This window comes from Schistocerca serialis, chromosome 4 (genome assembly GCF_023864345.2).
Source record: "Schistocerca serialis cubense isolate TAMUIC-IGC-003099 chromosome 4, iqSchSeri2.2, whole genome shotgun sequence".
NCBI lineage: Eukaryota > Metazoa > Arthropoda > Insecta > Orthoptera > Acrididae > Schistocerca > Schistocerca serialis.
In genome coordinates this window covers 534,356,852-535,510,284 of record NC_064641.1, presented here as the reverse complement: position 1 = coordinate 535,510,284, position 1,153,433 = coordinate 534,356,852, and the positions used below count along the sequence as shown (strand labels likewise).

The window sequence follows — 1,153,433 nt, the reverse complement described above, 5'->3', positions numbered from 1 at the left end:
TGGTACCGCGTCATAATTTTGCATTATGACGCGGTACCAAACCGAGAAAACTTTTATGTCGATCGATACATCCACTTTTTAACGAATGTTTCTTCTTTATTTTATTAAGCTAGGCGTTATAAATATAATTCTAAACGCTTGAGTTCAATGGGCTCTAACAGCAGACCGAGAAGTAGACCATTGCAACTGTGCCCAAAACGTTGGTTTCTCTGGCAGAGTTTTTTACATTATGACACGATATCATACTCAGACAACTTATCTGTGTAATAAGAAGATTCGCATTTGCTCTTCATCCCTTTCCTGCAGCTTGCGATCTCGTCCACCTCGATTCTTCTTAGGTACTACACCCTCCATCTTATGCCTGAGCCTGTCTCCTGACGCTGCTGAAAAACAACAACAAAAAAAAAAAAAAACATAAATATAACCTCTACACACAATTATTTTCATTCTAAAAACTTAGTGTTAAGGCTATAAATAAAATCAGACTTCCTGTCACTTTTCTGAATTTTGAGGCGCACACAGGAATCTCCCAGCCGTCTTCTCTTATACAGTGTGACATCGACACAGATCTTTGTGTACTTTTATCGCTTTCCTACCCTCTGCGTCTTTTAGGCAAGTTCACTCTTATGTATCGTAGTAATAAATTAACCTGTTCACCTTTTGTCTTATTTGTATACAGGCAATCTTTGAAATGAATAGAAACACAAACATTCCGCTTTACATGTTGTTTCCTTTGTGGTTGTAATATGGTTACGGCCTATATTCAGATTTCATTTGGGAGTGGAATTGAGCACTGGTTATTCTTTTGAAGTTGCCGAGTCCTGGACTGTTTCAGTATATTCTAAATCCTTTAAAAGCTTAATGATAATGTTCCAACAAGACAGTTCTACAGCAGTTACTATTCTTATAGTGAAACAACGACTGAACACGAATGAAAATTACGCATTGTTATCTAATAATCACTTATCAAACAGCTGGTTTATCAGGTTGGATTTTGTGTGACTGTCGGACAATAACCACAAGCGAGTGTAAAGACTATTAAATATAACTTTTAAATTGTATGTTATGGTTTCAGCCATATGTCATTGAAGTTTTGTGGGATCTTGAAAAATGGAACTGTCGAGTTTTATGAAAATTTGCTATATTCATGTGCCTTTTACAACGGCAAACATTCACTTTTGTCGTATTTTCTGTTAGCGATTGTATAAGGCTCTTATTAAAGTAGCAGAATCCGTTAAAAACACATTTCGAAAAATGTGACGTTTGTTGAGATTTTTTAAAACGGTCCTCAATTACTTTGGAAAGATTTTTCTTATACTATAGAGCGTAATACACATAATACACCCAGTCTGTCCAATGACCTGTCGCTATGCCAAAATAACAAACGACCAGAAGGTAAAAGTATATCCACGAGAGTTGCCGATTTTGGCTTGTACACTGTTAATGGGAGCTCACATCATTGCCATTTCAAATAAACTGTTGGTAGGCCTCAACCAGCGTGGATATACAGCATCCAAATGATTTACTCAGCGTAGGTTATCCTTTACCACTACATATATCGGGGTGTGAGATTTGACACCTAATCAGGACTCAATCTTTTTTCCTTATCGAAAATGAAATCTCGTGAGGGGTTTCCAATGTAATTTGCTGCACTGATCTGTATAATTAGCCACCAATGTAACTTAAAATTTCACGTATTTTCATTTGATTAAGAAGACACAATGGCGGCTGTCATGTAAGAGCACAAGAGCATGTGAACATTCTAGCTTTTGACACCTTGCGAATTTATTGGTTATTTTTCTTTGAATGTTGTTAAACGTAATGTAGAGGGGTTAATCTGAAATGGCACTAAATCTACCGTGCTGTGATGCATATTGCTCCTTTAGACTTTGTGAAACTTGGCAACAGGATCGCTAGCACACCTTCACTTGTGCACGTTTTAAGGAGCTTCTGTGCACCAGCAACTGGCGTGACAGAGTTGCCTTATGGGTCAAATACGTACATACGGATTTGACAAACAATGTGCACGGCTCTTGGAGTGCACTGTTAGCCCTTACCACTGGACTTCAAGTTGATGCAGATGGCACCAAGTGGTAGCACACTGAAGCAGCCTTTTATCTACATTCGCTTGGCGGTAGCACTCTGCACAGATATGCGAATTCACTCACTATATAGTAAAATTAGATCAGACATCAGTACAAGTTATAGTTATACCGACAGAAAAACGTATTTTGTGGGATTCTGAATGAGATATAGTACTTAAGTTTTGGATTTTATCGTAGAGTAATCCATTTGATGCGCCGAGGGCCATAGAGCACATCACTGTCGATTGTGAGATTGCAGCATTTATTAATGCTTCTGGCATTTGTTGATCTTATGGTGGGTCAGGTTTATCTGTACTGTTGGTGGACATTGTACGTTTGTCGTAACATTCACGAAAAGTTGCCTCACTGATTCTTCTGATATTCACTTAAATATGGGGTTCGAAGACGGCGCCTCATTTGTATTCTAGTCAAGTGACCTTGTTGGTAGATAGTACTACTTGAATTTAACCATTTCCGCAAACAGCAGTTTGTGCTTGGAGTTGATTGTCTACTGTGCAGGAATCGGCCTTTCTGTGGAGTGTCAACATGAACTCTGTTTAACTTGTATTAAGGGCTAATAGAAACGAAAATTGCCAGGAAAATTTAGCTGCAATGAAACTAGTGAAACTAGGGCATTCTAGACCATATCCGTTGTCTGAGAAAAATATGAAATCAAACAAGTGCGACTACAAGCGAACATTTAACAAAGAAGTGTATAATAATCGCAAGTTGTTGTGTGGGTGCACGTAATAATGCCTGATTTTCAGCCCAAAAGTTAATTCGTTAACTAATACATGAATTAGGAATCTTGTACATTACTCTGTAAAAACCAAAATGCACGAAAACTCCCATTTATACAAAAATGCAAAACGGAGAGTAGTGATAGCTTACACATTATTTCGTTCTTGCAATAAACTGTACTTAATTATGTACAAAACAACAAAATTCCACAAAAACAATTCTTAGTTTTTTCAGACATGTTATGCATATTATTATTATTAGTGATTATTATTATTATTGACAGCGGCTGAAGTTGTTTTAGTATGTTGAAAACCATAACCGTCATACAACAGATGGTATTAATTTTGCACTCTCATATTCATCTGAATTTAAAAATTTGTGAGCACCCCGAATGCATACCCACAAGCCGCCGCTGATAAGACACGTTGTAATTCTGGTGTAGGCTTTCGTTTGGAACGACTGGAATGACATCAAAGACTATAGTTTACAGTTACGGTAATTAATGGGAGAATTCGATTCACACTACCTCATACATCTTCGATGAATCCAAATGATCTATATGAAGTCGAATGGGACTAAATTTGATTATAAATAGGACGCCGTACTGACGAATCCCTTTCACAACGAGTAACAGCTAGTCGTCAAAGTGGACATGGCCCAGTGATACACTGACCAAGTTCATTCATGTGTTTCCAGTATCGGCACAACTGTCTGTGGCGGTTCCCGTGCTACCGTCTGGACGGCAGCTAAGCAGATGTCATCCCAACGGACCGCCAGCTGCGTGTTGATGAAGGCAGACAGTTTTGCTAGCGCGCGCCGGCCGTTTGGTCAGTAATGGGATGGGTGGTGGGGGATGGGGGGAGGGGGCGGTGGTAGCGTGCCAAGCTGGACCATGGCGCCGGTGTCGCCAGCCCGCGGCGGTTATGCAGATTAATGAGATGAGCTCATTACGATGCAAATGTTGATCCGCCGCACGGCGCCGTTTGATGTACAAGCAGTTTACCAAACCGTCCGCCACTTCCTAGTCCTGCAGTGAATCGAAACACGCGGTGGCCAACGGTCGTTGCGTTATCACTCGGTCTTCGGCAACCGATTGAAAGCTGATGGGAAAAATATAGCCTCGTTACGTGTAAAATATCGAATCTGTAAAACAAAATTTCTTCTAGTAATCATCCCTAAACACGCCTTTGTTAGATTTATCCTTCCCGCATTCGATTCCCGGCGGGGTCAGGGATTTTCTCTGCCTCGTGATGACTGGGTGTTGTGTGATGTCCTTAGGTTAGTTAGGTTTAAGTAGTTCTAAGTTCTAGGGGACTGATGACCATAGATGTTAAGTCCTACAGTGCTCAGAGCCATTTGAACCATTTGAAAATTTATCCTAACACTGTTGCTTTTCTTCCGTATTTAACGATATAATAGGAAACGTACACACCGTTTTTAAAATTATTATTGCTTAGTTGGTTTATCTCATCTGTTTGATACCTGGGCATCAGTTAGGGAGTGGGTAAAATAATATTTACTCTGTTTTAATGTAAGGTTCTTCCAGTGGTTGCTTTCCAGTTCATGATAATAAAATTACTACAGCTACTAGAGGCTTGATTCAACGTAAGACTGAGTTAACAGGATAAAATTGAATATCTGGGAAAGATGGATTATTTTTTATTTAATTAGCCCTGCATAATTTCTTATCTTGTATTAACTCGGTATTCTAGACATTCAGCATTAGATTCATTACAGTCAACATAATCAACACACATTTAATGGTGGAAGCCCTCTTTGAACGCATGAAAAATAGTAGTTGACTTTCTCGACTTTTTCTCAAGTAAAATAGAAACTTATCTTAAATCTGATGGTATAGTATCATTTCGTACACTTTTATCTTGAAGAAACCATTTCTGTGTCCACATCGGACGCTCCATATAATCGCTGCACCAGGTGAAAGGACCCTCTGCAGCCGGAACGTTGGGCATCTGCTGGAATTCCCGAAGCCTTCCTATTGGACTTGTAAGAAAATAATTTTGTATAAGTCATTTTCAATACTTTTCTATCAGTGTACATAGAGTAATTTAAAAACATTAAGTTCTAACAAAATCATGACGCCTACAAAAGCGTGCATCGAAAATACTGTTGAAGATACGGCAATACGCCTACGTACGCCGACAGAGAATTCAATTTACTGATTTGATCCATTACAAATGGTTTTTGAAAGCCTGCGACTGTGAAAACAATAGGTTTGTTTATAAATAAATCTTCTGCTACCAGTCACGATTTTTCTTTATTTTACTTTTCGCACGACGCGTTTCGGGAAATGATTCCCATTTTCAAGTGCGTTTTTTGTGTGTATTAATCCATTTCTACTGATGTTGTCAGTGTGTGAGAGTCTGCTTCGTTTCGTTGACTTTTACTGCAATATATAAGAAACACGCGATTTTTTAGTTGGGTATCGATTCTTTTGGTGAAGTTCGTCACTAACTTCACCAAAAGAATCAATGCAGCTGGATTGACGATTTGTTTGCAGCTGAGATCCTCACTTAACCTATCCATGTCATCTTCCTCCAAAACATCCAAATTAGCAATTAGTTAACCGTTTGGAAGGCTCACTTCATGCCTACCAAAATTATCAAAAATGACTATAATCGTACAACCTCCGTCCACAAAACTAGCGTGTATTATGCTTCTGCATGCAAGCAAGTGTGACTTACGCAGTTCTTTGTTAGTTTCCAATGGCTCTACAACATATAACACATCCTAACGCAGGTCTGTCCCCCCCCCCCATGAACCATGGACCTTGCCGTTGGTGGGGAGGCTTGCGTGCCTCAGCGATACAGATAGCCGTACCGTAGGTGCAACCACAACGGAGGGGTATCTATTGAGAGGCCAGACAAACGTGTGGTTCCTGAAGAGGGGCAGCAGCCTTTTCAGTAGTTGCAAGGGCAACAGTCTGGATGATTGACTGATCTGGCCTTGTAACAATAACCAAAACGGTCTTGCTGTGCTGGTACTGCGAACGGCTGAAAGCAAGGGGAAACTACAGCCGTAATTTTTCCCGAGGGCATGCAGCTTTACTGTATGATTACATGATGAGGGCGTCCTCTTGGGTAAAATATTCCGGAGGTAAAATAGTCCCCCATTCGGATCTCCGGGCGGGGACTACTCAAGAGGATGTCGTTATCAGGAGAAAGAAAACTGGCGTTCTACGGATCGGAGCGTGGAATGTCAGATCCCTTAATCGGGCAGGTAGGTTAGAAAATTTAAAAAGGGAAATGGATAGGTTGAAGTTAGATATAGTGGGAATTAGTGAAGTTCGGTGGCAGGAGGAACAAGACTTCTGGTCAGGTGACTACAGGGTTATAAACACAAAATCAAATAGGGGTAATGCAGGAGTAGGTTTAATAATGAATAGGAAAATAGGAATGCGGGTAAGCTACTACAAACAGCATAATGAACGCATTATTGTGGCCAAGATAGATACGAAGCCCACACCTACTACAGTAGTACAAGTTTATATGCCAACTAGCTCTGCAGATGACGAAGAAATTGAAGAAATGTATGATGAAATAAAAGAAATTATTCAGATTGTGAAGGGAGACGAAAATTTAATAGTCATGGGTGACTGGAATTCGAGTGTAGGAAAAGGGAGAGAAGGAAACATAGTAGGTGAATATGGATTGGGGGACAGAAATGAAAGAGGAAGCCGCCTGGTAGAATTTTGCACAGAGCACAACATAATCATAACTAACACTTGGTTTAAGAATCATGATAGAAGGTTGTATACATGGAAGAACCCTGGAGATACTAAAAGGTATCAGATAGATTATATAATGGTAAGACAGAGATTTAGGAACCAGGTTTTAAATTGTAAGACATTTCCAGGGGCAGATGTGGACTCTGACCACAATCTATTGGTTATGACCTGTAGATTAAAACTGAAGAAACTGCAAAAAGGCGGGAATTTAAGGAGATGGGACCTGGATAAACTAAAAGAACCAGAGGTTGTACAGAGATTCAGGGAGAGCATAAGGGAGCAATTGACAGGAATGGGGGAAATAAATACAGTAGAAGAAGAATGGGTAGCTTTGAGGGATGAAGTAGTGAAGGCAGCAGAGGATCAAGTAGGTAAAAAGACGAGGGCTAGTAGAAATCCTTGGGCAACAGAAGAAATATTGAATTTAATTGATGAAAGGAGAAAATATAAAAATGCAGTAAGTGAAACAGGCAAAAAGGAATACAAACGTCTCAAAAATGAGATCGACAGGAAGTGCAAAATGGCTAAGCAGGGATGGCTAGAGGACAAATGTAAGGATGTAGAGGCCTATCTCACTAGGGGTAAGATAGATACCGCCTACAGGAAAATTAAAGAGACCTTTGGAGATAAGAGAACGACTTGTATGAATATCAAGAGCTCAGATGGAAACCCAGTTCTAAGCAAAGAAGGGAAAGCAGAAAGGTGGAAGGAGTATATAGAGGGTCTATACAAGGGCGATGTACTTGAGGACAATATTATGGAAATGGAAGAGGATGTAGATGAAGATGAAATGGGAGATGCGATACTGCGTGAAGAGTTTGACAGAGCACTGAAAGACCTGAGTCGAAACAAGGCCCCCGGAGTAGACAATATTCCATTGGAACTACTGACGGCCGTGGGAGAGCCAGTCCTGACAAAACTCTACCATCTGGTGAGCAAGATGTATGAAACAGGCGAAATACCCTCAGACTTCAAGAAGAATATAATAATTCCAATCCCAAAGAAAGCAGGTGTTGACAGATGTGAAAATTACCGAACTATCAGCTTAATAAGTCACAGCTGCAAAATACTAACGCGAATTCTTTACAGACGAATGGAAAAACTAGTAGACGCCAACCTCGGGGAAGATCAGTTTGGATTCCGTAGAAACACTGGAACACGTGAGGCAATACTGACGTTACGACTTATCTTAGAAGAAAGATTAAGGAAAGGCAAACCTACGTTTCTAGCATTTGTAGACTTAGAGAAAGCTTTTGACAATGTTGACTGGAATACTCTCTTTCAAATTCTAAAGGTGGCAGGGGTAAAATATAGGGAGCGAAAGGCTATTTACAATTTGTACAGAAACCAGATGGCAGTTATAAGAGTCGAGGGACATGAAAGGGAAGCAGTGGTTGGGAAGGGAGTAAGACAGGGTTGTAGCCTGTCCCCGACGTTGTTCAATCTGTATATTGAGCAAGCAGTAAAGGAAACAAAAGAAAAATTCGGAGTAGGTATTAAAATTCATGGAGAAGATATAAAAACTTTGAGGTTCGCCGATGACATTGTAATTCTGTCAGAGACAGCAAAGGACTTGGAAGAGCAGTTGAATGGAATGGACAGTGTCTTGAAAGGAGGATATAAGATGAACATCAACAAAAGCAAAACAAGGATAATGGAATGTAGTCTAATTAAGTCGGGTGATGCTGAGGGAATTAGATTTGGAAATGAGGCACTTAAAGTAGTAAAGGAGTTTTGCTATTTGGGGAGCAAAATAACTGATGATGGTCGAAGTAGAGAGGATATAAAATGTAGGCTGGCAATGGCAAGGAAAGTGTTTCTGAAGAAGAGAAATTTGTTAACATCCAGTATTGATTTAGGTGTCAGGAAGTCATTTCTGAAAGTATTCGTATGGAGTGTTGCCATGTATGGAAGTGAAACATGGACGATAAATAGTTTGGACAAGAAGAGAATAGAAGCTTTCGAAATGTGGTGCTACAGAAGAATGCTGAAGATTAGATGGGTAGATCACATAACTAATGAGGAAGTATTGAATAGGATTGGGGAGAAGAGAAGTTTGTGGCACAACTTGACCAGAAGAAGGGATCGGTTGGTAGGACATGTTCTGAGGCATCAAGGGATCACCAATTTAGTATTGGAGGGCAGCGTGGAGGGTAAAAATCGTAGGGGGAGACCAAGAGATGAATACGCTAAGCAGATTCAGATGGATGTAGGTTGCAGTAGGTACTGGGAGATGAAAAAGCTTGCACAGGATAGAGTAGCATGGAGAGCTGCATCAAACCAGTCTCAGGACTGAAGACCACAACAACAACAACAACGCAGGTCTGTATCTACGCCCACCCAGATCAACTTCCCTGAACCTTGCAGTATTATATCATACGAATTGATCTTTAGTGCCTGTCTCCATAATTTGTTTGGTACCACCTCCATAATCGGTGAATCTTGTGAGGGTGTAACACTTGCAGTTGTTGCCCCTAGTGGAAACATTTTTTCATCATTTCAATTTTACGGTGAATAGATCAATTTTTGCGTGATGTTTAGCATGAAAGTCGAGTCCCAGGATCGTACAGCACACTTCACCAACACGCAGCAATACTTCTACACGCTCTACAAAACACCTATTTGCCAATTTCAAACTGAACAGCGTTACCTCAATTCACCTACTCCTTGTAACCTATACCATGGCGACTATAGTACTTTTACTTTGTCCTGCAAGCAGCACTCCGTCTCTGCACACATTACGTCTGCAGTCTCGTGTTGTACTGGAAATACCTTCCGACGGATGAGGTATGTGTAGCGGCAGCCGCCGAGTCGAGAGGACGAGCAGTAGAGCAGCAGCCGCACTTGTCTGATAAACTTTAAATTAATTTAGTCTTTGCTTTTCGTTGGCGTGCTTCTGCAAAGAAGTGAACTTCACTGTGTAGACTAGTGGTTAGAAAATTAATTGTAGTTTTTGTTTTGCGTTGGTCTTGTGAATATCCTTGTGTAGGGCGGCTCCCTACTGTAAATTTTTTCGTCGTCAGAAACTCCGTCACTCCACTAAGTTCTAATTTTGTACTAGTAGACAGCACGGAGTTTAGATCAGTGCATTCTAGTTTGAATATTTACCTCGTGCAGTAAGTTTTCGGCGAACATGATTTCTAATAACAGGCATCTGTAAATACATCAACTTTAGTACAGAAATTTATTTCTACCATAAATAATAGCTTGCAGTCTCAGGGTATAGTGAGAAATCTGCACAGCAACTTTTAGTGTTACCTTTGGTATATTTTCAAACTCAAGAGTGCCATTTGAGACCTTATATCTGTTTTATACACAGTACGATATGGCTAGGGACTGTTCTTGTTGTGAGTGGATACAAGGAGAGTTGACTGCTGTCCGTAAACAGCTGGAACCTGTGTTGACTACCGTCGACAAGCTTCTAATGCTCAAAGTTGCGGTGACGTCGGGGCGCCAGTCACGAGACCTGCGACGCCTTTGGTGCCACTGGAATCCCCTGGTGACCCGGACGTCGCTGTGGCTTCTTATAAGCAACATCTGACCGGTCCGTCCTCAATCCAGAGTGGGTGGCAGACGATGGTGGGTTCGCATGTCACTGGGCAGAAGGTGAAAGAGGGAGCAGGTCGTGTGGCTGACTCCCTAAGTCTTAGCAACAGGTACGAGGTGCTACCCAGTGTTGAAGATTGAGCCAGCACGGGATGACTCTCCTGATGGGTCAGCGGTCGATTTTCCTGCTCAGTCCGGACAAGTACGGAGGGTGGGTATGCTTGTCAATGCTACAATGTTAGGAGGGTGATGGAGCCCCTCAGGGAGATAGCAGGCAAGGCGGGAAAGAATTCCAGTGTGTATTCGGTATGTTTGGTGGGAGGTCTCATCCGTGATGTGCAGGAAATCCTTCCGGCGGCTATCGAGCGCACTGGGTGCAACCGGCTGCATGTAGTGGCACATGTCGGCATGAGTGACGTCTGCCGCTTTGGTTCTGAGGCCATCCTCGGCTCCATTCCGCGGCTGGCTGATTTGACGAAGGCAACTAGCAACGCACGCGGGGTGCAGGCTAAGCTGTCTATTTGTAGCATCGTACCCAGCGTTGATCGCGATCCTCTGGTTTGGAGCAGGGTGGAAGGCTTAAACCAGATGCTCAGACGACTCTACGACGGTATCGGATGCGAATTTCTCGACCTCTGCTATTGGGGGCAGAATTGTTGGTTTCCCTTTAATGAGTCAGGTATGCACTACATGCAGGAAGCGGCTACTAGGGTAGTAGCGGAGTACATATGGCGCGCACATGGGGCTTTTTAGGTTAGAGAACCCCTCACTTGGGATCAAAGACGATTTGCCTGTTAAATCAACTACAACGACCTCAGAGAATCTTGATCAGAGATAGAACAGATTAATAAGATTTTAGTAAACTGCAGGAGCATCCAAGGAAAGGTCCCAGAATTAGTATCGCTTACTGAAGCTTATAATGCACAGATAATATTGGGAACAGAAAGATGGTTGAAACCAGACGTCAATGGCAACGAAATCCTAAGTTCAGATTGGAATGTTTATCTTAAGGATAGGTTAGTCGCCAACGATGGAGGCATGATTATTGCAGTAAAAAATTCAATTAAATCTAGCGAGGTTGTCACGGACTCCGAATGTGAATTAATCTGAGTGAAATTGAGTATCAAAGAACGGTCAAAAATGGTGATCGGATGCTTTTATAGACCACCTGGATTAGGATATGTAGTTGTAGAGCGCTTCAGACACAGCTTGCAGAATATCATTAGTAATTTTCCTGATCATACCGTTGTAATAGGGGGTGACTTCAACTTGCAAGGTATAGACTGGGAGTGGTATGCCATCAAATCTGGTGCCAGAGACAGGGAATGGTGTGGTCGTGTGGCATTGTCCTGAATGTCTTGTCCGAAAATTACCTTGGCCAGATAGAGAGCCAACTCGTGAGGGTAACGTCTTAGATCTTCTGGCAACAAACAGACCGGAACTTATCGAATGAGTTAGCGAAGAGGAAGGTATCAGTGATCATAAGGCTGTGACAGCATCTATGACGACGGCTCCTAAAAGGAATGTTAAGAAAGGTAGAAGATATATTTGTTCAGCAAGAGTGACAGGATACAAATTTGAGAATATCTCAGCAGTCAGCATCAAATATTCTGTGATGAAGACGAAGATATGGAAAACAAATGAAAAAAGTTCAAGGGCATCATTCAATATGTCCTAGACAAGTTTGTTCCGAGTAAGGTTTTAAGGGATGGGAAAGATCCACCATGGTATAATAGCCGTGTTAGAAAATAACTACGCAAACAAAGAGCACTTCAAATCACATTCAAGAGAAGTAAAAGCCTAACTGACAAACAAAAGCTGAACGAAGCGAAAATGAGCGTAAGGAGAGCAATGAGAGAAGCGTTCAATGATTTTGAAAGTAAGACATTGTCAATAGACTTGAATAAAAATCCTAAGAGATTCTGATCGTATGTAAAATCAGTAAGTGGATCAAAATCATCTATTCATTCTCTCAGCAACCGAAACGGAAGATAACAGAGAAGGCCTTAATACTGAATTCGCTCTTAGGAAGTTGTTTCACCGCGGAAGATCGTAACATTGTCCCTCCTTTCAATCGTCGTACGAACATCCAAATGGCAAATACTGAGATAACCGATCGCGGAACTGAAAAGCAGCTTCAATCGCTTAGTAGTGGAAAGGCTTCAGGACCAGTTGAGATACCTACAAGATTCTATAAAGATTATGCGAAAGAACTTGCTCCCCTTCTAACTGTAATTTATCGTAGATCGCTTGAGCAGCGAAAGATACCTAACGACTGGAAAAATGCGCACGTCATTCCCGTTTTTAAGAAAGGCCGTAAGACAGATCCACACAATTATAGACCTATATCGTTGACATCAATCTGTTGTAGAATTATGAAACATATTTTATGCTCAAGAATTATGACGCTCTTGGGCAATGAACAGCTCCACTATAAAAAGCAACATTCCACAAACAGAGATCCTGCGAAACCTCAGCTCGCTCTGTTCCTCCATGAGATTCACAGCACAGTGAACAACGGCGCTGAGGTTGATGCATTTGTCACCGTCCCGCATTGCCGTTTAATGAAAAAATACGAGCTTAACGAGTATCGGAGCAGACCTGAGATTGGATTCAGGAGTTTCTTGCAGATAGAACTCAACAAGTCGCTCTTAACGGAAATAAATCGACAGATGTAATGGTAATATCCGGAGTTCCACAGGGAAGTATGATAGGACCGTTGCTGTTTACAATATATCCGATCTAGTAGAAAGCGTCGGATGCTCTTTAAGGCTATTCGCAGGTGATGCAGTTGTCAGTACCAAAGAAGCAACGCCAGAAGACAGTAAGAATTTACAGAACGACCTGCAGAGAACTGATGAATGGTGCAGGCTTTGGCAGTTGACACTGAACGTAAATAAATGTAACATATTGCGCATACACAACAAAAGAAATCCACCACTGTACAGCTGTACTATTGAAGACAAACAGCTGTAGACAGCGTCTGCCGTAAAATATCTAGGCGCAGCTATCCAGAGCGACCTTAAGTGAAATGATAATATAAGACAGATAGTGGGAAAAGCAGACACCAGACTCAGATTCATCGGAGGAATCTTAATGAAATGTATCTCATCCACGAAAGAAGTGGCTTATAAGGCCCTTGTTCGCCCGGTTCTTGAGTACTGTTCATCTATCTGGGATCCGTATCAGGTAGGAATGGTAGCGGAGATAGAGAAGAGCCAACGAGGAGCGGCGCATTTCGTCACGGGATCGTTTAGCTGGCGAGAGAGCGTTACGGAGATGCTAAACAAACTCCACTGGCAGACAAGAGAGGCGTTGTGCATCACGGGGAGATTTACTATTGAAATTTCGGGACAGAAATTTTCAGGAAGAGTCGGACAACATCTTATTTCCCCCCCACAAACATCTCGCGTATTGACCACGAGGAGAAAATTCGAGAAATTAGAGCCAGTGCAGAGGTTTACCGACAATCATTCTTCCCACGCACTATTCGCGAGTGGAACAGAGTTGGAGGCATCAGATAGTGGTATCGAAAGTACCCTCCGCCACACACCATTAGGTAGCTTGCAGAGTAGGATGTAGATGTAGATGTAGATATAGATATGCCCATTCGCATTTAATGACCGTTTATTAGGACGCAGCTTATCCCGTGCTTTCACGTTCCTTATGGCCCATCTTACAACATTCAGGCTGACGACATTATTTCCTGATGTGGCCCATGCGCCCACATTTAAAACACTTCACTTCAGAAGAAAAGACACCGCGGTCACTCCGTCTTGGTATGGCAATGTCTACCTCCTTCAATTGTGTAGCAATCCCGATGGCAGCAGTGTACTCCATTCCGATCCTCCTCAACATATCACAAGAATAATCTCTTAGAAATGCATAGAGAGCCCTATTCTCTGCCTCATGCAGAATCACTCTAATGGCCTCCGCACTCTGCGTTAGTCCACAAATTTGCGAGTTCAGTTTTGATATTCTGATTCGCAGTGCTTCTGCGATAGTTTATTGAATTTCTCTCTAAGGAACCATGCCCTGTTCTGAGTCCTATAGCGCTGTATTAGACTGTTAGGGAAGTTCACCAAATTTTTGGACCTTAGTGAGCGTCTATTGGTAGATAATGTATGTTTTCACTCACCTCCAGGTATGTTTCTTCTGATCATTTTTTTCAATTTTGCTGCAGCCCTTATGTCACTAATAAAAATACGTGAATACTCGGTTGATTTCCCTGAAAATTGTGGTATGAGGTTAGCTGTTGCAGGATCGATGGAATGGGTGGGTAAACTCAACATGGTTTAATGTTCTCCTGAATCAACGTGTCCTTCCCCCCCAGAGGCTTCCCATTGTTCTATTCTCCTATGCAATGCTTCACTGTCTTCCACTGTTCCATATTACTTGTAACAACGTGGCTACCTACCTTTTCAAAGTCTCCACCGTTTCATTCACAGTCACTGCTCATGTTTCTGGCGTTTGTGCAAATTTCATCTGCCATTATACCCGAAAAGAAGGAAACTACACACAATAGAAAAAAATTGAAACACACTTTATCTTTAAGCAGTTTCATAGTCCACAAAATTCTCTGTACTTTTGAGCTTCGTGACCAATCCTCCTATACGTATTACAGGTAGGTGAGACAGCTTGTACACATGGCAAGTCATCCCAGGTCAATTACAGTATGGACACTTCACTGGCTGCAAGCAAACTGTTCTAGTGTTTCTACAGAACTGAGTCAAGTCTGCAGGTTCCTATGGTATAACAAACGACACATTTAACGTACTGTGAAGGTCGATAAGGCTCAACATGGACATAAGGGAAAGCAAACAAGTATCAGTCGTGCACCACACTGCATTGTCATAAACTTCAACTTGTAGGTGTTGACCTCATGTCGGAGCTGCGTAGATGCTCGACTGCTGTTGTCCTAGGTTGCAGGTCTGGCACCAAGAATTCATGTCTCTACCATTGGCAACCAATTGCTGATACCAGATATAAGAGTCCTATCCCAGATTTTTACATTCATCAGGGGAGATGTGGGAAGGTAGCGGAGACCTAGCTATACTGAAGAGCGCCAAGAAAACATCATTGGCAATGACACATCTATTAAGCAGCAATGCGATATTGTTTTTCAAAGCGCCACGCCACAGCTGAGGCAGAAGTGTGGCGACCTCGTCAGCAGAAGTGTGCCGATCTCGTCAGCAGAAGAGGGTGGGTATGGCACTCGACTTGTGGTTCCACAAACACAGCAAAGCGCTGTCGACCAATGGACGAGGGTAGCCCCAGAACTACATATAGATCTCCAAAGCGCTCTCATTGGCATCGAAGATTTGCATTCAGGAGTCATGCATCCAAGTCCAACTGAAGTACTCACTAACTCACAGTTGTCGGCTCAAAGCCCCTATTTGGGAGATAGGAGCTAGCAGCATCAGTGTCAGCCTCGAGAATAAGATGAGCTGCAGCAGTGGCTCTTCCTCTTGAAGACGGATGACGGACAGTGTCCTGATCACACAGGTGAAACTTCCAGAATGCCTGCAGGGCGATGGTAGCCTCTGCACCCGATCAGCGTTGTCTCAGAAGTTGGCAGTACAGCTAGAAGCAGCAGCATCCTTACAGCAGACTCATGTTTCCATAGACGATCAAAGACAGGTAGATATGCCGAGGGTCGACCTCCATATCCTTCCCTCTCTGGATTTCTGCAACTGACCAAGGACTGAGACTACGCACTGGGTAGTTAGCAATCAGCACTCAGCATTCAGCCATTTGTTAAGAAGGGTCAGGTATTTATGTTAGCGATTTCTGTGCGCTCTGAGGAGGTGAGGATAGCAATGACATCATGTGTCCTGGTTTTCCCTCACTGACATCACTACTAGCGACTTCAGGTTTTCGCATCTTAAACTTTCAGAGCCTCTTTTAGGATGGTTTGGCACCTGAATACTTATTGTTGCGTTGTACCTAGGCATCCTTACGAAACTCCGCTTTGTTAGCAGTATGACGGTATCTCTCATCTTCCATGATATTATGCTTCACTTGCAGACTTGGACAGTCAGTCATTCCCCATGCTGCAATAGCTTTCATGTCTGTCGCAACTCGTTCAGCATTTCCCCCTTGCTGGCAGTCTACTAGTCATCGAACAGGTGGGCTTCCGAGAGCTATCAAGGTAGAACTTAGACGAATATTTAGCCTTTGCCATATATACTATCCTGGGGCAAAACAAAAGTGACTAGGCTTATTGAAAAATGAGAAGGGCAAGAAGTGTAAATTCGAGAAGATGGGAGTACTTGCTGTAGGGAAAACTAACTATGTATTGTGTGCATCTTCATATTTTCGCGGCGCAAAGACTGATCCATAAAATTTGGGGATGCAGCCGCATAAATTCAACTTCTTCTTCTAATATTTCGGTTGAATACCGTCGAGCCATCTTCAGAGCGAGCAGAGGTGACTGACGCTCCAGCACTTGCTCCGTCCTTTTAAACCCTTGGACCGTACCACTGAGCATGCGGCCACAGACACACAAGGCGTCAAAGATTTTAATCGGCGGCAAAGAGGTATGGCATATGTATGGAAAGAGATCTATGACTGCGTACTCGATCCACACGGTGATATCGATGTATTACTGCGAGCTGCACCGTCGAGACGTCTTCGTGATTTTATTACAGAATTTGCCGGATTCCATGATTTGTCCAAGACGAAGCCGCTATCTCTATTAATTAAATTCGTCGCCAAACGAATTTCAATTGCTTCCTTCACTACTGAGTCCCAGAAAGACGAAGTCGCGGCTAAAATTTGACGTTATTGTAGACCATAGAGTGCCCAGTGTCAATACAGTGCTCTGCCACCGCAGATTTATTAGGTTGTAAGAGCCGGGTGTACCTGTGGTGCTCTGTGCATCTCTCCTAGACAGTACGTGTCGTCTGTCCGATGTATGAACGGCCGCATTCACAGGGATCTTGTAAACACCATGCTTCCGAAGCACCAAATCATCTTTAACGGAACCCAGGAATGCTGCTGTCTTTGGTGGAGGGTGAAAAATCACTTTCACTTTATGCTTATTGACGATCCGTTCTATTTTTGACGATAAGCTTCCTACGTATGGTAGAAGCTTCCCTTATCTCTTGTGCTTTTCTTATACCCACAGTTGGTTTCATTTGTAGCGCCTTACGTATCTGCTGTGGAGAGTACCCGTTGGCTTCAAAAACTCTTCTCAGGTGTAGGAGCTCGTCCTCCAGCCTGCTCTCGTCAGCAATGACATGTGCTCTGTGTAGAGTTCTGAGTATACTCATCGTCTGTGAAGGATGGTGGTCGCTATTTGCGAGTAAATATAATTCCATTTGGGTTGGTTTTCGATATACTGCGTGTCTCAAAGTTCCATCATCTTTACGCCGTACCATCATATCCAAAAATGGAAGGCATCTATCTTTTTCGATTTCCATCGTGAAATGAATTTGTCTGTGTATTTCAGTTTTGGGGGGAAATGTTATGAGGGTGACAGAATGAAGTGGTTTGGCGTCTTCTTAACAGCGACAGGGCGTTGAAATACGCGCAGAATGCGGTGTAGCTTGTTCCAGAGGTCGGTGGCAGCAACAGAAAAAGATTTATGACTTGCTTCCAGCTACATGGCCAAACTGTTGTTTCCATGATTTCCACAACATATCTACTACCGACCCAGTTGTCTTCTTCAGGTGCTGGAAGTTGTGCCGCTACGTGCACTCGTTGCCTGGAGTCGAGCCAGCCTGAACTATTGTTGACTTTGTGTCGGTATTTACAATTAATTATGAGTTCGACCTCTGACGCCCGTTATGCCCTTTGATGCTTCGCTGTCAATCACGGCATATACTAGTATTCCCTGAAACATATATTCTCTTAGCATTTCCAAGCTTTGGCGGATGTGATGGCCAGTGATATCTTAATAAATTGAGTGCCAGACCCCGAGATTTGTTCACATTAAAACCTCCGTTCATATTTGTTAGCTTTCCCTACAGCTTTAATTCGATATAGTCCTTAAGTAGGCTGTCACGGCCTTTGCCCCACGATACTGGGCTGCTTGTACTTCGTTTCATGATGATTTTCGAAACAGTGCTCGGCAACAGGTGATTTACTTGGTTGTTTTAGTCAGATGTGTATCTGATGTTCCTTGTATCTTTCTTCGACTGTTGCAGTAGTTTGTCCTACATGAGACATTCACATGGAAACAGCAACTCGGCTCTATACCCGGAAGCGCACCATTGAAATAAATCATACCGAGATAACCTGAGTCATCACAACAGAGAAGAAGTTAGCGAATGTTTTTGTTTTGTGGATGGGCATAGTTATGGTACAATATAGCGACACCTTGTGTTTAGTTCTTAATCTCTGATGCAAAGTACTTGGCTGGATGTACACTGAGGAGTAGAACGCCAATATTTTTAAATTTAAAGTACTTGGCTGGATGCGCACTGAGGAGTAGAACGGCAGCATTTTTAAAATTCCAGTTGACAAAAATTAGTGACGTAGCTACTGGACAGTTACGTAAATTTGAACGTAAAATTTCCAAGACAAATAACAGACATAATTTTGGTTCAAAGTGCACTGGAGTGACAACAGAGTTTAGTGAAATATAATTATCTGCCTTTCCTCAACCATAAGGTTTAATTATTGTCAGAAAGACATTCACTCTGCTTCAACAAAATCTTTACTAGTATCACTTGGGAATCAAAGCACTGATTCAATCTATATTAGACGAGAAGAATAAGAATTCATCAGCTTGGTGATAAATTCAGAAATGAAACTATTCTCTTCAGCCCTAGAGGGAGCTCCCTAAAAAAAAAAAACGGCAGTATCAAGTTTTCTATCCTTCTTCTTCTCAAATGAGCAACGTAGGAGCATGTACAAATTTCAATGTCTATTCGCTGTTCTTATTTCTTCTTCCAGTACTTTTTTATATATTCACTACGTTTTTTCTTTCGCTCTTCTGAACATTTGAGATCAATTTCTTCTTCATTCTCCTACTTTGGATCCTTCCATATGCAGTACCTTTTCCCTAATGTTCAGATTTTATAGCATTTTTTCTAAATCCTTCGTGGTAAAAAGTTTGTAACTGTTTATCCCACAAATATTAAAAGATATTTTTGGTTTGTCTTATGTCTTGTTTCCGTTATAAATCTCGAAAAAATACCAGTCTTTTTTTTCATTAATCTGTTATGCTTTCTACGTTTCGGTAAATTTCATCGTTACTTGGTAATATCTAACCGTCCATAGTTTTCATTGGCTTTATAGTTTCCTAATGATTCGCCTTGTTAATATTTCCAATTTATTTAAGTTGTAGTTTAAAGTTAGAAATTCGCTTGCAGGTACACGTTCTTCCTTCACTGCTCTACTGTAACGTCTTATTTTTGCATTGCAGATAGGTATTTTTTTATTGTAAAGGTCTTTAGTTACACGTAATGCCCTAAGCATTTTATATATCCTTTACTCCGTAGCAGCTTTTTCCAAACAATTTTCTTCTTCCCAAGATATTTAAATTTTTTAACCATCTCTATTTGGTCAAAATTTGTTTTTCAGGAATTTTGGTTCATTTTTCCCATTTCTTAAGTCAGTCCTAATGGCTATTTCTGGTAGAAGACTAATTTGTATTGCAGCAGATGTCACATTTTGAGAAACTTAGAGAAGTCATTTGCAAATTTCGAGAGGCTTTATTCAAAAATTTTTGTTCCCTCTTCCAAACATTATTCAGTTTTTCATTCCAAATTATCACAATTTTTTTCTAAATTACAGTTAAAATGAACTGGGGATGGGCCATCACCTCCCCATACACTTGCGCCTTTTTAAAGGGCTGAGATATTACTCCCATAAATTTCCCTTTAGATACTCTGTCTGCGCTTCACGAATTAGATTTGCCAGTTACACTCAGCACCAAATTATCTTAAATTCAATAATCTTTGGCTAATGATTGTCTTAAGATTAAATATTGGTTCACATTATGACCTGCCCTTCCTAAGACTACATTGATAACCTCCTAAAAGACTGTGTTTAGTAGAATCTTTCAAAATATTTTATGTTCAACTGGTATCAAAGTTTTTAACGTCTTCCTTTTTGGCCTTCTTATGTGGTGGAATTTTAAATGCTAACTTCCACAATCTTGGGATTTTTTCTGTTCCCAAATTTCTTCAAAGATTAATTTTAGTTCATTTTTAATTTTTTGGTAGTAAATATTTCAAAAGTTCCGCCGTAGTAGAGTATTCTCCACTAGCGTTACTGTTTTTGAAGGGGTTAACTATTTCTGCAATTTCTTTGATAGTCAGAGGTAACTCTTCTTCTAGCTTTTCATGATTGAGAAATTCAGCTAGTGAAATGCTCTAAACACTTAAGCAACTAATCAAAATGTATTGCAAGTATTTCACAAATTTTCACTGACGCTTAAGCCAATTTCCGCATGTTTCCTATTTTCAAAATCTCTTTTAGTTCTTGTAATTATCCTTGCTCTTTTCTTTCACTGATGAATTTGATAACTGTGTTAAACTTCCCTTGAGTATTTGCATTTTTCAAATTTTTTGGCCCTCTGTTAAAAATTGTTCACATATTTCATTCAACCATACTTTATTTTGATTGACCAAAATTGTTTATGTGCAGAATTGTTAATTTAGTTAGGGCCAACTGCCAGTCTTTTCTGGTAGAAAGTCTATATTATATTTTAAAGTTCGTGTTTTTTTCCAATTTATCACGTAAAGGTTTAACCTTAATTTTGGAGAGGTATTTATCAGAATCAAATTAACCATTCGTTATTACTTTTATTAAATTTGCTTAAGTCCGACAAAAGACAGCAGTTCCAAGATGCACGAACAATCATGCAACAATTTTACCATATCTGCTGAGGATGCACCAATTACGAACTAATGCGTGCCGTACTTGTTGAGCTCAACAGAGTAGGCTAATTTGCCAACAGCCACTGAGTAGGTTATACTAAGCATCACATAACAGTATTACAAAACCAAGTGGGTCTGAAACACAGAATCCTGAAGTAACTTGCATAATAGACGACAAATAATTAAAAAAAAAAGCATTCGCACATAAGTAACGCGAGACTGGCTATGCTTGCAGGAAACAATAATAATAGTAATCATAATAATACTAATAATAGTGCAGCAGTGCCTTTTAACGGCCAACGTCTACAAAACTTCAAGCCCACAGAAGAAGAACGGCGAAGTTGAACCAGTCCGTTATTCTGCTTGAAGTCGTTCCAACATTGGCTTTCTTATGAACGTTTGCTAAGCACCATATTACAGAACAGAGACCGCAGGGCAGGCAGGGTGCTGACAACACACACTGCTCCTTTCGTCATGGCCACAGGCCCACTGACAGTATCAATAAGCCGCCGACAGCCAAGATCCCCACACCGCACTCGCGCTTCCTTGGCCAGGTGATTTTCCACTATAATGCCTATTCGTTGAATACTGTTTCCTCAGTGAGCATTGCCGTCAAGGAACCCGGAAGGTCGTTCCAACACCGCGGCCAAAGAGCACAAGCTAGAGATGCGTTTACACTCGTGCACCTTGCTCCTTGTCGCAGCGCGACTGTGCCTGCGACACTCGGCAGTAGAGGCACGCGTGTAAGAGCATGCCTCTTCCTCAACATGTGTATGTGAGAGACTCCATTCAACCTGTGTTCCAATTGAGTTCTTCTAATTCCTTGGGGGCAAGATACAATGTCATGGCTACTGGCCGCTAGGCGCACCGGTGTAAACGAACCTTAAGAAAGGTCGATACTAGACGGCAAGTCACAAGGATTGTTGGCGCATTGTGATTTACTTGAAATTAAGATCGAAGATGAACTCTTCTTTATTTGGATTGATTACTAGTTTCGGCTAACAATCTAGCCATACATGACGATCTGAGATGAAACGTATGTATCAGTTACGAAATGATGTAAATACTGATTGCGTTAGTTACTAGGATATAACGGCATGACGCCTTCGTTTTATGACCAGCGTTCATTTACACTGGCTACGAACGGAGAAAAGCTGTTAATTGTGCCATGATGGATATTGTCGTTTTAAAGATATTTACGACGTGTGAAGCCGTAATTGTACCAACACTAATCAAGAATCAATGTCGGTTGATTCTTACAAAGAAGAAGACGGCAACTAGTCACTATTAATACTGCTACACTACTGGCCATTAAAATTGCTACTCCAAGAAGAAGTGAAGATCATAAACGGGTATTCATTGGACAAATATACTATACTAGAACTGAGATGTGATTACATTTTCATGCAATTTGGGTGCGTAGATCCCGAAAAATCAGTACCAAGAACAACCACTTCTGACCCTAAGTCGGCTGGGGTGGCCGAGCGGTTCTAGGCGCTACAGTCTGGAACCGCGCGACGGCTACGGTCGCAGGTTCGAATCCTGCCTCGGGCATGGATGTGTGTGATGTCCTTAGGTTAGTTAGGTTTAAGTAGTTCCACGTTCTAGGGGACTGATGACCTCAGCAGTTAAGTCCCATAGTGATCAGAGCCATTGAAACATTTTTTTCTGGCCCTAATAACGGCCTTGATACGCCTGGGCATTGAGTCAAACAGAGCTTGGATGCCGTGCACAGGTACAGTGCCCATGCAGCTTCAACAAGATACCACAGTTCATCAAGAGTAGTGACTGGCGTATTGTGACGAGTCAGTTGCTCGCCTACCATTGACCAGACGTTTTCAGTTGGTGAGAGATCTGGTAAATGTGCTGGACAGGGCAGCAGTCGAACATATTCTGTATCCAGAAAGGCCCGTACAGGACCTGCAACATGCGGTCGTGCATTATCCTGCTGAAATGTAGGGTTTCGCAGGGATCGAATGAAGGGTAGAGCCACGGGTCGTAACACATCTGAAATGTAACGTCCACTGTTCAAAGTGCCGTTAATGCGAACAAGACGTGACCGAGACGTGTAACCAATAGCACCCCATACCAGCGTTCACCGCGATGTTGTCAAACACAGATGCAACCATCATGATGCTGTAAACAGAACCTGCATTCATCCGAAAAAATGACGTTTTGCCATCCGTGCACCCAGGTTCGTCGTTGAGTACACCATCGCAGGCGCTCCTGTCTGTGATGCAGCGTCAAGGGTAACCGCAGCCATGGTCTCCGAGCTGACAGTCCATGCTGCTGCAAACGTCGTCGAACTGTTGATGCAGATGGTTGTTGTCTTGCAAACGTTGACTCAGGGATCGAGATGTGGCTGCACGATCTGTTTCAGCCACGTGGATAAGATGCCTGTCATCTCGCCTGCTAGTGATACGAGGCCGTTGGGATCCAGCACGGCGTTCCGTATTACCGTCCTGAATCCACCGATTCCATATTCTGCTAACAGTCATTGGATCTCGACCAACGCGAGCAGCAATGTCGCGATACGATAAACCGCAATCGCGATAGGCTACAATCCGACCTTTATCAAAGTCGGAAACATGATGGTACGCATTTCTCCTCCTTACACGAGGCATCACAACAACGTTTCACCAGACAACGCCGGTCAACTGCTGTTTGCGTATGAGAAATCGGTTGGAAACTTTCCTCATGTCAGCACGTTGTCGGTGTCGCCACCGGCGCCAACCTTGTGTGAATGGTCTGAAAAGCTAATCATTTGCATATCACAGCATCTTCTTCCTGTCGGTTAAATTTCACTTCTGTAGGACTTCATCTTCGCGGTGTAGCAATTTTAATGCCCAGTAGTGTATTTATTTAAATATAACGCCCTAACCGGTTTAGAACTGGCCAATAACAGCATCAATTTTTTAGATTGAAAAATCTCCAGCAAAAACCACAAACATCACTTTGAAATTTACAGATAGCAAACAGCCACAGATGTGTGCATCAGCAGCTCATCTTGTCATCCAAACCAACATAAGATGGTATACTTCAGGTCCATGCTTAATCACCTGGATAAAATTCCACTGGAACGAATTGAACAACATAAAGAAACCAATATCATCAAAGCCATAGCCCTAAACAATGGATATAACCCTCACATGATTGATAAATTATCTCAAAAAAAAAAATAATCACAAAGCCCCACACCAGACACCTACGTAGTCAACACAAAAGTCTGTAGAAAGCAACAGAAAATATGTTTACTTTATTTTCTAGGGAGCATATCCCATAAAATAAGTAATCTTTTCAAAAACACATACTTAAATTTAAGCTTCCACACAAACCATAAACTTCAGCAGCTAACCATTCGTAACATAAAGAATAACAACTCTCCATACAAAAGTTCGGGTATCTATAAACTCAGATTGCCAAAATTTCCCCTCCTTCTTTTTTGGACAGAAGGGGAGAAACTTTGAGATTCGGTTCAAAGAACATTTAGTTGCCATATGTTTGAACAATCCTTCAAAATTTGCATTTGCAATGAACACAACTCTCAGTAAACATGGAGTAAAAAACATTGAAGACCACATCCAAATATTGCAATATGCTGAGAAAGGTAGCCTCATGAATCTGCTTGAAGAGATAGAAATATATACACATAAAAGCAAATCGCCACATCATATTCTCAATGAACAAAGAGAGTTAGCCAATGCAACCTTTCTACAAAATTTCACTCACCTATTATCCAGTTTAAAAGATAAATAAACACTACTCGTTTTAACAACAACATGCAATCAATAATCCAAACAAAGTATTACATCATAATATGGTTGCCTGCACAGCCACACATTACTGTAACTGTAAAATTGATTTAAAAATAAAAGTTGTGTGCCATTCTGCATTAATATAATTGCTACTGTCACATTATTCATGTATCTCATGTATATGTTGTTGCCCATTTATGACACTGTATTTACACAATACCATATAAGTAACATTCATACAACTGGCCACCACATTTTCCCAATTTATTTGTAATTAATGCTCACTGAATATGGTATGCTCACAATGCAACATTTATTCTTTGTAATATAAATACTTGTAATGCTACCTTGATTCTTTTGAGGAAAAACTTTCACTGTCGAATTAAAGCAATGTATATATTATAATACAAGAACTTCTTTGGCACTGCTTTACACCGGAATATAGCTACCTGCTTAGTCACACTTCATTGCAACTATACTCGATTCAAAATTTCAGTGCGCCATATGATGTTAATATAATAGTGTAATTGTTACCGTCGTATTATTCATTTTACCTCACCTCTTTGTTGCTCCCTGTATATAGCACAGTATTTACATAATATCATATAAGCAGCATTCACACAAGCTGGTTACTACACCTGTCAACTTCATCTGTAATATTATATGCTCATAATGTAAGACTTATCTATTTTTTAATTTTCATTATGTTATGTCTACTCTTTAAAAACAGTCATACTGTGAAACCAAAGCAATCTGTATATTGTAATATTTCTGAGAGAGAACGTCTCTGACATTGTTGTATTAGTAAATCTGCAATCTTTGTAATAACTTCACACGTGGGAAATACTTTTGGTGTGTGTGTGTGTGTGTGTGTGTGTGTGTGTGTGTGTGTGTGTGTGTGTGTGTGTGTGTAGTGCTTTGCACAATATGGTGATGTACAAATTATATTAGTGCTGCATATATTTTGGAATATTTGAAAACTACAATCCTGCAACCCCGCAACAAAATCGCGCGGAATTTTCGATGTAAGTACCATAACCACATAACCTCACATATTTATTTGTATTTCATCGTTTGGAGGTTAGTTATGTTCACATAGGGCGCTTCTAACACTGTTTTCTGCCGTAGGGCACCAACACACCATAATATTTCGCCACAGTGGAAGAATAAAAACCGAAAAATGGCTATTATGTAACGTGTATCTAGCAAATCATGTGAACAGCCGTCTGATGATGAACTTGCCAGTTCGAAACCAGTAACGACGCTATTTACTTAAAAAAATAGCAGTATTAACAGTGGGTGGTTGCTGTATTCTTCTATGTAAGACTCAACGTACATTAATTGTACACAGCCACGGTCTCGCTGTCAGTTTTAGACAAAATAGCACTAATCAAGAATGTTTCATGATGAAGATGGCTAGATTGTTAGCCGAAACTAGCAATCAATTCAAATAAAGAAGATTTTTCCGTGCTCTCGATTTGATGAGTTTTCAATCCCTAACACAAATAAAAATTTACAGGTCGCTCATCTACTGGTTGACAAATCAACAAACTTGACGTTAGGATTTGCTTTATCTCTCTACTTGCGGCTCAGGCTTTATTCCAACGTCAAATTTCTTTATTGACACAGAGTAAGGCTCCCGAATACAATTAGGGATTTCTTATAGAAAGTTGTATGCAGAAATTATCGGCGGTTCGGTCGGAGCGTTTACCGCTTCACCCACACACACTCACGCTGGCAGACGCGAGGCGCGTTGTCGTCGCAGGAGTGCCTGATGGAGTCGCGGAGAAGCAATTAACCTAATGCGGCGGCGAGGTGGCCACACATATCCCTTATCAGTGACCCGGCGCGAGATTGCGCTGCTCGTATATCCCGCTGTTCCCTCGTCTCGGAGTGGTGCATTACAGTTACTGTAGGCGGGAATATGGTTACCATTAAACATATTGCCATTAAATCGTAGGTCTAGAACATGTGTGCGAGAAGATGGATTTAACGCAGTTTCGCTCGTTCTTGATGTGTTAAGAATTCGAAAAAGCAGAACTTTGAGAAAAGTAGGACGCGTAATTTGCACAAGAAGGCGGTTCCTTACGAGACACGGTATTGTAGTTGTAAATTGTCGTAGCTGTGTTGGGAAACAACCAGAGTTCCAATCCCTAACAGAAAGCACTGAAGCTCAAATAGTTTGTTGTTGTTGTTGTTGTTGTTGTGGTCTTCAGTCCTGAGACTGGTTTGATGCAGCTCTCCATGCTACTCTATCCTGTGCAAGCTTTTTCATCTCCCAGTACTTACTGCAACCTACATCCTTCTGAATCTGCTTAGTGTATTCATCTCTTGGTCTCCCCCTACGATTTTTACCCTCCACGCTGCCCTCCAATGCTAAATTTGTGATCCCTTGATGCCTCAAAACATGTCCTACCAACCGATCCCTTCTTCTAGTCAAGTTGTGCCACAAACTTCTCTTCTCCCCAATCCTATTCAATACCTCCTCATTAGTTACGTGATCTACCCACCTTATCTTCAGCATTCTTCTGTAGCACCACATTTCGAAAGCTTCTATTCTCTTCTTGTCCAAACTGGTTATCGTCCATGTTTCACTTCCATACATGGCTACACTCCATACAAATACTTTCAGAAACGACTTCCAGACACTTAAATCTATACTCGATGTTAACAAATTTCTCTTCTTCAGAAACGATTTCCTTGCCATTGCCAGTCTACATTTTATATCCTCTCTACTTCGACCATCATCAGTTATTTTACTCCCTAAATAGCAAAACTCCTTTACTACTTTAAGTGTCTCATTTCCTAATCTAATCCCCTCAGCATCACCTGATTTAATTTGACTACATTCCATTATCCTCGTTTTGCTTTTGTTGATGTTCATCTTATATCCTCCTTTCAAGACACTGTCCATTCCATTCAACTGCTCTTCCAAGTCCTTTGCTGTCTCTGACAGAATTACAATGTCATCGGCGAACCTCAAAGTTTTTATTTCTTCTCCATGAATTTTAATACCTACTCCGAATTTTTCTTTTGTTTCCTTTACTGCTTGCTCAAAATGCAGATTGAACAACATCGGGGAGAGGCTACAACCCTGTCTTACTCCCTTCCCAACCACTGCTTCCCTTTCATGTCCCTCGACTCTTATAACTGCCATCTGGTTTCTGTACAAATTGTAAATAGCCTTTCGCTCCCTGTATTTTACCCCTGCCAACTTTAGAATTTGAAAGAGAGTATTCCAGTCAACATTGTCAAAAGCTTTCTCTAAGTCTACAAATGCTAGAAACGTAGGTTTGCCTTTCCTTAATCTTTCTTCTAAGATAAGTCGTAAGGTCAGTATTGCCTCACGTGTTCCAGTGTTTCTACGGAATCCAAACTGATCTTCCACGAGGTTGGCTTCTACTAGTTTTTCCATTCGTCTGTAAAGAATTCGTGTTAGTATTTTGCAGCTGTGACTTATTAAACTGATAGTTCGGTAATTTTCACATCTGTCAACACCTGCTTTCTTTGGGATTGGAATTATTATATTCTTCTTGAAGTCTGAGGGTACTTCGCCTGTTTCATACATCTTGCTCACCAGATGGTAGAGTTTTGTCAGGACTGGCTCTCCCAAGGCCGTCAGTAGTTCCAGTGGAATGTTGTCTACTCCGGGGGCCTTGTTTCAACTAAGGTCTTTCAGTGCTCTGTCAAACTCTTCACGCAGTATCGTATCTCCCATTTCATCTTCATCTACATCCTCTTCCATTTCCACAATATTGTCCTCAAGTACATCGCCCTTGTATCGACCCTCTATATACTCCTTCCACCTTTCTGCTTTCCCTTCTTTGCTTAGAACTGGGTTTCCATCTGAGCTCTTGATATTCATACAAGTCGTTCTCTTATCTCCAAAGGTCTCTTTAATTTTCCTGTAGGCAGTATCTATCTTACCCCTAGTGAGATAGGCCTCTACATCCTAACATTTGTCCTCTAGCCATCCTTGCTTAGCCATTTTGCACTTAGGTACTGAAACCTGGATAAAGCCGGAAATAAGTTCAGCCAAAATTTTTTCAAACGACCTAACAGCGTTCAGAAAGGATAGATTAAATGCAGTTGGTGGTGGAGTATTTATTGCTGTCAGAAGTAGTTTACATTGTAGTAAAACTGAAGGAGATAGTTCCTGCGAAATAGTATGAGTAGGGGTTACACTTGACAATCGGACTAAACTATTAACTGGATCGTTTTACCGACTCACAGACTCAGAAGATATAGTTGCTGAACAGTTCAAAGAAAACTTGAGAGGCTCATATCAAACAGGTACCCCACTCATATAATTATTAGTCGGTGGTAACTTCAATCTATCCTCGAAATGCTGGAAAAATTATACGTTTAACGCCGGCAGCAGGCATAAAAATGTCATCCGAAATTGTAATGAATGCTTTCTCAGAAAATTATTTTGAACATTTAATTCATGAGTTCACTCGAAGCTTTAATGTTTGCGAATGCATACTTGACCTCTTAGCAACAAATAATCCTGAACAAATTGGGAGTATTGTGTCGGGTACAGGGATTAGCGACCACAAGGCAGTGGCTCACAAAGTAGACCTATTTAAAAAAGTTGATAAAAATGCTCTTATCTCCTTTTTAAGAGATAGTCTCCACTTCTTCCAATCTGATCATGTAAAAGTAGAAAAGATGTGGAATGATTTCAAATAGATAGTATCTACGGCAATTGAGTGATATATACCACATAAATTAATAAGTGATTTCACTGATCTCCCATCGTACACAAAACGGGTCAGATCGCTGTTGCAGAAGCAACGGACAAACCACGCCAAATTTAAAAGAACGCAAAAACCCAAAGCTTGGCAAAGTTTGGCAGATGTTCGAAATAAAGCGCGTACTTCAATACGAGATGCTTTTAATAGTTTCTACAACGAAATTATGTCTCGAAATCTGGCAGAAAACCCAAAGAGATTCTGGTCGTACATAAAGCACACCAATGGCTAGACGCAATCAGTACCTTCCCTGCGCGATAACAACGGTGAAGTCACTGATGACAGTGCCACTAAAGCAAAGTTATTAAACACGGTTTTCCGAACTCCTTCACCAAAGGAGAAGAAGTAAATATTACTGAATTCCAATCAAGAATAACTGCAAGAAGCAGAACTTTAATCACTTACTAAAAGCAAGGCCTCCAGTCCAGATTGTATACCAGTCAGGTTCCTTTCAGCGTATGATGATACAATAGCTCCATATTTAGCAATTATACACAACCGCTCGCTCATAGAAAGATCCGTACCTGAAGACTGGAAATTTGCTCAAGTCACATCAATACTCAAAAAGAGAAATAGGAGTATTCCGCTGAATCACAGGACAAAATCACTAACGTCGATTTACAGTAGGGTTTTGGAACATATACTGTGTTTGAACATTATGAATTACCTCGAAGAAAACGATTTATTGACCACACTCAGCACGGATTCAGAAAATATCGTTCTTGTGAAACACAACTAGCCTTTTATACTCATGAAGTAATGACTGCCATCGACAGGGGATGTCAAATTGATCCCATATTTTTAGACTTCTAGAAGGCTTTCGACACCGTTCCTCACAAGCGTCTACTAGCCAAACTGCTTGCCTATGGAATATCGCCTCAGTTGTGCGTCTGGATTTGTGATTTCCTGTCAGAAAGGTCAAAGTTCGTAGTAATAGACGGAAAGTCATCGAGTAACACAGAATTAATATCCGACGTCCCTCAAGGAAGTGTTATATGCCCTCTATTGTTCCTGATCTATAGCAACGACATAGAAGACAATCTGAGTAGCGCTCTTAGATTGTTTGCAGATGAGGCTGTCATTTACCGTTTTGTAAAGTCGTAAGATTACCAAAATGAATTGCAAAATGATTTAGGTAAAATATGTGTATGGTGCGAAAAGTGGCAATTGACTCTGAATAAAGATAAGTATGAAAATATTCACATGTGTACTAAAAGATTTCAGCTAAATTTCGGCTACTCAAGTCTGAAGGCTGCAAATTTAACTGAATACCTAGGGATTACAATTACAAATAACCTAAATTGCAACGATCACAAAGACAATTCTGTGCGTAGAGAAAACCGTTTCCAAGTAAAGTGTTGAGTTCTCAGGCAATGTCCTCCCACCAAAGATAAGAAGGGCATCGCCAGGGTTATTGGCATGGAGAACTTCTTTCGTAAGTTCATTGGTAATTTTGCACAACTGGCCGCGCCACGTAATTGTCTGCGTAAGAAGCATCATCTGTTTGTTTGGGAGGAAGAGCAGTAGCATGCCTTTGAAGCGATTAAAACCGCTATCGCCAAACCTCACGTTTCAGCAGTACCTAACTTTAATGAGACTTTCATTGTGCAAACTGATGTCTCTCATGCCGGAATTGCTGCCGTTCTTCTTCAAGAACAACAAGGCGAAATGCGTCCTGTAGCTTACACCTCTCGTCGGCTTACTTCGGCCGAAGCTAATTATTCCATCTACGAATGCGAGGCTTTGGCGGTGTTGTTCGCTCTCGAGAAGTTTAGTTTTTGTTTGGAACAGCAAGAATTTCTTCTTGAAACTGACAATCAAGCCCTGAGTTTGGAGTTAGCCAGGCCTCGCAAGACCAGTCGAGTAGCCCGTTGGGCGGTCCGGATATGTGGCTTCCGCTTAAATGTTAAGCATGTATGGGAATCTGAGAATGTCATCGCCGTTTCTCTTAGCCGGATGTTCTAGGGAGAGTCGGGGGAAGGGGGCGGGGGAGAATTCTCAAATGGCTCTGAGCACTATAGGACTTAACAACTGAAGTTATCAGTCTCCTAGACTTAGAACTACTTAAACCTAATTAACCTAAGGACATCACACACATCCATGCCCGAGGCAGGGTTCGAACCTGCGACCGTAGCAGCAGCGCAGAGAATTCTCAACCGGTTTCCGGTGCGAATAACATTCTGAGACACCCGGACTCTTTTGCGATCTGAAGGCTAAGCAGGGGGAAGATCCCATATGGCGAAGCATTCGTCAGCGCCTCGAGGCGGGAGAGCAGAGTGCGGACTACTGCCTGAATAAGGGCGTTTTATGTCAACGGGTGGGAGCCGGCCAGGAGTTGATGATCTGCCTACTTGGTGTTTCGATAGCCATGGTGCTGCACTATTTTCATGCTGTCGGCGGCCATCTTGGACATTATAAACTCTGAACCGGGTCCGTGAGGGATTTGTGTGGTCATATATGTATCGCGATACTCGGCGACTTGTGGCGAGGTGCGATCACGCAAACGCGCCAGGCCCGATTCGGGTGCCCGTAAAGGTCTTCTTCACTCTCAGATGGAGCTCTATCCACTAGATAGGCTCTTCATTGATTATACAGGGTGTCCCAGTTATCTTGGCCACCCTAAATAACTATTTGTCCAGGTGAAAATTAAAAAACGTTTGAAGCAAATGTTCTTCAGCCGTCAGGGGGACATCAATCAGCATGACTGCCTTCGTTGTAGCTTTGTTTTTTAAAAGATATGAACAGCGGTATGATTTTTTTTAAATGGCACGCTGTATTTTTTTATTCGGTAATTAATTTCCTCTCCTAAAGACCTATTCAAAAGTGTATCAAGGTGTACCATTCACTGATTACATAACACAACACTGACATTGACGCTCCCAGCGCTTAGTGCAGGTACTCGGGGCAATGGAACACATCCACGTGCTGACTTTAACAGAGAACGCACACCCGTCATTCCGTCAACCATCGTCAGTTGAAGAGTTGTGTGAGTAGAATGTACACCAACGAAGAGCAGGTAGAAATGCTACTCATCTATGGGGAATGTACACTACTAGCCATTAGAATTGCTATACCAAGAAGAAATGCAGATGATAAACAGGCATTCATTGGACAAATGTATTATACTAGAACTGACACGTGATTACATTTTCACGCAATTTGGGTGCATAGATCCTGAGAAATCAGTACCCAGAATAACCACCTCTGGCCGTAATAACGGCCTTGATACGCCTGGGCATTGAGTCAAACAGAGCTTGGATGGCGTGTACATGTACAGCTGCCCATGCAGCTTCAACAAGATACCACAGTTCATCATGAGTAGTGACTGGCGTGTTGTGACGACCCAGTTGCTCGGCCACCATTGAGCAGACGTTTTCAATTGCTGAGAGATCTGGAGAATGTGCTGGCCAGGGTCGCACTCGAACATTTTCTGTCTCCAGAAAGGCCCGTACAGGACCTGCAATATGCGGTCGTGCATTATCCTGCTGAAATATAGGGTCTGACAGGGATCGAATGAAGGGTAGAGCCACGGGTCGTAACACATCTGAAATGTAACGTCCACTGTTCAAAGTGCCGTCAATACGAACAAGAGGTGACCGAGACGTGTAACCAATGGCACCCCATACCATCGCGCCGGGTGATACGCCAGTATGGCGATGACGAATACACGCTTCCAATGTGTGTTCACCACGATGTCACCAAACGCGGATGCGACCATCGTGACGCTGTAAACAGAACCTGGATTCATCCGAAAAAATAACGTTTTGCCACTCGTGCACCCAGGTTCGTCGTTGAGTACACCATCGCAGGCGCTCCTGTCTGTGATGCAGCGTCAAGGGTAACCGCAGCCATGGTCTCCGAGCTGATAGTCCATGCTGCTGCAAACGTCGTCGAACTGTTCGTGAGATGGTTGTTGTCTTGCAAACTTCCCCATCTGTTGACTCAGGGATCGAGACGTGGCTGCACAATCGGTCACAGCCACATGGATAAGATGCCTGTCATCTCGACTGCTAGTGACACGAGGCCGTTGGGATCCAGCACGGCGTTCCGTATTACCCTCCTGAACCCACCGATTCCATATTCTGCTAACAGTCATTGGATCTCTACCAACTCGAGCAGCAATTTCGCGATACCATAAACAGCAATCGCGATATGGTTCCAATCCGACCTTTATCAAAGTCGGAAACATGATGGTACGCATTTCTCCTCCTTACACGAGACATCACAACAACGTTTCAACAGGCAACGCCGGTCAACTGCTGTTTGTGAATAAGAAATCGGTTGGAAACTTTCCTCATGTCAGCACGTTGTAGGTGTCGCCACTGGCGGCAACCTTGTGTAAATGCTCTGAAAAGCTAATCATTTGCATATCACAGCATCTTCTTCCTGTCGGTTAAATTTCACGTCTGTAGCACGTCATCTTAGTGGTGTAGCAATTTTAATGGCCAGTAGCGTAAGTTAGCAGAACAGTAGTTGCTAAACTGTTTTCTTGTGTACGGGTACATTTAGTACAGTAGTTTAGTTCTTTGAATACTGTTGTGTAGAGTAGGCATACAGTAAAGGCTGCCCTTCCTACAAACTGCACTGACATAACGGTTTCTTTTATTGTTGTTGAAGGTAGGCGAAATGCTACGCAGGCAGCGGAACTGTACAGAGAACGTTATCCTGACAGGAAGCCACCTTCCCGACAGATGTTTTCTCGTCTTGTTGCGACGCTTCAGGAAACGGGAAGTTTCAAGCCACGACAACACAATCGTCGTAGCACTCGCACGGACGAAGCTGCCGAAGTTCTCGCTTCCGTTGCTATGAATCCACATGTGAGCTCACGACAGCTTGAACACGAGGTTGGCAATCCTAAACCAGTGCACTGTACATCGAATTCTTACACATCACCGGTTCCATCCTCACCATGTGCGCCTACATCAAGAACTGCATGGCAATGATTTCCAGAATGGTATACAGTTCTGCCAGTGGGCACAGCAGCAAATCCTCACCAACCCGAACTTCTTCCCCAATGTTCTATTTACTGATGAATGTTCCTTCTCAAACAAAGGACAGGTAAATGCAAATAACATGCATTATTGGTCCAGCGACAACCCACGATGGCCTAGACAGGTGGAACATCAGCATCAATGGGGAGTTAACGTCTGGTGTGGGATGCTTGGTACTACCGTTATTGACTCTTATTTCATCAGTGGTAGTCTAAACAGGAGAGGGTATGACAAACTTCATCAGACGAATGCTTCCTCCTCTTCTGGATGAAATTCCGCTAAAAACCAGATGGATGTCCAGCACGTAATGCCTTACGTACACGTCGTGTTCTGAACCGAAGGTATCCTGCGAGATTGATTAGTCGAGGAGGAACAGTTACTTGGCCTGCTACGTCTCCTGATTTAAATCCTCCGGACTTTTTTCTTTTGGGATGCATTAAAGACGTTGTCTATCGTGATATTCCAACAACCCCAGAGGACATGCAGGAACGTATTGTGCTTACTTGTAATTCTCTTCAGCAGGCAACACTGGAAGCAGTAAATAATTCTTTCGTTCAGCAAGTGCATCAGTGTCCAGAGTCACCACTTTGAGTAGCTCTGGATGTTCTACTCCTGGGCAATGGTACAGCAGAGTCAAAGTCAATTGTATGTTATGTTTTTACTTGGTTTCCATTTGTTTTTTGACAACTCCAGCAAGCGGACGAGTTTGTGATCTTGGGTTCAAAGTCAATGTTGTGTTATGTAATTAATAACATGAATGGTAGACTGTGATACATTTTGAATATTTCTTTAGGAAAGCAAATGAATTACCGAAAAAATGCCGGGTGCCATTTAAAAAAGTCATACTGCAGTTCATAAATTTGTAAAATACAAAGCTACAACGGAGGCAATCAAGCTGATTGATGTCACCCTGACATTTTGTAATTTGCATCTGGACAAACAGTTATTTAGGGTGGTCAAGATAAATGGGACACCCTGTATAGTCCTTTGCCTCGTACGAGGAGAGGTAACTGTTACGTCTTAGTAGTTGTTGACGCATTTTCGCGCTTCACGTGGTTGCTCCGTACTCGCGGTGTTACGGGCGAGATCACTATCAACCAGTCGTCTAAAGTCTTCTCTTGGTTCGGTCGTCCGAAATCTCATCTGACTGATAATGCCCCTGCTTTTGATTCTACGCTCTTTAAGAACTTTTGCTTTAACCAAGGTATTAAACACGTCACCACCACACCATATTATCCCAACCCTTCTTTTGCAGAACGGGTTCATAGAAACCTTAAGGCTGCTCTTAGTATTTACCACGTCAGAACTCCAACTCCCTGGGGCGACTTTACCATTGCTTAACCAGGCTTTTAATTCGGTCCGCCATGTGGCTGCGGGGGCAACGCCAGTGTCACTTGAGGTTGCCTACACTCTCAATTCTCCATTATCTAATCTCTGGAGTATTAGTGACCTTTTGCCGGCGAACATTCCCCCGTTGGCCCCAAGAGAAAATTGAGAGCGGGCCAGGCGAACTATTAATTTGGCTCACCATGGCCAGGCCGTTAGATATAATCAAGGATGTCGCCCCTTTAAGGGTAAGATCGGCGATCTCATTTTATCAGGAATTATACCGCTAGAACTGGGCAAGATGTTAAGGGGAAAATGAGACCGCCGTATAGAAGTCCCTACAGGATTATTAGAATAATTAGTCCGGTTAACCTCGAAGCTAGGGAGATGTCATCTGACAAGGTACATGGAGTAGGGCAAGAGTGAGCATGGCTGAAAGTGGTTGCCGGCTCGGGGCCAGGTCGGATCTTGAGTGGGGGAAGTTGATACGTCGCAGGGCTGGCGCAAGTACCTCTTTGTTGTAGTGCCATCTTTGCCATCGATTTCGCTTTGACCGGCCGCGAGTCAGTTGTTCATGGCAGGTCTGCAGCATCGAGGGAGGAGGCTGACTGTGTGGTACTTCGATTGTGGTTACAATGGCGTCGGGACGTTGGCCCTTACTTGGTGAGTATGCTCATTGTATGTGGTATTAATGGAGTGCTGCGCCGGCTGGAGTGGCCGTGCGGTTCTAGGCGCTACAGTCTGGAACCGAGCGACCGCTACGGTTGCAGGTTCGAATCCTGCCTCGGGCATGGATGTGCGTGATATCCTTAGGTTAGTTAGGTTTAATTAGTTCTAAGTTCTAGGCGACTGATGACCTCAGAAGTTAAGTCGCATAGTGCTCAGAGCCATTTGAACCATTTGGAGTGCTGCGGCCAGAGATGGCGGTAAGGTTTGGGTTCTGGCACGAGGCGTGGCGTCTGCCTTTTCTCGCCACACAGTGCATGTTGAGAAGAAGAGCTTGCGGGAACGTCGCCTGGCATTAACTGTTCGCCTGGGCATATGGTGTGAGTTGGATTTAAACCAGTGCAGTTGTGAGCTTTTCTATTTTCGTTAATGGTTAACTAGTGTTATCTACAGTGTGAATTTGCTGGTTGGTCTGATATGTCAAAGTTGTGTCACACGTGGCATGATAATGGGGCTTGGGCTTTCCATCTTAGTTTTGTACCACCCGACGAATGATCTGCAGCTATATGTAAGGAAGCCCAGTGAGTTGGTCATTATTGAGTGATAATATATCTAAAGTTGAAGTAAGCTTGGTGATTAAGCACCAAAATTTGCACCTTAGTATACGAGTAACGAAATACTAAGTAACAAAATACTGTGCTCACTCGTAAGACTACATCAGATTCCATGAAAGTGTAGTTCTGGTGGGCTCTTGCCCGTTTAAAATAATATTCAGCTCTTACTATCACGTTTCAAGTAACAATCTTAACTACGCTTGTATTGTAGTGTTTAAATGAATTCTTAAGTAATGAGTAAAATTTTTTTAGCGAGCTTTCCTGTTTTAATGTTGTGTTTCATTCTTTTACGTAATATGAATGTACAATTGCAAGTATGCTGTAGTAGTTGATTTATATTTCAGATGTGCGGAGCGCAGTGTATTTCGCCCGGTACGGTAGTTCGTGGCACCGGGGCTTGACGACTTGGCCGTTGCCAGTGGAACTGTGATTCGTTAGACCGGGCTCCATGTTGCTGGCCTTCTGTCTCGATCTCTCCTTACGCTGAGTATTGCTGTTCTCTTTGTTCCTGGCTCCTCTAGGTCGTTAAGTTTTGAAGCGCATTCCTCCGCCGTTTTGGCGAATGCACATTTCGCTCGAAATATGAATGTAAACCTGTAAAACTGGATTTCATTCTGTAATTAGTGACTGATCAGATTGCTGGAGGCTCCACCATATTAATTCAACATTCCCTTATCAGCCATTTGTTTATTATGTTTGTGCGTTGTGTGCTAGTTGTGATGTTTAATTTTTATAAAGGAGGTTTTCATGTGCGTACGTTCTCAGGGACTGTTTAGATGCTGAGGTGCTGTTTTTTATTAATTGTGTGTTATTTCAATTAGTGCCTCCCTGTACTGGCGTCAACTGTATTATTCGTTAGTCAGAAATGAGTGTGCCTGGTGTCTTCATTGCCGAGCGTTGACGTTTTGGAAGTTACTTTAATTATTGATTGTGTGCCTTACGTTATGCCTTAATGTTATACCTTGGTATGAATTTATATTGCAAAAGAGAAATTGTACAAGATAGTCTTGCGGGTTCAGAGTTTAGCAAGTTTTGATTTTATTAAGTATTTACACTAAAAGAAATTTTGTTAATATTTTACGCATGTATTATTCAGATTTTAACAGGGGTTTAAGAAAAATCTTTATTGTCCTTCTGTGAGGTTGTTAAATTTATCTGGTTTATTGTATTAAATTGTGCAAGGTAATAAACATTGTTTAACACAAGCTGTGTATGTTTGATAATTATGGCTTACCTGCTTATTGGACGCAAATAGCACGTTCCAGCATGGAAGTTAATATCAGAGAAATCAAAGAGATAGTTTTTCACATATCTCCTGATATACAGTGTAGGGCTCTGGCAAAGTTAAAGCTGATCACCATAAGATTAACAGATATCAGCAGACGCACGCGTGCTATGATCTAAAAATCTACGACAGTTTGCTTTAGCTCTTATGTGTGTCTCAGCTCTTATCGTTCTCAGCACCTCAGCTATATTTCTCGCATTCAGAAGAATGAGTACTGACTCATAAAAAAGTTTTACTAAAAATTGTTTCACCACATTAGGTACTTATTTAGGCACAGTGTAAGCTTTATTTTTTGTTCTGGTATTACAAGGTGTAAATAATTTTTCGGTTTCATATATCTGGCCTCTTTTCTGGAAGAAGACACAGGGGGAAAATGGCCCCGTAAAGTCACTGCTATGAGTGACAGCGCTGTCTTCCCAGTGTTTGTGGGACTGCGACTGTTCTCCAGCCTGGAGATAGAGGGCTATGTTCCCCTAATCAGGATGGTGATGATGGCCTGGTCCAGCTGGATGGTCTTCAAAGGCGAATGTGTATCCCACAGAATGGCTGGCGTTTCTTAGTTCCCTTTGCGAAACAAACTCCTTGTAGTGTCGGAGGCAACAGCACTTTATAGTAGTTCTATGTGCGTTAGTAAGAAGTGTTCAATGGTAGTGCCTGCTTTCTGCTGTGGATGCTGATGGGCCGATACTTCTGGATGTGAAAGGAGTGTCGTAGACCAGGTAGCGGCTCTCGAAATAGGGGAACCTGTATGTGGCGTGGGTAGGGTGCAAGAGGCGAGCTGGACTCTCTGAGGCAGAGCTGGTGCAAAGGCATATTTTGCAAGTTTGTAGTGGCGGAAACAGTAATGTTCAACGGCATGAGGATGCAGAAGGCAATGTAAACCACTGCATTAAAGACACATAACGTATATCCAAAGGACATGTGGCCTGTAATTGAAAAAGTGTCATGATGATCTTTCCATTGGCAAAAAATTCTGGAGTAGCCATCATTCGGATCTCTGGGAGAGGATTCCAAGGTGGAGGTGACCATAAGAAAAAGATTGAATAACTAACGAAAGGATAACGTTCTAAGAGTCAGAAGCTTGAACGTGTTAGGGAAGCTAGAAAATCTGAAAACGGAAATGGAAAGACTAAGTCTAGATGGAGTAAGAGTCAGTGAAGTGAAATGGAAAGAAGACAATTATGAGATGGTCGGGTGAATATACGGTAATATTAACAGCAACAGAAAATTGTATAATCGGTGTAGGATTCGTTATGAACAAGAAGGTAGGGCGGAGAGTGAATTACTGTGAACAGTTCAGTGATAGGGTTGTTTTTGTCAGAATGGACAGCAATCCAACACAGACAACTATAGTACAGATATACATGCCGACATCTCAAGCTGAAGAGAAAGTAGATGAGGATTGAAAAGGTAATACAGTATTTAAAAGGCGACAAAATGTAATAGTCACGGGAAAATGGAATGCAGTTGTAGGGGAAGAAGTAAAGTTTACAGTAGAGAATGGGCTTGGGATAGGGAATGAGAGAGGAGAAAGATTAACTGTGTTCTGTAATAAATTCCACCTACGAGTAACAGCGACTACTGTGTTCACAGGAGAAGGAGGTATACGTGGAAAAAGCCGGGTGATAAGGTAAGATTTCAATTAGATTACATCGTGGTCAGGCAAAGATACTGAAATCAGATACTGGATGGTAATGCTTACCAAGGAACAGATATAGGCTCAGATCACAATTTAGTAATGATGAAGAGTAGGTTGAAGTTTAAGAGATTAGTCAAGAAAAATAATTTTGCAAAGAAGTGGGACATGAAAGTACTAAGAAATGGCGAGACGTGATTGAAGTTCTCTAAGGCTGTAGATACAGCAGTTAGGAATAGCTCAGTAGCCAGTACAGTTGAAGAGGACTGGACGTCTCTAAAAAGGACAGTCGCAGCAGTTGAAAAGAAAAACATAGGTACAAAGAAGATAACTGCAAAGAAACCATGGGTAACAAAAGAAATACCTCAGTTGACCGATGAAAGAAGGAAGTATAAAAATGTTCAGGGAAATTGAGGAATACAGAAATACAAGCCGCTGAAGAATGAAATAAGTAGGAAGTGCAGAGAAGCTAAGACGAAATCGCTGCAAGAAGAATGTGAAGAACTCGAAAAATAAATGTTTGCCAGAAGGATTGTATCAGGATATGTGAAAGTCAAAACAATGTTCGGTGAAATTAAAAGTAAGGGTGGTAACATTAAGAGTACAACGGGAATTCCACTGTTAAATGCAGAGGAGAGAGTGGATACGTGGGAGGAGTACACAGAAGGCCTCTACGAGGGGCAGATTTGACTGATGTGATAGAAGAAGAAACACAAGTCGATATAGAAGAGATAGGGGATCCAGTATTAGAGGACTTAGATCAAATAAGGCAGAAGGGATAGATAACATTGCATCAGAGTTTTTAAAATCAACGGGGGAAGTGGCAACAAAACGACTATTCATATCGATGAGTAGAATACATGAGTCTGACGAAATACTATCTAACTATCGGAAAAATATCATTCAAACAATTTCAAGATCTGCAAGAGCTGACTGGTGCAAGAATTATCGCACAATCAGCTTAACAGCTCATGCATCCAAGTTGCTGACAATATACAGAAGAATGGATAAGAAAATTGAGGAGGTTTTAGATGACGATCAGAATAGGAAAGGTAAAGGCACGAGAGAGGCAATTCTGAATTTGTGGTTGATAGTGGAAGCAAGACTAAAGAATCAATACACGTTCATAGGATTTGTCGACCTGGAAAAAGCGTTCGACAGTGTAAAATGATGCAAGATGTTCGTAATTTTGAGAAAAATAGGGGTAGGGTATAGGGAGAGGCGGGTAACATACAGTATGTACAAGAGCTAACAGGGAATAATAAGAGTTTACGACCAAGAACGAAGTGCTCGGATTAAAAAGGGTGTAAGACAGGGATGTAGCCTTTCACCCCTACTGTTCGATTTGTACATCGAAGAAGCAATTGTGGAAATAAAGTAAAGGATCACGAGTGGAATTAAAATTACAGGTAAAAGGATATCAATGATACGATTCACTGATGACTTTGCCATCCTGAGTGAAAGTGAAGAACAAATACATGATCTACGGAACAGAATGAAAAATCTAATGAGTACAGAACATGGATTGAGAGTAAATCGAAGAAAGACGAAAGTAATAAGAAGTAGCAGATATGAGAACAGCGAGAAACTTGATAGTCACGAAGTAGGAGAAGTTAAGGCATTTTGCTACCTAGGCCCCAAAATAACCAGTGACGGACGGAGCAAGGAAGACATCTAAAGCAGACTATCACTGGCAAAAAGAGTATTTCGGGCCAAGAGAAGCCTACTGGTATCTAACATTCCGAAAAAATGAAGGGATGAGCTTTAAGTTCGCCAAGGCTGTAGATACTGCGATAATGAATAGCTCAGTAGGCAGTTTAGCTGGAGATGAATGGATATCCCGAAAAAGGATACTCAGAAAAGTTGGAAGGAAAAACACAGGTACAAGCAAGGCAATTGCTTAGAAACCATGGGGAGCAAACTAAATACTTTAGTTGACAAACGAAAGAAGGAAGCACGTAAATGCTCAGGGAAATTCAGGACTGCAGATATACAAGTCACTTAGGAGTGAAATAAATAGGAAGTACAGAGAAGTTAAAATGAAATGGGTGCATGAAAAATATGAAGAAATCGAAATCGAAATGATTGTCGAATGGAATGATTCAGGATAGGGAAAAGTCAAAACAACTTTCAGTGAAATTAAAAGCAACGGCGGTAACCCTAAGAGTGCAACGGGAATTTCACTGTTAAATCCAGAGGAGGGTGTGAATAGGCGTAAGGAATACCTTGAAGGCCTCTATGAGGGGGACTTATCTGATGAGGTGATAGAAGAAGGCACAGGGATCGGTAGGACAGAGATAAGCGATTCAGTATTAGAATCAGAATTTAAAAAGGTTTTGGACGAGTTCAAATGAAATAACGCAGAAGGACTAGACATCATCCCATCGGAATTTCTAAAATCGTTGGGGTTAGTGACAACGAAACGATTATTCACGTGGTGCGTTGTGCTAGTTGGCACTGGAAGGACGGCGGCGGCAGCCAGGACGGTTGTTACATGGTGTACCACGGAGCGATATCAAGCAAGTGCTGGCTGTATGTGGGGCAGGACGTAACGCAACATGGACTGTGAGAAAACTGTAACAGAAGAGAATCGGAGCATATGAGATGCGGTGCTGTAGACGAATGTAGAAAATTAGGTGGACTGATAAGGTAAGGAATGAGGAGGTTCTGCACAGAATCGGAGAGGAAAGGAATACGACACTGACAAGGAGTACGGACTGGATGGTAGGACATCTGTTAAAACATAAGGGAATGACTTCTATGCTACTAGATGGAGCTGTAGAGGGTAAAAACTGTAGATGAAGACAGAGATTGGAATACAACGAGCAAACATGAAATAGGTTGCAAGTGCTACTTTGAGACGAAGAGACTGGCACAGGAGAGGAATTCGTGTGGCGAGTAGCATCAAACCAATCAGAAGACTGGAGACTTAAAAGAAAAGTCTTTGTACACTATCTAAACAGCAACACACACCGCGAGATTGAAGAGACTGAGAAGTTTCCCACAATCGTGCAAGGGAACGCTCCACCGCACACTTTCTAAACTTTCCACACAGAGAGAACAACTTTACTGATCCCTGACTACTAACTTGCAGAATACGCCTTTTCACCACCTCTGTCCCAGAGGGCCCAACTCGCCTCTCGCATCTTACTCAGGCCATTTCTAGAGCTGCTCCCAGCAGGAACAGGCAGCAATAGCTCGGGGCCCCATGTGCGCCATACAAGAACTCACGAAAGAGCCGTGAGCCCCATGGGCGGGGAAGGCGGGTGGGGTGGAATTCAGATCCTGGATTGTTAAACGTATCCAGGAGCAGGCAAAGAAAGACTCAGACGAAGAACAGTAGGCTGAAGTTTAAGAGACTAATCTGGAAGAATCGAAGCACAAAGAAGTGAGATCCGGAAGCAGATGTGCTCCAAGTTCACCTGCTCTCTCTCAGTTCCGGATCAGGAAGCTAAGATGACATGCCTGCATGAAAAATGTGAAGCAATCGAAAAAAGACATGATTTTCGGAATGACTGACACGGCACATAGACAACCTGCAGTGGAATTAAAAGCAAGGGTGGTAATGTCAAGACGGCAGTGGGAATTCCACTGTTAAATGCGGAGGGGAGAGCAGATAGTTGGAAGAGTACTTTGAAGACCTCTATGCGGTAGAAGACTTGTCTCGTGACGTGATAGAAGAAGAAGCAGGAGGCATTTAGAAGAGATAGGGAATCTAGTATTAGAATTGAAAAGAGCTTTTGGAGATTTAAGATCAAATATGGCAAAAGGGATAGGCAATATTCCATCAGAATTTCTAAAATCATTGGCAGAAGTGGCAACAAAGTGACTATTCAGTTTGGTGTGTAGAATGTATGAGTCTGGCGATGTACCATCTGCCTGCAAGACTTGACAAGTGCGAGATTTATCGCACAATCACCTTAACACCTCATGCATTCAAGTTACTGAAGAGCATAATACACAGAAGAAGAGAAAAGAAAATTGAGGACGTGTTAAATAACGGTGAGTTTTGCTTTAGGGAAGGTAAAGGCACCAGAGAGATAGTTCTGACATTGTGGTTGAATATAGAATCAAGACTAAAGAAAAATCAATACATGTTCAATGATTTGTCGATAAGGGAAAAGTTTTCCACAATGTCAAATGGTGCAAGATGTTCGAAATTCTGAGAAGAATAGAGGTAAGCAGGAGTGAAAGACGGGTAATATTCAATATGTACAAGACCCAAGAGGGAGAAATTAGTGTGTAAGACTAAGAACGAAGTGCTCGGATTAAAAAAAATGGCTCTAAGCACTAACATCTGAGGTCATCAGTCCCCTAGACTTAGAACTACTTAAACCTAACTAACCTTAGGGCATCATACACATCAGTGCCCAAGGCAGGATTCGAACCTGCGACCGTAGCAGAGGCGCGGTTCCGGACTGAGGAGCCTAGAACCGCTCGGCCACAGGGGTCAGCTCGGATTAAAAAGGCTGTGAGATATGTATGTAGTCTTTCGCCCTTACTGTTCAATCTGCACATCGAAGAAGCAATGACGGAAATAAAAGATAAGTCAAGAGTGGAATTCAAATTGATGGGGAAAGGATATCAATGATAAGAAAGAAAGAAGAATTATAGGACCTGCTGAATGGAATGAACAGTCTAATGACTATAGAATGTGGACTGAGAGTAACTGGAAGAAAGACGAAAGTATTGATAAGCAGCGGAAATGAGAACAGCGAGAAACTGAACATCGGGATTAGTGATCAGGAAGTAGAGGAAGTTAAGGAATTCTGCTACCTAGACAGCAAAATAACTCACGAAGGAGCAAGGAGGATATTAAAGGAAGGCTAGCGCTGGAAAAAAGTGTATTCCTGGTCAAGAGAAGTCTACTAATACGAAATATAGGCCTTAATTTGAAGGAGAAATGTCTGAGAATGTGAGTTTGGAGCAGATCGTTTTATTGTAGTGATACATGGACTGTGAGAAAACCGGAACAAGAGAATCGAAGCATCTGAGGTGTGGTGCTTCAGAAGAATGTTGAAAATTAGGTAGACTGAAAAGGTATGCAATGAGGAGGTTCTCTGCAGAATTGTCGAGGAAAGGGACATATGGAAAACACTGACATGAAGAAGGGACTGGATGGTAGGACGTCTATTAAGACATCATGGAATAACTTCCATGGTGCTAGAAAGATATGGAGGGTAAAAACTGTAGAGGAAGACAGAGTTCTGAATAAATCCAAGAAACAGCATGTAGGTCGCAAGTGCTACTCTGAGATGAAGAGGTTGGTACAGGAGAGGTATTCGATGGCAGGGTACATCAAAACACTCAGAAATCAGAATAAAACCTAAGTTCTCTGACATTGATCTTTTGCTCAGTTCCATTCTCCTTCTTCCTTCCTTACACATGTCGTCACATTATGACCTCTGCGATAGTGACCATTTCCCATTGATTCTCTCGATCCCCACCCACTTCCCGATGGCTGGGTTACCTCTCTGGGCATCCATACTGCTGACTGTCCTCTATATACCTCTCTTGTCGCGATTACACCTTCTTTGTCAGGTTGTATTGATGAAGTTTTTTGTGATCTGTCCAACAAGATAATTTTCTCTGAAGGCACTGCTGTCCCCCATCCGACTGGTCCTGTTCATTGCTGGCCATTTCAGAAGCGGATCACGGCCATCCGTGATCGCCATCGCGTCTTGGAACATGCTAAGTGGCAACCGTCCTCTGCTGGTCTTATTACCTTTAAACATCTTCACGCCAAAGCCCGTTACTTAATCAGACAGAGGAAGCAGACGTGTCGGGAACGCTTTTCCTCCTCCCAAGGTTCCCTCCTATTGTCACCGGTGTGGGCTACACTCCACATCCTCCAAAGTTGTCAGTGCCGGTCTACATTCTGGGCCTTCGTACGAATCCATCAATTCTTCCAGAACACCTCACAACCTATTTTATGACAGCACCGGCGTCAGCCGCTTTCCTCCTCCGGAAACAGCGGTCTGAAGCTTCCCACTTATGTCTTACCCTTGTCTGTCGGTATCCTACAATGAACCTCCTCCAGGTGCGCCATCACATCCTTCTTAGGCTCCATGAGTAGGGTCTCTAGGGTCCCCTCCAGATTTTTATACGCCAGTTCCAATCCTAGAGGTCGTTTAGAGTTTGGTTTGCCACCGTTCTCAGCTCTCCACAGACCCATGAGAATGGCGTTCCACATGGCATTGTATTGTATGTCCTTTTTTCATCTCTGATAGTGGACTTGTGACCTATGCCAGACTGTTGGTCACCTCTGTTCTGTATGTGGATGATCGCTGTATTTGGGCTAGCTCCCAGTCAGTGGCCTCTTCAGAGTGACTGCTCCAGGGTGCCAACCAGCTCACCACTGCGTGGACACTAGCACAGTTATCAGTTGCCTCCCCTTAAGTTGACAGTGGTGCGTTTCTGTCACCATACTAGAGACCATCCTAATCTGCAGATCTACCTCGACGCCCTACACTTGACTGTGGTCCCCTAGCTCCATTTCTTGGCTCTTCTTCTTGACAAGAAGCTTACATTGTTGTCCCATATTGGTCTTCCGAAGATTGTCTGTTTTCATAAACTCAATGTCCTTTGTTTCCTTGCACACACCTTTAGAGGTGTATACCTTTCAACTTTTGTCCGCCTTTATTGGATAATAGTCTGTCCTGTCTGGAGTATGGTTGTAAAGTTTATGGATCACCTGCCGTCCGTTTCGTACTAGCCCTGTCGATAGTTTTCTAGTTGATGCATGGATCCCTCCCGCTTCAGTCTGGCGGTCCCAGCTCCTGGTTTCCTATGCCGTCACTATCCACTCTCCCCCTGGTCACCCCTCCTATTCTATTTTTTTTCCTCAGCTTCAGAGCGTCGTCTGCCTGCTGCTCATTATCCTGGGTGGGGTTGAGACATGCCTCGTTTCTCTTTGACACGATTTCCTTCTCCATTCCTTTTCCTCTTCTCTACTTTCTCTCCTTTAAATAGTCGATGTGAATTCGGATGGATCTCTTCCAGGGTTGGAAAGCCTTCAGCGCGCCAATGGTGATAAGTTGTTTGTTATGCCCACTCTTACGGTAGTTTCTGGATGCTGTTGTTCAGTACGCTGATGGTTCTCAATCCTCTAATCAGTGGGATATGCCTTCACATCTTCTGTTGGCATGGAACTCTATCTCTTGCCCATCACGTGTGGAGTGTTTACTGCAGAAATAAAGGCCAACTATCAGGCCCTCTGCTTTGTTAAATGGTCCTCCCTCACCCGATTTTTGTGAGATAGGGACTCAATGACTGGCCTTCAGACTATCACTTGGCGTTTTTCTCACCACCCTTAGGTTTCTGCTACCCACGATCTTCTCGCCGATCTCGGCGCTGCTTCTTGTTCAGTTGATTTCCTTAGGGTTTCCAGCCACTTGGGTATCCTTGCCGATTGTCTGCCTGGGGGTGGGGTGTGCTGGCTGCCTACACCCCATTCTCTATGACCCCTCTGGCATCGGATTTGTGGCTTCTTGTCAAATCCCTTTTTGCTTAGTAGGGGGCCGTTTCTTGGGGTAATCAAGGAGACTCAGACCATGAGGCGTTTTTCCTTCTGCCTCTTCCAATGGGTGTCTATCATCCTCTGCCATCTTTATATCAGCCATACGACGTAGATTCATGGTCCCCCCCCCCCCCCCCCCTACGTTTTGCTGTTGTGGGGGCCTCCCTCACAGTGATCCATATTTTGCTGGACTGCCCCTGCCTTTTGGCACTTCAGACTAAATACGCTCTCCAGCCCTTTTTGTTCCTGGTGTCAGTGGATGACCCTCACATGGCCATGTCTGTCCTCAGTTTTCTTCATGAAAGTCGTTCGTCCTCCCAGGTTTAAGTACCCAAATTTCCCTATGGAAACAGGAAGCCTCACCCCTTTTACTTGTGTCTTCTTCCCCTGGTGTTGCTCCTGTTGTGTCATGATCAGGCCAGTCAGCACTATGGATGCCCAGAGAGGTAACCCAGCCATCGGGAAGTGGGTGGGGAACGAGAGAATCAATGGGAAATGGTCACTATCGCAGAGGTCATAATGTGACGACATGTGTAAGGAAGGAAGAAGGAGAATGGAACTGAGCAAAAGATCAATTTCAGAGAACTTAGGTTTTATTCTGATTTCTGAGTGTTTTGATGTACCCTGCCATCGAATACCTCTCCTGTACCAACCTCTTCATCTCAGAGTAGCACTTGCGACCTACATGCTGTTTCTTGGATTTATTCAGAACTCTGTCTTCCTCTACAGTTTTTACCCTCCATATCTTTCTAGCACCATGGAAGTTATTTCATGATGTCTTAATAGACGTCCTACCATCCAGTCCCTTCTTCATGTCCGTGTGGGATTAGAAAGGGCAGTGATAGTGCCCTGGCGTGTGTAGGTCTTTGGGGCACTCCATCCTCCTGTTCCTCTCTCTTTCTGCTGTCCTGACGTTTCTTGCCCATATGTTCCCTCTTGACTGGACTGTGCTGTTTGTATAGTTCCTCCATTGGCTGCTGCCACCTTCGATTATGGGACCAATGAGCTCACTGTTTGGTCAATCAACCACCCAGTATTTCATTTCGGAACCTTTGACTGACCATGAAGTCATTCAGTACCTCCAGATATTTTCCAATTATACCTCCTGCTCCTGTGACTCTTGAACAGAATATTAACTATTACTAACTGAAATTTGTTGCAGAACACAATTAATCCTTATCCTTTCTCATTCCTGCTGTCAAACCCAAATTCTTTCGTAACCCTTTCTTCTATTTTTTCCCCTAAAACCATGTTCCAGTCCTTCATGATTATTAAATTTTAGTCTCCCTTTCCATACTGAATTTTCCGTTCGGTATTCTCATACATTTTCTCTGTCTCTTCATCTTTAGCCCGCGACGTCGGCTTGTATACCTGAAATAGTCGGCCTTGACCTGCCCTGGACCTCTATCTACTCCTCCAGCCTCTTTGACAAGGCCGTTGTTAGAGCGCGGGTGACTTCTCATGCCGAAAGTATCATGCCACTATTGCTGATGATATCTGTTCAAGATATAACCAGTGCTGAAGTTCGAACCCTGGTCCTAGAACGTTTTAATTACTAGACAAAGACGCTACCATTATACCAGCCTTTATATGACAATTAATCTAAGAAATAATGGCATTAGCAGCTAATGAGCATTGAATTAAATTAGAGGGGTGAGTTGAAAATTTGTGCTGGTTCAAGACTCGAACCCAGATGTTTTAGTTTCTCGCAAAATGTGTATTTGATGTCCCATCAGTTTACTTTTTCACGCTCCTTTTTTAAATTTATTATAGGGAGGAGGATGCGAGGGGGATTGCGGATGGGAGAAAATGATTAGGGGTCGTAACTCGAGGCCTGGCCACTATGTCCCCCCCCCCACCCCTCTCCCGCCATCAAGAGATAAGGGATTACGACTGGTGAGGTGATCTCAATAGTGTGACCTTTCTATTTATTTATTTATTTTTATTTCTTTTCTACCACTCGTGTAACATATATTACTAGCACTGCAACGTGCACTAAATAAAGTGAACAAATAATTCCGGGATTGTTCTACCCCGAGGCAATACATACGGGGAAATTGAAAATGTGCTATGTATCACGAAGCAAAACTGCTTTCCTTAAGCTTAATCATCCATCTAGGTCTTCACGCATGTTGTAGGTTATTCCACCTCGTCATGTTTTGATCAGCTAAGTAACTGGTTGTCTTCTCTTACCTGTTGAAGATGCAGCTGCACGGAGGGTTATGTAGGGCACTCCCTAAGTGATCAGAAAAATATTGCCTGTTTTTAAGGTTCCACCTAGTCTTAGTATGTCGTTCTTGTAGGTAGTTGCAAAAGTCCAGTACGTCTTAGGGTCCATTATGAAATAAATTGTTCACTGCGCCCACGGATCCGCATAACTACGTTGGTTTTGGTGTGCTGGAAGTGTAGTTCATCCAGAAAAAGTAGAAGCCGAGGTACGATATGTTCTGCGGTCACACATAGAAAGTGCTCCAAAATTTGACACACCAAGCGCCATACATCTTCTAGTGTGCCACATCTGAGATGGTGCTCGTCCGTATCTGGTACTCTGCTCTCCGCGCTTAGAGGCGAGTCCGCCATGCGTATTTTGAGCAAAAATTAATCTGGTGACCTGTTTACCGTTGACTGTGACGTACCACGTTGATCGGACGTCTGCATCCAGTGTAACCACATGTACCATCCGCCACACCACTTTCCAACTAACATGAGGGTTTTTTGCCCCGACGATGTTTGGTGGACGCCTCTGTTGTAGGACGCTATGTATTTCCCATGCCGGCGCCTGTTCGTCGTTGGCAGTACGAGGTGGACATAACTGTGTTCAAGGTAAGAGTGACTGAAGTAGTAGAAAGGCGGGGGTGTATCTTGAATCGTCAATGGGGTGCAAGGGAGGTTGGAGCCACGGTCTCTGGCAGCAAACCAATCAAACTCTTGAGCTGTGGTTCCACAGCCTGATGTGAGAGCTGACAAACAGGGCCACCAGTGTCGTGGACGTGACTCTGTCTGGGCGATGGGTCAGCAATTCGTAAATGATTTTAGAGAGCATGCCGGTAGGCTCAAAATGCCGCTAGTATGTCATACCATCACTAATGGTTTTGGAAATGCATGCGCAATGTGTGGAATGTAAGAGCCACAGAGCACTGTATGTCGTCACAAAACTCTACTCCGAGGCATTTAATAGTGCCACTCACCTGTAGGTTAGTTGACACATGCCAGGGCTAACCTGACTCCTACATTCATGGCGACCGATTTGGTGTCATTGAGACAGCTGCTGGAAGCCACCGTATTTGACAGTCCATTCTAGTGCACTGATTACATCATCACCACTGCAGAGCACAAACACTATGTCGTTTGTGTTTTCCATACAGCCAAATGTGATGCCAATTAACATTAGTTTGGTGAGGCATTGATGGAGGCCACAGAGGAGTGGTTCCATGTCTCAGAGTAAGTTCGATAGGGGGCAGCCTTGACGCACAGATCTGGAAATCAGGAAGGACTGCATGAGACGCCCGTTGACGAGCACCTTGGATGTCACCCCATCACGACGTGTATAAGTTGCTGTGGGCACTGCATGTGTTGGAGAATGGACATCAGGTACACATGATCCATGCGATCGAAAGCTTCGCTTTTATATAGTGACGCCAGTGTTCCCAAGAAGCGGTCGATTCCATAACATAATAGCTCGACACACGGCTGTTTGGACATTATGTATGCACCCTAGGAAAGCCTGTTCTGCTGATATGATGTGAGAAAGAGTTGGCGAGGCGAGGTGCGGGTCACAAGACTTGTATAACCTTAAATCCCCGGCAAATAGTTGACCTAGACCTTTTGGAGAAAGACAATGTTGATGTGTGCTGCATTGATCATGCCTTGGAGCGGCGACAACTTCATACGTGTGTGAATGGTGCTGACGTTGATGGTCGCTAAGCGATAGGTCTGTATAACATTTCCTGCAATGGCGACCGCTGTCAGCTTCGCCAAAAGCGTTGTGGCCTGTCATCTGCAAGCTGTGACCACGCCACCATTTGCTGTTGCTTAGTAGGGGCCAAGGTGTATGACGAGACACACCTCTCCTCATCCAGCGTGGCAGGCACGGAATCTTCTTCAATATCGTCCGCCCAAAAGTCTACAAGTTAACTGTGGCCGCGGCAGGGAACTTGCGAGCTGGGTGACCAAAGCTGAATCCGCAATCGTTTCCTGCCTTATGTTGATGATGGATGCTGTCCCCATCATCTGCCCGCCCAAAGAATTGGAAAACCCTGTGTTGAAGTCAGGGAAGCAACTCTGTGTCATCCACGTTTCTTGTATCGCTGGTCGTCCGCTTATCTGCAGGGGTAGACACCTACCTACAGGAGGCAATCTTTGGAAGATGTACAGTGTCACTTTTTATGTTTCTTTGGTGACCTCTATTTGCGGATGTGTGTTTCTGTGTCCCTGTGTCCCTCCACCAAAACCCCCTCAGGGGCAAAAGCAGGGGTCTATACAAACCTATTGTTGAGTTCCATTCTCTCGTTAAAATCACCGTGCGAAGTCGATAGGCGACCTCCCTCAATCTACGACGACTCTGGCGTTATGTCTGTCAGTCCTAGATTTGCTATGGTTATGCAGTCTGATGTTCCCTATCTTCCAAGTGGTCCTCGGTCTGCCATGATGGTCCAGTGTGTCACCACTGCATAACTGTGGGATAGGGTCGTAATCGTGGTGACTGGCGCCAATTCACATAACAGGATTTGCGTAAGTCGATGTTGAATAAACGCCTAACGTACGTGATCTTCCTGGCCGAAACTACGTATAAGGCTGTCCATCGTACATTACTATAGCCCAACATCCACCTACGACTAGGCAGGACGGCTCGACCTTCCTCGCCGCAACTAGAACAAGTATCAGGCTGTCCATCGTAAATCACGACCACCCGACATCCACATATTACTAGCTAGGATGGCTCAGGGTTTGTTTATTCAAATTTTACTTGTCGTACGTTGTTGAGGATCGGGTATGCTCTCCGAGGTGGTCCATTTTTCTGCCATATCGTTAAGGATTGTCCCATATTGTCGGAAAGCTGCGGTGGCTACGTCCAGCGGCACTTCGAACGAGTTCGAAGACTCATAGAGTGTGTAATCCTAGCAACGCATGGTCGACGGTAACCACCATGATGTGGCCATCATAGTGTTTCAACTTTAGGCTGTTCACACATCTGCTCACAACAGCTTAACGTATCGCTTCATCAACCATCCTGACGTAGATGATGCTACCTGTGATGGATAGGTGGATACCGACTATGTGCTGTGGTTCTATTTGAACTTCGTCATGGATAAAGCATCGATTCCAGGGCTTGTGGTCTTGCATGGTCGGATCTGAAGCTGATCTACTGGTGTTTCTATAAGAATGAGCCACAGCGACTCAATGTTAATGGACTTGAGGACTATCTTCTGGCTAGGAAGCAAACAAACTACACTGAAGCGCCTAAGAAACTGGTACAGGCAAGCGTATTCAAATACAGAGGTATGTAAACAGGCAAAATACAGAGTCGGAAACGTCCATATAAGACAACAAGTGTCTGGCGCAGTTGTTAGATTGGTTACTGCTGCTATATTGGCGGGTTATCAAGATTTAAGCGAGTTTGAGCGTGGTATTATAGTCGGTGCACGAGCAACGGCATATAGCAACTCCGAGGTAGCGATGAAGTGGGGATTTTCACGTACAACTATTTCACGAGTGTACGATGAATATCAGGAATCCGATAAAACATGAAATCTCCGACATCGCTGCGAGCTAGTGTGTTGAATGACGCTTCTACTACAGCTACAGTAATTTGAAGAGTGTAAAGGACACGCACAGCTATACATAAATTCGGAGACCAGCTTAAAATTTTAGGCTCGTGCATCTTGTTCAAGAGTTCTAATGGTTCCAGTGTACTATATTCCAAGTTTGAAGAATGAATTTTTTCAGGTATTTATTTTGTTCTTCTAAATCGGTAGTGACATCGTTATGGCATTCATTGATAAATAATTTGCATACCTCAGCGACCTGATCGTCAGTAATCTTTGAGTGTTTCCGTAAAACCCAAATGTTTCATTTAAAATCTTCGTTATTTCACATCGAATTTTCACATTAGACACTAGAGTATCAATAATGATATAAAACACGTTTATCTTAAATAAATGTCTTGTATTCACATTTGTCGCCTCATTCCTGGTTTCATTATGAAATTATTTCGTCCTTTTAATGCATACCTCCTGAAAATCGGGATCATTATTAATTACACTGGGAACAGGGAGGATGACGTCACCAATCTACGAGAAGATATTTGAAATCATTTAACAAATCCTCGATGTTTCTTACCTCAACGTCAATGGTAGTATTTCGAGCTTGTAGTAATTTGCTCCTGTAGTCAGTTGTTACCAACAACTTTAGCTAAATTGCTGTCATGATTAAACAGTTGAATGATCTTACACAATCCAATACACCCTGTATCACACAAAGTGTATGCGCTAGCAAATTTAACTTACTGAGAGTTTCAGCAGCAGTTGCAATGTTATCCTGGTGGGATCGCAGCGCCAATCCAAGCACTCCAACGATTATTATACATGGAATATAAGTAGCATACTCTTTCAGAATTTCCCATCGTTATGGACTGCTACTGAACAGGTTCTAAAGAAGTTGAGTCACTCCGAAAAATGTATCTGCATCATGAAAACTCTCAACTAGCTGCAGGTCTCCAAATAAGGCTGTTACAAGCACAGAGAAAATTTTGCTCACTGAAGAAAATATGTCGACCGCCTTTGTAAGACCTTCTAATATTACTTCCGTTACCATAACTTTGTTCGCGTCATTCACTAATAGAGACTGAGCGTTTCACAAGTGTTAATCGAATTAAATGTGCAGCAGCAACTATCGTTTCTTGATTACAGTCTAAAAATTCCAGAAACTGTTCATTTATTTCATATTTATCAATTTCCTTCTTGAACCAAATACAACGCAGGATGAATGTTATTTGTTCATTATGATTTCAATATGGAGTTGCCTCAACAATAGTTCAACGCATTTTCTCTCGACTCAAAGATGGCATCTCTGACATGATGGGCAAAACTAAAAATAAATGCATTCTGAGTATTACGTGACAGATAATACATTTGTAAACGCTTTCCAGCTTCTTGTCTGTCTCTGACATTCCTAATATACTCGTATTTTGCAAAGAGGTAGATGATAGACCCCCAAGAGTTCTAATAGTCCGAGGAAATTTCTATCATTTGGATTAATTTTCTGAAGGCCAAGCTTCTTTGACCAGTAAATAACGTCACACCAAGTACGAGTAACATGAGAGTACCCATGTAAGTTCGCTATCCTACAGACGAACAAAAGAAGATGATTACCGGTACCTCCTTTCTTCCGGGCATCAGCGTGGCCGATGTGCATCTTTCATGTCATTTCATTTCTTGACTTTCACGATTCTTCCAGGAGAACTATATACAAATAGAAATGCTTTATATTGTGTTGACTGAATGAAAAATATTCTCTGGTACTCGTTTTTCGTGTAAAATCACCTTGTGATGAAATCAGAAGTGTTACATCTTCGAATGCTGTAGGCTAAAATACGAAATTGTGACTACCTTTCGCAGCTGTTAACGTGTGTGTACATTTGATGAGGAAACGTTTTGGTAAGATTTCCAACAACATTTACAAAAAGCGCATTTTCAATTGTATCACACGGTGGTTTTAGTGCACGGTGTCTAAGAAAAATGTAGTGAATTCAAGACAAAACATCAGTTAGAATTGTGTGCAGTTCTCCTGTATGACTCAAGAAACTGAAGTAATGAACTGGAAAAGAAGAGCTAGACTGGTTATGCTGGTGCTGGGGTAATGTTCTTTGCTATATTGTATGGTGCAACAGCACACCTACATTTGCCAGCTTACTACCCAGGGGGATCCGCACCATTGAGAGACCTGCCCCCCCCCCCCTCACCCGCCCTATGAGGCTTGGACGCCAAGGATTTTGAATCGTGTACCACTGCCCCGCCCCCTCTCCTCCCCCCCCCCCCCCTTTCTCCTCACGTCGGGCCTGATCGTCTGCACAAACGGTATTAGGATTTATTTATTTTAATGGCAAGAAATACGTGCAAGAGGGTACTCCTTTTCCTCTGATAGGTACATACATATAATTTATTGTTCAAATATTGTATATTGTAAACAATAACTGCAATCAATTATTAAAAAAATTATATTAACTATTCTAGCACGTTAAAATTGTTGTAGTAATCTGAGTTACAGTGCGTAATGTTAATCATATTTAGTACTGCAATTTTCCTATCACACGCACCATTCAGACTGGCACGAAAACAAAATTTGTTTTGCACTTGGAAGTCGCATACTTAAGTCCAGATTCTCTTAAAGTCTGCCAATTGGATTCGCAATAAAATTTTGAAGGCTTTCAAAGTCATTGAATAAGTCACCTCTGCTTGACGTTTTACTTAAAGTACCGTATATTTAAATTATTCTCTTGCAGTTTTCAAAATACCGAATGGCGTTGAATATGGAAAATGGAAGAGAATAAGCAGCGAACACTTGATGTTGTGTGAAATGGTTTAAATGGTTTAAATGGCTGTGAGCACTATGGGACTTAACATGTTAGGTCATCAGTCCCCTAGAACTTAGAACTAGTTAAACCTAACTAACCTAAGGACATCACACACATCCATGCCCGAGGCAGGATTCGAACCTGCGACCGTAGCGGTCGCGCGGTTCCAGACTGAAGCGCCTAGAACCGCTTGGCCACAACGGCCGGCTGTGTGAAATGGGGATCTCGGTTTGAATGCTGCTGTAAAGCAGAATTGTGTTGTCAAAGCAACTTTCAAACATCTTCTGGTTGGAAAATTTGGTTTACTGTGGAGGGTAAAAATGTATCGGCAACTTCTCTTCTGAAATGGAGCAAGAGATATGTCAACATGTGATTCAACTAGACGAGTGCAAGTTTGACACCACGCCTAAGGAATTACGAATGGCAGTATTCGAATTTGCCGAAAGAAACGATGTACTGCACAGATTGAACCGCGAGAAAAAGATTGCCGGCAGGAAGTATTACTACATTTTTTACGAAGAGGCTCGTGCCACTAGTTTCAGCAAAGAGACAGTTGCAAAGTTTTTCGACGTTCTCACGAAGACAGTCGATCAGCATCAGATATTTTTTATGTTACTGAAACTGGGCTTTCCACAGTACAGAAAAAGGCAAGGAAAGTGACTGTTAAGTATGGGAAACGACAGGTGGGTCCACCTCGAGCCGTGAGCGTGGTGCTACAACAACTGCTGTTTGCTGCGTCAGTGCTGCTGAATAACACGTACCACCGATGCTGATCTTCAAGCGTGCTCGTGGTAAAGATGAGATGGATGGAGCACCTCCTGGAACGTTTTCAATCCAGATAGCGAATACTTAAGCAAAGAATTATTTGAGAAATATTTGGAAGATTTTATTGATAATGTAAAACCTTTGAAGGAGCATAAAGTTATTCTTCTCCTTGGTAGTAATACGACACATACAAAAGACCCGGAAGCACTGTATCTAGCTCCTGACAATGGAGTGATATTGCTTTCTCTTCCTGTGCACACCCCGCATAGGCTGCAGCCTTTACATGGCGCTTTGCGTACGTGGTCGGCAGATTGCTGAAGACAGATAAAAGCTGGACTGCTAGAACAGCTGCAGTCTCATCCGAAATGTTCTGCTGTACTTTTTGAAGAGGGTTGTCGACTTGAGGCCCCCCACACGAAGTAATCGCACACTGACAGATAAGGTGACCTGAGTGGCCACCTAGGTTCAAAAATGGTTCAAATGGCCCTGAGCACTATGGGACTTAACTGCTGTGGTCATCAGAACTTAGAATTACTTAAACCTAACTAACCTAAGGACATCACACACATCCATGCCCGACGCAGGATTCGAACCTGCGACCGTAGCGGTCGCGCGGTTCCAGACTGTAGCGCCTAGAACCGCTCGGCCACTCCGGCCGGCTGGCCACCTAGGGCTGCGACCATATTGATCTCTGCTAACAACTCTGTCAAGCGTGAAGACTGTGTGAAAGTGCTCCAAGGTTCGGTCGGCTGTATGGGCAATTGCTCCATCCTGTTGGAAACAACTGTGGGTCTGCTAGGTTAATGCATACATTCACGTCCAGTCGTATCCATTCGTCCGGGCCACTTTTATTTGCCCTACCCTGAACGTATTCGAAGTAGAAAAATGGCTACGAGCACATCCAGGACTTAATTTCATAATAACGTCAGTTTAGAATTGTACTGCACTTCAACATTGATTTAATTTAGTTCTTCTTATATTCCGAATCAACATTCTTCATTCATATTAAAATTAATTTCCACTTAATAATCCTTTTACCTATTTTCTTAATTACATTGTGTGGCCATACTAAAATCCACTCAGCCGTCGTATACTCGAATAAGAGGGGTTTAAAAGAGAAATTTCGGATATACATCTAATGGTCATATATGGAATTCAGTTGGTCCGTTGATGGTAACGGGTAGCCATGAATCGACATTACTGAAAAAAATTCAGCATTTATTCCTGATGGTGTTAAAGATTATTTCAGAATTAATCGTTATACATTGCAATGCATGTCACCTAAATAAATCTAACAGAAAGTTTCACAAAGTTAGAGTTCCTTTAATTCGAAACAAAAGTTAACTGATCAATTGATAGCAACATCACCCTAAAAGCTTCTGCACGTAATCTTCACTCCTTTGCTAGCGGAACTGTAGCGTCAGCAAAACAAACGATTTTTATTTCTTCATTCCCCATTCTATAACCACTAACAGTCAGTACCTTCTTTGTAACCTCATCCACGACTGTATTACAAAGTAGCGGGCTCAAAGAGCCTAATACAATTATTTACTGCAATGCAGCTATTTAACCTGGAAGTAATTTTCGCCTGGATGTAACTGTTGGAATAAATATCTTAAGTTGTTTTTATTAAGTTGGCAAGAATCCCCCAGATTGTAGTGCAGGTTTACCATATCTGTTGATTGAGTCCTATGGGTCCTATGGAATGACTTCTGTAAATCAATAAAACAAAGATAAGCTGGTCTGTTATATTCAACGAACTTTTCTACATCCCCTCTAAGAATGAATAGTGCATATGTGCATGATCTACTGGACGTAAAACCTACGGCTCCTCTGCAAAGGTTGCAGTGTTTATTTTATTTTGTATTATTTTTGTTATGAGTTTAAGAACTGAACGTAGTAGATTTATCACTTTTGCTAGTGGATGATTCTTTTTGTACATGAGAACGGTATCTCTGATCTCTCTTCGTTTTCTGGTAAGCTTTTACCTTTTCACAAGTCTGTTCAACATGTTTTTGTCTCATTACGAGTTCTTCTGTAATCTTCATATATAACCTGATGAAGATTACAGAAGAACTTGTAATCAGACAAAATAACTATATATATATATATATATATATATATATATATATATATATATATAGCCCAAGTCCGTCGGAATGCACAATGGTCATGAATGGATGCAGGTGATCAGTCAGGATGCTTACGGACGTGTCACCCCTCAGACTCGTATCTAGACGTATCAGGGGTCCCATATCACTCCAACTGCACACGCCCCACACCATTACAGAGCCTTCACCAGCTTGCACAGTCCCCTGCTGACATGCATGAGATTATCTCCATATCCGTACACGTCCATCCGCTCGATACAATTTAAAGCGAGACTCGTCCGACCAGCCAACATGTTTCCAGTCATCAACAGTCCGATGTCATTGTTGACGGGCCCAAGCGAGGCGAAAGGTTTTGTGTCGTGCAGTTATTAAGGTTATACGAGTGGGCCTTCGGCTCCGAAAGCCCATATCGATGATGTTTCATTAAATGGTTCACACGCTGACGCTTGTTTGATGGCACAGCATTGACACCTGCAGCAGTTTGCGGAAGGGTTGCACTTCTGTCACGTTGAACGATTCTCTTCAGTCGCCCTTGGTCTCGTTCGTGCAGTATTTACCAATGAATGCCATAACGATGTCATCAAGGATTTAGAAGAACAAACTAAATACCTGAAAACAATTCATTCTTCAAACTTTGAATATATTGCACTGAAACTATTAGAACACTTGAACAAGATACAACTGAATATAATTAGGTAAGGCAAGTAAACTATGATGCTGTGATTTAAATATTTCCTGAATGGGAGGCTCGCAAAGCGCCGTTGACAGTGTTATTTGAAATCAGGTTATATGCTACCCACTGCTCCACTCATGGCAGTTTACGTGCGAATGCGCTAATTTCTATTTACTGAAGTATGTGGACGCGCCAAGGAACGAGTGCGGACAGAACACAACATCGCGGCGTTAGTGGAACCAAACATTTCGCCAATGTATAAATCAGCCTTTTGTTTTAAAGTGAAGTGAAAATAAGTTAAACCAATTTAAAAAAGTGAAATTAAATGGAGCGTACATGCATTTTAAAATAATTCTTTATTGAATAGCATCCGAAGCCGACGTTTGAAAGTTTTCAGTCTTATCAGTTTCCTCCGTTGCAGTGTAGTTCATGATTGATCTATCATCTAATTCCTTACCTGTGGTGGTCTTGGGCTCCTGATAACTGTCATAGTCATTGCTTTTTAAACCACTTTATTATTATTTTTTCAGTCTCTTACTCCATGAAATCATCATAACGTTAGTATTTTTTCCCTTTATATTTAACCTTTGGTCTCTAATTCACGATTCGTCGGATTGATGTGTTAGTTCTTTCAAAGCCGCAGTGGGAAACAAGAAACATAGTATAAAACATTTTTTCTATGTTAGAAACAGTTTTGATTGTAATAGAGCATTTTACAAGGTGTGTCATAATAACTCCCACTAGTTTCCTGAAATAATAGAGGGCATGAAATTGAACATTTTTCTTAATAAAGCAGTGTTCAGTAACGTGTCGTTTTAAACATACACTGGTATGAAGGAAGCTGTATATCGTAATGAAGGTGCTGGGAGGACTTCATTTCAAAACGAGTATGAAATTTAGAGCACGATCTTAGCAAGGGCACATCGTACTGTTGTACTAGCAATGCTGTTGAAATGGAAAGGTTATCTGTAGTGCTGTTGCTGATACCAACGCAGGCCTGTTACAACTTAACGTGAAGTTATCAACAAATTAAAGCGGTATCCAGTATATAGTCTTTTTTGTACATTCTAATTTATTCTAAGGTTTTACTAACGTCAGGTCTGCAACTGCGTCTTTGTGATCCAAAAATTTAATCAAATATTACTACACTCCACGCAAATCAATTAATTTGGCATTATGTTTTCATCTATGAAATTAATGACGATGGAACATCAACTATAACAACATGATGACAGAGGACAGTAAGTAGTAGGCAGTTTAAAGCTATTTTCTGAATTCATGTCAGTTACAGTATTGACACAATTTAAACGCAGCAAAATTCGGAGTAATAATTCCTTATTATTATGAAAACATCCATCACAACGTTGGCAGGAATTACTGCTTGTTCTGTACAAAAGATCTGAGTTGAGGTTTACAGTATATTTAAATACCTTTTGTGGACACATGAAGGAGAACTGTAGTTCTGAATTACGTACTCCTCTCCCGCACTCCCCTCGACGATTTTAAATACACCTCTGTCTCCCTCACAACCCACGCTCCCTCTCTTAACCCAATGGGCTCGCCCTTCAGCCTGAGAACTCCCGCTGCAGATGAAATACGATTCGCCACAATATCCCCAACGAAGTGAAAAGAACCGTTCCTTTCTCTTTCCTACAGAACGCGCTAACACAACGGTGAAATACCGGACTCAAAACTAGGACAGCACTGCTCAACGACGCAATTAACAACATCGTTCATCCAGTCAAAATAGAGCAGCTGAAAAAAGGTTGGTGTTTGTTACGTGCAAAACGTCTTTAACAGGTACTGGGGATATTGAGCGGGCTCGTACTTCCAGAGGAGCATAGTTCGAGTACCTGTCTGGTGATCCTTAGCTTAACCCTCTGCTCACCAGAAAATGTGTATCACGAAACCTACCAGTCGGGTCTCTCAAGTCGGTGTTGTTTAAATTGACGTAAATCGACACTGTTTTGACTACTTGTGATCTAATCCACCTCTGAGGTATAAAAGCACTCCATCTTCAGGCCACGAGTGGCCTACCGGGAACATCCGACCGCCTTGTCATCCTCAGTGGAGGATACGGATAGGAGGGGCATGGGGTCAGCGCACCGCTCTCCCACTCGTTATGATGGTATTCTTGACCGAAGCCGCGCACGCATCTCGTGATCGTGCGGTAGCGTTCTCGCTTCCCACGCCCAGGTTCCCGGGTTCGATTCCCGGCGGGGTCAGGGATTTTCTCTGCCTCGTGATGGCTGGGTGTTGTGTGCTGTCCTTAGGTTAGTTAGGTTTAAGTAGTTCTAAGTTCTAGGGGACTGATGACCATAGATGTTAAGTCCCATAGTGCTCAGAGCCATTTGAACCATTTTTGAACCGAAGCCGCTACTATTCGGTCGAGTAGCTCCTCAATTGGCATCATGAAGCTGAGTGTACCCCGAAAAATGGCAACAGCGCATGGTGGCCTGGATGGTCACCCATCCAAGTGCCGACCACGCCTGACAGCGCTTAACTTCGGTGATCTCAAGGGAACCGGTGTATCCGCCGCGGCAAGGCCGCTGCCTCTGAAGTATAAATACTTTGAAAATAATTTTATTTATTTTATGTTTACATTTTGAAAAACACAATTTCTATACCTTTAATAATGGGTTTTTAAGGATATGTAGTTGATTCTCAATTTACCCGAAGCGGTTTTATAATATAATTCTTATTCCAGATTCTCGCAGTGATCCGTGCATACAGATTTGGTGCACTTACAACATATAACTGGACATTTTTACGTGTCTTCCCTACACAATATGCGAATCTTCTCCTTTTTTTAGTCGGAGGTTTCACTGCCCTACCTGGATCAGGTGCTACTAATGAATTCATTGATTTCCTTCCCCTCCTAGTTGCTTGCTCAAATTCATAAAGTCTTACGTCTCATTTTCTGGAAATTCTTAGGAATCAGTTAAAAAGTCTACTTCGCTCCAGGTCTCAGAGTCCAACATATCAGTATCTTATCTGGCTTCGGCTTCTGTGGCAGGATGGGTTGACGTTTCTCCACAGACATTCAGACACGTCATCGGAAGTGTCCTCAACAAAGCTGAAACCGTCATAAAATCGAAGAGCACACACACCCCTTATTAATATCCACTCACAGCTGTCCGAGTACTTCGGATTCTGTAGTGTAAGAGTTGTAGATGGATACATGTCAGCAACATTTGAAATTAAAAATCCTAAATTATTCCGTGCAATAATAATGATGCGACTATGATTATCACTGCGCTTACGTTTGTTTCTGCGAAAATACCTTTAGAACACTGAATATGGAATCAGCAAAAATACAACAACAATAAAGCAGAATAATGCAATAGTCCTCGGACACTGCTGCGGAAGTAGTTCAGCATAGACTGTTGCAACGCTCTTTTACTTAAATTCAGTGAGACCATACACCAGATAAATATCGCCCAACACTTTATCAGTAAACCAATGCCTACTGTCGTTGTATCACAATTATCACAAATCTAACACTGCCAAAAAAGAAACCCGAGACAGAACGGAGGTTACTGAATGCAAGCTTCAGGGTGAATCCTTCCCGTTGTCAACAGCAGGTACCGTAAGTGAATAGAACAAGTTTGTTTCCAGATAAGACATACAGCGTATACCGTCGACGTTCCCACTGTCATGAGGATATTTTCAGTGCAGTATAGATACAAAGATAAATGGGGTTAAGAAGTCAAACGAAAGGCAATTAATCTGTAACTAGCTACCGGAAACCACTGGAACGGATATGAAAATACCTATACAATATTTCCGAACAACCTGCCAAGTTTTGTTGATGGAATTCAGATTTTCCCTGTATAAGCTAATTTCATAGAAACCAGTGTGGGTTATTCGGTGTAGGTCACGCCAGATGCATAATAGCGTAATCATCGACGGCGTTCACAATAAAATTCGTAGTTTAGTTTGCGTATTACGCAAGGTACGCAAAAGGATAGGCCTGTCTACGACCGGTTCACTATAGTCTGAGGAGAAAATCGGGAATGAGAAAGAGTGGGGTTGGAAATCTGCCGTGTCTACATCAAAGGAATGATCCCGGCATTTATCTTAATGGACAAAGATAATGAGAAATTGTCTATGATAATGAAGACAAGGAAGAGAGAGATATTGTGAAGAGAAACAGTAGCGGGAATGAATGAATGAGATAGCAGCAGTAAGAGATAGCAGGAGCGAGACAGAGACAGTAAGGGGAGACAGTAGTAGTAGGACAGTGGCTGTGTTACAGTGACAGTTAGAGAGACACAAAGACATACTAATACCGTGTTGGGCTGAAAGAGGGTGAGAGAGTCGACAACTGGGAGTGAATGGGTGTGAGAGAGTTACAGCGATGGTCTAGTGGGTATGAGCGGGTTACATTTAGGTGAGCTTGTGTGAGTGAGAGCAGAGTTGTATGGTATAAAAAAAAAGGATTTGTGTGGATGTCACAGGAAGGTAGACTGAGCCATCTGATACCCCACTCTTCAGTCAGAGTCTTTCAAATACGAGCGTGTTAGTAGGGGGACAACCTACGTGTCAGGACACATTGCATGTTGCCAAATTTATTCAAGATGGCGGCGATGACGTCATCCAAGATGGCAGCATGTAGACTTGGCAACAGCACATGACGTCATCCAAGATGGCGGCTTTTGGCGGGAGAATAATCCAATTGTGCTACCTCCACTAACCTAATCTCCAGACAAAATGGCGGGAAGTTTGAATTTTGGCGCGAAAATAGTCCAATTGTGCAACGTCCACTAACCTAACCTCAAGAAAAAATTTTGGGAAGTTTGAATTCCAACAGGATAATGCGTGCAAAGACCATACTTGTCTTTATTATTATTATTGATTATCATTCATTAACATTCATTATCATTCATTATCATTAATTATCATTTATTAACATTCATTATCTTTCATTGTCATTCATTATCATTCATTGTCATTCATTATCATTCATTATCATTTATTATTATTTATTATTATTGACCTACCTCCACTAGATAATTCTCTCCAAATTCAAATTCCAACATGATAATGGCTGCAAAACCTTACTTTTGTTTATTATTCATTATCATTCATTATCATTTATTAACATTCATTATCATTCATTGTCATTAATTATCATCCATTATCATTTATTATCATTCATTATCATCCATTATCATTACCTATCATTCATTGTCATTCATTATCATTCATTATAATTCATTATCATACATTATCATTTATTATTATTTATTATTATTGACCTACCTCCACTAGAAAATTCCCTCCAAATTCAAATTCCAACATGATAATGGCTGCAAAACCTTACTTTTGTTTATTATTCATTATCATTCATTATCATTTATTAACATTCATTATCATTCATTGTCATTCATTATCATTAATTATCATTTATTATCATTCATTATCATTTATTAACATTCATTATAATTCATTATCATTTATTATCATTCTTTATCATTTATTATTATAGGCCTACCTCCACTAGAAAATTGCGCCAAATTCAAATTCCAACACGATATTCTCTCGAAAACTGTACTTCTGTGTATTATTATCATTTATTGTTTATTCAAGATGTCCGATTTTCTCTGTGAAAAAGCCATTCTCCTTACATCCATAACAAAAATCTATCACAAGTTCAAATCCCCAACACCATAATTGATCACATGTACGGGCTTTCTCCGTCACTTATCTTTTTTTTTTTTCACTGGTAGCCTATCATAATCGCGTCAAATAAAAAACTGCACTTATAATAACGTAATTCATGTCCTTTGATTTTGCAGGTGGGAAGGGACTGAAGACTATATTTCAAGCAGTACGGTCATCACTTGTTCTCCAACACAGTCAGCACACACATCTTTGATATCGCAGTGCAGTCACCACGACGTCCGCGCACCAACTGAATTAGTTCAAATCCTCGCCACCCCCTGGCCAGCACACGGAGACTCTGCCTACGCCTCTCACGTGAGGCGGCCGGCCACTAGCGCGGGGGGCGAGTCCAGCGATCGCTCCCACGTCGTAAACATGTTTTCGCTGGACACGTTGGAACTTGTCGAGTTTGACGTCACAGCGGCCCCTTGTCCGCTCACCACATGCATTCGTCGCCTCCACACGTTTCCCGCCAAAATTGACTCCCTCGGAGCTGAATCACACAACGGTCGGCCGTTTCCCTGCAACATTTCTGGCGCCACGTTCAAACCTGTCGATGCCAACCTCACACAGCCGTTCGCCACGTGTCCCTGTGCGAGTGTGAATGCAGTGCTACACTTTTGGCGGCAAAGTTTGCTCAACAGTGGAATCCGCCAAGACTATATAAGAGCATGTTTGGACCGCACTAGAACGCCCGCTAATTTGGTCGCTGTCGCGCGCCCGTGATAACTGTACAATCGCTGCGCCACCGCTCCGCTTACGTCACACACCCTAAATACACGCGACGGACAAAGCCTTCTGTAAATACCTGGAAAATGACTCTTTATTTCAGACATTACGTCATGCAGGTGTATTCCAACTGACTTCTCCATGCTCACACAGCGAAACTCTAGGACGCAGCTGACATACGCACGGCCGGCAGAGCCCGCTCCCTGGCCGGCTGACGTCGGGCGGTTTACGGTGCCCGCCCAGCCCCCACGGCCAGGTAGACAGCGGCGCCGCACCCGCTAGCACTTAACACCGGATACGATGTTTCCTGTCGATCGCGTGCCTTGCAAAGGATACGTTTGGCGCCAGAGTTTGACCGACAGTGGAATCCACCATGACCATATAACAGCGCGTTTGCTCGTCGCGAGAACGCTCGCTAATTCGCTCTCACCACCCCGCTATATTAAATAATTCCATTTACAATTTCATATACATATTCAAACGTGTTCAACTCCCTCATATCAACTACTTTTCGAGGACCAGAACGCCACCTCCGTCTCCTCCTAGGAACCAGCGCCAAGTTTGAAATCTGCCAGTAAACAAAGCTCACTTGCGCTTCGCCGGCCTCGGTGGCCGAGCGGTTCTAGGCGCTTCAGTCCGGAACCGCGCGACTGCAACGGTCGCAGGTTCGAATCCTGCCTCGGGTATGGATGTGTGTGATGTCCTTAGGTTAGTTAAGTTTAAATAGTTCTAAGTTCTAGGGGACTGATGACCTGCGATGTTAAGTCCCATAGTGCTCAGAGCCATTTTTGAACTTGCGCTTCCGCCACCAACCTAAGGAAATTGCTTCAAACTAAGCCACCAGCACTCAACCTCTTCCTACATTTTTCTGGTAAACGGAATGTTTTTTCTACCGAGTTCGAAACTTCCTTGACGTCACAACGCGCGATCGACTACGTGGCTCTGTCAGACAAAGAACGCTCTCACTAAGTTAACTGATCACCTGATTCTCATTATTCAGCCCACATGCTTCGATTATCTAATCCAGGATCTTGGCGAAACACACATCCGTTCACATGAGCCATCGCGCGCACCTAGCTTACTACCTCCGCAACTGAATGTAACAAAGTCCACACGAATATTTAATTAATCTGATCAATTAATTAGCCTCTCTGATGCAGAAAACTGCCACGTCCACCTAGACTTGGAATCAATTTTCGCCACTGCCACACCCACCTGGACTTGAAATGAAATAGTTAAACTCCCTACCGACCACCACGTCCTTTTACCGACCCATGTTCGTTGACTAACATGTACTAATGCTTGCTTCCGTTTACTAACGTGTACTAACCCACATTAACTTATATCACATTCTGTCTATACAAATAAGCCAAGCTTCAGTTCTGACTGACAGTTTGTGTTTCGCTATCAAACACAAGAAAATTGTGGTAAACGAAGCCACTGACCTAAGTCACCTGTGATGAGTCAAAATCGTTTGCTTTGCCTCTCTCACACACCACGAGCGCGAGACCGTCCACATCACAGTCTGGACCTTTATACTAGCGTCGGATATACTCATGTACAAATATTCTAGCTAAACTATGACCCTAATATTGTTGTTCAATCCACACGGTCTAGCACATGGCCAGAGCACACCCCCAGTACCTAAGCTGAGAACATTGCTCGCCGCACCTTTAGTTAACCGCTGAGAGACGGAGATATGCTGCAATCACATCCCTCGCGCTCTCGTAGCTACTCACCTCAGCAATTCGATCTAACAAACCCTCCAAGTAGAAAAAATAACAACCAACTCGAACTCTCTCATATTCTGTATCGTGCGACAAATACTTAACGTACATTTTATTTACGCATCGAGTATACCTATCACTCTCATACAAAAAACACTCGTCCTGATATATCTGGTGTCATGTTGAACAGTCGGAGACACGCAAACAGCTCCTAATTTCAGTGCACAATATCAAATTGCTCCTAAATAATGCAGTACACATAACTGTAAACACCATCAGTACTCGTAATCTGTCCAAATAACACACAGCAAAGTAACTCAACAGACGCGCGCAATCAACCTATCCCACATTAAGGCACACGTCCGACAGCTCTCAATTCGCTCAAAAGCCTCTGTTCGACCCATTAAACATGACTTGATGACAGGCGCATTCACACCGAACACCTGAGAAATTCATGTCATCTACACGCCGAACATGACTATCGAAGCCAGGCCACGCGAGTCGTCTGTCACCGTCCTAACTCAGTGCAGTCCAACACACATGTTAACACCGCATTCCATTGCTCGCCGGCCTATATGCGACACATCTCCACCTTCACGTCTGTTGTCAGAATAGCAGAGAGCGAGTTCACACACACACCGTCCGCACACATCCCAGCGCTTCTCTCCCCTCTCAATCTAAAACGATCATTTGAAAATAGAAAAAAAAAAATAATAATAAGAGCCCAGTCAACCTCTCCGAAATTGTATAGTACCCCCCAAAAATAGTTAACGCTCGCTTTCGTGTTTTCTAAGCTTATTTGTAAATTCAAATTCTTACCCTAACAGAACTTGTTCACCAAAATAATACTGAATGCGCTCCCCACCTCCTACCTTTCCAGCTCTCAACATACGCAAATGTTCTCAAAGTCCTATATCCCAGCACAACCGATTAATCATTCTTATTCCTTCTTATCGAATTTACTGGTCTAATTTCCTAAGGACCCGTTATCGAAGTACCATCCTGCTTTTCTTTCTGATGCTTCCTGTGCTTACTTTTACAGACATCGCTAAATTACCTCCACAGCCCCCCTCAATCTACACACACACACACACACACACACACACACACACACACACACACACTCACATACGGTCATCCTCTCTACTCATCCCTTAACATAAGCATTAGTAACTTTACAATCGATTATATACAAACCCTACACAATGTAAACCACATTAACTTTACAATACCCACTACATGCCCCAATCCTCTCAATTCCTAAGAAGCACTGTGAACCTGCTCTTTCTTTCTACACACGCCACACTCAGCGGTAATCAGGCCTTCTGCATCAACGGACGGAAGTCCCTCTCAGAACTGTTCCACAAATTCGGCGATCGCTTCCCCTCAACACAAATGCGTTACTCTCTCTTCTTCTTCCTTGCCTGCTCGCTTTTTTTCTACAAACTTATCCAGACTTATAGACTACAAGAACACACCAATTTTTTTTCTAAGTACAGCATCCGTTAAACCACTCAATAACTAGAAACAAACAGAACAAAAAGATATATTCGCACTCTCGAATACCGAAGTCGTTGATCTCATTATACTTATACAGTTAAATCTTACGATAGCGGTCTCATTTGATTGGCATTCCACAATGAGCTAAGTATCGGAAATACACTCTCTTGACCGCCGTTACTCTGGAAAAATCTCTACCGTCCTTACGACTTCCTCTCTACTCGTCACATAATATAATCATAATTATCTTTATAGTGCAGTATATACAAACGCTACACAATGTAAACCACATTAACTTCGTAATACAGTATATACACATTTGACACAAAACAGTGCACTTATCCAGTATATCTCTACAGCATGCGAAAAAAATATCATATCCCTACAGCATCTATATACAGCAATGCTCCCCAATCCCAGGAAAGCACCGTCAGTCTGTTCTCTCTACAGACCCGACACTCAGAGCTGATCTTCCCTCTTACATCAGCGGACCTAAGTCACCCTCAGAACTCTTTTTTGGAAATTCGGTATCGCCCCTTCTCAGCACAAACGCCTTACTGTCTCTCCTTCCTTATCTGTTCGCTTTTCTTCAAACATCCTCACACTCATAGACTGTAAGAACACATGTACTTTCTCCATAATATTACACCATTTTAGCTGTACTTCTCAATATCATGCACTAGGCGACACTCTACCGATCACTAGTTCATCATAATTCCCAAGATATAGACTTCAAATTAATTCTCTACTAACGCCGAACTTTATCTATGTGCAGCATGCTGTAAACCACTGACTAAGTAGAAACAAACATACGCAAAATGATGTTTCCACTCTCGAATACCGGTCTCAGTCACGTAACATTTTCGAGATCTTGGCTATAATTTACACGTCAACTAAGGTCTGTCCAGGTCTAGAGAACAGACAAGCATGTATCCAACACACCACAATCGATGTTCTCTCAGCTAAATAAAGAAAGCAAATGTGCAGAAGTAGTCAACAGAACAATCTACATCTCATCTAATAACACTCCAACCCAAATCAATCATCTTCTCATATTCTGACTTGATCACCAAAGCTGCCCAACACATAATATTACTTCGCTATTCGGTCGTCTAGAGGACATCAAAGTTCGCTCTTACAGATCCATACACCCCAACAGGTCTCTGCATTTGGACAGCTGCTCCAGTTATTTATTATCATTTATGTTCACTTATTATTATTTATTATAATTTATGATTTATTACTATTTATATCATGTTACCTAACAAAAATGGCTCCAAGTTCAACTGTGTTTAGCTCCTATGACAACCACCAGAGCGCTCTGTCATCACGTCAGTTGATTACGCAATTACCATTATTCAAGACGGCTGCGCCCAGTGCGAAATGTGTCACCTTTTCCGAAACTGCATGCTACATTAAAATTCCAACGTGGCTTTAGTCACACCCTACACATCGTTCAACTGATCCCATTTCCAGATCTTTCCGCATCTGATATATGCAATTTAAGTCGGAGAAAGACTTATCAGTTACCTTCTAAAGCCTGTCTACAAGCAGAATGACCTCAGTTACTGCAACAGGACCTTGTCTTGACCATTCGCCTGAAATTCAAGCGCCGCCGGCGGCATGTCAAAGCCACATATCTGTCCATCTAAACAGCTGTCCACTAAGCCCGAGGACCAGCATGCCGTAGTGGGCTCTCTATCTATACCTGCTCTCCAGCTATTGTCTAACGACATACACTGCGCAGACGGATTCCGGAATAGCACAGATCTCTATCCTCCCCTGCATCTCCAACTCGACATGTAAAGATGTCTCCCCCAGCCAGCGAACCCGTCGTCATTCACGTTGTGCCGACAATTCTGTCAAAACTCACTTTCTAAGCAAAGATGGGTATTCATTTAGAACAAATAGACAAACATAACTCCAAATAGAAGTCATACATATGATTAAAAAGAAAAAAAATGACCTCAATTTAGATTATCCTACATTTATTTACATGTCCTAATGATACAGTCGTAGATGAGTTGTGTCATCCACTCGCTCACTCTTTCTACACACGCTTTCACAGATTTTGTTCTACTTATATGCCACCCACCCTGTTATAATAATTTCGAACAAGCATTTACGCCCCCACATACAACCCAGCTGAACAGAACGTAATAATTCGTTTTTCCACAGACAGCCATATCCGGTGAACACTTAAATGTACTAAATTACGCATACATGTAATCAAATAAGCAAATACTTTTACCGACATACACACACCTCTCACTGAGGATAGGGCATTTAATATTATATACATAAACACAAACCAATGGTAACCATATTTCGATGCGCACCTTGTCCTCGTAATGAAGCATGCTGGCCAATCATGTGACAGCATGTTTTTATGATAGGCTACCAGTGAAAAAAAAGATAAGTCACGGAGAAAGCTCGTACATGTGATCAATTATAGTGTTGGGGATTTGAACTTGTGATAGATTTTTGTTATGAATGTAAGGGGAATGGCTTTCTCACCGAGAAAATCGGACATCTTGAATAAATAATAAATGATAATAATACATAGAAGTACAGTTTTCGAGAGAATATCGTGTTGGAATTTGAATTTGGCGCAATTTTCTAGTGGAGGTAGGCCTATAATAATAAATGATAATGAATGTTAATAAATGATAATAAATGATAATGAATAATAAACAAAAGTAAGTTTTTGCAGCCATTATCATGTTGGAATTTGAATTTGGAGGGAATTTTCTAGTGGAGGTAGGTCAATAATAATAAATAATAATAAATGATAATGAATAATAATGAATTATAATGAATGATAATGAATGACAATGAATGATAGTAAATGATAATGGATGATAATGAATGATAATAAATGATAATGAATGATAATGAATGACAATGAATGATAATGAATGTTAATAAATGATAATGAATAATAATGAATGTTAATGAATGATAATCAATAATAATAATAAAGTCAAGTACGGTCTTTGCATGCATTATCCTGTTGGAATTCAAACTTCCCAAATTTTTTTTCTTGAGGTTAGGTTAGTGGACATTGCACAATTGGACTATTTTCCCGCCAAAATTCAAACTTCCCGCCATTTTGTCTGGAGATTAGGTTAGTGGAGGTAGCACAATTGGACTATTCTCCCACCAAACGCCGCCATCTTGGATGACGTCATGTGCTGTTGCCAAGTATACATGTCGCCATCTTGGATGACGTTATCGCCGCCATCTTGAATAAATTTGGCAACAATGCAGTGTGGCCTGACACGTAGGTTGTCCCCCTACTTATGTTCGTCTTTTTTGTGGCCCCATAGGAGCATTTTTCCTTAAGTTAAGGGTATGGAAATAAAACACGAAATGTTAATACCCATCAATGACCCTTCATAGACGCTGAGTGGAGCTGTAGTGTAAACCGAGAGAAGTCGTCAGCTTCTGAGTAGCGAGTGAGTGCTACGTGCTGTAAAGGGGAAGCTTTGACCATCGTCTCGTACGTGATCGTAGAAGAAGCCAATGAGAACGAAAATATGATAGTAGACAATGAGCGAAGCTTCCCCTTTAAAACTCGTAATCCTTACTACTCAGCAGCTGACGATTGTGCCCCTTGGCATATCTACAACTCCTATCCGTGTCTACGCAGGTCACTGATGGCTATTAACGTCTCGTGTTTTACTTTCATAATGTTACAACATTTCTGTGTGTAACTAACATTTGTCGTGCACGCAAGTTGGTTAGATACCGGCAATCGGTCGATCGAATGCTGTCTCCAGATTTTGGCCTGCGTGTAGCCGAGTTGAGAAGGCCTTGGGCTGCCGAAAACGCGGACGTAGTGGCCCAAGCAGCGAAAGCATTGTGTTTACGTCTAGAGACAGCGTGGAGGACCGTTGTAGTATGGTGGACAAGGCGCGGCGCTGCTGATGTCGAGCAAAGTTGTAAGGAGTCGGAAGGTACTGGAATAGGCGGTTGTCGAGCTGTTGTACTCACGTTGGACAGTCGTTTGAAGCTGCACATACGGTAGCTTAGTGTTAATTTGCCAACCATGTTACAGGGTGGACCGTATGGTGACCAACCCAGCATCTGGTTATTAGCCAAATTTTGATATTTTTGTCGCTGAGGCACTCATGTTGTGTTCGTTTCACTGTGAGTTAGGCTGAGTGCATTTAGGTCGTTGGCCATACCTGTTAAATAACCACAAGCCTACTGAACTTTTATACAATGTGATCCGAATTGATGTGTCGCAGGTTGCACATGCTATAGTATTATCTGATGAGAGTTCGGATTTGTATTTGGTATTATTATGATACATAAATTTTCTGTTAACTCGAAGGAGTAGTTAAATTAAAATTGTTTTGACTTGTGGCGATGTTACTTCGAAACCAGGTGTCAGTGGCAGTTCAAACATAATTATTTTCATTGTGTGCATTCGGATTTGTATAATTTACTTTTGAAATTTAATGTTCTATTTAGTTTCGTTGTAAGCAGACTGCATATCCGTTATGGTGTTATGGTTTCTATATTATACTGTGGGAGGTTCGTAGGTCGTACCATTGAATCTGACTACCTGTATATGTCTGTTAGTCAAAGGTTTTCGTACGAATCATGATAAAACAAGGTAGCAGGTTAAGTTCTTGTACTTGAAACACAGCCTTAAGTGGTTTACAATTTAGTGTTAAATTGTTTCTTTTGTTTTTACAAAAGTATACCATTGTATTTTGAACAGTTCGGTAATTGCTGTATTGTGTTTCAATTATGGCCAAGTTATTTTAAACGCACTAAGGTAGACCATTGGTTTGGGGTTGATGTTTGGTTACCTATGTGGCGTGAATTCTTGAGAGCGTAAAAATTAGTTCCACAGCGTGCTAGCCTGTGTGACAAAAAGTATATTTTTTGGTCTACTGTCTTCATCTCTGTATTAGCAAACTGGTTCGTTGTGTTCTGGGCGAAAGATTAATTACTGTTGAGACTTGGCCCCTTCTGGCGTGCCCATTTGATATGTTTTGATGGAGCTTTCCATTGGTTAAGTAAGTGCCTGTGTTAAATAATAAACTGAGCCGTTAACTCGCCAGTTAGAATTAAGTGTCTTGTCATGGTTTTGGGTACTGAATTGTAATTTTAAATTGTCTCATGCACCAAGTTTAATAAGCACCTATTGCTGCCAAAACGTACTTGTATGAGCGTCTCCATACAGTTGATTAAGTTATTTTAATTTAGTTGTTTATTCAACTAGCAAATCTTTTGCTATTGGTTATTGAGTCACGAATTTTTTTGACTACATGATTGCTATATATTCTGGAGCAACCGTCAATTTCTGAATCCTTTTAAATTTTCTAAGCTTGGTTTAACTTCGCTTAATAGTTCTCTTATTTATTTGACAAATTATTTCATCTTAATTGAATGTAATGGAATGCCTGGCTTGATGTAAAGTTTGTCTTTGAAGTGTGAGTAATCTTTGCTTGATTTAAAGTAATAAGTACAATTAAAGTTTGTTAAGCTTTGACTGGCTTTGAGTCGTGTGCCGTGCAAAATTTTCTAAGCACGGGCCTCTGTAATTTGTAATGATATTGCGTTTGTGTAATAAATTCGTATTTTGTGCCAGATTGTTTCTTTTGGGCACCAGCACCTTACCGTTTCAACCTAGCTCCCTACCGCCTGTCTTATATTTCTTGATTTCCCTCATAGAAATTTATGTTAAATATAGGTTATTCTCAATGGTTTGAGGATGGTCTTTCAGCACTGAATACAGTCACAGTAAATAAAACATCTTTCTTGCGACTAAGACATTATTTTATTAAAATTAGTGGTATAGCTGTGTTTTCCAAATATGTTATCAAAAATCACTGACTGTGCTAAACGTTTAAGCTGTGTGGTTCTTGTGACAAATTTCACTGAACAGTTGGTTCTGCTGTGTTTCATTTAGAATTTGCATTTTTATTTAATCTACTTAGACACTTTATTTTTTATTTTTATTCATACTACTAACAAAAATATAAAATTTTCTAAGTCTGTGAGATATGGGTGGTGGCGGGGGGATGGGGGGGGGGGGTGCAGATTTGGAAGTTCTGGTGGGGGCGCTGGATCGTCCGATACGACTCTTACGCTAGCCTACCCCGCATTATAATGAGAATCAAATATGGATCCTATCACTGTAGCAGTTGCTGTACAGAATAATATGAGAAATGCGTAAGTATTGTCATTGTCCCACTTCAATAAAAGTTCAACTTAAACGACTTGGCAGGCAAGATGGAAGAGCGATCTTCTTTGAAAGATCACAGAAGGACTGATATTTTACACTTCTCTTTGAAGTTGGACGAGAGATAACCCAGAAAGAGAAGCGCATTAAGAAATATAAACACTGGGAAATAACGGAGAAGTCGCGGAGCCCGGCTACGGGATTTAGGCAGAGCGCCCGCGCTGAAGGGAGAGACGGCTCCTTTATGCCGCCTAATTACAGATGCGAATTAGAGCGCAGCCCAGATTGTCAAGGACTAATGAAATAAAATGAGGGAGAGATCATCAAAGTGCCCCACGACAGCTCAAAGTAATTACGAGTCGCAATCCCGGGGGAGGCGGAGCTGAGCCGCGTCGTGCGACAAAGACGCATTGTGCCGGCCAAAAGGAAATCGAAGATCGCATCGCAGGCGCGACAATAGGCAAAGCCCGGCAGCATAGGCGGCCACAATAGGCCTGTATCGCACTCGCCTTTGTTTTGTTGTTGTAGTAATCGGCTACTGCACAAAGGAAGTGCTCCCGCCTGCTGGATTTGTTGTTGCTTAAGACACGAGAGCGATAATGAGCGTTTTGTATACGAGAAGGGAATTAAGTACAAATATGAAATAGGCAGAGCACGAGTAGGTCTAATAATGAATAAGACAACAGGGATACGTATCAGCTATTATGAACGGCATAGTGTAGGCTCTGTCATAGCCAAACTGAAACAAAACAACACCCATCATTAACGTAAGTTTTTATACCTATTATCCCTGCAGATGTTCGATGGATAGAAAGAATGTACGCCGAAATAAAAAAAAATTATTCGGGTAGTTAGGGAAACAACAATTTAATTGTGGTGGCATACTGGAAATCGATAGTGGGAAAAGGAAGAGAAGGAAAAGTGGCACGAGGACGACCACTGGGGAAAAGGAAAGGACAGAATCTTACTTCTTACAGAAATTGTTCATTGCTAATTTTGGGTTTAAAAATAATCATGTAAGATGTTTGGTGCTAGAAGAAACTTGGAGAAACCAGAAGGTTTCTGACGGGTTATGCAAACAGATTATATAATGGTAACACAGAGGTTTCGAAAAAAGATTTGAAACTGAAAAAGTTTTCATAGGAGAAAACAATAAATTGTAGATAGGTAACAAATTAAGAAGATGGAACTTGAATAACTTTATGGAACCAGAACTTATTGAGAGCTTTAAAGGAAGAATTAGGTAACGATTGACTGAAGCAGGTGAAAGAAACGGTAGAAGACGAATGCGTAACTTTGGGGGATGAAATAATGAAGGCAGCTGACGGACAACTAGGCAAAGTTACAACGCCTGGTAGAAATACTTGGGCAATACAAAGGCTATGGGCTGTAATTGGAGAAAGGAGGAAATATATAAAAATGCAGCAAGTTAAGCATGCAAAAGGGAATACAGTCATTTAAAAAATGAGATTCACAGGAAGTGCAAAATTGCAAAGCAGGAATGAATGGACAAATGCAACTCTACTGTATTATGTATGGCTGTGGAGAAGATAGCGACCTTGCAGCAGTGATAACACCGATTTCCGCCAGGTCACAGAAGCGCTGTCGGGCTGGCCTAGCATTTGGATGGGTGACCATCTGGTCTGCTGAGCGCTGTTGGCAAGTGGGATGCTTTCAGCTCTTGTGAGGCAAACTGAGGAGCTACTTGTTTGCGAAGTAGCAGCTCCGGTCGCGTAAACTGACTGAGGACCAGGAGAGTGGTGTGCTGACCACATGCTCCTCCATATCCGCATCCAGTGATGCCTGTGAGCTGAGAGTGACACGGCGGTTGGTCGTGCCGTTGGGTCCTCATGGCCTATTCTGGTGGAGTAAAGTTAAGTTATGGAGAAGGCAAATAAGAGAAAACGGAAGCAGCTATATGAATATCTAGAGTGCCTATGGCACGCATAACTAAGTGAAGAAGGAAAACAGAGAAGTGGAAGGAAAATGTAGAAGGGTTTTACAAAGGAGACGAACTTGCAGAAGAGAAGCGGAATTAGATGGAGGTAAGGTTGGAGGTATGGTACTGTAAGAAGAAGCTGATCGAGTACTGAATTATCTAATTCGAAACAAGGCTCCTGGAATAGACAACATCCCCCCAGAATTGTCTAAGTAACACAGTCTTGATCATTATTTTCAGTGACTGATTTCAGGCAGTGCAAGCCAAATCAGAGCTGAAACTTAAAATTAGCCGTATGCTATGTGCAATAAATACATTCACAGCCTTGGGAGAAGTACCCTGGCACTACTATTGAGCTTCTGTAATACAGTATGTGATTCTAGGGTAAAAAATGAGTTTCTTTACTGTTGAAAGAGGTATCGAAGGTCATAAAATAAATACGAAGTAGCCATTTTTGAAAGGAGTTAATGACATGTCGTTACAAAAGACGACATTGTCTTTGAAGCATTAAATGAAAAACGTGATCTGCCGTTAAGAAAATGCGTACAACAAATAACTATGAGGTAGACAAAGATTTCACTGTTAAAAAGTGAATTCCTTGTGCACTATGGGACTATAAACAAGAATGTGCTTATAAATCTCTCGTCATGGCCATAATATATAATAAATGCAGGGGAAGTGCGGATACAGATGGAGCCTGCATTATAGCCTGATTTTGGATGATATCATCTGAACACATGATGCAATATTGCCAGATTTCTCCCCCCCCCCCTCTATGACTTAATAGAGAACTTAGACCAATTGACTTAAATATAAACTGGCATGAAATTAAAAAAAAATGACAAATTCCATATAGGCAGACTGTCATATGAATAAAACCAGGTTCCCTTTTCCCCTCTGATGTCACAGTCGAAGTAGGCCACGCATGCTAAGTACAAAATGGCTTAAAATTCACAAAAACCCATGACAAATAATTAATTGTCCCATTGGCGGGAAATTCAATTATTGTAAGATGGCAGAACTGGATCATTTTGCTATGTATTGAATTGAAGGTGGCAGACATGGGGATATGTCTACATGATTGCGAAATTTCATGTGTTCTAAGTTTAGAATCCAAAAACGCGACCTGTCTTAAGATAAGAATCCAACGTGATGGATGTGGGCATATACTCTGTAGCTGCAGCCTACATGGTTGCCATATCACTTGTGCTAAGTATAACTTCAAAACTGTGACAACACATCTCGCTAGTACAACCTACATGGTAGCCGTCTCACTAATGCTCAGACTCAACGTGTGCTAAGTTTAAAATTCCAGTTTAAAATGATGTGACATTTAACATATTCAATTGCTTCATATTTGTATTTGTTTAAACAAATATTGCTCTCTCTGGAAGACTCCTCCTTGTGCTAGACCAAAAGACTTAGTCATCTGCACCTACGTGCAGTCTGGCACAGCACTAGGCCACTCGCTGTGACTCCCACCAGCCTCAGACAGGTTGTAGTGTGTTCCCTGACACCCTACAGTGACATATTCACAACTGAGTGCAGACAGCGGAATGAAATACCGTCCACTAGCCCCTCCAAGATGCCGCGGCTGGACGTCACTGGAGCAGCAATGGTCACTGCATGTTACACATCCAGTGTATGCCATCGTGACCACGCTGACCTTCACTTGACACACGTATCAGCTGGCAGGTTGAAACATGGACATAAATGTCTAAACCTGCAGCACACTTCAACACAGCAGGCTCGTTATTGATAGCTGAACACCTTTCTAGTAGGGGCAGTCCGACACGAAAATACAATTAGCAGAATCACTATTTCCATGGTTCCTATAATAGCACATAGGAACGCACAAACATGCTTTTACTTCTGTTTCTGTTAACGAAAATTCAATCGCAGAGAATGTGATGTTACAACATGAGAAAGCACTTATGATGTGCTTTTTATATCTACTTTCAAGCATTGGGATTTATAATGGCTGTGAACAGAGGTAAGGGGCAGCCCATCAGAAACATAGATATCTATGTTAATTGATAGTTCCATTGTAAATTGGTATATGGGAGTTCTAATTTCAGAGTATCACTAACGGAAATTTTGTAGGGATGTGTGCACGTAAGCATTGGAAAGTTTCAAAAACCCAAAAACATGGTTACCAGCAGTAGTAACGCATCCAATGTTCATGCCAGTGAAATAATTTTCAGGGATGATTTCCTGAATATGTTTCTGATTACAAATCCACGTGAAACGTTGTATCTAATCAAGTAAATGTGAATTTATATTTCAGCAAGTTGACAATGTCAAGTTGTGTCCGTTACCATAGTTTACATGACTTTGTGTGACGAGTTGAGGGTAGAAATGTTAAGGACCATCATTATCATAGTTTTTATACTGTAACAAGGTACTTCTTAAAATTAATTTTATATTATGATGAGTCATATTTTAATCTTTGTTGTTACTATACTTTATTATTGCATAAACTGTGAACCCAAATATTGGTATTACACAGTGAAAAAAATCGGACCTTTAAAAGTGCTATTTATGTGAAGTTTCATGGTAAAATTTCGTTAGTTCTTCCAGCACGTAAACGGTTGTAAGTCAATGCTAAGCTATATTAAGTGCACTCAGTTGCAAGGTAACACTCTTAAGTACCCATTTATGAATTTTTAAGAATATAAATTTGGATAGAATTTACTATCTTAAAACATACGTTATTACTGTAGATATATGTGAAAACAATTACTTATCTGAATAAAAAAAATGATGTAGCATGTACTTGAAATATCTTATTTATGAGAGTTTGTTAAATGCGCAGTTTCTCATTTATATGAGATTCAGCTGCCGCTATGTCCCTATAGCTGTTGTGTCATGCTATCTACGATGTTATATATGGTCCTTGAAGAACCACGCGCCAGATTTTCATATTCTATCGCTCGCTACGCACAAACTATTAGTATCACAGAAAAAATGGACAGACCCTTTTTTTGTAGGAAACGTAATGTAGTCACATTTTGTACCGGGATACGTATTAACTAGAGGCTGTAGTTCTCAAGTTATTCAAGAAAAAATGAACGAAAGTTACATTCCAACGCACCTCCACTTACATTCTCAGCCACCATCGGTCAGGATTGCTAGTATGTTGTTCCTGGAACTCCCTCAAAACACAGTACAAAAATTTGCGAATACACGAATTCTGTTCCACATTGGACCTCTTTTGGTCTTCATTGACTGACCTTATTAGCCACTGACTTAGTCGAGAACATACATACTGTAAAATTTTAGATGTTTAAATTTCACCAAACAATGTTGTGTATTTTAACAGCATAACATAAATAATTACAACGTTCTTTTCGTCAGTTCACTACGAGAAAACTGTGCTTGTTGGTGTTAAGTTTGGATCGAGCTATATACGTAATTAATTTTTACAAAAATCGTTTTACGTTCATTACTCTTAAGTAAATACGGTTAACGAACTAGCCGACAGTGCTGGTGGCATAATACCTCAGTCGATACAGTCCAAGAAACATCGTATATCGGGAATAGTTCCTGTAATCGGAAATTTTTGCACGCTCATAGGAGAGAGCGTCACGAACAAAATACTAAAAATTTTGACAGATGAGGGATAAGTGTGAGGGGCGGAGGTGCCTCGTACATTTTTCTTGAATATCTCTAAAACCATTGAAAGGTGTATACTGTGTCACATTTGTACAAGACCACAGACCCAGAGATACTGCTTCTGGTCTAACATTATTATAGTGTTGGAGTAAGAGAACAGTGGGCGCACAGTTGCCGGTAGCTGTCGATGAGCAAAAGACGATAGAATAGGCAGTTTTTGTGGTGTGCTGTATAAAGCCACCAAGCGTTAGATTAATTTAGGTATGCCAACGTTGTTGAACTTGGAAGCAGAAATCTTCATGCAAGCAAGGTAAATATGTTAAATAATTATGATTTCTGTTTGTGCCAGCTCTTTAGTATAGATGAATTGGCTGATAATTTGTAATTGTTGAGTAACCCCACAATGTACATAGACTGTTTTGATAAAAAGTCTGGTTAGATATTTCATTTTTGCAATGCTTCTAAGATATGTTAACAGAGCTATATCTAATTTGATCATTTACACTCGTACTTGTTTAATGAGGTTAGATAATACTTGCTGTTTAAATCTCACTGTGCATCAATTGTGAGTAATGTATCTTCAATTTTCAGATGTTTTTGAAAAGACGAACTGAACTTGCAACATAATTTTGCTAAAAAAAGCTCAGTATTAATAATTCACCACAATCAGTACCGCCTCCTTGTCCAGGTCATTTGTTTTTCAAAGAAGTTGGATGTTTCATAAATGTTCTCGTTTATCAGCCAAATGAATTTCATGTGCATCTCAAGTATTATGGCCAGCATTGCACACTGCTGAGCCTGTAGGTAGCACATTTACATTTTTTGTGAGAGACCAGAATATATCGCGTTACTCCGTTCCTGCTTTAGAGATAAGACAATTTAATTTATTTGTTATGTGCACAGGGACCAAAGTTATCAGTATTGAACCGGGCCAGAGGATTCAGTGCCTAAGGGGCTGACTGTATTTTGCAACTACTGTATTTCTTTATTGGTATTGGGAGTTGCACTGCATAATCGATTAATATAAAGTTTTGCCAACAATGACACATAGTAAGTACACCCATCACTTGCAGTTACAACACGATAATTCGAGTTCAGTACCCAATCCACAGTTCAGACATTCATTCAACAAATCTTAAAGCATTAATTTTTTAAAAGAACGTTATACCATGACTTTAAGCGAAAGTGTATCCCAATACAAAATGTAATTGAATTAAATTTCGTACAAAGAATTTGCTGCTCAGCTTTTCTGTAGGGTTAATAGTTTGCACTTAACGAGCGAGAGAGTACGAAAACCTCGTGCTTGGTTTTTGAAGGGCAGATGTAACATTATGTGTTGCATAAAATGTCAGTGTCAGGGACACCTAAATACCACACACACACACACACACACACACACACACACACACACACACACACATATATATATATATATATATATATAACACCAGAGAAAATGCGCCTGACCTCGCACACACACACACACACACACAGTGTGTGTGTGTGTGTGTGTGTGTGTGACTTCTGCTGAGTCGTCAGGCGCATTTTCTCTGGTGTTTCGCCATATATCTGCAATTTTGTTTTAGTAATGTGTAGCTGGAATCAGTCGAAATAGCGCTCATCATGTCTTTCATGCGGTGTTCAGTGTCGACGGAGAGCATCAGTTTGCTTCCTGTTACAAACAAAATGATTTCTGAAGCGGAATTTTACCTGCACAATCGACAGAACTGTCCCTAGTCAGTCTAGTGCGATATCTCTTTTATCGATGAGCATTAAAAGGGCCAGTAAAACACGAACAATAAACAATACTCCAGCAGCGACTCTGAAGCGCTGTTGCATGTCGGTAGCAGTCAGTGCGAGCCAGGGCGGTGCTATCGCGAATGGAGTTTTGGTTATTCTTCACGTTTTACTGTTCCTGTTAATATATAGTGATAAAGTGCATATCACACTAGACAAACTTGGGAGGGACCACTCTGTCGAATGGGCACGTAAAATTCTGCTTTAAAAATCATTTTGTTTATTACCGCAAACAAGCCAACGCTTTCCGTCTGACATTTACCTACCGCCGCTGTGTGGTGCATGTATTACCAATTTTAGATGGTTGTCGTCAAGATCAGGCACTTTCCGTGCAGCCTTCGTGAGTAAGGCTTCAGAATGAACCAGACGGTTCGAAACTAGTTATCAAAACACACTGACGTAAAAAAAATCGTTACACTAACATGGAAGTTTGTGAAGTAAACGAAAGTTTGTAGGTGTGTTTCTGCAACTGAAAAATGATGTCTGTTCAAATTTCGTACCAGTCGCATAAGAGTGGCACTAGTAGCGCCACTATGAGGATGCAAATCAGGTTTGTTTTAAGCAGACGGAGGACATACAGAGGAACCTGCGCAAAGCCCTACCACCTCGGGTTCCACTAAGACCGATTGTTAGCGCTCCTGGCTCACCGAGGTATAAACTGGCAAAACACTTAGCCTCTCTGCTCCAGCCGCACGTGGGGAAGACGGACACACACATAAAGGACTCAGGACATTTCATTTAGAAGCTAAAGAAACTAAAACTTGCACGAAACGATATCCTGGTCAGTTTTGATGTTGTTTTTTATTTACAAAAGTTCCACTCACTGATTCTATGGAACATATCGGTTCCATCTTCCAGCAAGACATCACAAAGCTATTTTATGCGTGTCTCACCATGAGCTATTTCGCGTGGAATGTCAGCTTCTACGGACGGCTGGAAGGCGTCGCCATGAGTAGTCCTCTTAGTTCAGCTGTGCCCAATTTCTTCATGGAACACTCCAAAGCACAGGCACTGTACTTGGCATCTTGTAAATCTGAGGTGTGGTACAGATACGTCGATGATACCTTCGTTGTGTGGAGCTATGTTGAAGAACTGCTCGGTGACTTCTAACACACTTGAATAGTCTCCATGCCAACGTAAAATTTACCATGGAGGTAGAAAAGGACAAAAAACTCCCATTCCTAGATACGCTGGACACAAGGGATGGTGAAAACGTGGGACACACCGTATACCGAAAACCGACACACAGACATGTACAATCTATCAAATCACCACCCGAGCCAGAAAACAGGTATGATTAATACGCTCGTAACGCGGACAAAACGAATCTGTGATCCACAGAACCTCAGACGTGAAATACAACACCTGGAAAGTGTTCTGAGGAACAATGGTTACTCCAAAGTGATATCAGAAGTATAACAGAGCCAAACACTCGGCGAAGTGACAAGTCAGAAAAAGAAATGTCGGATGCGGTATTTCTGTCATACGTTCCTAGAGTGACGGACAAAATCGACCGTATATTACGAAAACACGGCGTGAAGACTACACTCTTGGAAATGGAAAAAAGAACACATTGACACCGGAAACTGCGAGAGGGCTGTACAAGCAATGATCACACGCACGGCACAGCAGACACACCAGGAACCGCGGTGTTGGCCGTCGAATGGCGCTAGCTGCGCCGCATTTGTGCACGCCGCCGTCAGTGTCAGCCAGTTTGCCGTGGCATACGGAGCTCCATCGCAGTCTTTAACACTGGTAGCATGCCGCGACAGCGTGGACGTGAACCGTATGTGCAGTTGACGGACTTTGAGCGAGGGCGTATAGTGGGCATGCGGGAGGCCGGGTGGACGTACCGCCGAATTGCTCAACACGTGGGGCGTGAGGTCTCCACAGTACATCGATGTTGTCGCCAGTGGTCGGCGGAAGGTGCACGTGCCCGTCGACCTGGGACCGGACCGCAGCGACGCACGGATGCACGCCAAGACCGTAGGATCCCACGCAGTGCCGTAGGGGACCGCACCGCCACTTCCCAGCAAATTAGGGACACTGTTGCTCCTGGGGTATCGGCGAGGACCATTCGCAACCGTCTCCATGAAGCTGGGCTACGGTCCCGCACACCGTTAGGCCGTCTTCCGCTCACGCCCCAACATCGTGCAGCCCGCCTCCAGTGGTGTCGCGACAGGCGTGAATGGAGGGACGAATGGAGACGTGTCGTCTTCAGCGATGAGAGTCGCTTCTGCCTTGGTGCCAGTGATGGTCGTATGCGTGTTTGGCGCCGTGCAGGTGAGCGCCACAATCAGGACTGCATACGATCGAGGCACACAGGGCCAACACCCGGCATCATGGTGTGGGGAGCGATCTCCTACACTGGCCGTACACCACTGGTGATCGTCGAGGGGGCACTGAATAGTGCACGGTACATCCAAACCGTCATCGAACCCATCGTTCTACCATTCCTAGACCGGCAAGGGAACTTGCTGTTCCAACAGGACAATGCACGTCCGCATGTATCCCGTGCCACCCAACGTGTTCTAGAAGGTGTAAGTCAACTACCCTGGCCAGCAATATCTCCGAATCTGTCCCCCATTGAGCATGTTTGGGACTGGATGAAGCGTCGTCTCACGCGGTCTGCACGTCCAGCACGAACGATGGTCCAACTGAGGCGCCAGGTGGAAATGGCATGGCAAGCCGTTCCACAGGACTACATCCAGCATCTCTACGATCGTCTCCATGGGAGAATAGCAGCCTGCATTGCTGCGAAAGGTAGATATATACTGTACTAGTGCCGACATTGTGCATGCTCTGTTGCCTGTGTCTATGTGCCTGTGGTTCTGTCAGTGTGATCATGTGATGTATCTGACCCCAGGAATGTGTCAATAAAGTTTCCCCTTCCTGGGACAATGAATTCACGGTGTTCTTATTTCAATTTCTAGGAGTGTATTTACAAACCGACAAATAAGATCAAAGAGTGTCTCAGATCGGGAAAGGAGATAAGAGACCCACTTGCAATGCCGAGAATATACCGCATACCATGCACTTGCGGAAAAGTTTATGTTGGAATAACTGGACGATCGATCATCACCAGGGTCATAGAACATAAGCGACATTGCAGGTTGAGGCAGGCGGAGAAACCGGCTGTGGCAGAGCCGGCGCCGTGTGAGACCAACCACGTAGTAAAATTCGCCGACACGAAAGTTATGGCGGTAGAGAAGAACTGTCACACGCGCTTGCTCAGAGAAACTATAGAAATACACAAACACGAGAATAACTTCAACAAGAAAGAAGAAAGCCTCAAGGTTCAAGGTAAACGGATCCTGGCATCCCGTGCTGCAGCGAACGAATGTCGCAAGTAGCAAGAGAACCGCACCGGAAATGACTGTTGCGAAGCCCTCGGATTATTTTGTGTACTCCTTGAAGTTCTTCAGCTTTCTCATTGTCCATCCTTCTCTAAGTATGCTATCAATTTAGGCGACGAAACACTTGTAGTAAGTGAAGAAGTTCAATGTCTTCAAATTCCAGGGACAGAGGATTAGCAGGTGGGTGCAACTTCCCCTGTCTGCAAGGGGTACAGTGATAGGGACTACATTCCCCAGGTTTTAATCCACTTTCGCCGCGGATGTGACAGACAAGGTACAATATCTATCTGTATCTTCCTCTCTCATCTCCCGCTAGTCACTACATATTCGTACATCGGATTACTCCATACATTCAAAACAAAACCTACTTTTCGTCTTGTTAGAAGTACTACAAAGAGCTCATAAAACTCGTGAAACAAACTTTTGTTCTGTTCTTAGCATGACAGTATTATTTACTTTGTGCAGAGAGGTGATTTTACAGTTTTGGACAGTGTGATAAATGATGCTCAATGTAAGTAAAGTGAGCTTATGTACGTCAGTTGTTATAGTGGAAGACCAAGTTCTGCAAGTTCTGAACGTTTCCGGCACTCAGTAGTTTCACAATTTTTTCCAAAGTGATTAATGTTTAATAGAGATATTTTGTGCACCACACTTAACAGTTCACAGGATCAAGAGTTAAACTGTGCCTCATGTGCACGAGCTGTAAATCTCATTTCGAATGAATATATTTCGTTCTGGTTAATTAAAGTTACCAAACTGAAACACGTTTGCGTTTCTCGAGTGTCAAACGAATGCATTCGTTTAAACAACTCGATATTTCATCAGAACACTTTTCAGTCATCATAAGATGAGATCTATAGAATGAGCGCCTTTGTTACACTGCACGTCCTTTATTGCCCTCATTTTCCCTGATACACAACCTCACGCTGCGTCAAAATGGAGTGGTGCAGTAACATTGGCTATAATGCTTTGCTGAGAGTGAAGCCACTGACTCTGTTGATGACGCCGTCGGTCACTCTTATCCTTTAAAACATAGTCTCAAATGACGAGGTCTGTCTTAGCACTTCCGTCTATCCGTATTTCATTGAGTCCCTTCTACAATAGCGAATTTTGTGGGCCGGTTGAGTTCGATGTGTCTTCTGAGGTTCTGGCAGCTTTCTTCTATTGTCCGTACAGCCTTCCCGATGTATGCCATAATGCATTTGCATGGAATATGGTAGGCACCCTCTTTACGGAGCCTCAAGTAATCTTTTACCGTATTTAAAAGTGTACGCCTTTTCGGAGGTTGACGGGAAACCTATTTAATGTTTCGCCGAGCCAGCATTCTGCCGATTGTGTTCGATACTTTGTCGATGGACATGCCATTATCTCATCCTCCCCTGAATTTCTATTTTCTAGACCTAACCCTCTGCCACAAAGAACGTCGGATTTGCTCCCTACCGTGAATGTTCTTCTTGAAAACGCCCTTATGGCGGTTAAGCCGTGTTGATTGGCTTTCTTCGACCGATATCGCACTGACCCTCGAGCTGTAAAGGATGAAGGCAAGTGGAGGAGTGCAGTTAAAATATAGCGCCGTGCTTGAGGAATGGCGGAGATATAATTTCAATTTGATCGCATTTTCTTTAGAAAACGAAACTGTAAGTGTGTATTTTTTCAGTTACTTTCTTGCAAGGCACATTGTTCTTTTTAAATATCTGTCTTTGTTAGAAGGATGGCATCACTTATAAACATTTACCTTTTCGATTTCGTTTTATATTTCACGTTACATGTCTCATATCAGTCTATTAAATACTTATTTACACGTCATGATGAATAATTTGTCAAAGTAGGAGAATTAGAATGTTCTTCAGCAAACACAATATGGAGCTGCAGCTGTAAAGGTCAAGAGTGGAACCGAAGATGAAGCTTGCAATCTTTGATACGCTGTAGCATCGAAAAACCGGAAAGCTGGAGACAGGTTTGCCGTGGGTGTAATTTTATCGGAATATCTGTCCTTTATTGTGAAATTTCTATGGGGGTTGTGTGAAGACCACTTTTCTTCATTATAGGAGTCATATCACCAAGTGCTGCCCACCATCTCCCAGATATTCGTAGATTTATTGGCATCGAGGAATTATTAATACACACCGTTCACCTAAGGTAATAATTCAGTGATATTTTGCATCAGCGTTTTAACATCACATTACAAAGACGTAACTGGGTTGTATACCAAATAATCGGGCAGATTTCCATGCTGACAAAGCGTGTTCTCGTAAACCAACAATGTGCACGAGGTCGAAGCTTGAAATAACCCTAAGAGAAACATCTACAGAGTGAACAATGTACACAGGCCTCATGGACCGTTTCACGATTACAGGCAGAGTGTTCTACTGAACCACACACAGAATCCAGGTTTAATTTGCAATATATCGGCCACAAGAGTTTCTGAATCGACCCCAGGAAACGTAAGAGAGAGACAGGACATGTGGCCAGACACATGGAAGAGACGGACCAGTAGTGACTTACACACTTCCTCTTGCTTAGGAAAATGGAGCAAATCGCTTAGTTCCCTTTGCATTTGACATGGTCTACGATGGGCTTGATGGAACTTATGCAGGAATCATTATTTCATTTTCGATTCTTCGGAAAACGCAAAAAAGGATCCTTTCAACAGTATCTTAGCCGTCACCGGCAAACCAGAACCCAGTCAGTATTCCACGACGCCTATGCACAGCAAATAGCTGATCTTTTTGCAATGTATTGCTAAAATCCCGATCTCGAATAACCTGAAACTTTTCTTAGTATATTTATCCGTTTCCGAGATAGAGAGATTCAAATTTACCCTGAGTTTACCTGTAAAATACGGACGTAAAATCTGGTAGGAGGCGAAAATGTAGTTTAAAAAGTGACGTAACTCGGAGATTATGCTGTAAAAGTATCTCCGTTATCATCTGGAAGCACCATGTTGTAGTACTGACGCACATGCAGATTGTATTTTGCACGTAAAATCCGGTCTGAAATGTAAAATTAGTATTGCTTTGCTTCAATTTTACATAAATAAACAATCAAAATTTTACTGACCCATAAAGTTCTTTCCATATTAAAGGTGTGGCAGGAAAAAGAAAGGAATCAAAGGAAAAATACTCCTATCAGAGCACAAAAATGCAAGCACCTTGCAGTTTATTTAAAAGACTCTGACTGAAAAGTAGGTTACCAGCTTACTCATTCTACCTTACTCAGTACCTTTAAAACCGTAAAAAAATTTTGGCTTGCGAATTTATGCTAAGAAAGAAGAAGGCAGTGGCAGTGACAAAGAGACGAAAAAGCAATAAATAATGGAAGATAGTAGACTGTGCTGTGTTATAGAAACAGCGAAGGAGACAATGGCATAGTGAAAGATAGCGATACATTGAGAGTGCAATACAGTTGACAGTGACAGAACAGTGCTAGGAGAATAGTGAAGGACACAGTGCCTGGAGGGGGGAGGGGGAGGAATAAAGAGAAAGAGACTGTGGAAGTAGGGTGGGAGCCAGTCATAGAGAGACAGAGCAGGTGACAATGACAAATTATAACTGTTTCTTCCTCTCCTCCCCTCTAGTATTTCGTCAGTTTATATCTGCTCTTCTACTAAGAACGATGGAGTGAAAAGAGAGCAATATGTTTTACCAGACGTTCCCTTGAAAGGTTTAATAGTTGGACACTGGATTTCAGAATTAGTGATTGCAATACAATTTAGCTGAGTTATATAGATGTATCTTAATTACGCAATGGCGTAAGTGCATCGCACTATTTGGAAGACCTGTAATTATATTAAGAAAATACTAGCAGGTGTGCCATTATCTGTTTAGCAAGCGGATGTCGTGACCATGTTATTTGAAACTGAAGTAGTAACAAAATAATTTGAAGGCATCGGACTTTGAAATCCCCGAACTAAGAACTTAGAAGACGAGGTTCTTAGATATTTTGGCCGTGCAATTTGCACTAACAGCATTGAGAATTTCTGCTGGCCAAATGCGTCCCTTTGGTGTTGACATATGGCAACAGTCCCACCGACACTCTAAAGCTGTAAAAAGAAACATGGATAATTATTTATATAGTAGCGATTAATGTTAATTAAATTATTAGAAAAACTGACTGAATTCACTTAAATATATTTTACGATATTTACGTAAATTTTACTCATAAAAAATGGTACCGCACCTCTAATGGAAAACGTGTCTAGTCCTAACTGGAGGTAAAACGCAAGTGTCCCCTTATAGGGAGCTAGGGGGACGTAAAATAGTCTTCAGTTATTTAAACAAAAGATGTCACAGAGAGTAATTAAAGGTACTTAAACGAAGCTCATAGCTGCTCTATCGATATAATGGTGTTACACATAGTATACTCAACGAGAAAGAGAGAGACAGTGAAAGAGGGGAGAGACAGTAGCAGTAGGAGGGCTGGAATGATATACTGGCAATAAGAAAGAGCAAGAAGAAGACAATGACAATGAGGGGAGACTGTATCAGCAGGACAGAACGAAGGGGACTGTGGCTGTGATATAGGAGACAACGACAGAGAGACACAAAGACAGAATGACAATGAGTTGGGCTAAATGAGTGAGTGAGAAAGAGCACCTCGGAGTGGATAGGCACGAGCGACTAAAAGCGATGGACTAGTGAGTGTGAATGAGTTACAATTAGGGGAACTTATGAGACAATGAGGCTAAGTTGAATGGTTAAAAAAACTGCGAATACTTTCGCATGACACAATTTTTCGGGACATTTTTAAAGGTGTTGCAGAAGGAAGGTCGAGGCAGCTGGTACCCCAATTTACAGTAAGGGTCTTTTAAGTGAACAGGAATTTGTTGTTGTTGTGGTCTTCAGAGACTGATTTTATGCAGCTCTCCATGCTACTCTATCCTGTGCAAGCTTCTCCACCTCCCAGTACCTACTGCAACCTACATCCTTCTGAATCTGCTTAGTGTCTTCATCTCTTGGTCTTCCTCTACGATTTTTACCCTCCACGCTGCCCTCCAGTACTAAATTGGTGATCCCTTGATGCCTGAGAATATGTCCTACCAACCAACCTTCTAGTCAATTTGTGCCACAAATTTCTCTTCTCCCCAATTCTATTCAGTACCTTCTCATTAGTTACGTGATCTACCCATCTAATCTTCAGCATTCTTCTGTAGCACCACATTTCGAAAGCTTCTATTCTTTTTTTGTCTGAACTATCCATACAAATACTTCCATAAACGACTTCCTGACACTTAAATCTATACTCGATGTTAGCCCGCATCTCGTGGTCGTGCGGTAGCGTTCTCGCTTCCCACACCAGGGTTCCCGGGTTCGATTCCCGTCGGGGTCAGGGATTTTTTCTGCCTCGTGATGGCTGGGTGTTGTGTGATGTCCTTAGGTTAGTTAGGTTTAAGTTGTTCTAAGTTCTAGGGGACTGATGACCACAGCAGTTGAGTCCCATAGTGCTCAGAGCCATTTGAACCATTTTATACTCGATGTTAACAAATTTCTCTTCTATAGAAACGCTTTCCTTGCCATTGCTAGTCTACATTTTATATCCTCTCTACTTCGACCATCATCAGTTATTTTGCTCCCCAAATAGCAAAACTCATCTACAACAGGAACTTATACACTTTTTTTGTGCTGCTATAGGAGCAATTTTCCGCTGGTAGCAGAGTTTATTTGAATTTTTAGCTATCTTTGACTGTAGTAGAATCCGTTTCCAACAGTATAGAGAACGCGATCACATCAGCGCTTGCGATGAACGCAGATCCAAGCAGTTGCGGCGAGAGGGGGCCGATGAAGGCTCAGGGGCAGTGTAGGCCCTCCCGCGCGACACGCCCGGCCGACATATCCGTCAGCGGCGGGCAGGGCTGCTACGGCCCTCCTGAGGCGGCCTAATCCAATTAGCGGACAGTTGCGCGCTCTGCCGCGGCCGCGAGGTCCCGATTGTCTGCCGATACGAGTAACCGCCCGGCCATGTTTGCGGCCTCGCATTAGCCGACGGCCCGCGTTCGGTGTGCTAGGGCTCCTTCCACGGGATTAGCTGGCGCGCTTCCCGACCACCTCATCAGCGCACGCTGAGTCTTATCCACCCTCGCCGTGGCACTACGACAATCACAGTTCTCCCGTACGCAGTCGAGCTGGAACAGGATCCTACTGGTGGACTCAGTCGCAGTTTCTCCCAGGCATGATATGAGTTTTGAAACCTTGTCTCGCATTTTCAGTTTACATAGACAGGAGAAGTCTCTTTTAAATAACTTACTATATGTTGACCATGCAGTGATTCCAGCACATAGAGAAGAGAACATTCGGTAGGGAATTTATTTACTGAAAGAAATAAATGCGGAATTTGACACGGAGATCTCAACAGAAAAAATAAGACAATGGCCTTCGTGGGGAAAGAACGCATTAGAACCAAAATAGTGGTAGATTAGAAGATTTCAGAGCAAGTAAACCGCTTCAGTTACCTAGGATGTGAGGTGACATATGGTTACAGTAAAGATATAGAAATTAAGCTTAGGAAATTCAGCTGGGTATGTGGCACAAATAAACAGAAACCTTAAAAACAAAAGTAGGAAAGATACTCAAATGTTACAAAACAGGTGCAGTCCTCACACTGCTATATGGAAACGAGACCTGGGTCATTAGTAAAAAACAAAAAAGCCGCATCCAGACACAAAAATAAAATTTCTGAGACGAGTTAAAGATTGCACAATAGAAGACAGACTAAGGAATCAAGGTGTTAGAGAAAAACAAAACATTTTAGTCTAGACGATAAAATTCCAGGTTATACGAGAAAATGAAATGAACACCTAGAAAGAATGAAGAGTGACAGACTCTCCTTAAAGGCTAGAAATTATAAGTTCCATGGAAGAAGAGTCAGTGGAAGACCCTGGCAACGATGTATACCGTAACAGGTATTTTCATCTAATACCTGGAGAGAAAAAGAAGATCTCCATGGTATACGGTAATAAATGTTTTTCCCTAGCCATAATTCATCTGTAATGACAAATGATATCTACGGTTTTCTTTATAGTTACAAGTATCGGACATTTTTTAATTTATTTTATCTTTTTCACAGTACGAAATTCTCAAACAAACTCGAAAAAATCGCCCTGGAAGTTTTGGAGTGCTGTTAAGGTACACAGATCAACAAAAGGTTTCCATCAACCCAACATGTTGTGCAGGTGCGCTGCACCGATCGGAAAGTAACCACTGACGTTATTTGTAAACATACTCACAGTTACCATTAGTATAAGTACCACTCGAGTGGACTGCAGCATTTGAGTTGAAAGTAAAGCAGCAGTAGGTACGTATTAGAGACGTCTGTGGAAAGGGGAGAGTGAACATCCATCAAGGCACAAAGGACTGTCGCGACCAGTGGTCAGGTCCTCATCATCATTATGCGTAGAACGCTTGTCAACCAGGGAAAAGCTCGACGTGTGCATCAGAGTCAAAGTGATGTAGTGGGGACATGGAATTGGTTCAAACTGACCGGTAGCGCTGAACGCTTGCACCGTACAGACCATCCATGTTAGACAGGTTCACAGATATCCACAATTTTTGAGTCAAAGGGGCTGAAGGCTAAGAGCTCCAGAACGGAATTCGGCATTCTAAGAGCCTACAGGGCGTCACGCATCGCGTAAAACAGTTAAGAGACGGTTGCGTAACATGAGTCACCATTCCAGACGACTACGGCGAGCACCAAGTCGTACACCCACCACCACCGACTCCTTCACCGATACGCAAGAAATCATGTAGAATGGACGCCACAGGATTTTCGTCGGGTGTTGTTTATGGACGAAACTTGAATCTGTTTGTACACCTCCGAGACTGTCCCCCTCACGGTGGTGACTCATGTTCTGGGGTGGTATTACATGGGACCTCAGTTTACACCTCGGTCGTAGTAGTCGCTGGTCTACTGTGGGTCGAAATCCTCCAGTCAATAGAGTGACTACTTCATCATAATTTTGCTGACAATTTCGTCTTGATGGATGGTAACTCGTGCCTTCATTATGCTGTTCTCGTGTACACGTTCCTTCGGTATGCTAAGATTACCGGACTGGAGTGGCCTCCTGTTGACTGGGCATCAACTCAGTGGAACATATATGAGACCGATTGAAACAAACTGTTTTTGTACATCGATAGCGACCACGTTCTAAGGGTGAAAAATCGCCATTGAAAAATGGGGCAGTTTTGACATCAAAACATTGAAGAGAAAATAAAAATATTTTCTACTTTTAGAGATAGAACAGCATTTTGATATTTAGGTTTATTTTTCATGCAACAGTAAAAGTTTTCTATATCTATGTCAAATTCTATTCACACAATTAGTAATTAAAATATAGTGATTTTATGTTCTTCAAAATTGTGATGCAATATTTATTAATTAACCATGGCAAAATAACTCCCTAATCTGGATGCTGCTAGTCTCCGATTAATGGTGTGGTATGAGACAGAACACTGCAGGCATTGCAGGCATATATGTGAAGTGGGTATGATGTGATTGGTGCACTGCTATTTGACTGGACCAACAAGTTTCATGTTTCATTTTCATATTTTATTTCAATTAATTTGGTTTGGAATCGATCAATTTCAGTTTACGAATACTCACATTATAGCAAGGGACCCCAGTGATTTCAGAGATTAGGAGGAGGAGGAGGAAGAGGAGGAGGAGATTAGTGTTTAACGTCCCGTCGACAACGAGGTCATTAGAGATGGAGCACAAGCTTGGATGAGGGAAGGATGCGGAAGGAAATCGGCCGTGCCCTTTCGAAGGAACCATCCCGGCATTTGCCTGAAGTGATCTAGGGAAATCACGGAATACCTAAATCAGGATGGCCGGACGCGGGATTGAACCCTCGTCCTCCCGAATGCGAGTCCAGTGTGCTAACCACTGCGCCACCTCGCTCGGTAGAGATTAGGACATCAACTAATACCTTACCTCTTCCTCTCTGTACAACGATGGAAGTTGTACGCAATCAATTCCGAAATTTTCTAGGAGTTGGTCAGTCTCAGATAGGAACGCTGTCTGTGTGCAGTGAGCCGAGATTCCGTAAGGTCTGCAAGGATGAACATCCTTTTTAGCTTAGGAATCTGGAGGTGGGGTGACCCTGTGTGTCCGACCGCTATGTCGGGCCTTGCATCTATCCTGCTTGTGGCCACATAGTCGTTCACTTAAGTACACTTCACGCTCTGAGTGGTCTGGCAACCTTATTGAGAAAATCTGGTGACACAGCGGGCAAATACTTGAGTTTGGGCCGATTTGCAGATTCAGCAAGCCGGGGGAGCTGACCATAACTGTTAACACAAGACTGTTTCCACGATGGTATGTCCTTCCCAGAACAGAGTGTAGAGGCATGGCAGTCACATGCAGTACCGTGAGAAACAAGAAAAACCTACTACTCCTCCAGGCCACTTGTTGAAAATTTGTGACGGTACTTCTTCAGGGTTAACAGTAATCAATTAGTAGAGGGAGTGGGGGGGGGGGGGGGTGGACCCGAACACTGATTTCCAGAAAATCCAAACGCTGTCTGGTGAGAATTCTCGACTGCAGAGAGGGGACGTAAGACAGAATTGTTAAGAGCTGACTCCTTCTATAGATTAATACTGCAAAGGTAGGTAACTCGGGAATGTTTTAGTGTGCGTACTACTGTGAAATTGGTCAGAATATTACAAAGCCGTCTCATTGGCATACAAAATGTTGTGCAAACTCAGAAGCGAACAGCAATCTTGCTCAGCAGTCGGTGAGTGTGGACCACTTCTGCTTCAACGGGCAATGCGGAATGATTTCTTATCTGCCCACAGCCATCATCAGAAGATCACAGCACACACAGTGTCAGTAGTAGGCAGCTTGGGCTCTGGGTGCCATTCTGATATCAAATTGATATGCAAATTAATTAAATTGATCAATTCATTAACCCATCCCCACACCTGCGTGACGTCATGTGTTTTCCCCAGCCGGCATGTGAGTCCCCCCCCCTTCCCCTCCTCACCCCTTCCCATTCCCCCCCCCCACCTATCCTATCGGTGGCACTTTCGAATTTTCGTGGTAAAATCGAAATTTTCGTTGTAGAATTCAATGGTCAATTTAGAGGACGTAACACTAACGGAAATTGTTGATGGAAATTGTTTATAAAACGGGGATAAATAGCAGATATCGAAAAAAAATCGAAGGACAGGATATCAGGGAATTGTGCACCGTAGAGAACATAATTTGCATTTAGGAAGGGAGGAATACTCTTATTTATCTTCCGATCACATCGTTTTCTGTGGTCGCTGCACCAGGTGCTACTTGTGTATTTAAGACGCTGTGCAGTCATGACTGTCCGGCGAGGGGCCCCGCTCGCACGGCGATCTGTCGTTGAACGAGCAGTCCTGCGCGCCGTGCTACGCTCACCGCTTGGCTCGTCGTCTGACGACCTGCAGCGGAATCACGGGACCTGCCCTTTGTCCAGATCAGCTGTCTTGCATCGCGTGATCTTACTGGACCACACACACTCGGCCCACCCCATCCTTGCCACCCACACTAGAAGACAGCCTCCTCGCGGTCAGCTACCACTCAACCTACAGGGGGCCTGCAGCAGCCGGCTAGTGGTCGAAGAGAAATTGGCAGCTGATTGTCATGTGAGCCACCGTTCCCTAGATGCGTGGCTTTGGGCATCTACCGTGAACAACAGATTTGTTTCCAAGGTTAGCATCTTCCTCCCATAGCTGTGGCCTAACGAACAACATCATGTATTTCAAGGGATCCAGCTGGTGTCGGAAGTGTCAAACTGTCTGTTTGTCTCGGGATGAACAAAGAGTGTTTTTCTAAAGATAGCAGCTGTGTCCAATTTTCCAATTTTCCAGCCACATGCAGCCACTTGCCAGCACACAAAGGATGGTTTCCAAAGTTCTCTCTCTCTCTGTTTGTCCACAGAATTTTTTTCTTCCCCACAGCAGCGTTCAGTTTCTCAGCCACCTGCATCAAGCCTCCTGTTGAACAAAACGAAGGCAAGTTATAACTTGCTGATGTGGCATTCTGAGTTCTTATTGGTCCTCAGCAAAACAGAGGGCGGAGTCTGAAGGTATATAAAGCCCAACTCCCCCATCCTTCAGAACCGTCATCAGTCTTTGACAGTGCGTAGTTGTGTCTGTGTCATTCTTGAAATAAGAAACGGCCAATCAATAGCGATGCCAGCGGCAGTGGGGATAGGGAATGGTCAAACTTTGGGTAATTGCCATGTAAGTGTTTATAAAAAAATTACGAGTTCATATTGCGGAAGTAGCAAATTCTTAAAATTTTCCCGAGATTTTGATACATTTTGGTAAAAAGTGGTTATGAAGGATCTTTTTTCTTGCTTTTGCAGCATTCATCCCCAAAATATTGGCTGAATTAGAGCGTCAATTGGAAGATGAAAGAAGCCAGCAGCAGCAAGCGCAAGAGGTTCTACCAGCATGTAAGTAATCTGAAAATTCTGTGTGAGATAGTTTGCATGTTCAGATAACATATCCTAAACTATTCGAATCGTAATAAGGGCTTACAACATTCCTACTGTTGTTCTAGCATTAGAGCAGCAGCAGTTGGTTGGTGAAAGTCAACAGCAGCAGCAAGGCGAAGAGGTTATGCTACCATCATTAAAGCACATTTCCAAATTCTGTGTGTTAGTTTACATGTTCAGAAAACAGCTCTTGATGTATTCAGAACATAAAAAGTGTTTATAAAATTTTTGAGCTTAATATTGCAAGCATTAGAGCGACTGCTCACCGACCTTTAGCGAGGGCTGGAGGCTGCAATGCAGTAAGAATGTAACGATAGATCACCGTGCCAGCGGGATCCCTCGCCGGACAGTCATGACTGCACTGCGTGTTAAATACACAAGTTGACCAGGTGCGCGACGGGATACCAGGGTGCTGCCACTGCTGCAGGTACCTGCTGGTTGGGTCACGTCACTGCTGCACACGCCAACAGGCTGGAGGACGTCGCATCCACTGATGAGCAAAGAAGAAAAACTGTTACAAAAGATAACAGCAGGACATAGACTTCATCTTTCTCACATGGCGGTAAACACAGACTCAAGCAAGGGATACTTACTCTTCTGCGGCTTCTTCTTATTCTGGCGCTGCTGCGGCTGGGCAGCGCTGGAAGATCTCGGCTGGCGCTTCCTGCTGACTGACTGAGTTCAATTGAGGCTGCAGATCTGCTGGACCTGCCTCATATCCCCCAATAGATCGGATGCTGCATTCTTATTGGCTAGTGTCAATTTCAAGCGCCTCTGGTGGTATAAATGTTTTGGGAGGTGCACACGTTTTGAATTTCTTTCCAATTCTCGGGGGGAGGGGGTGGGAGGGGGAGGAGGGTGGGACGTCACCACAGCTCTGGAAGAAGGAAATTCTCACCAGCATTCGAAATTCCCTCCAAAATTCAAAATTCTTGCTAATGGGGTATCTGGGTAGGGGGAGGGGATGGGTGGGAAGGGGGAGGGGGTAGGGACTTACGGGCCAGCTGGGGAAAACACATCACGTCACGCAGAGGTGTAACCGAGCGAGGTGGCGCAGTGGCTAGCACACTGGACTCGCATTCGGGAGGACGACGGTTCAATCCCGCGTCCGGCCATCCTGATTTAGGTTTTCCGTGATTTCCCTAAATCGCTCCAGGCAAATGCCGGGATGGTTCCTGTGAAAGGGCACGGCCGACGTCCTTCCCCATCCTTCCTTAACCCGATGAGACCGATGACCTCGCTGTCTGGTCTCCTTTTCCAAACAAGTAACCAACGCAGGGGTGGGGGTAATTAATTGATCAATTTAATTAATTGCATATCAAACTGATATCAGAATTTCAGTGGAGTCCCATCTCCTTACTGTGTTCTGGTCAACGACTTACTTGGTGAGATTATATTAGCTTAGCGAATCTATGACGAGAGTTTAGGCTAACGGGTGACGAGACTCTGAGATGATTTGAAGGCGTGATGATGGGACCAAGGAACTGTTGCGAGCCTAGCCTCAATGCGAATTTCAGAGAAAGTTTGGGGGCTCATCCACGCTCCATTCTTTGACGTAGTATGGATGTCTTAGTTAACCATTGTATTTGGGTAATGACGCAATCACTGAGCGGACAGCAGGAATTTGTACTTTCACAGTTGATGTGTTAGAGAACAACCTCACGTGTTCCCATTACCTTCATGCCTTTGCCACGACATTCGCATCTTTCTCGCTGAGCGATTATTCGTTCTGTGTTCTCGTTGATCCTGAACAACACTTAGATATTGTGATAAAATTTGTACTAACATATTTAAACAGCTTAACTACTGTAATACGTTCGTTTGAGTTAGAATATTATTTCATTCTGCAGTCACATAATGTTCCTTTTATTAATTATATTGTGCTATGTGGTTGATTTGCAACTCATGTATCATCAAATGGCTCTGAGCACTATGGGACTTAACATCTATGGTCACCAGTCCCCTAGAACTTAGAACTACTTAAACCTAACTAACCTAAGGACATCACACAACACCCAGTCATCACGAGGCGGAGAAAATCCCTGACCCCGCCGGGAATCGAACCCGGGAACCCGGGCGCGGGAGGCGAGAACGCTACCGCACGACCACGAGCTGCGGACTCATGTTTCATCAGGACCATCCTCTGCTTATCAATGTAATTCATTGTACACAGTTTTAATTAAGGTACATGAGCGGTAAGGGGGTGTACAAATTACAAACGACCACTAACATCCCAACATGACGATCCTCCCTTGCTGTGGTCATACACGATCGACTGGAACCTTGACGATGAAGGTGCCTGCCCTCAGGTTGCCATCCGCTCCCTTATGAAACCACTGGAACACCCGAATGCTCCACAAATCTGCATAGTGTACATTTCGACCAACCGGCCAAATGGAGACCCGCAATGAGGCTACTTTCAAACTTTGTCAATTGTTGATAACGCTGCCTCACAGGAGTATGCAGCATCGTCGTGTCATTCACAGAGCTCATTCATCATCTGGCGCTGTTCACATCCCTTATATACCCTAACAGGCCTGCCAACAACACCAAACAAATCTAACACGCTCCGGTGGCCGTTGTACCTATCACAGGTCGTAACTCTAATTATTTACGAACCTGCTGTTGACATGTTCATGTTCGAAATGAAATTGATGTCTGATCAGGTCTTACGGGTTCTTAACTTTTTCGTCAGGCAGTGTATGTAACTGAAATATTCCAATTAGTAGTAAATTGCTACTTGGAAGAATGAATAGACGGTGTATGGGGAACTTGTCATGTAATCAGCAAGTTAGTTCACTATGTTGACCTATACTTCTACGTTCTTCCCATTAAGTGGGCGTTGGCTGCACATTTGCTTATGCTAACTGTAATTGGTACGGCATAGTTGCTTTGAAAGTCTTGATGGCAGAGGGAGCACGCTATTTTGGGCCATTAGATGAAGTAATATCGCGTTTTCTGGCAGTATGGGAAATAGCACCCCGGGCGCGTCCTCTGCTTTTTGCGCTTGGTGGCCACGTCTTGCGAACTGTGAGAGATGCTTGCCCTTGGCATGTGTAAGATAATAGCCGGCCTTTATTCCTTCAGATATCAACTGCTTGAGTTGGTAACGAAGCCGGGTGATGGGAGTGCCGCTCAGCACCCCTTTCCTAGAAAGTCAGTGTGTCGGTCACTCTCAGCTCATTTCTGTCGTTGTCGCGAGAATTTGGTCGATATACAAACCAACATGTGAGCAGTTCTTCTGCATGAGATGAATTAATCTCGTTGTTGCTTTATTTGCAGCTTTCTTATTTATTTTTGGGCTCTTGTTGGCTATATTATGGATGACTAGCCGTTGAAGAGCAATGCTTTCTTTCTGTATATTCTTGAAAATGGTTATTACTGTGTGTGGTGTGTGTGTGTGTGTGTGTGTGTGTGTGTGTGTGTGTGTGTGTGTGTGTGTGTGTGCGTGTGCTCCCATGTACACTGATCAGCCAGAACATTATGACCACCGACTTACTAGCGCTATAAATCCATCTAGGCGGTAAGCAGCGTCACCTGACTAGGAATGACTGCTAGTCAGACACACGTACGGTGCACGTCCGTGTGTAGAATGGGAAAGACGCGCGACCTATCTGAGTTTGACCGAGGGCAGATTGTGATGGCCCGGAGGTCCGGAACGAGCGTTTCTGAAACTGCACGATTTGTCAGGTGTTCAAGGAGTGCTGTAATGAGTGTCTTCAACATGTGGCACAACCAAGGTGGAACCACGTCCAAACGTCGTGGGTTTGGGCGGCCACCCCTCATTAGAGATGTCGGACGTTGTAGGCTGGACAGGCTGGTAAAATAGGACAGGCGGCGAACTATAGAGGAACTAACATCAGGCTTTAATGCTGGGCAGCGTACAAGTGTGACTGAACACGCAGTATACCGAACACACCTAACACTGGACCTCTGCAGCCGACGACCCATGTATGTGCCGATGCTAACACCACGACATCAGCAACTACATCTGAGATGGGCACGTGATTATCGGCACTGGAAGAGCATCGCAAGGTCTAATTAATACCGATATCCTCTTCATCACGCAGGAGTTCCAGGGGAACAGCTCCTTCACAGCTGTAATGCGGGACGGAGACAAACTGGCGGCGGCTCCATTATGCTCTGGGAAACATTCATGTGGGCGTCTATTGGTTCAGTAAAGTTCGTGCAAGGCACCATTACGGCCACGAAGTATCGCAAACTGATTGCAGACCACGTACACTCTTTCATGACGATCATATTTCCCGACGGAAGTGGCATTTATCAACAAGATAAAGCGCCATGTTGCAAGGTCAGGTGTGTGATGGAATGGCTTGAGGAACACAGCAGCGTGTTCCAATGGATGTGCTGATCCCCCAACTCGCCAGATATGAACCCGATCGAACACATCTGGGATGTGATGGAACATTACGTCAGAGCTCATCGTCTCTCGCCCCCGAATTTACGGGAATTAGGTGACTTGTGTGTGCAGATGTGGTACCAACTCCCTCCAGCGACCTACCAAGGTCTCATTGCTCCCACGCCACGACGCGTCGCCTTTGTTAGCCGTGCCAACGGCGAACATACGACTATTAGGTAGGTGGTCATAATCTTCAGGCTGAGCAGTGTATATTTCACTTAATTTTAAGGAACTCGCTTCCCAAAGATAGTTGCTACCATTAATACAGTGAAGTTCTGCATGGCGTTTTAAAAATTTAAGGAGAGGTTTCTCACACCACAACAAGAGGAAACTGCCATTAAACATGGGCTCTAAAATACTTACCTTAAGAGCTATGAGCAGTTGTTCATCGTTGATACTGTGAGTCACATCTCTTCTACAGCAAGCTCCTTGCTTTCCATGTTTCAGGGTTGGGTTGGGTTGATTTGGGGGAGGAAACCAAACTCCAAGGTCATCGGTCTCATCGGATAAGAAAGGGTGGGGAAGGAAATCCGCCGTGTCCTTTCAAAGGAACCATCCAGGCATTTGCCTGAGGCGATTTAGGGAAATAACGGAAAACCTAAATCAGGATGGCCGGACGCGGAATTGAACCGTCGTCCTCCCGAATGCGTGGCCAGTGTGCTAACCAGTGCGCCACGTAGCTCAGTCATGTTTTATGGTGAAGTAGTATGGACCAAAACAAGAAAATAATCTCCATTAAATTTGAGCTCTAGTTAAGAGTACTTGTTTATCTTCGCTACACGGGAGAAAATGGTTCAAATGGCTCTGAGCTCTATGGGACTTAACATCTGTGGTCGTCAGTCCCCCAGAACTTAGAACTACTTAAACCTAACCAACCTAAGAACATGACACACATCCATGCCCGAGGCAGCATTAGAACCTGCGACCGTAGCGGTCACGCGGTTCCAGACTGAAGCGCCTAGAACCGCAGGGCCACCCCGGCCGGCTACACGGGAGGCAGCTCTTCTACTGAACAGGTGCTTACAGCTCTTAAGATATGCATTTTAGGGCACATATTTACTGAGCGCTTTTTTCTTGTTTTTGACGACAGTATCTCCTCCCAAATGTGGAAAGCAAAGAGTAGTGGAATAGGCGTGGTTCACATTATCGAGGATGAATAAGTGTTCATAGGTTTTAAGGCGTGCATTTTATAGCCCATGTGTACTGGACTTTTCTTGTTGGTGTAAGAAACTGGATCAAAAGTTTAATGCATCATTCTGAAACACCTTGTATAAACTACACGTTTCTGGTAGGCCACATTCCATTGCACTCTCGCTACCAAAAGACGTGAATAGATTCCTTTTTGTCTTGTAAATACAACGCTTTTCATTTGCTAGTGTACATCATGGTCAATAGGGAAGTCATAGTCATCAAAAGGATAAGACAAGAACCTCTGCCGGCCGAAGTGGCCGTGCGGTTCTAGGCGCTGCGGTCTGGAACCGCGGGACCGCTACGGTCGCAGGTTCGAATCCTGCCTCGGGCATGGATGTGTGTGATGTCCTTAGGTTAGTTAGGTTTAGCTAGTTCTAAGTTATAGGGGACTAATGACCTCAAAAGTTGAATCCCATAGTGCTCAGAGCCATTTGAGCCAAGAACCTCTCTTGCAAGTAGGTGATGATGTCTGCACTTCCTGTGCAAGGGGCAAACAACAATTGTTCTCGTTGTGTATGGGTTAATTTCAGGACAGCAGAACCTGCCGGGAGGCACCACCTATTCAGTCCAACTTCTAAGCGTTAACAGAGGCTAGAAGCTGCGCATCGTTCGAGATCCGGATAATGGAGAGTGGTGTGCAAACATGGGAAAAACGCGATTCCGTCAGCTGCAGCCGGCGTTAAATGGGCTGTTGCGCAGTGCCTGGCGAAGGGTTATGCGCGCACACTGCACTAGCCGGAACTGCGTTTGACTGATTCTTTGCTGTGGCTCACTGGCAATTGCGGCTGTTCCTGTATGGCGTTGCATGGATGAACTACACTGTGCGACGTAATTATCTGTAATATATTACGACCGGGAGAGCGGTGTGCTGACCCCACGCCCTTCCTATCCGCATCCTCCTCTGAGGCTGACACGGCGATCGGATGGTTCCGATGGACCACTTGTGGCCTGTAGACGGAGTGGTTAAGAGAAAGTTCCCTAACCCAAAATTATTCAGAGTCCAAACACTGAACAATGTTTCAAACTCTTTCCTATCGACATTCGCATCTTATTTACAAGTCCCAACTAAAACGTTCACACGACGTGAATTTTTTCTTAGTTCACACAACCTAAAATTATTTCAGAGTTTCTAGCGATCGTCACACACACACTTTTACAATTTTTATAATTTTGGAGTTCCGCTCCAAGAGAGCGGCGAAATCTAAGCGTAGTAGTGGTAAAATGTCCTCCGGTACTTATAGCCTCGCACTGAACGTAAGCCAGCTCAAGTATTTCCAACTCCCGCAAACATATATAAACTATACATTTAATATTATATAGACATATTAAACATGAATTTGGACGTAAATTTCATCAGCATTTCGATGCTGCTTTTGGTTTTTGTATAGTTTAATGGTTTTCACAAATCATATGGTTTTTGCCTATATGGACTCGAGTTTGCATCCTTATATCACTAATAAACATCAAACAATTAAATTAATCACAGTCATGCATCTCTAATTACTTACATTTACTTTTACTGTTACGTGTTTTATTTTTTCAGAAAATTTACTTTTTCATGTGCAGAATTCTGGATCGTAATTTGAAATAAGAAATATTTACAGAAACTATATTAGAACAGTTCGATGTACCGAGCGAGGTGGCTCATTGGTAGCACACTGGACTCGCATTCGGGAGGACGACGGTTCAATCCCGCGTTTGGCCATCCTGATTTAGGTTTTCCGTGATTTCTCAAAATCGCTCCAGGCAAATGCTGGGATGGTTCCTTTGAAAGGGCACGGCCGACTTCCTTCCCTAATCCGATGAGACCGATGCCCTCGCTGTTTGGTGTCTTCCCACAAACAACCAACCAACCAACCAACAGTTCGATGGTGTTCACTGAGCCCTATCTATTGACCCTACGTTTTTCTGACTCGCTTAAGGCGTTAGTAAGTTATTAATGTTTAAATACCATTTTACATCCAAAACATTTAATATTTAATAACTTTTAAACCAAATCTCGTTGCGAGGACGTGTCTTCACTCAAGTACTCGTTTAATTTTTGTTTCTAAAACCATGTGAATGGTTTTTCTGCCACTGTCTTGGTTTAGTTTTTATTTGGAGTTTACCTTATTTCACACTTTCTTTATTTAGCTAGTTCGTCCATGGCGGCTACTCTCTGATGTTGGTTCAAACTGTCAGGATTACCTCACCGCGTGGTCAGAGAGTCTGGCTAGCTGACCTACAGTTAGGATTTCTCATATTTCGAGCTCCGCCAATGACCGCGTTTCAAAGTTGCTGCCACATATTGACCGTGCCGCTAATCTGGTCCGAGTAGAATAGCCCCACAACTGTGAAGCCACGATCTCCTGTCTGTCACAACACCTGCCAATGTTACGTCAGGAAGCTAGCGCACGATCGCATCTGTTATTTCAGGGTGACAATTTTTGAAATATATGAAATAAAATCGTCATAACTTCTGAACGGTTTGCGTTAGTACTCTGAAACTCCATGGTTTGCCGCGGGGCATGATGGGAATTAGTATGTGATGTACAGTGTGTTTTAGTGACGAAGCCCACTTTCATTTGGATCGATTCGGCAATAAGCAAAATTGGTACATTTGAGGGATTGAGAGTCCGCATTTCGCAATAGAGAAGTCTCTTCTCCCTCAACTAGTCACTGTGTGGTGTGTAATGTCCAGTCACAGAATAATCGGTGTGACATTCCTCAATGGCACAGTTAGTAGTGAATGGCACGTGAAGGTTTCATCCCATTTATCCAAAGTGACCCCGATTTTTACAAGATGTGCTTCATGCAAGATGGAGCTCGACCGCACCGAAGCAGGAGGGTGTTTGACGATCTGGAGTATTTGGGGACTACATTCTGACTCTGGGATACTCAGAGGCCACTGGTATGGGCCTCGATTGGCCGCCATATTCTGCGGATCAGAACACATGAGACTCCTTTTTCAGGGGCTGTACTAAAGACAAGGTGTACAGCAACAACCCCAAGCCCATTGCTGAGCTAAAAATAGCCATTCAGGAGTTCATCTACAGCATTTGCTGACATTTCAGCGGATCATACAGAATTTCGCTATTCGTCTGCACCACATCTTTATCAATGATGGCAGGGATATCGAACATGTTACAACCTAAATCAGAATAACTGTTGTGACGTATACATGCTGAATAAAGTGTGTGACTAATTTACGTTTTTTTCATACAGTTCAATAATTGTCATCCTGTAAGTTTCTCATTGGCAGTTTTGGGATGCACCTTCTCAAATGATAAGCCACAACGTTCTGACTACCTCCTTAATAGTGTGATGATAAACCTCTGGAAGGCAATAAAACAGTGAATTTACGTGCCTTCGATTCGACAAGTCCTCAGTAGCGATCCAAAGGTCTTTGGCACCGGCTGGCTATGTGCAGCTGACGCAGTTTCCGTTAACTGCATTCCGGTGGTTCGTTGGTGCCGAGTGGTACGACACGTTCCACTGATGCACGGTCCACTCTCGATGGTACCCTGCCACTGAAGACGTAACTGACGACGTCGTCGGGTCAACGTGAAAACACTTAGGGGTTTATTGCGGAGCCTCACGTTGAACAATGTGCACTGAGTAGTAGGCTTGGAAACAGTTACTGCATTCTGTCGTCAGATGTGCCACTTACCGCTGCCTTTCCTAATGGAACCAGCAAGCCTGCGATGTGCACGTTCTGTCATGAGATGTGGACGTCCAATACCACGTCGCCTACTCGTGGTTTCACCGTCCTTCAGCCACCCTCAGTTGCACGTGACAGTAACACGCGAACAGCCGACCAGCTTCGCTGCATCCGAGATACTCGTTCTCGGGCGCCGGGTCTCAACACTCTGCTCTTTGCCAAAGTCGCTTAAATCAGGGAATTTCGCTATTTGTGTCCTGTATCATCGCTAGAACGAATCCCCACTCGTCTCTCCTCTGTTTACATTCTCCTTAATGGGAGACGTACCCGCTACGGTACCAGGCGGCTAGCAGTCTCACATGGGCTGTGATCATAATGTTTTGACCCATCAGTGTAAGTTGCAAGATGTCGACTGTCAATTAACAATTATTTTAAATCAGACTATTGTTTGTAATGGGGAAAGTATTATCGGGTTGTTACTACGAACAGAACCTAAGAAAATGTTGGCCACGCATGGCGCGAATCTGCTGATTGGGCAGAGACCGCAGAACCTCAATCGTTGCTTTGGGAAAGTCAGTAAGTGTAAGGCAATAAGCCCATGCTCCTACATTTCAAGATATCATACGCCAAGCTCTAACAAAAAAATATTTCCAAACGGGATTCACAGGGTAGGCCCAGGCATTTTACTGTTATTGTTGCAGTCTGCGACCCGAAGACTGGTATGGCGCGGCTCTCAACGCTAGTCTGTGCTGTGCGTCCCTCTGCACAGCCACTTCAACTTGTACCCATTTTAGTCTGCTTACTGAAGTTAGGCTCTGCTGTACTGCAATCAAGCTCTACAGGTTTTACCCCACGTGATTCCCTAAATTACTGCTCTGACGCTTCCTTGATAGCTCTGAATATTTTGTTTCAACGGATCCCTTCTTTGAGTCAAATTGCGACATAAATTTCTTTTCCACGTTTAGATCTCCTGTAGCACCACATTTCAAAAAATTCTACTGTCTCCTTGTCAGAAACAGTTTATCATTGACTTTTCGCTTCCAAACAAGGTGACAAGGTCACACTCCAAACAAATAACTTCAGAAAAATAGTTCCAAGCTTTCGAATTTGTATTTGATATTAACAAATTTGTTTTGTTCACTGATGTTTTTCTTCATATTGGCGGTTCATACGAAGCGTATTTTTTAAGTAAGGTCCTTTTTGAACATAAGTACAAAACGAACGGTTATTTCAAAAATTTAAATTTATTTTCAGAAAGAACATTCTTCACTCTAGTTTTCGACATAGTTGCCAAATTTGTTCAAACACTTATCATACCTCTCAACCATTTTAAAATACCCTCTTCATAAAAACTTGACGCCTGCTCCGATAACCAAGAGTTCACTGCCGTTTCCACGTCGTCGTCGTTGTTGTAACGGTTGCCACTGAGATGTTGTTTGATGTGGAGGAACAGATGGTAATCGCTAGGCCCAAGATCAGGACTGTAGGGTGGGTGGTCTAAAACTTCTCAGCCAAAACTGCCCAATAATTCACGAGTCTGACCTGCAGTGTGAGGTCTTGCATTTTCATGGAGAAGCATGCAGCTTCTTTTGTTTTGAATCGCTCTGTATAGCTTTCTCGGGGTTTGGCAGTATGCTTCTGCATTGATAGTGGTTCCTTGTTGCATGAAGTCGACCAACAAAACACGATGCCTATCCCAAAACACCGATGCCATGATTCTGCACTGGGAAAGAGTCTGATTGACCTTCACCTTTGCAGGCGAGTATGTGTGTACCCACTCCATGCTCTGTTGCTTCGATTCTGGCGTGATATGCGAGACCTTTGTGCCGGCCCGTGTGGCCGAGCGGTTCTAGGCGCTACAGTCTGGAACTGCGCGACCGCTAGGGTCGCAGGTTCGAATCCTGCATCGGGCATTGATGTGTGTGATGTCCTTAGGTTAGTTCGGTTTAAGTAGTTCTAAGTTCTAGGGGACTGATGACCTCAGAAGTTAAGTCCCATAGTTCTCAAAGCCATTAGAACCATTTTTGAGACCTGTGTTTCGTCTCCAGTTACGATCTGACTTAAGAAGCCGTCACCTTCTTCGTGATAACGAGTCAAGAACTTCATCTCACACTCAAATACACTCCTGGAAATGGAAAAAAGAACACATTGACACCGGTGTGTCAGACCCACCATACTTGCTCCGGACACTGCGAGAGGGCTGTACAAGCAATGATCACACGCACGGCACAGCGGACACACCAGGAACCGCGGTGTTGGCCGTCGAATGGCGCTAGCTGCGCAGCATTTGTGCACCGCCGCCGTCAGTGTCAGCCAGTTTGCCGTGGCATACGGAGCTCCATCGCAGTCTTTAACACTGGTAGCATGCCGCGACAGCGTGGACGTGAACCGTATGTGCAGTTGACGGACTTTGAGCGAGGGCGTATTGTGGGCATGCGGGAGGCCGGGTGGACGTACCGCCGAATTGCTCAACACGTGGGGCGTGAGGTCTCCACAGTACATCGATGTTGTCGCCAGTGGTCGGCGGAAGGTGCACGTGCCCGTCGACCTGGGACCGGACCGCAGCGAAGCACGGATGCACGCCAAGACCGTAGGATCCTACGCAGTGCCGTAGGGGACCGCACCGCCACTTCCCAGCAAATTAGGGACACTGTTGCTCCTGGGGTATCGGCGAGGACCATTCGCAACCGTCTCCATGAAGCTGGGCTACGGTCCCGCACACCGTTAGGCCGTCTTCCGCTCACGCCCCAACATCGTGCAGCCCGCCTCCAGTGGTGTCGCGACAGGCGTGAATGGAGGGACGAATGGAGATGTGTCGTCTTCAGCGATGAGAGTCGCTTCTGCCTTTGTGCCAATGATGGTCGTATGCGTGTTTGGCGCCGTGCAGGTGAGCGCCACAATCAGGACTGCATACGACCGAGGCACACAGGGCCAACACCCGGCATCATGGTGTGGGGAGCGATCTCCTACACTGGCCGTACACCACTGGTGATCGTCGAGGGGACACTGAATAGTGCACGGTACATCCAAACCGTCATCGAACCCATCGTTCTACCATTCCTAGACCGGTAAGGGAACTTGCTGTTCCAACAGGACAATGCACGTCCGCATGTATCCCGTGCCACCCATCGTGCTCTAGAAGGTGTAAGTCAACTACCCTGGCCAGCAAGATCTCCGGATCTGTCCCCCAGTGAGCATGTTTGGGACTGGATGAAGCGTCGTCTCACGCGGTCTGCACGTCCAGCACGAACGCTGGTCCAACTGAGGCGCCAGGTGGAAATGGCATGGCAAGCCGTTCCACAGGACTACATCCAGCATCTCTACGATCGTCTCCATGGGAGAATAGCAGCCTGCATTGCTGCGAAAGGTGGATATACACTGTACTAGTGCCGACATTGTGCATGCTCTGTTGCCTGTGTCTATGTGCCTGTGGTTCTGTCAGTGTGATCATGTGATGTATCTGACCCCAGGAATGTGTCAATAAAGTTTCCCCTTCCTGGGACAATGAATTCACGGTGTTCTTATTTCAATTTCCAGCAGTGTATTTGGTTTTTGTGGTCCTCTTTTAGGAGCTTCGGGACCGAAAGGGAGCAGAGTTTCCTAAACTTTAGTTGTTCAGAAACAATGTTGTAAAGCACTGATGTCGACACGTCAGGAAATTCGTTTGAGGTACCTGTTATTGTGAAGCGCCTGTTCTCACGAATCGTCGCTTCAACTGAAGCCACCAAATCGTCTGTAATCAAAGTAGGGTTACCGGACCAGTCCTCATCATGGACATTGTCACGGCCATCTTTGAATTCTCGTACCCACTTACGTACTTTGCTTTCACTCATAACAGTATCACTGTACACTTCGCAAATCAGTCGATGAATTTCTGCAGCAGACAGGTTCCTTCCTGACAAAAACCGTATCACTGAGCGAACATCACATGCAGTGGGAGAGTTGATAGTCTTAAACAGTTTTGAAAGCACAGAACAGAACCGTACAGGTTAGCTACAGAGCTGAAACTGAGCACAGTTGTTCCTGAGGCATGCCGGCACACGAGGCACGCGCTCGTTGCGGTATGATCGCGAACTACTAGTGTCTACAACAAAACCGACGTTAATTAAAAAACACGCCTCGTATTTTATGACCTCTCTAGCTCAGCCGTAGCTACTTATTTTGCTGCCCACATGACATAGCTCTTCTAGCGCTTTAATATCTCGTTTCGTAATCCATTTATGTTTCAATACCTTTCTTTTACTTTTGTTGATGTTCGTCTTTTAACGTTCTATTAAAACACTGCATTTCCCCTTCAACTGCTCTTGTATATCCTTTGAAGTCTCTGACAGAAGTACAGTATAATCCAAAAGCCTGAATGATTTTACTTCCCCTTTCTGGACCTTAATACGTGTAACAAATTTCTCCTTTCGTATCCTTCACAGCTTGTGCAGTGTCCCACTCCATTCTCAACTAATGTCCTATAGCATTTCGCAGGAGATATGTATTTTCAGCAAGACAATGCACCATTCCCGAGTTGTCAAACTTGTTTTAAGAACACTCCAGAAATATAAAGGTGCTTGCGTGCCGCCCTAAACCACGTGATCCCATTTCTAATTAGCAAAATGGTTCAAATGACTCTGAGCACTATGGGACTTAACTTCTGAGGTCATCAGTCCTCTAGAACTTAGAACTACTTAAACCTAACTAACCTAAGGACATCACACTCACCACGCCCGAGGCAGGATTCGAACCTTCGACCGTAGCGGTCACGCGGTTCCAGACTGAAGCTCGGCCACAGTGGCCGGCAAACAGGTCTCGCATATCACGCCCGAATCGAAGCAACAGAGCATGGAGTGGGGACACACACGCTCGCCCGTAAAGGTGAACGTCAAACAGTCTCTTTCCCAGTGCAGAATCATGGCATCGGTGTTTTGGGATAGGCATCCCGGCCGGCTCTAATTAGCAAATCATGCTGATTAACATGACTGGAAGAAAAGATTGGTTGTTCGTACGACACATTCTGAGACATCAACAGATCACTAATTTAGTACTGAAATGAAGTGTGGGGAGTAAAAATCATAGAGGGAGACCACGAGATGAATACGGTAAGCAGAGTCAGAAGGATATAGAATTCAATAGTTATTCAGAGATGAAGATGTTTACATAGGATGGAGCATCTTGGAGAGCTGTATCAAACTGGTCTTGGACTGAAGACGACAACAACGACAATAGCAACGTCCATATATACCCACCAAAACACACAGAAACACAATATTGTAATAAAATTCTATCTACATGGTACGGGCTCCTCAACAGTCCCAAAAACTGGAAGTGCTTGACAGACAAGTGGGTTGGCTGTAGACGGAGATGTAGATATTGCAGCGGTGGGATCGCTGAATGATGCAGTAGAAGACGGTGGCTTGCCTCTTGAATAATTTTGAGATCTCATTTCTTATACCTCTTGAACAGGAGATTCAGGTGGAGTGGCAGGGGGTCGAAGTGTGTAGGCAGTGTATCAGCGTATTGGGGAGGGTATACAAGGTGCGGAGGGGAGAACATGGTTGCAGTGTGCGTGATTATAGGAGGCTGGACAAGGTAGAACCTTGAGGCTACCAGAACAAAACTGAGAGATACGGGAGTAAACGTGGTTGATTGGATGTGAGAGGGTCTATAATCTGAACAGTAGACCAGAATGCTATATCCGGCTAAAGACTGTTCTGTAACTGTATTTTCCAGGAGTATTTTCTGTTTCAATGAATAAGGAATGGTGGATTTTATTTAATTACACAACTGGACATTAAAATTGCTACACCAAGAAGAAATGCAAATGATAAACGGGTATTCATTGGACAAATATATTATACTAGAACTGACATGTGATTACATTTTCACGAAATTTGGGTGCATAGATTCTGAGAAATCAGTACCCAGAACAAACACCTCTGGCCGTAATAACGGCCTTGGTACGCCTGGGCATTGAGTCAAACAGAGCTTGGATGGCGTGTACAGGTACAGCTGCCCATGCAGCTTCAACACGATACCACGGTTCATCAAGAGTAGTGACTGGCGTATTGTGATGAGCCAGTTGCTCGGCCACCATTGACCAGACGTTTTCAATTGGTGAGAGCTCTGGAGAATGTGCTGGCCAGGGCAACAGTCGATCATTTTCTGTATCCAGAAAGGCCCGTACAGGACCTGCAATATGCGGTCGTTCATTATCCTGTTGAAATGTAGGGTTTCGCACGGATCGAATGAAGGGTAGAGCCACGGGTCGTAACACATCTGAAATGTAACGTCCACTGTTCAAAGTGTCGTCAATGAGAACAAAAGGTGACCGAGACGTGTAACCAATGGCACCCCATACCATCACGCCGGGTGATACGCCAGTGTGGCGGTGACGAATACACGCTTCCAATGTGCGTTCACTGTGATGTTGAAAAACGTGGATGCGACCATCATGATTCTGTAAACAGAACCTGGATTCACCCGAAAAAATGACATATTGCCATTCGTGCACCCAGGTTTGTTGTTGAGTACATCATCGCAGGCCGTCCTGTCTGTGATGCAGCGTCAAGGGTTACCGCAGCCATGGTCTCCGAGCTGATAGTCCATGCTGCTGCAAACGTCGTCGAACTGTTCGTGCAGATGGTTGTTGTCTTGCAAACGTCCCCATCTGTTGACTCGGGGATCGAGGCGTGGCTGCACGATCCGTTACAGCCATGCGGATAAGATGCCTGTCATCTCGACTGTTAGTGATACGAGGCCGTTGGGATCCAGCACGGCGTTCCGTATTACCCTCCTGAACCCACCGATTCCATATTCTGCTAATAGTCAGTGGATCTCGACCAACGCGAGCAGCAATGTCGCGATACGATAAACCGCAATCGCGGTAGGCTACAATCCGACCTTTATCAAAGTCGGAAACGTGATGGTACGCATTTCTCCTCCTTACACGAGGCATCACAAGAACGTTTCACCCGGAAACGCCGGCCAACTGCTATTTGTGTATGAGAAATCGGTTGGAAACTTTCCTCGTGTCAGCACGTTTTAGGTGTTGCCACCGGCGCCGACCTTGTGTGAATGCTCTGAAAAGCTAATAATTTGCTTATCACAGCATCTTCTTTCTGTCGGTTAAATTTCGCGTCTGTAGCACGTCATCTTCGTGGTGTATCAATTTTAATGGCCAGTAGTGTAGTTGAAGTTGGGTAAAGTAATGAAGTTCGTCTTATGTAGAACCTTTAGGACTGAAAGAATTTTGGAGATTGGAGGAGATTAAATGTGTTGTGGATGCTGATAAGTGATAACTGACCATCCACTACATCCATTCTGATATAAGTGTCAACGAAAATAAGTTTAGAGACCGTCTTTCTTTGTCATATTCTCACAAATCACCCAAGTGTGAAACATTCGAATTGTAAGAGTAAACTGTTGCAAACAGAACTTGAAATTAGCCTGTAAGATAGGTCAACTTTCAGCTGCTCAAATTTTTCTTGTCTAATTATTCACGAGTGTTTTTGCTAACATAATCTATCACCAGTAACTGACGTTGGAGGTGAAAGTCTTTGCTCAGTCGAGATGTTGTTGTTGTCTTCAGTCCTGAGACTGGTTTGATGCAGCTCTCCATGCTACTCTATCCTGTGCAAGCTTCTTCATCTCCCAGTACTTACTGCAACCTACATCCTTCTGAATCTGCTTAGTGTATTCATCTCTTGCTCTCCCTCTACGATTTTTACCATCCACGCTGCCCTCCAATGCTAAATTTGTGATCCCTTGATGCCTCAGAACATGTCCTACCAACCGGTCCCTTCTTCTTGTTAAGTTGTGCCACAAAATCCTTTTCTCCCCAATTCTGTTCAGTACCTCCTCATTAGTTATGTGATCTACCCATTTAATCTTCAGCATTCTTCTGTAGCACCACATTTCGAAAGCTTCTATTCTCTTCTTGTCCAAACTATTTATCGTCCATGTTTCACTTCCATACATGGCTACACTCCATAGAAATACTTTCAGAAATGACTTCCTGACACGTAAATCTATACTCAATGTTAACAAATTTCTCTTCTTCAGAAATGCTTTCCTTGCCATTGCCAGTCTACATTTTATATCCTCTCTACTTCGACCATCATGAGTTATTTTGCTCCCCAAATAGCAAAACTCCTTTACTACTTTAAGTGTCTCATTTCCTAATCTAATTCCCTTAGCATCACCCGACTTAATTCGATTACATTTCATTATCCTTGTTTTGCTTTTGTTGATGTTCATCTTATATCCTCCTTTCAAAACACTGTCCATTCCGTTCAACTGCTCTTCCAAGTCCTTTGCTGTCTCTGACAGAATTACAATATCATCGGCGAACCTCAACGTTTTTATTTCTTCTCCATGGATTTTAAAACCTACTCCAAATTTTTTTTTGTTTCCTTTCCTGCTTGCTCAATATACAGATTGAATAACATCGGGGACAGGATACAACCCTGTCTCACTCCCTTCCCAACCGCTGCTTCCCTTTCATGCCCCTCGACTCTTATAACTGCCATCTGGTTTCAGTACAAATTGTAAATAGCCTTTCGCTCCCTGTATTTTACCCCTGCGATCTGTAGAATTTGAAAGAGAGTATTTCAATCAACGTTGTCGAAAGCTTTCTCTAAGTCTACAAATGATAAAAACGTAGGTTTGCCTTTCCTTAATCTATTTTCTAAGATAAGTCGTAGGGTCAGTATTGCCTCACGTGTTCCAACATTTCTGCGGAATCCAAACTGATCTTCCCCGAGGTCGGCTTCTACCAGTTTTTCCAATCGTCTGTAAAGAATTCGCGTTAGTATTTTGCAGCTGTGACTTATTAAACTGATAGTTAGGTAATTTTCACATCTGTCAACACCTGCTTTCTTTGGGATTGGAATTATTATATTCTTGTTGAGGTCTGAGGGTATTTCACCTGTCTCATGCATCTTGCTCACCAGGTGGTAGAGTTTTGTGAGGACTGGCTCTCCCAAGGCCGTCAGTAGTTCTAATGGGATGTTGTCTACTCTCGGGCACTTGTTTCGACTCAGGTCTTTCAGTGCTCTGTCATACTCTTCACGCAGTATCCTGTCTCCCATTTCATCTTCATCTACATCCTCTTCCACTTCCATAATGTTGTCCTCAAGTACATTACCCTGGTATAGACCTTCTATATAGTCTTTCCACCTTTCTGCTTTCCCTTCTTTGCTTAGAACTAGGTTTCCATCTGAGCTCTTGATATTCATACAAGTGGTTCTCTTTAATTTTCCTGTAGGCAGTATTTATCTTGCCCCTAGTGAGATAAGCCTCTACATCCTTTTATTTGTCCTCTAGCCATCCCCGCTTAGCCATTTTGCACTTCCTATCGATCTCATTTTTGAGAGATTTGTAATCCTTTTTGCCTGCTTCATTTAGTTCGTTTTTATATTTTCTCCTTTCAGCAATGAAGTTCAATATTTCTTCTGTTACCCAAGGATTTCTACCAGCCCTTGTCTTTTTACCTACTTGATCCTCTGCTGCCTTCACTACTTCATCCCTGAGAGCTACCCATTCTTCTTCTACTGTATTTCTTTCCCCCATTCCTGTCAATTGTTCCCTTATGCTCTCCCTGAAACTCTGTACAACCTCTGGTTTAATCAGTTTATCCAGGTCCCATCTCCTTAAATTCCCACCTTTTTGCAGTTCATAACCAATAGATTGTGGTCAGAGTCCACATCTGCCCCTGGAAATGTCTTGCAATTTAAAACCTGGTTCCTAAATCTCTGTCTTACCATTATATAATCTATCTGATACCTTCTACTATCTCCAGGATTATTCCATGTATACAGCCTTCTTTTATGATTCTTGAGCCAAGTGTTGGCTATGATTAAGTTATGCTCTGTGCAAAATTCTACCAGACGGTTTCCTCTCTCATTTCTTCCCCCCAATCCATATTCACCTACTACGTTTGCTTCTCTCCCTTTTCCTACTACCGAATGCCAGTCACCCATGACTATTAAATTTTCGTCTCCCTTCACTATCTGAATAGTTTCTTTTATCTCATCATACATTTCATCAATTTCTTCATCATGTGCAGAGCTAGTTGGCATATAAACTTGAACTACCGTAGTAGGCATGGGCTTCGTGTCTATCTTGGCCACAATAATGCGTTCACTATGCTGTTTGTAGTAGCTTACACGCACTCCTATTTTTTTATTCATTATTAAACCTACTCCTGCATTACCCCTGTTTGATTTTGTATTTATAACCCTGTATTCACCTGAGCAAAAGTCTTGTTCCTTCTGCCACCGAGCTTCACTAATTCCGTTTTAAATTTTCTAACCTACCTGCCCGATTAAGGGATCTGACATTCCACGCTCCGATCCGTAGAAGGCCAGTTTTCTTTCTCCTGATGATGACGTCCTCTTGAGTAGTCCCCGACCGGAGATCCGAATGGGGGACTATTTTACTTCCGGAATATTTTACCCAAGAGGACGACATCATCATTTAACCATACAGTAAAGCTGCATTTAACCATACAGTAAAGCTGCATGCCCTCGGGAAAAATTACGGCTGTAGTTTCCCCTTGGTTTCAGCCGTTCGCAGTACCAGCACAGCAAGGCCGTTTTGGTTAGTGGTACAAGGCCAGATCAGTCAATCATCCAGACTGTTGCCCCTGCAACTACTGAAAAGGCTGCTGCCCCTCTTCAGGAAACACACGTTTTTCTGGCCTCTCAACAGACACCCCTCCGTTGTGGTTGCACCTACGGTACGGCCATCCGTATCGCTGAGGCACGCAAGCCTCCCCACCAACGGCAAGGTCCATGGTTCATGGGGGAGTCGAGATAGAACGTCTAAACAACGTACTTTGGTGCGATTTATGTCTCGGCCAATAGGAGATGAGCACGGCTATACTAGGGCAGCGTGTTCGGTTTTCGTGTGGGACACAAAGCATTTTATCTTCTTTTTGGTCTGTGGCTGGTCTGATGTATGTAGACGAAGCTGTCGACTGGCGACCACAACTTGGCCTTGTGTGTGAAAACTTGGAATGAAATTTGCTTCCAGAATTCTCTGGTTACGAGCTTCAAGTTACAAGGTAACACACTGGCATACCGCAGACTGGCTCGTTATATTAGTGCAAAGAATTCACCTCTGTACTGATGCATCACAGGTGATACTATTCAACATGTTTTTTACTGTGTGGCATCCAGTCGATTTACGTGGGCCAGAATTTGTTTTGGGCAGAATTTGTTTTCTCTATACTACGCAACTGAATCATAGGCGAATTACATAAACCCCTCCTTCGTTCATCTAACGATTCTTCATATTTCTATTACTTTCTTGAATAATTTGTCTATAAATTACATAGTAGAATAGAATGTCATGTGGTTCATTAAAATTAACTATGTTCTTCGTTGCGCTATGTGCTGTGTTTTTAGTCGAAATAATCAGTAATTTACAGACAGCCCACTAAACGTATTTACGCTCTTTGCCTTTATTAAACTGATAGCATTTATTTAACTGTTCTATTTAGTAACCCATGTGCTAATGGACTATTACGAATTATACTTCGGTGGGGAGTTTACGATGGTCATTTGGCTTCAGCAAATGTATTTATTCACTAAGTGTTGCAAGTACGGTCGGTTCTCATTTATTCAGCACAATATTGATAGTAGAGCTTTCGTAAGATTCTTTCAGGTTGTGAAAAATAAGTTTACGTCTACAACTTCCGAGAGTTAATGATATTTCGGCATTCTTTCAGTGTTATTCTGTTACTGAGTACTTCCAATCTTTGTGTAGAAAAGTATGTAACACACAATTCTGAGACAAACATGCACATACATCTTTCGTCTATAACATGGAACATTTAGACATTTCTTAACTCAAGTAGTGGATTAATTAATGTGGAACTGGATCATTAAATTGTCTTTAAAAATTCATTTAAGCCCTTTGATTAACCGTTACGCAAACTAAGCGATCACTGTAAAGTGCTCTTATAGCAAAGTCAGATAGCATCAAAATAACACTGTCATGGCTCAGTACTCAAAGTTTAGAAGTGGGCGTTCTAATCAGGGCAGTTTTCTGTAAACATTCTGAGACGTACTAGGAATTTGATAACCAGAGTACTAACAAAATATTCCAGACATGAGAAGGAATTACTGCTGATCTTCCTGCTCACCGTCAGAAAAATGAATCATTTGAAAATATCTCGGCTTTCTACAGAATAAAATCGGAAAATATTTCAATCTGCTCCCTCTGTAGTTCTTTAGCGGCAGTTAAGACATATATATTTCTTGCTTCGTTTCCAAACATTTTCCACAAATTTTCATTGACCACCTCTTTCTGATTTTTTTGTACTATCAGTTCAGACAAGGAGAGAAAGAAGCTTTTGAAATGAGATGCCGAAGAAGAATGCAGAAGATTAAATGGTTATGTCACTTAAATAATGAGGAAATACTGAACAGAACTGGGGAAAAGGGTATGGGGGGAACCACCTGACTACAAGAAGGGCACACATCCTGAGCCATCAAGGTGTCGTCAGTTTGCCAATGGAGGAATATGTGTTTGTAAGGGGGGGGGGGGGGAATTGTTGAGGTTATAATGGATGTGGACTGCAGTAATTAATCAGTGATAAAGAAGGTTTCATTGGATAGACTAGCGTGGAGAGCTGCGTGTCAAACAAGTTTCTAGACGGAAGAACGCAATACATATCCGCCATGATATCAGCCCTAGTCTTTCTGTAGCGGTTCTCTACTCTCACATGTGGCTAGGCAATATGCCTCAGAGGAAGACAGTGCCCGTTTTCCAACGGAATGCTGCGTCACAGTACCACGGCTGGTACGGCTAGAGAGCAGATAGTTCACGGCAGTTACACTGGGTGTTGTGTTGTCCTAATCATCACCATTTCATCCCCATCGATGCGCAAGTTGCCGAAGTGGCGTCAAATCGATAGACTTGCACCTAGCGAACCATCTACCTGACGGGAGGCCTAGTCACACGACATTTATTAGTTACACTTTTGGTCCATTTAGTTGTTGGTGAGTATTCATTTGTGTGTTATAAAAATTGAATGAATTTTCAGCTGCCAAGATCCCTAAAGTTATGTGAAGGGCCGAAGATGGCAACAGATAATTATCTAAACCGATAAGCTATATGAATAAACGATTTTAGCGATCTCGACAGTTGAAATTTTATTCACTTTTCAGAATACTACAGATTGACCGCACGCTGACGATGTTAGATGTGTATAATCATTTGTGTAAAGAAGTTAGTTTGATTTGTTATTTATTTTCCTACAGTTTCACTTATCTCCATTTTCATTCTTTTTAAACGGATCATCTGATTACGGAACTCTCAGAAGTCGCAGTTAGTCACGACGCGTTTTGCGTGAGAGGAAGAGGATTTCCTTTCTTAATCTCATTTCATTTTGTTCTGAATAGTAGGTAACTCACTGCGTCGATAATATTTGTCGTTCTGGGATTCCAACAGGACATTTTATTCGCGTTGTTCTCCACAGCGAAGGTATAATACATCTTCCGAGTTGCTGGCAGACTACTCCAGATATTAAACACTTGTTGAATGTGTCAGATAGAATCGGAGAGAGTACGTAAAGCTGGTAAGGTTCATCGCTGTTTCGTTTATATTGTGTGTGGCCCACAACAATTTATCATACGCAGCAGATGGTTATCCAAAACTCATAAGTGTCAACTTTTAATCTGGATCTGACGGTAAATTACATTACCTTATGTTTCCACTCGAGAAATTACTCCTTTGGCTTTTTCCCGTGAGATTACGTGCTTACGTTTTAGCACTCTGTACACCTTCTTATTAACGAATTAAATGGCTCAAACTTTGTTTTTAAGCGACTAAATGCTAACACAGTTTACAGCGGTGTTAGTATTGGCGTCACAAAGAAACAGTGAGAACATTTCTCTAGCAGGACGGGAAGAAATGGAAAACAAATTGTACTAAGGACTCTTGTACGGTAGATACTATGATAATAAATACCACGACAGGCAGTTCAGAAGATGAGAATGGTAACCTCTTAAATGTGCAGTCACACAGCTTGGAAAGAGAAGCATAGATACGAGGAAGGTAACTGTGAAGAAATTTTTAGCAACAGAGATATACTTCAATTAATCGACGTAAGAGTGAAAGATGAATGTTACCAAATAGAAGAGAAGTACAACTACATACGTTACTTGGTAATGAAACAAATAGGAAGTACAGGGAAGCCAAGTCGAAATGGAAAAATGCAAAGAAATGGTCTTTGGAAGAACTGATACAGGATCTAGGAAAGATAAAACAATCTTCGGTGAAATTAAAAGCAAATGCGTCAACATTAAGAGTGCAAGAGGAATTCTACTGTTAAACATAGAGGAAAGAGGCAAAAGGTGGACAGAGGACACTTAAGGTCTCTGAAAAGGAGAGGAACTGTCTGATGATGTGAAGAAGAAATGAAGTCGATATGGTGGACATAGGGGATCCAATAATAAACTTAGAGGTTTGAGGGACTCACAGTCAAATATCTCGGAAGGCATAGATAACACTCCTTCGAATTATCTAAACTCATTGGGAGAGTTGGCAACGAAACAGTTATTTAAGTTGGTGTGTAAAATCTGTGAGACTGGAAGAATATAATTCACGTACGCCCGGAGCAAGGGCAAGTAAGTGCGAAAACGAAGAATCCACTTATCAGCTCATGAATGAAAACTGTCGAAAAGAATAAAGAATAAAGGAAGAGGAAGTTTAGGGTCGGTTAGATGACGATCAATTCGGCTTTCGGTACGCACATTGCGCTCGTGGTTATTTACGAGTTGCATGGCTCAAAATTTGCTTCTAAGCATCTAAATGAGAACACAATTTACGGTGGGGATAATGCTGGTGTCACAAAAAACTGGTGACACTATTTCTCGAGCAGGAACGGGAAGACTGATTCTGCTGTGTACTCTTGCACGAGAGGTAGTTTTGACGTTGCACTTGATAATGGAAGCCAGACATAACAAAAATCAAGACACATTCACAGTCTCTGTCGACCTAGAAAGAAACGTTGCCAATATAAAATGATGCAAGATTCTCCGAATTCCTCGGGAATAAAGGAATAAGCTATAAGGGAAGGCTTTAAAGAAATCCGAGAGGGAAAACTAAGAAATGGAAACTAAGAACGAAGTGGTTCAAATGGTTCAAATGGCTCTGAGCACTATGCGACTGAACTTCTGAGGCCATCAGTCGCCTAGAAGTTAGAACTAATTAAACCTAACTAACCTAAGGACATCACACACATCCATGCCCGAGGGAGGATTCGAACCTGCGACCGCAGCGGTCGCTCGGCTCCAGACTGTAGCGCCTAGAACCGCACGGCCACTCCGGCCGGCAAGAACGAAATGCTCGAACTAGAAGTGGATAAGACTATTTTGGCCCTACTGCTCAATCTATACATCAAAGAAGCAAAGACGGAAATAAAAGAAAGGCTGAATAGTGGGATTCAAATTTAAGGTAAAAGGATATGATTGATAATATTAGCTGGTGATACTGGTGTCCTCAATAAAAAAAGATGAAAATTGGCAAACGTGTTTAATGGAAGGAATGATAGCACATCATATATTCAGGGTAAATCGAAGGAATACGAAAGTAATGAGGACTAGTAGCAGTGACATTAGTGATAACCTTATCATGACTGAGGACTACGAAGTAGACGAAGCGAAGGTATTTTGCTCCTTTGGAGGCTAAATTACACATGTTGGACGAAGCAAGTAGGACATAAAAAGTAGAACAGCACAGGCAAAGTGGGCGTTCCTGACCGAAAGTACTAGTATCAGACATCGCACTTCGTCTGTGGAAGACACTTCTGAGAATGTGCTTTTTGAACATAGCATTGTACGGACGTGAATCATGGATTGTGGGAAAACCGGAACGGAGAATCGAAGCGTTTGATATGTGTTGTTGTGTTGTTATAGAGGACTGTTTAAGATTAGGTAAATTGTATTACTGTCTAACAATTGGCCTTGTTGGTGTTTGTCTAGCAGGTGGAGCTGTAAACTCCGGCACTGGAGTCCCAGGTTCAATCACAGAGAGGGGTGAAGATTTTTCCTCATTCCAGCCCTCCTCCCGTTCCAGCCCCCCTCCCCCCCTCCCCTGGCCCCTCACCCCAGGAAGGCCCCAGGTCCAGTCAGCTTGCTATAAAATGAGTATCAGGTACCACTGTCGGTATTAATAGCCCGCAGATAGTGGAACGTGATGTAACCTACGAATGGACAAGGATTGGAAGTAAAACGGGCGTAGTTTCTTCACATCAACTATTGTCGAAATGTGACAATTAACTATTCCTAGGCCGGCCTGTGGGGCTGAGCGGTTCTAGGCGCTTCTGTCTGGAAGCGCGCGACCGTTACTAGTCGACCATAATATTATTGCACCTGGAAGTGAGGGCGCTGCGGTCGTAATATCGTCGGTTTTTATCGTGATATTAAATAAGGACACGTTGAATCGCTTGAAGGTATACACACAATTGTCTCGAAATCATTCACATTGCGATGCATTTTCCTTAGTCACGTCACCGCGTATTTCTGATAACGGCCACGGGAGACCAGGTGCAATAGTAATGTGGTCGGGTAGTATGTGTGATATTCTGTTTGCGTTATTATGACTGAATGGAACAGAGAGGGTGCAAGCCAGTGATGATACGTAGTCATCTCCTCTCGAATAGCAGCTAGAGGGCCACTGACGGACGAATCACCATCAACAGGTTCCACTGCCCTCGCTACAAGAGCCACGGTGGAGAGGGCTAGGATTTAATCTAAGAAATAGCAGAAAGTATGGCTACCATATAGGTTACGCCATCACCTCTTCTCCCCTTATAGGCCAAATACTGGCATTCATAATGCGTTCCACGAACAGTATTCAGCCACTAAAGCTTCCTTGACCATAAGGGTATGTATTAGAAACCTTGGTTACGGAGGCAGGTGAAGACTAGTGGTACGGGGAGAAAATGAGCTGAAGGTGTTCCTGTAAACTTAAAAACTGGTATCCAGTGCTTGGTTACGAACTTTTATCCGTGTGTTGTTGTTTGCGGCTCTACATGCTCTACCTCAGGTACTACTTCGTGCAGCCTACAATCTATAAGAGAGTGAAGCAACCATTTAAACCAGAAGGAAGTTCCTGAAAACCTGATGGCAGCTTACCGTTCAGTGGACTGTAAATGGAGCTTCATTAGCCTAAAAAAATTTCCAGGTATTAGTAGGACTCGAGCACTGGGGGATTCGTATAAACTTAATTTTGTATATAGACAACTCATCCATTCCGGAAATCGAGAATCTCGACAATTTTTGCCTATTATCCACATTGATACTGGCAAGATATCTGTCCTAGAGATTCCGAGATTTTCCAGGATGTCTTAATTTCAATACTATAAATGAGACATAAAATTATACAGAAGGCAGGAGAGCATTATTATTATAGTAGTTCCCCATTCAGGCTGATTATGTCGCAGTGGTAAAACTCAAACATCAGGCAAGGAAAGACTTTATCGGTCATGTGACGAGCTTCAGAATTTATCCACCATCAGATATACAGGAACGAATACTGTACGTAGATAGGGCGTTTCAAGATGTATGTGAAATTAACATTCGCAGAATAATCTGCAAATTTCAAGTTTGAAGTCGCATAACAAACGAAGAAACATATTTTTTTCTTGTGATATAACTACAGATTTAAAGTTTTCAGATTTTTTAATTTTTTTGTACTGTGAAACCTTCCTATTTGCTAGATTTCATGATTCTACGTCAATGGCAAGTATACACTGTAGGTTGTATTGATGAGCGAGTTTGCTACTACACTGAAGAGCGCCAAAAAGCAAGCAGAAGTGCCACGACACGACGTGGGATGGACTCGACTAATGTCTGAAGTAGAGAAAGGGGGAACTGACACCGTGAACCTTCAGGGCTGTCCAAACACCCGTAAGAGTATTAGGGGGTGGAGATCTCTTCTGAATAGCACTTGAAAGGCATCCCAGATACGCTCAATAATGTTCATGTCTGGGGAGTTTGGTGACCAGTGTAAGTGTTTAAACTCGGAGACTGTAGTGTTCTTGGAGCCACTCTGTAGCAATTCTCAACGTGTGGTGTGTCGCATTGTCCTGGTGGAATTGCCCAAGTCCGTCGGAATGCACAATGAACATGAATGGATGCAGTAGATCAGACAGGATGCTTACATACGTGTCACATGTCAGAGCCGTATCTAGGCGTATCAGGGGTCCCATAACACTCCACGTGCACACGCCCCGCGCCATTACAGCGTCTCCACCAGCTTCAACAGTCCTCTGCTGTCACGCAGGGTCCATGGCTTCATTAGGTTGTCTCCATATCTGTATACAATCCATCCGCTCCATAAAATTTGAAACGAGACTCGTCTGACCGGGGAACATTTTTCCAATCATCAACAATCCACTTTCGGTGTAGTCGGGCGTAAAGCTTTTTGTGGTGCAGTCATCAAGGGTACACGAGTGGGCCCTCGGCTCCGATAGCTCATATCGATGATGTTTCATTGAATGGTTCGCACGTGATACTTGTTGATGGGCCAGCATTGAAATCTGCAGCAATTTGCAGAAGGGTTGCTCTTCTGTCACGGTAAACGATTCTCTTCAGTCGTCGTTGGTCCCGTTGTTTTTCAGGTCTCAGCGATGTCGGAGATTTGATTTTTTACCGGATTCCTGATATTCACGGTACACTCGTAAAATGGTCGTACGGGCGGTAAAATCTCCACTTCATCGCTACCTGGGATATGCCGTGTCCCATCGCTCTTGCGCTGACTATAACAGCACTTTCAACCTCACTTAAATCTTGATGACCTGCCATTGTAGCAGCAGTAACAGATCCAACAACAGCGCCAGAAACTTATTCTCTTATACAGGCGTTGCCGAGCGCAGCGCCGTATTCTGCCTGTTTATATATCTCTGTACTTGAATACGCATGGGCCGGCCGGGTGGCCGAGCGGTTCTGGGCGCTACAGTCTGGAACCGCGCGACCGCTACGGTCGCAGGTTCGAATCCTGCCTCGGGCATGGATGTGTGTGATGTCCTTAGGTTAGTTAGGTTTAAGTAGTTCTAAGTTCTAGGGGACTGATGACCTCAGAAGTTAAGTCCCATAGTTCTGAGAGCCATTTGAACCATTTTTTGGGACAAGCACATAATGGCAGTTGTGGGGAAGGCGGATAGTCGTCTTCGGTTCATTGGTAGAATTCTGATGTGGTTTATCTGCAAAGGAGACCGCTTATAAAACGCTAATACGACCCATTCTTGAGTACTGATCGAGCGTTTGGGATCCCTATCAGGTCGGATTGAGGGAGGACATAGAAGCAATCCAGAGGCGAGCTGCTAGATTTGTTACTGGTGGGTTTGATTATTACGCGAATGTTACGGAAATGCTTCAGGAACTCGGGTGGGAGTCTCTGGAGGAAAGGAGGCGTTCTTTTCATGAATCGCTACTGAGGAAATTTAGAGAACCAGCATTTGAGGCTGACTGCAGGACAATTTTACTGCCGCCAGCTTATATTTCGCGGAAAGACCACAAAGATAAGATAAGAGAGATCAGGGCTCGTACAGAGGCACATGGGCAGTCATTTTTCCCTCGTTGTGTTTGGGAGTGGAACAGGGAGAGAAGATGCTAGTTGTGGTACGAGGTACCCTCCACCACGCACCGTATGGTGGATTGTGGAGTATGTATGTAGATGTAGATGTAGATGTAGAGGTCGCGTTACGATGTGAGATTCCTTGTCCCTGCGGCCTATGGAGGGGGTTACGTTGTGCGCCAAAGGAGACTTTTCAGTTTCCAGTCAGCCTGTGGCGTTTTAAAGCTTTTGCAACTTTTCCCACCACAGGAAAGCTTGGCTTACTCCAGAAGGGCAACTAATAAATGATTTGGACATTTATAACCCTATTGCCCCTAGCAGACCGTTAGCGGGTTTGCCGAATCGTCGTCTCCATACCGTCTCGTCATCTGCACACTTCATACATTAATTGCTGCAATTAACTGACGTAATGAGACTTTCCCTCAGGAGAGTACAGTTTGTCAAATTCTGATTACTAGAAAAACAGTAATAAGCCTAGATTTCACATCCCCGATCCCTGCTTCTGACGTTAAAAGGGAACTAATACTGCACTGGGATGTGGTGCTCGTGGAAATACCTTGCGTCTTATTGATGACCACAGTGGTGCAGCGTTCTAGGAGGACAGCACGAGAGCTTGCCTGCGCTACGGGGTGGGATAGCTGTATGGGGCTGGGACTTGCCAGAGGATTCGCAAGGTGTACACAGGAGCCAGAGCTGGCGGGGCATTAATCACCAGCCGCAGTCAAAGCCGCGCCGGATTCCTCTGCGGATCCGCCGGCAGGCAGCGAAATTAATGAGCCGCAGCTGCGGGCGGCGACGCTGAAATGTGACCGTGGGAGCCGCGGCCGCTTCTGGACGGCCGGCGCCGGCCGGCGTCGCGTCGAATAAAGCTGGCGCCACAGGCGGCTTGGCGCTGCTCTTTTCCTACGATTGGTACGTGGACGTGTGGCTGAGTGTCCATCAGTCCAGGCAACAGCCACAGTACTGTCAAGCTGGAGCAGTTCGAAAACGGAAAAATTCTGCCAATTCCTGCTAGAGTTACAGAGGAATTACAGACACCGGCTGCGAATGGGTATTGATTAAATAAATGGGAAAAATTGAATATTTGTGCTGGACAGTGATTCGAACCCGTGTGTCCTGCTTACTAGGCAAGTGCTCTGACCACTAAGCAATCCTGCCACAGTGATCTCGCAACTATACGGATTACCCTACCACGCCTCCCGTCAGACCCAAATTCTCAGCTTCTCCACACACAACTAATGTAGTGACCCTTGCCCGTTACCATGACTATTCGCGGAATTTAACCGATTCCTGTGAGAGTTAGAGCCAGGTGTGCATCCGCACTGAAGAGGTCATTGGCCCCCTTCGTCTTAATAATATACAGGGTGTTCGGAAATTCCCGTTCAAACTTCTAGGTTTTGTACAGGGGAGACAGTAGATAACATTTTGAATTCCGGGGCTACAACCATTTGAAAACATGTTGGTAACGCGACCACTTTTACGAGTAACTGGTTAGGCACGACCCAGTACATTACTTGTTTTACACTTACACTCATTATCAGCCAAAGAAATTGGTCGTGTGCTCCCCGGAGTGGCCGAGCGGTTCTAGGAGCTACAGTCTGGAACCAGGCGACCGCTACGGTCGCAGGTTCGAATTCTGCCTCGGGCATGAATGTGTGTGATGTTCTTAGGTTAGTTAGGTTTAAGTAGTTCTAAGTTCTAGGGGACTGATGACCTGAGAAGTTAAGTCCCATAGTGTTCAGAGCCATTTGAACCATTTGAAATTGCACGTGTACTTGTTGACTGGTTCTCTTCAACGTGATTTCGAACGACCTGCTTGAATTTTTTGTGTGTGGCTTCTCCTTGGAGCACCGCAGTCTCGCCTGTTGACGTTGAAGATACCGTTTCTCGAAACCGTTCTGTAATTGTGGCGAAAACTGTACACGATGGAGTCAGTTGCTGCGGAGAACGGTTCTGATAAAAATGACAAGCAGCTCTTCTATTACCGTGAGCTTCGCTGTACAGAGGGGTCATGTAGGTGTATTCTGCAAACGCGTACTCAACGATGATGCTCTGACATTCACAGACACGTGAATAAGGCTCGAACCAGGTCAGAGGGGTAGGATGGACGCCAGTGGCATCAGGCGGTCCGATGTAACCAGCTACAACCAATACTACAGTGTCACATACCTACCTAGCAAATATGTTTTCAAACGATTAAGGACGGAAACCGTTCTCGGACTTAGGTTGCAATTCGAAATGTTTTCACTCCCTTCTACAAGCCATAGAAGTTCGTAACGGGAATTTCCGAACACTCTCTATATGTGCTGTCGGATATGTCCAGAGGAAGAGACAACATTTTAATCTAGTAACCGAACCGAGATGCGAACCCGGGTGGCCTTGTTACTAAGCAGATGCTCTGACCACAAAGCCATCCGGTCACAGTGGTCATCGCAGCTGCTCGGACTACTCAAGCACGCCTCCAGTCAGACCCAAATTCTCAACTTATCCACACACTACTACTGTAGTGTTCCTCGCCCATTAGCCTCACGCCGCGCGGCATTTCTCCCATTGTCGTAAGACATCGAGCCTAGTGTGCACTGACGAGATCGTTGGCCGTCCTCGACTTCTTCTAGAGTGTTTTACTTTCAGTTATTTCGAAAGGTTTTGCATATAGCAGTGTATTTGGTATGTGAGGCATTCAAATTATTGTGCTCAATATTTTGCAATATACACTACTGTCCATTAAAATTGCTACACCACGAAGAAGACGTGCTACAGACGCGAAATTTAACCGACAGGAAGAAGATGCTGTGATATGCAAATGATTATCTTTTCAGAACATTCACACAAGGTTGGCGTCGGTGGCGACACCTACAAAGTGCTGACAAGAGGAAAGTTTCCAACCGATTTCTCATACATAACCAGCAGTAGTTGACCGGCGTTGCCTGGTGAAACGTTGTTGTGATGCCTCGTGTAAGGAGGAGAAATGCGTACCATCACGTTTCCGACTTCGATAAAGGTCGGATTGTAGCCTATCGCGATTGCGGTTTATCGTATCGCGACATTGCTGCTCGCGTTGGTCGAGATCCAATGACTGTTAGCAGAATATGGAATCGGTGGGTACAGGAGGGTAATACGGAACGCCGTGATGGATCCCAACGGCCTCGTATCACTAGCAGTCGAGATGACAGGCATATTATCCGCATGGCTGTAACGGATCGTGCAGCCACGCCTCGATCCCCGAGTCAACAGATGGGGACGTTTGCAAGACAACAACCATCTGCACGAACAGTTCGACGACGTTTGCAGCAGCATGGACTATCAGCTCGGAAACCATGACTGCGGTTACCCTTGACGCTGCATCACAGACAGGAGGCCTGCGATGGTGTACTCAACGACGAACCTGGGTGCACGAATGGCAAAACGTCCTTTTTCGGATGAATCCAGGTTCTGTTTACAGCGTCATGATCGTCGCATCTGTGTTTGGTGACATCGCGGTGAACGCATATTGGAAGCGTGTATTCGTCATCGCCATACTGGCGTATCACCCGGCGTGATGGTATGGGATGCCATTGGTTACACGTCTCGGTCACCTCTTGCGCACTGACGGCACTTTGAACAGTGGACGTTACATTTCAGATGTGTTACGACCCGTGCCTCTACCCTTCGTTCGATCCCTGCAAAACCCTACATTTGAGCAGCATAATACACGAACGCATGTTGCAGGTCTTGTACGGACCTTTCTGGATACAGAAAATGTTCGACTGCTGCCCTGGCCAGCACATTCTCCATATCTCTCACCAATTGAAAACGTCTGGTCAATGGTGGCCGAGCAACTGGCTCGTGACAATACGCCAGTCACTACTTTTGATGAACTGTGGTATCGTGTTGAAGCTGCATGGGCAGCTGTACTTGTCCACGCCATCCAAGCTCTGTTTGACTCAATGCCGAGGCCAAACGTGGTTGTTCTGGGTACTGATTTCTCAGGATCTATGCACTCAAATTGCGTGAAAATGTTATCACATATCAGTTCTAGTATAATATATTTGTGCAATGAATACCCGTTTATCATCTGAATTTCTTCTTGGTGTAGCAATTTTAATGGCCAGTAGTGTAATTCATACTCTGCCGGAAAAAATTCTACATCTGGAACGACGACGTTGATTTTATTTGGTGATGGCATATGCCACCTGGAGGATAGCATATGTATTGACATTGGTTTCAGCGTCGTCCGACAACAGATAGCGTTGGAGCATAGCTACTAGAGCGGCATATGGGTCTATCCTTTAAAAGGAGATGCTCACAGTCATAAGGTTCAGTGTGGTGCAGATGTTTGAAGCAAGTAGGCAACCATGCCGCAGGGACGCCCTCATGCTTCCAACAGACCACTGTGCTAGCTTGGAAGGGGTCAAATTGTGACCTTGCGAGTGGCGGGATGGTCTTTTCGGAGAACTGCCACAAAAGTTGGACCTGCTACGTCTGTTTTGTAACGATACTGGCATCAGTGGTGACTTGAACATTCTCACACCTATAGACAATATTCTGGACGTCTACACAGCACAGACACACGCCAGGATCGTCGTATTTTAAGGGCAGTAGTGGCGGATCGTACAGCTACCACAGCACAGATAAGAGAGCTTATGAGCCCAGACGTGTCGACAAGAGGTGTTGCGAACCGGTTATCAGCAGTGGGACTAAGAGCACGCACAGCTCTACCCTGTCTTCCCCTCCGGCCGCAGCATCGACGTGCACGGCTCGACTGGTGTCGTCAGAGGATCGCTTGGAAAATGGAATGACGCGCTTTGGTCTTCAGCGATGAAAGTAGATTCTGCTTGCACGCAGGTGTCGGTCGTTTGCGCGTGCGATGCAGAACTGGGGAGCGTTGTCTTGTAGAGTTCATTCGTCCAAAACACACTGTCTCCACCCCAGACCTTATGGCCTGGGGCGCGACAAGCAGCCACTCTTGTCCCACTTCGGGGTTCCTGGAGGGAATGCTAACTAGCACTCGTTACCTGCTGAATGTTGGTAGATCAGTTCTTTTGCCATTCTTGCAAAAGGCTCGTCCACACACTGCCCGCGAAACTGAACGTGCATTGCAAGACGTGCAGAAATTTCCCCGGTTAGCACCGGCTCTGGACTTGTCTCCAACCGAGCGCGCGTGCGATTTGGTGGGACGAGAACTGACTCGTGCGACTCGTGAACCAAGAACTCTTAGAGAACTGTTTCAGCACTTGATACTCAGAACCGCTTGTGCTATTGATCTGTAAATGCAATCATTTCATGTACTCTGTACGCACTGTTGCAACTATAAATATTGAGTGAATTGGAGACCTCTAAATGGGTGTACTAATTTTTTCCCTGCAGTGTATGGTGATGTAACGCATGTTGCTATTGTGATTCAGACTTTGCTTAAAAGAGGACGGATGAGGATGTACTTACGTAGCGTAGGCCGTGCATGCTGCATAGAGCACAGCAACTCGGCCTGCGGTTCGCGTGAGACGTGTTTACAGTCTGCAGCCGCTTCCGACCGCCTCGACCTTCAATCGTACAATATTTCCCAGCGTCTTTTAAGCGAAGTTTGAATCACAATAGCAACATGCGTTACATCACTATACGCGGCTTTTCCAGAGCGTTCGAATGATGGTAAAAAAAGTATAGCGTTCCGTTTAAAAAACATGTACTTGCCTCATTATCTCGGTCAATATAGGCCGGCCGCGGTGGCCGTGCGGTTCTAGGCGCTCCAGTCCGGAGCCGCGCTGCTGCTACGGTCGCAGGTTCGAATCCTGCCTCGGGCATGGGTGTGTGTGATGTCCTTAGGTTAGTTAGGTTGAAGTAGTTCTAAGTTCTAGGGGACTGATGACCACAGCAGTTGAGTCCCATAGTGCTCAGAACCATTTGAACCATTTTTTTTTTCGGTCAGTATAAACGTTGTGATTATTGTGCATGTACCAACGTATGTGCCCCATAGTTCGCTATGATTCACCGAACAGCGTCGATACGTGCAGTCGCTCCTGGAATAATGGGGGGTGTTACGTCTTACGCGACTCATCCTGTATATATGGTGGTCCATTGATAGTGACCGGGCCAAATATCACACGAAATAAGCATCAAACGAAAAAACTACAAAGAACGAAACTCGTCTAGCTTGAAGGGGGAAACCAGATGGCGCTATGGTTGACCTGCTAGATGGCGCTGTCATAGGTAAAACGGATATCAACTGCGTTTTTTAAAATAAGTACGTGGTATAACGTAACATTCCGCCAGTGAGGACGGTATTTGCTTCGTGATACAATACCCGTGTTAAAATGGACCGTTTACCAATTGCGAAAAAGGTCAATATCGTGTTAATGTATGGCTATTGTGATCAAAATGCCCAACGGGCGTGTGCTATGTATGCTGCTCGGTATCCAGGACGACATCATCCAAGTGTCCGGACCGTTCGCCGGATAGTTACGTTATTTGAGGAAACAGGAAGTGTTCATCCACATGCGAAGCGTCAACCACGACCTGCAACAAATGATGATGCCCAAGTAGGTGTTTTAGCTTCTGTCGCGGCTAATCAGCACATCAGTAGCAGACAAATTGCGCGGGAATCGGAAATCTCAAAAACGTCGGTGTTGAGAATGCTACATCAACATCCATTGCACCCGTACCATATTTCTATGTACAGGAATTGCATGGTGATGACTTTGAACGTCGTGTACAGTTCTGCCATTGGGCACAAGAGGAATTACGGGACGAAGACAGATTTTTTGCACGCGTTCTATTTAGCGACGAAGCGTCATTCATCAACAGCGGTGACGTAAACCAGCATAATATGCACTATTGGGCAACGGAAAATCCACAAGTACAACATCAGCGACCTTGGCGGGTTAATGTATGGTGCGGCAGTATGGGAGGAAGCATAATTGAACCCCATTTTATCGATGGAAATCTCAATGGTGCAATGTATGCTGATTTCCTACGTAATGTTCTGTCGATGATACTACAAGATGTTTCGCTGCATGACAGAATGGATGTCCGGCACATAGCTCGCGTGCGGTTGAAGCGGTATTGAATAGCATATTACATGACAGGTGGATTGGTGACCGGAGCACCATACCATGGCCCGCACGTTCACCGGATGTGACGTCCCCGGATTTCTTTCTGTGGGGAATGTTGAAGGATATTTGCTATCGTGATGCACCAACAACGCCTGACAACATGCGTCAGCGCATTGTCAATGCATGTGCGAACATTACGGAAGACGAACTACTCGCTGATGAGAGGAATGTCGTTACACATATTGCCAAATGCATTGAGGTTGACGGACATAATTTTGAGCATTTATTGCATTAATCTGGTATTTGTAGGTAATCACGCTGTAACAGCTTGCGTTCTCAGAAATGATAAGTCCACAAAGGTACATATATCACATCGAAACAACTGAAATAAAATGTTCAAACTTACCTACGTTCTGTATTTTAATTTAAAAAACCTACCTGTTACCAACTGTTCATGTAAAATTGTGAGCCATATGTTTGTGACTATTACAGCTCCATCTATCACAAAGCGAAGAAAGTGCTCCAACTAAAACATTCATATTTCTTTACGTACTGCACGAACATGTGATAAAAAATGGGGGTTCCTATTAAAAAAAAAACCAGTTGATATTCGTTTCACCTTTGGCAGCGCCATTTAGAGGGCCAACCATAGCGCCATCTTGTTTCCACCTTCAAGCTAGACAAGTTTCGTTCTTTGTAGTTTTTTTGTTTGACTCTTATTTCGTGAGATATTTGGCCCGGTCACGATCAATGGACCACCCTGTATATATGTACGTATTATTTTTTTTTGCACCTTCGCTATATACATTAACATTAGAAAATATTTCTCAATGTTAGTTGCTTAATATTCACCATTTACTAATAAATCGCGCTGTAGATCAATAGCACCAATGGCTGCACTCTTTTGTAGCTGAGCAGAAAACTTAACATTTATATAGGACGAAAATTACAAAGAAATAAAACTCCAGACAAATAAGACTCATTTCAATAATAACTAAACTCTATTTTTAAATACCCGTTAGCAACCTAATACAGTTTTTTACAGACCTCTGTGTACAAAGGGATTTTTCTACACAAATCAAGATATCAAAAGACTAAGATTTTCGTTATCTGTTTACGTGGGTATTGTCTGAGATATATTTTCTTACAAAATATTAAAATATGTCGTTGACAATAATTATTTATTATTTTAATAACGATGAAGTCCCTCTTATTAATATTACGAGAATAGGATGAAAGTTGGTTCAAATGGTTCACATGGCCCTGAGCACTAGGGGACTTAACTTCTGAGGTCATCAGTCCCCTAGAACTTAGAACTACTTAAACCTAACTAACCTAAGGACAGGACACACATCCATGCACGAGGCAGGATTCGAACCTGCGACCGTAGCGGTCGCGCGGTTCCAGACTGTAGTGCCTAGAACCGCTCGGCCACTCCGGCCGGCGGATGAGAGTTCTATCACATTCCACACATACAATGCCGTCGTAAATATTATTTTGAATAAAATATAAGCGTGGATATTATAATATCTAGGTAGTGACTTCCTACACGACAAGACAGAATAATAAACAGAATTGACTTGGTACTAAGAAACGAAAGGAAGTAACAATAAAATACGCACAAAGGCTTATTTACAAGAAATGTGCCCGATATACGGAAACAACAATAATAAAATAAAAACAAGGTACGCAGACAATCTGAAATTCAGACAATTGAATGACTTTTAATGGAAGCAACGTGTTCAGTAACTTCAACAGGAAACCAGCACTACACGTCAAATGAACTGTAGTAAGCGAATTAGGATACACAGACATTGCATATGCACTACCGGATGGCTCATCAACATTTAAATTGAATTTCGTTCTCCTCTTGCAGCAGCTAAGGTGAACTGCTCTTTTCGCTGCTTCCAGAAAATCTCCCCTAGGTCTCTCCGGTCGCTAGCTCGTGGACACAGATTGCTAGCTACGGTCTCCGTTGATTCCAGCACCCTCCCGCCCGCACCCAGAAAACTACCCGCAGCGTTGGCGCCAACTGATGAGCGGTGTGCGGAACGAGACATCAGCTGTTCCGTGGCAATAACGGTGCGACAGCAACTGAGGCAGTACGACAGTATATATGTTCCAGAACTTGCACCAACTGTAAGAGTTTGTATCTCATCACTTTTGCTACTTCAATGATGAACATAAGAATTTTTAGTATACTATCATTCGCGTTTAGGTATACAGTGGGTAATAGGAGAGGGTCATTCCAGAAAGTATTTTCAGCATCAAAACGGAAATACTTGTTGAGCCGTGATAAAAACTGCTGTTCTGAAGAGCGCGCCGCAGCGCGTAGTGTGAAGCAGTCGCCCTCCGTTTCTGGCGGTGATGCCGCTGTGGCAATCGCAGCTTTGGTGTCTCCCTCTGGTGGGAAAGGGGACAGGTTGTCTGTTCACGTGCATTTAAGGGGCGCTATGAGTTCGCCAGGGAGTCAGTCGGAGTGAGTCTGAGAGTCGGTGCAGTGAGTCGACAGAGTCAGTCAGAAGGCAGACACTTGCATGTTAGTCGGTCGGCTCTAAGTCTCAGTCGCTGTTGGGTGTGGACTGAGTCGGGTTCGTCGTTATTCCGCTGTTGGACTACTTGTCAGTCAACATCAGGGAGGTCCGCACGGTGCAAGTACGCGCCGGGACCGTGGTCGACGCAGACGGAACGCCGTTGGTCGATCGGTCAGCTGGTCGTCGGATGGCGACATATGGTCTGCTGAGCACTGACACCAGTATCAGTCGGGAAGAGTTGGCAGTCAGCAACAGTCGGGTCCGTATGGTGTTAGTATTCGCCGGGACCGCTGTCGGCGAAAGCGGGCTGCCGTTGGTCGTTTGGTCGGCCGGTCGTCTTAGTCGACGAAGTCTTGGATCCTCAGGATGAACACCATTTTCCGAGTCGGGATGTGATTGGACCTTGTTGGTTCGTTGGAACTGAGCAGCGACGTATTCTCCACAGCGCGAAGCCAGGCCGGGGCTTTTGGCGGCGGGCAAATGCTGTTGCATTTGGAGGCGCTAGATGCGAGAACGGCTTTTCGCTTTCCTCCGAAGCAGGATCCTCAAGTTCAGTAATTAGTTACTTCTTTTTAAATCTCGACTGTTACGATTTGTCCGTTTTTGTGTGGATTGTTGTTTCCTCAGCCGCTCACGCGTGTGGTAACAAGTGGTATGTGATGTTGTCTAGAACCCGCAGCCTTCTTCCGTAGTGATTAGACAGTTGTGACTTGTGTTTTCTGTATTCTTTTAAACTTGTCTTGAGTGGTGTTTGATGCCTTGATCTTGGTGGAGCCGAGTTAGAAGGTGTAGATATGTTGGTTTACTCGATATCGGCCGATATTCTCTGTTGTTTGAGCAGTTAGATCTGAAGGTTGGAAATCGGTCAGATTGTCGGTCGGAGTGCTAGTATGTCGGTCGTTCGGAGCTGCCTCTGTCATGTTTGTCGGATTTGGTGTGTTAACGGATTTACTGCTTTGAGTATAACGGCCTGATTCCTGAAATATGTTTTGATCTTGCCTATTATCTTGAGAGGCGGTATATGTGTACTGTAGAGCATGTTAACTCGTTTGCCCAACCTTGAATAATTTTATATAAGATTGCATTTCATGGGCTTTTCTTAGAAGTTAAAATCAAGTTGTACCTTCGGTGGCAAGTTAATCTTTTAATTTTGGTGTTTTGTGCCATTTCCAACCCTCCTACGGGGTGCATAGTTTGTGTGCTTGTGTGAATTGTTAAACTTTTACTTTAAACTAATCTGGTGTGTTGCAGATTTGCACCAGTGTAGACTTTCAGAGGTTGTTGTGAGCGGTTGCGACTACGGCCGTGTCAAAAGGGAGCGGCAAGGTTCTCAGCCCGAAAGCTCATACATTCAAAAATTTGTTTCTTTCTGCCTGTGAATAAATTGTAACTTGATGTCTAGAGGGTGCTTTCTGCTTATAATTTTAAATTTGTTTATTCAAAAAAAACTTTTAGGAATAAAATTCCCATTTGTTAAAAGCAATTTGATTTTGATTTCATCAGTTACTCCCTGGCAACTACTTCCACGCTCACATAGTGTGATTAAATGTGTTAATGTTCTTGATGAATCACTAGTAAATAAAATAAATTTTTAAGAGTATTAGATGGATTGCAAGTTATTGTTGGCTGAAGGTCATAAGCAATGTTACACACAATCAACGGTTGAAGGCCTGATTAAGAAGGTTCAAAATTATTCATCGGCTGAAGGCCAGAAGCAATTTCAAAAATATACAGCGGCTGAAGGCCTGAAATACCAATAAGGTGGACAACTACACGTTATAAATACCAAAAAACCTTTTAACAATCTTAATAACTGTAACAAGTTATAGTGACGGCTGAAGGCCTTATCAAGACAGAACTGAAACTATTTGTCGGCTGAAGGCCACAAGCAATAAGCAATGTTACAAACAATTAACGGCTGAAGGCCAGCAGCAATTTAAAAAAAATGGCTCTGAGCACTATGGGACTTAACATCTGTGGTCATTAGTCCCCTAGAACTTAGAACTACTTAAACCTAACTAACCTAAGGACATCACACACATCCATGCCCGAGGCAGGATTCGAACCTGCGACTGTAGCGGTCACGCGGTTCCAGACTGAAGCGCCTATAACCGCACGGCCACACCAGCCGACGCAGCAATTTCAGAATACACAACAGCTGAAGGCTTGAATTACAAGTGATGAACGCAGTCACACGTTAGCAAATAATTAGATATTTTCTTCCTAAAAATCAAACGGAAACAAGCTATATTAATGGCCGAAGGCCTTATTAAGAATAAAATTGCAAATTATTGGTCGGCTGAAGGCCACAAACAATGTTATACACAATGAACGGCTGAAGGCCTGATTAAGAAGACTGAAAATTATTCGTGGGCTGAAGGTCACAAGCAATTTCAAAATACACAGAGGCTGAAGGCCTGAATTACGAATAAGGTGGACAATTACACTTTAAAAATACTAAAACCCTTTCTGATATTCTTAATAACTTGTAACAAGCTATAGTGATGGCTGAAGACCTTATCAAGACAGAACTGAAACTATTTGTCGGCTGAAGGCCACAAGCAATGTTACAAACAATCAATAGCTGATGGCCTGATTAAGAAAGGATTCAAAATAATTGGGGGCTGAAGGCCACAAGCAATTTTCAGAATACTGAACGGCTGAAGGCCTGAATTACAAGTAAGTAAGGCAGTTGCATGTTAAAATACTAAAACCTTTCTAAAACAATCTTAACGAACTGTAACAGGCTATAGTGACGGCTGCAGACCTTATTAGGAGAAAATCGAAAATAATTTGTCGGCTGAATGCCACAAGCAGTATTACAAACTATTAACGGCTGAAGGCTGGAATTACATGTGGAGAAGGCAAAAACATATTAAAACATTAACTTAAATTTTAAACAATTTTGACAACTTGTCCAAATAAGATGGAGTGATCCACAGACAGTGCTCCCTGGATCGACCTGAGGAAGGTGACTACAGCTGTGTAAACGGTGAGATACGCAGCCAAGAGTTGTACTCACGTAACAGGATGGCAACTCAGACTAGGGGTAGCTTAGCGCCGACCGACCGACTAACCAATCCGCCTAACGTCCGATCACCGTTACAACGATGGAATATTCTCAGGCAAGGGCGAAGAGATAGACAGCATCTCGTCTTCAGAAACACGACCAAGGCCGAAGGAAACGCTAGAACCAAGATAGACCTCCCTAAAAACATGTGCATAGTACAATTCAAGAGGCTGTCGAACTAGACGCTGTGTCGGACAGCATCAACACGACAAGGAAAGGTACATTGCCGGAAAAGTACGCTAACCTCCAGGGCAGGTAACTGGAGCGTTAGCGGCCACAAGGCAGAAAACAGCGCTGGTTGCACTTCTCTAATAAGAATAATACTAAATCGAAACTAACATCAAGGAGTAGAAGGCGGCTAATAGCTTCCGCTAACCTGACAGACTCCACTTGTTGCGGTTGGCCTCAATGACCCTGGGAGCAGCAACACGCAAACAACTGCGAGATCGCAAACAGCGGAAGTTTCACTACTAGATACGGTTCACTCAACTTCAAACCTCCTGGGTTCGGTCGTCGGCTACAGCCCCTCAGTCCGACAGCGCCTGTGCGCAGCCAGCGGTCCCGGCCTGCCATCACGCTGTGGACCTCCTCGCTGCTCCGTCCGAAGCCCGAACTGAAGTCCGTTCGCAACTCTCCCAGATCCATCGGGCAGACAGCATTAAAATAACTGCTCATTCAAAACCACAAGATACACATGGATCCGGGAAAACAATTCCACCAACAACTTACAATACTAAGACCAGGCACTGTTAAACAACACGGAAGAATTATAATGTGGCACAAACACAGAGAAGCCAGAAGCGGTCGGATGACCAAATGCACGTCGTCCACTACGACAGCCGACCGAACGACCAACCAGCGGTTGTCCCCACTCAAGTCAGGCATGGGAAAGAGCCCAGTATAAATCGCCGACTGACAACTTATTGCTACGAAATCACTTCGATGGGCACTACTCGAATATCATTGTCCATTCAACTAAAACTCGCTGAATCCGATCCTTGACGTGGTCGTGCACTCTCGCGACCATATCCTTCCGTCGGACAGTACACGTGTGTCGCCGGCGGTCGGACGAGTACTGCTGTCCGGACCTCACTGCTGCTCCGTCCCAACTCCCCTTACTCAATACACGACGACCCGGAAATACTAGAGGCCGCTCCAATGATGGTATCACAGTACCCGCTATCGATAAGCGCTGCTGCTGCCACTCACGGACACACTAAGAAAACGAGACGCCACTATCGCTATTACAAGATGCCAAGCCTCGAACGGCATCAACGCGAGCCGCACACGGTTCAGGCACAACGGCCATTCCCCCAGGCAAGAGATGTCGATATCATCTGTGTCGATCGGATCTCCTTCCAGCCCAGGAAAACGATGGCGAAAATGCCGGGGAATGTAGAGCGAGGAGCCAACGGGGCGTTCGCCGTGAGAAAGTGGCGTCGTAGGTGTCTAGCGGCCATATCCTGAGGCTGGGCTGAAGGTCTCATAGTGACGCTTATGTAGGTAAATTGGAGCGGCTGGAGAGACTGGCAGCAGCCCCTGAGCGAGCTGTCTGAAGTGAATCTACAAGTACACCAAACGTAGTAAGAGACACACTGCATGCTGATGGCTGATAGGGGTACGACAGCACAATGGAAACGATACGGGGAAAATGCACCTGCAGGGCGGATGTGGGTGCGAGAGCACCTGAGAAATACATATACTGTGCCTTGGAAGATATGGTGGAGTGTGAGAGCACATGAGATGTACAATTTTTGTATCCAAATGGCACGGATGAGTGCGGGGGCATGTGAGATGTAGAAGTACAGATGGGTGAGGGAGCACTTTGGGTGTAGGAAAACGAGTGCATGTATTAGGCATGGAAAGGGTAGTCTCGCACCGCGTGCGTGGATCAGCAGAGAAACAGGGATCCAAAAGTGAAAATGAGGTCTTGGCGTGAGGGAATATTGGTTAGAGGATTCTCAAGCTTTACCAGAGTCAGGAATCTGCGACGGTACTGTCTGGAGGTGGTCGACCCTGGAGGCGTGTCGGGGACGGCAGCTGTGAACTCCGGTGTCGAACTGATGTTGGCCAGCTTCTTAAAAATGCGTGCCTGCGTCTGCTGTATGTCGTGTAAGACGAACAGGATTCGAAAGATCGATTCCATATCCAGGATGAACATACCTGTCGCCAGCTGATAGGGCGAAACATTGGAAAGGAGGCGCTGGAGCCAAAGGCAAAGGTGTAGTTAGTAAAAAATTCTGTGACCTCGTTTCGAGTCGTTTGGACGAAGCGTTAGAAGACGGCTCAGGTCTCAATGGCGATGCTGGAGCCGGTGAAAATTTTATTCCACGTCGCCACTTGATGTGACGAAACTTAGAACGGTGGTGCTGGAGTTAACGGTGGCGCTGGAGTCGATAAAAAGGTGCAGCCTCTTCGACAAATGGTGAGACGAAACGCAGAGAGGTGTGGAGGGGATTACAAAAATTTCTCGTCGCTAATAAATGATTAGCAGGAGATATGAACACTGTGCTCTGTGAGCCGAAAGATTCCTTATCGTCGACTGATATATCATGGGCCACTGGGGGTACAATTAGAACACTGCCCAGGTAAACAATGTAGGTAAAGTTTATTAATAAGTATAAACAATCTTGTGAAAAGTCGCACATTTTCTTGAAGGTCGTCCAATTTCACTGCGTGTCAACAGCATTTCTCCGAGAAGATGTGAAGACCGTGCAATTTCATTCCTTCTTATACCGAGACACCGAATGTGACGTTTAATTTTGCCCCTACTACCTAGGAAGGTTATCTTTCTGTCTGTACACAGTCCTGACCAGAGACAAGGTTTTCGGACTTGTGGACCACTGACCAGATCCTCTGAGCCTCTGACACACAAGTTTCTCGTTATGCTGAAAGTTATGAGGCAGCAGTAAAACCCGCAGCCAATTTTCTTGTAGATTTCGATGGAACCTATGAAATTTATTAGTCTGTCTATACCAGAAACTAGATTTTTGGGCATATGGACTACTGAGCAAATCCTCTGAGCCTCTGATACACAGATTTCTCGGGATACTGCAAGTTATTTGGCAGCAGTAAACCTGCAACAATGTTCTTGTACATTTCGGTGGAATTTACCCTAGATTTGAGGCCAGAACTCAGTTCTTAAATGTAGCTGTTACTCTTGGTCGACCATGTGACGTCTCCCAGTACGATTTACCATGTCCAGAACCGTTGTTACAGACTTGAAGTGGCTCACTGTGAAACGTTCAACACTGTTGCTGTTGCTAGGATTAGACGCTCACGTTGGCGCAACTATTGCCGGCCTGTCTATAGTACTGTATTGTTACAGTACCCAAAACTCGTGGAAACGATCAACAAAAAGAAAAAGACTGGGGAAAATGCTATGAAAGAGAAGTTTACAAAAAAATGTAACTGAATTTACAGATGTCGAAATGGAAAGCTTGTTGATACCTGTGTCAAGTGATAATCCTCCACACTGTGAGAAAACAATGAGGGTGAAAAAGAAATTGATGATCACAGGATACTTTTTGTACCTTTCCTTAAGTATGAAACAACTATACATCTAAATGATGGACTACCCTTTCATGTAAAAACGGATTTTTATAATTTTTAATGTAACATAGATGTAGGAAACCTGCAAAATTGGTTCCTGCAGTGCTACAGAGAAATCACTGTTTTGATAATCATACATTGGTACACCGAACAAAACGCCATAGAAACATGGTCAGCGTGTTTCAGTGTTGACAATTAGGCTGTATTTACATTATGGACCATAGGACAGTGTAGGACCATCAGTTTTACCCTGGCCTTCGCAGTGGTACCAGTACATAATCTAGATAGGTTCAACTTTGTTCGGAATTTGTCATATAGAACATGGGATTCGATGGACAGTAAGTTGCAGAAGCTTACATTCCCCCTGTCTGATGAATTTTAATCTTCATTGTTACTACAATGTCTGAAACATAACAATGATCAATCAGAATATCATTACGTATAGTTGAAGTGGAAATACTCGTTTCGCATTGTAGAAAATAATCATGTCTGGGTAAAAACCACCTAATAGGAGGAGTTAAGTTGAGTGCTGGGACTTTAATGAACACTGCACAGAGAGAGACCCTTTTTTCTACAATGTTATAATAACCCACTTTATTCAGTATATTGATGAAGTGCGTCTATTTTAAAGCATTACATTGGTAGGAGGGCAGTGGGCATTCTACCCCTGAACCGGTTGTAATCATTTCCCATAATACAGCTGACAGAATTATGCATATCAAGTTCAAGGTCACCTCCAGAATGGAGAGTGGAGTAGGACGTGAAGGAAGGGGAGGAAAGGTCCGTCAATTCAGGAATGACATGATGCTCTTAGCCAAGAGGGATCATTCAAAGCCTGTGGTTTGTAGTGACAGGATCACTATGAAACACTATCAGCAGGGTCCAGCCACTACCTCCAACAGGAATAAAAATCGTAATAAGACAGATAGTAAGTACTCCATGAATTATTAATAATAGCAGTATTAACATATTCGCTTTATATGTTTTTTCCAGCAGCGTATTGCGTTCCTTACCCGGTACTAGAAGAACTGCAGGCACTGTCTATGCCATCACAGCTGTAGCCAGCGTATGCAGACCAGGAGCAGCAGCACTGTACTGGGCTATCTGGTGTACACAAATTGTTCCCAGACATTGCATTCTTGCTATCGCCATCACAAGCGCCACTTATCAGACTGATACCTCACCTATTAAAGTGATGTTATTCTTTTCAGATACAATCTAAATGCATATGATAGTAAAGCAATGCTTGTAGTTTTATCCTCAGATTGTGGGTTCAATGCACTGGTGAAGATTGAAAATCCTCACTGTAATGGTATGAATGTAATGTTTTCACACAGCAAATGGCGCGTATTGTGCCAGAATTTGTTAGATATAGCTGCAAATTTCAACAGTAAAGCGCTTCCTTGGTTACTAGATGACCACACAACATGTGTTGGTGACAAACCAAGAACAGTTAAGCGACATAGGAATTTGAATGTGAGGAGTGCACTCACATCTGGTGTTTTTTGGTACACCTCACATGACCAATATCTTCCATTCTGACAAGGAGAAATCCAGTTTCTCATAGGCACTTACCTGTTGATTCAACAGTACTGTGATCTGATCACTATCGCTGCTGAAGCAGCCCAAAATAGCTTTGTTGTGCAGCTGTTCGATTGAATGCAGTGAACCCATATACAACCTATATCTGGGAGTTAAGTGCTGCTGGAGAATAAGTATGGAAGGAAGTATGTGGAAACAGGCGAGAAACAGGATAAAAATGATGTGAAAGAAGAGTAAATGAAAATGGTGATTATATAATAAAAGGTGCTTCACTGACAGCCAGAAGCAGCAGGGGTATGTAGCATGAAGTTAAATGGACAAAGCTTGCCAAGTTTTTTATAACTTGCAGAAGGAAATATTAAACATCACCAACATAATCAAAGCTGACCTGTAATTTAGCATTTTCTGTCAGCTGCTCAGTTAAGGAATGTAACTACGAAACTTTCTCAATTATTATCATTTCCTCTGCTAAGATTCTGCCAGTGCTAGAGACTTTGTTAGTGACAGAGAAAAAAAGTTCAAATATGTGTGATTTCTAAGGGACCAAATTGTTAGGTTATCGATCCCTCGACTTACACACTACTTAAACTAACTTATGCTAATAACAACACACACGCCTATGCCCGAGAGAGGACTCGAACCTTCCCTGGGAGAGGCCACGCAGTCCGTGACATGTTGCTTCTAAATGCATGGCCACTCCCCATGGCAGTCAGAGAGAAAAATAGATGCATACTGTATCTCATACTTCTGTATTCACATTATTTCGTGCCGGTTTCTGTATATTTAGAAAACAAAACACGCCGATTTCTTTTTTTAAATACGGCGTCCAGTTGATTCAAATGTCCCTGAGCACTATGGGACTTAATTTCTGACCTCATCTGTCCCCTAGAACTTAGAACTACTTAAACCTAACTAACCTAAGGACATCACACACATCCATGCCCTAGGCAGGATTCGAACCTGCGACGGTAGCGGCCGCGCGGTTCCAGACTGTAGTGCCTAGAACCGCTCGGCCTTCCCAGCCGGCCGCCCAATTGACAGATATATTAATGTGGAGGTCATATATAGTTTATGTAGTTTGCATGGAGCAGGCTGTTGAAGAACGCTGCAATTGAGGTTGACTCACGCTTGTGACTGCATGATACCTGTGTGCGCATCATATATATATATATATATATATATATATATATATATATATATATATGCAAACTCCGTGAGGTATCGACATATTTGTTAAATAATATGAGATAAGTAAGTAATAATAGCATGTTTTTCTCTTTTTACTTAATTATTTTGTTCAAGCCTCAGCCCATTCCATTAACAAATATACTTCCTAAAGCACACAGTTTCAAAAGTATGGAAGAAACGTCTAAGGATGAGTGATAGCACTGAAATACGTCTAGCACTGGTTTTATTTGTCATACTGAACGCATTATTGTGGCCGAGATAGACACGAAGCCCACGCCTACCGCAGTAGTACAAGTTTATATGCCAACTAGCTCTGCAGATGACGAAGAAATTGAAGAAATGTATGATGAGATAAAAGAAATTATTCAGATAGTGAAGGGAGACGAAAATTTAATAGTCATGGGTGACTGGCATTCGGTAGTAGGAAAAGGGAGAGAAGGAAACGTAGTAGGTGAATATGGATTGGGGGGAAGAAATGAAAGAGGAAGCCGCCTGGTAGAATTTTGCACAGAGCACAACTTAATCATAGCCAACACTTGGTTCAAGAATCATAAAAGAAGGTTGTATACATGGAAGAAGCCTGGAGATACTGACAGGTTTCAGATAGATTATATAATGGTAAGACAGAGATTTAGGAACCAGGTTTTAAATTGTAAGACATTTCCAGGGCAGATGTGGATTCTGACCACAATCTACTGGTTATGAACTGCAGATTGAAACTGAAGAAACTGCAAAAAGGTGGGAATTTAAGGAGATGGGACCTGGATAAACTGAAAGAACCAGAGGTTGTAGAGAGTTTCAAGGAGAACATAAGGGAACAATTGACAGGAATGGGGGAAAGAAATACAGTAGAAGAAGAATGGGTAGCTTTGATGGATGAAGTAGTGAAGGCAGAAGAGGATAAAGTAGGTAAAAAGAAGAGGGCTGCTAGAAATCCTTGGGTAACAGAAGAAATATTGAACTTAATTGATGAAAGGAGAAAATATAAAAACGCAGTAAATGAAGCAGGCAAAAAGGAATACAAACGTCTCAAAAATGTGATCGGCAGGAAGTGCAAAATGGCTAAGCAGGGATGGCTAGAGGACAAATGTAAGGATATAGAAGCTTATCTCACTAGGGGTAAGATAGATACTGCCTACAGGAAAATTAAAGAGACCTTTGGAGAAAAGAGAACAAATTGTATGAATATCAAGAGCTCAGATGGAAACCTAGTTCGAAGCAAAGAAGGGAAAGCAGAAAGGTGGAAGGAGTATATAGAGCGTCTATACAAGGGCGATGCACTTGAGGATAATAATATGGAAATGGAAGAGGATGTAAATGAAGATGAAATGGGAGATATAATACTGCGTGAAGTGTTTGACAGAGCACTGAAAGACCTAAGTCGAAAGAAGGCGCCGGGAGTAGACAACATTCCATTAGAACTACTGACAGCCTTGGGAGAGCCAGTCCGGACAAAACTCTACCACCTGGTGAGCAAGATGCATGAGACAGGTGAAATATCCTCAGACTTCAAGAAGAATATAATAATTCCAAGCCGGCCGGAGTGGCCGTGCGGTTCTAGGCGCTGCAGTCTGGAGCCGAGCGACCGCTACGGTCGCAGGTTCGAATCCTGCCTCAGACATGGATTTGTGTGATGTCCTTAAGTTAGTTAGGTTTAATTAGTTCTAAGTTCTAGGCGACTGATGACCACAGAAGTTAAGTGGCACAGTGCTCAGAGACATTTGAACCATTTTTTTTTGTAATTCTGTCAGAGACAGCAAAGGACTTGGAAGAGCAGTTGAACAGAATGGACAGTGTCTTGAAAGGAGGATATAAGATGAACATCAACAAAAGTAAAACGAGGATAATGGAATGTAGTCGAATTAAGTCGGGTGATGCTGAGGGGATTAGATTAGGAAATGAGACACTTAAAGTTGTAAAGGAGTTTTGCTATTTGGGGAGCAAAATAACTGATAATGGTCGAAGTAGAGAGTATATAAAATGTAGACTGGCAATGGCAAGGAAAGCGTTTCTGAAGAAGAGAAATTTGTTAACATCGAGTATAGATTTAAGTGTCAGGAAGTCGTTTCTGAAAGTATTTGTATGGAGTGAAACATGGACGATAAATAGTTTGGACAGTAAGAGAATAGAAGCTTTTGAAATGTGGTGCTACAGAAGAATGCTGAAGATTAGATGGGTAGACCACGTAACTAATGAGGAGGTATTGAATAGGATTGGGGAGAAGAGAAATTTGTGGCACAACTTTACTAGAAGAAGGGATCGGTTGGCTGGACATGTTCTGAGGCATCAAGGGATCACCAATTTAGTATTGGAGGGCAGCGTGGAGGGTAAAAATCGTAGAGGGAGACCAAGAGATGAATACACTAAGCAGATTCAGAAGGATGTAGGTTGTGGTAGTTACTGGGAGATGAAGAAGCTTGCACAGGATAGAGTAGCATGGAGAGCTGCATCAAACCAGTCTCAGGACTGAAGACCACAACAAAAACAACACTTAGAGGGGCTATTCATGTAAAAAATCAGCTACAATTATAGCTGATGCTGTGTACTTCACTGCTAATCGTGTTAACGGCAGCTATTCACACAGTTCGTCTGAAGGAGTGGATGGAATAACATTTTTAGCATGAGATCATTAAATAATGCACACATTGTAATGCAAAAGTGTCTTATGGTAATATTTACTCCATATTGAAGAATATGCTATGATTCCATTAACTCACACACATTGTAATGGAAAAGGATCTCACCTTGTATGATATGGCAATATTTGCAGTTAATTTTGAAGCTTTGCTTCTCTCCATAGAGCATCGTGACATCGACATGATGTGTCATTGACATAACGCAGTTAGATCGTTTAGATGCTTTGGAGTACAAGTCCTCTCACAAGTACTCTTTGTAGATCCTCTGCTTGCAGGAGAGCACAAAAATGGGTAGTACTATGCTGCTTATTCTGGTACGAAACTTGAAGGCAGCCATCAATCATGGTAATATTGGCTAGAATCCTGCCACATTCAATTCACCTAGAGAAGTGGAAGGGCTACCATTTTTTACCATGATGTCATTGAATTATGCACACATTGTAATGTCGAAGTGTCTTATCTCCTAAATTATGGTAATATTTGCTGACTGCATTTCCTCATTCAGTAATCCAAATACGTGCTGTGGCACATGGCGATAGTTTTAAATAATACACTGCTAATTGTAGACATTAATCTAATCTCTTTATTTATAATTTCAGAGAGTACTGTAGGATACACATATAATATGGATATGATTCTTTACCTACCTTAGGGAGTGTCGGTGAACCTTACATACTGTGTACATCAGCACTATATTCATCAAAGTTCTTTGCAAAAAACGTTATAAGCTGTTCTGACTAATGGGTTTTCATAAAAATCCGTACACATACTCACATCGACTGAGATGCTCATTCAGAGCATTCTAAATGGTCAAGGAAGCACATACCAGGTTTCTAAATGTTGATTTCTGAATGTGAATGCACTCCTCAGTGTTTCAGTTGCCATATGTCTTCACTGTGTTGCGTGATTGAAAATTGTACTGTGTGGTTATCTGGTCACACAGAAGGTGTTTGACTGTTGAACATTGTACATATATCTAAGAAATTCTGACATAATATATACCATTCATTGTGTGAAAGCGTTACATCCGTACCACTATAATGATGATTTTCAATCTCCGCCACTACGTTGAACCCACGATCTGAGGATCTACAAGCAAACATATACTATCACATGCAATTAGACTGAATGGTGTGAAGAATAACATCGTCTTAATGGGTGAGATGTGAAGTGGAGGCTGTTTGACAACTGGTGATTGATGATAGTGACAAGAATATAATGTCTGGGGACAGTTTGTGTGCATCAGATAGCCCATCGCTGTGCTGCTGCTCCTGGGCTGCATATGCTGGCTGCGTTCCCTGATGTGTCCCTGCACCTGTGGTCGCGGTAGCAGTTCTGCTAGTACCTACTCATGAGCGCATTGCACTGCAATAAATATAGAAAGCATAAGTGCACATGAATATGTGATAATAATAATAATAATAATAATAATGATAATAATGGATTAGTGGGCTACTTTTCAAAAATGCCACTAGGAGCCACTGTTGGGATTATACAACCCATTCAATACAAAAAGTGAAAGCAGGTCTACCAAATGCAACAAACTCTCCTGGAGAGGCCAGTAAAGAACTGCATCTTGATGACATCCTGCTGCAATGCCGTTATTTGTTGTAGAATATTCCTTCTAATACATCTCTTGGTTGGTGGGTAATCCGAATAAACAGTCATATGGTCGTTGAACTCACTGCCATTTCTTGTGCGTTAGAAGGGGCAGGCTGGCTGAAGATATCAAAATGGGGAGACAATTCCAGGAAATACAACTGATTGTCTCGGAAATCCCAATCAGGCAACACATGTTCAAATAATTCCACTGGACTGCCACTATTTTTAAATAATATTTCTGCACATATGTCTCTTGATTGTTGATTAATCAGAATAAACTGTCAAACGTTCTAACGTTTTCAAGTCATTCCTTCTCGATGTGGATGGCCGTGAAAACATTTCTCCGATGGATGTTCACAAGAAATACACTTGTTAAAGTCTCCTTTACTCGACGCAAGTGACTCATCAATTGAGCAAATGAGACCTGGAGGCCACAATACTAAGATGAAGAATCGTTTCTCAGTCCATTGGATATTTACTAATATATTTATAGACCGCCACAAATGAATGTGTTCTATTGGCTGGGAGCGGGGGAGCCTCGATACTATTGGTATAATTCTGATCATTGTGACGCTTTTGAGTATAGGCTGCCCTATGTTTGGCTCTTAATCCAAAACAGTGGGGCCGCCTTCCCATTGACTGGACGTCCCACAGTTAGCCTCCTCTTCCCTCCCCTCTCCTCCTTCCCTTCCCCTCCTTCCCCATCTTGGGGAGTGACCTTGAATATTACATGCGAAAATGTATCAGCTGTTTGGAGTCCTCGTTAAACTGTAGATCCTCCTTTAGCTTTCTGGGTATGTCAGTCAAAGGTTAGAGGAGGGCAGCTATCAAAAAGCACCATCCTAGCATACAAAAAAAAAAAAAAACCTAACCAACCTCAGGTAGATAATAGCTTTACTTACAACTTCCCTGGAGGTCTGAGATCTTTGGTGCGATGAAGAGACAGTGGTGATATATGGGAGTGAGGTCCTTGAAAGGTAAACAAATACACCTCTATGAGCTGAAACTGATGTGCACAGGTCAATATGTGATGTCCACAAAAGTCAGTGAGGATGAATTCGAGCGGCTGCAAGTTATTAAGCCTCAAATGGAGTGCTGTAAACGTTTCAGCGTTCATCATAAATATCTTCAGGGAAAAGGTTACGTGGGAGGCTACAAAAGTCTTGGTTGGTTGCGACGCATTCAGAAGAGAAGCAGCTTGCGTTAATTCATTCCAAGTCTGGCGCCACAGATAAGTGACGACGATGTAGTTCGCAGCCCTGTAACAAGAGGCAAGTACTTAACATTTACTGATTTCATTTTCCTTTCAGTTCTTGCAATATGCGATAACGACAAGATTATTACCAATAAGACGGCACCCCGTCGCAATGTCATTGGGATGTGCGAACTTACCTGGAACGAAATGTTCGAAGACAATAGGTAGGATGGAAGGGACCAATCGAGTTTCCTCAACGACCTCCAGACCTTGCGCTGCTCGTTTCTTTCTTATGGGGCACAATAAAAGTCGAAGTGGAGCGTCGTAAACCACATAACCTTGACACACTTTGCGATGAGATTCTAGCTGCGTACGAAGAAATCTTTCAACTGACGGAATCCTTCTTGATCAATACCCAGAAATGTATCTCTCTTGGAAGTCGACAATCTGAACATTTTCTGTGACCAACACTAGGAATATTTAATTTTAGATGATCCATAATCGAAATGGGTGTGGGACTACGGCTGGTCATAAACTTATAGAAATAAGAAATACCAAGCACCATACTTTTTATAAAATATAACCACTTTTGGACACGGCTTTATTGTCATCATCAGGCCCCTATGCAAACTGAATGGTGATACCAACCAGTAGTGCGTAATGAAAGGTACCACGTATATTCACTGGTCTCATGGATTTATATTTGTACGATGTGTACATTCGTGCCATCTAACAACAGTTATCAAGTTTCGTCATACTTAAGTTGCTTCTACATTCTTGGAGATGTGCTACGTCTATTCTGCTGAATGAAAAGCTGTTTGTTTTGTGCTACACGTGTTTCGCTTCTTTTTATTTGTGAGGCATCTTTAGTAAACCATAATACATGTCTGTTTTATGACTATAATAATTGCATTACTTAATGATAGTAGGTATATTACTGTATTATGGTTATTTTGTTATTCTCTTATTATTAGGTAAGAAACAACTAGTTCGAGTGGAAGTTTAGAACGGTTAAATTGCTATTGGCTTCTACTTACGATTTTGTGATTTTATTATTGCATATGCGTCGCTCAGGAATTGCACCACGTTGCTCACCGTAACCAGGGTGTCGGATTTTCGGCATTTTCAAACGCATTTCTGTTGAACACTTTAATTTCACTGTTGCTTGTGTAAGTGTGTGTGTGTGTGTGTGTGTGTGTGTGTGTGTGTGTGTGTGTGTGTGTGTGTTTAACGCTGTATAGTATAAACAAATGTCGTTATGTGTTTTTAATTCGTCTGTTGCTTGTGTTGTGATGTCTGTACATAGTTAGATATTCTGACTTTATTTATTAGAAAAAGGTTGGTGAAACCCCGCGACAGTAAGAAGAATGGGTTCGTTTAAAAAGTAGCTTTCTCTGCTGTCAGTCACGGACATAGCACACAAGAAACGCACTTGAAAACGCGCGTTATTTCCCAAAACACGTCGTGCAAAATATATACAGGTATAAAAATAAAATAGTGACTGGTAGCAGAAAAAGTTGTTTTAAAAACAAACGCTTTAGTCTGATATTCGTTTCTCGTTACGTGTGTGCATGTGTTATGATATGGTTGGGACTGCTCTGGGAAAAGGAAGACATTTGGAGAGGAGGGTTTCGCAACTGAAGTGTCTTAAGGGTCTGCGGTGGGGAGCTTAAGGATACAGTGTACTTTTCAGTCTCAATATTATGTAAAACTCTACACCTATTTCTTTCAGGCACTGTTTATAATATATATGTTTTACAGATTTTTGTTGATATCATGTAATGCAGCACACTTTCTAAACAAATTAGAAGTATTTTGAATATTTTTGAGCCTGCTTTGGGTTATTAAAAAAAATCACAAAGAATTTATGCAATTTTTTTCCAAAATATTTCCTCAAATTGAGGTCCCATTTAATCCAATATTATATATTTGTAGGAGACCAAATTTTTACCAGATATGCATGACATGATGGCTGAGGTACTAGTACTATTTAATTCCATCTATTACGTATATTACAAGGATGAAAATATCACATCTTACATTTTAATGTTCATAATTTTTTCCTAACAAAAATGTTATTTTTTCTGTAATTTACTTGATTCTGCAATAAAACTTAGGTCTACTACGTAAGTATGGACTATTGAAAGTTACAGAGGCAAAAATTAGAGTAATACGTTATAAACTTTATGAAATATCTGTACCTGAATTCTGAAAAGTACAACTTGCGGGAAATTGAAAATGAAGATATGAGTCCAATTAAACTGTGCCTCAGAACATTCCTGAAGCAAAGTCTTCATCGTGCAGCAATTATTCATCTTCAAACTACCTCTTGGCATTCCTTTTAGCACTTCTTGCTTCTTTGGTAACTTGAAGGGCGAATCTTTCAGCTTCATGCACACATTGTCTGTCACACGCAAGAAATTGTCTTCCATATTAGAGCCACATCTTATGCCTAAATTTCTCAGGACTTCCAACCTTCCTATCATTCCATCATTGAAACATATCACTGCATCTATACACCAACTTTTAATGTATATAATCCTACAAAAACATTCTTGGGTAATCTTTCCCATATGCAATGGCTGAAACTTTCATTTGTATTCTGAGTGTCCCCATGAAGACATCTACTAAGCAAAACAGGGTCACTCAGGTCTCTAAAAATTGATTTTATTTCATAATGACAGGCTCAGGAAGAGAATTCTTATGATGGTATATTTGGTATTTTGCTCTTTGGTAACCACACTAAGAATCTGCTCCTTTAGTTCAAAGTCCATGAACAGGGTGATCATTTGTGGACAACTTATGAAAGTAGGTGGCCCATACAGCTTTTCTCATTGCTGTAACATCATTCAGAGGTGCAGTTCATCTAATGGCCAGTCCATAATAAGTCTGAAGAAGGTCTATTTCAGTTTCTGTCAATCTGCCTCGGCCAGACAGAGATTTTCCGTCAGATAGCAACTTTCATTCCTCTTTGTAGCTTCGTCAATCTAGCACCCATCCTATTTTGCACTTGTCCACGACACTCCACTTTTTTTACCAAGGTATCACCATAAAAACTGAACTCATTAACTTTATTGAAATCTTTGGAGTTCTCATCACCTAGGTACTTCATATATCTAATGTTATAAACGGGCACCGACCTCTGAAATATTTATAGAGTTCCATCACACTCCATACCTCCACTGTAACCATCATAATTCATAGAACACTGATGTTCAATATGTCCTTCAGTATTAACATGGCAGGTGTGGCAGTACTTAGATAAGCACTCAACGTCAACAACTTTCCCATTCTCCAGGGAAATAGCACTTACACCATTCAAGGAACGATGTCCTCGACGTTGCCAGGTCCCATCAAGTGTAACAGTAATGTCCCCGGTCCCACTAATATTTACAGTTTCTTGTACTGCACGTTTCATAGATGCCTTAGACACAACCGTCAAGGCAGCTAAAAGTATTTTTATGTACTTGCTGAACCTACTGGGAGGAGGAGGAAGGTCCATCAAACCGCAAAACGTTTGAACAGTCTATTTTCCTTTTCCTATTGCACACATTGCATATACTAAATTCAAACTCACATTATATGAATTATGCACAATGTTCGAAGTCATTTTCGAGGTAAATTTATTGCAGGATCTACACAGAACAACTAATTTTGATGCTAAGCCCTTCCTACTTCTTTGTTGTTCACTTATTTCCAGACAGCCTACACCATGACATTATTTACATTTCGCCACTTCCTTTGTCAAAGAAGATAAGATGCCCACATCAACAACAAATCCACTACAAACAGCGTCATTGTTAACACAAAAATTTGAATCACCAGGGGCGTGCCATGTTGGAGTTTCTTCCTTGAGAACTGAAATTTAGGTTACTTTCAACAAAGTGGCTTGCTTTGTTTGTGAACTGGTTACCACGGAATTTCCTTATATTGAATTTCTAGTTCGTATTTATTGCGCACTAAAGAATATGTACTTCCACAAATATATGCAGCACTTGGGCAACAAACATTCAGTAACAAGTGAACAAACTGCTTCATCGAAACAAAAGTAAATACTAGCAAAGATAATCATTTACAGACACTAGAAATCTGCACTGTTACCATCATATACAATGTATCATAGGTACAATCGCTGGAAACAGAAAGTTCAGTTCTTTTCGAAATAATACTGTTTCTGTAACAGAAATAAGGGGGCGTGGCGGCATACATGACTATAACTTTAAAATTTGGTATATACAGGCCATTTTTCATTTGGAACCCTGTAATGTATATGTCAATGTAATCAGGAAAGACTACAGAATTTAAGCCATAAAAAAATTTCGATTTTTCCACCATTTATAAGTACCCTGTATCCTTAAATTACTATTTAGTTTGGTTCCGTTCTTTATCTCCGTTAGTTCTTACTTTAGTGGATAACATGATTAATGAGCTGTTGCTAATACTGATTGGATCAATTGCTACTTTCTTTTTCATTAAAAGGGCTGTTTGTATATGAATGTTTTCCTGTAATGTCAGAAGTTTTTTGTTGTAATTGTACATTTCATAATTTTCAGGTCGTGCATCATGCTATGTTAGGTCTTCAGTGAAGGTAGAAAGGGTGTTTCCATAATTCCAAATACCTATGTATTCCTTCTACCTACAGAACTGTGTGTGGTGTAATCTGTATGGTATATGGAGAAAATAAATAAGCTTCATTTAGGCATAAATAGTACAGATAAAAATATGCAATTCACCATGGAAAAAGCAAAAAACAAATACAATTCTTGGATATAACAATAAATACTGAGAGTAATAATCACAAATTTTACATTTGCAAGAAGCTGGCAACAACACGTGCAATTACATGTGCCATATCTAACCACTCACAGAACGAGAAACTAGCAGCTCTCCAACATATTATACACAAACTGAATAAAATTGCACCTAGCGGAGAAACTTATGAAAGAGAGTTAGGAAACTACGATTCACAGATATGTACAATGGATATGACACCAATATAGTACATAGACGCCACTCAAAATCGAAACATAACAAAAAAAAGTGAGAATAAACCGGAGACAGATGTTACAGTAAACATAGCACACATTACAGGAGCAATCATGACATGTCTAACAAAAAGAAATGTAGAAACACAAATAAACCAACAGAATAGCAAATGCACTGAAGAAACAACGATCATACATAGCAACAGAACAGAAACACAAGCGAGTCACATTTACAAACATAGATAGAAAAATCAGACAAATAGCAAGGATCTGGTTTATACCACTTAGAGTGTCAAGAATGCAAATCATTGTGTCTGGGGATGACAAGCACAAATTGCAAAACTAGATAGAAAGAATACGTAAGAAGCTGGACGTATGGGAATAGCCATTCTGCCTTCACTTAACAGCTACCTAAGCGTGTCTATGAACCATCGAACATAGAACAGGACACGAAAACTGTAAAATAGACAATTTCAACAGAAAACTCCTAATGTTACGGGAAAAGGTTCACATACAAAGAGCCTTTGCAATGATTAAGAAAGTTATAAATGGCCAAATCAATATTAGTAACAACTCACTGATCATGAAACTTCCTGGCAGATTAAAACTGTGAACCGGACCGAGACTCGAACTCGGGACCTTTGCCCTTCGTGAGCAAGTGCTCTACCAGAAAACTGGCGGAAGTAAATCTGTGAGGACGGAGCGTGACTCGTGCTTGGGTAGCGCAGATGGAGCCGGCACGGTAGCTCAGCGTGTTCCATCAGACAGTCGGTTGGCGTCTGTAATAAAAAATTGAGTGGAAGGATCAAAAAAAGAACTTGAACGGAATATCATGTGACGTCCGCAACGACGAAACACAACGATCAACAACGAACAAAACTGTTAAAAAAATGGTAGAGCACTTGCCAGCGAAAGGCAAAGGTCCCGAGTTCAAGTCTCGGCCCGGCACACAGTTTTAATCTGCCACGAAGTTTCATATCAGCGCACACTCCGCTGCAGAGTGAAAATCTCATTCTGGCAATTCACTGATCATGTTACCCACTAAACAATAACAGACAGAGATGAAGAACGTAGTCAGATTAAATAGTGATTTAATCTTCGAACCACAGACACTTCTAAACCCTCTACTCAAAATTCCTTGGTTTTCCCAGAGCAGACGCCATCATACACGAAAACACGTAACAAGCAAATGAATATCAGACTACATACAGACACCGCAGAACGAACAAAAGACAAAAGACGGACAAAGTCACAGTTGACAACACCATACAACATATTTTACCTCTCCTATTACATGTCACTAGGGGCTGTGGAAGAGACTTACACACTCGAACTGAGAAGATATGTTCATCGTCTGTCCCTTTTGCAATTATGACACCACACACCATTTCCGTCCAACTACAGCAACGGTAGAATTGGCTGTGGTGCTCCCCAGACGCACCGCACTCTCGACTGCGATGAGTACATCCTTTGTTCACAGAAGAGAACCTGATGACGAGTATTCGAAAAATTGCCCAAGTCATGAGATCCCGTAGAGCACGCAAGTCATTGTCTCCGGGAGATTTGAACGTCATCTCGTCTTCAAATTTATTTTGCTTTCAAATGGTACATTTCCGTCCATAGGTTCCTTATCAAAACTTCATCTACTACGTCCCCTGTACAATACCTAGAAACCTGTTATAGGAATTCTGAAACACCCCGCACACAATAAACACAAACAACCAACACACACCGAAGGCGAAGTGTTCAATTGCTGTGTGTTCTAAAACGTCGAAAATGGGATATCATTGTATATGCAGTACAATTGCAGGAAGACACATATGGAATAATATAACAAAATCGTTAGCAGAACCCAACAGTAAATTAACTTCAGGAAACCTGCTCTCCAAAATGTTGTTTCTACCCTAATACTAAGATAATAACAAAACAAACTGTAATATAGACACATATCTGGAATTATTATGTAACTTTATTATTTTATAATAAAATAAACATGTTTTACAGGCCAATGAAGATGTTTCATAAATAAAAATAAGTGAATCGTGTATGGCACAAAAACGAACAGCCTTTCATTCATTTCCACAAACGGACCACGTCTCCAGGAATAACTAAAATATTTTTACTGACATAACCACAGATTCAGTTCAGTGTTTCTAGTCGATCATTCCAGACATTCTTCACTATAATAGATAGTACTCTGTCGTCGTTTTACTCATCACCACTACTATTGGCCTGATGAAGTTCTCTGTTTCTGTCGCTTACCAGATATTCTTTTCATTCTAGAACAACTGATGTAACCGACGCCATGTACCATCTGCTTCAACACAAGATAAAATTTCGGCGGTTGTTCAGGGATATTTTCTTACTATTTTGGTATCATAGACCCGTGCACTCTGTTGGATCATTATAGAGATAATGCATTTCGTCTACTTTGTTACCACCAATGATCATTGTACTACATGGTTATAATGAAAATGCTGCTACTCATAGAGGTCCAATGTCGGCTGTAATTATCGTATGACAGCGAAACGTGGTAGATATTCTAAAGCGGCACTGATATAGGGTGCAAAACATTAGTTCCAATTTTGGTCACCCCATGCAAATCTGACGCTGTGAATGTAAGGGAGACGTATAGCAATGTTTCCATATGTAACGGATTATCAACGGGACGCGGGCAGAAATGGACAAACTGATGAGAAAGGCATAATGTTGATGTTATTATTAACCGTTGCTTGTACAGGTTGTTGGATGTGAGCGCTGGGGGCGTTGATGATATGCTTTACAGCGTCAGAGATGCACCTGGTGGCTAAAATGGGAACTAATTTTTTTTCAGCGTAAATCTGTTCCACATTAACGAATTAGAATATGATGTAAATACATAAAACTGCAACCAGTAACTTTTTTGAATAGTTATTTATTATTCCATGAATTGGTCCTCGAACCTTTTCAAGTTCATCTTCAAATGGTTTTCTGGATGTTACACCAGAATTTCCAGCATAATGCTGGGTGCTGGCTTGCAACAGTACGGGCAGCTTTTCTACCGTTAGTGTCCATCTGTATGTTTCCATTTTGATGGCTAGTTCGTACATCGCTTCACACACTTTTACGCAATCTGTTTTCATTTACACTGTGACAGCGAAACTTACAACATTCAGAATGTGCTATACAGCTGTTGTCTGTAACAAAGTTATACAGCACATGCTGCCAAAGTTTCGTTGTCACAGTGCAAATGAATACAGATTACGTAAAAGTGTGTGAAGTGACGTACCAACTGGGTATCAAAATGGAAGCAGACAGATGGGCACTAACGGAAAAAAGCCGCCCATAGTGTCGCAAGCCAGCACCCAGCATTATGCTAGAAATGGTGCTGTAACATCCAGAAAACCATCTGGAGATGAACCTGAAAAGGCTCGAAATCGGTTCATGGAATAATAAATAACTATTCAAAAAAGTGATTGATTGCAGTTTTATGAATTTACATTCAACTGACAGTCATGGGTGCTAAAATATCCGTAATGGGTAAGCTTAATCTGAAGTAGAATATCTTCCAAGTTCCGCTTCCATACGATGATTACAGCCTACACTGGACCTGTAACTGTACTTTAATTATAACCACCCGGTATCGCGTTCTGAAGCAATTTTGTTTCCGTTCACCAATGGTACTTCCTGCTGGTTAACGTTTTAAGGAGACTGAACGTCCAAGGCTAATACTGTCCTATTCACCCCCAGGGGAATCAGTGTACGCCATCTGTCTGCCTCTACAGTAAATTGTATGTGCAATTGTAAGATACTTCTCTGAATGTTTGCGTAGCGTGTATCCAAGGCAAGGCGTTGGTGTCAGCTCGGTATCCAAGTAGTGAGAAGTGAGACACAAACGTAATGCTCTCTTCACTCTTCCCCTGAGGTTTCTGTCTCAGGTTTATTTCACCAACAGTGTTAATTGTATGTTACTGAAGATCCACAGCAGTACAGATGATTTCACCGATGAAGAACCGGCCGATATACACCTCGTGCATGTGTTCACTGATTGAAATGGAAGAACGTCGCAACGACATAATGTTGAGTTTTTTCGATAGCACCGACGACCACATCACAATGCTTGTACACCTTAAGGTAGTTTGCAACTTTATTTTGTGTTGTAGCCGGCCGGGGTGGCCGACGGTTCTAGGCGCTTCAGACTGGAACGGCGTGACCGCTACGGTCGCAGGTTCGAATCCTGTCTCGGGCATGGATGTGTGTGATGTCCTTAGGTTAGTTAGGTTTAAGTAGTTCTAACTTCTAGGGGACTGATGACCTCAGAAGTTGTCTCATAGTGCTCAGAGCCATTTGAACCATTTTTGTGTTGTACATATTGACGATTGCATATCACATTGTTTTTTTTCTGTTGTTAAGTTATTTTCACAGAACTTAAGGTAACTGGGGTAACACAGCACCAACCCGGGTGCCCGATCATCTAAGCTCGACCGCTACGGGGACAGGTAGGTAACTATGTAGGTGTGTTGGACCGGAGAGAATCAGGCCGAGTGGTTAACGACAAGGGGTATGTGTGCCATCCAGCCTGGATATGGTTTTTAGGTGTTTCCACACATCCCACTTCGTGTATTTTGGACTGGTTTCCATATTCTGCCTCAGATAGACGCTAAGCAAACATTTAGAACAGGGCGTCTAGCGATATATTGTCACCAATATGAATGGGAATGACAGAAGAGATGGATGAGAATTCTCAGTTCGCATAAGGTACTGCTTATTTGCTACGAAACTGCGTTATCAGTCATGGACTGTGCGGCTAGTCCCGGCGGAGGTTCGAGTCCTCCCTCGGGCATGGGTGTGTGTGTGTGTGTGTGTGTGTGTGTGTGTGTGTGTGTGTTTGTTCTTAGGATAATTTAGGTTAAGTAGGGTGTAAGCTTCGGGACTGATGACCTTAGCAGTTAAGTCCCATAGGATTTCACACACATTTTTAAACTACGTTATACTACCAAGCAGAAAGCACATAATCAGAGGAAATGAAACAGCAAAAAATTACGACGATTGACAGATGGGATTGATTGTGCTGCACACCAAGAAGCATTTTGCGCTAAATTTAGTCATGGAGCACTTGAAGAAACTGGTGGTACGAATAGTAAAATTTCTGAAGCCTCAACCATTATTCCATTTTCAATTGCAACAGTTTTCAGTGGAAATGAACGAATAGTATGGAGACTTTATATAATACTGCAGAGTACGTTGGTTAAATTTATGAAGGAAAAAGGAGTGCAAGAACGAAAATTAGAATATCCGGAATGGACTGAGGACTTCGTATTTTAAATGGACTTGACTGCAGGCTGTCCAATAAAACACTGCAAAGTAACTTCTTTCTGATTTGATGGGAATGCATTAAAATGAAAATCGTTGTAGAAGCGACACATTCTGACAAAACAATCCAGTTCCCTAATATCACGGGTGTTAAAGAAAGTGCGAGGTTTGAAGAATTAATTGTGACCTTGCAAGAAATACAAGGATAGTTTCACAAAAGTTTTGAGGACACTGTCAGTCTTACATCTGTTTTCGAGACCGTTTGTCGTTTCAGTTGACAGCGACCCTGTGGATGTGCGAACGTAAGTAATTGACCTGCAAGGTAATTGTAGTTTTAAATACAAATCTTTTTGCGTTAAAATTGGCCACGCCGTCTGTCTTGCTCTTTTCAGGCAGAGTTTCCAAGTCTCTATAATGAGGTTGCAAAAGTGCTACAATATTTCGAACGACGTATTTGACTGAAAGATGTTTTTTCGGTTATGAGACAAAATAGGTCACGATTATGTGGCAGGTTGACGCCTAAACTCTGTGACATTTTCTGTGTCTGTCCGTATGCCGATAGTTTGTAACAGATAAAAATTATATTATGTCTTCAGCACACCAAAATAATTAATTAATACTGAAAACTTGATTTGTTTCTGTTCTGTGTTGGCTCAAATGGCTCTGAGCACTATGGGACTTAACTTCGGAGGTCATTAGTCCCATAGAACTTAGAACTACTTAAACCTAACTAACCTAAGGACATCACACACATCCATGCCCGAGGCAGGTTCAAATGGCTCTGAGCACTATGGGACTTAACATCTGTGGTCATCAGTCCCCTATAACTTAGAACTACTTAAACCTAACTAACCTAAGGACATCACACACATCCATGCCCGAGGCAGGATTCGAACCTGCGACCGTAGCAGTCGCGCGGTTCCGGACTGAGCGCCTAGCCCGAGGCGGGATTCGAACCTGCGACTGTAGATGTCGCGCGGTTCCAGACTGAAGCGCCTAGAACCACTCGGCCACTACGGCCGGCTCTAGTCTGCTGTGTTGTTGAGAAATGTGAAATATAAGACAATGTCGTATGCATTAGGACTGTACTCCCATTTAAATGCTGCCCGTTTGTCATTTTCCCCAGTTTCCCCTCCTCATACTGAGACAGCGTGATGTGAGGGTGGGGGGTGGGGGGGGGGGGAGAAGGGAATGTGAAATGAGGCTGAGCACTTACCTGCTTGGGCAAGGACATGGTCACGAACCGAAATCTTGGCCACCCTTGATTTAGAACTTTGCACTCAGAATACACAGACAGACTGGGTGCACTGCATTTATCCTGGACGGTGAGAGCTGGGGGAGGGTGGATAGGGGACTGAAGACCTTCGCTGTTTTGTCTCCTTAAACGCTGACTCAGAACGTGTGTAACAAACCGAACACTTCATCCCTTGCAGCAAAATATTCAGAAAATATCATTTATTTTGGTTGGTAGAGTTTGGATCGGCAATAAAATAAGATTACAGCACCAAATAAAATACATAAATGTAAACATTTAGACAAAAATGTGAACAAAATGTACAAAACTGGAACAATGAAGCGATATCTCGCGCATTAGGTGTCAAAAAATGAGTTTGTTGGCTCCAAACAGTCGATGCATTCATCGCTAGATCGCGACACCAGACAGATGAGGGGCTTTCAGATCCTTGTAAATCAGGTAACTAAATTTGTGTATGTGGGATGCAAATGTCCTGCTGGTCATGAAAGGGTTAAACTTTCTTTAATAATTAAAGTAGATATTTACATTGATCATAGTGCCATATGATATGTCTGATGCTTTTATTACAAGTAATGTGAAATGCAATATTGATTGGCGACTCCATGGAGTGCTGTGTGCAGAACGACCATATATGTTAAATTAAAAGGAAGGTCAGTGTTGACCGTAATATTGATGTTTTATTGATAGCAAAATCGATTTTCAATCACATAGTGATCATCTTCAGTGCTGAGGTGTACAAATTAAACTCAGACACTGGTATCAATTCATCAGTAACCAAAATTAAAAAGTGATCACAATAACGCTGACCTTCCTTTTAATTAAAATACAATAGCTAATACAAGGGGTTAGTCATAGAGTTTTATTTATCATCTCCAAAAAATAATGTTTCGTAACTATTTTTGTTTGTATGAAAGTACATATTTTCAGTGCTGTTAAACATCGAAATATCTGTGCCTCATTACTGCAGCAACCCACTAAGTAGCCAAAACACAATGGGCAGCTCATTAATAAACTACGCCATTTTGTTTTGGCTCCCCTATAGGTGTGCTACGGTACAATGGCGCGATGATCCAGGACTCAATCAGTACCAGAAAAAAATTAACTTAACTCTTTCAAGGAAATAGTTGAAACTCTATGATTCCCCGTAAGTACAGACTGGGCTAATTTGGCTTGGTTCGCGTAATGAGCTGCTACAGTACTACGCCGTAGTGATTTCAGTGTATACCAGGGCTGCAGACGAAGAAATAGAACAATAATAATATAACTATTTTTTGAAGTGATAATTAAAAGCCGGCCGCAGTGGTCTAGCGGTTCTAGGCGCGCAGTCCCGAACCGCGCGACTGCTACGGTCGCAGGTTCGAATCCTGGATGTGTGTGATGTCCTTAGGTTGGTTAGGTTTAAGTAGTTCTAAGTTCTAGGGGACTGATGACCACAGATGTTAAGTCCCATAGTGCTCAGAGCCATTTGAACCATTTTTGATAATTAAAACTTTATAACTGCTTGTATCTTTTACCAGCTGTACTGGCGAGCTTTAAAAATAGAAAGAAAGCCACAGATAATGGAATAAAAGGAAAAAGTATACTATCACTCAGTGCTCGATGCGCGCCAGCTGAAAAAACAAAACAAAAAAAAAAAACAAAAAAAAGCCAGAGAAAGGTACGCAAAATGGAGATGACCACACAAGTACTCGAGAGCACCGCGGTCATGAACAAGACATCTGCGTTGAGAGCAAACAGAGCACTTGCGATTTTCTCACAACAAGACTTTACTTTCATGCTCGTGACCGCAAGGGGAACAGCATACTTACTGATGTGCCACCGGTAGTAACGAACAAAGCTGTATTATGTCACTAAACATAGAACATGAATAACAGGAAAATAACGAGTCGCGGATTGACGATAAGACGAGGCACGGGTGGTGTTCAGAGAGGGAGCTCGGCGACTGGTTATGCGCACGCCCGGCAGCAGAATGCACGATCGGTTTCTAGGCAGCACGTGACCTTCGCACGAAAATACACTGACGGAAAAAAAATTCGCAAGACCAAAAAATAATTAATGTAGTGTAATGAAATTTCAGGGATGCATTTTTATAGGTAACATATTTAAATGATGAACATTGCAAGATCACAGGCTAATGTAAGTAGGGGGACAACCTATGTACCAGGACACGCTGCACTGTTGTCAAATTTATTCAAGATGGCGGCGAGGACGACATCCAATATGGCGGCATGTAGACTTGGCAACATCGCATGACGTCATCCAAGATGGCGGCTTTTAGTGGGTAAATAGGTCAATTGTGCTACATCCACTAACCTAACCTTAAGAAAAAATGGCGGGAAGTTTGAATTTAGGCGGGAAGATAGTCCAATTGTGCTATGTCCACTAACCTAACCTCAAGAAAAAATTGTGGGAAGTTTGGATTCCAACAGGATAATGCATGCAAAGACCGTACTTGTCTTTATTATTATTATTGATTATCATTCATTAACATTCATTATCATTCATTATCATTCATTATCATTCATTATCATTTATTATTATTTATTCTTATTGACCTACCTCCACTAGAAAATCCCCTCCAAATTCAAATTCCAACAAGATAATGGCTGCAAAACCTTACTTTTCTTTATTATTCATTTCATTCATTATCATTTATTAACATTATTTATCATTCATTGTCATTCATTATCATACATTGTCATTCATTATCATTTATTATCATTCATTATCATTCATTATCATTTATTAACATTCATTATCATTCATTATCATTTATTATCATTCACTATCATTTATTATTATAGGCCTACCTCCACTAGAGAATTGCGCCAAATTCAAATTCCAACACGATATTCTCTCGAAAACTGTACTTCTATGTATTATTATCATTTATTATTTATTCAAGATGTCCCATTTTCTCGGTGAGAAAGCCATTCTCCTTACACCCATAACAAAAATCTATCACAAGTTCAAATCCCCAACACCATAATTGATCACATGTACGGGCTTTCTCCGCCCATGAACCATGGACCTTGCCATTGGTGAGGAGGCTTGCGTGCCTCAGCGATACAGATGGCCGTACCGTAGGTGCAACCACAACGGAGGGGTATCTGTTGAGAGGCCAGACAAACATGTGGTTCCTGAAGAGGGGCAGCAGCCTTTTCAGTAGTTGCAGGGGCAACAGTCTGGATGATTGACTGATCTGGCCTTGTAACATTAACCAAAACGGCCTTGCTGTGCTGGTACTGCGAACGGCTGAAAGCAAGGGGAAACTACAGCCATAATTATACCTGAGGACATGCAGCTTTACTGTATGATTAAATGATGATGGCGTCCTCTTGGGTAAAATATTCCGGAGGTAAAATAGTCCCCCATTCGGATCTCTGGGGGGGGACTACTCAAGAGGACGCCGTTATCAGGAGAAAGAAAACTGGCATTCTACGGATCGGAGCGTGGAATGTCAGATCCCTTAATCGGGCAAGTAGGTTAGAAAATTTAAAAAGGGAAATGGATAGGTTAAAGTTAGATATGGTGGGAATTAGTGAAGTTCGGTGGCAGGAGGAACAAGACTTTTGGTCAGGTGATTACAGGGTTACAAATAAAAAATCAAATAGGGGTAATGCAGGAGTAGGTTTAATAATGAATAAAAAATAGGAGTGCGGGTTAGCTACTACAAACAGCATAGTGAACGCATTATTGTGGCCAAGATAGACACAAAGCCCATGCCTACTACAGTAGTACAAGTTTATATGCCAACTAGCTCTGCAGATGATGAAGAAATTGATGAAATGTATGACGAGATAAAAGAAATTATTCAGGTAGTGAAGGGAGACGAAAATTTAATAGTCATGGGTGACTGGAATTCGTCAGTAGGAAAAGGGAGAGAAGGAAACATAGTAGGTGAATATGGATTGGGGGGAGGAAATGAAAGAGGAAGCCGCCTTGTAGAATTTTGCACAGAGCATAACTTAATCATAGCTAACACTTGGTTCAAGAATCATAAAAGAAGGTTGTACACCTGGAAGAATCCTGGAGATACTAAAAGGTATCAGATAGATTTTATAATGGTAAGACAGAGATTTAGGAACCAGGTTTTAAATTGTAAGACATTTCCAGGGGCAGATGTGGATTCTGACCACAATCTACTGGTTATGAACTGCAGATTGAAACTGAAGAAACTGCAAAAAGGTGGGAATTTAAGGAGATGGGACCTGGATAAACTGAAAGAACCAGAGGTTGTAGAGAGTTTCAGGGAGAGCATAAGGGAACAATTGACAGGAATGGGGGAAAGAAGTACAGTAGAAGAAGAATGTGTAGCTCTGAGGGATGAAGTAGTGAAGGCAGCAGAGGATCAAGTAGGAAAAAAGGCGAGGGCTAGTAGAAATCCTTGGGTAACAGAAGAAATATTGAATTTAATTGACAATAGGAGAAAATATAAAAATGCAGTAAATGAAGCGGGCAAAAAGGAATACAAACGTCTCAAAAATGAGATCGACAGGAAGTGCAAAATGGCTAAGCAGGGATGGCTAGAGGACAAATGTAAGGATGTAGAGGCTTGTATCACTAGATATTGCCTACAGGAAAATTAAAGAGACCTTTGGAGAGAAGAGAACCACTTGTATGAATATCAAGAGCTCAAATGGCAATCCAGTTCTAAGCAAAGAAGGAAAGGCAGAAAGGTGGAAGAAGTATATAGAGGGTTTATACAAGGGCGAAGTACTTGAGGACAATATTATGGAAATGGAAGGATGTAGATGAAGATGAAATGGGAGATAAGATACTGCGTGAAGAGTTTGACAGAGAACTGAAAGACCTGAGTCGAAACAAGGCCCCGGGAGTAGACAACATTCCATTAGAACTACTGATGGCCTTGGGAGAGCCAGTCCTGACAAAACTCTACCATCTGGTGAGCAAGATGTATGAGACAGGCGAAATACCCACAGACTTCAAGAAGAATATAATAATTCCAATCCCAAAGAAAGCAGGTGTTGACAGATGTGAAAATTACCGAACTATCAGTTTAATAAGTCACAGCTGCAAAATACTAACGCGAATTCTTTACAGACGAATGGAAAAACTGGTAGAAGCAGACCTCGGGGAAGATCAGTTTGGATTCCGTAGAAATGTTGGAACACGTGAGGCAATACTAACCTTACGACTTATCTTAGAAGAAAGATTAAGAAAAGGCAAACCTACGTTTCTAGCATTTGTAGACTTAGAGAAAGCTTTTGACAACGTTAACTGGAATACTCTCTTTCAAAAAAAATGTGGCAGGGGTAAAATACAGGGAGCGAAAGGATATTTACAATTTGTACAGAAACCAGATGGCAGTTATAAGAGTCGAGGGGCATGAAAGGGAAGCAGTGGTTGGGAAAGGAGTGAGACAGGGTTGTAGCCTCTCCCCGATGTTATTCAATCTGTATATTGAGCAAGCAGTAAAGGAAACAAAAGAAAAATTTGGAGTAGGTATTAAAATTCAGGGAGAAGAAGTAAAAACTTTGAGGTTCACCGATGACATTGTAATTCTGTCAGAGACAGCAAAGGATTTGGAAGAGCAGTTGAACGGAATGGACATGGTCTTGAAAGGAGAATATAAGATGAACATCAACAAAATCAAAACGAGGATAATGGAATGTAGTCAAATTAAATCGAGTGATGCTGAGGGGATTAGATTAGGAAATAGACACTTAAAGTAGTAAAGGAGTTTTGCTATTTAGGGAGTAAAATAACTGATGATGGGCGAAGTAGAGAGGATATAAAATGTAGACTGGCAATGGCAAGGAAATCGTTTCTGAAGAAGAGAAATTTGTTAACATCGAGTATAGATTTAAGAGTCAGGAAGTCGTTTCTGAAGGTATTTGTATGGACTGTAGCCATGTATGGAAGTGAAACATGGACGATAACCAGTTTGGACAAGAAGAGAATAGAAGCTTTCGAAATGTGGTGCTACAGAAGAATGCTGAAGATAATTTGGGTAGATCACGTAACTAATGAGGAGGTATTGAATAGGATTGGGGAGAAGAGAAATTAGTGGCACAACTTGACTAGAAGAAGGGATCGGTTGGTAGGACATGTTTTGAGGCATCACAAATTTAGCATTGGAGGGCAGCGTGGAGGGTAAAAATCGTAGAGGGAGACGAAGAGATGAATACACTAAGCAGATTCAGAAGGATGTAGGTTGCAGTAGGTACTGGGAGATGAAGAAGCTTGCACAGGATAGAGTAGCATGGAGAGCTGCATCAAACCAGTCTCAGGACTGAAGACCACAACAAACAACGGGCTTTCTCCGTCACTTATCTTTTATTCTGGTAGCCTATCATAATTGTGTCAAATAATAAATTGCACTTATAGTAATGTAATTCACGTCCTTTGATTTTGCAGGGAGAAAGGGACTGAATGCTTTATATCAAGCAGTACGGTCATCACTTGTTCTCCAAGACAGTCAGCACACACATCATTGATATCGCAATGCAGTCACCACGACGTCTGCCCTCCAACTGTATTAGTTCAAATCATCACCACCCCCCTGGCCAGCACGCGGAGACACTACCTACGCCTGTCACGTGAGGTGGCCGGCCACTAGTGTGGGGGGCGAACCCAGCGATCGCTCCCACCTCATAAACATGTTTTTGCTGGACACGTTGGAACTTGTCGAGTTTGACGTCACAGCGGCCCGTTGTCCGCTCACCACGTGCCTTCGTCGCCTCCAAACGTTTCCCCACCAAAATTGACTCCTCAGAGCTGAATCACACAACGGTCGGCCGTTTCCCTGCAACACTTCCGGCACCATGTTCAAACCTGTCGATGCCGATCTCAAACAGCTGTTCGCCCTGTGCGAGTGAGAACGCAGTGCTACACTTTTGGCGGAAAAGTATGAGTATATAAGAGCACGTTTGGACCGCACTAGAACGGCCGCTAATTGACTCGCTCTCGCGCGCCCCTAATAACTGTACAATCGCTGCGCTACCACCAGGCTTACGTCACACACCCTCCATACATGCGACTGACATGGCCTTCTGTAAATACCTGGAATATGATTCTTTATTTTAGACATTACGGTCATGCAGGTGTATTCCAACTGACTTCTCCATGCTCACACAGCAAAACTCCAGAGCGCGGCCGGCTGAGCCCGCTCCCTGGCCGGCTGACGTCAAGCAGTTCACGGTGCCTGCCCAGCCCCCACGGCCAACGCACCAGGTAGACAGCGGCGCCAGAAATGGTCGGGCGCACTTGCGAGCACTTAACATCGGATACAATGTTTCCTGTCGACCGCGTGCTGTACAAAGGATACGTTTGGTGCCAGAGATTGACAGACAGTGGAATCCACCATGACCATATAACAGCGCATTTGCTCGTCGCGAGAATGCTCGCTAATTCACTCTCACCACCCTGCTATATTAAATAATTCCATTTACAATTTCATATACATATTCAAACGTGTTCAACTCCCCAATATCAACTACTTTTCGAGGACCAGAACGCCACCTCCGCCTCCTCCTAGGAACCAGCGCCAAGTTTGAAATCTGCCAGTAAACAAAGCTCACTAGCGCTTTAGCCACCAACCTAAGGAAATTGCTTCAAACTAAGCCACCAGCACTCAACCTCATCGTACACGTTTCTGGTAAACAGAATGTTTTTTCTACTGAGTTGGAAACTTCTTTGACGTCACAATGCGCGATCGACCACGTGGCTCTGTCAGACAAAGAACGCTCTCACTAAGTTACCTGATCACCTGATTCTCATTATTCAGCCCACACGCTTCGATTATCTAATCCAGGATCTTGGCGAAAACACACGTCCGTACACATGAGCCATCACGAGCACCTCGCTTAGTACCTGTTAACGAAGTACCATCCTGCTTTTCTTTCTGATGCTTCCTGTGCTTACTTTTACAGACATCGCTAAATTACCTCCACAGCCCCCCTCAATCTACACACACACACACACACACACACACACACACACACACACACACATACGGTCATCCTCTCTACTCACCCTATAACATAAGCATTAGTAACTTTACAATCGATTATATACAAACCCTACACAATGTAAACCACATTAACTTTACAATACCCACTACATGCCCCAATTCTCTCAATTCCTAAAGTAGCACTATAAACCTGCTCTTTCTTTCTACACACGCCACACTCAGCGGTAATCAACTATTCTGCATCAACGGACGGAAGTCCCTCTCACAACTGTTCCACAAATTCGGCGACCGCTTCCCCTCAACAGAAATGCGTTACACTCTCCTCTTCTTCTTCCTTGCCTGCTCGCTTTTTTTTTTCTACAAAGTTATCCAGACACATAGACTACAATAACACACCAATTTTTTTTCTAAGTACAGCATCCTTTAAACCAATCAATAACTAGAAACAAACAGACCATAAAATTATATTCGCACTCTCGAATACCGAAGTCGTTGATCTCATTATACTTGTACAGTTAAATCTTACGATCGCAGTCTCATTTGATTGGCATTCCTCAATGAGCTAAGTATCGGAAATACACTCTCTTGACCGCTGTTACTCTGCAAATATCTCTACCGTCCTTACGATTCCGCCTCTAATCGTCACATAGCATAATCAATATTAACTTTACTGTGCAGTATATACAAACGCTACACAATGGAAACCACATTAACTTCACAATACAGTATATACACATTTCACACAAAACAGTGCACTTATCCAGTATATCTCTACAGCATGCGAAAAAAATATCCTATCCCCACAGCATCTATATACAGCAATGCTCACCAATCCTAGGAAAGCACCGTCAACCTGTTCTCTCTACAGACCCGTCACTCGGAGCTAATCTTCCCTCTTACATCAGCGGACCTAAGTCACCCACAGAACTCTTTTTTACAAATTCGGTATCGTCCCCTCCTCAGCACAAACGCCTTACTGTCTCTCCATCCTTATCTGTTCGCTTTTCTTCAAACATCCTCAGACTCATAGACTGCAAGAACACATGTACTTTCTCCATAATATTACACCATTTTAGCTGCACTTCTCAATAAAATGCACTAGGCTACACCATACCGATCACAAGTTCATCATAACTCTCAAGGGATAGACTTCAAATTCTAACTAGAAGCAAACATACGCAAAATGATATTTCCACTCTCGAATACCGGTCTCAGTCATGTAACATTTTCGAGATCTTGGCTATAATTTACACGTCAACTAAGGACTGTCCCAGGTATAGAGAACAGACAAGCATGTATCCAACACACCACAATCGATCTTCACTCAGCTAAATAAAGGAAGCAAATGTGCAGAAGTAGTCAACGGAACAATCTACATCCCATCTAATAACACTCCAGCCCAAATCAATCATCTTCTCAAATTCTGACTTGATCACCAAAGCCGACCAACACATAATATTACTTCGCTATTCGGTCATCTAGAGGACATCAAAGTTCGCTCTTACAGATCCATTCACCCCAACAGGTCTCTGCATTCGGACAGCTGCTCCAGTTATTTATTATCATTTATGATAATTTATTATTATTTATTATGATTTATTACTTATTATTATTTATATCAACTGTATTTAGCTCCTATGCAACCACCAGAGCGTTCTGTTATCATGCCAGTTGATTACGCAATTACCATTATTCAAGACGGCTGCACCCAGTACGAAACATGCCACCTTTCCCGAACCTGCATGCTACATTAAAATTCCAACATGGTTTTAGTCACACCCTACACATCGTTCAACTGATCCCATTTCCAGATCTTTGCGCATCTGATATATGCAATTTAAGTCGGAGAAAGACATATCAGTTACCTTCTGCAGCCTGTCTACAAGCAGAATGACCTCAGTTACTGCAACAGGACCTTGTCTTGATCATTCGCCTGAAGTTCAAGCGCTGGCGGTGGCATGTCAAAGCCACATATCTGTCCATCTAAACAGCCGTCCACTAAGCCCCAGGACCAGCATGCCGTAGTGGGCTCTCCCTCTTTACCTGCTCTCCAGCTATTGTCTAACGACATACACTACACAGACGGATTCCTGAATAGCACAGATCTCTATCCTCCCCTGCATCTCCAACTCGACGTGTAGACAGTTTCCCCCCCCAGCTAGCGAACCCGTCATCATTCACGTTGCGCCGACAAGTCTGTCATAACTCACTTTCTAAGCATAGATGAGTATTCATTTAGAACAAATAGACAAACATAACTCCAAGCAGAAGTCATACATATGATTAAAAAGGAAAAAAATCACCTCAATTTAGATTATCCGACATTTATTTACATGTCCTAATGATACAGTCGTAGATGAGTCGTGTCATCCATTCGCTCACTCCTTCTACACACGCTTTCACAGAATTTGTTCTCCTTATATGCCACCCACAATGTTATAATAATTTTGAACAAGCATTTACGCCCCCACATACAACTCAGCTCAATATAACATAATAATTCCTTTTTCCACTGACAGCCATATTCGGTGAACACTTAAATGTACTAAATTACGCATACATGTAATCAAATAAACAAATACCTTTACCGACATACACACACCTCTCACTGAGGATAGGGCATTTAACATTATATACATAAACACAAACCAATGATAACCATATTCCGACACGCACCTTGTCCTCGTAATAAAGCACACTGGCCAATCATTTGACGGCATGTTTTCCTAATTTCAGTGTCATAGCTAAACCATACCTCCTCTAGTTTGCAAGTATCATTGCGAGTATTGATAGATGACTGCTCAGTACGTCCATTCACACTTAATTCTCTAACACATATAAACGACCAAAGTATACCAGACCTCACGCATAATACTCAATCAATCTCTCTGCTTATGGCGGTCACAGAACAATCTCGCCCTCTTACGTTAAAAGACCATTCTCACTTTGGCATTGACCACTCTACCCCACAATGTCGCTACCCAATTAATCCTCAACCGAGCAGAGGAATATAGCTACACTTCACCTCTCTTTTCTGAATACAGCTTTCCTAGACCTAACCCCTCCAAATGCACCACATTTCTCGAGATGTACCCAAGTATTGAAGCTTAGCACACCATATCGATCTATCGTAACATATCTTAAAGTGCCTTAATTTAATAGCATACAGTTAAGAAGAACAAGGACGGAGTGATATTTATACACTACGTAGTTCGACACATATTTACGAAAATCATCCAATCTATCATGTGTAAAGCACTGTAGCTGCATATGGCTAGGATGCAGGCTATATCACGTGACTAAAGCATCCAGATAGAACACTGGAAAAAAAATCGACCTTCAGCAGCTTGTCTTTCTCCAGGACAAGTGAGTCAACCTTTAAATCCTACCTAGTTACAGCTCTGTCTCAATCGATTATCCCGTACGCTGTCTGTTATCCTTTAACACAGAGGTGAGTAAGTTTAGACGTGAATGATTCTCTGTCCTCCTCAAAAGCATGAAATACAGTATTCAACTCGCGTGTGTCATTGCTACCTCAGTAGTCAAACACTATAATACGAACTCAACGAGAAAAAATTGCCTACCTTCCTTAGTACGCTCCCTTCGATGTCATCGTTTCCCTGCATTCCTCTTGTTGCAGCATACTTGACTCCATGTACAAATCCCCCCCCCCCCCCCCCCTGCAAACCAGAAGATAAGCAAGTACGTTCTCATTTTCACCGCATTTCGGTGTATATTAGGTTATTTTAAATCAATGCGCTAATCAGTTTTCACATTTCTTTCGATTTTATGTCAGATCCATCCATGTAACTGCGACATAAGTTATCATTCTGTGTTCTGAAATTGCCTCTAAATGTAACCAAAGCGTATCCAGTCACCTCCACATTTGGAGAGCATTTGCTCTGCTTTCTGTATCTCTTTGTACATGCATGCCTCGCGGACGGCTCCCAGGACCCGGTCCCATCAGCTGGTTGACCAAACTTCGAGCATAGAATACTTCTCCGGACATAACGCGTCCTTGGTCCACCCGCGAACCCTATGACAGATGCTGCGTATGGTGGATCCGCCTCTCTGACACAGCTCCGGATATATAGTACACAGCAGATCCACACTCGAACGCTAACTCGGGTATTGAATACTGTGGGTCTGCATTCAAAAACAGTTTCCTACCTCGCGTGAGGCGGATCCACCTTCAAACACTACCCCGTGCATGGCGTATTGTGGATCCGCATCTGAACACCGCTCTCCATATAACTTGCGGCGGATCCACATTTGAACGTTAACCCTACTCTACCGCCGGTCCTGGGAGCCTTCCGCGAGGCATGGATGTACAAAGAGATACAGAAAACAGAGCAAGCGCTCTCCGAATGTGGAAGTGACTGGATACGCCTTGGTTACATTTAGAGGCAATTTTAGAACACAGAACGATAACTTATGTCGCGGTTACATGGATGGATCTGACATAAAATCGAAAGAAATGTGAAAACTGATTAACGCATAGATATAAAATAATCTAATATACACCGAAATGCGGTGAAAAAGAGAATGTACTTGCTTACCTTCTGGTTCGCAAGGGGGGTGGGGGGGAATTTGTACATGGAGTCAAGTATGCTGCAACAAAAGGAATGCAGGAAAACGACGACAATGAAGGGAGCGTACTAAGGAAGGTAGTCAATTTTTTCTCGTTGAGTTCGTATTATAGTGTTTGTCTACTGAGGTAGCAGTGATACACGCCAGTTGAATACTGTATTTGATGCTTTTGAGGAGGACAGAGCATCATTCACGTCTAAACTTACTCACCTCTGTGTTAAAGGATGACAGAGAGTGTACGGGATGATCGATTGAGACAGAGCTGTAACTAGGTAGGATTTAAAGGTTGACTCACTTGTTCTGGAGAAAGACAAACTGCTGAAGGTCGTTTTTTTCCAGTGTTCTATTTGGATGCTTTAGTCACGTGATATAGCCTGCGTTCTAACCATATGCAGCTACAGTGCTTTACACATGATAGATTGGATGATTTACGTAAATATGTGTCGAACTACGTTGTGTATAAATATCACTCCGTTCTTGTTCTTCTTAACTGTATGCTATTAAATTAAGGCACTTTGAGATCTGTTACGATAGATCGATATAGTGTGCTAAGCTCCAATACTTGGGAACATCTCGAAAAATGCGTTGCACTTGGAGGGGTTAGGTCTAGGAAAGCTGTATTCAGAAAAGAGAGGTGAAGTGTAGCTATATTCCTCTGCTCGGTTGAGGATTAATTGGGTAGCGACGTTGCGGGGTAGAGTGGTCAATGCTGAAGTGAGAATGGTCTTTTAACGTAAGAGGGCGAGATTGCTCTGTGACCGCCATAGGCACAGAGATTGATTGAGTACTATGCGCGAGGTCTTAGAAATATGTGTATCGTTGTCTGGTATACTTTGGTCGTTTTTATGTGTTAGAGGATTAAGTGTGAATGGACGTACTGAGCAGTCATCTATCAATGCTCGCAATGATACTTGCAAACTAGTGGATGTATGGTTTAGCTATGACATTGAAATTAGGAAAACATGCTGTCACATGATTGGCCAGTGTGCTTTATTACGAGGACAAGGTGCGTGTCGGAATATGGTTATCATTGGTTTGTGTTTAAGTATATAATGTTAAATGCCCTATCCTCAGTGAGAGGTGTGTGTATGTCGGTAAAAGTATTTGCTTATTTGATTGCATGTATGCGTAATTTAGTACATTTAAGTGTTCACTGAATAAGGCTGTCTGTGGAAAAAGGAATTGTTATGTTCTGTTGAGCTGGGTTGTATGTGGGGGCGTAAATGCTTGTTCAAAATTATTATAACATTGTGGGTGGCATATAAGGAGAACAAATTCTGTGAAAGCGTGTGTAGAAGGAGTGAGCGAGTGGATGACACGACTCATCTACGACTGTATCATTAGAACATGTAAATAAATGTCGGATAATCTAAATTGAGGTGATTTTTTTTCTTTTTAATCGTATGTATGACTTCTGCTTGGAGTTATGTTTGTCTATTTGTTCTAAATGAATACTCACCTATGCTTAGAAAGTGAGTTATGACAGAATTGTCGGCGCAACGTGAATGATGACGGGTTCGCTGGCGGGGGGGGGGGGGGGGGGGCACTGTCTACATGTCGAGTTGGAGATGCAGGGGAGGATAGAGATCTGCGCTATTCAGGAATCTGTCTGTGCAGTGTATGTCGTTAGACAATAGCTGGAGAGTAGGTATAGAGAGAGAGCCCACTACGGCATGCTGGTCCTGGGGCTTAGTGGACGGCTGTTTAGATGGACAGATATGTGGCTTTGACATGCCGCCGCCGGCGCTTGATTTTCAGGCGAATGGTCACGACAAAGTCCTGTTGGAGTAACTGAGGTCATTCTGCTTGTAGACAGGCTGCAGACGGTAACTGATAAGTCTTTCTCCGACTTAAATTGCATATATCAGATGCGCAAAGATCTGGAAATGGGATCTGTTGAACGATGTGTAGGGTGTGACTAAAGCCATGTTAGAATTTTAATGTAGCATGCAGGTTCGGGAAAGGTGACACGTTTCTCACTGGGTGCAGCCGTCTTGAATAATGGTAATTGCGTTATCAACTGACGTGATGACAGAGCGCTCTGGTGGTTGTCATAGGAGCTAAACACAGTTGAACTTGGAGCCATTTTTGTTAGGTAACATGATATAAATAATAATAAATAATAAATCATAATAAATAATAATAAATTATCATAAATGATAATAAATAACTGGAGCAGCTGTCCGAATGCAGAGACCTGTTGGGGTGAATGGATCTGTCAGAGCGAACTTTGATGTCCTCTAGATGACCGAATAGCGAAGTTATATTATGTGTTGGTCGGCTTTGGTGATCAAGTCAGAATTTGAGAAGATGATTGATTTGGGCTGGAGTGTTATTAGATGGGATGTAGATGGTTCCGTTGACTACTTCTGCACATTTGCTTCCTTTATTTAGCTGAGTGAAAATCGATTGCGGTGTGTTAGATACATGCTTGTCTGTTCTCTATACCTGGGACAGTCCTTAGTTGACGTGTAAATTATAGCCAAGATCTCGCAAATGTTACATGACTGAGACCGGTATTCGAGAGTGGAAATATCATTTTTCGTATGTTTGCTTCTAGTTAGAATTTGAAGTCTATACCTTGGGAGTTATGATGAACTTGTGATCGGTATGGTGTAGCCTAGTGCATTTTATTGAGAAGTGCAGCTAAAATGGTGTAATATTATGGAGAAAGTACATGTGTTCTTGCAGTCTATGAGTCTGAGGATGTTTGAAGAAAAGCGAACAGATAAGGATGGAGAGACAGTAAGGCGTTTGTGCTGAGTAGGGGACGATACCGAATTTGTCAAATAGAGTTCTGAGGGTGACTTAGGTCCGCTGTTGTAAGAGGTAAGATTAGCTCTGAGTGACGGGTCTGTAGAGAGAACAGGTTGACGGTGCTTTCCTAGGATTGGTGAGCATGGCTGTATATAGACGGGGTAGGGATAGGATATTTTTTTCGCATGCTGTAGAGATATACTGGATAAGTGCACTGTTTTGTGTCAAATGTGTGTATACTGTATTGTGAAGCTAATGTGGTTTACATTGTGTAGCGTTTGTATATACTGCACTGTAAAGTTAATATTGACTATGTTATGTGACGAGTAGAGGGGGAGTCGTGAGGACGGTAGAGATATTTGCAGATTAACAGCGGTCAAGAGAGTGTATTTCCGATACTTAGCTCATTGTGGAATGCCAATCAAATGAGACCGCTATCGTAAGATTTAACTGTACAAGTATAATGAGATCAACGACTTTGGTATTCGAGAGTGCGAATATAATTTTTGGTCTGTTTGTTTCTAGTTATTGATTGGTTTAAAGGATGCTGTACTTAGAAAAAAAAATTGGTGTGTTCTTGTAGTCTATGTGCCCAGAAAAGTTTGAGAAAAAAAAAGCGAGCAGGCAAGGAAGAAGAAGAAGAGAGAGTAACGCATTTGTGTTGAGGGGAAGCGATCGCCGAATTTGTGGAACAGTTGTGAGAGGGACTTCCGTCCGTTGATGCAGAATAGCTGATTACCGCTGAGTGTGGCGTGTGTAGAAAGACAGAGCAGGTTCACAGTGCTACTTTAGGAATTGAGAGAATTGGGGCATGTAGTGGGTATTGTAAAGTTAATGTGGTTTACAATGTGTAGGGTTTGTATATAATCGATTGTAAAGTTACTAATGCTTATGTTATAGGGTGAGTAGAGAGGATGACCGTATGTGTGTGTGTGTGTGTGTGTGTGTGTGTGTGTGTGTGTGTGTGTGTGTGTGTAGATTGAGGGGGGCTGTGGAGGTAATTTAGCGATCTCTGTAAAAGTAAGCACAGGAAGCATCAGAAAGAAAAGCAGGATGGTACTTCGATAACGGGTCCTTAGGAAATTAGACCAGTAAATTCGATAAGAAGGAATAAGAATAATTAATCGGTTATGCTGGGATATAGGAGGGTTGAGAACATTTGCGTATGTTGAGAGCTGGAAGCGCATTCATTATTATTTTGGTGAACAAGTTCTGTTAGGGTAAGAATTTGAATTTACAAATAAGCTTAGAAAACACGAAAGCGAGCGTTAACTATTTTTGTGGGGTACTATACAATTTCGGAGAGGTTGACTGGGCTCTTATTATTATTATTTTTTATTTTCAAATGATCGTTTTAGATTGAGAGCGGAGAGAAGCGCTGGGATGTGTGCGGACTGTGTGTGTGTGAACTCGCTCTCTGCTATTCTGACAACAGACGTGAAGGTGGAGATGTGTCGCATACAGGCCGGCGAGCAATGGAATGCGGCCTTAACATGTGTGGTGGACTGCACTGAGTTAGGACGGTGACAGAAGCTTCGCGTGGCATGGCTTGGATAGTCACGTTCGGCGCGTAGGTGATATGAATTTCTCAGGTGTTCAGTGTGAATGCGGCTGTCATCAAGTCATGTTTGAAGGGTCGAATAGAGGCCTTTGAGCGAATTGAGAGCTGTCGGACGTGTGACTTAATGTGGGATAGGTTGATTGCGCGCGTTCAGATTACGAGTACTGATGGTGTTTACAGTTACGTGTACTGCATTATTTAGGAGCAGTTTGATATTGTGCACTGAAATTAGGAGCTGTTTGCGTGTCTGCCGACTGTTCAACATGACGCCAGATATATCAGGACGGGTGTTTTTTGTATGAGAGTGATAGGTATACTCGATGCGCAAATAAAATGTACGTTAAGTATTTGTGGGACGGTACAGAATATGAGAGACTTCGAGTTGGTTGTTATTTTTTCTACTTGGGGGGTTTGTTAGATCGAATTGCTGAGGTGAATAGCTACGAGAGCGCGAGGGATGTGATTGCAGCATATCTCCGTCTCTCAGCGGTTAACTAAAGATGGGGCGAGCAATGTTCTCAGCTTAGGTACTGGGGATGTGCTCTGGCCATGTGCTAGACCGTGTGGATTGAACAACAGTATTAGGGTCATAGTTTAGCTAGAATATTTGTACATGAGTGTGTCCGACGCTAGTATAAAGGTACAGACTGTGATGTGGGCGGTCTCGCGCTCGTGGTGTGTGAGAGATGCAAAGCAAACGATTTTGAGTCATCACAGGTGACAGGTTAGTCGCTTCGTTTGCGACAATTTTATTGTGTTTGGTAGCGAAACACGAACTGACCATTAGGAATGAAGCTTGCTTTATAGACAGAATGTGATATAAGTTAATGTGGGTTAGTACACGTTAGTGCGCGTTAATAAACGGAAGCAAGCATTAGTACATGTTAGTCAACGAACATGGGTCGGTAAAAGGACGTGGTGGTCGGTAGGGAGTTTAACAATTTCATTTCAAGTCCAGGTGGGTGTGGCAGTGGCGAAAATTGATTCCAAGTCCAGGTGGACGTGGCAGTTTTCCACATAAGAGAGGTTAATTAATTGATCAGATTAATTAAATAGTCATGTGGACTTTATTACATTCAGTTGCGGAGGTAGTAAGCTAGGTGCTTGCGATGGCTCATGTGTACGGACGTGTGTTTTCGCCAAGATCCTGGATTAGATAATCGAAGCATGTGGGCTGAATAATGAGAATCAGGTGATCAGTTAACTTAGTGAGAGCGTTCTTTGTCTGACAGAGCCACGTGGTCGATCGCGCATTGTGACGTCAAGGAAGTTTCCAACTCGGTAGAAAAAACATTCTGTTTACCAGAAACGTGTACGATGAGGTTGAGTGCTGGTGGCTTAGTTTGAAGCAATTTCCTTAGGTTGGTGGCTAAAGCGCTAGTGAGCTTTGTTTACTGGCAGATTTCAAACTTGGCGCTGGTTCCTAGGAGGAGGCGGAGGTGGCGTTCTGGTCCTCGAAAAGTAGTTGATATTGGGGAGTTGAACACGTTTGAATATGTATATGAAATTATAAATGGAATTATTTAATATATCGGGGTGGTGAGAGTGAATTAGCGAGCGTTCTCGCGACGAGCAAACGCGCTGTTATATGGTCATGGTGGTTTCCACTGTCGGTCAAACTCTGGCACCAAACGTATCCTTTGTACGGCACGCGGTCGACAGGAAACATCATATGCGGTGTTAAGTGCTCGTGGGTGCGACCGACCGTTTGTGGCGCCGCTGTCTACCTGGCGTGCTGGCCGTGGGGGCTGGGCAGGCACCGTGAACTGCTTGACGTCAGCCGGCCAGGGAGCGGGCTCAGCCGGCCGCGCTCTGGAGTTTTGCTGTGTGAGCATGGAGAAGTCAGTTGGAATACACCTGCATGACCGGAATGTTTGAAATAAAGTCATTTTCCAGGTATTTACAGAAGGCCATGTCAGTCGCGTGTATGGAGGAGGTGTGACGTAAGCCTGGTGGTGGCGCAGCGATTGTACAGTTATTAGGGGCGCGCGAGAGCGAGTCAATTAGCGGGCATTCTAGTGCGGTCCAAACGTGCTCTTATATACTCATGGCGGATTCCACTGTCGAGCAAACTTTGCCGCCAAAAGTGTAGCACTGCGTTCTCACTCGCACAGGGACACGTGGCGAACGGCTGTGTGAGGGGTCGGCATCGACAGGTTTGAACATGATGCCGTAAGTGTTGCAGGGAAACGGCCGACCGTTGTGTGATTCAGCTCCGAGGGAGTCAATTTTGTTGGGAAACGTGTGGAGGCGACGAAGGCACGTGGTGAGCGGACATGGGGCCGCTGTGACGTCAAACTCGACAAGTTCCAAAGTGTCCAGCAAAAACATGTTTATGATGTGGGAGCGATCGCTGGGCTCGCCCCCCACACTAGTGGCCGGCCACCTCACGTGACAGGCGTAGGTAGTGTCTCCACGTGCTGGCCATGGGGGTGGCGATGATTTGAACTAATTCAGTTGGAGCGCGGACGTCGTGGTGACTGCACTGCGATATCAAATATGTGTGTGCTAACTGTGTTGGAGAACAAGTGATGACAGTACAGCTTGATATAAAGTCTTCAGTCCCTTCCCCCCTGCAAAATCAAAGGACGTGAATTACGTTACTATAAGTGCAGTTTATTATTTTACGCGATTATGATAGGCTACCAGTGAAAAAAGATGAGTGGCGGAGAAAGCTCGTACATGTGATCAATTATGGTGTTGGGGATTTGAACTTGTGATAGATTTTTGTTATGGATGTAAGGAGAATGGCTTTCTCACCGAGAAAATGGGACATCTTGAATAAATAATAAATGATAATAATACATAGAAGTACAGTTTTCGAGAGAATATCGTGCTGGAATTTGAATTTGGCGCAATTTTCTAGTGGAGGTAGGCTTACAATAATGAATGATAATGAATGATAATAAATGATAATGAATGTTAATGAATGATAATAAATGATAATGAATGACAATGAATGGTAATGAATGATAATGAATGTTAATATATTATAATGAATGATAATGAATAATAAACAAAAGTAAGAGTTTGCAGCCATTATCATGTTTGAATTTGGAGGGGATTTTCTAGTGGAGGTAGGTCAATAATAATAAATAATAATGAATGATAATGAATGATAATGAATGATAATGAATGATAATGGACGATAATGAATGATAATGAATGTTAATGAATGATAATCAATAATAATAATAAAGACAAGTACGGTCTTTGCATGCATTATCCTGTTGGAATTCAAACTTCCCGCAATTTTTTTTCTTGAGGTTAGGTTAGTGGATGTAGCACAATTGGACTATTTTCAAATTCAAACTTCCTGCCATTTTTTCTGAAGGTTAGGTTAGTGGACGTAGCACAATAGACCTATTTTCCCGACAAAGCCATCATCTTGGATGACGACATGCGATGTTGCCAAGTCTACATGCCACCATCTTGGATGACGTCATCGCCGCCATCTTGAATAAATTTGGCAACAATGCAGTGTGTCCTGGTACATAGGTTGTCCGCCTACTAATGTAAGCATGAGATAAGGCATTGTAAATGAGAAATGCTGGCACATTAACAACCGGTATAACGTCCAAAATGTTGAATGGAAACATGAAAATGTGCATGCATTGTGCAGTGCAGGTGCCGGATGTCAGTTTGTGTAATGCAATTGGTCACTACAGTGTACTTATCCGGTCAATATAGTGGTGGTTAATGATGATTGAAGGTGTCACTAGAGTTTTCGTCTTATGATGTCCCATACGCTTTCGATTGGAGACAGATCTGGTGACGGAGTAAGCCAAGGAAACATGTCAACACTCTATTGATCATGTTGGGCTACTACAGTGGTATGTGGGCGAGCGTTATCCTGTTGGAAAACATGCCCTGGAAAGCTGTTTATGAATGGCAGCACGACTGGTCGAATCACGAGACTGACGCACAGTTTACCAGTCAGGTTACGTTGCATAACCAGAAGAGTGCTCCTGCTGCCATACAAAATCGTACCCCAGACAATGACTCTAGGTTCAGATCCAGTGCGTCTAGCACACAGAAAGGTTGGTTACAGGGGCGTCAACTGACCTCCTGTTAACCAACACATGGCCATCATTGGCAACGAGGCAAAACCAGCTTTCATCAGAAAACTCAACAGAGCTTCACCCTGCTTTTCAATGAGCTCGACACCAGTGAAATGGCAAATAGTGTTTGTTTAGCATCAGTGCAATGCACGCTACAGGGCATTTGTCTCAGAGCTGTCCTTGAAGTAACTGATTTGTAACGGTTCGTTGGGTCACGTAGTTCCAACTGGTGCTGAAATCGGTGCTGCAGGTGCAGTACGATGTGCCAGGGCCATACGCCAAAACCACGATCTTCCCTCTCGATAGCGCCACGTGACCGTCCAGAGCCCCGTTTTTTTGCTGCCGTACATTCTCGTGACCGCCGCTGCCAGCAATCATACCCAGTGGCTATATTCCTGCCTAGTCTCTCTACAGTATCGTAGAGTGCTGTTACGTGAACTCGTTCAAACTCAGTGAAGTAGTTGTCATTGTGACCGAGGTCGCTAACGCACGCGGTAACGCTCAAACTGAGAATAAGCTAGTTCGAATTCTGGTCTGTTAGTATTTGTTTGGGAAGGGGGTGGTGGCGTAAGGATTCCTGATCACCAGGTCTCATGAAATGAGAGCATGTGATACTGTTGATGGTGATCCCTCCAGCGGATGGAGACGTTAAGTTTGGGGCCTGGGCCCCCTTGATGCTATTCAAGAGGAATAGCCGACGTGCCAGTACCAGGTTTCACCCTATTTCTTCTGTCATCATCATCATCATTCAACAATATCATTACGCCACACACACATGCGCGCACACACACACACACACACACACACACACACACACACACACACACACACAACACACACACTTAATACAAACGTGTAGCCTTACAAATGTTATAATAAAGTATGTTGTAAAGAAATAAAAAATAAAAAACACAACTCAGTGAGGTCTCGATAACGGAGTGTTTGTCGCGTTAAACGAATTCCGGACCAACATCAGCTCACTGCATCCAGTGTCAAAGGTAACTAATGCTCACGACCGTTACAGTGTGTATTTAAAGCAAACCTCATTTGGATCTTCGTATTGGCGCTACTAGCGCCACTCTTATGCGACTGGCACGAAATTTGAATAGATGTAGACACACGCCGACCAACATTGGTTTACATGGCACAACTACTTCTTGGTTTCAGATTTTTTTTCTTTTCGTTGCTTCATCCCCCACGCCCCATATGGACTAGGGATGGCCTGTCAGCGGTGGTATATTCTTCTCTTCAGTCAAGAGCATTCATAAAGATAAAATAAAGATGAGAAAAAAAATGACGACTGTTTACGTTTTAAATTAAAAAGATTAGAGACAGACAACTTAAAGAATGGAAAATATGTACAATTTAAAAACAATTGCGATGAGGTGAAATTCTTCAACGAAAAAAGCACTGGAACACTGCACATTCACTTAACATCTGAAGGACTTGCACAGGGTGAGAGGTACTGTAGGAGGAGAGACTATTTTCCACAGAGACTGAAAGGTACGCGTAAAGAGATAGGAGTCTGTTAGGTGGGAAAACTATGGTGATGACATGTAGAAGGTGAAGAGGACAATGGGAATACAGATGATGGGAAGGACAGAGGGTGAGAAGGAGGAATTGTGTATAGGGAGGCTAGTGGTACGATATGAAAGGAATATAGGTGGGAGGAGAGATAAAAGGAGAGAGGAGTTCCGATGTGGAGTGGGAGAGATGGCGAAAGGTTAAATTTGAAAGGAGTGTTTAATATCAGGTTGGACCTCATTGCCTGGGAGAGGGAGTTGGCTGAAGTTGCACAGTGGTAGGATATGGGGTGTTTGTAGGTGTAGAGATAGTTTGGTGGTCAGAGACTAGACAATGGGGTTACCTAAATCTAGTTTGCGGATAGTACAGGAGATGTGGAGGTGTTCGATGTGGGTGAGGAGGGGGTGAGAATTTGATAAGATGGTTGAGGATCCACGTGGGGGGAACATCTGCATAACAGACAATGGGTCAAATAAGGATTTTGTAGGTGTGGAGAAAAGTGGAGGGGTATAATCCCAAAGTTCGGCCTGTTAGTAATTTTAGTCTGTTATGGGCTTTCTGCTGGTTGGTTGGTTGGAGGGTGAGGTTTCCACGTTAGTTGGCAGTGAAGGGTCAGTCCAAGATATTTTAGTGTGTTAGTTAACTGCATAGGGCGGTTGTAAATGTTAAGGTAGAAGTCATGGAGGCAGAAGGTGTGGGTGGTTCATCCTATAATTATTGCTTATGTTTTGGAGGGGTTGATCTTGACTAGCCATTGGTTACATCAGGAGGAAATCTGACTGCAGTGTATTTCGAAGGAACGTTGGGATTTCTAAAGTTTAAGGTAGAGAGTGAGGAAAGCGGTCCCATCAGCGTACTGCTTGAGGTAGACTGCTGGGAGTAGTTTGGACATATCAGCAATGTAGTAGAGACTGTTGAAAGGAGAGAGGACAAAGCCTTGGGGTTTTCCTGCAGTGGGATAGAAGGTATGGGAACCGGTATTGTTAACAGTGTAAAAGGATGGGCGATTACATAGGAAGGATGCAATAAGGCAGACATAGCTAACTGGAAGTGTGTATGACTGGAGTTTGAAAAGGAGACCAGAATGACATATGTCACAAACTTTCTCTAGGTCGAGTGACACAAAAATAGCAGATCTGCAGGAGTTGAACTGGTGGAGTAAAAGATGGGTGTGGTGCAAGAGCAGGTTGTCAGAGGAGAAACTGGGACAGAATCCACACTGGTTAATTCGAATAAGATGGTGTTGGTTGAGATGTTGATGGATTTGTTGGGAGAGTATGGATTGAAAGATCTTGCTGAATGCTGAGGTGAGGCAGATGAGGCAACAGGAGAAGGCATCAGTAATGGGTTCATGTAGTTTGAGAAAAAGTAGATTTATAGAGGTTTTCCAGAGCTCAGGGTAATAACTTGTGGCGAGAATAGTGGTATAAAGGGTCGCAAGGGCGATGAGAAAGGAGAAGATGCATTCTTGAAAGCGTCAATAGGCGATGCGGTTATGACCAGGTCATGTGTTGTGTTTCTACAAACCATATGTTTTATGTCATGTGCTGTGATTTGTGTATTTAACTCAGTATGTGATATGTGTCCTCCCCCTCCCACCCCTCCCGAACCCCATGAACTATGGACCTTGCCGTTGGTGAGGAGGCTTGTTTGCCTCAGTGACGCAGATAGCTGTACCATAGGTGCAACCACAACGGAGGAGTATCTGTTGAGAGGCCAGACAAATGTGTGGTTCCTGAAGAGGGGCAGCAGCCTTTTCAGTAGTTGCATGTGCTATTGTATGGATGAACGATTTATCTGGCCTTATAACACTAACCAAAACGGCCTTGCTGTGCCGGTACTGCTAACCTCTGAAAGCAAGGGGAAACTACAGCCGTAATTTTTCCCAGGTTCATGCAGCTTTACTATATGGTTAAATGATAATGGCGTCCTCTTGGTTAAAATATTCCGGAGGTAAAATAGTCCCCCATTTGGACCTCCGGGCAGAGATTACTCAGGAGTACGTCGTTATCAGGAGAAAGGAAAATGGCATTCTATGGACAGGAGTGTGGAATGTCAGACCCCTTAATCGGCCAGGTAGGTTAGAAAATTTAAAAAGGGAAATGAATAGGTTAAAGTTAGATATAGTGGGAATTAGTGAAGTTCGGTAGCAGGAGGAACAAGACTTCTGGTCAGGTGACAACAGGGTTACAAATACAAAATCAAATAGGGGTGTGCAGGAGTAGGTTTAAAAATGAATAAAAAAATAGGAGTGCGGGTAAGCCACTACAAACACCGTAGTGAACGCACTATTGTGGCCAAGATAGACACGAAACCCACGCCTACCATAGTAGTACAAGTTTATATGCCAACTAGCTCTGCAGATGATGAAGAAATTGATGAAATGTATGATGAGATAAAAGAAATTATTCGAGTAGTGAAGGGAGACGAAAATTTAATAATCATGGGTGACTGGAATTCGAGAGTAGGAAAAGGGAGAGAAGAAAACATAGTAGATGAATATGGATTGGGGCTAAGAAACGAAAGAGGAGGCCGCCTGGTAGAGTTTTGCAAAGAGCATAACTTAATCATAGCTAACACGTGGTTCAAAAATCGTGAAAGATGGTTGTATACATGGAAGAGGCCTGGAGATACTGGAGGGTTTCAAATAGATTATATAAGGGTAAGATAGAGATTTAGGTGTCAAGTTATAAATTGTAAGACATTTCCAAGGGCAGATGTGGACTCTGACCACAATCTAATGGTTATGAACTGTAGATAAAAACTGAAGAGATCTCAAAAAGTAGGAATTTATGGAGATGTGACATGGATAAACTGACAGAACCAGAGGTTGTGGAGAGTTTCAGGGTGAGAATTAGGGAACGACTGACAAGAATGGGGGAGAGAAATACAATAGATGAAGACTGGGTAGCTTTGAAAGATGAAATAGTAAAGGCAGCAGAGGATCAAGTAGGTAAAAAGACAAGGGCTAGTAGAAATCCTTGGGTAACAGAAGAAATATTGAATTTAATTGACAATAGGAGAAAATATAAAAATGTAGTAAATGAAGCAGGCAAAAAGGAATACAAACGTTTCAAAAATGAGATCGACAGGAAGCGCAAAATGGCTAAGCAGGGATGGCTAGAAGACAAATGTAAGGATGTAGAGGCATACATCACTAGTGGTAGGATAGATACTGCCTACAGGAAAATTAAAGAGACGTTTGGAGAAAAGAGAACCGCTTGCATGAATATCAAGAGCTCAGATGGAAACCCAGTTCCAAGCAAAGAAGGGAAAGCAGGAAGGTGGCAGGAGTATATAGAGAGTCTATACAAGGGCGATGTACTCGAAGACAAATGGCTCTGAGCACTATGGGACTTAACTTCTGAGGTCATCAGTCCCCTAGAACTTAGAACCACTTAAACCTAACTAACCTAAGGACATCACACACATCCATGCCTGTGCAGGATTCGAACATGCGACCGTAGTGGTCGCGCGGTTCCAGACCGTAGCGCCTAGAACTGCTTGGCCACGCCAGCCGCCGTACTCGAAGACAATATTATGGGAATGGAAGAGCATGTAAATGAAGGCGAAATGGGAGATATGATACAGCGTGAAGAGTTTGACAGAGCGCTGAAAGGTCTAAGTCGAAACAAGGCCTCGGAAGTAGACAACATCCCATTATAACTACTGACGGCCTTGGGAGAGCCAGCCCTGACAAAACTCTACCATCTGGTGAGCAAGATGTATGACACAGGCAAAATACCCTCAGACTTCAAGAAGAATACAATAATTCCAATCCCAAAGAAAGCAGGTGTTGACAAATGTGAAAATTACCGAAGTATCAGTTTAATAAGCCACGGTGACAAAATACTAACACGAATTCTTTGCAGGCGAGTGGAAAAACTGGGTGAAGCCGACTTCGGGGAAGATCAGTTTGGATTCCGTAGAAATGTTGAAAAACGTGAGGCAGTACTGAACCTACGACTTATCTTAGCAGATAGATTAATGAAAGGCAAACCTATGTTTCTAGCATTTGTAGACTTTGAGAAAGCTTTTGACAATGTTGACTAGAATAGTCTCTTTCAGATTCTGAAGGTGGCAATGGTCAAATGCAGGAAGTGAAAGGCTATTTACAATTTGTACAGAAACCAGATGGCAGTTATAAGAGTCGAGGGGCATGAAAGGGAAGCAGCGGTTGGGAAGAGAGTGAGACCGGGTTGCAGACTACCCCCAATGTTAGTCAATGTGTATATTGAGCAAGCAGTAAAGGAAATAAAAGAAAAATTCGGAGTAGGAATTAAAATCCATGGAGAAGAAATAAAAACGTTGAGGTTCGCCGATGACATTGTAATTCTGTCAGAGACGGCAAAGACCTGGAAGGGCAGTTGAACGGAATGGACAGTGTCTTGAAAAGAGGATATAAGATGAACATCAACAAAAGCAAAACGAGGATAATGGAATGTAATCAAATTAAGTCGGGTGATGCTGAGGGAGTTAGATTAGGAAATGAGACACTTAAAGTAGTAAAGGTGTTTTGCTACTTGGGGAGCAAAATAACTGATGATGGTCGAAGTAGTAGAGGACATAAAATGTAGTCTGGCAACGGCAAGGAAAGCGTTTCTGGAGAAGAGAAATTTGTTACCATAGAGTATAGATTTAAATGTCAGGAAATCGTTTCTGAAAGTATTTGTGTGGAGTGTAGCCATATATGGAAGTGAAACATGGACGATAAATAGTTTAGACAAGAAGAGAACGGAAGCTTTCGAAATGTGGTTCTACGGAAGAATGGTGAAGATTAGATGGGTAGACCACATAACAAAGGAGGAGGTATTGAATAGAATTGGGGAGAAGAGAAGTTTGTGGCACAACGTGACCAGAAGAAGTGATCGGTTGGCAGGACATGTTCTGAGGCATCAAGGGAACTCCAATTTAGTATCGTAGGCAGCGTGGAGGGTAAAAATCGTAGAGGGAGACCAAGAGATGAATACACTAAGCAGATTCAGAAGTATGTAGGTTGAAGTAGGTAATGAGAGGTTGAGAAGCTTGCACAGGATAGAGTAGCGTGGAGAGCTGCAGCAAACCAGTCTCTGGACTGAAGACCACTACAACAACAATGTGACAACAACAACAATGTGGTACGTTGCCCAAGTACTGAAAGCTTGATGCCAAGGGTGGGACAGCAGATTTAGTATGCTTGTGGCTGGTAGGGAACAGGGAGTAATCAAAATGAGGGTCTTTATGGATGGAGAAGGTGTTGGAGAAGTTGGAAGCAAAGTGGTCAGCTTTATTCCAGTTATCAGGTGAGCGATAGTTGTTGTGCAGGAGTGGATAGTGATGTGTGAGCTTATTGCCTGTGAGTAAGTGGAATACTTTCCATTACTTAAGAGAGTTTATGGGCAGTGTAATGTTGCGCCTGGCACATGTCTGATACCAGTTGTGGCATTTATTTTATTGCATTTAATAAATTCTTGGTGTGATTCTGTATTTAAAGGTGGCATGCGAATGTGTCCCTGTCACCAGTTTGCAGCGTCCACCCCGATAGCTGAGTAGTTAGTGTGACAGATTGCCATCCTACGGGCCTGGGTTCGATTCCCGGCTGTGTCGGGGATTTTCTCCGCTCAGGGACTGGGTGTTGTGTTGTCTTCATCATCATTTCATCCCCTTCTGGCGCGCAGGCTACCAACTGTGGCGTCGAATGCAATTATACATGCACCAAGGCAGCTGGACCTGCCCCGCAAGGGGCATCCCGGGCAATGACGCCAAACGCTCATTTCCATTTACCAGTTTTCAGGAAGATTACTTGCAATGGGATTCTCTGAGTTGGAGCAGGGTTAGTAGGTTGAAGGTGGGACAGTGAGGATATATGATCTTCGCATCAATGCGGGTATTATAGCGTCTGGCTAGGTCTGCTGCAGTAAGGACGTGGCGTGAGAGATATTATCAGATTCTTGGAAGGTCAGGGGGCAGCTTCCCATGTGGGCTTCTATGGAGTCCTGGTAGGCATTGCAGTTGGTATGGGAGTAGTCTTGGATTGCTGTTGGATGGAGATGGCAATGCACTGTGGTGGGATGAGTTTGCGTGCAGGAGATGGCGAGGAGTACCAGTAAGTGGTCACGTCCAATCAGATGGAGTACTTCTGTAGTGAGGCGTGCAAATAGGTTGGGAGACGCTGGAATGGCATTGGGGGTGGTGTTGCTTTAAGGACAGGTGTGGGAACAATGTCACTTTGTAGGGAGCCAGTAAACTGACGCCACAGCTGGAATTCTGCAGGGGATCGAGTATGGATGTTGACGTCAACGGTAACAATATAAGTGAAAAGGATACGATCTGTTTGTGTGAGTAAGTTATAAGGGAGGGGATGACTAAGTCACATGTAGAGTGTTGCACAGGCAATGCTTAAGGTATGGAAAAAGACGATAAGGATAAGGTGTTTGCTGGCAGTGCTGAGAAAGGTTTGTCGCCAAACAGGAATATTTTTGGGGTGGTCAGCTGAATCTCCATCTCTGGCCAGGGGAAAGGGGTTATCTGAGTAGTGAAGGATGTAGGGAGAGGTTTCGATGGTGTGATAGGCTTGGTGGTTCGTTTCCTTAAGGATAAAGATAGGAATGTAGTGTTGGGACAAGCTATGCATTAAAAGATGTTTACTGGTAGGTAGGGAGCGGATGTTATGGTACAAGATTTTGTAGTGCTATGGAGCCACTGCAAGGAAATTAACAGTGGTGTGTGTTGACCTTAGCCTAGGGTGTTGAGGTGGGTGAAGAGGAAGTAGTCCTGGTTGTGGAAGTAGGTGGCTTGGGTATTAAGATGAACGATGGAGTGGGCAGCAAGCGAGATTGAAGTATATGTGGACACAGGAATGGATTAGTGTTTTGGAGGACAGTTGTCATGAATTTGACGATGACTTCAGCAGAGACAACTTCTGAGATGAAAGGTGGTATCAATGGGACGGGTTGGGTAGTGAGTTCTGGTTTAGTCGGTTGAGGTTTGCTTTTGCATTTTGAGGAAAAGGTTGGGTGGGAGACATTGAACGTATTCCAGATAGGAGGGATAGCTAGGTTAGGGAACTATTTATGACAGTGGAAGGCTTTGCAGTATGGACAGGTAGGTGGGCTTTTACAATCTGCAGTAAGGTGGTTATGGTAATGAAGACGCTTTTGACAGTGGTAGGTTTGAGGATGGGGTTTAGAAGGTTCAACCTTGTGATGGTGATGATATATCAGGGCTCCCTCTATGGCGGAGGTGGATTCAGTAAATATATGGATGAGGTGAATGTGCCTGTGATCACTGTTGATCCAAAGAGCTTTTCAAACTTCTAAATTCGGGTTGGTGTTCAGTTAATTTCACTTTCTAATCCGTGATTTCCAGGTTGACTTTGGTGATGACTGACATTAGGGTGAGAGGACAGCTGGAAGGTTGGGGTTGTGTGGCATGTGATATTGTGGTAAGGGGTGTTAAGGAGGCTTTGGAACTAAAGGTAATTCAAGGAATTTTAGAGAGGTCACTGCAGAAGTTAGGGTTGAAGGACTTAAGTAATACAGAGCCTTTTATAGGGATTACAAGTATTTGTTGGATGTGAAGGCTTGGTAGTTATTTTCTGATTTTGAGGTTGAGGGTTTCAGATTCAGGAATTTCAGGTCTGGGTTGGAGAGGACAAAAGTGTGGATGGTAGGGGAAGATGATAGATGGGCAGGAGTTGTGTCCATATGATGTTTTTGATGTCATTTCGTTGGGTTTTTTATTGCTGTTGGGGGGAAGAGTGGTTATGGGGTGAGGGATGAAGGGGTGTGACGTTGTTGGGGCTTACCTTTGAGTGATGCAGCTCCTTCAGCATGGTATATGTTGGTTGGAAGAGTGAGATTTAATGAGTTGTTGCTGGTGATGTCATCTGAGGCAAATGTTGATTCAGAATGGTTCAAATGGCTCTGAGCACTATGCGACTTAACTTCTGAGGTCATCAGTCACCTGGAACTTAGAACTAATTAAACCTAACTAACCTAAGGACATCACACACATCCATGCCCGAGGCAGGATTCGAACCTGCGACCGTAGCGGTCACGCGGTTCCAGACTGAAGCGCCTTTAACCGCACGGCCACACCGGCCGGCGGCAAATGTTGCTCAGCCAGTTATTACACATGTGGCAGTGCGAGATGTGGTGGCTGATAAGTCTTGGCTGAGAGGGGAAATATTAGGGAAGCTGGGGATTGAGAGAGCTGCGTTGGTTACTACTGTGGTGGGAGAGAATACTGTTGTTTAGGGCAGATAGGTGTGTGTGGTGCTGGGGGTGAGAGGACGTGCTCCATATGGTGAAAGTGGGAGCAGGAGAAGGAGAGGTATTGATGATAGTTGTTGTGGGATGATACACGACGGTGGACAGCTATGAGTGGCATTGATTGGGGTAACTGGTCCCCAAAGCAGCACTAGGACGACGGTGATGAGCTGTATAGGGGCTGTGAGCGATGAGTTTGTCTCTGATGTGATCCAGTGGTTGCGATAGGCAAAAAGAGGCAGCGACGGTGAGATACAGGCAATTAAACGACGATGACTGGCTGATAGAAGTCAAGAGTGGCAGTGAAGATGAGGGTTAGTGATTGTCAGAAGCGTAGGCGAGGTCGGGTTGGGACAATGATGACTGGCAGCGAATGGGATGACAGGTAGCAAGCGTTGGCGGCAAAAGCAATGACGAGTAGCGAGAACTAGCAGCGAAGGCGACGACGATGACATAGAGAGCAAGTAACTTATCCCTATCGGAATTTAGCCCTTGAGAGCAGCCCAGGCAGCTCCTATTCCCGAGAGGAAGAGGGTTTCCAACCCTCAAATCAGCAATTTTTTTCCCGTCACTGTAGTTCGGTAATTGTGGTGCAGCAGGGTGTGATTCTGCTGCCGCTGTGCTGTGCGCAAGGTCCCGTAAGTCTGCTGGTAAATATGCTTATGTTTACTGGCAGTGGACCTGGACTCACTAGTGTTAATGTATCACCGGCAGTCGAGTTGTCGCGTGCCTGTCGCAGACAGGCTACATGTGTTGCCGTACAGCCGAATTTTCAGGGGAACCGCAATAGGAACCACATTTACTAAATCGTTCTTGTTTTTATATGTACTGAAATGAAAGGCAGTTAATTGATAAATACAGTTACAAGCTCGTGCAAAACTAGGAGTGAAGGGAACCCGGCGAGTTGGAACTCCAATTAGCTCAAGTGAACAAAGTAAAAGTGGCGTAGTATTTATTGTCGCGATCATTCTCCAGTGTCAATACGTTGACTAACGCAGCAGTTTTCATGAAGGGTAGTAATTTTGCTAGTACGTTACACAATTAGGCTAATTTCTATTCAACAATGAGTGAAATAAGAATCAGGGACGTTAGATCGCAAACGTATCTACAAATTTTCCTCAGCGTTCAGTCTACGCCGCATTTTGTATTACTCGCAATTCCCTTTATCAATATTTTCTAATTTCAGAAACGGAGAAAAATATTGCAGGTAACCAGCAAATAAAATTCAACTTTTTTGTTGTTGCTGCAACATAAGATAAATCTACATTACAGTAGGCTCGCGATAATTAGACATTTGGCAGTCCGGCACGCTCGGTAGTCCGGCGCCGCGTCGGAGGTCGTCACTGCGCATGCTCCAGACACGGGCGGGCACACACTTGTCGCGGCAGGCGCCTCCTCCCGCCTGTCACGTGCCTCAGGCCAGTGTAAAATAATGTGATGTTAAGAGGGCTCCTTTCATGTTATTAGTGAATTTGAAAGTATTTACATGATTTAATCGTTGTGTTTAAATTTTTGTGTTGAAAAGTGTTTTGTGATGGCGAGCACAAGTGGAAACACTAAACGTAAGCATAAAATTTAAACTGTTACTGACAAATGGGAAATTATTAAAACGTATCACCGTGGCGAATCTGCTAATAACATTTCCAAAGCTGTTGATATCGAGCGACCCAACGTTTACGACATAGTAAAAAACAGGGTAAAACAGTACACTTTATAAAAAAAAATTGTAGAACACGATTCTAAGAGAGAAACCCTTTGCATGAGTAAATAACCTCAACTTGAGGAAGTTCTGTACTTTTGGTTTAAACAACAAAGAAACAGACATGTCTCTATTTTGAGGGATATTTTAAAACAAAAAGCCCAGCTTTTTATCGTGAAATGAACAACTGGGATGATTTTTCCTGCCAGAGATAGTTCGAAAACTTTAAGAAGCGGTATGGCATTCGTTTCTTGCAGATGAGGGAAGAAAAACTATCTGCTGATAAGATTGAAGCTGGAAGCAGTATGTTAAAACTCTTAGCTGTGGGAAAATCCTAGTCTCCACGGGAATTTAAAAACAAAAGTCGAATCTTTGTCATTGATGAACAAAGGCCAAAGCCAAGCAGGGGTTACTAAAGAAGTTTTTTAGACTGTTTTTCCAACCATTTTGTATAAGAAGTGAAAGAACACATAAAGAGAAAAAATCTACCATTGAAGGCTGAGCCGTGCACGGCTCGTGTTCATGCCACTTATTGTTTGTCATTTTCTACTACGGTACTGCCGCCTCGTTTTCTCATTCCATTTTCTGGCGTCACTAACTTCCTGCCTTACTTGCCCGTGAGCGGCAGCAGCAGCGCGTATCGATAAGTGCACTGTCGTACCATCTCTGGAACGACCGATAATATTTCCGAGTCGTCGTGTGTCTCGCAGTGAGTTAGAGACGGATCAGCAGTGCAGTCAGGACGCAGCAGCAGTGAAGTCGGGGACGGAGCGCCAGTGATGTGCGGACAGCCAGTGCTCGCCAACCGCTGGCGACACACATGAACTGTCCGATGGAGGGAGATTGGAGTAGGACGACCGTTGGTTGGTCGTTCAGTTGGTCGTCTCAACGGTCGACGTATATTTGGTCCTTTCACCGTTTCTGGGCCTGTGCAGTTGGTCGGTTGGCGTGGAGCAGCAATGAAGTCTCCGTCGCCTGTACTCTGGCTGGGGCCGCTGGTGGTGTGCACGCGCGGTTGAAGTGTGAGGTGCTGCTTGCGAGTGCTACGAAGTTCGTCTCCCGCCGATCTTGGACATGAAAGTTGAGTCCTCACTTAACATACTATCGAGCCTCAACTGTTTACATTTCTTCGTTTCAACCTGGTTGTCGCTTTTGGGACATTCTCGCGAGCAACAACGTGTGTGTATTCAAGTCGGCCAATGGAGTTTAACTTAATTTATTCCCTGGCCTTGTGGCCGTAGACGTTCCGGTTACCTGCCCTGGTAATTGATGTAATTTGCAGCAGTGTATTTTCCTCTGCGTGTTGTTGCTGTCCAACGTGGCGTGTAGTTCGACATCTGAGGTGTTGTTGGTCATTGTGTGCGCCAATATTCTGTGTGTCGTTGTATTGAAATCTTGTGGTCGTTTTGCTGGTTGGTCAGTCATCTGTCTGTCGGTTGGGTTGCCTTCAGATTAAGAAGTCTTTGGACAGGCTGCCTGTCTTACCTAAATGGACGTTAGTGTTACAATCTCAGGCTGACCCTTGGAAACTTCCGAGCGCCGGCCCTTGCGTGTTACATAGAAATTTCCCTGTTTGGGTTTTAGTTATTTGGTTGATGTGTGGCCTTCAGCCGAGTATCAAAATCTCTTAAATTAATGTTCTTGCCTTACCCTTAAGGCATGAGATTGTTATTCTTTTATATGGGGCCGTCAGCTGAATTTTACACGAGATGTTTTAAGATAAGGCCTTTTGTCTTTTAAATTGGAACTCTTTTCTAGGCCTTAAGCTGTTAAACATATTTTGTTGATATGTGGCCTTCAGCCGAGCATTAATATCTCATAATTAATGTTCTTGTCTTGCCCTTAAGGCATGAGATTGCTATGATTTGGTAAGGGGCCTTCAGCCGAATTTTGCATCAAATGTTTAAGATAAGGACTTCTGCCTTTTGATTGAAACTCTTCTTATTGCTTAATATGCGGCCTCCAGCCAAGTTCCATTAAAATTAAATTGTTAAAGCGTTCATCCTGTTTAGATTTAAGATTCAGAAAATATTTTTGGGTGAAACCTCCAGAAGAACCTTGTATTTGAATTTCTTGCTTAGGCCTTGCGTCTAGGATTTTGAGTGTGGCTTTCAGCCGATCTAAAGTTAATCAAAGAAGGTCGCTGGAAGTTTTGAATGTTTTACATCCTTGTTGTAATATTGTGTGTTGATAAATAAAGTTTGTATGTTGAGTGCAAATGACAGCAACTTATTTTAGCCCTTTTCCACAACCTAATCCGCTCTGTCCTGCTAGCCTAAGCATTTCAAAGGCATTTTTTCGTCTTAAATAATGCTCTAGGATAGCCGGACAAGGAAGTATTGAGAAATAAAATGGTTGATGGCTACACAGAGGCTTTGTTTTCGCCAAAAAATACGACTGCACTGATTCAGTCGATGGATCAGAAGGTTATCAAAACATTGAGAACACATTACAAAAAGCGTCTATAAATATCGTCAGCCAACCTGACGAAGACATCACATCAGTCTTGAAAACATTTAACATCCAGCATGCCACTGTCAATGCATCATTTGAGTCGCGTCAAGTCAAGCCTTCAGCTCTGATGTCCGCCCCAGTAGCTGAGTGGTCAGCGTGACGGATTGCCGTCCTCTGGGCCCGGGTTCGATTCCCGGCTGGGTCGGCGATTTTCTCCGCTCAGGGACTGGGTGTTGTGTTGTGTTCATCATCATTTCATCCCCATCCGGCGTGCAGGTCGCCCAATGTGGCGCCGACTGTAATAAGACCTGCGATGTGGCGGCCGGACCTGCCCCGCGAGGGGCCTCCCGGCCAATGACGCCAAACGCTCATTTCCATTTTCAGCTCTGATAAAATCTTGGGAAAATATTTAACTAGAAAACCTGAAGATAATAATGAAGTTGTCAAGGCTGCACTTACACTTTGTGATGAAATTAACATTTCGAAAGAAGATGCAGAAGAACTCCGAAGATGGGTGTTATGCGATAACCTTTGTTCTGAACTGACAGAAGAGGAGATAAACCAGGAAGTTTCACCTGATGCTGTAGCCGACGAACCACTGATGCGGCCACGAAAGTGAAATGCGCTATCACTTGCGATGAGGTTATGCGGCTGCCAGCACTTTGGTACATTGGTGTGAAGAGTGGGAACTTTACTACGAGAACATTCTAATGTTAAAAAGCATTCAATAAAAAACTATTACAGATTTTTTACAGTGATAAATACGCTGTTTGTGTAGATTTCTGTGTATGTATGTACATTATCTGTATGTATTTGTGTACATTAGTAATACATACATAATAAATATGTGTTATACGTACATACGTATTTTTTATAACCTCAGTGGCCTTAAAATACGTATGTATTGTAACAATACGTGCACTATAGTAGATACAGTATATGTTGTTGTTGTTGTGGTCTTCAGTCCTGAGACTGGTTTGATGCAGCTCTCCATGCTACTCTATCCTGTGCAAGCTTTTTCATCTCCCAGTACCTACTGCAACCTACATCCTTCTGAATCTGCTTCGTGTATTCATCTCTTGGTCTCCCTCTACGATTTTTACCCTCCACGCTGCCCTCCAATACTAAATTGGTGATCCCTTGATGCCTCAGAACATGTCCTACCAACCGATCCCTTCTTCTGGTCAAGTTGTCACAAACTTCTCTTCTCCCCAATCCTATTCAATACTTCCTCATTAGTTACGTGATCTACCCATCTAATCTTCAGCATTCTTCTGTAGCACCACATTTCGAAAGCTTCTATTCTCTTCTTGTCCAAACTATTTATCGTCCATGTTTCACTTCCATACATGGCTACACTCCATACGAATACTTTCAGAAATGACTTCCTGACACTTAAATCAATACTGGATGTTAACAAATTTCTCTTCTTCAGAAACGCTTTCCTTGCCATTGCCAGCCTACATTTTATATCCTCTCTACTTCGACCATCATCAGTTATTTTGCTCCCCAGTATAGTATATACTGTATATAGTATATACAGTATATACTCAATATTTATACAAAACAAATTTTCTATCCATAGAAGTCTAAATTCAATTTTGAAAACTCTGCCTTTGGCAGTCCGTCGTTTTTGATAATCCAACACCACCTCGGTAACTGTAGGATTATTGCGAGTCTACTGTATTCTGATATAAATATATGTATCATATTTTCAACGACGTTACAGTTTTCTCAACAGAGCTAATGAAAATCTTCATCTTCCTTTGTCATGTAACTTTTACATCTGAAGGAAAAATGTTATTGTTAAGAATCAAAGGGCTTCAAGACACGCTGAAGTTCGTCTTCTTAGGATCTTTGGCGGTGTAGGAGGCTTGAACCCTTCAATGCCAACGTATTTTTTATAACGTATATTACCAAGAGGGAGAAGTAATTTATGCCCTCCTCCAAAAAATTAAAAAGAAATCAAATTTCGTTAATTGTCTAACTTTTATTAACAACACACTTTTGAAATGACCACTGACGTGTAAGTAGAGTTCTGAAGCTGAAAATATCAGTATGGCATTTGTTGTGAAAAGTGATGTCCGCTAATAAGATTTAAACTTCTGGGTTAAATTTTATCGAAAAATTAAAAAAAATTACGGAATGTGCTAGAAGAAATCAATAAAAGCAATAACAAGTTTTTCCAAATTTTAAAGTATAAAGTGCATGACTAAAACTACAGTAAACTCCACCTGAATAGTCCATGAAGGCCCAGCAGTACCGACCATCCGTCATGTCATCCTCAATCCTCAGGCATCACCGGATGCGGTTGTGGAGGGGCATGTGGTCAGCACACCGCTGTCCCGGCTGTATGTCCGTTTACGAGACCGGAGCCGCTACGTCTCAGTCAAGTAGCTCCTCAGTTTGCCTCCCAAGGGCTGACTGCATCTCCTAGCCAACAGCGCCCGGCAGCTAGCCCAGCCCGACGGTGATCTTACGGGAACCGGTGTTACCTCTGCAGCAAGGCCGCTGGCAGTGGAGTGCATGACTAGAAAACAATATTTTCAAAAGGTGGGCATAAAGTACATAATCCCCCCGACTTCTTGATACTGCGAGACGGTCTGTTTGCGACCCCTAGCGCACGAACTTCAGTCGGCCGCGACACACTTACGCTCCACATGAAAATAAAAAAAAAACGACACAACCGAACTAACACTCACGAAAATAAAAATTAATTATATATGAGCTCTAGCCTTTTAAAACAAAACATAACTGTATTAAATTCATAACGTTCTGAATTACAAAACGTGCTGCACAAGTGACGGAAAGACAGTTTTAGTTTCAACAATTTTGTGACACAGTAATATGTTTCTTCCTACGCCATCCTCAGATTCAGCTTGATATGATTTTTGACATACAGTACAGGGTCTGTGCTACAGCTTCCTTCCGAAACTGATGACGTCCTAAGCCAAAACTTATATTGTGTGTGACGTATAGAGTACAAAATGCGACCTAAATGAAACAGTGAAGTTAATATCAGAATGTTTTAAAAATGTGTTTTTTACCAAATGTTTTCTTGAAAGTTAGTGGTTTCGGCGCAATTCTGAAATACAGCCTCACTTTCCGCGACTCGCGAATATCCATTGGAATTCTTCAGACTATGGATCGATACCATTTCATTAGCAACGCCGCAGTGACTTTGGTAGAGAACTTTGGCTCTTAATATCCCCGTTCAAACAGAACGAGATAATAGCAATTTACATAATTAAATATATTAGATAGTTACATCATCGTGCTAACGAACCTCTGAGAGGCCCTTGGGGTAGTCTCCGATGCGAGCATACTGCACACAGGCTAGCATAAAAAATTAGCAGACTGATTAATCAGCAGCAGTTCCGTAATATTTCACCTCATATTGTACTTTACACGATAACAGAATGCATATTGTGCTAATGACGCGAAATAATTCCTCTGATCCAAATGTCTTTATATGTGTGTCACTACACGAAGGCAACGTGGCACTTCTATCCGTTCCAACCGTGTGAAATCCTGCTGTCTAAAAACACCTACATTCTACAGTAACTGAGTTCGTAATTACGCGTACATCCACATCTATATCAATACTCCGGAGTTCAGCTTACAGAGCATGGCTGAGTGTTCCCCGTACCACTTCCAGTGACTTCATTTCCTATTATACTCACAGACAGAATTAGGGAAAAATGATTGTCTATATGCCTCCGTGTGAGCGCTAACTTCCGTATCTTATCTTTGGAGTCCTTACACACAATGTATGTTGGAGGTAACATAATCGTTATGCAGTCAGCTTCAAATGGCGGTTCTCTATATTTCCTCAGTAGAGTTCTCCCGAAAAGAATGTTGCCTTGATTCCAGGGATTCCCATGGGAGTTCCTGAAGTATGTTCGTAACAATGGCTTATTGTTCTAACCTATCAGTAACAAATATAACAGCCCGCCTCTGAATTGCTTCGATGTCGTCCTTTAATCCGACCTGGTACGAATCCTAAAAACTCAAGAATAGGTCGCACTATGTGGTCTCGTTTACAGATGGACCACACTTCCATGAAATTCTTACAATTAACCGAAGTCCAACATTCGCCTTTCCTATCACAATCCTCACATGCCCGTTCCATTTCATATCGCTTTGGGGCGTTACGTCCAGATATTTAAATTACGTGACGTGTCAAGCAGAATACAACTAATGTGGTATCCTAACATTACTGGTATGTTTTTCCTACTCATCCCCATTAATTTACATGTTTCTACATTTACAGCAGCTGACATTCATCACACCAACTAGAAATTTTGTCTAGGTCATGTTTCATCCTCCTACAGTCACTCAACTTCGACACCTTAGCGCACACCACAGCATCATCACAAACAACTGCAGACTGCTGCCCACTCTGTTCTCCAAATCATTTAATTATGTAAAGAACAACAGAAGTCCTATCACACTTCCCTGAGGAACTCCTGACGATAATCTTGCCTCTAGTGAACATTCGCTGTCGATGCCAACATACTGGGTTCTATAACTTAAGAACTCTTCAAACCAGTCACATATCTGTGAACCTATGCGTATGCTCGTACCTTCTTTATCAGCATCCAATGGGGCACCATGTTAAACGCTTCCCGGAAATCTAGAAATACGCGATCTGCTTGATGCCCTTCATCCATACTTCGCAGTATATCGTGTGACAAAAAGGCTCTCTGAGTTTCGAACTAGTGATGTTTTCTAAAACGTGGACGTAAGCTTCTCGATCTCAAGAAAATTATTATATTGAATTTGAGAATGTGTTCAAGGATTCTGCAAGAAACTGGTGTTAGGGATATTGGTCTGCAATTCTGCGGGTCCGTTCTTTTGCCCTTCTAATAGAGTAACATGCGCTTTTTCCAGTCGATTGGGACTTTAAGCTGGGCGTGAGATTCGCGATAAATGCTAGCTAAGTAAGGGGGCAATGCCGTACTCTTCGAAAAACCGAATTTGGTTCCCATCTGGACCTGGCGACTTACTTGTTTTCAACTCCTTCAGTTGTTTTTGTTCGACAGGGATGCCGGTTACTAAGTCGTCCGTACCGGAGTCTGCTCAGTGGTCCAATGACCGTATGTTAGTTCGATACTCCCGCGTGAAAGATTTATTTAACGTGAAATTTAAAACTTCGGCTTTCCTTTTGCTGCCTTCAACTGCCGTACCATACTATTCAACAAATGACTGGATGGAATCCTTAGACCCACATATCGATTTTGCACATGACCATAATTTTCTCGGATTGCCTGCCAGGTCTTTTGCTAAGGTATGACGGTGGTAGTAGTTGTATGCTTCGCGTGTAGATCTTTTCACAGACGCACGAATCTCTACTAATCTTTGCTTGTCGTCTTTTGCGCTTTCACTTTAGGAATGAGAGTAGAATAACCTCTGCTTTCTCCGCGTTTTCTGAATCTCGTTAGTAAACCATGATGGGTCTTTTCCAGCCTTAATCCACGACTTACAATTTGCTTGAACTTTGCCCATAATTTGTCTACGTCCATCTTACTGCAACTGAGTGATTTCAGTTCACTGTCTAAGTGAGATATTAACAACTGCTTGTCTACCTTTTTTAGCATAAACATCTCCTAGTCCTCTTCACTCTTTAATTAGCTTCCGTAACCATAACTGCGTCCACAGCTCGTGGTCGTGCGGTAGCGTTCTCACTTCCCGCGCCGGGTTTCCCGGGTTCGATTCCCGGCGGGGTCAGGGATTTTCTCTGCCTCGTGATGACTGGGTGTTGTGTGCTGTCCTTAGGTTAGTTAGGTTTAAGTAGTTCTAAGTTCTAGGGGACTGATGACCATAGATGTTAAGTCCCATAGTGCTCAGAGCCATTGGAACCATTTTTAACCATAACTGCAATAATGACATCATGATAGCTAATTCCCTTTTCTATACTGACGATGTCTATAATGTCTGGCCTGTTTGTAGCTACAAGGTCTAATATGTTTCAATTGCTTGTGGGCTCAAGACAGTTTTCAGAAAACGTATTCAAAAGTACTTCGCATGACTGTTGTCTGTACCCTCTGCAACGAATCCATAGACATTCCAGTCCATACTTGGTAGGTTAAAGTCGCGTAATCCAGCTAGGGGCAACACAGTTTAAACGATTCACAAACAAACCAATGAATCGACTTTTGAACACTGACACATATACAACAGAATATATCTCAAGACTTTGACGAGTTTGTGGTTCTTACGGTGTGTAATATTCGAGAAATATATCTAATGTACACTATTATTTGTGAAAATTGCTACATAAAGAAGAAATAGTCCGAATCACTCCATAATTTGGTAATATAAAGAAGTAATAGTCCGAATCACTCCATAATTTGGTAATATTGGAGAGACATAATGTTAATGTAGGCCCAGCAACGCGTCTTTTGTGTGACCGGATTTGTCAGCGTTACGCCATGTTCTGTCGATGCAGAGCCATCTAACGAGGTAGAAACTTGCAAACAAGTGCCGATATACTTCGAAGACGTCAAAGGGCACTATATGGACACGTGAGTGAGTTCTATCTGGGAAGAATGATTGGCGTTGCATGACTGCCAATCTGGTACGCAAGGAGGTAACGGTAGGAACATCTTTGTTCACGGTGTTAGCTCTAAGCCGGAGCACTAAAGAGAACATTAAAGGGTGTGAAGACGTCTGTGTTAGCGGTTCGACGTCGTCTGCTGACGGACTAGTGGCACGCATGCAATTACGTCGGCTTCCATTGACCAGAAGCCAGAACACTTCAGATTGCAAAAGGCACGTGAACGCCGTCACATGCGTGGAAGTGGCGAAATGTAAACTTTTCAGATAAGTTTCGTTCCAACGGTGATGACCACGTACATGCTAAGTGCTGCCGTGTTGAATGCTATTGGGCAGAATGCATTGTTGAGCGGTACAGCGGTCAAACAGCGAGTGTGACGGGTTAGAGCACCATTGGGTGTATGATATGCGATTTTACCTTCTACGTATTGCGGGAAAAGTGAATAGCGGCCGCTAAATCCGAGAGATTTTAGAGCCTCTGGAGCTGCCCCTCATGCAGGAAGTTCCACATGCCGTATTTCAGCAAGACAATGGCCGGCCACAGGTGGTGAGGAAGGTGCAGTTCTTCTTTGAAGAACGAAGGGTATTAGCCACCGCTTCTCTTAGCATTTTCACATGACGTGTCCGACATGGAAGTTATCTGGGATATGATCAGTCGTCAAGTTGTTCGTTCCACTTCTCCTGCAACTACTGGCGATGCTCTGTGGACGCCCCTATATCCCACGTGGCAGTGTGCTCCTCAGCAGCATATCCGGTCCGTCTTTGATCCCTTGCCTCGGAGTCAAGAGCCTCCGACTGCAATAAATGGCGGTTTCACACTGTACTGAATTCTCACGGTCAAAGTGCATGTACAGATGCGTAATTCTAATTATTTATGTGTTGACATGTCCCTAATCCTTGGAATAAATATAATTGTAATCATATGAAAAGTGGAAATGGAAAATGTTCTAAGTGCCCCTTTGAAAGGAGAATCAAAAAATAATCTATCTCTTTTTGCACGTAACTTATTTGCATCCAAAAAGCTGAGGAGGTATTCGAGTGGCAAGTAATAATGTTGCCCATCTCGTCGCTGCAAAAATAGTGAGACAAATTAGAAAATTAACAAATTATTAAGAACTTTCTTAGTTCTATACCAGGAAACTGACTGGGTGGAACTGTCAATAGGAATTTTTTGTTTTAATTCCAATTATTACGGAACCACTACATTTTATTTGAGAAAATAGTACCGAAATATATCAGTAATATAATAACAACAAATATATTTACAAGCGAATAACAAAATTAAATTACAAAAATCTCTCAGTACGAATTTCTATTTCTTACATAACTCCATTCTTGGGATCAGTTCGTTTCATATTTAGTGTTACACTCCCTTTGATGCAGAGCAAGAAACGGCAACATCGTCAGCAGGTCCTTCTGTTTTGCAACTGATAAACATATATGGTATTTCAGATGCAGTACGGCTTGGCTTACATTTACCATGGTCTTTGTTCTTCTGAATGCACTAACATTTTTCCTTTCTTATCTTTCAGAATAAGAATTTTTAACATAGATATCTGACCTGGATGAGAATGAGACATTTTGATCATACTGTATTTGGAGATCTTACACGTTTGCATTGACAATAATGTTTCAGCAGCATCGTTAACATCAAAGAAGTCAGTTGCATGCACCGGAATTACATGTAATGGGTTCATAGCTTTAGTTGACTCAAAAATCTCGTGTAAATTTTTCGGAACAAGAGCCTCCTTACCTTTCTTTTTTCTCTGTAATTGAACCATCTATGTCACCGCTCAAAAAGCCTACTCACAAAAAAACAGGTCTGTTGTTTCTTCAAACCATTCCAGTCTAAAAGAAGAGGAATTTGACGCAAGGCACTTGTAACTCCTCTGGGGAGCACTGCTTAGTACAAACACTATGTGCTGTCCAGTAACCTTCTTTTTCCTTATAATTTGTCTGGCATAATGGCAGCGTCCACTGTTCTGCTTTTGTGTTGTCATTTTATCTGATCCTATGGTGATCAATTTGCAGGCCTGATATCTTAAAATGTCGTGTAGGGTATAAAGCCATTGCTGCAAGGTCGGTCTACTGGCCGTTTACCATTTTCCTCCATTCCTTGACAGGGATGTTCTGTCTGCTCTAAGGACCGGCCAGTACCATTGTAGACAGCGTAACGTTCTTTAAAAAATTATAAATAAATAAACTTTACAACTACGTTGAACCAATGTCTGATCTATGGAATGGATACAAAACTCGAATTGTCGTGTTGCGTGTTGTAAGTACAAAGGGTGTGCTTATTCTGTCTTATTGTTAGCAGAACTTTACGAATCGATTGGGCAAAGCAACTCCCAATACCAATAAAGAAATACAGTCACTGCAAAATACATTCATCCCCTTAAGCATTGAATCCTAAGGCCCTGTTCACAACTAATAAGTTTGATCCCTGTGTACATAACGAAGAAATTAAATTGTCTTACCTCTAGAGCAGCAACGGTGGAACGCGATATATTTTGGTTTCTCACAAATAATTGTAAATTCTAGCTATAGGCACAGCAGTGTGCAATGCTGTCCATAATACTTGAAATGCACATTAAATTCTTTTGGTTGATAAACGAGAAAATTTAAGGAAGTTCAACTTTTTTGAAAAATATGTGACCTCGACTGGGAAGCGGTACCGATTGTGGTGAATTACTAACTCTCAGTTTCTTCTAGCAAAATTATATTGATAAGTTAAGTTTGGCTTTTCAAAAAACATCTGAAAATTGAATTTACCTTACTCACAAATAATTCACAAACAATGAGATTTAAACAGCAAGTATTATCTAACTTCATTAATTCATTATAAATGTGAATTATCAAATTTCACATAACTCTGTTAAAAAATCTTAAAAGCATTACAAAAGTGAAATATTTAACTAGTCATTTTGTCAAAACAAGTTTACATACATTTTGGGTTTACTCAGCAATTACAAATTATCAGCCAACTCATCTATACAAACGCACTGGCAAAAATAGAAGTCTTATTACGTAAATATTTATCTTATTTGCGTGAAGACTTCTGCTTCCATGTCCAACAATATAGGCATACCTACATTAATCTAACTCTTGATGGTTTCACACAGCACAGAACGAAAACTGCCTACTCCAACGTCTTTCCCTGAGCGACAGCCACCTACAACTGTGCGCCCAGCGCTCTCTTGCTCCAACAAAGCAATGCGTTACCTTTGGCTCTGCGGTCGCTCACAGTCGGCGATCCGCATTATCGAGTCTACCAGAGACATTCGTCTTTTATAGTAGACTAGTTTCACTTTAATTTGTTAATATTCTTATCTTATTCTGGTGCCACATACAAGTGTGCACCAGTAGACGCTTTTCACAGCCCTCCAGCAGGTTTTAACAAATATGGCACGTATTTGGAAGTATCTTGTACATGAATGTGTGGTAAATTTATCTAAATCTGTATCATAGTTAAACTTGAAAGAATTGATAATGCTCGGGTGCACCAGAATAGATCATATTGTGCTTATAATATGAGTAAATTGTCCCATAAACAAGACTGATGAAAATAAATCATGTTTATCAGAATCAGCATACAATCCTAATCGTCAAGATAATGGTATAGGATTCAGAAAGGTAAAGGAAGAATCATGACTGAAGCCTATGAGCATTTTGAAATGACTACATCATAAAGTCCATTTCCTTTTGTTTTGTGCAGGTTCAACAACTTATTAGTGACGAATGTGGATTGAATTCCCTGTACCAATACATCTAAACTCTGTTTTATTTACTTCAGCCATGTGCAGAGATACAAGAGGTACTCGGCAACAGACTGCCAATAACCGTCGTTGGCGGTTACCATAATATCAGCAACGTGTGAACACCATCATCACTGCTCTTCATAGTAGAGATTCTTCTGGCATCCAAACAACATTTATATTCACTTACGTTGAAGTATTAATACCAGTAGAACATTGCTCCAAAACCATTAACAGAGGTAGGAGATTGGAAGGTACAAAAAAGTAGCAAAGATAAGGTAGTGGAACATGATCATTTCTACCTATGTCAGCATCAAGTAATCTATCTGATCGGAATAGTCGTCTAGTGGGGCACATGTATGTGGCACCAGAATAAGATAAAAATATTAGTAAATTAAAATGAAACTAGGATACTATAAACGATGAATGTCTCTGATAGGTTCGATAGTGCAGATCGCTGACTATGAGCGACCGCAGAGCCAAAGGTATTGTTCTGCTTTGTTGGGGTAGGAGAGTGCTTGCCTCTCAGTCTTAGATAGCTGTCTGTGTGCTGTATGAAGCGACCAAGAGTTAGATTAATGTAGGTATGTCAATATTGTTTAAGATGGAAGCAGAAGTCTTCATGGAAATAAGGTAAAAATATTAAATCATTATGATTTCTGAATATGGAGATTGATAACTTCACGATTAACTGTATCAGACTGTGTGGGTGGCTCAACAAAGCGATCATATCGTCACTCCATACGGTGCTGTCGTTAGTATCAGTGGAGTGGAATGAAATTTCTGACGATGGAAACATTATTATCCGATTTGGGAGGCACAATGGGTTCATTAATGTGTTCCAAGATTGTGAAACTGCTGTCGCTAACGGTACCTTCGTCGGAAAAACTGATAATTTCATGCCGCTTAATAGAGGTCGTGGTTAATTTCTCAGTAAAATTTTGATAAGTTTCACTACATTGATGTCTTACAGCATTAATGTTGTCTCTTAAGGGCTTGGTGCTGTCTGCGCATTCCATGGCTATGGCTTCAATTTTATTGCAAAGACATTTATCTGGCTTCAATGTCTGTATCCACCTGTTTGAAACGGTTATCAGTCGTTTCTGTCTACGATTTAAGCTCGTCACGTATGATGGAAAATTGTTCATCATTTTTATTAAACTGTTCATTGAACTGAGCGGTGGTGTCAACTTATGTTTCTCGTATTCTGGAAAACTGTTCATTGAACTGAGTACTCAGGTGAACCATCATTTGCTTGAGATTTTGAAGCGTCGATTCCGTATGCTTTTCAGTTGTTGCGTCGGGTGTCAGTTGTATTGTGTTTTGTTGTGTAGAGACATCATCTATAGCCATAGACGTATCGTTTGTTGCGTTATCCGCACCATTACCATTAATAAAATATGTCGGATTTTAAAAAGAGACTGAGTACTGTGCACTATTGCTTCCTCTGACGTACTATTGGCAATCTTATTAACTGTGTGAAAAGTAGGTAAATCACTGACCTCATTCGTTAAACAATCAAGTTTTGAATTGTGTTCATCAGTCATGTGCAGATCAGAGGCGTCCGCAATACCGGAAACTACCATCTGATTACTAGTCAAATTAGCGAGTGAAATTATACTGTCAGGAATTTGTTCATTATTTGAAGAAGTGGAACTCAAGTTTTCTGTGGTGCTTTGCCACTTTTGTGCCGCGGAGTGGTCACTGTCATTCTCAAAAATGTTGTCGATAATAGGAAAATCGTCTATTTGGGTATCTCTAATTGTAAGACTACGCCCCGGAACCCTAACAGTTTTCGCGGTATCTTAAATCACATACAGCGTGCAAATCCAAAGACAAAAATTCAACACTTACCTCAAAGAAAAAAACAAAGCGGAGCGTAAGAATGCCGATGAACTGTGGAAAAATTTTATATAACTTGGTAAACTGAATGCGCCAAAAAAATTTAACTACTATTATTGCTGGAAGTGGTTGAGAGAACAGAATATATGTATCTGACTATCGTAATATCAAAGAATTCACAAAGCGAACGATTGACAGAGCTGTCGCCAAGTGTAACGTTCTTCAAAAAATATAGAAAATAAAAACTTTTCGATCACTATGAATCAATGTCTGATCTGTGGAATGGATACAAAACTCGAATTGTCGCATGCGTGTTGCAAGTGCAAGTGGTGTGCTTACTCTGTCTTATTGTTAGCAAAACTTTACGAATCGATTGGGTAATGCAACTCCCAATGTCAATAAAGAAATACAATCACTGCAAAATACATTCAGCTCCTTAGGCACTGAATCCTAAGGTCCTGTTCAAAACCAATAAGTGTGGTCCCTGTGTACATAACAAAAAAATTAAATTGTCTTACCTCTAGAGCAGCAACGGTGGAACGCGATATATTCTGGTCTCTCACAAAACTCTGTAAATTATAACTATAGGCTCAGCAGTGTGCATTGCTGGCCATAATACTTGAAATGCACATGAAATTCTTTTGACTGATAAACGAGAACATTTAAGAAAATTCCACTGGACTGGGAAGCGGTACTGATTATGGTGAATTACTAACTCTCAGTCTCTATCAGCAAAATTAAATTGCCAGTTAAGTTTGGCTTTTCAAAAACATCTGAAAATTGAAGTTGCCTTACTCACAAATGATTCACAAACAATAAAATTTAAACAGCAAGCATTATCTAATTTCATTAATCCAACATATCTGCAAATTATCAAATTTCATATAGCTCTGCTAACATATCTTAAAAGCATTACAAAAGTGAAATATCTAACTAGTCGTTTTCTCAAAACAAGTTTACGTACATTCTGGGATTACTCAATAATTACGAATAATCAGCCAACTCATCTATACTAACGCACTGGCAAAAATAGAAATTATAATAATGTAAATCTTTATCTTATTTGCGTGAAGACTTCTGTTTCCTTGTTCAACAATACTGATATACTTACATTAATCTAAATCTTGGTGGCTTCACACACAGAACGAAAACTGCCTACTCCAACGTCTTTCCCTCAGCGACAACCACCTACAACTGTGCGCCCAGCGCTCTCTTGCTCCAACAAAGCAATACGTTACCTTTGGCTCTGCGGTTGCGCACGGTCAGCGACCAGCATTATCGAGACTATCAGAGACATTAACCTTTTACAGTATTCTAGTTTCATTTTAATTTATTAATATTCTTTATTCTGGTGCCACTTACAAGTGTGGTCTAGTAGAAGCCTTTCATGATTTGTGGCATGATCGTGCAGAATTAATCCAGGTGTCCAACTGAGCATCGTTGTTTCTATAACACCAATTTTTGTTCCAGTTCTAATGTTGTAGGCCAGCATTCAGCAGCATACAGGCCAATTGAAAGGATTGTAAATAGGTACTCTTTCAGCCAGAGCCTGTCTGGAATCTTCTGGTTACAGAGTACACCAGTCTCAGAACTCCATTTGAGCCACATTGTGCTCAGGAGCTTAGAGTGTTTTACGATGAAATTTCTATCAGTTGCAGTTGTGGAGCCTAGGTACTTAAAAGTCCTTGACTTTAGGAAGTCAACACCACTGACTCCAATGTTATGCAAGTCATCAACATCTTTTGTGAAAAGCTGCACTTTCTTTGTGTTGAATTGTAGACCTATTTCTGCAAGGCGGCAGTTCTTATCCTCAGCGGCCAACAGCACATCGTCAGCACACAGTAACGATCAGGGTGCGGTTTTCTGCAGTTCTCTTGTGACTGTATCCGTGACTGCGATGAACTAAGAGGCGAGAGAGCACAACTCTGATTTACTTCTACAGAAACAGGAAAATTGTCCAATGATCCAGCAGCTGATTTTTACTGTCTCTTTGGATTATGGTAGAACAGTCTGGAACATCTTACTAGTTTTTAGATTGTCCATGCTCCTACAGGGCAGGACAAATCAACTTGTGTGGCACTTGGTCAAAGACCATTTCGAAGTCGACGAAGACAGTGTGTGGGTGCCTTGATCTCACCGTGTTTTCCAATAAATAGACGAGCTGCACGGACAGCATCCGTCGTCCAACAGCCCTTCACGATTGCACATACATTAGTGGTGAGACTTATAATTTGTCAGACCTTTTATCGATGACACCTTGAAAGACCTTCATTGTGTGTGACAGAAGATGTATTGGGCGATAGTTGCTACATTCAGGTGGGCGATCCTTCTGCTTCCAAATTGTAGCTGTTGTATTTCATTCCAATCAGCTGGTAGCCTTCCCTCTTCAATAATTGAAGAAATCTATCAGCCATTCAATTGAACCCCAGTGCTTTGATTTCCATAGATCTGCAGGTAAATCGTCTGGTCCCACTGCCTTTCAATTTTTCATTTTGTGGACTGCTTCGACAACATTATACTTGGCGATTGGTGCAGTGTGTCTCTGTACAGCTGTTGACACTTCTCATTTCAAATTTCCTCAAAGTATTGCCACCATTGCTCTGCTAGTTTCTTCCTATTCGAGACAAGTTTACCTTGTTCATCATAGATTCCACATAATTTTTTTATGCCCGCTTTTTGTCTGTGTCGTTTAGTAACGAATTTTTGAAACATTTTCTCCATGATTCGACAGTTTGAATAGGTCTGGGGATATACAACTAAGAACTGAGAACAAAGCAGTACTGAAAGAGCGTTTTGTGGAAAATACACTTACAAGTTTTCCATTTCCACTCTTCATGTGTTGGCGTTGCAGGTTTCACAGACAGTAGTGTATTTAAATGCCAGTGGAAAAATTCTACTGTCGGAGCACAAAAAATACAAATATATTCTCATTTATCTAAAAGACTCTGACTGGAAAGTGCGATACCAGGTGTCTCGCCCTACTTTCTCAGCACCTTCAGAAATTTTTCAAAAAATTTTGGCATGCAAACATATTTGCGTTTTTTATTTAACATGGAACTCACTTTAAACTCCCCTAACTTTGTCTCATCACACCCATTAGTCCATTTGTAACATCAATATCGATTAGAAATAGATTTATTCTATGTAATTATGTATCTAACATTATGAAGTGTCTGTTCTTTGTTAGTTAAGGTCATTGATTTGCGACAGGAAAGTCAAAGTTTGTATGATATATAATGTAAAACTAAATGATGTTTAAAATAACGAAATTTTTTAATATATGTATGTTCATAAAGAAAAATTTGTGTATTGGAAGCTGGTTCATGTTTATGGAACTTGTACTGTGAAAGGTAAAAGCTGTAGGGAAGTCCCTCCGCAACGGAAGTGGCTTGGCGCGATGTATAAGGTGATTTTGGCGATCGAACTGGGCGCTACTTGGTGGGAACGGTACGCAGTCAGTGACTAGCCGTTGCACAGTATACGTCGAGGGTGTCAAGGGAGGCATTTGAAAGCCGTTTTGTATGGAATTTTGCCTGGGATGTGGATTTGGCTATTGCATGGTCCTCTTGGCAATAAGGAATGGTTCTAATACGATACAAATCCAAAGCCAAGAAGAAATTATAAAGAGCATTTAACATCAACAGTCGTGAGTATAGTCAGCCGCCACGTCGCTTACCACCACTACTTCGCCACTGATCCACCAACATTAGGTACACAGATATGCGTTATAGCATGGACCACATAATTTATGTGATTCAATAATAACCCAAGTGCTATAAACCTGTGTTTGAACTCTATCATTGTGCCAATCATGAACCGGTGCAGGATCCCTTCCTACGTGTGCAGAAAACCGAGTATCCTGTTTCTAACAAAATAGTGATTTGTTTCTGTGTATGAAATGTGCAAAAACATAGTACCAGAGTGTGTAAATGTTACTGTCTAGAATACCTGCTTCACAGGTCATGAACAAGGCACTTACATTAAACTTATTTGAAACGTGATTAAGTCTTGATAGCTAACATGCACGATTTGTTTTTCTGGTTGATCGAGCTCAGTGTTGAGTAATTTGCTTTAAAGGATGAAAACATAAATTATTCCAAGTGAGGCTAAGAGTTAATGTTGATTGAATTGAACTTTCCTTCTGAAATAATCATAGAGTTTGCCTAGGGAGACAATATCAGTTTATGGGGATAATTATTGCTACTAAAGAAATGTTATACTTTTATGTAAATGGGAGTATAAAAAGTGTGTATGTAGTATTATTTAATTTTATTTGCGGTATTTATTTGTCAGTTAAGTCACAACTCTTTTCATGCCCAACTTTAGTTCATTGTTTCCTGTAGTAACATCTCAGTACTGAGTTACATAGTGATTGTGATCGTAACTGCTATTATTATGAGTGAAGTACAATCTTGCTTTCTATGATAACTGGTTTGTGCATTAGTGGTACCTAGTGCTAACCACATCTTAGATCGCCCTGTAGTCGTGTGTATCCAGTGTACTACTCAAAGGAATCTTAATGAAAGTCACTACAACTACTAATGTTCAATTTCCTTGAACTAATGTTTCAAATTAAAATGCGTAATTAGGCTGGCTACGGTTTATTATTTCATTCGTATGAACTTTTATACTTTCATTGTCCCCAAAGTAAAGCCTGTTTAGTTTTCTATAAACTGCATTATAATCGAAACTACTGTTCGATATCCCTTATCCATTAGACAAACATATGGTAAAAACCAAAAAGAGGGTAACACTAGTTTGTGTCATAGCAAACGATTTTAGTGTTATACATCGCTGTGAGTGACTTATACCTAGCCACTCCTAGTTGCCCTTTCTCACTCACTCATTCAGCCTAACTCATAGTCACTATTTCCTTGTGTCAGATCCACAGTCCCCTTCGTTCTGCCCAACTATTACTGAAAATGTCTCCCTCACAATACAATACCTCGCTGCTCAACTGGGCGTCGGTTGGGATATTCAAAAGAGTGTTCTTCCTGATCCATTCTACAGCCTGTATCTCACATCTTCGACCTCCCTCAGTTTGGACTAATGAAGGATGCACTCCGTGGGAATCAGTACATGGATGATGTGGAGGTTACTAATGTAGCAGACGTTGGCCCCGTGGCCCCGACGTCGACCTGTAGGGCGTACACAGGCTCTGCCATTAAGGTGGCATAAGGCCATGGAGTTCACGGAGATTGTGTTGAAAAGTAGCGTTTTGTGCGGAGAAGAGCGGGGATAATGTGATGTTCTGAAAACCTGAATAAATTCAACTTGTTTTCAGAAATAAATATATGTTGCACTACTTATTGAACGCCTCTCATATTTTGATAGGTTTGCTCGGTTTCCAGTCTTTCTTTCTCACAGCGTTCACCCAGAGAGTGTTTAGAGTTGGGGGACAGGAAATCTAAAATCGAATGAGGGAAATAGAATTACTACAGTAGAAGTAAACAGAGCAACCAAAATTCATCTAAATAAAAGAAAATATCACTTGAACGAAACCAATTACGAATGGGAAGTGATTTCTTTGAACTTTAGACTACAATCAGAATGATTAGTACACTGGTAAACGGCACAAACTGACATTTTTTAATCAAAAGTCTTTTACCAGAAGCTACTGTTTGAAGCAACTGACATGGCGGAAGTAATTGTGTGTTCTAGGGCACTATTAAAATAAGGAAAAAATATCTTTAACAAGGTTAAAGGTGAGTTGAAACGGAACTGTGATGTGTATCCGTGCATCCACCTGTAACACCCGCGTGAACTGTTATTGGGTACCTCTCTGAGGTGATATGATATGCGATATGATACGTGATACAACTCATGATACGACGCAGAAACAGTCTTCAATGGTTGGGCGCGCAGAAACAGCTCAGCGTAGCAGTGTTCTGGTTGCTCCACACAAGGGCATCTTACAACACACTAGGAGGGAAGTCTTAGATCATCTGATGTGCTTGGAAAGTGATGGTTTTCTGTAGGTGAACCAATACTACATCCGTCACTGCAGTTAGATTCTCAGTGCAACATTTACATTTCATGTAAAATATGTAAAAAAAAAAATACCCTGCTGGGCGTTGTTCTTAGCTAAGCATTCTGTCTCACTGATTCTGGGGAACTATTCAACAAAGAAAACATTATTTGCTTGCAACTTATATCTGATATCATCACTTGAAAATGAAGTGGTTTACTTTTCATTGCTACCCATAGTAATTACGATACTTCGAAATTAAGTAAAACACAGACCATATTATAAAAAGTTTGCATTAAAAGTTAAGTCGCTGGACAATTTACATTTGGTGCATTCAAGGTCGTACAATGCAGCGTACCAATGTAGCTAACACATCGAAACCGTTTTCAGCGCTGGAAGGACAGCCATGTGACTTACCATTTCAAATAAATATGTGACAGAGAAGTTGTCCCCGACGAGGCTGGCATCTCTCTCCAAACCTAGGCTTTTGCCACCTGCTGTATCCTGCTGCTTATTGTGTCACCCCTGAGGGAAACGAGAGTCTCGCATGGATAGCCAACGAATCACGCGATCTGTATTGGATCGTGTCGTATCGCGTATCATATCGCCTCAGCTAGAACTGTGCATTAGGGAACAAGCTAACAGCACTTTAACGTCCTCGCTAGTAATGTTGTTTTCACTTCATGGGTTGAGTTTGAATATACCTTCCTACTCAAACTCCTGTCCCTGCCTCTTCAGCCATGTTGACGTGAAGTGTTTCACCTCCTCGACTGAAGCGAATCGTCGCCTTCTTGGTGCTCGTTCAGGTGATTAAAGGGTGAAAGTAGTTCGTAGTGAGGTCCAGCCTGTAGGGAGGGTGGTCGATGATTTCCCAGTAAAACTGTTTCTACAACATGGTGGTCTTCTTGGATGCACGAGGTCGTGCGCTGTCGTGAAAGATGACGACGCCTTCGGTGAGAAGTCCTCGCCGTTTCGTCCTAACTGCTTCGCACAAGCGCGTCAAAGTTCGCAGGATTAGTCAGTGGGTGCTGTCTTCCCTCTTTCCAAAACCTACACGAGTATGAAGTCCGTACTGTCACAAAACATTATGGCCATCACCTTCATGGCAGGTGGTGTCACGGTAAACTTCATCATCTTTGGAGATGATGGGTGTTTCCATTCTACTGACGACCGCTTTCGCTGTGGTGGTAGTGGTTCATCCATGTTTCATAACCTGTGATAATGTGGTGAAGAAAACTGTCCCTTTCTGTGGAGAAAAGCTGTAAAAGCTGCAGACTGGCCCCCCTGCTCTTCTCTCTGTGTTAATTGGTCAGATTTCGTGGAACACATTGAAAACAAAGTTTCTGGTATTGCAGAATATCGTGAACCATGTGACGTACGGTTCTGATCAACATTCCCAATTCTACAGCCGTATGTCTTAACGTGATCCTCCTCTTGTCGTGATCAGCCCTCCACGCGAGCTGTGTTCAGATCTGTCGAAGCCGTGCTGGGTTGGCTACTGCGATCCTCGTCGGCAAGTTTTATCTACCGGGAGCAAACTTTCTACGTCACTCTGCAACGTGCTGACGAGATTTCACAGTTTACTTGTAAACGTCTACCAGTTGCCGGAGAATGTCAGCCGCAGTTACATGATTCGCGCATAGAAATCGAATAACTGGGGAATAAAATGAGACCCACATAGGTGTCGAAACATGCTTACGTAAACCATATAAAAAAAGAAGACATTGTTTAACAGAAGGCGGAGTCTTAAAAACGCACAGCCGACATTGTTTACAGAGAAACTGGCAACAGTGCACGGCAACTCGCTAATTTGGAAGAAGTGTTGCCTACAAAGGAGCGGGCTCTGAACTATACGGGGTGTTACAAAAAGGTACGGCCAAACTTTCAGGGAACATTCCTCACACACAAAGAAAGAAAAGATGTTATGTGGACATGTGTCCGGAAACGCTTAATTTCCATATTACATTTTCCACACGTACTGCAGAAACGATCTAAATAGTGAACCGTCGAATAGCTGGAATCGGTAATTAGAAGAAACCTACGAAGAGGTCATTTCTAGTTACGATTCCAATATTACTGTCTGTTGCGCTAAAATCTTATAACATATCTGAAACGTGCTTAAAAAATGATCTTCTTAGTGAACTACTATCAAAAAATGAAAATCTTTACACACATCACTGCACACACAAAGAAATAAAACGCAAAACTGACCAAGCCCTGGAACCGATAACTATACTACACGAAAGTCACAACAGGTACAGTAACTCCAAAACAACACTCAGTAAAACTGATACATCAGGAACGAAAGTAAAATGAAGAGCAGTACAGCAAAAACATCGAAAAGGAAAACATAAAAGTGACTACATAAAAAGAAACTTACCGCATATGAACTTCCAAAGGAGTCAGAGAGCGATGCTGGCAAGAACGATATAAGGACATAACAAGAAATAATAATGTTAGAATGTCAAACTGTAACGAAAGAAGCAAAATCCAGAATACCTAATGAAAAAAATAATACGAAATAGAAAGTGCGAGGCACGAATGAGGTACCACCCAAATCAGTTCTTCCCTACCAGCCACCCTTAATCAGACGCCAAATTTAAAATAATAAAAAAAAAATGAAACCACGAGTCATTTACATAAACCCTGCGGCAGACACACAGCATACCCCTCGGCCCACCATTGGAACCAGAAAATATTAAAACGACAGAAAAATCTCCCTCCAGAGAAACCAAAAAAGTAGCACTCGCACAATACAGTAACATAAAAAGAACGCATGGGTCCAGTGAAGCAGGGAATACAACCCGTCGGCTTTGACCAATGACGTCATATATTAGTCATAGATAGGAAGGTCTTCACTTCGAGGCATAGATAATAAAACAGTTCTGTGTTCCGGATAAGCGCTATCACTGTACATTAAAATAATTATTCGTAATGATATTGAGGTAATTTGGAGTATTAGTTTGTTATTGTAGAACAATTTTTAGTGTCTTATTTTCGTTTATAGAAATGGATTTGCCTGTTTGTGGAGATGTAATTTTCGTTATTGTCTGTCTAGACGAGCTTCGGTTATTCCTCGATATTTCCGTGTGGTAAGCTCACTTTTCCATTTGCTTCTTTCACTGTATTTCACAATTTTGACATATTTCACAGTTTTATTCCACCAATATGTGTATTTTCGTGTTGTGAAGTAAGTAAATGAAATTTCTCAGCTGTCGATCTTCTTTCGTTTCCCAGCACTAGTATCAGTCCGACATTTTCGAATGTGCACTTGCTATATTACAGGCGAAACCCCCGACACAACTAAAATTTGTATCCCGTCCTTCACTTCGCCTTTACACTGACGACGCAACTATAATTTGTATCCCGTCCTTCACTTCGCCTTTACACTGACACTATATATGTCAATTGGCGAGCAAGATACAAATGTTGCGTATAGCTATATAGCACAAGTAACGAATGGGATACTATTAGCGTCCAAGGCAACAAGAAAACTGTACCCCATAGTGAAGTACGGGATGCAAATTGTACATGTTTCGTCTTCTTGTCTCCGTGTAGTTCAATTGAGGTACAGCCCGCATCTCGTGGTCGTGCGGTAGCGTTCTCGCTTCCCACGCCCGGGTTCCCGGGTTCGGTTCCCGGCGGGGTCAGGGATTTTCTCTGCCTCGTGATGGCTGGGTGTTGTGTGATGTCCTTAGGTTAGTTAGGTTTACGTAGTTCTAAGTTCTAGGGGACTGATGACTACAGATGTTAAGTCCCATAGTGCTCAGAGCCATTTGAACCAATTGAGGTACAGGTTGCAAATGTAATGTAAGTGTATTTCCACCTTTTCGTTACCAGTGTACATATATCGAGGTCAACGGAAGTCTGGTATACATATATTACATACGTAGGTCCTTCTGTCATCAGTAATACTGATATGTACGTAAGAAAAGACTGTTAGTAATAGCGGAGACGAAATAAACAGCACATCTACAATTTGTATCCCGTGTTCCACTTAGGGTTTACTGAAGCGGAGGATACATCGTTAAGGTGACGAACAGGACAGTAATGCTAGTGAAAACGAAGAAATCGACTTACGACAAACTCGTATTCCGGACTGTACTTAAGCAACACACTTCGAATGAGATTTTAATTTGTATCGGGTGTTTCATTTGCGGTTTAGTGAAGCAGGGGATACCTAGTTCACTTGAACAACAGGAGAGCAATTCTAGTTGAAACTAAGAAAATCGACTATGCTGAACTTGCATCCCATACTGTACTTAAGCAATACAGTTCGAAAGACTTTCGAGATACAACTGACATACATGTAACGTGATGTATTCTTTGCTAGTAACATATTTCATTCATTTCTTTCCATTGTATTTTGCGGAGAAATACTAAGATACAAACACGCGATATCGTTAACGTGAAAATACTACTGGCCCTTATATATGTGAAGTACAGCTTTTCTCTCTGCCATTCCTTTGTTTCTGAACATTCTTCTCAGCTCTTTCATCTTTGTAATACATGCTCTCTGGCGAATTCTGACGTCATTGGTCAAAGCCGACGGGTTGTATCCCCTACTAAACTAGACCCCAACGTAAAACAAGAATCAGCGAATTTTTAATATACGAGCGTAACGAGGAAATCCAGAGAAATCATTTAACGTTCATCGACAGCGATTTGCGGCACAAACAAAATAGCATCACGCATTACGTCATTGGCCAAAGCCGACGGGTGGTATCAGACAGTAGAATTGACCCGTCAACTCTTCTCGGAAATTATCAGCGGGCCGATGACAATGGGAGCCGGCTGGGCTCGTCGCCCGGCAACTGTGAGGGAGCAGCATCCGCCGACATGGGCATCAAGGGACTGTGGGAGCCGCTGTACCCGCCGCTGTCGCTGTCGCCGGTGCAGCTGCAGCAGGCCGAGGCGTGGCCGTGCCCCAGCAGCGTGGCGCGCCAGCACCTGCAGGCGGCGCGCACCTTCCTGCCCGCCTCGCAGGGCTGGCGCTCGGGCGCGCACGACGCCGACGCCAGCTCGTGGGCACGGCACTCCGTGCTGGGCAGCGCGCGCTACGTCACCGGCAGCAGATACTTCGGAGACATCGAAGTCTCCCTGCACTCCCCCAGCGGGCTCGGAGCTTACCGGTTCACAGACGGTCAGTCGCCGTCTGCAGCACTAGTACAGAGTTACAATTAGGGTCGCGGGAGCACCTGGCTCTACTAGCCGCCACTTTGATCAGTGACGTGTGGTACGGCTACTGTGACGTCACTTCTTCGTGCGCATTTTCAGCTCCATTTCTGTATACCGCTATTTTCATATTTTCGTTCTTTTTCAGAGAAATTATTTTTTAATCCCTGCTATAAAGGGGGGTCAATTCTAGTGTCCGATACCACCCGTCGGCTTTGACCAATGACGCAATGTGTGGTGTTATTTTGTTTGTGCCGCAGATTGCTGTCGATGAACGTTAAATTATTTCTCTGGATTTCCTCGTTACACGCGTATATTAAAAATTCGCTGTAGATTGTTTTGTTTTCATCACGTAATCTGCTCTCGGCATCTTTTGTTAATGAAAGTAATGATTTATACGTAGTCGAGATTTATAAGGTATTGATTTCTGACGCTGTTCGTTATGGATGAGTCAATTGTTTTTACTGCGAAAATTCTGCTTCACAAAATGAGTGACCGTATATCAACTATAAATTTTTTGTAATCATTGGGCGTCATTGTTGAATTTTGCAAGTGCAATGTCTGTGGAAATTATATGGTTTTGACGAAGGTTGCGTGATCACGAATTCATTTGGAGGTGCAGAAAAAATAACATATGGAGATCCATACGCAGGGGGGCGTGGTTCGAAAGATCGAGGATGATTTTAGAAGTAATTGTCATGCTAACCTACTATTTTTGCTATGAATATTCTTGCAAATCTGTCATGCACGTAGCAGGAGTTTCGTGTGGCACTGCAGTTGACTGGTTCTCGTTTTGTAGAAGAGTCTGCGGGGAATTTATAAAGTATAGGGGGTCAGGGTTTACAGTTGAAGTAGATGATCACATTTTGGAATGAGAATGTACGAAAGGGGGCACGAGGTTGTTGGGTTTTGGGTTTTTGGAGTAGTAGTTTCTGGAGGAGATTGTACTGATGTTGTATTTAGGGCCGTACCAAATCGGACAAAGGAAGTCTTGACAACTTTAATAGAAGATTATGTGCAACAAGGTTCTGTAGTCATGTCGGATGGATTTGTTTCGTGCAAGGGGTTGGCTGAAAGGGGTTATCATCATTTGGTCGTGAATCACAATATTCAGTTTAAAGGTTATAAGACGGGGGCATGTACCAATACTATCGAGGGGTATTTGGGGCCTGTAAAATCTGTTGTCGGGCGGGGAAACAGATGGACTTCTGTGTTGCAAGGGCATTTAAATGAATACTGTTGGACGAAGAGTATTCCTAAGGGTTATTGTTTATTTCTTGCTTTTATGAAAGTAGTCAGCAAAATGTACAAGCCTCGTTATGTTAGTTAGGTGTTGGTGGTAATATTGGAATCGGTAACTAGAAATGACCTCCTACATAGGTTGCTTCTAGTTACCGATTCCAGCTATTAGACGGTTCATTATTTAGATATCTTTTGCAGTACGTGTGTAAAATATAATGTATGCACTCGTAATTGCTCTCGTGTTCTTATTTATTTCAGTCATTTTCAACTCGTTTAAATGAAATTCGTGCGTGAATAATAGTCGCGTGATGTATTATTTTACGGCATGCTACATTCGTTTGCTTAAGAGTATGATCCGTTCAATTCATAGATTATCCATGTAAGGGATCCGTCATCCTACGAACATAGATGCTAGTATCTGACGCCCATGTCGATAGTAGACAGGAGTCGATTGTCAAGCTCTGCAGGAGGCAGTGAGACAAGTGTTGTTGAGTGCGAGTAGTACTAGAGAGTGTCGAGTGAGAAGTAGTGCGGGAAAGACGGGCAAGAATGGTGGTCGAGTAAAATTTACCGGAATATGACGAGTGAGCACGTCCCCCTGATCGTCGTGGGGTTGACCCTCACTAATACCGATTCACGAGTGATATGAAACAGAAAGTGACAAGTGCCGAATTACGTGTTTCGCGTCAACGGCGTCGGCCAGCAACAACCATAGATTGCAGTGAGGATTGTTGTGGGTGTAAACCATCATCATTGCGTGTGACGAAATACCTAAAATCAGCAACCAATAAGAGATATAACCGTAGTTAGACGTGTAAGGCGAAGGTAGCAACTGCCTCAAAATTTGTGTGTTCGTAGAAAATACAATACAGTTTGTACATTGCAACCTTTGTGGTCCTTATTAATAGACAAACTTTCAATCATTCCACTATTCAGTTCCAAAACAGCCGTACTCGGTTGAAATACCCTTGAAACCACAGCAGAAAAACCAATAGCCTTTCATCCATTAAGCACACGGTCATACAATCATAATAATTAACTGTTTGGCGGCTTCGGTAAATTACACAAAATCCAGTAAAGGAATTAAAAGGGGTGTTTCATCCATTGCAGAATCTTTGCCTTACGTATGGCGTCATTTGTCAAAGCTGACGGGTGGCATCGGACACCAGAATTAATCCATAATGGGTGGTTCATTGATAGTGACTGGGCAAAATATCTTTCGAAATGAGCATAAACGAAGAAAAACTACAAAGAACGAAACTCGTCTAGCTTGAAGGGGGAAACCATATGTCGCTATGGTTGGCCCGCTAAATGGCACTGCCATAGGTCAGATAGATATCAACTGCGTTTCTTTAAATAGGAACCCCCATTTTTATTACATTTTCGTGTAGTACGTAAAGAAATAAGAACGTTTTAGTTGGACCATTTTTTTTTTGCTTTGGGATAGATGGCGCTGTAATAGTCACAAACGTTTAAGTACGTGGTATCACATAACATTCGACCATTTTGGGAAGGTATTTGCTTCGTGATACATTACTCGTGTTAAAATGGACCGTATACTAATGGCAGAAAAGGTCGATATCGTTTTCATGTATGGCTCAAAAATGGTTCAAATGGCTCTGAGTACTATGGGACTTAACTTCTGAGGTCATCAGTCTCCTAGAACTTAGAACTACTTAAACCTAACTAACCTAAGGACATCACACACATCCATGCCCGAAGCAGGATTTGAACCTGCGACCGTAGCAGTCGCGCGGTTCCGGACTGAAGCGCCTAGAACCGCTCAGCCACCACGGCCGGCTCATGTATGGCTATTGAGATCAAAATGCCCAACGGGCGAGTGCTATGTATGCTGCTCGGTATCCTGGACGACATCATCCAAGTGTCCTGACCGCTCGCCGGACAGTTATGTTATTTATGGAAACAGGAAGTGTTCAGCCACATGTGAAACGTCAACCACGACCTGCAACAAATGATGATGCCCAAGTAGGTGTTTAGCTGCTGTCGCGGCTAGTCCGCACATCAGTAGCAGGCAAAATGCGCGAGAATCGGAAATCTCAAAAACGTCGGTGCTAAGAAAGCTACATCAACATCGATTGCATCCGTACCATTTTTCTATGCACCAGGAATTGCATGGCGACGACTTTGAAAGTTGTGTACAGTTCTGCCACTGGGCACAAGAGAAATTATGCGATGATGACAGATTTTTTGCACGCGTTCTATTTAGCGATGAAGCATCATTCACCAACAGCGGTAACGTAAACTGGCATAATATGCACCATTGGGCAACGGAAAATCCACGATGGCTGCGACAAGTGGAACATCAGCGAACTTGGCGGGTTAATGTATGGTGTGGCATTATGTGAGGAAGGATAATTGGCCCCCTTTTATCGAAGGCAGTCTAAATGGTGCAATGTATGCTGATTTCCTACGTATTGTTGTACCGATGTTACTACGAGATGACAGAATGGCGATGTACTTCCAACATGAAGGATGTCTGGCACATAGCTCGCATGCGGTGGAAGCTTTATTGAATAACATATTTCATGACAGGTGGATTGATCTTTCTGTTGGGAAAGTTGAAGGATATTTGCTATCGTTATCCACCGACAAAGTCTGACAACATGCATCAGCGCATTATCAATGCATGTGCGAACATTACGGAAGATGAACTACTCACTGTTGAGAGGAATGTCGTTACACATATTGCCAAATGCATTGAGGTTGATGGACATCATGTTGAGCATTTATTGCATTAATGTGGTATTTACAGGTAATCACGCTGTAACAGCACGCGTTATCAGAAATGAGAAGTTCATAAAGGTACATGTATCACATTGGAATAACAGAAATAAAATGTTCAGACTTACCTACGTTCTGTATTTTAATTTAAAAAATCTTCCTGTTACCAACTGTTCGTCTAAAATTGTGAGCCATATGTTTGTGACTATTACAGTATCTCCTATCACCAAGTGAAAGAAGTAGTCCAACTAAAACATTCATATTTCTTTACGTACTAAACGAATATGTAATAAAAAATGGGGGTTCCTATTTAAAAGAAACACAGTTGATATCCGTTTGACCTACGGCAGCGCCATCTAGCGGGCCACCATAGCACCATCTGGTTTCCCCCTTCAAGGTGGACAAGTTTCGTTCTTTGTAGTTTTTTCGTTTAACGCTAATTTCGTGAGATATTTGGCCCGGTCACGATCAATGGACCACCCTGTATGTGACAATTCATATACCCTCTCTTCTGTTTGAGAGGAAATTACAATATTTAGTTAATTTAACCTTCTTTTTTTTCAAGATAAATATATATCTCTTAATTCCTACTTTTCGTTACGGTCCCCATACAGCTGTAGGACTTCTTTACTTTGCTCGATTCTTCTTCTTCTTTGAGATAAATAGTAGAAGTTCTTGTGTGGCAACTACTGATTCCTGATACATACATACATTCACAACTGGGTATCAGAGTTTGCACTTGAGGTATTTAGCTAACATGTATTTTCCGATACTAGTTTCCATTTCTTCACCATACATGTTTTATTTTTAGTTGGTACTGTGCATCGAGGTATCCGCTATCAATGTACAGTAATCTTCTTGCAATGTTCGGATCATTTTCTTTCCGGTAAACAGCAGAAGTTCTTTTTGTGAAAAACATTCTGATTTGTTACTGTTACTTCACGTCGTATCACAGTCTCCATTTGAGCTATGTAACTAAAGTGCATCTTCCAATACTAGCTTCGATTTATGTACATAACTTATTATTTGACTTACTTCAAACTGGGGCTTCGGTGCACCTGTAGAACCGTTTCTACGACATTCGATTTAGTTTTCTCCTTCTAGAAAGTATTCTTCTTACTAAACTCTTTGACGACTTACTACTGAAAAGTAAATAAAGCGTGTCCAGCGACTGTGATGCTTATTTCAGAATTAAATATTTCGAAAACTGAGATTGACAGACGAGTGCAACAAGCGCTGTTTTTATTGTGAAAACTGTAAGAATTTTGTATAGAACTTTCGAAACATTTCGAAAAAGCTTCTAACAGATGACACTGTAATCGCAAATACGTTGTGCCTATAGGTAGTGCGCCACACCTCAAGAGTGATCAGTTCCAACGATTAAACGTGACAGAAGGTTAGCCTACCGACAGGAAATGTTAAAATGACGTGTTCCATTGAAAAACGTGGTTTTCTGGTATTGGAGTAGAACACAGTTCTACGGCAGCGGGGCCCAGTTTTCAAACACGATTTAACGTTCCTAAAGCAAGCTCTCCTCTAAATTTCAACGGACAGTCGGCGTGTCACCACAGTTCCTTGAACTACTCAGCAAAACCCAAGAAAATCCGTCCGAAGAATTGCAGGAAGCACAGGTTCGAAGCGTTACAATACACAGGAATTACTGGGACTGCTGGGACAGTACCTAGACATATTTCCTTTAAAAATTGAAAGCCATCAAGCCATATCAGTACGAGCTGTGCAACAGAGACCTGTCTGTGCTCCAGATTCTCACAGTGACTGATAATAAAGGATTTGATGTTGGCTGCATCTGTTTCACAGATGAAGCGCACTTCCACCTGAATGGAAACGTGAATAAACAAAACTGGCGATTTTGGGGTTCCGAAAATCCCCATTTGTGTGACGCGAAACTACAGTAGTCTCCAAAACTTGCTGTTTGGGCTGTGATTTGCAACACAGGAATTATTGGTCCTTTTGTCATGCAAGAAACGATCACTAATGAACGTTAGCTTGCAATTTTGGGACAAGTTGTCGCCACAGAGCTGACGTTGGAGGATCGACGAGGAACTGAGTGGTTCATGCAAGATTGGACCAGACTACATTCCACCGAGTACTTGTTTCGCTTTCTTGATGAATACTTCAGGAATGAGTTACTGCGTTGGGTTATTGCAAACTTACTGGTGCAGGGATGGTTTGGTCTCGATTTTCCCCCGACCTGGTTCCTAGTGACTAGTTGTGGCACACATTGTAAGACACTTTACCCCAGAACCATCCCACCACGCTGGACGAGCTTGAGTCGGCGACCTGTGTGCCATCTGAGATCATTACCGGTGAGACATTACAGGATGTGATTCCAAATTTCGATGTTCGTTTGCACCACTTCCATACTGAGAATGGTAGACATTTCAAAAAGATTGTGATGTGATTGCAAAGATCACTTGCAGAGTACCAGTTTAATTATGCACTCAGATACCTACGAGCTGCACAGCGAACAGCGCCATCCATTAGCACTTTTTTAAAGTATTTCGAAATCTGTGTACAGAAGTCGTACAGCTTTCGCAGCAAACGTATCTTTTGCTGCACTCATTTATAGATCTTAGTTACCGAGATAATTAATTTTGAAATCAGGGACTTATTCGCTGGGCCCCCTGCACATTCGAAACTGTGTATCGCATTCTCCACTTTAGCTATTTAGTTACAGTATGTTTTCCGATAAAATATTTATTCACGATAAATTATATCTTAGTTCGCACTGTGTATAGTGATGCCCATTGCAGCCGTTTTCACAATACTAGATTCATAAAAACAAAAAGTTACAACCCTATGATTTGACAATGCCAAGTAACATAGCTCGGTAAACCTTGGACCATACATAGGAAGAACCGATATAGTGAAGTGCAAAGAATAACTGAAAGAAATACGCGCTGATGCGAACAGAAATGACAGTTTTACACAAGACGACAATTACTCTGAAGCCGCAGCGATACATGGTGGTCCTCGGAACAGTAAAAAAGGCGAGACATTTTTATTTATAGGGTGTGTGATCACCATGGACGGCAGTACAGGAGTGGCATCACTTCCGCAAGATTCTCCATTACCAGCCTGCAAATAACATTTCGTTCAAATCAGTATCGTCATCATCAGAATCAGAGCCATGACCTAGGGAACCACTGCAACGTACACTTCTAAATAATGTTGTGTTTGCATAAAACATGCATCAGTGTCCATTCATTTTAATGTGAGGCCGACATATTACATGGTCAACAAAATAAGGTGCTTTAGAAATCATATAAATTTTGCAGTGTGGTAGTATACATTGTATTGATTCACTATGCCAAGTACCAACAAATTTGTAGAAATACAGCTCACAAATGTGCCAAATACATTCATTAAATGCAATTTCATAAAACTGAACACGAATTTTGAATCTACTTTGCCTAAATGAGCAACTACCGAAATTCGACATTGTCAGCAAACACATTTAGTTTAATTTTTCCGCCAGCGTGAATTGCATCACAAACTATTTCTTTAATCACTGGAACATTGGCACTGTTGGTATATAAATAACATTGTGGTAACCGATATGTATTCAACAGTGACTTCATTTTGTCAATTCTAAAGTTGCATACAATATCCTCTTCTACGAGATGTGGCAGACCAAGTTCATCTTTTTTTTTTTCTTTTTTTCTTTATTGTCATTTTGAAACCTGTATACAGGCAGGCCTGCAGCAGCATACTACGCCGCTCTTGGGCCACAGAGAAACACAAAGATACAATGAAGACAATTAGAGAAAAAAGATGGTGGACATATAAACGGAGACAAACACTTTTTAAAATACAAGGAGCTGTTCATGGGCGTAGAGTCCAAGATAAAATTGTTCAGACACTTGGACACAGACAGAAACAAAAATTGTCACATGTGAACGTAGGCGCACAAAACGAATAACACTGAACCACTTAAGCACAAAACGATGGCACACACAGAACACGAGGCATTGATCTCTGGCGCGCGAATGTTCACTAACCGTGTACGAGTCTGGGGACCTGCCAAGAGAGGAGGAGGGGGGGTGGGAGAGGGAGAGGGGACAGTAGATGCCATGCGCAGGGGAGACAGGGGGAAGCGAGGAATGGGAAGGGGAAGCCCGGGGGAAGAGGGGTGGAGGGAGGGGATGGGGAAAAGGAAAAGGAAGGGAGGGAGGACGCCTAAAGGATAGGACACAGGAAGTGGTGGGGGAGGATCAAAGTTGATAGGAGGGGTAGATGGAGGGGAGGAGGACATCATCAGGGAGGGGGAGCTGGCGGAAGCCACCTTGGGAGAGGGTAAGGAGGGTGGAGAGAGGGAGACCAGGTGGGATGTGGGAATACAGGTGCGGCAGTGGGCGGGGGTGGGAGAGGATGGGTGAGACAAGCGGATGAGGAGGATCGAGTTTGCGGGAGGTGTACAGGATCAGTATCCTCCCAAGTTCATCTGCATCAATAGCATTATCTAGTCTACCACAGACGAGACCACGTCCAAGTATGTACAAAGAATCCATTATTGAAAAGTGTATCTACTGTAGCAGATTCTTTATTGAACAGTGTAGAGCTTCCCATGCACGCGACCAACTTTATGTGAAAACGAGCATTCGGCGTCCATTATACAGGGTAGTCCATTGATCGTGAACGCGCCAAATATATTACGAAATAAGCGTCAAACGACAAAACTACAAAGAACGAAACTTATCCAGCTTGAAGGGGGAAACCAGATAGCGCTATGGTTGGCCCACTAGATGGCGCTGCCATAGGTCAAACGGATATCAACTGCGTTTATTTAAATAGGAACCCCCAATTTTTATTACATATTCGTGTAGTACGTAAAGAAATATGAATGTTTTAGTTGGACCACTTTTTTCGCTTTGTGATAGATGGCACTGGAATAGTCACAAACATGTGGCTCACAATTTTAGACGAACAGTTGGTAACAGGTAGATTTTTTAAATTAAAATACAGAACGTAGGTACGTTTGAACATTTTATTTCGGTTATTCCAATGTGATACATGTACCTTTATGAACTTATCATTTCTGAGAATGTATGCTGTGACAGCGTGATTACCTGTAAATACCACATTAATGCAATAAATGCGCAACATGATGTCCGTCAACCTCAATGCATTTGGCAATACGTGTGACAAAATTCCTCTCAACCGCGAGTAGTTTGCCTTCCGTAATTTTCGCACATGGAATGCCAATACGCTGACGCATATTATCAGGCGTTGTCGGTGGATCACGATAGCAAATATCCTTCAACTTTCCCCACAGAAAGAAATCCGGGGATGTCAGATTCCGTGAACGTGCGGGCCATGGTATGGTACTTCGACGATCAATCCACCTGTCATGAAATATGCTATTCAATAAAGTTTCAACCGCACGCGAGCTGTGTGCCGGACATCCTTCATGTTGGAAGTACATCGCCATTCTGTCATGCAGTGAAACATCTTGTAGTAACATCGGTAGAACATTACGTAGGAAATCAGCACACAGTGCACTATTTAGATTGACACCGATAAAATGGGGGCCAATTATTCTTCCTCACATAATGTCGCACCATACATTAACCTGCCAAGGTCGCTGACGTTCCACTTGTCGCAGCCATCGGAGATTTTCCGTTGCCCAATAGTGCATATTATGCCGGTTTACGTTACCGCTCTGGTGAATGACGCTTCGTCGCTAAATAGAACGCGTGCAAAAAATCTGTCATTGTCCCGTAATTTCTCTTGTGCGCAGTGGCAGAACTGTACACGACGTTCAAAGTCGTCGCCATGCAATTACTGGTGCATAGAAATATGGCACGGGCGCAATAGATATTGATGTAGCATTCTCAAAACCGACGTTTTTGAGATTCCCGATTCTCGCACAATTTGTCTGTTACTGATGTGCGGATTAGCCGCGACGGCAGCTAAAAGGCATCATCATTTGTTTCAGGTCGTGGTTGACGTTTCACATGTGTCTGAACACTTCCTGTTTCCTATAATAACGTAACTATACGGCGAACGGTCCGGACTCTTGGATGATGTCGTCCAGGAAACCGAGCAATATGCATAGCACACGCCCGTTGGGAATTTTGATCACAATAGCCATACATCAACACGATATCGACCTTTTCCGCAATTGGTTAACGGTCCATTTTAACACAGGTAATGTATAACGAAGCACATACCGTCCGCACTGGCGGAATGTTGAGTGATACCACGTACTTATACATTTGTGGCTATTACAGCGCCATCTATCACAAAGCGAAAAAAGTGTTCCAACTAAAACATTCATATTTCTTTACATACTACACGAATATCTTATACAAAATTGTGGTTCCTATTTAAAAAACGCAGTTGATATCCGTTTGACCTATGGCAGCGCCATCTAGCGGGCCAATCATAGCGCCATCTGGTTGCCCCCTTCAAGCTAGACAAGTTTCGTTCTTTGTGGTTTTTTCGTTTGACGCTTATTTCGTGAGATATTTGGCCCGGCCACGATCAATGGACCACCCTGTATACTCCAGATTTTACGTTGTTGCTATGGCACATCCTTATCTGTCACTGCTCAATGCTCTAATTTGAAAAGTGCTACTCGTGCCAATCTTTTGTTGGCGTGGGTGGTTGCCAGATAATGTCCTAACCGGACTATTATCTCAGCGGGACAGTGACGCCGCCATGCTGACCTCAGTTGAGCCCGGTCGGGACACAGCGACCAAACGACCCTGGGTGTCGAAACGAAACGAAACGGTACTGCAGTGCCATGTTTCATGTTTCGTGACACCCAAGGTCGTTCTCCCGTGCTGCCCACAGTGCTGGTACGGAATTTTAGTGATAGGGCGTTCTATTCCTCATCGCGTTCTGGTCTCTAGCTATAAAAAGAGAGCTTATCAGATCTAAAAAGGCTTCGCAGTACTTGGCGTTTCTCCTCCGTGCGGAAAAAGGACGATTGCATTCTTGCATATTAGTCTGCAGCTACATAGATACTCTACAGGCGTGGCGGAGGATATCCTGCACCACTACCAGGTTTTTCCCTTTCTGTTCCACTCGCAAGCAGAGCGAGACGAAAATTGCTGTGTGGATACCTCCGTATGAGCCCTAATTTCACGAATCTTATCTTCGGGTCCTTACGCGCAGTGTACATTACTGGCCATTAAAATTGCTACACCAAGAAGAAATGCAGATGATAAACGGGTATTCATTGGAGAAATATATTATACTAGAACTGACACGTGATTACATTTTCACGCAATTTGGATGTATAGATCCTGAGAAATCAGTAACCAGAACAACCACCTCTAGCCATAATAATGGCCTTGATACGCCTGGGCATTGAGTCAAACAGAGCTTGGATGGAGTGTACAGGTACAGCTGCCCATGCAGCTTCAACGCGATACTACAGTTCATCAAGAGTAGTGACTTGCATATTGTGACGAGCCAATTGCTCAGCCACCATTGACCAGCCGTTTTCAATTGGTGAGAGATCTGGAGAATGTGCTGGCCAGGGCAGCAGTCGAACATTTTCTGTATCCAGAAAGGCCCGTACAGGACCTGCAACATGCGGTCGTGCATTATCCTGCAGAAAGTTAGGGTTTCGCAGGGATCGAATGAAGGGTAGAGCCACGGGTCGTAACACATCTGAAATGTAACGTCCACTGTCCAAAGTGCCGTCAATGCGAACAAGAGGTGACCGAGACATGTAACCAATGGCACCCCATACCATCACGCCGGGTGATACGCCAGTATGGCGATGACGAATACACGCTTCCAATGTGCGTTCACCTCGATGTCGCCAAACACGGATGCGACCATCATGATGCTGTAAACAGAACCTGGATTCATCCGAAAAATGACGTTTTGCCATTCTCGCACCCAGGTTCGTCGTTGAGTACACCATCGCAGGCGCTCCTGTCTGTGATGCAGCGTCAAGGGTAACCGCAGCCATGGTCTCCGAGCTGATAGTCCATGCTGCTCCAAACGTCGTCGACTGTTCGTGCGTAAGGTTGTTGTCTTGCGAACGTCCTCATCTGTTGACTCAGGGATCGAGACGTGGCTGCACGATCCGTTACAGCCATGCGGATAAGATGCCTGTCATCTCGACTGCCACTGATACGAGGCCATTGGGATCCAGCACAGCGTTCCTTATTACCCTCCTGAACCCACTGATTCCATATTCTGCTAACAGTCATTGGATCTCACCAACGCGAACAGCATTGTCGCGATAAGATAAACGACAATCGCGATACGTTACAATCCGACCTTTATCAAAGTCGAAAACGTGATGGTACGCATTTCTCCTCCTTACACGAGGCATCACAATAACGTTTCACTAGGCAACGCCAGTCAACTGCTGTTTGCGTGTGAGAAATAGGTTGGAAACTTTCCTCATGTCAGCACGTTGTAGGTGTCGCGAGCGGCGCCAATCTTGTGTGAATGCTCTGAAAAGCTTATCATTTGCATATCACAGCATCTTTTTGCTGTCGGTTAAATTGCGCGTCTGTAGCACGTCATCTTCGTGGTGTGGCAATTTTAATGGCCCATAGTGTATGTTGGCAGCACTACAATCGTTCGGCAGTCGTATTCAAATGCCCGTTCTCTAAATTTTCCCAGTAGCGCTTCTCTAGAAGAACGTCGCCTTCCCTACAGGGATTCCCATTCGAGTTCTCGAAGCGTCTCCATAGTACGTAGACGTTGTTCGAACCTACTGGTAACAAATCTAGCACCCTGCCTGTGAATTGCTTCGACGTCTTACTTCAGTCTGATCTGATACGGATCACAAACACTCGAGCAGTACTCAAGAATAGGTCGCACCAGCAACCTGTATTCGGTCTCCTTTACACGTGAATCATTCTTTCCTAAAATTCTCCCAATAAACCAAAGTCGATCATTCGCCTTCCCTGCCACAGTTCTCACATGCTCTTTCCATTTTATATCGCTTCGCAACGTTACGCTCAGATACTACAAGGAAGGAGTGTGCCCTTACAGGAACTCTACGTCTTAATCTGAGAAACTGGCGGCAGTATTACACCACAAACGCGTCTAGACACTTCCCGACCGCCGTATACCCCATTCCGGCGAGAATACGGCGTAAAGTATGTCATGTTGGCTCTCAATACTTCCGCGCCCACTCTCTCCTATGGTCCATAATTAGAGCCCATATTAGCTCATAACATTAACAACATAATTTACAAAACAAATGCTTCCTGCAATATCGTCTGTTTTGAAAGTCAGTAAATTGATCTTATGCTAGCTCATGAAAGCAGTTTTTCAATAATAAAGTTACAGTAAGACAGAACGAAGCGTAGGCTCATCTCGGTGCCGCGCCAAACGAGTCTGAATATGTAGACAAATCATCCACTCCATACTATTGCATCGAATTAATTAGTACCAACAGACGGGCAACGCAGTGAACAGATTTCTAGGGCAGGTAACTGTCGCGCATCCCCAGGCAATTTGTTTCATCAACAGCAGTTAACTGAATGCACGTATTGACATTTGCTACGTCCCAAACGGTGCCCGTATTCAGTACCTGTATTGTGAGTTAAAAACTTGGAGAGAGAGTCTATCCACTGATACGAGTCTATTAACACTTGACAGACGAAGCAAGGAGGACAAAACAAAAGGCAGACCAACATAGGCAGTGAGGGCATTCCTGACCAAGAGAAGTCTTCTGGTATCAGACTTAGATCATAATTTGAGGTAGAAATTTCTGGGAATGTACGTTTGGGGCACAGAATTGTATGGTTGAGGATCATGGACAGTGGGAAAACAGCAACCAAAGAGAATCGAAGCGTTTGAGATGTGGTGCTGCAGAAGAATGTCGAAAGTTACGTGGACTAATAAGGTAAGGGATGAAGAAGTTCTCCATAGAATCGGTGAGAATATGAACATATGGAAAGCGTTTTAAAATAAGAAGGGTCAGGGTGATATGAGACGTGTTAAAGTATCATGGAATAACTTCCGTGGTGTTAGAGGAAGCTGTAGACGACAAAAATTGTAGAGTAAAACAGAGGTTGAAACATATCCAGCCACCTGTTTCAGTATACACAAGCAGCCCTTAGCGGCAGTCTTTAATTTTTAACTAGAAATGACAGTAAAACTTTTACGTAGGATGTTTTATTATTTGGTGGTGTTAAAATTGTATGACGAGAGCTGCAATGCTGAATGTTTTACGTATGTAATATGAATTCTGATGAAGACTCCCTTAGTTTAGGAGTCGAAACCATGGTCAATTAGACTATAAAATCCATTGCAACCAGTGGACTGCCTTTAAAAAAAAATAATAATAATATTTACGGTTGCTGCACACAGCTATGTTTAAAATTGTAATATATCCAGCAAATAACTGAGGATGTAGGTCGCAAGTGCTACACTGAAATGAACAGGTTGGAGCAAGAGAAAAATTCATGGAGGACTGCATCAAACGAGGCAGAAGACTGATGACTTAAAAGAAATGGAAAAAAAGAAGAAAAGAAATCCTTTTTATTTGGCCGCTTTCGTGTCCTCCCATCTCACCCCTCCCTCCCCCACCCCCCCCGAAAGCGGGCGGGGGGGTGAGATGGGTGAGATGGGAGGAGGTGATGGACAGAAAGATCGGAGAGGAGGCGATGGGCAATGGGATGGAGGAGGAGGTAAGAGTGTGGGAGGAGGAGATGGACAAAGACAAAGAGTGGGGTAAGAGGAGAGGGATAGAGGGAGGGGGGTGGAGGAGGTGGAGAAATGTGCAATATATACAAAGACGGGCCGGGGACCTGTGGTTTTAAAGCTAATATTGAAATAAAAATGTTATAAAATTAATTTTCCTTGCAACTTTTTTTACGTTTTTTTAAAAGTAACAGATAAATCTTATATTATTAGTAGGTTGATATAGCATTATTGTATATCTGATATGATAAGGTAAAGAGAGACTGAAATAAACATGAAATTTAACACATCTTTCTTATAATTTCATAAAAATGTTTAAAATCAATTGAGAAATTTCTCACACACAAGAATAATAAACAGGAAATGATTATTTATACAAAAGTAACTTTCTAATATAAAACGCTTTTATACTGGATTAGAAAGTACAAAATAATTTTCTCTAGTCGCAATCAGATTACTAACCTCATACAGATAGCTCTGAAAATCTGTGACTGTGAATGTTTAATAGCTGTGAAAATATTTGTAAGATTTATTACGAAAAATTTGGGACACATAAGTACATAGCTGATGATATAACAGTTCACTTCCTACATATTGCCTATTGTATGCACGCGCACATTTTCCGTTTTAAATCTTACAATTATTTTCACAGCTATTAAAAATTCATACTCAATATTTTTCCGTAGAATGTGTATGGTGTTAGGAATCTGTGTGGAGCTAGTTTAAATTACTTTTATGCTTTTTAGTCTCATTTAAAAATGTATTATATTAAAATATGGTTTTACTTAAATAGCTGTTTTCTGTATCTACATACATACTCCGCAATCCACCATACGGTGCGTGGCGGAGGTACCTCGTACCACAACTAGCATCTTCTCTCCCTGTTCCACTCCCAAATAGAACGAGGGAAAAATGACTGCCTATATGCCTCTGTACGAGCCCTAATCTCTCTTATCTTTGTGGTCTTTCCACGAAATATATATAAGTTGGGGGCAGTAAAATTGTACTGCAGTCAGCCTCAAATGCTGGTTCTCTAAATTTCCTCAGTAGCGATTCACGAAAAGAACGCCTCATTTTCTCCAGAGACTCCCACCCGAGTTCCTGAAGCATTTCCGTAACACTCGCGTGATGGTCAAATCTACCAGTAACAAATCTAGCAGCCCACCTCTGAATTGCTTCTATGTCCTCCCTCAATCCGACCTGATAGGGATCCCAAACGCTCGATCGGTACTCAAGAATAGGTCGTATTAGTGTTTTATAAGCGGTCTCCTTTACAGATGAACCACATCTTCCCAAAATTCTACCAATGAACCGAAGACGACTGTTCGCCTTCTCCACAACTGCCATTACATGCTTGTCCCACTTCATATCGCTCTGCAATGTTACGCCTAAATATTTAATCGACGTGACTGTGTCAAGCGCTACACTACTAATGGAGTATTCAAACATTACGGGATCCTTTTTCCTATCCATCTGCAATTTAAAATGTCAGCTTTCGTTTTGCTGCCTTTCGTTGCCAGGCCAGACTGATCATTGAGTGACAGCATGGAAGCCTTCGACCCGCTTACCGATTTTACGTAAGACCAGGATTAGTTATAGCTTTCGCGCAGTTGTCTTCTGATACCTCCGAGATACTTGTCAGTAACGCTGTGTGTACGAGGGCGTCCTGCTGAAGCGTCAGCTCAGAGACGTGGCTTAACGGAGCCGGTGCACCTGCTCGCAGGGACGTCGTTCCTCGGCAGACTGCGCGACGGCATGTTCGAGGGCCAGGGCGTGCTGTGCTTCCCCACGGGCGCCAAGCTGAGGGGCCGCTGGGAGCGCGGCGAGCTCATCTCGGAGACGGCGCGCTACATCTTCAACGACGGCCTCGAGTTCTCCGTCTACAACTGGGACTACTGCCAGACCGGCGACAGGAGGTCCGTCCCGAGCCGGCCGCTACAGTTTCGCAAACGAAACTCGCGTTCTAAAGGGTTCGAAATTTCCTATTAGCGCCGCGCAGTCTAGGGCGTCTTGTCACGGTCCGCGCGGCTCCCCCCGCCGGATGTTCGAGTCCTCCCCCGGGCACGGGTGTGTGCGTGGACCTTAGCGTAAGTTAGTTTAAGTTAGATTAAGTAGTGAGTAAGCTTAGGGGCCGATGACCTCAGCAGTTTGGACCCATTAGATTCTACCACAAATTTTCCTGATAGCCCGTTTAGTGCGGTACCATACCGTGTCTCCTCGAACATTCATTCATCCGGGCGAGAAGCTACGAACTAACCGCAAGAATGAACTATAGGTCTGCTCAAAGTATATTCGTGAAACTCTGGCGGAAATACAGCTAAATCATACTGCACTACAAACTCCTTCTGTATTTGGATAAATTTGCTATAGCAGACACGTTGTCTTCTTTGTTTTTCGGCCTCTTTTTCCCGCAGTTGCGGGTATACAAATCGTGAAGGTTATATACCGTCTTTTTCAACTGTAATGAAAGTATTATTTCGACCAAAAGGGTTTCGATTTATTCAAAAGCACTTTCAGTAGTCAATAGAACAATGCGATTTTTTTCTCTTACGGTTTCTTCTTTTGCTGGGATAATGAAGAGTTCACGTGACTTAGCTTACCTTTTATCGCTACTCACGTTTTTGTCGTTGTTTACGTCATTCTTCGTGTTCTTCTAGGTCTTTTTGTTAGATTTTAGCACACAGCACTTTGATTAGCACTAAACATATTCACATTTTTGCATTTTGAAGAAGCACTGTCAACTCGCCATTACGTGTGTTTTGTTTTGCTTTGGGGCATGCGTTCAGTTTTTGTTTTGGTACTGGTGGTAGCGTCTGCTATAGTACTGTCTGTGTTATTCTTTATATTTTCCGACTATTGTGTGTAATATACACTCCTGGAAATTGAAATAAGAACACCGTGAATTCATTGTCCCAGGAAGGGGAAACTTTATTGACACATTCCTGGGGTCAGATACATCACATGATCACACTGACAGAACCACAGGCACATAGACACAGGCAACAGAGCATGCACAATGTCGGCACTAGTACAGTGTATATCCACCTTTCGCAGCAATGCAGGCTGCTATTCTCCCATGGAGACGATCGTAGAGATGCTGGGTGTAGTCCTGTGGAACGGCTTGCCATGCCATTTCCACCTGGCGCCTCAGTTGGACCAGCGTTCGTGCTGGACGTGCAGACCGCGTGAGACGACGCTTCATCCAGTCCCAAACATGCTCAATGGGGGACAGATCCGGAGATCTTGCTGGCCAGGGTAGTTGACTTACACCTTCTAGAGCACGTTGGGTGGCACGGGATACATGCGGACGTGCATTGTCCTGTTGGAACAGCAAGTTCCCTTGCCGGTCTAGGAATGGTAGAACGATGGGTTCGATGACGGTTTGGATGTACCGTGCACTATTCAGTGTCCTCTCGACGATCACCAGTGGTGTACGGCCAGTGTAGGAGATCGCTCCCCACACCATGATGCCGGGTGTTGGCCCTGTGTTCCTCGGTCGTAAGCAGTCCTGATTGTGGCGCTCACCTGCACGGGCAAAACACGCATACGACCATCATTGGCACCAAGGCAGAAGCGACTCTCATCGCTAAAGACGACACGTCTCCATTCGTCCCTCCATTCACGCCTGTCGCGACACCACTGGAGGCGGGCTGCACGATGTTGGGGCGTGAGCGGAAGACGGCCTAACGGTGTGCGGGACCGTAGCCCAGCTTCATGGAGACGGTTGCGAATGGTCCTCGCCGATACCCCAGGAACAACAGTGTCCCTAAATTGCTGGGAAGTGGCGTAGCGGTCCCCTACGGCACTGCGTAGGATCCTACGGTCTTGGCGTGCATCTGTGCGTCGCTGCGGTCCGGTCCCAGGTCGACGGGCACGTGCACCTTCCGCCGACCACTGGCGACAACATCGATGTACTGTGGAGACCTCACGCCCCACGTGTTGAGCAATTCGGCGGTACGTCCACCCGGCCTCCCGCATGCCCACTATACGCCCTCGCTCAAAGTCCGTCAACTGCACATACGGTTCACGTCCACGCTGTCGCGGCATGCTACCAGTGTTAAAGACTGCGATGGAGCTCCGTATGCCACGGCAAACTGGCTGACACTGACGGCGGCGGTGCACAAATGCTGCGCAGCTAGCGCCATTCGACGGCCAACACCGCGGTTCCTGGTGTGTCCGCTGTGCCGTGCGTGTGATCATTGCTTGTACAGCCCTCTCGCAGTGTCCGGAGCAAGTATGGTGGGTCTGACACACCGGTGTCAATGTGTTCTTTTTTCCATTTCCAGGAGTGTATATATAATGAAGAGCCAAAGCAACTGGTACACCCGCCTAATATCTTGTAGTGCTCCCGCGACCACGCAGAAGTGCCTCACCACGACGTGACTGGGGCTCGACTGATGTCTGAATTAGTGCTGGAGGGAACTGACACCTTCAGTCCCGCAAGGCTGTCGATAAATCCGTAAGAGTGCGAGGGGAGGGAGATCTCTCTTGAAAGGGATGTTGCAAGACATCCCAGATGTGCTCAATAATGTTCATTTCTGGTGTGTTTGGTGGCCAGTGGAAGTATTTAAACACAGACGAGTGTTCCTGGAACCACTCTGTAGCAATACTGGACGTGTGGGGTGTCACACTGTGTTGCTGGAATTATTCAAGTCCTCCGGAAAGCCCTATCAACATGAATGGATGCAGGTGATCAGACAGTATGCTTACGTACCTCTCACCTGTCAGAGTCGTATCTAGACGTATCAGGGGTGCCATATCACTCCAACCGCACACGCCCCACACCTTTTCAGAGCCTCCACCAGCTTGAACATTCCTCTGCTCCCTGACGTGCAGGGTCCATGGATTCATGATTTTATCTCCATACCCGTGCTTGTCGTTCCGCTAGATACGATTTGAAACGAGACTCGTCCGACCAGTCGACATGTTTCCAGACATTAACAGTCCAATGCCTGTGTTAACGGGCCCAGGCGAGGCATAAGCTTTGTGTCGTACAATCAAGGGTCCGCCGGCCGCGGTGGTCTCGCGGTTCTAGGCGCGCAGTCCGGAAGCGCGCGACTGCTACGGTCGCAGGTTCAAATCCTGCCTCGGGCATGGATGTGTGTGATGTCCTTAGGTTAGTTAGGTTTAAGTAGTTCTAAGTTCTAGGGGACTGATGACCACAGCTGTTAAGTCCCATAGTGCTCAGAGCCAGCCATCAAGGGTCCACGAGTGGGCCTTCGGCTCCGAAAGCTCATATCGATTGTGTTTCATTGAATGTTTCGCACGCTGATACTTGTTGATGGCCCAGCAATGAAATCTGCAGCAGTTTGCGGAAATGTTGCACTTCTGTCACGTTGAACGGTTCTCTTAGTCGTAATTGTCCCGTTCTTGCAGGATCTTTTTCCGGCTGCAGCGATGTCGGAGATATGATGTTTTACCGGATTTATGATATTCACGGTATATTCGTGAAACGGTTATACGTGAAAATCCCTACTTCATCGCTACCTCGGAGATGCTGTGTCCCATCGCCGACTATAACTCCACGTTCAAACTCACTCAAATCTTGATAACCTGTCGTTATAGCAGCGGTAACCTATCTAATAACTGTGCCAGTCTTATATAGGCGTTGCCGACCGCAACGTGGTTTTCTGCCTGTTTACGTATCTCTGTATTTGAGTACGAATGCCTATATCAGTTTCTCTGGCACTTCAGTATATATACTTTTTGCATTTTTAAAAAATTAGTGGTGGTTGTGCTTGAGTGTGTGTGTGTGTGTGTGTGCGCGCGCGCGTGTGTGTGTGTGTGTGTGTGTGTTTGCGTTTGTGAAGGCACCTGCTTGTCTTAACTACTGTGGTACAATTATTGCTTGTCTTTGGTACATTGATGTTTGATATAGGATGGGGATATTGACTAATTTGTGATATTATTTTGTGGTATCTTCTCTATTATTGCTTTTTGAATCTAGATGTTCTTTTGTAGTTTTAGGAGATGATTGTTGTTACTGCGAATCTGATTATTTTTCATGTCCTTTTCTATTGTGGTAAGGTGTCGGTTTCCTTTCCGGAGGTATTCTGCAGCGGTTGGTGCATATTTCCACGCTCCTTTGTGTTCTTTACACTGAGGGGACAAAACTCATGGGATACTTCCTAATATCTTGTCGGACCTCCTTTTTCCGGGGTAGTCCAGCAACTCGACGTGGCATGGACACAACACATCGTTGGAAGTCCCCTGCAGAAATATTGAGCCATACCGGATCAACAGCCATCCATAATTGCGAAGGTGTTGCCGGTGCAGGATTTTCTGCACGAACTGACGTCTCGATTATGTCCCACAAATGTGCGATGGGATTCATGTCGAGCGATGCGGGTGGCTAACCCATTTACTCGAATTGTCCAGAACGTTCTTCAAACCGATCGCGAATAGTTTTGCCCCCGTGACATGGTGCATTATCATCCATAAAAATTCTATCGTTGTTTGGGAACGTAACATCCATGAATGGCTGCAAATATTCTCCAAGCAGCTGAACATCCAGAGGACCCAGTCCATTCCAAGTAAACACTGCCCGCACCATTATGGTGCCACGACCTGCTGCGCAGGGCCTTTTTGACAACTGATGTTCGTGGCTTCGTAGGATCTGCACCACATTCAAAACCCTACCATCAGCTCTTACGAACTGAAATCGGAACTCATCTGATCACGCCAAAATTTTCCAGTCGTCTGGAGTCCGACCGAAATGGTCGCGAGCCGAGGACCGGTGCAGCAGGCGATGTCGTGCTGTTAGCGAAGTTACTCGCGTCAGTCGTCTGCTGGCATAGCCCAGTAACACCAAATTTGTCCACACTGCACTTAGGGAAACCCACACTGATTTCTGTGGTGATTTCACGCGGTGTTGGTTGTCTGTTACGCAAACGCCACTGCTCTTGGTCGTTAAGTGAAGGCCGCCGGCTTCTGCGTCGTCCGTGATGAGAGGTAATACCTGAGATCTGGTAATCTCGGTACACACTTGACACTTTGGATCGTGGAATACTGAATTCACAAACGATTTCCGAAATGGAATGTCCCATGCGTGTAGCTCCAACTACCATTCCTCCTTCAAAGTCTATAAATTCGTGTCATACGACCATACTCAAGTCGGAAACCTTTTCACGTGAATCACTTAATCTCAAATGACAGTTTCACCCGCCGACTGCCCATTTATATCTTGTGTACGTGATACTGCCGCCATCTGTATACGTGCACATTGCTATCCCATGACCTTTGTCACCTCAAAAAAATGGTTCAAATGGCTCTGAGCACTATGGGGCTTAACATCTGTGGTCATCAGTCCCCTAGAACTTAGAACTACTTAAACCTAACTAACCTAAGGACATCACACACATCCATGCCCGAGGCAGGATTCGAACCTGCGACCGTAGCGGTCACGCGGTTCCAGACTGAAGCGCCTAGAACCGCAGGGCCACACCGGCCGGCTTTGTCACCTTAGTGTACACCTTATTTCAAAAGTACTGCCTGTCTCGCCTAATTACAGTGCATCACAGCTGTTACACTGGAGTTTACAAATGCCAAATTTTTGGTACATGTCCGTGTGATCTTCCTGGTTTAGTTATTTCTAATGCTCCCAGAACTACTAAAACAAACAAAAGACGAACGCATCCCACAATAGGAAAACAAAACACAGGAAATGTTCTTTCACGTCATATAAACGTGAATGTGTTCAGTGTTAGTGAAAGTGTCGTATGCTAAAATCTAACACATGTATGTGTAATAACAGGAAAAATGACGTAATCAACGAAAAACAGTGAGTAAAGATAGTAGTAAGTTAAAGCATGCAAACAGTTCATGATTCCAGCAAACAAAATAGTAAGAGAAAACAGCCATACAATCAGAGGTGGGGCTTTAGAATAAAGCGAAACGCTTTTGGTCTTTATAAGACTTAATACAGTTGCAAAAGATGGTATTTAACCTATGTATCTTGCAATAGGAGTTTGCATATAGCATGTACTGATACATATAAACGTTTACGTTGTTTTGTAAGTAGAGTTAACAGCCGAAGACAAAACTCTTATCCATGAAAAACTATTACTTGACGCTAAATCCAGTGCAATATTTCATTTTATTATTAGAAACTATAGTGATCTACATTGTGGGTTGCAAGTGAGAATTTCGTTCTCTGCTCGCGTATTACAGTAACGGATAAAACTGTTCCAAATTTATTCAGCGTGAAAAAAATATGGCGACATTCCGATGAAACAAGAACGAAAACTGATTAGGAATTAGATAACTAATAATCGCAAAAAGTGACTGCAGTCGTCATAGCGAGTAAATTACAGCGGCAGACGGATTACCAACAGACGTCACCGGGATCGTGGAATGAACGAGAGTACGAGCACTGGACTGAATCGAGAGTATGACTGAATACTCACACCCGTTGTCCGCAGCTCGTGATCTTGCGGTAGCGTTCTCGTTTCCCGTGCACGGGGTTCCGGGTTCGATTCCCGGCGGGGTCAGGGATTTTCTCTGTCTCGAGATGACTGGGTGTTGTGTTGTCTGCACCATCATCATTCACCCCCATTACGGTAGGAGGAAGGCAGTGAAAAACCACTTCCACTAGCACCTTGCCTAGTGCGGCGGTGCGGGTCTCCGGCATCGTCCCCTATGCTCCTCGGAGTATTGAACCCCATCATCATCACTCGCACTCGTAAAACAAGTTCGCCGTGGACAAACTGCCCTTCTGTAGTTGCAGACGTTTAAGGAAGCCTATAGTCTTCCATTATTAGTCCTGTCTGCCACAAAATAGTTTACCTGAGTGTGTAACTCAAACATGTTTTTGTCTTATGATTGCCACATACATTTCAGAAAAGTTCGGTTGTGGTAAGTTCCTATTGGACCAAACCGCTGAGGTCATCGGTCCCTACGCTTACACACTAATCAATCTAACTAAAGACAGCGCACACACCCATGCCCGAGGGAAGACTCGAAACTCCGAGTGGGGAATTCGCGCGAACCATGTCAATGTGCCTCAGACAGTGCCGCTACATCGCGTATAATAATCTCGGCATATGTGGTTTGCTGAAAAGCTAAGGAATATCGAACGTCATCCTAAAAGACAGAATTTGTTTCTCGGCTATCTACTCATCCACATCTACAGCTAGATCAACAGTCCTTAGGGTATGTGTCAAGGATTGATACTACTATCAATTTTTCTCCTCCACTATCAATTGTTCTATTCGTCTATCTCCGTAATTTAGTGTCAGTGTGTCTGGGTGCTATGCGGGCGACCCGGCTGCAATTCCTTGCACTACCAAGTATTTTTCCTTAGTGTGTACCTGGAAAGGTGTGCACTTACGTCAGACTCGTTATGAGAAATTAGGAACTCCTCGAGTGAGAAGCAGCGGCATCAACGTCAGCGAAGCCGGCATGGCCGGTAGAGCGGTGCACTACCCCCCATGGTCGTCCATATGGCATTCAGTGTCGCTATAAGCGGAGGATGGAATGGCAGTCGGTCGACAGCGATTGGCCCCTCAGGTCCAGAACGCAGGGCGATGCTCTGCTTTAAGCTGTTCCATTCGCGAATGGTGCGTTGGTAAACTACAGTGGATAAACAAACGTACAAGCTATGATTTCCCTAATTTCCTCGTCTTGACCATTTCTTAAGATATCCTGGAAGAACGTAATATGATGCCCCATTGTTACAGGAATCCACTCTCCTGGAATTTCCGTGATACGCCTGTGTCCTAGTGTTCGCCACTAGATCTTGTTAAGCATCTCCGCAACCCTCTCGCCTTTATTAATCCATCCCATTCTCTCTTCGTTGGGTGCTGTCTACTTCTATAAACACAAACTGATGAAAGTCCCAGTTAAAGAGCTGTGTTCAGCTATCGGAAGAACAGGTATTTCGTAAGCAACTACTTCCATGGGTGAATTTCATATCCTAATGGTTCTTCCAATCAATCGTCTAGCGCTTGCTCCTGCAACAGTTATTTTTATATACTGAATTGGATTTAGGACACTGGAAGCTGTCAACAAGGCTAAGGGTGGGCCAACACCATATTGAATTCCAGCATTACCGATGGAGGGCGCCACGAACAGCCAGGTGTCCGGATACTTTTGATCACATAGTGTATATTACGATTATGCAGTAATGGATGGCTTCACCCATTTATACGTATATGCAACATTTATTTGCTGTCAGAATTACTACCAGTAGGTTCAGTCGTCTATAATTCAGGTACTTGTACTTTATATCACAATTTATATGCCTCTAAAATTTTATTATTCTTATTATTGTCGTTAAATTAATCAAATCACACAAAAGAAGCATTGTATCTTCTGTAGAGATCTGTGTAGAAACCTTTATGGTTGCAGGCTGGCAAAATGTTGAGTACGTTGGTGAAAACTGGCAGGTGTGTTTGTGCGATAATGCATTAGCAAGACATACACGTATTCGGTTATGTATTAAAACTGAATCATCATTTCGGCGGCAGCACCGCGGAAGGCTGCAAACACAGCTCAAAGAGTAGAATGCTCAGACAAGCGTGCTCAGCAATTTCTTTCGACCATTGTCTCTATTGCGGATGTTCACGTACTACCGCGAGTTCATGAACCAGGCACAGCACGTACAGTGGTGTCCAGCACAAGATCGTAGACTGCGTGCTACTAGGGCGCTCTTGTCAACATCAAGGGGTGAGCCCAACTAACCGCAGCAGCATGGAATTGGTAGTAGATGGTAGTGCAGAATTAAGGTGCACCTGTGCCCCAGAGGTAGACCGTGAGCGCCGATGTCTTCTCACAGATGGAAGTTGGGAGCAGCAGACTTCAGCGCGCCCTCCAGATACAGCGACAGGTTGGCGGTACACAAGACTACATTAGTTTGGCTCTCAGCAAGCTGGAGTTAGAAGTCCCGAAGACTTACACATCTTGGATGAGATGTTGGCAGCCTACAACGACCAGGTTTGGTAGTCCAGAAAGGCAGCAGTTTCGATGATAGAAGTCATCTGGTGAATGTTAGGCAGCATGTCACAGGGTCGGTATCGTAGCTGTCTCTCAGTAGCGACTAGCATATGGGCTTGGAAGCATGAATTTTTATTGCTGTCTATTTGAGTAATGACGTTGTATCTGTCGAAAGATGACTGCATTTGTCCTCATTCTCCTGGTTAATCAGAGATTTTCGCTTTACGTCTGTGTCACAACTGTGTCTTTCGGGATTTGAGCTTGGTGCTTATCTGCCTTGTCAGTGGGCTGACGGTATTCTTATGGAACATCTACTTGTTTTTACGCTAATGTGCTGCGCTGTCAGAATGACGTTATGTTCATTCCTCAGTGAGGTCATGCTCTGAGCTAACGATCAGCCTCTCGATGGAGCGAGGTGAAGCAGTTAGCTTCTGGAAACTGCCATATTGTTCGTAGTGTCGGCTCTCTGCCTGCTACACGGCGCTTTCACCTGTTTTAACTTTGTTTGGTGCTGGCTGGAGCAAACTTTAAGAAAATTTTGCATTTGTCTATTATATCTTTTTGAGCACAATGTACCTCTCGCCTTTAAAAAGAAATCGACACGAAATTTTCCTTAGTTTGCCTGTGGAACAATTGAAACGTCCCCTTTGAACAATTATACATGACTGTGCTTAAACTGACACACAATATTTTGTTAGCGCAACGCAATCTGACTTTCAAAATTCCCTACAAAAGAATGGCCCTGACTAACATTAAACTATACCTTTCACAAATCACTTACCTCACAAAAATCTTCGCTGCTCAAGCTACTGCAATACAGCGAGCGCCACTACTGCCAGCTAAATAAAAGATTCAAACTATGGAAGGCACTAACTACTGATAGGGATAGTTAGCAAATGAAAGATATTAATAGAGAACAAACAATGTATTTACCTTGATATCATCATATATAAATATAGCAGTTCATGACAAATTTCAAAACTCCGCCATCTCTCTCCCCACATCCACCACTGCTGGCGGCTCACCTCCAACTGCGCAACGCTACGCGCTGTTCACATCCAGCTGCCGCTGCCCAACACTACAATGGCGAGTATTACAACAATGCAAAGCAGCCACAGACTGCACACAGCACAGCCAGTGATTTTCATACAGAGGTGGCGTTACCAATAAAAAAAACCTAAACAGGCTACTTACACAATCTCATGGCATATATATTACGTGGATAATTATACACTGTCTAATTTCTTGGTATTAAAATGTTTGTAAGAGGTTACCAGTATTTACAAAGTCTTTGTTTTGTTTAATCTTGTTTTGCCTCTGTTGAATTATTATGTCCTAATACAATCTTGTTTTATGCTACAGTTTTCTTGTTCCGTATTAATAATATTAATTTCTCACGTTTGACAAGCTAAGATGTTAGTCAGGTGGTCTTTTTTGAACCGTTTCTTTGGTACTTTCTCAGGAACTTTGTCTTTGAAATGAAAGTTCCCCTCTCGTTTCCTGAAAACACACATTTAAGTCTACGTTTACGTACCAACTTCTTATTTGTATCGTATATAATTTACTGGCCGGTAGATCCAACTACCTCTGTTACTCTACAGTTGTTTACAGATTGAGTATGCCTTACAGTGCCAAGTTTTGCTGTACCTTCTCTTTTTACAACCAACGTCCTTGGGCTCTTCGGCACTTTGTGCACATTGACTGTGATGCAGTATACAACTTTGGTGGCTCTACTGTCATGATAATAAACCCCTACGATGATGTAACACTTGCAATTGTTTTCTTCGCAGAAACTATATCTTCCCAGCCAGCCTGGGTGGCCGAGCGGTTCTAGGCGGTACAGTCTGGAACCGCGCGACCGCTACGGACGCAGGTTCGAATCCTGCCTCGGGCATGGATGTGTGTGATGTCCTTAGGTTAGTTAGGTTTAAGTAGTTTCTAAGTTCTAGGGGACTGATGACCTCAGCAGTTAAGTCCCATAGCGCTCAGAGCCATTTGAACCATATATCTCCTCAAATTTGATTTGCTTTTAAGAACACTATTATACGTTATTTTTTCTTACCATCATTTTCTATAACATTGCAAGTGTCATGAAATGTACTCTGATCCTCCGGCCAGATTACTGGAACGATTCGCTCTTGTTGCATCGGTCTTAGCACCTACAAGTTTTTCTCTTTCTTCTCCACCCCCTCCATCCCTTTGGAGAAGAGGCAGCGCCATCACAAGTGGCGACGAATCTGTATTCCTCGGAAATAAATGTGTCTGTGCAACTTGATTACCCACAACATTCGCAACAAAACTAATATCAAACGGTGAGCAAAATCTTCCGCACTGGTTGTTAAAGCCGCGCGGGGTAGCCCCGCGGTCTATGCGCCGTGTCACGGTTCGGGCGGCTCCCCCCGCCGGAGGTTCGAGTCCTTCCTCGGGCATGGGTATGTGAATTATCCTTGGCGTAGGTTAGTTTAAGTTAGGTTAAGTGGTGTGTAAGCTTAGGGACCGATGACCTCAGCAGTTTGGTCCCATAAGACCTTACCACAAATTTCCAAAAAAATTTCGTCGTTAAAATAATTTTATTAAAAAGTTACGACCGTTTCCGCATCAGTGGAGATGCATCTTGAGGTGATCTATACAAGAAATTGAAACATAAAAGAATTACAGTGGTTTGAAAAAAAAAAGTGTCCTACTATAAAGCTGAATACTCCCAGGATTCATTATTTTTTTTTAAATGGCCATGACGCGGCAAAGTAAATGCTAAGAGCGATGTCGATTCGTTCATTGTCAAGCTGAGAGCAATAGCGCCATAAAAGCGATTGTCTACGATTAAATTGATTGGGGTCACGCCCCACCTGTAAGTGATAGGAAGACAGATAAAACAATTTAAATACCTGACTCTCAACGAGCGAGGTGGCGCAGTGGTTAGATACTGGACTCGCATTCGGGAGGACGACGGTTCAATCCCGCGTCCGGCCATCCTGATTTAGGTTTTCCATGATTTCCCTAAATCACTCCAGGCAAATGCCGGGATGGTTCCTCTGAAAAGGCACGGCCGACATCCTTCCCTAATCCGATGAGACCAATGACCACGCTGTCTGGTCTCCTTCCCCAAACAACCAACCAACCAACCAAATACCTGACTCTCTTGTAGTTATTGGAAGTAACTAAAAACACCACATCAACATGTCTTCTTAACTTCGACACAGAAGTACAATCTAGCTTTGAATCATCATAGAAGTGCGCACGGCACCAGCGTAAACAGTGCTAGTGGGTAGGTATTACTAGCTACGTGTAAGAACTGTCTCTAGCACGAGATCCGACGGATGTGATGCTATCTGTGGTGTCACCGCCAGACACCACACTTGCTAGGTGGTAGCCTTTAAATCGGCCGCGGTCCGTTAGTATACGTCGGACCCGCGTGTCGCCACTATCAGTGATTGCAGACCGAGCGCGGCCACACGGCAGGTCTAGAGAGACTTCCTAGCACTCGCCCCAGTTGGACAACCGAGTTTGCTAGCGATGGTTCACTGACAAAATACGCTCTCATTTGCCGAGACTACAGTTTAGCATAGCCTTCAGCTACGTCATTTGCTACGACCTAGCAAGGCGCCAGTACCAGTTACTATTGATACTGTAATCATGTACCGTCAAGAGCGACGCTCTTCATTAATGAATTAAAGTTAAGTATTCCACCAGCTACGTCCGTTTTTCTAAAGTCTAATTTCCTTGTCCTGTTCCAGACCTCACGCCAGCCTGCGTGAGCTAAAACGCGTGCCTTTCGGCTTCCTCTAATAATACGGTGTTGGCTCTCCTGCCACCCACAACACTATCTATGGCTAGAAAGATGGGGATCGCTTTACATGTTATATGGCCATTAGGAATTTCTTTTTTAAAACATTCACAATTAAAAATGTTAAAATTTTTAAAATACAGGTTAACATACCAACGAACAAACCTGGATAATAATTTTTTAGAAGTAGCAGGGGCATATCGTATCTACACTCCTGGAAATTGAAATAAGAACACCGTGAATTCATTGTCCCAGGAAGGGGAAACTTTATTGAGACATTCCTGGGGTCAGATACATCACATGATCACACTGACAGAACCACAGGCACATAGACACAGGCAACAGAGCATGCACAATGTCGGCACTAGTACAGTATATATCCACCTTTCGCAGCAATGCAGGCTGCTATTCTCCCATGGAGACGATCGTAGAGATGCTGGATGTAGTCCTGTGGAACGGCTTGCCATGCCATTTCCACCTGGCGCCTCAGTTGGACCAGCGTTCGTGCTGGACGTGTAGACCGCGTGAGACGACGCTTCATCCAGTCCCAAACATGCTCAATGGGGGACAGATCCGGAGATCTTGCTGGCCAGGGTAGTTGACTTACACCTTCTAGAGCACGTTGGGTGGCACGGGATACATGCGGACGTGCATTGTCCTGTTGGAACAGCAAGTTCCCTTGCTGGTCTAGGAATGGTAGAACGATGGGTTCGATGACGGTTTGGATGTACCGTGCACTATTCAGTGTCCCCTCGACGATCACCAGTGGTGTACGGCCAGTGTAGGAGATCGCTCCCCACACCATGATGCCGGGTGTTGGCCCTGTGTGCCTCGGTCGTATGCAGTCCTGATTGTGGCGCTCACCTGCACGGCGCCAAACACGCATACGACCATCATTGGCACCAAGGCAGAAGCGACTCTCATCGCTGAAGACGACACGTCTCCATTCGTCCCTCCATTCACGCCTGTCGCGACACCACTGGAGGCAGGCTGCACGATGTTGGGGCGTGAGCGGAAGACGGCCTAACGGTGTGCGGGACTGTAGCCCAGCTTCATGGAGACGGTTGCGAATGGTCCTCGCCGATACCCCAGGAGCAACAGTGTCCCTAATTTGCTGGGAAGTGGCGTAGCGGTCCCCTACGGCACTGCGTAGGATCCTACGGTCTTGGCGTGCATCAGTGCGTCGCTGCGGTCCGGTCCCAGGTCGACGGGCACGTGCACCTTCCGCCGACCACTGGCGACAACATCGATGTACTGTGGAGACCTCACGCCCCACATGTTGAGCAATTCGGCGGTACGTCCACCCGACCTCCCGCATGCCCACTTTACGCCCTCGCTCAAAGTCCGTCAACTGCACATACGGTTCACGTCCACGCTGTCGCGGCATGCTACCAGTGTTAAAGACTGCGATGGAGCTCCGTATGCCACGGCAAACTGTCTGACACTGACGGCGGCGGTGCACAAATGCTGCGCAGCTAGCGCCATTCGACGGCCAACACCGCGGTTCCTGGTGTGTCCGCTGTGCCGTGCGTGTGATCATTGCTTGTACAGCCCTCTCGCAGTGTCCGGAACAAGTATGGTGGGTCTGACACACCGGTGTCAATGTGTTCTTTTTTCCATTTCCAGGAGTGTATATTATTACGGGGCGCGTAAAGAAGTTTGTTTTTTAAAAAGGCGAATTAAGTAAATTGAGAATAAAACCGAATAAAGTAAAGATTTTGGACCTGATACTTTTACATTACTTTCCGTTACTTCCACAACGCCAGTGCTTGGCGTCGCAAGTAAACTTACAGGAACTTCCACAACTTTTGATTCCTGATACCTGTTCACACTGTCTGGTCTCAGACGAGCAGTTTTCAACCGTAATATTCCTGCCTCTTCATAATGACAACTTGTTTTACTGATGGGCTAACGCCATCAGCGGTTTCCTCCCATCAAGCATCCAAGCATTTTTTCTTCTCCTTCTCTACTTCCTCTTTCGCCAACCTTCTAGCTTCCTTTGAATCTGCGCAACATGCATTCACTGTTTTAAGGACATACTTAGTGCTCGCGAATTACTCTGATGTGCTTTCCTGGAAACGAGTTACTGTAGCTGAGAAAATTCTCAATGTTTCCTCCTAGGTAGCCTGCTGTGGCATCTACAGCGTCATGGCTGACTCGTCAACAATTAACATTAAGCCCAACAAAGAGACCAACCCAAAGCAATCGTGCAAACACTTAGATACACAACTATCATACACTTGTTACGACTTATCGTTCCGCCAGCATGGCTATTCATGTATATCACTATCCCATAAACGTTCTACAAGTGTTGCTCATAGCTGGTATTGGCTTAATGCATAGCACCTCATGCTCTGATAACTTATAACTTATAAAATTTGCACTTCGCTGGCGTTAAAGACACTTCCCTGCTATTTCCTTTGAATAATGATAAGTCTGCTGGCACCTGCAGTTTAACTCATGACGCCTTGAGAATTGAATTAATGTCCCTACGATTCCACATGGGCAACCAAAATAAAAACAAGCAGAGAGTCCAAAAGAAAGACGCTCGCTCACCGCGCTAGATTACGCTGGGATGAAAATCCGGATGGCGACACGATGATGCTATAGACGTGGCTCCACTACTGTGGCGGCAGCCGTCGTAAGCACTTCTGTCGCTGAGTTGTAAGGGACTGGTTCAAACACTCACAGTTACAGAATGGCAAACCGCTCAGTACGTTCGTGAAGGTTGGTTGGTGCTCCGTGCGCTAGTAAAATAGCATTAACAAGACATACATCTATATACACATATCAAAAATTTTTTGCATCACCTCCGAGAGTTCCGGAAACTGTGCAGAAAATTGGAATAGAGTTCAACATAAACATCATTTCCTCCATTTTTATTGCTCATGAAAAACACACATTGCATGTTGTGCCACCATACAGCGAGTCTTTCAGAGGTGGTGCTCGAGATTGCTGTACACACGCTACCTCTAATACCCAATAGCACGTCTTCTTGCTTTGGTGCATGCCTGTATTCGTCGTGGCATACTATCTACAAGTTCATCAAGCCAATGTTTGTCTAGATTGTCCCACTCCTCAACGGCGATTCCTCGCAAATCCCTCAGTGGTTAGTCGGCCACGTCGCCCATAAACAGCCCTTTTCAATCTATCCCAGGCTTGTTCATTAGGGTTCATGTCTGGGGAACATTCTCGCCCCTCTAGTAGAGCGATGTCGTTTTCCTGAAGGAAGTCATTCTCAAGATGTGCACGATGGGGGCGCGAATTGTCCATGAAGGCGAATGCCTCGCCAGTATGCTGCCGATATGGTTGCACTATCAGTCGGATAGTCGTTACGGCGCCATCCATGACCACCGGTTTTCTATTTCGGCCCCACATAATGCCACCCCAAAACAGCAGTGAACCTCTACCTTGCTGCACTCACTAGACAGTGTGTCTAAGGAGTTCAGCCTGTCCGGGTTGCCTCCAAATACGTCTCCGACGATTGTCTGGTTCAAGGCATTTGCGACACTCACCGGTGAAGAGAACGTGATGCCAATCCTAAGTGTTGTTGTTGGGCCCACCTGTATCGCGCTGCATGGTGTCGTAGTTGCAAAGATGGACCTCGCCATGGACGTCGGGAGTCAAGTTGCGCATCATGCAGCCTATTGCGCACAGTTTTAGTCGTAACACGATGTCCTGTGGCTGCACGAAAAGCATTATTCAACATGGAGGCGTTGCTGTCAGTGTTCCTCCGAGCCATAATCCATTGGTAGAAGTCATCCACTGCAGCAGTAGCCTGAGTCAGTCATGTCATCATCAGTTCCTGCCTCTGTATCTCCTCCACGTCCGAACATCGCTTTCGTTCACTCCGACACGCCTGGACACTTCCCTCGTTGAGAGGCTTTCCTGGCACAAAGTAACAATGTGGACGTAAGGGAACTGTGGTATTGACAGTCTAGGCATTGTTGAACTACAGTCAACAGTAGCCGTGTACCTTCTTCCTGGTGGAATGACTGGAACTAATCGGCTGTCAGACACCCTCCATCTAATAGGCACTGCCCATGCTTATTTGAGCTGGTTTAGTAACATGTCTGAACAGTCTAAAAGACTGTGTCTGTGATAAAATATCCTCAGTCAACGCCTTCCTTCAGGAGTTCTGGGAACCAGGGTGACGCAAAACTTTTTTTGAGGTCTGTAGGTTCAATCTTTCAAAGAGGAAGACAGCAAGCAGCCACTATTGATAATGCTGCTTATTTGTTTCAGTCTGCTCTTCTCGTCAATATGCACTTTTGTTGACGTTCACATTATTTTTTGGCTCTTTACTCCCGTTTGTGGTGGAAGATTTTTGGGAGGATGGTGCCCTATAGTAGAAGACGACGTTAGAGACGACCGATTTAAAAATAACTACCTTTCATAACGATCGAACACAAGGTAAACAGTTCTTAAAGACCGAGTTGTTGTAAGTATGGGAATTGAGCTCAGTCCGCAATTTGTTTTAGTGTGCGCCGCATATTATTTGAGCTAGCCATCCACAGAATACATGTATGCTGTATCACGCTTTTTCTGGAAAAAATTATTATTATTATTATTATTATTATTATTATTAAACACTTATTTTTATTTGACGACGTTATGACAAAGTATGCCATAGTCGGCATTTGGCGAACAAATCTAAGTCTTACAAAGTCTGACATTATAAAGTCGGGACCACCTCAATCCTCCCCTTGGTCCATAATCTTCAATGGGTTGTTAATTTCTGCTAAGGCTGCATGAAAACTCGCAAGCTTGTTGCGGTAAGTGCTTGATTTGTAAATGTTTAACAAATACAGGAACACCCACGCTCTCCTTGCCTTCATGGCTACATAGAAAAACACAATTTCTGTACTGTACAGCGTACGTTAGGCGTTCAATGATAATGTAACACAATTTTTTTAAAAGCAGTTCGGTTTTAGTCAGGATTCAAGTAAACCACATAATTCCCCACTCTCGACGGCCTTAAGCCACCTTACTGGGAGGGCATTCATTCCCGCGTGGTACTACTCTACTGGTCGACGTTGCTGCATCGATAACCTCCCTATCATCCACGTACTGCTTCGAGCGGAATGCATCCTTCAGTGGGCCACACAGATGGAAGTCGAAAGGTGCGAGATACGGCCTGTAGGGTGTATGAGGAAGAACAGTCCACTGAAGTGCAGAGCTCGGCAATTATCCATCTCATTATTGTGGAAATAAATGTTACTTTGCATCGAAACTAATGCTTTCGGCAATGAGAAGATGTCTACGTCTTCAGCTCTAAAAGTACGCTACTGAAGCCAGCTTCATTTGATATAACAGTGGTCAGGCCGGCCGCAGTGGTCTAGCGGTTCTAGGCGCTCAGTCCGGAACCGCGCGACTGCTACGGTCGCAGGTTCGAATCCTGCCTCGGGCATGGATGTGTGTGATGTCCTTAGGTTAGTTAGGTTTAGGTAGTTCTAAGTTCTAGGGGACTGATGAACACAGATGTTAAGTCCCGTAGTGCTCAGAGCCATTTGAACCATTTTTTGAACAGTGGTCACTATCATCACATCGGTATCTTCTGTTGCCTGCTTACAACGTCAGCACTGAAATGAACTCGGTGCATAAAAAAGGCTCATGTAATATTGTAACGGTTGTTATGGAGAAGACGTATTTTGTGTACGAGTGCAGTGAAGACCGGACAGATCGTTCTGCTGCATTGGTGCTTTGGTAACGGACGTCATTTGGATACTCATCAAAAACTACTTAGGTATTAAATAATAAGTGTTTTTACACAAACTCTACACAGACATTGCATACTGACTCGAACGTGACATCGTTGACTTTGTGCCCTGGCTCAGATCGTTCTCAGTGAGTAGCCACACTGAGGGTGAACCTTCAAATTTCAACAATTCTCTCAGGTCATATTTCTTGATAAAGCAAACTCGTAAGAGAGTAAAATAACCGCTTGTACCTTTCTTGTCCGCAGTTTTCAGGGTACATGAAAATAAGGGTATGGCTGCTAGTTTAGTCTTTAGTTTGAACTTCACATCTTCAGAATTTGCTCCCGTCATTTTCTTCATGCAATTGTTGCCATTTCATCGTGATGAATAACAGTTCACCTCTTCGTGACCAATCGTTTCTGTCCTAACTGAGTCCACACAATCCTCGTTACACAGGACGGCCTCATATATACATACATATTACTCAGATTAGAGATGTGCAAATTCGCTCGTACTCGCCCGAGCGCGCCGCCTCGGTCATGGCTTTCTCAGGTACGAATGCTCGAAGATGGCTGTGGTCAAACGAGGCGGAGGGGGGAGGGGAGGGAGGGGAGGTCAGAGGTGGTCGGTCTGGCTCGCTCGCCGCGCTGCTTTTGCCACCGCTTTAATGACAGCCTTCTGCATCTGCATGCTGATATAGCTCCTGAGATACTCTCACTGTAACGTCCCCTTAGAAAAATATATTATATATGACTATGCTTAAACTGACACACAATATTTTTTTTAGCGCAACGCAATCTGACTTTCAAAAATCCCTACAAAAGAATGGCCCTGACTAACATTAACCTATACCTTTCACAAGTCACTTACCTCACAAAAATCTTCGTTACTCGAACTACTGCAATACAGCGAGCGCCACTACTGCCAGCTAAATAAAAGATTCAAACTACGGAAGGCAATAACAACTGATAGGCATAGTTAGCAAATGAAAGATTTTAATAGAGAACAAACAATGTATTTACCTTAATAGTCATAATATATATAGCAGTTCATGACATCCATTCTTACAAATGTACTGTTTCTGATGGACACACCTCCAGATTATCCATTCTCAAAAATCCACCACTGCTGACGGCTCACCTCCAACTGCGCAACGCTACGCGCTGTTAACAGCCAACTGCCCAACACTACAATGGCGAATATTACAACAATGCTAACCAGCAACAAACTGCACACAGCACAGCCAGTGATTTTCATTCCGAGCGCTACGTGGCGTTACCAATAAGAAAACCTAAACAGCCTACTTACACCATCAGCTGGTGGAACTACACTCAGATCAGTTGTTTACGCTGTAGATCTATACTCATGAGCGGCAGTTTCTAATCATGACATCATTCTGATCCATTAGAGAAAACAGCTTGCATTATGCAATTACGAAATTTAGGAAACAATTTGGAATTTCATAGGAAAACTATGTATCTACCAACTTTTGTCGGTCTCATAATGAAAAATCAGTTGCTGCTTTTTTTAACGCCTCTTAACACCTTACAGTTCAAAATGGAATTGTGAATGACTTCATTTTTGTGTCTTTGTAAGGAAGTGTTATTTATGAACACTACCTGGGACACTTATTTGCTTCAGTGAACTCACTCTGGTCACCACACACTGTTAACACTCGTTTATAAATAAACCATCTCCAATTGCAGATCTACTTCACTCCTTCCAGTCTGTTCAAAAGTTTTTTGCTTTATTGATTCAAATGTGCTTATCGAACTCGACCATCTAACAAATTAGAAATTAAACAAGTAAAACATTATCTTCAAGTTATTCCCTGTTGGTGTAATTACAATGAATCGACTGGTTTCGGTTCAAGTCGCTTCGTCAGTCAGAGATAACGTTCCAAACCGCACAGAATTTGTTTTTTTTTTGTCATAGCTCATCAGAACCTGTTACTTCATCATACGTTTGACCCACACTATTTAACGTCTCATCTCTGTAAAAAACAAATATCATTTCCAATAACCAGAAGGGTGACCATAGAATTTTTACTATTCTTTGCAACGCCGAAGTTTGGACATTCTCGTTTGCGATACGCATACAGCGATGATTCGCTACCCTTAGTACTTACAGATAGTAGACTGAAGAGCCAAAGAAACTGGTACACCTGCCTAATATCGCGTAGCCCTCCCGCGAGCATGCAGAAGTACCGCAACACGACGTGGCATGGACTTAACAAATGGAGACCTATTCTGAACAGCACGTTGCAAAACATCGCAGATATGATCAATAATGGTCATGTCTGAGGGGTTTGGTGGCCAGCCGAAGTGTTTAAACTCAGAGGGGTGTTCCTGGAGCCACTCTGTAGCAATTCTGGACGTGTGGGGTGTTGCATTGTTCTGCTGGAAATGCCCAAGTCCGTCGGAATGCACAACGGACACGAATGGACGTTGGTGATCACACAGGAAACTTACGTACGTATCACCTGTCAGAGTCGTATCTAGACGCATCAGGGGTCCCATATAACTCCAAAAGCACACGCCGCACACCATTACAGAGCCTCCACTAGCATGAACAGTCCCCTGCTGACATCCAGGGTCTATGGATTCATGACGTTCTCTCCATAGCCGCACACGTCCATCCGCTCGATACAATTTGAAGCGAGACTCGTCCGACCAGGCAACATGCTTCCAGTCATCAACAGTGTGATGTCGGTGTTGACGGGCCTGGGCAAGGCGTAAAGCTTTGTGTCGTGTAGTCATCAATGGTACACGAGTGGGCCTTCAGCTCCGATAGCCCATATCGATGATGTTCCGTCGAATGGTTCGCACGCTGACACTTGTTGATGGCCCAGCATTGAAATCTGCAGCAATGTGCGGAAGGGTTGCGTTTCTGTCATTTTGAACGATTCTTTTCAGTAGTCATAGGTCCCGTTATTGCAGGATCTATTTCCGGCCTCAGCGATCTCTTAGAATTGATGTTTTATCGGATTCTTGATATTCACGGTACACTCGAGAAATGATCGTACGGGAAAATGCTCACTTCATCGCTACCTCGGAGGTCCTGTGTCCCATCGCTCGTGCGCCGACTATAATATCATGTTCAAACTCACTTAGATCTTGATAAGCTGCCATTGTAGCAGCAGTAACCGATCTAACAACTGCGCCAGACAAGTGTTGTCGTATGTAGGCATTGCCCACCGTAGAGTTTTATTCTGCTTGTTTACATATCTCTGTATTTGAAAACACGTGCCTACATCAGTTTCTTTGGTGCTTCAATGTAGTCGATAATACTACCGTTGTGGTGTACTTCCAAAATACCGCTGACACTGAAAGCGGAGTTTAGCAATTAAGCGCAATTTTAATTTGCTGGACACACAGCATGCCTACAGTAATTTAAACGCATGTTCCTTAGCACCTTCGGGTCCTATATTACAATGACTTTTCAGTCTGTGCACCACAATAAAACAAACTGAACTGTTAGAAACTTCTCGCTTTCCAGCATTCTTGTTGCATTTCTGAATGACTGTAAAAACGTCGTAATTTCTTTTGCAGCGTTACTCTCCAGTACGTTTTTCAGAGCCACCTCTCTCCGGAAGCAGTTCCATGAATTTGTCGTAATGCCTTAGTGCCGCAGTACATAGTGTAGTATTCTAAACAAGCTGTTACCCTTACTCTACGTTTCTTGCTTCAAGCTTGTGTATATCGAATTCTGGTCACTAGTTTTCTTCATGAAAATCGTCATCTTTAGCAGCAGAAGTCGTGGAAAACTACTCCAAGCCCATTTATTAAGTATTCGCCATCTAAAATATGTTTCAGGACGTTCAAAACATAATGCTGAAAGGATTTCTGTGCCTTACATACATTAGCGCCTTCGTTAGTGGCACATAAAATCTTATTAAAATCTTGGGGATTTACTCCTAACAATTTGAAAAATATTTCCTCGATGTATTTCCCCATACTTTTTCGTCTTCTCAGAAAAGTGTTTTCTCACTAATCCCATATTTCGCAGTCCCTAATTTCGATGAGCAAAGTCCATAGTACTAGATACGTAACATGTTTTCCGATATCTGTCGCTCCATGTATATGGACGAACATAACTGGTACACATTTCTACACTCCCTTTTAATCATAGCAGCTTTCACTGTAACTGATAATACTTCTAAATTACACCTTGTCGCAATCTGCAGGCAAGTGCCTTCAGATGTGTGCTGGCGGATATGTAAGACAGGAGAGAAAACACTTGCCATAGTACGCGTAGCCGACACCCTTGTCAGTCACTGGTAAAAATCTCTCCCTAACATTGTTACAGCCACCGTTTTTCGCACTCAGCATATATTATTTTGAATCGGGTTTCGTTTTTGCTCCCTCTTCCATCTCGCGTTCATTCGCCTTGATCCTACAGCGGGCGACTGAGCGGCGGTCGGGTAACAATAGCAGATGGCCGAGCAATTCGAGCGTGCGACGCTCGAACGAGCGTCATGAAAGTCGAGTGTGTTTGTCCCCTCAGTCCAAAGCATCTGTACTGACATCTGATTTACTCACGCGGAACTACCTGCTCCGAGCAACTGAAGAGAGCGTGAACGTCAGATGCAGATCTCTACTCCAGATGTATCTGAACGTACAAAGTGACAATTACACAGGCAAACGAACAAATTTTTTGAAAACCTTTTTTGCATTGATAGCTGATCTTTATAGATTTTTATGAGTTGAATCCAAATCTAGCCAAAGTTTTGTTTGTATCACCCATATTTTTCGAGCAATATGCTTTTTATTATATAATTTAAAAATCCTACGCTATATGGTAATCTGGGAAATTAATGTAACGCTTTGTTACAGCATAAGCATGGTTTGTATATACAGTAAACTACTTAAAACAATGATATGTGTTAATAAAAGTTTCACTTGTCAGCTGGAATTGGTTTGTATTTTCTTTCTGTTTTTGCTTTGAAGCTTCTTGTGTAGCTTTTTCTACGATGAGTCGCTTGCTGAACATCTCGGTGAAGTGACCAACACTAGTCCCCCATCATGTTGGTCTTCCAGCGGCCTTGGTAACGTTTTTCCATCACTTCAATGTCCTGGAGAAAACACTCCGCTTGCTCCTCACTAACATATCGCAAATTGTCCGGGAAGTAATCAAAGTCACTGTTCAAAAAATGAACTTTCAGGCTCATTAAACATCCTAAAGTTTTAAACTTCTTTATCATTTTAGCTATAATAAAAACATATTCTGGGTCTTTTTCATGTCCTAAGAACTTTGTAACGACTTTCTAGAATGATACCCATGCTTCTTTCTCATTTAAAGTCATTGTGGATTCAAAGTTAACATCAAACATCAATTTTCTAATATCAGGTCCGACAGAGACGCCTTCTTTTAGTTCAGCTGCTGAAAGGTGTGGAAACGTTTGACAGAGATACTTAAAACATGGTCCATCTTTATGCAAAGCCATTACAAACTGTTTCATTAGGCCTAACTTTATATGTAGAGGTGGTAGGAGTACGTTTTTTGGATCTACAAGGTTTTTTCGTAGGATGTTCTTCTTATCAGATTTTAAAGAGTCCCTCACAGGCCAGTTATTTCTGCACCAGCGTTGATCCCTAGCCCTGCTGTCCCATTCACACAAGAAACATGGAAATTTGGTAAGGCCACCTTGCTGACCAAGGAGCATGCATGTTACTGTTAGATCGCCACATATCATCCAACCACGATCAGAATAGCATATTTTATTTAGCACTATTTGTAGGTTCTCATAGCTTTCTTTCATATGTACAGAATGTCCAACAGGTATAGATGCATACATGTTACTATTGTGTAATAAAACAGCCTTTAAACTAGTTTTGGATGAATCAATAAAAAGCCTCCAGTTTTCCTTTTTGTTTTCATTACCAAACTCATTCATCAGAGTGCGAGTGTCTGAGCAGTATACTAAATCACCTTCTTGTTGAGAAAACTTGGAAAATTGCTGCTCTCTCTTTCTATAAATGTATATGCTGATTCCAACTGCCATTAAGTTCTTTTCTTTTAATCTAGAGCCAAGCAATTCAACTTCTTCTTTCGTTAAGCCCAGATCCCTAACCAAATCGTTAATCTTGGTCTGAGTAAACAATTTGGGCTCTAGACTTTCTGTATTACAATGGAATTCATCTTCATGTGGTTCATCTAAATCACATTGTACATCAGAAAATACTGCTGTTGGAATAGAATTTAAATCATCTGGTGATTCAGGAACTGGCAAATCTACAGCATGCCCTACTGGTCGGATGGCGCACAGAAGGTTAGGGTAGCTTATTATCTTCTTGCTTTTCGAATTATGACCAGTAATATCAACACTGCAAACATAGTAGTCATCGGAATGATTTCTTGGCTGCCTCCATATCATAGGAACAGCAAATCTAAAGGATTTTTTCTCCTTTTTGGACCATTTTCTCAGATCTTCAACACACACATAACATACCTTATGTGGCGCACAAGATTTATCTTGATCACCAAGTTTAGACTCAAAGTATGATAGATAAACCTTTTTCTCAAAGTCTGTAATGTTTCTTTGGTGTTTTTTTAATCACAAATTCACCACAAATATAACAAAAACTTTCAGCAGAGTTTTTACAAGCACAATTAGACATTGTACTGAGCACATGTACAGGAAAGGGGAAAGTGAGGTTAGGTTGACAGTAAACAAAGCACTGTCTGTTAACACATATATAGAATCGACCTTTTTTGCCAGCAAATGTTTATCAGCAGGCTACCATCGTCATCTAGAGTCATTACACTTCCTTTTTAAATTATTTTAACTATATAAAAGCTGTTAAATTCTTTAAAAATCGCTTAATTTAATATATTTAACTTTAAAATGTGAATAAATGGTGGGTGATACAGTTTTTTAAGTATCATATTTGGTTTTACCACCCTAAGAAACCTAAGAGTAAGGTATTTCCAGCAAAAAAGTTTCTCCGTCGTTGGCCTGTGTTGTTGAGCTGTATAAAAAAAGTAAATTAGTTACAGACTATGGCGTGCACGTACTTTATTCAACGTGTAAACATCACTACAGATATTCGGATATAGGTTACGACATGTTCGATATGCCTGCCGTCATTGGCGATGATGTGGCGCAGACGACTAGCAAAATTCTGCATGACCCGCTGAGGTGTCGGGACATCGAGGCAGTCGATGATCTCCTGAATGGCTGTTTTCAGTTCAGCAATGTTTTTGGGGTCATCGCTTTACATCTTGTATTTAATACAGCCTCACAGAAAGGAGTCAGGTGCGTTTAGATCCGGATAATATGGTGGGCAATCGAGACTCATGCCAATGGCCACTGCGTACCCTAGAGCCAGAATTCTGACTCCAAAGCGCTCCTCCAGGATATAAAACACTGTCCCGCGTAGATGGGGTCGAGCTCCGTCTTGAATGAACCGCATCTTGTCGAAATCGGGGTCACTTTGGATAATGGAGATGAAATCATCTTCACAAATCTTCACGTACCGTTCGGTAGTCACCGTACCATCAAGGAATATCGCATCGATTATTCCATGACTGAACATTGCACACCACACAGTCACCCGTTGAGGGTGAAAAGATGTCCCGATCGCGAAATGCGGATTCTCAGTCCCCCAAATACGCCAATTTTGCTTATCGACGAATCCGTCCAAATGAGAGTGGGATTCGTCGCTAAACCAAACCATACAGCGCATACTAACTCCCACAATTCCCCGCGGCCAACTGTGTAGTTTGAACGTCCTATCGCAAACCGTCCAGAAGTTATGACGATTTTATTTCACATATAGTTTAATATTTGTCACCCTTTACTTCAGTGAAGATATAAGTTTTTTCGGAGATATTTTAGAGGCATAGCATACACAATCACTGAAAACAGTACGCTGTCCATTTTGTCTCGAGCATGAGTCAGTCCTGCATAACGCTTAATCGCCGCCGTTACACCGTCGTCTATGATCATGATTGATCAGATTCCCGGCCTGAAGCTTCCAGTTTGCCGAATAGTGCAGTAGCTTTCAGCCGTGAGTGTTTGTTATTCGTAAGGCTGCATTTCGCCATTTAGACTGATACACGGTCCAGTCACATTAATGTGACCACTGCCTGTGTTATACGGTAACTTTCAATAACCACTCACAGACGGCAGGTGGCCGCACCAGCATTGGCAGTGGGAGGTATATAAAGTGTGTCGGGCGGATGCGGAAAACCGTGCAGTCGTTATCGTAATGCGGGAACGGAGTGATTTATCTGACGTTGAAAACATCGTGATCATTGGCTTTCGGACAAAGGGGGGAAGCATTTACAGAATGGCTAAGATTGGCCGTGGTTAAAGAATACCATGTATGGCAAAATGGCGATCTCTAAAACCGGCGCCGAGGAAACTGTGCTACACATAGAACCGTAGATGACAGGTATGAACGAAGGTTGCGGAGATGTGTGCGGGAGAATAGAAGTGCATCTGTTGAGCAGCTGACCGCTCAGACGAAACAAAGGACGACCAAGAGTGTCTCCTCAACGACCGATCAGCCAACTTTGCTGTGTATGGGCCTGTGCAGTAGGTGTCTGGTCTCTGCACCCATGATGACTGCTGTTTATCAGCGACGAAGTCTGGAAATTGCACGCCAGAACCGCAACTGGGCGTCAACTCAATGGCGACAAGTAGCCTTTTCAGATGACTCACGTTTCATGTCCCATCAGACAAACGGCCGTTGGTGTGTAAAGTGTCAAACTTGTGAAAGCAAAGGGTACAGGCCAGAGGACGGAGCATTATGGTCGCGGGAATGTTTTCGTGGCATTAACTGGCTGATCTCGTCATTCTGGAAGGCACAGTGGATCATGTCCACTCCTACAAACATCTCGCTATTGAAACTTCCTGGCAGATTAAAACTGTCTGCCGGACCGAGACTGGAACTCGGGACCTTTGCCTTACTCGGGCAAGTGCTCTACGAGCTGAACTACCCAAGCACGACTCACGCCCCGTCCTCTCGGCTTCACTTCTGCCGGTACCCTCGTCTCCTACCTTACAAACTTTACAGAAGCTCTCTTGCGAACCTTGCAGAACTAGAACTCCTGAAAGATAGGGTATTTCGGAGACATGGCTTAGCCACAGCCTGGGGGATGTTTCCAGAATAAGATTTTCACTCTGCAGCGGAGTGTGCCGAGTTCGAGTCTCGGTCCGGCACACAGTTTTAATCTGCCAGGAAGTTTCATATCAGCGCACACTCCGCTGCAGAGTGAAAATCTTATTCTGGCTCGCTATTCCTCGCTACAAGAGGGTGCACCAGCAGCACAATTCAATGTGTCACTTACTTCGCAGTGTGCTTGTGTGATTCGAAGACCACCAGGATAAGTTTACCGTACTCCTTTGGTCACCCGGACCACCATGCGGCAGCACTAGCACTGGCAGTGAGGGTATATACAAAGCGTGGCGAAGGTGGGGATGCGGAAAACAGTGCAGTCGCTGTCGTAATGCGAAACACATCTGTCCTGGCCACCACAGTCCCCAAATATCAATGTTACTGAACTTTGTGGTCTACTTTTCAGCCGGCCGGAGTGGCCGAGCGGTTCTAGGCGCTACAGTCTGGAACCGCGCGACCGCTACGGTCGCAGGTTCGAATCCTGCCTCGGGCATGGATGTGTGTGATGTCCTTAGGTTAGTTAGGTTTAAGTTGTTCTAGGGGACTGATGACCTCAGAAGCTAAGTCCCATAGTGCTGAGAGCCATTTGAACCATCTACTTTTGAGAGAAGAGTGCGTGATCGTTATCCACCTCGATCAGCGTTACTTGAACTTATTTTGTAGAAGGAATCTTAGAAGATTCCCTTGAAAGCTGTACAGGGCCTGTATTTATCAGTTTCGAGATGCCTGGAAGCTGTTTTGAATGGAAACGATTCTTCTGCACCGTATCAGTTTTGGTAATGTGCTATGGTTTTGGTCTTTCCACATTTTTGTACATCCACTGTATTATACGCTATGCTGAGGACGAGCGAGTAGTTAAAACTTAGTGCCTGACCCAGGGGAGCCTGAAAGGGTGCAAGGAACGGAGAGAATCACGTGACAAGCTTGAATCAATCCATTTGGCGTACTCTGCCAGTGAATTGGCAGCGGAAAACGTGTTTTCAGGTTCGAGTCCAGCGCGAATATTCAGCGTGTCAGGCACACTCTGATATGTTTGGTGAGACGCAAAGATTTATTCCGATTTCAGTCTAGTAAACCAGTACATATCGTAGGTAAGACAAAGTAGTCACATGTAAGCTTATAATGTACGTCTGGAGCGTAAGAGTGTGTGGAAGTGAATAGTGGACGTGAGAACATCTGGAAAAGAGAAGAGAACCAAAGAGTTAGATATATGGTTCTCCAGGAGGTTGCTAGATTAGTCGGATAAGAAATGAGCAGGCTCTTCACAACGTGTAGAGAACAGTAACGGGAGAGTTTTGGATGCTGTGCATAGTTGTATGTAACAAAGGGTAGTGCAAAGAAATTACAAACTTCAAATTTTGGCACAAATTTAGAAAAAAGGCAAACAAGGTGTATGTGACTGTGCAAACATGGAAGAGAAACCGCGAGCATAAAATGTGTTTTCCATTGGTTCAAACGCTCTGTGGACGGAAATGTGGATGACCTTGTGGATGACATCGGAAGTTCACTGAGGCTTTTTTCGGATGATGCTGTGGTATATCGAGAGGTTGTAACAATGGAAAATTGTACTGAAATGCAGGAGGATCTGCAGCGAATTGACGCATGGTGCAGGGAATGGCAATTGAACCTCAATGTAGACAAGCGTAATGTGCTGCAAATCATAGAAAAAAGATCCCTTATCATTTAGCTACAATATAGCAGGTCAGCAGCTGGAAGCAGTTAATTCCATAAATTATCTGCTAGTACGCATTAGGAGTGATTTAAAATGGAATGATCATATAAAGTTGATCGTTGGTAAAGCAGATGCCAGACTGAGATTCATTGGAAGAATCCTAAAGAAATGCAATCCGAAAACAAAGGAAGTAGGTTATGGTACGCTTGTTCACCCACTGCTTGAAAACTGCTCAGCAGTGTGGGATCCGTACCAGATAGGGTTGATAGAAGAGATATAGAAGATCCAACGGAGAGCAGCGCGCTTCGTTACAGGATCATTTAGTAATCGCGAAAGCGTTACGGAGATGATAGATAAACTCCAGTGGAAGACTCTGCAGGAGAGACGCTCAGTAGCTCGGTACGGGCTTTTGTTGAAGTTTCGAGAACATACCTTCACCGAGGAGTCAAGCAGTATACTGCTCCCTCCTACGTATATCTCGCGAAGAGAGCACGAGGATAAAACCAGAGAGATTAGAGCCCACACAGAGGCATACCGACAATCCTTCTTTCCACGAACAATACGAGACTGGAATAGAAGGGAGAATCGATAGAGGTACTCAAGGTACCCTCCGCCACACACCGTCAGGTGGCTTGCGGAGTATGGATGTAGATGTAGATGTAGATGTAAGCGTTGATATAAATCACTGCTGGGTCGACAATCAGTCACGCAAACAACATCGAGTATGTGCGACAGATGGTGGCTCAAAATAGGCAGAATTTAAGACAGAGGTATGAGGAAACCATGTTGACGGAAGAAAGTACCCCAGTTTCAAAATTCAGTGACACATGTGACCAAATTTTGTTTGTGGAACGGCTCGTCGAAGAGTGTAAAGCATGGGGTTACTTCTTCAATGCAGTGCAGGACCAACCCAACAATTCGCACGGCACAGCTGTCTTGATTATATGTATGGGTAGGGATGAAGTGGGCGGCTGGGTTGTTGTCTTAAATCAGATTCTATGTATATTATGGAGCGTGTGTGCTGAAGACGCTTCTACTGCAGCTAATGACACAACAATGTCCTCTCGTTTAATACGGAAGCAGAAGTAGACAGTATACCAAGTTATCTTTATACTAGATAACCATTTGAATTATAGGACAAGTTAAGGATCTTGTAACGAAGTCAAGCCTGCTTTTAACAAATATTTATTTACTCTAAAACTGAACAAAATGGTTCAAACATTATATGTCTAACATAATTTCATTTATTTAATCTTAAACGAAGAAAACTTTAATCAAAGATTAATAGTGAAATACAATTAACTGAAACCTCGATTTAAGTTAGCAAAACGATTAGACTAACAATGTGGGGGTGACACTATGGAAGGAAGACTTAATGGATCGTACAGCGGCAAGATATCATCTGCAAAACTCGCTAATGCAACCATTATTAACCCAATTTCAAATTAGAACTAAATCATCACTTTAAATTGCACATCCTATACGTAAGAGAAGTGCTCAGATTACGGACTGAGCTGCAGCGAGTTATGAAATCTTACTTCTGCTCCAAGTCAGTAGAGTGCAGCAAAACAGCCACAAACAGCGGTTAGCTCCCGTCTCTCTCGAACGCGTCCATCGATACTCCGTCCCCAACTCCCCGAAAAATCCTTCCTCCTGTCCCTGTCCCATTCTACCAAAAATTCCAGCTGAATGAGCTGACCCTATACTATCGGCAACGCGATAGGTGAGAAATGTAGCAAAATTTTCGAAAAATCGGGAAAGACAGCATAATTCCTCCTCTCTGCATTCACGAGGCAAATGTGCCCTTCACGAGGTTTGAACTGGACTGAAACAGCATTGGATACATACGGACTGAAGCGACGAACGAAATTTTATACCAAGCCAAGGATTCGAACCTGGTCTCCTGCTGTTCCAGTTTGGTGAGAATACCAACTGGGCTGAGGCATGAATAGCAATTTGGATTGAGGAAGGAGGCAAGCAAAGGTAATCCATGCAGTTGTGCAAAGCCACCGTGCCAGGGGGCCGTAGTGATTAATCGAATGAGCTGGAGACTCTGGTTATAAACCTGGCCTTGGTACAAATTTTCATTCGTCACTTCAGTCTGCATGTGTACATCATAGATGTTTAAGACTTGAAAAGGTCTCTGGAACCGAATAGTTTCATTTGATTGAAACAATGTTATATGGTGTAGTCTGTCCATCCACATTTACTCTAGCTGTGCCAATACAACTTCACTGGGTGATTTAAAATTTCTGGAGCGAAAACAGAGACGCTGTACCCACGTTAATCTACTGGCACCATAGCGTCAGCCTTAAGAAGCCAGCACATAGAGGCCTGATTGTCGCAGTCAGTTTATCTCCAAGGGATGGCGAGGCAGATGTGAAGTCCGCCACCCAGACCGGCACCAGTCCCCAACGGACAACGGAGGTGGTGCGGGACGTTCTGATTCATACCAAGGTTAATCCACCTGCAAGGAAGCATGGTGGACGCACTGAGATTTACCGACGGGCTCTCTTCCGCCACAGAAAGACACCCCAGCCCGACCTGAGAACGTCAGCAGCGTGCGAAGCTTTCTCTTCCAGCACACGGTCCAAGAGACCACCTACGTATCGCCCAAATTACTGGCCGCAAAATGAACTGATACTGCATAGCGATATTTGATAGTAATGTCACAATATCTCGATGGATATTTAAAGACGTATTCCAAAGGATGCGAATGTTGTGAATTACCAGCAGATCTATTAATTTATCCAAAATTTATTGTGGCCAGCTCATTACACTGAAAGTGAATAAATCTATTTGCGGTTTTTATCTTTTTATTTGTTCTGTGATATCATGCACTGTGTGTTTTAGGTACGACCTGTGTAAAGTAAAAGAGAATCAAAGTCTGCTTATTATGAGAATAACTACTCTTTTTAGTGTCCTAACATGCTATAGTACATTTTTGCGGTTGTCAGTGGGTTCTTTTATCCATGACTATGAAATACAAGCTTGTTTTAAATAATGATTACTAGAATAGACCTAACATCACTTTACCTATCACCTTACATCCACTGACAACATAACATTAATTTTTATAACGTCGTGTCCTGTAGATTTAAGGACTAATTTACATTCCACCAACTATTACTTAAAACTTGTTTGCAGTTTACAGACTAGATTAAAAGTACTCATTGATGATGGCGGAAATGTACTGAAGTATGTTTAAGCACTGAAATCCATAGTAGTTTACACGTTAGACTAACCTTAACCTCCATAATTTGGCTTGCAACCAAGCTTGCTGATAGAGCTACAAAACATCATGCGATAACTAGTGTATTCATTCATTTTGTTTGTTTAATGTTTGGTACTATTCTACTCTAGGCAAGTCACTTACGTGTAGTTCTTTGCAGGTGCATTTCCTTTATTCGTGCCGGAAATGCGTGTTTCTATGTTTCATAAATTTTTTCACGTTTTTGTCATAGGTACCATCGAGAGCGCATGCATGGACTAGATCCAGCCGGTCGCACGAAACTAGTGTCCAGGCCAGAACTTCTGCTAGTGGAGGAACACAAGCCGACTGCACACAGGTGGGTCCTAAACCAGGTCAGCAAGTGGCTAGCTGCACAGCTGCAAAGGGAGTTTGAATCCACGTTCACTCATTCACATTTCTCAACCAAAGATACTATAAGGATATGAAATTTCCGAAATGAGTAGTACTCTATACCACTTTTGTGAATGATGCGGGTGTATTCACTTGGGGTATGGTAGCTCTCTTTTAATGTAGGTAAATACGAAATAACACATGTAACCAAGAGAGAGATTCTAGCTATTCATAAGCGGTATGATCTGGGAACTCTGTAGTTATACTTCATTTATATTTATATGTATAGTGATCAGCCGGAATCACTTACATCATAGCCGGTATGTCCACCTTTGGCACGGATGGCAGCGGCGATACGTCGTGGCATGGAAGCAATGAGGACTTCGTACGTCGCTGGAGGGAGTTGAAATCACGTCTGCACACACAAGACACCTCTGTGTGTAAATTCTGTGGAGGGGGGCGATAAGCTCTGACGCCATGTTCAATCACATCCCACATCAGTTCGATCGGGTTCAGATCTGGCGAGTTGGGGGAGCTAGCATATCAATTGGAGCTCGTCACTGTGTTCCCCAAAAGACTCCATTACACGAAATATGATCCTCATGAAGTGGTGTAAGTGGTTTGCAACCAGTGAACGATACTTCTTGGCCGAGATAGTGCCTTGCACGAACTCCACTGGACCCAAACTTCACAGAAGCTCTCCTGCAAAAGTAGGAGACGAGGTACCGGCGGAAGTAAAGCTGTGATGACGGGGCGTGAGTCGTGCTTGGGTAGCTCAGATGGTAGAGTACTTGCCCGTGAAAGGCAAAGGTCCCGAGTTCGAGTCTCGGTCCGGCACACAGTTTTAATCTGCCAGGAAGTTTCACCTTCAGACTGATTCTGTACCATACCACTCTCTGACAGCGAGTGGGAAAAACGTACACTTAAATTTTTCTGTACTATCTCTTATTCCTCTTATTTTATTGCGAGGATTATTTCTCCCTATATAGGTCCTGTTGTCCTTCTTTGGACATTTTAAATGCCTATTAAGGATCGCATACTGCACAGCAATATTCCAGCAGAAAATGAACAAGCTTAGCGTAGGCTGTCTCTTTAGTAGACTTGTTGCATCTTCTAAGCATTCTGCCAATAAAAAGCAGTCTTTCGTTTCCCTTATTCACAGCATTATCTATGTGATCGTTCTAATTCAAGCTGTGCGTAACTATAGTTCCTAGGTATTAAGATGACTCAAAAGGCCTTAAATTTCTTCGGTTTATCATGTAACCGACACTTAACGGATTTCTTTTCCCTAGTCCTATGGATCACCTTACACATTTCATTATTCAGAGACAATTGCCACATTTCACACCCTACAGATACCGTGTCTAAATCATTTTGCAATTATTTTTGATTTTCTGATGAGTTTGGAAATGAAGCCCAATGCTTCTTGACACAGCGTAGGGGAACGATGCGGGAGACCCGCACCGCCGTACTAGCCAAGGTCGTAATGGAGGTGGTTTGCCGTTGCCTTTCTCCGACCGTAATGGGGATGAATGTTAATGGTGAAGACGACACAACAACACCCAGTCATCTCGGGGCAGGTGAAAATCCCTGACCCAGCCCAAGAACCGAAACCTGGACCCCGTGCTCGGCAAGCGAGAACGCTACCGCGAGACCACGAGCTGCGGACTCTGATGACTTTATTATACAGTAAATTACAGCATCATCTGCAAAGAATTTCAGAGGGCTGCTCGGATTGTATGCGATGTGGTTTATGCAGATCAGGAACAACACAGGGCTTATAAACTTCCTTGGGGAACACCGGATATGACTTCTGTTCTACTCGATGACTTTCCGTCAGTTACTACGAACTGTGACCTACCTGACAGGAAATCACTAATCCAGTCCAACAATTGACGCAATACCCTATAGGCATGTAGTTTGATCAGAAGACGCTTGTGAGGAAATACGTCAAAAGCCTTCTGTAAATCTAAAAATATGCAATAAATGTGAAATCCCCTATCGACAAAACTCATTACTTCGTGTGAAAAAAGAGCTCGTTGTGTTTCACTAGAACGATATTTTCTGAATCCGAGCTGACTGTGTGTCAACAGACCGTTAACTTCGGCGTAATTCATAATGTTTGAACCCACTATATGTTCCAAAATCTTACTACAAATTGACGTCAGTGATATGAACCTGCAATTCAGCGGATTACTCCTATTTCTTTTCTTGAGTATTCCTTTGACCTGTGCAACATCCCAGTCTTTAGGTACGGATATCACCGCCACAATTGTAATATGCCAGTCTTCGAGCACGAGGTCGTCCACTTCTCTCGCGATTCCCAGATTTTTTGTGGACGGATGGTCTATAAATTCGGTCTTCACTGTTCAGACTTGCTGGACCACTTCACCACCGTCTCGTATGATCGTGCGTTGTCACCGTGCACGTCCACAAATTCAGTTTGGACTGTTTTAGCGCTGTTAACCTTCCAATGCAGAAAATAAGTTACTGCTCATCGCTCCGCTTTGACAATAGACTTCGCCAATTTGTTTCGGCGTCCTTAACGGCGTGTCACTGCACTGTGGCTTGGAGACTGCAGTCTGTACTGCGACTGCAAACGTGTTCCTGAAAAGAAACAAAATATTAAATTCGTAATTGTATTGTTTCGAGGTGATAATTACAACTTTGGCTACCCCGGTACCATTTTATTTAGTTTCCTCTGCGTGGACGTAATTCTAATTAAAATGAAAGGTTTTTTAACCTCTGAGTTCATTTTCTCTCCCTCATAAGCTGCGATATATGATGCTTAATTTACGACAAGGGCGTAGGAAGGAACGACAGAACACTATGCGCCGCCAGAACATCAATGCATGTACTAAAATTAATTAAACAGGTTACTGATAATGAAGTGGGTTTGTAATAGCAAACACATTTTATAATCAAATAGTTCATATATTCTGCTAAAGTATGAAGAGACTCATAATCAGAACAACACAATATAAAATTGTTGAAAAACGAAAAGTAGTGAAAGCTCACAAAATGTTAGCTGGCCCTAAAACAGCAGCGTTGATAAAGGTCAGAACTACGTTGGTGCTGCTACGTGGTTTTTATTGCAAAGAACGATATGCATACCAACATCTTCAGATTGCACACATGAACGCACTGTCAATATTATTGGAATTCCCAACCAGTTGTAACTGTTAAGGAATCAAAGTTCAGAACATACATGAAATTCCGCCACAAAATTACTTCAAGTGTCAATTCAGTGCAATTCTTCAGAAACTAAGTCCGAAACACACGGTAAAATTTTTAAAGTGCTTTTCAAAAGAAGTTGTCCGCCCGAAAGTAGTATATACACTACTGGCCATTAAAATTGCTTCACCAAGAAGAAATGCAGATGATAAACGGGTATTCATTGGACAATATATTAAACTAGAACTGACATGTGATTACATTTTCACGCAGTTTGGGTGCATAGATCGTGAGAAATCAGTACCCAGAACAACCACCTCTGGCCGTAATAACGGCCTTGATACGCCTGGGCATTGAGTCAAACAGAGCTTGGATGGCGTATACAGGTACAGCTGCCCATGCAGCTTCAACACAATACCACAGTTCATCATGAGTAGTGACTGGCGTATTGTGACGAGCCAGTTGCTCAGCCAGCATTGACCAGACGTTTTCAATTGGTGAGAGATCTGGAGAATGTGCTTGCCAGGGCAGCAGTCGAACATTTTCTGTATCCAGAAAGGCACGTACAGGACCTGCAACATGCGGTCGTGCATTACCCTGCTGAAATGTAGGGTTTCGCAGGGATCGAATGAAGGGTAGAGCCACGGGTCGTAACATATCTGAAATGTAACGTCCACTGTTCAAAGTGCTGTCAGTGCGAACAAGAGCTGACTGAGACGCGTAACCAATAGGACCCCATACCAGCACGCCGGGTGATACGTCAGTATGGCGATGACGAATACACGCTTCCAATGTGCGTTCACCGCGATGTCGGCAAACACGGATGCGACCATCATGATGCTATAAACAGAACCTGGATACATCCGAAAAAATGACGTTTTGCCATTCGTGCACCCAGGTTCGTCGTTGAGTACACCATTGCAGGCGCTCATGTCTGTTATGCAGCGTCAAGGGTAACCGCAGCCATGGTCTCCCAGCTGATAGTCGAACTGTTCGTGCAGATGGTTGTTGTCTTGCAAACGTCCCCATCTGTTGACTCAGGGATCGAGACGTGGCTGCACAATCCGTTACAGCCATGCGGATAAGATGCCTGTCATCTCGACTGCTGGTGATACGAGGCCGTTGGGATCCAGCACGGCGTTCTGTATTACCCTCCTGAATCCACCGATTCCATATTCTGCTAACAGTCATTGGATCTCGACCAACGCGAGCAGCAATGTCGCGATACGATAAACCGCAATCGCTATAGGCTACAATCCGACCTTTATCAAAGTTGGAAACGTGATGGTACCCATTTCTCCTCCTTACATGAGGCATCACAATAACGTTTCACCAGGCAACGCCGGTCAACTGCTGTTTGTGTATGAGAAATCGGTTGGAAACTTTCCTCATGTCAGCACGTTGCAGGATCGCCACTGGCACCAACCTTGTGTGAATGCTCTGAAAAGCTAATCATTTGCATATCACAGCATCTTCTTCCTGTCGGTAAAATTTTGCGTTTGTAGCGCGCCATCTTCGTGGTGTAGCAATCTTAATGGCCAGTAGCGTATAAATACAGGTATTGTGATCATTAGTATCTTGATATGCACTCACTTCAGTGTGTTAATGTTTTTTTTTCTTTACCTCTAACAGTATCCCCGCAAACAGTTGACATAATTTAATACCCGATGTTATTTGCTCAATCGTAAGTACCCCAATAAGTAGACTACACCTGTCAGCATAGTCAACCGTTTTTCGTCCATACACTCGCACTTCAAAACCTGACCCGCTGCCCAGGGGAATTGCTCTTGCCACATATATTTGGAGGTCCATGACCAGCTTGTCCTAAAGGACACCAAGAATCACCGGGAGGGATCAGTGATCATTTTGTCCCTAACAAAAGCTGTTTCCCATGACGTGATTTATCTCCCAAAGACGTTTGATGCCAATGCTTTGAAACCCCTTATATATACTGTGTGTGTCTGATGAAGCGTTCAATCGTTTTGACTGAATTCGGGCATCTGCCAACTCCCCAAACCTTTTCTTAAAAAGAGATCGCTTGTTTTCTCGTTAACGCAAAGCGTGTCTCTGTATCTTTAGAACTGTGCCCGTAGGAATCATCTTTCTAACTGACAAAATTTTGTTGTTACGACTCATCGGAAAACTTTGAAAAATTCCTGCGCTCGGTGTTGTGAATCTGAAGGACCTCAACCTTAGCACAGTTTCCTCATCTGAACTGCCTAGGACAATGCCATTAACAATCCCGAATCTAGATTAAAATTGACGCTAGAGAATCCACAACGATTCTATCAAAAACGAAATCAACCAGGAATAACTCAAAAACTACAAAGCTGGTTACAAAACGGCAGTAGCCCCACGTATATAATATCTAACTAGACTCGCATAACAAATTTTGTGTTCGTAACTTTTATGACCTATCCATTTTCAGTTCAAATCAAACTCGCAGGAGCAATAAACTCCGGCTGCTTCGTAATTTATACATCTTGAACATAGCCGCGCAATCAGAAAGTGTGGTCGTCAAAGAGCGCAATTCCGAGAATCGGAAAATGTTCTTCTTCAACAAATCCGCAGCGGCTGTTGAACAATCCTTTATCTGTACAATCTAAAGTTGCATCATGAATTACATATGAATAGAAAAACAGAGGATGCAGGAAAAATTAAAAAAAAAGATGACAAGAGGTCCAGTGAACTCTATATGTAACTTCCATGATGTTTAGAGCCTTAATATACGAGACAGACAATAACACTCAAGAGAATCGGGTACACAGTAATCACAGAATACTCAAATTCAAATCATTTACAGCGAAAGATAATTGGATGCCCCCATCACTCTGAGTCAAGTTCTATGACAACATCCTTAACGGAACGGTAGTCAGCACAAGAGCGGTGGTATGAAGGAGACAGCCTTAGCAAATGCCTGAAGCTCTAAAAAAGAAAGCTGGATAATATCGTAATAAAAATATATCAACTAGACTAAAGAACGGATAAATTTCATACAAGACTTTTTCAACATGGTCATCTGGAGGAAAATAACTGTATTATAGTATAGGAAGTGAAATGGAGAGTATAATAAAAGTACTGAAGTCGTAGAAACTGTTGTCAAATACAGGAACCCACAATGAAAATAAGAGGGGCGGAAGACATAAAGAGTGGCGAAGAAAACGAAATAAGTAGAAGGATAAAATATTGACACTGATATATCAAGACTAGAACTGGAGGCATGTGCTACGTGTGTCTCCCTCATTCCGCCACTCTTATTTTGACTGCCGTCCCTTTTAAGGATGTTTTAATACAACTTTACTGAGTGTAGTGAGGGCGTTCAATAATTTGTAAGTTTCACTGTAAATGATTTCAATATGAGATTTCTGCTTATTGTGTAGTCGATTCTCTTGTCGGTTGTTGTCCACTTCATATATTTTGTATCTTAACACCAGGGAAGTTATATACTCATTCCACTAGATCTCTTGTCACAAAAAAAGCCTCCAATTTCTGTTTTTCAATTCAGATGTACCTGATGATGTTGTAGAATCATGGAACATATTTTGTGTTCAGACATTATGACCTTTCTAGACTCTGAGAAGCTCATCTGCAGAAACCAGCACGGTTTTAGGAAACAGCGGTCATGCGAGACACAGCTGGTCCTCTTTGTGCATGATATACAACAGGCCCTAGATACCGGCTCCCAGACTGAGGCCATCTATCTCGACTTTCGAAAAGCGTCTGACTCAGTTCCACACTGTCGCTTGCTACAAAAAGTGCGCGCTTACGGTCTATCCGATGACATATGCGGTTGGATAGAAAGTTTTCTAACAGACAGAGAACAGTGTGTCGTCCTGAATGGGGTGACTTTAACAGAAACAAGCGTAACTTCAGGTGTGTCCCAGGGGAGCGTAATAGGTCCTCCGCTTTTACGATTTACATAAACGATCTGGTTGATGGTATTGACAGCGGCCTTAGACTGTTTGCCGATGATGCTGTAGTCTACAGGAATGTAGTATCACACGAAAGTTGTGAACAAATCAGTGAGGATTTGCAGAAAATAAATGCGTGGTGTAATGACAGGCAGTTATCTCTCAATATTAGTAAGTCTCATCTAAGGCGTATAACAAGGCGAAAATCACCAAGAGTACAAAATAAATGATCAGTCTTTGGAAGCGGTAACATCAGTCAAGTATCTGGGTGTGACTATTCGAAATGATCTCAAATGGAATGATCAGATTACACAAGTAACGGGTAAGGCGAACTCTTAGATTGCGGTTTATTGGTAGAATCCTGAAGCGATGCAGTCCCTCAACAAAGGAAATAGCTTACAACACGTTAGTTCGTCCTGTCTTAGAGTATTGTTCGTCTGTATGGGACCCTTACCAGTTGGGTCTGATTCAAGAAATTGAGAAGGTCCAAAGAAGAGCGGCAAGATTCGTGACTGGTACATTTAGGCATCGCGAGAGCGTTACTAATCTCATAGAAAGTTTGAAGTGGGACACACTTGCAGACAGACGACGCGCTAAACAGAAGGGGCTGCTATCTAAATTCCGAAATCTAATCTTCACCGAGGATGTAAAGCATATGTTATTACCACCAACTTTCAAATCACGTAATGATCATCATTCAAAGATAAGGGAAATAAGAGCTCGTAGTGAGGCGTTCAGACAGTCCTTTTTCCCTCGCGCGATCCGCGAGTGGAACAGAAGGGGGGAAATGTGACTTTGGAGCGAATTGTGCCCTCCGCCACAGACCGCTTGGTGGCTAGCGGAGTATATATGTAGATGTAGATGATGGAACTGTAACTGGTGTAACCGGTTGTACTAGTAAAGGACTGTGCGACAGCTGTTGCGGTTATTTTTTAGAACAAGAGTACATTCTTAGAGCTGTGATTGTCCACAGTATAAAGTGTATTCAAGTAGAAAGACATTTTGCAGTGATCTCGCGATCATTAGCTCGCTGCTCTATTGTGGCTGCTGGTCAGTTCGAAATGGCCAAAATTGCCTGGCATCCCCTCCCCCACACCGCAACCATCCACCCACCCACCCAGAGTGTGAAGTCTGATATGACGGAGAGCACACTATGAGGTGTATCTATAGGTGAGAACTCAGAGACTACCCTCGAGCCGTCGTTGCAGGAGACTGCGCAAGGGCGTGTCGAGGCACATGCAGCTGCTGGAGGAGCTGGAGAGCGTGGGCTTCCGGCCGCAGCTGTACGAGGGCTGGCACTGGCGCCAGCTGTACGCCTCGCTGACGCCGCAGCTCCTGCGCCACCACAGGGTGCCGTACGGCGCGCCGCCCAACCCGGAGCTGCTGCACCGCCGTCGCCGCCTGCGCCGCCACGAGCGCGCCGCCAAGATCGCCATAGCGGACGCGCACCGCAGCGCCGAGGAGATCTCCCAGGTAGCTCAGCGCTGCCCACTGCTCGTGTCCAGCACGCGTCTTAATCTAAACTAAGCTCGCGCGACAAAATGTGATTCACTCCCTTCACAGGACTGCAAGACTGGCAGTCTTTACCACTTCAGGTAGCCACCTTAAAACAGAGACAGAATCTCTTTCGATCCAAAATGACACCCACAGAGCGCACACTGCATTTCTTCCCTTCCTTGGCGACCATATCCCTAAGGGGTCCCATTACTCACCCACTGCTAGGACTCCCAAATACAAGTAATCCTACCCTCAGTGACGCCCTGCTCTTGAAGGCCAAGACACTTCCTCTGGAAAAGGCAAGCGCCACCACATGGCTCAGGATATTTATCAGACACGGACAGTGCTTGAAATCTTTTCGTCAGACGAACCAGGGAGGCCCTTCAGCCGGCCCCCACAGAAAGTCTTTCACTACTTGCTGCACCTTGGAATGGTCTCCTACTGGAAAGCCGGCTGGAGTGACCAAGCAGTTCCAGGAGCTACAGTCTGGAACCGCGCGGCTGCTATGGTCGCAGGTTCGAATCCTGCCTCAGGCATAGATGTGTGTGATGTCCTTATGTTAGTTAGGTTTAAGTAGTTCTAAGTTCTAGGGGACTGATGACCTCAGAAGTTAAGTCCCATAGTGCTCAGAGCCATTTGAACCATTTGAACCTACTGGAAAACAGGTGAGGGTCCAGCCTTAGTGCGGGCAGTACCCATGGTAGCACAACAGTGGACCAATCGAGGAGACACCTGGGACATGCTCGATGTCCCTTTGATCCTCACATCTGGCCACCCAGAGTGATTCCCATTGGCAACAGCCTGAAGCCATGTGACTGAAGCCAACACCACCTGGAGATGTGAATGAAGGGTCACCAACTCAGCTTCCATCTGAACACAGCAATCACAGTTCCTATCCATACTAAATACAACAGAAAAATTGGTCAAGAAATTTTTGACATTTTTGGTAATAACATGTCCCCTTTATATATTACATATGTATTTTCATTTCATGTATATAACTGTCAAACTATTTTTTACTATGAAAAAATGCGACAGCAGAACTGTCAAACTGAATGTAAAAAAATTATTATTTTCTTTTTCATACCATGTCATTACCATCTACAGTTATGAACACAAAAAACAAATCAAATATATTGAGCCATTCTTAATTTATGATGTTTCGTAGATGTGGCAATTGATGTTAATTTCCGACTTTTCAGTTGGATTTTCCAAATATTGCCTTTCATAGAAACCTTTTTCTGACAACAACAAACACAACAAAGATAATCAAACAAATCGCTCAAGCTGTTCTCTGGTGATGACCTTTCATGTATAAGGCGACTGATTTTTATTTATGTAATCATATGTTTATGTGTATTTCTTAACAGTTCCGCATTTTAATAACTATCCGTAGCATATTTCTGTTGTATTTAGGAACTGTGATTGCTGTGTTCAGATGCAAGCTGAGTTAGTTACCCTTCATTCACAGCTCCAGGTGGTGCTGGCTTCAGTCACATGGCTTCAGCCTTTTGCCAATGGGAATCACTCTGGGTGGCCAGATGTGAGGATCAAAGGGACATCCAGTATGTCCCAGGTGTCTCCTCGATTGGTCCACTGTTGTGCTACCATGGGTAACACAACAGTGGTTCGTCCGATGAAAAGATTTCAAGTACTGTCCGTGTCTGATAAATATCCTGAGCCATGTGGTGGCGCTTGCCTGTAGGATTACTTGTATTTGGCAGTCCTAACACTAGGTGAGTAACGGGACCCCTTAGGGATATGGTCGCCAAGGAAGGGAAGAAATGCAGTGTGCACTCTGTGCGTGTCACTTTGGATCGAAAGAGATTCTCTCTCCGTTTTAGGGTGGCTACCTGAGGTGGTAAAGACTGCCAGTCTTGCATGTTATAGAAGGCGGAATTGTCTATATGTAGCACTGTTGACAGAACCGACTGTGGACCTGCGGTAAGGACCCAGGTCGATGGTCTGAATCAGAGGCTCAGATGGTTCTGCGACCGTGTGCACTGCACATTCGTTGACTTGCGCCATAAGATGGTGGGTTTTCAGGTTCAGCGTAATAGACCAAGGAAGCCGTTACATGGAGAGTGGGGTCTCTGTGTAAGGGCTGGACTGATTTGTACTTTAGAGGGCCTCAGAATATCACAGAAAAGGCGTCATTATAGTGGGGCGCAGGACGAACACAGGGCAAGGGAAGGCCTAACACCATCAGTATTGCAGTTGTAAATTGTCATAACCGTATTGGGAAAGAACCAGAGCTCCAAGCGCTAATGTAAAGCACTGAAGCTCAAATAGTTGTAGAGACTGAAAGCTGGCTATCGCCAGAGGTAAATACAGCTTAATTTTTTACGAGGGCCCTAACGGTGTTCAAAGAGGATGGATTAAATGCAGTTGGTGGTGGAGTGTTTATAGCTGTCAGAAGTTGTTTACCTTGCAGTGAAATTGAAGTAGACAGTTCCAGTGGGATAGTAGAAGTAGACGTAATACTTCACAACCGTTATAAATTAAAAATTGGTTCCTTTTACTGACCTTCCAACTCACATGATGTAGTTGCTGAACACATCAAATTAACTTGAGCCTCATTTCAAATACACTCCTGGAAATTGAAATAAGAACACCGTGAATTCATTGTCCCAGGAAGGGGAAACTTTATTGACACATTCCTGGGGTCAGATACATCACATGATCACACTGACAGAACCACAGGCACATAGACACAGGCAACAGAGCATGCACAATGTCGGCACTAGTACAGTGTATATCCACCTTTCGCAGCAATGCAGGCTGCTATTCTCCCATGGAGACGATCGTAGAGATGCTGGATGTAGTCCTGTGGAACGGCTTGCCATGCCATTTCCACCTGGCGCCTCAGTTGGACCAGCGTTCGTGCTGGACGTGCAGACCGCGTGAGACGACGCTTCATCCAGTCCCAAACATGCTCAATGGGGGACAGATCCGGAGATCTTGCTGGCCAGGGTAGTTGACTTACACCTTCTAGAGCACGTTGGGTGGCATGGGATACATGCGGACGTGCATTGTCCTGTTGGAACAGCAAGTTCCCTTGCCGGTCTAGGAATGGTAGAACGATGGGTTCGATGACGGTTTGGATGTACCGTGCACTATTCAGTGTCCCCTCGACGATCACCAGTGGTGTAAGGCCAGTGTAGGAGATCGCTCCCCACACCATGATGCCGGGTGTTGGCCCTGTGTGCCTCGGTCGTATGCAGTCCTGATTGTGGCGCTCACCTGCACGGCGCCAAACACGCATACGACCATCATTGGCACCAAGGCAGAAGCGACTCTCAACGCTGAAGACGACACGTCTCCATTCGTCCCTCCATTCACGCCTGTCGCGACACCACTGGAGGCGGGCTGCACGATGTTGGGGCGTGAGCGGAAGACGGCCTAACGGTGTGCGGGACCGTAGCCCAGCTTCATGGAGACGGTTGCGAATGGTCCTCGCCGATAACCCAGGAGCAACAGTGTCCCTAATTTGCTGGGAAGTGGCGGTGCGGTCCCCTACGGCACTGCGTAGGATCCTACGGTCTTGGCGTGCATCCGTGCGTCGCTGCGGTCCGGTCCCAGGTCGACGGGCACGTGCACCTTCCGCCGACCACTGGCGACAACATCGATGTACTGTGGAGACCTCACGCCCCACGTGTTGAGCAATTCGGCGGTACGTCTACCCGGCCTCCCGCATGCCCACTATACGCCCTCGCTCAAAGTCCGTCAACTGCACATACGGTTCACGTCCACGCTGTCGTGGCATGCTACCAGTGTTAAAGACTGCGATGGAGCTCCGTATGCCACGGCAAACTGGCTGACACTGACGGCGGCGGTGCACAAATGCTGCGCAGCTAGCGCCATTCGACGGCCAACACCGCGGTTCCTGGTGTGTCCGCTGTGCCGTGCGTGTGATCATTGCTTGTACATCCCTCTCGCAGTGTCCGGAGCAAGTATGGTGGGTCTGACACACCGGTGTCAATGTGTTCTTTTTTCCATTTCCAGGAGTGTACACTCTAAGACAAAAAAAGCGGCTCAACAAAGGAATTATCTGAATAGGATGGAAATCATTAGATGTGATGCACCTGCAGAGACAAACAAATGATCACAATTTCAGAAATATCGGATGATTTATCTAAGAGAAATACCTTCCCAAACAGAGCATGACAATAAGGCATTGGTCCATCTCTGTCCCTCATGCAGGCAGTTATTTGGCTTGGCACTGACTGATAAAGTTGTCGGTTGTCCTCCTGAGGGATATCGTGCCAAATTGTGACTAAATGTTGCAATAGACCGTCAACATCCCGAAATGGTTGCAGGGCCCCACCCACAATGCCACAAACGTTTTCACTTGGGGAGAGGTCCGGCGACCTTGTTGGCAAAGACAGGGTTTCGCTAGTACGAAGACAAGCAGTAGAAACTCTCACCGTGTGTCTGTGGGCGTTATGTCGAGTGATTTCGCCTATTACTCCAAGTGGCTTCTTTGAACCCACCTACTTGTCCCCTTCCTTTTGCTGATATCTGCATACCTTGTTCATGTTCCTGCCTGTAAGGCAGGGCTTCCCAACCTGTGGTCCGCGGACCCCTTAGGGGTCCGCCGGCTCTTTCTAGGGGGTCCGCGGCCACCTTTCACCAAATCGTGTAAAATAATGAGTAAAATTATCGAATAAAAATGAAAATCAAATTCATCACTATTTTTTTTCGTGTGAAAAACATGTGTACTTTTACTTCAGGTCGTATTCCCAAGCAGCCATTGCGGTTCGTAAGTGAGAACGCATACACAGTTTAGTGCCGGAGAATGCGGCTTCTCGGAACGACTGTTTCGCAACAATACGGGGGTCGTTTGTGCGCCGGCTCACGGCGCTAGATGCGCTGAAACCTTTGACGCATGCGCGGAGCGAGCTTTGTCGACGAATCCCAGCGCTCGCCGGCACGTATACGGCCCCAGGCATAATTAAATGTTAAACTTGCTTTGTCAATGCACTACCCATTTCATAAGTCGATTTTTGACCAGTTTATTACTTCTAACATGGATCGGTGGCTGAAGTCAGGATCATTGAAGAAGAGTGCAGTTTCTCCATCGCCTTCACAACAAGGAAAGTTTCCAGTTTAAATGAATGAGGAGGGAGGTCGACCAAAGGAAGACTTTACATACATTTGAACAGTTTTCTTCGGATTTCACGAAAAATCAAACACACAATCACACACACACACACACACACACACACACACACACACACACACGAATGTTACGAAACACGCTTGCTCCTTACACAACAGTAGCCAAATAGTGGAAGTGAAAAGACCACAAGCGGCAGATTGTCAACAGCGAACAGTTTGGACGTGACGTTGATTGCTCTTGGAGGAAGACAGCTCCATCGTGTGAAATTTCAATTACCAAGTAATTTTAATCAGGCTATAGTGTGTTGAACAAAGGGAGTAAATCCACTAGTAACTGTCTGGATACAGTGGGAATTCAAATTGGATCGTTAATTTCAAGTTGTTTTCATTCATGTGCATTGGGAACATGGCACATGGCACTTACATTAAGAAGCTTTCAGTTTCCATCGGTTTCGCTCTGAAATTTAAAGTTACTGTGCTCTTGACTGACTAGCTTTCAGTTCCCATCGGTTTCGCTCTGAAATTTAAAGTTACTGTGCTCTTGACTGACTAGGGGTCCGCCATGGACTTCGACCGCAGAAGGGGTCCCCCAGTTGAAAAGATTGGGAAGCCCTGCTGTAAGGCATAGTTACCGTCCAACTGAGTACACGAAATGAAATTCGCAAGGACTTGAAGCTGTCGTATCGACATTTCCCCTATTTACTCTCCTCGCCAGCTGCACGGTGAAACTGTGATGCAGCGTCACACATTCATCCATCGGCAGATAAAGTTTAAAATTTTTTATTTGGCGTCGATACCTGTATGAATATCAACTTTTGAGTAGTCTGCATAACTCCTTCCTGATGCATCGTTTCTTTCTTGTCTTAGCGCGCAGGTATTACCCTCGTACACTTGGTAATTCTTCAACTTGCGCCAATAGCGTTGCAGCAGTGATGACACCGATTCCTGTCAGATCACTGAAGTTCAGCACCGTTGCTTAGCTGGATGGATGGGTCGCCGTCAGGGTCTGCTAAGAGCTGTTGGCATGCGGGGCGCGCTCGGGACACGTTAGGCTAATTGAGGAACTATTTGACTAAGAAGTAGCTGCTTCAGTCACGAAAATTGACAATGGCCTGGAGAACGGCATGCTGACCACATGTCCCTCAATATCAGCAATCAGTGATGTCTATCAGCTGAGGATGACACGTCGGCCGATCGGTATCTTGTGCCTTTTGAGAGTTTTTCTGGTGGAGAGAGATAGGAGGCTTCAATCCGTCCTCGATATGTTGAAGAAAATACATGTTTGAAGCCGGTGATAGGCACTAAATGCTTTCTCAGGAAAATGTTTTGAGCAATTAGTTCATGAGCCCGCTCGAAGTGCAAATGGTTGAGAACACATACTAGACCTGTTAACAAGAAATAACCCCGAGCGAATAGGGAGCGTTACTTTTGATACAGAATTAGTGACCACAAGGTCATTGAGCGAGACTAAATTCTGTAACATCCAAACTCACCAAACATTATAGCATTATACGAGGGTCGTTCAATAAATAATGTCCCACATTTTTTTTATAAAGCCATTGATACACGTAGAGAAAAGTCGTTGAAGGTGCTTCACATTTGATGTTTGTTTGTGTGCCAGCGAAGTTTCGAACCGTTCTGGCAGACGGCAGAGCCGTAGTACAGTGTCAAAATGGCGTCTACATACGACTCTCGTTACAAACAGCGTGCTGTTATTGAATTGTTGTGTGCAGACAAAGAAACCCTGGTGAACATCCGTAAACGTTTGTGTGCAGTGTCTGGCGATGCTGCAGTTGACGGGAGTACAGTTGGGCGATGGGTAAGGAAAGTTAAGCCTCAGGAAATGCAGAAACAGAGCTCCATTATCAGTCACGCTCGGGACGTCCTGTCACAGCCACTGCTCGAGACATGCCGAATCGTGCGGATGCCATTATTCGCGCCGCATGGCGCATCACATTTCGACAATTGGTTCTACAGTTGGCGGCCAGCACTGGAAGTGCATCTGCAATGATCGAGACTCTCTGATATTCAAAGAGGTGCTCACGATGGGTTCCACGAATGCTCACAGCGAACCACAAGATTCAAAGAAAGGCCATTTCGTCTGAATTGTTGAAGCGTTTTGAGACCGATGGAGAGGCTTTTCTGTCACGGATCGTTACGGGGGACGAAAACTGGGTGCACCACTTTGCGCAGGAAACAAAAAAGGCAGTCCATGGAGCGGTATCATCCTTATTCACCACAAAAGAAAAAATTCAAGACAACCCCTGTGCCGGAATAGTCATGGTGACAGTCTTCTGGGATTGTGACGGCGTCATTCTCGTGGATGTGATTCTAAGAGGGTCAACCATTAATTCAGAGGCATAAGTGAAGACTGGAATAAACCCAAGAACAATTTCCGACGTGTTCGATCTGACAAGAATACAGCATAAATCTAGCTCCAGCACGATAATGCACGGCCACACACAAGTCTGAGATCTCGGGAACACATCACCAAACTGGGTTGGACATCATTGCCTCATCCACCCTACAGTCCAGATCTGGCACCCTCGAACTTCCATCCTTTTGGGCTGCTTAAGGATTTTCTACGGGGAAAACACCTTGAAGATGACGAGAATGTCAGTCATGCAGTGACAGCATGGCTACGCCTACAAGACAATAGCTTTTACCAATAGGGACCTCTTCAACAACGTTGGCGTACGGCCATAGAACGTGATGGGGACTATGTAGAAAAATAGGACATGGACAAGACATGTTGGTGTATATTGTCACCGAATTCTGGCTCTTAACAATAAATATGTTCTGAGAAAAAAGATGTGGGCATGACTTATTGAACGACCCTCATATATCTATTTATAAAAGCAGACTCTATTCCTTCCGAACTACTGAGCAAGCGTGGAGCAGATGTGGTTTAAATTCAAAGAATTAATAAATATTCCAGAAATCGAATCAACATCAATTGTGAACATAAATAACTTAGTTGTAGATATACTCGGCATAGCATAGCAGTTTAAATCACTTAAAAAAGACATCGCCTCCAGTCCAGATTATACAAAAGTTAGTTTCCTTTCAGAGTACACTGGTGCAATAGCTCCATACATAGGAATCTTATACAACTGCTCGCTCAACGAAAGTCCCGAAAGCTGCACAGCTCATACCAATACTGAGGAAAGGAAATTTAAGTAACCCGGTGAAGTACAGACCTATATCTCTAAACTCGATTTTTTTGTACGATTTTGGAACGTACCCTGTGGTCGAACATTATGAAGCACTTCGAAAAAAAAAAAAAAGAAAAGAAAAGATCGATTTATTAACAATAGCAAACACCATTCGGAAAACGTCGTTCTTGTGAAATTCAACTAGCTCTTTACTTACACGAAATAGTGAGTGCTATTGACAGGGGATCACAAAATGATTCAACATTTTTAGATTTCTAGAAAGCTTATCAGATCATTCCCCACAAGCGACTTCCATTCATGTTGCGTGCCCATTGAATACGCTATCGTTTGTGGGAATGGATTCATGATTTCCTGTCAGAAAGGTGACAGTTCGTAGTAAATAACGGGAAGTTATTGAGTGAAACAGAAGTGATATCTGTTCTCGAAGGAAGTGTTATAGGCCCTCTGCCCTTCAGATCGATATACAAAATTTAGGAGACTATTTGAGCAGCCCTGTTACAGTGTTTGTAGATAATGCTGTAACTGACCGTCTCAAAGCCATTAGGTAATTAAAACCAATCGCAAAATGATTTTGACAAGGTATCGGTTTGGTGCGAAAATTGGCAATTGACTCTAAATAAAGAAAAGTGTTGAGACATCTACATTAGTAATAAAAGGAATCTGTGCGATAAATCACACAAATCTGAAATCTGAGTTCAGCTAAATACTTAGGGATTACAGTAATGAATAACTTAAATTGTAACGATCACATACATGATGTTGTGCGAAACGCAAATCAGCGACTGAGAAGATGCAAAAGCACCACTAAAGAGACTACCTACACTACCAAATACTACGATTTTTCTTTATCATTGTTGTAATTTATTCTCGAAAGGCGAAATCATCTCTGTTTGTTTTAACGTCTAGTTGTTCCATCGTAGCGACTAATGTATTCAAATTTTCGAAATTAAGTGTACCAGTTTAAGCAAAAAATACATTTCCCCGAAGTGTTTAGCGTACTCGTGTTTTTCTTCGTAAGAGATAAAGAAAAGTTGTTATATTACTACGATTACTTTTCAATGCAAACATTTAAATGCGTTTTATGAACAACTGCTTGTGGGTTACGCATAAAATTTTGCTGAGACGGTACGTGGGGCCCTCATGCTTTTCTACTTTTTTGTACATTCAAAAGGAAACTTATTTTAGAGCGCCATGCAAAGTGTCAGCAACATAGACACTGCGCAAAAAATTGTCAGTTTTAAGAAACCCCGTAAATGTCTCCTATTGAGAAGCATGAGTTTGAAATTTGTTTAAAAGGTTCCTACAACCTTCCTCCGTTACGGTGCAAGAGCGGGCGCCCAGTTATGTAAACCTCAGGCTCGGCGACGCTCCAATCAGCAAGCTGTCTACTCATGCAAAAAACAAAGTATGTTACTGACGCCACATTGGCACCAAATTTCACCACAGTTCTCACCATCGTCATCGTGTCTCACGATGGTAAGGTCGCCACAGCCTCTCTTATCTACATTTCAGCACTTCATTTGACACCTCTGCGATGGAAGTCAGAATCGCAATACCCAGAACTGAAATCTCGCGGATTTCTTAAGGAGGGCCAAGTAAATCATTTATGACACATCGCCTCTCGCAGTCTATATGAAAAACACCAGGAGGTGGTGCAAACGGCGTCAGTGAAAGCAGTCTTCCCTTGGAGTGTTGACTCCCATACATTTCGTGTTTGAAAAAGGCGGTTCTCTGAGTGATGAGCAATAGAACAACGGTCTTGAAATCGTTTGAAATTTCTGGCACCCCTCCAAAATATTAAACCTTGCTTTAAGTTCAAATGGTTGAAATGGATCTGAGCACAATGGGACTTCGGAGGTCATCAGTCCCCTATAATTTAGGACTACTTAAACCTAACTTACCTGAGGACACCACACACATCCATGCCCGAGGCAGGATTCCTACCTGCGTTCGTAGCGGTCGCGCGGTTCCAGACTGAAGCGCCTAGAACCGCTCGGCCACACCGGCCTGCTTACTTTAAGTGATCTGCCCCCTTCGGAGTGTAGCTCCGGTCTACAGGGTGGAACCGCAAGAGGCCGTTCAAAACCATTCGACGAAATTTGAAAGTTATCCGAAGCAGCAAAGGATGTTTATGTTTCTTTCAAGCCGTGCTGTTTCGGGCCCCCCTGTGACGTGGTCTCAGGGAGAGTGGGAGGGGGCGACTCCACTTAAAGCGTGTCGAAGAGATGCTTGGGTGGCACCGAGGGAGTTGCCGAACTTCGGTAACTGAGGAGGACACTTTGCCGTTTTATCCACGTACATGTCAATGTTGCACTCATCCGTGATCACGCCACAGGATGGCGCCAAACCGAGTTGATGAAAAGACATAAACACTCTTTACTGCTTACTATCAGGTTCAAATTTCTTCGAATGGTTTTGAAGGGGTCCCTGGTGGCTCCACCCTGTGGCACAAAGCAAAAGTTACGGTCGAAATACACACCAAAAGAGGTCAGATCACATTCAGTGGGGTTGCAGCCCCACGATCTCCATAGAAAAGGGTTTAATCGTCCAGTAGGTGGGTGGGGGGTGGGGAGGAGTGTGTCAGCAGTGTCGAGCGTTGTCAAGTCGGTTTCGACCACGAAATGTGTGGGAATCAATGCCCAAAGGGAAGAGTTGGTTTGGTTTACCTGCTGAGGGCTTTTCTTGTCGATTCTGAGTGGCGGTGTGTATGAAATGCTTCCCCTGGCTACCCCCCCCCCCCCCCCAAAAAAAAAAAAAAAAAAAAAAAACCGGGTGATTTCAATGCTGGGTGTCGCGATTTTGACCTCCTGCAATGAGGCGTCAAAAGAAGGGGTCAAACGCGGGTGAGAGGGCGTGTGACGTGACATCATTAACCCACCATACATCTCGCTTGAATTTCCCTTTTTCCGCAAGTGTCGACACTTCGCTGTCTGAAGCGTCGCCGAGCACGAAACTAATGTCGCAGGGCTCCACGTATTTCCACAATTACGGAGGAAAGTTTTAGACAACTTTTACCCACATTTGGAACTTATGCGCAGCTGTAGGAGACAATTACGTGGTTTCGAGAAAGTAATACTTTTTTGCGCAGTGTATGACAAAAAAATTAAACAACCGTCTTCCATGTATATGTTGGAATGTCGCTGCAGATGAAGCTTGCGTGTCGATGATACTAAAGAGAAGTGCATCAGACCCAGACGATGTCTGCTTAGGACTGTCAGATTTTTCACGCTAATGTTTAACGTAGCTGCACAGTAATGGCTCTCGCGTTTTCTCGCATTTCTTTGTGTGCTACGTGCGAGGTGGGAAAGATTCAGCATATACAGGTGATTCAGCTGCTCCTACCGCTGTTTTACGCAACCTCCAATGTTATTCGAACATTATGAATCACCTCGTAGAAAACAGTCTATTGACACACAGTCAACATGGGTTTAGAAATCATCGTTCCTGTGGAACACAACTAACCCTTTATTCACATGAAGTGTTGAGTGCTGTTGACAAGGGATTTCAGATCGATTCCGTATTTCTGCATTTCCGGAAGGCTTTTGACACTGTACCACACAAGCGGCTCGTACTGAAATTGCGTCCTTATGGAATATCGTCTCAGTGATGTGACTGGATTTGTGATTTCCTGTCACAGAGGTCACAGTTCGTGGCAATTGACGGAAAGTCATCGAGTAAAACAGAAGTGATTCTGGCGTTCCCAAGGTATTGTTATAGGCCCTTTGCTGTTCCTTATTTGGGAGACAATCTGAGCAGCCGTCTTCGGTTGTTTGCAGATGACGCTGTCGTTTATCGACTAATAAAGTCATCAGAAGATCAAAACAAACTGCAAAACGATTTAGAAGAAATATCGGAATGGTGCGAAAAGTGGCTGTTGACCCTAAATAGCGAAAAGTGTCAGGTCATCCTCATGAGTGCTAAAAGGAAGTCGTTAAGCTTCGGTTACATGATAAATTAGTCTAATCTAAAATCCGTAAATTCAACTAAATACCTAGGTATTACAATTACAATCAACTTAAATTGGAAGGAACACACAGAAAATTTTGTGTGGAAGGCTAACCAAAGACTGCGTTTTATTGGCAGAACACTTAGAAAATGTAACAGACTTACTAAGGAGACTGCCTACACTACGCTTCTCCGTCCTCTTTTAGAATATTCCTGCGCAGTGTGGGATCCTTACCAGATAGGACTGACGGAGTACATCGAAAAATATCGAAGAAAGGCAGCACGTTTTGTATTATCACGAAATATGAGAGAGAGTGTTACAGAAATGATACAGGATTTGGGCTGGAAATCATTAAAAGGAAGGCGTTTTTCGTTGCGACGGAATCTTCTCACGTAGTTCCAGTCACCAACTTTCTCCTCCGAATGCGAAAATATTTCGTTGACACCGACCTACATAGGGAGGAACGATCACCACGATAAAATAAGGGGAATCAGAGCTCGTACGGAATGATATAGGTGTTCATTCTTTCTGCGCGCTATACGAGATTGGAATAATAGAGAATTGTGAAAGTGGTTCGATGAACCCTCTGCCAGGCACTTAAATGTGATTTGCAGAGTATCAATGTAGATGTACATTTAGATGTTTTATCTGGCCTTAATAACCACATGTGAGATTTTGATATTCTCTCGCTCACTACATGCAGACTATTACTTCTACCGAAAATAATGAGTAGGACCTTGTTGTAGGAAATTTAAAGTAGTTAAATATTTTAGTGGGATGCATTTTTACTGGAGACAACAATTTTCGAGTTATTCAAGAAAAACGCGTTTAAATGTAACTTTTCTTGAATAAGTTGAAAACTATGGCATCTAGCGGAAACAGGTTCCAGAACAAAATTTAACTACATTAGAGTACATAAAAAAAGGTCCTGTTCATTTTCTCTGTAGGACTCACAGTTTGCACGTAACAAGAGAGAGAATATGAAAGTCGTGCGCATGGTATTTAAAGGTGTTGCGGGTTGCATTAAACCCAAGGTAGGGGCAGCTGAATGACTCTCTGTATGTGTGTCAATAATAATTCATATTGGAATTTTCTTATGTGAGGTGACTTCAGTTGGTTCACGTAAAATACTTTATAGCGTATAATGGAAAGTTATCGTTCTGGCACTTTTTGTTTAATAAAAATACACATATTTAGTGAAAATATATTTATTTCACGATGCAGTTACTTCTGATATGAAATCTTTCGTAGTGTTTGAGCTGAAGCAGCTATTTGCGATGGAATTAGTAAGATCAGCTCCAGGAGAAGCACGTCCGTATTTGAAATAGCTTCTGATTTCTTAAATGTTGTCAACGAAAGAGCTGATTTCTTCTAAAAGCATACTAGCCTCATGTTGGCAAGAGTGGGTTTACATTCAGATGGTGAGAGACTACAATCCTTTTCAGGTCATAGAGATTTAGACTGTCACTGAATTCTCCAAATCGCTTCGCGAAAATGCCAGACTGTTTTGTTAGGAAATGTAACAGCCTATTTTATTCTCCGTTCTTGACCAGTCCGGGCCTTTATTTATTCCATAAACACCAGGTAGTCATTTTACACCTCCACCTCTCATGTACTTTATTTGTAAGCCCCATCGGTTCCGGAAAGTTTGGAGATTAACGGTCCGAATCTTAATAAGTATTACGAGAGGCAAGGAGGAACGATTTTCTGTACAATATCATAGAGAAAGTTTCTTCTGATAAAGGAACTTATTTAGCTTATGAACTAGCCATTGTGGAATATTTCACAAGTTAGCGAAAGAGGAGAATTCAATGGAGATTAAATAAAGAGATTAAATAAAGAAATATTATTTTCATGAGGAGTAACCAAATTGTTATTCTAGTAGCATCAGTAATTAAGAAACAGAAGCAGGCTACTACGTCTTATCTGCGAGCAGTAAGCTTCCATTATTTAAACCTTTTTTTTTCTTAATGAAAGCAGGAACTGTGTGTATGAAAATATTGTGTGTAATTCTTTGAGTAATTATGACAACGAAGCTGGATGTAAAGATAGGATCTATTGAGCTCTAAGACGAGAACCTTAGCGCTCATCCCTTGCAGTTATATTACTTCTTATAGAGATAGAAATTTAGACAGTTTTGATCACGTTCAAGGAAGAAATTAAGAATTGTTTGTTTAAGAACGTCGTCTTCGAATATTCTTAGAATCAGTCAAAATGCTTAAGCCTAAACACAATATTCAGACATAAACAGAATACATATATCAAAAATATGACTTCATTGCATTAGCCTTGAATCACTTTTTTGTATAACCCTATATATCTAACAGGAAATCTCGTTACCAGAACGAGCTACCTTCAACAAAGGGAATTTCTTCAAGGAAAACACTCGACAAACACGATTCGTGCGAAACCCAGTTGGCACCATTCAGAAACGATTAAGACATATAGGTACAGGTAACCCTTTGAGTTGCACGTTGCTTGACTTCGTAAATCCATTGAATTCGTATTTAACCAACACCTATTAAGGTAAATGCATTCGAACTGCGTATCGAACCAGAATTGTTAGGTCGCAGAAAAGTATTAATAGGCAGAATGGGGTATGTTATAATGGATGGACAGTCAACAACAGTCTCAGAAATAATTTTAGGTGTCCAGTATCGAAATATTCGCATTTTTGTTGAAACCATGTTTTACTGACGGTTAGTATTAGAAGAATTTCGCAAACGAATTGAATGTCTATGAGTAAGTACAGGTAGTTTAGAACAGACAAGTCCGGCTTCGCAAGATTATGTCTTCTTTCTGAATGAAGATAAAAACTGTAGGTATCTTTCACAATTACGTTTACAATCAAAGTTTTCATTTGCTTTCAGAATGTCTCATATGCCTTTCACCGGACGCATGGCATACGAGGGCACGTTGAAAAGTAGTTTCTCCGAATTTTTTATGTGAAAACTCCTAAGGCTGTTTAAATAAAATGAGCGTTAATAACATTCTAAATCTTCAGTCTTCACGTCTACATATTTATTTTTCAACGTAGTGACCCGGTCAACGATCATGTTTCTCCGAACGATCGACCACTGTGCTGATACCGTCGCTGTTTCAGACTTTGTTAACTGGGTCACAACCTCAACTCTGCCTGCACTGCTTCATGACTATCAGAGTGAAGTTCTCGAAAGTGTTCTTTAAGTTCTGAAAACAGATGAAAATAGTTTGGTGACAAGTTGGGACTGTACGGAGAGTGATCGATAACAGTGATCCGAAGGCGTCGGCTTGTTTGCAGATGACGCAGCTCTCATTTGTAGTCTGGCATTGTCATGCTGAATGGCAGGCTGCTTCATCTGTGGACGAATTCTTCGGTTGGTCGGTTTGTTTGGGGGAGGGGACCAAACAGCGAGGTCATCGGTCCAATCAGTTTAGGGAACGATGGGGAAGCAAATTGGCCTTGCCCTTTCAAAGGAACCATCCCGGCATTTGCCTGAAGCGACTTTAAGGAAATCACGGAAAACCTAAATCAGGATGGCCGGACACCGTCGTACTCCCGAATGCGAGATCAGTGTGAATTCTTCGGATCCGTCCTTTCATTTTTCTGAGGGTCTCGCAGTACCTTGTAGATTTTACGGTGGTATCTTTGTGCATGAATTCCAAAAGCACCACATCTTGAACATTCCAGAACACTGTAAGCATGTCATAGCCTGCTGATGGCATGGCCTCGAACTTTTTTACTGTCTCTGACCTCTTGTGCGGGAACTCCACTGATACGCTCGTGTTTTCGGGGGTCAAAACGGTGAAAGCAACTTTCATCATTTGTCACGATGTTGTTAAGAAATACATCACCATCAAGCTGCAACGCAAAAGACGTTCAGTCTCTTGCGTTTCAAGTGAGGGATGAGCATTTGAGGCACCAACTGTGCACACAGTTTTCTGAGCCTGTGCACGCTCCCGTAATATACCACATTTCCCTGAGTAATGTGTGTGTCATCCGATATTTTCTCTTATAAGACCATCAACCCGACCTCGGTGAGTCTCGTCGATTTATGTATGAGATCGTCGACCCTGAGCTCTGTCACACACTTTGAAGTTAGTACCACCATTTCCTTTATTAGGAGCATGAACAACCCAACGTCGCACATGATTGGTTTCGATACAGTTATCACCGGACACAGATTTCATTCTTATATGAATTTCAGTTGGAGGCACGTTTTCTGCGGTTAGAAACTCGATTACAGCACACTCTTTTTCACTCACGGACATAGTTACGGTACACACCGCCATGTAATACGCTACAATTCGGAGCCCTCTTTCGAAAGCGGGGAAGTCGACCGAGTAATACGAATAACATGTAGTACTTCAGTCGATATTTAGAACAGAATAAAAAAACTCTGAAGTATTACTTTTGAACACGTACTCGTACATCCGGACGCTAGTCAAACTGGTTCCATTGCTTTGCTCGTATATTTGGAGCTACTACATTCATACTTGCAAAGCAGCGTCACAGTTCATCGAAAGTAGTTAAAAAGGAAAAGCACACACAGTGGACAGAGCCCTTCATAAACCGCTATGCCTTGGGAGCCAATAGTGCATGCGAAATTCGACGCCCTTTATGCTGTGATATGTGCAGTCTTATACTCTCGATGATAATCTCACAGTATGGCTGTAAATGAACGGCGTCTGTCAAAACAAAGAACACAGAACGACTTTTACTACGGTGTTACCACCACCCAGCTGGCCGCTCATTAGATAGTGGACGAGGAAGCGAGCTACACCGCGAGACCGCTTCTGGTCCGTTAACCGGTAATTTACACTTGACACCAAGGTAAACAAGTAACTGCGATGCGTAAATTGAAGTTGCCACAATTCTCTATCTTCATCCACGTCGAAGTTATAGATTTATGAGATCGGCTGAATCAGTTTGAAGCGTCCTCTATTGTCTGATAACAATTGTAGCAGTATCCCGTAGAATCCGAACAAAATTCAATGCCTGGTGCTATCTCTTTAACTGTAAACATCGCTGAAGCATAAAAACGTAATAGCCTTTGACTTCACGATTAATCAGCCACCCTCTTAGTCAACCATGTCACGCAAATACTTGGAGCAACGGTATGAAGTTGAACAACTACATTGGCTCAGTTATAACAGAAGAAGTGACAAATCTTCTTTCGTTGACACGAGATGGATAAGCTGCAAGCAACTGGAGGCAGAATTTAAAAGAATGGCCAGTGCAATATTTAAAGGACCAATTTCCCAACAGATTTATATTATCATTGACAGAAAACAACTGTTGACCAAATTTAAAAGAATAATCAGTGCAACAAGTAAAAGCGCAACTATCCACCAAACTGAATTTTACCATTTACAAAAAATAACTGGCATCAGAATTTAAAATAAGAATAACTGCAATAAGTAAAGGACCAACTGCCCACTAGGTATAGTAATATCATTTACAGAAAACAACAGGGGATGTAATTTAAAACAACAGTCAATGCGATAAGCCAAAGAGCAAATGACCACTAGATTTAGTATTATTATTTACAGAAAGCAGCTGAAAGCAGTATTAAAAGAATAATCCAATGAATAAACAAAACTGCCAACCAGACAGTCATTTAAAAGGAGAAAAAAACTCTGGCGAAAATATAATCAATGTAAATTATAAAAGTAAGTGTACAATGTGCGTGCCGCTAAAATTCAGAAACGTGTCCCGGTGTGATCAAGGGAGTTATATGGTGTGGTAGCCCTCTATCCCCCATCCATGAAGGAGGTTCCCGTTTCTACCTAAATAGCGTGTTTTTGAAAATGTAAGGCGTGGGAAGTTTTGCCCTCTAGAAATTTCTAGAACATTCCAGAATATTCGAGAACATTTTAGATTATTCGAGAGCATTCTACAACATTCTAGAAGGTTCCGGAATGTTCCACAATGATCCGGGATGTTCTGGAATGTTCGGAAATATTCTGGAACGTTTGGGAAGATTCCAGAATGTTCGGGAACATCCCAGATCATTGTAGAACATTCCACAACACTCTCAAATGTTGTGGAATGCTCTGGAACATTGTAGACTTTTCGAAGCCTTTTTGGTATGTTTGGAATTCGCCACTGGGGAGGAGAGGGCCTACCCATTGGTAGAGGGGTGCATAAAGCCAGATACTTTGTGGGTTCTAACGTCAATTTCTTATCAATGACGTAGGGAGGAACCGAAAAAGTAGTGCACTGAGTGAATAAAAACAAAGAGGGGAAGTGTGAGGAGTTAAAATGATGGAGTGACTAAATATAAATCGAAAATAAACTGTGAAAGTGTGTGACGTGTGCTTAATGTATTTGTTGGTAAAAAGGTGATTTGAATTATGTTTTAAACAATGACCAAAGGTAAAAGAGAACGACATCTTTTCTGTTCTGAAGCAAAACGGTGAGAACAAAAAGAACAGCAAAAAAAGGAAACAGAAGAAGAGCTCGAAGCACGTTTAAGCTCCAAAAGAACGAGAATGAACTCCGTGAGATGCAGAGAAACCAAAGAACAAAGAAATTTACGGATCGAAGAATAGAGATTTACGACACAATCTTATAATAAAAGACTGCGACCTCAAGCCAGTCTTGAAAATATCACTCTACGAGAAGCATTCTAACAAATGAAGTATTCCACTACGATCCGACGAAAGAATATAAGAAATACAAATATGACGTAACCGGAAAAATGGATAACAGTTGCCAGTTTTGCAACGCCAAAAAATTCAGTAGAGAAACGCCACGATTCTGTTGCATGAATGGAAAAATTCGATTCCACCACTGGAACCACCTCCGCAGGGATTTTTACTTTACATGACCGGGGAAACTCCAGGACCAAAACACTTTCTTCAAAATATAAAAGCGTACTACGCCTGCTTCCAAATGACTTCTTTCGATGTCACATCGATCAAAACTAACAGATATGACATAGATTACGTATTTTCCATCCAAGGACAAATCTATCACAACATAGGGTTATTGCTACCATTATCCAACAAAGACCATAAATGTCTGCAAATGTATTTAATCGGAAACGAAGAAACAAAAATTGGTCAACGATACACAAATATCAGTGGATTAAGACGAGAAGTATTCCAAGACGCACAGAGGATCTTATAGGAATACAATCATCTTATTCAGATATTCAAAACAGCACTAGACCGAATGATTCCTGGTGACTGTAAAGTTATAATTCGAGCCGAAAAAAGACCACGTAGAGAATAGGAACGTCGATTTGATGCACCTCAGATAGACGAAGTCGCCATCGTAATTGTGGAAAATGAAAACACTAGCATTGATATAGTTGTGCAACGAAGAATACGAGGGGCGTTCAGAAAGTAAGCTCCGATCGGTCGCGAAATGGAAACGACTATGAAAATCCGATAAAGCTTTGCACAGATATGTTGGGTAGTGTCTCTAGTATAACCCCAGTTAGCATCACGTCGCTCTTCTTATTTCTGAGCTCGCAGTGAGTGCGTAAAGATGTCTAGAAAATAGTGTCTGCCGCCAAGTACGAGGGCCTGGTGAGAAATTTCGCCTGAAGCTATGCAGCTAACATTACATAACTGTCGTGCTGTTTCTTCTTCAAGACAATTCTCAGCCGCATTCTGCAGGGGCAATGAAGATGCTCCTGCATCGTTTTCAAATGGAAATGTGAGATTACCCACAATACAGTCCGCAATTGTCTCCCCCTGAGTTTCATCTCTGGTCACATGAACCGCTGTCTTTGAAGACAACATTTTGATACAGACAACGAGGTGTAGGCCAGCGTGGAGAATTGGCGGAAAGCACTGGCGGCTGCCTTCTATGATGAGGCTATTGAAACGTTGGTACAACGCTATGACAAAAGTCTAAGTCAGAACGGCGACTACGTAGAGAAGTAGCTGAAAGGTGGAGCTAATTGTTACAAGTAAAACATTTCTGATGTTCACTGTGGTTTCAATTTGGCAATCAATCGGAGCTTACTTTCTGAACAGGCCTCGTAGAAGGACTACAACGCACTGCAGAGACACACCGACCGTATGATGCCCTTCAATATCCGTTAATATTTCTGCACGGAGAGGACGGATATAATTTTAATGTGAAACTAAGCCAACTTAAAACAGGCGTAGAAATAAACAAAAAAATTACTCCCAAGGAGTTCTAGGCATACCACTTAATGACTAATTGAAACATATAGACACATTCTCAACACTCGCTATTTATTCCAACAATTCCTTGTAGATATGTACGCAAAAACAGAAGCGGATCGGATGCTTTTCATACGATTGAATCAGAAGAAACTGTGTACGAAAGAATACACCAGCGAGACGCAATCATGCACGAATACACTCAAGATGCCGTGACCTACATACAAAAATATGGCTGACCTGACTTCTTCATAACATACATATGCAAGTCGCCGTAGCCAGAAATCAAAGAACAACTAAGATGCGGACAAGCCTCCATGCATCGACACAACAAAATATCCCATGTTTTCTGAAAAAAGCAAATGATATTTATTGAAGTCATCACAAAAGACCATATTTTTTGAACCGTTAGATTCAGGATGCACACAATAGAATGGCAAAAACGAGGACGCCTCACTCACACAATCTCATACGGCTACACGACAAAATTCGTCCCACGGATATCGACAAAATCATCCAAGCTGAATTTCCGAATCCAGAAGAAGATCCGCAACCGTACGACACAGTAGTGAAAAACATGATTCACGGACCAGGCGGGCCATTAAACCCAATTTGCCACGTATGAATGATGGAAAACGTACAAAAAAAAAAAAAAAAAAAGAAAAAGAAAGTATCCAAGTCCATACTTAGACGACAAAAAACTGTCGTTTAATGTTATCCCAAATACAGAAGACGATGGCTCAAAAACTGTGGATTCACAGCAAAAATACGAATAGGAGGCAGCGACGAACTGCAACAGATAATCAATGGGTAGTACCATATAACATACTATCGTCGATAATCTTCCAAGCACACATAAACGTTGGATACATGAATTCAGTGAAATCCATCAAATATGTCTGTAAGTATGTGGACAAAATCATAGAAATATTTCAAATAGCCAAAGACAGCGAACAATAAAACAGAAACGACGGGATCCTCCTGTAGATGGGAGATATATCATCAGTAGCAAAGCAGCGTGGCGGATTTTCGTTTTTTCCTGAACGCACCAGGCGGCACCGGGAAAACGTTTCTAATAAATCTATTGCTCGCGGAAATACGTACTAAACAACACATCGCACTTGCACTGGCATCATCCTACAATACAGCCGCATTTATGGAAGGAGGACGAACTGCCCATTCCGCCCTACAACTACCGTTGAGTATAGCCGAAGAACAATTCCCGGTATGTATGAACTCACGAGCATCCGGAAGGGGTGAACATCTGAAGGAAGCCAAAATTATCTTCTGTGACGAATGCACAGTGGCACTCGAAGCCTTTACAAGACTTGCGAGGAAACTCTGAAGTGATGGGCGGAGCTCTACTCATATTCTCAGGAGATTTTCGACACACTTCCAGCTATCGACAAGTTAGCACTAGCAGACGAGGTCAATGCATGCTGAAAAAATTGCATCTCTGGCCACACAGACAAATATTGCGACTAACAAAAAATGTGAGAGTTGAACTCTCGAAAGACGAAACAACAGCATATTTTGCACTACAACTTTCACAAGTAATCGAAGGCACATATCCTACTGACCAGACGACCGATCTCATTAAATTTGACAGTGATTTCTGCAACATAGCCACTGATAAAAACGAACCCATCGATCAAGTTTATCCAAATATTGTTCACAACTATTTCAATCCGGACTGGCTATTGTCAAGGGCAGCTTTGGCAACTAAAAATAATGTTGTCGAAGTTATCAGCTTTAATGTTCAAAGGACAATGCCCGGTGAAGAGAGAATATGCAAGCTGATAGACACGATGATAAAAATTGAAGAAAGTGTGAACTTCTACATCTACAGCTACATCTACATCCATACTCCGCAAGCCACCTGACAGTGTGTGGCGGAGGGTACCTTGAGTACCTCTATCGGTTCTCCCTTCTATTCCAGTCTTGTATTTTTCGTGGAAAGAAGGATTGTCGGTATACTTCTGTGTGGGCTCTAATCTCTCTGATTTTATCCTCATGGTCTCTTCGCGAGATATACGTAGGAGGGAGCAATATACTGCTTGACTCTTCGGTGAAGGTATGCTCTCGAAACTTTAACAAAAGCCCGTACCGAGCTTCCCTACAGAATTTCTAAACTCTTTTGCAAGTACCAATCTTTGCAAGTACACTGCCTTCGACTTAAAATTGGATCTCCGATTATACTACTCAGAATCCTCAACCCACGAAAAATATATAATGCAACAAGGATGATCGTCCAACAGCTATCGAATATCGTCATCGAAGCAAAACTTATGACAAGAAAGTGCAAACGACACACAGTATTTGTCCCCAGATAACCAGTGATCTCTGCTGAACTGCTATTCCAATTTAAAAGAGTACAGTTTCCAATGAAATTAGCGTACATTTTTACAATTAACAAACTGCAAGGACCGACTTTTAAAATATTTCGACATCAGCCTCAAAGAATCCTCCTCCTCTCACGATCAACTATAAGCAGCTTGCTTTCGAGTAGAAAAATCGAATTTTTTTTTTACATGTATACCCTGGATAGCAAATGAAAAATGTTGTTTATAAACATGTATTTTAAATGGTCAGAACATATTTTCAATAATTTTTTTTACCCCTTATACTTTAAAGTTAATCTGTTTATTCCAACTACCTGAGCGAAGACGAGTACTCCAGGTGTGAGCTAGTTTAGTACAACACAGACAATTAACTGAAAGTTAAATGTTATTCAGAGTGTACAGTTCCTCAAAATATCGGAGCTAATATGTCTACCAGTAACTCCCACGAAAAGAATGGGACAGTCAGGTGGTAACGGAACCAAAACCAGAACACAAGTCTCACTTAGCATCTCTACACTAGACGGATGGCCAGCCTAACTAGATTCTTAATTTAATTCCCTCAGTGCTGCTTACGGTTAACAAAAGGTTCAGTAGCACGTAATCCACCTATTTAATATAGGCTTAACTAATTGTATGCCGACCCCGGTTCTGTGGTCCGTGAATAAAGAAAATGAACAGACGGAATTACGAGATTCCCTTCCTGCGGCATATACAGATCAAAATAAATTTACATATTACACAGAGACAAAATAGACCACATTGAGATTAACAGACCACTCATCCATACAAGGTACAATAATACGTAAGATTTTAACTGCAACGCTCAGGCATGAATTACATTGCATGCGGCTTAGCCATTTTGAACAGGGCCCACTCGTAACACGACCCACCTTCGCCGAGCGACTCGATTGAAGCAGCAAGTTTAATAACAATCGGTAGGAAAACACATGATAGCCGCCCTGACAGCCCTTCTGACAACTGTATGAGCAATCAGGGCGGCGAACACATAAGCGGACAGACCACCACACGATATAACAGTCGCAAACAAAACAATCACAGTCATTATCTAAGAATCGTTGTGGGAATCAACAGCAGCTCCAGACTGCTACAAAAGGGTACCTTCGCAGTCCAGCTGTCGCTCAGGAACCAACAGGTCGTAATGCACACGCTGCTCTTAGATCAACGATCGGAAGTAGACTGATAGGTATCAAACCCGCTACCGAACTGACACAGAGTTCCTTCCGAGATCCAAACTCGGAGCACAAATAACTGTTCAACCGCCACGTCAGAACAAGTTATCCATCGGGCGATATTCACTGCCCAACCGGCAGAAACCGGCACGTCAGGACAGCAGAGACCCTCGTTTTGACGCTTAACCACTGTCCAAGCCTCGCGCCACACCAGCCCCAAACACACTGTCCTTACTCGCTGCTCTTTGTCTGTCTGTAACTTACTGAGACCGCTGACCGCCACGGCTGTGCTTAAATCCTGTGTCGCAGTGTGCGACCTTCTCTCTGGTGGCGGATCCACGGCTTCTTCCACTGCCACAACCAGGAGTGCTACCAACTTGAGGCACCTATCTATATGTGCGGAAAGAAAAGATACCGCGCACGACACAACTACCACCTTTGAAAGTTTGTTGGAAATTGGAAATTAGTGGTAAGTTCCTATGGGACCAAACTGCTGAGGTCATCGGTCCGTAGTCTTACTCACTACTGAACCTAATTTAAACTAATTTCCGCTAAGGACAACACACACACCCAAGCCCGAGGGAGGACTTGAACCTCCGACGGGGGGTAGCCACACGAACCGTGGCTAGATGCCCACAGACCTCGCGGCTACCCCGCGCAGCGAAAGTTTGTTGGTATTGTTGGTATAATTATGGTTCACTCAGTGTAAGTGCGTACTGAAATCTGCAGTGCAGTATGGAGTAGAGACTTTGGCATCAACGAAGTCACATTGTAAGGTAATGGAAATGACCATGTTAAGAAGAATTTGTGGTGTCATCAGAGCAGATAGTCAGAAACAAGTGAATAAGAGGCAGTGTTAAACTGAGAATAGTGGGAACACGTCATGAGAGTGGACCACACATATATTGGCAAGAGAGTGGTAGAAATGGTAGTGGAAGGTGACAGAGGAAAACCAAGAGGAAGACCAAGAAGAAGATGGGTGGACTGTGTACACGAGGACCTGAGGAAAAGTATGAGACTGAGGAAAATGGAAAGTCTCGCCAAGAACATCGACCCCACATGAGCGGGAAAAGGTGAAAGGCAATAACAACAAATATTTGTGAAATGTGAAAGAAATGTTAAAAGCGTAGGATCGACTGATGCTGGACTCTCTGAATTTTGAATTTGTATATGCCCTAAAATGTAAATGTCGTGTGACTAGGGCCTCCCGTTGGGTAGACCGTTCGCCAGGTGCAAAGTCTTTCGACTTGACGCCACTTCGGGTACTTGCGCGTCGATGGGGATAAAATAATGATGATTAGGACAACACAACACCCAGTCCCTGAGCGGAGAAAATCTTGGAACCAGCCGGGAATCGAACTCGGGCCCTTAGCATTGACAGTGTGTCGCGCTGACCACTTTTTTTTCTTCCCTTTTGTTTGGTATTGTTCGTTGGGTTTGGTCTGAGCGGACGTCACAAGACATCCGTTCAAGTTGATCGTTGATTCCTTTACTCAGTTTTTTTTTCATTACAGAGGCCGAGCAGACCTTTGACCGAACACACTGAGCTACTGTGCCGGCAGAAATCTCAATTTGTTCGTTATTGTTCGTTGCAATTGTTCGGTACGGACGTCCCACGACACTCGTCCTAGTTCCTCGTTGATCCAGTCACTCAATTTTTTGCTACAGAGGGCAGTTAACCCGCTGACCGAACACGCTGAGCTACCGCGCCGGCAAACATTCAGCTACCGGGGGCGGACTGTATATGCCCTTAAAATGATACATCCATGTCTTTTTTGTCAGCACAATATGAACTCTTGTATCAGCTTCATTTCTAAGGAACGGCAACTCTTGACGCATGGTAGGAGAATCGGTGTGGTCTCCTATGCATTAGGGTGCAAAGTAAGTGCAGAAAAAACCGGTATTTGACTAGCGAATGTCGTCCTAAAGTAAGTAATTACTTTTAGTGATGAAATCTTGTAACATTGGCATGTGTGCCCTAAAGTGACTAACGAACCTTAGCGATTTGCGAGCACTGTGTACAAGACCTGAAATGTGTCAAAAGGCACTTCGCAATCAGTCAATGAAAGCTTCAAACAAAGTAGTTACATTTAGTAATAAAAACTTGAGATGTTTTGCAGAGTAACGATATTTCACTTATGTGTCTTAGTGACTTAATGATGCTGTGTAAAGCATCTGAATGTAACTGATTCCTCTGCAACTACCGCTGATGCCAAGACGTTCTGTATGTGAACGAAATCGGTTCTCGTAGGAAAAGTATGAGAGTGGTATCTAATAAAAGGAACAGATTGTAACATCCGACGATATTCTGATAGATGACTGTCGTTTGTTACAGTTCAGATTTTAACTTGATTTTTCTGTGCAAAGTTACTTCCGACAGTGGATAGAAGGGTTGAACGAGGAATGAAACTTCCGAGAATGCGCCACGGACCAGCAAACTCCGTAACATTATACGTGTCTCTAGTAGAATTTATGGTTATTTCTGGGAGAGGTTTTTATATAGTTTTATATATGAGCTTTTTACTTATTTGCCATGGATTCAGCATCACATTACATACTAAGTGGTGAAACTGATGATTATAATGTTGGACTGATAATGCTCATAATGTAACATGGTAACTGGCAACAAGTACAGGGAAGAGAACTACATTGGTGTACGTCGAACGACCTGGAACTCGTATTAAGACACTGACTTGTTTCTCACCGTTGTTTCCCCCTCAACCGGAAATGCGATCTGACCGGCCAGCGCGTCTCCTTGAACCCACAAAGCCCTCGCCAACACTCAGCTGTGCAGCTCCCTCGTAAAAAAAAAAATCTATTCTGCAGAAGTCTGGAGCTTTCTTGGCACGCGGCCCCTGGCAGTCGCCTTTTCTCCTTCGGTGGCAGCGAGCTGTTAAGAGGCATAATCTTCACGGGCCGTTACCCCCCTTTAGAATCGGGGAGACAACTTCCTTGCGAAGTATCTCGGCAAGGTTCTCCCCAGCAGAAGGGAAATCGCTCCGCGAATAAGAGCGCCGGCGAACAGTTTACGCCTGTTTGGCTACCCGTGTTGATAATAAAATACTTGTGGCTTTCATAGTGACATTCCTTGCATTGACCCGAAGGGAAATTCTTTTCTAAATTGCATTAAATACGTGTAGTCGTTAACCGCTTCGTTACCTACGGGGAATTTCTAGAGACCATCTGATCTGCAACAGAAGTTGCTGTTCGTAGAATTAAGTACGTATGTTACTAGTATCAGTGCAAATTTATTCTGTTTTAATTTTTAACACGGCAAGCTGTCTTTGTATAGGCAGTACTGTAAGTCACAAAATTATCAGACTGAGATAAAGGGAATGACTCAATTTCCCCATTTTTATTTAATATACGCTGAGGTGGCAAAAGTAATGGAAAGCGGTATGTACGGCGGTAGTATCGCGTACACAAGGTATAAAAGGGCGGTGCTTATGGAGAACTGTCATTTGTACTCACGTGAGTCATGTGAATAGGTTTCCGACGTGATTGCAGCCGCACGGCAGGAATCAATAGACTTTGAACGCGGAATGGTGTCGGAGATAGACACACGGTACATCCCGTGTCTGAAATCAGTAGGTAAATCAATATTCCGAAATCCACAGAGTGAAGAGAGTGCCGAGAATACCAAATTTCCGGCATTGTCTCTCAGCACAGACAACGCAACAGCCGACGTCCTTCACGTAACGACTGAGAGCAGTAGTGTTTGGACTGAGTCGTCAGCGCTAACAGACGAGCAACACTACATGAAATAACCACAGAAATCAATGTGGGGTGTACGACGAACGCTTTTCTTAGGACAATGTATCGAAATTTAGAACTTCCAATTTGCAGTAAACCAAAGGACTCTGGGTACGACGGTACAGATAGTGAGCTTTGCCTGCGCCCCGTAAGCGATGCCAGCTGCCTCCACCAAATCAACCATCCGCCGAAAGGAATCGAGGACGGCCTCAGAATCTAAGTAGAAGTCGTCATACTGAGCCCACAGTGGCTTTCTTTCCCGACTTGCCTGCTATTTCCTCGAGTGGCTCCATCAAGCGCCCAACAATGGGACTTCCGATGACTAACGTACTCATCCTCTGAATTTGTCCGGACTGGGCAGAAAAATCGGCCACTGGCCCACAAGAGGCTTCCTGTGCTGGCTTGGATGGATTATCAAGGCTGGGTAGCACCACTTACCTGTTGTTAAGGCTTAAGGAGCTAGGCTGTGACAATTCACACTTTCTCCCTGTGCTCCAAGACACGCGAACCCACCACTGTCCGCCACTCATTGTGAAGTGAAGACCGACTAGTCGGTTGGTGCATACTAGAAGACGCAGCGACAACGGGATTATTAGGAGGTTCCAATGGCACCGAAGGTGTCGCAGGTCTTGAAACTGGCGCCCTGATGTCGCTGCAGTAGCCTGAAGTCCGTCGACCGTGGTCAACACAGCATCCAGCTATTTATGGATATCGGCCAATTTCTCCTTGTATTCGCATATAATAAGTACAGTTCCTATTCATGTCGTACTGTGTGAAAATCTGTATAGGAAGTAAAAAATAAAATTGTAACAAGGCAGTCAGAGTCAACTAGGAAAGAGCAGACAGACATCCACAAGAGAGGAAGGTATCCGAGTGTGGTGCTGCTGAAGTTGTGATGGATACTAAATATAATAGAGAGCAATAATCAAACATTAAAATCTCCTCTGCAAAGTTCTCACTGTATTGAGTATTATGGGTAGTAGTGTGATTATAAAGTGGTAGCAATAGTATATTTGGTAGCAAATTGAATTTTTCAATAGTACTCAGTTGTATTTTGTAACCAGTCTTCATGGGTTTACAACATATCTTCCGGCAAAGCTTGAAGAGTCACATCGAGTTTTCTTTTGTTTTGACATGTCGTTCTTTCCATCGAACCCTCCTCCTTTCACTAGACTAATATGAAACAGTACCTTTCTTCCTTTTATAAACAGCTTACTGTACAGCGCAGTAACTAGTTAAAATCACGAGAATACATTACTACAGCAAAAATAATTGTGGAGAAGGCACCACACGATTTCCTCTCCTTTGCCAACCTCTTCATCTCAGGGTAACACTTGCAATCTATTTCCTGAAATATTTGCTGGATATATCCAATCTCTGTCTTTCACTACAATTTTTATCCTCTGCAGCTCCCTCTAGTACCATGAAAGTTAGTCCCTGATGTCTTAACAGATGTCCTATCATCCTGTCCCTTCTTCTTTCCACATATTCCTTCCCTCTAATATTCTGTTCAGAACCTCCTCATTCCTTACCTTATCAGTCCACCTAATTTTCAACATTCGTTTGTAGCACCGCATCTCAAAGGCTTCTATTCGCATCTGTTCTGGTCTCCAATAGTCCATGTTTCACGACCGTACAATGTTGTGCTCTAAACGTACATTCTAGAAATTTCCTCCTCAAATTGGGGCCTATGTTTGATATTAGTAGACATCTCTTGGCCTGGAATGCACTTTTTGCCAGTGCTAGACTACTTTTAATGTCCTCCTTGCTCCGTCCGTCATTGGTTGTTTTTCTGCCTAGGTAGCAGAATTCCTCAACTTCATCTACATCGTGACCGGCAATCTTGGTGTCAAGTTTTCGCTGTTCTCATTTCTGCTGCTTCTAATTAGTTTCGTCTTTCTTAGATTTACTCTCAGTCCATATTCTGTACTGATTAGACTCTTCATTCCATTCAGTAGATCACATAATTCTTTTTCACTTTCACTGAGGATGGCAATGTCTTCAGTGAATCGTATCATTGATATCTTTACACTCTGAATTTTATTTCCACTCCTGAACCTTCTTCTATTTCCATCATTGCTTCTTAGATGGATGGATTGAACAGTACGGGCGAAAGACAGTACCTTATGTTACACCCTTTTTAATCCGAGCGCTTCGTTCTTGGTTTTTCACCAGTGTTATTCCCTCTTGGCTGTTGTACGTATTGTATATTACTCGTCTCTTCCTATAGCTTACCCTTGCTTTCTTCAGCATCTCGAACATCTTGCACTATTTGATATATTCGAGAGCTTTTCCAGGTTGACAGATCCTATGAACGTATCTTGATTTTTCTTTAATCTTGCTTCCATCATCAACCGTAACGTCAGTATTGCCTCCGTGGTGTCTTTACCTTTCCTACAGCCAAACTGATCGTCATCTAACACGTCCTCGAGCCGTGAGTCACGCTCAAATGCAGCAGAATCATTTATCCTTTTCAAGCATATACATTGATAACTAGGAAGGCAGATAGAGGGGTGATTGACATCTTTGAAAGAAGTATCGTTGATGATTATAATTTCTGTGTCTATACAATGCCTGTGACTTCACATTATAGTGTCCTTCATACATGTATGCATGTTTGAAGGAACAGACACTGTAACCATCAGAGATGTATGTATGCATGCCTCGACATGCTAAAATAACGATAAAATATTTGTCCCTCCCTAGGCGGGAATCAAGAAATGTGTGAGCTTAAAGGTTGTGGACTGTCTTACATATGGAAAATTCGAATCGTGCCCGGAGGCGCGCTAAGGTAGCCGAAATGGCGACCGCTCGAGATAGGCAGGAAATCCGGGTTGGAGTCCCAATATAGCACAAATTTTTGTCTGTCACAAACAACAGACGTCACTGGGGATAGCAAAATGCGAATCAATTTTGTAATAAAGAAAGGTAGAGCTTTTTTATATTTTTAATTGCAGGATGCGTATCGGTTTTTTAAAACGCATCTAACTAAGAAAAACTACAGTTTGCTGTTTGTTTTCGCTATGACATAGAATGTGTGTGTGTGGTCTTCAGTCCAGAGGCTGGTTTGATGCAGCTCTCCATGCTACTCTTTCCTGTGCAAGCTTCTTCATCTCCCAGTACCTATTGCAACCTACGCCCTTCTGAATCTGTTTAGTGTATTCATCTCTTGGTCTCCCTCTGCGATTTTTACCCTCCACGATGCCCTACAATACTAAATTGGTGATCCCTTGATGCCTCAGAATATGCCCTACCAACCGATCCCTTGGTTAAAATGGCTCTGAGCACTATGGGACTTAACTGTTGAGGTCAGTAGTCCCCTGGAACTTAGAACTACTTAAACCTAACTAACCTAAGGACATCACACACACCCATGTTCGAGGCTGGATTCGAACCTGCGACCGTAGCGGTCTCGCGGTTCCCCAACCGATTCCTTCTTCTAGTCAAGTCGTGCCACAAATTTCTCTTCTCTCCAATTCTGTTCAATACCTCCTCATTAGTTATGTGATCTACCCATCTAATCTTCAGCATTCTTCTGTAGCACCACATTTCGAAAGCTTCTATTCTCCTCTTGTCTAACATAGAATGTAGCTAAAATTAAATATCTTGCTGATAAATTAATATATTTTAGGTAATGTCACATTATGGTCAGTGGAGGTAAAATAATAAAAGAATAACAAAAGTTGTTGTTATGAATCAAAAAGCAGAGCGTGTGTGACGTCTCGAAGTACATCTTCTTAGGATCTCTGGCCGGCGTGGCGGGCGTAATAGCGAACGAACTTCAGTCCTCCATTGTATTCGCCTTGTTGCATGTGCAAACACAAAGAAATAATACACCGGAATCATTACTAATGAAATATGAGACATTAAACATTAGCGAATCACGATATAAAACGCATTAACTTCTTGGCGTACTTAACATACAAAATGTAACAAAATTTGACATCACCTGTGATCTTGCATGGATATGGGTACGAGTATGATAATACGAGTACTAGACCCGGTAAAAATTGGCCAGAGTGAAGGCAGCTGACAAAGGAAGTTATATAGCGTTATGGGAGATCAGTTTACAACAATGAGCAGTAAGGTGACGCAGCGTACTGGCAATGTGACAAGAATAATCGAGAGCACTGAGCCCTGAGTTGTGATAGATCAGCAGTCGTCAGCGGTTCTTAGAAGTAGACTACTATTGCAACAAAATAGGGACAGAGGTCCTTTGGGTGGTGCTTTTTATTTTAGTTTTAATTCACTCTTTCTGCATTAATTCATTTTTACATTTTTTTAAATGTAGCTGCCGAAGTTTAATACTATATATTGAGTATAATATTGAAAACGAATACAGAATTTCTAGAATATAACGATCCATCTTAGAATCACAAGACGGAGGAGTCAGTTGTAAAGGCGATAAATAAATACGTGGAGGGACTACCACAAGTAATGCGCTTACTTGTCAAACCAGGATTGAAGCTAGTAGGAAAATGAGGCCCTAAACCTACAGATATGGAGGCATGTTGCTAAGACCACGGTCATCTTCAGTGATGGTGATCAACATGTGATTATGAAGATGATATTAACGACGACCATAAAGGAGGGGGGGGGGGGGGTGATTATAATAGAGACAGAATGATAGTAATACAATATATTCCAGAGTAACCGGACACTTGCGGTATCTGCTATCGTCAAGTTCATCACATTGTCGCAAAGAAACAGTGGAGAGTGCTTCCGGTATTTTTAGGGACTACCATGTATGATGCGGAAGGCCGAAGTTCAGTCTGCGAAAAAAGTGTTCAGTATGGGCCTTTTTCTGTCGATGTCTGTAATACGAAATACATGAAGTGTTCTGGAATTTTATTGAAGGCGCGTACCGACACAAACGTCTTTATTGAAAGTGTCATTACAGCATCTCATTTTTTCAAGGAATGATAGTGAATGCCCTGTGTAAAAGACCGTTCAGAAAAACATTTACTTCTTCTTAGCTATGTCGCTCACAAGATTTGGTAATCTGGGTTTTTCCGTTTGCATTGTCCACGATACAGCTGTAAATACTTGACAGCATCGGAGGCCAAAGTGCTTCCTTACATTGTGAAATCTGTGCCTATGTTATGTGACTCGGTACGGAGATTGTTATGTCTTATTTTAATGCTATAACACTCAGCTCTGAATAGCTCCGCTACGTCCCGCATCGGTAGCTACGTTGTAGTTCGACCAATAAATGTACGAAATACTCGTAAGCAGTCTGGTCATTAACTCTAATGTGTTTCGTTGTATCCATCTGAAGACTTATTTCATAAAGGTTCGATCATGAATCGGTGTACCGGAGTGTAACGTTTGGGTGTAAATTAAGTCTGAACTTTGGATCACTTTCAAACTTCCCGCTTCATGGTACACACACAGCAGAAACCATGGGGTGTAACCCGTGTTGTCCACACATGCCGCTCCATGAGGCGAACCTGCTGATTGTTGTACAAGGTGTGTCTGCGACGCACGCTTTCATACACACGGTCCAGAAACCTTGGTGCAAGTCTGCGGAGCACAAACGTGAGCAATTATGGTTGTGAATATACCAGTGCCTCGCAGTTGCTGTTGTCGTCGGAAGAAAATTGTATGTGATGTCATAATCACGACAGGGAACGACGACGTCTCACTTTTCTCAGCTTGTGTGCGTATCGTGAAACGGGAAATTTTAATGTGAACCGGTGTTTCAACTCATATCCAAACAGTGTATTTCCGGATACGAGTTCCTCATAAAAAAGTTACGTACTAAGCTGACTTTACAACACGTAAGAAGAACTTCAAAGGACTTGTGGAGCTTTATATATATATATATATACTAGGGGAAGTGAAAGCGTAAAGAGACTTCCGTAATCTCTCACCATAGGGCTTGGTAACACTACTAGTATCCAGGCCTGAAGTATTGTCAGCAACAACTCCATGCAATGTGTGACTCTTATTCCCACGTTAGTCGTCGCATTGTTGCAGACCGTAAAACATGGCGGCACCATTGCTGATCTGCACCAAGGAGGAAATGTGGACAGTGATTCGGTTTTTGCTTGCGGAAGGTGTTAAACCTGCGGAAATTATTCGTCGAATGCAAATGCAGTGTGGTGACAGCTGCTTATCGCGAAGCAAGATCTACGAACGGATAAAATGCTTAAAACAGGGAACAACTTCTCTACGTGACAAGGAAAGACCTGGCAGGCCACTGACAACTGAGGCCAATGTGAAAGTCGTTGAGGGTATGGTGAAGGAAAACAGACGGATCACTGTGGGCGAAATCGCCAATACTTTACGTAGCAGGCATGGTTCAGTATATTCCATCTTACACGAAAGGATAAATTTTCTGAAATTATGTCCTAAGTGGGTACCAAAAAAATTGTCAGCGTAGCGTAAAGCGCAAAGGATGGACATCCTTCGTAAACATTTACCTCGTTATCGTCGCGAGTGAGATGGATTTTTACAGCAAATTGTTACTGCAGACGAAACGTGGGTTCATCATCACGAACCGAAAAGTAATGGAGCGAGCATAATTTGGAAACACTGATCATCACCAGAAGTTAAGAAATTCAAACGTCCACCATCAGCTAGTAAGATTATGCTAACACTATTCTGGAACTTGGCAGCTGTGGTAGCCGTTCATTTCACCCCAAGAGGCGAAACTGAACAGTGAGAACTATTGTTATACATCCTTCAGCAAGACAACGCTACACCTCGTTCTGCCAAACGGATGGCCGAAACAATAAAGGAGTTGGGATCGAAATGCCGGAAGAGCATAATATTTTCAACCGATACGAACTCACTGATGTGGTGCCAAACTAGTTACAGGTGCAATCAAAGAAATTTTTTCCAACGAAATCAAAAAACTTGTGAAACTTTGGTCAAAATGCATTGAAGTGAAGGAAGGTTATGTTGAAAAATAATGTATCTTACAGTTTTCTATCATTAGAATAAATATTCCTTTTCTCAAAAATCCCTTTACTTTTTGAGTTCCCCTCCTATATGCAGTGGTATGTAAAACTTAGGGACAAAAGTAACTTTCACATGCGAAATAACACAGCATCATGAAACTTGGGCCATATGTAGAGAGCAGTGCTACAGTGTATTACAGGTGGTAACAGAAAGAAATACTCAATAAAACGGACAGAAATGAGACTTTTATTCAAAGACAATAATTACACTGAAGTCAACGCGATTTATGAAGGTCCCTCTACATTAAGAAAGACGGGACATTTTTCTCAATAGTGTATTTGATCACCACTGACAGAAATATACGCTCTGCAACGTGCTTCCATGCTGGTCACGAGGTTGGCAAGGGAGTGCTTGTGGTGAGGCTTTCCATTCCTCCTCTACCATGGTTGACAACTGTTAGATGGTTCTTGGATATGCTGTAATACATCTCTCCATGCCACGCGTCCTCAATGGGATTTAAGTCGGGGCGAACGGCCAGAGCAGTCCATTCGCTGAAAATCCTATCTGCGCTGTTCCATGTGATCCTGCGCTATCATCCATAAAAATGAAGTCAGGGCAGAATGCACCTCCGAAAAGACACATGGGGAAGGAGTACAGCGTCGCAAGAATGTTAAACTGTGAGTGTACCGTGTTCAAAGATCTGTAGGTTAGTACACTCGCAGCGTTATGGTTCCCCACACCGACCCACCAAAATGATCATGTTCGACTATGTCCCTGGGTTCATTACGTATTCCCTCCTGTCGTCATATGAGTGTACATACAGAATAGCTACTAACATTGTATCTACTGTCGTCCGAGGAAAGCGTGCGACCCCACTCCTCGTTGATCCCACCCCAATGCCCTTGGAACGGTTGCAAACGGTAGCGCCTATGCATAGACGTCAACAGAACGCAACGTAGTGGTCGCCGTGGAAAGAGATCGACCCCAGGCAGTCACTGTGCCACTGAGGAGCGTGAGATTACGTGTCTTGCTGTACTGTTAAATATGGTTACAACTGCACCCGTTGTTTGTCATAAGTAGGTTCTTTCTTTCCTGTTGCACAGCGTGCTTTAGTTGACCGTGTTTGACCACCACCTCTCCTCTCTCGTATGTATTGTTTAGAGGAGATAGAAAGAGACACGTTTTTATGTGAGATAAATATCACAGTTGGACTGTTTCCTCGCTAGGGCTCGAAGGAAATGTTGATGACAGTGGTGTTCGGAGACGATGTTGAAACTGCCGCATAATGAATATTATTTTAGAAACGTTATTAAAATGTCATCCGTTTACATTAATGCATTGCTGGCATTTGCGTGCTAATGATCGTCTAACACGCTTGCAACAGTCAGATGTTTCACGAATAAAAGCTGCTTAATCAACCATATGGAAAACCATCTCCCCCCCCCCCCCCCAAAAAAAAAAAAACAAATCCATAGGCTGTCAGCAACATCTCTGAAACTACACCATATATTCATCACATGCCAGCTTGAACACCACCTCTGAACATCATTAGTGTGAAAACCTTCAATGACCATCGACGGTGCAATAAAAAGGTGTTTCTTTTTATCTCCTCTAAACACTATAAGTTTTTGTATACGTAATTTTCTTCACTCTATATATTATCAAAAATGCTTCGCTTCTGAAAAGAAATTAGTTTGCTGAATTCGTAGCACTGATGATTTGTGGCTGAAATCTGCCACGATTAGGAAGGAGTAGGCGCTTTCTGCTCGGCCCTCTGGTGTGTGACATGACAAAATACGCTTCTGAGAAAGATGTGTTTCGTATGGCTTCCGCGCGACTGCTACGGTCGCAGGTTCGAATCCTGCCTCGGGCATGGATGTGTGTGATGTCCTTAGGTTAGTTAGGTTTAAGTAGTTCTAAGTTCTAGGGGACTGTTGCCCACAGCTGTTAAGTCCCATAGTGCTCAGAGCCATTTGAACCATTTTTTTCGTATGGCTTTATATAAACATTCACGTTAGTTAAGATATCCATTTTCAATTAAATGTATAGGACAAGGCATTTCTTCTGTTTCCACTTTCCGTAGATTCAAAGTTAGCCACTATTCCTCAGAGGTCAGTGGATTAGTACTCTGGATTTCTATTGTGGCAGAGGCTTGGGGCAGGGAGGGAGGGGGGGGGGGGGAGATAGAGACGGAAAGAGGCAGTGTACAGTTTCTTAATTTAATGGTCCATCCTTCGCCAATATAAACTTCTGTTGCGTTTCTAATCACGTCATCGTCGACAGGATATTAAAACACAACCTTCATTTGCTATTGCTCCTTTGCCTTTAGTTTTCTCAGTGCAGTGAGATACGTGAAAAAATTTCCGTATTACAGTGCTGTTTCGACTACTACGTCATGTTCAGTAAACATCCTTCGCTTATACACTCGAGTCAGGATCGAGAAAAAGAAATCTTAACAAGGAGAATGTGAGCTGTACTCTACAACGCTTATGTCTTAATACTGTGGTTCCCAACTCTTCTCAGGCTGCTACCCATGACTGTAAGCAGATATATAGTACCCTACCCTCTCTCCCATCAGCAACAGTAGCGATTACCTAAGCTTTAAAAGGAAAACGAATTTTCTTGGAACACTTTTATTTTTAAAATGACGATAGTTAAATGATACATAGTGTTTGTAGGTGTTTTATTGAACCACTGTGCTGATGCCTCCGATGTAAAACACAACGGTCTGATAATCGCATTTGAATAACGAGACAATCATAGCGAAATACAATCTGCATAACAGATGAGCGTTGTTAAGTGAGGTAGACTGTCCTGAGAAAAGGTTATCTTCAATGTTAATCAGAAGTCTGAGTCTGCTCCAATATATAATTCTAGAGCTAAGAGTGATGATAATTTGGTCTGTCGATCCTAACTGTGGTAGGCTTCAAGGGCTTAAGGAAATTTATATTGTACATTACTTACACAGGGTGATTTTTTCCACCGTGTACAAATTCTAGGGATTGATCGATGAGAGGACATGGAACAAGGAAGGTCTTAGGAAGTTATGTCCGGAAATGCATGGTTTCCATGCTATAAACCATTTATTCAATCATAGTATGTTATAGAGACTGCGGTCTATCACGCGCTGTACCATGCAGCCGCAGTTACAGTGTGCATGGATTCTTCCTAGAGGGTGGTACTGTTGCTCATTCGTCATGCCCCAGCGCCCTATCCTGCTATAGTAATTAGTAACGTTGTATTCGATTCACTTATCTTGCTGACTCACCTTGTAGTGGATATGACGCAGCGTTGTGCACAATGGTTCCGTATTCAGATCGAGAGCTTGCCGAAATGGTGTTTACTAACTGAAAGGCAAATAGCAACGAGCAGAGGGCAGCAATATTGTATCAGGAGACCTATCCCCGCCGACAACAACCACAGCATTCAATGTTTGCGACAGTGTTCCGCCGTTTGTCTGAGACAGGGTCGTTTCAGGAAGCAGGAAATTATGAAGGACGTACCCGAAATATTCGGACACCAGACTTGGAGGAAAATTTGACTAACATCGTGGAAGGCTCCACCGTCTCAGTACCAGGCGGTTGCCTCACCAGTACAGGGTAAGTCAGACGACCATGTGGAACTTGGTCCATGACAGTTGTTACTACCCGCATCACTTACAGCGTGTGCACGGCTTACTAGAGACAGAGTTTCCACATCGGGAGGAATTTAGTTACTGATATCTTGCGAGATTTGTATCATCCATCCTATTCACAGATGAGGCCACCTTTACGCGGAGCGGTATATCCAGTTTTCATAACAGTCATCTGTGGGATAGTATGCAAAAGCCCCATGGTACGGTGACAGAGAATCGTCAGCATCGGTGCAGTCGGAATGTGTGGGCCGGGATAACTGGCGACCTTATTTTGGGACCCGTCTTCCTTCCACGTCTCCTAAAAGGCCGGAACTATCTGTTTTTCTTGCAGTGACTTTGCCTCCCCTGCTGGAAGAAGTGCCGTTGATGATTCAAAGGGTTATGTGGCTGCTACTTGATGGTGCTCCCGCCCAGTTCGCCGTTAATGTCCGGACGCGTCTCAGTCATGTCTTCCCTGGTCGAGGGATCGAACGAGAGGGTCCAGTTGCATGGCCTGCTCTTTCAACGGATCTCGACCCATACGATTTCTGGTTACGGGGCCATCTCAAAAGTATCGTGTACGCAGAGCCCATTCCAGATGTGGAGACACTAGGGCAGCGTATTAATGCTGCCATTGAATCTGTTCGAATGCAGCCGGGCTGATGTGAACGTGTGAGACAGAACATGCTACAGCCCGTACACGCATGGGTTGAGGCACATGGAAACCATTTTCAAGACATACTGCAACTGAGGCTGCATGGCAAAGCGCGTATTAGATCGCAGTCTCTGTAACAACGTGTGACTGAATAAATGGTGTCTAGCATGGAAGCCATGTATTTCCGGACATAGGTTCACTAGACTTTTATTTTCGTATGCTCCCATCGATCAATCTCTAGAGTTTGTACTCGGTGGAAAAAATCATCCTGTGTGATTAGCACAGCTGAGATCTCGAGGAAACCGCGATAGAAACAACGGGTAAATACTAGATGACACTGTAAGGAGCATAGGCCTAGGCTATGGCCGTTAAGAAATATTTTGGGACACTGATTCAATAGTATTTCAGATGACGGAAAGAAAGAGAAAGCCACTTGGTAATGAATACACCATAAATCGAATGTTCCTTCTAGAATTTCCTTGGACAAAAAATAATATGGCCTAAACAAACTTGTGGTGAAATCCGAGGTTTCAAGAGAAAGCCACTTGGTAATGAATACACCATAAATCGAATGTTCCTTCTAGAATTTCCTTGGACAAAAAATAATATGGCCTAAACAAACTTGTGGTGAAATCCGAGGTTTCTCTTATTGAGGCTGTTGCCATGGGAAGAGGAAGAAGATAAACAAAATATCATCCCTTTGAGGAAATTTCCGGACTACTATGCTTCTATTTAAAGCGGGATTATTTCACTTCAAAAGAAACTGCTTCCGCTTATTCTGCTGAACTACTGTGTTGTCTTCGAAATACTCCAGTCGAGGACGTAAGGGCCCCCTGCGGACTGCCTTTAACAAATCCAGTGATGCCCAAACGCATTAATCTAAAGTTTATTTTATTCGGAGGCGTTCACAGACAGCGAAGGGAGAGTGGAAACGGGATAAAAATGAAAACCGTTCATATTTACAAAGCACAACATCAGCGAAAAGCGATTTAAAGAAAGCAAGTATTTATTACCAGGGTCAGTCATTTGCATATAGTCCCATCAAGATTCGTGTACGCTGCAGCTTTTAGGCTGGGATGACGTCTAAAAGATTGATTTTAATTACTTATTGCCTCGATGCTACACAAAAATGACAGTCGTGTTAAGGATACATTATGCGTTTCAGGCCCTACTTACCAGTAATTGGCAAGTATTAATGTTGTCGCGTATTGTGCATTGTCAACTGCGGTGTAGCTCTGAGCACTATGGGACTTAACATCTGAGGTCATCAGTCCCCCAGAACTTAGAACTACTTGAACCTAACTAACCTAAGGACATCACACACATCCATGCCCGAGGCAGGATTCGAACCTGCGACCTTAGCGGTCGCGCGGTTCCAGACTGAAGCGCCTAGAACCGCTCGACCACACCGGCCGGCCAACTGCGGTGTAGTTTCTACAGTCGCTGGGTGGCAACGTACGGCTCATCGGCTCGATCCCGGCTTCGTGAAATTATTGATGATTTGACATTTTGATTTCTGGATGATTCTGGGAGTTACTTATTTATGAATTAATATAAGAGCACCTCTAGTTACAGGTAGGTAGTTTATCTTCACATGCTCCTTGTGCGTGCTCAAAAATATGTTTCCAGTGTGAAGTGTCAGTTCTTGTTGTCGATGATGCTCGTCGTCCTCCCGAATGCGAGACCAGTGTGCTAACGACTGCACCAACTCGCTCGGTTCGGATACAGGATATCCCAGGAGGAATGGTCAATGTTCAGAGATACCACAGGAACGATCATTCGAAGAAAAAAGCCTTGTAAATATGGGCCCCACATGCATACCTTAAGAGCTATGAGCACTACTGTGAAACACATCTCTTCTATCGATGAAGTGCACATAGATATGAAGGAATGCATCTTAGAGCCCATGTGTACTAGACAGTTTCCGTACATACTACAACCTCCCAAAACATGGCAACCAAAAGTTTGCAATAGAAGAGAATTGTTTCACAGAATGTACACTGCGGGAAAAAAATTAGTACATCTGGCAAGAAGATATCGATTTTGTAGGATGACGGCATATGCCACCTGTGGGACAGTGGTTATACTGATAATGGCTACAACGTCGTCCATCAATAGATAGCTTAATTGCATAGCTATCAGAGCGTTATCTGTGCCTACCCTTCAATAGGGGATGCTCACAGTCAGAGGGCAGGGTGTGAAGCAGTCGTGTGAAGCAAGTGGGGAACCATGCCACGGAGGTACACCCGTGCTCCCTACAGTCAACTGAGTGAATAGCGGGTAGTGCGGTGTCATATTTGTGTTATATGAGGAGAGAACGCAGACGGTGAAACGCCGTGTCGACGTTTAGCATGTAGCCTCTCGAATAGCTGTAAAAAGATCTCCGGCCTTAATGTCCCATACGCCTGACACATCATAGTTAACTGTGTGACGTGCCGTTATTTCCTGAGAATTGGCAGGGAACTTTGGAATTTAATCCAGTACAATGGCACAAGTACTGGTAATCAGGAATCTTGTGGCACCGTCTGTTCTCCCATCGCCGGCCATATACTGCCAGTGACTATTTCCCTACCACCAGGGTTAGAAGGGTTCAACTGCTGGTCAAGCGCCATTGCATAGGCTGTGGGTGGGCTAAGTGGTATGAACCAACGAATCCGCAATTGATCCAAAATACTTGAGTTTTTCATTGTACTTATATCGGCTAAGGTCCTTCGGCATTTCGTTTTGCAGCAAAGCGTGTGCGCCATATTAAAACTTACTGGCAGATTGAATGAGTGTAGTGGAGTGGGACTCGAAACTGCCTTTCGCGTCCAACTATCCAGGCAAACAAACATGTTTCGCGGCTAGAATAGCAGTCGAAGTCTACATATTATTGCTCACTGCGTTACCAGGGCATTATATCTAAATTGTATGTAGAGAGTCTCAGTGGAGTTCAGAAAAGTTGGAAAGAAGTCCTGGCCGTCTGTTGATTTGAAACAATCGCGAGGGTTTCATGTGGTAGATCACAGCCCTGAATGTGTGTAGAGTCTCGGTAAATTACAGAGTTTTAGTGTCACGAAGTTTCAGACAACGTAGCAACGGTAATAGTCGCTATATTCTCTGTGATATTAGAGACAGTCCCAGCCTTAAGAACAGATGATGTAGAGGAAAATTGTTTGATAACAATGTAATTGAAAACTTGATATAAATTAGCTGTCGAGACATTTACACGTATTTCTGTTCCACAGTGGGAGGCTGAATCACCGGACAAGAAACCTGAAAGATGTATGCTGTGTGCCGTAGAAGCGCTGATTATTGATCTCTGTGACGAAAAGGATGTGGAGTGCAAACTTGCTGCCATGAAATCTAAAATGGGGTAGTATTAACTCCATATTCTGTGATATGGAAATCAAAATTCCAAGTAAAACATTTTAAAACAAAGGATTTTTGTCATTGTATAAGAATAGGACTTAAAATTGATGTAGAGCAAAAGGAGGTATAGAAATCTCAATTTCGAGACTAAACGATAAATGCAGGCTATAAATGGAGCAATGTTCTCCTTTAAATGATATGCTAAAGTACGTATTTTCAGATTCACTTCTGTTGTACCGCTGATATTATGAACTGCTGCACCTGTAATAAAAATTTCTCCTGACTGTGCCCTCGCAGTCTGATGATATTTCGTTACCACTGTGTTGTACTTGTGCTGAAATCTGTGCAACTTTACATATTTTCAACTCTCTACATATGAAAATGAAGTAATTCTTCAACTAGTAACTACATATATTACATCGCAGTGTACAACAACTTCTCGCTTTACACCATTACATAACAGAGAACACCGCTTGCATGAATGTCTTGAGATGTGACATTTTAGTGATCGACATTTTTGACATTTTAACGACTTTTTCCGCTCTGTCGTGCTGTCACGCTACATTTTCACCACGCGGCGTTTACTCGGTGGCGCACCATGCTTCTTCAAACCGAGAGACAGACTAACGGAATTGATACAAAACCGCGACTCGTGGCAATGCTACGATCGCCGTTGCGCACTGAAGATATGCGGCGTCCATCCACATATGTGTCACTCTCAAAATAGGTGACAAAACTTCCAAACACGTTCCTATTCTTAATCATTAAACTATTGTATGGTTTAACGATCGCGATCATCATCCGTCGGCTAGGTAGTCGCAGGATTACACGTCATTCTGCCAGAGTCATGTAGCTCCATAACGCTTAGTCCGCTCACACTGTAATACGTAAGATCATATTTGATCGATTATTGCAGGTATCCGCCTGTACAACTGCATGAAGGTGCATATTGTGACAACAGACATGTTTTGTTTACTGATCAGTAGTCATTAAGGAAACATGTTTAGAGAATGCCTCATTTATAGATCTAAAACAGTTATAAAAGATGTTGATTTTAGTTTGGGTATTTTGTGTTCCATATTCACTTAAGAGCGGGAAGTTTCGTCTGGTTGCAAATTTTCGTGGTATTCTCCCATTTAACACTACTGTTTTTCACCTAGTATCACAATACTTTGCAGATCTACAAATTTCTTGATTTGCGTTTTCTAGCTAATCGTGTCTCTCTGTGTGTTGCAAACTAAACTGAAAGCTTTCATTTGTACTTGAAACAATAATCCCTCATTTCATGTGTAACTTGTCATATGTGTATTATATTGTTTAATTATGTTACTTTTTATTTATTTGACATTTAAATGAAATGAAAGAGCTCTAATCGATCTGAAGATAGAAAGAAGGATCCTTTATTGTATGATTATATGATAGCGGAACAAACACTGGTAGCAGTTACTTCTGTAAAATATCTGGAAGTATGCGTGCGGAACGATTTGAAGTGGAATGATCATATAAAATTAATTGTTGGTAAGGCGGGTACCAGGTTGAGTTTCATTGGGAGAGTCCTTAGAAAATGTAGTCCATCAACAAAGGAGGTGGCTTACAAAACACTCGTTCGACCTATACTTGAGTATTGCTCATGAGTGTGGGATCCGTACCAGGTCGGGTTGATGGAGGAGATAGAGAAGATCCAAAGAAGAGCGGCGCGTTTCGTCACAGGGTTATTTGGTAAGCGTGATAGCGTTAAGGAGGTGTTTAGCAAACCCAAGTGGCAGATGCTGCAAGAGAGGCGCTCTGCAAGCGGTGTAGCTTGCTATCCAGGTTTCGAGAGGGTGCTTTTCTGGATGAGGTTTCGAATATATTGCTTCCGCCTACTTAAACCACCCGAGGAGATCACGAATGTAAAATTAGAGAGATTCGAGCGCGCACGGAGGCTTTCCGGCAGTCGTTCTTCCCGCGAACCATACGCGACTGGAACAGGAAAGGGAGGTAATGACAGTGGCACGTAAAGTGCCCTCCGCCACACACCGTTGGGTGGCTTGCGGAGTATAAATGTAGATGTAGATGTAGAAGATCTAAATGGTTATTGGGTGGAGGGGGGGATGAGCGGGGAAGGTGAGTACGGTAGTCAACTATAAATGAAAGGTAAGTAGCTGTATGTTGTGTCTAAGTGCTTTATGAATATAGTATTTCCCAATGCTAATTAAACATATAAATTGACTGCAAAAACATGTCTACAGTACAAAAAATGATATTATATATAAAGTGTCACAATGTCATTGTTCACATGTTCACACATATCCGTCAAATTGGTCCCTAAAATATGATCGTGATCTCTCAAAATTAAGTGCCTCAATAATATTATCATTCCTAAACGCACGTGGCTAAAAAAATCCATTACAAAGTGTTCCATGACGTTACAGTGGCATTACACTGGCTATGAAAACGAAACAGCCAATCAAAGTATAGTATTTGACTGGTCATTAAAACAACACCACCGTGATCTCATGGATTTTAGCATCCTGAATTATGATGTCATGCAGTTAAGGTTAATGATCCACACATGACATCACGATGATGTGATAGTAAAGGGAGTGTGGCTTGTGACATCAAGGATAGGTCACTGACCTGGGCAGCTGACATCCTGAATCTGACCAAGCGTTTTGTTTGTAGGAAGAAGTATTGGCTTGCTGGCGTCACCCTTTAAATTATTAACCGATGCATTTCATTCCATAGCACTTTTGAATGAAATTTCGATCAGTTCCATTGTGATTCGTTCCATTCGGTTCCCTTCTGACCCATTCTGTTCCGCTCCGATCTGGCCTGTTCCACTCTGTTCCGACCAATTCCATTCTGACCCATTCCATTCTGGGCTGTTCCGATTTTATCCAATCTGATCCTTTCCATTCCACTCCATTACGATCAGTTCTGTTCAGCTCTGATCCGCTCCGTTCCATTCTGAATCATTCTTTTCTGTTCCAACCTGTTCTGAACTACTCGGTTCCATCCATTTGAACATATTCCATTCCATTCTGACCTCTTCTGCTATGTTCCTTTCCATTCCAAATACATTCCGTTCAGAGCCGTTCCTTTCCACTCTGTACGAGACCGCCGTGGTGTTTGTGTGGACCCCAGGACACATCGGAATACCCGCCAACTAACTTGCCGACAGGCTGACAAAACAGGCGACGCGGAAACCACTTCTGGAGCTGACCTGCGCTCTGTCTTACACCGCAGAGTTTTCCGGCTTTGAGCAGGCCGGGGTGGCCGAGCGGTTCTAGGCGCTACAGTCTGGAACCGCGCGACCGCTACGGTCGCATGTTGGAATCCTGCCTCGGGCATGGATGTGCGTGATGTCCCTAGGTTAGTTAGGTTTAAGTAGTTCTAAGTTCTAGGGGACTGATGACCTCAGAAGTTAAGTCCCATAGTGCTCAGAGCCATTTGAACCATTTTTCCGGCTTTGGGAGACGGAATGGCATAACAGCACGCACAAGAAACTGCGTGTCATTAAGGAGACCATGAATGTGTGGAAGTCTTCCATTGAGGCCTCTCGTATGGAATCAGTTGTCCTCTGTCGGCTCGGCATTGGCCATACGTGGCTAACACATGGTTACCTACTCCATCGCGAGGACCCACCTCAGTGTCGCTGTGGCTCCCAAATGACAGTCGTCCATCTCTTGTTAGACTGCCCACTTTTAATCGCTCTGCGGCAGAATTTTAACTTTCCCAGCACCCTGCCTTCGGTGTTGGGCGACAATGCCTCCACAGCAGATTTAGTTTTACGTTTTTTCCGTGAGAGTGGGTTGTAAGTTCTATGTAGGTTTTAGTGCATAACCCTTCGTCCCTCTGTGTCCTCCCTAGTGCTCTTAGGGTGGAGGTTTTAATATGTTGCAGAGTCGCTGGCTTTCCCTTTTTATTCTCTTGGTTGGCCAGCCACTGTAATCTGCTTTCATGTTTTACTCTCGTTTATTTATAGCGTCTCTCTGTTGTTTTCTTGTCCTCTTTTGTTGCTTTTAGTATTCGTAGCCCTCTCTTCGTTCTTGTGGCTTTTCCTTTCTTTCCGTTTTGTGTTATATGTTTCGTCCGTTTTATTCTCACACTTGTGGCATTTATTAGGAACAAGGGGCCGATGACCTCGTAGTTTGGTCCCTTCTCCCACCTTTAAACCAACCAACCAACCGATTCATTCCAACCCATTGCGTTCCATTCCATATTAATGGTGTGTGGGAAAGAAATTTCAGTCTATTACATTTCCAGTTTGAAAGTTCAGTATCTACATTTTCCTGTAACACGACGATGTATGAAATAAATCCTGCACCTGACAACCCAGAAGATGACACCTCCAGCAGATGATACCCCTAGTAGCTCATGATACCCCTAGTAGCTCTCACACCACTAGCTGACACCGACGTAGCTGACGTCCAATGTGAAGCTACGGCACGTGCACTGTCAGCTTCTGGTGTTAGAATACTATTCAATTCTGAATACCTGTTTGTTTGTGTCAAATGTCACTGCCTTGCCTGCTTAGCGTTGTAGTATCCACTGTCCAATATCATAAGTTAGCATTATGAGTAGAAGGTGAGAAACGTTTTATACTGCAAGATAAAGTAAAACATAGCATGGAGTCGCTATAATAACTGGCTGACTTTAGAAGTGGGTTGCTGAAAGCATAGCGTCTTTCGTTTCTTAACTATAGGAATGTGTATTACGACTGTTCAGTGGTCTACTTTATTGAAGTGTCATGCACTTTTCACTGTGTGACAGCTGAAGGTGACGAATCTTTTGAACTGCAAGATAAAGTTAATAACCCAGCGTAGAGGTCATTTTAATGTTTGACTGACTATGATATCGGCTTTTAGGCGAGTTTTTTGGTGAATTTATATATGTCAGTCTCATTGTTTACTTTATTAAATCTTGTCGACAAGTGTACTTTAAGCTGTAAGTAGCGCGCATGTCTGTTGTGCAATGTTGGATAACCATTTGTTGTGTATTGTGATGTACAACTCTTGTCTACTAACCTACTCTGAAGTGACAAAAGCCAAGGGATACCTCCTAATATCGTACAGAACTACCTATTACCCGGTGTAGTGCAGCAACTCGACGTGGCATGGACACAACAAATCGTTGGAATTCCCTTGCAGAAATATTGAGCCATGTTGCCTCTATGGTTATCCATAACTTCGAAAACGTTGCCAGTGTAGGATCTCGTTCACGAACTGGTCTCTCGATTATGTCCCATAAATGTTCGACGAGATTAATGTCGGACAATCGAATTATCCAGAATGTTCTTCAAACCAATCGGGAGCAACTGTGACCCAGCGACATGGTGCACTGACATCCGTAAAAATACCATCGTTGTTTGGGAACATGGAATTCACGAATGGCTGCAGTGGTCTCCAACTAGTCAAACATTACCATTTCCAGTCAATGATAGGTTCAGTTGGACCAGAGGAAACAGTCTGTTCCAAGAAAACACACGCCACACCATTATGGAGACGCTTCGTCGGGTTTGTGCCACACTCGAACCCTAACGTCAGCTCTTACCAGCTGAAATCACTACTTATCTGACTAGGCCATTGTTTTCCAGTCACCTGTGGTCCAACCGATATGGTCACGAGCCCAGGAGAAGCGTCGCAGGTGAGATGTCGTGTTGTTAGCAAAGGCAGTAGCGTCGGTCGTCTGCTGCCATAGCCCACTAACCCCAAATTACGCCACACTGCCCCAACTGATGCGTTCGTCGAACGATCCACATTGATTTCAGCGGCTATTTCACGCAATATTCCTTGTCTGTTAGCACTGACAAGTCTACGCAGACGCCGCTCCTCTCGGTTGTTAAGTGAAGGCCTTCGGCCACTGCATTGTCCACAGTGAGAGGTAGTACCTGGAATTTGGTATTCTCGGCAAACTTTTGACACTGTGCGTCCCAGAATATTGAATTCCCTAACGATTTGCGAAACGGAATGTCCCATGCGTCTAGCTACAACGATCATTCCGCGATCAAATTATATTAATTCCCTTCGTGCGGCCATAATCACGATGCAAACCTTTCCACATGAATCACCTGAGTAAAAATGACACCTCTGTCAATGCACTGCCCTTTCAAATCTTGTGCACGTGATAATACCGCCATCTCAGATGTGCATAGCGCTATCAAATGGTTCAAATGGCTCTGAGCACTATGGGACTTAACATCTGAGGTCATCAGTCCCCTAGACTTAGAACTACTTAAACCTAACTAACCTAAGGACATCACACACATCCATGTCCGAGGCAGGATTACAACCTGCGACCGTAGCAGCAGCTTGGTTCCGGACTGAAGCGCCTAGAACCGCTCCGCCACAACGGCCGGCGCACAGCACTATCCCTTGATTTTTGTCACCTCAGTATATTATGTATTTCCGTAGTTTCAATACATTTTAATAAGTTATACAGATAATTTAAATGTGGAAATAATTAAATTAAAGGTCCATTGCGCTTGCAATTTGTAGTATAACAAGCAAACTTTCGTCGTGAACAGGTGCTGCTTAACATATGAATTTATCATCTTTTTTAACTTACAGAACAATTAACTTTTAACGGTAGTGTCACATACGTTTCTTGCTCGAAATCGAAAACATTTTCAGAAATAATACAATTTTATTTGAATGGAAATTTTGAATTTTCGTTTGCGTTCAGAGATCTTGTAAGGTATCTTTCCTTACTGGCTGAATAAAAACTGGGAAAAATATTTAAATCCTGTAATCCTTTAATAAGTATGTAATGCGTTAGGAAAGATTTGTCTCGGGAACGACACGTCACAAATGCGATGGCACTATCGCCTTCGAGTTGCGAAAGTAAGTAAGTGCAAGCCGATCACCTTTTACAGTGTGTTTATTCATGTAAGTATGAAAGCAGACAGAGAACGATATTCAACAAGACAGCCAAAGATATTACACAATATGTAGATACAAAAGGAAAGTCCTCAGGACAACGATGTACGATGTCGCTGGTGTTCTACATCCACCACATCCTGGTCGACCAGCTCGACTGACCTGGTAACATCTATTTCATTCAGAGCAGCGAGGACGACATTTAAAGGTAGTCCGTGGCGGCCGCTTCACGCAGACTCCTTTCACTCTTGTTCTCTTCCACATGTGGTGGGGAAATGCATTCCCTTGAAGAAGTTCAATAACTCCAGTCCGGGCCTTCAGTGGCTAGCCAGTATTTTTGAAGAAAAGTCTGAAGGATAAATAAATACTCTTTGATCCAGTGCTTCCAGGAATCGTCGGATGTGTTTTGCAGCAGCTTACATTGCCGTACCAAATCCGTTGATTTTCGTGGCTCATGGTCCTTAGGTAGGGTCATAATCTTTCTCCGACGAGAAAATAAGCTAGGGTAAGTACATCGTCTTCAGTTTGTCGGATGGGGCTTGAATTTAGGACGGCTTCTATGTTCACAAGTACAGTTGGTAGGCGCTCCTCGTTCATCCCGCAGCGACCCAGTATCTCGCGAAGGCTTCGTTTACTTGAGCCGACAATTCGCTCCCACCACCTTCTCCACCAAGCCGCTCCTGGTGCTATGAAGTTCCATATGATACCCTGTTGTGCAATGATCTGGCGTGTTTTGTCAGCAGAGATATCGGTCCATATTTCTGTTAACACTCAGTTACCTAAATGGACAAAAAAAGAAGTTCAAATTTGTGTGAAATCTTATGGGACGTAACTGCTAAGGTCATCAGTCCCTAAGCTTATACACTACTTAACCTAAATTATCCTAAGGACAAACACACACCCCCATGCCCGAGGGAGGACTCGAACCTCCGCCGGGACCAGCTGCACAATCCATGACTGCAGCGCCCTAGACCGCTCGGCTAATCCCACGCTGCCTAAATGGACAGTTTGGTCGTTATCACGATATACAGGGTAAAGAAAAATTCGCGCACTTGGCTTCGCAGCGCAATTCCCCACATAGTAGCAGTACAAAAATGTCTGTCACAAAATTTCGTTCTGATAATATTTGGGGCATTAAATAGACATTAAAGATTGGCAATCTGGCAACACTGCAATCATCTGTACGGCAACTACCTCTGTTAGGTTACATCACAAGTACTGAACAGTTGGCGCAGTTCCGCTTCGAGCGCCGAGCGGGAAGGTTCTTGTTTGTTACACTTGCCGCAGCGTCGCTTGTGTGGAGGTTTCCTCGTTAGTGTTGTTTTGTCTGCCGAGTGAGTCGTAGTGACTCCGCTCCGCCTTTATTGTCTGTTTGTGTCCGTCTACTTGGAGCGGCGTCGCCCGCTCTGTTATGGCTACCATGGTTTCCACGTGTATTCCACAAAAAGGTACTGTGAGCTTTACTTTCGATAAAACAACGCGACACGTGCAGCCCGGGTCTCTAGAAATCCACGATTGGCTTGTCGATACAATACAATTCAACTCCGATCAGGTCCACGCCGCTTATTTTGATGCAGACGAGTGCGTGTTTTACGCGAAGTTTATGGATCCCCTTCACGTCGAAAGATTACTGTTACGACATGGTTCTCAAGTTCCGTTCAGTCATCGTGATAATTCCGTTAGTATGGTGTCACTCGCAGATACCGAAATCGAATATACCAATGTTCAAGTGTTCAACCTCCCGCCTGAAGTTGATGACGATTTTCCGATAGATATATTGACTCCTTATGGTAACGTGAAAAACTCAAACAGATTACAGTGTTATAGTGGTATTCGTTCCGTGGAAATGCATGTCAAACGCAATATACCATCACACTTACAAGTGTGTGGTTACCGCGTCCAAGTCATATGTTCTGCTTCCTATGTAATGAAAGTGGACACGTTCGGTCTAATTGTCCGCGGAGGGTTTTTGTATTAAAGCCGTCATCAGTGCAGCGTCACAAATTGACGGTACATGATCTTGTTCTTTCTACTCCCACCGTCGGCCCTACTTCTGCTTCGGATTATAATGAACAAACAGTAAGTTCTGATTATCGTGTTAATGAATTTCCGCCTTTACCTCCGCGACAGGTTCAGAATCCTATTGGCCCCAGGATAGAACTTATAACGGCGACAAACAAGCGACGTCGCACTCAGGATGGACATGGTGAGGATTTGGCTGTACCTTTTACGCCAACCGTCTCCGCATCGATTGTGTCCCCTGCTCCTCTCGATGCTACGATACCTCCCATCCGTGGTACGGCGAGTGGCGAAGAAGTTATCTGCAGCATCCCTCCTGCTCGCGAAGTGGCCCCTTCTGAGCTGCCTGTGTGTGAAGAGGGAGCGGAGTCCCCCCGTTCGTGTTTTTATCCTCAGTTACAGTCTGAGACGATGCAATGTTCTCCCGTTCCTTCGTCTTCAGCCGGCGACGGTTTCCTGCATTTGCCGCCTACAGCAACTCCCAAGGAGAATGAGCGAACAATTATTACCTGTTGTATTGGTAGTTCCACAGAATGCTTCCGCCTTAGTGACTGGAACTGCCTTACATGACCCTAGTGCTGGGGGGGGGGGGGGAGGAAGAAGCTGTGCCTATGACCCCTCCCACGCCTCTCCGTCTGCAGAGGCCGCCATCCCACGTAGCCGACAGAAACAGCGTATACAACCTGACCGTGCGGTGGCACTAAGAAATCTAAGAAAAAAGGTTGCGATGACGGGGATTCTGGTCCCCCGACGTCTGATTCCTCTGTGGATTACGCAAGTTCCGTACATCCCTGTCCAGCTGTGATCAATGACCCAAGCCTACAAATTCCTTTCCTTAAACGTTAATCGTGTGGCATCAGAATTGCGATTGGCTTTGCTGCGTCAGTTCATATATGCGGACACAGTTTTCTTACAGCAGGTATTGTTTAGTAATTTCTCTTTACCTGGTTTTCGTATGATCTTTAATGTAGTACCCGAATATTCTCCGGGGACCGCCTTATTCTTTCGCGAAGGCATTCCTATTGCACAGGTGGAAATCTTGGACTCTGGCAGGGGCATAGGTTGTAAAATTTTTAATCTTACCTTGGTTCTTTTATATGCCCCCTTCTGGCACTGGTCGCGCAGTGGATCCTTCGCGTTTTTATAAAGAGGATATTGTTTACCTGTTGCGCAAGAGTCTTTCGAGTATTCTGTTGGGTGGTGCTTTTGTGTATTGCGTCCTGCGGTTAAATCTCCAAATTTTAATTTCTGTTGTGAATTACATGAACTGGTCTGCTCCTTACGCTTAAAAGACGTCTGGATATGTAAATACCCGACATTAGTTACATTTATCCACTTTACTGCAACTTATAGTAGCAGGTTAGACAGATTTTACTTATCGGACTGCCTGAGCGATATTATTCATACCGTTGAAGTAATCCCAGCTCCCTTTACAGATCACTGTGCTGTGGCTACAGCTCTCAATCTAAAACGGCAACCAGTCAAATTGTTTCGCCCTCCGTGGATGCTAAACGTCGCTCACCTAGCGGCCCCTCTCTCATTGACGTGATGCGAATCGTGTGGGAGCGTGCTCTACGGTCCACTGGGAAATACTCTTCCACCCTTTGACTGGTGGACACAGCTAGCGAAACCGAAGCTCAGGCAAACTTTGATATGTTTCTGTGCTACCAAAGCGGGAGACTTTCGGAGAACTTATGAATATTACTGATCCATCGTGCGTGAACTTTATTCTGCTTCAAATCACGCCCCTCTGCGAATTGCGGATGTTAGTCGTTTAAAGGCAAAATTGTTAACCTTGAAGAGAATACAAATGGAACGTTTGAAAATCCGATATAAGCCGCGTTTGTTGGTGACAGAAGAACTGACCTTCTTATATCACTTGCTTCCGCATCAGACCCGTCGCCGACGAGCTTGTATTCATTCTCTCACGACAAATGATGGACGTATCGTAATGGTGCAAGCTGATATAGTGCGTATCTAACACCAGTACTATATAGCCATCTACGATATCGAGGAGTCCAGTGAAAGACCCACTTGTCAGAATCTTGGATACGACAGTTACACCTGAACTTAATGAAACACTCTTAGCTGCCTTTCAGGCTGAGGAAGTTTACAAAATTATTGTGGGCTCGCCTTCTCTAAAGTCCCCGAGTCTAGATGGATTTCCAGAGGAATTTTACGTGCGCTGTTGGCCGTTCTTGGGTGCAACCTTTACCTCCCTTTTGAACGAAGTGTTACAGGATAGAGTAGTGCCGCCCTCATTCAAAGTGGGCAAAATTGTTTGAATCCCGAAACGCACTGGACTGGCTGTCCCTGACCACTTTCGCCCACTTACTTCGTTAAACTTTGATTATAAGACTACGGCGAGGGCAGTTAATAGTAGGATGTAAGCTCTGATGGACACGACGATTGTTGCAAAACATCAAAGCTGCGTACCTGGTCGTACATTCTTACCCATATGATCTAGTATCGTGACGTGGTTTCGGTTGCTGCTGTAACGTCCGTCCCTTGTGCCCTTGCTTTTCTAGACTTCAATAAGGCATTTGATCGTGTTAATCACGACTTTCTGCTTCGGATTCTGAGGCATTTGGTTTCACTGATTATGGGTATTTCAGCTACGGTGGTTGTTAATGGCCAACTCACGCCCCCAATAAATATCCGTAGAGGAGTGCCTCAAGGAAGCCCACTGTCAATGACTTTGTTTGTGTTGTCTCTGGAGCCCCTACTTCGGATGCTAACATCTCAGCTGACAGGTTGGACGCTTTCTGGGGGGACTATAGCTGTTCGTGCATATGCGGATGACGTGATGGTTCTACTTCGCAACCCTGCAGAGAAGGCTGTTATCGATGATTTTTGTCGGAGTTCAGGTGCAAAACTTAATGAAGGTAAATGCAAGCTTCTTCCCTTGCGAGGTTTTGATGACGCGGTTGTTCCATGGGCTACTGTGGTGGACCGGCGTACGTCTCTCGGTATCATCACTGATCGTTGTCCACTCAAAATGGCGGAGCTCAACTGGAAGTCTGTTACGGAAAAATTCAGGGAGCGATATTAGAGCACGAAAGGCGTTCCCTTACTTTGCTTCAGAAAGTCCGAATACTGGATACATATGTCTTATGCAAAGCTTATGTATCCAGTATTCGGACATTCTGAAGCAAAGTAAGGGAACGCCTTTCGTGCTCTAATATCGCTCCCTGAATTTTTCCGTAACAGACTTCCAGTTGAGCTCCGCCATTTTGAGTGTCTTATGCAAAGCTTCCCCCCCCCCCCCCCCCCCCCCCATGAACCATGGACCTTGCCGTTGGTGGGGAGGCTTGCGTGCCTCAGTGATACAGATAGCCGTATCGTAGGTGCAACCACAACGGAGGGGTATCTGTTGAGAGGCCAGACAAACGTGTGGTTCCTGAAGAGGGGCAGCAGCCTTTTCAGTAGTTGCAAGGGCAACAGTCTGGGTGATTGACTCATCTGGCCTTGTAACAATAACCAAAACGGCCTTGCTGTGCTGGTACTGCGAACGGCTGAAAGCAAGGGGAAACTACGGCCGTAATTTTTCCCGAGGGCATGCAGCATTACTGTATGATTAAATGACGATGGCGTCCTCTTGGGTAAAATATTCCGGAGGTAAAATAGTCCCCCATTCGGATCTCCGGGCGGGGACTACTCAAGAGGATGTCGTTATCAGGAGAAAGAAAACTGGCATTCTACGGATCGGAGCGTGGAATGTCAGATCCCTTAATCGGGCAGGTAGGTTAGAAAATTTAAAAAGGGAAGTGGATAGGTTAAAGTTAGATATTGTGGTAATTAGTGAAGTTCGGTGGCAAGAGGAACAAGACTTCTGGTCAGGTGACTACAGGGTAATAAACACAAAATCAAATAGGGGTAATGCAGGAGTAGGTTTAATAATGAATAGGAAAATAGGAATGCGGTTAAGCTACTACAAACAGCATAGTGAACGCATTATTGTGGCAAAGATAGATACGAAGACCACACCTACTACAGTAGTACAAGTTTATATGCCAACTAGCTCTGCAGATGAAGAAGAAATTGAAGAAATGTATGATGAAATAAAAGAAATTATTCAGATAGTGAAGGGAGATGAAAATTTAATAGTCATGGGTGACTGGAATTCGAGTGTAGGAAAAGGGAGAGTAGGAAACGTAGTAGGTGAATATGGATTGGGGCTAAGAAATGAAAGAGGAAGCCGCCTGGTAGAATTTTGCACAGAGCACAACTTAATCATAGCTAACACTTGGTTTAAGGATAATGAAAGAAGGTTGTATACATGGAAGAATCCTGGAGATACTAAAAGGTATCAGATAGCCCTAGATTATATAATGGTAAGACAGAGATTTAGGAACCAGGTTTTATATTGTAAGACATTTCCAGTGGCAGATGTGGACTCTGACCACAATCTATTGGTTATGACCTGTAGATTAAAACTGAAGAAACTGCAAAAAGGTGGGAATTTAAGGAGATGGGACCTGGATGAACTGAAAGAACCAGAGGTTGTACAGAGCTTCAGGGAGAGCATAAGGAAACAATTGACAGAAATGGGGGAAAGAAATACAGTAGAAGAAGAATGGGTAGCTTTGAGGGATGAAGTAGTGAAGGCAGCAGAGGATCAAGTAGGTAAAAAGACGAGGGCTAGTAGAAATCCTTGGGTGACACAAGAAATATTGAATTTAATTGATGAAAGAAGAAAATATAAAAATGCAATAAGTGAAGCAGGCAAAAAGGAATACAAACGTCTCAAAAATAAGATCGACAGGAAGTGCAAAATGGCTAAGCAGGGATGGCTAGAGGACAAATGTAAGGATGTAGAGGCTTATCTCACTAGGGGTAACATAGATACTGCCTACAGGAAAATTAAACATACCTTTGGAGATAAGAGAACCACTTGTATGAACATCAAGAGCTCAGATGGAAACCCAGTTCTAAGCAAAGAAGGGAAAGCAGAAAGGAGGAAGGAGTATATAGAGGATCTATACAAGGGTGATGTATTTGAGGACAATATTATGGAAATGGAAGAGGATGTAGATGAAGATGAAATGGTAGATACGATACTGCGTGAAGAGTTTGACAGAGCAATGAAAGACCTGAGTCGAAACAAGGCCCCCGGAGTAGACAACATTCCATTGGAATTACTGACGGCCTTGGGAGAGCCAGTCCTGACAAAACTCTACCATCTGGTGAGCAAGATGTATGAAACAGGGGAAATACCCTCAGACTTCAAGAAGAATGTAATAATTCCAATCCGAAAGAAAGCAGGTGTTGACCGATGTGAAAATTACCGAACAATCAGTTTAATAAGTCACAGCTGCAAAATACTAACACGAATTCTTTACAGACGAATGGAAAAACTAGTAAAAGCCGACCTCGGGGAAGATCAGTTTGGATTTCGTAGAAATACTGGAACACGTGAGGCAATACTGACCTTACTACTTATCTTAGAAGAAAGATTAAGGAAAGGCAAACCTACGTTTCTAGCATTTGTAGTCTTGGAGAAAGCTTTTGACAATGTTGACTGGAATACTCTCTTTCAAATTCTAAAGGTGGCAGGGGTAAAATACAGGGAGCGAAAGGCTATTTACAATTTGTACAGAAACCAGATAACAGTTATAAGAGTCGAGGGGCATGAAAGGGAAGCAGTGGTTGGGAAGGGAGTAAGACAGGGTTGTAGCCTCTCCCCGATGTTATTCAATCTGTATATTGAGCGAGCAGTAAAGGAAACAAAAGAAAAATTCGGAGTAGGTATTAAAATCCATGGAGAAGAAATAAAAACTTTGAGGTTCGCCGATGACATTGTAATTCTGTCAGAGACAGCAAAGAACTTGGAAGAGCAGTTGAATGGAATGGACAGTGTCTTGAGAGGAGTATATAAGAAGAACATCAACAAAAGCTAAACGAGGATACGGAATGCAGTAGAATTAAGTCGTGTGATGCTGAGGGAATTAGATTAGGAAATGAGACACTTAAAGTAGTAAAGGAGTTTTGCTATTTGGGGAGCAAAATAACTGATGATGGTCGAAGTAGAGAGGATATAAAATGTAGACTGGCAATGGCAAGGAAAGCGTTTCTGAAGAAGAGAAATTTGTTAACATCGAATATAGATTTAAGTGTCAGGAAGTCTTTTCTGAAAGTATTTGTATGGTGTGTAGCAATATATGGAAGTGAAACGTGGACGATAAATAGTTTGGACAAGAAGAGAATAGAAGATTTCGAAATGTGGTGCTACAGAAGAATGCTGAAGATTAGATGGGTAGATCACATAACTAATGAGGAAGTATTGAATAGGATTGGGGAGAAGAGACGTTTGTGGCACAACTTGACCAGAAGAAGGACATGTTCTGAGGCATCAAGGGATCACCAATTTAGTATTGGAGGGCAGCGTGGAGGGTAAAAATCGTAGATGGAGGCCAAGAGATGAATACACTAAGCAGATTCAGAAGGATGTAGGTTGCAGTAGGTACTGGGAGATGATGAACCTTGCACAGGATAGAGTAGCATGGAGAGCTGCATCAAACCAGTCTCAGGACTGAAGACCACAACAACATGCAAAGCTTATTATGTGGCCCAAGTTTATCCACTTCCCTCGATGATGCCGAAGAAACTACAACAATTGTCTGGTCGTTTCTTATGGAAAAGACATATATTTCGCTTACTGTATGAGGTGATCACCAATCCTCGCTCGTTTTGGGGGCTGTAACCTAACTGATGTACGCAGGAAGTCGCAGATGCTATATGTGCGTCGCACTATTTAGACGATGACTCAAGAAACTCACACGTTCACGTCTCATTTATTTCTCTGTGTCCGTCCTGCTAGTCTTCAACCCCCTATGGACGTTAGTCGCATAATTTATAAGTTAAAACATATTCGTTACTTCTATCTTGAGGTGAGCTATTTAGCGGCTGACATCTTATGGAGACCTGTCCTCACCATGAAATTCCTATGGACTCGTGGGGAAGCAGTCCCTTGCCCATACCTCGTTGAAAGAGACTCGCCGTAAACAACCTGGTTGAATGTTTGTTTCAATGTCAGTCTTCTCGTTTTGCTGATGTGCGTAGCGTCCTCATGGCGTAAGGTCGTAAGTAACTTGATTCCAACGAACGAGAGACTTTCCCGTATTAGGCTTAGTGACACGGATTTATGTAGTCGTTCTACGTCTCCCGATACGATACGACATCGCTTTACTAGTGCAGGTCATAAGGCAAACTGGTATTGGATCAGGACACAATTGGCCTTCCTTACTCGATCTTCTGAGACTGCCTACACTACGGACCCAGATTCCTCTTTCTTTCCACGGTCGAAAACCCATACCGTCATGTGGTTGCTGGGACATTTCGTACATTATGTTGTCGAAGGCGAGATGGATGATCACATGAACTTCATGTAATACGAGATCATGGTCTGTTGGACATGCTTGCGAATCCCTCGATAACGAAACCTCTTCGCCAACATGTTGAATGTTTTTATCCGTCGTCAGGGTGTTGGATAATTTAATTTATTCTGATGATCAGTGTTTATCTATGTTATGTATGTTCCGATCTGAGCTGTTTCGGTTTGCCCTCTCCTGGATTCTCTGTTCGTTTTGTTTTGTGTTTTGACTCAGCATCGCTCCAGTTCTATTGTCAAATGTGTATCGATGAAGTACAGATACACGCGAGCGTCTACAATCCTTAGTTTTTCTTAGTTTACTTGGAATTTTTCTTAGTTTGCTATTTCGAATGTAGTCTTGTTTCGTTTTCCTACTACTTTTAGATTCAATTACGAACTATAAAAGTGTATAAAGACACAAAATAAATAAAATAAAAAAATAAAAAATTACTAAAAACGATATAAAAATAATTGCTGATATATATCTTATGAGCTTTGTGGTAGTTTGTCGGCTATGTTCTCGGTTTTTTTCCTTTTATTTATTGTTCTGTCTGTTATCATAATTAATTTTTTCTCCCTTTTTCAGCCTCTGTTGTATGATGATATGACTATGGTCTACTGAGGTGTCATGATAGTACCAAACCAATCTGATAATAAATTTTAAAAAACGTTGATGCTGCGGATAGCGTTTTGGGTTAGCACGTAGGAGGTCGAGGGTTCGATTGTGCGTCAAGGCTTATTTGTTTTTATTTGCAAAAAGTAGTCTGCGTGGTATGGTATCCGGCGTCTTAATCATCATACAGCGATTACAGTGAGTCCACTATAAAACGTTTGCCGTTACGTACTGCGAAAACAGAAATGGAAATACAACCGTTTTCATTCGTCAGGGTTTGAAGAAACCTTTTGCACGTCGTAGACGCGAATTGTTTCGCACAACTACATCTACTAGACTTCAAACCTTTATTTTTTGTAACCTCCCCCAATGGTTCCATCGGTTAATATCTGTATTATTCTTGCCATGTTCAGGTCCACTACATTTCGGTAGACCCTTGCGTCAATAGTAGGGCTAGCAACGTGCTTTGCAAATAACTTCAATGAGACCATTGGGGGAGGGCACACAGAAAACAGGTTTGGAATTTAGCAGATGCAGTTGCCCGAAACGCTTCGCGTCCATGACGTGCAAAAGGATTATTTAACATCAATGAAAACAATTTGTACTTCCAGTTCTGTGTTCATAGCATGTAACTGCAAATATTTTGTAGAAATTATATATTTCGTAGAAATTATATCTTTTCTTCCCTGTAAATTTCTATTATTGGTCACACACTGAAAGGTGCACCGTGAGTAGGATTTCAATGTGAGAAGACGTATCAACTACACGGAAACCAATGCACTGGCCATCTAACAAAACACTAACTCTATTGTGCATGGAGGTAAACCTCAATGCAGTTCTGTTTCATTGAAATTTCAGTAATCGTTCACTTTGTCGACTGCACAAAATACGATAGCGTGTCTTGAGTTTTCACTCATTACTCATATTTATGTGCTAGTGGAGAACACGTAGGTAGGTTTTTTGCAAACGCGAACATTTAAAATGCTGTGCATACGAGAAAAAAGCTGAAAAAAAACTAACAGGAGGCATTACCAGTAAGTAAACAAGCATTGGTTTCGCAGTACGAGTGTAGTTTGCTGTCGATAAAAATACAGTAAATGTGGAAATAAATGGGTTAAATAAGCAGGCTTTGGACTTCACGTCCTTCTTTTCTTGGTTATTCGAAATATATCAACAAAAAACAAGATACATTAACAAGGTCAAATGTGTCGTGTTACTAGAGCAAACACGAATTTAAGAACACAAAAACGTTCGAAATTTCTTTCCTGACATTACATTATTCATTTTTAGTATTTAAAACAATTGTTGGGAGTCTGACAGAAATAATGAACAAGACGCAATCGTGAACAGTTTCCTGCTGTTTTGGGCCATTAAAAGCTTCAAAACAGCGTACACGTAATTCTATAGTGCCACCTCCCGTCTTTTTTTATCGCCATGAGGACAACGATGTACGAAGTCGCCGAACTTGTACAGGCACAATGCAGTTACTACAATATCACAATAAGAAAATCGTACTCAGTTATCGTATTACATTGTTTCAGCGGACATAACTTTTTTTCTTTCCTTCCATGTATCAGACCCTGGTTGCAATTCTACGTTGTCATTGTTTGAAACCATTTTGACCGTGGAAATACTATACTGCTTTCCACCTCTCCAGGGGACACCATCTTGACGCAAGGGACTAATACCGCCCTCAGGTCTCTAGTAGCTTGTAACTGATGCACGTCAGCCACTTTACTGTAGTCCCTGCACCATGCGGGGGGAGAGGCTTGCGTATCTGCGTGAAGCTGAGGGCTATGCCGTAGGTAGGGGACCTGCTCTCGGAAAGGCTTTAGCTGATGGATCAGACTAACAGTGTCCCACAACGTCCCATCTTCCCTATCAACTCTTGGCCCTTACCCAGTTCCATGTCCCAACACGAGGGGTGCATGGTACAAGGGAAGATGAGTCGCAAACGGAGCCTCAGGGACACCAGGCGACCCCCCTGAGTAAGCAGCCTTACACTGTGCGGGGTATTCGTGGTGTGGACCGTGTAGATCCCCAAATCTCGTGGGACCAAGATGGACACGACTAAAGAAAATAAATTGAAACACACTGAGGGGCAATCTGAGACCTCAGACACCCAAACATCGGGTTCAGGACCGGTGTAAGGCGTTCCCACTACTGAATCAGGGTCTAGACCAAAGCCAGAAGTATGAATTGTAATCGAGAAGCTGGACCAGATCAAGATTAAAGCCTTGTCTGCGGCCCAGAGGAGGATACTCCTCAGGGAACAGAGATAAAAGGAAGGGCAAGAATGGATTCCCAAAGACAAGTGGAGGGAATTAAAAGAGCTTTAGCCTAAGACCACAATAAAAAAACTGACTCAGTTTGAAGGGGATATGCAGTCCCCCACAACATCGAAGACAGGCAGCAAGAGGATAAGGGAGGAATCTAAGACTCCCTCCACCCTGGATAAGTGATCCCAGAAAAAGCTGAGACAAGAGATAGGGAAACAGACCGATGGTACTGCAGTCTCAGTTTTTAAGATGGCAGTTATCCAGGAAGGCTATCCACTGGTAGCCATCACCTCACAGCAGGAGGAACTTGTACAGATGGCCCTCTTTGAAAAGAGGGGGGCTGGGACACTGGTCCATTACCCAACTTCAAGAGGGTCTATCTAGATTGTGGTGCCCTCATTTTTGTCTGTGAGTGTGTGGAAATGGTGGAATGGCTTAAGAACAAGGTGCCCATGAAATTACCATGGGAGGATGCAAAGACGCTGGGCAAGATGGCAGCAGAGCTTCTCAAGACTGCAGAAGTATCAATATGGTAACTGAAGATCCATAAGGATGTCTCCCCGAAGACTCTGTTCGAAAAAATAGGGGTACAGAACCCAAAAGCCTCGACAGAGGACTGGAGAGTAATCAACCAGAAGGCTGTACTGGAAGGACGAACCTTGGTGGTGGAGGACGGAGAGAAGTCACTGAAGGCGATGCGAGAGCAAGACCTGAAATTGTTTGTAGGGTTCTCGCAGGTCACAGTCAGGGTTACCAAAGACCTCAAAGGCAATGATGGGAGCAAGACAGAGACTGGAGGTGCTGCACATTAATCTGCAGCACAGTAAAGGGGCCTCTGCTGCCCTGAGCCGCTGACTGGGAAGGCAGGAAGTGGACATGGCCCTGATACAAGAACCCTTCTTATATGAAATCGGGCTTCAGTGGCATTGAAGGTAAGCTGCCAGAAATCTAAGAAACTCTAGAACATGCATCTTTGTAATGAATGGAATTTCTTTCATGCTAATGATGGATTTCTGCTCCAGGGACCTAGTGACCATCAGAATGCAGCAATGTGAGGAAGGTATCATGAGAGAAATTCTTTTGGCCTCAGCGTACCTTCCTTACAAAGACAGCTCTCCTCCTCCTTTGGAGGTGAGGAGACATAAAAGCTTGCCATCAGCAAGGTTACCAACTGTTAGTTGGATGTGACACCAATACCCACAACCTAGTGTGGGGCAGCAAGGACACCAACAACAGAGGTGAGTTGAATTTCTCTTAGATAACAACTTGGAGGTCCTGAATAGGGACAGTGAACCTATATTCAGGAATAGCAGAAGGGAAGAAGTAATTGACACAACCTTCAGTTCCATTATGATGGGCAGCTATGTCAAACAATGGCATTTGGCTTTAGAGCCATCCTCATCAGACCAAATGTACATTACATTCAAGGTTGAAATGGGAATCAGACAGACCATGACCTATAGGAATTCCAGGAAAACAGATTGGGAGACTTATGGGAGGGACCTTGACTTAAGCTTATAGAAAATTAAAACCTGGATAAGGAGTCCAGTGGAGTTTGAGGAAGTAGCAGGGGCTCGTACCTCTGGCATAGTGACCTCATATCAGGACAACCGCACAATCACCAATGAGTGCACAAATAGCAGTGTGCCTTAGTGGAATAACAATTTGGAAACGCAAAGAAAACAGGTAAGAAGACTGTTTAATCTTGCAAGATGTAAAGGACAATGGGCAAAATATCGTGAGGCCCTTTTCAACTACAAACTTGCATCTAGACAAGCAAAGGAGGCATCCTGGAAGGAATTCTGCGAGGAAGTTGAGAGTACAGCTGCTCAAGCCAGACGTCACAGAATCCTCACTAGATTACCAACCAATCCAGGAGGTACGTTGAGGAAGGAGGATGGCGAATATACAAAGACAGCACATGAGACGCTGGAACTGCTCCTCAAAACTCACTTTCCTCAATCTGCTCCGCTGGACAACACAGACCAGAATATGATCCCAGAGAGGCAGTCGTTCTCAGGCACTCGAAGAGAGGACTGGAAATCGGCCAACGAGTGTGTGGACTTCAATAAAATCCAATGGGTGGTGGGAACATTCCGTCCATTCAACTCGCCTGGCCCAGACAGAGTCTTTCCAGCTCTTCTTCGACAGACAGGAGAGAATCTCATAAGAGTCCTATGCAGGTTATTCAGGGTTAGCCTAGCAGTAGATATAATTCCCAATGCTTGGATGGCTGTGGAGGTTGTCTTCATTCCAAAGCCGGGGAGAATTGATCATACCAAGGCCAAGGATATGAGAAGAATCAGTCTGCCCTCATTCGTTCTCAAAACATTGGAAAAACTGGTTAATGTATATGTTGGGGGAGGAGGCTAATTAGGGCCCCCTCTACATTCAAACCAACATGCATATCAGCCAGGTAAATCATGTGAGACAGCTCTTCATCAACTCATTGAGAAGGTGGAGAAAGCACTTCACATCCAAGAAATAGCCCTCTGCATCTCCCTGGACACAGAGGGGGCCTTCAGTAACACGACCTTCGATTCCATGGTGAGGTCAGCAGAGGTGCATGACCTAGAGACCATTATTTGTAGGTCGACCAGGGCCATGCTTAGTGGAAGGAATATAGAAGCTACCATGATGAATGAAAAGATGGTAATTAGCACCACTAGAGGTTGCCCACAAGGAGGCGTTCAGTCCCCTTTATTGTGGAAACCAGTGGTGAACCAACTCATTGAGGAACTAAATTCCAGACAATGATTTTGCCAATGATATGCAGATGACCTTGTCACAGTAATACTTGGCAAATTTACTGACACAGTTAGAAATATGGTACAAGGTGCATTGGACATTGTGCAAGACTGGTGCATTAAACAGGATCTAAGTGTTAATCCTAAGAAAACTGTTGTGATGCCATTCACAAAGAGGCATATCCAACACTAAAGTTGGAATGCAAAGCTCTTCGATGAACCTCTACCTGTGAAGGGGATAATGAAATACTCAGGGGTAGCCTTAGATGAGAAACTAATATCGACCCCTCACATTAAGAGCGTCTGCTCCAGGGCGAAAGGTACTACTCTAGTGAGTAGCAGAAAGACTTATGGTAAAAACTGGGGCCTAAGCCCCAGAGGTATGTACGGGATATAAACCATGGTGGTTAGACCTAGGATTTCCTATGGGGCTGTAGTGTGGCGGAAGAAGGTAGAACAGCGTGTTGCAGCTAACAAGCTTGTGAAGGTGCTGAGACTGGCCTGCTTAGCCATAACAGGCGGAATTAGCAGCACACCAATCGCTGGGAGGGAAAACATGCTGGACATGGCCTCCACTACACCTGTGGGTCAAGATGGAGGCAGCAGCTGGGGTATACAGACTTACAATTGGTAAAAACTGTATCTCATTGGGATATCCAGAATCACACACTAAGATAGTGAGTGAGGTAAATATAGGAATAGCTGGGGAAATGCCGACCAACAATATAATAACTCCCAACTGCTTCAACAAGCCTTACAATATAATAATTGGAATCAGGGAGCAGTGGGAAGAAACAGTTCGACGCCGTATGTTCGGTTCACCGATGGGTCGAAATCAGGCAAAGGTCTTGGGGCAGCGGTGTATGGGGTTCAGCCAAGACTGGATGGCATCATCTCCCTAGGAAAACTGGCCTCGTTATTCCAAGCTGAAATTACTGCAGTCAGGGCATGTATGGAGGAGAACATGTGTAGGTGCTACAAGGGCCATAGCATCTACATCTATTCAGACACCCAGGCAGCCCTGAAATCACTGGCAGCTCCTGCAACGAAATCTAAGATTATTGCAGAATGCCACAGGGCTCTGGTGGAGCTAGGGGGCAGCAATGGACTAAACCTAGCTTGGGTCCCTGGCCACTCAGGGATCTCTGGCAATGAACAAGACGACAGATTGGCCAGGATGGGGCAACGACTCCATTTATTGGACCGGAACCTATCCTGACAATCACCAAGGCTATGATCAAATTATAACTACGGAACTGGCTTAGGAAACAGAACGTAGATTATTGGACCAAGGTCCTTCAACAAAAACATGGTATGGTAATGATGCCTAAGACGTGTTTTAAAAGAAGCTCTGTAATCCTGGGATTGAACAGGAAAGAGATTAAACTCATGACTGGACTGATGACCGGCCATGGGAATTTCAAAAAACACTTACACACAATGGGTATAACTGAAGAAGACCCTAAATGTAGGATCTTAGATGAGGGTGAAGAAACTGCATCACACCTAATCTTCGAATGCATGGCACTGAAGAGCAAAAGATACGGAATCTTCGGGAAAACTAGACCTGAAGAAATTGTGTCTACAAAAAACTGGTAAAGGGGACTCCTTGCACTATTTAAGGGCATTGGGTGGCTTTACTAGATATACAGGGAGAGATACCGCACAATAAACTCGGTTTCGGTGCGGGCAGCGGCGTGTTGGACCAAAGCTGTATTAGTTTCCTTGTCAAAATCAAATCAAATCAAATCAGATACTGATTTCCATGTAAAACGTGGTAATAAGTATTAATTCGGACTTTGCAGAAAAAATATACATGTTCGACTTTATAAGAACGTAATACTCAAAATGGTTCAAATGGCTCGGAGCACTATGGGACTCAACTGCTGAGGTCATTAGTCCCCTAGAACTTAGAACTAGTTAAACCTAACTAACCTAAGGACATCACAAACATCCATGCCCGAGGCAGGATTCGAACCTGCGACCGTAGCGGTCTTGCGGTTCCAGACTGCCGTAATACTCAAACGACACGACGTGACAAGCTATCAGTCGTCCTGCTCACAGTGTATACATAATCCGGGCACATCGATCTGTAACATAAGATCTCACAGAACAAAGTCAGTAACTTTTAGCTAAAAGAATCACACTTAACAGAAAAGTAGTAATTATTATTCAAATGGTTCAAATGGCTCTGAGCACTATGGGACTTAACATCTGAGGTCATCAGTCCCCTAGACTTAGAACTACTTAAACCTAACTAAACTAAGGACATCACACACACATCCATGCCCGAGGCAGGATTCGAACCCGCGACCGTAGGAGCTTGTTCATCCTCTTCCGGAGTATTTCTTACCAGATAGGATTGACGGAGAACATCAAAAAAAAAAGTTTAGATAATGGCCTCTAGTTTTGTATATTCGTGAAATAGAGGAGGGAGTTTCTTGGAAATGATAGGTTTGTTGGAGTGGCAATTATTACAACAAAGATTTTTTGGTTGCGACGTTACCTAGACCATACTTCAAACACAAATTTTCTCTACGAATGCTAAATTATTCAGTCGGTTGCCAGCTACATAATGAGAAACTACCGATGTAATATAGCATGAGGAAACAAAACTGGCACGGAAATAGTGAGGTATTCACTTTGCCCACGTGCTAATTGTGAATGGAAGGAACAACCATTGATCTGAAAGTGGTTCTGTGAACCCTTTGATGAAAACTTGAGTGCAGTGTACTCATATAGATGTGCACACATCAAAAAAAGTTTTGCATCATATCAGTTCTGAGAGTTCCGGAACCTGTACAGAAAATTGGAATAGAGATCAACATAAACATCATTTCCACCCTTTTTGTTGGTCACGAAAACCACACATTGCATGTTGTACCACCATACAGCGAGGCCTTCAGAGGTGGTGGTCCAAATTGTTGTCAACCCAGTAGCATGTCCTCTTGCATTGGTGCATGCCTATATTCTTCGTGGCATACTAATTTATCAAGGCACTGTTGGTCCAGATTGTCCCACTCCTCAACGGCGATTCGGCGTAGATCCCTTAGAGTGGCTGGTGGGTCACGTCGTCCATAAACCCCATTTCAATCCATCCCAGGCATGTTCGATAGCGTTCATGTCTGGAGAACATATTGGCCACTCTAGTCGGACGATGTCGTTATCCTGAAGGAAGTTGGGGGGTTGGGTTGTTTGGGGGAAGAGACCAAACAGCGAGGTCATCGGTCTCATCGGATAAGGGAAGGATGGGGAAGGAAGTCGGCAGTGCCCTTTCAAAGGAACCATCCCAGCATTTGCCTGGACCGATTTAGGGAAATCACGGAAAACCTAAATCAGGATGGCCGGACGCGGGATTGAACCGTCGTCCTCCCGAATGCGAGTCCAGTGTGCTACCACTGCGCCACCTCGCTCGGTCTGAAGGAAGTCATTCACAAAATGTGCACGATGGGGGCGCGTATTGTCGTCCATGAAGACGAATGCCTTGGTTGCACTATCGGTCGGAGGATGGCATTCACGTATCGTGCTGCCGTTACGGCGCCTTCCACGACCGCCAGCGGCGTACGTCTGCCCCACATAATGCCACCCCAAAACAGCAGGGAACCTCCACCTTGCTGCACTCGCTGGACGGTGTGTGTAAGGCGTTCAGCCTGACCGGGTTGCCCCCAAACACGTCTCCGACGATTGTCTGGTTGAAGGCATAGGCGACACTTATCGGTGCAGAGAACGTGATGCCAATGCTGAGCGGTTCATTCGGCATGCTGGTGGACCCATCTGTACCGCGCTCCATGCTGTCGTGGTTGCAAAGATGGACCTCGCCATGGACGTTGAGGATGAAGTTGCGCACCATGCAGCCTATTGCACACAGTTTGAGTCGTAACAAGAAGTCCTTTGGCTGCGCGAAAGGCATTATTCAACATGGTGGCGTTGCTGTCAGCGTACCTCCTACCCATAATCCGTAAGTAGCGGTCATCGACTGCAGTAGTAGCACTTGGGCGGCCAGAGCGAGGCATGTCATCGACAGTTCCTGTCTCTCTGTATCTCCTCCATGTCAGAACAACATCGCTTTGGTTCACTCCTAGACTCCGGGACGCTTCCCTTGTTGAGAGCCCTTCCTGGCACAAAGTAACAATGTGGGCGAGATCGACCCGCGTTACTGGCCGTCTAGGCATGGTTGAAATACAGACAACACAAGCTGTTTACCTCCTTCTTGGAGGAATGACTGGAACTGATCGGCTGTCGGACCCCCTCCACCTAATAGGCGCTGCTCATTAATGGTTGTTTACATCTTTGGGCGGGTTTAGTGACACCTCTGAACAGTCATAGGGACTGTGCCTGTGATAAAATGTCCACAGTCAACGCCTAGCTTCAGATGTTCTGGAAACCGTGGTGATACAAAACTTTTTTTGTTGTGTGTATATTAGAGATTGATTAGAGATTGAAGATACCGCTACAGTGGTAAGGTTGTTTTAATTCAAAAGAAGACCATTTTCCTGCTCTTATTTGTCCATCATCAGGTTTAATGTTGAAAATGAAAATGAGACCCTTGCTAATAATGGTTTTTACACGTAGTAGTAGACATAAAAAAGCGGAAAAGAAGTTCCATACAACAATTTTAGGAACCAATGATCGGGCTAGGTGGTGTAAAACCTAAGTCAATGGCAAAATGACACCAGAAAATACCACAGACGACTGCCTGAGTAAGGAAATGTGCAATGAACACCAGAACATTTATATTTTGTGTTGTGATCCCGAGAGCCACGGAGGACGAGTACAGGACGCGATGTATCACCAGAGAGCGCGGCACACGGAGTAGGGTACACGAATGGGGAAGCAAACTGGTAAACCATGTAACGTTCCCTGGCAAACTCACACTATTAATAAACTAAAATTTAATTGTACCATATACGCCGCTATAAAGCAATTTGTAAATACTGTAATTATTTAACAAAAAATATTATTGACTTTTGTGTAAAGGACATTCATTATTATTGTAATATTTTCTGTAGTAATATTCTTTCTGTATTTAGGATGGTAATATTTCTATATTCATAATATAACTGCGAAATGTGTCAATATCTGCGATAAGAAAAATGTAAAATTCAGCCACAGACGAAAATAATGTTATATGATTACAAAGAGATGTTAATAGTCAGCAGTAGTATAAAAGCACCACGTACTGAGTATTCTTTGGTCGTCTCCCTGTAGAGCTGAAAGCGAGAGCAAGCTGTGACGAAGCATTTTATGAATGGGTAGACGTCTTTTGTCTGTAGCTAGATTTAGCCGCCATTAGAGGAGAAATTACAAACTAATGGGAGTTGAATATTTGTTGTGGTTTAAATATATTATAATTTATCAAAAGTGTGTATTATTAATGTAAATTAGCTTGCCCATGTCATCTATAATATTTCTTTAAAGAATTTTCAGCATTTTTAGCGGTGTTGCTGGGCTGTGCCGCGACTGGACGATTTGCAGCGGCGGCACATTTAAAAAATTGTTCCGCTAAGAAAAATTAACCAAACCCGTAAATCGGGAACAGATAAAAATTAGCAGTGAATTAAGAAAATGTTCTTCTTTTACAGCGATCCTGAGACTTACGGATTTTAAATTAGTTCACATTTGTGCATTCATAGGCGGATAGTTAATGTTGAAATTTAACAATTTTGGTTCTTTCAAATAACTTAAATGTATAGGGATGTGTGTTTTATCAGTGATAATTAAACGTCGGCTGGGCAATATTTAACCATTTCTGCTAATAGAGACAGTCTTGTGTTCCATAGCTAACGCCGGGAAAGAATTCAGTAAATATTTAAATAAAAAAAAAACCCACTGCATTTAGAAAATTTGTGCCAAGGCCGAATTATGTAAAGGATTTAATTCTCAACTAAATATTCTTAATCAGTTAATATGAGTTCACGTAATTTTAAATGTACTTAGTTCCGTGTAAATGAATTTCTTATTACCACACGTAAATGAGAGGTTCTACAACAAAGTTCGTTCGTACGTACAGAAAGAAAGAAAGGCAAATTAACTAAAAGCAAAAAATTTAAAAAAGGTAACTGATTATTTCCTTTTATTCTTTAATGAAATTCCATTTAAATTGGCAAATTTCATTAAATTGGCGCCCAACGTGGGGCACGAATATGCAGTGGCCACAAAATACCCATGAGATAACTAGGGAATTATTGTAGTCGAACTTTGTTGGAGAACAACCAATAATTTTTTTTAATGTATTGTATGTATTGCCTAACCAATATTGTGTGGTAATACCTGTATATGATTTTTTGCATGAGAACACTATATACCCAGAGGCAAGCTGAAGAAGAGAGCTCATTATATCGAAAAATTAATTACCTACCACAATACCAGGGGGCAGCTGCACCCAAGATAGATCACCAAAAGGTAAAGCTACAGTGTAGTTGTCCTGTGGGTAGTAAAGTAGCCTCAGTGCAGTGTTCTCGGATCATTAATGGTGTGCTTGTTGTTAGTGTTTTTTTTTTTTTAAATAACAGGACATTTGAGTAGTTAGTCATTGTAGTATACAATAAGTGTGTTTCAACAAATGACCATTTCTTGTGTGATTATGTCAGTGAGACCTGAGTGTTAGGATATTTAGTTCAGATTTTGTTTCTTTTGTTGACTATGGTTAGATTACGTAGTCAGAAAGATATCAACATGGATAATGAATAACAGTTAGCAAGTAGTGATACCGAGTTAGAAAGTGGGGCACAAAGTAATGTTAGTAGCGTAATTCAGGAAGTACCATGTGAGAATCTGGGGGCAGAAGGGCAAGAAATGTTGCCACTGCCAGCCAGTGATTCAGTTGATAGTAGAAATACTGTGCCACCCACAAGCACTAGACACGGACCAGAGAGTGGTGAGGTGTAAGAAGTGCAATCATTAAGAGTTATGTTCGAGCGCATGCTCAATTTCCAAGCTGAATTTGTACGTATGCAAGCAGAATGCGATAAAGAACGTGATGCTAAACAAGCAGAACGCGATAGAGAACGTGATGCTAAACAAGCAGAGCGTGATCAATGCTTGAATGAGAGAGACTTCCAGTTAATGCAATCTTTGGAAACTATGCAAAGTGAGATTGTTAGTTTGAGACAAAACTACGAAACCATACCCAAAGCGGTGCAAGAACTGAGCGACAGAGTAGATAATATCCAGGTGGTTAACGCCAGTATCGTGGGTGAAATTAGTGTACTGGCTAACAGGATGGAACAATTAGAAATTGACATTGAAGCGAAAGACGTAGGCTCCAATGCGGAAGTGCAGGACCTAAAAAAGGCGGTACACACTGACATTCCACTGTGGCAGCGGAATGTCAACCGTCGTCTTGCAGAGCTGGAAACCAGCTTGCTGCACGGCGACGCACAGGCGTGTGTCACGCCAGCCAGGTCCAACAATGATAGGCATATAAATACAGCAGTAAAAAATTGCGACTGCGAGACAGAACAGGCAACCAATGTTAGCGAAACAAATAAATGTCACTCCAAAATAGTGATTGAAGAAAGCCTGATTAGAAACCGACAGTTTCAGATCTTTACAACGGAGAAGAAATCTGTTCACCCTGTAGTGATTATCAAGGGATTTAGAAACATTTTGCCTAGCGTTTGGAGTCATACACAGAAAATACAGTTCGTTATGTCTTACATACAAGGAGATGCTGCATTATGGGCAACCGAAGCAGCTGACAGTTGCGACACATATGAGCAATTTGAAAAGGCATTCTTGGCCAAATATTGGTCAACATGTATTCAGGAGAGATTACGGAAAGAGGTATACAATCCAGAGCCGTATTCTCCACGATTAGGCAATTTGCGAAAATATTTTGAGAAGTACATTAATAAGACCCGTTACTGGGACGAGCAGATTTCATCCCGGGATTTGATCAGACTTTTGAAATCACACTTGCCGATACACGTAAAGGAAAAACTTATACACGTACCGGAGAACGACATAGAACATTTCTTGTCTGTTCTGGACTCAATTGACCTGATTCAGGAGGATGTTAAGGCAGCCTCTGAACAGGCTAGAAGTAACGGAAACGGTTACAGAAATGGTCGAAATAACACGCCTCCACCAAATAATGGAAACGGCGGAGGTAACAATAGGAGATAAGATTATGTACAAAACGGGAATAGAGGTAGAGACCGGAACGGCAATAGTCCGCCGGTGAATAATGACCGGAAAAGGAGGTCTGATGACCGATATGAAACAGGCCCACCAAGCAATAGTAGATGGAAAAATGCCAGGGGGCCGTGGAACACTAATACCTATAACGATGCAAACCGAACTTGGCCACAGAACCAGAGGCCCAGTCCGGACCGGCAAAACAGTGAAAGATATGACAATAACCCGACCGCCACCACAAAATGCGCCAATTGCGCAACCGTGGCGGCCGACGCAACACAACTTACACATAGTGGAGATCAGTGACACAGAGCAGCCACACCCATCCACCAGCAATAATCCAACAAACTAGATTCAGCCGAGATACGCTCTCCATCGTCGGCTGAGGTTTGGAGTGAGAGCAGCCCGACACAGAACAAAACATCGGGAATCTGTATCCTTAGGTATAATGACGGGGTACAGATGGGACATGAATTAATAACTGAACCATCCACGTGCATAAAGGAGCACAAAGACAAAGTACAAGCGATAATAGAGATCAAAATTAACAATGTTGATATGCAAGCAATCGTAGATACAGGTGCTACTGTCAGTGTCATGAGTATGGACTTATTCAGAGTACTGGGGAAAGAAAAGCGTATGCTGACTTTTCCTGTGAACAATTGTAAAGTCTCTGGAGCCATCAGTGCACAGCGACAAATAATTAAACTCCAAGTGCGGGTAGAGATGTATATAGGGGGAGAAGCCATAGCATGCTCATTCCTGGTAGTAAAGGGTTTAAAGGTAGCCTGCATTTTGGGGGTAGATTTTTTGAGAGAAAGGGACGCAATAATCGACCTTTCTCGGGGAAAATTAAGTTTGATGAACGCGGGTAGGAGGATAGAATTGTCCATGCTCAGATCTGAAGAGGTACCTGTGCCTAATTGTAATGCTATTAACATAAAATGTAGGAATCAGTGGATACTACATTTAGACAATCATTGTTTAGGACAAAATCTCTATTATCCAGACGTACAAAGTGATCAATTAAAAGCAAATGTGGATGCACTTGTGAACAAAGTATCACAGTCCGAAAATTTGAATTCAATGCAACAGCAGGATTTGGTACAGTTATTATCTAATTATGCTGATGTATTTTCAGAACGACCAGGAATTGTTAAGGGATATCAGTACAATATCGAGGTGAAACCTCACAAAACCTACTGTCGAGCCTCATACTCGATTCCTTGGTCCAAGAAGGAAATAGTAGCTAAAGAAATTAGAAAACTGATCGAGTGGGGAATAATAGAACCGTCTTTGTCCCCTTATAGTAGTCCTTTGGTGGCGGTAGCAAAAGCAGACGGACAGGTACGGTTAGTATTAGATGCGAGAGACATAAACGAAATTATTGTACCTGTCAGGACACATCCGGAAAACTTAGATGAGCAAATTCAAAAATTCCATGGAGTCCAATATTTGACATCTGTTGATATGAAAAGTTCATTCTAGCAAATCCTACTCACACCCGAATCGAGGAAATATACTGCATTTATATTTGGGGGAAGGAGCTACCAATTTAGGGTACTACCTTTTGGCTTAAATGTAAGTGCAGGAGTTTTCATAACAGCCCTCGACGCGGTTTTAGGTCCGGATTTGCTGCAAAGGGTAACAGTGTATGTAGACGATCTGGTGATTGCTACTGCCACCTGGGAGGAGCACGTAGAATTACTGGGTAGAGTCTTAGAAAGGTTTAAGCAAGCGGGAGTAACAGCGAATCTTGAGAAATCCAAATTTGGACGTAATCAGATTAAATTTCTAGGTCACATAATAACACCACAAGGCATCAAACCTGACAGCAAAAAACTTGACGCAACTCGTGGGTTTCCTAGCCCGAGAACTAAGAGACAACTCAAAGCGTTTATAGGTCTTGCATCTTTTTTTAGACGGTTTGTTCCAAATCAATTAATGAATAACGAGTCGTTACTGAGCCTGTTGCGTAAAAATGCGCACTGGGTATGGACAGAAGAATGTCAACGCGCATTTGACGCTATCAAAAACGCCTTGGTGAATGCAAACATACTGCGACACCCAGACATGACAAGGGATTTTTGCATAGCGACAGATTCGTGTTCATACGGTCTGGGCGCTTGTTTGTTTCGGTGGGATAGGAGCAACGACCCCACAACAATCAATGTAATCGGATTTGCCAGCCGCACACTAAACAGCTGTGAGAGAGCATATTCCGCTACCGAGTTAGAGGCTCTTGCAGTGGTTTGCGCGGTAAAGAAATTCAATTATTACATCTATGGCAAAGAAATCAAAGTATTCAGTGACCACCAGGCTCTGAGCTATTTAATGTCTTGCAAATTATACCATACCCGCTTGCTAAGATGGAGGTTAGCATTGCAGGAATATAAAATTAAGATTATGTACATAAAAGGGCAAGATAATGTTGTAGCTGACGCCTTGTCGAGGCTCCCATTAGGGCAATCCTCAGTGTCAAAGATTTTGGAACAATCGGAGGAATATCGAATACTCCTAGTACAAGATAAGGTACATAGGAGGGATTTTTTACATATGTGTAAGAATATGTCTATATTGCAGGAAACTGATCCGATTTGGCGAGATATCATTAGCAAAATTAAAGAAGGAACCAATCTTAAAAGTGTTCAGAATTTCAAAATAGTAGATAATATTCTGTATTATAAAACAGGTGTGTCAAATGACCATGGAGTCGTGTGTATACCGCAACAGGCTATCCCAGCTGTAGTGTGGCATACGCATTTAGCATGGGGTCACGCTGGGATAGGCAAAACAATAAGGATTTTATCCAGATTCTGTTACTTTAAAGGAATAAGCCAGCAGACTCGCACCATTATCAGGACTTGTCCTCTGTGCCAAAAAGCTAAGTTTCAAAATAAGTCCACAAGGTTTGAGCTGCATCCTATAGTGCCTCAGCGGCCACTTCAGTTAGTATCTATAGACATAGCAGGACCCTACCCTCGAGCCAGGGGTGGATTAAAGTACATTTTACCGGTATATGACCTTTTCTCTAAATACTTTAAAATATACTGCCTTAAATCAGCCACCGCTCGTGGAATAGTTAAATGGTTAGGGAAAGAATATTTTACACAGGTGGGTAAGCCTGAAGCGATAATATCTGATAATGCTTCATATTTTACAGGTCATACCTGGAAGAACTATTTACATGAACAAGGTATAAAGCACATACTAATATCCCGTTTCCACCCACAAGCAAGTTTAGTAGAGAGAACATTTGGAGAGTTAAATAAATTTTTCAGGTTATACATTGCATGTAAGCACACAAGATGGTCAGATCTGATACCTAAGTTTTTGGAAATTCACAATGCAACCCCGCATGCTTCTACGGGGTATCCACCAAACGAGATTATAATGAATAATAATAGAGTTCTGAAGGAGTGGCTGGCACCTTTGCCTAAGGTCCCAGTCATTCCTGAGCCTAAGGAAGAGAAGATAAGGAAAGCAGGATGCATCCTTACCAGGTGCGCTCAGAAAAGGAAAGAAAAATATAATCGACATGTGACGAATAATCAAAAACTTAGTGTTGGGGACTTGGTACTATTACGCAATCATCCTAAGTCCTCGGCATCCTTGAAACAGAATAGCAAGTGGCAATTGGTGTACAATGGACCTTTTAGAATAGTAAGTGTGCCACATGAGTGTAGCTATCTCTTAGCAGATCCCCATTCAGGGAGAGTACGGGGACTGTATCCGCGTAAGGATGTAAAAATATTCCTACAGTAAATGACTAATAATCCTATGTGTTACGTGTAAAAAAGGTACACCATTATTTTGAAAAGGAATGAACATTAATGATGTGTGATCTGTAGAGATAATGTACTAGTGTAGAAGTATTTAGTTGTAAGAATATGATTGATTTTCTGTTTTATTTATGAATATTTGTGTTATGTCTTCTTTTAATTAGTGTTAGCTTAAACATGCTCTAAATGTCTGCACAGATAACATGATTAGTGCAATTATTTATAGTGTTAAATTGTGACAGAGATCAGTCAGGAGGAACATTTTAGTAGTGATTAGTTTGTGTACTGCATAATATTCTATATGTATGTCAAACTTGAAATATTTCTTGGTACAATCTTTTCTATTATATATGTATATATGTATGTATGTGTAGCTGTCAGATTGACAGATTCGAACCCAGAATAATATCAATAATATGAGACCCTGAGAACTTTATTCTCAAACCAGTGTTATCAAAGAGAATAATGCACCCAGTAGTGACCCGAGGGCACCATGGGAGGCAAACTTATTGCAAATTTAAGTAACGCAAAGTTACGCACAAAGAAGCTTCAATTGAAGCATGTGCAGATTCAATCAGTAAAAAAGAGCTAGCCTGATACAGTCCAAGTCAATTTTAGCCTACAGAGACTACACTGTAGTTACGTAGGACCTTGCAAGTAAAGTGAGACATAATTTCAAAGGAGTTATTGAACAATATGCCTAAATCCGGCTGGAATGCACAAATAAAATCTACTCGAACATAAATATAGATGATTTTTGGGCAAACTAATACGAAGTTTTAATATTTGTTACCATGTACGCAAATATCACACACCTTGGTAAAGAGCGAACAAAGAAGTTACGAATGTGCTGTTATAAAAATCGCACAACGGACATTGTAAATATAAAAAAAAACTTAAACAAAAGTGCAGTATTGTGTGGCAGAGACAGACAGTGACTGTTAAACCTGCAGCAATACGTCACGAAGTTGTTTTGAACAAACAATAAGAAACTGTATCATCGCCGTGTGTGCAAGTGAACAAGGAACTAGCACGACACGAACAGTGAGCCGATAACGGACGGTGGACCAAGTTAGTGTCAAACTATAACTCTTTGTGTGTCAAGGGACGCTAGGAAAGCGCATTGACTACAGAGATACATTTTGTCCTAAGGTGAAAACTTGCGTGTGACTAATGACAAGTCATGACATGGTGAAAGAATATTGTGTGCCCATAAAACGTGTTACTATGACAACGAAACATTGTGCAAACCAGACTAGTGAAGGCTTACTGAATAATAACTGCCAATAACTGTGTACGTTTTTTCCCACAGCAGGAAAAATGCCCATAAGGATAGTACACTGTTTGTGAACTTGTTGCATGTTTGCTGGAGCACTACAAGAAGATGTCACACGGGCGAGCTGATACACAACGCGCATCCGGCTACTTCAGCCATGCAGCGGCCGCAGCAGCCCGTAGCAGACCAGACACCCACACGCCTCTCCGCGCCGTAGCTGTCAACACCGGGGGCGGTGACCTACACGGAGCCAACGCGCCGCGCCGAGCGCCGCTCAACAATCACTCCGCACCGCTCACCAACCACAGCATTATTGACATATTCCAAAATATTTACACAAACTGCATAACATGTCAATGACTCCATTTTTGATAAACATTGAACATTTATTATGTATATCCGTAAACTGATAAGAGAAAATGAACACTAACAAGTGTAGGAGATGGATTTGTAACACGTAGGTAGTGGGAACATTATAAAAAGTGACGTTGTGCTAAGTGATTTCAAAAAACTAAGTGATGTATCCTAGGACAAGTGACCTTGCAGTACATCGCAAAAATTGATAATAACGAGTTGTTAATCACACACAAAAACTTTCGTTGAACTGTATGTGACTGTGATATTATGTAACCATTGATGACAAACTGCTATATCAATTCAAAAGAATGACTGTTAAAGAGACAAGATTAATCATGAACCAACTGGGATGGCTGGGCTCCGGCACAGTTTTGCCCAGGTTTCCTGTCTGCCTTCGCCCAAATGGGGGAGCCATGAACATATATAACCCTGGGACTAATTAAAAGAGCCATTCCATAAAAAAAATACAGAATTGTAAAGAACGTTACTGGCACCATTGTGTCAAAGTATAGAAACTCTTTGCCAAATGCTGCCAGGGGGCAATGTAACGTTCCCTGGCAAACTCACACTATTAATAAACTAAAATTTAATTGTACCATATATGCCGCTATAAAGCAATTTGTAAATACTGTAATTATTTAACAAAAAATATTATTGACTTTTGTGTAAAGGACATTCATTATTATTGTAATATTTTCTGTAGTAATATTCTTTCTGTATTTAGGATGGTAATATTTCTATATTCATAATATAATTGCGAAATGTGTCAATATCTGCGATAACAAAAATGTAAAATTCAGCCACAGACGAAAATAATGTTATATGATTACAAAGAGATGTTAATAGTCAGCAGTAGCATAAAAGCACCACGTACTGAGTATTCTTTGGTCGTCTCCCTGTAGAGCTGAAAGCGAGAGCAAGCTGTGACGAAGCATTTTATGAATGGGTAGACGTCTTTTGTCTGTAGCTAGATTTAGCCGCCATTAGAGGAGAAATTACAAACTAATGGGAGTTGAATATTTGTTGCGGTTTAAATATATTATAATTTATCAAAAGTGTGTATTATTAATGTAAATTAGCTTGCCCATGTCATCTATAATATTTCTTTAAAGAATTTTCAGCATTTTTAGCGGTGTTGCTGGGCTGTGCCGCGACTGAACGATTTGCAGCGGCGGCACATTTAAAAAATTGTTCCGCTAAGAAAAATTAACCAAACCCGTAAATCGGGAACAGATAAAAATTAGCAGTGAATTAAGAAAATGTTCTTCTTTTACAGCGATCCTGAGACTTACGGATTTTAAATTAGTTCACATTTGTGCATTCATAGGCGGATAGTTAATGTTGAAATTTAACAATTTTGGTTCTTTCAAATAACTTAAATGTATAGGGATGTGTGTTTTATCAGTGATAATTAAACGTCGGCTTGGCAATATTTAACCGTTTTCTGCTAATAGAGACAGTCTTGTGTTCCATAGCTAACGCCGGGAAAGAATTCAGTAAATATTTAAATAAAAAAAAAAAAAAATACCCCACTGCATTTAGAAAATGTGTGCCATGGCCGAATTATGTAAAGGATTTAATTCTCAACTAAATATTCTTAATCAGTTAATATGAGTTCACGTAATTTTAAATGTACTTAGTTCCGTGTAAATGAATTTTTTATTACCACACGTAAATGAGAGGTTCTACAACAACGTTCGTTCGTACGTACAGAAAGAAAGAAAGGCAAATTAACTAAAAGCAAAAAATTTAAAAAAGGTAACTGATTATTTACTTTTATTCTTTAATGAAATTCCATTTAAACTGGCAAATTTCATTAAAACCAGAATGACAATTGTACTGCCATCTGTAGACGGGAAGAAGAACGCGGGGCCACTTGCCCGGCCATATACAATTTGAATTAGTGATTTACATTAAAAATGAAAAAAAGCCATTACATAGAAAGTTACACGAAAAACGTTAAAAGTACATTATGAGTGGTAAAGGAACGTGGTGAACAGGGGCAGTACAGAAATGTACTGAAACTAACTTGAAGCCGGCGACATAAAATTTATGTATAAACCGTAAAACACAATGAAATTTTCTCCCTTTCTACGATTGGCACGCAAGTTTTTAATTTGGTGGGGATGTATATGGCGACGTGGAACAACGCGCCACAGTCATATGTTAAACGAAAATATGCATGTGCCACTCCTATTAAAAAACATCCCGCTATTGGATGAAATGGAAGATAGCAAAACCTTACAGTCCACACAGACAAAAACTACCATGCCAATTAATAGCTAGCAGCAATGGCACTGAAGGGCGACACTAAAAGTCGGATCTATTTAAAATCAGCTAACTAAATGCCGACGATTAAATGAGGGTTACATAACATAAGACCTGAGACAAATTTGACATAATGAAAGACAGGCAAATTTAAATTAGTGAGGACACAGGGAATGGCGCACAATAATGCCCTGTAGTCATAGGATAAAAAATGAAAAATATTCAAACCTCTAGTAAAAGACGACATTTTTCAGTCATGTGAAATAAACTGTGTGGAACTCGCAGACCTCACTATAGGAGGCAGGCAATGCCGTACAGTCGCTAGGCCTGTTAAGGGGCTCCAAAGTAATGGCGGAAAACACTGACCCACTTAAGGAGTATACATGTACGACGTGCAATAATCAGAAACCAGAAGGAGAAGGAAATGAGGCTGGACGCTGCTTCAAAAAAGGGAAGTTACTCATCAGGACTGAGTGCTTAAGCGGAGTTTGCTCATTCAAACGGATAACGGTTAATGCTGAAGATAATTTCTATTTCATCTAAAATGTTTAAACGGGGCCCTTACGTTGAATGTGTAGAATGTTGCAATTCGTGATTATATTTGAAATGGAATGACCCTTCACGTGGTTAGTGAGAGAGGATTTAGAATTGCTAAGGTTCTGATGCTCTCTGAACCGTATGCTAAAGGAGCGGCAAGTTTGACCCATGTAGGCGGAAGGACACTCCATACACTGGATGCAATTCAATAGGAACCCATTGCCAGTATAATAGCTAATATTTACATAATTCACACTGAACATCAGTTTTTTTCGATCCACCCACAACACCTTCAAAGAGTAGTAAGTTACAGAAGATACGTTGATGACACCATGCTTTTGCATAACGGGACCGACGCCCAGCTGCAACTTTTTCAACACGACCTTAACAAAATGCACCCAAAGATTCAGTGTACGATAGGCTACCACTATGACTTTAAACTCTCAGTTTTGAATTTGGAAATTACATTACAGAACAGTAAAGTTCACATTAATATATTTAGGAAACCATCACCACTAGTTTTATTATTCATTGCTCTTCAGTTCATACAAAGCAGGAAACAAAAGCTGCTCTTCGTGCAGCAAGGCTCGAGTCCCTCTCTCAAAGCAAAACTACCAGCGTGAGCTGGATATCATTACATTTACAGCGTATGCTAAAGGAAAGGCTACGAGAGGAAAGGTGACGTTCTTCACCAGCAAATGTAATCGGAAGCCGTTTCTAACAATCGGCACCCGCCTACCCTATCATCTACTAGTAATGACAACTTTAAAAATCTTTTATTTTTCAAAATTCCATACGTAGGTGTTATTTCCGACAGGATCGGTAAATGGCTTGGAAGAGAGGGGATTATACCCGCCTTCTACAGCCTCCATAACATCGAGCATGTATTGAAGCACCACGAAACCACAGAAGACAACCGCTCCGCACAATCGAGTGTATGTCGCATCCAGTGTAGTGAGTGTCCTTCCACCTACATAGGCCAAACTGGCCGCTCCTTTAGCATAAGGTTCAGAGAGCATGAGGATCTTAGCAATTCTAAATCATCTCTCACTAACCACGTGAAGATCATTTTAGAAGAAATAGAAATTCCCGCAGCATTAGCCGTGATCCGTTGGGCGTTTTTAAGGAGCCAACTGCGCTTAAGCACGCAGTTCTGGTGAGTAGCTTTTCTCCTTCTGGTTTTGTGATTACTGTACGTCGTACATGTATACTCCTTAAGTGGATCCGTGTTTTCCGCCATTACTTTGGTAGCATTTAATAGGCTTATCAACTGTATGGCATTGCCTACCTCCTATACTGAGTTCTGCGTGTTCCACACAGTTCATTTCACATGGCGGTTAAATGTCCTGTTTTAATAGACGTTTATATATTTTTCATTTTTTATTCTATGAGTACGGGGCATTATTGTACGTCACTATCTGTGTCCTCACCATCTTAAATTTACCTGTCTTTCATTATGTCAAATTTGTCTCAGGTCTGCCGGCCGAAGTGGCCGTGCGGTTAAAGGCGCTGCAGTCTGGAACCGCAAGACCGCTACGGTCGCAGGTTCGAATCCTGCCTCGGGCATGGATGTTTGTGATGTCCTTAGGTTAGTTAGGTTTAACTAGTTCTAAGTTCTAGGGGACTAATGACCTCAGCAGTTGAGTCCCATAGTGCTCAGAGCCATTTGAACCATTTGTCTCAGGTCTGATTTTATGTAACCCTCGTTTAATCGTCGGCTTTTAATTAGCATATTTTAAATTGATCCCACTTTTAGTGTCTCCCTTTAGTGCGATTGCTGCTAGCTATTAACTGGCATAGTAGTTTTTGTCTGTGTGGACTGTAAGGGCTTGCTACCTTTCATTATATCCAGTTGCGGGATGCTTTTTGATAGGAGTGGCACATGTGTATTTCCTTTTAACTCATGACTGTGGCGCTTTGTTCCACGTCGCCATATATATATCCCCACTAAATTAAAAACTTTGTAACCTCCCCACCGTAATTTTAAAAGAAAGAGAATGGACAATACTTAATAGAAATGGGGAGCCAAGTGTAACCTCCCCACAAAAATTTTAAAAGAAAAACAAAAACAATACTAATTAGAAATGCTGATGGACATTACTCTATGCGTAACTTGCCCACAATCAAATGTACTGACAATGGCAACAAAAATGTGAAAATACGCAATCTGACTCAAATATAACTCCTTCAAAATTAAAGTCCATTCAGTGACAAGAAAATTCAATTAAACCGAAATATCGGTCTTTTGGCCCTGTGAAAAACAATCAGAATCATAGTCTTACCTCAGAATAAATGGATGTCACATATCTGCTCTTGTTGTTGCGCACCGCTTGGAGGAACTGCATTGCAAATAATAATATTCTCTTTTTTTTTTTTTGATCCTAGTGAAATTTTTCTTCAAAAAGAAGTGGAATGAAATGGGAAGTGCAACGAGATCTTTAGTTCAAAAAAAATTAAAGTTTTGAGAAAATGCTTTTGAAATAAAAAAATTATTATTGGGAGACTTGTTGGAGAATAATTACAATAAATAAAATTTTTCATTATCTAATGATTATATTAATTAACAGTATACCTTACTCCTCATCTTGACCATTGTTGCCGACCGCCTACATCACACAACCGCACTAGGATGCTACTTAGCGACAACTAACTCGCAAAGACTACTACTGACTGCACTGGCCTACAGCTACTAACAGACTGAGCAACGACTACTGACTGACTGAGAACCGCTCGCAACACTCGCGCGGTCAAGCGCATACTCTGGTCACAGATGCTACAATGCCTCGCCATCGCTGCTGCGTTACATACGTGTTTCATAACCCTCCACTCGGGGGGCAAAAATTTGGCAGCGATGGTGAGTCATTTGGACTTGCCAAGCGCGGCAAAATTTTTCTTTAATTAACAAAATCCTACAACTTACAGAATATTTAAATGTTGTGCACACGCACTAAGTACAAAATATATCAGACAAGGACAAAATGTGAATACTAAACATAGTAGCAAATCAGAAAAAAGTATATACAAACTTTTTGACAGATAAAGTGCACAGGCACTGAAAAAATTCTTTAGCATATGCAGAACAAATAAACAGACTGGCAAGAATAATTAGATGTAGTACATAAAGTAAATGTTGTGCACACGCACTAAGTACAAAATATATCAGACAAAGACAAAATGTGAGTACAAAACATAGTAGCAAATCAGAAAAGTATATACAAATTATTTGACAGATAACAAAGTGCACAGGCACTGAAAAAATTCTTTAGCATTTGCAGAACAAATAAACAGACTGGCAAGAATAATTAGATGTAGTACATAAAGTAAATGTTGTGCACACGCACTAAGTACAAAATATATCAGACAAAGACAAAATGTGAGTACAAAACATAGTAGCAAATCAGAAAAGTATATACAAATTATTTGACAGATAACAAAGTGCACAGGCACTGAAAAAATTCTTTAGCATATTCAGAACAAATAAACAGACTGGCAAAAAAATATTATGTTGACAAATGTACATGCACTGAAAAATGTCTTTAGCATTTTCACAACAAATAAACATAATGGCAAAAAAAAAATTCATGTCCAAAGTGCACATGCACTGAAAAATGTCTTTAGTATTTTCACAACAAATAAACATAATGGCAAACATCATGTCGACCAGTGACATAAGCGTACTCACACTGGAGTTTAGCGAATCGAAAAATGTATAACCTATGAACATAAATGATGTTACCAAAAAAAAAATTTTTCTTTATGTGACAAGAATCAGGATAGGAAAGGGAAGGATTGCATCATGGTTGTAGCACTTTAGATTGCACACAGCTGCTCTGAAAGTCCATATCTTTCCACAGTAGTACAACACCAAGTGACACAACTTGAAGTTCTTTTCCCATCAGAATTTATCAGTGTAGCCAAGACACTGAACTGTCGTAGTAATGTTCCATGTTTTCATTTTGGCAGTACATTAGGTACACCAAACAGTGGGACCATAATAATGTCTTCATCGCTCATGGTGGTGGACAGCATGTCGTGTCAACACCACACTCTTACAAGGCACACCAACGTAGAATTAGTACAAAACCAAATATAGTGCTCCATGATCACTGGGATAAACAGGACAAATGGACATTGCAGTAATTCAGGGTAGTCAGCTTATGAGGTGAAGGACATCAAGTCACATAATATTGACAATTACAGTCTTCATTGATAGTTCGTGGCATTCATAGCCCAGTTATTGAACATTTCTGTACCAAGTATGTAGTATTACAGAAAAATGTTCATTAATTGTTTTACATAGAATCAGTAGCCTTCTTTTCCTGGTTACAAAATATTATGAAATAATCGCATTTTTTTTAGTTACAGAGTATAATTAAGAATCATTAACCTTTTCCTAATTACAGTTAATTAATCATTTGTCTTTAATTAATCATTTGTCTAATTACAGTTAATTAATCATTTGTCGTTAATTAATCATTTGTCTAATTACAGTTAATTAATTAATCATTTGTCATTAATTAATCATTTGTCTAATTACAGTTAATTAATTAATCATTTGTCATTTCAATATACTAAGAATTATTAGCCTTAATTAATTACAAAGCATTATTAAACAGTCACATTCTTTTCTGGTTACAAAGTATCAACATTGAAAACAAGAGCTAATCAATGGCATAATTAATCACAATTCGTGGAGTGACATTAATTATTGGCACTCAGTGGCCATCAAGTATTGAATAGAATAAAACATATTTCATCATTCAGTATTATTCACATCATTACAAAGTCGTTATTAAAAATCAGTTAATTACAGTCAAATCATTAGTAATCACAGGCATTACAATAAACAGTGGCAGTTATTAGCTAGTGACAAAGCATTATTTTGAATATAGTCTCATTAAGAGGTCATTACTCGAGTGACATGCTATTCAGAGTTGATCAGTATTATTCAGAATTATCATAAACTAGTGACATTATGTGGGACTGCTAATACATTTTTTTGGTAGCAATGCATTGCGTTGGGATCGATAATTAATTGCTGAGACATAATACTTTTTGCTTTTGACCTATTGCTGCAAATGAGGATAGGTAACGTCATTCGTCATGAGTCAGCTGTAGCAAGATTATGTAACAAGGCAGTACATGTGATCACATTTATAAATGATAAACACAAATGGGTAAAATATATAAAAATGCAAGTACTAGAACAGGTACAATAAGTAACAGGTTTAGTAAGTGTCATGAAAAACTTCTCCTGGAAAAAATACAAAAACGGATTATTGACCTGAAAGAAGAAACGCACACTATGCTGAAAAGTAGTGAACTTCGAATTAACAAGTAGTGAAATGTGTATAAAATGTGTTCCATAGCTGTCCTTTCCAAAACTTTCCGTCATCCTACTATGCAATGTAACACCTGCTGTCAAAGCAAACTGCAACAAATACTTAAATAACTACGTAGCATAAATACACAACTTCAACATTATCCTCATCTGTAAAGAAAAAACTTCATTATCCATCACTTCATTACCCACATTATCATAACTTCATTATTATCACCACCTGTAAAGAAAAACTTCATTATTCATAATACCATTTCCTTCATCATTATTCATCAGTATTCACTATCATCTGCAAAAAATCACTTCATTACTCATTATACAACTATTCCTTATCTCTAGCATATTTCATCACTAAAACTAAGACGTGTAGTTCTCTCTGACAGCCTGCATCAATCACCTTGTATTCTGAAAGAAAAAATTAGTTAAGACTGCTATTCTGTGATGAGTATAGTATAGTCTTGTTAATGCTTGTTAATCCTGATCCCTTTACTCTTCCGCATAAAGTTATTGCATCTCCTTTCGTTTATTCCGTAGGTGAAATTCCCATTTATGTTAAATTTATTTCTTAGAATCATCATTCCTTTCTGAAATTGATGAACAAAGATTAATGTCTTGCATTTAAATCCTATACCCACTAAATAATGACTGGTTTATGGTGACACAATATTCTGTGATGTATTGGTGACTGAAATAGTTTTCAACTCTGTTACTGTAACACTTTCGTCAATTTGGTTGATTTGTCGTGCAAATTTCTCGTCAACTTCCGTATTCGGAGTGTGTGAAACTTCCACTGACTCTAAATTAATTTCGTCGCGAATCTGTACTTCGTTTTTAGGACATTCTTCAGTGACTGCATTAATTTCATGTAACTGTGTTTCGTTCGCTGAACATTGTTCAGTGACTGCATTAGTCTTGTCTTTATCTGATTTTGTTGTACCTACACGTGTGCTACTTGATTCTTGTGCAACAGTGCCAACTTTTTCATTACTGTTATTAGCACAAGTCTTGGTATTCACACGTAATTGTTCTTTAATGTCCTGGCATTGCACGGTAACAGCTGTATTCTGTTCACTAACTTGTCTGTTCCGTTCGTTAAGGTTGTCTTCTTTTTCGTTCGTCAGTTTGAAACTTTCATTAATTGTTTCGCTAAGTTGTTTGCAATGGTTGTCCAATTTTTCACTCAAGCGTTTCTTATCTTCCCTAAGTTGTTTGAAATAATTATTCATCATTTCATTCCGCTGTTTGTACTGTTCCCTAAGTTGTTTGATATCTTCACTCTGTTTGTCTAATTTTTCGTTCTGTTCGTTCTTAAACTGTAGCATTATTGCTATAAATTGATCCAAAGTAACATTACCTACTCCATTATCTGTGCTGTTTAGTGGTGGATCTAGAACTCTTTCGCTTTCCGTGACCATTTGGTCATTCTGTAATTTAGAAAAAGGTTTGTCAGTCGGATGTACACGGTCAGACATTATTTCGGAATTAAATAAATCCGTCGTACTTTGTGTATCCTGTTCATTTTCATTAGACAAATTTGTCTGTACATTACTTGGATTTTCTGAATCGGGTGTGTTAAGCTCGACAGCGCTCATTACAATAGAGCATTCTGCGTCATCAATTGTCGTCAAGTTAACAGACGAGACAATTGAGTTTGTTTGTTCATCATTAAGGTGAAAGTCATCATTAGTGGTTGGAATGCACTGATTGTTAGCGAACGCAGGATTGTCATCATTACGTTGCGTATCACAATTACTATCGGTCACGCTGTTCGAGTCGGTAATTTCATTCAAAATACCTCGCGATACACTATTCACAGTCTTTCGCGGCATTTTTACAATAGTCACAATTTTTCAGAAAAATAAATAAGCACAATGCAAAAGCAACACACAAATACAACAAAGCAACAAATTGCCGTTGACCTGTAGAGAGAAAGTCACAATATTATTAAAAGCGTTGCGCTAAATCCTAATTATATCTAAGCAAACAAGAGCAGATATCTGACTGTCGCTCAAAAGACTCTCAACGAAATACGATCCTGGACTGGGTGTCGCCAAGTGTAACCTCCCCACCGTAATTTTAAAAGAAAGAGAATGGACAATACTTAATAGAAATGGGGAGCCAAGTGTAACCTCCCCACAAAAATTTTAAAAGAAAAACAAAAACAATACTAATTAGAAATGCTGATGGACATTACTCTATGCGTAACTTGCCCACAATCAAATGTACTGACAATGGCAACAAAAATGTGAAAATACGCAATCTGACTCAAATATAACTCCTTCAAAATTAAAGTCCATTCAGTGACAAGAAAATTCAATTAAACCGAAATATCGGTCTTTTGGCCCTGTGAAAAACAATCAGAATCATAGTCTTACCTCAGAATAAATGGATGTCACATATCTGCTCTTGTTGTTGCGCACCGCTTGGAGGAACTGCATTGCAAATAATAATATTCTCTTTTTTTTTTTTTGATCCTAGTGAAATTTTTCTTCAAAAAGAAGTGGAATGAAATGGGAAGTGCAACGAGATCTTTAGTTCAAAAAAAATTAAAGTTTTGAGAAAATGCTTTTGAAATAAAAAAATTATTATTGGGAGACTTGTTGGAGAATAATTACAATAAATAAAATTTTTCATTATCTAATGATTATATTAATTAACAGTATACCTTACTCCTCATCTTGACCATTGTTGCCGACCGCCTACATCACACAACCGCACTAGGATGCTACTTAGCGACAACTAACTCGCAAAGACTACTACTGACTGCACTGGCCTACAGCTACTAACAGACTGAGCAACGACTACTGACTGACTGAGAACCGCTCGCAACACTCGCGCGGTCAAGCGCATACTCTGGTCACAGATGCTACAATGCCTCGCCATCGCTGCTGCGTTACATACGTGTTTCAACTTGCGTGCCGCTCGTGAAAAGGGAGAAAAATTCATTGTATTTTTATGGTTTATACATAAATTTTTATGTCAAAATGGCTCTGAGCACTATGCGACTTAACTTCTGAGGTCATCAGTCGCCTAGAACTTAGAACTAATTAATCCTAACGAACCTAAGGACAGCACACACATCCATGCCCGAGGCAGGATTCGAACCTGCGACCGTTGCGGTCGCTCGCTTCCAGACTGTAGCGTCTAGAACCGCACGGCCACTCCGGCCGGCTAAATTTTATGTCGCCAGCTTCACGTTAGTTCACTACATTTTGCACTGTCCCAGTTCAGTATGTTCCTTTACCACTCATAATGTACTTCTAACGTGTGTTACTTTAGGTTATACATCTTGAGCTGATTGCACTCTATTTAAACCGATCTACACCAGACGCGTTTTACTTTAATTTATAAAGTATCTTCTTTGGTTATTCTGTAAATTGGATATATACGTTTGTACTTCCGGTTGTTTTAGGTTAAAAATAGCGTTTTCTTCATAAAGGTGGTCTGCAAGTTACTTACGGTGCTTCCTTGCATACCCTGCTCCTTTCCTCCTTGCTAGCAGCGGTTGGTGTCGAAAAGTTTCATTGTACATTTGCTCTCGGCAGTTTTTGGCATTCTGCTGTATTTCCTGTTCTGCACGATTTACAGTTCACTTTCTTAAAGTGTTTCTCATTCCGCACTGTCTGTTCGTTTGTTTTCGTTCACGTTGTGAGTGATATGTAGGTAGGATCGTGGGGAGGATGATTGAGGGTGGGGGGGGGGAAGGGTGATATTGTTCCGGGGTGGTGTGGGAGTGGGAAGACAGGGATGGGCCAGGAGAGTGATTATAGGACAGAACCTGGGGAGGGGGGGGGGGGGAGGAGATGGTAGTGGTAAATGGAGCCTGTGGTTATATGTGTACATTTAATGTTACGTATATTAGGTGGTCAATCAGTTTAAACAGTGTGTGGTTTGCCAAGTTGGTCTGGATCATTTATAAGTTATTTCTTTTCTGTTCTGGGTTTTTGGATGTGGTAGTTTTCTTGTAAGTTGAGGTGTTTTTTGTTGTTGTTTATTCTCATGATTTCCGTGTCTGTGTTTCTGGTTGTAATTTTATCTTGGTGCTGGTGCAAGCGCTCTGCAAAAGTTGAATGATTTGTCCTGTGCCGGCCGGGGGAGCCGAGCGGTTCTAGGCGCTATAGTCTGGAACCGCGCGACCGCTACGGTCGCAGTTTCGAATCCTGCCTCGGGCATGGATGTGTGCGATGTACTTAGGTTAGTTAGGTTTAAGTAGTTGTAAGTTCTAGGGGACTGATGACCTCAGATGTTAAGTCCCATAGTGCTCAGAGCCAATTGAACCAATTTGATTTGTCCTGTACTTCCATGCTCTTTCATGTTCTTTGTATCTTGTGTCAAACGTCCCACTGGCTTCACCTATGTATCTCCCATTACATGTATTGCATTTCGGTTGATATATTCCTGATTTCTGATACAGATCAGTTTTTCCTACTGTTTTTGGGAAGTATTTCCGAATTGAGTTGTTGGTTTCGTGTGCTATTCTTATGCCTTGGGTTTTGAAAACGCTGGATATTCTGTGTGTGTATTTGAAGTTTTATGTCATTGTGTACCATCTTTTACTTTCAGATTCTTTCACACATTGTGTTGTTTCTGTTTCTTGTATTTTGTGTATTTGTTCATGTGATTTTGTCCTTGTGTTGGTGACAGTTGGGTGTTTGTTCTTTTCTGTTTCTTCATTTTCTTGTTCAGTTCTGTTTGTAAGTTCTTTTCGTATCCATTGATTTGGCTATTTCTGTTATAGTATTCATTTCTTTTTTGTAATTGTCTGTATCTAGTGCTACTGTCTTTCGTCTGTGGAGCATGTATCTAAGTGCTGCCTGCTTTTGAGAACTGGGGTGTTGTGATGTCACATGTATAATTGTGTCTGTTTTCGATGTATATCAAATGTTTGTTGGTTGTTTTGAAGAAATTTAACTGTTTATTTTGCTCTTTCCCTATTATAAAATGTATCTTATCACAAACAGAATTTATGCCTTTGTGTAACTGGTCACTTTTATTGTTTGGTTGATCGTATTACTTTTAGCGTTTTTCGTGTAACTTTCTATGTAATGTTCTCGTTTTTTCATTTTGAATGTAAACCACTAATTCAAATTGTGAACGGCCGGACTAGCGGCCGCGCACTCTTCTTCCTGTTAACAGATAGCAGTACTTTTACCACTCTGGTTTAACAGTTTGCTTCCCCCGTCGTGTACGCTACTCCGTGCTCTGCCCTCGCTGGTGATACACCGCGTTCTGTACCCGTCCCCCGCGGTGCTCGGGGTCACAACACAAAATATAAGTGTCTTGGTCTTCATTGCATATTTGTTTACCCAGACAGTCGTCCGTGGTATTGTCGGGTGTCATTTTGCCATTGACTTAGGTTTTACAGCACCGAGCCCGACTGCCGGTTTCTAAATTTGCTATATGGACCTTTTTTTCACTTTTTCATGGGTACTATTGCGTGTAAAAACCGTTGTTAGCTCCGGTCTCTTTTTAGTTTTCTGTATAAAACCTGATCATGGACATGTATGAGCCTGAAACCGGTCGTGTTTTAAATAAAAAGAACCCACAACTGAAGCGGCATTTTCAATTTGTGCTGTAATGCTCAGTCGCGGACGTTTCTCCGACGGGATTGTTTGTAGATATATATTGTATCTGCTATACCTCACCAGTGACAATTTTACCTATACACTTCGTTAAACAAAAATTAATATTTATGCTAACATCTTCTTCTTGAAACTTCTTGGCAGCCTAAACTGTGTGCTGGACCGAGACTCGAATTCGGGACTTCCGCCTCTCGCGGGTAAGTAAGTGCTCTACCAACTTTTTTTTCCATTTTGTTCGTTATCGTTCGTTGCATCTGGTCGTAGCGGACGTCAAATGACACCCGTTGAAATTCGTTGCTGATCCCTTCACTCATTTTTTTTTATTACAGAGGCCAGCCAGTTCTGTACCCGAACACGCTGAGCGACCGTGCCGGCACCAACTGAGCTACGCAAGCACGACTCACGACTCCTCCTCACAGCTTTACTTCCGCCACTACCTCGTCTCCTACCTTACAAACTGCACAGAAGCTCTCCTGCGAAACTTGCAGTTTCGGTCCGGCACACAGTTTTAATCTGCCAGTAAGTTTCATATCAGCGCACACTCCGCTGCAGACTGAAAATCTCATTCTGGAAACATCCCCCAGGCTGTGGCAAAGCAATGTCTCCGCAATATTCTTTCTTCCCGGAGTGCTAGTTCGCCAAGTTTAATAAACTGAGTGAACGGACCAATAACGGACTTCAGCGGATGTCATATGACGTGGAGTGTTGCGTGTTTCATCTTCAAAAAATTTGTGACCTTAGTTTTCGTGCTCTTCTTCCCTTACAGCTGTGGTACAAGATTATTCTTGGGATTCTCTGCTTCGGCATTCTATCAACATGATGTCTGCACTCATTTCTATCTGTTTACAGGTTTTCTTCCATAGAGTTTATTCCTCCTTATTCATCATCTTTTTTGATTTGCAGCTTACCTGAAGGGTTACAGAACTGTTCTTTAGAATGTCTTTTCGGCTGTGTGTATCTCGTTTTTATCAGATTTTGTCAACTTCCTTGTTCATTGCCGAGAGATAGGCAGCCACAGACATTATTTTGTGGATCTTCATCCGTCTTTCTCTTCTAATTTTAGTTTTTAGGCTTATGTTTATTGTACCGCTGGTTTGCTGGAACATAAGTAGTTTGTTTTTAAAATCTTTTTCATATTTATGAGTCACATATGTTCCTGTTACTAGGTAAGAGACACAACTGGCTATAGCGGTATGTTTTCATTTCCCACAAAATTTTGATCCCTTGGCCATGTTATTTATATCCTTTCACTCAGAATTATAATTCCACTCTTGAACCCCTCTTTATTTTCGTCATTGGTTTTTCGTTGTATAGACTGAACAGTAATGGCCCACATTTTAGTATTTCTTATTTTCAGTAAGCGTTTCGGTTAGTTGCCATAATCGGGTCAAATTCTTTAAAACGTCAATTCAAGTGGTACATGTTTGTACGAGGTGTATGTTTGTAAAGTTTGTTTTATTTAAAAAGCCTTCAGGGTTTTCACATAAAAATTCGGAGACATACTTTTCAACTCGCTCTACTCATCCAAATTCATACCGCCGCTACATGCTCTGCGCTGTGAATGCGTCTTAACAAATTAGAGAAAAGAGAGAGAGAGAGAGAGAGAGAGAGATACTCGTACAATGGAATGTGGAGAGTGGAGAAAAGAATAAAGAAAGACATTGACAGCCGCTGCATTATGAAAAAAAGACGGGTTGCACAAGATTGTGTCTTAGAAGCAGCTCGTGGCGACATAAGAAATTAATATTTTGATTCAGAAATGACTTTCATTCTGCTGTAGGTGAACCAATTCAGAGGTGGATTGCAGAATGGCTAAAGAGCTTGGAACGAGTTTACGTGGCGCTCAGAGTGTGCAGCAGTGCGGCGCCTGGTCCTTCAATTCTGCATGGGGCCATCTCAGTAGAATTATACATCGGAGTGCGTGTTCTGGTGTAGTACACGGGAACGAAGATTTCAGTAGGTAGGTAGACTCATGGAGTCCGTAACTAGGTTTTACGCCTTGTCGTCGGTACGTGGAAAGTTTGTTACTGTTACGGCGCAAAAAAGGCAAGTTTGTTTAGAATGAAGCATGAATTACAAAAATTATAGCAAGTAAATTACACAGAAAGTAAAATAATAGTACTAATAAAGCAGCGATTTGGAAGAAGGTAACACGGACTGTGTAAATAGTTCGAAGACTGGAAAATTGCTCAAGTCACACCAATAACCAAAAAGGAAGTAGGAGTAATCCGTTGAATTACAGGCCCATATCACTAACGTCAGTTTGCTGTAGGGTCTAGGAATACATGCTGTATTCGAGCGCCGGGCGCTGTGGCCGAGCGGTTCTAGTTGCATCGGACCGGAACCGCGCTGCTCCTGCGGTCGCAGGTTCGAATCTTGCCTCGGGCATGGATGTGTGTTAGTTAGGTTTAAGTAGTTCTAAGTCTGGGGTACTGATGACCTCAGATGTTATGTCCCATAGTGCTTAGTGCCATTTGACTACACTACTGGCCATTAAAATTGCTACATCAAGAAGAAATGCAGATGATAAACGGGTATTCATTGGACAAATATATTATACTAGAACTGACATGTGATTACATTTTCACCAGATTTTATCAGAACAGAAAACACAAAAGACCTCTACCCTGACTCCCCCCCCCCCCCCCCCCAAGTGAGCTCTTGCTTGGCACCACTGAAGTCACATATGGCGGTGGTCATGGGTCGGTGGACAGCATGCTACATGGCGTTTGTCTCGGTGCTGTCCTTGAAGTAACCGATTTGTAACTGTTCGTTTAGTCACTGTGTTCCCAGCTGCTGCTCAGATTACCGCCGCAGATACGGTGCGATCGTCAGATACGCTGAACACGATGGTCTTCCCTGTCGGTAGTGCCTTGTGACCGTCCTGAGTTCGGTCTTCTTGTGACTACATACTCGTGACCACCGCTGGCAACACTCATGTACAGTGGCTATCTTCTTGCCAAGTCTTTCTGCAGTACCGTAGAAGGAACATCCTCCTTCTTGTAGCCGTATTGCACGACATCTTTAAAACTCAGGGAGGTCTTGATAATGGTGTCCCTGGCGCCTTAAAGGCATTCTTGACCAACATCACCTCACAATACCAAATCTCAAAGGTTACTAACGCTGACGACCGTTACAGTGCGTCTTTAAAGCAAACCTGATATGCGTCCTCATAGTGGCGCTACTTGCGCCACTCTTATGAGAATGGAACTAAATCTGAACAGACACCATCTTTCAGATGTAGAAACACGGCTACCATCTTTCGTGTACGTCGCACAAGTCCTTCTTGTTCTGGCGATTTTTTCAATGAGTGTTACAAGTATCAGCCTTCAGGTTCCTCCTTCACCTCAAACCTCAGTGGTAAACTATTCGTTCGCGTTGTTATACTGACTCTTTTTTGTAGCAAACTCTGTCGCCCTGTTAGCGAACTGTGCGGCTGTTTTACATTCATGTATACTTTTCTTTTTTCCTGTTCACTTTACTCAGTTAAAAATACTTGGGCAATGAAGGGCGTACAGTTGTACAGGGTCGAAATGGAGTTTCCGAAGGTTGATCAGGAACATTTTATGAGTATTCTGGCGTAAGAAATAGGTAGTCTCCAGCAGCTCGCTACAGAGTAATAATGTAAATATGATCCCCTCGGTTTGTTAACCTAATACGCTTTGCTGCTGAGAATAGATTTTCAAAACATTGTAGGTATGTCTCCCACGGGCAGCATGTTCCACCCTAACACGGGAGTTTTCAGCTTCTCGTAGGTGCCTATGTACACATGCCAAAGTAGTGTGATGTCAGTGCCGTCGCTGCAGGAACATCCAAGCACAGCGGTGCTGTGCAGCTCTTCCAGTGTATTCACTGAACTCACTCCAGAGATACGTGTCCGACAACTCTCCATCAGTAAAGCCATCCATGTTGCTGTGTATTACTGTTAACGTACAATTAAAACTGAAACTAATGCGAGGGAGACTGGAACGGTACTAAGTGCAAGCTTGTGGGCGAAACGTAAAATGACCATTACTGTTGTCGACAGGAAGCACCTCGAGTGAATTGAATAAATTTGTTTTCACATAAGAATACCGTCGACATTTGCACTTTTTTTCTTTAGTGCTGTTTCATTCCCCTCGCTCCATATGGGCGGGTGGTGGATTGTCAGCGATTATATATCGCCACTCTGCAGCCACATAAGGTTAAAACATAGTATAAAATTGGACTTGGCAATTGAAATAATGAATGTTTGATATAATAAAAATACATGGATTCAGTTACATAATTTGAAATATAAAAGATGGATTAGTTGATTAATTAAAAGACTGACACAGATGACACGGCAACAGAATGTTTCACGACAGATAAGACGGAGAGACAGGAACATAAGTTAAAAGAAGTCAAAAGCCAGTGTGAAGTGATGAGTGGCCCTAGACTGTCAGGTAAAGGGGTATCATGGGGTAGTAGCAGTTGGGATAGTCCTTAAGAGGGTGTCTGTGACGGCGGGTGGATAGAGGAGGAGATTGAAGAAGGATGTCATTTCGGACCAAGGCTTAGGAGAGGGAGAGAGCCCTGACCAGGGGAGGTGGGATGGGTTCTCTTAGATCTGGTAGAATGGATATATATCAGGGCAGATTTCATGGTCAGGTAAGGGAAGGCGATTAAAGTTTTGTTGGGAGAGGATGTGGAGAGTGTTGAGGTGTAGCGTTGGGAGATTGTGGTGGTAGAGGAGCGGCAGAGTACCAGGAACAATGAACAGGGGGGGGGGGGGGGGGAAATAAGGGGTGGGTAGCGTCGAGTTTGCGGGAAACGTAGCATATTCGGAGAGGTTCCAGATGGAACAGGAGGGAGGGAGATCTTATAAGTTGGTAGAGGACGTGGGTGGGGGGAGGGTAAGCGGATTCGAAAGGCTAGGTGGAGTACATGGCGTTCGAGGATCTGTAGGGAGTCATAAAAGGAGAGAAGAGAAGAAGTCCATGCCACATTTGCTTAGCAGAGGATGGGTCGGATAAGGGTTTTGCCAGTGTGGAGGATTGTGGAAGGGTGCAATTCCCATGTTAGGCCGGCTAGTACTTGTAGTAATTTCATTCTATTGTGGGCTTTTTGTTGAATGATTAGTAGATGAGACTCCCATATTAGTCGGCAATCAAGTGTTAGTTCGAGGTATGTTAGCTGTTAATTAACTGGATAGGGCGCTCGTCATGGTAACGTAGACATTTGCACTTTTGTGCAGAGATTTTCATTGCTATGCAGACACAAAGATAAATGGGTGTAATAAATGAAACGAAATTTAGTTAAGCTGTAACGTATCACCGGAGACAACTGTTCCCTTGTAGGAACATATGCAGAAAATATCCTTGAACGACCTTCGACATTTTGTCGGTGGAGATCGGATTACCACTGAACACTAAAAAAAGTCGTGAAATAGCGATATGACATATACAGATGGCGGGAGCATCTCGTACACAAGGTATAAAAGGGCATCGCCTTGGCTGAGCTGTCATTTGCAGTCAGGTAATTCATGCGAAAAGGGTTCCGACATGATTATGACCGCCCGACGGGAATTAAAAAATTTTGAACACGGAATAGTAGCTGCAGCTAGACGCGTGGGACATTCCATTTCGGAAATCGTTAGGGAATTCAGTATTCCGAGATCTGCAGAGTCAAGAGTGTGTAGAGAATAACAAATTGTTTAAAAATTAAGGTGCGTCTTGTAGGACGTAACGTCTTATAGTGCGTAAAATTCAATATTTTTTCGAGTGGCATACTTATAAATTTACAGCTTTCGTATTTTATTTCCTATGATGCTTCCTACAAAATTTCACGATTCTTGGGCAACTGAAAGAACACTATAGGTATTGACGAGTGAGTTTGCGAGAGTCAAAGTATGTGACATAAATGGCCGTATCTTTTTATTGCATTGTGTTAGAAGCTTCAATTTTCTATACCGCGAAGGGACCGTAGGCCTTATTATGTGACATAAAATTCAATCTGAAACGTCTAACAGATCCTAAGAAAAATGGGTCTTAATAGACCGACGAAAAGGCAGAGTCGGAGAAGAAATAATAAAAAAATTGTAGTGTGATGTAATCACAAATTTACGGTTTTTGCATTTTTCCGCTTGGTTATTCAGTGAAACCCTCCTTTTTGCCAAATTTCATGATTCTAGGCCAATGGAAAGTATCCTATAGGTTGTGACGAGTGAGTTTGCGGGTATTGAAATATGTGAGACAAATGGCCGTATCTGTCGACTGCATTGTCTTAGGAACTGCAGTTTCTTACGCCGCCATTGCACCATATACGTTAGTACGCAATATAAAATTCAACTTGTTACTTCTACACCTTCCAGACAAAAAGGGTTTTCAACAGTGGGACAGACAGGCGGTCAACAAAGGGATCCTGTAAGGGTTCCTTTTCACCCGCTGAATCACTTAACCCTAAAATACACACGACACTGGTGTAATATTCTATAAAATACACTTTGTGTTGTTTAATTCATTAACACTTTGTTTGGCAGTATCTATTATTTAATAGAAGTGCTTTAACAGCCTTTTCAAGTAACTTTTTCTATCTTTAATTTCCTTGTGCAATTTATTGTTGTACTGTTTGATCTCTCCTAGAAAATGCGTTTATTTCTTCTTATTAAGAGTAAGTTAAGCCTGGTTCCTGTTTAGTGTCATACATAGAGCTACTAGTGTAATAATTTATAATATTTTTCTTAATATGCGTTATGAATTGTTGGATTTATTCTCTTGGAGCAATTGAAATTCGAACTCTTTTGAACCTATCTTAACAATGAATCAGACTGTGGTTTTTATGTCAGTCCTGTGAAAATTTTGTATAGTTTGAAAATTGTGCCCCATTTTGTATACTTGATCTCCCGAAACGATTTTACATTTGAAGACGCTGATCACGGGACTCTAAAGCCGTAACACTGTGATGACGTTCTGTGTGCTAGTATTTTTGTTTTTTCATCCCACTTCAGCTGACAGTCAGTACTCATGCCCAAATGTTTTCTGTTTGTAACAAAATCTTATCACCTATATTTTTAATTTGATAGTTTTCTCTGTTTAAGATTAATTTTATCTGTTACTTTTCTTTACATTGAGTGTTATTTTATTGGGTACTGACTAAATGAAAACTTCCCTAGCCTTCATTGTTTTCTCCAACTAGAGTTGTGGGTCTCTATCTCTGATTGAAATGTCCCTCTCATCAACAAAGAGAGCTTTTCCATGTGTGTCTCACTATCTGGGAGGTCATTAGCGTGTATTCTAACGTTACTTTGTGCGTTTTGCGTAATACGTATATGAGTAGACGCAAGAATCAAAATCTAACAGTTCTAATGCCTCGGAATATACACTACTGACCATTATAATTGCTACACCACGAAGATGACGTGCTACAGACGCGAAATTTAACAGAGAGGAAGAAGATGCTGTGATATGCAAATGATTAGCGTTTAAGGGCATTCACACAAGGTTGGCGCCGGTGGCGTCACCTACAACGTGCTGACATGAGGAAAGTTTCCAACCGATTTCTCATACACAAACAGCAGTTGACCGGCGTTGCCTGGTGGAACGTTGAAGTGATGCCGCGTGTAAGGAGGATAAATGTGTACCATCACGTTTCCGACTTTGATAAAGGTCGGATTGTAGCGTATCGCGATTGCGGTTTATCGTATCTCCACACAGCTGCTCGCGTTGGTCGAGATCCAATGACTGTTAGCAGAATATGGAATCGGTGGGTTCAGGAGGGTAATACGGAACGCCGTGCTGGATCCCAACGGCCTCGTATCACTAGCAATCGAGATGACAGGCATCTTATCCGCATGGCCGTAACGGGTCGTCCAGCCACGTCTCGATCCCTGAGTCAACAGATGGGGACGTTTGCAAGGCCACAACCATCTGCACGGAACAGTTCGACGACATTTGAAGCAGCATGGACTATCAGCTCGGAGACCATGGTTGCGGTTACCCTTGACGCTGAATCGCAGTCAGGACCGCCTGCGAGGTGTACTTAACGACGAACCTGGGTGCACGAATGGCAAAACGTCATTTTTTTTTTTGGATGAATCCAGGTTCTGTTTACAGCATCATGATCGTCGAATTCGTGTTTGGCGACATCGCGGTGAACTCACATTGGAAGCGTGTATTCGTCATCGCCATACTGGCGTATCACCCGGCGTGATAGTATGGGGTGCCGTTAGTTACACGTCTCGGTCACCTCTTGTTCGCATTGACGGCACTTTGAACAGTGGACGTTACATTTCAGATGTGTTAAGACCCGTGGCTCTACCCTTAATTCGATCCCTGCGAAACCCTACATTTCAGCAGGGTAATGCACGACCGCATGTTGCAGGTCCTGCACGGGTCTTTCTGCATACAGAAAATGTACGACTGCTGCCCTGGCCAGCACATTCTGCCGATCTCTCACCAATTGAAACCGTCTGGTCAATGGTGGCCGATCAACTGGCTCGTCACAATACGCTAGTCACTACTCTTGATGAACTGTAATATCGTGTTGAAGCTGCATGGGCACCTGTACCTGTACACGCCACCCAAGCTTTGTTTGACTCAATGCCCTGTCGTATCAAGGTCGTTATTACGGCCAGAGCTGGTTGTTCTGGGTACAGATTTCTCAGGATATATGCGCCCAAATTGCGTGAAAATGTGATCACGTGTCAGTTCTAGTATAATATATTTGTCCAATGAATACTTGTTAATCATTTGCATTTCTTCTTGGTTAGCAATTTTAATCGCCAGTAGTGTATTAGAGGGAGTTATCGTAAATTATCCTTGCTGAGAGACAACATTATAAGTAAACCAACGATACAGACTCTTACCTGACTATTCTTCTTTACGGAGCACGTATTCGCGTGAGCTTTTAATACAAAAAACTAATATTCATCAAGGTAATTCAAAGATAGCGACAAACAGATTAAATTAATTTATTCAGTACTCAAACTTTACGAGTGTTGCTCTGAAATACACACGTACAAGAAAAGAGGGGGTGGGGGTGGGGATGAGGCGCCGACACAACCAGGGAATTGTGCATATTAGTCAAAAGCTGATATTCATACAGGTATCGATGGACACTGCAATGTTGTAAACTCTGGCGTTCGATGGTCAATGTATGATGCTGCAACATATTTTCACCGCGTGGCTGGGAAGGATAGTAAACAGGGTACATGTCGATAAAAGAGCATAAAGTCTCTGCGAATTTCATTCCGTGTACTCAGTTGGCTCGTAACTACGCCTCACAGACAGACGCATGAACAATATATGCAAATGCCAGCATATGAGAGAGGAAGTGTAATTGGGCTCAAAGAAGCCGGTTGAAAAAAATGGTTCAAATGGTTCTGAGCACTATGGGACTCAACTTCTGAGGTCATTAGTCCCCTAGAACTTAGAACTAGTTAAACCTAACTAACCTAAGGACATCATACACATCCATGCCCGAGGCAGGATTCGAACCTGCGACCGTAGCGGTCTTGCGGTTCCAGACTGCAGCGCCTTTAACCGCACGGTCACTTCGGCTGGAAAAGCCGGTTGAAGTAATTGGTGAATCGTAGTCGACATTTGAATAGGACAGATGTTACTGTTCGACGACGTTGGCAGGAATGGTTAAACCTATCCTCATTTTATAAACAATTTCCGTTAATATTTCGTCCTCTCACTTGAAAACTGAATTTTACAGCGAAAATTCGAGTTTACCGCGAAAATTCAGAATTTCCGCCAAAATTCGAAATTCGTGGAAGGGCGAGATGGAGTGGTGAGGAGAGGATTTGGGCGGAACCATGGTCCAGTTGGGAAAAACACATGTCATATGAGTGTGGGGTGGGTGCAGTGCGGTGATTAATGATCAGTTTAATTGATTTTCGTATGAATTTGATATCAAAATTGGTGTCGGATCCCCATCACCTTGCTACTTATTTTGCAGCAGAAAGAAATGGAATTGCTGAATGTAGTTTTGTACTTACAAAATTTGTGCCTATTTCTGTGATTAGCTTCCTTGTATGCATAACAATAGATAAGTCTGTAATAGTGAGACTAATTTTCATATTTCGCCATATTGATTAAGAACTGCTGTATATTATTAGCCAGTGATATACTCTTTGTCATCGACATATGATAAAGCTAATTTGAAATTCTATCTCTAATGTTACGATTATTACGGAAATACTAATATTTTTTTCTTTAATATATATTAATACTACCTGACTGCCAATATTAAGCTGTTATAACGTATTGGGTTTCTCTTGTATTTTTTCTATACATGAGGAAGCAATTAATGACGTTAGAGGTCCTTGGGAGCCACTAAATCGTAACAGGCAGAGGGAAGTTTATATGAGTAACACAGTGTAAGTTCACGTCAATAAAATATACATGACCTGTAAAAATTTTCATGCTTCCTTAGTTAACACATGCAGCATATCATGTGTACGTATGGCTAGTCCCGCTTATGTATCTCAACAAGAACTTCTCTTCAACACTAGTCTCGTCTTGGTGCCACTCTAAAGAAGAATGAAGGAAATGAATGTTGATTTCTGTCATGAACATCGTAATTCGTCATTAACGCCAATGAAAAAGATAGGTGTGAAATCTTGCTGGCCATTTCTCGAGATACTATAACGGGCGATCAGAATGTTTCCTTTCAAAGACCACATTAACTCCTTGTCTGCATGTCGGTGCTTATGTACACGCAACGGAGTCGCGCTGGTTTATATAGATGTGTCAGCAACACCTGTTAACGGAAGCTTTCTTATTGCACCCTATAACATCAAAGTGAAGCGCTGCGCTTGGTTTACATTCCGCAGTTGTACGAGTGGTTGTCGCTTCTCCCACCAACCATGAAATGGCTTCGTCCCCACTCAGGGAACTGTGTCGTCAGGTATTAAGTGGTGACTGCTTGACAATTTTATTCACACCACATGCATTAGACACCAGTGACTGAGACATAAACTTCCCGCTGCGAGAGAGACGGCTGATGAAGAGTAACTGCAGTCTTTGGCCTGGTGATCAGTTCGTCTGGTCGGGGTGCATGGTCGGTTAAACGGAGGTTCCAAGCCGTTGTTGGATCGAGTGGGCGTGAAGAGTTCTATGAAGGGGTTCGCTGGAACTGCTGCATAACGTCATTCGCCGAACTGTGGACACTGAGCTACGTTAAACACCAACATAAGAAAAGGTGATGTTGGTGGAGATGGCCGTTTGCAACTATTTAGCCTTCGTGGATTAGAGAGGCCGTTACAGCTAGTAAAGGCGTATTCACTGCTGAGACGCTTGAGTAATTTAGGTGGTTGTAGTGAAGTACGTTAATGGTGTTCATCATTGTTATTGTGTTGAGTGCACTTACTTTAGGATGGGCAAGCGTGCCTTGACAAGAATCTTACTTATTACAGTATGTGCTATTTATTTGATTACTGTGCTTTCGATTATTCATTTGATTATTGATGAAAAAGGTGCCGTTAACATTTTGGGAGGAGGGCTGTATATGGGTAGCGTTAACGTGTGATCTACCAATTCAATATAGTAATGGACATGACTGTTGTGTAAGGATTACTTGTAGTACTTTTAATACTATTTATTCTGAAATGCAGGACGGTGTACTCAGGGCAGAAATTTAAATCTTTTCTTGTTAATTGCTCATGAGATCTCTGCGATTTCTATCTGCCATGGTAGTTGATGGGATGTTTTTAATGTAAAGATTGTTCATTCACCCCCCCCCCCCCCCCCAGGGGTCTCACGGTTCTTTTGTGAGTTCGTGCATGGCGCACAGGGGGCTCCGAGCTATTGCGGCCCATTCTTCATTCCGTGGCTGTATTTTCTTCCTCCTGCCCCCTCTCCCTATCACCATTGCTTCCCCGGTGCCACCTCCTTCCCCTCTCTGTGTTCTGATTTATATCGACCTGACTATCCACCTGGTTTCCTGTACTGGTTGCAAATTTTGTTCCTTTTGGCTGTTCTTTCACCCTTTTGGAGTTTTGGTCCCCACTTGAGGTTTGACTTCCACTTCAAAAATTTCCTGTTTTTAGTGTGAACCACAAGGGGAAGAAGTCCCTCCCTAGCATCTACGGTGTGGATTCCTCTGCTCCCTCCTTTCTGCTCTCCCTCCCTCACTATTGCTCCATTCCACCCTGCTAGGTCTCCAGCACGTGTAAGCAGTCCGTGTGGTGGGGCTGTTATGTACCCATATGGCTGAGACCCCTGACAACACAGGAATCACACTACTGATACCTGAGCTGTCCCTCCCCATGTATTTCAAGGAGTGGTTGCTAATCATCGTGGAGCATCAGAACTCCGAGTAACAGCAGCCGTGCAAAACAGCCCTTGCTGTGGCTGGGTGGCGCCCATGGGGAGAGCCCCAGATCAGAGCGGGTGGTATCAGGGCGGATGCTTGGCACATGAAGCGTATCAAGCTGCAAAAATCTGGCCGTTCTCAAACGGCCATTTCTTCGAATGGTGAAGGATCCTTGAATGCTGCCTCGTATGACCCGGCAACCTTCCCTTGCTGGCCACACCATGGGAGAAGGGCCAGGTTCGCCATCCTGGGCTGAAACCCTTTCCCTGTTAACTTGTCTGTGCTAGGACTGATGAGGACACATTCACCGTCACAAAGCCATTGTTTTTCATGGAAAATATCAAGGACAAGTTTGGTGAAGTGGAGTCTATTAGTAAGATACAGTCGGGCTCCCTATTTTCAAAACTTATTCTGCTACCCAATGCGCAGCTCTTCATGCCTGTGATCGTCTTGGAAGTGTCCCAGTGCCTATCACTCCTCGCCAATCTCTGAATATGGTCCAGGGAGTAATTTTTCATAGAGTCTCATCCTGCAGACTGATAAGGAACTCTGGGCCAATTTGGAGTGGCGTGGTGTTCATTTTGTTTAATGTGTGCAGAAGGGTCGTAAAGACAACCACACCGATACTGGCGCCTTGATTCTAGCTTTCGATGAGGATATCCTCCCAGAGAAGGTCAAGGTTATGTGCTACAGATATGACGCGAAGCCATACATTCCTCCACCTATGCACCTATGCGGTGCTTTTGGTGCTTGCGTTTTGGGAATATGTCTTCTCACTGTACAGCGGTTCCTTTGCGTGGTGACTGTGGCTACCCAGTCCATGAGGGAAGCCCGTGTTTTCCGCCACCTGTGTGTGTCAGTTGTGCTGACTGCCCCTCCCCTCGCTTGGTGGATTGCTCAGCTTACAACAGAGAAAAGAAGATCCAAGAATACAAGTCCCTGGATCGCCTGACTTATGCTGAGGCTCGCCAAAAGTATGAGAGACTCCATCTGGTGTCACTATCTTCAACTTTTGCCTCTGTTACTTCCTTTCCTCCTCCTTCTCCTCCTCCTCCTCCTCCCTCGTCCTTACCCTAGCCCTGCCATTCCCCTCCACCTCCCCTGCACTTCCCACGACTTCCTGTCAGAGTCGCTCCCCCTCCCTGGCTGAAGAAGTGCCCCCCTTCTTCGACATCTGCCAGTGAACAGGCTCCCTCCTTGGATCCCTAGCTCTGGCATCTCTCAGGCCAGAAGACTCTTACCGCCACTCGGTCACGAGACACACCATCTGTGCACTCCAAGGTCGTCTGCTGTCTTTCAGTTCCCGATCTTGCAGATGCCTGCACTCCCACTGTGCCCTGCTCTCCTCCACCACAGAAAGAGATGAAGAAGAAGAAACATAAATCCCAAGACGAGGCGACCCCAGTGCCTCCAGAGGTGGCATCTCCTCCCTCACAACCTGACTCTGACCTCTTATTTATGGATGTCACCCCATCCTTGTTGGTGACAACTACTGACTAAGTGACCTGAGCTCCTCCTCAACTTATCCATGTCTACCTTGGACTCACACCACACGATCATCCAGTGGAACTGCAATGTTTACTATCGTCACCTACTGGAAAGGCGATAAGGATGTCACCCTATCCTTGTCGGTGTCAACTACTGACTAAGTGACCTGACCTCCTCCTCAACTTCTCCATGGATTCACACCACACGATCATCCAGTGGAACTGCAATGTTTACTATCGTCACCTACAGGAAATGCAACGCCTTGTCTCCTGTTATTCTGCATTCTGTCTCGAACTTCAAGAAACGCGTTTCTGTGATGACCACACTCCAACTCTGCATGGTTATTGGGCGTTCTGTGCGAAACGTGCTGGCCCCTTGATAGCATCTGGTGGGGCCTGCACTTTGGTCCGCTCCGATGCCATTAGTGACTGGATACCCCTATGTACCGCCTTGGAAATGATAGTGGTTAGAATGCAAACGACTCCGGCAGTCTCCGTTTGCAATGTCTACCTTCCTTGTTGTTGGCTACTTGCTCACGTTGCACTATCTACCTTAACCCAGCAACTCCCGTCCTTGTTTCTCCTTCTTGGGGACTTAAGGGCCCTCATCCACTGGGGAGTGTCACTTCAACGAGTAGGGGTATCCTAATCGACCAAATTATAACAGACCTTGATTTGTGTCTCCTCAATGATGGTTCCCCCACCCACTTCAGTGCTGCTCATGGAACCTTCTTTGCTATTGATCTCATGATCTCCTCCCCTGCCCTCATGGCTTCCCTACATTGGTCATCCCATGATGACCTTTGTGACAGTGACCACTTTCCAGTGATACTATCGTTCCCCTGCTTCTGCCAGGCAGACAGGCCCCCACATTGGTCATACCACAGGGCCAATTGCCCTTTATACATGTCTTCTGTCCACTTTGACACCTCCCTCTCGAATTCCATTGATGTAGTCGAGCAAGGCATCTCTGCTGCTCTTCTTCAGGCTGCTGGCACTGCTGTCCCTCTATCCACAGGACCTCTCGTCGTCGGCCGATATCGTGGTGGACCAAGGACGTCGCAGTCACTGTCCATGACTGCTGACAGGCGCTTCAGCAATTTAAGCGGCTCCCTTCCCAGACCAACCTCCTCACTTTTAAGCATCTCCATGTTAAGGCTCGTTACCTCACCAAGCAGAGCAAAAAGGAATGCTGGGAGCGCTATGTTTCCTCCCTGGGGACGTATGCCTCTTCATCACAGCTTTGGTCAAAGTTTTTTAGTGTTCTAGGCCACCAGCAACAGTCAACTGTCCAGGGTCTGAACCTCCAAGGTGCTCTGTGCACTAATCCATTGGTCCTTGTGGAACACCTTGCGACACTTTGTGATAGCATCATCATCAACTTTCTACCCTCGTACCTTTCTCGGGCAGAAATGCAGAGTTGAGCAGACCCCCGTCCATTTCATCCCACACCGTGTTCAGCCCTATAATGCACCTTTCGCTGAATGGGAATTGGTGCAGGCTCTTAGCTCTTGACGAGACACAGCCACAGGGCTGGATTCCATTCACAATTAGATGATCCAACACTTGGACGCTCCCCAGAGGCAACAGCTCCTCAGGGTCTTCAACCACATTTGTCTCACAGGTGCGAGACAGTATAGTTATCCCCACCCTTAAGCCCGGAAACAACCCAACGCCTCTAGACAGCTACCACACCATTAGCCTTACGAATGTTCTTTGTGAACTGCTCGAAAGGATGGTCAACTTCAGATTATGTTGGGTGCTCGAATATTGGGGCCTTTTATGATCATATCAGTGTGGCTTCCAGGCAGGGCGATCTCCAACTGACCATTTACTCCGATTGGAATCAGCCAGCCGACAGGCTTTTACTCACTGCTGGCACCTTGTTCCAGTTTTCTTTGATCTACATAAGGCATATGGCATGGCGTGGCGCCATCGCATTTTAGATACCCTCCATGACTGGGGCTTCCGTGATTCCCTTCCAATTTTTATCTACGAGTGATTACCTTACTGGCTCTTTAGGGTTCGAGTTGGCACTTCACTCAGTGCCCTCAGATTCAAGAGAATGGTATCCCATAGGGTTCTGTGCTAAGTGTCACACTCTTCCTCATTGCCTTCAACGGTCTTGTGACCTCTGTTGGGCCTCTGTTTACCCAAGTGTTGTGTGTTGACGATTTTTGCACCTGGTGCAGCTCCCACTCGATAGTGTTTGCTGAGCGCCAGCTCCAAGGCGCCATCCAACGGAACTCTGCGTGGGTCACCGCCTATGGCATCCAGTTTTCTCCATCGAAAACGCGGGTTATGCATTGTTTTCATTGACCCACAGTAAACAGTTTAATAAGCCACAGCTGCAAAGTACTAACACGAATTCTTTACAGACGAATGGAAAAACTAGTAGAAGCCGACCTCGGGGAAGATCAGTTTGGATTCCGTAGAAATACTGGAACACGTGAGGCAATACTGACCTTACGACTTATCTTAGAAGAAAGATTAAGGAAAGGCAAACCTACGTTTCTAGCATTTGTAGACTTAGAGAAAGCGTTTGACAATGTTGACTGGAATACTCTCTTTCAAATTCTAAAGGTGGCAGGGGTAAAATACAGGGAGCGAAAGGCTATTTACAACTTGTACAGAAACCAGATGGCGGTTATAAGAGTTGAGGGACATGAAAGGGAAGCAGTGGTTGGGAAGGGAGTAAGACAGGGTTGTAGCCTCTCCCCGATGTTATTCAATCTCTATATTGAGCAAGCAGTAAAGGAAACAAAAGAAAAATTCGGAGTAGGTATTAAAATCCATGGAGAAGAAATATAAACTTTGAGGTTCGCCGATGACATTGTAATTCTGTCAGAGACAGCAAAGGACTTGGAAGAGCAGTTGAATGGAATGGATGGTGTCTTGAAGGGAGGATATAAGATGAACATCAACAAAAGCAAAACGAGGATAATGGAATGTAGTCGAGTTAAGTCGGGTGATGCTGAGGGTATTAGATTAGGAAATGAGACACTTAAAGTAGTAAAGGAGTTTTGCTATTTGGGGAGCAAAATAACTGACGATGGACGAAGTAGAGAGGATATAAAATGTAGACTGGCAATGGCAAGGAAAGCGTTTCTGAAGAAGAGAAATTTGTTAACATCGAGTATAGATTTAAGTGTTAGGAAGTTATTTCTGAAAGTATTTGTATGGAGTGTAGCCATGTATGGAAGTGAAACATGGACGGTAAATAGTTTGGACAAGAAGAGAATAGAAGCTTTTGAAACGTGTACAGAAGAATGCTGAAGATTAGATGGGTAGATCACATAACTAATGAGGATGTATTAAATAGGATTGGGAAGAAGAGAAGTTTGTGGCACAACTTGACCAGAAGAAGGGATCGGTTGGTAGGACATGTTCTGAGGCATCAAGGGATCACCAATTTAGTATTGGAGGGCAGCGTGGAGGGTAAAAATCATAGGGGGAGACCAAGAGATGAATACACTAAGCAGATTCAGAAGGATGTAGGTTGCAGTAGGTACTGGGAGATGAAGAAGCTTGCACAGGATAGAGTAGCATGGAGAGCTGCATCAAACCAGTCTCAGGACTGAAGACCACAACAACAACAACAACTCCCCGATCCAGAACTTTATTTAGGCAACCCGCTCCTTATCGATGCAACGTAGTCCCGTTTCTTGGGGCTTATTTTTGACAACAAGCTGACATGGCTACTCCACATTCGCCATCTAAAGACTACATGAATGTGGAACTTTAATGCTCTCTGCCTCCTGGTCCACATATCTTGGGGTGCAAACCATTCCGCTCTTCTCCATATTTACTGTGCTGTGGTCTTGTCCAGACTGGGTTATGGTAGTCAGGTTTATTGCTCAGCAGCACCTTCCACTTTGAAACTCCTTGACCCAGTCCATCATTGTGGGGTGCATTTGGCTATTGATGCCTTTCGCATTAGCCCTGTTGACAGTCTCACAGAAACAGGTATTCACCCTCTACACATCTGACAAAGCCAACTCCTTATCTCTTATGCAATCTCCATTCGCCAATTCCTTGACCATCCTGTGTACCCTGTGCTCTTCGCCAATGAGGGATGTCTCCCTCCTACCACCTGCCCATAGGTGGGATTGCCAGTTGGCATGCATATCACTACCGTCTGTCGGAATCTCCATCTGCTCTCAATGGACTACACCCCGTGTCTTTCCCCACATAACCCCCTCCCCCCCCCCCCCCCTTGTGTGGTGCCTAGACCATGGATTAGGACCGATCTATTTCAGGGTCCTAAGATCTCTGTTGCTCCTGTGGTTTGCTGGTGTCTTGTATGTGCCATCCTTGCATAGTTCCGGGGTGCCACCATCTTTTACACTGGTGGTGCTAAGACTACTGATCAGGTGGGATACGCTTTCACGTCTCCTACTGGCTTCAAGAGCCATTTCTTTCCAGAATCATGTAGTGTGTTCACAGCAGAGCTTCTAGCTATTCACAAGGCTCTCCTTTTTGTTTCTCAAGTCTCCCTTCACAGTGTTTTAATTTGTTCCGACTCCATGAGCAGCCTGCAGGTAATCTATCCATGCTCCTCTCGTCACCATTTGGTCTCTGCTATCCATGACCTTCTCTCTGCTCTTGAGCGTGCCGCCTGTTCGGTTGTCTTTCTCTGGGTCCCAAGTCATGTGGGCCTTCCAGGGAATGAGTTGGCTGACCGTTTGGCTAGAGAAGCAAATACTTACCCCCATTTCCTTTCGTGATTCCAGCTGCGGATATGCGGATCTACGTCAAATCTCTCTTTGCCCAACAGTGGAATGCCATCTGGAGCGCTACTGCTCATAGTAATAAGCTCCGCTCAATCAAGGAGTCCACTGTTTCCTCCTACATAACGAGCCACACCCACAATGTGTCTGTGGCGCCAGACTGACGATATCTCACATATTGGTGGTTTGTCCCCTTCTTTCGGCTCTTCGAGTTAAGTACAGTCTTCCGTAAATTTAATATTAGCAGACGAACCACGGATGGTTGACCTGGTCCTCGGTTTCCTCCGTGAAAGTGATTATTTCTAGATATAATGTTTTAGTTTTGGAGTGGGCGCGGGTTGCTTGTGGTTGGGACTTCCTTTGCAGTCTTCACGGTCTGTGCCCCATGACTGTCCCCCTTTTTTCCAGTTTTTATATTTGGTCTCAGATTTTCTCCTTTTACTGTGTATGCCTAATTTTAATTATTTTATCATTTGACTCTCCTGACTGAATACGTCCACTTTTAACAGACCCTCTTTCTTCTGTAACTCACTTTGGAATCGCGGGACTGATGACCTCGCTGTTTGGTCCCATACCCCTATCAATCAATCAATCAATTGTTCATTCTAAATGCAGAAAGGTGAACCCAGTACGTAATTTGGAAGTTGTTTTGGTTAATTCCAAATACACTTACGTCAAGCTGGTTCATTAGCTGCTGTCTTAATATTAGTTGTTTCTTAAAAATAAAAAGGTAATGAAAGTTTCAATTGAAATTTTCCCTGCTCATTAATCTTAAAAGTTTATTTAAAACAAGCTTTAGTCTTTTAGCGTTCAGAACATTGTGTTATAAAAATTGTTTTAACGGCTCTCTTGTAAGGCTAACGGGGAGTTCACCTCTTGAATGCATTTTCTGTTTAAATACTAACGTGTAATAAAAGGATGGAACTTCGTTCACTAGAATGTTATTGCGTATGACTGTAAACCCCAGCGCCACCACTCCATTGCTACGTTTCAATTATTAATGATCAAGTCCTATAAGAAGCACAATATCTTTCTGTATCTTTCACTTCTAATACTGTTTCAGTATTACCCGATAGTGCCAAAACGACGAAGTGACACTCCTCTTATTTTGGAACGTTACGACTTCAAGAGTAATGACTGGCGTCTGACGTTACCTTAAGTGACTAGTATATTAATGGGTATCGAAACTTATTATTGGTTTAGAAAGTACTGTTTGTGTCCTGTATTATCTCTGTCGTCGTTTTTCTGTTTTCCAGTGTGACTGGAGCTGGCTGCTTGCTGTTCTTCTTATTCCTGATGACTTTATATTTCTTAGTACAGCTTGTGAGTGACACTGTGAAATGACCTGAACAACTGAAGACCCAGGTGTGGTGCATGCAGCTCCACTGTCGTAAACTGCATTGTGGCTGATTCTGTTTTTATGCTACTTTGGAAAGCAAACTGTGCTCAGCTGAGGATGTCCATTACGCGCCAGTTACCACAATGGTAAACAAAACTTAAGAACGAAATTAGCTTTCGCATAATGTGTCAATTAACATAATTGGATGAAACTTGGAATATACATAGAAAGAACTGCAACAGTACACAACAGGATGTACTGATAAAAATACGCTATGAGACGAACTAAACTGACACTTTTATTCAAAGGCAATAATTACACTGAAGTCACCACGATTTGTGACGATCTTCTGGGTACTGTGAAAGGCAGGACGTGGTTGTTTATAGGGTGTGTGATCGCCACGGGCGGCAATGCATGCTATGCAAAGAGCTCCCACACTGGCAACAAGGAGTTCTTGTGGTAGTGTGTTCCGTGCACCCACTAGCGTGGTTGCCATCTGATGACTTCCGGATGATCGTTAATGCATGTGGACCCAATGCGATACGTCTCCCAACCTCCCTTCCAAACTCACTCCATAAGTCGGGGAAACGGGCAGACCAGCCTATGCGACGAATATCCTCTAGTTCCAAAAGCTTCTCCAGCTGTGTTGTTCGATGCGACCCCGAATAGTCACCCATAAAAATGAAGACATCGCCGAATGCGCCTCTGAAGAGGCGCACTAGAAACTCGTACAGTGTTAGAATAATGTTAATAAGTAAGTGTACCGTGTTCAAAAATTTGGTCACTATGCCCATGTAGCATTACTCTTCCCTCCACCTTAGCACTTGGTGTCTCAAAAATGTCACGTTCGTTAGTTCTGGACGTACTGTCATATGGTTAGAGGTGGGAGCACTCAGTGCATCCAGGTACACAAACGTGATCGTTTTCATGGTGCAAGTATTGACATGTGCGGAGGCATAATGTTTCATAGGAGTACCCACCCCTAGAAAACAATACGCTCACTGGTCAACGTTGCTGTTACTACACTGCTTCCCACTTGCCTCTTTTCAGGTATCAATCGCCATGACTTCATTTGTGTGGATGGCAATTCGAGCTCATTGCATCAAGCAGCTCAGTCGAAATAGCACTTGAAACGAGAGGATATTCGGTGAAGGGACAAGTCTGCCCGTGTCTCCTACTTAAATCCCGAGGGCATGTGAGATGCGCTGGGGAGATGTATTGCAGAACGATTACGTGCAACAACGACAATCCGATAGTTGTCAACCGCGCAGGTGGACGAATAGAGCGTCCTGCTACGAGAACTCCTTACCAAGTTTGTGACCAGCATGGGAGTATTTGCAGAGCATGCACTGCCATCCGTGGTATTCACACATACTAATAACAACCATATCCCGCCGTTTGTGATGACGTCAGTGTGATTATTGTCTTTCAATAGAAGTGTCGTTTCCGTTCGTCTCATTCTGTATGTCTTTCAGTTACTTTCTGTACTATACTGTAGCAGTTCATTTTACGTATGATTCAAATTTTATCGAGTTCCAATTGACAGTGACACACAATGCGAAAGTTACATTCGTCCTTAATATCTGAATGCCTTGCTGCATCAGTTATTGGATATGTGGAATAAAACACTTAAGTCCCTCTTTTCACGTGAATCCATTGTTTTTTACTACATGTGATACACTTTGTTATTCTTAACTTATTATTTTATATTTTTTATGTATTACTTTCCATGTCCATCTGTGGTTACATGGTCCATGGAAGGAAATGGTTAAAATGGCTCTGAGCACTATGGGACTTAATTTCTGAACTCATCAGTCCCCTAGAAATTAGAACTGCTTAAACCTAACTAACCTAAGGACATCACACACACCCACGCGCGAGGCAGGATTCTAACCTGCAACCGTAGCGGTCGCGCGGTTCCAGACTATAGCGCCTAGAATCGCTCGGCCACACCGGCCGGCATGGAAGTAATTTTGCATCATGGAACCAAATGACTACCCGTCGGCATTTTGTTTCCTAGTTTAACACATTTATTTCATTTCAGATTTTGAAGTGAAATGGCTAGTCGAGGTCTCTCAAATGCAGAAATAGCTGGAATGCTGGCTAATCTTTCTGCAGATGATGCCACAGGCTTTTCTGATGATTCCATTGAAGGCCCGAATATTTCGCCTGATAACGGTTTCAGTTCGAGTTCTGAAGACGATAATGATGAACATAATGCACGATCAACTCATTCTGAGCCTAATGATGATGATCCTCTTATGAATCCTCGAAACCAAAACAAATGGAAACCTGTAGCAGGGGACAGAATTAATTTTACTTTCTTGTCTCAATACATTGGTGTTCATTCATATGTATTTCAAAATATTCAAGGACCACTTCCTATCTCTTATTTTGAACACTCCATGCAATAATATTAGATTGTTATTATCTGAGAGACTAATATGTATTGCTTCGCAGAACACTGCTACAAACGGAGCACCAAATCAAAGGATATCAAAATGGTTTCTCACCAATACTGACGAATTGCACAGGTTTGTGGGGATCATTCTCTGGATGGGACTTAAGCAGTTTCCCAAATTGTGGAATTACTGGTCTATACAGAATTATAAAAATGGGCCTCTAAAATAATGAGTCGTAACGGAATTGAATTGTTATTTCGATGTTGCACTTATCAAATGAAGAGCAAGAAAGAGGTCCAGAAGTCAGGCTCTTCAAAAAAAAAAAAAAAAAAAAAAAAAAAAAAAAAAAAAAAAAAAAAAAAAAAAAAGTGGCTCTTCTGTGGAAGGAGTTCTAGGAATTATACACTCCAGAAAAAGTGGTTTGTATAGTCGAGAGCAATGTATCACTTTGTGAACGTATTTACTTTCGACAATACATCCCCAACGAAAGACGCAAACATGGATTAAGATTTCCTAGCTTTGTGTTAGTGGTTATACTTGACCATTCAATGCCTACACTGGCAATGAAAGAGCAGACGATGTATCTGTTGCCGAGAGGGTGGTAACAGACTTAACGGACGGACTCTTAGATAGTGGTGTAACACTGTATACCGACATCTGGTACACTACTGTTTCACTGTCTGCATGGCTAACTCAGTGAGAGCCACACCTGATTCGGCACGTTACGTGCAAATGACAAGAATAATCGCATGATGTGTTCAAGATAAAATTGAAAAAAAAAGAGATTTTATAGCCCAACAGAATAAAGACAAAACTGTAGTCCCGAAGTGGAACGATAAACGAGACGTGCTAATGTGTTGTACGAAACATGATGACTTAATGCTCCAAGTTACCCAAAAAGGAAAAGAAACAAGTAAGCCAACTATTGCTATCGGCTATAACAAAGGAAAAGTTTTATCAACCTTTCCGACCAGGTGGCTTCATATGTCCTACAAGTAAGAAGATCTGTCAAATGGTACAAGAGACTTGTCTTCCATTTCATCACGTCTAAATCTATTGTAAGTGCTCTGTATTTGTACAATAAGGTAAAAAATAAGAAACTAGGTATCAGTGTTTTCCAAGAAACTCTTTTCAAAGCACTCGTGTATCCTTCGATGCATCCAAACTTACCAAGACCTCCCAGCTGCAGGCCTAAACATTGTTGAAGGAATATGAGGGGTTTCAAGGGGTTGCCAAGAAGAGGTGCAGCCCATGATACAAAAGCATGACTCAACGGCAGGATGCTACTTATGATAGCAAAACACGAAAAAAATTAATACATGCAATTTGAATGTTTCCAAAAAATCTCTAAATGTACACGGTACACATTTCCAATGGGTTTTCTTTTCATCGAGAAAATAGCTAAACTGTAGCATTAGTTTAATTTTTGTTTCACAATTTCATTGCATTTCATGTAGATACTTATTTCCTTTGATATTACGAAGTCACGTATCACTCATTTTCTCGTAAGTATTTGGATAAATAATATGTTATTAGTTGTAAGATCTAATCCACAAATTATATTATTGTTTTATGAACATTTTTCTAACCTTCTATGTAGCATTCATGAAAACAAAATAAAAAAATGTAACTGTGTAACACGTAAGAATACGTTTCATATTCTTGTTCCTCAAAACTCAGTATCAGTACACATTCTGACAATTCCGCATATGGTTTTGTGGTTCATTGAGACCATAAAATATTCTGGTATAAGCTTATAACATACAAACCATGCCCATAGGTGTACACAAAGCATTGAAGTAAGACACAATGAATGACCATGGATGAGCACGTGGGCTGAAATATGTCATGATGCCCACCAGTGGGCATATGGCGTAGAACGTGCTGAGTTTTGCTCACCAGTGTGTGTAAGGCCTTCTGCTACGCATTCGTTCCACACAAGCCATACACTGAGGTGATAAGTCACGGGACAGCGATATGCACATATGCAGATGACGGTAGTATCACGTACACAACGTATAAAACGGCTGTGCACTGGCGAGATGTAATTCGCGCTCATGTGATTCATGTGAAAAACTTTCCGGTGTGATTATGGCTACACGACGACATTTAAAAGACCCTGAATGCGGAATGGTAGTTGGAGCTAGACGCATGGGTCATTCCATTTCGAAAATCGTTAGGGAATTAAATATTCCGAGATCCACAGCGTCAAGTGAGTTACGAGACTGTGCGTATCGCTATCCCTTGACTTCTGTCACCTCACTGTGTGGCTGTGGTGTGGACTGCGTTACTGTACGCACCGCTAGGCAGCAGGCTACATAGCCTCCATGTAAATGCGGCCCCGGTGCGAAATAACACATCAGTAACGGAAATTACGGTTCTCTAATTAATCTAGAGATAAATTTAATTTATCCAAAATTTTGTCACTATCTCAACGGTGTCTGCCGCCATTAATATAGATTGCGTCTTTCCGTTTCACATTGTGTGGTCGTCTACCTGGAGACCGTTTGCAACCATTTATGACTTCATGTTCCCAAATTTAGGCATTACCTCTCACCATGGACAACGCATTGTCCGACGGCCTTCACTTAACGACCGAGAGCAGCGACGTTTGCTTAGAGTTGTTAATGTTAACGGAAAAGCAACACTGCGTGAAATAACTCCGGAAATCAATGTGGGACGTACGACGAAGGCATCCGTTTGGACAGTACGGTGAAATTTGGCGTTATTGTGCTATGACAGCAGATAACCAATACTAGTGCCTTTTTTGACAGCACGACATCGCCTGGAGAGCCTCTCCTGGGGACGTGACCACATCGGCTAGACCCTAGACGACTGTAAAACCGTGGACTGGTCAGATGAGTCCCGATTTCAGTTGTTAAGAGCTGATGGTAGCGTTCAAGAGTGGTGCAAACCCCACGAACTCGTGGACTCAAGTGGTCAACTAGGCACTGTGCAAATTTGTGAAACTTGTGGTGTTTCCATAATGGTGTGGGGTGTGTTGACAAGGAATGGACGGAGTCCTCTTGTCCAACTGAACCTATCCTTGATTGGAAATTGGTATGTCCGGCTACTTGGAGATCATTTGCAGCCATTTATGGACTTCATGTTCCCAAATAACGGTGGAATTTTTGTTGATGACAATGTGCTATTGAACTGGTCTGAAGAACATTCTGAACAATTCAAGCGAATGATCTGGCCACCCAGTTTGCCCTGCATGAATTCAGTAAAACATTTATGGGACATAGTCGAAGGTCAATTCGTGCACAAAATTCTGCACTGAGAACACTTCGCAATTACGGAAGACTATAGAGACAACCTAACTTAGTATTTCTGCAGGGGACTTAACAACGACTTGTTGGGTCCACGGCACATTGGATTCTGCACTACGCGGGCAAAGGAAGATCCGACCCGATATTAAAAGTTATCCAGTGTCTTTTGTCACCTTAGTGTAATATCGCGCCTTGTATGGGCTGATATACCACCATGTAACACCATTTCCACCGGGCAGATCATGCAGCTGCGAACGGATTTAACACAAGCTGCTACTGCAGACTTTCACGTTGAAGATGCCTGCTGCCATTTACTTCCACGTTTGAAGGCTGTTAACTGACTGAGCGCGACCATTCTGGTCACTCAAGAAATAATATTTTGATCTGTCTGGAACCTTAATGACTTACAGATGGTACTCACTTCAATACATTCCCGTGAGGTCTTGTTCATATGAACAAGTATTTCTAGATGTCACAGTCTTCATAAGAGTGAGAGTACACGTGGGCTTGTGATTGACGCAGTTGTGAACAGTAATGTTTCCTCGTAGAATACCTCAAAAATCAAGTATGTACTAGTTGCAGTCTGTGATAACTTGCTTTAAATCACAATAAGCTGAGTTAGGAAGAGGAAATCTACAAGAGTGCTCTAAAACAATGTTATGTATCTTCTTGCTCTTGCATTGTGTGTGTGTGTTTTGTATGTATATATTTTTATTACTACTGTTCCTACTTTTAACATGTTAGTTGTTAGTTCTGTGTAACCAAATATTTTATGAGGATTAGATAATACAAGATCTATTGTCATGTGCACACTATATTTTCTTGTACATTTTCATGGCCATTTGTCACCATTATAAGATACTGGTGGTTTCTCAGTTGCTCATCTTGTTAAATTTTTCTTCGTATGTTGCACAGAATATTGCATAATTATTTGTCTATGTAGGTGTTTTTTGATCACAATGATTATGGTAATCTACAAATATTTATGTTTAGTGAATAAGTCTGATCTTACATTTCCATGCAACACTCTTCACAAATTTGCTACATGTAAGGTCATATTTTCACTATGTATGAAAGCTCCACTTTTTTCGATTATTTCGCATAGATATTTGTAGATCATTTCTTAGAGCGGCAATACAACGTGTGCATTCAGTTTTTTTTGTAATGTATTGTAAAACTACTGATTCAGTGAAGTTGCCAGGGACTTAGCAAATTTTTGCACACGCTTAAAGGAAACATCGGATGTCAATTTCAATGGCACTTAGTAACACACAGAACAATATGTTAAACATTTCTTATAATGTCATTCCACACTTTAAAAGGACAAATGAGTTGTCAGTGGAAATTTACTTTCCCGGGTCTCGTCATATTTGATTCTACATTTACTAACAATCATCATAATATTGTCTGTGATGGGCGATCATTTGCCTTATTGTGTCTACCTCTGACATGACTTCAACAGTGCTTCAAGAAATGTGTCAGTATTGTGCTAGTTGGTTCCCTTCTTAGCCAAAAGATTAATGAAAAGAGGCATTAAACAACATCTTCATTGGTGTTAAGTGATGCAACATTTTACTTTCAATTGTATCCCCACAACAGCCACAGTGTTAATGATATGACACATTAAAGACAATCTTCAGTGGCTGTAAGTTATGCAGTATTTATCCTCAATGTACAGAATTCGACAAATAGCGTGTGTGCGCCCCCTCCCTATAGAAATAAATCTTCATATGTAGTACGCAAATCAGAGCAGTCTATTGTACTATTTGTAACTTAGTCATAACACTTGTAACGTTATCCATAATTCTAGCTTACTGTACTCACTTCTTTGTAATTTTTTTGTCTTTTAAAATTTCATTCTCCTTGCCTTACCACAGCTAAGACAATCTGTATCAAAATTTTTCTGGGGGGCAGGGGATAATGCTTAGTTTTCAAGAGTTTCCTGTCCTTGTAAAGAATTCAGTTCTACTGTACTGGGACAAAGATGCATGAGCGCACTGCATGAGTAGTTTAAAAGATCCTTGTCTTTGTGTTTAATGTAATCTCAGGTGCGTTTGGTCACGAGGCAGTTGCGCAGCACTGGGGAATCCATATTAGAGGCACAATAACGAGCAGTTGAGTTTTAGAGAAGGGGATCTGATATTTACGAATCTGAGAGAAATTGTCTGGAATACTTTATTATGCAGATGAAAGCTTGTTTATAAAGATATTTTATTGATTGTACAGATGGAGAAAATTTTTGGGGGAATATTTCAAGGTAACTCATGCATATGCATGAGTGAAATGTTTGTTTTTCAGAATTATCAAAGGAAATCTTTGGCCCTTAGATAACTAATGATATTCACGAGCTGTGTTATTTTGACCACTTTAGTTTCATTACGCAACTGGTTGAAATGTCTGTAATTCTTACGAAAGAATTTCGTAATTGTTAGACTTCTTGTATTGTGCAGTCTTTTTTGACAACAATCAGAGTTTAATTTTTCAAGAACACTTTTCCTTAAAGTAAAACCATCCTCCAGCATTCTTAGTAAAGTTTAAAATATATTGCCGTTTGTTTCGGAGAAGCCAAGAAGAATTTAGAGTAAATTATTTTTATTTAGCTACTGTATTTGCCAATTTCAATAATCTGGCAAAAGGAATTCCAACAGGATATTAGGAGGTATACCATGATTTTTACCACCTCGGTGTATTATTTACGCAAACAAGTTAAACCATCAGACTATCTATTCAGCTGCCGAGAGTGCCGTTTTATTTGGGCAAGTTTTTGAAAAGTGTGAAGGCTATCTTACCAGTCTACAAGTTAACTCTGTAGGGATGTTTCCAGTTCAAAGACCAAAACATTTTTCATAGAAAAAGCTGATACGATGCAAACAGTTATTCTTCAAGTTCTCTACGGCAGTCACACCAATCTATCCAGATTCTCGTTAGGTAATCGAATTGGCATGTAATTTATCTAGTTAAACAGCAAAAACTACAAACTAAGACTGTTAAAAAATGAATTAACTGTATTGCTTGAATAATATGTTATATAAAGTTACTGAATTAATCTGAAATTCAAGTTACCATTCTGGCATGTGAATTCAATTTATTCCAAATTATTTAAACATTATCAGTTATGGATTTTTCAGCTTAATGATTGTTTAATAGTCGCAGCAGTAAAGAAAATCATTTATTCAGTTCATCTACCTAAATATTGGTTTGAGGAAAGACATGGAGCTTGGTTTGAAGAGTACAACACGATGTAAGGCATGATTTAGTTGGAGATGGTGCCTTCCTTTAACCTCATGGAAAGAGGTTACACAGAGATGGAGACAATCAACTCGTATTCACAAGAAGTGAAATTCAAATCAGCTCATGGTTCAAATCATACTCATTCAAAAAAATACGTCTTGTGTAGATTTCCAGGGTTACTAAAGGTGACTTAAAGGATAAGTCTCAGATAAGCTACAACTGATGCCCATATGGAATCCATACAAAGTTGCAACTTCGAATGCATCAAACTCATACACAGAAAAATTCTGATTAAACTGTCCTTGTCATTTCCTGTCTTAAAATAATAAATAGATAACTTAGTTTAGTTCTTTCCAAAAGATTGCACACTGTTAACGTTAACTTTGCCACGCCTACCTCGTATGAAATGTTTCTGATGAAATGTTTTAAATTATGGCTTCTATGACCTAGTATCTTCGAACTCATTTGACTCTCAGTGTTGAATCATCCTGGCAATATATAATTTTATCACAATGGATTTACTTACATAAAGTGTATTCAATAGTGTTACATATATTCAGATGTAGTACGCACTAAGACAAGACAAAATTAGTGTGAAACGATCTCCCTCGACTGAACAAATATTCATAGCTCCTAAGTTATGCATTTTGGTGCTCATATTTATGGTACCCTCTTTTGTTTTGATCCATACAACTAAAATGTGGAGGGCAAAGAGCTTGAAGTAGAACAGATGTGTTTCACAGTACCAAGGACAAAGAAGTGCTCATATCTCGTAAGGGATGTATGTTAGATACCGTATTTTCTAGTCTTTGTTTCTCTGGGTTTTGTCAATACTACCACCACACGAAGTTTGTCAGTTAAGTGCTGGTTCATCCTTTATATAGAGGCAACTCAACTTTTTTGATACAGTTTACAACACATTTAAAAAACAACAACAAAAACCTACAGTCGTCGCAGTATATGATGCAATGCTTTTGGGCTGCCATCTGTGCCGGACATCTGTTAAGTTATGTACTGCATCCGGCCATGTGTCATCATACACCACTCAAAGCAGAGGCTAGTAGCACTGACCAGATCTATGGTAACATAGACTGTCCAGAGTGGGGATTTACCAGTTACCTCCAGTTGGAATTGGGGAAAGATCGCTGGCTCTGTAGCCAGTGGAATCGGAGAGTAGTGAGGAAATAAAATACTCACCATTAAAAAATAACTGGATTGGTCCTCCAGGTTGGGGGTTGGGCTCTGAGCTGTTAAAAAGAACTTGTTGCGAAACGTCAAGAAAATTCCTCAGAGGAAAATAGAAACAAGGAATATAGAAAACAGCTTACAAACAAGGACTTACCATTTGGAACATGGAGCATTAGGACTCTGGCAACACCTGAAGTTCCCAGTATTCTGTCAGAAGAACTCAACAGATATGAAATTGATCTTGTAGCATTACAAGAAGTTAGATACCCAGCAACAGGAAAACTGGAAACAGATAAACACATTCTATACTACAGTGGACTAGGAGGTGGAAAGTTCCAGAAGGGAGAAGGTTTTATGATCAGAAAAAGTTTAGCAATGGCAGTAGTTGATTTCCAACCCATTGATGATAGAACATCTGTCATGAGACTAAGAGGTAGATTCACAAATATTACAATAGTTACACTACATACCCCGACCGAGAATACGGAGGACGAAAGGAAAGACAATTTTTATGAAATTATCGAAGAGGTAATTAGTAAGATATAAGGATTTAGTATGAAGCTCATTGTGTGAGATGCCAATACTAAAGTTGGAAGGGAGATCATCTGGAAAAGAATAGCTGGGACTGAAAGCCTACACGTTGAAAGTAATGACAATAGTGAGGCTACTAATCTGTGCAAGGGCAGCCAATCTAAGGGTGTGTTGTATATTGTGTATTTAAACTGGTGACCTAGAAACGACAGAGAGGCTTCGTCCCGTCGTAGCCCTCTCTGGTTTACAACCCCACAACAGGTCACATCAGTCTACCCAACCCATTGCCGCCCCACACCGAACCCAAGATTATTGTGCAGTTCGGTCCCCAGTGGACCTCAGATGATCAGGCGGTGGCTGGTGTTGATGTAGCGGGTGGACTCAGATGTTACAATTTTCTTCTGTGTATTCCCGCCAATTCCGACATTGGACGGGTCTATGCTTGCAAGTGCATAAAATTTATTTGTGGATGTTGGTTTCGGTCTGTGATTAGCCTGCAGGTATCATACAGGGCAACGATGACTTTTCGCATCACACTGCAGCAGAATAGTAAAGTGCTAGGGCAGTTGTTCTTACTGTCTGAGGATGGACACCACATCCAGATCCAGTTCCCTTATGAAGAAGACAGTTACAAGATGTGTATATGCAGACTGAAGTAACGAATGAAAATTTGTTCCAAGGCCAGCTTTCGAATCTGGGTAACCTGCTCACTAGACCTATGAGTTAATCATTACGCCACCCACTCACAGCAGCTTTCTCCAACTGCATGGACTACGCTAGCACGTCTGCCTCATCAGTCCAAATTCCTATTTACATCTCAGTCCACTTCGTATTCCCACTGAACTCTAAAAGCATTTGCACAGGCGCTCCAACTGCATTAGACAAGCACCTCAGCATCGAACTTAATAGGATTATGGCAATAAAATGAGACTATGTGGTTCCAGAGACCTTCCCAAGTCACAAATATCTATGACGTACACTAATTAGCCAGAACATTATGATCACCAAACTACTATCGATGTAAACATGTCCAAGCAATATCAGCATCACCTGGCGAGGAAAGAATGCTAGTCAGACACATGAACGGTCTGTGTATATCAGTGAGCGTCCTGTCTGTGTGTAGAATGAGTCGGTGCTCAATGTATCTGAGACTGAGTGAGGCCAGACTGTGATAGCCCAGAGGTTCGGCACAAGCATGTTCGAAACAGCACCACTTGTCGGTTTTACGAGGGGTGCTGTGGTGAGTGTCTTCAATATGTGGCGAAACCAGGGGGAACCCACGTGCAGATGTCGTAGGCTAGGCACACTGGTAAAACGGGATCGGTGGTGAACTTTGATGGAAGTAACATCATACTTTAATGCTGGGCAGAGCACAAGTGTGTTTGAACACACACTGCACTGAACACTCCAAAGGATGGTTCTCTGCAGGCGACGACCCATGCATGTGCCAACGTTAACACCAAGACGTCGGCAACTATGACTGAAATGGGCACCTGGCTATCGACACTGGATGTTGTCGCAGTGGCAGGGCATTGCAGGGTCTGATGAATCCCGATACCTTCTTCACCGTACCGCTAGTAAGGCGCAAATCCGTCGTCTTCCAGGGGAACAGCTCCTTGATACCTGAAATACTGCTGGATAGAGACAAGCTGGCGGCGGCTTCATTATGCTCTGGGAAGCATTCACATGTCATACACGGTTTCAGTGGAGCTCGTGCTAGGCACCATGATGGCCAAGGCGTATTGTACACTGGTTGCAGAGCATATACACCCCTTCATGACGATCTTGTTTCCAGGCGCCAGTGCCATTTTGCAAGGAGATGTGCAGTGTCACAAAGCCAATAGTGTGATAGAGTTGTTTGAGGAATACAGTGACGACTTCCAGTTGATATGATGCCGCCCCCCCCCCCCCCCCCCCGCTCCCCAAGGCGCCTGATCTGAATCCGATCGAACACATCTGGGATGTGACTGAACTTGGCGGCAAAGCTGATCAGCCCTCTTCCCATAATTTACAGAAATTAGGTGATTTCCTTGCAGGTGTGGTGCCAACTCCCTCGAACAACCTATCGAGGTCTGATTGCTTCCATGCCAAGAAACGTTGCCGCTGTTACCCGTGCCAAAGGTGGACATATCTTCTATTAGATAGGTGGTCGTAATGTTCTGGCTGATCAGTGCATATATGAGGAGTGAAACGACAAATCAAAATATGTATCACAGAAGCGATTCGAACCCAGATATCTTGATCACTGGGAAGACGCGCTAGCCACTATGCAACTCCAGCTGAGGCATGAATGAGAATTTTGGTTGAGGAGTGAAGCATTCTATGTTAGTCCGTGCAGTTGTGCGAAGCCACTGTTCAAAGGTGGCGTAGTGGTTTGCACGTCTGCTTAGTGAACATATCGCAGATGTTTGAAACTTTAAAATGCCTCTGGAGCATTATAGTTTCATTAGACAGTTACATGTTGAAGCTTTTGCCTTGATTTTGATGCACTGTGCCTCGACGGTGAGAGCGCAACTTTCCAGTTCACACGTAGCTTCCTCGAGATTTCTTGGTTCTTCCAATGAAAGCCACAGACTCTGGTACTTGCTGGATTTGTTCGAGATGATTTTCCAAGATACAGTTCCAATTACATTTCACTACAGCTGCATCTAGCGACTACTTCTCCCCGTGCCAATGGCCAGTCTTTGGTTTGTTATTTGTAAGGAAGCGTGAGTAGTTTGGTAAGGTTGATGCTGAAGGTTAGCCACGGTGGTTCACTGCAGGTGTGAGAAACACGAGGCGGTGTCTGATGTATCGAGGGATGGCCGCCATCTGTGGTGAGTGGAGCCTGTGGCCACCCGGCTCCTGCCGGTGTCCAGACGCTCATTAAGGCGGCGGCGCTGATGGCGGCTGGCGACCGGGCCCTCTGCTCTGGAAGAAGCTCCGCGGCTGTCTACCGCCACGGCGCGGCGGCGCCCGCACCTCATTACAAATTCCATTAGCGCGATCAAACATGCACCAGGAGCGCGAGCGTGCCGCGGTCGGCCGGTCCGCTGGATGAGTGGTGCATGATGGGAAGGAGGAGGTTGGCGGGCAGGAGGGGTTCGGGGGTGGGGGAGGGACGCTTCGACAAGCCCAGACCCGCCCCGCCGCGCGGTCCGCTTCCGACAGACTCCCTTTTCTTTTCCTTTTTTTACTGAGCCCGTCTTTGCCCTTTCCTTACTCTTTTCTCCGTGTTTGGTCGACTCTCTTTGAAGGAGGGCCCGAGCTGCCCACGTCGAAAACTGTGTTGCAAGGCAAGAACCTGTCTCTAAGGTGGAGCCCCGCTGCCTCTCTGCTCTGCCGAATACGTGGAAGGAGGCGTGTACACACACACACACACACACACCAACACAGCTGTACGTCCCGTGAGCGGGCTATTCGTCTCTTAAGGGTCTGCTTACTGGATCGGCTGTATTGCATCTGAATTTTGCTAGCTCGTGACCATAAATAACTTGGTGGACCGTTTCTCCCACATGTAGATTTATTGTCACATCCAAAAATGAGGGAGCCGGCCAGAGTGGCCGAGCGGTTCTAGGAGCTTCAGTCTGGAATCGCGCGACCGCTACCGTCGCAGGTTCGAATCCTGCCTCGGGCATGGATGTGTGTGGTGTCCTTAGGTTAGTTAGGTTTAAGTAGTTCTAAGTTCTAGGGGACTGATGACCACAGATGTTAAGTCCCATAGTGCTCAGAGCCATTTGAACAAAAAATGAGGGAACTCCTCACAGAAACCGTGCTAAGTGAGTCTTTAACAGTACGACTGAATTTTGTACCATGTGCTTTCGGTGTTGTCGAGAAACGTTCCCGTAACAAAGTACTTCGTACTCATTAACTGAAATTCGGTTTCTCAGGCCATCTTCAGGTGACAAACACAGATAAACATGATGAGCGACCTACACAGATATTATTTGTACAGGAAATATTACAGTAATTACATTCCCTAAAGAAAGGGACGGAGTAAACAAAGTTATTATGTGGAGACACATACAACCAATGATGAGAAAGAAAATAAATTTACAGTTTGAATCTAGTTGTGTAACGAAAACTTAATTTAGCTTTAAATTGAGTCTGATCATGTAATGCTAGACTGACATTCTGTGTCATGTGTTTGTTGATTTCCATTATTTCCAGTAGGGTCATCTTTCCGCTTTTTTGATAGACTGTAAGACTTCACGTTCCACATTTGCTGAAAGATGATCGGCAAATGTCGGAACTTTCTTCCTTAACCGCCAGCTTCTCTCATCTTCACGAAGCCTAACTGCCACGGTTCTGCCTGTTTGACCAATATACACTTTCTCTCACTGCCTGCAAGTGATTTTATATACAGGGTGTTACAAAAAGGTACGGCCAAACTTTCAGGAAACTTTCCTCACACGCAAAGAAGGAAAATATGTTACGTGGACATGTGTCCGGAAACGCTTACTTTCCATGTTAGAGCTCATTTTATTACTTCTCTTCAAATCACATTAATCATGGAATGGAAACACACAGCAACAGAACGTACCAGCGTGACTTCAAACACTTTGTTACAGGAAATGTTCAAAATGTCCTCCGTTAGCGAGGATACATGCATCCACCCTCCGTCGCATGGAATTCCTGATGCGCTGATGCAGCTCTGGAGAATGGCGTATTGTATCACAGCCGTCCACAATACGAGCACGAAGAGTCTCTACATTTGGTACCGGAGTTGCGTAGACAAGAGCTTTCAAATGCCCCCATAAATGAAAGTCAGGAGGGTTGAGGTCAGGAGAGCGTGGAGGCCATGGAATTGGTCCGCTTCTACCAATCCATCGGTCACCGAATCTGTTGTTGAGAAGCGTACGAACACTTCGACTGAAATGTGCAGGAGCTCCATCGTGCATGAACCACATGTTGTGTCGTACTTGTAAAGGCACATGTTCTAGCAGCACAGGTAGAGTATCCCGCATGAAATCATAATAACGTGCTCCATTGAGCGTAGTTGGAAGAACATGGGGCCCAATCAAGACATCACCAATAATGCCTGCCCAAACGTTCACAGAAAATCTGTGTTGATGACGTGATTGCACAATTGCGTGCGGGTTCTCGTCAGCCCACACATGTTGATTGTGAAAATTGACGATTTGATCACGTTGGAATGAAGCCTCATCCGTAAAGAGAACATTTGCACTGAAATGAGGATTGACACATTGTTGGATGAACCATTCGCAGAAGTGTACCCGTGGAGGCCAATCAGCTGCTGATAGTGCCTGCACACGCTGTACGTGGTACGGAAACAACTGGTTCTCCCGTAGCACTCTCCATACAGTGACGTGGTCAACGTTACCTTGTACTGCAGCAACTTCTCTGACGCTGACATTAGGGTTATAGTCAACTGCACGAAGAATTGCCTCGTTCATTGCAGGTGTCCTCGTCGTTCTAGGTCTTCCCCAGTCGCGAGTCATAGGCTGGAATGTTCCGTGCTCCTTAAGACGCCGATCAATTGCTTCGAACGTCTTCCTGTCGGGACACCTTTGTTCTGGAAATCTGTCTCGATACAAACGTACCACGCCACGCCTATTGCCCCGTGCTAATCCATACATCAAATGGCATCTGCCAACTCCGCATTTGTAAACATTGCACTGACTGCAAAACCACGTTCGTGATGAACACTAGCCTGTTGATGCTACGTACTGATGTGCTTGATGCTAGTACTGTAGAGCAATGAGTCGCATGTCAACGCAAGCACCGAAGTCAACATTACCTTCCTTCAATTGGGCCAACTGGCGGTGAATCGAGGAAGTACAGTACATACTGACGAAACTAAAATGAGCTCTAACATTGAAATTAAGCGTTTCCGGACACATGTCCACATAACATCTTTTCTTTATTTGTGTGCGAGGAATGTTTCCTGAAAGTTTGGCCGTACCTTTTTGTAACACCCTGTACACCACTCTGTATCAAGGGTTCATTTTGTCTTTACTATTGAACATTTTTTAAAAAAAAATATGGTACTGGTATTATGAAATGCACGTCTCTAGGTGTGAGACTTCAACTTCTTTGCGAAATTGTCTCAAATCTCTCAACTGTTGTGTTTTCTGATGAAAGCTGGTTTTGCCTCGGTGCCAGTGATGGCCGTGTGTTGTTTAGGAGGAGGCCAGTTGAGGTCTGAAACCAGCCTGCTGGACACGCTGGACCTACACCTGGAGCTACAGTCTGGGGTGCGATTTCGTATGACAGCAGGAGCACCCTCGTGATTATCTCACTCACCCTTACCGCAAAATTGTGCGTCAGTCTGGTGACTTGGCCTGTTGTGCCGTCATTCATGAACAGCATCCCAGAGGGTGCTTTGCAATAGCATAACACTCGCTCACATACCGCTGTTGTAACACAACATACTCTACAGACTGTCGACATGTTGCCTTGGCCTGCTCGATCATTAGACCTGGCTCCGATCGAGCAAATATTGAACATCATCGGACGACAGTTCTATAATCATCCACAGCCATCATCATCCCTCTCTGTGTTGACCAACCAAGTGCAATAGGCATGGAACTCCAGCCCACAAACTGACATTCGGTACCTGTACAGCACAATCCATGGACTTTTAAATGCTTCCATTCTACAGTCTGGTTTTTATACCGACTATTAATGTGTCAGGATTTCACATTTGCAATGGCTTATCTCGGCTTATATTAACCTCTGATCTTGCAATGTTAATCGTTCAAGTGTGTTACCTAGGCAAATGCAATACCGAAATTTCATTACTCTACATTAATCGTTTTTTGGTGTTTCGATTCCTTTCGTCATCGTAAATGCGCAATAAAAGGAATAATAAATAAAAAAGTAAATAAAACCGGCGAATGCTTTTTGAAAAGATTTATCTAAAGAAAGAATTTAAAAAAATGTTCAAATCTGTGTGAAATCTTATGGGACTTAACTGCTAAGGTCACAGTCCCTAAGCTTACACACTACTTAACCTAAATTATCCTAAGAACAGACACACACACCCACGCCGAGGGAGGACTCGAACCTCCGCCGGGACCAGCCGCACAGTAAAGAATTAAAATAGATTAGAGCAACATTCCTTTGAGCGATATTCGAAATCATATACAATAAATGACGCATATCAAATATTTCTCTAATCTGTTTCTTATATTACTTTTAAACAAGTAATTTCACAGGACATTTGACCGTTTTCTAAAATTTTTTCATTTTAAAAGTTTTTTTTCAGAAAGCGTTAAGCACAATAAATTAAAACGTCCATCCGAACTTTCTTGTCATTAAGATCACACAGAGTGACAGTAGGAGATAGTGCAATACACGCTCTAATTTAATATTTATTTTATTTTATCAACATGAAACAAAGAATTCCACCATTTATATACAAATGTAATTTTTTATAAATAGAATACCCAGGCCGTGAAGAGGTGAACTTTTTCACATTTCGAAGCAACTGTTTGTGAAACATTTCAAGTCTCCCTCGAATCACTAATTAAATTTTCCTTAATTACCTCGACTTGGTACAAGCACTTAATTTTTTTACTAAACTATAACATACGCTCTTCAATATGGTACTGCAGTAGTCCATTTCCCAGTCATCGGTTGGCTATGAAAATTCGGACCAAAATTTTCCCTCAAATCACTAATTAAGTAATTAAGCTTTAGTTAACTATCCAGATTACTTGCAGTAATTAATTCCTTTTTTTTTTTTTTTTTTTTTTTTTTTTTGCAAAAGTCTTGATTTCAGCTCAGCTCAAGCATTTGAGCAAAGGCAGGGCGAATGACAAAATATATTCAGTACTCTGTGTCACAAAACACTTAACCCTCTGAGAATAAGAAATTAGAGGAATATCAATATTATGGAGTGTTTACGAACGTGCTTGAAAGAAGACAGGGGAGTAACGACACGTTTCCGTTGCTCCGAGTTCATTAATGGCAACAAGTTGAAGGTACAAGAAAAATATGGACTCGTCCCAAGTTGGGCACGAACTGCGTCCTGGGAAGAAAACATACAAGTAATGAAACATTTGAAGCAATAACAAACATTACTTCGACTCTCATAGAACACTCATCACTTGCTGAAGAAAAAATATGATGAGAAGAGGTTCAGTTATTTGTATACCGCCCATATAATCAAAATGAAACGACTGGCCAGAGAGTGGAAGGTTTGAGTTATCTTGCAGATGGCGTTAGCAGTAGAAAATGGCTATTTGACGTCAATACGAAATCGCTCTCTCGCATTCATACAATCCAAAAATTAGAAATATATTGTCACCACAATAATACTAAAATTTAGTCCAATCGCTAGCCCCGAAAAAATTTATACTTCTGCAATGTACTTCAGATTAAACCCCGTCGAAAAAGGCCTTGGAGGCTCAACGGTACCGAACGACCGCCGTGTCCTCCTCATCCCATAGGCATCACTGGATGAGGATATTATGGAGGGTCACGTGATCAACACATCGCTCTCCGGGCTGTCAGTTTACGTGACACAGCCGCTGGTTCTCAGTCACGTAGCTCCTCAGGTTGCTTCATAAGGGCTGAGTGCACCCCCCCCCCCCCTTGTCAACAGCGCTCTGCTACACGATAAAAATAGGGAAACTCCCAGAGATTCGAATACAGCTTGAATAAGATATGTATGTGACATTCGTTTGTATCACGGCCTTCGTCATTGCTATGCTCAGTGCGGTTTGATGTGATCAGGTAAGTGACGTGGTTTTCACGCGTCTGTTTTCTTCACTGGTTTGTTAGTGGTTATTTTGTTAAATACCTGACCTCGTATATGAGTTACCTATCATCATTCCATAACAAATACAAGTATAATGGGGACGTTTATTAAGAAGCTGTTTGATGGGGAGTTACTTTGGCAACGTTGATATTTCCAACGGATTGGGTTCTTCACTTACTATATTTTGATTCTCTTTCACTATGGGTGCAAAATCGTGCGAGATCTTCAATAAATTACACTATTAATACCAACAAAATTCATGCCTTCTTCTGAATACTACAACAGATAATGCTATGGTTCTGCTGCGGCCATGTAGTGACGATGCACAAGGTAAGTAATTATAATTTAACAGATTCAGTCATGTTGTTGTTGTGGTCTTCAGTCCTGAGACTGGTTTGATGCAGCTCTCCATGCTACTCTATCCTGTGCAAGCTTTTTCATCTCCCAGTACCTACTGCAACCTACATCCTTCTGAATCTGCTTAGTGTATTCATCTCGTGGTCTCCCTCTACGATTTTTATCCTCCACGCTGCCCTCCAATACTAAATTGGTGATCCCTTGATGCCTCAGAACATGCCCTACCAACCGATCCCTTCTTCTGGTCAAGTTGTGCCACAAACTTCTCTTCTCCCCAATCCTATTCAATACTTCCTCATTAGTTACATGATCTACCCATCTAATCTTCAGCATTCATCTGTAGCACCACATTTCGAAAGCTTCTATTCTCTTCTTGTCTAAACTATTTATCGTCCATGTTTCACTTCCATACATGGCTACACTCCATACGAATACTTTCAGAAATGACTTCCTGACACTTAAATCAATACTGGATGTTAACAAATTTCTCTTCTTCAGAAACGCTTTCCTTGCCATTGCCAGTCTACATTTTATATCCTCTCTACTTCGACCATCATCAGTTATTTTGCTCCCCAAATAGCAAAACTCCTTTACTACTTTAAGTGCCTCATTTCCTAATCTAATTCCCTCAGCATCACCCGACTTAATTAGACTACATTCCATTATCCTTGTTTTGCTTTTGTTGATGTTCATCTTATATCCTCCTTTCAAGACACTGTCCATTCCATTCAACTGCTCTTCCAAGTCCTTTGCTGTCTCTGACAGAATTACAATGTCATCGGCGAACCTCAAAGTTTATATTTCTTCTCCATGAATTTTAATACCTACTCCGAATTTTTCTTTTGTTTCCTTTACTGCTTGCTCAATATACAGATTGAACAACATCGGGGAGAGGCTACAACCCTGTCTTACTCCCTTCCCAACCACTGCTTCCCTTTCATGTCCCTCGACTCTTATAACTGCCATCTGGTTTCTGTACAAATTGTAAATAGCCTTTCGCTCCCTGTATTTTACCCCTGCCACCTTTAAAATTTGAAAGAGAGTATTCCAGTCAACATTGTCAAAAGCTTTCTCTAAGTCTACAAATGCTAGAAACGTAGGTTTGCCTTTCCTTAATCTTTCTTCTAAGATAAGTCGTAAGGTCAGTATTGCCTCACGTGTTCCAGTGTTTCTACGGAATCCAAACTGATCTTCCCCGAGGTTGGCTTCTACTAGTTTTTCCATTCGTCTGTAAAGAATTCGTGTTAGTATTTTGCAGCTGTGACTTATTAAGCTGATAGTTCGGTAATTTTCACATCTGTCAACACCTGCTTTCTTTGGGATTGGAATTATTATATTCTTCTTGAAGTCTGAGGGTATTTCGCCTGTTTCATACATCTTGCTCACCAGATGGTAGAGTTTTGTCAGGACTGGCTCTCCCACGGCCGTCAGTAGTTCCAATGGAATATTGTCTACTCCGGGGGCCTTGTTTCGACTCAGGTCTTTCAGTGCTCTGTCAAACTCTTCACACAGTATCGTATCTCCCATTTCATCTTCATCTACATCCTCTTCCATTTCCATAATATTGTCCTCAAGTACATCGTCCTTGTATAGACCCTCTACATACTCCTTCCACCTTTCTGCTTTCCCTTCTTTGCTTAGCACTGGGTTTTCATCTGAGCTCTTGATATTCATACAAGTCGTTCTCTTATCTCCAAAGGTCTCTTTAATTTTCCTGTAGGCGGTATCTATCTTACCCCTAGTGAGATAGGCCTCTACATCCTTACATTTGTCCTCTAGCCATCCCTGCTTAGCCATTTTGCACTTCCTGTCGATCTCATTTTTGAGACGTTTGTATTCCTTTTTGCCTGTTTCACTTACTGCATTTTTATATTTTCTCCTTTCATCAATTAAATTCAGTATTTATTCTGTTACCCAAGGATTTCTACTAGCCCTCGTCTTTTTACCTACTTGATCCTCTGCTGCCTTCACTACTTCATCCCTCAAAGCTACCCATTCTTCTTCTACTGTATTTATTTCCCCCATTCCTGTCAATTGCTCCCTTGTGCTCTCCCTGAATCTCTGTACAACCTCTGGTTCTTTTAGTTTATCCAGGTCCCATCTCCTTAAATTCCCACCTTTTTGCAGTTTCTTCAGTTTTAATCTACAGGTCATAACCAATAGATTGTGGTCAGAGTCCACATCTGCCCCTGGAAATGTCTTACAATTTAAAACCTGGTTCCTAAATCTCTGTCTTACCATTATATAATCTATCTGATACCTTTTAGTATCTCGAGGGTTCTTCCATGTATACAACCTTCTTTCATGATTCTTAAACCAAGTGTTAGTTATGATTATGTTGTGCTCTGTGCAAAATTCTACCAGGCGGCTTCCTCTTTCATTTCTGTCCCCCAATCCATATTCACCTACTATGTTTCCTTCTCTCCCTTTTCCTACACTCGAATTCCAGTCACCCATGACTATTAAATTTTCGTCTCCCTTCACAATCTGAATAATTTCTTTTATTTCATCATACATTTCTTCAATTTCTTCGTCATCTGCAGAGCTGGTTGGCATATAAACTTGTACTACTGTAGTAGGTGTGGGCTTCGTATCTATCTTGGCCACAATAATGCGTTCACTATGCTGTTTGTAGTAGCTTACCCGCATTCCTATTTTCCTATTCATTATTAAACCTACTCCTGCATTCCCCCTATTTGATTTTGTGTTTATAACCCTGTAGTCACCTGACCAGAAGTCTTGTTCCTCCTGCCACCGAACTTCACTAATTCCCACTATATCTAACTTCAACCTATCCATTTCCCTTTTTAAATTTTCTAACCTACCTGCCCGATTAAGGGATCTGACATTCCACGCTCCGATCCGTAGAACACCAGTTTTCTTTCTCCTGACAACGACATCCTCTTGAGTAGTCCCCGCCCGGAGATCCGAATGGGGGACTATTTTACCTCCGGAATATTTTACCCAAGAGGACGCCATCATCATGTAATCATACAGTAAAGCAGATTCAGTCATATAGCCCTTTTAGAAACCTGTTTGAGAAACAGTTCAGAGATATGAATATACTAAGAGATGATCTGATGGGAAGTATGAAGAAAGGAAGCATGTGAGTAGGGATATATGAACAGCGGATTATGGGTGAATAACATGCCTTCTTATTACCGTAGTATGTTTGCCACTTCACAGAAAAATTCAAATATTCCACGAAGAGGACATTAACAAACATAGGGTAGTAAACAATGTTCTTTAATCTGAATATCAGCATGATCACTTCACAAGGGGACTGGGATACACGCTTTGGGAGTCTCCATGGATTGAATAATCCTGCAATACGAATCGTTTAATCCTTCATACATGGGAACCTATGAGAAATTCTACTCAGTTGAAACACGTATGTAACATAGCAGCGATGGCGAGGCATTGTAGCATCTGTGACCAGAGAGTTTGCGCTTGACCGCGCGAGTGTTGCGAGCGGTTCGTACTCTGTCGTCAGTCGTTGCGAGTCTGTAGCTCTGTGTAGTCGTGCAGTGCAGTACGCTAATAGTCGTCATGCAGAGCGGTCGGTCAGTAGTAGCAGCCCAGTGCGGTTGTGTGATGTAGGCGGTCGGCAACACTGGTCAAGATGCTGAATGAGGTACACTGTTAATTAATATAATCATTAGACAATGTAAAACTTATTTATTGTAATCAATCTCTAACAAGTCCCCCAATAATAATTTTGATTTCAAAAGCATTTTTCAAAAATTTTATTTTTTATTGAACTAAAGATTTCGTTGCACTTCCCATTTCATTCCACTTCTTTTGAAGAAAAATTTCAGTAAATTCACAAAAAAAAGGAATATTATTATTTGCAATGCAGTTCCTCCAAGCTGTGCGCAGAAATAAGAGCAGAAATTTGACATCCAGTTATTCTGAGGTAAGACTTTAATTCTGATTGTTTTACACAGGGCCAAAGACCGATGTTTCGGTTTAATTGAATTTTCTTGTCACTGAATGGATTTTAATTTTTTGGTGAAGAATTTATATTTGAGTCAGATTGCGAATTTCACATTTTTGTTCCCATTGTCAGTACATTTCACTGTGGGCAGGTTACGCATAGAGCAATGACCATTAGCATTCTTAAATAATATTGTCATTCATGTAAATTTTTTGTGGGGAAGTTACACAGTTACACTACCATTAGAAAACTATTAGGATGGGGGTAAGTTTGCGTACTCACACAGAGGTGGTGGTCTATCATAAAAATGGATTCAGCTGAGTAAATGGATAATGGAAGGAGCTTCACTATATGTGTGATGGTTCGTTTTATTCGCAGTCCTCAGTACTTTTGAATGGAGATACTCCATGTTGGAAAACTACTGATTTGGCCACACGTGGCTGCATGCTCACACAAAGAATGATTTGAGTATACAAAAGAAATAACGATGAAGCCATGGTAAATACAAAATGAAAAATGCGCAAAGCTACAGAGAAATTGCTGGAGGAGGCAGAATTACCGAGTATTCTGGATCTATCACAACTTTACATGATTTGAATAAAAGGGTGGGTGTGTATCACTCACGGATCACGAATCAAATTGAAGAAAGTTAGCACAAAATCCATGACTCCACTGGTCTTACATTTCGTGGGATGAGATGTGTTGGTTAGCATGCTTAGAAGAAACAGATAAGAGCTAAGTAATGGATACATTGAAGACACATAGTCATGTATGACGAGAAACAATGTGCAGTACACATCCACACACCTCGCCTGGATTTTATTGAAATAATTCACAAATTTAAGCCAAATTATTCTCTACCACCAACAGAAGTAAATGAACTAGTTCCGCTAACTTATTGTAGCAACTGAGCTTTACAAAGAACATGAGAAATTACCTCAGCTTATATTCTGAGGGACAGTGATACTTACAGGTCAGCAGCAGAAACAACATTGGCCACAAAGGAGCTACGGTGGCCTGACGGAGAGTACAGTGGTATATTCGCATTGTGAAGGAAGTTTCCACTTCCGGTACCTGGTTTGTCGTACAGGTCAATAGCAGAAAACTCTGAACGAATAGCATGCTGCACTACAGAATATTTGTGTGGTGACCCAAGGAACACTGCTGCAACTTCTAAGATGTTCTAACTGCGGTTGCCATCAGTGTGGTGAATGGTGATAACAATAGGCTGGGAGGCCCAGTGGAAACATTTCTGACCAAAGGAAACAATCTCATTCAACTTTAATTACACATCAGCAAGGCAAACACGCCTCACTCCGTTGACTATGACCGACATTGGTTCGTGGCCAGCTGCTTTCACAGGGAGGAGATGCCCAGGCAGGCGCTATGAGATGCCGACGAGAGGATGGAGGATGGGCGGCAGCATCAGTAGGCTGTGGCCGTGGCATCATCTGCACTATGTATTGTGTGCTGCGAGGGCGTTCCACTGGGCAATGGCCTCTTCTTGAGACTCAGCTCCACACCCGCCTACCGCGGTGGTGCGTGGTGATTGCTGTGCATGGGATGTGACTCACTGCCCTCTAGCAAAAATCGAATGCTGAGGCACGAAGTCCTGCAAGGAAATTAGTGCTGGTGGTGGCTGGCATTGATGGCAGGTCGACGGTGCTGTGGCTCCAACTTATGCAAGGAACTAAGTGCTGGCAGCGACTGACACAAACTAGACTCGAACTCATGGCTGCTACTGGCGACGCACAGTCGTCTTATCGTGGCATAGCCCTATCGTCGTGGTGGCGCTACTGGACTGCAAAAAAGGTCTATTTATCTGCCTCTGATGTGTGTTTCTTACAGCAAAACCTTGCACCTAGTCACATAGCCCATAGCAAGGGTTTTGACCAGTTGTGATGAAACTGCCTCGCCCACTACAGTGCACACTGCTGCGTGGTGCAGTCTTCCATTGAGTGTGGCTAGCCTGTCACGCAATCGTTCCGTATGTATGTTACACTAACCCACATATCACCACACTACGGCCAGCAGCCTGTGGCTCCTATTGCAGTGTTTAAAGGTGGCTTTCTTACCACTTCTCACTAATTTCATTAAAATTCGTCAGTGGCACTATAAGTGGAGTGAATCTGTCTGACCACTACCAGTAAATTGCAGATCGTTCAGTCACTCATTCCCCTCAAACAGACGGGAAAATCCTGTTGAATGACCAAGTACACATGCCAAGCAATTCATTAATTACACTAATAGATAAAATAATAGAATAACGCTCGCAAAAAGTAATAATATAATAACACTGCCCAATATAATAATGATAGAACCCAACATCTTTACACTCACTCATCCATGAACCCCTCCACAGAATATTGAAACGAAAAATCAAATCAGCTGTCACCAAAGTTTTCAACCACTCGCTAACAGCTAACAGCAATATTTACGTTGTGAAAAACAGTGTACGACGAAATAGTTGTATCGAGTGACAAAAGAACAATAGTCCACCACAAAAGAGTGGTAGAAACATGGTGAACAGTGTGTGGAAGGTGAGAACACAAAGATGGGATTATATCGCAGTGATAAAAGTTGTAGTGCGATCTCCAGACCAGATGTGAGGAAACGCAGATCAGCAAATCGTAAGTAATTACTTTTTTTACAAAAAAATCGCGAAGTGAATTGCTTAATAAACTAAAACCAACAAAACCGTATCGTTGTAGATCCCGCTGATGATGCCCTAGAACAAGAGAAGGCGAAACGCGTATGGGACAAATAAGGTAACTAGAAACAGGAAAAGGCAGTTTTATTTACAAAACAAGTAACAATCCTCATTATTAGTAGCTTGAGTAGCAATGTGCATAGTCAACTCTTCCATCATTAATTCTCATGCAGTTTCCTCCTATTTTTTATTTCTCAAACTCTGAAACTCGTGAAGGTACTTTGAAAATGCCTGCCTCCAAATAGGATACTGATTGACAGCTTATCACCTCGTGCTATCATTGCTTGTCGAGTCTTATTAGTAAAGAAAAACTGTTTCGTGAAACCTGTTTAAACTGTTACTGGCTCTCTCATATGCTTCCGTATGGAACCTCCTATCGTCGTCATTGTTAGTGAGTCAGGGTGTCTCTATTTCAGACGTGAATCCTCGTGTGTTTTCGCACTTCAGTCACTTGTGCTAAGCTTACCTCGACTATTACAAACGGCAGTGTTGGATCGACGACTATCGTAGGCAGCGTCGATAGTCCTTCGGTGCGAACTTACCAGTGCAGATCGGAAGTTTCACACCGATGAGACGAATACTGGGAGCTCAGTCTTTCACAGTCAGCTATTACGAAGAATATTCACGAACAGTAGGAGGAAATATTCCATTTTATTAGGCGGCGTCAACACCTATATTGATTGGCGGTATGCACGGATAACGTACACAGAATTCCTGTTTATGCTAATACAGAAAGATATTCAATCAATATTTAGTAATTTTGAAGGTGAAAATCGATAGCCTCAATGGCTTCGTAGGCCGAATGCACAAAACCACTTCTGGAAGTTCGGAGTTTTAATATGGAACTAATAAATAAACAACCTTTTTCACCTCTCTGTGATTGTGAAATTACAGACGGTAGTAGGGAATAAGTACTGTTTGACTGTAGCTTGAATAAGATTTCATCATAGCAGTAATTTTATTTGCACTGCTGTAAAGAGTCAAATATGTCAGTCATGGTTCGGATATTTGCTTATCTTCCTCGTAATGGGTCTATTAATCACCTACACACTGAGGGTAGATAAGACAATCCAAGCCAACTGGAGGGGCGGCATACAGATGCCTTAGCAGGACAGACAAAATTATATTTAGCCAGCACATAAATTGACCACATTATTAGTCCATGGGAATTGAATGGCGAAATCAAATTCCTTGTGGAACCCAAAAATATATGTTCAAAGAGCTGGACATTCTAATGCAAAAGGCTTACAAGAAAGTCTCGAAAGAACACTGAACATTCGACGAAATCGTTGGAAGCTGAAGAAGTGAGTTAAAATTTGTGCTGCAGCCGGGAGCCGAACTCGCGATTGCTGGCTTATTAGGTGAGCATTATGGTGAACATAGCTACACGAACTACCCACGTCCAATACCCTCCCAACACAAACTCCAATTCACATCTCCCTCTTATATTGCCACTATTACCAGGGCTCTCCGACATTGGAATAGCACCCCAGCATTGGACGTAATGGGGAAATGCTGTACGACGAAATGACTCACGAATAGTTTATTCGATATACGACAGTGGTACAAGGTATTGATGTCTATCTGTTGACCATTTCTCTAGATGAGCATCAGTTCATCATTAAATCTTTGCACTTTACTGTTTCTTTTCCATTATTTTCGGTCTAATTGTAATGGGCTGTAAATCGTGTTTTTCGTACCGGATGATAGAATTGGGAATGGGTAACCGTGTGAGTTAAACGCTAAGTCACAGTTTGTATTCCTCGTAATCGCACACGTGCGGGCTTAGGTCGTGGCGGAACGAAGACGCGCACCGTCCAATATTCCGAGATTGGCTACACTCCGCGTACACGTTTACACACTTCATGATGGCCTCCATACGATGGAGGAGGGGAGAACCCGCCAGTGCAAATTCGTGCTCGGTGTGACGTATCTGTATGGCGTCCTGCACGAAATTTATTGGTATTCTCATCTTATAACTACGTTGCTGTGTCCTAACAGGATAAGAGTACGGCGTTTTCTACGTAATACCTGGGTGTATGGGCAACACACGTCTCTCGTGAAATTCCAAAACTTACCTTTGCTGACTCCTTAGTTCAGAAACAGGTTCCTCTTACTGCAAAAGACACGGACTACGGAGAGTAGAGAACTCGATAAATACTAATTTCTCGCAAAAGAACTCGTTAAAGTAGTTTAAAATGGTTGGCATTTATATTGATGAGGCGGAACATTATGACCACCGACGTACTACCGATATAAAGCAGTCCAGTCGATAACAGCATCACCTGGCGAGGAACGACTGCTAGTCAGACACAAACACTGTGTATGTAGTATCGATGAGCGTGCTGTCCGTGTGTAGAACGGGGAAGGCGCGCCTTCTGTCTGAGTTTCACCAAGGGCAGGCTCGGCACCAGCGTTTCGGAAACTGCACGACTTGTAGGGTGTTCGAGGAGTGCTGTCGTGAGGGTCTTCAACACTTGGCGGAACCAAGATGAAATCACTTCTAGACGTCGCGGGGTTGGGCGACCACCCTTCACTACAGATGTCGGACGTCGCAGGCTGGGCAAACTGGTAAAACAGGGCAGGAGGAGTACTGTGGCGGAACTAACACCAGACTTTAATGCTGGGCAGAGTACAAGTGTGTCTGAACACACATTGCACCCAGCACTCCTAATGATGAGCCTGTGCATCCGACGACCCATGCATGTGCCAGTGTTAACACCGCGACATCAGCAACTACGATTGAAATGGGCACATGTCTGTTCGCATTGGACGTTGGCGCAGTGGCAGAGCGTTGCATGGTCTGACGAATCGCAATACCTTCTTCATCACGCCGATGGGAGGGATCGAATCCGTCGTCTTCCAGGCGAAGAGCTTCTCGACTCCTGCACTGCATGACGGAGACAAGTTGGCGGCGGCTCCATTCTGCTCTGGGGAAAGTTCGCGTTGGCATACAAGCGTCCAGTGGAGCTCGTGCAAGGCATTATGACGACCAAGAAGCATCGTACACTGATTGCAGACAACGTACACCTCTTCATGGCAATCATGTTTCCTGACGGCTGTGCCTTTTTTCAGAAACATAATGCGCCATGTCACAAGGCACTGAGTGTGATGGACTGATTCGAGGAACACGGTGCCGAGATCCAGTTGATGTGCTGGTCCCCCAACTCGCCAGATCTGAACCCAATAGAACACATCTGGGATGTGATTGAACTTGGCGTCAGAGCTAATCGCCCCCCCCCCCCCCCCCCAATTCCCTCTCCATAATTAACAGGAATTAGGTGACTTGAGTGTGCAGGTGAGGTGCCAACTCTCTCCATAGATCTAACAAGGCCTCTTTGTTTCCATGCCACGACACGTCGCCGCTTTTGCCCGTGCCAGAGGTAGACATACCTTCTACCAGGCAGCTGGTCATAATGTTTTGGCTGATCATTGTATGTCACCTACTTCAGAGTCGGTTTTCTAGGTAATTTGAACAAATGCAATTATTTTATTTGGTATTAGTTGTTTCAGTGACTGTTCTTCAACTAATTAGTCTTCCTAACTGACGTAGCTATTTAGATGTGGCTGTCTGCTCATTCAGTTAACGAAACATACTAGTTCAACAAAGTAATTTTATTTTCTCGATGTTCTAATACGTCCAATCGGTCATTGCTAAGCTGTGTAGTAGACTGACTCAGAATGAATAGTTATCTGTGCTCTGGTACAGTGTCATGGTTTCTACATGTAAGCACCCTATCTTTCTGGATGAGTCTTATTCAACCACCTTATTATAATAACTGCGTTAAGTGTCAATGACCTCTGTATGAAAAGATAAAATTGGTATACTTTCTGTCCGAAAGTAGTTCATATCCTTTGCGTGTCCACAGACACTTAACTGAGGCTCGTATAGAACGCAAGTGTTCTTGTAAAATTATTAGCTAGTAATCACATGTGAAGCTCTCCGCGACATTTGTGCAACTAATTTGTTTTGTTACATTTGTCAACTCTGTTTGATATCTGTCTGTCACAAAATTGTATCGCATTCAATTCAAAGTCGTTTACACCAAACGGCAGGACGCAGTAAAACTTGTAAAAACCTATCTTCTTTAGACAGAGTTTTGCTACATACAGTCTAGATCTTTCAGAACTTAACGGTTGCTTTCCGTTTGACTTTTCAGCTTATCTTCTGATAGGCGTAATAGTGCTTTCACAGTTTTTCCTCAACTACTTGGCACAAATTGCCACAATTGTAACAGCTTCTGGTGTTAAATAGATCACCACTTTACCAGTTTTCTCCTTTCAGACAACAGAATTGATTTTTCATTGCTCTAGTTTCTAACCCTCAACGCTGCAACTTATTCTACTGCAAAGCGCACTTACATGTGATAAGGCACCTCAAACATCGTCTTCTGTCATCTTGAGGGGCAGCGTGCATCTCTACTGTAATTAAATCTCTTTCTATGATACCTGTTTATGTATGAAATTCAAATAAAAATGCAGACCAGTACTCCAGACGTCCTCAATCCTGTACATAAATTATCACTCGGATTTTTACACTGTACTATAAATCTAACAGTGTCGGGCAGTGCTTTGTCCTTTTTTATTTAATTTAATTTAATTTTTTTGCAGTAACATCATTGATTGGAGCAACGCTAGGTGGTACAGGTCTAGGTCCTTGGTTTTGCTTAAACCGATTTCAATGCGCTATCACAGTACGCTCAGACAACTGCGTCTCTGCGTTTACGAGGGATGTTACCCGTAAAACAGAGTAAGGGCCCTTAAAATGAGTTCTTCTCATGCTTACTACTGGATTTTGGAGCTGCACAAGATCACCGGGTTTGTACTGTGGATGTCGAAGCGTAGCCCTGTGTTGCTACGCTGCAACTGTCTTTGAGTAGTTTTGGTACTGTTATGCTTAACCTGTTTCCAAATTCACTTAAGACGGCGTGTCAATCCTTTTACTTCGCTCATAGTTACTCCTGGTGGGAGTTCATGGGACTTCCATAGACTGCCTCGTAGAGCACATATGCAGTTAATTCGTGCATACAGCTGTTATACTTCGAAGCGGCATAAGTGACATGTTTACCCCAATCTACATGAATGTTTCCCACTTAATAAGACAACATTCGGACGATTGCGTTATGGACGCGTTCGAGGCTGTCGTGGCCTGCGGATGAAAGGGTGTTGTGCGCCATTTGTTGATTCTTAACAATTTACGTTCTTGTACAAATAGTGCAAACATGACGTTGGAACCTTGGCCAGTTAATATAACATAAAGGGTAAAGCTCTATCTGGTTAGTGCTTGTAATTAATCTCAGCCGAATTCATACGCCTAGAGGCGTAGCCTATATAGCTTTCATCACCATTGTATTCCTAAGAAAGAACTTCGCCCACAGCATAACCAGATGCACCCGTGGAAAGAAAAAATGATTTTCCGAAATCTTGGTGAATTAACAAAGACGAACTCGTTATAACCTTCTTAACTTTTCTCTTAGCTATGTCACATTCATCTCTCCACTCAAGATCAGCACCCTTCTTTAAAAACTTAGTCAATAGTTGGCTATCACAACATAATTCTCCACAAAACGGCGATAGTAATTTTCTAGTCTCAGAAACAATTGCAACTCTTTAACGTTTATAGATACTGGAAAATGGTCTACAGCTTCTATCAACCTAGGATCTGGCTGCACTAATAATATTTCCCAGGTACTGGACTTGTAACTTAGCAAATGAGCACGTCTCTATCTTCTAACTCAGGTGTGCATTTTGCAACCTAGACAATACAGTCCTTAATCTCTCTACGTGTTCGTCGATTGTCCTTGAAAAAATTTCTCTGTCATCCAGATACACGAAACATATAGTAGGCTTCGAACCTCTCGATAGTAAATAAGCCAAACTTTGTAAAGTGACATGCGCATTCTTTAGACCAAAAGACATACAGAGAAACTCATATAATCCAGTTGGAACTACAAAAGCGGTTTTGGGTCTATCTTGTTCTGCAGTAGAAATTTGGTGGTACGTAAAGAGCACGCCAGCGACAGTGTGTCAGGGATAGTGACTTTGTCTACCGCTCTCATATCGACACACAGACGATAGGATGTTTTGGGATCACGTCGACAGGTGACTATCATGAGTTTCCAGAGAGTTAAATTATCCCTGCAGTAAGCTGCTACTGGATAGTTTCTTCAACAACAGACTGTAAATGAAATGGTAACATGTATGGTTTCTGAGTCATCGGACTAGCGTCTCCTGTGCGAATTTCGTGCTGCACTAGGTCAGTTGCTGGCAAATACGGCTCTTCCTCGAATTGCCGCACATATTCCTCCAGAACTGGGTGCAAAAGAGTTTGAACTGACTCAGGCAGATGTGCTAATTTCTCTCGCAACTGATTCTTTAACAGCGGCGTAATTGCATGTACCTTTCTCACTGGCAAATTATTCCTCTTACTGTGCTTAAAATGTTCTTCACATTGAGCTTCTGTTTCCATAAATTCTTCTTCACCTACCGGTATCGTTCCACATGGAATCTCGTTGACCGAGATTGTCAACACAAACTAGCACTCTAAACTTCATTCCTAAAACTTCTGGTTTACTTATGCTTCTATTAACGCGGAGAACTTTTCCCATACTGCCGCTGATTCTGAGCTGGGTGTTAGTTTTTAACGTTCACATCTATTGGAGCTTGTGGAAGAGGCCTCACACCTCGCGACTAATGTGCATGCTTCATGTCAAAACAGTGGGCTGCTTCACTGAATTGAACAGATAAAGTCCTGCAATCTATCACCACCTGAAACGGTGCATGAAACCATTACCTAAAATGATACGGAGATCTCGTCTGCCTCTCCTCACTAATTTCCTGTCACTGGCATATTCATCGCGTCGATCTGCAGACAGACGAAACAAGTTCCAGCCGGTGTTATTATCTCCTTACCTAAGCCACTTATACCGCGGCGGCATGAGTGCAAGCTTATCATGTTGGGATACAAATAAAACACTAATCTGAGCTCTACTAACATGCAGATAGTCTTGCCGCAGAAGTTACCTTCTAGTACTAAATTCGCCACCTCGTTAACCCTTCTCTTCTTGGCTGGAGTCATAGTTCTGGCGAGGGGCGAGGATGGGTGGCAGGGCTTGCCCATCGCTTGTTTTCCCAGTGTGTATTAGTCCACTGAGGCCTTACATTTCTTCTATCATTTTGCGGAGAAGTCCTTTGTGGAAAACCATGTCTCTTGTGTTGTGGACATTGTCGCTTGGATGCTCCATCGTGTAGCATTTTGTGCAACAAAGTTCGCGACAACGCTCTGCAGTGTGGTTTGGCTTTTCACACCGCTGGCAACTGGTATCATTAGCGAAAACCCAGAGTGGTTCATTACTGCGCGCGGTGGTCGAAAAGGACCTTCCTTCTCTTCTGCGTATTAACGCTAATCGAACTGCCTCACGCAGGGAAGTGGGGAGGGCTACTTTTACTTCACTCACAATCTGCAGGTTAATTCCCCAAACAAACACATCAGTATCTTTGGTTTCGGCCTCCTCGATTAGAGCATCAAACAGGTTTGATTCTTCTCTTAGTACGCAAGATACAGTTCCGATGCGATCAGCAAATGCTTTGAAATCTTCTTCGTCCTTCTGCCGGAGAGCCGATAGCCGATCTCGGTTATACCTGACAGCCCGCAGTGACGCGAAGTTTGTGGCAGCAGCGTGACGCCGTCTGGAAGAGCATGCCCACGCGGAAAAAGGGCCGTATATGGCCTAATGCGTTGACGGTATGCTTCGCACATGTTGACACGCGATGAGCGCGTAATATGAACTTCCACGCGCAATTAGGAAGTCCAAGTTTCCTATTATTGCCACGTTATATGATAAGTACCAGGAAAATAGGCTCTTCCAGCTCGTATCCATCAAATTAAAGCGGTGACAATTCACAAAGGAAATATGTCAGCTGGACCTAGCGGTGAGCTAATCCCACTTGAGCTGACACTACTTTATTCATTCTGAACCTGGTCAGTATGAGAAAATAAATGGGAAGAGGTGGTGTTAGGAGAAAACCTTCAGAAGAAAAGTCTATTTCCAGACACCAGTGGAGGTTTTATGTCTCGAGATGCCAACGCCTAAGGGGTACAGTAAACTCAAACTCACTACGGCAACAGAAGGCTGCTACAGTTAAACTGAAAGGCTTTACGGCCCCAAAGGGTGAAACTAATGGGGGTGTCTGGTCTTGGGACGAGATGGCAGGCAAGAGAGCATTCTCAATACCGATGCATTCTCACCAACCCGTCCGGCGCGCCCCACGTGCCCCCCCCCCCCCCCCCTCCCTCTTCACGAGCCCTCCTATTGGTGGGCAGAGGGTGCTCCTGTGGACGTTGCTCCAGCAGCGGTACTCAACATTGCGTCCTTAGTCAACGATATCATTATGGGATGATGTCTCGTGGACTAAACGTGGGTGTTACCCAAAAACATCTGGTACTATGTCAACCCAGGCTCAGTCACTGTCTTAGCGAAGATAGAGTACTGTCTGTCATATGACAGACAATTAAAATTGAAATTCGAAAAAAATTAGAAAATCCAGTTTTCCTCTCAATGAAACTGTTCACCACGCACATTGACATTCGATATCTTGAGTATTATCGAATGATTTATACTGGCTTTATATCTTTTAGCCTATTTGATCTAATGCCTTCATTATTCATATCTCAACGTTACCCATACATCTTCTACTATATTGTTCTACCCTATTTCAGTCAGTCGTTGACTTCAAATACATTTATATATAATACATAATGGGGGTAAGAACTTCGCCCCAAGTCAGATTGCGAAATCTTTTACAGACAGTGATCCTCCTCTTGTCTTGATGGTAAAGTGTGCAAAATTTCTTCAAGATCAGGATGAAACTGTTGATTTTTAGGAATTACAAACAAGGAAACGGACACTCTTATTTACATATATAGAAATGACTTTCTGAGAAAAACTGAAGAAATTGCCGAAAGGTATACACACATTTGAAGCCTGGATTAATAGAAAGAAGCTCACATTGCTGAGAGTTTCAAAAGGCGCATTAGTCAACGACTGGCTGAAACAGGGAAGAGCAATGCAGTAGAAGATGAACGTGTAACGTTAAGAGGCGAATAATGAAGGTGGCAGATGATCAAATAGGCTAAAAGACAAATGTCCAGTAGAAATACTTGAATAATACTCAAGATATTTATTTTAATTGGTGAAGGGAAAAAAATATGAAAAGTCAGCAAATAAAGCAGCGTGAAGTTGACGTAGACTTATAACAAAGGAGACTGATAGAAAGTGCAAAACAACAGAGCAGGAATTCCTAGAAGTGAAATGTAAAGATGTATTACCATATATGATTAAGGAACAGATACATGCCGACCATAGACAGATCAAAGAAACCTTTGCTGAAAACAGAAGTATCTACGTATACCTGCATGAATATTAAGAGCTCACATACATCCTAGTACTGAAAGATGCAGTGAAAAATGGGACTATACAAAGAAAGTGAACTTGAAGACAATGTTATACAAAGAGAAAAGCAAGTAGATGAAGATGTGGTGGAACATATAACGCAGCGAGAAGAATTTAACAGAGCGCTAAAAGATCAAAATGGAAACAAAAACACCTGAAGCAAATGATATTCCATCTGTTATTGATATCATTAAGGGTAGCTATGACAACATTATTCCACCTTGTAGAGAAGATATATGACACAGGTGAAATACCTTCAGACCTCAAGAAGAATGTAATAAATACAGTCCGAAAGAAGGCATGTGCTGACACGTGTGACTGGTACCAAACTATCAGTCTAACAACTCACATTTGAAAATACTGTCACGAATTATTTAAACACGAGCGGAAAAACTAGTAGAAGCTGTTCTACAGGAGGATCCGCTTGGGTTCAGGAGGAATGTAGGATCACGCCTGCCAGCACTGACTCCACAACTTATCTTAGATGTTGAGTTAAAGAAAGCAAAACATAACCTTATAGCATTTTTAGATTTAGGTAAAGCGTTTGACAATTTTTGAAAATTTGTCTGGTTCCTTTTTACGTTTGTTAACGTCGGCTGATTTAAAACCATTATACATTAGTTTCTTGAACCAGATCATAGTTTGATATCCTACGACAAGTGTTTTAGTCTAATCGAAAAGAATACGCAGACAACAGAAAGCATTTTTCTATCACATCGTAAAAAACACCTCATTGTTGAAGTCACATTTAATCACTGAGAATTCTGCTGTGATACGAGACTTAGTGAGTCATCTCGTACCTTAATTTCAAAAAACTACTGGAAGTGATATCAATGACAAATTTCTAATGATTATTTATTGAATGTTTCTTTACATTCACAGTAGTGATACGGTAGAACGTAGTGCATCCGCAAGCATGCCGATCTTCAAGTTCCAGCTGCTAAGGAAATCTCAAAATATTAGCCCAACTGTTCCATGTGCACACCAAAGAAAGCTGCCATTAAAACCTGCGAGACTAAAAGATACGGTGGTAATGGCGGAGCAGTACTTACCAGATAATGACATATGGTACTACGAAGCACTGAAGGGTATCTCAGGGGAGGCACGTGGAGACTGTACAGACTCCGTTACAGGAAACGATGACACTGCTTACATGCTGAACAGTCCACTTACTATCGTGACGGTTTTTGTTTAGTTTTGTTTGGAGACGTGTATTAGAAGAACACGAGTCTTTATTACACATTAGGTTTATCACACCCTACATTATTGTTTTTAAATAAAAAGACATTCTCAGTTATCTAGCAATATTTTTTAATATTTTAGTGAAATATGGATGTAACTCCATTTTAGGTTTATATTAATATATATGATGTTAATCGATAGAACTTTCAGATCATAGCCTTACCGGCTTAAAGTAGATGCTTACGAAATATGTTAATCAGTTTTATGCCTGCCCTGAGAAAATTAGTAAAGCTGTGCATCAACCCCTTCAGTTTGTCTCTTTCAAATTATTTGCCTTCCTGAAGTCTGTGAATTAAATATTTCTGTTTTTCATCGTCAACTTATGCTAATATAAAAGAGATTAGAAATTTGTTCAAGGTGTGAGTTCCTTATTCCAGTACCGCTGTGATATTCGTCAAGCTGAAGATCAAGTTGTGCTGCAGTTCTAATCAGCTGTAATTTTGCAAGAATCTGACTTGTTCTAACAACAGCAAGAATTATCTGTAGTTGTTAGCATAATTTTGAATATTGATGTACCAATAGCGTGAAAACACGATTGTGCTACATTTACATAATATGTGTTTTAGGAACGTCATACTGCAGGTTTTGTATTTTAGATAAATCTGCAAATGAATTACAAAGGTATGATGTATTAAAGCGTATATACATTCATTTGGAAACCTCAATAGAATCTAAAAATTATCCGTAAATTTGACTAAGCTGTATTAGGGGAAGAGTTTATCTCATGGTAGCGGTACTTGAAATGGAATTTCAAAAGAGGGAGGAGATATCTGTTGAATACCGCTCTTTTTCCTGCTGAAAGAGGAAAAGGAAACATTAACACGTCACACGTGGAGTAGTGCAGAGCGGCAATGAATAAACTCAGAAAGGGAACAAAGGGATATGAAATACTTGGTTTTTAATATGCAGGAGGATATGTGTCGTGCACCAAGAGGAAATTAAACCTGCGAGCTTGCCTGCGCTACTTGGCGCTTCTGATCTCACATACATTATATGTTATTTCATATTCTCTGCTGATCTGAAGGATTCTGTTGAAATTCAAAACATCATTATGTCCTTTTTTTAGAGGTTACTAAATTCTAAAACTTTTACTCCGTAAATAGTTGTGAGCTTTTCAGTCTGACAGGTTTTTAATAGTAATTAAGAAAAGAACAACAGAGAACAACATCTTATGTATACACATAGATAAGTTCAACAAGTAATAAAAATGACAGAGGGATATAATCACTTAATAACATTTACTTCCCTTCCAAATCTTATCACTGATAGTATAATAATACGTTTCAGGTAGTAAACATCGCATTAAGGAGGCAAAATACAGCCTTCCTATCTGCAGGCAGAACTGTATGAGATGTTGGCACAGCACTCACAGCATCGATTGTCTATGGAGATCCTATACCACTTCTTAGAAAGTATGCCACACTTCTCACACTTCTGACAAGAAGCCTAGAAGCGACAAACTTTCCTATTAACTGTTCTAGTGTTGTGAAATAAATGTTATGGTGTTGTTGGATTTTCAAATATCAATCTATGAAACGAATTTCTTAATTATATGTTGTGGACGCGGTTATATGCTCCATCTTTAGTTTCTGTGTGTTTAATGCCTGATTATGCCCAATTTTTGAAGAGACTAAGGTACTTATGGAGAAAAGTGTAAGGATTTTAATTACAGGTGATTGAAAGGACATCAATCGCTAAGTATAAATGAATGAATAAATAAATAGAGAAAAATTATACGCAGTACCTACAGATGGTTAAGGTATACTACACCTTCGCAAGATAATAACAGATTATTAATGCACCACGTCGGTAAAATGTTGCAACAGTTCTAATTAAGGGGAGAAGTAGTGAATCTAGGAAGAGCGGAGATGTGGGGTTATTATATTCTGAAGTTCCACTTACGCATATTGTAGATTATGATTAGGTACAATCTGAGTCTACCCTATGTGCACGATATAAGAAAAGAACGACTCAGACCACTGGCAGCATAACTGAATCGTGGCAAGACACAATCAATAAGACTAGTACGAGACCTGACGCATTGATCACAGAAGCTGAACATTTAAGAGGATTTGTCACTGCAGATCACAACCGATACCACTTTTGCCAAATCATTATCTTGAGGCTAAAAATAGCAGCAGTTTCTTCTTTTAATATAAATTTTTAACTTTTTAAGAACAACTCAAGTTTCAGTCTCTACCAGGTAGAACGGTGCGGTCGTTTCGATACTCGACGCTTTGTGGAGCCATTTCTTTGCAGGCAAATGCCAGGCTAGCTATGTTACAGGACAGATTTTCCCAAAGCTTTTGACTAACATAATTGAAACTAGACCACCAAGTCAATTCAAACTACAAGCAATGTGCGAAACAATACGTGAAACTGAAACGAACACCAACGACTGTGAATTTAAGAAATGTATCTTCAGTTTATTATTGTGCAATGATGAAAGTTAGGTGTAATTTTTCTGACTGTGAGAAGGCAAGGGCCACAGGGATAGAATAGCAAGCGGGTCGTAAAACTGATTTCCACAGAAAGGCGGAATCCCCGGCGGTATGCAATACGCAGCAGGTGCTATTTGGGATAGTGCTCAGCGTCCCTTTGACAGCCGCAGCTGGGGCGGTTATAAACTAGCATTGTCGAAGCAGCGAAAGGAACGTACTCAAAAAAGACAGGATGGGAAAACATGAGACACTCACGAGAGGAATTTGCAGGACTCAAAAGAGGATAGCATTAATGTATGTGGAAGTTTTGTAGTAGAGCTCAGGAGTTGCTCAACAAAATTATTAGTGGAGATGAAAGCTCGCAAGTGTCTTCACGCAGCAGCTATCTTTGGCAAAATCGTGAAACCAACCTCATAGTAGGACAGAACTTCTGCTTTCTGATCCTCCTCCGTTGTCCCCCCCCCCCCCCCCCCCCCCCCCCCACCTATGTTATTGTTTAATCACAGCAGATTCCGTAAGAAGAGGAAGATTGCTAATATTTTTACGTATTTTTCATTAGATGAAACTCAGAACGTTCACAGCGATTGGATAACGCGAATCCGACGCTGGCAGAACCAGCAAGGTTTATGGAAAGCCAGTTCCAGAGACAGCGAGGACTTCGTTTTCATATGATCTTCCAGCGGACAGTGCTTCAGCTGATGACGTTTTAAGATTTCCTCGTAGCTGATCACAGATGCTGTGGTCGAACTCGTAACTTTCAGCTACCACTGCAGCCATTCCCTGTATCTGATGTTTGGAATGGAGGTAAGCAAGTGTAGCATTTGCACATGATACGACGGGCAGACGCCTTGTAATTTGTTTCAGTCTTGTTATTCTGAATTAATTCATGTAGACATCTAATTGAATTCAACATTCCCTTAGGAAATGGAACAGGTGCTCAACTGTACTTTCGTATTTCTTTCCTTTACTCTGTTAGCTAATTCAGCAATCACTGGCAGTTACCGTGGACGTATCTAGTTGTGTATCGCTATTATCATTGCCTATCCAGTACCACCCAACTGTTCCAGGGTGTTGTCGTTTATGTTTAACAAATCATCAGAAGCATTGTGCACTTCATAATTACACGACTGGTCATTAAAATTGCTACACCAAGAAGAAATGAAGATGATTAACAAGTATTCATTGGACAAATATATTATACTAAAACTGACATGTGATTACATTTTCACGCAATTTGGGTGCATAGATCCTGAAAAATCAACCACCTCTGGCCGTAATAACGCCTTGGTACGCCTGGCCATTGAGTCAAACAGAGCTTGAATGGCGTGTACAGGTACAGCTGCCCATGCAGTTTCAACACGATACCACAGTTCATAAAGAGTATTGACTGGTGTATTGTGACGAGCCAGTTGCTCGGCCACCATTGACCAGACGTTTTCAGTTGGTGAGAGATCTGGAGAATGTGCTGGCCAGGGCAGCAGTCGAACATTTTCTGTATCCAGAAAGGCCCATACAGGACCTGCAACATGCGGTCGTGTATCATCCTGCTGAAATGTGGGGTTACGCAGGGATCGAATGAAGGGTAGAGCCACGGGTCGTAAAATATCTGGAATGTAACGTCCACTGTTCAAAGTGCCGTCAGTGCGAACAAGAGGGGACCGAGACCTGTAATCAATGGCATCCCACACCATCACGCCAGGTGACGAATACATGTTTCCAATGTGCGTTCACCGCGATGTTGACAAACACGGATGCGACCATCGTGATGCTGTAAACAGAACCTGGATTCATCCGAAAAAATGACGTTTTGCCATTCGTGCTCCCAGGTTCGTCGTTGAGTACACCATCGCAGGCGCTCCTCTCTGTGATGCAGCGTCAAGGGTAACCGTAGCCATGGTTTCCGAGCTGATAATCCACGCAAACGTCGTCGAACTGTTCGCGCAGATGGTTGTTGTCTTGCAAACGTCCCCATCTGTTGACTCAGGGATCGAGACGTGGCTGCACGATCCGTTACAGCAATGCGGATAAGATGCCTGCCATCTCGACTGCTAGTGGTACGAGGCCGTTGGGATCCAGCACGGCGTTCCGTATTACCCTTCTGATCCCACAGATTCCAAATTCTGCTAACAGTCATTGGATCTCGACCAACGCGAGCAGCAATGTCGCGATACGATAAACCACAATCACGATAGGCTACAATCCGACCTCTACAAAGTCGGAAACGTGATTTCTCCTCCTTACACGAGGCATCACAACAACGTTTCACCAGACAACGCAGGCCAACTGCTGTTTGTGTATGAGAAATCGGTTGGAAACTTTGCTCATGTAAGCACGTTGTAGGTGTCGCCACCGGCGCCAACCTTGTGTGAATGCTCTGAAAGCTAACATTTACATATCACAACATCTTCTTCCTGTCGGTTAAATTTCGCGTCTGTAGCACGTCATCTTCGTGGTGTAGCAATTTTAATGGCCAATAGTGTACTTGTATTATCTGTTCTGTGTTTGGAGTCATGTCCTTTCGTTTCAGTAATAAACAAGACTTTACCGTGAAATTCTGTTTCACTAGTTGGTTAGAAGTCTGTGCAAGCTATGGTACACAAAATGTTTCACGTTTAACTGGGCCACTACTTTTCAAATTCCGATGTGCAGTAACATCCGCTGCGTGCCTTTGTCTTAACTCCCCACATCATCTTATGGGACGTAGTCTGTTCACTGCGTAGGTCACTGGCTTCAGTTGTTGACAGTATCACACGGTTTAAACTTAACTGTACTCTCGCAGCTAGCAGTGGAACATACGGAGACCCAGTGCGAAATATTTGGGAGGGAATTTCCACTAAATAAGTAAAGAAAAGTCGTACGGCACGAATAGATGGGAGATTCTAAAGATCAGGTCCAGCAGCCTACTTGCAAAGGTTTTCCCTATCCTCCGCCACCACCGCACCTTTCTGTGGCGAAGTATGAGAGCTATGTGTGTAAGTTTATCCGACAAGTGTAGTCAATTGATGCACAGTCAACACGGATTTAGAAAACATTGTTCTCGTGAAGGCTTTTCACTGACACGAAATGTTGAGTGCTATTGACAAGGGATTTCCAATTTATTCCGTGATTCTAGATTTCCAGAAGGTTTTTGACAATGTATCACACAAGTGGCTTGTAGTGAAACTGTGTGCTTATAGAATATCGTCTCAGTTATGTGACTGGATTCGTTTTTTCCTTTTAGAGAGGTCACAGTTCTTAGTAATCGACTGAAAGTCATCGAGTAACACAGAAGTGATTTCTGGCGCTTCCCAATGTAGTGTTATAGGCCCTTTGCTGTTCGTCATCAATATAAACGATTTAGGAGAGGGTCTGAGCAGCCGTCGTGGGTTCTTTGCAGATGACGCTATCGTTTGTCGACTAGTAAAGTCATGTGAAGATCAAACAAATTGCAAAGCGATTTAGAAAAGATATCTGTATGGTGTGTAAATTGGCAACTGACCCTAAAAAACGAAAAGTGTGAGGTCATCCACGTGAGTGTTCAAGGGAATCTTTTAAACTTCGGTTACGCGATAAATCAGTCAATTCTAAAGGCCGTCAATTCAATTAAATACCTAGGAATTACAATTACGAAAGACTTAAATTGGAAGGAACATATAGAAAAATGTTGTGGGGAAGGCAAACCAAAGAGTGCGTGTTATTGACAGGACACTTAGAAAATGTAACAGATCTATTAAAGAGACTGCCTACACTTCGCTTGTCCATCCTCTTTTAGAATACTGCTGCGCGGTGTGGTATCGTTACCACGTAAATAAAGTTTAAAGAAGAGCAGCACGTTTCGTATTATCGCGAAATAGTGGAGAGATAGTCACTGAAATGATATAGGATTTGGGGTGGACATCATTAAAACAAAGGCGTTGTTCGCTGCGGCGTGATTTTCTCACGAAATTCCAATCACTAACTTTCTCCTCCGAATGCGAAAATATTTTTTGACGCCGGCGTACATCGGTAGAAACGATCACCATAATAAAACAAGGGAAATCGGAGCTCGCACCGAAAGATCTAGGTGTTCGTTTTTTTCGCGCGTTGTACGAGATTGTAACAATAGAGAAGTATTGTGAAGGTGGTTCGATGAACACTCTGCCAGGAACTTAAATGTAATTTGCGGAGTATCCTTGTAGATGTAGCTGTAGATGTAGATCTACATCTACATCTACATCTATACTCCGCGAGCCACCTTACGGTGTGTGGCGGAGGGTACTTATTGTACCACTATCTGATCCCCCCTTCCCTGTTCCATTCACGAATTGTGCGTGGGAAGAACGACTGCTTGTAAGTCTCCGTATTTGCTCTAATTTCTCGGATCTTTTCGTTGTGATCATTACGCGAGATATATGTGGGCGGTAGTAATATGTTGCCCATCTCTTCCCGGAATGTGCTCTCTCGTAATTTCGATAATAAACCTCTCCGTATTGCGTAACGCCTTTCTTGAAGTGTCCGCCACTGGAGCTTGTTCAGCATCTCCGTAACGCTCTCGCGCTGACTAAATGTCCCCATGACGAATCGCGCTGCTTTTCGCTGGATCATGTCTATCTCTTCTATTAATCCAACCTGGTAAGGGTCCCATACTGATGAGCAATACTCAAGAATCGGACGAACAAGCGTTTTGTAAGCTACTTCTTTCGTCGATGAGTCACATTTTCTTAGAATTCTTCCTATGAATCTCAACCTGGCGCCTGCTTTTCCCACTATTTGTTTTATGTGATCATTCCACTTCAGATCGCTCCGGATAGTAACTCCTAAGTATTTTACGGTCGTTACCGCTTCCAATGATTTACCACCTATGGCATAATCGTACTGGAATGGATTTCTGCCCCTATGTATGCGCATTATATTACATTTATCTACGTTTAGGGAAAGCTGCCAGCTGTCGCACCATGCATTAATCCTCTGCAGGTCCTCCTGGAGTACGTACGAGTCTTCTGATGTTGCTACTTTCTTGTAGACAACCGTGTCATCTGCAAATAGCCTCACGGAGCTACCGATGTTGTCAACTAAGTCATTTATGTATATTGTAAACAATAAAGGTCCTATCACGCTTCCCTGCGGTACTCCCGAAATTACCTCTACATCTGCAGATTTTGAACCGTTAAGAATGACATGTTGTGTTCTTTCTTCTAGGAAATCCTGAATCCAATCACAAACCTGGTCCGATATTCCGTAAGCTCGTATTTTTTTCACTAAACGTAAGTGCGGAACCGTATCAAATGCCTTCCTGAAGTCCAGGAATACGGCATCAATCTGCTCGCCAGTGTCTACGGCACTGTGAATTTCTTGGGCAAATAGGGCGAGCTGAGTTTCACATGATCTCTGTTTGCGGAATCCATGTTGGTTATGATGAAGGAGATTTGTATTATCTAAGAACGTCATAATACGAGAACACAAAACATGTTCCATTATTCTACAACAGATTGACGTAAGCGAAATAGACCTATAATTATTCGCATCTGATTTATGACCCTTCTTGAAAATGGGAACTACCTGCGCTTTCTTCCAGTCGCTAGGTACTTTACGTTCTTCCAGCGATCTACGATAAATTGCTGATAGAAAGGGGGCAAGTTCTTTAGCATAATCACTGTAGAATCTTAAGGGTATCTCGTCTGGTCCGGATGCTTTTCCGCTACTAAGTGATAGCAGTTGTTTTTCAATTCCGATGTCGTTTATTTCAATATTTTCCATTTTGGCGTCCGTGCGACGGCTGAAGTCAGGGACCGTGTTACGATTTTCCGCAGTGAAACAGTTTCGGAACACTGAATTCAGTATTTCTGCCTTTCTTCGGTCGTCCTCTGTTTCGGTGCCATCGTGGTCAACGAGTGACTGAATAGGGGATTTAGATCCGCTTACCGATTTTACATATGACCAAAACTTTTTAGGGTTCTTGTTTAGATTGTTTGCCAATGTTTTATGTTCGAATTCGTTGAATGCTTCTCTCATTGCTCTCTTTACGCTCTTTTTCGCTTCGTTCAGCTTTTCCTTATTAGCTATGATTCGACTACTCTTAAACCTATGATGAAGCTTTCTTTGTTTCCGTAGTACCTTTCGTACATGATTGTTATACCACGGTGGATCTTTCCCCTCGCTTTGGACCTTAGTCGGTACGAACTTATCTAAGGCGTACTGGACGATGTTTCTGAATTTTTTCCATTTTTGTTCCACATCCTCTTCCTCAGAAATGAACGTTTGATGGTGGTCACTCAGATATTCTGCGATTTGTGCCCTATCACTCTTGTTAAGCAAATATATTTTCCTTCCTTTCTTGGCATTTCTTATTACACTTGTAGTCATTGATGCAACCACTGACTTATGATCACTGATACCCTCTTCTACATTCACGGAGTCGAAAAGTTCCGGTCTATTTGTTGCTATGAGGTCTAAAACGTTAGCTTCACGAGTTGGTTCTCTAACTATCTGCTCGAAGTAATTCTCGGACAAGGCAGTCAGGATAATGTCACAAGAGTCTCTGTCCCTGGCTCCAGTTCTGATTGTGTGACTATCCCATTCTATACCTGGTAGATTGAAGTCTCCCCCTATTACAATAGTATGATCACGAAACTTCTTCACGACGTTCTGCAGGTTCTCTCTGAGGCGCTCAACTACTACGGTTGCTGATGCAGGTGGTCTATAGAAGCATCCGACTATCATATCTGACCCACCTTTGATACTTAACTTAACCCAGATTATTTCACATTCGCATTCGCTAATAACTTCACTGGATATTATTGAATTCTTTACTGCTATAAATACTCCTCCACCATTGGCGTTTATCCTATCCTTGCGGTATATATTCCATTCTGTGTCTAGGATTTCGTTACTGTTCACTTCCGGTTTTAACCAACTTTCCGTTCCTAATACTATATGCGCACTATTTCCTTCAATAAGAGATACTAATTCAGGAACCTTGCCCTGGATACTCCTGCAGTTTACCAATATTATGTTAACTTTTCCTGTTTTTGGTCTCTGAGGACGGACGTTCTTTATCAACGATGATAATGTCCTCTCTGGTAAGCCGTCAGGTATTTTATCGTTTCGCCCAAGGGGGGGTCCCTCTAACCTAAAAAACCCCCGTGTGCACGCCACACGTACTCTGCTACCCTAGTAGCTGCTTCCGGTGTGTAGTGCACGCCTGACCTGTCTAGGGGGGCCCTACAGTTCTCCACCCAATAACGGAGGTCGATGAATTTGCAACCATTATAGTCGCAGAGTCGTCTGAGCCTCTGGTTTAGACCCTCCACACGGCTCCAAACCAGAGGACCGCGATCGACTCTGGGCACTATGCTGCAGATATTAAGCTCAGCTTGCACTCCGCGTGCGATGCTGGTTGTCTTCACCAAATCAGCCAGCCGCCGGAAGGAACCAAGGATGGCCTCAGAACCCAAGCGGCAGGCGTCATTCGTTCCGACATGTGCTACTATCTGCAGCCGGTCACACCCAGTGCGTTCAATAGCTGCCGGAAGGGCCTCCTCCACATTACGGACGAGACCCCCCGGCAAGCACACCGAGTGCACACTGGAATTCTTCCCCGACCTACCCGCTATTTTCCTGAGGGGCTCCATAACCCGCCTAACGTTGGAGCTCCCTATAACTAATAGGCCCGCCCTCTGTGACTGTCGGGACCTTGCCGGAGAATCGGCCACTGGCCCAACAGGCGAGGCATCCTGTGGTGGCTCGGAAACGATGTCATCACCACTAGGAAGCACCCCGTACCTGTTGGAAAGGGGTAAGGCAGCAGCCACGCGGCCAGATCCCACCTTCGCCTTTCGGCCAGGCACGCGCGAGCCCACCACTGTCCGCCATTCACCCTGGAGTGATGGCTGACCGGTAAGATGCTCACTGCCGGAAGACGCAGCGACATCAGGGGTTCCATGTGATTCCAAGGCTACCGAAGTAGGCATAGGTCTCACCACAGTTGCCCCAACGCCACTACGAGCCGACGCCTGCGCCTCGAGCTCGATGAGCCTAACAGACAAAGCCTCCACCTGCCCCCGAAGAGTGGCCAATTCTCCTTGCGTCCGCTCACAACATCCACAGTCCCTACACATGACTATGTTTACCCTACTCTATACGGTGACAAATTCCCAAGATAATCTTCTGATGAGCTACTCTGATAATCAAGAAACACTCACTGAAATACGAGACGCGAAAACTACGCTAGGTTTTCCCAGAAAAACTATTTAAAAGCTAAGCGCAGCAAATAAGTACAAAAACGCTTTATACAAACAGTACTCGCTGCTGCTGGTGCTCTCGCTCTGGCTGTCACAAGACAACTGCTGATTCAAGTGACTAGTGGCTAACGGCCGCGAAACAAACAAAAGACGGTTTTAGGGCGCTTTCTGTTCTAAACGATCAAGAAAACACTAAGAAATCTAACACGAAAACTACGTAAAGTTTTATCAAGAACTGTTAGTTACTATGCAGAGCAGATAAACACAAATAGAATCCCTTCCTTAGTGGAAGGTCGTAAACAAAATGCAAAATAAACGCTTTATCCGAACAGTACTCGCTGCTGCTGGTGCTCTCGCTCTGGCTGTCACAAGACAACTGCTGATTCAAGTGACTAGTGGCTAACGGCCGCGAAACAAACAAAAGACGGTTTTAGGGCGCTTTCTGTTCTAAACGATCAAGAAAACACTAAGAAATCTAACACGAAAACTACGTAAAGTTTTATCAAGAACTGTTAGTTACTATGCAGAGCAGATAAACACAAATAGAATCCCTTCCTTAGTGGAAGGTCGTAAACAAAATGCAAAATAAACGCTTTATACAAACAGTACTCGCTGCTGCTGGTGCTCTCGCTCTGGCTGTCACAAGACAACTGCTGATTCAAGTGACTAGTGGCTAACGGCCGCGAAACAAACAAAAGACGGTTTTAGGGCGCTTTCTGTTCCAAACGATCAAGAAAACACTAAGAAATCTAACACGAAAACTACGTAAAGTTTTATCAAGAACTGTTAGTTACTATGCAGAGCAGATAAACACAAATAGAATCCCTTCCTTAGTGGAAGGTCGTAAACAAAATGCAAAATAAACGCTTTATCCGAACAGTACTCGCTGCTGCTGGTGCTCTCGCTCTGGCTGTCACAAGACACAAGACTAGATAACTAAAGTGGTGTGTTTGTACTGTAGTGTCGTGTTCATGTTGGAGATAATGAAAGAAGGGAGAGAGTCGAAATCAATGCCAGCACACAGCTGAGCTTAACGCTCTCATCCGACAGATGGATTACCATAACACCTCACCAGCGTTGCTGACATCTGTAACATAATTTGCCACAAACGTTTTGTACTTGTTTCACATTACACAGGGGTTAATGTTGTTCATTGTCGCTTATAAGGAAAATACAGGATGTAAAAGGTATAAGTATCGCAAACAAGTCACAAACTTTACGACCTGATGTTCTCTAGATGGTCATAACTATACCAGTAAAAGGACTTTGCCTGTCAATATGGACTCACCGTTTTGCATTCATGTGTCCACACATCAACACTGCTCCTGCTGTCCAGGGAAAAACAAGCACTAAGCTCTTTCCACATATACTTGGAGGTACTAATCAACCTGATAACATACGACTTGTAATAGCTATAATTGTTAGCTTACAAATGACGTAAATACTGGTGTAACGTCGTTCAGTACACCATCCTCAGTCACCAATAGAAATACATGCATTTATACTCATTTCTCCCAGTATGGAACATACACGACGCTATTCGGAAAGTAAGTGGTGCGAAATGGAAACCACAGTGAAAATCCGATGAAGCTTTGCAGAGATGCGTTGGGCAGTGCCTCTAGTATGCCCGACGATCGCGTTACGCCGCTCATTTCAGATCTGAGCACCCAGTGAGCACGTAAGGATGCTTAGGACAATAGTGTCTCCCACTAAGTATGAGGGCCTGCTGTGAGATTTCGTCTGATGTCATGCAGCCCACATAACAAAGCTGTCATACATTTCCTTGTGCATGATAACTCTCGGCCGCACTCTGCAGGGGCAGTGAAGATGCTCCTGCAGCGTTTTCATTGAGAAGTGTTTGATCACACACAATAAGAGCCAGCAATTGACTCACTCTGAGTTTCATCTTTGCTAGCCGCTGGCTATGGAGACCGTCTTCTCGCACAGACAACGACCTGTAGACTGGCGTAGAGAATTGGTAGGAAGCAGAGGCGGCTGACTTCTATGAACGAGGGTATTGGAGAGTTGGTATAACGCTACGACAACTGTCTAAATCGGAGCGGCGACTAAGCAGAGAAGTAGCTGGAAGGTGTAGCTACTGTTGCAAATTAAAATTTTTGATTTTCACAGTGGTTTCCATTTTGTGACCGACCAGACCTTATTTTCCGAATAGGTCTCGTATCAATAAACTTACTTAGGACTGACCTGCGACTGCTTAACTACTGGAGAGTATAGTTACAAAAAAACACCAACTACATTAGATCTAAATCATAAACACGAAAAATCTGTTTCCGCAAACACAATTATCAGTGAACTGTTCAAGCGTCCACTTGCAACCGATAGGGAAGGATAACCCTTCTCAAGACTGAAAGAGCATGTTATCAGGATAAACGATATTATTCAGACAAGTGATGATTGTATGACGAATGGAGCGTAACTGCCTGTCAAACGCATATAACCAAACGGCTCTCGTACGCTAAAAATATAAAGCATAAAGTGAAGCAACGAACGTCCGATTTGCAGATAGTAACCATCTGCTGAGAGCAGACTGAAGGGGATGTAGTTGACTGAAATAATATGGGAAGAGCTGACGCCAAGCATGACAGGAAGACAGGAAGAAAGAATAACGTTGATTCGTCGCAAAATAGAGAGTGTGAAGAAGCAGTAAGCGACGGGAAGGAAAACTAGAGTGTAGCCTCCCATCGAAGAAGAAATCATTGGAGATGAAGCTCAGATTCATACAGTGCAGTGAGAACTTAGAAAGAAATCTGTCGTGAACCATTTCGACATTAGGCATCATCCATTCTGTAAAATCACAGAAACATAGCGTAGGATGGGCTACAGGAAATGTTCTTACATGAATTTGAAACTGTGTCTTAGTCACTATACAACCTCCTTTGCGCTTACAACCTCGGCGTTAAGCACCCATAAACTCTTAAACAACCCCCTTTGGTAGAATTAAAGGAAGAATTAAGTGCAGCTAGAATACAATAGTGGCATCTATTACTCAATGCAGTTCTGTTTACATTGTTAAGGCGGAATGAGACGTTAGAAATATTTGAGAAACTGGAGGAAAAGTTGCGATTCGGGAGAATAATGAACGTAATCTACGAGAGCGTGCTGCAAAGTAATGTGTACGAATTTTTTGTTCTACACTCAACATTGGCTGAGTTATTACATGCCACGCATATTACATGCATGACTTTCTCGCTTCCCTGGCGCAATTTGCCTCTAGACGTCTCTGAATTGTAGCGTGTAACATGGCGGTGTGTCACATAGCTATGTTGGTGAGTCAGAAATAACGTTCTGTAATCGAGTTTCTAACCACGGAAAAAGGTGCCTCCAATTGAAACCCATACAATACTGGAAGATATGTGCGATAGTGATTATACTGACATCAGTAATGTGCGGTGTTGAGTTGTTCGTGCACGTAATGAAGGAAATATGTGGTGCTAATTTCAACGTGCGTCACAGATCTCAGAGTGGATGACCGCGTACGGCAACCGACGGGACTAATCGGAAATGGGTTGATGAACTGGTCAGAGTAAATCTTCTGAAAAAGCAGACACGCCTGTTAGGTAAATGTGGCATATCATGAGAACTCGTACCCGCCACCATTGCAGAACTGCGATATAGGAAACTATGGGCACGGAGGTGCAGCGACTGCTCACTTCTAACAAGAGGAGAGTTCTTTCACGTTTTGAGCGTGAAGGTGATGGGTTTCATCATCAACGTTGTGAAAGCTGAAGAGAGCTGGGTTGACCTCGAACATCAGTGAAGTTCCGCCACAAGGGATCACTGGTGCCAAAGAAGTTGAAGACCGTGTCATCAGCAGACAAGGTCATGCTTACAGTGTTCTGGGAAGTTCAGGATGAGATGCATATGGAATTCATGTCTAAAGGCACCACCATAGAGCCGGCCGAAGTGGCCGTGCGGTTCTAGGCACTGCAGTCTGGAACCGCGAGAGCACTACGGTCGCAGGTTCGAATCCTGCCTCGGGCATGGATGTGTGTGATGGCCTTATGTTAGTTAAGTTTAACTAGTTCTAAGTTCTAGGGGACTAATGACCTCAGAAGTTGAGTCCCATAGTGCTCAGAGCCATTTTGAACCACCATAGACTCTGAAAGATACCTCAAGATCCTCAGGAAACCGAAAGAACGAATTCGAAGAGTTCATCGACACATGGGGGCCCCTGACCTTCAGCATGATAATACCAGAACACACACGAGTGCTTCGACATCTGCAACAGTCCGACGACTTGCATTCACTGTCATTGATAATCCTCCAGACAGTCCTCACATGGAAACATCAAATTTTCATCTGATGCCAAAACTTAAAGAATACTTTCTGGAATCTCACTTTAATAACAACGAAGTGGTATCAGCAGAGGTGAGGTTGTTGCTCCGTCAACGAAGTCAAACATTATACAGTGACGGTTTCAACAAACTGTCTCTCGTTGGGAGAAATGTGTTTGCTGCCAAGGTGACTGCGTAGAGAAATAAGTATGTAGACATGGAGAATAAAGATGGAGAATATTAAAAACGCCCGTTTTATTTAAAAAGTTTTGGGAGGTTTCACATAAAAAATTCGGAGACATTACTCCTCAGCACGCCCTAGTACAAGTAATTATGAAACCAAGCACCTTTGCCAGGGAATAAAGGACTTGATTTATTAAATACAGTGACCATCATGCATAGGACCGATAGGATAGATAACCGGAACAAATATGCAAGTTACGAAAAAGAGTAGAAACCAGCTAACATACCAGTGGTGGAGAACTTACTACGTAATATTAAATAGCACTTCATAGTGTCATTTACATGTTAGATGAGAGGAATCACAAATTCTTAAACTGCACATGAGTGTGATATTTGCTTATTAAATAAAAATGAATGACAATATTTTAACCGCAGATGAGCGTGGCATTTGCAAATTATACTATAGGACTAGGAGTGCCAGCCCCAAGAAAGTAAAGAAATTGGACACAAACATGTATTTTTATGAACAAAACTCCTTTGGACCGCATTTATTAAAATACAGTTTACAAGTCTCCCCTAACTGTGAAAAAGGAAATAATAATTTTTCCCTCCATCAGTAACGTAGAAGAGTTTCCGCGTCATTATCGGGCTATTCAAACCGTGTTTGCTATGAGACAAACTGAACTGGCAGGCCGGCTTTAGTGAGAGCTGGAGTGCCTTTTACAGGCGGTGGTCACCTGCTATCGGTGCAACGGAAGACGAGCCGCAGTAAGCAGACAGCGCCGGCCGCGGTGGTCTCGCGGTTCTAGGCGCGCAGTCCGGAACCGTGCGACTGCTACGGTCGCAGGTTCGAATCCTGCCTCGGGCATGGATGTGTGTGATGTCCTTAGGTTAGTTAGGTTTAAGTAGTTCTAAGTTCTAGGGGACTAATGACCACAGCAGTTGAGTCCCATAGTGCTCAGAGCCATTTGAGCCATTAAGCAGACAGCGTCTCGTGGCTGCAGCAAGGCAGCGGGCATGCGTGCTACAGACGGCCGGCCTCATCTCCCCATTGCGCGACTCGATCACAGTGCCTCCAGGCCGGACTGTGTGTCCATGGTCATGGCCATCCAATAAAACTATTGTTCACCATCCTTCTTAAAGGATCTGTGCCACCCGCAGTTCCCGCGGCTGGACGACCACACGCAGACGTCACTGAGGGTGAAATTCCTTCACTGCCAAACTCGATGTCGCCAATTAAAGGTAAAAATCTTGTATTTTGTCGATTTGTCACTTCCTTCTCCTGTGTTAAAATCTCCTTCCACGTCAGTGCTGTCTTCTCCACACTTTCTCTACAGGAGAGCACAAGCAACCACTAAACGGCATTATTTCCTTATGAAACTGCATATCGGTATTTCTCATTAGCGTCTCACGTTCTATAGAGGCTTCCAATTTTCCCTTCCATCCGTTGTCCTACTCTTCGAGCAATAGCATTGAAAACAATTTGGCAAGTGACATGTTGGATGTGTCCTGGAGGACTGGCAGGGGGGCATTCTCATCTGTCATCGTCAGCCTCTACTTCCCACCAGGAAAGTATCCAGGACGGGGGTGGCCAGGCCTCTATCCTCAGTCCGTCAGAACATCAAAATCGAGGATTTCAAATTAAAATAAATCAAAGAAATATCTTATTTTGGCAGAAAAATTGTACAATAAGACCATTTCCTGGAACATGTCACACAGGTGTGCAAAACTTAAGGAGGGAAATGACTTTTTCTAGATGTGATACGTGAAGTAACACAGCTCGATGAAACTTGGACTATACGTAGAAAGAACAGTTGTAGTATAGAACATAAGGTAAATGAAAGAAATATTCAAAACGATGAACTGAAATGACACTTTTTTAAAAAGATTACAAGCGATAGTCAGATGAAACACCTAACACAGTGGGGCCAAGGAATGGATCCATTCAATAGTAATCACCATACGCCTTAAGACGTTTATCCCACCGGGAGATGAGACGATCAAATCCTGTTTCGTAGGAAGCGGTCGCATCCACAATGTCACCCATTCTTGTACTTCCTCGTCTGGATCAAACCGACGTCTATGCACTGCTCCACCTCGCCAAAGATGTGAAAAATCACCTGGTGAAAGGTCCAGACTGTACAGAAGATGTTGCAGTGTTTCCCAACCAAATCGCCTTCGTACGACTGGGAGTGTGAGGGCGGGCGTTGTAGTGCAACAGTAGTGCGACCGCAATCCTAGGCATTTGGACTTGACGGCAGGTAGCAGTTTGTGAAAAGTACCTTTACAATACTGTACACTGATTGCTGTTCCACGCTCTAGTAATTCGACGAGCAGACGTCCCCTTCAGTCGAAGGAGATTATCATCACCATTGCTGTATTGGAACTTGCGTGAAAAGCTTTGGTTTTCTTTGGCAGGGGAGATGTGGGAAGTTTCCACAATTGGAGTTGTCGTTTGTCCTCGGGCCGCCTGACGGAATTATGTCGTTACACGATAGCACCCACCCCGGCACTTCCAATCACACGAAGGCTACACTTTTGCAATTTGATAGGGAAACACAGTGACATCTTCCGTATAGAGCGGATCTTTCATCGTGATTTTCACATCTTTGGCGACCTAAGGAAAGACGTACGTGGACGTCCGTTTCAGTCGGGTGAGGAATTGTAAGACTGGATGCGGTTGTGGATCCTCTCTCCAGACGGAATAAATGTCTTAACACGTGTGGTGATTTTTTTTTTTTTTTTAATTGAATCATTCCATGGCCCCGTTGTGGCGGCTGTTGCGTTTTCATTTGACTGTGCCTCATATTACACTGAAGTCAACCCGATTTATGATGATCCAATTGATATTACAAAAGCTGAGACACAGTTCTTTGTAGGATGTTGCAAATTGCTCTTGGGGCATACTGATGGTGTGAACAGTGAACACAAACTATTGCACAACTGAGGGCTGGGGAAACACTGCACACCACTCAGCTGTACTGAAAACTGAGGTTACCTTGTAGATCCATTACACAGGTGGTGGAACGGAGTGATTGTTGTTGTTGTTGTTGTGGTCTTCAGTCCCGAGACTGATTTGATGCAGCTCTCCATGCTACTCTATCCTGTGCAAGCTTCTTCATCTCCCAGTACCTACTGCAACCTACATCCTTCTGAATCTGCTCAGTGTATTCATCTCTTGGTCTCCCTCTACGATTTTTATCCTCCACGCTGCCCTCCAATACTAAATTGGTGATCCCTTGATGCCTCAACACATGTCCTACCAACCGATCCCTTCTTCTAGTCAAGTTGTGAAACAAACTTCTCTTCTCCCCAATCCTATTCAATACTTCGTCATTAGTCATGTGATCTACCCATCCAAACTTGAGCATTCTTCTGTAGCACCACATTTCAAAAGCTTCTATTCTCTTCTTGTCCAAACTATTTATCGTCCATGTTTCACTTCCATACATGGCTACGCTCCATACAAATACTTTCAGAAATGACTTCCTGACACTTAAATCTATACTCGATGTTAACAAATTTCTCTTCTTCAGAAACGCTTTCCTTGCCATTGCCAGTCTACATTTTATATCTTCTCTACTTCGACCATCATCAGTTATTTTGCTCCCCAAATAGCAAAATTCCTTTGCTACTTTAAGTGTCTCATTGCCTCATCTAATTCCCTCAGCATCACCCGACTTAATTCGACTACATTCCATTATCCTCGTTTTGCTTTTGTTGATGTTCATCTTATACCCTCCTTTCAAGACACTACCCATTCTATTCAACTGCTCTTCCAAGTCCTTTCCTGCCTCTGCCAGAATTACAATGTCATCGGCGAACCTCAAAGTTTTTATTTATTCTCCATGGATTTTAATACCTACTCCGAATTTTTCTTTTGTTTCCTTCACTGCATACTCAATATACAGATTCAATAACATCGGGGAGAGACTACAACCCTGTATCACTCCGTTTCCAACCACTGCTTCCCTTTCATGTCCCTCGACTCTTATAACTGCCATCTGGTTTCTGTACAAATTGTAAATATCCTTTCGTTCCCTGTATTTTACCCCTGCCACCTTCAGAATTTGAAAGAGCGTATTCCAGTCAACATTGTCAAAAGCTTTCTCTAAGTCTACAAATGCTGGAAACGTAAGTTTGCCTTTCTTTAATCTAGCTTCTAAGATAAGTCGTAGGGTTAGTATTGCCTGACGTGTTCCAACATTTCTACGGAATTCGCGTTAGTATTTCGCAGCTGTGACTTATTAAACTGATAGTTCGGTAATTCATCTGTCAACACCTGCTTTCTTTGGGATTGGAATTATTATATTCTTAATGAAGTCTGAGGGTATTTCGCCTGTTTCATACATCTTGCTCACCAGATGGTAGAGTTTTGTCAGGACTGGCTCTCCCAAGGCTGTCAGTAGTTCTAATGGAATGTTGTCTACTCCCAAGGCCTTATTTCGACTCAGGTCTTTCAGTGCTCTGTCAAATTCTTCACGCAGTATTATATCTCCCATTTCATCTTCATCTACATACTCTTCCATTTCCATAATATTGTCCTCAAGTACAACGCCCTTGTACAGACCCTCTATATACTCCTTCCACCTTTCTGCTTTCCCTGGGTTTCCATCTGAGCTTTTGCTATTCATACAAGTGGTTCTCTTTTCTGAAGGTCTCTTTAATTTTCCTGTAGGCTGTATCTATCTTACCCCTAGTGAGATAAGCCTCTACATCCTTACATTTGTCCTCTAGCCATGCCTGCTTAGCCATATTGCACTTCCTGCCGATATCATTTTTGAGACGTTTGTATTCCTTTTTGCCTGCCTCATTTACTGCATTTATATGTTGTCCCCGTTCATCAATTAAATTCAATATTTCTTCTGTCACCCAAGGATTTCTACTAGCCCTCGTCTTTTTACCTACTTGATCCTCTGCTGCCCTCACTACTTCATCCCTCAAAGCTACCCATTCTTCTTCTACTGTATTTCTTTCCCCCATTCCTGTGAACTGTTCCATTATGCTCTCCCTGAAACTCTGTACAACCTCTAGTTGTTTCAGTTTATCCAGGTCCCATCTCCTTAAATTCCCGCCATTTTGCAGTTTCTTCAGTTTTAATCTACAGGTCATAACCAATAGATTGTGGTCAGAATCCATATCTACCCCTGGAAATGTCTTACAATTTAAAACCTGGTTCCTAAATCTCTGTCTTACCATTATATAATCTATCTGAAACCTGTCAGTATCTCCAGGCTTCTTCCACGTATACAACCTTCTTTCATGATTCTTGAACCAAGTGTTAGCTATGATTAAGTTGTGCTCTGTGCAAAATACTACCAGGCGGCTTCCTCTTTCATTTCTTACCCCCAATCCATATTCACCTATTACGTTTCCTTCTCTCCCTTTTCCTACTGCCGAATTCCAGTCACCCATGACTATTAAATTTTCGTCTCCATTCACAATCTGAATAATTTGTTGTATTTCATCATACATTTCTTCAATTTCTTCGTCATCTGCAGAGCTAGTTGGCATATAAACTTGTACTACTGTAGTAGGCGTGGGCTTCGTATCTATCTTGGCCACAATAATGCGTTCACTATGCTGTTTGTAGGAGCTTACCCGCATTCCTATTTTCCTGCATTACCCCTATTTGATTTTGTGTTTATAACCCTGTAGTCACCCGATCAGAATTCTTGTTCCTCCTTCCACCGAACTTCACTAATTCCTACTATATCTAACTTTAACCTATCCATTTCCCTTTTTAAATTTTCTAACCTACCTGCCCGATTAAGGGATCTGACATTCCACGCTCCGATCCGTAGAATGCCAGTTTTCTTTCTCCTGATAACGACATCCTCTTGAGTAGTCCCCGCCCGGAGATCCGAATGGGGGACTATTTTACCTCCGGAATATTTTACCCAAGAGGACGCCATCATGATTTAACCATACAGTAAAGCTGCATGCCCTCGGGAAAAATTACGGCCGTAGTTTCCCCTTGCTTTCAGCCGTTCGCAGTATCAGCACAGCAAGGCCGTTTTGGTTAGTGTTACAAGGTCAGATCATTCAATCATCCAGACTGCTGCCCCTGCAACTACTAAAGAGGCTGCTACCCCTCTTCAGGAACCACACATTTGTCTGGCCTCTCAACAGATACCCCTCCGTTGTGGTTGCACCTACGGTACGGCTATCTGCATCGCTGAGGCACGCAAGCCTCCCGACCAACGGCAAGGTCCATGGTTCATGAGGGAGGGGTGGGGGAGTGTTTGTGGTTAAAAAAACAATGGTAAAGAGGTTTCTGATAAAAACAAAAAACAAGACTTGACGGCGGTGCAAAACATTTTGAGTAGTTTATACATATATTCCTTTGAGGGATGTAGTATCTGTAATTTTTTTCTTTATAGGGATAACGCCAGAAAGTCACTAAAAATAACGAATTAAAAATGTGCGGATAAGAGGAAATGTCCGGCGTCGTGCACGAAGTCTGTTGTGTTTTCTGATGAAAGCTAGTTCTGCCTTGGTGCCAGTGATGGCTGTCTGTTAGGGTGAGGCCAGGCGAGCGCCTGCCACCAAGATGTCTGCGGCCGCCCCGGGTACTGCCTGCACTGGGGGTGACCCCTCACCCGTGGTCGAGTGGGAGATCATTCCTAAGTCTCGCAGGCAGCCAAAAACTTTCCGTGGGGCCGATCGTAGGGCCTCCCCGGTTCGTTTGACGAACAGGTTTCGGGCGTTATCTGTGGCTGACGATGTCTCTGAGCCGGATGCAGTCGTCCACCCTGTTCCAGAGGAAGCCTCTCGGCCCGCAAGGTCCGGGCTTTCACAGAGGATGGGTTTGCTGGTAATTGGGAGCTCCAAGGTTAGGCGCGTAATGGGGCCCCTTAGGAATATGGCTGCCAAGGAGGGGAAGGAAGCCAATGTGCACTCCGTGTGCATTCCGAGGGGAGTCATTCCGGATGTGGAAAGGCTGCTTCCGGATGCCATGACGAGTACAGGGTGCAGCCAATTGCAGGTTGTGCCTCATGTCGGTACCAATGACGTGTGTCGCTTTGGACCGGAGAAGATTCTCACTGATTTCGAGCGGCTAGCGGGAATTGCAAGGACTGCCAGTCTTGATTGTGAGATTAAGGCGGAGCTCACCATCTTCAGCATCGTCGATAGAACCGACTGTGATCCTATGGTGCAGAGCCGAGTGGAGGGTCTGAATAAGAGGCTCAGGCGGTTCTGTGACCATGTAGGCTGCAGATTCCTTGACTTGCGCCATCGGGTGGTTGGTTTCCGGGTTCGGCTTAAAGGTCAGGAGTCCACTACAGGCAGGAAACGGCTACACGGGTAGCGAAGGCTGTCTGGAAGGGGCTGGGCGGTTTTTTAGGGTCTCAGGGAACCACAGAAAGGGCGTCGGTCTAAAAGGGGGCAGGTAAAACACAGTAAGATAGTTGTAGAAACGATCGGTATTGTAGTTGTAAATTATCGTAACTGTGGTGGGTAAGAACCAAAGATCCTAGCTCTAATAGAAAGCACTGAAGCTCAAATAGTTACAGCTACAGAAAGCTGGCTAAAGCCGGAAATAAGTTCAGCCGAAATTTTTTCAAACGTTCTTACAGTGTTCAGAAAGGATAGATTAAATACAGTCGGCGGTGGAGTATTTATTTCTGTCAGAAGTAGTTTGCCTCGTAGTGAAATTGGGATGGGTAGGGGTTGTACTCGAAAATCGGACTAAACGATTGCCAGTATCTTCGATTCTACATACCAACCTGAATAATCGTTTTGTTGCCACTTTCATCACTGATTTTAGAAATTCTGATGGAATGGTATCCATCCCTTCCACCTTATTCGATCTTAGGTCTTCCAAAGATCTTTTAAATTCTAATACTGGATACCCTATCTCTTCTATATAGACCAATGTTTCTTCTCCTATCATGGCATAAACAAGTATTCTCCAAAAAAAATGTTCAAATGTGTGTGAAATCTTATGGGACTTAACTGCTAAGGTCATCAGTCCCTAAGCTTACACACTACGTAACCTAAATTATCCTAAGGACAATCACACACACCCATGCCCGAGGGAGGACTCGAACCTCCGCCGTGACCAGCCGCACAATCCATGACTGCAGCGCCACAGACCTCTCGGCTAATCCCGCGCGGCAAGTATTCTCCCTTACAGAGGCCTTCAGTGTACTCTTTCGACCTATCTGCTCTCTCCTCTGCTTTTAACAGTGGAATTCCTATTGCAGTTTAGTGTTACTGATCTTGTTTTTAATTTCAACGCAGTTTGTTTTGACTTTTCTGTATGCTGAGTCAGTCCTTCTGACCATTGTTTTTTTTTTCGATTTTTTATGTTTTTCATGCAGACATTTCGCCTTAGCTTCCCTGCACTTCCTATTTATTTCATTACTGGGTGGCATTTTTTTCTGTATTCCTAAATTTCCCTGAACATTTGTGTACTTCTTTCTTTTATAGATCAACTCAAGTAAGTCTTCTGTTACCCATGGTGTCTTCGCATTTACGTTCTTTGTACCAATGTTTTTCTTTCCAATTTTTGGGATTGTCCTTTTTAGAGATGTCCAGTCCTCTTCCACTGAAATGCCTACTGAGCTATCCCTTATCGCAGTACCTATATCCTCAGAGAACTTCAAGCGTTTCTCTTCATTCCTTAATACATCTATCTCCCACTTCTTTCAGCATTGATTCTTCCTTACTAGTCTCTTAAACTTCAGCCTACTCTTCATCACTACTAAATTGTGACCTGAGTTTATATCTGCTCCTGGGAATGCCTTGCAATCCAGTATCTGGTTTTGAAATCATTGACTGTTTATGACGTAATCTAAGTTAAATCTTCCCGTACCTCCCGGCCTTTTCCACGTATACCTCCTTCTCCTCTAGTGATTCTGGAAAAGATTATTTGCTGTTATGAGCTGAAATTTCTTGCACAGCCCAATTACACTCACGCTCATAAATTAAGTATAATGCTGATACATGGTGAAACAACGCTGTGGTGGGCGGTTTGCTGGTTTAAATCACCTCGGGGTATGAGCACGCGGTGCATTTGACCTGCAATCGTCGCACGTTTGCGCTGGCAGCAGTCCACATACGCAGAGGTGTGTTGGTGCATTTCAGAGTACGGTGCAGCGAGTAAGTGTGCAAACGTTTTCAGACGTGCTAATGGGACTGTGTGTTGAAAATGGGTCAAAGAACACACATTGATGATGTATTGAGGGGTAAAATACTAGGGCGACTGGAGGCTGGTCAACCACAGAAAGTCGTAGCACAGGCCCTCCGTGTGCCACAAAGTGTGAACAGGCCCTCCGTGTGCCACAAAGTGTTATCTCAAGATTATGGCAACGATTCCAGTAGACAGGAAACGTGTCCAGGCGCTACAGTACGGGACGTGCACAGTGTACAACACCACAAGAAGACCGATATCTCACCATCAGTGCCCGCAGACGGCCACGGAGTATTGCAGATAGCCTTGCTCGGGACCTTACCACAGCACTGGAACAGTTGTCTCCGGACACACAGTCTACAGACGACTGAACAGACATGGTTTATTCGCCTGGAGACCTGCAAGATGCATTCCACTGACCCCTGGTCACAGGAGAGCCCGTAAAGCCTGGTGTCAAGAACACAGTACATGGTCACTGGAACAGTGGTCCCAGGTTATGTTCACAGAAGAGTCCAGGTATAGTCTGAACAGTGATTCTCGCCGAGTTTTCATCTGTCGTGAACTAGGAACCAGATACCAACCCCTTAATGTCTTTGAAAGGGACCTGAATGGAGGTCGTGGTTGGTGGTGTGGGGTGGGATTATGATTGGTGTACGTACACACCTGCATGTCTTTGACAGAGGAACTGTAACAGGTCGGGACGTCATTTTGCACCAGTATGTCCGCCTTTTCAGGGGTGCAGAGTGTCCCACCTTCCTCCTGATGGTCGATAATACACGGCCCAACCGAGCTGCCCTCGTGGAGGAATAACTTGAAACAGAAGATATCAGGCGTATGGAGTGGCCTGACTGTTCTCCAGACCTATACCCCATCGAGCACGTCTGAGGTGCTCTCGGTCGACGTATCACAGCACGTCTTCAAACCCCTAGGACACTTCAGGAGCTCCGACAGGCACTGATGCAAGAATGTGAGGCTATACCCCAGCAGCTGCTCGTCCACTTGATCCAGAGTATGCCAACCCGTTGTGCGGCCTTTGTACGTGTGCATGGCGATCAAATCCCATATTGATGTTGGGGTACATGCGCAGGAAACAGTGGCGTTTCGTAGCACATGTGTTTCGGGACGGTTTTCACAAATTATCACCAATAACGTAGACTTACAAATCTGTGTTGTGTGTGTTCCCTATGTGCCTATGCTAATAGCGCCAGTTTTTTGTAGTGCTACGTTGTGTGGCACCATATTCTACAATTATCCTTAATTTATGAGCATGAGTGTAGTCTATATCCTCCCTCTTTCCTAATACCAAATTCATATACTTCTGCAACCTTTTCTTCTACTCCTTCCCCTAAAACCGCATTCCTGCCGCATGACTATTAGATTCCATCTCCCTATGAATACTGAATTACTCGTTCAATATCCTCATATACTTTCTCTGTCTCTTAGTCTTAGGCTTGCGACGTCGGCATGTATACCAGTACCATCGTTGTCAGTGTTGGTTTCCTTTCGATTCTGATGGCAAAACCGTTTGTTAATGTATTAGCATTTCGCATTTGCGATGACTTTTATAGTGCTTACAGTAATCTGTCATCTTGAAACGTTAATAGCTTAAATATGTGATCTTGACAAATGTATTGCAGAAATTTCGTTGCTCTATAGTAATTATTTCTTGGTTCTGGGATTTTTTTCCAGCAGTGTATAAAAAAGGCTACGAATTACAGTAAACAACATTGAATGTTGTTACTTCGTTACGCAGTTTAACATAAAAAAATAAGGGATTTTCTCCCAAACATATCTTTCGCTACAGTTCACAAATCTGTTTTGTCCACCGCAGTATGGTGCATTTCCCTAGGCAACAGAGCGCTTTAACCCTCGAGACAATGTGCTACTGGATTAGTAGTAGGATGTTATGTAATGTCTTAGGCTCCGAGTTTGTGTTTGTAGACAGCTCATATTTCATAATTTAAGCTCCGTGTAATCTGTGCACAGCGCGTAATTAAATACAGCGAGGTTAATTGTGGTATAATTTCTGCTCTGCCGGTGTAAGTACGAGATATACGACTAGTTGCTATGAAATAGTATCACACATATTCAAAATTTTGTACGATACATTCAGTTTAAAGCGCATTTCGAGGCAAACGTTTCTGAATGTGAAACCATATAATTAGTACAAAGATCACAAAAATTGTTGTCACTCATATAAGCAGCTTTCATTAATGACTCTATAAAGGCTGTCTCTTAAGAGTAGCTGAAATTTAGTTCTTCTCTGTTGTTATGTGATGATGACACTTGCACAAAAAAATTTTACTGAAAAAATTTCGTCCATGAAAGCGTGGGCTCATAAATATTTATGGGGACATGCATGTAAATTCCTGCGTACTAGTTGGTTAAAACTTTACTTACCGATTTCATTCACTAATTATGAAACTTACTGCAGACTATAGGGTTCTTATAAGCACAATATATACCGATGAGCGAAAACATGACCACCTGTTTAATATCGTGTTGTTCCACTGTTCTAACACAGTACAAACGAGATTCTGCTCGGCATTTCAGACGTATGGGGCACCAGATTTCTACGAACAGGTGAAGCAATTCCCGTAGATTACGCAATGGTGGCTTACATGCACGCAGATGACGCCCGATATATGTTCCAATAGGTGCAGATCAAACATATCTGCTGGCGAAGACTTCAATGTGGCATCACAATAATGACCCTAAAACCATTGTAGCACAATTCTGACCTTGCAACAATGACAGTATCCAGCTGAAAGATGTCATCGCTGTAGGTGGAAGAATTCAAGCATAAAGCGATGCAGGTGGTCCGCAATAATGCTCACATGGTTCACTGCTATGATGATGCTTTCGATTATTACCACAGATCCCATGAGTTGGCTCATTGTACCCCATAGCATAATTATGCCTTCACTGGGCTGCATCTGTGGCGAGGGCATGTTACGTGTAGCAATTCGCCTGGATGACGGCGTGTAAGGACAAAGCCACCGATCTGGTGTAGCAAGAAATGCGATTCATCCGACGGGCGACACTTTTCTATTGATCCACGGCGAAAACTCGGTGACGCTGTGTCCACTGCAACCACAACTGACGATGTCGTTGGGTCAACACGGGAAAGATGTAGGGGTCGTGTGATGAGGAGCTCCATGTTCAAAGGTGACCTGTGAACGGTGTGCTCTGAAAAACTTGTGGCTGCACCAGCATAGTACTCTGTCATCAGACCTGCCACAGATCACCCCCCGTCCTGGGTTACACAGCTGGGGATACCCTGACCTCTACGTTTTGTGATGAGACGAGGACATCTAGTACCATACAGCCAACTCGTTATCTAGCCAAACTTCGGCCACTTTCCATAGGTGCTCACGACAGTAGTAAGCCAACAGGCGACCAGATTTGCCGTTTAGGAGATTCTAGTTTCCATCCGCAGGGCCACAATAACGTTCCATTCGTCAAAACCTCTTACATCATGGATTTCCAGATTTGCGGCGCGTATCTTCGCTATGACTGCCCATTCGCCTCTTTTCCGCTTACATTCTTTACTTACTGTGTCACGTATCCACAACGCCACCAGCAGATATTCAACGCAACGGTAAGCTGTGGTTCGAATGTTTTGGCGCATCAGTGTATGCTTCAATATAGTAACTTTACCACGGCTACAAAGCCGATTGTTTTATTCTCATTTTGACTTACAGAAACATTACTAGAATGAGATTCCCACTCTGCAGCGGAGTGTGCGCTGATATGAAACTACCTGGCAGATTAAAATTGTGTGCCGGACCGAGACTCGAACTCGGGACCTTTGCCTTTCGCGGGCAAGTGCTCTACCAACTGAGCTACCCAAGCACGACTCACGCCCCGAACTCACAGCTTTACTTCTGCAGTTTCGAGACTGCCACGCCAGAAGAAAAAAGTGAGTGACCGTTACAAAAGATTTTCGTGCAACCATCAGTTCAACTTCCAAAGTGACAGCACCCCTTACTAAGATTTCTCTTCTTCCATAGGATGACCATAATTTTTACGAAAAGACTATGTAACATCGGCACGGCCTTATTTTAAAGTTCTTTTTGTAATGCCATTTAGCCTGAAGATGAGGTTTACCTTGAAACATGTCGCTAAATAAATAAGTAATACAACAGTTGACAAAGTTTGTGACTGGTAGCGGTAATTTTTTAAAGAAAAAAAAACCTTTACATATTTCTTGAGATAGTCAGGATCGAAAAATAGTCAAAATGGCTTCAAATTCTGAAATGCATAATATTTATATCTAATAGCGGAGCCAAATATAAATTTCATACATTTAGCTTTAAAACTGCTTTCATAATGAAATATTTTATAGAACACCCCCTTAGCGGCTAAATTCCTCAAAATCCTGAAACATCTATGTTTCTATTTCCAACCAAGAAGTCAAATACCAATTTTCATAGGACTAGCATTAAAATACTTTAGTGGTTCTTTAATAATGATGGATTTTCAAAAAACTTTCGCCCACTATCTTACCCTCGTAGGGGTTGAATCTAAAAAAAAATTCTGAAACATATATTTCTTTATTTCTGATTGAGAAACCAAATACTGAGTTTAGTAGATCTAACTCTGAAATTGCGGAACAGTGACATGTTTTCAGAAACCTCTCAGCCCCTATTTCACCCCCTTGGGGTAGAATTTCGAACAAACCCTTCTTAAAGGACGCCTAAAGTATAAGATCAAGACTCTGCAAATTTTAAGTTTCCATCCTTACTGGTTTTGGCTGGGTGAAGGTGAATCAATGACTGAGTCAGTCAGTTGGCGCACTGCGTTTCGTATGTAGAAATAACTACGGTATGTCACACACGAAAAAATATTTTTCTTAACGAAATGTAGTTTTATACTTTACTTAAGCAAGTGCTGAAACTGCTTATCATCGACTGCAAGGTACATTTCTAATAGTTGTTCCAGAGGTAGATGAACAGATGAAAGTACATTAGATGGTATGCCGTTGCTTGCTGTGGCTATTCGACAGCGAATATCGTCTGGCCTATTTGAGGCTTTATGATGGATTGCATCTCTGAGTGCGTCCCACAGAAAGAAATCAATAGGAGTCAAATCAAGGGACCTCGCCGTCCGTTGTAAAGCGGAATTCTACTCCATCCAGCGGCCAGGAAATTTTTCATTCAGTATTTGCTTTGAAACATGGGAAGGGTAAGCTGGGCAGCCGTTGGTTGTAACCACGTACATTGTCACTTACCAAGTGGTAATACTTTTAGAAGAAGACGTAGAATATTCATATGAAAGTGTATGAAAGTATTTCCATTTAACACCCCTGGGATGAAGTAAGGTCCCAGAATGACATTTTCTATGATGCCACGCCATATGTTTACGTTTTGCAGTCGTTGGTTCAATGCCTGATGAGGCCAGTGTTGGTTTTCAGCTACATACTGGAGCATGTTTAAGAAATGGAGAACGAACAAATTTAAGTAACACCATTACTCTTGGAAGGGAAATTTGTGAGAAAGGTTGGAGGTCCTACTGAACCCTCACAACGTACACGTAACGATTTAACATTCCTGTTTCAAGAAATATGATTCGAAGTGAATAGTGGTGAAATTGACTATACAAGAAGTGTTGTGATCACGTTACCCCTTAAAAGATATGTCTCTACACTAAATTGAGACTTCAGTGGTTTATAAAATGCGGAATGGTTTATCGACCTACTGACAGACAAACTGTTATGAAAGAAAAGTAAGAAATAATTTTGCTGCAAACTGCAACACACGATAATTCATACTTTTAGAGATAAGAAACTAATCCCAAAGAGAATAGACTGAGCTTAAGAAGTTAGTATATAAAAGTCTCATATTTCTGTAACTGACGAGAAGTGTCTAGAATTTTGAAGAGGATTGAACAGTGAAAACCGACAACAAGGGGAACCTGAAACATAATTCAAGTGTATTTAAAAGATGTAAACTAACTAATGCTGAAGTTTAGCTTAATTCATACGGTAATTTACAGGAAGACTGGGAGAATAACGTTGACAACCTACTGTTTGAGGTGGATGCAAGGTTTTGCCCATTTTGCTGGGAAGTTGTTAAAGAAGATGAATTTGGATGCATTATCAGCCTACAGGAATTTAAGAAATTATTGCCCACTGCCATGATAGGTTGTTCAGCACAAAATGGAACTATGAAATCAAGGCCGATGTATGTCTATATACAATTTGAATCTTCATAAAATTTTCCCAGACACATTGCACCTTATCCACTAATACTACATAACAATGTGATTATGTTTCCCCACTCACAGTGATTGCACGAATAGTGGTTAAAAGAGCAGGTGCTGCACCACATCTAAGGCTTCGTGATGAAACCTCAAAGTTCAAACATCGTTATAGGCACACAAGACTTATTCAATGAACACAGACGGTTTGTGTTTAAATATACTGCATTCACTGCATTAACAAATTTTTAATGTGTTATCACAACATTCTCCACAAACGTTGCATCACTGAACCATTCAAAATGTGAAAGGCACTGTGACAAAAAAATGGTTCAAATGGCTCTGAGCACTATAGGACTTAACTTCTAAGGTCATCAGTCCCCTAGAACTTAGAACTACACTTAAACCTAACTAACCTAAGGACATCACACACATCCATGCCCGAGGCAGGATTCGAACCTGCGACCGTAGCGGTCACGCGGTTCCAGACTGTAGCGCCTTTAACCGCTTGGCCACACTGGCCGGCAAAGGCACTGTGACATTTTAAACTGTGATATGTTTAGTGCATTATTACCATGCACTACACTGGGATGATTGCGGGATAGCTTATGAAGATATGCTGACATTTATTTGATTATTTTATCACATGAACATGATCATGCATCTGAAGAGCAGCAAGAAGGCTTCATGGATACGTGATACAATCTCTACAGTTTGGAACCTGGCATTCTACGGGAGTTCATCTGTCCAGCGGTTTTAGCAGGCGTATGAAGAAGAAAATAGTGATACAGAAATTTTATACATGCTTCAGATAATCCAAAATTTCTTGGTGACAAACAAATGACTTTTTGTAAATAAAGTATTACTATTGCAACTTTCTGCGTTCATTACCTCTCTATGTATAAACATTTTTACTATTTCAACCATACCCCCTGTGGACCGACCAATTTAAACTGTATTACGCCACCACTCCCTGACCAGCCAGTTTGAAAAAGATTACCTATGTGTGCACACATGGTTTTACGTAAGTAAGAACAAGGATAAATGTTGACAAGTTATTTTGTTATTTTACTGCGCATTTACAATCTTCTTGTGTTTTACTTTTTTAAATGAAAGTTCATTCACATAAAATGTCTATGGCATTCATACAGTACAGGAAACAGGATGTTACACAGGATCTTTGAAAACTCAGCAGAATGAGCTATGAACATGTGCAGACTCCTTCCATTGACCTATATGTGTAGCACAACAGGCAAAATACCCTTCAGCTTTTTTGTGAACCGAGCTACACTACTTTTCTGCAAAATAAACTTGCTTCTTATAAGAAGCAGTTTGTGTAGTCATGCTGAGAACTTCCTGTGATTCTGTGTCCTCTCTCTCTCGACTGTATACTGTATGAAACTGTATATTTCCGATGAGATTCTTAGAGGGTTAAAATGTTACCATAAAACTTAACAGCAGTCTGCAACCTTAGAAACATTTCAAAGCTACCATAGCACATTTTCTTCTTCTAAATAGCTGTTGCAATAGACACTAAACGTTGGGAATACAAATATGTGACATTAAAAAAATAATAGTAAGTCTTGGACGGTTAGCAGCAGGTGAAAAAATAAGAACTAATGGAGTATACTAGTTAAAATGTATACAATTTACATATAAAGAAGCTAGTGCGCAACTAAATGGCACACATATGTGGTATGCAGTTCATTCACTCGTAGTGAGCAATATATACAGACCATTTGATCTAGATAAGTGGGTAACATTATTCCACATGTACACAGACACACACACACACACACACACACACACACACACACACACACACACACACACACACATACACATTCCATTTAAAATAAATACATCACTCTCTCACTACTTTGATGCAAGTGAATAGCGTCAGTATGGAATGGTCCTGATTCCACAACTACAAATGAACTGCTTATGATCATAATGGGAAACGCTGATTTTCAACTATGATACAATATGTACGACATGGCTTGCAACTGAAAATCGACTTGGCGCTCCATCACACACGTATTTGCAAGCAATACTCAACTGTTAGAACCATTGTGGCCATTAAATCCTCGTCCTTTGTCCACCTCTGGATGGCACATGTCTCTGTACAGTATGTTCGAATTTTCTATCTAAGACCTACAAATTGCACAGTCTGCGACCCATTTGCCTTGTCTTTAATTAGGCCGAGAATCTTACTGTTAAAAGGATCTTTGCTTTAAGGATTATCAGCTATGTATCCAGATGTTTCGAATGCATCAGCGTGGGAACTTATTACTTCACATAGATTGCAATACTTCACACATTATATGAAGATGTTTATATCCAGATAAAGTAACTTTAGGCCTGCAAAAGGAGTTTCGGCAAACTCACAATGAAACTGGTATATGTAGAATTTGGATACAGCCAATACACATATACTAACACAAACATGTTTCATGAATTTTACTGAACCTGTAGGCTCTGAAGTCCTTTGCTAACCATTTAAAATGTGACTTCAATAGTAGTTTTCTTCCACTAAAATACCCATCCCACGAATTGAATAAGCAACTATGACGATGGTTTTAAACATGCTGAATAGTTGGCCTGAAAAATGAATGATTCATTAATTTATAAAAGTCTTTCTCAAAATCTCTTATCAACATGAATATCACTGTGGTTATTCAACCGACGTGGCCAGTCGAATTTGATACTGCAAGTGACAGTAATCAGTTTAAGTACACCAAAATGTAACATTGCTAGAGGTTTCTATACTGCAGTATATATCTTTCTTTTTAACCTCCAGGTTGTCACTAGCTTGGGGAGGGAAATGTTTATGTAATCCAGTACTATGAACATAGCAGCAAACTGCTGTGCATGTCATGCAGACAATTAAATTATGTCATGTCTATCACCACATTTATCCTATCACAGTTGAGAAGCTACCTAATACATTATTTCTTCATGAGAAAGGTATCAAAATCTCAAATGGCAGATGTTGTTTCATGGCATATCTGTATAAATTGTTTATATGCAAATACAGGCGTTTTATCGAAATTTTCATTCGTTCATTGGTTTTTTCTCCTCGAATTGCTTAAGTAAACACTGGCAAAATCCCCTGCAAATCCCATGTTCAAAAAATAGCAGTATGTCGACATCCATGACGAATAGTGAATTTTTGAGCATGGCATCCCAGAAAGTCTCTTGTATAGTGTGGTAGAACTGAGAACACACGGTGTATGTTTTCATGAACACACACTGGAATTTTTAGAAATAGTCTGCAGGTAAATGTGCACCCGTGTTAATGTAAAGTTCTGAATAACCCCGAATTAGAGATGTTAAACTCCTGCCATACACTCACTGCATGCCCATACTCCGCATCTGTTATCGCATTATGGTGGGATATGGAAGATTGTTTATGATTTTAGGAAGTTTCCTTTCCATGACATGTAGTTATGTGTTAAGGAATGGGATCAATCGCATTATTTTATTCTGTTATTATCGATAGTTTTGAATAGGGCTGTTTTTCACAACTGTATACAAGTTTCAATGGAAATATACCACAGCCAACCGGTTGCAATTGTTTAATAGTCAGCAGAATGTTATTAGACTTACCAGAGATTGACAGGATCTGGCTATCCCTGATGTAACATCCCATTACATATTGCCAACTGTGTCATACAATGATTGGTCCTAGATTAATCTCGATACTTCACAACGAAACCACCACATAAAGACAGTTGATGCCTGACGAAGCAGGAATAAGAGACATCGGCAAGGTATCCTTCTCTTTGAAAATCCAGTGTGACAGCAGCAGCATCATTCATGAGACTCGGCAGCGAGCAAGTGCCATTAGTGACAACTTAGTACCATAGTTAATAACTAAACGATCAGTGAGATCTGACTGTCATTGAATACTATCAAAGAAATAAGCAGTTATCAATGTGTTCTTGAGAGTACTGAATTCATGTTGACATGGATTGCAGTCAAGTTAAGTATTCCTCATTAAAGAGTTTTACTAAACTGAACTAATATTTTACCCATGTTGTAGCTCCCACCCAACTTTCTCCAGATGTAAGACTATCGAACTGACATCTAGGCTTGCTATGACAGGCATGTATAAAACCGGCGATGTGTGCTGGGAGATGCTGGAGATTGTCTCAATATTTCTAGAACAGACAAAAAAAGCAGAGTACATGTAAGTACCAAGTGTGAGTATACATACATACACACACATAGGTACAGAGAGAGGCATTTTACCGACATATGAGAGAGTGTGTTGAAAAGTAATGCCTCCGATATTTTATCTGAAAACTCTTAAAGCTTTTTAAATAACGTCTACATATTTCTTTCTTAACATAGTCACCGTGGCAGTGAACACATTTCTCACTATGAGAGACCTGTTGATGATACCGTCATTCTAGAATGTTTGACTTTGCTGACTGCGCCACAGTCTCCCCTCTGCTTGTACCAACTCATCGCTATCAAAGATGTTCTTTGAGTTTTGTAAACAGATGAAAATCGGAAGGGGGCCAAGTCAGGAGTGTGTTAAGGATTATCGTTGATAGTGAACTCAGTGCGCTGGATTGTTGCAGATATCGGAGCGTTTTTGTGGGGTTTGGCATTGTCATGTTGATGGAGTGGGTGCTCCATATGTGGATGAACTCTCTGAATTCAAAACATTATTACGACACGCTGTTTCTCACGCACTGAAATGGTTCCATTACACACTGCCATGTTAGACAGTATAGGCCAAAAACCTCTAGTGGCAGAGGGCTGCAAGTAGAGAGACATGAAGATTCAAGATGTGTAATGATAATAACATTGGTTTTATTTAAAAAGCTTTGAGAGTTTCCAGGTAAAAAATTTGAACGAACTAGTTTTCAGCGAGCTCTCGTAGGGGCATCTGTAACCCCTGGACTAGTGGCAGTGCTTCTGCCTGCATTAGACTACCAGCTTTGTAAGCTCGTCATCACTGGTACATCGCTCTTCTCATTCGATATACCATCAGCGGCAACCTGTCGATCAAGTGTAGTACTTTTGGCCATGATTGTAATGCAGTCCTAGGAGATCTCAGTAGGCACACCCAGAGAACTGGCGTCAGTCTAGACATCATTCAACATTCTTGGGAAATAAGAAAAGCAGATTATACATTGCATGGAGATGTAAATTATTTTCTTTCCAGTACATATATATCGACTGGTACTTAAGAGCACAATCATTGTTGCTTGGCGCTGTCGATTCTTTAATCCCCATCTATCCTTCTGCCTCTGTAGCCAGTATGTATACCTTTAACAAGGCCAGAGTACACTGTCAAAGAGCAGTGACATAAGTGTATACACATCATTGACATCTGTAGCATAAAAGAATTCATTAGATCGTGCCAGAACACGACCACAAACAAACACATACAAACACATAAAATGTTTTGCTGTTTACTTGAAATGTCAGCAGCAGCAGCATAGTGTTGTGCGAATCTGCGATCGCTACAACCTTATTTCCCCTCTCCAGAGCTAGCGCCATTAGAAGAATATTCGATCTTGAAAGTCTGATGAACACTGACAAGGATTCAGCTCGTGAAGCCTCCTTTTATTTAGTTGCTGGGGGTGGTGTGGACGGGTTTGGTGGGTTCACACCTACACACCACATCCTAATAGGATCTTGGCCATCAACCAATTCCAAAAGATCTGCGGTTAGTGTGGGTAGACTCTTGATATGGGTGTTGGCGGATGGTGATCTTCCGAGCTAGACCTGTCATGCTGGATCTGCCGTCTTGGATCCACCAGCTGGGATTTCCTACCAGTGGCAGGAAGCCAGTTACTCCACCCTGGACCCACCATCTTTGTTTACCAAATGAAGATTACACAGGGTTCTGATCATCAATTCAGACAGTTCTGCATCCAGCGCGGGTGGTCCCACACTGTTGACTTACAACTGACGAAAATGAGCCTGACAGGGTCGCTGGGGGACGTGTCGACTGTCGCCATCCCCTGCTGCGAGTGTCTGTCTGAAATTCTCAGATTACATGTATGCAGTTGACACAATTAATTCCGCTGCCAGTTTAAAATCCTCAGGTACAGAATGCGTGTTTCATCACACAGATTTAACTAAATGGGGGTGCTGGAAGATTTAAGGAATGTCAGCACAAAGGGCTGGCACGCGCCACTGATGCTGCGGTTAAGGAGGTGGCACACGGAGCACCCCAGAGCCAGTGAACCTGTCTGGACGCGAGGGATGTATGTGCCTGCATGCAACAAACAGTCGCCACTGCGTGTACATGTGTGATACAGTCATTTACGGCAGGCAGGACTTGGTTGAGCAGCAGCAAATGTTTATAACAAATGTAGTGTGATTCTTGAAATTGTGAGGTGTCGTGTATTCTACTGGATGTCAGCATTGTTCACGAGCGATATTTCAACAACGTGCCTCGTTATCTTCACCAGGAGCTACCTGACTATTCGTCGAGTAGAATAGGTCCATTACTTACTACTACACCTTTCTTCCTTCATGATCGGTTCCGGGCGTTCCGTCTGCAGTCGACTCTCGTTAACAGCGTCCTGATGCGTTCACCTTTCAGTTCGGTGCTGCAGGTCGGCTGCTGGTGTTCCGTTTTCAGCCCGGTGCAACTGTTACGTGCAGGTGTCCCATTGTCCTTCTAGTGCGGTCCTAGGAGTTCCCTCATTGGTACTCTCTGCTATTAATGTTTTTAGGCATTCCGTTTCCAGTCTAATTAGCCAAGCTGAGCACTCGTGGTTTCGCCTTCAATACCGTGCACCCGTCTGTGCGCTTTCTGTCTGCTGCGGTTCTAGATACTCCCTGTGCGGTCCACTTTTGTTAGAAAGGTTCTGAGACCTTCCATCTTGCTCCGTCTGGGGTTCGATGCCCTTGACCATACCTTCAGTCCTTTTTGTCGAGTTTTGCTGCTGCCCCCCACTGCGTTGTCTGCAATTCCCTCGCAGGATGCTAGGCTATACTGAGTTGGTGTCCGGTGTCACAATTCACGGGTTTTTTCTGTCACCTTTATCTCCACAGACTCTATTACAACACTGTCCTAGTGTCTGGGGACGTGTGACGGAACCCTCGTTTCATCACAGTGCGTCGCATGACTGAGTTCCGGACAGTGTTAGGCAGTGGCGGATTTAGTCGCCTGTCTTACTTGAGTGTGCCTCTGATGTTATTTGCAACTGATGTCCACTGTCCACATAGCTAAAATGAAGACAGCGATACCAGACATATAATCTGAAAACAATGATATAATCGAAAAAACACACATAAATTCATTCAGAAAAAACGATTTTAAAAATTTGGCATAGCACTACAAAGAAAAATTAACAGGTCAAAAACCAAAAATAAAGAATTTTTAATAAATACTTAAGACTGAATCCCAATCAATTCAACCATTACTACAAATTACACAAAAAACCATACATCCACCACAGGAGTGAGTCACCAGTGACAACAAGACGGCCTCTGTAATAACAGTCCATTTAATATACACAGCGCCTCCACGACGTCACATTCGGGAAGAAAACAGCCAAAAATCTGCAAAAACCAAACATGTAAATGACAAGCTACTCCTTTCACTCACCAAAATTTGTATCATGCACTTAGGTTCCTGGTTGACCCCACCCTTAGCAAACTTGCCGCTGTTGTAAGAAACAACTCGATAATTATGATCTGGTGTTACGAAAACGAGGAATATGCAATACACCTTGTCAATATGGCGTGGTGTGCATTGGCCAAACAATGTGGACAGGTCAAGTGAAAATATCGATTCCAATTATGTGTTTTTTGCATCTTTTGTTCGGTTTAATCTAGAGGAATTTATTACGTGGTTTTTCAATTTTTTGATTGCATTGGAATAATCTTTATTAACGTTTTTTTAGTTTGTCCTCGCCCAAAGTCCTCTAATTCGCCCGATTATACCGTTAATTTCATTTTATTAGCTGACTAAAATATTCCATGTGTTTTCTATGTAATTAAGCATTTTGTGGTTGCCATCGTAAGGGATGTGATCGGCCTGTTATTGAATGGTATTTTTAGTTGTATTAGGAACTCGTATAAAAAATGCTCTTTATTCAAAATATTACGTCATGGGTCAAAGCAGACCGGTCTCATAATTCTTAAAGGGATGCTAAGGAATAAAGTACGTTCCATTGGGAAGATCGCCTTTCGTCAATTGTTTATTCCGTTCTGTGCTTTTAATTTCTGTATGGAGGTTTCTCTCCTGCAACATGCACAATGGACAAGTTGCTCAATGGTACACTCTTTTGAAAGGAAACGATGTATCGATTACACTATAGGCTACAAATCACTAGAAACAGTAACTGCTGTAAAATAACCAGGAGCGACCATTCTGAAGAGCTTTAAAGTGGAACCACCATAAAAGACAAATAGCAGAAAAAGCAGATGCCAGATTCAAATTTACTAACAGGCTCTTAAGGAAACATAATTCATCTGTGGAAGAAGTGGCTCACAGTACGTTCGTTCGACCGAATCTTCAGTACTGTTCTTCAGTCTGGGAGTATCACCAAGTAAGGTAAACAAAAGAGGTGAGAAGGTTCAACGAATCAAGAGGCCGTTTACTCGGTGCGAAAGCGTTACGCACATGCTAAACAAACCTACGCGATCCTCTCGTAGTACCAAACCTCCGTAAATGTTCCTCAATTTTGGCACGAGTCCGTACAAAGCGGTAGAGCCTACGTACGGTACCGCTGATCGTTCCTTCTCACTCGAGACTGCAGAAATTAAGTGAACCCTTCCATGGATTACCTTAGTGAATCAGTGTGTTGGACATCCTCCCATCTGCTCTCTGTGGAACTTGTTGATGTAGTCCCTTAAAGCAGTTCTTGTCGAACACTGAATTCGTTTGGACATGTAAGCAGGCGACCTCTGTTTCATAATTCGGGAGTGCGCGTGGCTAATCTGTTTGAAATAAATCACAGGATGCCATTTCATTGCATTTATTAACGAACGTTGTAAAACAGGTTACAATTAAATTATGTAAGCAATTAGTCACAAACAGTTACTAACAATCGAGAGCATGTCTAAAACAAGTGCAGAGAACAGACTCGCATTGGAACCTATCACCGTAGCAGAAATCTCTCACAACTTTATAGCTATTCATATGGGATCAATATCTTAGAAGAAAGATTAAGGAAAGGCAAACCTACGTTTCTAGCATTTGTAGACTTAGAGAAAGCTTTTGACAATGTTGATTGGAATACTCTCTTTCAAATTCTGAAGGTGGCAGGGGTAAAGTACAGAGAGCGAAAGGCTATTTACAATTTGTACAGAAAGCAGATGGCAATTATAAGAGTCGAGGGTCATGAAAGGGAAGCAGTGGTTGGGAACGGAGTGATACAGGGTTATGTTATTCAATCTGTATATTGAGCAAGCAATAAAGGAAACAAAAGAAAAGTTCGGAGTAGGTATTAAAATCCATGGAGAAGAAATAAAAACTTTGAGGTTCGCCGATGACATTGTAATTCTGTCAGAGACAGCAAATGACTTGGAAGAGCAGTTGAACGGAATGGACAGTGTCTTGAAAGGAAGGTATAAGATGAATATCAACAAAAGCACAACGAGGATAATGGAATGTAGTTGAATTCAGTGGGGTGATGCTGAGGGAATTGGATTGGGAAATGAGACACTTCACGTAGTAAAGGAGTTTTGCTATTTGGGGAACAAAATAACTGATGATGGTCGAAGTAGAGAGGGTGTAAAATGTAGATTGGCAACTGCAAGGAAAGCGTTTCTGAAGAAGAAAAATTTGTTAACATCGAGTATAGATTTAAATGTCAGGAAGTCGTTTCTGAAAGTATTTGTATGGAGTGTAGCCATATATGGAAGTGAAACGTGGACATTAAATAAATTACACAAGAAGAGAATAGAAGCTTTCGAAATGTGGTGCTACAGAAGAATGCTGAAGATTCGATGGGTAGATCACATAACTAATGAGGAGGTATTGAATAGAATTGGGGAGAAGAGCAGCTTGTGGCACAACTTGACTAGAAGAAGGGATCAGTTGGTAGGACATGTTCTGAGACAGCGAGGGATCACCAATTTAGTATTTGAGGGCAGCGTGGACGGTAAAAATCGTAGAGGGAGACCAAGAGATGAATACACTGAGCAGATTCAGAAGGATGTAGGTTGCAGTAGGTACTGGGAGATGAAGAAGCTTGCACAGAATAGAGTAGCATGGAGAGCTGCATCAAACCAGTCTCAGGACTGAAGACCACAACAACAACAACATGGGATCATTAGCTGAATGATTTTGATTTTTTAGGTTTAATGAGTTTATTGCATAGTGATACTGTTTAGTGACAACCTTAGCGTGTATTCAGTCGAAAGTCGACTCTAATAATTATCATTTATTAAATAAAAGAGTTAGATTTAACGCCTGATTTTGGTGAGTCTCCGACATAGAGATCGGCAGGAAAGAATCTTTCTCATGGCTCCCTTACAGATCCTCACCCCACCGACTCACTACCTCGTCATATGGTACATCCGTTACGTATGCCTGAGCGGGAAACATCTAAAAAATTCAAATGGCTCCAAGCACTATGGAACTTAACATCAGAGGTCATCAGTCCCCTAGACTTAGAACTACTTAAACCTAACTAAGCTAAGGACATCACACACATCCATGCCCGAGGCAGGATTCGAACCTGCGACCGTAGCAGCCGCTTGGTTCCGGACTGAAGCGCCTAGAACCGCTCGTCCACAGCGGCCGGCTGAAACAGCTTCTCATTCGGAACTGTTGATTTCTGCAGTACTGCTTAAGGAAGCAAATTAGTTATCCCGGCTGCAGCGTCGTAATAAAACGTAAAATTTAGAAAATAAAGTGCTGTCCAAAATAAGAGGCAAAGGGCACAAGGGAAGCGTTGTGCGTCAGGGTGAAGCGTTCTGTAGAAACGTCGAGAGATTACATCCCAAGAAGAGTTGAATAACACATTTGTTCCTCTCTCATATGGCTTGTGGAATGATCACAACGAGAAAATTAGACAAATTAGATGCCATAATGTATCGAGAATTTCTTCCCATACACCGCTCGGGGAGGGAACAGAAACGGGGGGAATGGTAGCTCTGCCAGAAGTACTCCCCACCACTCACTGTCAGGTAGCTTGCGGAATGTAGATGTATACGTACATATCTTACTGGGGACGCATGAATCCATCACCATCCGATGGGAGTCTGATGCCTATCTGACTGGCTCAGGAGGATGTGATTAAATGGAAACTTGCTTCACTAAAGAGTATCTCGAGAACGGTCTCCAAGCAACGTTGCTCCGCTTATGACATGACATGGTGTGGTCTGTAATTGCATTACCTTGATTAAACTTTATAGTTTAATATGATTTCACAGCTGGGTGGTGGATGGTGGCAGGTGGCTAATTCGCAAAATGTCCAGCACATCGGTTATCCTTTCTATTAAGGAGTTTAACACCACTACAATACACAATTACGTTTTAGAACACCAAATGAACAATATTCAAAACACATTTCTACACATGTATACCTTTTGGGTTATCAGTCTTCCGACAGGTTTGATGTGGCCCATCACTAGCTCCTTTCCTTTGCCAACCCCTTCGTGTCAGAAGTAGGGTTTACACCCATGTTCCTGTTTATTTGTTACATATAATGCAATCTCTGTCTCCCCTACAGTTTTCTCCTGTCTGCTGTTCTCTCTCTCTCTCTTACCCAGGTCGTTGTTCCATGATGTCGTATCATCCTGCCCCTCTTTCTCGTTAGAGTTCTATGTACGAGGCCTGTTCAGAAAGTAAGCTCCGATTGATTGCCAAATTGAAACCACAGTGAACATCAGAAATGTTTTACTTGTAACAATTAGCTACACCTTTCAGCTACTTCTCTACGTAGTCGCCGTTCTGACTTAGACTTTTGTCATAGCGTTGTACCAACTTTTCAATAGCCTCATCATAGAAGGCAGCCGCCAGTGCTTTCCGCCAATTCTCCACGCTGGCCTACACCTCGTTGTCTGTGTCAAAATGTTGTCTTCAAAGACAGCGGTTCATGTGACCAGAGATGAAACTCAGGAGGAGACAATTGCGGACTGTATTGTGGGTAATCTAACATTTCCATTTGAAAACGATGCAGGAGCATCTTCATTGCCCCTGCAGAATGCGGCTGAGAATTGTCGTGGAGACGAAACAGCACGACAGTTATGTAATGTTAGCTGCATAGCTTCAGGCGAAATTTCTCACCAGGCCCTCGTAATTGGCGGCAGACACTATTTTCTAGACATCTTTACGCACTCACTGCGAGCTCAGAAATGAGAAGAGCGACGTGATGCTAACTGGGGTTATACTAGAGACACTACCCAACACATCTGTGCAAAGCTTTATCGGATTTTCATAGTCGTTTCCATTTCGCGACCGATCGGAGCTTACTTTCTGAACGCCCCTCGTATGTTCCTCTCCCCGCCGATTCTGTTGTTTCTTGTCAGTCCACATAATTTTCAGAATTTTTCGATGATTCCAAAAGCCAAAACACTTAGTTCTCTTCTCCTCCAGTTTTCACATAGTTCATAAGTGACTTCTATTCGTTTCTGTGCTCTATATGTATATCCTCAGAAATTTAATTCTCTCATTCACAGCTACGTTTGAGACAAGTAGACTTCTTTTGGCCAGGAACGCCTTCTTTGCCTGTATTAGCCTGCTTTGTATGTCCTTGTTTCGTGCGACAGATATTATTTAGCTTTTAAGGTAGCAGAATTCCTTCACTCCAGTCTGCTTCGTGGGCATATCTCGCAGTCAGGAGATGTGACGCCACTGACGTATGGGTGCTAGCTGACTACAGTCCACTGTGCAATTTTACATCTGTAACGATGGTGTGTGTTGAAGGAATGACAAGATATTTCGCGGAATATCCTCACTTAAGTGTTTGCTAGTGGGTGTTCAATTACTTTATTTGAAGTCGATCAGAGACTGTGTTCATAATTTTCACGAATTTGAAACAGTGTACCCGACCAGACCTGGCTGCTTGCGGACAATGCTTTGCACACTGAAGTACCAACGTACCTTTTTTGGAGCGTCCAATAGCTCCAGCTTGGCTCCAGCTGCTCTCCATTGCACCGTAACTACACAGAGACACCCCACGATGCTACAGGGCTAGCAACGCAGGGGAAATTATTTCATAGGATTTCTTCAGTTACACCTCTAGTGACATGGGGTTATAATTTTGTGTATTGTCTGAACTCTTAGACTATGCTCCTTAACTATGTTTGTGAAACTCTCACTTTGTCAATCACTCTAAAGAAAGAGAGCAACCATTAGATGCAACCATTTCTTTTATACTAACTGATTCATTTTCGATCTGTTGTCTGAAAGGCATGTTACATAAGTAATATTTATATAATTTATGGTTTCATCTTGCATACCTCGCAGTCGTTGATCAGTAATATGGAAACTGGATTCGTTCTTATTTACATAATTCTTACATGCTGACTAAAATTTTGAACCTCTTATTTCCCTCCCATCTCAAGAGGATAGAGCTCTGGGTTGGGGCGACAGCTGTGATTCTGTGTTAATGACAGCAGTAGTCCGCCCCGATAACTGTGTGGTCAGCGTGACAGATTGCCGTCCTACGGGCCCGGGTTTGATCCCTGGCTGTGTCGGGGATTTTCTCGGCTCAGAGACTGGGTGTTGTGTTGTTTTCATCATCATTTCATCCCTATCCGCAGCGCAGGTCTCCCAATGTGGCGTCGAATGTAATAAGACCTGCACCAAGTCGGCCGGACCTGCCCCGCAAGGGGCCACCCGGCCAATGACGCCAAAGGCGCATTTCCATTTATCCACAGCAGCAGATCAGTCACAATAGTCACTTTTGTGGGACAGAACGCTTAACCTTCGTGTAACTGTCATGGAAACTCTTCGCAAACGCTTGTTTTTTATTTATTTATTTTTTTTTATAATATACCAATCTATCAAAGATTCCCCACGCTCTGGGTCCAGCCAGATGACGCGACCATCTGTCGCTTGTGGAATGGATAATCTGTCTCTCTACAGGCTCATACAGTCACAGCAGCGATTATAGTTGTATACGAATTGAATTCTTAGAGTTCTTGCCGACATTAATTTAAATCCTTAATTGAACGATTCCAGACTCTCAGATAATTAAAAAATAAAATCTAGTTTTTAGTTAAAAAATTACATGGAATCTTTTTGAAAATTTTGTCTCTCGTTACACTTTTATAAACATTTATATGTAACCAATTTTGACACAAATTTGAAGTAAACTCCATACCAGTAACGAGTTATTAACACCACAGATCTTAAACGTGATCGGAAAAAGCACCAATTTGTATCGAAACACTTAAAATAGTTTTTACAAACCCTGATTGCTTAAACAATCGAACTCACATTTATAAAACAACTTCAGATGTCTGATTACTTTACAAATGAATTACTGTATAGGCTACCTGATGCTACGCATATAAGGAAGAACAATTTTAGATTAAGGTTAGCAATCACGTCTGAAGTTTGATAGAATTCGCTAAGAGTATAGTCTGGGTAATTTGCGCTCCATTTTAAGCAAAAGTTAGTTTCCACACATCTAAATGCAATGTTTATGACGTCATGTTTCTTGAAGTATGGGCCATACAATGATACAATTTTGCATAATTTTGCACGTACATTCAGTAGCATATGTGAATACTCTATATATATATATATGTATATATGAAGATGGTATCTGTTCTATATATATATATATATATATATATATGATACAATTTTGCATGTACATTTAGTGGCAAATGTGAATACCATATATATATTTGAAGATGTTATATATATATATATATATATATATATATATATATATATAAGGCTCACCGACCATTTGAACATCTTCTTCTGTGCAGATGCACAAACAGTGCCCGAACTCTAACGGGAATCGGCAGTAAAGCCGCGAGTAATGAATATAATGGCCAGAATCACTAAAGAATATAGTGCAGGACAATATGTTGCGAATGAGGGTCTCACGGGAGGCGTGCAGAGATAAGTTCCTGCAGTCGCACTGTTCCTCCGTGTCCTCAGTCGCTCAGAGCTGTATGGGCCTACAAAACCCTATGTGACGAAACAAAAACAAACATGCAATCATTTACTTCACATAAGATTGTTGATGTACGCAAAAATAAAGCAGAGTACGAAGAACATTTTTCACAGAGTGCAATACACACAAGAAGCCATAATCAGGAACACAATGCGACGGAACAAGCTCCTGTGTCATGTCAGAGCAGATAATTTTAACACTTTAACATGTGCTACGGCTCAACATTTCCACTTGATATAATAGCAACACGTTCGAAATTACAATAAATACTTTCACCGACAACAGACAATCATAACATCATCTACAAAATTTTACATGACTGTGAATCTCAGGTACTTAGTTTTTGATTAAGATTGTTCGAACATATTACTTCGAAATGTTACAAAAGCCTTTCGGGCTCCAGACACACAGTTTACTACTAGACTACCAGAACCAAGCATAAAGTACAAATGAAAAGTACTATCGTTTAAATTGCGTGTTTGGAGTCAAAGATATGGATTTTCTCGAATTGAAAATCACTGCGAGACCTCTTGATGTGGTGTCCTCCTGTTTCTGTATTGTCACAAAGGCCTTTCACTCATTATATTTTGGTGTTTTTTCTCTAATGACCGTATCGTGAACGGAACATATTACTTCATTTGTAGACACACACTTCTCTTTCGGTCTGTTAATTTCCTTTGTCTCTCTTTCGAGCTGTTCCTCTGACATTTCTTTGCGGCACGCAATGTTTGTCCTGCATCAGCTGGCAGTCGGGTTCATCACAGGAGGAGTATAACTTCTGCGGAAACGGTTTAATTTGAAATTCTTCCACCACCACCGCCGCCGAAGACTCATCGGGGGCGAGCAAAATGTGAAGGAAAAAGCCAGCCGGTGCCTGCCTAAAGAGCGGTCGGGTTAAAAACAGAATTACGCTCTCTTTGACAGAGCACGTCCGATCCCGGCACTCCTTCCTTCCCTTGCCTTGCCTTTCGGCGCTCGCCAAACCGGCCAAAGCGGAGAAATTTACGAAGTTCACTTAATATTCCCTACCCTTACTCCTCCCCTCCGCTTATCCCACCGGCTTTCTTCCTCCCCACCCTGGCTCCAGCCCCTCCACCCCTCCAGCGGGGCGCAACTCGATGTGCGTGCAGCAGTTTATTGAGGAAATATGTCGTCGCTTTGCAGAGCGGGAGCTACGGCGCCGGAGAGCGACGGAGACGGCGGTAGCTGCGAAAGTTGGTGGCCTCGCCTCCTGTCCGATACCCGAGCCGCCGTACGGAGTAATCAGGGGAGGGAGGGAGGGTCGGCTGAGATACGGCCGCTGCCGACACAGCGCAGGGGGGAAGCGCCCAGCTTATATGGAGTCAGAAATACAATTTCCGCATAAAGGGGGACCGCCGTTTGTTACGCGAGTCCGCGGCTGGGCGGCAGTGGCGCGCGCGCTAAATCAGACCGAGTACCCCCGTAAATACCTGGCAGTGCTCCCGGGAACATCTGTTTACCGCAGCGCGGGCAGCGTTTTAAGTGCCGCACAACAGTGCAGCGCCACGTGCGTTTCACTCCCGCCGCACAGCGACCTCCGTAATTTATCCGTTATCGCAGACTTAAAAGTTCTTCGCGAAGCACGCCGCATGTTAATGTCTCTCTGCGCTACAAGTGAGCGGAGCTGGGCCGTGAAGAACCACAACTGCATTTGCTTCGCTTTTTTTTTTAATAAGCAGGGTGCCTCAGCTAAGCTGTTCACCTCAAATCACTGACGGGGAAAAATCGCAGCACAAAAAAGTAATTAATGTAGAGTAATGAAATTTCGGGTATACATTTGCCTAGGTAACATATTTAAGGGGGGTAGGACGTCAAACGGGCCAGGCGATCATTGTAGGCAAAACCACCCCTTCCTTCCGCCTCCTCGATTTCTATATCACCATCTATGGCCATCTTATCGCCCTCACCCCCACCCTTAAGTACCTTGGCGTCACCCTCGACAGTCGTCTCTCCTGGACCCCCCACCTCTGGACAATCCAAGCCAAGACATGCTCCGACTCCATCTCCTCAAGCTCCTATCTGGCTGTACTTGGGGTCTGGACCCCTCCACCATCCTCCATACCTATAAATCCATCATTCGCCCTGTCCTTTGCTACGCCAACCCTGCCTGGATCTCCGCTCCCCCTACCTTCTACAAATCCCTTCAGATCCTAGAACGCCATGCTATTCGCCTCATCTATCGCATCCGTCTACCCTCCCCCACGTGGATCCTGTATGACCTTATTCCATTCCCACACCTCCTCCTTTTCCTCGAACGGATACGGATCCTCTACACCTCCCGTGAACTCGATCCTTCTCACCTGCTGGTCTCTTCCATCCTCTCCCGCCCCCGTCCGCTGCCGCACCTGTATTCCCATGTCCCACCTGCTCTCCATCTCTCCACTCTCCTTACACTCTCCCAAGGTGGCTTCCGCCAGCTCCCCCTCCCTGATGATGCCCTCCTCCCCTCCATATACCCCTCCTATAAACGTTGATCCTCCCCTCCCACTTCCTGTGTCCCTTCCTTAGGGCACCCTCTCTCCCTTCTCTCTCCTTCCCTCCATCATCCCTTTCTCCTCCCCGTCTTCCTCCGGGCTTTCCCACCCCCTCCTACCCTCATTCCTCCACCCCAACTCCCCTGCCATTGGCATCTGCTCTCCTCTCTCCCTCCTCCACCACCTTCCTCCCCTCTTGGCAGGTCCCCGGACTCGCACACGCTAAGTGGACATTCGCTCGCCGGAGATCATCGCCATCAGCTTAGTGTCTGTGCCGTCGTGATTGTGATTTAGTGTTTTTCGCCGCCACGCTCCTCGTTCACTTGTACCGTCTCGTTCGTCACTAATTGTGTGCCGTGCCGACAGTGTTTTTGTGTGTTTCCGTCGAGTGTGAACGGCTTCATGTTTTTCATTCATTGTATCTCCTGCTTTTTAACCTACAATTTGTTACTTTTCTGTCTCCTTTTCCATCAATTATTGTAATTCTTGTGGCTGAAGACCGGAGTAGATGTAATCAGCTGCCAGCCCGCCTTTGTATAAGGTGTACAAATCACAATAAATGAAAAAAAAGAAAACAAACAAACGGGCCGACTTGGACCAGGAGAGGCATTGCAGGACATTTTAATTTCCAGTGTCTATACTTTTACAAATAAATTCACAAAACTTTGTCAGCATCACCAGGAAGGATTCAGGATCCACACTCATTGCAGTGGAAATACGAAAACATGAAAAAAAATTACATGTGAAATTTATCATTTTTTCAGTTACTAATGGCTGCATTTGTTGCTATAGGTACACTTTTCTTCATAAGTTAGAGATATTCTTCGTTGAATTTTGCACAGCATACATATCATACTTACAGGTGTATGAAACTCTAGAATTTATTTCATTTGTGAAAAACGAATGAGCTGTTATATTTTGAACTTCATGTTTAGAAAAAACACAAATTTTACATTTAATTACCTCAATTTTTACCACAGTTTTTAATAGATTTGCAAAATTCTATAGTTTCATGGACCTTTAAGTATGGTTTATACGCTGTGCGAAATTCATCGACGAATCTGTCTTACTTATGAAGAAAAGTGTACCTACAGCAACAAAAAAATGGCTCTGAGCACTATGGGACTCAACTGCTGAGGTCATTAGTCCCCCTACAGCAACAAATGCTACCATCAGTAAGTGAAAAAAATGAAGAAATTTCACATGGAAAAAAAATATTTCGTATGTTTTCGAACTTCCACTGCTAAGAGTGTGAATTCCGAAGCCTTCCTGGTCATGCTGACAAAGTTTTATGATTTTATTTGTAAAAGTATAGACAATGGAAATTAAAATATCCTGTAGTGCCTCTCGTGCTTCAAGTCGGCCCGTTTGACGTCCGACGCCCCTGTGATTGAAACTGCAGTGTCAGGATGTACGCAAAAGTAAAGCAGAGTACAAGCAACATTTTTCACAGGGTAAAATACACACAAGAAGCCGTAATCAGGAACACAATGCGACGGAACAAGCTCTTGTGTCATGTCACGGTAGATAATTTTAAAACTTTGACATGTGCTACGGCTCAACATTTCCACTTGATAATAGCCACAAGTAGGTTCAAGTAAGCGCGAAGCAAGCCTTTGAAAACGTAAAATGCTGATGCTTTAATAATCAGTATAACTGCCAGAGAGCTGCATTCAAGCATGCAAACTTACATGCATTGTGTTCTACAGGTGCCGGATGTCACTTTTGTGGGGTGGAGTTCCATGCCTGTTGCACTTGTTCGCCGTCCGGAGTGACCGTGCGGTTCTAGGCGCTACAGTCTGGAGCCGAGCGACCGCTCCGGTTCGAATCCTGCCTCGGGCATGGATGTGTGTGATGTCCTTAGGTTAGTTAGGTTTAAGTAGTTCTAAGTTCTAGGCGACTGATGACCTCAGAGATTAAGTCGCATAGTGCTCAGAGCCATTTGAACCATTTTTGCACTTGTTCGGTCAATACAGGGACAGTTTATGCTGTTTGTGGATGACGCTGGAGCTGTCGACCGATGATGCCCCATATGTGCTTCATTGCGGACAGATCTGGTGAAGAAGCACGTTACGGCAACAGGTCGATACTCTGTAGAGTAAGTTGGGTTACAAGAGCGTTATCCTGTTGGAAAACACACCCTGGAATGCTGTTCATGAATCACAGTACAACAGGTCGCATCACCAGAGTGACGTACAAATTTGCTGTCAGGTTGCGTGGGATAACCACGAGATTGCTCCTGCTGCCATATGAAATCACACTCCAGACAATAACTCCAGGTGTAGGTCCAATGTGTCTAGCACTCAAACAAGTTGATTGTAGACCCTCAACTGACCTCCTTCTACCCAACACTCGACCATCACTGGCACCGAGACAGAACCAGCTCCCATCAGAAAGCACAGTAGACCCCCCACCTCGAGCAATGAGCTCTCGACAGACACCACTGAAGTCGCAAATGGTAGTGGTTTGGGGTTAGTGGAAAGTACACTACAGAGCGTGTGGCTCGGAGCTGTCTTCAAAGTAACCGATTTGTACCAGTTCGTTGTATCACTGCAGTGCTGAGATTGCTGCTGCACATGCTGTACGACGCGCCACAGCCATACGCCGAACACAATATTCTTCCCTCTTGATAGTGTCACGTGGCTGTTCTGAGTCCTGGCTATCTTCCGGCCGTGCATTTTCGTCACTACCGCTGCCAGAAATCACGTACAGTGGTTACATTCCTGCCAAGTCTTTCGGTAATATTGCAGAAGGATTATCCAGCTGCTTCTCGTAGCCTTACTACACGATCTTGTTCAAACTCAATGAGGTGTTGATAATAGCGTCTATGTTGCTTTGAAGCCATTCTTAACTAACATTAATTAACCACGTCCAATCTGAAAGGTAACTATCGCACACGACCGTTACAGGTGTATTTAAAGCAAACCTGATTTTGATCCTCATAGTGACATTACTAGCGCCACTGCCACGCAACTGGTGCGAAATTTGAAAGGACATCGTCCTTCAGGTGTACAAACACGCCTACTAACTTTCATCTATGTCGCACAACTTCTCCTCGGTTCAAATGGCTCTGAGCACTATGGGACTTAACATCTGAGGTCGTCAGTCCCCTGGACTCAGAACTACTTAAACCTAAGTAACCTAAGGACATCACACACATCCATGTCGGAAGCAGGATTCGAGCCTACGACCATAGCAGCAGTGTGGTTCCGGACTCAAGCGCCTACAACCGCTCGGCCACAGCGGCCGGCAAGTCCTCCTCGATTTTTGTTCCGTCAGTGTATATCTGGAACCGCTTAAGATATCTATTTTCACCCAAGTGAATTTTGAGAAAGTCCTCAGTTGGGTAATTCCATGAAAAGTGAAGATTTTGTTACGTCTGTATCACTTCCTCTTCCTTTATTTAGTGGCTAATCAATACATCCTGTATTATCAAACCTTCTCTGCGTATTGTTTGTAGTAAGGAGTATCTATTTATTATTTTCATGTTAGTATTCAAATGTCAATTTCGTAGAATGTTACATCCGTCAACATGAAATAAACCTGTTATATTATATTATATTAGTGAACTGAATAACATCTCCAGCTTCAGAATACAGTTAATGACATCTCTATTAAAGGAACAATAATTATGACCGTTGTCCCTGTACGCGCTCGTTACCCTTGTACGTCTTTCTTTTCAACCAGATCTTCCTTATTTCTCTATATCCTTAGATGGTGCAGTCCTTAAATTTCCTCGCCCCAGAACTTGATGTATCAGAAAACATCTACTTTATGCAACTATAAATTATTCTTAGATCTATCAATATGATTACTGTTGACATAGTCATTTTTATTATTAATATTATTATTATTATTATTATCGTCATTATAAGTGGCAGCAGTACCACCAGTAGAAAAAGTGCCGTTATTAACTATATTACTTCACAGTCAGTAATATTTACTTACATTGTTAGTACGTATACTCGAAATATTTTAATACTATTTGTCAAATTAAAATATTTACTTCTTAGGTAACTATGATGTACAAAGGTACTGTATGTGTGAAACATTGAGCCGATGTAAGAGAGGGAATTATGGTACTAATCAGATCAGACAATAAATAAAACAAAAATGGAAAAAATATTGTGGCATAGATTTCGCTTTTTTCAAATAAAACTATAGTAATTTCTCAGTCGTTGTTCCAAAAAACAAATTAAGCCGCGTTTCATTCTTCAACATTCCATCAGTTGTGTCGGAGCAATTACAGTACTCGAAACTTAGGGTCTATCTGTTCTGAACATGTAACAGATTCATGTTATATGCGGAAGTTTGTGATTTCATAGCCAAATGAGGAAAATCACATCGAATGACGAGAAAACAGCGTGTTGCACTTTTGCGGTACCAGTCTTACCAGTCTAAAACGGGCACAAAAGATGCGTTCATTCTTTTAGTGCCTTTCGCGTGTGTTGGTTGCTGGTTAGTTTGAGGAAAAAAAACTACGTTTAGAAAACCGAGAGAAACTAAATGAAAGCGAAGAGAAATGACTTTAAGAGGTGCACTGTGTTTTTAGAACGAGTTACTATCTGTAATCACTAAATGTAGACTTACAAAGAACAATTAGTGATATGCTTCACTGAACCAATGAGGTTATAACAAAATTTAACAACAAAATCTCCACATACTACAGGGAATAGGGAGAACCTCACTGTTTTGTGTTCGACGAAATATCTCACTATTATACAGAAACGCAATGAATGGTTTACCGAAGTCATCATCATTCCAGAACAGCATCCAGTGACTTACTTTTAACAGATGTGTACTTTGATTCATGCAAAACAAGGGGCATTTATTATCAATGGACTGCAAGAGCACCATGGGATTGAATCATTTGACTATTAATGCCATGACTGGTAACGAACCCCGTTGCAACATGTACGGGAGCATGAAATGATTTTACACACCATAATAAATGCTTGATTTAGGCTGCGCGAAATAATGCAGATAGGCCTATATGTTGGGAATAACATATCCTTTGCTCTGAAAACAACGCAGACAAATCACAAAGACCACACGGGTTCTCACTGTATATAACATGAAGTGACACGCTACAAAATAACCAATAAATTACGTTTCTTAGAGATTAGTCTTCCAACAAGACATTAAACCATTTATAATGCAGGAGTGGATGATAGGTTTCAATTTATATTGCAAGTGATTCAAAAGATATTACTCGAACCTATAAATCAGCTTCCTTTTACAGAAAAAGAATAATCTATGAGCCTATTTATCACCACCCAGAAAGATATCATTTTACGGTACAATTCACTGTAATTTCTGTACGCGATACGGTTTCAAAAATAAATTTAGGACGCACGACTAAAATAGCGCACACATACACTATTAATCATCACTGAAAGTAACAGTAAACATTTCTCCCACAATCATCATTATCGCAGCGCTCCAAATGTAGCACATTGAAGACAGGAACAGCCGGCCAGTGTGGCCGAGCGGTTCTAGGCGCTTCATTCTGGATCCGCGCGACCGCTACGGTCGCAGGTTCGAATCCTGCCTCGGGCATGGATGTGTGTGATTTCTTTAGGTTAGTTCGGCTTAAGTAGTTCTAAGTTCTAGGGGACTGATGACGTCAGATGTTGAGTCCCATAGTGCTCAGAGCCATTTGAATCATTTTTGAAGACAGGAACAGAAAGCACGCTACACGAGAGCAGGAAACAGAACGGCGACAGCCCTTTTCGAACTATACAGCATCAGGGATAGACACTCGGGGACGTTTTCCGTTGCCTGAAAGCTCTCGCACAGAGTGGCAGAAGACCGTCTGCATGACTTTACCGGCCGAGGGTGTAGTTTTGAACTTCTTCTTTCAAGCAGAGGTCATATGCCGCCACTCCGTTGTTTGCCGCTATGTTTCCTGTTCGATGTGATGAACCTATCATTCATCGTCTGTTACGATGTTCAACAAAAAATTGTGACGAGCAGGCTCGGAACGCGCAAGCAATTCCGCACAGTTGCTTCTTCGTTGCTCTGTATGGCCTTCTGTTGGGCGGGGAGGAACCGAGCGGGCATAAACTTTTGAGTACTTCAATTGATGGGTGAGTGTGTCAGCACTACCAACGGAGACGTCCAGTTCTCAAGCGAGGTGTCTGTGTTTCATCGATCATCTCGAATGAGAGTGGCCGCACGTTCCAATATTGCAAGGGTCAGATCTCCAGCCGAAAGTTGAAAAATATTACAAACTTTCAGGTGTTTCAAGGAATTAGCTATAATTTCAGAAAGAAAATACAGTGTTATACATTAAAAAGGAAAGCTGTTTTTGGAAATGTTAAAAATAAGAGTTTATGTTATAAATTAGGCAGATCAGGCCTGTCTGTAATGGTCGATTATACTCACACAACAAATAGCTCATTCTGCTAAGTGACAGATTGATAACAAGTTTCGGGAAATGGTTTATCAGGCATTAAAGGAAAAGAGAGATCACTTCTTTAGAGAAATTCGGTATTTCTACTGAAGACGATGAACACACATTCTGTTCTCATCAAGTGTGACTGAAAGTTGCTGTTAGAAAAGTAATGTACCATTTGGAACACTGTGCTCTGTTTGGTATAAGGTGATTGTTAAAGGTAATTAGCATCTGGATGTCTTTCATTCGTATTCTACTGTACATCCGGTACTCGATACTACGTTTGTCAGATATAGTACCCAAAATGAAGAACTTGATTAAAGTGTGGCTAAAACAGAGGCTATATCAAAACGATTCAATCTATTTCACAAGACTATAAGTACTACATGAATGAAGACAGACTTGAGATAAATTTTAATTTTCAAATAGTAGTTATTATTTTCAAAAGAACAAATCAGTTTTACAAGGTTACTGCATTTAAATGCATGGAGATACAACCTTCTCTGTCTCCGTAGCTGAATAATTAGCATAGATGGCTCTCATGTGGTGAACCTGGGTTCAATTCCCGATACTGCCAAGGATTTTTCCTCCGTTGGAGGACTGGTACGGAGTGCAACCATCCTCGTGATGCTGATTTAGGAGCTAATTGAGTAAGTAGTTGTCGCTCCATGGTGTGGGAAGTCAGTAAAAAACGCGGGGTCAGCGATGTGCTGACAACATTTTGGTGTCGTACGTCTTGTATCGCCTTAGTAAATATCTCATTAACATAATGAAAAGGAGATACTGAGGAGTGATTGAGAGGAGCGTCAACCATCAAGAAGTAAGGCGGGCAATAAATAGTCTGCGAGAGCAGCGAATAACACGTTGGCGGGTAGTTCATGCTGATAACACGTTGGCGGGTAGTTCATGCTGACAGAGGGAGGTGAGGGAACGGGGTGAGAAAGTTCGATCCGCGCGGGTGGCGGTTATTGAGTCCGGCTGATGGAATACGGCTCCAGTAATTACCTGTCCGAAATTGGAGACGAGGGGTGCGGAGCGGCGCGCTGTCTGAGGGCAGGTGGTTGCTGTCCGGCGCGGTGGCAGCTTTGCAAACCAGGCGCGCTCACACGCGCCACGGTCGCGGCCGGCGCTTAATTCGGCTCGATCCGATCCGATTATCCGCGACTCGCTTTCGGCTGCAGCACGGACCCCTGCACCGCACGGAGCCAGGTACGCCGGAATCTCCTTGTTCACTCCGCTCCGAAGGGTGTACTGATGGCTGACGGTGGCCCTCGGTGGGCCGCGGGCCACACTATCCAGATTGTACGCTAGGGGCTTCTCTCGCAGACAGGGGACAGGGTGCTGTATTAGCTGTCGAGTAATTCAGGTTTATCGACGTCTGTCCTTAACCTCATGGTCTTAGTGAGACTGAAAATATCCGCTTCAATTGTGACTTTGTTTTATTATAAGCACGATCGGTTTCACATATTTTACGTTGTTCCTGTTCCTCCTCCACCCTTGTCCCGCTTCGTCTGCTATGACACCCCCATTCCTCTGTGCATTTCCCTTCTATATCACAGAAACTATCTTTCCCATCAGTTCCCTTTTTACTGTTCTTAACCTTTTTTCAGATTATAGTAATTACACATTATATTCTAATTAATACTAAAATAATAATAATAGTATGCTGTTGCCCCCCTCCCCCTACCCTTCACCCTTCCCCTTTTAATTTCTGTTTTCATTTTATTCTTTTGATTGCTTGTGCTTTCCAGTCAGTGTTAGTATGTGTAAAAACTTGGACTGTGAAAAAATTGGGACTTCTTACACGCGCTGATGACCACGCAGTTGAGCGCCCCACAAACCAAACTTTATCATCATCATCAAGAATCATCACGCTTGCACGCACACTGCTTTTCTGAGACTAATATCTCGTATCCTTGTATGCCGTTTTATATTTTTCACCAAGAATTATTATATATGTCTCATGCGGTATTAGCACTAGTTAATATATTACCCGTTAAGCAGTAATAATGCTTTTTGTACTATCAAGCCCTTCATTATGGCGTTGTAGACTTACTACTTTTATTCTTTTATATTTTCAGCCTCATTTCGATTTTATTATTTAGTTTGAACCATGTGCAAGCGTTCTGGCTAGTCAGCTATCGTAGTTGTTCATTTCCCTCTCCAACCACACCATCGCTCTTCTGTCTGGTAACTGATACGGTTCACGACACGCTGCCCACTCGCATCACCCCGTACCACACCATTACGTTACCCTTTTTACAATTCAGTGTGGCAGCCAAGGAAAGCAACTACCTCGCAGGTGACTACTTTAGTTCCTCTTCCTATTATTCGATTTTGGTGATTTCAAGATTTGCTTTGTTTTTCACTTACATCGTTTAATGTCCCCATACATTTCATGTCCATGACAACCCAATCGCTCTTCTCGGTTATGTGTGTGTGTGTGTGTGTGTGCGCGCGCGCGCGTGTGTGCGTGTGAATGCGTGTGTGTGTGTGTGTGTGTGTGTGTGTGTGTGTGTGTGTGTGTGTGAATTCCTAAGAGACCAAACTGCTGAGGTCATCGGTCCCTAGACTTACACACTACTTACACTAACTTAAGCGAAGAACAACACACAGACTCATGTCCGAGGCGGAACTCGAACCTCCGGTGGCACGCACTTCTCGGTTATGTTTGTATGTGGATTACCATCGGTAGTTCCTTTTTCGCAGGTCACAGACATACTGTATTTCTCCCCTTGTTTCAATAAATTTGTACACCTGAAGATGGGAATAAAAATTGCCCGGAACAGGTCGTGTTTATAATAAAACAAAGCGACTAGTGAAGCGGATAATTTCAATCTCACCATGCAGCTCAGTTGCGAATGTTCTGTAAACAAAATTCTTTGCTCGTACTCTTAGGCGACTTTTGCATGGGAAGCCAGGTATCTGAATGTAACTAGTGATAGATGTGGAGTTGGACAGTTGTGAGAAAATGTAATGCATCCGTAAAGGAAATCATACACAACACGCTATTGCGACAAATTCTCGATTATTGTTCGAGTGTATGGAGTCGTTATCAAACAGGCACAGCAACAGACATCAAACGAATTCGTAGGCACGCTGCTAGATTCGTAATGTTTCGGTATAGTCCATACAAAAGTGTAACGGAAATGTTCTGCTAACCTAAATAGAACCCTTGGGAAAAAGACGTACTTCTCGCGAAATTATGCTGAGTAAATTTAGAGGATCTGTCTTTGAAGAAAAATGAACGACCTTAATGCTAGTACCACCGTACACTGATGAGCCAAAACATTATGGTCACCTGCTTAATAGCTTGTTTGTCCGTCCTTGGAACGAAATACATCATGATTATGCGTATCAGGGATCCGACAGTTCATTAGTAGGTTTGTGAACGTATGTGGCATTAGATGTCTGCCGACAGATCATGTAATTCGTGTAATTAACGGGCCGCTGATTTGCGTACGTGGTGATGGTACCCCATAGCTACTCAGAACGGTACGCTCCGAAACACTTGTGCGTGCACCAGCATAGTGCTCTTTCGGCAGAGACACCACAGATAACCATCTGCCCTAATTTATAAAACTGACAAGCCTCCGAATCCCACGTTCTGTGAAGAGTCGTGGACGCAAACCATTAAGCGCTTACTAGTAGTTACGCTGTCCTTCTACCTCTTTCCGTAGATGCTCACGACAGCAACACTTGAACTTTCGACTAGCTTCGCCGTTTTCGAGATACTCCGTCACAGGCTGTGCATAATAATAATCCGCCCTTTGTCAGAGTCGCTAATCTCAATGAATTTCCCCATTTGCACCGTGATCCCCCGTGCGTGTCTGCTCCGCTTAGATACTCTTGTTACCCCGTCACGTGCCCACAATGCCATCAGACGGCATCCAGCGTCTCGGTGGGCAGTAGTCATAATGTTTAGGCTTATCAGTATATCCCGCATAGGGATGGTGAGAAAAGATTAGAGAGATTAGAGCTTGTAGAGAAAATATTTTTTTCCTGGATCAATACACGAATGGAATAGGTGAGAAAAACGATAATTATGGTAGGATGTATCCACCGCCAGATACTGTACAGTGCTTGCCAAGTAAAGCCTATACAGGGTGTTACAAAAAGGTACGGCCAAACTTTCAGGAAACATTCCTCACACACAAATAAAGAAAAGATTTTATGTGGACATGTGTCCGGAAACGCTTAATTTCCATGTTAGAGCTCATTTTAGTTTCGTCCACCTAAGCTCAATGGAGTACGTTATCATGATTTCATACGGGATGCTCTACCTGTGCTGCTAGAACATGTGCCTTTACAAGTACGACACAACATGTGGTCATGCACGATGGAGCTCCTGCACATTTCAGTCGAAGTGTTCGTACGCTTCTCAACAACAGATTCGGTGACCGATGAATTGGTAGAGGCGGACCAATTCCATGGCCTCCACGCTCTCCTGACCTCAACCCTCTTGACTTCCATTTATGGGGGCATTTGAAAGCTCTTGTCTACGCAAGCCCGGTACCAAATGTAGAGATTCTTCGTGGTCGTATTGTGGACGGTTGTGATACAATACGCCATTCTCCAGGGCTGCATCAGCGCATCAGGGATTCCATGCGACGGAGGGTGGATGCATGTATCCTCGCTAACGGAGGACATTTTGCACATTTCCTGTAACAAAGTGTTTGATGTCACGCTGCTACGTTCGGTTGCTGTGTGTTTCCATTCCATGATTAATGTGATTTGAAGAGAAGTAATAAAATGAGCTCTAACATGGAAAGAAAGCGTTTCCGGACACATGTCCACACAACATATTTTCTTTCTTTGTGTGTGAGGAATGTCTCCTGAAAGTTTTGACGTACCTTTTTGTAACACCCTGTATTCACTGGTGCGCAAAAATATCTGTTTAATGGTGCATTAGTCCAACTTTGGAATGAAATACACTACTGATCCTACGTAGCGTGGATTCTACTACTCCTTCGTAGATTTCCGGAGATGTCTACACACAGGCAGGCCGAAGTGGCCGAGCGGTGCTAGGCGCTTCAGTCAGGAGCCACGCGACCGCTACGGTTGCAGGTTCAAATCCTGCCTCGGGCATGGATGTGTGTGATGTCCTTAGGTTAGTTAGGTTTAAGTAGTTCTAAGTTCTAGGGGACTGATGACCTCAGACGTTAAGACCCATAGTGCTCAGAGCCATTTCAACCATTCTACACACAGGTCACACAGTTCCCACAATTTATGCGCCTGTAACCTGGTGACCTGGGGCACAGAGCTGGCATCCAGTATCATTCCGTCAAGCTTCCCGCACTACTGTAGCACGATTCTGGCCCTCCTACGAGGACACTTACTGTATGCTGCCGCAAAATGCCATTACTGTCGAGGAAGACATCAAGCAAAAAGGGAGATAGGTGGTCCGCAATAGTGTTCTGGTAGTCCGTAGCTGTCATGGTGTCTTCGATTACCACCACTGGTACCAGTGAAGCCCAGGTGAATACCCCCTTAGCATAATACTGATACTTACCCCCACCCCCCCCGACCCCCACCCCCCCACACCAGCCAACCACAAGTCATTGTCTGTGCACAGTATATGAATCAAGCAGTTGTTTTCCTGGATGATGGACTATAGTTGATGCCCTTGCGTCAAGATAAGGAGGTGTAGAGGTTGTCAGCTGCCATGCCCCAAGTTCAACCGTGTGTACATAACGGTGTGCTGCAAAATGTTTGTATCCGGACCAGCATTGTACTCTGATACCTGATCTGCCATAGAACACTCCTCATTTCATTTTAGAGTGTTGGCACGTATCTGACCTGTATGTTCTGTGACGAGGCGTGGACGTCTAACACTTTATCGCCGACTTGTGTTTTCACCATCTTTCAACTACTTTCCACAGATACTCACAACAGTTGCCAACAAACAGTGGACCCGACCTGCCGGTCCTGAGATGCTTGTTCCCAAGCTATAACAATTTGCCCTGTCAGTGTAATTGTCTGTCTTCATCGCTATTGTTTCTTCATTACACTACTTAACGAGTTTTGGCCACAGCCATCTTCAGAATCGCATTTCAGTAACTCAAAACTCGATACTAAGAACATCGTCAGTTACACATACACTTTATCCCCTACCTATTCGGGATCGGCATCGTTACTATCAGATTTGGCATTTTTAATGTTACAGGGTGGACAGATACAATTAGTGTTGCCACTCTTTTTTTCCCCCGGAATGGAAGTTGTGTACCTCAACTGCGTGCGGTTAGCCTTATCCATGTGGAAGTGAGCGACCGTTTTATCAACGTTTGAGAATCGTGTAACTGAGATGGGACGTTGGTACCAGGCCAATACCCACATAGTCGAACATGGCAAGCACCCAGGCTGAGCTGCACGTCGACTCTCGTCGCTACTCAGCGGCAGGCATAAAACAACATCCGAAATTGTACTGAATGCTTTCTCAGAAAATTATTTTGAACAATTGGTTTAAAGCGTAAATGGTTGTGAAAGCATACTTGACCTCTTAGCAACAAATAATCCTGGACAAATTGTATCGTGACAAATACAGAGATTTGCGACCATAAGGCAGTTGCTGCCAGACTGAATGCCATAACACCTACAGCAATAAAAAAGAAACGCAAAGCAAATCCATTTAAAAAAAAGCTGATAAAATGCCTTTACCGCCTTTTCAAAAGACAGTCTTCACTCCTTCCGATCTGGTCATGTAAGCGTAGAAAAGTTGTGGAATGATTTCAAAGAGACAGTATCGGCAGCAATTGAGAGATATACACTACATAAATTAATAAGTGAAGATACTGATCCCCCATGGTACACAAAACGGGTCAGATCGCTGCTGCAGAAGCAGCGGAAAAAGCACGCCAAATTTAAAAGAACGCAAAATCCCCCTAGACTTGCAAAGTTTTGCAGAAGTTCTAAATATAGCACGTACATCAATGCGAGATGCTTTTAATAATTTACACAACGAAATTCTGTCTCGAAAACACGAAGCAAAATCCAATGAGATTCTGGTCGTACTTAAAGCACAACAGTGCAAGACGCAATCAATACCTTCACTGCGCGATAACAACGTGAAATCACTGATGACAGTGCCACTAAAACAAAGTTATTAAACACGGTTTTCCGAAACTCCTTGAGCAAAGAAGACGAAGTAAATATTCCTGAATTCCAATCACGAACAACTGCCAAGATGAGAGACATAGAAGTAGATATCCTCCGTGTAACGAAGCAGCTTAAATCACTTAATAAAGCCAAGGCCTCGGTCCAGATCGTATATCGGTCAGGTTCCTCTCAGAGCATGCTGACACAATAGCTCCACATTTAGCAATTATAACAACCGCTCGCTCACAGAAAGATCCGTATCTAAAGAACGGAAAATTGCTCAAGTCACACCAATACCTAAAAAGGGAAGTAGGAGTAATCCGCTGAATTACAGGCCCATATCACTAGCGTCGATCTGCAGTAGGGTTTTGGAACATATACTGTATTCGAACATTATGAAGTATCCCGAAGAAAACGATTTATTGACACTAGTCAGCACGGACTCAGAAATATCAATCTTGCGAAACACAGCTGGCTCTTTACGCTCTTTACACTCATGAAGTAATCAGTGCTGTCGACAGGGGATGTCAAAGTGATTCCGTATTTTTAGATTTCCAGAAGACTTTCGACGCCGTTCGTCATAAGCGTCTTCTAATCAAACTTCGTGACTATGGAATATCGCTTCAGTTGTGCGACTGGATTCGTGATTTCCTGTCAGAAAGGTCACAGTTCGTAGTAATAGATGGAAAGTCATCGAGTAACACAGAAGTAATATCCGGCATTCCCCAAGGAAGTGTCACAGGCCCTCTATTGTTCCTGATATATATTAACGACATAGGAGACAATCTGCGTAGCCCTCTTAGATTGTTTGCAAATGATGCTGTCATTTACCGTCTTGTAAAGTCATCAGATGACCAAAACGAATTGCAAAATGATTTAGGTAAGATATCTGTATGGTACGCCAGGTGGCAATTGACCCTGAATAAAGAAAAGTGTGAAGTTATCCACATGAGAACTAAATGAAATCGGAGACTGATGACCTTCGCTGATTAGTCCCCCTTAAACATCCCAACAACCACCACCACCACTAAATGAAATCCGTTAAATTTCGCTTACGCGATAAGTCACACAAATCTGAAGGCTGTAAATTCAACTAAATACTTAGGAATTACAACTATAAATACCCTAAATTGGAACGATCACATAGATAATGTTGTGGGTAGAGCAAACCAAAGACTGCGATTCATTGGTAGAACACTTAGAACGTGCAACAGGTCTACTAAAACGACTGCTTACACCACGCTTTTCCGCCCTATTCTGGAGTATTGCTGTGCGGTATGGGATCCGCATCAGGTGGGACTGACAGATGACATCGAGAAAGTACAAAGAAGGCCAGCTCTTTTTGTATTATCGCGGAATAGGTGAAATAGGGCCACAGACATGATACGTGAATAGGAATGGCAACCATTAAGCCAAAAGCGTTTTTCTTTGTGACGGGATCTCCTCATGAAATTTCACTCACCATTTTTCTCCTCCGATTGCGGAAACATACTGTAGGTACCCACCCACGTAGGGGGAAATGATCATCACGATAAAATAAGAAAAATCAGCGCTCGCACAGAAAAATTTAAGGGCTCGTTTTTCCCGCGCGCCGTTCGAGAATGGAACGGTAGAGAGACAGCTTGAAGGTGCTTCATTGAACCATTTGCCAGGCACCTTATTGTGAATTGCAGAGTAATCATGCAGATGTAGATGTACTCCGTCTGGCATATTTTACTCGCTGCCGGAGCGGCTACCCGAATCGCGGACGCCGCGTGCCAACACGTGCAGCTATCCGAAAGGATAAACGTATCACTGAAATGTTTACATTAATTCTCCCTCTTCCTTATCTTACTCTTTATAATGAATTCCACTGCCGTTAAACGTATCATTGACTGCTGATATTGATGTTAGTCTATATTCATCAGCCAAGAAATCCTTTTCTTCCTTCCATTTCACTTCACTGGCCACCGTTATTTAGATTCTGTCTTCGCATTTCGTTTCTCAGGTTTTTTAGTTTCTCTACCACGTTCAAACTTCTAACATCCCACGCTCCAACTCATACAATGTTATCCTTTCGTTGGCTACTCAGTATTATTTAATTGTCATCTCGCCATTGACTGTCACCTCCCAGAGATCTGAATTTGGGGGGGGGGGGGGGGGACGACTACTTCAAATATTTTTCCAGTAGGGAGATCGCTATGACAGTTTTCAATTATAGGCCACAGAGAATACAATACATAAACCATTAAAGTATGCCCAGACACAGAATAGAGTTTACGCAATTTATAGAGAGATAACGCACACTGCTTTCCTCCCTTAGTTTACCTTGACTATTGGGCGTCAGAAAGAATATTCGTCTATGAAGTTAAATAAAATACGCCGAATTCTAAACAAGCAAAGCTGGCACTAGAGGTGATAAATGCCAGAGCGAAGAAAAGTGTCGCTAAAATTATTCCCTATTCGTCTCTGCTACGCTTAACAATTTCGTACGGCGTCACGTGTCACAACTCCGCCAAACGGAACTCAGTCACTAGGTGGGCAGTGATCATAGCGTTTCGACCCTTCAACGTATTTTATTTTTAGTGACTATGTAGACTTTTATAATTTTTATTTTTAAAATTTTTTTGCATATTTATTTGCCAACGGCCTTGCCGCACTGGTAACACCGGTTCCCGTCAGATAGCCGAAGTTGAGCGCAGTTGGGCTTAGCTAGCGTCTGGATGGGTCACCGTCCAAGTCTGCCGAGCGCTGGTGGGGAGCAGACTGCACTCAGTACTTGTAAGGCCAACTGAGAATTACTGGACTAGGAAGTAAACGCCTCTGGCCACGAAAACTGACAAATACCGGAAGAGCTGTGTGCTGACCACATGACCCTCCACATTCGCATCCAGTGACAACTGTCGGCTGAGGACGATACGGCGCCCGTTAAGTATCCTTGGGTCTTCTGAGGCCTGTTCGGACGGAGTAATTTTACTTTATCTTTTGACACTCCTGTAGGAGCATTGCCGTAGAAGCTGCTACAATTTTGTACATATGTTGGATTCATATGAACACATAGTGAAATGGTTATATGTATCAATGTATCTCATGAATTTTCCTCCTCATTATACAAGTTGGTTGATAATAACTGCTGGCAAACGATGATCTGTCTTACCAGCAGCCCTTTGTGTTAAAAAAAAGGGCTTTCTTCAAAATATTTGTCAGATGATTTCTAGGAACTATCGGTTACAATCTTTCGCCATAAATGGTCAGCTAGCGATGTACCATGACAAATTACCCTTCAATATTGTTAGCTATTGGTTAAGACTACAACGGTCATCATGTGGCACTCCTACCACATTTTTCTGTTGTCTGTGTTTTAATTTAAGTACTAGGACTGGTTTGAAAATGTTCTCTGCCTTTCCCTACTATGTGCTAATATTTTTATTTTTCTATAAAAAATTTCATTTTCTTTTTTTTTTAGCCTACGTCATCAGTCCTCTGCCCACCGTGACTTCCCCTGGCGTGCCAATCTCTTGATCTAAGAGCAGCACTAACACAATGACATTATCCTCAAGATGGTGAAAGAAAAGAATGTTTAATGCTGAATTCCTTTTTGTGACACTTCAGCATCAGACATCAAATTTTAATATTTTTTTTCTTTACCACTAACTCAACTTAAAACATATTTTTCAGACAGTATCCAGTCTGCAGGCTTGATTTTAGCTTAGCTAAACAGTCAACATCAGCCATCTCTGGGAACGAAAATCTGGAACATCAATGGTCAAAATGAAATGTGTTGTGCAATAACTTTTCGACATTAAAGCTCGAAGTCCAGGATTTTTACGATTTTTATAATATTCTTAATTACAGTTAATTGATCCGCCTCTACCAATCTATCGGTCACCGAATCTGTTGTTGATAAGCGTACGAACACTTCGACTGAAATGTGCAGGAGCTCCATGCTGCATGAACCACATGTTGTGTCGTACTTGTAAAGGCACATGTTCTAGCAGCACAGGTAGAGTATCCCGTATGAAATCATGGCGGTGAATCGAGGAAGTACAGTACATACTGACGAAACTAAAATGAGCTCTAACATGGAAATTAAGCGTTTCCGGACACATGTTCACATAACATCTTTTCTTTATTTGTGTGTGAGGATTGTTTCCTGAAAGTTTGGCCGTACCTTTTTGTAACACCCTGTACATGCATACTGTCATGTCCATCTACCCCTTCCACCTCGGTCCACCTAATCTTTCTCACTATCTACCTCCTCTTCCCGCCTCTGTCCATCTCCTCCTGCTCTCTCTATCTCCTCTACACTCCCTCTACTCCTCCTCCGTCTCTCCGTCCTTCTCCACCACCCCTTCTCTCTTCCATCTCCTACCCCAGCCTTTCCCCCCCCCCCTCCCGCCCCATCCCCGTTGATGTTCTCTTTTCCTTCTCTGTCTGTCCATCTCGTCTTCACCCCCTTCTCTCTCCACGTTATTACCCCTACCCCCATAGTATTTTTTTCCATACCGTGTTTACCAAGTTGACTGACATCGACCCAGGAGTTTGCGAGGATATTTTACAAAAATGGCTCTGAGCACTATGGGACTCAACTGCTGTGGTCATCAGTCCCCTAGAACTTAGAACTACTGAAACCTAACTAACCTAAGGACATCACACACATCCATACCCGAGGCAGGATTCGAACCTGCGACCGTAGCAGTCACACGGTTCCGGACTGCGCGACTAGAACCGCGAGACCACCGCGGCCGGCGAGGATATTTTTAACAGCAGATTTGTCTGCATAGCACATCACATATATTTCACACATATGTAATATATTTCACACATAGTTGTACACTATTTCACCTGTATCCCTAGCGAATTTCGCTCTGCCGTTTCCTTTTCACACAGCTCAATGTTTACAGCGTCATATCTCATGAACTAAGTGTCATAAAATGATTCTGCAGGCTCATCCTACAGCATATGTGGATAATGGAATGTAGTCGAATTAAATCAGGTGATACCGAGAGACTTAGATTACGAAACGAGATATTTAACGTGGTAAACCCACCCCCACAGCGATTCTTTGCAGACAGTAGTATGTGAAATGTGCACCACGTTTGGTTGAAATCAGTCCAATGGTTTTTTAGTGGACGTGCAAACACATACATAGATATGTACATCCAATCTTACAGCCTGTAGGCCTATGGATTAATTGCATCACACACAACATACGTTCAGTATTTTCAATATTTAACGTGGGCAGCAAAATAACTGATGGTCAAAGTAGAAAGGATATAAAATTTAGACTGGCAGTGGCAAGAAAAGCCTTTCTTAAGAAGAGAAATCTGATAACTTCGTATATAGATCTAAGTGTTGGGATGCTTTTCCTGAAAGTATTTTAATGGAGTGGAATCCTGTACAGAAGTGAAGCACTAACGATAAACATTTTAGACAAGAAGAGATCACTAGCTTTCGAAATGTGGTTCTACAGAATAATGCTGAAGAGTAGGTGGATAGATCAGGTAAGAATTGAAGAGGGAGATAAGAACTTTTTGACACAACCTAACTAGCAGATGGGATCGGTTGATAGGGCAAATTCTGAGACATCAAGGGATGACCAATGTAGTCCAGATGAGAGTGTGTTGGGTAAAAATCGATGAGGGAGTCCAAGAGATGAATACTGTAAGCAGATTCAGAAAGATGTAAGTCGCTGTAGTTATTCGTAGAAGAAGAGGCTTGCGCAGGATGAAGTAGCTTGGAGGGATGCGTCAAATCAGTTTTCAGACTGAAGACTACAACAAGAACCGCCGGCGAAATATGTTACGAATAGAGTTAAAAGCAAAGAGGTAAAAAATTTAAACGCAATTTTCAAGCATGTCAGTGCTTACAACGTCACATTTCCTGAACTATGTGTACTACAAACATAAATTTACATATACGTTATGCTGGATATGCGAATACTGTCTTAAAAATGTGTCTCGAATAAAGCTATGGGGAAAAAGTAATCAATTAAGACGTCATGTCTGATGCGACAAATTTCTGCCTGAACAGCGAAAATGTAGTAACCGATAAAGTTTTTTTCTCTTCATCACGTTGTGGGGGTTTTTAGAGAGAAAAGCTTTCAAAAAGTTTTCAAATTATGTGTAAAATTTGTTGCAAGTCACTAAGTGCACTCATTTTCAAATACGGGATGAATAAAGCCTGAGTATTCGTGCATTGTGGGCTAAACTCCTTTTTCGCACCTACAGCCAACCCTTTGACGGGTATATGTTTCCCACCCCCACAGCGATTCTTTGCAGACAGTAATATGTGAAATGTGCACCACGTTTGGTTGAAATCAGTCCAATGGTTTTTTAGTGGACGTGCAAACACATACATAGATATGTACATCCAATCTTAAAGCCTGTAGGCCTATGGATTAATTGCATCACACACAACATACGTTCAGTATTTTCAATATTCGCTATAGTCGATAATGTCTGCCACATTTTGCTAAATGCTGCGTAACGGAAGGACAACCCAAAGAGAACAAATAGTGATTATGCACGTAACGACGACAAAGGCTAGCTAGTGCAAAGTAATTGGATGTGTGAAGGATATTAGATGCGAAGCGTTGCTGAAAAACTGATTTTTTTCCTGTTGACCTACAGTCAAAATCTCACAGGAAAATCATAAAGCACCTAGCGTTATTTATTCCAGTAATGACAAAATTTCTAACTTAACGAACCAGCAAAATACAGTTTATCGTATCATTAAGAAAAAGAGATAATTCGATACCTGGTTTATAATTTTTGTTCAAGTTAGAGATGAATACTGAAAAACTGGCATATATTTTGCATACATTCATTGGTAATTTATAAACATTCTTTCGTACATAGACTTTACCATAAAGAATTGACACGTTAGTGGTATTCGTATACCTTAGTACTTTTTTATGAGTGGACTTTCTTCTCACCGGTTTGAGGCTGCCCGCCACGAATTCCTCTCCTGCGCTAACCTCTTCATCTCAAAATTGTACTTGCAGACTACGTCCTCAATTATTTGTTGTACGTATTCAAATCTCTGTCATCCCGTACAGTTTTTACCCTCTACAGTTCCCGCTAGTGCCATGGAAGTCACTCCCTGGTGCCTAACACATGCCCTGTCATCCTGTCCATTCGTCTTGTCAGCGTTTTCCCTGTGTTCGTTCCTTCATCCACTATGCGGAGAGTTTCATCATTCCTTATCTTATCAGTCACCGGATTTTCAATATTTTTCTGTAGCGCTGCATCTCGAACGCTTAGTTTCTCCTCTGTTCCGATTTTCCCACTTTCGATGATTCATTGCTATACAAGGCTGTGCTCCAAACGTACAGTCTCAGAAATTTATTCCTCAAATTAAGGCCAGGAATGACCTATTTGACTGTGGTTGCCTGAGTTTCACGTCCGGCTTTGTCCGCCATGAGTAATTCCGCTTCGTAGCTAGCAGAATTCCTTAACTTCATCAACTTTACGATCCCCAAACTAATGTTAGGTTTCTCGTTATTCTCATTTCTGCTTCATTCATTACCTCCGTCTTTTCCCGTTTTACTCTCAGTCCATATTCTGTTCCCACCAGGCTGTTCATTCTATTCAACAGATGCTGTAATTCTTCTTAATTTTCACTGAAGATAGCAATGTCATCAGCGAATCTTATGATTGATGTATTTCACCCTGTATTTTAATCCCACCCTTAAACTACTCTTTTACTTACATCATTGCTTCTTCGATGTATAGGTTTAACAGTAGACGCGAAAGACTGAGTCCAGATTCTTACACCTTTCTAATCCGAGCAATTCGTTCTTGGTCATTCAGTATTATTGTTCCTTCTTGGTTCTTCTACGTACTATATATTACCCGTCTTTCCCTATACATTACTCGTATTTTTCTCAGAATTCCGAACATTTTTCACCATTTTAGATGATCAACGGTTTTCCTAGCTCGATATGTAGTATGAGCGTGTATTTATTTTTTCAGGCTTGCTTTCATTATCAGAACCGCCTCTCTAGTGCCTTTTTCCTTTCCTAAAGCCAAAGTGACCACCATGTGGGAGATCCTCAGTTTTCATTTCGATTCTTCTGTATATTATTATTTTCAGCTACTTGGATGCTAAGCTACTAGGCCGAATGTGCGATAGTTCTCGCACCTATATGCTCTTGCTGTTTTCGGAACTGTGTGGATGATACTTTTCCGAAAATCTGATAGTACGTCGCCAGTCTCATATATTCTACACACCAGCTTGAACGATCGTTTGGTTGCCACTTCACTCAGAGATTTTAGGATTCGGGTGGAATGTTACCTATACCTTCTGCCTTACCTGATCTCAGGTCTTCCAGACCTCTCTTAAATTCTGATTCTAATAGTGGGTCCCCTATCTCTTCTATATCGACTTGAGTTTCTTTTTTTCACGTCATCGTCCTCAGAGAGGGCCTCAATGTATTATTTCCACCTATCCTCTCTCATCTCTGCGTTTAGCAGTGGGATTCCCACTGCACTCTTAATCTTACCGCTCTTGCTCTCAATTTCATGAACCTTGTTTTGGCTTTTCTTTATGCTGGATCAGTCCTTGTGACGATCATTTCTTTTTCGATGCCTTCACATTTTGCTTGCAGCCATTTAGCTCCCTACTGAGTGGTTTATATTGCTGTTTTCCTGTCTTTCCCTAAACATTTTTGTACTTCCTTCTTTCGTCGATTATTTAAGTATTTTCTTCACAGTTACCTTCCTTGTATCTATATCTGTCTGTTCTACATTGTGATTGCCCTTCTCAGAGACGTCCACTCTCGCTCAATTTAACTGCCTTGGCTGGTGTTCCATGTCGTATAATCCACATCCTTAGCGAACTTCAAATTCTTTTCCTCATTCATCAGTACTTCAGTACCCCCTTCTTCCCACAGTGATTCTTTCAAAAAATTCGCTTAGACAATAGTCTGCTCTTCATCATTACTAAATTGTGACCTGAATCTATATTTTCCACCTGGGTACGCCTTACAATCCAGTATCTGATTTCGGAATCTCTATCTGACCATGAAGTAACGCAGCTGCGACCTTCCCGTGTCTCCTGATTTTTCCAAGTGTATCTCTTCCACTTGTGATTCTTGAACATGGTGTTGAAGAGCGGAATTAATCTTTCTCGTCTCATATTCGTGCTGTCTATCCTGTATTCTCCTGTAGCCCTTTCTTCCGTTTCTTCCTCTAAACCACAATCCAGTTCCCCATGATTGTTAGATTTTCATCTCCCTTTAAAAACTTGATTACACGTTCAATATCGTCAAGTATTTTGCCTATTTCTTCATCTTCTGCTCTCGACGTCGGCGTTGGTTTGCTGACTAATCTAAGTAGAACAAACCTGTCACTTCACAGTAACTCAAGCTCTGCCCTACTTCGCTATTCATAACGATTCTACTCCTGTTACACCATTTTCTACTGCTGTTGATATTACCCTATATTCGTCTGACAAGGAATCCTCTTCTTTCAATTTCACCGCACTGGGCCTCACTGTATCTAGTTTGATTATTTTCATTTCCCTTTTCAGGTTTTCTAGTTTTCCTGCTTCACTTAAACCTCTGACATTCTTTGCTCCGACTCGTCGAATGCTATCGCGTCTTTGGTCATTCTACCTTTCTTGTTTCTTATCCCCTCCTCCCCCCTTGGCAGTCCCCACCCGGTGATCTGATTGGGGGGTGTAGTCCGGAATCTGTTGCCAATGGAGAGCTCATGATGACACCTTTCCAATTACAAGCCACATGTCCTGTGGATACACATTACGTGTGTCTGATGCAATGGACTCCATTGATTTATGCATCTTCATGCCGTTGATATTTGCTGATTCTTCCGAGTTTTAGTGCCAGCTTCCCAACCCGAGGGCAAGAGAGTATCCTGAACTTCTGTCTACTGGTTCGCCTTCTTTGACAGGGCCGGCGGCAGAACGAGGGATACTTTTTAAGCCGGAAATCATCGGCTGCCATTGCCGATTTTTTAAATTCAGAATTTAAGCAGTGTTTGGGTTCGGACCGAGGACCCAAGACGTTTGATTAACAGTCAAAGATGCTACCCCTAAAGCACCAGTATCTTAAGATCCATATCTTAATAACTAGGTTGAAATGGTTTACAGTTATGAAGACACTACAATGGTAACTGTACTTCCCACTCCATGTCGCACTAGAAATGGAAATTACAGTACCTTTTTTCATGATGTACCTCAAGCTATGCTATAATGTACATATATTTTCAGCAAGATGACAACAGCTTTATCGAACCACAGTTGCAATTACGAGCTAATTTGATATCATGTGTACACAGGAAAACTATAAGTACAGCCCAGGTATCCACATGTGTGAAAAGATCTTAACAGTACAAGGGTTCTAATAAAGTAGTGAAAAGTTTCTTCATAATAAGATTAAAGACGCAGACTCTACAATTAGAACAAAAATCTGTAACTAATGACATAAACTATCACAGGATGTCAAGAGTTAAAATTATTGGTCAATTACAGTTCAATAAATGGTAAGACGGGAGAATAAAGCAAATTGCCATTACTAGTATTTATTAACTTCTAATAAAATATAAATTCATATATGACTTGTTACTGAGTTCAGCCGGAGACACCTATCCAAAGCGATGGTCGAGTACGTTTTACAATTTCTTATTCAAACTGTTGAACAAATAAATTAAGAGTTGTTGTGCAAAGAAATCATATTTAGAAAGCTATACATGTTTCATTAAATTGTTTCAAACGAACTAAATCCACTGACATGAAATGCGCCAAATCAAGGAAGGAAGATCACGATTTTACGTCCCTTCGAAAAAGTCGTTGGAGATAGAGCACAATCTCTGACTGGAGAAAGAATCGAATCCTTTTCATGGGAATGTTCCCAGCATTTACCTTAGGCGATTAAGGGAAACTGTGGAAAGTCTCAGTCTGGATGGACGAATGGAGACGTCGACTACTGACTTGCTGGAAACGTTTTCATAGTTTAGCTGTGCGCCATCTCGCTTGTTAGGACTACGTAGGTGAGGATTAATAAAATCCAGTCACATAAGGCTTATCAGTGACGCACCCTTAAGAATGAAGAAGTTAGTGCCAAAGCCTCGACCCTTAATTACAATGGTGTTTGTGGTGTTCCTGTTCCCTAAGTAATGCAGAATTGACAACAAGATGTCACGAGACGGGGACCCACATATATAAAAGGAAGCAGGGAATATTGTGTTCTCAGCAGAGTATCGGTAACAACAGATTGTGTCGTCAGGATAGCTCAGCCACTTTATAAGTAGTCTAGCTGTTTTGCTGTCACCTTAGTGACAAATCCATCAGCGATTTTCCAACATTTTGATGATGTGATTGTAAAGTGGAAACGCGAAGAAACAACCATAAGTAAACCAAGACCAGACAGGACCTATGTACTGGCGGACAGAGACTGACGAGCACTAAGGATGGTGGCTGTAAAAAATTGCATAAAATCAGCAGAAGAAATGTGCATGATGGCGAAGGTAATGTTACCGACGACAGTGCCACTAAAGCAGAGTTACTGAATGCAGGTTTTCGAAATTCTTTCACCACAGAAGACGAAGTAAAAATTCTAGTATTCGAATCAAGAACTACTGTCAACATGAGTAATGCAGAAGTAGATATTGAAAGGTGGATACACTGAGTCACAGTGCCAGAGATTGCGCCAAAGATTATTATTCCGCTGCCTCCACTGGTGCAGTAGTAGTTCAGATGATGTAGAGAGCAGCCGTTGTTCTGTTGGGCGAGAGAGTAGACGATCTGAGTGTTGACTGGAATGTTGTACTGTTGGGTTGGTATAATGTATAGATGGAAGAAGATACAATTGTCAGAATATATTTGAAAAAGGAGATGGGCTTTTGATTTATGAGCTAGTGTAATGGCATATTTTCGTCAACATATAATGAGATAAAAAGGTATTACAGTTTTCTTTAATAACAATCCATTTTGTTCAAAGGTACAGTCAACAAAACATCTGGCTCGTGTTCATTTATTAGACCAGTAATTCTGGTATCTATGTGCAATTATAGTATTTCTGGTCTTTCAGTTAGTTCATTGTAAATGGTGTTTAAACTATTTTGTCGTATTGAGAAAGAACCGAGCCAGATACATATACGTTGAGTCACACTACCACACTCAGAACAGTTACACTTGTGCCTTGTTGTTTCGTAGCTTTTATAGTTGCAGGGGACTTAATTAATCAATTGTGTAAATGGAAATTCCTTGTCATTCTTTATTTTTATTTTATGCAGTCAGATTGCGTGCAAATACTAGTCATGGCCAATCGGTTACGAGACGTCGTAATCGGTCACACAGCTAGCAAAATTATTGCATTTATTCATTAATATTAGTCTTTTCTTTTTAATTAAGCCCCCTTGCAATATCGTCGGTGTAGTAAAGCAACTTAAACCGCTTAATAAAGCCAAGTCCTCCGATCCAGATTGTACACCAATTAGATTCCTTTCAGGTATGGTGTTATAACAGCTCCGTACTTAATAATCAACATGGTTTCAGAAAGCACTGCTCGTACGAAATACAGCTTTCCTTTGTCTCACATGACGTACTACGACCGATGTATATGGACAACACACAGATTCCATATTTGTAAATGTCCGGTAAGCGTTTGACACGGTGCCCCATTGCAGGCTGTTAAAAAACGTACGAGCATATGGTATATATCTGTGAGTGGCTCGAAGACTTCTTACGTTATAGAACCCAGTTTGTTATCCCCAAAGGCGAGTGTTCATCAGAGACTAGGGTATAGTCAGGAGTGCCCCAGGGATGGGACGGCTGTTATTTTCTGTACGCACAAATGACCTTGTGGACATGGTGAGCAGCACACAAAATGACTTACACAAATTTTTTAGACGATGTGATGAATGCCAGCTGGCTGTAAATGTATAAAAATGTAAATAAATGCAGATGAGTAGCAAAAACAAGCCCATAATATTCCAATTCGGCATTAATAGTGTGCTGCTCGACAGAGTCACGTAGATTAAGTATGTGGGTGGAACGTTGCAAGGGGGAAAACGTGGAAGGATCATACTAGAGAAGGTGTGTGGTCGACTTTAGTTTATTGTGAGAACTTTAGGAAAGTGTGGTTCATCTGTAGAGGTGACCGCACATAGGACACTAGTATGGCCCATCCTTGTGTACTGGTCGAATGCTTGGGATCCGTAGGTCGGATTAAAGGAAGACGACGAAGCAGTTCAGAGGCCGGCCACTGGATTTGTTACTAGTAGGTTCGGACAACACACATGTGTTGTGGGCGTGCTTCGTGAACTCAAATGGGAATCCCTGGAGGGAAAGCAACATTCTTTCCGAGGAACACTACTAAGAAAATTTAGAGAACCGGCATTTGCAGCTGACTGCTGAACGATTCTACTGCCTCCAAAACACACTGCACGTAAGGACCTTGAAGATAAGATACGAGAATTTAGGGTCATACCGAGGCCCACAGACAGTCGTTTTTCCCTTGCTCTGTTTGCAAGTGGAACAGCAAAGGAAACGACCGTCAGCAGTACAGGGTACCCTCCACCACGCGCTATACAGTGTACAGCGGAGTATCTGTGTAGATGTAGATACAACCGTTCTCTCGATCGAAGGACTGGGAAGCTGCACAAGTTACAACAGTACTCGACAAAGGTAGTAGGAGTAATTAGATGAAGTGCAGACCCATATCACTGACATCTATTTGCAGTAGGATTTTGGAAAACACACTGTGTTCGAGCATTATGAATTACCTATAGGTAAACAATCTCTTGACACGTAGTCAGCACGGATTTAGAAAATATCGTTGTTGTGAAACACAATTAGCTCTTTATTCTCAAAAGGCAAAGAATGCTATCGACAGGGGATATAAGATCGATTTCATCTTTCCAGATTTCCAGAAGGCTTTTGATACCATTCCTCATAAGCGGTGTATAATCAAGGTACGTGCTTATAGGAGAACCATCTCAGACGTGCTACTGGATTCGTGATTTTCTGGCGGAAAAATCACAGCTCGTAGCAAGTGACGGATAGTTACCGAGTAAAACAGAAATGATATGTGACATTTCTGATGGAAATATTATAGATCCTCTAGTGTTCCTAATCTATAAAAACGATTTAGGAGACAATCTGAGCAGCCACCTTTTGTAGATCAAGCGGTCATTTCTCTTGTAACGTAGTCTGTAAATCAAAATCAATTGCAAAATAATTTAGACAAGATATCTGTGTGGTGCACAAAGCGGTAGTTAACCCCAAATAACGAAAAGTGTGAGGTCATCCAGAGTCGGCTTGTAGCTCTTAACATGTCTGGAATTTTATGTGATTGATTGTACTGATGTGACAAGTCCTTGATTTTAGGGACCTTAGCTTTTACAAATGGCTGTGAAGTGTCGGCAGAAGTGCCAACACCGTGTTGTTTGAGGAGGCCGAAATGCACGCTATAAGCTCACGCAGGATGGCGTGAGGTCTGAAACAGGATACGTAATGAATGCTATAAAGAAAAGTACGTAGCTGCTGGAATACTTAACTTTAATCCACAATTGGTGAACATTGGTCTTGTTGATACAGTATTATCATCTCAATATAACTTGGTGATGGCGCCTTGCTAGGTCATAGCAATTGACTTAGCTGAAGACTATGCTAACTATCGTCTCGGCAAATGAGAGCGTAATTCTCAGTGAACCTTTCCTAGCAACGGCGGCTGTACCACTGGGGCGAGTGCTAGTGCGTCTCTCTAGACCTGCCGTGTGGCGGCGCTCGGTCTGCAATTACTGACAGTGGCGACATGCGGGTCCGTCGTATACTACCGGACCGCGGCCGATGTAAAAGCTACCACCTAGCAAGTGTGTTGTCTGGCGGTGACACCACAGGCTGTATAGATCGTTGGCGACACATTTCATGTGGAGATGTTAGATCGCTTTACCAAGTGACTGTTTGCTAATGTGAAGTTTGTTTCTTGTCCTTCTGAACAAGACAGGTTTAAAACCATTGAAACCTTGGTTAAGGTTAATTGAATACCACCATTTATTGCAACTGGTTGGCTGTCTTATTCACCTGTTAAAAAGAATCCGTTAAATTTCGGTTACACGATAAATCACACGATATTGAAGGCTGTCAATGCAACTAAATACCCAGGAATTACAATTACAAACAACTTGAATTTGAACGATCACATAGATAATGTTGTGGGTAAGGCGAATCAGTCTACTTTTTACTGGCAGAACACGCAACAGATGCAACACGTCTACTAAAAAGACTGCCTGCACTACACTTGTCCGTCGTCTGCTAGAGTATTGCTGTGTAGTATACCATACCAGACTGGACCGATGGAGTTCAAACAAGGGATGCTCATTTTGTACTATCGCGAAAACTGAGGAGAGAGTGTCACGGATATGATAGAATCGGGTGGCAATGATGAAAACAAAGGCGTTTTTCGATGCGGCGAGATCTTTTCACGAAATTACAATCTCCAACATTATCCTCCAAATGCGAAAATATTTTCTACATACCACTTTCAATCATTGCAATAAAATAAGAGAAATCGGAGCTTACACAGAAAAATTTAAATTTTCATCTTTCCTAAGTGCTTTTAGAGAGTCGAACAGTACGGAAATAATATGAAAGTGATTTAGTGAAACCTATGCCAGGCACTAAAGTGTGAATTGCAGAGTATTCAAGTAGAGACAGATGTAGGCATGAGTTCCTGAGTACCGCCAGCAGTCCAGGTAACACAATAATTCTGTGCAGGTGGTCGAAAATTATGTGCTGCAATGGTTGAGCACCTTCTCATAAACTCACGTTTATATTATCGATGCTGAGCGATTCTAGAGGTGGCAGAAAGGTTAGGGGATGGCTGCAAATGAATTATTTAGAGTGGTGAATCACGCTGTATCCGACAGAAGGGAATCCGACAGAAGGGTTTGAGTTTGGCTAATGAGTGGAGAAAGCAACCTAATGTTGTATGACAGTTTATCTCCAAACTGTCATGGAACTTGTTTTATTATATAATATGCACATCCCAATAGTCAGTGTAGTTAGTTGTTTAATGCTCCACTGTAACTGTAGATATTATTCACTAATGATGATGACTGCACAGGTACTTCTTCTGCTCTTTTCCTTGAAATCTGGTGAGGGTGGTCTGTTACTTTCTGCAGCTTTGGGAGCTCTGTCTGGCGGCTCAGAACATGGAAGTTAACTTAAGAGGACCAGAGTCATAAACAGGTTCGACACTGAAAGCAGCTCTCCTGCGCAGGTAGAGGATAAAGAATTCGCTACGCCCCATCTCCAGATCGCAAGCGCCTTGGAGGTGTGATGTACGTACTATAAAGTTGCATTTCGCGAGACACTATGAGAAATAGTTTATTGGAAAGATAAAAGCTGAAGCCAGGAGTAACAGAATGGGAGAGCCTGGGATAAGACGTTTTTCTGCAAGCACGCGACGAAAGAAAGTTCTGTTAAAACCACGTAACGCGGGCTCTGGTAGGCTAAGAATAAGGATTTCGATAGAAGGTGCCTTTTTCCCACACATGTCTACGCGTGAGCTCTGTGACTGTCGAGGGTTAGAAATCTGTCGTGGAGTCGGAGAGACTTTCTGCCGTCATCTTCATGCCATACCATCAGTGGTTAACTATGACAAAATCTGCGGGATTAGGAATTTCTTTAACTGATAAATACATTATTTTCAAAACTTGCAAGGTCAGTTGCAATTGGCTACAGAGATTTATACACTGGCAGTGACGTTTGTAGCCACTTATTTGCTTTCGTCATTCAACTTAGTGTTTCTACTGGTGTTTCTGGTTTCTTTCTTTAAACCTTTAACTACTTCTGCAGTCATTGGCTTATCTGTGAAATAATTTTATGGTCACGTTTTCATGAGTCCACCTACTCACACATGGCTATGTTTCACGATTACAATATACTTAATTCAGTGCGTAATTCATTTTGTTGTATATACTAAGATGGTATCTGTTCTTTTGGACATGTCCGAAACAACAGATACTGTCGGTGACCAAGCAGCTCGTTAGAATGAAATTACAATGAAACGAAAACCCTTAGCTGCTTACAGGCGGTCCCGTTGACGTATGACAACGCCTGTAAGCAGCTAAGGGTTTTCATTTCATTGTAATTTCATTTGGTTTTTATTTTATGATAATTAACGACATTGTTACAGTGATCTCTTGTTTCTTTTCTAGTTAGATGACCCCCTTTATTAGTGTATCGGTCTGTTGTTTGGTACCCATACTTTCATGCCTAGTTGGGCCATTTCTGGTAATTTTCCATTAATAAGACGCCTCCATTGCATGGCTTCCCTTCACTGTAGATCATTAGGTATCAGACCTATAGCACTTAGCTTTATGTTACACAGCTCAACTGACACATTGCACTGCCGTCAAGCGTAATGCCAACAGTTTAATATGAAGTGTTTTTCGTCATTAGGATGTGATTCCTTTATTGCTCTTAGGAAAACGCTGTATGTGAACGCATATTAACATATTTTACGGCATTATCTTCTGCGTATTATAGGGGAGATTACGGCTGTAATAGCGAGACATGTACGCTTCTGAGAATGGCTTATTGGACGACGTTTTCATTCTCTAAAAACCAACATAAATAAAATTTTACAGGGTACCCTGTCATAAAGCAACATCTGAGAGGCAATGGTCTGTGGACAATAATATTCCTGAAATTGACTGGCCTCAAGCCCAACCTGAACCCAATAGAATACCTTTTGTGATAAGTCAAAAAGTTGACTTCTCTCGATACCCCAGTGACCAACATCACTACCTTTTATGTCTTTGGCTATTGAGGACGAATGCGGCGCCATTCCTCCATAGACATTCAGAGACCTCACTGAAGGTGTCCCAGCAGAATTCAAGCCGTCATAAAGACGAATGGAGGACACACCTTTTATTAATGTAGGTGTCTCGATACTTTTATCAGATACCGTATACTTACAGCAAAATATCAGTTTACTAATGATTATTTCTCAGTGTAACCTATTTCCAACATACGAAAAAGATTAGTCTGAAAGTTAAGGAGTATCCTATTTCCATGCACCATCTAGTGCTACGATAATTCCATCTTTCGTTCTGCCTTTCGCATTTGTCCATCTCCTACAGATTGCTCTGTAATCTGTACCTCCAGCTGAACATAACATACGGATTTGTTCAGTACTATGTATTTCAGTTAAGTTACGGTACTGTGGTTGATACACATGACTACGTATTCTCTGTGAAGACTCTTTTCGTATTTTGCTATTTCTGATGACGGACAGAGTCAGAAAGGCATCAATAAATCACTTCCAAACACGTAAGTGAATAATTATTTCAGCGCCCAATTCAGCGATGTATAAAAATTCAAGTCAATACTGAAGACACACAATCTACATGTGAACTTCTCAAGCCACATATCGGCGAGTGGTGTAGATTGCCTCTGTTACCATCATAGTTTGTCACCTACATGTTCCATTCCCGGAAATAATGACTGTCAGTCAGCACCCATATGAGTTCGTTTCTCTGCTTTTCCCGTCGCAGCCATTTCGAGGGAAGCAAGTGGTAGGACGTAATATGTTGTCTGACTTGGGACGCTTCGAATTTTAGCAATAACACACTTTGAATGAAACAACATGTTTGCTGTTACCAGTCACGGTTTATTTATCTCCACGACGTGTTTCACTATCAAGTGGATTTACGTGTGTTAGTACGACGTGTATTTAGGTTTGTGTGTGTGTGTGTGTGTGTGTGTGTGTGTGTTTGTGTGTGTGTTTGTGTCTGTGTGAGTGAGTCTGTGTTGTGCTACGAAATTTGGAGGAACTTATGGCACAGTCTAGACCAGGGCCGCACAAGGTGCATGCACCGGTGCATCGCACAGTGCAGAGTGCAGAAGACGGCTGCGCTGTGTTGACGACGGTGCAGATCCCCCACTCCTCGGCTTTGCGCAACAGCGCTGCCTCTCACTTCCTTAGCTTGTGTCGCTCGCGCCGCCTGTCTCGACCTGTTTCAAAGCTTTTACCCTGTTGTCTTCGTCATTGCCAAATACTAATATACACTAGATGAAGAGCTTAGTTTGGTGTACCGGTACAATAGAGATTTATACAATAAATGTAATGGTAAAAATTTTAAATTTGGTTTCAACACAAATGTATCTTCCTATGTGCTCTTTATTTTATTTGCAATTATGCTACTAAGATCTGGAACAAGAGATTGGCTGACAGCAATTCTGAGAGAATTTTTTAAATTACAATTAGAAATACTCGCACGCAATCTAGTTTTTGTACAAGACAAAACAGAAAAAAACCTTTCACATACACAAGTGGAACCAAACATAGAAATAATCTTCGCTGCTTCTCTGTGTAACTTGGGAAATTCTTCCTTCGGCAAATTCTGGTAGAATTGGAGCAAACCTTTAATATTGTAAAACACATCCTTTCGGTGAACATCGCTTTGCAAATCAGTTAGTTCGAAATGTAAATCTGAAGGCGCACTTTCAATATCCATCGAAAAAGGTTTCACAAAAACTTCGAGAATTGGCTGAAGGTAGGTAATTTCCTGAAACAATAACAAAGCCAATGTTAATAAATGAAAGTAATGTGAGCCGTTGTTTCGAAGTACAAAAATGCGATAGATTTTAATAAATATGTAATGTGTACTATTGGTTTTAATGTAATGTTACACTTGCATATGTAACGCAATCTCCTTTATTTAGCCATATGTCATATACCGGCACATTACCTGGAATCGGTCGTTAAACGCATTTTCAAGGGATTGTAGCACCTCGGTGTATTTTTCAAAGCGCGCTCCTTCCTGCACAGATGCTGTCAAACAAAAACATAGTACCGTTTTGATTAGAGCGGCTATAAAAATCAGGCTGTTTTAATAAAAGTACAATTTATATCTCACTTACCTACTTCAGGAAAGTGTTGCGTATTTTTCTCTGAAAAGTTGTTTTTGAGGAGCTTCAGTTTACACTGGAAAGCGTTTATTTTGCTGATCATATCGTTGATGAGATTGTCTTCTTTTAGGAGTTTCAGACTTAAATAACTTAGGAGAGCCATAATGTCTGCTAAAAATCCTAAATCAGCTACCCACTCAGGGTCATGATAAAGTGGCTCCGGACGTCCTTTGCTCTCCAAAAACTGAGCCACAGTGTGGCGTAGTCGAAAAATTCGGGAAATCACTTTCCCTTTGCTCAGCCAGCGCACCTCAGCGCGGTAGGGAATATCTGGATACAACTCTTCAAAGGAAATCAAAAATTCTTTGAATTGACGATGAGTGAGTCCATGAGAACGAATGTAGTTCACGATACGCACCACTACCTTCATCACATCTTGAAGACCGATAACTTTAGCACAAAGAGGCTCTTGGTGTGCAAAACAATGAACGGAAGGTAAATTCGGCATGTTAAGTTTTTTCCGCAGTAGGCCAATAAGCCCTTTTGCTTTACCGCACATTGCTGGTGCCCCGTCTGTGGTTACGGAAAACAGCTTTTCCCAAGGGAGTCCTATTCCTTCAGCTGCCATTTCAACAGCTGCTAAAATATCCGCCCCTGTAACATAGTCCTTCAACGAAATCATGTCCAGGAACTCTTCCGTTACATGTAGGTCGTCGCCCACGCCACGCAAAAATATTGCTAACTGAGCCGTGTCGTTAATATCCGTGGACTCATAAGTGCGATGGAGTACGCTAGGAAGTTTCCAATGTTGTCTGCCAGTTGTTCATGCGAATTCTCAACAATGTCGTTGATTCTCCGATGTATTGTCATTCTGGAAAGTGGCATTCTGCTGTACGCGGGAGCTAATGTGGGATTCATTATCTCTACTACGTCCAACATAATGTTTTTTATTAATGGCCCGTCCATAAATGGCCTCCCAGCTCTTGCTAAACGTACAGCAAATTTGTAACTAACTCTCAGAGTCCTTTCGCAACACCCCTCATCTTCTTCACCCTAAAGTAGGGAAAAAAGATATGTTGGAAATAATTTATGCGAAAACGAAAACTAAGGAATCTAAACAAATGTTATTTCGTTTCGCATGACCTTTAACCAAAATATACATGCTAAAGTACTTGCAACAAACCTCGTTTGTAGATACAGAATTCTCTTCTGCAAGAGTTTGCAACTTCCGTAATTCTTCCTCTCTGGTATCCCCTGTTATATCACTATATTTTTCTGAATGCAATTTGCTGTAGTGCCATTCAATAGACGATTTTCTGACACACGTAATTAGTGTACAGCAGATTAGACATTTGACTTTATCGTCACAACGCACAAAAAAGTAGGAGAGTTCCCATTCCGGTTTAAATTGACTTTCGGCAATCTTCCCTTTTTTTGGAGCAGATGGTTCCATTATTCCGGTAATTGTCTTGCGCTTACGTATTCCAATGTTGACTAAGCCGTCTGGCAGCATATTCGGCAGCGCACAGCGTCGGCCTCAACTACCAAGCCGAGTTGAGGCGAAGTCTGCCCAGTTGAACCGATGCACTGTGCAGGCACTCGCTGCACCTCGCTTTGCACACGTGCGGTTTTTCGTGTTTGTGCGGCCCTGGTCTAGACATTTGTTAGTCATATTAACAAATGTCTAGACAGTGTCAGAGGTTCCTCCAAAAATCGTAACACAACACTTATAGACACATGTCATACCAACAAATGTAAATCCACATGATGGTGGAGATTTAAATCCTTGAAACGCCCCATGGAGATAAATAAATAGTGACTGGTAACAGCAAACTTGTTGTTTCATTTAATCTCAATAACAGTCACTGTAAAACCTAACCTAAAATGTTCGCATTTAGAATAACACTCTTCGTGACGGGCAACACATTTCTTGTAGCGCATGCCACTCGAGTCCGATGAGAATTTCCGTAACACTCTCTTGCTTACTGGAATTTCTGGAATTTCTCTGTCTTCTCTGTTAATACTAACGAACGACTTAATCCCAAGAATATTGCGTGATCCTCTTGTTTCGTCGATAAGTTATTTTTTCTCAGGATTATTCCAATGAATCTCAGTCTGGCCCTTGATTTGCCTGCAACTAATACATCTTGTACAGTTTCTACGTTTTTGTAGTTCTGCCAGCTGCCGAGCCTGTAAATCGGACTTGTTTTATCATCATTCTGGATACGTTAGAAGTTAGTAAACTTTTAACACTTCCTGATAAATTAAATTTGTGTGCCAGTTCGGTTCTCGAATCCGAGCGCTTGCCTTTTGTGTGCAGTGCTGTTACCCACTGTGTTGTACAGACACGGCTCACGGCTCGCCTCGCAGCTTCTATCCATCATTTCCTCCTCTCTCCTAGTTTCCAAACATCTCAGAAACTTTCTGCACTGGCGTACTGTGGAGAACGGTATAGCCGAAGGGAGGAGGAATAGGCGAGTGGCTGACGATTTACAGTCCGGCGTGGTACACAACCTTATCTATCAAGGGATTTCACGACAGAGTACACTCCTATTCAAAGTGAAAGATTAATTCCATAAACAAAACCGACACTGTGGCTAAGACATTCTCCATCTCCAGTCAGCCAGAAGTTGTAGGCAGGCGCGTTTCTGAGGAATCTGGAAACTTGGACGATCAATGAATGTTCTGAGATAAGATTGTGAGTTACGCCTCCGTATCTCAGAATTTGTACTATTTTTGGACCATAACACTGGGCACTCTGTAACATGATGCTTTACTTTCATTCGAGGTAATTTATTTACATTTATCTAATTACTAACTTTCTACTTCTTTGACCCCTTTAGCAAGAATAAGGAAAAAGGACCCAAATGTGCGAATCACTCAGAAGAGGCGGAAAATATTTGCCAGAAGATGGCAAGTAACAAACCTGACGAAACGTCGCCTCACACCACTATTTTTACTCAGGTGATATCCTGAGTAGAATTCACCGGAAATATGCAACAGACAATACAGCACGGAACTTGTTAATCCAGTGCTTTGAGTTAGATTTTTAAAGAAGCGAAATGTCAAGTGAAACAAATGGCAGATAAATCTTTACAAGGTAAAAAATTCGCAATTCACTCACTTGAAAATTACACTCGTTAAACGGATACCACAAAGCAGAATCCAATGAAACGATGTTCAGAAACCAGAGAAAAGTTTGTCATGACTCGGAGTAATTAAATATTGTGTTTCTGTTATCTGATATTATATTTGTGCATTTTTAATCTCCTGTAATTCAATACACGTCATGTTTTATTTTACTGAGTGGTATGTATAATAATTAACCTTTAAATATCACGTTTCTACTGTGATTTTCCATTCCAATAAGTACGCACCGATGTTAAACATAAAATAAAGTGATTATATTTTAGGTCTACATATTCACCGTTCTTGCACTACTAAATTATTTTAAGAAGACATAATTACAAACAAAATATGTTTTAGTTATCTTTCTCTCTTGCTTCTTGCTCTTTGTCTAAGATTGGGAGGGGGGGGGGGGGGGGGGAGAGGCGCAGTAGTTGGCACATTGGACTCACATTCGGGAGGACAACGGTTCAAACACACTCCCGTCCAAATGCCGACTTCTTTGCCCATCCTTCCCTAATCCGAGCTTGTGTTCCGTCTCGAACGACCTTGTTGACGGGACGTTAAACACTAATATCCTCTTCCTCCTCCTTCTCCTCCTCTAAGGTCGGATATGTTATGCGATGACTAGAACACATTACTTCGCCTTTTACGTCATTTGCTAACGTCTTATCAGGTGTTCACTACACAACTTCTACAGGCAACAAACCACAACATCATTAGTGGCCTGGCATAGTCTCTTTTAAGTAATAAATCAATCACAGCTGAGTCGCATAATATCTTTACTGGTAAAAAACTGAACACTCTTTCTTAAAAGAGTTATTCAGATCTTATATAATTAAAAGAAAATTCTGAAGTGTCTAAGCTTTTTTCGTCGATAACACTTTAGACTAATTATTTTTGTGAAAAGAAAGTTATTCTTTCTAAAATGAAGAAAAGAAGGTCGTACAAGAAGTTTGTAAAGGCTAATATGAAAAACTTTAGCCTGTGTAGAAATTTTAGGCATAACGTACTTCGTAGGTACCGAAATTCGTTGTTTCTTTAAATGAAACATTTTAATAAGACTAACTACATTAATATAATATCAAAATTGATAAATAAATACTGAACAACTAAATTAATATGAAACATCTTTAATAAAATTTCCACAATATTTTTGGAACATATTGAATGCACATTGTTGTTGTGGGCTTTAGCCATAAGACTAATTTGATGCAGTTGTCCACGCTACCCTATCGTGTGCAAACCCCCTCATCTCTGAATAACTTCTGCAACCTACGCCCCTTTGAACCTGCTTACTGTATTTGTCTTTTGCTCTCCCGCTACAGCTTTTACGTTCAAATTTCCCTCCGATATTGAACTGATGATTCCTCGACGACTCAGAATGTTTTCTATCACACGATCACTTCTTTTAATGAAGCTATGGTAAAGATTTCTTATTTCCCCAGTTCCCTTCAGTACCATCCCATTAGTTACCCGATCGATCCCACCTAGTCCTCAGAATTCTTCTGTAGCACCAGATTTCAAAAGCCTTTATTCTCATCGTTTCGTCCACTTCCCAGTCAAATACTTTCAGAAAACAGTTAATAACACTTAAGTTTATATTTGATGTTAACAAATTTCTCTTCTTCAGAAACTCATTTCTTCATATTTCCATTCTACATTCTGTGTCTTCCCTGAAACGGCTATGGTAAGTTATTTTACTGTCCAAATAGCAAAACTCATCTACTATTTTTAGTGTCTCATTTTCTAATCTAATTCTCTCAGCATCGCATAATTTAGTTCGGCTGCATTTCACAACTCTTGTCTTGCTTGTGCTGATGTTCATCTTATGTCTTCCTTTGAAGGCCCTGTCCACTGCGTTCAACTGCGCTTCTGGATCCATTACTGTCTCTGTCAGAATTAAGGAGTCATCAACAAAACCTTAAAGATTTTATTGTTTGTACCTTAATTTTAATTCCGTTTCCAATTTTCTCCTTGCTTTCCCTTGCAGCAACTTGCTCAGCGTACGGAATGGATAACATTTAGGACAACCCTGTCACACTCCCTTCAAAATCACTGCTTCACTTTCATGCCTTTCTACTCCTGTAACTGCCGCCTGGTTTCTCTACAAGTTTTACGTAATCTTTCGCTTCCTGTACTTTACCGCTGCTACCTTCAGAATTTCAAAGACTATATTCCAATCATAAGTTTCAACAGCTTTCTCTATGTCTACAAGCGCTGTAATGTAGATCTGCATTTCCTTAACACTAGAAGAACCGTATCGGCGAATCTGGAAGGTGAATGCTGTTTAATATGTAATTAATAGTGTCGTTTTAATTACTGGGGCTTATGTTTCTCGAATTTTAACGTGTTTTGTTGGTTTACAATTTCTGTAAAAGGCAAACATCTGTTCCAAAAATAGAACAAATTATAAAATTTTTTATGTTAAATGGGCGCAGCCGTCATTTTGAGCGGAGAGATATATCTCTTAAGGCGCAAGAAGGATTTTTTACATCCGCTTAGCTTATTTTATTTTATTGTTGTGTTCTCGTTCCTTCTCTTTCTATCACTTTCACTATATTTAATGGAAGGATATATATACTTAAGTTACTGTTCTCTGACAATACGACTTTGTGATCTGTAGAAGTTTAACGTTACTCAGTTTTATAGAGCGTCGGTTTTTTCGTTAGGGTGGATATTTATTGAATTACTTGAACAGTTTACCAGAATAAGATTCTGAAAGAGAGGATGTTTGTGAATGTGATGAATTGGAAGATAAAGATGATATTGATGACACCGCATATCAGTTTCATGAAATAGAACAAGGTGCATTACAGGAGTCGGAATATGAAATTCAGAATCTGTACAACACTATAGAAATAACTCAGTACTTATAGGCTCGATTCCGGGCGCGTCACTAACTCCTACTGGCAGCCTAGTTTAAGAAAACTGAAAAAAATCATATCCTTTTTAGCATCCGGAAGTTAAAAGTGAAGAGACTGCAGACGATGGGACACTGTGGTCTCGAATTGAACCTGGAAGATTAGGTCGTCACAACGTGTTAGGGGAAACTCAAGGGCGATCGTGTAATCCTGAGAAACTTATTGTCAGAGGGTTACTTGATTGTGGTGAGTGTTGATACACAATAAAATTCCATAAAACGAAAAAACCTTTACAGGAATTAGAGTCTGAGAAGGCCTCCAGGACGACACATGAGTACTCGATATTGCCCTATTAGAAGCTGACATAGCCATAATGTATGTACGTGGAGTATAGTAGCGTTCTCGCTTCCCACGCCCGGGTTCCCGGGTTCGATTCCCGGCGGGGTCAGGGATTTTCTCTGCCTCGTGATGACTGGGTGTTGTGTGATGTCCTTAAGTTAGTTATGTTTAAGTAGTTCTGAGTTCTAGGGGACTGATGACCATAGATGTTAAGTCCCATAGTGCTCGGAGCCATTTGAACCATTTGTGGAGTATATGGAGGAAAGATTTCCCACTCAAACTTCTGTGTTCTTGAGTAAGGTAGAGGGTGGCGGTAGGGGGCGGGAGGTGCCATTCTTTTCTCGCACTACGGGGAGAAATAAGTTAATGGAAGTCGTGCGGTTTTTGAGATTGAATGACAAGCACACTTGTGCCGAAAGGCCCAAGACCGATGGATTCGGAGCAGCTACCCTCGCCTGGAATTTGTAGACACCTGTATTCAGAACTGTGAACCAGGTACATTTATGACCGTAGATCAGAAGCTCTATGCAAGAGAGTTCGTTGCCGCTATACACAGTACATAAGTAATAAAGCAGATAAACTTGGTTTGAATTTCTGGTTTTCAGCAGATGTCAGTAGTAAATGTGTGATGAGTGCGTTTCCTAATGGGGTAAATGAAGTGGATGCCTCACTAACATACCTGTTGCAGACCATGTTGTTACACTTCTCATATAGTATTTCATTTCGAAAAGAAGAAATATAACTTGGGACAACTTCTTCACAGACAAACACCTTACAGAGCAGTTGAAGCGGGAGAACATAACATGGTGGTTACACTGAAGAAAACCCGAAGAGAAATTCCTCCAGTAGCAAAGTCTGCTGCCGGATGTTTGTATGATACTATCTTATACAAATCTAGTGAGACAACAGTTACTTCTTATAAGGGGAAGAATGGAAAAATGTTCTTCTACTGGGCTCAATGCACCAATCAGTTGCAATGGACAAGAAAGACAGAACAAACTTCCTGAAACTGTGAGCTTCTACAATTTCACTAACTGTGAAGTTGATATTTTGAACTGGATGTCTCGTCTGTACACTGTCAAGTTTGACTGCCGCAGATGGTTCAAATGGTTCAAATGGCTCTAACCACCATGGTACTTAACATCTGAGGTCACCAGTCCCTTAGAACTACGTAAACCTAACTAACCCAAGGACATCACACACATCCATGCCCAAGGCAGGATTCGAACGTGCGACCGTAGCAGCCGCTCGGCTCCGGACTGAAGAGCCTAGAACCGCTCTAAAACAGCGGGCGGCTGCCACAGATGGCAGATGCACGTTTATTTCAATGTGCTAAACGTTGTTGGAATCGACGCCTGGATCGTTTACAGAGAGACAACAGGAGAAAAAATTATCCGACGAATGTTTCTTTTCAAATTCCCAGAAGAAATTTCCTCTGCGTATTTACAGTCGAGGAAGGGGCCTGTTCAACAATTAATTGCGACAGCTGAGATGTGTTACCTACTGATACGGAAGACCTGCCAGATAGGAGGATGCAAAAGTTCAAACAAAACTAAAAATCTGTGTGTGCAGCGCAAGAAACTAGTATGTGGTCTATGTGCTGGAAGTGTTTAGGTATGTGTAAAGTGTTTTGATAAAAATGGTGGGTGTGACTGAAAACAGGTCACAATGTCATGCAGAAACAAATACGTTATTTTCTCGTAATTGCCACGGAAATTTATGTCTGTTGCGCTTTCATTTTCTGATTAATACAAATTTATGGTTTGTTTGGGACTTTGACTGAGAACAAGCCATAGAGATGAAAAGATGTTATTTTATAAATGTATGTTTATTTGATTACATAAGTTTAGTTTCACAATTTAGTTTTAACGAATATGGTATTTGCGATGTATTATTTTCTTCGATCTTTTGTCCCTTAGTTAAATGTAGTTCCATAGCAAAATTTAAACATAATACGCTAATGGCTTTACATCATATTGAATTAATTTAACAAGTAAAACAGAAAAAAGAAAGAAAAACAACACCAGTGAAAATGACAGGTAATTTTCCATCAAGATAGTTCGTTAATGTCGGTCATCCTAGTGTTAACCTATATTCTATGATAAGTTGCAGGGCCAGTATTGCCTCGCACGTTCCTAATTTCTCCAGAACCCAGACTGATACTTCGCTAGGTTGGTATCTACCGGCTTTCTGTTCTTTTGTAAATAACTCGTGTCAGTAATCTGCAGGCATGACTGGTTAAACTGATAGTTTTGTGATACTCACATATGTCAACATCTGCCTTCTTCGGATTTGGATCTGTTATATTCTTCTTGAAGTGTAAGGCTATTTCTCCAATCGCATACATCTTGCATATCAGGTGGAATAATTTTTTCGCGTCTGGCTCTCCCAAGGATATCAGTAGCTCTGAGGGAATGTCGTGTACTCCAGTGGCGTAGCTTCGACTTCTGTTTTCTATGATTACATGTTTAATAAAATGTGTGATGGAAATAGAAAGAGTTATTTGAATCATTAGTTCCCCGCTTTGCTTTTAGTTATTTTGTTTGTTTTAAAATAAATAATGTGACGACAAACCTTTATTAATATACGTTAAATATTCGTGCTATACTGAAAAATAGTTCAAAAGAATAGCTTTTATTGGTTACAGGACAAGAAAAAGAAATAATTACTTATATTCGACGACAAGTATTGCGTAATTGAGATCTATGTGGGTACCGAGAGCTTTTATCAATATTGATACCGACCGCTTCAGTAACTCCCCATCTCCGAACCCCCAGTAACGTTTCTCACCAAACTATGAGCCTTGATCACTTTTTCTATATTACATCTACATTTACGTCAGTTCCCAGCAGTCCGCCTCCGTAGCGTAGCGCTAGCGTTACCGCCTACCACGCAGGAGGCTCGGGTTCGATTCATTCTCATTTTCATCATCATTGACTCGGAAGTCAGCGATGTGGTGTTACCTAAAAAGGACTTGCAGTACGGCGGCCGAACTCCCCCGAATGACGCCTCCCGGCCAAAAATGCCATACGTTCATTTTATTTTTTTTAGTCCTCAGTAAGCCACCTGATGGTGTGTGGTGCAGGGTACGTCTGGTACCACTAACTGATTCTCCCTTCTGTGTTCGACTCGTGAACGGCGCGTGGAAAGACATTCTTGGTAAGACGAGAGATGTTTGCAGGAGGAGGTAATGTGTTGTCTCGAAATTTCAGTAGTAAACGTCTTCGTGATGCACAACGCCTCTCGCGTAGCACCTGCCACTGGAGCTTGTTGAGCGTCTCTCTAGCGCTCTTCGTCGGATTTTCCCTATCTCCCAGATTAATGAACAATGCTCGGGAATCGATTGAACAAGCCCCTTGTAACTCACTTCTTTCGCGAATGAGTGACATTTCCTTAAGCTGCTTGCTATAAATCTCAATCTGGCATCTGAGTTTCCTATGTTTGTTTATATTGTCACTCCACTTAATGTTGCCCTGGATAGATATTTTACGTTAGCTGCTGTTTCCAGTAGTTAGTTAGCAACAGCGCAACTGTACAGTAGTGAACTTCTTTTTCTACGTATGCGCAATCTGTTACATTTATTTAAATTAAGGGTCAACTGCTAGAGCCTGCACGATTCACCAGTCCTCTGTATGTCTTTCTGCACATCGGTTGTCTTCTGTCATTGCTACTTTCTTATAGACAACTGCATCATCTGCGAACAGTCTTAAAGAGCTTCCGACGCATTCTGCTAGATCATTTATATACCCTTTAAACCGTAACGGTCCTGTCACATTTCCTTGGTGCCTCCGGTAATTACTTTTACATCTGTCTGTTTTGTTCAGTTAAGGGCGAGGCGTTGAGTTCTACGGGAGCTTGAAATTCAGTCGTAAATCTCAGTCAATTCTCGATAGTTTCGTACTTTTTTTATGAACACTATTGCAGGACGGTGTCAAATGCGTTCCTGAAGTCAAGTAACACGTCATCAACCCGAGCGTCGCTGCCTACAGCGCTATGGATCTTATGAAGGAACAGAGCGTGTTGAGTTTCTCAAAATCACTGTTTGCGGAATACCTGTTGATGTTGTTGAGGAGATGTTCGTTCTGCAAAAACGTCATTACTCTTGAGTATAAAACATATTCCATAATTGTGCACGAGACTGGCGTCAACGATGTATATCTATAACAATGTCCATCTGTCCTAAGACCCTTCTGGAAAACAAAAACGACCTGCTCTTTTTTTCCAATTGCTATGTAGCTTTCGTTACTCCGCGGAACAACGATAACCTGCTTCTAGAATGGGGACAAGTTCTTTCGCGGAACCTTTGGAGAATATTAAAGGTATCTCATTTGGTCCTGATACGACTACTAAACGATCGTAGTTGCTTTTCTAATTTGTGATCGCTCAGCTCAGTATCTGTTATTTCGCCGTACGTATGAACAGAGGGTCCGTGTTACGATCTTCCGCGGTGAAACAATTAGACAGAGAGCATCAGCGATTACATTAATTTTAACTTCATCTCAATAAGAGCTCGTTTAAATTGCTAATGGCTAAATCGATTTCAGTTGCCTAATCATTATCAACAACCCAAAAATAATTCTTCGCCAAAGACTCCGAGAGAGCATGCTAGCAGTTGAAATATCCGTGAGGCTCCTACTAGACACCAAAACAAAGTTTCTCACCATAGCTTACAGAATTAAAGAAGCAAAACCAACAAAATCCTACCTCTGACAGCGTAAATAACTATGTGCATGTTCTCCGCCGTGCTCAGAAAGGCAAGTTAATGAATGGCCTTGAGAATATCAAAATCTGCCTTTCACCCAATAAAGAACCCGTCCGTCTGATTAACGAGCAAGTTCACTTCAATAAGAGAGCTTTTCACTCCTTGTTTATCGCCCTTCATAAAAACGGTCGATCTCGCGCTTTTATGTATTATTGACTGTTGTTTGCTTGTTACTTTTTTCATCTTTTTAACCAAACAAAAAGAAATTTACGTTCATATTTGATTGAAATAAACTCTTAAGTTACGTCTGTCGTGACTTCTATAGGGAATAGTGAAATGAGTGCGTCTTTATGTGTGCGGTGAAGTTGTTTATTCTATATAATAATGTTTTGTTTCTGATACAAGTAATTCTTGGCATCTGTTTGAAGCCTTGCCTTTTTTTGTAGCCCGAGCGACGTCAGGTAACAGTTATGTGAACAATTATTATGAACTGACTGTCAGTGTATTAAAGGAATGTATATTTTCTGTGTAGCGCACGAATTCATGACAACACAGTCCAGCAGGTATCAACGGACACGACGGACGGCAGTACAGGTCACTACAAGGAATGAGCCGATGGCCAGAGCCCGGGAGAAGTCCGCAATCGCATTGTCAAGAACATGGAAGCATATTATTACATCGTAACGATTTTGTTTTTGTAATGAAATGTGTCAGTTCTGTATCAGTTTTTAATTAGTTCTCATCCAAAATGGTTCAAATGGCTCTGAGCACTATGGGACTTAACATCTAAGGTCATCAGTCCCCTAGAACTTAGAACTACTTAAACCTAACTAACCTAAGGACATCACACATATCCATGCCCGAGGCAGGATTCGAACCTGCGACCTTAGCGGTTGCTCGGTTCCAGACTGAAGCCCCTAGAACTGCTCGACCACACCGGCCGGCAGTTCTCATCCAGCCTGTATCGAGTTTGTATTGAATCGTTACACTGTTGTTGCGAAGATATTGTTCGTTAATATAATTGTATGGATGCAATAAATCTTGACTGCTGAGAGGGAAGTAAACTGGAAATATTTTAGAGCTGATGTGTGTATTTATCCAATAACTTCTGGTGTAGATCAAAAGTTTACTAATGTATTACATATACGAAAAACTAATGTTTGAAATATATTAATTATTCAGTCAAGAAACATCGCAACTAGTTCGAAGTCACTCCCAAACGTAGGCGCTGTGACTTTGTTTGACTAATACGATAACAATAAGTAATGAATTGTGGAGTTACTTAAAATCTTGTTGTTTTCTTCCGGATGCTAGAACGAATCTGCTTCAATATAAATGTGAATCTAAATACCACATTAAAATAATGCGAATTAATAAGAGAATAGCGAAAAGCCGTATTTACAAAGTTTGTGGTGTTGCTACTGGGGACACGGTCATGCACGCGAAAGATATGAACGAATTAAGTCTTGTTCATTGCTACGTATAGGAAAATTAGTATACAATTCAGAAGCAGGGCTGCATGGTTTTCTTTTGAAAATCGGCACTGGACTTGCCTGCTAAAGGAAAGGTTTAAAGCCGGGTCGATCAAAAAATTTTATCTGACAGGGAGTTTACCATCATCCTGTGTTTAATCATCTGGGTAAAGAAATCTGAATCTTGTGCTATACCTTTCATTACTTTTCCTAATCTTCTATACGTGCGTCTGATGTTAAGTTACATACAGGAAAAAGGTACCTGAGCATTTTAGCTCGTTTGAAGAGCACTCAATCATTTTGAACTTGAAGTATTGTACGGTGGCACCGATGAAGACCCAAACATAACGGCTGGCAGCGCCTTGTGACACTCATTCCCTGTACGAAAGCTCCGGAGAGAGACGAAACGGTGCTAAATAAGTAATGGCGGTTGGAAGCGAGGCTAACTCTCTCTCATCCATACGTCACAGCAAGTAATGCGCTTTAATAATTGAGCCGTGGCTTATATTCCCATTATGTGGGACTCCCGTAAGGCTTAAATAAAGTAGATACCTGTTTCCCAACGGAAGGAGGAACGCGTCTTTCAGCAACGGCGGGGGACAGCGTGTAGCGGTGATGACGCTTGGGTCTCGGCTTTTTACAATATACGTACGTATGTAAGGCGTTGACTACGGCACGTTGCACCAGGATCAGCAAAGGCCATCCGGATTCCTTACTCGTAAATTGTACGTTTAAAACAGTTAATGCGTTTGATTTTTATTGATTCTATTTGCTTACATTGCGTGATAGAACATTTTATCATATCGCTGAGACGTGGAATGAGGTATTACAAACGTCACAAAATCTAACGATATAACTGTCTCTCACAACACTAGATAAAATAGATTTTAGATGTGTTTCTCGAGGAACTCCTTGTAAAGCATGCAGTACAGTGCACGGTGCGTAATATTTTCTGTTGCTACACTGAGCTAGGTTCTCTCTGAACGACACGGGGAGGGAAATTTCAGAACAGATGAGTGGCAGCAGTCTACGGTATAACTTAAGACTTCTTCCTACCACTGAGAAAATAAGAAAACTTTTGAAGTTACTACTCTATGATAATGTATATTTAAAACGTAATTGCCGGCCGGAGTGGCCGTGCGGTTCTAGGCGCTACAGTCGGGAACCGAGCGACCGCTACGGTCGCAGGTTCGAATCCTGCCTCGGGCATTGATGTGTGTGATGTCCTTAGGTTAGTTTGGTTTAATTAGTTCTAAGTTCTAGGCGACTGATGACCTGTGAAGTTAAGTCGCATAGTGCTCAGAGCCACTTTTTAAAACGTAATTATTTATGAGAAAATGTTTTAATGGTTATTGATTATAACTTTTGGTTATTCTTTAGCTTTTTATGTTTGCCGTAGCTAAAGTTCATTAATAGAAATTTCAGATGATATATTTTCGTCGGGTTATAGCCTACATATATAAAGTGCCGTTCACTAACTTGCTACAGGATTATTTCATTGACTGCTGCAATTAATACTTTTTGCCCTAGCTAGCATAAGAGCATGATTTTAAAATCAGATTATAACACACATCTATGGCTAGTCCTAACACACTACGTCGTAAGCAGACATTATAACAAATAATTCCATGTGAAATCCCTCACTGAAATTATGTAGCAAACAGTTCGGATTAACTTCAGTTCTCATTTAAATGCTCTCATAGTATTTAACTAAGAAAAAATTGTAGCGGCTCTTCGTTACACGTAGCCAGGCAAGCAACACAAAAAATTATTTAAAGTACATCTATTTGGGAAAAAACCAAAAATTGGCTGCGCCAGCTCCACCTGGCCCTGTGAAAGAAAATATTTGTGTTTGTTGCGCTGATATGAGCGATGCTGAAAAGAAAAAGATTTAAATTCAGTTTTGCCGCTTAATGGGGGCGATCTGTTCGATCAAGCGCTGATAGATTGTTTTGCGTTGGCCTGCTATGAATGCTGAATAACGTAGATATTTCATACAGGGCACACAATACTGAGGATTAAAGGCATGAAATAACGAGTGTTGAACAATTATCTATTTTAACTGTTAATTAATTTACATATACGGTTACAGATCTGAAGGCATAATATAAAGAGACCATCATAACATACATTTGTAAAGTAATATTATTGTATTCATTCCAGTGCACTTTTCATAAAAATACTTCGCTTCAACCTAGGCTGAAAGTAGCAGCACAGATCCATTAATACAGCAAGATATTTCAATGTATCAATCTCAAATTATTACATCAGAGATACGAACCTTCTGCCATGCTGCTTACTCTGTCGCATGGACGAAAAATGAAGAAGTAACTAAAGAAATCAGAAAGATGACCAACAGGGGAATTATAGAACGATTCATGTCGACTCACAGTGGTCCACTAGTATCTGTGGCCAAAGCAGTAGGGGAAATCAGACTCGTTTTAGGTGCTAGAGATATCAACAAAATTGTGGCTCCAGTATACAGTGGGTAAGAAAACTTGGACGAGCAAATACAGAAATTCTTTAGTGTGAGGCATTTAATATTAGCAGATCTCCAATCTCCAAATTAGCAGATCTCAAATCACCAAATTAGCAAATCTCATTATCTGAAGAATCCAGAAAGTATACCACTTTTATCCTTGGAAGGAGGAGCTACCAATTCAAGGTCCTGCTATTTTGATTAAGTGTTACCACATGAGTGTTTATTATAGATGTAGATACAGTCTTAGGTCCAGAGACACTAGACAAAGTTACCCTATACGTGGATGATCTATTGACAGCCATAGCCACATGAAAGAACATGTTGACATTTTATCAAGGTTTCTCCAAAAATTTGCAGATGCTGGTATCACTGCTAATTTAGATGAATCTAAGTTTAGGAGAGAGAATATGAAATTCTTAAGACATATTATTTTGACCCCAAGAAGATGATAACAAAAGAAGAATTTCCTAGACCTTCGACAAAAAAGCAATTAAAAGCCTTCTTTGGGTTAGTTTCACATTTTTCCCAGATTTATGACCGAACAAATACTTTTACATCTGCTGCGTGGAAACACAGTGAGTTTGGTCAGTCAAATGCCAAGAATCATTCGAAAATACGATTACTAAGGAAGCACTGTTGGATGCGAATATGTTATATCATCCCAACATGGAGGATGATTTTTGCCTTACTACAAATGCATCTTCTTGTGATCTGGGGACGTTCTTGTTCCAGATAGAAGAGATAGATAACAGAAAATAGATACGAATGATAGGTTTTGCAAGCAGGGTGCTTTCCAGCTGCTAATCATCTTGCTCAGCTATGGAACTAGAGGCCGTCGCTGTATTCAGAGAAATGAAAAAATTCCATTATTGAATAAGTGGCAAGCAAGTATGTTGTAGGCTTCCTTCTTACTTGTAAATTATTGCATACTAAGTTAGCTAGGTGGGCACTAGTCTTGGAGAAATACAGATTGTAGATTATGTGCATAAATGGCAGATGCATTATCGCGTCTACCCAAGGGCTTGCCAGAACTAACAGAGCAAACCTCAAAACATAAAATTTTATTAGTAAAAGACAAAACATATAAGCAGAGATTTTGGTGAATGAGCAAGAACATAATGCATTTACTAGATGCAGACACTACATCTACATCTACATCTACATCTACATCTACATCTACATCCATACTCCGCAAGCCACGTGATGGTGTGTGGCGGAGGGTACCTTGAGTACCTCTATCGGTTCTCCCTTCTATTCCAGTCTTGTATTGTTCGTGGAAAGAAGGATTGTCGGTATGCTTCTGTGTGGGCTCTAATCTCTCTGATTTTATCATCATGGTCTCTTCGGGAGATATACGTAGGAGGGAGCAATATACTTCTTGACTCTTCGGTGAAGGTATGTTCTCGAAACTTCAACAAAAGCCCGTACCGAGCTATTGAGCGTCTCTCCTGCAGAGTCTTCCACTGGAGTTTATCTATCATCCCCGTAACGCTTTCGCGATTACTAAATGATCCTGTAACGAAGCGCGCTGCTCTCCGTTGGATCTTCTCTATCTCTTCTATCAACCCTACCTGGTACGGATCCCACACAGCTGAGCAATATTCAAGCAGTGGGCGAACAAGCGTACTGTAACCTACATCCTTTGTTTTCGGATTGTATTTCCTTAGGATTCTTCCAATGAATCTCAGTCTGACATCTGCTTTACCAACGAACAACTTTATATGATCATTCCATTTTAAATCACCCCTAATGCGTACTCCCAGATAATTTATGGAATCAACTGCTTCCAATTTCTGACCTGCTATTTTGTAGCTAAATGATAAGGGATCTATCTTTCTATGTATTCGCAGCACATTACACCAAAATTTTATTTATAGTAGGTGTTGCAGTGGGAGTTTTCAGGGCGTAACATAAATGAATCTTTGGACAGGATCCAACAAGTGATTTATTATATTAGACAGTATAGAGAAGACTTCAATGTTCTATTTTACGTGAAGAATGTGAACTCAGAGGTGTACACACACCTCACCTGGGGGGGGGGGGGGCGTAGTGGTATAGGAAAGTGTGTAGCAGCTAGCTATAGAAATATACTGCCACTTTTCAAAGTGGTTTCGAACGGGTACCTGAAGTGGTAAAGGCCACCAGTCTTACTTGCCAGATGAAAGAAGAGATACACTGAATACTGAGAAAATTTGTGAGCTGTCAAAAGGCTAAACATTGTAATAAATCGTATGAGAAAGAACTACATCCCATAGTTCCATCACATCCACCAGACTTAATTTCCGTGGATATTGCAGGACGCTACCACATGCTAGGGAAGGAATGAAGTATCTACTAGCGCCATAAATTACCTTCTCGAAATATCTTAAGTTATACGCCCTGAAAACTCCCACTGCAACACCTGCTATAAATAAAATTTTACTAGATTATTTACCAAAGATTGGTAAAGTCCGGGGAATAGTATCGGATAATGCTGCCTACTTTATTGGTGTAATTGGAAAGATTTCTTAATGAACAGAGATAATTTATTATCCAGTCTCTGAAGCTAGTCCAGCTGAAAGAATATTCAAGGAATTCAACTGTTTCATACGAACATATATTCCTGATCAACATACAAGGTGGGCAAATTGTGTGACAATTTTCGAAATTATTCATAACAGCTTGCTGCGTTCAGGTACTGGCTACACCCCAGCTAACGTAATTCAGAGCATCAGTGAGAATAGTGATTGGCTGATACAACTACCCAAACTGCCTATACCAGAGAAAACCAGGGAAGAGATGGCTGAGGAAACCTTTACTAACCCAACGAGGCTCGAGTCAGGAAAGGGAAATATGATAGCCAACTGAAAGAAAAACAACAGTTACAAAATGGTGACTTCATTTTACTTAAAATACATCCCAGGTCATCTGTGCTCAACAGAAGAAACAAAAAATGGCAATGAATCTTCGCAGGATCATACAAAACAATTTACTTGCCGTATGGATGCAGTTATTTGCTAGCAGGTGTAGAAAATGCTAAAGCAATGTCCCCGCACCCTTATAAAGGCTTGAAAAAATATTTTCAGTGATTATCATTGGTACATAGCAGTTTCAGTATTTGTACATGGTAATAGTAAGTGTTATTTTCCTTTCTCATGTCATGATTAGTGTACTTTATAATGCCATGAATGTTTTCATTGATGCCATAATGTGAGTCAGCTACAAGAATTTGTAGTAGTATAAGAAGATCTCGCAGCAGAATTTGAACAGAAATTACAGTAGAATCTTAGGATTTGAAATAATGTATCTTGATTATTACAGATTTCAGTACAAAATGTTGAATATGCATCAAATAATGCAACATTAAGTAGTTGGTGTTAGATAAAAATTTTAATTCTTTGGCGGTTTTAAAGTAGATAGAGCGAAGGCTATTCAACTCATATATTGCTATGGTGTGTTAGCATCTTTTGATATACGGATTGTATCCAAACAAAGTAAATCAAAGTAGCTTTAAATGTCAGAGTTTCATATGTGTGAATAGCTAGTACTCGAGAGCACCAGAAGTTGTCTCATACTTTGTCATAACCAGGATGCTAGATTGGAGTTCAAAATAAAGGAACGAAGTCATGCTTTAGATGCATTCTAAGCCAATAACTTTAAAGCATGAGATAAACATATCTGCTCCAAATTTAGTGAATAGTACTCGTGTTTAGCTTCTATAAACACAGCATGGAATGGGGTCCTATATAAAATATGATCATTCAGAATTGAGATATAATGTTTCACATTCCTAAGCCTAGTTTCAAATGTTACCGTAAAATCAGATCAGAGTCTGCAAGGAAATTGATAGTTCAGTTAATTCGAGTATTTGACGTGGAATCCTATGTGGTAACTTAATAATGTATATACATTGTATCTGAGGTATAGAATACATACCAAATGTCATATTAAAGTGTAACAAGAATTTGTACTACGAAGTATGACACTAAATGAAAAGCCAGTCAGCCGCCGGTCAAGACAGAGCAGCAACAGGTAAGTAAACCGATTTTGTGATATTTTACGAGTTAATAACCAAGAGCGAATTATATAGTTTCATCTGTGTGCTTTGATAGTTTAGTTTTAGAATTTCTGCATGTTAATTTAACATTTGATAGACATGGTTTCTGCGTTTTCATTTGTGTCGGAAAGTAACCGATTGTATGACATTTTACAAGTTCCTAATCGGTAACTAATTATTGAGTCTCACCTGTGTGCTTTGCTAGTTTAATTTTTGAATCTCTGCGTCGTAATATAATTTATGAGACATTTGTGGCTTTCTCGTCGGTGACTACATGTTTCGTAGCGGATGTCGATAGTCGTTTGTTTGTCTGTCTGTGTAGTGTAGTTTTCCACCGTTTTTAGTATGGATAGGGACTGTGACTGCTGTGTTGCTGAGTGGGAGACATTTCGGTCTTAGTTGCAGGCTGTGTTGGCTTCTGTACACGGCTTGCGGCTGCAGTGGATGAGCATCACTATTGTGGACCGGGCGTGGAGATCGAACAGACGTACAGCACGACCCCAGAGTCCACCGATAGGTCTGCACCTATGGCAAGTCCAGTTACTGCTCGCTTTGAGGTTGGCTCCTCACCCGTGGTCGAGTGAGAAGTTGCCTCAAGGCGTGGCAGGTTGCGAAAGACCACTCGGAGCGCCGAATGTAAGGCCTCCCCGGTTAGTCTGACAAACAGGTTCCAGATGATATCTGTGGCTGACAATGCTCCTCAGCCATGTGTCCTACTTCAGAGGAAATCTCTCAGACTGCAACATCGAGGCAGTCACAGAGGGTGGTATTATTGGTAACTGTGTGTTTGCATACTGGGTCGAATCATTCCAGAGGTGGAATGGGTCCTTCCGGATATCATGAAGACCGTAGCGTGCAGCTAACTGCAGGTACCAATAGTGTGTGTTGCTTTGGATCGGAAGAGATTCTCCCTGGTTTCGAACGGGTACCTGAAGTGGTAAAGGCCACCAGTCTTATTTGCCAGATGAAAGCAGAGCTCACCAGTTGCAGCGCAGTTGACAGGATCAATTGCGGACCTCTGGTAGAGAGCCGACTGAAGGATCTGAATCATAACCTCAGACGGTTCTGCGACAGTGTAGACTGCAGATTCCTCGACTTGCGCCGTAGGGTCCTGGGTTACAAGCAGGACGTGGCTACACGGCTAGCGGCGACTGTGCGGCCTGGACTTGGCGCTTTTTTTTTTTTTTAAGTTAGAGGACTTCGGGTAAAAACAAAAAGGACGTCAGCCTCAAAGGGTTCAGGTCGAACATAGGAAGACCATTGATCTAGGAACCATCGGTATGGTAGTTGTAAATTACCGTAGCTCTGTTGGAAAAGTACCAGAACTCCAAGTGCTAATAGAAAGCACTGATGCTCAAATCAATATAGGCACTGAAAAGTGGCTAAAGCCGGAGATCAGTTCAGTCGAAATTTTTGCGAAGGACCTAACGGTGTTCAGAAAGGATACGCTAAATACAGTTGGCGGTGACGTGTTTGTTGCAGTTAGAAGTATTTATCTCCCAAATCCGATGATACAAACACTTAAAGGTTCAAAAAAAAAAAAAAAAAACTTGAGTCTAATTTCAAACACGTACCCAATACATATACTCGTGTTGAGTGATAGCAACAATTTACCGTCAATATGTTGGCGAGCATTCTTTGAAAATTATTTTGAGCAGTTAGTTCCTGAAGCTACTCCAATAGTAAACGACTGTGAAAATACATTTGACCTCTTAGCAACAAGAAATCATGAGCTAATTACGAGCGTCAAAACGGATACAGGGATTAGTGAACACAGGGTTGTCGCAACGAGTCTGGATATCGTAGCTCCTAAATTCACTAAAAATAAGCGAAAAACATGTCTACTCAAAAAGCATATAAAAATTCGCTTGACGCTTTCCAAAGAGATAGCCTTCAAAATTAACAAAGTAAGTGCAGACCAGATGTCGCTTGAATTAACTGAAATGGTATCGACAGCAATTGAAAGATTTATACCACATAAATTAACAAACAACGGAACTGATCCCGCATGATACACAAAGCAGGCCAAAACACTGTTCCAGAAACAACGACAAAAGCGTGCCAAATTTAAACGAAGTCAAATCCGCCCACGAATGTCGATCTTTCACAGATGCTCGAAATCTGGCATGGACTTCAATGCGAGTGCTTGTAATACTTTTCACAATGAAACTTTGTCTCGAAACCTGGCAGAGCATTCAAAGAGACTCAGTTTGTACCCGATAGCAATGGAAATACTATGGATGTCAGTGCTGTTAAAGCAGAGTTACTGAACACACCCTTCAGAAATTTCACCACCACAGAAGACGAAGTAAATATTGCAGAATTCAAATCAATAACAGGTGCCAACATAAGTAGCTTAGAAGTAGATATCACCGGAGTAGTGATGCAACTTAATTCACTTAATAAAAGCAAGCTTTTGGCCCAGAGAGTATACCAGTTAGATTCCTTTCACAGTATGCTGTTGCAATAGCTTCGTACTTAATAGTCATATACAACAGCCAGCTCGACAAAAGATCCGTACCCAAAAGCTGCAAAGTTGCGCAGGTCACACCAATATTCAAGAAAGGCAATAGGAGTGGTCGACTAAATTGCAGGCCCATATCATTAACGTCGATATGCAACAGGATTTTGGAACATGTATTGTTTCGAACCTTACGAATTACCTTGAAGAGAATGGTCTATTCACATAGCCAACGCTGATTTAGATAACTAGCTCTTTACTCACACGAAGCGTTGAGTGCTATCTACAAAGGATTTCAAATTGATTCTTTATTTCTAGATTTCCAGAAGGCTTTTTACACCTCACAAGAGGCTTGTAATCAGATTGCGTGCTTATGGCACATCGTCTCAGTTGTGCTACTGGATTCTTAATTTCCTGCCAGGGAGGTCATCGCTAGTAGGAAATGGTGGAAAGTTATCGAGTAAAACATAAGTGATATCTGCCGTCCTTGTCTATATAAACGATTTAGGAGACAATTTGAGTAGCCGCCTTAGGTTGTTTGCAGATGATGCTGTCGATTATGGCCTAGTAAAGTCACAAGAAGATCAACACCAACTGCGAAACGATTTAGATAAGTTGTCTGCATGGTAATAAAATTGGCAGTTGACTCTAAATAATGAAAAGTGGTAGGTCATCCACATGAGTGCTAAAACGACTCCGTTAAACTTCGGTCACACGATAAATCAATCAAATCTCAAGGCCGTAAATTAAACTAAGTACCTAGAAGTTACAATTACTAACAACTTTAGTTGGAAAGAACACATAAAAAGTGTTGTGGGGTAGGCAAACCAAAGAGAGCCTTTTACATGCAGAACACTTAGAAGATGCGACACATCTACTAAAGAGACTGCCTACACTACGCTTTTCCATCTTCTGGAATACTGCTGTGCGGTGTGGGATCCTTACTAGATATGATTTAAGGAGTAAATTGAGGAAGTTGAAAGAAGGGCAGCACGTTTTGTATTATCGAGATATGGCGGAGACAGTGTCACAGACACGATACAAGATTTGGCGTGGACGTCATTAAAACAAAGGCGTGTCTCGTTGCGGCAGGATCTTCTCATGAAATTTCAACCAGCAAGTTACCACTCCGAATGCGAAAACATTTTGTTGAGCCGACCTACACAGGGAGAAACGATTATCACAATAAAACAAAGAAAATCAGAGCTCTCACGGAAAGATATAGGTGTTCGTTCGTTCTTTCCGCCTGCTGTTTGGGAGTGGAGTAATAGAGAATTATTGTGAAGATGGTTCATTGAAGTGTGATTTGCAGAGTTGCCGTGTAGATAGATAGATAGAAAGTGTGTGCCAAGGTAAATGTTATGGCAATATGTTAGTAATCTGATAAACAAGGAACTGAGTTATCTATGAATGTTTATTAAGGTGGTTAAGTGCACATCAGTTTGATACTGAACGTTTATGTGTACTGTACCAGATAATTTCAAATTTCAGTAAAGTAAAGTAAAGTAAAGTATGACTTCAAAGAAATGTGCAGTGACTTTAACGTTCAAATTTCGGACCCTAAATGTGTGATGCAGGCATGTGACTTGGCATAAACTAAGTGTATACACAGTGGCATGATGGAGAAAATCCAACATTCGATACTTTTAGAATGGACAGAAGCTGCTGCGCGGGCAAAAATTAAAATTCCTCACGTACGTATTACATTGAAACAGAACAATATGCGGTCAGTGCGCAAGGTATCTGCAGCACAGTGTATACGAGCGATCAGTCACCTGTAGCCAGGCACTAATGGTGTGCTTATTTGTGAGGTAACCGTGTTTATTGACAAACATGAGATGTGATTACCAAACCGTGTATTGAACTGGGCAGACATTGTTACATAAAACAATGAAAAGCAATCATGCCATGTGACGCAACGAATTCGTACACAGCTGGCTCTGAAGTTGGTAATAAATATTATAACTGTTTTGCTAACTCCCTTCCACAGCAAATGAACATCAGCGATTACATTCAACACAATACTGCCGTATGAATTTTATTTCAAGTGCATTTTGAGGAGCTGTTCATCTTAGCCGAACAATGTCGAATAATGGGGATCCGGCAGCACACGGAAGTCGGCACTCGCAGTCAAGCAGAAACGGCGCTGATAGTCATGGGTAACACTAAGAGTGGAAGTGAAAACAGTATATTCAAGGCCACTATGAGGAGAAAGATTTGTCTGATGTGATAAAAGAAGAAAGATGAGTCGATTTAGAAAAGATAGGAGATTCAGTGTGGGAATCAGAATTTAAAAGAGCTTTGGTGGGCTTAAGACCAGAAAGGTAGAAGGGATAGATACTGTTCTACCAGGATATGTAATATCATTGAGGGAAGAGGCAACAAACGACTATTCACGTTGTTGTATAGAACCAATGTGTCAGGTGACGTACCATTTGACTTTCGGAAACATATAATCCACGCAATTCTGAAGACTGCAATAGCTGAAAAGTGCGAGAATTATCGCACAATCATCTTAATAGCTCTTGAATTAAAATTTCTCACAAGAATAATGTACAACAGAATGGAAAACAGAATGGACAATGTGTTAGATGACGATCAATTTGGCTTTAGGAAAGGTAAAGGCACCAGGGAGGCAATTCTGACGTTGCGGTTGAAAACGGAAGCAAGACTAAAGCAAAATCAAGACACGTTCATATGATCTGTCGACCTGCAAAAAGTGCTCGTATGCGTAAATTGGTGCAAGATGTTCGAAATTCTGAGAAAAATAGGGGTAAGCTATAGAGAGAGACGAGTAATATACAACACGTACGAGAGCCAAGATGGGACAATAAGAGTGGACGACCAAGAACGAAGTACTCTGATTAATGGTGTGTGACTGGGATGTAGTCTTTCGCTGCTACTGTTCAATCTGTACATCTAAGAAGCAATGATGGAAATAAAAGAAAGATTTGGTAGTGGGATTAAAATTCAAGGTGAAAGGATATCAATGATACGATTCGCTGATGACATTGTTACTCCGAGTGAAAGTGAAGAAGATTTACATGATCTGCTGAACGGAATCGACAGTCTAATGAGTGCAGAATATGTACTGAGGATAAATCTAAGAGAGACGAAAGTAATGCGAGTAGTAGAAATGAGAAGTGCGAGAAACTTTATATTAGGATTGATGGTCACGAAGTAGATGAAGTTAAGGAATTCTGCTACCAAGGCAGCAAAATAACCAGTGACGGATGGAGCAAAGAAGACTTTAAAAGCAGACTAGCACTGGAAAAAGCTAGCTCTGGCAAAAGGGCACTCCTAGCCAAGAAAAGTCTACTAATATCAAATGTAAGGTCTTAATTTACGGAAGAAATTTCTGAGAATGTACGTTTGGAGTACATCATTGTATGGTACTGAAACATGAGCTGAGGAAAAACTGGAGCAGAAGAGAATCGAAGCATTTGAGAAGTGGTGCTACAAACGAATGCTGAAAATTAGGTGGCCTTATAGGGTTAGGAATGAGAAGGTTCTTCACAGAATCGGAGAGGAAGGGAATAAGTGGAAAACACTGACAATAAGAATGAACAGGACGATAGGACATCTGTTAAGACTTTAGGGAATGACTGTCATGCTACTAGAGGGAGCGGTAGAAGGCAAAAACTATGGAGGAAGAAAGAGATTGGAATAGATCCAACAAATAATTGAGGACGTAGGTTTCAAGTGATACTCTGAGATGAAGAGGTTGGCACAGGAGAGGAATTCGTGGAGGGTCGCATCAAACCAGTTAGAAGACTGATGAATGAAAAAAGTAATGTTAAGCACTATAATTACATTTACTTTGTATATGGATAAATTATGTAAAAAGCAGAGTGCATCTGGTCTAACATCAGAAAGGGGCGACATAGATTTCGGCTCGCGGCCCATGACCGGGCGCGAGTGCCAAAGCGTTCAGCCTCGCTTCACATTTCCCCCTCACTACGCCACACTGTCTGGGCGCAAAGAGAGGGAAGAGGAAAGGATGAAAGCGAAGTGGCAATACAGTTGAACTGTATGCGACTAGGTTTGATATTTTACATTTGTCAAAAATATGTATTTTGAGTATTAATTAATTATTTTTGGTATACTGAAGACACAATTTTTATCTGATACAAATTGTCGGCATACTGAATTTCACAGAGTTTACGTTAAAATTGCCACCAAATCGTGATTATTTAGTTTCATAATCACAAAAAGGTCTTTCACATGAGTATGTCGATCGAAAAATTGTAGCACTTTTGCAGCCTCATTATGTAGACTCGGGAAATCTACCTGGGGAAAGCAACGTAGACGTCCTGGACAGTTTTAATGCAAAAAGATTTGTCACTGAAACTGGAATTACGTTGTGGGTCAGTCACTTACGTCTGCACATGCACAGGGGTACTTTCAACTAAGACGCGAACGGTCTCGAAAATAGCTCGAAAAGATATGTAAGACTGGCTGTGTCCTCAAAACCTTTATACAATCGTCCTCTTAATTCTAGCAACGACGTATTGAATCCTTCAAACCTCGCGCTTTCTTTGACGTCAAGGAACTTGGGGAACTGGACTGTCTTTGACAGAATGTGTCACTTCTACAACGTGATTTTCTTTTTAAATGCATCCCCATCAAATCAGAAAGACTTTACCTTGAAATGTTGTACTGTAGGAAATGAGCAGTCAAGTCCACTTAAAATGCAAAGTCTGCTATCCACTCAGGATGGTAGAATTTTCATTCCTGCACTCCTTTGTCCTTCATGAATTCAGCAACAGCGTGTTTTAAATCGAAAAATCGGTCCAGGGTTGCACCTTCATATAACCAACGTACTGTGCAGTAATGTGGGGCGTCTCCGTACGCTACGTTCATTTGCACTGAAAACTTTTGCAACTGACAATGGAGTAATGGGTGAGACTTCAGAAATTTTACTATTCGTACCACCAATTTATTCGAGTGCTCCACGCCAGCCAGTTCAGCATAAAGTGGTTCTTGACGTAGTGAACGATAGTCTTGTCTGTCGATCCTTGTAACTTTTTACTCTTTCATTGTTATCTAAATGTTTAAGTTCCATCTGCATGGTACAGTAATGTAGTTTTATAGCAAATAAGCCGTACCCATCGCCTATCAAAATTTAGAATTTTCATCCCTCTCGCCTGTCATTCCCATTCATTTTAGAAACTTGCGACGATAGATCGCTAGATTTCCTATTTTTGCGCAAACAGCCACTGGACCTGTGAACGTCCTTCATACAACGAGAAAATAGTGAAGGGTAAAACGCGCTGACACCACGATTATGCTGAATTCAGAGAGTGACGCCGACAGAAAAATGTCGCACCGCAACTCTAAATGAAATGTCATGCTGTTCCGAGTAGTTGCGAGAAGGACCCAACGGAACAGAGTCCTTGGCCTGCACACAGCCCGCACGCGCTGCACACATGAAGTTTGGCACGGCGTAGTTGGACCTGTTTTAAGACCTTTGGTATTGTATATATGTACATTCAAGTGTAATTAGTAACTCTGAATGGTAATCTGTAATCTTAAGTATTACGAGTAGATCGTCCTATGCCGCACATGATAGTAGTTCATAGAACATGAATCGGCTACTATGCTACTGACATTCACATACGAGACAAAAGTTTAGACAAGCGGTAGTCTCTGATTTTTGCCAGTTCTTTTTCTCTTATCGTTATAATGTGGTAATATAAGCAAGGATTCTTAGTTTCGAGGCAAGAGCAATGTTGCCCTTACTCTTCAGCCTATATGAAAATGAAAACGAAATCTGAAACTGTGTGCATGTACGGACGGTCGTAAGTCACTAAAAGTGGGACCATTTGCTCATATGTACCATGAAATACTGTATACAAGCGAATTTTGTTCTACAAAATGGTTCAAATGGCTCAGAGCACTATGGGTCTTAACATCTGAGGTCATCAGTTCCATAGAACTTAGAACTACATAAACCTAACTAACCTAAGGACATCACACACATCCATGCCCGAGGCAGGATTAGAACCTGCGACCGTAGCTGTCGCGCTGTTCCAGACTGAAGCACCTAGAAGCACTCGGTCACACCGGCCGGCTTTTGTTCTATACAAAGTATCTTAGATCCGTGTAGGGCCAAATACGACAGTGGTTGTAGTAAAACCCAAAAGAAACAAAGACAGATACTATCTTGGACCTTATGCAGAAGTGCCAGTGCTTGTGTTTACTGGGGTGAATGTTCAAAACACTACTGCAGACGATGCTATCTAACCGATATTGATTCCAGGTCTAGAATTCAAGCAGTGAAATGTCAATTTGCTCTTATCCGGACCTGTTGTGTGATGTATCCGTGTAAGAAGTCAGGTGAAAGACTCAAAGCTGAGACGACATGGAAGAACTGCTAGTACAAATATGCAGACGGGAGTTTTCTGTGAAATGTAGAAACGACTGCAGCTACTGCGGCTCATATGTGGGAATGATGACTGTAGAGTCCACGCAGCATATGGTGGTCGATGCACAGTGACCAGTTTTCGTCCGAAGTGCTGGGCGAAGTCATTTATTCGGAAGGGGAGGCCGACATTGTTTGCCCGTTTTCGGCCAGTTGGTGATGACAGAATGGAGGCACACACCGTGCGATGTTTCTCAGACTATTTTACAGAAACTATTCGGTAAAAAAAATTTTTTCTTACTTATAGCATTATATGTCAGCTTCATGATGGCATGCCCATTATTTCGTTAATGCTCATAGTTACTGTGATACTTGCATTTAAGTAAGACACTGCACGAAATTCGGAAAACGTTTGCAAAGTAAAATAGGTGCCGCTTTGATTTTACGTTTAGTGCATGTTACACAATATGTTGCTGAATATGAAGTTTAGCTAAGGTATTGCATTTTTCTTTGGATTGGAGTCTATGTCGTTGTCATTAAGCTTGAGAAAATTGATAGAATGTAGCACACTCATTTGTGAGTACACACACCAGCGATAAAGCCAGAATGAAATGAACACAACATTCCTCATATTTCATAAACAGTTTGAGATATCAAAGTGAGATTTTGTCAAATGATAGCACAGAAAGAGGAGAGTGTTTTGCCGCAGTGTTATTATGCATACCTTCATTATCTACTGTCGCATTCCACTAACGACAGACTTTTTCTATGAAAGAATGTAATTTTTAAGGGCCTTCGATAGTTGGTGAAACGAGAAATACTGTTGGTTTTCGAACATCATATGTGAATGTATTAAACGTTAATTTTTGTACTGAGGATGTGCTTTCTCATAAGCTACTGACCTTACTTTTCCTCCATTCCTCACTTTATAAACCACGGTTTCAGAACTCTCTCGCAGCTGTGTCTGCACAACATGCTAGTGAGGTGACATGGTGTAAACTCCGCTATGTTTTGGAAAACAAGACAAATGTTATCGTGGCAACAAGATGAAAGTAGGTTTTACTCCAAATTCTTCACTGATTACGATTCTCTGAAAGATACAAATCGATAATAAGTCAGGCTCTAATACATTCCTGCTTTTGTTCCGTTTTGAGCGGAATTCCTTTAGAAACTAACCAAAGGTGACAGTAGATAATTTTGAATGGTCACCATGCAAGTGTGGACATGAAGAGGCTCTACATAATATATATATATATATATAAATGAGAGTTTAGACTCTGGTTTAGAATGGCACTTTCCCTCTAGCGTTTGACATTTCCCCTACAGCACCTGCCTTCAACGCCCACCGCTATTACACTCCCCACACATGCCCTGCTCATAGCGCAGCTAGTGGCCAAGTTATTCTGCACGCACACTGCTACGATTGATAGTCGAGGTGGAACTCTATGTGTGAATACTAACTGTGGAGACATTTAATATTTGCCTAACATGAACACTAATGCAATGTCTGTAGTGGACAATAAAACACATCAATACTCTTCTTTGCTACATGTCACTGAGTGTAGACGGTACAATTAATTCAAACTGATAAACGAAATAAATAAGTCAGTGAAGTGTAAACAGGCCTACCAAACAGCAAAGTCGAAACACTTTCCCACGATAAGCACGGATGTACATGTGCAAATAAAAAGTGTATATAGTCCATGAATTTATTTGCAATGTGTATTATAAAGCCATCTACACTGATGAGCCAAAACATTACGACCACCTGCTTAACAGCTTGATCGTCCGTTGTTTGGAACGAAATACAACACTGAGTCTGCATATCAGGGATCCGACAGTTTGTTGGTATGTTGGTGGAAGTATGTGGAATTAAATGTCTACGCACAAGTCATTTAATTCGCGTATATAATTGGCTACTACTTTGGGCCCGATGGTGACCCATATGTGTTCCATAGGATTTGCATCAGGCGACTCTCGACGCTGAGACATCAACGTGGGTTCAAAGTAATGCTCCTCCAACCACTGTTGCACAGTTGTGGCTCTGAGACATAGACAATTATACTGTTGAAAAATGATATCAGCGTCGGAGAAAACATCAGGAATGAAGGAATACAGGTGGTTTGCAGCTGTCGGCGTGTTTTCGATTACTACCGCAGGGCCCATGCAATCATAAGAGAATGTCTCCCATTTTGTGTGTGTACTGTGTATCGAACCAGGGCCCGAGAAACGATGGAGAGGCTTCGTCCCGCTGTAGCGCTCAGTGGGTCACAATCCCACAATAGGCCACAGCAGTCCACCCACCCCACCGCCGCCCCACACCGAACCCAAGGTTATTGTGCGGTTCGGCTCCCAGTAGACCCCCCCCCCCCCCCCCCCCCCCCCCCCGGAACGTTTCATATACCAGACGAGTGTAACCCCAAGTGTTTGCGTGGTAGAGTAATTATGGTCTACTAGTATGGGGAGACAGTATTTGCGCATTAATCGCCAACATAGTTTAAGTGATGCGGAATAAGGGGAACGAGCCTGCATTCGCCGAGGCAGGTGGAAATCCGCCTTCCGCCGGGTGGATTCGTGCCGGGGACCAGCTCGCCTTCTCGCTCGGGAAGCAGCGCGTTAGACCGGCTAGCCAGGCGATGTCTCCCATACCATAATATTGTTCCTACCAGCCTGCGACCGTGGCGCACTGCACTGCAGTAGCCACCGTTCACCTCTACAATAGCGTTTGTGGAGGCGAGCATCGACCTAGTGTAGCAAAATTGTGTTTCACCCGAATAGCTGACACGTTTCCATCGATCGACCGTCGAATCCCGATGGTACCGTGCTCACTGCAATCGTTATTGACGATGTTGTTGAATGAACATATGAGCACGTAGGGATGGTCTGCTGTGGAGTTCCCATATTCTACAATGTACGATGAACAGTGTGATCCGAAACTCTTATGCGTGCGGCAGCATTGTGTTCTTTCGGCAGAGATGCCAGAGCAGACAAGACTGCAAACCCCGGGTTCTGTGAAAGTCTTGGAGATTCAACTATTTAGCGCCTAGTTGTAATTTTACTACCCTTCTACCTCTTTCTGTAGATATTCAGGACAGTACCAAGAGGTCATTGGACCAGCTTCGCCCTTTTCGAGATCCTCGTTTACAGGTTCTGCGTAATAATAATCTGCAATGTGTCAAAGTCACTTACAGCCCATATTTTTGCTAGGGTGATCCCCCGTCCGTGTCTGCTCCGCGTACATAACCTTGATATCGCGTCACGTGACCGCAACGCCCCAGGCAGCGTCCACTGTCGCGGTGAGCAATGGTCGTAATGTTTTGGCTGATCAGTGTATGTGGTAATGAAATACTATTCCAATACGAAGTAGACGAAGGTTTGTATAATACATCACTAATACTATTGTACAACTGTTTCACATACCCCTTTTGATTAGCTGCACGACATCTTCTTGGAGCGTAACCTTTTGTATCCCGTCTGGAACGCGGCGCTTGGGTCTGCTCCTGCGATCTGCAAAATAGGTCAAATGAAGGAAGTGAGTAGGAGCAGTTAAAGTTGAAGGGCCGGCCGTAGTGGCCGAGCGGTTCTAGGCGCTAGGCGCTACAGTCTGGAACAGCGCGACCGCTACGGTCGCAAGTTCGAATCCTGCCTCGGGCATGGATGTCTGTGATGTCCGTAGGTTAGTTAGGTTTAAGTAGTTCTAAGTTCTAGGGGACTGATGACCACAGCAGTTAAGTCCCATAGTGCTCAGAACCATTTGAACCATTTTTTAAAGTTAAAGATGTTTACTATAGGCAAAAACAAGTTAATAAATGGTTACATGACCTTGCGATGATGAGCACGTAGGTACGAAGCCGTTTTCCCGTCGTAAGTAGTACATAGTGTCAATAGCAAGCCAACACATACTCGAGTTGAAGCGATGTTTCCAGGCCGTCTGCTCTTGATGAAATAGGCAGAAAGCAGAGAGGCGCTCATTGAGCTCCACAGCGCCGGCTAGAGGGCGCTGTGGTCGGCGTAGTTCGTCCGCTCTCGTAGTGACAACCTACGAGCGTGCACCTGCACTGTGGCATTGGAACTATCGACGCCACATAACTAACCTGTCCTGATACTTTGAACCGTCTACCGAACCACTGGTCTACGCATCTGAGTCCCTTCCTGCCTATCAAAGGTTCAGGCATCCATAACCGATACCATGTTCAAATGGTTCAAATGGCTCTGAGCACTATGGGACTTAACTTCTGAGGTCATCAGTCCCCTAGAACTTAGAACTACTTATACCTAACTAACCTAAAGACATCACACACATCCATGCCCGTGGCAGGATTCGAACCTGAGACCGTAGCGGTCACGCGGTTTCAGACTGAAGCGCCTAGAACCGCACGGCCACACCGGCCGGCCGTACCATGTTTCTGAAAGGTTCCAGATCTCTCCACCACAGCAGAAAAACAACGCCTCACCGATCAAACATCAGATCTTTCTAATCCTTCCAGTCTGTCCTCACGAAATAAGCAACAGATGCATGTTGTATAAGAAGCAAAACAACCTAAAAATATATATATAAGAAACAAGATCTTCGCTATTCAAATGTGAAGTGGCAATAGAACTGCAGTCGAGGGGCAATATTCTGTATGTACTCTATCCACAGCAATAGCTGTTCTTGTAGGAGCGTATTTAAATTCTGTCACGTACATACATACATCAAAAAAAGTTTTGCATCACCTCGGTTCCTTGGGTTCAGGAATCTGTACAGAAAATTGCGATGGAGATCAACATAAACATCATTCCCGCCCTTTTTATTGGTCATGAAAAGAACACATTGCATGTTTTACCACCATACGGCGAGACCTTCAGATGTGGTGATTCAGATTGCTGTACACACCGGTACCTCTAATACGTAGGAGCACGTCCTCTCACACTGATGCATACCTGTATTCGTCGTGACACAATATCCACAAGTTTATCAAGGCACTGTTGGTCCAGATTGTCCCACTCTTCAACGGCGATTCGGCGTAGATCCGTCACAGTGGTTGGTGGGTCGTCCATAAACAGCCCTTTTCAATCTATACCAGGCATGTTCGATAGGGTTCATGTCTGGAAAACATGCTGGACATTCTAGTCGAGCGATGTAGTTATCCTGAAGGAAGTGATTTACAAGATGTGCACCATAGGGGGTCGAACTGTCGTCCATGGAGACGAATGCCTCGCCAATATGCTGCCGATATGGTTGCACTGTCGGTCGGAGGATGGCATTCACGTATCGTACAGCCGTTACGAAGCCTTCCATAACCACCAGCGTCATACGTCGTCCACACATAATGCCACCCCAAAACAGCAGGGAACCTCCACCCTGCTGCACTCGCTGCATAGTGTGTCTAAGACGTTCAGCCTGACCGCGTTGCTTCCAAACAGGTCTTCGACGATTGTCTGGTTGAAGGCGTATGCGACACTCATCGGTGAAGAGAACATGATGCCAATCCTGAGCGGTCCATTCGGCATGTCGTTGGACCCATGTGTACCGCGCTGAATGGTGTCGTGGTTGCAAAGATGGATCTCGCCATTGACGTCGGGAGTGAAGTTGCGCATGCAGCTTATTGTGCACAGTGGCTGCACAAATAGCATTATTCAACATTGTGGCGTTGTTGTCAGGGTTCCTCCGAGCCATAATCCATTGGTAGCGGTCATCCACTGCAGCAGTAGCCTGAGCGAGGCATGTCATCGACAGTTCCTGCCTCTGTATCTCCTCCATGTGCGAACAACATCGCTTTGGTTCACTCGGAGACGCCTGGACACTTCCCTTTTTGAGAGCCCTTCCTGGCACAAAGTAACAATGCAGACGCTATCGAAGCGCGTTATTGACAGTCTAGGTATGGTTGAACTACAGATTACACGAGCCGTATACCTCCTTCCTAGTGGAATGACTGGAACTGATCGGCAGTCAGACCCCCTTCGTCTAATAGGCGCTGCTCATGCATGGTTGATTAAATCTTTGGGTGGGTTTCGTGTGTCCACAGTGAACGCTTATGTTCAGAAGTTCTGGGAACTGGGGTGATGCAAAACTTTTTTTGATGTGTGTATATCCATGAACTATATTATCAAAAGGTAGTCACGTTATGCTAACAATGAAGATTTGAAAAATCCAAGGCAACCTGTAATAACAACAAAGTTTGTACCTTGATAATCAGCTACAATACGTGAACTGTGTGAACTACGAAGTGACTCTACCACTGTAATAATTAAATGGCTGTCGTACATAAACAAATCATAAATACACGTGAAATGTGCTTATGGTACGATGTATAAAATACAACCGCAGAAAACGTAAACTCTGAAAGTCCCGTCAGGATTTGGAGCTCTGGTTTCCCTTGGACTACTCCTAAATTGGGAGACAAAGTGTTGAATTCATTTCCGAACATTACAATAACCATCCAGACTTCAATTGAGCTTAAAATGATGTAGTTTGTTCCAAGATTTTAAAGTAAAACTGTTAAGCTATGTTTATATAATACCAAAGTACTGTATCTTCATGAAACTATATTTCAGTAATAATCCATGAACTACAGCAATCCATGTAAATCCTTGCTAGCATTCATGGCGAACCAATTATTTATGACGTTCTCTTCAGCCTAACAACTATCGAAAACAATCAAAAGTATAAATAAAAATTAATTTAATGTTGTCAGTGAGACAAATACACACTACTCGCAACGTTCAAGTAGTCTATTATTATCTGAAATAGTAATTATTGTCTAAATTGAACTGCTTTCATTTCAGTCTTAAGCAAACCAATATTCCTCTGCTGTCAAGTGGAACATTAAATTTTTTAGTCCATTAAAACCGATTTTGAGTCTACATGTTTGACGACGCAGCATTTTGGTGTCTTCAGCGCTTCATCGTTTAATATTACACTGTTTAAACTGAACCTTCGTTTTCTAAGTACTGTATCCTAGTTTTAAATTAATTTTTCTTGTTTGTCGTAATATTAGTTAGCTTACTTGGTCAAGCGTCATCGAGCGTATTGCCACATAACATTTCTCTTGGGGCTGTACTTAGTGTGGAAATTTAATTATGATGATAAAGTAACAGTAAATATCAAAAGTAAAATCTTAGATTTAAATGATTTCTTCATCTTGTTAGAACGCAAAAGTCAGTTCCATATAACGCGTGGAGTACTTCCTTTCCATAATTATTTTGAATTGTGTAAATATGTTAAAAGGTAATAAAACCTCTGAATGAACGCTTCACTGGTCAAGGGGAAATCTGACGAGGTGGCACACCCTAGTTCTGTGCGCGGAATGCACAATTCTACACAAGATTTTCAGTACGCCAATTCTTCCATACATGACATACCACAAGGAGATCCTTTCAGCAGCTGCAGTAAGCAAGGGCGCAGTTACAAAGGGACGACCACTCCACAGCTTTACTTCTGCGTTTCAAGCATGGGGACCCCATGGACGACGTTGAGCCGGTCACATACGAGGAAATACACAGGCGCACGCGAACTCTGGTTATGTAGGAGTGTGTTTAGTTCATTCTGTCTGGCATACTGAAACGATTCTCCAGAGAAAAGAAATAGCTCTTCCGTCAGCGGTGGCGGACGCGATATTTGCCCTGTCAGAGGGAAATCTAGTAACATCTGCTATAAGGACTTCCCAATAGGAAAACGAAAGCCTCCTGATCTGCATCTGCTTTAGCATGCTGAGCAGTGGACAGGTAGCGAATGTCATAGCAATAATTGCTAAGCGCTCCCACCTCTGCAGTTGGAGGGTAGTCCTATTAGATAGTTTGAATCCAAAGCCTAATGAGGAAACCAGTGGTTTGTGGTCAGTGACGAGTAGTAACTTCCCTCCACAGAACAAAACATGAAACATTATAATGGCGAAAATGATAAACATTGCCTCCTTTTCCATCTGGAAATTATTAAGTCACACAGTTGAAAGTGTCTTCGAGGCAGAAGCAATGGGCTCCTCAGTGCCATATGAAGGACTTATTTCAATAGTGGTACAAGTCCATTTTTGTTAATTTTGAGATACAGAGTCATAAAGTTAAATGAGAGCTGAAAAATCTGCAGTTGAGATACCAGAAATATTTAAGCATATGGCTTCTTGCTAGAGATGAACCTTTCTTTCTGTTTGTTTGGATCATCAATTTCGGAAGCATTATAGGCAGAAAAGTGGAGGTAATGGACTTTTACCACTATAGAAATAAGCCCTTCCTATGTTTCTGGTGTGACAAGACCTCACACATACCATAATGGAATGCGTCGGCATCTAGGGTTAATCGTTTACCTGGAGTAAAAGGAGTCAAACAGGAAACGGAGCACAAACACTCTTTGAGGGGCTGAAATGCCTGTTGAAAATCCACAGAACTCTTGGAGAAGTCAATTAAGAGGGTGGCAGATGTGCGCATCCTGGGGAGTGAACTTACCATAATACGATATCTTGCCCAAAAACGAACTCCTTCAAATTCCGGGGTTGCGGCAGGTTGCAGTACCTTTGATGTGTTCATCCTTGGGGATGAGACCATCTTAGAGAAACACATGACCCGATAATGCACCTTTGGGAAAAAATACTATATTTTTCCAGTTTGCAACCAAGCACGTTCTCCACAGTACGTTGGAAAACCGCCTCCAGATTTCGTAAATGCTCCTCTCGTGTGGACACCGTGACCAGATCCCATCGGAGTAGCTGACGTAACAGGAAATTTCCTGAATCAGTTGCTCCAAATATTGATAAACTCCTGGGCATGCAGAATTCCAAAGGGCAAGCGATGAAGCGCAAAGGGAGTGCTGAACCTGAAGAAACTCCTAAAGCAGCATCTAATGGAACTGTAGGTATACGTCACATAAGTGAATGCACGAAAAATACAGTATTGGTCACCTGTCTACTTCACCAACAACTTCTCCGGTTGCAGCGGAATCGAATAAGAGACGATGACACATTGTACACTGACCGTCTATTTAAAACCGTCGCAAAGGCACGCGACTCCGTCTGTCTTTTCAATCGCCGAAAAGAGTTGACCCACTGAACTGAAAAAACAGGAGAAATGAAATAATGATCCTGCCAACGGCACAACTTGACCTTCTCATGCATGGCGAAAGGAATAAGTTGGGAGGACAAAGTTTAGCGACTGCTGGCGGCTCCAAATTTTATGTCCACGCAAGGTATTCTCAAACAACTGGTGGTATGATTGTCGTAAAGAGCCTAAATTGTGAAAGGGAACCGACACTGAGACAATAAATGTACTGTAACTATTATGTAGAACCCAGAAACAGAAAATGCGTCTAACGCAAATATTTTGCCCCAATGACTAACAGATCAAGTTCCCAGTCCATATTCAAAATGGTTCAAATGGCTTTGAGGACTGTGGGACTTAAATTCTGAGGTCATCAGTCCCCTAGAACTTTGAACTACTTAAACCTAACTAACCTAAGGACGTCACACACATCCATGCCCGAGGAAGAATTCGAACCTGCGACCGTAGCGGTCGCGCGGCTCGAGACTGTAGCGCCTAGAACAGCTCGGCCACTCCGGCCGGCAGTCCATATTCTTGTAATGTGCTTAGACGGTGAATATTCCCCTCAAAGGGACACATTTTTTAGTATAAGACATTGATATATTGTTCATTGCAATGCAGGGCGAAACAAGACCCTGTACATGTCTAAGCTAGTGAAGCTGACCGATGCCTTCGAATCTATCTAAAACTCAGTCGATCATCCATTCACGACCAACGTTACCAGAATCTGCTTCGGCGATGCTTTGCGGATGGAGACATCCTCACAGTTCAGGGAAAGCACTGGGGCGTCTGACATGTATACTGTGGCTCGCCAATTGTCACAAACCGATGTCAAATTGTCTACTATTCCTCATACCCTACACATGCAGTCAGCATAACGGCAGTCGTGTTTAATACATACCACATGGCACTCGGGGAAGCCTGCCGACTTGCGCGTTGAGCAGAAGCAGGTGTGGAAGGAGAGCGACGCCGGAATTCCGAAACATGTCGCGAGAGGGAACCCTGAGCGGGTACTACGACTCCGTAACTCACCTTGTAACGTTCCCTGGCAAAACACACACTATTAATAAACTAAAATTTAATTGTACTATATACGCAGCTATGAAGCAATTTGTATATACTGTAATTATTTAACAAAGAATATTATTTAATTTTGTGTAAAGGACATTCGTTATTATTGTAATATTTTCTGTAATTATATTCTCGATGTATTTATGATTGTAATATTTCTATACTCATAATGTAATTACGAAATGTGTCAATATCTGCGATAGCAAAAATGTAAAATACTGCCGCAGATTGCAAAGAGACATTAACGGTTCATAGTGATATAAATAGGAATACATAGTGTGCATTCTTTGCCTTCTTCCTCGAGAGCTGAGAGAGAGAGGAACCTGTGACGTTGCATTTTATGAATGAGTAGACTTCATTTGTCTGTATCTAGATTTAGCCGCCATTAGAGGAGGAATTACAAACTAATGTAAGTTGAATTATTGTTGTTGTCTAAATACAATATAATTTATCAAAAGTGTGTATTACTAATGTAAATTAGCTTGCCCATGTCATCTATAATATTTCTTTAAAGAATTTTCAGCATTTTTAGCAATTATCGCTGGTGTTGCTGGGCTGTGCCGCGACCGAACGATTTGCAGCGGCGGCACATTTAAAAAATTGTTCCGCTAAGAAAAATTAACCAAACCCGTAAATCGGGAGCAGATAAAAATTAGCAGGGAACAAAGTAAATGTTTTTCTTTTACAGCGATCCTGAGACTGACGGAATTTATTACTAGTTTCACATTTGTGCATTCATAGGCGGATAGTTAACGTTGAAATTTAACAATTTGTTGGTTCTTTCAAATAACTTAAATGTATAGTGAAGTGTGTTTTATCAATGATAATTAAACGTCGGCTTGGCAATATTTAACCATTTTCTGCTAATAGAGACAGTCTTGTGTTCCATAGCTAACGCCGGGAAAGAATTCAGTAAATATTTAAAAAAAAACCACTGCATTTAGAAAATGTGTGCCAAGGCCGAATTATGTAAAGGATTTAATTCTCAACTAAATATTCTTAATCAGTTAATATGAATTTATCAGCATGAGAAGGTTGACTAAGTTCACGTAATTTTAAATGTGCTTTATTCTATCTAAATGAATTTTTATTACCACACGTAAATAAGGGGTTCTACAACAAAGTTCGTACTGAATGAAGGAAAGATAAAATACCAAAAAACAATTTTAAAAAAAGGTAACTATTTATTTTATTTCATTAAAACCTGCATCCGCCGGGCTCGTTGCAGGCGAAGGCGCGGAGGACCATGATGTCACCGCTCTCGAGTCATCAAAGTCGTCAACAACGGCAGCTCAGCAGAAGGTACGGTTGCGCGACCAACCTCAAAAAGCGTCGGGGGCTGTTTACCGCAGGTATCTAACTTCACTATCTGCCAGTTGTCGGAAAGCACATCCCTTGCCGCCACCGTAGATTCATGTAATTCAATAATTTGTGCAACTTTACCAAAGGAGGGTCCAGAGGAGGCCAGCGCTCTAGTGTGCACCTTGGAGTCGGTTACTAACCGGACAATCATGTCCCTAATTAGCGAGTCCGTTTATCAGGTAGCATATTAGGGACGCTGGAAACAACATTTGCGTGGGAGACTTCGCAGTTCGGCGCTACGAGCTGAATACGACTGCCAGGGGCCCTTATGAAGCTTGAGAAACTGCAACCGTGCTGCCACCAGATGGGTTAGATGCCCAGCATATTGCGTGATCAATTGACAGAGATCCTCAAAGTTAAGTTTCTCATGTCAGTGGAGAACTTCAGAGTTTGCACTATGTCATGAAACCCAGAACTGCCTGACAAATACAAGGTGGCCTTATCAGCTGTATTGACGATACACAGTACCTGGCAGTGCAGTAGAGACCATCAAAGATAATTCTGCCAGCTTCCTGTGGACTCGTCCATACCGACGAACGACGTTGGAGTGGTGGGGAGCAGGTTTCTCTGCGGGCGCCTCGTCTGCCACTTAGCATGGCGTGAAAGCGGAGCAATCGTGTATTCTGTTTGACCGTAGACTCTGCAGACTCTGTTGCAGCTCGAGGAGGCGCAACTGTTCCCGCCGGCAGTGCAACAGTGCAAAAATGCCGGGTCCACTGTGGCCACCGAAGAACACTATGAAAGAAAGAAAAGCATCACACGAGAAGAATATCCTACTTCGCCACTTTTTTATCTGCACAGGGCGTGACAATGCTGGGAAACCTTCACTGCCGCCATGAATGTAAACTATACTAGCCGACAGTGGCTATAAAGCCGAGGAAGCTGAACCGTGAAAGCAGGAATGACATTCGACGTGCGAGTTAATCGATGGGGCAGCAGACAGTCCATGGTGCAAGGTAAGGGTCAGGTCACAGGTCAACGCTGTGAACAAGTAAATACAAGGGTCAGAGAATCTCCAGATACAATTGTTTGCACGCGCCATCCGTGAGAGCACAAGATGTGTTGCATGATGCTGATGCCGCAGCACAAGAGGGATGCTAGACTTCGTCTTGTTGTCAGTTATTCTAGGAGACGTTTTCCCGACAAACCGTAGGCGAATCTCTTGCTGAAGAAATTTACAATTTCGTCCCCCTGACACCAAGTAAATCATCCAAAAATACGTGTAAAAGGAAGATTAACTGTGTCAATATCTTCTTGTAATCAACAAAACCAAAAAGAAACATTATCATTGCTGTTGATCAGTGATAGTAATGTATGCCAACTTCTACTTGTTATAATCATGAGTATGCGACATTAGTATTTAAGAATACACACTTTCCATATATTTATACGTTGTAAGCATGTGCCAATCCAAAAAAAAAAAAATGCTATTCAGCAGTACACCAAGTTAGATAGCTCACCCCCAGCGAGTTGAGTAAATTCTTTGCTGATTCAGGTCTCGGGTTTTCTGTCCTGTGAAAGAGAGAATGTGACTTGTGCGAAAAGGGGGCTGACAGTCGGGAGCCAGCGGTTATGGTGGATGGTATGTCCGGTGGAACGTAGGGGCTTCCTGGAGAGCAATTGGTCAGCATTGCCGACGCACCGTTTTCCTGGTGTGAGCGTTGGCGGTTGGCGTTCTCCGTGCAGGGTGATGCGGCTCTTGATGTGCCATGCTGGACAGCCTGGTCCCGCCCTGGCTGTACTTATTGGCGCAGTAGCCGGCTTCCTGCCGGAGAGAATGGCGCCATTCGGCCAAGCCCACCTTTCGTGTCCGTTTCTGCGCTAGACGACAAGAACGCCTTCACCATAGGATTTTGCGTTCAGTCAACGCCTTCTTTGAGTTCTTTCTCGAGAAAAGGCCCGGTTCCGCTTCCTTGTATTTATGGCGAGCGTCATTTGTATGTTCTCCAGATACTTGTCTCCACTAATGTTCTCCAGATACTTGTCTCCACTGTCTGCTGTTGGTTGCGTCTGAGGCAGCTTTGTGCTGGCCTTCCGCTTGGTTTTTCAATTTCGTTGGTATACTGCGCTCCCCATCTTTCCATTTAATATAATTTTGAAAGGACTGGTGGCACTTGCTCAAGTTTCTCCCTGGGGAAAATTGGCTTAAGCCTAGAGTAAATGCTTCAAAAAATAAATAAATAAATAAAAATAAATAAAAAAATAAAATAAAAAATTGGGGCTCTCAGTTGTAAGTAAAGTGCTGACTTGTTTGGTGATTTAATTTTAAGGCCTAGTGACCTGTAACCTTACCTGACGCGGAGCCACTCTATTACTGTATTGTAATATTCAGGTTATAGCGTGCCTCGCCATGAACATTTATGTGAAGTATTAATATTTAATGTTTTGATTAACCGTAATTATTTTTAAAAAAACTTTAAAGAATGTGTAAACTGTTTCGCTCCTGAATGAGATTTTCACTCTGCAGCGAAGTGGTATTTCACGTTTAATACGTTTTCTTAAGGATGAGAAGAAGTTAAATGTTTAACGTCTGTTTTAAGTTGAGCCTTGTAACTCGTTGCTGCTGGGGAAAAGAAATTATTGTTGGTTAATACATTGTTATAAGAAGTACTTGGTAAGAAAAATGTTCAATAGTTTTCCCCCGCCCTTCTTCTAGGACCTGACGGCTGGTGTGCTTCTAAAATACAGATGCTTTTTGCCTGTATCATCTATGTTATAGTATAACGTACATTTGCGTAATGGAATACTGTTAGACGCTGCGTTCTTAAACAAATGATGAACTGCATTGTTTCCTCATTTGTCACTTCCATAAAATGCTATGTAAGAAAGACGACACTTAACACACAACGAGAAACAATTTATTGCATATGATGTACATGTACATGTACGTGTAATACGTATGTATACATTTCGTTCCAATGTTTTTCATCTTACATATTAACATTTCACGTCATTTTTTGTTTATTTTTATGAAAGTGTTTACTTTCTTAGGTTTTTCCTTGAGAAAAGGGATTTTTAAATGAATCAAAAAACAAGAAATAGCATTCTATAAAGCTTAACAAGAAATATAATACGTTAAAATATTAATGGCAGTAAGACAAAAACTGTGAAAAACTGTTCAAAGACAGAAAGTTCAAAGGTAGAAATTAAAGTCTAGTTAGTCTTACGAGTTTAACATTTCCACAGATAATACGAATTTAGCTCAATGCACTTATGAGTATAAATACTAAAAGAATATTTAATTAACTAGCAGAAACTACAATGTTGCGGGAATTAGTCAAGATCGAATATCTCCTTTGTTTTGGCGCTATGTAACATTTCACAGGCTTTTCATCTTCCATCGTCGGAAGAAATTGGGCCATAATGTTTTTAACAAAACCATGAAGTGGTAATTTAAGGTGTGAGATTGATCTAAGTTAATGTGTCACAGTTAAGGGTCAGATCAAGGGTATATACCTGAAGGCTAGCGTATCTAGGAGCATATGATGTTTCCTGGTTGGTGTTTCAATCTAATCACTGAGCTTAGAATCACATGAATAACTGCATAATAGAAATCACCATAAGCAGTTTCCGTCATTTTCTGTTGATTTTGTTGTGAGATATGAGGTCGTGTTTCGTGCATAGTTTATAAATACTGAGTGTTCTGCATATTTCAATTCTTTGTAATACATTAAAGATATTTGGAGAGTAGTGTTACCTAAATATTTAAAAAAGTATTATGGTTAGTAAAATTCTCCATATTTTTAAAAGTAGTTAAGTAACATGTGGATTGTTAACCATACCTCTTCGGTCGTACACCATCTTGTAATGGAGGAAGGTCTTCTATCATGGAATTGAGTTTCTTCAACGTCTTAACAATTAACCATGATTTGAATTTGGAAATTTGTGTCAGCTGCCAATAGCTTCTATACTAAAATCCTTTTAACTTGTAACTGTTCTTTGATCATAGTTCTTTTATTCTGATTATTGGTGTGCATCAGAGTAATAGTGTCATACACAACATACAAGAGTTAAATACAATATTGACAAGATTTTCTCGTTTGCAATACTTTTAAATTAGAAAAGAATAGTTGTCTCCAGGTACATGGCCATTTTGTACCCAAGAATAGTCTTCCTCATTGCTAAAACCTTACATTTCAGGAGTAAGTTTTGCAACTTCAGAAAAAGAATGCAACACATGTAAAGTCAATGCTACAATGTTTGTCGATTTGCTTTTGACAAAGAGGTACATGCCTGGGAACAATCATAGGCAACTGCAAACCACTTTTACACGAACGAATTAACTATCTTGTCTCGCAGATGGATAAACGTATTAACAATTAGGGAGATTATCGTTTTCAATTGACTGTCCTTTATGATACTGATTACGTTCTTAAGTGCTAGGAAATTAGAAGTCACATAGGCAAAGGTCATTTTACCAGTAACGGAAATCGAGCAAAATAAGGTATATAAAACACTATTGTAATTTTACGCACGATATTTCTCCTTTAAAGTTGTGTTCAAAGATACTGCAACAACCCTGCATCCCAAATAAGTTTTTGCAGATCTGCCCCACATTTTGTTAGATTTCCTGGTGCGCGTGTATTACAAAATCAGGGGTAGATCTTATATCGTGTACTCTTGCTCCCTATGCAGTTCAGAAAGCTGTAGATAGCAAGAATCCAACTTCATGTTGAGTTTTCTGATTTCCTGACTCCGTTGGACACTGCTCCGTACCATCGGATTTCTTTTTCCTGAGTCATCAGTCTTTAGACTGATTTGATGCGGCCCGATACGAATTCCTCTCCTGTACCAACTTCTTCATCTCAGAGTAGCACTTGAAACATATGTCCACAATTATCTGCTGTATGTATTTCAATTTATGTCTTACTCTACAGTTTTTGCCCTCTACAGCTCTCTCAAGAACCGTGGAAGTCATTCCCTGATGTTTTAACAGGTGTCCTGCCCCTTTTCCTTGTTAGTGCTTTCCACATATTCCTTTGCCCTCCGATTCTACGCAGAACCTCCTCACTCCTTACCTTACCAATCCAGCAAAATTTCCACATTCGTCTGTTGCACCACATCTTAAATTCTTCGATTCTCTTCTGTTCCGGTTTTCCTACAGTCCATGTTTCACTACCATGCAACGCTGCGCTCCGAACGTACATTCTCAGAAATTACATCCGCAAATAACCTCCTATGTTTGGTACTAGTAGACTTCTCCTGGCAGAAGTGCCCTTTTTGCCAGTGATAGTCTGCTTTTTTGTCCTCCTTGCTCGATCTGTCACTGGTTATTTATCTGAATAGGTAGCAGAATTCCTTAACTTCATCTACTTCGTGATCATCAATCCTAATATTAAGTTTCTCGCATTTATCATTTCTACTACTTTCATTACTTTCATCTTTCTTCGATTTACCCTCAATCCATATTCAATACTCATTAGACTGTCGATTCCATTAAGCAGATCATGTAATTCTTCTTCACTTTCACTCAGAATAGCAATGTCATCAGCAATCGTATCATTGATATTCTTTCACCTTGAATTTGAATCCCGCTACTGAACCTTCCTTTTATTTCCATAATTGCTTCTTCGATGCATAGATTGCACAGATTACATCTCTATCTTACATCCTTTTTAATCCTAGCACTTCGTTCTTGGTGATCCACTCCTTTAATTCCGTTTTTATATTACCCGTCACTCATTATAGCTTACTCTTTCTTGCATCATTTTACATTGTCGAACGCTTTTTCCAGGTCGGCAAATCCTATCACGGTGTCTTGATTTTTCTTTAGTCTTGCTTCCATTATCAACCGTCGGATAGTAACCGAAATATATGCTGGAGTATCGGATATATGCTGGAGTATCGGACAGGCACGCATCAGAACACTGAACGTTGTTCTTGATAGTGTGGTATCCTTAAAAGGAAAAACAGCGTCCTCAATATCTCAAGGAAGTGCGACAGGGCTATCATTCCTCCCGTGTGCCATACATGAAAGGAACATTGTAGGTAAAGAGTTGGAACTCGCCAGGGTAACCGAGAGCGCTAATGCGCTGCTTCCTGGACTCGGGTAGGCGCGCCGGCCCTGGATCGAATCCGCCCGGCGCATTAACGACGAGGGCCGGTACGCTGGCCAGCCTGGATGTGGTTTTTAGGCGGTTTTCCACATCCCACTAGGTAAATACCGGGCTAGTCCCCACGTTCCGCCCGGCGGTGTGGCCGCGCGGTTCTAGGCGCGTCAAACCGCGTGACCCCTACGGTCGCAGGTTCGGATCCTGTCTCGGGCATGGATGTGTGTGATGTCCTTAGGTCAGTTAGGTTTAAGTAGTTCTAAGTTATAGGGGACTGATGACCACAGATGTTGAGTCCCATAGTGCTCAGAGCCATTTGAACCATTTTGAACCCACGTTCCGCCTCAGTTAGACGACTCGCAGACATTTGAAAACATTCGCACTATTCCGTGGCTTACACTAAACGCAAATAGCTGGGGTACACTTATTCCGTCCTGTAGGGTTTGGGGTGGCGGCAGGATGGGCATCCGGCCACCCTCTGCAACTAAGACTGCCAAATCATGGTATCATTGCTGACCCCGCGTGACGCGGGAGAACAGCCCGAAGAAAGAAAGAACATTGTAGGTAAAGAGTTGGGATACAATGCTAGTTGGAAGTTTAATGAAACATTTACTTGCATACCGGTAATATGTAGCGATGTAGTTGTGAAACTTTCAGTCACTTTTGATCTGTTATTATGCTAACCGTGAAGGTAGTTAGTTACCCAGGATAACGAGGGACAACGTTCAAGGGTATCGTGGAGCCAAGTGTTCTTGCAGATTGGGGTAGCACCATAATGACGCAAATAGCGAAATGTTTATTAATCGTTGCCTGCATTATTTAACTGCGGGTGATGTTTATTCATAAAGACGCTGCAATCCAAACATTAGTTTAGGGTACTTGAGCATTGCATTCATTTCGCTAGTGAAAGAAATCACTTTACCTTAATGGCTTCCATTCAATGGCGAAAGACCTGAAATTCCACCGGCTTCGCCGTATTTGTAATTGGTTTCGTTAAAAATGCTTCGCGCTTTCCTTCGCTTTTATTTTGTTGCCGTTTCCCTCGTTCCCTTTTTCTCCAGTCAGTTTTTTTTATCCAATCGTTCGATATTTACCGCCTCGCAAACTCATCGTAAGAAAACACTTGTAAGCGATGAATTTGCTTCCCGACTGCGTAATGTCTAATATAGCCGGATGCAGGTTATGTAGGTTAACTTTGCTCTCAGCTTCTGATTCATAAGAAAAATTTCTTAGTCAACGTTTTTAAAGTTGGCTTTATTAGAAATACAGGCGTAATGAAGCCACTTTTGTACATACCCCAGATGCCGTGAAACACATTCTAATATTTCAAACTGTCAAGTACATCCAGTACCTCAGCTTACATTTTCTGAGTAACGTGGAGAAAAAGTAGCTTGTTGGCCTAGTTTTTTTGATATTTAATCTACAATAGCTGACAAAAATTGCCCCATAGCAGAGGAATTGGTTAAGCACTAAATTAGTGACCACACAAATTTAAAAAAGGCTCTCTCAGACGGTACTGATTGTGAAAAAAATGAATAGCGTTACTAGTTTAGTCTAAGGTTTATTTATATCCTGTGTAATTCCATCTGTGATCTATATTTTGTAAAGTTGTCTCTCAGTCGTAAGTACCTAATTGTTTTGGATTTTAATTGAGAGAGAAAATTTAATAATTATTTCTATCAGCCCAGTTCACTCTGTTAATGTGGCAGCAGAATTCTAGTTCCTGAAGCTGTCAAACGCTTTATCATAATTTTGGTGAAATTTTTCGCAGTTTCTCTTCATCGTGATTGGCTCCGTGGAAAGTGGGCACAATATATTCAGGAGAATATTGTTCTGCCGGAATCTCAGTGCCTAGCCCTGAACAGCTATAGCGATGTGGAGTATTTTCAAAATGAAAATGAACCTATTTCCTCATCCATTCATCACTTATCTACACTTCTTTTGCTGTGATTAGTTTCTTGACTGGTTCAATGCTTACAACGAAGAATTCCTCTACATCCTCAGTATTTTTGATGGATGTATTCCGATTTGTGTCTGGCTCTACAGTTTTTCCTCTCTACAGCTCCTTCTAGTACCAGGAAGTTATTTCCTGATGTTTTAACACAAAATTATCGATATACCGTAATATGTCCTACCAGCCTGTTCGTTCTTCTTGTCAGTGTTTTCCATATGGTACTTTCTTCGTCGAGGCTTCGAACAATATCCTCATCCATATCTTTGCAATCCACATAATTTTCAATGGCTTTCTATAGTAACACATCTCACACTCTTTGAAACCCTTGTCTTCCTGTTTGCCCACAGTTCATGATCCTCTGCCATACAGACGCTCTTCTTCCTCTCAAATGTGGTTGATGGTGTTGAGATAGTAGAGTAGAAGAGAAGGATGAAGTAATGGGCGCTGGTGTCTCATGGTGTTTCAACGACGCTCGTACTATGCAGCGTCAGTCGTAGAACTGACGCTGGACCTTCGTTTTTCACACGAGTGGAAGGCCTGGCCCAAAAGTTAGGATTGTGAAAATCTGGATTAAGGTTTCCTAGCTATGAGCCATAGAGTAATAATCTTCAGAGTCTCACCAAACCACTCAGGGGCGCATTAAACAACACAGGCGGCTACTACTGTTCGTACTGTGTATGGGATTTAAACAACTGTTTTTGAACTAGGGGAGTCTCCTGCCAATCAGGGTAAACATTTGTCAACAGGGCTCCAAACTACTGCAATCAGACTAGAAAAATGCTATCAATATGTGAGGATACTTACATGTTAGAATTAACGTATGATGCTGTAATGGAAACCTGTTGGCTAAGACCTTAAATTAACAGAAAAGACACCTTCTGGGCGAATTAGATAGTTTTTGCACGAAAGACCGGCTTCGTGAGTAAGTTGTGGCATGTGTAAAATGTTTTGGGTAATAACAGCCGTAATCAACAGGGCAACAGGTTTAACTGACTCTTTCTATCGGTCCTAAAGTCAAGTATGGAAGTAACTAAAAACTTCAGAAAAAAGCTTCCCTTTGTGTGCCACAAGCCGTGGTTTCGTAGACGATTTTCCACCTCGTAGTAGATTCATAAAATTTCACACACGTAAATAGCAATGAAAATTATGCACATATATTGAGTGCAATATCCCTGAAAACTATTGATAAATGAGGTTGAAACATATTTAGAATTTAAACATAGTGAACAATCTGGAAATAAGTGGAAAACAGCGAGGATGCGGAAACCTCGATGGTAAGAAATTCTACTCACGCTTCTGACACTCAGTACCTTACGTAGCATGGGTAAGTCACATGTTTCCCATGTTTCTAAGTTTCTGAAGAGCCTTAGATGTAGCACCTATCAATAAACATACAGTTTTTGGAAGGAAATGAAAATCCGTCGAAAAACCGAATGATGCTTATTATTCTGGAAGAAGAGCCATAGTGAACACAGACGTAATGCCTAGTATCTCCGCAGTGAACTTCAATTTGGCAACTACCGTTCATCCCTCACAGCTATAATTTAACGTATGGTATTAGTCGTAGTTTCAGACTTTTCGAAAGTGCTGCTGTTATTTATTTATTTGTCCGAAAAAAACCCTATTGGTAATGTCCAGTCAGATCTGTGCACAACGTCAGTTTCGTGAAAAGGATGGCAGCTATCTCTTAACACAGAGAAATAGCGGGATATGCCTTCACAAAACGTAGAAATTTAGTCGTAGAGTCAATGAAGCACTGCTGGAATCAGTCATTTTAAGATGAACAACATTTCGGCTTCACTGAAGGCGTCAATGATTGCCCGCTTGTCTGTTTTGAATATAATTTATTTAATATAATTAATTACACACAATGTCAACAAGAAATTTCCGTTTTCGGCCGCCAAAGACCTTCTTCAAATCATGCGACTCATGCATTAGTTCTCACAAACATTTGAGGAAACCACTATATTTAAAACAAGAATCACCCGTCATACATATATACTTCTAAATGACAGAGTTAAAAGACTGAAGTGGCCCCGAAGTCATACAAACTGTACAAACGTTCTATTGTGGATACAGCCTATGACAGCCGAGGTTTTGATGGTAGGACACTAAGAGACTGCTTTTTGTGTAAGGAACAAATCTATTATAACACATATGCTACTTTCATAGCTCGTCTGTGTTATCCACATTGTCACTGCCTGTCAGGGACGTCGGCTGTGTATGGAGGAAGGCTGCACGTATAGTTATTGACCATATTGTTGTACAGGGAGTGTCACAACTCCCAAAAACTGGTTAGGAAAATCGTGGAATATTTTAAGGCATGAAATTACAAATATTCGTCTTCTGGTGGATATCGACACCTAGAAATGGTGATGATAAAAATAACTAATAGCAACATGTACATAGGTTTTCTGTTATCCCAGCCACACTAGATACAAGTCACATTACTGTGTTTATTGTGAAGTGTACGTCCGTAACCACAGTCTTTACCCGTTTCCGTGTTCCATTCAATAAAGGCTAACGGGATCGACAGCTGACGGTAAGCTACCATAAAAACTGTAATCTCTCTGGTTATTCTATCATGAAAATTTGCCCGATGTATGTGGCACGAATAAGGGTACTTCTCCATAGCTTTCCGTGTGATATTTGAAGCAGTGACAAGCTGTTGTAAATGCGTATTAAGTGCTAATAGAGCGAATATTTCCATGTATTAGATTGTGTCCTTGCATGGATCAAAAGGCATTTTTATTTTATTTGTAGCGTATTTTTCCAGCCTCTGGTCACATAAATGTTTTAATACCAATTTAGAATTTTTAGAATGTGATTGGATGATTTGTTTAAAAAGAAAGAGAAAATAAAATGAGTGGATGGTTAGGGTTTCACGTCCCGTTTACGATGAGGTCGTTATAAACGTAGAGGAAGCCGTGTATGGGGAAGAAAATGACCTGTGCCCTTCCAGAGGAAACATCCCAGTGCTCACCTTAAGTGATTTAGTGCAGTCACGGGAGAGGCCAAATCTGGTAGGGGATTTGTGCTGCCGTCCTCCAGAATAAAGACCCTTCTCGTTCAGGAAAGAGAAATAAATGCAGAATAATAAAATGCTAAGGAACTAAATTACAAACTGTATGAGTGGCTTCCTGTGCGGAATTGCATGCACATTACAAGGCTGGTCGTGACAATTTTTACCGTCACAGGCGATGAAACACGGGTTCATCACTTCGAACCGGAAACAAAACTGCAATACATGGAGCAGCGCCACACCAATTCCGCTCCAAAGGGGAAGTTCAAAGACGCACCCTCAGACGGTAAAGTTATGGCGACGGTCATCTGGGTCTACGGAGAGGTTATTCTGTTTGATGTTCTTCCTCATGGTGCAACGGTCAACTCTAAAGTGCTAACCCCAAGAAATTGAAGAAACGATTTCAGCGTGTTCGTCACCACAGAAGTGCAAACTAACTTCTCCGTCTCCATGGAAACGTAAGCCCTCACACAAGTATGCACCCGAGAGGAGCTCACCTAAACTTTACTCGACTGTTCTTCCTTATCCCCCTACAGTCCGGATCTTGCACTTTGTGAGCTCCATCTGTTTGTCCCAATGAAGGACGCACTCCGCGGGCAGCAGTACGTGGATGACAGGGAAGTTATTGATGGAGCAGGACGCTGACTCCGACGTCGACCACTAGAATTGGGCAACGCGAACATACAGGTCCTCCCAGTAAAGTGGTGTAAAGCCGACGCATTAAAGGGAGATTATTTTGAAAAATATGATCTTATAGCCAAAAGTGTGAGGAATAAAATGACCTAAGGGAATCCTGAATACAATCAATCTTCTTTCAGAAAAAAAGGTGTTGCATTACTGAACGCCCCTCGTATATTATAGTCCCATGGGTGAGTCAAAACTGGCGCTGCTGTCTATCTTCATCCATACAGACAATATAGTTTTATGAAATTGTATGAATCTTTCTGAAACACCCTATCGGAGGCATTCTTAGGCCCTATGCCTACTTGAATGCAATTCGCTCTGGATCGGAAAAGTGCTGGGAGATTGTCAGTTGGCCATACTAGGTTAATATTAATCGTTTAAAACTATTTAAGTGACTCAACAGGACAGCCTAACTTCAGCGAAGGACACACTTTAAATACAATAGCAATTTAGAATAATATAATCAAGTTTTCGTCACGATTAAGAACGACTCCACACTACTATAAATTTATTTAGGTGCAAGGAACGTTGCTCTGTGCGATAGAAAGCTCTGCTACTAGACGCTGTATTATTCGATCCCTTCCTGCAGCACGTTGCCTCATTATTTACACCTACCACACTCGTCCAGCACAGATGAAGTTGTTTAGTACTTTTCCCTTGTATCGGTCAGACGTCGGCTCCCTGCCTAGGCTCACACTCGTTCATCGCTTCTCCTGTGCCTCATCCTACCTCCTGCACACACACTCCGCAACTTCGACTTTCCGCATCCTCTACAGGTCCCTCTCTTTTCTCCATAGACTTTTTCCATCTTCTTGACAGGTCATCCGTTTCTCGCTTCCTAACGCAAAACAACCCTATTGTCTTCCTCAGAATCTTCATATGGCTACTCTAGGATAGGCATACATGTTCTCCCTCCTGCAAAACTTCGAAGACAATGTACCTGCGACACACCTTGGCTTTTCCGTTGTTCGCGTCGTAGTGACTGTGAAATATTCACAGTGCTGGCGAACCCTCATGATATGAAGAGCGCATCACCGCTGCTACATTTTGTGTTAGAGGTGTTAGAGCTCGAGGAGCGGGTTGAGGAACTTGAAAAAGAAAATGAAAGGCTGGTGTGGTTACTCAAGCTGCACCAAAAACTCAAACCACCAATGAGACAATAAAAAAAATGTGTGTGAAATCTTATGTGACTTAACTGCTAAGGTCATCAGTCCTAAGCTTACACACTACTTAACCTAAATTATCCCAAGGACAAACACACACACCCATGCCAGAGGGAGGACTCTAACCTCCGCCGGGACCAGCCGCACAGTCCATGACTGCAGCGCCTGAGACCGCTGTGCTAATCCGGCGTGGCAGAGAGACAATAGTTAAGGTGTCACAAAGACTGGACACGGTGGTCTTCCTGAGAACCTTACCCGGTCAAGACAGAAAGAAAGCTCAAGAAATATTCATGACAATGGTCTATCCTGTCACAGAAGAAGTAAAAGTTAATAAATTTAAAGGAACCAAAAACGTAGTGATAGTATACATAGGAACAGAGAAAGGTAAAAATAAAATATTAAGCAATCAAAAATTACGTGAACCTCCCAAAAAGGGAAACCCGCTTGTTATCATGTGTGATATCCCAGTTTCCATAGGCCGCAATGAGCTATGTAACACCGTAAGATCCCAAAATTTTGACGACATGAGTACTGAACAGTTCAAAAATGAATTTAAACTGGGATTTAAAACCGGACCTAGAGAAAGAGACGTAGTTCATCATGTAGCCAATGTACCCGGTAAAACGTGTAAAAAGCTCACGACTATAGGCAAGATCTACAATGGTTTCCACGCCATAAATGTGCGGGACTACTTGGTGATACCTCTGTGTCATAACTATGGAGATTTAGATCATATACATAAGTAATGTTATCAGAAGCCGGCTTGCTCCAGGTGTGGAGCAGAAGATCACATAAAGAGAAGCTACACGAGACCAGAAATTTGTATTCCCTGTACTGAGAGGGGTAGAAAGACAAGCAATGCTACGGGAAGAAATTGTCCCACATATAGGATGCTGGAGCAGGGATTGATATCAAGGATCGGTTGTGGCTGAGGCCTCAACGGCATACATGATGCCAAAAAGAAAATCCCCGTGCAAGAGGCAAAGGGATGTGGAAAGGGCAGCAAGGTTCAAACAATTTCTAACGTTAGTTGCAGAAGGCAAATCACGAAAGTGGAAATGGTGGACATGTGCGTCCAGACGGACCCATGGGAACAAGTGACCGCTCCCTCTCCTTACAGCTGGGGCACAGATTGCCAGAAAATCGGGTAACACAAGATAGGCGTCCTGTTGTAGTGGGCAAGTACAAGTTAGCGCAGTCAGCAGCACAAATGCTAACTCAATGCCAGTTCAACCACTAGTCAGACGATTGGAGGTTTATCCTGTGAGAATCTATCAAAATCTCGAACATTCGCAGCAGCTGTCCCGCCTGGAGGAGCCGGCTGTCCTGACCACGGCACTACGACACGTGTTGTGTGTAGGGCACAAGTATCGGCGTAAAGTCACCTTCTCGGCCTTGGAGGCTGTTGACAGAATACAGATGAAGACTATGAATCTCCCCAGTGGTTTCGGCGCCCTGCGTGGCCTTGTGAAGAGGGTTTTCGAAAGGCGAAATAAAACATTCGATCTAGACAAAATTTGCAATCAGTCTGTCCTATCTAACGGAAGAATAGCTTTCTATTGGGGAAAGACCTTTTCGGAATCATATGTCCATACATATTTCCCATGACAAAAGCAATACAGATGGACAGCTAAACGCACGTAATAGTAGGCTGCTCATGCCGAAGCTTCGGAGGGTGGTGGAGGAGACGAGCCTTGACGTGCTCTGTCTACAAGAGCCATATTCTCTTGCAGGGAAGATAGCATTTGCCGCTGTAAACTGGCAAGTAGTAAGCTTTGGGGATGACACGAAGGCCAGCATCATAGTAGTTAACAAAGTGTTAAGAATCACAGTACTTTCACATCTGTCCGATGATCACTGCAATGTTGTAGAGCTCAAGTCGCCAGTAGGTATCATATATCTGGTTAATATGTGCCTCCAATACGGAACAAATATAGAAGTATACCTTGATCAACTCGTGCAGGTATCTATGGCGCTGAGGGGGCGCAAAATTGTAGTGGTGGCAGACGTGAATGCTACATCCCCTCTATGGCACAGTGGCACTTGGGATGAAAGAAGCGGAAAAATGGAGGAGACCATCATGTCCTTAGAGTTTCTCGTCTCTAATGGGTCAGGAACCACTCCCTCCCCCCCTCCCTCCACCTGTACTGGCGGAGGGGGTGAGGGCACGAACATCGACATCGAGTTAATGTCAGCAAATATTGCTGGGAATATTCGAAATTGGATGGTCAGAGAAAGGGTCACCACAAGTGATCACAAACTAATCATTTTCACCCTCTCTGACAGAGAGTGTCGCTGGACATAGGGTGGGAAATGCAGCTCACCTATAATAGAAGGGACGGGGAGCACCTTGCAAGAGAGTTTGACGCCCCGATATGGCCGGGAGGTGACGAAGACGTCAACAGAAACGCCGGAAAACGGTGAGTGCACTCATCAGAGCGGCGAAGGCAGCTGTACCAACCAGGAGGAGAGCCGTAGCGGCCTCTCCGTCGCCATGGTCTGCAGAACTAGGGCAGAAGTGTCAGTCTGTCAGGAGGGCGAGGAGGTACTACCAGTGAAGTGGTGGGAGGAAAACCAACGATGGTTGCGAATCCACAGAGACGCCAAAGTGCAATTCCAGAAGGAGCTGAGAACAGTTAGGTTCCAGAGATGGGAAAAATATGTGCAGAGCCAATTGGATATTGGTGCCTGGGGCATTCCCTACAATACAGTGAGAGAGAAAATCGGGTCGCCAATGGTGCTCTCCACTGTCAGGGATGGGAGCTGAGTGACGGGATCCTGGCAAGAAACTACTGAGGTCCTCCTCTGGTCCCTGCTCACTAACGATAATGTAGAACAGGATACAGAAGAGCAACGCCTAATTAGGCAGGCAGTTCATGGAGAATATGTGAAAAACAATCTGGTGTATCCTTCTCCGAGGAAGAAGTGGCAGCACATATAAAATCGTTAAAGGGAAGCAAGGCCCCAGCACCAGACGGCACTATAGCGGAAGTGGTGCAATATTCGCTCTTCTATTGGTAACACCTCTGATAATAATATACAATGAGGCATTACGCCTCAGGATGTTTCCCTCCATCTGGAAACAGGCCAATGTAGTCATTATCAAGAAAGGCCAGGACAAAGACACAAAATTAGTAAAATCCTACAGACCAATCTGTCTGTTAGACCTGCTGGGCAAACTGCTAGAGAGATTACTAGCTGACAGACTGACAGAACACGGAGTGTTGTGTTGGATGAGCGACAGGCAATTTGGCTTTCGGATGGGGTCATCTGTGTCTGACGCAATTTCCCTAGTGGCCGTGGTCTGTGGGTCATCCCCACATAAGTACGTAGTTGGCACCATGGTTGACATCAGTGGCGCCTTTGACAACCTGTTGTGGCTTTCGATCTTCTCCTGCTTGTGGTAGAAAAAGTGTCCAGGGCCACTATATGCCTGTGTTAAGAGCCATTCTATGGGAATGGAGGTCTGGCTATCGTCCCCTAACGGGAGAGTTAGCAAAAAGATTACGAAGGGGTGTCCACGGGGCTCTGTCCTGGGGTCAGTCTTTTGGGACATCAACATGGAGCCTCTCCTTGACAGCCTGGAGAGCAGTGCAGATGTGCTAGAGGCGATAGCCTACACGGACGATTTCCTCCCGCTGGTGGGCAGCTGTAGCTGCAATGATCTAGAGCCTATGAACGAAAATGAAAGTAGCACCCAATAAATGGACATACTTATTATCAAAGGGCTAACTGGCTCGAAATCCAACGGTATGAACTAAGGGCTCACCAGTTGTTCAGCTTCGCAAGGTCCGATACTTGGGTGTCATCATAGACGAAAAATGGAGTTCTGCCCAACACATCAAAGAGGTGACCCAAAGGTCTTTAGAAGTACTGAACAGCCTCATTATGATTGGGCATAGGAGATTTAACCGATCTGCAGAACTGCTCAAACTATACCATAACACCATTCCCATCTCCATTGTGGGTTACGGGTCAGGAGTCTGGGCACACAGGCTCACGAGGGTCATGCCTGCCATGGCCGTGAGGAGGGTGCAGCGCAACATGGTTCTGCATTGAATTGGAGCTTACTGAACATCTCCTGGAGGGGGGGCATTGATGGTGCTCATGGGCATGTGTCCCTTAGGCATAAAAATTAGAGAACAAGCAGCCTGGTATTGAGTTAAGCGAGGGGATATCGAGCGACAGGCAATTTGGCTTTCGGATGGGGCCATCTGTGTCTGACGCAATTTCCCTAGTGGCCGTGGTCTGTGGGTCATCCCCACATAGGTACGTAGTTGGCACCATGGTTGACATCAGTGGCGCCTTTGACAACCTATTGTGGCTTTCGATCTTCTCCTGCTTGTGGTAGAAAAAGTGTCCAGGGCCACTATATGCCTGTGTTAAGAGCCATTCTATGGGAATGGAGGTCTGGCTATCGTCCCCTAACGGGAGAGTTAGCAAAAAGATTACGAAGGGGTGTCCACGGGGCTCTGTCCTGGGGTCAGTCTTTTGGGACATCAACATGGAGCCTCTCCTTGACAGCCTGGGGGTTCGGGCATGTCGTAAATTTGCAATTAATAGAAGGGGGGACGAACTGAGGCAAGAACATTGGGATAATGAAGACAAGGGTCATAAGACTTACCAGCTGCTGCCTAACATCAAGGAACAGCTCCAATGCACAAATTTTAAACCAAGCAAAGGGTTGCTATACTTTCTTATGGAACATGGACCATGCCCAGCATACCTTTGCCGGTCCAGGAAGAGGGCTACCCTGTCGTGTGACTGTGGTGCTGAAGTAGGCACTCCGGACCACGTGATCTATGAGTGTCACCTTTTCGATGGCATAGCTACCGAACTCAGACAGCAACTACCAAATAAAGAAACCTATCACCTAATCAGGGATCCTAACACATTCAGAATCATTGAAAGACTTGCCAGCGGGGTATCAGCAGAAGTCCTGCTAGAACACCGTAGGGAGAATCAGTGAATTGTACGGAATAAAATAACATTCCTCACACCTATCCCATTCCGCCAGGGCGTGGACTAGCCGATCGCGGTGACAGTGGGAATCCGCCATGTCTTGGAACAGGGGGAAGGTGCGAAACAAACCCGGACTTGACTCAAAGAACACTAATGATGACTAATAGTAGTTAGTTAATTTTAAGTAGGAAGTAGTCTTTTGAAAATTACTAACAGTACCTTCAGCTATTTACAGTTAAGGCCAGCCCAGTACCAGGGGCACGTCCACTGGGGTTAGCTCGTTGGGCACAGCCAGGAATAAGTAGGTTTATACATCTACTGGCACGCTTGTAACGTTGCAGGAGTAGCTTGGTAGGATAGTTAGAATAGTATATCAGTAGATAGAGTACACTTCCCATAGTGAAACTTAACTCCTATAGTAATAAGAAGAGTAGGAAATCTAATACGAAATATTTAATGCAGCTAAGAATATAACTGTATTGTAGATTATTATGAACCACTAATTTGTAAGGTGGAGGGCTATGATGTATTAATATTATTCGTTGAATAAAGAATTAAAAAAAAAGTTCTTTCAATGCCAACGGCGATTGGGCGCAACTTTCAGGGGGCCTTTGTCTATTATCTCACGGCTGTTTCCATGTATAGAGTCCGTTATGAGACACTTACCCTGCCCCCACGGGACGGTGGCCTCGGGCTCGTCAATATCCACATGCGAGCTGCGGACTTGTATATGAGTACCATGAGAAGACAGTGGACCGGACGGGCACATCTCTAACGTGCAGCTTGTTTGAGGTCCTCCTGCCTACTTCCACCTAACTACTGGTGACTGTCGACCATATCGTGCCTCATTTGTCTCACACTTCGACCTTTTTCCTTGACTACGGTTACACACATAACAGTCTCCCAGGTACTCGCCCGCCCAGGACTAAGGATTTTTACAGCCTTCTATGCACCGTGTTTCCCAGAATGTGGTGGAGACCTAGCATCCCTCCATCCAGTGGGCCATAGTGTGGACTACCATCCATCTGGCATTCCTCTCTATGGATATCCGGGCACTGTGGTATCACGTAGTCAACAGGAAATTTGACACGAAACGACTGCACAGATTCCCCCTTTTTACCTCCTTTCCCAGCAACTCGACACTGATGACCACCGTCTGACTTTCGCCTCTTCGCAAGTATCTGGCGCTTCGTGCAGAAAATCATTGCCAACTATCTTCGAGTGCCACCACACACAATGGAACAGCAAATATTTCTATACCCGGAGGACAAAAATTTTCTCGCCGCCAAATGTAATGCAGTTACGTGAGTCAAGGGGTGGGCGATGGCTTATCTCTTTCACGAGGGACCTAAATCCCGCCTCATCTTCTGGACCTATTTACGAACAGCCCATGAAGCTCTCGAAAACACACCACGTTACCGAACATTATTTGCTAATTATCTTCGAGGGATCTTTGTTAGACCTCCACTAAGTTGGGGGGTGCCCGGAGCTGAGGTCAGCTACCCCTCCCCACCCCGGCGGTGTCTGAGCTTAAGCCGCCTATGATAGATTTTACCTTCGACCTCCGCGGTTGGGAGAGCGCGTCGTAGATTGTGCTGATTTAATTTCGTTTTTTCTTTTTCTGTACCCAGTATTTATATTTTTTTCTCTGTCGCCGATGTATATTCCACATAATGCGACAATAGTAGTGAATGTTACAAAAACAATATGCAAATAAATAAACAAGAACAACGCCTTTCACTACTGTTGATTCTTGTGTTTCCCAATTTACCGTGCTCCACAGGAACGGTGTTAGTGTGGGGGACACTGCAGCCAGGCCTCAGGTTTTGACTCCTGCCCGCTTTGTATCCTGACGGCTTCGATTCCCGGCTGGGTTGGAGATTTTCTGTGCTCATAGAGTGAGTGCTGTGCTGTCATCGTCATCATCACTCACCTGCAAATCTAGTGTGGTGAAACATGATATATGATTTGCAACCCGGCAGCCGAACTTCCCACGATGAGGCCTCCCGGCCAACAATGCCACCTGATCGTTTCGTTTCAGCACGAACTGAGTTTCACAAGATCTTTGCGGAACCCTCTTTATTTTTAAAGAGAAGATTTCCGTTCTCTAGAAACATCATAATACATGAGCATAAAACATGTTCCATAGTTCTTCAACACACTGACGCCATCACTTACTTCTTTAATAACCATCTACGTTGCTGCCCTTTGTCATAATGATTCCGAATTTTAAAATGTTTATGTGATCACTGGGGGGGGATACCGTAGCATCTGGTATATGGATGATTCGATTGGTGTGGTTTCTTTATTTGATCCAGCACCGAATGAAACTTAATATTCCTTTAAGCTTCTTCTTTTATTAGCACCCTTTTTCGCCATTTTACCCAGGCTGTGCATTGCATACTTCTTGCTAAAATTCTTTAATTCCATTCTGATTGTGGTGAATGTCTCTCTTCAGCAGTTTTCAATCGTTTTATCTAAGTCACAAGAGATCAGATGTTTCTCGTTTCCGATGTGGATAAAACATTTGTATTCCTTTAGTGATGATGAAGTCCTATACTCCGAGGAGCATAGGGGACGATGTAGGAGACGCGCACCGCTGAACTAGGCAACGTCCTAGCAGCAGTGGTTTGATATTGCCTTCCTCCGACCGTAATGGGGGTGAATGATGATGATGATAAAGACGACACAACAACACCCAGTCATCTCGAGGCAGGAAAAATCCCTGACGCCGCCGGGAATCGAACCCGGGACCCCGTGCGCGGGAAGTGAGAACGCTACCGCTAGACCACCAGCTGCGGACTATTTCTTTACTAATGTTTTGTAGTAAAGTAATGCTATTCACTTAACGATTCACAAACTAGAATCTCTCGATTTATATGCGACAGTCAAATGAAAACGAGGCAATCAGAAAAAAAATGTAAGTAAACTGGATAATGTTTAATCACCGTAACTGTTAACACTTTTATCCTACTGTGAGACTACGAAATCTTGAATGTACCCAGGTGTGCACCTCTTCCTCCGAAGCAAATCGACGGGCTCGATTGTCTTCCTACAGGGCTCCAGAAACTTGGAAATCGCTTGGGGACACATCGAGCCCACCAGTATGCTTTCAAGGTTTGTTTCGAGTACGCTGCAGAAGCTTCGCTGGGAAGTCCTTACACATCCTTCATACAGTCCGATGTCTCACCATCCGAATTCCACATTTTTGAAGCCCCGAAGAAAGATAGTGGCACTGATTTGCTTCTCAAAAAAGAGGTGCTCTCCTTGGTGCAATCATGGTTCCGAAGGCAACCGCAAATATTTTGCACGAAGTAATTGATAGTCTTTTCTCACGATAGGGTAAATATAATACCAGGTATGGTGATTACTTTTGAAATTTCGTTTTCATTTGAGAGCCATTTCAACTTTAGTATAATTTTATCTTCTATAATATGTGTGCTATTAATATCTGTACCAGTGTCTGGTTGCTGTGTTCAGTGCAAAAGATCTGGCCGAATCACATGAGTAGAGAGGGAAAGGAGTCATTAAAAAAGATATGAAAATATTTCACCCACATAGAAACTCAAAAGGCCTGGAAAGGCGGTTTTCAAAGATAGTATGAAGTGGAAAATTCCGAAGAATAAACCAGAAAAACTGCATTTAACCGTGACGATCGCCACCCACGTCATACGTATATGTGCTGTATAGTACGCCGGAAATGTTCGTCTCATTTTGTCCAAAGACTGATTACGTATATAGTACACTACAGGCAACTAATATTTTGATTATAGAGTTTTCAGTGTGGGAATAAGAAAATTTGCGGAAATAATAATAACAGGACAGTCGACAGGTAACGGAGGAGTAAGGTAATCTCAAACTGTTTTAATCATGGCTACGTTATCTCCAAACTTTACGATTCAGTTGGCTTTCAAAACCTGTCAGAGGAGTGATGCGCCAGCCCGCCATAAACTCACGTCCACACATTAACTGGAGCGCATTGTAAGCAGATTTCAGGCGTAGGAGGCAGTGGGCTTGATAGACGCCTGAGGCACAAAGCCATTAGGTGCGCCGCCTTTCGCTTTTTGCGTGTGTCGTGCCGGCAAGATCGATTCCGACTGGTCATCGCGGCACTTGTGTGGGGCAACAATGGAAGCCATAAATCACAATAGGCAGCCGAGTGCTCGCCGATCGATTCCATTGGCACTGGTTGAGAGACAGACGTCCTCCAGCGGACCATTCACTCCGCCCGCGCGGTAACGCCACGGAGGCGATCCGATTAAATCGCGGCGCGCTGGGGACGGACGCGTACACGATATTCGGACAGTGGCCGTGCAGTATTAACAAACAGACCTTCGAAAACAACAAGAAATTTGTTTGTCAAATTCCTTTTATATCAAGCACAATCATCATCTGTTTTGGTCTAAATTGGAGGTCTTCAGATGCAACAGTAAGACAGAAGAAATGAAGCCAATACTGATATCCTCAAACTGGTAAAAAGTTTTCACAAATTCTACTTGAAATGCATATAGTTAATTGACGTTGGTCATTGGCGGGTATTGGTGAACAAAACGTTCATCACCTTCGTTCTCAGACAAAATACAATAAAATTGATGAATAATATATGGTGTGGTAAAAAAGTGCCTCGTATACCTACAGGAGGTAGTATTGGTCGAAATTAGAACAATTTTCCTAAAGTTATGTGGTGGTCCAATCTGTTCTCTAATTCCTATCTGCCTGTTACGAGAAAGCAGACATTTTAATCAGCGCTGCACGTGGTTACCACGCATCCTGACACATCCTTCAGCCCTTCATCGCAGTCTCTCACGCACTATTTGAACACACCTGCATCCATTCGGATTGCGTCACATGCGTTGATCACAGTCACTTGTAACCTCTTCAGATGTAGATGAAATGAGCACACACCATTGCATTTAAAAGTTTCCATATCCAGGCATTCATCAGGGGGTTCAGATCCAATGAATGGGAAGACCATGTTACGGGACATCCTCTACCAACGTGAACGTCGCCGTGAAGTATTGTCTCACAATCCGTAGTCCGCAACGGTATCGTTCTCCATTTGTGCTGGTAATTTACCGCGCAGGGATCAGTGACACACAGCACTTGTTAACCTGTTTGGTAAATTGTATGTCCCTATGACTCTCCCTGCTGTCCGTGTATTGATACTGATGCCTCATTGTTCGAGCATTTGCGTTCACCCGTATGTGCGTATTGTAATAATATACTATGTGACCTCTCGTGAATACTGGCTCACCTGTAAATAGGATACACGCTGCGAAGTGCACATCTTCAACGGTCGTACCTAAACAGGTATTGGTTTCTGGACATATATTTTGGAACTTTTCTTCTAGATTTGACCTTACTTCCTGTAAGAATATGTGGTCCTTTTTTTTAAGTGCCTGTTTAAGGATACAGGGTACTTTTTCGGCTCATTATTATGAAAAAATCAACACCTATTTCTTTCAGGCACTGTTTATAATGTATATGTTTTACAGATTTTTTATTGTTATCAGGTAATGCAGCACACTTTCTAAATAAATTAGTAGTATTTTGAATATTATAATGAAAAAACTGCAAAGAATTTGGTGCTATTTTTTTCCAAAATGCTTCCTCAAATTGAGGTACCATTTAATCGAATGCTATACATTTGAAGGAGACCAAAATTTTTACTAGATATGCATGACGTGATGGCTGAGGCACTAGACCTATTTAATTCCACCTATTATGTATATTATAAGGATAAAAAATATCACATCTTATATTTTAATTTTTATAATTTTTTCCTAGTAAAAATGTTATTTTTTTCTGTAATGTAGTTGATTCCACAATAAAGCTTAGGGTACTACATACGTATGGACTATTGCAAATTACAGAAAAAACATTAGAGCAATGATTTATAAACTTTAGAAAATATTTGTACCTGTATTCTGAAAAATACAGCTAGTGGGAAGTTGCGAATGAAGCTGAGAGTCCAATTAAAATGTGCCTCAGAACATTCCTGAAGCATAGTCTTCATCCTGCAGCATTTCTTCATCTTCAAGCTTCCTCTTGGGATTCCTTTTAGCACTTGTTGCTTCTTTGGTAACTTGAAGAGCGAATCTTCCATCTTCATGCACCCAATGTCTGTCACACGCAAGCAATTGATCTTCCATATTAGAGCCACATTTTATGCCCAAATTTCTCAGGACTTCCAACCTTCCTATCATTCCATCATTGAAACGTATCACTGCATCTATTACACCAACTTTTAATGTATTTAGTCCTACAAAAACATCTTTGGGTAATCTTTCCCATATGCAGTGGTTGGAAATTCCATTTGTATCCTGAGTGCCCCCATGTAGACTGAGCTGTGGGTGGCTCGTGTTCCCGCCATAATTTATTTTCACCATGTTTTTGACGTACTTCCACCTCATTACGTTGATTTAAATTACTACTGTCACTGAGTTGCTGCTTTGCCTGGCGGTGGCCGGCGCTAGCAGCGCGTATCGATATATCCGCTCTCGTAGTATCTTTGCTCGATTGCTATTACTTACCGGTCGTGATCTGACGTAGAGCAGTTGGTCGCAATGCGGATTGCGAGTGTGGGTCTGCCAGTCATTGGGAACGCATCTGGAACGCAGTCTGGACCTGCCAGTTGGGGAGTTGTAAAGCAGCATTAGTGCAGTCGGGTTGGAGCAGCAGTGAGGTCTGTGTCAACGTGGCTCGCCCGACCATTGCCGCCACGCACACTTGAGCAGGGCCGCGGTCTTGGTGGATTGTAGGTCGGTCGGTCGTCCTACCGGACGACGTGTTTTGGCTCGCCGATCGTTCATGAGTCGTCTGTGTGTGTGTGTGCATCAACTCCCGATTTGTCTTCATGTGTGCTTAGTTACTGTTGTGTATCGTTTTGGTCTTCGTGCAAGTGTTTGTCAGGTTGTGTGTAGTTCACGTTAGTTCCACTGCCGATTATTTTAAATGTTGTAGGCGTATTGAGTCTGAGAGTTCGGTCTTCTCATCGGGCTATGTGTAACTGGTTCTCCAAGCACTTCGGGGCCCCTTCAGTTACCATCTTGTGGAACTTGGGTAGGTCCTTTCCTGGTGCAGGGAGGTCGTTTAGCCAGTTGACGTGTTTCCTCTGCATGGTTGGGTCCGAGCCTGTATTTCCGCCGTCGTGCGTCTGGAAGGGAGTGGGAGACGCACCAGCAGTGCAATCGCGACGGACAAACAGGCAGCCGATCGATTGTTGCGGACGAGGGAAGTTATCTCCGTGCGGTGCAGTCGGCTGGAGCCGCTGGCAGCCCCTGCGCAGTGTCAGAGCGTGTGTGGAGCTGCCCGATCCCTTCGAGCTTCGTGGTTCACAGAGCCAGGACGTCAAAGTTGAGTAGTGGTTTCAAATACCCAAGTCACGTCCATTCATGTTGTGGTGGTTCGTTTCGGTGGTTTGCTGTTGGGGAGATTTTCGTCTGAGGAACACTGAGTGTTTCTACTGCTGAAATTGCAATGCGGTGCAATTATCTATTTTGGTCGACTACAATTTGATTGCACCTGTGGAATTTTCTGTCTTGTGGCCATTAGTGTTCTGGTTACCATGCCCTGGGCACTAATGTAAATTCAGGCAGCGTCCTTTCCACACCTCTTGTCACTGTCCTATATGGTGTGTGATTTTGACAGCTAATACATACTCCCTTGTGGATTACCACGTTTGTAACATTTATGGTTTGAGTTCTCATGTACTGATTGAAGGAAAGCAAGTCGTTGTGTCAGTCGGTCCGTAGCTGTCCCCTGGTTGGGTTCCGATGGATCAAGTATAGTTGGGCTCACCACCTGTCTCGCCTAAGTGAACGAGGGCAGACCGACCTCCCTGGAGGCTTCTAGTGCCACCGGTATTTAATTATCTGTTGTCAGATACTTTAAATTTAAGGCTTGTGGTTATTTTTATTTTCTTAAGAATTTTGTAAAATTAATTTTTAAATTTATCTTTCAAGCTTAAACATTGCGGCATTTTGCCTTTAAAAGATTATAGTGATATATTTTAAAATTTTGAAACTTAATTGTGGCCTTCAGCCATTGATATTGCACCTTGCGTATGTACTATCTATCTTTTTAGCCTGAAGTCTTTCCACGTAGCCGTGATATGTTTTTTTTTATTTTGTTTGATTGTCTCTTTGATAGCATTTTAATCCTGTTGATTTTTAAGGTTTCTTGTTGCTAAACATTCTGGTCTTCCGTCTTTAAAAGTCTATGGTAATATATTCGAATATTTTGAAATTTAATTGTGGCCCTCAGCCATTTGTATTGCACTTTGCATAAGTTTGCTGTTTTTTTTTTAATTTTTTTACTGCTATCTTAATTGGAAGTTTATCTTGTTCATTTGTTAACATTTCTTGCTTGGAGGCCTTCAGCCGCGAAAGAGTTGAATGGTAATTAGAAGGAGAAACTGACCTCAACTTTTGGCCCTTTCCACAATCCTATTACAAGTTCTGCCCAGCGGGTTTAGTGGGCGTATCAAAGACATTTACTAAGCAAAACAGGGTCCCTCATGTCTCTAAAAATTGTTTTTATTTCATTGATAATAGGCTCAGGAAGAGAATGCTTATGATGGTATATTTGACCACTCTCTTTTGCTTTTTGGTAGCGACACCAAGAATCTGCCCCTCTAGGGCAAAGTCCCTGAAAAGGGTGGTCATCTATGGAGAACTTATGAAAGTAGCTGCCCTATACAGCTTTTCTCATTGCTGTAACATCATTCAGAGGTGCAGTTCGTCTAATGGCCAGTACATAATAACTCTGAAGAAGGCCTATTTCACTTTATGTCAATCTGCCTCAGACAGACAGAGATTTTTGATCAGATTGCAGCTTTCCTTTCATTTCTCTTCGTAGCTTCCTCAATCTAGCACCTATCCTCTTTTGCACATGTCCACAGCACTCCAGATTTGTTATCAAGGTATCACCATAAACAGTGAACTCATTAATTTTATTGAAAGTTTTAGAGTCCCCATCTATTTCACTTTATGTCAATCTGCCTCAGACAGACAGAGATTTTTGATCAGATTGCAGCTTTCCTTTCATTTCTCTTCGTAGCTTCCTCAATCTAGCACCTATCCTCTTTTGCACATGTCCACAGTACTCCAGATTTGTTATCAAGGTATCACCATAAACAGTGAACTCATTAATTTTATAGAAAGTTTTAGAGTCCCCATCGCCTAGGTACTTCGTATATCTAATGTTAGAAACAGTCACCGACCTCTGATATTTTCAGAGCTTCATCACACACCATACCTCCACTGTAACCATCATAATTCTTAGAACACTGACGTTCAATGTGTCCTTCAGTGTTACCATCGCAGGTGTGGCAGTACTTAGATAAGCACTCAACATCAACAACTTTTCCATTCTCCAGAGATGTGGCACTTACAACACCATTCAAGGAACGATGTCCTCGACGTTATAATGTCTCATCAAGTGCAACAGCAGTCTCCCTGGTTCCACTAATATTTATAGTTTCTTCTACTGCAAGTTTCATAGATGGTTTAGACACAACCGTCAAGACACCTGAAAGTATTTTTATGTACTTGCTGAACCTACTGGGAGGAGGAGAAGGTCCATCAAACCACAAAACGTTTGAGCAGCGTTTTTTAGTTTTCCTATTGAATGCCTTGCATACAGTAACATCAAATTCACATCATATGAATTATGCAATATGTTCGAAGTCATTTTCAAGGTAGATTTATTGCAGGATCTACACAGAACAACTAATGTTGACGATAAACCCTTCCTGCTACTTTGTTGTTCAATTAATTTCAGACAGCCTACACCATCACATTGTTTACATTTCACCACTTCCTTTATCAAGGAAGATACCAGGAGGTGTGCCAAGTGAGAATTTCTTCCCTAAAGAACTGAACAATGTGGCTTGCATTGTGGGCTGGTTACTACGGAATTTCCTTTTATTGAATTTCTTGGTGTGTGACGTACTTCGTATATACTGCACTCTAAAGGATATGTAATTCCACAAATATATGTAGCACTTGGGCAGCAAACTTTCAGTAACATGTGAAAAAACTGCTTCAGCGAAACAAAAGTAAAAACTAGAAAAATAATCATTTGCAGTCACTAGAAACATGCACTGTTACCAACATATCAATGTTTCATACATATAATCGCTGGAAACAAAGTTCACAGTTATTTTCGAAATACTACTGGTTTCTGTAAGAGAAATAAAGAGGGCGTGCGGCATTCATGACTGTGACATTAAAATTATATATATATATATATATATATATATATATATATATATATATATATATATGTGTGTGTGTGTGTGTGTGTGTGTGTGTGTGTGTGTCATTTTTCATTTGAAACCTATAACGTATATATCAATGTAATCAGGAAAGACTATATAATTTAATAAAGTCATGAGAAAATTTCGATTTTTCCTCCATTTATAAGCAATCTGTATCCTTAACCCAGAATGCTTTGCTTTCGATATGTGTTTCAGTTTTACCTAACTAACTTCACAAATACAACAGGTGAAAATTTTTTACAGGTTTTAAAGTACTAATATATGCGTAGTCACATAGTTTTTACTCCCTTTTACTATTGTTGCATCTGAAGATGGCCAATGTAGGCCGAAATCAGTCATGATAGTGTTATATAATGTGACTGTGTCTGAAGCAAAGGCAAGTTCACAATACGTTAGGCACTGATCTCCTCCAGAAAGATAGCGATTTTTTTTTCAATTTTCTCTGGTATTAAGTAATGGTACCGTATACAGTAAACACCGTTCATTATTTGAGCTTCATAGCCTGAGGTAGTTGATAAAAGACATGTATGTTCATTGTGAAAGCTGTAAGAATTTTTTCAAAAATTATATAGAAGTTTCGAAATAGTTTGAAAGTCTGCTAATATATAGCGTTGTGTACTGTGCAGCTCGTAGAGTATCAGCGTGCGTAATTAAACCCATCCTCTGCAAGCAGTCTTTGCAATCACGTCACAATATTTTTGAAATGTCCACTACCGACTGCAGGGAGGTGGTGCAAAAGAACAATGACATTTGCCGTGAATTTCTGTAATATCTCAACGGAAATTGATTCAGATGCCACACAGACTGCCGATTCCAGTTCGTCTGGTGTGGTGGGATAGTTCTAGTAGCTATCCTCTCACAAAAAGTAGTACTAAGGAGTCAGATATGATGAATATGGAGGCCAATCCATCACTGCGCCAGTAAATATGAAACAATCCAACGCAATTACTGAACCCGAAGTATTCATCAAGAAAGCGAAACACGAGTTCGGTGCTCTATGGTCCGGCACCATCTTGCATGAACCACTCGGTACCTGGTCGATCATCCAACGCTAGGTGTGTGGCGAAATTCTGTTCCAAAACAGTAACAGTAACGTAATATTCACTGCTGATCCTTTCTCGGACGTGAAAAAGGGCCAATAGTGCCTCTGATGCATGCCGATGCGCAAACCGTAACTTTCGGAGAATACAGTGGTCTCGTTTCACACGAAGAAGGATTCTCGGATCCCCAAAATGACCAGTTTTGCTTATTCACCATTCAATTCAGGGGGAAGGGCGCTTAATCTGTGAATCAGATGCAGTCTGAATCTAGTTCTGGTGAAAATCTGGTTCTGGAAGCACCCCTCTGTTGCACATCTGGTACAGGTGTGGCCTGATCGCTTTTGATTTTGAATGGTAGCATGTGTAGGCGACATTTAAATGTTTTCTGCTCTCTGGAACGCTTAAAACTGCAAGTCTTCGGTCGGATTTCCTTGGATTTTGCTAAATAATTCCAGAAGCCTTAGCGCCATTTCCAGGAGTAACTACAATTTGCCCGGGGCCGACATTTCCCACTATATCATCAGCCGAGCTGCCTGTCCGTTGAACTTTGGCGAAAAACTTGCGATTGGTTTTCGCTTGGAGTCATTTCGGAACATTAAATCCAGTTTGGAAACTGCACCTTGTTGCCGTAGGACTGTGTTCAAATTCGTGGTATGGCAGAACTAGAAAAAAAAGTTGTTCAATGGAATGTGTGATTTGAACCTGTTATTTCGATATGCTCTACGTATTGCGATGACAACAGAATCTGTTAGCGGCTTTCCGAACGACTTCGAACATCTTTATAGCTTCTGTATAAATTATTACAGCATTCACAATGAACATACCGTTTATTGTACTATCTGTCTTATTTTATGAAGTATTTAATTTGGAAATCAGGGACTCTTTCTCTACACATCTGTAAAGGCGACAACAGTTAGCAGTTACATACATGTTTTCCCGCAATTTGGATTTATTATGAGTTCTGCCCAATCGCGGAGCACAGATTATTGCATCATCAGTTTCTTTTCGCTCCTACAACGTCTGGCGTTGCAAAAGAGCATACGAGGAGCTAACATTCCAAATGTGCTGAGGACCATAAGTAACGTCTCGAGATATAAAAAGAAAACACAATATTTTATGACATATGAAATTTACACACTCGTTTTTATAGTATTAAACATTTATTACTATCCAAGAAGTATAAATTATACTTCAAGGTAAAAAAAAACTGCATTGAATTGTCGAGAAGAAGAAAAATAAAAACCTGAGAGCAGCAGGCGTCTTACGTATCGTCATATTCAGACCAAATAGGCTAAATGGCACAGAGATATCATGCTATAATGGTTGACAAAATATACCTAAATACAAATATTTTAACAGATGTAAACAATACAAAACAAAAGTCATCAGTTTTCCAAATCATTAAATAACCAAGTAGTGTCATTAAATAATATATATCGACAGTTGTCATTGCTGACTTCACACACAGTTGGATTGAATTATACTTAACAAACAAAATGAAAAGACTGTGATGAATAATTAAGACAATGTTTGAAAGGTAGAAAATTTCAGTGACTGAAAAAGAAACGAAAAAATAAACAAAAAAACAGCAAGGGAGTCCGACAGGGTTCAATTTTGGGTCAACTGTTATTCCTTACATACGTGATTGCCCTTCTCCTTAATTTTCAGCAACCAAAATTGCTATTTTTTGCGGACAATACTATTGTTGTACTATAACCATTAAAGAGAAAGCAACAGAAGAATTGTTAAATGATATTTTCCAAAGAATAATTAAGTGGTTCTCTGAAAATGGACACTCCTTAAATGTTGAAAGAAGACGTTACATTCAATTCTGTGCAGCAAATAATAATACCAACAACTGACTTAGCATATGAGCAGGAGCCAGTAAATAGGGTGCATTGCTCCAAATTTGTAGATATACATGTTGATGAAACTTGAACTGGAATAAGCATATCACCGTGTTTCTCAAACAACGAAGATCAGCTACTTTTGATCTTCGTACAATTGCTTAACTTGAAAACAAACGTGTCAAACTCTTGACATATTGTGGATTTTCAACTCAGTAATATCTTATGTACAAATTTTCTGGGATAGCTCATCTCCTAGAAAGAAATTATTGATTCGTAAAAGCGAGAATTAAGAGTAACACCAGGGAAGATCTTATTAGCCGAGATTGCGGCTACAATCTCAGCAAGGCTTGGGACCCGGCATTGAATGTAATTAAGAAGACTCTCAGCAAGAAGTACGTACTGGCGACCAGGGCGGACGTAGCAAGCACATCGACGCTACGACAGATTACGACGCCCACTTCTTCGCGACCGCGCGGGCGCGGACGGCGAAGAGAGTGGCTCACGGGGTGAGGGGATTTAAATCGGTCGCCCGCCCTCAGGAGCTCAGTTCGTCAGCGCACCTGACGATGGCGACATGTCTGATCACCGAAATATTGTGCCCGTTGGACACTATGAACCGGCAGTATACCTGTGGATTGTTCGAGCAACAAATACGCCGGGAGAAACTGTAGAATCACAACTTGAGGGCTGCTACCGAAGCGGTGGGAACAGCGTCAGGTGGAGCTAGCCGGGATAATGCGTCCTCCGCCTCATTTCATACACTTTTTTATTCTGCGCTTGTCTCTGAAGTAAGTGTATATTACTAAACCGCTGTTCCGTAACCCTAGAAAAGTTGTAGGTCACCTGTCTAACGGCTTCTAAGGATAACAAAATTTAGATTTTCAATATTTAGTGAACTAAAGAAATTGAAATACTGTCATTATCTTATAATCAAGAAGTACAATCTTACGTTAAAAAGTTTAATACTTTAAGACAAGTTAGAAACTGTGTGTTTGTGCAGAGGCAGCATAATTGACGGCGAGCAAATACACGGACTAAATTCATCCAGCATTTGAGAGTGAGACCACTCAGCTGACAGCTACCCCAAAATGATTGAAACGTCCCCTTTGGACAATTTATACACGACTGTCCTTAAACTGATACACAATATTTTTTTTAGCGCAACGCAATCTGACTTTCAAAATTCCCTACAAAAGAATGTCCCTGACTAACATTAACCTATAAGTTTCACAAATCACTTACCTCACAAAAATCTTCGCTACTCAAGCTACTGCAATACAGCGAGCGCCACTACTGCCAGCTAAATAAAAGATTCAAAGTACTGAAGGCACTAACTACTGATAGGCATAGTTAGCAAATGAAAGATATTAATAGAGAACAAACAATGTGTTTACCTTGCTATCATCATATATAAATATAGCAGTTCATGACAAATTTCAAAACTCCGCCCTCTCTCTCCTCACATCCACCACTGCTGGCGGCTCACCTCCAACTGCGCAATGCTACGCACTGTTCACAGCCAGCTGCCTAACACTACAATGGCGAGTATTACAACAATACAAAGCAGCCACAGACTGCACACAGCACAGCCAGTGATTTTCATACAGAGGTGGCGTTACCAATAAAAAAACTAAACATCCTACTTACATAGCCCCCATGCTCCCCACAAAAAAATTTACAAATTGGTTTGGGCAGTGGCCAATACAGATTTGAAAAAATTTTCATAATTACAATAACAAAGAAATCAAATGCACATACTTATTGATTCAATGTTGGTCAAAAGCTCAAATTTTCTCACAGTCCATAAAGACAGTCCTGATCGTTCATGAAGGTAAAATAGTAGTGTTTTCCTCAAAGTCTGAGCAGTAGAAGAAAATGCACATGGAAGTAGTGGATTTCCATGCAGTCTTGAAGAAGTAGCGTTGTCCTTCCAACGGAAAGACAGTGCTGACTCTTGACATGCTGACAGATAATGCGCCACAACAGAGCAAACCCACAGCAGAGTAAGTCGAAGTTTTGAAGAATATTGGTGGGTAGGTCATCACAGAGCTGACCCACTGTAGTCCTGGTAGAGATGGCCAGCAGCCATCTGTTGTGACTGTGCAGGTGCACAATCACCACTGAAGAGTCTTGCGGATAATGTAGCAAGTCCATAAACCACCACTTGTGCACACACAAAGTTTTTGGAATTGTCCTTAGAACCAGCAATGCTGTTATCCAGTCCCTTGCTGAATCATTAACACATGTGCAAACACTATCAGTCCCTACTTCTCACATATTGTCCATATACTATGACCAACGGAAATGTGTGCAGTGAAATGAATGCTTACAAGTTACTTAGTTTGATAAACTGGTGTCAATTACAATTTTATAACATGAGAATACAATAACAAAGGTACAGAATACATCATTAAAAACATAACAATACAGATAACATTTGTAGTACAGGCTTTACAAAAGAATCGAACTAACATATACATCAGTGGAATTATGACATGAGTACATACATAAAAGATCACAATAACTTTTGAAACATCAACTTCACACATGAGCATTAAACAGAACAGAATTAATAATGTCTAACATCTTTACAAAGTAAATAACATATTATTAATGCCAATTATATTCGAGGATAACAGTATTCCTCATCATAGTGAATGTAGCTTAATATTAAAAGAAGAAAAAATTCTATGAAACTACACAGAGACAGGAAGAAAACAAATACACAAGGGTACACAAACACATAGTGGGATAACACCAATAGGAAAGGACAGGGTTCGTTTTCAGTGTAACATGTGGTACTGCAGTCCAACCCAAAACTTCATATATCTTTCCTCTTATTTCATCCTTTGTTTCCACCAAAAAAAATTCTATCCAAGCATGCTTTCTGTATTTATATGTTCACACATTTCTTACCTCAACATTTATTTCCAAGAAAATCCTACCTAAACCTGCTTTCTGTACTATTTTTCGTATAAATTCTCAATGCATTTCTTCCAATTCATCGCAACTCATTCTCTTAGAGGCTACCCCCTCTTAAGCTAACTTAAATCTACTGAGCTCAGATGCTAAACTAAGGGATGAGGCAATGCAGCAGCACAAAATAAGTAACACAAACAGCAATGACCAAAAAAATGGAAAATTGCTAAGCAAGCTACAGTAAATCTAAATTACCAAGCAATGCAACATTACAACTAATATGAGCCAATGTGCAGCAACAAGAAAAATAAATCAGTAGTAAACTGGATTAGCAGAGTAACACAAAGTCAAATTCAATAACACTATGCCTGGCAAACAGCAGTAACTTACCCGTATACCTAAACATGACATAGCTCAAGCAGAAAAAATATTACAGTAAAAACAACAATGCAGATTAGGGAAATGTATATTCACATCTTAATGTCTATGCACCACAAATTATTCTACAAAAGAAATTACCAAGTACTTGAAAAGAAAATTATAGATGCAGTTGCTGTTATTAGTCCCTTCTTATTGTTCTCTCCATTCCAAGAGCTCCTTTTTCGAAGAATGTGGATGAGAAAATACTTATTTAATAAATCTGTTGACAGAAAATGTTCACATTAGCAGATGCATTTAAGTTCATTTTATAAAACCAATGCTGCAACAGAGCTGGAAACCAGATATTAAACAAAATGAGCAATCTCTTAACTACAAAGACAATAGATGTAAAATGTTTCTAATCATTTCATTAGGCATTTTAGTAAATATCATAAATTACGAGCTCCACAGTATGCTTTCAACAAGGAAATTTCAATAGCGAGGACAATGGCCTCCCCTTTCTTTTATTCTACCTGTGCTTCTGATGAGGCACTCACTAATGACTTGTTCTCCCGGCGTCTGACACAGCTGCGTGCCCACGATGCATTACATGCAGTTGGTCACTTAACTTTCTTACGGAAATATTTACGACAGCAGTTTCCGCTACTGTGACAGTCTCATATACAAAATTTCACGGGTCGAGAATTTGCGTTGCAAATGTGTAGAAACAAAACCCTATAAATATAAGTGTCCAAATAAAATATTCGTCAGCATTGTGATACAGTCACGCATTTACGCACATTTCATAACTCTTAAAGTACGCTTCTTGGTTTCCAACATACTTCTTATTCCTCATATACGGTAGCATCATCTTATTGATCATAAACATATCTCAACAGCATAGTACACATCATCATCGTAATAATATCATAACATCTCAGTCAATTCTCAAAATCGTTGTAGCTTCCTCCAATAATTTCAAAACCTAAAAAAAAATCTCTGCTCGGTTCAATAATGTCATCTACCTCAAACGTACTTTAAAATCATGCTCCCTTACCAAATATATCATTCAAAGCTCTCATAGTATCACAATGGTTCCGAAAAAATATGAGCATTTCACAAAGTACAGACAAAATACAATTTCATAAGTGTGAAGTTATCCAACTGTGTAATTGCGTAAACATCTGTCACTGATGTAATAAAAAAAAAGTTTATCTCTCAGTTACATGATCAGATAGCTGTGTAATTTGTGTGTTAGAGAAATATGGTACCGATGTGTAAAGTTGTATAAGCAAATACCATATTAGCTAGGGTTCCTTGTGGTTGCCACACACATGGTACACAAAGTAAGCGTGTACCCCCCTGAGGATTAATGTAATTATACCCTCAGGTGTTACAGATTACAGCAATGGAATGAAATGTATCACGGAAAACTTTCTTTGTAATTCAAAAATCTTTAAAAATAAATGTTTTAAGTACAAAATTAATCACTCAAATACGTGTACTGTAGCGCTAAATGTGCGTCTTGTTGCAACATAATCTGTGTGGATGTGTCGTAGTTATCATCCTCCGAAAGCTAAGTTCTGCAGAAGTGAATGTACTTACCTCATAATACACAAAAGTGAAATGCTTTGCGTATAAATGTCTTAGTTATTACGCTTATTGCCGTGATGAGGAAAGTACTGTGCTGTAACGTATTGTTGTGCTACGGAAAAGGCAGTCTCATTGTAGCTATACCACAAAAGTTACTACTAAAACCTGTTTTACTTTCCAGAATAATTCAGAAAAACTGTGCAGATATAAAACAGATATAGCGCAAAAGCAACATTGTAAATTGTCACTCATTAGTAGCATCGTGATAAAATCGTGTATCTGTCACATAAACTAATCACTCTGTCGTCTGGTATCTCACAGAAAGTACTTTAAACCCAGAATGTATTTTCAAGTAAACCAAAATGTTGCATTAAAATCTCATTAGCACTACTGGTAAATGTTCTAAGTATGTGAGCCTTATAGTCGTTATGTAATCGTGCAACTAACAAGCAAGAATGTACACACACAATAACACTGTGTCGTCTGTTCACAATAACAATGCATTCGTAATTTCTGTTTCAATAAGTTCTCTTGGTTCTTGACTGGATATTTAACTTCAAACATTGTTGCATGTTAACAGATTCTAAGTCTGACAAGCATACTAGTAATATGAAGTGAAAAGTTTTATGGCAAAGGCAAAGTTAAAAAGTAGATTATCTTTCAATAAACGGTTTTACATGTGAAATGTGGTGTAAACCTTTACTCTTCCTAGTACTCAGAGTTTGAACTTGAATGCAATTGTTATGCGGTATACGTCGGTAAAGAATACTGGAATTTTTCTCAAGGTTAGCGTCTATGTTATTTTTCTCTGAGCCAGCCGGCGCACGTGGGTGCCTGTGGCGCTAGTCATTGTCTGTCTCTTTGTTGGCGCGCGTTGTTATTGGGATTAGGAGACCTAACTTCTACAAATTCGCCTTGCCTAGAGGGCCCAGCTCTGTTAGAATCCCACCAGTTCTGATGAAATTCACATCTGTCGTTTTGTCGGTAGTTTACATAGTTTCTTGTTTGTCGGTCATGTGGTGGAGAATTTCTCCCTGAATCGTAACTCTGCGCCGAACTGTTGCATCTGCAGTTATTCTGCCTCCCTTGATGATAATTGTTTTGGTTCCCATATTGTCTGTTTCTCTGATTGTCTCTGTGATAGTCATTACTACGGAAATGCGATCTTTCTCTGTAACTATTATTACTCTGCCAGCGGTTGTCATATAGGTGGTGTCTGTTTTGGTCACGATTTGCGTTGTAAGAATAACCTTTTCGTGTCCAGTTATTGTTTCTGTCATCACGGAATTGTGACGTATGTGACCTGTAGTGATTGTTTTCCTGTTTTCGCATCCGGCGACTGTCTGTGTCAATTTCTAATTCTTGTAGGAGTCCCTGAAAAGCTTCAATGTCGTCTTTGCAACGTCCTGCCAAAAATAATATGTCGTAAATGTTCAGGCAATTTGATTAAGCAAATGCGGATGAGTTCTGAGGGGCTGTATGGGTTTGACAGGTATTGATTCTTGTGCAACATGTCTTCAAAATATTTCACAAGACTGGAGAATTCAGATTGTTCGAAATGTTTCATCATTATGATGCCATGTTTTACTCGGTCTTGTGTGGCTTGAGACCAATATGCTGAGAGGAAGGCATGGTAAAACTCTCCTTCACTGTGGCAATCGTGAATGACCGATCGCATTCTTACAGCTGGTTCATTCTCTAAGTAGCCACACATAAATTCTAATCTGTGCTCTAATGACCAGTTGGGAGGAAAACAATGAGAGAATTGATGGAGCCACGCTTGTGGATGAATGTCGTTGGCAGAATTCTTAAATGTTTTGAATTTACGTGTAGTAATGAACAGCTTATAGTCAAAATCATCATGTCAGCGAGTCGCATATCAGTCATTGTTATGTCGTTTCGGCTGTTCCATTTCAAAATTCGGTGCACCTTGCCAATTTCTTTCATAATTTCCGAAATGCCCTGTGTTATTATTTTGTGGCTTTTCCGTATTTCAAAGTTCCTCTTCCCGTGTTGGAGCGCGAGTGTCCTCTGAAATATTAAATTTTTGTTTTGATTCTGATTTTGTTTGAATTCCCTAATTTGTTTGCACTCTTCTGTGTCATTCAGATTATCATCTACCTTCGTAGATAAATTATTGAACTGATACGAAAGTTTGGCTACTTTCTCTGATAGTGAACACATTTCCTCAGTGTGTTTTTCTGAACCAAGTTTCAGAGTGTCCATTTGTGTTGAAATCGAATCTACTGTGTCCTTTAAGTTTTCCTGAGTTCTTGCAAGTTGCGTAACCGAATCGGTAGATGCAACTGAGTCAATTTTAGCTTGCAAGGTCTCATGATTTTCATGAACAATAGTTTGCAGTTCTTTTATGGCTGCTTTGTGATTCTGTAATACATTTTCATGACGCGAAAAAATAGGTTGGAAATGCTCACAAATTTGTGTTTTTACGTCATTACAGACCTTTTGACATTTCGATTCAATGTTATGTAACTCAGTAGTTAAATCTTCACGTGTTTTTTCAAGTGTGGTGTCTAACTTTTCAAGCTTTTGCTGTGTTTGTCTCTGATTTTGTTCCAGTGTGTCTAACTTTTGAAGCTTTTGCTGTGTTTGTCTCTGATTTTGTTCCATTGTGTCTAACTTTTCAAGCTTTTGTCCCATTTGTTGCATTAATTGTAATAACAATGCACTGGTGTCCGAAACATGTTCCTCAGTGCTTTTCGGCAGTGAAGTTGCACCGGCAACATTCACATTTTGACAAGCGGAAAATGTGTCTTGACTCATTTGAGAAAACGCTGAGAACCCAAAACCTGAGTCTACAGTATTTGCAAAATTGTGTCCTGTCATTCCCGATTCCTGAGGCGAGCTGTTGCCGACCGATCGATCGATAATGCGTCCCTCTTCACTAATTGTTTCACTGTCCACGCCATTGTTTGCCGCCCGCTCCATTTCCCTATACACAGTTACCAAATTACTACTTTGAATGTCTGTTAATTCATTACTCTGCGGCGCTAACACACTGCTTTCGTCTTCACTGTCATTTCTCAGTTTACTTTGGAGCCTAGTTTTTCACACGCCATTATTGTCACAATATTTCACACGACAACACAGAAAAGCACAATTTGAAGAGCAAAAATAAGAGAACACATTAACATAACACTGAAAATAATATCTAGTTAATTGCAGCTGCGAAATACTTGGTGCAAATCTACATGCATGCCACAACTGTTTTACTGTACAACAATGAAAGACTGCAACTACAAAGGAGATTTTCTCTACAATTGCGCGCTAGCAATAAACAAAGGCTACACTAATTACACAAACTACCATAAAAAAAATCAGAATATTCCAGTGAGATATCCTAGGCCAAGGGTCGACATATGAAACGTCCCCTTTGGACAATTTATACACGACTGTCCTTAAACTGATACACAATATTTTTTTTAGCGCAACGCAATCTGACTTTCAAAAATCCCTACAAAAGAATGTCCCTGACTAACATTAACCTATAAGTTTCACAAATCACTTACCTCACAAAAATCTTCGCTACTCAAGCTACTGCAATACAGCGAGCGCCACTACTGCCAGCTAAATAAAAGATTCAAAGTACTGAAGGCACTAACTACTGATAGGGATAGTTAGCAAATGAAAGATATTAATAGAGAACAAACAATGTATTTACCTTGATATCATCATATATAAATATAGCAGTTCATGACAAATTTCAAAACTCCGCGATCTCTCTCCCCACATCCACCACTGCTGGCGGCTCACCTCCAACTGCGCAACGCTACGCGCTGTTCACATCCAGCTGCCGCTGCCCAACACTACAATGGCGAGTATTACAACAATGCAAAGCAGCCACAGACTGCACACAGCACAGCCAGTGATTTTCATACAGAGGTGGCGTTACCAATAAAAAAACCTAAACAGCCTACTTACACCAGTACCATCGACCGAACAGAGCAGCCACAGCTTGCGCTGTATGCGCCCGCGTATTTTCGTGCAAAATGATGGGTGGGTTGCGCAGCAAGTGTCGCCGCTTCTTTCGCGAAGCTGAATACCTTGATGACACTGTCGTGCTGTACGAACTCTGGCACATTCAATCTTGATCCAACTCCGTTCTTCCTGTTTCAGAAACATAGTGACACCGTTACGTTAGACCGCTCGCTCACAAGTGATTGCGTTTCTCTTGATTGCCCGCACGCTGTGACGTAGGACGGACGAGTCTATTTGCTCGGAGGTAATGTAGGTATGTCAACAACGTGTGCTATCAGCGACAATAGTAGATTCCATTGTTTTGTGTCTCCAAAGCAGTGTTGCCACTATTTAAGTTCGAACCTACGTATTTAAAACAGTCCAGAAAATTTTTTTTATTTCTGAGTCTGTTTGTTCGCTGACTACCTATTGTGGTTGTTCTTTGAGGGTGCTGTAAAATTCTAATTTCTTATAGAGCGTCCTCTACCCCGTGTAGCAGTGGCGGATACATATGGGGGCCCCCCCGCATTGCACACGCACCGCCCCCGGTAGTCAGCCCGCACGCTAGTCTTTCGTTTCTTTCGGCAGTCGACTCGACTGAATCAAGTTATCGAGTAGTTGTACTTTCCTATGTAGCACGCGCGTCCCCATCATCGTATTTTATACGTTTCTGTCTGGCACATAGATAGCTAACACATACCTACGAGAAAAGTCGCGGCGATTCTAGGGATTTCGATATGTTATTCTGTCTGGCATCTGTTCGAGAAAAGTCGCGAATGTTCTACTGTTTTCTTGTACAGAGAACCTTCGATACGTAGCTTTATAAATACGGTCTATTCGCTGAATAGGAAGCTGGTTTACATTCAGAAGCAGTAATATTAAGACTGAAGAATGAATAAGTAAAAAATCATAGATTTAGCAAGTGCAAGTATGGAGATTAGTCAAGAGTGAGAGTGATCAGTTGATTGTGAAAAATTAATAATAGTAATTCATAGTAATTTGTCAGTAACGAGTTATGTATGGGAAACTATTGGTGTTTATTCCTCCGGTAATAGTGACATTCGAGAAGATTTCTAAAAACGCATTGTTGCTATATATGCCCTCTATCGAACGCACTGGAAAGGAGCGGAATCGACAATAAAAGTTTCACACACATAAATTGCCGGATGACATCATCATTGGAAACTCGCCCTTATATTAAACGTCATAAGGTTTTATATCATAAGATGGCATTTCCTTGTATATGTGTATAATCAGTTTAAATAAAACTTTCTGAAACTTTGCCTGTGCCTTGATTATTTTTTATTACGGTAAAAGTAAACGTAGCTCAAGATATCTTTAGCGCCCTCTCCTTGAGGTTTTTCTGTATCCGCCACTTCTGTGTAGTACGTTTAAAGATTCCTCGATGCTGCTGCTGGTGTGATGATAGTTTCGTAGATGTGCACTAAACTAAGACTTACGGTTCTGCTAAAAGAGTTACTATGTTCGGCACCTCTGTTATTGAGTCAAACCCCAAAAAATATTTCTCTGTTCCTTTCGTGGGGCCCATCTTCTATCAGATCCAACGCCTTCTTCGAAATAAATACGACTGCAACGTTTGCTTTTTCTACGAATAACAATTTGAAAAAAAAAAAAAACTTCATTCATAATTTACAATCTATTCGTTCCCGTTTAGAAAATTCTGGCGTTTACAAAATTGTCTGCGATACCTGCTCTTACTACATAGGACAAACAGGACATGCCTTTACAACCAGATATAAAGAACACCTGTTAAGAAAAAATGGCACCAGCCCCCAAAATTCGTCCTTTGCCGACCATCTTCTGATTACAGGTCACGCACCTAAAGCTATTTGCTGTAGCAACATTTTGCACACCGAAAAGGAAGGGTGTAGATTAGATATTCTAGAAGAATTAGAGATTTTTAAACATCTTTCTAGAAATGATAGCCTCATTCTCAACGAACAGCTGCATCTACGTAATAAAAATTTCTTCAACGGTATAAAGGCGTTACTCGACATTTGACTTCGGGTCTCCTTATGCAGTTTGCCGAAATGTTCTTTTCCATCTAAATCATTGTCATAATTTTAATTATTTTTTGGCCCTATTTCATGTAATATTGCTTTCCACAAGCTGTCATTCAGCCCTCTCTCTATTTTTCATTATAACGTTTTATGTTTTATATTGTGCTTCTAAGCTCTGATGCAGACAAAAGTTATGTTGTCTGCCTCTGTCAAAAAAGTTTTGATTTTCATCATGTACTGAACATTATTCATTATAATTTTATCTGCCTACACTTGAATGTGAAGTATCCTAATTGTGCCTACGGCTACTAGATGGCACTGCCATGTTCACCTGGCCGTATTTGTTAACGCGGGCACCTCAGTCCGTTCCATTCTGTGGCCGTACAGGTGTGAGCATCCCATAGTGGCTCGCTTTCATTTATTTGCTCTTAAATATTTTGTAGCCGAAGCCGTTTTGGCGTGTTAATTACCTTATACGTGACACGTAAGTACTGATTATGTCTTTTATTGTTAATCACTACTTACGCTCTTTATATAAAAATGTCTTATCCTATAACTCTGTGACTATGTTATAGGCCACTTTAATCGTTTTCAATTCTGATGAAGGCACTCCTAGTAGTGTCGAAACCAGGTTAATTAAGTCTCAAAATAGTGACCGAGGGCTTATTTCTTGCAATTGTAACATAGAAATGGTCTCTGAACGTGCAGCCATACATAAAATTTTGAAAGCCAAGAAATAAACATTTTCTCGGTTGTTTTAGATATTTACTCTAATGCATTGTAAGTACATACTTTCAGTTGTGTGATGTGTACAATCCACTCAAAATTGCACCACATGAAATGGAATGTTGTCTAGCAGCACTGACACGTTTTTCATGTCCAGTTGTTATCTCTACCTATATGTCGAAATCTTGTAAGTACGACATATAAATGTCAACACAACGTAATGTAAAATAATTTACAGTGAATTTAACAGTGGGTACATCCAGGTTTACAGGTTTTTGACATTAAGCCTTCTTCAAGAATCTATAAAACGTAAATTGCAAACCCAAAATTACATTCTAAAATCTGCAAGCAAGATGAAATCTTCTAAGAAAATTATAAAACCTGTGGAGCCATACTGCAACAAAATAATTGTTTCAGACATTGTATTCGATTCCTTAAAAAAATCAGGGGTTTACTTGTTCTTACAGTCTAAAAGCCTCTTGCACAGTTCCGGCTTTCCTTGGTGCTTTTCTCATGTTATCACCAGTTATCACCATTTCGCTCCCCCCCCCCCCCCCTCCTACTCCAACCCCTCACACACACGAAAATACTTGAGCCATTCTGTGTATTTCCTACCCTCTCCCCCTCTTCCCCACTCTTACCCCTTCTGTCCTTTTCCTCTCACAATCCTTCCCCCTCCCTTCCACCCTCCCTCTCTCCACTCCCTCCCTCATCAACCCTCTCTCTCTCCCTCTCTGTCTCTCACTCTGTGTGTGTGTGTGTGTGTGTGTGTGTGTGTGTGTGTGTGCGAGGAATGCAGCGTCGCCTCTCCTGGAAGAAAGTGCAGCCGTATTTCTGCCGGGGTAAAGCGGACCGGCAGTTTATGAAATCGTCCTTCCTTATTTGCCATAAAGCGTGCTCGCCTACCGCGGAAAGAACGCAGGGATTATGTTGGCACGTGGAGATGAAACCATAAAGCAGCCGCCGCGGCTATTGCCGACTCGGATGCCGCGGAAGTGCAATGCAGCGCCACCTGCTGCGTGCCGGGAAGAGGGGACAAGGAGACTGCACAGTGGCTGCGTGCAACGTGCGCACCCGCCTCCTGTTCCTTGTTTATGCGGCGTGTAGTACAAAACTGTGCGCAGCTACACGCTCGAAATTCACACTCGCGCTTTGCTGCAGCTGCTGCTTTTACGGCAACAGTACAGGTTAAGGTCGTAACTTACTCCAGCAAATTCTCTGCAGTTCACTGTTTCGTAGACAGAAAGTGCAGCCCGGAGCTTCATTCGTAAACACTGAACTTTGCAGTCGCTTAAGTTACTCTTTTCTTTTTCCCGAAGAAGTGCTATAACACCACTGTTTACACGCTTGTATAACAGAAGAGAATATCGGAAAGACTGACAATTCCGAATAATCGGAACATCGTCAGAAGAGGATAAGAGACTAAAACTGTGTCCACGTCAATGTTACTCAGGGAGTGGATATTGCCGTAGGTCGACGTTCCACACTATTTCAGCTGCAGTCCGTGGGTTTCTACCGTTGGAAAGAAGTGCGGAAAGCTGGAGAGAGCCATTATGGTTTCACCTCCACGGTGCCAACATAATCCCTGCGTTTTTTGATATATTTGTACGCAGGAATCTTCAGTAATCATCGTGATTGTGTCTGATATAGAACGATTAGAAATGAAGAGAAGAAAAAAAATTGTCTAAAACCTTCTACCATTGTTTAAAATCACCGGAACAAAATGTCCAGCATAATAATAATAAATTATGCAAATCATCTTGAACTTGAAGCTCTCCTGTCCCTGTTTTCTGCGTTTACTTAGAAATAAATTCGTTTTTGGAAGGATTTGCCTTGAGCAAAATAAATTTTTTTCTTTTCTTCTGCTACACGGACTGGTTTTGTTTAAGTTTCAGCATCATCAGCGGACTTCTCGCACACATATAATCTCGAATTTTTAAAAAGTAGCTACAAATATGAAAAACAGGCAGAGTTCTGTAAGAAACCTTGTAACGAATTTCTGTGGTTCTCTTGTATTTTATATTCTTGTTACAGTTGTTTCTCTTTCGAAATCTGCCATCTGCAGTCATACAGAACTTAATTTACAAAAGTTACCTCGAAAGTTTACGACAGAGATGTGTGTGTGTGTAGGTATGTGTATGAGTGGGTGAAGGGTGTGGCTTTTTATATGTTTAATTATTCCTTTTTACGTAATTGTTACGTGTGTGTGAGTGAATGAATTTAGGGGCTGGTATTGTCTGATAGTTCTTTGAGTATGTTCCAGAAGAAATTAGAAGCATAATAAAGGAAAATAAAAGTAACGTACTGACAGGAACAAAAGGTACAGAAAAAAGATCTAGAAAAATAATGAACAAACGTATAAAGAACGGAGCTACTGTCATGAAATCAGACACAAGAAACATTATAGCAACAAAGTGGGAAGATTACAAAAAATGAAACATTAAAATTTCTAGAATACTACAACAACGTAGCTAAGCAGTGACCCAACCCTAACACACCAGAAAATTATACAGACACTTCTAAAAAATATAACATACAGATCCGCAAAACAGAAAATGATACGGCTAAAGCAAAACAACACCAAGGCACCCACAATGTACAGCCTACTAAAACTCCACAAGTAGGATTTCGCAATATGCCCAGTTGCTAAATTCAGTAATGCTCCTACATACCTCCGAGCCGGAGAACTACACCCGCACACACATTCTTACAGAAACATTATGTATACATTAGTAACAGAAGCATACGCAATACCAAGAGCTGATATGAATAATCAAACAGATCAACGTGCTACAACAGTTGCACACAGGTCATTCGACATTACATTCATGTGTAAGAATATGTCCACCACAGAAGTCGTCAACATGATCAAATAACAATTAGAACACAGCTCACAAAAGCAATAACAAGCATTACAAAACTGATCACAACGCAAAACTAATTCTCATTTGAATAGAAGTTCTACTCACAACAAGATGGGTGGCTTCCCATGGAGTCACCAGCCAGTGGACTCCTAACCAACTTCTACCTCAGTCACAATGGGAAGAAAATATTTGAAATTATACTATGAACCTAACAACACAGGGTAATATACACGTATTGCTATGTAGATGCCATCATATGCCTGCTAGATGAAATACCCAGTCACATCCAACAATGCGACAATGGTGCAAACTAAGTTCACCGGCAGTAAAATTCAACATAGTAACAAAAATTTACAAAATGTTAAATTACCTTGACCGCACAATACAGAGACACATCAGCCAACGCAATTTCTCCATAATCAGGAAAGTCATCACCAACAGCTCACTTATATAAAAGTATTTAAATCATCTAACTGTGCACAAACTAGCCAGTTCCTTACATATGCTGCACAGACTGAACAAAACTCCACTCAATGAAGACAGCTAAAAAAGTTCCTTACGGACAATCAGAAAAATTAACTGTAGTGAATCGATACGACACAAACATTATGTGCAAACTGAAAAACGAAATTAAACAAAAAGTTCATATCGACATAAAAACACAGACACGCAGTCAACACACAGAGCATCGCCACACTTAACATCAACACACAGAAGACCAACGTACAGAACACAAAAATACAGGACACAAACGCACAGAACTCAGACACAAGGACATGAATGAGAAACGCCTGCAGAAACTAGTAAATGGTACACCTTCTCTTATAAAAGGAAAACAGCCCACAAGGTAGGAAATGTGCTAAAGAAATCAGGAATAAAAATAACTTACAGAACAGAGGACTCAATACAGAGAAAACTAAAGGCAACCAATACGAACACAGACAAGCACAACACATCTTATATTCATCAATTGACATATCAAGAATGCAACACGATTTATATTGGACAGAAAAGCAGAAATTTTAATCTGCATTTGAACTCTGTTCTCTAGCCTCAAAGAACTATTCAACAACGTCAGTCCATAAACACACACAAAAACGCACACACACAAGCGCGCGCGCGCGTGCACACACACACAATACACATACACACGCAAACTGGGTGGTTATAACCAAAGTGCAGCAACTCACTGACGTCCAATGTGGGCTGTAATTAACGTATGACAGAGAAACTTGGTAGATTTGCTAAGGTTCATGTGGAAAATATTTACGCTGAAAAAAATTAGTTCCAATTTTGACCACCAGGTGTAAATCTGGCGCTGTACAGCATGTTGTTGAGGTGTCCGACGCTAATATTGAACAAATTGTCTAATCAGCAATTAATAATGAAATCAACATCACGACTTTCCCACTTATCTGACCTTCTCTGTCCACATCCCATTATTAATCCATTACACATGGAAACATTTCTATACGTTTTTCTTACATTACAGCTCAATCTTCGCTCCTGCTGGCGAAAATTGGAACCAGTTATTTTTCTAGTGAAAATGAGTTCTGCATTAACGTATCAGAATTTTTTCAAAGTGTAGCTGCCGTACGATAACTACAGCTGACACTCGATGTTTGTAATTGCAGTTGCATTATAACCTACAAGCACAATCTTCCACACGGAATTATTTAATATTAGGCCTAAGCACAACATGCTGGCTCGTAAAATTTGGAGGTAACGTTTCTACAGTGAACTCTATGTGGTTGCAGATGACAACTCTGGAAGAAAAACAACTGTATTGAAACCATAAAAAAATCGGAGAATCCACAGGATACGGTAACACTGTATATATACAGAACATTCTCTGTTTTTCAAAATTGTAACCACTTTTTAAAAAATCTCGAATTTATACATGTACAAGTAGTAAAGAACATTTTTACAGTTTAATAGAAAGACGATAAAAGCCCTCTGATGATGACGAAAATTGAGCGAAACATGCTTGGGTAATAGAAGAGAGAGAAAAATTTGTTTTGCTCAAGATGGACAACTTCAAACACAAATTTATCTATGTCAACAATAATCGTCCTCTTCGCACACACACACACACACACACACACACACACACACAAATAAAAATAAAACTTTTTTCTGAATGCTGAAATCATTCTAAACATGTCAACTATGCTGTCAAATGTGTTGCAGAGATTAACCTTATTGCATCCTATCTAAAAATAGTTTGAAAGGGGACATTCACACGTTCAACACAATCACTCTTTATAATCTGTTTCAGATATTCACGCCGATCTGTTACCGAAAAGACACACGGATTGTCTGTGCACCGAATGCTCTCTAAGTACTTTGCAGATGTTCACTCTAAACTGTCATTTTATGCTACAATTTGCCCAGCACGACACGCAGAAATTTGAGTAATTCGTTATGAAGTCAAGGTTCACACAGAAAATCGGGAATTTGCACTATCGTTATTTGCGTTCTTCACATAATACTTCTCGAAACTCCGCGATCTTATAAATCTCACAGTTAATCAAAATCAAAATATTTTTGCTCATTGCAAACACGTCAGACCCTCACGAAAGCAGGACACTGAGCCCTTCAGACCCCCGTCAGCATTCGCGCTCGCCGTGCTAATCTGCGCGAAACTGCCGTCTTCTGATTGGCTGCATTCAAATGTAGCCAATCAGCTTTCGAGATTGATCTGTTCCATCCCGCGTTTTCGAATGTGAACCGATCGCTTTGTCAGAGCACTTTAGACCGGCTTATTAAATATTATATTTCCGATAAACAAACAGCCTCACATTAATTCCCTCGTTACGCGTGTAAATTATCTTCTTAATTTCCCAGTACCGTAAACAGTCGTTGTACACAAATTCCCCCGTTGTATGAGACTCGCACACATGATACAGATCCACGTTACCACGCTTCCGTGTATGTAACGAGTTACAACAACAAATATTCACATGTCACATACATAAAACACTTATCCGTTCATTCTCTCTAATAATAAAACAAATGAATTCGCATTACTTTATATAAACTTAATGTCGGTGAAAGTAAAAATGATTACGAAAAAATAAAGTATTTTACAGAAAACTGATTTTCTTCCTTTATAAAAACCCAGGTATTTCATTGACACTTCCATTTACCTTTAGCTAACACCTAGGAATGTATGAGGGCGTCACCGATTCACTAAAGTTTTAAATTCGGTATTTTTTATGTGATTTTGTGTATCTCTAAAAGTACTGCACATATAGGGGTTGGAAAAAAACAGGGAAACATTACGAGAAATTTACGACTGAACATAAATGCAAATGCTAGCCAATACTACATGTTGTGATGTTGTATTTGACCACGAACGGCACCTGTGAAATGTCCAGAATGAGTTGTGTCAGTCATGGTCAACACAGTGGTCTCTGTAGTAGTAAGCACATTATGTCGGGACCAAGCGAATTTCAACGTGGGGAAATTATTGGTGCTTGTATTGGCTCAAATGACATTGAGCACTACGGGCCTTAACATCTGAGATCATCAGTTCCCTAGAACTTAGAACTACTTAAAAGTTACTAACCTAAGGAAATCACACACATCCATGCCCGAGGTAGGATTCGAACCTGCGACCATAGCGGTCGCGCGGTTCCAGACTAAAGCACCTGTAACCGCTCGGACACAACGGCCGGCGGTTTTTGTATTATCGGTGTTTCCGTAGCCAAGGTAGCCTAAGTGTTTGGTGTTCAAAGAGCCACCGCCTAGGAGATACGTACCGCATACAGGGAAAGCGGAAAAAATCATTCGATAAGTCATAAAGCGGACGAAAGTGTGTGTGGAGTGATCGTGACAGACGGTCATTGAAGAGTACTGTGATGAGAAACAAAGAGGACGATAGCTACAAAAGCCACCGCACAACTGAATGTAGCATTCGCGAACCCTGCCAGCGCCAAAATAACACGAAGAAAGCTCGATAAGCAGGGTACTGCAGTCGAACTGGAATTCCAAAACTACTCATTACAGGAAAACGTGGTGCCGAAGCCTCAAAACCTAGACAGTGGAGTAGTGGAGGAAAGTAATTTTGGTCGGACGTGTGTTGTTTTATACTGTTTACAGCTTCGGCACAAGGCCCCTGACGGGGGTTTGCTGGACTCACTGCTGCAGATACCAGCTAGCAATCGTAATCCTAGAAAAAGGTCACCTGCTCCGATATCTCCAATGAGACCCCTGCTTACGCTGGTTGCCTATTAAGAAAGTACACTGAGAGGAATAAAGTCAGGTGGATACCTGCTAATATCATGTCCGACCTCCTTTTTGCGTAGCGTAGAGCAACAGCCGTTGCTTAGGGACGCCCGCACAGAAGCTCACCGCGTTCAATCACATGATTAACTGTCCTCTGTAATAAAGAAATTGAGTAAATGGGTCAAAGATAAACTTGAACCGATGTCATGCGACGTCCGCCACGATCAAATGCAACGAACAAAATGAGTTTCTTAAAATAAAAATTGGGGTAGCGTCTTTAATTAGTGATCAAAACGTCCTCGGTCCCAGTTTCGAAACACACCACCGCGTAAGAGGAGTTGGAACGCCCTATCCCGACAATGTTAAATTTAATGAATTGTCTTCCCTGTATTTCAGTAATCCCTGTACCCATTGACATGAAACTTTTGCAGGACATTAAACGGTATGTTCTGAATCTACTGAAGTACAATAATTCCATTTCGGCCACTGCTTTTGGAAATACTATTTCCTAATTACACTGTTAAAATTTTGGGTACTTTTTTGTACGTTATCCTAAATAATATTAATTAAACACAAATTATGTTCTTCTTTTAGTTCAGTAGACCCAAGACATGTATGTTATTACTGCCTGAAAATTTGAGTACTTTACTCGAAGTGGTTTCCAAGATTTAGGCAAAAATGCAACAGAAAATTTAAATTTTCAGGAACTGTTTCTAAAGTTTAAAAAGACTGTAACTCACTTAATATATGCTTAATTTTTATTTTTAGTCACTCAGAAGCACGTTGCACCATACTGTATAGCATCTTCTTGATCTTTTTCCAAGTTTTTTCTTCTTTTCTTCTTCCTGGACTCCTTAGTGGTCAACTGTGCTGCATACTATGCATTATCAATGCGAACCTTGTGCGTCCGTTCGAGGTCTCTGATGCTGTTTGCTCCAGGATTAATTCCCATATGCTGTAGCACTTTCACCCTACCAATGATCAGATCATTAAAAGCAATAATAGCATCACCGCGCCCCTCCCCCTTTAGTGTCTTCATTCCACCAAAAAGCGTCAATATAAGATTATTGAAAGACTTATTGGGTTTTTGAGTCTGACCATGCAGACACTTCTTCAGTAATTCAAGATTTGCCAGGTCTCTGCAAATAGGTTTTATGATATCTATGACTGCTGCTGGGATGGAGTGTTTATGACTGCATGATCTGCTTGAGTACTGGGCACTGCGGTAACTGCGCCATTAATCAAGTCCAAGAGGGCAAAGGTGGTATACTGGTTTTTCATCAGTTGACAGTCTGTCGAAGAAGCTAGCCCATACTGCTTGCTTCATTTTCAACAAATCCTCAGTATTATTTCTAATGGCCATCCCATATACTGCTGCAGTTCATCAATCATTTTGTTTGTCAGTCTGCCTCTTATGGTTTTACCATCAGAAAGTTTCTTGTCTCTCAAACATTGTCTCAACGTCCTCAACCTGATGCCGATCCTCTTCTGGACATGATAACACAGCAATCCACAGCCTTCTATATAAAAAAATTACCGATTTTATTAGATCATGAAGTATTTCACGTAAAAATTTTAACATCTACAACTGGCGTAGATTATATTTAAGCAAATAAAATAAAATACTTCCCACGTGAGTTTATAAGTGATATATATATATATATGTATATATATATATATATATATATATATATATATATATATATATAATCCTAAAATGCGAAAAAAATTCCATTCTAACTCCGCTTAAATTTCGATTAATAATCAGCATTCATGGCAGAAAACTTCCGGCATAAGAAGTCACCCTCATTCTGCCAGTGGCTTTGTCAAAGGGGGCAGAGGAGAGGACCGAGGTTCAGGGTCCTTGGGGTGGGAAACTGCCCCTAAATGTGGAAGAATCAGCGATGATCAATGGCATGAGAATGCAGAAGGCAATGGAAACCACGGCATTAGACACACATAACGTATATCCACAAGATATGTGGCAAGTAATTGCAAAAGTTTTATCATGATCTGTCCATTGGCAAAAGATTCTGGAATAGTCCCCCATTCGGTATCCGGGAGGCGACAGCCAAAGGTCAGGTGACCTTGAGAAAAAGAATGAATAACCAACGACAGGATAATGTTCTAGGAGTTGGGGCGTCGAATATCAGAAGTTTGACTGTGGTAGGGAAGCCAGAAAATCTGAAAAGGGAAATGCAAAGGCTCGATCTAGATATAGCAGGGATCAGTGAAGTGAAATGGAAAGAAGACAAGGATTTATGGTCAGATGAGTATAGGGTAATATCAACAGCACCAGGAAATGGTATAACGGGAATAGGATTCGTTATGAATAGGAAGGTAGGGCAGAGGGTGTGTTACTGTTCACAGTTCAGGGAGAGGGTTCTTATCAGAATCGACGACAAACCAACACCGACAACGATGGTTCCTGTATACATGCCGCCGTCGTAAGCTGAAGATGGGGAGGTAGAGAAAGTATATGAGGATATTGAAAGGGTAATACTGTACGTGAAGGGAGACGAAAATCTAATAGTCATGGGGGACTGGAATGCCTTTGTAGGGGGAGGAGTAAAAACAAAAGGCTACAGTAGAATATGGGCTTGGGACAAAGAATGTGAGAGAAGATAGATTAATTGAGCTCTGAAACAAATTTCGGCTATTAATAGCGAATACTCTGTTCAAGAATCGCAAGAGGAGGAGGTATATTTCGAAAAGGCCGAGTGATACGGGAAAGCTTCAGTTAGATTACAGCATGATCAGACAGAGATTCCGAAATCAGGTACTGGACTGTAAATTGTACCCACAAGCTTTCATGGACACAGATCACAATATAGGAGTGATGATGAGTAGGTTAGTCAGGAAGGATCAATAGGCAAATAAGTGTGATACGGAAGCCCTAAGGAATGATGAGATACACTTGAAATTCTCTAAGGCTATAGATCCAGCAATAAGGAATCGCTCAGTAGACAGTACGGTAGAAGAGGAATGGACAGCTCATAAAAGGGCAGTCACAAAACTTGGAAAGAAAAACGTAAGTACAAAAAAGGTACTGCGAAGAAACTATGGGTAATAGAAGAAATATTTCAGTCGATTGATGAAAGAAGGAAGTTCAAGAATGTTCTGGAAAATTCGAGAATACAGAAACGCGAATCACTGAGGAATGAAATGAATAGGAAGTGAAGGAAAGCTACGACGAAATGGCTGCATGAAAAATGTGAAGCAATCTAAAAACAAATGACTTTCGGGAGGACTGACTTAGCATACAGGAAATTAAATGCGAGGGTGGTAACATTAGGACTGCGACGGGAATTCCACTGTTAAATGCAGAGGAGAGAACGGGCAGATGGAAGGAGTACATCGAAAGCCTCTAGCAGGGGGCAGATTTGTCTGATGTGACAGAAGAAGAAACAGGAGTCGATTTAGAAGAGATCAGAGATCTAGTATTAGAATCAGACTTTAAGAGAGCTTTGGAGGACTTAAGATCAAATAAGGCAGAAGGGATCGAGAACATCCCATCAGAATTTTTAAAATCGTTGGGTGAAGCAGCAACAAAACGACTAGTCACGTTGCTGTGTAGAATGTATGAGCCTGGCGACGTACCATCTGACTTTCGGAAAGAATATCATCCACACAATACCCAAGACTGCAAGATCTGACAAATTATCTCACAATCAGCTTAACAGCTCATGCATACAACTTGCTGACAAGAATAATGAGTCTAATGAGTACAGAATATGGATTGAGAGTAAATCGAGGAGATACGAAAGCATCGTAATTAGAAGCAGCAGAAATGAGAACAGCGGCAAATTTAACATTCGGATTGATGGTCATGGAGTATATGAAGTTGAACAATTCTACTCGGTAGGTAGCAAAATAAGCAATGACGGACGGAATAAGGAGGACATCAAATGCATACTAGCACTGGCAAAAGGACATTCCTGGCTAAGAGAAGTTTAGTAGTGTCAAACATAGTCCTTCATTTGAAGAAGAAATTTCTGAGAATGTACGTCTGGAGCACAGCATTTTATGATAGTGAAACGTGGGCTGTGGGAAAAGCGGAACAGAAGGAAATCAAAGCATTTGAGATGTGGTGCTACAGACGAATGTTGAAAATTAAGTGGACTAGTAAGGTAAGGAATGAGGATGTCATGCGTAGAACATGTGGGAAACACTGACAAGGAGAAGGGACAGGATGATAGGACATCTGTTAAGACATGAGGAAGTCAACAAGTCGTTGAAAGTCGCCTGAAGAAACAAAGGAATATGCATCTATAGCCGTCCATGTGTTGTATAGCTAGAGAAGGCCGAAATGCACGCGTTAAACTCAAGCAGGCTGGCGTGAGGTCTGAAACAGGATACGGAATGAATGCTATAAAGAAAAGTACGTAGCTGCTGGAATACTTAACTTTAATCCATCATTTGTATACATCGTTCTTGATGAGACATGCTTCATACGATAACTATCAATTGCTATGGCGCCTTGCTAGACCGTAGCCATTGACTTAGCTGAAGGCTATTCTAACTATCTTCTCTGCAAATAAAAGAGACTTCGTCAGTGTTGCATCGCTAGCTAAGTCGTCCGTACAACTGGGGCGAGTGCTAGTAAGTCTCTCTAGACCTGCCGTGTGGTGGCGCTCGGTCTGCAATCACTGATAGTGGCGACACGCGGGTCCGACATATACTAACGGACCGCGGCCGATTTAAAAGCTACCACCTAGCAAGTGTGGTGTCTGGCGGTGACACCACACCATGACTGCGAAAGTGTTGCTTATGCAGGATTTTGTTCACGAAATCACCCCTCCATGATATACCATAAATGTTCGATGGGATACATGTCGGGAAATCTCTGGGGGAGGGGAGATGGAGGGGGAAAATCGGTCTCTCGAATTGTTCAAAATGTTGTTCAATCCATTCGCGAATTGTGGCCCGGTAACGTCGTTGTTTGGGAATATGAAGCCCATGAATGCAAGTAGCCGAATATAATCGTTTCCAGTCAATGATGGGTTCAGCTGGAATAGAGGACTCAGTCTATTCCAAGTAAACACACAGCCCACACCTTCATAGAGCCACCACAAACTTGCACAGTTCCTTCTTGACAACGTGAGTCAGTGGCTTCGTGGGTCCTGCGCCACATTCTAACGCTACCACCAGCCCTTAACAACTGAAATAGGGTCCCAGGGCCACAGTTTTCCAGTCGTGTAGGATCCAACAGATGTGGTCACGAGCTGGTGTTAGTAAAAGGCACTTGTGTCGACTGTGCTATAGCCGATTAACGCCAAGTTTCGTCTCACTGTCCTAACGCATACGTTCATCGTACGTTCCACTTTGATTTCTGTGATTATTTCGCGCAGTGTTGCATGCCTGTTAGCAATGACAGCTCTACGTAAACGTCGCTGCTCTAGGTCGCTACGTGAAGGCCGTCGCCCACTGCGTTCTCCGAGGTGAGGCGTAATGCCTGAGATTTGGTATTCCCGGCACACTCTTGACACTGTGAATCGCGGAATACAGGATTTCCTAACGATTTCAGAAATGGGATGTACCATGTGCCTAGCTCCAAGAATCATTCCGCGATCAACAACTGTTAATTCCCGTCTTGCGCTCATAATCTCGTCAGAAACCTTTTCACATGACTCACCTGAGCATAAATGACAGACTCGACAATGCAGTGCCATTTTATGCCTAGTATAGTCGACGCTACCACCATCTGCACATCTGCATATCCCTATCCATGAATTTTGTTACCTTAGTGTGTACCGAAGGTAACCAGAAGGACTATGCCAGTTGGAAACTGTTACTTACGTCTGGGCTGCAACAGTGTAAAGAAGTGAAGTACGGAGTAGAAGGGAATCAAAGATGTGCTACAGAATGAAGCTGAGAATTAGGTGGACTAATAAGAAATGAAGATGTCCTCCGCAGAATGGGCGAGGAAGCAGATATGTGGTAAACAGTAAAAGAAGGGACAGTTTGAAAGAACGTCTCTTAAAACATGAAGGAATAACTTCCCTGGCACTTGAAGGAGCTGTAGAGAGCGACAACATTAGTTGAAGACGGAGAATGTAACATATCTAAGAAATAATCGAGGGGGTGGGATGTAATTGCTATTCCGGGATAAAGAGTCTGGCGCAGACGGCGCCGCACTCCAAGTGATTGCTTCCAGCTGTGTCGCAGCCTTCACGCCAAGGAGCTGTCGATGGTAAGGCATCGCCTTGGGCGCGTTCGCGCCATTTGTTGTGTGATTTGTTTCATCGTTTCAGGTGGGCTCCCTTAAAAGCTGCCCTATATGGTTCAACCAGAGTCGCGAGAACCAAACAACCTAGTTTATCTGTTGGCCTGAAACAATGCCGGAGTACCTGTACTAAAGACAAGTTCCCAATAAACAGTAGTTTGAGAGTGAAACGACTTGACAAGTAACATCTCGATAAAGCAACAAACTCATCTATGTCTGTGTGTGTTGGTGGTGGTGGTGGTGGTTAGTGTTTAACGTCCCGTCGACAACGAGCTCATTAGAGACGGAGCGCAAGCTCGGGTTAGGGAAGGATTGGGAAGGAAATCGGCCGTGCCCTTTCAAAGGAACCATCCCGGCATTTGCCTGAAACGATTTAGGGAAATCACGGAAAACCTAAATCAGGATGGCTGGAGACGGGATTGAACCGTCGTCCTCCCGAATGCGAGTCCAGTGCGCTAACCACTGCGCCACCTCGCTCGGTGTGTGTTGGCGTTCGGTATGGTGTGGTTTCACACCAATCAATGTCGGCCCTGGACTTGTATTAATCAGCTTTTACAGCTATTAAAAAAACACATTATGATAAAATATTATTTTTCATCTATCAACTGCAAATGTATTTTTAATACGCTTTACTGATTTCCACAAATTAATTTGTCATCTTCAGAAGCTTAGTAATGGTTTAGCAGATGCCAGTATCTTCATATTAGAAGCATAATGCTATGATATACACAGAAATGTACACATTGTATGTAATTATTGTAAACACAGATCGACAGTTTACGGTAATTGAATCACATCGATGTATATATGAAACTGTTAAGCTTGACATGTTGTGTTTCTAAGAAGATATTTACATCTGCTGAAACAATGATAAGCTTCTGAAGATGTCGAAACCGGTAAAGATCATTAAAAATATTTTTGCAACTGACGACTGAATTTTATTTTAAAAATTACATGAAATAGTTGCTGGAAATAACACCCATGGAGAAACAGCAGAATTTCATGTGTTAATACTAATAGTAATACTAATACTACTACTACTAATAATAATAACAATAAATAGATATTGTGTTCATATTTTCCATATTACTGGCGAAGAATATCAATTAACTCATTGTTGTAATTATAAATGCTCCATAATATTGTTTATCACCGGTTTCGATTGAGTAGGCGTCATGAATTGCACTACAAAAAACTAAAAAAAGAACGAAAACCTGTAGACATGTGACAACATTATATTAACAAACTAAATAAATAGTGAACTAACACATAACATTTAGAAGTGATATTTTAAATATTTATTGTCATTTGGCTGGCTCAAAGCATACCGGAAGTAAACAGCTGAATGAGGCTCTAATTGTAAGTCTGAGTGGGGCTAGTTATTCTAATGTTTTAGACAGCTAGACGTGGCTGTAACGTAAAATAACATAAAAGAGAGTTTTCAACAGTGTTATACAGTATAGAATTACTTTATAACGATTAAAAAGTGTTTTAAAAGATTTGTTACGTGTACTGTTGTCCAAGACAATGGCAAATAATCAGCTGACATAACTCCGAAGACAAGATCCGTGAGTTGTTTTTGTTAGGTTGCAGATAAAGTCAACAACGTACTTAGTTAAAGCAGATAGCATCGACTGATTGTTAGTCATTACTTGCGTAGTACTCAACGATGCAGTTTGGTATTGCAGACAAGCCAGTGAATTTCCTCGTGGGCGAAGCTGGTGTCGGTTGTTACGCAACCACCGTTGCTGAACGTGGAATGTTGTTGGGGGACCAATAGTATGTTAATGAAGATAGCGGAAAGCTGATTATCATAAATGTCTGAATATATTCTATGAATATAAGGTACAATAAAACGAATATTCATATCAAGACAATCAAATACTTTGTCTCATCTCGACATTTTAGCGTCTTTTTCCCTCAACGTGCAAATATGGACAGTCGCAGGACGCAATGACTTACTATAGTGCATTCTTTCTGTGTGACCTACAACTCCCAGCCGGCAACGGGGCTGAGCGGTTCTAGGCGCTTCAGTCCAGAACCGCGCGACTGCTACGGTCGCAGGTTCGAATCCTGCCTCGGACATGGATGTGTGTGATGTCCTTAGGTTAGTTAGGTTTAAGTAGTTCTAAGTTCTAGGGGACTGATGATCTCAGATGTTAAGTCCCATAGTGCTCAGAGCCATTTTATAACTCCCTGTAGCAGAGATTCGAACAATGGGACGAAACTATTATCGAATTCATTTACGATAACATATCTAATGTCTCGTTAAGCCCATTCATATTCGGAACAAATTTATCTATATGCACTCCTGGAAACTGGAATAAGAACACCGTGAATTCATTGTCCCAGGAAGGGGAAACTTTATTGACACATTCCTGGGGTCAGATACATCACATGATCACACTGACAGAACCACAGGCACATAGACACAGGCAACAGAGCATGCACAATGTCGGCACTAGTACAGTGTATATCCACCTTTCGCAGCAATGCAGGCTGCTATTCTCCCATGGAGACGATCGTAGAGATGCTGGATGTAGTCCTGTGGAACGGCTTGCCATGCCATTTCCACCTGGCGCCTCAGTTGGACCAGCGTTCGTGCTGGACGTGCAGACCGCGTGAGACGACGCTTCATCCAGTCCCAAACATGCTCAATGGGGGACAGATCCGGAGATCTTGCTGGCCAGGGTAGTTGACTTACACCTTCTAGAGCACGTTGGGTTGCACGGGAAACATGCGGACGTGCATTGTCCTGTTGGAACAGCAAGTTCCCTTGCCGGTCTAGGAATGGTAGAACGATGGGTTCGATGACGGTTTGGATGTACCGTGCACTATTCAGTGTCCCCTCGACGATCACCAGTGGTGTACGGCCAGTGTAGGAGATCGCTCCCCACACCATGATGCCGGGTGTTGGCACTGTGTGCCTCGGTCGTATGCAGTCCTGATTGTGGCGCTCACCTGCACGGCGCCAAACACGCATACGACCATCATTGGCACCAAGGCAGAAGCGACTCTCATCGCTGAAGACGACACGTCTCCATTCGTCCCTCCATTCACGCCTGTCGCGACACCACTGGAGGCGGGCTGCACGATGTTGGGGCGTGAGCGGAAGACGGCCTAACGGTGTGCGGGACCATAGCCCAGCTTCATGGGGACGGTTGCGAATGGTCCTCGCCGATACCCCAGGAGCAACAGTGTCCCTAATTTGCTGGGAAGTGGCGGTGCGGTCCCCTACGGCACTGCGTAGGATCCTACGGTCTTGGCGTGCATCCGTGCGTCGCTGCGGTCCGGTCCCAGGTCGACGGGCACGTGCACCTTCCGCCGACGACTGGCGACAACATCGATGTACTGTGGAGACCTCACGCCCCACGTGTTGAGCAATTCGGCGGTACGTCCACCCGGCCTCCCGCATGCCCACTATACGCCCTCGCTCAAAGTCCGTCAACTGCACATACGGTTCACGTCCACGCTGTCGCGGCATGCTACCAGTGTTAAAGACTGCGATGGAGCTCCGTATGCCACGGCAAACTGGCTGACACTGACGGCGGCGGTGCACAAATGCTGCGCAGCTAGCGCCATTCGACGGCCAACACCGCGGTTCCTGGTGTGTCCGCTGTGCCGTGCGTGTGATCATTGCTTGTACAGCCCTCTCGCAGTGTCCGGAGCAAGTATGGTGGGTCTGACACACCGGTGTCAATGTGTTCTTTTTTCCATTTCCAGGAGTGTAGATTCGCGTAAAGAAATATCTTCGTACTGTGACAAAGGACTTCTCTCAAGATTTAATTATCACATTTAAGGAAGCGGTTTGCAAACTTTCTCATTTTCGGTAATTGTAGGACGATTCTAAAACCATGAGTTTGATATGAAACGTTTCGTCATCACAATACTCAGCACCTATCACTAGAATGAATGTTTCGATTTATTGTACTGATTATACAACTAAAGTCTCAGCTTTGAAGGGGACCCAAAAGATTTTAAACAAAATGCTTCCTCAGCTTATAGCACAGAATGTCTATACCAGTTTCAGCTTCTTCTTTTTTTCTTCACTACTTCTTTCTTTATTGTTGATTTTTCTTGAAATATTCCATGAAAACGAAAACAGCATGGAAAATTAGTTTTTCTGGCTGAAAGTAGATAGAGATAACAAAGCCATATAATTAGGTTAAACCCTGAAAAAGTACATGTTAAAAATGCACTGTGAAAGCCATAAAACTGTTCATTGTCTTGCCTAGCATCCCATTGCACTAACTGTGGCAACAGAAGATATAAAAAATGCTTTATTACAAACACAACTATACTAATATACTGTTATTGCAGATAACAGTAAACAATTGTACAGTCATGTACTTAGGCAGCGAGAGAAACGTTACAGTGCGTCCGTTGCGGTTCAAATGGTTCAAATGGCTCTGAGCACTATGTGACATAACTTCTGAGATCATCAGTCGCCTAGAACTTAGAACTAATTAAACCTAACTAACCTAAGGACATCACACACATCCATGCCCGAGGCAGGATTCGAACCTCCGACCGTAGCTGTCCCTCGGTTCCGGACTGAGCGCCTAGAAGTCCGTTGCGGGTCATACACGGTAACGAATATGCTGTCAATTATGAGCTGCTACCGATAATGCGTTATTCGTACCACAGGCGCACACCATTGTACAGTTCCGAGGGTAATATTTAATTACATCGCTTGCTCGGATAAATTCTAGTGTCCGATTCCACTTTCGGGTTTGAGCAATGACGTCATACAAGAGGCAACGAGGCAAACGAGAAAGACAGGCCGTGGGCGTACCACAGGCGAGCGCCATTGTACTGTTCCAAGGGTAATATTTAATTACGTCAGAGGTTCAGATAAATTCTAGTGTCCGATTCCACTCTCGCGTTTGAGTAATGACGTCATAACAGAGGCAACGAGGCCCACGGGAAAGATCTGCCGTGGCGCGTACGTCACAGCACCTGACACTGCAGGTCTTACGAGCGCAAACAGCCGTGACCAGCGGGAAGCGAGTCACTATTTCAGACGAGTTAAATAATTTTTGATTGAGTGTTTAAATACATGCGCCGGTACAGCGCAGGCCCATCGACTTCCCATCATTATAGGACTAATAACAGTAAGATTGAATAATAGCGGATCCCAGTACAAGATTCAGTTTTAGTTTGTACGGACACGCCTAGTTACGAGTTAACAGGTGTAGAAACGTAGTTTGTCTGCTGATTTGAGCGAGCGAGCGAGCGCAACACTACCTTCGTGACGTACACACCGCGGCCTATCTTTCTCGCAAGGCCTCGAGCCGACTAGTGTGACGTCACAAGTTCGTTGCAGGGGACGAATATCTCTTTGACCCCGAGAGGCAAGGATGCCACAAATAGGCAATCTTTGCTAGCAGCCCACAGATATATATTACTAAACTGGCAAAGGGGCATCTTTTATGAAGCCTAACGTTTCGTGCGGTAAGATGGCGGTGTCAGGAAATTCGTATATGGTACTACTACGATTTTCTGAAACGAAATGACTCTGTAAGCTTTACGAGGTGGTCTAAACAAAATCTGTGGTTGAAGAAATATTTGCGTACTAGTTGAGTTCAACATATACATTGTAGCATCGTGTTATAAGAACATCAAGTTCCATATACACACGTTTAAAGCATTGAGACATGTTCCTTTCCTTTTATCTTCTGTTCGCTCTACAAAAAAATTACAGCTAAATACCACGCATGTATTGACCATTATGTCAAAACTATAAAGTTAACGTAGTTATATTAGTTTATACCCATTCTTTACGGCTGTTTTATCTGTAAAGAAACAGATGTATGCACGTCCTTTGCTCTAGCCGCCACACTGCGATTTTAAAGTGCTATCACCAATAACACCAATGATACTGTATACGGTACTGTCAGTCTAGTGATGTATGTCTGTGAAGCAGCGGATGATACTGCTAAACAAAGGAATGTAGCATACGGTAAAAGTGCAATCACAGTTCACGTGATTGTTTACTTAAAGACGAATTACATAGAAATACATTGAAGAGAACAGACATAAATAAGAAGAAAAAATTAGAAATATATATTTGTGAAATAAATTTCTGTCATAATTTATGTGAGTAAGAAAAGCACAGAGATTCTGTAAATTCCATTACAGTATAGCGTATGGTGAAGTCTTAATATTATAAAATAGCGATAATTTAATATAATTATAATAATTGAATCTAACGGAACTGCTGGGAGAAAGTGGAAGCTTTGGAGAGGAGAAACTAAAATGTAACACAACAAGGAGAAAATAAAATAAATAATAACGTACGTTAAACAGTTGCATGAAACATGGGAAAACCAATGCAGAAATTCTAAACAAGTCAGAACCAAAACACGAAAATTTACAAAAAGTAACAAATATTGTCATCGACAAAGACTTGACCGATATATGTTAATTTTAATTACCAATTACGAAATTGGTTACTTTTTCGCAGCAGTTCAGAGAGCAATTACATTCCATTGTACACACCTGCTGCAGAAACGACATAAATAATGGGCCGTGGAATTGCTGGAATCAGAACTGTAGTTACCGATTCCAGTCATAAAATGGTTCATAATTTTGAACATGTTTGTGCCAAGTATGTGAACTCGGTTTTTGTGGGATTTCTAGAGTTCTCATTCATCACTGAACTTCTGAGAAAAAGTAACAAATATTGTTGCTACCGATTCCGAGTTTTTTTTCTTTTTCATAATAGTGAAGAGAGTAATACCGAATGTAGAAATCCTGTAACACAGAAGTGCAGACACTCAATGAAAAACGGTCTACATAACGAACCGTGGAACAGATACAATTGGTAACTTATATTAACCTATACAGGTCACTTCTAGTCACCAATTTCAATATTTGTTACTTTTTCGCAATAGTTGGGAGAGCAATGACAAATACAGAAATCTTATTACACAAGTATCGAAAAAAACTAACTAAATAATGAACCACAGAATGGTTGGAATCGATAACCAGAACTGTCATCTTATGTAGCTTAATTATAGTTACCGATTAAAGTGAAGTTTCGTTACTTGTGTCCTGGCTTTTCTCCACATTTCATGCTACGGTTCTTTTTAAATTTGATATATGTTGTTACTTCATTTTCCCGTTGGTGTGTTACATTTTAGTTTCTTCCCGCCAAAACCCCTCACTTTTCCGGGGTAGTCCCTTTAGATTCAATACGAACTCCTAAAAATTAATGCTATTTTACAATACTGCGACTTCAGCACGCTCTGTACTGTAATGGCGTTTAAAGGTTCTCTCTGCTTTTCTTACTCACATAAATTGCGATAGTAATTTATTTCCCGTATTTTGTTCTTACCTATTTTCGTTACTTTCATCTCTTTTCGATATAGTTCGTGGCTAAGTAATTAATCAAATGAACTGTGATTAATTTTATCATACGCTACATTCATTTGTTTACGAAAAAAGTTGCACTCAAAGATTCTCTCCATGTAGCGTCTTTGCCTTGGGCATGACGTCAGTGCTCAAAGCTGACGGGTGAAATCGGACACTAGAATTGACCCGCAGGTTCCATCTTGATGGTCGATCGTTAGTAGCTTAAGCATTTTATCACTGACAGCAATTGTACTACAGGTGATACGAAAATCGTCTTAGCCCGGTCTTGTTTATTTCATTGACGTAGTAACTCATAGAAGATATTAACATGATGCCAACTCGGCCCTGTTTTTCTGTCTCTGTTCCGTTAATATTCAGTTGCGAAATAGTATGTAATTAATTCACGAAATATAAACTCTATTAATCTGCACTATCAGTTTAGAGGTATGTTTTGGCTTGAATATATTATTTATCATAGTTCTTTCATGAATACGATGACACTCCACATTAACGTTGCATTTGAAGTAATTTATAGCGTTCAGTGACATTAGTATTAGTACTGCTCTTCGACCATAGATACTAGTAGACTGGCCTTGCTGTGCAGAAGCTATGGGGCTAGTGTGGCTCCAACATAAACCACGTGACTGTTGGCAAAACGTGGCAGGATTTCAAATCAGCGGTCTGACATCCTATGTTTGTGTCGGATTTTCCCCACATTTCTCAATTGACTGCCAAACGCTTCCCACAAAAACTACTTTTTTATTTGTGAAAAATTATGCCAGAACTACATTTGACCTGGATTTGTTCAAAGTACCATTTATAAAATCTAACAAATACATCCAACGCCACTCTGGTGGGCAGCGGGACGAAATTACTATAAACTATCAATTATAGTAAAATGTCGTTAAAATTCTTTTAAACAGTAAGAGTGGGCTCGTGTCAAAACTTTAAACATTGTATTCGCCACGTTTCGAGCTCTTAGTCACTTATAAAAGAAAATGGTCTATGGGAATTATGTCAACTATAGGTGTCAAAATTGTTTACTTTAGGAGCAGGTCCATTTTAGAGTATCAATTTCAGGTGCACTTCGAAGGTTCAGTTCCCACTATTTTTACAAAAGTTAAAACTATCAGTTTAAAAAAAATGATATTTTGGATGAAAGGTGAGACTTTACAGTTTCAGAAAATAATTTTGGAGACTAGGTTTAAAAATGACAGACACTGTAAATACAAATTATAGATATACATTGTAAATAATAACTAACCTATCAAAACACTTCTCCGCGAAGTCCTTCGAGCAAAGGCGCGTATGTGCAAATGGCTTAAAGTTTTTCCGTTTCAGGGCCTGTATCCAAAGCTGCCTTCGGTTTTCATCCTTACGGAACCTATGAGTAGGAACGAGAAACGATTATACTTACTTCTGTAACCGAATTATCACAGATATTTTCCAAAATGTAATATGAGTCTGACTTTACAGGCATCACTTTCAACACTTTAATTTACGTGATACTCTACTTCAAGTACAAAAAAACATATAAAAGTCACTTCAGCAGATTTCAATAAACGCATCTGCACTATCATAGAAACACTTACACGTGAAATGTAATGCCATTTCCCCGACAAAAAGCTGAGTACAGCCATAAGCGCAACACGAAACAACCATGTTTTGCCAACATTCACGTGACTTCAGCTCAGAGATGTTGGAGCCACGAAAATGACGTCAGGGCCAGTCTATTATACACTCCTGGAAATGGAAAAAAGAACACATTGACACCGGTGTGTCAGACCCACCATACTTGCTCCGGACACTGCGAGAGGGCTGTACAAGCAATGATCACACGCACGGCACAGCGGACACACCAGGAACCGCGGTGTTGGCCGTCGAATGGCGCTAGCTGCGCAGCATTTGTGCACCGCCGCCGTCAGTGTCAGCCAGTTTGCCGTGGCATACGGAGCTCCATCGCAGTCTTTAACACTGGTAGCATGCCGCGACAGCGTGGACGTGAACCGTATGTGCAGTTGATGGAGTTTGAGCGAGGGCGTATATTGGGCATGCGAGAGGCCGGGTGGACGTACCGCCGAATTGCTCAACACGTGGGGCGTGAGGTCTCCACAGTACATCGATGTTGTCGCCAGTGGTCGGCGGAAGGTGCACGTGCCCGTCGACCTGGGACCGGACCGCAGCGACACACGGATGCACGCCAAGACCGTAGGATCCTACGCAGTGCCGTAGGGGACCGCACCGCCACTTCCCAGCAAATTAGGGACACTGTTGCTCCTGGGGTATCGGCGAGGACCATTCGCAACCGTCTTCATGAAGCTGGGCTACGGTCCCGCACACCATTAGGCCGTCTTCCGCTCACGCCCCAACATCGTGCAGCCCGCCTCCAGTGGTGTCGCGATAGGCGTGAATGGAGGGACGAATGGAGACGTGTCGTCTTCAGCGATGAGAGTCGCTTCTGCCTTGGTGCCAATGATGGTCGTATGCGTGTTTGGCGCCGTGCAGGTGAGCGCCACAATCAGGACTGCATACGACCGAGGCACACAGGGCCAACACCCAGCATCATGGTGTGGGGAGCGATCTCCTACACTGGCCGTACACCACTGGTGATCGTCGAGAGGACACTGAATAGTGCACGGTACATCCAAACCGTCATCGAACCCATCGTTCTACCATTCCTAGACCGGCAAGGGAACTTGCTGTTCCAACAGGACAATGCACGTCCGCATGTATCCCGTGCCACCCAACGTGCTCTAGAAGGTGTAAGTCAACTACCCTGGCCAGCAAGATCTCCGGATCTGTCCCCCATTGAGCATGTTTGGGACTGGATGAAGCGTCGTCTCACGCGGTCTGCACGTCCAGCACGAACGCTGGTCCAACTGAGGCGCCAGGTGGAAATGGCATGGCAAGCCGTTCCACAGGACTACATCCAGCATCTCTACGATCGTCTCCATGGGAGAATAGCAGCCTGCATTGCTGCGAAAGGTGGATATACACTGTACTAGTGCCGACATTGTTCATGCTCTGTTGCCTGTGTCTATGTGCCTGTGGTTCTGTCAGTGTGATCATGTGATGTATCTGACCCCAGGAATGTGTCAATAAAGTTTCCCCTTCCTGGGACAATGAATTCACGGTGTTCTTATTTCAATTTCCAGGAGTGTATTTATGGTCGAAGGTACTGCTTAAGTTTCCTTAGGTAGCAAAGATTATCTATGTCTGGTTCTTTACGAACTGTTACTTGAATGTATATTTCACCTTTAACTTTATATTTATTCGTTCCAGAAGTAATCTAAATTTCATTTAGGCTTGAAATATCTTGTAAGTATCACTTTCACTTAACTGTGATGAAATAAGGCTGACACGATCTCAAGACGTAATCAATAATTCAGAGATGTTACTACCTCGTATCAGCTTTTGCGATATGCGTTAAATGACACTTCAACATTGAAAAACTTCACTTTATTGAAAAGAATTTGTTTTCGCCATCAATAATTCACAAAGTTAATCTTACAGTTGGCGTCCAAATTCTTCAGAATGTTTTCTTTCACTTTTTATAACATTAGTACAAAGTATTACAGAAATCTCTAATAGAGCTACGTCTCAAACATTAACGACCTATATTTACAGGTTCCTACTGTTCGTGGCCGAATCTGAACAAGGGCTAAATACATATTTTAATCAACGACAATTAAAATTACAAATTTTTGTCATCATTATTAATGTATGGTCGGGCGAGTTGCTTCAGGATGTCTTCTTTGGAAAATAACTGTCGATCGGACGCCAATGTAGCCCAGCGATGATGGCTGCATCATGACGGACGGAAGACTGATCTTTCCATCACTACAACATATCGTGTGGCGAAGGTAGATCAATGGAACAGTCTATAAACTAATGTATCATCATAATATATACTGCCACTAAATGATCTGTGGCCCAAACAGGATTTTCATAAGCTAATTGTTCATGATGTTCTAGCGATCTTCAGTACGAAGACTTTTTTTCAGTTCTCCTCAGTATTGCAACCTGTGCAAGTCTCATCATCTCTACCTAACTACCGCAACCTACTTCCATTTCAACTTGCTTACTGTGATCACGATTTCGTCTATCTCATCAGTTCTTATCTCCCTCTTACGCCATACCAGCCTCCGCCTCAAAATTGAGGATTATTTGCTGCCTCAGGTTGTGTCCTACCAACGAATCTTATTTTTAATCAAGTAGTGTCATAAACCACTTTTCCGTCAATTCGATTCGCTCTGCCTCCTCATTACTCATCCGAAATCTTCGTCATTTTTCTGCAGCAATCGTTTCAAAAATTTCTACTATTGTCAGAACTGTTCCACTTCCATATAAGTCTACGCTCCAGACGTTCCAGACTTCTTAAGACTTTATTTTATATATAATTCTAACAACTTCATTTTTACGGAATCGTTTTTGTATTCATTGAAAGACTGAATTTTTATTGACTCCATACTTTAGACATCGTGAGCTATTTTGCTACTCATACATTAACGTCATCTCCTACTTTTAGCGTTTTATTTCCTACTTGATTGCCTTCAGCATCTTCAGACTTAGTTCGAATACATTCCATTACCATTGTTGATGTTCATAATATAACCACCTTTCAAGACGTGATTAATTGTGTCTAACAGCTTTTCAAAGTCCTTTTCCACATTTAGACATTTAGAATGACATTTACAATGTCCTCGGCAAATCTTATAGGTTTTCTATCTTATTATTTTTATTCCGTTTCCAAATTTATCCTTAGTTTATTTTACTGCTTGCTAAGCTCACAGACTGCATAACGTCAGGGAAAAGTTACAACTATACCTCTCTTTCTCCTCAACTACTACTCCCTTTCATGCGTTTCATGGCTGTTATAACTGCTGGTGCTGGTTTTCTTCCCTGTTAGCTTCATAATTTCAAAACGTGTATTCGAGTGAACGCTCTAAAAAGCTATCTTCCAAAATAAATAGTAGGTTCAATATGATGTTTCGTGTTCCTACGTTTCTCGGGAAACCATAGTGATCTTCCCCGATATTGGCATCTGCCAGTTTTTCCATTTTTTAGAAATAATTCGTGGCCATGGTTTGCAAACAAGACTTATTAAACTTTGGTAATACTCGCACCAGTCAGGATCTGTCATCTTTGGAGTTGTAAGTGTAACATTTTTCTTGAAGTCTGAGAGTACTTCACTTATATCATATGCCTTACGCAGTAGATGTAATAATTCCACCATTATGTGTTCCCCCATAAATCCCAATAATTTAGAGGCATTGTCGTATACTACAGGTGCCTTTTTTAGACTTAGGTCTTTTGGCGTTCTGTTGAATTATTCTAGCAGTATTGTAACCATGCCATCTTCAACTGCTACCTTTTCTCTTCCTATGATATTGGTACAAATTTGTTTCCGTTGTAAAGCCCTTCGACATATTCCATCCCATTTTCTCTTAGCAGTTACTTGCCAAATCAGTCTGTAATATTGATACAGTTGCTTCTCTTTTCTCCCAACGTGTCTTTCATTAGGCAACCTCTGTCTTTCGGCGAGTCGTCCATGCTTCTACAGTTTTGAATTTATTCCCTTATTTTTTCTGCTTATCAATTTTGTACTGTCAGTCTTATTTGTAGAAGTCTTTCTTTCATTTTGTCGCCGTCATTTATTGCGCTTTTGTATTTCGTTCTTCAAAAATTAAATTCAACACATCATGTGTCATCGAAGGATTTCTACTGCTCCCTTTATTTATAACTATTTGATCCTCAACAGTCCTCACAATTTAATGTCCCGTACGTTTCTATTATTTTTCTTTTGTATCTCTTCAAGCTGCTTCAGTCAATCGTTGCCTAATGCTCCCTTTGAAACTGTCAATAACGCCTGATTCTTGTCACTTACCTGGGTTCCATTTGATTAATTTCTTACCTTTCTGCAATTTCTTCACTTTGAATCTTCAGTTCATATCCAAGAAATCATTGCGTGAATCTAGATCTGTCCTTGGAAATCTTTTGTGGTTTAAAATATGGTATCTAAATTTCTGTCTTTCCATTATGTAATCTCTCTGAAACCTCACTTTGTCTCCAGGTCTCTTACACGATAACAACCTTAGTCATGATCATTAAACCAAATTATAGCAGTGAATTACTGTCTACAAAATTCCAACAGATAACTTTCCCTTTCAGTCCTTCCTTTCAAAGCCGGCCGTGGTGGCCGAGCGGTTCTAGGCGCTACAGTCTGGAACCGCGCGACCGCTACGGACGCAGGTTCGAATCCTGCCTCGGGCATGGATGTTTGTGATGTTCTTAGGTTAGTTAGGTTTAAGTAGTTCTAAGTTCTAGGGCACTGATAACCTCAGAAGTTAAGTCCCACAGTGCTCAGAGCCATTTGAACCAACCTTCCCATCAAAAAAGGTTCAAATGGCTCTGAGCACTATGGGACTTAACATATGAGGTCATCAGTCCCCTAGAACTTAGAACTACTTAAACCTAAATAACCTAAGGACATCACACACATCCATGTCAGAGGCAGGAATCGAACCTGCGACCGTAGCGGTGGCGCGGTTCGACTAAGTGACTAGAATCACTCAGCCACAACGGCCGGCATTCCTTCCCTCCACTACTTATTTTTGCTTCTATTTTTCTTTTTCTTCCTTTCTCTACTATCGAATTCCAGTGAACCAATTAAATTTTCGTTGTCGGTAGCGACCTGAATCAATTGTTTGAGCTTATAATACATGATTTCAATCTCTTTATTATCCGTGGGGCTGCAAGAGATTTCAACTTCTGATCCTGAGGTAGGTGTTGGCTAAAGCAATACACATTACGAAAATTAACAAAATATAATGCCTATTCAGAACAGATTGTGCTGAGTAAATGTTGTTCACAGTATGAATGGCTTGTAATACTCGTAACACGGATTGTTCTGAGTGATACGTGCCTCGTATTTCCTTAGGTAATGTCATTTTCTTAAATCATTACAAATGAAATGCAAAGTCACGAAACGTCATAATTGCGAAGCACCAAAATATAAGTTCGGGTGCAATTTATACAACGAAGAGATACAGCACAGGAGCGTAGTTATAGTACAAGTACAATCATAGCAGAAAATCGCATTGCAGTGAATTTTTCGAAACGACATATTTCTTAATCAAAAAGAGATGTCGAGGACAGATACACGAAATAAGAGAAACATGATGAAAAAGAGTTCCACTAGGTCCCAACTGTTTTTTATATGATACATACGTTTGTCGCCCATCTTTAGAATTTATGCTTCCCATTATGCATACATCAAAGTCACCACATACATGAGTTACACACACCAGACTGTCTCTCATCTACTGCTCTAAAACCGCTACAGCTGTTTTTATTACAATTTATAGCCTCCAACTGGGATCGATACTGTTTTCAGCCGAAGCTATTCTTCTAAAGCAAGCAAGGATCCCATGTGTGTTGCAAACGAAATATTCTACTAAGTCGTATTGAATATGTGTTGTAGAAGGCATATTCTTTCCAACAATATATTAAAGCCACTCTTGAGGGGAAATAGAGCTGTGTAGCCGGGACACAGAATAGGATAAATTCAACTTGGTTTAGACACTGACACACCACAACTTTAACGCTAGTTAACTCGGAAACGGTGCACCATATCTAATTGTTTTCTTAAAAATTATTTCTTAGCACACCCTACCCTGCAACACTCTTACAAGCCTTACAGACTGTTTCTGACCAATTTCTACATCGTAAGCATAGGTTAGAAGCCAGTGGTGGAAGCGTATTTATTCCAGTAAGGAGTTCGGTAATATGTAGTGAGGTCATTAAGGATACGGAAATAGTCTAAGTGAAGTTAAGGATCAGAGGTGGGTCAAACACAGTGAACGGATGCTTTTATATACCGCCTGCGTCAGGAGCTCTAGTGGCAGAGCAATTCACAGAGAACCTACAGAATTTAGCGAATAATCTTAATCTGACGGCTATAATCATGGGAGAGTCATGCAATCAAAACTGGTGCCCGAGACAGGGATTTGTGTGAATGTCTTGTTCGAAAATTACTTCGAGGAGACAGCGAACAAACTTAGACCTTCTAGCAACAAGCAGAACTGAATTTTTCGAATCAGCGCAAAGCATTAGTGACCATAAGACTGTATTAACAATAATGACTATAAGTGTTCTAAGGACTGTTAAGAAAGGTTGGAAAATGTTATTGTTTAGCAAGAGTGGAAGGATACAAAGTGCAGAGTATCTGAGTAACCACCATCAATTACTCAGAGCTTAGGATGAAGATGTGGAACACAAATGGATAAAATTTAGAAGTGTCGGTGAATATGCATGGTGTGTGGACTCGTGACGTAGTAAGGAGTGCCTGGGAGCGAGCGTCTCGTAAACGGTCAAGGTAATCGACTGTTTGCGAGCTACTGTTGTGGGCATCTGTGGAAAGTGGTTGAAGGAAGCTGAAACCACGAGCAGGTAGCAAGCTGTTGTATGTTGATTCCCTATCACAGAACTTATCCGCCTGCTTAGCTGGGTGTTAACGTGCTTGCCTTATGTGCAAGCGGACCCGGGTTCGATTCCCGGCCGGGTAGGAGATTTTCTCCGTTCGTGGATTGGGTGTTGCGTCGTCCTCATTATCATTTCATCTTCAACACCGGCACGCAAATCGCCCAATGTGGCGCCGACTGAAATAAGACTTGCACTTGGCGGCCGAACTCCACTGCATGGGACCTCCCGGCCAGCAATGCCATACTGTCATATTATTTGTATTACAGAACATGTAGATCGGAGGCTTGCTCGCGATTTAAAGCAAGACCGGGGGGGAGGGAGGGGGGGTTGGGATGGAAGCGGTCTGTAGCAGATCTAACGACAGAGTGCACTGCCGATGATTCCAACGCAGGTACAAGTATTTCAGTGCGCACCGCTCAGAGCGTATTATTGAACACCTGGAGCACCACAGCAGACGACCCGCACGTGTTTCCAGTTTGACCCAGCGACATCGTCGACTACGATTGCAGTGAACACGAAATCTCCCAAATTGGACCGCGGATCAGAAGAAACGTGTCGCCTAGTCGATTTACTTATTATTCACACTTATAGCCTATTGCCTTGGAAGCAAACATAAGCCATACAACACACATTTATGGGGATACAATAGAACGCTGTATTAATTATTTATTTCCTGGCTCTTATTAACATACCAAAACAATGATAGTACTACAAAAATTTTAGTACAACAACTGATTTCTATCACTAGAAAACAACTAATATTCTATTAAGCAATTATACAGCTACTAAGACTGTTGTAGGACAGCCAGTTAACAGAACTTCCACTGTAAAAAGCTATTTCACAGTCCGCTATAGTGTCTTAGAACACACTCTAAGTGTGTGCTGGCCGGTCTTAGTTTCTTTCTCTACATCTGTATATTGTCTAGCCGGAATGACAGCATGCTGACTTGTCGCCTTCCTGAATACTGTGGCTGCAGTATCATCCGAGATGCGCCAGATGGACTGTTCCTCAGTGTTACTTTGGGATCTTGCTTCCTTAATGCCTCACGGCCATCACCTGATTTCTGCGGCCATCACACAGCTCACAGCCCACAAAGTTTGCTCTGGAATGTCCACACTGCCGCAGGGTGCAACTATGATACATCTCTCTATTCTTTTTCTACAAATAGGCAGCATATTGGCCATGACGAATTATATAATGTGTCAATCCGTTGGAAGCGTGAAGAACTCTCATTTTCAATCTCCCCTGATCTTAGGGAGAAATACATATGTTTTCCTGTCTATGTCTGAAATCTCCCATTCATTTTCCACGTAATGTGCAATGCTGTATTTCTTTTCAGTTCTACGTATCCTATGTACTTCTATTTGATTGCCATTCTTTAAGCAAGAAGGGACTTCGCTTCTCCTAATTATCAAGTCCAATTATCAGCTATAATTACTTACAGTGCATCATTCGAGATCATGGAGTAGGAGCCCTTTAACCTTAGCAACGCTTGTTGTTGATTTCTTCTTATTAATGAACAGTAGCGGTTCGTCATGTGATGCAACGGGCCAGTGAATCTCCCATAGGAATATTCGCATTAGATGTAATTTAACAGTGCATGAAGCTTTTAAACTTTCTGCTTTTTGACAGGTAATGAGTTAGAAACGCCCCGTCGACGTCTAGAGTCATGTTTAAAACTGGCGGCCAGCTCTTACTTGCTTGGCTCGACCCGTGCACGAAATTCAGGGCTGCTCCCTCAAAAAGACCCGATTCTAGTCACCGCGTTCGGTGTCCTGGGTTGGAGAAGGGAGTGGGGGTCAGAGTTTTCTGCTATCCTCAGCACTGGAGCAACGCTGCAGCGTGTATCCGCCAGAGCCTCCACTTTCCCTCCTGCTGTTGAATCTCGTCAAAGTGCGGTTTCTGTTCCTCTCAAATAGTTCCTACAACACGACATACACACATAGCACGTTTTGACTCTAATTCATGTCTAATCAACTCTGTAACATAACTGGTGTCATTGAACGCTGCGAGAATTATAATCCTTTTGTTAGAACTGTTCCAGGACAAACGATTTTTTATTTCTGATTTTGCACCGCTAAAAAGGAGCAAATGTTTTTATATGTTGCCTGGTATGTGTGCTTCCTTGAAATGAGCTTGGCCTTATTTCCACGCAAAGTCAGTAGGTGACAGGGCTTTGCTTATCAACACATTGTTTAGGTTCTTAGCCCATTAGTTACGGTCACACAATGAATACTGATTGTCAGCAAAGAGTGAACGTTAAGTTCTGCGTTAATCTCGGGAAAACCCCTAATGAAACTTGGTCAATGATTAAGCAAGCATATGCAGGCGGCACACTTTCAATGAGTTGTTTTCGAGTGGCACAAAAGGTTTCGTGAAGACAGAGGTACAGTGCAAGACGATCCCAGAGCTGGCCGCCCGTCTACAGCACATGCCGATGAAAACGTGGAGCGTGTAAGGCAGCTGTTGCAAAGAGACCGTCATGTAGCAATGCGTGCGATATCAGAACTTAATTTGAATAGTGATGTATGTCGTCAGATTTTACGCAGAGAATTATGGAAAAGGAAAGTTAATGAAAAATTCGTCCGTCAAACACTAACAGACGAGCAGAAACAGGAAAAATTTCTGCTGACTACTGGATAGAGCCAAATGTGGTCTCATATTTCTGTCAAAGATTATTGCTGAAGATGAAAATTGTGCTACCGGCATAACCGTCACACGAAGCATCAAAGTGCCGAATCGCGGAGTCCTGAATCACCACCCTCGAAAAAAGTTGAACTGCAGCCTTCGAGAAGAAAGACTATGTTGATCGCATTCTTTCACTATAAAGGACTGGTTCACCTTGAGTGTGTTCCTCCAGGTCAAACAATGAACCAAAATCTTTACATCGAAGTCTTGAGATGTTTGCGACAAGCAATTCGAAGTCGCCGCCCGATTTGTGGCATTCTCAGGACTGGCTCTTACTGCATCAAAATGTAGAGACCCCATTCTGTTTCACCTGTTGCTGACTAAGTGGACAGACATTCTATTATTGCCATGTCACGTCCACCATATTCGCCCTGACGTCTCTCCTTGCGATTTTTTCCTGTTTTCGCGAGTGAGAAAGTGACCGAAAGGAAAGCTTAATCAAGATTCGGCAGACATCCAACGAGCTGTGGCTAATGAGCTTACATGCATTGCAGTTGAAAATTTCTCTGCTTGCTTCCAAGACCTCCAGAAACGTTGGCAACTGTTTATAGATAGCCAAGGAGACTGCTTCGATGGGAGTTACGATCATTATTTTGTAAGTACGATTCTCTATTTCTTTTTAAAAAAAGAACCTGTCCTGGAACTTTTCTGACAAAGGGAGTATTTTTGAAACTGAAATAGTGACAAGCGTTTAGTTAGCAAAGACAGGCAGGATTTTTGTCTTGTATGTTAAGTTACCAATATTCCTACCATCGTCTACTGTTTGTCACGCGGAAGGATTCGATACTCAGTTGACGACGTGAGTTCCTAGGTATCCCATATGAAACCAATATGTGAGACAATTTAGTGCAGATTGTAGGGGAAAATAATTTGTTTTCCCTGTCTTTTAAAAATAAGCTCCGCATCGAGGACTTAGGGAGGCCGAAGCTGGACATTAAGTTAATAAAAAAAAACGAAAAATGAAGGTAAAGAAATTGTAAGAATTTTCTGTCCAGACATTTACCGGAAGCTAGATTTGGTGTGTGGTTGTGATACCAAAAACATATTGTATCGTTTATCGTTAAGTTAATCAAGGAAACAATAAAACTAAAAAAGGAACAATAAGAATTTCAAGTCCAGACAATTACGGGAAAGTATGTGGTTGTGATATTACAAACATAAAAAAATGCAAATGAAAAAGAAAATGTTGGGTGTAAAATGACTTGGTCGCTAAGAGTCGTTGATACTGAACATTTGACATAGAAGATAAAAAAAAAGTGAGCGGTTCAAATCACATATTACTGCACTGCTAGAGTACATTCGTTTAGGGAAACAGTATATTAGAGAGCAAACTGACAGTGCTTATAGGCAGTCACTTCAAAGACACAATGATGAGATTCGCAAATACAGGGTGTTACAAAAAGTTACGACCAAACTTTCAGGAAACATTCCTCACACACAAATAAAGAAAATATGTTATGTGGACATGTGTCCGGAAACGCTTACTTTCCATGTTACAGCTCATCTTATTACTTCTCTTCAAATCAAATTAATCATGCAATGGAAACCCACTGCAACAGAACGTTCCAGCGTGACTTCAAACACTTTGTTACAGGAAATGTTCAAATTGTCCTACGTTAGCGAGGATACATGCATCCACCCTCCATCGCATGGAATCTCTGATGCGCTGATGCACCCCTGGAGAATGGCGTATTGTATCACAGCCGTCCACAATACGAGCGCAAAGAGTCTCTACATTTGGTACCGGGGTTGCGTAGACAAGAGCTTTCAAATGCCCCCATAAATGAAAGTCAAGAGGGTTGAGGTCAGGAGAGGGTGGAGGCCATGGAATTGGTCCGCCTCTACCAATCCATAGGTCACCGAATCTGTTGTTGAGAAGCGTACGAACTCTTCGACTGAAATGTGCAGGAGCTCCATCGTGCATGAACCACATGTTGTGTCGTACTTGTAAAGGCACATGTTCCAGCAGCACAGGTAGAGTATCGCGTATGAAATCATGATAACGTGCTCCATTGAGCGTTGGTGGAAGAACATGGGGCCGTATCAAGACATCACCAACAATGCCTGCCCAAACGTTCACAGAAAATCTGTGTTGATGACGTGATTGCACAATTGCGTGCGGATTCTCGTCAGCCCACACATGTTGATTGTGAAAATTTACAATTTGATCACGTTGGAATGAAGTCTCATCCGTAAAGAGAACATTTGCACTGAAATGAGGATTGACACATTGTTGGATGAACCATTCGCAGAAGTGTACCCGTGAAGGCCAATCAGCTGCTGATAGTGCCTGCACACGCTGTACATGGTACAGAAACAACTGGTTCTCCCGTAGCACTCTCGGTACAGTGACGTGGTCAACGTTACCTTGTACAACAGCAACTTCTCTGACGCTGACATTAGGGTTATCGTCAACTGCACGAAGAATTGCCTCGTCCATTGCAGGTGTCCTCGTCGTTCTAGGTCTTCCCTAGTAGTGAGTCATAGGCTGGAATGTTCCGTGCTCCCTAAGACGCCGATCAATTGCTTCGAACGTCTTCCTATCGGGACACCTTCGTTCTGGAAATCTGTCTCTATACAAACGTACCGCGCCACGGCTATTGCCCCGTGCTAATCCATACATCAAATGGGCATCTGCCGACTCCGCATTTGTAAACATTGCACTGACTGCAAAACCACGTTCATGATGAACACTAACCTATTGATGCTAGTGCTGTAGAGCAATGAGTCGCATGTCAGCACAAGCATCGAAGTCAACATTACCTTCCTTCAATTGGGCCAACTGGCGGTGAATCGAGGAAGTACAGTACATACTGACGAAACTAAAATGAGCTCTAACATGGAAATTAAGCGTTTCCGGACACATGTCCACATAACATCTTTTCTTTATTTGTGTGCGAGGAATGTTTCCTGAAAGTTTGGCGGTACCTTGTTGTAACACGCTTTATAGTTACGTACTCTCTAAAGCTGTGCTTTGTATCAAATTTTGTGGTGCATCTGATCTCACACTTCATTGTCATAACGACTACGGTGATCCTTCAAATCCCGGAATTTTCAGTGGACTGAATTTGATGCTGTGCTTAGCAATTTCCTGTCGAAAGCCACTGCTTTCAGAGGCACGTTTAAAAATATTAAAAATGATGTGCACTGAGGTGACAGAAGTCATGGGATACTTCCTAACATAGTGTCGGACCCCCTTTTGTCCGGCAGAGTGAAGCAGCTCGACGTAGCACCGACTCGACAAGTCGTTGGAAGTCCACTGAAGAAGTACTGAGCCATGCTGCCTCAAAAGCCGTCTATAATTGTTGTGAAAGTGGTACCAGATTAGGATTTTGAGCACGAACTGACCACTCGACTATGTCCCATAAATGTTCGATGGGATTCATGTCGTGCGCTCGAACTGCCCAGAATGTTCTTTGAACCAGTCGTCAACAATTGTGGCCCATGATATGATGCACTGTCATTCATAAATATTATATTCTTGTTAGGGAACGAAAGTTCATGAATGGCTGCAAATGGTCTGCACGTACCCGAACATAAATATTTTCCGTCAATGACCAGTTTACTTGGGCCAGAGAATCTAGTCCACCACATTTAAACACAGCCCACACCATTATAGAGCCACCACCAGCTCGCACAATGCCTTTTTGACAACTTGGGTCCATCGCTTCGTAAGGTCTACGCCACACTCAAACCCTACCATCATCTCTTACCAAATGAAATGAGGACACCTCTGACCAGCCCACTGTTTTCCAGTCGTTTAGGATCCAACCGATACTGTCAGGAACACAGGAGAAGCGCTGTTAGCAAAAGGAACTAGCATCATTCGTCTGCTGCCATAGCCGATTATTGTCAAATTTCGCCGCACTGTCCCAACGGATACGTTCCTCGTACGTCCCACAGTGATTTCTGCGGTTATTTGACACAGTGTTACTTATCTCTTAACAATGACAACTCTAAGTAAACGTCGCTGCTCTCGGTCGTTACGCAAAGGCCACTGCGTTGTCCGTGGTGAGAGGTAATACCTGAAATTTGGTGTTCTCGGCACATTCTTGACACTGTGAATCGCGGAATATTGGACTTCATAATGATTTCTAAAATGGGATGTCCCTTGCGTCTAGCTCCAACTATCATTCCGCTTTCAAAATTTGTTAATTAATTCGTTAATTTGTTAATTCCCGCCATGTGACCATGTGGCCACAATCACATCGGAATCCTTTTCACATCAAATGACAGCTCCGCCATTGCGGTGCCTTTTTATACCTTGTGTACGCGATACTACCGCCATCGGTATATCTGCATATCGCTATCCCATGACATTTGATACCTCAGTGCACTGACCTGTGTGCTAGTGGTTTATCATGCTCGAATAAGAAAGGAAATTGCTACCGCTGATTTTGCATCTCTTATATCAGGAAAGGCAACTGATATTTCGACAGTGTCATAGTTTTTCGTTGCTACTTTTCTTACTCCTCACGAACACAATGCAAAAACGTTATCAGAATTTAGTAAGAAACTTTACTGGATCTTTCGAATAATTCAGGTAAAGGTATATCTCAGAGGTGCTACGGTGCACCAGTTATGAGTGGTCATCGTTGAGGTGTACAACTGTTCTGAATGGGCATTTTAAAGATGTCTGCTTTGTTCGTTGTTACGCCAGTCAGAATACTGAAGTTCGTGCCCACAACGGGATTCTTAGCTTTTTATAGTTCTGATTTCCAACACGAGGTGGAGTTCTAGATTAAGAACTATGCAAATTGTGTACGAAAAGAAAATACAGAGTCACTTTGAGAATGAGTGGAGCAAACTCAGCTGACATCTCGACAAACTGCTACAATTACTCAAGCAAGAGGGGTCGCTGACAAAATTAACGTACTCTGCATTTCAATTTTGGTTGTATTTATTTAATCATAATATGCCCCATGTTGATATACACTCCTGGAAATGGAAAAAAGAACACATTGACACCGGTGTGTCAGACCCACCATACTTGCTCCGGACACTGCGAGAGGGCTGTACAAGCAATGATCACACGCACGGCACAGCGGACACACCAGGAACCGCGGTGTTGGCCGTCGAATGGCGCTAGCTGCGCAGCATTTGTGCACCGCCGCCGTCAGTGTCAGCCAGTTTGCCGTGGCATACGGAGCTCCATCGCAGTCTTTAACACTGGTAGCATGCCGCGACGGCGTGGACGTGAACCGTATGTGCAGTTGACGGACTTTGAGCGAGGGCGTATAGTGGGCATGCGGGAGGCCGGGTGGACGTACCGCCGAATTGCTCAACACGTGGGGCGTGAGGTATCCACAGTACATCGATGTTGTCGCCAGTGGTCGGCGGAAGGTGCACGTGCCCGTCGACCTGGGACCGGACCGCAGCGACGCACGGATGCACGCCAAGACCGTAGGATCCTACGCAGTGCCGTAGGGGACCGCACCACCACTTCCCAGCAAATTAGGGACACTGTTGCTCCTGGGGTATCGGCGAGGACCATTCGCAACCGTCTCGATGAAGCTGGGCTACGGTCCCGCACACCGTTAGGCCGTCTTCCGCTCACGCCCCAACATCATGCAGCCCGCCTCCAGTGGTGTCGCGACAGGAGTGAATGGAGGGACGAATGGAGACGTGTCGTCTTCAGCGATGAGAGTCGCTTCTGCCTTGGTGCCAATGATGGTCGTATGCGTGTTTGGCGCCGTGCAGGTGAGCGCCACAATCAGGACTGCATACGACCGAGGCACACAGGGCCAACACCCGGCATCATGGTGTGGGGAGCGATCTCCTACACTGGCCGTACACCACTGGTGATCGTCGAGGGGACACTGAATAGTGCACGGTACATCCAAACCGTCATCGAACCCATCGTTCTACCATTCCTAGACCGGCAAGGGAACTTGCTGTTCCAACAGGACAATGCACGTCCGCATGTATCCCGTGCCACCCAACGTGCTCTAGAAGGTGTAAGTCAACTACCCTGGCCAGCAAGATCTCCGGATCTGTCCCCCATTGAGCATGTTTGGGACTGGATGAAGCGTCGTCTCACGCGGTCTGCACGTCCAGCACGAACGCTGGTCCAACTGAGGCGCCAGGTGGAAATGGCATGGCAAGCCGTTCCACAGGACTACATCCAGCATCCCTACGATCGTCTCCATGGGAGAATAGCAGCCTGCATTGCTGCGAAAGGTGGATATACACTGTACTAGTGCCGACATTGTGCATGCTCTGTTGCCTGTGTCTATGTGCCTGTGGTTCTGTCAGTGTGATCATGTGATGTATCTGACCCCAGGAATGTGTCAATAAAGTTTCCCCTTCCTGGGACAATGAATTCACGGTGTTCTTATTTCAATTTCCAGGAGTGTATTATACAATCAATTAAAAAAAAAGTGAGGATTTGGCGAAATGAATATACAACGAAGGGTAAAACAAGTGATAAATGTCATGCACGATATCCAAGATAGCACCATTGACATGATTTTCACGTCAGAGAGCTGACTCTTCCTGCGAACAGACAGAGATAAGGAAACGAATTCCAAAAACTGTTGTTGCAAAAGAAGTGTGAGATACAATTTAGGAACCACGCGACCGCTACGGTCGCAGGTTCGAATCCTGCCTCGGGCATGGATGTGTGTGATGTCCTTAGGTTAGTTAGGTTTAAGTAGTTCTAAGTTCTAGGGGACTGATGACCTCAGCAGTTAAGTCCGATACTGCTCAGAGCCATTTTTAGACACAATTTACGCTCAGGTTTCTGACCGCTTTTCCTCTGTATGGTATCTCGAAGCTTTGAATTTATTTAATTTGGAGAAGTTTGTTTCATATGAAAGTCAATTTCCACGAACGTTGCTGCAGAGGCCTTTCAGTGTATATCCCTTCAAATACTAGACACGAGGAATGAGTTTAGAGCCGTCACAGGTGCTGTCCCACTTCCGAAATTTCTATTCGAAAATAATTACCCAAAGCATTTCAGCGAAACAATGAAATTCCTGAAAATGATTGTTACCACACCAGCGGTAACTTCTGAAGCAGCGCAATTTTCCTCTAACTTGAAGAGAATGAAAACCTTTCTGCGAAGTACTGAGTCAATAGCGGAAAATACCAGCAGCTGCGCTCTCCATTGACAAAGACATGCTACGCAGAACGGAGACTTAAAAGAACGTGTCACTGAAACAGTCTCTGCTCTTAAGAAGAGGAGGACAGATTTTTAATACAAACATTCCTCGTAAGATTAACGTATTTCCGTATAGCAGTTATTTTGATACTCACTTTTAGCCTTTATATATTTGTTGTTATAATTAACCCCTTGAAAAAAATCCAAGAACTGTCACTTTCAACGAAGCTGGCTCCACAAGCTGACGTGTATTGGCCCAAGCGCATGCACCATATCACGTGTTCGGAAATCATGTTACAAATTTCTAGAACTAGGGGTGGGGTGGGTGGGGTGGGGAGTAGAAAATGTTTTGAATTGGAAACCATGTTCGGAAAGTGTCGTTTCCCTCCTAAAACCATTTGAAAACGTTGGTAACGCGACCACTGTTACAAGTAATCGATTAGGCGTGACCCAGTACATCGCTTGTTTCACAGTTCCACTCATTAACAGCCAAACAAATTGCTCGTGTAATAGTTCAAAAATGGTTCAAATGGCTCTGAGCACAATAGGACTTAACTTCTGAGGTCATCAGTCCCCTAGAACTTAGAACTACTTAAACCTAACTAACCTAAGGACATCACAAATATCCATGCCCGAGGCAGGATTCGAACCTGCGCCTAGAACCGCTCGGCCACTCCGGCCGGCGTGTACTAGTTGACGTGTTCTTTTCAGCGCACACTTCAGGTGTGCGGCATCTCCTTGGAGCACCACATTGTGGAAAAATATCTTGATAAAGGCGACGAACAAATCTTTCATTACAGTGAGCTTCGCCATTCAGAAGAATCCTGGTGTACTCTGTAAAAGTTTACTCAACCACGTTGCTCTAACACTCACAGACACGTGAATGAAGCTCGAACCAAGTCAGAGACGGAGGACAGACGTCAAACCACATCAGTGATTCGACGTAACTGGTATGTTTCAGGACACGGGTTCCTATTCAAAATATTATGGACTCACTCTCCTCTACAAGACCCTGTAGATTTGTGGTGTAACCTCCCAACAGAAAAAAAAAAATATTTATAACATTGACATTTAGTGTAACCTCTCAACAGTTTATTTCCGTAACCTCGCAATAATAACGTGACTAACCTCCCAATTAAAAAAAAGTAACTCATATACAACCTTTCAGTGGTTAACCGACTGTGAATCTAAACTGGTTAATTTGGACGTCAGCAGCGCTGTGTCGTGGCCCTGAAAGATCGTTCTGAATAAATTGAAAATTCTTACCTCAATGAAGTCGCCGGATAACGCGTATATATCTGCTCTTATAAGAAATTTTTCTAGCACAGCCCAGTGCAATGCTGGCCACCAGATTTGTCATATATAAAAATAAACAACTGATTTTTCTTTACGATAATCGGGATGACCATGGATTGCAGAAATTAGTAAATTCTTTAAATTCGGATGAATGATGTCAAAAAGCTAATTTTATAAAAAAGATTATTATTAAAAGGTTTTTAAACATTTATATGGGACTTGATATAACAATTGTACAAATTTAGTTGTAACAAATTAAATATGCGCGCGGCTGTTTTTACCTTATACTACATCGCTCAGGCACGACCGGCCTAACCGCCCGACCTCGAGCTACCACCACTACTGCTGACACTGCTCCTACTGCAGCCGACACTACTCTCTGGTCTGCAATTCTATTATATCTTACATATCGCAGGCAGTGCGTGAGCAATCCATCGAAATTGCATCTACTCGAGTGCGCTAGCAATAAATTCCTTAGTCATGGACCTCTTACATAACCCTCCACTGGGGGGAGGGGGGGGGGGTAAAAATTTGGCAGCGATGGTGAGTCAATTGGACTTGCCATGAGCAACAAATTTTTCTATAATCTATTTAGTTTACTAAGTCTACAGTCACAGAGTATATATATATATATATATATATATATATATATATATATATATATATAACATTATTGATAAATAATAAAAGTACAGAATGTATTATGAAATGACAAAGTGCATACACAATGAGTACAGAACATACTAAGAAATGTATAAGTCTTTACCATTTTACAAGAATTTAAACATATTGAGAAATGAAATAAAGTGCTCACGCACTGTTTAAGTCTTTAGCGTTTTATAAGAACTAGGAAAGGAATGGGAAGGATAGTATCATTGTTGTAGCACAGTGGGTTGCACATAGCTGCACTAACAGTCCATATCTTTCTACAGAAGCACAACACCAAGTGAGACCATCTGAAGTTCTTTTCCCTGAAGTATTTATTGGTATAGCCAAGACACAGAAATGTATTAATATTGTATGTTATCATTTTGGTAGTATATTAGGTACACCAAACAGTAGGACCATAATGACATCTCCTTCGGTCAGAGTGGTGGGCAGCTTGATATCAACACCACATTCTTGTAGAATCCATATTCTTACATCAACGTAGAATTAGTGCAAAAACCAACTACAGTGCTCCATGATCATGAGGATGGACGGGACATATGGATATAGCAGTAATTGCTGGTAATTAGGTCAGAAGGTGAAGGATACATTAAGTCTTACGCTAGTCATCGTTCAGAACTACACTAGTGTATCATCCAATTTGAATAATTATTGTCACTCATTGGCTAGTTACAAAGCATTTATGTAGTAATACAAAACAGTACACATAAGTCTTCACATTACAGTAATTATTGGCATTATAAGTCATCTCATTACAGTAATTATTGGCATCATAAGTCATCTCATTACAGTTATTACTGACATCATAGGTCATCTCATTACAGTTACTTGCATTCGCTGGCTAGTTACAAAGCACTCATGTAGTAATACAAAACATTATTCAGTATTATTCAGAAGTCATCAATTAAAACATGGGTTATTGTGTGTAACATCAAGCTGCTAGTGATTATATTTGATATCATGCAAGTGACATAAGACATATATAAAATGTAAGACATTGGAACTAGTACTCAAGATGTTTAGTCCAATAATACATACACATAATGGAATCAGTACATCAGAAAGATTTGCATGATATTTAGAACTAGAAAGATATCTTAAACTGGTAGCATTATTTAGTTGTATACTGGTAATAGTTGGGACTGGTAATAATATTTTTTTTGCTAGCAATGCATCGCATTGGGATCGATAGTCAATTGCTAGGGCATGAAAATATTTGCTTTTGAGTTATTGCTGGAAATAAGGAATAATAATGTCATTCGTCGTGAGTCAGCTGTAGCAAGGTTATGAAACAAATGGAGTGTATGCGACCACATTCATGAATGATGCACACAACTGGGTAAAAAAATGCAAGTACTAGAACAGGTTTAATAACTATGTGCTTGTAGCATATTAATATCATGAAACCCTTCTCCTAGAAAAAATACAAAGTGAATTATAGAGCTGAAAGAACAAATGATTATTATGCTGAAAAGTAGTAAACTACGATTTAACAGGTAATGAAACGTGTACTTAATATGTATGTACTCTAGCTGTCTTTCCCAAAACATTCAGTGATTATACTATACGATATATGACATACTGTCAAAAAGAACTGCAACAAATACTTAAATAACTACATAGCATCTCTTAACTAATAGAAAATATATAAACTTCACCATTATCATCATCTGCAAAGAAAAACTTGATTATTGATATTACCGTATTCTTCATACAACTATTCATCATTTATTGTCATCTGCAAAAAATAGACACTGCATTATTCATATTCATATTACCATTTTCGTCATACAACTATTATTTATCATTCATTATTTCATATATTATAGAGTTCCTTACTTCTAGCATATTTCATCACTAAAATTAACATCTGTAGTTTCGTCTGCCACAATCGCCTCATATTCTGAAAGAAAAATAATTAGTCATGAGTGCTACCATACAGTGTGTGTAGTATATTCTTGTTAATGCTTATTAATTCTGATCCATTTACTCTTCATGACAAGGTATTGAATTTCCTTTCGTTCATTCCAATTTTGAAATTTCCATTTCATAGTAAACCACTGAGGTTGTTTAATTTCTTTCTTTTACACGGTATTCCTTTCTGAAAATGATGAATATTGATTACTATCTTGCATTTAATTCATATACCCATTAAATGAAAACTTGTTTCTAGAGATATAACTAAGTATACAGCATAGCATGACAGAAAACGAATTAGGTCAAAACCATCGACACTTTTCAAGTGCAAAAATGTACACACAATATCATAATGTAGTAGCAAAAAATGTAGAATAGTCAAAATATTGAGATATCATAAGGCAAAAATATCAAAGTCAACTGGTGTTTGTTACATCTTAAAGATTTCATAGTGCCTACAGAGAAAATTCTACTTTCGATAGGAAAATCATCATATATACATAAAAATGGAAAATGTGTACTGTCTGATATATAACTACAAGAAAAGCGACCTGCTAACCTTACCTTGCCAGGCACTTGCAAAGAAAAAATATGGTCATCATCAGCAAGTGTTCATATAAATATCTGGAAACGGCATTAGAGTGTGATAAATCATAAAGTATGTTCATTCAATAAAGGGTTTAATATTGGAAATATGGTGATTTCCCTTGGTGTTTCAGGTTCTCGAAGTTTCGACATGTACTACATTGGGGTGAGGAATGCAGCGAAATCTATATGGACCAACGTATAGATGCTCAAATTTACTGGATCTATTCTTTCCTATGTTGGATAAATAGTGTGTGCTTTCTAATATCTTCTGTCCAATGTGAAAGTCACGGCGTGTACAAACCTGTCTTCTCCGGCGCTCTGCGGCACGTTTGATGTTGTTGAGCGCAATGTCAATTATTTCATGGTGGCGTAGTCGACGAGATGTAGGAAAAGATACTAATTCTTTAATTTTGTTGGTTGGTTCAACATTTTTCAATATAACAGTCGGAGATAGCATAGTAAATTCATTTGGTATGGAGTTAATTACATCCTAGAATGAGAGTATGTGTGTATCCCAATCAATATGTATTTTATGGCAGTATATTCTACATAGTTTACCAATTTCTTTCATCAATCGTTCATAAGGGTTCGAAGAAACGTGATACCTGGATACACAGGGTGGTCCATTGATAGTGACAGCGCCAAATATCTCACGAAACAAACACCAAATGAAAAACCTACAAAGAATGAAACTCGTCTAGCTTGAAGGGGGAAACCAGATGGCGCTATGATTGATCCGCTAGATGGCGCTGCCATAAGTAAACGGATATCAACTGCGTTTTTTTTAAATAGGAACCCCTATTTTTTATTACATATTCATGTAGTACGTAAATAAATATGAATGTTTTAGTTGGGCCACTTTTTTCGCTTTGTGGTAAATGGCGCTGTAATAGTCACAAACATGTGGCTCACAATTTTAGACATTATCGGAATTTTAAAATACCAAATACCAATCTAAGTTACGTTATTTACAAAAGGTGGGTACAACTACCCCAGCCCACTTAGTACTGTAAGAGTTAAGCAGATCTTTCACTGGGCGAGCCACATGAGTTGTTGCCCCAACTTGGCTGAAACAGGAATCACGTGGTGTACAAGGAGGTCTCGATAACGTGAAGACATCACGGTATACCTGACGCCCTCTGAGTGTATTCTTTTCAAATAAGAACGGACCGACAATAAATGTTCTTGTGTATCCACACCCGTTTTTTATTATTTTCTCTACCGGATTTTATAAATATATATTTTTTCAGCTAAACTTAATCCGTTAAGTTTGAGCGCGGACGTCATAACGTCTACCTCCTCTGAACAGATGTGACTTGATAACAAATGTCTCATCCCTTAAATTATAACATTTCGACAGTGTAGACACTCTGAGCACTCAATTTTTCTGTGTGGGTAGCAGCAATGATTCATTTCTGTGTGATTTCTGATTGTTTCTAGTTCCCTTTAATTCAGTGCCGTTTTTTCCAGTGTTACAGACAAGGATGATTAAAAACATACCGTGGCGCTCATACTGAAAGAGAAGTATTAGACATTTTGGAAGAACATACAGATTCTCAAATTGAATTTGGTGAAAGTAATGAAGTGGTGAGTGAAACTGAAGAGGAATTTGTGTGGAGAGTGATGCTGTACCAACAGACAGACCAACTCTTGGCACCTGCAGCTCATGGTGACGCAGCTGGTGAGGTTAATGAGAAGTATTTTACAACAATGGAAAAGCTTTTACGTCCAGATCTCATCATATCACACGGCAAGTAGCACAAAACGTAGTGAATGAACGGGAAGACATAAGAAATGAAGGTAGGGTAGGGAAAAAGAGAATCAATTGAAAAGACTTTTTCTCTAGAAACTGTTAACATCATAATAAAGCATACCAATGAAGAAACATTGAGAGAGAATTTACCCAAAACAGACTTGAAGGCATGACTTCTATAGGGTTATTTATTATTGTGGGGAAGGTGGGCCATAGTAAGTCACCTATTCCCGGTTTATGGTCTAACACTTCAGGAAGGCTTGTTTATATTGCTACTATGAGCAGAACTAGATTCCGTCAACTTACTAAAATAGTAAGATTTGATGACAGAGATACACGAAATGAGTGCAGGGAACATGACAAGTTTGATAAAAGGAATGAATTACTGTCAAGACATTACTCTGCTGGGACGTACTGCTCCGTGGCAGGAGTCCATTCAAGGTCCTCATGAAAGAAAAACCTGGAAAATATGGTGTACTTCATGCTCGCAGACTTTAAATCAGATTGTTTTCAACATAGAACCGTTTGCAGGGAAGAAAAATGGTAGCCCACAACAATCAAATTCAGCTGCAGCTTTAGTGAAATCCCTAGTTGTTCCTATACATAATTCAGGGCAAAACATCACCACAGACAGATATTACAGTTCAGCTGATTTAGCCAAAGGTTTACGGAGGAATCACAGGCTAACTCTCGAGGAAACATTACTAGCTAATAGGGAGCATATACCTCAAGAACTGAAAGATATCTCAAGAAAAGAATTATATTGCAATAAATTTACTTCCAGTGGTTCTAGTACTGGAAAGATCGTTTCTTATATGCTCTGTGAACGCCCCCGACCCCCCCCCCCCCCCCTCCGCCACACACACACACAAAAAAGAACTTCTGCTGCTGTTGACTCAATATTATGACACTGTAATTGGTTCACCTATCGACACTAAGAAGACCACAGTCACAAATTTATATTATAATGAGACGAAAAGCGGAGCTGACTCAATCGAGCAAATAGTGAGGAAATTTGGAACTCATGGGTCTACAAGAATGTTGTCGGTAACTATTTTCTATACTCTCGTGGACATAGAGGCATTAAACGATTATACAAGTACATTGTTTCTGCTTAACTCCCCAGTATACAATAAGAGAAAAATTTAATAAGCGATGGCTTTTTCTTCAAGAATTGGGACTACAGCTCACGAACCATGGACTGAAGAAAGGGCTACGAATATTAAATGACTCCAGAAGTGTGTGGTTTCAGCCTTGGGAGGTATTCTCGAACGGACTATCAAGCAGAAATTCGCTGCAAAGGAAGCTGAAGGACGAAGGGCAAGATGTCATTTGTACCGTCGTAAAAGCCAGTCAAAAGCAGTGAATTACAATAAAATGAACAAACAACAGTGGTATGTAACAACAGTAGGAGACAGACATCCTGTAAATACGGCAAGAAAACTATTATATGTTCTATGTGTGAAGACGTTTGCGAATAAATTGATAAATGAGTGATCCCAGAAACTATATAATGTAAACTGCTATGTCTAACCTAAAATACCTACAATATTTTGGAATTATAATGAAGTGTTCTTCAATAACTCTATAATTATAATGACTTTTACTGCCAATGTAAAGAGATACTGTTCAAGAAAAAAAGGGAAAATAAACTTCAATAATGAAAAAATGAAAAATATTAAATATGTTTTTATAGAGACTGTTAAAAGAAATTTACGGCTTCTGGAACTTTATTGCACATCATTATCTCTTTATACAACATTTCGTTAGTAACGGTCAATGACAATGAAACTTGAATTATAAAAATATTTTGAGATGGGCACAAAGTACCTCCCCCCACCCCCTTGCTACTGCACTTTATGAAACATACGTTGGTACTGCAAGGGGTAATGCAGCCTTCCACGAACTTATTGTCACCAGAAGTTTTCTACATGTATGTCCTACAAGACTAACTGATTGGATTCCATATGACCTTTGGCTCTGGAGTATCTAAAAGAACACGGGACACGTTCGGACTCTACCCGATGTGAGAGGCAGTAACAGGAACTCGTTGCTCAGCGTCCACCGGGAGTGCTGGGAGCAACTGTTGATCACGTCATTTTACGGATGCAGCATCTCGTGGACGTCGTCGGTGGTCATAATGAACAAACTGTGTAAGCGGCTGTTTGTGATAAAATCAACCTGCAAGGGGTGATGCAGCCTTCCACGAACTTATTGTCACCAGAAGTTTTCTACATGTATGTCCTACAAGACTAACTGATTGGATTCCATATGACCTTTGGCTCTGGAGTATCTAAAAGAACTCCTTTACCAGGGACACGTTCGGACTCTACCCGATGTGAAAGGCAGTAACAGGAACTCGTTGCTCAGCGTCCACCGGGAGTGCTGGGAGCAACTGTTGATCACGTCATTTTACGGATGCAGCATCTCGTGGACGTCGTCGGTGGTCATATTGAACAAACTGTGTAAGCGGCTGTTTGTGATAAAATCAACAGTATGCCTTTCTCATTTGTTTGGTCTTTTCTGTGCACGTCCCGTTCCTAATAAATGGTATATGGAATCATTTCTATCATTTTCATGTATTAACATCTCTAGATTTACATCAGGTGGCCAACATTCGAACTAATTTTTTTCAGCGTAAATCGGTTCCGCTTCAACGCATTATAATATCTACGAGTTTCGCTGCAATACGATAATTACAGCCCACATTGGACATCTGTTAGCAGCTGAAATTTAATTACAACCTCCCGGCGTGTGCAGTCATCTCTATGAAGAATACAGAATAACTTAAATTAAGACGGAGTGACGAAATCGGCGGCATAATCTTTCGGGTTGAATAACGATCCTTTAACGAGTTCGTAGCTCATCGAAAGCACAAAAACTCGTAAACTTGTAGCGTCACATCTGAGTCTCATCTCACCTGCGCAATTCATTGCAACTTTGACAATCAAAATTAGCGAAACTAAGTCGCGGGATACAAATAATACGCGAATGAATTGATGCAAAACCATGTCTATGAATAACTCCCTTGTACGCATGGAACTTTCTTACCTGTAACTACTCGTATAAGCAAGCCACTCTGCATCTGCCTCCAAGCTTACGTAGCATGTCTCCCGGAACAAGTACGCTTTCGATGTTATCGGCGAGGATGCTCATTTAACCAGCAGCACTGCGATTGGCTGTTAGTGCATGGAACTAACCAAAAGTGAACACCTCAGACACAGAGAACTCAAAGAATCTAGTGTGAACATATCGATACTCGTTACAGAACGTCTTTGGCAAGTACGGAATTATTTAAACTGCTGGAAAACTGAAAATGCCATTTAACAGACAACTTTCACACTGTGATGCAATCTCTGCAGTATGGCCTCCAATGCTACATCCAGAACTTCTGGACCACGCACTGACAGACTTTTGATATGGTCTTCGTCATTTCCTTTCCTGGGCACATTAGCGATCACGTCTTCCGCAGTAAAACTCTTAGGCAGTTGTGCACCAACAGCTACATAACTGCTCCGCAATTCGCTCTTCCTTCTGACTATTCCTCTACGCTTCCGCTCTAGAAGAGCATCCGGGAAGAACGAACCGTGGAAACGCTCCGTTCGAGCTCTGATTTCTCTATTTTATTATGATGATCATTCCTCTCTGTGGAGGCTGTCGTCAACAAAATGCTTTCATATTCATAGGAGAAAGCTGGTGATTGAAATTTCGTAAAAAACTTCGCTGTAACGAAAAAAACTTTGTTTAAATGACTCCCACCCCAACTCGCGTAGCATATACGTGACACTATCTCGCATATTACGCAACAGTGCGAAAAGAGTTGCACTTCCCCGAACGTTTTCCATGTCCTTCGTCAATCCCAACTGATACGAATCTCATTCTGCGTAGCAGTACTCTAGAAGAAGACGGAAAAGCGTAGTGGAGGCAGTCTCTTTACTAGATCTAAACGGGGAGCGCAACCCAGGGTCCTCCGCACATCCGGACTTGATCTTCTCCGTTTCTAAGCTGTAGAGTATGCACACACCAGTCTGGAGCAACTCCGCACATGCTAATCAAGTTGACGTTGCTCCTTACGAGGCACGCCGCATAGTCCCCTAGTCAATAAAGTCTTTCTACTCAAGAGAGTAGCACTTCCAGGTGTAAGAAGATAAGTACCAGTAGATTATGATAAGAAGCATTCACTGTTCGGAACACACGCTTGTACACCAAGACTGAAATCCAGAAAAAGCTTCCTGCTTACAACGGCATCCATTCTAACTTCACCAGAAGAGCAGCGAACTGAGCAATTGAGAATAAAGTCTCCCAGAACACCAAGAACTGCAAAAAAGAAGCCACCATTTCTGGTCAGATAAGCACTGGGTAATATGAATAGTAGCAGAAAAGGGTGTAACGGGTTTGGGATTTGTTACGAGCAGGACTGTAGAACTGTGAACTGCTCAGTAATAGAGTTGTTCTCATCACAACCAACAACAAACCAACACTGACAACAATCGTTTAGGTATGCGTGCCCACATCGCAATACGAGGACAAAAAGCTAAAGAAAGTATATGTGGACACTGAACGAATACATCTACATCTACATCTACATGACTACTCAGCAATTCACATTCAAGTGCTTGGCAGAGGGTTCATCGAACCACAATCACACTATCTCTCTACCATTCCACTCCCGAACAGCGCGCGGGAAAAACGAACACCTAAACCTTTCTGTTCGAGCTCTGATTTCTCTTATTTTATTTTGATGATCTTTCCTACCTATGTAGGTTGGGCTCAACAAAATATTTTCGCATTCGGAAGAGAAAGTTGGTGACTGAAATTTCGTAAATAGATGTCGCCGCGACGAAAAACGTCTTTGCTGTGATGATTTCCATCCCAATTCGCGTATCATATCTGCCACACTCTCTCCCCTACAACGTGATAATACAAAACGAGCTGCCCTTTTTTGCACCCTTTCGATGTCCTCCGTCAATCCCACTTAGTAAGGATACCATACCGCGCAGCAATATTCTAACAGAGGACGAACGAGTGTAGTGTAAGCTGTCTCTTTAGTGGACTTGTTGCATCTTGTAAGTGTCCTGCCAATGGAACTCAACCTTTGGCTCGCCTTCCCCACAATACAACTGAAGTTGTTCGTAATTTTAACACCCAGGTACTTAGTTGAATTGACAGCCTTGAGAATTGTACTATTTATCGAGTAATCGAATTCCAACGGATTTCTTTTGGAACTCATGTGGATCACCTCAGACTTTTCGTTATTTAGCGTCAACTACCACCTGCCACACCATACAGCAATCTTTTCTAAATCGCTTTGCAACTGATACTGGTCTTCGGATGACCTTACTAGACGGTAAATTACAGCATCATCTGCGACCAACCTAAGAGAACTGCTCAGATTGTCACCCAGGTCATTTATATAGATCAAGAACAGCAGAGGTCCCAGGACGCTTCCCTGGGGAACACCTGATATCACTTCAGTTTTACTCGATGATTTGCCGTCTATTACTACTAACAGCGACCTTCCTGACAGGAAATCACGAATCCAGTCGCACAACTGCGACGATACCCCACAGGCCCGCAGCTTGATTAGAAGTCGCTTGTGAGGAACGGTGTCAAAAGCTTTACGGAAATCTAGAAATACGGAATCAACTTGAGATCCCTGTCGATAGCGGGCATTACTTCGTGCGAATAAAGAGCTAGCTGCGTTGCACAAGAACGATGTTTTCTGAAGCCATGCTGATTACGTATCGATAGATCGTTCCAAAATGGTTCAAATGGCTCTGAGCACTATGGGACTTAACACCTATGAACTACTTAAACCTAACTAACCTAAGGACATCACACAACACCCAGCCATCACGAGGCAGAGAAAATCCCTGACCCCGCCGGGAATCGAACCCGGGAACCGGAAGCGAGAACGCTACCGCACGACCACGAGATGCGGGCGATAGATCGTTCTCTTCGAGGTGGTTCATAATGTTTGAATACAGTATACGCTCCAAAACCCTACTGAAAACCGACGTCAATGATATAGGTCTGTAGTTCGATGGATTACTCCTACTACCCTTCTTAAACAATGGTGCGACCAGCGCAATTTTCCAATCTGTAGGTACAGATCTATCGGTGAGCGAGCGGTTGTATATGATTGCTAAGTAGGGAGTTATTGTATCAGCGTAATCTGAAAGGAACCTAATCGGTATACAATCTGGACCTGAAGACTTGCCCATATCAAGCGATTTGAGTTGCTTCGCAACCCCTAAGGTATCTACTTCTAAGAAACTCATGCTAGCAGGCTGTTCGTGTTTCAAATTCTGGAATATTCCATTCGTCTTCCCTGGTGAAGGAATTTCGGAAAACTGCAATCAATAACTCCGTTTTAGCGGCACAGTCGTCGGTAACAGTACCACCGGCTCTGCGCAGCGAAGGTATTGACTGCGTCTTGCCGCTTGTGTACTTTACATACGACCAGAATTTCTTCGGATTTTCTACCAAATTTCGAGACAATTTTCCGTTGTGGAACCTATTAAAGGTATCTCGCATTGAAGTCCGTGCCAAATTTCGCGCGTCTGTTAATTTTAGCCAATCTTCGAGGTTTTTCGTTCTTCTGAACTTCGCATGCTTTTTCCGTTGCCTCTGCAACAGCGTTCGGACCTGTTTTGTGTACCATGGGGTATCAGTTCCATCTCTTACCAATTTATGAGGTATGAATCTCTCAATTGCTGTTGCTACTATATCTTTGAATTTGAGCCACATCTCGTCTACATTTGCATAGTCGGTTCGGAAGGAATGAAGATTGTCTCTTAGGAAGGCTTCTAGTGACACTTTATCCGCTTTTTTAAATAAAATTATTTTGCATTTGTTTCTTGTGGATTTGGAAGAAACGGTATTGAGCCTAGCTACAACGACCTTGTGATCACTAATCCCTGTATCAGTCGTGATGCTCTCTATTTGCTCTGGATTGGTTGTGGCTAAGAGGTCATGTGTGTTTTCGCAACCATTTACAATTCGCGTGGATTCGTGGACTAACTGATCGAAATAATTTTCGGAGAAAGCATTTAGGACAATCTCGGAAGATGTTTTCTGCCTACCACCGGTTTTGAACAAGTATTTTTGCCAACATATCGAGATAAGGTTGAAGTCCCCACCAACTATAACCGTATGAGTGGGGTATTTATTTGTTACGAGACTCAAATTTTCTCTGAACTGTTCAGCAACTATATAATCGGAGTCTGGGGATCGGTAGAAGGAACCAATTATTAACTTAAGTCGTGTGTTAAGTATAACCTCCACCCATACCAATTCGCACCGAGTATGTACTTCGACTTCACTACAAGATAAACCACTACTGACAGAGACAAACACTCCACCACCAATTCTGCCTAATCTATCTTTCCTGAACACCGTCTGAGACTTCGTAAAAATTTCTGCAGAACTTATTTCAGGCTTTAGCCAGCTTTCTGTACCTATAACGATTTCAGCTTCTGTGCTTTCTATTAGCGCTTGAAGCTCAGGGACTTTCCCAGCACAACTACAACAATTTACAACTACAATTCCGACTGTTCCTTGATCCAAGCACGTCCTGTATTTGCCATGCACCCTTTGAGATTGCAGCCCACCCCGTACTTTCCGAGGCCTTCTAACCTAAAGAACCGCCCAGTCCACGCCACACAGCCACCGCTACCCGTGTAGCCGCCAGCTGAGTGTAGTGAACTCCTGACCTATTCAGCGGAACTCGAAACCCCACCACCCTATGGCGCAAGTCAAGGAATCAAGTATATAAATGGAGAAGAAAATCTAATAGTCATCGGAGATTGGAATGCGGTTGTAGCGAAAGGAGTAGAAGAAAGCGCTATGGGAGAATATGGGCGTGGTAATAAGAATGAGATAAGAGAATGACTAACTGAGTTCTGCAATAAATTGCAGCTAAAAACATCGCATGCTCTGTTCAAGAATCACAAAAGTGGAGGTATACTTGGGGAAGGTCGAGAGATACGGGAAGATTTCAATTAGATTACATCATGATAAGGCAGAGATTCCGAAATCAGATTCTGGATTGTAAGGCGTAACCAGGAGCAGATATAGACTCAGGTCACAATTTAGTAGTGATCAAGAGTAAGCTGAAGTTTAAGAGAATAGTCAGCAAGAATTAGTCAGCAAAGAAGTGGGATACAAAAGACTGGGGAATGAAAAGATGCGCTTAAAGTTCTATGGTTATAGCGTTGCGGAATAGCTCATAAGACAGTTCAGTTGGAGAGGAATGGGCATATCCGAAATGGGCAATGACAGAAGTTGGAAAGAAAAAAAATGGGTGTAAAGAAGGTAAATGCTAAAAAACCATGGATAATAGAAGAAATACTTCAGTTGGCTGAGTATGTGTTAGATGACGACCAGTTTGCCTTCAGGAAAGATAGACACCAGAGAGACAAAACAGACGTTGTGGTTGATAGTGGAAGCAAGACTAAAGAAAAGTCAAACACATTCATAGGATTTGTCGACCTGGAAAATTTGCTCGACAATGTCAAATGGTGCAAGATGTTCGACATTCTGAGGAAAATACGAGTAAGCTATAGGAAGAGATGGATAATATACAACATGTACAGGAGCAAGAGGGAATAATGAGTGTAGGTGACCAAGAACGAAGTGATAGAATTAAAAAGTGTGTAAGACAGAAATGCAGTCTCTCGTCCTTACTGTTCGATCTACACATCGAAGAAGCAACGACGGAAATGAAAGGAAGTTGGAAGACTGGAATTAAAGTTCAAGATGAAAGGATATCAATTATAAGATTCGCTGATGACATTGCTGTCCCTAGTGAAAGAGAAGAAGAAATGGAGGATCTGCTGAATGGAATGAACAGACTAACGAGTACAAGTTATGGACTGAGAGAAAACAAAAGAAAGACAAACGTAGTGCGAAGTAGTAGAAATGAATACAGCTAGAAACTTAGCATCGGAATTGGGCATCACGAAGTAGACGAAGTTAAGGAATTCTGTTACCTAGGCAGCAAAATAGCTCATGAAAGGCAGGGAAGAAGGACATAAAAGGCAGAGTAGCTCTGTCAAAAAAGGGCATTCCTAGAGAAGTCTGCTAGTATCATATATAGGTCTTAATCTGAGGAAGAAATTTCTGAAAATGGACTTGTGAAACACAGCATTATATGATAGTGAAACAAAGATTGTGGGAAATCTGTAACAGAAGAGAATCGAAGCATCTGAGATGTGGTGCTGCAGAAGAATCTTGGAACAGGTGAGGTAAGGAATGAGGAGGTTCTCTGCAAGTGGGAGAGGAAAGTAATATCTGAAAAACATTGATAAGAATAAGGGACACGATCGTAGGATATCTGTTAAGACATCAGGGAATCACCTTCACGCTACTAGAGGGAGCTGTAGAGGGTAAAAACTCTATACGGAAAACTAGATTCGAGCACATTCAACAGGTAATTTAGGAAGTAAGCTGGAAGTGCTACTCTGAGATGAAGGATTTGGCACAGTCACACTCAACAGGTTTAGAACAGACTAATTAGAACAAGTAACGATGAATTTAGTGGATGTGGGGAAGGCATGTCTCTGAAGACTTGTTGGTCTGCTGTAATGTGAGAGACCTCTGTGCCGGCCGGAGTGGCCGAGCGGTTAAAGGCGCTACAGTCTGGAACCGCGCGACCGCTACGGTCGCAGGTTCGAATCCTGCCTCGGGCATGGATGTGTGTGATGTCCTTCGGTTAGTTAGGTTTAAGTAGTTCTAAGTTCTAGGGGACTTATGACGGCAGTTGAGTCCCATAGTGCTCAGAGCCATTTGAACCATTTCTTTAGAGACCTCTGTGACATGGAAGAATTGTTTGCAGCAAATGACAGTGTCATCTGGCTGCTGGACATGGGACTCATATAGTGAGGAATTATCTATAATTAATACTGCATCGTAGATTTAAATTGTAGTCCTTATTATATTTCCAAGTTCTTAAACTAAGATAAGAAAAAAAAGTAGTTTTTCCAATTTCAGTTGTTCGTAATTGTAATCGCTAGGTATTTAGTTGAGTTTTTCTTTCTGGAGACATAAGAAAAATCTTCTAGCTACTCAGTCTTCAGCTCGTTAAATTGTCTTAAGGTATACCCTAAATAAGCTATCGAAGCTATATATGAACCTAAAAACTGTTTTATTTCTGATTGATTTTGATCAAGATATACTGTAGTTAAGACTACGGAAGGGCATGGGCTGTTTTTGTACGACAGTCAAGTATCTAAAGATCATTTTTGAATGAGGAGAAAAGAAGTTATATAGTTAATAGCGTTTTTGTGTTAATTTTTAATGTTACGACATAACTGAACAATACTAAAACAAGGAAATTTGCTTCCTATATTTCTTTAGTTTTTAGTTCACCACGCTTCACCGCTGCTATTATTTGACTCATCGAATTGTCCACGTTACTTCGTCTAAAAGAGTTAAGAAACTTTCATCCCTTCTTTGTCAATACAGTATACAGACTTCGAAAATCATTTAATTATGGATAGGAATTGGTCTTCTGAAAGTATTTGTATGAAGTGTACCCATGTATGGAAGTGAAACATGGACAATAAATAGTTTGGACAAGAAGAGAATAGAATCTATCGAAATGTGGTGCTACAGAAGAATGTTGAAGATTAGGTGGGTAGATCGCGTAACTAATGAAGAGGTATTGAATAGGATTGGGGAGAAGAGAAGTTTGTGGCACAACTTGACTAAAAGAAGGGATCGTTTGGTAGGACATGTCCTGAGGCATCAAGGGATCACAAATTTAGCATTGGGGGGCAGCGTGGAGGGTAAAAATCGGAGAGGGAGACCAAGAGATGAATACACTAAGCAGATTCAGAAGGATGTAGGTTGCAGTAGGGACTGGGAGATGAAGGAGCTTGCACAGGATAGATTAGCATGGAGAGCTGCATCAAACCAGTCTCAGGACTGAAGACCACAACAACAACAACAACAAGGAATTGGTCCTATACATAGATGGTAGAAATGAAGTTTTGAAGGCTTCTGTTCCTTGTTCCGTATGATGCTAGTCCTCCGTGGTCCCGTATGTGTCTCTCACAGCCACTAACGGTTGTTTCCTGTCCACCTGCACGTTCTAAGCATCTTCAGCTGAAGTGATGGCTTTAGTTTTCAGAAAATAAGTATATACAGCTTTCTTTACGAGGGAAAATTCTGATGTAAAACTTTTTTTTAATGAATGACACCATTATGTCATTACTCTGCTGTGGAATCTCTGCAGTTTTCCTCTCAGAGATGAGTGAAAAGTTCTGACCATTGGGAAGGTACCAGGGGTCCCCTAATAAACTGAAATAAGTGAATGATCATGTTGAAAATATTGCACCAAGAGATAGAGGAAATTAATCATGACATCGTTCTTATTCTCGCCAGGACACTCATCGGGCACCAAAACCAGATCATCTCTCTTGTTTTACATATTTCTAATATAACAAAAAGGGACGTATGTTACCTCGTTTTGACCTCTCTTCCCAGTTCCCTTACGATGCATGTACAGAGATGGGCTATCAACATCTAAATTACTTATACCTACACAAAATATCTGTATTTGTCGAGTATTAAATATCCAGTTTTTGCGTAGATGTGGAACAGGCAAATTGTTAATATAATTGAACGAAATTACTGAGCATTTTCCGTTGAGAGCATGCTGTTTTAGTTAACTTGTCTTTTCCCGAATCATTTAGACTTTTCGGAGATGCAACACTTTCTCCCTCTCATTGGCAGCTTTGTCAACAAATGATGAGTAATTTTGAGTTTTAGAATATCGCCAAATATACGTGTGTCAAAACTAGGTGCTCCGAATCTAATATTAAACTTTTGAGAAAAATCGGTCCAATAGAACTTTTATGGAATTTTAAGTGATACATCTCAAGGAACATTGTAACCGATGTATTAACACTCAGGGTTTCTGTATGTATTTGCGATCTGGATTTTCTCTGACTGTGTTATGGGATGTTCTTGGTTTAACTGAGTTAAATGTTCAACAACCAAGTTCTGTATTTCCTTAGGACGCTTTCGTGGTCTGTTACCATGTTTTTCTCTCTCAGCTATAGATGATGGATCGAAAGTACCTCGGACGTGGCCATGTAATCCTATGAAAAGCTGAAAAGTCATTTCGCCAAACTGGTATACCTGTGGGACTACCATTTTCATTTATCCTTACACTACAGAAGAATGTTAACAAGTGGCTGAATCTTGCATTTCCGCTTTCGTTTCCTTTTATTCATTTCGCGCGTTGTACAGGGTATTTACTTGGCACCTTGTAGAACTCCGTGAAGATTTCTTCACGTTGGTGTGCATTTATTCTTGCAAAGCGCTTGTATTCCATGCAAATGCAACAATGAAAATAAGTTCCTACTATTTCTTGTTCGAAGTTATTTAAATTTTGTTATGTTTGAAACGTCCCCTTTGAACAATTATACATGACTGTGCTTAAACTGACACACAATATTTTTTAGCGCAACGCAATCTGACTTTCAAAAATCCCTACAAAATAATGGCCCTGACTAACATTAAACTATACCTTTCAGAAATCACTTACCTCACAAAAATCTTCATTACTCGAACTACTGCAATACAGCGAGCACCACTACTGCCAGCTAAATAAAAGATTCAAACTACGGAAGGCACTAACTACTGATAGGGATAGTTAGCAAATGAAAGATATTAATAGAGAACAAACAATGTATTTACCTTAATAGTCATAATATATATAGCAGTTCATGACAAATTACAAAACTCCGCCATCTCTCTCCCCACATCCACCACTGCTGGCGGCTCACCTCCAACTGCTCAACGCTACGCGCTGTTCACATCCAGTTGCCTAACACTACAATGGCGAGTATTACAACAATGCAAAGCAGCCACAGACTGCTACGTAACGTTGCCAATAAGAAAACATAAACAGCCTACTTACATGTTTAAAGTTGTACATTAGTGAAGCATTACATTCAAACAAAGCGTGTTTTAGAGAAAGAAATGCAGAACCAGTAGTCACCTGCAGTCATCACCAATTCTTTTTTCCTTCACCATCTTCGCAGCGTGGTTAATATGACGTTGTCCCTTTGCTTTCGTATCTCTAATTCTTTATTCTTACTTATTTGCCTGCTTATTAACACCCCTTGCACCATCGGCCTCATTATCCACACTGAAAGGAATGTATGAACATACAGTAAACAACAGAGTAACGTAAAGAAACGACAGTGGAAATTAATAACTTGAAATGGGGACAGTCTTCTTGTTTATCAAAATAACCCACATTTTCAACGAAAACAGCCTCGCACAATGGACATTCTTGGAGAAAAAGAATGGAAAAGATATCTTTTGGAAAATATTGAATTATTTAAACACCTATATTTCCTAGCGTGGGTTTGTTTCGTCGAAACTAGTACCGTAGGCGTGTAGTTCATCATTCTGTCTATAAATAGTGACAATATTCCAAATTTTGTAAATTTTGGACAAGGGCTGTTTTTGTAAAAACCCATCAATTGTTTTTGATCTTCTGCTGATTTAACTGGGCTCTAAATGACAGCTTCATCTGTAAACAGTTTCTGAGCCTCCTCAGATCATCCCCTAAATCGTTTATATGGAACAGGAACATCAGAGGGCCAAAAACACTTCTTGGGGAACGCCAGATATTAGTCTTGTTTTACCCAATGACTTTTCATCAATTACTACGAACTGTGATCTTCGTAACGGGAAATCTGGAATCCAGTAGCACAGCAGAGACGATAATAAATAGATACGCTATTTGATCAGACGTCACTTGTGAGGAAATATGTCAAATGCTTCTGGAAATCTAGAAATACGGGATCGATCTGAGATCTTTCTTCGATAATACTTTTATTACTTCGTCTGAATAAAGAGATAGTCGTGTACCACAAAAACGGTATTTTCTGAATGCATGCTGGCTATATGTCAATAGATCATTGTCTTATACGTTGTTAATAATCTTAGAACACAATATGTGTTCCAAAACCTCTACTGAAAATCAGCGTCAGTAGTACAGGTTGGTAACTGAGCGGATTACTTCTATTACCTTTCTTGAAAATTGGTGTAGCCTGTGCAGGTTTCCATCCTTTTATTTTTCGACGAGCGAGCACTTGTGAACGATTGGTAAGTGTGAAACTGTTATACCATCGTATTCTAAAAGCAACCTAATTGGTATACAACCTTGGCAGCTGTTCCTTATTCGAATTATGGAATATTTATTTCGTCTGCGTTCGTGAAGGAACTTTGGAAGACTGTATTTAGCAACTCTGCTGTAATGCTATTAAGATCGATAACATTAGAGTGTCCTCCGCCACACACCGTTGGGTGGCTTGCAGAGTATAAATGTAGATTACCTAAGGGTACCAAAGAAAGACGGTCACCTCAGGTTATCGGAAGCGCCAGTAATATCCACAATGATTAACCTGTTTTCTTACGAACTTGTACATCTATCCCAGGCGTATTTCGTATTACGACTCAACTTATCCGAACACACGTTTGCAGTATTCTTTTAGACTGTTTATCTTCTGTACTCAACAAACTTCAAGCATTTCATATTTAACTTATCATGTAAAGAGGTCTGTCCAATATACTAAGTGACTTCCACGTGTCATATTTAGCGACAGGACCGCGAATCGCTATTGCTCGTGGCTCGGACAGTACGTAAGTCCAACATCACTTTCTTTCGCGAACACTGACTCAACCTTTTCTCAGAAGGAAAGGAATCGACTTACTCTCAGTCCAGTGGCTAGATTTTAAAGTAACGTTTGTAAATATATTAATCGTCCAGCAGAACAATAAAGGAAGCAGAACTGAGTGTTCGAAACAAAATAATGACAGCCTGATTCGATTTCAAAGCTGCAATTCGTTTAACATGCGTAAAGTTCCCCGTTCCAGTGCCTGACGTTAGCTTAAGCGCCAGAGTGACGTAACAAAACATTTGCAGTAACTAAAAGTTGCTACAAAATTCTAATTTAATCAAGTGCAGGTGCCAGAGCCGTTCGACTGCAACAAAATAAACGTTGGAACTAACAAAACTTTGTTAGAGGGAATTCGCAGACCGTTGCGACTAGAGTCCGTCTAGTGTACAGCAGCTTGGCGTTGCTGAAAATTTGCGACCTCTGTTTACTGAACTGCCACAAGTTTTTTCGAGCCCATCGCCAAACGCATAACTTTTTTGTATTTGCGTTTTAGTACAAAAGAATATTTTGATATGTCATTTCTACCTACTGCAGTACAATTTTCCCCAGTAGCTATGTGATCGGTAAATTAATTTTAGCGCTGCCATATAAACATTTACATATTGCTTGTTTCATCTAAATATTACCAAGAGTCAGATATTAACTTACAGTGAATGTTGTTTCAGGACAACAACATTAGTAATTTTAAACATTAGATTTTCTACTGTATATGATCTATTATTGATGCTACTTATATGCCTGTCTTTCACATCATGGAATCTTTTTTGACTTTTCATTGCCTACAATGGAAAATGATTTTCGTTTGACATTCGGAAACCCCCACAACTCAACTGAAGAAAACTTTCTACTGGTTTTTCATATTCCATAGATCCTTTCATTTGTACCTTGTCCATGTTGCGGTATCGTCGTTAGACAAGGATCATTAGCAAATAATGGCTAAGCCATAAGTAAGGGGTAGCTCCCACGCCACACTAATCTTGACATAGAGCAAGTAAGTGAATACATGCTAAGTATCCTATGTCGTTTTGGAATGCTACGTTCAAACAGCTCACAGTTTGAACAAGCAGTAAGTAAAGGGGACGTAAAATGCAGACTGACAATAGAAACAGTCACACGTTCACATCGAATATAAGTTTAAATGTTCGGAAATCATTTCTCTTGAGTATAATTTCATGTGGATGTGAAAATCGGAGAATAAACATTACAGATAAGAAAAGAATAGAAGATTTTGAAATGTTATTCTGCATACGATCAATGAAGATTATGTGGATAGGTCGAATAACTAATGAAGATGTTCTGAACAGAACTGAGGTGAAAAGGTAATTTGGCTCAACGTGTAAAACAAATGACAGTTTGAACGAAAACATCCTGAGGTATCAGGTAGTAATCATCATTATCTTCATACTCTTCTTCAAGGACGAGGCCTTTTGGCTTTTCCGCATCTCTTTACACTGACGTCCAACGTTTCTCTTTCCTACTGGTTTATATTCTGTTGTGGCTTTGGCTCTCACATTGTTAGGCATATTTATGATATCAGAAGCGAAGGCCACTTGATATGAAACGGTTTAAGACCAGATTCGGCATTAACTAACTGTCATCCTCAGATTCTTAGGTCTCATAGAAAGAGACTCTTTGTCGCTCATGCGGGCCGCTTTTACTCTGATCAACACCGGCTTGCCCTGCGGTCACATCGTTGCAGGCATATTTTGAAACATGGGTCTGCGACCGCAAGTTTCACCTATCAGTGTTTTTTCCTAAATGAATGGAGCACTTCCTCTTACCTTTCGCTCGCTCGCTGACAATATTCACGGAATAATAAATTCTGACTTAGAGTGATGGATATGCCGATGATATTCTAATGTTTTTGCACCTGATAATGCGGCTTTACACCGGTTGTGTTTTAATAAACAACAGTTTTACCTGCTGTTGGCGGAATTCAGCCTACAACCATACCACTAAACCCCGTTATCAAAACTGGATGAGTATATTCTGGGTAATCCGCACTTTGATTCATGCAAAAGCTAGTTGTTTATGGCATCATGTCTCCTGGACTATTTGTCATTCAACGAAATAATTTTACAGGTACAGGCTGATACTGTCTGTAGGATTAATTGCGAAAATAGGTAGTAGGAAAGAAGTAATAAATTAACGTCATGATTGATGCGACAGTTTCACTGTACGAACTGCAAAAATGTAGTAGCTGATAAATTTTCTTTCTTTCATCATTTTTCGGGGGTGTCAGAGACAAGAAGTTTCGCAAAAGTTTGACGTTATGCCTAAACTTTGTTTCAAATCAGTAAATGCTCTTATTTTCAAGTACAGGGTGGATGTACAGAGCGTCCCTAAAAGTTGCGACAAACGTGTGGGGATGTAGAAGGCGTTTTGAGGTATGAATCGAGGATAGGAAACCGTGTTTCGAAGTGTCATTCGAGGACGGTACAGAGCGGAGAAGTTAAAGGCGCCAGTGTCTGCCACTGGCACACCTTCGGCAGCACACGTGACACTGTACTCTGACCGACCGTAGTGGAACGTCTCACAAAGTTATTTGTTAGTCAGTGATCACGACTGATCTGCAGTTTATTTTTCTCCTGTGTACCGAAAAAAATTGGAAATATGAGACGGTTGCAGGAGAGAAAAAGGAGCAGATGGAATCCCCTGTCAGAGACCTTATTCATCCAGGTAACAGATCAATGCATTCACAGGAGACAGGGACTTTCCACACAGCACCTAGCTCCACATTCTCCACTGGCGATCGTGGCACTCAGTCGCGATCACGAATAACAAAAAAACAACATTGTGAGACGTTCCGCCTACAGTCTTCCAGCGAACAAAATCACGTTGCTGTCGAATGGCTAGCCTAGTGGCAGACGCCTATAAATTGTTCATTCTGTAACGAAAAGATTAAAGTTCTACGAATCGACACTTGGAATGTCTGAAATTAGAACGTGGAAACGAAGCTAGAAAACCCAAAGAAATGGAATTTTAAATTTCAGCCTGGATATAATGTGGATGGGTGAAGTGAGATGGAAACGAGACGCGGATTTATGATCAGACGAGTGCAGGGTAATATCAACATCAGCAGAAAATGGTATAATGGGAGTACGAATAGGAAGGTAGATAAGACAGTGACTTACTGTGAACAGTTGAGAGGTAAGGTTGTTCTAATTAGAATCAACAGAAAAACCAACACCGACAACAGTAATTCAGGTATACGTGCCGACCTCTCAAGCAGGAGATGAACAGATAAAGTAAGTACATGAGGATATTGAACTGGTAATTCTGCACGTAAAGGGAGATAAAAATCTAGATGCCGTGAGAGACTGGAATGCGGTTGTAGGGAAGGAGTAGAAGAAGTGAAGGATTGGGCTTGGTAATAGGAATGAGAGACGAGAAAGACTGAGTTTTGCAATGAATTACAGCTAGCAACAATGAATACTCTGTTCAAAAATCACAAGAGGAGGACTTATACTTGGAAAAGTCCGGGACATACGGGAAGATTCCAGTTACATTACATCACGCTCAAGTGGAGATTCCGAAATCGGACAGAGGATTGTAAGGCCTACCCAGGATTAGATACAGACTCAGATCACACTTTAGTAATAATAAAGAGCAGTTTGAAGTTTAATAGAATGGTCCGGAAGAATCAATGAACAAAGAAGTGAAATACGGAATTGCTAGGGATACTGCAATACTGAATAGCTCACTAGGTGGTTAGTTGAAGAGGAATGATCATCTCTAAACAGGGAGTCAGAGAAGTTGGAAGTAAAAACATAGGTACAAGGAGGATAACTGCGAAGAAACCATTGGCAACAGAAGAAGTAGGTAATACAAAACTTTTCTAGGAAATAGGAAATATAGAAACACTTGTCACTAATGAAGTTAGGAAGTGCAGGGAACGTAAGGAGAAATGGGTACTTGAAAAATGAGAAAAAATCGAAAAAGAAATGGTTGCTGGAAGGAGTGACTCAGCATGTGTAAAAAAATACACAGCTTTCGGCGAAATTATAAGCAGAGGCCGTAATATTAAGAGTGCAGTGGTCATTCTACTGTTGAATGTAAAGAAGGCAGCGAATAGGTGAAGAGGGTACATTGCAGGCCTCTATGAAGGGAACGACTTGTCTGATGACATGATATATGGAGAAGCAGGAGTCGATAGGGAGGGGATAGGAAATCTAGTATTATAGTCAAAATTTGAAAATGTTTTGGTCTATTTAAGATCAAATAAGGTGGAAGGTATAGACAAAACTACATCAGAATAGCCAAGATCGTTGGGAAAGTGGGAACAAAGCGACTATTCACGTTGACGTGTAGATAGTATGATACAGTCAGCTTAACAGTTCATGCACACAAGTTGCTGACGACATAACATACAGAAGAACTGAAAAGAAAATTGAGGATTTGTTAGATAATGATCAGTGTGGCTTTAGAAATGGTAAAGCCACCAGAGATGTAGGTCTAACGTTGAGGTTGATGTCGGCTGAAAGACGAAGCAAAATCAAGAGACGCTCATAGGATTTGCCGACCTGGAGAAAGCATTCAGCAGCAACGTAAAATGGCGCAAGATATTCGAAATTCTGAGAAAAATATGGGTAAGTTCTAGGATAATATACAATATATACAAGAATCCAGAGGGAAGAATACTACTCGAAAAACAAGAGCGAAGTGCTCGGATTAGAAACGGTGTAAGACAGCGGTGCTGTCTTCCGCCCCTATTGCTCCAGCTACACGTCGAAGAAGCAGTGACTGAAATGAAACAAGTAGGATTAAAATTCAAGGTGAAATGTTACCAATGATAAGATGCGCTGATGACATTGCTATCCCTATTGTAGGTGAAAAATTACAGGATCTGTTGAATGGAATGATCTGTCTCATGAGTAGAGAATATACAGGGTGAGTCACTAACTATTGTCACGAGAAAAACTCCCAAAGTATGACTGTAGCTAAAAAGTTTCTGGAACAAATGTTGCATGGCACAACGGGGGCCATAATATGACGTTGGTTTTTTGTTGCTAGGTGGGTTCGCGTCAGAGATATGAAGGTCAGCTTTGTTTTTTTAAATGGAATGCTATAGTTTAGTACTTACTTTCTGACGGCGGCTATCGAGACGAATTCAATGATGTGTAACAGTAAGGTCTTTGAAGGTCAACGAAGTTCACAAAGGTGGCATGAACGTCCATTTATAGAAGGTGTTCGAAGTGATGTCCATTGGTATCAGTGCAGTGCCGCAATCTTCTTATCATGGATTGAATGGTATTACTTATCACTTCGGCACTTATCGAAGCACATGCTCTGACAATTCTCTCTCGTATATGGCGCAAATAGTAAATATTCGCCGAATACGACATATCCATTTAAGTGCCACTGACATGTAAACACCATTCGACGGTTATGCAATACAACACTGAGAGGAACGGTAAGGCTAGTATCGTCGAATCAAGAGAAAGTGAATGATGTAATCCTTCGAAGAACAAATCGATTTGCTTCTCATTTACGGAGAATGCCAACGAAATTCAGTGAGAGCTGGAGATTTGTACGCTAAAAGATATCATCAGCGTACTCACCCTACACGTCGTACATTTAAGTATGTGTATGATAAATTGGAACAACCGGACCTTTAATGCATCGGAAACATATCCGGCATAGGAAAGCTACTAATGAGGAAACGGAAGTTCGTACTCTAGCGACTGTGGATCGAGAGCCTTGTGTTAGTTCCGCGTCAAATCGCAAGGGAATCTGGCATGAGCCAGAGTTCGTGTTCTGCATCGTCATATCAGTCTCCACCAAGAGTTAACGGATACGGATTTTATACGTCGCACTGAATTCTGCCGATGGGCTCAACTTCAGATTCAGAGAGATGACACATTTATTAATTTGTTTTTATTTACTGACGAGGCTACATTCACGTACTATGGAAATGTTAATTTGCATAACATGCATTATTGGGCAACTGAAAATCCGTGTTGGCTGCCCCAAGTTGCACACCAAAAACCGTGGTCGGTAAATGTATGGTGTGGGATTCTGGAGGACAGATTTATAGTCTGCTATTTCATCGAAGGAAACCTTAATGGCTGGAAGTACACCACATTCCTGCAAGAAATATTAGGTCTGTTATCGGAAGAAATACATTTAGGAACAAGGAACGGAATGTGGTACCAACACGATGGGTGTCCGGCACGTTTTTCGCTGTTGGCTAGAAACGAGTTGGCGAGACAATTCCCAAATCGTTGGTTTGGACGCGGAGGTGATGTGTCGTGGCCGGCTCATTCGCCAGACTTGACGCATCTGGATTTTTTTTTTTGTGCGGGGACTCGTAAAAGACATTGTCTATAAAGATGTTCCAACTACACATGAAGATATGCGAGAGAGAATTGTCAGAGCATGTGCTTCGGTAAGTGCCGATGTGATACGGAATACCACTCAATCCATGATAAGAAGATTGCAGCACTGCAGTGATACCAATCGTCATCACTTCGAACACCTTCTGTAAATGGACTTTCATGCAGCCTTTGTGACCTTCGGTGACCTTCATAGACCGTACTGTTACACATCATTTGAGTCGTGTCGACTGCCGCAATCAGAAAATAAGTACCAAACTATAGCATCTAACTAAAAAAAAATTTAAAAAAGTTGACCTTTACATCTCTGAAGTGACTCCACCCAGCAACAATAAACCAACATCGTATTATGGCCCCCCGTTGTCCCGTGCAACTTTTGTTCCACAAACATTTAAGCTACAAGCACACTTACGGAACTATTCTGGGTGGCAATAGTTAGTTATTCAGCCTGTAGTTTCAAAGCAAATCGAAGAAACGCGAAAGTAATGACAAGTAGGGGAAATGGTAACAGGGAGAAACCTAGCACCAAAATTCGAGATCACGAAGTAAATGAAGTTGAGGCATTCTGCAACCTAAGCAGCAAAATAATATATGACGTACGGAGGAAGAAGGACATAAAAAAAGAAGCAGACCAGCGCTGGCAGATGGGGCAATCCCATCCAAGGGAAATCTATTAATTTAGTAGTGTTAAACATAGGGCTTAATTTGAAGAAGAACTTTCTGGACATCCTACGTTTGGCGCATATTGTTGTACGGTAGTGAAACATGGACTAAGGGAAATCGGAACAGAAGAAAACCAAAGCATTTGATAATTGCTGCTAGAGAAGAACTTTGAAAACCAGATGAACAGATAAGTAAGAAACGGGGAGGTTCTCCACAGGATCGGCGAGAAATGGAATTTATGGAAAAGACTAACAAGGAGAAAGGACATAATGAGAGGGCATGTGTTAAGACATCAGCGAATAACTTCCATGGTACTACAGGCAGCTGTCGACGGTAAAAACTGTAGAAGAAGACAGAAATTTCTATAAATCCAGCAAATGATTGAGAACGTGTGCTGCAAGTACAGCTCTAAGATGAAAAAATTTACACAGGAGGGGCTTTCGTAGTGGACTGCACCAAACCAGTCAGAAAACTGATGACACAAACAGATACTGGTTGACAGAGAGTGTTTCTATAGCGAACGCAGTTGTTTGGCATGTCGCGTGACAAGACGTCGTCCGCCGACGCATCGTTGGAGTGCAAGACGTGCAGAGAGCGCGGTATCATTATATTTCTTCAATGATGCCCAACTGACGCCTTCAAAGTTTCGCAGGCGCTGGGATTTTCACGTCATGAGTACACCGTGAATAAATTGAGGGGGGCAAAATTTCTGCTACAAGAGTCAAGCGTCTCGCTTAACAACCCGGCGTTGAGAGGGGTCGCCGTCGAGAGTTCCGCAATTTTTTAACAGCAGGCGGACGGGCCACACTGCACCAGAATTACAAGTTTAGAAGTAACAAATTCTAGACAGCCGTTCCATCCGAAACCATCTCAACGGTGTGGGGTATAGATCCCATTAACGAACATGACAACTGACTGCGCGTAAGAGAGCAAAGGGATATACAGGGTGAAGAAAAATTCTCGTACTCTGACTTCGCAGCGCGATTCCTCACATGCTGGCAATACAAAAATGTATGTCACAAAATTTCATCCTGCGCAGATTTTGGACAGTAAATGGACGTTAAAGATTGGCAGACTGGAAACACTGTAATCATGTGTACAGTAACAACGACTGTCAGCCAACTGAGCAGTGCTGTGCAGTAGGTGCAGTGGATAGTGTTGTGAGTTAGCATGCGGGAGGTCGAGGGTTTGATTTAGGCTCGAGGCTTGTACCTTTAGGAAGCTTTAGAAAGACAGTGAATCCCCTATTGCTACCGGGTGTATCAGAGTACATATTTTATTTATTTTTTCGTCTTCTTAGAACAGTCTCTCTCATGATATCCATTCGCCAAAGAAATGAATTTTTATGTCGTTGATCATATTTGAAAATGTGATGACACGAAAAACGATTTAAATAAAATAGCTGTCGAAGGAATAAATTGATGCTCAGTGGCAAAACTTCAGGGGAAGGTCTCTTGAGCGATGTCCCTCGTTGACTACTGCACCATATGCGATGCATTAGTCTCCGCACAGTGTCAGCAGAAATGGCTCCCTGAGGCAGCACGTCAAATCGGCGGTGATCAGACTCGCATCACCTCGTACGGCTCTGCAGAGGCGACGTCACGACCGTTCGTCACGCACTTGGCGTTGTCCTGTGCTGAAGTTTAAGAGAGTGGAACTACTGTCTCTGCGACACCGAAGGTCCACCGTAGGCACTGCTGACTTCGGAACCTCATTTCTTGTGTAATATCGTATAAACTATTACACACGTGTCTTGATTCACGTTCAAAGCCGGTTAACTCTTGACTTGTCTCCATGTTACACATGGTTGTAACAGACTGCTTAGGTATCACGTGTATACCAGCGCCGATCGCGACATCTAGTGCAAGATTCTGAGGTCATACGTCGCACATCTTCAAATTGGACAACTTTTCTTTTGGCTCTGACCACTCAGTTTAATCTACTGTGACGGAAAGGCTGTGCGTATCTATTTACAGAGCGGACGGCACACCCCGTGGCAGTCCTCCCATAAGAGCGTCCCTGCAAGCGACAATCTTACCTTTGGACATCATGTCGTATCACGGTGCGTGACCCTATGCCTTCTGCGGGGTACAGAGGAATGACTACGACATGGTAACGGTAATATGTGAGCGGTATGGAAAGACTTCGTAATGGGCTGTTTTACCCGTGGGATGCACTCGGGATGGTTTTTGTGTTATTCTGGGCACATGGGTATAGGATTAGTCGTGGTTAAGTTTTACTACTCGTAAGAACATAAAAAGTGTCAAAGTAGCATTAAGAACACTCTATGGAAATGACCGTGCCTCTCCCTAGGTTACCTGAGGTCAGTTCATTTGAGCATATCACATAGCCTGTCAATCGACAAAAGTGCTGATCTTATAATAACCTTCTATCAAACAATCTGGATTCTGGTCGGCGATTGAGTAATCATACAGACTGAAAAATTAATACATTAGTAGGTAGGTATTATAATACAGTTGCTCGTATATGTGCAGTCAATTTGTAAATATTTTCATTCCTACTCAATTATAATGTAAGGTAATAGAAGATTTCGTTAGTTCCTCGAGGTACCACTTTGGCTTACGAAATTTTTGTATTTTTCGTCTTCCTTCTCTGTTCCTTAAAAAAAAGTTTGGACTCAAGCAGAAACGGAACTTATCACTGAAGACAATTCCAAAAGTGTATTCAGTGATGAGTTGGAACTGAATCTTTAAGAATGGCGAAGACGTGTGTGGAACCGCCCCAAAGAGCGGAGGAGCACCAACCCGATTGTCGACTACGTACGACCCGACAACAAAGAATGATGGTCTGGGGTGCCATATTTCATTTCATAGCAGCAAAAGGGAAATGCTAAGGCTCAGTGCAGATATAGTGGGGATCAGTGAAGTGAAATGGAGGGAAGACAAGGATTTCTGGTCAGATGAAACAACGGGAGTAACACTCGTAATGAATAGGAAGGTAAGGCAGAGAGTGTTTTACTGTGAACAGTTCATTGGTAGGGTTGTTCTCATCAGAATCGACAGAAGACTAACACCGAAAACAACAATTCAGGTATACATGTCAACGTCAGAAGTTGAAGATGATGAGACGGAGAAAGTATATGAGGATATTGAACGGGCAGTTCAATACGTAAAGAAAGGTGAAGATCAAATAGTCTTGAGGGACTGGAATGCGGCTGAAGGAAAAGGGTTAAAAGAAAGAGTTAGGAGAGAAAATGGAATTGGCACTGGGAATGAGAGAGGAGAAAGACTAACTGACTTGTAATTGCAGCTAGTAACAGCGAATACACTGTTCAAGACTCACGAGAGGATGAGGTATACTTTGAAAAGTGCTGGATATATGGGATAATTTCAGATAGATTACATCATGGTCAGGAAGTGATTCCGAAATTAATTAGTGGATTATAAGGCGTACCCAGGAACAGATACTGACTCATGTCACAATTTAGTAGTGATGTACAGTAGACTGAAGTTTAAGAGACTAGTCCGGAAGGATCCATGCGCAAAGAAGTGGCATACGGAAGTATTAAAGAGTGAAGATATCTAAGGCTATAGATATTGCAATAAGGAATAGGTCAGTAAATTCAGTTGAATAGGGATAGGCACCTTTAAAAATAGTAATTAAAGAAGTTGTAAAGAAATCATAGACACAAAGGAAATAACTGTGAAGAAACCATGCGTGACAGAAGAAATAATCCAGCTGATCGACTTCACCTACAATATTTATTTTATAAACTAAAAGGGAGCGACTGATGCTCCAAGACTGATTCGTCTGGCATATATTCATGACTCCGTCTGTATCCAGAGTCATAACATGTTTTAGATTTTGGCTTGTATCAAGTAGCATGTACAGATAATAGCGAAGACTCTGTCCGAAATATTGCGACAGCGATTGTAATATACCCCTGTGGCTCGAAGAGAATACTAACAGACTTGCATATGTAAACAAACAGACGAGAGCCTTCTTCAAAAACAGTTTGTATTTGTTTATGAGATAAAAATGGACGATAGATGTATTATTTGTGCCATATATGGATCCAATAATTACTGGCAACAATCCAATGGAAAGTCTGTCTACAGATTTCCGAGGAAAAAAGAAATTTAAGCATGAATATAAGTTGCAGGCTAGTGTTTCTTAGTGAGTTGGTTTATTTCGTATAACTCAGAACGCCATTAACTGTCACTTGGTTTTTGTTACTTTTAGATGTAAACAGTGAGTCATTAAGAAACTTCCTCGCAGATTAAAACTGTGTACCCGACCAAGACTCGAACTCGGGACCCTTGCCTTTCGCGGGCAAGTGCTCTACCATCTTTTTTTTTTTTTTTTTTTTTTTAAGTCGCTACTCCCCCTTTTTTTTGACGCTACCTTTTTTTTTTCAATGTCAGGCTTACCACCTTTGCTGACATACATTTTGTTGTACTACCGCATAAATAGTGTCTACAATGTACATATGTTGACAAGTAGGGCCTAATTAGAAAATTAATGAAGTAAGGAAATGAATAAAACTGAAAATGCCCAAATGAAAGACATGAGGACATTGCGGATAGTACAAATGCAAAAGAAACATGCTCCTGTAGCAATGAAATGAAATTCGTGTCGGGGGCGACACCTGCTCACGACCCGACGTTCGATAGAGCAAGAGAGCCATCTATCGACTCGTTCTCCAGACGTTGGTGTAAGACTGGGTCGTCTTCTCGAAATTAACTAAGGGTCCGTAAGTGTGATCGATGTCTATTTCGGCTTCTTCGTCTATCTCATCTCTCACCCGCCACACCCCATCTGGCCGGCGGGTCGGTAAATGTAAGTCGCAAGTAATTAGCCAAGTCTTGCCCATATTTCTTATGCTGTTGCAGCTTCGTGTGTCCATCCAGGAGAAAATGCCAAAAATCAATTTTGTCCTTTTCCGATTCGTTATACATGTAGCCCACCACCATTCCCCATACCCATGTCACTGCATTGGTTTTTTGGACCGGAAAATAAGATTCTTGGGGGAAAAAAAGTGTGTCTGATGAAATTGTGTGAGGGGCGGAGCGTAACAGGAACGCCAATATCTGTTGTGCCAAGTTCCACACTGGAGCCGTCCCACTAGATGCTAAACGATGTTCATCAGTGTCCACTGTTGCGCAGCCTAAACATAGTGGAGTGTCTGCCAAATGAATCGCGTGCCGCCGTTGATTCGTTGCGAACTTCCTATTTACCACCACATACCATGTTGAGCATACCGACGTTGGGAGGTAAACGTTCCGTATAACGCGCCATATCTGTAGCCAGTTCTTGTCTGGGTACTTCTTTTCCAGGGTATTCCTGGGACATCGGCACAGTAAGAGTTGGTATACATCTCGCGTCGTCGGTAGTCGTGTTGTTGGGAAGGAATCTCTGACATAGCTAAGCTCAAAAAAAAAAAAAAAAAAAACTTGAAATGTGACAGCTTCGGTGAAATATGGCCCACATTGACTGGGGGCAGCATTGAAGTGGGCGCTAGTACATCGGCCAACGCACCCGAGGTATTGCGAAATTGACCGCACCACTGTCGGAAAATCGTACTGACGAATAACGCCCGTGCCTCTGCATATACGTTCACTAGACCAAGTCCACCCTCTCCAGGTGGTAGTGTAAGCGTTGTGTATTGGATCTTAAACAGGTGTCCCACGCTGACGTAGGTTCCGAAAGTTGCTTGTATCCGTGATGCCATTGTGCGCGTTAAAGGCAGGACATGCGCTACGTGAGTGAGTCTCGGTGCTAGGTATACGTTAACATAGGTCACCCTCTGAATAATATACAACGCTCTTAATTTCTGTAACAGCACCATTGTCCGCATCAGCTTCAATAAGCGTCGGTAGTTATCCGCTGCTGTCCGCTGCACATCCGTGTGGAACGTAATACCTAGGCATTTTCTGGTCTTAACTAACATGAGCGGGCCTTCCTCCCCCGGTTGTAATCCTCGACCGACATTCATGCAGCGTGATTTTTGTAGATTGAGCACGCTTCCTGACGCCATCCCGTATCGCTGTATACATGCCAACGCCGTACGTACTTCTTCGCCTGTCCGTGCCACCAGCATCACATCGTCAGCATAAGCGCAGCAATGAAAGGTCAGTTGTGGCAACGGCACTCCCTCCAACCGTCTTCGGAGGCCATATAGACAGAGTTCCAAAGCCATTGCATACAAAAATATCGAAAGGGGGCAACCTTGACGAACTGACCTTGAAATAACAATGTAGTCAGTGCCCCGCCCATTCACCGAGACCTTTGATCGCACGCCGTGTAACAGTCGCATGATCACTAGAATGAAGGCCTGTGGGATTCCCAATCTGCCCATCACCGCATGCAAAAAGTTATGATCCACTCTGTCGAACACATGATCGAAGTCAATAGCGACGAGTGCCCCTCGCACTCGGCATGCCGCTGCTAATGCGATGATATCTCGGTAGTCACCGAGCGCCGTATGTACGTTACTCTTACCGCCGAGGCAAGTTTGATCGATGAGGAGTCTATCAGAAATGGAAGACCGCAGGCGAGCCCCAAGGATGCGCGCGAAAATCTTATAATCGCAGTTCAAGAGAGTTAGTGGTCTATAATCTCCTGGACTTCTGCCACCGCGTGGTTTGGGTATTGGGATGATGATACTCTCCGTGAATTCGGCAGGTACCTCAGTCCGCGGTAACAGGAGTTTGGTGTACATATGAATCCAGATCCGTCCCATGAGGTATGCAAAGGCGCGGTAAAATTCAATTGGGAAGCCGTCCTGTCCTGGGGACTTTTTCGGAGCCCCCCTGGCAATTGCGTCTGTCAGCTCGTCCTCTGTTATCGCTGTGATGAAAGTCTCTGCATCCAGTGGTGGTCCTCTATCTGGCATTTCCGAGATTACATCATGTAGTGTCTCGTGGTTCACATGTACAGGTCCATATAACTGACGGAAATAGTCGGTAAACACATGCGCAATATCACGCTGGTGCACAACTTGCTGGCCAGTTTCAGAGATTAGTTCCCTGATCAATGCCCTGCGTCGTCGTTGGCGTTCACGTACTACGTAGTGCATGGAGGGGGTTTCCGCAGCAACTGTGTCCGCCAATCTTGCCCGAACCATTATACCTTCCATTCTTAGTTTCGTCAGCTGTAATAACTTGGCTTTTATCCTGCGCATGGCCGTGTGCCTTTCCGGCGATGGTTGTTGGGTCATCAGCTCCCTCAGGGCTGTAAAATAAAAATCAGCCGTCGTGCGGTTCCACTGCGATTTGTCCCGCCCGTATCGTATCAACGTTCTCCGTAACGTTGGTTTTGCGCATTTAATCCACCACTGGAGAACCGAGGTGTATGCTCGTTGGCGGCGAATGCAGGTCTCCCAGGTCGCCTCTATCGCCCGGCGACATTCAGTGTCACGTAAAAGTGCACAGTTCATTTTCCAGTGACCCTTACTCCGCCATATCTTCTGACGCGTTAGTGAAATCGTACAGACGTACGCCATATGATCCGTAAAAGCCGCTGGCCAGATGTCGGCATCCAGTATCGCCGCCCGTAGAGCTCGTGTCACATACACTCTATCAAGTCTACTCGCCGAGTGTCCCGTTACAAACGTATAATCCAGTCTGTCGCCATGCTGCAGTTTCCAGGTATCCAGAAGCGCCATTTCGGTAATCAACGCACGTAGTTCCATGCATGGCACATAATGAGGTACTTGGTCCTTTTTGTCGACGACACAATTAAAGTCGCCGCCCACTATATAGTTATCATAGCGTCCAGCGAACAACGGTGCTATCTCTTACGTGTAAAAGGTCGCCTTTTCTCTTCGTTTTGTGGAGCCAGATGGCGCGTATAAATTGATGAAACGAACTCCGTCGACAGTGATCGCTATGCCACGTGCCGAAGAGAGATACATGACGTCCTCCCTGGTGAGAATCGCCACACCGCATCCACTTTCAACGTGCACTGAATAATGTGCCTCGTAGCCGTAGAACTCTGGCGGCGATGTGACACGCACTTCTTGTAGGAATATAATATCCACGTCCGCAGCGCGTAACATATCTTTCAGCATTTGAATTTTAAGTGGTGTCCGAATGCCGTTAATGTTTATCGTGACAATGCGGTACGCCTGGCGTGTGTTCATCAGTTGTAGGGCGGTGTCATTAAGCGTCTATCTGCACCCCCGGCGCTCCTCACCACACTAAGTTGTTCAACATTTCCCGATCCCTCCCGGCCTCTGGCCAGGACTATCCTCAATCGTCGCGTTCGTAGTTTCATTCAGTTCCTGCTGGTCCATTTCTTGCGCCCACTCCCCCAGCATATTTCCGGAACTGGTTGAAGGGTGGGAGGCAACGTCGTCACCGATCTGATGTTGGACAGTTGTCATCTCCACTTCTACCTTCCGGTCACCAGAAGGAGAGTTCAAGTTATCGTCGCTGTGTAATTCCTGCATCGTCATCTCGGTATCTGTTGAATACACTGGTCTCAGGTCAATACTGTCGTTGTCGTCCACTGTCCCCTCGGGACTATGGCTATCGTCAGCGGAAGTCAGCCGACGCTTCTTTCTTCTCTTCGGCGAACGCTGTTTCCGTTGCCTTGCTTCCGCATCGGCTGTTTGGGTTGCGTATCCTCCGTCTTGGTCCTGGACTATCACGCTCTCGGTGGAAGTACTGGCAGCCACCACGGATGAGCCTGGAGCGGCCGTCAGCTGCATCTCTTGTGTTGTGTCCTGTGTCTGCTGTGGTGAAACCGGTGGTCGGAGTTCCAGTCCGTTGATGTCCATGTTCTCTATAGGGGGCAGCTGCTGGTGCCCATCGGAAATCTCCCTCACATCGCCTCTCAGGGCTTCCACAAAGGTCAACGGTAAGACAGTCATCTGTTGTGGCGCCTGAATGTCATCCCGTGGAGTTTGCACTAAACGTCGCTGGAGGCATTCCGAGCGGACGTGACCTTTTCCGCACCCCGAGCAAGTGCGAGGTTGCCCATCATAGATTATCACTGCTCGACAACCTCCTATGTACAAATAAGAGGGGACGTGCTTTCGCAGTTCTATCCGTATTTGTCTCACCCCATTTAAAACGGGGTACGTGGTAAAACTCATCCATTTTTCGGCTACATGGGATAGAACTGGACCGTATGGTCGAAAGGCGTCGGTTACAAGTTCAGACGGGACCTCAAACGGAAGTTCTAAGACTCGTATAGTGCGGATCCCCATTCCCGCGTGATCGACTGTAACTGCACCAACATTCCCGTCGGCATGACAGAAACGGTACCCGTTCGGTGATCGTTGTAGAAGTCTTTCGCAAGCAGCCTCGTCAACAAGCTTGACATAGACGACGCTAGAAACGATCGATAAATTGATTCCATGATTTGTGGATCGATTTTTACCTCTTCTTTTAAGAAACATTCAATCTCGTGTGCCTTTGTTCGTGTGTAGTCGTTCGTAAAACTGAACTTCAAAGTCGTTTTTCTGTACGAGTGTGCCAACACCGCACACGCGAAGCCGCTCCGGCGTAAACAAACAGGCGCTCGCACCACAGCGCGGCCGGCGGGCAACACGGTCCGCACTGTGTCACTGCCGAAGGCAGACTGCCCATCTGAGCCACCAAAGCACGACTCACGCCCGGTCCTCATAGCTTCACTTCTGCCAGTATCTCGTCTCCTACCTTCCAAACTTTACAGAAGCTCTCCTGCGAACCTTGCAGAACTAGCACTCCTGAAAGAAAGGATACTGCGGAGACATGGCTTAGCCACAACCTGGGGGATGTTTCCATAATGAGATTTTCACTCCGCAGCGGAGTGTGCGCTGATATGAAACTTCCTGGCAGTTTAAAACTGTGTGCCCGACCGAGACTCGAACTCGACACCTTTGCCTTTCGTGGGCAGGTACTATACCATCGGAGCTGAGGAAGTTTCATATCAGCGCACACTCCGCTGCAGAGTGAAAATCTCATTCTGGAAACATCCCCCAGGCTGTGGCTAAGCTATGTCTCCGCAGTATCCTTTCTTTCAGGAGTGCTAGTTCTGCAAGTTTCGCAGGAGAGCTTCTGTAAAGTTTGGAAGGTAGGAGACGAGATACTGGCAGAAGTGAAGCTGTTAAGAGCGGGCGTGAGTCGTGCTTCGGTAGCTCAGATGGTAGAACACTTGCCCGCGAAAGGCAGGGGTCTTGAGTTCGAGTCTCGGTCGGTCACACAGTTTTAATCTGCCAAGAAGTTTCACCCTGCTGCAGAGTGAAAATCTCATTCCAGTGAGCTATTAATTTTAGAAGAGTAGACCTCGATTAAATATTTAGAAAAGGTGGAATAGAACATTTAAATAGAAGTTATGTAGTATGCTCTGACCATTATTTAGAGAAGGACTTCAGAAATAATGCTTTGCTCAGACAGGTGTAAGTATTTTTTCTAAACTAATGAAATAGCTATATTTTAAGCCTATTCAGTGATTTATTACGTTACTGCTGTTACATATAACTTTTGTGTCCTCTTTTCAGTATTTGGCCTTGCTCTGCTCCTTCAGTTTCGTTCGATTGAAACGAAAGTAATGTCAGACCAAGCCCAAAGAAAAGGTAAACACAAGAGGAAGTGGAGCAACAAGAATCAGTGACTTATATTCAGGCTAAAGTGGACGATAGTGTCAACTCTGAAAAATGTCTGCCATTAATGACAAAGTGTAGATTTCTACAGAAAACAGTATTGAGACTGAAAGTGATTCTTGCTTGGAGATCCAGGTTGCGTAATTTAAAACGCCAGGTAACGAACTTCAACAGTGCCAAAAGAAATGTTTGTCATGACATGTCATGCATGTTTATCAACTTGCAGGAAGTTATTAAAACAAGAAATCCAAGGAAAGCAGATATACAGAATAAGACAGGAGGTTCACTTTGGTTCTTCTTTTCTGTTCATCAAAACCGTACACTTTTTTGCAGACATATTTATGTTTACCTACTTCAAGAACCCCCTCCCCCCTCCATGAACCATGGTCCTTGCCGTTGGTGGGGAGGCTTGCGTGTCTCATTGATGCAGATGGCCGTACCGTAGGTACAACTACAACGGAGGGGTATCTGTTGAGAGGCCAGACAAACGTGTGGTTCCTGAAGAGGGTCAGCAGCCTTTTCAGTAGTTGCAGGGGCAACAGTCTGGATGATTGACTGATCTGGCCTTGTAACAATAACCAAAATATTCCGGAGGTAAAATAGTCCCCCATTCGGCTCTCCGGGCGGGAACTACTCAAGAGGACGTCGTTATCAGGAAAAAGAAAACTGGCGTTCTACGGATCGCAGTGTGGAATGTCAGATCCCTTAATCGGGCAGGTAGGTTAGAAAATTTAAAAAGGGAAATGGCTAGGTTAAAGTCAGATATAGTAGGAATTAGTAAAGTTCGGTGGCAGGAGGAACAAGACTTTTGGTCAGGAGAATACCGGGTTATAACTACAAAATCAAGTAGGGGTAATGCAGGAGTAGGTTTAATAATGAATAAAAAAACAGGAGTGCAGGTAAGTTACTACAAACAGCATAGTGAACGCATTATTGTGGCCAAGATAGACACGAAGCCCATGCCTACTACAGTAGTACAAGTTTGTATGCCAACTAACTCTGCAGATGATGAACAAATTGATGAAATGTATGAGGAGGTAAAAGAAGTTATTCAGGTAGAGAAGGGAGACGAAAATTTAATAGTCATGGGTGACTGGAATTCGGTAGTGGGAACGGGGAGAGAAGGAAACATACTGGGAGAGTATGGATTGGGAGTGAGAAGTGAAAGAGAAAGCCGTCTGGTATAATTTTTCACAGAGCATAACTTAATCATAGCTAGAACTTGGTTCAAGAATCATAAAAGAAGGTTGTACACATGGAAGAATCCTCGAGATACTAGAAGGTATCAGATAGACTATATAATGATAAGACAGAGATTTAGGAACCAGGTTTTAAATTGTAAAACATTTCCAGGGGCAGATGTGGACTCTGACCACAATCTATTGGTTATGAACTGTAGATTAAAACTGAAGAAACTGCAAAAAGGTGGGAATGTAAGGAGATGGGACTTGGATAAACTGACTAAACCAGAGGTTGTACAGAGTTTCAGGGAGAGCATAAGGGAACAACTGACAGGAATGGGGGGAAGAAATACAGTAGAAGAAGAATGGGTAACTCTGTGGGATGAAGTAGTGAAGGCAGCAGAGGATCAAGTAGGTAAAAAGACTAGGGCTAGTAGAAATCCTTGGGTAACAGAAGAAATATTGAATTTAAATTATGAAAGGAGAACATATAAAATGCAGTAAATGAAGCAGGCAAAAAGGAATACAAACGTCTCAAAAATGAGATTGACAGGAAGTGCAAAGTGGCTAAGCAGGGATGTAGTGACTTATCTCACTAGGGGTAAGATAGATACAGCCTTCAGGAAAATTAAAAAGGCCTTTGGAGAAAAGAGAGCCACTTGTATGAACATCAAGAGCTCAGATGGAAAGCCAGTTCTAAGCCAAGAATGGAAAGCCGAAAAGTGGAAGGAGTATATAGAGGGTCTCTACAAGGGCGTTGTACTTGAGGACAATATTATGGAAATGGAAGAGGATGTAGATGAAGATGAAATGGGAGATATAATACTGCGTGAAGAATTTGACAGAGCACTGAAAGACCTGAGTCGGGAGTAGACAACATTCCATTAGAACTACTGACAGCCTTGGGAGAGCCAGTCCTGACAAAACTCTGCCATCTGGTGAGCAAGATGTGAGATGGGCGAAATAGCCTCAGAGTTCAAGAAGAATATAGTAATTCCTATCCCAAAGAAAGCAGGTATTGACAGATGCGAAAATTACCAAACTATCAGTTTAATAAGTCACAGCTGCAAAATACTAACACGAATTCTTTACAGACGAATGGAAAAACTGGTAGAAGCCGACCTCGCGGAAGATCAGTTTGGATTCCGTAGAAATGTTGGAACACGTGAGGCAATACTGACCATAAGACTTATCTTAGAAAATAGATTAAGGAAAGACAAACCTACGTTTCTAGCATTTGTAGACTTAGAGAAAGCTTTTGACAATGTTGACTGGAATACTCTCATTCAAATTCTGATGGTGGCAGAGCTAAAATACAGGGAGCGAAAGGCTATTTACAATTTGTACAGAAACCAGATGGCAGTTATAAGAGTCGAGGGGCATGAAAGGCAAGCAGTGGTTGGGAAGGGAGTGAGACAGGGTTGTAGCCTCTCCCCGATGTTATTCAATCTCTATATTGAGCAAGCAGTAAAGGAAACAAAAGAAAAATTCGGAGTAGGTATTAAAACCCACGGAGAAGAAATAAAAGCTTTGAGGTTCGCCGATGACATTGTAATTTTGTCAGAGGCAGCAAAGGACTTGGAAGAGCAGTTGAACGGAATGGACAGCGTCTTGAAAGGAGGGTATAAGATGAACATCAACAAAAGCAAAACGAGGATAATGGAATGTAGTCGAATTAAGTCGGGTGATGCTGAGGATATTAGATTAGGAAATGAGGCACTAAAAGTAGTAAAGTAGTTTTGCTATTTGGGGAGCAAAATAACTGATGATGGTCGAAGTAGAGAGGATATAAAATGTAGACCGGCAATGGCAAGGAAAGCGTTACTGAAGAAGAAAAATTTGTTAATAATGAGCATAGATTTAAATGTCAGAAAGTCGTTTCTGAAAGTATTTGTATTGAGTGTAGCCATGTATGGAAGTGAAACGTTGACGATAAATAGTTTAGACAAGAAGAGAATAGAAGCTCTCGAAATGTGGTGCTACAGAAGAATGCTGAAGATTAGATGGGTAGATCATATAACTAATGAGGAGGTATTGAATAGAATTGGGTAGAAGAGGAGTTTGTGGCACAACTTGACAAGAAGAAGGGACCGGCTGGTAGGACATGTTCTGAGGGATTAAGGGATCACAAATGTAGCATTGGAGGGCAGCGTGAAGGGTAAAAATCGTAAAGGGAGATCAAGAGATGAATACACTAAGCAGATTCAGAAGGATATAAGTTGCAGTAAGTACTGGAAGATGAAGAAGCTTGCACAGGATAGAGTAGCATGGAGAGCTGCATCAAACCCGTCTCAGGACTGAAGACCACTACAACAACAACTTCAAGAACACTATGGATTAAAGCAAGTTTTAATAGCTCAGAGCTTAATTCACTACAACTAAAAGCTGAAAAAAATGAAACCAGGGGAAAAGTTGTGTCACTAGTATTGCATGAAATATCTCAATTACTTATTCCCAGGATTTGAGGACACTCTTGCAGATATCTGTAGTGATTAAAAGTTAACTGACCATCAGTTACGTGATTAAGCCATGGCAGTGACTGTCAAATGTCTGTACTTAAATTTTAAACATGAGAAACAATGCTGGGGAGGATAATAACAGATATGTTGATTCAAATTTTCTTTCACATTCAGCCCCATAGTCATCTATAACCTAAATCTGTAGTTTGTGGTCAAGGTACAAAAAAGTGTAAAAATGTGAAAACTCTTAGAGATTATTTCATAAAATTAATGTATTGAAGTGATTGGATAAAAAAGTATTCTTTTTATATGACACCCATTACTTGTTCAGGTCGCTGAGGAATAAACTAAAAGAATATGACTTTCAGTGGAAAGGAAGAGTCTGTATCTGGGCTCACACAGAAGAATTTTATAAGTAAGCTCAGTAATTGTACCTAGACTTGCCCCCAACTCATAAACCTATGCATCACACTTGCTCCATTCTTACCAATGAGGGTTTGCTTAGCAGTGGGGACTCTAAGTCACTCTGTTGCCTGTAGTATTAAAGTGCATGGGATGTTTGGTTCTTTTCCATTCTCAGCTCCTGTTGCATTTGATGTAATTGAAGTGTGTGGTAACCTATCGGCGCCAGCGCTCATCCTTGAGGCTGTCGGTTATTCAGTTCCTCTGTTTGTTTACGTATTACCCTGTATCACCTTAAAGTGTCTATCTGAAAGCATGGTGTTGATAAGTCTCATTGGTCTTCGGCATGAGATTACTTTTATCTGTTTGTGCGGAAGTCCTTCTTCCCATACACTGTCACATGCATCTACAAGATCTTTGAAAGCTACTGGTCAGTACAACTACTATTCAGTATGAAACCTGCCTGCTCTTGTGGGTTGACTTATAGCATTCGGTGACCCATCCTATTTAAAAGTAGTCTTTTGTGGTGTTTGTAGCAACAGTTGAAACGAGCCATCCAGCGGTAGCTTCCAGCTTTATCCGTTGGTTTGTTTTGTTTCAGCACTGCACTTCCTTCAGTATTCTTAAAAGCAGCCTGATTTTAGAATGCACGAGTAAAATATGGTAAGTGATTTCTTCGTTTTCTTCCCACACTGAGTCAGAAATTCAGGGTGCATCTCGTTTTAACATCACTGAGAGCTGTTTCTAGCTCTTCGGTGGTGACGCTCCGAGAGTACTCAGTTTCCTGTGATTGTACTCGTTGTGTATATCTGTATTGCCTTTATACTTTTTGTGTGCGATACCGTTCTCATGGTGCTCTTGATAGTGACACAAACCTGCTTGATATCTGGCCTGGTGATACAGGATGAGTTACATTGTCTGGTGGTGTGCGTTGTGCTTCCCCACAACTTCCTCAGTAAACTTCATACTTACTTGCTACGTTTCTTAAAATCCATTTCAGTAGTTGTCTTTATGTGTTTCTTCATGCTTCGTCAAACCTTTGAAGCAGTTCATCAGCTACATTGGCATCGATATTCATTATTGGGAATTCAAAAAGTTTTTCTCTGTCTCTGTTCCATCTCAGTATGTATTCTACGTGGTATCCACGTGATGTATATACGTTTTACTGTTATAAGCACTGTACCTTTATTTTTTATATATTTTTCAGATTTTCCATCTTATGACCATGTCAAATTCTCTGAAAACCTTTCCCAGTTTGTCTTTCTGGAATTCCATATGGGTCTTGGGATGGACCAGATCTGGCTGGGTGATGTTGACTGCATGGGAATCTGATAGGATTCAGGTTGGATATTTTGGCTCTCGGCTGAGAAGTAGACATCTAGATTCGAGTCCCTACCACTTGCTGTTGATCTGGAAGTTTCTTTACCCTTTGCATCAAACATGATACTTTGGCTTTTTCCCTCCATTCGTCTGTGAGAGGAAGACCCTTTTGGTCATTGGTGTTGTGTCTCCACATTGTATGATGAGTGTTGAAATTTTCCATGTAGAGAGATGGATAGGAAAGCGGGCATAGTACCTCGGCATCTTGCCACTGGGCGAGCGAAATCCTGTAAACTGTAGCCATAGAGATCTGTTCGATTTTTATAGTGATACTGTCAATTCCATTAACAGTGCGAGAGGACAGCAATTACGACCATAAATGGTACAGCTGTCTGCATGCTGATATGTGGCTCCTTGTAAGTGATGTCCTGGTATTCTACATTTTGCCTTAAAATCAACCACATTGTTTAAGTGAGTCTCTTGCATAGCAGGCACATCGGTGATCCGCACCATATGTGAGGAATGACTGCGTGTAGTTACCCTAAAGCAGCTTAATGAGGGTGTTGAGCTGCAGGCTGGGCCAGAAGGCGACAAAGCAGCGGTCACAGTTGAAAACATGTATAATATTTCATTTAAATAAAAGTCAACAATCTTCTGGTATCAGTAAAATAGCTGTTAAATTAAACAACTTGTCGAATATTAACATGGAAAAATGAGATTAGCAATTGACATCAGCAAAAGATCTTTCAAACAATTAAGAAAACAAGCAATTTGTCAAACATTAAAAACTATCTGAAGGCAGCAAAGCTGCGTTTTAATAATCAAAACGTTAACATTTACAACATTTTCCAGTTGGCTTTTAAATATAAAATCTTAAACTATTACAGCAGGTTCGGTAACACACAAGCGATACGTCACGTCCGTCGGTGACAGAAGAAGTTATACAGATACAATTCAGCCGCGCAGCATATGGGATAACCATACAGTCAGAGTGGGCAGTGTGAACAAACCACCTACGGCTGGTCTGACGGATGGGGCAGACTAAGAACTAACCTTAGAAAACTAGTCACAGTGAAGTGCTTTACAAACGGCGGCACATGCTTCTACGTATGATTACTCTGCTGTTCACAATAAAGTGCCTCGCAGAGGGTTCAGTGAACCACCTTCAAGCTGTCTCTCTACCGCTCCACTCTCGAACGGCGCGCGGGAAAACAAGAACTTAAATTTTTCTTTGTGAGCCCTGATTTCTCTTATATCATCGTGGTGACCATTTCTCCATATCGAGTTGGTTGCCAGCAGAATGTTTTCGCAATCGGAGGAGAAACTGCTGATTGAAACTTCATGCCGGCCGTTGTGGCCGAGCGGTTCTAGGCGCTTCAGTCTGGAACTGCGCGACCGCTACTGTCGCAGGTTCGAATCCTGCCTCGGGCATGGATGTATGTGATGTCCTTAGGTTAGTTAGGTTTAAGTTGTTCTATGTTCTAGGGACTGATGACCCCAGATGTTAAGTCCCGTAGTGCTCAGAGCCATTTGAACCATTTGAAACTTCATGAGAAGATCCCGTCGTAACGAACAACACCTTTGTTCGACTGCCACTCCACGTATCATGTCTGTGGCACTATCTCTCCTATTTCACGATAATACAAAACGAGTTGCCTTCTTTGTACTTTTTCGATGTCACCCGCCAGTCCCACCTGATGCGGATCCCACACCGCACAGCAATACTCCAGAACAGGGCGGACAAGCGTGGTGTAAATAGTCTCTATGAATCGTAGTCTTTGGTTTGCTCTACCCGTAACATTATCTATGTGATGGTTTCAGTTTAGGTTATTTGTATATTTAATCCCTAAGTATTTAGTTGAATTTATAGCCTTCAGATTTGTTTGACTTATCGTGTAATCGAAATTTAGTGTATTTATTTTAGTAATCATCTGAATAACTTCAAACTTTTATTTATTCAGGGTCAATTATCACTTTTCACACCGTACAGATATCTTAACTAAATCATTTAGCGATTCTTTTTGGTCATCTGATGACATTACAAGACGGTAAATGACAGCATCATCTGTAAACAATCTAAGATGGCTACTCAGATTGTATCCTATGTCATTAATATAGTTCAGGACCAATAGAGGGCCTATAACACTTCATGGGGAACGCAGGATATTACTTATGTTTTACTCGATGACTTTCCGTCTGTTACTACGAATTGTGACGGTTGGCGAAGAGTTCTCGGGCTTCCAGCCGGGTGGCGGTGTCTTCAAACTGCGACGTTTCGACGAGTGACATACTCGTCATCTTCTGGCGAAGTACCGAGACTTTGCTGATGCAGCGTGCCTCCCACCACCTGGCCGCGGGAGGCTGGGTCCAGAGGAGCCGGCGGCCGGGTTGGAGGGGGAAGCGGGTGCGCCGTTCGTGTCTCCGTCAGAGCATTCCGGTCGCGTCTCGTGAGCTGGACGGTTCTTCGTGCGTTCCCGGCGTATTGCGGCTAATACTGGATTCCAGGCCGCGCTGAGTTGATAACCTTCGTCCCCGTTTACAAGATTCTCGTGGACCCGTATTTCTATTGATTCTTTAATGACGCTGTCCCAATAGCTCCCGGCTCTCGAAATCAAAGGTGTGGTTTTCTTTGATGCTATGTTCAGCTATAGCAGATTTCTCTATGTGTCCAAGTCGGACACATAGAGAGATGCAGCGCTCCGTTTGTCCAATGTACTGTACACCACATTCGCAGGCAATGCTGTATATACCAGGTGTGTTGAGTTTGAGTGGGACTTTAGCTGAGCCCAGCAGCTCTTTCGTCTTCGGCGGTGGTCGGAAGACGGTATTTATGTTTGATTTTCTCAATAGCCTCCTTCTATGTTTCCCATCTTGACAGTTGTTCTTGATTAGAATTCAGGAATGTTTACTTCGACTTCTTTGGTGAAGGAGTTACGGAAAACCGTGTTTAATAACTCTGCTTTAGAGGAACTGTCATCAGTGACTTCACGTTGTCATCGCGCAGTGAAGGTATTGTTTGCGTCTTGCCACTGGCGTGCTTTATGTATGATCAGAATCTCTTTCTGTTTTCTGTCAGATTTCGAGACAGAGTTTCGTTGTGGAAATTATTAAAAGCATCTCGCATTGAAGAACGCTACCTAATGGTAGCACAGGAATGAGAAAACCAATAACGCTTATGTACTCCCAAAATTAATTGACAAACAGTTAATTATACTAATTATGCGACAGTAACAATAATTAAACGTTATTTTGATATGGAATAAAATTTCCAACTTGCTTACTTCTAACATATTTTGCAGTAAGACACTAGCTAAGCAACCGGATCTCAGATGTCAAACTTGGTTTACCAGGCTTCTCGTAACAGCTACAGCGGAAAAGTACATTCCTATTTCAGCAAAATGTACCATAGGCAAATCTCAGGGCAGGTCAACTGAAAACCCCACTAAAAAGTCTTAAAAATGCTTAAGTACAATAATTATAGTGAAAAAGCGCTCTGATTAAATTACACTAACCCCATTACAATGCATTGTAAATGCTTAACTAAGATTATCAAAATGAAAAGGCATTCTGATTAAGTTAGACCTCAGCGTGTTTAAATGGAAGAACAACACTCAGTTCAGTCCTCCACATGTCCACGGTAGGCCACTCGAAATACGACCTGTTTAAACGCGCTGATCTGATTAGCGCAACTCCACTATCTCTGTAACACAGACCACGCAAATTCCAAACATTTCAAACACAGTTGCGACCAGGGTCTGTGATGAAACAGAGTTGCTTCCATTAAGGAAAACGTCAGTTCTTTTGGAGTGAACCCCCATAAACAGTAAACACAGCAGATCTTCCAGGAAGGAGAAACTAGTCGCAGCTCTACGACTTTAACAAAACCATGTGCAGAAGCCACAGAAAGCGTCTCCTAAAATATCTGATGAATCGGTATCGAAATGGCTCTCAAAATCTCCACATGCTCGGCACAGACAAATTTCCAGAGTCCCACCGCCACCACAGCCAACCGAAAACACCATCTCCGTAGGATGAGGTCTGTGCTCAGCAAAAGTCGTTTACTATCGGCTCCAGACAGCGGAGGTAAACCTGCCTCGCGCTAACTCGGCCCGAAAATCCTAACTGTCCTGTTTCGTGCCGGTCAAAGCTCTTCGCGCAGAGAGCCACCAAAGATCGTGCCCCGTTACCGCTATCTAGCGATCGATGGATCGACGCGGACCGTCGTGGCTCAAGGAAGATGCAATGACGAAGGGAACAATTCATGTACTGATTCATGTCTTCGCCATAGATGATCTACCAAGGCGAGTAGTAACAGAAATTGTCTTTAATTCACGCCTGCCCCCTTCACAGAGGTTTGTGAACAACACGAATATAGCAATTCCTTACAGCTCCCTCCCAGAATTAATGCAATAGGGAGGCAGAGCGAATAGTCTGCATCTTTAACGGACAGCCAAAGATAATGCCTTTATTTTGTTTTGTTTTGTTGGATCATCAGTCTTCTCATTTAATGCAGCCCGCCATGAATTAATGTAATGTTCCAACCTCTTCACCTCAGAGTAGCACTTGCAACCTTTGTCCTCAACTCATTGCTGGATGAATTCCAATCTCTGTCTTCCTCTACAGCTTCCACTAGTACCAAGGAGATTATTCCTCAATATCTTAACAAATGTTCTAACATCCTGTCCCTTCTCCTTATCAGTGTTTTTCACATATTCCTTTTCTCTCCGATTCTGTGCAGCGCCTTCACGTTCCTTGCCCTATCAGTCCACCTAATTTTCAACATTCGCCTGTAGCACCACGTCTCAAATGCTTCGATTCTCTTCTGCTCCGGTTTTCCCATAGCCCGTGTTTAGCTAATATACAATGCTGTGCTCCAAACGTACATTCTCAGAAATTTCCTCCGCAAATTAATCCATATTAGACTGTTCATTCCATTCAGTAAACCATATAATTCTTCTTCACTTTCACTTAGGATAGCAATGTCATCAGCAAATCGTATCATTGATATCGTTTCACCTTGAAATTTAATTTTACTCCTGAACCTTTCTTTTATTTACATCATTGCTTCTTCGATTTACAGAATGAACAATAGGGGCGAAAGACTGCATCCTTGTCTTAAGCCTTTTTTAATCCCAGCACTTCGTTCTTGGTCGTCCACGCTTATTATTGCGAGGCTCTTGTACATATTGTATATTACCCGTCTCTCCGTATAGCTTACCTCTATTTTTCTCAGAATTTAGAATATCTTGCACGTCTTTACATTGTTGAAATCTTTTTCCAGGTTGACAAATCCTATGAACGTGTCTTGATTTTCTTTTGTCTTGCTTCTATTACTAACCACAACCTCAGAATTGCCTTTTTGGAGTCTTTACCTTCCCTAGAGCCAAACTGATCATCATCTAAAGCAGTCTCAATTTTCTTTTCCATTCGTCTGTATATTATCCATGTTAGCAATTTGCGTGCATGAACTTTAAGCTGATTGTGCGATAATACTCGTACCTGTTAGCTCTAGCGGTCTTCAAAAGAGCTGTGTAGATGATATTTTTCCGAACCTCAGATGGTATGCCGCCTGACTCTTACATTCTACACACGAACATGAATAGTCGTTTTGTTGCCACTTTCGCCAATGACTTTAGAAACTCTGATAGAATGTTATCTAATCCTTCCGCCTTGATTTAAATTAAGTCCTCCAAAGCGCTCTTAAATTCTGATTTTAATACTGGATCCCCTATCTCCCCTAAATCGACTCCTGTTTCTTATTCTATCACATCAGACAAATCTTCTCCCTCATAGAGGCCTTTAGTATACTCTTTCATCAATCCGCTCTATCCTTTGCATTTAACAGTGCAACTCCCTTTGCACGCTTAATGTTACCAGCCTTGCTTTTCATTTCACCGAGGACTGTTTTGACTTCCTATACGGTAAGTCAATCCTTCCGACACTAATTTGTTTTCGATTTCTTCGCATTTTGCATGCAGCCATTTCGTCTTAGCTTCCCTGCACTTCCTATTTATATCATTCCTCAGCGTCTTGTATTTCTGTATTCCTGAATTTATCTGAACATTGTACTTCCTTCGTATGTCGATCAACTGAAGTATTTTTTCTGTTAACCGTTGTTTCTACGCAGTTAGGTTCTTTGTGCCTATGTTTTCCTTCCCAACGTCTGTGCTTGTCCTTTTTAGAGATGTCAATTCCTCTTTCAACTGTGCTGCCTATTGAGCTACTCCTTATTGCTGTATGTACAGCCTTAGAGAACTTCAAACGTATATCATCCCATTCTTTGCGTATTGTTTCATCCTGACTAATGTCTGAAACTTCGCCTACTCCTCATCGCTACTACATTGTCATCACAGTATATATCCGCTCCTGGGTACGCCTTACAATCCAGTATTTTATTTCGTAATCTCTGTCTGTCCATGATGTAATCTAACTAAAATCTTCTTATATTACTCGGCCTTTTCCAAGTATACTTCCTACTCTTGTGATATTTGAATAGAGTATTCGCTATTACTAGGTGAAATTTGTTACAGAACTCAGTCTTTGTCCTCTCTCATTCCTTGTCCCAATTTTCTTGTACCCTTTACTTCTACTCCTTCCCCTACAACTGCATTTCAGTTCCCCATGACTATTAGATTTTCATCTCTCTTTACGTACTGTATTACCCTTTCAATATCCTCATACACTTTCTCTATTTCATTTTAGCTTGCAACGCAGACATGTATACCTGAACTATCGTTGTCGATGTTCTTTTGCTGTCGATTCTGATAAGAACAACCTTATCACTGAACTGCTCGCAGTAACACACTCTCTGCTCTATCTTCCCTATTCATAACGAATCCTACTCCCGTTGTATTATTTTCTGCTGCTGTTGATATACCCTATACTCAACTGACCAGAAATCCTTTTTTCTTTCCATTTGACCTCACTGATCCCGACTGTGCCTGATTTGAACCTTTGCATTTTCTTTTTCAGATATTATAGCTTAACTACCACGTTGAAGATTCTGCCATTCCATTCCCGACTCTTAGGTGTTATCCTTCCGTTTGTTTTTCAATATTTCTCTCATGAACACAACTCCCTTGGCATTCCCAACTCAGAGATCAGTAAGGGGGGACGATTCCGGAATCTTTTGCCAGTGGAGAGATCATCATGACACTTTTTCAATTACAGGCAACAGGTCTTGTAGATACATGTTATGTGTTTTTAAATCAGTGGTTTCCATTCACTGCATCCTCGTGCCGTTGATTATTGCTGGTTCTTCCGCCTTTAGGGGTAGTTTCTCATCCCAGGACAGGAGAGTGCCCTGAACCTCTGTCCGCTTCTCCGCCCTCTTTGACAAGGCCGTTGGCAGAAAGAGGATGACTTCTTATACCGGAAGTCTACGATCGCCAGTGCTGTTTATTAATCGGAATTTTTGCGTTGGCGGGTTTCAAACCCATAACTGAGAACATTTTGATTAGTAATCAGGGACGCTACCCGTAGTGTATGGGTACATGATGCCCTAACGGGTCATGCAGATGCAAACCAATTAATGGGAAGATCCCAGAGAAGTTCTAGAATGACAGACTGCAGCAAAATCTCTTCCAATTAAGCTGGCTGCAGAAGAGTAAGTGACAGTCATCACAATGTCATTTCCACATGAGTGCCATTGTATAGGCATGAAGATAGGCTGATAGCCTTCGTGGGTGCTCGCAACAGTCACCCAAGTCGCAGGACAACGCCTCTGTTACATGTTTATGGATAGCTGCCAACATTTGTGCCACCAGATACAGCTGCAGCCAAAGACCAGTTTCAAACTGGTTCCCAGAGTCTCAGTCTCATCCCACTTATCCCACACCTGAAGTAGTAGCAGCAGAAGCTCATCGACGCCGTTTATTCCCAGCTTCAAAAGACTTGCTTCCCGTGCCACCTGCCACAGCAGACAGATGCAGCTCCTACCGACTCTGCAGTTTTGTTCACCGTTCGTACTGTCGTACGAATACAGCACGGACACTCATACACTCCGGTCGACGTTACGACTATGTTGTAAAGTGGTATCACATGTTTAGGGGTGGGTAGTTCACAAATACAAGGGGCCAAAGTAACGGTTCCCTACAATTCGTTTTGGCAGGTCTCATTCCCAGAGCCGGTCGTTGTGACCGAGCGGTTCTTGGCGCTTCAGTCCGGAACCGCGCTTCTGCTACGGTCACAGGTACGAATCCTGCCTCGGGCATGGATGTGTGTGTCCTTAGGTTAGTTAGGTTTAAGCGGTTCTCAATGTAGGCATACACAAATCTGGCAAAAACCCTCCAGTGCGCAAACAACCAACAGCTACGTGCAACAAGAAAGCAGATTACCAAAAATGCTCAATTAATACCAAAGTCTCCTCCGGCGCTACTAGCGCTATCACGGAAGGCGTACAGGCGTCTTCTCTCCACCGCACGCTGCGTCCGACCACTTCCGACTCCCCTCGACAACTGCTCGCTCGCTACTACAGACGATAATAATACCTCAGACTCATTTATAGTTTTGAAATAGTTCTGAAATCCAAGTACAATGCTTTGACTTCTGAAGCAGCACAGGATCAGGTTTCATCATACTTAGTGATAAGGAAAATGCAAACGGAACAAATTGTAGTCTTTTGTTGTGGTCGCAACTCAACTTCATCACGGAGCATAAACTTTTTCAATACATAAATGGCTTTCATCTTCCATGTTCCATGATGCAACCCTTTGGAGCACGGAATGATACTCCGTGAGATGGTTCTTCGAGAAAAAGCTTCGTAGGTAATTCAGCAACAGTCAGTGCAATCCTATCGTATGTCTTATGTCTGCAAAATAAATACCAGAGATCATTTTCACAAGAGATTTCTAAGGTAAACACACGCACCTCTAAAAGTGATTGTATTTTATGCTGTTGTGACGTAAACTGTTGATTTCAGTGAAAAGGTCGTCAGCGGAAGTTTCATGGACAAATCGTTCCTGATATTTTCCGTAGTAAGTTAACGGACCGAAATATGTGTAAGTTTATCAGCTTAATACTAGTAGTTAAATTTTCTTTTCTTTCATATCCAAATAAAATTGTGCGTGTTAAATTTTGAGTACTTGAATACGTCATTTACTAAAATGTTGAATTTCGCATTCGTTTTACCCTCGTCTGTTAACTCTTTCGCTACAGACAAGATCTTTGCATTCTGTGCTGACGCATCTACTGTTACGGCTATACTGTTCGCCAAACGCCTGTGCCCATAATGAGAGACGGCGTTCCGATATGACTTACCATCTGGTTTTTCGAAAACTATTGGATTGAAAACTATTAGAAAATATTTGATTTTTACACGACAGTACGATATCTTCCCTTGATAAGGAACGGAATTTCTTTTCGTTATCCGATGTATTTATTGTGGTGCGTCAAAAGAAGTAAAACATAGTACGAAATTTTAAAGAGTTCGTCTCGCAGAGGTAAAAACGCGTTGCGTAAACTTTGCGCATGTTTGACTTTAGCCCACACATTGCAAGGAACGAACTGTAGATAAGATCCCAAAATGTTATTTAAAATTGAGAGCAAAACGATATCTCATTTGGTTCTCAAGTTACTCGATTTTACACCCGACAGTTTGTCGAGCGGGACGCACCCAGTTCCGCCCATGCGCACATTTCTCATCCATTTTTAAGAAAAATATTGGGCAAAAATATGATGTCTGCACTTCTTACAGTCTGATATCTTCGACTAACAAAGGACTGGATTGCTTCTCGTTATACGAAATAGTTATTATACAGCATCAGTTTAAGTAAATCGCTAAGCGAAATTTTAAAGATTTTGCAGAGGTGAGAACGCACTGCATAAACTTTACCTATGGTTGAATTTAGCTCATTCGTTGCAGTGAACGAAATGTAGATAAGATACCGAAATTTTATTTAAAATTCAGGTCAGAAGAATTTCTCATTTCGTTCTTGTATTATTGGGTTTTATATCCGAAGGATAGTAGCACACCACGCGCCCATTCACGTCCTTGCGTGTCGCGTTTTATGTGGTCGCAACAATCGTCATATGTCATGAACGATTCAAGATATCGGAACGCGATTTTCTTCAAATGACAGCACGCAATGAGGCACATATGTTGTATGATAAATAGTCGAAACTTTTTTATTCACTGAGATATGGAAGTAACTCGTCCACAGCAGTGAGAGGTCAGCTGCTCAGGACGCATTCGGATGTCCATAGCACGATTGGAAAATCTTAGCGAAGCGCGTATACGCTTCCACGACATCAGCGCAATGGAGCAGCAGATCGTGTATACGCGCCCACAGCAGCGAAAAGGTCTACGCTCGCTGAGAAGGTCTCTTTCTCAAAGAAATAACTGCTGACTGACACCATCCATTAAGATGGGGGCCCATTCACAACTTTTGACTGATCAAAAACTGGTTGCCTTTTTTGATTGTAGGATCTTCAGAACTATCAGCAGACCATTGGTGGGCTTGTTGTTGGAAGTTAAGGAATGCAGTCCATTTTGGGCCCGTTGTATTCGACTTTGTTGGCTGCGCTTGGTGGTATAACAAGCTTAATTAGTTGTACTATTTGAAGACTCGGTTGGTCTTTGTCATAGTGGTTCATACGTAGATGGCAGATTATGCTTGGGGCCTGAAGAGGATGCTTTTTCGTGTCGAAACTGGTAGCATGCTTTGAATAAACGACATTTGAATTACAATACAGCCGTTGGTTTCAGTTCTCATTATTCAAGTATTTTTGTATTTATCGCTGTTGCTGATATAAAGCTTCTAATTTTAGTATTCAGTTTCTTAGCTCCTGTGTCTGGAGTCATAAGTTGTCCAAATAAAGCTTGACTTTCCACACAGATATTATGGGACTTTGATGTGAAGTCAATTTACTCATCCGAAAGTTGTAAAGGCTTACTATTAATGTTGGTTTGACAACTGACAGTTTACTTCCAGTTATTTCATGTTGGTAAAGCACTCGAAAATAAATATTACGAGGTATGTCCGCAAAGTAAGTTTCGTTTGATTACACAAACCAAACGTACACAGATATAAAAAACATTTATTCTACAAAAGTCTACAACTTTTCTACATAGCTTCCGAAATTTTGTAGGCACTTGTCATAGCGCAGCTCAAGTTTTTGTATGCCTTCTTCATAGAAGGTTTCCGCCTGTGTATTCAACCATGTGGTAACATGTTCTTTCAGCTCGTCATCATCGTCGAAGTGTTGACCACCAAGGACAGATTTTAGGTGTAAGAAGAGATGAAAGTTGCTAGGAGCGAGGTCCAGGCTGTACATAAGATGATCGAACGCGTCCCAGTGAAATTCCCGTAGGAGTTGTTTGGTCACATTCGCCGTGTGAGGTCGGACATTGCCGTGGAAAAAAACATCTTTCGACAGTACTCCTCGGCGCTTGTTCTGTATTGCGCGGCGCAATTTCATAATGGTCTCGCAGTAACAATGTGCATTGATTGTATGGCCTCGTGGTATGAAATCAATCAGCAAAATGCCTTTTATATCCCAAAAAATGGTGCACATGACTTTTCGAGGTGTCAAGATTTGCTTAGGCTTAACCTTCATCGGGGATGAAGTGCGCCTCCATTCCACTGATTGCCGTTTGTTTCAGGGCTGTCGTACGACACCAAAGTTTCATCCCCCGTGACTATCCGAGAAAGAAAATCATCGCCTTCTTCGTTGTAGCGTGTCAAGAACTGAAGTGTACTGCCCATCCGTTGATTTTTGTGTTGTTCGGTAAGAATTTTGGGTACCCGACGTGGACTAAGTTTTCGAAATTTCAGTTTTTCAGTAACAATTACATGAATTAGTGATCGTGAGATTTGAGGAACTTCCATACCAAGGTCACTAAGTGTAAGCTTACGATTATGCTTGATCTTCAATTGTGTTAACCAGTTCATCAGAAACCATAGACGGGCGTCCACTTCGTTCTTCATCGTGCACTTGATCACATCCTTCATTGAACAGTCTGAACCATCTTATAACCATTGAATCACTCATAGCATTTTTTCCGTAAACCTCGCAGATTTGCCGATGATTTCCTTTGGTTTAACTTTCTTTGCATTTAGAAAACGAATCACGGATCTGATTCCTCACGCGGCGACATTTTCAATTACGACTGACATTATAAAGAAGCACTAAAAAGTACACGTCGGCAGCAGCGATCTGAAAATGGCGTACGTGTCTTCTCCTTGAGTAAGAGTAACTGCTGCGCATGCTCGGAACTGCGATCGTACAGCTGCCGCGGATAGGAATAGAAACGGAACTTACTTTGTGGACGACCCTCGTATTTTCTGTAACGGAACTGAAAACAAAGGTACCGTGCTTCCTACGACTAGGAGCTTCTCCGGAAAATTAATTACAAATAGAGTTGTGTGCACTGAGTAGTAAAGAGATTCGATAGTCCGAACTGCTACTGAGTCTTCTCTGGCCTCTGTCTGCCTGGCTTGTGGTCACTTACCTGTCATGACACCGGACTAATGTGATGGTTTCTGAGGACGCATTCACCTAAGGAAATCGAAGTAAACAACATGTCTACTTCGGATATTCAGTGGATTTATTATGTGGAAGTAATACTCGTGTTTAATTGATATTTTTCTGGAAATTTATCTAAAATCCTTAATCCTTATAAAACGCGCAGTTACACAAGAAAAACGAACGATTCCCAAAAATGAACGATTACCTGTCAAATAGTTTCTCAAGACTAGCAGGTTTGCCCATCTGTTCCTCCTCAAATATCTACATTAACTGCAGGGGACACTGAAATGGAGGAATTCCAACCCACGATATGATGATATCCGAGGCAGTGCCCCTCCTGCACAGCGTTGCCGGGACAAGTTAGGTCGATTCCAACCCAACATACCTATTAGGGGCGGGGGAGGGGTTGGGGGACGCTTATCCGCCAACAACAGCGACACCATGGTTTATCTGATCGCACCACCTGTGGCGCACCGCTGGTGAACATCGAGAGCGGCGCTCCAAGCAGCGGATACACGCTTGGCCCCTAGTAGGGTGACAAGTGGTCCAGGTAGTGTAAGTAGTCCGTCACGACGAAGCACGGGCAGCTTCATGTGTGCGCCTACTACTGTTTGGTCACATAAATGACGACTCTTTCATATCCCACGATCCCTCTGCGAATGGCTGAGTTGGCCATTTTCTCGCTTCTTGTTCACAGGTAACTTTCCTGCAGTCGCTTTATGTACTGGACTTGTATTTCGTGTAATAGTTCCTGTGCCTAATACTGAACGAACGTGATTTGCACAAAGCGAGTAAATCTTCCTACTAATGTCTAAACTTCGCCAGTTCTTCTATAAAGAAGATAAAATGTTCTCGGTTGTTAGGTCGCGCCGGCCTGTGTGGCCGTGCGGTTCTAGGCGCTTCAGTCTGGAACCGCGTGACCGCTACGGTCGCAGATTCGAATCCTGCCTCGGGCATGGATGTGTGTGATGCCCTTAAGTTAGTTAGGTTTAAGTAGTTCTAAGTTCTAGGGGACTGTTGACCACAGATGTTAAGTCCCATAGTGCTCAGAGCCATTTTTTTGTTAGGTCGCGGCACATTTATTCTACGTGTTCATCTTAAGGATCTAGTTGAATACGATGATGGACTTTAGGATAGTTAGACAGTCACATAGCAGCGCCTATCCGCTGCATAGCGAATTATTATTTCTGATAATCTTTATCTGCTGCCCATTTGGCTTTCCTTTTTTGCGACGGCCGGCACCATTTATATGTTTTCTAGGCAATATGATACTATTTATTCAACACTTTTTGTGTAGTGTACTGACGTGTTTTTCACTTGCCTAGCGCTTATACAGGGCGCAAAAAAATGTACGGCATATATTGCAGGACACATTACTCACACGTAGACGAAGTAATTAAGTGATATAAACATGGGTCTGGAAACACTCTGTTTCCACGTTACAACTCATTTTCTCCAACTCATTAATCACAGGAAACAAACAAGAACAGAACGTTAGAATCATGGGGAACATGCACTCTCGGTGATGTCTGGTTAAGTTGTGCACAGCCAGTGCTTTGTTGTATACGGCCCTGTTGCTTGTGACTGGTAGGGCCTCACATTCTTCCAACCACGCTCAACGGACAAAGTTGTCACTATTTCGTAGAGAATTTTCTACCTCATCTGTTCGCAGATGTGTTTTTAGCTGTGCGACAGAACATGTGCTTCAAGCACAATGGATCACGTCCTCATTTTACTGTTTCTGTCCGTCGGCTTCTAAATAACAGAGTCGGTAGCACAAGGATGGGTAGAGCTGGACCAATCGCTTGTCCCCCACGCTCTCTGGACCTAAGCCCACTGGACTTTTATTTGTGGGGTTTTGTGTATGGAGTCCCAGTAAAAGATTTTCAGAGTCTTCGTGCTGAATTATGAAAGACTGTGAAACTATACGCAATACTCCAGGAATACATGAGCGCATCAGAGTTTCACTAAGACGGTGCGTTCATGCATGTATCAGTGCCCACGGAGGTCATATTTAACATCTCTTCTGAGAAAGAATTGCATGCGTTATGCTGGCACATTCTGTTCATGTGTTTCCCATTATTAATGAGTTGGAGAAAATGAGTTGTAACATGGAAACAAAGCGTTTCCAGATCCGTGTTCATACAACATAATTTCTTCGTCTACCTGCGAGGATTATGTCCTGAAATTTGTGCCGCACATTTTTGTTACACCCCGTATAAGCCTGTGTTTTTATTTGAACTTTTAATGTTTGTGACCAACGCTAGAGTTGCGTGTATTCTATTTTGCAACATAGTTTTCTTCTTATTTTTCCTTTTTTTCACGTCTTTAAGCAGTTACAATTGTTTGGTATATTGTTATGTTCTGGCCATGACATCAGCGTATTATTTATCAGATAAATGTGGTTTTATTCTTACTTGTAAAATTGATTTGTGTGCTTATATCGAAGCAAATCGTCATGGAATGTAAACGAGATTGTAATGGAGTTACTACCATGGAATAAGAGATTTATGCTTTTCGTACACCATTCTATTACGACGGGTGCCGAGTTAGCATACACTGACGTGTTAAAGGGGGTAGGACGTCAAACGGGCCGACTTCGAGAAGGAGAGGCACCACAGGACATTTTAATTTGCACTGTCTATACTTTTACAAATAAATTCATAAAACTTTGTCAGCATGACCAGGAAGGATTCAGGATTCACACTCATAGCAGTGGAAGTTCAAAAACACGAAAAAATAATATTTTTTAAATGTGAAATTTCATGATTTTTTTCATTTACTGTTGGCTGCATTTGTTCCTACAGGTACACTTTTCTTCATAAGTAAGAGAAATTCTTTGATGAATTTTGCACAGCTTGCAAACCATACTTACAGGTGTATGAAACTCTAGAATTCATTTAATCTATGGAAAAATTAATGGGCTGTTACGTTTTAAACTTCGTGTTTAGAGAAAACTCGAATTTTATAGTTAATTATCTGAATTTTTACCATAGTTTTTAACAGATTTGGGAAATCCTAGAGTTTCATACACATGTAAGTATGGTTTGTATGCTGTGCAAAATTCATCGACGAATCTCTCTTACTTATGAAGAAAAGTGTACCTACAGCAACAAATGCAGCCAATAACAAGTGAAAAAAATGATGAAATTTCACGTGTAAAAAGAATTTGTTTTGTTATGTTTTTGAACTTCCTCTGCTATGAGTGTGAATCCTGAATCCTTCCTGGTCATGCTGACAAAGTCTTATGAATTTATTTCTAAAATTATAGACAGTGCAAATTAAAATGTCCTGTGGTGCCTCTCCTGCTCCAAGTCGGCCCGTTTCACGTCCTACCCCCTTTAAAAAGTAGTATTAGGTTGTTTTGAGCTAAGGACTGAAAGGAAAATCATGTGTCAACTTTGACCTCGAGCTGGAGAGAAGAAAAATATGCATATGCGACATTTACCTCAGCATTTTTTTTTTTTTTTTTTTTTTTTTGTCATCAATCTACTGACTGGTTTGATGCGGCCCGCCACGAATTCCTTTCCTGTGCTAACCTCTTCATCTAAGAGTAGCACTTGCCACTTGCAACCTACGTCCTCAATTATTATCCTGACGTATTCCAATCTCTGTCTTCCTCTACAGTTTTTGCCCTCTACAGCTTCCTCTAGTACCATAGAAGTCATTCCCTCATGTCTTAGCAGATGTCCTATCATCCTGTCCCTGCTCCTTATCAGAGTTTTCTACATATTCCTTTCCTCTCCGATTCTGCGTATAACCTCCTCATTCCTTACCTTATTAGTCCACCTAACATTCAACATTCGTCTATAGCACCACATCTCAACTGCTTCGTTTCTCTTCTGTTCCGGTTTTCCCACAGTCCATGTTTCAGTACCATACAATGCTGTACTCCAGACGTACATCCTCAGAAATTTCTTCCTCAAATTAAGGCCGGTATTTGATATTAGTAGACTTCCTTGGACAGAAATGCCTTTTTTGCCATAGCTAGTCTGCTTTTGATGTTCTCCTTGCTCCGTCCGTCATTGGTTATTTTACTGCCTAGGTAGCAGAATTCCTTAACTTCATTGACTTCGTGACCATCAATCCTGATGTTAAGTTTCTCGCTGTTCTCATTTCTACTACTTCTCATTACCTTCGTCTTTCTCCGATTTACTCTCAAACCATACTGTGTACTCATTCCGTTCAGTAGATCATTTAATTCTTCTTCACTTTCACTTAGGATAGCAATGTCATCAGCGAATCGTATCATTGATATCCTTTCACCTTGTATTTTAAATCCACTCCTGAACCTTTCTTTTATTTCCATCATTGCTTCCTCGATGTACAGATTGAAGAGTAGGGGCGAAAGGCTACAGCCTTGTCTTACACCCTTCTTAATACGAGCGCTTCGTTGTTGATCGTCCACTCTTATTATTCCCTCTTGGTTGTTGTACATATTGTATATGACCCGTCTCTCCCTATAGCTTACCCCTACTTTTTTCAGAATCTCGAACAGCTTGCACCATTTTATATTGTCGAACGCTTTTTCCAGGTCAACAAATCCTATGAAAGTGTCTTGATTTTTCTTTAGCCTTGCTTCCATTATTAGCCGTAACGTCAGGATTGCCTCTCTCGTCCCTTTACTTTTCCTAAAGCCAAACTGATTGTCACCTAGCGCATTCTCAATTTTCTTTTCCATTCTTCTGTATATTATTCTTGTAAGCAGCTTCGATGCATGAGCTGTTAAACTGATTGTGCGATAATTCTCGCACTTGTCAGCTCTTGCCGTCTTCGGAATTGTGTGGATGATGCTTTTCCGAAAGTCAGATGGTATATCGCCAGACTCATATATTCTACACACCAACGCGAATAATCGTTTTGTTGCCACTTCCCCCAATGATTTTAGAAATTCTGATGGAATGTTATCTATCCCTTCTGCCTTATTTGACCGTAAGTCCTTCAAAGCTCTTTTAAATTCCGATTCTAATACTGGATCCACTATCTCTTCTAAATCGACTTCTGTTTCTTCTTCTATCACATCAGACAAATCTTCACCCTCATAGAGGCTTTCAGTGTATTCTTTCCACCTATCTGCTCTCTCCTCTGCATTTAACAGTGGAATTCCCGTTGCACTCTTAATGTTACCACCGTTCCTTTTAATGTCACCAAAGGTTGTTTTGACTTTCCTGTATGCTGAGTCTGTCCTTCCGACAATCATATCTTTTTCGATGTCTTCACATATTTCCTGCAGCCATTTCGTCTTAGCTTCCCTGCACTTCCTATTTATTTCATTCCTCAGCGACTTGTATTTCTGTATTCCTGATTTTCCCGGAGCATGTTTGTACTTCCTCCTTTCATCAATCAACTGAAGTATTTCTTCTGTTACCCATGCTTTCTTCGCAGCTACCTTCTTTGTACCTATGTTTTCCTTCCCAACTTCTGTGATGGCCCTTTTTAGAGATGTCCATTCCTCTTCAACTGTACTGCCTACTGCGCTATTCCTTATTGCTGTATCTATAGCGTTAGAGAACTTCAAACGTATCTCGTCATTCCTTAGTACTTCCGTATCCCACTTCTTTGCGTATTGATTCTTCCTGACTAATGTCTTGAACTTCAGCCTACTCTTCATCACTACTATATTGTGATCTGAGTCTATATCTGCTCCTGGGTACGCCTTACAATCCAGTATCTGATTTCGGAATCTCTGTCTGACCATGATGTAATCTAATTGAAATCTTCCCGTATCTCCCGGCCTTTCCCAAGTATACCTCCTCCTCTTGTGATTCTTGAACAGGGTATTCGCTATTACTAGCTGAAACTTGTTACAGAACTCAATTAGTCTTTCTCCTCTTTCATTCCTTGTCCCAAGCCCATATTCTCCTGTAACCTTTCCTTCTACTCCTTCCCCTACAACTGCATTCCAGTCGCCCATGACTATTAGATTTTCGTCCCCCTTTACAAACTGCATTACCCTTTCAATATCCTCATACACTTTCTCTATCTGTTCATCTTCAGCTTGCGACGTCGGCATGTATACCTAAACTATCGTTGTCGGCGTTGGTCTGCTGTCGATTCTGATTAGAACAACCCGGTCACTGAACTGTTCACAGTAGCACACCCTCTGCCCTACCTTCCTATTCATAACGAATCCTACACCTGTTATACCATTTTCTGCTGCTGTTGATATTACCCGATACTCATCTGACCAGAAATCCTTGTCTTCCTTCTGCTTCACTTCACTGACCCCTACTATATCTAGATTGAGCCTTTGCATTTCCCTTTTCAGATTTTCTAGTTTCCCTACCACGTTCAGGCTTCTGACATTCCACGCCCCGGCTCGTAGAACGTTATCCTTTCGTTGATTATTCAATCTTTTGCTCATGGTAACCTCCCCCTTGGCAGTCCCCTCCCGGAGATCCGAATGGGGGACTATTCCGGAATCTTTTGCCAATGGAGAGATCATCATGACACTTCTTCAATTACAGGCCACATGTCCTGTGGATACACGTTACGTGTCTTTAATGCAGTGGTTTCCATTGTCTTCTGCATCCTCATGTCGTTGATCATTGCTGATTCTTCCGCCTTTAGGGGCAATTTCCCACCCCTAGGACAAGAGAGTGCCCTGAACCTCTTTCCGCTCCTCCGCCCTCTTTCACAACGCCGTTGGCAGAATAAGGCTGACTTCTTATGCCGGAAGTCTTCGGCCGCCAATGCTGATTATTTACCAAAATTTAGGCAGTGGCGGGGATCGAACCCGGGACCGAAGACGTTTTTGATTACGAATCAAAGACCCTAGCCCTAGACCCCAGGCATAACTACCCATTATTAAATGAATCCTCTTTCCATATACTGAATGCAAATGAACGCTTGTTAGTCAGGGAAGGTGAGGAAAGAATTAAAGGGAATACACTATCTGCAAGAGGTGGTAGGTTAACAGGACTTACGACACTTTCACGGTACTGGAGGGAGCCGTAAAAAGCGTGGCGCTCTGCGACACCACCCTCTGTGGCCGCTACGTTTCAAACAGCAAGGTGTCGACAAGTGCGAAAAATAGCCTACACCTCAGAAGTTACTGCAGGTGTAAGGTAGTTTAACGACTTAACATTGGCAGCAAACTTCACTACAACTCCACCCAATACCATGGTGGACGTGACACGCAGTAAGAAGGTCGTCACATCCCCTCTTACCCTCATTAACCCTCTTCTTTCGCTGCCTCTGAGGTGGAGGTCAGAATCACTACATCCACTGTTGAAATTACGCGATTTTGTTACGGATGGACGAGGGAAGCGTTTCAGACACATCGTAGCTGAGAATCGACCGGAGGTGGCGTAAAGGACGGCAATGAAACCACCTCTTCCCTAGCAGAGTTGAACCCAAACATTTCGCTGACGAAAGCGACACTCTTCAGTGTGATAAGCAACAGGACGACGTTCTTGACAACGTTCGACACTCCTGCAGTCCCGTACGTACTTCAATCGTAATGTAAGGACATCATGGGCCTGTGACCCCACTGAACGCGTTCTGACCCCTTTGGAGTTTAGAATGACTCTAGTTTTTGTTCTGGTGTACATGGTGGAACCACTAGGGCTGCTCAGAACCATTCGCCGAAGTTGGAATGTGATCTGAAGCGCCAAGAGGTCGGTTATGTATTGCAGACCCCCTGTTTTGTTCAGTCCTGTGGCATGATCACAGAGGGGAAGTGAGGAGGGGGGGTGGCAAGTGGGGATGTAGCATGGACACATGTGTGAATAGAATGGCAAAGGATACCTCTAAGACCCCCAGTTTAGCATTACCCGTGGCGCAACACATGCATCTTTGTTGTCTACACAGAGACTTAGATAACCATTCAGCTGAGTGGTACTCCACTGCTGCTCCAGCTCCTGAGAGCAGGCAACCCACTTAATGTGTTTCGAAGGGGTTGTCTGCCCTCAGGTGCTACAACAACTGCGAGGCACCACTCAGCTGAATGGACGTCAGAGTCTTTTTAAAGTCCTCACTCATCTAGTTGTCTGTTTGTGGCTCCGAAGGTGTTACAGAACTGGGAGGTCTCAGATGGACGTGTAACCTCCCTATTACTAATTGGCCTATCCTGCTTACGATATAAAATATGACAATGGATTGCGTGTATGCCTAATGGATTTTTTTTAATTGTATAAGGCTATCTTTCCCGAAGAAGTGATACAGATAAGTAGGAGGAAAGTGTACAACCGACCCTTCTGCTGAAAACTCTACTAAAAATAAAAGTAATTAAACCGAACAGGGCTATAACTTGGAAAATGAAAGTTATTTTGTGCATTCACATACGAACAACACTGAACAGAAAGGGGTACCTCTGATCATGAATCCAAAAGCTACACTAAAGAACGAAAAGGAAGTAATTAACGGTCGCCAGCCCACTAGGGCAATTTACATCCAAAATCATGTACAAGATGATGCGAAAGAAAAACATGTTTTATTGAACACTGACTTGGCAACTAAAGGTTGCCACTTTTTTTTGACACTAATTTTAAGTGAGTATGTAATGATACAGAAAACTGAGAAGTCACTCGGCATTAAATTTTGAAAAAAGGCAATCGAGTAATAATTTGAAAATATGCAATTAAACTGTACGTTAGCACTGAACTTCGTTACCTATACAATGACTTTCAGTGACCTCTGCATAAGGCATCAAAGAAATTTAGAAAAAAAGCAAGCAGTTTTTACTTTGTCATCACTTATGTTGCAAATTTGATTTCATATTATTGTCTGAACAACTGAGACTTATTTACTGACTTGAACAGAATTAAATACTACAATATGTACCAAACCAAAGAGCCATGTGCTCCAAGCTATAGTAAAATAAATAAAACTTAGACATTCTTAAATTGTGCATTTCTTTGGATTTGGATTTTTTACAAATGACTGATTTTCAAACTTAAAAAAATGAAATTGCTTTACTTTATTCATATACTGAAGCCTCTGTTGTACAACAGTTAATTGGAAGTAGACTGAGGCTAAAATTCTTAAAAGAGAAATTATTCATTAATTTACTGGCTGTAACTATTCAATTTGTTTCTTATGGCACACAGTTAGCATACTAGGAAGAAAAGGAACGAGGATCCTGCTTGGTAACAATGTCTGGGGGCAATGAGGACACAATCGCCCTGAGTTTAACTGGTTATTATTTAAATAAAGCTTATCAATCAAATCACATTCAGTTGTGCTACTGGGTTAGCCGTTAATACTTTCTTCCTATGAACAGTCTTACTTCAGTGCTGTGAGTACGACGAAACTCGGAGCCGACGACGAAAGTGTGTTGCTGGAACTGCTGTTGTTGAAGACGGTAGCATATTGTGGAGCCACGGCTAATTATAGGAACGGGCAATCGTAATTAATACAGCCTCTTCGGCCCATCCACTGTTCGTACTCCTGCTCTGGACATCTGGCATGCGCACTTACTTGATGCCGCCGAAAATGGTACTCTCTACTGCGAGAGCGTTAACACCACACTTTTGCACACTACAAGCGCTGGAACCCGTCTCTCCCCCTCTCCGCGCGCTGTGCGCAGCAACTCCCTACCCAAAGATTTTACAACGCACAAGAACTGCTTTTATCGTTGCTAGTCGACGCAAATAACAATTCCTTTGGCTTTTTCCCAGAGCTTGTAAGTTTCACAGTAAAACACCGTTAAATACAATGAAACGTCAACAGACTTCTTCTTAAATGTACACATACAGTGACCCATTGTCCATACTTATTAAAAGAAAGCATCTAAATTCAAATATTTACATACAATTAAAAAAAAGTTATATATCGGTAGCAGGTACCATGCAGCCTCCATTTTCGGTGTTACACGTTCCCCACATTTCATGATTTATTTTCCAGAGGGAAAGGAACGAGGATCCTGCTTGGTAACAATGTCTGGGGGCAATGAGGACACAATCGCCCTGAGTTTAACTGGTTCAGGTAATGTCCTAAAATTTAAACAAACGAAAATGCAGTTGCATACAGTTAAACATTTTTGTCTGCATAAAATCCAATAATCACTGGGTTATCAATTCAAATAATTATTGCACTTGTGTAGGGAGCACGTTATTTACATGCGGACCCTGTGTCATTATTACTCAAAACAGTATAGTCTGACGAGACATCTTAAAAACAGACACTTCCTTCAAGAAATCAGTAAGTTTAAAATTACTACAGATATTATGAAAAGCATACTGAATACAGGCATAGAAAATTTCAAGCATCATTTAAAGATACATAAAGAATAGTAAAAAAAATTCTGAATAGGATAAGAAATAGTAATTACAAAATTCCTTACATAAATGTGTATAATGAAAATGAAATTTTTTTCAAGTGTCCTCTCGCATTGCGCGAGTGAATGTGTTTTAAATAACGGCCGGCCGCGGTGGTCTCGCGGTTCTAGGCGCGCAGTCCGGAACCGTGCGACTGCTACGGTCGCAGGTTCGAATCCTGCCTCGGGCATGGATGTGTGTGATGTCCTTAGGTTAGTTAGGTTTAAATAGTTCTAAGTTCTAGGGGACTGATGACCACAGCTGTTAAGTCCCATAGTGCTCAGAGCCATTTGAACCATTTTTAAATAACGTCGATAGCAAACATAAACATTTACATCAAAACCTTTAAGAGCTGGCGCTGGAAGAAAACCAATTCGCGTTGCACACGCACATTCACAAAGAACGCCGCAGAGCTATAAGAGCCGGCAACGATTCAGTTCAAGCAGAGCATTGTTGTGTGCACTATAGCGGCACGCTAGATCTCCGTGTTTGTGTATGCAGTGGCATTCCAGAACGTCCACCTGCCTCAACTTGTTGTTACTCACTCCCGAGTAATCTCAAGGAGTCCTCTTTTTAATTCCGTCACAGTGGATAACTCAACACTGTCCGTTAATACACACGTGTACACAGACCTGAAACTTACAGTTCGTCTAAGTGCATCGGCAATAACTCACATCATACATATTGCAATAAAATTTAGCATAATACATACATATACAAAGTTCAAGAACTCGCTAATACTAGAATAACACGCAATGGCTTGGTCTCTCTTTTCTCATTTCGGACTAAGTTGTCCTTGACTGGTACAATTTTAAATCGACAGTATTACGCACACCTAACAGCTTGCCTGATTAATGAAAAGCTAAACAGTAAGCGTTAGTATAAGGTACATTGATAATCTCAAATGGTCCATTGTAAATAAATTTTGAAATTTCATGGTCGTTTTCGCTTGACTTTTCGTTTTCGTTAACAAGTACAAGATCGCCAATAGCAAATTTGGCAAACCGCGCTTTAGCGTCATGACGCTGTATTCTCACTTCAGCTTTCTTTTTCATCATTTCTCGTAGGTGTTCTTTCTTTACTTGAAGGTTAATGTCAACTCTCGGAGGGAAATCAATCATTTCTTACACTAAACTATTAGACTTATGGTCTAATAGTATTTCTTCCGGAGTGTAGCCCGTGGATTCATGCGTGACGGCGTTCATTATTTTCTCGAAATCACCGACGTAATTGCCCCACGATCTGTGATTGTGGTGACAATACGTTCGGCAAAGCCGACCTAATTCACGCGTGTACCGTTCCACAGGATTCCCGCTTGGGCAATAGGCCTAAATGTGTATTACTTCAATGTCATTACTTTTCATTCCTTCATTCCATAATTTGGAAGTAAATTGCACTCCGTTATCGTACAAAACGCTTTTGGTTTGCCGACGTGCTCAAAATAATCATTAACATATCTGTTATAAACCGCTCTAACCGTTGCCTTTCTTTATCGAATATAACTTGATGAACTTAGAAAATGTTTCTAGCACCACTATTATGTACGCAAAATTCCCTTAAGTCTTGGGCAGTGGACCATAGAGGTCCGTACAAACCAAATCCAGCACATCGTTAGATCTTATGCTCTGCATAGAGGAACGGTTCATGCAATTCGTTACCTTCACCCTCTGGCACTTATCACACGTCTTTATTCTTTCAGCAACTCTTTTTTGTATATTATTAAAATTTACAACTTCCGCTAGCTTCTCAGCACACTTCTTTGGTCCGCAATGACCATAAGCTAAATGATAGTAGTCAATTACCTCTGTGACGTACTTGGCTGGCCAATACACTCGTCAGTTATTGCTATCTTCACCTTTACGTATGTACAAGATATGGTTATGTATTTTGTAATACTTTCTCAGTTTCTCCCCTTCTCTACACTTTTCGTCATACTTGTTCTTAACAATTATTAGACAGTCGTCCTCGTTTTGATGACGACGCATCTTTTTACAGATGCTCTCTACTCTTTTACGACCTTCTGCATCTTGAAAGCAGAACACTTTCAGTACGCCTTCAGACTCGTCCTCCACAAGCCGATGATCGGTTTCAGGTAAACGTGACAGTGCGTCCGCTATACAGTTGTCTGATCCTCTCACGTAACAAATGTCATAATAAAACTGCTGCAAGAAAAGAGACCACCGTGTCAATCTTTCATGCTGTAAAAGACAATCCTTCAGATAAGTGATCGCCTTGTGATTCGTGTGAATTATCACCTTTCGGTGCCACAAATAACCTTTAAATTTGCTGAAACCCCATACGATAGCGAGACATTCTTTCTCAGAAATTATATAGTTTCGATCACATTTCGTCAAATTTCGGCTTGCGAACGTGACTGTTCTGTGTTCTTTATTTTCTCCTTCTCCTACCTCTTGAAACAATTCTACTCCTAAGGCACAATTAGATGAGTCCGTTCCCATATGAAATGGCAAAGCAAGATCAGGATGGTACAATATGTTATTCTGTAGTAATTCATTTTTCAGTCTTTCAAATGCTGCCTGACAGTCGTTAGTCCACACAAATGGCGTATTTTTTCGCAACAAGTTGTTCAGGTTTGGATCGCTAAAGGCATGCCCCTGCACGAACTTGCGATAGAATCCTGAGAGCCCTAGGAAACTCTTTAACTGTTTCCTAGACTTCGGTGGAGGTCAGTTCTTTATTGCCTCCACTTTCTGTGGATCTTTAGTGATACCCTCTGTTGTCACAATGTGACTAAGAAAATTCAGTTCTTTCTTCACAAACTCACACTCCTTCAGTTTCAACGTCATTCCACCCTTGCGTAACGCACTGAAAACTTCATCGCCGGCCGCGGTGGCCGTGCGGTTCTAGGCGCTGCAGTCCGGAACCGTGGGACTGCTACGGTCGCAGGTTCGAATCCTGCCTCGGGCATGGATGTGTGTGATGTCCTTAGGTTTGTTAGGTTTAAGTAGTTCTAAGTTCTAGGGGACTGATGACCTAAGATGTTAAGTCCCATAGTGCTCAGAGCCATTTTTTTGAAAACTTCATCTAACAATTCGCAGTTTCTCGTCACGACGAATTCGGCAGCAGCGAATCGTCCACGTACACTGTCAGTTTTGAGCTCAGAGCAGCAGCTAACACCTTATCTAGGGCACTGATAAATACAGAAACAGATATAGACAGGCCGAATGGCTCTACGTTGTACTGGTTACATCGGCCTGCATATAAAACCGCCGTATTTTTCCTTCACTCTTCTTCTAAGGCTATTTGCCAATACCAATGTGTTAGGTCAAGGCTAGTCATAAACTGTACATTGTGAAATCTTTGCAGTATCTCTCCCATACTTTCTGATCTATCTGTCTCACGTTGAACGACCTTGTTCAACGTGCGTGCGTCTATCACAATCCTGACACTACCATCCCTCTTACCTACTATTATTAAGGGATTGTTATAGGGGCTGGTACTCCTCTCTATAACATTCCATTCTAACATCCGATCTATCTCTTGTTGGACAGCCTCCTTCTTGGATAGCGGTACTGCGTATGGTCTTACAAAGAATGGTTCATAAGGTATTACGTTTAACTTGCACTGATACGCAGTAACAAACACCGGTTTATTTGAAAACACGTTCTTGTTTCTCATTATTACGTCAGATAGGTCTCGTTTTTGTTCAGATGGGGCGTTTGGTAATCGGTCTACAATGCTCTCTAATTCGTCTTCCAAACAATTGTCGATGTTCATATTGCGGATACCGTAGTATTCCATTTTTCTGCCTAAACTAATCTCATTAGGACAAGTAACAAGATGAATAGGTTTGTATTCACTACCCACATCGTCACTCGTTTCATCAAAACTCACATTTACTTCGGTCTTGTCTCTGGAAATGCACTTCATGGTATTGTTATTGCAGTTAATAATTGCACGATATTTTAACAACCCATCTAAACCCACAATAGTATCGGAGCACAGATCTGGCACAACGACAAATTCATGTTCGAATGGTTCTACTTGAATCTCAAAACATATAAATATTTGGTTTGTTATCGGTTCACTATTCTTTCCGGTAGCGCTGATTATTTTGACTCCCATTACTGGCTATACTACTACTTCTGGTTTATCTTTCAGTAATTCAAAGTTTTTCCGATATAGCACTTAGCTCTGTCCTGTATGAATTAAAATTTGCATTTGTTGGCCGTGCATATTAATGAGCACTACAATCTGTCTACACCTGTCATTATCAATGGTTTCGTCTTCCCTCAAAAGATCCTCATCTATCTCCAGGTCGTCCCAGAAAAATCCGTCCAGTTCCGATGCCGACAGCGGTTTATCCGGCGGTTTTCTAATTCTTTGTATCTGAACGTTTTTGATCTCTATTTGTCTGTCCTGCGGTAGTTCAACTTGTTTTGATCTCAACGCCGTAATCTTACTATCAATTTCATCGATTAATGAACTTTGTTTAACCAATAGTTCGCCAATTGTCATGTCAGGTAGGTATTCTTCGGAAAGATGGCGGTCATCTTCCGAGATTTTTGGAGAAAAGTGCTCTGTTTTTTCTTCTGTTTCATCTCCCGAGCTCACGCAACCCTCATCACTATCGTCTGACTGTATAACGTCAGGTTTGACCTCGTAGATATTGTAATCTACGTTGATTTCAATTAGCTGTACCTGGTCATTATCGCCAAATTCATCTCGCCCCCCCTCGTAACATCCGCCCTTGTTTTCAATAGGATTAGCGTCGCTGGGGTTGGCTACTTCAAAAATTTCATTTGGACAAGCCTGCCGTTCAGGTACAGAGCTTTCCGTTTCAAAAACGCCAATTTCTTGTTGGCTGAGAAGCGTCAATTTCTGTCCGCTCTCCCCATTAGCACACCTTCCATACAATCCTCTATAACTTTTCAGTTCGTCGTACATCCGACCGAACTGACCTAACCACACCTCCTCGCGTTCCGCATTTCCCTGCTCGATAAAGGAAACTTTATTCGATATCGGCTCTATTACTTCCGCTGGAGACTCATACTCTACTGAAACTTGCGTAACCGTTGTTGCTTTAACAGCGGCAGCTTCCTTCTCCCCTACCGGTACACTAATGTCATTATTACTTTTACGAGCGGTGACAGATGCGTCGACTGCCGTTACCAGCTCAGTTACCATTAGCCTAGGTGCGTCGCTCTCTTTACTCTCTCTCACATGCTCCATCGCTGAGTTATCCTTTTGGATTTATCATAGCGGTATTGTCTAGGTTTTCGTTTGGGCCGCCAATGTCTCCCCACTCCCAGTGGGCCCTAACGGGCGCGGCTAGTTGTTTCCCTGACTAATTCCTACCGAACTGTTGCTACCAGACTGTCGCTCCTGTCTACTTTCATTCCTCCAAGGACCACGTACCATATTTACTTGGTTATTGTTACTATGACCATTATTTTTATAGTGCTATGCATTGTTATTACCATGATGGTTGCTACCATTGTTGCCATCGTTATTGTTATTGTTCTGGTTGTGACTATAGTGGTAATTGTTACCATTCCCATGGCTTTTAACATTTTCGTGGTTTTTCTGCCAATTGTCTTCGTCTTCTACATTCTCTAAAAACGCAGCAATCGTTCTTGAACTACTGCCGATGTATCTCTTGGAGTCATCTGGAAGCTTCTGTCACAGCTGCCCGACAGTCTCCGATTCAGTTTTCCGATCGCGCAAATATTCCAGTTTGCGGATCCAGTTTTCACAAAATTTCCTTTATGGAGCCGCGCGTGTTTACATCGACACCACGAAGTCGCGCCATACACGCTCGTGTTTCTGCTCTGACCCATACTCTTTCAAGAATGCATTTTTGAACTCTACAAACGTCATGTTTGTTATGTCGAGGTTTAAGCCCCATCACTCAGCCTCGCTAGCTAACACGTCGATTACTGCATTTATTTTTCTCTTGTCTGTCCATGATTTCGGCAATATCCTTCCACAATTTTTAATGAAGTCGGTAGCTTGGAGTCCACCCTGATTTTTTAGAGGAAAGAAACGCTCCTCTTTCGTTAATATTTCAGCGCTATGTGCGTGGTATGACACATAGTGCAGATTTTCTTCTAATTGTTTCTCTAACTCATTTATCCTTGTAACTACTTGGCAAGTGGTAACTGATAACGTTTACACCTCCTGCTTATTTTCATTACACAGAACCGATTGTCTACTTACTTTAGCACCTACGTCGGATACTAAAGTTATTTTCCCTACATCTTCTTTTCGAACAACTTTCACTTTTTCAGCTACCTTGCTCTCTATTGTGGTACCAACGGTCTCTACCAGTTTCTGTCCTATCCTCCCTACTTCAGTTTCGAAACGACTATTAATGTCTTCTGTCTTTGTTTGCGTTTCCTCCATATCATGCCTCAGATTACCGATTTTAGTACTCAATGCTACTACTTCTGCTCCAACTTTATCTACCTTTGTGTTAACAATTCCAATATTACCGTTAACAACTTTAATTGCTTCATTCTGGTGATCTGTTCTTGCTGATTGGGCATCCATTTTACTGATTAACAATCTGAACAAATCTTTTATACACTCCTGGAAATGGAAAAAAGAACACATTGACACCGGTGTGTCAGACCCACCATACTTGCTCCGGACACTGCGAGAGGGCTGTACAAGCAATGATCACACGCACGGCACAGCGGACACACCAGGAACCGCGGTGTTGGCCGTCGAATGGCGCTAGCTGCGCAGCATTTGTGCACCGCCGCCGTCAGTGTCAGCCAGTTTGCCGTGGCATACGGAGCTCCATCGCAGTCTTTAACACTGGTAGCATACCACGACAGCGTGGACGTGAACCGTATGTGCAGTTGACGGACTTTGAGCGAGGGCGTATAGTGGGCATGCGGGAGGCCGGATGGACGTACCGCCGAAATGCTCAACACGTGGGGCGTGAGGTCTCCACAGTACATCGATGTTGTCGCCAGTGGTCGGCGGAAGGTGCACGTGCTCGTCGACCTGGGACCGGACCGCAGCGACGCACGGATGCACGCCAAGACCGTAGGATCCTACGCAGTGCCGTAGGGGACCGCACCGCCACTTCCCAGCAAATTAGGGACACTGTTGCTCCTGGGGTATCGGCGAGGACCGTTCGCAACCGTCTCCATGAAGCTGGGCTACGGTCCCGCACACCGTTAGGCCGTCTTCCACTCACGCCCCAACATCGTGCAGCCCGCCTCCAGTGGTGTCGCGACAGGCGTGAATGGAGGGACGAATGGAGACGTGTCGTCTTCAGCGATGAGAGTCGCTTCTGCCTTGGTGCCAATGATGGTCGTATGCGTGTTTGGCGCCGTGCAGGTGAACACCACAATCAGGACTGCATACGACCGAGGCACACAGGGCCAACACCCGGCATCATGGTGTGGGGAGCGATCTCCTACACTGGCCGTACACCACTGGTGATCGTCGAGGGGACACTGAATAGTGCACGGTACATCCAAACCGTCATCGAACCCATCGTTCTACCATTCCTAGATCGGCAAGGGAACTTGCTGTTCCAACAGGACAATGCACGTCCGCATGTATCCCGTGCCACCCAACGTGCTCTAGAAGGTGTAAGTCAACTACCCTGGCCAGCAAGATCTCCGGATCTGTCCCCCATTGAGCATGTTTGGGACTGGATGAAGCGTCGTCTCACGCGGTCTGCACGTCCAGCACGAACGCTGGTCCAACTGAGGCGCCAGGTGGAAATGGCATGGCAAGCCGTTCCACAGGACTACATCCAGCATCTCTACGATCGTCTCCATGGGAGAACAGCAGCCTGCATTGCTGCGAAAGGTGGATATACACTGTACTAGTGCCGACATTGTGCATGCTCTGTTGCCTGTGTCTATGTGCCTGTGGTTCTGTCAGTGTGATCATGTGATGTATCTGACCCCAGGAATGTGTCAATAAAATTTCCCCTTCCTGGGACAATGAATTCACGGTGTTCTTATTTCAATTTCCAGGAGTGTATTTCGGGTTCAAATGGTTCAAATGGCTCTGAGCACTATGGGACTTAACATCTGAGGTCATCAGTCCCCTAGAACTTAGAACTACTTAAACCTAACTAACCTAAGGACATCACACACATCCATGCCCGAGGAAGGATTCGAACCTGCGACCGGTGCGGTTGCGCGGCTCCAGTCTGAAGAGCCTAGAACCGCTCGGCCACAATGGCTGGCTTATATTTCCGGAAATCACAGGTTGCAACACCGGTTCGATCTTAATAGATTCCTCGTATCTGTCATGAATAGGTTCTGTTTTACTTTTTATTCCGTATTCCATAGCATTTTAAGGTGCCTGGAATTCAATTTCTGCCATTGTTCGATTTTCAGCAGCAGCGTCTGTGATGCTAGCCACCGAATTCTGAACAATGGGTTCCACTTCATGGGTCGTGCATTGTTCGACCGATTGTTCCACATCTGATACAATCAAATTACTCGTTTCGACTAATTTATTCATGTGGTCCAGTTTGCTGATTACTGTGAAATTTAAATGTGCGGCTTATTTCTACCACTTACTGAACTAGTTATTATTTGCTACAAAACTGCACAATGCAAATTCTTGCCCAGAACAATATCAAACTGATATTGTCCTGTCACGGTCGAGACGTGTAACCTCCCTCTTACTAATCGAACTATCGTGCTTGCGATATAAAATGTGACCGTGCATGCCGTGTATGCCTAATGGATTTTTTCTAGTTGTATAAGGCTATCGTTCCCGAAGAAGTGATACTGATAAGTAGGAGGAAAGTGTAGAACTGACCCATCTGAGGGAAAGTACACTAAAAATAAAAGTAATTTAACCGAACAGGGAAAAATGAAAGTTATTTTGCCCATTCACTCACGAACAACACTGGACAAAAAGGGGTACCACTGTTCATGAATCCAAAAGTTACACTAATGAACGAAAAGGTAGTAATTAACGGTCGCCAGCCCACTAGGGCAATTTACATCCAAAATCCTGTACAAGATGATGGGAAAGAAAAACATGTTTTATTAAACACTGAAGTTGCAACGTATCTTTTTCTTTCTTTTTTTTACACTAATTTTAAGTGAGTATGTAATGATAAAGAAAACTGAGAAGTCGCTCTTACGTTATTTTTAGCATTAAATTTTGGAGCAGGCCGGAGTGGCCGTGCAGTTCTAGGCGCTACAGTCTGGAACCGAGCGACCGCTACGGTCGCAGGTTCGAATCCTGCCTCGGGCATGGATGTGTGTGATGTCCTTAGGTTACTTAGGTTTAATTAGTTCTAAGTTCTAGGCGAATGATGACCTTAGAAGTTAAGTCGCATAGTGCTCACAGGCAATCGAGTATTGAATTGAAAATATGCAGTTAAACTGTATGTTAGTACTGAACTTAGGCCGGCCGAAGTGGCCTTGCGGTTAAAGGCGCTGCAGTCTGGAACCGCAAGACCGCTAGGGTCGCAGGTTCGAATCCTGCCTCGGGCATGGATGTTTGTGATGTCCTTAGGTTAGTTAGGTTTAACTAGTTCTAAGTTCTAGGGGACTAATAACCTCAGCAGTTGAGTCCCATAGTGCTCAGAGCCATTTTTGAACTGAACTTCGTTACGTGAACAATGACTTTCTGTGAACTCAGAATAACATCATCAACGAAATTTAGAAAAAAAAGTAAGCACCTTTTACTTTGCCGTAACTTATTTTGCAAATTTGATTTAATATTATTGTCGGAACAACTGAGACTTTTTTAATGACTTGAACAGAATTAACTACTAGAATATGTACCAAACCAAACAGCCATTTGCTCCAAGCTATATGTAAAATGCCGGCCGGGGTGGCCCAGCGGTTCTAAACGCTACAGTCTGGAACCGCGCGACAGCTACAGTCGCAGGTTCGAAACCTGTCTCGGGCATGGATGTGTGTGATGTCCTTAGGTTAGTTAGGTTTAAGTAGTTCTAAGTTCTAGGAGACTGATGATCTTAGAAGTTAATTCCCACAGTGCTCAGAGCCATTTGAACAACATATGTAAAATAAATAAAACTTCGACAGTCCTAATTTGTGCATTCTTTAGATTTGGATTTTTTTTTCCAAATGATTGGTTTTCACACTTAAAAAATGAAATTGCTTTACTTTAGTCATATGCTGAAGCCTCTGTGGTACAAAAGTTAATTGAAAGTAGACTGAGGCTAAAATTCTTAAAAGAGAAATTATTCATTAATATACTGGCTGTAACTATTCAATTTGTTTCTTATGACACTCAGTTAGCATACTAGGAAGAAAAGGAACGAGGATCCTGCTTGGTAACAATGTCTGGGGGCAATGAGGACACAATCGCCCTGAGTTTAACTGGTTATTATTTAAATAAAGCTTATCAATCAAATCACATTCAGTTGTGCTACTGGGTTAGCCGTTAATACTTTCTTCCTATGAACAGTCTTACTTCAGTGCTGTGCGTACGACGAAAATCGGAGCCGACGACGAAAGTGTGTTGCTGGAACTGCTGCTGTTGTTGAAGACGGTAGCATATTGTGGAGCCACGGCTAATTATAGGAACGGGCAATAGTAATTAATACAGCCTCTTCCGCCCATCCACTGTTCGTACTCCTGCTCTGGACATCTGGCATGCGCACTTACTTGATGCCACCGAAAATGGTACTCTCTACTGCGAGAGCGTTAACACCACACTTCTGCACACTACAAGCGCTGGAACCCGTCTCTCCCCCTCTCCGCGCGCTGTGCGCAGCAACTCCCTACCCAAAGATTTTACAACGCATAAGAACTGCTTTTATCGTTGCTAGTCGACGCAAATAACAATTCCTTTGACTTTTTCCCAGAGCTTGTAAGTTTCACAGTAAAACACCGATAAATACAATGAAACGTCAACAGTCTTCTTCTTAAATGTACACATACAGTGACCCATGAACCATGGACCTTGCCGTTGGTGAGGAGGCTTGTGTGCCTCATCGATACAGATAGCCGTACCGTAGGTACAACCACAACGGAGGGGTATCTGTTGAGAGGCCAGACAAACGTGTGGTTCCTGAAGAGGGGCAGCAGCCTTTTCAGTAGTTGCAAGGGCAACAGTCTGGATGATTGACTGATCTGGCCTTGTAACAATAACCAAAACGGCCTTGCTGTGCTGGTACTGCGAACGGCTGAAAGCAAGGGGAAACTACGGCCGTAATTTTTCCCGAGGGCATGCAGCTTTACTGTATGATTAAATGATGATGGCGTCCTCTTGGGTAAAATATTCCGGAGGTAAAATAGTCCCCCATTCGGATCTCCGGGCGGGGACTACTCAAGAGGATGTCGTTATCAGGAGAAAGAAAACTGGCGTTCTACGGATCGGAGCGTGGAATGTCAGATCCCTTAATCGGGCAGGTAGGTTAGAAAATTTAAAAAGGGAAATGGATAGGTTAAAGTTAGATATTGTGGGAATTAGTGAAGGTCGGTGGCAGGAGGAACAAGACTTTTGGTCAGGTGACTACAGGGTTATAAACACAAAGTCAAATAGGGGTAATGCAGGAGTAGGTTTAATAATGAATAGGAAAATAGGAATGCGGGTAAGCTACTACAAACAGCATAGTGAACGCATTATTGTGGCCAAGATAGATACGAAGCCCACACCCACTACAGTAGTACAAGTTTATATGCCAACTAGCTCTGCAGATGACGAAGAAATCGAAGAAATGTATGATGAAATAAAAGAAATTATTCAGATAGTGAAGGGAGACGAAAATTTAATAGTCACGGGTGACTGGAATTCGAGTGTAGGAAAAGGGAGAGAAGGAAACGTAGTAGGTGAATATGGATTGGGGCTAAGAAATGAAAGAGGAAGCCGCCTGATAAAATTTTGCACAGAGCACAACTTAATCATAGCTAACACTTGGTTTCAGAACCATGATAGAAGGTTGTATACATGGAAGAACCCTGGAGATACTAAAAGGTATCAGATAGATTATATAATGGTAAGACAGAGATTTAGGAACCAGGTTTTAAATTGTAAGACATTTCCAGGGGTAGATGTGGACTCTGACCACAATCTATTGGTTATGACCTGTAGATTAAAACTGAAGAAACTGCAAAAAGGTGGGAATTTAAGGAGATGGGACCTGGATAAACTGAAAGAACCAGAGGTTGTACAGAGTTTCAGGGAGAGCATAAGGGAACAATTGAAAGGAATGGGGGAAAGAAATACAGTAGAAGAAGAATGGGTAGCTCTGAGGGATGAAGTAGTGAAGGCAGCAGACGATCAAGTAGGTAAAAAGAAGAGGTTTAGTAGAAATCCTTGGGTAACAGAAGAAATATTGAATTTAATTGATGAAAGGGGAAAATATAAAAATGCAGTAAATGAAGCAGGCAAAAAGGAATACAAACGTCTCAAAAATGAAATCGACAGGAAGTGCAAAATGGCTAAGCAGGGATGGCTAGAGGACAAATGTAAGGATGTAGAGGCTTATCTCACTAGGGGTAAGATAGATACTGCCTACAGGAAAATTAAAGAGACCTTTGGAGATAAGAGAACCACATGTATGAACACCAAGAACTCAGATGGAAACCCAGTTCTAAGCAAAGAAGGGAAAGCAGAAAGGTGGAAGGAGTATATAGAGAGTCTATACAAGGGCGATGCACTTGAGGACAATATTATGGAAATGGAAGAGGATGTAGATGAAGATGAAATGGGAGATACGATACTGCGTGAAGAGTTTGACAGAGCACTGAAGGACCTGAGTCGAAACAAGGCCCCCGGAGTAGACAACATTCCATTGGAACTACTGACGGCCTTGGGAGAGCCAGTCCTGACAAAACTCTACCATCTGGTGAGCAAGATGTATGAAACAGGCGAAATACCCTCAGACTTCAAGAAGAATATAATAATTCCAATCCCAAAGAAAGCAGGTGTTGACAGATGTGAAAATTACCGAACAATCAGTTTGATAAGCCACAGCTGCAAAGTACTAACACGAATTCTTTACAGACGAATGGAAAAACTAGTAGAAGCCGACGTGGGGGAAGATCAGTTTGGATTCCGTAGAAATACTGGAACACGTGAGGCAATACTGACCTTACGACTTATCTTAGAACAAAGATTAAGGAAAGGCAAACCTACGTTTCTAGCATTTGTGGACCTAGAGAAAGCTTTTGACAATGTTGACTGGAATACTCTCTTTCAAATTCTAAAGGTGGCAGGGGTAAAATACAGGGAGCGAAAGGCTATTTACAACTTGTACAGAAACCAGATGGCAGTTATAAGAGTTGAGGGACATGAAAGGGAAGCAGTGGTTGGGAAGGGAGTAAGACAGGGTTGCAGCCTCTCCCCGATGTTATTCAATATCTATATTGAGCAAGCAGTAAAGGAAACAAAAGAAAAATTTGGAGTAGGTATTAAAATCCATGGAGAAGAAATAAAAACTTTGAGGTTCGCCGATGACATTGTAATTCTGTCAGAGACAGCAAAGGACTTGGAAGAGCAGTTGAACGGAATGGATGGTGTCTTGAAAGGAGGATATAAGATGAACATCAACAAAAGCAAAACGAGGATAATGGAATGTAGTCGAGTTAAGTCGGGTGATGCTGAGGGAATTAGATTAGGAAATGAGACACTTAAAGTAGTAAAGGAGTTTTGCTATTTGGGGAGCAAAATAACTGATGATGGACGAAGTAAAGAGGATATAAAATGTAGACTGGCAATGGCAAGGAAAGCGTTTCTGAAGAATAGAAATTTGTTAACATCGAGTATAGATTTAAGTGTCAGGAAGTTATTTCTGAAAGTATTTGTATGGAGTGTAGCCATGTATGGAAGTGAAACATGGACGGTAAATAGTTTGGACAAGAAGAGAATAGAAGCTTTTGAAATGTGGTGCTACAGAAGAATGCTGAAGATTAGATGGGTAGATCACATAACCAATGAGGAAGTATTGAATAGGATTGGGGAGAAGAGAAGTTTGTGGCACAACTTGACCAGAAGAAGGGATCGGTTGGTAGGACATGTTCTGAGGCATCAAGGGATCACCAATTTAGTATTGGAGGGCAGTGTGGAGGGTAAAAATCATAGGGGGAGACCAAGAGATGAATACACTAAGCAGATTCAGAAGGATGTAGGTTGCAGTAGGTACTGGGAGATGAAGAAGCTTGCACAGGATAGAGTAGCATGGAGAGCTGCGTCAAACCAGTCTCAGAACTGAAGACCACAACAACAACAGTGACCCATTGTCCATACTTATTAAAAGAAAGCATCTAAATTCAAATATTTACATACAATTAAAAAAACAGTTATAAATCGGTAGCAGGTGCCATGCAGCCTGCATTTTCGGTGTTGCAGACGCTTTGCCGTTTTATCCATGCAGTATTTCACGCTCCGTGATCCGGCCACTAGAGGGTGCGAAACTGGAATATGGGATAGCTCCGAGAGAGAGGAAAGCTAACTCAGTTCTGCAATAAATTACAGCTAGAAATAGCGAATACTCTGTTCAAGAATCACAAGAGAAGGAGGTATTCTTGGGAAAGGCCGGGATGTACTGGAAGACTGCAGTTACATTACATCAACGGTAGGGCGGCAATTCCGAAACCAGATACTGGATGCTGAGGGGTACTCATGAGCAGTTATAGACTCGGACCACAACTGGAACATCTCTGAAAAGGGCATCACAGAATCTGGGAAGTAAAACGCAGGTGCAAAGAAGGTAACTGCGAAAAAACCGTGGGAAACACAAGCAATACTTCAACTGGCAAACGATAAGGGAAGTGCGAAGATCTTCAGGACAGATCAGGAAAACAGAAGTACAAGTCACTTAGGAATGAAATAAATAGGAAGTACAGCGAACTACATCGTAACGGTTGCATGAAATTGTGATAAAGTTTAAAAAAAATTTTGACAGTGAAAGGTGGCTACACTGAGCCACTGCACCAGAGATTGCGCCAAAGAGTATTATTAAGCCGCCTCCACAGTGCCTGTTAAGAACTCGTAGAAGTTAGTGCTTGGGGAGAGCTCGTACTAGTGAGTGCCTGTCGAGGTCTCGTGGTAGTCTGTGCAGAGAGTGTTTGTTGAGATGTGCTATTAGGCAGTGCTTGCTGAGATGTGATATTGGAGAGTTCTGGTTGAGATATAATGTAAGGATTAGAATGATTTTCATCAATATAAATGAGGTAATTAACTCAGTTTGTTTTTATTTTAGTGTCCTAAATAATGCGTCATTACAGGTTCAGTCAACAAAGCATCTGGCGTGTGTTCTTGTATTAGAGTGTAATTCTACTTTCCTTGAGCAATTATGGTATTTCTAATTTTCTTTTATCACGTCAGTATAATTGGTATTTAAAAATTCTTGTCTTATTGAAGAAGAACCGTGCCAGATGTACGTTGAGTCACACTCCCACATACAGAACAGTTATACTTGTGCTTGGGTTTTGTAGGTTTTATAGTTGCTGGGGACTTAATTAATTAACTGTGTTTACGAAAATTTTCATTTCATTCTTTGTTGTTGTTCTTTGCAGTCAGATAGCGTAATAATACTAGTCAGGGTCAACCGATTACGAGACACAGCGTAATCGGACATACAGCAACGAAAAATTTAAAAAGTATTTTCAAACATATTTAATTAAACCCCCATGCAACAGAGGAACGGAAACAGAATATAGAAAGTCAAAACAATCTTCGGTGAAATTTAAAAAATGGTTCAAATGGCTCTGAGCACTATGGGACTTATCATTTGAGGTCATCAGTCCCCTAGATCTTAGAACTATTTAAACCTAAGGCCATCACACACATCCATGCCCGAGGCAGGATTCGAACCTGCGACCGTAGCGGTCGCGCGGTTCCAGACTGAAGCGCCTAGAACCGCTTGGCCACAACGGCCGGCGGTGAAATTAAAGCTTGGGCGGTAGTATTAAGACTGCAGTTGGAAGTAAATTGTAAAATGCAGCTGAGGGAATGAATAGATAGAGAGAGTTCATTGAAGGCATATGTGAGGGGGAGGACTTGTCTGATGACGTGACATAAGAAGAAACGGGGGACGTTAGGGAAGAGATAGGGGATCCAGCATCAGAGTGAGAGTATAAAGGAGCTCTGGAAGACTTAAGATAAAATAGTGCAGAAGGACTGGAGAAAATTAAACTAGAATTTGTAAGATCAATGCTGAAGGTGGCAACAAAATGACTATTTTCATTAGTGTGTAGAATGTGTGAGACTGGGGACATACCATCACACTTTCGGAGAAACATCACGCTCACAATTCCGAAGATTTCAATAGCCAAAAACTGCGAAAACCATCGCAAAATCAGCTGAACAGCTTATGCATCCTAGTTGCCAACCAGAATACTATACAGACGAATGGAAAAGAAAATTGAGGAAATGTTAGATGAGGATCAATTTCGATTTAGGAAAGATAAATGCACCAGAGATACATTTTTGACGTCGCTGTTGATAATGAAAGGCAGACTAAAGATAAATCGATACACGTTCATAGGATTTGCCGACATGGACAAAGCGTTCGACAATGTAAAATAATGCAAGGTGTTCGAAATTCTGTGGAAAATAGGGGTAAGATATAGGGAAAGATAGGTAATATAGAAAATGTCGAGAACCAAGAGGAAACAATAAGAGTGGAAGACGAAGAACGAAGTGCTCGGATTGAAAAGTGTGTGAGACAGGGATATAGGCTTTCGCCCCTACTGTTCAAACTATGTATTGAACAACCAGTGACGGAAATAAAAGAAAGGTTCGAGAGTGGGATTAAAATTCAAGGGGAGGTGGAGGGGGGAGGAGGATATTAGTGATAAGTTCCGCTGATGACATTGCTATCCGCCATGAAAGTGATGAAGAATTACAGTATGTGTTCAGTGGAATGAACAGTCTAATGAATTCGGACTATGGACTGAGAATAAATCGAAGAAAGACGAAAGTAATGAGGAGTAGCAGAAATGAGAACAGCGAGAAACCCATCATCATAACTGGTGATCAAGATGTAGATGAAGTTAAGAAATTCTGCTACCTAGGCAGCAAAATAACCCATGACGGACGGAGCAAGCAGGACATAAAACGCAGACTAGCAGTAGCAAAAGAAAGCAATCCTGGCAAAGAGAAATGTGCTGTGAGAGTACCGGAACAGAAGAGGATCGAAGCATCTGTGATGTGCCGCTACAGATGAATGTTGAAAATTAGGTGGACTGGTAAGGTAAAATATGAGGAGTTCTTCGCACAATCGTCGAGGGATGGAAAATATGGAAAATACCGACAATAAGAACGAGTAGGATGATAGGATATCTGTCAAGACATGAGGGATAAACTTCCTTGATACTAGAGGGATTTATAAAGGTTAAGAACTGTAGTGGAAGACAGAGACTGGAATACATCGAGAAAATAAATTAAGATCTAGGTTGCAAGTGGTACTCTGAGATGGAAAGATTGGCACAGGAGAGGATTTAATGACGTGTCGCATCAAGTCAGTCAGAAGATTGTCCAAGGAAAAGGAAGAAAAATAGCGAGAGAGACGCCCGAAGCTCTTTAGCTACTTAACACATTTAGAAAATGCGAATACATAATGTGTAAGGGCGGTGTAGTCGAAAGAAATAAACGAAGATTAGAAAATGAAGAATTGGAAATTTGTGGTAAGTGCTATGGGACTAAACTCCTGAGGTCATCAGTTCCTAAACTTACACACTCTAACTTAAACTAACTTACTCTAAGGACACACACATACCCATGCCCGAGGAGGACTCGAACCTCCGACGGTGGGAGCCGCACGAACCGTGACATGGCTACCCCGCACGTATTAGAAAATGAGCCAGGTAGTATAAGGAAGTTGGACGGGCCATTTCCTGGTGTCAGGCAGCCGTTCCTGCTAAGAGGTTTAGGGAAAGAACTTAAAAATTAAATCTGAATTGGTAGGCGGGAAACTGAACTTCAGCCGGCCAGAGTGGCCGAGCGGTTATAGGTGCTACAGTCTGGAACCACGCGATCGCTACGGTCGCAGGTTCGAATCCTGCCTCGGGCATGGATATGTGTGATGTCCTTAGGTTAGTTAGGTTTAAGTAGTTCTAAGTTCTAGGGGACTGATGACCTCAGAAGTTAAGTCCCATAGTGCTCAGAGCCATTTGAACCATTTGAACTGAACTTCAGTATTTTACACTGAATCCATTAAAAATGTAACACGCTGAAGGTGGCATGCACAAAAGTCTCGTATCGTGTGTCTTAAATTATATGTGACTTGACAAGTGGTAGTGAACATTAAGAATAGACATGAAATTATCCTGATGAAGTTTGCCTTCTTTACAATCGAAAAAAACGCAAAGGAAATAACATTATTATGCGATCCATTTACACTCAGGAATGATTCGTCATGTAACGCAACAGAAATTCTCTCAGCATCTCGAATAATCTATTGATTGCGACATAGTCAGTGAGCTGTATATGTTTCCCCATTTCGATTAGGCAGTATTCATAAATGATAGCCTTTTTATCGACTTTTTTGGGTTTGCGACCACAGGGTGAAGCGGTTTAACCTATCGAAGAGTGGGAACGATCTAACTTCAACAAGATAAAGTTGCTTTGTCCTACCTCGATACAGAGGCTCTACCGCTGCCCTAGATAGCACGTTTTCGCATTGGAAATATCCGGTCGTAAAATATCCGGTCGTAGGTTGCTGTGAGTAAGGCACAACTCCACTCACCAGCTGTTATTAATGATGCGCTATGGCACAAGAGCTGAAGTAGCGTGGAACGGGGTATCCGTAACTATCATCATCCAGGCTCATTTCCATTCGATACACAGACCGGTCAGAGCTGTTGTCACTGCCGAAATATGTGGCAGCTACGTTTATTAAATTTCGCAGCTTGTGCAACCCGTAATCACCCAGAAAATTGACCATGCACTGTTTCTGCTACACTGTACACGCACGCTAAGTGAAATTTCGTTGTATGCTATGTTGTGACTACAGCTTCCAGAAATGTACCTACGGCGACAGCTCAATATTTTATATATTCCCTTTTAAATCATTTAAATGCCAACATTTTTAGTGTTCCCTTTACCGTGACTGTTATTGATATCGAAAGAAACAACAAGTTTTCTGTTACCAGTCCCTGTTACACTTATTTCCAAGTTAAACCTCTATCATCAAGTGGATTTATTTATTTTAATATGGCATATGTGTGTTGTGTTGCAACTTTAGAATAACCTGTGGCACTGTGCAGTAAAGAAACAAAACACTACAGTATTTCAGAACATGGCTCTGTGGAGGAGTTTAACTAAAAAATGAAGGTAAATGTAAATGCGAAAATGAATCCACTAGAACAGAATACCTCCACTTGTCACCGACTCCTTTCTCTGTCGTAGTAAACCACCCATAAACTGCCATAGTTTGTCTAGGAACTGCATGAAACAGCACACCATGTTCACAACGTAAGTATTAGCGTCCTACATAACAAACATAGAGCCGTAAAAATAGACATCCTTGAAACATTTCAAATAAACAAACATCAAATAAAACTACCAGAGTCACTCCTAAATGACATAACAACAACATTTACAACAGTATCATCTATGCCTTAAACAGCAGCCTATATTATTAAATTTGCAATACACACACACACACACACACACACACACACACATACACACACACACACACACACACACACATTACCTCCAAACATCTCTTCACATTAATCATGAATTATTTAGTTATTTGCATGTGTATTTTATATTTTCTAAACGAACAGTTGACTTGGCTAACTCACAAAACTTTATTCACGCAAAAACCAACAGTTCTTACACTTTCTCAGGCAGAAGTTACACATATACGTTAATATTATGGGGAGAATATCTAAATGAGTATCTTTAATTCCTTTGGAATGTATTGCTTCAATAGGATAACACGTAATAGATGAAAGCCTAAAATCCCACAGCTCTGGCGTAACCAAACATTTGCTCTTTTTCTGTCACTCCTTTCATCCTCAGTCCCTGAATCTAAACCTCAATTGCCGGCCGAAGTGGCCGTGCGGTTCTAGGCGCTGCAGTCTGGCACCGCGTGACCGCTACGGTCGCAGGTTCGAATCCTGCCTCGAGCATGGATGTGTGTGATGTCCTTCGGTTAGTTAGGTTTAATTGTTCTACGTTCTAGGGGACTAATGACCTCAGCAGTTGAGTCCCATAGTGGTCAGAGCCATTTGAACCATTTTGAAGTTAAGTCCCATAGTGCTCAGAGCCATTTGAACCAATCTAAACCTCAATTCTTATGTAGGTATAATTTTGTCACCGATGGCAACATAATCACTAAACTTAATGTTTTAAACATGTCACCTGATTATACAGGGTGTTTTAATTAACTCTGCCACCTCAAATATCCCTGGAACAACAATACATATTCACCAGAATGAACGTACGACAGGGGATTAGGAAACCAAAAACTATGCGAAATTTTAAAACGGAAACAAATAATAATTTTAACAGAAACTTGTGTATTTTTATATGTACACCCCCTATTACTTCGAATGCAGTCAATAGTATGAAAAATCACAAAAATAATGGCGTTGGTTGCATCGCCATATGTCAGTTACATCGCGAGAAATTGCGAAGCGAAATTCAGGCTTGAAATAAATGAAGCGCAGAACGCAGAACTAGCGCAGGTCCTGAGTCTCAAGCGTGCACCTCACGCTACCTGTGCCTGGGATTCACACAATCGGAAGGTATGCACAATCCACAAAAATAATGAGTTTTATGTCCAACGCCAAGTTACATTTTTCTAATTGTAAATGTATGTTTAGTCCAGCGAAATGACAACTAGCGCTACAATTAGAGATAAAACACTTGAATTCACTTTGCTAAACACATTTACTAGTGCCCTGTCGCCCACAGAAACTGTATTGGTGTGCATTACATCCAGCATAGAAAATACACCCACATCTTGATCAATGAAACTGTGTCACGTCAACATATGTTTGAAGTGCCCTCCGTTTGCATCAATAGATGTTTGCAGACTGGTAATGAGAGAGTGTTGCACAGATTGTAGAGTTTCTACAGATATTGCCGCACACGCCGCAGTAATAAGATGTTGCATACCCTCTACTGTCGTTGGGGGTTCTTGATACACTCTGTCTCTCACTGCGTCCCAGAGAAAGAAGTCTAATGGCGTCAAGACAGGGGACCGTGCTGGTCATCGCACAGTACCTCTCCGCCCCATCTACCCATTTGGAAATGTCGCACCTAGTACGTCTCTGGCAACTTTGGCATTGTTTGCGGGACATCCATCATGTTGGAACGACATTGATAGACGAGTTTCCAATCCTAGATCCTCCGTGAGGAGCGCTAGTGTGTGTTGAAGAAATGATGCATACCGCTGTCCATTCAATGTTCCACGTTAAAAACAGGGACCTACACTACAGTTAGCAATGATACCGCACCAAACATTGACACTCCACTGTCGTTGATGTGCAACTTGGCGAATCCAGTGGGGATTTTGCACGGACCAGTAATGCATGTTCCGCAGATTCACATTACCGTGATTTGTAAACGAAGCCTCGTCTGTACACAACGTATTGTTTAGGAATACTGGATTACCTTGCAACTGATGCAGTGCAAAATGACAGAATGCACTGCAAGATTCAAAGTCATTCCTGTACAGTTTTTGGTGCTTCGAGATATGGAACGGATGAAACCGATGCCGATACAAGATTCTGCACACACTACTGTGGCTTATTCATGCACCTCGTGCAATTTCTCGTACACCCACCTGAGGATTGTGCGCTACAGCAGCCAGGACAGCAATTTCGTTTCCACTGCCAGTCGCCGGCTTTGTACGTTGACGTTTTGTGAGAGTCCAACGCAACGCCTGTTTTCGTGAGTGTCTTGCAGATGTTGCCAATGGTTCGACGTGACGGATACCGCCGATCTGGATAGCGTTCAGCATACAGTGTCACAGCTGCGGTTGCTTTTCTGTGACATTCGTCATAAATTAAAATAATATCTAGTTTTTCTTCATTACTGATGACCAGCATATCGACTAGATGACAGCAAATGCGACAAGCCACAAGAAAACTGGTTTTAATGTGGCAACGTATGTGAAATACGTTATAGTAGGAGAGCAGTTCTGCAGAACAGATTAGAAGACAAATGTACACTGAAGGCAGAGCGTGCTATGGTGATATTGGCATGTTTACGGCAGGATACAGGCGCCAGTGCAGGCAACCCCTGCACTGAGCACAGTACTACATGCGATGCATTAAGTCATAAACTGTGACGCCGTTGCTGTCCTTTACAAGCCACATATTTCAGAACTTATGAGATTTAGAAACGTGAAACTAAGTGTGTTACCGTTAATTGTACCTCTAGTTGTCATTTCGCAACAATAAACGTTATTGTTCAAATGTTCAAATGTGTGTGAAATCTTATGGGACTCAACTGCTAAGGTCATCAGTCCCTAAGCTTACACACTACTTAACCTAAATTATCCTAAGGACAAACACACACACCCATGCCCGAGGGAGGATTCGAAATTCCACCGGGACCAGACGCACAGTCTATGACTGCAGCGCCTTAGACCGAATAAACGTTATTCGCAGGACATCCAACATTCTGATACCGCATTATTTGACACATTGTAAGAGGTGGACCGGTTCAGGTAAGGTACAGGTCAAGAAGGGGCTAACCTATCCTCCTTCCGGAGTACCATCAGTGATATATGGGCCAATGATGTGTTGTCAAACAATACCACATTATACATTAACACTCCACTGACGCGGTACGTCAATCACATCACGATTACCGGCAGCGTGAGGTGCACGCTTGAATCTCAGGACGTGTTCTAGCTGTGTGCTTCATTTATTTCAAGCGTCAACTTAGCTTCGCAATTTCTCAAGATGTGATTGACGTATTGCGATGCAACAAACGACATTATTTTTGATTTTTTTTGATTTTTCATGCTATTGATTGCGTATGAAATAATAGGGGATGTCCATTTAAAAATACACAAGTTTCTGTTGAAAATAGATTTGCTTACGTTTTAAAATTTCTCGTCGTATATGGTTTCCTAAGCCCCTGTCATACGTTCATGCTGTTGAAAACCGTTTTTGAATATCTCTTGATGTTCCAGAAATATTTGAGGAGGCAGAGTTAGGTGAGACACCCTGTATAAGTCAGTACACAGTTTAAGCTATATGAAAGAAACAGAAAAGTATTCATGTAGCACGTGAAGTATTTAATCTAACATATCTATTCATCCAACCAAAGACTTTCAAAATACTTTGAGATATAGTCGGAAACAATGATTTTATTTTGCTGTATGTTCTATCTGCTTTGAAATAGCGTTTCTGTTATTGCGACATTTTCTTTGTACTTTTGAGTTTCTTCACACCATCTATATTTACGAACTGTGACACTTCATGTATAACATATTATGACAGTGAAAGGAGCCTGTGACCAGAGGAGGTATTCTATATTAGTCGTTCATATGCACATTTACATTTACCTTGAGTTTTTAGTTAAGGATCCCCACACAGCCATGACATAAAGTACTGCAGTGTTCTGCTTCTTTACTACCTACTGCCACAGGTTACCCTAAAGTCGTAACACAACAGACACGTGTCTTACTAATACAAATGAAACCACTGACGATGGAGGTTTAAATCTGTGAAACGCTTAATGTAGATAATGGAGGGCGTATTTAGCAAGCGTTATACTGAGATGAAAAGATTGACAGAGGAGCCGGATGGGTGGTGAGCCGCATCAAACCTGTCAGATGGCTGATGACTCAATAGTAAGTTTAATAGTGACTGGTACTAGTGAACTTGATGTTTCATTCGATAAATCATTTAAATCAGTAAACTCTGAACAATGGAGAAGATGAGGGCGGGGGCAAAGATGGAAATACCAGAGCTCGTTCCTTGAGGTGTGGCTAAGAAGATTGACTATTATAATTAGCACTGGGCGAAGACGCGTGCAGTAGAATTGGCAGTCGTGCCTGGAAAGGAGTGTAGGAAAGACGATATTGTGCTCACTCTGGATGATTTTGTAGGTGATCTGCCTGTATGTTTTCACCTGTGTGTAATATATGTAATGTATGACGGGTGCGATGGTCCCGTGTGTAACCATAGTGAATAAAACAGAACGTAGGCAGAACATGTCAGCTGTATACTATCAGAATAACTACGTTTCATTATGTCTTCTTTTGGTCAGGTACAGACAAACATTCTTCAATCTGAAAGTTATGATTTAATGTAGCATCTCATAAGTTACGCAACGCCGTTTCTCATAGTCGTATCTTTCTAAGCTAAAATTCGCTGATGAAATTGTTTGTTCGCTGGAATTCGTCTTAGCAAACGTCGAGTCAAGCGCAATCGCACTTCACTGCAACGGAACGACTTCATCCAGGAGAGGCGTTCAGTTAAACTGCTATACGTCTGCGAAATGAACAGAGAATGCCTCCGAAAACTTATAACTCATACTGAAACGGTTTTAACAGCAGCCACAATCTTATTGCTTCACGGTTATCCGGTCGTAGCTCGTAACTAAAAGAATGGAATTAAATTTAACTTACTGCAGAGTACTGAAATATTTTTTTAAATGTGTGCCTAAATGTCGTTAATGACCTTCATGTAGAGGTGAATCTGAACTGCAACGAAAAAAATTCTGTTGAGGGGTATTTTCTCAGAATTTTTGTAGAGACTGTGACAGTATGGTACCTCATATGTTCTTTCATTCATGGCTGTAATTTTAAACGATTCTAGTATATTTTTCATGATAAAACTCAGTCATTAGTAATAAACAAATTTAATTACGTTTTACTGGTTTTGACAAATTAACTTGTTCTGAAGCTAAGTTCACCAGACTGTCAGTATCTTCTTCATTCAAGGATAATGCCATGGTATGTTCAGAAATTTACGTATTGTATGCGATTATTTTAAACAATAATTGACAATTTACAAAAACTGAATGCACATGTATATATCTCTTGTCACAACATGGCATTAACCTTCTATGAAGACGATATTGACTGTCTGCTAAGCTAAGAAACTTACAGTGATGTGGATACTAATCACTGTAAGTAAAGCAAGAAAAAGAGTATACGAAATTTTGTAGCTTTATCTACAGTGACTAGTATCCGGATACTAAGCACTGTAAGTAAAGCAATAAAATCTGTCTCATAATGTGAATAATTCTCGCCACACTCAGTGCTTACATATTTCATTTATACATCTTACCACTGCTACACGACTCTCACATTGCTGCGGTCAGTTAATAAATATGTACCTTATGATGATGAATCGCCAGGCCCTTTGAAACTGATAATGGAATAATAAAAAACTTGAAGAACAAAACCGAAGGCGACTGGTTGCAGTAATTTCAAGAAACCTTTATTCATCACAGTCGCAGTGTTCGTACCCCATACTGGATAAAAGTTTTACCGTGCGTGAATTGAACATTTGTTTCCAAACGAGACACACGTAGCTTAACGTTTCTGCAGATATTTTCAGTGCAATACAGACTCGATGATAAACGGAACTAAGAAACTGTAAGAAATCGAAGGAAATGCCATGTCTCTGTAACGAGCTACTGGAGACCACCGAAATACCCAGAAAAATTGCCCTGAAGATCGTTCGAAAATTTGACGGTAGACTTCAAGTTCACACTGTACATAAATATTGTTAACCCCTTACTGTGGGAGTTAATCTACGACGTTATTTCAAAGGAATCATCACGGCATTCATTTTAACTGATTCCGGATACAATGTAAAACGGATATTTGAGCCTTTTTCCTTCCAAATACGATTCCAGGCTGCTAAACATTGCGCTACCGCACTTGCTTTGTAGTATTGATTGAATGTTTTAGAACGTGGAGGAAGGGTAAGAGTAAAAAAAAAAGTTTACGTGAATCAAGCAAAAGAACAATATTGTGACGGCCTGCCTTTGTCGGCGGCAGGCTCGATGACAGGACCATGTGGAATTAACTGCTGGCGAGATTCTGTTTTCAGAGTTCGCTAAAGTCAGATTTAGAGTTGCGTTCCCGCAACGGAAGCACCTGTCGAGTCCAGGAAGGGAGTAATTCGCATGTAGGCGGCCTGAAAGGTCACGTTCGCCAGTGTCAGAGGGCACACGTGCCGCCTCCCGCGGTTCCCGTGTGTTCAGAAAGATACATCACACGGTAACGCAAATGAGCGCCCCCACAGCAGTAACTAACTCATTCCCGATGTGACAGGTGTGTCACTGGTTCGCGATAGCGGCAGGTAGGAAGTCACTCGTCCTCAAATCAGAGAACGCCCTGCTCTCATGTCTACCAGCGGCCATGCGTCGACATGTGGCAACTTTGCGTGTTACCACGGGGATTTGCTGGCATGTATGCAAAACTGCATTATACTGTACATTTGTCTACGTATCTGCAGGATATTAGGGCAAAACGTCGCACCATCTTGTAATGCATAACGTAATGGTTATTAGGTTCTTGTTCGTGAGCAGACAATTCAGGAAGTGATGTTGAGGCCAGTGCACTGCACCTCATAAATTTACCAAGAGTAGCTATTACCAAAAAAATTATGCGCATTTTCAGGAATCCGTCGCTAAATAAAAATAAACTGTTCAGTTCCTTTGTTTTAAAACTAAGTATCCCTTAGTTACAGAGAAACTGCGGTGGAGACGACACCAGACTTTGCAAAGTTTAATGTCAATTGTATTTTATAATAAATTAAGGTTTTCGTCACAGTTATACACAGATTTTTTAAACTCAATAATGAATAAACTGATTTACTAGTCCTTTCTGGCAACATACTCCGCCTGCTAAGATGGGTGGTAACGTGCTCGCCTCCCAAGCAAGCGGGCCCAGGTTCGATTCCTGGCCGGGTTAGAGATTTTCTCCGCTGGGGGACTGGATGTTGTGTTGTCCTCATCGTTGTTCCATCCTCATTATCGGCGCGCAAGTCGCCCATTGTGGCGTCGAATGGGGACTTGCACTTGGCGGCTGAACTTCCTAGAACAGGGGCTCCCAAGCCATGCGCTCAGTTACATTTTTTTCCTGTCAACGTAGTGTTAGGTTTGTATAAATAAACTGTTCTTGCTGTTAACGTTGAAATTATAACTATTGAAAATGGTGAATATAACTGTCAACGTAAACAGAATCTCCAAATCAGAGTGTTGAATTTAAATACCAACATGAACACAAGTAACATCTCAAAATCTCTATATTAAAACTTATTCAATGGCGACTCAAGAGTAGTTTTTTTCTTTTATTAACCTCTGTCACAAGGTGGTGCTCGTATGACCATGTAAGAGTACTCATACGCACAATGGGTATACTGCAAAGCGTGAATGTGAAATGATTTTATCTGACAAGTCTAGAGGGCAAGAACTGTAGAGGAAGACAGAGATTGTAATAACTCTAGCAAATAATTGAGGATGTAGTTTCCAAGTGCTACAATTGCTACTCTGAGATGAAAAGTTGACACAGCGGAGGAATTCGTCGTGAGCCGCATCAAACCAGCCAGAATATCTTTCATTGGAAACAAATAAAGACAAAAAAGTCTACCCTACAATTGATACTTCGCATGTACTGGAACTTGTTCCAGAAACGAAATGTGTGTGTTGAATTCATAAACAAATAAGAACAAGACATCCACTGTGATTGGAAAAGACACGATGCCCTGCGATTATCGGAACTTATCAGTCGAAACTCTTGACCTTTGTTTATAAACTGTCGGATAAAGATTAATAAATCATTTTGCAAATTTCCAATTCACTCAAGATTTATTGTTGCAGCAGTGCATATGGAATACACGAAATGATTAAGTTTAGAGATCAATAGCACAGGCGGCTCTGCGTACAATGTATCGACCAATGCTGAAACACGAATGTCAGTACGTGGTGTAGGCTACTTGGGCGGCAGTTCTGTTGCTGACTCTGGCATCCATTACAGTGTATAGACGGCGAATATCGTCCCGGGTTACGTTGTACCACGCTTCGTCGAACAGTTCACGTAGTTCGGTAAGAATTGTTGGTTAATGATTCACGCGAGTCACTTCTCGTCCCGTCATATCTCACACGTGTTCGACTGGAGCCAAGTCCGGAGATCGTTCTGGCCAGGGAAGTTGCTGCACGCCTTGCAGAGCACGTTGAGTTGTATGGGCAGTGTGCGGACGAGCATTATCTTGCTGAAACAACACATCAGCTTCCTACTGCAAGAACCACCAAGTCTAACAACGTTCTGCACTTACCGAGTGCTGGTTAGCTTCCCCTTCAGAAACACCAAAGGTGGAAGATAGTTGTAGCTTATCGCAGCCAGGACTATAAAGGCCTCGAACTGGGCCAGTGTGTCTTGGACGAATGCACTCTACAAGACATTACTCATCAGGTCAACGTTGCACGTGCAGACGATCTTCACTCGAGTGCAGGCAAAACATGCTTTCATCGTTGAAGAACACAACGCGCAATTCCGAGTGATATCTTGATGCTACAAGTCGAGTCATGCACGTCGATACTTTGGCGTGAATGGAAGATGGGCTAGAGGTGTGCGTGCCCGTAGTGATACTGCTAATAACCGGTTCGCAACAGTTCGTGTTGACACGTCTGGTCTCACAAGGCCTTTTATCTATACTGTGGTAGCTGTACGATCTGGCGCTGCTGCTTTTATAATACGACGTCCCAAGGAGGCTTCTGTGCTGCGTGGACGCCGAGAACCTCTCCTACCGGTCTGAGAAGGTTCACGTGACTACTGAGGCTAATATCGTTGCCCAACCGACGCATCACATCCAACTTGTGTGGCAGTTCTCCGAGAAGATGATGGCGCCACAATATGACCCATCTGAAACTCGCTCTAGTGGCTGCAGAAAGCATGAGTGCGCCTCCGTGGTGCAGATGCCTGCTCGCTCCACACGTTTGCACCACACTGAGCCTTCGGGCTGTGAGCATCCCTATTAAAGGGTAGACACAGATGGCGCTCTGGTAGCTGTGCCACCATGCTGTCTGATGCTAGATGACGTTGAAACCATTATCAGTACATCTACTATTCCCCAAGTGGCAACACCGTCACTGAATCAAAATAACCGTCATCTTTCCAGATGTGCTATTTTTTCCAGTAATGTATTTTTGAAAATTCAGTAACGAGAGTACAATTCACAGATAAGTATAATTAACAAAAAAACTTAGTACTTTCCGCGAGCAACTGACTGCTCCCAGTCGACAGTTCGGTGATGCATTTAGCACGGTGTGCTAAGTAGAGCTGAAGGCTCATACATCACACAAATTAACGAGACAGAAATAATGAAATATAAATGGTGTTGTAAAAATTCTTCTAGGAGAAACATTGATACCATCACCCGAACTTCCTCGAATGGTCGATATACTATGGCCACCTCGCTCATTACTCGTGGAACCTACACAACACAGATTACAAGGTAGAAATAAACACATGACAAAAGCCAAGTACAATGCAGTGTTGTTCTCGACGATGCTGACCTTGAAGTAACGGACCGTAAAATTTTGAGAATTTTAGTGCTAGAACACGTCTATCAAGCCCAATTTTGAGTAATTTCTTGTCAGGAGATGCAGTCTGAACTGTTTCGAGCGATTACAAAAACATGGATTTGCAGTTAATCAGCACACACATCGATCAGAAAACGTGGTAACGGATTAGGTTAGACCATGCCCTGCATGTGCAACCATATTTTCTTCGATAACTGCGAATTCTAGGAAGTAATTGGAAAAAGTAAACTGCAACTACGAGAAATGAATTTCATGCAAACTGCGTTTGCTTATATGCTCCGTGAATTAAATGACTAAAACTTGATGTAAATGTTTCAACTAACTCTCCTCAAATGCAACAAGATATAATCCATTCCTTTCAGAGGGATGCTTTGAAAATGTATTGGAATATAAAACCATTGTTCAAAAGGAATCTACAGGAGATATGAGGAATCACTGCTCTACTGATTTTTACTGAATTTCTCTGAAATGTTTGAAAAGATTGCAGCAAAACAAATGCAAAAATTTATATGGTTAATGATGGTTCATGACGTATTTTTTTTAAAAAAGGTATGGATTTCAACAAAGAAAAAATCATTTTAAATGCCATGAACCAGTTTACTCAAAAAATGTTCACCAAATTAGATAACGGTGGAGAGGTCACTGGTATATTCTATGATCTGACAAAAGCTTTCGCTTCCGTTAACCGACCCTTACTTCCCCACAAACTAAGTATGTGGAATCATGGAATTAATGATACTGCTTTACAATGATTCGACTGTTACGTTACAGATAGGGAACAAAGACTAACTGCAAATTCATGTAAATATTCCTCAGACTGGAAGTCAATTTCCCAAGACGTCCTGTAAGGTTCGACATCGGGCCACTCTGTTCTTTTTGTACTATTAATGATCTGCCACTTGCAGTTGATGTTAAGTTTAATTTTTTAACGATAATAAGTTCTCACTGAAAGCGAGTTTCTGATAGAATTGCAAAAACCATCAAAAATAATATAGAAAAATCGTTTCCAGACATTACTGACCGAGGACATCGAAAGAGTCCAAAGAAGGGCAGCTTCTTTGTATCGTCACAAAATAGGGGAGAGTATGTCAGGGATATGACAAACGAGTTGGTATGTCAATTATTAAAACAAAGGCGTTTTCCTTTGTGGAAAGATTTTTTCCTAAAATTTCTATCGCCAATTTTGTTCGCTGGATGCGAAAATATTTTACTGTTGCGAAGCTACATAGGGAGATATGGTCATCTTAATGAAGTAATAGAAATCAGATCTCGTACAGAAATATGCAAATGTTCATTTTTCTCACACGCAGTTAAAGTGTTGAACGGCAGAGACATGTTCTGAAGGTGATTCGAAGAAACTTTTGCCAAGCACTTAAGTGTGAGTGGCATAGCAAACGTAGATTGATGTTTTGGTCAGCAGGATGTCGTCTGATCCTGCACTGTCCAAGAATATTTCAACGTTTAGAGTCACTCTGTGTCGTTTCATTGATGAAAATTGACTGATGTGACTGCATTCAGTTACATATAAGGTGAAACAGTTGTATATACTTACGTATGATCCTATCTAAGGCTATTTCTTTTATTATGGTTCATATGACTTTGAGGGGCGCTGTATAAGCTTATATTATTTGTTTATGTAAACTTTTGTACGTCTTCTAAGAAAGGTTCTTATTTTAAAACTTTACATGTGTCATATACAGCGGAAAGAATGATTTGAAAATTTTATGTAGTGAAGAGGTTGAATACCATTTCGGAGATTACCGACCCTGCTGCATGCTGCCGGTTTCACAGCGAGATGGCTGTCTAACCACTGAAGATAGTGTGACTCCAACAATCGTTGCGAGAACTAACTGGAAAACTGGCAGATGTACGCGTGACGCTCAGAGCCATGCCTCACAGATTCTTGGTCCGCCTTAGTCCTACACGGTGGACTCGCCCGGTCCAGGTCAACTTAAATAATACCAATTAAAAGGACGTAATGAAGGTCGGTTCCCGTTCAATGATAATACGCAACTGTAATGGTACTTATTCTTTTGCTTCGAGGCCAGATTTTTATCTGACAAGGGTAAAAAACCTGTGGCAGTGTTGTCTCTGTGACTGAGAACACGCCATTTCTGTCAACCTCCTGGTCTGATCGTTGGAAGACTCTGTTACCATGCTGGATTAAGTAGCACTTCCACGTCACAGGTCCGAGATCTCTCCTTGCCGTTTCTTTATTTTTCAAACAGTTAATGTCCATGTCCTCAACCACTACAGGGTGGTCCATTGATCGGGACCGGTCCAAATATCTCATGAAAGAAGAATCAAACGAAAAAACTACAAAGAACGAAACTTGTCTAGCTTGAAGGGGGAAATCAGATGGCGCTATGGTTGGCCCGCTAGATGGCGCTGTAATAGGTCAAACGGATATCAACTGCGTTTTTTTTTTAAGTAGGAACCCCCATTTTTCATTACATATTCGCGCAGTACGTAAAGAAATATGAATGTTTTAGTTGGACCACTTTCTTCGCTTTGTGATAGATGGCGCTGTAATAGTCACAAACATACGGCTCACAATTTTAAACGAACAGTTGGTAACAGGTAGGTTTTTTAAGTTAAAATACAGAACGTAGGTACGTTTATTTTATTTCGGTTGTTCCAATGTGATACAAGTACCTTTGTGAACTTATCATTTCTGAGAACGTATGCTGTTACAGTGTGATTACCTGTAAATACCACATTAATGCAATAAATGCTCAAAATGATGTCCGTCAACCTCAATGCATTTGGCAATACGTGTAACCACATTCTTCTCAACACTGCATTGACAATGCGCTGACACATGTTGTCAGGTGTTGTCGGTGGATCACGATAGCAAATATCCTTCAACTTTCCCCACAGAAAGAAATCCGGGGACGTCAGATCCGGTAAACGTGCGGGCCATGCTATGGTGCTTCGACAACGAATCCACCTGTCATGAAATATGATATTCAATACCTCTTCAACCACAAGCGAGATAGGTGCCGGACGTCCATCATATTGGAAGTACATCACCATTCTGCCATGCAGTGAAGCATCTTGCAGTAACATCGGTAGAACATTACGTAGAAAATCAGCATACATTGCATCATTTAGATTGCCATCAATAAAATGGGGACCATTTATCCTTCCTCCCATAATGCCGCACCGTACATTAACCCGCCAAGGTTGCTGATGTTCCATTTGTCGCAGTCATCGTAGATTTTCCGTTGCCCAATAGTGCATATTATGCAGCTTTACGATACCGTTGTTAGTGAATAACGCTTCGTCGCTAAATAGAACGCGTGCATGAAATCTGTCATCGTCCCGTAATTTCTCTTGTGCCCAATGACGGAACTGAACACGACGTTCAAAGTCATCGCTATGCAATTCCTGGTGCATAGAAATATGGTACGGGTGCAATCAATGTTGCTGTAGCATTCTCAGGACCGACATTTTTGAGATTGCCGATTCTCGCTCAATTTGTCTGCTACTGATGTGCGGATTAGCCGCGACAGCAGCTAAAACACCTACTTGGGCATCATCATTTGTTGCAGGTCGTGGTTGACGTTTCATATGTGGCTGAACATCTCCTGTTTCCTTAAATAAGCCGGCCGGAGTGGCCGAGCGGTTCTAGGCGCTACAGTCTGGAGCCGAGCGACCGCTACGGTCGCAGGTTCGAATCCTGCTTCGGGCATGGATGTGTGTGATGTCCTTAGGTTAGTTAGGTTTAAGTAGTTCTAAGTTCTAGGGGACTGATGACCACAGTAGTTAAGTCCCATAGTGCTCCGAGCCATTTGAACCATTTGAACCTTAAATAACGTAACAACCCGGCGAACGGTCCGGACACTTGGATGATGTAGTCCAGGATACCGAGAAGCATACACAGCACACGCCCGTTGGGCATTTTGATCACAATAGCCATACATCAACACGATATCGACCTTTTCCGCAATTGGTACACGCTCCATTTTAACACGGGTAATGTATCACGAAGCAAATACCGTCCGCACTGGCGGAATGTTGCGTGATACGTTTGTACTACAGCGCTATCTATCACAAAGCGAAAAAAGTGGTCGAACTACAACATTCATATTTCTTTACGTACTGCACGAATATGTAATAAAATATGGGGGTTCCTATTTAAAAAAACGCAGTTGATATCCGTTTGACCTATGCCAGTGCCATCTAGCGGGCCAATCATAGCGCCATCTAGTTTCCCCCTTCAAACTAGATGAGTTTCGTTCTTTGTAGTTTTTTCGCTTAATGATTATTTCGTGAGATATTTGGCCCGGTCATTGTCAATGGACCACCCTGTATATTAGTCATCCTCCAAAGCTGAGCGGTCAGCGTAGATAGATGCCACGCGAGACAGCGTGTTCGCCTCCCGCAAATGCGAAAAATTTTTCCTTGGTGAGAGGAGTGGTGCGGTGTGCAGTCAGACCCGTGTTGTCTAATGAGGAGCTGTTTCTTTGAGATGTAGTGGCTCCAAGGTGTGGAAATTTAGCAAAACGGCCGGGAGGGCGATATGTTGACCACATGCTTCCGCATGATGCTGCAACGCAGAGGACGACATGGCGGCCGGTAGTAATCATTTCTGCCATCAGACTATAGACGAGGAGCTCTTAACGAGAGCGTGATGAAGAGTAATGCCTCCGATTCCTTATGTGAAACCTCTAATGTTTTTTAAATAACACAAACGTTGTTAACACTGTACGTCTTTATTCTTCATGTCTACATATTTGTTTCTCAACGTAGTCACCTTGGGGCAGAACACAATGTGCCGGGCGCGTACATTGTGACCCGTTTCGATATCGATAACTCTCTCTGGTCGGCAGCATCACTGGCGTTGGTAGAGTCAGAGCGATTTTCCGCCGCCTGAGGGAAGCGCAGTGACGATTAAGGCGATTTAAGAGCGACCGCTGGACGGTGATCGGGTGCCAGGCGGCTTTGTGTGCCGAGAGCGGGTAGTGAGAGCCGTGACGTGGTGGCCGATAAGATCCTTGTCCCGCTGCTGCACTTGGAATATTAGTCAGAGCAGGTTACGTGATGTCCTGTGTCGACTGAATCAGTGGAGACTATCCGATACAGAAGTTATTTCAGCGTTGCTTAGGCATCTACTTGGATTTGGTTCATTCCGAAGAAGCCTGTGTCCACAGCAGTGCCGGGTTGGTTTCCTATCAGCCAGTTGTACATGATTGAACAGAGGTGTGACTGATGGATATACTCAACCGGTTGTAGCCATTGCTGGGGCGATTGTTGACTTACGTTCCCAATCCCTGGAAATTATGGTGAGCAGCCAATTACAGTTCCAATCTTTGTAGTTAATATGTGAAACAGCAATCCTCTTACATGCCACGCGGGTGATTGGTGGCTATGCTCAACCGATTGCGGCCGTTGATCGGGCGGTTGCTGACATCTTTCTTGCTGGGAATTATGGTGAGCAGCCAAATACAGTCCCAAACTTTACAGTTAATGCGTGAAACAGCAATTCTCTTACATGCCATCCTGCTTATCCATCGTCCTATGTAATGCAGTTTTAGTGAAACTTTGAAGTGATCTCATTCAAATCAGTTCACTTTCGAATATTAAACAGATGGTATGAAAGCCTCCTGTACGGGTTTGGCCGCGTTAACAGGCATTATGTCAAATAAGGAGTACATAACGTTATGTCAGCGCGCGACACGCTTTCACCAAATTTTCTCCAATGGAATTTGGTGCTGCAATTTTTTTCTAAATTTGTTAACTATTACTTTATACGTTACAGGATAGCTTAGTACACATGTGGTTTATATTGTTATTTCCGCTAAAAGGGTCTCGAGTAAAGGAAATGGTTAATCCTAAAGTGGTTGCTCTTTCTATGAACCGTACTAAAGCGAGAGCTTAAGGACTCAGCTGGCCAACCAGGTTGAGTGTTTTTCTTAAAGAAAAGGAAGTTCTTTTGCTCCTACAGGCAACATGTCCGCACTATCAACTGATTGTATTTTCCGCAAACTTGTCATCATCCAACTTGCTTCCATCTGTTTTAGTAACCAGTGTATGACGGATGTTAGCTGACTGTTAACCATATTTGTAGGTTTAAAGCTTAAATATGGAATGTATTGTTAAACGCAGCATTGTTGATCTTATTAAACATCTGTGTCAAGTCTTCGATTTAATCTAAAAAATTTAGAAACTTTTTTATGATTCTTTCTTAATTTAAAAAAAAAAATGTTATTTAAGAGGTTTTTAAAATTATACCAGCAGTTTGCCTTGCTTCCAAAAGAAAAATTTACTAGTAAATTAAATTCTGATGGTAGCTGCTTAGATGTTTTAGATGCTTCTGATGTGGCAGTAAAATTTATTTTTTATTAAATTCGTTAGTCGAATTATGGCCCAGTATCCTACCACCCAACGCCAGTTCCCTACGGCATTTCATTGGTAGCAGAGCGTGGTTGTAATCTAGTGGCAAGGTTCTGATCCTGTCTAGTGGTAGGGACATATTTTTTTCTGCGATTGTGTGGTACAGTTTACTGTGTTAGATATTTCTGCTACAGGTGTCTTGCTTATATGGATGGAACATGGATCTGATACCAGTGGTTGGAATTTGCTTCAGAATGTGTAACATGCGCTAGTGCACACGATACTCTTTAAAGCCTGTACTATGGTAAGTTGACGGGCTTCACCTTAAGAGAAAGGATTTTTGTGTAGATTTTGACCGCGTGTACCTGAATGGAGGCAAATCAGACGTACACCTACTCAGTAATAGCAATGATACGTCAAGCAATTCCGGAGTGCAACCACACGTTAGAACGGACAAGAAACAATACAGCAGGTGCTACCAAATAGTTAATAATACTGTCGCCAGCCTAATTAGGCATTAACTGAGTTTCTTCCCTGTACAAGTTGATGTACGTGCATGCAAAATAACATGTAATAATACTGCATAATATGATAAATTTTAGAACCAGAAAATCTACTGAACTGATAATTTCACTTTCTGTACCAATACGGACAAGCCATAAATACACAACAAAACACTATAATGTTTACTACAAACTTCGTACTGTCTATTGATCTGACTAAAATCGGGCATAGGTTACCCTAGAAATAGCACTTTCGGAACACACATACAATTTCAATTTTAAAAAGGTAAAACACTGATAAATTTTGGTTTTATATTGACTTTAACTTTGCTGGTCAAATCAGTTCAGTACACTTCAGAATTCAAATGAATAGAAAAGAAAAGAGGGGTGGGGACCCTGAAACTGTTATGATCACTGTATTGAAAATTTTGGTTATTGACATCATCAAGCACTCAAGATTTCCAATATATGAGTTACTACTCTTTTTGTCTTATTTCCTGCTCATTTAACTACCATTATTTCTGCCTCAAAATAATTATACTTCATTACTAATTCAATTTCAAAATTATCTTCCAACTGTGTCAGACCTTTGTTATTTACCTATATATTCATTAACAACAAAGTTCTTTAAACATCATTCTAACATAGATAGGTCTGCAGGTAATTATTATTAACATAAACTTTAAATCTTCATTTCGGGACACTCGGATTGCACAACATGTGGAAAGGACCCTGTCTAGGTTAGTTGTGAGGATAATTAACCGATAGGACAGTTCTGGCAAAATTTAAGTTGTTATTGAACAGTATGGAACAAAAGTAACACTGGTCCACACGAATACAGTACTAAAAGTTTCAACCTGTTTGTATCGATGTGGCGGTTGGCGGGCGGCGAGATGGCGAGGCACAGAGCACACATACAATCACAGCAATGGCTCTTGATGTATCGGCACTTTACTTCTTCACAGCGTCGCAATACTTTTCCATTTAGTGCCTATGGAATATTGCCATGCTGTATAGGCGTCGGAAACGGCACATCCGAGGCTCAACGAAATCGCGTTTTCCAGGAGAGCCTCCTCGATCCAGAGCGTGTTTCTCAGACCGATGCCCAATTCCGACTACCATTGCTGAGCCCGTTATGCCGTGCAGCGCCCGTGTGCATTTTCCCGCGCTCGCCTGCCATCCACCTTTTACCGCTCCCCTACAGACAGGGTATTCACCCGAGGTTTTGCATTCTACATATCCTAATACATTACCTACGTATGGACCAGACGCACAATTACAACTTTAACATCTTACAATAGTTTCAACGTCTCTTACATTTCAATTCTGTTATAATATTGCTTGAAATTTGGCATAACATTAATATTCACATCGAAAGTTGTTTATAGTTTCTTTAACATAATGGCATGAAACAAAAAAGAAATGAAATCAGAACATCGATTACACAAATTTATCGAAAATTAGAAGAAAAAATTATTATATGTACAATAGTATAGCGTTGGTGTTGTTACACATGCCCCTGTTTCCAGTAAATTTCACTAAGTGCAAATTTGATGGGAACACTAATTTTTATATTTATACAGTGGTTCTGAATCTTTGTGTGATTGTCCCATCAAAAAAATTTATCCCACAAACTTCATTTCACTCACATTATATAGGTCTATAATTTTTAATATATCAAGAACATTTAACTATCGTTTGCTTAAGTGCCTTTGGCACAGTCCAACCTCCTATCACAACATGATTTAAATAGCAAATTACTTATATTTATTAAATTTCTCAAAGAGATAATTTCAAAATCTGGAACACAAACACTTAACTACAAAAGCAAATACAAATATCTATATACACTATAAGACAATTTGTTGCTGCTTGCATTGAATAGCAGTCCATTTCCTTACTTACTAAAAAAACACACAATAATATTTAGAAAAATCACTACATATTTTTGCTGCCTATTATTCGGATTTTGGCAGTCCATTCACATCATTTTATTACATCTCCTGTACCACACTTACAATTCTCCATTGACTATTTATCTGCCCTCTTTGATTTTTGGCAGTCCTTTATATTATGACTCATATACTGCCCACTTTGGTTTTCGGCAGTCCCATCTTTTATTTGGCTTGCAGCATTTGCTATTTCTTTTCAGCCCTTTTTTCCATACATCTTTACATTTACAGTACATTTGGTAATCTGAAACTCACATAAGTACATTAGCACACTGATATTGGTACACATATATTTACAAAGATTTGTTACATTTGGAAGAAAATAGTTTCAGTATAAAATATAGCATATTTATTGCAAATTGCTTTCTGAGTGTACTTAGGTCACTCACTCCTAGGAACATACAGTTTCAGGTCTACAACATTTCTTACACCTAAAGGTCTTTTGGATTTTGGGTAGATCAGGTAGTAAGCATTATCGTGTGGAATGTTCTGTATTGTATATGGCCCATTATAAATATATTTAAATTTGGAAATTTCATGGTTCAGTTCACTAGACTTTTCGTGGGTTTTTAAAAGAACATAATCCCCAATTTTAAATTTTGACACTTGCAGGTTTTTATCGTGTCTTTTAGATCTAGATTCTGCTTTTTCTTTGCCCTTTTTCTGACTAAATCTTTCTTTTGACTCAGCCCCAAGCTTGTACAAGGCGGAAACTCTAGTTTTTCCTCAATTAAACTTTTACTTATGCTGCCTAACAATATTTCTTCCGGTGGGAACCCAGTAGATTTATGATGTAAGGTGTTCATGAAATTCTCAAAATCCGATATGAATCTACCCCAGGCTCTATGGTTATGACTGCAATACGTTCTACACAATCTCCCGATTTCTCGCATGTGTCTTTCAACCGGGTTGCTAGCTGGGTGGTAGGCTGAGAGATATTTAACCTCCACACCATTTTGCTCCATTCTTTCTTTCCAAATTTTGGATATGAACTGGGGTCCATTGTCAGATAGTACTGCCTTGGGTTTCCCGATGGTTCTGAAGTATTCGACCATCTTACTAAATACAGCTTCTGCTGTTGCTTTTTTCAAGGGGTATAATTTCACAAACTTTGAGAATACTTCCAAAATTACGAAAATATATGCACAATTTCCCGAAGTCTTTGGGAGGGGACCATATAAATCTACTGATAATAATTCCAGGGTATCTTCAGGTAATGTACTTTGCATTGGACCTCTACTAGTTCTTTTCGGTACTTTGGCCCTTTGACAGACATCGCACGACTTAATTCGTTCCTTTACCTTCTTACTGACACTACCAGCAATCACTACTACATTATTCAATTTATCCAAACATTTCTTTGGCCCACTATGCCCCAATGCTAAATGAAAATAGTCTATGACATCAGTATCAAACTGGTGTGTCCAACATACTCTCCATTCCTCAGTGACTAAATCTTTCCTCCTATACAAAATGGCTTTAAAGATTTTGTAATATTTCTTCAAAATTTACCTTCACAGATTTCCATGTCGGATCCTCATTCTGATGGTATCTCATATGTTTACATATTTGCTCAATTTTCCTTTTTCCTGAAACTTCTTTCATATACCTGATCTGAAAAGTACCCTCTTCACCATTTTCATTGGGCACTTCACTCATACCATTAGGCAATCGAGATAAAGCATCTGCCACATAATTCTCAGTACCCTTAACATAGCAAATCTCGTAATCAAATTGTTGCAGGTACAAAGCCCAACGAGTTAGCCTGCCATTAAGTAAACGACAATCTTTAAGAAAAGTTAAAGTTTTGTGGTCAGTATGTATGATGAGCTTATGGCCCCGCAGATAATTTCTGAATTTCTTTAACCCCCATATAATGGCTAAAGCTTCCTTTTCCGATATAGTGTAGTTTCTCTCGTATTTTGTTAGAGTTCTACTTGCAAACGCGATAGTCCTGTGTTCGATTTCTTTGCCATCATAGATTTCTTGGAAAACTTCTATACCAATCCCATAAGCACTGCTGTCAGTACTCATGTGGAAAGGTTTTGACAGTATGGGGTGATGCAAAATATTGTCATTCAAAAGTTCACTTTTTAAATTTTCAAAATCTCTCATGCACCCTCCAGTCCACACAAAAACACTATTTTTCTTAAGTAGATTATTCAAGTGAGGACTATTAAAAACTTGCCCCTTGACGAATTTTCTATAGAGCCCACATAAACCTAAAAAGGTTTTCAACTCTTTTCTATTTCTAGGAGCTGGACACCCTGCTATTGCACTTAACTTTTCCGGGTCCTTGCCAATACCGGTCGTAGTAATAATGTGCCCCAGAAACTTTATTTTCGACTTCACAAATTCACATTTCTTCCACTTAAGTGTCATGCCCCCTGCTTGTAGAACAATAAAAACTTTCTGCAATAATTCACAATGCTCTTGCCATTCTTCTGTAGCACTCAGTAAATCATCTACATAAATAGTTAGCCGGGAACTCAATTCTCTCCCTAATACAAAGTCCATTGCCCTAATAAATACTGCCACAGCAGTGCTAAGCCCAAATGGCACTACTTTATACTGATAGCATTTCCCGGCGAATAGAAAAGCGTTGTATTTACGGGACTCTTTGCTCAATGGGATTTGCCAGTATCCGGCGGTCATGTCCAGACTGGTTAAATACTTCACGTTATAAAATTTTTGGAGCATTTCGCCCAGATTTTCAGGTCTGTCTATTTCCTTCTTTATAATTTTGTTCAAAGCCCTGGCGTCAATAACTACTCTTACTGCCCCATCCCTTTCGTTCACGATGATAAGGGGACTATTATATTCGCTGCTACTCCGTTCGATTACACCCCATTCTATCATTTTATCTATTTCTAATTGCACAGCCTGCCTCTTTGATATGGGTACCGAAAACGGTCTTACAAACAAAGGTTTATGCTCTACTGTCTCAATCTGGTATTCGAAGTTCTTAACTAGGCCAGGTTTGTCCCGAAAATACGGTGCTATTACTTTCTAAAATATCAAGCAATTCTGTTTTCTGATCAGGAGATATCTCCTTCAAATTTTCCACAATTTCTTTAAAATTATGCCCTCGCTTGTCACTCTCATCTATTAACCTCTGGACATGGTACACCTCATACATGTTTGTCAAACCATCCAACAATAAAGAATCAATTTCTGCATCGAACACCTTCCCATTTTCCTCAAATTTTAATTCCAAATTCATAGATGCAGTATTAATTTTGATCACTTCCTGGCTACAATCAATAATAACCTTTTCTTTATCTAACCAATCTATTGCCAGAATAATTTCAGTACTCAAGTCTGGCACAACCAAAAAATCGTGTTCAAATTTTTGTCCTTTTATACTAAATTCAACCAAAATCTGGTTCTTTACCGGCTTGCTAGTCTTGCCAGTAACACCAACAATTTTTACACCCGTCACTGACATAATTACTAGTCCAGGCTTATCACAAATGTGTTCGAAAAACGACTGGGAGATTTTACTTATCTGAGATCAAGTATCAAGAAGTACTTGCAATTTCACATTATAAATTTCAACTGGTATTGCAGTTTGTTTAACCGTCAAATGCTTTTCATTGTTGTGTTCTTCCCTAAGCAAATCCGGGTCGACGATAACATCGTCCCAAGATATACTTTTAACATTCACATCACCTATATCTGGCGGTTTCATTGGTTCCGGGAGTTCAAACTCATTAATTGCTTGAACCCTTTGTAAAATAGACCCTGAATCGTCAGGTGGCTCTTTCTTTCTTTGTTCAGTATCAACATCTGGATTTTGTTTTGAAACTTCCTCATCATTAGGTACAATATTGCAATTAGCTGTATCCCCATTATTTTCACTATTACTGTTTTATTCGTCATCTGAACTATCGTCAGAATCCGACCATTCTGTATCGCTTTCAGGTTCTAACATAAAAGCTTTCCTGAGACAGGCACTAAGTTCTCCCTCTGCATTTTCGTCAGGCTTTAATTTTAATTCAGTATCCTCTTTTGGCAAAACGGTCTCATTATCAGCTTTACTCACATCCACTGTTACTTCATATTTAGTGTAATCCTTGTGGACTTCAATTACCTTCATGTAATTACCTGCCTCTTCCTCACGGTGCCTTTCGGTAGCAGCTTGTACTGTTGGCAGATCATTAACAGAAGTTACTTCCTCATCAATGCTTAGGGTTTCATCCTCCAATTCCTTCCTATCTTTAATCATTTTCCTATCGGCAGCACGCTTACTTTGCGCGGCGCTATTTACTCTCTCCTCTTCAAATTTGGGCCACGTCACCTTATCGACGTCCCTACTATTTCCTTTTCCACTAATTAACCTCCTTGCCTCATACTCCTTCTTAAAATCCTCCCACTCACATTGCTTGAGGCCCTTGTACAGATCGTCGATCTGCACACGCCAATTACTTACTTCCGCTAATTCATTCTCGCCATTTACTTCATTGCTAACACTGCTAACCGCACCTCTCTGTGTATCCATAGTTTCATCTATTATTTACTTCGCCACGGAATTACCGCTCGTAATGTATTCACCAGCTCTTACGGCAATGTTCGTATCTAATGCTCCCGCATTGCTAGCAGCTTCTCTCTGAACAGCTGTTCTGCTAGGCTGGGCCGTTGCGCTCTGATGCTCCACTCGCCTGTTAACAAGTATCGCTCTGCGCGGCGAATATGATTCATCCGCGCTTGCACCTGACACTTGTTTCGCAACAACACGTTGCGTCGTTCCACGCCTGTCTCTAACCTGCCTCATAACTTTACTGTCAGTCCCGTAACATTTCTTAAATCGGGGCCGGTATGTACTGTCCGCTTCCGTTTGGCCCCCAACGTTTGCAGAAATCAGTTTCCCGCGTCGTTATTATTTTGCGCGGTGTACTCTCTACCGCGACCTAGATAACTTCCTCTTCCTCTGCCTCTGCCTCTTCCTCTCTGTATCACGTTGACGCGAAACCCTTCGCCGTCATTTCTCTCGTCATTATTGCGATTATTTCCGTTGTCATTATTGCGATTATTTCCGTTACTAAAATTTTGATAATTGGCACGACTTTCACGCCAGTGGTCTTTGTCTTCGACCCTTTCGAGAAACGCTTGGAAGCTGCGTTGCTTGCTTCCCACGTATCTCTTTGAATCTTCTGGAAGCTTTTTATATAGCTCCCATATGATTTCTGAATCGGATCTTCTCCCTCTTAAATGCGTCAACTTTCGGTACCAATATTCGCAGAAATCTTTCAAAGAATTCCTGCCCCTGTTATCATGAAGTTTGCTTGCTAAGGCGCTAATTACTACGTTTATCTTATCCTGACCAGACAAGTATGCAGGAAACATCCTCTCGCAATTTTTGATGAAATCTAACGGACGCCATCCTTTATGTTTTTTAGGTGGGATCGAAGCGTTCCTCACCTTCTAACAGCTTCGTAAGTGGTGTGCCATTACAGACAACAACATGTCTATCTTTAATTTTACTCTCAAGATCGAAAATTTTGCCTTGAATTTTCGAAGTATTTTGTTCACATTTTTGTACACATCCGGTAACTTTCTCACCTAAATCTCTTTCAGTGTCTGAAACTGCCTTTTTTAACTGTGAGATTCCGTGTTGACATTCGTTTAAGATCTCAGTTTTAAGACCGAAAACTTTTTCATCTACTTTTGTTTCTACTTTTGTTTCAACTAGAGGCTCTACTTTCTCTTGGATGTTGAGAATTTCAACATCAAACCTACTGTTAATGTTGTCAATTTCCCCCTGCATAGTATCCATATTTTTATTAATTGTGTCAATTTCAAACTTCATAGTATTTACTACAGAGCTTAAACTACCCACTTTTTGTTCTACCCTGTTCTATTTGTTTACTAATTTTAATTCCATGCTCTTCGACCTGTGTTTTAAGTTGCTTGTCAATGTGTGTTTTAAGCTGATTACTTTGTGTTTTAAGCTGCTCATCAACGTGTGTTTTAAGCTGACTAACCTGATTACTGACTTGTTTCTGAAGCTGATCATTCTGTCCTGCAATTTGTTTGGTCAATCGTTCAAATAAGTCGTTCATGCTTAAAATTTTCACACTGCCTTGTTCTACTGAATCGGTGCATTCAGATCCTACCTCATAATTTTCTTTCGATTCTTTCTTTATCTGTGGAGAATCAAACATGTCAGTGGATTCGTTCACGTGCCCACTATCATCTACAAAGTCATCCTCTACTTCTTGTTTTATCCCTTGCTGTGTTCGAGGCAATCTCGACGTTTCAATCTGTTCGTTAACATGTTCGTGATATTGTATGTGCGCCAATTGTCTACCGCTAACGCCATCTGTTATCTGGCTGCGTACACTACTGTCATTGCCAGCCGCATTTTCCATTTCGCTCGGCACATCTACTGTGTCTACGTCCCTGTCCATACTGAATGCAAATTACACCTCTCTACCGTACTTGACGTTCACTGCTATTTACTTTACTGAATATTATTGCAATTCGTGCCACTGAACATCCACTGTTCGGTATTCACATTAATTTGTAACCGATAACAACTGGATGTCCTGTCACCGGGAGCCACTTGTAACATGCGCTAATGCACACGATACTCTTTAAAGCCTGTACTATGGTAAGTTGACGGGCATCTCTGGCTTGTTAGGTGTTCCAGGTGCCAGCCAGCCAGCCCAGCCGAGCAGAACCGCAGCGGTCCAGCAGCAGCAGCAGCAGCAGCAGTCCCGGTCCTGGTCCCGGTCCCGGTCCCGGCCTGCAGCAGCAGTCCCGCTGGCAGCAGCCAGCTGGTCCTGCAGCAGCAGCAGCAGCAGCAGCAGCAGCTGCAGCGGTCCGGCCAACAGCAGCGGCAGCAGCAGCAGCAGCAGCAGCAGCAGCAGCCCCGGCCCTGTCCGCGGCAGCAGCAGCAGCAGCAGCTGCGGCGTTCGTGCCCTCCGCCGTCGCCGTCGCCGTCCGACCCTGGTCTTCGGCCGTCTTCGTCTTCCTCCGTCTTTGTCTTCGTCTGTCCCCAGTTTGTGTCCTTTCCTTTTCGTTCTGTGCGTTATCGTTTCTCCCTGTCGTCATGGCTGTCCCCACCACCACCGCCACCACTACCACCACAGCCATAGTTTATACTTCCCCTTCCGCCGCCTCCACCACTATAACATGGTGTGCCCAGTCCCACCCCCTCCTTCCATCCCACCTCTTCCCACTCTCCCTTCGCCCTCGCTCTTTGTCGCCCCCTCTCCAGCTTCTTCCTCCCACTCCTCTCGATCTGATCCTTTCCCCCCACTCCCCCAGCCTGTCACTGCAGCTCCGGCTAGGGTGGTGGCCTGTCGGGCCACTGTCCATGCCCAGCTCTCCCCGTCGCCTTCGCCATCACCGCCGCCACCGTCACCGCCACCGTCACCGCCACCGCCACCGTCACCGTCACCGCCACCGCCACCGTCACCGCCACCGTCAATGCCACCGTCACCGCCACCGTCACCGCCACCGTCACCGTCACCGCCACCGTCACCCCCACCGTCACCGTCACCGTCACAGCCCATCACCGTCACTGCCACCGCCACCATCACCGCCACCGTCTCTGCCACCGTCACCGTCACCGCCACTGTCACCGCTACCACCACCGCCACTGTCACTGCCACCGCCACCGTCACCGCCACCGTCACCGCCACCGACACCGCACACCGTCACCGCCACCGCCACCGCCACCCCCACCGCCACCACCACCGCCACCGCCACCGCCACCACCACCGTCACCGCCACCGCCACCGCCACCGTCACCGCCACTGTCACCGTCACCGTCACCGTCACCGGCGCCGACTGCTGCGTCCACGCCGGGACCTGTCCCTTCCCACCACCTCCCTACAGCTCCCGTCCCTCATATCACCAGCCGCCCTTCTGCCGCCATAAAACGCCCTAGTGGCACCACCACCTCCTCTGCTCCCAAAAAGGCCCCGCCCTGTCCTCCTTCCCCCCCCCCTCCAGGGTGCCATGGATGTCTCACCACCTGGCCCTGCTCCCTCCGCATCCTCCTCCTCCTCCTCCTCCACCTACTCCTCCTCCCCCCCTCTTTATACAAATACCTCCTCTCCCATCCCGATCCTTCCCTTCTCGAGGCCCGGAATCTCTCCCTCCTCCTCCGCCAACACTTCCCTGGTGCCCCTATCTCTCTCCTCACTCCCAGACGGGATTCTGTTCTCATCTCCTCCCCCAGCCCCACCCTCCATTCTGACATCCTCTCCCACCTCCCCATCACCCGTTTTGGCCCCAACGCCTCCCTCACCCCTGCTCCTTCTCCATCTCCTACCCGCCAACCCCAACCTCCGCATCACCCGCCGACCCTCACCGCCGTGATCACTCGGCTCAGTCCATCGATCACGGAGGAGGAGGTGTTGGCGGAGCTCAAGGCGCATCCCACGCAGGAGGTGCGGGCGGTCCATCGCATTTTCAACTCGGCTGGCCCCACTCGCCTTATGCGGGTTTTCTCTGAGTACGCCCCCTCCATTGACCGTCTCCTGAAGGAGGGTGCCCTCCTCTTCCACCAGCGCTACAAGGTCGATCCCTCCCGTTCCCCTCCTCGATCCCTGTGCTGCCAGAGGTGTCTGCGCTATAATGCACCCCCAACAGCTGAGTGCTGCGAGGCCCCCACCTGCCTGCATTGTAGGCAAGCGCACTTCCTCCAGCAGTGCCCTAACCTTCAATCCCCTCCCTCCTGCAATACCTGCAATCTCCCCCATCCCACCTACTCCCAAATGTGTACAGCATGATCCCCTCCGACCACTCCTGAACTCACCATCCCTGTCCATCCCCCGGACGCCCATACCCCTCCTGGCAATTCCCTTCGTCCCCCCCCCCACCACTGAGGACATCATCAGGTACCTCACTATCGTCCTCCAAAATGTTCATCCCTTTCAGCGCCCCCACACCCTCCAGCACATCTCCCTCGCCGCCCATTCCATATTCCAACTCAAGATGTACGCCACCTACTCCAACAACCAGGCGCATATCACCTTCTCCCGTCTTGACACCTTCGTCTAAATCCCTGTCATGGCGCGACAGCAATGTATCCTTTTCAACAATATCCGCTCCCTTCCCACCAACAAGAACCTCTTCCTGCACACCCTTGCCACCCTCCGCATGGATGCCTTCCTCCTCAATGAAACCTTCCTCCAACCTCACCACTCCATCCACACCTCACCCTATCTCCTCCACTGCTCCGATAATCCCCTCCCAATTGCGCGTGGCGGAGTTGTCATTGGTCACCACCGCCAGATCCCTGTTCGGCTCCAACCTCTCCTTCCCGACCCCACCGAACACCTGATCCTTAGTCTCTTCTTCCCCGGCCTTACCGTTACCTGCGCCCTAACGCCCCTATTCCCTTCGAATTCCTCTCCCATGTCGACCGTACCTTCTCCTCCTACGTGATCGCCGCCGACCTCAACATCCATAGTCGTTCCGCCGCCCAGTTACGGCGGTGGCATCGGTTCCTCTCCTCCCTTCAAGGCGACCTCATCCCCATCCCCCAGCACACCGTCCCAAATCCAACTCCACTCCTTATGTTATCCTCTCCTCCCCCGACCTCCTTGGCTGCATAATGGTGGATGTCCTGGAGCCTATTGGTAGCGACCATCTCCCTGTCCTCCTCACCATTTCAGACGGTTGTCGCCCCCGCCCCAACCCTCGTAATGACCCTCCCCCTAAGTACATCCATGACTATTCCCATGCCGACTGGAATGCCTACCGGGATACCCTTTCCACCCGGATCGATAGCCACCCGTTCACCTACCACCACCCTGACGATGTCACCCATGCCGCCTCCTTTCTCCAGCAGACCTTGTCTGAGGCCGTGGAGGCCCATGTCCCTACTTTCGCCATCCACCCCCACCATCCTACCTTAACCCCACAGGCCGTCCTCCTCCTCCTCCGTGAATCCCGTCGTCTCTACCGTGCCTTCCTCCGCACGTGTGACCCAGACACACTACGACGCCACCGGCAATTCCAGCGACACATTCGTAATTTGCTCACGGCTAAGAAACGCCGGGACTGGCGACAGACATGCACCCGTTTAAATGCTACCCTACCAATCAACTCGTCCAAGTTCTGGTCGGCCTTCCGTCGCCTTACCGGAACTAAACTCTCCCCCTATTATCCTCTTCTCCATGATGATCACCCTTTCCCTGACACCCTTAGTAAGCCCAATCACTTTGCCTCCTACCTCTCCAATGTATTTTCCATCCCCGATGATTCCCAGTTCGGTTACTCCCTCTTCCCGGATATCCATGATCGAACTGACACCTCTGTCCCTCCCTTCGCTCCTGGTTTCCAGTACTTGGGCAACATTGCACACACGGAACTCAATGCCCCTATCACTACACAGGATCTCATTGATACACTCCGCACAAAATGCAACACCGCTCCTGGTCACGATCGTGTCACCTACCGTCACCTTCGTGAAGCTCCTGTCTCTTTCCTCTCCACCCTGGCCGTGCTCTACAATGTAGTCCTGTCCACCGGTTACTACCCCAACCTGTGGAAAACCTCCCGTATCCTCATGTTCCGTAAACCTGGCAAACCGCCGTCCGCCGTCTCCTCCTACCATCCCATCAGCCTTACCTCGGTCTTCAGCAAGGTCCTGGTATCTATCCTCACCCGACGCATCCACCAGCATCTCCGCCAGCACTGCCTCCTTCCTGTTACCTAGTGTGGCTTTCGGTCGTCATTCTCTTCTGACGACCTCCTCCTTCACCTCACTCATCTCCTTTCCGAACAGCTTAATTCCCGTCGCTCCACAATCTTCCTCTCCCTGGACCTCGAACGTGCTTATGACCGCATATGGCATTCCGGTCTCCTCTTCAAGCTCCAAACCTTCGCCCTTCCCATTAACTACATCCGTCTGATCGGCTCCTTTCTCTCGCGCCGTCCTTCCTATGTCACCATCCATAACACAGATTCCTACACCTTTTTCCCCTCTGCCGGTGTGCCCCAGGGCTCCGTCCTCTCCCCCCTTCTGTACCTTTTGTACACGGCGGACATGCCGCCTCCGTCAGCCCCCGTCCACCCTCTCCAGTTTGCCGATGACACCGCCTTCCTTGCCCTTGCCCCCACCCTACAGTGGTCCCAACACCTTCTCCAATCCCATCTTGACCGGTTCACCACTTGGTGTAACCAGTGGTTGCTCAAGGTTAATCCCTCCAAAACCCAGGCGATCATTGTAGGCAAAACCACCCCTTCCTTCCGCCTCCTTGATTTCAATATCACCATCTATGGCCGTCCTATCGCCCTCACTCCCACCCTTAAGTACCTTGGCGTCACCCTCGACCGCCACCTCTCCTGGACTCCCCACCTCTGGACAATCCAAGCCAAGGCACGCACCCGACTTGGTCTCCTCAAGCTCCTCTCCGGCCGTACATGGGGTCTGGACCCCTCCACTATCCTCCACACTTATAAATCCCTCATCCGCCCTATCCTTTGGTATGCCCATCCGGCTTGGATCTCCGCCACCCCTACCTTTTATAAATCCCTCCAAATCCTTGAACGTCATGCTCTCCGCCTCGCCTATCACATCCGTCTCCCCTCCCCCACGCGGATCCTGTACGATCTCATCCCCTTCCCCCACCTCCTCCTTTTCATTGAAGGATACGGATCCTGTACACCTCCCACAAGCTCGATCCTCCTCACCTGCTCTTCTCCCCGATTATCTCCCACCCCCGCCCGCTGCCGTGCCTGTGTTCGCTTGTCCCACCCGGTCTCCATCTCTCCACCCTCCTTACCCTCTCCCAAGGTGGCTTCCGCCAGCTCCCCCTCCCTGATGATGCCCTCCTCCCCTCCATCTACTCCTCCTAACAACTTTGATCCTCCCGCCCTCCTCCTGTGCTTGCTCCTCTGGGCACCCTCCCTCCCTTCTCTCCATTTTCCCTCCCTCCTCCCTTTCTCCCCCTCCTCCCCCGGGCCTCCCCTCAACCTGTCCCTCTCCTCCTGCCCCCGTCTCCTCAGCCATTGGCATCCTTATTCTCCCCTCTCCCCCACTTCACCCCTGTTCACCTCTTGGCAGGTAACCGGACTCGCACACGCTCAGTGGACATTCGCGCGCCGTAGATCACCGCCATTTGTGATTGGTGTGTGCTGTCATGTTTAGTGTTCACTGTTTCACCGTCACACTCCATCGTTCACCAGTGCCATCGTCTTCTTCAGTGTTTGTGCGTCGTATCAACAGTTTGCAGTGTGGATTATCGTCGAGTGTGAACGGCTCCGTGTTTGTCTTTATGTGTCTACTGTTTTATTGCCCACCATTCTATAACTTATGTGTCTTCTCAGTGCTTCTTCTCTTTGTGTATCCTCTGGCTGAAGAGCGGCGTAGAATGCTGCTGACAGCCTGCCTGTTGTACAGGTTTAAAATAACAATAAAGAAAAAAAAAAGTTGACGGGCTTCACCTTAAGAGAAAGGATTTTTGTGTAGATTTTGACCGCGTGTACCTGAATGGAGGCAAATCAGACGTACACCCACTCAGTAATAGTAATGATACGTCAAGCAATTCCGGAGTGCAACCACACTTAGAACGGACAAGAAACGATACAGCAGATGCTACCAAATAGTTAATAATACTGTCGCCAGCCTAATTAGGCATTAACTGAGTTTCTTCCCTGTACAAGTTGATGTACGTGCATGCAAAATAACATGTAATAATACTGCATAATATGGTAAATTTTAGAACCAGAAAATCTACTGAACTGATAATTTCACTTTCTGTACCAATACGGACAAGCCATAAATACACAACAAAACACTATAATGTTTACTACAAACTTCGTACTGTCTATTGATCTGATTAAAATCGGGCATAGGTTACCCTAGAAATAGCACTTTCGAAACACACATACAATGTCAATTTTGAAAAAGGTAAAACACTGATAAATTTTGGTTTTATATTGACTTCAACTTTGCTGGTCAAATCAGTTCAGTACACTTCAGAATTCAAATGAATAGAAAAGAAAAGGGGGGGACCCTGAAACTGTTATGATCACTGTATTGAAAATTTTGATTACTGACATCATTAAGCACTCAAGATTTCCAATATATGAGTTACTACTCTTTTTGCCTTATTTCCTGCTCATTTAACTACCATTATTTCTGCCTCAAAATAATTAAACTTCATTACTAATTCAATTTCAAAATTATCTTCCAACTGTGTCAGACCTTTGTTATTTACCTATATATTCATTAACAACAAAGTTCTTTAAACATCATTCTAACATAGATAGGTCTGCAGGTAATTATTATTAACATAAACTTTAAATCTTCATTTCGGGACACTCGGATTGCACAACATGTGGAAAGGACCCTGTCTAGGTTAGTTGTGAGGATAATTAACTGATAGAACAGTTCTGGTAAAATTTAAGTTGTTATTGAACAGTATGGAACAAAAGTAACACTGGTCCACACGAATACAGTACTAAAAGTTTCAACCTGTTTGTATCGATGTGGCGGTTGGCGAGCGGCGAGATGGCGAGGCACAGAGCACACATACAATCACAGCAATGGCTCTTGATGTATCGGCACTTTACTTCTTCACAGCGTCGCAATACTTTTCCATTTAGCGCCTATGGAATATTGCCATGCTGTATAGGCGTCGGAAACGGCACATCCGAGGCTCAACGAAATCACGTTTTCCAGGAGAGCCTCCTCGATCCAGAGCGTGTTTCTCAGACCGATGCCCAATTCCGACTACCACTGCTGAGCCCGTTATGCCGTGCAGCGCCCGTATGTATTTTCCCGCGCTCGCCTGCCATCCACCTTTTACCGCTCCCCTACAGACAGGGTATTCACCCGAGGTTTTGCATTCTACATATCCTAATACATTACCTACGTATGGACCAGACGTACAATTACAACTTTAACATCTTACAATAGTTTCAACGTCTCTTACATTTCAATTCTGTTATAATATTGCTTGAAATTTGGCATAACATTAATATTCACATCGAAAGTTGTTTATAGTTTCTTTAACATAATGGCATGAAACAAAAAAGAAATGAAATCAGAACATCAATTACACAAATTTATCGAAAATTAGAAGAAAAAATTATTATATGTACAATAGTATAGCGTTGGTGTTGTTACAAACGGAGTGACTTAAGTGAGCTGGCCATCTGCAAGGAAAAACAATGCACAGTAGCGGAATTGGCATAGCGGTTACGTGCTCGCCGGCACCGTTAGGTGACATCTGTGGCGCTTGCTCTGTTTGTGGCGTACTGCTGGATATCATGCAAACCAGCTTCCAGTTACTGTAGGGTACTGTTCCTATGCGCCCAAGTATTTCGCATCCAGTCGCAGTTAAATCATCTGATTAACCACGGGAAAGATCTTAGTATCATTAATTCCGATCCTAAACTGAAACCAGTAGTTGATGTGTTAAGGGAACAGTAGTTACGTTTCAGCTTGACGGGAGTCTCTTGAAGTAGCAAGTGATTGTGGGCTGCGAATAGGTTTCTGATCACAGGGAAAGTCACTGTTCCCAGGATGTTGGTTCAGGGGAGAGGAATAGGTTTCATACTTGCAATGTATTTAGTAAATTGCCTAATCGTCTTCTGAGTGCGTTTCATGTGGTTTATAATCTGGCTACGGACACAAATGAGCAAACTGTTGATTTGTTGTGGTGAACAGTCTGATTGCAGGATCGGAAAATGGTCTTGCAACTTACAGATACCATGATTTTTCGGATTATGTCTATCCTTTGGCTTGGGGTAAACTTGGTAGAATAATTGCGGATGCTATTGTGGCAGAAATGCAACTGAGAGCTTTCGGTAAAAACTATTAGAAAGTAGTGTGTCCACTTGGTTGTGTTATGAACATGTAAATCGTTATGTCTGCTGTGTGCAGGGACATTGGGGGTAGTTTGGTCTGATACGTTGAGGATATTAGAACGGCAGTTACCGCATCGTGTCTTCATGAGCCTGCAGTGGAAATTGTGAACAGTATTACTGAGGGGATGTGTATAGAGGAACGGTTGCGAGTGCTCTTTGTTAACATGCTACAAAGCGTTCCGAAGTGAGGTGGATTAATCCCTAATATTCAGAAGAATATTCTTTCCAGTGACGAGAGGCGCGGCGCTACTAGTAATAGCCCCGGGTTAGTGGCTGAAAGAACTGAAGGTAGCAAGAATCTGTCAGGATGTATACCAACTGTGGAAGGGGCATGGTTTCGTTGTAATAAGACGAGATATTTTGCGCGTGATCGTCCAGTGCCCCGACGGAAACGAAAGCAGAGATGAAGCCAGAGGCGCGCAAGTTATTGTGGAGGCCTGCGCAGATTAATTAAAAGGATTCGAAAAATCAGTCACTCAATTTGTCTTTTGTGTGTGGCACGGGGGGCCTTTGTGCTCTGTTAGATTCTAGGAGTAGCTTCTCGGTGATAATCCTGGTATGACATGTTTGGTCGTATTTACGAATTTCCAAAATTTCAAGAATTTCAAGTACCAGAATGTCGATGTGGCCTCATTCCGGTGGTAGGGCACGTGGTACTATAATTAAAGTTTCAACAGCAGTCGTAGCCGATTGAGCTTACTATGGTATGGGGTTTGAGAACCGATGTATTGTTAGAGTGACACTTTTTAAGTGCAATGGATGCTTATGGAATTATGCTGACAAGGAAATTATTTTCGAACATTGTCCTCGGAAGAAGTATCCTTTGTGTGATCATAAATATCGCCAAAGAGAAAAGAGGGCTGAGTTTGAACTCTCGCATTTAGAGCTGGGGAAGGTTAGGGCGTTGTTACAGGCCTTAGATCAGTATCCGGAGATGTCAACCGACAAGACTGAGTATGCAATTAGTTGGCTGATAAGATTCCAGCGCGCCAGCCGCCTTATCGATTATCTCCTCCTAAAATGGAAGAACTTCGCAATATAATTGATTAGCACTTGGCTGAATGTGTAATCCGGCCATTTGTGTCTCCCTATGCTGCTGTACTTTTAGTGGCTAAGGCGGGTATTCGAACAGACTGGGGATTGACTACTATGAGCGGAGTCGGTTTTAGAGTCAGTTCCCCATTCTGATTAACATGATTGGTCCCCTGGTTTTCAGGAGCTAATTATTTTCCGGTGATAGATCTGAGTCAGGCGTATCATCAAATCCTTTCACCGCTTCCTGTACGGACTTAAATTTATTTGAATATATCAGTATCCCTTTTGGTTTGGCCAATGTGGCGCGGCATTGAAAATGGTTCAAATGGCTCTGAGGACTATGGGACTCAACTGCTGAGTCATCAGTCCCCTAGAACTTAGAACTACTTAAACCTAACTAGCCTAAGGACATCACACACATACATGCCCGAGGCAGGATTCGAACCTGCGACCGTAGCGGTCGCGCCGTTCCAGACTCTAGCGGCTAGAACCGCTCGGCCACTTAGGTCGGCTCCCGCCTTTTGGATTGTGTTTTGAATGGTTTGAATTCAACAGCTTGTATAATTTTCTGGATGATATCGGTATCTATAGTAAGACCTTCGAAGACTCCTTGTCAGTAAATCAGCCGCGATTAACAGTTACACCGTCAAACGTTAACCTGATAAAGATGGAATTCTCATTCATGTCAGTACCGTAAAGACATATCTATTATGCACTAAAGCCATCCATCAGTTACCGTTGCTTAAAAATATGGAGAATGCTAGATTCATGAGGATGACTTTTTCCGTACATTCGTACAGAACTTCGCGCTGCTGGAGACGCCCTTTAACCGACTGAGGTTGAAGGGAGAGAAATTCACATGGGGTGAATTTCAATAAGCACCTCTGACGCTCTTAAGGCGGCATTAGTTAATACGCCGGTGTGGCTGAGCTGAATTTTGAGGAGGTTTTCATTCTCCAAACGGACGCTTCCAATTCTGGAACTGTCGCTGTTTTCCTCCAGGAAAACGGTAGAGAAAGATGGCCAACTGGCAATGCCTCGAGGGCTTTGCTTCCAGCCGAGAAGTATTCGGTATATGAATTAGAGGCTCTGGCGGTGTTATTCGGATTGGAACGAGTTTCAAGTTATATTCTGGACATAAATTGTTCTGCTTGGAGACTGACAATCAAGCTTCGACGTGAGTTTTCGACCGACCTTGCAAGCCGCGGCCAGAGTGGCGGAGGGGATTTCGGCGTTCCGTTTTCGGGTGCGTCACGTTCAGGGGACGCATAATAAAGTGTGCGATGCCCCAAGTTAGATGTTTCCGTCAGAAACTATTACGGGGACTCTAATCAATGTGATGAGGGACATGTCTGCGCGAGAGCAGTGTCATGGGAGATTCCGGGGTTGTGTTTACATAGATTTTTCCGGTGTAATATCTGTTGAGGCCCCTCAAGGGCATGCTGCCGGATTTCATTGTCCTGATGACACGATATTTCGCGGTCCAACTGTCTACCATCTTCAGGTGAGATTGCTGGTGCAGTATCACGCCGGAACTGGGATACCGCCAGATACGGCGGCTCCTTATAATCGGGAAACAGGCCGCTGTGCGTGCGCGAGAAGCGAAAAGTCTGCCCTCTACGAAGTGAAGAATTGCAACGCCGCCAGAGATATAAGCAATAAAAATCGGTGAATCGTAAATTAAGATACAGCCGGTCGAAAACCAGACCGTTGCTACATTATATCTGATAAAAAAGGATGCCACATCGTGCTTCGAGGAAAACCTTCATCTCTGTTAATGATGTCATCGGAAAATCTAATTTCGACAGATTCCATAAGTACACAATCCCAGTAACGGAAATATGGAATAACAATGTGCTTCTCTTTAAATGATATGTTATGTCCTTCCTTGAGACAATGTTCAACGACGGCAGATTTTTCGGTCTGGAGCAAGGGTGTGTGACGTTGGTGCTCCAGACAGCGGTCATGAACCGCGATTAGTTTGTCCAATGTACACCATTCTGCAATGACCAGAAATTTTATGTACTCCAGACTTCCTCAAATCCAGATCGTCTTCAGCAGACCTAAGAAGGGCTCTAGTTTTGGTTAAGAATAAAGTCTTAATTGAGAAACTGATTAATATCAATGACGCTTTTCACACATTTGGGGTGTCATAGACTGTCTGTGAAAACAGGAAATCAACCAGTGAGTAACAGAGGAAGGGGCATGATCATGTCTTGCACGACTATGCAGGTAAAATGAAATGAAAGTGATAGCAATTAGTAGGATATATAAACCATCGGTCATGAAAACATATAAAATGCACGATAGATCTAGTTAAAAGAAAAGAAAACGTCAGTATATCACCAAGAAAGTATAGAAAGCTGGCGAGAAAATTTCAACGGCTATCGCATGTTACCTCGAGCACACCAGCTGTCTACGCCATAGCAGTACAAAATAGGGTCATGCTCACAAAATAAACATGGTATGAGCCGGCCACAGTACAATGTCCCTTCGCGAACAATATCCAATTATTGGATTATAATCCCACCGAAATGAAAGCGAAGGAGCTCACTAGTTTTTGTTCTAATCTTGTAACTAAAATGAAAGTGACGAATCCTAAGACACAAGACTTTCCTGCCCAAACTGACTCATGGCACTGTTAACGGGTATAGGGAACACAGGTATACTTGCCTCTATATACATGTTAGTTAATAGGGAAAACTTATATCTATGAAGAAAATTTTGAAATATTTAATAGTAAACAATTGGTTCAGCTACCATATGGTAAAACTTTTCCACCTCATTGCAGTTTGCTCTTCTTGGATATTAAAAACCTGTATACATAAGTACCTCTGAACGAAAGGATCCTCATCATACAAGAAAATTTTCTCAAACATCAACGTTTGAGTGCAGACGAGATAGCAAAATTAATCACCTTGCTTAGCTGCTTATGTCCTAAATTTATTTCGCTTTCAACGGTTAGGATTACAAACAGAATGATGGTCAGGCAACTGTTTCTGAGGTCCAAATTTGTGAATATCCCGTTCAGGGGGAACTTGGCTTACGATTTGGCTAAGCATTTTAAGAATCAAAATTATCGTGTTGTTTTCACCACTAATAATAAGCTTCAGCATAATTACATTAGCAGTGAACGCTTCAATAAAGATAAATACACTACGTGATCAAAAGTATCCGGACATCTGGCTGAAAATGACTTAAAAGTTCGTGGCACCCTCCACCGGTAATGCTGGAATTCACTATGGCGTTGGCTCACCCTTAACCTCGATGACAGCTTCTACTCTCGCAGGTATACGTTCAATCAGGTGCTCGAAGGTTTCTTGGGGAATGGCAGCCCATTCTACATGGGGTTCTGCACTGAGGAGAGGTATCGATGTCGGTCGGTGAGGCTTGGCACGAAGTCGGCGTTCCAAAACATTCCAAAGGTGTCCTATAGGGTTCAAGTCAGGACTCTGATCAGGCATTACAGGAATGTTATTGTCGTGTAACCACTCCGCCACAGGCAGTGCATTATGAACAGGTGCTCAATCGAGTTGAAAGAGGCAATCGCCGTACCCGAACTGCTCAACAGTGGGAAGCAAAATGAACATCAACGTAGGCCTGTGCTGTGATAGTGCCAAGCAAAAATGCAAGCCTCCTCCATGAAAAACACAACCACACCATAACACCACCGGCTCCGAATTTCACTGTTGGTACTACACACACTGGCAGATGACGTTCACCGGGCGTCCGCCATACCTATACCCTGCCATCGAATCGCACAATGTTTACCGTGATTCGTCACTCCGCACAGTGCCCAATCGTACAATGTTTACGCTCCATGCCCCAAGCTAGGCGTTGATTTACCGGCGTGATGTGTGGCTTATGAGCAGCTGCTCGACCATAAAATCCAAGTTTTCTCACCTCCTGCCTAACTGTCCTACAACCTGCAGTGGATGCAGATGCAGTTTGGAATTACTGTGTGATGGTCTGGATAGAAGTCTGCCTATCACGCATTACGACCCTCTTCAACTGTCGGCGGTCTCTGTCAGCCAGCAGACGATAGTCGGCCTATAAGCTTTTGTGCTGTACGTGTTCCTTCACGTTTCCACTTCACTATCACATCGGAAAAAATGGACCTATGGATGTTTAGCAGTGCGGAAATTTCGCTTACAGACGTATGACACACATGACACCCCTTCATATGACCACGTTCGAAGTCTGTGAGTTCCGCGGAGCGCCCCATTCTGCTCTCTCACTATGTCTAATGATTACTGAGGTCGCTGATATGGAGTACCTGGCAGTAGGTGGCAGCGCAATGCTCCTAATATGAGAAACGTATGTTTTTGGAGGTGTCTGGATACTTTTGATCACATAGTGTATGTGGGGTTGGGCGTTTAAAAATTAGTGTAGTGATTGTGGAAGATCATATGTAGGCCATCCCGGCAAGTTCGACACGTTCTTTAGGACTAGGTTCAGCGAGCACATACTAATTAAGAAAGGCCAAGTCAAGCAGAATTCTGAGTTTGCTAGACATATTGAAAGTCAAGCTGACACTAGTTCCCCACAGCAGAAAATATGAGAATAATACACCATCCTCAGAACGGGAAATAGTTGATTCTACCCGATTAGTCGGAAATTCTTTATCATCTCTATGTCGATAAAGAAAAGTGGCTGGACGACCAACTGATTAGCAGAAATCCGGTTTATTATGATACTATCCTTCATGTCTGGAATGTTGTTACAATGATAGCTATTATTTTGACGACATCCTAATTTTTAATTTGTTTCTTTCGTTGTGAATGAAGTTAGGGAAGCTGTATCTCAATGGGGCTTATTAATTACCTATTTTATCGTTGGTGACTTTAAACTTTTATGTTAAGTAATGACTAAAAACAGATCTTTGTCTTTAGTTTGCAAAGCTTAGGAATGCCAGTGATCCTGATGTTTGGGTGGTTGGTCTTGCATGCATACACTGCGTTGGCACTCTAAAATTTAGTTATTTTACTCCTTATGTCAATATTAATGACATATTTTGACTTGTTATTTTGTCATCATTTTAAATATTTATTGTGGTTTTTGTATGGGTACCTTAATGCACTTTGGCTTTCATGCGGTTGCAGTAGTTTGCTTATATATATCTTAATTTTTTAGGTTTAATAGTTTTTGTATTTCCTAAATGTGCATTACGCCGGTTATGAACACAACCTGGGCACCACTTTCTACACTATACACTGTGTTTACATGTTGTTATCCTCAAATGATTGCAATGTTTTAGAGACATAATCTTCTCTATAAACGAGGACCAATGTATTGCCCTTACCAACCTGTTCAGCTAATGCCTCTTCTGAATTCAGCTCTTATTAATAGAATTTAAAACAATCCGACCTTTATTCTGGATTTTATATGAGCAGCCTCTTCAGCAAAATCTGGATTTATACATAATTTTTAGTTTTTGTGATTTGTTGCACGTGGTCACATTTAGGACAGTTTTTAAAGTTGCCTCCAAAGACGTAACCGTCCTATCGTCTAGCCGCATTTGGATGTTATTTTTAAGCCCTTTATCTAACAAGTCTTACTGCTGCGTATTAAAGTCGATTTCCGTCGGTTTTACTACACGCGCAGCAAAGGCAAAATGTGTATTCACATTCTTATGGTATCTCTAAACAGGACGACAGTAAACTTTTCTTAACCTGTGCAATTTGTTTTCATGTGTCTGAGCGATCAAGTGACTATTTTCCCAGAAAAACAGCATTAAAAAATCATGCCATCTGCAAAATTTTGGCAGTACAAAAATAAGCGTCAAACGCTAATACATTGAGTCCATCCTGTTCTTGATAAAGGATCTAATTTCACTACCAGTAAGTGTCTTTGCGCATTTCAATACATCTTTTCTAAGGTACTGGTTTCTACGTAGAAAGATTTTGAAGGTATTGCACTCAGAACCTCTTTTCTTAAAACCATATGTTTTTTGAGATACTTTGATTTTTTTTATGATTTAGGTGCATTTAAGCTCCCCACCGGCTTTTGGATCATTTTAGCTGCCTTCATCCTCACATTAAATTTTCAAAGGAAATTAAAAAAGATGGCGGATAATCTTTTTTGCATGTTTAGTAAGCAAAAAAGTACGACTTTGGGACGCAGTGAATACCGTGAACTCACGCATACTGACAAGCTTCTAGTTGTCATCCAGCACATCAATGTACGGGCGTTTTGCGTTCAGTGGTCAGGAGAGCTTGTGCTGTTTCGGATTCTGATAATTTGACACAGGGATTGGACTGTGTTAAAGTTGTTTTAAGGCAAAATGGATGTGCAAATCATAAAACTGTTCGTGCTCTTAAATTTGGACCACTATGTTAACCAAGAACGGGAACTTGAATATCAATTGCTTTTTTACCCTTTGTGGGGAGTATTTCTTCGATAATTTCAATAATCCTCAGAAAGTAAGTTATTAAGTGTTCTTTGGCTTTTATCAAAAACTAGAGTCCTTCTTGTATCTGTTACTGATGATCTGGGTTTGAGGAAGCCTGGAATCTATAAAATTTCTTGTGGTTGCGGAAAGGGTTATGTTGCACAGACAGTTCGTACACTTCATGACCGGTGTCAGGACGTCACACGTTTGCTCCAGAGTGAAAAATCGGCTGTCGCCAAACATTGTCTCGATAAGGGGCATAATATGTCACTTAGAGACGCAGATTACTGCTCCTGCTTCACGTTACTGGGATTGCGTACTTAAGGAACCCACAGAAATAAGATTATGCGATGGCATTATTAACAAAGATAAAGGTTTTCCGTTAAGCAAGAAGTGGCAACCTGTTTTATCCGATATAAAACAACGGTCTGGTTTTCGACCGGCTGCCAATCATCGCTTTTGTTACTTTCTACCGCCGGCGGCGCTGCAATTCTTCGCTTCGCAGAGGTCAGCCTTTTCGTTTCTCGCGGACGTGAAGAGGCCTGTTCCCTGGGTATAGAGAAGCCGCCGAATATGATGTTGCCCGAGCTCCGGTGTGATAATGCACCAGCAGTATCACCTGAAGATGACGGGCAGTTGGACCGTCTAAACGTCATACCCTCAGGAGATGAAATCCGGCTACATACCCGTGAAGAGCACCAATAGATAACGGGTTTGTTTTGAGACCTTGGGGAGTAAAAGGAGGGGCATTCTTAACTAGTTCCGATAAAGCAGTAGTTGCGTAAAGGTAGAGAGGTTCCGGGATACTCCCTGACTAGCTGTGAAGGCAGAGATGCGTTGCGCCTTCCCAGGAAAATGGTTCCTGCCGTATTCCAGTACTTTCACAAGTCTATGTCCGGATGTCATTTGGGGATATATGACTGTCATGAACATAAAGCAACTGCTAACCAGGTCTACCCTAAATGGGGATGTTCAGTATTAGGGCAGTGTCAAGTATTTTGTAAAGCTAAATCCAATCAGAACATGTGTAAAGGGAAGTGACTTATGCTCGAAACACTATGGATGAAATTTCGATTACCTAAGCCCCTTACTACGCACCAGGTTGAGAATAGGTATCTATGCATCGTGGTTGACGCCTTTTCTACGTATGTTGTGCAAATGCTAAGCAAATCAGGGGAACTACGATTGAGAATCTGACTAGGATATTTGCTATGTTTGGGCCATCCAGGATATTAGTGATCTACGTATAAGCACCGGCTTTTGTCACCTCGGAACTATAGAGGATGTGTTTTAGTAGTGGGATATCTCACCTTACCAAAACCCCCTTGTAACCTCAACCATCCTTTGCCGAGCAGTGAACCGAAATATGAAGTCGGTGCTTACCATATTTCATTCGCAGTCACAAACCAAGTGGGATCAATGATCTGGTTCGTTGAATTTTGCATTGAACACTGCTGTTCACGAGATCCACATGACGGCTTCTGGCAATAAAAAAAAAATACTTTGAGGTTGCTTAGAATAATAGACAGTTCGCATATAGGAGTGAGGCCGGTCGCTATAACAAAGGGAGGCGCCCAGTCTCTTTGACGGCGGGTAGGAAGGTGTATTTTTAAGAATGTCTGGGTGCAAAATAAAGGCTCTCAGAACGTCACTGCGAAAATGCTACCGAGGTTTGTAGGGGGTTTTAAGGTTAGTCATCTCCCCGGTCAGTTTCCTGATTCACGATCCACCTTTATAAAAAACTATAAGGACCGTGGGTAGCCAGAAAGCTGGGGTACAGTCTAGCCCTTCACTCAAAGCATCCCCGTCTTTTCAGGCTTAAAGGGGGGGGGGGGGAGGGATTGTGCCATGCGGGTACGTCAGGGCGCGATTCAATGTCGATAGGTCCGCCCGGTTGGCAGCTTCCCTGGCGGTGGTACACACAATAGTTCACCTCGCCACAGCGAAGCTTAGAGAAGATTAAGCCGATTTAAGAGCGACCGTGGCGACGGTTGCTTCCTCTGTGATCGGGTGTCAAGCGGTTCTATGTAGTAACAGAGGGTATTAAGTGCCGTGACGTCGTGGCCGTGCAGCATTTTAAAAGTCAGAGCTGGTTACGTGATGTCCACCGTCGGGCGGACCAGTGGAGACTGCCCGCCGTACAGGTTGATTGGCCACCTACTTCGATCTGGATCATTCCGAAGAAGCCTGTGTCCACTGTGGTGCCAGGTTGGTATCCCGTCAGGAAGTTTCAAAGGGTTGAACGTGAAGGTGACGTGGATATGCTCAACCGATTGCAGCCGTCGATTGGACGGTTGTTGACATACGTTCTTACTTCCTGGCAATTACGGAGAGCAGCCGTTTACAGCGCCAACCGTTACAATTTTTGTGAAATAGCAGTCCCCTTATGTGCCATCCTGGTAATCCATTGTCGTTTGTAAAACAGTTTTTGTGAAAGCTGGAAGTGATCTCATTCAACTCAGTTCACTGTGTACTTTCGACAACTGACGATGTGAAAGCCTCCTGAATGGGTTTGGTCATGCTAACTGGAGTTATCTAAATCAAACAGTACATAAAGTAGTTTCAGCGCCCGACTTGCTTTCATCAAATTTTCTCTAATGTACTTTGGTGTTGCATTTTTTTTCCTAAACTTGTTAGCTATTAATTTATGTGTTACAGGATAGCTTGAGTACTCATGTGATTCATATTTTGAGTTCCACTAAAAAGGTATTGAGTAAAAGAAATGATTAAATCTAAAGCTGTTACTCTCTCTGTTAACCGTACGAAAACGAGAGCTAAAGACTTAGCTGGTCAACCAGGTCGAGTCTTGTTCATAGAGAAAAGGAAGAAATCCTTGTGGCCCTTCACTGACACTTCGTTTGCACCACCAACTGATTGTATTTTATGTAAATTTCTCATCAGCCTACTTACTTGGATCCATTTTACTTTGCAGCCGATGTCGGATATTAATTGCCTGTTAATCATTTCTGTGGGTTTCTAAAGGTGAAATGTGCAATGCACAGTATAGTTAAACGCCATGCTGCTGATGTTATTAAACATTTGTGCTACTGCTTGGATTTCATGTCAAGATTTCAGAATTTTTTATGATTCCTTCTTAAAACAGCTTCTTAAATGTTGTTTCAGAGGTTTTGTAAATTCTGCCACAAGTTGCCTTGCTTCCAAAAGGAAGTCATTAGTAAATTAAATTCTAGTTTTATTCGATGACATGTTTCAGATCTTCTAGATGTGGCAATAAAATGGTTTTATTTTTTATTAAATATGTTAGCGAAATTATATTTAAGTATCTTATCACTCAGTACCACTCCCACGGCATTTCGCACATTTAACCTAACAAGAAACCAATATGTTCATACCGTCAGTGTGGAATATTTGATTTTGTTGTCGGAGCCACAGCCTCACTATCAAAGTTAACTAGAAGGTGTTCTTTAAGTCTTAAAAACTGATAAAAAATTGCAAGTCATGACTGTATGGTAGACGGTACGTTAAGGCGTCGGAATGTTGCAGACGCTGCACACGTTTGTGGTCTTGCGTCGTCATGCTGAAGGAGAGGGTGTTCGATGTATAGGCGAACTCTTCAAACTCGAAACTCGATTGCATTACGCTGTTTATCACACACCGGCTCATTTAAATTACACATCGGCATGCTACAATCTACAATTCAGAGTCGTCCAGCGGCAAAAGGCTTCACATGTATAGACAGGAGGAATAAGGACGTAGAATGTTAATTACCTTTATTTTATTTAATAAACTTTTACCAGTTTTCACTTAAAAACTTTCGGTGGCATTACTTTTCATCACACCGTCAAATATTTGGCATACATTGTGTTAGAGGGAGTGAATGGTTGACTTACAAACGCCAAATGAAGTATTTGATGAATCGTCCAAATTTCTTCCTCTTGAGCTACACAGAAGTAAGTGACAACCAAATACAACGCTTAATATACACTGATACATAATTTGTATCTGTTGTTCATTTTGTCCACGTACACAAGATGGCGTACACTTAACGGACGACCGCCTCTAGATATAATAAGTGGCGTTGGCTCTGTAGGCGAGTTCAGATTGCACCGTGACATATTAGTGAGCCACTGACACGGCTGTAGCCCAGTGGGCTCACTCGGCACAGCAGAACCAAGCGGGAGGGCCTGGATGGAGTGGGAATGAGAAAGGAGGAGACAGAGACTTGCAGTGGTCCGTAAAGTCGTATGACACTGCCACGTGTGTTAGGAACCGGTACCCGTTAATATGATATATCTCTTAGGATGAAAGGTTGAGGAAGATATAGCTATTTTTAATAATATGTACACCAGAGAGGTTTGACATAGAATACTGTGAAATGGTATGCAACCCAAGCTGCAGATATAAAGCTAAATGTTCTGACCATTAACAAACACTTTCTATTCCGTACTGAGAAACTGCCTTATGTATGACGGTGTCGGACCGTGTGGTGGGAGACACACTGTGGGATCCCAGCGTCCTCTAGAGGTGCTCCTCTCTGGCAAAAGACTCAACCAAGGGAGCTGTTTATTTTGATCCAACTAATACTGTTTCTAAACAAGAAAGCATCCATCTTTGCCTGTATTTCTCAACTTTTAATTTCATATGATCTACGGTTTGGGAAGCAAGGCATTTTGTAGCACAAGAGGCATCAAAAAATTATCGACTGAAGGCATCGCTCCAGCGTATATGCTGCAGTTATCCAACATTGCGCGACTCCGATGCGGTTATATTAGCAGCGACATTAGGGATTCGTGTGGCATTGTGTCTTTCCGATGTGCGTGTAGTAATGCGGAAACTGAATTATGTTATTACAAAATGCGTCCAAGCAGGAACATCGGTCTGTTATTCTTTTCTTCACCGCTGAAGGACATACGGTGGTGGACATCCATCGGAGAATGAAGAATGTGTATGGAATAGCACGTCTGTCAAAATCCATACTTGCGGCATGGTGCGAAAAGGGGTGCAGTTCCTTCATCATAACTCACGTCCCCATATCACAAACGTCGTATCGCTAAACTATGCGATTTGGGGGTGCTGCGCCAATGTCTTCTTGAGAAATCGCAGTTCATTAGAAGTTAAGTGATTGGTGATATGTTGTTTGATTTACTTTTGTTAAATTCTACTTGTTTTGTTGGTGAGGTCACCAGCCGATTTGCTTTGGGGTCGTCCCACCATTCTTCGTTTGCCCACCCGCGGGAAGGTGGTTGTTTATAAATTGGGTGGTCTGTTTTTCCCTTGTGGAGTAGGGGCGGGTTAGAGCAACCTGCGGTTCGGGTTGTTCGGTAATCTCCCTATCAATCTAGTGTACGTTAGTAGCTGCATCTGTCATATTTGTCGGACTTGGTGTGTGAACGAATTTATTGCTTGGAGTGTAACGGCATAATACCTGAAATATGTTTTGATCTTTGGAAACGTTTATATTATTGCCTATGATCTTGAGAGGCGGTATCTGTGTACTGTAGAGCATCTTAACTATTGCCTGGCCAACCTTGTAGAATTTTATATACGATTGCGTTTCATGGGCTTTTATTTAAATGAACATTTCAGTATATAAAGTTGCCACCCTTTCACCGTAAGACTTTTCTTAGAAGTTAAAATCAAGCTGCACCTTCGGTGGAAAGGTTAATATTTTAATTTTTAGTGTTTTGTACCCATTTCCATCCCTCCTACGGGGGGCGCATAGTTTATGAGCTTGAGTACATTGTTGAAACTCTTAGTTTAAAGTTAAATGGTGTGTTGCAGATTTCTACCAGAGTAGTCTTTCAGAGGCTGTTGTGAGCGGTCGTAACTACAGCCGTGTCAAAAGGAAACGGCAAGGTTCTCTGCCCGAAAGCTCATACAGTCAATACTTGTTTCTCTCTGCCTCTGAATAAATTGTAACTCTGATATTTAGAGGGTGCGTTCTGATTATAATTTTAAATCTGTCTCTTTTAAACATGCTTTTAGGCACTATTAAAGTGAATAAAATTCCTATTTGTTAAAAGGAATTTGGTTATGATTTCATCAGTTGAAAGGTGGCTACACTGAGCCACAGCGCCAGAGATTGCGCCAAAGAGTATTATTCCGCCGCCTCCACTGGCAGTGCTTGTCGAGAACTCGTAGTAGTGTGCTTGCTGAGATGTCGTAGTGAAATGTTCTTGTCGAGAAGTCGTAGTGGAGAGTGCTTGTTCCATGTTTTATGCAGTTGTTTGATGGGCTAGACAGCAGATGTTGTTCGAATGGAGATATTGTAATGATCAGAGTGCTTTTCGTCAATATATATTGTAACAACATCTGCTGTCTAGCCCATCAAACAACTGCATAAAACATGGAACAAGCACTCTCCACTACGACTTCTCGACAAGAACATTTCACTACGACATCTCAGCAAGCTCTGACTACTACGAGTTCTCGACAAGCACTGCCAGTGGAGGCGGCTGAATAATACTCTTTGGCGCAATCTCTGGCGCTGTGGCTCAGTGTAGCCACCTTTCATATGCTCTTCCTCCACGGGCCAGAATTTGATGGTATTTTTGCCAGCATTGGTGGTGAAAATACCACCAAATTCGTCCACAAAAATACAGATAAAAATAAAAGATAATATTAATACGTAAATATCACATAGTTAGATAAAATTTTGACTTTGCACTGACCTTTCAATAACCTAATATATAAAATACAGTAAGCAATACAAATTCTTTCATACATGTGACTTTACGTAATAGTTTACACAGTACACAAAAAATCTGTTTATACAAATGTTCACATAAAATGCTTTCAAAGATTAAAAAAAAACAAGTAGTTGATAGTTCCAGCAGTAGCACCCAGCAATGTTGAACAGGTGCAGACACAAACAAGTGACAACTTTGAGCAGAAGCAGTTCCATTAGTGGCACCCAGCAATGTTGAACAGGTGCAGACACCAAAAAGTTACATTATTTCAGTAGAAGCAGTCCATCAGTGGCACCCAGCAATGTTGACAGGTGCAGACACCAACAAGTGACATTATTTCAGTATACCAGTCCATCAGTGGCACCCAGTAATGTTGAACAGGTGGAGACACCAACAAGTGACATCATTTCAGTAGAAGCAGTTCCATTAGTGGCACCCAGCAATGTTGAACAGGTGCAGACACCAACAAGTGACATTATTTCAGTAGAAGCAGTTCATCAGTGGCACCCAGCAATGTTAAGCAGGTGCAGACACCAACAAGTGACATTATGTCAGTAGAAGCACTTCATCAGTGGCACCTAGCAATGAAGAGCAGGTCCAGACAGCAGTCCATAATATTCACTATCACTAATCACACTGTTCATCAGAGTTAGAAGCGGAAATTGAACATGTCCTAGTGGCACCAATCATGTAGAAAAAGTGCAAGTAGCAGTCCATAATGTTCACTATCCTAATCACACAGTTCATGAGCAGAAATTAATCATTTCTAAGTGGCACCCTTTATGTTGAACAGGTGCAGGTGTAAACAACAGTTTGAATGTACACACAATTGCTTTTACAAAATTATTATCAATGCTCTTACACTAAACTTACAAATTATAAGAAACACACAAATGATATGAGATAATTGTCGTATTAACTATTACGAATACACAAATATCCGTAAACCTATAATATTTATGGGTGTCAGTACAAGCCACAACAAGCAAGTAAAATAATATTTAGGAGATAAGTCGGTACCACTTATCTGGGATTAGGAAGGGAAAACACACAAAACACACTCACTCATCTTTCATCCACATTAAGTACTACTGTGTAATTGAATAGTGTTAACTGTGTAAATGCAATTCTGTCAAAATTTGATGTTCATCATGTGTATCAAGTAGTAGTGGCAGCAATGTATAACAGTCAATAATAGTTAGTCAACGTCATAGTCATCATGTCAAGACCAATGTTTGCCAAGCCAGACCAAAATGTACGGTTGCTGAACAACTGTCAGTGAGCCAAGATATGCAAATGCTTCCTCTCTCCAAAAAAAAGTATGTACTGCTTATTGATTTAACAAAGTGTGTGTAGACAATCTTCCTTCCACTTTAGTGTTCTAGTCTGCTATCTTCATCCTCCTTGTTCCATAAGACCAACAAAAAAAATATGCTCCTCACTTACTTTACCTCTTATCCACCAAAACTCCAATAATCATTAGCATCACATAATCTTAATACTTCAATAATACCTCTTACGTCGATACATATAAACCTTATCATCAATAGCATTTACCTTACCTCTTATCCACCAAAACTCCAATAATCATCAACTTCACACAATCTCAATACCTCACTAATATCTCTTCAATACGTCGATACATATAAACCTTAGCACCAATATTACTTTACTTGCATAACAGCTCTTTCCTCTAGTCAGTCTCCGCGAACAAGTACAGATAAAATCCTAGTGCAAACTTCAGTTCATCATCCCATACAATCCGAAGACACAATGTCCACACACAACCTCTGTGTAGTCCACCTGAGCCAAATCTTCTACTCATTATGAATTATAAGATACATTTTGGTTACCTTGTCCATCATTAAACAAAAGAAATGCATACATGACCTCTAACAGCCTTTAGTTCGAATAACTCTCAGTAATTACGATTACGAAGTGTGAATAATCGTGATATTTCAGTGTGTACACCACTTCAAGAATCAAGGCAGAAGCAAACATGTGGAGTATTTTTTGTGTCAAGTGTCACTTGCTATTTCAATTGCTCACGAAGAATGTAGTGTAATAACTGTCAACGGTCTAACCCTAGTGTTGGTATGTCATGTCGTTAGCTTCCTTCCTATTAGCATAAATTTATACAGCTTCCATAAAACCTCAGCTCATGTGACTTCTATGAAGTTTCTTGTACTATTGTCGTTCGTCGAATTATAGCAGTTCATTTTCTTATCTTAAAAATATAAGGCACTGAGCGTAAGCAAAACATGCAATAGCGAGTAAATATACCAGTGGAGAACAGAATGTCAACAAGTGGATGCAGCACAATTCTTATAACGAAGCTCTGCCAAGCGAACAATAATTAATACCATAGTGTAACCTAAACTCTATGTTCGTACACTGTACATCAGCATTGCTATATTCTAAATTGAAGAGTAGTTATGACAACAAAACAGAAATGTGTAAATATGCAATCCATAAGCAAGGCAGCAAATATGTTATCTAACATAATAAACAGGTCATTAGCATCATATCAGCATAAGCAAATAAATGTTCATATGTAATCTTATTAAGTAAACACGAAGGCGCAAGCAGATAAATCACAAAGTATAACTTACACACATAACCATAGTCAGCACAATTAATCAGGTGACAATTATAATTTAAATAAATAAGCACAGCAGGCACATAAAAAAAAATAATGTGACATCAGTGAAAAAGCATAGCAGCCAAGCGATGCATAATATACATAATTAACAACCCTGTTCATTAATCAATCATTGTCAAAATCAGTTAATGTACGCAAGCACGTCGCTTCACACGTAAATTCATAGAACATGAAATTTAGCACAAAGTCAGAATCACATAATCGCGAGCAGCAAATTACGTCTAAAGTACGTACCTAAGTGGAAATATGTTACCTGAAAAATAAACTCAATTAATAGTTACCTTTTTAGTATATTAGTTTCTTCTTCGAAATAACATTCTTCCAGAAATTTTCTCGATAGCAAGTCGTCTTAACGTCGGAGACACACAGAATTTACCTGAAGTTCTTAAATATTTTATACAACCTTATCCTGAAAAATACTGTACGTTAATAACATAATTCATCAAGTCACTATAGCTTTATACTGAATTTAATCGGAGAAATTAGACTGTGTATTTGTTTACGGCTGTCGGTGCATTCGCACTGAGCGCTCGATCAGCTGTAGGCGCGTGACGTAGGAAGTAATTGTTTGCGGTCAACGACTGCCTTGTCCGGCGCGCAGACTTGACTGTTGCTTTGAGTATGTGCCGCCGTCAAAACACAGCACGGTATCCTTGTATTCTCTGCATGTTTACATGTAGCTGTTAGTTTCTCAAAAGTATGTCATTCCAAAAAATTTTAACGTTTGATGTATGATGTATTCCTTTAGAGCGTCGAGATTTGAGCGTTTCTACTTCGACAGTGTTATCATGAATAATTTTGCGAACTCTATATGGACCGTTATAAAGCAGAAAAAATTTGCGACACAAGCCTTTTCCTTTGTGAGACAAACGATGAGACTTAATTAACACCTTCTGACCAACTGACAAAATTTTTAAACGACCAGGATGTTTAGCTGATTTCTCTCTTCTATCAGCCGCAGACACAACATTTTGTAGAGCCAGGTTGACAACTTCAGAATGTCGCAGTTTCCATGTAGGCGGAAAAGGAACGATTTCAGAAATGCGATTTGTCGGTGCTTTGTTTTTTAATATCAGTATATGCGGTAAAGAAGTTGAGTCATTAGGAAGTTCATTCAGAATGTTTTGAAAAATATGATGATACTGATCCCAAGTTCTGTGATTCTGATGACAATAAAGACGACACAATTTATCGATTTCCTTCATCCATCTCTCTGAAGCATTAGATTGAGGGTGAAAATGTGAAATGAAGATTGGTTTAATCTTACGACGCCGTAGAGTACAAAGCCAAATTTTAGAGCGAAACTGTGATCCATTATCTGATATAACCTTATCAACATGACCCACTTCCTTAAGAAAATGTTTGATGAAAGCATTAGATACTGAACGAGCTGTTGCTTTGCGTAAAGGTGTAAAACACACATATTTTGATGTCAATTCCACTACTACTAAAATGTACGCAAAACCATTAGTAGAACGAACCACTGGACCGAACAAATCGACTGCAGCCATCTTCTTTAATTTCGCTGGAATGATAGGAAACAATGCTGCTCTGTGAGAAATAGTTGGCGGCTTAGCCTTTTGACATTATTTGCATTTGGCAATAACAGATCGAATACGTTTTTCCATATTACTGACGTAGCAATTTTCTCGTAATTTATGACAGCATTTTCTGGTACCAAAGTGTGCATAACTGAAATGTGTGTACCAAATCAATTTATTGCCCCATTCATCAGGAATACAAAATAACCAAACAGAGTTGTCGACCGATTTTCGTTTAAAAAGAATATCATTGCGAACTAAATAATACTGTCTAATCGCTACGCTTTCCTTTTTCCTCCATTTCTCCTTAATATCCTTCCAGATTGGATCCTTATTTTGCTCCTTAGCGATGTCCTGGAGCGAAGACGAAATAAAATTCTCAAGCGCAACACCTTGAATATACATGAAACAATAATTGTTGTCTTAGCAGTCCTCCTCAGCACTTTGTTTCAAACCCATAGGTGCACGTAATAAAGCATCAGCAACAATATTTGAAGATCCCTGTATGTAAACAATACTAAAATCAAATTCCTGTAGGTACAGCGCCCATCGTGACAATCTTCCATGAGTTAATTTTGTTGACATAAGAAATTACAGAGCTCGATGATCGGTGTAAACCTTAGTATGTCTGCCAAACAAAAATGGGCGAAATTTTGTGAAAGCCCAAACAACAGCCAAGGCTTCAAGTTCCGTAATCAAATAATTCTTTTCTGATTTAGAGAGAACACGACTTCCAAATGCAAAAGTTATCTGTACTACAACGCCGTCTTCTTCTGTCTCTTGAAATAAGTGTGCACCTAGGCCTTTGTATGACGAGTCCGACGTCAAACAAAAATCTTTACATAAATCCGGATGTGAAAGAAGTGGAGCAGCAACTAAAGCATCACGAAGCTGTTCAAATTCTGACTGAGCTTCCTCATCCCAACACCAATTAGATTTCTTTCCAGATAGTTCACATAAACGAGGTGTGGCCAAATCGTCCAATCTAACAAAGCGTCTAAGAAAATTACAGACACCAAGGAAACTACGAATATCACGTTTTGTGGAAGGAACAGCATAATTACGAATAGCGTCTAGTTTCTCAGGATCAGGAAGAATACCTTCTGTAGAAATAATGTGACCGAGAAATTTCACCTGAGAACGACCAAATTCAGATTTTTCCAAGTTCACTGTAATGGCAACTCTTGCAAAGATACGTAATAATAAATCCAAAATTTTGTTATGCTCACTCCAAGAACGTTTAGCAATAAGAATATCGTCAACATATGAAGTAAAATTGTCACGAAGACAAACAGGTAAAATTTCGTTTAAACTACGAATGAATGCTGCTGAAGGTACAGTAAGTCCGAACGATAATTTCCGAAATCTCTTTTGGGTAAAATAGTCATATCCGGTTATTCTTTAACGACTCTATAGTTAGATTGATAGTGGAAGAGTTGTTTTGACAGATGCAAAGAATAGTAAAAGAGTAGGCAGCGGTGCAGAAAACTAAAAGGGAAATAGCACCACTACAGCTCGGGGCCATATGCACGCTACGGCACATATTCACTTAGTGTAGTGAATCCCCTGAGGACTTTAATAGCCCCACATAATTTCCAGTTTGTGACTTAGTGGCCAGTTTCGTGGAAGTGCGTACATAAATTGATCTAACCATGAACATGGATGTATGTCATTCTTAGAATTGCGAAAGATCTTAAATTTCCTAACAGTCAAAAAGTGTTTATAATCAAAGTTTTCGCCTCGTGGCGACAAAGACCTACCGCGTCTGTTCCCGTCCGAATGTCGATTATTGTCAAGTTCACGCGCCTGGCGCTCGTGCATGGGGGCTTAATTAAATAAATATGCAAATAATTTTAATTTTTAGATTTAGTAGCTCATGGGGCTTAATTATATATATATGAAATGCAAATACTTTTTAAATTTTTAGTAGCTGTCTGTCCGATTACGAAGTCTCGTAAACGGTTGGCCCTGACTAGTTTTAGTACGCAATCTGACTGCATGGAATAACAACAAAGAATGGAATGAAATTTTCCGTTAACACAATTAATTAATTAAGTCCCCAGCAGCTATAAAACCAACACAACAACAAAGCACAAGTGTAACTGTTCTATGTGTGGAAGTGTGATTCAACGTACACATCTGGCACGGTTCTTCTTCAATAAGACAAGAAATTTTAAATATCATTTATACTGAAGTAATTAAAAAAATATATAAATACTATAATTGCGTAAGGACACCAGAATTACACTCTAATATAAGAACACAAGCCAGATGCTTTGTTGACTGAACCTGTAATGACGCATTATCTAAGACACTGAAATAATGAAAAAAGAAACAGGGAATATTTTACCTTCATATATATTGACGAAAAGCACTCTGATCATTACAATATCTCCATTGGAACAACATCTGCTGTCTAGCCCATCAAACAACTGCATAAAACATGGAACAAGCACTCTCCACTACGACTTCTCGACAAGAACTTTTTACTACGACATCTCAGCAAGCACACTACTACAAGTTCTCGACAAGCACTGCCAGTGGAGGCGGCGGATTAATACTCTTTGGCGCAATCTCTGGCGCTGTGGCTCAGTGTAGCCACCTTTCATATGCCCCTCCTCCACGGGCCAGAATTTGATGGTATTTTTGCCAGCATTGGTGGTGAAAATACCACCAAATTCGTCCACAAAAATACAGATAAAAATAAAAGATAATATTAATACGTAAATATCACATAATTAGATAAAATTTTGACGTTGCACTGACCTTTCAATAACCTAATATATAAAATACAGTAAGCAATACAAATTCTTTCATACATGTGACATTACATAATAGTTTACACAATACACAAAAAATCAGTTTATACAAATGTTCACATAAAATGATTTCAATGATTAGTTCCAGCAGTAGCACCCAGCAATGGTCAACAGGTGCAGACACCAACAAGTGACATCATTCAGTAGAAGCAGTTCCATTAGTGGCACCCAGCAATGTTGAACAAGTGCAGACACCAACAAGTGACATTATTTCAGTAGAAGCAGTCCATCAGTGGCACCCAGCAATGTTGAGCAGGTGCAGACACCAACAAGTGACATTCTGTCAGTAGAAGCAGTTCATCAGTGGCACCTAGCAATGAAGAGCAGGTCCAGACAGCAGTCCATAATATTCACTATCACTAATCACACTGTACATCAGAGTTTATAAGCAGAAATTAAACATGTCCTAGTGGCACCAATCATGTAGAAAAAGTGCAAGTAACAGTCCATAATATTCACCATCCTAATCACACAGTTCATCAGCAGAAATTAATCATTTCTAAGTGGCACCCATTATGTTGAAAAAGTGCAGGTAACAGTCCATAATATTCACTATCACTAATCACACAGTTCATCAGCAGAAATTAAACATTTCTAAGTGTCACACATCAACGTTGAACAGTTGCAGGAGTGAACAACAGTTTGAATGCACACACAATTGCTTTTACAAAATTATTATCAATGCTCTTACACTAAACATACAAATTATAAGAAACACACAAATGATATCAGATAATTGTCATATTAACTATTACAAATCACAAATAACAGTAAACCTATAATATTTATGGGTGTCAGTGCAAGCCACAACAAACAAGTAAAATAATATTTAGGATATAAGTCGGTACCACTTATCTGGGATTAGGAAGGGAAAACACACAAAACACACTCACTCATCTTTCATCCACATTAAGTACTACTGTGTAATTGAATAGTGTTAACTATGTAAATGCAATCCTGTCAAAATTTGATGTTCATCATGTGTATCAAGTAGTAGTGGCAGCAATGTATAACAGTCAATAATAGTTAGTCAACGTCATAGTCATCATGTCAAGACCAATGTTTGCCAAGCCAGATCAAAATGTACGGTTGCTGAACAACTGTCAGTGAGCCAAGATATGCAAATGCTTCCTCTCTCCAAAAAAAAGTATGTACTGCTTATTGATTTAACAAAGTGTGTGTAGACAATCTTCCTTCCACTTTAGTGTTCTAGTCTGCTATCTTCATCCTCCTTGTTCCATAAGACCAACAAAAAAAATATGCTCCTCACTTACTTTACCTCTTATCCACCAAAACTCCAATAATCATTAGCATCACATAATCTTATTACTTCAATAATACCTACTTTACCTCTTATCCACCAAAACTCCAATAATCATTAGCATCACATAATCTTAATACTTCAATAATACCTCTTACGTCGATGCATATAAACCCTATCATCAATATCATTTACCTTACCTCTTGTCCACCAAAACTCCAATAATCATCAACTTCACACAATCTCAATACCTCAATAATACCTCTTCAATACGTTGACACATATAAACCTTATTACCAATATCATTTCACTTCCATAACAACTCTTTCCTCTAATCAGTTTCCTCGAACAAGTACAGATAAAATCCTAGTGCAAACTTCAATTCATCATCCCATACAATCCGAAGATACAGTGTTCACACACAACCTCTGTGTAATCCATCTGACCCATATCGTCTACTCATTATGAATTACAAATACATTTTGGTTACCTTGTCCAACATAAAATAAAATAAATGCATACATGACCTCTAACAGCCTTTAGTTCGAATAACTCTCAGTAATTAAGTACGATTACGGAGTGTGAATGATCATAATATTTCACAGTGTGTACACCACTTCAAGAATCATGGCAGAAGCAAACATGTCGAGTATTTTTTGTGTCAAGTGTCACTTGCTATTTCAATTGCTCACGAAGAATGCAGTGTAATAACTGTCAATGGTCTAACCCTAGTGTTGGTATGTCGTTAGCTTCCTTCCTAGTAGCATAAATTTATAGAGCTTCCATAAAACCCAGCTCATGTGACTTCAACGAAGTTCCTTGTACCAATGTCGTTCGTGAATTATAGCAGTTCATTTTCTTATCTTAAAAATACAAGGCACTGAGCGTGAGCAAAACATGCAATAGCGAGTAAATATACCAGTAGAGCACAGAATGTCAACAAGTGGATGCAGCACAATCCTTACAACGAGGCTCCTTCCAAACGAACAATCTATAATTAATACAATAGTGTGACCTACGCTCTATGTTCGTACACAGTACATCAGCATTTCTATATACCAAATTAAAGAGTAGTTATGACAACAAAACAGACATGTGTAAATATGCAATCCATACGCAAAGCAGCAAATATATATCTCACATAATAAACAGGTCATTAGCATCATATCAGCATAAGCAAATAAATGTTCATATGTAATCTTAATAAGTAAACACGAAGGCGCAAGCAGATAAATCACAAAGTATAACTTACACACATAACCATAGTCAGCACAATTAATCAGGTGACAATTATAATTTAAATAAATAAGCACAGCAGCCACATAAAAAAAAATGTGACATCAGTGAAAAAGCATAGCAGCCAAGCGATGCATAATACACATAATTAACAACCCTGTTCATTAATCAATCATTGTCAGAATCAGTTAATGTACGCAAGCACGTCGCTTCACACGTAAATTCATAGAACATGAAATTTAGCACAAAGTCTGAATCACGTAATCGCGAGCAGCAAATTACGTCTAAAGTACGTACCTAAGTGGAAATATGTTACCTGAAAAATAAACTCAATTAACAGTTACCTTTTTAGGTTATTAGTTTCTTCTTCGAAATTACATTCTTCCTGAAATTTTCTCGATAACATGTCGTCTTAACGTCGGACACGCACGGAATTTACCTGAAGTTCTTAAATATTTTATACAACCGTATCCTGAAAAATACTGAACGTTAATAACATAATTTATCAAGTCACTATAGCTTTATACTGAATTTAATCGGAGAAATTAGACTGTGTATTTGTTTACGGCTGTCAGTGCATTCGCACTGAGTGCTCGATCAGCTGTAGGCGCGTGACGTAGGAAGTAATTGTTTGCGGTCAACGACTGCCTTGTGCGGCGCGCCGACTTAACTGTTGCTTTGAGTATGTGCCGCCGCCAAAACACAGCGCGGTATCCTTGTATTCTCTGCATGTTTACATGTAGCTGTTAGTTTCTGAAAAGTATGTCATTCCACAAAAATTTTTCAAAAGTATATCATTCCACAGAAATTTTAACGTTAGATATATGATGTATTCCCTTAGAGCGCCGAGATTTAAGAGTTTCTACTTCGACAGTGTTATCATGAATAATTTTGCGAATTCTGTATGGACCGTTATTAAGCAGAAAAAATTTGCGACACAGGCCTTTTTCTTTGTGAGACAAACGATGAGACTTTATTAACGCCTTTTGACCAACTGACAAGATTTTTAAACGACCTGGACGCTTAGCTGATTTCTCTCTTCTAGCAGCCACAGATGCAATATTTTGCAGAGCCACGTTCGCAACTTCAGAATGCCGCAGTTTCCATGTAGGCGGAAAAGGAACGATTTCAGAGATGCGATTTGTCGGTGCTTTGTTTTTTAATATCAGTATATGCGGTAAAGAAGTTGAGTCATTAGGAAGTTCATTCAGAATGTTTTGAAAAATATGAAGGTACTGATCCCAAGTTCTGTGATTCCGATGACAATAAAGGCGACACAATTTATTGATTTCCTTCATCCATCTCTTTGAAGCGTTAGATTGAGAGTGAAAAAGTGAAATGAAGATTGGTTTAATCTTAAACGCCGTAGAGTATGAAGCCAAAATTTAGAGCGAAACTGTAAAGGTGTAAAACACACATATTTTGATGCCAATTCCACTGCTACAAAAATGTACGCAAAACCATTAGTAGAACGAACCACTGGACCGAACAAATCAACTGCAGCCATGTCCTTTAATTTCGCTGGAATGATAGGAAACAACTGTGCTCTGTGAGAAATAGTTGATGGCTTAGCCTTTTGACACAATTTGCATTTGGCAAGAACAGATCGAATACGTTTTTCCATATTACTGAAGCAGCAATTTTCTCGTAATTCATTAAAGCATTTTCTGGGACCAAAGTGTGCATAACTGAAATGTGTGTACCAAATCAGTTTATTAACCCACTCATCAGGAATACAAACTAACCAAACAGAGTTGTCGACCGATTTTCGTTTAAAAAGAACTTTCCAGATAGTTCGCAAAAACGAGGTGTGGCCAAATTGTCCAATCTAACAAAGCGTCTAAGGAAACTACGAACATCACGTTTTGTGGTAGGAACAGCATAATTACGAATAGCGTCTAATTTTTCTGGATCAGGAAGAATACCTTCTGTAGAAATAATGTGACCGAGAAATTTCACCTGAGAACGACCAAATTCAGATTTTTCCAAGTTCACTGTAATGCCAACTCTTGCAAAAATACGTAATAATGAATCCAAAATAGTGTTGTGCTTACTCCAAGAGTGTTTAGCAATAAGAATATCGTCAACATATGAAGTAATATTGTCACGAAGATAAATAGGTAAGATTTCGTTTAAACTACGAATGAATGCTGCTGAAGATACAGTAAGTCCAAATGGTAATTTCCGAAATCTTTTTTAGGTAAAATAGTCATATCCGGTTATTCTTTAGATAGATTGATAGTGGAAGAGTTGTTTTGACAGATGCAAAGAATAGTAAAAGAGTAGGCAGCGGTGCAGAAAACTAAAAGGGAAATAGCACCACTACAGCTCGGGGCCCTATGCACGCTACGGCACATATTCACTTAGAGTAGTGAATCCCCTGAGGACTTTAATAGCCCCACATAATTTCCAGTTTGTGACTTAGTGGCCAATTTGGTGGAAGTGCGTACATAAATTGATCTAGCCATGAACATGGATGTATGTCATTCTTAGAATTGCGAAAGATCTTAAATTTCCGAACAGTCAAAAAGTGTTTATAGTCAAAGTTTTCACCTCGTGGCGACAAGACCTACCGCGTCTGTCCCAGTCCGAATGTTGATTATTGTCAAGTTCGCGCGCCTGACGTTCTCTTGTTGCATCCCGTAAATGAAATAAATTATTTTCTTCAAAGCCCTCTGCTATCTGTGATTCTAAATTTCTTCTGCTGTCTTTTCCTACGATATCGCCTTCAGTTTGTTTCACTTGCTTTCGTAATGCCTCAACTTCCCTTTTAACGTGTTCATTAAATTTTCCCTGATTTTCAACATGTTTATTTATGTTCTGGTACTCTTTAGTTTCTGCAAATGGTAATGGAGCTGTATCATCCGATTCTCTGTCGCCAATTAAACTAAGACTTATCAGTTTATCTGAGATCTCCTCAACACTTTCCGATGAGTCACCTATTTTTTCTTCCTGTTTATCTACGTCTGCCGCAAGTGTCGCGACTGGGGTTCGGTATTGTCACATTTAGTAGTTAACTGTTCATACTGTTGCATTAAGTTATTTATTCTGTCATTTGGTACGGATTCCTCGATTCTCTCAAATATTTCCTCCTTATCGTGTGCACGTTGTACATTTAACTCCGAAAATTTTTGTACTAATACGCGATCTTTTTCTTCCCGTTCTCTGTCCTGTTCCTCTTGTCTGATTTCTGTTGAAATTAAACTATTATTGTGAGCATTCAAAATCGGTTGTACTTCTTCTCTAATTTCTTTCTTTGATTCGTCTTTCATGTTCTTGAAACATGTCCCTGTTCGTGAGCCTAACTGTGTTTCCATTGTTTCCATCTCGGTTTTAATTGTTCCTATTTGTTCTCCCAACTGTGATCCCAGTGAGTCTAACCGTGTTTCCATTGTTCCCATATCAGTTTTTAACCATGTTGCCAAGGTTCCCATCTCTGTTTTAAATTCAGATCGTAACTGTGATCCCACTGTTTTTAATTCGGATCCCAAATTTAATATTGCACTCATCAACTGCTCCATTTCTTCTGTCGTTAACCACATAATCTGAAAATTTTTTGATTGTGAAAAAATTTGAATTGGTTCCGGACTATTTTCCTGACTTATTAAATTGTTTTCAACTTCATTATTCATCATACTATTCTCATGTGTTGGCGAGTTCGCCATGTTAACAATTTCGTCATTCTGACTATCCATCGTTTTTGCCTTTTTCATCGATCGCGTAATCATTTACAGAACATACAAAACTCGTCACTGTACGAAAATTACAAGCAATGACTCCTCATCTCCAACAATACCATTCACACGAAATGTTTCCCTCAAACACGATTAACGAACAATTGAAATAATTGCACTAAATTGTCAAACGCGTATACAAGACAACAAAATTAAATTCTGAAATACCATTAGAAGAATGACAATTACCAAATCTACACATGCAAAATAGACTACAATTACTAAACTACAAATTACTACAACAATACTACTGTCTACTATTTTTACAATCAGAAGAATTCCAAGGGACGATCCGAAGCAGAGGTCGCCACGTGCATGGGGGCTTAATTAAATATAAAGCAAATAATTTTAATTTTTTGATTTAGTAGCTGTCTGTTCGGTTACACAGTCTCGCAAACGGTTGGCCCTGACTAGTTTTTGTACGCAATCTGATTGCATAGAATAATAACAAAGAATGGAATGAAATTTTCCGTTAACACAATTAATTAATTAAGTCCCCAGCAGCTATAAAACCAACGCAACAACAAAGCACAAGTGTAATTGTTCTGTGTGTGGAAGTGTGATTCAACGTACACATCTGGCACGGTTCTTCTTCAATAAGACAAGAAATTTTAAATATCATTTATACTGAAGTAATTAAAAAAATATATAAATACTATAATTGCGTAAGGAAACCAGAATTACACTCTAATATAAGAACACAAGCCAGATGGTTTGTTGACTGAACCTGTAATGACGCATTATCTAAGACACTGAAATAATGAAAAAAAAACAGGGAATATTTTACCTTCATATATATTGACGAAAAGCACTCTGATCATTACAATATCTCCATTGGAACAACATCTGCTGTCTAGCCCATCAAACAACTGCATAAAACATGGAACAAGCACTCTCCACTACGACTTCTCGACAAGAACTTTTTACTACGACATCTCAGCAAGCACGCTACTACAAGTTCTCGACAAGCACTGCCAGTGGAGGCGGCGGATTAATACTCTTTGGCGCAATCTCTGGCGCTGTGGCTCAGTGTAGCCAGCTTTCACAGTTACTCCCTGGCAACTACCCAATGCTTACATAGTGTGATTAAATGTGTTAATGTTCTTGATGAATCGCTAGTAAATTAAATAAATTCTTAAGAATATTCTTCGAAAATAAATCACGGTTCAGATACAAGCCAAGATTTCTTTATTTCTGAAGGATATCTGATACCGTACAGCATGGCCAGGCCGCAAGAAACAATCGTACTATAGAATTACTACTCTATACACTACGACCTATACAGCTCACACTGAAAGAAAATTTTTCATTAGGGTAGAAATACAAGATTTCTTTGCATCAATACAAATAACAATATATATCTCTAATATATTATATGTATCCAAATTTAGCAGAGGGGGATGGTGTGTCTAGACAAGACAGCCTAGACACAATGAGAGGAAGCCGAAAGGCACGCGCTAAGCCAAAGCAGGGTGCGTGAGGTCTGAAACAGGATACGTTATGAATGCTATAAAGAAAAGTACGTAGCTTCTGGAATACTTAACTTTAGTCCATCCTTTTGGTACATCTGGAGATTGTGGCGATACAAGAGAGACTCTTTAGATACCTGCAATGTTACTAATGGCGCCTTGCTAGGTCGTAGCCATTGACTTAGCTGAAGGCTATTCTAACTATTGGCTCGGCTAATGAGCAATGCTTCGTCCATGTAGTCGCTAGCAACGTCGTCCGTACAACTGGGGCGAGTGCTAGTCCTTATCTCGAGACCTGCCTTGTGGTGGCGCTCAGTCTGCGGTCACACAGTGGCGACACGCGGGTCCGACATGTACTAATGGACCGCGGCCGATTTAAAGCTACCACCTAGCAAGTGTGGTGTCTGGCGGTGTCACGACATTCCTCCCCCGCAAATCGGCGAACGGTCGTGTTATAAGGCTTCCGCCCGCCGTGGGGAGGACCCCATGTTGACGTATGCGATGAGGTGGGGAGCCTACCAACAAGCGAGGCTGTGTCACCCGCACCCGGCCATTTGGTCCGAGGGGAGCTAGGAAACGCCTGAAAACCTAGTCCAGGGTGCACGTCAACATGCGGTGTATACACCCTTAAGGAGACAGGAGGGGCCGAAGGGTCGACCTCCATTGCGTCGGGGTATCCGACGCGCGATGACGTCATGTGGTCCGGAGCGGGCAAGAGTTCCTCGGCGGAGGACGGCTGGTCACGGGAAGCGATCGGCGGCGCGTGACCCAGGGAGGCGCTTGGCGGCTGCAGCGAAGCGTCCACTGCAGGCGGCGCCGGCTGGAGGGCAGGCGGCGGTGGCGGAGGCGGCAGCGGCGCGTCGCCATGGGGCAAAATGGAAGGCATCGTCGGTAACACCTGGGGATGAGGCGAGCCAGTAGATGGATCCCCAGGGTGCTGACCGGACGGCACCGTCGCTGAAAGCAGATGGGGAGCGGCAGAACCCGTGCGACGACAGAGGCGCAGCTGATTGAGATGCCGACGCACCTCACCAGAGGCCCCCAAAACCAAATACATCGCACGGCCGAGGCAGCGAAGAATGCGCCCTGCGAGCCAACGCCGTGAACCTCGATAGTTGTTATAGAATACAACGTCGCCTGGAGCAAAAGCAGAAGTCTGCCGCTGCACAGGAACCCGATGCGGCGGGTGCAGCAAAGACATCAAGGTTCGATGAGGACGACCGTGGAGCAACTCAGCCGGCGAGCGACCATCTCGTGGCTGAGAGCGATACGATGACAAAAAGAGCAACAACGCGTCCTCCCGAGAATGCGACTCTTTCAACTTCAACATCTGTGACTTGAAAGTCTGCACCAATCGTTCAGCGGCACCGTTTGACTGAGGCGAAAACGGCGTGGATGTCAGATGTTGAATACCATTGGCCTGGCAGAATGACTGAAATTCTGCGGACATGAATTGTGGGCCATTGTCGGAAACAATAGTCTGCGGAAGACCTTCAATGCAAAAGATAGCAGACAACGCTTGGATGGTGGCAGTTGACATCGTGGAAGACATCCGGACAACAAAAGGAAAATTACTGAAGGCATCTACCAGAACCAACCATCGAGCATTCCAGAATGGACCAGCAAAATCGATGTGCAAGCGTTGCCAAGGGGAAGTGGCTTTTGGCCATGCAAAGACTTTCTGCGGCGGTGCGGATTGTTGTTCGGCACACGCCATGAAAGAAGAACACATATTCGTAATCGCAGCATCGATTCCGAACCAAGTACAGTGCTGACGAGCAAGTTGTTTCGTTCGCACTATACCCCAATGTCCTTGGTGAAGAAGCCGTAAAAAAGAGGACTGTACCGAACGTGGAACCACTACTCTGGACTGATCATTATCAGAACGCAACAACAAAACGCCACGTCGAACAAAAAGTCTCTCCTTGTGAGCAAAAAATCGGCGAACCAACGGATCCTCGATCCGAGACTTTGACAAAGGCCATTGCGTAGCAACAAAACGCAAAACGGTAGCAAGGACAGGGTCAGCAGCGATGGCTGTAGCTACACGACGAAAATCAATCGGAAACGACTCGACCACGTTATCGGTTTCCGTATCAATGAACATGCAAGCAAGTTCAGAAGAATCGAATGCTTTATCTTCAGCAACAGGCAAAAACGGGACAACGTATCGGCGTTTCCGTGCTTAGCAGTGGACCTATACAAGATATCGTAGCGGTACTGCGAGAGGAAAATAGACCAGCGATAGAATTTCTGCGCTGTACGCGGAGGTACAGGCTTGTACGGATGAAAAAGCGACGTCAAAGGTTTGTGGTCTGTGATGATGGTAAAGTGACGACCATACAAGAAATCATGGAACTTAGTAACACCAAACATGAGAGCCAAAGCTTCTTTCTCTATCTGTGAATAATTTCTTTGCGCAGACGAGAGCAATTTGGACGCAAAGGCAATAGGGCGATCATGCGACCCATCTTTGTGCGCAAGCACAGCACCGATCCCGAAATCCGATGTATCTACCATCAACAAAAGGGGTTTCTGGGGATCGAATGGCGTAAGGCAAGTATTTGAAAGCAACGCCGATTTCAACTGGCGAAAGGCGCGTTCGCAGTCCGTTGTCCAGATGAATGGAATACCTTTACGGCGTAAGCGATGAAGTGGAGCTGAAATCGAAGAGGCATTGCGCACATTCACTCACACCTTGTGATTCTAAATCGTGTAATGTTCTTGCGACCTCATCACGCAATGCGTGAGGAACATTGCGCGCTCTGGAAAATTTCGGTTGCGCGTTGACTTTCAGTTCCAAATGTGCTTCATAGTTTTTAGCGCAACCTAATCCCGGTGCAAAAATGTCTGCAAATTATTCACACAGACGAGAAACACTGTCTGAAGGCACAGTCTGAGTCACAGATAGGACCTGATTTACAATAGACAAGTTAAACAATTGAAATAAATCTAAACCAAACAAGTTCACTGCAGTAGAAAAACGAAGAACGTAATATGACACAAGTTTTGTTTGTCCCTTGTATGTTGCAAGAAGAGTGCACTGTCCTAACACAGGGATATTCTGACCTGAATAACTATTTAACTTAACATTTGCGGCACGCAACAGAGGTTTGCCCAGTTGTTTGTACGTGTCATGATTGAGCAATGAAACCGCAGCTCCGGTATCGAGCTGGAATGGTATGACCTTGCCATTAAAGTCCAAATTTACAAAAGGTTTATTGTCCTGCCGGCGACAAGAGCGACTGTCTCGTGCAATTTGAACTGATTCAGGTACAGCATCACTTGCTAATTGATGTGATTTCCGGCGACGTCGACGCACAGTATTTGTGGGACGAACACAGTAACTGTTAGAGACAGTGGCACTGGACGAAGTGGAATTAACTACATGAATGTCCATGGGCGAAGGTTCACGAGCCTGAGTATTCTTGGCTCGATTCTGGCGCGAAGCAAAAGGCCTGGAATGGTTCTGATTGTCTGATCTGAGCTTTTTCTGGCAAACACTTTGAACATGTCCTTTCTTATTACAGAAAAAGCAAATAGCTTGGCGTGACGGGCAGTTGTCATGCGAATGTCTAGTAGCACACCGCGGGCATGATTTCACTGCATTTGTATGCTGGCGCGGCACACCTGGTTTAGAGCGTGGCGGCAGCTGCGCGGACGTGTGCGAGGGCAGTTTACCGGGCCGCGCAGCGCGCCCGGCGGGCCGGTTAATGTTACACACGGCTGGCGAAGTTGCAAATGATTCCTGAGCAAAGTCAAGTGTGTCTTGTCTATCTAATATGTCTATCACTTGCTGAAGGGAGGGATTAACGAGTTTCAAAGTCTGTTCCCGTATGTGAACATCAGAAACGTTCTGTGCTATTGCATCACGTACCATAGTATCTGAATAAGGGAGTCCACACTCACACTCAAAAGCACAATCCCTTGTAAGGCCGTGCAATGTTGCAACCCACTCCCTATTAGTCTGACCGGCCGTACGTTTTGTACGAAAGAACGTATACCTTTTTGCTACGACATTGACTGTTTCTTTGAAATAGGCATCTAAAGCAGACAAAATTTCTTCGTAGGACAGAGTTGCTACGTCGCGTCGGGGAAATAATTTCACTACCACACGGTACGTTTGCACCTCTACACACGACAATAAATAAGGCTGCCGCTCGTTACCTTGAATTCTATAGGCGGCGAGATGAAATCCAAACTGGCGTGACCACTCCGTCCATGTTTCCTCAGCTGGTTCATAGGGACGGAATGGGGGTGCAACTGCATGTTGTGGCTGCGGTAGCGGTGAAGCGGCGGCTGCCGCATCAGTTTGCAGTGCACATTGACCCTGGACGAGCTGTCCAACGGCATCCAATAACGCCTGCGTCTGCTGATTCTGCAAGCGATAAAATTCGGACAGTACATCTGGCGAAGCCATGACACAAGTAAATGTAAGCAATTAGAAAGAACGAGACCCTTTGTTGACTCGTTGCGAAAAATGTTGTGTCTAGACAAGACAGCCTAGACACAATGAGAGGAAGCCGAAAGGCACGCACTAAGCCAAAGCAGGGTGCGTGAGGTCTGAAACAGGATACGTTATGAATGCTATAAAGAAAAGTACGTAGCTTCTCGAATACTTAACTTTAATCCATCCTTTTGGTACATCTGGAGATTGTGGCGATACAAGAGAGACTCTTTAGATACCTGCAATGTTACTAATGGCGCCTTGCTAGGTCGTAGCCATTGACTCAGCTGAAGGCTATTCTAACTATTGGCTCGGCTAATGAGCAATGCTTCGTCCATGTAGTCGCTAGCAACGTCGTCCGTACAACTGGGGCGAGTGCTAGTCCGTATCTCGAGACCTGCCTTGTGGTGGCGCTCAGTCTGCGATCACACAGTGGCGACACGCGGGTCCGACATGTACTAATGGACCGCGGCCGATTTAAAGCTACCACCTAGCAAGTGTGGTGTCTGGCGGTGACACGACAGGGAACGTTCCATTTTTCAGTTATAAAACATTACTCTACTTTTAATATATAGCGTCAAAAGTACTAAAGTTCGTGATGACAGAGTTCATATGATTAAAGGCACTTCGAGTGTTCGTAGCGACAGTCAAGAGTGTCACCCCACCTACAGACGGTTGCAACACGCCACCAGCTCGCTAGCTCTTGCGTCTCGAAACTGTGTGTTAGCTTGTCTGAGTATTTGTGAAGCGTACTAAAAGATGTGGCATTCCACACTTGAATTACATCAGCAGTGGACGGCCTTTTACAGCTTTCATCCCCTAAGTGCCAATTTTCGTCCCAAGGCGTGCGCTAGTAGCTTAGTTTTGTAGTTCTTATTAAAAAGCGCTAGCACAGTGCCAGCTTGACCGTTGCGTAACTGTCCTCATTGACCGTTCATCAGTTTTTCATCTTCTACTTACAGAAATACAAACCCAGTAGTCTTTTTTTTCTTTTCTTTTCTTTTTTTTTTTTTTGAAGTGAGCTCACACTTCATTACTCTAGTATTCACAGTCCCTGCTATAGTATCTTCTCCCATGGATACAAAGTGTTTATAGAAAAACGTATTTTATTCTGATATTTACAAAATAATGGTGTATATCTTTGTGCGGGGACCATCGTCATATACTACAAAAAAAGAAGGCATAGAATCATAGATCTTTTCTTATAAACGACTCTGTTCTGACACCATGTACTACTGCTATGTATAAGTACAACATTTTGCGCGGGTTAGGGATCACCAATTTAGTATTGGAGGGCAGCGTGGAGGGAAAAAATCGTAGAGGGAGACCAAGAGAGGAGTACACTAAACAGATTTAGAAGGATGTAGGTTGCAGTAGGTACTGGGAGATGAAGAAGCTTGCACAGGATAGAGTAGCATGGAGAGCTGCATCAAACCAGTCTCAGGACTGAAGACCACAACAACAACAACAAAGGACCACTTTGTTTATTTATAGGACAAAAGTGCAACTTCTGCATACTATTGCCACGTGGGACAGCCGCGCGGTCTTAGTCGTCTTCTCACGGTTTTCGCGGTCCCCCCCCCCTCCCCCCTGTCAGAGGTTCCAGTCCTCCCTCGGTCATTGCTGTGCATGTTGACCTTAGCGTAAGTTAGATTAAGTAATGTGTAAGCCTAGGGACCTATGACATCAGCAGGTTGGTCCCATAGGAACTTACGACAAATTTCCACATTTCCATACTGTTAGATCAAAATATTAATTATTGCCCAGAAAGTAATGCACGCCATTTTTTTCTTAGCTGAAAACATGCTACGAATGCGGAACGTTTAGTATGTATTATTTGAAGTTCTTGAGTGAGCACGTCGCTTTCGACAGATAACGTAGCTGCAAGACAGTTTCAAAATGGTGTCTGCAGGTAATATACGTTACAAGCTATGTGACGTCATTGAATTTCTCACTGCGGAGAAAGAAACTGTGGGGAATATTTACAATCGCTTGTGGCAAAGTCTGTCGAACATCTGCTATCGACGGAAGCATAGGTAGTCTCTGGGCACGGAGGGTGAGGTCATCAGAAGGTGATTCGGTGAAGCTCCACCATTTGCGGCGGTCGGGAGACAATCTACGGTTGTCACCCTACAGCCCTGACCTAGCCCCCTCGGACTTCCACTTTTTTGGGCCATAAAAGGATGTCATTCGTGGAAGACATTTTGAGGACGAAGAGGAGGTGATTTACACAGTGAAGCACTGGCTCCACCACCAGGTTAAGGATTGGTACCGACAGAGCATACACGCCCTTGTTTCGCTCTGGAGGAAGGCCATAGAACGGGATGGAGATTACGTGGAAAGATATTTAGCGTAGATAAAGCATTATTCTTTTGTGCGTGTAATTCTCATTATGTTCAATAAAGAACTGTTCAAGAAAAAAAAGTCGGTACCTTACTTTCTGGGCAACCCTCGTACAGTCACTCAGGTCTCCATGAGGATGAAAGCATAATTTTAGTGTTTGTATAATGCCCAATTCGTGTAAAATTTGTTTTCCACGTTTTATATGTGAAGTTTAAGGCGTTATCTGACAGTAATGCGGCAGGTATATAACTGCCAATTGTTCTTTTGATAATTGGCCCTACTGGAGAAGGCTTCGTAGCATGCAATGTAATGTACTTGATGAAAATGTCGCACAGTGTTAACACATTCTTAACATCACTTTCAGCCGAAGACAAAGGCCCTGTGAGACGTATTGCGACCATTTACATTGGGATTGTTTGTATTCTAGGGTCTGTATAACAGCATTTGCTTGTACTCTTTGCTTTTTGACATATAAGGCATCTTTCTAAAAGCTGCTGTATGTGCCTTCTCATGTTATAAAATTGCTGTATAAGCTGATCCTACTGATATAATTGGATGCACCATACTGACATCCTCATATGCAATTGGAATACAAACGCATCACATATAAGATGATCATGTATCGCACCGATAAAATAGATCGTAATTCTGTAATTTGTAATGTTGTTTTACCTTATCTGTAGGATTAAATGTAGGTAGCATCTCAACCTTGCACCAACATTGGTCGTCATTCTGTAGATCTGCCATATTTCTGCATATATCTATATAATATTTGCCGTAATTGTTATCTGCCATGAGTAAAACGTGGTTCTCATTGGATTGCTCTACAAGCTCTTTGTACTCTGGTAAACCCTTGGCAGATATTACAGAGCATGTGCCAATAGGAACTTCTAACTCTGCGCTAAGGTATTTAACTCCACAGAATTTCTATAGATATTCATCCAAGTTTTCATCTTGGGTTCAGGAACAATGATTTTATTAATGCCCCCACTTCCAGAGCTAGATGAACACTGCCATCAAGTTTCGCCACAGCTAATAGTGGGCTACAAGAAAGTGACATGGAAAGTTCAGTTATTTTCCAATGAAGAATTTGTTTTATCTTACAATGATGACTGCCATCTTGGCCCAAGATATTTAATTCGTGTTGTGACTATAGATCTTGTGGGGGCGATTGTTCATTTTATACTAGTGTGTTTTGATAATACCAGTCTTATATCCAAATACATACACACGCTTCAATAACAAATATCTTAATTCTTCCTGTAGCAATGTATCAACAGTAGTGGACTCAGGAACTTTACCTTTGACGGAATTTTCAATACCTTCAATCTGATTACCTGTGAGGGTATATTGTTGGTGTCGTAAATAGTCTTACCCTTACAAAATTGTTATATTTACCGTGCTCTAATTTTGTTTGTATTAAATCTATGACAACCGCCTGGCTATCGATACTTAAAAGACATATCCCTGCAGAGAAGTCAATAATTGGGTCCTTCTCTCATAGTATATCAGTGTTAGTTTTACTACCGATCCATTCATAATTAGTAAAGGGAATTTTATCACTCCACTTCCTGTTTTAACGCCCATCTGAGTTTGTATCTTAACATACGATAACGTAACATCAGACCTCCGATATACTAGATATGTGGATACTTCAGAAAGCTCTCAGACCTACTTGAATAAATTAGACAATATAACGCTCACTGTAACACTTATATCCAATAGAACCAAAGTCGATGTCTTTCTCCCTACTGCATATATTGTGTGGCTTGTACAATATTTCATTGTAGACATGACAGCTATAATGGTCCTTTTTTAAGTTCCTCTCGGATGTCTGCATCATTATTTATATTGTAATATGTCTACTGTATTATCTTCATTGCCGCATCGCCTCTCTGTTTATTCTGTGGGCAAACTTAATATTGTACGGTTCCTTCGCCAATTCATATTATGAGAACGGTGTTGTAGTGAAAATTTTGTTAAGCGTATGTGGTTTACTTTTTGGTATGTGTTTGTCGTAGTTAGAGCACCGTTCTAGATTGAAACGACAGTAATCAACTAGGATACTGTCACATTCTGTCTCCTGAACTACAGGCACATTCTGCATGCTGAGTATAACACAGTAGTGGTACTTGCTGGAATTAAGGAAAACGTGGAAGGGAGGACCCGCTAATGTAACTTTCTTTTCACACAATCTGTTTATTTAACAATATCCCGTATAACCATAAAATTTTCCTTAATAAAATGAACAAATTTACAAAATTCTTTTGATCTTAAACTTTAAGTCGAATAAGCTTTTGCAAAAGAAATTTGAGGTGCTGTATTGCAAAACAGCAAACAACTTGACAAAGTTAAACTGCCAGACCTACAGCCCACCCGTGAACGCGTGAAACAGCGGTGTTTACCACCGCGCTGGACACAGTCTGCCTTATCAGTTGCTCTTCTGCAACACATGAAAACTATATACGCATCAATGACGACAAGAGTGATTCAGTTACTCAAAACAGACGACGTAACTTTTAGTTTGAGAGCTGTACGTGGAAAGGTTCTGGGTTAAGATGTGCACCTGTGCTTAAAGGTTAAGCAGATTAAGAAACAATGTGACAATGATAAGGCTTACAACCAATCTCTTATTTCAGTCGGCAACCAAAATGCGACTGGATCCCAATCCGTCCCTTCTGATAATTTTATTTTGACTAAAGCGCTGGTTACAGTTGGCTGTTAATATTTTCAAAGTTAAACTGATTATCAGTTATTAAGACCGCTCTGAAGGAACGTCTTAAAACACTACTTGTGAATACTTATTACAAGAGAATTCACTCGTCGGAACCAGGAGATACAGCTAAAATACACCAATAATGACCCGGTCTGTCAAACACAGAGACGAACAGCGTCGTACAACAGGTTGTTTAGATTATAACTAATGACGGAGAAATGCAATTACAATCAAAGAATTGAACTAGTTAACATCTGTATCTAGCTACGAAGTCCCCATTTTGTTTAACGGCAACCTGTGCCTTAGTGCAATTGTTCAGGCTGTATTTACGACCAGGAGCTGATTCATTAGAAAGTTAATGATCGGGTACAAACCAGAAAAGAAAGGCGATATAATCGCGGGACAAATTTTCAAACAACTAGTGTCGTAGTACACTACTACGGCCTATGTTTACGACCGAAGAGCCGACTGAGTAAAACTCTGAGGATCAGGTAATAACCAGAAAATAATGAGGGCACGTAGACAAAGACGCAAATAACCACAAGGATTATAGAGTGCTACTACCCCTTATCAGCAAACAGTTCCATGGATTCACGGTGCGTCGCAGCGGTTACTGAGTGGTGCTGATGAAGGTCAGGTAGAAGAGGGCGGCCAGGCCACGAGCGGTCGTCCGACACGAATGTTGCCAACCAACGACGGGATGTCGACCTGCTGCTTGCAGTCAACGCTGAAGCCGATGATGTACTCCGGTATCTTCGCTCTGCACAGGCCTCTCCTTGCGCAGCTCGTGGCTTCGGCCACTCGGACCTAGTGACCACCTTCTTTCGCGACGCTACCGCCAGTCCCCAAACTTCATGCCTCCTTCTGGGGCCAGCGAACCCCGCAAGCAAAGACCTTCTGACGGCACAACCCACAGATACCAACTCTTCCTCATAGATATTGGCAATGGGGCCGCAGGAGAGATAGTCGATACTACACCTGAGCCAGTGGCGCCAGACGGAACAGTCTACGAACCCAATGGCGCCACGGCTCAGTCATCGGATGTGCCGCAGCAACAAAATAATAGGCGTAGTGGAGGAAGTGGCCTGTGCCACTGTTATTGTTGTGGTTCTGATTGTTCATATGTATTGCTTGTAATAGCTGTGAAACACTACGATGGTTTGTTTTCAGACAGGCATACACATACTAAAATTTTCTGTAAATACAGTACTGCCACCACTCGATAGCACACATGACTGAATGACAGACCTGCTTTATTTGTTTCATTCCTGGACATCTTGGGCCGGCCGTTGTGGCCGAGCGGTTTTATACGCTTCAGTCTGGAACCGAGCGACCGCTACGACCGAAGGTTCGAATCCTGCCTCGGGCATGGATGTGTGTGATGTCCTTAGGTTAGTTAGGTTTAAGTAGTTATAAGTTCTAGGGGACTGATGACCTCAGATGTTAAGTCTCATAGTGCTCTGAACCATTTGAACCATCTGAATATCTTGTGCAGTGAAGCTTAAATGTTTTCACTACTCGTAATAACAACAAATGTTAATGAGTTTAGTATTTTTTGTTTGGCAGCGGATTGTGAAATGTGGCTACACTGAGCCACAGTGCCAGAGATTGCGCCAAAGGGTATTATTCAGCCGCCTCCACTGGCAGTTCTTGTTGAGATGTGGTGGTGGAGAGTGCTTGTTGAGATGTAGCAGTGGGAGTCGTTGTTGAGAAGTTCCCATGGAGAGTGCTTATTCAGATGTTGTCATATTGTTTTGATGGGCTAGACACCAGATATTGTTGGATTGGGGATGCTGTAATGATCAGAGTGTGCTTTTCGTCAATATATATGAAGATAAAAAAATTCCTTTTTTTATTATTTCAATGTCTTAAACAATAATGCCTCTTGGTCACAGGTTCAGTCAACAAAGCATCTGGCTCGTGTTCTTGTATTAGACTGTATTTCTGGTTTCTATGTGCAATTATAGTATTTCTGTTTTTTTTAATTACTTCAGTATAAATGGTGTTTAAAATATCTGGTCTTATTGAGGAAGAACCGTGCCAGATGTGTACGTTGAATCACACTTCCACACACAGAACAGCTACACTTGTGTTTTGTTGTTTCGTAGGTTTTATAGTTGCTGGGGACTTAATTAATTAATTGTGTTAACGGAAGTTTTCTTTCATTCTTTGTTGTTATTCTATGCAGTCAGATTGCGGAGTAATACTAGTCAGGGCGAACTGGTTACGAGACCTCGTAATCGGACAGTCAGCTACTGAAAATTAAAAACTATTTGCATTCATAATATAATTAAGCCCCCATGCACGTGGCGACCGCTGCTTCGGATCGTCCCTTGGAATTCTTCTGATTGTAAAAATAGCAGACAGTAGTATTGTTGTAGTAATTTGTAGTTTAGTAATTGTAGTCTATATTGCATGTGTAGATTTGGTAATTGTCATTCTTCTAATGGTATTTTTGCACAATTTAATTTTTGATGTCTTGTATGCGCGTGTGACAATTTTGTGCAGTTATGAAGATTTCAATTGTTCGTTAATCGTGTTTGAGGGAAGCATTTCGTGTGAATGATATTGTTGGTGATAAAGTGTCATTGTGTGTAATTTTCGTATAGTGACGAATTTTGTATGTTTTGTAAATGATTACACGATCGATGAAAAAGGCGAAAATGATGAATAGTGAGAATGACGAAATTGTTAACATGGCGAACTCGCCAACACAGGAGAACAGTATGATGAACAATGAAGTAGAAAATAATTTAGTAAGCAGGGAAAATAGTCCGGAACCATTTCAAAATTTTTCTCAATCAGAAAATTCACAGAATACGAGATTAACGATAGAAGGTTCTGAAATAGTATCGAACACAGATAGGTTTACAGCTATGACGAAATAAGTTGGTTTTGCGGGAAATGTTAGGGGCGAAAAGAATTTCGAACCAGTTAATATGGAGCAGTTGATGGGTGCTATATTAAATTTGGAATCACAAATAGGAACAATTAAAACAGATATAGGAACAATTGAAACCAAGATGAAAGCAATGGCAACACAGTTAGGCTCACAAATACGAACAATTAAAACCGAGATGGAAACAATGGAAACACAGTTAGGCTCACGAATAGGGACATGTTTCAAAAACATGAAAGATGAATCAAAGAAAGAAATTAGAGAAGAAGTACAACCGATTTTGAATGCTCAGAATAATAGTTTAATTTCAATAGAAATTAGACAAGAGGAACAGGACAGAGAACATGAAGAAAGAGAACGCGTGATAGTACAAAAATTTTCAGAGTTAAATTTACAACGAGCACATGACAAGGAAGAAATACTTGAAAGAATCGAGGAATCCGTACCAAATGACAGAATAAATAACTTAACGCAACAGTATGAACAGTTAACTACTATATGTGACAATACCGAAACCCGAGTCGCGACACTTATGGAAGACGTAAATAAACAGAAGGAACAAATAGGTGACTCATCGGAAAGAGTTGAGGAGATTTCAGATAAACTCACAAGTCTTAGTTGAAATGGGGACAGAGATTCAGATGATACAGCTCCATTGCCATTTGCAGAAACCGAAGAGTACCAGAACATAAATAAGCATGTTGAAAATCAGGGAAAATTTAATGAACGCGTTAAAAGGGAATTTGAGGCATTACGAAAGCAAGTCAAACAAATTGAAGGTGAAATCGTAGGAAAAGACAGTAGCAGAAATTTAGAATCACAGATAGCAGAGGTGTTTGAAGAAAATAATTTGTTTCATTTACGAGATGCAACAAGATAGCGCCAGGCGCGCGAACATGACAATAATTGACATTGGGACTGGGACAGACGCGGTAGGTCTTGACAAACTTTGACTATAAACACTTTTTAACTGATCGGAAATTTAAGATTTTTCGCAATTCTAAGAATGACATACATCCATGTTCATGGTTAGATCCATTTGCGTACACACTTCCGCCAAATTTGCCACTAAGTGACAAACTAGAATTTATGTGCGGCTATTTAAGTCCTCAGGGGATTCACTACGCTAAGTGAATATGTGCCGTAGCGTGCACAGGGCCCCGAGCTGTAGTGGTGCTATTTCCCTTTTAGTTTTCTGCACGGCTGCCTACTCTTTTACTATTCTTTGTATCCATCAAAACAACTCTTCGACTATCAATCTATCTAGAGAGTCGGTAAAGAATAACCGGATATGACTATTTTACCCAAAAGTGATTTCGGAAATTACCGTTTGGACTTACTACATCTTCTGCAGCATTCATTCGTAGTTTAAACGAAATTTTACCTGTTTATCTTCGTAACAATATTACTTTATATGTTGACGATATTCTTATTGCTAAACGTTTTTGGAGTGAGCACAACCAAATTTTGGATTCATTATTACGTACTTTTGCAAGAGTTGGCATTACAGTGAACTTGGAAAAATCTGAATTTGGTCGTTCTCAGGTGAAATTTCTTGGACATATTATTTCTACAGAAGTTATTCTTCCTGATCCAGAGAAACTAGACGCTATTCGTAATTATGCTGTTCCTACTACGAAACGTGATGTTCGTAGTTTCCTTGGTGTCTGTAACTTTCTTAGACGCTTTGTTAGATTGGACAATTTGGCCACACCTCGTGTATGTGAACTATCTGGAAAAAATTCTAATTGGTGTTGGGATGAGGAAGCTCAATCAGAATTTGAACAACTTCGTGATGCTTTAGTTGCTGCTCCACTTCTTTCACATCCGGATTTATCTAAAGATTTTTGTTTGGCGACGAACTCATCATACAAAGGCCTAGGTGCACATTTATTTCAAGAGATAGACGAAGACGGCGTTGTAGTACAGAAAACTATTGCATTTGGAAGTCGTGTTCTCTCTAAATCAGAAAAGAATTATTCGATTACGGAACTTGAAGCCTTGGCTGTTGTATGGGCTTTCACAAAATTTCGCATATTTTTGTATGGCAGACATACTAAGGTTTACACCGATCATCGAGCTCTGGAATTTCTTATGTCAACAAAATTAACTCATGGAAGATTGTCACGATGGGCGCTGTATCTACAGGAATTTGACTTTAGTATTGTTTACATACAGGGATCTTCAAATATTATTGCTGATGCTTTATCACGTGCACCTATGGGTTTGAAACAAAGTGCTGAAGAGGACTGCAAAGAAAACAATTATTGTTTGATGTATATTCAAGGTGTTGTGTTTGAAAATTTTATTTCGTCTTCTCTCCAGGACATCGCTAAGGAGCAAAATAAGGATCCAATCTGGGAGGACATTAAGGAGAAGTGGAGGAGAAAGGAAAGCGTAGCGATTAGACAGTATTATTTAGTTCGCAATGATATTCTTTTTAAACGAAAATCGGTCGACAACTCTGTTTGGTTAGTTTGCATTCCTGATGAGTGGGTTAATAAATTGATTTGGTATATACATTTCAGTTATGCGCACTTTGGTCCCAGAAAATGCTTTCATAAATTACGAGAAAGTTGCTACTTCAGTAATATGGAAAAACGTATTCGATCTGTTCTTGCCAAATGCAAATAATGTCAAAAGGCTAAGCCGCCAACTATTTCTCACAGCGCATCGTTGTTTCCTATCATTCCAGCGAAATTAAAGGAGATGGCTGCAGTCGATCTGTTCGGTCCAGTGGTTCGTTCTATTAATGGTTTTGCGTACATTTTGGTAGCAGTGGAATTGATATCAAAATATGTGTGTTTTACATCTTTACGCAAAGCAACAGCTCGTTCAGTATCTAACGCTTTCATCAAACATTTTCTTAAAGAAGTGGGTCATGTTGATAAGGTTATATCAGATAATGGATCACAGTTTCGCTCTAAAATTTGGCTTCGTACTCTACGGCGTCGTAAGATTAAACCAATTTTCATTTCACTTTTTCACCCTCAATCTAACGCTTCAGAGAGATGGATGAAGGAAATCAATAAATTGTGTCGTCTTTATTGTCATCAGAATCACAGAACTTGGGATCAGTATTTTCATATTTTTCAAAACATTCTGAATGAACTCCCTAATGATTCAACTTCTTTACCGCCTATATTGATATTAAAAAACAAAGCACCGAGAAATCGCAATTCTGAAATCGTTCCTTTTCTGCCTACACGGAAACTGCGGCATTCTGAAGTTGTGAACCTGGCTCTACAAAATATTGCATCTGCGGCTGCTAGAAGAGAGAAATCAGCTAAAGGTCCTGGTTGTTTAAAAACCTTGTCAGTTGGTCAAAGGGTGTTAATTAAGTCTCACCGTTTGTCTCACAAGGGAAAGGGCTTGTGTCGCAGATTTTTTCTGCTTTATAACGGTCCATATAGGGTTCGCAAAATTATTCATGATAACACTGTCGAAGTGGAAAAACTTAAATCTCGGCTCTCAAAGGGAATGCATCACATATCGAACGTTGCAATTTTTGTGGAATGACATACTTTCGAGAAACGAACAGTTATACGTAAACATGCAGAGAATACAAGGATACCGCGCCTTGTTCCGGCTGCGGCACGTACTCAAAGCAACAGTCAAGTCTGCGCGCCGCACAAGGCAGTCGTTGACCGCAAACAATTACTTCCTACGTCACGCGTACCTACAGCTGATCGTGCGCTCAGTCCGAATGCATTGACAGCCATAAACAAGTACACAGTCTAATTTCTCCGATTAAATTCAGTATAAAGCTATAGTGACTTGATAAATTATGTTATTAACGTTCAGTATTTTTCAGGATACGGTTGTATAAAATATTTAAGAACTTCAGGCAAATTCTGTGTGTGTCCGACGTTAAGAGGACTTGCTATCGAGAAATTTTCAGGAAGAATGTAATTTCGAAGAAGAAACTAATAAACTAAAAAGGTAACTATTAATTGAGTTTATTTTTCAGGTAACATATTTCCCCTTAGGTACGTACTTTACACGTTATTTGCTGCTCGCGATTACGTGATTTATACTTTGTGTTAACTGATTTTGACAATGATTGATTAATGAACAGGGTTGTTACTTGTGTATATTACGCATCGCTTGGCTGCACTGCTTTTTCACTGATGTCATATTTTTCTATTATGTGCCTGTTGTGCTTATTTATTTAAATTATAATTGTCACCTGATTAATCGTGCTGATGTGGTTATGTATGTAGGTTATACTTTGTGATTTATCTGCTTGCGCCTTCATGTTTACTTACTAAGATTACATATGAACATTTATTTGCTTATGATGATATGATGCTAATGACCTGATTATTATGTAAGATACATAATTGCTGCTTGCGTATGGATTGCATATTTACACATTTCTGCTTTGTTGTCATAACTACTCTTTAATTTAGTATATAGAAATGCTGATATACTGTGTACGAACACGGAGTTTAGGTCACACTATGGTATTAATTATAGATTGTTCGCTTGGCAGAGCCTCGTTGTAGGAATTGTGCTGCATCCACTTGTTGACATTCTGTTCTCTACTGGTATATTTACTCGCTGTTGCATGTTTTGCTTACGCTCAGTGCCTTATATTTTTAAGATAAGAAAATGAACTGCTATAATTCTACGAACGACGTTGCTACAAGAAACTTCATGGAAGTCACATGAGCTGGAGGTTTTATGGAAACTGTATAAATTTATGTTACTAGGAAGGAAGCTAACGACATGACACACCAACACTAGGTTTAGACCATTGACAGTTATTACACTGCATTCTTCGTGAGCAATTGAAATAGCAAGTGACACTTGACACAAGAAATACTCCACATGTTTGCTTCTGTTTTGCCATGATTCTTGAAGTGGTGTACACACTGTGAAATATTATGATCATTCACACTCCGCACTCGTACTTCCTTACTGAAAGTTATTCAAACTAAAGGCTGTCATGTATGCTTTTCTTTTATTTAATGATGGACAAGGTAACCAAAATGTATTTTATAATTCATAATGAGTAGAAGATTTGGGTCAGATGGATTACACAGAGGTTGTGTGTCGACATTGTGTCTTCGGATTGTATGGGATGATGAAGTTTGCACTAGGATTTTATCTGTACTTGTTCAAGGAGACTGACTAGAGGAAAGAGTTGTTATGGAAGTGAAATGATATTGGCGATAAGGTTTATATGTATCAACGTATTGAAGAGGTATTATTGAGGTATTGAGATTGTGTGAAGTTGATGATTATTGGAGTTTTGGTGGACAAGCGGTAAGGTAAATGATATTGATGATAAGGTTTATATGTATCGACGTAAGAGGTATTATTGAAGTATTAAGATTATGTGATGCTGATGATTATAGGAGTTTTGGTGGATAAGAGGTAAAGTAAGTGAGGAGCATATTTTTTTTTTGTTGGTTTATATGGAACACGGAGGATGAAGATGGCAGACTAGAACACTCAAGTGGAAAGAAGATTGTCTACACACACACTTTGTTAAATCACTAAGCAGTATATACTTCTTTTGGAGAGAGGAAGTCTTTGCGTATCTTGGCACACTGACAGTTGTGCAGCAACCATACATTTGATTTGGCTTGGCAAACATTGGTCTTGACATGATGACTACGACGTTGACTAACTATTATTGACTGTTATACATTGCTGCCACTACTACTTGATACACAAGTTGAACATAAAGTTTTGGACAGAATTGCATTTACACAGTTCACACTATTCAATTACACAATAGTACTTAATGTGGATGAAAGATGAGTGAGTGTGTTTTGTGTGTTTTCCTTTCCTAATCCCAAATAATTGGTACCGACCTATCTCCTAAATATTATCTTACTTGTTTGTTGTGGCTTGCACTGACACCCATAAATATTATAAGTTTACTGTTATTTGTGTATTGTAATAGTTAATATGACAATTATCTGATATCATTTGTATGTTTATTACAATTTGTATGTTTAGTGTAACAGCATTGATAATAATTTTGTAAAAGCAATTGTGTGTGCATTCAAACTGTTGTTCGTGCTTGCACCTATCATCATTCATGGGTGCCACCCGGAAATGTTTAATTTCTGCTGATAAACTCTGATAAACTGTTTGATTAGTGATAGTGAATATTATGGACTGTTACGTGCACTTGCTCAACATTGCTGAGTGCCGCTGTTGGAACTGCTCAACCAGTGATGAGATGTCACTTGTTGCTGTCTGCACCTGTCAACATTACTGGGTGTCACTAATGGAACTGCTTCTACTGAAATGATGTCACTTGTTGGTGTCTGCACCTGCTCAACATTGCTGGGTGCCACTGATGGAACTGCTTCTATGGAGATGATGTCACTTGTTGGTGTCTGCACCTCTTCAACATTGCTGGGTTCCACTGATGGAACTGCTTCTACTGAAATGATGTCACTTGTTGGTGTCTGCACCTGCTCAACATTACTGGGTGCCACTGATGGAACTGCTTATACTGAAATGATGTTACTTGTTGCTGTCTGCACCTGCTCAACATTGCTGGGTGCCACTGATGGACTGCTTCTACTGAGATAATGTCACTTGTTGGTGGCTGCACCTGTTCAACAATGCTGGGTGCCACTGATGGACTGCTTCTACTGAAATGTCACTTGTTGGTGTCTGCACCTGCTCAACATTGCTGGGTGCCACTTATGGACTGCTTCTACTGAAATGATGTCACTTGTTGGTGTCTGCACCTGCTCAACATTACTGGGTGCCATTAATTGAGTAATACTTACGTAAACTATTATGTAAAATCATATTTATGCAAGCATTTGTATTCCTTACTGGATTTTATATATTAGGTTATTGAAGGGTCAGTGCAAAGCCAAAATTTATTTAGTTATGTGATATTTACTTATTAATATTATCTTTTATTTTTGTCTGTAATTTTTTTTTCTTCTTTGGACGAATTTGCTGGTATTTTCACCACCAATGCTGGCAAAAATACCATCAAATTCTAGCCCGTGGAGGAGGGGCATATGAAAGGTGGCTACACTGAGCCACAGTGCCAGAGATTGCACCAAAGAGTATTATCCAGCCGCCTCCACTGGCAGTTCTTGTTGAGATGTGGTGGTGGAGAGTGCTTGTTGAGATGTAGCAGTGGGAGTCGTTGTTGAGAAGTTCCCATGGAGAGTGCTTATTCAGATGTTGTCATATTGTTTTGATGAGCTAGACACCAGATATTGTTGGATTGGGGATGCTGTAATGATCAGAGTGTGCTTTTCGTCAATATATATGAAGATAAAAAAATTCCTTTTTTATTATTTCAATGTCTTAAACAATAATGCCTCTTGGTCACAGGTTCAGTCAACAAAGCATCTGGCTCGTGTTCTTGTATTAGACTGTATTTCTGGTTTCTATGTGCAATTATAGTATTTCTGTTTTTTTTAATTACTTCAGTATAAATGGTGTTTAAAATATCTGGTCTTATTGAGGAAGAACCGTGCCAGATGTGTACGTTGAATCACACTTCCACACACAGAACAGCTACACTTGTGTTTTGTTGTTTCGTAGGTTTTATAGTTGCTGGGGACTTAATTAATTAATTGTGTTAACGGAAGTTTTCTTTCATTCTTTGTTGTTATTCTATGCAGTCAGATTGTGGAGTAATACTAGTCAGGGCCAACCGGTTACGAGACTGCGTAACCGGACAGACAGTAAAATTATTTGCATTATTATTTAATTAAGCCCCCATGCAATTGCTCCCGTAGTACATTAATAATATGCGAATCGATGTTTTCTGGCCACTTCGTTACGTTATTATCAGGTGCAACTTTAATCTAGTTTAACTCCATGTTGAAGTTTCTCCTGAAATTCCTCCCTGTGACAATACCTCGTTAACCATATGTTGAGCGCGACGTGGCAATTCAGTATTCACTTATTATAATCCTTCACGAAACTTTCTCTTTCTCTGTCGAACTGAAATTGAATCTTAGCCTCATGCTCTGCTGTGAAGTTCTGGCCTTAAAATCTAGCTTCCAGACAGAGTCCTTGTTCTGTTATTGTTCGGCAGACAACTGTTTTATGGTGTCAGAAGGCACTTACAAGCGTCTTCCAATCCAGTGATTCATTAGTTAATGTGCTCCATAGTAAATACAAATTTGTCGTATTAGTTTTCACAGCAGTTTACTATAACGTTTGACACAAATGGTTCAAATGGCTCTGAGCACTATGGGACTCAACTGCTGTGGTCATCAGTCCCCTAGAACTTAGAACTACTTAAACCTACCTAACCTACGGACATCACACACATCCACGCCCGAGGCAGGATTCGAACCGTAGCAGCAGCGCGGCTCCGGACTGGAGCGCCTAGAACCGCACGGCCACCGCGGCCGGCTAACGTTTGACACAGTGGTTGCTATTTTTGAATAAATTTCATAACGAAACTCATCACTTTTAATGGGTATTTCATTTAGAAATTCGTGTTCTTTAGTAGAGATTTCGTTATGAAATTAATCTTGTTTAGTTGAAATGTCGTTAGATATATCATTTGGCAATTCATTATGCATGGTAGACATTTCATTAAGTAAAGTTGTCACTTGAGGCAACAACTGATCTGACATTTGCTTTAGGAAATCTGTTAAACTGTTTATCTGATATAGAGCTGATGGACTAAGCACAGGTTTAATTAATTTGCTTTCAGTACTCGATTGAATTTTATGAACCAGAGCGCCCATAAGACGTAAAGCTGCACCATCGACACTGACTTCTATTTCTAGTAGCGTTTTGGGCTCGATTTTAGGTAACTTCCGAGTCTTCACCACAAGAATTATTTATGTCTGAAATCCCATATATGAATTTACATAATTCAAATTAATACCAGTACACAACTGATTAATGTGCTGAACGAGAATGTTCTCGAATGCGACATTAGTGTCAGTGAGTTGAAACAAGCAAGCGTTGCTATACGATTACGTGCACTCGTATCACGGGTCAGCCATTTCGTACAACCCAGCTACGGACTATTTTTAAAGACATCTACTATTGTAAAAGCAGAAGCTTTTAGAATGAGTACAGTGTAAATGCTGATGCACTCAGCACTCACATAAGGAAAAAATAGGTAGTTTCTTTTTCCTCGGATTTCTCAATAAGGGTACTATTAATCAGCTCTCTCATTTATACAATCTTCATTTTTGTATGTATTCTACAGTTCATTTATTCTCTTAAGATTATCATTCACAAGTTTCATCGAAAGGAATAGCGGATTATAACGATGTGATTTTACATATCGTGTACATAAAACTTACATACACATATGTATATAAGGCCCTGTCACGGCCGCCATTCTGCATTGAATCTATCTTTGTAGTCAGGTTCAGAGTTTTTGTTAGAGAGCAAATAGGCCTAGTGACGGCGGACCACGGTAATATGAAGTATAACCTGACAAAAAGTTTTGCTTTGAAGAAGGGGCCATTGATGACGCTATGTGAAAGAAATTTAGACTGCGAAGTTAGACTTGTAAGGTTATAAGTCTACAAACAACGGTACGTGATTATACGCAAATCGACACGTCACCTAACCACCAATCACTTTCTAACATGAATTAACGGCTGAAACATTAAAAGCTACTTTACATACCGTTCGTAAGGGATAGTGGTATCACTTCTGATAAATAAAACATACATAAAGTCGGATAATATTGTTATTATAATTAAGAGGAAGAAAAATGGCGTGTTTACGGCATTCAAGATCACAGAAGACAGGTAAGTCAGGAGGCGATACGCGGCTGAATATTCTTTTCAACTGAAAGTATAAAATATATCGTGGTTGTTACGTGTTTACAAACATTCATGACACATTTAGATCTTAGTCAGAAATAATGAATTAATGTATTATAGTGCATCGACGCCGGATCGAACCCGCGCAGCAGATTAAAGACGAGGGTCGGTGTGATGGCCATGCTGGATATCGTTTTCAATCGGTTCCCACATCCGACTAGGTGAATACCGAGCTGGAATCCACAATCCGCCTCTGTTACACGTTTCGCAAAAAGTTAGGAAAAATTTCGCGTTCATTCAGATCAATAACACTACATGCACACATTTGTTACACACATGCCGTCCCGGGGTGGTATCAGGGTTGTGACAGGATCCGGTCACCCGTTAAAATTAACCATAGCTCATCCGCTCATATTCATTCATATTCATGTCCACCCTGCACAGTGAGGGATAAAAACAGGCGAAGAAAAATAAGTAGTATTCGAATCGTAGCTTTCTTTCAGCGACGAAAGCTCTTTTTCTGTGCTGCTCGGCTTCTACTGTAGTTCTAGTTTAATCTGCCACGCGTTAATTTGGTCCAAGATAGTAGAAATCGTTCACTTTCTCACACCGAAATGTCGCAAATCCAAATTCTCCAACTACTCAGTACTTTCGTCTTTATTTGTTTTGTGCTCAGCAGTCTGTTCATTTCCATCAACATCTACTGTAAATCATCTTCACTTTTAATGTATATGGGTGTGTCATTAGATAATTTTATCATTGAAAACCTGAATTGTAGCTGCATCCCTAAATCTTTCTTTCATTTCTGCCAATGCTACATCTATGTACCGTACTGTATGTACAGGCTTACAGAAATAGTGCATCCCTGCTTCGCATCCTTTTCAGTACAGACACTTCTCTCTTAGTCTTCCATGTCTATTGTTCTCTCATGATTCTTATTTATTATCCCTCTTTCAGTACAGCTTATGCCTAATTTGTCCAAGGATTTCAGACACGCTGCACCACTTCACATTTATGAAAGCTTTTTGTATGTGGACAAATCTCTTGAAAGTGTTACGAATGTTCTTGTTTCCAGTGACCCTTCTTGAATCCAAACCGGTTGTCACAGTTTACATCCTTAAATTTCTTTCTCATTCTTCCGAGAACTACTCTCAACAGCAACTTGGCTGAATGAGCTTGTCAAGATAATGGTGCGATAGTTATCACAGGTATCTCAGATTACTATCTTTGGGACTCTGTTAATGGAATTCGTTCTAAAGTCCCATTTCACCAAACTCGTATATTCTTCATATTAATTTGGATTGCCTTTGGGTACCGTTTCTCCAGATGGTTTCAGAAATTCTACAGAGCTCTTCCCTATGTTTCTTACTTTGATCTAAAGTCTTCAGTGGCCCTCTGATTCTTAACCCTAGATCCACCGTTTCTTGCAACTCATTCATTCGCATACCATGAGGTTACGAGGTAGCTTCAGTATATAGTACTGTTACCTAATGCAATCTTTACACCTGCCTGGTCCGCGCTTAGTAGTGAAATTCTTTTCCCACTCTTGATGTTGAAGTACTGATTTTAATTCTAAGTGGATAACTCTAATAAAAATGTATGACTTCAACAGAAACATGTTGTTGTTTTTGTGGTCTTCAGTCCTGAGACTGGTTTGATGCAGCTCTCCATGCTACTCTATCCTGTGCAAGCTTCTTCATTTCCCAGTACCTACTGTAGCCTACATCCTTCTGAATCTGCTTAGTGTATTCATCTCTTGGTCTCCCTCTACGATTTTTACCCTCCACGCTGCCCTCCAATACTAAACTGGTGATCCCTCGATGTCTCAGAACATGTCCTACCAACCGATCCCTTCTTCTAGTCAAGTTGGGCCACAAGCTCCTCTTCTCCCCAATTCTATTCAATACCTCCTCATTAGTTATGTGATCTACCCATCTAATCTTCAGCATTCTTCTGTAGCACCACATTTAGAAAGCTTCTATTCTCTTCTTGTCCAAACTATTTATTGTCCATGTTTCACTTCCATACATGGCTACACTCAATACAAATACTTTCAGAAACGACTTCCTGACATTTAAATCTATACTCGATGTTAACAATTTTTTCTTCTTCAGTAACGCTTTCCTTGCCATTGCCAATCTACATTTTATATCCTCTCTACTTCGACCATTACCAGTTATTTTGCTACCCAAATAGTAAAACTCCTTTACTACTTTAAGTGTCTCATTTCCTAATTTAATTCCCTCAGCTTCACCCGGCTTAATTCGACTACATTCCTTTATCCTCGTTTTGCTTTTGTTGACGTTCATCCTATACCCTCCTTTCAAGACACTGTTCATTCCGTCCAACTGCTCTTCCAAGTCCTTTGCTGTCTCTGACAGAATTACAATGTCATCGGCGAGCCTCAAAGTTTTTATTTCTTCTCCATGGATTTTAATACCTACTCCGAACTTTTCTTTTGTTTCCTTTACTGCTTGCTCAATATACAGATTGAATAACATCGGGGATCGGCTACAACCCTGTCTCAGTCCCTTCACAACCACTGCTTCCCTTTCATACCCCTCAACTCTTATAACTGCCACCTGGCTTCTGTACAAATTGTAAATAGCCTTTCGCATCTTGTATTTTACTCCTGCCACCTTCAGAATTTGAAAGAGAGTATTCCAATCAACATTGTCAACAGAAACATAACGTGAAGCATTTCACATTTTCTCCGTTGCTGTCGGTGTCACCTTTCCAGAACGTGGTTAATGTTCTGTATTACACCGCCAGTGTCCCCAGTTACGTATTGGCGTTGAGATGCTGACAATGTGACGGCGGCCTGTCACCATCAATAACGTAGTCGATGCCGCTCCTCCCGAATTCCTCAAGAAGGTGAAATTGCTTGTGAATTTCTTTGACGCCCATAGCGGGTCTTTTGAACGATTCGCGGGTTACAATTCTGAGACTGCGCCTCTGTCGATAGACGTGAGCGACGAGCAGCGACGAAAGCGTGACGGAGTGCTAAGATACGTGCAGAGACTCAATATGTGACTTTATATGATGCAAGTGGCACGGTGACTCAACGAAAATAAAAATAAATAAAACAGGTGAACACATCTTACTTATAATAATAGAAATACGAATTTTGCCGGTTGCTGTATGTTTTTATCAATTCTAAACTCATTTAAACACTCTTTTCCTGAGAGATCTGGAGAACCGAGTATTTCACAATAATCACATCACAACTATCACCACTTCCACCACTTTATCATAAATATTAGCATTATTTCCTATGAAAATCATTACTACCTCTTTTGATTTTCAGGCGGAGAAATTTCATTTTCGGTTGACAGTAGGAATACAGTAACGGAAAGTGAAGAATGACATGACGTAGAAACATAATAATACAATGGTCTCTGATGAGGTTCAGTAAAGGGAATACTACATACAGTATATCGTGGTCAGATTATAACGATGTAACGAACGCGGTACCATCAAGTAATTAGGAAACAGATACGCTGAAAGTGTGATTTTGTTTCATGCATCGTACAGCTATAATTAGCATTACAAGCATGAGTGTACTGCTTATATGGGCCGAATTTGTGTAGTTATCTGAATTTCACAAGGTTGCACAGTTAATCTATATAACATTAGATGATACTTACGTGGACTTCAATCGTAGCGTTCGTAAATATCCGAGATATTAGGGGATGAAGTGATACGCTGATAGACATTTCTTGATATGCACACTATTGAGTCTTTACAAATTAATCATTGCCTGGCGTTTATCTGTCATCATTGGAGATAGGATCTGTGTGAAGTTATCAGTGTCATCAGACGGAACACCGACAAACGTACCATTCTTCTTTGGATCTTCTCGCTCTCCCTTCCGAGTAAGGCAGCGCCCTGAATACGCGTTCGGGAGGACAGCAGTTCAAATGCCCGTCTGCGCATCCAGAGTCATGTTTCCTGCGACTTTCCCTAAGTTTCCAATACTTCCCTTGTTTGTGTTTTTTAATAAAGATCTCGCTGTCGACATGGCATTAAACCCGTATTTTTCTGCCTACTGTTCTTTCTACACTGAAGAGCACAGGAACTGGTAAATCTGTCCAATGCTGTGTAGGGCCCCGCGAGCACGCAGAAGTGCCGCAACCGACGTGGCATCGACTTGAGCAGCGTCTGAAGTAGTGCTGGAGGGAACTGACACCATGAATCCTACAGGGCTGTCCGTAAACCAGTTGGAGTGCGAAGGAGTGGAGACCTCTTCTGAAAAGCACGTTGCAAGCCATTCCAAATATGCTCAATAATATTCATGTCTGGGGAGTTTGGGGTCCAGCAGAGGTTTTTAAACTCAGAGGAGTGTTCCTGGAGACACTCTGTAGCAATTATGGATGTGTTGGGTGTCGTACTGTCCTGCTGGAACTGCCCAAGTCCGTCGGAATGCACAGTGGACATGAATGGGTGCAGGTGATCAGACAGGATGCTTGCGTACGTGTCACCTGTCAGAGTCGTATCTAGACCTATAAGGGATCCTATATCACTCCAACTGCAGACACCCCACATCATTACAGGGTCTCCATCAGCTTGAATAGTCCACTGCTGTCATGCAGGGTCCATGGATTCAACAGGTTGTCTCCATACCCGTACACGTCCATCCGCTCGACACAATTTGAAACGTCCGGCCAGGCAACATGTTTCTAGTCATCAACGGTCCAATGTCGGTGTTGACGGGCCCAACGAAGCGTAAGGCTTTGTGTTGTACAGTCATCAAGGTTACACCAGTGGGACATCGATTATACCTCTTTGAATGGTTTGCACGCTGACACTTGTTGACGGCCCAGCATTGAAATCTGCATCAATTTGCGGAATGGTTGCACTTCTGTCACAATGAACGATTATCTTTAGTCGTCGTTGGTTCCGTTCTTTCAGGATATTTTTCCGGCCGCAGCGATGTCGTAGACTTGACTTTTACCGGATTCCTGATATTCACGGTACTCTCGTGAAATGGTCGAACGGAAAAATCCCCACATAATCGCTGCCTCGAAGATGATGTGTCCTATGTCTATAACACCATGTTCTAACTCACTTGAATCTTGATAACCCGCCATTCTAGCAGCAGTAACCGATCTAACAACTTCGCCATACACTTATTGTCTGTTACAGGCGTCGACGACCGCAGCGCCTTATTCTGCCTGTTTATATCTCTCTGTATTATCACATCAAAAAAGTTTGGCATCAACCCGGTTCCCAAAACTCCTGAAGCTAGACTTCGACTGTGGATACTGTATCACAGACACAGTACCTTTGACTCTTCAGAGATGTCACTAAACCTACCCAAAGACGTAAACAACCATGCATGAGCAGCGCCTATTAGACGGAGAGGATACGACAGCCGATCAGTTCCAGTCATTCCACTAGGAAGGAGGTACACGGCTAGTGTTGTCTGTAATTCAACCATGCCTAGACGATCAATACCGCGGTTCGATTGCGTCCGCATTGTTACTATGTGCCAGGAATGGCTCTCAACATGGAAAGTGTCCAGGGGTGTCGGAGTGAACGGAAGCAATGTTGTTCGGATATGGAGGCGATACAGAAAGACAGGTACTGTCGATGACATGCCTCGCTCAGGCCGTCCAAGGGCTACTACTGCAGTGGATGGACGCTACCTACGAATTACGGCTCTGAGAAATCCTGACAACAACGCTCACCATGTTGAAGAATTCCTTTCGTTCAGTCATAGGACGTGTGTTACGACTTAATCTGTGCGCAGTAGGCTGCATGATGTGCAACTTCGCTCCCGACGGCCATGGCGAAGTCCATCTTTGCAACCACGACACCTTGCAGCGTGGTGCAGATGAACCCAAAAACATGTCGAATGGACCCGCTCCGGATTGGCATCACAGATGAGTGTCGCATATGCCTTCAACCAGACAATTGTCGGAGACGTGTTTGGAGGCAACCCGGTCAGGCTGAACGCCTTAGTGGCATATTTATATATTATTTTAAAATTTTGACTATACCTGTTATGTATTCAGGTGGAAAATGTTTTAATTCTGCTATAATTTTCTTTTAACCACATCTATTTTTATGCAATTTAATTTGTAAAAATTAAGACTGTGGACTCAACCCAGCCATGAAAATATCAGCCCACTAAAGCACGGAGGAGAACAAGTAAACAGTACAACCTAACAAATGAAGCATTCCACAACGACCCGATGAAAGAGTATAACAAACACAAACACGTCGCAATAAGGAAACTGGATAACATGTGCCATTTTGCATCCTGAAAAATGTCAGTAGAGAAACACCAGGATTGTGTTACATGAACGCAAAAATTCGACTAACACCAAAGGCGGCACCTTCGCAGGAAGTTTTACATTACATGAGCGGGGAAACTCCAGAATGGAAACACTTTCTTCAAAATATAAAAGCGTACAACGCCTGCTCTTTTGGTGTCACTTCGACCAACACTAACATCGATTATGTTCTTTCCATCCAAGGGGAAATCTATCACAACACTGGATCAGTACTACCACTACCCAACGAAGACCATAAATTTCTGCAAGTATATTTCATGGGAAATGAAGAAACAGAAATTAATCGACGATGCACAAATTTGAGTGGGTTGAGACTAGAAGTATTCAGAGATGTGCAGAGAATCTTACACAGATACAGTCAACTGATTTACGTATTCAGACCGCGCTAGACCGGATGGTTTTTGATGAGTGTGTGTTTATAATACGAGCCGAGAAAAGACCACCTGGTGAATACGAATGTCGATGTAATGCTCCCCACACAGACAAAGTTGCCATCGTGATTGTGGTCAATGAAAACACAAGCCGTGACATAATTGTACAACGAAGAAGAGAAAGACTATAACGCAGAGACACACCGTTCATCTGATGCCCTCCAATATCGGTTAATATTTTTGCACGGAGAGGACGGACATAATTTTAATGTGAAACAAATCCAACGTGAAATATTCGTAGAAACAAACAAAAAAGTCAATTCCTAGGAATTCTGTGTTTACCTCTTAATGATCAGAGACAATGAAACATTCAGTCACATTCTCAGTTCTAGCTGTTTGTGCCAACAATTACTGCTAGATGTGTTGTTGTTACAGTCTGCAGTCCGAATGCAGATCTAATGCAGCTCTCCATGTTACTCTATCATGTGCAAGCCTCTTCTTCTCCAAGTAACTACTGCAACCTACATTCTCCTGAATCCCCCCTGCGGGTCCGGGGGTTACAATAGGCCCGAGGTATTCCTGCCTGTCGTAAGAGGCGACTAAAAGGAGTCCCTCCCCCTCAATGGGGTAGTTAGCGCCTGCGTCCGGAGTCGGACGGTTCCACGACCTACATTTGCGGTCATTTTGGTTTTTCCCTTCTTCTCGTTTCTTCCTTCCTTTGTTCTTCTCCATCTCACTTCCTTACTCTTTTCCTTGCCTTCTTCTCCTTGCCTTCTTCTCCTTGCCTTCTTCTCCTTGCCTTCTTGTCCTTGCCTTCTCTGGTCTCCGCCTCAGCGTTTGAGACAGTCTGTCCTCTCTCTCCCTCTCTCTCTTCTTTTTCCTCTTCTTCCTTCCTCCCTGTGCGCGCCTGAAGGCCGACCCACGCGTTCGCACGCGTAGCCGGTGACGGGGTAACGCGTAATTCCCTGCCCTGGGCAGACAAGTAAGGCACGCACGTACCCCCTGGGAAAGGCCAGGCCCAGGGAGGGGTGATTGCCTGAGCTGATACCTTCTGACCATGCCGATTGGTCCCTCCGTCTGTTTCCCAGGAGGTGTGACCTGAGGTGTAAACATTCACCTAAGGCGGGAGTGCCCTCTGCGAGGGTCCCCACAAGGAAGGAGCGCGCCATCGGAGATGCTGGCAATCATGGGGGATTCCTCCGCAATGGATTTCTCTTCTTCTTCTCTCTCGACTTGTGCCCACAAACGGAAACTTGACCAGCCACCAGTGACAAAAGTACTACCGCCTACCCCACAGTTCCTCGTAGTTTCTCGATCTGAGGACGGAAAGGATTTTTCCTCTGTCAACCCTTTCGTTATCCAGAAGGGCGTAGATGCCATAGCCGGATCTGTCAAGTCTTGTACCAGGTTGCGTAATGGTACCTTGTTACTAGAAACTGAGAGCGCCTTTCAGGCACAAAAACTGCTTCGGGCCACACTCCTGTACACGTTCCCTGTCCGGGTGGAGGCTCACCGCACTTTGAATTCGTCTCGTGGTGTGGTATATACTAGATCACTCGACGGATTGATTGACGAGGAGATTCAGTCTTTCCTCGCTGAGCAGGGCGTGACGGCTGTCCATAGGGTCATGAGAAAGGTCAACAATGACCTTGTACCGACCCAGGCACTTTTTGTGACCTTTGATAGTGTTCATCTACCGTCGCGCATCAAAGCGGACTACGAGGTTATTTCTGTTCGCCCCTATGTCCCGACACCTACGCACTGCTACCAGTGTCAGCGTTTTAATCACACTCGCCAGTCTTGTTCCAATGTGGCTAAATGTGTCACTTGTGGCAGGGATGCCCATGAGGGTGACTGTCCACCTCCGTCTCCTCGTTGTGTGAACTGTCAGGGTGACCATGCAGCGTCCTCTCGCGACTGTCCCATCTACAAGAAAAAACGCTGTATCCAAGAAATTCGGGTCAAAGAGAAAGTGCCCACCTCGGCTGCTCGCAAGCTATTTGCTAGTAGGAAGCCCACGCTGCTCCCAGCGGGGAAATACAGTACTGTCCTCGCCTCTCCTCGGACTACCAGGGAGGTGGCGACACAGACATGCGACCTGACCTTCAGCACCACGGTCGTCCGTTCGGCCAGTGCTAAGATCGCGCGGTCGACGTCTCCTCTTCCTCCTGTCACCCCTCAGACACAAGCACCGTCATTAGCTTCTGCCAAGACGAAGACCCAGAAGTCAGATGTACAGGCCTTCAAGAAGGAACCGTCCCGTGCAGACTTCCTACGTACCTCGAACTCCCAGCAATCGACTTGAACTTCCACTAAACGACCTTCCAAGAAGGCTCATAGGAAGCACAGTTCTCCTTCTCCGCCACGGCGCATTTCTTCTCCTGCACCACCCAGCGGTTGCCGCCCCAGGCCGTCATCCGTCATCCGTTTCGTCTGGCCGCACCGCTAGTAGCCGAACATCTGGCCGTTCACCTGCAGAGGAAGCGCCCCCTCCCGGCCATCTTAACAAGATGTCAGTTGAACCTATTGAACCAATGGACGATGACTGTCCGCCTACTGATAGCGGCGGCAGTGCTCGCTCGAAGCCAGGCCCTCAGCGGCCTTCGAGGTGACCCCTTCTTTCATCTTCCTTTTCTTCTCACGATGGCACTTATTCACAGCATATTCGCAATATTCGCAGCATTCGCTCCAACCGAGAGGAAGTTGCTGCTCCGCTCATCGTAGCCCTCCAGGAAATGAAGCTACGCCCATGCGATCAAATTGCCTTGGCACACTACACCTTTGTGCGTTTTGACCTACCCCCTGTGGTAGGTATTCCGGCTCATGGAGGGGTTGTGTTGCTGGTCCGGGATGATATTTACTACGACCCCATCACATTGCACACCGGCCTACAGGCAGTTTCCGTCCGAATTACTCTCCCCACTTTTACATCTTCCATTTGTACCGTTTACACTCCATCGTCGTCTGCCGTTACTAGGGCAGACATGATGCAAATTATTGCTCAGCTACCTGCACCATTTTTGTTAACTGGAGACATCAATGCCCACTATCCCCTTGGGGGCTCTTCAGCATCCTGCCCGAGGGGCTCCCTGTTAGCAGACCTTTTCAACCAGCTCAATCTTGTCTGCCTCAACACTGGCGCCCCTAATTTTCTTTCGGACACATCTCACACCTATTCCCATTTAGACCTCTCTATATGTACTACCCAACTTGCACGCCGGTTTGAGTGGTATGTACTTTCTGATACATATTCGAGCGACCACTTCCCGTGTGTTATCCATCTCCTGCATCATACCCCCTCTCCGTGCTCAACTAGTTGGAACATCTCCAAAGCAGACTGGGGGCTCTTCTCTTCCAGGGCGACCTTTCAGGATCAAACCTTCACAAGCTGCGATAGTCAGGTCGCACACCTTATGGAAGTCATTATCACTGGTGCTGAATATTCCATCCCTCACACTACTTCTTCTCCACGTCGCGTACCGGTCCCCTGGTGGACCGCAGCATGTAGAGACGCTTTACGTGCTCGTCGACGTGCTTTACGCACCTTTAAACGCCACCCTACAGTGGCGAACTGTATCAATTATAAACGATTACGTGCGCAGTGTCATCGTATTATTAAAGAAAGCAAGAAAGCCAGCTGGGCTGCTTTCACAAGCACCTTCAACAGTTTTGCTCCTTCTTCTGTTGTCTGGGGTAGCCTGCGCCGGCTATCTGGCACTAAGGTTCACTCACCAGTTTCTGCCTGGCGGTCGCGAATGACGTCCTTGTGGCCCCTGAGGATGTCTCCAATGCCTTCGGCCGCTTTTTCACAGAGGTTTCGAGCTCCGCTCATTACCACCCTGCCTTCCTCCCCCGACAACAGGCAGAGGAAGCTAGGCCACCTAACTTCCGCTCCTCGAATCATGAAAGTTATAATGCCCCATTCACCATGTGGGAACTCGAAAATGCACTTGCTCGGTCACGGTCCTCCGCTCCAGGGCCTGATTCTATTCATATTCAGATGCTGATGAACCTTTCTCCTGCGGAAAAAGGTTTCCTTCTTCGTACTTATAACCGCATCTGGATTGAGGGACATGTTCCCATATGCTGGCGCGAGTCTATTGTTTTACCGATTCCTAAGCTGGGGAAGGACAAGCACTTGCCTTCCAGTTATCGACCCATCTCGCTTACCAGCTGTGTCTGTAAGGTGATGGAGCGAATGATTAACTCTCGTTTGGTTTGGCTGCTCGAACCTCGACGCCTAATTACCAATGCTCTGCTGTTGACCATCTGGTTACCTTGTCGACCTTCATTATGAGTAACTTCTTGCGGAAGCGCCCGACTGCGGCTGTGTTCTTTGATTTGGAGAAGGCTTACGACACCTGTTGGAGGGCGGGCACTCTCCGCACCATGCATACATGGGGCCTTCGCGGTCGCCTCCCTCCTTTTATTCGTTCCTTTTTAATGGATCGACAGTTCAGGGCACGTGTGGGTTCTGTCCTGTCAGACACCTTTCGCCAGGAGAATGGGGTGCCACAGGGCTCAGTTTTGACCGTCGCTTTCTTCGCCATAGCGATCAATCCAATAATGGATTGCCTCCCAGCTGATGTATCAGGCTCCCTTTTCGTGGAGGATTTTACCATATATTGCAGCGCGCAGCGTACATGTTTCCTGGAGCGCTGTCTTCAGCGTTCTCTTGACCGTCTTTACTCCTCGAGTGTCGCCAATGGCTTCCGTTTTTCTGCCGAGAAGACGGTCTGTATTAACTTCTGGCGCTACAAAGGGTTTCTCCCTCCGTTCTTACGACTTGGTCCCGTTGCTATCCCACTCGTGGAGACAACAAAATTTTTAGGTCTTACATTTGACAGGAAACTTAGCTGGTCTCCACATGTGTCATATTTGGCTGCCCGTTGTACCCGTTCTCTAAATGTCCTCCGTGTTCTCAGTGGTATGTCGTGGGGAGCGGATCGAACCGTCCTACTTCGCCTATATCGGTCGATCGTCCGCTCCAAGCTGGATTATGGGAGCTTCGTATACTTCTCTGCATGGCCGTCCATCTTACGCCGCCTCAACTCCATACAACATCGGGGTTTACGTCTTGCGTTCGGAGCGTTTTATACTAGTCCCATCGAGAGTCTTCATGCTGAAGCTGGTGAATTGCCACTCACCTACCGGCGCGATATACTGCTTTGTCGGTATGCCTGTCGGCTACTGTCAATGGCCGACCACCCGTCTTATCGTTCCTTTTTTGACGACTGTCTTGACCGTCAATACGGGTTGCATGTCTCTGCCCTGCTACCCCCTGGAGTTCGCTTTCGTTGCCTCCTTCAACACCTTGATTTTTCACTTCCTGCAACCTTTAGAGTGGGCGAGAGCCACACGCCACCTTGGCTCCAGGCTCAGGTTCGCGTTCACCTTGACCTCAGCTCGCTCCCAAAGGAGGTTACCCCAGCTTCGGTATACCGCTCTCATTTTGTAAAACTTCGTTCGAAGTTCATTAATATGACCTTCATTTATACAGATGGCTCTAAGACCAATGACGGGGTCGAGTGTTCTTTTACTGTCGGGGCACAAAGTTTCAAATACCGGCTCCATGGCCATTGTTCGGTCTTCACAGCTGAGCTCTTTGCCCTCTACCAGGCTGTTCTTTACATCTGCCGCCACCGACATTCTGTTGATGTCATCTGCTCCGATTCCCTGAGCGCCATCCAGAGCCTCAGTGATCCGTATCCGGTTCACCCTTTCGTGCACCGGACCCAACGCTCTCTTCAGCAACTGGTGGACGACGGTTCTCCGTTTAGCTTTATGTGGGTTCCTGGCCATGTCGGTGTCCCTGGGAACGAAGCTGCAGATGCCGCGGCCAAAGCTGCGGTCCTCAAGCCTCAGACAGCTTCTTGTTGTGTCCCTTCATCAGATTGTAGCAGGGTCATTTGTCGGTGCATTTTATCGCTGTGGCATGCTGATTGGGCTGCATTTACGGACAACAAGCTTCGGGTCTTGAAACCTCTTCCCGCGGCTTGGACGTCCTCCTCACGCCCTTCTCGGCGGGAGGAGGTCGTTTTGGCCGGGTTACGAATTGGACACTGCCGGTTCAGCCATCGCCATCTGCTGACGGCTGCGCCGGCGCCGTTCTGCCCATGTGGGCAATTGCTGACGGTCCGCCACATTTTAACGTCCTGTCCGGATTTTAATACACTGCGTCTTGATCTTGGCCTGCCATGTACTCTAGATGCCATTTTAGCGGATGACCCGGGAGCAGCTGCTCGCGTTCTTCGTTGTATCAACTTGACAAACCTGTCTAAGGACATTTGATTATGCTGTTTTTTTAATGCTATGCCTGTCAACCTGTCTTTTATCGTGTTTTCCCTTTTAGTTGCTGTTTTAAACTTGTGCCTCGCGGTGCATTCCTAACGTAGTCTGGGCGCTAATGACCATTGAAGTTGTGCGCCCTAAAACCACAAAAAAAAAAATAAAATTCTCCTGAATCTGCTCACTGCATTCGTCTCTCGGTCTTCCACACTATGGTGTTTTAGCCCCCCACCCCACCCCCCACCCTCTACCTACTCTTCCCTGTAGTACTAAACTGGTGATTCCTTGATGTCTCAGAATGTGTCCTGCCAATCGATCCCTTCTTCTAGTCAGGTTGTGACAGAAATTTCTTTTCTCCCTAATTCTGCTCAGTACCTTCTCATTAGTTACGTGATCTACCTATTTAATCTTCAATGTTCCTCTGTAGATTCTATTTTCTTGTTGTCTGAAGTTTTATCGTCAATGTTGTACTTCCACACATGCCAAAAAATTTTATACAAATACTTTCAGAAAAGACTTCCTGACAAATCTATACTCGATGTTAGCAAATTTCTCTTCTTCAGAAACGCTTTTCTTGCCATTGACAGTCTACATTTTATATCCTCTCTATTTCGACCATCATCTGTTATTTTCCTGCCCAAATAGCGAAATTCATTTAATTCGACTACTTTCCATTATCCTCGTTTTGATTTTGTTGCTGTTCATCTTATACTCTAGTTTCAAGACACTGTTCGTTCCGTTTAGCTGCGCTTCCAAGTATTTTGCAATCTCTGACAAGATTACGATGTCATCGGAAAACCTCATAATGTTTATTTCTCCTCCCTGGACCTTAATTAGTACTCCAACTTTTCTTTTGTTTCCTGTACTGCTTTCTCAATACATAGATTAAATAGCATCGGGGATAGGGTACAATCCTCTCATCCCCTTCTCAACCACTTTCCCTTACATGTCCCTCGACACGGTGTAACTGCCATCTGGTTTCTGTACAAATTGTGGATAGGCTTTCGCTCCCCGTATTTTATCCTTGCCACCTGGTAGATATGTTTGCAAAAATAGCGGAACGGCTGCTTTAGATACGACTGAATCAAAAGAAATTACTCACGGAAGAATACATCTACCTTCAAGACGTAATTGTAAATGACGGAAACATTGACGACATAGAAACAATAGTAACCCTACCCTCATCATACATAGGAAGTCCGAGACACATGCACGTATACACTTAATATGCCATGGCCTACATAAGAAAATATGGACGACCTGACCTCTTCAAAACCTTCACATGCAACTCGTCGTGGCTAGAATTTAAAGAACAATTAAGATACTCACAAGCCCCCATAATAGCCGAGTTTTCCGACAAAAACAATTGCGATTTATGGAAATCATGACAAAGTACCAGATCTTTGTAACCGTTTCTCAATCCACGAGAAGATCCGTAACTGTACGACATAGTAGTGAAAAACATGATTCACGGACCAAGCTGGCCATTAAACTCCAATCGCAATGTGTAAGTGATGGAAAATGTACAAAAAAAAAAAAAAAAAAAAAAAAAAGAACCGAAACTTGGACGACACACAAACCGGAATTGATGGCTATACCAAGTAGAGAAAACGATCACCCAAAAACAGTGGCTTCACAGCAAAAATATGAATACGAGGCAGCATCGAACTGGAAATAGTTAATCAGTGGGTAATACCACAAACACACTACTTTCCAAAATATTCCGAGCAAATATAAACGCACAGTAGGCCTACTGCAATTCAGTGAAATCTATAAAATGTGCCTGTAAGTATGTGAACAAAGGCTGTTACATGGCATTAAGTCAAACAGCCAAAGAAACGAACAAGACAACACAAACGACGAGATCATCATGTACCAAATACATGGCAATGATGCGGATTATACTAAAAAAGGAACAGATGGAATGAATTCATATGAGTTTTGCTGTGGCTATAGGCGTCGTAATAATGATGTAATTACGGTTAAATGTACAATCCAAAATATAACAGGAAACTGGGAGTAGTATAGGTGCTTTTCCACCACAGTTATGTGGAGTGGCTCTCATCAGCTAACAGTAGCACCAGAAGAACAGCCAAATAATGCGTTTACGGTTCCTTGGGGACACTGCTAGTATCAACATATGTGATCTGAATTGAACAAAGCACCAGACGTATTTCAGCATTTGTTGAATGGTGTTGTGAGAGGATTACAACCAAGTCAATATGTGGTTTGAACAATAAAATAAAGGAAGGAGTTAAATAAATTGTTATCGTAAGAAAAGTACAGAGTACCTTTAAATCCAATATAGTATAGCTCATGGTGAAGTCATAATATTATGAATGCGCGTTGCCTTTTCATACGAAATGTTAAATCTAGCGGGATCAGTACTCAAGTAACGAAAATTGACAAAACAGTAGGGTCTCATAAATACTGGAATAGGTAACTGGAACTGACCTATATAAGTTAATTCTGTTTACCGAATCCAACCATTCCACAGTTCGTGTGCACTAAAGTGTTACAGAATTTTACATGTGGTATTACTATCTCCTTTACTACGAAAAAGGGAAAAATTCTATTACCGATTCCAACCTTTCGGTGATTCATTAATTAGATCGGTTTTATCACGTCTGTGCATTAAAATATATGGTACTATGACTTCTGCATTTGCAATTGCTCTCTGAATTACTGCAATAAAGTTACTTATATTGGAATCGGTAACTAGCATTGACCTCTATACAAGATCAGTTCTAGTTACCGATTCCAATTTTTGCTATACACTACAGTAGTTTTAGACGGCAATTATAAATGCAGAAATGGTGTTACGTTTCAGTGCATACAACTTCAAAAATAATTTACATGTGGATCATGTAGTGATTCGAATCTGTAACTGGAATTTACCTACATAGGTTCATTCTAGTTATCGACTACAATATTACTTATTTTTCTATAGATTTTCGTTTGTCATGTACTGGCTTTTCTTTTAAAATTTAGTACGTCGGTTTCTACACATTTTATGCTACTGTTTCGTATTTGTTGTCATTCATTTCATTTTTCCGTTTTTCTGATACATTTTAGTTTCTCCCCACCCAAACTTTCCTATATGTAGCATCTTTTCCTTTGGTATGACGTCAGTGCTTAAAGCCGACGAGTGGAATCGAACACTAGAACCTACCCGTATTGTTTATTTATTAGCTTAGTAATTTAGAAGTTTGTTTTGTTTGCGATGGTCTATAGAGGACAAGAGATGATATGTATTTATATTTTTACGTAGTGTAAGTGATGCATTGTTAAAAGTATATCTACAGCGTAAATTTAGATAGAACGTGGGAGATGTATTGACTCACAATTAACATACAGTGGGTCACTGGAGTGGACATGGCGATCCAAACTGCTGCAGAGACGTGCTGGATAGATTTAATTCTAGGAGGGACAGGATCAGAAGGGTACCCAATGAACATGCTCGCATGACAACCATAATTCGAGAAGGGAGCTCCATACCGGGTACACTCAGCATAAAATCCAGCTGTAAATTGCTGTGAGCAAGGACGCTTTAAGGGTACGGAACACACACAGCTGGAGAAGCAACGGAGTTTTATCCTAAACGGTATGAAGTGTTACATCTCAGGATCCATTTTTCGGCCGGTACTGTAATTGCCCGATGAAGATTTAGGAGTATTAGCAGCTAAGAATTTCGCTTCCAGAATATTATAATGAATCTCATCTTGCTCAGTTCTTTGAATGAGGTCATAGCAGCACAGAAGAAGCACAAAGGGTGGAAAAAATGTTGTAATATATTCTACAGTATCAGAGTAGATACGTGTAAATAGGTACTTATGTATATAACGAAAAGTGTGAAATGAGCAACATAATGTTTAAGGAATCCACAGTTTTAGTACCAGAATGAGATTTGGTGACCAAATCTTCTAGAAGGGGAAGGAGTGTTGTGTCAGCACCCTTCCTAGCAGACTTCATAACTTGTGACCATGTTAGCCAGCCAGCAGTATCTGTCTTCCTCTACAGTTTACACTCTCTATAGCTCGAAACGTACATTCTCAGAAATTTCTTCCTCAAATTTGAGGCCTATGTTTGAAACTAGAAGGCTTCTTTTTGGCCAGGAATGCCCTTTTCACCAGTGTTAGTCTGCTTGTTATGTCCCTTATGCTCTGTCCATCATGAGTAATTTTGCTTCGTAGGTATCCTTAACTTCATCTGCTTGGTGATCACCAGTTCTCATGTTATCCATATTCTGTAGTTATCAGATCATTCCATTCATCAGATCCTGTAATTCTTCTTCACTTTCGCTGAGGATAGACATGTCATTAGCAAATCTTGTCATTGATGCCCTTTCATCTCGTATTTTAATGCCACTCTTGAATCTTTCTTGTATTTCTGTCTTTGTCTCTTCGTTGCATAGACTGAACAGTAGAGGCGAAAGATTACATCCCTGTCTTATAACCTTTTCATTCTGGGACTTCGTTCTTGGTCTTCCACTCTTGTTGATTCCTCTTGGCTGTCGTACATATTGTACCTGTTATTCCCTACAGCTTACCCCTATTTTTCTCAGAATTTCGAACAATTTGCACCATTTTATATTGTAGAATGCTTTTTCTACGTCGACGAATCCTATGAACGTGTCTTGATTTTTCTTCAATCTTGCTTCCATTGTCAGCCTCTACGTGAGATCTGCATATCTGGTGCCTTTACCTTTCCTAAAGCCACACTAATCGTCGTCTAACAGGTGCTCACTTTTCTTTCCCATCCTTACATATATATTCTAGTCAGCAACTTGGGCGAATGAAATATTAAGCTGATTGTGCGATAATAATCACACTTGTCGGTTTTTGAAATCTTCAGAATTATGTCGATGATATTTTTCCGAACGTCATATTGCATATCACCAGACTCATACATTCTACATACCAACTTGAATAGTTGTTTTGTCGTCACTTCCCTCAATGATTTCATGTATTCCCATAGAATGTTACCTATCCATTCTGCCTTATTCTATCAATAGTCTCCCAAAACTCTTTCATGTTTTTATTCTAGTGCAGGATCTTCCATATCTTCTATTTCAACTCCTGTTTCTTCATCTATCACGACATGAGACAAGTATTTCCACTCAAAGAGTCCACCCATGTACATTTTCCAACCATCCGCTCTCTCCTCTACATTTAACAGTGGACTTCCCAATGCACTCTTAATATTAGTGTCCTTCAATCAATCAAAATGACAGTCACAATCGCGTTATTTATTCTGTGACTGTCTTTTGATTGATTGATTATAAGTAAACCAATCGCTGCTAGCTCCACGCAACTATGTTGTCTAAAAATTTATTATTGCCCTTGCTTTTAATTTCGCTGAAGGTTGTTTTGACTTTCCTGTATGATGAGTCAGTCCTTCCAAACATAATTTCTTTTTCGATTTCTTCACGTTTTTATGCTGCCATTTCACCTTAGCTTCCCTGTGATTTCTATTTATTTCGTCCCTAATGACTTGTATTTCTGTATTCCCGAATTGCCCTGAACAAGTTTGTACTTTCTACTTTTTTCGGTCAACAGAATTACTTCTTCTGTTACATAGTTTCTTCGCAGATACGTCATATCATGCCCTGAGGGTGCTCCACATCGCCACCCTACGTGTCCAGATGCGCAGCGTGGTCATAACAAAGTTGGGCAAATTAGCCACAAACACTCGCACCCAAACCCGGCGTGTCTGTCTTTGACTGCTGCCTAGGCTGTGAACTACTCCACGACTGCCGTCGGCCCAATGCGTGTCATGTAGACTCGTCTACAACTATCTGACTCCTCTGCTATGTACTTGTGTGTGAGCTGCTCCTAGGCCTGGTGCTGCTGGTATCTGAACGGGCCCATTCGGCTGGCATCGCGTCCAGGTTGTCACGAAGCGACTTCTGGGGATCTTCAAGGGGTGCTAGTTTCCCAGCCCGCACCTGGGCATATCTCGCACCTGACCCTGTGCCAGAGCTATTGGCTGTCCTACGCATGTGCACCACGGTGTCGCAGGAACTTGCTTTTTATTTATTTGTAAACATTAGAGAGCTACCACCTCGGTAGATATCGTGGGTCGTTTGCTGCTACAAACTAGACAATTTTCAGAAACTTCAGTACTTTCATTGTTTTTACATAACTAAATTGTTGACTGAAAAAGAAAAACAAAACAAAACACGCGAGATACGTAAAGTACAGTTTGGTAATAGAAAGAAAACAAAATGTTACTATATTCTTAAGAAGAAAATAATACACGAAAGGAACGATTTAGATAGCAAAAAACGTCCCTTTACCTAGCTATTTCAAGTGGGAGGGCTTCTGTAAACCCTTCAAGCCCGCCTCACCTGAATTAGCTTACTCTATTCTACTGTAGCTATTACTATAATTACGTATGTTGTGACATTAACTCTAAGTGATTTGTGTATAGACAATACTATTTGCTACTACAATTACTTCCTCCACTTAACCACGCCGTAAACTGGAGATGAGCCTCGGGAGGTGACCTCGAGACTCGTCTCCGCGAGTGGCGCTTCTTGTATATGTTGTGCGCTTGTGTTTGTGTACTTAACTCTTTTATATTGCATATGTATGTTTATGCATAATTTTATAATGTTCACATTTTTACTGTTTGCATGTTATACATCTCACAAATTACACAATTATATGTTTGAAAATCATCATCCAAAGAACTAAATAATTACTTGTTGTACTTGCACAATCAGGAAAATTCGTTGTTTTATTTGTAATACTAATGTATTTCTGATTTGAATTTATCTATTATTTGCAGTATTGTTGAAATCGTGTGATCTGGTATTATGCCGTATATGTATATGGTGATGTTGGAGCGTTCATGTCATCATCTGTATCCATTTGTTTATCTGTTTCCATATCAGTACTTGAATCTCCGTTGTCCCATGCATAATGTTGCAGTGTAGGGTGTGTTTCGGGTAGTGGTCTTGTATATAGACGTTGCTGCTTATAAGTTGTATAGCGCTCTTGATATTTCATCAGTGATTAGGTTAAACAAGCTCCAGTTATCTGGGTCTCTTAGAGCTTTTCCTGTATCTCTGACGTCGGCCTTACGTGTGTGAGTGCCCCACATTTTAGTGTTATGTGTTCGGAGGATCCACGTTGCCCCACATTCAGAAGTATCACTTTGGCTAAGGCCAATGCGGTGCAGGTATGTAAGCGTAAGGGTCATGGTCCATTGGGAAAGGTACCATACCGCAAGTTAGGTAAACGTGTCTGAGCCTCAACCGTTCCCGGATGCTCGTGAACAAGGAGAAAACACCACGGTCCTTGCCAGATGTTTCCCATTCTTTTCGCCATGTCTCAACCTTCCAAAGACTTAATTGGCGTTTTTCTGTAATATGCTCCTCTGTTATCTCATATACCTTACCTAGCATTTTCCCTTTTGGGCCACTTTGTTGCTGCTCTGTGTCTACGGGTATGTCAATAGGGTATGTTGCAAGTAAAACGCTTAGGGTTTCCAGCGAGCGCTTAACTGCATCGCCTATTGAGTTTTTTGGTCTAAAACCAGACGGATGTATACTATGGCCGGGAGCGTTCTGTATGGCTGTAGTCGATCACACAGGAGCCTCTGCCTTATCCAAAGTGTTCGTAGGGCAGATGGCCTGCAAGTATATGGGTCTGTTAGGTTCCGATCCTCTGATTTTTTAAATACGTTTTCTGTTTTTCACCTGGCGCGCACCCTACGTTGCAGCAGTGCTTCATTCTGTAACTTTGTGCAACAGTATTTTTTTGGCGTTTCTGAGTGTATACCCTCTGGACCGGGTGTCTTCTATTTATTTAATTGTTTTATTGCTAACGCTACTCACACTTGGTCAACTGGGAAAGTAATGGGTCCATTTGTGTGGGTGTCATCCCTTTGTATTCGTAAGTCTGTGTGATGTTGCTCGTCATTCTCCTTTTCGTCATCAGGGAGAAGCTTGTTCCGCAGGTACTACGCTGAACATCTCCACCCCTTGTAGTAGTGCCGCCTGTGCCCCTAAGAATTGACAGTACTGTCGGCGTCTTTACCTTATCTGCGAGAAGTTTAAATGGTGCCCCCCCCCCTCCCCAGCACCCACCATATGCATAGTTTTGTAGCTGAATTCTGACAAAATAGTTACAGTTACCTTGTCCGGTCTTATGTAACTTGTTTTTATATTTTTGGTTTGCGTCACGGTATAGTTCCACTCTCATCTCCCTCTCTTGTGCTATTTTTGCTTTTTGCTACTGTTTCCTTTTGTTTCTAGCATAATTTCTTAGTTTTGTTAACTCAGTGGACCAGGGGAGTTTCTGTTTCGGTGCACACTTGGTCTTTGGGATAGTTGATTATTGTGCTTTTTGAAGCAGATCCGTCAGAATGTGAGAATTTACTGTACGGAGAAAAAATTCTTCGACCACGTTCCTCAGTTTTTGCCAGTCAGCCTTGTGTAGAAGAAGTCGTTGTTTTTGTTGATGTGAAGTTTGTGTGTTCGTGTCTGTATGGATGAACATGGCGTTGTGCTTACTGTATGTGGCGTCTTTAGTACTACCCATTTGTTGATTTGTATTATGGACATCGAATTTGCAAGTGAGATGTCAATACTGTTGGTTCCTCCTGCATTTTTGCGAAATGTTGATGTTTGTCCTGCATTGTTTAAAAGAAAGAGGCTGCATTTATTTATTGGGCCAAATACGATTCGCCCCCTATTGTCTATTCTGTCTGCGTGCCGTAGATTCAACAGTGCATTGATGTCACCAAGTATGAGTGATCTTCTGTCCCTAAAAATAGTTCCATATCTCTTATTTGGCCAATGAAACGCTCTGTCACAAGAATACTGTGCATGCATCGATGTGATAATCCAAGATCGTCGTCCATGAGCAATTTCACCTGTGGCTACATGTTCAGAACAAAGTTGTGTTACTTTTGTGACTATTACAATTGCAGCCTTCGCATTTGGGTCGCAGAAATTGTTGTGAGATGTTTGGGATGGCTTGGAAGCCCCCACCATGCATATATGGCTATTGGAGACAGATTATATCTGCCCGTTGTTCGTTCAGAAGGCTATCTAGTTCCATTCCAACCAAAGTGCTCCTATTGCAGTTTAGTTGTTAGACCTTCACACCGGGGGGTATCTAACAAAGGCATGGCACTTAGGTATTGTCTCTTTAGGGTAGTAATAAACGCGTCCATGTGCCATGACAAAGTCCGTATAAACTTTATCTTTGTTTAAACCTTCACCTCTTCGTGCCTATGCTTGTTCTAAGAGTTTGTAGAGCTCATGATGGTTGGTTGGCAGGTTATCTGTTCTAAGTATCATTCTGTTGGTCTTCTTTGTTGTAGGGAAAGTTATTTTTCCCCTTCTGGGTGATTCAGGCGTGACACCAGACGCAGAGGAAGGCCTTAAGCCTCGTGCCTCAAGACCGCTAACGCTGTGACTGCTCAGGCCGCCTCCCCGCTTGGCGTTCTCTCACCATCCCTCCCAATATATCGCATTGTGTTTTGCTGAGGCGGACTTTGGCACCTGCGGCCATCGCAAGCCGTCAAGAAGCCACCTGCAGCTGCTGTAGGAGAGACCGGGCATGGTTGGCCCACTTTTATACCATGTTTTTTTCCAGATTGCATTTAAGAAGTTCCATTGATCTTTATACGCGGAGCAATTGTTCATCGTTTCGGCACCCCTGCAACTAAGCAACTATGGCGTATCACTGATTGTCTGTTCATAAGAAAAATTAGTACGATAATATCTCCTGGTCTAAAATGTCCAAGCCATGGGGTAGGTTGGCCCAATAGTTGGGACAAGTTGACCCATACGATTTTATCATTTAATTAGATACAACATTGATAATTTTATAGAAAATATATCAATCGACTTTAATGCTCGCAGTTTATTTTAATATAAATTCTTACAAAAATGGCTCAAATGGCTCTGAGCACTATGGGACAACTTCCAAGGTCATCAGTCGCTTATAACTTAGGATATCACATACATCCATGACAGAGGAAGGATTCGAACCTGCAACTTTATCGGCCGCGCGGCTCCAGACTGCAGCGCCCAGAACCGCTCGGCCACCCTGGCCGGCTAAATTACCACAGCTTTGTGACTAAAACCACAATCATAATAACAGTTTCACCGGAAAGTAAGTCGAGAACGTTTATCAGTCTTTGTTTGAATACTTGATAGGATCCTCACACATCACATACATCCATGCCAGAGGCAGGATTCGAACCTGCAACTTTATCGGCCGCGCGGCTCCAGACTGCAGCGCCTAGAAGCGCTCAGCCACCCCGGCCGGCTAAATTACCACAGCTTTGTGACAAAAACCACAATCATAATAACAGTTTCACAGAAAAGCATGTCAAGAACGTTTATCAGTCTTTGTTTGAATACTCGATAGGATCTTCACACTTCAAACATACTTTAAAAAAGGTCTTTCGAGTTATTTTCAACACATGTTGGATGTACCTACCACTTACAACTAGTCCAGTGAATCTTTTCATCACCTGAACTGCTGTGAGAGAATGATTTAAGGCACCTAAGAAATACGGCATACTCCTCTTCTTCATTTTTAGTTTGACTATGATCACTTTTTTAGTAAATAGTTTTTTTACGCAGAACATCCATATTTCCCCTTATATTATTTTCTTTCCTGTCTGTGGAGGCCTGTTATGTGCACTGTAACGCATTTCTCACCAAAGTGTCTGTCAGTATTGCTGAAGTTCTTTATCGATAGTTCTGTCTTTCTTCTCAGCTGCCATTTCTCAAGTGACCGGACTTCAGGCGTTGGACAGTACAGCTGGTCAGGCGGTGTGACCTTCGGGTTAACAGGCGCTATTTCGACAGCATAGGCCTACTATTGTTCTTGAGTAATTGTAGGACAAGCTTGAGTAATGAAACCACAACCAACAGCACTAGGATCAGGTTTATTGGTTATGTACGAAGACAATTGTGAAAATCAAAAATTTGAATAGAAATCACAGTTGCATACATGTTACCAGTGTAAAATCAATCGAAGACGCAATTACCTACATGAAAATAGCCCTCTATATGATTCAAACTTTAATTAGGAATGTACCTATTAAGTAAGAGCGCTTGCTTACTTAAAGACAGGGGGGCAGCTTTTCCCCGTGGGCCGAAGTGCCCCTATTGAAGTGGGCCATTGTGCCCCACCAACATACTTGAATTAGTTTAGTTTGTATACGAAAACGTTTTGAACATTTATGGCTATAAATAATGTCAAATTAATCCATAAACTATGGTCTTTAATCGTTGTGATTACTTGTTTATTAAGAGTGTCGTGTTGGACTACACTACAAAGTACCTTGAGTAAGTAAAATTTGCTTTCGCTAACAAGAAAACGTAAAATGTGTGCCCACCCTAGGTCGTCAATTTAACTGCATTCATCTGTTTGTGGAAAAGTGATGGTATCGTTCCTACCATCCTCCTCGGTCGGTGGCGTATTATGATGGCTGTTTAACGTAATAATACCAATTGACCATCGTGCCCCTACGGCCAATGTGCCCCGGACTCCCCTACTATGTGTGGCATTCTGTCTTAAGGCAGGTCTTGTCGTGGGTTAAGCCTCTTCCACTTTTATCTGTCCATAGCTAGTCTTTTCATTTCTGAATATTTGCCTCCTTTGATATTGTCCAGCATTTGATATCTTTTTTTTTCCTCTTCCCATTTTTCCCTCCACCATTCCTTCTATTCCTGCCTTCAATAAACTCCCCTACTAGTTCTTACTAAATCAAGTGTGATGTTGACATCGATGTATTTCTATTTCCACAGCCGGCTAGGGACTGGTTCTTCGCACCCAAGGCCCTGTTTACAATCCTGTGTCGCTACCCTTGTATTTAACCGTTTCAATGCACAATGGACCATTCTGGCACCGTAACCCCGTTCGCAGCGAGTTATTGCCAATTGTGTAGTCGAACAAAACGCCTCTTCCTATCTGTGTGTGCACAGTAGACCTTTCTATGTTAAAGGTGAACTGTCAGTCTATCCTCTTGGGGGTGTTTCCGTAAGAGCGTGTAAAAATGTAACAAGACATAGAGAACGCTCCACCGAATAATTTCAGGTAGGGAACCTGGGGTCTGAGAAGCCAGATTAAGGAGCTATGGAAGTAAACTTGTATACCGCTTTGTTTAGCATTACTGTTTTCCAGATTTTTTACAACTAACATGTATAAAAGTTTATGCGTTGTGTGCTGTTTATTTACATGTACAGCCTTTGTTTCCTTCAAGGAAACAAGGAGGACGAGCCTGAAATATACCTGGTCATCTAAATGACCACCCTCACGGTGCACTGGCTCACTTCAGTGCGGATGTCCGCAACCGTGTCAATGCTGCCCGCATCTCGTGGTCGTGCGGTAGCGTTCTCGCTTCCCACGCCCGGGTTCCCGGGTTCGATTCCCGGCGGGGTCAGGGATTTTCTCTGCCTCGTGATGGCTGGGTGTTGTGTGCTGTCCTTAGGTTAGGTAGGTTTAAGTAGTTCTAAGTTCTAGGGGACTGATGACCATGGATGTTAAGTCCCATAGTGCTCAGAGCCATTTGAACCATTTTCGTCTCAATGCTGCTTTTCCTAGTCGTTGGATTGGAAGGGGAGGTCCTATCCCATGGCCTGCGAGGTCACCTATCCTGATTTTCCTTGATTGTTTCGTTTCGGGATATCTAGAGCCACTTGTGTATGAGACCCCAGTAGATGTGGAGATGGAATTAGTTGCCATAATTTTAGCTGCCTATGATGTGATTCGAAACACACCAGGGATATTTGCCATGGTGCGTAAGAATCTTGTTCGCCGATGTCATGCTTGCATTGAGGTGAATGGTCGTCGGTTTCAGCACATTTTTTAAGATGCAGTACAAATGGCAATTTCATTTTGTCAGTGATGGTATTTGCAGTTGACTGTAACTAATGTAAATGAAAAAGTATACAGTACTCTGATTTCAGAATGAGATTTTCACTCTGGAGCGGAGTGTGCGCTGATGTGAAACTTCCGGGCAGATTAAAACTGTGTGCCGGACCGAGACTCGAACTCGGGACCTTTGTCTTTTGCGGGCAAGTGTTTTACCAACTGAGCTACCCAAGCTCGACTCACACCCCCTCCTCACAGCTTTACTTCTGCCAGTACCTCGTCTCCTACTTTCCAAACTTTACAGAAGCTCTCCTGTGAACCTTGCAGAACTAGCACCCCTGAAAGAAAGGATATTGCCGAGACATGACTTAGCCACAGCCTGGGGCATGTTTCCAGAATGATATTTTCACTCTGCAGCGGAGTGTGCGCTGATATGAAACTTCCTGGCAGATAAAACTGTGTGTCGGACCGAGACTCGAACTAAAACTCGCCAGCGAAAGGCAAAGATCCCGAATTCGAGTCTCGGTCCGACACACAGTTTTAATCTGGCAGGAAGTTCAGTACTGTGATTTTATTCCTATTATCTACTTAATCTGGCTTCTCCGACATTAAGTTCCCTACCTGAAATTTTCCAATGGAACATCTTCTATGTCCTGCTAATTTTTTGCACTCTGTTACAGAAGCAGCCTGTATAGCTACTATTTTGAATACTACAGTATCGTATGCAAGCACAGAACCAATAAAAACTGTAAACCATTGTTGCTTTTCCGAAGTGCGATCTGTGTACTCCCATACAAGCAAATAATCTGCGTGTCATACGCTACACGCATTGCTACTGAGCCGTGCAGCGAGGTCGATACCGGTCAACTTGAGCACCATCTTTGGGTATTTGAGGGGCTAGCGATCTCTGGCGGAGGGCCGGTGGAAGTGGCGGTCGGGCGGAGACTTGGGTGGAATCATGGAAAGGATGGAGCGCGAGGCATATCGTTCTTGTTTATGGGATACTTTGATCAGCTTTTCCGGTGTGAATATGTTCTAGCAGACAGCGTTTGTTGAGATGTGCTGCTATCTGTTTTAATAGTGAGCGTTCTTTGACAACTGTTTGACATTCGTTCCGGCCGGTAGCTTTTGAGTGTGCTGCTTGGTGATCAACTCTGCGCTACCAATTCTCCAGACCTGCTCGGTAATGTCTGTTTCTGAACTTTCGGTACATGTGTTCAATCCTCTGCATCGTAGGTCAACTACTGGATATATTATGGCTAACTCTTCTTAAATTAAAAAGCAAATGCCGGTTCGTGCCTAATTCTTTTAAAGGGTCTTGCAACCTGTGTCTGTTGTTTTATTGTAAATGTTCCGATTTTGTTTACCAAGAAGTGAGCTTCTCTTGGTAGTAGCAACAACCCATGTGTGGAAGCATTCTTATGAAGTTTTAGTCAACAGTTGCCTTAGTAATCCTTCGGACGTACTGAAGTGCTCGTTTAACTCAAATTCTCTGACCGAGCTTTTATTCACCGTCGAGGTAACCGGTAGCAGGAGAGCTACACTCCCAGAGAGCCCTTGCATTGTTTGGCACATTTGATTAACTTTACTGGGAATTGTTTTGGAGATTTATGTTTCTGTTTTGATGCTGTTAAATTTACCGTGGCGGCTTCTGCTCTGGCCTTGAGTACAATGTATTTTTAATATGAGCCAATGGACTATTGTTTTACGCCCACTTTATTTAAGAGAGGTTTTATGTACGTTGTAGTCGAGCCAATGTTAACTTCACGCCTTTTCGCCACGGAAAGGGTGCCCGAGGTCTACCTCGTAGCGTAATGTGCCATCCGCGGGCTTCCACCCTCATTTCACACCACGGTGGTCCCTCGTAATTTATTGTGGCCTAAGGAACTACTTTGAATAAATTGTTTTACTTGAAATTTTTCAAGAGTAAAGAGCATAGGGTGGACGTCAATAAAACTGACAAACTGCTGAGACGGATTCCTGACTGGAAATGAAAGAAAAAAAGATCCTATGAACGTAGGTCCGGAAATGCACCGTTGCCACGCTGGATGGTACTGATGAATGACAGTACCACTGACACTTTGCCGTGTGTTCCTTGTGTGTTGCGCGCTGTGTAATTGACGCAGAATACTGTAAGCAGAAAAATTATCTGGTATTCATGTTGAGAACAAGCTCAGATGGTGTCTGTGTACGGCCAAGCAAATGGAATTTGTAGAGAGACAGCACGGCTACACCAAAACAAGTGCTCACGCGGACACCAGCCACATCACACAACATTTCAAGCCCATTTTGCCCATTTTGGGCGTTTGTGTCATCATAGGGCCTTTCAGAGAGACGAACGTGCAGCGAGGCGACGGACTGTGCTTACACAACATTTGGAGGACCGGTTTCTCGGAATATCGAGACGAACCCTTGTACAAATTCCATTCAAGTGTCCCTCCAACATGTTGTAAGCCAAACTACGATTACGTGTATCCTGTATGTCAGCCGCTACTATCCCCATCATCTGCTGTCCCATGGAGGCTATTTTGGATATCTGTTGTGACGGTTCTTGAAGATTATAGGTGTTGTTGCGGCACACTTTAGACTTGAGGGCTCCCTCGCAAAGTAATCGCACACTGACAGATCAGGTGACCTGGGTTGTCAGCTAGGGCCGCGACCAGACTGAGCTCTGCTAACAGCTCCATGGATCACATGGCGGTAGTACACGTGATGTGCGCGTCACGGGGTGTGGTTACACCCACACATTCACTTCCAATCGTACCGACTCGTCCGGGCCACTTTTATTTGTTCCACCCTGTATGTTGCACTGATTAATAATAAAAGGTTTTTAATGGTGTGGAACATAATGTAAGTTTGGTTTTTAATGTAAATGAACCTTGTTGTTGAGCTGCACTGTTTTAGTAAGAAACGATTTAATGCCTAAAATTGGTAAACTCCTTCTTATAATACTTTTGGAACATAATGCAAAATTTGGATTATCACTGTGGTTTAACCTTTTCTAAATGTTCGCTAAATAATAGGAAAAAGAAAATTTTTAATTCTTCAACTAGTAAATGTTTGTTGTCAAAAGAAAGGAACTTATGAAAATTTGTAACATAATGGTTTGCTGTAATGTAATAATAACTTTGTTAGGATATTATTTTAAAGAAATCATGTTAAAGCTGTTAGCCAGCCCATCAGTTAGGACCTGTTGATTGCGTCCTCTCATTAACTAACGTCCTTGTTAAGGCTGTATCAGACACTATATTGTAACCTCAAGTCACGGTCTGAATCTGGAATGATTTCTGCTTTGTATCTGTGCGAACAGTTAGTACTCCAACATTGCCATTATCTCCCAGGAAGTGTAAGGATTCCGCTTTGAAAACCAGTTCTCGAAATAATTTGTGGGAAACTATTAGGCGCCGTTATCAACGTCTCTCAGTTGAGATTCCGCGGTAACACTCTCACGTGAGGCAGATAGTCTAATCACCATTCCTGCTGTTCTTATTTATATTTGCTCCATGCTACTCTCACTCCAGCGTATTGCAGTTATGATACAGGCGAACAGCATTCCATCGTGATACATCAAAGACAGGTATTACTTGATTTACGTACAACTGAGTCTACATATGATTATTCCTGCTCAAATTCTGATGCACTGTATTACTATGCTACACAGGATGTGTCTTTTTCTAACTGATTTGATTAATCACGTAGCCAAAAGAAACGTGTTTCTTTAGTTAAGTGGATCAATCTTCTCTACATTATGAACTAGTTGCCAGTCTTCGTTATGCTTTACCTGACAGTGTCACAATTATAATGGAATAATACTTCCTCACATTTACATGTCTTATCTGCGAAAATACTGATCTCTAACGTTACGTATTACCCGATAGTAAAAAGGAAAGTAATTACTCTTACTCATACAAAATACTCCTCCGTAAAAGCTTTCATATTCATTCGGGATAGCACCTTTCGATATTTCAATACAGTTTTAATGCTTGTGAGGTACTCCGTTCGAAATCAATTTCCTTAACAGTAATCGGTACAGAAATGATATTAAAACTTCAAAGAAACCTGCAAATACAAAATGAAGGCGGTCACCCTCTACCCACAGATGTAATTCATGAAAAATGCGATTTGGGTTTCACATGAGCAATGTTTCTGGAATCCAAGCTGGTTGTCATAGAAACATTCGTTTGCGTCAGGTAGGTTAATAGAGTTCAGTAGAAAAAATTACAAGACGGATATCAGGTTCTTTGAATGATTTGCTACAATATAAACCATTTATTATAAAGCAAATGTTTCAATTGGCTTTGCAAAGTTAATACACCAACCGTACGTATTATTCTGCAGAGATGCGTGATTCACATGCAAACTAAATGTGCACATTGAGACATAAGCTATTATTCTGCAACTATTGTGGTCATTTTGAGAGCTACTTCTCAATTTTAAAATTAATTTATGTGCCCTAAAAGACAGCTGCACGTCACTCGCTAATTTAATGGTCGCGGAACTCGCATTTCCTGTGTGTTAGTACGTCCCAGAATTACGTACTTAATTATTACTCTACATATTTTGACTGTTATTTTGTTCAACACTTAGCTTCCGAAACGCGGGTATTTTTTGCTTCACAATGTTTTTGGTTTAACATTAATCATTTGGATGCACAGGAGATAATTAGGCAAACACTTACGTCGATTTCCAGAAAGACTTGCGACAAACTTGTGAGATGAATGCATGAACGATTCAGGGCTCTTTATAATAGCTGCGAGGGCAAAGAAAAGATCCGTATCTTATAATGTTTGTACGATTCATTTACAGTCGACGAAGATAGTGTGTTAATAAGATGGAGTTTAAATACCACAAATAGTGTGGATTTAGATTTCATTGCGGTGTTTTTAAATAACGTTCATAGTGTTATGGTTTTTCGAGAAGTGACTCCGTCTCTTTCGATCTTGCTTTCGGCGGGTAATCTACTTTCCGTATGCGAGTTCCTGTTGCGGTCATTAGTTCGGCGATTGGTCTCATGCTCTCTCCACACTGGTCCATCCTGTGCAGTCTTCTTCATACCCACTGCACTGCACTGCGTCCCACAACATTTAAACCTAGTTACGGTATTCAAGCACTGATCTTCTTCAGGATTAGACTGGTGTTCCCGGATGGCTGAACAACAGCCAAGGACACCAATGGAATCCTCCAGAAGATGCCACAAGCGCGATCGGAACGTCGAGCATTGAAAAAATACGAACGGGAATGTGACAAGACAAAGCGACTCGATACATTTTAACATCGCGTACATTCTACACTCCTGGAAATGGAAAAAAGGACACATTGACACCGGTGTGTCAGACCCACCATATTTGCTCCGGACACTGCGAGAGGGCTGTACAAGCAATGATCACACGCACGGCACAGCGGACACACCAGGAACCGCGGTGTTGGCCGTCGAATGGCGCTAGCTGCGCAGCATTTGTGCACCGCCGCCGTCAGTGTCAGCCAGTTTGCCGTGGCATACGGAGCTCCATCGCAGTCTTTAACACTGGTATCATGCCGCGACGGCGTGGACGTGAACCGTATGTGCAGTTGACGGACTTTGAGCGAGGGCGTATAGTGGGCATGCGGGAGGCCGGGTGGACGTACCGCCGAATTGCTCAACACGTGGGGCGTGAGGTCTCCACAGTACATCGATGTTGTCGCCAGTGGTCGGCGGAAGGTGCACGTGCCCGTCGACCTGGGACCGGACCGCAGCGACGCACGGATGCACGCCAAGACCGTAGGATCCTACGCAGTGCCGTAGGGGACCGCACCGCCACTTTCCAGCAAATTAGGGACACTGTTGCTCCTGGGGTATCGGCGAGGACCATTCGCAACCGTCTCCATGAAGCTGGGCTACGGTCCCGCACACCGTTAGGCAGTCTTCCGCTCACGCCCCAACATCGTGCAGCCCGCCTCCAGTGGTGTCGCGACAGGCGTGAATGGAGGGATGAATGGAGACGTGTCGTCTTCAGCGATGAGAGTCGCTTCTGCCTTGGTGCCAATGATGGTCGTATGCGTGTTTTGCGCCGTGCAGGTGAGCGCCACAATCAGGACTGCATACGACCGAGGCACACAGGGCCAACACCCGGCATCATGGTGTGGGGAGCGATCTCCTACACTGGCCGTACACCACTGGTGATCGTCGAGGAGACACTGAATAGTGCACGGTACATCCAAACCGTCATCGAACCCATCGTTCTACCATTCCTAGACCGGCAAGGGAACTTGCTGTTCCAACAGGACAATGCACGTCCGCATGTATCCCGTGCCACCCAACGTGCTCTAGAAGGTGTACGTCAACTACCCTGGCCAGCAAGATCTCCGGATCTGTCCCCCATTGAGCATGTTTGGGACTGGATGAAGCGTCGTCTCACGCGGTCTGCACGTCCAGCACGAACGCTGGTCCAACTGAGGCGCCAGGTGGAAATGGCATGGCAAGCCGTTCCACAGGACTACATCCAGCATCTCTACGATCGTCTCCATGGGAGAATAGCAGCCTGCATAGCTGCGAAAGGTGGATATACACTGTACTAGTGCCGACATTGTGCATGCTCTGTTGCCTGTGTCTATGTGCCTGTGGTTCTGTCAGTGTGATCATGTGATGTATCTGACCCCAGGAATGTGTCAATAAAGTTTCCCCTTCCTGGGACAATGAATTCACGGTGTTCTTATTTCAATTTCCAGGAGTGTATATTCGATGTAAACAAATTTCTCTTCTTCAGAGATTGTTTTTTTGCCGCTACCAGTCAGAATTTGTTATCTTCTCTACTTCTGCCATCGATAGTTATTTTGTTGTCCGAATAGAAAAACACATTTTCTTTTATAGTGTCTCATTTACTAATCTAATATTGCCTCAGTATTGCCTAATTTGATTGCTTTGCGTCGCCTATGCTTTTCCCGTGTTCATGTCCATCCTTTTTTATGTCCATCTTATACGACATCCAGTCGTGAGAAAGACATAGTTAAAATTGTCATTCCAACAATGTAACTCAAACGAATATTCAATGTTAAGAAGTTTCTCTGCTTCAAAAACGTCTTCTTGCCATTAGCATTCTACATTTTATATCCTGTCTACTTCAACCATCATCAATTATATTGCTGCCCAAACAGCAAAACCAATATACTACTTCAGGTGTCATTTCCTAATCTATTTCCCCTCAGCATCTAAAACAGACTTTGCACCACATGTTGCCATACTGCGTCTATGGGTATTATTTTAAAACATTTCGTTAGGACAACGTGCTGTCATTCAACTCCTTGTTTAACAGTGAAAACGTGCTGCTGAAATTCCCTTTACACTTCCAGGTCCCTATGGGGATGCATATACGGGCTCAAGCAGAGATAGGAGATGTTGGAAGCATTTCATCTCCATCGAAAAGCCACCCACTGATTGCAACAAGGAAAAGGCTACGAAGTTCATTAGAGATGGCAGGCGTGTCACAGAGAATGAAATCGCTCCTAAAGTTGTAGTAGGACACAGTGTTGTGAGAGAAAGAGTTCAAATCTTACGTTACCGAAAACATTCTATCAGTTGAATCCCATGTTTATTGACAAAGGACTTCAAATTTTAGGGAAGATCCCACACCTAAATCTTCTTCAGAAGTTTAAAAATGAAGGCGGCGTCTTTTGGATGAGCATGTGGCTGGCGATAAAAACTGGTTCCATCATTGCATCATTGCACGCCTGAAAAAAAAAAAAAAAAAAAACGCCGCAATTTGGAATGGCACCACATCGACTATACATCTAAGAAGAAAGTGAAGACAGTAACTACTGTTAAACTTACGGACACTGTCATCTGGGATGTACAGGATTGCATTATGATTGATTTTCTTGAACCTGAACAAACGCTAAATTCGGTCCGCTATATCTAGTCATCTAGTCACTTTTGAAGCCCTTCGTGCATTGCACGATACGTACCCTAGGAAGAACGTCATGCTTCAGTAGGATGACGCACGTCCTCACTATGCTCGTGTAATTCTGGAGAAGATCAGGACATGTATGTGGGAAACTCCTCCACATCCTCTTTACAAATTCTCACCGTTCCTCACCCACAGCAAACACCTTTGTATCTTCTATACTAGACGCACAGTAGATTCCAAAAACACTGTTGTCTCGCCTCTCATCACCAACCCTGGTATGCTGTCGCGCCTTCACATCCCTACAACTACACACACTCCACATGTTGTGTCGACACAACTTCTATCAACTTCTTCCCCAAGAAAATGAAATCCGGTCCTATATTTATCCCTGCTACCAACTTAAACCCTTCCGCACCTATCCTCCTATACATCACAGTTCCTCTCTCTTCTTTGTCTTCTCCACCCACTCCTATCCGTTTCTTCATGTACAACTACCACCCTCCTCCCCCCCCCCTCCCCACCATCATTACACGTTCTAGCATAATAGATATGTCTTTACGCTACTGACATGAATGAGAATTCCTTCTTTATCAGGTTAACATTTGACGGTGTAACTGTTAATCCCGGCTGATTTACTGACAAGGTCTTACTATAGATACCAATATCATCCAGAAAATTATACAAACTGTTGAGATTCAAACCATTCAAAACACAATCCAAAAGGCGGGAGCCGGCCAAAGTGGCCTAGCGGTTCTAGGCGCTACAGTCTGGAACCGCGCGACCGCTACGGTCGCAGGTTCGAATCCTGCCTCGGTCATGGATGTGTGTGATGTCCTTAGGTTAGTTAGGTTTAAGTAGTTCTAAGTTGTAGGGGACTTATGACCTTAGACGTTAAGTCCCATAGTGCTCAGAGCCATTTGAACAATTTTTTAACCAGTCCAGGTCCTTCAGATGTTAAGTGAAAGTGCAGTGCTCCAGTGCTTTTTTAATAGAAGAATATCACCCCAACACGATTGTGTTTTTAAATTCTATGTATTTTTCGTCCTTTCTAGGTGCCTGTCATTACTTTTTTCAATTTAAAATGTAAACAGTCCTCATGCTTTTATTTTTTTCTATTATCTTCGTTATGGATGTCCTTGGCTGAAAAGTAAAATATGTAATAATAAAGAAAACAACACTCATCTTCCCTAGTTTCCACTTGACACTATCCAAATATTGTCTTTCCGGCTCTGTTAAAAAACAGATGCGAGGCCAGCCTACGAGACGATGGAGGATGCTCAGAAACGAGCTCTTAGGTGTCTTCAGGTAGCTAGAACAGACTTCTACCATAAGTGTATTTTCAAATTTGCAGAACGATGGAAAGAATCTGTGCATTGAACATAAGAATATGTTGAAAAGAGAGAGTCAGTGTGTAGATTAAGATGACATACTTGGTGCGTGAAAAATAAAAATTTTAAAAACTGTTTTGCATTACTTTCAGTACGGTATTCGCAATCCTTTTTCAGCAGCCGATTTAAAAACATCAACACAGATACTCTTTATTCATTTCGTACTGAAAGATCTGGTGGTTGTAGTGGACCAGATTTAGAGACCCTTGAAATTAGCATCCGGTGTGTTTTGTCTCGGATTATTGCACACTCCATCAGGCGCAGCTGCATGCCTGGAACTGCTGGCAGCGATCGGGCGGAAACCTGAGTGAGGTGTCAGTCCATTCGGTTCGGACGGCGCGGTGAGGCGTGGCAAGGCGCCGGCACTTGGACCAGCCTCCCATCGATCGGCCTGGAGATTGGAAGTTCCGTGTGCGGCTCTCGCAAAATGTGCGTCTCTTTCACTTACTTCGGCCGGCCCCGGCAAGTGCTCTTTTATTTCTGCTCAGTTTTCTTTGGCAGCTTAGGGTGAATAAAAGCTGAGCTGTCGAGACCTCGGCAGCGCCAGCCTGTTCCCGGCCGGCTTGCGAACTCTTGCGAATTATTCGCTGGCTTCAGGCGAGACCTCTTTATTAGTTGAAGGGCCGAGTAAAGTTTTACAGAGATTGTACTGGATCCGCCCTTTTACACGCGACATCGCTTGGCTTGCCGTTTCCCGTTCGGAAAAAGTTACCAGAACCTGGGAAAAACCAGTCTCCAACAACGGAAGAGATAAAAACTTCTGCCTTCACAGTACTTACTTGTCTCCGTGGTGGTACCTTTCGCAATCTTCTTTGTTATTCGTTATGGGAGGAGCATATGTTGCATTTAAGATGTTACTACGCATTTTAATTTGCGTTAAGTAACGAAAATCCTTTTTAGTCAAATTACTGTACGACTCAGGATTCGGTTTATAAATCCATTTTATACTACAAAACTGATCCCAAAGATGAGAAGCAGGCTAAGATAAAAAAAAACAACTTCTTATTTTATTTATTCCTGATATGAAGTACAAAATTTATCTCTATTGGTAATTTTGTCACTAGTGTTTACATAATACGTTAGGACAGAATTTACAATAACTAATACTAAACATACAGGCTGATTAAAACTTAATTTTCGCTATTTGAGACAGTGTGGACAGAAAATTGTTTACCGTATGGGTATCCAGTTTTATGGGAATGATGTTCAGACCATGGAGGTGCTCGTATAATATCGGGAGCTGGTGTTACAGAGTTACGCTGTACATTACGACGAAGTCGGCGCCACCATGTTGGCAGCCCCTAAAAATTAGCAGACTACTGTTTACGATTGTTACTTGCCCATAATTTATGTCGTGTACACGCAATATTTGCTTTAAACAACAGAAGTTACAGTGTTTTCATGAATGAGCAATGAAAGGTTTTAAGACGTTTCGTCTGGTCTTAATTATATATTTCAGCCAGTAATACGACACACTGAAGGTTATTAATGTAACTTCCATTTTGTTATGCGTTTCGGATAAACAAGGGGAGAGGAATCTCGTATATACGAGGCTCCTTTCGTAACCAGCATTTTCCTAGATACAGAATGACGAAGCTGATATTCATTCTTCCCGAAATAACGAGAACATGTTTTTCTACATTTGGTAGGTTTTAGTACAGTTTCCAGTCCTTTTTTCTCACAGCGTTCACCCAGACAGCTTTCAGAGTTGAATTGACAAGAAATCTAAGGCAGAATGACACGTATAAAATAAGTAAAAGTAATGAGTGCAACCAGAATTCATGTATATAAAAGAAAATATCGCTTGAACGAGTCCCGTTAGGAATGAAATGTGATTCCTTTACACTTCATACAATAGTCAGGATACGTACACACTTAAATGACGCAAGCTGGCGTACTTTATCATAAACTTCCATGGGTAGCTAATGTTTGAGGCTACTAAGATAGCGGGCGACGGCTTCAAATTTGTGACAACTTCCCTTGTTACATCGACACGGTTCAGACTGAACGCTACGGGATTTGCATTGTTAGTAGCGGTTCTGGTACGCCGTCGAAGGGTTGAAACCCAAGCTTCAGTGCGCGTTGCAGTTGCAGGGAACAACATAGATTCTGTGAAAGGTGAGCTTCCTTTACTTGTAAACCTGTTTTGTCAAAATAACAGCAATAGTGTTGCTGCCCTTCGCGAGTATCGACGCATCAATCGACTACGCAGAGGTTCTCTTTCCGTATTGGGGTTGAAAAACGTGATTCAGAATTTCGAATTAACTGGCGATTTGAGAATTTCTCTTGGGCCAGGTCGACGGCCAATTGCGCCACGAAGACGTGAAGAAGCTATTGTTGCCATGACTGAGAGAACGCTGGACGCAATGTGCGATCTTCAAGCAGTGCACGAGCTGACACGAGAACATTCCACGCTCCACTGATTGAAAAGTGTTGCGAACAATTATGAAATGGTATCCGTACAAACTTCCCATTACTCGTTAACTTCTGCATGTGACGCGGAAATTCTCTTATGTTTCTATCAAGAGTTGAAGATGACGACGTGTGGCCTTGGAACGTTTTGTGGAGTGCTGAATCATGCTTTACGCACACTGCGGCAGTGAATACAGTTGTCGAATTTTGGGATCATCGTCGTGAACGAACGTTCATGAACTACCCCTGCAAAGTGTACGCGTCTCGGTTTGGTGTGTGCTCACGACACCCTCTGCCTCTGGATCACGGGGGCCCGGATTGGATTCCCGGCCTGGTAGGGGATTTTCTCCTCCCGGATACTGGGTGTTTGTGTTATCTTTATCATTTCATTATCATCCGGGAAAACGGCGAGACTGAACTGTGTAAAGATTGGGAATTTATACGGGCGCTGATAACCACCCCGTTGAGCGTCCCACAAACCAAAATCATCATCTTCACGGCACGTTTCATGATTTTTTTCATTTGTCTTTGAGGAGCTCGGACCCCGAGGACATGCAGCATAAACGGCACACATCACTTTCATTAGCTTCGGCAACATGTGAGCCCAGCTCCTTTGGGATCATATGGTTTGTTGCACGATGGTGCTCCGCCTCACACTGCTCGTGACATCACTCTGCTAAGACATTTGGAGAAAACAGAATCATTTGCCGATCTTTCCAAACTGCATAGCCACCAAGACCACAAGAAGTGAACTCGCGTAATTTCTAGATGTGGGGTTACCAGAAGGACAGGGTTTATCAACAGGATATTCAAACACGTTTGAAGATGAGTGTAGTGACGAAGCTAGCCAACCTGCCACCTGTTATGCATCGGGCAGCTTCAGAGCACTCTCTAGTGCTGTTCTGGGCTGTCGTGGATGCAGATGGTCGTCACACTGACCAGTGTTTGTAAGCTGAAGTGTAAACATGTTACGGAATTGACAAATGCTACCCTCTCATGTGGAAAATAAAATATGTTTCTTTCAATGGTTTATTCCTTCTCTCCCGCATATCCTTACAAAAGTTTCCACAAAGTTTCCTTATGTCACTCGTTTCCTATTGGGGCCCTCTGAGGGAAGGAAATTCTAATATATGTAACTGCATCTGTTACGTATTCCTGTTTCTCGTTTAAGTTCGTTAGTCTCTGAGATTATTACAGATTCATATCCTCGTCTGGCCTATATAGCAGATCTGACACACTTGGGAGATGATCTTACGAACCCCACTTTTTACGATGGCTAGTTGTTTATTTCTTGGATTAAAGAAACATCTACCAAATTCCAGTGTGATTTAGAAAACACAGAGAAACCCTTTTCCTTTTAAATACAGTTTATCCAACAAGAAGTTTTGTCTATAAAATATAAACTACACTATTTCCTTTTCCGTCTACCTATGTTGTTCACTGGGTACAGAAGGGATCTGGCTTCATTCTGCTGTTTATATTGAGAATTTTGTCTATAATTTTAGATCAATTTACTGTTTGTGGCTATTGTTTGTATTGTACTGAGTTCCTGGTCATAGTCTTCTTGGGGTATGAGGACAGAAAGGAGACTGTGGATCATGTGGTCGAACGCTGCATGTTTGTAGGCTGGAGGACTCTGAGAGCGAGCTGGGATAGTTGTGCCAGTAATGGACTCTTGTCGGTGAATTTTAAACTTATGGTTGCTATTTTCTGTCAGTAAGCTGCTGTCAAGGAAGTTAACGGTGGAACACCTAATTACATAATGACCCTTATGTTATTACGCCACTGATTCATACATTCCAAGAAGTTCTGGTGGTGGCTACTGGAATCTTTCAACATACAGAGAATATCATTCGGTGCAGAGCCGAGTGGAGGGTCTGAATCAGAGGCTCAGGGGTTCTGTGACCGTTTAGGCTGCAGATTCATCGACCTGCGCCATCGGTTGGTGGGATTCCGGGTTCCGCTTAATAGGTCAGGAGTCTACTACACACAGGAAGCGTCTACACCGGTAGCGGGGGGCTGATTGGAAGGCACTGGGCAGTTTTTTTTAGGTTAGAGGGTCTCAGGGAGCCACAGAAAGGGTGTCTGTCTAAAGGATACAGGTAAAACACAGTAATTTAGTTGTAGAAACGATCGATATTGTAGTTGTAAATTGTCGTAGATGCGTTGTGAAAGAACCAGAGCGCCAAGCCCTAGTAGAAAGCACTGAAGCTCAAATAGTTATAAGTACGGAAAGCCGGCTAAAGCCGGAAATAAGCTCAGCAGAAATTTTTTTTTACGTTCTTCCAGTTTTCAGAAAGGATAAATTAAATAGAATTGGTGGTGGAGTATTTATTGCTATCAAAAGTAGTTTGTCTTGTAGTGAAATTGAAGTAGATAGTTCCAGTGAAATAGTATGGGTAGAGGTTACACCTCACAATCGGACTATCCTATTAATTGGATCGTTTTACCGACCCCCCGACTCAGAAGACATAGTTGCTGAACAGTTCCAAGAAAACTGGAGTCCAATTTCAAATAGGTACCCCACTCATACAATTGTAGTCGGTGGTGACTTTAATCTACCCTCGATATGCTGGAAAAATTATACGTTTAAAGCCGGCGGCAGGCGTAAAACGTCATCCGAAATTGTACTGAATGCTTTGTCAGAAAATTGTTTTAAGTAATTAGTTCATGAGCCCACTCGAAGCTTAAATGGTTGCGAAAGCTGTAGTGGGACGCGGAATTGAAGCGTCACCCCTCCACCAGTGTCAGCCCAGTTTGCAGGTGAATATAGGTTTAATTTAGTTTTTTGTTTATGTATTTTTTGTAATATTTATAATGGTTGTGAATTGTCTAAAGTTTGTATTTATTTTTTATGTTTCATGTACGGAGAGGGCGGCGCAACGAACGGAGACAACATCTTCGTTGCCGGGGCCAGAGAGAAATTTGCTGGCCACTATACGTCGCGGGTCGACAACCAAAGAGCAACAGAAGATCCTGAAACCGAGTTGTTGCGTCGTACTTCTAAAAATTAAAAAAATTGAGATTTCGTAATGTTTGTACAACAATGACGTCATAGAAAGTTTAATCATGTGTAAATGTTCAGTCCTATCTCGTCAAGGCTCAGGTTCACGTCTATATGTATGAAGATAAGAAAGTAGTGTATACTACAAAAGCTTAAATACGTGTTCCGAGAATTTATTTATGAAGAATTATATTAAGGAAGAAGGATGACTGATTTATTTGACATGATTATTAATGTTTGACAATATTCATCGCGAGTTTGAGTCTTGAAAGTTCATTCAATGTGGTCCTAATATTTGTTAAATCAGATAACTTGCATTAATATAACTTCTGAGAAGAAACAAAACGACATCTAAATTGAAAAGTTTACGCAAACCAATAGGACTGAGTGACAAAATTCTGCGCAACGACTCAAATGATGATGTTTTACAGTTTCGTTCAAGAACCATTCTGAGACAATTCAAAAAGAATTTAAATAATTTTGAAGTGTGTTGTAACTGACGTAGGTGACGAAGTCTGCACATGGTCACATATCAAAAGAAAACCATTCATACAAAACTATACGTCGTTACACTACACCGTGGCGACCTTATAAACAGGACTTGTGTGTAACTAAGGCACACAGGTACGAAACAATTAAAACATCAAGAGTCCCTCGGAAGTCAACGAGAGTCTTTGTGGAGCCTTCACCAGCCAGTGGCGACTTCGCGGGTGTGGGCATCTGACGGAGTGCAGCCAAGCAGTACGGTCACGCAGTTATTCCACGAGAAGGCGCATCTGTTGGGCAGCAGCTGAACACTGCAAACCCCGACAGCCTTTTTCTCCCTAAACTAACAGGCCCAGTACGTCTGCTGGGGGGGCGTTCCTCCGGCTGGTATTAAAGGTGCTGCTGAGGGCTTCGCCTGTCTACGGTGCGGCCGGGCGTGTTTGCAGCCAGTGACGTCCCCGGTGTTCGACTCAGCGTCCTGCCGGTTGCGGAAGCGGGGTCGCAGCACGTCAGCGGCTGCATCGGCGGCTGTTACGTCTGCAGCCCATAGCAGCACACTGATCACCGAGAACTACAAACTACAATATTAGTGTCCGGTGAGTCTGTTTCAAGTTTGAAGTGAAGTATTGTACATAGGGAGTGTGCTTTTACAGGATTGTTGATTACGAGTCTGCGTGTGTAACTAGTTAATATCTTACAATAATGTCGAGAAGTGAAATGTCAGATGAAGAGCAATCTATGTCCGATAGGAGCATGAGATCCCTTTTTAGGGCGATCGCTAAATTGAAACAATCTAACAAAGAATCTACTGCTACATTAAAAGAGGAATTAAAACAGTCTAACGAAGAATCTACTGCTAGATTAAAAGAGGAACTAAAACAGGAATTAAAACAGTCTAACGAAGAATCTACGGCTAGATTAAAAGAGGAACTTAAAGGGGAGCTAACAAAATCGACAGACAGGTTACAGGAATATCTTAATGAAACCGGTCGAGAATTAAGTGATAAAATATGGGCTTCTAAAGTTGAAATGCAGGAAAAACTAGTAGGGCTTCGTAATAAGATTGTTGATGATTGTAAAAGGTTAGAAGAAGATATCCAGGAATCGCGTGAGGAAAAAGCTCACATACGAAATGATATTACTGACTTAACCGAGAGACTAGATAATGTCAATATCTTAGTTGTAAATGAAATAGAGAAAAATAACAATAAGTTACGAGAAGAATTTTCTATGCAAACACAAACTGTTCGTAGAGAATTATTAGAATCTATTAAAGAGGTCTCTGCCAAACCTGTAGAGATTTCTTCAATAGATAATGTAGAATTAGAGACATTAACTCATCAAGTAGAAAAAGATCATACTGAAATAGAAACCATGAAATTTTTAATTACCGAAATATGCAGTAACCTTGAGACCTCCAAAGATAATAACATTGACGAAGGTACAGAGCGTTCACTTCGTGAACACAGTGAAGAATCGATATTAGCTAACCGCGTATCCGATACAGAAATGCGAATACAGGAACTTACTAAACGGTTATCGGAATTAGATAATAATGAAAACATTTCAAGTAGTAGAAGTAATAACGTAATCAGAGACAACAGTCTCATCGTGTTGGCTACCTCGGACGACAACAATACAAATAAAGAAATCATGGCAAGCAAATCCGACGCAACTCCGTCTCTGCAATCTAAACAAAATCCAACTATGCAAAATCCAACTATGTCTCTCGCAGAATGTTTGGATGATATAACGACCAATTCAAATGTAGCAAGTCGATTTCCTGTATTCAAACCAGGAGGCGAACTTCATCCTATAATCTTTATAAAAGCTTTTGAAACTTCATTATCTCCTAAATGGAGTAATGAAAAACGGATTCAATTTGTAATAGGACATTTGGAAGCAGAAGCTGCGGAATGGGCAGTACTGCATAGAACTGAATTTAGGGACTGGGATGATTTTGTTAAGCAGTTTAAACAAAATTATTCGTCAAGAGGAAAACAACAATACTTAACTTTAGAATTGTTAGACCCTCTTCCTTATTCTAAACGGTGGAGAGGTTATAGGAATTATTTCGAATGACATTTAAACTGTGCTAAATTAATTGAAGAACCAATTATTGAAAGTCATCTAATACGAGTCCTAATTAGTAGGTTACCGTATTACGTAAAGAAAAGAAAAATGTTATTCTACGAATTGTCCATCCGAACGAAAAAAGGGAGATCTTGTATTAGTACGATCTCATCCTAAAAGTTCCAAGATCAATAAGGAATGTAGAAAATTCTTCTTTATCTTTGAAGGTCCATATGTTGTAAATAAGATTGTACATCCCAAAGCGTTACTTCTTATGGAACCTTCATCAGGTGTAATTAAAGGATTATATAGTGTCGATCAAATGAAACCCTTCATACCTAAATAAGTTAATATTTAGTATATGTTACATACAGAAGAGCGTTCATAGTTTATTCATGTGAAGTTTTTCGTGATACTTACGTGTTATTTTAAAGAAATAACAGGAAGTTTAAACAAATGTTCTACAGTTATCTACCGGTACTTCAACAAGAGAAAGATAACTAAAAGGGGATTAATATGGAAGAAATTTTGTTATTAGGTCAGAAGGAATTTTGTATATTTTATATTTACTCGGATAGTAGGAACCAAAGGGGATGGTTAATAATTTTAGAGACCATGGGCGTCCAGAGCTGTATGGCTCACGAGAACATAGCAGAGTGCCTTTGATAGAGATTTGTAATAGTGTTAATATAGAACACACCAAACGGGGCTCTCTCGCTTGTTTCTCCTAAATAAATTGCATTACCCAACAAAGTGTACGAAGGTAAAGAAAGCCGTGCCGAGATTCTAAAGAAAGTTTTGCTTGATTTTTTCTTGACCTCAGGCATAAATAAAGCATTAGCGAAAAGAACGACGTAAAGTAAATAGTACTATTAGTTATTGTGAGAAACTTATTAGTAATATACATTTGTGGGAAGAATAACTTTGCTAAATGAATAAAACTGAAACTAACCTATCACAATTTGAACGCTCTGTCCCAATGTAACAACGTTAAAGAACGTACTAAGTTATTATTCACTAGCAACTATTAAATGAAAAGGAGTAATCTCCATATATTCGGTTGTGAATTACCATAATAGCACAATGAAAAGTAAATGACAAATAGTCACAACAATATCGTCATAATAGGATTGAATCTATCTAAGAGCAAGGACTTCAGATTACTGAAAATGTGAGAAAAAATGTATATTATTAACAGCTAAATATTGTATATAGAAGAAGTTTTATTTTCGGTTAAAACCTGACAAACTGAGCTTGTGGGTGGGGTATGTAGTGGGACGCGAAACTGAAGTGTCACCCCTCCACCAGTGCCAGCCCAGTTTGCAGGTGAATATAGGTTTAATTTAGTTTTTTGTTTATGTATTTTTTGTAATATTTGTAATGGTTGTGAATTGTCTAAAGTTTGTATTTATTTTTTATGTTTCATGTACGGAGAGGGCGGCGCAACGAACGGAGACAACATCTTCGTTGCCGGGGCCAGAGAGAAAATTGCTGGCCACTATACGTCGCGGGTCGACAGCCAAAGAGCAACAGAAGATCCTGAAACCGAGTTGTTGTGTCGTACTTCTAAAAATTAAAAAAATTGAGATTTCGTAATGTTTGTACAACAATGACGTCATAGAAAGTTTAATCATGTGTAAATGTTCAGTCCTATCTCGTCAAGGCTCAGGTTCACGTCTATATGTATGAAGATAAGAAAGTAGTGTATACTACAAAAGCTTAAATACGTGTTCCGAGAATTTATTTATGAAGAATTATATTAAGGAAGAAGGATGACTGATTTATTTGACATGATTATTAATGTTTGACAATATTCATCGCGAGTTTGAGCCTTGAAAGTTCATTCAATGTGGTTCTAATATTTGTTAAATCAGATAACTTGCATTAATATAACTTCTGAGAAGAAACAAAACGACATCTAAATTGAAAAAGTTTACGCAAACCAATAGGACTGAGTGACGAAATTCTGCGCAACGACTCAAATGATGATGTTTTACAGTTTCGTTCAAGAACCATTCTGAGACAATTTAAAAAGAATTTAAATAATTTTGAAGTGTGTTGTAACTGACGTAGGTGACGAAGTCTGCACATGGTCATATATCAGAAGAAAACCATTCATACAAAACTATACGTCGTTACACTACAAAGCGTACTTGACCTCTTAGCAACAATTCATCCTGGACAAATAGTGAGTATCATGACGAATACAGGGATTAGTGACCACAAGGCAGTAGCTGCTAGGCTGAATACCGTAATTCCTACAACAATAAAAAAAACGCTAAGTATATCTATTTAAGAAACTGATAAAAATGCTCTTAACGCTTTTTTGAGAGAGAGTCAGCACTCCTTCCGATCTGATCATGTAAGCGTAGAAAAGTTTTGGAATGATTTTAAAGAGATAGTATCGACAGCAATTAAGAGATATATACCACCTAAATTAATAAGTGATGGTACTGATCCGCCATCGTACACAATACGGGTCAGATCGCTGTTGCAGAAGCAGCGAAAAAAGGGATGTCAGATTTAAAAAATCGAAAAATCCCCAAGAGTGACAAAGTTTTGCAGAAGTTCGAAATATAGTGCTTACTTCAATCGAGATTCTTTCAATAAATTCAACAACGAAACTCTGTCTCGAAATGTGGCAGAAAATCCAAAGAGATATTGGTCATACATAAAGCACGCCAATGGCAAGACGCATTCAATACCTTCACTGCGCGATAACAACGGTGAAGCCACTGATGACAGTTCCTCTAAAGAAGAGTTATTAAACACGATTCTAAGAAACTCCTTCACCAAAGCAAACGCAGTAAATATTTCTAAATTTCAATCAAGAACAACTTACAAGATGAGAAATATAGAAATCGATATCCTCGGTGTGGCCAAGCAGCTTAAATCACTTAATAAAAGCAAGGCTTCCGGTCCATATTGTATACCATTCAGGTTCCTCTCAGAGTATGCTGACACAATTGCCCCATATTTGGCAGTTATATACAACCACTCACTCACAGAAATATCCGCACCTAAAGACTGGAAAATTGCTCAAAGCACACCATACCCAAAAAGGAAAGTAGGAGTAATCCGTTGAATTACAGGCCCATATCATTAAGGTCGATTTGCAGTAGGCTTTTGGACGTATACTGTATTCAAACATTATTTAGTACCTCTAAGAAAACGATTTATTGACACTTAGTCAGCACGGATTCAGAAAATATCGTTCTTGAGAAACACATCTCGCTACTCATGAAGTAATGAGTGTTATCGACAGGGGATGTCAAATTGATTCCATATTTTCAGATTTCCAGAAGGCTTTCGACACCGTTCCTCACAAGCGTCTTCTAACCAAACTGCGTGCCTATGGAATATCGCCTCAGTTGTGCAACTGGATTCGTAATTTCCTATCAGAAAGGTCACAGTTCGTAGTAATAGATGGGAAGTCATCGAGTAAAACAGAAATAATATCCGGCGTTCCCCCAGGATGTGTTATAGGCCCTCTATTGTTCCTGACCTATATTAACGCTGTAGGAGACAGTTTGAGTAGCCGTCTTAATTTGTTTGCAAATGATGCTGTCATTTACTGCCTTGTAAAGTCATCAGACGACCAAAACGAATTGCAAAATTATTTACGTAAGATATGTGTATGGTGCGAAAAGTGGCATTTGTCCCTGAATAAATAAAAGTGTGAAGTTATTCTCATGAGTACTAAAAGAAATCCGCTAAATTTTGATTACGCGATAAGTCACACAAATCTGAAGGCTGTAAATTCAACTTAATGCTTACGGATTACAATTACAAATAACCTAAACTGGAACTATCACATATATAATGTTGTGGGTAGAGCAAATTTAAGACTGCGATTCATTGGCAGAACACTTTACAAGGTGCAACAGGTCTACTGAAGAGAATGTTTACACCACGCTTGTCCGCCCTGTTCAGGAGTATTGCTGTGCGGTATGGGATCGCATCAGGTAATTCTTCGAGACGTTTTGCAACATTCATCAACTGATTTTGAGTCTTTGAAACTTCAGTTTTAGTCTGTAACTGTAATGACTCGAACTTTTGAACTAATTCCTTCATTTGCAATACTTGTTGTGACGTCTGTTGTGTCAACAACATCAACAGAAAGTACAGGGTCAATGCCGGACTTAAGGTTACTAATATCAGACTTTAGTTCCTCACTTTCCTATGTTTTCAAACGCTCTGACATTTCTCGAATTTACGATTTAAGTTGTTATTAATCTCATTCCTAGATTCTTTGATGTTGTTATTCATCTCGTGACGAAACAATCTGAAGTTCTCTTCCTGTAACCTGAAATTTTGTTCCTGTTTGCTACTAGATTCTTTTATTTTGTCACTTATCACGTATTAGATTTTTTTAATCTCGCCAAGTTGAGCTAGTATTAATTGGGTAACACTATTAATGAAACAGGGGAAGACAAAATTATTTTGCTTTGTAAAAGCAGAAGCAACACCTGAATCTCTCGTAACAAAGTCGGAGTATGTTACGGTCTGCTGATCTCCTGAACTGCGTATGGTTCCCCGCAGTTCGTCGCGCATGACTTGCAAATAATAGCCTGCTCTCTGATTATTCACAGTATTGTTCGAAAGTTCCATGACATCATTATGCCGAAAAGAATCTTCTCCCACATTACTCAAACTTTCCGAAACTTCGTTTGAAGCTACCTCTACCGTCTAGTCCGTTCCTGACTGTGCTCTAGTTTTGATTGTCGTTGTAAGAATAAAGGAAATGGCACAATAATGCAAAATCATTATCTTTACACACAACTGTTAACTTCACTATTACAAAATAAATATTGAACTAGAAAGTTGCTGAAATAAAAAGTTTTTAATTGACCAATCTAAAGCAGTGTGCAAGAAAAAAAGATGCTATGCAACAACTACTTACTATGTACAATCGCATAAAATTTTACAAATGCAGTAGCAAGACGATGCATAGCGAACTGCGAAATCATCGAACGAAACGAAATCCTGGCAGGCAGGTCGATAGATAAAATCTTTGAGGGTAAATAGTTTTTGTAAGAGGTGAAACGCTACTGCTTTTTTTATTTTTGTAAGGCGCACGGAAACATTAGTGTGTGCCGTCTCGTCTCTGGCAATAATGGCATTCTAACTGAAAGCAAAATAAAACTTAAATGGGAAAAGAAAATTAATTACTTTTACTACGAATTATAAAGAAATCAATTCTCAACTAGGTGACTGCGAGTTTTAAAAGAATTCTCTAACGTCTCCTATGAACCGTTCTCCAATGCTCCTGTATGCAAAAGAAAACTTACCTCCTCTTGCCGCTGCAACTTCGTGATCGGCAACACGCTAGAATATTTCAAAAGCAATACTACGATCTATGCAGAGTGCAATGCGTGGACTAATTGCAACAATTACTGCCATATTTTTATACATAGAAATTGAATAATCAGGAGCGGTTCGGTCAACTATCCTTAAACGGTGTAAATAATAAAAAATAAAAAAATGAAAGAAACCTATTATATTTGGTCTATATTATTTAAACTCTGACAAACTTTATACAGACTTTTAATTATTTCACAGTATCTATACTCAATAAAAACGTTTCAGCCATAGTAAAGATACGAATATTACTCTCAAGATACGCATACAAAAATCTGACAAAATCCCTCCAGAGCGCAAGCACCCTACAACTACGTGCAGCGAAATCGCCAGTTACCAAAAATCCTCAGTTTACACTCGTACCAAAGTCTCCTCCAGCGCTACAGGCACGATCACGGCAGGCTGCGACTTCTCATGTCGTGAGGCTTCTCCCAACCGCTCGCTGCGTCCGATCAGTTCCAACTCCCATCGACAACTGGTCGCTCTCTATTACTCGCCATAACAATATCTCAAACTCAGAGTTTGTATTTGCGCACAGCAAAATAATAGACGTCCAACTTTCAATGTTAACAGGGACTGTTAGACCAGCTTAATTAAGAATGTCTTTTAGATTTCAGTTTTGACAGCACTTGGTAACTACAGACAAGATTACGTATTTTGCGTATGACAAATTTATTGAAGGTGCATAACTATGTTGCATTCTGACAATGTATTAATTCTGTAAATATTTGCAGTTCCAGTTTACTATAATTTATCAATCTGCTTCCAAAATCGCCTGAGGAATGATCAGGCTAGTGAGTATAATATTCATATGTTTTATGTTTTTTGTGTTAAACTTTCCGACTTGTTCCACACCCACGTGAATCATCTCATTTTTTGGTTTATGGAACGAAAACTGAATGTAATCTACTTTAATCTAAGATTAGTACAAGTCGTCCCAGAAAGACATTCTTCTGGCATGAACATTACATGCATAACTAGTTATGGCAACCATGTTTCTGGCACTTACCATTGTTTACATGTACATACCTTGACAGAGTTGCCACTAGAGATTGTAAAGCTTAAGACACAGTCGCCATAACTCGGTTGATTGGAACAGTCATCTAGTATAAATAAAGTACGTCAGTGTCCACTCAGTCTCTCATCGAGTTCCTTACAGTCGAAGTCTTCAGTTGTAGGGTTCATAAACGATTTAGCATACCTGGCTGAAATTAATGGTGACTCAGGAAGCTTGTCTAATGAAATGGACAATATACACCACTAGCCATTAAAATTGCTACACCACGAAGATGACGTGTTACAGACACGAAATTTAACCGACAGGAAGACGATGCTGTGATATGCAAATGATTGGTTTTTCAGAGCATTCACACAAGGTTGGCGCTGGTGGCGACACCTACAACGTGCTGACATGAGGAAAATTTCCAACCGATTTCTCATACACAAACAGCAGTTGACCGGCGTTGCCTGGTGAAACGTTGTTGTGATGCCTAGTGTAAGGAGCAAAAATGCGTACCATCTCGTTTCCGACTTTGATAAAGGTCGGATTGTAGCCTATCGCGATTGCGGTTTATCGTATCGCGACATTGCTGCTCGCGTTGGTCGAGATCCAATGACTGTTAGCAGAATATGGAATCGGTGGGTTCAGGAGGGTAATGCGGAACGCCGTGCTGGATCCCAACTGCCTTGTACCACAAGCAGTGGAGATCACAGGCATCTTATCCGTATGGCTGTAACTGACCGTGCAGCCACGTCTCGATCCCAGAGTCAATAGATGGGGACGTTTTCAAGACAACAACCATCTGCACGAACAGTTCGACGACGTTTGGAGCAGCATGGACTATCAGCTCGGAGACCATGGCTGTGGTTACCCTTGATGCTGCATCACAGACAGGAGCGCCTGCGATGGTGTACTCAACAACGAACCTGGGTTCACGAATGGCAAAACGTCATTTTTTCGGATGAATCCAGGTTCTGTTTGCAGCATCATGGTGACGTCGCGATGAACGCACATTGGAAGCGTGTATTCGTCATCGCCATACTGGCGTATCACCCGGCGTGATGTTATGGGGTGCCACTGGTTACACGTCTCGGTCACCTCTTGTTCGCATTGGCGGCACTTTGAACAGTGGACGTTACATTTCAAAATGTACCCTTCATTCAGTCCCTGCGAAACCCTACATTTCAGCAGGATAATGCAACACCCATCAAACCAGTCTCAGGACTGAAGACCACAACAACAACAATGCAACACCGCATGTTGCAGGTCCTGTACGGGCCTTTCTGGATACAGAAAATGTTCGACTGCTGCCCTGGCCAGCACATTCTCCACATCTCTCACCAATTGAAAACGTCTGGTCAATAGCGGCGGAGCAATTAGCTAGTCACAATATGTCGGTCACTACTCTTGATGAACTATGGTATCTTGTTGAAGCTGCATGGGCAGCTGTACCTGAACACGCCATCCAAGCTCCGTTTGACGTAATGACCAGGCGTATCAAGGCCATTATTATGGCCAGAGGTGGTTGTTCTGGGTACTGATTTCTCAGGATCTATGCACCAAAACTGCGTGAAAATGTAATCACATGTCAGTTCTGTTATAATATATTTGTCCAATGAATACCCGTTTATCATCTGCATTTCTTCTTGGTGTAGCAATTTTAATAGCCGGTAGTATATATAATACGTAATATAGATGAAAGATAGTCTAAGAGAACAGAGAAGAAATGATGAATAATGGGTAATGACTTGCCTAACATGAAATTTAGGACTCCTATCTGGGAAGCATGATTAATAGAACGGACGAAGCAAGAAAGTTCTCAAAGACACTATTAAACAATGATACGAAATAGAGCGGGAAGTCAGAGAAAGTGGACGTTTGTAGAATAGCATTGACTGGAAGTGAGACGTGGATCATGGGAAATCGAAGGATCCGGAATCATTTTAAATTCTTTGATGGGAAGAAAGTTATCGATTAAGCGGTCGCGTAGTGTTCAAAACTAAATGTTAAAAAGAATATAAGGTGAAAGATGTCTGTCCGAAATTCTTAATGAAAAAACATCTGGATTTCAAAAGTTGAGTGAGTAGACAAAACGTAGCGCATGCGACACATCTCTTGGGTCTAGCAGAAGTTGATGAGAAGGTAAACATACTAAGAGGAGGATGATATCAGACCATACTCGTGCTTATTACATAAAATGTGAGGTTACCTAACGTGATAAGTCGGTTCAAGAGGCGATCTACAAATTTGTACAGTAGTCTTGTTACGAAAACATTTATTTATTTGCCAGTGTTAACTCATTAGTGGATTGCTAGTTTCGTGAATGGAAATTTCCATCTCAGCTCTATAAAACAAAACATGCCAAGATTACGGGCTGAAAGCAATGTTAGAGCACGGTAGGGGGATACACAAAAACTCATTGACAGATATAACATACCCATATTACCAGGCAATCATCGTTACATCATAGAATGATTTTAACCACTCTTTCACAAGGAACATACGATGTGCTGTCAAGAGAGTAAATCTCATAAAATTCTTTTCGCATGGACGTATGCAACCCAAAGTCAAAATAAAAAAATGAATACTTCTAATAACTAAATTAAATGAAACATGCCAGAAGAACGTCGAGGCCATACAATAAAATGCCTGATGTGCAACCATAATGTAGATACAACTTAAAATTTGTATGCTACCAACAGAACATACATGCCAAATAATCTCGTTTCACGGTTTAATGCCATATTGCCTATGGCAGAGTAGCTGACGACTAGACGTAGAGTACAACAGCAATGCTAATTGCTGAGAGGTGCCACCAGAGAGTGGTCTGTAGCTCATGACATCAATACAATAATGTAACAGAGTAGCACGTTTGTATAACACTAGAATTAAGGTAATTTAACATCAAGCAATCATAACCGCAAAATTACAGAAATTGTAGATAAATAGACAAAGCAAGCTGTAAAGTGTTGGCTCTGAGCACTATGCGACTTAACTTCTGAGGTCATCAGTCGCCTAGAACTTAGAACTAATTGAACCTAACTGACCTAAGGACATCACACACATCCATGCCCGAGGCAGGATTCGAACCTGCGACCGTAGCGCTCGCTCGGTTCCACAGTGTAGCGCCTAGAACCGCACGGCCACTCCGGCCGGCTTCTGTAAAGTGTCATAGGTGGCAGCCCACTACATGGGAATAACTCACTGAGAAATTTTTCCCTTGTCGTGAGCGGCAATCTGTGACACCTTACATCACTTTGGTATCTTCGTACAATTTGCATAATCCACGCAATGCGATAATCCGACACAGAACTACCTGAACTACTACTCGCTCGCACTTGCAAACCCTTGGTATTCCCCAAAGTTCACAATGAACATAAATTACAGAAAATGGAACACCATTTAAGATGTGTACAAGTTACAACATGTACTGTATATTAAATGAAATGGATTACCCTATGCCTAATAATTTATGCACAATTAAATAAAACACGAACGCACATACACACACACACACACACACACACACACACACACATACACACACACACACACACACACACACACACACGTGGAGACGACGGTGACCTGGTACATTTATATAATTAGAAAGGTGTAGGACATGTCATAATACAATTATATATTTATGTTGTGCTGACTTTGGTAACGACAGCTAGTGTCATTCGTTATACGAGGGTAGTTCAATAAGTAATGCAACACATTTTTTTTCTCGGCCAATTTTGGTTGAAAAAACCGGAAATTTCTTGTGGAATATTTTCAAACATTCCCGCTTCGTCTCGTATAGTTTCATTGACTTCCGACAGGTGGCAACGCTGTACGGAGCTGTTAAAATGGCGTCTGTAACGGATGTGCGTTACAAACAACGGGCAGTGATCGAGTTTCTTTTGGCGGAAAACCAGGGCATCTCAGATATTCATAGGCGCTTGCAGAATGTCTACGGTGATCTGGCAGTGGACAAAAGCACGGTGAGTCGTTGGGCAAAGCGTGTGTCATCATCGCCCCAAGGTCAAGCAAGACTGTCTGATCTCCCGCGTGCGGGCCGGCCGTGCACAGCTGTGACTCCTGCAATGGCGGAGCGTGCGAACACACTCGTTCGAGATGATCGACGGATCACCATCAAACAACTCAGTGCTCAACTTGACATCTCTGTTGGTAGTGCTGTCACAATTGTTCACCAGTTGGGATATTCAAAGGTTTGTTCCCGCTGGGTCCCTCGTTGTCTAACCGAACACCATAAAGAGCAAAGGAGAACCATTTGTGCGGATTTGCTTGCTCGTCATGTGGCTGAGGGTGACAATTTCTTGTCAAAGATTGTTACAGGCGATGAAACATGGGTTCATCACTTCGAACCTGAAACAAAACGGCAATCAATGGAGTGGCGCCACACCCACTCCCCTACCAAGAAAAAGTTTAAAGCCATACCCTCAGCCGGTAAAGTCATGGTTACAGTCTTCTGGGACGCTGAAGGGGTTATTCTGTTCGATGTCCTTCCCCATGGTCAAACGATCAACTCTGAAGTGTATTGTGCTACTCTTCAGAAATTGAAGAAACGACTTCAGTGTGTTCGTAGGCACAAAAATCTGAACGAACTTCTCCTTCTTCATGACAACGCAAGACCTCACACAAGTCTTCGCACCCGAGAGGAGCTCACAAAACTTCAGTGGACTGTTCTTCCTCATGCACCCTACAGCCCCGATCTCGCACCGTCGGATTTCCATATATTTGGCCCAATGAAGGACGCAATCCGTGGGAGGCACTACGCGGATGATGAAGAAGTTATTGATGCAGTACGACGTTGGCTCCGACAACGACCAGTGGAATGGTACCGTGCAGGCATACAGGCCCTCATTTCAAGGTGGCGTAAGGCCGTAGCATTGAATGGAGATTACGTTGAAAAATAGTGTTGTGTAGCTAAAAGATTGGGGAATAACCTGGTGTATTTCAATGCTGAATAAAACAACCCCTGTTTCAGAAAAAAAATGTGTTGCATTACTTATTGAACTGCCCTCGTAATTTAATCCCTTGTCTGTCTATGTGGCATGAAGTGTTCAACTGTTATTGATTTTCGTTAATTTTATAAGATTAGCTGTGTACTCTTGGAACTTAACTTCTTTAGTTCTAATGTGTACTATTAATGTCTCAATACATGCACCTTAGTTCCGTTACTCAGCCGATGGGACTCGTTTTGCTGTGTGTCGCATCTGGGAATTATTGTTAAATTTGAAAATATTTCTCTCTTCTTCATGTCTTTCCTATTTTCGATGGGCGCCATCCTTAAAACTGTGTCGGCACCTTCCTCCACGTGCTGGTACTTAGGCAATGCTCGCCTCACCCCTTCCATTCATGGGAAAAACAACAAATTTCCTGTAGCTGGTTGCCTGCTTGTCAGCGGCCGCGTGGCGACCGAAGCTGGCCCAGTCACCTGTTGTCGTCCCACCCCGTTCCTTCAGCCGAGCCAAATACTTACAGTTCCGACGTTCCAACGATTAGGGGCCTACATGATGCGGATGGATCACAAGAATATGCGATATGTTACAACTATGATCTTCAAGACACAGACGGTGTATGGCGTATTATTCTCCGATAAAAGTAATGAAATGGTTTCTAATAAAAACACAATTTATGCAAGTCATGTGCATGGTTTAAAATATTTTCATTACCGTGCATGTAATAACGAATGTTGATGGTGGATCGCGATTCGAACCCAGATGGCTAATTTTCACGCTACCAGTTAAACCTATAGTACACACGTCTCGGACCCATTTCAGCCTTTAACCAAGAAAAGGCTCCTCACCTAATTCTTCCACAGTCGAAGCCTTAAATCGATCCGTGATTCATTTTTTAATTGCGTAACTGATAGCTCACGCAATGCAGGTTTCCTCATTCGAATTTGATTTTCGATAGCGATGATGTTGTACAGCAAGAATTCAGCTGAAGAAGAAATTCTTACTGTTGTGTGATTTGACAAGTGCGTCAACTGTCAGTCGGGTATGTGCATTTTGTTCTGTTACATTGTTAGCACTAAAAATTTTCTTCACAGTCGAAATTGGACAGTAATAAAAGCAAATGAAAGGGATATTTTTATTCCTTTTGTGATAGCCAGTATAGAGAACGTTATCATTCACACAATTTGTCTATTACTACTAAAATACTGTTACTTATAACTGTTATGAATTTTGTAACGCCTAATATTTATTCTTTCCGTGTCGGGGTCAAGATGGGTTGTGAATATACACTTCTGAATTACGTTGGAAACATATTTGTGTTGAAATGTCGCTATTGTTTCCACAGTGATTTACATTATCAAGAAACTGTGTGATGTGTAATATTTTCTCGTCGGAAGCTTATTTTTGTGTAGAACGTTGGTGTTGTTTCCGTAATGTGCAGGCATATTGAAATAACTTTCTGATATTTAATATTTCCCAGGAAATGTACAGAGCGCAAGCTTCATTTACTTGGTGTGGAATTGCATAACCCTTTAGGGCTTTATAAGTGCAGTACATTGATATTTTTGCACAAAATATTTTATATTTTGGGAATCTGTGCCATGTATCATCTCTGATAGAATTTGAAATTGCTTTATGATACCCAAGTGGTCCAGTACCAAAGTATCGTAACTCCACGACAATTTTCTGTTTCATGATTACTCGAATATTCAAAATGTTAAAAAAAATGGCAATAGCTGCTCATAAGAAACCAGACGAAAGATATAATTAGTATCGTTTTGCTTGTTATTTGAACAGTGTTAAGTGGGACAAGTAAATTATACGAGATGCTACAGGCACCACAAAAATCGTGTTGACTTTTAGCTGGCCTCACGTTACGTCGTTACGTGTGCCGAATAATACTTGCTGCAAAGTAATTTTAGTATCAGTGTTGCTGCACTATATAAGTACTGTGAGAGACACAGGGATGTGTTTCACCGTAAATGAAGGAAAATTGTTTTCCTATTGGGACATATGTCTCTAGCTACGTTTTGAATAGTAATACGAGACGTATGTTTCTCATATTCGCGTTGTCTTATGACGAACTTTTACCAGCATCACCATACCCTGAGGTACAGTAAAAGGCTCAGATAGAATTAGAAATCATAACGTTTGTTGGTGATGAAGTACAGCTTTATTACTGATAGGAATACGCTTTCATTGGCGAACTGATATCCATTCATTCAAACAACGTGTTCCATGGGCCTTATGAGAACTCAGTGATGTAGAACGATTCAAGATATACATTATCGAAGTGAACCACCCGTTACATACTACATTAATAATAATTAACCATCGCTAAACTACTATACGCTGTTCGAGATTTAATTTAAGACCGTACAATTAAGAAGAATGCTAGTATTCTGAAGAAACTGCTTCTTTAGCACTTATGTTTTACATCTGCTGTTTACGTCCTAGTGTTAATCATCTACATGACCAAAACGATGTGTATCATACAACAACAGTCATTTACATGCCACATGAATAGAAACTTTTTCATGATAAACATTGTTACTTGTCAGTTGCGACAGATGTATTCATTCCTTCTATGCAGATAGCCAGATAATTTTTAGGATGAATGAATAATGAGGTCTGTGTCTAAGTTTCGATTGAATTTATACAGATTCTCAGTTTCTTGCCTCACGTTAGCTGCAGGCTTCCTGAAGACTTCCGCAGTGGAATACAGAACTCACTCTGCAAGCTAGACACAGAGGAAAAGTATTTGACGGACAGGATTTTCCTGTCCAGAATTGTGATTCTGTAACATATATTTCAGCTCACATTAAATTTCGTTATTAACTCATTACCCATGGATTTTTTTGACTACTGCTTTCTTTACTTTAGTTATATTATTTAATAACGTAATTCCAAGAGACGACAGGTTATGCTTTAAAAGGAAGTGTGTACCAGAGGGACGGGCTCGCAAGCATCTTTATTTTGTTAACTTGAAAATAGTCTTAGCTCTACTGGTGGGAATGGGTCTGTAGCTTAACACAATTACTTCCTCAGGCTTGTGGTTAAATGATGATACAAGTGAAATAATAGTTTCTTTCTGTAATGTCACGGTGTATGGCAAACACATATCTGCAGTGATACAGGTTTTGTTACGTCTCAATTACACACAGATTTCCAAGAGTGACGTATTTACAAAAGTGATCCTTTTATTTCTGGTGAGTAGAACTAGAGGTAGCTAATTACCTTTTGATTTAGACATTATTTTAAGGTAAAAAGTTCTAGCGTTCTCTTAAATACATTGTACAAACAGGAAAAATTGAGCCAGGTCCATCTACGTCATGGCAAAGAGGACAAACTGAAGTATCGGGAGAGGGTTATCCAAACTTTGAAGAGAAATTTTCGGAGATGTAAGAAGATGTACTGGAGAGGAATAGATGTAGTTAATTTATTTTCTGGCTTTTACGATTGCGTTCCTTCGTTTTGTTTCTGAAAAAGTAACCTGCATGTCTTCCTCTGTTTAACAAGACTTCGTTGGATCTGTCAGCTTTTTCTGTAAAGGTGACAAAACAAATAACATTTCAGTCCCTTGATTTGATTTGATTTGATTTTAACAGGAGAGCTAAAACAGTTTGGGTCTAACCCGCCACTGCCCGCACCGAAACTAGGTTTATTGTGCGGTATCGCTCCCTGTATATCTAGTAAAGCCAACCAGTGCCCTTGAATAGTGCAAGGAGTCCCTCTACCAGTTTTTTGTTAGACACAATTTCTTCAGGTCTAGTTGTCCCGAGGATTCTGTATCTTTTACTCTCCAATGCCATATATTCAAAGATTAGGTGTGATGCAGTTTCTTCACCCTCATCACAGATTCTACATTTAGGGTCCTCTTCCGTTGTACTCATTGTGTGTAGGTGTTTTTCGAAGTTCCAATGGCCGGTCATCAGTCGAGTCATGAGTTTGATCTCTTTCCTGTTCAATCCCAGGATTACAGAGCTTCTTTTAAAACATGGCTTGGGCATCATTATCTTACCATGTTTTTATTTATGGACCTTGGTCCAATATCCTACGTGCTGTTTCATAAGCCAGTTCCGTAGTTCTAATTTGATCATAGCCTTGGTGATTGTCAAGACAGTTTCCGGTCTAATAAATAGTTTTTGCCCCCATCCTAGCCAATCTATCGGCTTGTTCATTGCCACAGATCCCTGAGTGGCCAGGGACCCACTATAGGTACACCCTATTCCTTCCCTCTAGCTCCACCAGAGCCCTGTGGCAATCTGCAACAATCTTAGATCTTGTTACAGGAGCTGCCAATGATTTCAGGGCTGCTTGGCTGGCTGAATAGATGTAGACGCTACGATCATTGTAGCACCCACTCATATTCTCCTCCACATATGCCCTAATAGCAGTAATTTCGGCATGGAATACAGAGGCCAGTTTCCCTAGAGAGATGCTGCTCTCCAGTCTTGGCTGAACCCTGTACAGCCCTGTCCCAACGCCTTGATCTGTTTTTGTCCCATTGGTGAACCAAACGATGTCCCCCGTACGATGTCGAACTGAGAATTACTGCAAATAAGGCAATTGATAGGGCAGTGCACATCAGAACCGACAGCAAAGCCGGCCAAGTGGCCGTGCGGTTCTAGCCGCTACAGTCTGGAGCCGAGCGATCGCTACGGTCGCAGGTTCGAATCCTGCCTCGGGCATGGATGTGTGTGATGTCCTTAGGTTAGTTATGTTAAATTAGTTCCATTTGAACTGTTTTCTCCCAGTGCTCCCTACTTCCAATTATTATTTTGTAAGGCTTGTCGAAGCAGTTAGGAGTTATTATGTAGTCAGCGGGCATTTCCCCAGCCATACCTATATTTACCTCACTCACTATGTTAGTGTGTGAATCTGGATATCCAAATGAGACCCAGTTTTGGCCAGTTTTAAGTCTGTATGCCACAGCTGCTGCCTCCATCTTAACCCAAAGGTGGAGGCATGTCCAGCATGGCTTCCATACCAGCGGTTGGTGTGCTGCTAATTCCGCCCGCTATAGCTAAGCAGGCCAATCTCTGCACCTTAGCAAGCTTTTTAGGAGCAACCCGCTTTTCTACCTTCTTCCACCACACTACGGCCCAACAGGAAATCCTAGGTCTAACCACTGTGATGTATATCCAGTGCATACCCCTGGGTCTTAGGCTCCAGTTTTTGCCACAAGCCCTCCTAGTACTCACTAAAGTGCTTTTTGCCTTGGAGCAGATACTCTTAATATGAGGGGTCCAAGTTAGCTTCTCATCCAAGGTTACCCCTAGATATTTCACTATCCCCTTCACAGGTAGAGTTTCATCGAAGAGCTTTAGATTCCAACTTGCATGCTGAATATGTCTCTTCGTAAATGGCACCACAACAGTCTTCTCAGGATTAACTCTCAGATCCTGTTTAATGCACCATTTTTGCACAATTTCCAACCCTCCTTGTGCCATATTCCTGACTGTGTCAGTGAATTTGCCAGGTATTACTATGACAAGGTCATCTGCGTATCCTTGGCAGAAGCGTTGTCTGGAAATTAGTTCCTCAATGAGTTCGTTCACCACTAGATTCCACAATAGAGGAGACAAAACTCCTCCTTGTGGGCAGCCCCTAGTGGTCTTAATTACCATCTTTTCATTCATCAAGGTAGCCTCTATCTTCCTTCCATTAAGCATGGCTCTGGTCCACCTACATATAGTGGTCCCCAGATCATGCACCTCTGCTGCCCTTACCATGGAATCGAAGGTCGTGTTACTAAAGGCCGCCACGATATCCAGGAAGATGAGGGCTATTTCTTGGAAGTGAAGTGCTTTTTCCACCTTCCTGACGAGTTGGTAGAGAGCTGTTTCGTATGATTTACCTGGTTGGTATGCGTGTTGGTTCATGTGTAGAGGGACCCTACATAGCCTCCTCTCCCCAACGTATACATTAACCAGTTTTTACAGTGTTTTGAGAATGAAGTACAGACTGATTGGTCTCATATCCTTGGACTTGGTATGATCAATTCTCCCTGGCTTTGGAATGGACGCAATCTTCACTGCCCTCCAAACATTGGGAATGATTCCTACTGCTAAGTTAACTTTAAATATCCTGCATAGGATTCTTATAAGCTTTCCTCCTGCCGGTTGCAGGAGAGCTGGAAAATTTCCATCTGGGCCAGGTGACTTGAACGGCTGGAATGTTCCCACCGCCCACTGAATTTTGTTCAAGTTCACACCCTCCTTGGCCGATTCCCAGTCCTCTTTTCGAGTGTCTGAGAACCGTTGTCTCTCTAGGGTTACATCTTGGTCTGTGTTATCCGGCAGAGCATATGGAGGAAAGTGAGTTTTGAGTAGCAATTCCAGCGTCTCATGTGCTGCCTATGTATATTCCACATCCTCCTTCCTCAACGTACCTCCTGTATTAGTTGGTACTCTAGTGAGAATCTTATGAAGTCTGGCTTGTGTAGCCGTGCCTTCCACTTCCTCACAGAATGCCTTCCAGGATATCTCCTTTGCTTGTCTTATTGCAAGGTTGTAACTGACAAGGGCCTCACGATATTTAGCCCATTGTCCTTTGCGTCCCGCAATATTAAACAGTCTCCATACCTGTTTTCTTTGCGTTTCCAATTTGTTATTCCACTAAGGAATACTCCTATTTGTGCACTTCCTGGTGATTATGCAGTTGTCTTGATATGAGGTCACTATCGCAAACGTAACAGCCTCTGCTACTTTCTCAAATTCTAATGGCTTCCTTATCGTGGTTTTAATTTCCGATAAGCCTAAGTCAAGGTCCGTCCTATATGTCTCCCAGTCTGTTTTCCTGGGATTTCTATAACTCATGGTCTGTCTGATTCCCATTTCAACCTTGAATTTAATGTACGTGTGATCCGATGAGGATGGCTCCAACACCACATGCCACTGTTTGACATAGCTACCCATCGTCAAGGAACTCCATGTTATGTCAATTACTTCTTCCCTTCTGCTATTCCTGAAAGTAGGTTCGTTGCCCCTATTCAGGACCTCTAAGTTGTTAGCTAAGATGAATTCAAGAAGGTACTCACCTCTACTGTCGGTGTCCTTGCTGCCGCACACTAGGTTGTGAGCATTGGCGTCGCACCCCACCAGCAGTTGGTCACCTTGGCGATGGCAGGCCTCTACCAGTCTCCTCACCTCCAAGGGAGGGGGAGAACTGTCTTCGTAAGGAACGTATGCTGAGGCAAGACAATTTCCCTCGTGATACCTTCCTAACATCGCTGCATTTTGATGGTCACTAAGTCCCTAGAGCAGAATTCCATCATTGGCATGAAAGAAATGCCATTTCTAACATAGATGCATGTTCTGGAGTTTCTTAGATTTCTAGTATAGATGAGCTTACCTCCAGTGCCTCCGAGGCCCGATACACCCCCTTTGTATAAATTGGGTTATTGTATCAGGGCCACGTCCATTTACTGTCGCCCAGGCAGCGGCTCAGGGCAGCAGAGGCTCCTTTACTGTGCTGCAGATTAATCTGCAGCACTTCCAGGCTTCGTCTTAATGCCATCTTTGAGGTCTTTGAGAACCCTGACGGTGACCTGCGAGAATCCTAAAAAACAGTTTCAGGTCCTGCTCCCGCATCACCTTCAGGGACTGCTCACCAACCTCCTCCACCAGGGTTCTTTCTTCCGGAGAAACCTTCTGTTTAATCACTCTCTAGTCTCCTGTCGGACTTCTGGGTTCTGGGCCCCTATTTTCCCGAACTGAGTCTTGGGAGGGACTTCCTTAAGGATCTTGGGTACTCATAATGATATCTTTGCGGTCTTAAGAAGCTCCGCTGCCGTCTTGAGCGCAGCTTCGCACCTTCCTATGGGGATGTCATGGGCGCCTTGTCCTTGAGCCTTTCTACTGTGTGCCCCCCTCACAGACAAAAATGAGTGCACCACGGTCTAGACAGACTTTCCTGAAGTTGGGACCTGGGCCAGCGTCCCCCCCATCTGTACTAGTTCCTCCTGCTGCGAGGTAATGGCCACCAGTGGATAACCTTCCTGAATAACTGCCATCCTAAAAACTGAGGCTGCAGTACTATAGGTCTGTTTCCCTGTTTCTTGCCTCGGTTTTTTCTGGACTCGCTTATCCATGGCGGAGGGAGTCTTTGATTCCTCCCTTATCCGCTTACTATCTGTCTTTGACATTGTGGGGGTCTGCGTGTCTCCTTCAACCTGAGACAGTTTTTTCCTGAGGGTCTTGGGTTCTAGTCGCTTTGCTTCCCTCCATTTGCGTTTAGGAAGCCATACTTTTCCTTCCTTTTCCCTCTGTTCACTGAGTAGCTTCCTCCTTCGGGCCCCAGACAAGCCTTTGATCTTAATCCGGTCTGGCTTCTTGGTTACAGTTCCCACTTCTGGCTCAGGTCTAGACCCTGATTCAGTAGTGGAAGTGGCTTCCATCAGTTCAGTTCCCAATGTTTGGGTATCTTAGGTCCCAATTTGCAATCGTGTCCATGTTGGTCCCACGTGATTTGGGGATCTAGAAGGTCCATACCTCGAATACCCCGTGTGGTGTAAGGCTAATAACTCAGGGAGGTCGCCCGGTATCCCTGGGGCTCTGTTTGCGAAACATCTTCCCATGTGAAACGCACCCCTCAGGATGGATTGCATCACACCTTGAGTTGGATCAGGGAATAGGGTAGGACTAGGAGTGGATAACGAAGAGGGGACGTTGTGGGACACTTAGTATGATCCATCTGCTGAGGCCTTTCCAGCAGTAAGTCCTCTACCTTCGGCATAACCCAAAGCTTCCCGCGCATATGCAAGCCTCTCCACCTGCAGGGACAGTACTTCATCAAGGTGGTGTCCCCAAGAGAGGACCATCAGTCCCTTACAAAGGGAAAATGGAATGTATTGGGAATCAAAAGAATCGTGTAACGCTAGTCGAGTATTATCATGATCTGAGGAATACCGGATATAACAGGGTGCTTAAAAGTTTTGGAGATAATCTTAAGATGGAGGATATTTGATGTTTGATGATGGAGTCACAGAACTAACTGCGAAACAAACGTTAAATTCGAACAGTACAGAAGCAGGAATGAAATACATCAGCAAAGTAATTATAAACCTAATGGCAAGAGGAAGTGATGTCTTTCTTCTTACCAGAACAACAGGAACACTGCACATATCACTGATAAATCTATTCGCCTGGAATGTTCCAGAAAAATGTGTGTTAAGTGTTTAATAGATTACATAACTAAAAATATTGGTGAATTTGGGGCTTATCCTTGACATTAGTATTTTCTTTACACAGTGCATGTATTTTTGCGGATAAACGTTTTACGAGTATCCATGAAAGTCATAGATACTGGCGTAATTGTTTTTAGAGATGTTTAGTGAATTATTGTTCATTTTGTTCGTTGTGCAAACACATTAATGTACCTCCTTGCCAGAAAAGCAACATTTATTTGGGTTCTTGTTGCTGTGTATCTCACACATATGCTTTTTGATTCCAGTCTATGATCACAAATGAATTCTTTAGACGATGATCGGTTTCAGTCTGTAACGACCATCCTCAGATCTGAGGATGGTCATTACAGACTGAAACCGGTCATCGTCTAAAGGATTCATTTGTGATCATAGACTGGAATAAAAAAAGTATTTTACAGTATTGGATCACTGTTTGTACACACGATTATGTCGCAGTTGGTCAGACACAAATTTCTAGTTACATAATAAAAATAATTCTATCTACTAAGGTGAAAGCTTGGAACGTACGATGATAACAAGAAGCAAAAAAGTATTTTTAAAATAAGAGAATAAATTTTAGATTGAAATGGTTCAAATGGCTCTGAGCACTATGGGACTTAACTACTGAGGTCATCAGTCCCCTAGAACTTAGAACTACTTAAACCTAACTAACCTAAGGACATCACACACATCCATGCCCGAGGCAGGATTCGAACCTGCGACCGTAGCGGTCACGCGGTTCCAAACTGACGCGCTTAGAACCGCACGGCCACACCGGCCGGCCCTTTTAGATTGAAGAACTTGATATCAGTATTCTGTCTACAGCCTCTTCTTGATTTATTTCTCAACGTCGCATATGTTTCGGGTTTAAAAGTTAATACAATTATTTCCCTGGTGGCAATAAAAAAGCATATTTTATTTGTTATGTGACCGCAATTCCAATTTCTTTTGAAAACTTTGTAGAAATTAATGCATAATACAGTATGTGTCTGGTTTCAGTAACTGAATACTTTCAGTCTGAATCAAACGTACTTTTACCTTTCGAAGCTTCGTATATTCTGCAAGTACTGAGGGTTTCAGAGTCAGCACAGAATTTCCACTCTATACTTCGTTGTGGTTAATTACCATATTTTTTGAGATTTTTCTGAACATCGTAGGCATTAATCACTTATTCATCAGGATGAAATAAAACCGTATGATGGTATGGCAGATGCTATGGAAACAGCGTTGTATTATTGACACGAAATGAGAGGGTGTGTGATTGCGTTAGGCAGTATGGTGAGGGTTGACTAATACGCAGTTGCTAATAAGTATGTTAAGTCCTGGTTGGTGGGTATATGAAGAAATTACGTTAATTTTACAGTATTTGAAGCTATTACACAGAACAGTTCTTTAATTTTAGAAGTAGTATCTTCTTCTCATGTTGAATGTGCACATATGTGTTTCGAGAAGGGGGTGGACGCGGTTTCTTATTACTAAATACTTTAATGTAAGAGTCGCAATAGACGTATAGAAGCAGGCAAAATAGGATATCTATAATAATAATAAAACTGCAAACTACCGTCTCTGTCTGTTTGAACATGCTAGCCACCAAAACGAGTGGACGAATTTTCACGGAGTTTTCACAGGTGAACTGATCGTAGCTTCAGGCATATACAGGCTTTATATCATCAAAATCATATCATGGAAGAATAATTTTGTGGTGATTTAAAGTTATATCTAAAACAGTCGTGTCTGTCCATTTGACCAAGCTAATCTCCAAACTAGTAGACAAATGGTCAACGGATTTTCACTGATAACGTTGGTGTAGCTTCTAGAAAAATATAAACTTGATTTCATAAAAATTAGAATGCTGAAAAAATTATATCGTAATGTAAAAGTTTATCTGAAATCATATACTCAGGTCAGTAATGGAGATGTTTGATTATCACGGCACAGTACACCAAAGAAGAAACAGATGGTGCTGTTAGTTTTTTAAACTCACTGACAACTGTAATTTTGGAAGTTTAAGTCAGCGACAGAATAAAGCGCCGCAATCTTATCCTTAGGAATGAAAATTATAATAACAGCGAATTTACATGGCGAAGATATACGGATTTATTTATTTTACTTTGTATATTAAAAACTTACCGGTATTGTTTTGCTTCTTCCCATTGGATTTATTTACAATCTTTGCTAGGAAAAGCTAATGTATTAAGTTTGGGTGCCTACACAATACACTTTGCTTTCATTTTGTTTAAACAAACACCAGAATGGCTGAGAGGCTGAGGCCTTTGTGGTCTCAAGAATCCAATGAAGATCGTGAGACGAAATATGCTGCAGCTCGAGAACATCAGGCGTTCACTCGCGCTTTGGAAACACCTTGTGGAAGAGAGGCACGATGTAGCTCTGATCGAGGGCGTCATGCATTATCTCGCCTCTCAGAACGCTTCACTCTCACAGGCTTCGAGATATTTGTCTCCAGCGTAACATCACAGAAGCGGAAAGTTTCATAGCTTGTGCACCTTGAGTGAATTTTATGCCTCGAAACCCGCTTGTTCCTAACAAAATACCATTTAGCTTCTTTCAGGTGTGAATCTAAGTATCAGTTGCCTTTTTCCATGGTCAGCTCTAAGTGACTGTCTCTCATGTTAGTGAAGCAATCACGCTCTTAATTGCTATCCCAAATCATATTACTTCAAACGTTGTGTACAGTACAAGGAAACGTTGTAAGTCAAAAGTAATTTCACACCTACGATTTCTTTGGCATAGCTGCATATAAATACAGAAAACGGATGGTTTCTCAGTTAATTAATAATAAATTACTGTTTGTTAAATCTGTTCCATGAACATTTTCTGAGACTATTATATGTTAGAACCATTGTTTTAAATTTAGCAGTCGGATGTTTGTTCCTACTCTTGTACAGATCTTCTTAGAACTAATTACAACACATTTTCCATAAGTAATACGTAAATATAGACTTTCGTATCATTCGATTCATTATCGTATAGAACACGTTTAAAATCCTTAGCATTTTCCAAGACTATCAGATGTCGATGACTTTCCGAGTCATCAGTCATCTGACTGGTTTGATGTGACCAGCCCCGAATTCCTCTCCTGTGCCACTCCTCTTCATCTCTGAGTAGCACCGGCAACCTATGTGGTCGACTACGCGATGTATTCAAATCTCTGTCTTCTTCTACCGCTTTTACCCTCTACAGCTCCCTCTAGCACTTTGGAAGTAATTCCCTAATGTGTTAGCAGATGCCTGATCATTCTGTTCATTCTTCTTGCCAGTATTTTCCATGCATTCCTTCCCTCTATGATTCTGCAGAGAACATCGTTATTGCTCACCTTATCAATCCACTTGATTTACGACATTCATCGTTAGAACTACATCTCAAATGCTTCGATTCTCTTCTTTGCTGCTTTTCCCACAATCCATGTTTCACTAACATACAATGCTGTGCTCCAAACGAATTTGATACTAGTTGACTTCTCTTGGCATGGAATATCTTTTTTGCCAGTGCTAGTCCACATTTTGCGCCCTCCTTGCTCCGACCATCATGGATTATTGAGCTGCCTAGATAACAGAATTTCTTAACTTCATCTGCTCCGTGATCACTAATCCTGACGTTAAGTTTTTTGCCGTTCTCAGTTCTGTTACTTCTCATTATTTTTGTCTTTATTCGTTTTACTCTTATTCCATATTCTGTACTCAGTAGACTGTTTATTCCATTCAGGTGACTATTTAATTTTTCTTTGCATTCATTGAGGATAGCATTGACATCAGTGAACCTTATCATTAAAATCCTTCCGCCTTGAATTTTAATTCCGTTATTGCTTCGTCGATGTAGAGACTGAACAGTAGGGGTGAAAGACTACATCCATGTATCACACACATTTCAGTCTGGGCATTTCATTCTTGGTCCTCCACTTTTATTGTTTCCTCTTGGCTCTCATGCATATTGTATATTACCCGTCTTTCCCTATAGTTTGCCCCTATTTTTCTCGGAATTTGAAACATCTTGCATCATTTGACGTTGTTGAACGCTTATACCAGGTCGAAAAATCCCATGGACGTGTTTTGATTTTCTTCAGTTTTGCTTACATTATCAAAAGCAACATCATAACTGACTCTCTTGTGCCAATATGATCGTCATCTAACGGACACTCAGCTTTCTTTTCCATTCTTCTGTACATTATTCTTATCAACAACTTGGATGCATGAGCTGTTAAGCTGATTGTTGCAATAATTCTCGCTCTTGTCAATGGTAGCAATCTTTAGAGCTGAGTAGTTGCTATTTTTCCGAAAATCAAATGGTATATCGCCAGTCTCATACATTCTACACACCAAGGTGAATACTCGTTTTGTTTCCACTTCCCCTAATGATTTTAGAAATTCCGATGGAATTTTATCCATCCCTTCTTCCTTATTCCATCTTAAGTCTTCCAAAGCTCTTTTAAATTCTGGTTGTAGTACTGGATCACCTATGTCTTCTATACCGACTCCTGTCTCTTCTATCACGTCATCAGAAAGGTTTTCCCCCTTAGACGTCTTCCCATCTATCTGCTCTCTCCTCTGCATTTAACAATGGGCTTCCCATTGCATCTTAATTTTACCATCCTTGTCTGTACGCTGAGTCAGTTCTTCTAACAATTATTCCTTTTTCGATTTATTCAGATTTTTCTTGCAGCCATTTCACCTTAGCTTCCCAGCGCTTCCAATTTATTTCTTTCCTCAAGTGACTTCTACTCGTATTTCTGTATTTCGGAATTTCCCTGAACAATTTTGTACTTCCTTCTTTCATCGATCAACTGAAGTATTCCTTATGTGATCCATGGTTTTTTCGCAGTTGCCTTCCTTGTAGCTGCGAATTCCTTTCCCATTTCAGTGTTTTCCCTTTTTAGAGATGTCCATTCATCTTCAGAAGAGCTACCTAATGAGCTATTCTTCATAGTAGTGTCTAAAGCCTCAGAGAACTTCAAGTGTATCTCTTCAGTCCTTAGCAGTTCCGTATCCAACGTCTTTAGTCATTGATTTTTCTTCTGGGTACGTCATATAATCTAGTATCTGATTTCACAATCTGTCTGACCTTGATGTAACTAAAATCTCCCTGTATTTCACGGTCTTTTCCAAGTATATCTCAACCTCTTGTGATTATTGAGCAGAGTAACTTACTAGCTGAAATTTATTGCAGAAATCAAATAGTCTTTCTCTTCTACCAAGCCCGTATACTGCTGTAAACCTTTCTTCCGCTCCTTCCCTTCAGCTGCATTCCAATCCCCCATGACTATTGAATTTTCATCTCTCTTTACCTACTGTATTACCCTTTCAACATTCTTATATACTTTCTCTATCTCTCCATTTCAGCTTGCGACGTCGGCATGTATACCTGAACTATAGTTGTCGGTGTTGGTTTGTTATCGTTTCTGATAAGAACTGCCAAATCACTGAACTCTTGACAGTAAAACTGTCTCTGCCCTACCTTCCTACTCTTTACAAATTCTACTGCCGTTATGCCATTTTCGGCTGTTGTTGATGTTGCCTTTTATTCATCTGACCAGAAATCGTTGCCTTCTTTCAATTCCACTTCACTGACTGACAAATGTTTTCTACGAGGTCCTTACACGAGATGTATGTTTTGGCAATACTTGAGTGTTGGAGTCCGTTGTAAAACCCGTTTCTCTAAAAGTTCTCAATAGCGTTTAGTGAAAAGAATGTCTTCATTCCTCGAAGGACTCCCATTTTAATAGACGGGCGCATTTGCGTAAAACTCGCGTGTTGATCGAACCTTTCGGTAATAAATCTAGCAGCGGGCCTCTAAATTGCTTCAATATCTCCCTTTGATCTTACGTGGTGGTGAGCTTAAACACTCAAATAGTATTCAAGAGCGGGTCGCACAAGTGTTCTATACGTTATATCCTTAATAGACTAGCTACACTCTCACGGAACACACCCAGTCCAGGAAATTCGCATTCCCTACAGTCGATTTTACATGCTCATTCCATTTCATGTAACGTTGCAACGTCACGTATCCTGGCAATAGCGAAATACCCCTAGAAGGGAAAACAACGTACTCTCATTGGATAACCATGGCAGACAGCACGCTCATTGTTTATGATTTTTTTTGTCGTTTCCTGAATTCTTGTATCCAAGTGAACAAAAATTTCCATGAAATACAGTTGGAACAATATACGGGACGAGTTCTGCTATGGACGGGCTCTACAGACGGTCCCTCGTCTCACAAAAGTCATAGTGTTCTGGTCGAATTGCACACTCATAGCACACCTGCCACACTCTAGATATGTATATGTGCAAAATTTAAAACGATATACCGTATTTTGAAGTTGACAACTTACTTATTGACTTATACTCGTGTATTGGAAAGATGTGAGGTCTTATTGGGCGTCCGTGTGGTACACTCATTGTTCCCTTCATTTTTCTGAAACAGTAACTGTCCAGTTTCCACAAACCATCCTAGTGGAGCCATGTACTGTCAGTTATAGATCTGAAATGGTGACTTCAGGGGGCACAAGTTCGCTGTCACGTAAGTTCGGTGCTTATACCCGCAAAGAGAATACATCAGAGCAACAAGGCTGTAGGTGGGAGCGGGCGCCGAAGCAAACTTGAGCGGAGGCGCGTGCGGGCAGGCGTGCGCCGTTATGGTAATCGCTGGCAGGGCAGAGGCAGCAGCTGCAGCCGGCAAACTGCGGACTTTGCCGGCGATTCACGGCCGCCACAAGCCCGGCCTCTCCGCCGACCCGCCTCAGATCCACTTTGCCAGCGCTTGTTAGCGCCGCTTACCTCCGCCGTTACCACTTCCATCCCACAATGTAATCGAGGAAAGCAGTGTGTCTTCGCAACTGAACGCTTATCAACAGAAAAGTTCGCCATGAACTCGACTAACAATTACACTGCTGTTCCATTAAAATTGCGAGATCATTATAAGGACGGCATGCCAGAGCTCGATTTTTTTCTGCCTAGTGTTTTCTCCGTTAGCAGGCCACGTGCTCGTGTGAGATGACTCGCACTCTGGACTCGCACTCTCGTCATGGCAGTGAGCAAATGGCTTGCTCACTATGACACGTGTTTGGGGACGGAGAGGTGAGAGCAATGTTGGAGAGTGAGGTATCGGAACAAGATAGATTCGGAACGTCTTCATTCGAAGGCCGATGTGACGTTAATCGGATGTCTGTCGCTTCACGGTAGCTGATTAATAAGTTTCTGGAGAATTTATTTTGTGACACGTATTAACGAAAAAACAGGTCAAGTGCGAGTAGGATTAACACACTGACAAACTCCATTATTTATTTTATTAAAAATGAAACTCCTCCAGCTGTACTTAAGATTTCATATTTATTTGGCTACTAGTTTCGACGTTGCGTCAACGCCATTTTCAGGCCCATACGCTTTGATGATATCAGTTGTGAGTGGCTGAGTACTAGAAGTCCGCGGTGAGACCAATACGTGGAGGACGAGCGAAATAAATATGAAATCATAAGTACAGCTGGAGGAGTTTAATTTTTAATAAAAATTATACCAACTGATGTCCCACCATCATCCAATTTAAATATGGATGTTCGAAGATTAAAACTCCATTCTGTACAAGATCGGAAAGTCCACATAATCGTAGCTGCAGACTTTGGTGGGTATTTTATTGATGCAATCGAATTTACAACTTAAATGTCACATCTTATGTCTATAAGTTGTAATTGTAGCTCAGTTTCTATGTAGTGTCAACATCTCCTGAAAAGTAGTACCGTAACCTCCTCCATTCAGTTGTTGATCTTTCCTATTGAAAACAAAAATATATTTTCATCGTGAAAATGTTGGGCAGAATTACTCAGACACTCTTTTTCTCCCACGTGATGACTACTTTCTTCAGTCATATCGCTCAACAGCGTTTTTTTTTTCAGCTCGGCTTCTCGCTGTTCGTCTTCCAACTGCCCACAATCCTTTGCTTAGAAGGTACTTCACTGTCGTAAATTGAATGTTTTCGGTGTGGTCAGAGTTTTGAAACATGCTAAGCATATCAAGACATCATCGTACACTCTAAACTTATATGTATCCGGCACTGATGTGCTTTAAATTGATTTTGGTGTGCCTCACTTTCGCTTTTAAATTCCTGACCGAGCCATCCTGCGACTTTTCGTCGATTTAAAAAGAGGTAGTCATCATTTTAAGCACTGCGCCGTGTGTATGTTGCATGTTAGTCTACGCCGAGCCTAACTACGGTCGTTCTGCTGTACGGAATGACGACTGTGACCAGTTTACCGCGAGCACACACTCCCCACGTGGCGATCGAGATTGTGCTGTTGCTCGCCCAGCTGCACCCTGGACAAGCCTGACCTAGAAGATCCAGACAAGAATCTCTAAACTCCGATACCCTCAGTGCTTTCCACAGCCTCCTACGAATGCGAAAATATTTTAGTGGGATCCGCATGCATAGGGAGAAATGATTATTAAAATGTAACAAGAGAAATCAGAGCTCTCACGGAAAGATTTAAATATTCGTTTATTCCAAGCGCTGTTCGAGAGTGAAACGGTAGAGAAATACCTTGAAGGTGGTTTCATCAACTAACTGCGAGGTACTTAAATGCAAACTGTAGATTAGTCATGAAGACGTAAACGTGGACGTACACGTTAACATTGTTTAGTACATCGGATGCGGAATTGCTTCCTCTCTGATGCTGGTACCAAAGTGTCGTTCATACCGGTTCCCGGGCAAGTCAGCGCATCGGGGAATAAGGCTACTGGTGCTGCAACAGTCTTACCTAATTCTTTTAGTTATTCACTCACCCAGGATGACCATAGCATTGCTATACAGAGTTTCGTCTTTCGACGAGCACTGTCGTCTCTGTGGGGGAACAAATTTACGGAGATTAAACCTCACCCTACAGCTATTGTCCACCTCCTCACACGAGGGCACCGTGTCTGAAAGATCGCGGATTGGGCACTGTCTTTTCAGCTATGACTTCTTTTTAGTGGCAGCCATGGAACGAACCACAGTTTAACAACCCAGTGTAAAACGTTTAACCTCTTATTCTTTAATGTGTTTTCGTTTTCTGAGTTCTATAGGTTACTGGCAGCTATAGCACTTGTAGGAATCGCTCGAGTGTTTGCTCGCCAAAGCAATGTGGCAAAGCAGATTTGATTTTCTGTCATGTACGCAGTTTGTCTTTGAAGTTTTTACTCAGGTGCCTTATGTTCGTTGTTCAATAGACAGTGTTACGGCTCACCTACTAACGCCGTTTAGACACCTCTGTCTTACGTAACTTCAAGAACCACCGAATGCATTACAGTCCTTTCGAAAATACAAAATTATGGTTTGAGCGCTTAATACCTCGGACATCTTGTGCAATAAAGCCGCAAAGATGCATCAGTTGTCGAACTGATATAAGCTGTGTCTTGCGCAGTTGTTGGATCGGTTACTGTCGCTACAATGGCAGGTTATAATAATTTAAGTGAGTTTGAACGTGGTGTTACGGCGCACGAGCGATGGGACACAGTACGGTCGCAGGTTCGAATCCTGCCTCGGGCATGGATGTGTGTGATGTCCTTAGGTTAGTTAGGTTTAAGTAGTTTTAAGTTCTAGGGGACTGATGACCTCAGAAGTTAAGTCCCACAGTGTTCAGAGCCATTTGATTTGATGGGACACAGCATCTCCGATGTAGCGATGAATTGGGGTTTTACCGTACGACCATTTCGTGTGTGTACTGTGAATAACAGGAATACGGTAAAACATCAAATCTCCGACATCGCTGCGGCCGGAAAAAGACCCTGCAAGAATAGTACTAACGACGACTGACGAAAATCTTTCAACGTGACAGAAGTACAAACCTTCCGTAAATTGCTGCAGATTTCAGTGCTGGGCCATCAAAGTGTGTCAGCGTGCTAAACATTCAACGAAATGTCATCGGCACGGGCTTTTGGAGCCACAGGGATACTTGTATACTCTTGATGACTGCACGACGCAAAGCTTTATGCCTCGCCTGGGCCCATAGACACCGACATTAGACTGTTTATGACTGGAAACATATTGACTGGTCGGATAAGTCTCGTTTCAAATTGTACCTAGTGGATGGACGTGTACGGGTATGGAGACAATCTCATTAACCCATGGACCCGGCATGTCCGCAGGGGAATGTTCAAGCTGGTCAAGGCTCTGTAATAGTGTGAGGCGTGTGCAGTTGAAGTGATATGGGACCCCTAGTACGTCTAGACACGACTGACAGGTGACATGTGAGTAAGCGTCCTGTCTGATTGCCTACATCCATTCTTGTCCATTGTACATTCCGATGGACTTGCGAAATTCCAGCAGGAAAATGTGATACCCCACACTTCCGGATTTGCTACAGAGATGCTCCAGGAACACTCTTCTGAGATTAAACATTTCCGCTGGCCGCCAAACTCCTAACACATCAACATTATAGAGCATATCTGGGGAGCCTTGCAACGTGCTGTTCTGAAGAGATCTCCACTCCCTCATACTATTACGTGTTTATGGACCGCCCTGCAGGAGTGCAGAGTCGGTTCCCTCCAGCAATACTTCAGACACTGGAGTTGAGTCCCTGCTACGACGTGTTGTGGCGCTTCTGCGTTCTCGCGGGGACCGTAAACGATACTAGGCAGGGGCACTATTTCATTTGTCTCTTCAGTGTAGAATATAGGTGAGGCAAAAAAGTAGAGTATAAAGTGACATTACACTGAGAAATGCGCTGTAAAGTGTCTCCGTTATCATCTGGGAACCATTTGGTGTAGTACTGAAGCAAAACAATTTTTTTTCTGCATAAAATACGGTCTGAGGTGTAAAGTTGGTTTTGCATTATTCCAGTTTCACGTAAGTAGACTATCTGTAGGCAGTGGGTGCGACCACTTCTGACACCAAATCTGTAGGCGCCCCGGTGGTCCTGGTCGCCTACGGTGGACTGGATGGCCAAGCGGTGACCTCTCCAGTTGTCAGGATGCTAGGAAATGTCTGTAGAAGAGTCAGAAACGCCAAAGAAACATTATTAATCATAACAACTTTATTCGTGCCGAGTACAATGTGGCTTGGTGATATCAACGACCTTCCCCGAGTCTTAGTTGACTCGTAGCGATGACAACAGATCCAGGCCGCGCAGTCTTGCTAGCGCAGCGCCACGTGCTGTGACGTAGCGGAGGAATGTCCTTACTTCGGCCGCGCGTGGCTGGCGGCGTCCGGCTAGTCGGCCGGCTCGGCTGCGGACAGCAAGCTGCTGAGCGTGGAGGCTCTGGGTTGGAGTCCCAGTGCTGTTGGCACGAGAGGCGTTCTCGTAGTGCGGAGTGTACTCTATCCCACCCCGTCTTCTTCCCTGCTCCTCTTGGTGGCTCGTCCACGGTGGACGGGCGGAACGGGCTGCAGTCCCCCAGCGTCGTCGGCTCACCCGGTCGTGACGGCGGATGCACGGGGCCTAGGCCCCGCACGATCTCGACGACGGCTCACTGATGTGGTCAGCATTGGCGGCAAGCGAGTCTGCCGCGATGTCTGCTAATTCTGGGTTGATGATTGACAGCGGCAGCAGAGAGGACCAGAGCTGAACTGCCCCCTCATGTCTGCTGCTGGATGGGCCGCACTTACTGCAACATCTCCTTAATAAAGTTTAGCATGTCGATCACCGAGCTGAGCGCTACGCAGCGACCCAGTACACTTCTAACTGCAAGTCTAACTGCGAGTGTGAGTTCCTTGCTGCTATCAAACCTGGCGTATTTAAAGGAAGCACGAGCGACGTCGTGACGTCATGCTCATTTGTAATGACCGCATTCGTTCCACTTATACTGCTGATTCATCTGTCGTACTCGCCCCTTAGGTGTTCTTGCGACAGAGTTACGTGCTGTTGCGGCAGACTTACGTGAAGTTGTGAAATGCAGTACAGCTGTCTTGTACTCTACGAAAGTCTCCGTCTAGCACAAACGTGCTAAGCAATTCTCTCTCGCCTGTTGTGTGTAACCAGGCCATTGCCCTTGCGTGACGACACATTCCGATATACACTCCTGGAAATTGAAATAAGAACACCGTGAATTCATTGTCCCAGAAAGGGGAAACTTTATTGACACCTTCCTGGGGTCAGATACATCACATGATCACACTGACAGAACCACAGGCACATAAACACAGGCAACAGAGCATGCACAATGTCGGCACTAGTACAGTGTATATCCACCTTTCCCAGCAATGCAGGCTGCTATTCTCTCATGGAGACGATCGTAGAGATGCTGGATGTAGTCCTGTGGAACGGCTTGCCATGCCATTTCCACGTGGCGCCTCAGTTGGACCAGCGTTCGTGCTGGACGTGCAGACCGCGTGAGACGACGCTTCATCCAGTCCCAAACATGCTCAATGTGGGACAGATCCGGAGATCTTGCTGGCCAGGGTAGTTGACTTACACCTTCTAGAGCACGTTGAGTGGCACGGGATACATGCGGACGTGCATTGTCCTGTTGGAACAGCAAGTTCCCTTGCCGGTCTAGGAATGGTAGAACGATGGGTTCGATGACGGTTTGGATGTACCGTGCACTATTCAGTGTCCCCTCGACGATCACCAGTGGTGTACGGCCAGTGTAGGAGATCGCTCCCCACACCATGATGCCGGGTGTTGGCCCTGTGTGCCTCGGTCGTATGCAGTCCTGATTGTGGCGCTCACCTGCACGGCGCCAAACACGCATACGACCATCATTGGCACCAAGGCAGAAGCGACTCTCATCGCTGAAGACGACACGTCTCCATTCGTCCCTCCATTCACGCCTGTCGCGACACCATTGGAGGCGGGCTGCACGATGTTGGGGCGTGAGCGGAAGACGGCCTAACGGTGTGCGGGACCGTAGCCCAGCATCATGGAGACGGTTGCGAATGGTCCTCGCCGATACCCCAGGAGCAACAGTGTCCCTAATTTGCTGGGAAGTGGCGGTGCGGTCCCCTACGGCACTGCGTAGGATCCTACGGTCTTGGCGTGCATTCGTGCGTCGCTGCGGTCCGGTCCCAGGTCGACGGGCACGTGCACCTTCCGCCGACCACTGGCGACATTATCAATGTACTGTGGAGACCTCACGCCTCACGTGTTGAGCAATTCGGCGGTACGTCCACCCGGCCTCCCGCATGCCCACTATACGCCCTCGCTCAAAGTCCGTCAACTGCACATACGGTTCACGTCCACGCTGTCGCGGCATGCTACCAGTGTTAAAGACTGCGATGGAGCTCCGTGTGCCACGGCAAACTGGCTGACACTGACGGCGGCGGTGTACAAATGCTGCGCAGCTAGCGCCATTCGACGGCCAACACCGCGGTTCCTGGTGTGTCCGCTGTGCCGTGCGTGTGATCATTGCTTGTACAGCCCTCTCGCAGTGTCCGGAGCAAGTATGGTGGGTCTGACACACCGGTGTCAATGTGTTCTTTTTTCCATTTCCAGGAGTGTATGTACAATCCTCTTAGCTCTTGGCTAACCTACTGCCGCTGACTCTCGGCATAGGCAACGAAACTTTGACAATATTCCACGTTTCCAACTCTTTACTATTCCGCGACATTACATATCTAAACTTTACTGAACATTACATTTCATATGAGATACATGCCCTGTTGCCTCAGGAAAAGGAAGGAAACTAACGGAAAAGTGCTGCTATTGGAGCGCAAAGAATGCGAACGTATTTCTGTTTACTTAAAAGTCTCTGGATGAGAAGTCGGCTTTCAGGTATCTCATTTTAACTTCCTCAGAATCTTTAAAAAGGGCGAGAAATGCTCTTTCTTCCATTGCTAGTCTGCTTTTTATTTCCTTCTTTCTCCGTCGTCATGGGTTATTTTGCTGCCTAGGTAGCAGAATTCATTAACTTCATATGCTCCTTGATGAGGAATCTTGATGTTAAATTTCTCGCCGTTGTCATATGTGCTGCTTCTTATAACTTTCGTCTTTCTTCAGTTTACTCTCAATCAGTGTTCTGTACTCATTAGACTGCACATTCCATTCAGCAGATCCTGCAATTTTTCTTCGCTTTTACTGAGGACAGCAATGTCAGCAGCGATTCTTATCATTGATATCGTTGCACCTCGAATTTCAGTTCCACTCTTGAAGTTTTCTTTTATACCCATAATAGCTTCTTCAGCGATTAGATTGAACAGCAGGTGCGGAAGACTACATCACTGTTTTATATCCTTTCTAATCCGACCACTTCGTTCTTCTCATTTCACTCTTGGCTCTTGTAAGTATTGTATATTATTCGCCTTTGCCTATAGCTTACCCGTACTTTTCTCAGAACTTCGAATATCTTGCACCATATGGCATTCTATGAACGTGTCTTGTTTTTCCTTTATTCTTGCTTCCAAATCAACGCAACATGAGAATAGCCTCTATGCTGCTTTTACCTTTCTTAAAGGCAAACTTATCGTCATCTAACGGAAATACTGCACTATAGTAGACAGTGGCAGTGTGAAAGAAAAAGAGGTACAGAGCGGCAGTGCAACATAATTGACTGTGACAGAGTAGTGCTAGGAAAAGACTGAAGGAGTCAGTATCAGAGGGGAAGAAATATGGAGAAAGAGAACGTTAGTGACAGTGAGAAGAGTCAAAAGCAGTAGTAAAGAATGAACGAGAGATTAGCAGTGAGAGAGAGCAAAAGACAGACTGTGACAGTGAGAGAAGACTGTAGTAGCAGGACGGAACGAAGGGGACTGTGACTATGGCACAAGAGACAACGAGAGACAGACACAAACAGAAAGTGTCAATGATTTTGGCTGAATGAGTGGGTGAGAAAAGACAACTGCAAGTGGATGGGTATGAGCGGCTTACAGCGATGGGTATGTCAGTTACAGTTAGGGGAGCTTGTGAGAGTTTGAGTAGAGTTGCATGCTAAACAAAATGCGGATATGTCCGTATGCCAAAACATTTCGGAAAATTTTAAAAGGTGCTGTGAAAGGTAAAATGAGGCAACTGGGACCCCAATTTTCAGTCAGTCTTTTATATAAACAGGAACCAATTCGCATCTTTTATGTTTCGATATGTGAATTTTTCCGGTGGTAGAAAATAAAATAAACGTCGGAAGGAATGACTCAGCATGTAAAAAAGTCTAACCAATTTCTGTTGAAATTTGTTCAAGGATAGTAAAATTAAGAACATACGAATTTCACTTTTAAACATGGAGGAGAGAGGAGTAGGTGAACTGAAGGCCTCTGTGAGGTGGAGGAACTGTCTGATGTGATGAATGAAGAAACTCGAGTCGATATGGAAGAGACAGTGGATCCAGTATTATAGCCCGAATTTAAATGAGCTATGAAAGACTTGAAATGTAAGAAGGGATGGATTACATTCCATCGAAATTCCCAAATCATGGGGGGAAATGGGAACCAAACGACTAATGAAGCTGAATCTATGACGATGGCACCGTTCCATCAGAATTTTGGAAGAATATCATCCATAGATTTCATAAGTCAACAAGGGCAGGTAAGTGCGAGAACTATCGCACAATCAGCTTAACAGCTCGTGTAAACAAGGCGATGGCAATGATAATATACAGAACAATGGAAAAGAAAACTGAGGACCTGTTAGGCGACGATCAGTTTGGCTTTGGGGAAGGAAGGGGCATCAGAGAAGCAGTTCTGACGTTGCACTTGATAAAAGAAGCAAGACAATAAAAATCAGGACACGCTCATAGAACGTCTCGACCTAGATAAAGCATTCGTCAAAATGGCACAAGAGATTCGAAATTTTGAGAAAAGTAGGAGCAAGCTATAGTGAAACACTTGTATTATACAATATATAGAAGAAACAATAGGAAAAGAGTGGAAGATGTAAAACTAAACGCACGGATTAATAAGGTTGTAAGACAAAGGTTCTGCGTTTCGCCCCTATTGTTCAATCTATAGATCATGAAAGCAATGACGGAAATGCATAAAAGATTAAAGGATGGGATCAAAGGGATAAAGCGTCTATTGAGTATAGAATTTGGACTGAGAGTAATTGAAAAAAAAAGTAATGAGAAGTAGCAGAAATGAGAAGAGGGATAAACTTAACGGCAAAGTCTAGTGGTCATGAAGTAAGCGAAGTTAAATAAGTTACGTTGGAAGCAAAATATTCTATGATGGAAGAATCAAGGAGGACATAAAAAGCAGACAAGCACTGGCGAAGAGGGTATCCCTGCCCAAGACCGATCTACTGGTGTCAAACATAGGGCACAATGTCAGGAAGAAATTTACGATAACGTACTTTTGGAGCACCACATAGTATTGTAGTTAATCTTGGACAGTGGGAAAACAAGAAGAGACGGGAATCCAAGCATTTGAGGTATTATGTCACAGAAGAATGTTGAAAATTACATGGAGTGCTAAGATAAGCAATGAGAAGAAGGTATAAGTTGATAGGAAATGTGTTAAGACTTGGAGAAATCCTCCATGGTAGTAGAAAAAGCTGTAGAGGGTAAAATCTGTAGCAGAAGACAGTCTGGAACACATCCAACAACGGGTCGCATGAGACCAGTCACAAAACTGATGACAGAAAGAACATAACAGAAAATCAGTACGTAAGAGGACATGATAATCTAAAAATTTTGGAGCATAGGAACGCGGTATTAGAGCAAGGAATAGAACATAGACTGACGGAATAATAAGAGATTCGATGTATGAATTGGAGAGGAGAAAGACTACTTGAAATCTGCAATAAATTTTAGGTACTAATTGCGATTACATGGTTAAAAATCACAAGAGGAGAAAAATACTTTTAAAAGGCGTGGAACACGGTTTGCTACCAGCTGAGTTAAGTCATGGTCAGCCAGAGATTCTGAAATCATAATCTGGATTGTAAGCAATGCCCTGGAACAGATACAGACTCAGTTCACAACGCAGGAAAGGAGAGAACTAGGCTGAAGTTTAAGAGAAACGTCCATAATATGGAAGTAGTAAGTGACGCGGCCTACTGCTTTGTTGCCCCTAGGGGACGGAAGTACTGGGGAATCGAGGCTTGAACACAATTCTTGACCAAATCAATTTTAAATACTCTTCATTAATCACCATGTTCCTTATCAATGTAAAAATTAACAGTGCAATAAAAATGTCAATGAAGTGAAAAAAAAGTATGTTCCATCTTCGACGCCACCGGTTAATCCGGACGCTTTTTATACTACATTGGTCAAGGAACTCAGACACCAGCTCATTCTAAAGTACAGACGTAAAACGAAACCTTGAAATGCCCACAATAAAAACACGTCAAATTAAAACTTTACGCCCTATAAATGATTACAAGAGTCTTTCTTTTAAAAAGAAACTGAGTTATGCTTGATTGCAATTAACCGCAAGAAATTTTTTTTTACAACGAACAATGTTCAAACGGCAAACAAGCTACACACCTTAACGATCCGTTCAGAAGCCAAGTTAAATCTGCACGAAGCTTGATAGCAAGTATCAGAATTTAGGGAACGCACATTCACTGGAACAAAAGTTAGAACGCTCGCGTCAAATTACTCGACAGGTAATAATACACAGCATGAATAAAATACGCAGTTAATATTAATTTAGAACTCCAGCAATTTTAATGAACACAGGCGCGCTATCACTTTAAATGGAGGCATTGGCCTGAATTATTTTCAATAAATAGTCTTGACAAAAAGTTAAATAACAAATACACATGCGCTCAGCAACGGGAGAAAGAGGATAAGCCCACTCGCCCACTCGCTTTATCGAATTAAGAATACGTGGAGCATACAGTATCTGAAGTTACAAAGCCTAAAAGGATGACAACTTCCATCAACAAACACAGAAAATGGAGCAGAAGTTATTCATCCTATTTCGACAGTATTCCTGGTTAAATAGCCCACATAGATAAAGTGCAAATGGAGAGTGCATTATATAATTATTTTATGAACCACAAAATTTAAAAAGTAAGTTCTTAAAACACACAGTAATTACAGAAACCAGAAATACACTTTAAGGGAGGCTGAGCTGCACGGCATACAAATTCAAGTCTAAAACATGCTTGCCCTTGCCCGGAGAACTAAATTTATAGCAGTCAGTAACTTGAGGAGTAGAAAGTATTGTCTGTTGAGGCCTCTGAAAAGATTGAAAGAACTGGTAGCATAGGAAATTGTCTTGCCCCAAGGCCACAACGTACGACGCAGGGAAAGTTCCGAAGCCTGCTCACTTGTAATAAATGTCCAACAAGCTACTAAACAACACAGGCTGACGTCGATATAGGAGTCGCTCCCCCCAGTGGTAGAACTTCTCTGATAGCTGCTGCCCATAAGTACGCAGTTAACAGAGATAAACATTAGGCATCTTGCTACAGGTCTCGCTCTAATCTTCCAAGACTCCACAGCCAGCACGCACCGTGTTCACCAACAAAGACGTCGGCCTCAAACCAGGGCCCAGATACGAGGTCTGCTCCTCAGTGAAATTCGCTGTCCGATGGCCGAAATTCAAGAGCATGAGCCATCTTCTGGAGTTGCTTATCAGCCTGCCAGTCACTCCCTCTGGTCAAAGATGAATACACTTGACAGCGTGATGCGACCTATCGATTCGCGGCACGGCTCACTGAGAAACTTTGAGATGTCTTTGAAGTTCTGTGAGGGTATAGACACTGTGATAACGAATATCACAGTCAATAGAAGAAAGGTCATCTAGTAAAAGGACAGTCACGAAAGTAGGACAGACAAACATAGGTACAAGGACGGTAATTACTTCAGTTTATCGACAGAAGAAGGAAGTACTAAAACATACAATGGAATACAGGGAAAGAGAAATTTAAGTTACTTAAGAGTAAAATAAAAGGAAACTCAGGAAACGAAGACGAAATTATTGAGAAATAATGCGCTGAAATGAAAAAAAGGAATATTCGTTGGAATGATCAATTCAGTGTATAGAAAAGTCCAATCAACATTCGGTGGAATTAAAAGCAGAGGAGTCAACTAATAAGTACACTGTGCTAATTCCAATGTTAAGCTCAGAGGTGAGAGCAGTTGAGTGTAAAAGCTGTAAGGTGGCAGAATAAATGAAGGTCAATTTCGCACCTTACATAAGAGTTTTATACATCATAACTGGAAGGTGAATATGATACCTAACCTATTTCGGCAATAATGCGCAGATTTGCCTATAAGTATGTAATGCAAAAGGGATGACACTCAATCACCGGTATTAACACACTGCTCCTATATGACGCATTTCAATGAGCAGAAGGTGAAACAAGCAGCGAGAGGAAACATTTTGTGTGGAAGCAAGTGTGGGCAGAAGCAGAGGCTGTACCATGGGAGGCACCACAAGAAGCTCTTTGGGCGCATCCCACAGCGGGAGTCAGCAATTGGACAGGTGACGCATACTGGAGAGCAAGTAATGGGCCACCAGAAGTAGGACCGAAAGATGCTCTAGAGAGCTGCGTTTTGGAATTCCAAATGAATACGAACAAAACCAGTGACGCAGTTGATCACATGAACAGCGAATGGTACATATGTGATGTACACACGTAACTCTTAGGCGTCTGGAGCGGGCACAAAACGTCCGATTGGCGGAGACGAACTAGGATGGAGTACAGTGCCGAGATTTTGATGCAGTTCAATGGTAGGGCCTTTGCGATTGGCAGAGAGAGTTTCCACAAAATAAGAGGAACTCTCCTATTGGTCGAAAAAAGCCATTATGTGGAGAACGAAAGATGCCGGTTGGGAGCCAGTTCAGTTATGAGAAAGACAAGAGCGAAATTTTCGAGGACTCTTCTCTGAACTGGCGTCAAGTGCAGAACGGGGCGCATAACGCTCTGTACGATGCAGAGGAGAAATTTGCGCGAACACTGCATTTACTGCGGCTGACATTCAGCTAGATATTAGCTGTAGCATTGTTGAGCTCCAACTTGGGAGAAACGAATCAGCCAGTTAGTTAATTGTCCTTGCAAGGACTGAGAAGGCATTTTAATATGGGCACTACTCCAGCCTAGCACTTGCGTATCGCCATATTCTTAGGGATGAGTATGTGTTTTATCGCATAACGAGAAATATAGGGAGAGTTTCTGCTGAAAAAATTAGAAAATGCTTAATTAGTTTTTGTAGGAATTTAGTGGGTGAGAGCAGCCATGCAGATGACAACTCATCGCAGCTAAGGTAAATACCATGATCTGAGGTGTAAAATTGTTGTTTCGCCATCTTGTGTCCACTGTAAAGTCGAGCGACCCTGGGTAATCTTTTCCTCAACTTGTCACAAAACTAACCATCTTCCATAGGCTTGATTGTCATCGTAAAATAGTACCGAACTTAGAACCGGAATCGGATGATTCATCGTAATACTGGCCAACATCATGATGTAGTCGTAAGAATAGTTTTCTAAAGAAACTTCTAGTTAAAATTTACCATTGTTATTTTTAGGATTATTTCACTTTCTGAGGACGAGATGCGTTTGTTAGACAACTGTCGTAACATTGTCACATAGTAAACTGTGTAAATGCGTGTATTTCTGTGATAAGATTGCAACATTAAACCAAAATTGTTTACAGCTTACACAGTTGTTGTTATGACCTCAAAACCTTACAAAGTACACGGGAGATATGTCAATCCTAAAACAAGTAATTACTAGCGAGGTCGAATTTAGAAAATCGCATCGTTTTAATGAATAGTAAACTTGGAATATTTCAGTACAGAAAATGGTTCTTGATGCATTATTTACACTATTGCTACGAGCAGTTTGTATACAATGTGCTGAATAACATATTTTCGAGAAATACAGCTTGAATTAGAAACTGAGGCTGTCGAATGTTCACAGTATTTGTAAGAGTGCGTTCAGTAAAAAATACAACTAAAATTTTTGTTTAGGACATATTTATCCTCAAGATTTAGAATTTGATCGCAGTGCCAATCAACATTTCTTTTATATGTACTGTTTTTCTACGTAGCGTACATCACGTTCCATAACCTTACCCAGCGTCATGTAAACTCATCTATTTCCTGTTGGTAAAAGCTTGCGTCCTATTGTCGTAGTCGCTTTTCACTGCATAAACTACGTTCTCGTCATCTTCAGAGTACGTCTCACGTAGAGAACGCTTACGTGACCCATACAGATGAAAATCTGAGAGCGTCATGTCCGGCCTATAGGGTGGATTGGGCAACGATATGCGAGCTAATTTATCGATGTGCTCCTACGTTGCGAGACTTTTTTTTGGGCGTGCACTGCTGTGTTGGCGCAAGGTGTCTGTCGCAATTCCGTCACGTTAGAAACGGCTCTTGGGTTGATTCAGGGTCTTCACATTTGCTTCTAAATTAATAGATAACACTTTTGGTAACATTCCCACATGAATGGCACCAACGCCATCACAAATTACTGTCATAATGACCTTACAAACACAAGGAACTGATTTGAATTTCCTCTTTTTTCTGTGACTGCTGGTAGTGATACTCCAGTAACTGCCACTTCCTTCCTGTTCACAATGACGCTCCCAGGTTTCGTCATCTGTAACGACTCACGATGGAAAAGCCTCTCAATTGCCCTCAAACAGATTCAACAGTTTAGACGAAATAGCTTTCTTTTGAATCTTGTAGTATATTTCAAACGTTCGTGCGAAGCATCTTGAGCACACATTTGAATATCAAGGAGTCTCAGTCACTATACATGCATTTACAATGGTCACTGAGGAGCTGTAGAACGATAGCTGCGATGCTCCGGTCTGCACGGGTAATGGTATCCAGGTGATACAACAAGTCGGGAGAAGAAGATTTGACAAGACGTCCTGCACGTGGCCGGTCACGGAACTCCCATGGTTCTGTTTACTCCGACAGATAATTCAGTTGTAACATATTTCTCTAACTAGTGTTCGCAATGACGTCATTTTGTTGGCTTTTTATGGGTCTGTCATCTCTGGGAACTATTCGAAAGTTCGTACACGTGGAGAAGGAACATAAAATAAGTATCTAAAAGTACGTGTCCTACATACATGGCGTTAGGTGTTTTTTCTCTGCGTCTAACAGTCTTCCGACAAATACCTGACATATTTTAGTAGCTCACGTTTTCTGTCTTGGCATTAACTGCACGACTAGTTGCACTATAGTTCTCAATATAGACTAACCGTTGTACGTCCATGCTTCCAAACTTCAACAAGTGACCTGCTACTCAGGAAAAAATAAGCACTGTTTGCTTCCTTCAGAATATGCACTTGGAGGTATTAACCAACTTAGAATATATTCTTTTTTTTTTATTTGCAGCTCCTTGTATTGGCCGTGTTTGCAGTTAAAATTTTTGGATGTCCGACAGTTATGCAAAACACCGTTTTTCTCAGTACCCAAACATGTTTCGGCATCACTGTGCCATCTTCAGTGGGTTTCGTTTTTATTTATTCTGCAATGTGAACATTTTTATGAAATGATTATAAAATTATGTGCATTTTTAGTTCAAACAACAGATCGTTTCTTTTGGAAATACCTTTACATTTGGTGAGCATGAATTTTCTGGATCACTTTTGTGTTAGTTATTACAGGTAGCTTGTCATCTGCAACTACACATAACAAACCAAAATCACACTGTGTTCTGGTGTAGTGAAAAGTGTTTTACTGCGTTATTTTAGGAAAATACTTGTTATAGTTACGTAAGCCTCACAATATCTCTGCTTGATTCGGAGAATGGAAGAGCTTTCCACACTAAAACTTAAGTAAATACGGAAATAGGCGCGAAAACATCGCGAAAAACTAAATTACCTTCTAGAAGATAGGTTAACTCCCAGCAAAAAACTTTTCTCATCGACATCCTTTGGTTGCAGATGACAAGCTACCTGTAATAATTGACACAAAAGTGATCCAGAAAATTCATGCTCACCAAATGTAAAGGTATTTACAAAAAGAAACGATCTGTTGTTTGAACTAAAAATGCACATAATTTTGTAATCACTTAACAAAAATGTTCACATTGGAGAATAAATAAAAACGAAAACCCACTGATGATGGCACAGTGGTGCCGAAACATGTTTGGGTACTGAGAAAAACGATGTTTTGCATAACTGGCGGACCTCACATCCAAAAATTAGAACATATTACTCCTAGTACTTTTATCTATAACTGTTATTCTGCAGATGAAGTAAATAATAATGTGATGCTGTTCAGTACACTGTCCTCAGCCACCGATAAAAATATCTGCACTTATATCAACACACTGTATACTAATGACTTGAAAACAGAGGAAAGGCTGCCTCTTTATTTATTGAACTAGTCTCGTATTAGGCATGAAATGAGACTCGAGATGTATTATCTTCCCACGTGAAGTATCCTCTTGAGCAGACTGCTTGTGGAGCATAGATACAGTATATCTACTTAAGCAGCAAAATTTGTCAAAGGCCTCATATCTGTGAACACTCCTGCTTGTCTGCCGAAAGGCTATGTACACTTGGGAGCGTGCGCAGCTCCTCTGCCTGTGTTCAAAACGCAGCGGCGGCATAATGCCGGCGCCCTGGGGCTCGGCCCTCTAGGAACGGTCCTCGCGTTAGCCGGCGGCCTGGTGCCACTGGCGCTGCTGACTCGGCGGCGCGTCCTTCTTAGGATGCGGCACAGGGAGACGAGCGCCGCCCCCGCCTGCTGCCGCCCCCAGGGCACCAATGAGGCCATTCAGAGCGCGCTGCGGCTGCGGATTCTCCAGGCAGGCACGTCGCGTGTTTAGCACGCTGTGCGTCTCCCAGGCCCACCGCCGAGGGGCTGCACATGTTACCGCGAATGAAGGCAATGGCAGGGCGTGCGGCGTACTCCGTGCACCGGAGGTCCTTAGCGGTGGGTCTAAGTGAGGAACGCTGAATAAAATTTCATCAGGATCTTCATCTTGTCGTAAAAGTAACAAGGAGAACCTTCACCTCACGCCCAGTTGATTCCTTATCATCAACTGACCAAGTAGAGTGTCAAGTGAACGATATGTTACTTTTGTAACAAGATAATGGTTCTGATCACGAATCGTCCACTCTATTCGATCAGCACAGTTGTGAATCTGAAAATATTTAGCTCGCTGAATTCTTCTCTTTAAAATGTAATTTCTTTCAGACTTCATGTTAATTAATTGTCGCCGTTCTTTCGTATCGTTTCACCATTCACTGCCAGATCTTCGAGAACTACTTTTACGTGATATAATGTACTGAAAGAACCAGAGGTTGTAGAGAGCTTCAGGGAGAGCATTAGGGAACGATTGAGAAGAATGGGGGAAAGAAATACAATAGTAGAATAATGGGTAGCTTTGAGAGATGAAATAGTGAATGTAACCGAGGATCAAGTAGGTAAAAAGACGAGGGCTAGTAGAAAACCTTGGGTAACAGAAGAGATACTGAATTTAACTGATGAAAGGAGAAAATATAAAAATGCATTAAATGAAGCAGGCAAAAAGGAATACAAACGTCTCAAAAATGAGATCGACAGGAAGTCCAAAATGGCTAAGCAGGGATGGCTAGAGGACAAATGTAAGGATGTAGGGGCGGATATCACTAGGGGTAAGATGGATACTGCCTACAGGAAAATAAAAGAGACCTTTGGAGAGAGGAGAACCACTTGCATGAATATCAAGAGCTCAGATGGAAATACAGTTCTAAGCAAAGAAGGGAAAGCAGAAAGGTGGAAGGAGTATATAGAGGGTCTACACAAGGGCGATGTTCTTGAGGACTGGTATAGAAGTAGAAGAGAATGTAGATGACGATGAAATAGGAGAAATGATACTGTGTGAAGAGTTTAACAGAGCAGTGAAAGACCTAAGTCGAAACAAGGCCCCGGAAGTAGACACCATTCCAGTAGAACTACTGTCAGCCTTGGGAGAGCCAGGCCTAACAAAACTCTACCATTTGGTGAGCAAGATGTATGAGACAGGCGAAATACCATCAGACTTCAAGAAGAATATAATAATTCAAATACCAAGGAAAACAGGTGTGAAAACAGATGTGAAAATCACCGAACTATCAGTTTAACAAGCCACGGCTGCAAAATACTAACATGAATTCTTTACAGACGAATGGAGAAACTGCTAGAAGCCGACTTCGGGGAAGATCAGTTTGGAATCCGTAGAAATGTTGGAACACGTGAGGCAGTACTGACCCTACGACTTATCTTAGAAGAAAGATTAAGGATAGGCAAACCTACGTGTCTAGCATTTGTACACTCAGAGAAAGTATTTGACAATATTAACTGAAATACTCTTTCAAATTCTGAAAGTGGCAGGGGTAAAATACAGGGAGCGAAAGGCTATTTACAGTTTGTGCAGAAACCAGATGGCAGTTACAAGAGTCGAGGGGCATCAAAGGGAAGCAGTGGTTGGGAAGGGAGTGAGACAGGGTTGTAGCATATCCCCGATGTAGTTCAATCTGTATACTGAGCTAGAAGTAAAGGAAACAAAAGAAAAATTCGGAATAGGAATTAAAATCCATGGAGAAGAAATAAAAATTTTGAGGTTCGCCGATGACATCGTAATTCTGTCAGAGACAGCAAAGGTCCTGGAAGAGGAGGTTAACGGGATGGACAGTGTCTGGAAAGGAGGATATAAGATGAACATCAACAAAAGCAAAACGAGGATAATGGAATGTAGTCGAATTAAATCCGGTGAGGCTGCGGGAATTAGATTAGGAAATGAGGCGCTTAAAGTAGTAAATGAGTTTTGCTATTTGGGGAGCAAAATAACTGATGATGGTGAAGTAGAGAGGATATAAAACGTAGACTAGCAATGGCTAGGAAATCGTTTCTGAAGAAGAGAAATTGGTTAACGTCGAGTATAGATTTAAGAGTCAGGAAGTCGTTTCTGAAAGTATTTGTGTGGAGTGTAGCCATGTATGGAAGTGAAACGTGGACGATAAATAGTTTAGACAAGAAGAGAATAGGATCTTTCGAAATGTGGTGCTACAGAAGAATGCTGCAGATTAGACGGGTAGATCACGTAACTAATGAGGAGATATTGAAAAGAATTGGAGAGAAGAGAAATTTGTGACACAACTTGACTAGAAGAAGGGATCGGTTGTAGGGCATATTCTGAGGTATCAAGGGATCACAAATTTAGTACTGGAGGGCAGCATGGAGGGTAAATATCGTAGAGGGAGACCAAGAGATGAATACACCAAGCAGATTCAGAAGGAAGTAGGTTGCAGTAGGTACTGGGAGATGAAGAGGCTTGCACGGGAGTAGCATGGAGAGCTGCATCAAACCAGTCTCTGGACTGAAGATCACAGCAACAACAATGTAATGATATTTAGAATTTCTGATCAAAAGTAACCGGACAATAACAATTCCCCAGTCACATTAATGAGACCACCTGCAAAAGCCTGAATAACCACTTTTTTCAGTGCGGACCGCTGCGGGCTGTGATGGAAGAGAGTCAATAAGTTTCTGGATGGTACCATCAGGGTTGTGGAGGCATGCTGACAACAGTGCCGGGGCCAGCTGCTGTAAGTCTCTCGGCTCAGGACCGATGGTACGAACAGCCCGCTCGAGGTGGTCCCACAGATTCTGGACTGCGTTTAAACCCAGGATTATGGTGACCAGGCAAGTGGGGTAAAATCATCCTGGTGCTCTTTGAACCACACTTGTATACTGCGAGCTACACTCCTGGTAATGGAAAAAAGAACACATTGACACCGGTGTGTCAGACCCACCATACTTGCTCCGGACACTGCGAGAGGGCTGTACAAGCAATGATCACACGCACGGCACAGCGGACACACCAGGAACCGCGGTGTTGGCCGTCGAGTGGCGCTAGCTGCGCAGCATTTGTGCACCGCCGCCGTCAGTGTCAGCCAGTTTGCCGTGGAATACGGAGCTCCATCGCAGTCTTTAACACTGGGAGCATGCCGCGACAGCGTGGACGTGAACCGTATGTGCAGTTGACAGACTTTGAGCGAGGGCGTATAGTGGGCATGCGGGAGGCCGGGTGGACGTACCGCCGAATTGCTCAACACGTGGGGCGTGAGGTCTCCACAGTACATCGATGTTGTCGCCAGTGGTCGGCGGAAGGTGCACGTGCCCGTCGACCTGGGACCGGACCGCAGCGACGCACGGATGCACGCCAAGACCGTAGGATCCTACGCAGTGCCGTAGGGGACCACACCGCCACTTCCCAGCAAATTAGGGACACTGTTGCTCCTGGGGTATCGGCGAGGACCATTCGCAACCGTCTCCATGAAGCTGGGCTACGGTCCCGCACACCGTTAGGCCGTCTTCCGCTCACGCCCCAACATCGTGCAGCCCGCCTCCAGTGGTGTCGCGACAGGCGTGAATGGAGGGACGAATGGAGACGTGTCGTCTTCAGCGATGAGAGTCGCTTCTGCCTTGGTGCCAATGATGGTCGTATGCGTGTTTGGCACCGTGCAGGTGAGCGCCACAATCAGGACTGCATACGACCGAGGCACACAGGGCCAACACCCGGCATCATGGTGTGGGGAGCGATCTCCTACACTGGCCGTACACCACTGGTGATCGTCGAGGGGACACTGAATAGTGCACGGTACATCCAAACCGTCATCGAACCCATCGTTCTATCATTCTAAGACCGGCAAGGGAACTTGCTGTTCCAACAGGACAATGCACGTCCGCATGTATCCCGTGCCACCCAACGTGCTCTAGAAAGTGTAAGTCAACTACCCTGGCCAGCAAGATCTCCGGATCTGTCCCCCATTGAGCATGTTTGGGACTGGATGAAGCGTCGTCTCACGCGGTCTGCACGTCCAGCACGAACGCTGGTCCAACTGAGGCGCCAGGTGGAAATGGCATGGCAAGCCGTTCCACAGGACTACATCCAGCATCTCTACGATCGTCTCCATGGGAGAATAGCAGCCTGCATTGCTGCGAAAGGTGGATATACACTGTACTAGTGCCGACATTGTGCATGCTCTGTTGCCTGTGTCTATGTGCCTGTGGTTCTGTCGGTGTGATCATGTGATGTATCTGACCCCAGGAATGTGTCAATAAAGTTTCCCCTTCCTGGGACAATGAATTCACGGTGTTCTTATTTCAATTTCCAGGAGTGTATTTGATAGGTTGTATTGTCCTGCTAGTAGATGCTATTGTGCCGAGAAAAAACAGACTGCATGCAGGGCTGGATGTGGTACCCAAGGATATATTCATACTTGTGTTGATCGAATTGTCTTCCAGAATGAGATCACGCGTAAGTGGCAGGAAAAAGCTCCCCAGACCAAACGCTCCCTTCCGACGATTGTTGCACAGTGTTTGCTTTCAGACGTTTCCCGGCGACGGAACATAAAACATGATCCATCTGAAAAGTTCACCAGTCAGTCAACGTCCAGTTGTAATATTGGCGTACAACAGCCAACGAACAGCAGTCAGCGTGGGTGCATAACAAGGCGCCTACTGTCGAGGCCCAAACGCAGGATCGTTCTCTGAACGGTCGTTGAAGAGACGCTGCTGGTAACCCCATCCTTCATCTGGGAGCTCAGTTGCTGGCCGGAGTGGCCAAGCGGTTCTAGGTGCTACAGTCTGGAACCACGTGACCGCTACGATCGCAGGTTCGGATCCTGCCTCGGGCATGAATGTGTGTGATGTCCTTAGGTTAGTTGGGTTTAAGTAGTTCGAAGTTCTATTGGACTGATGACCTCAGATGTTAAGTCCCATAGTGCTCAGAGCCATTTGAACCATTTTTTTTGGGAGCTCAGTTGCTCAATAGTTGCTCGTCTGTTCACCTGTACATACCACCACAGCCGTCTGTGGCCCGTGATGCACGACAGTTGCCTCGGTGCTGATTTTGTAGACGACCATTCTCCATGCTTCATACACTATAACCACTATAACGTGAACAATTTATAGACTTAGCCTTATCGGAAATGCTTCCATCCCTATCGCGAAAGCCAATGATCATACCTTTTTAACGTCAGACGAATCGCTCTGTTCCCGCAATAGGACGATCGCATAGTCCCCTTGACACACATTATATATCTTCCACCGCTAGTACTGCCATCTGCTGTCTGTGGCTGGTTATGGCACATTGACGTCGAACATAGGTGGTGGTTACACCAATGTGACTGGACTGTGTAGTAGTGGACATTATTATGGAATGTGTCTTAATGATGTTTTGAACACTTCTGAGATACTTGCAGTAAGGCGTCTGAAGGCCAGTGGAGGAACGATAGCAAATTGTTTGGCAAGTGCCAAAAGTCAGTGATGTTGGACGCCGGGGCCTGGAGCGAAGCCGGCGCTCTAACTCACGGATGTGCTCCATGGAATTCAGGTCGGGACTCTAGCCAGGCCAGTCTGTTTTAGGAATGTTGTTGTCCACAAACCATTGCTTCACTGATGCAGCTTTATGCCAGAGTGCTACAGTATGCAGCCCACAAAGGTGTAAAATAGCCTTCCGCATTTAGAGGCTTTCTAAGGACAATAAGGGGACCAAATCCTAACCACGAAAAGTACCCAGTACTGTAAAACCATCTCCTGCATACTTCACAGTTGGCTCTTCCGCTAAACTTTCGCAAAACCCAAAACACTATCGGATTGCTACTGGCTATACCGTCATTCATCAATTCAAATCACTCGTTTCCAGTCATCCACTGTCCAGTGGCATCCCTTGTACCCCACCTAAAGGGTCGCTTAGGACTGAACAAAGAAATGCGGTGTCTTATGAGCACTTGCTTGACCATTCTACCCCATTGCTTTCAACTCCCTCTTCACAGTCGTTGTGCTAGATGGACTTTGGAACTCGTACGTGATTCCTTTCGCTGACATCATGCGATACTTTACAATCACCCAAAGCAACGCTCGATGGTGCCTGTCCGTCAGTACACGTTTCTTACCTAATCTTGGTTTACCTGTGGTTGTCCGTTCATGTTTCCATTTCACAGTCACATTACCAACAGTCAACCTGAGCGGTTTTCGAAGGGTTGAAATTTCCCGATGGGGCTGTTACTCAGATGACATTCAATGACTAGTCCAGGGTCGAAGTCAGTGGGCTCTATTGACCAACCCATTCAGCTGCTCTTTTTTTTCTTTTTTTTTTTTTTTTGAGTGGTTTGATGCGGCCTGCGCCACGAATTCTTCTCCTGTGCCAACCTCTTCATCTCAGAGCTGTTAGCGCTTCTCTACTCACAATTCAGTACTACGCTCCGTGACGTCTGGTGGTCAATTCCACTTTATATGGGTATGGGTACTTTTGATAGATTAGTGTATTTATCGCCTCCTTAATCTATTCACAAACGGCGGGCAGAGAGGGCGAGCGTATCCCATCGTACATGCACCTAAATGAGTTTCACTATCACTATATTCAAGTTGTATGTATTTCAGAGGAAGTAATGTATTTGTTAACATTTACGGTCAGTTTAACACTAAACACATAATGTTAATGACGGTGTACGTTAGTGTCCACGATTCAGGGAGTATCAGGAAAGAGGGGAGAAATGCGATTCGCCGCGAATTTACCTTAAGCAATACTGATTCACTGGAAACGATACTGTAAAATCTGCTCCCACAAATCGGAGACACAGTGTCTTTACAGCAAAGCACTACATCTGATTCAAAACAAATGAATACGGGCGTAATATTCGGATATAACTACGATGATGTCTCATGCTCAATGAAATGCAATAGGGAGCTGGTGCTGGGGAGAAAGGTACTGAGCCATAATGGATTTATTAACGTTTCTAAAAGTACTAACGAATTTATTTTTAAAAAAGCAGAAATCCAAAAATAACATTAACAAATTGCCTCCAGAACTGAAAAGGCTAAATTTCAATAACACAACTGATAGCAAGATCCTCGAAACGGCAACAATGTAAAATCACTTTCTGTTAGTAAGGATTATTAAATGAAGTAAAATACGTTTACATTACAAGCAGCAAAACAATTGATCAAATGAATATGTCACAAATATCAACCATCGGCTATTACCAGTAATTATCAAAACGCCATCGCCTTCGAAGCAGCCAAAATGACTGACAAATGTGGTTCAAATTTATGATGGTAGAGGCGGTGGCAGAGGCAACGCCAGTAGCAATAATTCCTCTTTCTTACTAACACAGGACGGCGGTTGCTGCTACCACAGTACCAGAAACATTCATTAAAAATGTCAGTCACGGTACACAGGTATCTTTAACTAGACCACAGTGAACAAGAGATAAAATCCGCTATCGTGTAAGAGAGACAACATTTTAATTATTTACTAAAAATTAAACATACTACAAATGCAGAAAAGTAAGAACATTATGCATTGAACTTTGAATTGACAACTGAGGCTAAGATTTTTCTTTAGTTTTTCCTTTTCTTTTTTTTTAGATGCAAAGAATTAGTTCTTTTTTCTTTTTTTTTTTTTTTTTTTGGTAGATACAAAGAATTAGTAAACAGCTCGAGCTCGTGATACTAGCCAACAGGTAACTATAGACATGCCTCAGAAACAAGATAGCTAGATTACACAATTTTCACTGAGTATAAAGTACAATTCGTGAATCAGAAGAATTACATCTGCAATCTATACCCTATAATCAGTTTGGAATAGTGACAGCAACAAGCCCACACACATTGACAGAACTGAACTCAGGTAGTACTAGGCAACACGTTAATAAATAATACACACACACACACACACACACACACACAAACACTATATATATATATATATATATATATATATATATATATATATATATATATATATATATGCCATAGGTCAAACGGATATCAACTGCGTTTTTTTAAAAATAGGAACCCCCATTTTTTATTACATATTCGTGTGGTCTGTAAAGAAATATGAATGTTTTACTTGGACAACTATTTTCGCTTTGTGATTTTTGTGTATTTTCGGTTTGTGATTGTCCAAGGCACCAGATCAAATCTTTAACATAGGGTCCACTATGTTTTCACAATATCATCACTAAATCGAATACAATTTCGATGCGTTCGGTTTTACCTTTTTTTGTCTTTTTATGTTCTATACAGAAATTAAATAAATATGGATAGAGTAGACAGCACTATCGGACATTCCTTTTTATTCCAGCCTATTTTTTAGTTTATTCTGATTTTTCTACAGATTAAGAGTAATTTCTCTTTCTCTTCAGTTTATTCGAATTTTATTCCTGTTTCCTCTGTGCATTACACAGGCCAGTAATACAATCTAAACTTCAGTGACTCCGATCTCGACTGCACATTACAGAAAAGAAGTTTTCTTTTTCTCTTTTTCAATGATCCCTCGACATATAAAGTTACAATGGGCACGTTGACCTCCAGAAGCTAGGGTATCAGAGGCAGTTGGTTACGGATGCATTAAACGCTATGACGCATTCTACTTTGTGAATAACAGATGCAATCATTGTATCTCGAATATTGTCGTCGAGGTAAGCCACTCCACACATCGGAAGTGTCCAAGCACAACTGTGCTGTTTCAGGGAAGTTTTTAGTGGTAACAGATTCCTTGACCAGTCTTCTCTTCCTCACAGCACAGCATTTACCGTTTCTGTCCTATGTTCCGTACGTGATGAAATCTCTCAGAAATGTCCTTCAGAAGCCATTGTCAATGTACTCGGACAAATCCGGCCTGACTAGGAGCATGTCACATATGCTATAAACACTATTGTAACTGGAGTCATGGGTTAAAGAATCTCATGCTCAACTCCACGTGGTAAATTGGAATATACATGACTGGCAGAACGTAACAACGGTAATTCAAAATTTGGTATCGATGTATGATGATATATAATATAACCGTAAATTTATGGTTTCATGATGAGCTCTCATTGGGTTACTAAGATAATCATCATGGAAATAACAAAAAATTGGACCACTAAGCCTTCAAATCAATAATGATAGATGACATAATGTAATGATAAGTGAGCTTTGTAAGGCGTAAACAAATGCTAACTGCAAAAACAACTACCACTGGCATATTTCATGATTCTCCACGTACATAGTCAAAGGCGAAGAAGACTACATACTCCAATACGTATTTAAAATACAGCAAAAGACAGGGTTTGCTTCCTGTAGCGTGTTTGTGTGTTTGTGTGTGTGTGTGTGTGTGTGTGTGTGTGTGTGTGTGTGTGTGTGTGTTTGTGTGTGTGTGTTTGTGTGTGTTTGTGTGTGTTTGCTAACAGTGAAAACTAGAAACAAAAGGAAATGCATATGCAGTGCAGACATGAAGCGAGATGTTCAGATTTCTCACGAAACATGAGAGCGAAAAGTTTCAGCAGACAGCAAGCGACTCCTCAGAGGCCGCATGGAAGGAAACTCAGCCAACACGTACACGAGCGACTTACCACGGCTTTCGCTGTCTTGTTATTTGCGCCAGAGTTCTCTCTTAAAATTGAAATGATAAACATGGTACTAATTACCTCTGAGAGCAGTGAGGTTTGCGTTACGCCGTCTCTGAAATATTCACTCTTTGTTGGGTAACATAAATGGGACTAACTCATTCCATACGAGAAAACATCATTCAGGTTCTCTTATTGTCTCGTATTTCCCTGAACTAATTTTCATATAAATTAATCTGCAGTACGACTAAAAGTCGTAACCACTATAGACGCAACGTAACGTAGTAAACACTTTCGTATGAACAGGTATGTTTCCAACGATAAGTGCCAAAACAATCCTATTAATTTTTACAGAAAGCGACGTACGTAGAAAGCAGATTATTTTTGATGAAATTATTCCCATGATTGACGGTACAACTCTCGTCTCTCTCTCTCTCTCTCTCTCTCTCTCTCTCTCTCTCTCTCTCTCTCTCTCTCGTACACACACAAGCTGCAGAACCACAATAGTACGATAGTGCTCCATCTTAAGAGCTATTCTACTATCTATGTTTTTACTTTATGAGGAAATGATTACACGTGTTGGAGAAATTACTATTCACATTGTAAGTAGGCTGTTTAGGTTTTCTTATTGGTAACGCCACGTAGCGCTCTGTATCAAAATCACTAGCTGTGCTGTGTGCAGTCTGTGGCTAGTTTGCATTGTTGTCTGCCATTATAGTGTTGGGCAGCTGGATGTTAACAGCGCGTAGCGTTGCGCAGTTGGAGGTGAGCCGCCAGCAGTGGTGGATGTGGGGAAGTGAGATGGCGGATTTTTGAGAGCGGATGATCTGGACGTGTGTCCATCACAAACAGTACATTTGTAAGAATGGATGTCATGAACTGCTATATATATTATGACTTTTGAACACTATTAAGGTAAATACATTGTTTGTTCTCTATTAACATCTTTCATTTGCTAAGTATGCCTATCAGTAGTTAGTGCCTTCAGTAGCTTGAATCTTTTATTTAGCTGGCAGTAGTGGCGCTCGCTGTATTGCAGTAGTTGGAGTAACGAAGATTTTTTTTGAGGTAAGTGATTTGCGAAAGGTATAGGTTAATGTTAATCAGGGCCATTCTTTTGTAGGGATTATTGAAAGTCAGATTGCGTTGCGCTAAAAATATTGTGTGTCATTTTAAACACAGTCATGTATAATTTTTCTAAGGGGACATTTCATATGTCGACCCTTAGCCGAGGATACCTCACTGGAATCTTCTGATTTTTTCTTGTAGTTTGTGTAATTAGTGCAGCCTTTGTTTATTGCTAGCGCGTAATTGTAGAGAGAATTTCCTTTGTAGTTGTAATTTTTCATTCTTGTACAGTAAAACAGTTGTAGCATGCATGTAGATTTGCACCAAGTAATTCGCAGCTGCGCTTGAAATTAACGAGATATTATTTTCAATGCTGTGTTAATGTGTTTTCTTATTTTGCTCTTCAAATTGTGCTTTTCTGTGTTGTCGTGTGAAATATTGTGACAGTAATGGCGTGCGAAAAACGTAATACTAGGCTCCAAAGTAAACTGAGAAATGACAGTGAAGACGAAAGCAGTGTGTTAGCGCCGCCGAGTAATGAATTAAGTAATGTTCAAAGTAGTAATTTGGTAATTGTGCATAGGGAAATGGAGCGGGCTGCAAATAATAGTGTAGGCAGTGAAACAATTAGTGAACAGGGAAGCATTATCGATCGATCGGTCGGCAACAGCTCACCTCAGGAATCCGAAATGACAGGACACAATCTTGCAAATACTGTAGATTCAGGTTTTGCGTCCTCACTGTTTTCTCAAAAAAGTCAAGACACATTTTCTGCTTGTCAAAATGTGAATGTTGCTGGTGCAAATGCACTGCCGAAAAGCATAGAGGAACAGATTCCAGACACTAATACATTATTATTGCAATTAATTCAACAAATGAAACAAAATCCGAGACAAACACAGCAAAAGCTTCAAAAGTTAGACACAATGGAACAAAATCTTCTGAAGTTAGACACCACACTTGAACAAACACGTGAAGATTTAACTACTGAGTTACATAACATTGAATCGAAATGTCAAAAAGTCTGTAATGACTTAAAAACACAAATTTGTGAGCATTTTCAACCTATTTTTTTGCGGCATGAAAATGCATTACAGAATCACGAAGCAGCCATAAAAGAACTGCAAACCATTGTTCATGAAAATCATGAGATCTTGTGGGCTAAAATTGACTCAGTTGCATCTACCGATTCAGTTACGCTACTCGCAAAAACTCAGGAAAACTTAAAGCACACAGTAGATACTCAGAAAATTGGTTCAGAAAGACACATGGAGGAAATTAGTTCATTATCAGAGAAAGTAGTCGAACTTTCGGATCAGCTAAATAATTTATCTACGAAGGTAGATGATAATCTGAATGACGCAAGACCGGTGGTCTTTAATGACACAGAAGAGTACGAACAAATTAGGAAATTCAAACAAAATCAGAATCAAATTAATACGCAACACCAAAGGGAAATCCGGGAAGTACAAGATCAGCTGACACAGGTATTACAAGAATTACGTATTTCAGAGGACACTCGCTCTCCAATACGGGAAGAGGGACATAGAAACACGGAACAGCCACAAAATAGTAACACGGGGTACTTCGGAAATTATGAAAGAAATTGGCAAGGTGCACCGAATTTTGAGATGGAACCGCCGGTACGACGAAACAATGACCGATATGCGACTCGCCGACACGATGAGTTTGACTATAAGCTGTTCATTACTACTCTTAAATTCAAAACATTTAAGAATTCTGGGAACGACATTCATCCACAAGCGTGGCTTCATCAATTCTCTCATTGTTTTCCTCCAAACTGGTCATTAGAGCATAGATTAGAATATGTGTGGCTACTTAGAGATTGAAACAGCTGTGAGAATGCGATCGGTCATTCACGATTGCCACAGTGAAGGAGAATTTTATCATGTCTTTCTCTCAACATATTGATCTCAAGCCACACAAGACCGAGTAAAACATAGCATCATAATGATGAAACATTTCGAACAATCTGAATTTTCCAGTCTTGTGAAACATTTTGAAGACATGTTGCACAAGAATCAGTACCTGTCAAACCCTTACAGACCCTCAGAACTCATCCGCATTTGCTTAATCAAATTGCCTGAACATTTACGACATATTATTTCGGCAGGACGTTGCAAAGACGACACTGAAGCTTTTCAGGGACTGTTACAAGAATTGGAAATTGACACTGACAATCGCGGAACGCGAAAACAGGAGCACAACAATTACAGGTCACATCCGTCACAATTCCGCGATGACAGAAATAATAAATGGACACGACAAGGCTATTCTTACAACGTAAATCGTGACCAAAACAGACACCACCCGTATGACAACCGTTGGCAGAGTAGTAATAATTATAGGGAAAGATCACCTCTCCGCGGTAATGACTATCACAGAGACAATCAGAGAAACAGACAATATGGGAACCAAAATAATTATTATCAAGGGAGACAGAATAACTTCAGAGGCAACGGTCCAGCGCGCAGTTACGATTCGGGGAGAAATTCTCCACCACGGGACCGACAATAAAGAAACTATGGAATCTACCGACATGACGACAGACGATATGATCGCAACGACAGACTTGAATTGCATCAGAACTGGCGGGATTCAAACAGAGCAGGGCCCTCTCGACTAGGTGAATTTGTAGAAGTTAGGTGTCCAAATCCCAATAGCGACGCGCACCAACAAAGAGACAATAGGCAATGACTCATACCGCTGGCAGCCACAAAACGTACTTATGAAACGTCCCCTTAGAAAAATTATACGTGACTGTGTTTAAACTGACACACAATATTTTTAGCGCAACGCAGTCTGACTTTCAATAATCCCTACAAACGAATGGCCCTGACTAACTTTACCTATATGTTTCACAAATCACGTACCTCACAAAAAATCTTCGTTACTCGAACTATTGCAATACAGCGAGCGCCACTACTGCAAGCTAAATAAAAGATTCAAACTACTGAAGGCACTAACTACTGATAGGCATACTTAGCAAATGAAAGATTTTGATAGAGAACAAACAATGTATTTACCTTAATAGTGTTCAAAAGTCATAATATAAATAGCAGTTCATGACATCCATTCTCTGTTTCTGATGGACACACGTCCAGATCATGTAGCGTTGCGCAGTAGGAGGTGAGCCGCCAGTAGTGGTGGATGTGGGGAAGTGAGATGGCGGATTTTTGAGAGCGGATGATCTGGGCGTGTGTCCATCAGAAACAGTACATTTGTAAGAATGGATGTCATGAACTGCTATATATATTATGACTTTTGAACACTATTAAGGTAAATACATTGTTCTCTATCAAAATCTTTCATTTGCTAAGTATGCCTATCAGTAGTTAGTGCCTTCAGTAGTTTGAATCTTTTATTTAGCTGGCAGTAGTGGCGCTCGCTGTATTGCAGTAGTTGGAGTAACGAAGACTTTTTTTTTTTGAGGTAAGTGATTTGTGAAAGGTATAGGTTAATGTTAGTCAGGGCCATTCTTTTGTAGGGATTATTGAAAGTCAGATTACGTTGCGCTAAAAATATTGTGTGTCAGTTTAAACACAGTCATGTATAATTTCTCTAAGGGACGTTTCAACATCTCTGCTCCAACATTTACTCGGCCTCCTTTTACAGAAGGTTAAATAGTCAACAGTTTTTTCTTAAATTTCCAACTCAAAACATAGCCAAAATGATAATAAAAGCAAAATCTACTCAATATGTATGAGTAAATACATTTAACCACCTGAACCTATAAAGGAATAACGTTCGAGAGACAAAGACACTTGTGTGACCCATAAGTTGAGCAAAACCTATCGCTAAACGTCATGGAATCGATGATTCGTCACAGAAACGTTAAGTACGCTAACAGCACAATCTCCGAGGCATATATTCCTCATATTTGCAGCAGAATGTGAACTAGTTATGGCAACTGGAAACCTTTTCAGTTCATTACTGCAGATGTAGTACAGATGTCTCTCGCATCACTCACATTTTTCTTATCATTTGATGAAGAGACAATCTAAAGTAGCAACTCTAACATCACGACACAAGTCCAGGTCCAGCCAGTGCATATTGGACTTTATGTCCTGCCGTAGACCACCATGGCACCTGACTTTTGGCGCTCCTCAGGTCCCGGGATATGCCTCACTGAACATGGCGTACCTCCGGTGGGCGATGCTATACACTAAGCATCACAGCACCTCAGTCTGGCCTACGTATCTAGAAAAATTTGAGTTTACACAATTATTTAAGTCCAGCACCAGACGTACGCCTTCAGTCATCCAAACACTCCCTTTGGTTTTCGAGGAGTGGATTCGCTCTGGCATCGACGCTGTAAATGTTACATCAACCAAAGCAGCGGCTCGTGTTGGTCAGTTGGTTACGCTGACCTAGTGTCCTACCAGAAAATGTTCTCACCTTACAACCAATGGAACTATGCAGGATCGAAGCTTACTTGATAGATGGTAGTAATATGAAAACACCATTCGAATGTAATACTCAGTTCGCCCTCAGATTCGCTCCATCTTTGTGTTTGCCAAAGAAATTAGGGAAAGAAGTCCGCTCCAACGGATCATTGATCGACGCGCTCAGGAAACAGATAAGGAAAACACTCTGTTGGATAATAGAACTTCGGGGTACCTAAAAAGAGTAAGAGCGGAGTCCTGCGTCCGTCTATCCAGAGGCCACATGCTCGCGTCCGGAGTGCTGGGCGGACCAAAAATTTCAGCAAGAGTGTAATAATTAAGCCTGGGATGTGAATTTCGATCTGGCACTGAGTGAGGTGGCGCAGTGGTTAGTATACTGGGCTCGAATTCGGAGGGGTGACTGTTCAAACTCGCGTCCGGCCACCCTGATTTAGGTTTTCCGTGATTTGCCTAAATCCCTTCAGGAAAATGCCGGGATGCTTCATCTGAAAGAGTACGGCCGATTCCCTTCACCACCCATCCCCAACCCGATGGGACCGATGACCTCACTGTTTGGTCCCCTCTCCCAAATCAACCAACTACCTGACATTACGCGAGAGGGGCTGAAATATGACGCCTCCCAATTCTTTATGTGATAATTTTTACAGCTCTTTTAATAAAAACGTAAATGTAGTGTGACGAGCGCCTCCCGTCGGGTAGGCCGTTCGCCTGGTGCAAGTCTTTCGATTTGACGCCACTTCGGCGTCTTGCTCGTCGATGGGGATGAAATGATGATGATGATTAGGACAACACAACACCCAGTCCCTGAGCGGAGAAAATCTCCAATCCAGCCGGGAACTGAACCCGGGGCCTTAGGATTGACATTCTGTCGCGCTGACCACTCAACTACCGGGGGCGGACAGCTCTTTTAATAACATATACATCATTAACATTCTACTTCTTTATTCTTTATGTCTACATATTTATTTCCCAACACAACCTCCCTGGGGACGAGCACATTTCCCCCAACAAGAGACGAGTTTGTTGGCACGGTCACTACTGAATGTCTGAGATCGTTGACGGAGCTACAACCTGATTTTTGCTTGCGTCGCTTCAATCATTACCGGCGTAAAGACCTCTAAGCAGTTATTTAAGTCCTGGAAACAGATGAAAATCCCCAAGTCGGGACTGTACGGAGAATGATTGATGACAGTGAACCCAAGCCGTAGAACTGTTGCAAATGTCACAGTGCTCATGTATAACCTGTTATTATCATGTCGTAGGATAGGGTGTGTGGATGAACTCTTTGAATTCGAAGGTCGAGTACAGTTAGCATTTTCTTACACACCGACACAGTTACACATCGCCATGTTACATGCTACAGATCGGAGCCGTCTAATGGCAGAGAGATGTAAATTTGTAGACATAAAGAATGAATATGCAAAATGATAATTAGATCTGTATTTTCAAGAAGCTGCTGCGGCCTCACATATCCCTGGAGTTCCATAAGCTAGAGTTTTCACAGATAAAACTGGAAGACTTAACTTTTCAGCGCGCCCTCATATTTCATTAATTGATTTTCTCGGAATCGTAAAACTTCGACGGCAAGAAGATATTTCACAAAGCATTTACATCAAGAGACATGATTTTACAATATGGTCTCCACCTCTAGGACAAGTATAGTTCAGTACCGTGCGCGTATGCATGAACCAGTACACTGCTAAACTTTTGAAGCGATTTTTCTTAACTTTCTACATCTACATGGATACTCTGCAAATCACTTTTAAGTGCCTGGCAGAGGGTTCATCAAACCACCTTCACAATTCTCTATTATTCCAATCTCGTATAGCGCGCGGAAAGAATTAACACCTATATCTTTCCGTACGAGCTCTGATTTCCCTTATTTTATCGTGGTGACCGTTCCTCCCTATGTACGTCGGTGTCAACAAAATATTTTCGCATTCTGAGGAGACAGTTGGTGATTGGAAATTCGTGAGAAGATTCCCTCGCAACGAAAAGTGCGTTTCTCTTAAAGATGTCCAGCCCAAATCCTGTATCATTTCTGTGACACACTCTCCCATATTTCGCGATAATACAAAACTTGCTGCCTTTCTTTGAACTTTTTCGATGTACTCCGTCAGTCCTATCTGCACACCGTGCAGCAGTATTCTAAAGAGGACAGACAAGCGTAGTGTACGCAGTCTACTTAGTAGGTCTGTTTCATTTTCTAAGTGTTCTGCCAATAAAACGCAGTCTCTGGTTAGCCTTCCTCACAACATTTTCTATGTGTTCCTTCCAATTTAAATTGTTCGTAATTGTAATACCTACGTATTTAGTTGAATTTACACCTTTTAGATAAGACTGATTTATCGTGTAACCCAAGTTTAACGAGTTCCTTTAGCACTCACGTAGATGAACTCAAACTTTCGTTATTTATGGTCAACTGCCACTTTTCGCACCATTCATAAATCTTTTCTAAATTGCTTTGCAATTTGTTTTGATCTTCTGATGACTTCATTAGTTCATAAACGACAGCGTCATCTGCAAACAACCAAAGACAGCTGCTCAGATTCCTTCCGAAATCGTTTATATAGATAAAGAACAGCAAAGGGCCTATATCACTACCTTCGGGATCGCCAGAAGTCACTTCTGTTTTACTCGATGACTTTCCGTCAGTTACTACGAACTGTGACCTCTCTGAAAGGAGAGACGCTATTCCATATGTACGCAATTTCACTACGAGCCGCTTGTGTGGTACAGTGTCAAAAGCCTTCCGGAAATCCAGAAATACGGAATCGATCTGAAATCCCTTGTCAATAGCACTCAACACTTCGTGTGAATAAAGAGCTAGTTCTGTTTCACAGGAACGATGTTTTCTAAACCCATGTTGACTGTGTGTCAATAGATCGTTTTCTTCGAGGTGATTCATAATGTTCGAACAAAATATATGTTCCAACATCCTGCTGCATATCGACGTTAACGATATGGGCCTGTAATTTAGCTGATTACTCCTACTAACGTTCTTGAAAATTGGTGTGACCTGTGCATCTTTCCAGTCTTTGGGTACGGATCTTTCGTCGAGGGAACGGTTGTATATGTTTGTTATGCATGGAGCTAATGCATCAGCATACTCCGAAAGGAACCTAATTGGTGTACATTCTGGACAAGAATACTTGCTTTTATTAAGTGATTTAAGGTGCTTCATTGCTCCTAGGATATTTACTTCTACGTTACTCATGTTGGCAGCTGTTCTCGATTCGAATTCTGGAATATTTACTTCGTCTTCTTTTGTGAAGGCATTTCGGAAGGCTGTGTTTAGTAACTCTGCTTTGGCAGCATTGTCTTCGATAGCATCTCCCTTGCTACCGAGTAGAGAAGGCACTGATTGTTTCTTGCCGCTAACATACTTCACATACGATCAGAATCTCTGTAATCTGTGTAAAAGATCGCCAATCTTGGGGATTTTGCGTCTGTTTAAATTGGGCATGTTTGTTTCGTTGTTTCTGCAACAGTGTTCTAACCCGTTTTGTGTACAGACTTTGAGTCGTGAACACTGACTTATCCTCGGTCGTTTACCTGGATAGATTCCTCTTCCTGTTCCAAAAATATTCCGAGTGTTTGGAATATAATAAAATATAGAATCAGTAATGTTCAAAATAGGTATTATCTTTCGTCGAATACGACTTTGCCTAATTTGTTCGTTAATGTTTTGTGTGAAATGCTCCACGTGGTCATCAAGCTGCCTAAGTTGAAGTACAGCAAAAGAATGAGTGTTCAAAAGTGGTTAATAGAAGTGGCTAATTTCAATCATTATTAAAACCATTGCTCAGTACTTACATTTTGCAAAGTTGAAGAGGTCATTTAAATGGTCTACAACTGTATTATTTACAATGACAGGTTTTTAATAAATTTGGAAATTTGTGGTAAGTTCCTTAGGGACGAAACAGCTGAGGTCATCGGTCCCTAAGCTTACACACTACTTAAACTAACTTACGCTAAGGACAACACGCGCGCGCACACACACACACACACACACACACACACACACACACACACAAACACGCACACACACCCGTGTTCGAGAGAGGACTCGAACCTCCGACGGAGAAAGCCGCGCGAACCGGGCTAGACGAAGTAGCAAGGCTTTTAATAGTGTTATTTCTTGTATATTTGTGTTTACGTGTGTCTTCTGTTAGCAGACAGAACAGGATCTGGGTCCTCCTATTTCGAGTCTGTAGTTTAATAAGTCTACAGTGAAAGCGTGTATGAAATTCAGTAATTTATTATTTTAGAAACATTTGTACTTCCCGTACATCTCTCATATCCTGCCTATGGAAATTAATATTCTTCACCAGTGATCTTTTAGAGACATTTATGTCCAAATCTTTAATACTTTTCTTCTGTTGAGTGGTGTATTATAATCTGCATTAACATTTACACTCTGATGTGTATTGTGTGCATTAATGGGAAATAATTTGTTGCCTCTAAACTTAAAAACAAATCGTGGTCCGTTCTTAAACAGGCATTCTTTTAATACATGTTAGTGTTTGCTGTTGTTTTCGTATCCGAATTAGCAAACACAGTTTTAATTCAAGTACAATTTAATACAGCACTGATTCTGCTTTATTAGAGTTTTTACCTAAAAGAATGGCGACCGTCTTCGATTTGTATTGCCATGGATTTACTTTCAACCTGCAACACCATTGGTGGATTTCCTTGACAACCGCTGTTGAATTCCTTCCAAAACATAACCTTTAGGATACGAATTATAGTGCGATTTCTTTGCATTAGCTACACGAGTACGGACAAATTTAAATCACAGGGGGCTAGCTCTTCTAGTAACAAACTATAGTGGTGTAATCAGATGAAACTGTATCGTTCCAGACACTCCCTCAAGTCTCAAACATCTATGACGTACGTATGCAGTCTGCAGCGACGAATGAAAATTTACAGCCTGACGACGTCGTTGACAACCGGCGATATTTCAACAGGCGTACACCATGAAAGTTTCAATGCATAACTGCAGCAAGCAATGGCTGTGCAAGGGAATTTAATACTTCCGTTCTCAGAGAAACGTCGGAAAGATAACACTAACACACACTATAAACACTAGCACCGTCACAAACCAAAGGTGGCCGACGCCAGACGTTATCAGTAGTGAAATTAACAATCAACCGGTGAGGTAGCATTAACTGTGTTCTTCTCTTTTTGGACAAGGGGAGAGCAGGATTCCATGCTGAACTTAAACAAAAACCACCATCTACATTTATAAGGTTACTTGCTAAATTAATTTCAACAGCTTCCTTAATAACACTATTCCAATAATTGGAAGAGCATGCCAGAATCTCCGTGTTATATTTCATAGGATGGCCGGTGCCAAGACAATGTCCTGCAATGGCGGATTTGCTGGGTTGTTATCAGCATTTGTGACGCAACAGCTAATTACACAGATATTCCAAAATCCTGATAGTCTGACCATCGTATGACACGCCACAACTGCAAGGAATACAGCAGACACCTGCCTTACGCAAACCAAGACCATCCTTTACGAAACCTAAAAAGACCATGATCTCCGATGATTGTCGAAAAACACACTTCATATCGTATTTCCGCAAAAATACCACCAATCGTGTTCGATATGCTTCACGCTTTAGGCAAACATGCCACAGAGTTTGATGGCAACTCGGTATTATCATCACTCACCCGCAGCACGGTTGGTCGATAGCGCAATGCACGTCTAATATGTCTTTCACTGTGACCATCCTGACGAAAGGTGATTTTGAGATGGGCTGACTCAGATGAAAATTTCCAGGGGCCGAGATGACATGGGCCCTGTAAACCAACATACGAAGTACACGTTCACGTTGAGCCGGATGGTGACAACTATCAACCTGCAGATATAAGTCAGGGTGAGGCATCCTTTAAATGGCATGTCCCAATGCGCCATCAGACTTCCTCCTGACCAACACAATCCATCGTGAAACAAATATTCTGGTGTATTGAACTGTGTTGTTCTAAAAAGTCGTTCAAATGATCACTATCATGAGATAAAACAACAGAAGTATCGTTACATATCTGAAAAAAAAAACATGTAGGTTTCAAAGCCATCGACCCCAACGCGCATTTCTTGAAGTGAGGAGAGAGACCACATCGAAACTTACTACAGCAGGAGAGACATTCAGTTCCTGTGATAGACGTATGAAATCCGCTTAGTTCGTAATGCGACGCCCACACAGACCTATCGAAACATCGAACATTGAACATTGTATATGCCAGGAGAAACTCAAGTCTCATATTGTGTTCCTCCTCAGCAAACCTAATAGTGCTGGGCTATTGAGTAATTAAATAGAAACAAAGTGACGAAAGAATGAACAGAGACCAATACATAATTTTAACTGCCGCTTTCTTTTTGGAGATGGAGAATTTTTTATTGTTCTGGGATCAGATGTTATTGCTGAAGATGATACGATATGGCTTAAAAATTTAACTTCGTCACAACCAAATTTTGATTTCTGCCAGTTGACTATCACTCCAGCTTGTGAAAATTTATCTAATGTTCTATCAAGTAATTCATGGTGTTCTTCCCATATCAAGTCCGCCCCTGGTAGCTCAGTGGGCAGCGGGACACAATGTCAATCCTAAAGGCTCAGGTTCGATTCCCGGCTGGGTTAGAGATTTTCTCTGCTCAGGGACTGGGTGTTGCGTTGTCCTAATCATCATCATATCATCCCCATCGACGAGCAAGCCGCCGAAGTGGCGTCAAATCGAAAGACTTGCACCTGGCGGACGATCTACCCGACGAGAGGCCCTACTCACACGACATTTAACATTTCCCATATGAAGATGTCATCAAAGTATAATGTTACTTTGTCTAGTAGATCAGGTTCCACAACTGTGTCTAGTACCATAATAGATATACCAGAAGTTGGGGATGTTGTCAGTCATACGATCACACCACCACCTGAGAGATCGATCCGCCGGATGCGATTCTCTCGATAAACGGAACACAAGAACGGTTGTGTTAGCCAAAGAGTACACAGCCAGTCTCAGTACTTACGCTCGCCGCGAGGCGCAGCTAGGCCACTTCTAGTGCAGCAGGAGAGTAGTGCAGTTGTGCCACTCTACATTTCGTAGCCGCGCTCAGTGGACAGCCAGCACCGGTGTTTGTCATCGTTTGCAGCTCAGTCATTGCTGCCATCAAGTTTTTATAGCTCCATTCCAAGTCAGTCTTCAAACTCACCAGATTAGACATTCAAGATTATGAGAGATTAATTCGTCACTGCAAGATTTGTGACTCGTAAATTATATCATTCTACAGACGCTTCGTCTAGTCGCGTCTTCTATAATTGTCAACCAACTGATCATGGACTACAGCAAAGTTAAGTAATAAATACTTTGTTATTTTGTACTCCTCATAATTAATTGCGTTTTCCTGTTGTAGTACCAAGCAGTCTTGGCATAGGAGAACCCACGTTTCCAACTCCTTGGCTACCTCATATTTGCCACCTAATGTTAATGGACTCGATTATGGTGGAAGATCGAGATCCACCAGAACTTATGCAGAGGCCAAAGGGTACCTAAAACATAAAGCTAACAACTTGTGCCAAAGTGGACAAAATTATGTATCTCCTAGGTTCATTTGGCAACAAGACCTGCCAGTAGAAATATTAAGATCTAGGCTAGTCAAAACGTGCATTGCATCAAATTTTTGCAGTTGTTCTTCTAAACCTTCAGGCTGCATGCAGACGGGTATAAATACGTTATTAATGGCACGTGCATCTAGTACTATGGGTGCTTGGCCATTATGTTTATTTACTTACAGTAATAGACTGCAGCACGTAGAATGTGATGGTTCAATGAATTTCCATTGAAGCATTCATCTTATTTCTCGATCAATAGCTTCGTCTTTCGTAGGATTAACGGAAAAATTTGTCATGTGGCCTCAGGGTCATGTGATTTACATAAGTATTTATCTTATCAGGTCTCACACTTATGATTCTTAAATCTGTTTCTTGTTGTTGACTGAGATAAGAAGATTCCATTGCCTTGTCATTTACGCATCTAAATGTACATAATTACTCTGCAATTCACAATTAACTGCCTGGCAGAGGGTTCATCAAACCATTTTTAAGTTACTTTTTTACCTTTCCACTCTCGAACAGTGCGCGGGAAAAACGAACACTTAAATCTTTCCGTGCAAGCTCTGAGTTCTCTTTTGTTACTATGACGGTTATTTATCGATATGCAAGTGAGCGTCAACAAAATATTTTCACACTCTGAGGGGAAAGTTGTTGATTGAAATTTCATGACACGTTCCTAATGCAACGAAAAACCCCTTTGTTTAATGACTGTCAACCCAGTTCGCGTATCATATCCGTGGCACTCTCTCCCCTGTTTCGTGACAATACAGAACGAGCTGCCCTACTTTGAACTTTTTCGATGTCCTCCGTCAATCCTATCTGAAGCGGATACCACACCGCACAGCAGTACTCCAGAAGAGGACAGACAAAAGTAGTGTAGACAGTCTCTGTAGTAGACCTCGTTACATTTTCAGTAATCTGTCAATAAATCACACGCTTTGGTTTGCTTTCCCCACAACGGTAACTATGTTATAGTTCCAGTTTCATATGTTCGTAATTGTAAGCCCAAAGTAGTTTTGTTTACAGCCTTTAGACTTGTGTGATTTATCGTGTGAAACTCAGAGGATTCATTTAGGGCACTTGTGGATGACTTCAGATATTTCATGATTTAGAATCGATTGCTACTTTCGCTATTGTGATTTTCACAGTAGTGGATTGAAGTGGTGCACTCTTTGCCATCAAAAATTTTATTTTAATTCCCTGGTAGTACTTAGCATGTTCCACTGGCGTTTACTGAAAATGAATTGCACTTTGAGCAGCTGTGTGGTTCTTTGTTCGTCCACCATATAAGAGAAACTCATCACTATGATTGGCGGAAGGAAGCTTTGGAATTTCATATGCTAATTGTTCCTAAGAAATTTACTGGTAAAGTGGGATTACTGATCCATAAAAATGGCTCTGAGCACTATAGGACTTAACTGCTGAGGTCATCAGTCCCCTAGAACTTAGAACTACTTAAACCTAACTAACTTAAGGACATCACACACATCTATGCCCGAGGCAGGATTCGAACCTGTGACCGTAGCGGTCACGCGGTTCCAGACTGTAGTGGCTAGAACCATTCGGCCACACCGGCCACCTTACAGATCCATAGTCACTGGCTCTTGTTGGTCTTATTATGTAGACTAGACAATCGTTCAGAGTGCCATAGGGTCATGTATAATGTGATATATATATATATATATATATATATATATATATATATATATATATATATATATATATATATATATATTAGGTCTGAGTTATCACCGATTTTATTTAAAGTGTTTTGCTGTTTATAGCTTGGCTAACTTACATGGCTATATTTACGCCACAGTTATCAAACTCCATGTGGGTTGATCCCAACTGGTAGTTTCTGAATATTATTTATGCCGTTGTTGCATACCTTACAATGTATTTGAAAAAGAACTTGCCCGCGAAAGACAAAGGTCCCGAGTTCGAGTCTCGGTCCAGCACACAGTTTTAATCTGCCAGAACTATATTGATGAAGAAAAAGGCCTTGTGTTTTTCCAACAAGATGGCGCCCCATCTCATTGCAGTAACCATGTACGTGCGGCTCTTGATACTCCCTCTTCGGGAAGGTGGATAGGCAGAGCTGGCCCGATATCTTGGCCACCACGAAGCTTAGACTTAACCCCACTGGACTTTTTGTTTTGGGGCCGCATAAAAAATGTTGTGTTCAGTGAAACGATCAGAGACATCAATCATTACGGGAAAGAATCGTCACGGTGGTTGGGACAGTTACACCTGAATACGTGGTGAGAAGTGGAATATCGTCTCGAATGTGTGCAGCGCAATAAATGGATCCCACTTCGACGTCTACTAACATTAAACAACACTCGAAGGAATTCTCTTTCATGATATGTACTCATTGATATAATTTTTCATTAATTTCCCCATTATACTTAAATCTAGGGAGTTCTTTTTCAAACACCCTATATTTTGTATTCAGTATTAATGTGATTCTAAGAAGAATACCCCAAGCTAACAAAACCATTCTCTTGGGAGACTTCATGCATGAGCTGGCAGAGTCCCAAAACTTTGGCCAAGGTAACTGGGAAAGAGGGGGCAGGGAAGTGCAATTCTAACGAAGCTCTTCTACTCACGAAATGCCTAGAGCACAACATAGTAATCACGGATACTATCTTCAGGCAGATGGATAAGTTTAAAGCCTCATAGCAACGTCAACGGTGTAAACACTGGAACATGATTGATTATGTAACTCGACCTCTAGAGACTAACGACATGTCATTATCCCAAAAATATTCGGAAGGGTTGATGACTGCTGGTTGGACCACCGACTAATATGATGTGTGATCACCCTTGACATTCGCTTACACGTAGGAAAAAAAGAAAACTTGCAAGATTGAAAATGAACACAAACCGTTTTAAAGATAGTAGCGATAAAGCAAAATTCCAGAAACTGAAAGGCTGCAGGACCAATAGCTTGAAAGCACTGAAGAACACTGGGAGACACTAAAGCCTACAACAATGTCATCTGCTGAAGAATCAGTTGGATACTGCAAGACCAAATACGAAGACCGGTTTGACGTAAATGATCAAGAAATTCAGGTATTACTAAACAAAAAGAGAAAGGCACATCAGGCTTGGCAGAGCAATCCTAAGTCAATCACTAAGAAAATAGAACTTCAAAAAGCGAATGTGAAAGTGCAGAGTGTAACTCTTGCTCTGAAAAACAAACGGTAGACGCTGATATCACAAGAGAGGCAACATCTAGCAGAAAATAACAACACTGAAGCTTTCTTCAGTGTGATGGAAATGGTATGTTCCAATAACTCAAGGTCTAAACCGACTTAAATCTAGGGATGGCTTTACCTTTCTGAAGGACAGAAAATCAATTAACAGACGGCGGAAGGACCGATTCCATGAACTCTTAAATAAGACCAAGAGATCAATGAAAGAATAATTACCAAAATTTCGCAAGAGCCTACAAAGCCTCATCTTGGCTATGTACCTTCTCTACAAGTAGTTCAAATGGTTCAAATGGCTCTGAGCACTATGGGACATAACTTCTGAGGGCATCAGTCCCCTAGAACTTAGAACTACTTAAACCTAACTAACCTAAGGACATCACACACATCCATGCCCGAGGCAGGATTCGAACCTGCGACCGTAGCGGTCGCGCAGTTCCAGACTGTAGCGCCTAGAACCGCTCGGCCACTCCGGCCGGCTCTACAAGTAGTTGAGAAAGCTATTAAACAACTCAAAAATAGCAAATCCGCCGGATTAGAAGGAATCCGTGCTGAATTTTTGAAGGAAGGTGGACGTATCCTCGCTGAACATATATTAATTCTCATTGCCAAAACGTGGAGCACCATCGAGCGAGGTGGTGCAGTGGTTCGCAAACTAGACTCGCATTCAGGAGAACTACCGTTCAAACCTACATACGGCCATACCGCTGTAGGTTTTCTGTGATTTCTGTAAATCGCCTCAGAGAAATGCCGGATGTTTCCTTCCTCATCCTTCCCTGAGCCCACGGGACCGATGACCTCGCTGTCTGGTTCCCCCCCCCCCTCCCCCCCCCCCCCCAATCAACCAATCCTGGAGAAGTGAAAACCATTCCTCCTGATTTCGAGATGCACTGACAGTTACCATCTTTAAAAACGGCGACAGAACTGCCTGTGGTAACTACAATGGAATATTCCTTTTATTTACTGCTGGAAAAATACTTGCTCGAATTCTTTTCAACCGCCTGATTCCTCCCGCTGAAGTTTGCTTACCTGAAACGCAGTGTGGATTTCGACCTAATCGCAGTTCTGCAGATATGATTTCCTGAGTCTGAACCAGACTGAGTTACACCATCTCTCACACATGGGTACGAAGCATGGACTACTTGCAGAAGGCACATACAATGACTGGAAAAGTACCATCAGCATTGCCTGAGAAGGATCCTAAGGGTGAAATCGTAAGAACGGTGCACTAACATCAGGATTCCGGAAGAAGCAATCTATGAGCATTAAAGCCATAATCACCTAGCATCAACTCCGATGGACGGTCCACATTGTTCGTATGTCTGAATCCTGTCCACCAAAGCAAATTATTTATTCCCAGCTAAATGATGGTCAAAGAAAAGTAGGAAGACCACAAAGATTTACTAATGGAAACATGAAAAGATGTCAAACTGAATCTGATAAATGGGAAACTACTGCACTTATTAGTCCAGTATGGCCGCGCAATGTTTGGGAATGTATACAGCGTTTCGAGCAACTGGGGCGGAAAACCCAGACTGCCAAGCGCTAGGAAACAACGGTAACTCCTGAAGATAACCAACGCCATTGAGCCAATCCCCACAGAACAAGCGTGCGTCAACAATATGGAAAAATCTGCAACTCCAGGATTGGCGTCTACAGTCACTTAAGATCCCATAGAAACTAAGCGAGTGATAGCCCATCATTATGTAGATGATGCCTTGTGGGCGTTGTTATTTAAAGTTTATTTATAAATCATTTTATAGAACTACCCTGAGTTATCATAAGTTAAAGTAAAAGAAGTACCTTAGTACAATATCTCTTGGCTGAGATGATGATTCTACTTCATCCTTGGATGGCTATTTTAACTAGACAATGACTGCTTATTTCGTGAGGTCAGATAATATTTCTCCCATTTTTGAAAGATTATATTGATATTATTTTACAGCTGATCATTGCCTGTCCTGATCTACTGTGCTTTGAAGTAGACAATGACTGCTTATTTCGTGAGGTCAGATAATATTTCTCTCATTTACTTAAAGATTATATTGATATTATTTTGTAGCTCATCAATACCTGTCCTGATCTACTGTGCTTTTAACGAGACAATGACTGCTTATTTCGTGAGGGCAGATAATATTTCTCTCATTTATTTAAAGATTATATTGATAATACCTTATAGCTCATCAATACCTGTCCTGATCTACTGTGCTTTTAACGAGACAATGACTGCTTATTTCGTGAGGGCAGATAATATTTCTCTCATTTATTTAAAGATTATATTGATAATATTTTATAGCTCATCATCGCCTGTCCTCATCTATTGTGCTTACAGGTGTTAACTGATATTTTAACTAAATGTTTATGATGACTGATATATATATATATATGACGTGTTATGTTTTTGTGCACTAGGCACCTATCCGCTCCCGGCATCTCACTTGTATTGAGATTCACGTATGACGTGGTCAAACAACCAAAAGAATTTTGTAGAAGCAGAGTCCGGTGGCGAATGTCTGCGATCTTACTCATTCGTTTACTAGTAACAAAAGTAGGTCTTGTCAATGGGTTCGGTCAGCTGAAGAGTCAGCTGAAGTGTCTTACGTTCTCCCTCTGGTTATGTCATGTAGAATCACAGTAAATGGCGAGGACACTGAAGTCCAGCTAGAGGAAGCAAGGTTGCGTATGATTTGACCGGAATAGAACCAATCAGAAGAGGAAGTTCACTGGCGAATAAACTGGAGTTTCCTACCGATTACCTACGGTAGAATCATACAAGGAGACAAGGACACTGAAGAGGCGGTCGTCTGAGGAGAGATGGCGAAGGGATATTAAAATATATTTTACGTGCTATTATAGAAAAATTTATGAAGATTCGCGAATTCTTTTAACGAAACTGCTTTGCCTACGAATAGCATTACGTTAGCTATCGCAAAATGTCGAACCGTAATTGCGTTGTGGTTTGCTCTGGCAGTAGATTTAATGTCGCATCAGCAAGAATTTTACGCTTCCTTGAACAAGCAAAAGCTTCAGCGGAATAAGAGCTACAAGACTATGCATAATTGTCTGTTATCTTTCTGAGGATACATGCATACAGTGGTTACGAACGCTGCGAAAACAATCTGGTCGTTATGTTATGAATCCACTGCAACAATTCGCCAAAGTCCGACTAGGGAGACCATTGCTCTTTCATAGATGCGTGCGTGGAGGGCATCGAGGTGCCAAACTATTCCTTTGCATTAATATAACTCCTGCTTCCTTCTGTTCACACATTAATTCTATCTTTGCTCGCTCTCCTAATGACAATATCGTATTCACCTTGGTCTTATCCTGCCTCTCACAATCGCTTACATTACTTTCTACCTTTCTTCTTTTCCCTCCTACACTGCTTGGTTCTCCGATCATTCTCAAACTTCTCCTAAGTGAGAATTATTCAGAGAAGGGTATAACGCGGTACGTGGGTGTCTGCTGTGGCACGACCAGCCTGACATCCAGTTACAAGCAAATTACCTAATGCCGTAGCCAGTCCTTTGTCGGACGTATGAGTGAGGGCGGTCGTCAATACACGCACTGTTGCAGCCCCCTGACAATGCATGGATCACACTGCTGATGAATGAACTGGAAACTCTCCACACATGCAGATGAGTAGTTGTTCTCCAATCGAGCAGTGGGACGCTGGTGAAAACTCACCACACAAGGCATTATCCTTGGAGATAGGTCTCGGTGGCACCAGGGTTGACAATCGGCCGTGAAGTTACTGTGCTCAGACTTACTGCAGCTCGAGGTCGCGAGGCCTAGGCAGTCCCTACAAGTATGAAACCTCACTACGAAACTCGTCAGCACAACCTCAAAGTGTCCCAACTCTTGGCTACATCATGGGAGCTTGAACACACTACTGCTCACTAAGGGTGCAGTAAGACGGAGCAAAATTTAAAAATTGCTGTTTTTAATATTGATTCGGGGAGGTTGAGAGCTTATAGTGATACAAAAGCTAAATTTGATAAGAATTACACAAAAATTATCGTGTATCAAATGATCAAAAAATGGCTCTAAGCACTATGGGACTTAACTACTGAGGTCATCAGTCCCCTTGAACTTAGAACTACTTAATCCTAACTAACCTAAGGACATCCATCCATGACCGTAGCGGTCACGCGGTTTCAAACTGACGCGCTTAGAACCGCACGGCCACACCGGCCGGCATCAAATGATCGACAGAGACCATAGTTCCTAGGTACATTACTTTGATGCCGAAATAGTGAACGTATTTCTTTACTATAAATCGAGTATATACTTTTATGTTATTAATAAGAATTCCGCTATTCTGCCTGAATGATCTGAAGTGATCTAAAGTTATGTTCACTAGTTACTGACAGCATTTTTTTGCTCTCGTTCCAGTAATGTTTGATTTTTAGCGAAAATAAAAAATTTCAAACAGAAAAAAGTTGCAACGATTGACGAAGTCCTTTTGACAGCAACGATAAGAATCTGAGGGAAAAAGCCAAGCCGGCCGATGTGGCCGTGCGGGTCTAGGCGCTTCAGTCTGGAACCGCGTGACCGCTACGGTCGCAGGTTCGAATCCTGCCTCGGGCATGGGTGTGTGTGATGTCCTTAGGTTGGTTAGGTTTAAGTAGTTCTAAGTTCTAGGGGACTGATGACCACAGATGTTAATTCTCATAGTGATTAGAGCCATTTTTTTTGAAAAAGCCAAACTGTTACTCCATAACGTGTAGAAATCGAATTAAACTTTAAACAAGTAAAACCATTGCGCTCGGCGATTCTAACTCCACGATTTCCTATATTCGCATACAACCATTGCTAGAAACGTGTAGAGACAAAATCTGTAACGTCAGATTCCAGTGGGGGAGGGAAGTGGGGTGGAGGAGACTCAGGAATGTGACACCTTTTGCCCCCTCCCCCCCCCACCCGGTCACAAGCGGGCGCCTATGCTCGTCATAGTACGTAGTCTGCTGTACTAGATCGTGAGACGAGCGGGACTCCTCTAAATACCAAATCTGAGGCATTCGTAGATTCGTAGAACATATTGATGATACTGTTGAAGAGGTGGCAGCTCTGCATAGATTTCCTCCTGTGTAAGACACTGGACTCCGTTCGGTCTCCAAATTCATCTTTGTGTGTTTCTTTGCACAATATTACAGTTCAATTTACTTCCAGTACTACTTGCCACCACCTACGCAGTGATTTAAGTACTCCAATTTTGGACGTATCGTCTCCGTGTCCCAATGAACCTGTTTGTGAACGTAGTCAGTATGACGGATCACCTTGTGTCCATCCTACAAAGTATATTAACTGCCAGGACCGACAACCCTCCGCTTGTCCACAACATTGAACAGGCATTCAGAAATACTAGATCTTTGATAATGTTTGAAGCGAAGGAGAGTGATCACGATTCATGTAAATGGTGCGTAACTCTGTTCCATCATATTGTGTCTAAATTTTCCTCTTTGTTCTTATTATTTTATACTACATGAATTCCATGTAAATTGGTGTATAGTAGAAGAACTACATTTATAAATATTTATCCACCATCTTCCGTTTCCAATATATGGGTAACATATATTCCGTTTCATTTTACATCATTTGTACTTCTGGGTCGCTGGAAGCGTTCGTGTTCGCCCCTGATAGTGGTTCCTATTTCATTGTGAATGAATTGTAATTTAGGCCCACTAGCATTGAGCTTCTCTTCGCGTCTTGACACTGAGCCGATGCTCTGGCAAAGAAGGTAAATTAGAAGTCGAGATAAATGGGATAGAGAACCTCATTCTCTTTGACGTTTTACGTCGTATACTCTATTCACTTAAGAAATTCCGAGATACAAGCGAATTAAGGGTATCTCGTCCAACTACATTGGCGTAGACCGCTCCGGAAATAGCCAAATGTTTTCCGAAGGGACGTTTCGACAAGTTTCTTACTTGTCGTCTTCTGGAAGAGAGTCTAGTTATTGCCGGTCGATTTTTTCTACGATTGAGGTTGTGTAATTCGTCTTCTGGGGTAGCAATGGGTGGGTGAATCGCGAGCACTCGGAAATGTGTCCCGGACGGTAGGGGCAGATGTGGTGGGGGACTGTCCACTAGCCGTATTGCGGCCACCATTGCTGGCGATCTGTCCAGGGAATGTCATCCCATAAAAGACAGGAGCGTTCCCATTACATGCTTGGTTAGCTCTCCATAAAAGTACGAGGTAGATCTCCAGCCTCATTCTTGTCCAGTCCGAAATCCGAGCTTGATCTAGTGATCACATCGATGACGAAACGTTCACAATTATCCCGATCCAATCTTCTGATGCATGATATACTACTCGTTGCTGAAGAGCTTCTCCAGTGTGCAACTTACTCATCGTACTTCCTCACTCTTTTTCCAACCCAAGAATGGACGCAGAAACGCAGTCATTTAACTTTAATGGATTTACTTCTCCCCTGTTTCTAATGTTTACACGTCTTTATTTTGTCAGTTCTAAAGTTTGAGTTTATAACAATTCTGTACTCTATTCTCTATTCAAAAAGATAGCCTTCTCTTAATATCTTTTAATAAGAGTTTTGCGCCTGTTTAGCTGCTTTCCGTTGCTGCACTAACATTAACACTTTGAACACAATTCTAGAGCAAACTGAACTTTCTTGCTAATGTTAACTACATTTGTACTTTCAGAATATTAATTAGGTTATCATACTTCTTCCGGATCGTTTAGTGGGCGAATTAGGACGTCATCATACACAGAAACAAATTACGAGGTACAATTCAGTTCACTATTACCTTTAATTATCATTCTGATATTAAGTGTTCCGCACTAAAGAACAGTATCAGCACCCAGCACTGAGGGAAGAACGGATATTAACTCACGTTAGACGTTTCCTCTTGAAAATCAATAATTCTGCTCACTACCACCGGTTGCCACATCCTGACGTGACGAATTTTCAAGGTAAATCTGTTCATTAAACTCTGAACAATAAATAAATAGACAGTTTAATAAACGAAATTTTTGCATTTTGACCGAAAAGAAACTCAGATCTTAAATGACTTACTTTTTAAATATTGTTTCACAAACTTTGCAAAGAAAACAATGAAGTTATAAATTACCATTAGATTTAAGTTACTTTACACTTGAAAAGTTTAGCAGACGAATTTAAGCAAACAAAATTAAGGGAAGTCGTATTACTATGCCACTCATCAAATTTACTTGTCTTTACTTTCTTACTTCAATAAACTACACAAACACAGCATCCACTGTTGTTAATTTTCAACTCCATAAACAATAATTTTAAGATAATAGTTAAGGAATGTAATGATAAGTAACTGAAATCACATACTAACACTTGTTAGAATTACAACGATTTTTATTGGCGTAACTTTGGCCTTACTTTACATGAGTAACGTAATAAATTTTCTGTGGGTTGCCTCGCCGTGCAATTGAGTATGAGGTGCAAAATTAGTTTCACAGCTTCTTCACGTCTTTTATCAATTATGTAGACCATAGACGCCACAATATCTACGTGTGTGAAGCATTCTGGACGAAGATGCTCTGGCGAAAGTGTTAATTATCGACTTTTTCCTTAAACAGACTGAACTGACAGAAGTCATGGGTCACCCCCTATTCGAACCTCCTTTTCCCAGCGTGGTGTAGTAACTCGGCGTGTCGTGGACTCAATAAGTCTTTGTAAGTCCACTGCAGAAATACTGAGCCATGCTGCCTCTATACATGTCCATAATTGCAGTGTTGCGATGGAGGATGTGCACGAACTGACCTCTCGACTGTGTTCCATAATGTTCGATGGGATTCATGCCGGGCGTTCTGGGCGTCTAAATCATTCGCTAGAATTGTCCAGAATGTTCTTCAAACAAATTGCGAACGATTGTGGTCAGGTGTTATGACAGTGGCGTTTAGGATCACGAAGTCCATGAATGGCTGCAGGTATCCAAGTAGCCGAACATGACCATTTCCAGTCAACGATTGTATCAGTTGGACCACAGGACCCAGTCCATTCTATGTGAACACAGACCAAATGAAATCAGGACTCATCTGACCTAACCAAGGTTCTCCAGTCGTCTAGGGCTCAGCTGATACGGCCACAATCCCTCCAGAGCGCTGCAGGTGATGTGCTGTTAGCAAAGGCACTTGTGTCGGTCGTTTGCTGCCGTAGTCCATTGACGCCACGTTTCGCCGAATTGTCCTAAGGGATACGTTCGACGTATGTCCCACATTGATTTCTGTGCTTACATCACGCTGTGTTGCTTGTCTGTTAGCACTGACAAATTTAGGCAAAAGCCGTTGCTCACGGAAATTAAGTGAAGGGAGTCGGCCATTGCGTTTTCCGTGGTGAGAGGTAATGTCTGAAATTTAGTATTCTTGGTTCGCTCTTGACACTATGGATCTCTGAAACTTGAATTCTCCAACGATTTCCGAAGTCGAATATCCCATGCGCCTAGCTCCAACTACCGTTCCATATTCGAAGTCTGCGGTTATAATAACGTCGGAAACATTTTAACATGAATCGCCAACGCACTGCCCTATTATACCTTGTGTAAGCGATACTACCGCCATCTGTATCTACATCTACATTGATACTCCGCAAGCCACCCAACGGTGTGTGGCGGAGGGCACCTTACGTGCCACTGTCATTACCTCCCTTTCCTGTTCCAGTCGCGTATGGTTCGCGGGAAGAACGACTGTCTGAAAGCCTCCGTGCGCGCTCTAATCTCTCTAATTTTACATTCGTGATCTCCTCGGGAGGTATAAGTAGGGGCAAGCAATATATTCGATACCTCATCCAGAAACGCACCCTCTCGAAACCTGGCGAGCAAGCTACACCGCGATGCAGAGCGCCTCTCTTGCAGAGTCTGCCACTTGAGTTTGCTAAACATCTCCGTAACGCTATCACGGTTACCAAATAACCCTGTGACGAAACGCGCCGCTCTTCTTTGGATCTTCTCTATCTCCTCCGTCAGACCGATCTGGTACGGATCCCACACTGATGAGCAATACTCAAGTATAGGTCGAACGAGTGTTTTGTAAGCCACCTCCTTTGTTGATGGACTACATTTTCTAAGCACTCTCCCAATGAATCTCAACCTGGTACCCGCCTTACCAACAATTAATTTTATATGATCATTCCACTTCAAATCGTTCCGCACGCATACTGCCAGATATTTTACAGAAGTAACTGCTACCAGTGTTTGTTCCGCTATCATATAATCATACAATAAAGGATCCTTCTTTCTATGTATTCGCAATACATTACATTTGTCTATGTTAAGGGTCAGTTGCCACTCCCTGCACCAAGTGCCTATCCGCTACAGATCTTCCTGCATTTCGCTACTTCTCTGTATACTACAGCATCATCCGCGAAAAGCCGCATGGAACTTTTGACACTATCTACTAGGTCATTTATATATATTGTGAAAAGCAATGGTCCCATAACACTCCCCTGTGGCACGCCAGAGGTTACTTTAACGTCTGTAGACGTCTCTCCATTGATAACAACATGCTGTGTTCTGTTTGCTAAAAACTCTTCAATCCAGCCACACAGCTGGTCTGATATTCCGTAGGCTCTTACTTTATCAGGCGACAGTGCGGAACTGTATCGAACGCCTTCCGGAAGTCAAGAAAAATAGCATCTACCTGGGAGCCTGTATCTAATATTTTCTGGGTCTCATGAACAAATAAAGCGAGTTGGGTCTCACACGATCGCTGTTTCCGGAATCCATGTTGATTCCTACATAGTAGATTCTGGGTTTCCAGAAATAACATGATACGCGAGCAAAAAACATGTTCTAAAATTCTACAAGAGATCGACGTCAGAGATATAGGTCTATAGTTTTGCGCATCTGCTCGACGACCCTTCTTGAAGACTGGGACTATCTGTGCTCTTTTCCAATCATTTGGAACCCTCCGTTCCTCTAGAGACTTGCGGTACACGGCTGTTAGAAGGGGGGCAAGTTCTTTCGCGTACTCTGTGTAGAATCGAATTGGTATCCCGTCAGGTCCAGTGGACTTTCCTCTATTGAGTGATTCCAGCTGCTTTTCTATTCCTTGGACACTTATTTCGATGTCAGCCATTTTTTCGTTTGTGCGAGGATTTAGAGAAGGAACTGCAGTGCGGTATTCCTCTGTGAAACAGCTTTGGAAAAAGGTGTTTAGTATTTCAGCTTTACGCGTGTCATCCTCTGTTTCAATTCCATCATCATCCCGTAGTGTCTGGATATGCTGTTTCGAGCCACTTACTGATTTAACGTAAGACCAGAACTTCCTAGGATTTTCTGTCAAGTCGGTACATAGAATTTTACTTTCGAATTCAATGAACGCTTCACGCATAGCCCTCCTTACGCTAACTTTGACATCGTTTAGCTTCTGTTTGTCTGAGAGGTTTTGGCTGCGTTTAAACTTAGAGTGAAGCTCTCTTTGCTTTCGCAGTAGTTTCCTAACTTTGCTGTTGTACCACGGTGGGTTTTTCCCGTCCCTCACAGTTTTACTCGGCACGTACCTGTCTAAAACGCATTTTACGATTGCCTTGAACTTTTTCCATAAACACTCAACATTGTCTGTGTCTGAACAGAAATTTTCGTTTTGATCTGTTAGGTAGTCTGAAATCTGCCTTCTATTACTCTTGCTAAACAGATAAACCTTCCTCCCTTTTTTTATATTCCTACTAACTTCCATATTCAGGGATGCTGCAACGGCCTTATGATCACTGATTCCCTGTTCTGTACATACAGAGTCGAAAAGTTCGGGTCTGTTTGTTATCAGTAGGTCCAACATGTTACCTCCACGAGTCGGTTCTCTGTTTAATTGCTTGAAGTAATTTTCGGATAGTGCACTCAGTATAATGTCACTCGATGCTTTGTCCCTACCACCCGTCCTAAACATCTGAGTGTCCCAGTCTATATCTGGTAAATTGAAATCTCCACCTAAGACTATAACATGCTGAGAAAATTTATGTGAAATGTATTCCAAATTTTCTCTCAGTTGTTCTGCCACTAATGCTGCTGAGTCGGGAGGTCGGTAAAAGGAGCCAATTATTAACCTAGTTCGGTTGTTTAGTGTAACCTCCACCCATAATAATTCACAGGAACTATCCACTTCTACTTCACTACAGGATAAACTACTACTAACAGCGACGAACACTCCACCACCGGTTGCATGCAATCTATCCTTTCTAAACACCGTCTGTACCTTTGTAAAAATTTCGGCAGAATTTATCTCTGGCTTGAGCCAGCTTTCTGTACCTATAACGATTTCAGCTTCGGTGCTTTCTATCAGCGCTTGAAGTTCCGGTACTTTACCAACGCAGCTTCGACAGTTGACAATTACAATACCGATTGCTGCTTGGTCCCCGCATGTCCTGACTTTGCCCACACCCGTTGAGGCTGTTGCCCTTTCTGTACTTGCCCAAGACCATCTAACCTAAAAAACCGCCCAGCCCACGCCACACAACCCCTGCTACCCGTGTAGCCGCTTGTTGCGTGTAGTGGACTCCTGACCTATCCAGCGGAATCCGAAACCCCACCACCCTATGGCGCAAGTCGAGGAATCTGCAGCCCACACGGTCGCAGAACCGTCTCAGCCTCTGATTCAGACCCTCCACTCGGCTCTGTACCAAAGGTCCGCAGTCAGTCCTGTCGACGACGCTGCAGATGGTGAGCTCTGCTTTCATCCCGCTAGCGAGACTGGCAGTCTTCATTAAATCAGATAGCCGCTGGAAGCCAGAGAGGATTTCCTCCGATCCATAGCGACACACATCATTGGTGCCGACATGAGCGACCACCTGCAGATGGGTGCACCTTGTACCCTTCATGGCATCCGGAAGGACCCTTTCCACATCTGGAATAACTCCCCCCGGTATGCACACGGAGTGCACATTGGTTTTCTTCCCCTCTCTTGCTGCCATTTCCATAAGGGGCCCCATTACGCGCCTGACGTTGGAGCTCCCAACTACCAGTAAGCCCACCCTCTGCAACTGCCCAGATCTTGCAGACTGAGGGGCAACCTCTGGAACAGGACAAGCAGCCATGTCAGGCCGAAGATCAGTATCAGCCTGAGACAGAGCCTGAAACCGGTTCGTCAGACAAACTGGAGAGGCCTTCCGTTCAGCCGTCCGGAATGTCTTTCGCCCCCTGCCACACCTTGAGACGACTTCCCACTCTACCACAGGTGAGGGATCAGCCTCAATGCGGGCAGTATCCCGGGCAACCACAGTCGTAGTCCGATCAGGGGATGTGTGGGACGAACTGGCCGTCCCCGACAAACCCCCATCCGGGCCCCCACAGTGATGCCCATTGGCAACAGCCTCAAGCTGTGTGACCGAAGCCAACACTGCCTGAAGCTGTGAGCGAAGGGATGCCAACTCAGCCTGCATCCGAACACAGCAGTTGCAGTCCCTATCCATGCTAAAAACTGTTTTGCAAAGAACGTCTGAACTAATCTACAGAGAGCGGAAACAAATCGACAAAATTTAAACGGTTATTAAAATACAAGATTGCCTAGTAAATGCAGTAATGCTGCTACTTGCGCACTGCTGACACTGCTCGGCGGCGGAAGGAGACTAAGCGAAATTACACTATTCAGGTACTAAAACGCGATGCTACACTCAAATACTATAATACGCCCGAAATTTATGAATTAAACAATGCAAGTACCAAAAACACGCAAAGAAATTAAGAATTAAACTATGTAACAAATGAGTGAGCTAGGAGTATACGACTTGGTGCTGCAGCTGCTTATCCAACGGCGGCAGGGAGCACACTGACTGTGACCAACCGACACTGGCCGTTCAAAACAAAAACAGTAGACAAACGACTACTCGAATTTACACTATTCAGGTACTAAAACGCGATGCTACAACTCTCAAATACTATAATACGCCCGAAATTTATGAATTAAACAATGCAAGTACCATAAACACGCAAAGAAATTAAGAATTAAACTATGTAACAAATGAGTGAGCTAGGAGTATACGACTTGGTGCTGCAGCTGCTTATCCAACGGCGGCAGGGAGCACACTATTCATGTATATGTGCATATCGCTTCCGCATGACTTTAAGCACCTCAGCGTAATACCATTATTAGTCTACGGTATTTAGTATCTTGAATACACACCAATACAAGCCTCACTCTATCACTGCTAGTTGACTTCTCCTCAGTGGAGTCTCTCTGTGGTACACTTTAGTCCATATAAAATGGCGTTTACAAAACGGAAACGACACACGCCTGTAGACGTATTTCGACGCTGTCCACTCGGGCAGCCTATTGGAAATTCTCCCTGGAAGAAAAGGCGTTCCCCAAGCAGAACGAAAAGGCAAAAAGCTTGGCAGGCCTTTGTTCTAACAGGTTACTCTTTTGTTATATCTTCAGGAAGAGCTCATGCTTTAGAAATATGGCTGCTTTAAATCATTAAGTTTATAGCACTGAAATAAATGTGTAGTTATTCAATATAAAAGTACTTTCACAAGGGTATGTATCACCTCTCTCATCATAATCATGTTTAACCAATAATAAATCTGATCTGCTGCCGTCGAAACACTAAGTAAACCTAAAATTAACGCTATTCCATTACAGGTTTTCTCTCTCTCTCTCTCTCTCTCTTTTTAAAAGTATGTTGTGGCCGGGAAAGGGCTTCGTTTCAATTATTCAGCACTTTTTCCTTCTTTTCGTCCCAGTATCTCTTTACTTGTTCGCTGCCTTTATTTTAGTATTCTTTTCATTCTGAATTTTGTCAAGCAATGTTTCCAACAGATTTGTGTCTGTTAATGAGACTTTTAAATTTCGTTTCCTCTTGAATGATTTGCTCATGAGTGCTGATTTCTTTTACGTCTTAATTAAATTTTTTTGTGCCAACTGTGGTGTTTCGTCGATTAGCAAAGTTCCTTTTGTGTCTATTGTGGCCGTAAATGGTATCAGTGACTTTTTTCCTCTGTAACTCGATGTAGCCCCTGTGACAATTTATCATGCGAATTCCAATTTTACGTTTTGGTCCTGGGATTTTTTGAGAATTTTCTTTTCTTGTTCTTAAATTATTATAATTTTTTTTGGAGGGGGGGGTGAAATTCCAGACAATTGCCATTTTTTATAATTGAAGAGCTTCTGTTTTAGCAACAGTGTTATAAGTCTAATTTTTCCTTTTGCGATATAGATTTTGTGTTTTATCTGCTCTAAGTTTTTTTCAAGTCTAGTTTGTTAGCTTCCCAGTCTAGCACCACCGGTTCAGTTAATTTCCTCTACATACCTGCGTGTGACTGCTTCAGAAATTTTGTCGAATTTGGTGATGGTACAAATGGCTCTGAGCACTATGGAACTTAACATCTGAGGTCATCAGTCCCCTAGAACTTAGAACTACGCAAACCTAACAAACCTAAGGACATCACACACATCCATGCCCGAGGCAGGATTCGAACCTGCGACCGGAGCGTTCACGCGGTTCCAGACTGAAGTGCCTAGGACCGCTCTGGCCACAGGTGCCGGCTCGAGGTTGGTGATTCGAGGTTGATTGTTACCTCTTGATCTGGACCCTTCTACACATTGCATCTTTTTGACTGAAATATGCTGCTACATCATGGCGTTTCTCTACACATACGATTGCCTCTGGTCTGTTATTATAGGGTATTTCTAATATCACCAGCAAATGTTAAAAAATAAAGGCAAATAATATTCTGCAAACTTCTGCCAAGATTTGTAACTTTAGTTTCATTTCGCCATTTCCTGGTAATTTATTCCTGAAATAAATTGCATAGTAATCGCAACAACCCAATCCTTTGTCTGGCTACTGTTTCGATCTCGAACAGTTCAGAAAGTTGTCTCTATTTAAATTTTGTTATTTTCCCTAGTAGAAGTAACATATATTATAGGCAGTTATGATATAGTAACCACCGAAGGACTTATCGTTGTATTACTTCTGTGATTCGTCATTATCAAGACTGCCTGAAGTTAAAATGTTTCTAATCTGGCATCAAAATGGTTCAAATGGCTCTGAGCACTATGGGACTCAACTTCTGATGTCATCAGTCACCTAGAACTTAGAACTACTTAAACCTAACTAACCTAAGAACATCACACCCATCCATGCCCGAGGCAGGATTCGAACCGGCGACCGTAGCGGTCTCGCGGTTGCAAACTATAGCGCCTAGAACCGCACAACCACTCCGGCCGGCAGTCTGGTATCTAAAGGTACTTGATGTGTTGGGAAATGTGCCAACACCTTGTAGATAGAGGAGGCCGAAATGCACGCTATCTAACGCAGACGGGCGTGAATTCTGGAACAGGATAAGTAGTGAATGCTAATAAGAAAAGTATGCAGCTCCTCGAATACTTAACTTTTATTCCTTCATGTGAATACAGCATTCTTGATGAGACATTTCATACGATAACTATCAAACTATGTAAGGCTAATGGCGCCTTGCTAGGTCGTAGCTATGGACTTAGCTGAAGGCTATTCTAACTGTCTCTCGGCAAATGAGAGAAAGGTTTCGTCAGTGTAGTCGCTAGCAAAGTCGTCGTACAACTGGGGCGAGTGCTACTCCGTATCTCGAGACCTGCCTTGTGGTGGCGCTCGGTCTGCGATCACACAGTGGCGACACGCGGATCCGACATGTACTAAATGGACCGCGGCCGATTTAAGCTACCACCTAGCAAGTGTGGTGTCTGGCGGTGACACCACAATACTAATATGAAGATTCATTCGCATAGTGAAGGATTTCAGAAAATTTCCAATTACAGAATGAAGGCTTTCATCACCTGTTGTCTTAGTTGATGGTGAATATATGATCGTGGTCCATGAAACTATTTCTTTCATAATCCTTCGTCCAGAGCTACGTGGGAAAGACGCAAGTGAAACAGGAGCGGTTGTAAAGATAGATGTTTAGAACATCTCCGTACTAAACGAAGCACAGAAATGTTTCATGGACCACGCCGGATCGACCCGGAAGCTTTACCAGCTATTAATGTTATAATCTCGTTATTTGTCACTGTTGAGATTAGTGTGATCAACAGATAGACAATTTTCTAGCGGGTATTATAAGAATATAATAATAGTCGGAAGGGTTCAAAATGGCAGCACAGACGGGGGTCGTGGAACGCCAATGCGGAGTATTCTCCTGACACAGGGAGACTGCCTGCGGTGGCCTACCAACAGACCGGAGCGGACTATGCACACAGCGGTCCCGCTTTCAAGAGAACTCCAGCTCATGGCAGGATCACGGCCAGCATATTGATGTCTGAGGGCGCGCCGAGGTCAGGAACTCCTGATATTGCCGCCATTCTTTTTCTTGGCAGCGGAAGGCTGCTTGATTTATGTGCTTACTAAGCCCGTTTTATGTGAGGTCATTTTTTCTAACTTATTGACATTTCTCTTTTATTCTTGTTTACCATCTCATATTCCCATTATTTTAATCGCTAATGAATAAATGGCTTGATTTTGTTCTCTTTGTAAGAAAGTTCTTTATAAAATTTCGATACTTCATGCCCAACCATCTTCATTTCTTACTTTTATTAGTACAGACGACACGAAGGCGCCAACGTCGCTCTCGTATGTATTCCAGCTCTTTGTTATTGTACACTTTTATGTTAGTTAAATTATCCCTTCCGCCACCTTCTTGCCTTGTATTCTATACAGAATTTCTTCACGGAAGTATAGGAGCGATTAATTCACTACCTATGCTTGTAGTGGTTAATACATTATCTACGCTTGCCCCATTAGTGTAGAATAAGCTCATAACTTCTGTATAGTTTGCTCCCAAAAGTTTTCAAATTTCAGTGTGGAGGTCTTTAAATCACATAGTATCTATTTTTCACAGTGTTGAACAGTCTCTTGAAAGAGTAAATCGTTCCAGCGACTTACAACGTTGGCACACTAACTGAGAACCAGTTTAGTCTCAGCAGTGTGATTCGTAGCTGATAATTCAGTAGCCACTGCCAAACGGATGAATATACATTCATCAATGACCGAGTCACTTTAGTTAAGTGCCAAGAAGAAGAAAAAAACAGGAGTTGAACATATAAAGAAATGATATAACATCCCTGTTTCAGATTTGGAAACTAGCCTCGGCGGTTATCACTAAAAGAACGCCGGTTCTTTTCGTCGGCAGTTTACTCTGACTTTTAACACCGCTCAAAATAACAGGGTTCTGAAATAAAAGAATTCCAGTTTTTTATTGCTATTACATTCAGCAGCAACAGTGGACTCTAACAAACAAGGAACAATTATAGGTAATACGATGTTGCAGTGCCTGTGTCATCCCGAATATGGTGCGTGCAAACTTGGTTTGGACACGCATGTCTGTCCAAAGTAACACGCACTGCAGTGACTGCAGCCGTCATGAAATACATTACATGTATTCGCAGCTGCAAATAGACAGCCAAAAGGTGTAGAATGAAATGAAGACAATGAAAATTTGTGCCGCATTGGGACTCAAACCCAGAGTTCGTGCATATCGCGAGTGGTCACCTTACCGTTTGGCTATTCTTGCACGAGTCATGGCAAAGCCCATACTTCCATATTTCGTCAACCGTTTGTCGATAACATGTACTCGTACACTATGTGATGGCTGAAATGGCTCTGAGCACTATGGAACTTAACATCTGAGGTCGTCAGTCCACTAGAACTTAGAACTACTTGAACCTAACTAACCTAAGGACGTCACACACATCCATGCCCGAAACAGGATTCGAACCTGTGACCGTAGTGGTCGCGCGGTTCCAGACTGAAACGCCTAGAACCGCTCGGCCACACAGGCCGTTATACCATGTGATCAAAAGTATCCAGACACACCCAAAAACATACGTTTTTCATATTAGGTGCATTGTGCTGCTACCTGCTGCCAGGTACTTCATATGACTTAGTAGTCATTAGACATCGTGAGGGAGCAGAATGGAGCACTCCGCAGAGCACATGGACTTCGAACGTGGCCAGGTGATTGGGTGTCACTTGCGTCATACGTCTCTGAGCGAGATTTCCAAACTCCTAAACATCCCTCGGTCCACTGTTTCCGATGTGATAGTGAAGTGGAAACCGGAAGGAACAAGTACAGCACAAAAAAGTACAGGCCGACCACGCCTGTTGACTGACAGAGACCGCCGACAGTTGAAGAAATGGTTCAAATGGCTCTGAGCACTACGGGACTTAACATCTATGGTCATCAGTCCCCTAGAACTTAGAACTATTTAAAACTAACTAACCTAAGGACAGCACACACATCCATGCCCGAGGCAGGATTCGAAACTGCGACCGTAGCTGTCGTGCGGTTCCAGGCTAAAGCGGCTAGAACCGCTCGGCCACAACCGCCAGCCCGGTAAATGCCAAACGACGCCTCGGTTGTTGTAAAGGTGCGTAAACATTGGACGATTGAACAGCGGTAAAACGTTGTGTGGAGTGACGAATCACAGTACACAGTGTGGCGATCCGATGGCAAGGTGTGGGTATGGCGTAGGCCCGGTGACCGTCATCTGCCAGCGTGTGTAGTGCCAACAGTAAAATTCGGAGGCGGTGGTGTTATGGTGCGATCCTGTTTTTCATGGAGGGGGCTCGCACCTCTTGTTATTTTACATGGGACTATTACAGCACAGGCCTATATTGATGTTTTAAGCACCTTCTTGCGTCCCACTGTTGAAGAGCAATTCGAGGATGGTGATAGCATCTCTCAACACGATTGAGCAACTGTTCATTATGCACGGAATATGGCGGACAGGCAACACGACAATATCATCCCTATAATGGACTGGCCTGCACAGAGTCCTGACCTGAAACCTATAGAACACCTTTGGAATATTTTGGAAAGCTGACTGCGTCCCAGGACTCACCGATAGCATAGATATCTCTTCTCAGTGCAGAACTCCGTGATGAATGGGCTGCCATTCCCCAAGAAACATTGCAGCACCTGATTGAATGTATGCCTGCGAAAATGGAAGCTGTCATCTAGGCTAAAGATGGGCCAACACCATACTGAATTCCAGCATTACCGATGGAGGGCATCACGAACTTGTAAGTCATTTTCAGCCAGGTGTCCGGATACTTTAGTGTACATCCATTATATGTATTCCAGTACAGGCGAGACATTTTATTTGAAAATCGATTGTTCAGAGGAAATTTGCATCGTATTCGGAAAACACATTCACTGCAATGTTGTATTTATCCGCCGACACAGGGCAAGCGTCTTTCAAACGAAATGTCTCGCCTGTACGGGAATATACATAATGGATGTACGAGTATATATTGTCGACACATGGTTGACGACATATGGATGTTTAGGCGTTGCCGTGAGTCGGGCACGGATAGCAAGTGGTAAGGTGACCGCTCGCGATGTGCCGAGAACTTGGGTTTGAGTAAAGATCCGGCACAAATTTTTACTGTCGTCATTCCTGTCTACACCTAATGTCACAATGAGAATACATTTAATCTAATTCTGATTGAAGGTGAAGTCGTAGAAGGTAGATGTCCGATGTGGGGTTCACGCTGCAACTGCAGCGGAAGTCAGTATGCTTGTCTGCATCAAACATTGTGAAGCTGAAGGAGAAGGGTGTGATGACAGCGAGAGTGAACGGTCACAAGTTTATGACTTCCCTGCATTGTCATTTCTGGATGGGACCAACTGTTTACTCTGAAGTAACCACAATATTAAGGGACCGGTTATTATAGTCATTGTCCCAAGTTAACTGCACATCAGTAAAATTATAGGTATATCAGTGAAATTAACCTTCTTTTCTAAAGGGCATAGTGGATGTTTTTTCCTTGTATGGTGCCACAAGTCTGTTGTGCCTGCTCCCGCTAGTAACCTTTCAAAGCAAATGGAGCAAAATCTTCAAATGTGTGTGAATTCCTGAGAGACCAAACTGCTTAGGTCATCGGTTTCTTGACTTAAACACTACTTAAACTAAACGCTAAGAACAACACACACACACACACACATGCCCGAGGAAGGACTCGAAACTCTGGCGGGAGGGGCCGCGCAGTCCGTGACATGAAGCCTAAAACTGCGCGACCACTTCGCGCGGTGCAAATGGAGCATTGCACTTCAATGTCACCGTGCTTTGTAAAATACTTCCACACTAGGGATGGTACCATTCTGCTATACAAATGACGTACCAGGACGACAGCGAGGATGTACTGTATAGACCAGGTGAGGGGCAACTCTTATACGCTGCTCGTACCCGTTTACCGTCTAATAGCCTATGCTACACGCCAACAGAAACATTACCGTCTCTATAGTGCTATACCAATTCTTATATCATGTGTTTGTTGCACGTTTCTAACTGTCGGCATTGTTATTACAATAGTGTTGGTCCTTTCTGCTATTTTAGATAATAGCCTAGTACATCGAATCAATGCAAATTTTAGGAATAAACTTTATTCGTTAAAATGTTTTATTTAAAAGACAGAAATTTTAGCACCGTTTGTACGGGAAACTGACATATCGATTTCTTTACCTGGTTATTAGGAAAAAATCAAAGAAACTTTACAATCGAGACCAAAGAAATAACGAAAAATAACGGTTATTCGGAACAAAAATGTCGGTCTGTTTTTCCCATCCCTAATGAATGCTCCGTAATTCGCTAGATGTGAATTTATCATATACCATATCTACGTTTTAATAATATGGATCACATCTCAAATTGTTCTATGAATATATTGGTGGTATGTAAGGGTAGGTTTTAGATACCATCAGATAATTCCAATATATGTTCGAAGTAGACTAACTTGCGTTAAGCAGATAATTGTGTAAAAGATAACTTGCTGGTGCACTTCAAGACACGACGAGGATTACACTTCGTTCATCAAACCCATATAGGTATGGGCCTACTAAATGGTCTTTGATAGGAACAACGGGAAGTAAATATTATTCTTTGAACCATCTACCGGTTCGATGATCGAGGTAAGTCATGTATAGCTCATTAACGTGATATTTTAGGTTTTCTCCGTGTGATTGATTAAATGATGTGTGTTTTTCTTTTTCTTTCTTTTTTCATGTAGATCAACCCCAGCAACGCGAAACGAAAAGAAACATGGAGCACTGCTGTGCAGGAAAACTGAAACCAGGCAATCTGTCTACGGGGACTGACGTAGGCTATAACGTATTACCAAAGCTGATTACTGTGTTCGGATATGTTTTTAACATATTCTTCTGTTTAGTATAGTCATGGATTATTCTTGACCAGTAGAAACTCATTTCTGAAGCAAATTGATAGTGAAAGTAAGTTTTGTAGCGATCACAATAATTAGTTCATGTCCTTGTAAGAACAGATATATACATATACATGTGGAACGTATCGTATGATTTGACCTTAACAACTCAATGATTTCAAGTCATATATATCTTACGAACTAGGGAATTATGGGCGGAAAGTAATAATTAAACGTCAATATTGACACAGCAGAAGCCGCTAATGAGCAAACGGTGTTGCAAGTAAAGAGAATGGATTATTCTCTCGTTAGTGCCAAGTTCAGACGAGAAGTCCACACTCCTGCTTAATTTACAGCGTCCATAAGGTTCAGATAATTCAAAATGACCGCCAAGGAGTCTTCAGTTTTGCTAAATCCCTGTCTTTACCTACATACACACTTCGTAATTGAGGTATGATGATCATCATTATCATTTTTCACTTTTCCCTGATGCGGGCTGCGTAGTATGAGAGGCGGAATACTAGCTCAGCTCGACAAGAATACAACAGATAATCGACGATAACTTTCTAAGGCGTTATCCAGGCGAACGTGTGAAATGTTCAAGGAACACTAAGGAAAGCCTGAAGCACCACGAGATAATTATTATTCAAATGAGAATTTTTCTAAATATCTTCATGAACTACGGTCATCGGAAGTAACATTCTTTTCCGCCCCCACCCCCCACCCGCCCTCCCGTCCGTTCACCACAACAGACACACGAAACTTTTGCCTAGAATGTTTATTGGCGCAAATGCACTGAGCTATTCGCCAACATCATTGGCAATGAAATGAGACAATTACGGCATTACAGTGTCAATGTTCGAATATCTGTCCTAGAAGTGTGGCCCCTGTGATTAAAATCAGTGTGTGGGAGACTTTTGCGCCTTTTTCTCGTTACGAAAAGTTAAATAACATCGAAATTGGAAATATAACAGATAATATAGAACCCAGTCCTTTACAGCCAGATACAAGACGTGCTGCCGGTGGAAGACATGCTGTCGTAATTGTGAATGTTTGAGAGGGAGCTTCCTCTTTCAGCTTTACCTAAAAGCCAAGGGAAACCTGCCAATACCCTCGGATGGAACCGAGGGATCGGAACGGCGAGTGTTTGGATATCAGTTGAAGTATATTATTTTAAATAACGTAGATGGCATTTGTGCAAGAAGGTGGTTCTCATTTCATGCTCGATTGAATCCGGTGTCACGTATTACAAAATTCCAGAGAAGATGGTAGAGGATTCACCTGTGTAGGTGCCTTCGTGCACATATTATTTTATGGTTCTGGATACATCTTTGTACATTGTCCATTATGCGGATTTGAAGCAGTGCGGGATGCAGGATTCGATATCACCTAAGTGTGGTGGAAAGAGCTGCCTTACAGATAACAGGAAGCTGTATACATGTTTCAGATGCGGGAGTTCCAACAATTTTAAACGGAATTGTCCAGGCATCCAGCCAAAGAACAGGGAGAATTCTGACTAGAGGCTAAGTTAAGCAGGATAGTGTCTTCGCCCATTGGTCTCGATCCATTTATTTTCCACAGTTAGGACGCAGAACCGGTTTGTCTCCCACTGGACACGAGAAGCTTATTATCACTGATTAGAGAAGTGTGGTTTCAGATGTGTGTATCACCAAGTCGGTTTCAACCACTGGATACTGAAGTTGGTAAGCGTTGGGTTGCCAACTCTGGTAACTGCATGTAATGGGTGAATTCACCATTAAGCTAAGTAATCACGGTTTCACTTCGAAGTTTCAAGCGAAGTTAGCGCTTCAGTTGTTTCTCCTTGTGATTCTATGTTCTGACTTTATCCAACAAATATGCCCTGCAGGAACGTAAATTTTCACTCCTTTTTCCGAGTGAGTGAAGTTATAATATCTTAATCGTTCATGTGAGGCACTGGTGCAGGTTGATGCGGTCGGAGAAACGTAGGAACAAGAGACAGATAATTTTAGCCATCCGCCTGCCTACCAACTTGCACAGTTATGGCGTCTACGTCAGGCATATCCGCATGTGCTCACCGATGTTTTGAGGCTTGCGAAATTTGGTTGATACAAGACCGAAGTTACTCACAAAATTCCCGTCAGACAACCAGCATACAAGCTCTCTCCTCTGAGGAAGAAACACCTCAGGTTGGTTATTGAGGAAATCATTCATTGTTGAGGAAATGATTCAGGACGAAATCATTAGATCTTCCCATTACATCAGCTCTTCAGTCATATATTTTGGTTCCAAAAGGAGATTGGAGGATTTGGCCTGGGATAGGTCATCGTGCTTCGAACAAAACAATATTTTTACAGGCCATTCGGTTCCCATATCTACATATTTTCTTACTGATTTTGTGAGACTAAAGCCTTCACTACCCTGGATCTTAAGCAGACTTGTAATTAGATGTCATTGTCTGAAGATCCCAAGCTCATTATAGCACTTGCAAACCGATTGTATCTCTGAGTTTAACATTGTCCGATTTGGGCTCTTGACTGCAGTGGCAGTGCTTTCCACTCTACTGGATAATATTTTTTCGTGCATCAAATTTAAATTTGTCTGTAACTACCCGGATGACTTGCTCGTCTTCATCGAGGGTTTCTGCGAGCGTATTAGACGTGCTGAGGACGTCTTGTGTTGGTTAAAAAGGGTAGGGTTCACAGTTAAGCCTTCTAAGAAAAGCTGTTCTCACTCACAGATATCGCTTGTGGGGCACATAGTTTCCCCCAGCGATCACAATTGAAGAGAGTCACGCTAAGCTTATTCACACCTGTCTGCCGTCCATGAGTCCCAAGGCTGTGGGAAGGTTCACCGATACGAATATTTTTTTTTTTTTTGAAAGTTCATAAATAACTCACCCAAACAGAAGGACCGTTGACTGGATTAAGAAAGACATGAAGGAAGGAAATTTATTGGGATCCTTCCCAAAAAGCCACTTTCGAGGGTCTTTAAGACGGTGTTACCAACAGCTCCAGTTTTGGCGATTTCTGACGCTATCAACAAATTTTTAGCTAAAATGGATATATCTATGTCAGGTGTTGCGGCTGTTCTTCCAAAAGAACGCCAGTCAGAGAGAAGATCAATAGGCTATGCTTCTTGTGGTTTTTCAAGAATGGAACTGTACTGGAAGCGTTGTCGATATTGCTCGCTCTGGAGAAATTCCACACGTATCTGGAACACCGACCGTACATCCTAGATACCAATAACCAGGCATTTAGTTTGGAAGACTACGGTAGATTGGATGTATTGGCAGATGGGTAATACAGACCTCCGGCTTCCAGCTTAGAGCGGATAACGTTTTGCCGAAAGTTTTAGTTGTACGTTTAGGGAAGAGGATAGTCAACCACCTACTGAGCACACTGTTCAAGGAAGCAGTCGGTACGAAGCACAGTTTATTGAGGCATTCGCGTCACCCATGAGCCGGGATTATTTACGAACGTTATAGAACATCAGGATTCCAATGTTAGGTTAAAAGAAGTTAAGAAAATAAAGAGAGAGCAAAGGTGAAACCCTATCGTTTAAACGAAAATGTTTTGTTCTATGCAATCAGGGTAAGTAAATGGGACAATCTCTCCCTCTCATGTAAGGTCTGTCCAGTGAGGAAGCGAATGGCGAGTGCATGACGCATGACAGCTTCTGAAACGGTGCCTTCACCAATGGAATGGTTATAAGTAGATAATGTAGGCCCCCTTACACGCTGTAGACCATTAATAGATCCATACAGTTTTGAGTGGATACCTTTACAAGCTGTTTTGATTATTTCCGACCCATGGTACGGCAGTGCAAGGCATTATAAAATGTTTACAGTTCTTGTTTGGTACCTTCGAGTAATGACAATATCAAATCTCTGATAAAGCCACAACATTCCCGTGAAGACTCTTTCAGGATCTCTGTTTGGAAATGGGTAATGGGCATACTATTAAAACGCCCTTCTATTGTTAATCTTCATTTGCGGAACGGGTCAACCCCAATTCGCGTTTCCCCCTGATCAAATGCCACTATAAAGATCATTCCATGTGGAATCAGGTATTTCACTGATTAGATTTTGCCATTACATGTATCTCACAAGCAGACTCTCGCTAATGAAGTAGAGGCACAAAACAAACAGTCATAATGCCATTAGTTATTATTATTCTACCAAATCTAGATTTCGGCTATAAATAACGAACTTCAGTGTTAAGATACAAGGAAAATTACAGAATCAAAATTGATTTACTTTGCATAAGTAAAAGCCACATGATAGCAGCAATCCATTTTTGTCAAGATATCATTTGAATTCAATAGACTCGCGGCCGTACATGTCACCATACGATCTTGCAGGTGTATACGCAGTTGGAAACTAAACCGGTTGTTTGTAGCACACACAGTAGCCTTAGTTGACATCACGTAGTTCAAGTAACACTGTCTATGATAAGAATTAACTAATGAGTTTTGCTTCAACATTCAAGAAATATCAAATTCCAAAGTACTTGCTCGTATCGTAATGGTAATGCGATCCATTAAAACCTACGAAAATGATCATTAAGAGGTTCATACAACTATCTTATACAAAATTGTTACACCACTCCAGAAATAAAAATGTAAACAAAAAATTTTTTGTTGAAGATCGTCTTGATAAAAGGCAGTTACTTACCATACTCCTATTTTGGTGATTAAGTGATCCATTAAATATGTAATATAAAGGAAATAAAGCCATTACAAAGAATTTTTATGAAGATTTGCTTACATCATAATAAAATAATGAAGATCAACGTGACAGTGCTGATTTAACCACAAATAACCCCTACTGACGTAAACTTTCATACATAAACTTGTAGATCCAACTGCCTTACACTGTTTGCAGAAACACAAAAAGCAAACTGCCAATATACCTAGTCCCTCGTCTGAAATTGAATACGGATTTACTTGTTTGTTTGTAAAATAGATACAGCATTGGATAGTAACAACAAAATGCAAGATGAAAAGATCGATTAATAATAATACATTATGTTCTCACACACTATCTTGCCAAGTGTTGTCTTTATACCAGCAGGGACACATTCCCCTACCAGTCACCATTGACCATCACCTTACTTGGATCCCTCATCTCCAATCTATCGAATCCAAAGCCCACAACTGCCTCTCTCTCCTTAAATTCCTCTCTGGCCAGACATGGGGGTTGAACCCCTCTACCATCCTCCACATCTACAAATCCTTGATCCATCCCATCCTCAATTATGCCAGTCCTGCCTGGATCTCCACCCCACCCCCAAAAATTCTGTAAGTACCTTCAGTTCTTCAAGCGTCATGCCCTCCGCCTCGCCTTCGATATACACCTTCCTTCCCCCACGTGGTGTGCTCTATGACCCGATTCCTTTCCCCTATCAGCTGCTTTTCCTCGAACATATCTGAGTCCTCTACACCTCCCACTGATTTGATCCCTGTCATCCCCTGGTTGCTCCTCTACACGTTTTTTAATAACGTCTGTCTACTTACTGTGTGTCTTCATCTGTATCGTCAACCCCATGTTTTTATGTTTTCACTTCCACAAATTTCCGTCATTTTACAGTTTTTAACATGTCACCGATTTATCACCTGTTTTTATTGTTTGTTTATATTCTCATTATGTTTTTCAACTTTTCTGTAGGCTGTAGAGCGGTCTATTACGCTGCTGCTAGCACCCCTCCCTCAGGGGGGGGGGGGGGAGGGAGAATCGAAATGTAATAAAGGAATATAAATTCCCCTGCGAGTACACTCCTGGGTTGTGATGTGCTGTGTCATAAAGCGGGAGATCGTCGAAAAGCTCCCAAAATCGGCTGCTCATTGAGCAAGTGGATGGCAGATGACCTCAGATGGTGATATATATCCACTTCCTCCAGGATGCCCATAAATCTGTCTTTCTCAGCCTTGTGCAACGAGTTCCCACGCGATCTTAGAAAGGGTACTATTAGTCCACTCTGAACCAGGTGGACAGCGAAGCTCAATGTCTCAACTGTATCCTGCCTGTCCAAATCTACACGCTCACCAAACCTGATCTCAAGTCTTCTGCCTGTCTGTCCCACGTAACAGGCGTCACAGTTTAGACACTCTATTCTGTATCCACCTGATTCGGGGTGTATATTTCTTTTATCAACCCCATTAGCCAAGAACTACCTGAGGCTGTATATAGTTGAAAAGGAAACTGTTAAAACTCATGAGCTCAGGGGTTGTAATATGTCAGAATGACCCAGAGGTATGGTATGAGAGGGGCGGATGACTCACGTCCAAGCTTGCAGAGAAACACAGGCAGGTGTGTCACTGACTTCATTACATCGAAGGTACGCAGAGGGCATTGTGCTGAACTCGGCGATGGCGCCGCGCGGTGTGCGTGTGTCAGCGCCACCACGAATGCCGGAATCCTCAGGAATCCGCAGCGTGGCGTCTTGTTGCCCAGCCTTGCTGACGTAGCGATCCCCTCGCGCCACGGCCAAGTGGCAACTGCGTACGTTAACTGTGCCCGTGGCCCGTAACACGGCTGACTGCTCCCTCAAGGCCGACTCGTGGACACCATGTAACGCGCCGGAGGGAAGCAGCCGACCGCCGTCGTTGTAGTAAGCCTTCGCAGGCCCGGCCGTCCGCCCAGGGCAGTTCGTTCAGTGATTGCAGACAGATATGCACCCGGGAGGCCTCGGGATTGCACCCTGCCCCGCCCCTAAGGGCGACAGTTTGCAGTCCACTGAACGATGCCACCCAGAGAGCACAGGCTAGCAGCCGCGTCGCTCCTTGCGCCTGTGTAGCTCGGGGGTGGGGCGCACCCCGCCACAGCAACAACGCGTCCGGGCAGTGGAGATTGGAGATAGCTTCAGAGGGCAGGTTGGCCGCCGATATCCGTCACCAAAACGTCGTCGTGATTGGCCTGCAACGTAAACAATCGTCATTCTCTCCGGTTCTAGAGGCGGACAAAATGAGGACAGGACGGCCTGCTTTGAGTCGTCGGGCTCACTTAGTTGTACGTCTTTCCCCTGTGCCTCTGGCGTTGCTCCTCTGGAGGGGACAAGAGAAGTGCTCTACGATAGCTACATCAGTTTTCCTCAGCCCTCTTCGGCCTCTACACGAAGCTCATTGGCCGCTATTGAAACTGTAACGTATAGGTTCTTCTCAGCACGTCGGCGCCCTGTGGTGCCTGATTACTTCACAATAAGATGCAGTGCCCGCTCGGCCGTGCTTTCCAACCTGCCAGCGGTGTCGTAAACCTGTCTCGCAGAATCGTTTGCAGAGTATCAACATCGCCCGTGCCTACCATCCGATTTGCCAGTCAGTCCCTTAACTTCTATCTTCCAACCATAGCAGAGCGATATTTACAAGAACTCCCCGAATCCACGTCTGTACTTATTGGTGAATCAGCAAAAGCTTTGTGTATTATTTTTGTACTAAAGGTGACATATTATGCAAAGCACACGTATTTCTCATTTTAATCTACCATTTTTTTGCTACCTGCAACTACGAACTGATGTTAGCAACTTATGTATCAAAAAAGAAATGAATAGCTATGTGTTGTACAAGCTGTATTTTGATCTGGTATGGCTACTAACTATATTTAATGTTTGGCGTGTTATTTAGTGCTAATAGGGACATTGATAGCAGAACAGTTAATGAAGCAAGTTTAAGGCATAGTAACGAAATTCTAGACTTGATAGATCGGAATGCATCAATATAGACAGGGAACAGATCTTTAACTTCCATCCGAGAGTGGTCATTGCGTTTAATGAAGAAGAAAAATCTGATGCTAGGAAAATGTTTGAAGTACAATTTAAACACAAAAAATAGGAAACAGAGCCATCAGGGACACACCTGTGAACGTTAAATACGTACTTCATACTTTAAAAGTTTCAATACTTGAACTGAGTACGTTTGCGGTGGCAGTAAATAGAACCATGACACATAAGTCCAATATACCTACCTCTATTAAGAAAAAAAATTATTGAAGGCAATATTGACCGCAAGCTTAATGACGACAATGTTATCGCTACGAGATCGGGTAAAGGGAACTCGTTTGTGATAGTAGGGAAGGGTGAATATGTCGCTACACTAAAAAGTTTTTCGATGTAAACAGCATCGTAGGAATAGGTAGAGCCGTAACAGTAGCTCATAAAAAACTGAATCAGAAGCTAAAAACATAGAAAGGAATCTCTTCGCCCAGAGAATTACAACATCTCAAAGTAATGAATCCATACATCCGTCGGGCGCAGATTAATGTCAATAAAGATTCAATGCCATTAAAACCAATCGTCTATGGAAAAAGAGGAACGTTCTATAAAGGTGGAAAGAAATGTCTTAATCTCTTAAAGAAACAATATCAATTTAGTGGGTAAATTTAAATGAAAAATAGTTATGAATTGACCAAGAACGTTAGTAACATACAGATTATAGAAGGTATGAAATTTGTGTCTCAAGATATGGCAAACTTTTATACAAATGTACCGGTTACCAGTACTATTCAGATTGTTAAGGAAAATTTTTGCGGTCAGTGTAGGTTGTCGAAAGAGGAAATTAACAAATTTGTTGTTTTGTTGCTCCTCTTTCCCCACGTATTTGCAGCAGTGATCCTTTGTAGATAAAACTCGAGCTTGTGCACGCTGAATTTACGTACAATATTACTCTGTCAGCTAATATACTATAGATTTTATACGTAGTATACACCTGAAAAGTTTACTGCATTATTAGCAGCCTGGTAGAAGAAATTTTCATTTTTACTTTAATATAAAATGCTGTTACTTGTCACAAGTAAGGTGTAGTTTTTACGGACATGTACTTAGCGCCCTCTCAATCCCAATTTTTCCTTACCACTTGAGCCTATACCTTTGAGCCGTTGACCTTTCTCTCTGGCATGATGAATACTTATGTTACGCAAATATTTTATTCTTTTGACTCTTTTTATAATTTTATGTAGACAAGACCCTTTACCAAATGGCGAATACATTTGTGCATTAATTGTAACGTACGCCGAGTGTAATCTGGCTCCTGTCTTAAGCCAATGCATGTGATGTTTCTGGTTTTTATATCAATTTTATATATGACAAGGGCCGATTGGCTTAAGCGAATCTAATGAATGAGTGAGTGCGCTTACCTCACAAATATTTTTCTGTTATTAATACTTTGTTATGTGTACAAAAATACTATCTAACCGTTTATGTACACTTTCAGGGCCCATTCCTTGTGAAGGAATATCGAAACCTAGGGCAAGTCCTAAGTAAACCTTCGCAACTGGTTTGTTGATGTTTTCAATCTCTTGAAATTTAAATTTATACAGTTGTTGAATCGCAGCCATGTTTAAGACTTTGCCCAGTGCGGTGCTTGTCTCCTCCGATGCATGTTATTCCATTGGCACCAAGACGTTTCTTAACCGCTGCTCGACTAACTGGGCTGCTTGGATGGAGGTATATCGCAACTAGAGCGATTTCTCCTAGGTCAATGCAAATGGTATCTGCTGTCTTGTAGCTGTGGTAGGTCTACTTCTCGGTTGGTTATGGTGCTGCGGAGGTAAATAGCTGTGCCACTAACTCGTCGTTGTAGTCTGTCTCTACCATACACCACCATATTTCTAAGTTTGAAGGTTTCAGCCGGACTGAGAAACTGGGAGACTTCTGATGAAAAATAATCACTGTGGACTTAAGGTTACGATTGACCCTTTCCACAAAGAACCCCTGCGGATAAGACGGAGTGGTAGTTACTTAACACCGCTTTGAAAACAGAAGGCCTTGAAGGGAGCCGAAAGAAAGGCCGGTGCATTACCATTAACGATTTGCTTTGGGGGTCCAAAAACACTAAATACATTAGTTAAACGCCCAATGGTGGTGGCAGCAGTCATATTACGACTCGGAAGAAGCTAGGTAAACCGCGAAAACGCGTCAGTAATAACTAATACATTCCGATGGCCTCTTTTGATGCGAGGTAAGGGCCCCACATAATCAATATAGAGTTTGTCCATGAGGCAAGATTCACCCTCAGAACTGAGGAACCCCTGTGGAAGAGCGTTATTCGGTTTGGCCACACGACACAACCGAGAAGCCACTTCTCTAACGTCTCGGTCAATGGACGGCCAAGCCAGATGCTCCTTAATCTTCTGTAAGGTCTTATAGGTCCCTAAATGCCCGCCAATCAACGAGTTGTAAAAATAATGGATAACCGGGCTTATTAGGGTGCTTGGTAGACAGATCTTAACCTCCTTAGTACGACCCACCCTTTTACACAAAATGCCTTTCTTGATAATGCATTCATCCAGATGATCGTGCGTTGAAAGCCGTTTCTTAACCGGTCCCCAAGTGGGGTCCTGATCCTGATGGTGGCCAATGTCACTAAACAAATGAGGAATACCGCCTAACATGACACAACTAAGATTGCGTTCCGCAGCTTCTTGGGTGCCCTCACTAGATGGTTGTTCAGTAAACATACGGCTGATGCCGTCTGCGAGCGCATTCTCACCGCCTCTAATGTGCCTAACCTCGAACTGAAACGCCGAAATGCGTACCGCCCACCTCACGACAGGGTCGGTTTTACACGGCCTTGCTAACACCCAGGTTAAGGCTTGATTGTGGGTCTCTAGCTGAAATACTCTATGTTGGGGTAAAACCGGTACTTATCCAGCGCGGAAAAGACAGCCGATGTCTCACATTCGTAAACCGAAACTAGGCGCTGGTTAACCGATGAGACGCTTATGCTAATGGCTGCCTTTGACCTTCGAACTCCTCGAGGATGACTGCCGAAATTCTAGCATTAGATGCGTCGGTTTGGACAATAAATTTCTTATTAAAATCAGGCACTCTGGGAACGGGAGGGTTGGCTATAGCCGCCATAATACGCTCAAACGCGGCATCTTGAGCTGGTCCCCACTCAAAACGCACCCCTTTTTGGGGCAGTTTATTTAGAGGAGCCGCCAACTGAGCAAACTTAGGGACCAACGGCCTAAAATAATTCGCCATTCCTATGAACTTGGCAATCCCTCGCTTATCAGTGGGCGGCGGTAGGGCTCTCAAGGCCTGGGTACGCCTTATGATCCAGTATCTAGTTTCGGAATCTCTGCCTGACCATGATGTAATCTAACTGAAATCGTCGCATATTATTTGGCCTTTTCCAAGTATATCTCCTCCTCTTGTGATTTTTGAACACAGCATTCGCTATTAATGGTTTAAATTTGTTAGAAAACTTAATTAGTCTCTCTCCTCTTTCATTCCTTGACCCAAGCCCATATTCTCCTGTAACCTTATCTTGTACTCCTTCCCCTACAACCGCATTCGTCCCCCATTGCTTAGAATTTCGTCCTCCTTTATTTAATGTATTACGCTTTATATATCCTCATATACTTTTTCTGTCACTTCATCTTCAACTTGTGACGTCGGTATGTATACCTGAACTGTCTTTGTTGATGTTAGTTTGCTGTTGATTCCAATAAGAACAACTCTCTCACTGAACTGTTCACAGTAACACACTCTCTGCCTTACTTTCCTATTCATAACGAATCCTACGCCCGTCATACCATTTTGTGGTGCTGTTGATATTACCCTATGCTCATCTGACCAGAAATCCTTGTCTCCTTTCCATTTCACTTCACTGACCCCTACTATATCTAGACTGAGCGTTTGAATTTACCTTTTCAGTCTTTCAAGCTTCCCTACCACGTTCAAGTTCCTGACATTCCACGCCCTGACTCGTGGAACGTTCTCCTTTCATTGATTATTTAATAGTTTTCTCTTGGTCACCTCGCCATTGGCGGTCCCCTCCTTTAGATCCGAATGGGGGACTATTTCGGAATCTTTTGTCATTGGAGAGATAATCATGACACTTTCTCAATTACAGGCCACATATCCTGTGGATACACGTTATGTGTCTTTAATTCATTGTTTCCCATTTCCTTCTGCATCCACGTGCCTTTGATCATAGGTGATTCTTCCGGCTTTAAGGGCAATTTCGCATCCCAAGGACAAGAGTGTGCCCTGTATCTCTGTCTGCTTCTGCGCCCTCTTTGACATGGCCTTTGGCAGAATGAGAGTGACTTCTTATGGCGGAAGTCTTCAGCTGACAATGCTGATTATTAAACGAAATTTAAGCGTCGGCGGGTTTCGAATCTGGGACCGAGGACGTTTTCGACTACTAATCAAAGACGCCATCTCTAGACCACGGGTTAGCAGAGAAGGGTATACACATAAAATACAATGATAAACGACGAAGTTTGCACATGGGAAGGGGAAACAATGGGAGTTAAAAGATATAAAAATGGGATAGTTTCACGATGCATGTTTACATAAAATCCACATATAAGTAAAAGGCAATCTATGAAGTTGTATCACATAAACACTGGTGGCACTAAGAGCACAATTAAAAACGGCGTTCACAGTAATAAGTGCCACATGGGACGACGACACTGAACACACTGAACTTATGTCACCTACTCGGTGAGCACCAATACACGACAAAGTAACTAGTTTAAAATTGGAAGGGCCTGTGAAGGGCTGGGACGTCAGAGAGGCAGGAGAAAGCAAGGATAGAAGGGTGGTCAGTGGAGCAGGGGGGGTCAGGAAGGGGCAGAAGGGCGGAGCTGGTAGCACACCAATGGACAGGGGACAGGGAGGGTGGGGAGGATGCAGCCCAGAAGGGAGCACAAGGACTGGGAAAGAAGAGGTGAGAAGGACAGGAGTGTTAGGATGGAGGAAACAGCAGAGGGGGAGAGGAAGAAGCTGGAGCCCAAGAGAGGGGAGGGAAAGAGGAGGGTCAGACTTGGAAGGAAGGATAAATATCTGGGTGAAGAACATCAACCGGGATGGGAAGACGTTGGAAGTTCCTTTGGGAGAAGAGATAGAGGGTGTGGAGATGGAGAGAGGATGGGACACTTTAGTAAAGGCATGGCAGCAGCAGTGAATTGAGGAGGATAGGAGACACCAGGGGGTGAGCGGCATTGAGGTGGCGGTTGGTGTAGATAATAGGGATGTATCCAAGGAAAAGGAGGATATGTGGAAAGGGGATGATGTCATAGAGGATCTTTGTTAGGGACAGGAGACGGATACTGAAAGCGACGCAGAGTGCATACTGGCATAACAAAGGATGGGACAGATCAAGTATTTGTAGGTATGAAAGTTGTTGGAAGAACGCAGTCCCCATGTCTGGCTGGACTGGAGTTTCAAGGTGCAGAGTCTACTATGGGCTTTGTGTTGGATGGTAAGGAAATGGGGAGTCCAGGTGAGGTGATGGTCAAGAGTGAGGACGAGGGATGGCCTACCTTTATAAAGACAAAACTTGTCATGATAGCATGTAAGTATAACATATTATTATTAATAGATCATTCTGTCTACTATTTTGTTGGTACTATCCAATATCTATTTTGACACCAAAGAAGTAAATCACTATTCAGTTTTAGTCTAAGGGCTAGACATAATAACAATTTATTCTATCGTCTTTCTGCAGGCTTATGTATGGAATTTTATGTCAGTAGAGGGCGTTTGTGATTAAAACCGTATTGTCATGTTGACCTTCTTTATTTTATATGATGTAAGCAGATGTTCATAAAAATTGTTTGTAAAGACTGTATTTTCTTTTCATTAAATATTTAGTGGATCACTTAGACACTATAGTAGGAGCTACTACGCTAGGTTTTAACTTCTGACGAATTTCAATTTGGTATGTAACAGCCTTTAATCAAGACAGTCTTCAACAAAATCTTTTTAATGTTTTAATTTTTATTTCTAAAGTTAATGTAATAATTTAGTGTAAGATAGTTGTATGAACCTATTAATGATCCTTTTCATTGTTCTAATAGAACTGCGATTGATTGCTGTGTTCCTCTTCTTCCATATAGTCTACAGTCACTGTACACAGCAGTTCGTTATGGAATCAAAGTTGGTTAAGAATCCCGCTGCTGTTACGTTCCATATAAACCCAACTCGCTACCAGCCAATTGTTGTCTGATAAAATTGATGCAGACACACCCAAGACACCTTTAAGAGGCAAGACATAACGTGAAGCATATTCATGACAGAGGATACCAGAGGTACAGCGTAGGCAGACGTCCTACGTACCTCAGACAGAGTCTGGGTGCAGAACGTCCAGGCAGTCAGTAAACCAAAAGATAAAACAATGGGGAAGTTCCTACTGGCAGCCGTTGTAGCCGAGCAGTTCTTGGCGCTTCAGTCCGGAACAAGTGCTGCTGCTACGGTCGCAGGTTCGACTCCTGCCTCGGGCATGGATGTGTGTGATGTCCTTAGCTTAATTAGGTTTAAGTAGTTGTAAGTCTAGGTGACTGATGACCTCAGATGTTAAGTCCCATTGTGCTTAGAGCCATTTGAACCTTTTGACGTTGTTGCTCGGTGTTATGGGACCGATATTTATCATCCGGTTTGTGACTCCAATGACGCTGCTCGACAAAAAAACCCAGAGAAGATTTTTTTCACGTAAACTTATTCCAAAGGTAAACCGCGTACTAAATATGTAAGAAAACTAAGGTGATAAGTGGTGTCCATTAATTTAAGTTTGTGTAAAAAGAAGGGGGAATTGTTTTGATAACCTATGTAATTAAGGGTCCCAATTAACTGGTGTAGTTGTGTGCAGGTCATCTCCTTATGTATGTAAATTTAAATCTGTTATTGTAAACAAGACGTGGAAGATCTATACTACCTATACTCACGCTATCTTGCAATTTAGTAGGTAACAGGAGGCAGAGACCTTCAGCAGTTTAAGTGTAAACTCCCGTGGAGATTTGTCTTCATGCGTTCCCTAGTCTAGAAGCTGCTTTCCGAATGAGCTTGCACCCTCCACGCTAAGTTGTAGCGAATCTTTTTTACGATGGTTTTTGCTGTGCCTTTTACCTCCTTCGCTGGTTTGATTGTTTTCTCAAAACTTCCCGTCAGCCGAAGCTATTTGCACGCTTGCGTGCTGAAATTGAAGAGACTTACATGATAGCGCCGGGGTTGTGAAGTGGCTCTCCAAGAGGTGTCGCACTGACACGGAGTGTGGTGACAGGGGCTGGAGTAGTCGGCCGCTGTGTGTTCAGTGTGGCTCTCATGTGACTGAGCTTCCTGGAGAAAAGTGTGTCTTGAAGGGTTCTGTCAGCATCCTTCAGAACAGGTCGAGTTGCTGCGTGGCCTTCTGGAAGTGTGGAGCCCGAAATGAAGTTGGACATTATGGCGGACTACTGCGGGAATCTTGTCAATTCTTCTTCACTCTGGTAGGCTGGGGCCACGATGTTATTTCCAGCTGATCCTGAGAGCTCAGCTGTGGTGCTGTGGCTCTCTTCTGCTGGATTCTCCAGAAACCGGTATTTCTATCCCAGTATTGTGCTCTTTCAGTGCATTTTAAAGGGTACATTGGTGAATGATGTTTTGAAAAACGGAAGGAGCAGTCATTTGACAATGGGGCTTGTACCTATGTGTTAATATTTGGAGACAAGCTCTTAAGTTAAGTAATTTTTCGTTTTCTTTTTTTTCTAATTTGTCATTCTGTTGTAAGTTAGAGATTTGTAGTTATTACTTCGCTATTCAAATTCAGAGTACTGTAGGGACTGTTAGTTACAGAAATTTCCTATTTAATACCTAGCTGCCGTTATTGTCTTTTGAACTGCCAAGTTGAGTTGAGTGACTTGTAATACAGTAAATCGCCTCCTATGTGTAGATAGTATTTTGAAAAGGCTGTGTGCCTGCGCTCATCGTTACTTCGTGTTTGCGTGTTGAGGGTTCAAATATTAAGACTTTGTAATCTTTCCCTTCCACACATCATTATTAAATTTTTCTTAGTGTCTTCATGAGTTTCAAAATCTTAGAGAGGCATAAACAAAATAGAAACTTTTTACTCATCTTCATTTTCTCTTCTTGTTCCTGGCCCTGATTCTTACGTCTAGGAGTACATTTTTGCAGCTGAAATTTTCATTTAACGTTGTGGGTTCCTGATGAAGGTTTGCCTGTATGTATCTCGAAATTTATTCTTTACCACATTATTAAATATCACACTGCCTTTATAATTTCCACTTAATATTCCAAATTACGTTGTTAGTGTCGATCATGTAATTACGTCTGTCTCCATCAGAGGCATACGCACTACCTCGTACTCTGTGTAGTTCAAATGGTTCAAATGGCTCTGAGCACTAAGGGGCTTAACATCTATGGTCATCAGTCCCCTAGAACTTAGAACTACGTAAACCTAACTAACCTAAGGACATCACACAACACCCAGCCATCACGAGGCAGAGAAAATCCCTGACCCCGCCGGGAATCGAACCCGGGAACCCGGGCGTAGGAAGCGAGAACGCTACCGCACGACCACGAGATGCGGGCACTCTGTGTAGTGCTCACAATATTCCAAAGATGCGATTGCAATCTTTCTCGGCGTATTCCACTGATGAATTCTTCTCGGGTTATCAGCCAAGTGGTGGCGTTGTCTTGTCGCAACGTTTCACTGAGTCTCGTACCCATCATCTTCTGGCGAAGTGTCGGGATGCTATTGCTCTCATCTTTTACTTTCCCCTCTTTGGGGAAGTGTGAGGGGGAGTTTGTAGCCTTTCGGCTTTTACTCCCCTGTGTACGTGTGTGCGTGATTATTTCTGTAGTTTTTTGGTGTCTGTGAAATGTGATGATTGTTCTGTTTGTGTCTGGTACTTGCCTGAGGTTGGCGAGGTGATTGGTGTTATATAGGAAGGAGCAGGATTAAAAGATTGGTTATTGGGATTTTCTCTTCAAGGTAATTGTCGAAGATCGTCATGGGGCGCTTGTGCTTGTCGCGGGACATGTCATACCGACCTAGGGAGTGGATGAGGGCGTTTCCTGATCTGGAAGATACTTCATAGAAGGCCCTTGCCAGATCTTGGAAACGCTCTCTCAGGAGTGGGATATCAGCTGTGGCGTGCAGATCATCTATGGGTAATCCAAGAGGTAAATACAATGCCCTCCTGAGGACGCGGATCTGCAGCCTCTGGAGTTTGTCCAGGTGCTGCTTCGCCGCGTATTCCCAGACAGGGCATACATATTCCATGACTGGTCGGATCAGGGTCTGGTACACGTTTACTGCTGCTGGGCAGAGTTAGGAGCTGGTTGAGTTCAGGATTGGGTATAGGATAGACATTCTGGCACAGAACTTCTTGTGGACCTCGTCTATGTGAGGTTTCCACGTAAGACGAAAGTCCAAGGTTACGCCAAGGTACTTGGCGGTTCTGTGCCAGGGGAGTTGGGTTCCATTTAGGTGGAGATGAGGACGTTCAGGAGGTTCGCGCCTTCCGAGCCTGTGGGTAATCAGCATAGCCTGTGTCTTTTCAGAGTTGATGGTGATACGTCAGTGACGGGCCGAAGTTTCTGTGTCATGTAAAACGCTTTGTAGCCTACGGATGACCAGGTCCTTGTTCGCATTTCTCGTGTAGAAGGCTGTGTCGTCTGCGTACTGTGCAGTGTGCACTAGGGGGCCGCTGGAGTGTTCGCAGTGTACAGACTATACAAAACGGTCCCAAGACCGATCCCTGTGACACCCCAGCACGAATACGCCTTTTGGTGGAGGTGGTAATTTCTACTTTGACGGAGAAAGTTCTATTCGTGAGATATCTTTAGATCAGCTTAACTATGCTCCAGGGAAACCCTATGCCATACTGAGTCAAAGGCTTTGGCTACATCTAGCAGAACTATCTTGCAGTAGCCCTCTGTGGCTGTTTCAACCACTCTCATACCCTGTGGTGGGGCAGAGTGGTTCTGCCGGAACCCAAATTGGAAATCCGTCATAAGTTGCTCTCTGATAATATGTTCCTGTATGGGACTTAGCAGGAGGCGCTCATAGATCTTGCTGAGAGTTGGCAAGAAGCTAATCGGCCTGTAGTGCTGCGGGAATAGAGGGTCTTTCCCTGGTTTCTGTATCGCGACCACTTCCGCGTGTTTCCAGCAAGTTGGGAACTCGTGGGATCGAGTAATCTCGTTGAGGACGTTCGCGAGGTGTGTGATCGCCGTGGGTGGGAGATTTTTGACTAACTGATTAGTGACACTGTTGTGTCCTGGCGCCTTTTTTGTGGGGAGGGACCTAATTACTTTTGCCACGTCCTCGGGGGCGAAAAGTGTGGGTTCATACTCTGGGTCCTCCTCAGCATTGAGGGAGACGGCCAGTTGACGACTGACTACCTCTTCGTGCTCTTCATCCTGGGGTTCTGCCGCTTGAAACTGCTTCTCGAAGGAGCCGGCGAGGGCGTTGGCCTTCTCAGCATGGCTGTAGACCAGACCCCGCTCGCCGTGCAGTGGCGTCATCCTAGCGTGTCTTTTTGTGAACTGTTTGGTTGCTTGCCATAGTGTATCATCGTCTACTTTGAGAGCTGTGAGGCGGTTTTGCTATTGCTGGTTTCTGTGCACATTGAGCGCTACCGTCAGCTCTCTCTGTAGACGATTGAGCAACCTCCTGGTGGCCTGATTTCTGGTGAAAAATAAACAATTTTTTCAGCCTTCAGGTGCAAGGTAATTTTTACTCGTTTACCTAGGTTTCGATTCCAGTAATGGAATCTTCTTCAGAACAAAAAATTAAATTATTTTGTGAGCCAAACACTGGCCATGTCACAGATTAAAAATTAAAACAATAAAGATATTCCACTCTTTTGCCACCCTGTTCTTATGTCAAATTTGAGCTAGCAAGTGTTCTGGGAGTTGTATTTGCAGCGGTGGGCCGTCCCTTTGTGGAGGGTTGGCCTCTTCCGCTGCCTGCAAGATGGTGCCTGTTAAGTCTTGTAGCGCTTGTTCTACTGTTTCGGCAGTAGGTGGCGGAGCGCGAGCGATATCAGAGGCAACAGTTTCTCGGTATCGCTCCCAGTCTGTACGTTTGTAAGACGTTTGGTACTGTGGGAGTACTACCCATTCTCCCACATCGACCTCTAGGATCACTGGGTTGTGGTCGGACGCCCACAAACGCTGCAATCCTCCTAGTGAGAGCTATGTCTAACACGTCTGGCCTGCCTCCATTTTTTGGAAAATGTGTGGGCTCGACCGGACCCCAGTGGTGGGTGCGCGCTAGTTGTTGCAATTTGGCGCCTGCTCTGGAGGTTACTCTAGAATTCCAATCAGGGTGTTTGGCATTGAAGTCGCCCCCTATTATGAGTTTGCCTTCAATTTTCCCTAGAGCAGCTATGTCTCCCTCATCTATCTGGTCTTGTGGGGGTTGGTAAATTACAGTAATTGTTAGGTGTCCGGTGGCAGTGGTTACTTTCACCACCACTGCTTCGATTTTGTTGGTAGCTGGTAAGAAGTGGTGGGGGATCCCTCATTTTATGTATATGGCCACTCCTCCACCTTGGGTTGGCCTGTCTTTACGGTAGCTAACATAGTTGGGAACTGTCTCTTTTATTCCCGGTTTTAGGTGGGTTTTCCCCATCAGGCATATGTCGATGGAGAACTCCTTCATGAGTTCTCTGAACTCGACCTCTTGATTAACAATGCTGTCTGCGTTAAAGACTCACATTGTCAGGCCTTGGATATTTGGTTGTCTATTCATGATGGGGTTTTGAAACTACTGAGGAAGTCGCAGAAGGGAGCGACTGCTGGACTGCTGCCTGATGGGCAACGAGGATCTGTGTGTTCTGCTTCTGGGCTTCCCTAAATTCCTTCATCATTTCCATGACAAGGTTCACGGTCTGCACCATTACGCCTAACAACTGATCCATGGGAGGGGGGGGTGGGGGTGGGGGACTGTGTGTGGCGTTCCCTAGAGATTTCTCTGTCATGGTGGACCTGGTCGTTGTTGCTGTGTTTCCCAGTGTTGTTCTTGTGGTGGTGTCTGGTGTTGTGGTGACTGGGCTACGCTTTCATGGCTTCTTGGAGGAGAAACCACTTCCGCATAAGTTGCCCTTGGTGTGTCTGGCTTTGGATTCACCCAGGCCTTGCCCGTGTGTGTTGTCTTGTTTTGTTTTCTTGTGTGGCTGGATGGGATGGCGGTGCTTTGTTTGCGTGTGTGGGGGGCGGTCTTTGCCTGCTGTGTGTGTCGTTTATGGACCTCACAACCTTAGTAATCCGGTGTGTGGTTTTTGCCACTCAGCACGCACCTTGTTTGTGGGTCCGTGTGTTTGAGTGTACATGTTCTTGTGTCGTGGGCCTCGGCGCACTTTCTGCATCTTATTGGCATGGTGCAGTGTGTGGCGATGTGGTTTAGGCCCTGACACCTGAAGCACTGCACCATCTTGTTTTTACGGTGCAGTGGTTCAGTGGTGACAGGCACAACCAGGACCGTTTTTATCTCCCTTTTGTTTTGGGGGATGTCAGGGAGTGTGACCTGGTATAGTGGCCACTTGCTGTTTATGTTGCCGATCAGCTGGACCGCCTTTACGATGTACCCCTGGGCAGTCAGGTATGTTTTAATTGCCTGGGGGGACAGTCGTCTTGGGAGGTCTCTTATTACTATGTTTTTGTTGCATGTTTTTGTTGTGGGGAACGTGTAGTGGGGTGTGTTTCTGTTGTTAAAAAGTGTCTTGACTGTGTTGTAGTTTTCTAGTGTGTGTAATGTAATTTTTATCTTGTCTCCACCAGCAGGTTTTGCCTGGAAGCTGCCTCCCCCAATTTCCGTTTCAGCAACTCAAAGAGCTCTTTGTAATTCTGAGAAAACTCAGCGACTATTGGGGGGAGGTGGCGGGTGACTTGTTTCTGTGTTTGTCCTTGTGTTGTTGTTTTGTGTTGTCTCTGGCTCGTCAGCCACCGCCTGAAATCCGTTCGGGGTGGGTTCTACTCCCTGGGCCGCCGGAAGTCTCGGCTGGCGAAAGGTTTTCCTCGTCAGCACGAAACCTTCCGAGTCCTGTCCGGTTACGCAGTTCCCGTCCAGGGCGATGGTTTCCTGGTTCCCTCCCAGGGCGACAGCAGGTGCTGTCGGGGGCGCAGGCTCCTCAGATGGTGTGGGAGTGGTTATGGTAGGGGTGGTGGACGTTTTCTTACTCTTGGACTTGGAGTGCCTATCTTTCCGGTCTTTCTTTGCACACCGCTGTTTGGAGGAAGTGGATTTGTGTGAGGGGGATTTTAGGAATTTGGATCGGGTAGAGGGATGGGTTGAGGAGGTGGGTTTTCGGAGGATTTCGATCGGCAGACGGGACTTCTGCTTGCCTTTAATGAGGGACGCTATGAAATCTGGGAGTCTGTTTTGGGCGTTGGCAATCAGGAGAGGGCTTAGGACTAGGGAAGGAGGGGCGGGATCGCAATTACTGACTATGTATGTAGATGTCGGCGATTTGTGTAGTACTGCGTTCTGTGTTCTCGCCATGTCTGGAGCGGAAAAGGGGGCTGCTGCCAGGGGTGTGCCAGTTACAGCCTTCATTGTCACCGTTAGGTGGCCCGGGTACATTAATGGCCCTATCGAACTAGTGGACGCGGAGGTCTGGACGGCGGCGACGGAAACCTTCTCAGCGGTTCCGCGGCCGGCTTCCAGGTCCTGGCCCATGTTTTCCCTAACCTTGGGGGGGGGGGGGGCAGAGCCTTGCTCTGCAGCAGCTGGAGTGCTCGAAACGGCCGGAAACGCGGCCCGCGGCAACAACAAGACGCGCCTTTTATCGATAGCGGAAGACTGCTTCGACCCCAAGGCATTACATGCACAAGACATCCCGCAGCGGCGAAAAGACATGACAATGCCACTCTAAATGCTTTCTGAGGCTGCTTTGCCCTCAGTTGGTACTGAGAGCCAAACTGTATTTTAATAAAAACGCAGTTGGTCGCTCCTGCGTCCTTGGTTCAAATGGCTCTGAGCACTATGGGACTCAACTGCTGAGGTCATTAGTCCCCTAGAACTTAGAATTAGTTAAACCTAACTAACCTAAGGACATCACAAACATCCATGCCCGAGGCAGGATTCGAACCTGCGACCGTAGCGGTCTTGCGGTTCCAGACTGCAGCGCCTTTAACCGCACGGCCACTTCGGCCGGCTGCGTCCTTGGTATGCGCAAGTTTTAAAGAGTTACACACCCTCGAGACGTAACCCGCAAAGGTCCCTATGGCTGGGTGTAGTATCGTAAGTGCTCCCTCAGCTCCGCAAGCGATCACTGCACTGTACGACTGGCACCGAGCGACTGAGTCGGGATGCTGTGTTCTGCATATCTATATAGCTGCTGTCCGTCGTCCGCTTCTGTTGGCCGGCCAATTACGTTCCTCTGGAAGGGACTACCACGTCGGAATTGTTAGTGGTGGAGGTGGGGGGGGGGGGGAAGGGGGGGGGGGGCGCAGCGCAGACCGGCGTCGAGACCCGGTGGCTATCCAATCTGTCTGCGGACGCTGCTGCCTTCAGATCGGAGCGTTCCTGGCGTATTTTATCAATTGTGGGATTCCACGTTGCACTGAGCTGAAAACTGCTATCCCTGTTTACTAAATTGTTGTAAAGACGTATCTTCACTGCCTCTTTGAAGATCGAGTCCTAGAAGCCGTTGGTGCTGCACAGATTCTTCGTTTTTTTCGAATTCAAAGGCGTGTCCCTCGATAACGCTATGTTCTGCTACCAGAGACTTGTTTGTCCGTCCTAGTCGTACGTTTCTGATGTGTTCAGTACCGCGCTGGGAGATACACCGTTGTGTCTGCCCGATATATTCCATCCCACATTCGCACTCAATAATGTAAATCCCGGGGTATGCAACGCCAGCTGGTCTTTGGTTGAGCCAAATATATCTTTGACTTTTTGCGATGCGCGAAAGATGTTCATTATTTCGTGCTTCTTTAATATTCTTGCGATCTTGGCTGTTGGCGATCCAGCAAACGGCAGAAAATCCACACGTTTTGCTTCGTCTTCTTCTGGTTTCTCCTCCCGCCTCTTGTCTGCACTCAAGGCGTTCCGTATTTTTGTCTCGGTGTAGCCGTTCTTTCGGACGGTTTCCCACAGATGTGCTAACTCACGCGGCAAACTCTCGCTGTCACATATCTACCTGGCTCTCTGTACTGAGGGGTACAGTACTGAGTTTCGTTGTGCTGGATAGTGGCAGCTCCGAGCATTGAGAAATAAGTCCGTGTGCGTCTTCTTCCTGTAGACCGAGTGTCCCAACGTACCGTCCGGATTTTTCTTGATCAAAATATCCAAGAAGGGAAGGCAGCCAATCTCTTCTACCTCCATGGTGAATTTGATGCTGTCATGTATGCCACTGAGATGGCGTAGGAACTCCAAAATTTATTCCTTGCCATGGGGCCACACTACAAAAGTGTCGTCTACGTATCTGTAGAACACTTTTGGTTTATGGCGGGCGGGTTTCAGTGCCCCATCTTCAAAGTGTTCCATGTACAAGTTGGCAATACCTGGGGCCAGGGGGGAACTCAAGGCAACACCATCTGTTTGTTCATCTGTTTATTCTATGAATTTCGCCGCGGCTGCGTCGAGCGCCACATGACCGCGAAAGGACGCCGACGCCCGCATTGTGGAAGAGCGAGGACCGGCGGACAGAACGACAGAACTCGGGGGTCGGTAGTCGATGGGCTGCTGGTCTGGTGATTACTGTTGACATAGAGTAACACCTTTAATTTTGGACTATGAAGCAGACGAAGTGAAAAATATTTATAGACTAAGAATCTGCTTCAGTTGCTTGTAATTTTCTCGAAATGGAGACCGGTTTCGGAGCTTAAAACTTAATCTTCAGGTGTTACCAAACTAATTATGAAAACATAACTGTATGGCGGTCGGGCCAGTCAGACACTGGGGAGTTTGTCTGGAAAGTGCGACACGGAAGTGACTTGGTTGGGATTCTCAATGAATGGCTGACCGACAGCCACACATATATATTTTCGTAGTTAATTGGTGGCACTTGAAGATGAATCTTTAAACTTAGAAACTGGTCGTGGAATAAATTAATTACTAGCAACTGAAGCGGATTTTTATTCTGTAATTATGTTCCTCAGTTACGGATGTTCACCTGATCAAATATTTTGAACAAAAGTGAAGAAATTCCTATATACAAAAAAGAATCTTTTTGCGTTACCGTCATTGACCCTGACAGTTGTGGGTTTGGACACAATACAATACCTGAATGAGACACTAAAAACCCACCACCGTCCGAGGGCGTGCTAACTAGGGGGAGAAATACGTAAGAGACTCCATCAGCAACACGTAGTGTAGGTGAAGGATGAGGACGTACGGGAGAAACGCATACCACGACGGAATTATTCAAAGTGAGCACGAATTGATATTCGGACAGGTATCGATGGGAAATGCAACATTGGCACCTGATGATTGATTCTGTGACGCTGCAGCGCATTTCCACGGTGCAGCTACTAAATAGTAAACGGAAGTTGTCGATAGCAGGGCGTCAAATCTTGCTTATTTTATTGGAATTGGCACAATTTGACTAGGAGAAGGGATCGGTTGATAGGACATGTTATGAGGCATCAAGGGATCACCAGTTTAGTATTGGAGGGCAGCGTGGAGGGTAAAAATCGTAGAGGGAGATCAAGAGATGAATACACTAGGCAGATTCAGAAGGTTGTAGGTTGCAGTAGGTACTGGGAGATGAAGAAGCTTGCACAGGATAGAGTAGCATGGAGAGCTGCATCAAACCAGTCTCATGACTGAAGACCACAACAACTGATTTAGACAGCACATATGTCTCGCATACAAGCGCGTGAATAATATGGACAGGTGTCAGCGTTTGAGACAGGACGTGCTGTTAGGCCCAAAGAAGGCTTTTGGACTAATCGTTGAATCGCTCGACATTCGAATAGGAGTTATTGAACGGTGTTGGCACGCCGAATACAGCGTCGAGAAGGAAACGGTCGACCTAGAAAGACGACAGAACGTGAGCACCGAGTCAGAAAGGCACTCAGAGTCCCGGATAAATAAATATTCCTCATTTCGAATCAAGAACAACTGAGAAAATGAGTAACTTAGAAGTAGACGTCCTCGGTGAAGCGAAGCAGCTTAAAACGCTTAAGAAAGGCAAGGCTACCGGTCCAGATTCTGTACCAGTCAGTCTCCTTTCAGAGTATGCTGAAACATTAGCTCCGTACTCAGCAGTCATATACAAACGTTTGACCGTCGAAAGATGCGTACCTAAAGACTAGAAAGTTGGGCAGGTAACATCAGTGCCCAGGAAAGTAAACAGAATTAATCCGCTGAATTAAAAACCCGTATTGCTAACGGCTATTTTTAATGGGATTTTGTAACATTTACTGTGTTCGAACACTATTGGTTACCTCGAAGAAAACGATTTATTGACGAACAGCCATAACGGATACAGAAAATATCGTTTTCTGAAAGTCACAAAGTAAGAAGTACTATCGACAGGTGATCCGAAATTAACTCCATATTTTTAGTTTGCTAGAAGGCTTTTGATACTGTTCCTCAAGAGCGACTTCTAATCAAATAGCGTGCCTGTGAATTATCGTCTGGGTTGTGTGACACTTGTTGATTTCCTGTTTCCTGTCAGAATCGTCACAGTTCGTAGGAATTGACGGAAAGTCCTCTAGTAAAACAGAGGTAATAACTGGTGTTCCCCAACGAAATGTTATAGGCCCTCTGCTGTTCCCGATCTACATAAACTGTTTAGGAGACTTTTCGAACAAAATTGCGAAACGATTTAGACAATTTATCTATACGGCGTGAAAAGCGGGGATTGACTCTAAATAATGAAAAGTGTGAAGTAATCCACATGAGTACTAAACGAAATCCGCTAAATCACGGTTACGGAATAAAACACTCAAATCTGAAGACTATAAATTCAGCTAAATACTTATGGATTATAATTATGAATAACTCAAATTCGAACAATCACAAAGATAATGTTGTGGGGAAAGCAGAACACTTGGAAAATCTAACAGGTCTACTAAAGAGACTGCTTACACTACGCGTTTCCGCCCTCTTCTGGAGTATTGCAGTGCGGTAATTTCTCCTCAGGACGTGAAAATATTTTGTTGGTGCCCACCAACGTAGGTAGGGATGATCATCATAATAAAATAAGAGAAATCAGAGATGGCAAGGAAAGATTTCGTTTCTCCAGTGCACTGTTCGAGAGTAGAATGGTAGAGAAATAGTTTGAATGTGGTTAGATTAACCCTGTGTCAGGCAATTGTGGACTGCAGACTAATCATGTAGGTGGGGATGTAGATTTATCATAACCATCAATCCGACGACAACTGGTGCTTCGTGACCATAAGGACCATTAACAGGCGGCTTGCAGGAAAGGGCCCTGAGCTCACTACGCGCCTTGCACCGACTACCATTGGCTTCTGTACATTAACTAGACCATCTGCGATGGTGTCAGGCACATTAGACCTGGAATTTAGTTGACTGGAGTAGAACAGTATTCAGTGATGGGTTCCACTTCGAAATGAGCCCCACTGACCAGGAAAAACATGTCTGGAGATATCCTGGACAACGGAGGGATACCAACCTCACTGTGTCTCGCCACAAGGCCCAACAACTACGAATGATGGTCATGTCATAACAGGACCATTTTGTTGGTATTCTCAGCACAGTTGTACATCGACGATATTCTACGGACCGTGTTGTTGCCCTTCATGGCAAGCCATCGCTGGGTTATAATTCAGCAAGACAATGGCCGCCCGCACACGGCTAGAGTTTTCTTCGTACTCGCCAAATCCTACTTTGGACCCCAATAACGCCAGATCTCTCCCCAATTGAATAAATTTGGAATATTATGGGCAGGACCATTCAACCGCCTCGGGATTTTGGTAATCCACGGCAACAATTGGACAGAATTTGGCACATCATGTCTCAGGAGAATATACAACAGCTCTGTCAATGAATGCCAAGCCGAAATTCTACTTGCATAGAGGCCACAGGTGGTCAGACGCGTTAGTGACTTTCTCAATTTGTGGTTCTCTTTGTACTGAATAAATCACCAAATTTTCTAAAAATGTAACCATGTGTTTGACTGTACATGTACATCACATCTACCGATTTACATCCCATTCGGATAATTCATTCATCATGCGTCATTTTCTTTTTGTGTTAAGTGTATAAAGTGCTGGAAAATGTACTTATAACATGCCTCAGATTTATAGGATTTTAACAAAAACTATTTAATAATATAATAATAACTATAAAATTGTTAATGTGAAAAAAGTTCATCGAAAATTTTGGGAAGTACATGTGTCTTGGAATTGATTTCAGAACTATAGCAGCAGTAGGATCGTACAATTTCGAAGTTATCATTCACAAAATATGAAATCGAGGAGTGCACCCTCCGTTACCAGTATTTCACATGGCATCATAGGTGTGAAGGCTTTGGGTTTACGGCATATCGGCGTATGAACAGTGGGAAGAGGCAGGCACATCTTCCTTTGTTTCCGCCTATTTGCCAGAGAGGAAGAATTGCTGAACTCTTCCTTTGTACCTTTCCTTATTGAGTTAGCTTCCCTTGTTCCGCTGGTAATAGTTTTTGGCTAGCGCATGATGCGAGATTTGTTGCTGACAGGTACAACTAGCCTTGCAATTGGCGCGTTCATCTCGCTGTCTGTCAAGTTTCAAAGCTACTGAAGTGAGCAAGCAATTCAAAAGTATCCCGCACTATGCACAGTTCATAATTTTCTCTAGTTACTTGCTGTTTTGGTGTCGTTTAGTTTTCACATTACTTTATCCTCCGAATGTCAGCAGAACAATCTAGATATCAATATATGTAGAAATACAATCGCTATTTGTACTTATTTGTGTTATTCATAACGGACCCCACTCTCCTCATTCGATCAGCACCTAATACGAAGCTCCATAACGAGCGCATCAGCGAGACAACCTGAAGAAACTTGTAAGTTAACATCAATGTCATTAGAACTAGGCAGAAAGGGAACAGTACAGAATAGAGGTGAGGTGTATTCCAAGTATGAGTAATCGGTGCTGTCACCACTTCTCGAATACCCCAACACAACTCGGAGCTTTTGCCCGACAAACCAGACGGTTCCTCGTCAAAGCTTGGTCACCCAAAACATACTTTGTTGCCTCTACAGAAAGCAGATAACAGCATCAACGGAAGAAATATCCCACGTACTCGGTGAACTAGTCAAAAAATAGCATAGCGAAAACCGATATGAGAATATGCCAACGAAACTATCTGATCCTCTCGGTGAACGCAACCGAAGAACGTCCTGAGACGGATGATCAGATGTAGTATGTGTTTAATGCAACTTTCAAAGGACGGCGTATATGCAAATTAGAAGAAGACGCGGGACCTTCAGTTACCCGTGTCACTTGTACATTCGCAACAGATGACGTAAATATGCAGTAATCGGTCACCAAATACGCGTATGACGCAGATATGAATTTAGTGTAGCTGCAAAAAGCATCTCCACCCAGAAAGCTAATATCACTGGCAACGAAGCCACTGGCTGCGACACCATAGTAAATTCAGGAATTCCTCTTCTGTTCCAACCTCTTCATCTCAGAGTAGCACTAGCAACTTGCGTCCTCAATTATTTGTTAGATGTATTACAATCTCTATCTTTCTCTACAGTATTTATCTCTACAGCTCCCTCTGGTACCTTGGATGTCAACCCTGATGTCTTAAGAGGTGTCCTGTCATCCTGTCTCCTGTCAGCTTTACCCACATATTCCTCTCCAATTCTCCGCAGAACCTCCTCATTTCTCACCTGATTTCTGACATTAGTCTGCAGCCCCACAACCCAAATGCTTCGATTGTCTTCTATTTCGGTTTTTCCATAGTCCATGTTTCACTACCATTCAACTCAGTTCTCCAAACGCACATTCTCAGAAAATTATTTCTCAAATTAAGGTCTATCTTTGACACTGGTAGATTTCTGCTGACCAGGAATGCTCTTTTTGCCAATGCTAGTCTGCTTTTCATATCCTCCTTGCTCCGTCCGTCATTGGTTATTTTGCTGTCTAGGCAGTAGAATTCCTTAACTTCATCTACTTCGTGACCATCAATCATGATGTGAAGTATCCCGCTGTTCTCGTTTCTGCTACTTCTCATTACTTTCATCTTTTTTCGATCTACTCTCAGTCCATATTCTGTACTTATTAGACCGTTCATTCCATTCAGTATATCGCTTTCACTGAAAATAGCAATGTCATCAGCAAATCATATCATTGATATCCTTTCACCTTGAATTTTAATTCCTCTCCTGAAACTTTCTTTTATTTCTATCATTACTTTTTGGATGTATAGACTGAATAGTAGGAGCGAAAGACTACATCCCTGTCTTACACCATTTTTAATTCTGGTACTTCGTTCTTGGTCGTACACTCTTATAATTCCCTCTTGGCTCTTGTACGTACTGTGTGTTACCTGTATCTCTCTAGCTTATCCCAAATTTTTCAGAATTACCAACATCTCGCACCATTTTACCTTGTCGAATGTTTTTTCCAAGTCGACGAGTCCTATGAACGTGTCTTGCTTCCGTTATCAACCGCAACGTCAGAATTGTCTCTCTGGTGCCTTTAGTTCACCTAAAGCCAAAATGATTGTCATCAATTTCCTTTACACTCTTCTGTATATTATTCTTGTCAGCAACTTGGATGCATGAGCTGTTAAGCTGATTGTGCGATAATTTCCGCGTTTTTCAGCTTTTCAGAATTGTATGGAGAGTATTTTTCCGAAGTCAGATGGTATGTCGCAAGACTCGTACATTATACACACCAACGTGAATAGTCTTTTTGTGGCCACTTCCCTCAAGGATTTTAGAAATTGTGATCGAATGTTATCTATCGCTTCCATCTTATTTGATCTTAAGCCCTCCAAAGTTCTCTTAAATTCTGATTCTAATAATGGATCCCCTCATAGAGGCCTTCAATGTACTCTATCCACCTTTCCTCCACATTCAACAGTGGGATTCAAATTGCACTTTTAATGTACCACCCGTGCTTTTGATTTCATCGAAGGTTGTTTTTCCTTGTCTATGATGAGTCAGTCCTTCCAAAAATCGTTTCTTTCTCGATTTCGTCACATTTTTCATGTAGACATTTGGTCTTAGCTACCCTGCACTTCCTGTTTACCTCATTCCACAATGGCTTGTATTTCTATATTCCTGAATTCCCCTTAACATTTTCGTGCTGTCTTCTCTCATACATCAGCTGAGGTATTTCTTCTGTTGCTCATGGTTTCTTTGCGGTTACCTTATGTTTACCTATCTGTTTCTTGCCAAATTCTGTGAGCGCCCTTTTAGAGACGTCCATTCCTCTTCAACTGTACTGTCTACTGAGCTATTCCTCGTTGCTGCATCTATAGCCTTAGAGGACTTCAAGCGTATCTCGTCATTTCTTAGTACTTCCGTATTTTTCCCGATTAATCTTTTCAACTTCAACCTACTCTTCACCACTACTACATCGTGATATAAGTCTATATCACGATTACAATCCAGTATCTGATTTCGGAATCTCTGTCTGATCATGATACAATCTAGCTGAAATCTTCTTGCATCACTCGGCCTTTTTCAAGTATACCTCCTCCACTTGTGATTCTTGAAGAGAGTTTTCGCTATTACTAGCAGAAATTTGTCACAGAACTCAATTAATCTTTCTCCTCTCTCATTCTTTGTCCCAAACCCATTTTCTCCTAGAACCTTTTTTTCTACTTCTTCCCCTACAACTACAATTCCAATCCACCATGAGAATTAGATTTTCATCTGCCCTTACGTACTGTTTTACCCTCTCAATATCCTCATATATTTTCTTTATCTCTTCATATTCAGCTTCCGACGTCGGCATTTGCACCTTAAATATTGTTGTCTGTGTTGGTTTACTGTCGATTCGGATATGACAACCCTATCACTGAAATGTTCACAGAACACATTCTCTGCCGTACTTTCCTGTTCAGAACGAACCCTGCTCCCGTTATACCATCTTCTGCTGCTTTTTATATTACCCTATATTCAACTGACCAGAAATACTTGTATCTAGATTGAGCCTTTCCATTTCCCTTTTCAGCTTTTCTAGTTTCACTAATACGTTCAAGCTTCTAACATTCCGCGCCCCACTCGTAGAACGGTATCCTTTCTTTGATTGGCGGGTTTCGAACACGGGACAGAGGGCGTTTTATTTACTAATAAAAACGTTAACCCTAGACCAGGCAGACAAGAAAAATATAAGAATAATGAGGGCACGCATATAGGCGTTTCTATAATTATATTTCCCTCACTTATAACGGAACATGCTAACGTATCAAAAAACGGTCTTTATGAGAATTGGCGGTTGTGTAGAGGGGGAGAAATTATGGAACACTTATATTTTTTGTGATCAATTTTACCCTCAATGTGTAAAATATACCCCGAAAGATAATTTGGCATTTGAAGTCCAGAGGGAATGTCTTCGAAACGATAACATATAAAAAGTGGGTTTTGTATAAAAGGTGACATGTGAGTAATATTGTTGTAAACGGTGTAGTCAACTTTTGTAATAATTTGAAAAATACCCCACCACAATTAACTGATTCAGAAAAATGAAAACTTTTCTTACAAAATGAGTTAAAGAATCTGTCAAGGTGCATATGTCCCTTTCTAATGAAGCGTTTCTCAAATACATGTTTTTCAATATCAGCTGTACACAATGTGCTACCGACCTTTTTTTCAATGTACCTAAATGTAATATTTAAACTTTCATTACTATACTAATTATTTAATTTAATTTGATTTATTTTAAATTTTAGATAGATTTCAAGTTTTACATTCGCGGATTCTTAGCTGTGTAGTTCACCGTTTCAAATACGTGTATTTTGTTAATTGAAAACATAAATAACTAATTATTATGACAGAAAATAATTACAATAATGATAATCTGTAAAGAAATGCTTAAAAGATAACGACTTTTTATAGTATGCACATAATATAAACGAAATTTCTTCGCGTTATACACAAGACTGTGAAGATATTTCTATTTCATTTATTTGTTTATTTAGTTTTTGTAGCCACAAGTCTCATGATTGGTTTGATGCGCCCCGCGACCAATTCCTCTCCTGTGCGAACCTCTTCGTCTCAGAGTAGCACTTGCAACCTACGTCCACAGTTATTTGCTGGATGTATTCCGATACCTGTCTTCCTCTACAGCTTTTACCCTCTACAGCTCCCTCTGATACACGGAAGCTATTCCCTGATGTATTAAAAGATATTCTATTATCCCTTCGCTTGCTCATGTGTATGTTATCCGCATACGCTTTTCTCTTCGATTCTGCGCTAAACCGCCTCATTCCTTATCTTACAGTCCACCTAATTTTCAATATTTGTCTATAACACCATATCTGTTCACGTTTTACTACAGTCCATGTTTTATTACAATACATTTCTGGGCTCCAAACATACATTCTCTGAAATTTCTTCCATAAATTAAGGCCTACGACTGATACTAGTAGATTTCTCTAGGTCATAACGATTTGCCGGTGCTAGCCTGCTTTTGATGTCCTCCTTGCTCTATCCGTCATTGGTTGTTTTGCTGCCTAGAAAGTAGAATTTCTTAACTTCATGTACTTCGCGACCATGCTTCTCACTATTTTTGTCATTATTCTATTTACTCTCAGTCTATATTCTGTACTTATTAGACTGTTCATTCCATTCAAGAGGTGGTGTCATTTTTCTTCGCTTTTACCGGAGACAGAAATGTCGTCAACGAATCGTATCATTGATAATCTTTCACCTTTAATTTTAACTCCACTCCTGGACATTTCTTTTATTTCCTACATTATTTCTTCAATGTATAGGTTGAACAGTATGGACGAAAGACTACATCCAAGTCTTACACTCTTTCTTGGTTTTCCTCTTTTATTACTCCCTCTTGGCTCTTGTATATGTTGTAGATTAGCCGTCTCTCCATATAGCTTATTGCTATTTTCCCCAGAATTTCGACAATCTTACCATTGGACATTCTCAAACCCTTTTTTGAGATCGATACATCCTATTAAAGCGTCTTGTTTTTCGTCTAGTCTTGCTTCCTTTATCAACTGCAAATTCAGAATTGCCTCTCCGATGCCTTACTTTTCCTAAAGCTAAACTAATCGTCATCTAACAAATCTTCGATTTTCTTTTCCATCTCCTGTATATTATTCTTATCAGAAACTTGGATGGGTGACCTGTTAAGATGATTGTGTGAAAATTTTCGTACTTATCAGCTCTTACCGTCGTCGGAATTGTGTGGATGATACAGTTCCGAAAGTCTGATGGTAGGTCGTCGACTCATACATTCTACACAGCAACGTGAATAATCGTTTTGTTGCCACTACTCACAATGATCTTAGTAATTCTGTTGGAATGTAGTCTGTACCTTCTATCTTATTTGATCTCACGTCTTCCAAAGCTCTTTTAAATTCTGAGACAAATCTTCCGGCATTAAAGGTGTTATGTGTACACTTTCCACCTATCCGAGTGGCTAGCGTTGCTGCCTCTGAATCACGGCCTCCGGGGTTCGATTCCCGGCCGGGTCGGAGATTTTCTCCACCCGGAGACTAGGTGTTTGTGTTGTCCTCATTATTTCATCATCATTCGGGAAAGTTGCGAGACTGGACAGCGAAAAGATTTGGAGCTCGTACAGGTGTTGACAACCACGAAGTTGAGCGCCCAACAAACCAAATATCGTCATCATCATTCACCTATCATCTTGTCCTTCGCCTTCATAAGCGGAATTCCAGCTGCACTCTAAACGTTACCACCTTTCCTTTTTATTTCACCGGCTGCTGGTTTCATTTGTCTGTTTGCTGAGTCAGTCCTTCCGACAATCTTTCTTTCCTGATCCCCTCACATTTTTCAGGCAGCCGTTTCATCATAGCTTTCCTGCACTTCCTCTTTATTTCATTCTTCAGCGACTTGTATTTCTATATTCCTGAATGTCCCTGAACATTTTTGTACTGCCTTCTTTCATCGATCAGCTGTAGTAGTTCTTCTGTTGGCCGTGGTTTCTTCGCAGTTATCGTCTTTGTATCTATGTTTTTCTTCCAAATTCTGTGATTGTCCTTTTTAGAAGTGTCCATTCCTCTTCAACTGAGCTGCCTGTTGAGCTATTCCTTATCACTGTATCTCTATTCTTTTAGAACTTCAAGCATATCTATTCATATCCTAGTACTTTCGTATCCCAGTTTTGGATACTGATCCTTCCTGACTAATCTCTTAAATTTCAGCCTACCCTTCATCACTATCACACTGTGATCTTAAGCTTTATTAGCTCCGGGACACGCCTTACAACCCAGTTTCAGGTCGGTGTGGGTTGCATATAGCATATGCTGCCGCATCAGTATCAAACAGAAATTTTGGATCGGCCCTTATATCTAAGGCATACTTATCGGAAACCATCTTGCACCAAGGGGTGCTGCCGTTTCGGGATAACAAACGTCCATATTCGCAAATGCCGTAGCGCAGAAATTATGCCAACTTAAGTGGGGAACATTCGAGCATCCATCCTATGGACCTGATCTCTCGCCATGTAACTGTTACGCCTTCGGCCCCTTATAAAAGGACTTGAAGGATCGACGATTTCTCTCGGATGAGGATGTGCAGCAGCCAGTTACGGACTTCCCCACGCTGCAGGACACAGTGTTTCCCAACCGGGTATCCTCAACGTGATACGTCGGTGAGATGGTTGCCTCAAGGCTCACGGCGATTTTTCCTGATTGGCATAGCGACTATGGACTGTACGGCCTTTGAAAGGAAATATTTTGATGATCCCTTATACATGTATGGAGACCTTACAGTACATTTACATTAGGAAATTCAGTTAAGAGACTGCTTAGTCGATGGTCACAATATACATTTTCGAATGCCAGGAAGTGTCTTATAAGGCACGATAAATGAGTAAATGTGGCGTTTTTCCGTTATTAATTTAAAATTTTTGTTCGTTACACATACAATCCATAGGAATTACATTTGTAATTTCCTCACTGGCAAGAAGGAAGTTAACATCGTTTGCACTCTTGAGTGATACTTTTAAATTTTCGAATTTCCGTTTCGCAAGTACACGTTCTAAATTTTATTTTCTAGCTGACATTTACGTACTACCGTATACGAATACACATGTTCATTTCCGTGATACTGATACACCATGCTCAGCTGTTTCCTCTGTTCATCGTGACATCTTAAAAAAATTCCTCCACATGAAGTTGATCTGAGATCTGTCAACCTAGCAAGAGCCTTCTATTTTCTAAACCAAAAGGAATTGAGGCATATCATGGTGATACTCTATCATTCCTTGGTAATCATCTTTTCAAAATTTCTTTCTTGAATTCCAGTCAACGACCAATATCGGTCCATATTGATCATTTTTAGATGTGATCGAAATAGAAGAAACCTTGTATTAAATATAATTAAGCCAAAAAGTCATCAATTAAGATATAAATAGATAAACAAAAAATAAGTAATATAAAAGATACAAATAGCTAATTTAGTTTTTGTAAGATGACGCCAAGGTAGTCTGTTTATATCTTTCGACGCTGCCACTTTGGCTTTATCGTATTAAAGGTCATATAAAGCTTTTTTTGTTTAATCATATCTGAAGACGGCCGTTATGGACCGCAATCGACAGTCTGGCGAAATTTTTGATGATCATTGACTGGAATTCTAGAAATAAATCTTATACTTCGTGAATCACTGTATTTATTGGCGACTATGTCGCAGATTGTGAAACTACTTTTCTTTTACAGTACGTTCAGAGCGCTGTGTTCGTGTTCTACGTCAATAACATAGTGCACGTATCGTACAGCTCAACTCTCGATAAGGACTTTTAAAAGAGGCTAAGTAAGCTGTGTAAATAACAAAGGTTTAAACAAATATAAACTAATTGCAAAAATACCGCCTTAATTTAGCAGATACGTGATTGCGGAGCCCGATACGGTCAGCCAACAAGCGCCTCAACTATGCGCAGTAAATTTGGTATGCCTTTGGTAGCAGTGGCTGAGGGTAGCTTCTCAGGATACTTGGGAACGATGTCTAGAGAACAGGCACTGCTCCTTGAGGAAGTCGCTTGCAATTGAGCCGCCACCAGCCACCAGCCATCAGACGGCGGCAGCAGCAGCAGCAGCAGCTAAGACGTAAGTGCCTGTGTAGGAGGCTGGAGGCGCTGTGACAGGCACTGGTTCAGGCAGAGTCCCAGGCACAGGACAGGAACAGAGGGGGGAGGGAGGGAGGGAGGGAGGAGGGCACTCTTGCAGGCGGCTCTTGCAGGCGGCTCCCGCTGGCGGAGTTCCCGGAATGTTCATACGCCGGCCGCGGCGGCGCTGAGAGCTATTCCAATTATAATGGCATCTGCCGCCCCCGCAGCAGCTGCGAGCCGCCGCCGGACGCGCCGCCTCTTGCCTTTCTCCCGCCTGCCGCATGTGCTCCGTCGTCATAATGGCTCAATTAAAATTTATATGCTGGCCCGGCCATCTCAGCAGCCGTAAAAGTTAACGAACGCTGTAGCGAGCAGTCGCGAGTGATTTATCTTCTGGTTACTCCCTACCGTTCATCACTCGTTTGTACTGAGCTGGGAGAAGTGTTACACATTTTGCAAACGCTACCTACATAATACTCCAGTATTTCCAAGCCATACTGATTGGTCTTACTCTTTCAGGAGATAGAATTCTGTTCTTACAATTGAACAGCGGCGTGAGTATACAAGGTGAATCACCTAATCATTGCTGCACAAATATTGACTAAATGGACATCGGAGGTTTACACAGAATGTATTGCTAGTGTGGAGCTCTCACTGTTAGCCAATAAACAGATTATAAGTATAAACAGAAATATTATTTTTAGTGCAAACAGATACGATTTTAAGTGGAACAGCGCCCATTAACATCAACAAAGCAAACATAGGGTAAGTTAGAGTGCCAGTGGCGTTTGTTGCAGGTTTCTAGTGCAGGTTGTTTATTAAATATCGAATTTTGAATAGTTTCCACACCGACACTTGTTTGTGTCACTCAGCCTCCGTAGTTGCTAGGTACGATGTTGTTCTGTTTGCTTGCAGTGCGCTTGCTAGTCAGTTTGTGACAGCCCAAACAGTAGGTCGTGGATGGTCGATGGGATTTCCAGTGGAGAAAAAGCCGACATGAGCATGGTGTATGGAGAGTGTAGGAAGAATGCAGATCGTGCTTGTAAGGTGTATGTGCGGCAACCTATCCCAGCCTTCTCGGTAGTTATTTATCAACCTCTTCAATCAGTTACGTGAAAGTGGTAGAGTAACACCTAGACAACGTAACACGAGGAAACATGTGAGTACAGAAGAGGGGGAAATTAATGTACTTGCTGTAGTTGCAGTTGACCCACACGTTGCTCCCGCGCCATTGCACGAAGAGTGGCATCAGTCAGGAAAGCATCCTACGTCACTCCATCAACAACTTCGTGGAAACGATTGTGACACTCGTGTTAACTTCTGTACACGAGTATTAAGACAGAACGCTCCAGATGTGTAACGTATCTGGTTTAACGATGAAGCCACATTTACAGATAATGACTAGGTAAACCACTGAAACATGCGCTATTAATCTGTTGACAATAGCCGTTGGCTTCGTCAGTGGAACGTCAGCAACCATGGAGTGTAAACGTGTGATGTGGAATTGTGAACCATCAGCTTATAAGCCCGTTTTTCTTAGGCAGAACACTGGAAGTGCAGAAGTATAGCAGCCTGCTAATAGACCATCTTGCACGGATGGTAGAAGACGTTCCTCTGCAGACTAGAAGGAACCTGTCATACCGCTGTGATGGCTGTCCAGCCCATAGTGCACGAAGTACTACAGCATGTCTTCGCGGATTGTTTCCAAATCACTGGCTAGGACGCAGAGAACCTGTACATTGGCCGGCCCATTCCCTGGATTTAACGCTGGTAGACTTGCTTCTGTAGGGCAACCTGAAAGACCCCATACAGAAGCGAATACCTACAACACTCGATGAAATGTAACGACGTATTACTGCAGCCTGCACGGACATCTCCGCTGAAATGCTAGCACGTGCAGCAATCATTCCATACCACACGGGATGCGTGTACTGCAGCTGCCGGTGGTCATTTTGAACACAACCCGTGATGGTAAATTGTCTCGTTACTGCTCAAAATCCAAATAACTCATACATGAACTTAAATTCTTCTTTTTTGTTCTTAGGTGTTGTACAAGTATCGGTGTGGGAACTTTTCGAAGTATGATATCTCGTAAACGACACGCAACAGAATCCTGTAACAAAGACAACTGACCTTGTGATTTACTCAACTTTTAGTTTGTTAATGTCAATAGGTATTGTACCATTCAAAACAGATATGTTTTCACAAAAATAAAAATTCCAAGTGTTATTACAATCTGTTGGTTGGCTAATAGTACCAGCCCCTGACTACCAATCCATGCGTGAAAACGTCACTTAAATAGCACTTCCCGTTTCAGCAATATTTGCTTTGCCAATTTTATGTAATTCAACCTGAATATTGTCTGCTGGGCGTGTTGTAACGTATTGGGTTTGTTGTTCTCTTACGAACTAAACTGGTTTTGCCATTCCTTAACTTTCAAGTGCGTTTGTATTGTGATCCTGAGCAATGCAAGTGATGTGATTCTGTAAACGTCAAATGTGTGGAATTGTGTCGCAATTAACTTTTACCGAAAATAATTAGTAAATGTAAAATTGAATACTAGATAAGCCGCCCTGTAAAATTCTGTATCGTGCAGTGCAGCGAACAGTGCTACAATGCATGACGTCACTGAATGTGTCTCGCAGTTCTAACACACGTAACTGACAGAATAAAACCTCTACATGAAATTACAAAACGTATTTAGTAAGAAGATCTGTTCAAAATGGTTCTGTGAAGATGTCCAGTAAATTTACGTAAGAAAACTGACGAAATAAAATTCTAACGTTAAATAACACACATATGAATGTAACACTGCACAGTATGAATACGACTGACCTGGACTTGATAACAATTTTGAAGTGCAGAGCTTCATTGTAAATTATTTTATTTTATCCAGACTATGATGTTCAACTGATCCTAACAAATTTTCGTCGAAATGGAAATTCGGTACGGCTAGTAAGCGATAACCGTTACAAATGCAGCGCTGCCGCAAACCAGCTGAAGATAAGATAAAGCCTTGCCCAAGTACAATTCAGAATGTGCAGGCATGCAAAGCAGATTACACTTTACTTAGAATGACTGTATCTCTTTCAGTACAAAACAGCATTTTCGTGGGGTTACGGTGGTAGAAATTCGACTTACTAAATAGCTGAAAGAGTCAAACATTCAAAAACTGTATTGTAAACCTTATTACCTAACAGTTACAATCATCTTTAAAGAATCTTCCCTAGTTAGAAAACTACGCTGCTGTGTAATACATTAGTTAAACGGTAAGGGAGTGGTGGAACTACAGCTGAGTGGAAGCTATGCTAACGTTTCATTTTACTTGAACTCGTCTGGACAATCAACCCAACTGACCAGAACCAATAACGAGATAATCACCGAAAATCTGTCTTCCATATACAGATCACAAATTATGCACAAGCAAGCAATGCAGCGCCAACTTTACCGAAACTTCTTCACAGTTCTCATATCAGTCTTTAGCAAATCATATTTCCAAAAGGTAACATGCTTTACATTTATATCTCTGTGCTCCGCTAGTTATTTACAGACGAGTCAGCAGCGTAATCAACACCCGACCCTCTTACTGAAAGCGCACTGACAACGACAATGCTACTGACAGCCAAAGATTACAATCCTTTCTTCCAGGAGTGCTGGTTCTGCAAGGTTCGCAGGAGAGCTTCTGTGAAGTTTGGAAGGTAGGAGGCGAGGTACTGGCGGAATTAAAGCTGTGAGGACGGGGCGTGAGTCGTGTTTGGGTAGCTCAGTTGGTAGAGCACTTGCCCGCGAAAGGCAATGGTCCAGAGTTCGAGTCTCGGTCTGGCACACAGTTTTAATCCGTCAGGAAGTTTTGAAGATCACAATGTTTAATCTCTGAACCTCTTTGACGTAACATGCCCACTACTGCAGCCCTCTGTTTGAAATAATATGCACAATATGCACAAACATGAAATATGACACATCGAATAAAAATAAAGTTCTTATCGCTTTCACTGAATACGTAAAAAAAAGCTAGTAGCTTTACAGTGTCTAACGTTTCTTTAACTTCTCAGATGAAGGTAGCAACACATCAGACACAGACGATGCGCAGATCCGGTTGTTGGCCTCTTTTGGACTTTTAGAAAGATCGATTCATTTCCACGAAGGACATGGTAGCATCATAGAGATCGCACAGACAGTTGAATGAACAGCTACAAGACGAGTGATGGCGAAATGGACTCAGCACGAAGTGTCGCAAGATGAGCAGACACAGGCCTTTCGAGAACGATTACACATGGAAATGATGGTAAGATTCTATACACTCTGCGAATAGACAGATGGTAAGAGCTGAAATCCTGAACGAGGAACCATCATCAGCAAATGTCGAGAACAGCTTCAGAAACTAGGTTTGTTCTCGAGCTGGCTTGCGTCATTTGCAGCAGACATCATACCACAGACAATAGAGAGTTGCACAGTTTCGAGCCAGAGTTAACTTTGATACTGAGTGACAGACTCTGGTGATCAACTATGAGTCTTGCTTCAGTTAGTGGTGGTCAATTCGACACCAGCGTTCTCTTGTATGACATGGTGAAAGGTCAAAGAAAACAGATTCTGGAGGTGTACTATGATATCATAGATTCTGGCGCCTCAAACAAATGTTTCCGACAGATGCCGATAGCGGTAGCGCAATGAGATGGCGGATCCAATGACGTGCACCCGCAGCACCACGTCTTCAGCAGGACCCTCCAGAAGCGATATAGGATGGCCTGCGGTAGCCGCACGGCCTCTCTGCTGCAGTCTTCGACAGTCTTCAGCTTAGCCGGCCTTCTACAGTTCGTTCGTGCATTAGTAGTGGGGGCCTCACACTGCATAATACACTTGTAATAGCTGGACTTCATGGCTACTTGCTCTTTTGTTTGTTTGCAACGCTTTTATAAAGCTACAACTTAAGTGAAACTTCTGCTTACTGTATTTATGTGTACCACTAATCATTTCAGCTCCCCTCGAGATTCCCTAGGACGACACCTGTTGCACCACACTGTAGCCTATCTCTCTTCACCATTGTATACAAAGCAACAAACAACATGTACCTTCACAAATCATGGAATCATAGTGTGGGGATCTGTTGGATATAACAACGGGACAGAGAGTAAGGGTTCTCAACTGTAGGTGGAAAAAAATGACAAACTCTGTTGCCACACCCTTCACATTCCAGGAGGATAATTCAAGACCGAAACCACCTCAAAGAATGTTTGCTTCCGTAACTCGCTCAGTCAGAGATTCAGTAGGAACTGGTATTCTCCGTAAAGTGATACAGCATGTGTTATGAGAAAATATATTTCTGAAGATGGCATTCGGAGGCTGTTTACTAACCATGCGACAACAAATAGTGACTATGATGGTTCCGAGTTGAACGAAAGTTTCACCACTTAATACACGTTATGTGAGGAACATCTCTTCAGTTTCTGACAAGTATTTGTCTTTCATGGTGTAACAACAGTTTATGACTTCATTTAGAACAGTATTCAAACTGTGGCGTGTATTTCGCATGCGTTCTAGCTGTAAATGGTGTACTATATGTGATCATTCGTTACAAGTTGCGAGGTCATGCTAAAAATTAATGACTCCTCATTTTTAAGTGCAAGCTCTTAAAGCCTTTGAAATAAAACAAACGTGATTAACATTCTATATATTTGTTCTTTATTCAAACATATTCATTTCTCTGCATAGCCACCCTGGCGACGAACACATTTCTCCCCACGAGGAACCAGTTAGCTGATGCCGTCACTACAGAATGTTTGACCTTCTTCACGGAGCCGCAACCTCAGCTCTGATGGCACCACTTCATCAATATGAAAGTGAAGTCCTACAGGGTGTGGTAATAGTTGAAAATCGGAATGAATCATGTCGGAACTTTATGGAGGATGATCGATGATCGATTGTTGTAGATGTCACAGCGCTCGTGAGTGAGCTAGCATTGTCTTACTCAAGCAGAGGGAGCTCCATTTGTGGACGAATTCTTGGAATTCAAAACTCGATTACAGCACACCGTTCTCAAGCATCGACATCGTTACGTTGTATGCCGCCATGTTACACGCTACAATTCGGAGCACTGTAGTGGCAGCGGACTGTAAATATGTAGACATGAAGGAAACAGATGTAGAATATTAATATCGTTCGTTTACTTAAAAAGCTTTAAGAATTTGTATACAAAATTCGGAGGCAACAGCTTTCAGCACGCTTCCATAACAATCTGTGCCCGAGCAGGGCTCAGTTGTGACGCCTTAGTTTCGTAGACAGTGGTCGTGGTCAAATGAAACCCTTGACTGACGATTCGAAACTGAAGATTGCCGCAAGATTCTTCCTATTCCTTCCAGACTCGGCACAGGTTCTATATTATTAGCGGACTGATTCATCACGAATAATAGACGATTATTCCAAAAGATGGACCGAAAAAAATTAACTTTTATACCTCGAAATACAAATTAAACATAATGTAACACAAACTTTTACGTTTACAAGCACAGCTTTTAAATGTTTAATGTGTCCCACTCCTACTGCACAGCAAGAACGTAAGCGTTCCATCTTCATGTTCTCACGGTGTACTAAATCTAAAACTGAACTCCGTCAGAACAGACCGTGGAAGGCCCAACGGTACAGACCGGCCACCGTGTCATCCGCAGACCACAAGTGCAATTGTATGCTGATATGGAGCGGCATGTGATCAGCACACCGCTCTCCCAGCCGTATGCCAGTTTACGAGACCGGAGCCGCTGCTTCTCAATCAACTAGCTCCTCAGTCTGCCTCACAAGGGCTGAGTGCACCCCGCTTGCCAACAGTGCTCGGCAGACCGGATGGTCACCCATCCGAGTGCTAGCCCAGCCCTACAGTGCTTAACTTCGATTATCTGACGGGCCTTACCACTGTGGCAAGGTTGTTGACTCTCACGGTGTACTACTTAATGTAAACCGGTAACTCACCAGCGCTTCGCAACGGGATGAATGGTTTACAGCCGAAATTTAAGAAGAAGATAAACTCGGTTGAGGCCGAATTTGCACAGTCAAAGCGGTAGCCGAACACAAACACACGTGATGAATATCTCTTGTGTTACCGAATCCAACGCCGCAGTGATACTTTTCCACATTTCGGTTTGAGTTGTTAGTAGAGGTCGAATAGAGGAATAGAATCAATTACTAAATATCCTCTGCACTCAAATTACTGATCCACTTCTCCTGTATTCCAGGACGAAGAAAGCGTTGTCTTGTGTAACAGCGATTTTACAACTGACGCGGAGTGACTAGTTGTTTACGCGAGCTCTCTAGCTGTCGTTTAGGAACCATCTCGGCTCTAGTGAGGGTAATCGCAATTTTAGAACCTTTTCTTTTCAATGGTACGTAGCCTTACATATCAATTTGAATAACTCTGCAGATACTCGCATCCGTGAAGTTCTTGAAATATATCAATAGCTTCAACACGCAGATTACAGAAAGTTCGTAAGACGTAATGGGTCTAGTTCATGAAGAACTTCTTTCACAAAACCTATCATCTCATGGTGAATAAATTGTAGTTCTGTCAACAGTGTGACATAAATTTAACATCGAGTGCAGGAACTGCAGTCTGTGTCATATACATGGTTCTTAATTTGAAAATTAAGTTTAATTAAGTCTATTGAAAATTTGAACCACCGCTATTTGCAGCGGCATAATGGGTCTTGTAAGGAACAGCTTCCAAGTGAATCTGATCAATCCCGGGGAGGAAGCGTATATCACTCATCTATATTTGTTCATATGGGTTCTGCGTCTGTACAACTATGAATAAGTAACTGTAAAACGAAATCCTTGTTTGAATGTTGTGATATCTTAAGGATTTGCCACAGGAAAAACGAATTTTACTCGTGATAGTGTAACTTTGGATTTCTGAAAGCAATCGTAGGTCATGGAAACAAATTTGAACTGAAATCCTAAACATGAAATAATCAAATAAAAATGAGTACGTGTTTGTAACGTTTAAGTGGAAGAATGCAACAAATTATTTCAAGTAAATTTACAGTTATTTCAAGACTGACACGCACTATTTTTAATAATATGATTCTATGTAAATGCAAACTTTGATCAAACTACTTATATTCTGCTGTTTAATAAACAGTTACCGATATTTTGCAGTTGTAAAACACTTTGACACGAGAAGAAAATGAATTGTCACCACATACCATATAGGGCTAATACCTGCATCTAAAAATTAACTAACAAATAACTGCTTTAATAATACAAATGAAATGATTGCAACAGACAAAATTCATAATTCATACTAAAGAAAATAACACTAAAATTCAAAGTAGGATCCGGAAAAGGAACCTGTTCCATGTTATTTGCACTAGGAAACTAACTGGATGGACTAGGAATAGTATCAACACACACAAATGGTTTGGCCAACCCTGTGCTAACACTGCTGTGAACAGTGTGAACACTGAGGTGAGAAGGATGCTGCTAACTGAAATGAAATATCACATGATTGGAGATTGGGATATTTTAGACATTACCTACACCAGGAGAGGAAAGGAGTGGTTGGCTGAACTTCTTGCAGATAATATAATGGGGAAGGGGTCACCATAGTACAAAACAAGCTCACAGTGGTTTCTAGTGTTAGAGAGGCAACTTTTTTAGGTTAGAATCAGTATTCAAGCACCCTGTCTTAAAAGAAGACAAAATAACAGAGAAAACCCACAAAATGCTTAAGAAGGCACGGAAAAGTAATGTTACATTATTTCATCCAAATATTAGAGGATTGAATATTAAGGTAGAAAAACTTCTTCTATGTTTGGAAAAATTAGAAAGCTCTGAAAAGACGGACATCCTCTTCCTATCTGAGCAGCACATGTGTACAGGGTTAAATAAGTTACATATAAAAGATAACTCTCTAGCAGCTTACTCATGCATAACTAATATGGGAAAAGGAGGAGTTGTTACAGATATTAAAATAGAACACAAACATTGAGGCAGTATATTTTGTAGTGATCAACACATAGAAGTGTTTGCTTGTGAATTAATACTGAAAACCAGTTCACTTTTAAGTGTAACTGTATATACATTGAGAAATTTTGAACTGTTTATGAGGAATCTGGGTTCCTTATTGTGCTAACGCTCAGGCAGCAGCAAGTAGTTAGCAGTATGTGGTTACTTCAGTGTAGATTTTCTAAAGGGTTGTGATAGGAAACATGATTTGGAAACTTTATGTGGGTCCTACAATTTGATTTCAGCAATCAACTTTCCAACATGGTAGATAAAGACACTAGGACTCTAATTGATAACGTTTTCTTTGGAGAAGCTCAATGCAAGACAATAACTGCTTATCCAGCAACAAACGTCCTCTACGATCACCATGCACAGTTAATTACGATACATAACATAGGATATTCCTTAGCGGAAATGACAGAATAATTAATGACTCCAGGATAAGTGATTGTAGGAATATCTTACAAGTGATGATCTGTGAAATAATGAACTGAATGGTAACATTTAATCTATTCCATGATAAATTCATATATTCATATCATTATGTGAAAATAGCTTGCAGCATATGGTACTCAGAAAGAACACTGAATAGCCATATCAAAAATCCTGGATCACTAGAGCGATTGAGGTATCTTGTGACAGGAAAATACAAGAACAAGTAGAGATCCTACAGCACACTACAAAAAAATCTCAGAGTTACTAAGAAAGGTTATTAAAAAATCAAGGAACATCCACATAATGTCAGAAATCAATAATTCTGATAACAGACTTAAGGCTTAACGGAATGTAGTAAAACGAGAGACACGACAACCAGCCATGAACAAGTAACATGACTATTGAACTGAATGGAGGGGCTGTAAATGATGAATCACAGGTAACAAATATATTTAATAATAATTTCTTAAATATAATAGAAAGTCTCTGAATCAACAGTTCACAGCAGTATTTTGAGAAAATAACTCTCAAGAAATCCAATCATATGTATATGCCACCAACTTCACATTCTGAAAATCAGAAAAGACACATTCTCTCAAAAATGGAAGCTCATGTACTTTTGGTGATCTCCAACAGAGTTCTAAAGATTGGTTCCCATGTAATAAGCCAGGTATTATCTGAAATATGTACTGCATCACTGACTCAAGATATTTGTCCAGAGAGAGTGAAATAAGCCGTTATTAAACCCCTCTTTAAGGAAGACCAAAAGTGAGATGCGAATAACTGCCGACCTGTTTCACTGGTGACATCATTTTCCAAAATCTTTGAGAAGATGATGCAATCTAGAATAGTATCTCACCTTTGCAACAATAATATCCTCAAAGAATCACAGTTTGTTTGCCAGAAGAATTCCTCTTCTGAAAGTGACATTTACATGTTCACACACTAAATTTTACAAGTTTTAAATAATAAAACAGCATTGACTAGCAGCGTTTGCGAGCTATCTAATGCATTTGACTGTGTGAATCACAGTTTTATCCTCTATAAATTGAAGTTTTGTGGGATTGATGGTATACCCATCCAATGGATAATGTAATATCTATCAGATGGTTGCAAAAAGCTGTACTTAGTAATTCTACCAATATGGTCCAGGGGCGTAAATCTGACTGGGGAGAAATCACATACAAGTTTCCCCAAAACGATCCCTCGTCCAATATACAACAAGCAAAAGTAATTCTTTACTGGTTTTCTGTGAATAACGTCACTCTCAATTTCAAAAAGACACAACATATTCAGTTCCCCATATTTAAAGAGTGTGGCACCGACGATAAGTGTAGCTCTTAATGAGGGAATAATAATATGATAAAAAATTCAAAATTCTTGGGTGTAAACACTGATGATAATTTAAACTAGTAAAATCACGTTTTGGACCTGATAGAACAACTTAGTTCAGCTACGTCTGTGCTTAGAATCATTGGAAATCTTGGGGAAAGACAAATCAGTACGCTGACACATTTGGGATATTTTAATTCGATTTGTCATACGGAATAATGTTCTCAGATACCTCACCTTCAAGAAAGAAAGCCTTCACGGGCTCACAAACTGGCTGTAAGAATAATATGTGGTGCTCACCATGATCGTCTTGTAGTCATCTGTTTAAGAAGCTGGGCATTCTCACAAGTGTTTCACAATGTATTCATTCTCTCGCGATGTCTGATGTAAGTAATTCACTAGAATGCAAAAGAAATAATGATGTACATACTTACAATACTAGAAGGAAAAATATAATTCAGTACTCCACACTAAGGTTGTCTTTAGCACGAAAAGGGGTGCAGAATACAGCAGTATAATTTTTGATCCTTCACCTAATGACATAAAATGTCTGAAAGACACCAAAGAAAAACTTGAGAAAACAAATTCAAAAAAGTTCTCTTTGACAACTCCTATTCTGTAGAAGAATTTCTTTTCAAATGTATAGTAGGTGGTGGGTAAGAATTAAAAAGCCACATCTGTATATTAAAAAAAAACTTACAAACGATCAGCATGTAGCCATGTTTAGCAATTAATTTGCGATGTGAACGTAAAATGTCTCATTCCACATTTTTACCATTTATTGTACAAAATGCTTCATGGAACACGAAATTAACTGTTGATAAAACATTTAACACAGGATACTGAAACCAAAAAAGAAAATTAAAGACTCGCTCATGCGTTGCTATATTACATCACTACTCTGGTTGGAGGAGATTTAACGAAGATACAGTACGTCGTTGTCGCCGGCCACAAAATGCTCATAGTTCCTGTACTGAATCAGCTTACACTTGCCTCGTCTTAGTATTTGGTGTACACCATAGAGCTCAGGATGTATTTTTCATCTTCCAAGACGTGAAACAATTAACTATCCGAAGTTTTTCCACAACTTATAGCATCTATTGCGCTTCACATTGCAAGAAATGTTTACAGCTAGGTAATTGCTGTACTAGTCCTTGAAACTATACAATTCGCGAATGCCGCAGAATTTCCTTTCACGGGTTTCTGCCTATGTAAGAGAGAGACTTCTCTCTGTCTTTTTCCTGCCTATTCTCATATTTCAGTTTATTGATTCATATACATGGACCAGGAATATCTCAGATTACAATATAAAACTGCCGAATACTAAAATGTGAATTGAAGAACATACAAAACAGCATAATTCGATTACATATGTCAACGGAATGAAAAAGAGCAGCATACATCTAGGAAAACATTACTTATGCAATAGTTTACATATCATGTGACATATGCCATTAGCGTTATAAGCGCTGCTGAACTTAAAGACAACATTTTGTAAAGGCCGTTGAATCGAATGAGCTATCTCAGTTTAAGCAAGAGGTCAAAATACCTGAACTCAGGTAAGTAGTTCCATCTGAAAGAGGATTTCAGCTAATATTAATTATTTCAAAATCTATAAAAATACGTCGATAACTTTCCAAAAACACTTTACAGGCAAAATTACATTCAGACCAAGTACAGTACTTTAAAGTATTTAAAAAACTCTATGTTGAATTTTTATTTCAGCATTGCTATAGTGATTTTTGTAAGCATTTTACTCATTCAGGTATTCCCATACTAATTATGATGCACTGAATCTTGCATAAGGTTATCCCACAGCTCATTTTAAAAACATAAAAAATTATTGCAGTTAAAACATGCCGTAACCATGATGTGTGGCTTGTTTAACGACGTAAAAATAATGACACATGCCACAATTACAAGAGAAATTGGCTTAGCTGAAGTTGAGGAAAGAATTTATAGTGGTCAGCCTGACCGCAACAGGACAACCTGATTTTCTATATATCTCTGAAGACTGTATTTTTCTATTCAATAACTGCACTGATGGCAGCAATATTTTTTATTTCTTACTCAAACTATAGTATCACCTAAGACATCGAATGAACACGTACACCAGTAACTATGGACAAAAAGACATCAACAAATATTACATTTAGAAAGTAAATATTAAGCTGGTTACGTTAGGTATAGTAACATAAATTGAATCAAAACATGGAAAGTGGATCAATAGTCTCATAACTAGTCATGTAAATATGTATAAGATTGTTTGATAGAAGAACAAACAGCTGACATAGGCTAAAGTTAGATGCGTTTATAGAACATCTACATATGGGCTATATAGTTGCGCAATCTTCGGAGAGTACTTGCAGAATATCGCGAGTAACCTTAAACTCATCCCACTGTAATAGAGGCAAACTTCAACTTACAAAATTGTTAAGGCTTTCGTGGCCACTTGTTGACAAACTGCCTATTGGCTTCTGTCTCGGGTTCTTCGACCGACGTTCATCTAATGATTTTTCTGACGTTTCGCCAGCACGAGTGGCTGGCATTGTCAAAGCATCACCCTCCATTGACGGTGGTGAACTGGAGCCGAGCTCGCGGCCGCAGACTATATGTACCTGGCGCACCAACGTCCGAGGGCTTCTCCGCGGTCATTTCCGGTGCTACCTGCGACGGTCGTTCGCTGCAGTACGGGAAGCCAGGATACGTTTACCTTAAGGCTTTCCTCTGTCTTGTTGAAACTGTTCGCGTGTTTTTGTATTTCTACAGCTTCTCTAAACAAGCGCGTGTGATAGTGCTTCTCTACAGCCAGAACTTCCGTGTCGGCGAATTTTATTACGTGGTCGGTCTCATTCAGTGCGTGCTCTGCCACGGCCGATTTCTCCACCTGCCCCAACCTGCAATGTCGCTTATGCTCTTTGATCCTGGTGTTAATGGATCGTCCAGTCATTCCGACATAAACTTTTCCGCATGTGCATGGTATATGGTATATTCCCGACATTGCAAGTGGGTCTCTTTTCTCCTTCGCCGATCTAAGACACTCTTTGATCTTCCTTGTCGGTTTGAAAATCGTCTTTACGCCATGTTTGCGCAATATACGGCCGATTCGGTCCGTCACTCTGGGAATGTATGGCAGAAAGGCCGTACCCGACATTTCTTCTTCTGGTTCCTTACTTCGCCGAGTGTTTGGCTCTGTTACATTTCTAATGTAATTTGTGGAATACCCATTGCTCCTCAGAACAGTTTCCAGGTGTTGCATTTCTTGTTTGAGGTGTTGCAGCTCACATATTCGTCCTGCTCTCGTTACGAGCGTACTAATCATGCCTCTTCTCTGGCTCGGATGGTGGTTTGACAGTTTGTGCAGGTATCGGTCCGTGTGTGTCGGTTTTCGATACCTGCTGTGTCCCAGGTTTTCGCCGTCCCTTGTGACCAGCAAATCTAGAAATGGCAGTTTCTTGTCTTTTTCTACTTCCATGGTAAATGTTATGTTGGCATGGAGGCTGTTCAAGTGCCTTAGGAAGTCACCGAGCTGTTCTTCACCATGGCTCCACACCATGAAAGTATCATCGACGTACCTGTATCACACCTTAGGTTTGCAAGTCGCCGAGTCCAGTGCCTGTGCTTCGAATTGTTCCATGAAGAAGTTGGCCACCACTGGACTGAGAGGACTACCCATGGCGACGCCTTCCAGCTGTTCGTAGAAATCACCATTCCACGTAAATAGCTCGTGGTGAGACATGCTTGGAAGAGCTTTTTGATGTCTTGCGGGAACATGGAACCGATGTGCTCCAGAGCGTCACTGAGTGGCACATCCGTAAATAATGAAACAACATCAATGCTGACCAGTATGTCGTTTGTGCAAGTTTCAGTTCCTTCAGCTTCTCAATGAAATGTCCTGGGTCCTTAATGTATGTGTCGGTCTTCCCCACGTGTGGCTGGAGCAGAGAGGCCAAGTGTTTTGCCAGTTTATACGTTGGTGAGCCAGGAGCGCTAACGATCGGTCTCAGTGGAACGCTGTTCTTATGGATCTTGGGTAATCCATACAGCCGAGGTGGTAGGGCTTCTGTGTTGCGCAGGTTTCTCTGTATGTCCGCTGGCAGAGAAGACGCCTTGATTAATCGATTCGTGTTCCGAGTGATACGCTGCGTCGGATCTGCACTTAGTTTTCGGTACGTCGTCGGATCTAATAGGTCTCGGTTCTTTTGCTCATAATCTGCGGTCTTCATTACGACGGTCACATTCCCCTTACCGGCAGGCAGTACCAATATACTCTTGTCGGCGTTGAGATTCTTAATGGCTTGTACCTCTTCTTTCTTCAGGTTGCAAGCTGGTGGTTTTGCTCGGCGCAGTATCCTGGCTGTTTCAGTGCGTATTTCCTCTGCCCTTTCACAAGGAAGGGTCCGAATGGCTGCTTCGGTGTTGGCAATGATGTCTTCTCTGCCAGCGGACATACAGAGAAACCTGCGCAACACAGAAGCCCTACCACCTCGGCTGTATGGATTACGCAAGATCCATAAGAACAACGTTCCACTGAGACCGATCGTTAGCGCTCCTGGCTCACCAACGTATAAACTGGCAAAACACTTGGCCTCTGTGCTCCAGCCACACGTGGGGAAGACCGACACATACATTAAGGACCCAGGACATTTCATTGAGAAGCTGAAGGAACTGAAACTTGCACAAACGACATACTGGTCAGCTTTGATGTTGTTTCATTATTTACGAAAGTGCCACTCAGTGACGCTCTGGAGCACATCGGTTCCATGTTCCCGCAAGACATCAAAAAGCTCTTCCAAGCATGTCTCACCACGAGCTATTTACGTGGAATGGTGATTTCTACGAACAGCTGGAAGGCGTCGCCATGGGTAGTCCTCTCAGTCCAGTGGTGGCCAACTTCTTCATGGAACAATTCGAAGCACAGCCACTGGACTCGGCGACTTGCAAACCTAAGGTGTGGTACAGGTACGTCGATGATACTTTCATGGTGTGGAGCCATGGTGAAGAACAGCTCGGTGACTTCCTAAGGCACTTGAACAGCCTCCATGCCAACATAACATTTACCATGGAAGTAGAAAAAGACAAGAAACTGCCATTTCTAGATTTGCTGGTCACAAGGGACGGCGAAAACCTGGGACACAGCGTGTATCGAAAACCGACACACACGGACCGATACCTGCACAAACTGTCAAACCACCACCCGAGCCAGAAAAGAGGCATGATTAGTACGCTCGTAACGAGAGCAGGACGAATATGTGAGCTGCAACACCTCAAACGAGAAATGCAACACCTGGAAATTGTTCTGAGGAGCAATGGGTACTCCACAAATTACATTAGAAGTGTAACAGAGCCAAACACTCGGCGAAGTAAGGAACCAGAAGAAGAAATGTCGGGTATGGCCTTTCTGCCATACATTCCCAGAGTGACGGACCGAATCGGCCGTATATTGCGCAAACATGGCGTAAAGACGATTTTCAAACCGACAAGGAAGATCAAAGAGTGTCTTAGATCGGCGAAGGAGAATAGAGACCCACTTGCAATGTCGGGAATATACCGTATACCATGCGCATGCGGAAAAGTTTATGTCGGAATGACTGGACAATCCATTAACACCAGGATCAAAGAGCATAAGCGACATTGCAGGTTGGGGCAGGTGGAGAAATCGGCCGTGGCAGAGCACGCACTGAATGAGACCGACCACGTAATAAAATTCGCCGACACGGACTTTCTGGCTGTAGAGAAGCACTATCACACGCACTTGTTTAGAGAAGCTATAGAAATACAAAAACACGCGAACAGTTTCAACAAGAAAGAGGAAAGCCTTAAGGTAAACGTATCATGGCTTCCCGTACTGCAGTGAACGACCGTCGCAGGTAGCACCGGAAATGACCGCGGAGAAGCCCTCGGAGGTTGGTGCGCCAGGTATATACAGTCTGCGGCCGCGAGCTCGGCTCCAGTTCACCACCGTCAATGGAGGGTGATGCTTTGACAATGTCAGCCACTCGTGCTGGCGAAACGTCAGAAAAATCATTAGATGAACGTCGGCCGAAGAACCCGAGACAGAAGCCAATAGGCAGTTTGTCAAACTTAAATTTACAGCTAGAGAGTGCAAAAGTGATACGGCCACAGCTGGTGCCATAGAGATGGAATCGTGGGAGCATGTTCTGAATTTTCTATTTGAAAACTGGTTTGGGTAGATATTTACGGAACGGGATTGTGATGGCAATCTAAAAATGATTCAAATGGCTCTGAGCACTATGGGACTTAACATCTGATGTTATCAGCCCCCTAGAACTTATAGCTACTTAAACCTAACTAACCTAAGGACATCACACAATCCATGACCGAGGCAGGATTCGAACCTGCCTAGAACCACTCGGCCACACCGGCTGGCGGTGGCAATCTCGTCGACCTCAAACTAACTTCGACGAAGGCATAACTGATCATAAGGCTGTGCTAGCACCAATAACTGAGGATGTTCCAAGGAATGTTTAAAAGTGTAGGAAAATATTTTTTGTTTTGTTGGTTGTCATCTTACAACTTGTCAATTGATATTCCAAGTCCTTTGCCACCCCCTGATTTATACATAACATCATAGGCACATATTAAAGGTTTTGATTCTTCTTACAAAACTTTAACTGCCAATTCAAACACCTCCTAGGTTTGCTTTATTACTTGGTCAATAAACACAACGAATAACGTCTGGGCTAGGTTACAACTTTGTTCTCCATCTGAACATCTGCTTCCCTTTTAGGTCCTTCAGCTCTTATACCTGTCGCATATAGCAAGTTATGTCCTTGTACGTATTTTATTCACAATACCTGCTGAATTTCAGGTGGTGTACTCCATATTTTTCAAACTGTACCTCTAAATTCACAAATTCTGTGAATTCAAAGATTTCCATTCATAAGCAGCAAACTAAAAAAGGGAAAACCAGCCTACTTCTTTTTGAACTATAAACGATATGAGCCTAAAGAGTAACGATGTGAGAGCTCCTGTAGCCGTGAACTTCTGTCCTTGTTGTTCAAACGGAGCAAGGTATGATGGGTGGAAAGGCAGTCGTCCTGCGACCTTCAAGACACGGGGCAGGGGAATATATCAACGGGCGCGCTCCGTCTTGTGTCGCGAGGATGCACGCCGGGCCACAGATAAGACGCAGCACGCAGGGTGGGTTGGCCTCGGCTCGTGGAGATGACGTCCCCTTATCGGTCGCAACCCGCGCAGCACGGCACAGCAGCGGCGGCGGACTCGGGGCTCCGGCGACCTGCTCGCCCGCAAAGATCCGCCCTTTATCGACCTGCCGGGCAGCGCTTCCTCCGCCGGTGGCCTTCGGATTATGCCTTCCCGCCTGCGACAAACAAGTCGGACCGTTCCCCAAGGTCACTCCAGAGGTACCTTCCCTTTTCATATAAACTCGACCGAGCACCGAATAAAAGTTCCCTCTCGACCAAAGGCAAGAGAGGGCCATATCGCCATAGAGTGGCCGCCCTCATCAGTTACCTATGCAATTTATGAGCTGATAAAGATCCGTACTGACAGTTATATGGCAAAGTGTGCTCTACTACTAACGGCACGTTTCTTCAAAGCTTGCAGGGATCACAGGTCTTATGGAGGACAAATATCGGTTGTTTGTGCGCTCTGGCAGAACTGAATTGTTGACTCAAGTCTGAACCCTCCTCATCCTCGTTCAGTGTCTAGATGGCTGGAGATTTCAGTGCTGCTATTCGTGCTGTCAAAAAACAAACATGATGTCTGTGAAAAGGTCGTTGATCGAAAACAATTAACTAGCAAACAGCACATAACACACAAAATTATATAGAAATAACATTTCACTCAACATCTTAGGCTGTGTTTTGTCGCCTTCAACTCTAAATGTAAAATATACGACGTTCACCTCAAATACACACAATAGATTGGAGTCCTCTTATTAATTGTGGAGAAGCGGTTCGTAGAAATGCCTTGTGCCTTGAAACAAATCAGAAGATACACAACTTCGTCAATTATTTCTAAGTGTAATTAAAATATGGTGCTACCATCGAAGGTAGGAATATAATATTTCAAAAACTCATTTCATCCAATCAGGACTCTTTCTGCTGCATTAGCTGACAATGAAGTTACTGGACTTAAAGAAACCAAAGTGGTAACGATGTCACATTACATCTAAGGAATCAGCGCAAGTAAGTACTCACATGTGAATAATGGTATCTGCATCTACATAAATACACAATATGGTTTCTGGCGGAGGGCAATCTGCACCGCAACTATAAATTTTCTTTCCTGTTCCAGTCGCAAAAAGAGCGAGTGAAAAACGACTTTTATATGGCTCCATATAAGCGCTAATAAAATTTCTCCTATCTTATCTTCGTGGTACTTACGCAAAATGTACGTCGTCAGCTTTGGAACCGTTCTGCAGCAAACTTCAAATACCGATTCTCTAAATTTTCTCAATACTGCGCCGTAAAAAGAATGTTGCCTTATCTCAAGATACGCCTACTTGAGTTTATGTAGCATCTCCATAATACGCGCTTGTTGATCGAAACTATCGGTAACAAACCTAGCAGCCCGTCACTGGATTTACTTCTGTCGCTCTATAATCCGAATTGGTGGAGACTGGCAACACTCAATAAATACTCAAGAATGGGTCGCACTGTTGTTTTATACGCGGTCTCGTTTACAGGTATGCCACACATTCCTAAAATTCTCCCACTTAACCGAAGTCGACCATTCTCCTTCCTGCTCGTTCCATTTGGTACCACTTTTCAGCGTTACGACTAGATATTTAACCGACATGATGGCGTCAAGCAGCACACTACTGAATTAACTTACATTTTTATACATTTAGAACAAGCTGAAATTCATTATTCCATATTAAAATTATGTCCAAATCATCTTATATCCTCCTGTAGTCACTCAACAACGACACTTTCTCGTACACCACAGTGTAATCGGCAACCTGCTGCAAATGGCTGCTCACGTAGTCCGTCAGATCATTTCTATATACAGAGATTAAGAGCAGTACTATCACATGTCACTGATGAACTCCGACGATACGCCTGTCTGTGATAAACACTCGCTATCGAGAACGACATAATATTCTATTGCGAAGTATTCGAGCCACTCACATAGCTGTAAATCTATTCCAATTGTTCGTACCGTGGTTAACAATCTGCGGTGGGGCACCTTGTCAAATGCTTTCCGGAAATCTAGGCATATACAGTCTGCCTGTTTTCCTTCATCAATGTTTCGCTAAATATTGTGCGAGGAAAGGGCAAGCTGAGTTTCACATGGGCTATGTTTTCTAAATCCATGCTTATCTGTGGACAGAGGCTTATCAATCCCAAGGAAATTTGTTACATTCAGACTGAGATTATGTTCAAGAATTCTGGAGCAACCTATTGTTAAGGATATGGGTCTGTAATTTTACAGATTTGTTTATTTTACTCTTCCTATATACAGCAGTCACCTGCCCTTGGTTCCTGTCGCTTGGGACTTTGAGCTGGACGAGAGATTCGCTGAACGTGCAAGTTCAGGAAGAGGCCATTCCCGCCTTTCATACCAGACCTAGAATGCGAAGAATTATCAATGGATGTGACATCCAGTTATAATCTGGCAAGAAATTTCAAAAGAGCTGTATTTGCGCTACAGAGAGAACGATACACTCAGGTAGCAGCTAAGCTATTTCTCCACAATGTTCTTTCTTCAACACAGGGGCAAATGCTAGGTCCGTCTGAGGTAATACTGATGAAGCTAAACATGCCCCTCCCCCCCCCCCCGCCCCCCTCACCTCTGTGTTGCTCTAAATGTCGAGGGAGCATCAAACTTCATTGACTAATCAACAGGTTTGGTGAACCAGGATGTCCTGATCCGGTGACTGATGACCACAACCAGCCCTCTGTATCTGCAAATTCGGAATCCTCCAGTGACCATCGTGCTGCGTGCCGCAGGGAGAAGGGATCAGAGCATTATTGCACAGAGCACGAGGATGGTGCAAACATCTACATAAAATTAAAAAAAAAAGAAAATTAAAGAATCTGCTCAGTCTCAATGTGTGCTGCATTCCGATGAGGTGAATACCTGTTGCGGTGATATTGTCCCTATTGGGAAACCTCATGGGAAAGTGTTGCACATCAGTTCATTAGGCTCAGTCCCGTCTGGAAAGCAGGTGTGGTGGCAATGTATCTAATGTGGACCTTCTGCTGCCGAGACTCTATTAGTATGAACAGGTGTCTTCCGGACGCTCTGAAGTATTTGTATGTGCTAAGTGTGTGACATTTGTACTTAATAATCTCTATTTTGGCATTTTGGATATGAGGGGGAAGTATTCTAGGGTATTCTGGGGTAAATTTGTGTCCGTATTTGTGAGATGTATGTTTTTGGTAGGAAGTAATTTGTGTATGAGATGGTTTGCTTAATTCTTATGTACAGCTAGTACATTAGAATTGATTTCAATGTTTAAAGTGAATTGCGCAATTCATGGGGTTCTACTTTTGTATTTTTCATTTGAGAAGTTGGGCGTTGGTGGCTAAGTAACAACTCCACATGACCTGTAGTAGGAATCAGCTGAAAAATTTAAAATAGGACCAGGTCTTAAGTTTTAGGAATCCATTAAATCCTTAATGCATTAATAAAATAATAACACATTATGGGTAAAAGTGAATATTATATTGTGATTCTTCTGTTGCGTGAACCAAGTAAGCTAACTTTTCCTTTACACATTACAGGACATATCATCAGAATCAAATCAAGAGAGATTCCACATCTCCTCCTCCACATAAAAATTAGCACTGGCACATTTTATATAGTTCATCCTGCCAGGAAATATCATTTCCAAAACGTTTTTTAAGTCATCAGTCTTCTGACTGGTTTGATTCAGCCCACCACGAATTCCTCTCCAGTGCCAAACCCTTCATCTCAGAGCAGCAGTTGCAACGTTCGTACTTAATTATTTGCTGGATGTATTCGAATCTCTGTCTTCCTCTACAGGTTTTTCCCTCTACAGCTCCCTCTTGTACCTTAGAAGATAGTAATCAAAACGTCATCGGTCCCGGGTTCGAACTTCGCCATATTGAGTGCTATCATCGTTTGACCAGTTCAGTGGCGAGAATGATGAAACAATCAGGTTGACTTTGCAGACTTCACTGCTTCAGAAAGCATAGAACATGAGAGGCGTATCTTCAGTTACTTCAAGATCTCTTGAGTGAACTAACAAACGAAACAATTATCAGTAAACTCTTCCGGGCTAAGTTGCCGTGGTCGACCTGTAGAACTTCTTCTCCCTGACGTGTTTTAGCTGCTGTCGGTGCTAACCTGCACACCAGTAGCAGACAAACTGCGCGAGAATCGGGAATCTCAAAAACGTCGGTGTTGAGAATGCTACATCAACATCAGTTGCACACGTACCATATTTCTGTGCACCAGAATTGCATGGCGACGACTTTGAACGTCGTGTACAGTTCTGCCACTGCGAAAAAGAGAAACTACGGGACGATGACAGATTTTCTGCACGCATTCTATTTAGCGACGAAGCGTCATTCACCAATAGCGGTAACGTAAACCGGCATAATATTCACTATTGGGCAACGGAAAATCCAAGATGGCTGCGACAAGTGGAACATCAGCGACGTTGGCGGGTTAATGTATGGTGTGGCATAATGAGAGGAAGGATAATTGGCCCCCATTTTATCGATGTCAATCTAAATGGTGCAATGTATGCTGATTTCCTACGTAATGTTCTGCCGATGTTACTACAAGATGTTTCACTGCATGACAGAATGGCGATGTACTTCCTACACGATGGATGTTCGGCACATAGCTCGCGTGCGGTTGAAGCAGTATTTAATAGCATATTTCATGACAGGTGGATTGGTCGTCGAAGCACCACACAATTGCCCCCACGTTCATCGGATCTGACGTCCGCGGATTTCTTTCTGTGGGGAAAGTTGAAGAATATTTGCTATCGTGATCCACCGACAACGCCTGATAATATGCGTCAGCGTATTGGCATTCCATGTGCGAACATTACGGAAGGCGAACTACTCGCTGTTGAGAGGAATGTCGTTACACGTATTGCCAAATGCATTGAGGTTGACGGACATCATTTTGAGCATTTATTGCATTAATGTATATTTACAGGTAATCACGCTGCAACACCATGCGTACTCGGAAATGATAAGTTCAGAAAGGTACATGTATCACATTGTAACAACAGAAATAAAATGTTTAAACGTACTAACGTTGTGTATTTTAATTTAAAAACCTACCTGTTGCCAACTGTTCCTCGAAAATTGTGAGCCATATGTTTGTGACTATTACAGCGCCATCTATCACAAAGAGAAAAAAGTGGTCCAACTAAAACATTCATATTTCTTTTCGTACTACACGAATATGTAATAAAAATGGGGGTTCCTATTTAAAAAAACGCAGTTGATACCCGTTTGACCTATGCCAGCGCCATCTAGCAGGCCAACCATAGCGCCATCTGGTTTCCCCCTTCAAGGTAGACAAGTTTCGTTCTTAGTAGTTTTCTCGTTTGACGCTTATTTCGTGAGATATTTGGCTCGGTCGCGATCAACCGACCACCCTGTATAAAGCACTACGTGTCGTGGACTTTTGTGAGACGACGATGTGGCAGCTCGTGGGGCAACAGAGACAGCGAATTCGGAGCCACCCCTCTCCATACGCGAGGAATCAAGGGATATGCAGTGGTCCTCTGGGACACGCTCGATTCTCAACGCGGGCTGAGTGAAGGAAATTCCAGCAGATGAGTCAAGCCGCGGCGGTCACGAGCTGAGCTCAGGGCCCCCGCCTCTCCTGACGTCACACCTACCTAAGGAAGGCAGCCACTGTTTATTCCGCACACAGTGAGATAAAGAAATTTTGACCTTATGTAACTGTGCACGAGAATAGATATTCTTTACATTGTTCTCCATTAAGCAGTGTAGCAACTCACACACGAACAATAATGACAAAAATGGCTCCGAGCAGTATGGAACTTAACATCTGAGGTCATCAGTCCCCTATAACTTAGAACTACTTAAACGTAACTAACCTAAGGACATCACACACATCTATGCCCGAGCCTGGACTCGAACTTGCGACCGTAACGGTCGGGCGGTTCCAGACTGAAGCGCCTAGAACCAATCGGCCACACAGGGCAGGCACAATAATCACATACCAATAATAAGTACACTGACGAAATTACATCTATAATACATAGCATAACTTATCCCCTAAACCCAAAAATGAAAATTTCACATATTAAGGACATCCAATACCACACTCCACAGAGAACACACATGTTATTACCAAGGCACAGTGATAAAGTGTCTCACACCGGGCGTACTGCAACTGCTCCCACATTTGAAACGATAGGGGAGTAGCTGTCAGAGGGTATAATGGCACCAACTGCCAACCTAATTGAGTCTACCTAACCAAGCACTTGTCTTGATGGAACAGTTAGACCTCTCTCACATTACGCCTCGACTACAACTAGTTAATGAAACTGTGAGAGCAGATCGTAGGTACCAACCAACGTTACGAAATTCATATTCAGCCACCGAAGTTACACAAGGAAAAGACCATGCAAAAGCATATACATACAAAAATATCAAGGTAAAGACAGAGAGTAAAACTTCCCTGGTAAAGACTTACTTCATTGGCATACAGGTAGCGAGTGGCAACACAAAACAGGAATGACCTAATACAGTAGCAACTTATATGAGATGGATTTGGCCAATCTGTCTCGTTGTAACACGCCTCACAAAAAGAAACCGAACTGGAACTGGCACTGGAATTTCAGTTTTGTATAATTTCAAGAATAATGGTTTTTAGTTTTTTTCATAGGACCCTGAAACCATTAATGAAACTTACAAATAGAGATTAAGTGTTAACGTTTTCAACTACCATCTATACTGATCAGCCAGAACATTATGGCCAACCACCAATAGCCGATGAGTGCACCTTTGCCAAGGATAGCAGCGGCGAAGCCTCGTGGCACGGAAGCAATGAGGCCTTGGCAGGTCGCTGGAGGGAGTTGGCACTCATCTGCACACACAAGTCACCTAATTACTGTAAATTTTGTGGAGTGGGGCGATGAACTCTGACGCCATTTCTCAACCACATCCCAGATGCGCTCGGATCTTGTGAGTTGGGGAGACAGCACATCTCACTCCTGGCCTTGCGACATGGCGCATTGTGTCGTTGAAAAATGCCACTGCCATCGGGAAACATGATCGCCAAGAAACCGTGTACGTTGCCTTCAACCGGAGTACGAGACTCCTTGGCTTTCATTGTACCTTGCACGAGCTTCACGGGACCCATGGAGAGTATAAAAGAGCCGCCGCCAGCTTGTCTCCGCTCTGCAGTGCAGCTGTCAAGGAGTCGTTCTCCTGGAAGATGACGGATTCGTGCCCTCTCATTTGCACGATGAAGAAGGTATAGCGTTTCATCAGACACTGCAACACTCTGCTACTGTGCCAACGTCGAGTGCCAATGGTCACGTGTCCATTTCAGTCGTAGCTGCCAATGTCGTAGTGGCACATGCAAGGGTCGTCGGCTGCAGGGGCTCATCGTTGAGAGTATTCGGCGCACTGTGTGTTCAGACGCATTTGTGCTCTGCCCACCATTAAAGTCGGATGTTAGTTTCCCCATCTGTCCTGTTTTACCAGTCTGCCCAGCCCGCGACGTCCGACATTTCTGATGAGGTTTAGCCGCCTACCCCCACGACGTCTGCACATGATTTTACTTTGGTTTCGCCACGTGTTGAAGGCTCTCACGGAAGCACTCCTCGAACACTTGATAAGTCATTCAGGTTCCGAAATGCTCGTGCCGAGCCTCAGGACCAATACAATCTGCTCTCGGTCAGCCTGAGATAGATCGCGCGCTCTCCCCGTTCTACATACTAACTGGTACTACTTCCCGTGTACGTATGTCTGACTAGCAGTCAGTCCATGCCAGGTAACACTGCTGTCGCCTGGACAGGTTTATATCCATAGTAGGTCGGTAGCCGAAATGTCCTGGCTGATACTTCTATACGCTAATAATAAAGCTGTAAAGCCGATATGTCTGTATGTTTTTCTGCATGAACACTCCAAACTCCAAAACCACTAGACGATGTTTCATATGGTTTTCACAGGTAATTTGGGCGTCAGTTGGGTCAATGTATAGGTATTATACATAGGATCATGAGTAAAAGATACCATAATTTGAAATTTTGTGCAAAACTTTTTGTCTGTCTGCTTGAACACGCTAATTCCAACACTACTAGAAGAATTTTCATGTGGTCTCCACAGCTAACTTGAGGGTATGCTGGGTTAAAGTAGAGGTTTTACTTCATCAAAATACGATCATGGAAAGGAAGACTTTTGCCTATAATCATTGTATCTGTCTGTATCTCTATTTAAACATGCTAATCTCCAAACTTCTAGAAGAATTAAAGTTTTGTATTTATGGGGATCCACAGCCTCCAGACGCTTAATAAACGCCGGCCGGGGTGGCCAAGCGGTTAAAGGCGCTACAGTCTGGAACCGCGCGACCGCTACGGTCGCAAGTTCGAATCCAGTCCTGGGGAATGTATGTGTGTGATTTCCTTAGATTAGTTAGGTTTAAGTAGTTCTAAGTTCTAGGGGACTGATGACCTTAGAAGTTAAGTCCCATAGTGCTCAGAGCCAGCCAGCTTAATAAACGTAAACATGGTCTGTGGTAGGCTGTATGCGATCTTTATTTAATCGAGCTATTAGCTAGTTTCAACTAAGCGTCATTATCAAGCGCATTTGTAACATCTATAACAGTGATTTTAAAATACTTTACATACAGATATTACAAATGTGCGTGACAATGACTCTTCGTTGAAATTAGGTAATCGCATAATTAAATAAACATCACATTAAAGCCTACTACGGACCGTGTTTACGTTTATTAATACCAAAAGAATGTTTAAAAGGCTTTCACAGGTAATTTGAGCGTAACCTGGGACAACATACAGGCCTAATTTCATCAAAATAGGATCACATAGGAAGGTATTGTAATTTAAAGTTGTATCTAAAGTAGTCTTCTCAGCTCAGTAGTCCTGATGTTTGATCGTAACGAAGTAGTACACCAAAGAACCAATATGTGAAGCTGTTAGTTTCGTAGTACACCATACAACCAACAGATGTAGCTGTTAGCTGGTAGTACACCATACAATCAATAGGTGTAGCTATTAGCTGGTTGGTTGGTTTGTTGTTTAAAGGGGCTAAACTACTAAGGCCATCAGTCGCTTTTTGAGTGAACATACTCGTCTATTCGCTACCCACCCTACAACGCACTAAAACCTCCAGCCTAAAAGCTTAGGCCGAAGTCCAGACATACCTCAAAACGAAGTCGAACAGATAATACAAAAGAGGGAAAAAGAGTGTAAATTGAAGGTAGATTGAGTGTATAAACTTCCCTCTCGAAGACCATAGGTAGTGCGTCAGGCAGGTTAAAAGTCCGCCTCTGGGCAGCTACATTGGCACAGTCCAACAATATATCCGCTACTGTCAATCGAGAACCGCAGCGACACTGGGGTGGGTCCTCGCGAAGGAGGAGATGACCGTGAACCAGCCAAGTATGACCGATGTGGAGCCGGCAAAGGACAATCGAGTCCCTGCGAATGGCTCGCATGAGTGACCTTCACACATTTGTTGTCTTCTTTATAGCATGCAATTTATTGTGCCTAGTCAGGTGTGCCATTCAGTATTCCAGATCCCGAAAACTTAAGGCCTAACCCCTATCGGTGTGCAAAATCCGAAGTCGGTCTACTGGTGCCTGTTTAGCCAGCCCGTCAGCAAGTTCATTTTCCTGGTCGACTCTGTAATGTAGGACAGATAGCGCGATCTGTGGCACCTTTGGCGAAAGAGACAATGCCCATGGACGCACATTGTGTTTCGGAGCATACCATCCGGTGCAAATTGTTGAACAAGGGGTTCCACAGTGGACAACCCCATCTTCCACATGCTGGTCCAACGTCACCGTCACTTACGACCGCAGTGGCCTCGATATCATCAAGACTCGACCGTGTATCACTGGAACCTAGCGACTCGTCGTATGAATCGAGTTTCTCCTAAACTAGGTCGATGGTCGTCTCCACAAACGTCATCATCCAGTTTGGTGGGAGCAGTACTAAGCTATGATAGACATTCTCCGGAGCTTGCCTGCAACCTTCGGTAGTAATTGAAGACGCCATGTTAGTTACGGACCACCAACATCCCTCCATAGTTGATGTCTTCACTGACGACGATGTTATCTTTCAGCACACAAAAAAAATGTCCGTGTCTCGAGGCCAGAAGCGTGCAACAGCGGCTCCAGGAGCGTGATAGTGAAATCACGTTAATGTCTTGTCCAGCAAATTCGCCTGATGTGAACCAGATGGTTCCCATCTGGGTCGCTATGGATCGCCACCTCCGCGTACACAAGTCAGCGGCCAGTTATTTACGGGAATTACATGCATTGTGCGTAGCCACCTGATGTTACGTTGATCTTCAAATCCACCAAGAAACTGTAGAATCGACGATACGCAGAACCGATGATATATTGCGTTAGAATGATGTCCCAACAAGCTATTAAGCAAGTAGTCATAACGTTTTCGTTCGTCAGTGTGTATTATGGTTGCACAAAACTGCAAAAATATGTGAAAGCTTTGAGGAAGTATGTTATACGGTGCTGGGTTACCAACGACCAAATTGTACTGCAGGTGTTACTCACAACTTTAACATCAGTCGTCTATAGCAGTAACACAAATTCACGCTGTTTCTACGTGTAGTTAAAGTTTTAGAACGCCACAAGTGAAAAGCAGCAGTCTGCTTTTGTTCTACAATTTTACTTTTATTGCGTTAACCGGTTTTCGGCTTACAAGGCCATCTTCAGACTTTTAATGGGTATTGTCACCAAAGAAGTTACAATGTTATCAAACAACATTGGAAGAGAAGTAACACGTCTAGACTGAAGCAGAAACATACAGTAAGTTACATCTTACACATTGTGGTGGTAATGCAATGAAAACATAAAAAGTTGAACAGTAAATAAATAAGAATGGAGTAGACAGGAAAAACTTTAACACAAAATAGGAACAGCATGTCTACATAACAGTTTCTATTGTTAAACAAAACTAATAAAATAAAATAAAATAAAACTGGTACTTGACATGCCTACATCAGGAGGTATAAAACATGGAGAGTGATACACAAACCTATTAAAAGAAGAAACAATTATCGATGTAACTATAGAATACGTAAGGAATTTAAGCGATATCAATAAGATAAACAGAAATTAATAAATGCAGGAAAATTGAGGCGTTTGAGGGAACATACAGTAAATGCAATCTTTGGGAATGTGGTGGTAGTGAATTTTAACATTATATGGAATACATAGACAACTTCGATAAAACAAAAGCACTTAATGAATACAGGAAAATGGGAATATGTAGGAATAGACTGTGTGGGAAGTAATGAACAACAAAGGTGATTATGTAAAGCTTAGGAGAGGGGAAGTGTTAAGCTGTGTCTGGTCATTTAGGATTAGATCTGGACTGTGATCCAGATAATTGTTAATTTCCAGGGCTTGCAGCAAGTTCAGTTTATAGACTTTGTTTGCTAAGTGAAGTATATGGGACACTGGCTGGTAATTGTGACCCTCACTCAGTACATGCTCAGCAAATGCAGAGTCAGAATTCTCCAACCTCCAGATGCGTTCATGTTCAGCCAGCCTAGCTGCTATGTCTCTGCCTGACTTACGGATGTAAAATTTGTCACAATCAGAACATGTGATTTTGGATACCGCACTAATAACTGGATCTTATCTTTGCTGTTAAAAACACACTGGGCTGTCGTGTTCTTCAAGTAGTAGGAAAGGCTACACTCGCAGGCTTTCAGGGCTTTGGCTACATTCTGTGATAGCTCACCTAGTAATGGTAGTATGCACCATTTCTTGCAGACATTGGATGGGGAAGCAGGTGGGGCATAGAGGAGGGGTATAATTATCCGTTTTTATTTCCTGTGCAAGATGTGATCAACAAGAACTGGACTGTAGCCATGGCGTGTGGCACCAATGACATCAGTATCCACACACAATATTTCAAAATTTATAGAAAAACTGCAACTACAGAGACAGTAATACCTTCTTGCTCACAACATCCCATAGCTCACAAACATGCAGCTTTCCACTCAGTGGTACACCGTCTCATACCTATTCCCACGTCCATAGATGACTTTAAAGCAGAGTTAGATACAATAAAATATATTGCCACAGCTTAACCCTTCGCTCTCCTAAACTTTGTATAATAATCTCTGTTGTTCATTACTTCCCATACTGTCTGTTCCCACATATTCCCATTTTCCTGTATTCATTAAGTTCTTTACTTTTATCGAAGTTGTCACACTACGTTCCAAACAGGTATGAACACTTACTGTTGGGTTGCTGACCTACAACGTCCTTAGACAAGGGTTCAATCGACCGACTGGTGTCAACAGTGTCAAAGGTTTTCAATAACGTCACCCTGTTGCTCATCACACTGCGAAATATCGGTTCCGACTGCGAAATATGTGGGATTCAAATCCCCAAGGAAAGAAGGATAGGGATGTGTCGACATGTTGTCAGAAGAGTCGCGGAGGCCGGCAGTGACGTTTCACGCTGCCATGCTTTCTTTACCATTACATAAGAAGATTGTAGGCACGTTTGAGTCAAAATTCAAATTTCTCCATCGCTTTGAATTACGGCGTTTCGAAAAAGGTAATCCCTTAATTATGCTGCTCCGTGTTCATAAACTATTTGACGAAAGAGCGGATTATCTCCCGATAATCTGAAAACAAGTATCCTTCTTTGAAATAGAATTCTTACACCTTGTTTCCAGAGAGGAATGTGTTTTAACATCACTTTGATCATCGCAGTATCAAGGAAACTAAGCTCAGAAGAAGGAAATATAGTTGGGTAAATAGAGCTAGCAACTAGAGGTTGACTAAGAGAACGGCCATGAAAGACTTTACCTCAGAGTAAAGACGCTTTCAGTCACACGAAGTAAATCAACGCTCTTATAGCACACACACACGCACACACATACACACACACACACACACACACACACACACACACACACACACACACACACACACACAGAGGGACAAGAGAGAGAGAGAGAGAGAGAGAGAGAGAGAGAGAGAGAGAGAGTGAGAGAGAGAGCGAGAGAGAGAGAGCGAGAGAGAGAGAGAGAGAGAGAGCAAGGAAAGTACAATGAATTCACCAACAAGATGAGTGGATAATTATATCTGGGGCCATATACGGTCAATCGCTTTTCGCTTGACTTCGGTGGCGGTTCCATACATACTTAGATATAATACACCTGACTACACAGTCCATGTACCAGGTGCTAGGATTTGCGATCAAAATTAGAGTTGTGCATTTCCCTCACGAGACATAGAGCAGTGAACAGTACATTAACATCTCAATCCATGGTCTACACTGATCGGCCATAGCTTTATGAGCACCTACCTTCTACCGTTATAAACCCTTCCAGGCAACAGCAGCGTCACCTAGCGAGGAATGACATAAGCACGGTTCATGTAGTGTCAGTGAGCGTGCTGTCTGTATGTGGAATGCGGAAGGCGCGAGATCTATCTGAGTTTTACCAATTGTGATGGCCAAGAGGTTCGGCACGAGCTATTCGAAAACTGCATGATTTGTCTGGTGTTCGAGGAGTGCTGTGGTCAGTGTCTACAACACGTGACGAAAATAAGATGAAACCAGGTCCAGGCGTCGTGGGGGTGGGCGGGCACCCCTCATTACAGAATTACAGATTTCGGACAGCGTGGACTGGGCAGACCAGCAAAACAGGACAGGCGGCAAACTGTAGCGGAACTAACATCCAAGTTTAATACTGGGCAGAGTACAAGGGCGTCTGAACACACAGGGTGCACCGGACAATCCTTATGATGGTCTTCCGCAGTCGACGACCCATGCATGTATTAACACCATAAAATCGGCAACTACGACTGTAATGGGCACGAGACCATCGGCACTGGACGATGGCGCAATGGCGGAGTGTTGGAGGGTCTGATGAATCACAATACCTTCTTCATCATGCCGATTGGAGGACGCGAGTCCGACACCCTCCAGGGGAACAGTTCCTTTGACACCTGCACTGCGGGACGGACACAAGCTGGTGGCGGCTTTCTTATGCTTTGGGGAACATTCACGTGGGCGTCCATGGGTCCAGTGGAGCTCATGTAAGGCACCATGACGACCAAGGAGTGTCGTAAACTGGCTACAGACCACGTAAACCCCTTCATGATTGTTTCCCCACAGCGTTGGCATTTTCCAACAAGATAATGTGCCATTGCACAAGGCCAGGAGTATGATGGAGTTCGAGGAACACAGTGACGAGTTCCAATTCATGTGCTGGCCCCTCCAACTCGCCAGATCTGGACCTGATCGAACACATCTGAGATGTGGTTGAACGTGGCGTCAGATCCCATTGGTTCGTCCCCACCCCCCTCCCGGGTCACACGAGATTCCAGGAACTAAGCACCTTGTGTAGGCAGATGTGGTACCACCTGCCTCCAGCGACCTAACAAGGCCTCACTGCTTCCGTGCCAGGACGAGTCGTCACTGCTTCCCTACCACATGTGCACATGCTGGCTATTAGGTAGGTAATCATAACGTTCTGGATGTATTTTCGAAAAAGTGTGAATAATTTAGCTGTAAGAAATGTGGTATTTCAGTATGTATCTCACCATCATGACAAATGCGTTGCAAATGCCACTTAGAAAAAGCGAATAAAGAACACTTAAATTTAATATTTGCTTCATTAAGTGATAAGTAATTGTTATTCTCCTCTTATCTGTCCTAAAAATAGTTTGATGTTCATTACAGTGTGAGTAACTGATGAGAAACTTTGTTTTTTGTACAGATGACACATGTAATGTACGTGAGAACTACATTTATTCGCTACAGTAGTCAGCAACGAAGCAGCCTTTGACATTTCCTTTTAATAATGTTAAAATGTCACACATTTCATTCAAGGTACGGCACTCGTACATGAACTCGAGCATCTACTCACTTCTTTCATTTTCATTAATAACGAAACGGTCCTGCTTTTGGCGTCTGCAGCTGCTATGTGTCTTGCTTTCAAGCAGCTTAAGGGAAGAAGGGAAATGGACGGACTGCCCTTACACCACCACAGATTGCATTCCATGTCCTCTTCACTATTACAGTCTATATGATGTTATACATGTTGCGAAAATTCAAGGCAGTACGGAAATCACTCACAAGGCAGTGTTTCATTCTTTTGTACACTATTGTTTCAGTATTTACAATCATTATCAAGTGTACATGACTGTGAACAATGAGCGAATTCATAGGAATACTGAATAAGGTAAGACAAGAGTTTGTATTGAATACCACTGGCAGTTTTTCCCCTCTTCAATAGGCGAATGGAATAAGTTGGATAATTGCCACTGTTGGTACGAAAGGCACCAGCATACATTGTACACTGGCTTTCCGCGAGTAGTCGTGGTTTGTCTTATACTTCGCGGTACTACATGATGTGTAGGATGTTCATTAACTCCGGTTAAACATTTGACAATGTTTCATGGCAAATAAATGTAACTTGCTTAGGATCGGTGGAACTGTTCCTGGCTGTTGCGGCGAAACTATTTTCTATTGAGTGCTGGTGAGGGAGAGCAAATTTTCGTTCTTCGGCAAAAAAGGCACTGGGTGGCCTTCAATCAAAATACTCCGTCAAATATACAGATATTATGTATGGTCCTTCACACTATTTTTACCGCCTGTTGTCGAAACGTTCTGTCACTTCCTTTGTGATGGAGTAACATAGAAAGTCATTAGGGACGTGTTCATTTAGTGGAATGTGGATAAAATGAATCTTTAGAAGCTGAATGGAAATGAAACCAGTTAGTACATTCCGTATAATGCCATATGCAATTTTGTTTGATGATGATTCTGCTCTGAAAATCTTCAGGACGAGATAGATGAAACAACAACATATTAATCACTCGGTGTTAATGAATCAAAGGGCGGGAGTATGTTGCCACAGTTCTGCCAGTAGTGCACTTCATACAGCGAGAAGTCAGTTTGACAACAGCCCCAAAAGAGGCTGGTACCACAACAACGGGCAGCTGAAGGAACGGGAAAAGCCAGTGTGTCCCATTCAGTAAGCACTTACGGTGTATTTGGCAGGGTCTTCATTACAATGTAACCTGGAGACAGCATTTTTATGACTTCACAGCGTGAAGAATCATTGGGAAACTGGAAGAAGGATGACAGGTTACAGTGTAGCCCAGGAGTTTGGTACTGCCCACATCGTTGTTTCATGCGCATGGGGAGCGTTTCCAACCAAAGACACTGCTGCCCGAAGAAGAGGTGGTGGTCGACCACGGACAACCACTGCAGCAGATGACCGCTACATCGGAGAATAGTCCATATGGAATTTGCGTCATGCAGTAGGTGGAAATGTTAACGTCTTTAAGAGGACTGTGAAACACTTATTCTCACGTTCCACAGTGGCATGGTGACTGCTCGGGGCTGGTCTATTTGTCCAATGAAAAGGACGGTGTGTTCCGTTGACGCTTGTATATCGACGGCATCAGTTGCGGTGATGCTAAGGACATAGGGACTGGACCAACGGGGAGTTCTCTTCTCATACGAAAATACACTCCTGGAAATTGAAATAAGAACACCGTGAATTCATTGTCCCAGGAAGGGGAAACTTTATTGACACATTCCTAGGGTCAGATACATCACATGATCACACTGACAGAACCACAGGCACATAGACACAGGCAACAGAGCATACACAATGTCGGCACTAGTCCAGTGTATATCCACCTTTCGCAGCAATGCAGGCTGCTATTCTCCCATGGAGACGATCGTAGAGATGCTGGATGTAGTCCTGTGGAACGGATTGCCATGCCATTTCCACCTGGCGCCTCAGTTGGACCAGCGTTCGTGCTGGACGTGCAGACCGCGTGAGACGACGCTTCATCCAGTCCCAAACATGCTCAATGGGGGACAGATCCGGAGATCTTGCTGGCCAGGGTAGTTGATTTACACCTTCTAGAGCACGTTGGGTGGCACGGGATACATGCGGACGTGCATTGTCCTGTTGGAACAGCAAGTTCCCTTGCCGGTCTAGGAATGGTAGAACGATGGGTTCGATGACGGTTTGGATGTACCGTGCACTATTCAGTGTCCCCTCGACGATCACCAGTGGTGTACGGCCAGTGTAGGAGATCGCTCCCCACACCATGATGCCGGGTGTTGGCCCTGTGTGCCTCGGTCGTATGCAGTCCTGATTGTGGCGCTCACCTGCACGGCGCCAAACACGCATACGACCATCATTGGCACCAAGGCAGAAGCGACTCTCATCGCTGAAGACGACACGTCTCCATTCGTCCCTCCATTCACGCCTGTAGCGACACCACTGGAGGCGGGCTGCACGATGTTGGGGCGTGAGCGGAAGACGGCCTAACGGTGTGCGGGACCGTAGCCCAGCTTCATGGAGACGGTTGCGAATGGTCCTCGCCGATACCCCAGGAGCAACAGTGTCCCTAATTTGCTGGGAAGTGGCGGTGCGGTCCCCTACGGCACTGCGTAGGATCCTACGGTCTTGGCGTGCATCCGTGCGTCGCTGCGGTCCGGTCCCAGGTCGACGGGCACGTGCACCTTCCGCCGACCACTGGCGACAACATCGATGTACTGTGGAGACCTCACGCCCCACGTGTTGAGCAATTCGGCGGTACGTCCACCTGGCATCCCGCATGCCCACTATACGCCCTCGCTCAAAGTCCGTCAACTGCACATACGGTTCACGTCCACGCTGTCGCGGCATGCTACCAGTGTTAAAGACTGCGATGGAGCTCCGTATGCCACGGCAAACTGGCTGACACTGACGGCGGCGGTGCACAAATGCTGCGCAGCTAGCGCCATTCGACGGCCAACACCGCGGTTCCCGGTGTGTCCGCTGTGCCGTGCGTGTGATCATTGCTTGTACAGCCCTCTCGCAGTGTCCGGAGCAAATGTGGTGGTTCTGACACACCGGTGTCAATGTGTTCTTTTTTCCATTTCCAGGAGTGTAGATTCAGTCTAACTAGTGATTCTGGACATATCCTAATATGATAATAGGTGGGAGCACGTGAGAACGTAATGCAACCAGGAACATGTCGAACATGATCTTTTCGGTGGTCCAGGTGATATGATACGGGTAGACATTGTGCCGTGCGCCCGCGTTTAATTTCGCGTAATTACCGCGGATTTGGAATCCTTCTGGCTGAAAGAGCGCATGGAGCCTTACTGTCGCCGGTAGAGAGCAGGTCGGAGGAGAAGGTAGTCACGGGTTGCGGCGACCTGGAAAAAAGAAGAATGAGACACGGGCGGCGAGGGGCGCAAGTGAGGAGGCGTGTTGTGGCCAAGCGCCTGCCGTGGCCCGTTGGCAAGAGTGGTGCCTTTGCTCACTGCGGGTTTGGTGGGACCGAGCGTTGGTCGCAGCCGTGAACACTGCTCGTTAAAAGCTACTTCAGCAGCACGCACAGCATTCGGTGTGCCTTTTGCTGTTGAAGTTGCAAGCAGTTTGTAACCATTGTGGTGCCGGGTTAGAGTCCGGTCTCACCTTTGCAAGTACTGGACGGGGTGGCGTCTACTTGATGATACCTGTGGATTTACGAGTACGAGTAATCTTCGTTACAGCCTTCTCTCGGCGCTCTCTAAACAAGCGTTTTGTCACGGTGAGCATCCGATTTGTATGCACGTCACTTGGTGTCACGTAGTGGATATTTTGACTCCGTATCCCGGTTGCCCGTTGTTATGTATATGGTTCAAATGTCTCTGGGCACTTTGGGACTTAACTTTGTGAGGTCATCAGTCCCCTAGAACTTAGAACTACTTAAACATAACCAACCTAAGGACATCACACACATCCATGCCCGAGGCAGGATTCGAACCTGCGCCCTTAGTGGTCGCGCAGCTCCAGACTGTAGCGCCTAGAACCGCTCGGCCGCTCCAGCCGGCTGTTATGTATATAAATGTGTCATATGTGAAGGTTTCTCCTGGTAATACTTGAATTCAGTTCTGTCAATGTGTGTGGTATTGTGGCTGTCACTATTCCAAATTGATTTTAGGATCTAAGGGCGTAGAATGCAGATGTAATTTTTCTGAATTACGAATTGTACTTTATAGTCAGACAAAACTGTTTAATCCAGCTTCCTTACTTCTGAGGCATGTCTATAGTTACCTGTTGGCTAGTATGACGAGCTCGAGTTGTTTACTAAATTGTTTGCATCTACAAAAAAAAAAAAAAAGAAAAAAATGTTATGCCCCAGTAGTCAAGTCAAAGTTTCCTGTATAACGTTCATACTTTTCCGCATTTGTAGTATGTTTAATTTTTATTAATTTATTAACGAGTTGTCTCTGTGTTAGAAGATAGGTGATTATCTTTGCTCTAGTTAAAGATGCCTGTGTAGCATGATTCAAATTTTAATGAAGGTTTCTAGTACTGTGGTAGCGGCAACCGCCGTTCTATATTAGTAGAGAAGGAGGAATTATTGCTACTGGCGTTGCCTCTGCCACCGCTTCTATCATCAGAAATTTGAACCACATTTGTCAGTCATTTTGGCTACTTATAAGGCAATGGCATTTTGATAATTACTGGCGATAGCCGATTGTTGATATTTGTAACATATTCATTTTGATCATTTGCTGTTTGTAATGTAAATGTATTTTTCCTTCAGTTAACATTCTTTACTAAAAGGAAGTGATTTTATACTGTTGCCGTTTTGAGGTGTTTCCTATCAGTTGTGTTACTGAAATATAGTCTTTCCAGTTTTTGAACCAATTTGTTAATGTTATTCTTGGAGTTTTGCTTTTAAAAAATAAATTCATTAGTGTGTTTATAAACGTTAATAAATTCATTATGGCTCACTATCTTTCCACTAAACACCAGCTCCCTACCGCATTTCAGACATAATGACGGGCAAATCTTTGAGTATGGCACACTCACCGGTCAACGTTATCGACACACAGTACTCCTTCCACGTGTCCGTGTTTCAGGAGGTGCATTCGGCCCTGGCTTCACTTTTGTGGCAGAGGTTAAGGTTCTTTTTAGTTTTCAGTAGTTAAAACACGACGCGGTACTCGTCCAGCACGGCGTTCGGGGCCACAGAACAAAGTTATAACATCAGATGACGGGCATCTAAGAACCAAACCAGTGATGTTTTAATTATTGAAAAATAAAAAGAACCTTACAACTGAAGCGGTATTTTCAATCACTGCTATAATTCTCAGTTGCGGATGCTCCTTCGGCAGGACTGTTCACTTCTATGGATGACAATGCGCGACTGCATCGAAGGTGCACCCTGCATCCCGTCCCACTTAAATCCCATAGAGCACGTGTAAGATGCGTTCGGCAGACGTATTGGAGTACGCCTACTTGTACTAACGACCTTCCAGTAATTCTCAAATGCACTGGTGGAAGAATGAAATGTCCTACGATGAGAACTCTTTACTAGCCTTGTGACCATCAAGAAAGTACGTTGCAGAATAGGCATTTCTCTGTGCTGTTATCGGTCACCCTAGTAAGAACCGTATATCAGCTTTTGTAACGTACAGGGGACCACCGTAAATCGCGGTGACTTCAGTGTAATTACTGCCTTTGAGTTAGTCATTTCCGTTCGCATCACTGCACATTTAATTCCGTCGGTCTCTGTGCAACACTGCAGCAGTTCATTTTATGGATCGTCCAAGTTCCAGAGAACTGTATACCTTGGTGGTCACATATTATGCGAAAGTTTCTTTTGTCTTTAAATTTTGCACACCATGTCAACTATATCAATGTTTTCTGATTTTCCGGGATTGAGTGGTTTTACTTAATGTGAGACGAATATCTGGTAGTTACTGCAATCATATGAATCTTCTCGCTGAGTGTCCCTGTCTGAAGGAATTCATTTACAGGCTTTATCAGCGTTTCCGGTTATATACGAACTGCACCAAGTGTTTCTAACTATTTTAGAGACAAAAAAGTGATCTTATTTCAAGGAGAGATTAGTATGAATTGTAATTCCCAAATATAAAGTATTTCCAAACTTTATGCACCTATTTACTCAAATAGCTACTGAATTTTTGCACTTCAGGTAACGAGTATGGATTTTTGGTTGCTTTAAAAAGGTGAATAATGAGTGCAGCATTATAAAGGTATGTTTGAATAAATGGAAATTACTTTTTTATTTAAATTTATTGATATTCTGTCTTTCTCTCTCTCCAAGCTGGTTTGCACCTGTCACCGCTAATTCTGTTTCGGTAAATGCTGAGGTGATGTGAGCAGAAAACATATTACTATTTTGGCAATTTAATGACTTTCTGTGATTATATATTATGGAATAAAAGCTATGTAGTGGCACTCAGTAACAAGAAAATAACTGAATAATGGCGTCAGACGATGACAGAGAGCAGTCGACAACAATGGTTTTAACAATGGGAAAACGACTGAATATTTCTGCTCAGAACGGAATGCGCCAGATTGCATCACCTTCTTTCTTTCGGTTGTTCCTACTTACAGGTTCCACTCAAAAGAAAGAATAAGTAGTTCCACTGATACATAAATCTACAACCGAATTAGTCCTTTGTTTTCCAAGACCCAGATGAATCGATCATTTTCATTTGGTTTTTCCTATCCTTGATGAAAGCGTATAGAAATTCGACGCGTAATTATTTCATAACAAAAACAGTCGTTTGATTATAGAATCATGAAACTGTCACACATCACTAGAATTTTTTTTCCTTACAATGACTCTGGCTGCGAAATCCTACGCCAGTATTTGAAACAAAATAACATTGGCAGTCAGGTCGAGGTAGATGACGAGCATAAGCGTTTAAAAAGTACGTGGTCTTTGAAACTTGTTTGGTAGGTACTCAGAGAGCGCACAGGATAAGGTTACGGTTGTGGATGGGGCCGTAAACTGTTACTGTGAGTTGCACAATCAAACACGCAACTTTATTTTTCTAAGCTATTTACACATTGCTTTGAAAGATCATAACTAAACGATACGGCTGAAGGCCTAGTTAAAGAAAACTTTGGGCTGAAGGCCAAAAATTGCACCAAAGTACGGCTGAAGGCCTGGCTTAGAAATCAAAAACAATTAAAAACCGAAGGTAAAAATTAAAAAAAGCATGAAACTGAAAACAATTAGATGCTGAAGGCATACACTACAGTCAGAAGGACAACTGTAATTAAAACACATAAATAAACATTTTTTCTAAGCAAGAAATTTCTTTTTAAACTTATAACAGAACGGCCGAAAGCCTAATTAAAGAAACATTAACTTATTGCACTCCTGAAGGCCACAAAAATTTGAAACAACGGCTGAAGGCTTGAACGACAAGTCAGATAAACCCCTTCCTTCTTATAAAAAATTTTCCTTTAAACAATACACATGGCTGCAGGCCTTATGAAAAGGGGTTCACGTAAATCCTTGGCTGAATGCCACACATACCACATCGAACAACTAGCAGCTTAGGGCCTGGATTACAAACAATTTCAGATAGAACAAATTTTAAGGAAAAAGATTTTTTCTATGCCCACTCTAAACAAATATGAACCAAACAACTTAAAACACTGTCGAAGTACACGCCGTGCCAGACAGCATCAACACAATGATGGAACTGACACTGCCAGAAACCTATGCTAACGACCAGGGCAGTTAGCTGGGCGTTAACGGTCATATGGCACAAAATACCGCTGGTGCATTTCACTGGCAAGTAACAGTCAATTTAATTATTAATCACAATATAGGAAGACGGCTGCAAGATTTCGGCGACCCCAACACATCATACAATGCTGCTAGCCCGAACGGCCCAGGGAGCTACAACCCGTGAATGAACAAAGAGATGTCACATTACTTGCGGTTCCATAACAAGTTAACTGATCACTCAACTTGAGCGTCCAGGCTCAGCGGGCAACGAACGTTGTCGCTCTCGCAGCTAGCGCCTCATGATCGGACAGTGCGTGCAATCTGCCAGCAGTCCTGGAGACCTGGAGACTTCCTCGCTGCTCCGTCCCAACCGACTGACTCAATCCAGCACGTGGTGAGTCGTGGACGTCCAACCATTCAGCGCCTAGTGGTAGTTTCACTGCCCTTCTACTTCTTTCCGTAGATGCTCACGACAGTACCACTTGAGCATTCGACCAGCTTCACCGTTTTTGAAATACTCGTTCACAGATTCTCGTAATAATAATGTGCCCCTTGTACAAGTCGGTTATCTCAATGAATTTCCCCATTTGCAGTCCATACCTTCGCTACGATGATCCCCTTTCCGAGTCTGCTCCGGTTAGATACTTGTGTTATCGCGCCATGTTTCCGCAACGCCACCAGGCAGCATCCAACGTCACGGTGGGCTGTGGTCACGATATTTTGACTTATCAGCATACAATGCTGATTATCAGCATACGATGAGCATATGGTATACACACAGTGAGAGTCGAAGTCAAAGTAATGTTATTTTTTGTGACGTCAGTCATCCGACTGGTTTGATCCGACCCATCACGCCTTTCTCACCTGTTACAATCTCTACATTTGAGAGCAACAGCCTAGATTATTTATAGGATATATTCAAAAATATGTGTTCTCTACATTTCTTTACAATTCTACAGTTCCTGCAGGTATCATGGAAGCTATTCGCTAATGTCCAAGAAAATATCTTATCATCCTATCCCCTTTCTTGAAAATATTTTAAAAATATTTCTGTCCTCACCGATTCTATGGCGAGCCTCCTAATTATCTGTCTTAACTGTCCACTTAATATTTAGCGTCTTTCTATCGAAAGATACCTAAGATTTTAAGGTTATATCCGTCTTCTGTTTTTCCACAATCCATGTTTCAATTCCATACAGTGTTGTTCTCCAGACGTACACTATCAAAATCTTCTTCTTCAAATTGAAACTGGTAGTCTTCTTTTGGCCAGGAATGCCCTCTATGCCTGTGATTGTCTACTTTTCATGTTCTCATTGTACCGTCGGTCCTGAGTTATTTTGCTTCCATGGTAGCAGAGTTCCTTCACTTAGTTTACACGGTGGTCCCCAACTGTGATGTTAACGTTATCACTAATCTCATTTCTGCCAGCTCTCCATACTTTCGTCTTTCTTTGATTTACTCTACATCTATATTTTGTAGTCCTGATGCAGCATCGCTGGGCATCGTATTAGCAGGCGACGCCAGCTCCACCGTCGAGAGCTCACGAGGAGTCGCGTGCCTGCCTCATGTAGAACTGAAGATATAATAAAGTTATAGCATTAAACTGTACAAAGCGTTGCCACTGATTGCCCACCACCTACGGCATCACTACACACGCACCACATCCTACAGAGGTACCTCTACAGAATGGTTCATACATAATGGTGTCAGGAGGGGAAACGTCGCAGCAATCTGTAGCGGAGTGTGTGTTACCCTTGCAGCATGTCGTTCGAGCCACAGCTTACAATTTCGTCACTGGGGTGGGTGAGTCTATTGTCTTCTTGTGTAGTGGTAATCATGGGGTCGAAGTATAGAGTGCTTGATTTTACAAAAGTTACATTTATGAGCCAGAGCAATCTGTCGCACTTTAGGAGTAATTATAAAGAATAAAGGTTAGTACTTGTACGTTGCTCTCAGGCATTCTACCCCTTGTGCTGAATTAGTAATGGAAGTGCCTTACTTGCAACCGTTTTGGGCACACGGCTAGGCAATGTAGAGAGTCCAGTTGCTTCATGATTAGAGAGAAGAAGGAACTTGATAGAAAACATTGGGACTAAGTGTTCTCTGCATATTGTTTTGTTCTAGCGTAACTTTTATCGTGGATAATGGACGGAGAGAGCTGTCAGCCGTGAAGAAGCGGTGCAGTCATTAGTGAATCACGTGCCTGAGTTGGGAGTGGATAATATGGTTATGTTTAATGAACTAGCTGGAAAGAATCACGAAATAAAAGTGTTGAAGTTGCAAACTCTAGTAATGGACCCGTTTGTAGCGAATCCCGTTTCTCCTTTCTCCGGTAGAGCGTCTGAGGAGGTGTTAGCATTTATAGATCTTAAGAAGTCGGCTGACATAGGGGGCTGCAGATCGCAATGTCACATTTGTCAGGAGAAGCAAAATTATTCGTAAGGTGCACAGAAGCATTGCGAAATGAGGAAACTTTTGACCAGTTGAGATAGGGGTTGTAACAACGCTACAGGATGCATAACAATGTACATTTATTCGCGAACAGTTAGGTAAGGTATCCAGAAGACATAATGAGGCAGTAGAAGACTTTGCTGCTTAGAATTAACACGTAAGAGCTATCATTAATCGAGGATGTAAAGAAAGTGGTGTTGCAAGAGGCCGATCAACGAGTGCTCGATGCTTCTTTAAGAGCTCGACACCAAAAATGTTAGGATCTTCATGAAGGGGTTATTTTAGCTTTGGTTCAAAAATGGATCTCAGCATTATGGGACTTAACATCTCAGGTCATTAGTCCCCTGTAACTTAGAACTACTTAAACCTAGCTAATCTAAGGACATCACACACATCCATGCCCGAGGCAGAATTCGAACCTGCGACCGTAGCGATCGCGCGGTTCCAGACTGTAGCGCCTAGAACCGCTCGGCCACTCCAGACGGCCATTTTAGCTTTGGGATAGGAAGGATATTTACATCGAATGTTAGGTGTTTCAATTGCGGTCGAACGGGACATGTGCAAAGAGAATGTTACCAATTACAGAACTCACAGCACACCCGGAGGAACAAGGGTCGACAACAATTTAGTGGAAACGGCAGCAGAGGAGGTTTTGGTAAGCGGGAAGTTTATAAGTATAATGTTACAGGTAGTCTACGGAATAGGAAGAGCTCGTTAAACTTAGAAGGGACCCCAGGGCAACCGACAGGATTTATCTAGGAATAAGTTAGTCACAAAGAAGGCACAGGCGGAATGCCCCATAATGGCCGTTGTGGATGGAAGAGAGTATTAAGTATTGCTGGGCACAGGAGCATGTGTGTCAGAAGCCTCGAGTGAATTAGTTGGTAGGAGACAGTGGAAACTATCACGAAATGATTTACGTGGGTTAGCGGATAATGATATACGACTATTGGAATCAGCAGTGGTGAACTTTTTGACTGGGACAACCAAGTTTAGGCAATGTGGGGAAGTGGTGCCTCATGTAAGTAAGGGGTCCGATTTTCTGCATGAACATCATGTCATAATTGACATTCGACGACGTACAGTGGAACTGAATGGGGAGACATTCGACTTGGAGAAACTGTTGTCAATGTCAGTCTGCCGTGAACAGTGTCTACTATACAAGACGGACTAGTTAAACCGCGAACGGTAGCATTAAGGCTTGATTCGCATGATTTTGCGTCGAAAGGCACCAGAAAATCACTGTGGCTGAATGTGGCACCGAACTGTTTGTGAGAAGCTGAAGCATTTGAAAGGGGCAGAAATAGCGAGGCCATAGGTATCCTACACAAAAGAAGCATTTTACGAAGTTGGACTTAAAGAGCAGATACCATCAGTTCGAAGTGGCTACTGAAGATAGATCAGAGACAGCTTTTTCAAAAAATTGGGGACACTACCAACATAGGAGGATACCTTTTGGGCTGAAAAATGCGCTGGGGACATTCCGGGGGTTGCTGGACGGAGTACTGAGAGAATTTAAACTACGCCAGTGCTTAGAATATCTTGATGACATAAGAATGCACACAAGGTATCTGCAGGAACGTAGACAACGTCTAAGAGAAGTATTCAGCAGATTACAGACAGCATGTCCCACACTTAGTGATGAAAAATGTCACTCTTCTCTGGGGGAAGTTAACAATTTGGACTATGTCATAAGTAAGGATGGTGTGACCACTGATCCGAGGTTGCTGTAAGCAGAGTAAGTTTTACAGTACCACAAACCACAAGGGAGTTACAATCTTCCCTCGGTCTCGTGAATTATTATAAGAAATTATGAAGAGATTTCCGGATATTGCAACACCATTTACGGAACTGTTGAAGAAAAGGGTTAAGTTTGTGTGGTTGGAGGAATGCCAGGTGGCATCTGAAGAGACAGAGAAGATTTTGATATCAAGTCCAGTTTTGGTGTTTACAGAGTTTCTGAAAGAATTTACATGTCCATGTGATGCGTCAAACAACGCCTTTGGCTGTGTTTTGAGCCAGGAGGTCGATGATCAGGAAAATCACGTTGCCTTTGCATCAGCACAACTGAAAGCTGCCGGCCGAAGTGGCCGTGTGGTTCTAGGCGCGTCAGTCTGGAACCGCGCGACCGCTACGGTCGCAGGTTCGAATCTTGCCTCGGGCATGGATGTGTGTGATGTCCTTAGGTTAGTTAGGTTTAAATAGTTCTAAGTTCTAGGGGACTAATAACCTCAGAAGTTGAGCCCCATAGTGCTCAGAGCCATTTTTGAACTGAAAGCTGCAAAAAGAAGTTACTCTACAATGCAGGGAAAGATGCTTAGTTTGGCATATGAAATAACGTACTTTCGATGTTATTTGTTTATGAGGAAGTTTAAAGTGATAATGGACCATGCAACTGTAAAGTCATTACCGGGCTTTCAAACTCAGTGAATTTGAGTACAAAGTAATCTATAATCCAGGAAGGAAACACGGGAATGCAGACGGGCTAAGCAGAAAGATAAACAATCATGATATTGGGAAGCGGCAAGCAGCACAGAACACCGACGAGGAATGTATGCAGTATAAGAAACAGGATCAACTTGGTATACGTTATGGATTATTGTGCAGAGAGACAAAATTAAGATAACGGATGGTGGTGCTGGCCAAGTTAAAATTGGAAGCGTTGCGTAAGATGCATGATCACATTTTGTCAGGCCATGGTAAATGCAGGGCGATGACTAGAATGATAGCAGAGAAGTATTGATGGAAAAGGAGGAGGGACGATGTGGATCGATATGTCATGAATTTTGTGGATTGTGCACAGAGGTCCAGTTTGAGTCTGAATCAAGTACTGTTACAGATATTGCCAGAGGCTACAGAACCTTTTAATTTCATTAGTGTGGATTTGTTAGGACCATTCAACCGAACACCAGAGGGTAATCATTTTGAGCTGACCATAGTAGACCATTTTCCTCATTACGTCCAGAATGAGCCTCTGCCGGATCAACAGCCAATCCAGTAGCTCAGACGTTAGTTAATAGGTAGATATTGAAGTCCAGAGCACAATAGTCAAACTTCTTGTCAGACCTGATGAAGGAACTGTCTCAGTCACTGACAGTGAAGTTGAGGACTATCCCACTACATCCTCATGCTAATGGAGGGACAGAGTGAGTTCATAGAACAATTGGGAAAATGCTTAGTTACTACGTCGATTCAAATCATTCGAACTGGGAAAATATCCAGCTTTCGTCGTAAACGGATATAACTAGTACTCAGTTGTTACCATTTGAGGTAACTCGCGGCAAAAAGATGCTATCACCTTTCGATGTGACTGACCAGAAGCTTGGCAGAAAGGGAAAAGCAGTGGAACAGGGTACAAAGAGCAAATATGAAGGCTTTAGAGAAACAGGAAGAAGCAGTGAGGAGTGTGGGGACATTATCACAGCATAAGGCGTACCAATGAGTGGGGTTGCACAGTCCACATACAACAAAGACAAAGAACTTTTTAACACAGTACTAGCGTCCGTGCCAAGTAATCGAAACTACGTCACCACTGAGTGTGAAGCTGCAGTTACCAACAACGACGACTACTCTGCATGTGGGAGGTCTTCGACCATTTAATGGGAATCAGAGGCGATTCCACGAGAAGTACTAGTGAAGGCAAGGAAGAACAGTAAGAGGGAAAAGAAAAACGACGAACAATTGGAGAGGGAAATCCAGATACTTCAGACTCGTTATACATTAATGTCAAGAAAGTAATTATGTGTATCGGCTTTGTGGAAGTTATTTGTGAATGTAATTTAGGACTTAATGTTGATGGTAGGAGGAGCAGACCTATATATTTAAATGTTATATGATTCCGCGTAACGTCTCGATGCAGCTACATCGGTAATCCCATCCCCTTTACTTTTCTTTGTCCCCTCCCCCTTACACGTAACCTATACATTTATCCGTGGAAGTGTTATCAGTAGAACTATAAGATGATCGCTGTTCAGAGACAGCAGGCTTCTTGGGAGGCGGCAGTTAATCTGGATGGCTGTTCTTGTCAGCTGAAGGGGAAGAAGAGTGCTAGTTTTAGCAGTACTGTATCTTTCCACCGGTGGTGGAGTAATGGGACAGCAAGAGTATCGTCTGGACGATGGATTGTTGTTTCCAGACAGCGAGATGCGGTGTTTTCTAACCGTAAATGGTTATTTAGCTTAGTATTTATTGCCAGGGAATTAGGATATGAAATCAGGAGGCTGGAAGAAACATTTTCTGAGGTGCAAGAATTGGTGGTTGGCAGTGAAAAGGGGAGAGAGGTCTCCAAGAAATTACGAGATCTAGCTCGGGGCATATGAACATTTAAGGTAGCAGATTCAAGAGGTTATTGAAGTAGTTCTGCACGAGCTTAGGAGAGTGAGAAGAAGATGGATATATGTTGGGGGTAGAAATTAATGACAATCTTTAGGATAGCAGACGCAAGTGACGTGAGAAAATTGAATGAAACAGCAGAGGGCGAAAGAGGGTTAGCATCTACATCTACATCAGTATGGATACTCTGCAAATCACATTTAAGTTCCTGGCAGAGAGTTCATCGAAGAGGAGAATAAGGTGACTGTAACGTGGCATTCCACGCAAATTATGAACTTGGAGAGCGCATGCTCCGCCGCTGACTAAGGAGCTCGTGGATTATATGAGACCTGGACCACTCCTTAAGCCATGCGATAGCAGCTCAGCGGTTAACTGCGGAACAAATGCTTCAGCATGTAGAGCGGTATAGGTATAGGACACGTCAAGTAACAGTGACTTTAAGTCACACACCATGCTGATTCTGATTTTGCTCTTCCTAGTTCTGTTTTAATGGCGACCGGAACGGTCACGGGGTACCAGTGACGGAAACGCGGCGGGACCCGCGGAGCGGCCCGCGAACAACACAACGGGAGAGGAGGGACACGACCAGCGGAGGACGTTACGACACACCAAGAACAGACAACAGAGTCACGAACCAAACAAGACAACCACGTCCACTCGTATAGAGACACGAAAGTCAATGCGCTGTCTGAGGCGATACGTCCTGAGAGGCACGCGAGGTTAGACTGGCGGCCGAGGTTTTTTTTTTTTTTCTTTATTGTGATTTTAAACACCTTATACAAAGGCGGGCTGTCAGCAGCACAATACGCCGCTCTTCAGCCTTGAGTTTGATAACAAGTAGTACATAAAGGTGGCACAGAGTAGACAGTAAACGGTGGCCAAAAAATGTAGACACTAAAAATCGAAAAAACATGGAGCCGTTCACGCTGGACGAGAAACATCACTAACACGAGGCGACACGGTGCACATAACATGGATGATGGCGACGGCACGTGAACGGTGGTGGCGTGACGGCGAACAACACTACACACAAACGAAGGCACACACACGAAACACTGACGGCGATGATCTCCGGCGCGCGAATGTTAACTAAGCGTGTACGAGTCCGGGGACCTGCCAAGAGAGGAGGTGGAGGAGGAGGAAGGGGAAGGGGAATGGGAGAGAGGAGAGCAAAGATGCCATGGGCAAAGGAGAGAGGGGGAGGGAGGAAGGGGGAGGGGAAGCCCAGTGGAGAGGGTAGGAGGGAGGGGGGAAAGGAAAGAGAAGGGAAGGGAAGGGAGGGAGGGAGGGTGCCTAAAGGAAAGGACACAGGAGGCGGGGGGGAGGATCAAAGTTGATAGGAGGGATAGATGCAGGGGAGGAGGACATCATCAGGGAGGGGGAGCTGCGGCTGAGGCACAGGCAGGGGCTTAAGTACTCGATCGGGGACGCCGCTATTGGCCGTTGCAACCACGTGCTGCACTGTGGCGCCCTCACTGTAAATGCGGGCCAGGAGGCGCGCGCCGCCACAGCTTACGGCACGATGGTACAGAGACTTCTATGGGTCTTCGACGTCCATGACGTCTGGCGGGGATTCAAATTCCGCGGCGCGCGGTACCAGAAGTTCTTTCTTATGTGTGAGGCGATGTATCATGAGCAAACACGATCCAGGTGTAATACAAGTTCCAATACACTGGATTCCCAGGGCAAATGATGATAGATAGATCAAATTGTTTAATGTAGTACTTATATAGTAGTTGGAAATAGACAAGATCGATTAACTTTAGAGATAAAGACTATAGTCATAATCAAAGTACAGTAATGTGTTGGAGTAAGACTCGAAGGACTGGGTCTTCTCCATGGAGGGAAGCAATGTAGTAGCACTGACCCAATATTTCAAGTAAAATTATTAAATCTTTGGTGTAAGAGACTGAAAGTACCATGGCGTCCGCCGCGGAGTATTTCCGTGACAGCGCTGTCCATCACCCAAGTTATATTGACATGCAGTGCACAACAACAGATACGCACGACGCGAAGCGAGGATAGCTGAGCGCAATAGTAAACTGCCCTAGACAGCAAAAAGAGCGATGTTGTAAGTGGGTCATTGCCACCACACTCGAGTGAGTCTATTTGTCATGGGCGACGTGACTGGACACCAAGTCTTGGAGAAACAAATGGGCAGTAACGGAATGTGAATGAGGCTGAATTTAAGGACAAGACGTCATTCAGTTTGGGGACGCCACGACGCCGGACCGCGAGATGACTCTGCACCGCCAGCAGCAGCCTCCGGTTCGAGACTGGGCTGCGTCAGCAGCTGCAATTGGTCCTTCGCGGTACTTTGTGAGACAGCCCCGCCAGCCTCCTGCCCGGGGAGTGACTAGGCACCACAACACCAGCCGCTGCCCATCGCCTGTCCGAGGGGTGTGGGTCGAGACCCGCGAACAGCCACCACCGCCACAGTGGACCGAAGAGCAGTGGGTTTGCCACCTTGCGTACCATTCCGTAGGGAAGCGCCGCTGTCGCCAATGGCTGTGCCCTTGCCTCTGCCGCCGGGAAGGAGTGCTGACATAATATCGCCAGGCGCCGTCCTAGCAGCCGACGCCAGCTGCACCGTCCAGAGTTCACTAGGAGTGGTTACCTGCCTCGTGTAGAGTTGAAGGTAGTTACATTGCTAAATTGTCCAAAATGTTTCCACTGGTACCCCACCGCCTATGGCATCACCGCACACTTTCCGTTTCCTACAGAGACGCTCCTACAGAGTTGTTCATACACAGCAGCGAATTGGATCACTGATGTTCTTTTAACTTGAATTTTAATCCCACCATTGTACCTTTCCTTCGTTTTCGTCGTTGCTTCTTTGACACTCGTATTGAGCAGCAGGGAAGAAAGACTACACCCCCTTCTTACACCCTTGTTGAGCCAAATACTTTGTTCCTGGTCTTCCATTATTGCCCTTTGTTTCTGGTTCTCGTACATATTGTACGTTACACGTGCTCCACTATAGCTTATGCCTCTGAATGTGTCTTGATTTCACATACGTCTTCCTTCCACTATCAAGCATAGAGTCAGAACTGCGTCTCTTCTGCCTTTAATTTTCCTGAAGACAATCTTATTGTCTATCAGAACCTCAGTTTTCTTTTCGATCTTTGTGTATGTTATTCTTGTGAGCAGCGTTGATACTTGAACGGGGTAGGTTAGTGTGTGATATTTCTCGGACTTACTTTCCCTTGTCAAGTTCGATATTGTGTGGATGATAGTTTCCCTATAGTCTGATAATGTATCTCCATTGTCATAGATTCTACAGAGTAGAAGTTCTACTGCCACTTCTTCTAAATACTTTAGAAATTCTCATAGAATGTTATGCATGCATGCTTCCTTAGCTGAAAGCAATTCTTCCGAAGTTTTGTTAAAGTATGACTATAACCTCCAAACTGACTTCCATTTCCGTATCTATTATGGTAGTAGATGGATGCTCCTCCTCGTAGATGTCTTACATTTATTCTTTGAACCTATCCGATCTGTCGTCTACATTTAACATTGGAATTCTGTCTGTACGCATAATATTGACGCCTTTGATTTGAAGTTCACCGAAGTTCTTTGAGTATTCTGTATGCTGAATTCGTCCTAACGACGACCATTTCTTTTTCGATTTCTTCACATTTCGCCTCTGCACTTCGGATGTGTTTCATTCCTAAGTGACTTACATTACTGTCTTCCTCTCTCTCCCTGAGCAAATGGTTCAAATGGCTCTGAGCACTATGGGGCTTAACTTCTCAGGTCATCAGTCGTCTAGAACTCGGAACTACTTAAACCTAACTAACCAAAGGACATGACACACATCCATGCCCGAGGCAGGATTCGAACCTGCGACCGTAGCGGTGGCACGGTTCCAGGCTGTAGCGCCTAGAATCGCTCGGCCACCCCGGCCGGCTCTCCCTGAGCATTTTTGTACTTTATTCTTTCGCCGATCAACTGAAATATTTCTACTCTTATTCGTGGTTTGCTCGTAGTTACGTTCTTTATAACTATATTTGTCTGTCAAACTTCTGTGATTGCCCTTTCTAGGGATGTTCACTACCCATCAGCTGAACTGCCTACATTGGTTTTCATGAGTACAGTCTACAGCCATATAGAACTTCAAATGTACATCATCATTCCTTAATAATTCGTTATTACACTTCTTTCCTCGCTGATTATTCCTGGTGATCCTCTTAAACTTCAATCTGTTTCTCATCATTCATAAATTGTTGTGTGTGTTTGTATGTGCTTCTGAGTACGCCTTACATTCCAGGATCTGATATTTAAAACTCTGTCTCACCCCGCTGGTATCTTTCCTTGCCTCTGGGGCTTTTAAAAGTATACTTCCTCATATACCTGCCTCTCATGTGATTTTGGAACAAAATATTCCAGATTGCCACCTGAAGCGTACTGCAGAACTCTATTAGTCTTTCACCTCTCTCATTCCAACCCATATTCTCCCGTAACATCCTGTTCACTGCTTTCACCTATGACACCATTCCAATTCCCCTGATTATTAAATTATCATTTACCGCAATGAATATTTTAATTTATTCGATCTATTCATGTCTTGATAGTGATGTCAGCATGTAGACCTGAATTATTTCTTGCATTATTGTTGTTGGCACTGGTTTGCTGTCGCTGCTGATGAGGATAGACCCCTCATGTAAGTGGTCAAAGTAACTCACTCTCAGATCTACTAACCTATTCACACAGAACCCTACTGCCGTTGTACCACTTTTTGCTCCTGTTGATATTAATGACCTCTTCTGTAATTAGATTAAGCATTTGTATTTACCTTTTCAGATATTTTAGACTCCCAACCATATTCAAACTACTGGAGACTGTAATGGTAGACTAATTCAGGAAAGTTTGCCACAATGGCGTTTTTGAGTAATAGGTAACATGTTCTGTGGACATGCATTACGTGTCTTTATTGCTTCGATTCTCATTGCCTTCTGCATCCTTAGGCATTGATCATTACTCATTCATCCGGCTTTTGAGGAAGACGCTCTGAGTCCTGAGCCTCTTCCTCCTCTGTGGCCCTCTGGCACAAGGCTGAACGAAGTACGTCAGCTTCTTACCATGGAAGTCCTTACTCCCCCGTTGCTGACAATTTTTTCGAAATTTAAACAAAAAGTGTGATCGGAACACGGACCCTGGACGTTTCGATTGGTAGGCAATGTAGCTACTGCCAGACCGTGATGATCATATTTTATTCAAAATTGTAACACTCACTGATCGTCACTAACTCAGACTAACAGATACACACGTTAATTTTTCATTGTTGTAATTACATTCCTACAGTGATGATACGAAGACCGCACTAGAGGCAGTGTATGCAATATCCTAGCCCGCTAAGATGATGCTGTTGTTGAATGATATACTTGTTTCACCCGCCTCAGCTTATAGAAATCCAAAGGGTTTGCGATGGTATTATGTTGACAAATTAACGAAAGTTCCCATTTCTTACTTGAGAAGTGTGCTATACAGGTTGTGAATGACAATAACATTGCCTTCAGTGCACTGTAGTCACTAACCAGATACTTGGTCGAAATCCCTGAGGTCTGAATAATTAGTTCAAAATGCTCTACTTTTCATAGAAATGTATTAACACTCGGGTACCCTGAAACCGTGTTTTCGTGCGGCGATGCGCGCATCTGTAACATACAGTCGTTCATGTAATTTAAAATATGTAGAAAACGACGGCGTTGATGTAAGCAAGTTTTTCACACCATGTAGTTGGTCTGTACATTATTGCTCGCACATAAACGAAGCTGAAGCAGCTGAGTAATTTATTTTTAATTGTAGAACCGGTTTCGGTCAGTGACCATTTTTCAGTACCTCTTGACCAACTTCATGGTTATCGGCCAGTTTTCATGCAATGCCAAAGGTGTATTTGAAAATTATAGTAAAATACAAACAATACTTAGAAGTGTTAAGTATATGAATAAAAAAAACATACTTAAAATTGTAATATCTATGATATTTTGTTAGGCTAAGTTAGATATACAAAATGTCAACTACACAATGTATCCATAACGTTGTACACCAAGTACACCATGTACTGTAAGAGGTTTCTAACTCGAACGAATCCTGCAGACGATTAAATATTTGGGCGTAACATTGCAGAGCGATATGAAGTGAGACAAGCATGTAATGGCAGTTGAGGGGAAGACCGATAGTCATCTTCGGTTCATTGGTAGAATTTTGGGAAGATGTGGTTCATCTGTAAAGGAGACCGCTTATAAAACACTAATACAACATATTCTTGAGTACTGCTCGAGCGTCTGGGATCCCTATCAGGTCGGATTGAAGGAGTACATAGAAGCAATTCAGAGGCGGGCTGCTAGATTTGTTACTGGTAGGTTAGATCATCACGCGAGTTTTACGGAAATGCTTCGGGAACTCGGGTGGAAGTCTCTGAAGGAAAGGAGGCGTTCTTTTCGTGAATCGCTACTTAGGAAATTTAGAGAACCAGCATTTGAGGCTGACTGTGGTACAATTTTACTACCGCCAACTTATATTTTGCGGGAAGACCACAAAGATAAGATAAGAGAGATTAGGGCTCGTACAGAGGCATATAGGCAGTCATTTCTCCCTCGTTCTGTTTGGGATTGGAACAGGGAGAGAAGATGCTAGTTGTGGTACGAGGTGCCCTCCGCCAAGCACCGTATGGTGGATTGCGGAGTATGTATGTAGATCTAGCTGTAGATGTATATTAAATTGTACAAGAGCTTTACGTATTGCAATACGTAATTTCTAAAATCAAAGTGTGGAACAAAATTGTCAAAAATTATCCTAGCAGAGTTACATTGTTAGCTACAAATCGAATGATGTGAGGAATTATTAATTCCTAAATATGTCTTTCAGTCAATGTGTTTATAGTTGATACAACGAAATACAAAACTAGACCTGAATGTAAGACTTCACAATAAATGAAGTCATTTAATGCGGTAGATACTAGACTGTGCAGTCCAGGTTTGAGAATGCAGTGCTGGATCAGTATATCTGCCCACAAAAATAATGCAGCATTTTTTCTAATACGTCCCAGTAAAGGTATGCAATGTTCTCTTGAGTCAGAATAAGTAATATGTATGTAGAATACGTAGTGATATGGAGATCTAAAACTGGGAAAACAGCTTCGTAAGTTTCGGAACGACGCTGAGTCCGTGACGTGGTCCTAGATATCAACTTTCGCGCTGACGTCTGACCTCAGGTTCTGTTGTTTACATGTTGCGAAGTTTTACGTTTGTGCTGGCGGAGAACTTTTACTGAGTCGAGGAACTGTCTCCAAAGCATAAAACCCGTAACCATGCAAGTGTATTCAGACTACTTCCGTAGTACATAAAAACCTAATTTTTCCAAAGTGGAGAGGACTTTCCTCGGCGGCTGCTTGTCAGATAGGAGCTGGGTAAACTTCTGCCGTAAAACAGGCCATCAGGCGCGATGTCCGATTTCCAGCAAAAGCGGGCGAGCCAGCAAACACGTAGGACTCTCTCATCTCGAACTTACGTAGATCACATCTACGTGGCTGTTTTAGAATGGATTCCCAGACATTTCTCGTAGGTGAATTACTAGACAATTTTGAAACACTGGAAATTTCATTCTTTTCCATTACGAATAGAACAGAAGGGAAACTAACATTTCTATTCGTGCTGCGAAGCGTTATGTATTTGCATCATCTCAATAAATTTCATGTTAGAACATTTTTACAAACGTAATCGTCCATTAATCAGCACACTATTTAATGTCGTGCATTTAAATCCGTGCAACGTTAGAAAGTACTAGCAGATAAATTAGTTACTTGGCGTGTAAAGGTCTCTTACTGCATTTCTCTCATTTATCTTATAGAGAGACCTCAGAAAGTTACGGAAATAGTGTGTAGATAATTCAACATTGATCATATTTTAGTTCATGGGGTCCTCCTTTCTCAGTTTCCTTTTCTCCTTTTGGTTTTTGACTGTAAACTCGTCTCCTTCCTTCTGATTCTGTTAGTAACTTATAATCCCATTTATCTTCCTTGTCCTGCTTCTGCCACAACTCTAGTTATTGCTTTGGCTTTTACTCATCCTTCTCCCTCTTTCCCCAGTGCTACTTGTGTGCCTCCTTCTGCTCTTCCTTGTCGTATTACCCATTCCCTCGTTTCGGATTCTTCTCTTTCATTTCACTCTTTTACTCCCCGTCCTTAACAGCTCCCTACTGACTCTGATCACCTGTCACCAGCTTTTGCATCTTCACATCCCTTTATTTCCTGCTACCGCTTCTACCTTGTTTCCGTGCGGCTTCTGCATCCTCTCCTCCTTGCTCCATATACACTACTTCGAATCTACAACTACATTTCCTTCAGGTTGTTTTATTTCTCCTTCTTCTCAATTTTTCCTACTGTTTCTGCATCTCCTCTTCCCTTACTTTGTGTTCTACTCCTATCCCAGCTCATGCATTTCCTGTTTGTCTTCCTCCTTCTGCCGGTTCTTGTATTACTTGTTAACCCCCTCTACAGCGTCACTGGGATCACGGGGATGTTTGTATACAACATATGATAATCAGTGGTTCCTGAGTGTTAATTTTCGAAGAAGTTCAGAAGCAATGTACACTCTGGTACAGAGTGGAAGGCTAATTCCGGAAACAGTCCAGTGAACTATTAGATGCGAAATCATGTTTTTCATTTTTTCTTTATAAATTTGTATTTCTTTCTCAGGGTATTCGGAACAAACGTGAAACGTTTGTCACAAGTGGAATCGCATCAACAGACTGCTCCATGGAATGGAGTTTCTTAGTTAAGTCTTTTCTTCAAGTCACTGTTTTACATTCGACAGCCTGCAAACGTTCAGGTTGATAACCCCAACCTAAAATTAAAAGCAAGGCAGGAACGAATCTAGCCTTAAAAAAAATTAAAAAACGGCTCATTCTACCAATTGAACAGTAAAGTATAATTATTAAAATAAAAACCATAAAAACAAAAAAAAATTGAATGATATGAACTTAAATAAACGGAAGCTCTCGCAGTAATTATTAAAGAACAAATCCAAAAACTCAAAAAACTAAAATAAAAAGAAAAATAATCAATACCAAAATAACTAGAAAATATTTTAAGAAACGTCAGTAATTATTAAAGAACAAATCCAAAAACTCAACAAAATTAATCTAAAAGAAAATATTCAATACCAAAATAAAATAAAAATTTTTAAAAAACCTATCATCAAGACAAGTACGCACTGAAGGGCGAAATTATTGCTAACAATGCAACAGTTCAAGAGAGCAGTATTATTTTATAAAAAGTTTTAAAACATATTTATTTTACTCTTTTTATAATTTAAACGTTATTTTGTGTCTACAAGTAAGTAGGTAGCTAGATGTGATTAACAAAATAAGAGAAAATATTAATGATTCCAGTGAAATGCACGTAACTTACTGTCTGCCAGCTACTTTACACTAATGACTCTGCTTCAGTCTACAGCTCCTCTGCTCCATACTGGAGTGGATAGTCTGGTGTTTACTAGTAAAGGCGAGTCTCATTGCTCACTGTTCCCCATCGGTTTGTTCCGTGCATGACGCTTTACCTAAGGGTAATCCCTATACATACGCATACAGATTAGGTGAAAAAATTCTTCTAACGAAGGCTAAAAAATCGAGAAGTTTGCTTGCTCTGTGGTAGCCTGCGTAGCTATCGGGTAATGTGAACAGAGCATTGGATTGGAAACAGGAACAATTGGCATCACCATTTCCTTAGCCTGATATTAACCCTCACTTTTTGCGTTGTTCTCATCTATTCTATTAACCTCCCCCAAGCATTCGTTGTATTTCATGATTGCAGAGAGTTGTTGTGTCATAATTTTGTGTCTCATACCTCACAACCAACGTACTGCTGGAACATCTGGATTTAGACCAGCACAACTATATGCAACTGTAATCATACTGCTGTCATTCAAACCGATCAGTTTATTGCCGGATAGCAAGTGCTGTTATCTCGTGAAATGTACCTTTCCTTCGTCTTCCAACTTCTTTGGGATTTAAAAATAGAGCGTGTTTGATCGTCCCGCCGAATCTAACATGTTCAAAAATGTCAATTATTCTTCATTTCATCTAATAGTTCCACTGATGTAAAGTAGCTGTCAAAGACCAGTTCAGACATTTCTACAACGTAATCTAACACTGAGATACCTACATTTATTGAAGGGCCCTATGATGGTGACGTATTCTGCTTGAACAAGGTATTCATCTCTGTAGCAAAAACAATATGTTTTAAATCTGGACCTGATAGGGTTTCCTTTCAAGTGTTCATTAGCACTTTGGTGACTATTTATAGAACTATAGCCTCATCAAGTTACAGTTGTGGACCGCTATGGAATACTGTCTACAGTTTTCACTTATCATTTAGTATAGATGAGAAACGTAATAGATTTGTCAGTTTTATCTGCAGATGTATTATTACAAAGATGAAAATTTAGACTTAAAAGGAAAGCCTATCAGATCCAGATTTAAAATATAGTGTTTTTGTGACAGAGATGAATCTTTTCTTCGAAATTGCACTAGAAATCGCAACACTACTCACGTCAGGTTGCTGTTCTACATCTGCATCCATACTCCGCAAGCCATCTGACGGTGTATGGCGGAGGGTACTTTGAGTGCCTCTATCGGTTGATAGAGTTTCGCGTAACATTTGAACCCTGCGTTCTTTGCACATCTTGGGATCAAAAATGTGGATAATACTACTTTTAAAACAGTGGCGGAATGCTGAAATTCGTATATTCTCACTTGGTACAGAGTATAGTTCGATCAATAATTAACTTAATTAGTTCATTATCAAAAAAGAGCTCGAAAAGCTGAATAGGAGACATTTCATCAAGTGAGACTTTTGGACCAAACAGGAGAGGTAGCAGTATTAATGTCCTTCCCATAAGCACTGACTAGCTTTATGTAGTAATTTAGGAAATATATTGTTCTCTTTTTAAAACAAATATATTTATTTTAACAGCCTCGCTAGTAATTAGTCACATTTGGCAACTAGTTTGGATTTCGTCTAAATATCACCTTCAGATCTGACCAATTACAAGTCATGAAAAAAAAATTTCTCAATGTAAACAAATTTGTCTTTTCACAACTCATGATTAATCACGTCTGATGATAGTAAAAAAAAGCACTCCTTCGTCAGGCTACGAGTGGCCTACCGGGACCATCCGACCGCCGGGTCATCCTCAGTGGACGATGCAAATAGGAGGGGTGGGGGGTCAGCACACCGCTCTCCCGGCCGTTATGATGGCATTCTTGACCGAAACCGCTACTATTCGGTCGAGTAGCTCCTCAATTGGCATCACGAGGCTGAGTGCACCCCGAAAAATGGCACCAGCGCATTGTGGCCTGGACGGTCACCCAACCAAGTGCCGACCACTCCCGACAGCGCTTAACTTCGGTGATCTCACGGGAACCGGTGTAGCCTCTGCGGCAAGGCCGTTGCCGTCTGGTGATAATAATTAAATGTTAGTAATGAAGTAAGAAACAAGAAACCGTGAGTGATGGTAATAATTTAGTACTGATCGTAGTAGTAAGTTAAAATAAGAGAACTGTTAAAGACCCTAGCAAAGAGAATTGTAAGAAAAACCACGCTGTTAACAGTGACCATTGAAGAAGCTTTGAAATAAATCTATATGCTTCCTTTTCCTTTTTTTGGATCATCAGTCTTCTGACTGGTTTGATGCTGCCCGCCACGAATTCCTCTCCTGTGCTAACCTCCTCAGCTCAGAGTCGCACTTGCAACCTACGTCCTCTATTATTTGCTGGATGTATTCCTATCTCTGTCTTCCTCTATAGTTCTTGCCTTCTACAGCTCCCTCTAGTACCATCGAAGTCACTCCCTCTGTCTTAACAGATGTCCCATCATTCTGTCCGTTCTCCTTATTAGTGTTTTCCACATATTCATTTCCTCTCCGATTCTGCACACAACCTCCTCATTCCTTGTCTTATCAGTCCACCTAATTGTCAACATTCGTCTGTTGCACCACATCTCAAATGCTTCGATTCCCTTCTGCTCCGGTTTTCCCATTGTTCATGTTTCACTGTCATACAATGCTATACTCCAGACGTACATTCTCAGAAATTTCTTCCTCAAGTTAAGGCCGATATTTGATATTAGTAGACTTCTCTGGGCCAGGAATGGCCTTTTTACCATTGCTTGTCTGCTTTTGATGTCCTCCTTGCTCCGTCCGTCACTCGTTATTTTAATGCCTAGGTAGCAGAATTCCTTAAAATCATGTACTTCGTGACCATTGGTCCCAATATTAAGTCCCTCGCTGTTCTCAATTCTACTATTTTTCATTACCTTCTTTTTTCCTCTATTACTCTCAGTCCATACTCTGTACTCATTAGACTGTTCATTCCATTCGGCAGACCATGCAATTCTTCTTCACTTTCGCTCAGGATGGCAATATCATCAGTGAATCGTACCATTGATATCCCTTCACCTAGATCTTTAATTTCACTCCTGGACCTTTCTTTTATTTCCATCACTGCTTCCTAGATGTACAGAGCGAAGAGCACCATTTTACATTGTCAAACGCTTTTTCGAGGTCGACAGTCCTATGAATGTATCTTGATTTTTCTTTGGTCTTGCTTCCATTATTAACCGCAACGTCAGAATGGCCTCTCTGGAGCCATCTACAGCCAAACTGACCGTTATCTAGCGCAAACTCAATTTTCTTTCCCATGCTTCAGTATATTATTCTTGTCAGCAACTTGGATGCATGAGCTGTTAAGCTGATTGTGCGATACTTCTCGCACTTATCTGCTCTTGCTGTTTTCAGAATTGTGCGGATGATGTATTTTCGAAAGTCAGCTGGTATGTCGCCAGACTCAAACATTCTACACACCAACGTAAAAAGTCCTTTTGTTGCCACTTCCCCCAACAAATTTAGAAATTCGGATGGATTGTTATCCATCATTTCTGCATTATTTGATCTTAAGTCCTCCAAAACTCTTTTTAATTCTGATTTCAATACCGTGTCCCCTAACTCTTCTAAACCGATTCCTGTTTCTTCTTCTATAACTTCAGACAAATCTTCCCCCTCAAAGGGGCTTTAAATGTGTTCTTTCCACGTATCCGCTATCTCGTCTGCATTTAACAGTGGAATTCACGTTGCACTCTTAAAGTTATCACCCTTGCTTTTAATATCACCGAAGGTTGGTTTGACTTTCCTGTTTACTGAGTCCGTGCTGAGGACAATAATTTCTTTTTCGATTTCCTCACTTTTTTCATGCAGCCATTGCATCTTAGCTTCCCTATTTGTATTTCTGTATTCCTGAGTCTCCCGGAACATTTTTGTACTTCCTCCTTTCATCGATCAATTGAAGTATTTCTTCTGTTACCCATAGTTTCGTCGCAACTGCCTTCCTTTTACCGATGTTTTCCTTCCCAACATCTGTTATCGCCCTTTTTACGGATGTCAATTCCTCTTAAACTGTACTGCCTGCTGACATATTCCTTACTACTGTATCAATAACCTTAGAGAACTTCAAGAGTATCTCGTCATTCTTTACTACATCCGTACCGCACTACTTTGCGTGTTGATTCTTCGTGACTAATGTCTTAAACTTCAGCCTGTTCTTCATCACTACTGTGTTGTGATCTGAGTCTATATCTGCTCCTGGGTACGCCTTACAATCCAGTACTTGATTTCGGAATCTCTGTCGGACCATGATGTAATCTAACTGAAATATTCCCTTATCACCCAGCCTTTATCAAGTATACATCCTCCTCTTTTGATTCCTGGACAGAATATTCGCTATTACCAGTTGAAGTTTATTACAGAACACAATTAATCAAATGGCTCTGAGCACTATGGGACTTAACATTTGAGGTCATCAGTCCCCTAGACTTAGAACTACTTAACCCTAACTACCCTTAGGACATCACACACATCCATGCCCGAAGCAGAATTCGAACCTGCGACCGTAGCGGCAGCGCGATTCCGTACTAAAGCGCCTAGAACCGCTCGGTCACAACGGCCGGCCTCAATTAATCTTCCTCCTCTCTCGTTCCTGGCCCAATCCCCTTATTCTCCTGTAACCTTTTCTTCTACTCCTTCACCTACAACTGCATTCCAGTCCTCTATGATTATTAGATTTTCATCTCCTTTTACATACTGTATTACCATTTCAATATCCTCATATACTTTCTCTATCTCTTCATTTTCAGCTTGCGATGTCGGCATGAATACCTAAACTATCGTTGTTGGTGTTGGTTTACTGTCGATTCTGATAAGAACGACCCTATCACTGAACCATTCACTCTCTACCGTACCTTCCTATTTATAACGAATCCTACTCCCGTTACGCCATTTTCTGCTACTGTTGATCGTATCCTATACTCACCTGACCAGATATCCTTTTCTTCTTTGCAGTTCACTGACCCCGTACTATATCTAGATCTAGTCTTTGCATTTCCCTTTCCAGATTTTCTAGTTTCTCTACCACGTTGAAGCTCCTGACGTTCCACACCCCGACTCGTAGAATGTTATTATTTCGTTAACTATTTAATCTTTTTCTCATGGTAACCTAAAGGAGTGATCATCATGACACTTCTTCAATTACAGGCCACATGACCTGTGGATACACGTTACCTGTATTTAATGCAGTGGTTTCCATTGCCTTCTGCATCCTCATGCCGTTGATCTTTGTTGATTCTTCCGCCTTCAGTGGTAGTTTCCCACCCCTAGGACAAGAGAGTGCCCTGATCCTCTGTCCGCTCATCCGCCCTCTTTGACAAGGCCGTTGGCAGAGCAAGGGTGACTTCTTATGTCGGAAGTCTTCGGCCGCCAATGCTGGTTATTAATCAAAATTTAAACAGCGGCGCGATTCGATGAATCAAAGAAGCTACCCCAAGATCACTGGTTCTGTGTCTAACCACGTATGGGCTAAGTAAGACTTTTATTATAGTCACAATAGACGGTCAGAAACAGTCTGAAAAGCTTGTAACTTAAGAAAAAAAAATTGATGCGTTTCGCAGTTTGTGATTTAATTGGCATAGCCGCGTTCGAAAATTCTAGCGGCCTGGCGGAGACAGTGTCGCCGAACATGTTCCTCATTTACTCTCCTCAAAACGAACAAACGTAGGTTTAAATCTATTACTTCCCAAAAAGGCACTTCTTAAGTGGTAATGAGCATGTGAAGAAGCCCCGAAGACTCCTGTGAGTTACTGAATTTTAGCTCGGGTTTGCAGGCGCAACCATCTGATTGGCTAACGTTAACGTTAATTAAATCCGAAACGGTGCAAAGCATCAATTTTCTTCTTAACAATATCTCTCAGCACAACCTATCCTGCAACACTGTTACAAACTTTTCGGACTGTTCCTCACTACCTGTATAACTTGCACAATTGCGACTACGGAAGAAAGAGGCCGAGAAACAATGGAGGTAACATGTACAAGCGTGAATAATGGCAACAGAGACTGTTACAATTAGTATTTAAAAAAAATTACGTAGTTGCGTCGTCTTTATGACAATGCAGCAATCATCATGTTCTTTAATTATTAAATATTTTGTAACACAACGTTTGCAGTGAACTATTTGACACCTCACGCTCATTTATTTCTTCATTTCCTGTTGCAGTATCCTTTGCCTTGTCATCAAAGAAAGTGTTTTACCTATTCAATACCTCTAAGCTAATTTCTGTGCAGATAATCAACACTACCGTCACCTCCAAAAAAATTTGGGCTTCCAGGTGGATCATAGCTGTTGCTACCACAAGATCGTCTCCCTCTTCCAAATCCAAAATCTCTTTTGCTGTTAGCCTAATGAACATAAAAATAATTAAGAAATGCTCAAATTACTCTATGTCATTTATGATCACTGTTCCCTACATGGAACGTTATAAAAAAGGTCTTAATATTGTACTTAACTGGAAAGTTGATAACGCGCACTCTTTACTGCACAGTGAATAATTTATTCCAGAATGATTCAAAAGTTTTGCTAACAAGGTTATTTCTAGCTCTAAGTTGAGAGCACGATAATTTACACTGTTAGTTCTATTGAGGTGTTGTTTTCCTAACATTCAACTGATCTGCACCATCTCTCAGAATCGCCGATATCGATTACCTGTGAGGAAACTTAGAACTGTCTGGCATATAAACAACCAACAGCTACTGCCTGACTAAACAAACATTCGAGACGAAAGATGTCATATAGTTCCAAATATTTGATTTTTTCCGTTTTAGAAAATGTATTTCTAAACAAAAGCTTGTAGACAATGGTTGTAAGATGTTACAAAAGATACAAATGTCGGACAAATGGAGGTTGGACTCTCACACTGAGCGTTCCATAGAATCTTAATTATGTATACAGATTCTTCATCTATGTGAACGTGTAATTTACCTCATCGCTCGTCCCTTTGCCCTGTAATGAAGTTTTCTGACTGCGAGAATTGATATTTAATTTATCTGCAAGAAAATAAACTGTCAATAACCTTAACCAAACCAAAACTGGGTGAATTTACGTAGCTTAAGAACTGAATCTGATGCAACACTACTAATTTTAAGTTTTCCCTATTAATAAAACAAAACTTGATCAATTTGAAAATAATAGTCCCTGTGCTTAACCAATGCTGTGCCTTAAATAATAAAATTTTTACCTTTATCTGTGCAATGGTAACGCTTTTCGCACTGCTCTCTGTTAGTACGTTAAATTGTATATTTAGCAAACAGCTACTGTGAAAGGCTGTTGCTTAGCATACATTTTAATTAAATCGAATGTAACTGAGACAGAAACTTCTTGAGAAAAACAGTTAATCAAAAATGATATGGATCTGGGAAGACCTATTGACTTGGGGTAAGTAACAATATGGCACTAAGTTTAAAATTTATATTTTGGCTCTTTGAAAATTAATCATACTCACAATTAACACATTCAATAAAGTGATTATACCTTAACAATTAGCTTTACAAAATCATCGAATGTGAGTGCTATAAATTGACTCAAACATCACTTATGAATTCGCGCATTGCATTAGTAAAACAACTTTCTTTATTTCCAACTTCTGTTGAGATTCCTTTTACAGTTGGCAAACATCATAGTATCTTGCAAATAAAAAATCATTACTGTCCGTAGCGATTAAGTATATATATCCAGCATACATCAGACACAACACGTATTTACACTTAAGAGTCCTCCATACATCTCTCGATCTAAAGTTACTCTAACATATTACCCATAACACCTTGCCTCAGTGATCGCTCTTGAGCAGAGAAGCTACTATACAATCGATACTACATTTGACCATCTCTGGTTCAATACAGTATTTTATTATAAAACTTGAATTAATTTACCCTCTGTATATACCTTTCAAGCTTACGTCTTTTTACGCCTCCAGTGGACCGTACACTTGAGTATTTGACATAAATTTCAATGCCTCCACTGTCTTTGAGAAAAAGGGCTTTTAACAGTCGAACAGGCAGACAAACAAAGAGACATAACGAACAACAAAGTGATCACATAAGGATTCCTTTTTTATCAACTGAGGTACGTAATCCTTAAAAAAGAATCTCCTTTGTGTAATAAGAATTATAACTGATAAACGGTTCAAACTTCAAGCGTAACACGATTATAGGTGCTAATTTATTCCACATATTTGCGAAGTCGTGGTTTACTGTGCTGAATTTCAAATATCAATTAACCTAAAATAATTTTGGAAAAAGACTGGCAAATAGTGGTGAGGCGTAAGCGAACGTGAGTAAAAATAATGCCATACACGTTGCGATTTTCCTCCTGTATCTGCCCGGTCGAATGCCAGACATTTTGAACGCCCATAGAATGCCGTAGTAAAGTGAGTAAATCGCTCTCGCGTACCAATTGTTTGAGCTCAGTTTAGCAGGAAAATGAGAGTCCTCGTTTCGTTCATCTGCAACACAAAGAGAGCAAAAGCGAAACAAACAAAACCCCGTTGAGAGACAAAAAATTGCTATTGTTATCACAGTTTGCTGCGTTCGATTTTGTACATGGAAATTACGGCTAATAGAACTAGTAACTCTCGACTGGGGCAGCATGCAGTGTATGGTTTGGCTAGCTCGGGTTGTTAATAGACCACAAAAAATAAAAATGTTTAGTTCAGTGCGTGGTGTTGCATAGTATGGCAGAAGCTACGTTTGCAGGTAGGGACAGTTCGATAAAACTCGACACAGAGCATTCGTAAAGTCGCAATATCGCGCTCCATCTTCTACAAAAATAAAATTAAAGGTGGTGGAAAGCAGCAGTGAATATTTCGGCGGACGTAGAGGGTCAGTACAAAGCGATGCGGATGGCGGAGATAACGCAGCACGGCGGCAAGTCCCGGCCGAGAGCGCACGGTTCACTTCAAAAGCGGAACTCGTTGCAGCGGCGCAGATGGGCCACCGCAGTTCGCGTATGTACGACCGTCCTAACACCCGCACGAAAATTACTCCTGACAGCAAACGCTACGCACTTCCAGGGAAAAAGCGACACGAACAGTCACACACCCGCCGGCGGACGTTTACCGTATATATATCTACTCCTGGTACTGCCATCTTATCAAATATTTATTCTAGGAGTGCTGTAACCTAATGGAAAGGTGCAGTTGTAAGGTAGCAGTATTTTTCACCTTACTGTAATATAATAATTGTTGCAAAGACGAGTTAGATATCGGTTATTATGTTATTTATCAGGCAATCAGCCTATTGAAATTAATATAGGGAGTATCAGACGGCATCCTTATGCCGCGTATTAACTTTAAGAAATTCGCATGTTGCATGAAGTCGGGGTTCAGGTGATATTTTCACGGAGTTTGGTTGGAGCGGACGAGCGGCACTGCTCTAAGGCAGGGCAGAGGGGTGTGGAAGTTTACAACCGACCACATTACGAGTCGGCATGCGAAACCGTCCCACTGGGGGAGACGCGCCGCCCGAGCAGGTGGGCACCCATTGCGCGGACAACAGAGGCAGGCCTTCGAGGGACGGCGCCACGTTGGCGCTGGACGTTACGACGACGCCACTATGTCGAGGTGAGCTGGCGCCTAAGGGAGCCTTCCCACGATCTTAACGTTTTCTGGGGCTTTCTAAGGAACGCGGTTAAGCTGGTGCAATGACCTTTTCCCGCGCGAGGGCGAACAGAGAGATGGGTTCAATTTTGAACGGAGTTTCAGTTTGTTCCAGAACATTCTAGGCGCAGTAAGGCGCAGAGTGTTTTAATTGGCTGGAAGAAGCCAGGAAATAGTAGTGGGATCCAACTGTGCTGGTCTAGAGCCACGGGATTGGCCAGCTCGAAAAATAGCGTGGGGGTGCTGATTTTTGCAGAGGGAAGCTTTTGGAGCTGTTATCGAAGAGAAGCCTCTTAGCTCCTGTAGCGAGCGGACGTCGTGCTTTCGGCTCTGCTGTAGGAGAGTAAATTCTTTTCAGTGTGCTGTACAGAAATTTGAATAAGTCTGCCAGCTGCAACTGAAACTAATATTCAGTTAGGAGAACTGTCATGTTTTACTGTTAGAGACAGGCTGATTCCGCTAATTACCGCTGGGAATACTGTCTCACAGGAAGCAGACAGGAGCAGAGCAATTTCGTTGAGCCACACTTTATTAAAGACGTTACTGGATTCCGCCTTTGGGCTGGTGAGTCCCGTCTTAACGATTGGAAAGAAAGCAGAATTTTTTTTTTTCTTTTTTTTTTTTTTTTTTTGCAATTGAGGCTCCTCAACGACGCAGACGCCATCGGCAGCTTGCTGACCTGTCCACGATGCTGCATTTGGTAACGTGATGCTCAGTTTCGGCATTTAATCCGATATTACGCACGCCTGTGATTACCAGAGCTCAGTTTTCCAGCCACAATCTTATTGAGAATTTGTTAATTGCAGTAGGTTTGTCTGACGTATTTTATGCCGTCTGACAAGGGGAGGGAGTAGAAAATAACAAGTACAGATGCGTTATCCGACCTTAAGAGTTAGGTTTGGAATTTAAGGGCCATTGCCATTACTAGCTTAATTTCATCACTTACAGATGTATGTTATTGTTCAGTTTGATGTTAGGAAGATTGTTGTTCAATAAATGTGTTCAATGCTATCCTTGTTTGTTTAGTAGTGATCAGTTCCCTGAACACTATTTAGTTATTAAATATTAATCAAAATTAGTGAAGGGGCAGTATTAATTAACAGGTTGGGTCTTCGCCTAGGGTCCCTAATCATCAATCATTGAAAGAAACCCCTTCCACAATATATAGGGTGAAGAAAAATTTGCGCACTTGGACTTCGTAGCGTGATTCCTCACATACCAGAGATAAATAACGTCTCTCACAAAATTTCTGACAGCAAAGGACGTTAAAGATTGGCAGTGTGGCAACACTGTAATCACATGTACTGGAGCTACCTGTGTCAGCGTATAGTAGCAGTGCTGTGCAGTTTGTGCAGTGGCTAGCTTTTTGGGTTGGCATGCAGGAGACCGAGGGTGCGATTTTGGGTCGAAGCTAATTTGTTTTTATTTTCCAGTTTCATTCTGCCATATAATATTGTAGCATACCCCGTTTCTTAAGCCACAAGTATCCGGCGTTTAGATGGTATAGTGTTTGGAAACTGCAACATAAGAAAAACGAGGTCAGATAAGTCAGATAGACAGTCGAAACAAATGACATGTTATAGAACAGAATAACTACGAAAATAATACCAGTTACTAGATGCTAAGGATGATTGCACAATTAAATGACTCGACATCTGCTAGTTATTTATTATACATGTCGTAAGTCTTCCGAGGTGTATCACATTAGCAGCCAGCGACGGTAATAATTTCCATATTAATGAAGAAATACGTTGCCTCCAGAGCAGATGATCAAAGTGACACTCCTCCCCCTGCACGTCCAAACATTGTGCGAACCAATGGATTCTACTATAGCTCTGGATTCTTCGCAACATGGCTGCACCCACAGATGCAAGAGGAGCATGAATATGCGATACCTAGGACATCTAGTAGCATATTCACGAGCGGCAAAATTTGCCCGGTTATCAGATGCACCATCGACCAGAAGCATATGTATGCCATACGTCTGCCACATTGTTTTAGAATATCACAAGAAGAAAATGCGATATGTATACGGAATATACATGGAGTCTGTCATGGGCGCGTTACTCAGCTAGTAACTAGTCCCTCTCTGGTGTACAGCGCGTACAGCATGAATAGGTCTTTAGTCATAGCGGGCCGTTCTACCTAACGCGAATCATCTCTCTTAAGGATTTGTTCTGCACGATTCATCCCGACGGTGCTATTTGCGAAATGTCCGTTTTCGAACTACACGATTTCCATAGTGGTAGAGGACGTGATGTTTCCTCGTTTTCATCAAGAATAATATTAATATTAATAATAATGTATGGCGATACTTACTAAATACCATGCGCTTATCAGACTCAATGCTGAAAGGCATAATTAGTGGTTCCATGGTGATAATACGTATAAACGGTAACCAATTTTGGGAATTATTTGCAAAGGACATTGTTAGCACTACTGATGATGTAAGGCGGTAACGAAATGTTAAGCTCCTGAATGTGGTAATGCTGCTGGTCAATGGGACATTTGGGGGAGGGTACTGAGGAAAAAGGTTTGGAATCTAGTAGATGCAGTGGTGCGAAACAATTCGCTTCCACAATGTGAAAAAGGCTTCTTTAACAGCTTACCAATGAAAACAATTGTACTTCCATCTCTGTGTTCGTGGTAAGTGTAAATGTTTTCTAAAAGTCCCGCTGTAATCGCTGTATGACGATTAAGACGCCAGATATCGTACCTCGCAGACTACATCTAGCAAATAAAAACAAATACACCTCGACCCACGGTAAATCAAAACTCTACCCACTGCACCAAATGAACAGCAGTACTCCGATGTGCTGACAGAGGCAGTTGCTATACATGTGATTACAGTGTCACCAGATTGCCGATCGTTAACGTACACTTACTGCCAGAAATAGGCGCTGGACGACATTTTGTGGGAGGGGAGACTTTTTTTTCTGTTGCTAGTATGTAAGGAATCGCTCTGCGAAGTCCGGGTGCGCGAAGTTTTTTTCACTATGTACAACGTCCAATGACAACTATCCATTACTTATACACCGTAAGGCATGAAAAAGACATTGCAGAAGTATTGAACTCTGTCTGGTGCAACTTTTGTGCTGAAGAATATCGTTCAACCTGTTTTCGACTACTTACGCGCTCTAAAATGGCAAAATAAACGGGAAGACACAGTGTGGTAATAGAGGAACGACGATCATTTGTAAAGGGATACTATATAGTTTTTGGGAAGCGATTTTTTTCCATTCTAACAACTGTAAATCCGAATGAAGTCGCACATGCGAAGCTATTTAAAGAACATATTCCTCATTTCCATTTACGATATCGGTTTTCAAATAGATGCACGTGTTTTATACGACTGTATGGCCTAATAACATGCCGAATGAACCGCTCAGGATTGGCATCACGATCTCTTCACCGATGAGTGTCACATGTGCCTTCCACAAGACAATCGTCGGAGACAAGTTTGGAGGCAACCCGGTCAGGCTAAACGCGTTAGACAAACTGTCCAGCGAGTGCAGCAAGGTGAAGGTTCCCTGATTTTTAGGGTGGCATTGTGTGGATCCGATATACGCCGCTGGTGGTTATGGAAAGCGCCGTAACTGCTGGACGATACGTGAATGCCGTTCTCAGACCGATAGTGCAACCATATCGGCAGCATATTGGTGAGGCAATCGTCTTCATGGAAGACAATTCGCGCCCCCACAGTGCATATCTTAAAAACGATTTTCTTCAAGATAACGACATCACTCGACTAGAATGGCCAGCATGTTCTCCAGACATGAACCCTGTCGTGCATGCCTGGGATACATAGAAAAGGACTATTTATGGACAACATGACCCACCAACCACTCTGAGGGATCTACGCCGAATCGCCGTTGAGGCGTGTGACAATCTGGATCAACAGCGTCTTGATGAAATTATGGATAGTATGCCACGACAAATACAGGCATACATCAATGCAAGAGGTCGTGCTGCTGGGTATTAGGGGTACCGGTGTGTACAGAAATCTGGACCACGACCTCTGAAGGTCTCGCTGTATGGTAGTACAATCTGCAATGTGTGGTTTTCATGAGCAATAAAAAGGGCAGAAATGATGTACATGTTGATCTCTATTCCAATTTTGTGTACAGATTCCGGAACTCTAGGAATCGAGGTGACGTAAAACTTATTTAATGTGTGTACAGTATGTACAAGAGCCAATAGGGAATAATAAGAATGAACGGCCAAGAGCGAAGTGTTCCAATTAAAAAGGGTGTTAGACAGGGAGGTAGTTTTTCGCCCCCTGTTCAATCTGTACATCGAATGAGCAATGATTTAGGAGTGGAATTAAAATCCAAGGTAAAAGTATACGATTCGCTGATGACATTGCTATCCTGAGTGAAAGTGAAGAAGAATTACATGATCTGCTGAACGGAATGGACAATCTAATGAATACGGAATATGGATAGAAAGTAAATCGAAGAAAGACGAAAGTAAAGAGAAGTAGCAGTAACGAGAACAACGAGAAGCTTAACATCAGGATTGATGGTAGCCAAGTAGAAGAAGTTAAGGAATTCTGCTACCATTTAGTAAAATAACCAATGACAGACGGAACAAGGAAGATATCAAAAGCAGACTAGCACTAACAAATGGGCATTTCTGGCCAAAAGAAGTCAACTAATATCAAACATAGGAGGAAGAAATGTCTGTACAACATTGCATGGTAGTGAAACATGTTCTGTGGGAAGACCGGAACAGAAGACAATCGAAGCCTTTGAAATGTGATGTTACAGACGAATGTTGAAAATTAGGTGGACTGATAAGGTAAGGAACGAGGAGGTTCTGTGCAGAATTTCAGAGGAAAGGAATATGTGGAAAACACTGATAAGGAGAAGGGACAGGATGATAGGACATCTGTTAAGACGTGAGGGAATGACTTCCATGGTACTAGAGGACGCTATAGACGGCAAAAGCTGTAAAGTAAGATAGAGATTGGTAAACATCCAGCAAATAATTGAAGACGTAGGTTGCAAGTGTTACTCTGAGATGAAGAGGATAGCACAGGAGAGGAATTCGTGGCGGGCCGCATCAAACCCGTCAGAAAAACTGATAATTCCGCCCCCCCCCCCCCCAAAAAAACACTTGTTCATCTTTGCTATTGCGAAACACATGTCTTGTTTAAGACAAATGCTCAAACTGCCTACGTTTACCTCACCCTTTTCCTTGTCATGGTCCATACTACCAGCCTAAAAGTCTTCGTTGGAGTTTGGGTTCGCCCTATAAATGGACTACACTTTTTATATCGGTCGGTCCTAAGAGACATCAGTCATGTTTTCTCTGAGGTACCGGCAGATATTTGCAACTTCGTTCTTGCAATGTGTATCTGGTTTCACCTCGATCAGATATTGTTCATCACGTCTTTCATGCTATGGGCAGCATCGCTGGAAAGCACCTGCTGATTTCCCGTTACAAATTAAATGATTTTTGAGACGGATTTTTACTTGCATATTTTATAGAGTGGTTCCATGTTAATCTATCGCAATATTCGGTTCATAGATATGCGTTAACAATGACAGTGAAACAGCAAGCTAACTACTCCAGTAGCGACTGAATAGCGCTTCTGCACGGCGGCAGCAGTCGTCATTGTGGCAAGGACGGCATATGAGTTGCTACTGGAGTACTGCCCGTTCATCATGTAATGTTCCTGTTATGACATAACGATAAAAAGAATACTGACTGCACTGGTTTGGGACCACTCTATTAAATCACTTCAGCTACACACTGCTAAAAAGGAAATTGTAAAATTGTGTCGAAACACCAGAAGAAATGCACCTTACGACTCTTTGGTGGAACAGCCTGTATAGGGAAGTAGCCATACAACGTAGCGAATTTCGAGAAGAACTGAAAAGAGTTGATATGTTGTGTAGATACACCCAGTTAATACTCAACATAAATAAAATCAACGCGCAACGCGTTAATATGCCGGGACATAGATGTGTGTTTGATTACTTCGTTAATGGTCAACCGGTGGCAAGAGGCCCAACCATAAACTATTTAGTGGCACCGTTTTGAGGCCTAGAGGTCCTTAGTTGCTTCCACGTTTGCTTAAATTGTAAACTGATACTAGAAAAAGGAGGGAGAGAGACTAAGGTTAACGTCTTACCGACGACGATGGTGTTGCAGTTGTCACACCTACAAGGATATTTCCGGTCCAAGGTACTAATCACTATGCAACTTCCGTATAACCGATCTCTACGGTATCAGAAAAAATGTGTACAGTTTTAATTCGTCCTTAAGGGTTTGAGTAAGCAGTGGTAGCTTAATTAACTACGTTATAGGGCGTTATAACAATATATTTACTTTTGTGCTTTAACATACAGCTATAACTGGCGGTGGAAATATATTTGCAGAGAAAAGCACATAATGATGTATATTGTATTTTAGGCCAATAGACATAATTAGTTACTGTAGATGTTTTGAATACCATTACTGGTCAGGGCTAAATGACTGTTGAAAATATAATTGTTTTTGGATAGCTCAACACGAATTTCCTAATGGACCGAAGTTTATCATGCATTTACCAGTAGAATAAGGTGCGGAGAAACTAGTTCGCAGTATGCAACTTCCGTCCGATTTCGACGAAACAATTTGTGACTGTGAACCATCAAAATTTACAGAAACATAAAAGAAAATTAAATACCTATGGTCATGAAGTAGTGAGACATAGGTTCTATACTAAATAATTACTCCATACAAAAGTTTCATTCAACTTTGAATTTATGGCAGTCGATTTATAACGAACTTTTAACATTTCCAGATACACGTCACACAATATACACTCCTGGAAATGGAAAAAAGAACACATTGACACCGGTGTGTCAGACCCACCATACTTGCTCCGGACACTACGAGAGGCCTGTACAAGCAATGATCACACGCACGGCACAGCGGACACCAGGAACCGCGGTGTTGGCCGTCGAATGGCGCTAGCTGCGCAGCATTTGTGCACCGCCGCCGTCAGTGTCAGCCAGTTTGCCGTGGCATACGGAGCTCCATCGCAGTCTTTAACACTGGTAGCATGCCGCGACAGCGTGGACGTGAACCGTATGTGCAGTTGACGGACTTTGAGCGAGGGCGTATAGTGGGCATGCGGGAGGCCGGGTGGACGTACCGCCGAATTGCTCAACACGTCGGGCGTGAGGTCTCCACGGTACATCGATGTTGTCGCCAGTGGTCGGCGGAAGGTGCACGTGCCCGTCGACCTGGGACCGGACCGCAGCGACGCACGGATGCACGTCAAGACCGTAGGATCCTATGCAGTGCCGTAGGGGACCGCATCGCCACTTCCCAGCAAATTAGGGACACTGTTGCTCCTGGGGTATCGGCGAGGACCATTCGCAACCGTCTCCATGAAGCTGGGCTACGGTCCCGCACACCGTTAGGCCGTCTTCCGCTCACGCCCCAACATCGTGCATCCCGCCTCCAGTGGTGTCGCGACAGGCGTGAATGGAGGGACGAATGGAGACGTGTCGTCTTCAGCGATGAGAGTCGCTTCTGCCTTGGTGCCAATGATGGTCGTATGCGTGTTTGGCGCCGTGCAGGTGAGCGCCACAATCAGGACTGCATACGACCGAGGCACACAGGGCCAACACCCGGAATCATGGTGTGGGGAGCGATCTCCTACACTGGCCGTACACCACTGGTGATCGTCGAGGGGACACTGAATAGTGCACGGTACATCCAAACCGTCATCGAACCCATCGTTCTACCACTCCTAGACCGGCAAGGGAACTTGCTGTTCCAACAGGACAATGCACGTCCGCATGTATCCCGTGCCACCCAACGTGCTCTAGAAGGTGTAAGTCAACTACCCTGGCCAGCAAGATCTCCGGATCTGTCCCCCATTGAGCATGTTTGGGACTGGATGAAGCGTCGTCTCACGCGGTCTGCACGTCCAGCACGAATGCTGGTCCAACTGAGGCGCCAGGTGGAAATGGCATGGCAAGCAGTTCCACAGGACTACATCCAGCATCTCTACGATCGTCTCCATGGGAGAATAGCAGCCTGCATTGCTGCGAAAGGTGGATATACACTGTACTAGTGCCGACATTGTGCATGCTCTGTTGCCTGTGTCTATGTGCCTGTGGTTCTGTCAGTGTGATCATGTGATGTATCTGGCCCCAGGAATGTGTCAATAAAGTTTCCCCTTCCTGGGACAATGAATTCACGGTGTTCTTATTTCAATTTCCAGGAGTGTATCTATGTCTTTATTCTGAATTTGTGTAAATATCCTAACCCGCCTAAACCCGTCCAGTAGACTTAACGTCACAGATTGAGAAATGCGGTTGACGTGGAAGGCTGGTTTGGCAAACGATTTTCAAAAGGAAACGCGTATACGAAACCGGTAAAAGCTACTAGTTTTGAAATGTCTTTACTTTTTCACATTACACTAAAATAATATTTTGAAACAATAATAATACGATGGCAAAACATGCGTGTCCGACACCAATTACGAGAGACGGAAGAATGAGTAACTGTTCATCGAGAATATTACGTACATCAAAAGAATGTGTAAAAATGTTCTTCTTTTGTCCGCCTTTCACGCAGCAGCTTTCAAAGTCAATAGCTCACTGCATCTCTGACGGCGCTCCCACATTAAACACGTCACGTCACAGAACGTTATTTGCTAACTGTAGCTGTTGCCGAGCGACTGCTCGGTTAGTGAATGATTTAAAATGGTAGGGCAATCACATAATGTTACATTGCCTTCCCTAGGAATCTTGGAAATTAAGGAGATTACCAAGATTCACATGTCGCCGTTAACATTATGGGATTGAGTACTTTACGGATTTACATGGATCGAACATAGTATTTCTGTCATTTGACAATTAGAATTACACAAATATGGTGATCTCTCATTCTGAGACAAAAGACTATTCTTAAGGTAAAGATACACATGATTTAAAAACTAAGACAGTAAATCTACAAAGTTTGCAATGGAGATTATACGTTATGCTCATGATATTCCTTTTACAGAGTTCATAAGGACCATCTTTGTGGCCTCAAGTTATTGTCCAGAGCTCATAGGCTCTTTGTTCTTGAAATAACATATAGACATTTATCTTTCAATACACATATCATTCTCACACATGGAATTTCTCACACGTGTCCATCTCACATTTCTCACTAGTTGTCATGATTTTTACGCTTTCATTATTTTTGTATTTTACAGGTAAGTTAAAATTGATTCTTCTCCAGATGAAGCTTATCCCTTGAGAAGTTGGATCGCTACTTCGCGAGAAGAAAACTTTTCATCAGCTCTGGTGGGCGAGTCTCGATCGCACGTTAGGTACACACGTTTCATGTAACAAAAAAATATAAATACCTATTAGTCTAAGAACTATTCTTAAATCTAATTTTAGGACTTGAGATTCATAGGAATCTGACTTTGTCACTACTCGCGTGAGGTTTGGCTATTCGCATTTCATTCACGGGATTACTTTTTTTTTTATATTGTGAACCCATATAAGAGTCTTTTATTTTGCGAGCGGCTTTCAAGGAAAGTCCGTTTCGTTGAACTACAGCGGGAGTGCTGTGCTGGTACATCACTCTAAATTTAAAGCGTCTGATGCGTCCATGGGCGTTGGAACATGCTGATTGTTAGTGCTGAATCGCAACTCCAGTCGCTCACTAGCCGCAACGCGGTATTTCAGCTTTCCCGCGCACGGTTCAGTGAACACGTTGCGTCGTTGGTGATGTGGTATTTTGTGTTTTGCTGAGCTGCTGCGAAGGGACGCCGATTACCAGGGACACAGACTCAATTTTCCATCCCTGTCTCCACATTTTCCAGCCTATTTTGAAGATTATAAGGAAGAATTTTAAGCCTTCACTTATACACTACTATGTACACAAAAAAATTTCGATTATCGTGTTCGTTTCAATTTCTGTTAATCTGTTGGTAACCATCTTAACATTTCGCTATCTATACATTGTTCATCATCTTTCTCTAAGACTAATTATTCTTTCGATTCACAGTCACCATAAATTAGTTTCTACGATTTGTTAGCAATTACTTTTTTTTGGATTCATTTGAATCGTTCTTTCTATTCATTAGATTCATTTAAGTTATCAGTGTCACTTTGACAAAATTTTCCTTTTTACTAGATCGCCCTCTCACATGAGAACAAAAAACCATTCAAGAAAATATTCAAATTCCTTATCGCGATCGTAGTTCGCGTCTCGGATTAACTTTGAAAGAAAAAGTAAAGACATTTCAAAACTAGTAGCTTTTCCCGGTTTCGTATACGCGTTTCCTTTTGAAAATCGTTTGCCAAACCAGCCTTCCACGTCAACCGCATTTCTCAATCTGTGACGTTAAGTCTACTGGACGGGTTTAGGCGGGTTAGGATATTTACACAAATTCAGAATAAAGACATAGATACACTCCTGGAAATTGAAATAAGAACACCGTGAATTCATTGTCCCAGGAAGGGGAAACTTTATTGACACATTCCTGGGGTCAGATACATCACATGATCACACTGGCAGAACCACAGGCACATAGACACAGGCAACAGAGCATGCACAATGTCGGCACTAGTACAGTGTATATCCACCTTTCGCAGCAATGCAGGCTGCTATTCTCCCATGGAGACGATCGTAGAGATGCTGGATGTAGTCCTGTGGAACGGCTTGCCATGCCATTTCCACCTGGCGCCTCAGTTGGACCAGCATTCGTGCTGGACGTGCAGACCGCGTGAGACGACGCTTCATCCAGTCCCAAACATGCTCAATGGGGGACAGATCCGGAGATTTTGCTGGCCAGGGTAGTTGACTTACACCTTCTAGAGCACGTTGGGTGGCATGGGATACATGCGGACGTGCATTGTCCTGTTGGAACAGCAAGTTCCCTTGCCGGTCTAGGAATGGTAGAACGATGGGTTCGATGACGGTTTGGATGTACCGTGCACTATTCAGTGTCCCCTCGACGATCACCAGTGGTGTACGGCCAGTGTAGGAGATCGCTCCCCACACCATGATGCCGGGTGTTGGCCCTGTGTGCGTCGGTCGTATGCAGTCCTTATTGTGGCGCTCACGTGCACGGCGCCAAACACGCATACGACCATCATTGGCACCAAGGCAGAAGCGACTCTCATCGCTGAAGACGACACGTCTCCATTCGTCCCTCCATTCACGCCTGTCGCGACACCACTGGAGGCGGGATGCACGATGTTGGGGCGTGAGCGGAAGACGGCCTAACGGTGTGCGGGACCGCAGCCCAGCTTCATGGAGACGGTTGCGAATGGTCCTCGCCGATACCCCAGGAGCAACAGTGTCCCTAATTTGCTGGGAAGTGGCGGTGCGGTCCCCTACGGCACTGCGTAGGATCCTACGGTCTTGACGTGCATCCGTGCGTCGCTGCGGTCCGGTCGCAGGTCGACGGGCACGTGCACCTTCCGCCGACCACTGGCGACAACATCGATGTACCGTGGAGACCTCACGCCCCACGTGTTGAGCAATTCGGCGGTACGTCCACCCGGCCTCCCGCATGCCCACTATACGCCCTCGCTCAAAGTCCGTCAACTGCACATACGGTTCACGTCCACGCTGTCGCGGCATGCTACCAGTGTTAAAGACTGCGATGGAGCTCCGTATGCCACGGCAAACTGGCTGACACTGACGGCGGCGGTGCACAAATGCTGCGCAGCTAGCGCCATTCGACGGCCAACACCGCGGTTCCTGGTGTGTCCGCTGTGCCGTGCGTGTGATCATTGCTTATACAGCCCTCTCGCAGTGTCCGGAGCAAGTATGGTGGGTCTGACACACCGGTGTCAATGTGTTCTTTTTTCCATTTCCAGGAGTGTATAATAGTACATAGAAGAAGAAGTATAGCAAACAACTCCTTGTTCCTTATGACTTGCAAAATATTTTTTCTTTTCGTCGTACTTCTGCGTACGCGCTGTAATTAAGAACTACCTGCTTTTTTTTACTGGCGGTGTCATTGTCATTTTATTCTCGCTTTGACGCCTGCCTGCGTTCCGCTACATTGACCTCTATATATGACCTTAAGTCATCATTGCTTTCTCCTTGTCACTTACGCTCTTATGCATGGTATTTTATTTCACTTATGGCTTTAGATGTATTTGACCTGCGTATTGCAATTACAATTAATGCTACTCTGTTTATCTAGCTGAGGGATAGCGCTTTCGTTCTCATGTTGATACTTGCAAGTAACTCACATGCTTCGTAAGCATTACGTTATTTTAATGCAGAGATGAACTTCTTCCACATTTCTGTGTAGATTAGAACTTAATCTAGACGTCGCTGAATTAGAAACTTGTTACTTATTTTCCTTTTTAGTGGCATCATGAACCATTAATTTTCAAGCGACCCTTGTCCTTGACGAAAATGAATTTCCTTTTTCGATCATTTCTCCTTGAACTTAAAAAATTTCTTACATACTACGTTTTACTTTCATTTCATACCACAGAAGCCGGCTTGTTAGGCACATCCTTCGCTTTATATTTCATTTTTCTCTCATAAATATTATACGCTTAAAACTAAATCTTAAAACAAGAGTTCTCGGAGTCGATCACTTTCTTTGTTAAACAAGAATATTTCATCAGCTTGTCTGTGCATAAATTATGGCTCAAGATAACATATTTTAAATTCTCTGCTGTATAGCAAGACAGCCTCACTGTCGTGTAGTTTATCCTAAGCATTTTTTAACGAAAATGGCTAACCTTCTCTTGTGATTATAAAGATTTCTCTTGACTTATTTTGAAGCATGATACTTTTTAAGATCAGAGTGATGGTATAATCCTTTTATTTTTCCATTTGCGGGATCAGAAATCAGATAACAACCTGCATGCGGTATACGAAGGATCTCGTACGGTCCCTCAAAAAGACTTTGCCATTTTCGATTTTTGCGTGAGAGCAACGATGGTTTAAGGTGCGTTTTTTGCAAGGCCTTTTCGCCTACTTTATAAGATAACACCTTATTAATATGTTTGTCTTACGCCTTCTTGCGTAAATTGGCTTGCGTAATCAGCGTTGTTAGAGCTTGTCTTATTCTGGCGTCTAAACTAGCGCTTGTGTTGTTACACTTAGGAATTGAATTGACCCATTCAGTTTTCTCTTCGTCAGAACACGTCAACTCACTAAGGGGCTACTACATGGCAAATTAGAATACTCTATGAGCTTCCAGCTCAAAATTTTCTTAATTTCATTGTAAACTGCTTCCTTTCTTGCATACGGTATGGGGTATGTCGTCCGACAGAAAGTTTGGTGCGGCACCACTTCCATAGTATATTCCTAGTCTTTTATGATACCAGGTCGTTTGGAAAACACTTCGATATATTGTGAGAACAAATTGAATAATTCCTGTCGCTGAGGTTCGGATAACTCTGTTCATTCTGAGGTCTTATTGGTTATTTCCTGCGGAGAGGGTAAGTCACTGACTGTTATTGTATCATTAAATGTATCACAGTTACCACAGAACAAATTGAACTGATTGCGCAAGGAGGTCTTCTGTCTATCCTTTGTAACCTAATGCTATTACAAGTGCCATAGTTTATTACACTTTCTTTCGCTAACTCCAGTGCTACTTCCGTCTGCTGTACTAACAGTGTGCAAGTGCCAGTATAAAGGTCTATTCGGGCTCTATATCGTCGTAGAAAATCCATTACGAAGAGACATGGCACTGCCATATTCTTGACAACGAGGAAAGTACATTGAATGGGTACTGACTGAATCTCCAGTGGTACCCAAGTTTGTATACTGACCTTTTGTGTCTGGGAGCCGATGGCTCCTGTTATTGAACATCCTTGGACGGGTAATGTTGGAATTTTAAGTTATTGTACTAATTAGCTTAAAGAAACATAAGGACATAGCATTAATATTTGCACCTGTATCTAAGATTACAGTCGTCAAAATTCCTGCTGTAGTAAGTTTTGTCAAAGCTTTCACTTGGTCATGTATCGGTTCGTCACATTCAGTCGTCTCTTTCTCTTGTTATAATTCTCCTCTCATGTCAATTCCATCATTGTATCTCAGTACAAGTACGTCATGGTTAGGCCCTTTGTCGAAGTGGTCGCCCCTATTCTGCCTCACAGCATCCCTTAGGGAGCTTTCAGATGCTGAAATTAGTTTCCCTGTTTGCGTGGTTTTGATTGACCTTCATCATTAGGAAGTTCGACCAATCTGACATTATGAGAACACTGAGGAACAAAATTACTATTATGTACAAACCTCATGTCAAAGTGTTGTTGCGTTTGTTGTGGTGTCCAATATGTGTTACTGTCTTCAGCGTTCGCGAAAAATACAGGGGTATTGTACTGCCTTCGCGGGGTCTGATGATTTTTATTACCATTATGATTTTCGGAATTGTTACGGTGAAATCCACCTTCACACTGTGACTTACCGTTAAACTGTGTGTTTCTATACATTCCCTGCGCTTGATTTTTACTAGGCACGGAGTTCTGTTGGTATGAGTGGTCGTTATGAGCTGTTTGTTGCTGCCCGTAAACTGAATATTGGCCGTGCAAGTACGGTGCATTCCATTGCGATCCGCTCTGCTGTTGCCAACCCTTTTGTCTGAAACCATTTCCAAACTTCTGCTTGTACGGTTGATTGCCGTACTCGTTACCAGTCGTGTTACACACGGGGTTGAATCGGTTGTGTTGATTATGTCTACTCCTTTTGTACGGATACCCATTGCCTTTATTTCCGTTTTGCTATCGTTACTATTTTTGTAACCGTTCCCTGGCTTTTCATAGCCGTTACTCTCGTGAGGTTGTGGCCAAGAATTGTGTGGAGTGTTCCACGGTTTGTTAGCTCTCATGTCCTCGTAGATCAGGTCTAGGGATCTAAATCGACAGTAAGGTATCTGGATCACCATCTGGTATGGCTATCAGCTTTTCACGAATTGATATGGGTAATTTAGACTTGAGGATCATAATTATATCTTTACTATTAATAGGGGTATCCCAATACCGGATTTGGTCAAGATATTTTTCAAAGTACTTTCTCAGGCTACTACTCCTGGGGTCAAATTGTTCTGCGATATAAACTTCTTTACGAAGGCACTTCTGAACACCTTCGTTCCAAAATTTGCTGAGGAAACAGTGCTCAAACTCCTCATATGTTCGACACTTATCGACCATTTCGGTTCCCCATATTGCCGATTCGCCACCTATATATCCGGTAACAAATTGGATACGCTGTCTATCGGTCCACGAATTTGGAAAAATGCCAGAGAATTCACGAAGAAAAACAATTGGGTGTATAATTCGTTTTTCCAGGTTAAAGGTTTGAAAAACACTACGTTTTATCATGCTTTCTTCCTTCATCATTTGTACTACTGAGTCAGATTCTTGGTTTCGGTGACTAACTGAAGTATGTGGTGGTGAAATGTGCTCATTAGATACAACAGGTACTGGGAACTTCCGAAATAATTCTTCTTCTTCTTCTTCTTACTCTGACGCTAAAGAGATACGATAATTCGGTCTCTGTAATCGGGAACTACTACTCACTTGTGCCTTCAAGTTATTTAGTTGTTCCGTTACCTCTTGCTCCCAGTTTGGTATTTCTTGCTGAAGGGTACGCCTGATGCTACCGAGTTCAGACATTACAGTATCTCCGGAGCTTCCAGGAGCTGCTAAGATACTAAGAGTGGTTGCTTTCACAGTCTCTACTAGGTCTCTGTTAATTTTATTTTCGACAAATTTGTCCTTTCCAGCAATCCAGTTCTCATACTTTTCTCTAAATTCTCTCTCATGACTATCTAGCCTCCCTTTTACTTTTTTTTCAGTTTCCAGAGTCAAATTTAACATTCTCGTGGTTAGTTTTTCTAACTGCGTAGTTACTCTGTCTAGTCTATGATTAACCGTTGTTACAGAGGAGTCAAGATTCTTGGTTATGTCGCGGATGTCAGCTGTCTCCCTTTACATGCTAGCTAAAGTGTCATTCAGTTCGGAAATTATTCCACATCGCATTTGAAAAACTGCATCCTTAATTTGATTTGCTACTTCGTTGGCTACGTCTTCTCTAACAGTTTTTATTTCTTCGCTTACTGTGGACAGTTTATCTTCAAGCGAGTCTAACATTTGTCTATTTTTATCCATCAAATTTTCTTTCATTTGGCGATTTCCGTTCCGCATCATTTGACTTATTTGATTCAGTAGATGTCTGAATACATCGTCTGTCACTACCCCTGGAATACTTTCACCTGCCTCGCTTGTAACCGGTATATGGCTACGAGTACTAGTGGCAGAAACTGTGCTGGCATTGTCTAGTTCAGTAACATTATGGTGTGAGGCACCAAAGTCCATAATATTTCCTACTTCCCTTTCTACAGTTGTTTCGATTCGTGTCTCAGCCCTACTAATTATCCTGTGGGACCGTAAGCGACGCGACACTTCACTCGTTTCATTCTGTTCATTTGAATCTAGAGATGACATTTTATCGTCTGCCATAGCTCACTTATTTACAAAACAGTAAGTCAATGAAGTTCGTTTGAGTTACGCCCGTCAGCTGTCGACAGAGATGTAATTTATTGGTAGCGAGTCGGTTGTTATTGCTACGTCACAAGATCGGAATGCCGGGAGCTGCACGTCACGAGAACAAGTGACTATTCTGGACCGTAAAGAAAGTATGGCTGCACACTGATCAAAATAAATGAAAACTAATACTGGTCAGCTCCGTAAAATGGCAACGGACATTTAAAAACAACTGATTTACAATACTCAACAATGGAATTTAAGCAATCGTTAAAGAAATGCCCAATGTACTAAACGCAAACAACTGAATTTGAAGCAAATTTTCTACTGCAACTACTAAAGATCGTCACAAATTGATTAATGACGGCTGAAACTAAGGAATATTGGCTACGGCTGACAAAATTTTAACTTACATTGTTGATGACTGCCTTCGGTGATGCAACAAGATTTTCGCACAAATTCCGTTCCTAAAAATTCTCTTTTCCGCAAATTTCTCTGATTGCCTTATCTCGTTTGTTCGCTAGCTAGAAATTTTATTGGTTGGTGTTTGACGCATGTAACAAATCAGAAGCACAAGATTAGCTGCAATTCTTTATGAAAATTTCCACAATGCTTATCTTACTAAAAAAATTTTTATTATTTTCCGCAGTACACGAGTTTTTTAATTCGTGTCCCTGTTCCGAGGTACCAATTATAGCAATATATTTACTTTTGTGCGTTAGCATACAGCTATAACTGGCGGTGCAAATATATTTGCAGAGAAAAGCGTGATATATATTGTATTTTAGGCCAATAGATTTAATTAGTTATTGTAGTGGTTTTGATTACCTTTACTGGTCAGGGCTAAATGACTATTGAAAATATAATTGTTTTTGGATATCTCAACATGACTTTCCTAAGGGATCGAAGTTTATCATGCATTTACCAGTAGAATAATGTGCGGAAAATCTATTTCGCCGTATGCAACTCCCGTCAGATTCCGAAGAAACAATTTGTGACTGTGAACCATCAAAATTTGCAGAAACATAAAAGAAATTTAAATACGTATGGTCATGAAGTAGTGGGACGTAGGCACTATACTAAATACGCAAGTTCCATGTAACTATGAATTTATGGCAGTCGATATATAACGAATTTACATCTTTTAACACTTCCAGATAGACGTCACACAATACAGTTTCTCACATGAATCTACTGCTATGCAGTATGGCACTTTCACATTACACTAAAATAATATTTTTAAGCAATAATAATACGGCAGCAAGACATGCGTGTCCGACACCAATTACGAGAGACAGAAGAATGAGCAACTGTTCATCGAGAATATCCCGTAAATCAAAAGAATGTGTAAAAATTCTCTTCTTTTGTCCGCCTTTGGCGCAGCAGCTTTCAAAGTCAGTAGCTCACTGTATCTCTGACGGCGCTTCCACAATAAACACGTCAGGTCACAGGACGTTATTTGCTAACTGTAACTGTTGCCGAGCGACTGCTCAGTTAGTGAATGATTTGAAATGGTAGCGCAATCACATAATGTTACAGTGTGCTGCAAAGTAATATCTCCGAAATAATTATTTAGTTTTGAATTTTTCTGGGGGTATCTCATGTTAAGTAACTGTGAGAAATAATGTACCGTAATTGAGTTTGTAACAGCAGAAAATGTTCCTTCGGATGAAATCTATATAAAAATGAAAGCTGTGTACTCTGATTATTGTATCGACATCAGGACTATGCTGTGCGGAAATAATGCCTAAAGGCACCGCTACAAACTCTGCAAGGTACTGTGAGATCCTTAGAAAACTGAAGTCACGTGTTGGAAGAGTTGGGTCGCACGTGGCACACCCTCTTCTTCAACATGACAATTCATACGAGTGCTGCGACATCTGCAACAGATCGACGCCTTCGGTTTACTGTTGCCGATCATCTTCTGTACATTCCCGACTTGGTCGCATCTGATTTTCGTCTTCGACGGCATTACTTCGATACTGATGAAGTGGTTCAAGCAGAGGCGGTCGTTGTCGCTCCGTCAACAGCCCAACATTCCACAGTCGCGCTATAAACAATCTGTATTTGAGTGAAACGTGCTAGTTTCCAGAGTGACAAGAAATAAATCGTAGGCCCGAAGAATAGAGATATAGAATGTTAATAGAGTTTGCTTTATTTAAAAAGTTTTAAGAGTCTTCACGTACAAATTTCGCGTCATTACTTTTCAGCACACCCTCTTAATAAGCCTCATGTGCTAAAGGAAGTATGATTTTCGCAGGAAATAGGCTTCCTTTTGTCTTTTTGGGTTATCACCCTGCTAGCTGGTTCGAAGCAGCCAAACAGTAGTTCCTCTCCTGTTTCAACGTCTTTATGAAAGAGTTACGCTTGTAACAAACGTCTTCAAATGTTGACTGCAAGTACTTGATCTCTGTATTCGCCTATAGATTTTACCTTCAGTAGCTCCCGCAAATAAGATAGCAGTTATTCCTTAATGTCGAAACAAATGTCCTGTCATCTTGTCTCTTCTTATTGTCAGTGTTTTCAACATCTACGTGAGGCGCTCCAAGAGAAATGCAACACATTTTTTAAAAGGAAGTTGGTTTTATTCAAAATTCCAATGCACCATATTATTCTCCTCTATTTTTGCTACAAAATCCTATTTTTCAACAATAAACTCTGTTCAATGCGACTGCCTTACACCACCTTACTGGGAGGGTCTATATGCAGGTGTGATACAATTCTGTTGGACGAAGTCGGAGCAAGGTCTTACTGCATTGATAACCTCCCCATCATCCACGCACTGCTCCGCGCAGAGTGGATCCTTCATTGGGCCAAATAGATAGAATTCGGAAGATGCGAGGCCCGGGCTGTAGGATGTATGATGAAGAACAGTCCAGTGGAGGTTTGTGAGCTCCGTTCGGGCGTTGACTTATGTGAGGACTTGCGATGTAATGGAAAAGAAGTTCGTTTGCATTTTTGTGGCGACGAACACGCTGAAGTCGTTTCTTCAATTTCTTGAGGGTAGCACATTACACTTCAGAGTTTATCGTCGCACCATCAGGGAGCACATCATACAGAATAATCCCTTTAGAGTCCCACAGGAAAGTAGTCGGGACTTTATCGCCTGTGGATACGACTTTGAACTTTTTCTTCGGTGTAGCGCCACTCTGTGGATTGACATTTTGTTTCCGGTTGAGGGGGATGAATCTATGTTTCCTCGCCTGGAAAACTGCCACGATCAGCCTCGTAAAATACAAACCATTCCGCACAGACCGTCCTTCGTTGGTCTTTATGGTCTTCTGTTAGTCGGTGTGGAGCCAAGTGGGCACACACCATTGAGTGCCTCAACTGGTAGACGAATATCTCAGCACTATCAATAGACACGTCCAGTTGTGCAGCAAGGTGGTTGATTGCAGGAGTCACAGCTCTATGCGTCCGACCGATAGGCGGGAGGTCTGACAAGTTTGCGCAACCTTGTTGCGATGACTCACGGTGTTTTGATCTTTGCCAGGTCTCTTTGTACACGCTCTGTAAGCGCTATTAATATCTGCGATGCTCTGGTTTTCCACCAAAAGAAACTCAGTGACACCTCTCTGCCTACAGCGCACATTCGCTGCGAACGCCATTTTGAAGGCTACGTGTAGCGCCGCCACTCATCGGAACTTCATGGAACTGTAGGAGGTGAAGTGGGAACATTCCACGATTACACACGACAAATTCTTCATTTCTTTCAAGCGATATTGGCCAAGAAAGAAAAATTAATAGCATTACTTAATGAACGCCCTTCGTACATTTACTCTGCGATTCCTCGGCGAAACTTCCCATTTCTTATGTGATCCGTGCTATCTGATCCATCTGTATCTCAAACGCTTTGATTCCATTCTTTGCCATTTCTCTGACTGGACACGATTCACTTCCATTCAACGTTCTGTTCCGAACGTGTATTACTAGAATATTCCTCCTCACATTTACGACGATGCTTGTTATTACGTAGTAGACTTTTTTAGATCAGGAATGCCCTCTTTGCCTTTCCTGGTCTGCTTTTGATGTCCTCCTTGCTTGGTCTTTCAAACATTATTTTGCTTCTCATGTAGCAGAAGTACTTCACTTCGCCTACATTGTGGTCCCCGAGTTTATGTTAAATTTATTGCTAATCTTATTTCTCCTGCTCCCAATGACTTTTTATTTTCTTTTGATTTGCAATTTGTAGTGCGTGCTCACCATATTTCTCATTAGATTCAACATGTCCTGCAATTCTTCCTCATTTTCACTGAGGTTAGCGTCATCAGCGAATCGTATATGCGATACCCTCTTACTGTGAGTTATAATCGTTTCTTCTATATGGGTGTGAATAATAAATCATTTTCTTATACCCTCTCTAATCCGAGTACTACGTTCTTAATCTCGCACTTAATTTTTCTCTCTCGGTACTTATACACATCCATGTTACTAAAACGCTATTCCAGAAACAGGAAACTGGAACTAGGTACCACTTGCCGAGTGCACTCCGTCTTCAGGCCACAAGTGGCCTATCGGGACCATCCGACCGCCGTGTCATCCTCAGTTGAGAATGCGGGTAGGAGCGGCGTGTGGTCAGCACACCGCTCTCCCGGTCGTTATGATGGTTTCCATTGACCAGAGTCGCTACTATTCGGTCGAGTAGCTCCTCAATTGGCATCACGAGGCTGAGTGCACCCCGAAAAATGGCAACAGCACATGGCGGTTGGATGGTCACCCATCCAAGTGCCGGCCACGCCCGACAGCGCTTAACTTCGGTGATCTCACGGGAACCGGTGTATCCACTGCGGCAAGGCCGTTGCCCAGTTGCAGAGTAGGGGCAATAAAAATTCGATTTTAAATAGTTAACGGAATTATTGACCGAGTTTAATAATTTTACAATGCTATCATAATCTACTCATTAAGAGATATACTGATGTGTCGAAAGTCGTGGGATAGCGATATGCACACATACAGTTGGCAGTAGTATCACGTACATAGTGTATAAAATAACAGTCCATTGGCGGAGCTGTTATCTGCACTCAGGTGGTTCATGTGAAGGGGTTTCCGTTGTGGTTCTTGTCGCACGACGGGAAACCACGGATTTTGAATGAGGTATGGTGGAGGAGGAGATTCGTGTTTAGGGTCCCGTCGACGACGAGGTCATTACAGACGGAGCACAAACTCTGATTAGGAAAAGATGGGGAAAGAAACCGGCAGTGCCGTTTCACACGAAGCAGCCCGGCACTTGCCTGTATCGATTTAGGGAAATCACGGAAAACCTAAATCGAGATGGCCTTACGCAGGTGTGAACCGTCTGTTCCCGAATTCGAGTCCAGTGTGCTAACTAACCACTGCGCCACCTCGCTCGGTTGCGGAATGGTAGTTGGAGCTGGACTCACGAGACATTCCATTTCGGAAACAGAGAATTCATCATTCCGCGATCTACAAAGTCAAGAGTGCGCCGAGAATACAACAGACAAGGAAGTGACCGACGGCCTTCTCCTAAGCGGCGTTGTCATGGATGTGTCAGTGCCAACAGAGAAGAAACACTTCTTGAAATAACCGCAGAAATCAATTGGACATTTATGGGGTATAATAGAGAAATTCTGAACTGGTAACATTTTCTCAGTTATGGACGGCTGTGGAAGCAACATGACCCAATATACTTGCAAGGGAACTCCAAAAAGTTGTGCCCATGATATGTCGAGAACTGCCGCGCAACGCCGGGCAGAAGAATGTCCGACACAATATTAGGAGGTATTCCACGACTATTGTCACCTGAGTGTGTATTCAAGAATCGACTTGCGTCAAAGACAAGGTTGCCCCTTTTAATGTCGGTCTTTTGAGCAAGGTTGAGACGTGGCAAGTTCTGGAAGTACTTGTGAAATTTCCTTACGTACTTACTGATAGGTTTGGAGTAACAGATAAGACTGTCTATTAAATTCAACTCGCGAATCAAATTCCTGTTCACAAATCCCCTTATCGGTTGTCTATTCCCTCTCCAAAACCGAGAGTGTTGAACTAAATCATCGCTCCGTTTTTGACGAATAGTATGCTAAAGCAATCAGCGTCACTGTACGCGTCAGCTATTTTTGTGGTTCCTAAACGAAGTGGTGAGGGTTATCAACCAGTAATTGGTTGCCGCTCCCTTATATAAAAGGTAGTGTTACAATCGATACAGTTACATGATTGTTTCACTTGGTTTTCGTGAGATCGATGTTTCACTATGTCTTAATCAGGCCTATCAGCAGCTATTTGGTCGAAGTGCCAATGCCGATCGCTGCATTCTGTAGGGAATGGAAATAGTTTGAATATAATTGTGTTCCTTTCGGGTTAATTACTGTAGTGGCAGTGTTGTTACGTTTGTAGGATTCGGTGTTCTGGAAGTAAAATTTTAAATATACTTACGGTTATTGAAATAACGTAGTAAAATTCAGTGAACCTTCGCTCAACATCTTGATAATTTATTCCAGGTCTTCTTTCGTTAGAGGAAGCAGGGGGTGAATGTCAAACCATCGAAAGTAAGTTTAACCCGTAGGGAGAATTTATTTCTGGCGCACGTAGTTTCTGCCGATGGAATCAAGATCGATCAGGATCGTGTTAAAGCTTCATTTCCGGGGCACAGAGCGTATGATGAAGGAATAAAGATCGATCAGGATCGTCTTAAACTTATCTACCAGTTCCCTAGATCTAAAGATAAGAAGGGCTTAGCCAGATCAATAGAGATGGTACGTTTTTTCCAAAAATTTACCAAGACCTGTCGGTCCGTCTTTTGCCTAGCTGCAGTCTCATTTGCGTGTCGAGTGGTTGTGCTTTGCCGGCTCGGCAAAGATTTAAGTTCACACTCAGCATACTCGTGATCTGCTGGGGTTTGGCTGTTTTCGTGGAGCCTTGGGTAGTATGGCAGTTTGTAACTGAGAGCCATGGTGTTCGTTCATCGTGCCTGACGCTACTGGGAAGTTGCAACTTTGTTCTTCCAGTGTGGTGACTGGCCGTATACTGCATTTAACTTCAGGCATGTTCCATGATGTCTTGGCTGATCGACGTTGCCACATACACCATCCATGATTCACTTCGATCAAATACAGGAACGACAGTGAGCACAATTTCTTCTGTTTCTTTTGGGCTTAAAGAGTTGGTGATGATTCGCGAGGCAACAGCCCACAGTTTACAGTCATTTCTGACTGTCGTTGGTAAACCGATTCGGGTCGTACTACTGCCCGTGTTTGCCCGATGCCTTTATGTGGATCAGTGTCCTTCGACAAGAATTTGTCTAAATCAAATAATTTCTTTATTGTATGGGGGTATACAATTCAGAAGTTGTATATGTTCTTGTGTTCTCTAACATTTCCTATTTTGAGTCATCAGTCTTCTGACGGGTTTGATGCGGCCCGCCAAGAATTCCACTCCTGTGCCAACCTCTTCATCTCAGAGTAGCACTTGCAACCTATGTTCTCAATTATTTGCTGGGTGTATTCCAATCTCTGTCTTCCTTTACAGCTTTTGCCCTCTACAGCTCCCTCCAGTACCATGGAAGTCATTCCCTCATGTCTTAACAGATGTCCTATCATCTTGTCATTTCTAGTTCTCAGCGTTTTCACATATTCCTTTCCTCTCAGGTTCTACGCAGCACCTCCTCATTCCTTACCTTAACAGTCCACCTATATTCAACATTCGTCTGTAGCACCACATCTCAAATGCTTCGATTCTCTTCTGTTCCGATTGCCCCAAAGCCCATACAATGATGTTCTCCAAACAAACATTCTCAGAAAAGTCTGTCATAATTTAAGGCCAATGTTTGATATTAGTAGATTTCTTTTGGCCAGAAATACCCTTTTTGCCAGTGCTAGTCTGCTTTTGATGTCCTCCTTGCTCCGTCCGTCACTGGTAATTTTACTGTTTTTGTGTAACAGAATTGCTTAGCCTCGTCTACTTCGTGAGCATCAGTCCTGATACTAAGTTTCTGGATGTTCTCCTTACTGCTACTTCTCATTACTTTCGTCATTCTTCTGTTTACTCTCAATCCATATTACGTACTCTTTCGACTGTTCGTTCCATTAAGCCGCGCGGGGTACAGGCATGGTCTTTGGCGCCTAGCCGCGGTTCGCGGGGCTGCCCGCGTCGGACGTTTGAGTCCTCCCTCGGCCACGGGTGTGTGTTGTTCTTAGCGTAAGTTAGTTTAAGTTAGATTAAGTAAAAATATGGTTCAAATGGTTCTGAGCACTATGGAACTTAACATCTGAGGTCACCAGTACCCTAGAACTTAGAACTACCCGAGGAAGGACTCGAACCTGCGACCGTAGTGGTCGCGCGGTTCCAGACTGAAGGGCCTAGAACCGCTCGGCCACACAGGCCAGCTTTAGATTAAGTAGTGTGTAAGCCTAGGGACCAATAACGTCAGCAGTCTGGTCCCGTAGGTACTTACCACCAAAATTCCCAATTTCATTCCATTCAGCAGATCATGTAATACTTGTTCACTTTCACTCAGAATAGCAATGTCATCAGCGAATCGTATCATTGATGATATCCTCTCACCTTGAATTTTAATTCTTCTCCTGCATCTTTCTTTTATTTTCATCATTGCTACTTCGATGCACAGATTAAACAGTAGGGGTGAAAGATCACATCCCTGTGTTAACACCCTTTTTAACCCGAGCGCGTCGTTCTTGGTCGTCCACTCTTATTATTCCCTTTTGGCTCTTGTACATATTGCACATTACCCATCTCTCCCTTTATCTTACAATTATTTTTCTCAAAATTTCGAACAACTTGCACTACTTGACATTATCGAACGCTTTTTCCAGGACGACAAATCTTATTAACGTGTCTCGATTTTTCTTTTGTGTTGCTTCCATTATCAACCGTAAATTCAGATTTTATGTCTCTGGTGTCTTGCAGTCTTCGGAATTGTGTGAATAATATTCTTCCGAAAGTCAGATGATATTCCCCAGACTCATACATTCAACACAACAACGTGAATAATCGTTTCGTTCCCACTTCTCACCAACGAACTTAGAAATTCTGATGGAATGTTATGAATACTTCTGCCTTATTTGAAAAGTCCTCCAAAGCTCTCTAGAATTTTTATTCTAATACTGCCTTGCACTTATTATGTATTTAATTCCTCAGTGGCTTGTATTTATGTATTCCTGAATTTCCCTGAACGTTTTTATACTTTCTTCTTTCATCGATCCACTGAAATATTTCTTCTGTTTTTTCTGTTTCTTGACAGTTACCTTCTTTGTACCTACGTTTTTCTTTGCAATTTCGGTGACTGCCCTTTTTAGAGATGTCCATTCCTCTTAAACCGTATTGTCTACTGAGCTATTCCTTTAGAGAACATCAGGCGTATCTCATCAGGCGTACTTGTGTATCCCATTTCTTAGCGCGCTGATCCTTCCTGACTAATCACTTAAACTTCAGCCTATTCTTCATCATTACTAAATGGTGATCTGAGTCAATATATGCTCCTGGGTAAGCCTCAAGATCCAGTGTCTGATTTCGGAATCTCTGATCATGATGTATTCTAACTGAAATCTTCCCTTATCACGCAGCCTTTTTCAAGTATACCTCCTCCTCTTTTGATTCCTGGACAGACTATTCGCTATTACTAGCTGACATTTATTACAGAACTCAATTAGTCACATGGCTCTGAGCACTATGGGACTTAACTTCTAAGGTCATCAGTCCCCTAGACTTAGAGCTACTTAAACCTAACTAACCTAAGGACATCACACACATCCATGCCCGAGGCAGGATTCGAACCGGCGACCGTAGCAGCAGGGGGTTCCAGACTGAAACGCCTAGAACCGCTCGGCCACAATGGCCGGTCTCAATTAATCTTTCTTCTCTCTCGTTCCTGGCCCCAAGCCCATATTCTCCAGTATCCTTTTCTTCTACTCACTCCCCAACAACTGCATTCGAGTCCTCCATGATTATTAGATTTTCATCTCCCTTTACGTACTGTATTATCCCTTTACATACTGTATTACCCAGTCAATATCCTCATATGCTTTCTCTATCTCTTCATCTTCAGCTTGCAATGTCGACATGAATACCTAAACTGTCGTTGTTGGTGTTGGTTTACTGTCGATTCTGATAAGAACGTCCCTATCACTGAACTGTTCACAGTCACACTCTCTACCGTACCTTCCTATTCATAACGAATCCTACCCCCATTATACCATTTTCTGCTGCTGTTGCTATTATCCTATACTCGTCTGACCAGATATCCTTATCTTATTTCCATTTCACTTCAGTGATCCCTACTATTTCAAGCGTGAGACCTTGCTTTTCCCTTTTCAGATTTTCTAGCTTGCCTACCATGTTCAAGCTTCTAACATTGCACGCCCCGACTCGTAGAACGCTATCCTTTCGGTGGTTACTGAATATTTTTCTCATTATCACCTCCTCTTGGCATTGCGCTACCGGAGATCCGAATGGGGAACTATTCCGGAATCTTTTTCTCTCCTTCCAAGTTAAAGACTTAAAGTTTTAGTGCCTATCATTTGCTGTATTTAAGTACAAACACGGAAACACACACACACAAACACACACACACACATATATATTTATGTGTGTGTGTGTGTGTGTGTGTGTGTGTATGTGTGTGTGTGTGTGTGTGTGTGTGTGTGTGTGTGTGTGTGTGTGTGTGTGTGTGTGATCAAAAGTATCCGGACACCCCCAAAAACATACGTTTCATACGTTTATCATATTAGGTGCATTAGCTGCCACCTACTGCCATGTATCCATATCAGCGACCTCAGTAGTCATTAGACATCGTGAGAGAGCAGAATGGGGCGCTCCGCGGAACTCAAGGACTTCGAATGTGGTCAGGTGATTGGATGTCACTTGTGTCATAAGTCTGTATGCGATATTTCCATACCCCTAAACATACCTAGGTCCACTGTTTCCGATGTTATAGTGAAGTGAAAACGTGAAGGGTCACGTACAGCACAAAAGCGTTTAGGCCGACCTCGTCTGTTGACTGACAGAGACCACTGACAGTTGAAGAGAGTCGCAATGTGTAATAGGCTGACATCTATCCAGACCATCACACAGGATTCCCAAGCTACATCAGAATCCACTGCAAGTACTGTGAGAGTTAGGCGGGAGGTGAGAACTCTTAGATTTCATGGTCGAGCGGCTGCTCATAAGCCACACATCACGCCAGTAAATGCCAAACGACGCCTCGCTTGGTGTAAGGAGCGTAAACATTGAACGACTGAACAGTGGAAAAACGTTGTGTGGAGTGTCCAACAGCGGTACACAATGTGGTGATTCGATTAACATTGCAAGATCATTGGTAAATGTCAGTGCGAGGCAAGTCATTGGAAATGTGAGGCGCTGGTACATTAATAACCGGTGTATTCGCCAGAATGTTGAACGCAAAGATGCGATTGTGCATGAACTGTGTTGTATAGGTGGAGGATGTCAGTTTATGGGATGGAGTTCCCGGCCTGTTCCACTATGTCGGTCAACCCAGTGACGGTTAATAGAGGCGACCCTGCTGTTGTCTGATGATGTCTCATGTGTGCTCGATTGGAGACAGAGCAGGCCAAGACAATATGTCATGAATGGCAGCACAACTGATCGAATCACGAGACTGACGTCAAATTTTCAGTCAGGCTGCGTGGGATAACCACGAGAGTGCCATATGAATTGCACCCCAGACCATAACTCCAGGTGAAGGTCTAGTGTGTCTAGCACACGGAGATGTTGGTTGCAGGCTTCCTCGTAACCAACACATAGCCATCACTGACATCGAGGTAGGGCCAGCTTTCGTCAGAAAACACATCTCCACTCTGTCCTCCAATGACCTCTCGCTTGACATCAGTGAAGTCGCAAATGGCGGTGGTTTGGGGTCAGCGTCTTGAAGTAGTCGATTTGTAACTTCTTTCTGTCACTTTGGTGCCAATTACTGATCAGATTGTTGCTGCAGATGAAGTACGATGCGTCGCGGCCATGACTTTCTTCCATCTCGGTAGTGCCACGTCTTGTTCGACGGTACTTTCTCGTGACCACAGCTATCAGCTTCCATGTACAGTGGCCACATGCCTGCAAGTCTTTCCGCAGTATCGCAGAAGAAACATCAGGCCTCTCGTAACCTTATTAGACGACCTCGTTCAGACTCAGTGATATGCTGGTTATGGCGTCTGCGTCGCCTTGTATGTATTCTTGACTAACATCAACTCACCACTACTAATCTCAAAGGCAACTAACGTTCACAACCTTTACAATGTGTATTTAACGCAAACCTGATTTTCAATCTCATAGCGGCGCTACTCCATGTTTTATGGTTTCTTGAGCAGTTGTCTGGGAGGTCGGCCGGTATTGAGCCGATACTGTAATTGCCTAATTCATGTGTTCTAGGCCCTTCTGTTTCCTGACGTTTTGTTGATCATAAAATTGGTTGGTAAGGCTCTCGGTCCGCTTCATAGAGATGTACATCACTTCAGATTTTCTGTTTCCCGTAATTACATATGTTAACGCAACAGTAATCTCGTTTGGCTGCTTAACAGTCCTGTGTGTCATATTAAACATTTTAATGCTAATATTTTTGTCGTTAGTTTTGGTTGACAATATAACAACAGAACAGGTCAAACATTTTAATTGTTTCAGTTGTGACGTCACATTTAAGAGAAGGTAACACTAAGAGTACAGTGGGAATTCCACGGTTAAATAGAGAGGAAAGCGCGGATATGTGGAAAGAGCACAGTGAATGCCTCTTTGAGGGAGGGGACTTCTCAGCTGACACGAGAGAAAAAGAGAAACAGGGGTCGACAGGGAAGTGACAGGGAATCCAGTATTAAAATCATGATTTAAAAGAGCTTTGTAGGAATTGAAATCAGAGAAGTCAGGAGGGACAGATAACATTCAATTTAAATTTCTAAAATCGTTGGGAGAACTGGCAACAAAACGATTATTCACGTAGGTGTGTAGATTGTATGAGACTAGTGACATACCATCAGACTTTCGGAAAAAAACATCATTCACATAATGCCCAAGATCGCAAGAGCCGACAAGTGCGAGAATTGTCGCACAATCAGCTAAACAGCTCAGGCCTCTAAGTTTCTGACAGAAACAATATGCAGAAGAATGGAAATGATCAGTTTAGCTTTTGGAGAGGTAAATGCAGTACAGAAGCAGTTCCGACGTTGCGATTGCTAAAGGAAGGAAGAATGAAAAAAGATCAAGGCACTTTCACATGTTCTGTCGACATGAAAAATACGTTCGACAGTGTAAAATGGTGCAAGACGTCCAAAATCCTGTGAGAAGTTGGGTTAAGCCGTATGGAAAAAAGGAATATATAATTTGTACAAGAACCAAGAGGGAAAAATGACAGTGGAATGTCAAGAACGAAGAGTACAGACTAAAAGAGTGTAAGACAGAGACGTAGTCTTTCGCCCTGCTGCTCAAAGTGTATGCCGATGACGGAAAAAAAGAAAAGTTCAAGATTGGGATTAAAATTCAAGATGAAATGGTATCAATGTTAAGATTCGCTGATGACATTGGTACCGTCAGCGAAAGTGTAGAAGAATTACAGGGCCTGTTGAATAGAATGAATAGTCTAATGAATACAGAATATTGACTGAGAGTAAATCGAAAAAATACGAAGGTAATAAAAAGTAGCATAAATGAGAAAAGTGAGAAACTTCACATCAAAACTGATGATCACAGAGATGAAGTTCAGGAATTCTGCTACACAGACAGCAAAATAATTAATGATGGGGGGAGCAAGGAGGGTAGCAAAAGCAGACTGGTACTGGTAATAAGGACATTGCTGGCAAAGAGCAGTATGATAGTGTCAATCATAAGCCATAATTTTAGGAAGAAACTTGTGAAAGCTTACGTTTGGAGCACAGGATTTTACAGACTGTGGCAAAATCGGAACAGAAGGGAGTAGAAGCATTTGCGATTTGGTGCTACAAAAGAAAACTGAAATCGGGTGGAATGAGGTAGCTTTTCTGAAGAATTGGCGAGGAAAGGGATATATGCAAAACACTGATAAGAAAAAGAGACAGAACGACTGGACGTTTGTTAAGACACCAGCAAATCACTTCCATGGAACTAGAGGGAGCTGTAGAGGTAAAAACTGTAGGGGAAGACAGATTCGGATACATCTAGCAAATAAGTGAGGATATAGGTTGCAAGTGCTTTTGTGAGATGAAGAGAATTACGCAGGAGATTAACGATGCCTAAAAAGAAAGAGAAAGAGAGAGAAAGCGGTGATGATGATAGTGATGATGTGATGGATATTAGTCGATGCATACCTGAATCACAGACGAGTGCATTATTTTTATTTTTTGTTTTCAATCATTGGTCACAGTAATTCTCTTTGGTTTCTTACAGCCACGTATGTAGAGTTATAAATTTTTTATACTAAATTTTTATGTACGTGATCAATCCCTGCTGATGTGAAAGTCTGCTTCACAGATGTGTACATTACCTTAAATTTTTCTATTTTCGATGATTATGTATGCCATGTATGTGACGTTTTAAAATTTTTTAAATCTTATTGTCTGATCCATGTTACTGATATTTGTTGATACAAAAGTCTGCTTCACAGACGTGGATATTTCAAATCTTCTACTTTCCATGACTGTTCGAACTACTGAGATAAATTTACAGCTGTCCCTCTTTCTTTCATTTTTGCTTGTAATTCTAACTATGGGTTTTGGTATTTGTCGGTGCTACAGTCTATTGTCTGTTGGATACGTACATATTATTCCCAATGTCAGCTATCTCGTGATTTGTATTACAGATACTGTTGTTGAGCAATTTTTTGATAAAATTTGGGTATGACCAAGTGTTACAGGCTTCGGCCTCTATTGTGATAAAAATAAATAATTTTCTTTAAGTCATAATTTTGTTTCCCCTCAGCACCTTAATATTACCAGACACTAGCTGCCCACCAGTTTAGTGTTGAGTTCATGGTGGTGCTTAAGTATGCTAGGTTCCTACAGGGCAGGTTCTCGAAAGGAATTTCGAATAATTAAAGCAGTGAACAGGGAGTGTGTCAACGTTCTGATTCCTGTAATGCTTGTAGGTGACCGAAAAGACGTACAAAATATGCTGCAACGGGTGTCGTCGATTATTAGCCACTGACCCAGTATTTATAGGCGTCGTGTCTCAATTAGGTGACACCAATCCAATACCGTGACATGGTGATCACTGGTTCAGTCACTGAAAAGAGCCAATGTGAACGAAGCCTTTGGAAGTTGTCAGCCTGACTTACAAACATTCCTGATGACACTCATAATGGGTTTTCTCTGCACTAAACAGGATAAACTCGGAAGATCCTGAAATGGTAAGGGTCAGGTTGGAGGGGTACAACTGATTGATTCATTTGGCTCGGCACTCCGTAGTTTCAAGCAGCAAGCAACGTATGGGAGAGTAGACTATTAAGATATCCTGCACCATTAAATGTACGATCTATCTTAGAGCCTTCCATTCCACCAGATAAAAGTAGACCATGCAGCACGCGAACCGGCACGATTTACATGAAAATGTGACGGTGTAAGGTGCCCACAGGAATGAATGTTTCTTACATATCGGCAGCTGCAATGTGGGTATCAGCGATACCATCTGCGAAGTTATAAGTAGCCTCGCAATGGTGAGTTGGGTTTCCGTAGCATATAGATGGATTCGGACAACGTGTTGGCTTGATACACAGTGGCTACTGTCTCACAGATGTGAGTAGTTAATGCACCGACCAAAGCACAAAGTACCTGAGTTTGTTTATGGACTTCTGGCAAACACCAAGAGATGCATTTAAAATGTTTGATAACCAAACCGGTTTTATCGTATAAAACTCATCGCCAATGACATATGTATCACCATATCAATGACATGCATGGGTTATACACCTGAATATACTTCTGTCTATGAAATATTTTAAATGTAGCTCATGGTGGGACTTCCTGGCAGATTAAAACTGTGTGCCGGACCGACACTCGAACTCGAACTCATGGTGTTCACAACTTGTCCTTTACCAAATATCTACAAGCTGCAGAGCACCAAGCTTTCAAGATTTTTACAAGGTTCCATGAATTTTAATTACGTACTGTTGCAGGTTTGTCAGTTGCGTGGTATGCAGTTCTATTGTCTCCTCCGTGTCTGTCCAGACTTGATTCAAAGCGGTGCTTACCTTTCCTAGATGCTCGGCATCAGCTATCCGGAAGCCCATTTTAAGAACGGCATCCTGCATCTAACTAAGCTCTCTTCTGACGACGCCGGACTTACGGTATCAGCTCCGTAGGCTGACAGAGCTGCACCGGAAAATAATCAGAGGGGGTAGTAACAAATGACTGTCAGAGTGATGCTCGAAATTGTTTTCTGTGAGTCACGAGCTAAAGTTCCTCAAAGGCGCCGCATAGTCGCCCAGGTACTGAACCTCATTCTTATTGCCCATCGAAGATTATATAACACCACATACGATTGACGAACGATTGATATGCTGCTATTTGATGGACGTGCTTTAAGGGCTATCTCATAGCCACTGGGAAGACCCAGGTTTCTGATGACAGTTATGCTCCTTGACCTCCCAGCTATCCTTGTTCAGCATTCGGTAGTCCGGAGTGGTGCTGGTACCTGTCATTCTACAAGAGCTGGCTTTGTGTTGTGTGTGGGTCGTGCCCTTAGGATGTACGACCAGGTACTGCTCACTCAAATGTATTTCCTCCTACCACAAACTTCCCTCTCTTTGTCGAATCTATCATTAACTGCAGCACAACTCCTGGGGCATTTTAGAATGGATTAACTTGCTCTAAATGTTCCTGTTTTAGCATTAGTAACGAAAGTATTGCTTGTCCTTTGTTGAATTCGCTGGTGCTACTTCCAACTGATCCACTCTGAAAATTCATAGGAGTAACTTATCGGCGTTGCCCCAAGTTATCTAAGGTTTCCGTAATAGTCAGTATTGGGTTTAAAACCGAGACTGTGTGATTATTTAATACAGGACGTTACAACAAAACCACTTGTTACTCCCTGAAAGAGTGGAATTCTCAGTTCCTCAATGATTTTCCTAGAAGATTTACTGCTGTATTCCGTTAAATTATTATTATTACCATTATACCGCTAATTTGTGATTTTGAAAATGCTCCCTACCAAAATTTGCATTCTACTATAATACCTCACCACGAAATAACAGGCTGTGTCATTTACATAGAAAACATACAGTACTGCAGCACTATTGCAGCAGTACCTAAGAGTTAAAAAAGAGGTAACAGTATTCACTAAATATTTTTTACAATAGTTCAATATGGTATTCTCATCTTAAGTGATCATCCAACGAAACTCCTACAAATACTCTGTAGCATATTCGTTCCCTATGTTACAGCCCAATTTTTTCTGAGGTTGTACTGTTCTGGTTTCTGTTCTTATGACCCTTTCTACTGTAAAGTAACTTTTTTATTTCCTTTAATACACAAGCCGACAAAGATTTTGATTGGCGGCAAAGAGGAACAACATATGTATGAAATTAGATGTATGGCTGCACGGTGATATCGAAGTATTATTGTGTGTTGCACCTTTGCTACGCCTTGATGAATTTAAGGCAGAAAGTGCCGGATTCCACGATTTGTCGAAGCTGAAGCCATTGTCTCTATTAATTAAATTCGTCTCCAAGCGAATTTCAATTGCTTCTTTCACTATTCCCAGAAATATGAAGTCCAAGCGAAAATTTCGACGTTATCGTACACAATAGTGTTCCCAGTGTCAATAAAGTGTTCTTCCACCGCGATTTGTTTGGTTGTGAGAGCCAGGTGTACGTATGTCTCTGTGCATCTCTCGTAGGCAGTACGTGTCGTCTGTCCGATGCATAAACGGCCACACTCACAAGGAATCGTTTAAAAGCCAGGCTTCCGAAACACCAAATCATCTTTAACGGAACCTTGGTGGAGGGCGGAAAATTTGTTTGTGTTTGCTGAGGATCTGTCCCATTCTCAACGATAGGCAGAAAAGTCATGGATTCAAAACTTTCCGTGTCTTCTTCTGCATTTCTTATGCCCACTGTTGGTTTCATTCGTAGTGCCTAAAAGGTCAGATGTAGGGAATAACCGTTGGGTTCAAAAAACCTTCTCAGGTGTAAAAGCTTGTCCTCCAGATTGCTCTTGTCAGCGATGACGTATGCTCTGTCCCCAGAGTTCTGAGAACACTCATCATCTGCGAAGTATGGTGTCAGATATTTGAACGTAAATATAAATCCATAAGGGTCGGTTTCCGATATACTGCGTATCCTAAACTGCCATCCTCTTCGTGCGGTACGAAAACACCCAAAAATGGAAGGCATCCATCTTTCTCGATTACCATTGTAAAAAGAATTAGTCTATGGACGGAACTCTGATGATTTAAAAATTCTTTTGATTTTTCTTCACCATGGGGCCATACTACAAACGTGTCACCTTCATGCCTCCAAAATACTGTGTAATTCAAGCTAGCATATTCCAGTGCCCTTTCCTCGAAGTCTTCCTTAAAGAAGTTAACCACCAAGTTCAAGAAAGGACTACACATCGACACCCGCAGTCTGTTCATAAAACTCGTTATTGAATAAAAAATATGTCGAAGTTAAGATGTTCAAACAAAGCTGAAATGCTTTTATGAAACGTTTTGCCAATGAGAATTAAATTCGTCGCACACGGAATTTTAACAGCTCGTTTCACTACTGAGTCTCAGGAAAATGAAGTCGAGGCTAAAATTTCGACGTTGTCGTACACCTATCAATGTTTTGGGCCGTTGTGTATCTGTGGCTGCATGCACAGGGGCGCACTCCGCGGATTGAAATGGACGGAAAAAGTGCTGCAGCGTGAGTCACCCCGGCTCACTCTGAAGATGGTTGGACGATATATAGACGAAATATCAGAAGAAAAAGTGAAATTTAACCTGCTGTACACCAGAAATTTTATGGAATAATCATTGCGCCGCGAAAATGTGAAGATGCATATCAAGCACTTTTTCGATGAGGAGATGGTCTTAAGTGTACTTCGACTGAACTATAGTGCGAGATTACTCAGCTCCTTAAGTTTTCTTTTAAGGTGCAGTGACCACGGCATACCTCCAAAGTTTGCCATGTTAGTGCACTTTGTAAAATGGACTGCCATGAACAAGATTTTAAGGAAAGCTGGTGCTGTTATTGGTAAGGAGAGAATGCGCTTTGCCTGTCGAGAATTGGACCTGATTTCTGAAAAACATTGTCACCTGCATCTGAAGATATATGTACAGTTACTCTACGGTGTGTTGAAAGGAAGATATAAGATGAACATCAACAAAAGCAAAACGAGGATAATGAAATGCAGTCGGGTGATGCTGCGGGAATTAGATTAGGAAATGAGACGCTTAAAGTAGTAAACGAGTTTTGCTATTTGGGGAGGCAAAATGGTCGAAGTAGAGAGGATATAAAATGTAGACTGGCAATGGCAAGGAAAGCATTTTTGAAGAAGAGAAATTTGCTAACATCGAGTATAGATTTAAGTGTCAGGAAGTCGTTTCTGAAAGTACTTGTATGGAGTGTAGCCATATATGGAAGTGAAACGTGGACGATAAATAGTTTAGACAAGAAGAGAACAGAAGCTTTCGAAATGTGGTTCTACAGAAAAATGCTGAAAATTAGACAGGTAGATCACATAACTATTGAGGAGGCATTGAATGGAATTGGAGAGAAGAGAAATTTGTGGCACAACCTGACTAGTAGAAGGGATCGGTTGGTAAAGCATATTCTGAGGCATCAAGGGATCTCCAATTTAGTATTAGAGGGCAGCGTGGAGGGTAGAAATCGTAGAGGGAGACCAGGAGATGAATACACTTAACAGATTCAGAAGGATGTAGTTTGCAGTAGGTACTGGGAGAGGAAGAAGCTTGCACAGGATAGAGTAGCATGGAGAGCTGCATCAAACCAGTCTCCGGATTAAAGACCACAACAACAACAACTCTACTGTTCATGGAACTTGGTAGATGGTATAGCGTGGGCCAAGTCAGACTGGGATCGTGAGGTGGCTATATCGAGACAGATGGCAAAGGTTAGATAGCTGGAGACATCTTCGCAGCAAAAACGTATTCTACGCTCTTGTCATTAATATGACTGATAAAGATTTGAACGACGCTATTATGACTGTTGTAAGTAAAGGAATGAACTATGCGCCCATTCCAAGGTTCTACCAAACCTGAGTTCATCAGTACCGTTGAAGAAGATGTTCGATTTCTTTTCCGGATTCATCAGAAGAAATAAGTCTCGAAAATTGCCGAACAGTTTTGAAGGCTCTTCCACTAAGGAGTATCATTTCTGTGGCAGAGAGGGGTGCACCCAATATGCTTCGACAGGACAGCGAGACGTTGGTCCTTCCAGCTGATAAAGGTAATGTCACTGTTTTAACGTTTCGTGACGGCTGTCATAATAAAATAAACAGTTTACTGAGTAATAACACATAGCAGGAGGCCAGTAAAGACCCCATCAACCAGGTGGTAAGAAGAGTGCTTCGCTTCTGAACGCCTCCCTCTTCCCGCTATAAGTTGTGAAAAGATTGAAGCCCAGTGGTGTGGTTATTCCAAGGCTTTATGGACTTCCAGAGATATATAAGAAAGATAGTTCTCTACGTCCGATAGTGAGTAACATTGGCTCTCCAACCTGAAACTGTGCCAACCAACTAGCGTCGTTATTAAGGTCTCTTGTGGGAAAACCCACTCATCACGTACTTAACTCTGTGGACTTCACTGACAAACTAAAATCACTCAGACTGAACAATTATAATAGTCAGTTTCTATGTAATGTTGTTGTTCAGTAAGGTTCCTCTTTCAGAGTTATTATTTCTCATTGGCTAAACGTTTGTTTGAACTATGACTTGACCTCGACATACTTTTTATTCAATAACGAATTTTATGAACATACTGACGGTGTCACCATGGGTAGTTCTTTGTTGACCTTGGTGGCCAATTATTTATGGAGGACTTCGAGGAAAGTGCGCTGGAATCTGCAAGCTTGAAGCACACAGTATTTTGGAGTCATAATGATGACTCATTTTTAGTGTGGCCCCGTAGAGGAGATAAATGAAAAGAATATTTAAATCATCTGAATTCCAATTTCTGTTCTCAGTGGAAATAGAGAAAGATGGATGTCTTCCATTTATGGTTGTTTTGGTACGACACAAAAATGATGGCACATTAGGACATGAAGTATGTCGGAAACCGACTCTTATGGATTTATACTTACGTGCTAATATCTGACACCATCCTTCGCACACAATGAGTGTTCTCAGAACTCTGATACGCAGAGTACACGTTATTACTGACGATAGCAGTCTGAGAAGAGTTTTGAAGTCAACGGGTATTCTACACAACAAACCCTTGAGGCACTACGATTAAAACCTACAGTGGGCATAAGGAATGCAGAAGAAGAAACGGAAAGTTTTAAATCCATGCCTTTTCTGCCATACGTGAGAAGTCTATTTTTAAAACTGGTATGGATCCATAACATACGTAAAGTGATTTTCCGCCCTCCACCAAGCACAGCAGCAGTCCTTGGTTCCGTTAAAGATGATTTGGGGTTTGGGAAGCCTGGGGTTTAAACGATCCCCTCCTAGTGTGGCCGTTCATACGTAGGACAGACGACACGTACTGTCTATGAGAGATGCACAGAGCACTCAGGTACACCCGGCTCTTACAACCTAATAAATCGTCGGTGGCACAGCACTGTATTGACACCGGGCACTCTATGGTGTACAATAGCGCCAAAATTTTAGCCTCGACTTCATCTTTCTGGGACCCAGTAGTGAAAGAGGCAAATGAATTTTGGTTGGTGACAAATTTAATTAAATTAATAGATATAACGGCTCCAGCTTGGGCAAATCATGGAACTCAACGCTTTTTGTGTTAGACTCAAAAAGACGTCGCAAAAGTGCAACTCGTAGTAATATTTCGATATCACCGAGTGGGTTGACGATGCAGCCACGCACCTAAGTTCATGCATATGTTGCACCTCTTTGCTGCCGATGAACGTCTTTGTCGCCTTGTGCATCTGTGTCCATGTCCGCAGTGGCGCGGTCCACGGGTTTAAAAGGACAGTGAAGTGCTGGAGCATCAGTTACCTCGGCTCGCTCTAAGATGGCTAGGCGGTATACTGCCGAAATATCATAAGAAGGAGTGAAACGTACGCGACTGCACACCCGAAATTTCATGGAACATTGCTGGCTCTGTTGATGGCTTCAATCAAAATGATCTGATAGAAATTGGGTGGTCCTGCGATGTTGTAAATGGTTTCGGGTATGACATTTAATAAGATCACGAAGGTAACCTCAGATAATTCGCTGTATCCAGTTGCCGAACTTGCAATAAGCCACTCTGGGCTGTTCAGTCCTTTCCATTAGTGGCTGTCTGACACATGTAGCGGTGCAATAGTGTATAACAGATTCTCTACTACAGCGTGAAATTGTTTGTACTCAAAGGAACAAATCAACATATACTGTTGTAGATTTATGTCTGAATCATGAAAATGCCTGTGGCAGCTTTCCTGATAAGAAGAGGACTTTAGGTAAATGTGGAAATGTTGCGTAGTTAAACATCATCTAATTTCCAGGACCAATACGCATGTGCATCAGTAAAAATGAGGGATTCGAAAGCTCTTACGAGTAAATTGTTCATTACAGTAGCATAATAAAAATTGATAATAACATGACAATAATGAATGAAGATCTAGAAAATATACAGTGTTTTATGATTTACAGGAAACGATTGTTGAGCCTACCCAAGAGTAGCTTCAAAAATTCTCTCAATTTCCCGCCTGATAAAAATAGCCCCAACGTGAAACATACAAAAAGAGACAGCGAACATAAAGTATACCGATTATTAGTTGTGTTTGAACTAATACCGAGAAGAGAGTTGCCTTTATAAAACGATCACGCTGTCTTCAACTTTAAAGACCACCATTGTAAAAGTACTCTCCCTTCACTTTAATAGTTTCCCAGGCGTTTCAGGTCAATCGCTCTGTGTACCGTATACGTGGAACGACATTAGTGAGGAATAAGATTTAAAAGATAGGGTCATATCTTTCGTGTTAGTTGGACAAAAATTCCATTAAAAGCAAATATCAGGTGTAGAGATAACGATTTTAATAATCGTCATTTCAATATGTCCAAGACTAAAATATTTTGTTATAGAGTACCAAAAGTAATTGAACATGATTGTTGTTTATCACTTGACCCCTGAAAGCAACAGTTGATAAATTATATGTAGATAAAAAGGAAGTATCTGTATTGTCTTTCTAGAATAGACCCCAAACTTTCCTTTTTTAATTTATGCATTTCACTTATGTGATAGCAGCATTTCTGATGATTTTTGTTATGATCCACACCAGATATTAGCTGCCTTACAGGGCAAGGGTCACATTTCAATAGAATGTTTGTCTGACACCCTGGGCTTGAGAAGACAGTTCAGACGTTATGCGTTTTTGCGTGCTAAGTGGTAAGCTAAGTTTACACACATTAGTACACTCACTGTGCAGATACAAAGGACAGACATACAAGAAAATGGCGACCCTGCCAGGATGCGAAATTACAGCAGTCTGCTAGATTGAGGGTTTGCCTTTGATAGGTACAAAACACATAAACCTCCCTAACAATGAGCTGATGAAAACTGGACCAAAAAAAAAAAAATGTAAACGTGCCCCAACTGTTTAGTACGTGTTGATAGAGATGTATTCATGCATTTCTTATTTGTTGGTGCTACACATCGTGGAATTGGGTTATGTTGAGTTTTGACTCAACTTCAGTAACCAAAAGGCTATGTAAAAGACAAGGAAACGGGTTAAAATATTAAATATAATTCTGTGGACGATATTTTGGGAAAGAATCAAGTCTTATGACCAGATGTTAACGTGTAGTCAGGTTAGGAAAATTCGTTAACAGCAACACTCAGTGGAAATCTCAAAATTGACAGAAAATAATCGATTAAGACAAAGAGAAGTCATGGAAGATCTTGACAGGATCGAGTTGCGCACACAACAGGTAGATCAGCGTGAACATCAGGAGACAGAACACGTAGAAATACCGAATGAGACCGAAAATGTAATGCATGAAGTTTAACACGATCCAAAGAATGGACATGGGAACGGCGTTGCTAATCACGCAGACGTTGAGTCTGTAGATAGTGATTTACAGTACACTGAACCAAACGAAATCATGTTGAAGCAGTCAGGCTTGCAATTGCATGAAAGAACGAGCGTTAGTGCTCATACATTATGTTCCGAAGTGAAGGAAATGGGTCACGAAAAACGAGATAGGAAACGGGTGCATGAGATGGCAACTGGCGAAAATGATGTGGATGAAAACGCCAACAAATTTGGAAAGTTGCAGCGTTTATTACAACAATCTCAAGAATCAGAAAAGCATATAAAAGGACGCGGAAGACAGGGGACTAAATAAATAGAAGGGCGCATAAAACTGAGGCTGAAAGAAACTAACAAGGGAATACAAAAAACGCGTGATAATATTCATGGCCAATTAGATCAAATGCGAACTGAAGCTGAGGAAGTGCAAACCACGCTTCAAACGCTCGTTATAGGGCACAAACAAATGAGAACAGACATTAACATTGTCCAAAGAGACATGGTTACGTTGCGTGAAGATACGCTAAATTCAAATTAGGTTAAACAACAGGTCGAAACTTTTGCCATCAAAGCGACAACGAAGGTGAAACATGTTATTGCTGAGACGACGTCTCACAAAAGAACGACAAAAGCAGCATTAAAGAAATTCGATGCTCGTATTTTAAATACAGGGTGTTTCAAAAATGACCGGTATATTTGAAACGGCAATAAAAACTAAACGAGCAGCGATAGAAATACACCGTTTGTTGCAATATGCTTGGGACAACAGTACATTTTCAGGCGGACAAACTTTCGAAATTACAGTAGTTACAATTTTCAACAACAGATGGCGCTGCAAGTGATGTGAAAGATATAGAAGACAACGCAGTCTGTGGGTGCGCCATTCTGTACGTCGTCTTTCTGCTGTAAGCGTGTGCTGTTCACAACGTGCAAGTGTGCTGTAGACAACATGGTTTATTCCTTAGAACAGAGGATTTTTCTGGTGTTGGAATTCCACCGCCTAGAACACAGTGTTGTTGCAACAAGACGAAGTTTTCAACGGAGGTTTAATGTAACCAAAGGACCGAAAAGCGATACAATAAAGGATCTGTTTGAAAAATTTCAACGGACTGGGAACGTGACGGATTAACGTGCTGGAAAGGTAGGGCGACCGCGTACGGCAACCACAGAGGCTAGTGCAGCAGGTGATCCAACAGCGGCCTCGGGTTTCCGTTCGTCGTGTTGCAGCTGCGGTCCAAATGACGCCAACGTCCACGTATCGTCTCATGCGCCAGAGTTTACACCTCTATCCATACAAAATTCAAACGCGGCAACCCCTCAGCGCCGCTACCATTGCTGCACGAGAGACATTCGCTAACGATATAGTGCACAGGATTGATGACGGCGATATGCATGTGGGCAGTATTTGGTTTACTGACGAAGCTTATTTTTACCTGGACGGCTTCGTCAATAAACAGAACAGGCGCAAATGGGGAACCGAAAAGCCCCATGTTGCAGTCCCATCGTCCCTGCATCCTCAAAAAGTACTGGTCTGGGCCGCCATTTCTTCCAAAGGAATCATTGGACCATTTTTCAGATCCGAAACGATTACTGCATCACGCTATCTGGACATTCTTCGTGAATTTGTGGCGGTACAAACTGCCTTAGACGACACTGCGAACACCTCGTGGTTTATGCAAGATGGTGCCCGGCCACATCGCACGGCCGACGTCTTTAATTTTCTGAATGAATATTTCGATGATCGTGTGATTGCTTTGGGCTATCCGAAACATACAGGAGACGGAGTGGATTGGCCTCCCTATTCGCCAGACATGAACCCCTGTGACTTCTTTCTGTGGGGACACTTGAAAAACCAGGTGTACCGCCAGAATCCAGAAACAATTGAACAGCTGAAGCAGTACATCTCATCTGCATGTGAAGCCATTCCGCCAGACACGTTGTCAAAGGTTTCGGGTAATTTCATTCAGAGACTACGCCATATTATTGCTACGCATGGTGGATATGTGGAAAATATCGTACTATAGAGTTTCCCAGACCGCAGCGCCATCTGTTGTTGAAAATTGTAACTACTGTAATTTCGAAAGTTTGTCTGCCTGAAAATGTACTGTTGTCCCAAGCATATTGCAACAAACGGTGTATTTATATCGCTGCTCGTTTAGTTTTTATTGCCGTTTCAAATATACCGGTCATTTTTGAAACACCCTGTATACAAGAGAAAAACGAACACCAATTTCAACTGCTGAGATCGGAAGTTTTACGTTCGATCGAAAGTCGTGGTGACGTAGAAAGCGTTAGTGAGGAGACGCAGATGAAGACAGAATTCACTTTAGTGTCAGTAGATACTACTGTGAATACTGTAAAATCAACAGTTGCTGATAATACGACAGAAACGGTACCCAACATTACGTGTGACGTAAGACGGAAAGGCACGTGTGGATCCCAGTCCGAAACCACTCACAGCGAAAGGGAAATTAGTTCAAACCAGCGTATGCAGAACATCTCGGTAACCGGAGGGAACAGTTTGAATTGCGACCAGTTGTTCAAGAGAGAATAACAGGTCAATCTGGAATACAAGAGCGCGGGTTGCAGCAAGTTTCGTACGTCAAGCACAAAGCGTGACATACGCTGATCAAACAATAGGGACGCGTTATGCAACGCCACAACCTATAAGGCGAATACCGACGAGATACAGTACGGCGTCTAAAGAAGCATAATTGCTTACATGTCAAGATACAGAGCCGGTAGCAGGTGTTATGCATGCATGTTGCGCAATTACACCTGACAGTTATTCTACGGCACAAATGTCACAGACTGAACCAATTTACAAACGTTTGCGTACTTTTAACGCAAACCAAGGACGAAATTCCAGTCTTCAAAACCCAGCAGATACATCACAGAGAGAAGCGAGAGGTTTTGATGATAACCACTTTCTTACAGTGCGGAAATACCAGTACTATAAGGAAGATGCAAATATTCTCCATCCCCGCACATTTAATGACCAATTTAAAGTAGGTATATCGACACTTTGGGCATTGAAACATGTCAGATTTTATTTGCGCACATATGGAGGGAAGTGTTGCTGATACAGTGCAGGAACTTGCGTTTCGTATCATTTTAGAGTTGCCTTTATAGCAAGTAATTGGTCGCCTGAAGCTCAGATGAGAATAAAATATCGATTATTACTAAATGTCTCATTCGAAAATTCGCATGAGAAAATAGCAGTCAGATTCTTTGAGAATAAGGCTAAAAGCAACCAATAACACATATAGCGACGGAGAATTGATTCAAATATGCAAAACGAAACTGCCAGTGAAGTATCAACAAGCCTTGATAGGACATGGGGACATAGTGTAGAAACTTTCAAAGGTGTTTTAGAGAAGTAGGATTCATGCATGAAAACGACGCTGAAAGACGATTCAGGACAGAGTAATTCTGAAAGAACACGTAACAGTAAGGACAATAACAATAATGGTAGCGATGGTAGGCCAGTATTAGGATTGAATTTTGGACGAAATGGGAATAATTACGAAAATGGCAAAAGTGGAAACACTAGAACACAGTGAAATGGATATAGTCTTAACAGTGGGTTGAAGAAGCGGAATAAAGACGAAAACAAAATGGAAACTGGAGAATTCGGGATAACCGACAGACTGACTTTAATCAGAGGTCTCTAGGCCCTTGGACAAAGGCAAATACTTCAGGTAATTACCGGAGAAACGAACCGCAGATGGAGATTGAATTACGACCACCAAATCCTAGGAAGAGTGAGGACTGACTGATGTTAGGTATTGCAGCAACTCAAGCAGATAACACACTTCCTGCAGAAACGGATGACAAGGCGTCCGCAGCAGTATGTAGGTTAAGGTGTGACGTACAAGAGTCGGGATTTGGATCAGGAACGACAGAAAGATCATCAAAAGTATCCGCATAGACACTACGAATGGGGAGGAAGTCGCAATTGAAGTGTTGGGACGAATTAGGTTGGATTGACACTGACGATGAGGATGAACTCCTAGCAGTACCTAGTAGTGAACCATTTGATTATGACGAAACATTAATGTATATGGTGCAGATGTTTGATCTTGCACAGACGAAAAATCATTTTTAGCAGGATAATACATATCATACTGTAACCTGTGGCGCTACGATTGATCAAGACGATAGTATTAACTGACGAAATACAGCTAAAACAGTTCACAGGAAAAAGAAGGAAGTACGGATAAGTACACATGATCAAAAGATCGACATGCTACAGATTCTACTAAAATCCTTCCACAAAATTTTGGAAGAAAGGCGGAAAGAATCTGAGGCATTTTGGATTATGGGAATCGAACAAAATCGGGAAGAACAAGTTGATAAGGGAGAGGAAAATGACAGGAAAAATATCCCGTCGGGATCGGAAAACGAATCAGATTATGAAGTATTTGAACAGTCTGATAAACCAAATTAAAATGTATACAATTTTGGCATATACGAGGACATAGTACGTCAGTATTACCGATACTATGTAATCATCACACCTGACACAGAAAATAGGGTCGTAATAAATGACGACACGGCTGAAAATTTGAATCTGCAACTCTCAGCGGCAGATAACAAATATGATAATGAGTTGATTCAGGGTGCGAGTGCCGATGCACTTAACGTAGAATCTGTCTCCCCAGAATCTAAGTGTGAAGTACTGTCACACTTAAATAATACTTTCCAGGCTCTAAAATCCAAATGAAACACAATTACACAGATGAGTGACGAGGAGACAAACTTAAAGAAAGTAGCAAAGTGTGAAAATGAGGATTTAAAATGTAAATTGGTTACTTTAGGAAATGATCTAGAAGCAGCGAGACCACGGATGGACAATTTAAAAAAGGGAAGTACTTCTCCCCAAACTGTAGATGAAGGACAAATTGGTAGGCAGTATATTACATAAAAGGAGTTCCTTTTGAAAACTACATAACAACAGCTTTCTCAGACGTTTCAAACGAACTGAACAAAGAACCATAGGTATTAAGGGTCAAACATACGTGAAAAGACAAGAACTCAGCTGATATTCGTCAGCATTATTTTCTGAAGAATGACGTGTTGTCCTACAGACGAGACCCAAGTACACGTTTATGGACAGCATGTGTTCCTGATGAACTCGTGAACAAATATGTATGGTACACTCACTTAAGTAATGGGGCACTTTGGGGCGAAGAAATGTTATATGAAACTTAAAGAGAAAGTACATTTCCCCGAAATGGAAAGACGTATTCGGCAAGTACTCAAAAACTGTAAGGATTGCCAATGTGCCAAACACGTTACTTTTCAGACTAGACCACCATTGTCACCCATAATACTGAAAAAGTTAAAATATCTAGCAGCAACAGATTTGATGGGACCGTTACCAAGGACAAGGAATGGGAACATGTTTATCTTTGTAGTTTTAGAGTTAACATCAAAGTACGTCACTCTGACCCCTTTGAAACGTGCAACTGGTGTCACGATCAGTAAGGCTCTACAACGTGATTTCCTCAAGCAGGTAGGGCATGTAGAAAGGTTCATTTCAGATAATGGGTCCCAATATAAATCTAAACCTTGGTTGGCGACTTTAAAAAGACATAAAATTAAATCCATCTTCATATCGAGATACAAACCAAGCGCCAATTGTGCAGAATGAACGATGAAGGATATTGGAACATGGTGTCGTCTGTACTATAGTTCATGACATACCACATGGGATGCCAATTTACATCATTTGCAGACTATTATTAACGAAATGCCGCACAGTACTACACGATTACCACCAAACACGGGGCTCAAAAGTAAAAGACCAGTGGATAGGGTAAGAGAAGTTGTACAGTTCCCCCCACCCAGAAGACCATCACACCAGCAGATAATAAAATTGCACTCAAAATCATTGAACGAGTAGGTAAAGGAACGGTATATGGGTATTTACTGTGGGACAGTTGGTTCTTGTTAGAACTCACTTATTATCTAATGAAGGAAATTAGGTTTGCCATAAATTTCATCGAGTTTATAAGGTATTTATAAGGGACACATGTTAATTAGTAAAGTAGTTCATGCAAATGTGGTAGAATTGGTGAACCCTAGAACGGAAAAAATATAGCTCTACATCATATCAGCCACCTTAAGGCTTATAATGAATGATAATTCTTGCAGTGGTCATACGACCATTAGCCATGAAAACTAAAATATAAATGGATTACAGACGATACAGTAAAAGAATGTTGATATGTTTCAGGTAGCCACAGATCTCAAGAGGGAGACAGGACGATCTACAAACATGTGAATATTCAAATATAGGTACAATTATACCACTCATTTAAATTGTCAATGTACATCAGAAAAAATAAAAGAAAACTAAGTGCATGATGTATTAATTAACTAACCTACACATCATCAATACATGATCATTCAATAAGTAAAGGAACCATTATAAAATGAAGTAACTTAATGTGTCAGAATATATTTTAATTTCGTCCGTAAAGCATTGAAAAACATTATTTAAACGTCCATTTAGTGTTATTGATGTAAATGTTCAATTGTAAAGATCATAGTGAATTAAGATAAAGAAACTTGTAAGTAATAATAGTAAGCAATAGTCATTGTGAAACAAATGAAACAAAGAAGGCACACAACACAATGTCACTACAGTCGTCTGGGGAAGGAAGACAAGCTGACGACAGAAGCAGAAAGTGGATGGGCAGCTACAGTCTGAGTGTGAGAGTTTATATGATTGCACAAGATGGCATTGGCGACAAACCCATACAGCGAGAGGATGGGAGAACTCAGTAGCAGCTAGGGACACAAAGGCTGCACACCTGCGAGGAAGGCCAAGCGAACCCAGTAGCAGTTACTCACAATAGCAAACTGTCTGCAACAGCTCATTAGTACAACTGCCTGGAAAAATAAACTCAGAATATTTCTCTCAGTATACCAGATGGAGAAGCTGATAGCTGAAAACAGATGTATAGCTTCCGGAATTATCTATTCAGACGTGACCATATCTCATAACAACGTAACTGGTAGTCCTTCCGATTAACTTTTGCTGAATGACACATCCCATCCATATGCCTGAGAAGTTCCAAGTTCCAAGAAAGAAACCGTGAAGACACAGCAAGTAATGAAGAGAAGAAAGGGTCCAAGGATGAGGGCAGAAGACAGCCAGAGTCCTTTCTAAATCCTATACCTGAAGCAAGTACGAAATTTGGCAGAATCAAGATAAAGCAATATTCAAGAAAACCATGACAGTTATTTCATTCTAAATATCAAACTAACCAAAGGCAGTCAAACCATCAAACAGAGTACGCACAATGGGAACGTCAAAATGCAGCAACCACTGAGGGCCTACACGCACCAACCTTGATAGCAACTACACCAATAAAGGAATATGCCACCTATGTTGTTACGTCATGGCATTGCCTTGGATGAGCAGTTTGCTGTCAAAAAATGCAACATAGAATCGACCATGCAATGTATTCATTCTCAGTTAGTCAGAACTGTAAATGTCAATAATCTTCGTCAACATTGCACGGAGTGCCCACCGACTCACAGCATCAACCACCACCGATCGACAGCAGCATCGGGAAGCAAACCTAGCCAAATTTCAAAACGTAAAGTGCATTAAGAAAGAAAGTGATGCATGTGACAAATTCATTGAAATATTTTACAGATTGCAAGATATAATCACTTCAGCAAGGAGTTGAGATGCCTGTAAATATTCAGTCGCACCTCTACCACTTAGTATTTGTACATTACGTGTTTCATTTGTATTCTGTAATTCGATGTGTAAATTGCTAAAGTATATTCATAAATGTACCATGTTTTATATTTTCTATTTCATGTGTAATTTGTGTATGTCCACTCAATTTAAGAAAAAATAAGAATTTGTCTATTGTAGATATTTGGGAAAAATATGTTTTTAATGATAAATAATGTCAATGAATATAAAGTTTGTGTTAAAGTGTATGGAAATATGCAAAAATATTAACTATTTTAAATATATAATGCCCACTTAAGTACATAAAGGTCAATTTATGATGACATTTTTCAATAGTGATGTAGAATTTAAGTGCTGAGAGTAGATATAAGAGAAACGAACACTTCCTTAACTTCACTCATCTTTCACAATCATCAATATCACGTATGTTTGAGAATTGTGGAACGCCTGAAGTTATTGTAAATAGAGAATCTCAAGGGTGGATGACATATTTTAATAGGATTTAACCACAAGTACTAGAGAAAAACGTTGTAAGATCAGTCAAATCACTATCTACACACCTGGAAATGGAAAAAAGAACACATTGACACCGGTGTGTCAGACCCACCATACTTGCTCCGGACACTGCGAGAGGGCTGTACAAGCAATGATCACATGCACGGCACAGCGGACACACCAGGAACCGCGGTGTTGGTCGTCGAATGGCGCTAGCTGCGCAGCATTTGTGCACCGCCGCCGTCAGTGTCAGCCAGTTTGCCGTGGCATCCGGAGCTCCATCGCAGTCTTTAACACTGGTAGCATGCCGCGACAGCGTGGACGTGAACCGTCATGTGCAGTTGACGGACTTTGAGCGAGGGCGTATAGTGGGCATGCGGGAGGCCGGGTGGACGTACCGCCGAATTGCTCAACACGTTGGGCGTGAGGTCTCCACAGTACATCGATGTTGTCGCGAGTGGTCGGCGGAAGGTGCACGTGCCCGTCGACCTGGGACCGGACCACAGCGACGCACGGATGCACGCCAAGACCGTAGGATCCTACGCAGTGCCGTAGGAGACCGCACCGCCACTTCCCAGCAAATTAGGGACCATTCGCAACCGTCTCCATGAAGCTGGGCTACGGTCCCGCACACCGTTAGGCCATCTTCTGCTCACGCCCCAACATCGTGCAGCCCGCCTCCAGTGGTGTCGCGACAGGCGTGAATGGAGGAACGAATGGAGACGTGTCGTCTTGAGCGATGAGAGTCGCTTCTGCCTTGGTGCCAGTGATGGTCGTATGCGTGTTTGGCGCCGTGCAGGTGAGCGCCACAATCAGGACTGCATACGACCGAGGCACACAGGGCCAACACCCGGCATCATGGTGTGGGGAGCGATCTCCTACACTGGCCGTACACCACTGGTGATCGTCGAGGGGACACTGAATAGTGCACGGTACATCCAAACCGTCATCGAACCCATCGTTCTACCATTCCTAGACCGGCAAGGGAACTTGCTGTTCCAACAGGACAATGCACGTCCGCATGTATCCCGTGCCACCCAACGTGCTCTAGAAGGTGTAAGTCAACTACCCTGGCCAGCAAGATCTCCGGATCTGTCCCCCATTGAGCATGTTTGGGACTGGATGAAGCGTCGTCTCACGCGGTCTGCACGTCCAGCACGAATGCTGGTCCAACTGAGGCGCCAGGTGGAAATGGCATGGCAAGCCGTTCCACAGGACTACATCCAGCATCTCTACGATCGTCTCCATGGGAGAATAGCAGCCTGCATTGCTGCGAAAGGTGGATATACACTGTACTAGTGCCGACATTGTGCATGCTCTGTTGCCTGTGTCTATGTGCCTGTGGTTCTGCCAGAGTGATCATGTGATGTATCTGGCCCCAGGAATGTGTCAATAAAGTTTCCCCTTCCTGGGACAATGAATTCACGGTGTTCTTATTTCAATTTCCAGGAGTGTATAAAGGACTGTAAAGCCATGTAAAGCAGTACATTTAATATCAAAATATAATGTTAAAACTACGTCATCTAGCATAATATAGGAATGTAGCTGGACGATGATTAAATTATTTGAAATTATAATTTTGCACTGCAATGAGCAATGCCTCAACTATTGATCACAGCAGCAAAAACTTAATTCGGGATGGCATGTGTAAGGCATCTGGATTTGACGGACCTTACATGAGCTTGATCCATAACAACAGGATGATACAGTATGAGATCCTCAGAAAATAATAATTACATTATGTCAACAAAAGGCAATTGCAGTTAATCTCATATACCGACAACTAACAAAACAATCTACCAATATGGACAATGGCATGGAAGAAAGAAGTTAAAGTGAAATGCATTTTGGAGACGAACTGAGCAGGTGGTTAATGATATCGTAAAACTCCCATTTAGCAAGAGAAAGGCGAGCTTCAGCGTAGAAAGGGATAAGACCAGAACAATACATTATTCCTTTTAACGTAAATAAGGTCGGAACCAAAGGTAAGTGGCTGCACATCATTAACAAGGCTAGGCTGCGAACCGTCAAGAAAATTAAAAATGTTTATTCACCTCTAGCGAGATGGTGATTGGATGAAGCCATACTTGGCGATGCAGACGCGACACGGTTGGGAGATCCCCATTATGTAAAAGCATTTTGAGACCTTAAGGCTCTATCCCCCTCACTTGTCTGGCAAAGGACCACACAAGGGTGTGGAAATAAACGAGGGCGTTGAGAGCTTTTCTTTCTGCGAAGTGAGGACGATATGCTTTATGTATCGTGGAGACAGCTAGCAAAGCAGTAGTTAATTATTCCTGCTGTAATTTTTGTGGGTAAAGAAATTGGGCACATCGCTCCAGCACACAGCAAGTGTGCAACAGCCATTATTTCGATTAGGGAAAGATTAACATTATACGGAACACAGGAAAGTTGTCACTGTGTTAATTCAGTCAAGGCCAGAGTAGGGAATTAGCGTTTCAGATTCAACACGGAGACAATGCAGTTGCATATGCCGCTTGGTAAAGTACCATCGTGCATTAGGCCACAGTACATGTTGAGTCTAGATTCTGCTCACTCAAACTTGCATATGCTTTGACCACTGCATATCAAAAGCAAGGATAATAACCTATCCTCACATTGAGTATATGAGAGTTTTTTCATTGATTCAAAAAAGTAAATTTATTCTCCACCAACTCAGTGCATTGACTAGCTACAACAACGTAGATTGAAATGAGCTAATGAGGATTTTTAATATTCATTCTTTCCTGTTATAACGCATTTTCATGTGTAGAGACGATTTTAATAATCGTCATTTCAATATGTCCAAGACCAAAATATTTCGTTGTTGAGTGTGAAAAGTAATTGAACATGATTTTCGTTTATCACTTGACCCCTGAAATCAGCAGTTGATAAATTATATGTAGAAAAAAAGGCAACAGCTGTGTAGTATTTCTAGAATAGACAACAAACTTTCACTTTTATTAATTCATGCGTTTTAGTTACGCGACAGCAGCATTTCTAATGATTTTTGTTATGATCCACACCTGACATTAGCTGCCTTACAGGACCAGGGTCATATTTATTTAGAATGTCTATTTGACACCCTGGACTTAAGAAGACAGTTCAGATGTTTTTTCCATTTGTACACTAAGTGGTAAGCTAAGTTTGCACACATTAGTACACTCACTGTGCAGATACAAAGGTCGACATTTGTGTGTGTGTGTGTGTGTGTGTGTGTGTGTGTGTGTGTGTGTGTGTGTGTGCATGCACATGTCTGATGTGTACGTATTTGCGAGTGCATGCTCGTGAAAGGAAATAAATCTTTCCACACAAAATTACCGGAATGAGATATCATGTGCAAAGGTACTTAGTTTATTTGTTAATTGATGCTGAATTCTTAGTGTGCTCTATCATTTTAATGCTAATCTGCGATAGGCTGGAGAGGAGGGCAAGAAGCGGTACAAACCATAGATGGGCCAGTCACGCGTAGTTTCCAAAACATTTGTTTATTTGCCGAAGCTGTATTTATTTTCATGTCTCATTTTAATGCTATACTGTGAGAGGAAAGGAGTGTGGGGCATCTGTCAGAACTTGGCCGGATCCGATATGGATAGATCAGTGATTTCGTAGATTCACAAATGTTAACAAATTGAGCCAGAGACTCTACACATTGTACTATTTACGACCAAGGTACCTTTACGATTTAATCGGATAGAAAGGTCATCTATCTCCTCAGCGGAACCAAGTGATCTCATTTCCGGAAATAATTGTAATTCCATTTCCAACTGGAATAGCTTCATCATTGTGAGTGACACTGTGATAATCACATTACTAAAATTGCCTTTGGTGAAGTCGTTCTCCACTGTTGTAATCGTTGCTGTGACTCAGTAGATTGGTGATCTAAGTTCAACCACGTTCCCTATTTTGAGAATAAGAGGTTGCGTCACGCAACTGAACGCATTAGTTATTACGGACAGACCAAATTTTTCTGATAAATCACGATTCTTCTTTCTTCTAGCAACCTAGGAGTCTTATTATGTACATTTTTCTTCCTGTTACCTTAGACCGCTCTTATAGTTACTCTCCTCAAAATAGTCAAGAAGAAGAATCCACTTTACGACAAAGAAATCATGAAACTGCATGCACCAGTTCACACTGATATCGCCGTCTCTTTCATCTCTGCAGCAACAGAACGATGTATCATCCACAATAACAAATCGATGCGCAAGCAGTAGTGTACTAGATGTAGGCACTTCTTCTGTATGGTCTGATGGTTTTAAGGCCTACAATCTTTTTATTTCCCTTGCACTTAGCTTAGCCCTAGATTTGTGCAATACATATGGTTTGTTACGATTCCGCTAACTGTTTCTTCCTTCTATATCATATGAGCAGATCTGGATTTTCTGTCCAGCTTGTTGGATTTGATAGGTCTGGGACTGCCACGTCTTGATATAGAAATATCGTCCACTCTTCAAATCACCACTTCTTGTGGGACAGAATGGGGGGAGTTGGGGGAGGTGGACACATCTGACATTCTGAAGCAGTGACACTAATAGTTGGATGTATGAGTTCGCTGACTACAGCAAAACAGTTGGATTCTTTTTAAAACAGTTGAGACTGAAAATTAAAAATTTTAATTAGGAAAAAGAAGAATAAATGAGAAAACCCTGTTGAATAACAATAAAAATACCATAAAAATGCTGCAGTAAATGAAACAGGATAAAAACTTTAAAATCACTTGAAACACTTTGCTTACAAAATTCACAGCTACCCATGTTAATGGATTTATTGCATTATTTTCGTGGTGTGTATTATTTAATATTGACTTATGCATTTAAAACTGGCCTAAATCTATTTAGAAAATTGTATTTTGTGGGTTATTTGGAGAAAGTGTAAACCAGGGCCAGCCTAGTTATGCGGAGTGGTTGTAATTAAACTTTTGATACTTGAAAGGGCACAGATGAAAAAAGAGTTATCTTAGGGCAGCGAAACCATATGGAAAAATTTCTAACGACATGTGGAAGAGAAATAACTAACAAACCATCGAAAATGCACGTTTTATTTTCAACGTGAACAGGTAACATTTGTTAACGGCACATCATGTTTATGTTACAGGCTACAAACGTGTCTCAATATGACGACCATCTGCATCCACTACAGCCTGGAAATTCAGAGGTTGCTCTACTGCAGCACGTCTCACTATACGCACCTACAACCTCTAACCTGTGTCAGTGTCCCATTGATAACCCATGTTCTTCAGGAAGCTCCATAGCCAGAAATCGCATGGGTGCAAGTCTACTGATCTTGGTGACCACGCAGTTTGAAAAGGTCAGCTAATGATTCAGTTTTCTCAAAATCTGTTAGATGGTAACCGAGTGACTTCACGAGCAATGTGAGGTAGAGTATCAAAACAACTGATACCAAAGCACTTATTTCCCTGGAGCAAAGCAGATCACAATGACTTGTGCCTTTCACGCCGCATGTCCTGGTTGTTGGAGTGAGTTCCTCCTACGTCACTGTGCCAGTACCAGCTCATAACGGCAAGTCATTATAGCAACACTACTAACAATACCAATCCTGCAGATCACAGTTTTGAGCATTATTTCTATAAAGCTGGCTGCTCTTCAGAAAATAGTTTCCCGTCTACACCAGTTCAGGTAACGAAAGTTTAATTACAGCCCATTCACATTAATGTTATCAGCTTCTATACTCCCTGTCAGCGTTCAATAATCACTCCGACGACTCACAGACTGCATGTGCCAGCACTAGCATATACAGCGTATTTGGAGGACGCGGAAAGCAGTGCAGACGTTATCGTATTGTGGAAATGGAGAGATGTAACTGACGTCCAAAAGGGCATGATCATTTGTCTTCGGGCCACGGGCGGAGGCATTTCCGAAAATGCTAATTTTTCAAACAGTTCGCCTGCCGCCGTGGTAAAAGTATACCATGGATTTCAAAATGCCGCAATGCAAAGCCGTTGGTGCGCAGCAGGTCATGGATGACAGACGTGAACGACGGTTGCGGAGATGTGTACGGGCGAACAGGCGCGCAAGTGTTGAACAAGTGACGACCCAGATAAACCAAGGGTCTACCTACAAAGTCTCCTCAACCATTTTCCCCGAACGTTGCTGTGCATGAGCCTCGGTACAGGCACCTCGTTCAAGCACCCATTCTGACTGCTGTGCATCGGCGACGAGGACTGGAATTTGCTTGCCACTGCTCTGGAAGCCCATTGATTGGCGACAGGTTGACTTTCCACGGTAATCACACTTTATGCTACATCGCACAGACGACCGTTGACGAGTATTGCGCGAAATTTGAAAGCAAACACCGTCCGACGATCGTGAAGGGCACAGGCCCGAGGGAATACCCTCGGTGATCTTGTCATTCTGGAAGGCACAGACGATCAACACAAGTATGCATTTATCCTTGGGGCCATGTACGCCCCTTTTCCTCGGCACAACAGCAACTACCAGCAGGACAACGCACCTTGTCACACACCGCTCGCAGTGTACGTGCATAGTTCGAAGAGCTCCAGGATGATTTTGTCGTACTCCCGCAGACACCAAACTACAAATATTCAAACCAAATCGTTAATCTGTCTATTGAGCTGTCTGTCTATTGAGCTATTCCCTGCATGGACCCTCAACTGAGAAACCTATCTCAGTTGGCCACCGCATTGTAGTTGGTATGGAGCCACATTCCTTCCAGATCCTCTCTCATTCTCATCCTGCATGTCTCTCTGTGTTCTGCGCTACAAAAGGTGGTTATTCTGACTTTTCATAGGTGACCACATTAATGTGACTGTATAACAGTATGTGAGGTACCTTCCGATTGTATCCTCAACGTATCGGGGAGAAAATAGGGCTGTTGATATATTTAAAAATATGTGATATCCGATACATCGATATTTATCAAGCACAACTGCCTCTACATTTATCGAAAATGTCGACATGTCGGCGGACAAAATGTCGTCGCACTGGCCTATTAAAATATAGGCTGCACAATGTAAATATACTGCTGGTTTCAGATCTGTATATTTAAGTACTAATTTATTACTAGACATTCTGCACATAACAAGCTACCACCATGCCTATCCCCCTTAGAGCAAGAATTGAAAGGAAAGTGATGCACGTTCACGCTTGTCGATAATCATTTTGCTAACAAAAGTAACTGCACATAAATGACACAATAAAAGGTGTCCCATGGGATCGTCATTCGGTTTCGTCACATATCGGATTCCTCCGGAAGACTTCCTGTCGACTTCCCTGTTTTTCCATTTCTGCAGACGTCAGTGACCTAGCAGTTTTAGTGTAAAAATTGCGTGGTGAATTAAAGTTATTTCTTTGGCAGTGCCGAGCGCCGATTATGTTAACTTTTCCCTCACACTTCTCCCCCCAGAGCAAAGTCCAATCTCGTCAATTAGATTTTTGTTCATCATCTCCAGAAACTGTTTTTGAAGAATGCCGATGTGAAGAAACAAAACGCTAGTTGCGTAAAAAATTATTCCTTAACGCAACTGGTGTGCTATTTCCTCACATGGGAGACATTGTTATTCCATGCAAACCACCAACCCAAGTGCAATCGGACTTCTCCTGTGCCACGTGTTCTTGTTTCACACAGTCAAAGAGAAATACTGGACGTCATGAAAGCTCAGAAAGTAGTAAGACTCCTTCACTCAGTGAAAATAAAATTATGTTCCATTTCAATTTCAGAAGAACAATTTCAAATGTTTATCAAAAATTAAAAAAAAGGAAATGTAATATAAAATATAAATATCGGCACTCGATGACGCCATTCCGATACCGAGCTATCGACGTATCGATAAAATAATATCGCCGACGTATGATATTTTATAGACAGCCCTAGTAGGAAAGACTTTTAACGGAAGAGGAATGAACCTAGGCATGGCTCCTGTAATGCAGGATTCCTAGCAGTAGAGTTTCAGTAGGTCCTAATTCATAGAGAGGACACCTATCGACCTTTAAATTTCACACTTTTGTTTACCTCTCACTTAGTATTGTTGTTAGCAATACTAACTTGGTAGAAACGCAAACAATCTGCTAGAAAAGTGTGAGAATTTTGCGGTGAATGGTTCATATCGATAGAACGCAGGGTGTGACAAATTCCGGTGCTTCCTCGAAGCTCCTTACCCCTCCTCGATAGCGGATACCTAAGGGTAGATCTGTTTTCTACTTTTCCTCAGTTACAACTACACGTATGTGACCAGTCCGATACACGAGACATAGACGCAAGTACAGTGGAAAGACGAGAGTAAGGCCGCGTGATCACACAAGAAGCGAGTGCCTGAGAGCTTACTTCGTGCATGAAACACTTTGTGCCGCAAGCGACGTCTCGTACTCCGCGTTATTAACTGCGCAGTCTACCCGCTGTCACCCGCGCTGCTCCACAGCTTTCCAGCCCGTATGACTGCCGCTCGCTTGCATTCATTTTGGCCTTTATTTTTCACGGCTGGAACAACTTTTTGTGCCCTCTGCCGATTTGGACCGGTGGCATTCTGCGCACGCTCTTTGCCTGCCCGTTGGCCGCACTGAACTTTCGCGGCAGCCACTTTAATTATTCCTTTTTGGCGGCTCTCGTATTTCTGTTTTAAATGCCGGCCGAGGCGTCCTAATTGTTGCGGCGCCACCCCCTGCCTTTGTTATGCGAATTATATTTTTTCCCGAAAAAGGAGCAAAAAGGGCGGACAAGCACACGCACGCCGACAGCAAGAGGGTGGTCCACTGGGCTCGCGGCCCACGTGAGCTCCGTGGCTGACGAAGCGCGCCACAAGTTAGCACAGTAATTAGGCAATTCGTTTGTAGCGCGCGCCCGCCCTCCGGGCCGCATTGTGGTATCAGATGCCATCTTCTTTGCATCGCGCGGGAATCAGCTGGCGCAGGCACCGCTCCATTGTTGCTTATTCAACGGAGCAGCAGCCGTGATTAAGCCGCTGCTTTGATTAGATATTTTATATGTAGATTAATTAAACTGCGAGCAGCATTAAATGTTTCACTGTACCACACTCTGTCGACTTTCTGCCCCAGTTTCATCTGTTCTTCCTTGCTGTTTTTACATTTATCTGACTCTTCCCTCGAAACGTCACCACAAATACGCCGCATTTAATTTAAAATACATTTTTTAAAGTAAATATTGTACGGGAACGGAGCACATATGTCACAAGACAGTAAGTCTTATGTGAGGTTAATAGCGTTTTTGGTACGTGAACGATAGCGATCTTCTCAAGCAGTATATGGAAAACAGTCAGTCCAGATCGCAACTAATATTTACTTATTCCCGTGTTAGCTCTAGACGACTTGACATCAAATAAAGCCGAACGGCTAGCTAACATTCCACTGTAATTTTTAAAGTCACTGGGGGAAATGATGACGTAACGGCTATTGCAGTTGGAGTGTATTATCTATGTGACTGGTGTACCTTCAGACCTTCGGGAAGCTACCATCCACACAATTCCGGAGATAACAGGGGCAGGTAAGTGTGAGCGTTATCACACAATCAGCTTAACAGCTCATGCATCTCAGCTTCTTGCAAGAATAATATACAAAAGAATGGAAAAGAAAACTGGGGATCTGTTAGACAACGACCAGTTTGGCATTACGTAAGGTAAGGCCACCATACAGGCAGTTTAGATGTTGCGATTAATAATGGAAGCAAGTGTGAAGAAAAGTCACTGTTGTAGATAATGGTGGGATAAGACCGAATTTGAGGCGGTAAAGATCAATTTTATAAGACACTCGTGTGATACAAGAGCATACAAGTCCCTATATGTCTCTTGTCCTTTTTTTTTTTTTTACTGTCGAATCTTTATGCATAGAAATGAAAATATTTTAGTGCCGTGTAACACTTGGGTAATTTCAGTAATAAGTAACGGTTACACATTAATGGGACTTAAGTTTCCTACTCTTAGCCTTACTCAGCTCCTTAACACATGTATCGTTATCTAGTTTAGATGCTATGTCTGCTTCAGCGGATACAGACAAAGATGGAAGTCTTTGCTGGTTTATTATACTTCTTAAATAATTGTCTGTTACTTTAATTTTGAAAAGCTCATTTCCTCAAAGGTACTTTTTAACAACTTTCGAATGACAAAACAAATATTTTGACAAATTTCTCTTAGGCTAATATCTGTTATGCATTGCTGTAGCTGTTTCACGTCTCTCATGGGGTGGCTTAGATTTGCGATCATAATTTGCAATTCTTCACATGATTCATAAGGTTCGAAGTCACAGCTCTCACCCACTCACGTGACTGTGTGTAAATCTTGAGAAGATTTTGATATACGATCTTTCGGAATAATTTTTATCTTACAAAGATCACAGAGAAAACGAAAATTTACAAAATGTTGTTTCGCATCCATATTTCTCAATATGGATTAGATCATGGTGTTAAAAAAAATCTGTTTCGTATCGGATTTTGGGTGACATACTTTCATCACTGCTTCCATAATCTAATAACATTTTCCTTTTGTCGAACCTCATATTTTTAAAATCTTTTGACAGATCATAAGTGTTCTTCTCAATAAGTTGACAGGCGTCTGACCAGCACCGGTCGAGCCACGTTTCTCGATGTTCTTTGATAGAAGCACAAATTGTACGCAAATGTTCAAGAGCAGTATTCAGACAGACTTGTACAGATTACCATAATTTGTTTATACCATTAACACGCGAGTATATCTCGTACCATAAATGCAATGATATGATAAATTCTAAGCTGAGCATTTCGTTCAAAACTGAATTACAATCACTGTGCGGGACCGGGACTGGAACCCGGATTTTACGCTTATCGAGAAAACCGGGTTCGAGTCCCGGTCCGGTACAAATTTTCACTGACGTCATTCCATTCAGCAGCTGGAGGTAGCCATTATTCGCAATTGCGAATTCATCTGATGTGTTTCATAAAAGCTGTGGTCGTCGCATTGCATTGTCATCAGAATAACACAGGCACTGCAATATCGTATCACTGGGTGTTTCAGATTTTTTCGTGTAATGTTTTAAGCTTTCAATGCATTGAACACCACCATCAATTTGGAATAGTGCGCTCTTCACTGCCTCGATTCTGTTTTCTCACCTTCTCTCTGATTAAAGTTTCATAGTGAATTGTAATTTTCGTAGGAATTGCTGTATCTTGAAAACAGGAAATAAATTTTCTGAATAAAACCAAAAAATTGTTTTTCCCCGTCGCTGAATAAATAACTGCATCTACCACCAGCAGATGCCAAATATGACAGGCGCAGGATGTAAAAAATGCCCTCCTATTCATTTTTAATACTAGCTGACATGCCTGGATTGTTCGTGTATCCTTTTGACAATTTCAATTAATAACAAAAACAAAACAAAAAAGGAATTGAGTTTGTAGAGAAATACTAAAAATCTCATTTCCATGTATGCTTGAAAACACGCTTGAAATTATGAAACAGCGGTAAAATAAATATGTACAATGTACAGACGTATAATTGAAATGTCCAAATTAAGAAACATGATCGCGGATAATTTCTGTACGCTGGGCGCAGCTGCCTTGTGCATTTACAACTCCATTGTGTAAACGTCTCCATGGCAACACCTGTTCGTACCTCTTTCGACACTTATCGTTTTCGCCTACAGCCGTTCGCGATTGGTAGCTGAAAGCTGTCAAAAGCGCTGCCATGTGTCGGGCATTTCCCTACGTTTTAGCAACTATATGTGTCTTAGTAGTAAAGAATAAGTATATTACAACCTCACTGATGATACGGTATTTTTCCATGCATCTCAGTGTTAATAACGTGATATCTGTTCAACTATGTGTCGTACGATAATATGTTCGTATAAGTGCATTCAGTAGTGTATGTGAATACTATCAACGAAATATGTTGCGAATAGATTTAGTAGCAAAGAAATAATACATTTTAACGCCATGCACGATGCTAAGTTTTCACCCATCACAGGGCTTATATATCTGTACGTGTCGTACAATGATATAATTTTGCAGGTACATTTAGCGAAATATCTAGATACGTCTGGGAAAATGTTTTGCGAACAGACTTAGTAGAAAACAAGTAAGAAATTTAAACGTCGTGGACAATGCGGCAGTTTTTCTCTCATCTCAGTGTTTATGACGTCATATCCTGAACTATGTACCGTATACGCTCGTACAATGATATACTTCTGTAGGTGGATTTAGTGGCATATGTGGGTATTCCAGGCGAAATATATTGCGAATGCAGTTAGCAGCACAGAATACAGTTAAGCGCCATACATGATGCAGCAGTTTTTCACGCACCTCATTGTTTATGACGTCATATTTCATTAACTATGATAGGTAGATGGCTCTTATCCACACAGAAATTTTTTCTTCAAAGTAAAGGATATATGCAGCAAATTTGGTTGAAACTGGTCTGTCGTTCAGGACGAGATGTGTAATACACACACACACACACACACACACATACATTTTTGTAATATGTATGAAATGGTGTGTTAAATGCACTATTTACAACCGCCGTATTTGCTCCATTGTAGTATCGGTAGCCACCAGAGTTTTGAATATCTAATCCATTCCCTTCTAGTTTTTTCCAGTATTACGTCATTAAGATATTCTCCATTCGTCTCAGCGACTGCCAGAAATCCGATAAAGTTTTCTTTTGATGTGCCAGCTGATGTATTACGGAATCTTAGGATAACTGACATTTGTTCAACTCCACTACATTTCTAATGCAGCTGTGCAGTATCGAGTAAAATTTCGCCTCTTTCACCGTAGGAAGCACGTCATCAACAGGCTAACTGTTTTTCGGCATCAGTATGTTCATTGAGAATCTTGTGGCTTGGATAATGATGTGTACGTGGTTGGTCAATAATTAATTTCGTGTGGTCCTGTAATGGAGAACCTTTTCTAGATATCAATTTAGAGAAGTCTATGAAGCTACCAGAACTGCTGTTTGAAAGATCTCTGTGACCTCTAAAGGAACATTATGACAGTCTAAGAAATTAACGATATGGATTAATCTCTGAAATACTTTATGGCTATGTTTTTGGGGTTCATGAAGTAGCCTGTCGTTTTCTTGCTGTGTTGTTCTTGCATATGTCATTCCCTACTCTGATGTCATTCACTACAAAATAAATGCGATGTACATATCTCTTTCCTTCCGAACAGGCCTCGAAACGCCCAAAGGTACAACGGACCGCAGGGTCACCATCAGCTGCCAGGTGTCATTGGGTGTAGGGCCATGTGGCTAGCTCACCGCTCTTCCGGCAGTTGTCCGTTTCCGTGACTGGAGCCGCTAGTTCTCAGTCAGTTAGCTTTTCAATTGGCGTCACAGGGGCCGAGTGCACCCAGATTGCCGACAGCGCTCGGCAGACCCTAAAGGTCCCCTATTCAAGTGCTCCCCAAGCCCGACAGCGCTTAACTTCCTTGATCTGACGGGAAACGGTGTTACCATTGCGGTAAGATCGTTTAGATGTCATATGTTCTTTAGAAGCCTCGTGTCTTAGGAAAATACTGCTTGTTTCCAGTAACAGTACCCGCCTTCTACCACCTGAATTTGTGAATTGCCGTATAGCCTGCGTGGAAAACAGAAAACTTTATTTTGAGAATTTCAGTAAACCAGCCAGCGAAGATCTTGAGTTCCACTATTATTTAGCTGTAATGAGAAATTAAAATTTTAAAAGTGCCTATGATTATCCTCTTTGGGATAATGCTTAGTATGGCCGCTTTGAACAACACAATGACAGTGAGAATCCGTTATGGGAAACATCGACATTCCAGGGTCCGAACTAACGAATGCTTCTTTAAAAAAAAAAAAATGGCTCTGAGCACTATGGGACTTAACATCTTAGGTCATCAGTCCCCTAGAACTTTGAACTACTTAAACCTAACTAACCTAAGGACATCTCACACACATCCATGCCCGAGGCAGGATTCGAACCTGCGACCGTAGCAGTCCCACGGTTCCAGACTGTAGCGCCTAGAACCGCACGGCCACCGCGGCCGGCTGAATGCTTCTTTAACTTCATCACTGACATCCTTGTTAACTGGCAGAGAACACAGTTGTTCTTCGAGAGCTCCACAGTTCAACACAGGGGTTTCAGATTCTGATTGCCTAGAGTTTGGTTCTGTATTTATCTCCGACTTTTGTAATTCGTTCTCTGCACGTCTGCAGTACCTCCTCAAATTCAATGGAGTAACGGAACCGACTATGTTTTTTGAAAATTGAAGTAATCAATTAAGATATATAATACTACCAGATGAAGTTTTTAGAGAAGTGTCATCTTATCTTCACTCAAACCTGATTCCATAAAGCTCTTTCAACTTTTCTTTTTCTTTTTTCAGAACCAGATTCCCGTTTCCTCCTAATATCTCCATCTCTGCTGGAGTCTGGGCTTGCCACGCTACACATGTGAAAGTAGTACACTGTATCCGTACCCTGGAAATAAAATAACACTTTTACTTGGTTGCATAAGTACCTATAGCCTCTGTAGCATGAGGATAGGGTGAAGAGGAAGTAAAGGCATTGTGTTTGATTTAGGGGCGAGGGGAAGGGGGGATGTGTTTCTTTATCCTACATTGGTACCAACCCAGGTGCCAGGCTCCTATCTGTGGCTGTAGTAGAAGTGGCCCATGGAAGTAACAACGTTTCGTGAAACCGTATAATAAAGTCCAAATGGATATAAATTTGTATTAACGAATTGAAACCCGATGAGACAGGAATAGCTCTATTGGTAATTTCTTTATTAAGTAGTACTGGGAATTTGCTCACAGAGCAGCTACATACAGTACCACAGCCGTTTCTGTGCAGCTTCTGGCAGCGGTGGAAAACAATGCGTCAAAGACACGAAGACCACCGACTTGTACCGATATATGTCGAGCACACATTTGGAGCAAAGCTACACAGTTAAGTCTACAGACCGCAAACATTATAAAACCTATTATACAGCACACGTCCTCAATATATTAACAAGTTAAGGAATGTACTCAAGTAACGTAATGAATGACAATCGGATTGAAGTTGCGCTAAAGGTGTCGTGTTGGGTGCCACATGTAACGGCATCCTACATTTGGAGACAATATTTCAAAACACGAAGTTTCGTGAGTTTTTTCATTTTGCCGATGGCATACAAACAACAAAATCTTACATGATAATGTTTTGGAACAAAAAGTGTGAATTACGGCACATATCATCTAAATATATTCTGGTTACGAGAACTTCACCCCTTACTGTGAAAGATGCTCTGAGTGTTACTTGTCGATAGAAGTCGGCAGTCATCGTTTAAGAACAGTTGAAAACGTACACGATCTAGCAGCAGAGGGCGGTGCAGTATTACTAGCGCGTTTCCGTATACCGTGGTTGATACTGATCGTATGTGAAGATCCGTCTATAAATTCTGTGACGCCTCGTAGGCCGATTAAAGACACTGATGCGCAGAAAATAATGCAGAATGTGCATGAATGGTTCGCCGAAGGATAAAACAATTAATAAATTATTGCGTCGGTTGGAGCAAGCTGCAGAACTGTAAAAATGATTCAGCAATTTGGCGTTAATAGTAGAGTACTGCCCCGCGTTTGAAATTCACTGTCTCTGTAATCTGCTTACGCGAATCCTTGTTCTTGCGTATGTAAGTTATACCACAGCTACAGTTACGTATGAAATAGACAGTTCGTGCCGTATTTCACGCTTTTTTAATCCGTGCCACCTGTAAAAGTTTGGATGTAGCTGTATTGCATTGGTGTACTGGTGGATATTGTGTGGTATGACTCCTGTAGTTGATAGTATAATTGGTATAATGTCAACTTTATCCTGATGCCACATGTCCTTGACTTCCTCAGCCAGTTGGATGTATTTTTCAATTTTTTCTCCTGTTTTCTTTTGTATATTTGTTGTATTGGGTAGGGATATTTCGATTAGTTGTGTTAATTTCTTCTTTTTATTGGTGAATATGATGTCAGGTTTGTTATGTGGTGTTGTTTTATACGTTATAATGGTTCTGTTCCAGTATACTTTGTATTCATCATTCTCCAGTACATTTTGTGGTGCATACTTGTATGTGGGAACGTGTTGTTTTATAAGTTTATGTTGTAAGGCAAGCTGTTGATGTATTATTTTTGCTACATTGTCATGTCTTCTGGGGTATTCTGTATTTGCTAGTATTGTACACCCGCTTGTGATGTGATCTACTGTTTCTATTTGTTGTTTGCAAAGTCTGCATTTATCTGCTGTGGTATTGGGATCTTTAATAACATGCTTGCTGTAATATCTGGTGTTTATTGTTTGATCCTGTATTGCAATCATGAATCCTTCCGTCTCACTGTATATATTGCCTTTTCTTAGCCATGTGTTGGATGCGTCTTGATCGATGTGTGGCTGTGTTAGATGATACGGGTGCTTGCCATGTAGTGTTTTCTTTTTCCAATTTACTTTCTTCGTATCTGTTGATGTTATGTGATCTAAAGGGTTGTAGAAGTGGTTACGAAATTGAAGTGGTGTAGCCGATGTATTTATATGAGTGGTTGTTTTGTGTATTTTGCTAGTTTCTGCTCGTTCTAGAAAGAATTTTCTTAAATTGTCTACCTGTCCATAATGTAGGTTTTTTATGTCGATAAATCCTCTTTCTCCTTCCTTTCTGCTTAATGTGAATCTTTCAGTTGCTGAATGTATGTGTGTATTCTATATTTGTGGCATTGTGATCATGTAAGTGTATTGAGTTCTTCTAGGTCTGTGTTACTCCATTTGACAACTCCAAATGAGTAGGTCAATATTGGTATAGCATAAGTATTTATAGCTTTTGTCTTGTTTCTTACTGTCAATTCTGTTTTCAGTATTTTTGTTAGTCTTTGTATATATTTTTCTTTTAGTTCTTCTTTAATATTTGTAAGATTTATTCCTATTTTTTTGTCTGTATCCTAGATGTTTACAGCCATCTGTTTCTTCCATCGCTTCTATGCAGTCGCTGTGGTTATCCAATATGTAATCTTCCTGTTTAGTGTGTTTTCCCTTGACTATGCTATTTTTCTTACATTTGTCTGTTCCAAAAGCCATATTTATATCATTGCTGAATACTTCTGTTATCTTTAGTAATTGGTTGAGTTGTTGATTTGTTGCTGCCAGTAGTTTTAGATCATCCATGTATAGCAAATGTTTGATTTTGTGTGGGTATGTTCCAGTAATATTGTATCCATAATTTGTATTATTTAGCATGTTGGATAGTGGGTTCAGAGCAAGGCAGAACCAGAAAGGACTTAATGAGTCTCCTTGGTATATTCCACGCTTAATCTGTATTGGCTGTGATGTGATATTTGAATTTGTTTGGATATTAAGTGTGGTCTTCCAATTTTTCATTACTTTGTTTAGGAATTGTATCAATTTGGGATCTACTTTGTATATTTCCAATATTTGTAGTAACCATGAGTGGGGTACACTATCAAAAGCTTTTTGGTAATCAATGTATGCATAGTGTAGCGACCTTTGTTTGGTTTTAGCTTGATATGTCACCTCTGCATCTATTATCAGTTGCTCTTTACATCCTCGTGCTCCTTTGCAACAGCCTTTTTGTTCTTCATTTATAATTTTGTTCTGTGTTGTATGTGTCATTAATTTCTGTGTAATGACTGAAGTTAATATTTTGTATATTGTTGGTAGGCATGTTATGGGGCGATATTTAGCTGGGTTTGCTGTGTCTGCTTGATCTTTAGGTTTCAGATAAGTTATTCCATGTGTAAGTGTATCAGGGAATGTGTATGGGTCTGCAATGTAACTGTTAAATAATTTAGTTAGATATGAATGTGTTGAGGCGAACTTCTGTATCCAGAAATTTGCTATTTTATCTTTTCCAGGGGCTTTCCAGTTGTGAGTAGAATTAATTGCTTGGGTGACTTCATGTTGCAAAATTACCACTTCAGGCATTTGTGGTATCATCTTGTATGTATCTGTTTCTGCTTGTATCCACCGTGCATGCCTGTTATGTTGTACCGGGTTTGACCATATGTTGCTCCAGAAGTGTTCCATGTCTGTTATGTTTGGTGGATTGTCCATTTTAATGTGTGTGTTATCTATTGTCTGGTAAAATTTCTTTTGGTTTGTGTTGAATGTTTGGTTTTGGTTCCTTCTATTTTCACTTTTTTTGTATCTTCTAAGTCGTTTGGCCAATGCTTGAAATTTCTGCTTCATTTCATCTAATTGCTCTATCGCTTCTTGTTGTGAGATTTTACCTAACCTTTTTCGTTTTTTTTTCTGACATTTCATTTCTTATAAATTGTGTTAGTTGTCCGATGTCTTTTCTCAGTTTTTCTATTCTGATCTGTAGCCTGTGTTGCCTTGCTGGTTTTGTGGGTTTCTTCTGTGTATTGGTTGGTTCTGATCTCTGCCTAGTGTGTATATTTAGTGTAATGAGTGCTCCTACATAAATCAGTAGTTGTAACTCTTCCATAGTTGTGTTTTCGTTTATTTTGTTGTGTATGATTGTGTTGATAGTTTTTATTGTTGTTTCGACTTGTGGATTATTTGGCGGTCTATGCAAGAATGGTCTAATGTCTGTATTTGTGTCTTTGTATTCTATATATGTCAGCTGAAATTTTTCTTCTATATCTAACATGTGTGTTACTTCGAGTTCTATTTGTGCTTGTTCTGGTGGCTGTCTTACGATTTCGTTTTCCTCTGATTGTTTAATTGATGCGTGTTGTTCTTTGTTTGTTTGCTCTGGGATGTTTGAGTCCATTACTGTATTTTCTTCTTCTTCCGATTGCACATTATTTTGTTCCAGTATTTGTTGTACTTGTTGTTTGATGTTTTCTAATTCTGACTGGGGTATCCTGCTATTTTTTATTATTACACGGATCTGATCAGCTAGTCGTTGTTCTGTTAAAAATTTTAATTCCGGGTATCTGATAATAAATGTTGTGTTTACTTGTGATCTGTATCCAGTTGTGTTGGTTCCTAGGTTTCTTGCTTGGTAATAACAGAACATGAGGTGTCGATTAACTTCATCTGACCTCTCATCCTCTGTCTTATTATTATTATTATTATTATTATTATTATTATTACTGTCAGTTTTTTGTACAAGTCAGCCGATGTGGTGGCGCACCAATGCACAAATTCGTGTGATGATTGAAGGGTAAATTTTTTTCTACAGTTCTGATTTTTTTTCTTTTGCGATCGACTACAGCTCACATACATTGTACATGGTGTAAGAAATCACAGCACTTTTACTTACACTCTGTGAGTATATGTGTATAATTATTTCTTACCTTATTCTTAATAAATAAGTACGTATACTGTTGTTTATCTTCACAAAAAAAAACAAGTTATATGCATAAAAGAGGTTTTTACTTTTTTTATCTGAATACACGACATTGACAACCATCACTGTACATTTATTTAATATTTGCGTTTTTCAACAAAGGATAACACTCATTCACGGATAAAAATCTGTCAGAATTACAAGATAACGTAACATTAAATAAGGATGCACACTGGCATGACCGCCTGCGGCTCTGATTGGCTCTGTAGCTACTCAGGAGCGTGTACGTAGGTGTAACCAGTCCATTTTACGACTGCTGTTGTAGCTGAACGCACTACTGCGGATTGATGACTTGTTCTGCTATTAGTTGCTTCCAGTAAGGAACGAACGGTATAATAGCGCTCAGTCCAAGTGGAACAGGCGTTCTAAACCGTCTGCATTGTGTGTGCAGCACATAAAACGAACAAACAACTACTCTCTATTACTATATTCTTCTATAGAATAGCTTGTGAACTTGAAACTTGTTTTTCAGTATAACAACTGAGGACCAGAATACACCAGACAAAATTACAAAACAATGTTCAAATGTGTGTGAAATCTTATGGGACTTAACTGCTAAGGTCATCAGTCCCTAAGCTTACACACTACTTAACGTAAATTATCCTACGGACAAACACACACACCCACGCCCGAGGGAGGACTTGAACCTCCGCCGGGACCAGCTGCACAGTTCATGACTGCAGTGCCTTAGACTGCTCGGCTAATCCCGCGCGGCACAAAATTACATTCGCTATTAATACATACGTATACAGAAAATTGAAATAAAATAAAGTAACAAAATATTTTTTTGTTTTTGATCTAATAAATGAGATGCGCACCACAACAGATAAAACTAGATTCGCTGTTAAAATATACTTCTACAGAAAACGAAAGAGATGAAAAGAGGACAATGAAACAGAACGCAACGCAAGTATGTTTTCTTTCTCCACCAGTAAAGCTATTCTACGTTTACACGATTAAAAACGAATTTTTCGAGGATTTTTTTTTATTTGCCTGTGAAGTTAACGTCTGGATCTACGATAACATTCTACACATTTCGAACTGTCCTTACAGTAGTTCCTACTGCTGCTATTGTTCTCTCCATAGTTCTTGCTTACAGTATTAGCAAATATTTTCGTTTTCCCTCACGACAGCATTGATATACTCGTACGTTGATTGTCAGAGCTTAGCCATACGATCGTATTCTTCCGTCATGTATGTCTGCCCGTTGACCATCCATTTCATTAGACGCCGAGTGTACCCAAAAGAAATACTCTAGTACGAATAATAACGTGACTGTTAGCAGTACCGACCTGCCTGGATCATCACGTTTCGCCGAATGTCTTCGGTTCCGTCAGTGTGTAAACAAAGTTTTGGTCCGCATTGTGCGCTCGGCAAATGTGTATTGGACAGGAATGGTACGATTACGGAAAGAAGACGCCTTGGCTCAGAGGCAAGTGGGGAGGGGACAGACAATGACCGGGCCTTCACTGTCGGCCCAGACTGGCTACCCACTGATGCGTGCGACGAGTGACGATCTGTAGCTATGGTATAAGTTACATACGAAAGTAAGAAGGATACACGTAAAAGGGTTATAGAGACACTCAGCTTCAAATGGGGGATGGGACTTTCACATTGCTCTTCTCCAGATCGCAGCATTCTGCAACCTGATTTATTATTTTCCAAGTCTAACCACGAATGACTTTTGCTCTGTAGCTTCTGACTTTGTCGGGTGTTGTAAGCGAGCAAGCGATTACTTCATCAGTCATTATTTATTTCGTATATTGTCAAATAATAACAACGCTTAGAATCCAATGCGCCACTATTGTTAGATCGGTGTAGCCGTGAGCAGGTGTAAAGTCAATCGACACTAAAAGTTCCTAATTTACAAGAACAACACTAATCGCCCAAGCAGACTTCTTCTTTCTATAATCGTGCTGTAGACTAGGTTTCTTTTATAAACAGACCAGTGTGGTGTGGCAGTAGAAGACAGCAAAAAGAAAGCCGAACTTTGACCGCCGCGCAGACCTCCGTGTGGAAGGCATAGAAATAGGGATCCTCTGGTATTGAAAGGCAACTGAGTTGAAATGAAACAAGTCGTCAGGTTTGTATGGAATCCCAATTCTGATTTACAGAGGGTACATTTCTGCATTAACCCCCTACTTGCATTTATTGCAAATCTCTCACCCAGCGCGAAGTTCCAACCCCGACTGGGAAAAAGCGCAGATGATCCCTATATACAGGGTGGACATTAATGAAAGAGGCAAACTGCACGGATTGATTCCTTACTGGAAACGGAGGAACGAAGGACCTATGAACATGTGTCCAGAAATGCATCTTTGCACCGCAAATGGTCCGGTATTCATGTCAGGAACAAGCCGAGATGGTGTTCGTGTACGGCCAAGCCGATCGAAACGGTCAAAAGGCAGCACAGCTGTACCAAAACAAGTGCTCTCAAGGCATCAGCAGCTTTATACAACATTTCAAGCCCCTTTCCGGCGTTTATGTGATCATGGGTCCTTTGGTTGGTTGGTTGACTGGAGGGGACCAAACAGCGAGGTGATCGGTCCCATCGGATTAGTGGAGGGTGGGGAAGAAAGTCGTCCGTGTCCTTTCGAAGGAACCATCCCAGCATTTGCCTGAAGCGATTTAGGGAAATGGCGGAAAACCTAGATCAAGTTGGAAGTGTGTCTGAACCTTCGTCCTCCGAATGCGAGTCCAATGTGCTAACCAATGTGCCACGTCGACCTGTTCACTGGTCCTTTCAGACAGACGAACTTGCTGGGAAGGTACCTATTTCGGTATATCCGTGCTGCCTCCCGACCGTTTCCATCTGCTTAGCCGTACACAGTCTTCACCTCAGCTTTTCCGTGACACGAATACGGAACCATTCTGCTGCTTACAGTACGCTCTGTCAACCATTCAGACCGCAACACACAAGGAAAATACTGAACGTGGCCAGAGAAACTTTCATTCATCAACGCAACGATTCATTGCCGGACACATGTTCATAGGAACTATTTTCTTCCGTCCCTGCAATTTGTCAATTCTATTACTGTTCACCCTGTATAAGAATGGTAAGGGAACGGATCCACAAAGTTACACATCACAGTCCTTCATATCGGTTTGCTGCAGAATATTTGTGCCTATTCTATGTTCGAATGTAATAGAACTTTACTTCAAGCATAATAGCTTCTGTTATCCTGGTAGCCATCGATGAACGGCAACAGGTAGGTTGATTTTACGGGTTGGAGAGAATAAAAATGAACCAAGTAAGAGTTCCAAGGTACAAAGAGACACAGCAGCGGAAGGGAAATACGGTACTAAAGTGACTATAGCATTGCTGAAAGTGACCACGATTCATTTCTTGGCAGTTTTTGGCCCTGGTCAGCAAGTTACTGAAGGCGGATAGAAGCTGGACTGCTGGAATTGCTGCCGTCTATTCCGAAATGTTCTGCCGCTGTTCTTGAAGACTGTGAGGGTTGTTGCGACACACTTCAGAGTTGAGGGCTCCCACAAGAAAGTAATCGCACACTTACAAATCAGGCGACCTGGATAGCCAGCGAGGGCCGCGACCGGACTGTTTGAATGTTCCAAGGTTCGACCGGCTGTAAGGATACTTGATCCATTCTGTTGGAAGTAAGAGTAGGTCTTTTCCTCCTCCGTTAATGCTACCAATCAAAATGTTGGCAATGTAACGCGCCGGAGTCAGTGTCTGATGAAAGAAGATGGGACCAATAATGCGGCATGCAGACACTGACACCAAACCCCAACCTTCTGATCATGCAATGGTGTTTCGTGGAAGTTACGGATTTCGCCACTGCTCAGAATCTGGTACTCTGTGAGTTGGTATAACCCCTCAGGAGAAACCAGGTTTCATCAGACGTAAAGAATAGATCCATGTCCAAGCCATCCATTGTTACCTTAGTGAACAGCCACTCACAAAACTGGAAGCTCCAAGGAGCATCTGCTGGTTTTAATGCATGAACAACAGGCAATCAGTAGAGATACATGGGAAGGTTTAAGAGGAGTGTCCGTCTGTCTGATTGACGTGATATGCCGCTCTCTTGCGAAAGCATCGGGTTAATTTGGTAGGACTCTGAAGCATTTTCAGGTGACCTGCAGCCACATTTTCTGGTGTGCGTGCACGTTTCAGAATGTATTTTCACTTGTCTAAAACAGACCCTGTCTGACGCCATTTTCAGACGAAGCGTTGCGTGGCACTCTTTGCTAGCACTCCGACACCATTGTACTTCGCAGCAAACAACAGTTTACACTGCTTCTACGACGTTGTTATCACGTAGCTTTCCACAAGAAACACCCGCTGCTCTAACGTAAGTACCACCGTCCCCTTTGCACTGCTCCACTCACAATGACGCAGCCCGCACTACCATCTGAACGGGAGTGGAACACGTGGCCTTCGTATCCAAGCGCCCGTGCCACTTATTTGCCCCACCCCGCATATTGCTAGATTTGCGGAAAACGTTTGAAACAGTTGCTCACTGTAGATTTAACCGATGTCCGATCGTACGGAATAGGTTCCCAGATGTGTGAGTGCATCGGATATTTCTTGAACAATAGAAGGCGTTAAGTAGTCACGGGAGGCTAATGTTCACAAGAGACAACTGTATCGTAATCAGTACCCCAGGGGAAGTGCGATAGAACCGTTCTTACGCTTGTATCTGACGGATAGGCAGAGCATCAGTCTATGACGGTTAATTGATGACGTTGTAGCGCATCAGGAAGTGTCGTCGCTATGTGATTGCAGGAAGACACAGCTTGAGTTAGTCGAAACTCCTATTTGGTGCGATGAATGGTAGTTCGCTCTACATGTAGGAAAATGTAAGATAACGCTGGTGAGTAGGAAAAACAATCCTCCTTGCGAGTGGAACAGGGAAGGAAATGATTAGTAGTGCTTTAAGGTACCCTCTACCACGTGCCGTGTGGCAGCTTGCAGAATACGTATACCGATATACAGATGTGATTGTAGATGTGGGTAGGAGACATGTAACGAAACACAATATTTATTACTCATTCCATTCTGTTACAACTTTTCTGGATTACCACTTTCGGCTAACTGCAGGGGATTAACAATATTAAATGGTATACGGCGACATTTCTCTCTGCCAGGACATACATACATTTTTGAAACGGAATGGCATTTGTTGGCTTAATTCTCCATATAATGCTACGAAAAGATAGAAGAGAAGGTCTTCTGAAATTGTTTCTGCGCTGAAACCCGTAAATCGTCCATTCTTTCAGTCATCGCACCAACATCGTCATGGAAGATATTGAAATAAGTGATCGCGCAATAGAAAATCAACTGCAATCATTTAGTAGTGGAAGGGCATCTGGACCAGACGAAATACCTAAAGAATTCTACAGAGATTATGCGAAAGCACTTGCTCCCCAATCAGCAGCAGGTTATCATAGATCTCTGGAGCAAATAAGGGTGCCTAGCTACTGAAGACAGCGCAGGTCGTTCCAGCTTACAAGAAATCCTAGATGCACACAAACATAGTAGAATTATGGAAGTATCTTATGGGCACTCAGAGATCTTGCAAAACTCATCCCGCTCTGTTCCTGCATGACATCTATAGCGCTGCAGACAGCGGCGCTCAGGTTGATGCCGTGTTCCTTGGCTTCAGGAAGGCATTTAACACCGTCCTGAACATCGTCTAGTGAAAAAAATACGAGCTTACCGACAATTGGGTCAGCTTTATGAATGGATTCAAACTTCCTTGCAGATAGCACTCAAGTCGTCTTTAACGGAAGAAAATCGACAGATATAAAGACAATTGCTGGAGTACCGCAAAGAAGTGTGATGGGACCGTTACTGTTTACGGCATATATAAATGGGACAGCAGAAAGCGTCGGAGGCTCTTCAAGACTGTTCGCAGATGAAGGCAGCAACTCCAGAAGATAGTATCAACTTGCAGAATCACCTACAGAGCATAGATGATTGGTTCAGGTTTCTGGCAGTTGACCATGAACGTAAATAAATGAATCTTATTACGCATATGTAGGTAAACGCTACTGTGCAAGTACGCTGTTGATGACAAATTTGGTGAAAACAGTATCAACCCTAAATTATCTGGGAGAAGCCATCCAGAGCGCCCTAAGTGGAATGGCCACTTAAAATGAATAAAAGGGGAAGCAGATGCCAGACTGAATTTCACAGAAAGAATCTTAAGGAAATGTGGCTCATCCATGAAGGAAGCGGCTTCCAAAGAGCTTGTTCCACCGGTTCTTAAGTATTCTTCATCAGTCTTGGCACTTATCAGATAGGATTGATAGAAGGGATAGAGAAAATCCAACGAAGGGCCGCGAAATTCGTCACAGGATATTTTATTCGGTCCGAGAGTTATCGAGATTCTCAAAGTACACCGTTGACATTCGTTACAAGAGACGTATGTGTATCACGCAGTAGTTTACTATTGAAACAGTCGAACAACATATTACTTCCTTCCACCTACGTTTCGCGAAATGACGACTACAAGAAAATTCGAAATTTTAGAAATTAGAACTGTCATAGAGCTTTATCTACAGTCTTTCTTTCGACGTGACATTTTCGATTGGAAGGGTAGAATCAAGTACTGCTCCAAACAAGAACCCTCCGCCGCTCACCATCAGATGGCTTGTGAAGTTTTAATGTAGATGTAAAAAAAAATATCAATAAGGAATACAACACCTAAGCAGAGAACTTGTATCTACTGTGATACAGAAATTTATGAATGGGTTCTGGGAAAAAATATGGGAACAAATCATCTTGAAGTTATGAATCCAGATTTTATGTTACTCGTATTTCGCTTTAGACATTTTTTGAGATCGTTCCTTTTAGATCTTGTCGACCTTTATCCATTTAGAGCTAATAAATTCGATGCAGACAGCACCCTAACCCTAACTTTCCCTGTTTTTCCCTGTCCTTACTTTCGAAACAGTCTCAGATAAACCAGAAAAGGTAGAGAAGAACAGGCTTATATTAAGAGCAGTCACACAACTGTCACATTTGTTAGATACTTCTGAATCTCACCGAGAACTAGTTCAAGTATGGTAGCTTGGGAAACTGAAGAAGTGAAGGAGGGTAGGCGCAGCTGCTGCGATCGCATCGCTGAAGGATTTTGGGCGATGAAGGGGCGCCGGGCCCCCACGATGCCCTCCTCCGTGACTATGCATACAAATGGACCACCGCAGACGCTTTGTCGTCAACGTGCATACAGTACCTGACGCCACACTCAACCTGAGGCCTTGAAATTCGTTTTTATGCAGTACGGTGTTTTCGTAATGTCGCTCGCCTCGGAAAGAAGGGCGTAACCTTAATCATATAGAAAATACGAGTGAATTGTTGATAAAGGCGGTGCTCAGATGCAAACCACAGTTTCATTAGACACATTTTGTATATTACTGGAGAATCTTTCTGTACGGTCGTAGCTCCTTCCAACAGAGTAAGGAAGATACATTCCGGGAAATTTCTTCATCCTCGATATCGTCAATCACTACGGAAATAGTCATCAGCGACTGAATTCTATTTCATTTGTGATTGGCTGGTCTGATAATCTTGTTCGGCTCAAACTAAGCATCAAGAGTGGGTCAAAATTCCTTTATAGGCCACCTGCCTTATCAGACATAGAGAAAAGCACAGAGACAACTCGGAGAATATCTCGAGCAAACCTGCTGTACTGAAATAGGAGGAGACTTCAACTTACCAGCTATGGAATGAACAAGTCACGAGATTAAAACTGACGTCAGGAAGAGGGATTCAGGATAATTTGTTCTGAATGTCTTGTCTGAAAATTATTTCTAGTCAATAGAGAACCGACTCGTGTGCACATCTTTTATCTTCTGGTAACCAACGGGCTAGGACAGTTTGAATCAGTTAACATGAGAAGGGTGTCAGTGATCGTAAGCCTGTGATAGCATCAACGACTACTTGTGTTTCAAGGAGTGCTAAGAAAGGTAGGAAAATATTTTTACGTAGAAAGATGACAAGATACAAACAGCAGACTATATCAGTAGTCAACATCAGAAAGAATCAGTAGGCTGATATAAATTATCTATTCTGTCGCTCACTTACCATACCGACACTGAAAGGGAAGCTTACAGAGAGAAAAATGAAATTCTGAATTCACTCTTTCGAAATGGTTTCACTATGGATAATACAAATACACTTCCTCCTTTCAACTATCGCACGAATGTTGAAATGATACATTCTGAGATAAGAGACTGAAGAACGGGAAATCAACTAAGATTCCGCAACAGCAGTAATGCTTCGGGACTGGTTGAGATACTTGCGACGTTCAGCAGATTATTCTGAACATGCTTCTTTCTAGCAGCTGTTTATCAAACGTAGCAGAAGGAAAGAGGGATACCAATCGATTGGAAAAGAAACGCAGGTTTTTCCGTATACAAGAAACTTCGTGGGAGAAATACAGCTGTAGACATATCTCTCTGACTCCAGTCAGTTTGTTGTGAAATTATGAAACACACATTATGCTCACACATTAAGACACTTTTGGAGAACAAAATCTTCCGCTATAAAAATCAACATGGATTCCATCTTTTCGTTCATGAGGTTAATAGCAACAAGCACAAAGGCTCCCAGCTGATCACAAACTCTCCCGGAATAAATTCGGTACAGCTCCGTACTCCCTTTGAACGAACAAAATATGAACTCAACGATTGTCAGACATGATTTGTCACTGGAATGCCCACTTTTCCCTTCATGATCTGCTTCTTATGCACTGCCAGCTTCAACCACCGTGAGCTATTTTGCTTCCAAGATGGCAGAATTCCTTACCTTCATATATGTAACGTTCGCCAATCAGTATGTTTAGTTTTTTGCGAGTCACATTTCTGGTACTCCTCGTTCCTTTCGTATTTCTGTGCTTTTCTCTCAGTTCATATTCTGTACTCATTAGAGCGTTCCATTCAATACATCATGTAATAATTCTTGACCTTCACTGAGAGTAGTAACGTCATCAGCCAATCATAGAACTGATATCTCTTCGAAGTGGATTTTAATCCCACTCTTGAATCTTTTGTTTTCGTCACTGTTTCTGCAATGTACAGACTGAACGGTAGGGGCGAAAGACTGCCCCTTTACCTATCTCCCTTTTAATCCGAGAACATCGTTCCTGGTCTGCTCCTATGTCATATCTACCACCATTTCTTCATCAACCACATCATTAGGCAAGACCTCTCACTCGTAGAGGGCTTCAATGTATTCTCTACTTCTGTCCATTATTTCGTTTGCATTTTTTAGTGGAGTTCCCATTTTACTGTTAATATTGAGGCCCTTGCTTCTAATTTCACAGAACGTTGTTGTGAGTCTATCAATCCTCTTGACAACTATTTCTTTTTCTACTACTTCACATTTGTCGGGCAGCTATTTCATCTTGGGTTCCCCCCACTTGCTGATAATTTCAGTCCTAAGTGACTGACATTCCAGTGTGCCTGAATTTCCTTAAACGCTTGTTTACTTCCTTCAGTATGCTGTTACCGAAAGTTTCTTTACAGTTAGTTATTTCAATAGTGGTAAAAGTCCATTTTTGTTCATTCTGAGATAAAGAGTCCTAAAGTTGAAAGAGCGCTGTAAGATTTGCAAGTATATATACTTGACTATTTCTGGTATCTTAACTGCAGAGTTTTCAGGGCTCTTTCAACTTTAGGACTCCATATCTCAGAATGAACAAAAATGGACTTTCATCACTATTGAAAGAAGCCCTTCAAATGCCTTTTAGCGATGTACATTCCTCTTCAAATGAACTGCCTGTTGTGGCGTTCATTCTCGCAGTACATATAGCCTCAGAGGACTTAAATATATCCTGAATTTTCAGTATTACACGTGCCCCACATTTCATGACGTATTAAATTCAGGGAATGTTTTAAAATTTAAACAAACCGAAATGCAAGTGCATACAGTTAAAGGGTTTTGAATAATTGTTGCAGTTAAGTAGAGGTCACGTTATTTACATGACGACTCTGTGTCATTATTACTCCAAACAATATAGTATGACACATATCTTAGAAACAAACACTTCCTTCAAGAAATCAGTAAGTATAAAATTAGTACAAATATTATGAAAACCATACAAAGTATTGTCATAGAAAAATTCAATCATCATTACATAAATGTGTATAATGAGCATGAACTTGTTTTAAGTGTCCTCTCAAAACTTTTAACAGCTGGCGCTGAAAGAAAACCAATTCGCGTTGCACACACACATTCACAAAGAACGCCGCAGAGCTATAAGAGCCGGCAACGACTCAGTTCAAGCTTAGCATTGTTGCGTGCGCTATAGCGGCACACTAGATCTCCGTCCTTGTGTATGCAGTGGCATTCCAGAACGTCCACCAGCCTCAAATTGTTGTTACTGACTCCCAAGTAATCTCAAGGAGTCCTCTTTTTAATTCCATCACAGTGGATAATTCAACACTGTCCGTTAATACACATGTGTACACAGACCTGAAACTTACAGTTCGTCTAAGTGCATCGGTAATAACTCACATCATACAGGCTACAATAAAATTTTAACATAATACATACGTATACAAAGTTCACAAACTCAATAATACTAGAATAGCTCGTAATGGCTTGCTTTGTCTTTTCTCATTTCTGACTAAGTTGTCCTTGGCTGGTACAATTTTAAATCGACAGTATTACGCACAAATAACAGCTTGCCTGCTTTATGAAAAGCTAAACAGTAAGCGTTAGTATAAGGTACATTGATAATCTCAAATGGTCCATTGTAAATGAATTTAAATTTTGAAATTTCATGGTCGTTTTCGCTTGACTTTTCGTGTTCGTTAACAAGTACAAGATCGCCAATAGCAATTTTGGCAAACCGCGCTTTAGCGTCATGACGCCGTATTCGCGCTTAAGCTTTCATTTTCATCATTTCTCGTAGGAGTTCTTTCTTTACTTGAAGGTTAATGTCAACTCTCGGTGGGAAATCAATCATTTCTACCACTAAACTTTTAGACTTATGGTCTAATAGTATTTCTTCCGGAGTGTAGCCCGTGGATTCATGCGTCAAGGCGTTCATTATTTTCTCGAAATCACCGACGCAATCGCCTCACGACCTGTGATTGTGGTGTCAATACGTTCGGCAAAGCCGACCTAATTCACGCATGTACCGTTCCTTGGGATTACCGCTAGGGCAATAGGCCGACATGTGTATTACATCAATGCCATTACTTTTCATTGCTTCATTCCATAATTTGGAAGTAAATTGCGCTCCGTTATCGGACAAAACCGCTTTTGGTTTGCCGACGTGCACAAAGTAATCATTAACAAATCTGTTGCAAACCGCTCTAGCTGTTGCCTTTCTTATCGAATATAACTTGATGAAATTAGAAAATATTTCCAGCACCACTAATATGTACGCGAAATTGCCTGAAGTCCTGGGCAGTGGATCATAGAGGTCCATACAAACCAAATCCAGCACATTGTTAGATCTTAAGCTCTGCATTGGGCCATGATTCGTGCAGTTCGTACCTTCACCATCTGGCACTTATCACATGTCTTTATTCTTTCAGCAACTCTTTTTTGTATATTATTAAAATTTACAACTTCCGCACACTTCTTTGGTCCGCAATGACCATAAGTTAAATGATAGTAGCCAATTACCTCTGTGACGTGCTTGGCTTGCCAACACACTCGCCCGTTATTGATATCCTCACCTTTACGTATGTCCAAGACATGGTTATACATTTTGTAATACTTTCTCAGTTTCTCCCCTTCTCTACTCTTTTCGTCATACTTGTTCTTAACAATTGTTAGACAGTCGTCCTCGTTTTGAAGACGATGCATGTTTATACAGATGCTCTCTACGCTTTACGATCTTCTGCACCTTGAAAGCAGTACAATTGCAGTACGCCTTCAGACTCGTCCTCCACAAACCGATGATCGGTTTCAGGCAAACGTGACAGAGCGTCCGCTATACAGTTGTCTCATCCTCTCACGTAACAAATGTCATAATAAAACTGCTGCAAGAAAAGAGACCACCGTGTCAATCTTTCATGTAGTAAACGACAATCCTTCAGATAAGTGAGCCCCTTGTGATCCGTGTGAATTATCACTTTTCCGTCCCACAAATAACCTTTAAATTATCTGAAACCCCATACGATAGCGAGACATTCTTTCTCAAAAATCGTATAGTTTCGCTAACATTTCATCAACTTATAGGATTGCGAACGCGACTGTTCTGTGTTCTTTATTTTCTCCTTCTCCTACTTCTTGAAACAATTTACTCCTAAGTTATAATTAGATGAGTCTGTTCCCATATGAAATTGCAATGCAAGATCAGGATGGTACAATATGTTACTCTGTAGCAATTCATTATTCAGTCTTTCAAATGCGGCCTGACACACGTCAGTCCACACAAATGGCGTATTTTCTCGCAACAAGTTGTTCGGGTTTGGATCGTTGAAGGCATGCCCCTGCACGAAATTGCGATAGAATCATGAGAGCCCTAGGAAACTCTAACTGTTACCTAGTCTTCGGCGGAGGACTGTTCTTTATTGCCTCCACTTTCTGTCGATCTTTAGTGATACCCTCTGTTGTCACAAGGTGACCAAGAAAATTCAGTTCTTTCTTCACAAACTCACACTTCTTCAGTTTCAGCGTCATTCCACCTTTGCGTAAAGCACTAACAAATTCATCTAACAATTCGCAATGTTCTCATCACGACGTATTCGCCAGCAGCCAATCGTCCATGTATACTGTCAGTTTTGAGCTCAGGACAGCACCTAACGCATTATCTTTGGCCCTGATAAAGACAGAAACAGATATATTCAGACCGAATGGCACTACCTTGTACTGGTAACATCGGCCTGCATACAAAACGCCGTATATTTCCTACACTCTTCTTCTAAGGCTATTTGCCAGTACTCCTATGTGAGGTCAAGGCTAGTCATAAACTGCACATTGTGAAATCTTTGCAGTATCTCTTCCATACTTTCTGGTCTATCTGTCTCACGTTGAACGCCATTGTTCAACGTGCGTGCGTATATCACAATCCTGACACTTCCACCTCTCTTACCTACAATTATTAAGGGATTGTTATAGGGGCTGGTACTCTTCTCTATAACATTCCATTACAACGTCCGATTTATCTCTTGTTGGACAGCCTCCTTCTTGGATAGCAGTACCGCATATAGTCTTACAAAGAATGGTTCATGGGGTATTACATTTAACTTGCACTGACTTTTTTTATTTTTGGTCATAAGTCTACTGACTGGTTTGATGCGGCCCGCCACGAATTCCTTTCCTGTGCTAACCTCTTCATCTCAGAGTAGCATTTGCAACCTACGTCCTCAATTATTTGCTTGACGTATTCCAATCTCTGTCTTCCTCTACAGTTTTTGCCCTCTACAGCTCTCTCTAGTACCATGGAAGTCATTCCCTCATGTCTTAGCAGATGTCCTATCATCCTGTCCCTTCTTCTTATCAGTGTTTTACACATATTCCTTTCCTCTCCGATTCTGCGTTGAACCTCCTCGTTCCTTACCTTATCAGTACACCTAATTTTCAACATTCGTCTATAGCACCACATCTCAAATGCTTCGATTCTCTTCTGTTCCGGTTTTCCCACAGTCCATGTTTCACTACCATACAATGCTGTACTCCAGACGTACATACTCAGAAATTTCGTCCTCAAATTAAGGCCGGTATTTGATATTAGTAGACTTCTCTTGGCCAGAAATGCCTTTTTTGCCATAGCGAGTCTGCTTTTGATGTCCTGCTTGCTCCGCCCGTCATTGGTTATTTTACTGCCTAGGTAGCAGAATTCCTTAACTTCACTGACTTCGTGACAATCAATCCTGATGTTAAGTTTCTCGCTGTTCTCATTTCTACTACTTCTCATTACCTTCGTCTTTATCCAATTTACTCTCAAACCATATTGTGTACTCATTAGACTGTTCATTCCGTTCAGCAGAACATTTAATTCTTCTTCACTTTCACTCAGGATAGCAATGTCATCAGCGAATCGTATCATTGATATCCTTTCAACTTGTATTTTAATTCCACTCGTGAATCTTTCTTTTATTTCCATCATTGCTTCCTCGATGTACAGATTGAAGAGTAGGGGCGAAAGGCCACAACCTTGTCTTACACCCTTCTTAATACGAGCACTTCGTTCTTGATCATCCACTCTTATTATTCCCACTTGGTTGTTGTACATATTGTATATGACCCGTCTCTCCCTATAGCTTACCCCTACTTTTTTCAGTATCTCGAACAGCTTGCACCATTTTATATTGTCGAACGCTTTTTCCAGGTCAACAAATCCTATGAAAGTGTCTTGATTTTTCTTTAGCCTTGCTTCCATTATTAGCCGTAACGTCAGAATTGCCTCTCTCGTCCATTTAGCCGGCCGCGGTGGCCGTGCAGTTCTAGGCGCTTCGGTCCGGAACCGCGGGACTGCTACGGTCGCAGGTTCGAATCCCGCCACGGGCATGGATGTGTGTGATGTCCTTAGGTTAGTTAGGTTTAAGCAGTTCTAAGTTCTAGGGGACTGATGACCTAAGATGTTAAGTCCCATAGTGCTCAGAGCCATTTGAACCATTTGAATCTCGTCCCCTTACTTTTCCTAAAGCCAAACTGATCGTCACCTAGCGCATTCTCAACTTTCTTTTCCATTCTTCTGTATATTATTCTTGTAAGCAGCTTCGATGCATGAGCTGTTAAGCTGACTGTGCGATAATTCTCGCACTTGTCAGCCCTTGCCGTCGTCGGAATTGTGTGGATGATGCTTTTCCGAAAGTCAGATGGTAAATCGCCAGACTCATATATTCTACACACCAACGTGAATAGTCGTTTTGTTGCTACTTCCCCCAATGATTTTAGAAATTCTGATGGAATGTTATCTATCCCTTCTGCCTTATTTGACCGTAAGTCCTCCAAAACTCTTCTAAATTCCGATTCTAATACTGGATCCCCTATCTCTTCTACATCGACTCCTGTTTCTTCTTCTATCACATGAGACAAATCTTCACCCTCATAGAGGCTTTCAATGTATTATTTCCACCTATCTGCTCTCTCCTCTGCATTTAACATTGGAATTCCCGTGCACTCTTAATGTTACCACCGTTGCTTTTAATATCACCAAAGGTTGTTTCGACTTTCCTGTATGCTGAGTCTGTCCTTTCGACAATCATATCTTTTTCGATGTCTTCACGTTTTCCCTGCAGCCATTTCGTGTTAGCTTCCCTGCACTTCCTATTTATTTCATTCCTCAGCGACTTGTATTTCTGTATTCCTGATTTTCCCGGAACATGTTTGTACTTCCTCCTTTCATCAATCAACTGAAGTATTTCTTCTGTTACCCATGGTTTCTTCGCAGCTACCTTCTTTGTACCTATGTTTTCCTTCCCAACTTCTGTGATGGCCCTTTTTAGAGATGTCCATTCCTCTTCAACTGTACTGCCCACTGCGCTATTCCTTATCGCTGTATCTATAGCGTTAGAGAACTTCAAACGTATCTCGTCATTCCTTAGTACTTCCGTATCCCACTTCATTGAGTATTGATTTTTCCTGATTAATGTCTTGAACTTCAGCCTACTCTTCATCACTACTATATTGTGATCTGAGTCTATATCTGCTCCTGGGTACGCCTTATAATCCAGTATCTGATTTCGGAATCTCTGTCTGACCATGACGTAATCTAATTGAAATCTTCCCGTACCTCCCGGCCTTTTCCAAGTATACCTCCTCCTCTTGTGATTCTTGAACAGGGTATTCGCTATTACTAGCTGAAACTTGTTACAGAACTCAATTAGTCTTTCTCCTCTTTCATTCCTTGACCCAAGCCCATAATCTCCTGTAACCTTTTCTTCTTCTCGTTCCCCTACAACTGCATTCCAGTCGCCCATGACTATTAGATTTTCGTCCCCCTTTACATACTGCATTACCCTTTCAATATCCTCATACACTTTCTCTATCTGTTCATCTTCAGCTTGCGACGTCGGCATGTATACCTGAACTATCGTTGTCGGTGTTGGTCTGCTGTCGATTCTGATTAGAACAACCCGGTCACTGAATTGTTCACAGTAACACACCCTCTGCCCTACCTTCCTATTCATAATGAATCCTACACCTGTTATACCATTTTCTGCTGCTGCTGATGATACTCATCTGACCAGAAATCCTTGTCTTCCTTCCACTTCACTTCACTGACCCCTACTATATCTAGATTGAGCCTTTGCATTTCCCTTTTCAGATTTTCTAGTTTCCCTACCACCTTCAAGCTTCTGACATTCCACGCCCCGACTCGTAGAACGTTATCCTTTCGTTGATTATTCAACGAAAGGATACCCAGTAACAAGCTCCGGTTTATTTGAAAACGTGTTCTTGTTTCTCATTATTACGTCATATAGGTCTCGTTTTTGTTCAGGCGGGGCGTTTGGCAGTCTGTCTACAATGCTCTCTAGTTATTCTTCCAAACAACTGTCGATGTTCATATTGCGGATACCGTAGTATTCCATTTTTCTGCCTATCCAATCTCATAAGAACAAGTAACAAGATGAATAGGTTTGTATTCACTACTCACATCGTCACTCGTTTCATCAAAACTTACATTTACGTCGGTCTTGTCTTTGGAAATGCACTTCATGGTCTTATTATTGCAGTTAATAATTGCACGGCATTTTAACAACCAATCTAAAGCCACAATAATACCGGTGCACATATCTGGCACAACGACAAATTCCTGTTCGAATGGTTCTGCTTGAATCTCAAAACATACAAATATTTGGTTTGTTGTCGGTTTACTATTCCTTCCGGTAGCAATGATTATTTTGACTCCCATTACTGGCATTACTACTACTCCTGGTTCATCTTTCAGTAATTCAAACGTTTTTCCCGATATAGCACTTAGCTCAGCCCCTGTATCAATTAAAATTTTGCATTTGTAGTCCATTCATATTAACGGGCACTACAATCTGTCTACACCCGTCATTATCAGTGGTCTGGTCTTCCCACAACAAATCCTCATCCATCTCCAGGTCGTCCCAGAAAAATTCCGTCCGGTTCCGATGCTGACAGCGGTTTATCCGACTGTTTTCTAATTCCTTGTTTTGATCTCAACACCGTAATCTTACTATCAATTTCATCGATTAATGAACTTTGTCTAACCAGTAGTTCACTAATTGTCACGTCAGGTAGGTATTCATCGGAAAGACGGCTGTCATCTTCCGAAATTTTTTCGAGAAATGTGCTCTGTTTTTTCTTCTATCTCATCTCCCGAGCTCACGCAACCCTCATCACTCTCGTCTGACTGTATAACGTCAGGTTTGACCTCGTAGATATTGTAATCTATGTGGCTTTCTATTAGTAGTAGCTGCTCATTATCGACAAATTCATCTCGCCCCTCCTCGTAACATCCGCCCCTGTTTTCAATAGGACTAGCGTCGCTGGGGTTGGCTACTTCAAAATCTTCAGTAGGACCTGCCTGCCGTTCAGATACAGAACTTTCCGTTTCAAAAACGCAAATTTCTTGCGGGCTGAGAAGCATCAATTTCTGCCCGCTCTCCCCTTTAGCACACCTCCCAAACAATTCTCTATAACTTTTCAGTTCGTCGTACATCCAACCGAACTGACCTAAGCACACCTCCTCGCGTTCCGCATTTCCCTGCTCAATAACTGAATCTTCATTCGAGATGGGCTCTATTACTTCCCCTGGCGACTCATGCTCTACTGAAACTTGCGTTACCGTTGTTTCTTTGACAGCGGTCGCTTCCTTCTCCCCTGCCGGTACACTAATATCATTACTACTTTTATGAGTAGTGACAGATGCGTCGTCTGCCGTTTCCAGCTCAGTTATCATTACTCTATGTGCGTCGCTCTCTTTATGCTCTCGCACATTCTCCCATTTCCGAATTATCCTTTTGGATTTATCATAGCGGTATTTTCTAGGTTTTCGTTTTGGCCACCAAGGTCTTCCCACGCCCGGTGGGCCCCTAAAGGGCGCGACTAGTTATTTCTCTGACTAATTCTGACAGACCCGTTGCTACCAGACTGCCGTGATGTATCATTCCGCTCCTGTCTATTATCATTTCTCCAAGGACCACGTACCATATTTACTTGATACTGGCCCCTATCATTTCTACAGTTGTGGTTATTTTTACTATGACCATTATTGTTATTGTGCTGTGCATTGTTATTACCCTGGTGGTTGCTACCATTATTGCCACGGTTATTGTTACTGTTCTGGTTGTGATTATGGTGGTAATTGTTACCATTCCACGGCTTTTAATATTTTCGCGGTAATTCCTACAATTGACATCGTCTTCTACTTCCTCTAAAAACGCAGCAATCGTTCTCGAACTACTGTCGATGTATCTCTTGGAGTTATCTGGAAGCTTCTGTCACCGACCCCACACAATCTACGATTCAGTTTTCCAATCACGCAAATATTTCAATTTGTGGATCCAGTTTTCACAAAATTCTTTCATGGAGCCGTTCGTGTTTACATCGACACCACGAAGTCGCGCCATACACACTCGTGTTTCTGCTCTGACCCATACTCTTTCAAGAATGCATTTTTGAACTCTTGAAACGTCGTGTTTGTCATATCGAGGTTTAAGCCCCATCGTTTAGCCTCGCCAGCTAATACGTCGATTACTGCATTTATTTTTCTCTTGTCTGTACATGATTCCAGCAATACCCTTTCACAATTTTAATGACGTCGGTAACGTGCAGTCCACTCAGCTTTTTGAGCTCCTCCTTCGCTACTATTTCAGCGCTATGTGCGTGGTATGACATATAGTGCACATTTTCTTCTAATCGTTTCTCTAACTCATTTATCCTTCTAACTACTTGGTAAGTGGTAACTGATAACGTTTCCACCTCCTGCTTCTTTTCATTACGCACAACCGATAGTCTATTTACTTTAGCACGTACGTCTGATACTAAAGGCTGTAAACTCGTTATTACATCCTCTTCTCGAGCTACTTTCACTTTCTCAGCTACCTTGCTCTCTATTGTGGGACCAGCTGTCCTATCCTTCCTACTTCAGTTCCAAAACGACTATTTATGTCTCTTAACTTTGTTTGGGCTTCCTCCATATCATGCTTCAGATTACCGATTTCGGTACTCGATGGTACTACTTCAGCTCCAATTTTATATTCCTTTGTGTTAAGAATTCCAATATTACCGTTAACTGTTTTAATTGCCTTATTCTGGTCATCTCTTTTTGCTGATTGCGCATCCATTTTACTGATTAACAAACTGAACAAATCTTTTATATTTCCATAAATCACAGGTTGCAACACGCCTTCTGTCTTAATAGATTCCTCGCATCCGTCATGAATTGGTTCCGTTTTACTTTTTATTGCGTATTCCGTAGGATTTGCAAGTGCCTGGAATTCCATTTCTGCCATTGTTCGATTTTCAGTAGCAGCGTCTGCGATGCTAGCCGCCGAATTCTAAACAATGGGTCCCGCTTCATGGGTCGTGCATTGTTCGATCGATTGTTCCACATTTGGTACAATCAAATTATTGATGTTGCCCAGTTTGCTGAATACTGTGAAATTTAAATGTGCGGCTTATTTCTGCCACTTACTGTTATTGTATGTGAGCGATTTTGTTTGTAGCAACAAGTTATTATTCGTTACAAAACTGCACAATGCAAATTCGTGCCCAGAACAATACCAAACTGATATTGTCCCGTCATCTGCGTCGCCACGTGTAACCTCCCTCTTACTAATCGGCCTATCCTGCTTGCGATGTAAAATATGACCGTGGATCCCGTGTATGCCTAATGGATTTTTTCTAATTGTATAAGGCTATCTTTCCCGAAGAAGTGATACCGATAAGTAGGAGGAAAGGGTACAACCGACTCTTCTGATGGAAAGTCTACTAAAAATGAAAGTAATTAAACCGAACAGGGCTATAATTTGGAAAATGAAAGTTTTTTGTGCATTTACTCACGAAGAACACTGGACAGAAAGGGGTACCACTGATCATGAATCCAAAAGCTACACTATTCATCCAAAAGGAAGTAATTAACGGTCGCCAACCGACTAGGGCAATTTACATCCAAAATCCTGTACAATATGATGGGAAGGAAAAACATGTATTACTAAGCAATGACGTGGCAACTAAAGGTTGCCACTTTTTTTACACCAAATTTAAGTGAGTATGTAATGATAAATAAAACTGAGAAGTCACTGTTACGTTATGTTTGGCATTAAATTTTGAAAAAGGCAATTGAATAATGCAATTAAACTGTATGTTAGTACGTAATTCCGTTACGTGAACAATGACTTTCAGTGACCTCAGCATAACGTCATCAAAGAAATTTAGAAAAAAAAGCATTTTTTACATTGCCATTACTTATTTTGCAAATTGGATTTTATATTGTTGTCTGAACAACTGAGCATTTTTTACTGACTTGAACAGAATTAAATACTAGAATACGTACCAAACCAATCATCCACGTGCTCCAAACCATATGTAAAATAAATAAAACTTCCACACTCTTAATTTGTGTATTTCCTTAGATTTGGATTTTTTCCAGTCATTTATTCTCAAACTCGAAAAATGAAATTGCTTTACTTTAGTCATATACCGAAGCTTCTGTTGTACAACAGTTAATTGAAAGTAGTCCGAGGCTAAAATTCTTAAAAGAGTAATTATTCATTAATAAACTGGATGTCACTATGCAATTTATTTCTTATGACACTCAGCATATTAGGAAAAAAGGAACAAGGATCCTGCTTGGTAACAATGTCTGGGGGCAATGAGGACACAATCGCCCTGAGTTTAACTGATTATTATTTAAATCTTATCAATCAAATCACATTCAGTTGTGCTGCTGGGTTAGCCGTTAATACTTTCTACCAATGAAAAGTCTTCAGTGTTGTGCATACCACGAAACTCGGAGCCGACGACGAAACTGTGTTGCTGAACTGCTACTGTTGTTGAAGACGGTAGCATATCGTAGAGACCCAACTAATTATAGGAACGGGCAATCGTAATTAATACAGCCTCTTCCGCCCGTCCACTGTCCGTACTCCTGCTCTATACATCTGGCCGGCCCGTGTACATGATGGCGCCGAAAATGGCACCCTCTACTACGAGAGCGTTAACACCGCACTCCTGCACACTACAAGCGCTGGAACCCGTCTCTCTCTCTCTCTCTCTCTCTCTGCCTCGCGCCCTCTGCGCAACAACTCCCTACCCAAAGATTCCACAATGCACAAGCACTGCTATTATCGTTGCTAGTCGATGCAAATAACAATTCCTTTGGCTTTTTCCCAGAGCTTACAAGTTTCACAGTAAAACACAGAGAAATACAATGAAACGTCAACAGACTTCTACCGAAATGTACTCATACATTGAAGCAATGCCGTTACTTATTAAAAGAAAGAATTTAAATTAAAAATATTTACTTACAATTCAAAAATAAGATTATATATCGGTAACAGGTGCCATGCTTCCTGCGTTTTCCGTGTTACATAGTCTTGCAGTGTGCGAATATATGGCGTGGGACACTTTTTTGGTAAATCAAACCTCATGTGAATCTAGTTTTAGAACTTTTACGAGGACCACTTGCATGGCAGGTTCACAAATTGAGTGTGAAGTATTACATCCAACTACAACATAGAAGAAAATACGCTAAAATAACTGAACACATAAAAGTTTTATTTATACTGTAATAAAATAAGTATGACATGTGAACTACAGATATGGAGGACAATTTGTTAACAAAGAGGTGGGTCACAAAATGAATTAATTAATTCAAGTTAATGTTTTTTGTGAACAGTGAAATTGCCTTACTAAGCAGAGCCAGAAGACACTATTAACGTCATTTTTTTTCCCGACTATATCAGACACATGTTCCAGACGGACTGGTTTCTCCCAATCTATACTTCTTCTTAGCTCCAAAAGAAGGTTGTATACATGGAAGAATCCTGGAGTACTAAAAGGTATCACATAGATTATATAGTGGTAAGACAGAGATTTAGGAACCAGGTTTTAAACTGTAAGACATTTCCAGGGGCAGATGTGAACTCTGACCACAATCTACTGGTTACGAACTGTAGATTAAAACTGAAGAAATTGCAAAAAGGTGGGAATTTAAGGAGATGGGACCTGGATAAACTGACTAAACCAGAGGTTGTACAGAGTTTCAGGGAGAGCAGAAGGGAACAATTGACAGGAATGAGGGAAAGAAAAACAGTAGAAGACGAATGGGTAGCTCTGAGGGACGAAGTAGTGAAGGTGGCAGAGGATCAAGTAGGTAAAAAGACGAGGATTAATAGAAATCCTTGCGTAATAGAAGAAAAATTGAATTTAATTGATGAAAGGAGAAAATATAAAAATGCAGTAAATGAAGCAGGCAAAAAGGAATACAAACATCTCAAAAATGAAATCGACAGGAAGTGCAAAATGGCTAAGCAGGCATGGCTAGAGGACAAATGTAAGGATGTAGAGGCTTATCTCACTAGGGGTAAGTTAGATACAGCCTACAGGAAAATTAAAGAGACCTTAGGAGAAAAGAGAGCCACTTGTATGAATATCAAGAGCTCAGATGGAAACCAAGTTCTAAGCAAAGAGGGGAAAGCAGAAAGGTGGAAGGAGTATATAGAGGGGTCTATACAAGGGCGATGTACTTGAGGACAATATTATGGAAATGGAAAAGGACGTAGATGAAGATGAAATGGGAGAAATAATAATGCGTGAAGAGTTTGACGGAGCACTGAAAACCTGAGTCGAAACAAGGCACCGGGAGTAGACACCATTCCAGTAGAACTACTGACGGCCTTGGGAGAGCCAGTCCTGACAAAACTCTACCATCTGGTGAGCAAGATGTACGAGACAGGGGAAATACCCTCAGACTTCAAGAAGAATATAATAATTCCAATCCCAAAGAAAGCTGGTGCTGACAGATGTGAAAATTACACAACTATCAGTTTAATAAGTCACAGCTGCAAAATACTAACGCGAATTATTTACAGACGAATGTAAAAACTGGTAGAAGCTGATCTCGGGGAAGATCAGTATGGATTCCGTAGAAATGTTGGAACACGTGAGGCAATACTGACCTTACGACTTATCTTAGAAGGAAGATTAAGGAAAGGCAAACCTACGTTTCTAGCATTTGTAGACTTTGAGAAAGCTTTTGACATTGTTGACTGGAATACTCTCTTTCAAATTCTAAAGGTGGCTCGGGTAAGATACAGGGAACGAAAGGCTATTTACAATTTGTACAGAAACCAGATGGCAGTTATGAGTCGAGGGGCATGAAAGAGAAGCAGTGATTGGGAAGGGAGTGAGACAGGGTTGTAGCCTCTCCTCGATGTTATTCAATCTGTATATTGAGCAAGCAGTAAAGGAAACAAAAGAAAAATTTGGAGTAGTTATTAAAATCCAGGGAGAAGAAATAAAAACTTTGAGGTTCGCCGATGACATTGTAATTCTGTGAGAGACAGCAAAGGACTTGGAAGAACATTGAACGGAATGGACAGTGTCTTGAAAGGAGGATATAAGATGAACATCAACAAATGCAAAACGAGGATAATGGAATGTAGTCGAATTAAGTCGGGTGATGCTGAGGGAATTAGATTAGGAAGTGAGACACTTAAAGTAGTAAAGGAGTTTTGCTATTTGGAGAGCAAAATAACTGATGATGGTCGAAGTAGAGAGGATATAAAATGTAGACTGGCAATGGCAAGGAAAGCGTTTCTGAAGAAGAGAAATTTGTTAACATCGAGTATAGATTTAAGTGTCAGGAAGTCGTTTCTGAAAGTATTTGTATGGAGTGTAGCCATTTATGGAAGTGAAACATGGACAATAAATAGTTGGGACAAGAAGAGAATTGAAGCTTCTGAAATGTGGTGCTACAGAAGAATGCTGAAGATTAGGTGGGTAGCTCACGTAACTAATGAGGTGGTATTGAGTAGGATTGGGGAGAAGAGAAGTTTGTGGCACAACGTGACTAGAGGAAGGGATCGGTTGGTAGGACATGTCCTGAGGCATCAAGGGATCACAAATTTAGCATTGGAGGGCAGTGTGGAGGGTAAAAATCGTAGAGGGAGACCAAGAGAAGAATACACTAAGTACATTCAGAAGGATGTAGATTGGAGTACGTATTGGGAAATGAAGGAGCGTGCACAGGATAGATTAGCACGGAGAGCTGCATCAAACCAGTCTCAGGACTGAAGGCCACAACAACAACAACAACAGCTCCATTATCTTTGACACCTGACATAAATGCATAAACGCGCACTCTGAAATTCTGATATGAATGAGAAACAGCGCAAGTCTCTGCACGGTGACCACATAAATAAATTCCACGTTCATCACGAATAAACACAGAGACCTTCCAACTGTAGGGTTTGAATGGCCTATGAGCCATTGACGCGGCAGTTATGGTGGTTTTGAGTTATCACAAATGTCGTCATATTATAGCTCTAGTAAATTTCAACCAACAGAACAGCTGCAAAGGTGCACTTGTGTACATGATGACAGATTTTTCTGCCGTCATTCTCTATGGCAGTTAAGATATGATCGTAAAGGCACAATCCCGTCATATTCGTATAAAGACTTTACACCGGCTTTATTCAAAGTAGAAGGAAAGAAACACAGAACAAGAGCAGTAAAATGACATCGTAAAATCAGACTCTCCGATCCCTTAAAAAACTTGGCAGTGACTCAGTCACTACCATAGCAAAACATACGTATTTTTATTTGTGCTGCTCCTTATACACGCTCCATTTATTTACTACAGGTGTCTTAGGTGTTGTGTTTCTTCGTTAGAACAAAACGTAAAAATAGAATTAGAAAGTTATATCCCATCAAAACAACGCAGTGAGTCAGTTGAGATTTTTCTTTGGAGGAAAGAATGGAACACGATTCACTCTGCCTTGTGGCAAAACTGATGAGAAGACATGGTTTCGATCCAGAACGCAGGGTTTAATAGTGAGGAAACCCGTAGATTAATGGCAGTCCCTTCTGACTGTTGCTGGGTACAATTTCTATGGCGTTTCTGAAAATATTTTGTAATTAATTTTAGTGATGTACTAGTGAATTAGTGATGTATCTATGGAATCGGCGAAACAGAGGGCTGTTGGAAATTTCAGATGACATTGTCTCTGACATGTCTAGTTTTGCTTCTGATGAGGACGCGAGTAGAGAGCATGCGCCACAGTTTTATGATCACTGTCTGAAGACACAGCTTGTGGCGCAATAGCTGTACGCGAGTATTCCTGAGTACTCTGATTAAGCTTCCTGTTGCGTTAAGATTGTCAATTGTTTTTCTTGGACTCATTACATCAACAGAAAGTTTTGTATTTACTCTGGTCACAAAATTACAACGTGGGCGATGCTTTGTTTATAAAGAACAAACAAAAATTTTCATTGAACCTAGAGAAAATGCAGCTGGGTATTTTCAAAGCATAATCAGTGTAAAGAGTTTGGCATATTTTAAAAATAGAAATATACTGCACTTCACAATTCAAGAAGCTTGTTTTTATAAATTAACTATGATATTAACTGCACAGGAACGTCAGAAGAACTAGCAAAAATCTGGCTAGCTATGTTATAAACCCTGTATTCCACCTTAATATCTTTCTTTTCGATTGTTTTTCAGAGGTGCCTCTTCCGAATCTCCCTTTCCCTCATTTTACCCATCCCCATAGTTGATCCAAGTTTGGTTACAATTTCCTGTGATATTCCTATGTTATTATGATTGTCACTTTGATTACAACTCAAAAAATGTACTAGAATTTTATAAGCTATACGTATCGGTGTCATTAGCCATTAGCCATTCGCGACAGAGCATTGGTTTAACTGAGATTTTACTTCGGAGCAAAGATTCCCTTATGAAAACATGTCTCACCCTCGCACGCCGACCGGAGAGATAGAGAGAAAGAGAGAGACAGAGACTGAGAGAGTGTTAAATTTTTATCTACTGTATATAGGTAGAAATTTTGCGTGTAATATACAGAACTACCTAGCCATTTTGTGACTCGTTGAGTTATCTATCACTAGATTTTGAATAGATGTTTTAAGCGTATTGTGGGAATTAGCATAGCGTCTGTAATGTATAACATAAATGTAAATAATAAATTTTAGAACTTTATAGCTAAATTATATACACTGTTGTATACTGATGGAAAAAATCACATCAATAAGTAATTAACGTAGGGTAATGAAATTTCGGGAATACGTTAATCTAGTTAACATATTTAAGCTATTAATATTGTAAGATCACAAGTATGCGACGGACAAGCCACTACAAATGCGCAATTCTGGTACATTAATAACCGGTGTAGCCGCCAGAATGTTGAATGTAAACATGAAAGCGTGCATGCGTCGTGTAGTGCAGATGCCGGATGTCAGTTTGTGTGGATACAGTTACACGTCTGTTGCACTTGTTCAGTCGGTACAGGTGCTGTTAATGCTGATTGTGGATGACACTAAAGTTGTCGTCCGATGATATCCGATATGTACTCGATTGGAGAAAGATCTGGTAATAGAGTAGGCCAGGCAACCTGTCGACATTCTGTAGAGCTTGTTGGGTTACAACAGCGGTATACGGGCGAGCGTTATTCTGTTGGAAAAATTCCGTGGAATGCTGTTCATGAACGGGGGATGTCGAATCACCTTATTGAAGTAAAAATCTGCAGTCAAGGTGTGTGGGGTAACTACTAGAATGCTCCTGCTGTCATACGAAATCGCTCACCACACCGTAACTCCAGGAATACTTCGATAGTGCGAAGCATGCAGGCAGGTTGCTTGTAGGCCCTCAAGTGGCCTCGTCCTACCCAATACACGGCTTTCACTGGCACCGAGGCAGAATCAGCTTTCATCAGAAAACACCCTGCCTTCAAATGAGCTCTCGCTTGACACCACTGAAGTCGCAGATTGCGGTGGTTTTGGACCAGTGGAATGCACGCAACAGAGCATCTGGCTTGAAGCTGTCTTTGAAGTGACCAATTTCTAACAGTAAATTGTGTCACTGTGGTACCAAATGTAGCTCAAATTCCTGCTGGAGGTGCACTACGATGTACCAGAGGCATACGCGATACACGATGGTCTTCCCTCCCGGTAATGCCACGTCGCCATTTGGAGCCTGGTCTTGTTGCGACCGTAGCTTCTCATGACCACCGCTGCTTGTATACGGTGCCTACATTCCTGCTAAGTCTTCCTGCTATATCGCAAAAGGAAAATCCAGCTTCTCCTAACCCTGCTACAAGACATCCCGTCACATTAAAGGCTTTCGTACTAACATTAACTCACAACGTCCAACGTTAAAAGGTAATTTACGCTCGCGATCGTTACAACGTGCTACTAGCACCACTCTTATGCGACTAGCATGAAATATGAATAGACATCGTCTTTCAGACGTAGAAACATGCCCACCAACTGTAGTTTATATCCCACATGTGAGGTAACAGGTGAGTTGTGGCGCCCTGAAAATATTCTAAATTCAGAGTTGGCGTCCATCGATCGGGCCGCTCCGCAAGCCGCGACTCGTTAGCAACCGCATGATGCTGCACAACGGCCGGACCACGTGGTCCAGGGACCTCGTGGCTGGGAATTCCATGGTGACACTGTGTCGATGAAGGAGACATAAAGAGAGTGTCAAAGATGGCGGACTTTGTGAAACCTTAATGGCAGACGTTTCAAAGTTCATATAGAAATTAACAGTAGCCAGAGGAATCATGATACTTCAAAAAGAAACATGTACATTTAACATTATTTGCACGACTATTCTTGTGGTATAATCAGATTTTCCATATCTTTATTAGTTTAAAGTTTAGTATCTGACGATAAATTATACAATTAACACCCAGCAACGAATTTCCAAAATCTAAACGATTCATCCGATTTTGTCGATCGACGTGTGTTTAGAAGGCTATGTGTGTAAACATAAATTGATATAAATTACAGGCATGTAACTTGAATAGTACATGAGTTATCGGAGGTCGAAGTGGCCCATTATTATCGATTGCGTCAGGCCATAAGTACTCCACAGTTACACGGAAAAACGGTAGCTACATGCTTATAAATATATTTATTCATCTATGTCTCTGTTTGTATCCGATATATACTATTTATGAAGAAATCGGTCAATTATTTACTGTGTTTTAGAAAGCACAGAGACATTAGGCTACTGGCTTACTCCTTTTCCATTCCTTTGATATATGTTTATTGGATTTGATTATATATTTAGTAATGGGTGTTAGAGCGTGTTTATGGTACAGCAGTAGAAATATTTATTTAATTTCAAGTTATTTAAATATAAATCCAGTATTTCGAATGTTTTTCATTATACACTCCTGGAAATGGAAAAAAGAACACATTGACACTGCGAGAGGGCTGTACAAGCAATGATCACACGCACGGCACAGCGGACACACCAGGAACCGCGGTGTTGGCCGTCGAATGGCGCTAGCTGCGCAGCATTTGTGCACCGCCGCCGCCAGTGTCAGCCAGTTTGCCGTGGCATACGGAGCTCCATCGCAGTCTTTAACACTGGTAGCATGCCGCGACAGCGTGGACGTGAACCGTGTGTGCAGTTGACGGACTTTGAGCGAGGGCGTATAGTGGGCATGCGGGAGGCCGGGTGGACGTACCGCCGAATTGCTCAACACGTGGGGCGTGAGGTCTCCACAGTACATCGATGTTGTCGCCAGTGGTCGGCGGAAGGTGCACGTGCCCGTCGACCTGGAACTGGACCGCAGCGACGCACGGATGCACGCCAAGACCGTAGGATCCTACGCAGTGCCGTAGGGGACCGCACCGCCACTTCCCAGCAAATTAGGGACACTGTTGCTCCTGGGGTATCGGCGAGGACCATTCGCAACCGTCTCCATGAAGCTGGGCTACGGTCCCGCACACCGTTAGGCCGTCTTCCGCTCACGCCCCAACATCGTGCAGCCCGCCTCCAGTGGTGTCACGACAGGCGTGAGTGGAGGGACGAATGGAGACGTGTCGTCTTCAGCGATGAGAGTCGCTTCTGCCTTGGTGCCAATGATGGTCGTATGCGTGTTTGGCGCCGTGCAGGTGAGCGCCACAATCAGGACTGCATACGACCAGGCACACAGGGCCAACACCCGGCATCATGGTGTGGGGAGCGATCTCCTACACTGGCCGTACACCACTGGTGATCGTCGAGGGGACACTGAATAGTGCACGGTACATCCAAACCGTCATCGAACCCATCGTTCTACTATTCCTAGACTGGCAAGGGAACTTGCTGTTCCAACAGGACAATGCACGTCCGCATGTATCCCGTGCCACCCAACGTGCTCTACAAAGTGTAAGTCAACTACCCTGGCCAGCAAGATCTCCGGATCTGTTCCCCATTGAGCATGTTTGGGACTGGATGAAGCGTCGTCTCACGCAGTCTGCACGTCCAGCACGAACGCTGGTCCAACTGAGGCGCCAGGTGGAAATGGCATGGCAAGCCGTTCCACAGGACTACATCCAGCATCTCTACGATCGTCTCCATGGTAGAATAGCAGCCTGCATTGCTGCGAAAGGTGGATATACACTGTACTAGTGCCGACATTGTGCATGCTCTGTTGCCTGTGTCTATGTGCCTGTGGTTCTGTCAGTGTGATCATGTGATGTATCTGACCCCAGGAATGTCTCAATAAAGTTTCCCCTTCCTAGGACAATGAATTCACGGTGTTCTTATTTCAGTTTCCAGGAGTGTATTTGTGTGGCTTGGAGAGAGGACGGAAGCGCTCTAGCCAATCAAAGCGCTCTAGCCAATCACAGCGATCGTTCCAAAAAGGACACGTGGAGAGACTGTACGGAAGTGGGGGACGAGCATCATTTCGAGAGAGTACAGGAGTTCTGAACAGTGCGGCGCGAGGGGCAGTAGCTCAGAACACGGGGAGTCGTGGACAGTAAGCGCGACGGACACAGACTCGCGGGAAAAACTTTGAGAGTGGAGCAGGTTACGCATGGTCGCGGGAGATAGAAATATTTCATAGTGCCGACTTGTGCACTTGTGAGATGCCCGTGGTTTCTGCAGTGAAGACGTAGTACGCGTTTAGAAGTGAATATCTCACGAGCTATGTTGTTGTTCATAACTAATTACGTGAAGTAGGAATCTATTGTTTCCCTGTTATTCAAGTTATATTTTATTTAATTGCTGGACCATCGACACCAATAAGTGTTTTACAGTAATAAACGGCATTCTTAAACGTACTTCTGCTATCGTACCCATCATTTAAAGTCGTTAAAATAATACCTGTAGAATTTATTTAATTGCAATCTTTAATTTACAAATGTCTCCGTTCGATTCAAAATTCGCAATTGCCGAGTGATAGGAACATTCGACCATTCAATTCATGCGTAAATTCATATTGTATACTGTACATTCAGCTGTATTTGGCTTGTAATGCGGTAACTTCGTATCCCAGCCCCTAGACAACGAAACCAGCCAAAACTTTTAATATTTCAACTCTGAGTCTGAGGGTACCTAGTTGAGGGCCACCACACCGGATGATTATTTTCCATTAGAAAGCCCGCACACAACTCCTCTTGGTGTTGCAATTTTTCTTTCTTCAGTATACGATAGTTAGTTCAAGAATTTAGAAATAATCATTGCTTCACTCTTGAAGTCTCCTCCTCATTAGCCACTTTACGGTGTAGAACTGCAATATTTTATTAATGTAGATGTTGTGGATTGGCATGACAGCCAACCCACTATGAGAGGAAGCCGAAAGGTACGCGTTTTAGCTCACGCAGGCTGGCGTGAGGTCTGGAACAGGTCAAGGAAATGAGGCTAACAAAAAACGTACGTAGCTGCTGGAATACTTAACTTTAATCCATAATTGGTGAACATCGCTCTTGACGGTACATGTTTTACAGCATCAATAGTAACTGGTAATGGCGCCTTGCTAGGTCGTAGCAAATGACGTAGCTGAAGGCTATGCTAACTATCGTCTCGCAAATTTTGTCAGTGAACCATCGCTAGCAAAGTCGGCTGTACAACTGGGCGAGTGCTAGGAAGTCTCTCTGGACCCGCCGTGTGGCAGCGCTCGGTCTGCAATCACTGATAGTGGCGACATGCGGGTCCGACGTATACTACGGACCGCGGCCGATTTAAAGGCTACCACCTAGCAAGTGTGGTGTCTGGCGGTGACACCACAGTAGACATTTTTAAAGACCCATGGCAATAAAAGTGTGTTATTTAATCATTAACTATCTAGCCTGGGCCATTTACGGAGTAGTCTTGAAGCTCGTGAAGACATACTCTCTACAGATTCAACGGCAATGCATGAAGACTTCAATGAAAGTCAGTGCCAAATTCTATGAAACGGAAGTTAGCTTCTTTCATCTTAACAGCAGAATGGCCAGTGCAAAGGTAAATGTCACTTTAAACGGTAATGTCCTCCTTTACGAGAACTTCTCAAAATATTCAGCTACAGCTTCTGGTAAAAGCTTATACTACGATAAACACGTAGAAAACACTGCAGAAAAGCTGAGATGGGGCAATAACATCACACAGAAGCTGAGCGGTACCTCGTGGGGCGCAAAGTCCAGTATAGCTAAATAGTTCACATGCTAGAATAATCGATATTCAGGGAAGTTCATCAATGAGGACAATAACAGCATGCATCAGGTCTATCGGTTTATCTCTTTACCATTTCTAAGCCACATTGTATCATCAGACCTCTGATTGAGAAAAGAGTGAAAAAAGATCCTAGCGTATCCTTGACGATATTCAGTCTGTGTACTGAGCAAGCAGTAAACGAAATTAAGGGTAAAATTTTGAACCAGAACAAAAGTTCAGGGAGAAGACATTCAGATTTGCGATGTCATTGTTATTCTGTTAGTGACAGTAACAGGTTTAGATGAAAAGTGGAATGGGTAATGTCTGAAAAGAGGTTATTAGATGAACATTAACAAAAGTAAAATAATGGTAATGGGAAGTAGTCGATTTAATCCAGTCGATGCTCAGAAAATTTTATTATCAATGACACCGTGAAAGTAGTATATAAGTTTTCCTTTTTGGATAGCAAAATGGTGGCAGAAGTTGAATATAAAATGCAGGCGTCATATACAGCAAGAAATTAATAATATATATTACTTACCAGAGGTGTTTTTTGTTGGTACGCCATATCTCCCTTATTTATTAATCAAAATTAATGACTGACACGTCATTTTAGATTATTCGTTCACCAATAAAGACGAATAATAAACTATTAGTTAAAAGTAATTGTTTTCATTAAAAATCTCTTTTTGAAGACTATTTATAAAGCAAATGTGGAAGGTGGCATCAGTTAACAGTGTGTTCAACTAACAAGCACGACAGCTGTAACAGTTGTTTGGATTCTTTTAGCAAGCATACTCTATCACATAATTTCGGTTATACACGTCTATTGATAATTTAATTTTATAATTATGCAGAAGAGCGGTTGGAGATTTTACTTTCGCTAAGAACACGTTATTTAGGGCGCAAATAATCAACTTTTATCATCACATGTAAGTACCATTTACTTTTATAAATTAATTTATTTCTCTTTTAATTTGTCATGACTTTACACCGCTTGCAACCTTAAATTACACTTCTTCTAACCTCAGTACCACTACTCTACATTCTTATTTTTATAACTTAATTGTTCTTTTTTTTTACAGCGTTCGCAACGTTACGTTACATTTTTCCCAACCTCAATACCATTATTCTGCATCAAAATTGCTGAACACTGCTATTGTCACTACGACAGTTTTATTACCACCATATTCAACACCACAGAAATCAATGACCCAAATATTTCGCTGTTCTATTCAACTCTGATAATATGTCTAACAAGTGATGAATGTACAACTGTTAATGAATATGGAACTTCCAGTTAGCTACCTGGAAAGGCAATGGTTTACTTCTGTTCTGATACTGTCCAGCTTGAAGAAACAAACAACGTTTAATTGTACCAAGTACAATTTGTGAACTCTTTAAATCCACCCAGTTTATCACCTCATCAATTGCTTGTGAAGAAAAACTACGGTCTTATGTTAATTTGAAATATTAATCTTAATGTGGCATTGATTAATGTTATAAGATTAGTCGTAACCCACTTAGGTGAGTACATTATCACTGCTAAATATGTTGACTATGATAAGACTATGTTGATACCATGCATTCACATCACATCTGATCCGAGTATGTCTCCCAAATAATAAGGTAACAATTCTCAATAAAAGTAGCATTTGCTATTACCGATAATAAATTATAAGTTCAAACGCTTCAAAGGACAAAGTTGCGTTTGCCAGAAGTTGTTTCTTCATGTGGTACTTTTATGTGGCTTTTTCACGAGTTTGCACATTCAGTGATGTTTATTTTTGTCTTCAAGACACATACAGGCTAAAAGTAAACGACGATTACAACTACTAAAGGTATTTTCAAATAAGTTTCCTAATAGAAAGAAGTTTAAAAGATAAAATTAACCTGACAAAGACAATATCTGCTTTTTGAATGTTTTACATTTATTCATATTGTAAATAATGATATTTTGTAGTGAGAGTATTATTTGTTTCTATAGTTCAAGCAGTAATAACTTGTATTTACAAGTACTTGCATTTACTTATTTCTCCAATGCTATATTACCTATAGGTGACTGAACGGGATAGAGTGTGAGTTACTTGCACAGGTCAACTTGTTATTGAGAAAGAGGAATTTGTTAACATATAATATAAATTTAAGTGTTAGGAAGTATTTACTGAAGGTATTATCTGGAGTGTAATCTTGTATGGATGTGAAACGTTGACATTAAGACGTTCTGACAAGAAGAGATGTGAGGCTACAGAAAATTTCTCAAGCTCAGGTAGGTGGACTGGGTTACTAGTGAGGAGATGATTATGTCTTGACCAGACTTTTATTTTTCAAACAACACCTTATGCCTTTCGACTTTCTGTCGTTTTCAAAGGCTGTGTTATGTCAGTCATATAAAATTGTTCATTAGATTCATTGTATCCTATCAATATTTTCAGTCACGAGACAAGTGCAAGCTTGATACAAAATGAATTGGGGGGAGGGGGATGAATAAATTCGTGACACAACCTACTAACAGAAAGAGCTGGTTGTTAGGACATGTCCCGAGACATTAAGAAATTGTCAGTTCGGTAATGGAGGAAAGCGTCGTCGATAATCATTGTAGAGGGAGACAAAGGGATGCATACAGTAAGCAGGCTCAAATGGATGAATATTGCAGTAGTTATTCAGAGAAAATGAGGCTCACACAGTATTCATTAGCGAGTCGAGTTGCAGTAAAGCAGTATTTGGACTCAAGACAGCCACCACCCCCATAACAACAACCAAAATAATGACAATAAGAAAGTAAAATAGAGAGATTGCAGGCCACTCTCGCTTTTGATACAATGTCATGCTGCTTAATGTTCTTAGGGAAGATGATCTTTATTACTTGGTTGCTATACTGGATACGATCTGACTTCATTCATATGATCAAAATGGTTGGCAGTGGTTAACGCTCTTGCATGTGTGCTCTAGTGAAGGAGTAGTGTAAACGTTAACTGCATTCAGAGGAAGAGGGTGCCCAGTTAATGGCTGCAGCAAAGGCCTACAGCAGCTGAGGCTAGAGGAGAGTGCTTTTTCCGCTGAACCTGGGTGAAAACGTTTGCGGACTGCCAAGTCCCTCGGTCTCATTATGCAGACACATTGGGTGGCGGTAGTTGGTCGGCGTCTGCGTCCAGGTAGGCTGACTAGTGCTGAGCAGATTTAAAATTATAATCAGAAGCCACCCTCTAAATATCAAGTTACAATTTATTCAGAGGCAGAAAGAACCAATTTTGACAGTATGAGCTTTCGGGCTGAGAACCTTGTCGCTCCCTTTTGACACGGTCGTAGTCACGACCGCTCGCAACAACCTCTGAAAGACTACACTGGTGCAAATCTGCAACAGACTAAAAATTTTAACAACTCACACAAGCACATAAACTATGCTCCCCGTAGGAGGGATGGATATGGTACAAAACACTCATGTTAGAAAAATTAAGTTGCCACCGAAGGTGCAACTAGATTTAAAAAAAACCTCTTATGGTGGAAGGGTGGGAACTTTATATACTAAAATGACCATTTAAATAAAAATCCATGAAATGCAGTCTTTCATAAAATATACAGACATGATCTACGCTACACATATACCGCCTCTCAAAACGATAGGCAAGACAAAAAACATGTTACAGGAATTCGGCCGTTACATTTCAAGGAATAAATTCGTTAACACCGAATCCGACAAACATTACAGAGGCAGTTATTAACGTATGGCAGATTGACAGGGAGATTACTGAACAACCCGAACCGCAGGTTGCTCTAACCCGCCCCTACTCCACAAGGGAAAAACGGACCACCCAATTCATAAATAACCAACTTCCTGCCGGTGGGCAAACGGAGCAGAATGGTGGGACGACCCCAAAACAAAGCGGCTGGGGCCTCACCAAGAAAAAAAGTAGAATTCAACAAGTAAACGAAACAACACATCTCCAGTAACTTATCTTCTAATAAACTGCGATTTCTGGCGAAGACCTGGCGCAGTACCCCCAACGCTCTCCCGAACCGTCTGCTGCCAGCCGCTTCAACGGACGCAGGAAGGCCGCCGATCTCCCGTCTCACGGTGTCGCAGCTCACACCGGCCAGACTAATGTCGTGGGTTGACCCCTGTTGCTCTCGTGTCGACCGCGAAGCCACTACCCTTCGCAATACGGCGCGGCCCACTGGACTCATGTGGGGACTTCACATGCACCGACGCTCAAGGCGGACAACTCATCTTGTGTCTCAGTGTGCGACGGACCAACCGATCGATCCAACCGCCAATGACCATTGCCCGAGCAACTCGAGCAGATTGGCGGCCTAACGCGCAGACTCAGATGCAGGAACTCAGCCCCGACCGGGCGACCACTAGCTGAGTTCTGTTACTGGCGGAGCGGCAAGACTCTCATCTGCCGGCTTTAAAATTTTAATCCAAACGACAGACATACTAGCACTCCGACGTCAGACAGACACTAACTGCCGCACAAATGCGAACGAGAGACAGACCAGCAACTGGTGAAGCGAGACTGACCCAGACTCACTCCGACTGACTAACCGCCACTGGCGAGCTCCTCGCGCCCCTTAAATGCACGTGAAAAGGCATCCTTCTCCCTTCCCAACCACAGGGAGACACCAGAGCTGCGATTGATTGCCACAGCAGCGCCACCACCAGAAACGGAGGGCGACTGCTTTACTCAACGCGATATGGCGCGCTCTTCAAAACAGCAATTTTTTCCACGGCTCACTAAGGATATCACACACATCCATGCCCCAGGCAGGATTCGAACCTGCGACCGTAGTGGTCGCGCGGTTCCAGACTGCAGCGCCCGGTCACTCAGGCCGGGAAGGCATGAGGCTTTTAGCGAGTTTATGGCCGTTCTTTGGAAAGTTCGAAATGGACGCAACAGGAGAGATAACGATCTTTTTATGGAGGACTGTGGTTCCATTCAGGTCATGCTTTTAGCAAAGACGTGGCATACACACGTGGGAAAGAGGCGGCGAAGCTAAACTTTTTTCCTTTTTTCCAAATTATTTTCTAAAGTCGCTTGTTGGTCAAATCTGTGTATGCAGAGCAGGGGGCTGTCTCCCAGCTTCCATTGCCGAGCTCCAGCTTGTGATTGGCTTGGGCTGAAGCAGATGTTGTCTAAGCATGTACATGTGCTATACTACAGAGCTGATGAGGAAAGCTAAGAGCTAGAGAGGATCACGCTCTTGTACTGGCGCTTCGCTAATAAAGAAGGGCAGGTCTTTACCTAAACGCTGAGTCTTGTGTCTTTTACTAGTGTCCTACTTAAAGCCTGTGAAGTCACCATCCAAATTTTCAGAGGCACTGCTTCTTGCATCATTCACACGAGTGATGCTTGAGTGTACTTGTCTTGAGTCGGCCGTCTAAACGTTTGACATATTCCGTCATGCATAGTCGTGTCACTGACTCAAATTAGTTTGGCAGACCAGCAAATGGGTCCACCTGCACACTGGAATCCACACGGGTTTGAGAGGTTCATAGGAAAGTACCTGCGTTTCGAATTAGCCGAACGCAAGACCGAGAATTTGCATAGTTTCTGCGAGCGCGCCAATTATAACGGATTATAGCTGTCTGTGACTCCAGTTGGTGACCGCATGGTGGTGTGCTGCCCTGATCTTCAGAAGGGTAAAGTATTCGCTGCCACGGCGTAGGGCTCCAATATACGGTTCTCAGCATTCTGTTCTTTGGAACCATATTTTCCTTTATAGAATAGTAGAGTACAGATCCTTGATAGTAGCGAAGTTTTTGGGCCATACCACGGATTCACATTTATGGAATCAGGTAAAGCTTTAACGTCGCAGCTATTTACACGGCTGCAGAGTTTTGCAGTAAGTTTCATTCCGTTAGGTCAATCTGTATTGGAGGCTGGCAATGAAGCCTCCAGGACCGGCCGTTGTGTGGTCGGCTGCTGGCGCCATAATGCCATCTGTCGTGGTGTGCGGACCGTGAGAACTGCTCTGTGTCGAGCGTACTAAGATCATTTATTCATCTCATCTAAGAAACTAAATAACTATGATAAATATGATCTGTTTGTTTTCAGATTTGGTATAGGAACTTTTATAATTTAGAAGAACAGTGTATAAAATTTTGATGCGGATAGCGTTAATAGTTTTGAAAATATAAAAAACCCTAAAAAAGTACTTAACCGACACTTAGTAAAGTAAATTCAGAGAGGAATCATGACAGTTTAAGTGTTTTTGCTATTTGAAAACAATAACAGCACTCTCAGGCCACACAAGTTATTTTTAAAGAATTTTAAATTCAAACTTCTAATAATTTTACTTTCATAAGGAAAATAATAGTTTAAAAGTTGAGATTTATATTTTGTGTTAAGGTGGGAGTACATGAGAGTGAATGTGAGTGTGTATGTGGGGACATACGTCAAATTTCAATTTTATAATGTGTTACACCATCCGTAACTAGCAAGTGTTACGTAAACAGGATGATCAGAAAATGGTGAACGCCCCCTAACTGGTGGATGGCGTATGTCTAGGAGCGTTAGCTTTTTTAATAAGGCAGCCAGAAAGATAGTAAGAGGATACTTAGTTCTAAAGTATATTTCAAGCATCGTTTTCTTTTGATTTTCGTTTCGTTTGGTTTTGTGGAACATTTTATGAAATTTTGCAATATGAAATGACGTAGATGCATCTGCGAATGCTGATTGGAGTAAAGCGATTTGTGTGCGAAATTGATCATGAAAGTTAATCTGATTGGATGATCATTTTGATCAACCAATGAGAGAAAAGTCTTTCCCGTAATTGAAGAAGTATAAGCCCTGTGAGTGGCGGCATTCAGTCAGTCGTGGACTCGCTGTCGGGCGAAAAGCTCATGTTAAATGTGTGCGATAAAATTATCTGTAAGAGGAAGAAATGACGGTTAAATCGCGCTCGGTTTATATCGCCGTGCTAGCAGATGCAATTACGGACATTTCCGTGAAGCTTTGAGAGGTTTTGGAATGTTGGTTGCAGAATAAACCTCGAGTGAAACTATCGGCCCTTTGAATATTCTGCGTGGCGTGTTCCGTATGCATGTACAGAACATTTTGGCGAGCTACTTCTTTCCAAGAATCCACTGAAAAGGATCGAATGTGAACTCGTTTTGTAACAGTGTGTTGTCTGTGCGAATCTCGTAATATTTCGGGTTGGACCAGCACATTTCTGGCTGCCTTACGTGTGATATAGGCTGCACGAACTAGTAGTAGATGTACTACCAACGTAAATGTTGACTTGGTGACACGCTAAATGAAAAGGACGGTAATAAAACTTCAGTATCTACAAACAAACATTTTCAATGAAGGGAGGAAGCACCCACCTTGCCCGTTATTAACAGAGATTTACAGGTTTATGTTGTTACTAGAGTTACGCGGATTTTGTAATCGTAAGTATGAGCGGTGGTTTTCTTCAACGCTGCTTTTCTCATCGTCTACAAAGTACCTTCGAATGCAGAGCAACGGGTGATGAATGGACACTGTACTGAGGTAGGTGGACGATAACTAAATCGCACGGCGAGACCCGCGAACCCCGCCCCGCCGCAAAGCGATTAGTTCTGGTTAGTGTGGTTTGTTGATCTCTAGATAATCACTTTGTTCGCCATAGACCGCAAATCACTGAAAGCGTTGGTGAGATGGAAATATCTGTGTGGCGTTTATTCAGCCATCTTTTATTGTGTGATGTTAGGAATGAATAAATCGGTTGTTATTTACACCACAACTCTTCCCAGTGTTCTGATTAACATTACCTTTGCATTTTTATTTAAGTCTTGATAGCAATTGAAAGAGCAGAAGCTTACACTAGAGCAAACTGCAATATAATACAGTATTACATTGACATTGGCCCCTTGTAAAGCGGACCGAATTACTGGTAGTTCATTTTGCAGCATGACATTTTGACAGATTGATGTAGTAAAGGATACAGCTGTCAGTCGCAAATGGTGTTTGCTGCATATCTAGAATTCGGTCACTATGTGACTGTCTTCATTGAAGTAAATATAAGTTGAAACATCAAAACCATCAAACCACTTATAGACTGAGGAGACAAGTCATGGGATAGCGATATGCATGTATCGTACAAATGGCGACAGTATCGCGTTCGCGATGTATAGAAGTTAAGTGCACCGGCGGAGCTGTCATTTTTACTCAGATCGTTCATGTGAAAAGGTTTCCGATGTGATTATGGCCGCACAACGGATGTTAACAGAATCTGAACGCGGAATGGTAGTTGGAGCTCTACGCATGGGGCATTCGGATATCGTTATGGAATTCAATATTCCGAGATCGATACTGTCAAAAGTGTGCAGAGAATATCAAATTTCAGGCGATACCTCTCACCATGGACAACGCTGTGGCCGACGGTCTTGGTTAACGACCGACAACGGAGGCGTTTGCCTAGATTTGTCAGTAACAGCAGAAATCAATGCGGGACATACGACGAACGTATCCGTTAGGTCAGTGCAGCGAAACTGGTGTCACTGGACTATGCCAGCAGACGACCGACGCGAGTTCCTTTGCTAACAGTACGAAATCGCTTGCAGAGCCTCACCTAGGCTCGTGCCCGTATCGGATGGACTCTAGATATTTGGAAAACAGTGCCCTGATCAGATGAGCCTCGATTTCAGGTGGTAAGTGCTGATTTTAGGACTTGAGTGTGGCGCAAGCCCCATGGAGCCATGGACCCAAATTAGCAGCAAGGCAGTGTGCAAGCTGGTGGTGGGTAGTTCTCTACCGCCTGTCGCGGCGTTCGGAGTTCTCGCTAGTGAGCTCCGCGTGACCGTGCCTTGTTTACGTTTCGCGAACGAATGCTGTGCTTCGTACTCTTCGCGCCCTTCCTAGTATTTCCCTACTTACATTGTCTGCTTTCGAGGAGAATCATTCACGTGCAATGTAGCGTATGCCGGATTGCGTGTGTTTTCTTATGCACACTTCGCAGCGGTAGCGCTATATAGTTCACCGTAAAATAGCCGATACCTCTGGTGCGGGTCAGGTCATACAGTCGGCACTAGAAATCTGCCGTAAGCATGCACCGGCATATTTTCCGTTGCTTCCGATGTCCGACAACCATGGTGAGATCCAGTAGGGAGAATTACCGCTCTCGGCTATGAAGCTTCTCCAACACCGATAAAAAAACACAGGAGCTACAACATCAAACCGAACACCAGCTTCTGCACCAAAACCACCATCAACAAATTCAGTTTCAGCTGCAATAACCGGCCGAAGTGGCCGTGCGGTTAAAGGCGCTGCAGTCTGGAACCGCAAGACCGCTACGGTCGCAGGTTCGAATCCTGCCTCGGGCATGGATGTTTGTGATGTCCTTAGGTTAGTTAGGTTTAACTAGTTCTAAGTTCTAGGGGACTAATGACCTCAGAAGTTGAGTCCCATAGAGCTCAGAGCCATTTTTTTCAGCTGCAATAACTGGCTCAACAACAGTAGTTTCAAGTATTTCAGCTGCAACAATAGCAACTCCAGCATTATCACCACCACCAACAACAGTTGCGTCAGGTTAGTCAGAAAGTTAGCCATCCCAGTGACGCTTCCAGCTTCACGCTTGAAGCCAATGCACCTGCAAGTCAGCAGCAGGAAAGTGGTTTTCCCTTAGTAAACGGATATGATGGTTCAAATGGCTCTGAGTACAATGGGGACGCCAGCCGGTGGGGCCGAGCGGTTCTAGGCGCTTCAGTCTGGAACCGCGCGACCGCTACGGTCGCAGGTTCGAATCCTGCATAGGGCATGGATGTGTGTGATGTCCTTAGGTTAGGTAGGTTTAAGTAGTTCTACGTTCTAGGGGACTGATGACCTTAGGTATTAAGTCCCATAGTGCTCAGAGCCATTTGAACTATGGGGCTTAACATCTGAGGTCAGCAGTCCCCTAGAAATTAGAACTACTTAAACACAACTAACCTAAGGACATCACACACATCCCTGCCCGAGGCAGGATTCGAACCTGCCAGACAAGTGCCTAGAACCTCTCGGCCACATCTGCCGGCTAAACGGATGTGAATCGATTCTCCTGCTGCCCCTGGCTGTGTGAGTTACTGTGCTCGGATCCCCATCCTAGTAATGATATAGTGCAGACAAACTCAGAATGCTGTCGGAGTCGACAGTTGATTTCCACTGCTGCGGTCGTGAAACCAAGTGTTAACAATTGGCGCAGTCAATCAGATGCATGCCGCTATGATGTCTTTGTTGAGAGCTGAGGTATGTACGTTGGGAAACTTCACCCTATGTCCGTAGGCAGTTTATTATTTTCCTACAATTCTCATCTCAAGCGTGACGTTGTTGACATTAGTGAATCAGGCAGAAACTAAATCATGATAGAACTGAAAACTGCTCCAGCTGCCAACGCTTTGGTAGAAGTCCCCGTTTTCGAAGATCGTAAGTCCGATGTCTATACTCTCAATTTCATGCTCCATACTTATGACGTTATTCATGATGTTGAAATCAGCTTGACAGACAAGGAGATCACTGACGCAATGGAAAGCATATATCCTGTCGCAAAAATCAATCGAGACACTAAGAAACATCATTCGCCTGCTGAACAAATGGTGCCGTTTCCTGTCTATCGGGTGCTGTTTCGCTGCCAGGGTCAGTCCTCACTCGTTCTATTCTGGAGACACATTGCCCAGTGGGACCGAGGTGTCGCTCCAGTCATCGATTGTCGAAACTGCTGTAGTTTTCTTCATCGGGCAAGCCATTGCTGAAGTCATACTCCTTCAGCAAGTGTAGCAAGTCTGGTAGTCCACACCCAGCGGATTCATGTACGGATTCTGATGTGTTTAAATTATTCTGGTCCGTACCCAGTGAGAGAACGATCACGTGCTGCCTTTCTCGGTCAACAAGAGCTCCAACGTGCAAAAGCCTACGCCAAGTCTGGGAGGATAACTGGTAGCCCGCCGCTCTCGTACTCCGCCGCTCTCCGACAGCCTTCTAGTCCCCAAAATCCTCTGGAAGTCCCGCCTCTACATCCGAGGTATTCCCCATACCCAACAGTCGCTTTACGAAATTCTTCTAGGCGAGCAACAGGGTGCCGCGCATCGTCAACATAACTTCCAGTCGACAGACAGACCAGGTGTCATCTCTGACTCGAGAGATCCATAGAAATGACGTGACCCTAGGCCAGTCTGAAGACAGAGATTCTCAGACATTCTTCACCAGTATTCTATCTTTCCATCATCTCCCCCAAGCCCCGATAACACCCAACCCAAATCCTCCTCAGTACAATCGACAACCACCACCACTTTGTAACAACAACGAGTATGTAATCGAGAAAGTTATCTCATTTATCACACACCTGTGGGAAGACGTGAGATTACAACCACCTGGAACTTTACAGGTACAGAAGACCCTATTTATGCCTAGTAGCTGTGGTGCGCTTTAGGATCATCCAATAGAATGCTTGATCTGCGATGACCAATAACGGTTTCGTCCAACATATACTTTCGACGCAGAAGGTGGCAGAGGCTCCCCTCTCAGATACGTGGTTTCCTCAAGGTTCTGTTGTGTGCTTTCGAGGATACCAGGTTTATCGCCAAGACAAAGAAGATGGCCGAGGAAGTGTCGCCCTCGTCATTAATAATCGCACGAGGCTAACGACACCTTTCAAGCGATAGCGGCCAGACACTCTACTCCAAAATGTGTCCTAACAAATCGTGGCTCTTTACAGCCAACCATGGTTGTATATTCCCCTTGAAGAGTGGTATGCACTGATTCGGCAGCTGGAAGCTCAATTCTTATATCAAAATTTTAAACGTGACTGAAGCAGCAACTGTTGAAAATCTTCACTGTAAATTATAACAGCCAAACAGTTGCAGGCTACAGATTTATTGAAATCCTTGGCCACGGTTTCGGTATATCTAAATATACCATCATCAGAAGCAAAAATACACTTAAGTCACATGCTGCAGTGGACATACATAAAGCAATCGTGCCAAAGGCGTCGTCAGTAGTTGAAACTAAGATATCACGTCCATCTGAACAGCATTGTTATGAAGAGATGGTTGATGCGAACGCGGCATATTATCAGTTAGACAGGCTCAGCACGCGCGACGTGAAGCATTTTCTCAGCGTACAATGGCCGCAACACACTCACATCTATACGGAAGATTGTAAATCTGAGGCGGGTGTGGGATACCCCTTCATTTGCCCTTCTAGTGGCACCTACCAAATGTTTGCCCATCCAGCTGAATGTTCTATCTACACGGTGGAGCTACTGGCCATCAGAAAAGCCATTATGTTACCTGGACATTCAAGTTTGTCCTGATACTCTCAAAGTGTGCTGCTGAAACGGCAACATCCTGCGTTTGATAAAAGGACCAATAGATATGTTCTGGACATATTGCCGGTAATAACAAACGCTTAGACGTTGGGCATTGCCGTTCAGTTACTCTGGATCAAAGGACAACATGGCATCCTTCATAATGAAACTGGTGACTGGCTTGCCAAGAGGAGTATTACAGAGGGCCAGTTACGCCCAACGCTGATACCTCATACGGATCTCACAGCGACGATACGGAAGGCTGTTTATCAGGCTTGGAATTGTGAATGGCATGTCTCCCAGTAATCTAAGGGCTGCTGCCTGGCTGCCATATAACCAAACACCTCTTCTTGACGGTGGTTCGCCTCGGTTCAGCTTCGTAGACGTCATGTGACTTCTATCATTTGCATGATTCTGGGACATGGGTTTTACCCCGTTCATCTTTATCAGTTGAAGGTTACCATATGGATCTTAACCACATCATACTGGCTTGTTCCTAGTACACGACTGCACAATAAGACTATTTGAAAGTCACCGGTATCCAAATTTAATATATACGTTGCGATTTTTTCATTTTAGATGTATCAGTCCGGTTCGTTATCAGATGCGTAATTTCGTGTTTTAATTTTCGTACGGACCTATATTTGTACATTAAATTTTCATTATTTCTCCAGCGTATATTTTATGTCACTATTATACTTGCACTATTGTACATACCGTCGGTTGTATTGTGTTTGTTATTTTGGGTTTTTCTTTTAAGAACTTCCCTCATTGTTATGTGATGTTATTTGCAACCTTTTTCTTCAGGTATTGTAGTGCTTATTGTATGATGTACGGTGTTCGCCCTCTCATGTTTTGTCTTTTTCATCTGCGTGTTTGCCATAATGTTGTTGTTGTATACACTGTTTGTAACTCTGCTCTAATGTCATCGTTAGCACTGCCACCGGCTGTCTGGTGTTTGTCTAAATGTGCTTTTATTTTACTTTAGGAGTGTTTTTGTGTGCTAACTCCGAAATTTTGTGCTGTTCTGCTTTTTTTCGATTATGGTCAGCTATTTAGAGACCATTTGAAGGCATTTATAGTCTTCATGTTCCCAAACAACCATAGAATTTTTATGAATGACAATGCGCCATTTCACCGGGCATAACTGTTCGCGATTTGTTTCGAGAATATTCTGGACAATTCAGGCGAATGATTTGGCCACCCAGGTTGCCAATCACGCATTCCGTGGTAAATTTATAGGGCGTAATCCAGAGGTCAGTTCTTGTACAATATCCTGCACAGGAAACTTTCGCAATCATTGACGGCTATACAGCCAGCATGGCTCACCATCTCTGCAGTGGACTTCCAACGACTTATTGACTCCATGACACGTCGAGTTGCTTCACTATGCCAGACAAAATAAGGCCTGAAACGGTATTAGGAGGTATCCCACGACTTAGTACATGCATATAGTCCCAACTGGACTATGCTTGCCAAAGGCTGAGTTCGTGTGGGGGCTATGGGCAGTGGGTAGTAAGTACATGTACAAGCAGTTTTAATGTTTAAAGCACGTTTACCGCACTGAGGATGGGCAAAGAATGATCAAAATCTACATAAGCAATAAGCATCATTTGCGAATGATTTTCCTTTACTTCTTGAAATGAATACAGTCACTGTAGTTGAGTCGGCTTAAGTTGATTCCCGACATTTGCAGTGAGCTTTGCGCTGCAGCTTCGCATTCCTCTCATTGTTTTTTTGTTTTTTGTTTTTTACACTATGGGACTTAACATCTGAGGTCATCAGTCCCATAAAACTTTTTTTTTTATTTTTTTTTTTTTTTTGTCATCAGTCTACTGACTGGTTTGATGCGGCCCGCCACGAATTCCTTTCCTGTGCTAACCTCTTCATCTCAGAGTAGCACTTGCAACCTACGTCCTCAATTATTTGCTTGACGTATTTCAATCTCTGTCTTCCTCTACAGTTTTTGCCCTCTACAGCTCCCTCTAGTACCATGGAAGTCATTCCCTCATGTCTTAGCAGATGTCCTATCATCCTGTCCCTTCTTCTTATCAGTGTTTTACACATATTCCTTTCCTCTCCGATTCTGCGTTGAACCTCCTCGTTCCTTACCTTATCAGTACACCTAATTTTCAACATTCGTCTATAGCACCACATCTCAAATGCTTCGATTCTCTTCTGTTCCGGTTTTCCCACAGTCCATGTTTCACTAACATACAATGCTGTACTCCAGACGTACATCCTCAGAAATTTCTTCCTCAAATTAAGGCCGGTATTTGATATTAGTAGACTTCTCTTGGCCAGAAATGCCTTTTTTGCCATAGCGAGTCTGCTTTTGATGTCCTCCTTGCTCCGTCCGTCATTGGTTATTTTACTGCCTAGGTAGCAGAATTCCTTAACTTCATTGACTTCGTGACCATCAATCCTGATGTTAAGTTTCTCGCTGTTCTCATTTCTACTACTTCTCATTACCTTCGTCTTTCTCCGATTTACTCTCAAACCATACTGTGTACTCATTAGACTGTTCATTCCGTTCAGCAGATCATTTAATTCTTCTTCACTTTCACTCAGGATAGCAATGTCATCAGCGAATCGTATCATTGATATCCTTTCACCTTGTATTTTAATTCCACTCCTGAACCTTTCTTTTATTTCCATTATTGCTTCCTCGATGTACAGATTGAAGAGTAGGGGCGTAAGGCTACAGAACTTTAGAACTACTTAAACCTAACTAACGACATCACGCACATCCATGTCCGAGGCCGGATTCGAACCTGCGACCGTAGCGGTCACGCGGTTCCAGACTGAAGCGCTAGAACCGCTCGGCCACTCCGGACGGCCTCCTCATGTTGTTACAGCTCTATAGATGGCTAGTGTTTACATCTGCAGTTGTTTTCTCTTCGCAGCTGAAAGCTGCCAACAATACTGTAAGCTGTCGGGTATCCTCTTACGCTGCCTCGTCTACAGGCACAACTGTTTCTCTGTGGGATCAAACCTGTTTATGAAAACGATGCTGGGAGCCTATAGCCGTCCCATCTATTGAAGTTACACGCCTGCTTAAAACTACACGAAAGTGATGTCCAACACCTCGCAAAAATTTAAATCATATCGAGGTACCACCATGAGTTGCAGGTGAAATACAGCTTCATTTATTACCAATTCCGAGAAGAACGATCATCATCACGCATCATTAAACTGTTACAGTGACCCCTATGGTATCAATCTTATTTTCATAGAGACCACAGTGGAAGTGTTTCTGCAGAGGTTGTGACAGTAATTTTATGTTACTTTGTGATGGTATTTTTGATCGAAACTAAGGCCAAAATGGTTTATTTTATTCGCAGCTCTTGGTGGTAAATAAAGAAAAATTTTAAGTTTAAGTTTTTCCATATTTTAAGGGCAAATCATATCTCTTCAATTAATCAATGTTTCGACAGCTCTGCTGGGATCTTCAAGATCTTGTGGTGCTCACTGTAGATTGAGCACTATCAGAGACGAGATGGGCCTTCTCTTATAAAGGGGAGCTTTCCCGCGCTTGTGTTCGAGAAGTAGGATTATTATGTAAAAATCTTGAGATATCATTGGTGGGACCATCGTCATCGGGTAGTAATAGAAACTTTCCCGCACTAATGCTGAAGATGGGAGTTAACAGGGTAAAACTCCTGTGGCAACATCGTTGGTTAAAAGGGATTTTTCTCGCACTTATGCTGGAGAAGAGTTATTGATTAAAATTTCTCTGCTGTTATTGATAGGCCCACATCATTAGACAGAAGAGAAACGGGCAACGTACGAGGGGCAAAATATTATTACCCGCAGAGGTGGCTTTCAGGGCGTCGTTTGAACTGCTCTCACGCCGCGATCACGTATTCATTTCCTTGATAGCGAGGCGCCATGGTGATGGAAGCCTATGGAGCGGTCCTTTCTATTGAAGTTTCATGCGTTCTTAGATATTTCACTCGCTTCTCGGACTTTTCTTCTGTAATCTTGGTCGCCTTAGGCAGCACACGCACTTTATGATAATCGATGTCAAGGCCACAGCTCTCGTGGTGATCCGCTACCGCCGATTTCATATTTCGTTTCTGCTGCGTGTGACGTTCGTGTTCCTTAATGCGCTCTTTATAAATCCTTCCCGTTTCACACCTACACAAACGCGGGACGCTGCTCTATGACAGTGCTCAGTTTTCAGTGGTTTCCATAAGAACCTGAAGAAGATCCCATCAGAGTGGTCGAAACTTCGTTTGCTTGAAAAAACATGACGCGGCCTAACAACCCAGAGGATTTTAACTTTAGTGACAATAGGCCACGAAAGCCTGCACAACAATTTGTTTAAGTACTTTTATCGTTGTAAATATGCAGGAGAGGGCCTTCTTAGACTCATAGAAGAAGCAGCTGGTTTAAAAGTCCCGAAACTGGCGAATCGCTTACCATTTAAATGTCGGGAGCTCTCCCATCAGCACGTAAAAGTGACTGTGTCACTGAAAGTACTACGTCACAGGGAATAAACCCACGTCGTAACCACGAACTAACATTATATGTATTAAGTAACAACACGTCCTTGATGAGCGTTGAGTAATAACTTTTTCGTCATTTCATTTGCATCCAGGATACTTCTGTTAAGAAGAAAGCCACAATCATAAATCTATGGTTGGTCGTAGAGCTTTCTTTAATGACGACAAAATCAGGGCCATCTAGTTTGAGCCAAATTATGTCACGGAATTCTGCCTGCATTCTGGAGAAATGGAAGTTAAACATGATGTGCGAAAGCGGAGGCAGAATGGGAGAAGCGGTCTGCGGCTACGTAGGCGTCCCACATGGCCCTGACAAGTGATAGGCGCTCGGCCTGCCGGTGACTGGAGAGCGCTGGAATCCAGGCAGCCCGCTTTTGTGTACTCACACGGAGAGTGACGTGTATGGAAGCTCTGCGGGCGGCCGTCGAACGCGCTATGAGCTACAGGCCCCATGGCCGGTATAGGGATCAGAGAATAGCTCCGGTGCGCCAACAAGGCAGACGGGAACAAATGTAATCGTGAGTCAATCTCACAGTACAAATTCACCATGAATGTGCAAAAATATCTTCTGTTTTTTCTTTCAGTAGAGGTTCACGATCGATGTTCTAGAAGAGCGAGACAAGCGTTTTACATGTACTTGATTACCCAGCTGTTCACACCTAAGGTGTTTAGCAGAGCGTTCATTGAATCACTTTCAGACTATATCTCTACCATTCGGCTCTCGACTAGCATGAGGAAAAAAACGACCGATTACCTCTTTCCATGCGAGTTCTGACTTTCGTTATTTTATCGCAGTTTATAGGCGAGGATCAACAAAATGTATTGTCATTTGGTGATTGTAATTTCATGAAACTATCACTCCGCAATAAAAATCACCTTTGCATTAATGACTGCCACACATCATATCACTTAATCTACCTCCGTCTTGTGCTTAGGAACGTGGGACAGTTTGTGGTCGATGAACTGTAATTATATTGTACCAATAGTCATTATTCTGATATTGTTTTATTAGACAACCGGTTTCGACGTTTCGGTCACGTAATCTTTAGGTCTGTCTCATGAATGAAACCAAATACCATTCGTGCGTAAAGAAGACAAGGCACCAATTTAGTATCTGGTTTTGTAGAGCGCTTGCATATTTTCCCATCACACAAGTGTGAATTGTTGTCGAATGGGTGAACAGCACATTCGCTCATCAAGTTCGGATATCTACGGAACCAGATAAGAATATCGGTGCCCTGTCTTGTATATGCTCGAGTGGTCCTCGGTATCACTCATGCGACGGGCCTGAAGGTAACGTGAAGAATGTCGCAACTGGTTGCTTAATAAAATAATGTTAAAATAACGGTTATTGCTACAGTATTGTTACGTTTCATCACATCACATCCGCCAT

At 42.4% G+C, this 1,153,433-nt stretch overlaps 1 non-coding gene and 2 pseudogenes across 1 annotated transcript; all 3 read right to left on the bottom strand.

The window, feature by feature from the left end:
• Nucleotides 1-62,051: 62,051 nt before the first annotated feature.
• On the bottom strand, nucleotides 62,052-62,169 carry LOC126475670 (5S ribosomal RNA; annotated as a pseudogene).
• A 541,488-nt stretch (nucleotides 62,170-603,657) lies between these two features.
• On the bottom strand, nucleotides 603,658-603,730 carry Trnaa-cgc (transfer RNA alanine (anticodon CGC)). The gene has a single exon. It is a non-coding gene; the product is annotated as a tRNA-Ala (tRNA).
• A 453,166-nt stretch (nucleotides 603,731-1,056,896) lies between these two features.
• On the bottom strand, nucleotides 1,056,897-1,057,013 carry LOC126476160 (5S ribosomal RNA; annotated as a pseudogene).
• Nucleotides 1,057,014-1,153,433: the final 96,420 nt, after the last annotated feature.